The 1,153,433-nt window shown below is 41.1% G+C and overlaps 1 protein-coding gene and 1 non-coding gene across 2 annotated transcripts; one reads left to right on the top strand and one right to left on the bottom strand.

Annotated features, from left to right (window-relative positions):
• Positions 1–231,398: 231,398 nt before the first annotated feature.
• Positions 231,399–731,836, bottom strand: LOC136876920 (T-box transcription factor TBX20). Its single transcript, XM_067150675.2, has 6 exons — positions 731,643–731,836; positions 651,451–651,865; positions 391,595–391,868; positions 291,539–291,697; positions 284,842–284,918; positions 231,399–233,449 (listed from the first exon to the last, which is right to left on the bottom strand). Exons 1-6 carry the CDS (start codon positions 731,830–731,832, stop codon positions 232,849–232,851), a joined length of 1,716 nt encoding a protein of 571 aa, XP_067006776.1. The 5' UTR covers positions 731,833–731,836; the 3' UTR covers positions 231,399–232,848.
• Positions 721,497–721,601, top strand: LOC136877873 (U6 spliceosomal RNA). Its single transcript, XR_010860820.2, has one exon. It is a non-coding gene; the product is annotated as a U6 spliceosomal RNA (small nuclear RNA).
• Positions 731,837–1,153,433: the final 421,597 nt, after the last annotated feature.

The raw sequence follows: 1,153,433 nt of genomic DNA, 5'->3' as shown, positions 1-1,153,433 counted from the left end.
ATACGATGTCGCCATAGTGCATTAAGCGACATATTCTTCAGAGATGGTAGCAATCAATTTACGTGTATAGTATTCATTTTAAATTATTTTTGTCTTCGAGCTCTGGGGTAACTCCTTGACAGCTGTCTTCATTAAACAGATTAGTATGATAACCCCCAAGGTAAATGCATGGCATGTTGCCTCCGAAGAGGCCTAGTGCAGGTTTTTTATTTGACACCCGTAGGCGACCTGCGCATCGTGATGAGGATGAAATTATTATGAAGACGGCACCTACACCCAGTCCCCGTGCCAGAGAAATTAACCAATTATGGTTAAAATTCCTGACCCTGCCGGGAATCAAACCCGGGAGCCCTGAGACCAAAGGCCAGCTCGCTAACCATTTAGCCATGGAGCCGGACAATAAACTCGTGTCCTCATCCCGAGGTGGTGTAGCTTGTGTCAGGCACACCCCCATTGGAGCTGAGTTGCATGTACAATTATAACCATATCTCAGCTCTCCTGCCATTCATACATTTTTGGAAGTAACGGGAATCGATCCGGATCCCCGACCACGGCAGCTAATAGTACTAACCGTTACCGAGGCGGACCCCCAAGGTAATAGTCGTACTACCGATCTGAATAGCTGGCTTTCGGAGTTCAAGTTGGCGGGTTTGATCTACGCTCACTCCTGTGGTTTTTAAATGGCTCATTTAAGTCAGCATCTTTGTTGATAGATTTACTGACATGTAATAGAACTCCTGCGGGACAAAATTCCGGTATCTCATTGTCTCCGTAAACCTTAAGCGTAGTAATAATAATAATAATCGTATGGCCTCAGCTACCGTGTGCAGACATTTCAATGTGACGCCATCTGGCTGTCTGCTCGTCAATTTCGACGTTCCGTTTCACTCTAGGCCCCCGCTAGATGGCAGACCAAGTAAACCGAAACTCTCTTGGGCGTCTATGGCTGAGATTTAATTAATTTTGTCGGGTAAACACCAAATGTGTCACCAGAGATCTTTTACTTGCCGACATCGTACGACATGGAGTGTCGAATGGACTTTTTTCCGCCCTTCAAAAATCCGACTACCTCTACCGCTATCTTGGGATCCGGAGGCCGACACTCTACCGCTGATCCACAGAGGCAGCCTTAAGCGTAGTTATTGAGGCTTATAGCTATTATTATTATTATTATTATTATTATTATTATTATTATTATTATTATTATTATTATTATTATTATTATTATTATTATTACACTGACCGACAGAGCAAATGCAACACCAAGAAGGAGTGGTCAGAACTTTATGCCAATTGCAGGGTAAACTGACGTCACTGAGGTATGCTCATGATGTGAAATGCGCCGCTGTGCTGCGCACGTAGCGAACGATAAATGGGACACGGCGTTGGCGAATGGCCCACTTCGTACCGTGATTTCTCAGCCGACAGTCATTGTAGAACGTGTTGTCGTGTGCCACAGGACACGTGTATAGCTAAGAATGCCAGGCCGCCGTCAACGGAGGCATTTCCAGCAGACAGACGACTTTACGAGGGGTATGGTGATCGGGCTGAGAAGGGCAGGTTGGTCGCTTCGTCAAATCGCAGCCGATACCCATAGGGATGTGTCCACGGTGCAGCGCCTGTGGCGAAGATTCGTTGGCGCAGGGACATGTGGCACGTGCGAGGGGTCCAGGCGCAGCCCGAGTGACGTCAGCACGCGAGGATCGGCGCATCCGCCGCCAAGCGGTGGCAGCCCCGCACGCCACGTCAACCGCCATTCTTCAGCATGTGCAAGACACCCTGGCTGTTCCAATATCGACCAGAACAATTTCCCGTCGATTGGTTGAAGGAGGCCTGCACTCCCGGCGTCCGCTCAGAAGACTACCATTGACTCCACAGCATAGACGTGCACGCCTGGCATGGTGCCGGGCTAGAGCGACTTGGATGAGGGAATGGCGGAACGTCGTGTTCTCCGATGAGTCACGTTTCTGTTCTGTCAGTGATAGTCACCGCAGACGAGTGTGGCGTCGGCGTGGAGAAAGGTCAAATCCGGCAGTAACTGTGGAGCGCCCTACCGCTAGACAACGCGGCATCATGGTTTGGGGCGCTATTGCGTATGATTCCACGTCACCTCTAGTGCGTATTCAAGGCACGTTAAATGCCCACCGCTACGTGCAGCATGTGCTGCGGCCGGTGGCACTCCCGTACCTTCAGGGGCTGCCCAATGCTCTGTTTCAGCAGGATAATGCCCGCCCACACACTGCTCGCATCTCCCAACAGGCTCTACGAGGTGTACAGATGCTTCCGTGGCCAGCGAACTCTCCGGACCTCTCACCAATCGAACACGTGTGGGATCTCATTGGACGCCGTTTGCAAACTCTGCCCCAGCCTCGTACGGACGACCAACTGTGGCAAATGGTTGACAGAGAATGGAGAACCATCCCTCAGGACACCATCCGCACTCTTATTGACTCTGTACCTCGACGTGTTTCTGCGTGCATCGCCGCTCGCGGTGGTCCTACATCCTACTGAGTCGATGCCGTGCGCATTGTGTAACCTGCATATCGGTTTGAAATAAACATCAATTATTCGTCCGTGCCGTCTCTGTTTTTTTCCCCAACTTTCATCCCTTTCGAACCACTCCTTCTTGGTGTTGCATTTGCTCTGTCAGTCAGTGTATTATTATTATTATTAATGCAAATTGTAATTCTCACAACAAGATAATGTACTTATGTTTGTCATTCAGGCCACACTCTTCATAAAATACTATGTAATATGGTATTTCCAGCGCTATTTAATTTCGTGGCAGTTGATATCATAATTGATGTCGCTAAGAATCATTAGTTTCTTCCAAGTGATATTGCTCCCAACTACAGTCATGTGCTCCTCAGATACGTAAGCTACTACGCCTCCATGTATGCAGCCTTCCAAGCATTCACGCTTTGTGTGAAGGAAGCTAGTAGGAGACGAAGTTATGGTTCTTATTGTAAGCGCTCTTCCCATTTCATTATACCCAGAGTACCAAACAGAATGACGTAAAAATAACGTTGGTAAGATTGGCAGTGACAATACTAACGATGATAAAGTAGAAGGTATAAAATTTCTGCGAACTACCCAGAATATTGTTCAAATGAATGTTGAATTTGCACGACAACCAACTTTTATATTAGCTTTTTCAACTATTATAAGTGTGTGCTTAGGAACAGAATCTCTGCCAATTACGCAGAAGCCACAGGTTCGATTGCTGGCAGGCCCATGCGTCTGATGTCTGGAAGAAGGCTCTCAGGAAGGTAGCATACTAAATGAAATTGAATCAATGTGCAGCAAAGCTAAAGCAATGTATACGGTATATGTGTGTGTGTCTGTGTGGGTTGATGATCAGCGCATAAATGCAGTACCATACCCACGGTGAGATTATATCCAAGGGTGAGATGTTACGATTTTACGAGACGCCTATCAAAAAATGGCACACTAATTCAGCCCAACTGAATTAGCGAGCAAGTGGGTGCGCGGTTTGAGTCACGTAGGTTTCATTTTGCATTCGGAAGATAGTGGATTCGGACCCCACTGTCGGCAATCCTCAAGATGGTTTTCCGTGGTTTCCAATTTTCACACCAGGCGAATGCTGGGACTGTACCTTAATTAAGGCCACGGTCGCTTCCTTCCCACTCCTATCCCTATCCTATCCCATCGTCGTCATAAGACCTATCTGAGTCGTTGCGATGTAAAGCAAATTTTAACAAAGTAAAATCTGAATTAATGTGAAAAGATGTACATAAACTGTAAGTTTATCCCCTTGAACCATCAACCACCACAAAATGAATTGTTGTGCTAATTAGCATGACAAATTTTTCATTTCACCTTATAATATTAACGTTAACACTGCTGTAAATCGAAAACACCGTCTTAATTCAATTAGTCGTTAAAGAACACTCAAAGTATGGTGTATTTTCTAGTCATGAAATCAGGCTTAGAAACAATTAAACAATAGCATTCTTATTCTTATTTTCCATAGCTGACGACAAGTCGGGGTCTGCTCCGAAGCACGTACGCTGCTATGGGTGCCACTGGATTTTGGTACTTCACTACTCGTGCTTTTCCAGATTTTTCGTCTCTTGCTGTAACTTGGGCTTGGGTTTTAAGTTTAGGTTTTAATTTAAACTAATTTCAAGGGAATTTTTAATTTTTTTAAATATTTGCGGAAAAACTTTCTAACCATTTCAATCCTACATTTAATTTCTTCAGTGGAGTCATGAAGTCAGTTGCCCGACTATTTAAATTGACTGACATTTTTCGTATATTTATATCATTAAATTAAACGTCTGCATCATTGTCTAGTTTGTTATTTCTACTTATTATTATCTATACAAAGACCACGCGCTTCTTCTTCTCCTTCTTCATCAATAAGCTGAAGCTCTTCACTGCTATTAGTAAGCAAAACGGTAGCATCAGCGTATTTATTTATTTATTTATTTATTTATTTATTTATTTATTTATTTATTTATTTATTTATTTATTTATTGAATCCGTTTACCCTACAGGGATTATTTTCCCCCGCATTCAGCAAGGGATCCAACCTCTACCGTCTCAAAGTCTGTATCCTGGAACTTGAGACTTTTTTTCTGAGATGTATAATTGAAAAGGGGGACGAGTACCTCGTCCGGGCAGCCTCACCTGCTATGCTGAACTGGGGTCTTGTGGGGGATGGGGAAATAAGAAGATGTAGGCAAGAAAGAGGGAAGGAAGCGGCCGTGTCCTGAAGTTAGATACCATCCCGGCATTTGCCTTGAGGAAAGTGGGAAACAACGGAAAACCACTTCGAGGATGGCGGACGTGGGAATCGAACATCCCTCTACTCGGTTGTCCCCTCGAGACTAAGTGGACCTTGTTCCAGTCCTCATACCACTTTTCAATTGTCGTGCCAAAGCGGGAATCGAACATGGACACCGTGTGGTGGCAGCTAATCACATTTACCACTACAACACAGAGGCGGTAATTATTATTATTATTATTATTAATTCGTTTCTGAAATTTCTAATATTTACTGTACGTCTACTGCATTTTGGAACTAGGTAAATATCTGTTCATCAAAACCCGAAGACCTACTCCAAGTCACTGGAATTCGAAGTAGTGACGTTCGGGTTAAGAGTTGACCTCAGTGCCACCATTCCCAACAAATCACAAAAAAAAAAAAAAAAAAAAAAATTAATGTTAGATTGGCACCACAGGGCCCGCAGATGACTCCTGGCATTGCTTCGATTTACTTGTATCAGGCTCCTCATTTTCATCTATCCTGTCCGACCTCCCTTGATCAGCTCTTGTTCTTTTCCAACCCTGATGGTATTAGGTGTCGAGGCGTAGGGGGTCTTCCAATTGCACGCCCTTTGTGGTCCTTGCCTTTCTATGACTTATACCTTCATTTTTCGAAGTGTCGGACCCCTTCCATCTTTTCCGATTAATGTTAATAGAGGATGGTCACACAGTTTAATTTCCTCTTAAAACAGTAATCACCACCACCACTCTCCGTGAAGGAGTGAATGGAAACGGACAAGACAAGGACTCTCAAGTGAGGAGGCAAAGTAAACCACTCGCGGTCTAGTGCGCTCTCAGGTACAAGTGGATTGTAGACACCGGCACAAGTGCCTGGATTGTTGACACCTCTCATGTCTGTTGTATACAGAGAGTTCCACAACACGACTTAAATTGCCACTAGAAGTAAAAGACCTAAGTCATCGTCTCTGTCCAGTGCCACTTTCTAGAATCGTGACGTGGCTCAAACCATAATTCGACTGTGTTGTCATTTGTTTGAGGAGGTGTCAACTATTTGGGATACCTTCAATTTTAACGCTAAGGCCTATCTGAGTAATAAGTTTTCAAATATGTTATTTTCTTCGTGCGATATCAGTACAGTCCGTGAATGACACAACAGTACCTCAGGAATAGAATTGAGACTATTGAGGAGCACCTACAATTTTATTATTATTTCATCCGTTTACCGTCCAGGGCTGGTATCTCCCTCGGAATCAGCGAGGGATCCCACCTCTACCGCCTCAAGGGCAGTGTTCTGGAGCGTGAGACGTTGGGTTGGGGTATACAACTGGGGAGGACGACCAGTAACTCGCCCAGGCAGCCTCACCTGCAATACTGAACAGGGGCCTTGTGGGGGAGGGGAAGTTTGGAAGGGATAGACAAGGAAGAGTGAAGGAAGCGGCCGTGGCCTGAAGCTAGGTACCATCCCGGCATTTGCCTGGAAGAGAAGTGCGAAACCACTGAAAACCACTTCGAGGACGGCTGAGGTGGGAATCGAACCTGGGCCTCCGGGGGTGGCAGCTTATCACGCTAACCATACACAACACAGGCGAACATTATTATTATTATTATTATTATTATTATTATTATTATTATTATTATTATTATTATTATTATTATTATTATTATTATTATTGTATTTCTTTCCTTTTTTGATGGACAGAAAAACGGAATGAATAACAAACAATAGAACCAGTTATTAATGATCTCGTCATCTCTGAACATTATTATGAACTTAGAAGTACTGAAATCAGGTACAAAATTTAGAGATAGTTTAACAAGTTCACTTACAGAGGAGCATTATTTCTGCGAGCATGTACAAATATTTTACAAGAGCAAGGTTTGCCCCTAGCGTTTACATTACACGGAAGTCTTAGCTCTAAAATACCATAGTAGAGCCTCGCCGAGGCAGTTTCTTTTGACGCAATTAAAATTCCACTAAAGTGTTCAGGCGCAATTGCCCCTATATGGGCATATTCATTGCTCAACAGTTAGTCACTGTTCCCAAAGGGAGCTAACACTACGGAATATTTACACTCTGAAATAAGTAAACGGAGGCATAATTGCCCATACTACGTGGCCTTATTGGTAAAGAGAAAAGGTTGCACATAACCGGCCATAAACAAAAGGCAAGAGGCGAAACACCACCACTCCTTATAGAAATTGTTAAAACCCTAAGTGGGCTTATGGTCCAGTGATACAGAGGCCAACCCTATACTGCACGGCGGTTGATTAAAGAGAAACATTAATGCCAAGACAAGATTTACGAAATTTGGAGGTTGAAAGCTTTAGTCACCCAATACAAGGTTGAATGGGAAACGACAGAGTGTCATCACTCGTTGTTCTCTTACGTTACATATTTCCCAGTAGGGAATAGAACCAGAGTCCTCAGACTTCGCCAAAAATTCTACATTGGAACCTGAAACCTTCCCCTCAAACTACCGGCAGGTGCTATCACATGTCTAGGTAAATTTTTCCATTACCTTGTGCCGCTGGATCTTCCTAACACACGCCCCGTCCCTGCCTCCCTTAGGTCAAGTCGCACTCTCAAGCACTGGAGCAATTCAGACAAGACGGCCCTAAAGCGCCCTGCTTTTATAGTTTCATAAGGGGAAGCTTCCAGAACTCTTTGCTGATAGGCTGGATTCCTGTACACACCCCCGGTTTTAATTGGCTAGAGAACATATTTCCAAATATCTGATAGGTAGTTTAAATCGAGGAGGTACCAGCTGAAGTGTTGACAACTTCGATACATTAAAAAAGCAATCCTCAGAATGAGGTTTATCAGCTGCAAAATAAACATTACTCTATGAAGTAGTTAGAAATGGATGGTGTAGCCATCTAACGGTAAACGACAAAATCTTTGGAAGTTTACAAGTTCAAGTCCGTTGGCATAGATGGCATTAGAGAAGGCGGGGAAGGTGCACCCCTGGTACAATTATTATTATTTTGATTATCACCATTATTATTATTATTATTATTATTATTATTATTATTATTATTATTATTATTATTATTATTATTATTATTATTATTGTCGCTTAAGTGCGGCCAGTATCCAGTAATCGGGAGACAGTGGGTTCGAGCCCCACTGTCGGCAGACATGAGGATGGTTTTCCGTGGTTTCCCATTTACACACCAGGCAAATGCCGGGGCTGTACCTTAATTAAGGGCACGGCCGCTTCCCTCCAGTTCCTAGGCCTTTCCTATCCCATCGTCGCCGTAGGGCATATCTGTGTCGGTGCGACGCTAAAGTGAATTGCAAATAGTAGGCCTATTATTATTATTATTATTATTATTATTATTATTATTATTATTAAATATAGATAAATGTGTAAATTATATTTGAAGAGAGCTTCTGAAGAAATTAAAGAGTAAACAACAGAACTTCGCCTACTTTACATGAAATATTTCTGCCTGTCCCACGTGCGACCACAAACAGACCTCAGCTGCGGTTAGGAAAACTTGTTTGACGTCTGGGAATGTAAAGTGTGTAAAGAGAAACCAAAGGGAGGGGGGATCTATTGTGAGTCACTTAGACACACTGCTCTAATGTGACTAAACTGTATCTTATAACCTGGGAGAAGACGACCCTAAAAGACACTTTTATAGCGTTTTGACTTTCTCGGTGTCGTTTTGACAGCCATTGTCGCAGACAGCAATACCTGCTGAGATGTGGTGACATTCGGCGATTAGAGTCGCCCAGTTAGTTCCGCACCGGTGTAAAACTGCCTGAATGGAAGGGCATCGGACGAAAGGTGGGGCTAGCAAGGGTTGAGTCTGTCAGAACCAAACAAACATGACAGAGTCAAGAGCTCACAACAAACTACAAGTAGCCATATGACGTGTCGGTATGCACTGTTTCTAACCGGCACGTTCAGAACCATGGTTTGGCTGGAAATCATACGTTTCAGGATATTAAAAAACTCGATTCATTTTCATTGCATTATTATTATTATTATTATTATTATTATTATTATTATTATACTGCTTTTCCCGGATCTTTGGAGTGGGGGAGCGAACTACGTAGCACATTTGGATTTGGCCCTGTTTCACGACCGGATGCCCTTCCTGACGTGTACTATATATGGAGGGATGTAATCAATATTGCGTGTTGCTGTGGGGGTTGTTAGTGTAGTGTGTTGTCTGAATATGGAGAGTAAAGTGTTGGAACAAACACAAACACCAGTCCCCGAACCAGAAGAATTAATCAGACGCGATTAAAATCTTCGATCCGGCCAGGAATCGAACCCAGGACCCTCTGAGCCGAAGGCTTCAAAGCTGACAATTCAGCGAATGAGTGAGACTCATTTTCATAACATACTGCATTAATTATTTACGTTACAAGGGCCTAAGCCGACCTTTTTCATATGATATATTTCGAAACAAATACGGTACTTGAGTCACAATCAGCCTTGTCTATGTAAGTCCAACCATTATCCCGTTTCTCTGAGGGGTAGGGTATGATGTGAGATGAGTCTTCGTAGCAGGTTTTTACGACCGGATGCCCTTCCTGACGTCAACCTCATCAGAGGAGTTAATGAGATGAAATGAGTGAGTTGACATCATATAATGATAGTAGGAAGGGAGAAAATAAAACCCGGTGCACCGAACAAGTTACTATCGGGCGAGTTGCCCGTGCGGTTAGGAACGCGCAAAGCAAATAGCAAAATAGAACAAGTGACTGCTCTGTTTGGATCACGTAGCTATCAGCTTACATTTGGAAAATAATAGGTTCGAACCCCACTGTCGGCAGCCCTGAAGATGGTGGTTTTCATACAAGGTAAATGTTGGGGCTGTACCTTAATTAAAGCTTCCTTCCCACTCCTAGCCATTTCCTGTCTCATAGTCACTATACAACCCATCTGTATCGCAATAATAATAATAATAATAATAATAATAATAATAATAATAATAATAATAATAACATACATACATTATCATTATAGACTGTTATGCCTTTCAGCGTTCAGTCTGCAAGCCTCTGAGAATTTACTAAACGTCGCCACAATCCTCGATTTGCAACTAGTGTTGTGGCCTCATTTAGTTCTATACCTCTTATCTTTAAATCGTTAGAAACAGAGTCTAACCATCGTCGTCTTGGTCTCCCTCTACTTCTCTTACCCTCCATAACAGAGTCCATTATTCTCCTAGGTAACCTATCCTCCATTCGCCTCACATGACCCCACCACCGAAGCCGGTTTATGCGTACAGCTTCATCCATCGAGTTCATTCCTAAATTAGCCTTTATCTCCTCATTCCGAGTTCCCTCCTGCCATTGTTCCCACCTTTTTGTACCAGCAATCATTCTTGCTACCTTCATGTCTGTTACTTCTAACTTATGAATAAGATATCCTGAGTCCACCCAGCTTTCGCTCCCATAAAGCAAAGTTGGTCTGAAAACAGACCGATGTAAAGATAGTTTCGTCTGGGAGCTGACTTCCTTCTTACAGAATACTGCTGATCGCAACTGCGAGCTCACTGCATTAGCTTTACTACACCTTGATTCAATCTCACTTACTATATTACCATCCTGGGAAAATAATAATAATAATAATAATAATTTTGTAACTACAGTATCGTAAAATGGCACTTTCAGCATTATTTTGAAATAGGAACAGTTTATCCCACACCTCCTCTAACAAGGGGTAGCTTGATATCGTAATTTTCAAGATATTAGAACTGTTTACTCTTCACTTTCGTAATATACTGTGTTGTCATCACCACCATCAGCATTATCACTATCATAGCCTGCCTGTTGGCCATGATCGTTAAGGCGTCAAATCTATACGGTGTGACCCTGTAATTAGCTAGTTGGAATCCCGTTGGTAGAAAAAGGTACCACCATCAGAATGTCTGCCGGCATAGTGGTAACTTATACAATTTTTAATCACTAGATTGCGTGCCAAAAGTCTGGACTCAATTTCAATCCTCTTCCCAGTGTACATGTGGAGGGAGGGCATATGACGCTGTTGATGGTGATTCGCCGTCGCACGGTCTCTAGTTCTTGAGCAGAAACTTTGGCCTTATCCGACAAGAGTAGGCTATGTACCGATACTGGGTTTCACCCTCTCCCTACCTCATTATCATCAACTCACACCCAGACGCGGCAAATCACCCTTGGGCGTCAAATAGAATGGACCTGCACCAGGCGAGCCGAACATATCCGCAGACACCACCGGCACTAAACGCCATACGAAAGCTAAATAAATAAATAAATAAATAAATAAATAAATAAATAAATAAATAAATAAATAAATAAATAAATAAATAGGTAAATAAATTAAATAAATAAATCATCGGCATCGTCGGCATATTTATTTGCTGGCTAGTATAACGATTGTCTTCCTAGTGCACCAAGGTCGCCAATTATCAGTTCATAGGTGGCTGGAAAAACAGTTCTGGAAACCTAGGCTCTACAGCAGGGCCTCTCAAACGCCCAAAATCTCACGCGTGCAGATAGAGGCGCAAGAGCTCCGTGCACTGTGCATCGCTGCCGCTCGGCATGGCTCGGATCAACGCTTCGTCTCTGGGCTACTCGGCTAAGATCGGCTCAACTCGCCTATACTCGGCTCAAGTCAGCCCGGATTTGGAGCGCTACGGCGCAAGTGGGGCAGAGGGAGACAGGCGGAGCGAGCGAGACAGGCGTGAGGAAAGAGAGAGTAAGCGCTATTGCTCCAAATCGAGGAGTGGGGGGTCTGCACTCTGGTCAACCAAGCCAAGTCGTCTTTTGCACCGTGCACAGTGCATGCACCACGCGCATGCACCCTGAGAGGCCCTGCTCTACAGCAACGCTAGCTCATAACATCTAGGGTAGGTTGTCATTGTTGTAGAACCTACTAGTCGCGTCTTCTCTAACTGTCTCGTTCATTTTGACGATCTCTTTTATCGGACCCGTGCCTTTGTCGTCGTTGTTCGAAATGTTATAGGCACTGGTAGACAACAAATGGCCACATCGGCCGATCACAAGTTGCATCTCTCCAGTTGCCGATGCCAATTTGGCATTTCTTTATATACTGTAAGTTCTCATTATGTCTTTGTATTATTTATACAGTGTTTCTTGATCACATTGCCAGTTCTACAATTCAGAACATATTCTTTGCTGTGTAGGGTCTGTGTTAGATATGAGGATGACGTGGCTGGTTCGTCGAAATTCCAAACTAGTTTGAATATGTTTAACCAAGCATTTTTTTAATGTAGTATTTAATCGTTCAGCATAAATACATGCTATATCAGATTACTGTTGACAAGAGATAAAATAAAAAAACAATCAAACATACAACAAACAAAAATCTTAGTACATAACAAAACAAGGCAAAATAATCACTTACTAAGGACGAGATTTGAAGTCGACCTCCTGTAGGCCCTTCTGTAACTAGAATAAGTGAGAAGAGTTTGTAATAAAGTGCTGGAAAAGATACACACACAGATAATAACTTAAAAAAAAAAAAGCAATTGGTCACTAACACAAACGGATGTTCCAGTTTTTCTAGTCAAGTTAACTCTTATTTTCTTGGTAATGCTTGTTATACTAATATTTCACTGAGAAGTAAATTGGTAGTTGAATAAAAGAAGCACTGAGCAACAATAGCACTCGAGTGGAAATTCGTACACGTTGATTTATTTTATTTATGATATACATAAACACTCACTGTTCATCTTCAGATTCTTCTCTGGGCGAAAGTAAAAGATCTTGGGGAAGTCTACTTTTAATCCGGCGTGGAAGTGTGGATCGTTTTCCAAGGGCGAAGAACACAGCACCAGGCACATTTTGGAGTTTCTTGAAGAACGTCTTGGCGTGCATTGAAATCACGCGTTCCAAAGTGTCTAACTGAAGTTCACGATGTAACTGTTTATTTCGGACGTACCAAGGAGCGTTGGTGATGATACGGAGAACTTTGTTTTGGAATGATTGCAAACGTCTGATAGTGGTTCGAGCCGCCCCTCCCCAGACTGGACAGGCGTAGTTGAATAAAGGACGGAGCAGTGATTTGTAGAGAAGTAATCCACATTCAAATTTGAGGGAAGATTTCCTGTTTAGGAGAGGATATAGTCTTCTTAGTCGTGCATAACTTAGATTTAATTTCTGATTTATATGGTATTTCCATGATAAGCGACGGTCAAGGAATACACCCAGGTACTTCACGGCCTTGTCTTTAGGCGTCCATTGGATGGCAGTTCCATTTAGGAAGATTGGTGGTGGGAGAGGTGGATGTAGAAGAGTAAAGATCATGGTTTCACATTTTGGTACATTCAGTGAAATTCTCCAGTCATCTAACCACGTTGATATGGTTTGCAGAGAGGCTTGCAGTCGACGAGTGGCAGTTAAAATGTCATGGTGGGATGTGAATACAGCAGTGTCATCTGCATACATTGCGACGTTGACGAATGGAGGCGATGGAATGTCATGGGTATAAATGTTGAAGAGGGTTGGACCAAGAATAGAACCTTGTGGGACGCCGGCGTTAATGAGCCGAGGTGTTGAAGACGTGGAATTGATACGTACACGAAAGATACGCTGACTCAAGAAGCTGTAGATGATGCTGAATATATAATGTGGAATTCCGATTGTGTGCAATTTGTATAATAGGCCTTTATGCCAAACTTTGTCAAATGCCTTTGTAAAATCTAAGAACGCTGCAAGAGTGTGATGTTTGAACTCGAAACCTTGCGCAATGTGTTCCGTAAGACGTAGTAGCTGATGAGTTGTCGAATGCCGTTGACGAAAGCCAAACTGGTGATGTGGAAGGAGAGATGTGTCCTCTAAGAAATTATTTAGACGTTTAAGGATGATTTTCTCAAATAATTTGGATAATGTTGGTAATAAACTTATTGGTCGGTAACTCGTGGGTAGTGTCGAAGGTTTCCCAGGTTTGTGAATTGCAATTATTTCTGCATGCTTCCATGTGTCGGGAAAGTACCCAAGACGAAGAAGAGCATTGAATATAGACGCAAGGAATGATAGTGCTTTTCGAGTGAAGTGCTTCAAGGCTATGTTAGGGATGAGATCATGTCCAGCAGCTTTCTTGACGGGCAGGTTCTTGATCAGATTTCGTATTTCTCCTGGTGAGGTAAATTTGATTCTTTCTGGAACTATAGGGCAGAATGTTGGAAACGCTTCTATTTCACTGTTATACTCGTGATTGATTGGTGGGTTTGGAGTGAAGGAAGCTTCAAAATCATCTGCAAGTATATCACATTTTTCAGAATCACTCAAATAATGGGTATCAGATGCTTTCAGAGGAGGAATAAGGCTTGGTTCATGTAGTATTCAATTGGTTTCCTTCCAGAGTGTACAATCATGAGGCGACAGACCAGAGAGATGATGCTGGTACGAAGCATAACGGTGATTATCTAAAGTTGTGTGTACTAATCTGATAAGCTGGTTTAATCTATGATGTTGCCAAGGTAGGCGCTGAGCCTGCCACAGACGTCGCATTTTATGTTTAGCCTTGATGAGTCTTAAAATTCTGAGGGGAAATGTTGAGTGAAGAGGTGGCTGTTGCGGCCTCCTTTGGGACAGAGTAGCTGCTTTGAGTGAAGTAGTGATAATGGTGGTGAAGTGGCAAATGGCATTGTCAAGATCTTCTCTAGTCTTGAGGGGCATATTTGGTTGAAGGCAGGAGTCAAGCTGGTGGTGATAAATGTCCCAATTAATATAACCATGAGTAAGAGTACGTGGTTATTGAACGAAAGTTTCAGCAGAAAAGGATGTAATTACTGGACAATGATTCGAATCCATTTCAGCCACTGGTCTCATATAAATGGGGAAGGCGACGTTTTTGATTAGGGCTATGTCGAGAATATCCGGCTGGTGATTGAAGTTAGATGGGTAATGAGTCGGTTCGTATGGAGCAGCGACGTGGATGGCATGAAGTTCAGTTGCTGCTAACAGCTGTCTACCATTGGGAGTTGTTACACGACAGCCCCAAATCTCGTTCTTGCTGTTAAGATCTCCCATTAGGATGGTTGATAACTGGTCTTGAAACAATAATCTTATATCTTCAACGTGGAGTCGAGCTGATGGGGGTTTATAGGCTGCTATGACTGTCAAAGGGGTTCCATTGCGTAATTCAATTTTAACAGCACAAGATTCGATAGTCGTTAACTGTGGTAAGAATATCGGATAATGTTTAAGTCTTTTCTTTATGATGACTGCCACTCCACCAGAGGCAACAGGAGCTTGGCGATCACATCGGTAGATGTTGAAACCAGGTGCTGTAAAACGTTCATGTTCCACGAGATGAGTTTCAAAAATGCATGCTACATCGATATTATGGCGGGACATGAACTCCAAGAAGGAGGCACGTTTGACCTTCAAACCGTTAGCATTCCAGTTGAGAAATGTGAGATGGGAAAACAGAGGATTGGCACTAACAACCATTGTTAAGGAGTTCTGAGAGTAATTTCATGATAAATGATTTGATTTGGGGGATGAAAGGCGTAAGAAAGGCTATAATCTGTTGGACAAGGCTGGAAAACGATGCAGGTTGAGAAGAATTTTGCGGTGGATTCTGAGCTGAATATACTGGGTTTTGCGGAGAAGGTTGAGAAAGCGGGCGTTGCCATGCTGATGGGTTAGGAGTTCGAACGAGCGAAGGTCGAGATGGTAACGGAGGAAAGTTCGTAGCATTATTAGCTGGTGGTGTGGGGGCGATAATGTTGGGCTGGGTGCTGGTGAACGTCGGTGTTGGAGGAGAAGTACTTGCACGCCTGAGCTTGTTCTTCATATTGAGATAATATGGGCAGCCTTTGTAATTTGCAGCGTGATCTTGGCCGCAGTTGACACACGTTGGAGGTACTTGTCGTGGTTTATTGCATGCTGAATAGTGATGATTATTAGGGCATTTGACGCAGCGTGGATTTAAGTTGCAGAAGTTTTTAGTGTGACCGAACCGTTGACATCGGGTACACTGTGAGATGTCTTGTGGTTTGCGACGAAGTTCGACCGAAATAAAGGCACGCTGAATGTGTGTCAAGTCAAAAATTATTTTTGCATCTTCCGTGTTGTCCAATTCAACGGCGCAGAGGGGCATGGGCTGCTTATCTTTGAAAAGTAGCCGAGTAACTTTGCGTACCGGGAAGTTCTCTTGTAACTCTGAGTGGAGTTCCGAGTCGGTAACAGAGTATGGGACATCACGAATGATAACTTCAAGTTTTTTGGTGGTAGGGTCCTGGAAGGTAGGAAATTGAAGCTCGGATTCTTCTAGAAATTTGGTGACGGAACGATAATCGCTGATAGTGGTAGTATTTATCTTGAGAACTTTGCCGCGCTGTTGTGTAGTGTAATCACTGCTGATTACAGTATTCAAGTCTCTAATAATTTGCTGATAATTATTTACTTCGTGGAGAAAGATTGGTGGCACGTTAACTTTAGGTGTTAATGGGGCAACAGTGTCACCTGCAGTGTTATCATCCATGCGTTCAAGAGGAGCATACTTATTATCAACGGCTGTGAGATCTACCATGTACTTATTGTTTAATCTTGCAGCGGATACAGTTAACTTTTTACTGGGAGTCTGAAAACCATCGTCCTGTTGTAACGGGGGATCGGGAGAAGCAAGTGCTTCGTGCGCACGTTTAAGTTCCGCAAGTTTACTTGGTTGTATAATAGATCGTGATGAGGTTGAAGACATAGAACGTTGATTAAGAAGTTCTGGACTTACATGATGTTGTTCCCGTCGTTGTGAATGCTGCTGCTGTGAAGCTGCTTGTTGCTGTAGATTTGAGGAAACTTTCACTAAAGGCTGGTTGTGTTGACTTGTTGACTGGGTTGAATTGGTTGCGTTGAATCCATGTCCGCTGACGACGAATAATATGTTAATAAACTTTCTTTTAAGATAGTCCCCGTATCAGGGTTTATTCCATTAGCCATGTTGAGAGAAGTGTAAGTTCGTAGCGTGAAAGCACACGAAGTTTAATTACACAAACACACTGAAGAACGAACACACAATACACGTTATGCTACACTGTCAACACAAGCGAGAGGTAAGAGCTCGGAGTGACTTGCTTCGGCTGAAGCTCGCTAGCGACTGTTAACCAAGCATACACTAGTATTGGCGTAGTTATTATTATTAATATTATTATTGTGGTTTTCGGCCGCATCGAGCACTGTGGTCAATTACTGTCCGGTCTTCTATGGTGTTTTATGGTTTTTCTTTTCTGTTCTTCCAGTATTTCTTCATTCTCTCTGATCTTCGTTGTCGTTCTTCTTCTGAAAATACCCTTTTAGTTGTTTCTCTTTTATCAATGTCGTAAAATGACAGCCAGAGAACATCTTCAGGCAACAAGACACCACCAACAAGACAGCTCCTTTCATCAAGGTCAATATCGAACACTTTCCTTAGCTTGATAACCACCTTTCGGCAAATACTATCATGGACGCTGAAATACTGTATTGTACGTAATATGTCAGGTGTAACGAAAAAAGTGGCTGAACTTCAGATATAGATTCCACATATCGATGGCTTTCTTTAAAAACCTCGTAAGTCCGAATACTCTTCCTATCCATTATATTCCTTAAGACTGGTCACGCCTCCCGGTCTCATATTTATATGCTGTTCAAAAGAATAATTTTCGTTATGGTCATTTTCCTCTGCCAATTTGTAAAGGAAAATGAACCTTAAATACATTATACTGTAGGAGTGTGTAAATTTGCCATGCAATCAACATCCCTACAATACGGTACGGTAAGGTCCATTTTCCTTCATACATTAGCAAAGGAAAATGAACACAGCGAAAATTATTCTGATGGACTGCATACAAATATATGACCGGGAGGCGTGACCAGTCTTAAGGAATATAATGGGTAGGAAAAACATTTGGACATACGAGGTTTTAAAAGAAAGCCATCGATATGTAGAGAAGAAAAAAATGTTTACCTCTAACCAGATCCAGGAATGTTTGGTTGCCACGTTATAAGTACACGAGCTTACGTTTGGAATCCATGTTCAGGCGTTAATCAAGTATACATCTTTCACCCTGCAGAGAGTTTTACACATTACAAAAATAGGTACAGTATCACATTTCTTGCGTTTTTCTTCAGAAAACAAAGGTTCTACAGTGTATACGAATCCTATTTGTAAGCCTTACTGGCGGGACAACAAACCATTTCCCGACCTTCTTATCTTCTCTACATGTGAGGAATACCACATACAATAAGTTTTGCCCACTTTTTTCGTTACAAGTTATTATGGGGAGGGTATATATACAATATGATTCGCTCGATGAAATTTAATATAATGTTTACTAAATGAACTTGAAGAATGTAAGTAAGACGCCCCTAGGATAACTTGTGGTTCGATAATAACGCTTGTTTTACAGTTAATCAAAGTGATCCTGGAAACCTCACGGGAAATGTCTTTTTGAAGATGATATTAAGAGTTCAAATAGAACAGTTGATTGACTTACAGGCTGATTTTCGTTCATCCACATGACACCCTCGAAGATAAGGAATTATAATTGGAATTTGACACAGGAAATTATTTTGAAATATATTCCTTAAAACAAACATATGCTTCACCAAACCCTGCATGTGTATATATGCCGTAACAATTCCTTTGGTTCAACTGTTATACTCAAATTAATTGAAGTTTGACATAGATAAATCCTGTTTTGGGGATTACGGAACTGCAGAAGACTTCGATTCCTGAGATAAGCCTATATAAGTTTTCTTATAATATATAGGCAACCACGCTTTTAGGAAATCATTTGGTCTTTCAACCTCCCTCGACAGGCAGAGGAACGTATCATTTCACAAACTCTAAAGAGCTCATAATACTTGTAGTTCTTTCTTACAAAGCCCAAGTCGCGTTCACATAGCAAGAATGAGTGACCGCGCATGAGTAATTGTGTGAACAATTTCAGTTTCTGTGAGAAACAGAAAAACCCTCTCTTACAGTGATTTCCGTTCGTTCCTCGTTTCTCTGATACAAAAAGTGGCAAAAAGTTTGGATGGTTTCATACATTTCTAATGGTCAGATTTATATCCTTTGCATAGTCCACCTGGTGGCCATGATCGTTAAGGCGTTGAAGTCCATATGGTCTGATACCGTGGTTAGCCGGTTCGAGCCCCGTTGGTCGAAAATTTTTCACCATCAGAATGTTGGCCTACAGGGTAGGGAAGGTGGTGGTATACAATTTCTAATTAGTAGATTGAGTGCCAGAATCCTGGAATCAATTCCAACCCTCTCTGCAGTGCTCATGTGACGTAAGACGCTGTTGATGGTGATTCGCCCGTCCGTTGGGGACGTAAAGCTTTAAGCAGACCCCTTGGTGTTGTTCGATAGGAGTAGGCTACGTGCCGCCACCGGGTTTCACCCTTTCCCTACCTCATTATCGTCATCAACATCCCGCATCCAGACGCGCAAGTCACCCATGGAGTCAAATATAAAGATTTGCACCAGCCGAACCGAACATGTCCTCGCACTCTCGGCACTAAAAACCATACAATAAATAAATCAATAAATAAATAAATAAATAAATATTATTTAACGACTGAAAGAATCGTTTATCACCATGAAATCATTTTCGCAAATAACTGACTTATGCCTTTCATAAATACCTGATTCATATGGAATACTTATACACTGTTGTGTGTTTAGAAAAATGCCTTATACTGTAGCACAGACAGCGGTGAATGAGGTGATGCAAAACCTCCAAGCGGACAACACACCTCCAGTATAGACTGACAGGTGTATTGCGCGGAAGTTGCATAACCTACTGGAGCTGTATGTTAGTAGCGGAGCTGTCATATGGGAAGGACAGTCATTGTGGTGTGATGATGATGGAACGTCGAACACTTTATCTGAGTAACTGATATACTGGGGAGTTTTGCACACAACGTCGTAACCACTTCCAGCTCCTAGAACCACCAACCCTCCCCCAGAATGAAACGGAAGAGTCTTCTGAAACAAAAAATGTAAAGTTTTTATGTCAGTGCCGATATTGCAAAGGAAAATGTTGCAACAACTGCCCGAAAATTTTCATATCACGATAAATAGACAGATATTAAGGGCGCTTGAGAGAAGTGGAATGTTGGAATACATAAATGCTCGAATTCGCGAGAATACGTACGCCAAATTCTGGAACGCGCGTGACATATTATGATGTGCAGTTCACTACTGGCACTTAAGAAAGTGAGTGACAGAAGCGGCTATCTTTCTGGAATTTCTAAATTATAAAACCAGAAGGTATTTCCTGCACCAGTTCAAACGCAGCTATAAAATAACATCACGCAAGATCATAGGGTTCGTGACTAGGCGGGATAATATCCTTGACACAGCCGTGAGGACCGGAGTGTTGGAGTTTGTACGTGAAGTTACGGCCTTCATTTCTGCTAATGCAATCGATGTCGACAAGGTATTCAACACTGCCCAATGTCCATTTGAGGACGAATTCACATCGAATAGGACACGATCAATTACCGGGAAAAGGACTACTGAAGCTGTTGTTTAAATCAACATCTGGAATCCACTCCTACACTATTCAGGTGCTTATTTCGATATCAGTGCGACTCTCAAAGAAACTAGTGATGGGACATTCGATTCATTTTACTGAATCGATTCATTTGATTCCGTTCACGTTACTGAATCGATACAGTGATCCGATTCACGGCTCATTGGTCACCGCTCCTACTGCATCTGTGTAGTATGTGCTGGTAAGACAGCAGCAACAGCATTCAGTGCTCGCAGCTGCCATCTGGTCTTCATACTATGAACTCCTTTCTTAGAAAAAATGCTAGTTACTCTAATACATCGAAGATTTCCGGCGACGCAGGGTGGGAAAGGTTAGGATTAGGAAAGTAGCAGCCATGGCCTGAATTAAGGTACAGTCCCAGCATTTCCTGGTGTGAAAATTTGGAAACTACGGAAAACCATCTTAACGGCTGCTGACGGTGGGATTCGAACCCACCATCCCCCGAATGCAAGCGCATAGCCACGCGATACTAACCGCACGACAACTCGCTCAGTCATTTTTGAAAATAGGTATTTTTCTATCAGCTGAGGATTTTGTAATCGTCATTTTTTGTATAGGCTACCCGAGATGTACAGTAGCCCGCTGGTTTTCTGTTTCAACATACTGTTATTGCGTCTGTCCATATATGATTGAAGTCTTGTGCAACGATGTGACATATGAACTGAGAGAATACTGAGCCGTTCTTTCCAATATAAAACAGGTACTTTTGAGTGGTCATGAGCATGATTCATAGTCATAGGGCAGGCTAGAGTCGAGTTTAATTTTCAAATGTCAACTAAGTTATAATACTAAGATTCATTAAACTAATAAATAGTATAACCTAATAGCCTACCTACTTACTAGCTACTTCAGAATTATGTTGTGACTAACGTTTTAACACTGCAAATATATCCATCTATTATTTAAACCTCCCTGTAAGAAGAGAAGAGTGAATTCAAATGGGTATTATTTTCAAATGAGCTGAGCTCGAGAGTCCATTATAGCATACGATTCTTTCAGTGTAGCATGGCTCACTGTATGTCTCGCTGCAGTGAGCCGATAAGGAGCCGTGTGTATCTTGTGTCTCACTGAGCCGGCTCGTTCACGATTCTTTCGGTGTGCCATGGCTCACTGTATGTCTCGCTGCAGCGGAAGCTCGGCTCTCCGCGTGTCCAGTGAGCCGATAAGGAGCCGTGTGTATCATGTGTCTCACTGAGCCGCGCTCGTTCACGATTCTTTCGATGTGCCATGATTTACTGTCTCGCTGCAGCGGAAGCTCGGCTCCCCGTCAACGTCCAGTGAGTGCGCCACTCAGCACTGTCCACTGGGAGTAAGCTGAATCGTGTGCCGTGAGCTCGCCGTTCCTGTGAATCGATTCACTCGGACACTTGAATGAATCGATACACTGCTTCGAATCATGCATTCAGTAGCCAACACTAAAAGAAACTGTGCATCTGCTCTTGATGATGATGCTGATGATAATGCATGTTGTTTAAAGGGGCCTAACATCTAAGGTCATCGGCCCCATCTGCTCTCAGGCAGCGGACGAACGTGTTTCCGACACAATACAACGTTACCAACATCCAAAAATAGAATGTGATATTAGAACTAAGTGGTAAGATATCAACAACTCTCGTACTGTCTTGGATGCGTACATCACTGGAAAAGGAACTAAATGAAGTATCGCTTCTGTTGCTGAATTGATGGTCTCGTCAAATCAACACACGTTTGTAGATCAAAGACATTGACCACAACGATGTTAATTTGCACACAAAAATGAAACCACCTAATGCAACGAATACTCTAAGCCTCGTGACATATATTCTTTTCGCCAGTACAAACTATTTATGATGCCTTTGCTGGCAAGATGTAGTGTTTACAGTGCACTATGTCTTCAGGTATGGGCTACAATAAAATTGTTACTTTCATTGACCTGTCTCAGTCTTATACTTTGCTTTGACAATATGAAAGTGGCTGAGGTATGAGTGACGCTAGTAATGCCATTCCTTATGCAGCCAGTCCCTGCTATGAATGGTGTGGAAATGTCGCTCATAGGGTTGGTTGGTGCACGCATTTCAGTGGGCTTGGCAGACTGATGTGCAATAGCAACTTCTGGCTCAGTGAGGAAAGCAACGGGAAGCTACCTTACTCCTCATTTCCCTAGTACGTCTCTTCAGTGACACCTAGGCCATCTATGACAGCTAATGGTGAACCTGTTGAGGATCCAACCAGCCTTCGGGCTGAATACCCAACATACAAACTATTTATGCGATGTATGGTCGAGTACATATGTTGATATGAGGAGAATGTCGTCAATTTGCATGACATGATCTTAATTTTTAAGTTGCTTTCTTTTACATACAACAGGTTGAGTGCAAAACAGTACTAGCCTAAGCTCCGCTATCCGCGGAAGGCGTCTGGATATTGTCACAGGGCACACCACTTATTTCCGTTGCGTGTTATGTTGGGCATCAATTAACCTGTTTTGTTTTTTTTGACACATGCAGCAATCCTGGCTGTGATTCCAGTGCAACCATTATTTGCTTGTACTGTGAGGTGAAACTCTGTTTGCAGCACTGCCTTCTAACACCGCATCACGACGGGTGTGCATTATGACATTTAAAATTCAAGGTGTTGTGCGTAATCTCAGTATTTGCATGTCTCATATTTCACAGATGTAGTGTGTTTGGCAAGTGATGACTGCAGATATTACAGTCCTACGCCCCACTTTCGTACTGCTTGTCTTCATTTTCTTTCTTGTGCACCCCAGACAGTTTCATAACGATTGTAGTTGGGAGGTCCATTGTTAGATATTATATACATGTGAGCCATGTGAATGACAGATATGGAATATCATCTCAGTACAAAAAGGTCTATTTGTCCATGGGTGCGCTGAGTTACAGTAATTTTTACAACCTGTTGCTCCACGATTTAAGAGGAAAACAAAATAGAAAGAGACGAAAAAGAGCAACTCCTTTCAACGGAGAACATACTTGACAGGTAAAATAAATGAAAACTAAGAGACCAATTAACAGAAGAAATAAATTTGACTATGAAGAAATCATATAAGCAAGTGATGTTGAGGAAAATAAAAGAACAGAAGCAATATTCAAGAAAGCTCAAGCCGCAGACTTAATGTCAATTTGTGCAGGTAAATGAAGGAATTAATTAAAATAACAAATGAGATTTGAAAGATAGAGAGAGGCCGTGGTAATTCAAGGAACCAGTTACACGTTGGTGCCCAACGAGTTTATGGTCGACGGAGAGAGATTTGAATGTATATTAGGTTTAATAGATTTACCTCTATGGATCGTGTAGGCCTACTGCAAAGTCCTACTATCATGGCCTCACTGACTTCACTAGGTAAGGTATTTCCAATTAACATCAAACGTTCAGTGTTATTAAATAGTTGATGAATGTGCAGTAGAACCATTATGAAGGATCAAGATTCATATTTCACAGACAACATGAATCATACTGCTTTATATATTGTGGCTATAAAGTGCTCCGAATAGAAATTACACGATTCAGATAAAGAGGAAGCATTTTTAAAATCATGGTTCTTAAAATGTACTATTTAGCATTATAAAGTCAGGCTCGCTGGGTGGATGACTATTGGAGTGACCTAGCCAGGCCGGAGATTTTTACTTTAACTGCATATGGTGACTGGAGCCTCCGTGGCTCAGACGGCAGGGCGTCGGCCTGTTACCGCTGGATACCGTAGTTCAAATCCCGGTCACTCCATGTGAGATTTGTGCTGAACAAAGCGGAGGCGGGACAGGTTTTTGTCCGGGTACTCCGGTTTTCCCTGTCATCTTTCATTCCAGCACCACTCTCCATTCTCATTTCATAGTTAATAAATCACCTTGGGAGTGGCGACCCCATTGTAATAACAGCCTACCAGTTCTTAATCTATGCCAACACAGTTCGTGGCGAGCAGCCGGACAGGCAGGTTGTAACATAGCTCGACTCCGCTATAGCTAGTGAGACTTGTCAGTGCGGCAGTGAAACCATCTTCAGACATAAACATTTCATTAGTGAACTCATCATAGTTTACCGTTTAATACAGTGAATTGTGGACAAGTTTAGTATCAGTTAGTTAATACTATACAATGGCTGACCCCCTAGATACGGGGCAGTCCATTAAGTTGGCATTAGAGACTTGTCATATGCACGACTCGCTACCTCAGTTAGACTCAGTGAACCATAGGCCCACTCTATTGAACGGAACATCACAATTTCAACCAGCACCTGCCAGTTATGATCATCAACAGTTAGCAAGCTATTCTCATCAGCCACACCAACATCAACAGCAGCAGCAGGACCAGCACCAGCAACATAACGCCGCTCAGAACACGGACCCTCATACCCCCTCACTACAAGAGAGCATCACACCTGCAGGTAATAATCTATGTACTCCTCATCACGGTAATGACCTACTAGATAAGAGTGTAGATGTACCTAATCAACCAGCTAAACGGTTTTGCGGACAAATGGTAGGACAGTCAAATGGAACCATAAACGAAGTCGAAAAGTTGATAGACATGGATATGTCAGACGCCAGTACTTCAACATCTAGTAAATCCTCCGTTCAAGACGTGCCAGTAAATACTAACTCAAGTTCAAATAAGTTTAGTTCTGCTAAGACAGCGCCTACCTATCAAAGTAAAGACAATAGATATAGTCGCACAGACATAGGCCCGTACTGTATTTTCGTAGAAAGTTTGGACAGTAAAGTTGGTCATCTACACCCTATGTCGATAGGTAAACTGCTTTTTCAAAATAACAATGCCTTTAAAAAGGAAGTGGTTGACATACGCCCTATTGGAAAAAATCGTTTAAAAATTGTAGCTCGCACGGCAGGATCTGCTAATTTAATTGTACAATGTGATGTTTTTAAACAAAGGAATTTAGAAGCTTACATTCCCAACTTTCTTATCCATAAACAGGGTATAATCAGAAATGTCGACACCACGTTAAGCGAGCAGGAAATTTTAGAAGAAATTGACTCTCCATATCCAGTTGTGCGTATTAAGAGATATACAAAAAGATCACCTACGAACCCAGATCAAGTTATAGCAATCCCAGTGTGTCTCGTAACTTTTCGATCGCAGTCCCTTCCCACTCATATAGCTATATTGGGAACTCGCTGTGCTGTGGAACCGTATGTTGCTCCGGTAGTGCAGTGTGAAATATGTTTACGCCTGGGCCACAGGCAAGTACAATGTAAGTCAAGAGTAGCGCGCTGTAATAGATGTGCGCGGGTCCACACTTAAAAGAAAACTGTGACAATACCACGGAAGTTCGGTGTGCACTCTGTCAAGGTCAACATTTTGCTTCAGATAAGAACTGTCCGGTGTACGTCAGACAGCGGGACATGAAAAGGGCAACTGCTTATAACACACTTCCTATGCATACATCAACAGAGCAGCAAAGTCAGGGATACGCTCAGGTGGTTGCTACTGTACCACAATACAGTAGTCACGAAGAATTTCCTCCTCTACCGACACAGCCACTACAAAATTCATCTATAATAAACAATCAGTATCATACAGCTTTGCCATCAATGCAATCATCACAACAGTTATCCCATCCACAATATCAAGGGCAACAGGAACAAGGGCTACTCTCACCGCATCATGCCGCGCCTATGCAACGACAACTTCCCTCCCTCTCCACTCAACGTCCTACTCGCCGCCAAGAAGCTCCCCCTCCCTCCCCAACTTACCCTCCCCCACACCAACGAGTGTTTGCTCCTCAACAATTACCAATTACACCTATTAGACAAAACCCATATCCTCCTCGTCCACATAACATTCCTGATCATTCCATCAATCGAAATAACTTTATTATAGAAGAATTAGTCAAACTTATCATGCATATAATCACCTCGTCTCAGACAACACCCATAGAAAATCCCCTTGTCATTCGGGATTTAATATCTAGTTTAATAAATAAATTCAATGGGTTTTAAGGTCCTGCAGTGGAATGCTAGATCTGCCATTGCTAATAAGGAAAGTTTAGAGCACGAACTTGGTTGCAGAGATATCAAGGTGGCAGCGATTTCCGAGACGTGGTTCAACGCATCAAAACTTATAAGATTTCGAAATTATAATATTCTACAAGACGATCGGTTCGATGGCAAAGGAGGTACAGCACTTTTCATACATAATTCAGTTCCTTTTAAGGTACTGCCTGTCACAGTGGGGGTAGATCCTGGTATACAACTCGTTGCAGCACGTATCCATTTACCTGCGCTTGAGTTCACATGTCTTTCAATATATTGTCAACCAGGCAGAATTATAACACCGGCAGTCTGGAATCAAATTTTATCTGCTTTGGCACCACCGTACCTTATATGCGAGACCTCAACGCACACAGTACTACCTGGGGGTGTGCCTTCACCGACCGACAGGGTTGCAATATTTTAGAGACAGTCGACACTTTCAATCTATCTATATTGAATGACGGCTCACCAACACTAGTTCCGTCCTTATATCACCGTCCATCGGCAGTTGATATAACAATGTGCTCTCCGGCCATTGCCACAATCACCCACTGGAATGCACTTAAAGACTCGCTTGGTTCAAATCACTATCCAATACTTATAAACATTGATATTTCTCCTACAAGTAACCCCTCACCATATCCATCAAGCAAGTGGAATATGCATGGTGCAGACTGGACGCTTTTTACGGCTAAAATACTTGAGGAAACACGCTGTTTCCGGACCCAAACATCCGCCATGGACAATTATAATACCTTTGTCGAGATGATGGAACGTGTTGCTCATATATCTATCCCCCTGAGAAAACCTCCTGGTCAGAAAAACACTCCAACAGTATGGTGGAACGCTGATTGTTCCCGTGCCATTGCTCTCCGGCGGACGGCTCTCCGGGAATTCCGAACACACCCTACCCAAGAAACATACCTACAATATCAGAAGATTTCTGCTCGAACCAAGCGATTTCTCAAGCAAACCAAGAAACAGAGTTGGCAAAAATACTGCTCCACATTGAATAAGGAAACCCCAATAGCAGATATCTGGCATCGCATACGCCATTTGCGCAACAGAAATAATAGTATTCAGGATTCGTCACCTGATACCTCTTGGTTAGAGGATTTTGCTGATAGAATTACGCCACCATCACCTAGTTATCCACCGTGTACATTTAATGAAGAGCACTCCGAACACTTTCTCTGTTCGCCATTTACAATCAACGAGCTCCGTGTAGCCATTAAGAACTCCGCCAATACAGCACCGGGCATCGATGAAATCCGATACCCCATGTTACAACACCTTCCTGACGAAACATTGCAGCTTTTCCTCCGAATTGTCAATGAACTTTGGTTTCAAAAATGCATACCTGAGTCATGGAAGACACAAATTGTAGTTCCCATCCTCAAGCCAGGAAAAGAGCCAGGAGATCCAGCAGGATATCGAGCTATTGTTCTTTCTTCCTGCATTGGTAAAACGGTGGAAAGAATGATTAAAAATCGCTTGGATTGGTGGCTAGAATCACAATCTCTGCTACCTTCTACACAAAATGGATTCCGCAAGGGTCGTGGCACGTATGATAACCACGCCATATTAACCGCGGCGATTCATACAGCTTTTCTAAATAAACACTACCTTTGTGCTCTCTTTTTGGACATATCCGCTGCGTATGACAATGTACGAATACCAATACTGATGGACAAACTGATTGCTCTTGGATTGCCTCCAACTTTTGTGTCTGGTATATATCAATTTATACATGTTAGATGGCTTTATTTTCGTTATAACCCTAGACTTCTCGGGCCACGACGATCGACCCAAGGACTACCTCAAGGTGCAGTACTTAGTCCCCTACTGTATACCATTTATACCCGAGATTTGGAAAATATTCTGCCTCCTAGAGTTAGCCTTCTTCAGTATGCTGATGACGTATGTATGTTTACCTCAGCGACGACAGTACCTGCTGCCAAATGTCGTCTTGCAGATGCTATGCAGCATGTAAATCAGTGGTTACATCAACATGGGTTAGACCTCTCTGCAAGTAAATCCTCGGCAGTAATATTCACAAAAAGAAGAAATGAACCACCAATTTACAACTTCATCCTGGGATCACATAGCTTCTTAGTTCAACCACAAACCAAATTCCTCGGACTTGTGTATGATTCCCGTCTCACGTGGACTGCTCATATGCAACATATTATTCCAAAATTGGAACAAGGGATCAATATCCTACGCACATTAACTCGAACTTGGTGGGGAGCACACCCATCTGTACTCTTAGTGCTATATCGCACGCTGATCCGATCGAAGATGGAATATGGAAGCATGTTTTATTACAGTGGCAATAAACGCCTACTAAATAAACTAGATAGTATTCAATTTCAGTGCATTCGCATTTGCCTTGGAGCTATGAAAACCACACCAACTAATGCTCTACTCCTGGAAGCCGCAGAGATGCCCTTGACTATCCGTGCACAGTTTATTTCAGATAAGTTCATACTAAAGCAAACTCACACTAAAAATTCAACAGTTCTAATACCTCTTCGCAGATTACAACATTTAGCAGACGATCAAGACCGGCTTTCTTTGAATCAAAGATATCTGCTGCTGCAAAGTGTCACATATATAGATTCACTACTGACCCAAAACTGTCAGAAGAGTGTGGCAGACGTATATGATATTCCATTTGAACACTGCATATGCCCTATGGAAGTGGACAGATCACTAACATATCTACAAAAGGATCACAGATTGGCGCAGTTATGTCAAGAGGATTTGACTCTCCGGTATCCTTCGTCTGTTAAAATTTATACTGATGGCTCAAAAATACCAATAAGTGGCGTAGGATGTGCATTCTATTGTCCTGATCAACATGTGGCTCAAGGTTTTCGTTTGCCAGAACATATTTCTATCTATGCAGCAGAAGCTATTGCCATTATAGAAGCGCTCAAATATGCCAGACGATTCTACCGTAAGAGTATCACTATCCTTACAGATTCATTGAGCGTCCTTTCCACACTATCTACACCACTTATCCTCCAGAAACCCAATATCTACCATATCAGTATTATTCAAAAAACATGAACTCCAAAGACGCGGTTCAAGGGTAAACTTCGTATGGGTACCAGCCCACATCGGGATACCACATAATGAATATGTAGATGACTTAGCGAAGAAAGCATGTGTCAGTGGACAGGTCCTGAATACTCCCAGCAACTTCATGGATTATACAGTAATTATGTTCCAACGAGCCTACAGTCAGTGGTCACAGAAGTGGGAAGAAACAAAGAGCCACAAAGGTAAATTTTACTCAACGATTGAACAGAATCCCCCGCGACGTCCTTGGTTTGCACAATGGAACACTCAACGACGATTCATCTCGACTATCACCCGAATGCGCTTCAACCACGGAAGTTTTAGAAGTCACCTTTATCGCATCAACGTAGTGGACACACCATACTGTTCCTGTGATGGTCAGTCGATTCAGGACCTAAACCATCTCTTTTTTACATGTGCTCATTACCACCGACAACAAAATGTGTTTCTTACAGCTCTGCTTCACGCTAAGCAACAGTTACCAACCTGTGTAAATACGCTACTGGCGACCAAAAACAGAAAAGTGTATACTATTATTGGGAACTATTTAACAACAACTTGTCTACAAATTTGATTGATTTTTTGTGAAATTATGTGATTTCAATGTAATGATGTGCAACGTCTATGTCTTTTTTATGTATATGTATATATTTCACACTGTGACAATTACTTGTAATGAATTGTAAAGTTCAAACCAGCGTTTGGTCTGTAACTGATCTAAAGCCAAATAAATTTAAAAAAAATAACAGCCTATATATGTTTCATTCATTACATCCCTGACCCGGTCAAAGACTGGAAAACAGGTTGTAGGTTTTCATTTTCATTTTCATGGTGACTGGGTGTTTGTGATCGTATTAATAAAATCTGCATTTATATACAACACATCTCACTACGAACCACCACGAAAACACGCAATAGTAAATATATTCATCCAGCTACGGTTGACGTCAAGAAGGGCATCTCAGCGTAAAAGGGGCTTAATTCACAGTAGTGCCGAGCTCAGATAATCGCGATCAATACCAGGAAGAAGTAGTTCTAAATAATAACGATAAGCTCACCGGACAAAATATCAGTCAGCCTAGTGGATCGTTAAGCCTGTACAGATTGCGCAGCCAACGAGTCCCGTGCTCAACCGCACGCGCAATTCCTCTACGTGAGTATAAGGCTGTAGCGGTCAGCGAGACATTGATGTTTCAAGCGGACAGTATACATCAACATGGGTAGAAGTAAGAGTGTGACAGAGTGGCAAAACGGGGCAATCGTGTTTATCCGTGCCCATTGCCATACGGTGCGTGAAATTTCTGGATTTGTTGATGTTTCCCAGCGGACTCTTCAACGTGTCTACAAGCAGTGGTCAGGAAACACGGCGTCAGAATTGTGGTCGGGGAAGATCCTGACTGACAGGGACCGGAGACGCATTTTACGGCTTGTGAATCGAAATCGCTTCCAAACTCGACAGGAATTGCTGCAGACAGTGAATGAAGGTCCACCCCAACCTGTTATCAAGAGAACATTGGGACGGCAACTGCATATAATAAATATTTAGACTTGGTCATCTAGCAAGAGGCCATAGTTCACTCAGGTACATAAAGCTACGCATCTTCAATAGGCCAGAAATCATCGAACGTGGACAGTAGCTGACTGGCAGAACGTAATTTGGTCTGGTGAATCACATTTTTGCCTGTATTCCAATGACGTATGTCATGGAGTGCACCGAAGGACAAATGAAGCATTTCATCCTGGATGTGTGCAGGTCAGGTTCAAGCCGGAGGTGAATGTGTGATGTTTTGGGGGGTGTTTTTCGTATCATGGATTGGGCCCGCTCAATGAAGTTACAACTAAAATGTACCAGCATGTTTAATAATAATAATAATAATAATAATAATAATAATAATAATAATAATAATAATAATAATAATAATAATAATAATAATAATAATGTTATTTGCTTTCCGTCCCACTAACTACTCTTTTACGGTTTTCGGAGACGCCGAGGGGCCGGAATTTAGTCCCGCAGGAGTTCTTTTACGTGCCAGTAAATCTACCGACACGAAACTGACATATTTGAGCACCTTCAAATACCACCGGACTGAGCCAGGATCGAACCTGCCAAGTTGGGGTCAGAAGGCCAGCGCCTCAGACGTCTGAGCCACTCAGCCAGGCAGCATGTTTAAATAAACTCCGCTCGGACGGTTGAGGCGCTGGCCTTCTGACCCCAACTTGGCAGGTTCGATCTTGGCTCAGTCCGGTGGTATTTGAAGCTGCTCAAATACGTCAGCCTCGTGTCGGTAGATTTACTGGCACGTAAAAGAACTCCTGCGGTACTAAATTCCGGCACCTAGGCGTCTCCGAAAACCGTAAAAGTAGTTAGTGGGACGTAAAACAAATAACATTATTAACATTAAATAAACTTTTGGATGATCAGGTGTTGCCTTTCAGTTCATCGTGATGGACGCATATGTGACAGGTTTTATGAACACACTCCCAGCCTATTACATCCCGATTGGCCTACAAAATCACCTGACTTGAACCCCATTGAAAATCTGTGGGACATATTGGAACAGCGAGTAAAACGCTAACATCAACATCCCCGCAATTTGAAGGAATTGCGCGATGAAATAGCGAGTGATGCGACGTATCTGCACAACCTTTGGGACTCACTTCCTAACCGAATCCTGGCGGTTATCAAGTCCAAAGGTGGAGTTACACGGCATTAAATTATGCCTGTAATGATTTCTTCAGGGGTGACTAGGTTTTTTTTTTTTTTTTTTTATCCGGTGAGCTTAATATGTTTTTACAAGTTGCTTTACGTCGTACCAACACAGCCTTCGAACTCATTATCTTCCGAATCCAAGCTCACAACTGCGTCCCTAACCGCATGGCCAACTCGCTCCGTAAATAATAATAATAATAATAATAATAATAATAATAATAATAATAATAATAATAATTGATTTCGTGTGGCTATTTCTAGCCGAGTGCAGCCCTTGTAAGGCAGACCCTCCGATGAGGGTGGGCGGCATCTGCCATTTGTAGGTAACTGCGTGTTATTGTGGTGGAGGATAGTGTTATGTGTGGTGTGTGAGTTGCAGGGATGTTGGGGACAGCACAAACACCCAGCCCCCAGACCTTTGGAATTAACCAATTAAGGTTAAAATCCCCGACCCGGCCGGGAATCGAACCCGGGACCCTCTGAACCGAAGGCCAGTACGCTGACCGTTCAGCCAACGAGTCGGACATAATAATAATAATAATAATAATAATAATAATAATAATAATAATAATAATAATAATAATAATAATAATAATAATAATAATAATAATAATTTCATACGTCTATTTGTAGTCTGATGCAGACATCGTTAGCTACACCCTCTGTCTAGGTTGGGCAGCATCTACTGTGAATAGGAAACTCTGATAGTGTCTTGGAGGGTAGTAAGTGAGTGTTGCGTGTGGTCTGTGAGTTATAGAAATGTTGAGGACAACACAAACTTCCAATTCCCAAGCCAATGGAATTAACTATTTGACATTAAAATCACCCTACCCTGGGGCCCTGAGAACCGAAAGCCAAGACGCTGACCAGTCAGCTGTGGAACCAGACTATCTACATTTCTCATAAAAATGAAGACTTGGCAGGAAAAAAAATTGCTGTAAATCATGAAACCCCCATGATGCTGCTTCGCACATGTCTTGTGCGCATCGCTATCTTGCTGATATCGGTTTTTTTTTTTGCTGTTTTCCTATAATCGGAAAAACTTCGTTGGTCCTCTTTGAGGACTCGGCCACCCTTCGCGCTGAAGTCTTAACAGGTAAACCGAAGGTAACCATGATGACAGCTAACGCCCAGGACGGATAAGTTTTAAAAAATCTCTAAATCAAATCTGGACGAAGATGTGCATATGGAAGAGGATATTCTTTTGACTAAAATGACTAAAATATGGCTTCCGATTGAGATAGCTAAAATTAAAATTCAGGAAACTCAATCGTCAAAAATTACCAATGTTTCGCTCAGAATTTTAATTTTAATTTTAGGATGTTCTTGTATTAACGTACCTACCCCAACGTGTAGGTCGCTGCGATTTTTCTCAAATAAAATATCTGTGTTATCATAGTCACGTGCTTTTTAGATCTTCGGATAGACTGCAGTATGGCCGAGCAAGTTGGCTACGTAGCTGTCAGCTTGCATCCGAGAGATAGTGGATTCTACGGCCATTGTTAGCAGCCTTGAGGTTGGTATTCTGCGGTTTTCAGTTTTTACACCAAGAAATTTCTCGGGCTGTTCCTTAATTAAGACCACGGCCACTTCCTTCCCACTCCTAGCCCTTTCCTCTCCTAAAATCACCATATGACCTATCTGTGTCGGTACGATATTAAGGAAATTGTAAAAATAATTACTTTCCTATCCCATCGTCGCCATGAGACGTGTGTGTGTCGGTGTGACATAAAGCAAATTGAAAAGGAAAATGGCACTTCCCTATCCCACGTAAAACAAATGGCAAAAAAAGTGCAATAAGAGCAGCACTACAATACAAGATACAGTAACGCAAGGAAATAACAGCAAACAAGTTAATACTACTTCGTCGCTAAACCAAATATTGACAAATAAAGATATATTAACACTCAGTATATGAAGAAAGGATACAATTCTGAGTAACACTCATGACGTTGGATAGCCACTCTCCTTTTAGTCTTCCGTAGTCCTTTTAGCCTCGCAAATTGATGGTATCGACAACTTTCCTTCTACTCACAGATACAATCATCCTCTGAATATTGACAGATTCCGTATGTTCACTATAAGGATTTCCTTATGAAACCACTCGCTTGGTGAATTCATCACTTTGCAGCTGTCGCTGTGCCAAGGTTCTAGTTTAACGACCTGTGCTTCTGCGTACAATACGTCGGAGTGAATAGAACCACTATTTAGTACATCAGTTCCTTTGTTTCTGAGCAATAATACACAGAATCTTACTTCTTGACTTACTCTCGTATTGATTTATTTTTTTACAATTTGCATTATGTCGCACCGACACTGATAGGTCTTATGGCGACGATGGTATAGGAAAGGTCTAGGCGTGTGAAGGAAGCGACCGTGGTCTTAAATAAGGCAGCCCCAGCATTCGCCTGGTGTGAACATGGAAAACCACCGAAAAAGATTTTCAGGGCTGCCGACAGTAGTGTTCGAACCCACTATCTCCCGGATGCAAGGCCTTAGCTGCGCGCCCCTGACCACACGGTTAACTCTCCCGTTCGTAATTAATGAAACAATGTATTGATACAAATAATCTCCGACTCACCAACATAAACCGTTCGAGAGGGGGAAAACCTTTCGTTACAACAGACTCAAAGATTACGTAGTATTAAAGGATTAATAATGTTCTCGGGTATTCTATTATTGGTGTATCATTGTTCTGGTCATCATTATGGGTCATTTTCAATGATAAAACAAGAAAAATGAACGTGTTCAAAACATACATACACATTAAGATCCTCCACAACTAGTTTCTGCAGTACAATTTTAAAAATTAAATGTACCTGTGCTTCGCTACGCTATTCTACATTGTATACGGATTCCTCCGTAAATTACTGTAAAGGCAGTGAGTACGATTAAATTAAATTGCATGCCTCTTAGCGCTATCCTAGAAACAAAACAGGGAGGTCAGAATACGTTGTTTCTGATGTAAGGAAGGCATTGAGGAAGTTTTGAGGTTAATGGAAGGCCACATTTCCTACTGCCAATCACAATACAGTTCGAAAGATTTTATTATAATCGAGAAATGAAGTGCTATGTAACGTATCAACAATCGAGGCAGGACAATAAGTTATAAGACCAAAGTTGTTGATCTCTCCAAATAGAACGAGGATTGTGCTGTTTTGTAATACGCTTACTGTTTAGCCATCTACTATCCCGAAAAGATGGTCTGCACCGTCATTAAAATTGCATCCGTATTTCGATACTTTCCGGGGACGAAAATTACATATTTGTATAGATTGGAATTAATCCTCAAAGAAAAGAGTTTCCAGGTTTCAGGATTAGCGCTTGCATACATCCGGAGTAATTAAGGAAGAAAGTAATACAGTTACGAAAGTTGAAATTAATAGAAAATAGGATTATATCTGAGGACAGCCGGATAGGACAAATATTTAAATACCAAGTGGATGTATTGGAAAATCAAATGTCCCTCAATAAATTATGAAGGTATGAGTTACGGATATAGGAAAGCGGCAACAGAGGAGAAATTTAGGCGCAGGAATTATTAGGTAAACAGATAAGAATATTACTTATGGTGTTATTACGCAAGCTATTCGAGGACAGTTACAACCTCCAATGATATTCAACCAGTATCTCGCGGAATGGCCGATTGACGTCTCTCTTGCTTTCTACGCAAGGAACAACCACGAGTTTACAGGAAAGATGACGAAAATGGCAATACGTTACTTCGCAACTGGCAAGCAGTCAGAGACGTTGCTATGGTAACCTGTAGGTTCGTTGTCAGTCTGTCGGTCACTCAATGCAGAGCATGATACTCGCAGAAAATAGTAATTTTCTCCGTCATTTGAAGAGTAAGCTAAATTGTGAACATCACAAAAGTTGTTTATAATGAAGATACATTTCGCATGAAGTCCACGGATTTTATAGAAAATGAATAGTATAAGAGAAAATGGAGGAAACTGTTCTGGTTTTCCTATAAACCCCCCGTCTATTCAAAGATGTTTAAATCATATGCATATCAAAACCTTTCCCGGGATGAGTATAGATACTCTAAATGTGATATTTGGTCGAGATCTATTCAGCCGTTTCGCCGTGATGGTGGAACAAAGAGACAAATAGACAAACAGACACGAAAAATAAAAACCACAAATTCGGTATCGAATTGACCTAAACGGATAAATATCTGAAAAATTGACAAAATAAACGAAATTACAGACAGTGGAACTCCTACATCTTTATTTATATAGATTTTCTGATTTTGATGCTTCGCATCTTCGCTGTATACGTCACTAATTAAAATTATATTTTTATACACTGGAATAAAGTTTCAATGACTTATTAAACTTCGGTTTGAGTTTTCTGAATCGGGTGTATTTAACTAACAAACTAAATATGAACCCTAAACTTTGGGCAATTGAAATGACTTTTTGTTGGCTGATCCATCCACACTTCAGTGGATTGAGCAGTCCACCTTTAAAATCTAATAGATTGTTTTCATTATCCTGTTGTGTTCTGTATTTTCAACATTTTATTTCATGCGTAATGCCACACGCTAAATAAATAATAATGTGGGCAAATAGTCACAAACATAACTTATGTAACACAAATACGAACATCTGTGACACTGCATCTTCATTTCATATTTGGAGCTCCACTTACAGAAAATGCAATCATTCAAATGAAGTTTTATTTGCAGAACAATAAAAGGTAAATAATAATAATCAGAAGTACTGCTTAGCAAAGAATAATATCAACACACAGTGTGACTTTGTGAATATGAAATAACTACATTCATTATATTTGCAGTATGAAAGTAGTTACAAGTAAGAACAAATTAAATGAACAAGTTCAAACTGATAAATAAAAAAAACCAAATTAACTCTTTTGTGCAGTATTTTTCAATTAAAATACTTCTGCCAAACACTATTTTCAAAGCTTGAAACTGAAGACAAAAATTACAATATTTAACGGATTTATAATAATTAATTTCAGTCAGCAGAATATTACAAACTTGTTTTCCAAACAGAAGAAAACATACAATTACTAATTGTTTTAATGAAATGGGTAGGGGACGGGTGACTCGTACGACTTCTACTACTTTGTATGTTGTAACGACAGTATACACACATAGTATTGTTATCTATTTTATTAGGGAAGAGACTTTTATGTATTTTGACATATTAAGGCAAGAAATATGTCGGGTAAATATTTTAAATGTAATGAGTGAGGAACATAAGCCGTTCAAGTTAAGTGAGAATAACCCTACAATATTTTATATTAAACTTAGTGATGTATTCTGTCGCATTCGGTGGTAATTATAATCCTCTGATATCTCGAAAACTGTTTGAACGAGTGTTAATTACCATCGTGGTAAATTACTCCATAGAACTGGTACTAAACTCTGGTAAATTAAATATTGCAACACACACATGTTATGATTAATAGCTTAATTACATGTAACCATTTAATCCTGATTGTGGGAAGTTAGTACAAGGCGAGAAATGAAAGGCAATTCAACTATCTGACTTGAGGCAAAATACACATCCATGTAAACTTTAATTACATTGCGCCTGTAATGACTGTCTTCATTTCAGTTAGGCAAGAATAAGGTACATTTGTAATTACATCCACAAGTTCTGCTATCTATTTATACTGTTATTATTTCTTTATGAATCTGTAGGATGATGTCAGTGACATCCAGGCAGTAGTTGTGGCTATAGTGCTTGGCAGCGTGCGGGTTTATTTTATACAATGGACAAATTATTACATAGGCACTTGTTTTATATGAGAGAACAAGTTTATATATCGTTTCATAAGCACGTTTTACTGTCTGAACTGGCGAGACCTAGTATTTATAATGCACTGTCTGGCTCCATGGTTAAATGGTTTGCGTGCTGGCCTTTGGTCACAGGAATCCCGAGTTCGATTCCGGGCAGGGTCGGGAATCTTAACCATAATTGGTTAATTTCGCTGGCACGGGGGCTGGGTGTATGTGTCATATTCATCATCATTTCATCCTCATCACGACGCGCAGGTCGCCTACGGGTGTCAATTCAAAAGACCTGCACCTGGCGAGCCGAACTTGTCCTCGGACACTCCTGGCTGGAACAATTGAGCAGTGCCTGTTCAAAAGGTGTTGTTCCAACTTCAAATGTCTTTTTCGTATTTCGTGCATATGCATTGTAGTAGTTGATCACTATCGATTGTCATGGGCAATCCAGACCAGAAAGGTGCAATTCTTGAAACGTAGAACATTAGACGATAATGGGTATGTTCCATGTGCCTTTTATTACAAGTATCCTCTTTTTTCCACAACTTCCTCAGGGTGGAAATAGCGCCTATTGAATAGACAGTGCTCAATTCTTTTACTTTCATTGACGTCTCTGCCTCATCATTGGCTTTGACAATATGAATGTGATTGAGGTATGAATGATGCTAGTAACTCCATTACTTATTCAGCGAGTCCCTGTTTCGAATGGTGGCAAAATGTCATTCATAGGGTAAGCCGGTGCCTGAATGTGAGGAAAGCAATAGAAAACTATCTCAATTCTCATATCCCTAGTAGACCTCTTCAGTGACGCCTAGACCATCTATGACAGCTGATGGTGAAGCTGGTGGGGATCCATCCATCCTTTGGTTTGTGTACGCAACATACTAGCATATTTATACTCTAATTTTGGCAGATACTGAGTATAAATTTATTACAGACAAATCGTCACTCCTATGCCAAAACCACGAATGTGACAATACTCTTCCTATACATCACTGTACTTTCCTAAAGACTGGTCACGCCTACCAGCCACACATAAATGTGCAGTCCATCAGAACAAATTTCGTTGAGTTAATTTTCCTATGCGGCAGTTTAAGGAAAATGAACCTTACTGTAAGGTACTGTAGGAATATATTATGTTTGCACTGGCCAACAGGATACTTGTTCTGCAGGAAAAGTAGAAAAAACAACTAGGATGGCTTACACAGGTGCACAATGACTTGGAAGAAATAGGTATCACGGAGGAGGATATAAAAGAAAGGACATCATTTAGGAAGAAGTTTGCGGGAATGAGGGATGCGTCTGAAGAGCAACATGCGAAGCCACGGAACATCTCGGTGGACGAGCGAGCAAGAAGAAGTCAAGACTCAAGAATCTTTGGCGAGAGTGTAAAAAGAAGCGTATCGGTCTGCGTGACAGAAGGAAGATTGTGTAAACGTGGCCCACAGGTGGCCGTATCGATAAATAATAATAATAATAATAATAATAATAATAATAATAATAATAATAATAATAATAATAATAACATATTTACATGCACCAAGAATACGATATATTTAAGGTTCATTCTCCTTTATATATGCGCATAGGATAATTAACTGAAGGACAATTGTTCTGATGGATTGTATATCAATATGTGGCTGGGAGGTGTGACCAGTCTTAAGGCAAATAACGGATAAGAAGAGAATTGTCACATTCGTGGTTTTGGAAGAGGAGCGACGACATGATATCACATTAGTTCGTATTATTCCTTCATAATCAGTGCAGGAAAACGGAGAAGGCATCGTTCTTGGGTTGTAAATTGAAAGGCACCTTTATAGTTTCACAGAATGAACTAAAACCATCCTTACCGGGCGAGTTGGCCGTGCGCGTAGAGGCGCTCGGCTGTGAGCTTGCATCCGGGAGATAGTAGGTTCGAATCCCACTATCGGCAGTCCTGAAAATGGTTTTCTGTGATATCCCATTTTCACACCAGGCAAATGCTGGGGCTGTACCTTAATTAAGGCCACGGCCGCTTCCTTCCAACTCCTAGGCCTTTCCTATCCCATCGTCGCCATACGATCTATCTGTGTCGGCGCGACGTAAAGCCCCTAGTAAAAAAAAAAACATCCAATAAATATTCCCTAACAAATTTCTAGCATTTAGTTGAACTTCTATTGTTCTAAATAACTTTAAAAAAATTATCTGAGGAAAATAGTCGACAATTTATTTATTTTTACCGCTGAGATTGAAGCCCATTCGGATCGAAATGTATTTTTCAGCTTATCCACAGTATCAATTTGCCGTCTGTTGTGATACACGCGCCATGTTAGGATCTACCGAAAATTTTCATATGGACTTAAATCTGGACTTCGTGCTGATCAGTAGGAGGGTTATTCCTTCTTGCACGTACCGCTTCTTGGACTTGGGAGATACGTGATTGCAAGTAGTCTTTTACTGAAAAAAATTAAATTCTTCACCAAATTCTTCACACATCCAGACCAACTCGGAAAGAAGCCAAATTCACCATAGTGTGCAACCAAGCTATATCCCGAGCACCTTTAACACAGAGCACTGTCTTAATCCCAAAGGCTCTATCCCAACATTTCTGTTCCTTCGAACTTGCTCTTAGAAAGGAGATCGTGTCAGTAATACCGAAAATTGCCTGGACTATCCAAACCGCTGAAAATTACCTGATCTTATTCTGAAGTGCAAGACTTGTGTACCTACTTGAACAATATTCATTCTAGCCTTCTTACAGGCGTTGTTTGGAGGTGGTACAGTAAATAATTTCTTGAATGCTGGGTTCTTGTCACTTGCCAGAATTTGTCGTCTACGGCTGGCCGTGACTGTTTTTGTTTTGCTAGGGGCTTTACGTCGCACCGACACAGATAGGTCTTATGGCGACGATGGGATAGGAAAGGCCTAGGAGTTGGAAGGAAGCGGCCGTGGCCTTAATTTAGGTACAGCCCCAGCATTTGCCTGGTGTGAAAATGGGAAACCACGGAAAACCATTTCCAGAGCTGCCGATAGTGGGATTCGAACCTACTATCTCCCGGATGCAAGCTCACAGCCGCGCGCCGCCGTGACTGGTAACTTGTAATCAGAGAAGATTAGAGAGGAATACGTGTTGTTTCACTTAACTAACAATATAATCAATTATTGTGTCCTCAGAGCTTTATTGCCTAATTATATTTTCCTCTTTGTTTCTATACTGTGCAGTTTGACAAACATATCAATAAGACAACTTGAACGTCTCAAATATCGACTGTTATGAGGAAATGATTATATTGTCTCCACCTTTCAATGAACAAGCTCCGTCCTACGCGTTAAATAAGATCCACTATGGTTAATTTAATGGAGTTCCCATTGTCAACCCGATATAAACGGTCCATTTTTAGACTTAAATGCAACGAATATTTAAAATGCAGTCAAGTGTAACGGTTCAAATCCCGTTACAAGATGATATCTGTATTTTTATTATTTTATTATTTTATCTGTATTATTATTATGTCAGTATTGTTATTATGTTATCTGTGATATTGTTACTATTATTGTAATTATCTGTTATATTCAATTCGATTTTGCAATTGCCTGTTGCTTGCAAGATTGTACTTAGATGTATGCATATATACGTATGTGTAGAATAACACTCCATACCTGTACAGTGAGAATTGTTGTATATATCAGAGATTGGATCTGACGTTGGTGCATTGTGCAATATTGTTGGCGATTCTGCCAAGTCATTGCCACGCCATGGCTACGGCATTGTATTTATTTATAATATGCGCTCAGAGAGTCAGCCGCCCCGAGCTATTTCACCACTGTCTGTAATATCTGTCGCGTAGGTGGGAGTATGTCATTGTTATTTCTGGAGATTACGTAGCTGTGTCAACCAACGTCTATATAAGGTGGGTGCATATTGTAGCGTCAGTCATTAGTTATACGGATGCAGTACAGTGAAGAAGTCTACTAGATCAAGAGGCCTTAGTTGGTCAGTCAACGAGTGTGAACGAGAGATGGAGAAGACTCAGTGGCCATTAATTATAGGTCATTGAGAGAGTGAGGCCAAAAGTTAGTTGGTCGCTTAGTTGAAGACACGGACGCAAGGCTTACCATGGAGTCAGAGAGGGCAACCCTGGACCTGCCAAGAGGTCATACCATACTGACTTACAAAGAAGTCAGATGATATGGAGAAGAAGCAGTCACAAGGATGTATCACCAAGTTAGGCGTGACACATCTACAGTAAACACCAGATCAAAGGAATACGTCGTAATTGCACTCAAAGTGTTGAAGGTACAGTCAAGTGAATCAGTGAGGGAAATATTTCGTATAAATTGTTAAATGTCCGGTCAAGAAGAATTCAAATTCATGCCTAGTTTCTTTCAGTTGCAATGTCATAATTTCATATTTTCATCTGTTTTATCGCAACAAGACTCACTATTTTTTGATATATTATTTAAAGAATATATATTGTTCTATCAAACGAATTCATAGTTTCATTTCATTGACAGTAAAATATCTTAACCTCAAAATTAATGGGGAAACCGAACGCCAATCTCCTTTTCCCAGAACTTATATGGTATGTTGTCAAAAGTAAGCTTATTACCCCACACCCTAGAGATAGTCAAGAGTCTCATTCTATTATTGCTGTACTGAGTGACAGCTGGCGCCCTTCAAATAACGTATGTGTAAGTAAGCAGGTAACAAGTAAGTGTGAGTACAAGGTACGACGAGTGTGTATTTTATTTAATGAATATTAATTTTCATAATTTCCATTTTAAATGCAGATATACAGATTTTTCAATATAAATGCAGACTTATATAATATTTGTAAAGTTAGTCAGCAAGATAAGAAAACTTACAAAGTGGCTCCGCAACGTGGTGCACGAAGAAATTCAGAATTTGTTCTGAATGACAGCATATCATAGGTTCATTCTGGGAGGATTATGCACAATTTAAGCCAACGGAAAGTATTACCGGTAAATTTCAGGAGTGTAATTTTGTGATATATATTTGTATTTTGGGGATATGTCAAGGGATTTGAAGAGGGAAATTAATTTGAGATCGCGTACTATCACTAGTGAACCAAAGATGGACAAGGAAGACAATAACAAGTCATGTGACGACGAGGTCATTGCTTCTGCGGACATACAAGGTGAAATTCAGAGTAGGGAACAGGTGAATACGATGGAAACTTCTGAGATAATTCAGGAAAGTGCAGAAATTGAGAAGCACACTGAAACCGAAAAGGAAGTCGCGGGGGGGATGAACCAAGATTTTATGAATTTTCTAATGGCCAAATTGACCGAGTTCTGTGAAAATTATAAGAAAGAGGTGAAAGAATTAATTAGTAGTAACGAAAATAGTACGAAAGAGGTTTGTAAAAAAGGGAACAAATAATTAGTAGTAACGAAAATAGTAAGAAAGAGATTAGTAGTACTAGTGAAAATAATAAGAAACAAATGGAAGAAGTGATTGGTAGCTGTAGCAAAATGGAAGAAAAGATTGATACTAGTAATGAAAAGAATAATAAACAGATGGATGAAGTGATTGGTAGCTGTTGCAAAATGGAGGAAAAGATTGATACTAATAGTTAAAATAATAAGAAAGAGATGAAAGAATTTTTTAGTAGTAGTAGTAGTGAAAGTCAGAAAGAGATGAAAGAATTAATTAGTACTAATAATGAAAATTTTAATAAACAGATTGACTCCATAAGTAGCAAACTGGATAAAATGATTAGTAGGAATAACGAAAGTATTCGTAAAATGGATCAAATAATTAGTAGTAATAATGAAAACTGTAAGAGACAAATTGATACTAGAAATAAACAAGTAGAAGAAATAATTGATAGTAGGAGCAGTGCAATCATGGGTAATATAGATACTAAGGTATTAGAAATAAATGATCATGAATATAAGTTAGAAAGTAAGTCAAATGAAGAGTGTGTTGAAAATGAAGATGAAATGGAATCGAGTCGGAGCGATCTTTATACTCAGATTGAGAATGTCAAAGGAACATGTACAGAGAATATCAAAGAATTAAGTGATAAAAGTTCTAGTAATCGGGAAGAATTTCATGAGGTAGTCGAGGAAAGATTGGACAAGATTTGCAATACAGTTGGGGAAGATACGAGGGAACAGATTAGTAGAAATGAAATTGAAAGCAAACTTGTGGAGGTCAGTGAACTACGGAACGAACAGGAAACGCTATCACAGCAGGTGAGGGAGAGAGAGAGGAAGAATTGCAGGAAGACGTGAGAATAGTGGAAGAGAATGCTGAGAGAGCAGAGGAAGAAGAAGAAGTTGTGAACTGCCAGGGAGTGATACGGCAGAAAGGTACAGGTGAGACGGAAAGAGAAGTGGTAATAGCGAGTGGTTTGTTTAGTAGGGATTGTGATTTAACCAAGTTTTCTGGAAAACAGTTCAGTACTACAGAATTTGTAAAAGTAGTTGAGAAAAGATTTGCAAGTAAGTTGAGGAATAATGTTATTGAATGGGAATACGTGTTGGAGATTTTGTCTAATGTTTTTGTCGGTGAAAGTAGAATATGGTTTCGAGTATACTGGAATAATATGTCTAACTTAGGAGAGTTTAAAGTGTTCATTGATAGGCTTTGGAAGGTACTCCGGTTTTCCCTGTCATCTTTCATTCCAGCAACACTCTCTATTCTCATTTCATAGCATCTATCAGTCATTACTAAATCACTTTGGGAGTGGCGACCCCATCGTACCAATAGCCTATATATGATTCATTCATTACATCCCTGACCCGGTCAATGACTGGAAAACAGGTGGTAGGTTTTCATTCATCTCTCTGCGACACAAGTGCAATGGAACGAATGTTGATTGCCTGGCATTCGCCGACGACATGGAACTATCTAATTCAGTACAAACTTCAGTGAAACAACTCAATGTTCTCAGACAACAAGCATCAAAGGTAGGGCCACAAATTTCGCTGGAGGAAACAGATTACATCACGAACATCAGTGAATCTCATTGTTCAGTGCATCTGGAACAAGGAACGATCAAGAAAACCATCAGGTTTAAGTATGTATGAGAATGGCTGGAACCCAATCTCTCCGAAGGTGTAGCATTATCAACTCGAGTTAATAAGCTAGAACTGGCATACTAACACCATGAACACCTACAATAAGAAGTGTCTCTCCCGTAACTCTAAAATGAAGCAGTACTAGACTACCAGCCTTATATGCTTCAGCATGTCTAATATACTACACAAAGGGATTCACGGACAAGCTCGAAATCAAGGAGAGAAAATATTGAGAAAAATATTAGGACCAATCAGGAAAGGAACGAATATAAAACGCGACCCAATCAAGAGCTCCAGAAATACAGTGAAAATATTATGGACGTGGCTAGGAAGAGACGCCTAGAATTTTATGGATACGTCCATAGGATACATCATGCCACGTTGACAAACCAGCTTCTCGTTTATTGGCCAAAGAGAAAGACCAACTCACCATAACTGATGGAAGTAAACAAAGATCTGCAAGAACTGGCAAGAGATTTAAAAGACTGGACATCTCTCAGGTGGATGCTTAAACAGATAATCTTCAAGGACAAACCGCCAAGAAGGAAGACAGATAGCGTCTAGACAAAGGAGAGGAAGGAACGATACAGCCAGAGGTTGTGCAATTACCAAAACCCACCCCAAACGCAATAGCTGAATATAGTGGTCCTTAGTCGACCTACACAAAAAAGAAGAAGAAGAAAATGATGATGATGATGATGATGATGATTATAATACGCGAGACGAAAATTAAGCAATTCACAATACTGGATTATGTTCTGTAAAGTAACTGAACAGTTGAAACTAAATTTCCCTCCAGCCTTGAACTTTAGATTACATTTTTTTTGCTTTACACAGATAGGTCTTATGGCGTCGATGAGATAGGAAAGGCCTAGGAATGGGAAGGAAGCGGCCGTGGCCTTCATTAAGGTACAGCCCCAGCATTTGCCTGGTGTGAAAATGGGAAACCACGGAAAACCATCTTCAGGGCTGCCGACATTGGGGTTCGAACCCACTATCTCCCGGATGCAACTTTAGGTTACTCTGCGTGAATGTCGCCATCACCTTTCGCCTGCAATTCATTTCCTTCTGGTGCTGCCTTCAGTCTCTCGCGCAATGGTGGGACGAATGTTAGTAGATTTTGAGATCCATCACCCATCATCTTTTCTATATTGATACTACGCCCCATACGGACACGACAAAGGCAAAAGAATTTTCTTTCCGTCGACCCCGCACTTTGAAATGTGAAGAATGGCACTGCCAATCTTATGCGACAGCAAAATTCTCTTTAGCTGAAGTTAGAGTACACATACCGTATGATTCTCTCCGCCATAAGGAGCGTGCATTATGCTTCGGTGCCATTAACCCCGTGCTCTTTCTTTAAAATTCTCTCGATTCCGTTTAGCACGAGATCATCTAAATGTTTGTTGAATGGCCTCGCCATCAACTGCAGTTGAATAGCCACCCCTGGTTCGGTGAACTAAAAGTAAACACTTTATGCTGTGAAACGTTTAGATCACGCAGTCTCACGTGGTTAAACCAATTTTATATGTAAGGTTTATAAGTCATGGATTTGGAATAATAAGTCGTGTATTTTATTGCGATTGAAATAACTAGTAAGTAATAATTTCGTAATGAAATCAAACTCCTTGAGCCTTAAACAGGATAAAGAACAACAGTGGCACAATCATTTAACAGATAGTAAAGCATTCATTTCGTATTAAGGAGTGTAATTGTGGTATGGAATGTACTTTGGAGCAATTACGATAAATATTACCTTGAATTATATCGCATTCTCGTGAGTGTTCCACACTTCACAGGCGGCTGGGAGCTGCTAACAAAAAGAAGACACCAGAGATGCGAGTGAGAGAGAGAGAAAAAATGTTGAAGGTGTCTGTAAAATTTATTATGTAATTGCTGGTGGTGAAAGCTATTACTAGCTAGTGCCTTGGGGGTAACCGCGCTGGGTGGTCATAGTAGTGGGGGTACACGGGGCTCCATAAAGCGCCCTATACAGCTACAATTATTAGCATATGCATCGCCCGTCGCTAATTTCTTACACAACTCACACAAGAGAAAAGATGCGAAGAGAAACGCGGCGGGAAAAAATCTTAGGAAAAAATGAATTATTTGAAACAACAGAGCAAGCTACCGCATTTGAAGAGCGGCTCGTTATGTTAAATGAGCCTTGCATTCTGAGCTAGTTTCCCTTTAAAGTTGAATTTTTACATAGTTCAGTAATATTTCTTATTTTCTCGTATTTCTTTCGGCGTTACATTCTCCGCTGTAGTTGAAAAGGGATGGTGGTCATAGTGAAAATGATAGCAGTTGCCGTTTTAAAGAGTAATGTAAAGTGATTATCAGACCCCCTTAAAATTAATTTTACAAAAAGCAGGAAACGCCTCATTTCTCAAGAAATAGGACTTCACCTCATCCACTCGTGTTGCAGGATTCGGTGAATTCAAGTGTCACATTCATCAAACCTGAAGATGGCTTAGCGTGGTTTCTAATTTTCAAATTAGGCAAACACCAGTGCCCGTAACTCCCGTGTAATGTATTTATTTATGTATGTATTTATTTATTTATTTATTTATTTATTTATTTATTTATTTATTTATTTATTTATTTAGTTGTGCTAGTAGTTGATCGTCGCACTAAGACACCAAAGATTGGGAAGGTAGCAGCTGTGAACTTAATTAAGGTAGAGCACCATCATTTGCCCGGTGTAAAATGGGAAACTACGGAAAGCCATATTCCGGGCTACCGACGTCGGGATTAGAACCCACCATCTCCAGAATGCAAGCTCACAACTACGCTACTCTAACCGCATGACCAACTTTCTCGGCGGTATGTGACAAGCTTGTCTCACATATTACTAAAATACAAAATAAATACTGGAATTAGAATACAGAATACAAAATTGCAGCAAGGAAATCTTTTCTAATATTTAGGACAAATCTTTTCCCAGAATGGTCCGGCTCCTTGGCCTTCTTTTCAGTTGCTCCCAGGTTCGATCCCCGGCCGGGTCGAAGATTTTAATCACGTATGTTCATTCCTCTGACTCACAGCGTGGGTGTTTGTGTTCGTGCCAATACTCTTGTCTTTATAAACATACCACGTACCACACTACAACCCTCCACTCCCCCCGCCCCCCCCCCCACAGACACACGCAATAGTGCATCCCTCCACACAGAGTGGACATTAGGAAGGGCATCTTACTGTAAAACAAGGCCAATTCCGTAATGGTAACAGAGTTCGCACCCGCGACCTCACCAATATGTGAGAACGGTAGAAAAAGCAGGAGAAGAAGAAGAAGATTGCTCTCAGAATAGTAGTAGTAGGCCTATAGGCCTAGTAAGTGAAACTGAATCAAGGTGCAGCAAAGCTAAAGCAGTGAGCTCGCAGTTGTTATCATCAGTATTCTATAAGAAGGAAATCAGCAGCCGGACGAACCAATCTGTATACAGTTCTGCTCTTACATCGAATTTAATATTCGGGAGTAAAATCTGTTTGTCCGTTTGTTGAATTATTGTAACTGGGAAACTGCTGTATATATTTCTACCAAGCTTTATATCTGCCCTTGGGTAGGTATTAGGGTTAATATTACTTCTAAATCCTGGAGTGCTTTGGGGGTTTATTGGAAGTCGAAACAAAACTACCAGCCTTAAGGGAAATCAATTAACAATTCTCATGTGCACCTTTTTGATAGGAGGAAAACAAGGAAGTTATCATTAATGGACTGTTTTACAGGCTGCCACGTCATTTCAAGTTAGGATAAATAGTTTAACTAAAGAGCCAGTTTACTCTTTTCGAAAGAATAGATAATAAGGGAGGTTATCGTCAACTATCCGTTTCATGATTCTTCAGCAACAGTACCACTCCCGGTTTCAGATGGACAACAATATGTAACCGAGAAATTGGGAGAATTACGCACGACTTTGGAGCAGGAACTGTATGTTTCAATAAACTCTGTGATCTGCCCTATTCTGTCTCCGCTTTGTTCGGCTTTATCGTACTTCACGTTACTGCCACGTGCTTTCGTAGAAGAATATCAGTTTAATATGCCGTATTAAACGTTTGAATACAGGCAAGTAACTTCAAATAAATTCATTAAGGACTCATGAAATCGATTACCAATTCCCGTGCGAAGAACGGGTACATATGCTAGTCAAATCATAAGACGTATAGCCTTCACAAAACGTCTTGTAATTAATTGAAGACTTGACACGGAAAAGGATGTAAGTGCCATAAAGTAATTTTTTTTCAGGAAGAAGGAAAAACGTAGTTGGGTTCTCAAAAATCCTTTATTTTTGTATTTTTCATGCACAGTCGGTGCTTTTTTGTGTTTAGAACTAGTATAGGTAATAATATTATCAATAATTTGTATCAAACATAATAAGGACAATTATTGTCCCGAACAGTACAAAATTAGGAACAATAGATTTCTTTGTAGAAGACATGATATTGTGAATCCATGCGACCTAGCATCGCCAATAAGCCTTTCTTTCTTGCCATCACTTACGAATATTACGTTTTTATCATATCTAAAGGCCTCTATGTTCCTGAATTCTGCATATTTTTTCTTCTTGAAGACAGCATGATCCCTTAACAATTTCATTTCACTTAAAGACGTCTTTGTTTTAATACGTGGTAAATCTGTCACTGTTACTTCTATCCACGAGTTGTTACTTATCTGCAATGATATTATGTTTATAAAAACATCAGTTGAAACGGAGAATTCGAAGAAATCAGATTTTTCCATTGTCACCACCCTAAATCGATGTTGAAGTCGTGCTGTTTTCACTACAATCTGAATTTCTTCAGGCACCATGGCCTTTGTAAACCCATTTTCGTTTCTCAGTAACGCCAAAGTCGCGATCGCAAGATGTATAAGAATGTCCGAGACCAGAAATTTCAGTTCAAGGCAATCACAGTATTCCCTAACCAACAGATGCATGTTATTTGACACTCTTCACAAGTCCATAGAAAATGTAACGTTGATTAAGGTAAAAAGAGAATTTAACATAGAACGTTCAACACCGTCGCTTCAACTGACACGACATGGCATTGGCATCCTTCTCCATGGCAATAACCGCGAATTTCCATCCGATACCATCTTACGGCATCAGTACGAACTACAAGCAGGTACGCGACACTTCCATCTCTTCCCAGGCCGTTTGGGATAGTACATAGATTGTTGTCCATCAAAAATCTGATTTTTGACTAATTTGGCACTTACATCATTTTCGATGTCAAGTCTTCAATTGCAGAGAAGTTCCAGTTTACGAAATTCGTACCTAAACTTATGCAACCCTTCACACTTTCTCTGAACTCGCGCAGCATTCCTGGAGCTCATTGTGGAAGCTTAACCTCACCATAGTTCTTTACTAGGCTATTTTTTATACCACTTACTGTAAGACAAATATGACAACGCAGATTTCATTAATCAAATGCCGAAACTAAAATAATTGATATATTCAGATTTTTCCGTTGTGGAATACAGAATATTTTCCAAGATGGCATCAGTTCACAAATTGTGTCTACGAGAATCCTGACTTGTAAATGAAAGCCAAATTATCAGAAATGATCTCAATAATAACCTGAATAACGCAAATAATGCATGTATAATTCAAAAACCTATATCAAATATGTGAAAATAAAATCTCATTTAATATAGGACTCAGCATTCACGAAAAATAGCATTATGCGGTAAATTTAATTACTTTATTTGTGAGCACTATTAGACTACAGTTAGGAAAATGTTATTCGCATAATCTTAATTCTGAAACTATTCTACCTCTATTTAGATATTTTCGTAAATTTAGCTGTGTTGCACATGTGGGCTTAGCCTTATCTTACAGGTGGATGCCCTTCCTGACGCCATCCGTAAGTTGAAAGATGTATTCTATTGCGTGTATTGTGTGCTGATTGGTATTGTGTGTATTAAGAGGAATGTGTTGGAATAACCAAAAACAACTAGTTCCTGAGTCTAGGGAACTTACCCGACATGATTCAAATCCCCGACCCACCCTTAAATGTAACCCGGGACCCTCTGAACTGACCCATGAGCCAAGAAGCCAGAATATAAAGTTTCCTCAGCTTATCTGATTGCTGGGGTAGCCAAAAGAACCCAGAGTCATTTTGGTCTTGGCCGGGGGTTTTAAGGCCTGATGCCCTTCCTGATGTCACGTGATTTTTCGTGTGGAAATACAAACCCTGGATTGGCCTGGATTCGAACTTCGGAAGGTGGAAGGCCAGCAGCTAAACCACTGCACTAAATTAAAATTACTGTAAGATTATTTCTATGATTATTATTATTATTATTATTATTATTATTATTATTATTAGCGGGGCATGATTAGTGTGATGGCTTAGTAGCCGGATTTCCATCCGGACGTCCGGGGTTCCAATCCTAGTCAAACGCAGAGTTCGATTTTTTCTTAAATAATCACGTAGAGTTAGAAAAGATACCTGTTCGTGTTCCAAAACATGTATTACTTTCTGTTTTAGAGCTCAGTCACAGAGAATTGGCTCGTGTTCTTTCATAACCTGCATAGTTTAAGGGAGGTAATTAAAGGGAGGTAATACATTTTATTAAGATCTCATGTTGCTATCATTGTAGTTAAGGGCTTAATATTGCAGCTGCTCACTAGTTCACCCACTTTCTATTCCCAGCTCTGGCATAAATTTAAAATTGGTTTGAGGGTCTGGAACGGGGTTTAAAAACCAGGAGTGCACAATGGAGAGGAGGAAAGTCGGAATAATTTCACTATCAACGATCGTAGAAGTGGATTTCTCCTATTTCTCTATTCCAAGCAAATGTCGGGATGATATTGACTATACAAGGAAGTCACTTCCTTCCAATTAAAATCCAAAATGAGCTATAGTGGCCCAAGTGAACCTAGAAGTAACTAGGATAATCTAAACAAATATAATTACTGAAAGAGCAACCTTATTCTGAATATCACACAACGTACACAGTGAAGGACCTGAGTGGAGGACGTTTAGGAAACAGTGCTGAGAGGAAGTGATTAATTATCTTACTCAGAGGGCAATGTATTGACTTGTCGAACACAGGATGCTTGTTTAGAATAAAAAACACATAATTGCTAAATATAATTATAATATAATAACTCATCCTGTATCTTGTTTCTTTACAGAGAACTTCCCGAATTTAGGTCACAGGAAGGAGAAGATTGAAAGGAAGAGTACCTTGTTTACCAAGCCGAAGAGTTTACATACAAATGTTGAGCGAAACAAAGAAAGTCAGGGAAATTATAAAATAATTAAAGTGCAAAGCGGAGTATCTATACATTTATTAATATAAATTAAACTTGTGTCCTTGTGTTCATCATTTCAGGTACATATCCGATGAAGGTGACCTGCTTGTGCCTTTCTATCCTCATGCCTGCATTCCCAGGAATCGAACCTGGGCTTTCCAGGTCGACAGGAGCGCTATATGCAACCCTACGGAGGTGGACAGTGACAATATTATTACGAATAATAATAATAATAATAATAATAATAATAATAATAATAATAATAATAATAATAATAATAATAATAATAATAATAGCTTTACGTCCCACTAGCTATATTTTACGGCTTTCGGAGACGCCGAGGTGCCGGAATTTAGTCCCGCAGGAGTTCTTCTTTTACGTGCCAGTAATTCTACCGACACGAGGCTAACGTATTTGAGCACCTTCAAATATCACCGGGCTGAGCCCCGCTAGAACCTGCCACGTTGGGGTCAGAAGGCCAGCGCCTCAACCGTATGAGCCATTTAGCCCGGCTTGTTATTACGACATCTGCTCTAAATTTCAGGGTATATTTCAATGGTACGTCATGCCTGCGTTACGAGGAAACGAACCTGGGCTCCCGATGTCGACAGTAGCGCTAACTGTAACAATATGGAGCGGAGAATGACAGTGTAAGAAAGTAAACTCCTATCCACATCCCGAGGTGGCGCAGCTCGTTTCAGGCATACCTCCAATGGAGGTGAGCAGTATGTAAACTTTCATCCATATACCAACCCTCCTGCCAGTCTTCAATTTCTGGCAGTACCAGGAATCGAACCTCGGCCTCCGAGGACAGTAGCTAATAACACTAACCGTTACTCTATGGAGGCGAATACAATTTGATCTTGACATCTGCTCTAAATCTCAGGTTATAGCTCAATAGTACTTTTCTTAGCGATATTCACACCCACCGATAACGTAACTTGAATATATTAAATTCTTTGTGAAGCGTTTTATCTTGTTACTATCGGCTAAGAAAGACAAGCATAAGCTGAGGAAAACGCACTCTGATATCTTCAGGTCACCTGGTTGGACAGCAGCCGTCTTGAAAGGTCCTTCATAACGAGTTGCGTGCTCGATTGTTTATCTTATAACTCAGAATCTCAGATTTATACCATACAACCACGTACAACGATAGTTCTACATTTCTAACGACACAATATTCATTGATATTTCTTGAGGAATCTGAAGGAAATTACACACACACACACACACACACCAGCAAATTAACTTGCACTTGTAAAACAAACATCGCACCAGGATTTGTGAATAACGTTCAAAAGCAGAAAAATCAACACAAGAAAGTTTGTAATACAGTGAATTACATTTTAAGATAAGGGTCCGAAAGTTATTGGATGATAGCAAGTACACATTTATGTCTTGTGTTCCAAGGTGTGTAGATATGGATTTCGGAAAGTGCTCTTGAGGAATGCTGATTAATTTCATGGAAGTCTCTTGCTGGATTTTTATTTTATTTTGTAACTTACGTATAGTGTCATGAATGGTAGTTCCATTGCATACAGTAGGGAGACTTCACAAGGCTTATGCTATTAAGATGACGAAGAAAACTACCATTATTGATGATACTTGTAATGGATCTTTTGTTTGTATTCAATTTTGAAAAAAAAATGACTTGGCTGGAGGCCTCAATAATAATAATAATAATAATAATAATAATAATCGTTTGGCATCAGCTACCGCGAGCAGGCATTTTAATTTGATGACGCCATCTGGTTGTGTGCTCGTCAGTTTCGACGTTACGTTCTTTTTATTTTCTCTAGGTCTAGTAGATGGTAAAGTAAACCAAATCTCTCTTGGGCATTTATGACTGAGTGTTAATGAGTTTTCCGGGTAAACACCAAATATGATACCAGAAATCATATACATGCCGACATCATATGACATGGTTTGTCGAATGGAGTTCTTCCACCATTCAAAAATCCGTCTATCTCTGCCGGCTATCTAGGGATTCGGAGGCCGACACTTTACCACTGATCCACAGAGAAAGCAAATTCGTGAAACTAAATCGAGGAGATGCAGCGGAATATTCTCAGTTAGATTACAGAGCGCAGCTTTCGTCAAGATACGTATTAATAATGTGAATATGGGCAGTTTATAATATTAGTCCAGCAAAATGTCGGAATTGTATTGATTATACAACGAAGGTCAATGCCTTCCCACTAAAATCCAAAATGAGCTAGTGACCTTAGAAAGAACTAGGGTAAGATGAATAGGTATAAATACCGAAAGAGCAATGTTATTCTGGATATCACACACCGTACACAGCGAAATTTTGATCTGCCAGACAGGAAAAATATCTCATTCCATGTTTATGTAGATTGAGCGGAACATCAGGCTCATTTCAATCCTTACCTGAGGATTTAAATCCGAATGTCCCTGCAATTACGACGCTCTGATCATACGATGAATACCACCGAAGTAGTCAATATTCGAACACGTGAGGATCCTGATAAAGTTATCATAATTTATTATTGTAATTTTCTGTCACGGAATTTTCAGATTAACGTTGCAGATACTCACTAGTTCATCCCTGGTTAAATTCCAAACTCTGTAACGTATTTTTGTTTGAGCGTCTGGAATTGTGTTGATAAAGCTTGGCGTGCATAAGGAAAACGGATAAGAAATTTCATTATCGACGATCCTAGAAGTGGATTTTTCTCGTCTCTTTACTCGAGGCAAATTTATGAATGATATTGCACACACAATCATGCCCACTTCTTTCCCTCTCGAATACATTGATTAATGGCCAAGAGCTCCGGCTGCTACACCCTGTTGCCCGGAAAATTATCAAGCCCGAATATGCAATCAGTAACTTCAATAGCACTGCAGGACTCCCACTTTGGATCAGAGAGTATTCGCTTGAGGATCTAAACATCCAGGTTTCAAATCTCATACAGGCAGCTAGATTATTCAAGAGCGGAAGAAATTCATGTCGGCATCCACGTCGTACGAAATCGGCGTGGTAAAGATCTCAGGTAACACATTCGGTGCTTACTAGACAAAATCAATTAAGACCCATCCATTCATCTCCCAACAGACATTCACTATATTCTGACATCTTGTACAGTAGAAAAGTACGTTGAAATTGCCATGGAGAAGACCTAATTGGCACGAAATAAAAATGCCTGCAGATGGCAGTTGAGGCGATACGAATATTATTATTGGTAACACTGGAAGAATTTTACATAAGAAACCTTCAATGAATTAACTTTTGAGAAACCGTTTAGAGAATTCATGCTTGTACCATTACACATGTTTACATTTCCATCAAATGTGTCCAAGTTACTGTCTCACGAACAAGCGCGTTCTTCGTCTACAATTTCACGTGGAAGGAACAAAATAATTTTCATTATCACTTACTATCACTCACGAATATCCAATTATCACCAGTCTGCACATTAAATTAAAAAGCTATTAATTTTTCCCATTCTTTGACGATTTCATCTAAGTTAGTTAGAAGCAGAAAGAGGCCATCTCCTTGTCGAACTTCTGTACGTTCTTCAAAAGGCTCAGATATTTCACCAAGAATAGATATCTTGTCTGTGAGAATCTGTCGGGTTAGTGCTCTTGTCTTCCTGTCTACTCTGAGCTCTTCTAAAGTGTTAAATCAATAGAGTCGTACGCTTCCTTAAAGTCCTCAAAGGTGACAATAGTGTTGGGTGCTTCGGCGTATCCTAAATATCGTCTTCAGACTCCAAATCTTCTCAGCACACGATATACCATTCCTGAAGCCTGTTTGGTCCTCACCAATTGAATGATCTGTTTGTTGTTCAGCTCTGTTTAAGAGAGCTTTAGATAGAAATTTATAGAAAGCTGGATGGTTGTTGGGGTTTCCTCTAGGCCTATCGCCTTTATTATAAGTCGGGTGGATAATTGCACTATTCAAAACCTTAGGAATCATTTCCATTTGTCATATTTTTGTTCGGAGTTCATGAATTCTTCTTATGAGATCATCGACTCCTATTTTCAACGTCTCTGCAGTTATACCACATTCTCTATGGGTTTTGTTATTTTTAAGCGATCGGATTAACTCTTTAAACTCTATGAAGTAGTCAGCTAGTATCATGCAGTTCTCTCTAATGGTTGTCTCTACCTCTCCACTAGTTCACCGATTATTTATTTATTTATTTATTTATTTATTTATTTATTTATTTATTTATTAATTTATTTATTTATTTATTTATTTTCCAAAAATTTTGAATATTTGTCGAATTATCATGCCTATACGGCTGTACGCATCTCGATTGTGTTTCAGATACAATTAGAGTATGACGTGGGAGAACACATACGCTACTTACTGAAAATGAAAACCTACAACCTGTTTTCCAGTCTTTGACCGGGTCAGGGATGTAATGAATGAAACATATATATGCTGTTGTTACAATGGGGTCGCCACTCCCAAGGTGATTTATTAATGAGTGATATATGCTATGAAATGATAATGGAGAGTGTTGCTAGAATGAAGGATGACAGGGAAAACCGGAGTACCCGGAGAAAAACCTTGTCCAGCACAAATCTCACATGGAGTGACCGGGATTTGAACCACGGTATCCAGCGGTGAGAAGCCGACGCGCTGCCGTATGAGCCACGGAGGCTCCCCACGCTACTTACTATCAGGCTAAATATTAAGAGGGCCTACAACGATAGAGAATGTGTAGCAAGTCCCAGGAATATGTGCATCTGGACCCTTAAACGTGAAAACGCAACCTAAACGTTTAGTCCTACTACTAAATGGAGCCCAACGGGTGTACTTAGAATTCAGTTTCTCACAACAACAACAACAACAAAAATCATACGCATTGTAATTTTAAATGTGTTCTAGAAAAATATATTTTGATGTAATTTGGTGTAGGTTTTATCCGATAAAAGCCAAAATAGTTGGCAAACTGTTAGTCTCACCGGAAAAGAAGAACAAGTGCATGGTTCAGAATTAAATTCCCTATAAGAACATTAATATGCACTTTCTTTGTAACTCAAAGCGGCTTACCAGGCAAGTGTGCTTTGTGTCCTTTACAGCTGATAGCGTTAACCGTAGGACTGAAGAGCTCCACATTCGGAGATCCGAGGTTCGAATCGATGCGCTGATAGGGGCTATACTCAGTACAGTTTTCCTCGGGTTTTTCTACACTCATTCCAGGGACGGTAACTTTTTGAAGTCCTGATGCACCTACCTCATTACTAGAACTGGAAAAAATCCAAAGAAAAGCAGCTCGATTTGTTCTGGGTGATTTCCGACAAAAGAGTAGCGTTACAAAAATGTTGCAATGTTTGGGTTGGGAAGAATTGAGAGAAAGAAGAAGAGCTGCTCGACTAAGTGGTATGTTCCGAGCTGTCAGCGGAGAGATGGCGTGGAATGACATTAGTAGACGAATAAGTTTGAATGGGGTTTATAAAAGTAGGAAGGATCACAATATGAAGGTAAAGTTGGAATTCAAGAGGACAAACTGGGGCAAATATTAATTTATAGAAAGGGGAGTTAGGCATTGGAATAACTTACCAAGGGAGATGTTCAATAAATTTCCAATTTCTTTGAAATCATTTAGGAAAAGGCTAGGAAAGCAACAGATAGGGAATCTGCCACCTGGGTGACTGCCCTAAATGCAGAGCAGTATTGATTGATTGATTGATTGATTGATTGATTGATTGATTGATTGATTGATTGATTGATTGATTGATTGATTGATTGATTGATTGATTGATTGATTGATTGATTGATTGATTGATTGATTGATTGATTGATTGACAAAAATAACTACAGTTATAAATTATGCCACAGACCCACCTGGTGGTCATGATCGTTAAGGCGTATGGTCTGAGACCGTGGTTAGCTGGTTTGATTCCCGATGGTGAAAAAATGTTAACCAAAGAATGTTGGCCGGCAGGGTAGGGAAGGTGGTGGTATACAATTTATAGTCACTAGATTGCGTGCAGAGAGCGTGAGTTCAGTTCCAAACCTATGCGCAATGTTCAGATGAGAATATGTTGCTGTTGATGGTGATTCGTCCATCGGATGGGGACGTTAAGCCTTGAGCAGACCGCTTAGTAATAATCGAGAGGAGTAGGCAAAGTGACGACACCGTGTTTCACTCCTTTTCTACCTCATTATTATCACCTACGGTGTCAAGGACCTGCATTAGGCCACCCCGGATGCCGCACGCCATCAAAAAAAGAAACACATTACATACCTAGTGTTTTTTCTAGGGGCTTTACGTCGCACCGACACAGATAGGTCTTATGGCGACGATGGGATAGGAAAGGCCTAGGAGTTGGAAAGAAGCGGCCGTGGCCTTAATTAAGGTACAGCCCCAGCATTTGCCTGGTGTGAAAATGGGAAACCACGGAAAACCATCTTCAGGGCTGTCGATAGTGGGATTCGAACCTACTATCTCTCGGATGCAAATCACAGCCGCGCGCCTCTACGCGCACGGCCAACTCGCCCGGTCATACCTAGTTTTAAGAACATATAATTTAGTTAAAGAGAATGTTTTATTCCACCTATTCAATACTATACATTAATTGGAATGCTTATGTTTACATCGTAATAAGTTGCTAGTCACTAGTTTCGACCCTATTTGGGTCATCATCAGCCTAAATAAAGTACACTTATAGTCTACGTCGAATGTTACCGACACCCCGTACTGTACATGTGACAGAAAGTCTTTGGAGAATCCAGAACATACATTTTTTCAGTGCAACCGATTTACTTGTCAACAACGAACACTTCTAAAGACAACAGTAGAATTATATTAACACCTAACTTCCAGTCTGTCAACCTTGCTCGCTACAAAACGTACCTTAGTGTACCCCGCTATCCAGACATTTCTGAAGAATACAGGGCTCTGTTTATAACACACTTGATGACAATTTCTCATAGTACCTCGTCAAAAACAAGAGCTCATTGTGTACATACATACGTATCTGTTATATTCATTTCCTGTGTAATTTATTGTGTCTCGGAATATGTATCTATGCTGGCTGCATGGTAACCACCAGGTCGAAATTCATAAAATAAACTTTAAGAATCACGCGGGCGACACCAGAGAAAATTAATTGAAAAATTTTGTCCATAAAGATCCATCACCCCCATCAAAGAAATAATCACGACCACCCCAGCAATCCTTCGGTTTTCTGTATGATTAATTCCGAGTGATCGACTGGAAATACTATATCCTGACTGAAGAAAGAGCACAACACATTACAAATACACAGCGCTCAGGCGGAGATTTATTCATCAAGTGAAGAGTCTTCAACTTCGCTTTGCTGTGATAATTACGATAAAACTATCTTTACTAACCTGAAGGCGTGCATTCAGATGGAACGAACAAAAATAGAAGAGATGCTACTACTCCTCCTTTTTCTTTTCCTAGCTTGACGTCATACCCGGAAATTCCATGCCCTCGCCGTAAGTTTGGAGGTCACAGTCGGTCAAAAAATAATAGCAAAGCAACAATTTAAAAATATTTTATGGGAGAGTCATTTTGAAGCTTTAAAATTAAGTGTAATATTTCATTCGGTACATAGTAACTTTCGCAGTTTGAAAATAATAATATACTGAAAGGATGTGGAAATAAATTTATAATAGCGAAGTTTATATGCCGTAATGTTCCTAAATTAAAACATTACACGCATTTTTATGCCAGTATAATGAGAGATAAAAAGTGTGAATGGGGATTTTCAACACTTTTATAGTCAACTACTCAGCGCCAGCCAGTTTGGTTGTGCGGCGTGTACCCATGTACTCGGGAGGCAGGTTCGGTTGTTTCAAAAGTTACTATAGCTTATTTACTGCAGGAAAGTGCTAGGATGGATTAATTTAAAGCATCTGTGGTAAACTATCTCATTTTTTCAACACTACAATTTCGGTTACGCCGACTGGAAGGAGCAATCTGAAATTCATGTATGTATGTTTGTTTAGTCCTCAGCCCGAAGGCTGGTTGGATCCTCAACAGCTCCGCCATCAGCTGTCACAGATGGCCTAGGCATCACTGAAGAGGCGTACTAGGGAAATGAGGAGTGAGATAGTTTCCCGTTGCTTTCCTCACCGAGCCAGGAGTTGCTATTACATATCAGTCTGCCGAGCCCACTGAAATGCATGCACCAACTGACCCTATGAACAATATTTTCACACCATCCATAGCAGGGACTGGCTGCAGAAGGAATGGCATTACTAGCATCACTCATACCTCAGTCACTTTCATTTTGTCAAAGCCAAGAATAAAGCTGAGACAGATAAATGAAAGTAACAAAATTGCTCTAGCCCATACCAGAATACTTAGTGCACTGTAAACACTAGGTCCCGCCAGCAAGGGCATCTGAAATTCATATCGTATTATTATTATTATTATTATTATTATTATTATTATTATTATTATTATTATTATTATTATTATTATTATTATTATTGATAACATTTCTTAGCAGACAAAGTAGCGGTCCGCATACAACGAAAAACGTAAAATTAAGTCATTTCCTCAATTGTGCCGAAAGTTGAAGAGCTAAAGGGCCCGAAAAATTTTCAAATTGTGAGTCTTGGATATAGATCTATTAAACTAAAGAAAAAAGTCGAAAAATCATATCCGGCCTAAATGAAGTTCCGGAAAAATAGCCTAAAATTGCTTGTTTCTTTACTCGTTTTTTAATTCAAATCCTAGCCAAATTAACTTATTTGCATAAGTCTTTCTGTAATGTGTTCCTTGGTTTATTACCCTCAGGCGTTTTTTATATTTGAAAAATGTTCACACCGAATGTAGTTATAAGAGCTAATGTGAAACTCTGCATTGACTCATATTAGCGCTCGTAGTGGTACGTAAATGAAACTCTGCATTGACTCATATTAGCGCTCGTAGTGGTGCTTAAGTGAAACTCTGCATTGACTCATATTAGCGCTCGTAGTGGTGCTTAAGTGAAACTCTCCATTGACTCATATTAGCGCTCGTAGTGGTACATAAATGAAACTCTGCATTGACTCATATTAGCGCTCGTAGTGGTACATAAATGAAACTCTGCATTGACTCATATTAGCGCTCGTAGTAGTGCTTAAGTGAAACTCTGCATTGACTCATATTAGCGCTCGTAGTGGTGCTTAAGTGAAACTCTGCATTGACTCATATTAGAACTCGTAGTGGTGCTTAAGTGAAACTCTGCGTTGACTCATATTAGCGCTCGTAGTGGTTCTTAAGTGAAACTCTGCATTGACTCATATTAGCGCTCGTAGTGTTGCTTGAGTCATCGCCTTCTACTATGACTGCGCTAATACGCCTTCTAATTTGCCCAGTCACACAAGTAAACGAGCTAACACGGCGTAGTTACCAATTCAAGCGCTTGGAGCGCTTGACGAGACACGCTCGGTGATCATTGCTAAGAGTGCTGGTGTAATTTGAGCCTGTGTTTACCTTATTTGGATGGTTTCCTTGATCGTGAACTGTCTTAATGTGTATGTGCATAATATTGTTAACTGCTGTGTGCCTTCATGTAAGACGAAAAGCTGATCGGGAAGTGGGATTTCGTTTCACGAATTTCCTCTCAAAGAACAACAACGTCATAAATGGCTAAATGTTATTTCAAGAAATGATTTCTCGCCGAATTTCAATTCTAGATCAACGAAACGGTATGTTTGCCACACCGAATAAATTCACACTTTTACGCTACGTAGGAGGTATAAACTGCGAGACTGGAATAACACTCTTAGTAAAGGAGCGCCTCTTAGCAGAACGTCCCTGCCTAAATGAAGCAAAGATTGTGATTGTTGGTAGTCCATCGAACAGCAGATATTATATCACAAGAAACTCAACACCACCTTTCAACAGAGAGATGTTGAACGAATAAAAACTACTCAAGATTACTGTCATGCAGGCGAAAGTGATAATCATAAGACTAATGTTAGCAGTTTATAAATTAATAAGTCTTCAAATGCTACATAAAATGCGATCTTAGTTCTCGGTCACAAAAAAAAATATATATATATATATATAAATGGAACAAACGAACTTACCTCCATACAGCAAGCTTCGCAGAAGACTACCCTTCCATCCGTAGTAAAACTGGGATCCCCTGTTATCCACTGCTTCAGTCAGTAGGACTTTTTTTTGCTTTGAGATAAAGCGTACGCGGTATAGGCCAAAGAGTATGAGTGGGTTGTGCAACATAGTTCGACGTTCGCATGTGTCTTAGGAGGTTGCAGGAGCTGAAGGATTCGACGCTAAATTGTTCCTTGTTTATCCTGATCGAAATTTCGCAAGCACAATTTCTGGTGACTTCCAAGAATTGCCATTTTTGTTCGTGGGGTGAACAGACATTGAAAAATGAGAATATAATTCTGTCTAGCGCACCAGCTATAATATAATGCCCTGGAAGAAAATCGGCTTCTTTAAAATACAATCGAAAGGCGTCAAATAGGCAATTACACTTCAAATAGGCACAAACCCCTGGAATAGGTATTTATGGGCACAATAAAACAAATGAAATCTAGCTAAAAAGACCCTAAAACGGATATATATCTCAAAATGCTATGTTGCTGAACACAGGAATAAAATAGGCAAATAGGCAAATTCTTATCTTTACTCATCATATTTGTTGGGTGTGTGCTTCCTAAACCATTTTGGATGATGTCATACCTTAGTGACAAGTAGGTAATTATCTGTTCCTAACTCTGTTTCTCTGAAGACTAACTTCTAGCATAATTTCTGAGACTTTGTCATTGCATATGATGTAATCTGTTATTTATTTCATTTTTACTGAATAAGTGCGTTTGTGTCTGTCTTTATGTTGGAATATTTTGTTCATGATTCTTAACATGTTGTATACTGAAAATTATTGATTACTTTTGTACAGTTTTTCTCCTAGTTCGTTCCCCGAATTGTTTCCTACTGATTTGTTACCAACTCTTACATTGACATCTCCCATCAGGTTTATCATATCCGTTTTACTGACCTTGTTCATGATTTTCTGAAGTTGTCATAAAATTAATCTCCTCTTCCTTCCCCTCAGTTGGGGCGTCAGATATCATGTCATTCCAGTATGTGTAGTAATGAAACGGCGTATGGCTTTTAGTGCCAGGATGTGTCCGAGGACTTCGGCTCGCCATGTGCAGGTCTTTTGATTGGACACCCGTAGGCAACTTGCGCGTCGTGATGAGGATGAAATGGTGATGGAGATGACGCATTCACCCATTCCCCGTGCCAGAAGAATTAACCAATTATGGTTAAAATTTCCAACCCTGCAGGTAATCGAACCCGGGACCCCTGTGACCAAAGGCCAGCAAGCTAATCATTTAGCCATGGGGCCGGACTGTGTAGTAATCAATCACTATGCGCAAGTTTTGGTGTACCATTAACATTACAGCAGCTTGAGCTCTGATATCTCGGTCTACTCCGATAGAGAACTGAAGATAATTATTTGTTTCTTTAGAACCTTCCAACTTTCGTTTAGTTTCAGTTATTGCTGCTATTGAGATGTTCTTTTGGCTGGAATATCATCCAGCTCTTCGCCTTTTTAAGCTATCCGTTGGACATTCCAGGTTCCATATTGTACTGCGTTCTGTTTCTTTCTTGTAGGGCCTAGGATTCATTACCCGAAACATTGTCATCATATTTAAGATATATTCAGCTTTTACTCTTCTGCGATTAAAAAAAAACATTCCTCTCAATTGGTTGATAGCCAATACAGAGCACGTTTAGTGGTGGAGCTCCCACCTCGAAACCTCTAGATATACTTCAATTAATTTGAACAACATTTCCTCTTGTCTAGTAGTTACAGTTGATTATACTAACACATTAATGTCAATAACTGACAGTATTCCTCGAGACAGTGTATGTAACGTTATACTGGTCGCTGCAGCTCTAAATAACGAAGTTTATTTAATTTCAGATATAATTGATCGTTAGTTAGCACTTAATACAAGTAACATCGATTTACAAACGCTTACTGCTTTTAAAATCCTACGATTGAATAAAAAACTGAAAAATGATATTTTATAAAGACAGTGTCATATTTCAAGTGACACTACCTATGAAGGACAGTCTTCCATAACTTCACGGATATTTCTTAATTTGATCGACAAGGTATCCAAAACTCACACCTTTGGAAGCCAAATCCAGTTATCTTGTCTTAACTGTGGTTATAAAAAAATTCCGATCATGCATCATCTGGTGTACTGTAGGAATATTAAGCAATTAATTTTGCATAGTTCACAAAGCATGATGGCAGAATTTGTATATCATGGCCACCATCAGTTATAGGAGTAAACAAACACAATTCTACACTGTTAAAAACGTCGAAAAATTTGTTATTGAAACTCACCGCCACTGAAATCTCACAAATATAATAAAGAAAACTCTAACGTACACTACCGAACACAGCACGATGAAATCTAATTCAAATAATCTTGAAGACTAATAACAAATATGACAAGCCTTAAATATTTGCTGAATGAAATTTTCAATGAAGGAAAAAATGAGAATATATTCGCCAACCATTCCCTATTACCTCAGTAAGTACAACCTTGAGAACTTCGAGGTCATAGAGGTTATGCTGAGTGCAAAGGGCACGATTTCTAAATTACTGGTCATCTACTTACGACACTTTGGTCTGCCAAATGAGACTATAATTTGAAAGCCTCGATTTCAAACCTGAGGCATCACCTCTACACTAGATCCATTTAATTAAATCGATGTATTTGACCTGCTTCTTCTTTTTCGGTACGATTGTTTTCTCTACATTATAATTAGGCATTTATAATTTATTATGTATTTTAATTAGATTGCTAAATTTATATTGTGTGATATTCTTTGTCGGTTTGGTAACCTCAATCATTTGAGGAAGAATAAATATATCGTAATATTTAAATTATACGAAAATAATGTTCAGTAGCCTGAAAGAGAGCGAAGAACAAGGAGAGGAGATGAGCAAATTTATTCCATTTAGTAGTACCCGATATTGTTGGAAATAACGAATGAAAGTTATTTGAAAGATATCTTTTGGGTAAATGGAATATATCGTCATGGAAATGAAAATTTGTCACTGTTCTGGCGTAGTTTAGGTTTGTATTTGACGTAGGAGAGGGAGGTGTCTATTTCAGATTTATAAGCTACTGTGGTGAGTACGCTTGTCCCATCAAGCAGGCATGCTCTCCACATGAGGGCATTTTGAAGTAATACGTCACAGATACTTGACCGGAGTTTTGTTTTCTCCAGAAAACTCTAGTCAGAACGACCAATTTTGTGCTTATTATCAACACGCGCACTTTTTTCTATTTAGTTTATTATAACTTCTGGTGTGCTGTGTTGTAAGGCACAAGGTCACCCAGTTACAAGCTATACGCATGACTTCAATAATTGTGTGTTGAACGTATCATTCAAGGTTTTCAAGACATCTGCAGTATAGGTCACAAACTGAACTGCTCTGAGCATCATTATAGCATGCAAGGTGACAACAGCAACACGTTTCTATCTGCGTTGGTTTAATGTGTTAACTGGCACGGTTATGTCAATTCCCCAGTTTTACTGGGGCTTGTATAATTTAGACTTTTGTATTTTTTGTCATGTCAATCATAGCAAAATAATGTACTACAATAATAAAATATATACTAAATTGCTTTTATATTTACATAGATTGCCGTTCAGATTTGCTTTGGTTAAGGAAAGTCCAATGTCAAAATAATCCACTTTCATATCTCGTACGTAAGATTTGATAAATGCGATCTATGCAAACAAACATTGTAGGTCTACTTCATGCGTTATATGTGACTATACTACTTTGCATGTAATGACACGTATTAGGCAGAAAGGACAGTAGGCGTCAGAGTTGCCAACTGCATCAGAATTCCGCTGTGCCTAGGAGAACTGAGGTTGAGGAGCAAACAGCAGATTGTATGTAGCAGAATCCTAAAACCCAGCATAATTTTACATCTAAGATTAAATCGTCGATAAACATTTGTTCAACCTCTCTTCCTTTCTTTACATTCTCGACAACAACCGTTTCATTCAGTTTGAATAAACTTTTTTCAACAATTCAGTTTTGAAGGAAAGGAATTACTTCTACCATACCTTTATTTATCGCCCACAATATAACAGCACCCACTGCGCGCGTTTTTTTTGCTCCTGTTCATGAACCGGATTACAGCGATTAAGTAAGGAAGTGCTTTATACATTAGTATTCAAAGTACCGATTAAAACCCACTAGATCGATGGCTGGTAACAGGTATTCAGTTCCTTTCCACCCCAACAGCATGTCTTTTGATCCAGTGCGGTTCCGCTCGTAAGTGCATTAAACGTGTCAAGCTTTTAGGATTATTCTAGAGTTAGTGTGCACAGTAGTTTGTTTAGTTTTCATTTCTTGTTTCAGCTTTCGTGTCTAAAATGTTATTTTACTTCAAATATGTTTTGATTTCTAAAGTGCACGGAGGTAAAAATATCGCACTGAACGAAGGAACGACTGAAAAATGTGAAAATTCTACTCCTAGATATGCAAAAAATTTGACTGAATTCATTATATTTCATATAAATTCTCACTTAGCAAGTAATAGGAAGTATCAGAATGTTTTAATAATGGCAGAATTATGTTATAATAATAGTTTTTATTGCAGCCAAAAGGCCATGTAATTATATACATTAATTTTAACATTTCCAAGCCACATAGGTCTCATTCTTCTGCACAGAATTTAATCAGCGATTTCCCTCTATTGGGACATGTTAAGACGTGGTATCTATCACATTCGCGATCGCATAATTTACACATGCATCCGAAATCAGGTTTATGAAATGCTTTGGTTTTGCAAAGCTTAAAGTGAAAGCCATGAACAGCCAATCTAATTACAATATGTCTTAATTCGTAGTTCGCTTCCATCCATCCCCGCGTTGTCATAGCATCTGTTGCATAGAAATCTAACCAAATGTCTTCTTTTTTCTGCTTCAGTTCCGTAAGTAGTCGATCGTGATTTGTCGTGGATGGTAGTGACATCTTGAAGCGTAGCTCTTCGATCAGGAAAGATTCCCTCGTCAGAACATACACAAGTCGAGATAGTGTATACTTCGAAAGCCCCAGAGCTCTCTTTAAGTATGCGGCTTTGACTTTCTCTATCCGTCGTAGACTATTGATATTTAGGTATTCCCAGATGAGTTGTAGACCATAGGTGATTATAGGCACAACTTTAATATTGAGGAGCTGTATCGCTGCTTTAACTGACATCTTACGTAAATCTTTGATTTCGTTCACTGCTTTAAATGCCAAGATTGCCCTATTCTCTATGTGTTTTGTGAAAACATCACCTCTGGTTTGGAATATGACTCCCAGATATTTGAAGTGACTAACCCTTGGGGAGTCCGGTGCCTTGGGGTCTACCTGAGACTTGTTCTCGCACAAAACTGTCGCTTCGGTGACATCTATCATTACGATGGATTGCGAAAGCACAAGAAGAAACCCACTTAAGTGGCAAATGCAGCGCATCAATGCGGTCTCATTAGGAAAATTATGTTATGTATATAGGCTATCAAATTTTTGTGGACCGGGCGAGTTGGCCGTGCGCGTAGAGGCGCGCGACTGTAAGCTTGCATCCGGGAGATAGTAGGTTCGAATCCCACTATCGGCAGCCCTGAAGATGGTTTTCCGTGGTTTCCCATTTTCACACCAGGCAAATGCTGGGGCTGTACCTTAATTAAGGCCACGGCCGCTTCCTTCCAACTCCTAGGCCTTTCCCATCCCATCGTCGCCATAAGACCTATCTGTGTCGGTGCGACGTAAAGCCCCTAGCAAAAAAAAAAAAAAATTGTGGGCCGATGACCTTGGATGTTAGGCCCGTTTAAACAATAAGCATCACAAGCAAATTTTTGTTTCGGCGGGTTGGTAACGCTGGCAAGTGTGCTTATAATTCTGCTGTATGCACTTAATACATATGCACCTGCGTATGTTCATATATATGTAAGAAATACTTGTATTTTTTCAGTTTATGAGTACGCATTATTGTTGTTAAGATTTGCATTTATCTTTGTTCTTTTCCTTTTTCTTTTTAAGATTTATATTACTTGAATATTGTTGTCTCTATTTTGAAATTGGAACTAAGTGCCGTAAAATGTAAATTTACTGTATATAAATAAATGTGTGTGGGGGGAGGGACAACACCAGTAGTATAATAGGATCATTATGGTTATAAGAATCACAATAACAATCAAGGATTGTGTGCTTATCACTAAGTTTTCGGGGGAAACAAATCGGTCCAAATCATGACAACATTGGAGTAACCAGTTTTGAGACTCAACTTACTTCGAGAAATAGCCCTTTCATTGCACAAGCTTACAACAGAATGTGGGCCAGGAATACTGCCCTAACGTACGAGTGTTCAGGTACACAGAATGTAATATCCAAATCCCCTACCACAGAATAGAGATACAAAATATACTGTAGATGCTTTATTTGTGTTTACCTGGTTAATGTCATACGAAAATCTAAGTTTTTGTGACGTGGGAAAAGAAAGTACCAGAACTGGAAAGATACAGGTAGTTGCTGTAGTTAAAATGAAACCCAGGTAGGCATTTCCATGCGAGAGAATTGATAATCACCGGAAACAATCACCAGAGCTGCTGACTGTAGGCCTAGTGCTTGAACTCACCATCTCCCGAATGAAACCTTATATATGCACGTGTGTAGCTACATACTTTATTTATGATAATATTTTGGGCAAAAATGTGACGATACATTTTGCGCTCGAAACTGATACGTCGAAACACTCTGTTTAATTAATTGTTCTCCATTGCAATAAACCCTGTCTGTGTGAGACATTTCCTGTGATGAAGAAGTTCTTGGTATTTTGTAAACCCTCGTGAGTTAATTTAGAATCTTATGCAAGGCTTCACCTTTAAATTCACTCCTTTCCAATTAGAGCCTAGCTGTCAGGTGCAGCTGACAAATCATCTCCCGAGAAAGGTAGTACGTCCATATTTCTTCAGGTCAGAAAACTAATTTCAACATCTCTGCAAGGTCTCCGGTTGTAAATGATATTTTAAAATAATTAACGATTTGTTTATTAAAATCAAATGAACATCCATTCTTCAAGTACCACTCTGCGGTGTTGGGTTTCAGGTTCGTGTGGTACACTGGCGTTGAAGTCTCCCGCACTGCCAATAGCGAGAGAGGGAAGATACCTACATTATCCCCAAGGTGATGATTTATGTGTTCAGAACACGCACAGAGACGGGAGAAAAAATGAAAATAACAGAGTGAGAGAGAGTTAAAGTGTTAAGGAGCGACGAGGCGGTGGTAAGTGTTCGCGGTTTCTTTTCATCCTTAACTTAGAGGTAGCTTGAGGAGGTTTATCACCGAGTGTCGGCATGCGATGTTGCCACAGTCTGTTCTACAAGTTAGGATGAACTCATCCTGCACCTAGGGCAGGAATTTCTTAAAATAACTTCAACTATCCTAGCAACTTAAAAGAAACTGCTCTATGGAATGGTAACTTTTACGTAGGCTACTGTACTACATATTCTTCCTCTTCTTCTACTTATTCTTCTGATGTCTCCTCAAAGAACTTTGGTGAAGATTATGGAGTAATTCTTCCTATTTCGTGTTTCCTGAATGTGTGGATATCGAACCACTTTTGGAGCCCCCACATCGAGGATAAACTTATTCGTTCACGCCCATGTTTCTCTTCTATCTTGCCTCTTGTGGCCACTCGTATCAAGCTATATTTGTCATTTCTGAAGAATCGAAATAGTCTGATTTTCTGTGTTTCTCGAGGGTTAACACTTTCGCATGATTCCTCAGTATGACGACGTATCTCCTCGCTGGTGACATGGTCCACCCACGGGATCCGAAACATGTAATCTATCACTACATCAATGAATAAAATTGAAGTTTTTGTACAACTGTCCTAAAGTTCCCTTGAACTTAACAGGAAACTTGAACTTGATTTAAAACACAGGTATTCAATGGCAAACTTTTCTGACATGTGATAAATGTTTATTATAGATAAGCCTGTTGTCATGCTAAGCTCAGTGAAATTAACTTAAAAATACCACAATCTACTAGTTTCTCTAAACTGATATTTTCACTTTTAATATCTATGAAATCTTGGAATTTCACTTAAATGTATACCCATTTAAACGTTTCATAGGCCAGCCTTTAATATACGATCCTGTATCACAGATCTTTAAGTTATACAATATTAATTTCAGTCAGTAAGGAGGATTTAGGTAAGCTAAAATATGTTTGTAGAATATTTAATTTCATTAAGTAGGATTTCCTAGGAAAAATTGTATTCTCATACCAATGGCAATTATTTTCTCCTGTCCTAACAATATTCCCCCTGTGCTTCAGGTCGGTGGAATAACATACTGCCTGTCATAAGAGGTGACTAAAAGGGCCCCAGCGCCTCATAACTTGGGAGCGTGGTTTGCCGACCACGGGGCTCTTAACTGAGTCCTCACATTTCTTCCACTTTCTTGTGCCAGGCTACTCATTTTCATCTGTCCTGTCCGTTCTCCCTTGGCCATTTCTTGTTTTTCCGACCCCGACGGTATTAGAGCATTCGAGGCCTAGGGAGTCTTCTACAGTATTTTCACGCCCTTCTTGGCCCTTGTCTTTCTTTGGCCGATACCTTCATTTTTCAAAGTGTGGTATCCCTTCCATTTTCCCTATAATTGGTGTTAATAAAGAATAGTTGTACTTCCTCTTAAAACAATAAACACCACCACCACTTCCGAACAAAAATATCCTTGTTATTTGATTTACTTCATCCACAACTGCAATGATTTTTCCTTATTGTTATTCTTTCTGGTCTTTTCTCGGTTATTTATGGTCAGCACTCTGTATTCATTGATCCCATTTTTACGGCCTGATGCCTTTCCTGGCTCCACCTCTATGTGAAAGGATGCACTCACTACTGTAAAAATCCCCGATCCGCCCGGGAAATGAACCTCGGACCCTCTGAACTGGAGGCCACGCAGCTGACCATTCAGTAAAAGGGCAGGACTGTTTCTTTTCCTTTTAACTCAGTTAAAATCAGACCTCTGCTTGAATGGCAGTTGATGGGTTCTGCAACTAAAACATAGACAGGAAACAGCGGTTTATTTTAAAAAGTCATTCTTAGCCACTTTAATATGAACTAGTACACTACGTTTTCATATTTTCTCATTAACTTCTCGAAAAATCCGTACGTGATGGAAAATAATGATGTTCACATTTAAAATGAGAAAAACCATGCTATGTATCAGACACTGAGAACGGCCGTAGCCGTGTTGAAACACCGGATCTCGTGAGATCTCCGAAGTTAAGCAACATTGGGCGTGGTCAGGAGTTGGATGGGTTACCATGCGCTGTTGGTGGGGGGTAAGGGAATGGAGGAGCGGAAAGGAACTGGCCACGCTACCGCACGTAAACTCCGGCTCAGGAACACCTCTGCGGAGGTTCGGACTTGCCTTCGGGCAGATTAACCCTTACCTTACCATAAGACACTAGAAAAATCTCAAATAATTTTCAATGGCCTCGGTTTTTCTGGCCTCCGTAATAATCATAATTTAGGACTTCATAAAATGTTGGTTAGATGAGTACTCTGAATATTAATGCCCGAACAAACACAAGGGGGTAACCAAGTAGTGATTTTGGTGTTGTTCATTTAAAATCCAAAATAGTTTCTGGCGCGCTTTATTATAGTTAATTGAATAGGTAATCACCAATTCACTTCTAAATCCAAGCGTGAAAGCATGGAAAGGTAACTTTGAACATTTCCACCATTTCTCAAATGTAGTTCCGGCCATCAGCGAGTTAATTACAATCCAATTTTCATGCTTGTTGAAAGAAATTTAACGGCCGAATATCGCATAATCACGTGCCGGTATCGTGCAGTTTAACACAGTTTCAATTAAGGAAAAAGATGAAACGGACATTGCACAAGCAGTTCTCATTCGAAAGAATAATGTTTCAGTGGTTAACAAGTCTTCATGGTGCTGGTTTAGATTTGAAAATACATGATTCGTGCTTACCCAACCGAAGTCCCTGAGAATTTCATACCTTTATTAAGGCCACGATCGCTTCCTTTTCACTCCTATCCCTTTCTTATCCCATCGTCGTCATAAGGCCTACCTGTGTCAGAGCGACGTAAAACAAATTGTAAAATAAAATACAGAAAGAGAGACTTTCTAAAGAAGAATAAAAAATGTATGGAGACTTATTTAAAGAATGAAATTATTCTTGCCTACAATGACTAACATTTTTAAACAATACCTCTGTTATAGTGTTCCGAAAAACGAAAAAAGTTAAAATTCGAATGACTTTGCCGTTGTGGCAAATACTGTATTTAAATATTCCTCTGAAATGAAGACTACAGGTCATTAAAAGAAAGCTGTTCTACGGAAAATGTTGGTAAAATGCATGTTGTATTCATTATACGTGAAGGACAAAAATTACTGAACAAGATAGGTATTACTTCATAAGAAAATAAGCCCAAAAATGTGGTTGATAACGGGGCTGCTAAGAAAGGTTCATTCTTACAAATACCTGAAATCATTGGAATCTGACATCACGAAATGCCATCGAAGGAATGTCCACCCACCAGACGATCTACAAATCTCGAAATTTTATCAAGTTCAACTAAACATTTAATAATTATTTTGTTATAATATACTTTAGTGGAGTAAATGCCTAAATTTCTAGATTGTGTAAATAACTTTTTATAATTGCGCTTTATAATCTAGAACTAATTTTCTTGTCATTTCTACTTCGTATACCTCTATATTTAATCAAATTTATTAACAAGAGATAGATGATGGAGAGAAAGAGTACAGGTCACCTTAAAGTTTTGACAGACGAAAAATGGGCTGGGTTCTATTAATCAACAACAACAACAATAATAATAATAATAATAATAATAATAATAATAATAATAATAATAATAATTTATTCGAGGAACAGGATTCCTAGAATGATAACGATGTGTTTACTAAAGTAACTAATAAATTAATTGGGGTCAAAATTAGGAAATACTTATGAGCTATTGTAAATAGAGGACGTGGGACAGAATTTACGGATGTTGTGTGACAGAATACTTTTTATGGAGATAGAATGGTCTAATTTTTAGAAAGAATTTCAGAAGAGTGATATGTGACCCCAGATGATTTTAAGGGATGACGAGTCGTATGATAGATTGCCAAAGACGATGTGTGTTCCCGTGTGTAAGGGTTGCTTTATATGTATTTGCCTTCAGAGGAGAGTGCGATACTCTACGTGTAAGTCCTCAATATACAGTTGATTTTAAAATGGAAGATATGACTGAGCAAATTTCATCGTTCTAAGATACAAATGATCCCCGTTAGATCGAACTTATGATGTATGATGATAGCCAAAACATGTTCGTAAATTCCATTCACAAGTTAATGAATGATGTTTACTCGGCTCTGTTAATAATAACACGTGCTCATTAAGATAGCAGGTGCAATAATATGGTAGTTTGATGCCTAGTGTTAATACCAGGAAAATTCAAGTGAATATTTAGAGCATGATTTTGCTTTATTTGATTATTATGTTAGAAAAATTTTCCAGTGTTTTGGAGATATCAGTTCATTATTTGGACTTCAGATTTTGTGTTTGGTCAAGATAATTCAGTTAATGACCGGAAACTTTGTTCTATGTGAAATTTAAAATTATAATTCAAATTTGAATAATAATTAAACTGTCCATGAAAACAGCACACTACGCCACGGTCAATGGATGACGCTGGTGAAACAATTGCATACTCACTGAGGCTCGCTGAAAATAAAATTCAAGTGGTAATAATTATAATTACATTTCTCCATTAGGAAGGAATCAATGTCTAAATCAAAACTTGGAACTTAATACTTGTATAGTGGTTTTAGTGAGTGTATTTGATTGATAGATCTTCGTAGGTATTGCACGTGATTTAAAGGTTCGTCTTCATTATGTGAGTGTGTTTTAATGATGTGTTGATAGTTTTCTTCCGCTGTTGCTTTAAGCCAACGTTGTCCATATTGTAGATAACTGAACAGCGGTGCCCACTGTACAATCATAGAATAGGGATTAGGATGACAACTAGTACAGTTTAAGTGTAGACAAGGTTCTCAAAAATGACAGCATTAATACAGCAGGTTATCACTGGACAGACGCTTATCTTATTGTGATTATTTGACTATTTGTAATCATACTTTCAGGTACTAAACCTCAAAGAATAATTCGTGTTAAAATTAATGCGTGATTGATGTTTAATTAATTACCTGGAAAAGCATAAATGTCGTCTGCGTCAGTTCAGTTTAATAGCACCGTTCGATAAAGCGAGGCAAATGGTATTAGAACACTAGGAGTATCACAGCAATGTAAAATGAATGAATTAGAATTATAAAGGGAAGTATACTAAAGGCCAAAGTTAATAAGTGTACTATTTTGTATGAATAATAATTCCTGAGGGAAGTTATAAGCCATGAGAGTCCAAAAGGAACCAGTTTAGTGGAAGCTAGAATTTAATATCCAGGCCAGTATGACAGTGTACTTGAACACGTCTCGGATGCTATTATGTATGAATATTATGTGTACTTCATTACGATAGTCTGACATCTAACATTTAGGATTGTAAGAGTAATGAGTTAATCAAGGCTTTATCTAATGCAATTGATTATTGACTCATGTACAGTATTTGAAGTCCAATTAATTTTGAATTATTCCAGTTAACCCAAGATTAATTAATTAAATCAATAACTTAATTATAGTAATAATAATGTAAAGTAAATTTATTGATTCAAAGTCAGAGTAATGTTACGATAATAAATTGACACATTAATGTAATTTTATGTTAGTTTTTTTTGTTTCACATCTTATGTAAATTTTACTCAAGCAAAATTTTATGTTGGTTTATTTCATTATAATTTCATTTTATTCAGCTTCACAATTAATATAATTTTAACTGCTTGAATTTCTCATGATATTCTTATTTATTATAGTTCAATTCACTTCAATTTTCATTAATTTCAGTTTTTATTTTGCTAATAAATTTATCTTAAGTACAGTCAGTTTGGTGTACTTATTTAGTAGCCTAGCCCACAGATAGGATCCTCTATGTACCCCCAAACGAAGATGAAGTGACTGGCGGTCTGCGTCCTGGGCTGAGAGAAGAAATGGTAAGTATCTGAGCAGCGCCGAGGCTAAACTCCCAAAACAAGATCATGGTTATTTAAGGGGTACATAATCTAAAAATAATAAAAGTGTTGTCTATATACTATTAATTACCCTGTACTCGTCTTTTATATAAGCTTCATTGCCCTCTGATTCTTGTGTAAAAACCAACGGGTACCTTTATAACAAACAAACAAAAAAATTCAAATTAGAAGAAACCTAGAGAATGTACAAGAAAATGGATTTGTAATCAGCGATGCTGAAATACATGATATCCGCTGGAAAATCACATGAAACATAAAATAAATATGCTCCCCAGTGTTATCATTGCCACTGACCAATTCTGAAATCATTGATGTTATTTACATGCAAAACGTTTTGACCATGTTTTCAATGTAAGCATTCTATGTTTGGTACTTCCAGTTTCTATGTGAAGCTCATTTAAAAGTAAGGGTATCGAATAATTCAAACTATTGTTAATGCAAGCAGACTTTAAGCAGATAATAATTCTATTTTAAACTTGATGAATCTATTTTCAGTTATTTTTAGGTTGTTAATGGTGATATTGTTTTGATTTTAATATGATTATAAATCATATCTAAATGTAGATTCAATGATTAATAATAATACCACGACGAACTGGATCATCCTCATATCCTAAGCCCGCAAAACAAGATCAGGATTATTTAAAGGGTACATTATCTACAAATTATGTAAAAGTGTTGTCTATAAACTATTAATTACCCTGTACTCATCTTTTATATAAGCGAAGCGTCGCGTTATCACACCAGCTCAATTCTTTCTGCTTCGCGAAAAATATCACTGCGTTAGATATCACTTGTGTCAGGTGAAAATAGTTTTACTTCATTAAAAGAAAGCTGTCCGACTCGTTGGCTGTATATTCAGTGTACTGGCCTTCGGTTCAGAGGGTCCCGGGTTCGATTCTCGGCCGGGTCGGGGATTTTAACCTTCATTGTTTAATTCCAATGGCCCGGGAGCTGGGTGTTTGTGTTGTCCCTAACATCCCTGCAACTCACACACTACACATAACACTATCCTCCACCACAATAACACGCAGTTACCTACACATGGCAGATACCGCCCACCCTCATCGGAGGGTCTGCCTTCTAGAAATAGCCACACGAAATTATTATATATTAAAAGAAAGCTAATTGAAAACAGTTTCCCATTTGAAATAGACTATAGAGGACTATTTCTATGAAACAAGGTCATCGTATCATAGACCCATCCTACTAGGACCAAAGAGAAAGCGACGCTAATCATTTCATAGGAACTGCAGAGTATAGCGATCCTATAAAACTCAGTTTCTTACTGCTCCTTCATCCAGTCAATTATTTGTGAAGAACAATGAATGAGGATAATGATGAATGCAAATGTTTAAAACAGGTTCAGTTTGTGAGTTCCTGCTCGGTAGTTGAGGGATTACGTGTCTGATTTTTGTCTAAAGACACCGGGTTCGATTCCTAGCTCGTCCAAGGTTGTACTTCCGGACTGAGGGCTGGAACGGGTATCTCTCAGCCCTCCTGAGGTCAACAAAGGGGCTACCGACATTAGTGCCAGCGCAACAGGGCAAGGAAACTAAACAATACTGCTAAGAATGTTGTCGTGCTGACCATGTGACTCTCGATTAACTGCAGGCAATGACGGTGGACAGCAGTCGTCTCGGTCATCCAAGGCTCTTTAACGGCTGTATACATCGTGTTTATGTTGTTTCTTCTTCTTTACTTTCATATAAACCTGTGTTAATATGTACAACACCCTGGTCAGATCGAAGTTAGAATTCGCGGGTGTGGTGTGGAGCCCTAGACGCACAATGGATATCTATTAGCTTGAAGGAGTGCAAAAAAAAATTTTAAATATTCATTTTTAAAACATCATCTCACTATCCGTATTTATACAACTAACTTCTGCTAAATTTAGAAAGAGTTTTGCAGATCGAAAACAAGAAAGATGCGGCAAAATTCATTCACGAAATAATAAATTCTCAGACAGATAAAGTAGTTTCTTGTCATGTGCCGCACCCAAATTCAAGATCAAATTTAACATCTTTAAAATTGGAGTTAAAATATTCACTATGAAATTAAATGGCGTATGGCTTTTAGTGCCGGGAGATCCCAAGACGGGTTCGGCTCGCTGGGTGCAGGTCTTTGATTTGACTCCCGCAGGCGACCTGCGCGTGGTGGTGACAAAGACTTTAATATTACTTATCTAGACTCATAGAGTGCGCTGGTGCTATGGGGAGAATGGAATATCTTCGCGCTTCGCCATGTTGCGGGCACTTCAATTTCGAATCAATGGTTAACACGTGGTGGTGTTTACAGTTACTTGTGCGTTTTTCATGGCGATTCCTATCGGCTACCGGATCTGTGGTTGTGTTATGTGATAATTTATAGTACTGGTAACTATTCCTAGTGATAAGTGCGAGCTTACATTGATCGGTGATATTAAAGGACAGTAGGCCTAAGTTAAGCCGTACGCCTAAGTGCGGCGTGGAGAACTATTCACGATGGTAACCTCTTGTGCAGCTTTCAATGGTACAAATCGCTAACGGAAAGGATCTGATATTTCTTTTCACAAGTGAGTAGAAATTGAAATGTGATGAAATTACCATAATCCAGAATGGACTATAGAATGGTGGATTGAGGGATGTATGGACGTGGCATTCTCAATGTTTAGGCTGCTTCTTATTCTTTGCGTTTTTCATTTCATTAGGGACAGTTCTTAAGAACTAAACATCCATTCTGAAAAAGCGCACATTTTTTTCTTACAGACTGTGTACCCGTATTAAAATTACGATAAACACGGGCCTAGAATCTGGAAAATATGACTCATAAAGCTTGATAAAGCCATCTATTTTTAGGTCAAAATATGGCTTCAAATTATTAACAATTATCTAAAATGATTTATTAATACCATTATCCGTGTTTTCACATCTCCTTTACAATAAAAGAATTGTTTAATATGCTGTTTCAAAGAAGTTTGACTAGGCTGACTCCTACTTTGCACTACAAAACACTAATCAAACTGCCTGTTTAACTCTTATCTAGAATATGCTTGATATTCAAGCTCCTTTATCTTCTTCCGTATATGAATCATAATGCTCCTGTAATAAAAAAAGTTAGAATACATTTTCAATTTTCATTTGTGCTCATAAAATTTCCTTTCAATTTAAGTTTATAAAATCAGTAGGCCTAATATTGGTATTTAAGATCAGAATATTATGAGAGGGAATTTTGCATCCTAAATGATATATTTTTCCTCTCTTAAACCTAACCAACTATTAAAAATATATTTAACTCAGAGAAACTCAAACTAAGCTATGTATTCTTTTCATTGTTACAGACACTTAGAATTATGAGGTAGAGAAGCACCAGTTACATTATAGTTACATTATATTCTCTTTTGAAGATGGTAAATTTAATGTACGGGTATACAATATTTTTCTGTTTCTGGAGAGTGTTCTCTAAATTTAAGACATTTGTTTATCTACCTATGTATATATTCACTATCATTAGTAGTGTTTTTTGAAATCTTCTTATCCAGTTTTCTAAATGTTGTTTTATTACGCCTGTTACTTATAGGCTAGCTATCCAAACTATTTGTGGATATTAGTTCAATAACAATTGAAATGTGTTCAGTTTGTATGCATAAGTATCATTTTCGTGTTATTAACGACTTGATTCTTGTACGGTATATTTATTGCGTGGATTCGCGTTAGTCGTTGTAGGCTGTGCCATTTTTTATTAATGAATTAGGACCTGGGAATGGCTAAATTACCCTGATGCTTGGAATGCAACAGTATTAGACGCTTACCGGAGATTAATGTGAAGGATTACACAGACTTTCACACTCCACGGTCCACTGGTACTATTGATACCTCAGGATTATTGATCAGAATAACTTCTGCGAGGCTTTTGTTTTAAAATTAGTGCAATGCAGTAATTAGTCAGGTTTGCGAACTGACAGGAATTTCCGTACGGATCTTCTGCTTTCTAATGCGGCGCTTTTTAACATTCTATTTTGGATGTATCTGATGAACATCTGTTCTTACCGTGTTATCCTGTATCGCAGGAATAAAAATAACCTGTCAACAGGTGTTTTCATTCGTGCGTAATATAAGTTAATGCATTAATTCCATACTACGATCTCCTCGGCGAGCTGTGGACTGCCCGCAACATGGCGACACACGCAAGGACATCTCTTCCCCAGGCACACGCTACTGCGCAGCCAGCGGTGTAGGGCCTTGGGTGGTGAGGATGAAATGATGATGAAGGCCACACATATATCCAGCCCCCGTGCCAGGGAAATTAACCAATGATGGTTAAAATTCCCGACCCTGCCAGGAATCGAACCCGGGACACCTGTGACTAAAAGCCAGCACGCTAACCATTTAGCCATGGAGACGGACAACCATCAAAATTCATCACTTTAAAGACTATGTATAATCTAAAATAAAGTGTAATACTCTTGATTTTAGCAGAAACTTGAGAAATTTAAGAAAGTATTAACTCCTATGATTAACACATAAGTATTACTCAGCACTGAGTATGTGCTAAAAAGAATATCTCGGAACAATTTTTTGAAAACCGAAGCCCATAATATCATATTAAATTATATTAAATGTAATTAGTTTAGAGTATATTAGACTACCTTAGGTTAGATAATTTAGTAAGTTATGATTATTTGTAACTTGACGATGTTCCGAAAGTAATGTCGCTTCAATCGGGATTTTAAAAACTGAAGCACGCAATACATTGCATTACCGTAAAATTAAATTTATGAGCAGTGATTTGATTTAAATACACTTGTCCTAGGAAGGATCAAACATCTGGGTGGGAAAGGTCGTAAGGCAAATAGTTCTATGAAATTTAGATTGTGTGTTATCTAAATCAGTGCACCTCATAATCTATATTCTCTGTGAATAATAGTTTTCAGCTTTCGCGATACATAATTTACAACGTTGGTATATGCCTGACATCCCTAACCTAAAATCTGAAAGATGTAACCAATATACTGCATGTTTAATTATCTTCACGCTCGTCACTACAGAATATGAAGCACCCGTATCATTTTGAAACAGTTCATTTTGGGTGGTCTGCATCTCGGTGTATATAAATAACTAATTGATGTTGTATCCTCCTAATTACCTTATCACACAGTCTTAGACAAAATGTTTATATCAGATAAAATCTTCCGGTGCCCTTTTATATAACATTGCCTCGGACCACCTTGGCCGAATGTTCGGGTAATTGTTCTCAATCTGACTATCAAATGAGGCTTGTGAAGGTGTGATGTTACATATGGCCACGAGGCGCAATAACGTAGAACATGGTAGCGCGATGAAGTAAATGAAAAACAGCCACTAGTGCCATAAAACGCAACAAAGGTAAACATTCGTTTTACTCGAAAGTGCGTGCCAGTAGAGAGGATGCATGTTGGAACTCGTCTTTGTTTTCTTTACCTTCATCATTTATTACATTGATACATAAGTACGCAGCGTTTTGACTGTGGAAAGATGCGTTAATATTATTACACATTTAATTTTTGCACATTTGGAATAATGGAATACAAATGCGACACAAACTACACACTTGTGTCACACATCATCAAAGTCCTGCTTTATCAATAACTGCGGTAATTTTTCAATTCCACGTCTGAAGAAATCTACTGGATTGGGGTTAAATAAGTTGACAATCCAAGTTTGAACATCATTTTCACCTGCTGTTCCATAAATAACGGAAAAGGTGAAAATGAGAGGATGCAAGATCCGGAGAATAAGGAGGAGTGAAGGGACCTCTCAGCCAAGGTCCAGGATAACTAGTTTTGTCTCATTAGCGGCCTGCAGGCATACATTATCGTGCAATAGCAACACTTTATGTCGTCGTGGTTCATTTCCTTTCATTGCGATAGCGAGGTTTCCCCGTAGTTGACAATAAATGTCATCAACTCATCAGTGACGGTTACATCTCTGAGAAGCAACTCCCAGAATTCGATATCATCCAATGGTCTTCCCGAACGTGGACTGTCTTTCAGGTCGAAGTCACCCCGTCTCTCCCCGACAGTATAGCCCCCTACGTAGTACAAATGGTTCGAGCCACCTCAGCTGTTGTTGCACGTCTGTTTAACTCGAACAGAAGAATATTAGGAAACGTTCGTTTTTTTGCCTCTTGACACTCCAAATTCGACCGTTTTCATATTCTTCAGACCAGCACAATTCAAAGCACATCCACAACCACAACTACGGAATCACAAATGAAAACTGATAGAAGATACACCAGCTCCTAGCTATCCTAGCAGTACCAACGTACAGTATATCCAAAACCTATGGACTCCTACATCAACACATTAGAAATCAGATTTCCATGTAAAATACAAGTTAAGCGTGATTTTATCTACTGTGACTAAAATTATGCAATTTTCACGGGTCATATAAAGTCATATTTTGGCTCTTGTAACGTTTTTTGTTATTTTCAGGTAATTTTTCGTATTATGATCATATTTCCCCGTGAAGTTTCGTGTTTTTTGCCATAATTTTTTCTTTTATTCCATTTTCTCTTTCACTCGTCTCAAACACGGATTTTTCACATCTCTTGATTGTTGTCTGTAATTTCTTAAATATCTTTCTTAGAAATATGTATGTGAATTAGGAGGATAAATTGTATAGAAAGAGACACATGCGTGCAAAGCGACAGAAAGATGAACCTCAGCTGAACTCTAATGTTTTGGCATATTTCAAATATGTCCCAATAACTTCCTGCGATGTTGAGAGGTCTTTACCCCGTTACAAGTCAATGTTGCGTGAAAAATAGAAGATCGTTCCCATTTTAAAACTTCAAAATATATGTAATGTGCTATTGTAATTCTTTCTGATCATCATCATCATCATCATCATCATCATCATCTGTTTACCCTCCAGGTTCGGTTTTTCCCTCGGACTTGGCGAGGGATCCCACCTCTACCGCCTCAAGGGCAGTGTCCTGGATCTTCAGACTCTTGGTCGGGGGATACAACTGGGGAGTATGACCAGTACCTCGCCCAGGCGGCCTCACCTGCTATGCTGAACAGGGGCCTTGTGGAGGGATGGGAATATTGGAAGGGATAAACAAGGAAGAGGGAAGGAAGCGGCCGTGACCTTAAGTTAGGAATCATCCCGGCATTCGCCTGGAGGAGAAGTGGGAAACCACGGAAAACCACTTCCAGGATGGCTGAGGTGGGAATCGAACCCACCTCTACTCAGTTGACCTCCCGAGGCTGAGTGGACCCCGTTCCAGCCCTCGTACCACTTTTCAAATTTCGTGGCAGAGCCGGGAATCGAACCCGGGCCTCCGGGGGTGGCAGCTAATCACGCTAACCACTACACCACAAATTCTTTCTGATCACACATCAAAATGTGACATTTATTTCATTCTGTGCAAAGTTGAGAGATACCTCTGGAATGAATAATTAAATAAATTTAAAATATAATATTAATATTATTACTTATTTATTATTATTATTGAATGTTCTAGATTTTAAAAGTATATTTTCAATATAATGTTAATTTAAACAGTGGCAAGATTTTGAAGATTTAGAAAATGTGACCAAAAAACTTTTAAGTCATATTTATTGTCATATTTTAATACGTTTGTAGTTCGTAAATGCTTACACATTTCTAGCTTTTTTAGGTCATAAGCATCCGGGCCCTAGTTATGATACATCTTTATTACGAAATAATACTGTTAGTACTGTACGATAAAGGCGATCTCTGAAGTAAAATCTCAAGCAGAATCCAGTCTGGATGGAATGCTTGGAGAAGAGTTCCAGAGTTTTGTGTGACTAGAGAATTCCAGCCAATTTGAAAGGGAAAACGCACAAGGTAGGCGTAAAACCAGTACTCATATATGGAGTGGAAGCCTGGCCGGTCACTAGGCGGCTATGAAAAATATACGTAGTGCATAGATGAAGATGCTGAGAGATTCGTGCGGACTGGCAAAGAAAGACCGGGGAAGGAATGAGACAATCAGATGAACATTAGGTCTGGATGAATTAAGCACGAAAATTGAGGAAGCAAGATTGAGGTGGTTTGCCATTTTAAGAGGAGAACAGAAGATTATCGAGGAAGGAGGGTAATGATGATTGTTGTGCCTGGTAAGAGGAGAAAGGTAAGACCGAAAAGAAGATGGGTGAGCTATATAGAGAAGGATAGGAACCTAAAAGAAAACCTAGTCGCAGACAGGAGCAATTGGAGGAAGTTAATCCTCACCAGAGACCTCTTTCAGTGTGGGAATAATGAAGCTGAAAATAGAAGGAGTGAGTAGAATTGTTTTAGAGGAGGCTAAGCCTCAAAACCCACTTAACCCGATATTACTCGCTTAGTCTTTACTTGCACCGTTACTCACTAGTATTTTAATATGTCAGCTTGAGATATGTATTTTTTATTTATTCAGGAACATAGCCGAGCGGAATGGTTATGGAGCCAATCTCTGCATTCGGAAGACACATGAGCTCGAACCCCACCGTTAACTGTCCTGAGAATGGCTTTCTATAGTTTGCAGTTAACTCTTCCATGCATATGTCGAGACAGTTTCTGTTCATTCGTAGGCCACGGCGGATTCCTTCCACCTCCTTATCCATTTCCATCCACCATCATTCATTTCATCTTCATTAACTCCTCAGCTGAGGTTGCCATCGGGAAAGCTATCCGGCCTTAAAACAAGCGATATAAATTCATCTCACCTTATCCTCAACTCCGTGTCAAGAAACGGGACTAAGATTTAGACAAACAACTCATTCTGGAACACGAACACATACATTTAGAAAAAATAGTGTGTTTTTTTAATTTAGGAATATGAATACTTACATTTTAACAAATTTGAGATAGGAGGAGTATGCTTAGTACGTACTAAATAATGCAAGCATATAATGCAGCATAATAAGAAACAAACAGTTTACACAATGAGCAATCACTTATTTTTCTTTCAGCATCTTTTCTGGAATACTGTTCGCAAATTTTGTTTCCGGGTTCAGACATTTGTGGTGGGACTATGGAGGCCTCAGTTGGAAATTCTGTCCTTTCAGAACGAATGGAATACAGCCCTCAATCAACAAAAGAGCCTCTTTCCTCAGAACTTGCAGACATTCTGTTTCAGATCTATGATCACTTTTGTAAACCTAAACTGTATCACTACCATAATTTTGTTGTTCAAGTCCACTTCCTCCACTATTTCACCCAGACACAAATTTATCTGAACAGTGGATGCCATTATAACACGTATAAACTAATTAACGACAGCCGCAGTATAAACATTTCACATTAAACACAAGCGTAAGACAATGCGCGTAACGTACTGTGTGGAGATGAGAAGAATGCAAGCATAAGGAATGTGGCCTGCAAGCACGAACTTCCTGTTCTGCCCAGACAGATCGGCTCTTATCTGCTACATAAAAACATTGACTCACACTTTGCAGTTTGCTGGATTACAACTGACAAGAGCGAATAGCTGCCAGTAGAAAATAATATAAAGTGTCCTGGGTAGTAGTGGAGTTGCTATGGTAACCATTGCGTCACTGGCTCTGCTGGTGAAAATCCCTTCGCCCCGTGCCTCACCAGGCATGTGCATTCTTCTGATCTCCCAACAAAAATATAACTGTTACTCGCTACTGAGCTCACAGCTCACCAAACATGTACTATCGTGATTAATAATGGATAGAGGGTCTTGGTTTCCAAAGATAATGGATATGACTGACATATCTAACAATCTGTTTGAAACATACAAGGGGTTTCAAAAGTAGAGGTCTTGTAACATCCCAACTAAAAGCAATAGGCTATACTGTAAACTCCCGATTATCCGGGTGTGGATTATCCGGTTTGCACGTTATGCGTGCACCCCAAATATTTATTGTATTATAATTTTTAATTTATTTCCTTCATTTTTTCACGGCATTTTGGATACGTGTGAACTGAGCGCTTGAAATTCGAACGCACTCTCTAATGCAAGCGTGCTTAGTTCGAGAACTAAACAATGTAGTATAGCAGTTGTTTGTTTGTGTTCTGTGATAGTAGTCATGGGTACGAAGCGAGAGAAAATTATTTTAACTTTAAAACAAAAGCTTAAACTAACTGAAATGTTCAAAAAAGGAGAATCAGTAAAGAAATCAACGAATGAATATGGGATTGGTGTTCAGGTTCAGGCAGTTAGAAACATTAAAAATAACACCATAAACTCTTAGAATTCACTTCTTGCACCTGAAGAGTGTTTAACCAACAATAGATGTAAGTAATTTTTAAATTGGTCTACTTTATTGATGAAAGTGGTAGTAATAATAATAATTTCGTGTGGCTATTTCTAGCCGAGTGCAGCCCTTGTAATGCAGACCCTCATCGGAGGGGTGGGCGGCATCTTCCATGTGTAGGCAACTGCGTGTTATTTTGGTAGAGGATAGTGCTGTGTGTGGTGTGTGAGTTGCAGGGAGGTTGGGGACAGCACAAACACCCAGCCCCCGGGCCATTGGAATTAACCAATGAAGGTTAAAATTCCCAAGCCGGCCGGGAATCGAACCCGGGACCCTCTGAACTGAAGGCCAGTACGCTGACCATCCAACCAACGAGTCGGACTGATAAAAGTGGTTATTGAATATGTTCATTGTTTGATTTTACATAATTTTCAAACAGAATCGTATGTTCTATATTATTAAAAGTTACGTTATGTACTAAATGCGCAACCGAGCTCGATAGCTGCAGTCGCTTAAGTGCGGCCAGTACCCAGTAATCGGGAGATAGTGGGTTCGAACCCCACTATCGGCAGCCCTGAAGATGGTTTTCCGTGGGTTCCCATTTTCACACCAGGCAAATGCTGGGGCTGTACCGTATTTAAGGCCACCGCCGCTTCCTTCCCATTCCTAGGCCTTTCCCACCCCATCGTCGCCATAAGACATACCTGTGTCGGTGCGACGTAAAGCAAATAGCTAAATGCGCAAATTCGTATTATTCGTGTTTCCAATTATCATTACGAAATTGTCCGGTGATTAGCCCGGGTAATCGAGAGTTTGCTGTACTACGGAGGTGAGTGCCACGTTCACCATGCTTGTAACCACAGGTTCACTGATTTTACTAATGTGATTTAGGGAATCCAAAGATTTTCATTTGTTAGGTATTCATTGTGTTCGTCCGAAGGGCAAGTTCTTTCCTTCTGAATGTCCTAGTACTCCTAATATTTGGCTAAGAGGAACTTGACTTACTTGACTTATTTCCTTTAATTCCTTGTAGAACATGGGGCCTCAACGAAATTTCTCCAGCTTGTTCTATCTGCCGCTCTGTATTTCATTGCAAAAGTCGTCTCCATAAAATCCGGCCGGTATAAATTTCGTCTGGTTTCTGTAATAAGTTTAATTCAGGTGTGCGAGTTATTAGCCCACAGCCCGCTGCCTCCTGTCTGCGCTAGACCGCAGGAGTTTTCTGTAGGGGTTATCTCCCTTAGCCTTTAAAGATCCCTCTTTACCACAAGGCAGTGGTTTCTTCTTTATTTATCCCCAAGAAGAAGGGTTGCCTCATCCGCCAGCTCCGCCGTACCAAAGAACCCCTTCTCCGCCGTTGCTACCGTTGAGGTCTTCACCTGAGCCCCGTTAGCCGTCACTTTTCAGGGTTCCTGTAGGGCCTTCACAGCTACCGTAGCGGTCATGGGACACACACAGTCCGCACTGTACATCACCCCTACAGGCAATCCCCTACTTCATGCCGTTCCCCACCTCCCACGACGCGGACGAGGGGTTGGCCTGGTGGGAGGCCTGATGATGATGATGATGATGATGCTTGTTGTTTTAAGGGGCCTAACATCGAAGGTCATCGGCCCCTAATGGTACGAAATGAAAGAACAAAAAGTGCAAAGGCATCCACTGACCAAAATAAAAATAAAATGTGGCATGAAGAATGAATGGATGGACAGGAACTCAACAAAACACAAAACAAACAAACAAAAACCAGTGGATCGGACTCAATACAGATCGAAAATAACATTATTACCGACCAAGGAACCATTTATAAAGCACAATGATGCTTGGTGTCTAAAGGGGGTGCAAAATCCACGTCTAAGGCCCCACAGAATGGTACATGTCGCGAGTAAAATAGAACCATGGTATGTGTCATGTTGGGGTATTAATCAGAAGTAGCGAAGACTCACGGTGTTCCACAAAAGATGGTACTACTCACAAGTATTGCAATACGTACAAGTAACGCAGACCAATGGTGTGTCTCACACAATGGCCCAACTCAGAGTCAACGCAAACCGAGAAGGTTCCCCACCTAGGTGTACTAAACACGGGCGCCGGTATTCCCGTGGTGTTCCTCACATAGTGGGTACTAATCACAGGCAACGCAGACCCACGGTGCTGCTCATATAGTGGTACAACTCACAAGCTACGCCCAGACCCGCGGTGTTGCACACATGGGTACGACGCACGGGTACTGGAATCCACCAGGCCAGGCTTTTACTGCTACTAATCACAAACCTATTTCGTACCGAATTTAGTGGTACTACTCGCAAGTAAAAGCGACCTATGGTGTTCCCCGCGTGATGGTACGATTCAAAATTAATTTCATGGTTCTAATTCAGTCAGCCCTTGGTCGCCCCTTTTAGTCGCATCTCACGACAGGCAGGGGATACCGCGGGTGTATTCAACATGTGCGTCCCCCACCCGCAGGGGGTAGTGTGTTTGGTCCGCGAGAGGTATTTTATTTCCCTCAAGTCCGCCGGCAAGCCGGTTAGGACCCCCCTATCCGCCACCTGGGACGCGCCACGTGGGAGTATCACCTCTCCCCCTGCTACGCCAACGTAGCAGGTTCGTGGGTGGGAGGCCTAAGAGGAACAGAATGACATAAATATCTTCAGTATACTGTGCTAAAATTCTCGTAAGTCTGATATACAGGGTCTCTCTTACAAACACAGACCGACCGCACTGTGTTTGTTCTCTGCGCTACAGCAGCTGCATCAGCCCAACTTACGTCGCGCGCGGCTGCCCTGCTTTAAGGGGGTATACAATCTTTTATGAAACCTTACCTTATAAAAGATGGTGGAAGTGTCATCCTTCATAAAAAAAAGGGACTACATAAACACCATAAGAATTTTCCGCCCCCAATAGCGAGAATGACTGTTCACACGACCAGTAAGATGAAACCAGGCCTCATCCGAAAAGAACTCAAGCTGAGGGTCGAATAAACGATCATTCAATGATGCAAGATACCACTCACAATATCTCACTCTTGAGGCTGGATCAGAAGGTTTTAAACAATAGGCCCGTGTAAACCTGTACAGTTTGATGTGTAACAGTTCTGTGTACGGAAGAAACCGAAACCCCCTAATTTTGTGAGTGATTTATTCGGTGACCTGCCAACGGCCGTAGCCGTGTTGAAACACCGGATCCCGTGAGATCTCCGAAGTTAAGCAACATTGGGCGTGGTCAGGAGTTGGATGGGTTGCCACGCGCTGTTGGTGGGGGTAAGGGAATGGAGGAGCGGTAAGGAACTGGCCACCCTACCGCACGTAAACTGCGGCTCAGGAACACCTCTGCGGAGGTTCGGACCTGCCTTCGGGCAGAACAACCCTTACCCTATTCGGTGACCGTTCAAGTTTCGCCTCAATGTCATCTGGCTTTCCCTCTGTTAAAACTGTTCGTCTTCCCACATGGTTTTTTTAATTGAGCACTGAGGCAGTAGTTTCAAATTTATTTACAATTATGTGAATCTGTGCTCATGAAGGTGGCACTTCACCAGGAAATTGCTGAACAAATGCATCGCGTACCCGTCGAGCCGACTCGTACTTAAAATAACTTTTACATACGAAAATACAGCGTTGCAATGAAAACTGTTTCACCATATTAACAGCTGAGATTCAGACTGGCTGTTGATGCTGGGTCGAACACGTGCGCGCTCCCTGCAAGGTCAAGAACTAGGCGTGCGCCTCCCGTACGGCTGCTTCGGTCTCCGAGAGCGAAAACACCGCTGGACGGTCTGGATTTATAAGAGAGACCCTGTACTTTTCTGGTGTCGTCCTCTCACAGAAGGTTGCCGTTTTGTTAACCGAGCAGAATAGGCTTCAACTTAACGGTGGCCTCGGCTTTACCGTGGATCTACAGATCTTCATTTGGGAGGTGGAGGGGCTGGTCCCCACCGCCGGCTTTCCTGACTTTCCATTCTCCTGCACTAAGGCGAATGCCAGGACAGATACTCGGGCTGAGTAGCTCAAGCGGTAGGGCGCTGATCACCTGAGTTCAAGTTTGGGGGTTCGATCCCGGCTCAGTCCGGTGTTATTTGAATGTGCACTGGTACATCAGCCTCGTGTTGGTAGATATACCGCCACCTAATATAACTCCTGCCACTGCCTTCGTGATATACAGGCCGTACTGTAGCTCTGATGACGTCACGCTTTGGGTGGAACTTGGAGGCGACACGCATGCGCTCCTCTTGAATAACACACTCGTTTAAATTACTCAAGAAACTGTTAACACCTTATAAAATCAAAAACTTATTCTTCTTAATCTGCTTACCCTCCAGGGTTGGCTTTTCCCTCGGACTCATCGAGGGATCCCACCTCTACCACCTCAAGGGCAGTGTCCTGGAGTTTCAGACTCTAGGTCAGGCGATACAACTGGGGAAGATGACCAGTACCTCGCCAGGCGACCTCACCTGCTATGCTGAACAGGAGCCTTGGTGGGGGATGGGAAGATTGGAAGGGATAGACAAGGAGGAGGGAAGGAAGCGGCCGTGCCTTAAGTGAGGTACCATCCCGACATTTGCCTGGAGGAGAAGTGCGAATGCACGGAAAACCACTTCCAGGATGGCTGAGGTGGGAATCGAACCCACCTCTACTCAGTTGACCTCCCGAGGCTGAGTGGACCCCGTTCCAGCCTTCGTACCACTTTTCAAATTTCGTTGCAGAGCCGAGAATCGAACCCGGGCCTCCGGGGTTGGCAGCTAATCACACTAACTACACCACAGAGGTGGACTCATTAAATTCAGTTACTGTTTAAAATAATGTAGATTTTTAAACAGCAAATAATGCTTACAATTATTTTCATATTCAATTTTCATGCTATAACCCTGTTCCATTGCCTATGTTATGAAATTTGATGGGAAAAATCTCAGCAGTGTTATTTCACAATATGTTTCTACATAAAATGATAAAATACATAAATTGGACTTGAATTTTCAGATGCGCCGAATTCAAATAAGCCGTAAGTATAATTACATAAAATATATCTAATGTCACCCATGTTTTTGACATAATAAGAAATTTTAACTCACCTTCTGGACGAGACACTCTTATTTCCCTCAGGATTTAGTCTTCAGGAAATTGGTTGATACACACAACTCTGTGGTGATTAACTATTAATTTCTCCCTAGGAATAGCCTTCTTCGATAACCTAACTCTGTCTTCATCAGAAGGAAACACAAATACTGGAGTGTACTCTGTTCGTTTATAATCGACTTTGCAGCCACGCACACAGCAACTCTTAGCATGGTGATTTCTCTCACTGATGATCTTAATTCAATTCAATGTGTGGTTGATAATAAAACGCTGAATGCACTAACTCAATTCATTTTACACTATGGATATAACATTACACAAATAAACTACAAAATTAAAACACTGATGAACGATATTCTTAACCTATAGCCTCACACGAATACACGCTCACACGAAGTTTTCTTCACTAATTGAGGACTTTTCTCTTAATAATGCAGTCGATAACGGCTCAGTCTGATATATATCTAAGTAAACATGCGGCCAACGTTAAAAATTTCAATAATATAGCGAATAATTCACATGTAACTCAACTAACTCACGTGCTAAACTTCCTCCCTAACGATCAACTGATTGCTTTCCCGCGCTTGCTACAGTACGGCCTGTACTTTACGAAGGCAGTGCTCCTGCGGAACTAAATTGATATATATCGGCGTCTCCGAAAACCTAATAGTGGTTAACGGGAAGTAAAACAAATAACATTATTATTCGTTCGTTTTTACGTCACGGCCGTTCTACCCTCCCACCTTCTCCGTACTTAAAATTACCGCACCGGGCGAGTTGGCCGTGCGCGTAGAGGCGCGCGGCTGTGAGCTTGCATCCGGGAGATAGTAGGTTCGAATCCCACTATCGGCAGCCCTGAAGATGGTTTTCCGTGGTTTCCCATCTTCACACCAGGCAAATGGTGGGGCTGTACCTTAATTAAGGCCACGGCCGCTTCCTTCCAACTCCTAGGCCTTTCCCATCCCATCGTCGCCATAAGACCTATCTGTGTCGGTGCGACGTAAAGCCCCTAGCAAAAAAAAAAAATTATCGCAACACACCTCCTGGCCTGAGTGAGCGCATCACCCTGCAAGAAACCCGCCGTACCCTGTCCATATATAAAATGAAAGCTTTTACCCACCCACCCGTATCGTGGAAGTCGAACTTCTGTGATCGGTAATATCAGGTTACATTTGGTACTCAGAAGATATGGCCAAAATAGTCTGCTTTCCACTTCGATTGATTTCTCGGCACGGCGAATTACATTTTCGCTGGTGATGTGGTCTAGCCATGGTATTTTCAAAGTTCTTCAATACATCCACAATTCCAAGGACTACACTCAGTTCGTTGCTGAATCATTTCGTTGTCCATCGTTCGACACCACGAGCCAGCATTACATTAGTCCGCGGATATTTAGGTACACACATATTTATTTCCAGAGTATCTACCGGCCGACTAAAATCTCACGCTCCAGTACACTGCCCTTGAGGCGGCAGAGGCGCGATCCCTCACTGAGTCCGAGGGAGAAACCAACCCTGGAGGGTAAACGGATTAAGAAAGAAAGAAAGAAAGAAAGAAAGAAAGAAAGAAAGAAAGAAAGAGTGTCTACCTCCAAATAAATGTATTTACGTACATTTCCTGGTTAACAAACCTCGGAACCTCTGAAATTTCCAGAGCCTAAAATATCCCTATTTTAACGTTACTGTCAATATTATTCCTATTTTAAATTAAAAGGCCTACAAGTGCCTATTTTGTACAACAAAATACAAAATACATAGCTTAAAGGATTGATCGCCGTGTTCTTCGAAAATCAGTAATGGCAAGGTCTCGAACGGGTTAAGTTGTAACGGGATATCGAAATTGGCAAATCTGTGGGCCTGTACAGTGGAATGTGTATCATGTCCTCATAAAGGGCAATAATCGATGTCGTTGAAACTTTAGGAGGATAATCTGCGTCAAAAATAAACACACATATGTTCCATTATATAACGAAAAAGTAACCTATTACATTTGACAGCCTGTGTACGTTGAAAGTTTGCATGTGAGTATCCATAACACCGCCGGTTTAGTTTTCATCGTCCCTGATATCAAGGCGGTGTAGTTGATTGCAACATTCCAGTTCAACATGCGCCAAAAGCGAAGTATGCCTCCGTCACGTCTCGTGATGAAGAACGCGCGTTCTCAGCTTATAACCTGATTTGGACAGACAAGTGCCATATTCTTTCTCGAGAAGCTTTTTCCCTTCCGATTTGCTTGACGTCGCTTTGACACAAATAGTTCTTATGGTTATAAAGGGATAGGAAAGGGCTAGAAGTGGGAAGAATGCGGCCGTGGCCTTAAGGTACAGCCCCAGCATTTTCCTGGTGTGCATAATATTTTAATTTTTTTTTAATATTCAATTTTCACGACCGCATTGTAATCGAAACCGACTTTCAACCTGTTAGGTCGTGTTACGTACATTTAGTACGTGTTGAAGAGATGTTAAGTACAGAACAAAAATGGCCAACCAGACACCAGTGGGATCCGAACCCACAACCTCCCGATTTCGCGTCGGTTGCTTAGTGGCTTTACGTTGCACCGACATAAATGGGTCTTATCGCGACGATGGAATAGAAAGGGCCTAGGGGTTCGAAAAAGCGGCCGTGGCCTTAATTAAGGAAAACCATCTTCAGGGCTGCCGACAGTGGGATTCCAACCCATTAAGTCCCGGATGCAAGTTCGCAGCCACGCGCCCCTAACCGCACTGCCAACTCGCCCTGTTTCAATCTTTTAAATAAACACAGTGTGTACACTCAAATACTACTTTCTTTAGTCTACAATTCTATGTATACAGCTGTAGATCAAATGATGGTCTATTTGACTCTTTAAATAAATTGACTATTTTGTAAACATCGTACAAATTTGTATATATATGTAGTGTTTTTTCATCCCGTACTTCTAGAGCCTCTTTTTAAGTTTTATACAGCCTGAATGAGGTATTGAAATGGCTTATTTTAGGCAACTAAATGTTTTCATAAAAAATCGACATTCTACCGATAATGTATAACACTTCACAACACGCCAGCCAGTTTCGTGTTGGAGGTTACAGATTCACACAAGATGTTTTCAATTAATATTATATTTTTTTGCCATTGATGCTTCCACGGCCTGTACTTATAGACATGATACTGTATAGGCTTTTGGGCTTATGCCATGTCAAGAAAATAAGGTGAAGTTCTCTGCGAAACGTATAGCATATCATCTTATTTTCTTGATACGACATAAGCCCAAAAGCCTATTCAGTATCATGTCTATAATATTATGTTTTGTAAATATTCCGTGATAAAATTGAATGCAAACTGAGTATTGCTCCTTGGCTGACAGGACATGTAGTGACCGTCGTTTCACGGGATCCCAGGTTCGATTCCCGGCCAGGTCGGGGATTTTAGCAGCGTTTGGTCAAATCTTCTAGCTCGTGGCTGGGTGTTTGTAATCGTCTCAGTACAAATCTGTATTGGGAAAGAGTTCAGGAAGAAGAATAAAAATCCAATACCCTAAAGTGAAATGAAAAATGTTCTGCCTGCCCGTGTTCTTTCTGGTCAGTTAGACAAGGAGCTGGCACCACTGATTGGTTTCTAAACTGTGACACAGATATAATTTCGTATGTCACAAAGCTTTACTGCAAAGAATTCACTGTGACAAGTTACAACTAACATGCCTTTAATGTCGTACACACATGATGTATTTTCAATAAACCTATCTTATTGTCTTGTTAATAAGAATCCGACACCCTTACTTTTCTTTTCCATTTTTTGTTAAGTCACGACAGGACAGGACAAAGCCGGAAATAGTATCATTATGTATTTGTCGGTCTTCAAACATGCAACGCAATACGAAGATGTTCCTCACCTGCTTTCTGCACGACTCCAATCCCAGTGTCGCATGTCGAATGACAGCTGCACCGGACGCTTATGAGGGGAAGAAAGTGTCACTCGTAATTGAGTAAATACACCACAATGTTCCACTTCCAAAACCCCACATTTATTTATTTCAAATATAAACAGCGACAAGGTATAATTAGACTTGCCAGCAGGACAAACAGAAGAACACAGTACGTATTATTATGCAAATGGAAGTTCAAATCAAGCACAATCACATTTTACAATACTCCACTTGGAAAAGGAGCACATTGTAATAAGACAGTCATTCCAGCCATGACATTCATATTTCCTTTCGCTGAATCTGTGATTACATTTTTCAACTGGCTTCCTGCAATTTGCAAGCTGCTGAAAACTGCACGAAGTTTATACTGCTAGGATATTAAGTATATTTGAGCTATACACCACAATGAAAAGTAAAAATAAATATAAAATCATATTTTCATCCTTTGATAAAAATATTATTACATTCCGCCTCTGTTAGTGTGATTACCTGCCATCGCCGGAGGCCCGGGTTCGATTCCCGACTCTGCGACGAAATTTGAAATGTGGTCCACTCAGCCTCGGGAGGTCAACTGAGTAGGGGGGGGTGTTCCTTCCTCAGCCATTTTTGAAGAGGTTTTCCGTGGTTTCCCACTTCTCCTCCGGGCAAATGGCGGGATGGTACCTAACGTTTAAGGCCACGGCCGCCTCCTTCTCCTTTCCTTGCCCATCCCTTAAGATCTTTCCATCTCCCACAAGGCCCCCGTTCAGCATAGCAGGTGAGGCCGCCTGGGCGAGGTACTGGTCGTCGTTCCCAGGTGTATCCCCCTGCCAAATATCTCACACTCCAGGAAACTGCCCTTGAGGCGATAGAGGTGAGATCCCTCGCTATGTAGAGGGGAAAACCAACCGTGGAGGGCAAACAGATTAAATAATATTATTTAATGATCAGGACCAGAATTTTGATGGCCTAAAAATTTGCAAAAAAAAAAATTACCTAAAAATTACGGCAAAAATCCAGTAAAATGAGCAGAACAATTTAAAAAATGACAAATGTTAAATGAAATTGTACAATCCATTACTAATCGAGTTGTATAGCCTATATTTATGTTATAGATATGATAACAAACCTGTGGGCTTTTGCCATGTCAAGAAAGCAGGTAGAATTATTTACGTTCCGCAAGGTACTTTGCTCCACATCTTCAGAAGAAAATCTCGACCGTTCACGAGGAAGTCTTCTCCAGTTAGAGGTGTCTCTCCTGGAATTTCCAAGCTGAAAGTGATGAGCAACTTTTCTCTAATCCCCAAGACAAAGCGTTGTGAGGATTCCCAAGTCTCCGTATTCATCCTCACTTAAAGTTGCGATAATATCCAATACCACACGTGTAAATGCTTCAAAATCCTCAAACGTGTAAGAAAATGATTCAAAATTATAATATAGCTTAGTAAATTCCATAATATGACCAAATAATGACGTATAATTTTAGAAAATGACCTGAAAATTCAAAATGGCAAGAAGTGACACAAATGACCAAATAAATAAGCATTTCTTCAATGTGGAAACTGAGATCAGTTAACAATGTCTGTTGTGCACCAATTAAAAAGATGACATGTCATCAAGATGCTAGCCCTGTTAATGATCGTCTGCATGACGAAGATGGTTGCGCACAAGATTATGTCTTCGAATCCCACCATAGTACATTGTTTTTAAGAGTACTTAAGGAGACAGGTACACCTTTATAGGTCGAAGATTTGCACTTTACATTATTTGTTTTCTTTATAGCATAGGCACACGAAGAACCTTTAGGCAAGTGGATTCATCTAACAAGTAATGAATTCAAAAATAAGAATCCTCTTTGAAATAAGCTTTATATTTTAAAGACTTCAGTTAAGAAATATGATAACGAGCGGAGTGGTCACGGGTATTAATGCGCTGTGACTATAGAGTTAAGCTCTGCATCCAGAAGACGAAAGGGTACGAACCCCAACGTCGGCTGTCCTACGAATGGTTTTCTGCGGTTTCCCATTTTCACTTCCAGGCAAATGCCGGGGCAGTTCCTATTCATAGGCCACAGCCGATTCCTTTCACCTCCTTAATCAGTTTTCTTCACCCTTAGTCATTTTCATTAACTCCTCAACTGAGTTTGGCATGAGGAAGGGCATCTGGCCGTGAAACGTACCATATATTTCATCTCAGCTCATCCCCAAACCCTATACCAGGAAACGTGACTAAGGGGTATACGTACAGTCGAGATATGTTATCGAAAGAAAATCATTCGCACTCTGTACTAGGGAGGAGAATTCAGTTCAAATGTAAGGAAATCAGTTATGAACTAGAGTGCAATATGTCACTACTAATTTTATATATTCGGCTATGTGATAACATTTCAACTTAGAACTCTGATCAGAAAGATTCTGTCATCTAAGTTTCATGAACTATCAGTAACCTTTCGTTCTAAGTGCTTGAGAGCACCAATCGAGGAAAAATACTCCACCACTGAAGGGATTTGAACACGGACCTCCGAACTTACAAGATCGCTCTATAGCAGCTACGCTACCGTGACGCGTATGTTCGTGTTTGATTCTGATATCTCGGCATTACTCTCAAAGTGGTCTTAAGCCACACGCAGATTTAACAACAGCGCCTCTATAAGTTTATTTGAATACGCCCACGAAGTGATGAGATTGATTAAATTCAGTAGCTGATAAAATGACAACGGATGGTTTTCCGTGGTTTCCCATTTTCACACCAGGAAAATGCTGGGTCTGTACCTTAATTAAGACCACGGCCGCTTCCTTCCAACTCCTAGGCCTTTCCTATCCCATCGTCGCCATAAGATCTATCTATGTCGGTGCGACGTAAAGCCGCTAGCAAAAAAAAAAAAATGACAACGGTGCAAGATTTCGAAATAATATTTTCAAATTATTCACCGGTATGTCCATCTCTCTGTGCGCCTCTGTGGTGTAGTGGTTAGCGTGATTAGCTGCCACCCTCGGAGGCCCGGGTTCAATTCCCGGCCCTGCCACGAAATTTGAAATGTGGTATGAGGGCTGGAACGGGGTCCACACAGCCTCGGGAGGTCAACTGAGTAGGGGTGAGTTCGATTCCCACCTCAGCCATCCTCGAAGTGGTTTTCCGTGGTTTCCCAATTCCTCCAGGCAAATGCCGGGATGGTACTTAACTTACAGCCACGCCGCTTCCTTCCCTCTCCCTTGCCTGTCCCTTCCAATCTTCCCATTCCACCACCAGGTCCCTTTTCAGAGCACAGCAGGTGAGGCCGCCTGGGCGAGGTACTGGTCCTTCTCCCCAGTTTACCCCCGACCCAGAATCTGAAGCTCCAGGACACTGCTCTTGAGGCGAGTAAACAGATTAAGAAAGAAAGATGTCCAACCCTCTAACCCGCATGTACCCTGTTCACGTTCTTTCCGACCATCCTGTATAATATATGCCGTATGTACGGAATGTAAGCATATTTTGTAAATATCAAGTTCCTACTATCTTATATCTCACAATCCAGGTTGTTATTCCATTCAACTTCACCAGAGGCAAAGCAAATGTCCATTACTGAGTCGTTAAATGATCGTAATTAAGGCCACGGTCACTTCCATCCCACTCTTAGGCCTTTCCTATCCCACCGTCGCCATAAGACGTATCTGTGCCGGAGCGACGTAAAGAAAAAAATTGTAACTAAAAATGAATGATCAATTGGGCAGTCAGCGACGATACTGCACGTAGCATTTGTAAGGTATGCCGAGTCCCAGCCTGTAGAAGCAATCCAGCCCTATTTGTGCAGGAGATATCCAAATCTGTGCGGATTCGGTTGATGATCCTCCACTGGCCGATGGAAAGTTCAAAGCCCCGTAAACTCATCGAGGGGTTGACAATCAGATCTGTGTGAATATTATTACGTGCCAGCGCTGTGGTTGCCCCTATCTGTACTTCCTGGAAGGGGCTTGTCAGTCAGACGACCGGAGATCTCCCAGTCGGCCTCTAGGACGCGGCCGGCCTTTCCGTGTATTGTTCTCGTCGGCTGTTTTACCTGTGAGTTTCTGGGAGATGCAGCGAGAATGTTCCGTATCTAGCCACGTCGCGAATATTCTAGTACACATCACCCCAGAGCTAAATAAAGTAGTGACAACATAGTCCAGACACTCGCAGCAGATCGGGCATGCGCAAATACAGGATATGGGAGCGGTCAGGTGGCGCTGTTGTCGATGTGCACTGTGCCTTTGATGGGCATCGAGTTGGAGTGTTGTTGCTGTGTGGCGTTGAAGTGAAGAGTGTCGATTTCATAGCATGTTTTCAAAAGGTGATCAACGTTCGTAGATTAGAATTGACGTTGCCCGTGGCAAAAATGCAACACAATATTATCGACGATTACGTGAATCCTGTAGCGAGAAAGCATTACAAAATAGGACGGTTGAACGATGAGTCAAGGCGGTTGGTGCAGGTCGGAATGAGCTTGCGGATTTCCAGCTCACAGTCGTCCGTCCGTTCCTTAAGATCAGTATGACATCGTGAGTGGTCTCGTTGCCGTAGATCATCGATGGGCTGTCCACGAATTATCCAAAGAAGTTGCCTTTAGTCATCAATCGGTGTGGCACATACTGACGAAATACCTTAACATGAGGAAAATTGCGTCCTTTTGGATTCCACGTCAACTCACCGACGTACAGAAATGGCACCGGTACGCACTGGCTGGCATCTACTTGGACTGTCCGCAACGAAGGAGACGCATTTCTGCAGCGTACTGATGAGACGTGGGCTCGACGCTACGAGCCTGAATTAAAGCGTCAGTCGAATGAATGGCGTCACCCTGGTTCGCCACGTCCATAGAAATTTCGACAGGAATCCAGCTGGGTGAAGCTTATCCTAATTGTGGCGTACGACTACGCGGGTGTTATTCTTACGCATGCTGTGCTTGAGGGACAAACCGTCAGCAGTGACTACTACTGCCGATTTCTGGAGCGACATCTGCGTCCGGCTATGCAGCGCAAACGTCTGCGAGACGATCGCCCTCTCGTGTTACATTACCACACATGTTGTCATGTTGCAAACAATGTCAAGGTCTTGGAACGCCCTCCGTACTCACCAGACATGAGTCCTTGTGACTTGGACCTGTTCCGAAGTTGAAGAAACCTCTCCGAGGCGCTGATTTCCTGACGTGGCATCTGTACTCCGCGCAGTAGAGCGCTCCGTCGCTGTCATCAACAGAGAACGCCTTGCCAACGGTCACCACCGGCTTCCCGACATTTGCCAAACGTAATAGACTTTGTGAGTGACTACATTGAATGAATTTAATGCAGTTGTAATTGTTCGTTCATTAAATATTGCGTTCTATCAGTATTAATATTACTTTACTTACAGCCCTCGTATGTTGTGACCGGGCGAGTTGGCCGTGCAGTTAGGGTCGCGCAGCTGTGAGTTTGTATCCGTGAGATAGTGGGTTCGAACCCCACTGTCGGCAGCCCTGATGATGTCCGTGGTTTCCCATTTTCACACCAGGCAAATGCTGAGGCTGTACCTTAATTAAGGCCACGGCCGATTCCTCCCCACTCCTAGGCCTTTTATGTCCCATCGTCGCACACAAGACCTATCAGTGTCGGTGCGACGTAAAGCAAATAGCGTATGTTGTAATAAGTCTTCGTTTCATGTCAGTAAAAGAATCATTCAATGATTAATAGTGGTGGTTTTAATTTTTAAGGGGAAGCAACGTGATTATCTGCCCCTAAGTATTTTAAAATATTGTAGTATTCAAAGAACATATCCTATTTGACTTCAAATTTGATTTTTGATTTTTAAATTTACACGTAAGCCTCCGTGGCTCAGACGGCAGCGCGTCGGTCTCTCACCGCTGGATACCGTGGTTCAAACCCCGGTCACTCTATGTGGGATTTGTGCTGGACAAAGCGGAGGCGGGACAGGTTTTTCTCCGGGTACTCCGGTTTTCCCTGTCATCTTTCATTCCAGCAACACTCTCCATTGTCATTTCATAGCATCTATCAGTCATTAACAAAATCACTTCGGGAGTGGCGACCCCATAGTACTAATAGCCTATATCTGCTTCATTCATTCTATCTCTGACCCGGTGAATGACTGGAAAACAGGTTGTAGGTTATCATTATCATTATCAAACTTACACGTAATGGAGACTGCCTAGACCAAACGGCAGAGACATGCTCGTTTCGCCCCGTCCATACGTGACATTCAAACCTCGGTGAAGTGACGTGTCATTTCGAAATTTCCAAATTCATTGGCTGAGATTCAAACCCCGATTATCTTGTTGAGAATTAAGTGATAAAGGCTACTAAACCATCATTGTTTATTGTACGTCTGATATCACGTGCTGCTAATAGTGTATTCCATCCTGTACTCGCACTCGCCGTTCAGTAAGGTTCACATACGACCGGATTCCGATGATGTTGTCGCTTGAAATATTTCATTTTGCCTTTCGCCGGCTGATACGGCAACGAGCTCATTTGTAAACAGAGCTGCTGCATCCATCACCTTTCTGTACCACAGAAGTCGTTGACTCTAGAACTACTCAGTGATGAATGCTGCTGTTGTTATCATCAAACAATGTTACAGGCGAGGAATTTACCGATTAGCATAACACGAACATATCCTAGTGCTGAGATGGACAATAGTCCAAACCAGAGGAGGCCACCCTTTTCACCGTGTGATTCACCAGCAATGAAATATCGACTTCGGGGCCTGCCATAGCTCACGTCTCTCTCTGCTCACTAGAGCTGCCCTAATAGATCAGTGGTAAAGAGTCTTAAAATTTACGGTGTCGATCCGGCTGAGGTAGTCGACTTTTGACGAACTCTCTTTGTTGTCGACATGTTAGAAATCACTCTCTGTCATTCGACAAAATTAAGTTAACTCAGATCATTTATTCAATATAATTCCACTCTCATTACTAGACAGCAGCAGAATCGCGATGACGAAATTGATAGGTAGGCCGTCTAGACGGTACAATTTCAAAAGGTCTGCTGCTCAGTAGCTGAGACCATACATCTTCTTCTTTGTCTATTTACCCTCCAAGGTCGGTTTTTTCCTCGGACTCAACAAGGGATCCCACCTCTACCGCCTCAAGGGCAGTGTCCTGGAGCTTCAGACTCTGGGTCTGGGAATACAACTGGGAAGGACGACCAGTACCTCGCTCAGGCGCCCCCACCTGATATGCTGAACAGGGGCCTTGCTGGGGGATAGGGAGATTGGGAGGGATAGACAAGGAAGAGGGAAGGAAGCGGCCGTGGCCTTAAGTTGGGTACCATCCCGACATTTGCCTAGAGGAGAAGTGGGAAACCACGGAAAACCACTTTCAGGGTGGCTGAGGTGGCAATCGAACCCAACTCTACTCAGTTGACCTCCCGAGGCTGAGTGGAACCCGTTTCAGCCCTCATACCACTTTTCAAATTTCGTGGCATAGCCGGGAATCGAACCCGGGCCTCCGATGTGGCAGCTAATCACACTAACCACTACTCCACTGAGACCATACTAATATTATTATTATTATTATTATTATTATTATTATTATTATTATTATTATTATTATTATTATTATTATTATTATTATTGTTATTGTTAATAATGTTATTTGCTTTACGTCGAACTAACTACTTTTACGGTTTTCGGAGACGCCGAGGTGCCAGAATTTTGTCCCAGAAGAGTTCTTTTACGTGCCAGTAAATCTACCGACCCGAGGCTTACCTATTTGAGCACCTTCAAATACCACCGGACTGAGCGAGGATGGAACATGCCATGTAGTCAGAAGGTCAGCGCCTCAACCGTCTAAACTACTCAGCCCGCATTTATTATTATTATTATTATTATTATTATTATTATTATTATTATTATTATTATTATTATTATTATTCTGTATGTTAGTGAATACCTCCGAATGACAGGAATGTCAGGACTAAGAGAAGCCGGGGAATTTCAGAGAAAACTCCTCCGCAACATAATGGGTCAAAAAATCGTGGGTGGCCAGTAGGCCTCTAAGTTGCAGGGAAGGGGAGAATATTATACCAGGATATAGAAAGATTGATTGATTCGATGAAGAAAAGAAGACAGTTTCGAACCCCACTGTCGGCAGCCCTGAAGATGGTTCTCGATTTTCACACCGGGCAAATGCTGGGGCTGTACCTTAATTAAAGCACGCCCGCTTCCTTCCCACTCCTAGCACTTTCCTATCCCATCGTCGCCGTAGGACCTATCTGTGTCGGGACGACGTAAAAACAATTTGAAAAAAAAGAAAAGAAGACTCCATTTTGGGGGGGGGGGGGAGAAAGGGCTAAGGAAACAGATTTTTAACACACTTGATATTAGACCTAAAGTTACAGACAAATGATTAATGAAGATAAGAAAAGATTTTGAGCAGTCTGAATTAAATCTGGAAAACATCCTAAAACCGAACAAAGAATAGATCAGTGATCAACAGCTTCAGATGCTTCCATAACGAACAGAAACTGAACAGGGGATGGACAGGCGAAAGAAGACAGGCTGTCAGAGAAAGAATACAAATATTTTGGACTGCAAAGAAGGCTTCCAGTAATGTGTGGTTCTTGCTTAACGCGGTCTCAAATGACCGTAAATAATAATAATAATAATAATAATAATAATAATAATAATAATAATAATAATAATAATAATAATAATAATAATAATAATACCTCCGGGCGAGTTGGCCATATGGTTAGGGGCGAGCAGTTGTGAGCTCGCATCATCCGGGAGATAGTGGGTTCGAACCCCACTGTCGGCAGCCCTGAAGATGGTTTTCCGTGGTTTCCCATTTTCACGCCAGGCAAATGCTGGGGCTGTACCTTAATTAAGGCCACGGCCGCTTCCTTCCCTTTCCTAGGCTTTTCCTGTATCATCGTCGCCATAAGACCTATCTGTGTCGGTGCGACGTAAAGCAAATAGCAAAATAATAATAATAATAATAATAATAATAATAATAATAATAATAATAATAATAATAATAATAATAATAATAATATAAGGGAAGAAAACTACTCTAAGATAGAGAAGATCACACACACACTGCGCAATCATAGGGCTCGCTTCTACTGTCACTTACGACGGATGAACGACTCTCGATGGACAAAACGCATTTTTAACAATTTCGACTCATAACCAAAAATTCTCTGGTACATTGACGTCAAGAAATGCCTAGAAGAAACGCTCCTACGACAAAATGAAGCGCAAAAACGAGCCCTTTTCAGAAAAAAGCATTGTGACTATTGGAAGTTACCGAGACGTGAAATGGACAACTGTTGCAAAGTGGTCGGATGACACCCTATTCGACACAGCGATCTAATAAAAACATATTGGATGAATCGCAAATTAAATAAACGCAAGAATGTATAATTAAACTAATCGTGGTCCCTAGTTGGACGATTAGGGAATAATAATAATAATAATAATAATAATAATAATAATAATAATAATAATAATAATAATAATAATAATAATAATAATAATAATAATGGCTGCCATGTGTGGTGTTAGTGCATCATATCTCCATCTATAAGGAGGAACTGTGCTTCGTTAGCGACTTCCTGGGAGTATTTGTGACAGTGTGGCAGGTATTGAGTGTGTGTTGGTGTTGTCTGGTGAATTTATGATCGTTTGATATTGGTTTTTAACACAAGATTTCTGTGTCTTTTATGCCGTAGGCGTCAGTCATCTTGTTTTCTCTCCAATCCATAGATATAACTACAAGGAGAGACACTCGATATATTTATTTACTATATTTGCATTTGCCCTAAGTGGCAGCAATTTAGTTCTATTTTCCATCAATGTCTTGGAAACAATGACGAAGACGGGCGCACTGCATACTCTCACTGGCGTTGCCTAGAACTTGCAGTCTACTCTTCTCTGTGCCATCACAATGGACGTATTTTGGTCGGAGAAGTATTATTACCCTAATCTTTATGGCATTGTGCTGTTAATTATTATTTATCTGGCGCCCTCCAAAGGTAAACAGCCTGCTGCAGTACGGCGGGGCTGTGTTGCAGTTAACAGTCTTTCTCATGGGAATATCGCGATGATGATGATGATAAAACAAACAAGAAACAAGGAATTGCCCGAAGAGGGTACCCCTACTGGACTCGTCCTGGAACGGGGTTTATAAGGAATGATCAGTGACCAGGGACATGTCGATGACCTGGTGGGGCTCCACCTCACTTTCAGTATACAGAGCAAAGAAGCCCAATGATAACAAGAGCTTCACCTACTGAAGGTGGTACGCAGGAAACACAGCCAACGCTCGCCCAAGCAGGGCTGCCATGAAAGCGCACGAAATCGACAAATGTCATGAACGAAGACATTACGCGCATTTACTACAAAGTTGTGAGTTTTGGAGAAAGTGTAACTGGATATAGGCAGAAAATTTACAGAGAATTCACCCATAAATATCCTGACATCTTAGTGAAAGAAGAATGAATAGATGACCAATACAGAGTGATCTTAAAGAAGCAACTTGATCCCTCAGACAAGACTCAAAATGATTGCTCGAGAAACAAAGCAGGAAATGAAATCTGAATCAACTGATGATAGTCCAGCCACAAGCACTGAAGAGCCAAATTTGACTATCTTACCTTATAATAGTGAACGAATCCAAGACAGCCGACAACAGCAAGGACCAACACAAGATCCCATTGGTCCTGACCCTCCAAACCTAGAGAACAACTTGAAATTGAAACTGGAGAACTTGATGAAGGGAGCTAGTATGGAATTTGAAGGTATGGATCCAAACTTGAGGACGAAATTATGGAAGGTTAATACTTCAAAGAAAATGGCAAATACAGTATGACAAGCGCGATGAACAAAAATGTGCTTCCGGAACACATTCACACCGCAGACAACCTTGAAACTCTCCGCGCGCACATCTACTGTGGAGCAGTGAAAGTCGCTAGAGCAACACCCAAAGACAATCGCCACGACAAGCTGGCGAAACAGTAACAATGCCGAAGTGGGAGAGGAGACTGAAGAAGCACATAGAGACTATCAGACAAGATATTGCTCGCATGGAAGAGTACATTAAAGTCCAAAGGTCAAAGAAACTTTCAAAACTGGTGAAGCAGATTATGTACAGGTACCAGGTTCACACAAATTCTGACGAAGAAAATGTTACTCCCAATAAGGTCCTGGATACGATTAAGCAAATTTCGTCAGTATTTTCAACAAAGCTTGCAAGATACAAGAAGACTGCAAAGAGGAAACAGGATAATGCACTATTTTACTGGGCTGCAAAGTCATTCTATCGGGAATGTAAAAAGACCCAAACTTGTTTCGAACACAGGTTACCCGACACAACAACAGTTCAAGAATTCTGGAAAGGCCAACTCCTGTTAAATATAACAAAGACGCAAGTTCGATGGCTGAGGAAGAGCAGACGATTTTGCAATGTCAAAAATTTCAGCATGAACCCCTGACGACTGAGTTTGTAACTAGTGTTATTGTGAATCTTCCCAAATGCAATGCAGTAGCATACGATAAAATTCAGAACTTTTGTTACAAAGGATATTGAGTGCCCATGAGAAATTTGCACAGTGATCAACATAGCGGTGACCGATTCATCACAAATGTCAACATTCTTAACTCAAGGTACACATCTTCTCACAAAAGTTGAAAAAAAAATAATCAATGATCCTGCGAGATATCGACCTATTGTACAAGATCACATCTTCATGCATAGCCAAACGAATCTACAAGCACTGTTAGTAGAATAACATCATTGCAACAAAACAGAAAGAATGCAAACGCGATTTGAAAGGATGTACGGAACAACTCAACATTGATGCAGTCGTACGGGGACAGGCCAACACTATGCATCGCAGCCTGTTCATGGCATACATAGATTAATAGATCTGGCTCCATGGCTAAATGGTTAGCGTGCTGGCCTTTGGTCCAGAGGTTCCCGGATTCGATTCCTGGCCGAGGCGGTGATTTTGACCTTCATTCGTTAATTCTGATGGCTCGAGGGGTGGTTGTGTGTGCCGTACTCATCATTAGAATTCATTATAGGTTGGGCCCCATCCTCAAAGACGCGCAGGTCGCCTATACGGTGTCAAATCGAAAGACCTGCACCAGGCCTCTTAGGGGGCCTCACTCCATTATTATTATTATTATTATTATTATTATTATTATTATTATTATTATTATTATTATTATTATTATTATTACTGTATTATAGATTACAAGAAAGCCTTTGATTCCCTGCCGCATAGATGGCTACTAAAATTGTTGGAGATTTATAGGGTTGATCCACATCTCATCAACTTCCTGTCTCATGCCATGCTAACTTTGAGCACAAGACTGTATCTCAACACATCTACATGACACATTGAAACAGATATCATAAGCATACAGCGCGGAATATAACAAGGAGACTCCTTCATTGTGGTTCTTCCTAGCAATGAATCCATTGTCAAGAATATTGAACTCAGCTCGATTTGGCTATTCCATCAAGTCTTAATCACGAAGCCAGTACTGATTGTGTCATCTTTTGTACATGTATGACATCAAACTGTATGCAGCCATCGAGCAACAGCTTGAACAACTGCTGAGAATCGCTGAGAGCTTCTCTAAGGACATATGTATGGACTTTGAGATTGACAAATGCCAATTGTTTAGAATAGTCAAAGGTAAATTGTGTGAAGAGGATTCGTTTGAGCTGAGAGATGGGCGATCAATCAAAACAGTGATTTCAAACGAGCCTTAAAAGGATTTGGGTATCTATCAAACATCGCTCACATAACACACAGTGGTTAAGAATGAGTTGGTTGAGAAAGTTATTAGACGGTTAATCCTAAAATCAGGCCTGAACAGCAAAATCAATCAACACCTATTCGATACCAGCTCTTACCTACTCCTTCGGAGTTATCAAGTGGAGCAAGACTAACATCGAAAATCTTGAAAAGAAACTGCGCTGCCTGATGACCAAGGAGCGAAAACACTCAAAGTCAGCAGTTGAGCGACTGAGTTTGCCACGGTGTCTGGGTGGTCGTGGTATTGTGAACATTGGAGCTCAGCTATCACGGCAAGTAGTATCACTGACGGAGTATTTTCATACATCAGCTGAAAACTCATACCTGCACCGAATGATATATGATACAACTCCGTTACTTCTTAACAACCAAGACCTAGAGCGAGAAGTAAGAACTGATTTGCAGAAGTTGGACGCATGGCTAACAAGATCACTACATGGGAAGCATCCCTACTTAGTCAGACAAGAAAATGTCGATTTAGAAGTATCGAACTTTTGGCTGACTGCAGGGCAGATGTTCTCCGAAACAGAAGGTTTTATGTTGGCTATACAAGACCATGTCATTCCAACCAAAAGCTATCTGAAAAACGTGGAGAGAGACCCGACAGTCATGAAGCGCTTGTGCCGATATGGCTGCCAAATGCCAGAAACCATCCATCATGTTACTTCCGGATGCTCACACTTCTCAGGAAGGGAGTATAAGGAACGCCACCAGGTAAAAGTTCAGCCATATTCAAGCAAGTTTTATAAGGAGGTGAAGTAGAAAAAAGCATGCAAAACTTACGTGGAATTCCTTTTAGAGAAGAGATGTGTCCATTGCCATGGCCAGGGACCCACCAACCCACCCCAAAAAGTACATTAAATTTCATAACCTAACGAAGATTAGGGCACGATATTTTCTATTGCTGGAATGGCTACGCGCATTGCTATTGGCTGTCGTAAAATGCGTTGTTACGCCATTGCCGTTAGTGATTAGAAGCACATAGCGTTTCCCACCCGCGAAATAAAAAGCACGGTCTTGTCCAGGCTCTACCCTAACCAGTGCAGACCAATGGTGTTTCCTCAGGTAACTAGAGGCCTAAGGCCGCTTCACGGCTCTAACCTGTGGGCTTACGCCCCCAGACCCGCTTTGTTTCTCCTCATATCACTGGTTTTGTCCAGACCCTACCCTAACCTATCCAGACCAATGGTCTTGTCCAGGCCCTACCCTAACCAGTGCAGACCAATGGTGTTTCCTCGGGTAACTAGAGGCATAAGGCAGCTTTTTGGCTCTAACCTTCGCTTGTCCTCATATCACTGGTTTTGTCCGGACCCTACCCTAACCTATCCACACCAGTGGTCTTGTCCAGACCCTACCCTAACCAATCCACACCAATGGTCTTGTCCAGGCCCTACCCTAGCCAGTGCAGACCAGTGGTGTTCAATTGTGTTTCCTCAGGTAAGTAGAGGCCTAAGGCCACGCTGAGGCTCGAACCTGGGGCTTATGCCCCCAGATCTCCTTTGCTTACTGATGGTCTACTTACTAAGTATAGTGGTTGGTAGCGTTGTGCTTCGCTCGATCACGTCATCTGCGAGAAATGAACATAGGGCCGTCATACCGCACTTATGCAAGCGGTAACCATGGTACTAATGTTGCATGAACACCACTGACTTTTAATCCCCACGACTCGGTTGCCAAGATTTTGCACCAAGAACTTGCTATTAAATACACGGTGGTTGATGAAACACTTCCCTGTTTTAAGTACAGCCCTCAAACTGTACTAAAAATGACGATATTAAAATGTACTGGGACAGAACAATTAGCACGGATAAGACGACTATCGACAACAAACCGGATATAGTGGTGTTAGAGAAGGGAAAAGAACGTGCCGTTCTGATCGACATAGGTGTCCCGAACACCGGGCACCACCATTAAAAGTATACCGAGAAAATCAGCAAGTATACACCATTAGCAGGTGATAATTGTATCAAACATCCTTTCGAGTACAGCTGCTATACCCAAAACTCTGGTGGAAGGACTGAAGAAGTTGGATGTCAACACCAACATCTACAAGACCATGCAGAAGACGGCGATCATTGCCACGACTGGAACTGTTCGGAAATGTACGAGTCCAAATTCTGCGTAGAAATGTAGTGTAAATTAGAATTTATTGTGCTTTGCTTTCCTAAAATCTGTACAATTGCTTGAATATCATTACCACGGAAGTATGCAAAATAAATAATAAGAAAAGGAATAAGAATAAGAATAATAACAGACAAGAAACCTACATTAAGATAGAGAAGATCACGGACACAATGCGCAAACGCAGGACTCAATTCTACGGACACTTACGGCGGATGGAGGACTCTCGAAGGACAAAGCGCATTTTTAACTATTTCGACTCAAAACCATAAACAACAATTATTACTATTATTAGCCTATTTAATAAAATTTATCAGCATTTCCCGATCATTAGAGGCCAGCACTACATGTGGTATTGGGCTTGTTTTACGGCCGCCTGACTTTCCTGGCGCCAGCTCTTCGTGGAGAGATAAATTCACTATTGCGTATCTCTGCAGTGATAGGCAGTCTGATGTATTGTGTGCATTAAGATGAACGCTAAACCCTGTAGTCGAGCCAAAAGAATTTACTAACATAAACAGAAGCAGCCAGTCCCTGAACCAGGGAAATTAAGCAGGAGCAAGTAAAATCCCAGACCCGACATCGAACCCAGCACCCTCTGAACCGAAGATTGACTATTCAGTCAAGGAGTCGGACATTCCTCTTTGGTAGACTGTAAATGGGAAAACTTTGCATAGTTTTTCTACACCATGATTCAATTATTTTGAATAATATGTGCTATAATTAGAGCTCGTATTTTAGGGAAAACCTATTCTGTTCCTGAAGAGGTAACTTAAAATCAATATGTATTTACACGTTTCATGCATTTATAAAGTTAAAGACTGTGGTCCTACAGTGCCTAAAATGCCTAAATTGGCGTTTGCCTACATTCCTATAATTCCTATTTTTAAATCCCTAAATCCATTAAAAATGATTTTTAATTTATTCCAAGAAACTAAAATATTTGCTGACTCGTTTTTTTTTAGTGTCTTGAGAAGTAAGGTAGGGGGCCCATATTTCGTTCCGTTAGCAAATTCGGACTTGTAGAAATTCAGAAATATTGTGGACAAGGCTAGAAATTGGTAATCTATATAATATATTACTGAATATTTATATTGAATTTATCTCCACTTACGGACAAGTTACAATGAGACTGTTATAACGTAAGGTAGTCAATATTTGACATAAACACTCAAAAACTAAACTACCTAAAATGTGTTCGTAATTTCGTCCCCCACCAAATTTATGAAAAGTAAATTACATTTTTCTTTCTACTCTTACGAAACACTTTTCTTAATGAATTACATGAAGCCCATTTATGAAAAAATCTTGGTATTTTTAACATAGTCTTTCAGCATTGCTCCTGGGATGTTAAACGCTTTACTTGAACATTTGTAACCCATTCTCTTTTCCCTCACTGTCTTAATAGCCTTTTTCATTGCCTCCTAATCCCACTGCTTGCGTTTCCCATCTGAAAATGATAACAAACTTCATAAATAACAAATAAAATGAAGGGGGACGAAATTACGAACATTCCCCGATTTATTATAATGGCCACTACAGTAACGCACGCCAGTCCCCTAACTGCAGCCATTACACGTCAGGAACAACACCACGCGACTGAAATACAGTCCAGTATTTCATACAATCTTGATGATAATGATGATGATTGTTGTTTAAAGGGGCATAACATCTAGATCATCGGCCTCACATACACATATCTGTGCTCACTCTAGGACGAACAGGCTCTTAATTTAAATCCTACACTAACTCAGCTCAGCATGAAAAATGAATCCTCCTTGTACACGGAAACTAAACGTGGTGCATACGACCAACTCTAAAAACACGACAAAGGGATAAGGTTACGCGTATGAGCGTGGCGAAACATTAGGTACCAACCGTGCAAACTGGACATTCCTAGGGGGACGAAATAAGGTGCGGGGATGCAATTTGGCCCCCTTACCATATATTCTTGAAATACTTTACAAACAAAATATTAAAATCGGGAAACTGTAAACCACACTTCCCGGAAGTCCTTAAGAACTTCCCGCAGTACACGCCAGTAGCCTAAGTCACGAGTGAAAAGAAGAAAATATCAGCTTCCAAGTCGTCTTTAATTAAAAGGTTACAGGTGTAACTTTTTGATGAATACTAATAAATAAAATCATGAATAAAAATATATAAATAAAATTACTCAAAAACTTAATTAACCGAAATGTCCGTAGTATGGGCGCCAGAGTTCACCAGAATGGATCCCTCGAATTTAGATAAGAGCATGATAAACTTTATATCCCAGGGCGTGTACATAATGCTGCGTACTGGTACATCTGCTGCAGGCCTTACCTAACCTCCTGAAAACAACTAAATAGGTAGGAACTGCACCTAGGTTCATCAATAACACTGATTCTAAAATAGCTAACTATATTCTTAACAAAATCCGTGCATGAGCACCTCATCAACATATAATACACACATAAAATATTGCTGGAAGACTCCATATTTACAACAACAACAACAACAACAATAATGAAAACCGTGGGAAAACGAAAGCGAGAACTAAGCTACCATTTGTAGATAGTCCGATGAACAATGTAGATGGATGAAGATAAATACCCTTCACTGTCTCTATATCAATTCGACTTACCAATTCTCATAATCGGCAGTTATCACATCACACAGATATTGTACCTTGTAATACTGTGTTCACATATTTTAACACTTGTTGTAAAGATATATACATTTTTAGCAACACACGCCTGTCATCCTCAACATAAATTATGGAAAGTCTGAGATAGCTTTCACCAACATATAATGCCAGACCTCCACAAGTACTACAATGCTTAATGCGTACGCCCTCCACAATTTGTTGGTCAGCCACTTTCCACGAACATAACAAGTCTACGTTCCATGAGCGTTTGAAGTCCAGTCCATTGCAGCCGTGTCACTCGAATACCGTATATGCAGCACTACTTCCTACTCGTACAGTGCGTCAGTTGTCCTTCTTGTCCGTACCGAGTGGTTCTCTTATACAGTGTCACTGGTTGTAGTTGTCTTCCTTCTCGTTCCTTTACAATGTCCCTGGTTGCCGCCGTATGATCAACCTTTATAGACATCAACACCCCCCTCCTCTCAGATGATACGTCTGGATTGGTGCTTGCCAGCCAATCATGAGTGAACCTCTTGTCAAGACCATGCCCTGAACTTCTCCTTTCTCCCAAGAGATAAACAAACTCTGGGGTTTATTACATGAGTCAACGAACTTCCCTAATACAACAACAATCTCATCTCATCAGGCTGGGATATATACATGACTCATGGAATTTCCTGACACAAGTACATCACAACAAACACTGGGGTAGCCACATGACTCATCCAAATTACCAGAGTTATTAAAACAATGTTTTCCCACTCGTGCAAAACAAATTACTCATACCTATATATGTGGATATCTTCCAGCTTACAAATATAAATGGCAAAATATACAAATGAAATACTGATAATAATAATAATAATAATAATAATAGTAATAATAATAATAATAATGATAATAAATTGAATACTGACAATAATATCTCTAACTTCTACATATAATTCGGGGGTGTGATATATGTACTATCACACAGGAGTTTTCCCACTTCACATCGGATAATAAAATTATATTTTGTGAAGTTTGTAGCAAAGAGGTGAGTGATATTTGTTTTAAATACTTAAATACTTTAAATACTTTAAATGATAAATGTATAATAAAATACATAAAATTGAAGATGCCTAAAATATACATTTTAGAACCTATTTTTTTACATTTGAGAGAACCGAACATAACATTTTTAGTTCCTAAAAAGAACTGAGGTCTAGTAATAATAATTAACACAAAATTAAATTACGTAACGTACGTCATCTGCTACTATTCGAGCTCGAACCCAGGGGGATGTTTGAGTGGAACGCCCTCGCATGTTGACTAGTTCGATTTATTAGCGAGTGTGGCGGGCTACTTTGATGTGGCGCAGCCGTGTGTTCGATCCCATAAAGTTGTTGAACACTGGACGTGGTTTATTTGATGGCTTGCGGCCACCTAGCGACAAGCATGAATACCTTAATGCGTCAGATTTTATTAGCGCAGTCGAGGACTTGTAATTCTGATACTGAGCTTGATGTGGCCAACGTACAGCTCCGTCCAACGACGAGGGACACCGCGGAACACAAGGTTCTACGAACGGCGCTTCGCCAATTTTGGAAAGAAATTATATATATAATTCATCAGGAAGTTTAAATCATTCTAAAATCTTGCATAAATTATCATAACTTCAGACTCATCACCATCATCATCTGTTTACCCTCGAGGGTCGGCTTTTCCCTCGGACTCAGCGAGGGATCCCACCTCTACCGCCTCTGGGGCAGTGTCTTGGAGCTTCAGATTCTGAGTCGGGTATACAACTGGGGAGAATGACCAGTACCTCGCCCAGGCGGCCTCAGCTGCAATGCTGAACAGGGGCCTGGTGGGAGGATGGGTAGATTGGAAGGGATAGACAAGGAAGCGGCCGTGGCATTTACTTAGGTACCATCCCGGCATTCGCCTGGAGGAGAAGTGGGAAACCACGGAAAACCACTTCGAGGATGGCTGAGGTGGGAATCGAACCCGCCTCTACTCAGTTGACCTCCCGAAGCTGAGTGGACCCCGTTCCAGCCCTTGTACCACTTTTCAAATTTCGTGGCAGAGCCTGGAATCGAACCCGGGCCTCCGCGGGTGGCAGCTAATCACGCTAACAACTACACCACAGAGGCGGAGAACTTCAGACTCGCTATGTTTTTCTCTTGTTTCATAACCTCTCCAACCTTTCCCTCGCCGGCAGTCGACCTCTTTTCCAATTGTATTTGACGTGCTACTAAGGGTCAGACTGTTACAACCTTTCCTCTTCGGTATTCTTCTCCCCTAGAGAGATGTTATACACGATGCTTTGCCAAGGAGCACAATGACTCGGCACACAATCACATTTCCTCAAGGCTGCTTTAATAGAGTACGGGTGAAATATTATTCAACTATGTAGATCAGTGGGTGACAATGGTTGTTCGTAAGAAGAAAGGCAGTCAACGATGCTCAGTACCTTATTGCAAAAAATTTCTTGCTTGTTGTTTGAAGGGGCCTAACATCTAGGTCATCGGCCTGCAAAAACAATTACAACACAGGTAGAAATAAGTGTTGGTTTTTTTTGCTTTCAGAAAGAATAGTTGGCAAAAAAATGTGCATTTATTAATAAACTAGCTGATGTACCCGTGCTTCGCTACGGAATTCTCAGAAAAACTGTCTTTATGGCTTTCCCAACTGAAGTCCACATAGGTTATTAATGTCAGTACGAATGTCGTGATTAAAAGCAATGCTATCATGTGAAATACTCGATCAAATAAAAAACCGCACATTTTCACTGCTCATTCCAATCAGTACCTCAGAGTAGGGATTGAATAGCTGGTATGCTATGATGAACCAGTGTTATACGTACTAAAATGGCATCCTAAGAAGAGAGAGAGCTCTAACTCTCCAGCTACTACCCGCCAATATTCACGCAGGTTGTTATACAATGCACGCAGCAGTAATCCCCTCTATCGGAGATGAATGGCAGCAGAAGACACAAAGCCACAAATCACATCACAACAAACAATGGTCAATGTAATGTTTGATCAATTTTATGAACTTTATATATTGCAGGCCTTCACATTAAGTTGTCTTCCGACTCTGTAATATGAGAGCATCTAATGTACAGTGAGTCCTCCTTTCTTTCATGACTCCCTCCTGTGTTATTATTAGAGCCCGGATTATATGTAACTACATATTCTATTCCCATGTATGTAGCAACAAGAAAAACTAAAATGTCGATGAATCACACTAAAAGGACCATTATTGCAGAAGTTTAAAGTTACATTTTTTTTTTTTTTTTTTACAGATTTTGATAAATATTACATATTTTAAATATTTTGAAAGATATAGCGTATTTGAAAGAAAACACATTTGTTTTCGCTAATTTTACGTCGTTTTACGTTTTTTTTAAATTAAACACTTGAAAATAGTTTTAAAAGGCTGTACGTTTCTAACATCTAAAATTAAATTAATAATTTAATGTAAGGTATTCTGTCATAGAATTTCATCACTTAGCTGTGTTGACGGTGCAAGTCTTGGGTGTCTCGAGCTGTGTCTATCACACTTCCCTTGCACAAACTTAGTCACATTGTTCTTCTCTCAGATTTAGTGACTCTTCTTCTGTGATCCCTTCGGCAGTGCTCGGTTTAATGTCATATGTCAAAAGCGCATTTTCTCTTCCTTTCTTTCTTCCTTCACTTCCATAAAGGGCTACACCCCACTCAAAAGTATTCAGAAACAATTTTCTAATAAGCATATTTGTGTTTGATGACATCAAATTTATTCTCTCTTAATAAGGACCTTCCTTGCTTGAACGAGTCTGCAATTAAATATTTCTTTGCCGGGCAATTTTAAACAGGCGCCAGTGATTTCATATGATGAAGTTGAAAGGTCTTTTTCTATACACAAGAACATCCTAACAGCCAGAAGGCGTTCGATGACCACAGAAAATTTGGAAAACTATTTAGTTATTAATTGTGCCTCCAAATAAAATTTAGAGTTTGAATAATATCTGCACCTTTAACTTTTTTTCGGTTTTGTTTCCTTTTCTGTATACATACATACATACATACATACATACATACATACATACATACATACATTACATACATTATCATTATAGACTGTTATGCCTTTCAGCGTTCAGTCTGCAAGCCTCTGAGAATTTACTAAACGTCGCCACAATCCTCGATTTGCAACTAGTGTTGTGGCCTCATTTAGTTCTATACCTCTTATCTTTAAATCGTTAGAAACCGAGTCTAACCATCGTCGTCTTGGTCTCCCTCTACTTCTCTTACCCTCCATAACAGAGTCCATTATTCTCCTAGGTAACCTATCCTCCTCCATTCGCCTCACATGACCTCACCACCGAAGCCGGTTTATGCGTACAGCTTCATCCATCGAGTTCATTCCTAAATTAGCCTTTATCTCCTCATTCCGAGTACCCTCCTGCCATTGTTCCCACCTGTTTGTACCAGCAATCATTCTCGCTACTTTCATGTCTGTTACTTCTAACTTATGAATAAGATATCCTGAGTCCACCCAGCTTTCTCTCCCGTAAAGCAAAGTTGGTCTGAAAACAGACCGATGTAAAGATAGTTTCGTCTGGGTGCTGACTTCCTTCTTACAGAATACTGCTGATCGCAACTGCGAGCTCACTGCATTAGCTTTACTACACCTTGATTCAATCTCACTTACTATATTACCATCCTGGGAGAACACATAACCTAAATACTTGAAATTATCGACCTGTTCTAGCTTTGTATCAGCAATCCGACATTCGATTCTGTTGAATTTCTTACCTACTGACATCAATTTACTCTTCGAGGGGCTAATTTTCATACCATACTCATTGCAACTATTTTCAAGTTCCAAGATATTAGACTGCAGGCTTTCGGCACAGTCTGCCATTAAGACCAAGTCGTCAGCATAGGCCAAACTGCTTACTACATTTCCACCTAACTGAATCCCTCCCTGCCATTTTATACCTTTCAGCATATGGTCCATGTAAACTACAAACAGCAAAGGTGAAAGATTACAGCCTTGTCTAACTCCTGTAAGTACCCTGAACCAAGAACTCATTCTACCATCAATTCTCACTGAAGCTCAATTGTCAACATAAATGCCTTTGATTGATTTTAATAATCTACCTTTAATTCCATAGTCCCCCAGTATGGCGAACATCTTTTCCCTCGGTACCCTGTCATATGCTTTCTCTAGATCTACGAAACATAAACACAACTGCCTATTCCTCTCGTAGCATTTTTCAATTACCTGGCGCATACTGAAAATCTGATCCTGACAGCCTCTCTGTGGTCTGAAACCACACTGGTAATAAAGAATCTTAGGAAGGGAGGGAAAAAGGAAATGAACAGTGTTTTAAGTAATTCAGGTGAACTCATAATAGATCCCAGGGAATCACTGGAGAGGTGGAGGGAATATTTTGAACATCTTCTCAATGTAAAAGGAAATTTCCATGGTGGTGTTGCAGACAGCCAAGCTCATGGGGAGGAGGAAAATGATGTTGGTGAATTTATGCTTGAGGAAGTGGAAAGGATAGTAAATAAACTCCATTGTCATAAGGCAGAAGGAATAGATGAAATTAGACCTGAAATGGTGAAGTACAGTGGGAAGGCAGGGATGAAATGGCTTCATAGAGTATTAAAATTAGCGTGGAGTGTTGGTAAGGTACCTTCAGATTGGACAAAAGCAGTAATTGCACCTATCTATAAGCAAGGGAACAGGAAGGATTGCAACAACTATCGAGGTATCTCATTGATTAGTATACCAGGCAAAGTATTCACTGGCATCCTGGGATCTAGTTGTATAAAAGATCGCTCCTTCATTTTTTCTCATTCTTATAATCATTTTCACAATTTAATCACCATCACCATAAATATTATTATAGCCGCTACAATAAAACTGAATAGACTTATAAATGATCGGCAATTGTATTCTCTATAACTTTTGTTATGTAGTACTTTTCGATATGACCAATAACATACTGTAGGTAATTAAAAGTTAAATTTTAGGCACCTTCCCCTAAATTACCATTTAAAAACCACGATGAATAAAATTACTTATAGCGTAGACTGTAGTTCCTTATTCCCCGACTTTACATACCGATTTTCATTTTTCTCCTGGCTCCATCTTGCGGTGAGGATAGGAACTGTGCCGATTGCCGAAACATGTTGCACTGCTCCGTGACAATGATTAATGACTGACAGATGAAATGATATTGGAGAGTGTTGCTGGAATGAAGGATGACAGGGAAAACCGGAGTAACCAGAGAAAAACCTGTTTCGCCTCGTCTTTGTCCAGAACAAATCTAACATGGTGTGACCGGGATTTGAACCACGGTACTCAGAGGTGAGAGGCCAGCGTGCTGCCGCCTGAGACACGGAGGCTTTTACAAATCCTATATCTAAGGAAATTAGTTAACAAAAAGACTGTAGGTTTCTGGATGGTTTGGAAAAAATGTGTTTTGTTCTTTACTAATGCCGGTAACGTTTTCTTCACTTGGATTTACAAATTCCTAATTTTCACATTTTTCTTCACCAAACATTTTTTCTTTAATTCAACTTCAATTCATAATCCACAGAAATAAATTTTCTTCCTTTCTTGGCAGATTTTTACTGTCTCACTAATGTTACCAGCTATTTTCAACAGCTGAATATTAACACCAACATTTTACAGGTGTAAAATATCCTTGCCTATTCGAACTGCAAGCGAATGTGGAGGATTTTCCTCATAAAGGAAGAGGTGTTGAACTGTTTGCCTAAATTCCGTAGGCTAATTCATGAATCATGGGCAATAAAAAGGGACGGTTTAACTAGTTCTGAATGGAGAGATGTAGCCTCCTGAAGATGACAGCAATGGTAGCATCAGTCCACACTCTAGCGGGACGCCTCACCAGCTCAGGCCACCACAGACACTGCAGTGAGTAGGAAACGAGAGGCGTAAGATACACCGTCATCTAGCACCATGCTTGACGTTACAGCCGAACATAGCCGACTCAGCTCCGACCCGAAATTGTATCATATTCTAGCCATTGCCTACGAGATATTGACTTTTAAACTTATCGTTTGCTACAGTCAGTGTACATTCATCATTCTAAATTCCTTTTTTTTTTCTTCTCGTATTAATTTACGGACAACTCATAATTCCGCCCAATGCACCAACGAGAACGTTAACCGACAAGAACGGCACGATATTCCAAAAAAATTTATCAGATGAACACTAATGAATGATATCAACAATATGTTTCCAAAATACATGATTTAACCTATAAAATATTACCATGCTTCTTTCTAAAGGAATATTCAAACTCAAAATGATCGGCTTTATACCACGGTTCCGGTTTTGTAACAGTATACTTCCGACATAGGTGTCCATAGCCTCTTTTGATCGAACCAACTGTAAAACCTCCAACCTAATGTGCATCCATACAGTTGGTGAAACCCCAATACACGATGTGACCTAGTCAATATGAACACATTTGCATAAACTTTCATCCATACAGTAGGAGAAATCCATGTTACACTTTGGACGTTATCTAGTCAGTGTAAAATAAAATAGTTTAATTGCTTCCTTGTTCACAAATTCTGGCTTTTAATGTACATATTGTAAACTATTTAAATATCAACTTTTGTAAAAATATTTTTTAGCGTAAGACCATTGTATTTAGTATTAAGTTCCAATGTTTAATAGTTCAAGATTTACCGAGCTCGATAGCTGCAGTCGCTTAAGTGCGGCCAGTATCCAGTAATCGGGAGATAGTGGGTTCGAAACCCGCTGTCGGCAGCCCTGAAGATGGTTTTCCGTGGTTTCCCATTTTCACACCATCAAATGCTGGGGCTGTACCTTAATTAAGGCCACGGCCGCTTCCTTCCCATTCCTAAGTCTTTCCCACCCCATCGTAGCCATAAGACCTATCTGTGTCGGTGCGACGTAAAGCAAATAGCAAAAAAAAATAAAGTTTAAGATTTGACCTTAAGATTAGTATTAGGCTGAAGATGCCCGGAATTGGAGCAAAACATGTTCCTAACTAGTGTTTATAATTCATGTAGAATTTAATCACATCAAAATATAACTGTATTGAACAGGTGGACACAGTAATGTTATTCTTGAAAGAATTTTACATATTGTTTGCTGTCATGAAAATAATTTTCTTTTGTGACGGTGATTAAATATTCTTTATTTACAGAGTTTTCCAAGGATTCTGATTAAAGACGTAACTAACAACAGGTCTGAATAAAATTGTTTGAGGGTATATTCCGTTATGATTCTTTTTTTTTCTCTTTGCTATTTTGCTTTACGTCGCACCGACATAGATAGGTCTTATGGCGACGATGGGACAGGAAAGGCCTAGGAATGGGAAGGAAGCGGCCGTGGCCTTAATTTAGGTACATCCCCAGCATTTGCCTGGTGTGAAAATGGGGAAACCACGGAAAACCATCTCCAGGGCTGGCGACAGTGGGATTCGAACCTACTATCTCCCGGATGCGAGGTCACAGCTGCGCGCTCCTAACCGCACGGCCAACTCGCCCGGTAATTATGTTTCTGACAAAGTGATATTTAATATCAAATTTATTGTGTAATTTGTATTTAAATTTCTCAAAATAAACAGAACTTCGAACGTTAAAATACACTTCCAGTTTTTTTTCAATAATTATGACTAATGAGGATGATCTCGTGCCATTTATAAAATTAGTACTACACTGTTATTTCAATATTTTCTTAAATTATGACATTAAGGCGAGTCCCATTGCGCGAGCGCAGCCGCTGGCCTCTGTCAGGTGTTCTAGATATTGTTTCGGGTCGGAATGGAGTCGGTTAGGTTAATGTTCGGCTGTGCGTGACGTCAATGTGGTGCTAAATGGCGGTGAAGCTTAGGTCTTCCAGTAGGAGACATTACCACGTGTGCAGGGAAGTTGTGAAGTAGTGAGATGTGCTACCGACGGAGGTAGCGATCGAAGAATCGATATTTTTGCTATAAACAGACAGAAGAACGAAGCCGAAATTATTGATCCTACTGTCAGATTCGAATCTTCGGTATTTCAGCCAGCACACGTCCTGGATAAGAAGAGGATATAGGAGCAATTAATATAATTTTCTTTTTACCTCGCACGGACACAGATAGGTCTTACGGCGACGATGGGATAGGAAAAGGGAAGTGGGAAGGAAGCGGCTGTGGCCTATTGTTTTTAACATTGCAGTCGATGATATTAAATCATGATTTCCTTCTAAGAACCTTATTTTTTGATATAGGCCTAAAGCAGGCATTTATTCAAGTGGAGGCGCATGCTTCCCCTAGTGCACCGTCACTGCATTGTGCTACATAAGGGGCTTGCAGTGGTGTCTCAACAGCGCACTAGCTGCCAGCGTCTTGGAAAGGTGTAGCAATCCAACTGATGAGCCCACTGCTACACTAGGGCGAAACGCTCGTAATTGCACTATTGAAAAAGCCTAAAGATGTATAGAGCTTAAATTATTATTATTATTATTATTATTATTATTATTATTATTATTATTATTATTATTATCATTTTAGGAAGGCTCGGCTTGTGCCGGTAACATAATGGGCTGACTCGGCCTAAACAAGGAGTCACCCTCTTGATTATGAAACTACAGGTACATATATGTACAAATATTTACAACAGAAATAATTACAACATATACATTTATACAATAAATACAAACAACTTCAGACTTCTTATGTCCCCGTTTTGGGAATCTGTTCTTCAGTATTACTGGAACTGCGGCCTGGATCTTCATGCTGTTTGGCGTGAGTCAGAGGAAAAGTCGTTCCTAGGAACTTTCTCACAATGTGGCAGGTGCTCAGGAGGGTGGCTTTCTGTAGTTCTACGTATGTGTGATGATGCAGGTTTAATGCGGCCAGAGAGCTGTGCAAGCATTTTGGAATAACACCGGTACATGATATTACTATTGGAACTGTGGTGACTGATTCTAGTTTCCACAGACGTTGTATTTCTATTGCCAGTTCTGTGTATTTTGATATCTTTGTGGCTATTGTTGTTTGCAGATTGGAGGTATTTGGACAAGCAATTTCTATAAGGGATGCGGATCTTTTTGATTTATCGATTAGAATAATATCTGGCCTATTGTTGCTGAGAGTGACATCGGTTATGACTCGGTCCCATAGTAGTTTATATGAAGAGTTTTCGAGAATGGGTGGAGGTGTATATTTCCAATATGCAGTTGATGACTGAAGAAATCCACATTTTACAGAAAGTTTCAGGTGAATGATTTTTGCTACCTGATCATGTCGGTGCTTATAATCGGTGTTGGCCAAGTGTGGGCAACCAGAGATGATGTGCTGTATGCTCTCTGTAGTTCTGGAACAGCGGCGGCAGTTGTCTGAGACAACTGTTGGATCCTTCATGATAAATCTACGGTAGTTCCGTGTAGCAATTACTTGATCTTGGATGGCCAGAACAAATCCTTCTGTTTCTGGGAAAAGACCGGAGTAGGTCAGCCAAGAGTGCGACGCAGGTTTGTCGATATGAGGCTGACCCAGTTCATGGGGGTATTTCCCGTGAAGAGGTTTTTGCTTCCACATGGCCATATTCATCTCTTTTGTAGGTGGGGTAGAAACAGGCATTTCTGGCGACGACAGATTGAGAGGTGTATAGTTTATATCAGCTCTGCAAACAGCATGATGAAGACACGATGTATCAGCTCTCGAGTGGAAATATTCTCTTAGACTTGATATCAGATTGCTATGTAAATTGACAATGGATAAGAAGCCCCTACCACCTTCTGATCTCGGGAGTGCAAGACGTTCGGTTGCAGATTTAGGATGGTGCATATGGTACCGGGTGAGTGAAACTGCTGTTTTCGTTTGTAACTGCTGAAGTTCTGTTTGGGTCCATTTTATGATACCAAAGGAGTATGTGAGCAGTGGTACGGCATACGTATTGACTGCTTTGGTAAGATGTTTAGCTGTCAGTTTTGATGATAGTACCTTGTTGAGACGTGTTATATATTGTTGCGTGACATTTCTCTTGATGTCGGCATGTTTCATACGAGTGCTCTGATGAAAACCGAGGTATTTGTACATTTTTTCTTCCTCCAGCTGTTGTATGGATTCGTCGCTTAAACTCGAAGGTGTCCCTTGTGCTGAGTAGGATCCTCTGATGACAGTTTGGGTTCTGCATTTGTCCAATCCAAACCGCATGCCTATATCTGAAGAAAACGTCTTGGTAATTGAGAAGAGATGTTGGAGATGGGGTTTGGTAGAGGCATAAAGCTTAATGTCATCCATATAGAGTAGGTGGCTGATTTTTAATAGCTCTTCTCGCTTATTCTTAATGCTAAATCCATACCCACTTGTGTTCAGTAGGTAGGATAGTGGATTTAATGCCATGCAGAACCTTAATGGACTCAGTGAGTCCCCTTGGAAGATCCCTCGTCGTATTGGTATGGGTCTCGTTGCAACACTACAGTTTCTTAGAGAAACGTGAAGTGAGGTGTTCCAGTCTGCCATTACCGTCTTCAGGAAGTGAATGATTGAGGGGTCAACTTTATATAGTTCCAGAACATGTATGAGCCAAGTGTGTGGTACTGAATCAAAGGCCTTTTGGTAGTCAATGAATCACGTGTATAGGTTCCTGGATTTATGGTGTGCTTGTTCCAGGACCACAGTGTCGATAATCAGTTGCTCCTTGCTCCCCTTGGTATTCTTCTTGCAACCCTTTTGCTCCTCGGCAATGATGTGGTTTTCCTTGCAGTGTTTCAGAATTCTGTTGGCTATTATAGATGTAAATATCTTATATAGAGTAGATAGACATGTTATAAGCCGATACTTCGCTGGATTTTGCAGATTTTCATCCTTTGGTTTCAGATATGTGATGCCAGTGCACAGGAAAGCTGGGAATGTTGCCGGGTTGTCTAAAAATTTCTGGAAATGTTGAGTCAGAAGGAAATGAGTACATGTAAATTTCTTGTAGTAATAATTGTGTATGCGATCAATGCCTGGGGCCTTCCAGTTCTGCAGTTTCTTGATGCTCTGTTGTATTTCTCCGATCTCAACAGCCTTGGTTGCCATATGCTTCACTTCATTAGTTCTATCTTTCAGTTCACTGATCCAATGGGCTTCCGCATTGTGCTCTATTGGGTTCGACCATACTCCCGACCAATAGCTGTGAATTTTTCCTTCGCTGGGCGTATTTCCATCTTGTGCTGCATCTTGTGTTCTCTCGTTCAGATTGTTGTAGAACTGTTTCTCATTTCTTTCGAACATTGCGTTCTGTGATTTTCTCTCTGTGGTGTTTTGGTATCTTTTGAGGCGCTTGGATAATGCGGCCAACTTTTGCTTCATGATTTCGAGGGTTTCTTGTAGTACTGTGCTTCCAGGTTTCTCCAGACTCTGCCTTGAACTGATTTTCAGAATTCGAATAATTTTGTTATTTAGGCGTTTCCCTCTTACTCCATTCTTGTATTGCTGCAGGCGATTGACGTCTTGGCGGATTTGGATGATGCGTTCTTTCAGGCGTTTTGCCCAAGGTGGTTCTCTCAATTTTCTTCTTGACAGACTCATTGTTAGGCAAAAATGGCTTTCCATTGTTCAGTCATACTGCGGCTAGTGCTGCACAGTATATAGCAGTTTGTACTTCAGGGAACGTCTGATGCTCCTTCAGATATTCTGGCAAGACTTTCGAATTAAGATCTTCAATGATTTTTCCAAACTTTTTGGATGATTGCTGCCTTGGCAGTATGGGTCGTTGTGTAGGATCGGTACCAGAATATTCTAGAAGGGCCTTGTAGAATTCAACATGTATCTTGTCATGGAGGTCAGAGTTATCTGAAAGTATCACTTCGGGAGTACTTGTATGTACTGTTATATCAGTATCAGGTGGACTGTTAACCGTTGAGTCAGACTCGGTACTTTCAATATGTGGAAAGAGTTCTTGTGTTACTTCTTGTCTGATTCTACTAAGAACAGGACCCGGGATCAAATTGTTCTTGATGATTGATCTTCGTTGATCTGCAATGCGCTGTTCAGTAACTTTCATTGTTGGGTACTGATTTGTAAAGGCTGTGTGTAGTTGTTGTCTATATCCTGCAATTTCAGTTTCAAGACGAGTTATTCGAAGATATGCCCGCATGATAAATTCATTCATATCATTGTTCCATTTAATGCGTTTTTTGGGCTTACTGATACGAGTGGTCGTACTTGGCACAAAAGCACTCGCACCAGGTGCGGTATGATAATCAGGTTCTTGTGTTCCGCCATGATCGTCTTGAGCTACTGTAGCTTGTTCGGTTGACCCGATGGGAGGCCAGCAGCTTACGCTCCCACCACCACCGGCTCGCATGCTGTCATCTCTAGCGGTGGCTCCAGAGATGCCCTGGCGTACCCCAGGCAGCGGCATTTTCCGAGGCACAGTTTTAGAACTCTTCATAGTTGATTTTTGCTTTTTATAACCTACAGCCAGGTGATGTGATGTTCAGCCGCTCCATTGGAGACAGACGCTGACCACTTTGCCGCTTGCTGCAAGTCAGACGCAAAGTGGATTTGGGTCGGTTCTTCCGCCCTCTCTGTCATTGGGATATGTCCTCTTCTGCGTCGTTGAAGCCGTTGACCATTTTTCCTGACACCTCAGTTGATCCGCGGGTGCTTATTTGGCGAAGCCTTATTCGCACCTGCCGTGCATATCTACAGGAGCTTCCCCTATCAGCCATTGGGACGCGCCGTGTCGGGGTTGAGGGCCCCCACCCCAGTGTCTTACGCAGGGTTATGCCTAGCTCTTACTGAATTCAGATCTAAACCCCCACGTAAGCTGACCGGGCACGGTTATTATTATTATTATTATTATTATTATTATTATTATTATTATTATTATTATTATTATTATTATTATTATTATTATTGGAGGCAGCTCTACCCAGGGAGTGGCGCCGCCGCCTATGTGAGTACCAGAGCACACTGACCTGGTGTGTAGTATTTGGTAAGGGTCGCAGCTCAGGGTTACGAGTGAAGACCTCAACGACATCAACGGCGGAGAAGGTGACCTTCGGTACGGCGGAGATGTTGGAAGAGGCAGCCCTGTACTTGGGGATTAATACGAGTACAACACACAAAGGGCACGCCGGTTCCACATGGTAGTGGCGGTACCCCGACAGCGTCTGTTCCCCATGTTAGGGGCGGCTGAATCACAACTCACCAACACGTCTGGCAAGCGTGGTGTTTTATTGCCGAACACCCTCCATAACTCCTATTACTTCGAACTTTCAAACGAAACTACCCCAGGTGAGTAGAGTGAGAGATTCAGAATCTCACACTGACAATACGTCAGTCTGCCTCAAGGATTCTGGGGGAGGCAAAAATTTGAAAAAAATACTAAAAAATTAAGAATAGCCACATACACCATAAGAACTAGCTGAAGACCTGGAAAGACTAGAACAAGAACTGCATGACATAAAATGGGATATTCTGGGTATTTGTGAGACTCGCCTTCAAGGAGAAAAAGCTGAGACCCTTCCATCAGGTCATGTCATCTTACGTAATAACGGGGATGCTTCTACACATGGGGTTGCTATTCTTGTCAATAAAAATATCAAATAATTCATACACAAGGTGATTTTTGTCTCTCTCAGAGTGATATATATCGTCCTCAAATTGAATAGTAAATTCTCCATACAAGTCATACACGTCTATGCTCCAACCAGTACTTCTGACGAAGAGGAAGTGGAACAGCTGTATGAAGATATCACCAAAGCGAAAAATTCAGAAAAGACGCAACTCTGTATCATCATTGGAGACTTCAATGCAAAAGTGGGTCAAAAGAAAATCGGAGACCCAGAGAACATTGGTACATATGGACTAGGCGTTCGAAACGAAAGAGGAGAAAGATTGCTAGAATATCTCACAGCCGAAATCTCTATTGCATGAATACTTTCTTTTAAAAGCCCATCCAACGAAAATGGACATGGAAGAGCCCCGATGGACAAACCAAGAATGAGATAGATTTTATCCTGACCAACAAGAAGAAATATTGTACATATGTTACTGTTCTCAACAGATTTGATACAGGAAGCGACCATAGACTAGTTCGAGCAACCTTCACTATTGATCTCAAACTTGAACGGTCCAAAATGACAAGGGGTTACACTTTTCCAATAGTAGAGGACTTAGAAAAACATCAATCGTCATTTCAACAAGCTCTTACCAAAAAACTTAACCCAACAGAAGATTTGAAATACTTGGACGTGAACGAACTTAATGAGAAAATTACAGTCAGTATTCAAAATGCAGCAAAGGAGATCCCATTGAAGAAAACTAATAAGAGGAGCCGACTTTCACTTAATACCATACAGCTCATTAAGGACAGGAAGACAAAGGACAGGGATACAGCAGAATGAAAAAAATCTTAACAAGACCATTCGCAAGGAAATAAGAAAAGATATAAGGAAATTTAATAATAAAATGATCATGCAGACAATTGAAGAAAATAAAAACATAAAGATTTTAAAGAACAACATGTCTACAGGAAGACCAACAATTACAAAACTTAAGAACCAAAATGGGGAAATAGTCACAGATAGGCAAAACATTACTGAAGTTGTTGGAGATTTCTACTACAAGCTGTATACATCAACCCTTAATAAACCACCCAGTGATGAACAACTAGCCCAGAATTATACACATGAAGTAACACCGGAAGTAACCACTGCTGAGATTGAAAATGCACTTAAACAACTAAGGAATAACATTCCCCTCGGGAGGATAAAATAACGAATGAAATGCTGAAATTAGGTGGAAGAGATTTTCTAGAAGCCGTGAGAATACTCATCAACAAGTGTATTAACTCTGGAAGAATACCAGAAAATTGGAAAAATGCTGAAGTGACACTTCTCTTGAAGAAAGGTGATAAGGAAAATTTAGAGAACTATCGTCCTGTGAGTTTTTTATCACACCTTTACAAGCTCCTGACTAAAATTGTAACCAACCGCCTCACAAGAGAACTGGATTTTTATCAACCAGCCGAGCAAGCGGGATTTAGTAAAGGTTTCTCAACTGTTGAACACATCCAGACTTTTCGTCTTCTTCTTGAGAAAACCACTGAGTACAACATCAAGATTCATCTGGCCTTCCTTCATTATAAAAAAGCTTTTGACTCAGTGGAGATTTGGGCAATCATGAAGGCACTTCAAAATGCCATGGTAAACTCAAGGTATATAAAGCTCCTGGAAAACATTTATGATCAAGCAACAATGGTATAGTCAGAGTGGACGAAGACCTCATCACCAATAAAATCCCAGTTGGCAAAGGAGTTCGACAAGGTGAAACAATCTCTCCAAAGCTGTTTACCCTTGCCTTGGAAGATGTATTTAAAACCCTCCTTTGGGGTAATAAAGGAATAACAATCAACGGGTTATATTTGAACCACCTGCGTTTTGCCGATGCCCCGTCATTCCACGCGAGATTTGTGCCGGACAAAGCAGAGGGTGTTGGGGACATATTTTTCTCCAGGAACTCTTGTTTTCCTTGTCATCTTTCATTCCAGTAACACTCTCCAATATCATTTTATTTCATCTGTCGTTCATTCATCATTGCCCCAGAAGAGTGCGACAGACTTCGGCAGCCGGCACACTTCCTATCCACGCCGCCAGATGGGGGCTTCATTCATTTCATTTCTGACCCGGTCGAATGACTGGTAACAGGCCGTGGATTTCCATTGTTGTCGTAAAGAGAGGTCTTGTTTTCTATATACCGTAGGCCTACGCTGTGAGTATGTGTGGGTTTTTTTTCCTTAGGCAAAGTAAACCTGTAACTTTATGCGACTGCTCATATAGTAATCATAGCCTCGAGATATACAGATTTACGTGGAATCCATTCTACAGGATTGTGATTTTTTTTTTAATTTCTAAAATCCAACATGCAATGGCCGGTATGGAACAGCCAGCGCCTTGGTGAGTGGCCAGTGTCAGTAACACACGGCTCGTGTTCCAAGGGACTGTTGTACAAAATTTCCATGCGAGTGTTGAAGTCTACGTAATCGTGTCCTGTGCCCAGTAAACAGGCCTAGTTTGTCAATTTGCAAGTGCATTCTGTTCGGGTTTCATTTGCTGAATACGACCAATCAAAACTGGTTGAAAGTGGTGGTGGTGGTGGTGGTGGTGGTGATTATTGTTTCAAGAGGAATTACAACTAGGGACTCATCCACTATATAACACTAATCAGAGAAAAAAAATGAAGGGTTCCGACACTTCGAAAAATGAAGGTATTGGCCAAAAAAAAAAAAAAGACAAGGGCCACGATGGGCGTAAAAATGAAAAGCCTCCTAGCCCTCACATCTGCAAGTGTATCGTGTTCGGGTTTCATTTGCTGACGACGACCAATCAAAACTGGTTGAAAGTGGTGATGGTGGTGATTATTGTTTTAAGAGGAATAGTGTCGGAGTCGGAAAAGAACAAGAGTTGACTAAGGTAGGTCTGACAGGATAGATGAAAGTGAGGAACCGGACACAAGTAAGTGGAAGCAATGCCAGGACTCAGCCAAGGGCCCCGTTGTCACGAACCCACGCTCCCAATTTAAGAGCCCCGAGGGCCTTTTTTAGTCGCCTCTTATGACAGGCAGGGGATACCATAGGTGTTTTCTACCGCCTCCACCCACAGAGGGAAATTGGTTGAAAGTCCACCGATTAAATAATTGGGCTACTTAAATGAAGTCGGTCCAATCTATCACAGCGAGTTTTGTTAATTTATCGACCCAGTGGTCGAGGGGTAGCAAGACTGCTTCTTACTGGCAGGCACCGAGCTCGAGTCCCAGCGAGGTTACGGTTTTTATGTGAGAGCTGATTCGAAGTTCACTCAGCCTACGTGAGAACAATTGAGAAGATACCTGAATCTGAGATAGCGCCTCCGGTCTCGAAAGCTAATAATGAGAGCCGAGAAGGTCCATCGCGTCACCTCGTAATCTGGTCTTTGGACTAAGCAATGGTCGCTTGTTAGTCCCAGGCCCATCGGGACTGCAGCACCATGGGGTTTGATTTTGTTTTTGATTTATTTAATTTCTTTTCTTTGTAAAATTTTGCCACAATTCGTGTTTCACCGTATAGTTGGCCGTACGGTTAGGGGCACTCAGCTTTGAGCTTGCATCCTGGAGATAGTGGGTTCGAACCCCACTGTCGGCAGCCCTGAAGATTATTTTCCGTGGTTTCCCATTTTCACACCAGGCAAATGTTGGGATGTATCTTAATTAAGGCTACGGCAGCTTCGTTTCAACTCCTAGGCCTTTCCTATTCCATAGTCGCCATAAGACCTATCTGTGTCGGTGCGACGTAAAGCCACTAGCAAAAAACATCGTGTTCCCTGTTTGTAGTTGAGATTCAAGGAATATATTTGGACTTTACTTTGACAGACTGTTTTAAGAAGGCCATTTTTACTAATTGCACCAGTTGTTGGGCCCCCGGGCAGTGTTTGCACAGGGTCGCTGGTAGCTAAATAGGGCGTGAGTAATTTGAAGGAGGAACATTGCTTCGCTCAGCTGCTGTCAAGGCCCCAGGGCTGCCAACTGCCGCCACAAGTGGGGTGGCCACGCTCATTTACACATGCTAGACTTCTGTCTACTGGAAGCAGAGACGTCCGTATGTTGCCGTTTTATCTGATTTTAGCATATTTACTTCTTAAGATTACTTCTTAATCAGCTGACTGTAAAATGTCTTACTTGTCTTGGACAGGTCACCTATTCGCGACGCCGAGTAAGACAATGATGTCGGTATTCTCCTCGGAGTATAATTAAAGAATGCTGTGATTAAAATCAATTTATTGTATGAAATGCTCGATCAAATGTAAATCAGTACATATTCTTGCTTTTTACGAACAGTACTACGATTATTATTGACTAATGCCAAATTCCAGTGTTGTAACGACTTGACCAGAGAAAGGGGTGAAGACTGCTCTGCTATGTCCCGTTCAGTGTGTAAAATCCCCATTTCTGTCAGCGTCTCCATAACAAGGACTGACTAACCGAAATGCTAGGATGTACCAGTGTGTCATGTACCAATAGTTATCAGAATATGTATGATCCAGACGAATGGCAACACGAAAAGGAAAATTATCTCTCCACTAGTAATCAGGAAGATGCTTCACCACTGGATGAGGTAACACCCGTAGATTGCGCGCCATGCAGGCGTCCGCTCACGGTCCGATTTGGGACTGACAACAATTCAAGTATCGGAACCGGTAACCTTTATGCTTCACTAAAATACTATGAAGCGTGGAAGATCAGAGTTCTCTAATCAAGTAATTCTGGTGAGGGTCCCATACACTGGAACCATACTTTAGTTGGGGGTCTTATCAGAGACTTATACCTCCTTTCCTTTGCGTCCTTACAACAACCCCTAAATACCCTCAGAATCAGGTGAAGATATATGTAACCTTTATTTACAATCCCATTTGCAGAAATGGCAGGATCGCGGCATTGGAATGGCCGTCTATTACCTGTCCCTGAAAATGACGTAGGGTTTTAAAACCTGTCTCCATATGGAGATGATATTTCATCCTCCTCAGGCCAAAACCTGTCTTCCCTTGGGATTCAGTCCTTCAAACGCTGGTTTATAAATTTACTTTCATCCTCCTCAGGCCAAAACCTGTCTTCCCTTGGGATTCAGTCCTTCAAACGCTGGTTTATAAATTTACTTTCATACTCCTCACGCCAAAACCTGTCTTCCCTTGGGATTCAGTCCTTCAAACGCTGGTTTATAAATTTACTTTCATACTCCTCACGCCAAGACCTGTCTTCCCTTGGGATTCGGTCCTTCAAACGCTGGCTTATAAATTTACTCTGAAATACGTGGACTCGCCTAGAGTCTATTTGACGCAATGCGTGATTTCAAGATGCGGCATCGCCCTTTTATACTTTTTACTCCCACTCTCATGCCTTTTACAAATACTTTTCCTATCCTATAAAAATGTATTGAAGGCGGATGTCACTGTAACACATAATTGTTAATTTAGTAGCAATGAGCATATAAGAATTTCTTTCAACGATTGAATTGTTAAATTACCTCATAAGATAGGCACTATAATTGATCGATGTAACCGAGTTCGAACGAACAGGCGCGTTTTTTTTGACTAATTTCCTTCTGGAGCTATTTAACGGTCTAAAATCTGTATCATTACTGACCAAATTGTTTCACTTACAATTTCCTAACATTTATTACAGCAGTTTCGTTGCCAATTCCTTTGAAAATGTACTTTTTATTAGAACAAAAAGTCCACTGTATCCATACTCCTTTTCCACGCGCGGGTGAGACCTTTGTGTGAGAATGAGAACTAACACCTGGTCCTCCACGTGCCGTCTCTGGTCAGAGATAAAAATGCAAGTTGAGCTCCTGACTTGTAATTTATAAGGACCTCATGTAATGATTTTAAGACTCTGGTTCCTTATGACACAAAGGTCATGGGTTCAGTGTTGTTATTTTCTTCAGCTTATTCATGGGTCTCCGAAGCCTCCAAGGCTCATTAGGTTTTATGTTTTATTTTTTATTGAGAACTAGTAAACAGTTTCTGTGCCTAAGTAGTTAGCTTTTCCGGCCCGGTGGTCTAGAGGTAAAGAGCCTGCTTCACACACGGAGGATCTGGGCTACATTCCCGCGCAGGTGAGGGATTTTTACCTGGATCTACGCGTAGAACAATTGAGGAGTTATCTGACAGTGATATAGCGATCCCGGTCTTCAAAGCCAAGAATGACGTGCTGGCCACACGTCAGCTCGTAGTCTGTAGGCCTTCGGGCTGAGCAGCCATGGCTTGGTATGTTAAGGCCTGTCGGGTTTCTAGTTCCATGGGGTTTTGTTCAGTGCGCGGTGAGTTCACTATTAGAAATCTTTAGCATGCCAAAAAGTATTTAAAGAAATGTTAGGCTCATATAGTCGGTATCAACACAAGTCCTAAGCGGTCCCTTTGATGTTATACCAGTAGTCAACTGAAGAAAGTATCTTCCCACATGTGAGCACTTCTCCTCTTTCCCCTTCACCATATTGGTTTTCGTCCTGAACTGGAAGGGTCATGTAAGCGGCTTTTATATATCATTTACAGTATAACATCAAAGGGACCGCTTAGAACTTTACTCCGAGTATACTCGTTTAAGCGTGGTGACATCATGGCAATCGACAGGAATAAATACACTCATGATCATGAAAACCAAAACACCTTGAAAGACTAGAGATAGGAAGTTCATATTCAAAAGACATGTGCATTAGGATATTCTGAAGAAATGATTAGCATTAGAATCATGTCGGCCCTCAAGTTCAAGGACCACATCGACAACTCGGCGCACCTCCACCGACTGGTAAAATGTGCCTGCGGCTCTCGTTGTCGCTCTAAACCGAAGGTAATGGATCAGTGTGACTTGAGCAGACGTGCAGGTTACCTCGCACTCGTATGCAAAAACTGTACCGTCAAATAAGTGAGTTTCAAAAAGGGCGCATTATTGGCATGAGAGAACGTGATGCATAAATGCTGGAAATTTCTGTTCTTGTGGGACGAAGTGTGCCGCAGAACACGACGAGGCGGATCTGGTCGCACCACCCAGACCACCTCCCCGAGAAGATCGACACCTCATCCGAATGGCATTGCAGGACAGATCTGCGTCCTCCTCGGCTCTGACGCAACAGTGGAACAGTGTACTTCGTACACTATCAAGAGTGACAGCCCGTCGCCGTTTATTACGGTATAGTTTACCAGCGCATCGTCTACTTCTCCGCCTACCTTTCACTAATGTGCATAAACATAGTAGACTGCAATGGTATATGGGACGACGTCACTAGGGACAGGAATGGCAACAGATTGTGTTTTCAGACGAATTCAGGTTCTGTTTGTTTGAAAATGATGGCCGCATTCTGGTTCGCCGCAGACAGGGGGAGAGGCATCACATTGACTGCATTCGCACAAGACATACAGCGCCAACTCAAAGCCTCATGGTGTGGGGTGCTATTCACCACAAATCACCGCTGGTGCACTGTGACCAGTTTGACCTACGTGAATGACATTCTGCGACCCGTAGACATACCCTTTCTGCACGACACCCCAGACGACATATTTCAGCAGGACAACGCGCGACCACATGTTGCTGCACGAACACGTCCCTTCTTGTTGTCACAGGATGTCAGACTCTTGCTCTGACCCGCCTGATCACCGGACTTGTCGCCAATCGAAAATGTGTGGGATATGGTGAAACGACTTGTGCGGCGCTGTGACCCAGTGCCAACAACCAAAGATGAACTGTGGAACGAGTTGAATGCATCATGGACTACTATACGCCAACACGCCATTCGCACCTCATACGCGTCGTTGCCATCACCCATGGAACAAGTTATCAGTGCCCATGGAGGACCCAGTGCCTACTTAGGCAACAGGGCGCATGCTGAGTCTAGGTGACTGAAATGCTAATCGTTTCTGCAGAACATACTAATGAACATGTCCTGTGAATATGAACGTCCCATCTCTAGTGTTTCGAGGTGTTCTGTTTTCATGAACATGAGTGTACTCTGCCGTATAATGCCTTCGTCAACGTCAAGCAAATGCTGAAATCTGACCAAATACAATACGCTCACCACCAGGTGAATGCTTTTGGCACATAGCTTACCTTGTTCGACTATCCTCTTCATCAGCTCCGGCAGCAACAGCAGTAACAAGGGATTACGGGTACAAAAAGAAAGGGTCAACGTGATAAATAAAATAAATGAAGAGGAATAAAATGAGCAGTATGTGAACTACCTCGAGCCAAAAAAACTATAACTGAGCTGCACGTTCTCTATAATAAACTAATTTATTTCAATAATATTTAAAATTTCGTTATAAACCAAAATCCTCAATGAAATTTACATAATGGACTATGTTGTCATAAAAATATAAATGAGTTCTTGAAGTAAAGAGGCATCTCGCCTGGAGTTAATGGCCTTGTGGAGGAGATTTCTAGCCTCGTGGAAACACCCGATACTGCAACAGCCAGCATAATGGCTTCGAAAAAAAAAATCATAAGTCGGATAATAACCAAATCATATTTACAAAAGAACATATTCCCAACCCGAATCTACGCCATAGCACTCATGCTTAATATAATCTCTAAGTTAAGCATGCGATACACACTCTACCGTCTGGGAATCGATCACGGGACTATCCCCAAATCCTACGACATGACATCTAGTATGATGAGAAAAATATTATTTACATCGTGCAGACACATATGAATAGTTACGTACACCTTTAAATGACACACATAATCGTGTATAGAATTTTATCTTCCAGACCGCAATATTAAAAGATCACTGCTCTCCTTTTCCCTTGACAGAAACCGTAATGTTCCTCTCTGCAGACTTTAATGTCGTGACGTCAGAACGACCCACCTTTTGTCCTTCAACACGCCTCGGCTTTTGTATAAACTGTTTCTACAACCATAAATCTCTCTCGGTCAACCACTTGTAAACAGAACCAAGGGACGACTCTCCCCTCGTTCCGGCCCATTGATCTGTCCTTCATTTTGCCCTCTTATTATATAATAATTACTACATGCCAATGTATTCCTTAGAGTTCCAAATTCAACACTCTATTCCCGTTATGACTCAAATACAACTGGCCCGTTTATTAACTTCACACTGGTGCTCTAACTGGCACATTCATACAAATACACCTTGGTGCTCTTGCTGGCACATAAATTATTAAATCATATTTACAAAGAACATAACATATTCCCAACCTGAATCTATGCCACAGTACTCATGATTATTCCTCATGCTATTTATGGGCCTTATCTCTATACTCTGGGCCTAACAAACATATTCCTCATTTCTTATGGCCTTCTCAGTACATGACCCGCTCATTGTGATACGCTAGTCCGAGTGCATTAAAGAAATATAGATCTTATGCCTTTCTCCATCTCACAAATTAACACTAGAGTCTACCATGCTCCATGCATTTACAGTAACTTGTCCTGGCTATACTAATATGAGACTGCGTAAGTCTTGGATAAATGAAAGTACACGACCCTAACTTCCCTATATTGAAACATTGTATCTCTTCAATTATGACACTAACGAAAAATAAATGAGAACAACAACATGCAAACATTGAATCTCCAACTAAGCTTGAGTCCTGGGCATAAATTATATTTACATGTGCCCTCAGACACCTACTTATTTACATATTGGCGGAAGGCCAAATTTATCTGTTGCCGACCTAACCATTTGCGATCTGTTGCATGCTAAGAAGTGGAATGATCTGACCTGCGTCTTGTGATATCATCTGAACAGTTTCCCTACGGACATTGCTTCTTTAAGCCATCATGTTCATGTTGTGGGCAGGCGACAGCAATCGTAGTTTGATGACTGGTGACATCCTGGTCTGCTGTGACGTTCAACTGCAAATCGTTCAGTGACTCGATTGCTGCCTCCTCGATGTGGTCGGTGTGCTGACTGGACGTCGCTGATGGTCCACGGTCGTACCTCGATGCCGTGAAGGATATTCTGTAGCTCCGCTCCAGATTACTGCCTCAACGTGATGGATGAGCAGCGTCCGGTACACGCGTGACGTAAGAGAAACTGTAAGGAAAACCATATTACAAGGTGTTCTTCCGTCGATGCCTAGGTCTCCCCTCTAGCCTTTTATTTAATCCCGTAATATCAGGACTCATTCTTAGCATTATCTTTCTAAGACAATCCCACAACTCTCAGCAGCAATTTACTTTACTCCTGATGGATATTTATACTGACCGAATTGAATTAACATCAACCTTCCAAGCCTACACTAGCATGTAACATTAGTTTAGAACAATATTAGCATCAGATTATGTTATGCGACTTCGCGTGAACAAAATTACTAGCAGAGGAATGTTCTCACAGAAAATCAGGTCAATATTTGCTGTACAAAGTTCTTATCTATATTACAAAGGGTTGTTACTTACAAGTCCCTAGGACAAGGTAGACTCTGACTGCGATGCTCGTAGACAAAGGTAATCTTCCCTTCGCTGAGTCGCTGCGTGACAGACACCTTCTTGACAGCGATACACACAGTAAAATGACACTCGCGCCCTCGGCGGCCGTATATATTAGCGATCGTGCACCCACGCTACAGAACTCTACGTCTGTGGACCCTCATGAGCGTGCCCGCGGCGAGGAAAATTCTCCCACGGTATGCAGAGTAATTATTCATTCCTTTATTGTGATTACAATTAGTGTCATGTAGCATATAAAAATTTCTAGAAAAATATGCTCATTGCAATTATTACATCCAATGCTCTATATTCCTCGTTTGGGTGTAGATATTGAATAAATTCATTTCCCTCCAATATAAACTTCCCCGCGGCTTCTCACGGAGTAGTTCGCGTCCCACACTGCAAGTCAAGAGGTTCGCTTGGGATAATAAATTTTAATGAGCATCTTGGGAACTTCAGCTCGCTTCTGACGCTAAGTTCTCTTGAAAAGCGCGCAATGTTATATACTATTGCACAATAAAATGCCATCTAATGTCCATTCTTTGTGGTCTCATATGATTACCACAATTATCATTATATCAACGTTTTTGACCATGAACAGAATGGCTCAGCACATCGACTTCGTTATCGAACCGGCTGTTCGGATTGAAGCAAGACATACACAAGCGGAAGAGGTTGATGCTGAAAAGAAAGGACACTACGAACCAGGCACGGCGCGTTCTGTATGCTTAGTGGTTCAGTGAAACCCCTAGAGATAGGTAAGTCTTAGCAAAATGGTTTAACAAGAACCTATTAGTTTAATTAGCTCTGTATATTCGCGCACGTAGCGATAATTTTGACATCCGCACTCAGTTGGTCTCCGGAACCAGCTGAGAGGTTCAATTTCTGGAGTTGAACGCGGGCCTGTGGGACGTAAGGAAGGTGCACAGGGCGTGAGGCTATGAGGAGCAGGGAAACATAGCCACGTTATCGCTAGTTGACAAGCGATAGACACGAGTTACATCCAGGAATCCCGAAATTAGCCGAAGCACTTTCTCAGAGCGCACAGTTAAAATTTGCCTATTTGGTAATTATCGAAGGGATATTAATTTCACATTTTTGGGGTTCTGATTTTATTAAGGGAACCGGGAAGTGTGACAGGCTTAAAAATGTCAATTTTCGTTTTTGAGCTTGACATGTCTCCAATTTTTGCTGAAGAACTTGGTGAATGAATGATTGTGCTCAAGTTATATTTGAGGCAATAAAATTAGGTTAAACATAACTCTGCACGCTGTATATCATTAGATGCCAGCTACCAGTCATTCTTTTTGGATTTTCCATAAGTAATATTTTTTGAAACTTCGTGTACCTTTTCATCAGAAACTATCATATCAATGTATTTAAAACTTAGTAGTCTGTTAGACACTATATAATTCTGCTTGTGGAAGTAAATTTCATCAGATTTCTTGAATAGTTCATGGAGGCCAGCTTGGACAGTGCTGCAAATTTTACAGAAAATTTCAGTTTTCAAATAGGCTATAAACAAATCATAATTTTCAACTACTGTAAACAATAGGACAATTTTTTTTTACTTTATCGGTTCAAAAAAGGTACGAATATTACGCATGCAAAGTTCCTTGGGTCTGGTTTGAGTATTTTCTCAGAAAAGGGTACATCAGTTAAGGGATATTTTCAACATTTAAATAAAATATTTTGTAGTGTTATTGCTAACACAAAATATTAAACATAGCAGCTTCATATTCTTCTCAAATAATTATGAATGTATTCTGAGTATATAAAAAACATTCAACATTCAAGGAACTGAACATCGAAAGTTACATTTCTCTATCGTTTCACACTTCCCGGTTCCCTTAACTGCAGTGCACCAGAATTTTTTGGTAACTACGATTTGTATAGCAGCAGCCGTACGTTGCCTAAGACTGTGACGTACCCTCTTTGCCCACAGATGTATGACAAATTTATAACGTGGCGGGTCACTTTAATATTAAAATAAATAAATGATATGTCATTGTTTCTCCAGAAACAGTATCCCAAGGGCGCCAGTCTTCAAGCTTATGGCTTGAAAACAAAAGTAGATAATTAATAATAATAATAATAATCATAATGCGTAATGAGACTCAAAAAACTCCCAGGGGTGAGGTGAACGGAACACAAATCATTAAGTACACTAACTTGGAATTTAAGGATCATTAATAATCATTTCATAAAATACAAATTAAAACAGCTATTTATTAAGATGAAAAACGTGACGTAACGGCGTTTTAACGACATCTGAACTTACGGAAGCAAAATAAAAATTGAATGAAATTAATTTTTAAAATGAACTGTTGCGCGAAGACTTGCAGTAACTTATGCCATAAGCTCACCATATGTAGACTCTGTTGTCTTGAAGCTGATGATATGTGGATCTCGTACCGGCTGTCTTCTCTGTTGTTGGATTCCAGTCCTACTTCTACATTTCCTGTCCTTAACACTTCCTACTGTACTCCTTACATAAAGTCGTAATGAGTCCTAATTTTAAGTGCAAAACCACCATGGGTTATGTTCATGGAGAGAATACATTCGTATTCTTCCGTATTACGGAACAGTAGCGTAGCTAAATTCATAATAAAAGCTCTCCTGCCCTATACTAGTCAAAGCCGGTCTCCCGTTGACTACCTCTCGTCATTGAGATAACAAGTCCCAATGAGAGTAACTTTTGAGTAGAATATGCTCAGATGCGAAGTGAACTAAGTTAAAATTTCCTCCGATGTGTAGACGTAGAATCGTAGTAAGAGTCTCTTCCAAGAGTGAGAATCAGAATGTCCGAAAGTCCGAATCTCATCTCCAGCTCTTGTCGGTGGTATATATCGGCTCAAAAGTCTCCTTCCATCAGCCATATCACATGGTCCAGTAAGATTCGAGGTCTCATCCCTTTTCCGGTGTATTGCTGTGAATCCATCACGTTGCTTCATTACGTTCATTCACATAGGCTGAACTTTCCCGCTGAAATAAAGCGTCCCGAAGCGAAGTTTGAAAAGTAGGTGTTAATAATGTATCAACTGTCTCTTCATGAGGTAGAGAGGGTAAGGTCTCTCGTAACCTAGATGACGTACTTTTCCTGGAATTGGGCTGAAATTAGCCTGCTGACTCTGGTCACCTCACAACGGCTATTGGAAAATTTACTGCAAGTTATAAATATGTATGATGTTGAAATACTTTACCCAATAATTTGTTCGTTCAGAATACGTTATAGCCGCGATACAAAGAAATGAAATGATGATTGAAATGGATGATAATAAACCCTATATATATATATATATACATATTAATTTAAAAATGACGTATCAGTGATTAAATATATACATCTTATCAATTAAATATATAGTTCAATAATTAAAAACATTCAGTGATGTCCCAAACATCACATTCGCCCCTCTGAGCCTGAAACAAGTAGTACTTCGTTGAGGGCTCACACCACACTTTGCCACTTACGTTTCACTTGTTTTCAAAACCACTGTACATTCATTCATTAATATATACAACATAACACTATTTTACAAAATTACAACTTGATGATTTCACCTACAACTTAATAACAAATAATATATAACACTTCAAAATTTCCATTAAAACACAATATTACACCTTAGCGAGGTTCTGATGTCTCACTTTCTCAAATGTTCGTCATCTCTTGCTGATTTTATGAATCCATTGTATGCAATACTTGACAATTCAATTTAGATCTGTACAAAATTTACACAAACAAAATGCATCGTATTACTCTTTCAAGTGTTTATACGTTCTTGCTGTATGACTATCACTTCACACACGCTAACACATTCACGTGGGTTTTAGCCTAGGGTAAAATTATTGCAAGTCTTTATGATGACTTCTTATAGTCTACGAGGAATTTACAAATTTTAAACTGCAATATTAATGATCCTCGTTATATAAAATCAAATACTAGATTACCCATATATGGCGTTACGTAAAGAGAACAGACGTAACCTTGGTAATGAACTCGTGTCAATCGTATACACACACATCGTGCAGCAAGCAAAACAAAACTTGGGAAACTCCACCTACCAGAGAGCAGTCACTCTACGCTGCGACAGGTGTATATTATATAAGAGATAAGCGTGGCCTGGCTCACTGACCTATATACCAGCGCTATGGAAAATCCACCGGACTCGTAATATATTTACGTAAACTCCGAATTTTGAATGAACCCAATAAAATGCAATCACCGTCAGATAATTTATAAGCACAAGGTCCTAGTTTCTTATGTATACGATAAGGTCGTTGATATAAAAGGAAAAACTTTTTTGTGACTTTATCTTCGCTGTTAGATAACATGGGAACTCTCAAAAAACAAGGTCACCTACCTCAAATTCATCCAGTACCTTCCGTTTTTGCTGCTTCTTTCGAAGGTTGCCAGTTTTCACTAGGTTTTCTCTGGCCAATCTAACATAAAATTCAGCATTACGCTGCGGTACCTCAGTAATACCCAATACTCTCACCAATTCATTAATATAAACCGTGGCGAAATCACCTGTATCATCACCTAATGCAACATTTAATGCTCTAATTAAGGCTGCAGAACTAGTCTTCGTCCCGTAGGGAACGCGCTGAAACTGATACAAGCTGTCAGAGGCCTGTCGTCCACTCTCAAAGGAATCTGCCAAAAACTACTTCTTAAATCAACAGATGAAAAGCATTTTTTACCCTCAAAGCCCTGAATTAACTCTTCAATAGTCTGTGATTTTAACTGGTCAGTACAAATACGTCTATTCATATCTCTCCCATCAATGCAAAGTCTGACGCTCCCATCACTCTTAGACAGAACGATTAAAGAATTTACATACTGGATATTAGACACTTCAATTATCCCATCAGCTAACATAGCTTGTATCTGATCGTCAACTGCCTTGGCATATTTGTGTGGGATAGCATACCGTGGCCCGCTGAAAGGACTGTCATTCAGCACTGAAAAAGAATGTTCATAAACATGTGTTTTACCGGGTTTCTTAGAAAAAATCTCAGCGTGTTCGCATAACACTGCCAACAATTCGTCCCTCTGGACTTCCTCTAATTTACTGTTACTCGCAGCTTCAAATAAGGCATCCTTCTGATCCCCTTTCAAACACAACTGGCATAAATTAAACCACTCACTGGGTTTCTCCTCATATCTAGAAACCTCAATAACACTCCACATAGCACAAACATTCGTTTTCCTCTGAATTTCATTTCTCAGTTCGAGTTTGACATACTTATTATCCCACTTCAGATTTACTGTAGCATCATCGTAATCTAACTGAGCCGATTTTAAAGTCAGCCAGTCACATCCCAAGATGAGATCAAATACAAGGTGAGGAATAACCAAACATACCTGTACTGAAATAAAAACCCTCTATAAAAATCGGCACCGCAACCTGCTTGCATATTTGTTTCGACTTTTTAGCAACAGCTGTAATAATGAATGTAGACTTAACAGGCATCTCTTCCATCATAATACCCTGTTTAACTAAAGAGTCATACCATTCTGAACTAATACATGATTTCTGACTTCCAGTATCAACTAACGCGTGAACATACGCCCCCCAAACTTCTAATTGAACCACATGATTAATCACTTCATACCCGAATCTAAATAATTATTATCTGGTTCACACATAAGATCTTCCTTAACATCTAGGTCATATGGCAATAGTTTCATAACACAATTCCTAACTACTTCCTGGTGAGGCTGGAATTCTGACCCATCATTACAGCCTGCATTTAGTATAAAGGTTGCGATCGTGTACCTACACTTGGCTCGTTAGTACCTTATCCTCTGACTTGTTGGGTATTTCCCGTTCTATTTTCAGGTGCGCCACCCCTACCGTTATGCCTTGGCTGAAACTGATTACGATTCTCGTAGTTTGGCTGTCTCCTATTGTCCCTTGGTTCACTATGAGGAACAAAATTATGTGAGTTTCCTGTTCTTTGCCCAAAGTTTCCTAGTGCATCAAAACTCCCTAATAACTGCTCCATTTCCTGAATAGTTTTAATACTTTGCATACACGCTGCTTCGCGTACCCTGTCTGGAAAATGTCGTAACAGTAATCTGACTACATCTGAATCAGCCGTGATTCCGTCTATATTCTGGCAAATCATAACATGTGACAAAAATACTCAGTCATAGAGACACATTCATTATGTTTGAATTTCTCAAATACTACCCTTTCACGGCTTTGAATGTTTTCGTTCCAGTATTTGTCTGTGAACTTCATCTTAAATTCCTTCAGACTTTTCATGTTACTTTTATAGACTTAAAACCAGGAACGCGTCTCTCCCACAAAAGCATGATCAATAATGTCGATCGCCTCTTCCCAGTCCATAAACCCTTCCTCAATCCGTTTCCCAAACCGTTTTTCTACTATTTTCAGAAATTCTAGTGGGTTAGTTTGTTTCCCATTGAACTTCGGTAATTCGATTTCCTTATTGTAAATCCCTCCATGACTTTGCCTCTCAGTGTTACCTTGCCTTTCTCTTACTTCTCGTCGTATGCGTGCTTCTGCCATCACTATGCGGTTCTCTACATCTTTATCTCTTCTTTCAATTTCATTCACTACAGTGTTCTGTTTTTCTTTCAACGTCTTAATTTCCACTGTATTGCCTTCTACCATCGCAAACTTTTCTCTTTGTTCCCTAGTGTTGTCTTCTATTATACACTTAACCGTATCGATCTTGTTTTGTACCTGACCTTTAAATTCTTTTATTTCTTCCTTTTGGATCTCAACTTTATTATCACTTGTCACCTGTGTCTCTAACTCCTTTCTAGTGTTGTTGCTTTCTTTTTCCATTAATCCCAACAACTCACTCCTCTGCTCCACAAATTTCTTTTCTACCTCTTGTTTGTTTTGCTTAGTTGTCTCCTTCTGTTCCTCTATCTGCTTGTTAAATCTTTCATTTTGCTTAAATAATTCTTGTAACTGTTTGCTATGTTCGTCCATCCTTTTATTAGCTTCGACCTTGTGTTCATTCAATGCCTTCCTTAATTCTCGTTTAGTTTGTTCTACTTCATTTTTAATTTCTGATTTAGTTTGTTCTACATCTGTTTTAATTTGTTCCAATTCATTTTTTATTTCAGATTTATTTTGTTCCATTTCATATTTTATTTCAGATTTACTATCCTCTATCTTACTTAACATTAACTGCATCATTTCAAGTAACTGATTATTATTACCCTCACTGTTAGGACTAACCTCCGCCTCGCCCCCCATCGTACTATCGTCTGAATCTAACGTAACTTCGTCATTCCTACTCTTATTCCCTTCGCTATCTTCGCTCCTAATATCAGTTTCCTCCTCTACACATTTATCTAACTCTTCCTTAGAATTACTTAAAGTACTGCCCTTCAGCACGTGTCCACTACGCAGCGTCATGTCTTTCTCCTCTTGCTCAGCCATGTTACCCCCAAAATCAAACACACAAGAAAAATATACTGTGGATACACAACAATTACCCCCAAACTACTGATTTTATCCTTCTATACCAGTACTTAATGATTTACGAGCCCCTCAGTTGTGGCGACAATATGTGACATACCCTCTTTGCCCACAGATGTATGACAAATTTATAACGTGGCGGGTCACTTTAATATTAAAATAAATAAATGATATGTCATTGTTTCTCCAGAAACAGTATCCCAAGGGCGCCAGTCTTCAAGCTTATGGCTTGAAAACAAAAGTAGATAATTAATAATAATAATAATAATCATAATGCGTAATGAGACTCAAAAAACTCCCAGGGGTGAGGTGAACGGAACACAAATCATTAAGTACACTAACTTGGAATTTAAGGATCATTAATAATCATTTCATAAAATACAAATTAAAACAGCTATTTATTAAGATGAAAAACGTGACGTAACGGCGTTTTAACGACATCTGAACTTACGGAAGCAAAATAAAAATTGAATGAAATTAATTTTTAAAATGAACTGTTGCGCGAAGACTTGCAGTAACTTATGCCATAAGCTCACCATATGTAGACTCTGTTGTCTTGAAGCTGATGATATGTGGATCTCGTACCGGCTGCCTTCTCTGTTGTTGGATTCCAGTCCTACTTCTACATTTCCTGTCCTTAACACTTCCTACTGTACTCCTTACATAAAGTCGTAATGAGTCCTAATTTTAAGTGCAAAACCACCATGGGTTATGTTCATGGAGAGAATACATTCGTATTCTTCCGTGTTACGAAATAGTAGCGTAGCTAAATTCATAATAAAAGCTCTCCTGCCCTATACTAGTCAAAGCCGGTCTCCCGTTGACTACCTCTCGTCATTGAGATAACAAGTCCCAATGAGAGTAACTTTTGAGTAGAATATGCTCAGATGCGAAGTGAACTAAGTTAAAATCTTCTCCGATGTGTAGACGTAGAATCGTAGTAAGAGTCTCTTCCAAGAGTGAGAATCAGAATGTCCGAAAGTCCGAATCTCATCTCCAGCTCTTGTCGGTGGTATATATCGGCTCAAAAGTCTCCTTCCATCAGCCATATCACATGGTCCAGTAAGATTCGAGGTCTCATCCCTTCTCCGATGTATTGCTGTGAATCCATCACGTTGCTTCATTACGTTCATTCACATAGGCTGAACTTTCCCGCTGAAATAAAGCGTCCCGAAGCGGAGTTTGAAAAGTGGGTGTTAATAATGTATCAACTGTCTCTTCATGAGGTAGAGAGGGTAAGGTCTATCGTAACCTAGATGACGTACTTTTCCTGGAATTGGGCTGAAATTAGCCTGCTGACTCTGGTCACCTCACAACGGCTATTGGAAAATTTACTGCAAGTTATAAATATGCATGATGTTGAAATACTTTACCCAATAATTTGTTCGTTCAGAATACGTTATAGCCGCGATACAAAGAAATGAAATGATGATTGAAATGGATGATAAAAACCCTATATATATATATATATATACATATTAATTTAAAAATGACCTATCAGTGATTAAATATATACATCTTATCAATTAAATATATAGTTCAATAATCAAAAACATTCAGTGATGTCCCAAACATCACAAGACTATGTAAATGAAACTTTTAATTTGTAATACGTGTTTCATGGAAAGTAAACAGCAAAATAAAAACTAAATAAACGTAGTCTGACTAAAACGTTCTCGAAGCAGTTATTCCCACGCGAGCAACGTCTTCAAAAGCAGAGGAAGCTGGATCAGATTAAGGTGATTACACCTCATATTCTCTCTTTTTTTACTCCTCATTGTTTTAATAACTTCTTCAAGCTGCAGCCGTGTACCTTAAAAGGAAAGTCGCGTTGCTAATCAAGCGCTACTGCTCTGAACCGCGGTTTAAACACTAGAGAGGAAATAAATTATCCGTTCCGAAATTGGGAAGTGACTGGTTTGCTCTTCAGTGTTCGAGGAATGATTCTGCGTGAAATTATTTCGGACATTTGGCATTAGTGTTTTGGAACGAAAAAAATCATCAGTAATATTCTCAGGGACTCTCTCCAAATTTTGTGCCTCAGTGGCTCAGGCGGCAGCGCATCGAATTCTCATCGCTGGGTTCCATTTTTTAAATCCCGGTCACTCCATGTGAGATTCGTGCTGCACAAAGCGGAGGTGGGACAGGTGCCCCAGAGGAGTGCGAAAGGCTTCAACAGCCGGCACAATTCCTATCCTTGCCGCTAAATGAGGTTTTCATTCATTCCATTCCTGACCCGGTCGAATGACTGGAAACAGGCTATGGATTTTCACTCTCTTCAAATTGCCAATCACCTTTTGTATAGTACGACCAATTGCAAATTAAATAAATGTTTCCGCACGGGAAACTTTAAAAAAAGATGCTGTAAATAATATTAATTCAGATTATTATTAAAATATTGCTTACAAAAATTAATTATGAGGTAACCTTCATGTAGGGTAGCTAACTTTATTGAATTTTTTTCTCGCTCTCTCTCTGTGCTGACAAAATGCTACCATCTTGAATGTGAGAGCAGATTATGTACATTAAATGGGGTTTTATAACCCTAGGTATATAATAATAAATAAATAAATAAATTAATTAATTAATTAATTAATTAATTAATTAATTAATTAATCAATCCCTCCTATATTTCCAAGACATTAGTCGACCTTCAACATTCGACAATATGGACCAGAACCGAAATCTGGGATCTAAGGATCATGAGTTTGATCCACCGAGCGTCTCTCACGTCCAGTGAATGATGTTTAACATAAGAAATCGCACGGGATTCAGTGTTTCATTGTATTATTTTTTTTACACTTTGTTTTACGTCGCACCGACACAGGTAGGTCTTATGGCGACGATGCGATAGGAAAGTGCTAGGAGTGGGAGGCCGCGGCCTTAATTAAGGTTTAGGCTGGTGTAAAAATGAGAAACCACGGTAAACCGTTCTCGGGGCTGTCGACAGTGAGGCTGGAACCTATCTTCCCCCTAATGAAAGCTACACAGCGCGAATCTCACAGTCAACTCGCTCGCTTGTTATTTTAAGAGAAAGAACACTACGGTTAGACAGTCATCTTATATTATCACTAAAGATGTCCGGCTCCATGGACAAAGGGTTAGCGTGCTGGCCTTTGGTCAAAGGGGTCCCGGGTTCGATTCCCGGCAGGGTCGGTAATTTTAACCACAATAGATTAATTTTGCTGGCACGTGGACTGGGTAAATGTGTCGACTTCGTCATCATTTCATCCTCATCACAACACGCAGGTCGCCTGTGGCGTCAAACCAAAAGAACTGCATCTGGCCAGCCGAACTTGTCCTTGGAAACCCCCGGCACTGAAAACCATACGCCATTTCATTTTTATCACTAAAGTTACCCGATACTTCTAAGATTGACGTTGCCAGCAAAAGAAATGGCCTGGATAGGAATAAAACTGAAAGTTTCGTTAGGCCTATACACCCAATACCGGTATCGTCAGGGACTGAACAAACAAAAAGAACCAAAAAAAAGTTCTCAACGGAATCAGACAGGAAAACTTAAAGTGAAAAGTTTGGAACAGGTAAGAGGGAAATTTTTCAGATTCAGCTCCTATTACAAGAGCCCTTGGGGCCACCCTTTTCAGGCACGTCTTCTTACGGCAGACAAGGAATACCGTGGATGTATTTCATGGCTCCACACATTGGGAAGACATGTCTTCTATCTCTACACATCCCATCGTCTGTTTACAATGGCGGGAGCAGGGAATGTATTTCCCTCACTGTCGTACCTGAACCGCTAGTCACCTGCTGTTATTACAACCAATTTGCTCCGTGCTACCCTCTTTAATTTTTCTCAATTAATTGGACTTGGCGTGCTACATCAACCAGACACGTAAGTGCGTACTGAAATGCACGCACGCATTTCACGTAAACTGGAAATTGACAGCATGTTTTGAAAAATATTTGATGTTTCGCTGATAAAAACAGGAAACCTTGCTTTCCTCCCTTCAACATCGGAAGGAAGAGAGAGATTCAAAAATTAATTGTTCTTCCTATGACGTGACTCACAGCCTTAACCACCTGGTAAGCTTCGAGTGAGAAATATCACACAGAAGGTATAATAAAATGTAGCCTCAGTGTGCCAAAACATAGTATTCGTGAGTGATCTGGTAACCAATTACAAGCATCATTATTTTGTTAAGTAGCGTAATTTGATCAAAATCCTGCACAGACAAGATCTTCCAAAATCGAACACGATATTTATAAATATAATATTTAAACACAGAAGTTCTGGTCTTTTATGTATCATTATGTTACATCTGAACACGAAACAGAATGTTCCTAACGTGTACATTGACGGCCCCGTGGAAAAAGTCGATAACTCGCAAGAACTGAAGTTTCCTTTTACATGTGGCTTTACGTAGCACCGACACAGATAGGTCTTATGGCGACGATGGGACAGGAAAAACCTAGGAGCGGGAAGGAAGCGGCCGTGACCTTAATTAAGGTACAGCATTTGCCTGATGTGAAATGAAATGGCGTATGGCTTTTAGTGCCGGGAGTGTCCGAGGACATGTTCGGCTCGCCAGGTGCAGGTATTTCAATTTGATACCCGTAGGCGACCTGCGCGTCGTGATGAGGATGAAATAATGATGAAGACAACACATACACCCAGCCCCCATGCCAGCGAAATTAACCAATGATCGTTAAAATTCCTTACCCTGCTGGGAATCGAATCCGGGTCCCCTGCGACCAAAGGCCAGCACGCTAACCATTTAGCCATGGAGCAGGACTGACTGATGTGAAAATGGGAAACCAAGGAATACTATCTTCAGGGCTGCCGACAGTGAGATTGGAACCCACTATCTCCCGGATGCAAGCTCACAGCTCCGCGCCCCTTACCGCACTGCCAACACGCCCGGTAAGAACTGAAGTTCACAGGAGAGTAACTTTATAAAGTTCGACACTTTCTCCAAAATCGGGTAACTATGCAAAGTGAATAGTTTCTGTACCAATCGTTGTCATGTGTTCGTGATTTCACAAGGATAAAAAAAAAAAGCTACTGAAATCATAAATTTAAAAGATACAATGTGCATTATGGGTGCCCTTTCAGAGTAGGCCTACGTGAATATACAGAGTGGACAAAATTAAACTGGACCGGGTGAGTTGGCCGTGCGGTTAGGGGCGCGCGGCTATGAGCTTGCATCTTGGAGATAGTGGGTTCGAATCCCACTGTCGGCAGCCCTGAAAATGGTTTTACACCAGGAAAATGCTGGGGCTGTACCTTAATTAAGGCCACGGCCGCCTCCTTCCAACTCCTAGGCCTTTCCTATCCCATCGTCGCCATAAGACCTACCTGTGTCGGTGCGACGTAAAGTAACTAGCAAAAAAAAAAACGTTACAACTGGCCCAGAAAATATTTATAAGACTGACGCGGGATTGGAGAACTGCCCATCATCGGAAATGCTGGAAACCATGATTTTGATGCACCAATCGATTGCTGTCGCAAGTCTGCGCGTGCGCTTCTCCCACTTCTCCCGAGTACGTCTCTGTGTCATTTCGTGTGAGTGAGTGAGTGAGTGAGGGGACCAGACGCGTTTAGTGACGATCTGAATGCAACACAAAATGGTGTTTACGATGAAATAGCGCGTGCTCTTTGTCGAGTGTTATGCGAAGCACGATTCGTGGAAAAAAAAAACCTGTGCGGAACTCTTTGCGTAAGAGTCCAGCAAAGTCGGCAGTGCAAAACTTGGTGGCAAAATGGCGTGAAACGGGCTCTGTGGAGAATAAAAACCGTAATTATCCGAAAAGCGTTCGAACGCCAGAAAACATCGCTCGAGTGAAGGAAAGCCTGGAAATCTCAACACCGTTTATCTGTGCGGGTGGGAATAATGAGATCGTCGTGTCGAAATATTATCAAAATGGACCTGCAACTGTATCCTTACAAATTTACTGTTGTGCGTTAAAACGTCCAGACCAACCTTCGCGTGTTGAGTTCTGCCGGTGGTTTCTGAGTGAAGTGGAATCAGGACTTCTGGATCCTCAGTTTTTCCTTTCTTCAGATGCGGCCATTTCCAGCATCTTCTGTGACGTTCATTAACAGGGGTCAATCCCGCGTCAGTTCTATTGTAAATACTTTCCTGGCCACTTTTATTTTGCCCAACCTGTAGATCGACGACGAAAATCTTCAAATCATCAAAGTGATTTGGCCGATTGCAGAAACGATGACTAATTTTAAACCTTAGACAACGTCTACCTAAACAACCTCTAAATCGGTCATGATCTTCCATTGCATAAACAATGTTCAGTAACTAGACATCGTTTACAGCAGGGCCTCTCAGGGTGCATGCGCGTGGTGCATGCACTGTGCACGGTGCAAAAGACGACTTGGCTTGGCTGACCAGAGTGCAGACCCCCCACTCCTCCATTTGGAGCAATAGCGCTTACTCTCTCTTTCCTCACGCCTGTCTCGCTCGCTCCGCCTGTCTCCCTCTGCCCCACTTGCGCCGTAGCGCTCCAAATCCGGGCTGAGTTGAGCCGAGTATAGCCGAATAGAGCTGAGCTTAGCCGAGTAGCCCAGAGACGAAGCGTTGATCCGAGCCATGTCGAGCGTCACCGATGCACAGTGCACGGAGCTCTTGCGCCTCGATCTGCACGCGTGAGATTTTGGGCGTTTGAGAGGCCTGGTTTACAGTTTCAATATTGGTTAAAAAATGGAGATAGAAGTAGGCCTATCTTTCATGCAACCCGTTGCTTGTCGCAACAAATGAAATTCGTCGGTGCGCGCGCCTAAGGCCAATCAGCTGTTTGTCTTCCTACACATGACTCAAATATGGCTCAGCATGTACATGACTTCGTACATGATATCGTTTTCGGTGGAAATTAAATCTCATAATATTATCGACACTAAAGCGACACGCCACCGTACGGGGAAGTGTAGCTTTGATTACAGCGTTGTTATGGTGAGTGTAGTCTATTCGTAAATAGCTTCGACGAAGGGAAGATGAAAAAATAGTAATGTGTAACCGAATGTGTTATACGGGCTATATATCGATGGCCTAGATTGAATACCTCGTATCTCAAAAAGTTCTTCCTATCCATTATTTCCCTTAAGACTGGTCACGCCTCCCAGCCACATTTGGGTATGCAGTCCATCAGAACAATGTTCGTTGGGTTTATTTTCCTATGCTGACGCATAAAGGAAAATAAACCTTATAAAAATTATACTCTAGGAGTTAGTAAATACGTCACGCAGACATACTTTCCTATAGTACGGTACGGTAAGGTTCATTTTCCTTCACACGTCGGCATAGGAATAAAGAACACAACGAACATTGTTGTGGCTGGGAGGCGTGACCAGTATTAAGGGAAATAATGGACAGGAAGAACTTTGTGAGATAGGAGGTTTTCATTCTAGGCCATCGATATATAGATGTAGCTTGCATTCTGGAGATCGCAGTTTCCCTATTTTTATACCAGGCAAATGCTAGGGCTGTTATTATGGCCACGGCCCTTCTTCCCCAGTCTTCCTCTTTAAACAATAACGACCACCATCACCACCACTTGCCTTTTCCTATCTCGTAGTTACCGAAAAATTATCCGAATTAGCGCCACGATTATATATAAAAATCGCATACAACCTTCTTTTTAGTTTTCACTATTATGTGCACTTACTTGGCAGTAAATATACGGGAATCACTCTCAGTTGATGGATGTGACAGCCCTCTGACGATTGGGACAAAGTAGTCAAAGTGACCTACAATTCCATGGATATCGCCCAAGTTATAATAAAATACACTGACTGACAGAGCAAATGCAACACCAAGAAGGAGTGGTCAGAACTTTATGCCAATTGCAGGGTAGACTGACGTCACTGAGGTATGCTCATGATGTGAAATGCGCCGCTGTGCTGCGCACATAGCGAACGATAAATGGGACACGGCGTTGGCGAATGGCCCACTTCGTACCGTGATTTCTCAGCCGACAGTCATTGTAGAACGTGTTGTCGTGTGCCACAGGACACGTGTATAGCTAAGAATGCCAGGCCGCCGTCAACGGAGGCATTTCCAGCAGACAGACGACTTTACGAGGGGTATGGTGATCGGGCTGAGAAGGGCAGGTTGGTCGCTTCGTCAAATCGCAGCCGATACCCATAGGGATGTGTCCACGGTGCAGCGCCTGTGGTGAAGATGGTTGGCGCAGGGACATGTGGCACGTGCGAGGGGTCCAGGCGCAGCCCGAGTGATGTCAGCACGCGAGGATCGGCGCATCCGCCGCCAAGCGGTGGCAGCCCCGCACGCCACGTCAACCGCCATTCTTCAGCATGTGCAAGACACCCTGGCTGTTCCAATATCGACCAGAACAATTTCCCGTCGATTGGTTGAAGGAGGCCTGCACTCCCGGCGTCCGCTCAGAAGACTACCATTGACTCCACAGCATAGACGTGCACGCCTGGCATGGTGCCGGGCTAGAGCGACTTGGATGAGGGAATGGCGGAACGTCGTGTTCTCCGATGAGTCACGCTTCTGTTCTGTCAGTGATAGTCACCGCAGACGAGTGTGGCGTCGGCGTGGAGAAAGGTCAAATCCGGCAATAACTGTGGAGCGCCCTACCGCTAGACAACGCGGCATCATGGTTTGGGGAGGTATTGCGTATGGTTCCACGTCACCTCTAGTGCGTATTCAAGGCACGTTAAATGCCCACCGCTACGTGCAGCATGTGCTGCGGCCGGTGGCACTCCCGTACCTTCAAGGGCTGCCCAATGCTCTGTTTCAGCAGGATAATGCCCGCCCACACACTGCTCGCATCTCCCAACAGGCTCTACGAGGTGTACAGATGCTTCCGTGGCCAGTGTACTCTTCGGATCTCTCACCAATCGAACACGTGTGGGATCTCATTTGACGCCGTTTGCAAACTCTGCCCCAGCCTCGTACGGACGACCAACTGTGGCAAATGGTTGACAGAGAATGGAGAACCATCCCTCAGGACACCATCCGCACTCTTATTGACTCTGTACCTCGACGTGTTTCTGCGTGCATCGCCGCTCGTGGTGGTCCTACATCCTACTGAGTCGATGCCGTGCGCATTGTGTAACCTGCATATCGGTTTAAAATAAACATCAATTATTCTTCCGTGCCGACTCTGTTTTTTCCCCAACTTTCATCCCTTTCGAACCACTCCTCCTTGGTGTTGCATTTGCTCTGTCAGTCAGTGTATATCGGTTGCCAAAAATTGTATTCAAGTTGACATTTATCGCACAGTCCCCTTTGTCCGTCCCAAGAAACAAGCAAAATCTTATTTTAAGCCCTACCTCCCCGTATATTCAAAATGATTTGCTGCGATTTCGCAGCGGGTGACCCACAGAGAGGCTGTCGCACTAACCTTTCTTCGCGGAATCGTCTCAACATGATAATACAAATTACATGTTTCATGGTACATAACCTCTGATTGTGATTCACTCCTCTCATTTGAGGTTAAACAGTGTTCTCGGCAGTGTTTAAACATGACGGGCCGAACATCGGTTTTAGACAGTGTCCAAGTGATGAATAACGTCTCTGCAATGCGGCATCCATACTTAGGCATTGTTTAACCGTAGACATCATTTAAACACCGTTTCTGCAATCGGCCTATTGTGACTACAAAAAGGGCTGACCAAACAAAAGACATGGAGGAAGCTGGAATCAATCCAAAGGAGATTTGGAATACGGAGATATTTCGAATGAAGTTTGACAAATTTAAGGTATTGTAGGAAAGATAACGCATAAGAGAAGAACATCTGTACTGAGCGAATGGCTGCGCGGTTTGAGTCAGGTAGATAGTCGGTTCGAACCCCACTCTCGGCAGCACTTTACTGGGGCTGTATCTTAATTAAGGCCACGACCGATTCCTTCCCACTCCTAGTCATTTCCTATCGCATCGTTGCCATAAGACCTATCGGTGCGACGTAAATAAAAATTGAAAAGAAAAAAAAGGCTTCTGCACAGGGTAAAGAAGGAATCGCGAAATTCTGGGAAGTTCTCTTGGTACACGGTAACTAAGCTGGAAGAAATATAGAAAAGTAGGAAGTATGGGGAAGCCAATTTATTTTTGTAAAAATCCATTTTTCCATATCTGTCATTGCCAAGTCTCACATGTATAGCCGTTCAAAAAATCTGAATGAGTGCATGAAATTGTAGGTTCATCGGACTTAATAATTAAAATTAAGGCTACGGCCGATTCCTTCTCACTCATAATCCTTTCCTGCCCCATCGTCGCCATAAGACCTAACTGTGTCGGTGCGACAATAAAGCATATTTTAAAACAAACAAAACCAATAATGACATGAAAGAGAAGTTTTGCCTAATTTTGGACTGTCTGTGTATTACTCAAGCTATATTTCTGTGTGTTTTTTCTCCTCAAAGAACCAGTTGTAGAGTTATAAAGCCGAGTCACATCTTTACGACAAACATATTGCAGGCCAGGAGCAGTAATTAACAAAGTTCTTCTTCATCATCCGGAACTTCCCGTCTTTACAAAGCTGAACTGCAATTAACGTGTGCCGCAGCTACATTCAGCACATGTGAATGGGGTCTTCATCCACTTGCTAATGACCTTCCAATTTCCGTACAGAAACCAGTTTTTCTCCACAGTTACAGTTATAACTTACATTCCGATATTATCATTCGCGGTAATTGTTCATTTACACAGTTCTAAATGTGTGCACTTGGAAAAGAAGTGTTTGTTTCACATCGTACTCTCAGGTTTAAAAAAAAAGTAGGCGTTGTGAGTTCTAGTAGGCCTACAGGGAACCTCAACTAACATTTGAAAGAGAGTGTCCATATACGGTCGAGAGGAAAGATACGGATGCCACTTCGAACTATCGATCAATTTATATTCGACTGAAGAGAACACGAATAAAGTACCTACAATTCAACTTTCAAATGTCATTCCAAGAACTTAACATTTATTTCTATGTACTTGTCGTTACAATATAATTACAGTAATTTATTATTAAATAACCTGCCAATCGAACTTTTCAAGGCGGCAAGAAGGGAACTGACTGAAGAACTACCGTATGCAGTCTCATCCAGGAAATGTGCCAGAATGGTGTTTGAAGAGGAGAATTGTGTACATTAGAAATAATTTCCATTCCAAAGAAAGGAACTGGTAAAAAATGTGGAATCTATAGTATAATCGGTCTACCTTTAAAACCAGAGAGTGAAATAAAACAGAGCATTTCTTTTATTTTTCTCTATCATAGTCAGATGTGTTCTTTGAAAAATAACTGATTCAATTACTCTTCAGACTGGAGCTTAGTTTACTATGATTTTACAACGGCTAATTTTACGTGTAATACAATCCACTGAAGCATAGATTCCCTCTCTGAGGACTTGTTGCCGTGGACTAAAATCGAACTTCGACCTATTTAGTGAGAACCTAGGGAGGTAAACCTTGGTATGACGATTCAACACCTACTAAATGACCAGGAGAGCCTGGCAAAATGCAGTACTTACCAAACCTAGCTCGTTGCTGGTGTTCGCCAGCCATGTAACCACCTAGGAACATTTGTTCATTTATGGGTTCGAACACCTTATATCTCACCACACAGCCTCTTGCGCCATGTTAAACCGTTACGACTGCGAGTTGATTGTCGCGACCTGCTGCGTCACAATCAAATGAAATATCAACAGTCTTGAGGTAAATAACAATAATGGAACGTGATTTGTATTCATACGAATCTTCTTTCACCATTCTTCAGCAAAACGATTTAGACCTTGGTACGACGATTCAACACCTGCTAAATGACATCTTTGTCCAGATGTACTTTCCCCAAGATGAAGACAATCTCCAGTAATAACCCACTTCTCTTTCCAAAGAGATAAATCATCTCTACTTTCATATTGTTCTTTTTCTCCGTTTTAAATTTGTTTCCAAATTACATCTGATGTTACCTCACCACCGTGACTGAGCTCATTCCCCTTTCTCACATTCGTCTTAGCTGCTTCTAGTTCTAACAATTGCTAACATATGCCGCGTCTTGCATTGTCTAGGCTCACGTTCTGGAAGCGAATGATTGATAGGCCTACATCTCGTTAGAGAGGAAGTACATTATTTATTTGTAATAAGATATTCTCAATAATAATAATAATAAGAAGAAGAAGAAGAAGAAGACACTGGGAAAGTAAACCATACGAGCCTGGTTCACGGATGTGAAAAAACTTATAAGAATTGGGGATTACATGTGATGATATTCGCGAGCGTATCCTGCTTGAGATGAAATTCAAATAACTGCTGAAAGGAAGCAACAACACTGAGTACGAATGAGACGTTCCTGGGCAAATGTTAATGCTCGAGGAAGAAAACAGTTGGATTAACGTGGCCCATAAATGGTCGAAATGACAACAAGGAAGAAGTACAACACTTATTTACCGGCCACTGGTGACTTCATTAGAACCCTAAGTTTCAGGCAAGGAATCACCAGATAGTCATCCTCAGGCAATGTTAACCAATAGAAGGATAGCCTGATTCGTTCTGCTCTACAACAAACTAACAACACATGGGCACCTATCCCAGTATGACCACGTTCAATGCTGCTTAACTTAGGAGATCTCACAGGATCCACTGTTCCAACAGGTCAAGCCCTTGACAACAACAACAACAACAAGAATCTTATAATGGAGTCCGTTGTCTGTCATGTCATTTATTTCGTCAAATTTTTATATATTTATCCGTTTCAGGTCAATTCAAGATCGTATCAGTATTTTTTAAATTTCATGTCTGTCTGTCTGTCTGTCTGTCTGTCTGTCTGTCTGTCTGTCTGTCTGTCTGTCTGTCTGTTTTTGTTTGTTTATTTATTTATTTATTTATTTATTTATTTATTTGTTAGTTCGTTCGTTCGTTCGTTCGTTTGTTTGTTTGTTTGTTTGTTTGTTTGTTTGTTTGTTTGTTTGTTTGTTTGTTTGTTTGTTTGTTTGTTTGTTTGTTTGTTCCACCATCAAGGGTAAACGGCTGACTAGGTCTGGAACAAACTTATATTTAGAGTCTACTCATCCAGGAACAGGTTTCGATATGCATATCACTTAAAAAATCACTGAATAGACTGGCGGTTTATAAGAAGATCTGAAGAATTTTATTCTATTTTCTCTTACACTATCGATTATATCTCGCCCAAACTTCAGATTTAGAGTCTACTCATCTATGAACAGGATTCAATATGCATATCATTTGAAAATAACTAAATAGACTGGAGATTCAAAGGAAGACCGGAAGAGTTTATTTTTCAATTTTCTCTTACACTATTGATTACATGTAAAATGTGTACACTATTGATTACATGTAAAATGTGTACACTATATGTGAAAAACCCATTCATTTTAAATAACTTCTGTTATGTACATAATTTCGCTTACTCTTCAAATGACAGAGAAAATTACCATTTCTTACAGACTTCATGCTCTGCGGCCAGCGACGGGCACCCTCGCATACCTACAGTTATTTGAAGGATCCACAACAGGAGAAAATCAAAGGATGCATCATATTTCTCTCGGCTTTAAAATGACCACCACGTAATATATCTGAACACCGAGGTAACATGAGGTAGAAATTTTCCCCTTTGGTGTCTGTCTGTCTGTCTGTCTGTCTGTCTGTCTGTCTGTCTGTCTGTCTGTCTGTCTGTCTGTCTGTCTGTCTGTCTGTCTGTTCCTAAAAGTGGAAAATTGATGGATTTATTTTAACCAAACGACGTATTGTGCTGTCAGGTGCATTATGATGTCATGGTAATCACATGGAGTTGATATTTATAGGAAGATTATTCTCAGATATTTTCGTTAACATTAGGTCTATCAAAAGACTGTATACAACATACGTTTAATAATATGTTATTTCCGTTCCTTTATGCCTTGTACGTATTTACCGTACGACGGATAATAACGCAGATGATTACGAAAAATTGGATGTTTAGTCTAAGTCCTGTGGGACATGTCACATGTCACTTCAAGGTGCGCAACGGGAAAAATCTAAAGAGCCATTTTACTCTTTTCAATAGCACAGATATTAAAAGAGGTACCATCAATGTCAGTGCGTCACGCCCGTGGTCAGAGATGCAGTATACAAGCTGAGAACCACGGAGATTAACACACAACTTCGGACCAGGAACTGTACTGTACAGTAAATTCGGAAATCGTCATCATTCTCTCTCGACTTTGTACAACTTCAACATAGTTCACGTTACTGTCACGCGCTTTCGTACAAAAATATAATTTTAACATGTCGCATTAAACATGTGAATAGAGCCATGTTACTTCGCATAAATTGCTGAAGGTATCATGTAAACCACTGTAAATTCCCGTCCGAAGAACGAATACAAATGCTAGTGATAATTTAAAAAAACGCCAAGCTGGGTAGCTCATGTGGCAGAGCATTGGCCTTTTGAGCCCGATTTCGCAGGTTCGATCCTGGCTTAGTCCGGTAGTATTTGAAGGTGCTCAAATACGTCAGCCTCGTGTCGGTAAATTTACGAGCACGTAAATGAAATCCTCGGGACAAAATTCCGGCAGCTCGACATTTCCGAAAACCGTAAAAGTATTTAATGGAACATAAAACTTTATTATTATTATTATTATTATTATTATTATTATTATTATTATTATTATTATTATTATTATTATTATTATTATTATTATTATTATTTGGTTGGCACGTCTTCGATTGTTTTAGGTGACGGAATTTTGTCCCATAGGAGTTTCTTTATCGTGTTGGAAGACAACAACACGGATGTGTTGCTTTTGAGCACCCTTCCATACCACCAAGCTCAGCTGGGATCGATCTCGATAAATTGGAAACACACGCCAAATGATATGAAGTGGAAAGGGAGAAAAAGACTGTCCCACTTGATCAACGGAATGAAAGACACTAACACAAATCTTGCACAGTGAAATTACTTATCGTCAGGCTTTACTGGAACAATTCACCCTTGGTCAACAAAGAAAAGCATTCAGTACGAAGGACTTTTTAGCAAACACACATTTCTTGAAATAACAGAAAATGTCAAGCTGGAGGAGAAAAGACTAGGACATCAGGCCATATTGTTGTTTGCATGCCATTCTACGTGCGACCTAATCCCCATAGATCTAGCTTACAAGAGATTGAATATAAGGGATATTATGTGACAATAATGTACCGTTAGGAAGTGTGAGATGTGTTCTTCATGGGGCTGTTTTATGTTCCTTCAGTCATCAGCACAAAGGCTGGTTAAATCCCCAAAAACTTGACCGATAACCGTCATAAATAGTGTAGGTGTCACTCAGAAGGCTTACTAGATATATGAGCAGTGAGGTAGTTTCCCGCTGCTTTCCTCGCCGAACCGAAAATTGCTATTATATATCAGTCTGCCCAACCCACTGAAATGCACGTAGAAACCAACCCTATGAGTGAGATTTTCCAGACCATTCATCACAGGAACCGACCGACACAGATAGGTCTTACGGCGACCATGGGATAGGAAAGGCCTACGAGTGGGAAGGAAGCGGGCATGGCCTTAATTAAGGTACAGCCCCAGCATTCGCCTGGTGTGAAAATGGGAAATCACGGAAAACCATATTTAGGGCTGCCGACAATGGGGTTCGAACCCATTATCTCCCGGATGCAAGCTCACAGTTGCGCGACCCTAACCGCACGGCGAACTCACCCGGTGACTGGCACTATTGAGAATGGCTCATACCTCAGTCAGGCCCAGCGTTTGATCCCCGGCCAGGTGGGAAATTTTTACCTGAACCTGATCGTTGGTTCGAGCTCCACTCAGCCTACGTGATAGCCGTTGATGAGCTACCTGACAGCGAGATTGTGACCCCGGTCTAGAGAGCCAAGTATAACGCCCAAGAGGTTTCGTCGCACTGACCATGCATCACCTCGTAATCTGTAGGCCTTGGGGTTGAGCAGCGATCACTTGGTTGGCCAAAACTCATCAGATCTGTAGCACCGTTGGGTTTTCTTTCTTTTGTTTTAATGAGTCCTTTTATTATTATTATTATTATTATTATTATTATTATTATTATTATTATTATTATTATTATTATTATTATTATTATTATTATTATTATTATTATTATTATTATTATTATTATTATCCTTTTAGGGCCAATAAAGACCACTTTAAATAACAGTTACACATTTTTGAAAATATTTTTTTCATTTTTAACACTATGCTTCATATCGCACCGATACAGATAGGTGTTATGGCGATGATGGGATAGGAAAGGGCTACGGCTGCCGTGGCCTTAATTAAGGTACAGCCAATGTATCTGACTGGTATGAAAATGGGAAGCCACGGAAAGCCAGAATCGCTGCGTTCTTTCCTTGGCAGCCTGTCATATTTCCACAGTCCTATCACTGTTCTGCTTATATTCCTCATGAAAGCCCTTGAAGTTGTTGATTTGTAATCGGTACTGTGCTCGATTTGAGATTTCCTCTCGCCTAGTCCAGCCTTGTTGAAGTCCATTCTCACCTCCTGGAACCACTTGATAGAACTTTGGGTCAGCTATCAAGTATCTAAAAGATTTGTTTCGTCATTCGCTTTCCATCCATTCTGAAGAGGTGTACATAGAATTTCAGTCTTCTTTTTACCAATATACTCCATGAGTCGTTCATTCTTCCGATACAGTTCTTCATTTCCCTTTAGTACTGATCATTTACAATTTTTGGAGGAATTATCTTGCCAAGAATTTTCTAATGTAAAACAAGAGCTAAAAGGTTTCCACCTATTCAATACTCTTTCATTGCAACCTAAAATGTTACCTATATTTAAAACAAGTTTCGGTCTTGTTAGAGACCGTCATCAGTCAAAGTCATAAAGTTAACGCAAGACATAAATTATAATAGATAAAATTTATAAAATAAGTGTGTTGTTGACCTTTATTTGTTTTGCACCGAATGCCAACTACACACTCTTCGTTTATTAAGTGTATCTATTATAATTTATGTCTTGCCTTAACTTTATGATTTTGACTGATGATGGTCTCTAACAAGGCCGAAACTAGTTTCAAATATATGTAACATTTTTAGGTTACAATAAATGAGTATTGAATAGGTGCGAATCTTTTAGCTCTTGTTTTGCATTATATTGCTCTTCAATACGGAATAATATGAAATGTATTACCTATGAAGAATTTGTCTCTCAAACTTCTAAGCGACTTCCCTCCCATTCGGAGGCGCTCGCTACCATATATAGCTCATTCCACGTTAAGAAAACAGTATTGCTCTTATGGACCTACAAGGAGTGAACACACCCCCTCTGAGGCACCCATAATTCCTCGTGATTAAGGAATATTATAATGTACTTTATATTGTATTATGAAAGAAAGAAAATGGATGAGGCATGTTTTTGACCGCGACTTATTAAAATAATTACTTAACATTCTCTGTTTAATAAATGCATTCGCAGCGAGGAAGCACAATAGCAGGCACAGCCATCGCTTTGTTGCCTTACTTCATTTTCCTTCTGTCTTGCTCTATTACGGTACACGTTACATGTAATCCGTTACGCTGTGAATCGCCGGTAGCTTATCATTGTTGAAGGGAAGTCAACTGTTTATGTGTGTATTGTAATATTATTGTACTGTACAGTAGTTGTTACTTAAGATTTTGATACTGTGGTGTTCAGCGATACGGCATGATTTGTACTGATAAAGAAATTCGCTATGATGTTTATCTGTGCTTGGTTTTGTTATTTAGTTTTTGTTTCTTAAGCGCATTTAATTGTTACAGTTCTTTTCGTGGAGCGATATGACGGCACAGTAGTACCCGGCGTTGCCTGGGCAAATTTATAAAATTCAATTAACTGCATCCCCCACCCCGAGCCTATAGAAATGATCTGTTGTCTGTTTTCTTCCAGTTTACCTTGAACTTCACTACTGAGGTTTTGTATGTGCAGTAGTTTATCCAAGTTGCTGTAAAAACTAAAATAAGCCATCCCACTGCCCTACAACCCCTGTACCTTGGAATTTAAAAAAATAATTTACAGCATACTTTCTTCCTTCTTTTATTTTGAACTTAAGTACTATAACGGTTCAAATCACGTTACAAGGTGATATCTGTATTATTATTATGATTATTATTATTATTATTATGTCCTATTATTATTACTTTATCTGTGAGATTACTATTATTGTATTATAATTATTATTCAATTCAATTTTGCAATGCTTGTCGCTTGCGTGATTGTAGTTAAATGTACGCATATATACGTGTGTATAGATTAACACTAAATACATGTACAGTAAGAGTTGCCAAATATCAGATGTGGATATGACATTGCTACATTGTGCAATCCTGCTGGCGTTACTGCCAAGTCATTGCTACGTCATCGTGCTTATTTAGCGGTGAGCTCACGTTCTTGGAGATACCATTTGGGTGCTGGGGCGATTTCGCCATAGGGTGTAACATTTGTCGCGAGGTGGGAGTAGATCATAGTTATTTCTGGAGATTACGTAGGTGTGTCAACCAGTCTATATAAGCTGGGTGTATCTTGTAGCGTGAGTCATTAGTTAAACGGAAGCTGAACAGTGAAAAAGCCAAATGGATATGTGAACATTCAAGGAGTGAATGAGATGGAGAGGACTCAGCGAGTCATTAGTCATTGGTCATTGAGAGAGTGAGGCCACAGTTGGTCGGTCACTTAGTTCAAGATACGGACGGAAAGTTTTACCATGGAGTCGTAGAAGGATACACTTGCAATGAAGTACACTAAAGACTTACCAAGAAGTCATATGATATGGAGAAGAAGCAGTCACATGGGTACATCACCAAATTAGGTGTGACACATCTACAGTAAACACCATTTCAAAGGAATACGTCGTAATTACACTCAAAGTGTTGAAGGTACAGTCAAGTGAACCAGCGAGGGATATATTTCGTATTAATTGTTAAATGTCCGGTCAAGTAGAATTCAAATTCATGCCCAGTTTCTTTCAGTTGCAATGTCATAATTTCATATTCTCATCTGTCTTATCGCAGCAAGACTTACTATTTTTTCTATACAATTTAAAGAATATATTTTGTTCTATCAAACAAATTTATCGTATTATTTCAATGACAAAATTAGATAACCTCAAATTTAATGGGGAAACCGAACGCCAATCTCCTTTTCCCAGAACTTATATGGTACGTTGTCAAAAGTAAGCTTATTACCCAACACCCTAGAGATAGTCAAGATTCTCATTCTATTATTGCTGCACTGAGTGGTAGCTGGAGCCCTTCAAATAACGTATGTGTAAGTAAGCAGGTAAGAACTAAGTGTGAGTACAAGGTCCGAAGATTGTGTATTTTATTTAATGATGTGTATTTTATTTAATGAATATTAATTTTCATATTTCTCTATTCAAATGCAGAGTTTTATATTTGTAATGTTAAGTAAGAGAGTCAAGAACATTTACAGTACAGAGTTTCACCAATATATATATATATATATATATATATATGCCAGGGCTTTCCCGTATTGCTGTTGAGCAGAGCCGTTCGAGATGGCAACCTTGTTGTCATAAGAGCAATACTGTTTTCTTAACATAGAATGAGCTATAGACATTCCGTTTTAATCGAAGTGTTATAGTGTGTGATCTTCGCCTGTAATGAGATTTCTTTCTCCTTATACAAGTCGCGAGTTCTATAAAACCATCATTTTTACATGCCAACATCGTACTACATGAAGTGTCGAAGAGACGTTTATTTCTGCCTTGTAAATTCCAACTACCTCTGCCAGGTTTGAACCCACTATCTTGGGAATCGGAGGCCAACACTCTGCCAGTAAATCCACACATGAAGTTGTAAGAAGAGACAAATACCTCACACTACTTTCTCTCAAAAAACTATTACAGAGTGAGTTGACAGCACGGCACGAGTTATGTAGCTGATTGTATTCTAGAGATAGTTGGCTCTAAACCTCACCGCCGGTACCCTGTTCAGCCGTCGTTTCTAATGTTCACACTAGGCAAATGCTGGGTTATAGGGCCGGTGATTTTTATAAAGGCAACAAATGTGACGTTGTCAACCTCATTGCTGTGCAACACATAGCCAATAATAGTGTCGTTTAGTTGCAAAACTAGATACATCCATTTTTTCTTCTAACTTCAGGTTTAGCTGTTTTTTATACCTTTATATGATTATAAACCTTGGCTTTAAACAGTTAGTTTCAAACTGAGATACATCCTCCGTTTCTCAGTGAACAAAACACAGCTTGGTTTCAAATTCAGATAAGTGCCGGCACTTCAGAATCAAAACCAGTTACATCAATAAGCAATGGGCAGACTTTCAGTGCGCAACGAATATTGCCGCATAGGAGCAGCTGTTCGTTTTTATCGCAATTCGGATTGGACTGTCTTTGGTGTATAATTTATCTTGCAGTTAACAATTAAGTATTGTGCCATTTCACCGTTCTGTAATTGCATCAGTAGGAACAAAAATGGCGTTCAAGCCATTAAAAGGTCAATGTGAAAGCAACTAACATCGGTACGAACCGAAATGATAATCCTTTCAACCGCTAGTCACCGAAATAACCATACTTAGAAGGTTGTGAGAAAAGAATGACATAAGCGGATTATTTAAACCAATTATTAAGGAAAAAGAGACTTCCATTAGAACATTCTACACAATTCAGCATTACGGCAAGTAAGACGGAGTCGAGCAAAGAAAGAAGCCAGCTTATCAGAATTTAAGATCAAATATTGACGGAGAATAAAAATCCGCGGCAGCCCGCTCAACGTCAACTTCATAGATTGAATAACTGCAGCGAAATTTAAAGACCAGCAAAAAGGAGTTAGCAAGTCTGGTACAACAAATACGTCACGGCTGGACTTAGAAGTTTTATATTTGTCTGATACTGCACATCGTAGACAGCAGAGTCCAACCAGCTGTCAAGTGCATTTCTAATAAGCACGGAGAAATCGCATTCGCTCGGCAAGCGAGATAATTTTTACAAATAGTAGCACAGTTAGAACTACTATATCGAAACTAATCGTCCCAGAGCACGTTTTATTCTGATATCATAGGCATTACGAAACGAAGATAAATTGCAGGATGACAACACTAACTAATACATTGTATTATTCTGTTCCTAACGTACCAGAGACCACTATGATGTTGTAAAAGACCAAGGCAGAGACTACTCCGACTATGGTGGCGCTTTACGAGGTTGATGATCCAGGAGGATTGAAAGTCAGCTGAGAAGCCGAGATGGACCCGATTACCTAAAGCAGAACCATGGAGCGAGGCCTACAATTCCCGATGACCAACAGCGAGATGGCAAACAGGGCCCAATAAGCAAAGTTAAGTCCCCTATGAGTCGTTTTTCGTAAGTAGAAACCTTTATTTTTGGCTATGTGTTGATATGTTTTGTGACATTGTGCGTGCGTATATAATATTGAAGTGTAATTACATGGATGTAGGTATTCATCTGATGTTACTGTCAATCCCATATATAGGCGTAATATACAAGTGAAAGCCGTTCGCAAATTTATCAATGTGGTGTGAGAGAAAGTAATAGATATTTTTAATCATTAACAGTGAAGTGTTAAAGTGTAGTATGAGTGTCAATATACATGTGTGATGGCTTTATCGGAATAGCAAGCTTAGAGATCGTATTTATGGAATGTTTACGACGAAATATAGTAGTACAGCTTAGTATTGTGTTACACTTTACTTTGACACTATGACGGTAAGGATAATGTTTTTATATGTGAAGGTTATGGCACATATGCATCGTATTTAATGAGATGGGTGCTTGAAATGCATTGATATTGATATTACGTGATATTTGGAATGGTAAATGGTGAATGAAGTAATAATATAAGCGGGTGTTAAGTTGTGATGGTGATATTTAATTTTATTTGAGAGGTTGGTCATAGTAGTCTTCTGTGAGATGATAGTACGTGCAAATTAGGCATTCTAAGATATATATTGAAACGTACTGCTTTCAATTGCTGTTTTTATTCCCAGATACACAAAGTAGGTTAGGATACGATCTCAATGCCATCAACACAGTGTTGTTTGAGTATGTAGGCTCATCACATGAGCCAAGAGGCTAGTAATGATAATATTTAGGCCTTCACTGAATTATTTATGACCATTTTCAAGTACTCTCACACCTGGTAACCTGATTCCTGATTTTATGTGAGTATGTTGACACATCACTGGTGGCTTAGTCATTCATGTACGGATTTTTAGATGAAGGTAGAGTCTTCTAACATGCCAGTTTTTCCACTTGTGGTATAATTTGTTAGAAAGTTAATTAAATACACTTGGCAATGCTACATTCAGCCAGACACGCACTTAAATTGAATTTTAACCATGGATTAAGATAATAATTATGTGAATTAACCACATAAGCCATATGATAGTATTAATTTAAAATCAATCACGACTTAGAGCGGACCTGAATTTGCTTATATGGAGGTCAGATCTTATGAAACATGAAAAACAAAATGAACTTTCAAGCATATTAGTTAACTGAAGTCCTCAGAAAACAGATATTGCTTTCCCATATGATTTTCTACTGTATATGGACACAGATATTAGGTTTAGCACAAAGTGGCATTCGTTTCACTAGTCATATTTGAGTTAAAGGTTAAATGACAGAACTTTAAGTGACTTTGAGGAGCAATTCAGCTCAGCGAGAAGAGATTCCAGATCTTAATGAATTATTTATTTGGTTATATTTCACTGCGTTCTACATTCTGTTTAAAACTATAATCTGAAATGATGTATATAGTAATGAGTATAATTTTCTTTTCATTTTTAACCAATTGGATGCATCTAATTCTTACAACTCTACTTAGCATATTTTATTTGAATAATATATTTTAATTTTTCAATTGATTCTTCGAACATTATTTATATTTGTCTTAGATTTTCAACAGGCCAGGTATTAATGAATCGATAATTATGGCCTAGATTTCAGCTACTTATTACGAGTTTTTCCAAACTTATTTTTCTTTATTTCAACTTAACTGTAACTGATTGAGATATTTTAACATTACGAAGCTATCTACGTTGTGTGAGGCATTTTCGACGATATCTTAGGTAACATTTCCTTAATATTTGGACTGAATAGTCAATAAAGGTTGAGTAGTGAAACTCCATAATTCTTTTAATGCCTACTTAGTAAAAGAACTAAATGTAAGACTGTAATAACTTTTTTTTTTTTTGATTGCGATTTCGTTGGCGACACATGCGAATCAGTTGAAATATCGTATTGACCTGTTACTTGTGATTAATTTTGGCGACACGCAAGTATGGTATCCGACTGATAGCGTGTTGGAGACGTCCTTCTGCGTAGGTTGAGATTTACCATAGGCCATCGGCGTACTTTCTCAAGCGGAACCCACAACCCAGCAACATTAATCAGATAGAATCATTTATCAAGAGCTAGTCTGGATCTCATGTATCCTCACCTGGACGCGGGAACGGTGCAGTATGTTCTAAGTGAAAACCATGATCATCCACGAAATATGTAGCAGAATGAATCTCAGTGGTCCAGTGCTGCTGTTATGTAAATAGAAAGTTAACGTTCTTAAGAATTTTGGTGGAGCCTTGTGAAAATAATTGTTAATACACATCAGCATAGGCCACGATATTTACACATTATAGAGAGGTGCAGGTAATCTAACATAAATGCGTCTATATCATTATTTCATACGTATGACGCTCTCCAGGAAGCCATACCTTAAGTCAGGAAATCGCACTTTTTGTTTATTTCATATTTTGGTAGTAGATAATTTTTGGATCATTTTCGTGAAAACTGGAAGTCTCTAGTTTAAAAACTGATCACTTTATGCAACTTTGAAGTTGTACGACAGAATTTATTGAATTTCGAGAAAATGGATTTGAAAATGGATATAGGCCCATATATAGTACTGCGATATATTAAGGATGTGGGGAAATCTGACTGTTTCAAGGAATAAAATAATATCAGCTTTGAGTATTAAAATAATTTTCATAAATTTTTAGGATTTTTATTCTCCGGAAATTAAATATCTAAACACTTTCAAATTTTGAAAAACGGTAGTTTTTAGCCTCGTATAAGCAGAAGTTCTGTCATAACATGTACAAATAAGATAAGTATACAATAAATATCATAATAGTACACAAGGTGTCGTCGCGATTGTGAACAGTCTTGATTGCGGACAGTCGCGATTGCGGACACATATTTGGGAGATAAGCTTTCGTGAAATAAAGTTGCGGACAGTCGCGATTGGGGTCACATATTTGGGAGATAAGCTTTCGTGAAATAAAGTTGCGGACAGTCGCGATTGCGGTCACATATTTGGGAGATAAGCTTTCGCGAAATAAAGTATCTACGTATATTGTACTTTTATTACTTTTTCTTTGCTATTTTGCTTTACGTCGCACCGACGCAGGTAGGTCTTGTGGCGACGATGGGACAGGAAAGACCTAGGAATGGGAAGGAAGCGGCCGTGGCCTTAATTAAGGTACAGACCCAGCATTTGCCTGGTGTGAAAATGTGAAACCACGGAAAACCATTACGCTTACTCCATTCTGAGGACAAATGACATTACGTCCAAAAACCTTTCCAAGTTGCCATCCTCATTGTACTTCCTCGTGCTTCGAGCAATTCTGTCGTCCAATTTACAGTACTTTCTTTTCCTTTTAGTTCCTTCCAAATTTAAATCCATCCACATAATTGAATGATCTGAATTCTCTGCTTCCAGCTTTAGACAGGCGATGAGATCTCTTATTCTTGGGTGAGGCCTTCCAATTTTACTATTGATTTTGTAATTCCACCCTTCAATGGTATTGTTTGTTCTGTTTATAACGTTAAAACAGTTCCACATCTCCAGCGAGATAGACTCATTCAGCAGCCATTGCTCAACAAAATAGTCGAAGAATTCTGTTAATTTCACATCCGGCGGAGCTTGACTGTGAATTAGAATCCATCCACTCTCTACATCTTCAGGCTTCAGGAAAGCAAGTGCAGCACATTTCCTTACATTTCGTCTGATTTCTTCGTTTTCCTTGTAAAGAGTCGGCATTCCAATTTCCTGAACCTTCCTCCACAGACACTGCGTAAAATGGAAATAACATCCGTGAATCTCAGATTGAGAAAATGTTTCTCTTAGAGCAAAAATAGCACCATTCTCAAAGTCTACTGTGAATTTCTCTGGTTTCCATTCTGGGACAACTTGCACAATGTTTTCGAGCATCCGAATATAAGTTCCCTTTTTCTTGTCAGGAAGAAGTGCAAACACAATAGGAGTGATGTTAGTTTCATTTTCACTACTTCCCAGGTCCACGTGTATCGTGTATAGTTGGGCGAACTGGCTGCTTACACTCTTAAATGTACCGTCAACGAAAAACAACGTTTTTTTCTCGCAACATTTACTTAGCTAAAGAACTGGCGAAAATTATCATTCTTCCATCTGTGCAGTCATCTGAAAGGAGAAAGCTCTTTCCGTCAAACATTTTCAAAAATTCTTCACTGAGGAAGATTTCTGGCGCTACTTCGGTTCTTTCTGGACTCCGTGATACTTATTCCTTCCATAGTACATTGAATGTTTAATATTTGCAAACTGAGGAATGTGTGTAACAAGTTCATATCCTTTATTATGCAAATTTTGAAATTCTTCAGAATAAATCTGAGGTATAGAAGAACTAGGCTCTTCTCTAGCCCGTTTCTTTGCACGAAATATTGCTTGTTTTACATCCAGTTGAGCGTCATCAGGTATGCAGTCATGATTTACAATTCTCACGACTTCATTACCTAAAATAAGTAAGCAAACAAATAATAATTAGTAATTAAATATTAATAACAATAAGAATAAAAAATATTTAATAATAAAAACAATTACTTTGGTTGCTAATAAATACAACCAAATTAAGTTAAAACCTTTTCTACACGCTTCATGACACCAGCAGAGATTTCAAGTTTGTCAATCTGGAAAAAAATATATTTTTTTGCTAGTTGATTTACGTCGCACCGACACAGACAGGTCTTAAGGCGACGATTGGACAGGAAAGGGCTAGGAGTGGGAAGGAAGCGGCCGTGGTCTTCATTAAGGTACAGCCCCCCATTTTCACACCAGGCAAATGCTAGGACTGTACTTTAATGAAGGCCACGGCCGCTTCCTTCCCACTCCTAGCCCTTTCCTGTTCCATCGTCGCCTTAAGACCTGTCTGTGTCGGTGCGACGTAAATCAACTTGCAAACAAATGGGAAACCACAGAAAACCATCTTCAGAGCTACCGACAGTGGGGTTCGAACCCACTATCTCCCGGATGCAAGGTCACAGCTGCGCGCCCCTAACCGCACGGCCAACTCTCCCGGTAAAAATTACATTGGATCACAAATAGTAAATATAATGTATTTTAACATAATTTAATATAAATAAAGTTTAAATGAATCAGAGTTGAAACTTAATCGAGAGGTATATATATTAAAATTATTAAAATCTGTTAAGAGTAAGTTCTGTTACATACCTTTAGTAAATAATTTTCCTTTGCACTTCTTCGTTTTCTCCTTCGAACAAATCCATGTGGTAACATCATTTTTACTAATTCTCAACTGTCTGTAACTATAACCATGCAATAGGGCACATGGCTTACCTTTCTCCGTCTCAATGAATTCCATATTAGCACAACGATTAATGAGCAGAAACAAGCAAACGAACTAAAAACTCAACACAGTGGTAAAGCTAACACAGTGGTAGAGCTAACGTTCTGTATGACATCTAGGGCAGAACTGGATTGGTATTTTGTGTCCGCAATCGCGACTGATAATGAGGTGTCCGCAATCGACACTGTCCGCAATCAACACAGCTCCATACACAAGAACCTCGTTTATCCGGATTAAGTTGGACCGGAAGTGATCCGGATTATCGAAAATCGGGATAATCCGGAAAAACTAAAAAACAAATACAGTACATGTTGTATAATATATTAACATAAGTTGTACAGTAATACCTTTTTCCAAGTGTACAAAAAAATATAAGAACACTTTTCTTACATTTACGACTCTGTCTTATGCACTAAAATAATGTGTGAGCTTTTTCTGTTTTACATTTGTATAAAGTTTGCGCGCAACACGATCGCTTCACAGTGTTCCTAAACGTATTCCTTTCTAACAGCTGGTCTTCCAAGATGCTTAACCTTTCCATAACCTTCTTCGTTTCCTTAATCCATGCTGTAGTGGTCTTTTTTCTCCAGAAGTAATCAAATATCTGTTTGGTAAGTCTGTTTGCGTTCATTCTGTATAGATGTCCAAGAAACGCCAGCCTCCTTATCTTCATGGTCTCTGAGATTTTTTCCACCTTCTGGTAAACTTCTTTGTTACTCCGAAGTTTCCATCCGCTTTCAGTTTGAACAGCTCCCATAATTTTTCTGAGGATTCTTCTTTCCAGGACCTCTAGCTTCTCCAGCTTGTAGTTCCAATTATTATTATTATTATTATTATTATTATTATTATTATTATTATTATTATTATTATTATTAACAAATACATTGCAACTGGGAAACATGGCGCTGGCAATGATCACTTATGGTACCGGTAGTGTGATAATAAAACAAAGTTAAAAATTAATTGCACAGCAACAATAATAACAACAAAACAACAACAACTACAACAGTGCAACAAGCAATTCCATGGAAAGAAAATTTTACAATAAATACTGCTTGTTTAAGATCCTAAATCCAGCACCGCCATATACAAATTCACACACAACTTCAGTATTTCCCCTGTAAAACACTACGGTTTACTGTACTATAGAATCACCTTTTTTTTTAATGCTATTTGTTCGGGGCGTCGACCCATGTGGATCTTTTGCCCCCACTGGCACCATATTGTATGAACCTGCGTGTAATGGGAATGGCGTTAGTGTGGAATGTTGTGTGTGAGGAAAGGAAGATGAAGGATGTCACAAGCACCCAGTCTCCAGGCCAGGGATATTAATCATTACAATTAAAAAACGCTGACCCGGCCGCCTCGGCCGGGAATCGAGCCCGGGGCCGCCGGGTGACAGGCGGAAGCGTTGCCCCCTACACCGCGGGGCCGGATATAGATTCAGATTACTACTAGCTTAACATTACAACACCATCATATACAAATTCACACGAACATTAAATATTTCAAAATTTTACACTACGACTTTCTGGACTCAGTTCATTCGGTATCGTCTCAGAACTCACGAGTTTCAAAATTCACGAATTCCATGAAGTCGATTACTGATTAGTAAGAGTAGGTTTCTTTACCTGGGCCAGTCTTAAAACTCACGACCCGGGCCAGTTCTTTGAATGGATAAATGCCCACCCTACCCACATAACGATTGTATAGATATTTGAACATGTAATCGGAATTGATAGCGCCAGCCAGAACGGCGTGCCCAGTTCGCAATTGGCTCCTCTCTCGTCAAGGGGTGGCCCTGTCATGTAGCCTAGCACAACGTATTCGCGACAGGAGGTGGAGAAATCCATGGACATCAGATACACACTGGTGGGCTGTTTCACTTAAAACGCTATTGTCACTTGCCATTATAATTTTAGTGGCACACGCGGATGGCAGTCTTTCATGATAAAACTACACTGTTTCGCCCGTCGTACACTAAATTTAGTTTATCCTTTTCCGAAGTAATGAATAATGTTGTGCACTGCTCGACGACACCAGGCAGAATAACTGAGTACCAGGGTTATACTTGGAGAATTTGGTCTGTGGTAGGATGATAATTCCTGTTAACAATATCCCATTCTGAAAGTGGGTGGACAAATATAGGTTGAAGGAGAGCGTGAGTAACTTTGCTTCTCATCCCTCCTGCGGTCATCGCAGGCACCGTGAATTTTGAGATTCATTAGAATGTTAATTTAGCTACTAGTTTGTAGTCGTGAGTTTTGTGACGTAATCGTTCATTGACTGTCATGAAACCTATTGAAGAGTTGTCTTGATACATGACACCAAGCAATTCGTCTGAGAACATCGTCTCGCTGACCACGTCACACTCCATTTTCTTATTACAACTGCCGTCTTAGCAATCCAAGACCTAATCTATGCTGCATGTGCTACTGATGTTTAAAACGCCGACCCCGCGTTCTACAGGTTACGGGCCTACCTTTTATCGGAAGACATCGGGTTCGAATCCAGCCAGCTCAGACATTTTCACCTGGATCGGAGGTCCACTCACCCTGCGCGGGGAGAGCAATTGATCAGTTATCTGACGTGAGAAAGTGGCCTCAGTCAAGAAAGCTAAGACCTAGCGAGTTAGGGGCGCGCAGCTGTGAGCCAGAAAATAGTGGGCTAGAATACCACCATCGGCAGCCCTGAGAATGGTTTTCTGTGGTTTCCCATTTTGTCATCAGGCAAAAGCTGGGGTTGTAACTTTATTAAGGCCTGTCCTAGGCATTTCCCATTCCTCTGTTGCCGACAACCTTCGATGTGGTAGTGCGACGTTAAACAAAGTAGATACAAAGAAAAAAAAAAGAAAAACTAAGAATAACAGCAGAGTGTTACTGTTATTATTATTATTATTATTATTATTATTATTATTATTATTATTATTATCATTATTATTATTATTATAATCATTATTATTATTTTCCGATCAGGATAGACGGCATGTGCAGTGTATGGGAAACTGCGGCTTGTTGAGGTGTGTGTGTGTGGTGTGTGGTGTGTGAGTTGTAGGAATGGTGAGGACAGCACTAATAGCGCGTAGTCCCCGAGTCAAGAGAATTAACCTGTTATGATTAAAACCCCTCCATTCTGAAAGGAATCGAACCCAGGACGCACCCCGTGTGGGTGGAGGAGGTAAAATACATCTAGGGTATCTACTGCATGTCGTAAAGAGCAATTAAAAGGAGTGAACCTCAGGTGCCCTTTCCTTGGAAGTGTGGGGCGGTGACCTTTGGCCCCTTAGCTGAGTATAACATAGCTTGTGACAGGCTGCTAACTCACCTCTTTCCCATCTGACCTACCTGGGTCAACTCTTGTTGTCTTCTCATCCTGGCAGTAATAGGTTTGCGAGTCCTGGAGAGTCTTTCACTTTCACGCCCTTCGAATCACTTCCCTTCCTTTTGCTGACGCCTTCAGTCTTCCGAGCGACGATGGATGATAAGTTGTACATCTTTTTAAAATAGTAAACACCACCACCACTACTACTATTACTACCGAGGACAGAAGGACGCTAAGTCTTCGAGATGAGCAGCAGTCGCTTCGGAGGCCAAGGCCTATCAGGACTGTAGCGCCATGACGAGGGATTTATTTATTTATTTATTTATTTATTTATTTATTTATTTATTTATTTATTTATTTATTTATTTAATGTTTAACAGGCATTTCCGTCTACATACAGAACATTTCCATTACTTATTTTCTTCTTCTTCTTCTCCTCCTCCTTCTTTTTCTTTTGCTTCATCTGTGTACCCTCCAGAGTCGGTTTTTCCCTCGGACTCAGCGAGGGATCCGACCTCTACCGCCTCAAGGGCAGTGTCCTGGAGCTTCAGACCCTGGGTTGGGGGATATAACTGGGGAGGATGACCAGTACCTCGCCCAGGCGGCCTCTCCTGCTATGCTGAACAGGGGCCTTGTGGGGGGATGAGAAATTTGGAAGGGATAGACAAGGAAGAGGGAAGGAAGCGGCCGTGGCCTTAAGAAGTTAGGTACCATCTCGGCATTTCCCCGCAGCAGAAGTGAGAAACCACGGAAAACCATTTCCAGGATAGCTGAGGAGGGAATCGAACCCCCCTCTACTCTGTTGATTTCCCGAGGCTAAGTGGACCCCGTTCCAGCCCTCGTACGAATTTGCAAATTTCGTGGCTGAGCCGGGAATCGAACCATTGCCTCCAGGGGTGGCAGCCAATCACACTAACCACTACACCACAGAGGCGGACTTCTAATTTCCGATATTATAAATTATATACATTAAAATGAAAATATGAAAACTAATATTATACATATGAACTATGGACAAAGATCCTCCGCGCTTCAGGCGGCAGCGTGCCGGCCACTCATTGCTGGTTTCCGTGGTTCAAATCCCGGACACTCCATGTGAGATTTGTGCTGGACAAAGCGGAGGCGGGACAGATTTTTCTCCGGGTACTCCGGTTTTCTCTGCCACGTTTCATTCCAGCAACACTCTCCATTATCATTTCATCTCATGTGTCAGTCATTAATAATTCCCCAGAAGAGTGCGACAGGCTTCCGCAGCCGGCACAATTCCTATCCTCGGCGCTAGATGGGAGCTTCTTTCATTCCATTCCTGACCCGGTGCAATGACTGGAGACAGGTTGTGGATTTTTATTTTCATTTGAACTATCGACAATGGTAAGTGTACGTTTAAAGGTAGTATCTTAATGTCTCCTAAAATATACTGCACCTTTAAATGATGGGTGCAACACAGTTTCAATCTAAATTAATCTAAGGACTAAAACTATTCATATCATTATTACACAAGTATGGTACTGTATTTAATGTATATCTTCTCTCTGTGTGAGTGCCTTTGCTGGCGGGACCTAGTGTTTACAATGCACTATGTGTTCTGGTATGGGCTAGAGCAATTTTGTTACTTTCATTGATCTGTCTCAGCTTTATCCTTGGCTTTGACAAAATGAAAGTGACTGAGGTATAAGTGATACTAGTAATGCCATTCCTTCTGCAGCCAGTCCCTGCTATGAATGGTGTGAAAATATTGCTCATAGGGTCGGTTGGTGCATGCATTTCAGTGGGCTTGGCAGACTGTTATGTAATAGCAACTTCTGGCTCGGTGAGGAAAGCAACGGGAAACTACCTCACTCCTCATTTCCCTAGTACGCCTCTTCAGTAATGCCTAGGCCATCTATGACAGCTGATGGCAGAGCTGTTGAGGATCCCACCAGCGGAATCGCTGACGGACTGAACATACATACTCTGTGTGAGCTCTTGTGACTGACCTTAAGAACACTCTTTCCATTGATTCACACTGATCGACATTTATGCAGTTTAAAAACGGGTTCAAATGGTGATTTTTGTTTGATCTTTCAACAGCGAAAGTTACATTATTTATCTTACTTCCAAATGGTGCATGTAGGTGTATTTGGTGAAGTTCTTTTCGGTTATCTAGTTTACTTTCGTGAAGTTGTATATTTAAGACTCGTTACTGTTCTCCTAGTATGTAACTTATCTATACCAAAATTTGTTGCTAAATCATTATATCCCACATATTTTGCACTAGTTCTAGATAGAGATTAAGGATTCTTTAACTTTTTTACTTTCAAATTAATCGAAACTCTATCTGAATATTCAATGAAGGCTGCAGATTTCAACATGAGGCTCTGTTACTGTGTGTGTGTGTGTGTGTGTGTGTGTGTGTGTGTGTGTGTGTGTGTGTGTGTGTGTGTGTGTGTGTGTGTGTGTGTGTGTGTGACTAAACTATAATGTGTAGTTGTTCTTAGCTGCATTACTTTATGTGCAGCTCTCATATATAATCTGGCGCGGACGTTTTACGCAACAGGGAACCATAAAACAGTCTAAAATGTTAAACTGGTATATAAGCAACATGACACCGCGTGCAAGGATCTTTTATATGGTACATGAGTGGAAGTAAATTACAGGTATTTCTACATGATAATGAGCATGCTTATTGTTTCATAATGGTACATTATTAATATTATATACACTTTAATAGTGGCGGCCCCACAGGTCACTTGGTCGCTTCTTGCACTCACTAGGCCGATAATGATCCATCCTGTTCACAAATTTCACGCCGCTTTCTTCTCGTCTTCTGCTTCCCTTTGTCTATCAAACTACGCAGACAGCAATTCATCAAATCCGCGGTCACTGGACTCTCTACACAACAATACAGTCGAGTGTGCTTATTAAATAGGGTCGCATAGTGTCATAAAAGATGTCAGTATCTTACAGGAATTCAGCAGTCGATTGCTATCAAATCGTTGTTGTTGTTGTTTTCCTATGATGATTCTGTTTCTGACGTGGATTTTAATCGTGTCTGGCTAGTTCCCTGGGCTTAGATGCAACACATCACACTTCAAACAACCACAGAAAAACGAAAGGGTTGGACCGAGCTCGATAGCTGCAGTCGCTTAAGTGCGGCCAGTATCCAGTAATCGGGAGATAGTTGGTTCGAGCCCCACTGTCGGCAGTCCTGAAGATGGTTTCCCGTGGTTTCCCATTTTCACACCAGGCAAATGCCTGGGCTGTACCTTAATTAAGGCCACAGCCGCTTCCTTCCACTTCCTAGGCCTTTCCTCTCCCATCGTTGCCATAAGACATATCTGTGTCGGTGCGACGTAAAACAAAATAGCAAAAACAAAGAGCTGGCGACGGGAAAAGCAGCCGGCTGTAAAACTAGAATAAAAAATACATTCATTGTTCCGACTCCAGATAATTGCGACAACTCCAGGAAGAGGAACAAGAGAATAATAATAATAATAATAATAATAATAATAATAATAATAATCAAACGAGAAAAAAGAGTAATTACAAGAAGTTCAATATGAGTAGTAGCAATAATAATAAGACTGAATAATAATAATAATAATAATAATAATAATAATAATAATAATAATAATAATAATAATAATAATAATAATACCGGTAATGTTATTTGCTTTACGTCCCACTAACTACTCATACTGTTTCTGGAGGCGCTGTAATTTAGTCCCGCAGGAGTTATTTTTACGTGCCAGTAAATCTACCGACACGAGGCTGACGAGCTCCTTCGAATGCCACCGGACGGACCCAAGATCGAGCCTGCTAAGTTGGAAACAAGAAACCAGTGCTTTAAACGTCTGAGCAAGTCAGACTGGCCACTTTTATTTGCTTTATTTTACCATTACACATATGCTTTTCGTTTGCAAGCACGAAATAATAATGTAATTTTTTACGTACCAATAACTACTTTGGCGGGTTTTGGAGATGCCGAGGTGCTGGAATGTTGTACCGCAGGACTTTTTTTTAATGCAAGTAAATCTACAGACACGAAACTGGCGTATTTCAGCACCTTCAAATACCCCCGAATTGAGCCTCCATCGAACCTGCCAAGATGGGATCAGAATACCAGCGGTCTATCGTCCGAGGTACTCAGCCCGGCATTAGAGCTTGGAATACGTTGGTCGTGCGGTTAGGGGCGCGAAATTGTGAACTTTCATTGGGAAGATACTGGGTTCGAACTCCACTGTCGACAGCCCTGAAGATGGTTCTCCGTGGTTTCCCATTTTCACATCAGGAAAATGCTGGAGCTGAACCTCATTTAGGTCACGAACGCTTCCTTCTCACTTCTACCCCTCCTATGTCCCATCGTCGCCATAAGACCTATCTGTGTCGGTGCGACTTAAAGCCAATTTTGAAAATCATCATAATTAGGCCATTATACAACTGTCGAGATCCACAGTTGTAAACGATGAGAAGTATTTTCTAGGCAGACATTATTGGCGAGTAGTCAATAATAATAATAATAATAATAATAATAATAATAATAATAATAATAATAATAATAATAATAATAATAATAATAATAATAATGGTATTTGCGTTACGTTTACGGTTTTCGGAGACGATGAGGTGCCGGAATTTAGTCCCGCAGGGGTTCTATTTACGTGCCACTAAATCTACCGGCACGAGTGTGACGTATTTCAGCACGTTCAAAAACTACCGGTCTGGGTCAAGTTCGAACCTGCGAGGTTGGAGTCAAAAGGCCGGCACCTCAACCTTCTGAGCCACACAGCCCGACAGGAGGCACGAAATGTAGGTACGTTTAATTTATTTATTTGTATAACATGTCCATTATTCGTTTGAAGTAAAACGTTGGCTGTGCTTGCCTAATACAATTCAATCCCATGCTTGCTTTCGTTGGCGTAAAGACATAGGTTTTCAGGTCATTTCCATACTCACTAGACCACGGGGCTGACGACCACAGATATCCCAATCCCCTAAATGACGTAACAGCAAATGAACCAGTATTAACGCTGACAATTCGATACAGCTCCAGGGTCCGAAACCGATAACTAGGGTTGTCTGACGGAAACTAAATACTAACAACAAAACCAGTCTGGCGAGAATGTAACGTAACATGGTGAACACAGGTAGCAGCCTTCAGCTGTTATCGTAGTTCAGTCGCTCGTAAACATAAAACCAGTTTGGCAAGTATATTACGTAACATCTCGTGGCATTACAAAGGTAGCGTTCAGCTGTTACAGTAGAACCAGTTTGGTACGGATGGCGCGTGACTTGCCTGTTGTCAACGGAAAGCTATTCATTCGCAGAACGAGGCATACTACCTATTCTAAAAACATCATATAACTTTGCTCTCGAAAATAACTTCCGCGGATTACTAAAAGTTTGATATATAGTGGTTCGTCACATCGTTCTCTATTGGTACAAGAAATATCTGCACGTATACACCTAACACCCTGTATAACTTCCGACTTGAAAGTTCACTGATCAGCTGGCGTCAACGCGCTATTCAAATAGCTGGAGAATATTTCGAGTTAATCTTCGATATAAATCGACCTATCGAATCAGTTTCTCTTGGTCGGCAACTCGGCACTAAGCAGCAGAATCGAAACATTAGTCCATATTATTATCCGCTCGACTAAATTTTTGTAATTGCAGCCTTATTGGAAGAAATTTTACTCATTTAGGCAAAAATAAGTATTTTAGTGCCGTATGTTGGCTGTAGTCCGCCTCTGTAGTGTAGTGGTTAGTGTGATTAGCTGCCACCCCCGGAGGCCCAGGTTCGATTTCCGGCTCTGCCACGCAATTTGAAAAGTGGTACGAGGGCTGGAACGGGGTCCACTGAGCCTCTGGAGGTCAACTGAGAAGAGGTGGGTTCGATTCCCACCTCAGCCATCCTGGAAGTGGTTTTCCGTGGTTTGCCACTTCTCCTCCAGGCAAATGTCGGGATGGTCCCTAACTTAAGGCCACGGCCGCTTCCTTCCCTCTTCCTTGTATAACCCTTCCAATCTTCCCATCCCTCCCGCAATGCCCCTGTTCAGCATAGCAGGTGAGGCCGCCTGGGCGAGGTACTGGTCATCCTCCCCAGTTGTATCCCCGACCCAGAATCTGAAGCTCCAGGACACTGCCCTTGAGGCGGTGGAGGTGGGATCCCTTGCTGAGTCCGAGGGAGAAACCGACCCTGGAGGGTAAGCAGATTAAGAAGAAGAAAATGTTGGCTCTACAATTAATGTAGGTACTTACGATCGCTGGATATTTTCTGGTGTGATACCGATGCCTTTCAATTTTTGGAATTATGATATTTGTTGTGTGGTTTGCATTGAAAAGCGGCGTGTCTTTCGGGATTAGATTTTGAATTTCTTAACGGCGTATATAACTTTAAAGAAGGCAAAGAAAGTATCAGGCTGGTTTGGTAATCTGAACACCTAAACAGATACGATTTGACGGTACCTATTCTAACAATCGTGAAAAAAATCGTTCTTATAAGTACGTAAGCTAGGCTTTGGTGGCGAGTTAGGTTGTTATTTTGTGTGTGTGTGTGTGTGTGTGTGTGTGTGTGTGTGTGTGTGTGTGTGTGTGTGTGTGTGTGTGTGTGTGTGTGTGTGTGTGTGTGTGTGTGTGTGTGTTTGGTTAGTTTTGAAGGGCGAAGGATATAACGAACTATTTTTCATCCTCCCAGGCATCGAAAAAGCTGAAAGTTAATGATTCGAACGTAAACAATGGCGGGGAAACGCCAACAGTGTCGTGTGGTGATGCAAACGAAGATTACAACAAAGAGCTTTCAGCCGCGTGTAACAGTGGGACGGAAAACATGCTGGGATCTGGAGAAAAATCTGAAAATTTGCATTAAATACGAATGGTAAGAAAGTAAGAAACTTGGCAGCAAAATTTGTAAAAAGAATGTTGGCGACTTGCGAACTGAAAGCACATCACGTTTCACAGCAGTGGGTTTCAGTTTCTATTTGTGCAACTAGTGGAACTGAAAATAAATGTCAGCAAGAAAATGAAAAAAATGAAATGGCGTATGGCTTTTAGTGCCGGGAGTGTCCGAGGACATGTTCGGCGTGTAGGCGACCTGCGCGTCGTGATGAGGATGAAATGATGATGAAGACGACACATACACCCAGCCCCCGTGTCGGCGAAATTAACCAATTATGGTTAAAATTCCCGACCCTACCGGGAATCGAACCCGGGACCCCTGCGACCAAAGGCCAGCACGCTAACCATTTAGCCATGGAGCCGGACGGCAAGAAAATATTTAAACATAAAGAGAGTTCAGCTTATCAGGCTGCAGTTAAAATACTAAAAACAGCAAAACTGAAAACTTTGGAAACTGCATGCACTAAGGCTTCCGAAAAAGAAAAGGAAATAGCTGCCAATGTATTTTTTTACCACTTGCTTTACAACGCACCGACACAGATAACTCTTACGGCGACAATGGGGGAGGAAAAGGCTAGGAATGGGAAGGAAGTGTCCGTGGCCTTAATTAACTTACATCTTCAAGGCTGCCGTCAGTGGGTTTCGAACCCTCTATCTCCCGGATGCAAACTCACAGCTACGCGCCCCAAACCGCACGGCCAACTCGCCCGGTCCAATGTATTTCGAAGAGCATATAAAGTAGTTTAAAAAAATCAAGCCTTCCACGATTTCGAAATTGAAATTGACGTGCAGAAGTTGAATGGCGTTAATGTAGGCTGCTGATTATTTCTCATATCGCAACAGAAATTAGAAATAAGGTAGCAAACATGATAGTACATCGGAATAGTAAAATTGCACTCCTTATAGATGAAAGTACCACACTCAGTCAGCTGTCATCAGTGTTAGTGTACCTGAGGACAACACTTCCAGATATGGATCAGCCAACCAACATTTCTGGGGGGAGGGGGGGAGTTATCGAATTGCGAGATGTCACTGTTTAAGGTATATTTAAACTTAGTTTCATGGTGACTTATTCGGTCAACGATGAGTTTCTGAAACAGAATCTTGTTGCAGTCTCAACTGATCGGGCTGTAGTAATGGCGGGAAAGGAGAAGGGTGTAATTACTTGAATAAAGCAACAGTTTCCCAATGTTTTGATCTGGCATTGTGCCGATCACAGGCAGAGTTTTCTGTAGGTGATGTTTTGAGTCAAGATTTCCCCTCACATGTAAACCACTTCGAATATTGCCTTGATAAACTCTATACAGTTTACCACAGGTCACCAAAAATGCCAGGGATTGAAAACTCATGCAGAGAAAGTTGAAACCGTACTCATAAAAATTGGAAGGATTCTAGATACAAAATGGGTTGCTTCTATCTTTAGAGCAGTCTCAGTTGCGTGGAAAAAGTTTTAGTGGCACATTTCAAAAGTGCCAAATAAGATCCCAAAAGAGGTAAAACTGAGCAAGCCATGTATGAAGGACTCCTTAAACGCATAACTAATGCCAATTTTACATTAGGCCTTGCATTGATGTGTGATGCTCATCAGGACTTGGCAGAACTTAATGTTAACTTGCAAGCTCGTGACATTACAATTTATTTGTCCCATAAAAACATATGTCAGCAAATTAAGGTGCTTTCTGAGAGAAAGGCAAAACATGGCTCATACTACACTGAAGCCTTGGAAGCAGAAGCACTGTTAATGTCTAAAGGCATGAATCTCGAAAAAGGAGCAAGAAAAAAAGAAAATCATATTGATGCTGCACAGTTCTATGAGTACCTCGGCAGGCGTATGGAAATCCACCTTTTAACATCAGAAGACACTGAAGTTCCAAAATTGGCTACTGTTTTGGGCACTACCACTTGGCCGGATAATCCTGATGCAACTCATGGAGAAGCAGAAATAAGAAACTTGTATAAACATTTTAAGCTCCATAAAATACAAATCATAAGAGGTTTCCGTAAATATCTTGCTGAGAAGAAATGCCCAACGCCTACCCTGCGCGTTATTAACACTATGAGCATGACACCAAAAAAAGCATCTTTGCATCTGAATGCAATAGTAAGTTGTTTGGCCCTCCACTAAGAATTTTCAAACCTGTGGATTACTTGAATTCATGGCTCCTGAAAAGAAGTCATCTGGCGACCGACACGAAAAGCACGGAGAGGAAGCTTGAAGATGGCATTGATCAGCCTCTTTTACCAGTCTGAAATTTACTGTAACCAGGTCAGCAAAATGAGACACTACCACAGTGCTTATATGTATGTGTTCAGTTAACTTTTAAATGTAAAATGACTAGAAATATTGACATGTTGACCACAAATAATAAAGGGTAATCAATTTTTCTATGAACATGTCAGCCCGAAAAGTGATAACCGGACTGTGCATAATTGCCAAAAATTGTGAGATCGTGTTGTTTTGCTGACTATAACTGAGAGTAACCCTTTAAAAAATTAGAAAAAAGCACTAATAATAATAATAATAATAATAATAATAATAATAATAATAATAATAATAAATTGAGGTATCTAGACACCGTTGTTAAACCTGAGTGTCTGCATGAAGCGGAAACACTGAAAATGATTGGAAAAGGTGGAGTTGAAGATATCTAAAATAGAGACAGAAAAATGCTCAGAAAAATTCTGGGCCCAAATAAAGGAATTGGGGAGAGGAGACACAAATCTAAGAAAGAATTGTATCAAAGAACAAAAGGATTGGTTGGTGAACTGATGAGGACACTTGTTGTGGATAGACAATAACAGATAATCTTCGAATTCATTAGGAAGAGAAAGACAGAACTGAAATGGTTTCGAGAAGTGAGTTCGGACTTGATGAAGATGGGGGGTTCCGTAAGATTTTATCATAGACGGAAATCAATTTAGACAACTTTTCAAAAAGTTCCATGTTCCATGGTTTCCAGGAGACGGGGTAAACGCTAGTGAGAAAAAGGAAGCAGGAGAAAGGATGAAAAGATACTGTTAAAGAGTAGAGGCAGAGAAAGTGAAAAATACTGCAAAGATTGTCAAACGGGGTCTATAGAGGCCGAAATGATGATAATAATAATAATAATAATAATAATAATAATAATAATAATAATAATAATAACTAAGGAGGAAGAACTGAAATTGTAACGTGGTCCTTAGAAGGCCGGAACGCAAGAAGAAATAATAAAATTAATAATAATAATAATAATAATAATAATACGAGGGTTGATTCAGAAATCATGGCAACTACTGTTTCACGAGAAAGCTTCAACAACGGAAAATAAATATACTACGTACATTTGGAAGTGTATGAGAAGGACTCTTTAGAAGTGACACCACGTGAGGTAAGAATGCAGGAAACTCGGGTGCGGTGAAAGACAAACCGAGCGAGTTGGCCATGCGGTTAGAGAAGCGCAGCTGTGAACTTGCATTCGGGAGATAGTGGTTTCGAATCCCACCGTCCGCAATCCTGAACATGGTTTTCCGAGGTTTCCCCATTTTCACACCAGGAAAATGCTAGGACTGTACCTTAATTAAGGCCAAGGCCGATACCATACCAATCCTAGCCCCTTCCCCCCCTTCCGTTGCCGAATTCCTTCGCTGTGTTAGTGCGACGTTAAACAAGTAGAAAATAATAGTCTACTAATAATAGTTGTACCTGAAGATTTATTCAGAGTTAAAGACTGTCAAGAATATATGGATATCTTTGTCATTTAATGAATTAAAAATCTTGTCGATCGTACGAGACGTTGGAATGCCTGGAAAAAGAAACTTGTAGAAATGTCAGGTTCAACCAGGGGCCTCATGGTCACACCAACTGTTTGCACCTCGATAGCTCCAGGGGTTGATTATTATTATTATTATTATTATTATTATTATTATTATTATTATTATTATTATTATTATTATTATTATTACTATTATTATTATTATTATTCCGGGGTATCTGTGGAATGCAGAGGTGAAAGAAGGTGCCGGGGTGAACGGGTCTAACTACAAAGTCAAGAATGGAATTTAAAACTTTAACAAAGGTTATATTTCCTTTTCTTTTTTAGAATTTCAAAAAATCAACGAATAACAATATAACAGGTCCCATAGGCAAGTTAGAAATGAGTCAAGTAAAATACAAGGTAGTGAATTCTACAAGTCCTGGGCTTCAAGCCCCTCGCTTACATTTCCTGACCGACACGCTCAAATTTACAAAGATCCCAACTTTACTTAAGGGCAGAAATCCCCTAATACATGGAGCACTTGCTCCAGCAATTACAATATCAGGCCACCCAGAGGCACTTTTACAACACTTGAAAAGAGCTGACATGCTCTCACTTTTTCAAGCCTATTCAAGGCAATATCAGACTTTACAATTACTTGCCATCAAGGCACAACTTACACCAATGAAACGGGGGTATCTCATACCCAACCTACTGGGCCTTAGCAGAAAAAGAACAGGTTAAGTAAATGGCCCGAAACACCAAGTTGAATGGAGGCGTGTACTTGCACTCCTAAATATGCATTCTGAAAACCTAAAAGGCACTAGGCCGATGAAACAGGGGCTATTCCCAAACTCGTGACTCGTATAAGAATAATTTAAGACATTACAGAAAGGAAAAAAAAAAAAACAGTTACAAAACGTAGTCACCTCAAACCAATTTGAAGGGGAGCTCGAGAGGGTACATCACTCTCTATCCCCGAATTACAGTTGCAGATTTTAGGATATTTTCACATTAGCCGGCAGAACTTACATTTTAGAGAAGGAGGTTACATATTAAAGTTTCGGACCTATCCCTCGGGTTAAACTGCGGAGCTAGCAAGAAATAAGGATGTTAAACGGCCATCACCTTGCTGAAGAACTGTTGCCTGATGAAAGAGGCACCTCCCGCCTCCTGCTTCACATACACACACTCAGTTAGATGTTGATAAAATGGCCAAGAAACGTGAAAATCCGCAGTTTATAAACCCTCGGGGAAAGTTCGAGACCTTTCATGAATAAACAAGCCACACCCTCTCACTATTATTGGCTAGCTTAAACACATCAAATCGAAAAAGAAGCCTGTGATAGGCCGAAAATTAATTACAGAAATTAGGGATTGGCTGAATTCAAAACTGGCGTAAAGAAAAGATCAATATTGCCAACCCAAAAAATGAATGAACGAAATTTAGTAAAGATAAAACTTAAGAATACAACATTTCTTCAAAAGGGGTTCCTTCAACAGGGTGCATGATCATAGTTTTTGTAGTGACATCTGTTGCAGAAAGTCCAAACTTCTTGATAAATGGTAAACAAAACGCGTAGAATTTTATACAGTACTGGAAACTTCACAATTACAAAATTAAGGAGGTGATATCTTCTGAGGAAAAGTTTAAGTAGATCTAGTTCCAAGTTCTGTGTTTCTCCTGTAGAGGAGTTCTAATTGGCGCAAGATTTAAATGTGCGACGTAGAGTTGTACCGCCCGGTACAATTATTATTAATTATCCCATGTATCTGCAGAACTGGTGAAGTCCGTACGCGGAATCTGTGAAGTATGGTCGGGCATGACATCATTACTTTTAGGAAGGAAGCAGACAAGATAAGATCGCTTTGAGGGTCTTACATACCGTTTCATACGTAATACAGATCAGCTCAACACACAGCAAAACTGTGATGTGTTGCACCAGTCTTCGCTTAGGCTATCGTTTTTAACTACTAGTATAGGCCTACAGCTTTATATTTTCCCATTTTGACATGTTCTCTGGTTGGCAACAGGCAAATGAGTAGTGTCTACGTGTTATGTTCACTGCCCTAATCTATTTATTTAGCGCTGACTTCTGATTGCACCAAGCAGCTACGACGCAATTTACGCAGCAGACTTGTTTTCTGACTGGCACCTCATAGATTTCATGCACGGCCTTAAGTCCTGTTTTAAAGAAATACTGATTTTCTAGCGGGGATCGACCATTGTTTTCCAAACACGCTTCTGTATTACTAATTTTATTTTCCTGGTTGGTTATTTTCTCACTAATCCACATAGGGTTTCAGCATCGATGGGATAGAAAAATAGAAATTTAGGAGCCTGACACAAGTCACTGGAAACAATGTTAGACTCAAGTAGGTGATCCATAGTCGCTAGCCCACATTCCTAAGTTGAGAACCCTTTTAGTTGTCTTTTACAACAGGCGGGGAATAGCGTGGGTGCTTTTTTACGACCCTCTCCTATAGGAGGAGTCAAACTAGGAAGTTGTGGTAAACTTCCTCCTGGGCTGACGGTAGGTTTCGAAACCACGTTCTTAAAGCTACACAACCCGTACCGAGTGAATAGACTGTCGAACGTGTCAATGACTAGGCATCTCTAGATCAGTGGTATTCAAACTTTTCGGTTAGCGTACCCCCAAAATCCAATTGTTATATCTACGTACTTCGCTTGCCCAGGGTCCCTGCACACACTGAGGCATGGAAGAGTTATGGTCGGGGATTTAAGGTCGTATGCCCTTCCTGACACCGTAGGATTTTCAACTGAAAATACCACCCCAGCAAAACCGCAAAACAAACCACGGTCGACGGAATGACAGGCAAGTACCCCCTGTGGGTGGGGGCGGTATAATAACACCCACGGTATCCCCTGCCTGTCGTAAGAGGCGACTAAAAGGGGCCCCAGGGGCTCTGAACTTTGGAGCGTGGGTTGGCGACCACGGGGCCCTCAGCTGAGTCCTGGCATTGCTTCCACTTACTTGTGCCAGGCTCCTCACTTTCATCTCTCCTATCCGACCGCCCTTGGTCAACTCTTGTTCTTTTCCGACCCCGACGCTATTAGGTTTGCGAGGGCTAGGGAGTCTTTCATTTTCACGCCCTTCGTGGCCCTTCTCTTCCTTTGGCCGACATCTTCATTTTTCGAAGTGTCGGACCCCTTCCATTTTTTCCTTCCGATTAGTGTTATATAGAGGATGGTTGCCTAGTTGTACTTCCTCTTAAAACAATAATCACCACCACCACCACCTGACAGGCAAGCAGAAAAGCCGTTTCCCAATAATGAAAATAATGTATCGTATATATATCGTCGCTGGGCAAAGGGAAGCCGTAATTATTTCGGAGTAATCTTACAAAGGAAGCCGAAGATTGAACGGTGAGCAATAGCCATTGTTCGTGTCTTTTCCAGTGCTTAACGATAGCCCAATTACAAAGGGCACTAGGAAAGTTTTGCAATACACAAAAACGATTGGCTGGACACCCCTATTATGGTGAGGGATGAAAAGAGGGGTGAAAACCGGTCTAGAAGACAGCAAGGCGCGACCTTCACACCAGTTGTTACCAAGCAGTGGGATTGAAAGCAAGTTAAGATGTCAGTGTGGTCTAAAGATGAATATCGCGCAATTATCCGCTACAATTTTGCTCGTGGATTAACTGTTGACCAGTGCCTGGAGGAAATGACTCCTGTGCTGGGGAAAGACTGTCCATGTCGACAACAATTTTCCGCTGGTACAAACAGTTCCAGAGGGTAAATTTTGGGGTTGAAGGCGATCCTCGTTCTGGGCGACCGTCTGAATCAGCGACTGAGGAAAACATTGAAGCTGTGAGGAAAATGTTGAAGCATGAGAGACGGTTGACATATCATCGGCAGGTAGAAGAGATCCTCTACATCCCTGCAACAGCTATTCATTCAGTTCTACACGACCATCCCCATGTTACAAAGGTTTGTTCCCTTTGGGTGTCCCATTCGCTTTCAGAGGAACAAAGGGCACATCGAGTGAAATGGTGCCGAAAAATGCTAAACAGTTTGAAAATGGGACTTCGCGAAACGTCAATAGCATCGTCACAGGTGACGAAACTTGGCTTTATTATTACGATGTCCCAACAAAATCCCGGAACAAGATGTGGCTGTTTGAATTTGAGGGTACTCTTGTGACTGTGCGAAAGTCTAAGTCAGTGAAGAAAAGAATAATTGCACTAAACGGGGCATCCTGACTCGGGTTGTTCTAGAAACACAAAGGACAGTTACTGCGAAGTGGTACAGTGAGATTTGTCTGCCTCAGGTCATCGAGGCTCTCAAGCAGCTCCGACCAAAGTCACAGCTCAACACTTCGCTCTTGCATCACGACAATACTCTAGCACATCATGCTAAGGTAACAATAGATTTTCTTGCCAGATCAGGGTTGACTGTGCTTGATCACCCTCCATACAGTCTTGATTTTGCCCCATGTGACTTCCCACTCTTCCCAGAAGTGAAGATGAAGCTGAAAGGGCGGCGTTTTGTATCCGACAAGGAGTTTCTGGCAGCATGGGATCAAGAGTGTGAAAATGTAACCGAAGAAAAGTGGTAGAGAAGGTTCAGTGTCTGGTAATGACGTATGGAGAAGTGTATTTATTTTATTTATTTTATTTTATTTATTGACTTGTGGCGTGGCTCAGGCTATGAAGCCTGCTGTTATGCCAAACCATCTCATATGTACTACATTGTACAAACTACAGAGTATTAGGATTTCTAGTTACATATAATTAATTATAAAATTAAACTTAAATAATAGTTATAAACAAAAGGAAAATTTCTGAGAGTTACTTTTAAAAAAAACATTAAATACTAATTTCTTAAGTCTATGTACCATTTATAACATGTTTTTTTAAATACATTTCTACTATGTATGTCTCTAATTACAGCCGGAAGGGAATTCCAAGAGCGTATGGTTGCAGGTATGAATGAGTTGCCGTACCCGGCCGTGCGGTAAATTGGGAAGCTCAGCAGGGAAGAGGTTTCTGACCTTGTTGAGTGTGGTGGAAATTATTGTAAAACTTTCCTAGTGCCCTTTGTATTCGACCATCGGAGTCTTCTGTTTCCTTCTCAAGCAACGCGGCAAGCCTTCACAAGGCAGGTTGAGTAACGCGGTTTTCTCATGAGTTGAATTACGAGGTTTTCACTGCCTAGGAACGATATATGTACACAAGTATTATTAATGCAACAATTACTATCGCATTATATTCACTGATACTGAGGAAAACTGAAGGTGGTAGCGATTATTGTTTTAAGAGGAAGTACAACTGGGCAACTATCCTCTATATAACACTAATCAAAGAGAAAAAATGGAAGGGATCCGACACTTCAAAAATGAAGGTATCGGCCAAAGAAAGACAAGGGCCACGAAAAGCGTGAAAAATGAAAGACTCCCTAGGCTTCTGAAACCTAATAACGTCGCGGTTGGAAAAGAACAAGAGTTGACCAAGCGAGGTCGAATAGGATAGATGAAAGTGAAGAGCCTGGCACAAGTGGAAAAACTTCAGTGAATGAGTGGATTTCGAAACAAATGTGTAAAAAAGAACAATGCAACATAAGCATTTCTACTTCCCTAGCCAATGCAGTTGGTGGGCTTGTTTTTTTTGAAGCTCGTATTGGGCAACGTTCTTGATCGCGAGGAAGGGTTGGATAAGCGTCAGTTAATTCCAAGCATGAACTTCAGTAACAAGAGGGTTGACTTAGGAATGCGGAACTTCCTGTATAGAGATGGGTCATTTGAGGTTCCACATCTTAAAATTTACAAGTTTGTTTTGTGAAGAAATTAAGAGGAGTACAAACTGACACCCGTGGTGTAGGGGTAGCGTACCTGTCTCTTACCCGCAGGCCCCGGGTTCGATGCCAGGTCAGGATTCTATACCTGGATCTGAGGGCTGGTTCGAGGTCCACTCTGCCTACGTGATTAGAATTGGGGAACTATCTGACGGTGAAATAGCGGCCCCGGTCTAGAGAGCCAAGAATAACGGCCGAGAGTATTCGTCGTGCTGACCACACGACACCACGTAATCTGCAGGCCTTTGGGCTGAGCAGCGGTCGCTTGGTAGGCCAAAGTCCTTCAAGGATGTAGTGCCATGGGGTTAGTTAGTAACAAACTGACATATATTTTAGTATTCATTTTTCAGAATAATTATTAACACCATTTTATTGAAAATGAGCTGGCTCTATTCTTTTCTGAAATGCTCACCGAAAAATGTTAGGAGCTACGATAAACTTGTGTTCCCCTTGAGACGAACCCGCGTACCGCACTTTGAATACCACTGCTCTAGATTACACCATATCCTCCATGTTTCCATATTTTTTAGGGAAATCTGGAAAAATTGAATCAATATCAACTCTTCTCTCCCACACCGACCCGTTCCTTATCACACCTTGTGCGAAGTTTGCAATCACACCTGGAAATGGAACTTCTTCCCAGACGTACGCAGTGCTTGAAGAAAAAGGAATTTAAAAAAAAGATAGTCCCTTCTTTCACGAAAGGGTTCCGAAACGTCCTGGAGCTATTAAAAAAAAGGCATTCAAGGACTCTGTGTAAGTTGTTCAGCATTTGTATTGACAGCAATTGCCTGGCGGTCATTAAATAATTTCCTCACCATCCGGTACGCAAACTAGGAGAAAAACCTTCTTTGTTTCTCTAATTATGAAACGAAGCATCTGTTTCTGTATAATCTGTGCTACTGGGCTACAGCTGGCATTTATTGTCCACGTCTGGAATAAAAAAACACACACAAGTTATTTCCAATGTATTGTAAGGAAAATGTACAAAAACAATATAATTTGTGTTGTCTTCGTGACCAGTCTAATCTCGTGTTAACGGACTGGTTAGACCAGACAGCTCTATGGAACGAATTAGCCTAATTTTAATCACGTTTATCTACGGTAATACACACTACCTTCGCTTTATCTCAGGCCATTGGAAGTTTCCTGAAAATTTTTATCTGACCACTATATTGGTTTCAAAATTTGCATTGTAGCTGCCCGTTCAGTTCACCCATGTTCGATGTCTCGCTCCTTTTCGAGTCTTTACACGAAGTGAGCCAAGCTTGTGGGGACTACTGCGAGGTGAAGCTGAGTTCACATCCCGATACTGACTATCCTACAAGTGGCCAGTACCAGGATGCTGTTTACCACAGATACCTTATGAACTTCCTTCCCATCACCATGCCGTATTAATTACTCCCTTCCATCCACCTCCCTCAAACCCCCATTCAAAACGCTAGTCGCTCAGCCATGGGGTCGGACAAAGGAGAGATTAAATTTTTAGTATAATCATTTCATTCATGAAATGTCGAAACATGAGATGGTTAATTTTATATTGTGGTCAGTGATATATTTGTTGGCTGCGTACCCTCGCGCTAGATTTCTGTATTTTTTTAAAAAATACAATTTGCTCTACGTCGCACCGATACAGGTAGGTCCTATGGTGACGGTAGAAGATGAAATATAGATATATAGCGTAGTTAAGCCTTTTCTTACACTAAATCAATTATTATACGTTGGAAACAAAATTAATGCTTCCTTTCTTTGTCAGTTTACCGTCCAGGGGTGGATTTTTCCTCTGACTCAGCGAGGGATCACCTCAACGGCAGTGTTCTGGAACGTAGACATGTGGTCGGGGATAGAACTGGGGAGGAGGACCAGTACTTCGCCCAAGCTACCTCACCTGCTAAGCTGAACAGGGACTCTGTGGCGGATGGGAAGAATGTAAGGTATAGACAAGGGAGAGGGAAGGAAGCCGTGGCGTTAAGTTAGGTACTCTCCTGGAATTTTCCTGGAGAAGATGTGGGAAACCATGGAAAACCAGTTCGAGCATGTCTGAGATGGAAATCGAACTCCCGAGGCTGGGATCCAGTCATCGTACTACTTCCTAAATTTCGTAGCAGAGGTGGGAATCGAATTTGGGCCTCCGAGGGTGGTAGCTTAACACACACCACACAGACGAACTTAATTAGTACTAAATAAAGCACAGTTAAATCCAATCAAAATGTTGTAACTGAAGTATAAATCCCTCCCAGTGAGGCATACATTCATACTACTACTACTACTACTACTACTACTACTACTACTAATAATAATAATAATAATAATACCGGGCGAGTTGGCCGTGCGGTCAAAGGCACGCGGCTGTGAGCTTCCATCCGGGAGATAATGGGTTTGAATCCCACTGTCGGCAGGCCTGGAGATGGTTTCCCATTTTCACACCAGGGGCTGTACCTTAATTAAGGCCACGGCCGCTTCCTTGCAACTCCCAGGCCTTTTCTATCCCATCGTCGCAATGAGACCTATCTGTGTCGGTGCGACGTAAAGCAACTAGCAAAATAGTAATAATAATAATAGTAATAATAATAATAATAGTAATAATAATAATGTAATAGAACGATGAATGAAAGAACAGAAATGCACAGCTCACCCGTATCCTGCAGTACGTCCTAAAGCTCTTTTAAGTAATACTGTGGTTGGGATTCCTTGGACGTCATCCGGTAAACGGTTCCATTCTCGTGCGCCTACACAGAAAATGAGTTGTTAAATGCGGCAGCTCGATGATGAGTAATGGCGAGCAGGTTAAATATTTGAGCCCTTGTACCTGTGTTACAAACATTCAAGATGTAATCGAAACGCGGAAAAAGTTAAGATAGGGAGTATCTTATAAGAACTCGGTGGAGGAGAGACAAAGTACGATGGTCACGACGAACATGGAGACGTGACCACTCTAATTCTGATGTCTGAGATGGGAATATTTTCTTAATTTCCTTAAATTGCATATAAAGTATATCCCACACATGCATTTTGAGCACACTGTAGTCTTACGGACAATTGTGGCTTCACATCTTTGAAAACAACATCATAATAGTCAAAATGTAGCAGAAAGAGTGAGGGCTGCGAAGGAAGCTACCCTGCCCTTATTTATGAAACAGTCCCAGCATTTACCTGATGTGAAAAACTATCTTCACGGCTGCCGACAGTGGAGTTCGAACGCACTATCTTCCGAATATGTGACGCAAACCGCACAGCCACTCGCCCGCTAGATGGAGGATTTCCTAACCAGATAGTCTAGGATAGAGTTTCAGTGCAGAGAAATGGCCAGTTATTTTCCGTTCAAAACACACGGACATTCGTTTAATCATGTCTTATGGAACTTAATCCGGGTCCCGCGGTCTAGGTATAGCATGCCTGCTTGTCATCCGGCGGCCTCGGGTTCGATTCCCAGCCAGATCAGTGATTTTTATCAGGATCTGAGGAGTGGTTCGAGGTTCACTCAGCGTACGTGATTGAGAAGCTATCTGACGGTGAGATGGCGAACGCGATCTAGAAAGCCAAGAATAACGGCCGAGAGGATTCGCCGCAATCTGGAGGCCTTCGAACTGAGCAGCTGTTGCTTGGTATGCCAAGACCCATCTAGGCTGTAGCGCCATGGGGTTTAGTATTTCCATACGGCTACAACTTTTCTTGGGTATAAATATGAACGTAGCCCTTGTTTAAGGAATATTAAGAAGCACTGTTATGTGATTGGATGAAAAAATGAGATGGAGTAAGGCTTTTAGTGTCGGAAGTATCCGAGGACAATTTCGGCTTGCTATGTGGTGGTCATTTGAAATTACACCCGTAGGCGACCTGCGCTTCGTGATGAGGATGAAATGATGATGAAGACAACATATACACCCAGCTCCCGTGCCAGAGAAATGAACCAATTATGGTTAAAATTCCCGACCCTGCCTGGAAATCGAACCCGGGACCACTGTGACCTAAGGCCAGCACGCTAACAATTTAGCCATGGAGCCTGACTTGTGATTGGATAAGAATGCAACATTTAATGATTTGGTTAATGATGACGAAATAGAAGTTTTAACTTCAGCATTCACGAATTAAGAATAATAAATCTATCTCGTTTTGTGACGAATTCTTAGCAGTATTTCTTTTTCGTGACCGAATCCGCTGCTTCTCAGTTGGTATCACGCCTTAGTGAACCCCGTTCTAGCCTTCAGTCCAGATTTATAATCCTTGGACTATCCGGGAATCGAACCTGGAGTATACACTACCAATACACCACGGGACGGATGCATTTTTTTAATGAAAAATATTGAAATAAACGTAAGTGCGCAAAATTACTTGACGTCCCAATAGACTCAGAAATGAAATTATTTAAAAACCTACATGTCATAGTTTGATGATTCACTCCAATTATGAGTTTACAATCACTAGCTTCATAACGTTCAATTGCAGGTCTGATCACCCAACAGATATCCGGAGAGACTTCCGAAATCCTGGTCCCCCGATGAGTGGGGGCAGTAGAATCCATATTATCCCCTCTCTGTCATAAAAGGCGACTAAAAGGAGGGCCGGGGCTCTCATCTTTAAAGTGTGGGCTGGTGACCACGACCTTTCTTGGTGAACTCATTTTATTAGCTAAGGGTTAGCCCTTATTTGTTCGATCTGTACGCAGCGTATCAGGGGTATGCATAAGTCTTTTCCGGTTTCACTAAGAGATGGCGCCAGCGAACAGTACGCAGCATATGAATTTGTTCGTCTGACATTAACCTACCAACACACACAAGTTGAGTCCGCCAAACACTAACGTCTGTGTTGCATAGTTCAGTGATCAAGTCGACGTTCGTGCCTGAAAAAAAATATTGCAGCATGCATTGCTTGACTTATTTAATCAAAAGGAAAAGAAGAAAGAAACATATTGTAAACACGCTCCATCGATTAGAACATGTGAGACATGGTTTCGGAAATTTAAACGCGGTGATTTCATTGCCAAAGACAGTGCGCGCTCCGGTAGACCACAAATGTGCGAAGTGTATTATGAACTCTTGAACCCGGCGAAACCGTCAATGCAAAACACTATCACCAACAAATGATTAATTTAAATCACTCATTAATCGAAAGGCTACCGGAATGGGTCAGAAGACATGGAAAAGTTATCTTGACCTGGTACCATCGGTCTATCACCTCTTCGCATCAATGGGGGGCACGCGCTCGCAGAGCAGCACTTCAGCAATATCAAGAAAGTTGGAAAATGGCTCGACGAACGGTTTGCCGCAAGACAAGCAGTTTTTTCTGGCATAATATTCATAACTTTCCTGAAGTGTGGACGAAATGTGTAGAAGCCGATGGCCAATATTTTGAATAAACAAAAAATGAATTTCCCTTGAAAATTACAAAAACCGGCAAAAACTTACCTGGTACATCATGAGGAAATCTGGATTGACCGATTCACCTCGTGGTTTGAAAAATGGTGGATTGAATATAAACAACTTGAGGTATGCAGATGACACCACTTTGGTTGTTGAAAGTAATAAAGAGCTCGAGGACATCATAATGAATGTTAAGAAACAGAGTGAGAACACGAGCTTGTACTTGAATAGCAACAACACCAAAATCATGACAACAGGTCTACCATCAAACATTATGATAAATAATGAGTTAATCAAAGAGGTGAATAGTTTCTGTTTGTTGGGACCAACCGTCAGTAGAAGTGGCTCAAACAGTTCGCAAATTCACCGAAGACTTGCCGTTGGCAGAGCAGCATTTGAAGGCCTAAATAAGGTCTTCTCAGATGCAACTTTGCTTGCCAAAGTCAGAATGGTTAAGAGATTAGTCTTTCCCTTAGCTACATATGGTTGTGAAAGCTGGACCAACAGAAAGCGAGATAAGAAGCATATTGATGCATTTATGTTCTGGTGTTGGAGAAGGATATTGCGGATCCGTTGGACGACCAAGAAGACAAATGCATCGGTCATTCAAAAGATCAAACCAGATCTGTCTCTTGAGGCATTCATTACAAGATTATAGCCATCATATTTTGGCATATTATGAGATGGTCTGAATCGTTGGAAAATACGATTTTGCTCGGGAGGGCCAGCGTTTAGATGGATAAACTCCATCAAATCTAACTCATGTCACTGAGGGATCTGAAGCATATGGTTAAGATCGAAACATCTGGAGGCAATCAGTTCAATCAGTCGCCAGGAGTCGACGTCGACTTGATTGAACCGTATCATCATCATCATCAATTACACTGGAGATAAAGTAACCGGAAATGAAAATCCCTTTTCACAAGCCTTACGTCCTGTTACCTATTACTCGTGTATTATACCCGTCGATGAGCGGTACCGGTACATCAAGCGATCCAGGTTCATGTCACTTTCCGAGTTTCATAGGTATCGTTGCCCCTTTACGTTATACACTGGTGTGATCATGCGACCGTCAACCAAAATTCTAAATCGTGGACAACTAGTCCAACGCCAAAACGCTTGCCTTTTTTCTTAGTTCCCGAATCTAATTTTGTATTTGAAAGGAAGGAAGACCGAGCTCGATAAGTGCAGTCACTTAAGTGCGACCGCTATCCAGTATTCGGGAGATAGTGGGTTCGAACCCCGCTGTCGGCAGCCTGCAAGATGGTTACCGTGGTTTTGCATTTTCACACAAGGCAAATGCTGGCTGTACCTTGATTAAGGCCAAGGCCGCTTCCTTCCCACTCCTAGCAGTTTCCTATCCTTTCGTCGACATAAGACCTATCTGTGTCGGTGTGGCGTAAAGCCACCTGTAAGAAAAAGGGAAATAATGCGATATAATATGAGCTCATAACATACATCAAGAATGAAACATTATACAAGAAAATTGAAACACTCTCAGATATATGCGAAAAAGAAGGATACTTTTTTAAAGTCGTCTTCTCAGAATGAGGAGGCCCCCATGGCTCAGGCGGTAGCGCACCGGCTTCCCACCACTGGGTTTCGTGGTTGAAATCCCGGTCACTCCATGTGAGATTTGTGCTGGACAAACTGGAGGCGGGAGGGGTTTTTCTCCGGGTACTGCTGTTTTCTCTGCCATCTTTCATTCCATCAACACTCTCCAGTATCATTTCATTTCATCTGCCAGTCGTTAATCATTGCTCCAGAGGAGTGCGACAAGCTTCAGCAGCCGGCACAATTCCTATCCTCGCCGCTAGATGGGGGCTTCATTCCAGTCATGGCCCGCTCAAATGACTGGAAACAGGCTGTGGATTCTCATTTCATTTTCTCAGAATGAACTCTAATATATTAACCAAACAATCCGCAAAACCGCAAACCACGAAACACAACCCAATTGGTTTAAAGAAATTGGAAAACACCTAGCAGAATTAAAAATAACAGAAAATTCACTATTCGATCGACCAGTTAAAGTAATAACTAAAGACGAAAATATAAGGTTCCAAGACAAATCTAGATTAAAATCCAAACATATTATCTCGGAAGTCGAGAGGAAATGAAGGTCAGAAAAATGAAGAAATATTGGGCACTAATTAACGACCAACACATAGAGAAATGATCGATTTAACGTACCCAAAGAGGGTGAAACGAAAGAAGAAGAAGAATAAGAATAGCTCTTGTATTACTTACCCAATCTTTAGTCCACTGCCTGCTCGATCTGTATCCAATGGCTGCTTTAGTCTTAATCTGAACCAATTTTCTCTTCGCTAGCACTGCCATCTACATTGACATTCATATTATTTTTCGGTGCATATTGCAACGCCCACTCCACGTGGAGTGGACCTGCTCTATCACTGGTATTGGATCAAAATCGAAGAATGTGTAAACGGAACGTAGCTTTTGCTGGTGAGGTAAGCAGGTTCTGCTACTTCGTTAATATTGTCACTTGCAGTTATCAAAGGCTCGCCGGTTGTTAACGGAGATAGTGCGTGTAAAATACCACAAATGTGTAAGGTTTAGATAGCTACCTGGAGCTAGGCACCGATATACAGGGATTGACTAGACTCATTTTAAGCAAATTCTCGCTTTGGAATGAGGTACTGAGAAGTACGAATATCATTTCGATCATCTAATTTTCCTTTACTTGGATCATTTGGTATCATCCCATGATGGCTAAGCGAGAGCATGATGTAACAGCAGTAACCCGGGGAAGCGAATTTATTGGCAGGTTTTATTTAAACTACAAGGAAATAATCGAAAATAGCAGAACGAATTCTGTAGTACGGTGACTGTAGAATGAAAATAACATTTTACATAACGAGAAAGTTGCCTGTCCTTTTAACAATTGATGAATTCAAAGGAACATTGTAGAGCTTCTGAAGATGCATTTCATTTCCAACAATCTTTTTGCGATACTGAATAAGCGGCCTATTTCAGCATCAAAGGCAATTTATATTTTCTAGAAATTTGTCACCCATTCAATCATCGTTTTGCCTAGTCCAACTGCCCTCAATTTCGTCCTTGGACCCCCATTACCTCTACTATCAAAAGCCTTGGATAGGTCAATAGTAATACAGTCTAAAATCTAAAATATTTTTTATATCTTGCTGGAATCTTACAAGTTGAACCTCACTGAAATAAGTTCTTAAAGGTGAACTACCTTCTATCAAATCAGTTAGTAATTTCACAAACGTGTCATTTAATCATAAAGAATGATTTTCTAGACGTTGCATACAACATATGTCACCTTGGCAGCCCTGGAATTATCCGCTGTATGTCTATCGCCCTTTCCTTTGTACACTGGGGCAATTATATCAATTCTCCCTTAATTTTGTACAGTGGAACGCCCTTTCCATTGTATACTGAGGCAATTATAGCAGTGGATTCGTGCAAACAGTGACCAAATTAGTAATTATGGTATGGTACTATATCCCCACCCGTTGCTTTTAGTAAATCCCCAGAAACCAATTGCGGCTGTTTTCTGGTTTTCCCGTACTATTATCGAGGGTGTACCAAGAGCGGAGGAATGGTTGACAGACATCGAGGAGAAAAACGAGCCAAAGTACATACCGTTTAAGATTAAATCCCTAGACCCAGCCATGAATCGAACCTGGGGCCCCAACGACCTAAGGCCAAGGCTTTGTACATTCAACCAAGGAGCCAGACGTATTATTATTATTATTATTATTATTATTATTATTATTATTATTATTATTATTACGGGGTTACCCGTGGAGCAGAAAGATGTTAAAGAAGGTGCTGGGGTGAATGGGTCTATCTACAATATCAAGAATTGAATTAAAATTGTAAAAGGTTATATTTTTCTTTTAGAACTTCAAACTTAACAATCTTTCACAGAGTGAACACAGTAATATATCAGGTACAATGATAATCTTGAAACAAGTCGAGGAAAATACAAGATTAGTGAATCCTACAGGTCCTGGGCTTCAAGCCCCTCGCTTTACAATTCTTGAGCTCCTAGTTCAAATTTACAAAAGAGCACAAATTTATTCAAGGGCAGAAATCCCCTAATTCACAGAGCACTTGCTCCCTAAATACAATGTCAGGCCTTCCAGAGGCACTCTTTACAGTTACGAAACTTTGAAAAAGGGCTAACAGGCTCTCAGTTTTCCAAGCCTACACGAGGCAACATCAATTTACAATTACTGGCCTCTCAAGGCACAACTTACAATTTGAAAATAACTTTATACAGGAGTATTTAATATCCAACCTACCGGGCCTTCATGAAAACAGAACAGATTAAACAACTGGCCCAAAAACAAAAGGAATGGAGGTGTACACAGCGCTCCAAGATAATGAAAAACCTACAGGGCTCTAGGCCGATGAAACAGGGGCTATTCCCAAACTACTGAGGTGACTCGCATAGAAATTACTTTAACACATTACAGAAGGAAAAACAGTTACAAAACGTAGTCACCTCAAACCAGTATAAAGGGGAGCTCGAGAGGGTACATCACTCTCTATCCCCGATTTACAGTTAAAGATTTTATAAAATTTTTACATTAGCCGGACGAAAGTTACATTTTAGAAACGTAGGTTACATAGTTAATGATTCGCACATTTCCACCGGATTAAACTGCGGAGGTAGCAAGGAAGAATAAAGTTATGTGGCCATTACCTTGTAGATGTTCTAGCTGCCGACGAAAGAGGCCGTCCGCCTCCTGCTTAACACACACACACACACAGAAAGATGACGATCAATTGGCCAAGAAACGTGAAAAGCCGCAGTTTATAAACCCTCAGGGAAGGTTCGAGATCATTCAAGACTAAACCAGCCACACCCTCTCAATTTAATTGGTCACTTTCAAAGTTACACTCAGAATCGAACAAGAAGCCTGTGATAGGTTGAAAATTAATTACAGAAATGTTTCATTGGCCAGATTCAAAACTGGCGGAAAGGAAAAGGAAATATTGCCAACCCAAAAATAAATGAACATCGGTCAGTTACAAAAACCTAGAATTACAAAACTTCTTTAAATTATAACTTCTTACACCTTGCATCAGGGTGCATGGTAATAGTTTTTAGTAGTGTCATCTGTGGAAGAATGTCCAAACTTCTTGATGTATAGCAAACAAATGTAGTAGAAATTCAATCAGTTTAGGAAACTTCACAATAACAAAATTACTCAATATTTCGGTGGTGACATCTACTGATCAAAGTTCCAAGTTGGTGTAGTTTCAGTTTTGATTGATAAAGGAGTTCATTAGGCGCTAATTATGAATGAGCGATGTTGAGGTGTACCCCCGGTACAATTATTATTATTATTAGACCCCTATTATTATTGCATAACACGGTCTATTGCATGCGTAATGTGCAGATATCGTTGTATTTTATTCTAAGAATGCATTACAGTGAAGCGCACGAATACCCGTGCCACTAGCTGTATAATAAAATAATTTTGGAAGTCCCATAATGTACCTAAATGAATCCAGAAGGTATCCTTAAAAAAAAAAAAGGAGAGGAGAAAGTTGCCTACCGCGAAAAAAATGGCTGTGGGCGGTCACTATTGTAACGGCCGCAGGATTTGGAGAGTTTCGTAGACTTACTTATTAGAAATAAAAGAAAAATATTATGTGGAGAATAAATTTGATTCAATAGAACGTGGTACACTTGGAATGTGAGTAATAAGTCGGTGTACTACGGGTCTGTAATATGAGAAATAAGATACATAATTCAAAACTTCAGTCTTTCTTTTCCATTCTTCTTCTTAATGTGCCATCTTCTAGCGAAGGTTGGCGGTCAACATGGCGATCTTGAATTTGGATGCAGCGACACGGAACAGACACATCGTGTCCAACCCATACCAGTCTACGAGAGTAGTATAATTGGATGGTTCTGCCGCCGCCTCCTCCTCCTCGAGCGGCGCGGGAAATTTGAATTCTGGCGGGAAATTTGAATTTTTGGCGGGAGATTTGAATTTTGGCGGGAGATTTGAATTTGTAAACAAAGCCACGTGCTTTTTGACAGCTGTCATCGACAACAACGCATCGCTAACCTCACTGCTGCCATCTTGACGGGCCTAAACCTCAGTGGTACCAACTTAACCTAACTAGCATGAGGTAAACAAAGCCACGTGTTTCTTGACAGCCACGTGCTTATTGACAGACAACAACGCATCGCTAACCTCAGTACTGCCATCTTGACGGGCCTAAACCTCAGTAGTGCCAACTTAACCTAACTAGCGCGAGATAAACAAATCCACGTGCTTTTGACAGCCACGTGCTTTTTGACAGATTTGTAAACAAAGCCACGTGCTTTTTGACAGCTGTCATCGACAACAACGCATCGCTAACCTCAGTACTGCCATCTTGACGGGCCTAAACCTCAGTGGTATCAACTTAACCTAACTAGCGTGAGGTAAACAAAGCCACGTGATTTTTGACAGCCACGTGCTTTTTTGACAGCTGTCATCCGCCATCTTTAAACTACAGAGCACCGTGCTGCCCTCTTTATCGCAGTAGCTGCAAATTCGTCACCTGTCATCGGCAGTGCTGCCATCTTGGCGGGAGATTTGAATTTGTAAACAAAGCCACGTGCTTTTTGACAGACAACAACGCATCGCTAACCTCAGTACTGCCATCTTGACGGGCCTAAACCTCAGTAGTACCAACTTAACCTAACTAGCGCGAGATAAACAAATCCACGTGTTTTTTGACAGCCACGTGCTTTTTTGACAGCTGTCATCCGCCTTCTTTAAACTACAGAGCACCGTGCTGCCCTCTTTATCGCAGTAGCTGCAAATTCGTCACCTGTCATCGGCAGTGCTGCCATCTTGGCGGGCCTAAACCTTAGTGCTACCAACTTAACCCCACTAGCGTGAGATAAACAAAGCCACGTGCTTTTTTGACAGCTGTCATCCGCCATCTTTAATCCATAGAGCACAGTGCTGCCCTCTTTAGCTACTTACCTTTGAAATGTGGTGGCGGATAATTTGAAAAATGCTTTTTGACAGCAGCCATCTTTAATCTAGAGAGCACCGTGCTGCCCTCTTTAGCTAGATACCTGTGGTGGCAGACAATTCCACGTGACAGCAGCCATCTTTGAGCACCGTGCTGCCCTCTATGTGGTGGCGGCAAATTGAAAAATTCCACGTGCTCTTGTTTGGAAACAAACTCACGTGCTTTTTTGACAGCTGTCATCTGCCATCTTTAATCTATAGAGCACAGTGCTGCCCTCTTTAGTTTGAAATGTGCTGGCGGCAAATTCCACGTGCTCTTGTTTGGAAACAAAGCCATGTGCTTTTTTTGACAGCTGTCATCCGCCATCTTTAATCAACAGAGCACCGTGCTGCTATCATGCGGGCAATTTCATCACCTGTCATCCGCCATCTTTAATCTACAGAACACCGTGCTGCCCTCTTTATGGCTACTACCTTAAGCACGTAGTAGCGGGCAATTTGAAAAGTTCTGCTAGCTATCATCCACCATCTTTAATCAAGAGAGCACCGTGCTGCCATCTTTAGCTAGATACCTTTGAAATGTGGTGGCGGCAAATTGAAAAATTCCACGTGCTCTTGTTTGGAAACAAACTCACGTGCTTCTTTGACAGCTACCATCCGCCATCTTTAATCAACAGAGCATAGTGCTGCCCTCTTTATTTTGAAATGTGGTGGCGGCAAATTCTACGTGCTCTTGTTTGGTAAGCATAGCCACATGCTTTTTTGACAGCTGTCATCCGCCATCTTTAATCCAGAGAGCACCGTGCTGCCCTCTTTATCGTAGTAGATGTAAATTCGTCACCTGTCATCCGCAGTGCTGCCATCTTTAGCTAGATACCTTTGAAATGTGGTGGTGGATAATTTAAAAAGAGAAATTCTACAGCAGCCCTCTCTCGACGCTAATTGCATAAGATGGCGGCTATATATGACTCCTTAAGGGTGCTTACGCAAGATGGCTGCTATACACAGGTTCTTATGAGACGCCCTTGGGATGCTTGCGCAAGATGGCAGTTATACATGGCTCCTTATGAGATGCCCTAGGGATGCTTGCTCAAGATAGCGACTGCTCTTATGGGACGGCTTAAGTGTCCTTGCACAAGATGGCTTGAGACTCCCTAAGAATGCTTGCGCAAGATGGCGGACACAAGATGGCGGCTATACACGTCTCCTTATGAGACGCCTTAAGGGTGCTTGCGCAAGATGGCTGCTGCTCTTAGCTTAGAGGCTAACTCGACGTGCTAGTTCGATTCATTAAATTTGGGGCTTAAATGCAAAATGTTAAATATCTCGAAAGCGATGCATCGTAGAGCAAAACGGACAAAAAAATTTCTGCCCAGTACCTCGGTTCGCAGTACGAGGAACAAGAAAAACATAGTCTAATGATGAGATCAACGGTTCGGTTCCTACTTAGGCCCTTTGGCATTCGCTCTGTTTTAGCTTGTATTGAAGCAAGTATTCGTAACATGATCAGGTTTAGCTATGGTAGAGAGTATAACGTGCCGTGCAGGTTCGATTCATTAAATTTGGGGCTTAAATGCAAAATGTTAAATATCTCGAAAACGGTGCATCGTAGAGCAAAACCTGATACCTAGGTTTGCAGTATCAGGAACAAGAAAAAAACATAGTCTAATGATGAGATCGACGGTTCGATCCCTACTTAGGCCCTTTGGCATTGGCAGCTATCTAATTCTACAAGATGGGGGCTATACATAGCTTCTTATGAGGCAGCTTAAGAGCGCTTGCACAAGATGGCTGCTGCTCTTATGAGACGCCCTAGGGGTGCTTGCGCAAGGTAGCAGCGACAAGACGGTGACTATACACAGCTCCTTATGATACGGTCTAGAGGTGCTCACACAAGATGGTGGCTGCTCTGATGAAGAAAGCTAGCTTTGCATCGTGCAGGTATCTTTACAGCACTAAACCTCATACCTTTGAAATGTAATTTGAAAAATTCTACGTGCTTTTTCTTAACAGCAGCTATCTTTAAACAATAGCGGCTATACATAAGCTGTTAAGGCCTCCTCTTATGTCAAGGCATAAACCTGCATCGGGATAGCTAGAATAAGCACGTGCTGCAGTGATGACGTCATTATGCATGTTTAGACTTGCAAATCACTAAAGAAACATAACAAGACTAGAATCGAACACTGCACTCTATGCTGTTAACTTTATCATGTGTTCGGAACATTGATTGAAGTGTTTAGAACACTAAATAAGTAGAACAGAACACTGTACTCGATACAACATGTCAGGGGATACCTTTGTTCTAAGAAGATTAGATTACCGCACATTCCTTGTAGGGCTAATAGGCTAAAGGGCTAATGGGCAAAAGGGCAAAAGGGCTAATGGGCTAAAGGGCTAATGGGCTAAAGGGCTAAAGGGCTAAAGGGCTAGGTAGCCTCTCCTCTCTTTATCCGGGCTTGAGACGGCTCTACAACTAGAGGCGGAGTTAACACCCTAAGGAAGGGAGAATGTTGGGAAATAATCTATACGAATATAGCTACTCGATCGACTATATACTACAGATGGATGACTTAGGTGAGGGTAAGCGCTTACTTAATAATACCAACACGACGTAATTCATGCTCTATTTCGAAAATATCTTCTTTGTACTGTGTGTAACCAGCATCATGATAGGCTCTTAGCAGTTGTAAACGTTTTACCAGTACGTTGGGGTCTTTACAGTAGCTTATATCTACATAGGGTAACAGAGGCTTGTTGTGAACTTTGAGTCTATATGCAGACAGTTGATGTGCAGGGACTTGTTTTGATATAATACGTGCTTCAGCAGTCGCGTTTCTAGGTACAAACATAACTTGTTTCGATAGCGATGAAGCGTTGAAATTTCCTTCTTCTTTACCTTGCATCTCTTCTTGAGATGTTTGCACTTCGACAGAACGTGTAGTAGGCTTAGGAAATGAAGTAAAATCATCAAGCTGTAATGGCAATGAATTTTCTTCTTCTTCTACTTTCCCTTTACTACTGTTTTGATCAACATCATTATCCTTATTATCATAATCATGATCTTGCCTCTCTTTATCCTGAAGTTTGTGCTCAGTAACAGAACTTGCAGCAGGCCTAGACAACAAGGGAGAATTAAAAATCTCTCGCAGAGGTGTACTTTTTAAACATAAATCAGTGTTTGCTGGATTATGGTCGAGCTATTTGTATTTTGTTCCCGATGAAGCTACATTACACGCGGCTTCATGACGTTGAGCGTTGTATGCGTTCTTGAATTCTCTTCTACAATGTTTGCATTGAAAAATCGTCCTACATGATATCTCATGACGTCTCCTGTGATAGCTTCGGGAAAATGCTTTTCCACACTCTTCGCAAATATACCTAGAAATAGGTTTTTCCATGACGGACTTTTATCTTCTGCTAACAGATTCTTCTTTAAATCTACTCGACATTTGTTACTCTCAACTTCGATGATGCGAACAGCTTAGCGATTAACAGTAAACTAACACAAAAGCGTATAACCAAGGTAGCAACAGTAAGGTTTAAGCCCATCAAGATGGCAAGAGTGAGGTTAGCGACGTTCTGCTGTTGGATTTTAAATTCCGCGCTATAACATGCATAAGGTGGCAGCCTTGAGGTTTACTGCCGTAAAGATGGCAGCAGTGAGGTTAGCGACGCTCTATTGTCCTTCAAAGTGAGGTTAGGGTTCGTCAAGAAGACAGCTGTCAAAAAAGCACGTGGCTATGTTTACCAAACAAGAGCACATGGTCGTGACGTCACGGTCACGTAGTATGCTGCTTCAGCATGCTAAGTTCAATGTCTACACCTACGTAGTTAACACCCTGCTATGTTCACTTACACATAACTATTTTTTATGCTTTAAGTTCGTGCACATAGGTTATGTTAAGATAGCAGCACAAGTGCAAGTGATGGTCGCACGCTCGCGTAGAGGTTGTTTAGTACGATAGTTGATGTATGCATTATCAAAAGGTGATATGTACACGCTTGTAAACCTTGCTATTCTTACTGCTACTATGTTCGCAAGATTTCCAAACATCTCTATTCTTTATGCTTTAAATTCTTCCAGTCTTTTACAGAGGGCTTGAGTAAGTGCCCAGCCTTCCATTCCATAAAGTAACGTGGGAAAGATGTAGGCACGGACCAGACGGAGCCTTAGGTTTAGTTGTAGGTTGCGGTTGTTGAGCAGTTTCTTCGTCTGCATGAAGATGCTTCTCGCATGTTCAATGCGGACCCGCATTTCTTGGCTGCAGTCCCATTTCTGGTTCCATTATTAAATTTGTTATTCTATACAACTGATCACGATATATTCACAACGCCAGCTAGCCTCCAACAAAGTGCACGAGTCAATACAGCGCCATCTTACAAGAGAGTATGCGTGTGACGTCATATATTTAGCACAAATTTTACCTTACTTTGAAGTGCTATTTTATGAAAACCACTTTTTTTTTGTTACAACGCGTAGCCTTGTCTTTTATCTGGCAAATGAAACGTTAAACATAATCGTACTTAAATATACTCGGCGATGAACGCGATCTACCCTAGAAACGTGTTAATAATAATAATAATAATAATAATAATAATAATAATAATAATAATAATAATAATAATCATAATAATTTTCTTCCATGTGCCCGTTGTCAAGGAAAGCAAGTCATCAATCAATACTGATCTGCAGTCGTCCAGGTGGCAGATTCCCTACCTATTGTTTTCCTAGCCGTTTCTTAAACGATTTCAAAGAAATTGGAAATTTATTGAACATCTCCCTTGGTAAGTTATTCCAATCCCCAACTCCCCTTCCTATAAACGAATATTTACCCCAATTTGTCCTCTTGAATTCCAACTTTATCTTCATATTGTGATCTTTCCTACTTTTAAAGACACCACTCAAACTTATTCTACCGAGCTCGATAGCTGCAGTCGCTTAAGTGCGCCCAGTATCCAGTATTCGGGAGGTAGTGGGTTCGAACCCCACTGTCGGCAGCCCTGAAGATGGTTTTCCGTGGTTTGCCATTTTCACACCAGGCAAATGCTGGGGCTGTACCTTAATTAAAGCCACGGCCGCTTCCTTCCCACTCCTAGCCCTTTCCTGTCCCATCGTCGCCATAAGACCTATCTGTGTCGGTGCGACGTAAAGCAACTAGCAAAAAAAAAAGCAAACTTATTCTTCTACTAATGTCATTCCAGGCCATCTCTCCGCTGACATCTCGGAACATACCACTTAGTCGAGCAGCTCGTCTTCTTTCTCCCAATTCTTCGCAGCCCAAACTTTGCAACATTTTTGTAACGCCACTCTTATGTCGGAATTCACCCGGAACAAATCGAGCTGCTTTTCTTTGGATTTTTTCCAATTCTTGAATCAGGTGATTCTGGTGAGAGCCCCATACACTGGAACCATACTCCAGTTGGGGTCTTAACAGAGACTTATATATGCCCTCTCCTTTACATCCTTACTACAACCCCTAAACAGCCTCATAACCACGTGCAGAGATCTGTACCCTTTATTTACAACCATATTTATGCGATTACCCCAATGAAGATCTTTCCTTATATTAACACCTAGATACTTACAATGATCTCCAAAAGGAACTTTCCCCCAATCAACCCAGTAATTAAAACTGAGAGGACTTTTCCTATTTGTGAAACTCACAACCTGACTTTTAACCCCGTTTAACAACATACCATTGCCTGCTGTCCATCTCACAACATTATCGAGGTCACGTTGCAGTTGCTCACAATATTTTAACTTATTTATTACACTGTACAGAATAACATCATCTGAAAAAAGCCTTACCTCTGATTCCACTTCTTTACTCATATCATTTATATATCTAAGAAAACATAAAGGTCCAATAATACTGCCCTGAGGAATTCCCTTCTTAATTATTATAGGGTCAGATAAAGCTTCGCCTACCCTAATTCTCTGAGATCTATTTTCTAGAAATATAGCAACTCATTCAGTCACTCTTTTGTCTAGTCCAATTGCACTCGTTTTTGCCAGTAGTCTCCCGTGATTCACCCTATCAAATGCATTAGACAGCTCAATCGCAATACAGTCCATTTGACCTCCTGAATCCAAGATATCTGTTATATCTTGCTGGAATCCGACAAGTTGAGCTTCAGTGGAATAACCTTTCCTGAAACAGAACTGCCTTCTATCGAACCACTTATTAATTTCACAAACATGTCTAATATAATCAGAAAGAATGCCTTCCCAAAGCTTACATGCAACGCATGTCAAACTTACTGGATTGTAATTTATGTCTATCACCCTTTCCTTTATACACAGGGGCTACTATAGCAACTATAGCAAGTCTATATTAAAACAGTACGTATTGGTCTTCTCCTTAAAAGGAAATTTTCTGGAAGTCCAAGCAAAGGCCGACGCTGATAATTCAGTCACAATCGTGCAGTAGAGATTTGGGGTCCGCTGATAGGTGCTCGGACTGTACTGTACCAGAGCCCACTTCACTTGACACGTATTGTAGCGCATTTGGCTACTGTGGCTTGCGGCTTATCGGACCTGGGTGTCGCGTTCCCGCATGTTAAAATGTGGCGGCACATCAATTGATTAGCTCGTGTGTGTTGTGTTTTTGTGGCATCCCTTCCTGCTGAACTCACTCTGCAGGCCATAAATACTTCAATGATGATGATAGCGATGATGACGATAAGTTAAGAATAAAGTACAAGTTCCAGATGAGAAGTGTGTAAGAAGCAACCTAAGTTAGATGGAATTACTGTGACTCTTAAAGTAATATTATGGTAGTAACAAAAATAAAAATACACCACATTCAAGGGATTTGGTGCATTTCAAGACAAATCTCTATTCGAGATATACGGAATTCAATATGTAGTAACGTTTCCTGAAAGCTTACGAAGCCAGTAGCATAAAACAATTTCTATACATTGCCTTTTAGACTTTTCCCATGCTCTTTTGCAATTTGTTTCGGCTTTTTTATCCCAAGATTGCGAGTATAAAACCAGCAGAAGTGGTTTGGTTTTTGAAGGCTATCCATTCGACACTCCATGTCATACGATGTAGAAAACTACCGAAAGTTGGCCGACTCGTTGGCTGAATGGTCAGCGTACTGGGCTTCGGTTCAGAGGATCTCGGGTTCGATTCCCGGCCGGGGGTTGGGAATTTTAATTGCTTCTGATTAATTCTGCTGACTCGGGGACTGGGTGTATGTGTCCATCCCAACAATCTCCTCATCATATTCAGACAACATACCGCACTACTAACCACCACAGAAACACGCAATAGTGCTTACATTGCTTACATCCCTCCATATAGGGTTGGCATCAGGAAGGTCATCCGGCCGCCAAACAGAGCAAAATCCCGCGACCCCACAGGTGTGAGAAAAGCGGTAGGAAAAGAAGAAGAAAACTACGACAGTTAGTGAAATGTCTTCGTAGAAAGGTTGTGGATGTGATAGCGGTGATGGGTGGACCTACGTCGTACTGACACCACAGCATCTCCGAGTAACCCAGTAGGCCTACCTACAGGTACTCGGTCAGTGAGGTCAATGTAGTGTTCTTTGGAATGATTATGTCGTAAATTGTGCCTGATTAATAATAATGGCGCCCTTAGAACTGAATCTGCCTGTGGGTGGAGCGGTAGAATAACATCCATGGTCGTAAAAGGCTACTAAAAGATGCCCGAGGGGCTCTTGAGAGCGTGAGTTGATGACCACGGAGCCTCGAGCTGAATCTGTCGTTCTTTCTACTCACTTGTGCCAGGATTCCAATTGTCGTCATTCCTATCTGATCTCTTTTGATCAATTCCTCTTACCATCCGACCCTGGCTGTATTAGGTTTGCGACATCTAGGGAGTTTTTCATGTCCGCACCCTTCGTGCCCTTCCATTCATTTTGCCGATATCTCCACTCCAATGTTGCCAACACAAAAATATTTTATCCCATAAATTTTAGTTAAAAATCCGCTAAATTTCACTAAATTTCGAAAAAGAAATCAAAATAGCACATACGGCTTTTTTATAGAGGAAATTAACTCGTTACTCACGAGGTTTTGAACAGAGTGTCATCATTTTCTCCTCTCCTGTAGTTTCATATGACGCCATGGTATCATGCCTTTTCGAAATATCTGATGCCAATTCATGATCACTGCAACTCTTGTTCACTCGTTTCAATCCTGCTTGTATGATAAGCAATAGCGGTAGACATTCAAGATTTTTTACCTAATACAATTGGCTGAGAACTCTTTCAGAGCAGTTAAAGAAACTTCCCGTCAACTTTGCAGCTCACCAGCAAGGCACATAAGGAGATTTTCAGATATATTTCGAAAGTTTTTTCACTTTCATCACAGATTTCATTGTTGTTATAGCCAAGATATGTTTAAGAAAATTTATATTTACTAATATCTACTGTCAAAATATCACCGTAGTATCTCGCAACAATTCTTCTGGTGATATGGTCTCCACAGTCCGACTGGAATGATTTATTGATTCTCCAACGTTTTGAAAAAGAGTGTTTTTCCTTACGATAAAATATTACATTTTTACCGCTGAAAACTGTTAAGAGAAGTTTAAAAATCCGTCAAAAATTCCGCTGTCCGCTAAAAGGAAATTTTATCCGCTGTCATCATCATCATCATCATCATCTGTTTACCCTCCAGTTTCGGTTTTTCCCTCGGACTTAGCGAGGGATCCCACCTCTACCGCCTCAAGGGCAGTGTCCTGGAGCTTCAGACTCTTGGTCGGGGGATACAACTGGGGAGTATGACCAGTACCTCGCCTAGGCGGCATCACCTGCCATGCTGAACAGGGGCCTTGTGGAGGGATGGGAAGATTGGAAGGGATAGGCAAGGAAGAGGGAAGGAAGCGGCCGTGGCCTTAAGTTAGGTACCATCCCGGCATTCGCCTGGAGGAGAAGTGGGAAACCACGGAAAACCACTTCCAGGATGGTTGAGGTGGCAATCGAACCCACCTCTACTCAGTTGACCTCCCGAGGCTGAGTAGACCCCGTTCCAGCCCTCGTACCACTTTTCAAATTTCGTGGCAGCGTCGGGAATCGAACCCGGGCCTCCGGAGGTGGCAGCTAATCACGCTAACCACTACACCACAGAGGCGGACTTTATCCGCTGTTCCATATAAAATTCCGCCAAATTTAGCGGAAACACTGCTCTGCAGAAGGCCACAGCTCCTTTCTATTCTGATTGGAGTTGAAGGGCTATTGCTAGTTATAACCTCCCTTTAACATAATAACCATCACCAGTTCTCTAATTTTCTTCAACTTGCTGGTAATGGATCAAACCCTCCTGATTCCATGATTTTTTTAAAAAAAAGTATAGTTGTTCGTGGCGTCGACCCCTGTGGATCTTTTGCTACTACTTGCACCATATGATATGAACCTGCGTGTTATTAGAATTGCGGATGTGTAGAGTGTTGAATGTGAGGAAAGGAACATTAAGGACGGCACAAGCCCCCAGTCCCCAGGCCAGGGTTATTAATCATTTACAACTAAAAAAAACCCTGACCCGGCCGGGAATCGAACCCGCGACTGCCGGGTGGCAGGCGGACACGTTGCCCCCTACACTGCCCCATGAATAGTTTTGGCCTTACTCCTTGAGCAAAACGTTATTATATGAAAATTTTGAAATGATGTATTCGTGGAAAGTTCTTCACGCCGCTATACAGAAGGAGTTTCAACAATCTCTCAGAAACAGGATATACAGGGTGGTCGGAAACAACGTGAACAGGATATAGCAGCGTTGGTGCGTAAGCTTCTGAAGTTAGCCAATCAGATCACTTCACGGGCTTTGCGAGGCGGTGTTGCTAAACCTTCACTTAGCTTAAGACCAGCCTGAGAGAATCAATCAAAGAAAAACCCTTCACCATGGGAGGGATTTAAACACGGACCTTTAAGGTGATAGAACCGCGCCATAGCAAGTACGCTATGATGAGACCGGTTGAAGCCCACGATGTGTTCGTGTTCGATGCTGATTACTTGGCATTGGTAGCTGCTAGGTGATCGTTCATTTACAAAAATGTTTGCTAAGCAGGGAGTCTCCGTGGCTCAGACGGCAGCGCGTCGGCCTCTCACCGCTGGATACCGTGGTTCAAATCGCGGTCGCTCCATGTGAGATTTGTGCTGGACAAAGCGGAGGCGGGACAGGTTTTTCTCTGGGTACTCCAGTTTTCCCTGTCATCTTTCATTCCAGCAACACTCTCCATTCTCATTTCACAGCATCTAACAGTCATTCATAAATCACTTTGGGAGTGGCGATCCCATCGTGCTTATAGCCTATATCTGCTTCGTTCATTCCATCCCTGACCCGGTCAATGACTGGAAAACAGATGGTAGGTTTTCATTTTCGCTAAGCAGCTGTGTAGCATGCTTACTGCAGACCTTGACTCGCATTGTAACACAAACTTTTTACAATAGGTGCTCTTAAGCCGGTGTAATATTTGTTTTTTTTGCTAGTTGTTTTATGTCGCCCTGACACAGATATGTCTTATGGCGACGATGGGACAAGAAAGGGCTAGGGGTGGGAAGGAAATAACTTTCTAATATGGAAACGTGTGTGCCGAGAAATTTTGTCAAAAGTCTGGAAAAGTACTGCATGTTCACCTATGAGCCCCTTAATAGCATTAACGAAAGTGAAAACAGAATGTCAGTATCTTAAACTGATCACGAGTCGAGGTGGATATTTTAGCTGAATAACCCTGTATAATAACTGTAGACAGGATGTACACCTACCTGGATACCTCGCAATTGTTGTAGACAGGGTAGCTTCTTGTGAAGCAGACCGGGCCGGAGGTGTTCTCTGTGACAATTATGAGTGATAACGATGTACACGTACAGTAGCCGTCAGTTTCTGTACTTAGCCTACTAATTCATGTACTTACTGCTGCATACAAAGCCAGAATGCGTATCCTTTATAATTATATTACACTTCGTCAATAACAGATCTCGGTAGAAATGAACGGCCTAGTCACTTGTTGACACGTATTTACGGAATGGAGAAGGCCTGTGGTTGACTATTCGTATACTCAGCACAAATAACATTCATCTCCGTCTAACAGCAGGCCTACGACACGCTGCTCGCCGCAAAATGTGTAGACAAAGCTCTCGAGATTTCTCGCGAGAAACAGGTGGTTGCGCTTGTCTCGAGAAATCTCGAAATGCCGTCCACCGCACTCCTATTAGTACTGGCTCTTGCGAAAGTTTGCCACGGTTAGAACTGCCCATTCGACTTGCCAGAATGGTAGCAAAATATGCGCCTCAACAGCTTCTCTCTGTTCTCCTTTAAAGTTAGTGAAATGTCACTTAAGATAGTGTATCTCAGACGTCGAGATTTAGGAGGCTATTATTAGTCCATTACACAACAAAATAGAACCTTAAAGGTGAAGTGGATATATCGAATCACGAGTGAAGAGATAATGAATCGAATTCATGAGAGAAGAACTATTTGGCGAAATTTGTAGCAGTAAGAACGGTAGGGGTAGGACACGTCATCAGTACGACAAACAGATTAGAGCAGTTGTAGGATGTACTAGTTGCGTATAAATGAAAAAGTAGGCACAGGAGAGGGCAGTATGGAGAGCGTGCCAATCCAGCTGATGAGCCCAAATGGCACGGTCTGGGCGAAACTCTGCAAAATGCACACGGCCTAACCAACCAAAAGCTGGTTCTATTCATGTGATTGTAAGATCTGCGGCCGTAAAAGCCTTTTTTGATATTGTAACTCCATGGGGAGTAATATTTTTTGGAAACGGAGAATTCACTTCTCCTTTAGCAGGTTAGCAATCCCTATTTGCTAACACGGCGGGACCATGCGCTTGGTCGATCCCTCATACTCTGTTGTTGTCCACGATTTTTTCGGCTGGGTGGCGCTCATCTCGCATTCTCAGTCGGCCCAAGAATAATTCAACGGGCAGACGCCTAGTTGGCTGTCGCCTCCCCTCACCATGGCAGATTGCTCCTTGCTCATCAAGAACGTGGACACTGTTCATACTCCCACTGCTATTCGCCAGGAGCTTGTCAACCTCAGTGCTCGGATTAACGTCGCATTCCGCCTACAAGATGCCTTGTCTGGCCAACCTTCTCCGGATGTAGTGGCTTTTCTCACGAATGCACTGGAAGCCGAGACTCTTCGCGCCTCTGGACATGTCTATCTATTCAATAAAGAGCATAAAACACTTCCTCCCCCGGACCATCTTTTGCATCAATTGGCCTCCGACCCTAACTTTCCCATCAAATTCGTGTCCCCTTATGCTACTTCCCTCCCTCTCTCTCAACTTCCCGTTACTCCTCTTACTACCACTCTTCCTACTACTACCCCTGCCACTACCACCGCTGTAGTCCATCCTACCCGGACATCTGTTTCCTCCTCTGTCACCTACAGTCATCCATCTCCTATCATGTCCACCACCTCCACCACCCTCTCTACACCCCTATCATCTTCCCAGTTGCCCCCTCTCACGGATGCTACCGTCACCTCTACACCACCACGTCAACAGTTTTCATCACCGAGCTGCGTCATCCGTGGGATCGATCCTGTTGTCCCCGACAACGCTATTCTCCAAGAACTGCAACTGGAGGGTGTTCCTGTCAGCAAGGTTTTCCGCATCTTCAACAACGATGGTCCGACCTTCATGGTCCGCCTCCGACTCTCTTCCTTCGCCGACGTGGATCATCTCATCACCTCCGGAGTCCACTTTCGCGGCCGAACCCATCGAGTGGAGCCCTCTCGCTCCCCGCCGCGGCACGCCCGACCCCCCACTTCTTCGCAACCCTCTCCTGTCCGTTCTCCTCCTACCACCGCTTCTTCTCGATCTCCACGCGCCTCGCCACCCACCCCGCCCCTGCACCAACCTCCGATCCCTACTTCCTACATACCTGTTCCCCTGCCGCCTCTTCCGATATTGGACCTTCTCCGTCTACTGGCCACATCGGTCACTAACCTGTCTACCACTCTATACTACTTCCTCTTACAATCTTACCCTGTCCCTCCCTCTCCCTTTCCGCAGTCCTCATTACCTCCAGCCGCTCAATATTTGTAAAATCTCTTGTACGATTTTGTAAGTTTTTTCTATACATACGCGCCCGGGATACATTGTAACTACTAACTTCCTAGTCGCACTTTCTCAGGTGTTCGCGGAGGCCTTGCTCTGTGCGGGGTGCTTTGCGGGTCTCCTCTGGGTCCCGCCTTGTCGTCCCGGTGCCCCTGCGCCTACTCTAGTTTCTTTTCCTTTCCGGTATGTACGATACATACCTCCTTTAATGCTATCTCTCTTTCTTATCTTTTCTTTTCGAACGGCCAAAGAGCTCCTTGGTTGAGCTGGTGGCCCGCCCACTCCCGAGGAGTGGGAATGAATTAACCACGTGATGATGATGATGATGATGATGATGCGCTTGGTCTGCCACTGCTAAGCAGAGTCCTGGAGGGGCGTGCCAATCCAGCTGATGAGCCCAAATGGCACGTCTGGGCGAAACTCTGCAAAATGCACACGGCCTAACCACCCAAAAGCTGGTTCTATTCATGTGATTGTAAGATCTGCGGCCGTGAAAGCCATTTTTGATAATATTATTATTATTATTATTATTATTATTATTATTATTATTATTATTATAGAGAGAGCTAGATCCTTTGCCGTTAAACATAATTTTCGTGTAGGGAGGTATGTATAATCTCCCAGATATTTCTGCCTGGTGCGAAAGTGAAAATCCATAGAAAACGACCTTCTGAGTTGCTAACATTGGTGTTTTATCCATCGCACCTCAGCGTAAGCTTTCAGTTACTCAACCCATAGGTCAAATGTGTGCCCAGCGCAGGTAACTTTCAATTTGTGACAGATTACAGAAATTGGAAACTTACCTTTACTCTCATAAAAATGTAATAATTGTAAATAAAATTGTGAATGTAAAATCTAAAGGCAAATAAAAATGCAAGAAGTTTATTTTCCTTGATATATACTTCAAGGGAGCAAATTAAGATTTAAATGTCTTATTATTCAAAGTAAACTACGATCAAATTAGTCACCCACTGTTAAGGACCACTAACATTATAATCTTATTGGAGTCTCTGTAAATTTAGGTTGCAATAACCTGAAATTCTGATCTTCACAAGTTCGAAATTTGTTGTGTGAAGATGAGATCCCTTTAAGCCTTAAAAAGAACTACTTCTTGTAAAGCACTGAAGATTTTTCTATATTAATTGTCTTTCAGAAAAACAACAACCTAGGTTAAGGTGTTGTGTGACAAACTGTCATCATTGTATTGACACGATTGCACATCTGCCATTAACATGTATCAGATGTCCGGCTCCATGGCTAAATGGTTAGCATGCTGGCCTCTCGTCACAGGGGCCCCGGGTTCGATTCCCGGCAGGGTCGAGAATTTTAACCGCCATTGGTTAATTTCTCTGGCACGGGGGCTGGGTATATGTGTCGTCTTCATCATCATTTCATCCTCATCATGACGCGCAGGTCTCCTACGGGAGTCAAATCGAAAGACCTGCACTTGGCGAGCCGAACATGTCCTCGGACACTCCCGGCACTAAAAGCCATGCGCCATTTCATTTCATGTATCAGATGTGACATAAATTGAGATGTTCAGTAGCCTGATAGGTTGCGAACAACAAGAAGTGTTGAATAATTGTAATCTCTTTTGTTAATAGCCTTCCATTGCTGAAAACAACGGTTAAAGGCAGTTGGCAGGTGTAAACGTCTTGTCTTCTGGCGAAATAGAATACAGCGTATTGGGATTTCATGGAGCTGTATATTTGAAACTTGGGTGGCCTGGCTTCAGTCTGAAGAGGATGAAAGAGAAGGTGGCGTATTCACTACCGCCTTTTCCTATGGTGATTGGTAGGTTCTCGTGTTGTGTGTAGATCTATATACCGAGTGGCACAGCTGCCCCTACTCACTCAGTTTTATGCAACCCGTAGATTATAGCCTAACTTAAAATCACTGTCCTTGGCTACTCGCAGCGATGTCTGGTCTCACCACGCTTTCTTTAATTCGTTTATTCGTGTCAAACGAAATCAGCATTAACGATAAAATACCGAGTGATTGTAAAGAATCGTGAAAATTCTGTATCACAGAAACTTCGTGTACAGAGAATATTATGGCAGAATGATTAAAAATAGTGTTGATATAACGCTGGCAAGCATTAGCTCTTGATAGGCGAGCGTGCTTGAAGTTAGAGGAGGAAAACGGTGCTCGTTATTCGGAGATTCGAGCCTTATGTAGGACGATTTTTTATTGTTCTTATTCTTTATCTGTTTACCATCCAGGGTGGGTTTTTCCCTTGGACTCACCTCTACCGCCTCAAGAGCAGTGTCCTGGAGCTTCAAACTGACCACCTCCTTCGTTAATACATATCTGAGTACGGTAGAGGTGAGTAATTCTTGTCCGCTGCAGCGTAAGTGGTGGAACCTGTCTGCACTATGCTGTAAAGATTACTATATGCTGTTTCATGTGCCCTACGTATTCAGTCAAGTCGTTCTTCGAGTCGAACGTGCGCAGTTGCTTCGTTGAATGAGTGTGTCTTAATGCTGACAGTAAGTGCAGTGCGCTTAATTCGTTGTAGCCGTTTGCCATATAAAAGTCACATGTTGTTATTCCTTTTTAATGTATGCTTTCTTTCTAAAGGTGAAATGTAACTTTTGAGACTTAAGAAAATTAAAAAACCTTAAGAAGTTAAACCTTAACTACGAATGCCTTAAAATAATAAAAATAAAAAGCTCGTAGCTAGATTCGAACTCTAAATACGTCGGAAAAATTACATACTGGCTGCGATTAATATCATGTAGCCACTCCAGTCGACGAAGAGTAGGTCTTGTATTTCTGTACTAATGGAATAATCTACGCTATCGCTTCGAAACTGATCTTGTATGTTACAAGTTCTGAACTCGAATGTGCAGACAGGTTTATCATGCTGAAAACACCACAGCATGCTACATAATAATGTTTCTTTTAAGACCATGTAGTTGCAACCATTCCCTACGAGTAGAGTATGCACTTATTACTTGGTTAAATGAGTCCAGCATTATGTTTCAGATGGTATTCACAATGAATTTATCCGTAGTCGATGCTTACGTGGCGATAATTATTATGTCTGTTGTTTATTATAATTTCCTTAGAAGAATATCTGAGAAGATGTACCTATCGAAGTCAAGTCTTCGTAAAGGATGCCTAAACAAGAGCGAAAGTTCTCGCTTCGTAAAGTTACTGATGTGTTACAGCCTTATGGCCCAGTTTTATGACTTTATTGAACGTTATAACGGTAGTAATTACATGGCGTGAACTATCACATCTGCTGTACAGCATTTGCGTGCCATATAATATAAAATACTGAGAAAAATACGTTTCTATCAATGCCGATGCGATGTGACTATACAAAATGGTGATGAATTGACATGTCTGTAATTGGTCCTAACCTATCACGTTTTCTATGATACCATGACAACCCTTTTCTGTCAAAAAAACCAATCAGGTGCGCATTTCTCAGCGTGAGCTAAAGGTGTGGCTGTGGTTTGTACAGTACAGTAACATTTCGTAAAAATGACTGGAGTATTGGACTCCGCTCTACATAAAATGGTACAGTGTTTTTGAGATGAGCCTCACTTACTACCTCTTCTACCGTTTCTGCATTGTGCGGTAAAGTGTATATCAGACTCACTGCACATAAAATTGCTGTAAGATGTTGCGTAAGATAGGACTAAGAGTCATTTAATTCATAGCTGGTTGCATATTTTTGGGAAAAAATAGGGGCAGCTGTACCACCCAGTATAAAGATGTGTTCTGAGACGAAGCCAAACACGGAGCTCCTGAGCCACATGTATTATCCAGATGTGACTAAAATCATCAATCCGACAGGCAATCAAAGACTGGGCCCTCTTAACCGAAGGCCACTTCACTAACTATTCCACCAAAGAGCTAGACATCCCCATACCTATCGAATGTGCGGGATGTAAGATCAACATGGCACCATTAAAATGTATTTGGCAGGTTGGGAAGGAAAGATCAAAGTTACTACAAATAAAACCACAATTAGTCTACTGGAGTCATTATTCTACGAATAGATATATATACAGTACACCATCACATACATATTTACATAGCATTATTTACAAAACAAAACTGAACATAAAATTACTGATTATCTTTTTTATTAATGTACTTATTGTTATACTGGGCTTGACCAGACATTCATGCATGGAATAAGTTAGACACAGACAAACAGGCAGACACTACTGGTCTCGTATACGAATATACTCTGTACAACCAATCACATCCCAAACTGCCAACGTTTTCCATTGAAATGAAACTTTTCTGAAGACGATGAGCCAGCATTAGAGTCTTATGAAACTTACTGTTAGGTACAATGATCCTATGGGATAATCGTAACTAATTGTTTAGAATAGTGGAGTGAAAATTAACGAGATTTCCGAAAGACGTTACTTTAATTTCCAAGGGTAACTACGTTGTGTAGTTGCGGGTTCGAATCTTGATGCAGTTGGATGACATTTGAATGTGTTTAAAAATGACACAGAGTAAATATTCTGGTAGATTTTAGGGCAAAATTCTGACATTAGGGTGTCTTTAAAACGCATGGTAATTGAAATGACATTCAACATATTATTATTATTATTATTATTATTATTATTTCCGATGAGACCTGATAAGGACCACGTGACAATTTAAATTCAGTTCTTCATACTTTGTTGTTTTCTCTTTTGATCTTTCCAATATTCCTTCATCCTTTCACTATGCTGTTTCCTTCTGTCCTCGGACCACTTCGCACCAGGCTTCTTGTTCAATCTTCCTTGGAACCCTTCCATGTTTACTACCCTCTTTCTAAAAATTTCTCTGTCCAAGGTTTCTTCTTCTCTTATATTATTTCTTTCTAAATCTGTCTTTACTTCTTGAATCCAGCTAGTTGTTGCCTTTTTGTCCCAAAGGTACTTGAAAATCCTTTTTGTTAATCTGGAATCATCCATTCTGTAAATATGTCCAAAAAATTGCAATCTCCTTTTTCTTATGGTTTCTGTAATGTTTTCTATGTTCCTGTATATTTCATCATTAGATCTTAATTTACATACCCCTGCTGTTTTCACACGGCATAAATAAATAATAATAAATATTTAATATAAAATCCATAATTTTCCATTGGGTATTGAATTCAAAAGACATTGTTGTGACTTTCGTAGATTTTAAAAAGTCCTTTCACTCGGTTGATAGAGAAACCATAAATAAAACCATTCGTGAATTTGGAGTGAAAACTAAATTGGCAAACCTAATACGTGAAACCCTTACTGACACAATTTGAAATTTATGGGTGAGATATCCAAACCCATTAAGATAAATACAGGGGTACGGCAAGGTGACGGTCTGTCACCCCTTCTATTCAACTGTGTTCTAAAGAAAATTGTAAGAATTTCGAACGTAAAGCTTAAAGAGCATAACACTTTGAAATAAATTGCCTAGCATTTGCAAACGATTTCACTATATTGTTAGAAAACCTAACAAGTGCAACAACACAAATCAATCTCTTGGAAGAAATAACCAACAAGACAGGTTTGAGAATCTCCGTAGAAAAAACAAAATTTATTACAAACATCAAGAATGCTCCAAAATGTTTGGCAACGGATTTTCGTCCAGTGGAAAGAGTAACGAAATTCAAATATCTGGGAGAAATAATGCAAGAAAATTGTTTATACAAATCTGCAGTAGAAGAAAGGGTTCACAAGATGGAAAGAGCATATGGTAGCACAAAGAATTTTTATAACAAAAAGTGTCTATGAAAAAATCTTAAAATAAGGCACTACACTACAGTGGTAAAACCGGAATGCTTATATGCAAGTGAATGCCTGGCACTAAACTATAGATTAGATAAACTTGAGGTACTTGAAAGGAGAATCATGAGAAAAATCTTAGGCCAGAGGGAATGGGCCCGGTTACGGAACCAAGCAGTAAGACTGAGGATGTCGTCAAACTCCAGTATCTGTAGGACTTCTAGCAAGCCAAGGTACGAAATGAGCTGTATGTCACATGGACTTACACAGATTGTTGGGATTTGGGCACAATGTACCACCCTTCTACTTCCCTCTTTCTAATTAGTGCAGTAGGTTTGGAATAGCAAATAACTTGAAAAGAAAATCATGGCACAGAGCTATTAGGGCCTATGCCTGACCATTTTTTTAACCCGTACAATACTCAGGAGCAAGTATGCCTTCAAAGGGAACATTTACATAGAAATTATCTTTGTAGAAAATCAGAATAAAGAAAACATCTATTAGGAAATGTTACTGGTTAGTGTAGTATTAAGAAACGACTTACCTGGGCAAAAATACGAATGACACATACGCAGAGCAATAGTGACATGGTTGAACCAGCATTTTGCTCCGACAACATATCTCATTAATGAAAATGAAATATCAAAATACTTTCTTTTGTGTTATTCTGCCTACCATACTGTCGTCAATTTTTTTGCGATTTGATTTACGTCGCACCGACAGAAATAAGTCTTATGGCGCCGATAGGACAGGAAAGGGCTAGGAGTGGGAAGCAGCCGTGGCCTTAATTAAGGTACAGCACCACCATTTGCCTGGTGTGAAAATGGGAAATCGCGTAGAACCATCCTCAGGGCTGCCACCAGTGTGGTTCGAATCCACTATCTCCCGAATGCAAGGTCACAGCTGCTCGACCCTAACCGCACGGCCAACTTGCTCGGTATGCAAGTCTTCACTCCTGGCAAGAAATCCTTTCGAAGGTATAATGTCAACGATGGCTTTTGCGGACACAGAACGAAATATCACAGCAACAGAACTAACTTTCGTGTTATTAAGTTGTGTGCGTGCAGCGTTTCGCCCAGAAATGTACTATCTGGGCTCATCAGTTAGTCTGGCAAACCTTTCCAAGATGCTGCGTACTAGGTTCTCCTTTATCAAGTTAGCAATCCTTATTTGCTAATACGGTGGTACTGAGCAATTAGTCTGTCATTGCTAAGCAACATTTTGGAAGGGCGTGCCAGTTCAACTAACGAGCCCAAATGGCACTTCTCGGTGAAGCGCTACACAGGTGCACGGCCTAACCACCCGAAAGCTGGTCCTATTGCTGTGTTTTTAAGAAAGTCGTTGATCAATTTCATTTAGAAGAAAACGTTATGATTAAAATCTGCTAACTAATAATTATTTAAATATCTCATATACTTCGGTGTATGCTGTTATTAGAATCCATGCAACATCATCATTGCCTAAATATTAGAAATATCGCGGTATAAATTGTAGTACAGGACAGATCGTTTATTATTTTCAGTCGAAGACAAGCACACATACAAAAGAACACTCTGAGCAATGTTTCAGATGATAGTGAAAAAGTGAGAAGAAAACAACACGCACAGTTGTTGGATTAAAGGGAGCAAACCAGTAGTGACTGTTGATGATCTAAACCTGACAGAGTGATACTATTGAATGGATTCTCCATAGTGAGTTACAATTAGACTCATTTTAATATCACCGAATGTGAATATATCGTAATGTGTCCAACATTGCATTAACTGGTATTCATTTAACAAAATATGTTGATGATGTTATTCAAAAGTATTATAACATCTCGGCTGTCCCACGAAGTGAACCAAAAATGAAACTCGTCATGTTCTAATTCCTGAATTAATTTGTCGTTGATTCCAGGAATTATTATGTGATTGTTGGTAGGAATAGGTGGGATTAGTAGCAGGAGGTTATTCGTAGATTATGTAGAAAAGACGAAGGGTGCGATTATAGCGGAGCTGTATGGAGCAAGGAGAGTAGCGAGGTGAGCCGAGAGGACGAAAGTGGAGGTATAAAAATACTGTCATTGCGTCATGTGTAGTTTTATAGTAGAGCGGAGAGGAGAGTAGCGGCGCAAAACGAACAAATTTATTTGTTTGTCATAGCTGCGACCTGTGTTGTAAGATAGTTTCGGCAATCCTCTGTCACTTTCGATGGACACGCAGTTAGTTGTCAGAGTTTTCGTTAGCACAATCACCTATATCATCTCTAGGACGATATTTTGGTATTTTTCTTAGTTCGGCACGAAACACGTCTCTAAGATTTTTCTGACTAGACAGTCCGTTCTTCCCTGAAAAGCAAAACCAATATTCTCGAAATAAACTTCAATATATCTATTCTAGTTTCACACATCTAAATTTCTGTTTTCATTTTGTCTGTACGCCCTTATCAACGGGAAGAAAATTTAGAGACTTAGCTCTCTCAAACTCGGTGTTACTACTATGGAAAACTCAGTGGAGTCAATAGTAAAAGTGCTGTGGAAATGCTTGCACCATCTTTATATTAAATCACCAACAATGGAAGACTTTTCGCTTGAACACGTCGACACCGCCCTACTATGAAACACTATGCACTGTCCACTGTGTTCAACGTTCTTCTCTTCACACTCCTCGCCGCTCCACTTATAAACGAGGTGATAATGAAGAAAGGTGGAACTGATGACCGATTTTGATGGAAGATCTTGTGAGGCAGATGAAGAAGGAGGCAAATGTCGTGGAGAATGAGGAAGACAGAGGGACCAAGAAGACGAAAATGACACTATATTGAATAAAGGATAGAAAATGTCACAGCTCCAACTGCGAATAGAGGATTTCGGGGACGGGCAGACACAGACCTTACCACTTTTTGCCACTTACAGGGAACGTTCGTGAAGTACCTGAAAGACATACATACAATACTGAATAAGACAGAGAGAGAATGTTTTCTGTAGTAAGTTAACCTGAACATTTCACATGTTTATGAGTCTTAGTACGGATATATTGACATCAAAAACGGTGAGAAAAGTGTTACTCCCTATGCCGCTTTTCACGCGAGTTTAATCCTGATGTAAACAAACAGGCGAAACACCTTGCCTTTCCTTTTTTATAAAATAGTGATTAAATAACGAGAATTGAAGGCACAAGGTGTGGTGTAATAGAGGAAGTCTTCTTGTAGTGGGGAAAAGTCCCAAGCTGTACAGCGTGGAGGTAAGGTATTGCATATTGCAGCAGCAGTCAGTAAGTATTCATAGTGAGAGAAATGGAGCGAGAGGTAGCACTATCACGTGTAGTGAAGAACAAAAGAGGAAAACCACTCAGAAGTGCCCATAGGCAGTGTATTGTGAATGTGTTCAATAAACTAAGTGAACAGAGTCCAGGTTTAGTCGTTTATTCAGAAGTTCATATCTTCGCACTGTTGTCGTATGCGATGCGCAGCCCTGTACGTCCGAACACGGGACGTTGACAGGGTAGAGGTCGGTAATACACGCTCAGCGATTCACAACTCTTTCTTTGGCGGAGGCGTGAACATACCATGTTTATATCAGGATTAAACTCTCATGAAAAGACATTTACCTGTGTTGAAACTCCATAAATGTTTCTTTTTTCTATTTCCACATAAAGAGATATGTAACAACCATTCCACCTTGTACAACTTCACTGGTTCAACCTTTAGAAGTGTACCTTTTTCATCAACGATTTTTTGAATATCCTTGCAAAGCGAGCTATGCTCGACAACATTGATGTCTACTTCAAAAGCTGTAATGCTACCATCAGCTTTCATGCACTTATTCATAATCGGTTTAAAAAGAAAAGCACTACAGCCCTGAGGGGCCTTCGTCTACAAAGTGACCGCTATTCAGCCAGACAGCCTGCAGATTACGAGGTGCCATGTGGTCAGCACGACAAATCCTCTCGGCTATTAGTATTGGCTTTCTAGACGGAGGCCGCTATCACTCCGTCAGATAACTCTTCAATACTGTTCTCACATAGGCTGATTGGACTCCGAAGGAGCCCTCACATTCAGATAAGAATCCCTGACCTGACCGGAAATCGAACCTGGGGCATCCCGGTAAGAGGCAGGCTCATTACCACTATGCAACCAGATCATAATGAATTCATCTCTCCAATATTTAATTACATGATGATGAATACCTGAAAGAAAGCTGCATTTCTAGTTGAATGTGACTTCTGTGGTGCACCTGGCAATGTTATCTGGAAGAGTAGAGATTCGAGTTGCCTAACTGCAAATGTATAGCGTTATCACAATTGTGTGCATTTATGCCCACAGGATTTATTTACCTATACTCGTAAACATGTAAACTTACCACCATAGACAAATAAAATTAGTGCAATAAACCATCTTTGCAGAACAGCTATCCGTCTTATTCTATATTGGCCTTTAGCGATATCTCTCAAGAACTTTGCGAAAGTTCCGCGTTAGCGATGAGATTGTAGTGGAATCCTCTACTTTTCCCTCCCTCAATGAGACTTCATGGGCTGTACATTAATGGCTTGCTTGATCATACTTTAACTCATTTATATGAAAATCAATATAGCATTCCTCTTTTTGCAAATCTTATGTCATTTCATTGGCAAACGTGGCATGTTCTAGGATGTCCAACAACTCTCATCCTACCGTTACTAGACAAGTAAGTTACATTAATACTGATTAACTGGGAAAAAAGTCATCAATTTTATTGCCATAAGAAACAATCAAACCACTAACAGCAGTTCAAGCACAATTTTGTAGAAAATCTCTGTGTCACATTTTTTCTGCCTCTTACAGAAATATTATACAAATGCAGGATGTCCTTAAATTTGTAGCGATGCTTGGATGGCCTTATAGTAAAAAGAGAACGAAGTGATTTTAACACGATAGCGATAAAAACTGAAAGAACTTCACGACATTTCCACAACTAATTTACTTACAGTATGAATCCATTTCATGGCCGTAGTTGGGTAAGGACTTTTTGCTTATATGTTACATACAACAGAATTTGTGGAACGCTTTGGTAATGATAAGAAAATAATATTTGATTTTATGATTAACTGTATTATTGATCTTGCACTTCAGCGTTTCATAGTCATAACTTATTATGTACAATTGTAACAAATCCTACAACACTTGTGCACAGACAATGTGCTTTAAAAATTTCCATATCTATCGTTACTGTGTAACAGTTACGTATTTGTATTGAACTTCTATCAATGCAAAGACTAATACAAGCGATTACTGATCATCAAAAAAAGTGTCACTGAATAATGCAAATTACAGTATATTCTCTTCCATCATTGAATCTTACATTAATCTTCGTTAGGCTGGTTATCATTTTATAATATGAAGTATGGTACTACCAACTTTATACCACCGAAAAACATCTCTTTAACAAATACTTCAAGGTTCTCTCTGGCATAAGAAGGATCGTCCTTTAACCTTTTGTTCGGATTCATTACCTCAGTTTTCTTTTCAATTCACTTGTTCCGTTTAGCATGAGACCATCCAACTGATCATAACATAATTAAAATTATCAGTATGAAAATGGTATAAAATAATCCTAATATAAATAACAACATTCATCTGTATAAGTTTCACGTTCCATTACATGGGCAATTTATAAAAAGAAATTAACAAATACAGCCATTCAAAACATTACCATTTGGAAATCGAGTGACAATGATTATTTCCCAGGTTCCTTAGCATTATCCTTGTCTACGTAAAGCTAATAAGGAGATAAAAGTACAGTACATTATACATAAATGAAACATTTCTATTCTATATACACTTAGAATACGTACACATTACTTCTATATCACCCACGATAAGTAACTGTCTATTAGCTCTACGGCTCATCTTTGGTTGAGTTCACCTCCTTCGATATTCTAAATCTTTTCTAGTTGAATTTAATTCTCAATACGATTTTACACACTTACGAAAAAACATGAATTGAGAAAAGAAACACTATCTACAAATATATTGTTTAAACCGAAGAAAAATTTTCCGTTCCATTTGTTCATACTGGCGTCCACTCGCAAAGTTTATTCACTGGGATAGGTCAATATTCCGCTGACAGATTCTTCACAGCTTGACTAGGCGCATTATTAGTAGCTAAATAAACATATAGCTTCTTGGGCTTCATTCACACCATGAGGACTGGCATATTGCCTTGTATGAGAAAGAACCAAAGACGATGTTTTATAAAATCGATTACATCCAAAAAACAATCATTATCTTCTGTAAAATCTATTACGCTACTCTAAGTATTATGCTGTTATTTTTATCTGAAATACATGTTTCATTCTCACTGATAGCTCATTATATTTCAGAAGAAACTAATATGTTTCAGTCATATACTTATCGCAAAGGTTCTGTCTTATAGAACGGCACTACTCTAGCCAACCTCATCGGGTGTATGGTTTACAAAAATACAAGACAAGAAATGGAAATACTAGCAAACGTAAATTGTAACATATACGGTATTTTACACATGAGTCAGAGGAACATCATGAAATATACGGGCAAAATTACAATAATCATATATCAGTAAGCTCACTGGATACTAAATCCAACTTCAAAAACATACGTATTTCATTACGTACTGTAACATCTTTCTCGACCAAAATAATTCTTTAAAAAAATGAACTTAACTTTGCACCTATTGTCAAATTCATCAGAGATGTGCAAACAAAAATCCTATTATTTGAATAACATAATTTTCAGCCATATAATAACGTAGCAAATGCATGAAATGGATCTCTCTCTGCTACTCATAATGAAATTAATCGTAGAAGAACCCCAATTCAAGGGTTGAAATTGTTACACGAATAAATTATAATCTAGGTCGGCATTACTCAAAATATGAAATGCCGTCGCATATTAGTTACTTTGGAAGATAAAATATTAGAATATCTTGATGCTACAGTATTTCTGAATTGTAGCCATTTATAATAAATTGTTATTTCCAAGATAAAGCCACAAAAATGATCGTTGTATAAAACACAGAATACAATTGCAGAGAAGTGGATTGGAAACGCTGTTTTGACTGATAAGTTCTTATTTTAACAAGTATTTGTCTTGTGGTCAACACAAGAACATGATGCGTAACTTCTTCGTGTAACAGTTTACAATTAAATATCTATTGACAAGTTTATACATCCCGAAGTTAATGATGTCCAGCTGACGTATGCCAATCTTAAACTTATGAATTTAAAGCACATAATATTACATGTGGGAGCATTTACAACAGTTTCCAACATTTTAGGATACCAGTACACAAAACACAAATGTTATTAGACAATTTCCGACTTCAGCACAAAAAACTATTCTTAAATACGTTTGTTGTCTTGGAACATCGGCATTCCTTCAACGTTTATTATCAGACGCTAATGTCATTTATAGTCCACATATTCTAACCCAGAGAATGTATCAAACTCCTGTTTCATTCCAGTTATAAATAGATTCGTAAGAAACATGCCTCCAATGTTGCCTATTCAGTTTCTTTTAATCGGAGGGAAGAATTAAGCTATAGCAAAAATATTGAGCCAGACAAATATAAAATGAGTATATTGATCTTAATTTTGACAGCCTCTAAAATTTGGCTAGAGTTAACAATACAAATCAATGATAACAGTAAAGTCAGAATTTAAAAATTGACATTCTATAAATAAGTTAAAAAGTGTATTCTGACGGCAAACTGTATCCCGAATCGAATGAACATTACTTCAAAATAATTATGTGAAAGAAAAAAGTAGATAAACAATTAAGAGTCCAAGCGCTAATGAAGATAGTTCTAGGATTGAGCGTGAAGGATACTATGATTATCATCGACAGAGAGAACAGCAATAAGGAAATTCTAGAATACAACAGAGTTGGTTGAGAAGGAAAGAATTAACACAAATTTCGAAAGGGTAATAATACGACGAAAGTACGTTTCACTACTCAACTTGTAGAACTGTATGAATACAACCTTTCTTTCTTTCTTTCTTTCTTTCTTTCTTTCTTTCCTTCTTTCTTTACGTTAGCATCTTAGAGTTATATTATTCAAACTTTCCATGAAATAACTTCGCGAAAGTGAATTACAGTGGGGTGCAAAATTAATACGCAAGTCAGTCAATCAACTAGGTTGAATTTTTTATGTAAATTGACTCTGCTTGTACTCAAATGCATCAGTTCCTTGTTGGCACCGCCTTGTTAGACCAGAGAGTTTAATAATATTTTTACACCCGTGTAAACTCGAACAAGATGTCCCTCAAATGATTGGCCTAGTTGAGAAGTTGCTGGAAAGGTAATATTGCCCACCTACTGCACTTAACTTATTTAACGTAACCTCTCTCAACCTTTCGAATCCGTAGTGAAATTTGGAGCTAATGGAGATAATAATCTAGTTACAAACGTTTCGGTATTATTACTAAGAACTTGTTCAGATCATGTAATGAACTTCATTTCTGATATGATCTCTTTATCTTGGTTCATATTACCTGTGAAAAATTATATTTTTCATTATTACAATAACTATAATAGTGTAGCAAAAGATTACTGTGTCATTACTTCGTTATTTAAACGTTATTTGCCGGGCTGAGTGGCTCGGACAGTTGAGGCACTGGCCTTCTGACCCCAACTTGGCAGGTTCGATCCTGGCTCAGTCCGGTGGGATTTGAAGGTGCTCAAATACGCCAGCCTCGTGTCGGTAGATTTACTGGCACGTAAAAGAACTCCTGCGGGACTAAATTCCGCCACCTCGGCGTCTTCGAAAACCGTAAAAGAGTAGTTAATGGGACGTAAAGCAAATAACATTATTATTATTAAACGTTATTTAAACGATTTATTGCACGTTATTTAACGTTATTTAAACACATCTCCTCAGCACTAGTTCCTTGTCTCGGTGGCAGGTGGAGACAACTGTTTAGATACCAAGTGGTAGGGGCTGTATCGGTGAGGTGGCAGAGAACTCATTGTGGGGAACATAGGCCTTGGAAGGCGTAGTTCCTGCGACGCTACTGCTGAAGTGGACGCTGATAGTGACGGCGATTCGGAAGAACTAGATGATGACGTTGCGGGTGGCGGGATGAATTTCTTTGTCCAGAAAATAGATGCACTCTGAAGTACAACGAGACATTGTATTTTGACACAATGTTATTCAAAATAGTTACTCTTTCGACAGTTAAACATGTAGCATGCCAGGAAAAAAAGTTTTTTTTTGTTATGGGCTTTACGTCGCACCGACACAGATAGGTCTTATGGCGACGATGGGATAGGAAAGGCCTAGAAGTTGGAAGGAAGCGGCCGTGGCCTTAATTAAGGTACAGCCCCAGCATTTGCCTGGTGTGAAAATGGGAACCCACGGAAAACCATTAGGAAAAAAGTAAAACTAAAGTAAACTCGTGTCCTCACTCCGAGGTGGGGCAGCTCTTTTTAGACGCACCCTCAACGGAGGCGAGCTGCATGCATTTTCTTCACAATATATAGCCCTCCATCTAATCTTAAATTTCTGGAAGTAGGCTACTGGGTATCGAACCCGGGCGCACAGTCTACACATTCTTTCTGGAAGAACGATTTCACAATTAGCATTGATTGCACTGCGTTTATCATAAGTCTGTTCTTTTTTCGTGAGTCATCATTGACAGTCTCCAAGAAGGGAATCAATTTCTGTAAATCTTCACTTTCCTTGGGCATTAAAAAATTTGTCTTAAAGACATAAGCTATACCCACATGGTACTATGAGGCATGTGGCTACAGTTGTTTCACCACAAAACAACGCTAACTTTTACATATATCGACTACGGATCTCGAATAGAGAAATAAAGTGTCTCGATACTCCACGTAGTGTTGGTAACCTCTGAAAGGACACATTCTACCAACTCCTGAATATAAAAATACAAACCATTCACATTTTATAAATGGGGGTTTTTATGGTGATTATAATAAAATAACGATTATTTTAAAGTCGCATTGGGCAAAATTGAAAAATCCTTAAATTTTCACGCACTTAAAAAATATGGAACATTTGGGCGTTTTGAAAAAAAAGGGACGATTTCCTATTTTACGGGACGTGTAGACTACGAATCCAAGTACAAGTTCATTTCATCACATGAATTTATATAACAACACGCATTGTAGTAAATGTAATAAGTGACTTTCACTGACAAGTATCAAATATTCAAACTGAGACCTGCTGCATGGTCGAAAATGACCAAAAGCTGAAATATGATTTCATAATTTTATACGTAAAATTTATTTTTGATTTGTTTCGAAATTATTAACATTTCGTTTCTTATTAGACATCATTGTAAATAATACAATATGGTTCTATTCAAAAAAGAGCATACAAGCGAGAAATTGTAATTAAAATTAAGATCATAAACAAAACCGTTGGTATTCGGTATAGAGCTGCACCTTCTCGAGATGGTGACACGAGTGTACTTCCTTATTTGAAAAATGTGTAAATAAAGAACAATATTTGTGATTTTTTTAAGTTACTAACGTTTCGTCTCTTGGTTGATTTGTTTTCTGTTATACTAAGATCTTAAGATGACATGATTTATTTAGGGTCCTAGTGAAAAATTAGGGATGTCCCGTATTTTTCGGAAAGAAATCTATGAAATCGAATGTATGAATTTAAGGTGAGCATAACCTCCAAGTTTCCGAGTCAGAAAAAATTAACCAGGGCCGTCTAAAATCCCCGATCTGGTCGGGAATCAAACCGAGAGCAATCTGAACGGAAGACCATTATGCTAACAATTCAGGCAAGAAGCTGGGCTATGTATATTAATTTAGCACCCATCTTCATTTGATGAAATAATAATGGGGTTTTAATAGCTCTTCAAAATATGTTTATATTGACCGTTCAATTTCTCAAATGATTTTTTCTTCGGGGTTATCATTGTTCACCAAATCTTAGCATGGAATGCAAGATGCTGTCAATCTTTAAGATAAATCCTTATCTGAGCGAACATTCGCATTTGTCCCCTCTGAAAGGTCTTGCAAAAAAATTTAAGAAGTGGCAGTGTTTCCTCCGAAGAGGCCATGTTTCTTACGCTGTAGAATCTCCTTAACACTAGTTCCTTGTCTCGGTGGCAGGCGGAGACAACTGTTTAGGTACCAAGTGGTAGGGGCTGTATCGGTGAGGTGGCAGAGAACTCATTGTAGGGAACATGGGCCTTGGAAGGCGTAGTTCCTGCGACGCCACTGCCGAAGAGGACGCAGATGGTGACGGCGATCCGGAAGAACTAGACGATGACGTTGCGGGTGGCGGGGTGAGTTGCGAATGGGTATGTGCACTTGGCGGAGGTGGAGGTCCTAGAAGACCTGGAGGCAGGCCAGGTGAAGACCACGGTGAAGATGTCTGACTACTGGGGGCAGCGCCGCTCCACAAATGAGCAGGGAGTGGCATGGGGATGGGTGGACGTCCTGGACTCCACATCTGAGGGGGCGCACCGCCCGGCCCAGCACCACCACCTTGTAGGAGCAGAGCGTGCAGCTCGGCGGGAGAGTACGGCGGTCCACCTGTCCGCCCCCACATCTGCAGCTGCGCCCGAGCTTTGTCCATCATGGCGGCAGAGAAGAGGCTGTTGTTGTTCTCTGCGTCCATCTCTGAGTACAGGCGCAGCGGCGACCGCAGAAAATGCTGCTCCACAAACATAGCGTCCATGGGATCCCTGGAACAAAACAATTCACTCACTATAGTGACTCGATTTCTTGAAAAATTCACATAAACAGCTATTTTGTCTTAGAAATCCTCTCAAGAGTAGTTTACATTAAATTTGAAGAAAATGTATGCATATCTTATTCTGCCTTCACTTGAACGAGCGAGCAAACAGACATGCGCTCTGGCGGCGCTGGTCTGAATGGGTGAGCCAGATTTCAATGGCACCACTTCCAAACATAAGAGACTGTACAAAAGGCTCTTTGGCTCAGGTTTTTATGTTTTGTTAAGAGCTGTGGGAGTGCCAGTGGCCACGTGGCACAAAGCATCAATTTAATCCACTAGAGTGCCGCATGTAAGAAGCACAAGTCACAACTGCTTTATATTTCAGTCACTAGAGTACAGCAAGGGATATGGCGAGCACAATGTAGACAACACCCAGCGTTGCCAATATATATATTATATCACTTTATCTGACGACTGCTATAACTTTTAACAATATATTCTTCGTTCTTTGGTATTCAAACAGACACCTTCTTTTAACTAGTTGCTTTGCGTCGCACCGACACAGGTAGGTCTTATGGCGACGATGGGATAGGGAAGGCCTAGGAGTTGGAAGGAAGCGGCCGTGGCCTTAATTAAGGTACAGCCCCAGCATTTGCTTGGCGTGAAAATGGGAAACCACGGAAAACCATCTTCACGGCTACCGACAGTGGGATTCGAACCCACTATCTCCCGAATGCAAGTGCACAGCCGCGCGCCCTTGACCGCAGGGCCAACTCGCCCAGTAAAACAGACATCTAACGACGTGTTTAAAAGTTCGTATTAGCGACAGAAATAATCTTTCTCTCTTTGTAACGCAATAATCTAGGATTTTCTCTATGAATTTTGCTCTGTTTCATTAATGTAAGTTGGCAACGCAGTTAACCTTACCTACCACAAAACATCCAAATTGCCAACTTTTCTGGTGTTTATTTTATGTGTTAAATGTATTAGCAAAATTTCTCTGTAAAGGGCCTGAAGGACCTGGAGAAAACAAAGGCCCGTTTCTTAAAATTAGCTGTCCAAATACACCCCACCAAGGTTAGTACACGAACTCGCGAAATAAACTTTCCTGGTGAACACCTACGAAAAAGATTCTCGCTCCCCTTCACGACTAAGTGGGCAAAAGTTGTACAAGACAAGAGAAAACGAAATCAATATGCCTGGAGTTTTAAACTAGAAATGCAATGCTAGATCGGTCTTGAACAGGACCTAAACAAGACCCTCGACTTTTGACAACGGGACTAGCGGTGCAGGGTTACCACCACAAAATATGTAAAAACAGAACATTCCATGAACCTGATCTCTGCAACCTGCCGTGTGACAGATACCATATTACCGACTTAAAAAAAGAACAAACTTAATCAGCTTCTATTGTAAGATGTGATATTCTTTCATTATACACACTTGTGCGCAATTCTTACGTTAAAATACTAGCTGTTTAGACTGATTTCCTCCTTGGTTTAGAGAATAGGTGTGAGGTGATCGCATGTTAGATACAGCCTATAGAGCACACCTTAACCAACAACAATACTCAACCCCATTGAAAGCAGCTCGAATTGAACATTCTTTAGTTAATAATTCTTTCCATTCGGACGAAAGCGTCTGTGACTGGGTACAGATGTGGCTCCGTTGACAGCCCACCAGCTTTTTGAAGAACTGGTTTGAACGATTGGGATAAATGTCTGAAGAGTTCTGGTGATTACGTTTGAGATACGAAAAGTTTACTACACATTTTGGCAGGTGACCCGTTTCCACTTGACTGCCCACTACATATCCATTAAAAAGTAAGGGGAAAGTTGGTCCGAAAAGAAGGCCATTAGCAGGAATGATTTTGAAAATATAGTAGTCGAGAACCGGATCTGTTCTTTACAGGAATTTTTACTCACTCCTTAATCCGCAGATGCCAATGGGTGACATTTAAGAACTACTATCTTCTATATCAATCGTTGACGGGTTAGTTTTTAAATTGCAACAGTGATACAATCTAGTGGAGATGAATGGTAGCAGAAGAGACAGAGCACACCTTATCTGACAACAATACTCAGGGTAATTGTTATTGTTGCCAAGATTTCTAGATCTTGGTCATTGCAGTTTCCTTCCGGCTCGGCGATATTACGGCATCCACGTTTAATATTATTTGCTTTACGTCCTACTAACTCCTTTTACGGTTTTCGGATACGCCGAAGTGCCGGAAATTAGTCCCGCAAGAGTTATTTTACGAGCCAGTAAATCTGCCGACACAGGCTTGCGTATTTCAGCACCTTCAAATTCCAGGATCGAACCTATGAAGTTAGGTTCAAAAGGCCAGCGTCTCCACCGTATGAGCCACTCAGCCCGGTTCCATCCTCATATAAGGGAGTATTTTATATTCTCCCCATTTCAAATGATTCTAAATTGTAGTTTCTACAATTTTTGTTATGTAGACCCTACAATTTTCAGATAGAACTAATATTTTCTGAGATATGTTGGTAATAATCGCGAATTGTACGCACATAGTTCTAATTCTACATGCATAAATAAAACCTACAAGTTCTTTGAACCGAAATGAAACGTGTGTTCTCGGGCTTAAAAAATTCTCTCAGATAAAGAAGCAACTATACAGTAGAAATTTAATACAGGCAGAAATTGTATATAATATTTCAAAGATCTGCGAAGTTCCAGATCAAGACCGCCCAGTTATTAGTCTACTCTTCCTCTGCGAAACATCGACCCTTGCTACTTTAAATTCTATTAATTTCACTGACCTCGGTACAGTTCACAGTGGGTCACTTTATTTTATTCATGTACTGTGCAGTTCTCTTTATATGGCGGTCAAGAACCGCTCTGATGAATTTTTGTTTCTAGCTTTCACTAGAAATAAAACTCGCGTCACAAAATTGCTTTCAATTTATGTAACTTAATCTTTTCTCTCCTATTTTTTTCTCTTATCCGTACTACGTGAACTCTTCTCTTTGTGTGTGCATGTGTGTTGTGTATATAGGCAGATCTTCCCATCTCGTATTCGCTTTCTATCCTTTCCCGGTCTCTTAATCCCGTCTCATGTGGATTTCCGTGCCCCTAACACTTGTTATGCAAGGCAGCGCCTCCGTGGCAAATCCTGGCTCTACTCCTCTCGTTCGTAAAAAAGAAGGCTTTGGATTTCTTTGATTGAAGGATTACTCGGCCTCATACACTCACCCCCTCTCCCTCCCCCCTCATCTCTTCATCCGGTGTAGGCACGCGCGCCACGGCTTTCGTCCACCAAGTATTCAGCAAGACTGGACTACAAACAGGGGTACGATCTGAGGAGCTTTAGCATTACAGAATTTAATACCTTAAGGATACATATGTTCTTTAAATAATCCTGGAAGTTAAATCTGGAAATGGGAACATGATTGAAAAACTTGTTATTAATGTCCTATCAGTCCTTCAATAAAGATACAGATTTTCTTTCAACAACCCCAAATATCAAATATGAAAATTGTATTCGTCGATATGACTAACGTACTTTCATTTAATGCTTTCATTCAGATTTTGTTAGATAATATAGCGTTCATATTCTTGCGAATGTTAAATCTGGAAATTACTATTAGGAGAGAGTGATCAATTATCGTATCGTACCTGTTGCACTCTCGCAGAAATGTTTTGTTTCTTTGCAGTGCGTGTGATATGGTGGCTTTGAATGAACGCAACTGAGAAAAATATTTGTAACACTCGTTGTATCTGAAGATGTCAGCTGAAACTATTTATGGTTTCCTGTTACATGCAGTGTTAATGCTTACATTTCAGATATGTAAATGTAATGAAATCTTCGTTAATGAGTAAAATATATTAGATTTTATGAACCTCTTATTTTAGTTAAAGCGTGGTTTCCCAGCATTGGAAAATCTATGTGTTCTTAATATCGGATATTCGACATTAGGCTCTAGTTATTCCTTTCAGACAGGTCCCATTATCAACAAATATGCGAGAAAGTAAAAGAACTGGTATCCATAAGTAATGATGGAAACAGTAAATACAGGGTTATTACAAATGATTTGAGCGATTCCAAAGCTCTACAATAACTTTATTATTTGGCATATTGTCACAAGGCTTTGCACACACATAGAAAAACTCAAATTTTTTTGACACTTACACATGTTCGATATGTGTCCCTTTAGTGATTCTGCAGACATCAGGCCTATGATCGAGTTCGTCCCACACTCGGCGCAGCATGTCCCTGTCAATGGATTCAACAGCACGGTTGATGCGAGCTCGCAGTTCTGGCAGGTTTGTTGGGAGATGAGGTGTAAACACTGATTCTTTCACGTAACCCCACACAAAGAAATCACATGAGGTTAGGTCAGGAGAGCGTGGAGGCTATGAAATGTATTGCTGATCATCATCTCCACCACGACTGATCCATCGGTTTGGCAATCTCCTGTTTAAGAATTGACGAAACATCACCATGGAAGTGGGGTGGAGCATCATCCTGTTGGAAGATGAAGTTCGCGCTGTCCTCTAGTTGCGGCATTAGCCGATTTTCCAGCATGTCCAGATACACGTGTCCTGTAATGGATTTTTCGCAGAAGGAAAAGGGGCCGTACACTTTAAACCGTGAGACTGCACGAAACACGTTAACTCTCGGTGAATTTCGAATGTGCTGCACGATAGCGTGAGGATTCTCTACCCCTCCCCCCCTCCCAGATTCGCGCATTGTGTCTGTTAACTGCTTCATAACTGAAGACAAGTTTCGTACCAAACTCATCCTCTTCCATACACTGTTGCAACCGCGCCGAAAATTCAAGGCGTTTGACTTTGTCATCGGGAGTCAAGGCTGTAGCAATTGTGAGCGGTAAAGCTTCTGCTTTAGTCCTTTCCGTAAGATTTTCCAAAGGGTCGGCTGTGGTATGTTCAGCTCTCTGCTAGCTTTCTCCGTCGACTTTTGTGGACTACGCGTGAAACTTGCCCGCACGCGATCAACTGTTTCTTCAGTCACTGCAGGCAGACCCCTTGATTTCCCCTTACAGAGGCATCCTGATGCTTTAAAAAACTGCACATACCGTCACCAAATGGAGTTAGCAGTTGGTGGATCTTTGTGATACTGCGTCCTGAAGTGTCGTTGCACTGTTATAACAGACTGATGTGAGCGCATTTCAAGCACAACAAACGCTTTCTCGGCTCCTGTCGCCATCTTGTCTCACTGCATATTGCTCACTGCTACTGCACTCTCGTGGCAGAAATCTGAAGTGCGACTTCAGCAGACCAAAACTTTTTGAGTTTTTCTACATAACTGTTGAGTTTCGTGACCATGTCAATTCATGGAGCTACAGTAAATTTAAGAAATCGCTTCAATCACTCGTAATAACCCTGTACAGTTAAGAGAAAATAGGGGAAGAAGTTGGGGTATTGGAAGCCATCGATTACGAAATAAACTCTAGAATATTAAGTAAAAAAGCACAATGAAAGGCGTTGAGAACCTCATAAACACAAGACTCTGAAGGAAATATTTCAAGTAATGAGCACGAAGAAGAATTGGCCGAGTATTGTAAAGTCATGGAGAACAGATATTTCGGATTGCGGTCATCATTTTTAAGACAACTGGCTTTTCAATTTAGTCATTAGGCATGAAATGTCATCGAAGAACAAGTGAACCGTGTCCTAGTATTGATAAAAAGGGATTGAGAACTTCTGCTTGTGGTGTTCATAAACACTTTTAAATTGGAAATTTTAAATTTGCCACAGTTCAGTCTATTGAAAGTATTAACTACGTCAAAAACACATTTCTTTGACATCACGGCAAGGGCTGCCTGGACTACTATTAGGAATAGAAGGAGGCGACTAAAAGTGGCCCCGGGGGCTCTGAACTTGAAAGAGTGGATTGGCGACCACGGGGCCCTTGGCTGAGTCCTGGCATTGCTTCCACTTACTTGTCTCCGGCTCCTCAATTTCGTCTATCCTATCCGACTCCACTTGGTCAACTCTTGTTCTTTTCCGACCCCGACGCTATTAGGTTACTGAGGGCTAGGGAGTCTTTCATTTTCACGCCTTTCATGCCCTTGTCTTTCTTTGGTCGATACCTTCATTTTTCGAAGTTTCGGATCCCTTCCCTTGTTTTTCTCCTTCATTAGTGTTATATAATGGATGATTGCCTAGTTGTTCTTCCTCTTAAAACAATAATCACCACCACCATCACCACCACTTAGTAATAGATTGGAACCTCGCTCGAACTTATCGAGAAATAATCACAAGCATAAAATTAAGGCCAGATACCAGTACGGATGTGGGGAAGGTTTCCCTCTTAAACAGAATCATTAAGGATTGGAATAAATTACCTGCAGCAGTATTTGATAGATTCCCTTCCGGTATCAAATCGTTTAAGAAGAACATTAGTGCTAGTGTAAAGTGAAAAGTAAAAGTTGTAAATGATAGACACTGAATTTTGATTTCCTGCTGTATTTAGAATATTAAACTAATAATATTTCTTGTAATATTTTATTTCCGTGGAACTGATTGTTGTACTCTTGTTGTTGTAGTGATGATTGTTGTTGGGTAATCATGTTTTTAACTTTACTTTATTATCGCTTATAATGTTAAACTAGTAGCATTTCTCGTAATATTTTCTTTCCATGGAATTCCTTGTTGTACTTGTGTTGTTATAGTAGTTGTTGTTCTTGTTGTTGTTAGGTACTTACGTTTTAACTTTATTATAACTTGTAATGTTAAGCCAGTAATAAGCTCACCGAGCTCGGTAGCTGCAGTCGCTTAAGTGCGGCCAGTATCCAGTAATCGGGAGATAGTGGGTTCGAACCCCACTGTCGGCAGCCCTGAAGATGGTTTTCCGTGGTTTCCCATTTTCACACCAGGCAAATGCTGGGGCTGTACCTTAATTAAGGCCACGGCCGCTTCCTTCCCATTCCTAGGCCTTTCCTATCCCATCATCGCCATAAGACATATCAGTGTCGGTGCGACGTAAAGCAAATAGCAAAAAAAAAAAAAAAAAAAAGTAATAAGCTCAACTTACAGTATTGTAAGCAGTAGTATTAAGCTCTGGAAATACTTAAGCTGTGTGTGCGAATTTGTATATGACAATGCTGGATGTAGAATGTTAAAGTAGTAGTATTTCTTGTAAAATTTTCTTTTAATGGAATTGCATGTTGTACTCTCGTTGTTGCAGTTGTTCTTGTTAGGTAAATATGTTTTAACTTCACTTTATTATACTACTGTTAAGTGGCCATTGCCACCAGGATATTTCCCAATTGCGATGTATTTGTTAATAATAATAATAATAATAATAATAATAATAATAATAATAATAATACCCGTTAATTAATAAGAAACCTCAAAGAAAAACCTGAAACAATTCTCAGATTAAAATCAATAACTTACCCCAGTACAATAATTATGTCTCCCTCAAATTGTAGACTAGCGTTGTAGCATGTGATGATATTCCGGTTCACTCTCTGTAATTCTGCCTCACGAAACTTCAAAATGTCTGTGCGAATTGCGTTTAATAATCTACATGCATAAAAAATACGCTGTTCAACACTTAATTCAGGAGCCATGAAACGCACTAAAGCCATCAGATAGTGCTATATAAGAAGCAATCACACTGTGCGCTCTACGGAAGCATGCTCTAATATTGAAAGATGTGTTATGACAGTTCTTACAGGGAGGACCGTTTACTGCCTTCCTTGGTGGGAAGAAGAGAGTAGGAGGTATGGTTGCCATGGAAACGTGCGTGGACCCACTGCGATTGCCATGGAGATAAGCCTGCTGGTCGGCTTCACTTCTGAGTTATATACTACAAAACACAGAGGTCTGAACGAACGAACAAGTGAGGGGAAGGAGAAAGGATGGCAGGGATGTGGCAGCACCGTGCAATGGCACTACAGTTGCTCCTCCCTCCAGCCCTATCTGTCAAAACGCTTCTTTTAACATTACGCGTATATCCGAGACCTTGACATCACCGGGCGAGCTATATGCATCAAGCAGCTATTGCATCATCCACTCGCCCAGACACGACTCAAGGAATAACTGGCAACTCAACTGAAGCTCACACTTTACTTCAGGCGAAAATAGATGTTTTAAAACTTAGCAAATGTCCTTATGATTGGTGCTTTTTTTAAAGCGAACTTAATTTGCTGACGGACCATGTTACAAGGATTAACAACAGAAGAGGATAAAGCTGGATGAATAGCAATTCATGTGTGCGGCGTTATTTTGAATTATAATGGCCTATAAGTATTAGTTTATGTAAATTCGCTCAAGTAATGTCAATTTAATTGTACCGTTGAATGAGGCTTCACACTCTTTATGGGTCTTGGCGAATATTTGCGAGTATAGTCACCACCGTTAGAATAACTGATGAACAAGCTACAGCCTAATGACCTCCTATTTGTGTAAACAACGGGGCTTAAACACTTCCGCCATCCGAATACAAGATGAGCACTATCAGTGAGAGACGATAAAGTATTCATAATAAATTATCACAAACATGTCGACTCGCTGTGACCATCACCGATGTGGTTCAGCGCCTTCCAAATGAACAAGGGTGAAAGTTGAACAACGAATATTCATTACTAAAGTTTAGTAAGTATTTTGTACATACATACATACATACATACATACATACATACATACATGTTGATGATAAATTGCTCAGATTTTCAGCGTTCCGTCTGCAAATCCCTGTGAATTGATTATGTCCCTCCAAAAACATATTTGGAACTAGCGCTGTGGCCTCATTTAGATCCACACTTCTTACCTTCAATAATCTAAAAGCTAGTCTAATCATCATCGTCCTCTTCTCCTTCCGTTTCTCTTACCCTCCATGGGAGAGTGAAGTATTCTCCCCGCACACTATCGAATTGGGCCCACGGTCAAAACATTCCCCTGCGGATTACCGTCGATCCTCGAAGATTCGAGGTCTAGTTGCGCCCCTGTTCACTGGGGTAGGTTTCTCCATTTTGTTAATGTTCAGCCGCTCTTCCTTCTTAATATTAACAACTATCAAAATTACATTGTAATATCAACTTATTGAAATTATTACATCCCTTTTTTATTGATTACCATAATAACGTCTTAATTAAAACATATTTTAACAAACATGAAAAAAGATAAGGTTAAACATTTAATTTATGATTAAATTATTACTTAATCACTAAACCTAACCTAACCTAGTTTTGAGTAGGGACTCTACACCTCATATAAAACTTATTTTAACTGTATATTTTAACTGATTTCCAAAAGTACTGACCACTGTTGCCAGTTCCATGGGGACAATTTGACCCTCACTTCAAGCTGATCAATGGCCCAACTCAACATCCTCCTTCTTCCGAAGGTGACTTATTGTCCTCTAATCGTTTCACCTGACCCCAGTTCCACGTTCAGCTTCATCTGTCGAGTTCATTCCGAACAGCCTTTATCTTTCATTCTTATCACTACACTCACGTCTGATAGTTTCAGTTTATGAGTAAGTTATCCTGATGTTCAGTAATTTTGTACATAAGGATTACTTTTCGTAAATATCACGGAATTAGTCTAAATGGCACGCACTGTTTATTCCAGCATCGAAGAAATTATCGCCATGCTCTACAATAACAAGGAGTTTCGGTGGATATGATGTGCCAGCAGAGTTTGTGGAAACGAGGTTCGGCGGTTGCAGAGTAGGCTTGGGCCTGCAAGTGTCAATGGCTGGTCCGTGGTCCGACAGCTCTGCACTCCGACCAGCCAACCTAGCAGAGGAGGGATGGCCAAGGCTGGTCCGTGGTCCGACAGCTCTGCACTCCGACCAGCCAACCTAGCAGAGGAGGGATGGCCAAAGCTGGTCCGTGGTCCGACAGCTCTGCACTCCGACCAGCCAACCGAGCAGAGGAGGGGTGGCCACGGCTGGTCCGTGGTCCGGCAGCTCTGTACTCTGAACAGCCAACCGAGCAGAGGAGGGGTAGCCACGGCTGGTCCGTGGTCCGACAGCTCAGCACTCCGACCGCCTAACCGAGCAGAGGAGGGGTAGCCACGGCTGATCCACGGCCCGACAGCTCTGCACTCCGACCGACTCAACCGAGCAGAGCACGGCTCTACAGTGGCTCTACACCTCTGCATTCGTCTATTCGGAGAATGGTTTACCGTGTGTTTTTCATTTTCCTGCACTAAGGCGAATGCCGGGACAGTTCCTAGTATATGCCACGGCCGCTAACCCCCTCACCTTCTCCAAACATCTCCATTACCACCAAAAATATCCTGTCCTGAGAGACGGCGTTACCGTCTAAGAGGCCCGTCTCCTCCTTCAGAGGAGCACTGAAAACAACTTAATAGTAGTTGTTACTAATAGCTGAGGATTTAATCTCCAAGGGCCTTCATGACCCGTACAGAAATAAAGTAAGATACTTTATCTTCGGAAAATCATCCTTCCTTACAGCCTAGTCTTCCACCGACTGAAAACATTAGTAACAAATTAGTTAAAGGACAGTGCCGAGTAAAGTTAATGGGCTTAGAACGGACGCATAACAATACAAAATTCACAGACACTTTCCTATCTAAAATGACTGTACCTGACGTACTGTACAGTACTTCCCACTGACAGACTTACGCACTCTACCCATAGGCTATTCTGAATCTTTTAAAGGAGTGCGTTTTAATAACGAAAGGGTGTTTAGTATTGTTAATAAGTAAAACTGAAAATCCAATAAACAGCTTATGGTTTTCATAGACACAGATCTCTCAGAATTTGATGCTATACGGGCTCCTTCAAGTGCCGAAAAATCCTCCGATACAAGCATGCAGGATATAAACACACTTTAAATGTCAATTCATTGATCCAGGATAGCAGTTATGAACTTGTATCATAAAGGCTAACAAAATGAATATACATACTTCATCCTAACAATGAAGCAATAGACATGTTTAGCCTCGTATGTTACCGATATTCCTCCACCTATTTCTTCGATTATGTTAACTTCGTGTCTGAAGTTGGATTATTGAGCTTTCACGGATAGTTCCAGTTTGTACTTAACGCGTTTATTTTTGCCGTATTATGTGTCCATGAGGGTTCACAGTGGTACATATAAGTTAGGAAATTTGTTTAGAAGGGTTATAAGAAGGTATATTCAGGGAAACGGGGAGGCCTAGGGAGCGGTGATAAGGGAACAGGGAACTGGAAGTCAAGTAGGCATGACATAAAAATGTCAGTGCCGAACTGTAGAAGTATTTTAAAGAAAGGAATAGAATTAAGTAATTTTTTTTTTGCTAGGGGCTTTACGTCGCGCCGACACAGATAGGTCTTATGGCGACGATGGGATAGGAAAGGCCTAGGAGTTGGAAGGAAGCGGCCGTGGCCTTAATTAAGGTACAGCCCCAGCATTTGCCTGGTGTGAAAATGGGAAACCACGGAAAACCATTTTCAGGACTGCCGATAGTGGGATTCGAACCTACTATCTCCCGGATGCAAGCTCACAGCCGCGCGCCTCTACGCGCACGGCCAACTCGCCCGGTATTAAGTAATTTAATAGATATATATACTTACCAGATATTGTAATAGGAGCTGAATCATAGCTGAGAAATGAAAATGAAATGTCGTATGGCTTTTAGTGCCGGGATATCCCAGGACAGGTTCGGCTCGCCAGCTGCAGGTCTTTCTATTTGACTCCCGTAGGTGACCTGCGCGTCGTGATGAGGATGAAAAGATGATGAAGACACCACATACACCCAGCCCCCGAGCCATTTGAATTAACCAATTAAGGTTAAAATCCCGACCCGGCCGGGAATCGAACCCTGGACCCTCTGAACCGAAGGCCAGTACGCTGACCGTTCAGCCAACGAGTCGGACATGGCTGAGAAATGATATAACGGATGCAGAAATTTTCTCACGGAACTTGAGTGTGTATCGTAGAGATAAGATAGGAATGGTAGGAGGGCGAGTATTCATTCTGGTGAAAGAAGAATTTGTAAGATACGAAAAAGTTAAAGATGACAAACATGAAATTCAAGGTGATAAAGCTCATCTCTGAAGATAATGGGCAACTTGATGTCTTTGGAGTGTCTGTACAGGGTAGCGCAGACGCCGATTCAGAATTATTTGATAAGATAATCTGCTATGTGGGAAACGATAGGGAAAGGAATGTGATTGTGGCGGGTGATCTCAATTTAAGAAATGTCACTTGGGGAGGTAATGCGAACGACAGGAAGCATGACCAACAAATGGAAAATAAGTTAATATGGGACGGGCATCTGATTCAGAAAGTGATGGAACCAACTAGAGGGAAGAATATTCTGGATGTGGTGCTGGTGAAGCCAGATGAGTTCTATAGAGAAACCGAAATACTGTAATAGATGGTATTAGTGATCACGAAGCTGCTTTTTGGTAGTTAAAAATAAATGTGAAAGAAAGGAAGGTATTAAAATTAGGACTAATAGGAAGTACCATATGGCTGATAAAACAGGCATGAGGGAGTTTTAAAAAGTAACTATGATCGGTTGAAAACTGTAAATAAAAATGTAAACAGGCTCTGGGATGGGTTTAAAGCAATTGCTGAGGAATGTGAAAATAGGTTTGTACCTTTAAAGGTGGTAGGGAATGGTATAGATCCACTATATTATAAGACAGAAGTAAAGAGACTAATAAGGAGGTGCACGTTGGAAAGAAATAGAATTAGAAATGGAGAAATGGAGAAATGCTGAATCTAGCAAAGAAGTCAGCTAAGGATAACATCGTGGCAAGCAGAATTGGCGGTCATACAAATTGGAAGAGTATGTATAGGTACTTTAAGGCGGAAACAGGTTCCAAGAAGAACATTCCAGGAATCATTAATGAACAAGGAGAGTGTGTTAGCGAGGATCTTCAAAAGGCAGAAGTATTCAGTTAACAATATGTAAAGATTGTTGGTTACAAGGATAATGTACAGCTAGAGGAGGTGACTAATTCTAAAGAAGTATTAAAATTTTCCTATGATAACAATGATATTTACAGTAAGCTACAAAAGTAGAAAACTAGAAAAGCAAGTGGAATTTATAAGGTTTCGGGGGATATACTAAAGACAATGGGTTGAGGTATCGTACCATATCTGAAGTACTTATTTGATTATTATTTGCATGAAGGAGCTATACCAAATGAATGGAGAGCTGCTATAGTAGCCCCTGTGTATAAAGGAAAGGGTGATAGACATAAAGCTGAAAATTACAGGCCAATCAGTTTGGCATGCATTGCTTGTAAGCTTTGGAAAAGCATTCTTTCTGATTATATTAGACATGTTTGCGAAATTAATAACTGGTTTGATAGAAAGCAGTTTGTGTTTAGGAAAGGTTATTCCACTAAAGCTCAATTTTTAGGATTCCAGCAAGATACACGATATCCTGGATTCATGAGGTCAAATGGACTGTATAGCGATTGACCTATCTAAGGCATTTGATAGAGTAGATCATGGGAGATTATTGGCAAAAATGAGTGCAATTGGACTTGACAAAAGAGTGACTGAATGGGTAGCTATGTTTCTAGAAAATAGAAAGAGAATTAGAGTAGGCGAAGCTTTAACTGTCCCTGTAATAATTAAGAGGGGAATTCCTCAAGGCAGTATTATTGGACCTTCATGTTTTCTTATATATATCAATGATATATGTAAAGAAGTGGAATCAGAGATAATGTTTTTCTGTACAGAGTAATAAATGTTACAAGATTGTGAGCAACTGCAAAATGATCTCGATAATGTTGTGAAATGGACAGTAGGTAATGGTAAGTCAGGTTGTGAGTTTCACAAATAGGAAAAGTCCTCTCAGTTTTAATTTCTGCGTTGATGGGGGATCATTGTAAGTACCTAGGTGTTAATATAAGGAAATATCATCATTGGGGTAATCACATAAATATGTTTGTAAATAAAGGGTACAGATCTCTGCACATGGTTATGAGGGCATTTAGGGATTGTAGTAAGGATGTAAAGGAGAGGGCATATAAGTCTCTGGTAAGACTCCAACTAGAGTATGGTTCCAGTGTATGGGACCCTCACGAGGATTACTTGATTCGAGAACTGGAAAAAATCCAAAGAAAAGCAGCTCGATTTGTTCTGGGGGATTTCGGACAAAAGAGTAGCGATACTAAAAATGTTGCAAAAGTTTGGGCTGGGAAGACTTGGGAGAAAGGAGACGAGCTGCTCGACTAAATGGTATGTTTCGAGCTGTCAGTGGAGAGATAGCGTGGAATGACATCAGTAGACGAATAAGTTTGAGTGGTGTATTTAAAAGTAGGAAAGATGACAATATATAGATAAAGTTGGAATTCAAGAGGACAAATTGGGGCAAATATTCGTTTATAGGGAGGGAAGTTAGGGATTGGAATAACTTACCAATGGAGATGTTCGATGAATTTCTTATTTATTTGCAATCATTTAAGAAAATGCTAGGAAAACAACAGATAAGAAATCTGCCACCTGGGCGACTGCCCTAAATGCAGATCAGTAGTGATTGGATTGGATTGGATAAGTTTACACTAGAAAAATATATTAATTTCGAATGGATAGTTCAACGTGTATCACTTACTATTTTATTTTAGCCAGTACATCATACAGTAGTTGACATTGTATGTCAAAAGAAGAATATTCGTATAGGCCTACGTTTGAGCTTGATGACAAAATCCCTGTTTTTAACCAAAAGGAAATGCATTTATATATTAGCCTTTTACGCCTCTTTAATATTACACATTCCTTTTATCTTTATCCTTTTTTTTTGGAGGAGAGCTCTCCTTTTATCACATTACTTCTCGAAATGCATTTTGAAGATGCAACCGACTTTTAGATTAATGACCGACAAGGAAAATCGAATATTCATGTACGGTTTACTATGCATGTGACTTGTAACGTGATGAAGACAGTACCATTGCTTTTCGCCATAAGCTACAAACACTATCACCAGCCCCATAATTATGTCTTGCCTGCTTGCGGTCAGCCGTAGGCTAGAAAAATGAGGTTTGGAGGCGTGGCAAGTGTTACTGGTTGTTAAATTCTTATTTCAAGATTTTCTGCGCCCCTTCTCGCTTCTCCCTACCTTAGTCAGAGAAATGCTAGCTTTCAACCATTATACCCTATGCAGTACAAAAATAAAATAATACACAAATGAATGAGGCCATTTAATAGAATAACCCCTAATGCAGATTTTACTAAATTGTATCCATGCCAGATAGGAAGCTAAGGTGAAGAGTTTTTGTACACTGCTAATTGTAGCATCAACTCCCTAGGGCGCACATTAACAGTTAAACAACAAGTCCTCTTCAGCCAATTACACACCACATTACAGATCGAAGCAGACAGACCGCGCTTCCTTTTTCTATATAAAACGTCCACATTCAAAGCATGAAATCATAACCAATTTTCTTCGCCCCCACCCACCTCCCCAGCCCTTCACCTGATGTTTCATGACACCTCATTTCACTCCACCGCCCTGTAATCATCGACGATTGTGTTTTCATGATGATATGATGATGATATAATAGCCGAGATCCGACACATTCCCCCCCTCATCTCAGTCACAACATCGCCGCATCTTTACAGGGCCGCCCGCTATGCACTGAACTGAAAACATCCGCCTTGACGTACCTCAAACGTTGCTACCTTTCCCTACTTGTTATCCACTTTGAGTGTTAATTGTTTACCGTCCTTCACCTTCTTTGAAGCTAGCGATGACAATGTCCTTCTTAATTTGAATATTATTATATTTATTTATTTATTTATTTATTTATTTATTTATTTATTTATTTATTTATTTATTTATTTATTTATTTATTTATTTATTTATTTAATCATTGGGCTTCAGACAGGTCCAAAGCAAATGATGTGAAACACACGTACACATACTGGCCTAAATGGGAAAAAAGAAAGGAGCAACTTAAAAATTGTATTAACTCCAATAGAAGCTCTTTTTCTCAGTAGCATTATATCAGTAATCGAAAACAATATTGCAAATGATCAGTTATATATGCATATAATTTAACAAGGTATTTACTAACAATTGTAAACCTGTATTATTATATAGTTTTTTTTGCTATTTTCTTTACGTCGCACCGACACAGATAGGTCTTATAGGTCGTTGCCTGGTGTGAAAATGGGAAACCACGGAAAACCATCTTCAGTGCTGCCGACAGTGGGGTTCGAACCTACTATCTCCCGGATGCAAGTTCACAGCTGCGCTACCCTAACCGAACGACCAACTCACCCTGTATTATTATTATTATTATTATTATTAGTATTATTATTCATTGGATTAGCTCATCTTAGGGCCACATGAAACAGTTTTCTTCTTCTTGTCTTCCCAAAACTTCATTATCCTTTCTGGGTGTTAGTGTTTTATTTCTTCCATCCATTTACTGCCTGAATTCTTCTTGGCTTTCTATGAAAATTTACCATCAAATATTGCTTTCCAAAATTAGTTTATATTTGCAAAGTGTTCTTTTTTTTTAATGTTGAGTATTTCAAAATCTTCTTCGGATTCTCTGAAAAACGCTGGTTGTTGTTTTTTTTTTATTTGCATAGTGTTCAAAAATTTGTTTAGTTAATCTGTCTTCGTCCATTCTGTACAACTGTCCAAAGAATAAGATTTTCTTTCTTTAAAGCATGTCCTATTTTTTTCTGATGCTGTATATAAATCAGGTCCTGCTCTCAATTTACATATGTCATTCTCCCAAATAGGTTTCATAATTTTCCTTAGGATTCTTCATCATTATCATCTTCTCACTATTATTCATCATCATCGTACACCATCTCCAGTTGCCCGGGCGTGGTGTACGAGCCCCCTCCATCTTTGTATGTCCATGAACTACTGTTCTCTCATAACCTTCTCCCCATCTTGTCCTCTCCTCGACATCTTTCTTCACCATATATGTCCAATTTTTCTAGGTGTGCCCACCGATCGTTTTACTTCTCTTTTATATTATCTTCTTGCAGTCCTGCTTGCACTCATCCTTCTTATATGGCCAAATCACTTCAGTCTTGCTTTCTGAATCCTCTGTAGTAGGGAGTCTCCTATTCCCATGTCCTCTCGGACTTTTTCATTCCTGATCCTGTCCTTCCTGGTCTTCTGTATCATAGTGCGTAGGAACTTCATTTCTGCAGCTTGGAGTTTTGAGTTGTCTTGTCTCGTTAACGTGGTAGTTTCCAAGCTATACGTGAGGATGGGTGTATAACATGATTTATATAACGTCATCTTTGCCTTTAATAGTACTTGTTTATCCCACAGCAGTTGACTTACTTGTTGATAAAATTGAGTTGCCTTGCTAATTCGACTGTCCAACTCATACTTTACAAGGTTGTCTTTTGATACTATAGTACCCAAGTACCTAAACGTTTGAACACTGTCCAGTTTGGTGTCATTTATTCTGATTTGTGGTTTGTCATCTCCCCTCTGTAACTTCATCACCACCGTCTTAGCCATGTTTATACTTAAATCATACCTCTTAAACTCTTTGCTCAATTTCCGCAGCTTTTTCTCCACATCATTTTCGGTTTCACCCCATATCACCACGTCATCTGCGAAGATGAAAGCTTACAAGTCCTGCTGCTCCTTCCTTTTTAGAGCCTTTATTATGGCACTCATCACAGTGATAAATAAGAGGGGTGTCAAAGCACTGCTAAATTAAATTGTTAGTGATGTTGTCGATAAAGACGAGTAGATGATATCAATAGAAACAAGGAAGTGAGCAAGGAAGGACGGGAATATTTGTAACTGCAGAGAAAATTCAAGAGTGGAAAGGATTATTGCGACCTATATTTGTACCTGTGGTAACTGTCCGGTTCTGTGGCTAAGTGGGCACTGTCCGTTTCTCTTACCATCCGCGGCCGAGTCCATTATTCTCCTAGGTAATCTATCTTCCTCCATTCGCCTCAAATGACCCTACCACAGAAGCCGGATTACACGTACCAGGCTCGTCCACTTAAGTTTTTGCCTAACTTAACCTTTCCTTATTCCAAGCACATTCCTGCCATTGTTCCCATCTTCGTGCCAGCAATCATTCTCGCTACTTTCTTGCCTGTTACTTCTAACTTTTGAATAAGATTTTACTCCCGTAGATCAAGGTCGGTCTGAAAACAGACCGATGTAAGATTAGTTTCGTCCAAGTACCCACTTATTTTACACAAATAAAAGCATTAACGATAGAGAACAAGAGCTCACCAAGGGAGATCGAACGGGAAATATGAAAACGGGGAACCAGATCAAAGTGAGCGGAATCACGCACAGGCTCAAGGTAGCCCTATTTCCAGGCCAAACCAAACCAAAACCCATGGCGGAACAACCCCGAAGGGCCATGGCCTACCAAGCGACTGCTGCTCAGTCCGAAGGTCTGAAAATTATGAGGTGTCATAAGGTCGGCACGATGAATCCTCTCGGCCGGTATATTTGGCTTCCTAGACCGCGGCCGCCAACTCGCCACCATATAACCCCTCAATTAATAAATGTAATCACGTAGACTGAATGGACATCGAACCAGCCCTCCGATCCAGGTAAAAGTCCCTGACCTGGTCGGCAATCGAAGCCGGGGCTTCCGGGTAAGAGGCAGTCACAATATCCCTACACCGCGTGGCCGGATTTATTTATTTATTTATTTATTTATTTATTTATTTATTTATTTATTTATTTATTTATTTATTTATTTATTTATTTATAGCGGCTTAATATCGCACTAACGCATCGACGGTTTTCTACAATGCAGGGTTGGTAAAGGACTAGGACTGGGAAGGTGGCGGCCGTTGCCTTAATCAAGGAACAATCCTAGGATTTTCCTGGTGTCAAAATGATAAACCACGCAAAACCATTTCAGGGCTCCCAACGGTGGCATTCAAATCCACCATCTTCCGAATGCATGCTCATAGCTACTCGACTATAATCGTACGGCTAATTCGCTTGGTGGCCGTCTTTACCCCAGGGATTAATCTGGTGGTGTTGTTTGCGTGAACCTCGGACCCACGTAATTCTACAGAAGTGAAAATAATTGGTTCGACTTTCTGACGTCCAAACAATCCCACTTCCTTCCGGGTATACCGAGTACAACGTTCCTGCGTGGGCTTCGTAAATTTAATTAACTAATTTTAATAGTAATGTTATTGGTTTTACGTCCCACTAACTGCTTCCTCAATACGTAGACTAAATAATAATAATAATAATAATAATAATAATAATAATAATAATAATAATAATAATAATAATAATAATAAAAATATTGGCTTTACGTCCCGCTAACTATTTTTCCGCTTTTTGAAGCTACCGAGGTGCCGCAATTTAGTCCCGCAGGAGTTATTTTACATGCCAGTACTTGGGCACCTCCAAATACCAACGGACTGGATCAAACTTGTCAAGGTGGGGTCAGAAGGCCAGTTCCTCAACCGCCTGAGCATCTCACCCCGGCCAAAAATAAATTATTAAATAAATAAATAAATTTGAGTTATGAGCAGTAATGCCTTCAGCCACTCGAAAGGGGAACGAAGTCCCTTACAAATCCAATTACACAGGACAGTCTTGAGTTATAATCCACTAACATCGGTGAATTCCGACAAAGGAAGGGTTAATTTGTGTTGAAGTTGACAATTCCCTGTAAAACTGGAAGAGAATATAAGTTTTGTGGCCCACATTCGGTCACGTTTTTTGTCCGGAGACAATGCCGCCAACTCATTAAGGTGAATGTATTTCCTGAGGCACGACTAATGTTCCCTCTACGACTCCATTAGGCCATCTCCGACCATTTGTCATTCTGTTGTTAACATTTTATATACAAGCGGAAACTCCCTCACCAGCTCATATTTAAATAAATCCCATGTTCGAAACAAAACACATAGTTAACACACACACATACACGCAATGTAATGCCGGGTTAGACACCTCGCGGATAATGACAACCTCCTCTTCACCTCATTAATTCCTTCGCTTGCTGAATTAACCATACTCAAGAAGCAAGATTATTATTATTATTATTATTATTATTATTATTATTATTATTATTATTATTATTATTATTATTTATTCGCTAATCGGCCAGCTAGGGACCACGGTAGGTACCCTTATACACTGCGGTGTTTATTCAATTTTCCACTGATCCAGTAGGTTTTCATTGGATCGACGTGTCGAGCAATGCGTTAATCCGACCACTTTGCACCAGTTGTCCATTTCTCATCCCGGAAAGTCCCATAAGTCACGATGATTGTTCTACAGTCGTTGACAATATGTATGGGTTTTCCGAGGATTTTACGACGATGCAGACCACCATCTGATCTGTAGTGAAATCAGTATCTCTATATAGCCTAGGATAGATAAATGAAATCTGTCTGCAAATAAATAAGGATAGAAAATCTCCAGGACGAGGAACTTAGAAGTACATGGATATGATTAGTAAGAAGTTCCGAACAGTGGACGGTAAGCAAATTCAGAATATAGGCATACAGAGATGCTTTACTGGAAACAGCAAGGGAATGCCTAAAAAAAACTGTGCGTACAAATGGGAAAAAGCGAACATCATGGAGGAATGATGAAGAGAGAGCAGCTTGTGAAAGTAAAAAGAAGGCGTAACAGAAATGGCTCCAAACAAGGGCTGATGCAGAGTAGTTAATTGTACGTAGATGAAAGAAACAGAGCGAAACAAATAGTTGTTGAATCCAAAAAGAAGTCTTGAGAAGATTTTGGTAAAAATCTGGAAAGGCTAGGTCAAGCAGCAGGGAAACCTTTCTGAAGAGTAATAAAGAATCTTATGAAGGGAGGGGAAAAGGAAATGAATAGTGTTTTGGGTAATTCAGGTGAACTCATAACAGATCCCAGAGAATCACTGGACGTGTGGAAGGAATATTTTGAAAATCTTCTCACGGTAAAAGGAAATATTTGTGGTGATGTCACGAACAACCGAGGTCATGGGGAGGAAGAAAATTATGTTGGTGAAATTACACTTCAGGAAGTGGAAAGAATGGCAAATAAACTCCTTTGTCATAAAAGCAGCAGGAGTAGACAAAAGTAGACCGGAATTGTGAAGTATAGTGGGAAGGTAGGGATGAAATGGCTTCATAGAGTAATAAGATTAGCATGAAATGTTAGTAAGGTACCTTCAGACTGGACAAAAGCAGTAATAGCCCTTATCTATAAGGAAGGGAATAGGGAGGATTGCAACAACTATCGAGGTATCTCATTGATTTGTATACCAGGCCATGTATTCACTAGCATATTGGAAGGGCGGGTGCGATCAGTGCTTAAGAGGAAGTTGGATGAAAACCAGTGTTTTTTCTGACCACAGAGTGGTTGTAAGGATCAGATTTTAAGTATGTGCCAGGTAACTGAAAAATGCTACGACTGGAATAGACAGTTATGTTTTACAGATCTAGAGAGAGCATATGAAAAGGTACCGACGGAAAAAATGTTCGCCATACTTGGGGACTATGGGATTAAGGGCAGATTATTAAAATCAATCAAAAGCTTTTATGTTGACAATTGGGCTGCAATGAGAATGCCATTCCTTATGCCAGGGGCTTTACGTCGCACCGACACAGATAGGTCTTATGGCGACGATGGGATAGGAAAGGCCTAGGAATTGGAAGGAAGCGGCCGTGGCCTTAATTAAGGTACAGCCCCAGCATTTGCCTGGTGTGAAAATGGGAAACCACGGAAAACCATTTTCAGGGCTGCCGATAGTGGGATTCGAACCTACTATCTCCCGGATGCAAGCTCACAGCCGCGCGCCTCTACGCGCACGGCCAACTCGCCCGGTAAATTCCTTATGCAGCCAGTCCCTGTTGTGAATGGTGTGAAAATATTGCTCATAGGGGGCAGGTGGTACGTTTTTTAGTGGGCTTGGCACACCGATATGTAATATCAACTTCTGGCTCAGTGAGGAAAGTAAGGGGAAACTACCTCATTTCTCATTTCCCAAGTACACCTCTTCAGTGACACCTAGGCCAGCCACGATAGTTGATGTTGGAACTGTTGAGGATCAAACCAGCTTCCCGTTTGAGCACTTAACATACATATATTACTATTCTTATTTTATAAGTTGTTTTACGTCGCAAGTACAGAGATAGGCCTTATGGCGACGATGGGGAAGGAAGCAACCGTGGCCTTAATTAAGACACAGCTGCATCATTTGCCTGGTGTGAAAATGGGAAACCACGGAAAACTATCTTCAAGGCTGCCGACAGTGGGGTTCGAACCCACTATCTCCTGAATGCAAGCACGCAGCTGCACGCCCCTAAACACGCGGCCAACTCGCTCGGTTTTATTATTATTATTATTATTATTATTATTATTATTATTATTATTATTATTATTATTATTATTATTATTATTATTATTATTATAGCACATGCTCAATGCCAGTAAATCCGGTAAATGAAGAGCTTAACCCTCTCCGTATCAACTAGCTGCTAGTGGAAACAACGGCATTAAGTTAGGTCGATATATCTGCTCCTGATAGTAGATGACACGTTACACGGGATTGTATGTTCACAACACATCTCTTTGTAGCAGCGGCATGTCACCGCTGACTCCAGAGAGGGGGCAATTAATTAGGAAGAGGGGAAAGGGGTGAAACAACATTATCACATGACGCGCGAGAATCATAGTGTTAAACACAGGCGAGATATAGTGAGAAGAACCATTAATGAAATGAAACCACGTGTAATATTGATTTGCTGTGTCAGTATTGCTGTTTCATATTACACTTAATTATATATAGAAATACAACAAAATGCTTTGAAATAGATAAACAGCAAAGTTTGCTTATGAAAGTGTGTTTTTATTTGAGTTCACATAGGTCATTTTTAGATTACGATGCAACCGGCAGCCACCGGGAATCTGCATTCTTTTTTAACATGGAATTGTTTTGTCTGACATTAGCGTCACCAATTCTGCGTGCACAGAAAACCAACACCGGGGTAACCAGTGTTCGCCATCTGTTTATACTAAGTCTTCGTCATCTTCTTCACTTTATTACATTATTATTATTATTATTATTATTATTATTATTATTATTATTATTATTATTATTATTATTATTATTATTATCTGACGACAACCCGCTTCGCTGGGTCCTTTTTTTACATTCGTGCGATTTTCTCTATATAACTGAATTGTAATATCTTAATTTTGCGTTCCTAGAAAAAGTCGATTGATTTTTGTTGTTGTTGTTGTTGTTGTTGTTGTTGTTGTTGTTGTATTTACCCCACGTGAGTCTACAGGCCTTCTGTAATTTTGAGATCCTCTCCTCATTTGTTTCACGATTCAAACCTGATGGCTGAATTACTTCTACTAAGTACTTAAACTTATTCACGAGATTAATTTTTCAGAATTAGTATTTAGAGGTTTCCCATCTAGATAACGAGCGGATCATTCCATGTACTGAGTTTTTCATACGACGTTTGGAGCCCAGTCTTAGCTGCAATTTCATGATCTTTTTCAGGGGTCTAAATTGCTTTTTGTCTGTTGTTCGAATGCATAGCTAGATCATCTGCGAAGACCAATCACTGCAGATGAACTTTATTTTTGACCAATAGTTGTATCATTTTCCCATGTCCCCATATCTCTTTCAAGCACAATATTGAACAGTAACGGGGATAAGCCATCACATTGTCGAAGTCCTGTGGTAATATCAAAGGGGTCCGAAAGTTCACCTTGAAATTTAACTTCTGAAGTTGTGCCAGACAACATCTTACGAATTAAGTCTCTCGTTTTCTGGTCAACTTTGGATTCTTCTAGAATATGGAACAATATGTTGGATCTACTGAGTCATAAGCTTTGTTGAAGTCTACAAAAGTAATCACTGCTTGTCTAGTTTACGGATGTGTAAGACGGGTTTGAGATTGAAAATTTGTTCTATACAAGACCTGCTTTTTCTGAATCCTGCCTGATAGTCATCAAATAGGTGTTCAGTTTATTTCTTAAGTCTCTTGAGTAGGGCTTTAGAGATAATTGTGTGCACAACTTCTTCTTCTTCTTCTTCTTCTTATTGTTATTATTATTATTATTATTATTATTATTATTATTATTATTATTAATATATTACAGAATTCGAACTATAGGTTAGTGACTATGACAGTTGAATTATGGCATGTGCTATGACGGAGAGACTCTCAAATATATTTGACGGCACTGTATTGTCGATGATATCATACAGGTAAGGGAATTCTAGCTATGCATATTTTACAACACAAAGTAGCTACAGTAGATTAGTTACCTTGTCGCAAGAGACGGGGTACACTGTAATAAAATATCTATACTATCACACTGAAGTACCTTAATTACCTCACAGGGTGTTCGAACTCGTAACCTCCCGCCGGCGAGAGCTGACAGCAATATGCGTGACGGGAGAGTAGTTAACGCCCGCTCCCAGAGAAGCTGCCCCTGTTATTAGGCAAGCCCGCCGACGTGACGTCATTTCCTCTCTGCTTAGCTCTCTCTCCCAAGAGACGTGGAATGATTGATTCTATTCGCAATTGGATCCAGTAGAAGTTGCGTTGAGGTAAATAATCATGGTTATTTTCTGATGTATCAATTCTAAAGATCCTTAGTTTTCCTTTGTCATTATCGTTCTCATCATAGTGGCAGTATTATTACGAACAAGTGGATGGAGGATGCGTTGGAAATTCCATTCTGATGATGAAAGAAATAGTGAGAGAGCCCGTCTATTCCTGTATTTCACACATCTTTGGTAATACGTAGTTAGTAAAATTATGCTTGCTAACAACGGAATTAAAATAATAGTGTACTAAGTCGTTGCTAAAGGGTATTATAGCACGAAACATTCCCAGCTTTTGGGAATTTAGAAGACTCCATAAGCGTTAATCGTGGTTTCTACCTCTTTTTTTTATTTTTTATTTTTTTTTTTGCGTCGCACCGACACAGATAGGTCTTATGGTGACGAAGGGACAGGAGAGGGCTAGGAGTGGGAGGAAACGGCCGTGGCCTTAATTAAGGTACAGCCCCAGCATTTGCCTGTTGTGAAAATGGGAAACCACGGAAAACCATTTTCAGGGCTGCCGACAATGGGGTTCGAACCTACTATCTCCCGAATAGTGGATACTGGCCGCGACTGCAGCTATCGAGCTCGGTTATTTATTTATTTTCTTACGAAACAGCTTATAACCATGATGCTCTTTTCATAACCACCCAAACTTATTACAACAACTGAAAGCGATACCGAAAGCGATGTTGTAGCGCCTTCAAATACCGCCGGACTGAGCAAACCTGCGAAGTTGGACTCAGAAAGGTGGCGGTCTACCATCTGAGTTACTTAGCCCGGCTCTCTTCTAATGTTGAAAATATTTCGTAGCAGACATAGCAGGGGTTCCCATACTACGAAAAACGTAAAATTAAGCAATTTCCTCAATTGTGTCGAAACTTGAAGGGCTAAAGAGGCCGGAAAGGTTTCAAACTGTGAGTCTTGGATAGCCCTAACAAACTAACAAAAACAAATTTCCAAAATCACTTTCGCCGGGCTGAATGGCTCAGACAGTTAAGGCGCTGGCTTTCTAACCCCAACTTGGCAGGTTCATCCTGGCTCAGTCCGGTGGTATTTGAAGGTGCTCAAATACGACAGCCTCGTGTCGGTAGATTTACTGGCACGTAAAAGAACTCCTGCGGGACTAAATTCCGGCACCTCGGCGTCTCCGAAGACCGTAAAAGTAGTTAGAGGGACGTAAAGCAAATAACAATATTATTATTATTATTATTATTATTATTATTATTATTATTATTATTATTATTATTATTATTATTATTATAAACCACTTTCGGCCCCAATAAAGTTCCTAAAATCACTTGTTTCTTTACACGTTTTCTTTTTGATTCAAATCCTAGCCAAATTAACATATGTACCTAATTCATTCTGTAATGTTTTCCTTGGTTCAATACCGCCAGGCGCTTCTTTTATTTTTTGAAAAATGTCCACACCGAATGTAGTTGTAAGGGCTTAAGTGAAACTCTGCATTACTCACACTAGCGCTCGTAGTGGTAGAAAAAGGCAAAATGCTAATCTAATCGACCAGATAAAGATGATTAAGGATAGGATTGTCATGTTTAGGAATAAAAAAGGAATATATTCTCATACTTAATTACATTTTATTTATCTAAAATTCGTAGCTCATATCAATAGGATGTTTTCAACATTGAGTTGCTTGTCTAAAGGGATAATTTTTGTAGAAAGAAATGCTGTTCTCTTTTAAAGAAAATAGGAAAATACTCGAATCGAGAAATGCGTATAGAGGTTTACCTGCTGCTTCATTTCAAACCGATAAAGCCGGAATTCAATGTACTTAGATATGTTGATGAAAATAATAATAATAATAATAATAATAATAATAATAATAATAATAATAATAATAATAATAATAATAGGCCTAATAAATATCTCGGAATGCTAAATTAAAAAACTATAATACTGTCATTATGCCTGAAGCATTATTCGCATCTGAATCCTTAAGCATTGCAGGCAGATCACTAACTAAAACTTTAGAAAAACAGGAAAGAAAAATCCTCGGAAAACACTTTAGCCTAATATGCATAGGAATGTGAATGAAAAGCAGTTCTCCGGAATTATACCAGCATTGTGAGAAAATATCAGACACTATTAGGAAAAGAAAAATGAAAATGTATGGTCATATTCAAAGAAATTAAATTATGCTTCCTCACTAAAACGTCAAGAATAACTGGATAATCGATATTGAAAAGGACATCAAGAAATCATCATAACAAGGGAAATTATATGGGACAGGACTAACTTTAGAACGTTGGTGAACAAACGTCATTTTGCTGAAAAACCAAAGATGGACGGAAGAACGGGAGGGGGAAAAACAGCGAGATGATGAAGAGATTCTAGGAAGAGAAGAAAGCAAATTCGTCTGCTAAATAAGTTCAATCGCACTCCTTATTTGGTTAATACGTTGGTTATAATAATAATAATAATAATAATAATAATAATAATAATAATAATAATAATAATAATAATAATAATAATAATAATAATAATAATATGGATACTTAATACTTAGCTGACTGACCTCGCTTGTTAAACGGCTATGGAGCAAACCTTTGCATTCGGTAGAGGAGAGAATTCGAACTCCACCGTCGACTGTGCTGAGAAGGGTTTCCTGAGGTTTCCCATTTTCACTTCCAGGCAAATGTTAAGACAGTTCCTGTTCACAGGCCACAGCCGATTCCTTTCACCTCTTCGCCCATTTTAATTTACCATCATTTATTTCATCCTATAACTTATAAAGTTATGCTTACAGTTTTCTAGAATAATAATATGGCTTCAGCTACCGCATTTGAAATGACACCATTTAGGTTGCCTGCGCATCAATTTCGACTTTCCGTTTTACGCTACTTCATAGTAGAGGAACGTATCTGTGTTAGGTGATCCATGACTGAATTTTAATAATTTTGTCGGGTAAATGCCAAGTGCCGCCATTATGGTGTAGTGGTTGATGTGATTAGCTGCCATCCCCAGAGTCCGGGTTCGATTCCCGGCACTGGTACGAAATTTGAAAAGTGGTACGAGTGCTGGAACGGGGTCCACTCAACCTAAGGGGGTCAACTGAGTAGAGGGGCTTTAGATTCTCACCTCAGCCATCCTCAAAGTGGATTTCCGTGGTTTCCCACTTTTCCTCCTCTCAAATGCCGGGATGGTACCTAACTTAAGACCACGGCCGCATCCTTCTCTCTTCCTTATCCATCCCTTCCAATCTTCCCATCCCCCACAAAGCCCCTGTTCAGCATAGCAAATGAGGCCACCTGTACAAGGTACTCGTCCTGCTCCCCAGTTGTATCCCCAACCAAATGTCTCACACTCCAGAAAACTGCACTAAAAGCGGTAGAGGTGGGATCCTTCTCTGAGTTCGAGAGAGAAACCAACCCCGGACGGTAAACAGATAAAGAAAGAAAGAAAGAAAGAAAGAAATACCAAGTGTTTCGCTAGGTAACTTTTACATCGTTCAACATTAAGTACCAAATGGAATTTCATTTAGAGGCCTACTCCTTTCAAAAACTTCCTTTCTCTGCCAAGATTTGTACTTTTTTTTTTTTTTTCAATCTGCTTTACGCCCCACCGACAGAGATAGGTTTTATGGCGACGATGGGATAGAAAAGGTCTATAGGTGGGAAGGAAGTGACCGTGGCCATAATTAGGTATATTTGCGTGCTGTGAAAATGGGAAACCACGGAAAACCATCTTCAGGGCTGCCGACCCTGGGTTCGAATCCACTATCTCCTGAATGCAACCTCACAGCCGCGCGCCTCTAACCGCACTCACACGGTATTTGAACCCGTGAGTTTAGATCGATAGTCTGACAAACTACCATTCAGCACTAGAAAGAGCTATGAGAATAATTATGGCTAACCCAGTCCACCTTTCCAGGTTAAACACTCATTGTACCTTACAACAAAGAATCCGGTTATCCTGTATAGCATTACCGGACATTGCCCAGTGCTGTTGGTCTACACAGTTGGGAGTGTTATTAGGCTAATTTTCTGTGCCGTGTGTTTTAAACGTCTGGAAGAAACGTTATCTCAATACGGAACTCTTAATCCACGTCGCCACTTGACGACCCGCTCCAGCACTCTGATCATTATCAAGCGAGACATTTTATCAACTCAGTCATTTTTCTCCGGTTAGTTTGCAGCGAGTAAACTAACACACACACACATGCAGCTTATTCAATTAGACCTTATGCCAAGGCACAAAACAATTATCAACACGAACTCTAAGACAAAGAGGAAGAAGACGCCCGACGCAAGAAGATAAATGGACGCCGACCGGTGACGCTAATGACGGGGTAATTAGGGGCTTGGTCACGTGATGACCTACCTGCTAGGTATGAAATTCAATTTTAAGAAGCGAAGCAAACAAGCAAGCAAGAAAGAAAGATGTTAAGTAATGAAGAAACACGAGGAAACCATGACGATACATAATACTCAAATGAGAAAGAAGACTCGAGTAATGAATAAAAATGTGCTTCCTCTTAAAACAATAATCACAACCACTACAATGAATACAAAAGAAAATTGTGCTGTCAATAGTTAGCCTACTACCGGGCGAGTTGGCCGTGCGCGTAGAGGCGCGCGGCTGTGAGCTTGCATCCGGGAGATAGTAGGTTCGAATCCCACTATCGGCAGCCCTGAAGATGGTTTTCCGTGGTTTCCCATTTTCACACCAGGCAAATGCTGGGGCTGTACCTTAATTAAGGCCACGGCCGCTTCCTTCCAACTCCTAGGCCTTTCCTATCCTATCGTCGCCATAAGACCTATCTGTGTCGGTGCGACGTAAAGCCCCTAGCAAAAAAAAAAAAAAGTTAGCCTACTCCAGGCTTCGTGTTCATACAACTCCAACAAAACATAATGAGATATGCTGTGAAGAAACACTCTGTAATTTGCAAGATTTCTTCCCGTGAAGGAATGTTGGTGCAAATCCACTGCACACAATCATTTTCAGTACATAAGCTCTTTGAAATTACAATGCCCAAGACTAAGGTGATGTCAGTTGGACAAAAACCTAAGAGACTGAGTGCCACATTGGGAATACAAAACTAAAACAATCGAACGTGTTGTCCGTGAGGTTAGGGTCGCGTAGCACTCAACTTGCATTCGGGAGATTGTCCCACCGTCGCCAGTTCTGAGGACGGTTTTCCGTGCTTTCCCATTTTCACACCAGGCAAATGCTGGGACTGTACCTTAAATAAGGCCATGGCCACTACCTTCCCAATCTTAGCTCTTTCCCATCTCTACGTCGCCGAAAATCTTTGACGTGTTAGTGCGATGTTAAACCACTAACAAAAAAAACTGACACAGGTGGATAATTTCAAGTTCTTCTTCTTCGTCTTCTTCTTCTTCTACTTAATAATAATAATAATAATAATAATAATAATAACAATAATAATAATAATACTCGTTGGCTGAACGGTCAGCGTACTGGCCTTCGGTTCAGAGGATCCAGGGTTCGATTCCCGGCCGGGTCGGGGATTTTAACCTTAATTGGTTAATTCCAATGGCACGGGGGCTGGGTGTATGTGTTGTCTTCATCATTATTTCATCCTTATCACGACGCGCAGGTCGCCTACGGGAGTCAACTAGAAAGACCTGCACCTGGCAAGCCGAACCCATTCTGGGATTTCCCGGCACTAAAAGCCATACGACATTTTATTTCAATAATAACGTTATATGTAGTCGGCCCCGTGGTGTAGGGGTAGCATGCCTGCCTCTTACCCGGAGGCCCCCGGTTCGATTCCCGGCCAGGTCAGGGATTTTTACCTGGACCTGAGGGCTGGTTCGAGGTCCAGTCAGCCTACGTGATTAGAATTGAGGAGCTATCTGACGGTGAGATAGCGGCCCCGGTCTAGAAAGCCAAGAATAACGGCCGAGAGGATTCGTTGTGCTAACCACACAATACCTCGTAATCTGCAGGCCTTCGGGCTGAGCAGCGGTCGCTTGGTAGGCCAAGGCCCTTCAAGGGCTGTAGTGCCATGGGGTTTGGTTTGGTTTGGTAATAACGTTATATGTTTTTACGTCCGACTAACTACTATTTTTACGGTTCTCGCACATGCCGAGGTGTCAGAATTTAGTCCCGCAGAGGTTCCTTAACTTACTAGTAAATATGCTGACACAAGGCTGGCGTATATGAGCATCTTCAAATAGGCGTATAACCGGACTGAGCCAGGATCGAACCTGCCAATTTGGGGTCAGAAGGGCAGCGCCTCAACCGTCTGAGCCACTCAGCCCGGCCTTTCTTCTTCTTCCTCTTCTTCGCCTTTTCCCAATTACAAGAAGCCGGCACTACAAGAGAACATGATCCACTTTTACGGTCAGATGCCCCTCCTGGCACCAGCCCCATATGGTGGGATGAATTCAGTATTGTGCATCTACGTGGTGGCTGATAGCGTGACATGCTGTGTGTCTATGAAGTGATGTGCATTAAGATGATCAATAAAATCCAGTCCTTGATCCGAAGGAATTAATCGAATGTAACTAAGTCCCTGATCCAACCGGGAATCGAAGCCGGGATCCTCTGAATCGAATTTCGCTACGATGATAACTCAGTTAAGAAGTTCAGTTATCATTTCAAGCTCATATGCGGGGTTTTTTTCAGGCTGTATTCGAGGGTATATGCTGGTATACGCTGTACACCTTCTTTTCTCTTGTGTATACCTTCTACTTCAGTTCCTCTTCTTTTTGTTGCTAGTTTCTTTATGTCGCACCGACACAGATAGGTCTTATGGCGACGTTGGGACCGGAAAGGTCTAGGGATGGGAAGGAAGCGGCCGTGGCCTTAATTAAGGTACAGCCCCAGCATTTGCCTGGTATGGAAATGGGTAACTACGGAAAACCATCTTCAGAGCTGCCGACATTGGGGTTCGAACCCACTATCTCCCGGATGCGACCTCACAGCTGCGCGCTCCTAACCGCACGGCCAACTCGCCCGGTCCTCTTCTTCTTTTCAATTTCGCCATTCTGTCAGTAGGTTCTAACTCTCCAGCTACGCTCGTAATCATCAACATCACTGTTCGTTGCTTCCGTCTCATTCAAATGCCCCACCAGCTGACCGATTTAAGCCCGAGAAATATATGAAGACGTGGCTGAAAAACCATACCCTAATTCAAGAGTTCCTCCCAGTGAAGAGTACGATCTCTAATCAAAAGAGGCATCTTGTATTGGTTTTTAATAAATAGCTGGAAGTGGGTCGACCAGAAAACTACTTTGCAAGAAAAATTAAGATTTTTCAATCTAGTGCATTAAAATATGGATTTCTTCTTTGTCATCATGAAATGTCCTCTGTATTCCTGATGTATGCCAACCTGAGGGAAGTTTATTGTAACAAGCTGTAACCCACTCATGTTAAACGCCAGGGTGGTGACTGTCTGACTTAAAGTATATCCTGTGAGAATGTTGAGATTACTGCCCAGTATATAGCATATGCGGAAGTAGTGAGAGTGATTGCTGGTACATGATAGGCTATCGGAATTATAGAAAAGAAAAACAAACGAAAATCCCCACCCCGCAACAGCCCCGAAGGGCCATGGCCTACCACCAAGTGACCGCTGCTCAGCCGCAAGGCCTGCAGATTACGGCGCGTCCTGTGGTCAGCACGATGAATCCTCTCGGACGCTTTTTCTTGGATTTCTAGACCGCGGCCGCCATCTCACCGTCAGATAGCTCCTCAATTGATATCACATAAGCTTAGTGGACCTCTAACCAGCCCTAAGATCCGGGTAAAAATCCCTGACCTGACCGGGAATCAAACTCGGGGCCTCCGGCTACCGCTACACGGCCGTCCCTCAAATTAAAGAAAGACTAAATGAAACCTATGGATCAAGCTGTAGGAATGATATTCGATGTTATTTCCTTGTTTCACCATCATATATACTTCGTCAAGGTACTTATTGTTGTAATGAGGAGATAAAAGCTAAGTTGAGATTAAACTCGATGGATTAGCTGTGAATATAAACGGCTTCAGTGGTGATCATGTGAGACGAGTGGAGGAAGATAAACTAACTAGAAGATAAATGACTTAGCAGTCGAGGGTAAGGAAATCAGGGATACTCTGGGATACGATAATTAAATTCTGTTTTTACCATCGCCAGTTAACTCGGAAGTTCGTGTAAAATTTAAGTCACAAATATCCCCGTTATTACTCCTGGGATGACAAACACTCAAACAACATAAGAATTGTATTTTCCACATTCTCCACAGTTGTTCGACGCATCTAACATTAACTCATAAATGTTATATTTCTTTTACACCATTAATTGATATTGCCACACCACTGTATAATACATAGCCTATTGATCAATCGGGGTATAATTGAACTTAATTATCGAGTTTAGAGAAATCCTGTTCAGGCATTTTCAACAAACAAACAAACAAATAAATAAAGTAACAAACAAAAGCTGAACTGAATAAACTTTCCGAGAAGAAAATGAAGTCAGTCTGTCTGTCTGTCTGTCTGTCTGTCTGTCTGTCTGTCTGTCTGTCTGTCTGTCTGTCTAAGTCATCAGCCCAAAGTCCGGTTGGATCCTCAAATGGTACCGTCATGCGGATATAATATAGTGAAACCGATGGCGGAGCCGAAATGAAACATATTAGACAGGATGAGGAGTGAGGTAGTTTGCCATTGCTTTCCTCACTGGGTCAGAAAGTGCCGTTGCAGCACGACCAGCCTTATGAGTAACACCTGCCCTAACACTCAGACACACTACTTGTGCTCCGAATGTCATTACTCAACACCACACTTACCCCAGCAGCTTACACATTGACACAGCCAGGGATGAGGCTGGGACGTCGGTGGAAGCTACATTTTGCTCTGGTCTATGCTAAGAGAAATTATAACTGGTGAAAAACGAAGTATGGGAGAACATTTGAAGCATACAGGCAAAATTTTAATTTTATTCATATAGAATATTTTATTTTATGTTACTATTTGCTTTACGTCGCACCAACACGGATAGGTCTTAGAGCGACGATGGGACAGGAAAGGGTTTGGATTGGGAAGAAGGCGGCCGTGCCCTTAATTAAGACACAACTCCAGCATTTGCTTGGTGTGAAAATAGGAAACCCCCCCAAACCCCATGGCACATACAGCACTTGAAGGGCCTTGGCCTACCAAGCGACCGCTGCTCAGCCCGAAGGCCTGCAGATTACGAGGTGTCGTGTGGTCAGCACGACGAATCCTCTCGGCCGTTATTCTTGGCTTTCTAGACCGGGGCTGGCATCTCACTATCAGATAGCTCCTCAATTATAATCACGTAGGCTGAGTGGACCTCGAACCAGCCCTCAGGTACAGGTAAAAATCCATAACCTGGCCGGGAATCGAACCCAGGCCCTCCGGGTAAGAGGCAGGCACGCTACCCCTACACCACGTGGCCGGCTATGGGAAAATAGGAAACCACAGAAAACTATCTTCAGGACTGCCGACAGTGAGGTTCGAACCAACTGTCTCCCGAATGCAAGCTGAAAATGGTTTTCTTGGCTATTTGTGTTCTCCCTTTGTCTTCAGATATGCTTCCCTGTGTGATGAGGGTTCCAGGGTAGCAAAAGTTTTTCTACCTTGAGCTTACATACTGTAAATGTTGACAATAACTGAACGTATTTGTTACACTACTTCTCAGTCTCTTGAGGTGTTGAGCAACGCAGCACATAAAATATTTATAGCCGAGCAAAACGTGAACTCAAATTTGGAAGCTTTTACTGTGACGTAACAAGTAACCATTTCTCTAGATAACAAGCTTGTAGTTTATGATTTTTTCTATCTTGATCGTCTAATGAATGTAAATATTACTACATCGTATTTCATAACATTCTCGGCGTTCATTGAGACCAATGTGGCGTTTAATCGGATTTTAGAGATAACCTTTACTTGTTTTAATTTATTTCGTGAGGCTAAATGAACGAACGCGTAATTCTGTTCAATGATACATCTGAGATGTGTATGAAATACCGGCTGCTTCAATGTTGCCGTCCTCCTAGTCACGCCAGCTTCATTTTACGCACATCAGAAGTCTTACGCGAGTAATACGGTAATTGGCATGGTCTCTACCGCCTCTGGATGGCTGAATATCTCATCTCTTGGCTTAACAAAAATAAAAACAATTTAACTAATCACTACGCACTGCATGAATTTACCCACAATTCCATAGCGGAAACTTTTAAGCTCGAAGCAAAACATTCACGATATTGTGGCAGATATGTAAACAGAAATGGGAGCCTTAATTCCCCATACTAATCAATAAGAATACTGTCTAATTTTAATAAAATGTTGACTAGTTGAGTTTCTATACTGTAATCTAATTCAGGAAACCACAAAACCACGTTGTTTTACAAACCGAATCTGAAAATTAGTTCAATAAACGTTGTCGTCTTTCATGGACAAACTAATATCCATATTATTTCAAATGCCACGACTTAACATACATTTTGTGAACTAACTTTGTGTCTTTCTTAAATCTTTGAGTTTCCGATGATGATGATGATGATGATGATGATGATGATGATGATGATGATGATGCTTGTTGTTTTAAGTGGTCTAACATCGCAGGCCATCGGCCCCTACTTTGAGTTTCTAAACCTTACATATAATGTTTCTTTCCATATACTTTCCCGGCAATATATACACTATCGTCTTTGCAATAAAGATCTAAAATAATGATTCAGTAAAACTTGTTCGGTACAGGGAGAAAACCTCTAATTGGTTATATTTGCATGATATCGTATATCGATTATAATTCAAGTTCATTTTCGAAGATTATAGCTGATTTCGTTCAGTAAAAAGACATCTAATTACATGTTGCGTAGGTTTACACTGTCGGCTCGTTGAGATCTTTCCAGTACACTGTCATGAGAATGAAGAAAAAAGCGTTCGAAGCTCGATTAAATGGGATAAATTCTATAGATTTTTGTTCACGTAGCAATGATTACAATGTTCAGACTGAAGAAGAAATTTTTCTACGCCTATAATTTGTGTCAGAATGAGGTGAATCGCCCATCATATATACCAATATTAGTCCGTTCCAAGAAGACACACACGATTACAATAACATACTGCATGTCAAAACATATGTTTGTTAAACGAGAACACATTAACTTTTTTTAGTATCAACTAACCATCATCTGATAATTGGTAGAACGTTTATTTTGTAAACTGTTGTACAGTACGATAATGTACATTTCGTAAAAGGAGAATACTGCTTCAGATTTGCAGACGAAAATCCTTTGTCGTTCCCCACAATATCTTCGGTTTCGTCGCATGGCAAAACCAAGGTATCTTCGCGCAGCCAAGGAGATTTGAAGAGTGCAAGACGAAGACTTACACTACCCGTAAATCCCGGTATTACCTGGGATATAGTGGTTAGACTCGTGGATTAAAGGATTTTGTTTATTTATAGATCCCTAAGGATTAATACAGTGATGATATTTCAAATCCCATTTTGGGATCATGGCGGAAGGCGAGTAAAATGAATAATTTTGGCATAAATATGTCTTATAGCTAGTGGTCATCTGAAAATGGGCGTTACGGAAATCAGTGTGATGGAAGTGTAACCTTAGCAACCGTGCAGGCTATGTCTTATGGCTGGTGGCCGTCTGAAATTAGCAGCCGTTGATGGATGGCCATGACCGAGACACATATTTATGATCATTTGATTTTCGCAAAGGGAAAAGCGGTTTCTGTTTATTGAAATTAATTCAGTTGAGCCTTACAATAACTACACGCGCGCAAACTCCTTTAAAATACCGCCATACGAAATGTACGATGTTATATATTTTCACCTAGTATAATCTATATATGCCCTTGCTGGCAGGACCTAGTGTTTACAATGCACTATGTGTTCTGGTATGGGCTAGAGCAATTTTGTTACTTTCATAGATCTGTCTCTGTCTTATCCTCGGCTTTGACAATATGAAAGTGACTGAGGTATGAACGATGCTAGTAATGCCAATCCTTACGCAGCCAGTCCCTGCTATGAATGGTGTGAAAATATCGCTCATAAGGTCGGTTGGTGTATGCATTTCAGTGGGCTTGGCAGACTAATATGTAATGGCAACTCTGGCTCGGTGAGGAAAGCAACGGGGAACTACCTCACTCCTCATTTCCGTAGTACGCCTCTTCAGTGATGCCTAGGCCATCTATAACAGCTGATGGCAGAGCTGTTGAGGATCCCACCAGCGGAATCGCTGACGGACTGAACATACATACATACATACATACATACATACATACATAATCTATATAGCCGGCCCCGTGGTGTAGAGGTAGCGTGCGTGCCTCTTACCCGGAGGCCCCGGGTTCGATTCCCGTCCAGGTCAGTGATTTTTACCTGGACCTGAGGGCTGTTCGAGGTCCACTCAGCCTACGTGATTAGAATTGAGGAGCTATCTGACGGCGAAATATCGGCCCCGGTCTCGAAAGCAAAGAATAACGGCTGAGAGGATTCGTCGTGTTGCCACACGACACCTCGTAATCTGCAGGCCTTCGGGCTGAGCAGCGGTCGCTTGGTAGGCCAAGGCCCTTCAAGGGCTGTAGTGCCATTGGGTTTGGTTTGTATGCAAGGGTGTCTGTCATCATAAACAAATTTACCCATCTAAAATGTGACCGGTATTAGGCATAGTGGCCTGCTAATTTAATGGAAACTCACCAACTCGGTGTGACTTGCAGTAAGCTGGCTAGCAGTAGGAAAATTGGGCCGGTCATTATAATGAAAACTTTCCAAATCGATTTGAATGGCGGTGGGTAAGTGAGCCTGCCGTTGACATCACAATTCCGCAACTCACACTTTACATTGGTAGCAACATATGGGGACTTCCCCATGCTGTTTATCGGATAACGCTAAGAGACATGCAATTTTTAAAAAATCTTAATCACTGCATGCACAGTAATTTACTTCCGTATTCAATGTAGAATATCGTAGCGAAGCACGGGTGCATTTGCTAGTTTGCATAATAATATTATAGTCAAAGAATATTGTATTCTGTGCACCGCACAGGTCAGCCGTCCATTCCTCAAGATCAGATTGACATCATGAGTGGTCTCGTTTCCACAGACCATCTATGGACTGCCCGGGAATTATCCGTAGAGTTTGTTGTCATTCCGACTCGCACGAAACACCATGATCCATCGTGGAACTATCCTATACGGTAATGCATTCTCGCCACAGAATTCACGTAATCCTCGATAACATTCTAATGCATTTTTACCGCAGGCAATCTCGATTTTAATCCATGAACGCTGACCATCTTTTGAATACATACTTTAGAGCGGCGAAATCGACACTCATCACTTCAACGCCACACAGCAACAACACTCCCAACAGGTTGCCCGTCAAGTGCGCTGTACACATCGACAACAGCGCCACTTGACCCCTCCTGTATCATATTTGCGCATGTCCGATCTCCTGCGAGTGTCTGGACTGCGTTGCAACTACTTTATTACAGACCTCTTACTGTATATTCAAATATCTAAATTCTCTTATATTTGTGTTTATTTTCTTCTTCTGCGTGAATAGGTCACTTAGAACCACGCGGAATCAAAAATTGTTGAGCTTTCCTTCTTGCTCAATAGTTGTAATTTCTGTTAACCGACCAGGTACATCTTGTTGATCTCTTCTCATCTTCCTCAAATCCCCTTGTGTGAACAATTTTCCTGATTAAATTTCTGTCCTGCAGATTTGGTGATTCTAATTCAGTGATGTCTTTCTCTACTTGCTTATACCATTTTCATCGCGTAGGTTTGACTACCTGAAATTCGTGTATTCGATCAGTCCGCTTAGAATTTTTTTAATATATTTCGGAATTGGGTTTTTAATCCTGGGACTTAAGATTTTTCTCGTGATTCTCCTTTCTTTAATCTCTAATTGTTCCTTTAAGATTTTACGATGCAAACTGAGCGTTTCTGAAGCAAAAAAAGAGCTTCACGTTTGATCACTGTTAAGTAATGGCAAATGTTACTGTTCCAGAACAAACATTTTTTGACACAAACATTCTTTGTGTGTTGAAAAGCAAATTTTCATTTTCTGAATACTTGAAGCTAATGACTTATTTTCATTGCCACTTTCTGTCATCCATTCACCTAAGTACTTACATGCCTTTACTCTTGCAATTTTATTGATATCGATGGTAAGTTCAGGTGGAGCATTTTTTTTTATATTTGTCATAAATTTAGTTTTTTCTTATGAGATTTTGAGTCCTATTTTCAGTCCTTGCTCTTCCAGCATAGCAATCTGTTTCTGTGCATGAAAGTTGTTTATTAAATATTTTATTAGAATAAATAATTTGTCAGGATATCATACGGGTATTATTTTCAGAAGATCGATGTCGGGAAAGGTTGACTTTTTTTTTTTTAACAGTCAATTCTCAAGAACCTCTGTCGGGCAAGATTGGTTTCATAGCAGGAAATTTGTGATAGGAACGTCAAATTATCCTTTAGATATGTGCTAGAAACAGTTAAGAGTGTTCAGTCCACTTACGTTTCTCATCGCGGAACCGGCGCGGTCGGTGGTCTATATATTTATTAACCTGTGGAATGGAAGAGCATTGTTGTTGAACATTTTGAGTAATAACTCGCGCCGCTAACGGCGTTCTGGAATCACTATAGACTGCAGCAGTGGTAGGCTGTATGCCAACACCGATTATCATTATAGCTCCAGCCATCCTCCTCGTCAGATAAATAAACCTTTATTACCACGTTTCCTGCACAACACTTCTTAGAAGTGCCTACACCCAAAACGACTCTGATATAATTACGAGCTTCCAGGCGTGAACAAGACGTTAAATTCTCTTTTAATGGCGTCCACGTTTCAAAACCCCTTGTTTTTAGTTATTAATTACGATTCTCCTGAAACAAAAAGGTAGTTCACATTTGACCCCCAAAATGCCGGTTCATTTCTCTTAAGCTACAGTGTAGGCATCACTGTTCAGCTTTCTCGCAGTTGTAGTCCCGTTCATTGGTAGCTGAACTGTGAAAAGTAGCATTTACAGTTCACTAGACTAATATTTTGAGTAGCTGGTAGTTATTTAGTTAATTGTAATTTTGTTCACAGACAGATGAACTGTGGAAAGCTCCAAAGATATTTCACTGATATTTTCAAGTAACTGTTAGTTATTTAGTTAATTGTAATTTTGTTCACATACAGGTGACCTGTGAAAGTCTCCAAATATATTTCACTGATATTTTCAAGTAACTGTTAGTTATTTAGTTAACTGTAATGTTGTTCACAGACAGGTGAACTGTGGAAAGCTCCAAATATATTTCACTGATATTTTCAAGTAACTGGTAATTATTTAGTTAATTGTAATTTTGTTCACAGACAGATGAACTGTGGAAAGCTCCACACTGATATTTTCAAGTAACTGTTAGTTATTTAGTTAATTGTAATTTTGTTCACAGACAGGTGAACTGTGAAAATCTCCAAATATATTTCACTGATATTTTCAAGTAACTGGTAGTTATTTAGTTAATTGTAATTTTGTTCACAGACAGGTGAATTGTGGAAAGCTCCAAATGTATTTCACGGATATTTTCAAGTAACTGTTAGTTATTTAGTTAATTGTAATTTTGTTCACAGACAGGTGAACTGTGAAAATCTCCAAATATATTTCACTGATATTTTCAAGTAACGGGTAGTTATTTAGTTATTTGTAATTTTGTTCACAGACAGGTGAACTGTGAAAATCTCCAAATATATTTCACTGATATTTTCAAGTAACTGGTAGTTATTTAGTTAATTGTAATTTTGTTCACAGACAGGTGAACTATGGAAAGCTCCAAAGATATTTCACTGATATTTTCAAGTAACTGGTAGTTAGTTAATTGTAATTTTGTTCACAGACAGGTGAACTGTGAAAAGCTCCAAATATATTTCACAATTATTTGGATAAAAATATGTACTGTATGGTGAAATATATTAGTTTATTATTATCATTACTATTACTCTGCAGTCCACATTCGGAACCTGGAACCTGGAATAGCTTTAGTCATAGAGGTGAGTTACCACTTAGCAGACCTGCCTCTGTGGATTAGTGGTAGAGTGTCGGCCTCTGGATCCCAAGATAGCGGGGTTCAAACCAAGCAGAGGTAGTCGGATTTTTGAAGGGCGGAAAAAAGTCCATTCGCACCACATGTCGTACGATGTCGGCATATAAAAGATCTCTGGTGACACATTTGGTGTCTACCCGACAAAATTAATTAAATCTCAGCCATAGACGCCCAAGAGAGTTTCGGTTTACTCGGTCTGCCATCTAGTGGGCCTAGAGTAAAACGGAACGTCGAAATTGACGAGCAGACAGCCAGATGGCGTCAAATTGAATTGTCCGCACACGGTAGCTGAGGCCATACGATTATTATTATTATTATTATTATTATTATTATTATTATTATTATTATTATTATTATTATTATTATTATTATTATTATTATTATTATTACCATTTAGCAGCATCCAAATTTCCTATACTCTAATTCATTAGTCGTGGTTTAATCTGTTACGTACTCTTCTATACTCTAAAATTCGTTCTGTCTTCATTTTAGTTCATTCTATTAATTAAATTTTACTCTGTCAATTATTTTCTAGTGATTTATATTTGATACTGCACTTATTGAAAACTTCTTATAAATTATAATTTCCTTAAATTTAACTTCATTATATTTATTCTTCTTCTTCTACCCGCTTTTCCCGCACCTATGGGGTCGCAGGTGCGGACTGTCTGGCACATGTGGACTTGGACCTGTTTTACGGCCGGATACCCTTCCTTACGCCAACTTTACGTGAAAGGATGTAATCACTAGACTATTGCGTGTTTTTCTGGTGACTGATAGTGTAGTTTCTTGTCTGAATATGAAGAGGAAAGTGTTGGGAGAAACACGAACACCTAGTCCCCGAGCCAGAAGAATTATTAAGACTCGATTAAAATCCTCAACCCGGCCCGGAATCGAACCCGGCCCCCTCTGAACCGAAGAACTCGGTGCTGATCATTCAGCCAAGGGTTCGTACTAATTTTATTATATTTGATACTTTATATTTAATTGTCGGTATCATTTGATCTTATCTCCCATAAAATGAGTGGAAAATAATTCTACTTGTATATCGTGCTTGTTATAACTTGTATTGCAATAATCGTTATGTATGCCACTCAACGTGATTTATATGAACTACTGTCGATTATCAATTAGAGAAACTTGAAACATCTTACAGTCAATCGCTAACTGAATTTAGTCATACTTTCGGAAACGGTTTTTATTTTTATAAAAGCAGGTAGGAAAATGTTTCTGAAACCATCAGTGGGCGATGCTCCTGTTGCTCTCAATGGGTGCAATGTTCTCCACAACGATAGGTTAAACCAAAGAGGTGGCGGTGCAGTTTACTTACAGGACACACTATCGTCGTTAGCCAATATCCAGGTCAATATAATTTAATAATTAGCACGAATATTTACCAGTACGAAAAACTTTTAGTGATACCTGGGCTCCTTAGTGCTGAATCGGTAGACCTCGGTTATCTTCGAGATTCGTATTAGCAACCTTTGAAACACAAACTATGAATCGATTATGCATCGTCGTGAGACATCTGGTGTACACTTTACGAACTAGTACTGTTGTTGTTTACACAGCAAAGCCAAAATATAGAATTCATGCTAGGAACAAGATTCACATCGCGAAGTGTTGTATAATTATATATAATGTGTGACACAGTTGTTGGCTTAAGTTAATAATGTACGTATGTTCAATCCATCAGTGATGCTGCTGGTGAGATCCTCAACAGCTCTGCCATCAGCTGTCATAGATGGCCTAGGCATCACTGAAGAGGCGTACTAGGAAAATAAGGAGTGAGGTAGTTTCCCGTTGCTCCCTCACCCAGCCAGAGTTGCTATTACATATCAGTCTGCCACGCCCACTGAAATGCATACACCAACCGACCCTATGAGCAACATTTTCACACCATTCATAGCAGGGACTGGCTGCATAATGATTGGTATTACTAGCATCGCTCATACCTCAGTCACTTTCATATTGTCAAAGCCGAGGATAAGACAGAGACAGGTCTATGAAAGTAACAAAATTGCTCTAGCCTATACCAGAAGACATACTGCACTGTAAACACTAGGTCCTCCCAGCAAAGGCATAAGTTAATAAAGGTTTAGAAAATTCATATCGATCGATCATACTATCGATTCAATTCAGATTTAATTTCCATTCAGTCGGCAGTATTACCGGAACCGGGAGAACTCACTCTTCACCCCCGTAAAACCAGGTATCACTAAAAGTTTCGCGTGATGTAGTTCTGGATATTACCCTCCCAGAGATATACGTTCATTTTGCATGCATATGTCGTCCACCAAAGGTTGGTTATTAAGAACGGCGTATATAGAATGTCCCAGGAGGAGTGATCAATATTCAGGGATATGACAGGAACGATCATTTTAAAAAAAAAAAAAAAAAAAAAAAAAACTTCATATCGACATATGCCCTATTCCGAATGGTTTTGGAGACAGAACACATTTAATGTCATTTGTTTTTGGGCTAGTGGCACGCGCGCATGTGTCTTACCCACCCAACCTCTTTGACATGTTATTCTAGCCCAACCTACATCGTTGATTTCAATCTCTTCGCTCGGGACGTCTTTTTGCCATTAGACTAGTCCGTTGAACGCGCAGTTGTCCATGGTGTTAGTGAAATAGTGCGAGGGACTGAGAGAAGCATCGGTTGCCTGTGTTTGTACACGCGCTGTCTAAAATGCCATTCATCTACACCAGGGCCTCTCAAACACCCAAAATCTCACGCGTGCAAACTGAGGCGCAGAGTTCCTGTGCATAGTGCATCGGTCCCACTCGGCTCGGCTCGGACCAGTGCGTCGTCTCGGGGCGACTCGGCTAAGCTCGGCTCAGATTTGGAGCGCTACGGAGCAAGTGAAGAAGAGGGAGACAGGTGGAGCGAGCGAGACAGGCGTGGGGAAAGAGAGAGACCGCGCTATTGCTCCGAATCGAGGAGTGGGGGTCTGCACTCTGGTCAACCAAGTGAAGTCGCCTTTTGCACGGTGCACAGTGAATGCACTGAGAGGCTCTGATCTACACTAATGAAGGATATGCATATATGATGTATGTTTACGTCTTCTGCGATGATAGTGCTCCTGCTACTGTCAAGAAATACCTTCGGCGCTGTCCGACACATTGAATTGCTGATCGTAGAGGGTTGACAAGAGTTTTCAGCATATTGCGAGCACCATGTATTCTTCCAAGTTCCTATCTGTCTTCAGGACGTGTAGTCCAACAACCTGTACAGGAACAGCAACACATTGTTGAAATGGTGCAGCGTAGTCCTACTACCAGCACACGGCAACTTTCTGCACGTATCGATGTCCAACGACCACGTGTATGGCGAACATTGCATGCGGAAAACTTGTACCCATTTCAAAACGTCAGGGAAGCCATACACTAGTACGCGCCACATGCCCAAAAACAACTGTACATTAAATTTCTGTCTCGGAAACCATTCGGACTAGGTCATATGTCCAAAAATGTTTGCTTCAAATGATCGTTCTTGTCATATTCCTGAATACTGACCATTCCTCCTGATACAGGTACACAGATCTGTTGAATTAAAAGTATGAATTCACAGTTAGAGATAGCAATGCTCGATTTGGAAGTAGTGCCTTCGAAAGTGAAAAATATACGTGAAATATATTTGATGAAGGGACGCGACAAAGCTCGGAAAGAATTTTAGGAAACAAAACTTCCCGGTGATTATGAGAAATCCGAATGTTCCGAAATAAAGTAAAATAAGTCATCAGAATCGCTGAAATCAAACACACAGATAGTAGCCTACTTTCAGTAACTGTAAGAGAACAGCAACCTAGAATGTTTACCATTCACTGCAACATTTCATATTGTTACTAGTGTGAGTACTCTTGATATAATATCCTCCTTAGTATTGGTACGAGACTTCCGTAAATTGAATATAAATTAATGTATAGCTGCCGTAAGTCTAAAAAACCAAACCAAACCCCAAGGAACTACAGCCTTTGAAGGGCCTTGGCCTACCAAGCGACCGGTGCTCAGCCCGAAGGCCTGCAGATTGCAAGGTGTCGTATGGTCAGCAGGACGAATCCTCTCAGCCGTTATTCTTGGCTTTCTAGACCGGGGCCGCTATCTCACCGTCAGATAGCTCCTCAATTCTAATCACCTAGGCTGAGTGAACCTCGAACCAGCCCTCAGGTCCAGGTAAAAATCCCTGACCTGGCCGGGAACCGAAGCCGCGGCCTCCGGGTAAGAGGCAGGCACGCTACCCCTACACCACGGGACCGGCTGATGTAAATCTACTTCCTTGGATACGTTTTTTTCAGTCCAAAGACACTGACGATAAAGCCTCCTTGTTCAATACATTCATCTACTCTACGATATGAATGCTTCCCAGAAGAGAATGTGCGCAGAATAATTTAAGATTTCATAAAGAAACGCGACAAAGCTCCGAAAGAATTTCTGAAAACAAAACTTCCCGGTGATGAGAAATTCCGAATGTTCCGAAATTAAAATAAGTCATCAAAATCGCTGAAATCGAATACAAATATAGTAGCCTACTTTCAGTAACTGTAAGAGTATAGCAACACCGTGGCAAGCAGCAAAACCCCTTGGAACTGGCACATTAATGTCCAATGAGTTGAACAATCATTGTTCAAACATAGCTCTTAATACATATCCTTACAAATTACCTGAGACCATACGCTATACATTTCGTCCACTCCCAAACCAACCCGCACTAAACCCAAGGGCCCAGACAATATTCCAATCACTCATCTCAAATTACATCGCCATTTTCATGCTAGGTATTTTACACTTGTTTAGATTTTCCTTGCAGAATGGAATATTTCTCACCATCTGGAAATGGAAAATGTGCTCATGTAAGTCCACTACCGTACCTAACAAGATAATACCTACATCCTGTACTGACTCTGGAAAAGATATTGCATTAACAACTGTGTAAATTTTTCAATAATTTCACATCTTAAATACCAACCAATCTGGTATCTAGAAAGTTCACAGCACAATAATGACTCTGTTAGAAATCACCGACAATATTACAATCAAATTTTGGCAGACAACTCACTGTATTTTGTCTGTTCGATATCAGCAAAGCATGCGACTGTGTAAACAATGAATTACTTCTAGTGAAGTTAAAGTCCGTCGGAATGTCGCAAAATGCCTTGTCGTTTGAATCATACTAGTCCCGTCTTTCCCAGAAAGTTGTTTTATTTGATGGTCTGTCTGCAGATTGGTAAGCATGTTTCCCAAGGTTCAGTGCTTGGTCCACTATACTTCTTTCAACGATATATCCACAGTATTTAAGAATGGCTTTTATCATGTGAGCGTCGATGATCTTCAGGCGTACATCCATTATAGTCCTAGTTCAGCATATCAGCATATAGAACTTTCCAATGATGACATAATCCGTCTTATTCTGTGTACCCATAAACATAATCTTCAGTTAAACTTTTCTCTAAGACCCAGCTCATGTCTACTCTGCAGATTTAAATTCATTCCCGCCGGTAAAATTGCTAGACATTGTCATCCCCTACAGCAATGCAGTCAACAAGTCAGGGATTATTTTCAACAGAACTTTACCTTGGTTGGAGCACACAACAGCTGTAGTGAACAAAAAGTCTATTTCATCAAAGCATGCCTTGAAGTGTATTATTCATTATATTCCTCCCAATAAGCATGAGTTGCTTATCAAAGCAACTATTGATTATGGGTCAGCTGTGTACGATTTTACCTGAAATATTGAACATAACATTTCAGAGAGTTCAAAAAGTCTGTGCTCGTTACAATTTGGACGTTAGACGAGATGAGCGCATTACACATTATCAATCATCACTTAAAACTGCAAGGGTGCTTGCTTGTTTCCTACGTATTACACCACGACAAATGTTGCTTAATTTCGGGAACAACTTGGGGAAGAAATTTATAGTCTTTAACAGTCTCAGCTAATTTGTCAGCATTTCATATCTGGTGTTTCAGCATAGTTACTTGGTAGGAAAACCGGGATAAATTTTGCGTAACATTTCTGATCATCCTGACCACGTAAGATGAATGTTTCCACTCGAGGAAGGTATCTCTTGGTATATGCGCACTGGCACCCGTGAGCACTACGAGGTTACTCTCGAGTGACTATTCACTCGGGATGAATATTTCTGCGATACATACAGATTAGTTGTCGGTCAGTGGATTAAAGACTCATTAACGTCAGTAATATTCATGATACTAGCAAATGTATCCGTGCTTCGCTACGGTATCCTACATTGTATACGGATATCAAAGTAAATTACTGTACATGCAGTGAATAAGATTTTTTAATTGCATGTGCCTTTGCGTTATCCAGAAACAGCAGGTGGAGGTTCCCATACGTTGTTTCCAATGTAAACTGCGAGTTGCGGAGTTGTGATGATTAACGACAGGCTCACTTGCCTACTGCCAATCACAATCGAGTAAGTAAGTGTTCATTATAATGGGAGGCTCCATTACCTACTGCGCGGTAACAATCGATTTGGGGAGGTTTCTTTACAATGGCAGGCACCCTTTCCTACTTCCAGACAGATTACAGCTGAGGAGTTTTTATTATAATAGCAGGCACCTTCCCTACTACCAGTCAAAATGGAGTTATGCTGCTATCATTATAATGACAGGCCCCTTTTCTTAATGACAGTCACACCGAGTTGGTGAGTTTCCATTATAATAGCAAGGCCACTATGCGTAATACCAGTCTCATTTTAGATGGGTAAAATTGTTTATAATAGCGGACACCCTCACTTGGTGAACTCTTGTTCTTTTCTGATCCTGATGATATAAGATTTTGCTAGGTCCAGGAGTCCATTTTCACACCTTTCGTGTCCCTTCCCTTCCTTTGCCGATAGCTTCAATTCTCGAAGTGTCGGATCTCTTCTTTTCTCCTTTTCCACTCCTAATTAGTGTTAATATGGGATGCTTGCCTACTTGTACTTATTAAAAAGATAAACACTACCACCACTCAGCGTAGTTGCTTCAGAAGGACTCGGGTTCGATTCCAGGCCGGGTTGGAGAATGAAACTTCGTCAGGGAAGGGGTCTGAACACAGACCTCCGGCCGAAACCAATCGTGAGTTTGTGTTTAATGCTGATTCCTAGTCATGGTTCTCAAGCCGGTCTTAAGTCACGTCCAAATTTGGCAACGCTGCCGCGCAGATCCCGTTTTAATTCGCCCGCGAAGCGCTCTGATTGGCTAACTTCAGCGGCTGATAAAATGACAACGGTGCGAGGTATCGAATTATTTTCTTCAAATTATTTATCAGTATGACAAAACCTCTAACGTTCATATACCCTGTTCACTTTGTTTCCGACCAACCTGTATACACAACACATCAACGTACCAACTACTACAGAAATGAATATATCCCTCCACATAGGGTAGGCGTCAGGAAGGACATCTGGCCGTAAAACTGTGATTTACATATTGCTCTAACCCGAAGTAAAAAGGGACAGGCCAGGAAAGAGGAGGTCTAGTAAACTGGTGTGGTGGTAAGGCCTATTGGATCAACCATAAGATACCTACTCTCCTCGACTGGAGAAACGGTAACTGGTCTGGAAGTAGGTTCACTGTTAACAGAGAAAGTTCTCGAGCTCACAGTTTGCCAAGTGATGGTAACTGGACTAAAGAGTTCGGACTGAAGAAGCTGATCGTAATACATCACCAAGAACGTTCTTACGCTGTAATTATCCCACCTTGTGTCGGAGCCTTCTCTTAAAACTGGATTCCCCAACCCAATCGTTTTTTCTTCCTTCCCTCTCTTTCTGAAAGGTGTTTGAAAAATCGCGTGATTAGGCCGCTGATGACGAGTCACCTGCTGCAACGGATTTCTGTTTCCAGCCTTCTTCAGAAGTACAGTCACTAACAAAACACAGTGCCTAACATCCGTTCTTTCTTTTTTCTTCACACACACTTTTGCGGTTGAAGGTGCGATGTGTTTGTGTGCGAACCTTGGCCAGTGTTATGGAAGGATGCCCTTCCCTACACCAGCTCTACATGTAATCACAATAAAGGGCTTTTGGTGTGTGTGTGTGTGTGTGTGTGTGTGTGTGTGTGTGTGTGTGTGTGTGTGTGTGTGTGTGTGTGTGTGTGTGTGTGTGTGTGTGTGTGTGTGTGTGTGTGTGTGTGTGTGTGTGTGTGTGTGTGTTTTGTGTGTGAAGGGGGCAGTAAACAGTACGACGACCGCAGGCACCCAGTCCCCGATCTAGAGAAATTTACCACTTGCGGATAAAATCCTCGACCCAGTCGGGAATCGAACTGGAGACTACCGAACCGAAGGTCTCGATTCTGACTATTCAGCCAAGGAGACGGATCTAGCCTTTCATTCTGTTTCATTATTCCAGGTATCGTTAGTAATAATAATAATAATAATAATAATAATAATAATAATAATAATAATAATAATGTTATTGGCTTTACGTCGTACTAATTACTTTCCTCCGCGGTTTCCAGAGACGTCGAGGTGCCAGAGTTTAGTTCCATAGGAGTTCTTTTACGTGCCAGTATATCTATCGACACGAGGCTGACGTATTTGAGCACATTCAAATACCACCGGACTGAGCCAGGACCGAACCTGCCAACTCGAGCTCAGAAAGCCAGCGCTCTAGCGTCTCAAAACAGTAATCACCACCACTACCTCTTGATGTTTCCGCATCAGCGATTCGCGGACCACAGAGATGAAACCGTGGAGTCAGCTGGGTGACAAGCGGCCGTCATGATGAGCGATAATTTAAGGTTTGTGTTTTGCCCTTCCAAGGAAGGCGGTAACAAGAAAAACACTATTTTCTTGTCGGATTGCTCTTAACGCCTACGTGCATATTTCCTAATGTCCTTTCTCACTGTGACGTAAGGATGGAGGGAGAAAGAAACTAAGTAGAAAATAAGACTTTTTTTTTTTTTTGTCCGCAGCTTATGATGGCCAGCTCCGGCCACAGAGATGAGTGCTATTAGCGTTATGAATTATACGCCGTGCGCCTCACTATGTTCACAAACTTAACTACGTATGATGACAAGATTTTCAATGACTCCCCATTGATGATCATAAAGAGGAATATTAACAACCAACTGGAAACGTCCAAAATATATAATTAATATTTATCTCATCACTGTATTATATTTCATATGTAAATAGGCGTGAAAACCAACAGAGTCTCGTAACGGTTCCCACTGGGTGCGGTCTAACTTGAGATAATGAATGCCTCTGTACATTAACGAGAAACAGACAGTGAAAATGTTCTTTCATTAAAATTTAGAGTCATTTTCTAGGAACAATAAGACAGTGGGCAGATGAGGCTGGACTTTCAAAATTCCTGGCAATAAAGAATCAGCTGTGATTCCTCTCTTACCGGTTACAAATCGTATTTGGTAATTGTTATTATTTCACTCAAATTCGTTTGTGATATAAGATTTTCTATCTATCCTGGAAAAGTTAGGGATGTATTCCCTTCCTTATAGTTAACCAGCCTTAACCTAGAATTACGAAGACTTTTTTGATAAAATGTTTTACCAAGCATGAATAAAAAGTGGCGATACTTTTATTTTGTAATTATGGCTATATATTTAAAGTCAGATTATTATATCACAGAAACCCAATTAATTCTCACATAATTGATGTGATACAAATGAACTCAAAGTAATATAGAACAATTTTATTATTGCCAATAAAGTTCCTATTCTCAGTTGCAATCAGTCGGGAATTTCTAGTCAGTAGGAAACTTTTCACATTGACCTGGTACACACACAACTTTAGATACGGTAGTGAATGATTTTTTTTTTTTTTACATAGATGACGGCCACATTTTTTGATTTAGTGATATTCTCTCTTTCTTCCTGGGTACTCCCCTCCTTCATGAAAACATGGTATTTTGCTTTTCGCACTGGCCTCTCATGCTTCACCTTCTTTGCCGTCGGTTTCTTCCCGATATTTTATCAATGGCAGAAACTATGGGTCACTGCACCGCAAAATAATAATGAAACTACAATACGCTTGTCTTATACAACAATGAACATTTTAAATTACAAGAGTTACGGATGAAATTCAAACCAACAATGGGCAAAAAGCGCCCATACGCAGAATGTTTTAATTCATTTTATAATTTGTCAGTGATTCATAGAGAATTGAGTAGATTTGAAGGTAACTGATAAATAGAAAAAGAGACAAAGAGATCTGTACATTATTTTGCTTATGGAAAAACTTATGGGTACTTTCTGGCCATGCTTGGTAATTCTAGGGATAAACTAAGACACTATTACTAGCATCAACCTATCACTAAGAGTACAAAACTTAACTTGATCAATGCTCTGATTATTTCCGATATCCTTGTATGCCACTAACACATGGACCATTAAGACAGCTGACAAGAAGCGTTTAAAATGTGAGTCTTCCGTCCTGTTCTACGAATATCTTGAACCGAATATCGGACCAATTATTCGGTTTTGAGGAGCTCGGAGTGAAGGATAGGCTCATAAAGACGACCAATCGAAACTTCATGAGATACTTCGGCCACATTTCAAGAAGAAGGGAATCCATGTATAAGCTAGTAGATGGAAAGGTCCCAGGAGGAACACCTGTCAGATGAAATTGGACTCTGGGAAATCCATGTACGGCCTACTAGTCTTCACTGCTGGCGCAGGATCGGAGAGCCACGGAGGGAAATCGTGAAGAAGAAGAAGAAGAAGAAGAAGAAGAACCAAATGTCATATGACAATAATAAAAAGAATACAATATTAATCAAATAACCTAGCCTAGTGACAGCGGTATATTTCGAGCTGCCTGGGGGAGAGATTGCGGGTAGGATATTCAGAAGGAGAAAAGAGTTCTGAAGAGAAGTGACAAGTTCAAAGCGAAATAATATTAGCAATATATACATTTGTATAACTTACCTGTCGAAATCTGTGAGCCGAGACGAATCTCTGAAACCCTTTGCGAACGGGTTACTGTCGATTTTCAGCTTTGTTATCTGAAAAATAGAAATAAATCCCACTGTCTCAATAACACTTCGTTAAAGAATATAATTATATCTATGTAACAATGGCGCACTTATACGATAAAGAATAACATCATTATGTAAATGAAATTGTAGACGTGTCTGTATCAGCGGTAGATTTGGGGACGGTACATACGAGGTCAGAACTCTTCGTAGATATGAGATATTCGGTTACTCATTACATGTGTCTTCATTCCTCCCCTTAAGGGGGAGGCGGGCCTCTTAGACGGTGACGCCGTCTCTCAGACCGGGAGATTTGTCACGGTGAAGGAGATGCTCGGAGAAGGTGAGGGGGTTGGCGGCCGTGGCCTATACTAGGAACTGTCCCGGTATTCGCCTTAGTGCAGGAGAATGGAAAACCACAGAAAATCGTTCACAGGGGCCAGCCTTGAGGTTCGGCCCTGTCCCGTCTCCCGAATACAGAGGCGTAGAGCCGTGGCCACCCCTCCTCTGCTCGGTTGGCCGGTCAGAGTGCAGAGCTGTTGGACCACGGACCATCCGTGGGCACTTATGAGCCGAGACCCACTCTGCATCTATCGACCTACATCCAATTGGAGTCGGTCAAGACGTAGTATGTTTTCTGCTGGGAACATTTTAGCGGGAAGGCTGTGCTCTATTGTAAGTGGTACAAGTCACTCGGTACCAGATAGTGCTGTATAGGGTATGACTGAGACAAGTCAATGAAAATAACAGAATTGCTCTAGCCTATACCATAAGACATAGCGCACTGTAAACACTAGGTCCTGTACTATTGGGTACGCGTTAGTAAAATAGGTCTGTGGAGTGTGAAATTTTGTTCGTGTTGTCAAAATCTAGTGTTCGTTATAAAGTGTTTTATGTAACTTTCAGCTAGAACTACAGAGGAGCCCCACAGCTAGTTTTCAGCACTTAACCCCACGGCAGGCACGTGCTTTCTGATGACACGAACGGTCCCGTGGTGGGCAGGTGTTACCCAAGGAGTTAACGGTATTTTAAGAAGAACTAGTAATAATGTATACTTTTTCATCGAAAGCCTGATTTGTTGGATAAGACGAAGAAGATGAAGACGTTGGTGATGGCATGACTGATAAAGGGGCCCAGGAAGTATCGCGGAGATTTTATGTAGGATATAATGGAGAGAAATGCAGAAAAGGAACACCTACCACGCGGTGTAGGGGTAGCGTGCCTGCCTCTAAGCCGGAGGCCCCGAGTTCGATTTCCCGGCCAGGTCACAGATTTTTTCCCTGGATCTGAGAGCTGGTTCGGGGTCCACTCAGCCTACGTGATCTGACGGTAAGATAGCAGCCCCGGTCTAGAAAGCCAAGAATAACGGCCGAGGGGATTCATCGTGCTGACCACACGATACCTCGTAATCTGCAGGCCTTCGGGTTGAGCAGCGGTTGCTTGGTACGCCAAGGTCCTTCGGGGATGTAGTGCCTTGGGGTTAGGTTAGTTTTGGTTTGGTTGAAAATATAATAATAAGCAGAAGAAGAAGAAGAAGAAGAAGAAGAAGTTTTTTTTTTTACGAGGGCTAGCATGTCTTTCACTTTCTCACAATTCATGAGACTTATCATTCTTTTATGGATACCCTCAATTTACTTTCGATTCGTTGGAACTCTTTCTTTCCCCTCTGGGCGGAGTCAAAGGATGCATTATGTGTACTCCCTGCATGTCGTAAGAGGTTGCTGGCAACAACCAGAGAATCTGTACTCGCTCCATTGTCTTTTAAGCCCAAAGTCATATCAACGATTCTATGTTTTTCCGTGTAACGAAGAAGATGTACGAATGCGAAATTGCTTTTTATCATGGATATCTAGTGAAATAAGAATAAAACTTACCGTCATCATAAGCCAATTCAATCATTACATGATGTGGCCTCCTTAAGTCTGTGAGCAAGATAATTATGTAATAGTTCTTTTCAGGCAGTACGTTTCCTGGACAATTCTCTTTCCGTATACTCCAGTAGGCATCATCATCATCATCATCATCATCATTTGCCTCCTAAACATCCAGCCTTTTCACCAACTCCAAGCAGCCGCAAATTAAACATTAAACTTACACCTCCATACCTCCCACCCCGGCCTTAACACTCACTTCACCTTCGCCCCCCATCGAAACAGTGGTTTAGTTTCTCCCATCATCCGTCTCATCCCTTCCCCCATCAATTCTTACCGCCATAAAATAATAACAACAATGACTGGAGGGGACACCCTCCCCCCACCATAATATCCCCTAAGACATAAATTGGACATAGACAACTGAGGTTTTATTTAACATAAACAAAATTGGACAATATGATCCACGATAACAACTGTTATGGAAGACTTTGTATATAAACAATGTAAATGGACACTTTCAACATTAATTAGATAATTTAACGGCTAACGTGAAAGCTATCTAGTTATAGGATCCCCTGTAAGAGTTAACCAATCTATGGCTGTATGCTCGAATTAATCTTTAAAGATCAAATATGTAGGCTATTATGTACAAGATTTTGATAAAACTGGAAATGTAAATATCCCAATCTATTTACACTGAATAATAAAAAATAACAAAATAGAAAGTACAAATACGATCAACCAAGAGACTAAAACCCCTTCTATCTCCTTTCCTCAAATCCCTTATCACTGGGCGAGTTGGCCGTGCGGTTAGGGCCGCGCAGCTGTGAGCTTGCATCCGGGAGATAGTGGGTTTGAATCCCACTGTCGGTAGCCCTGGAGATGATTTTCCATGGTTTCACCATTTTCACACCAGGCAAATGCTGAGGCTGTATCTTAATTGAGGCCACGGCCGCTTTCTTTCTACTTCTAGGCCTTGCCTATCTCATAGTCGCCATAAGACCTATTTGTGTCTGTGCAATATAAAACTCCTAAATCCTTCACTTCAGCCTGAATTTACTGGCCAGAAAGAAGGCATTGCCTTCTAGGTGGGACGCCTCCCCCTGCAGGGAAGGAATGAAAATTTGCTATGATGGTGGTGATGATGATAATGATAATGATGATGATCGGTATGTCGCTTGTCCAATCGGTCCAGAGTCTTCCTCTTGGCCTCTGATATTTTCTAGCACTCCACTCAAGAATAACTTTTCCCCATCGACAGTCTTTTCTACGAGCCCATTGCCATTTCAGTGCTGCCACTCTTTGAATGATGTCAGCAACCTTTGTAACTGAGCGGAGGCTATGTCATCTATCTCTTCGTAAAAAGCTTAGCATTGGCCTTTCCATTATTCTTTCACCTGTTGTGTCCGGCTCCATTGCTAAATGGTTAGCGTGCTGGCCTTTGGTCACATTGATCCCGGGTTCGAATCCCGGCAGGATCTGGAATTTTAACCATCATTGGTTAATTTCGCTGGCACGGGGGCTGGGTGTGTGTGTTGTCTTCGTCATCATTTCACCCTCATCACGACGCGCAGGTCGCCGTCAAATCAAAAGACCTGCACCTGATGAGCCGAACATGTCCTCGGACACTTCCGGCAGTAAAAGCCATTTCATTGCATTTCATTTCATTTCATTTCATTTCAACTGTTCTAAGTTGTTTTTGTTGTTGTTTATTTGACAAATTCATTCAGTGCCCAAGCCTAAGTTAGTACCGGGAACAATGATCGAAAACGATTCTCTTCAACTCTACGGGCAAAATACAAATTAGCATTAAATTTAGAATATTTTAACCCATCATTCACTTAAATTTTATCGTGACATGCCTGATCCAACTAAAACAATTCCTTTGTCCAGTACATGGAGTTGTTTATCTTGATGTCCCAAGTCTCTTAAATAAACAACAAGAGGTAAGAACAATGTAGTAACAATTTAAAAGTAAAAAGACGGAGTGTAAAGTTTTCAACTAAAACGTGCAATATATAATCCGGGTAGTGAGTCTGCTTCCAAGTGCTTTGATAAGTCTTATGTAAACGAATGATGGGATATCACTACTATTATGAAAATCCTGGCAGCGGCCACTTCAAGCCTATCGCGATAGCTTCTTTCACATTAACATATCCGAGTGTCGATTATGGCAGACAGATTAAGAACAAGCTTTTTCAACCCTCTTAAAGAGTTTTTGTGTATTTATCTTCATCTCCAGCTCCCCCTTGCAGCAGGATCTGGCAGGTGCTTTCTTAAGGGGTGGTCCTTACATTCTTCGGCGCTTGAGACACCTGCCCTAATCGGAGATGGGACGTTTCGGGATGACGCGAAAATTAAAAACATCGCTAATGACTTCGATATCGCATTAACACTGTTTGGGTTGTCAATTCCAAACGACTGGTTTAGTGGGTTAGAACAGTGGGGAAATGCTCATCTCGCTCAAATATTTAGCAAGAATTACTCTTATTAAAACTGGAACACTTGATACAGTCGATTTACACTCATTAAATAGGCCTACTTTCTTCTTTCGCTTGGAAGAGAATTATCAGTGACCCTTAATGCCATACGTACTTTAATGAACGAACAAGAATTAATCATAACTTGAAGATATCCAGGTATACAGTACTATTCTTCATCTTCTCCTTCTTATCCGTCATGATTATTCCAGCTGAGACGCGTAGTCGCTGATGCGAATCCTCTCCTCTGTTTATTCCTATTGAACTCTATGTCCATCAGGATGTCCAATTCTCTTCTTTAAACTGTATCCGGGCTTTCCTGAAGAGCATGCTCCGTTGCGTAGAGCCTTAATAATGTTATTGGTATAGGGTTTACGTCCTAGATAACTAACTGCTGTACTTTTTCGGTTTTGGGAGACGCTGAGCTGCCGGAATTTTGATCCGCAAGAATTCTTCTACGTGTCATTAAATACCGTTACGAGGCTGACATATTTGAGCATCTTCAAATACCACCGGACTGAGCCAAGGTCGAACCTGCCGAGTTGGGTTCAGAAAGCCAGACCTACTCAGCCCGACGCATAGAGCTATGATATTCCTTCAAGGAATCTCCAGAACTTTCAAGTGTAAGATGTCATCACGTTGAAACCACACCGCTATCCACCTCACCTTCCACATTCTTCGGAAAATCCACATTTCCAAAGCTTCTACTTTCTGCACTAGTTGATATTAACCACTCTTCATTCTATTCACTGTCACGCTCCAAACAAAACTCTTCACGAATGTATTTCTAATTCACATAGCTTTAATACGAAATAAGCACATTTCTCTTATCAAGTACCAGTCTGAATTTTATACCCTTCTTACTTCTGTGATCGACAATTACGATATTCACCTTGTATATATTCTTCATTTTTCTATCATACAAGGGTGAACCTCGTAAGTTTTTCTCCTGGAGTACAGTGCGAACCACATTCGAGTTGCCGGTTATTCCCTGCCATGTCTTGGCGTGTAGGGTGATGCAATAGTGCTCTGACCCATGTAGCTTGCCCAGTGATGTCATAGTCTCGGCTAGTCTGCAGTAAGCTTCCGTACAGCGTGATTACTACTTATAATTGATCAATTTTGTGCCTTTCACGACTTCTTAACAGCGTGTTTCCATGTACTGCAGATTTTTAATTGTAATTCACACCGAAAATTTGAAGATTCATGAGGCTGAATTCCAGAGAGTGAACCGGAATATCAAAGCACTCTACAACGCTTGTCTACAGGTTGAGGGAGAGCATTTTCAACACTCGGTGTAAGGGGGAGGGTAAATTTGACTGTTTTTTCAATCTGAATATTCATTCATCGAAGCTGATAGATTTTCTACGGGCGTACGGGAACAGTATGACGGCGACCGCACTTTCCTTTACCGACAACCGGCATTGTAGGATAGAGGCAACCCTTGCAAGACTCGACCTGTCCTTGTATTTATTCATTTCATTCTGTCTACGGCCCGGATGTTTAAAAAGTAATGGGTTAGAATACAAACTAATTTACCGGGCGAGTTGTTCGTGCAGTTAGGGGCGCGCGGCTGTGAGCTTGCATCCGGGAGATAGTAGGTTCGAACCCCACTGTCGGCAACCCTGGAGGTGGTTTTCCGTGGTTTCCCATTTTCACACCAGGCAAATGCTAGGGGTGTACCGTAATTAAGGCCACTGCCGCTTCCTTCCCACTCCTAGCCCTTTCCTATCCCATCGTCGCCGTAAGACTTATCTGTGTCGGTGCGACGAAAAAAAAAATAATTTGTCGAATAGGATGTGTCAGCTAGTCTGCTCTTCCGTATTGTAACGAGGATAACATAACTTTTAGGGGTCCCGAAACGCCGAGCTCCTACTGTTTATGCAAATCTCGCAACAGGGGTGTTGTCTGGGCTAGAATATACTTGCTACTCACTTCAGTAAGTTTGCATTCTACCTTTTTTTTTTTTTACAATTTATTTTACGTCGCACCAACAGAGATAGGTCTTATGGCGACGATTGGATAGGAAAGGCTTAGGAGTGGAAAGGAAGCGTCCGTGGCCTTAATTAAGGTACAGCCCCAGCATTTGTCTGGTGTGAAAATGGAAAACCACGGAAAACCATCTCTAGGGCTGCCGACAGTGGGGCTCGAACCCAGTATCTACCGGATGCAAGCACACGGCTGCGCGCGCCTAATCGCACAGCCAATCGCCCGGTATTCCAACCTATTAATGCCTATACATCCGGTCGCTTAAGTTATTCTATCAACATACATTTGAAATTAACACGGAACTCACCAATTGGTTTTGATAGGCAGTGACGGCAGTGAAAACAGACTCAGGGAAGATATAGGTACGATATTCCTCCGCTTCTAGGTCTGTGATAGGTCCGCCGTGCTCCCTCCATTTCACCAAATGGATACGGGGTTGATACCGGTGCATGGAGTTCAGTACGATCTGGAAATAAAGAGAAAATCCATTACAAAAATATTACCTTATCTATATATTTAATTATAAACCATTACACTATAATTCATATTTACATATAAAATGACAAGAGTTTCTCAGGGAAGAGTAAAATGTAAAACCCAAGTGAGAGAATGTTAAAGTGAAAATCCACTTAGGATAGCAGCTCTTACTCTAGGAAAACCACAAAGGTTCAGCCTACTGATTAATCCATAAGGACAATAAGAAAATACATTTAATTAATTTTTCATTGGATTTTTAAATGTTGCAATATGTATGAATTTTCGGGTAGCAACCCCTCCGATGGATTCTGTTTATTCAAATAACTTTTAAGGTGCAAATATGATTTTGTACTTTTTGGAGTGAATCTCTCAAATCGCAGTTGATATTTCTTGTCGAGCATTAGTAAAGAGTCGAAACCTTTTGAAAATATTCACAGAGAAAGTTGCGATTGTTCCGCGCGCATCAAACAACACACCGATAACTTCCTAGTTATTCATTTTATACTTGTGTCTCAAGTCATTAAGACAAGATCATAGTGCCTTTTCTTTTCTGTATCAACCTCTTTGGACTGATTTTCATCTCGCTCACATCTGACTGTCGGATCGATAATGACGCCTTTGTTTTCGTCTCCAATAATGGCCTCAAAGACGCAAACATATTCTGTTTATCTCACGTTCCAATCACCATAATTTATCCTCTCAGCAGGAGGACGCAAGACGTCTTCATCTTCTCACCTTGCCCCTTCCAAATGGTTGCACTTCATAGATTACCCGCTGATTTATATTATCAGCAAAAAGCAGGATTGGAGTATTACATGATTGTAACTCTCAAGTTACAAGCCACGTGACTTACAATTTTATATACAAACAGAATCACCTGAAATGATATTCCAATTGAAAATTATCACGTGCATTGACCAGAGCTTGTCCGGCTCAATGGCTAGATGGTTAGCGTGCTGGCCTTTCGCCACAGGGGTCCCGGGTTCGATTCCCGGCAGGGTCGGAAATTTTAACCATGATTGGTTAATTTCGATGGCGTCTTCATTATCATTTCATCCTCATCATGATGCGCAGGTCGCCTACTGGGAGTCAAATCAGAAAACCTGTACCTGGCGAGCCGTACATGTTCTTGGACACTCCCGGCAATAAAAGCCATACGCCATTTCATTTTTATTTTTTTTTACCAGGGCTTGACCCACGGTCGACTTGATAATCTAAAGAAGAATTAAATTAAGGGAAACCCATTCTTCTTCGATACTGGGAAAGAATACTGCTCTTGATATTGCCGAAAGCAGCACGCAACTTCTAGTTCACAATATTAGCTGCGGATAGGAAGTCTTGCCCACAGGAGAACTACGGAAGGGAAATAGAAGGAAGTGGTCGTTATCATCAGAGTTAATGAAATGATCTAATCTCCGCATGAACAGCGAATGAAGGAGGAGCCACAGAACCGATAATGAAAGTCCATCATAAGTAAAACAAGAGCGAAATCCTTCCGTGTGATGACCGCTGCGGCAAGTCTGTTCAGATTTTTCGCGCCATTGCACCAAGCCCCACCAATTCGTTCGACGTACAGGTTGAGTCACAATGAGAACAACTTCGCAGAACAACATTATAACGCAATTTTCAGAAGTCTCATAATTATAAATATATTTTCTTAACTTTTTCGAGTTCTGCACATATATTAGCGTTTTAAATTACTCGTATATAGACATATTGCGTATGGGAAGCAATTTATTTTAGTAATAATGAAGTAGAGTGAATTGAACCGAAGTCCATATGATGTGCTTGCCAGAAGTAAATTTGGCACTGCCTGAATCAAACGACACATGTACGACAGGGAGAGATTTGTAATAGTAGTTTATGTTTATTTACTTCTTAATTTTACTTTTTCGATTTGGTCAGCTATCGACCACGAGATTCCCACTATTTTTTCCATGGTATTAACTTTTGCCCAGTATTCCTACATTCGTTTTCGGTGAGCTTGCATTCTCCTTTAATCCACTCACTGCCTGTTTTGAGTTTGGAATTTTTCTGGAAATCACTGTGTCCTCCAAGTTTCTATCTAAGAGGACCACATTTTAGACGTCATAACGTGTGATCCCCTCTTCTTTGTAAGTCCTTTTCCACCTCGGTGAGCCAGGATCCTTTGGTTCTCTTATCCAGAAAGTAGGAAACATCCTATTGGACAGTCTGTCTGGATTCATTCGTGTCAGGAGACCATACAAAGCGATCATCCTTTCTTCAGTGGTGTCCGTTATCTCATCATTCGCATTTGAATACAGCTCATGGTATTATTATTATTATTATTATTATTATTATTATTATTATTATTATTAATTGCCCTTACGTCGCACCGACTCAGGTAGGTTTTATGACGATGATGGGGCAGGAAAGGGCTAGGACTGGGAAGGAAGTGGCCGTGGCCTTAATTACGATACAGCCTCCAGCATTTGCCTGGTGTGAAAATGGGAAACCACGGAAAACCATCTTCAGGGCTGCCAACGGTGGGGATTCGAACCCACTGTCTCCCAAATGGAAGCTCATAGCTGTGCACCCCTCTCCGCACGGCCGACGCGCTCGGTATTATTATTATTATTATTATTAGTCTATTATTATTATTATTATTATTATTATTATTATTATTATTATTGCTAGGGGCTTTACGTCGCACCGACGCAGATAGGTCTTATGGCGACGATGGGATAGGAAAGGCCTAGGAGTTGGAAGGAAGCGGTCGTGGCCTTAAGTAAGATACAGCCCCAGCATTTGCCTGGTGTGAAAATGGGAAACCACGGAAAACCATTTTCAGGGCTGCCGATAGTGGGATTCGAACCTACTATCTCCCGGATGCAAGCTCACAGCCGCGCGCCTCTACACGCACGGCCAACTCGCCCGGTATTATTATTATTATTATTATTATTATCATTATTATTATTATTATTATTATTATTATTATTATTATTATTATTATTATTTTATGACACTATCCTTCAGAAGCGCTTGTAATAGCAGGGAGGTGAAGAATTTCATTCCACAATGTGTCACCTGATAAGAATTTCCAAGTCGCGGAAGACAACTTTGTCAAGAAGACGCTCATTAAGGAACACGCCATTTGCTTTGTCACCGAGAAAGTGTGAACTCCACACAATTATCTGTCCGTGAAATCTCCCGTCAGAGATAGAGGAAAACGAATGAGCCAGAATAGCGGTATGCTTGTCACGATATCATCAATCTTTAAAACCATGGAAAGCAGATCGAAATGTTCCTTTGTCCGCTATCCCTCACATACACTGAACAATACCTGCGTTAAAGTCAAATAATGTTTAAAAATGCAGTCACACTACTGCTACTGTCCGGCTTCGTGGCTAAATGGTTGGCGTGCTGACCTTTAGTCCACGGGGTCATGGGTTCGATTCCCAGCTGGGTCGAGGATTTTTAACGTTCATTACCTACCGGTGAATCATCAGATATTTATAGATCTTTAAGTTCAATCAATTTTACGTGATCCTAAAATCAAGACACTAAATCACCACTCCGATAATTGCAGGCGAAGGCTTACCCTAGAACGCAAACCATTCTCTACTTAACGGGTTACTAAGGATTAACACTTTAGTTAATATTCTGATATATGTGATGTTCATGTTTGCCCCGTGGTGTAGGGGTGACTTCCTGCCTCTTAGCCGGAGGTCCCGGGTTCGATTCCCGGCCAGGTCAGAAATTTTTACTTGGACCTGAGGGCTGGTTTGAGGTCCACTCAGCCTACGCAGAGGTGCCAACCTTTGAAGTGGATTATCAGTAATCGCCCCCCACCACCGAGAAAAATTTCGAGTCAAGTCCAAAGCATGCTCCTTCCTTCACGATAATGACACCCCTTTTACCTTTCCCTCTAGCAATCTATTCGCTATTTGCTTTACGTCGCACCGACACAGATATGTCTTATGGTGACGATGGGATGGGAAAGGCCTAGGAATAGGAAGGAAGCGGCCGTGGCCTTAATTAAGGTACAGCCCCAGCATTTTCCTGGTGTGAAAATGGGAAACCACGGAGAACCATCGTCAGGGCTGCCGACAGTGGGATTCGAACCCACTATCTCCCGATTACTGGATACTGGCGCACTTAAGCGACTGCAGCTATCGAGCTCGGTGCAATCTATTCGAAAGTAGATCATATTACACAATAACATTTGCACACAACCTGTAAGTTCTTTAATAAAACAGGTAGAACTCCACCGCAAGGATTATTACATAAAATGTTACTTTAAATGCTGCTCATTCCTTGTAGCTTGTTTCCCACGCAGCAGTTGCTTTTCAATGTAGTTTTTCTTGAAGCATCCTTCCGACTGTGATAATATTTTCGTCTTCTGAACCATAGGCGATTCCAGTGCAGACTTACTTAATGCAGGTCTCACTTCTTTCTCGATCCTTCTGTCAACTATCAGGTACAATTAACACAGCAAATACAACATTACTGAAGGACTTATAGTGGAGAAGAGCAGCGCCTGAGCTCCTTCATGCACAATGAATTTTACAACGCTTATGGCTACCAAAAGGAAGTCCGATCGAATAAGAATCGTTGCCAACTCACAAGCATTAAAACGAGGACGATTTAGGAGAAAGGCTCAAAAGGACTGGACATTTTTTCCTTATTTTCTCCTTTTCCGTAGAAAATTATTTTTTCGTGATGTCACCTTTTCCGTAATAATTTCTCCTTTGACCGTAATTCCGTAATCGTGAGGTGAAATCAGTAATAATTACGGACAATCCGTAATAGTTGGCACCGCTGCCTACGCCATGTTTGATTATTACCTGTCAAGCCAGAAAGTATACACTTGCTCTGATCACGGAAGAATACTATTCTCTGCTAGATACTCTTTGATTCTCTTACCTTCCCCAGCTTCTAAAAATACTCGACAGATGGCAGAACGTTCCTAACAACGTACATGCTACTAAGAGAAAACAGTTGACGAACGCACAGACGGGAATGTATCAAGTCGACTAGCCTTATATATGACCATTAATAAAGCGCGGAGACAAAATCCTAAAAAAGTGGGTGTCTACATACCCGAACCAGTATTCTGTCACAGCCAATTTCGGGCAAGATCGTTTGATAATGTTAAGAACCAAATAAGCCCGAATGGTCGAAGCACAGTCAATATTGTATGGAAACAACTGTTACAAATTACATTACGAATGGATCAGTTATTCTGTACGGTTATTAAATGTTCATTAAACTACTGACAAGGGCAGACTAAACAAGATGACTAAGACAGGCATATCAGTACGAATTACCTGACCTACTGTGGGGCAGCACGGGTCTACTAATTTCTTTAACTAAATAATTAAATTGAGAAGTTATTGCTAGAAAAAAATTAAAACGAACTGCTGAATGAGAACACATTCCTATCACTTGCACGGATGAGTCTTTACCCGTTACGACATAGCTGTGTGATTCTGCAGCTCATATTTCTTCTGATCTGTTACATGTAGAGTCTGTAACGACCCTTTACTGGCCTCATCTGCGGCGAAGCGCGGCTCGACAGGGGCATCCATACTTCCTGTCTGGTAGCAGAACAAGGTATATGACTACTCTAGCGGCTTGCTAGACAACTACAAGGTATATGACAACACACCCGTGACGGAGGCTTGTTCGCTGTCATTACTGAGGCTTAAGCGACGATGGATGGTTGCAAAGTGGGAAATTTATGGATAAGCTCTATGGATAGAATATCTGAGATTATGAAGACTGAAGAGGTAGAATGTTAAATCTGGCTTCTTGTTTGCAGTGTTCTGACTCTACATCCTGGCGTCTTAAACGGTTTAACATAGCATTTCTTTGTTGTTAACAGAGGCCTCATAATTCTTTACGATTCCCAACTTTGTAGCGGAGCGGGTAAGTTCGCTACAAATATACGAGAGACAGGTTTATCATTACGACCACCGTGAGTCCTCTGGCTGAATTCTTCTTTGTTTTCACTCATTTGGCCCATATTCCTCACTTTCGTCTACACAACCCGACCTACCTTAATCTACTAGTGATCTCTTACAAACCCGACAACTTTACGTCTGCTGCGCACGTCTGTCATAGCCTTTGTCTGTATTTTTATTATTTTGAATATCTTTGGGTTGCTCAGACGGTTAGAGCGCTTGGCTTTCTGAGCCTAAGTTAATAACTTCGATCCAGGCTTTGTCTGCTGGTAACTTATGTGAAGGTGCCCAAAAACGCCAGCCTCCAATCGTAGATTTACGAGCACCTAAAGGAACTTCTGCGGGATCATGGCATCTCAGTGCTACGAAAACCGCAAATAGCAGTTAACGAGCTCGAAATCCAAATGTATTATTATTATTATTATTATTATTATTATTATTATTATTTTATACCTGTATGGCCTCAGCTACCGAATTTTAGTTGTTTTGAATTAGTGCAATCCAGACGACCTGGTTACGAATTCTACTGGACGGTTCCTAAGACAGTTAATTTAACACTGAATGTGCCGCCATAGATGTTAAACTTCCCAACGAAAATGACATGTAGTACGAAGATTTTGACTCCCTCCAAATATCTATTAGATATGCAGGGGTCGATCCCGCGAACATGCGATTATGAGTCAGGTAAACTACCACGAATCCAGATGATTATTATTATTATTATTATTATTATTATTATTATTATTATTATTATTATTATTATTATTATTATTATTATTATTATTAGATACTGCCGTCTGGGAGATACGAAAGAACATCAGTCTTTTATTACTTCATCACCATGCTTTTATATGTTTTGTTTTTTCTGCTAGTCATCTTTTACCCATGAAGGATTTTCTCCGAGAAAATAATTCACACCTGTGGCTTTCATTTCAAAATTCACTCCGTCCCAGACATCTTCCGTTGTAATGCTGATGCAACCTCGAAAGCAGAGAAATTGTGACTTCTACTTCTCTTTCGAGATAAGAATTTTGTTCGCCAGCTCTTCCGTTTATTATTTGTCTTTCCCATGCTGACTAATATTCCTCCGATCTTTCCATAGAGTTCTTTGTTGAACTCAGGTGGAATGTGTGTCCAACCTCGGGAGCTTCCAGAAACCCCACATTCTCCTTCTTTCACCGAAATTCCATTCTGACTAAGATTTGTGTTGAGTATAGAAACTCTGGCTTGACAACTGTATTGTATTGTCTGTACTTGACCTGATAGGAGGGGATCCTGATTTGGATGTCTCTGAGGCAGATCCCGCATGTCATCTCAATTTTCTCGCCCCCTTCTCAATTATTATTATTATTATTTTAAAACGTTTCGACCGCCTATTGACCACGTTTGACAATCTTTGCAGTATTTTTAGCCTTCCCCGCCTTGACTCTCTGCTAGTATCTTTCCATCCTTTCTCCTACTTCCTTCTTCTGCTCATCCGTATAGGACCTCCCTTTTCTAACTCGCATTTCCCTAGCCTCCTGGAAACCATGGACATTTTTGACGAGCTGACTAAATTGATTTCAGGAACCCCCATCTTCGTCAAGTCCAACCTAACTTATAGAAACCATTTCGGTTCTGTCCTCCCCTTCCTGAAGAATTCAAAGATTCTCTTCGTTAGTCTATTGTCCATCCTCAACAAGTGTCCACACAGAAATTTATTCTTCTCATTCTCATCAGTTGAACCACTCCTTCTGTTCTTTGATACGATTCTCTGTTACATCTGAGTCTCCTCTTCTCATTTTCTTGTTTACATTTGGGCCCAGAATTTTTATTGACAGTTTTCTTTCCCTCTTCCCGATATCTACAAGTCCACCTTTTGCAATCATGTCCAATGTTTCCACTGCATACAGGCACTCAAAGGTGTCAAGATGCCTCAATTTTTGCCCCATAAGATAAAACCTCTTATTTTAGGTATATCCACTTCTTCTTCTTCTTCACCTCCTCATTCTCTTCTTACTATTATTATTACATACTGCCGTCTGCGAGATAAAAAGAACACGTCAGTCTTTCATTCCTTCAAAACCGTGCCTTTATTTGGTTTTCCTTGCTTTTTCCTTTCCTACTAGACATCTGTTATCCATTAAGGGTGTTCTCCGGGAAATTAATTTACCCCTGTGACTTTAATTATTATTTCTCTCTCTGTGGATCAGAGGTAGATCATATCATATCATATCATATCATATCATATCATATCATATCATATCATATCATATCATATCATATCATATCATATCATATCATATCATATCATATCATATCATATCATATCATATCATATCATATCATATCATATCATATCATGTCGGCATGTGAAATATCTCTGGTCGTATAAACAGGCCATAAAAATTCATCTCACCTCATCCCCGACCCCATATCACGAAACGGGACCAAGGGATAGACATACACAGTAACAAAGGAAAATGTTTATGTGAAAAGATTCCAGAATGTTCTATACTGAAGGATTTATGTCTTAAAGCTGATATACGCGTATTTTTATGATTGGATGTTTAATCTGATATTTACTTTGCTATATTTTCTTAAATTTATGGCATTAAATTCCTTCTACTCATAAAATAGAAATCTGTATATAGTACTTAGCACGTAAGACTATAGACGTGCCGGAATTTAGTCCCGCAGGAGTTCTTTTAAGTGCCAGTAAATCTACCGACACGAGGCTGGCATATTTGAGCACCTTCAAATACCACCAGAATGAGCCAGGATCGAACCTGCCAAGTTGGGGCCAGAAGGCCAGCGCCTCAACTGTCTGAGCCACTCTGCCCGGCAGTATCAATATTGGAGGTTCCCTTATCCAAATACATGATCAATCGAAATATCCATAGTCAAGTCGGTTTTCGAGCTCATTAAGAAATTACGCTCTCACCCTCACTTAATTTAATGTTATATATTTATTACCTAATTTTGATATACGCATTACTATAATAGTATTCTTCGGTGTTTGCCTTGCGTAAATAATTCAGCTCCCTTCTTGAAATTTGTCGGGCTGAATTGAAACCACGCTGTAATAATACACACATTAGCAAATATAATAGGCCTACATGTATGTATGCCATAAGTCAATAAGAACATACTTTTTTTTTCTTTACGTTGCACCGACACAAAGAGGTCCAATAGCGACGATGTGATAGGAAAGGCCTAGGAATGGGAAGGAAGCGGCCATGGCCTTAATTAAGGTACAGCCCCAGCATTTGCCTGGGGTGAAAATTGGAAACCACGGAAAACCATCTTCAGGGCTGCCGACAGTGGGGTTCGAACCCACTATCTCCCGGATGCGAGCTCACAGCTGCGCGACCCTAACCGCACGGCCAACTCGCCCGGTAATATGAACATACAAAGTACTACTACTACTACTACTACTACTACTACTACTACTACTACTACTACAAAATGTTTTTATTCCTCCCCTGAAGGGGGAGGTGGACCTCTTAGACGGTGACGCCGGGAGGTTTGTTAGGCCTACAGTGAAGGAGATGCTCGGCGAAGGTGACGGGGTTGGCGGCCGTGGTCTATACTAGGAACTGTCCCGGAATTCGCCTTAGTGCAGGAGAATGGAAAACCACGGAAAACCATTCGCAGGACAGCCGACGATTGGGGCAAGCCGTGAGGTCCAGCCATGGCCCGTCTCCCGAATGCAGAGGCGCAGAGCCACGGTAGAGACGTTCCCACCCCTCATCTGCTCGGTTGGTCGGTCAGAGTGCAGAGCTGTTACACCACGACCCAGCCGTGGCCGCTTATGGGCCGAGACCCACTCTGCATCTACCGACCAAAAGGCTAAGCTTGCAAACCGTGCCAAAGTCGTGACACGACAAGCTTTTGTTTGGTTACACTGATTACGAAATTTCAACTGAACTGATCTTTATAGAGGAGGTAACGTTGCTTTCCTTTCTGGAGGCGTTCTTGCAGATTTTTCTTGTTTTTTTACATGTAGCTGAATTCTATACATACGACGGAATGGACGAAATAAAACCGTATTAATAAAATGCTGCGTTCGACCTTTAACATTAACTACATTATTCGAACATGCTACAATTCTACTTACGTAGTATTACCCAAACAGATCTACAATCCTATAGAAAAAAAGATATGCTTTACTTATTCCCGCAAATGTAACACTAGTGATTTTCACAATACGGCATTGGCAGTACTTTTCGGTACGTATAATCTCTCAAGTCACGAAAAAATCATGACCACATAGTGTCAACCCGCAAGATTAACAGTGATTGTAAGACGTCGTATCGGCAAGTAGGGTCCCTAATGCGTAGCGACACTGAATCAAACCCAAAAGTTAGAAAATGAGTATAAATCACTACCTTCAGTATTAAAAGGGGAGGAAGAGTAAGGTTGTAACTTTAGTGTATACGCTTACATGGCAGGGACTATACCTATAAGAGAGGGCCACTTAATAAAGACAAAATAATAATAATAATAATAATAATAATAATAATAATAATAATAATAATAATAATAATAATAATAATAATAATAATACAGGAATGGCGCAAACAGAAGTCTGCCCTCAAGATTGACCAGCCAATCACTCTTGGTAGGGGCAAATTAGCAGTAGACTGCCTGGCATTTGCGGACGATCTGGCAATCTTAACTCGTGACGTTTCAACAGCCATAAACCAGATCGAACTCCTGAAAGAAACAGCGGAAAAAGTCGGCCTCCAAATATCGTTTGAAAAAACTGAATACATGACCTGCAGCAAAGAAGCCCCTAAATTCATGGAGACAAAATATGGCAAAATAAAACGGGTCCGGCAATTCAAATATCTCGGTGAAATAATTCAGGAGAATGGAATGGAAACAAAAGCCAATGAAGTTAGATGCCAAAAAATGGAAACTGCGTATAGACTCACCCAAAATATCTATAACAAAAAGTGTCTCTCCAAGCATGCTAAACTAAGACACTATAATACAGTTATTAAACCAGAATACCTCTATGGATCAGAGACACTAATTTTGAACAGGAAAACTGATCTAGAAAATATTCAGAAAAAGGAACGCAAGATCATTAGAAACATTTTAGGCCCAAAACTCGTAGATGAACAGTACCGCCTTAGAGGGAAACAGGAAATCAAACAATTTTCTAACATTCACAGCGACATCAGAAAACGCAGATTAAGATTCTTTGGACAATAAAAAGGATGAACCCAGATAGACTTACCAAGCAAATAGTTGAATTTTATGAAAACCGAAGTAAAGCTAAAACGGACACAATAAAATGGATTGGCGAAATTAAAACAGATCTCAAACTGGCAGGAATTACACCTGAAGACATCCAAAGCCGGGTTATCTTCAGAACCAAAGTTCATAAGTGGCAAGTTGACCAAGAGGAAAAACCAAAGAAGAAGACCGGAACAACATGGTCTCAAGAGAGAAAAGAAGCACACAGCAAACGAATGAAGGAAGTGTGGGCACAAAGAAAGGCAAATGCCTGTCTCTAAGTACTTTGCGTAGTCCTAATGGGCTCATTCGCAATATATATAATAATAATAATAATAATAATAATAATAATAATAATAATAATAATAATAATAATAATAATAATAATAATAATAATAATACCTATGACAACTCCCCCTTGCCCCGAAGATAGTATGATCGCTGAAACCGATAAGCAAATAAATATATTTATATATTTTTTTAGTGGAAGCGTTAATTTCAACCTTGGGTTACGTAGCGCATACGTATCTACAAAATGTCACTCTAATACTTGTCTCAAATGGAACATACTAATTCCTTTTACACAAATAAAGTCGGAAATCTGCGGTAAATTAGAAATAGTACGAAATATTTTACTTGCAGAGAATGATATGGATACATACTTTACTACCTTACAACGATTTATTTTTCCTGTTACGTCGCAGCGCTTCCGTATGTGTTCTGTTTGTCTAACACTTTCGTGTGTGATGTATTCGCTCACTGAAGTAGTTTGAATTAATTAGGTGTCGTTTTCCTCATGTTGCTCATTCGTTTCGTGCCCTAACTCATTCATTAAATGATATATTTATTGGCCCAGGGATCATGCTATTTTGCTGTTTGAACTGCCCGCGCTAGTCATTTGGACAAAGATAATGAGAATTCAGACATAGCACTCCCATTCGTCGGTGCTAGCCCTGGACCTCAAGAAAGAAACAAAAGACGGCACGAGCAGCGGAATACACCCAAATACAACATAAGGGAGTACCTGTCTACAGCCCGTAAGTACGTATACATACTTCTCTAGTCTGTCTGTTAGGTCATCAGCCCAGAGGCTGGTTGGATTCTCAAATAGCACCACCAAAGGTTATGCGGTTATAAGGAAACCGCAAAAACCAATGGCAGCACCAAAATGAGGCGGACTAGGCAAGACGAGGAGTGAGGTAGTTTGCCATTGCTTTCCTCACTGGGTCAGAAAGTGCTATTGCAGCACGACTGACCCTACGAGCAACACCTTTCATAACACTCAGATGCACTAGTCGTGCTCCGAATGTCATTACTCGGCACCACCCATACCCCAGCAGCTTCCATATTGTCACAGCCATGGATTAGACTGGGACTTCGGTGGAAGCTACAGTTTACTCTGGCCTGTGCCAAGAGATGGATACAAAAATACTGTATCCACCAAGAAATGGCAGCAGGCAAAACTTCTCTAGTAGCGCCGGTATTTCTTAATTTACCGCAGATTTTTCACTTCATTTGTGTAAAAGGAATTATTATGTTCCATTTGGGATAAATATTACAGTGACATTTCGTAGATACGTATGCGCTACATAACCTCAACCTTGTTTTTGTAGTCTGTATATTTCGATATCATGGTTTTCCACAACATTAATAACAACGAACTGTATCATATCTTTCCGAGCTAATAAGTTTGTGTGCCTGCTCAACCTGAAGAACACTGATCTCCGTTGTTGTGCAGTGAGTATGAGAAGCATGTCGATACCTTCTACATTCGATTTATCGTTGAACATGGTATAGAGGTGACATGCTATGACAGAGACAGGTTACCGTAGCGACCCTGTGGTAGGCCCCCTCGACCGCGATGTCACACGAACGAGCCGGCCGGCCGCCATTGTCGCCTTCATCATCATTGGCTGAAATTATGAGTTGCGTTGCCACGCAACAGTAGTTGACACATTGGAGCTTATCTCCCTGTCCGATACCCCCTCTTTACTCCGCTTCTCCCACTCCCTTAGTCATTCAAATTTTATAACATCCCAATACTCGCAAAACAGAGAGCAAAGAAAATGTACAGTTTTGTTTTAACGACCATCTCGATATGGAAAACAAAGTGAATGTCTGTATAAAAAGTATTGTAAAGTCAATAATAATAATTTTTTTTTTTTTTTTATTTTTTTTTTTTTGCTATGGGCTTTACGTCGCACCGACACAGATAGGTCTTATGGCGACGATGGGATAGGAAAGACCTAGGAGTTGGAAGGAAGCGGCCGTGGCCTTAATTAAGGTACAGCCCCAGCATTTGCCTGGTGTGAAAATGGGAAACCACGGAAAACCATTTTCAGGGCTGCCGATAGTGGGATTCGAACCTACTATCTCCCGGATGCAAGCTCACAGCAATAATAATAATAATAATAATAATAATAATAATAATAATAATAATAATAATAATAATAATAATAATATGGTATCACTAAAAAAATTTACAACAAGAAACGTTTATCTAAAAATATAGCCTCTAACTTGTGACCCGGCAGACGGTTGAGGCGCTGGTCTTCAGACCCCAACTTGTTAGGTTCGATCCGGGCTCAGTCCAGTGGTAATTGAAGGTGCTCAAATACGTCAGCCTAATGTCGGTACATTTATTGGCACGTAAATAAACTTCTGCGTGACTAAATTCCGGCAACTGAGTCTCCAAAAACCGTAAAAATATAGTTAGTGAGACGTAAAGCCATTAACCGTATTATTATTATTATTATTATTATTATTATTATCATTGTCCGCCTCTGTGGTGTAGTGGTTAGTGTGATTATCTGCTACCCCCAGAGGCCCGGGTTCGATTCCTGGCTCTGCCACGAAATTTGAAAAGTGGTACGAGGGCTGGAACGGGGTCCACTCAGCCTCGAGAGGTCATCTGAGTAGAGGGGGGTTCGATTCCCTCCTCTGCCAACCTGGAAGTGGTTTTCCGTGGTTTCCCACTTCTCCTCCAGGCTAAAGCCGGAATGGTACCTAACTTAAGGCCACGGCCGCTTCCTTCCCTCTTCCTTGTCTATCCTTTCCAAACTTCCCATCCTTCCACAAGACCCCTGTTCAGCATAGCAAGTGAGACCGCCTAGGCGAGGTAGTGGTCATCCTCCCCAGTTGCATCCCCAGACCCAGAGTCTGAAGCTCCAGGACACTGCCCTTGAGGCGGTAGAGGTGGGATCCCTCGCTGAGTCCGAGGGAAAAACCGACCCTGGAGGGACAGCTAATTACGAACGATTATTATTATTAAAAATATTACAATAAGGCACTACAGTAAAGTGGTAAAACCAGAATATCTTTACGCAAGTGAACGTCTAGTTTGGAAATATATAGAAGTTTTGAGAAACTGGAAGTACAAGAAAGAAGAATCATGAGAAACATCTTAGGGCCAATGAAAACAACAGAACAATGGAAAATATAAGAACTAATAAGAAAATACATCACAGCATAGAAAATGTAAAAGAAACAGTAAGAAAAAGGAGACTGCTATTTTTTTAACAGAATGGAAGATAAGAGATTGACAAGTACCTTTGGGAGAATTCCGGCCCCGCGGTGTAGGGGGCAACGCGTCCGCTTGTCACGCGGTGGCTCCGGGTTCAATTCCCAGCAGGGTCGGGAATTTTAATCGTCATTGGTTAATTTATCTGAGGGGCTGGGTGTATGTGTCTTCATCATCATTTTAACCTCATCACGATGAGCAGGTCGCCTATGAGCGTTAAGTCATAAGTCCTGCTCCTGGCGAGCCGAACATGTCCTCGGACACTCCCGGCACTAACAGCTATACGCCATTTCATTTTTTCTTAATTGTTCCTTTTCCTCTATTCATTTTCGTTCTTCTTTAGACCAAGATTTTTTCTTACGTCTTGTCTTTCCTTCTTTTATAATTCATCAATTTCTCTCATCTTTTTTTTTTTTTCATTTAAGACCAAACATTTCAGCACTATACAGGGACTACGGTTTTATGACTGCGTTTAACGACATCGACTTTTTTGCTCTAAATAACTTTAGTTAATTGATAAGCTAGTTTTTGTTTTGTTTGCCTTTTTAGTAAGACCATTACGCTGAATTGTTTTCCGCTATCTAAATTTATTTACTTTCTTAATTTTTCCACGTTTCGTGGTAAGGTATTTTTTTAGCATCTGTAATATTTGGTCATACATTCCCTCAAGAGAAATTTGTAGCCCTGCTTTTTCTGCTGTCTTTATCAAAATGATTATTCGCTCCATTGCAATATCGATATTGTCTGATAGGGTAGATAAATCGTCTGATTAAAAATTATTATTATTATTATTATTATTATTATTATTATTATTATTATTATTATTATTGTTTGATAATCACGACCGTACTACTGAGTATGGCTTGCTTCCGCTTATGTGTGCAACGATCCTCATTCATCTTCCCTATCCGATCTCCTTTGACCAATTCTTGTTCTCTTCCGATGACAGGCTTACGAGACCAAGGAAATATTTGATTTTCACTTCCTCTGCGTCTTTCTCTTCTCTTTTACAAATTGCTCCACTCTTCGAAGGGTCCGATATTTCCATTTTCTCTCAGATCAGTGTTAAGAAAGAATGGTTGCCCAGTTGTACTTCATCTTAAACCATCACCACCACCTTTCCAAGTAACTTTAGTTTTCTAGTTTAATTAGTAGGGTTCGGAAGTTTATGACCTAAAAAATACAAAATATGCAAGTAAATACACCCTAAAATCTGGCTTCATATGACATAAAAAGTGTTCTTTACAATTTGTTTATGTCGCTCTGTCACAGATAGGTCTTATGGTGACGATGGGATAGGAAAGGCCTAGAAGTGAAAAGGAAGTGGCCGTGGGCTTAAGGTACAGTCCCAGGATTTGCCTGGTGTGAAAATGGGAAACCATGGAAAACCATCTTCAGGTCTGACGACAGTGAGGCTCGAACCCACTATCTCTCAGATGCAAGCTCACAGCTGCGCGGCCCTAACCGCGCGGCCAACTCGCCCGGTACTTAAGCATTTTTTTGCTAGTGGCTATTTCTTCGCACCGACACAGATAGGTCTTATGGTGAGGTTGGAATAGGAAAGGGCTAGGAGTTGGAAGGAAGCAGCCGTGGCCGTAATTAAGGTACAGTCATAGCATTTGCCTGGTGTGAAAGTGGGGAAACTACGGAAAACCATCTTCAGGGCTGACGACAGTGGGGCTCGAACCCACTATCTCTCAGATGCAAGCTCACAGCTGCGCGTCCCTAACGGCACGGCCAACTCGCCCGGTACTTAGGCATTTTAGGGACAGGTACCAAGTATTAAGAGTGTTATTAACATTAAACATGCCAAAAAGTGATTAACGATAATATAGCTGACACATTTCTCTTGCAAACTGACAAAGCTTATACATTCATTCAGTATCATAGCCCTGTGGCAGAGTTCTCGTTCCGTTTTCGTAAAGAAAGACCAAAAAACCGAAGTTGGCCTACTGCACCTGCATGCTTTTTGGTATCTGTCGGCGTATGTTCGTCTAGCATCACTTTTTTGGGATCATGTCTTCTAAACGTGCTGAAATGAAATGAAATGGCGTATGGCTTTTATTGCCGGGAGTGTCCGAGGACATGTTCGGCTCGCCAGGTGCAGGTCTTTTTGATTTGACTCCCGTAGGCGTCCTGCGCGTCGTGGTGGTGGTGGTGGTGGTGGTGGTGATGATGATAATAATGATGATGATGAAATGATGATGAAGACGACATATACACCCAGCCCCCGTGCCAGCGAAATTAACCAATGACGGTTAAAATTCCCGACCCTGCCGGGAATCGAACCCGGGACCGCTGTGGCCAAAGGCCAGCACGCTAACCATTTAGCCTTGGAGCCGGACTCTAAACTTGCTATCTATCCGTTTCAGGAAGAGAAAGAAAAATAGATCAACTACAGTATTTTGAAATCCCTTGTTTGAAAATCGACTTAGGCCTATATAACATACATTGTTAAAAACAACGTCTCGATTTGAACATAAATGCTCAAAATATAACTAAATATGATCGTGTGTCACTAAAATGAGCAAAATATGACTAAATATGATCGTGTGTCACTAAAATGAGCAAAATATAACTAAATATGACCGTGTGTCACTAAAATGAGCAAAATGTGACGAAATATGACCGTGTATCACTAAATGAGCAAAATATGACTAAATATGATCGTGAGTCACTAAAATGAGCAAAATATGACTAGATATGATCGCGTGTCACTAAAATGAGCAAAATATAACTAAATATGACCGTGTGTCACTAAAATGAGCAAAATGTGACTAAATATGACCGTGTGTCACTAAAATGAGCAAAATATGACTAAATATGATCGTGAGTCACTAAAATGCTCAAAATATAACTAAATATGACCGTGTGTCACTAAAATGAGCAAAATGTGACTAAATACGACCGTGTGTCACTAAAATGCTCAAAATATGACTAAATATGACCGTGTGTCAATAAAATGAGCAAAATATGACTAAATATGACCGTGTGTCACTAAAATGCTCCAAATATAACTAAATATGACCGTGTGTCACTAAAATGCTAAAAATATAACTAAATATGACCGTGTATCACTAAAATGCTCAAAATATAACTAAATATGACCGTGTGTCACTAAAATGAGCAAAATATGACTAAATATGATCGTGTGTCACTAAAATGCTCAAAATATAACTAAATATGATCGTGTGTCACTAAAATGAGCAAAATATGACTAAATATGACCGTGTGTCACTAAAATGAGCAAAATGTGACAAAATATGACCGTGTATCACTAAATGAGCAAAATATGACTAAATATGATCGTGAGTCACTAAAATGAGCAAAATATGACTAGATATGATCGCGTGTCACTAAAATGAGCAAAATATAACTAAATATGACCGTGTGTCACTAAAATGAGCAAAATGTGACTAAATATGACCGTGTGTCACTAAAATGAGCAAAATATGACTAAATATGATCGTGAGTCACTAAAATGCTCAAAATATAACTAAATATGACCGTGTGTCACTAAAATGAGCAAAATGTGACTAAATACGACCGTGTGTCACTAAAATGCTCAAAATATGACTAAATATGACCGTGTGTCAATTAAAATGAGCAAAATATGACTAAATATGACCGTGTGTCACTAAAATGCTCCAAATATAACTAAATATGACCGTGTGTCACTAAAATGCTAAAAATATAACTAAATATGACCGTGTATCACTAAAATGCTCAAAATATAACTAAATATGACCGTGTGTCACTAAAATGAGCAAAATATGACTAAATATGATCGTGTGTCACTAAAATGCTCAAAATATAACTAAATATGATCGTGTGTCACTAAAATGCTCAAAATATAACTAAATATGACCGTGTGTAACTAAAATGAGCAAAATATGACTAAATATGACCGTGTGTCACTAAAATGCTCAAAATATAACTAAATATGATCGAGTGTCACTAAAATGCTAAAAATATAAATATGACCGTGTGTCACCAAAATGAGCAATATATGACTAAATATGGTCCTGTGTCTCTAAAGTGAGCAAAATGTGACTAAATATGATCGTGTGTCACTAAAATGAGCAAAATATGACCAAAAAATAAAAATGGCCAAAATATGCATTTACATGCAACATAAAATTATTTTAAACGGGGTCAGGGGCCTGTCATAACTAGTTATTTTTCACATTTGCGGTAAAATGAGCTCAGGAAAGGAATATGAATTTTCCTTAACATCCGAATTTGGTACAGAAACTTACTTTTCCCCATTTCAAGCATGAGCAAACAAATGCTCACAACACGAAGAGTTTGTATCGACACTTTCTTTAAGATTGATCACGTAACGTACGCACTTGGAATTACTCATAACTGAGACAGCTTACCTTAACTCCTTAGGTCTTCCTATAAATCCCCAGTCTCTTTAGGGGTTTTCTAAATGAAAATCTACAGTTCTAGCCTTTCAGGCAAGCAACTCAATGTTGAAAACAACCTAGGGATGTGAGCTACTAATTTTAGGTAAATATAATAAAGTATGAGAATATAGTCTTTATTTTTTCCTGAAAATTACAATCCTCTTCTCAATCATCGTTATCCGGTCGAAGAGGTTAGCAGTTTGCATTTTTCTGCAATTACGAGCGCTAATGTGAGTCAGTGCAGAGTTCCATTCAAGCCCTTGTCGTGTACCGACCTCCCACGGACTCGAACCGGCGGACTGCCAGGTGGAAGGCAGCCGGGATTAGCAGCCGAGTCTTGAGCTCAAGGTGTCAGAGGAGATTAATTAGTGTTAGAATGATAATCAAAGACAGGAGACACCTTGTAGCATTAATGTAATTGAATAATAATTATAGGCAGATTTAGTTACTGTAAGAAAAGGGAAACATTTCAAGAAGTTACATGTAGTGGAGAGAGCTTGCGAAGTGCGCTTACACAAGAGTTGACTAAGAGCGGGGACTTGTTGATCACAACAAGGTATTTACTGTGTGTCAACAAACAAAGTTGGTAGTATGCCGGCGAGCCAGGCGGCCGCCCGATAAACCGACAAAGGGACAAAGTGAGTACACGGCCAGTCAAGGTCAGTACAGATGCACTAGGGAAACAAGGAAAGATGACGATAAAGTAAGACAGTAGTGCCTAGGTAGCAGCACTTACTGTGACAACTATTGAGAATAGCCACTTGAGGGCGCTAGTGACTGGATGATCAGTTTAGCAATGCCCGTAAGACCCAAGGAGGTAGGGATAGAACTTTGAGTTCAGGAGCGGAGATATAACCCCTGGCCAAGATGGCGCGGGGCCTTCTTCCAGCCAGTAGTTCGTACTTGTCAGGACGAGATTCTGTTCGGGCATAGCCCAAGTGCCGTAGGGCAAGATTGAGATAGACGCGTAGTAGAACAGTAGGCGCGTGGACCAAGCTCGCTCTCTCTATAGATCATTACATTCAGACTTGTAAATATACTGTACATAGTAGTTTTAGTTGTCCTCAGTAATAAAGGACAGGGAAATAACTTCTTCTTTTATTTCGGGAGTTGCGGGACGAGTCATACCTACAAATTACCTCCCTACAATCCGCTCGGCAGGACAGGTAATACTTCAACATCCAAGTGCCTGGTGACCAACCTACGAGATCGTCTCACAGGACAGGTAGGTCACGACAGGCACGTATAAAAATTTGGTGTCAGGTAGTGCAGGGTCCCGAGTTCGATCCTCGAACAGTGTCAACTCACCGAAATAACGTGAGAGAACCGCGACTTCGTAGAAGATTGTCCGTAAGAGAACCGCGACTTCGCAGAAGATTTCCGTGTGAGAAAATCGCGACTTCGTAGAAGATTGTCCGAACCGCGCTACCGCGTAGTTTCGTTCGTGTGCCGCGCATCGCAGAAGAGGAGCATCACTACCGCAGCCTACTAAGCCAGCCCAGCAGAGGGGTAGCAGTCCAGTAGCAGACAACGCCATCCGGTGGAGACGCAGCACTACAGCCGACTACTCATCCAGCCCAGCAGTGAAGCAGCATTGCAGATTAAGGTAAGCTGAATATTTATTTCAAATGGCACGACAGAATAGTTCAGTACCAGCAGACCGGGGCACTGAGATGCTCGAGGACGAGGTGGAATCAGTAAGTATGAGTGGGCCTTTTGTTACAGTAGTAGAAGGACATCGTCTCATTGGACGAGAGTTTGATGGCAGTCAACCAGATAGATTGCATGAGTTCATAGCTAACGTAGATGCTGCTGTTCGTATGATTAAGGATGAGGATCAAGAGTTGTTTTAAAAGTATATTTTAACTAAGGTTACGGGCAGAGCCCGAGATAAGTTGTTGTACAGACGTGATATACATAATTGGGAGAAAGCCAAGCGGGCATTGATAGAATATTATGGCCAGCAAGGCACGTTAGATTTGTACATTTGTCAAATGTTCCAAACAGCGCAGGACCCGCGAGAATCAGTCGCACTTTGGGCACACAAAATAGAAACATTGTCAGCTTCTTTTAGAGAGGCAATACTTGAGGATGAATTAGAGGAAGATCGCGATGCACAGCAAAGAATTACAAGAAAAATATGTGTAGCTAGTTTCATACAAGGGTTAGCCAACCCTCGAATACAAGCTAGGGTACAGTCAGAGAAGGGCATTACTTTTGAAAGGGCAGTTGCACTTGCACAACAGGAAGAAACCGTAATATTGTCAAAGAAGGCACGAGAGGGCCTACAACACAAACGTAGCTCAGGGTTTAGCAAGCGCAGACCAGAGCAGGAGCGTAGTGCAGCACCAAGGTGGCATACTAAGCCAACACATGCTAGGGAGCGCAGTGCAGCACCACAGTGGCATACTAAGCCAACACATGCTAGTGTTAGGGTGGTCTGTTACAATTGTAGCAAGGAAGGCCACATAGCAAGGAACTGTAAGAACACAGGAACGCAGGTGGCTCACACCACACAGACCGCTAGTTCCAATACAGCCACAGGGGGCACATCCAGTAAATTAAAATGTCGCTATTGTGGGAAGACAGGGCACATTGAACGTGACTGTAGAAAGAAACAAAGGGATAAGGAAACAGAGGTACGAGACACGGTGCGCATAGTACGTACACAACCAAACACAGTGACAGGTGAAAACAGAACTTGTTATCGTTGCGGCCGAAAAGGTCACATACAGGTGAATTGTCGACAAGGTGCACGCACACAAGGTGCACACACACAAGGTTCATGCACTCAAGGTGCACACACTCCGGCGATGCGAACGGATAGCCGTAGATGCTATTCGTGTGGCCAACAGGGCCACATTCAGAGAAACTGTCGAAAAGCCCAAGGCAAGTCCACGGGCAACCGGGCCATGAAAGGCCAAACTCAGAGTGATCGCATAAGGGGCAAGGCCGTAAGATACAGAGCCCAATGCGAACATTGTGATAGATGGTCACACCAAACCCAAGACTGTTGGTTCAGAAAGAAGGGTGGCAGTACGCAAGCCACGAAAGCCTCCGCGGCTCAGGCGGCAAACTAGAACGGGCCCGTAGCAAGGGGACAGTTACGGAGGCCCGCACACCAGAAGGTCCCAAGAATTCTGACGTAGAAGGCACGGTGCTGATCCAGGTCGCAAACCAAGGAAGACCGTTGAGATTTTTGATAGATACTGGGTCCGATATCAGCCTAGTAAAGAGGCAATCGGTACCCAAGGAATGCATGATTGACGGGAGCAAATCAATTGAATTAGCGGGTGTAAGTAAGGGAATAATTTACACACAAGGTACTGTACGTTTTGCCATTGGAAACACAAGTCACACATTTCATGTGGTAGGGAGTGATTTCCAATTAACACAGGATGGTATAGTTGGGCGAGACCTCCTGACAGATAGCGTGATTGACTATAAGGAAGGTCATGTCACCATAAGAGGGCGACAATACCCTATGGGGGCGCGAGAGACGAAGGTGATCCGTCTCGAACCAAGGACCCAGAAGGTCGTTGTTATAGAAGTAGATCGGAATCTACCCTTAGGAATTATTGAGAAGGAAGAGGTGATACCAGGGGTGTACCTCGCAGGGTGCCTAACCAAATCAGAGCGCCACGAAGCAGTGGTTAGCATGATGAATACCACTGAAAAGGCGGTGACTTTACACAGTCCACGAGTACACATACAGGAGGTAGATAAAACCTGCCTGGCACAAGTGCGAAAGGTAGAGCAGAACAGTAGAGTGGCAAACGGAGAACCGACAACTCAGAAGCCCCGATCACAGCGGGTGATAGACTGTTTGCGAGTTGATCACCTCACGCAGGTAGATAAGGAAGGGATATACGCCATCTGTGCTGAGTACAATGATATCTTCCATCTTGAGGGAGACAAACTAACTCATACTGATGTACTACAGCATGAGATCCCTACACCCCAAGATCAACCTCCAATTAATGTACGACCATATAGACTTCCCGAAGCACAGAAGGGGGAGATACAAGCTCAAATAGATAAGATGCTGAATGATGAAATTATCACACCTAGCACATCAGCCTGGAATGCGCCATTACTATTAATTCCCAAGAAGTTAGACGCCTCAGGGAAACAAAAATGGAGGGTCGTGATCGACTTTCGAAAATTGAACGAGATAACGATAGGAACCAGTTATCCCCTGCCATTAATTTCAGAACTGTTAGACGCCCTTGGCAAGGCGAGATACTTTTCGACCTTAGATCTCGCGAGTGGCTATCACCAGGTGTTGTTGAAGCCTGAAGACAGGCCAAAGACAGCATTCTCTGCGCTAGGACGCAAGTACGAATTCAGGAAAATGCCCATGGGTTTGAAAGACGCGCCAGCCACGTTTACGAGGCTGATGAACAATGTGCTCACAGGGTTAACGGGTATAAAATGTCTGTGTTACTTGGATGACGTCATTGTGTACGGGAGTTCAATCCAGGAGCACAATGCGAAGCTAAGAGACGTATTTCAAAGGCTGAGAGAGAACACGCTGAAACTCCAGCCAGATAAGTGTGAATTCCTAAGAACTGAAGTAGCATTCCTAGGACATGTAATTACTGACGAAGGTGTCTTACCAGACCCACGTAAGGTACAGGCCGTTAAGGACTTTCCGAGGCCGACCACTAGCCGCCAGATCAAGCAGTTCTGCGGACTGAGTGGGTACTATAGGAAGTTCATACCTAACTACAGCAAAATCGCGAAACCGCTGTATCAGTTAGTGAAGAAGGACGTTCCCTTTGTATGGGGAGACGATCAGGAACAAGCGTTCCAGATACTAAAGCAAAAGCTAATTGAGGAACCTATATTGCAGTATCCGGATTTTGAAAAACCATTCGTTGTTACCACTGATGCGAGCAACGAAGCGGTTGGGGCAGTATTGTCACAAGGACCTATCGGAAAAGACCTTCCAATTGCCTATGCAAGTAGAACGCTTAATAAAGCAGAAATGAATTATAGCGTAACTGAGAAAGAATTGTTGGCAATAGTGTGGGCAGTAAAGTATTTCAGACCATATCTGTTTGGTAGAAAATTCACTGTTGTGACAGACCATAAGCCGTTGAAGTGGGTCTTCAACGTGCAAGATCCGTCTTCACGCCTGCTAAAGTTCAGGCTGAAGCTAGCGGAATACGACTTCGACGTCGTATATAAGCAGGGCAAACAGAACGGCAATGCAGATGCCCTGAGTAGGAATCCCACTGAACCCAAGTGCCAAGCGCGAGTAGTTAACTCGGCTCAGCACAGGTCTCACTCAGAGACAACAGTAGAAACTCAGGCCTCAGACGAGAATAGAGAGGAGGTACTGTCTTCAAAACCCGAGGACGCTACGGCAGAGGGAGTTGAAGCGGACGGTAGCGAGGTTTCCGAGGACGCTAACGCAGAGGAGATTTCACCCGAAGGTAGCTTATCTGAGGAAGAGAACGAACTAGGCGAAGCTGAAAAGCTAGCCATTTTGAAAGAATGTCATGATTCTTTGGTGGGAGGCCATCAAGGAATAGCGCGCACGTACGCCAGGGTACGTGAACGAATTCAGTGGAAGGGCATGAAAGGGGACATTGAGCGCTATGTACGCACATGTCCCTCCTGCCAAAAGAATAAAGGGACCAGACCAGACGTCAGGGCTCCCATGAGAATTACAGATACCCCGAACACGGTCTTTGAGAAAATATCCCTAGACGTAGTTGGACCTCTTCCGTTGACAGAGGCAGGAAACAGGTACATACTGACATGCCAAGATCAGCTGTCTAAGTACCTAGTAGCGAGTGCCATGCCTAATCAGGAGGCAGAAACTGTGGCACGGACGCTAATCAATAACGTAATAAGTATCTACGGGATACCAGAGCAGATTCTCACTGACCAGGGTAGTAATTTCATGAGTGATGTGTTTAAGACGCTGTGTAAAACGCTGCGCATTCGGAAAACACACACTACGGCTTTCAGGCCACAATCGAACGGTAGCATAGAGAGATCCCATAAGGTGCTCACGGAGTACCTAAGGCATTATGTCTGCTCAGGGGAGCAGAATGACTGGGACAAGTATTTGCCTACAGCTAGCTTTGTGTACAATACCACAAAGAGCACAAGTACAGGGTTCACACCCTACGAATTAATTTTTGGAAGGAAGGTAAATATCCCAGGTGTGTTGCAAAAGCCACCTGAAATGAATTACAATGAACACCAGAACGTGGTGGAGGAACTGACGGCACAGCTTAGGCGAAATCACGAGGCCGCCAGAAAGACTTTAATAGAGCGAAAGGAATTAGAGAAAGAACACTACGACAAAAAGCAAAATGAGGTCACCTTTCAGGTAGGTGATAAGGTTCTTTTGCGCAATGACGCATTGCGAAGAGGAAAATCCAGAAAGCTAAGTCCACCATTCGAAGGTCCGTACGAAATAGTAGATGTTTCAGGGGTGAATTGCACCCTACAGATGAACAAGAAGGGAAAAAGGGTTAAGGTACATAAGAATCGTTTGAAATTGTACTTGTAGAAACGAGAACTGGGAAGCGAATGGTAACACACATCCTGTCTTTACCTTGCAGGTAGACAGCAGATATGGCGCGAATGCTAGGATTGTTGTCCATCGTAGTAGCAGTGATAGTCGTGACGTCACATCGCTACAGAATAGCCAGAGAAATACTGGATGTCAAGGTGACACCATATGAGAGTACTCCAGGGGCATACTTCGACAATCAGGGTGAGATACAGTTATACCATACGGAATGGACATTAGTTACCTATGTAAACCTGAATAAATTAAGTGATGTATTTTCAAATGTCAAGAGACACATACACTGGACTCAATTAATATGTACACAGTTAGAAAGAAGTACTAACCTAACATGTCAACAGGATGTTAAAATGCTAAGTGCACAATTAGATAGAATTAGGGAATCGAAGGAATTAATTACGAGGATTACTAAACCAATAGGGGAAACGGATAACACTAGGCGAAAACGAGGCCTAATTAACGCAGTAGGTTCCATCGCAAAGGCATTATTTGGAACATTAAGTCAAGAGGATGCCGATAAATATGAGTCAAAAATTAGTGAGTTAGAGCAGGAACAGCTTTCAATTATGAAAATTGCAAAAGACCAGATGATAGTAGTAAAATCAACATTGCAATCTATGAACAGCACCATTTACGATGTCACAGCCAATGAGCAGAGATTAACTCAAAACATCGCAGAAAATTAGATCTTATCTTGCCAATAGCACGCTTCAGATTACAGAAGCACTTAAGGAAGTAGAATTAGAAAACTCAGTGAATAGGCATTTAATTGAGATTGAAGGCCTTCTCATACAACTGTATGAGCATTACAGTGTTGTATTATCAGGTATAATGAATGCTCAGGTAGGAGTCATTCAGGTGCAAATAATTTCACCAGATGATATTATTAAAAGTTATAAGAAAGCTCAGGGAGATTTCCCTAAAGGATTGTCCTTGCCATTTGACTTAAAATCAGCTTACGGCTACTTGATTTACAAGGTAGCCACAGTGGAAGTGTTCGCCAACAAAAATTATCTAGTGTACGTCATCAAGACACCCCTTACAGATAGGGTAACTTATACATTGTATCACATGATTCCATTCCCCACATATATGAAGAGCAATCCACACCATTTTGTTTATATTCAAGAGACCAAGGATTATATCCTTATGGACAAGGAGAAACAAACTTATGTTCAATTAGATAAAGATCAGGTAAATCAATGTAAGGTAGTAACACCCAGTTGGAAACTATGTCATGTTAAATTCCCTATTAATACAGTGTACACTCAAAAGAGTTGTGCAGTCCAGCTTATCTTAGGAGTTAGTCAGATTCCAGATTATTGTGATAAAAGAATACTTCCCGTTCAACAGCTCATGTGGATACCTATCAGAGCTAACAGATATATATACGTATCCCCAGAAGAAGTTAAAGTAACATGTATGTGTAAGGATACCACCAGTGATATCAGGTTAACAGGCACTGGTATTCTTGTTTTAAGTGCAGGTTGCACAGTATATGGGCCACATAGTAAAATACAAGGTGTAGGTGAAGTGAACACTACACAAAGTAAAGACTTTGTACCAGAAGTCACACTTGATTATGACTGTTGTGAACAAATAGGTAGTGAAATCAAGTTAGAACAGATACCCGAAATGAATAAGTTGTCCTTAAATAATTTGCTAAATCACATTAACGATTTACAATGGGCTACCCATAAGACACAAGAAGTGGAAGATATGGTGAGACAAAAAGAAGAAGAACTGCAAAGACAAATGGTCTATCAACATATTAATGTGTACAGATATATTGTGTGGATAGTTGTTGGTATCATAAGTTTAATTTTAATTTGTTATTGTTGTAATTGTTGCTGTCCGAAACTAGGGTTTCCAGCAAAGAGATGGTTTGATGATGCACAGGCTCATTGCCCTAATATATGTATAAAACAAACGGTAATCACGAAGGGAGATAAGGTTAAGACTTCAGATGAGGATTTAACTATATTCCAACGTCCCAGGCGGATCCGGGGACGCCCGGAGATGTCTGCGGAGATCATGGAATTACACTCCAGGTCTGCTGGGGGACGCCCTAGTACGCCTGTGAGATCTACAGAAGCAATAGAAATAGACGCAAGTGATAATCAGAGTAGAGAACAACCTTCCCCTTCACCACAGGGTCGCCGATCCTTACGTACCGGCAACATCAGAGTATAAAATAGTGTAGGACAGAAATGGACGCAACGTATGGTTGCATCCATTTCTTCCCTAAGGGGGGAGATGTCGTGTACCGACCTCCCACGGACTCGAACCGGCGGACTGCCAGGTGGAAGGCAGCCGGGATTAGCAGCCGAGTCTTGAGCTCAAGGTGTCAGAGGAGATTAATTAGTGTTAGAATGATAATCAAAGACAGGAGACACCTTGTAGCATTAATGTAATTGAATAATAATTATAGGCAGATTTAGTTACTGTAAGAAAAGGGAAACATTTCAAGAAGTTACATGTAGTGGAGAGAGCTTGCGAAGTGCGCTTACACAAGAGTTGACTAAGAGCGGGGACTTGTTGATCACAACAAGGTATTTACTGTGTGTCAACAAACAAAGTTGGTAGTATGCCGGCGAGCCAGGCGGCCGCCCGATAAACCGACAAAGGGACAAAGTGAGTACACGGCCAGTCAAGGTCAGTACAGATGCACTAGGGAAACAAGGAAAGATGACGATAAAGTAAGACAGTAGTGCCTAGGTAGCAGCACTTACTGTGACAACTATTGAGAATAGCCACTTGAGGGCGCTAGTGACTGGATGATCAGTTTAGCAATGCCCGTAAGACCCAAGGAGGTAGGGATAGAACTTTGAGTTCAGGAGCGGAGATATAACCCCTGGCCAAGATGGCGCGGGGCCTTCTTCCAGCCAGTAGTTCGTACTTGTCAGGACGAGATTCTGTTCGGGCATAGCCCAAGTGCCGTAGGGCAAGATTGAGATAGACGCGTAGTAGAACAGTAGGCGCGTGGACCAAGCTCGCTCTCTCTATAGATCATTACATTCAGACTTGTAAATATACTGTACATAGTAGTTTTAGTTGTCCTCAGTAATAAAGGACAGGGAAATAACTTCTTCTTTTATTTCGGGAGTTGCGGGACGAGTCATACCTACAAATTACCTCCCTACAATCCGCTCGGCAGGACAGGTAATACTTCAACATCCAAGTGCCTGGTGACCAACCTACGAGATCGTCTCACAGGACAGGTAGGTCACGACACCCTTATAAGTACATTTAGTGTGGACATTTTTCAAAAAATTTAAAAATGCCTGAGGGTATTAAACCAAGGAACACATCATAGAAAGAATCACGTATATAAGTTAATTTGGCTAGGATTTAAACAAAACAGAAATGAGTAAAGAAGTAAGCGATTTTAGATAATTTCTCCGGAGCTGCATTCAGGCCGAAAGTGATTTTCGAAATTCGCATTTTTAGTTTTATGGAGCTATCCAAGACTCACAATTTGAAACCTTTCCGGGCCCTTTATCCCTTCACCTTTCGGGACAACTGAGGATATTGCTTAATTTTAGGTATTACGTAGTATGGGGACCGCTACTTTGTTTGCTAAGATATGTTTTCAACATTACGATAGCCCAGAGTAATACAATGACCTAGTGAATATCATGGGATAGTCACCTAATAGCGTGTGGGGCCTCCTCTGGCCCTGCGAACTGCAGTGAGACGCCGTGGAAGTGAGTCGACAAGTCCCTGGTAGTCCTCTGGCCGCAGCTGACACCAAATCGTTTGCAGAGCGGCCGCCAATGCTGGTCTGTTCGTGGGTGCAGGATCCATGGCACAGAGCCTGCGTTCCAGGACATTCCAGATATGCTCGATAGGGTTCATATCGGGGCTCCTGGGTGGGCATGGCAGTCGTTGGACCTCCGCTGCATGTTCCTGGAACCATTTCCAGGCGACGTGGGAGCGATGTGGCGACGCGTTATCATTTTGAAACACCGCAGAATCGTCTGGGCGCTGGAAGGCCAAAAATGGGTGGAGATGGTCTCCGAGCAGCTCAACATACCGCGTACTATACAAAGTCTCTTCCAGAACAACTAGGGGGCACATTCCATACCAGGAAAATGCACCCCAGACCATAACAGAGACACCAGCGCCCTGGACCACACCTTCGAGGCAGGCGGGATCCATCGCTTCATGTGGTCTGCGCCATACACGGTGCCTCCCATCGGCATGGTGCAGTTGAAATCGTGATTCGTCCGACCATATCACGTTACGCCATTGTTCCAATGTCCATCCCTGGTGACTGGCGACAATTGCGCGTCGTTGTGCCGGATGACGTTGGGTTAACAGTGGCACCCGTGTGCGGCGCCGGCTCCCATACCCCATAGAACCCATGTTCCTACGGATTGTCCACTGGGAGACGTGTCCAGCACGGCCTGTGTTGAATTGAGCCGTGATTTGTTGCACGGTTGCCCGTCTGTCACTATTGACAATCCGTCTCAGATGTCGCCGGTCACGGTCATCGAGGGTGGCTGGACGGCCCGTCGTTCATCTGTTGTGGACGGTGACACCCGCATTCAACGAATCACGATACACCCTGGACACGGTTGATCGTGTGAAGCCGAATTCCCGCACCACTTCCTTAATCGCACTTCCCATCCGTCGGGCACCGACCACCATAGCCCGTTCGAACGGTGTCAGCTCACGACGACGTTCCATGTTACACCTGTCACATGCACAGCCACTGCTCACAAGGTCTCCTATACAACTGCCGCTGGCACAGGGGGCGTGTGGTGTGCAGACAACACACCTACACATCAGTGCTCCGCTATCCTATGACATTTGCTCAGTCAGTGTAGTTCTAATTACTAAGTTATAAATATTTTGGTTGCTCCGACTACTTGACTGAATGGTTAGCATTGAGGCCTTTAGTTCAGAGGCTCCCGAGTTCAATTTCCGGCCGGGTTGGGGGTTTTAATCTCGTCTGATTAATAACTTACTTCTGGCTCGGGGACTGTCGTTTTTGTTTGTCCAGGCACTCTCCTCTTGACATTCAGACAACACAACACAACACACCACACTACCAAACACCACAGCAACAAGCAATAGTGTATACTTTTTTTTTTTTTTTTTTTTTTTTTGCTATTTGCTTTACGTCGCACCGACACAGATATGTCTTATGGCGACGATGGGATAGGAAAGGCATAGGAATTGGAAGGAATCGGCCGTGGCCTTAATTACGGTTCAGCCCCGGCATTTGCCTGGTGTGAAAATGGGAAACCACGGAAAACCATCTTCAGGGCTGCCGACAGTGGGGCTCGAACCCACTATCTCCCGATTACTGGATAATGACCCCACTTAAGCGACTGCAGGTATCGAGCTCGGTAATAATGATTACAGCCCTCCACATATGGTTGTCGTCAGGAAGAGCAACCGGCCGTAAAACAGGCCAAATCCACATGTGCAACACAGTTCGCATCCACGAACCCACGGCGTTCGGAAAATCGGTAGAATAAGAAGAATGAACACTTTTGTTGAAATGAGTTCTGGCTTTCAACGCTTAAGGTAAATCCGGGACAGATGCCGCCCCGGTAGAGATGCCGCATACACTGTTGCTAAAGGTTCCCATCGTTACAGCTAGATGGCAATATATGTGGTTTTTCAGTTTCTAAGGAAGAACTACTGTCTGCGAGTGTGACGAAATTTGCTCGTATATTACGCCAATTATAGCCGATATCATGAGACGAGTACATGTTTCCTCCTGACAAAGTTTTTGCGTGTGTTAATTTATTGTATATTAAGTTGGCTTCAAATGCTTAAATCAGACGTTTTTAGTACAGTAGACGTCAGAAACATAACTGTAGTTGAGAGTAAGCTATTTTTGGGCCATGATAGCCTTGAGATATGAAAACAGGAGGGTGCGGCGTCTCTCCCTGATAGTTGGCCTTCGGGCTGAGCAGCGGTCGCTGTGCAGGCCAGAGCCATTTCAAGGGTGTTAAGTGCCGTGGGGTTTTATATAACACAGTGAAGAATCCATTGCACATGCACATTTATAGTAAATCGAAATTAAAATATGATTTTAATGTTGTAAATTATCAGATAGATTTTTTCCATTGAATGATTATATTATGTGGATATAATTGTCTTGTAGTACGTTCTAGTGTTCGGTTATATTAAAGTTGAAGAACTTGGCTTAAATTTGATTTTGTCATTAATTATTTTACTCGCGGCATCTCTCCCGAGCAAAGTCGGCATCTATACCGGGATCCAGGGAGAGACGCCGCAGATGCTACAATTCCTTTGTTCACTCCTTTCTCCCATTTCCTTTCAATTGCCAATATTTTGTTCATCCCTGATCAAATGTACATGTTTTCAAATTATGCTCTACGAATTTGGAACAATTTTTAAAGTAAATATACCGAGATATAACAAAAGACATAAAAAGTGCGGCAACTCTCCCGGAATTACCCTAAGGAACAAGCAATCTAATAAACTCAAAAGTTATGAATTGATAAAAATGGAACCATTTCACGGAAAAGAAAAGATGCCTTATACTGTTTTATTTATTTAGATATATATATATATTTTTTTTATTTTTTTTACAAATTGCTTTATACCGATACAGATAGGTCTTATGGCGACGATGGGAAATGAAAGGGCTAGGAGTGGGAACGAAACGGCCGTGGCCTTAAGGTACAGCGTGGTGTGAAATTGGGAATCCACCGAAAACCATCTTCAGGGCTGCCGACAGTGGGGTTCGAACCCACTATCTCCCAAATGCAAGCTGATAGCTGCGCGCCCCTAACCGCACGGCCAACTCGCCCTGTGATATATTTACTTTGCGATGTTATGATTATGGGTAGGCCTATATTGTGTGTGTGTGTGTGTGTGTGTGTGTGTGTGTGTGTGTGTGTGTGTGTGTGTGTGTGTGTGTGTGTGTGTGTGTGTGTGTGTGTGTGTGTGTGTGTGTGTGTGTGTGTGCGCTTCCAAGATACTGAAAAAGACGATCCTTTTGAAAGAAACACACTCCCTTAAGAAGGGGAAGTCACGAATCTGATCACCACCCTTACAACCCCAAGTTGTACTTCCCTTATTTTGAAATAACTTGGAAAGAAAATCATTTGAAAAATTTATTTAAACATGGCCGGGAGAAATGGGTTTTAAGACAAATGATACGGTGAGAATTATAAGCACCGAGTCCAATATGCGCATGCAAGTTGCTTTATAACTGTTAGGTGTCATTAATATGTGAGGTATACAAGACATTGACTAATCAGCTTGTTGCATGAGATAACACTCCGTTATTATTAAACCTAATGTGTTGTAGCCAATTGATTGTAAGCCTTAAACTTGTGGCCTAACACATTAACAGCTGCTGCTTGTTCCGTCATAAAAACTGGACCAGGTGCGGATGTTTATCACCGGGTGAATAAATGCCTTGCATATCAATTATATGGTAAGAAACACTCGTGACAGCGCGAAGCACATCTTCAACTATGCACGTAAATGACGGATTCGGTTCACTGGTTTGACTACATATTCTTCCGTAGGAATAGCGGCCCCGGTCTAGAAAGCCAAGAATAACGGCCGAGAGGAATCGTCGTGCTGACCACACGACACCTCGTAATCTGCAGACCTTCGGGCTGAGCAGCGGTCGCTTGGTAGGCCAAGGCCCTTCAAGGGCTGTAGTTCCATGGAGTTACGTTGGCTACTTTTACGGTTTTCAGAGACGCTAAGTGCCGGAATTTAGTCCCGCAAGAGTAAATCTACCAACACGAGGCTGACGTATTTGAGCACCTTCAAATACCACCGGAGTGAGCCAGGATCGAACTCGCGAAGTTAGGCTCAGAAGGCCAGCGCTTCAACCGTCCGAGCCACTCACCCCGGCGTCTGGAAATGGAAAAGAGCTCTGTGAACCAACGGGCAGTAAACTGACCGAAGCCAAGGAACCGGACAGTCGCTATACTATTATATAACGAAAAAAGATGATGAAGTTTCAGTATGTAAATTAAATACGGTTATTAAAATTCATACTTTCATAAAAATAAGAATGTAAATTGGATTTTTTTAGTTCAATAAATTGTGTATAATAGAGTAATCATTCGTTTAGCTGCCTATCTGTATCATAGGTCGGCCTCCGGATCCCAAGAAAGCGGGTTCAAACCCGGCAGAGGTAGTCGGATTTTTGAAGGGCCGAAAAATGTATATTCGACACTCCATGTCGTACGATGTCGGCGTGTAAAAATTCTCTGGTAACACATCTGGTGTTTACCCGACAAAATGAATTAAATCTTAGCCATAGACGCCCAAGAGAGTTTCGGTTTACTCGGTCTGCCATCTAGTGGACCTAGAGTAAAACGGAACGTCGAAATTGATGAGCAAACAGCCAGATGGCGTCAAATTGAAATATCTGCACATAGTAGTTGAGGCCATACGATTATTATTATTATTATTATTATTATTATTATTATTATTATTATTATCATCATCATCATCATCATCACCATTCGTTTCTCCAAAATCGTCATTTCATACAGCGTACTTAAACATAGAAATGCCCACCTGGTGGTCATGATCGTTAAGGTGACAAATCTATATAGTTTGAAAGAGAGGTTAGCCTTTTCGGATCCCGTTGGTGGCAAAAACAAATTGGCGGAAGCAGTGTCGTTAACTTTACAGGCATGAAAACGGTTACGTGAATGAATTGGATCCACGAAATGTCACTGTAGTCTAGTATTTGTTCCAGATGGAAGATAATTGCTTTTACTCAAATAAAGTGTAAAATCTGCGGTAAATTAAGAAACTAGAGAAACTAGAGAACTATCTAGAGAAATATGTAGGCCTATACGTACTTACGAGCTGTAGACAGGACTCCCTTATGTTGCATTCCGCTGCTCGTGGCGTCTTTTGTTTCTTTCTTGAGGTCCAGGGCTAGCACCGACCAATGAGAGTGCTATGCCTGTGATTTCTTATTATCTTCGTCCATATAACTAGCGTGGGGAGTTCAAGCAGCAAAATAGCATGATCCCTGGATCAATAAATATATTAGTTTTTGTTGAAAAAAATAGCATGATCCCTGGACCAGTAAATATATCACTTAATGAATGAGTTAGGGCTCAAAACGAACGAGTTACATTAAGAAATCGACACCTAATTAATTCAATGAGAGTGCTATGCCTGTGATTTCTTATTATCTTCGTCCATATAACTAGCGTGGGGAGTTCAAGCAGCAAAATAGCATGATCCCTGGATCAATAAATGTATAACTTAATGAATGAGTTAGGGCTCAAAACGAACGAGTTCTCTAGTAACGACGGTATTTTTTAATTTACCGCAGAGTTTACACTTTATTTGAGTAAAAGCAATTATTATCTTCCATTTGGGACAAATATTCCAGTGACATTTCGTGGATCGGATCCCTTCACATAACCCGCGAAAACTTTTAAAAATAAAATATTTTAATTCGACTTTTTTGTTGCTAACTTAACTTACTAGTTTAACCTTGTGCTAACGAATAGAAACTTTTTGGCGATGGAGGGGATGGGAAAAGGTTAAGATTAGGAATGTGGCTGTCGCGGCCTGAATTAAGGTACAGCCCAAACATGTGTTTGGTGTGAAAATGGAAACCATATTCAGGGCTGCCGACGACGGTGGGTCTCTAGCAGTCTTGTATGCTTATATTATTATTATTAGCAATTTGATGGTATAGGAAAAATAAATAAGTACATACTTTCAATCATCTCCAAGTTCCCCCGGGTTTGAACCACTGGTCTAACTTACTGCTCCCGTCTAGTTTATGAAGGTAGATACAGTAAGCCCGAAACACACAATAAGGTGTAATCAGGTCGTCGTAGTTTGAAAATACTGCTTCTTAAGAAATTCTCGTGTTTTCTTATTTTCCCATTCCTTTCTTGTTTTTCCTTTTATTTTCTATTTAAGAACGACACACACACACACACACACACACACACACACACACACAATCCCCGAGCCTGTGGAATTAACCAATTAAGGTTAAAATCCCCAACCCAACAGGGAATCGAACCCGGGGCCCCTTGACTTAATGTTGTGAAAAGTCCAGCTCCATGGTTAAATGGTTAGCGCGCTGGCCCCTACTCTCAAAAGACCTGTGGCCGTGGCTTCGAAGCCGCCGCTGCCCATTATTTCAAATTTAAGGACGATATTTCCACTGGTTTCTTAACAGAGTGGTCGCTGTTCGGAATTTTGAAATGAAAAATCGGGAAATAGATGGTTTGAATCCTACTGTCGACAACCCTGAAGATGGTTTTCAGTGTTACCCATTTTTTTTTTTTGTAATTGCTTTACGTCGCACCGACACAGATAGGTCTTATGGCGACGATGGGACAGGAAAGGCCTAGGAATGGGAACGAAGCGTCCGTGGCCTGAATTAAGGTACAGCCCCGGCATTTGCCTGGTGTGAAAATAGGAAACCACTGAAAACCTTATTCAGCGCTGCCAACAGTGGGGTTCGAACCCACTATCTCCCGGACGCGAGCTCACAGTTGCGCGCTCCTAAGCGCACGGCCGACTCGCCCTGTGTTTCCCATTTTCACACCAGGTAAATGCTGTGGGCTGTGCCTCAATTAAGGCCACGGTCGCTTCCTTCCGACACCTAGCCGTTTCCTATCCCATCGTCGCATTAAAACCTGTCTGTGTTGGTGGCGACGTAAAGCAAACTGCAGAGAAAAAATGAAAATTCACATCCCAATTGGTCGGATTCCACGTAAAACAGTAGATCTCAAGCCAACAGTCACGTACAGCTACAAATTAACTTTCTTTGAAATGAATTCTATGTTCTCTAGCAACCTGTGAACAAGTTGATCCTCCATAACAACTCTTGGTAACCAAGTAAAGAGTTCTGTTTGACAGTATATTTTCATATTAAGGTCACTCATTGTACGCAAGGCCATTGTGTTCTAAGTGAACTCTGATGCCATCTTCAGAGAACGCATCAAACCCCTACATTTTCCTCAATTTGCTTATCATTTTCCTCCTTCAGTTTAGCCTAATGCATTATTAATTGTGCATATCCGCTGCTCATTACGTGATCACGCTCGCATGGGTCTTATCCTCCTGCGCCCATCTCTTAATTAATTTAATAATACTGATAGTAATAGGTCATTAGATGATAACAACAGACGATGTGTTAACACTTGAGCATAGTACTCTCTAGCAGTATCAGCTGCAAGAATCTTTCAGACTGAAAGCTTTTGGTCATCATTGTACACTATATTGTAGCTAAAGATGAAAGAATTACAAATATATCAGGATGTATAAAGCTTGTATTAGTAATGATAACGAAGTTGTCAGATTTATTTATTTATTTATTTATTTATTTATTTATTTATTTATTTAGGAAACAAAACAGAGAGAAGCCAAATTACAGAGTTCCGCAATGAAAAATATATGAAATAAATGTAATAAAATAAATAAATAAATAAATAAAATAAATGAAAGAACAATGAAGAAAAATAATATAATGTTCAAAGTAGCGGAAGAAAATGAAAAACTAACAAAAGAACTATAGAGACACATCAATGAACAATAAAACATACGGGCAAAAGAAAAGAACGAGGGAAGAAAATTAAAGATTGAAACTAAAACGAAGAGAAGAACTTATAGCTTCGCACAGTAAGATAAATACAGATATGATACATAAGTAACGGTATAGTACAGTGAAAAATAAATAAATACACTGAAACCTCGGATTGCGAGTAACTTGGTCTACGAGTGTTTTGCAAGACGAGCAAACATTTTTGATAAATTGTAACTTGATTAGAGAGTGAGGTTCCGCAATACGAGCGTCACGTGTGCCTACGTTTTCCCCTCCCCTGTGCCTTTGTTGAATGGATGAACGAGGACTTTGGTCCTGTAGTGAAGAAATATACCTTTCAGAAAATAATCTGCCGCTCAAAGTCTTGCTGTTTATGGACAATGCTCCTGCTCATCCTCCAGGCCTTGAGGTCTTAAGGACGACTTACTGGAGGAATTAAAGTTCGTTGAAGTTAAGTTCGTTCCTCCCAACACCACTCCACTACTCCAGCCTATGGATCAGCAAGTCATTTCTAACTTCAAGAAGCTATACACCAAAGCACTATTTCAGCGATGTTTCGAAGTGACCGAAGGAACAAACCTTACCCTCCGAGAGTTTGGGAAAAATCATTTCCCCATCGTAAACTGCCTGAAGATCATCGATAAAGCCTGGGATGGAGTCACCAAGAGAACTCTCAATTCCTCATGGAGAAAGCTGTGGCCTGACTGTGTTCTTGGTCGTGACTTTGAGGGGATTGTTGGTGACAATGAGCCGCCGATTGTCGATGAAATTGTGTCCTTAGGGAAGACTATGGGGCTGGAGGTGAATGACGTGAACATTCAAGAGCTGGTGGAAGAACATAGCCAGGAACTGACCACCAACGAACTGATGGACCTGCATCGCGAACAACAGGAGGAGGTTATGGAGGAGATCTCGTCCAGGGAAGAGGAGGAGGAAATACAATGGAATCTCTCACTTCAACTGAGATTCGTAAGAAGTGCAAAATGTGGGAAACTGTGCAGGATCTTGTCGAAAAACACCACCCGAATAAGGCTGTAGCTGTACGAGCAATGAATCAGTTCAATGACAATGCAATGTCATATTTAAGTGAAATCCTCAAAAAAGGCAAAAGAAACAGTCATTTGACAGGTTCCTCATTAAAGGTGCACGAAAAGAAAACAATTCCAGGGAGCCAACAGATAGCAGTGATTCTGTTAGTGAAATTCGTGCTACACAGTAACTCTTCTCATGTCGTCTCTCGTCTCCCTCACACCAAAAATTGTTCTATTCTAACGCAAAGTGCACTTTAATTTGTTTTACGTTGTATTTTGCTTTAGAAATGGTATGCGAATAAATATTTTTGTGTTGTTGACGAATCATCCGCATTTAAATTGTTTCTTATGGGAAAACTTGTTTTGATATACGAGCGCTTTGGATTACAAGCATGTTGCCGGAACGAATTATGCTCGCAATCCAAGGTTCCATTGTATTACATTATGTTCATTAGAGGGGACAGCAATGAGAAGATAAAAAGGGAATATGAAGGAAATGAGCTAGGTCAAGGAAGAATTGTTTAAAGGAGGCATACGAAGAAAAAAACGTCCAAGTTCCTGTCAGAAAATAAATATTTATGGAGGGTTGGAATTCGGATAAATAACCTTCTTTCAACAAGACAGAAGCGGGAATACGGAATATGAAGGGGGCGGATTTATCCTGGTTTTGCGAGTTGGGGCAGGTACGGAAAAGAAGGATGCAGGTTCAGTAAAACGAAATAAACCGTTAACAGCGTTATATAGGAATCTAAGATCTCGATTAGTAGACCACAATTATTATAAACGTCACTGTATTATTTCTACTTCATTCCTTCAGTGAAAGGAATCCGTGGCTCAAACGGCAGCGCGTCGGCCTCTCACCGCTGGATTTCGTGGTTCAAATCCCGGTCACTCCATGTGAGATTTGTGGTGGACAAAGCGGAGGCGGCACAGGTTTTTCTCCGGGTACTCCTGTTTTCCCTGTCATCTTTCATTCCAGCAACATTCTCCACTACCACTTTATCTGTTAATCATTAATCATTACCCCAGAGGAGTGCGACAGGCTTTGGCAGCCGGCACAATTCCTATCCTCGCCGCAAGATGGGGCCTTCAATATTTCCATCCCTGACCCGGTGACTGACTGGAAAACAGGTTGTAGGTTTTCTTCTTTTTCCTACACCAATATGAACACACAGGCAATATGTTGTAAGACGGTTAGCTTAGGCGATAGGATATTTCCTCAAATAGTCCACAAGACCTTAAAGGACTCATTGTGTAAATATTATCGTGTTTTTATGTATCCTGCACCGAATAATACTAATGCTTATGTGCAAAAAGATTTTTCATCAAAGGCGATATAACGTAAATGGAAATAATAATAATAATAATAATAATAATAATAATAATAATAATAATAATAATAATAATAATAATAATAATAATAATAATAATAATAATCTGATCTTGTGGAAATAAAACTTGTTGCACCAAAATAAATCAGGATTATCTGGTTTAACGAGCCAAGTTTAGAGTGAAATCGAACTATTGTATTATTATTATTATTATTATTATTATTATTATTATTATTATTATTATTATTATTATTATTATTATTATTATTACATGCATTATCATTATAGACTGTTATGCTTTTTTCAGCGTTCAGTCTTCAAGCCTCTGTGAATTTACTAAACGTTGCCACAATCTTCGATTCGCAACTAGTGTTGTGGCCTCATTTAGTTCTATACCTCTTATCTTCAAATCGTTAGAAACCGAGTCTAACCATCGTCGTCTTGGTCTCCCTCTACTTCTCTTACCCTCCAAAGCAGAGTCCATTATTCTCCTAGGTAACCTATCCTCCTCCATTCGCCTCACATGACCCCACCAACGAAAGCCGGTTTATGCGTACAGCTTCATCCATCGAGTTCATTCCTAAATTAGCCTTTATCTCCTCATTCCGAGTACCCTCCTGTCATTGTTCCCACCTGTTTGTACCAGCAATCATTCTCGCTACTTTCATGTCTGTTACTTCTAACTTATGAATAAGATATTCTGAGTCCACCCAGCTTTCGCTCCCATAAAGCAAAGTTGGTCTGAAAACAGACCGATGTAAAGATAGTTTCGTCTGGGAGCTGACTTCCTTCTTACAGAATACTGCTGATCGCAACTGCGAGCTCACTGCATTAGCTTTATTGTATTACACCTTGATTCAATCTCACTTACTGTAACTTATTACCATCCTGGGAGAACACGCAACCTACAGTAAATACTTGCAATTATCGACCTGCTCTAGCTTTGTATCACCAATCTGACATTCAATTCTGTTGAATTTCTTGCCTACTGACATCAATTTAGTCTTCGAGATGCTAATTTTCATACCATAGCCTACTCATTGCACCTGTTCCACGATATTAGACTGCAGGCTTTCGGCACAGTCTGCCATTAAGACCAAGTCGTCAGCATAGGCCAAACTGCTTACTACATTTCCACCTAACTGAATCCCTCCCTGCCATTTTATACCTTTCAGCAGATGATCCATGCAATCTACGAACAGCAAAGGTGAAAGATTACAACCTTGTCTAACCCCTGTAAGTACCCTGAACCAAGAACTCATTCTACCATCAATTCTCACTGAAGCCCAATTGTCAATATAAATGCCTTTGATAGATTTATTATTATTATTATTATTATTATTATTATTATTATTATTATTATTATTATTATTATTATTATTATTATTATTATTATTAATATATCTATGTTCCAAAGTCGAGTCCTTCCAACCCCTTACACAATTTCATTCATCATCAGTTATTTCATCCTTATTAACTCTTCAACAGAGGTTGTTACTTGTGTCAGGTTCCTCACTTTCATCTATTTTATCCGACTTCTCTTGGTCAACTTCTGTCCTTTTCAGACTCCAACGGTATTAGATTACGTCGCCTAGGGAGTCTTCTATTTTCACGTCTTTCGTTACCATTGTCTTTCTTTGCTCGATACCTTCATTTATCGAAGTATCGGAACCGTTCCATATTTTCCTCTTGTCAATGTTTATAGAGGATGGTTGCCCATTTGTACTTCCTCTTAAAACAATAATCACCACCACCACTACCACCACCATAGCATCAGGAATTGGCGACAGGAAGGGCACCCGGCGGTAAACATATGCCATATAAATTCATCTCACCTGGTCTTGCCAGGGACCCTTGAAGATGTTGATTCCGCCCTGCGAATGGGCTAGTGCAAGCTTGTTATTTCCTGCTTTAGAATTCGTATAACATAATATAATTGTGCCTGGTACATTACATGACTTACCTACAGTCTGATCTATATATTTGTAATCTACTAACGCAAAATGCTTTAAAATTGAATTTCCTGAGTTACTTCACAATGATTTCAATAGGTTTCATAGAGTAAGTGGATATTTCTAACATTCTCGTGGAAGGATGGGAGATTTTCGCATTATAGGCCTATGCAAGGAATTTACAGAATACCTTTTGCTGCTTCATTCCTAATCTCAAAAATCTGTTCTCAGGGAAAAAATAACTTGTTGAACCGATATAAATAAGGATTATCTGATGCTAGTACTGATACATGATATAGGCTTTGGGACTTATGCCATGTCAAGAAAACAAGGTGAAATTCTTTACGTTTCGCAGAGAAATTTGATCCACGTCTTCAGAAGAAAATCTCGACTGTCCATGAGGAAACTTAAAAAACAAAGCATTTCATCGGGTTTTCTTGACTCGGCATAAACCCAAAAGCCTGTATCATGTCTACGAGAATTATCTGGTTTAATGTCCAACTCATTGGCTGAATGGTCAGCGTACTGGCCTTCGGTTCTAGGGTTTCGGGTTCGATTCCCGGCCGGGTCGGGGACCTTAACCTTCATTGATTAATTCCACTGGCCCGGGGGCTGGGTGTTTGTGCTGTCCCCAACGTCCCTGCAACTCACACACCCCCACATAACACTATCCTCCACCACAATAACACATGGCAGATGCTGCCCACCCTCATCGATTGTTCTGTCTTACAAGGGCTGCACTCGGCTAGAAATAGCCACACGAATTTATTATTATTATTATTATTATTATTATTATTATTATTATTATTATTATTACTATTATTATTATCTAGTTTCATGTGCCAAGTTTAGAGTGAAATAGAACTATTATATTTTCTCTCTGTCTCTCCCCGAAACGTAAAACAGAAAGGTGGAACCAGTGGTAACGATTCCGAACTTGCTTGTTGTTCTGCCTCTGAACAGTAGTAAACTCTACTCTGTTTTCAGGTGTTGAAATAATTTTTGTGAAACAAAAGGTAAAAGGAGGATTCTTTGTGCTGGTAGGAGGCGGCACAACAACGGCACGCTCCACTGACTGTGATAGTTTCAGTGATAAGGCACGCGTTTCTTAACCTCTTCTGATGGTTCATGCTTGACTTTTATTTTCTTTTATGTTCACAGGGATACCCACAAAATTCTAGAAGATACGAATATTAGTTAATGATTTAAATATTTCCTTGGTAAACTTATTCAGCAACAGTGTCTGTAGAACTGTAACCAATTCAAAGTACATGCTATACCATATCCCTTTCCCACCTTATTATCTTTTGTTCATTTTTTTCTTAAAAATAATTTTCTGCCTTACCTGTTCTGAAATGTCACCAGAACAAACGTGATGGTAAGCCGTCTACTGAGTGTAGCCCCACTGTCGGCAGCCCTGAAGATGGTTTTCCGTGGTTTCCCATTTTCACACCAGGCAAATGCCGGGACTGTACCTTACTTAAGGCCTTCCAAATTATTATAGAAATTGTTTCCTTCGCGATACTGACGTTTGTTTCTTCATTTTCTAATCGTCATATGATGTGTGAATTTTTTTCAATATTTAAACACTTTCCTTTTCTTCTACGGCATCTTCACAGCTATTTAACAGACAGAATGATTTGAATTCTACAATAATAAGCGTTATATTGTTGTCGGCAACCCCCAAATGCGTAAGGAATACAAATATTTTGTTTTTGCTAGTAGCTTTACGTCGCACCGACACAGGTTTGTCTAATGGCGACGATGGGATAGAAAAGGCCTAGGAGTTGGAAGGAAGCGTCCCTGGCCTTAATTATTGCACTTCACTCGCTGAAAATCTGGTCGAAAATGGGAAACCACGGAAAACCATCTTCAGGGCTGCCGACAGTGGGATTCGAACCCACTATCTCCCGGATGCAAGCTCACAGTCTTGCGCCCCTAACTGCACGGAATTATAAATCAAGAGTGGACGTTTTAGCCGATAAATTTCTACGAAAATGTAATCAAAGTACGTCGTTTTATATAATCTGTCGTTATAACCGACGTCGTACTAAGTGTGTTTTTTTTTTTTTTTTTACGTACAGTGTTTGTATGTGATTTTATAAATCATGTTATTGGCTTTACGTCCCACTAACTACTTTTATAGTTTCCGAAGACGCCGAGGTGCCGGAATTTAGTTCCGCAGGAGTTCTTTTACGTGCTAGTAATCTACCGACATGAGGCCGACGTATTTGAGCACCTTCAAATACCACCGAACTGAGCCAGGATCGAACCTGCCAAGTTGGCGTCAGAAAGCCAGCTCCTCAACCGTCTGAGCCACTCAGCCCGGCTAAACAGGATTTAGACGGGACCGTTAGATGTCGCCGTTATATCCAATACGTCGGTATTAGCGACGTCGCAATAAAATGTTTCTACTCCAAACTCTGAAAATGTTGAAAAAGTTGTTAGCTGGACGTAAAGACAATGCATGTGTATGTTCAGTCTTCAGCCCTAAGGCTGGTTGGATCCTCAACAGCTCTGCCATCAGCTGTCATAGATGGCCTAGGCATCACTGAAGAGGCGTACTAGGGAAATGAGGAGTGAGATAGTTTCCCGTTGCTTTCCTCACCGAGCCAGAAGTTGCTATTACATATCAGTCTGCCAAGCCCACTGAAATGCATGCACCAACCGACCCTATGAGCAACATGTTCACACCATTCATAGCAGGGACTGGCTGCACATGGAATGGCATTACTAGCATCGCTCATACCTCAGTCACTTTTATATTGTCAAAGTCAAGGATAAGACAGAGACAGATCAATGAAAGTAACAAAATTGCTCTAGCCTATACCAGAAGACATGGTGCACTGTAAACACTAGGTCCTGCCAGCAAAGGCATGTAAAGACAATAGCATATTATTATTATTATTATTATTATTATTATTATTATTATTATTATTATTATTATTATTATTATTATTTGTTACTGTCTTCTCTGTAGCATCTCTTGCCAATGTGTATTGTTGGGTCCTTTAGAGAGGTACTATTGCACTTCACTCGCTGCGAATCTAGTGGAAGAATTTTGCAAAGTCAAAATTGGAGTTCTGGTGCAGCAAGTAAGAAGGTAAAGTGGATAAACCTGTAGATTCACGAAATTCATTTCAGTCTGCAGATGAATATTGGAAGAAGTTTCGAGCTGGATGCTTCTGGGAGGCCACAAGGCTAGTTGTGAATGAAGCAAGGAGGAGGCAGACAAGTCACAGCGGGAGGTTCGGGACAACATATTTCTCACCTACGCCACAATAAAATGCATTCCCCTTGCCTGGCTTGCTTGGGACTAACACATATTAACTCGAGAATTCATTGAGATATGTTCGTGTGAAAGAAAGATGGGGTAAAAAGAAAACCATGACTACAAAAAAATTGAATTATTTTTGTGTAAAAAATATACCACACCTTACTTCCCATTTATAACCATAACCAATAGGACAGCTTCTGGTATAGGCGTGTCAATTCCCAGATCGTTCACGCTGCGATAAACACAGTACTTTATAGTTCAATATTTGTACTGTGTTTGGGGGAGTTCAGCTCGTAAAAACGTCTTCGTGTTGCAAGCTGAGTACTTACAGGCTACTTACTGCTCCTTCACACTGAACCAAACAGCCCAGACAGTTACAAGCAAACCTGGCCGGCGTACGGGACATCGGGGATCTTTAACGGCATATTACTTTGACCTTTGAGGAAAGTCCATGACTTGGACGAAATCATATCGTTCACAGGGTTTCCACCAAAGTTTTAACGGCGTTGAAAACCGTTAATATTATACATTCGTTGAATATAAGATCGGCTTCGTGGCTAACTGGTTAACATGTCAGTCTTTGGCCCAAGGGGTTCTAAGTTCGATTATCGGCCAGGCCGGGGGTTGTAATCTTCATTGGTTAATTGCTCTGGCTCAGGGACTGGATGTGTGTGCCGTTTTCAACATTACATCCTAGGCAGGGCCCATCCTCATCGACGCTCAGATCGCCCATGGATGTCAACTCAAAAGACCTGCACTAGTCCTTTCCGGAGGCAACATGCCATTGTCACTGATATATTGTGTTGTGAGGATTGCCTTGCGAAGACAGTTGAGGAACAAACACAAATAAAAGTCAGCGATTGGGAGAAAGAAGGGTGCCTTGGTGTTCCTGTCACCTTCTTTGACCGACCATACACGCTGTGACGTGCCAGAGAGGCCTGCATAGCCACAGAGCTTCCACCCCGCTAGGTTCTGTCATAGTTGACCTCATGGCATCGGGCCAAGAAAATGACGGGACAGGGCTCTCTGTTTATTATTCGCTATTAATTGTAAACACCAAGGATAAAACGTGGAAATGGTGCAAAGAGTGGTTGTCGAAAAGAAATCAGTACACGCATATTAATGTATTACAAAAATTGAGTGTAGAACACACGGATTACTGTAATTACTTGAGGCCCATTCAACCGCGCTCTGCTACCACTTGTTCCGAGGTATCTGTGGAACAGCAGAGGTGAAAGAAGGTGCCGGGGTAAATGGGTCTAACTACAAGGCCGAGATATGAATTAAAATTGCATTAAAGGTTATATTTTCGAAAATAGCAAAACTTAACAATTTTCACATAGAATTTCAAAATTTAACGAATTGCTAAAAATTGCTTTCACTGGTATCTCCTTTAATTCAAAAGGAAGATACGGGAGGCTCTCACTGCTTTAATTTTTTCACCAATTTCGCATAAGCAAGACCCTCCGTGGCTCAGGCGGCAGCGCGTCGGCCTCTCACTGCTAGGTTCCGTGATTGAAGTCCCGGTCACTGCATGTGAGATTTGTGCCGGAAAAAGCGGAGGCGGGACAGGTTTTTTCTCCGGGTACTCCGGTTTTCCCTGTCATCTTTCATTCCAGCAACACTCTCCACTATCATTTCATTTTATCTGTCAGTCATTGCCCCAGAAGATGCGACAGGCTTCGGCAGCCGGCACAATTCCTACCCTCGCCGCAAGATGGGGGCTTCATTCATTCCATCCCTGACCCGGTCACTGACCGGAAACAGGTTATAGGTTTTTCATTTTTTCGCACACGCAGCATCTCTCTTCGCAAGATCATGATACTCCCTGCCAGAGAAAATGATCTGATTAATAGATCTCAATGAACTCTTTGAATGCGCTTCCGATTTATCAACGTACAGTATTTTGTACACAAGGCAAAAATCAAATCGTGCTAAAAACAATGAGTTTTCTAGACACACTCCCTAGTCAAAACCTGTGCAGGGGAGCCACACTCCGGTATGCGCTAATGCGCAGGTACAAAATATATTTTTCAGTTCTTTCTCGGTCGCCTGTACAGATAATGATACCTGCACAGCTTCTCAGAAATTATTAGGCATTCACGCTCCGGTTTACCCGCGCAGGTAAATCTCTCTGATAAGGCGCAACGTGTATGGCCTCCCTAAATAAATGGCAAGAACGACGAGTTACCCACGTTAAAATAACCGATAGTGTGATGTCTCCAACCTTATAAGAACTAGCGTACCTACCGCAAGCAGGGAATGGATGAGCCAAGAGCTTCGTCATGTTACAATTTGAATTGTGATCAGAATATATCATATTATATATATTATCTAAATTAAATTTATAACTTTTGCTATATCTCAAATAACCTCTGCTACCGTATGCAGGCACATTGTTTTAACAACAATGAGGCTGTCTGCTTGCCAATTTCAATGTTGTGCTTCCCTCCACCAGATGGCTGAGTTTTAATTATTGTTTTCTGAAGAAACATCAAATGTTGCACCAAAAATCTTTTTACATTTCGGCATCGTACGACATGGACAGTCGAATGGACATCTTTCTGCCTTCAAAAATCCGTCAATCTCCGCCGGGTTTGAACCAGAGATCTTAGAATCCGGAGGCTGAGACGCTACCTCTGAATCTCAGAGTGAACTAAGAGATTCACTAAACAAAACTACTTTCACTAAAAGATCCCCGACAAGAAACGATATTTTTGCGAACGATCCACCTATAGGCTATATAACGTTTAGAGGGCTGAAACTGGAAACTATATGATACAATAACAATGCAACGACTATCATATTTTAAGTGTTGTATGTAAATACTTCTTTCAATGAAGTGAATGGATCATCTTCACCATTCTGACGTATGCAACTGACTGACTGACAAAGGTTTTCATTCCTCACCCTGAAGCAATGGGGTAGGCCACCTAGAAGGCCCTCTCTCTGATCAAGAGATACGGGCGGGTTGGGGCGGTGATGGAGGAAGGAGGTGGATAAAGGATGCGAAGGAGGAGCTAAGGGGTTTGCAACTTTATTTAATTATCATTTACAGAAAAGATTGTTCCATTTTCTTTCTTTTTTGACATGTATATATATGTATTCTACGGTTTAACAGCACTTGCGATAATAACATCAATCAAAAATGTTATTTTTACATTCATGTATGTAGGTCTAAAATTTAACATACGTGGTACTGGTTAGAATTTTTTCTATTGGTTTCCAGGGTGGCAAATATGTGAAGAGTGACATAATTTCCCTGGTGCACTCACAAACCTACGTTTAACAGGGTGTAAGTCCATCCGGTAATAACAGAGACTGGAAATGATGCGATTCTATGATGCTGTTGCTTGAGTTGAGGGGGCTGGAAATATGTTCAGAGAAGGTTTTCCACTGGTAGTGAGTTTTTGAAGTACGAATTTTCCCGATATAATGCCTCTCATTCAGCGAGAGGAGATTGCCATTTAGTAACATGTAGCAACATTAATATCATCTACTGACAAAGGAGTAAAATACGTCCTACTGACACCATTGAAGTTTTCGGGTGTTGAGCTTTGTCGTTGATGGTTGCGTAGTAAGCAACGTATCTATTCATCTACTTATTTATTCGTGCAACAATGACAGATTTAATGCACGAATTAGAATCCGGTCATCAGTTATCGGGAGGCCATATTCAGTTTCTAGTTTTCAATATTGTATTTTCACGTAGTAATTTTGATTGTCGTCGATAGGCTTGCAGCTAGTTTCAAATAGAATCCAAAATGAAATCATTTTCGTGATGATGAGTATCATAGTCGCACGGAAATGTTCTAATGTGTTCTTCTGGTACCAGCCTCTCAGGTTCTTAAGCCATAAAATTCCTTCGTCGGCCAGGTCCCTGTAGGATCCGGTACTTTTCGTTGTGCACCACGTGTCAGAAATATTCAAGCTTCCGTCCTTTGATAGATAGCAATACTTCGATCATTTTAGAAAGCTTTCCTTTTACCTTGGTAACTCTCACATTTTCTAACCACGAGGTAAATGACATCTGCCAGTAAACGCACACTTCAAAGCCTCCCAGTGTCCTGCACAAGACTTTAAATGCCCCCTTGCATTCCACGCAAGAGTGTAGGAAACACATAACCTCTTACATCCAGCAAGATCTTTTCATGGTCTTTCTTGACAGTACAATTTTGTTACAGGGATATCACTTTCAACGACAACTCGTCTATACCGTCAGCTCTTCAGTGGTACTAGCATATTCTCTATAACGAAAGCGTTTTACAGCCTTGCTCAATAACAAACATGTATATCCACCTCGCATATTATATCATTTTAACACATTGGAGACGCCGCTACGGGCGCGCTAATTCATTGTTGCTGACGGAGCTCGTAGAATCTACGGACACGATTTCACTGTAGCTAAAATATTGTAGTTGCCGTTTCAGCGAGCTGTGACTTCGCTAGGATACTGTTGAATGCTTCTATAAGCATGAATATACTAGCTATGAGCATAAGTCGAGAGCTCTTCTTTCAAGGCATTGATAAAACAGCCACGTTCCTACATAACCTAAGGCTGCGTCATCGTCGACTCTCAGCTGTGAAATGGGCGGGAAAGTACGTACGGTACATGCGGACAGGAAGAGTGTGTGTTCGAGAGGCGGGCTTGTTTGTGTAATTCTTGTGAATATTTAGCATGTCTAATTCAAGTGTACGAAATTTCGACAACGGATCCATAACGGATGTTCTTATGGAAGACACGATTTCTGAAAATGAGGATGAGAATAACAATTGGATGTTCTTATGGAAGACACGATTTCTGAAAATGAGGATGAGAATAACAATTACACACTAAGTAAACATGATGATTCTGGCGCTTCAGGCTAGTAAATGTAGAAAATGAGCTAATTTCAAATTGGTGTGAAGTGCAACGTTTTTTTATATCGCTTCTTTGAAGTGGGTTATGTAATAAAATTGTATACCGCTTCCTAAAAATGTGGGTATGTGCGTGTATCTGCAGCAACTCGATGCAACCCCGTCGACAAACAAAGAACAGTGGGAATGCAAATTCCTGATTGTAAACAAGGATACTGGTGCCAATTGACTAATTAGGTTAGAATGTGTATTAGTGTGTTTCAGTAGATGTGCCCAAAAGTCAAATTTCGAAATATTAATCGAACTGGCATCCATAGCTGCGTCAGATATTCTTCGTTTGTAAAACATATTATTTTCATAAATTTATATTAAAAATGGCTGCACTATTATGTTGATAAAACTTATTTTTGTGTAGAAGAAAGTGTGAACTTTCTATGCATTCCAAAAGTTGTTATAATCATAGCTTATCCTAGCATTAAAAAATTTTCACAAACCACTAAAAATCCTGCGATTTATGGAGGGTAGCACATGCAAATATGACCCTCTCCAATGTGTTAAACATCAGTTTAGATTTGGTTGTTCTAAGAATCGAAGTATTTGAAGTTCTGTATTGCCACTTGAACATTCACAAGTCGGGGTTCGAGAGTGGTGGCCAGAAAAGTTCCTCTCTTGCTTTCTGAAGACAAGCTCCTTCCTTAAATTTTACAATTTAATGACAAACTTAAAAGTAAATGCAGTATGTAGAATCTACAATGTTTTGCTCTTCTTTATTTTTACTCCTTACCCGACTGTTAGCATAAATCTCGGTTACAACGACACTTGCTTATTACAAAACAGTTTGTCAGGTCTTTTGGAGCCGGGCTGAGTGGCTCAGACGGTTAAGGCGCTGGCCTTCTAACCCCAACTTGGCAGGTTCGATCCTGGCTCAGTCCGGTGGTATTTGAAGGTGCTCAAATACGACAGCCTCGTGTCGGTAGATTTACTGGCACGTAAAATAACTCCTGCGGGACTAAATTCCGGCACCTCGGCGTCTCCGAAGACCGTAAAAGTAGTTAGTGGGACGTAAAGCAAATAACATCATTATTATTATTATTAGGTCTTTTGGATGTCGTTATAACCAAGTTCTACTGTTATTTGTCAATGCTGAGTTCGTCAAACTGACTTTCTTCATATCCTATGATAAGAAATCATTAACTAGAAGTGTTGGGATATTAATTTTTGAAGCTGTCAGTGTAGCAATGTTCTGGTTAGACACGCAGGTCTTTCATTTTTCACGAGGTTATTAGAATTTGCAAGCATTTATAAATTATTGAAGCTCCATCGCATTTTAGAGAGTTTACGATAGAGCTACCTGTTTTTACTACGTAATATTTCAAGAAGACCAATAATTAATTTTTTTATGAAAAGAAATTTGAAGGTGAAGGGCAGGTGTGAACGAACTCGAACAATATGCAAGCTGAGGAAACAGCGACTCAATAGAATACAGCACTTTACTTTCGTCACGCGTCATGCTGCGCGCTATAAGAAGTGCATTTTTATGAATTTCACTTTTATTTAGTAGGGTGAAGGTTCACAGAGGGACGAATTACATCACAGCTCTCGCTAGATTTACTGCAGATTACAGGGGAAACCTGTTTTTCAGGACGCACTTGCTTGAATTCTCTTACTCTTATTTATCATTTTATAGCCTTGCTCACCACCAAGTCTGTTTATCTAATAGCATAGGTCTATATGTCTATAACATTTATGAAAATTTCCTCAGTGGGTTGGGATTTGAGTCCCCAAAGCATCAATGTTTTCAATTCATTCTTATTCGGGTATGGCCCTATTTCTAAATGATTAGCTTGCTGATCTTGGTGGGAATTCGACACCCGACCGGGTCGGGATGTTAATGGTCATTGGCTAATTCCTCGGGGTCGGGCGTGTGTGCCGTCTTCAACATTAGAATTCATCAAAGATAGGAACGCAGGTCGCCCATGGGTGTCAACTCGAAAGACTTGCATTAGGTCTCACCGCAAGCCATGCACCATTTTCATTATTCTTATTCGGAACAAGAAAAAGAGCTACCTAGCCGAGGCGTTAAAGATGTGCTTGGTTCATCTGGAAGAACATAGGTTCGATTCCCTGTCAGTAAGTCGAAATTGTAGAAACGGTAGTTCCACTTCTAGAAGAGTGGGGAACTTGGTCCTGACGCTGACTCAGCCTACACCAAACATGAGTTCCAAGTTTCTTCCTGAGGACAAAGGTGGCCAGCTATACAGCCAAAGATAGGGGAAATTTTAACCTTCCGCTCTTCCAAGGGTTTTCATAGCCTGTATTGAAACTGTTCTTTTTTGTCAATTTGCTTTACGTCGCGCCGACACAGATGGGTCTTATGGCGACGATGGAATAGGAAAGGGCTAGGACTGGGAGGGAAGCGACTGTGGCATTAATTAAGGTACCGCCGCCAGCATTTGCTTCGCGTGAAACTGGAAAACATGAGAAACCATCTTGAGGGCTGCCGACAGTGGGATTCGAACCCACTATCTCCCGAAAGAAAGGGGATGGTTTTGAATTGATTGAGAGAAGAAAAGTTTCTTTCCATGACCTATTTCACTGTTTTTCATTTTATTAGAGTAGACAGCTTTTCATTTGAGCTGATGCGGGGCATGATAGCCCAGTGGATTAATCACTGGCTTCACAGGAAATCGACGGCGCTTCGAATACCGGAAAATCCACGTTGAATTCCTGAAGTTAAAATTCACGCAGTTGTAGTTGAGATTCTACGTAAAACATATTTGATCTTACGAAGCTGAGTTATTTCCTTTCTTACCGTTGAACGACGATTCAAATACTTCGGAGAGTCAGGAATCGAACGTGGAGCCTCATGCTAAGAATTACACGAGCTACCCCTACACCACCGAGAATGGCTCGAAACAATTAATATGAGCGAAGTTGGTTTCTAAATGCATTCGTTGGATTTAATGAAATGGCAAACTTTCATAAGAACAAATGAGTGGACCGTATACTATTCGTAGTTATGATGTAATTATTTTATTCATAATAATAATAATAATAATAATAATAATAATAATAATAATAATAATAATACATCCGAATACATTCTTTTACGGTTTTTGGAGACGCCGAGGTGCCGAAGTTTAGTCCTGCAAGAGTTATTTTATATGCTGGTAAATCTACTGTCGCGAGGCTGGTATATTTGAGCACCTTGACCCGAAATTTGACCCACCAACAGGGGCACTGACCGTCTGTGTGCAGGTTGCTGGGTTCAATCTTGGCTCAGTCCGGTGGTATTTGAAGGTGCTAAAATACACCCGCCTCGTACGGAAGAAGAACACCAGTGGGACAGAACTCTGGCATTCCGGCGTCTCCGAATACATAAAACTAGTTTGCAGGACCAATTACGTTATTTATTATTATTATTATTATTATTATTATTATTATTATTATTATTATTATTATTATTATTATTATTATCCCTGGTCTTTCCTCGTGTCGGCACTTTGTATAGACATAGCTCAGTTTTATGGCCGGATGCAATTCCTGAGGGCTGTGTTCACTATCGCATGTTTCTGTGTTGGTTTATAGTGTGATCTGTTATGTTTAGATGATGTGTATTAACACGGTCACAAACTCCCAATCCTCGAGCTGGAGGAATTAACCGACGTTAACCGAACCGGGGTAGCGTGCCTGCCTCTTACCCGGAGGCCGTGGTATAGATTCCCGGCCAGGTCAGGGATTTTTATCTCGATCTGAGGATTGGTTCGAGGTCCACTCAGCGCATGTGATTAGATCTGAGGAACTATTTGACGGTGAGATAGCGGCCCCGGTCTAGAAATTCAAGAATAACGGCTGGGAGGATTCGTCGTGCTGACCACACGACACCTCATAATCTGCAGGCCTTCGGTCGCTTAGTAGGCCATGACCCTTCAGGGCTGCTGCGCCATGGGATTTGGCTTGTTTTCTAACTGAATCGGCTAAGAAAAGAACCCGGGGACCTCTGAGTCGAAAGCCAGATCGCTGGTCATTCAACCATGGAAACGGACAATAACATGATTTATAGGGAATTTTACCTCGATCTGAGGGCTGGTTCGAGGTCCGCTTAGGCTACATGATTACAATTGAGCAGCCATCTATCTGACAGTGAAATGGCCATCCCGGTCCAGAAAGCTAAAAATCATTGCGGAGAGTATTCGTCGCGCTGATCATGCGTCACCCCGTAATATGCAGGTCTTTGGACTGAGCACTGCTGCTTGGTAGGTGAAGGCCCATCAGATCTGTAGCACCATGGGGTTTGTTATGAAGTTGATTTCATTTTCTATAAGTTTGTAAATATCGATATATCGATGAACGTCCACGAGTTGTAAACTTACTTCAACTAGGAACGACTCCCCTCAGGCCAATTAATTAATTAATTAGAGATTATGTTGAAGGCTGCGAGTGCATGACTCCTGGGGATACCATCAATAGCTATACAAATTGATGTACTAACAACAAAATAAAGAGAATATATATATTTTTGCAAGTTGCTTTACGTCGCACCGACACAGCACAGATAGGTCTTATGGTGACGATGGGACAGGGAAGGGCTAGGAGTCGGAAGGAAGCCGTGGCCTTAATTAAGGTACAGCCCCAGCATTTGCCTGGTGTGAAAATGGGAAACCACGGAAAACCATTTTCAGGCCTGCCGACAGTGGGGTTCGAACCCACGATCTCCCGAATACTGGATACTGGCCGCACTTAAGCGACTGCAGCTATCGAGCTCGGTATAAAGAGAATCGTACTCGCTCCCAGTGGGAAAGGCGTGTCTTCACTGGACCAGATGAGTAGATTTCACAAGTTTCATAACTGAAGCAGTAGTTAGTCACGGGTGGATGGACGGATGGACAAATGAAACCGCCACGCATACACCGTAACTATGTCACGAAGTATATTTCATATTTTACTTAATTTTTCCAAGCTCTAATTGCGTAGCAGTCCTCAGTGGTATTGGCGGTTACTCGTTACCTTTCTATTCCCAAGACTGCAGTTCTGATCCTGGCTGAGGTCGATGGCATAACAAGTTGAAATCCACACAGTACTGACAACTTCGTAATCACAAAATTTCCGGTAGTGACATCTTATGAGAAACTTATAAATTGATACGGTTGTTAAAGTTCAGAGTTTATCCTGTAGAGGAGTACTTTAAGGCGGACAATTCAAATGTGCGGCGTAGAGGTGTACCGACCGGTACAACAATAATAATAATAATAATAATAATAATAATAATAATAATAATAATAATAATAATAATAATAATAATAATAATAATCCTCTATTGCGCAACGGCCCCGAAGGGCCTTGGCCTACCAAGCGACCGCTGCTCAGTCCGAAGGAATGCAGATTAAGAGGTGTCGTGTGGTCTGCACGACGAATCCTCTCGGCCGTTATTCTTGGCTTCCGAAAGCGAGGCCTCCATCTCACCGTCAGATAGCTCCTCGATTGTAATCACGTAGGCTGTGTGGACTTCGAACCAGCCCTCAGATTGAGGTAAAAATCCCTGACCTGGCCGGGAATCGAACCCGGGGCGTCTGGATATGAGACAGGCACGCTACCCCTACCCCTTGGGCCTGGCACTCCCAATAATAATAATAATAATAATAATAATAATAATAATAATAATAATAATAATAATAATAATAATAATAATAATAATAATAATTTAGCATTTTCTTCTTTTCGGCTCATTATAAAGAAATGTGTGGACCTTGGCTATTAACCAGTATTTCAATATACACTTCGACTGTACGTACGACTGCACATTTGAAGTGAATTTGTGTGGTGTTTACTATTTGACTGCTAACAGCTCTGAGTCGGATCGCCCGCTGATCCGCGTCCAGCCAGAGCAGAACAGGTAAAACATTACCCGCCCCGCCCCCTCCACGTAGAGGCGCCAGAACAAATGAGTGGCGCCGGCTTCAATCTAGCGTCGATTATTTCCTCTTGTCGACGCTGTGGCACTCTGCACGACGCGCACTTTGTAACCTTTCAATCGACACTGTGGCCATTCTACTCGACAAACAGGTAGCCTCTGTTAAAACTCGCTTGATTTCTACCTGGTGCTCTGACTGGAACTATTATTCATTTCGGACAGTAGCGTCAGCTTTAATTCTTCCTATTAATAGCTTGATGACTGTTCAATAGAATCAGTGATAAAATGATAATGTAGATTTATCTTCAAATAAGATTTTTTTGAAGTAGCCTACTATACATTACTAGTAACTTACATAACCCTTCGTCTTCGTCAGTCGAAATTACTGTATATACAGTAAATGGAAATTATAAATGGACTCTTAATATATCTTATGAATATAATTTGGTCAGTCTCTGTAGTGTACTGCTTAGTGTGATTAGCTGTCACCCCCGGAGGCCCCGGTTCGATTCCCGGCTCTGTCACGAAATTTGAAAAGCGGTACGAGGGCTGGAACGGGGTCCACTCAGCCTCGGGAGGTCAACTGAGTAGAGGGCTATTCGATTCCCACCTCAGCCATCCTGGAAGTGGTTTTCCGTGGTTTCCCACTTCTCTTCCAGACAAATGCCGGGAAGGTACCTAACTTAAGGCCATGGCCGCTTCCTTACCTCTTCCTTGTCTATCCATTCCAATCCTCCCATCCCCCCGCAAGGCCCCTGTTCAGCATAGCAGGTGAGGCCGCCTGGGCGAGGTACTGGTCATCCACCCCAGTTGTATCCCTTGACCCAGAGTCTGAAGCTCCTGGACACTGCCCTTGAGGCGGTAGAGGTGAAATCCCTCGCTGAGTCCGAGGGAAAAACCGACCCTGAAGAGTAAACAGATAACGACGAAGAAGAAGAAGAAGAAGAAGAAGAAGAAGAAAAGTTACACTTTCCAGCTTTTATACGGCATTCGAGTGGAATCGAAACAGGTATTGTAGTATTTCCTTACAAACCATATTGAGTGCAGTTGTAGCTCGGAGTTGTACTTTGACGTCTATGGATCTGCGTACTCTTTGAGAAAGCTGCATACAACCGTCCAAAATGATATCACCATCAATAGCGCCATAGGCCCTCATTCCATATGAGCACTGCGGAAAGGTTTTGAATTTAATTCAGGCTTTTGCCATGCATTCTAGTGATCAGAGATTTCATAACACCACCTCCCCTTCCCTGCCGACCAACATTCTAATGGAAAAAAAAAAATTTTCAACGAACGGGATTCAAACCGTCCAACCACGGTGTCAGACCACAAGGACTTCACGCGTTAACAACCACGGCTACCATATGCGCTTCTGTAGCTCGTGTTTATCAGTAGTCATACAGATCACAATGGATATAAATGATTCATTCCGACAGTATTTTTCACTGAACGGTTCATGTATGATTGTTCTTGTAATCCATAACCGCTAGGTACCAGTGTCTCAAATATATCTTTAGAAAGCAAAAGAAGCCAGGATGTACGCAGTTCGACTTCATGCAGATAGATAGGCTATAGCTGTGTACCTACGTCATAACAGGGAATATGCCAAGACTTCGTTGATAGAAACGTATTTATCTTTAAAAAGTACTTAAATCGTGGTCGTGAGAGGTTCATTGGATATTTCTTGTACATGAATACCTTACAACTTGTTTTTCAGTCATTGACGGGTCAGGGATGTAATGAATGAAGCGGATATAGGCTATTAGTACGATGGGGACGCCACTCCCAAAGTGATTTATTAATGACTGATAGATGCCATGAGTGCCTTTGCTGACGGGACCTAGTGTTTACAGTGCACTATATCTTCTGGTATGGACTAGAATAAACTTGTTACTTTCATTGATCTGTCTCAGTTTCTTCCTTGGCTTTGACAAAATGAAAGTGACTGAGGTATGAGTAATGCTAGTAATGCCATTCCTTCTGCAGCCAGTCCCTGCTATGAATGGTGTGAAAATATTGCTCATATGGTCGGTTGGTGCGTGCATTTCAGTGGGCTTGGCAGACTGATATGTAATAGCAACTTCCGGCTCGGTGAGGGAAACAACGGGAAACTACCTCACTCCTCATTTCCCTAGTACGCCTCTTCAGTGATGCCTAGGCCATCTATGACAGCTGATGGCAGAGCTGTTGAGGATCCAACCATCCTTCGGGCTGAGGACTAAACATACATACAGATGCTATGAAATGTGAATGGAGAGTGTTGCTGGAATGAAAGATGACAGGGAAAATCGGAGTACCCGGAGAAAAGCCTGTCCCGCCTCCGCTTTTTCCAGCACAAATCTCACATGGATTGACCGGGATTTGAACCACGGTATCCAGCGGTGAGAGACCGACGCGCTACCGCCTGAGCCACGGAGGTTCTCTCTTATAAATACGACACAATAATCTATAACTGGTACCAAACAGATGTTGAAACCGTCTCGTTTTCTCAATATCGCTGTGAATAACAGACATAATTAGGGATTTTATCTACAGGGTGTATCCGTGATAATGTTACAGACTTTCGGGGTGGATGCAGGACGGCAAATGGATCAATTTGAGACAAGGAACCGTAGTCCGGAAACGTTCGAGTCAAAAGTCCGTTTTAACAGACGCCGGGGTGTCGGAATTTCGTCCCAGGTATTTTTCAACGTGCCGGAAGCCAACGACATGGGGCTGTGTATGAGACACTTGTCGAGAGTGAAGAGGATCCCTTGATAGAATTCTCGCTGCCTGCGACGCTGTTCAAATGACACCGGGATATTCGAACGGGTACGACAGAACTTTGTGCGACGATGCCATGCCTGCATTGACGCTGGGGGACGGAATTTCGAACATCTCTGAAACTTGTGCAGGTAAACGGACTTAAATGACTAAAACTTTTCTTAACTTTTGATTCGATTGTTTCCGGAATATGGTTCCTTATCTCAAATTGATCCATTTGCCGACCTCCATCACTTCTGAAAGTTTGTAACATCATCACGGATAAACCCCTGTATACAGATTCTGTAAACGTATTTCACCTATCTGTGTCGATGCAACGTAAGGCCAAAAAAAATTATTTCACGTCTACAGTTCCTAAAAACACAAGATGGACCTTAATCGCCAGAAACTGATGATGTTAAATTTAATATTCGGACTCAGCGAGCGATCCTACCTCTACCGCCTCAAGGGCAGTTGTCCTGGAGCGAGAGGCTTTCGGTCGGGGGATTCAATTGGGGAGGATGACCAGTACCTCACCCAGGTGGCTTCACCTCCTGTGCTGAAAGGAGAGGGAAGGAAGCGGCCGTGGCCTTAAGTTAGGTACCATCCCGGCATTTGCCTGGAGAAGAAGTGGGAAACCACGGAAAACCACTTCGAGGATGGATGAGGTGGGAATCGAACCCCCTCTACTCAGGTGACCTCCCGAAACTGAGTGGACTCCGTTCCAACCCTCGTACCACATTTCAAATTTCGTGGCAAAGCCGGGAATCGAACCCGGGCCTCCGGGGGATGGCAGCTAATCACTCTAACCACTACACCACAAAGGCGGACCAAGACAGACCTCAAGTCCAAAAACATATCGCCATTGCGCCTACGAAAACCATTATGCGATTATGTTTTGGGAGACATACTGACCCGCAGCACACGTCATCAAGAGCAACCATTCTTTGACATCGCTTTCACAATATTGAACCTCAAATGACAGAAGCTTTGAAAGTTCTAAGCAGAAATATTTCACATAGCGGTTTTCGCAGGTGCAAGGACGATATCCATGTAAAAATGTCTCCGACAACCATTTGTGACGACACAGCACCAGGTATGATGAGTGTAGGCAACTGGAGGTTTTGTTTATGGTCAACACGGTCTAGCATTGAGAACGAAGTGACCGTATCCTGAATATTGACACTATACCGACTTTCACTTTAAAGAGCTGCCCGGCTCCATGGCTACATGGTTAGCGTGCTGGCCTTTAGCCCAATAGTTCCCATGTACGATTACCCACCGGGTCGGACATTTTAACCTTCATTGGTTAATTCAGATGGCTCGGAGACTGGGTGAGTGTGCCACTTTCAGTATTAGAATTTATCATATAGTCTTCTCCGTGTAAGGACGTACCCTAAGGTTGCAACCTTACCCTTTCTCCTCTGTAATATTAAGGTATTGATTTATAGTTACTTTTCTTGCTGTTGGGTATTTTGCAGATTTTCTTCAGTGTCGGTAACCATACAGTTTAGGGACCCTACTTGCCGATACGACGTCTTACATTTACCGTTAATCTGGCACGTTGGCAATGTTCAATCACTGTTCTAGCGTGAATTGCGTGTTGCCACCGCATTGCCGTTAAAGTCACTAGTGATACATTTGCGAGAATATTTAAAGCATATTTTCTTTTTGTGTGGGATTGTAAATCTATTTCGCTAATACCAGGTAAGTAGAATTGTGGCATGTTCGGATAATGCATTTAATAACATAGCTTGTGTGAAATGATGAAAGTGCTCAAATACGCCAGTCTCATGTCTAGATCTACCGGTACATGAAATACGAGTAACTCTTGCGGGACGAAATTTTGGCAGTAGAACTTATATTATTATTTTCAAATCCGCAGTGAACTTGAAAGCTGACCTAATTTCCATTTACGGAGCTGGGCAAATTAGTATTCCTATATGTTTCCTGATAAGCTTGAAGATATAACCAGCCTGCATGCTGAAAATATGCCCAATAATCTCTCTCCTTACTGGTTACCGGTATTGAAGAGAGAAGGAAATGTTCGCGCAAAAGAAAGGTAAGTCATTGGATGCCTGGAACTTTCGAAAATCACACTGCAAAGACTTATTAAATAAATTGCATCATTTACCACGCCCCTCTTTTCAAGAATATGGTTATAGTACACCTACTGTATATCAAAATAAAGACAGAGATATGTAACATTAATTTGAGTGAGAAAGTGTGTCTATTTCCTTAATTCCTCAGTGAGCGTGGAAATCGACTTAATTATGAATATCTTGATTTATTTCATGTTAACTTTTATCATTTACTAGGGTAGGGAAACATTCATTATCGGTGTTTACATTGAGGTTAGTTTGTTATGGTTATGTCTGGTGATTTTAATATGTAACCAGTCAGGTTGGCAGCAGTGATCAGCCATTACAAAAAAGAGAAAAGAAGAGCATCGGGCGGCGATATTTACTTTCTGGGGTATTGCCTTACGTGGCGATTACTATAGTTGGGGCCACACACTTACAGACGCACAGGTCACCTATACGGCGTCAACTCGGAAGGCCTGCATCTGGACTCTTCCGAGACCACACGGCATTATTATTATTATTATTATTATTATTATTATTATTATTATTATTATTATTATTATTATTATTATTATTATTAGTATTATTATTATTATTATTATTATTATTATTATTATTCCTGTCGATCGTCTCAAGCTACACCGCCTCCGACGTGCTGTTATAATTCTAATAAGAGAAAGATACAGGAGGGTGGATTGGAAGAAGTGACACCTAGAAATAATAGGCATGTTTTTCCATGCTCAGCATGCTACCAGGCAGATCAGACGATATGCAAAAATGGTGGTGGAGCCAGGTAGTAAGGGCCGGGAAAAAACCACACTGGTGGAAACTGGAAGATGCCTACATGTAATAACTAGCATTTGATCTAGTTTTCCCCTCAGTTATGTTATCTTTAAGGGTGAGTGCTTTAAAATCCTCTCCCCACCTTTAATGCCTTCGTGTCTCTATAGTAACTTCTCTCCCAACTGTCTCGGAGTTGATTCCCGACTTTGTCGTTAAACAAAACGGTGGTTTGGGGGAATGAAACGGGGGCACTTAACTGTATTGCCCGTCGTACTGACTGGTGTCCATAGGAATTCAACAACTGTTGAGCATTAAGACCAAACGTAGAACATAAGCTCTGATGTCTCTGCTGATGATGAGATTGTACCGCGTACAGAAGCCCGTGTACCAGGCTGTCCCAGGCAGACACTTAGCCGGTGTGTGGCCTGAGCCTCTTGTTGACACTAAGAAGAATGTGTTGTTGCCTGTGTAAGGTTCGCAGTTGCTTCTTGACATTAATTTGTAGACATTCCTCTCATCTCTCACGCGCGTTACACATGGCTGACCATATAAAGTGTGTGTTTCTCTTAAGCAGTTCCTCACTTTCTTCAGGTAATATATTTAATGCCCAGTTGTTTCCCTAAAAGGTTTAACCTTTACCAGCCAGGGGCACTATTATTGTGAACATTCCTTGAAATAATACCAGTAAATCCCCCCCTTCCCCCTCCGACCCGTTTTATCAGACCTCCGTGTTTTCTTGGCTTACGCCTTCCTGTCGTTCTTTTTCGTCTTTCCTGGATTGTTCCAGTTTTTTAGGCTCAGCACTGATGTAGATTAAACCCTGTTTTACTGTCAAAATCCTCTGTATGCAGGAATGTATTCACTAGAGTGTGTTCCTGTGATGGTTTGTAGTGAGATATGTTGTCTGTAGTTGAATGTGTGTGTTAAGACGATAAGCACCTAGCCTCCGAGCTGATTAAAATTCCCGCCCCGATGGGGAATCGAAGTCGGGGCCCTCTGAAACGAATGCAGGTACACTGATCACTCAGCCATGGAGCCAGAATCTTGGTTTACGCTTAATGTTACTATATGGCCACCATGAAGAAGGCGGATTTTTTTTTTTTTTTTTTTTTTTGATAAAGAAGAAACGTTCAATTGACGAAAGTAAATTTGGTATTACTTTGCAAGGGCCAAATGAGATGTATCAAAACGAATAATAATAATACCACCGGAATGAGCGAGGATCGAACCTGCCAAGTCAGGAGGCCAGCGCCTCAAAATCTGAGCCACGACTTATTCAAAACAAATACGAACAAAGCTTTACGGCTTTACTCCTAAACTGACTGTTCGCGAACCACGTGAGCAAATCCTTACCTATGTTGCCAGCGAGAACAGCAGATTCAATTCGACCTCGTTCACGACCTTCGTAAAATGTATTACGATATTCAAAAACGCTAATGAATCACGAGTGAAAACAAATTCAAGGAAACGTACAAGACGCTGGATACACTTACTAAGAACATCCGACACTAAAACGAGAAAAGTAAATTATTAAGATTAAAAGAGAATGAGAAAATAACAAATTACTCGCCAGGTGGGGGTATATTTCAATGGCATTTTTATTAACGCAAAAAAATCGTTAAGATCCCTGTCGTCATAGCCCCTCTGCCCGGATCAGTCTCTGGTGAGATACAATGTGCAGGCTGCAAGACGTGTGTTCAAGAGTAAACTCACCTACATTCCAATGCTTAGGAAATTTTAGAAATTCAGTTCTCCTTCATGTCTGATCTCAATTGTGAAATATTCTGCACTTTTTCGAACGAATATCCCACTTCGCACGCGAGTATATTCAAAGAAGATGTTGTAATTTGCCCCTAGGATTGTGGCTACTTTCAAAATCTTTTCCGACTTTCAAAGTCATTTGCATAATGATAATCACTATTCTAACGTGTGAGATCTCGGTAATTACATACTCCTGTGAGCATTCTTACTCTCTTGGACCCAAACCTCTTGTCAGCCTCCGGCTTCGGACGAAACACGAAGAGATTCTGAACGTCATCACAACACGGTAGGACTACTCCCAAAATGTTTCTACTACAAAAGTGTTAACAGTGCTTAAAGTAAATCATGTCTGTACAGATTTACTTTACGGTGATAGTTGGAAAAGTACGCCGATGTAGATATGGGACTTAGTTAACGTCAAGAATTTCATTCCACTCCTACAGCACTCTGACAGAGGAAATCAAATCATTATTACAATTAGGTTATTGTTCCGGTGCCGCGGGACGCTCAAGAGTGCTATACCCCCACTGAGATACAAATAACGTCCTTTTAACAAGAAAATTATATTCAACAAAAAAATTATATTGCACAATTCTCATTCAATGACTATAACAATGCTTTTTATTCGTAAGCTCTCGTGACTCGTATCATTGCTATCCAACGCTTCTTCTGTATGGTAATCACATCTCACATCTCAGGAAAAAGGAACACAACTGTTCAACTTGCATCAACCAATTTCCCATCAGGAATAGTTACGATAGCCTATGTAACTTATGTAGCGTTGTCCAGGTTGTTTGATCATATTATTTGATGTGATGATGATGATGCTTGCTGTTTAAAGGGCCTAACATATAGGTCATCGGCCCCTAATTGTAGGAGATGAAACAAAATGTAATAACAATTAAAACTTTAAAATGAATCCGCTGACTAGAATTTTAAAAAAGATGATGGAAACATGATTATGAATTTAAAATAACCAGTGGAACTAATTCGCAATATAAAATGATAGAAAAATAGATTATAGTAAGGCATTGCGTTGATGGGAATCATATATATCATTCAAATTAAAAGTTTAGAAAAACATTAGAATACACAATAACTTAAATAGAGTCAAGAGAGTACAGCAAAACGTAGTTAACAATAAAATACAATTTAAACACAGAAAACTCACTTTTATGCACGATAAAACAGGCCAATATCCCTCAAGAAACGGATGACGAGGTATGCTGGCTGCTCGTCATCTCATAGGATGAGGGGCATAGTACTGGGATGTTTTAGAGTAAGGCGCAGATCGGTCAGGTCCACGCACTCTGTGAGGATGTGTACCACGGCAAGATGTGCGTCGCAAGTACACACTGGGGGCAGAAGGTCTTCTCCATTGAGTAAGTAAGAGTGCGTTGCTGTAACGTGGCCTATCCAAAGAAGATATAATACCACCTCTCCGAGAAACCCAAAGGGTTGGCTTCCATACCTTCGTAGTTCCTTTTATCGTCCTCAGCTTTTTTAAAAAAGGAGTGGCCTGCCACTCCAGCGGCCACTCCATCTCCTAATGATCATATTATTTAGGTTATAAACAAAGTATAGGCCTAATGGTTTACAAAAAAAGTACAATGTTTGAGAATTTATTTCGGCTTCAAATTAGGCTATCAAGAATTATTATTATTATTATTATTATTATTATTATTATTATTATTATTTAATTTTGACACTGCTTTTACTATCACACTCTTCATCACCACAATTTCCACCTTTCTTTCGATATCGACAGTACTCCATTGAGGAACCTATTTCAAAAAGCAATTAACTTATTTGTTACCTGTTAAATGTTTATAAAACTCCAAACAATTTGTATGTTCGAAATTGCATACGACACTTAATTTTGATTGCATTGTCTCTGCTTTAAATTGTTTCCCAGTGCGCTGTGCGAGGGATGCAGTATTCGTGTCAAAATAGATGTACCGAGCTCGATAGCTGCAGTCGCTCAAGTGCGGCCAGTATCCAGTAATCGGGAGACAGTGGGTTCGAGCCCCACTGTAGGCAGCCCTGAAGATGAGTTTCCGTGGTTTCCCATTTTCACACCAGGCAAATGCCGGGGCTGTCCCTTAATTAAGGCCACGGCCGCTTCCTTCCACTTCCTAGAACTTTCCTATCCCATCGTCGCCATAAGACATATATGTGTCGGTGCGACGTAAAGCAAAAAAAAAACAAAGATGTAAATGTGATGGAAAGCATTCTGCGATGGAGAAATCCCCACCCCACGTAAGTAAACGCTCTATAGAGAGCGTGCACGGCCGCTCTTAGCGTCTCTAGCGGAAGAATTCGGTAACATTTTGGTGATCTTGTCTTGAACGGTCAGTCCCGGCTGAGTAACTGTGGGTGTGAAATTGTGGTGGTGGTAGTAGTAGTAGTAGTAGTAGTAGTAGTATATCAAAATGCCTGAATCAAATAGAAAATGTGTGCAGTGAGCTGCCACAACACACAAAGAAACACGCACGGAAAAGGAGTTACATTTCACACATTTCCTGGTCGTTCATACGAATCGGACAGATGCAGGAAGTGGATTTCGGCTGTGGGAAGGATAAAGTAAGTGCAGTAGGCTACCTGATTTCATTTGTGTCGTAAATTACACATTTCAAAAACACCAGGTATGCCAAGTCAAGAACACGTTAATTTAAGTACATTTTGAAACAGTACGTTTCATTTCAATTGTGCATTGCAGCAGTTTCGTGTGTTTACATTCATATCCTTCCATTTGCACGTGTCTTGACTACGCCGAATAATAATAATGATAATAATAATAATGTTTTCCTGCATTTCAGTGCAGATGGAACTCCCTCGGAACCCACCAAATACTCCATCATTTGCAGTGAGCATTTTGTTGGAGGAAAGCCAAGTAATATTGAAAACCATCCATCATATATACCATCTGTGTTTCATGAGAGCTATAAGAAGAAACCGAAAAGAGAATGTGATGTATCCCGGTTTTAAGAGCGAGTAAACGAATGAAATGCTCAAATATGCATACGTCTTCTAATCAGGAAACTCATGAACTTATTGTGAAAAACGAGTGTAAAAAACTACATAAGTCGGTGCAAGCAGCATTTGAGACTGAAGCAACGACTTTCGAATTCACTTGTGTTTTTAGTGGGAATGATGTAGGCACACAGTACAACTCGACCACAGTATCTTTAAGTATTTCAGAAAAGGTGGATAAATGTTGTGGTCCCAACACCCCCCTGGACATATGCAGAGGATTTCATGGATACCAGAGCACACAAAATGAGGCGCTGTTGAAGGATTTAACAAGTGTTCCATTTGAAACATTCAGTTTTTTACTTTCTTTCTTTGTTTCTAAAGTGTCTATAAATACAAGTAATAACGACGTTTGTTTTCTCTTTTTAATGAAAATGAAATTGGACCTTTGCTTGCTTGGCAGTCATATTTGGTGTACATCGGACTACTGCTGCGCGAATATTTTTCACTACTCTCATAGTAGTCAAGAAACGCACTTCTAATTTTATTTTCTGGCCTAGCAAACTATCCGTGCAAAATACTTTGCCTCACGCTTTTAAAACATTTTGTCCTGACGCACAAGTTATAATAGATTGCACAGAAATTAAATCAGAAATGCCAGCAAGAATAGATGAGAGATGTTACATGTATTCTTCGTACAAGTCATGTTATACATTTAAATTTTTATTAGCTGTGGCCCCAAACGGAACTATTGCTTTTGTTTCCCCTTGTTATGGTGGAAGAACTAGTGATAATACTTTGATTGTTAACAATTTAGGCTTTCTAAATCTTTTGAGTGAAGGGGACGTTATATTAGCCGACAAGGGATCCCCAGGTTTTAAAACACGGTCTTGTTATACCGCCTTTTCTTCACAATGAGAGATTTACAGAAGATGAAGTGTTACAAACTCAAGAGTGTAGCAAGTGTGCGAATTCATGTTGACAGACGCATACAGAGGGCGAAAATTTTCTAAATCTTGAAAAATATTCCTAAAGATCTGTTTCGGTATATCATAGACATTGTTTACGCAGCTTGTGTGCTAGCAAATTTCTTGCCACCAATAATAAAGAACGTAGAACTGTAACCCCTGCACATAATCTACTCGTATAATTCTATCTTATCAGAACTTCGCTTGGCAACATGGAATGTTATGTACTTATTCCAACTGAATTCCTGTTTATTTGCCTACCGGATACTACCTGTCAATAGCTTGTCAAAAGCACTGTCAATTTCACCGGAAATCGCGAAATTTGAGTTTTCACTGATTCATAGGTATGAGGTAATTACAATATTGTTATTCATATCGCCCTGTGACAACAATATCAGATTTAAATGCATTTTATATCTACAGCATTACAACTTCCATAGCATTACATATTTATCTTGACGACAAGATGCAACGATATTTTTTGCCGTAACTATGAAGCAAGTCTTCCAGCGGAACGCACTCTCACCGTGTTAATTCTCGCAACTCCGCCAGAGCGCTCTGTTACTAGTACTATGCACGCTCCCTATAGTCCTACTCAAAATCTACAATTATTGTCTCCTCGACCTAAGCCTTATCACAGCGATAACAGACAGACACTTCCGCTATATTCATTGCGTTGGCCTTGGCATACAGCAGTACTAGGTCTGACCAATATATTCACAATACATTCGGAAAGCAACACTGTTGCAAATATATAGGCCTATTCGATCTGTAATGATAATGATACTGAACATTTATTGTTACTCGGGTAGTAAAATAACTAACGATGGCAGAAGTAAGGAGGATATAAAATGCGGACCAGCACAAGCAAAGAAATTTGCTCACTTCGAACATTGCTATAGGAATTAGAAAGATGTTTTTGAAGACTTTCGTCTAGAGTGTGGCATTGTATGGAAGTGAAACATGGACGATAACTAGCTCAGAAAGAAATATAATAGAAGCTGTTTAAATGTGATATTACAGAAGGATGCTAAAGGTGATATGGGTAGATTGAATCACGAATTAAGGGATACGGAATCGAATCACTGAGAGGAAATCGATTTGGCTAAATTTGACAAGGAAGAGAGTTAGAATGATAGGACAAATCTTAAGACACACAGGACTTGTTCATTATTTTTTTGAGAGACGTATAAGAGAGAAGTACGGTACGAACAGACCAAGGGAGCAATATGACAAGCAGATTAGATCAGATGTAGGTTATAGTAGTTACGTAGACGTGAAAAGGTTAGCACAGGATAGGGTGGCACGGAGTGCTGCATCAAACCAGTCTATGGACTGATGACTCCAACAACACTGGGTAAAGAGAAGATTTTATTTCTCCTGTGAAAGGAATGTTCAACTTGGGGGGCGGGATAAATAAATAGATAGTGAAAATTCCCTAACTTTAATTCGAACAACAGGGCTATACAATATTATTAAGCTGTATAAGGAATAATTAAAATATCATTAGAGAAGGGAACGGGATAAAAAAAAGGAAACTCAGATTAAATTATGATTTTGACTGGTTCCAAAAATTATTACTTCCGAGTGAGCTAATTAGCTGGTTCCGTTTGTTTCCGAAACATGAGTAACAAAGAAAGAGATATTAGACGAATACAGACAAGGGAAATGATAGTGACACACGTAAAATCCTGCACTAGATATGACAGAATCAGAAATAAATCAGAACGCAATGTAAGTCCTGTAACTGAAATGATTAGAGCGAACGTGTAATCGGAATTAAGACAGGACAAAAGCTTCCAAAATATGTAGGGCCTACTCCTGTATTAACCTAACCCTATCCGTTTTGATCGAAAACTGGTGCTGCGAAATCTTATTAATACATCAAAAACTGCGAAAATGTTGATAAGTACACCAAATTAGTGCTTATTATTAACATATAATTACAAACATGCGAAACAACGATTGTGCATGTCAATATTCATGACGCTATGATTTCGAATATGATAATGTACACTCATTTGCATTCTCTAATCACCAGCGTTATTGCAACAGCACACTCGTTTAGTTCGTGAAGGAAGCTGGAAAAGGGCAGCACGATACAAATAGTCGGTCGATCTCCAACCTCCCTTTCTATTGCTTCTCAGAAATATAGCAATGGAACCTTGCTGATAATCCAATACTGACGTTCAGTATTATAGAAAATTACAGCACTTAGAAATTCCTCTAGTACCATGGCAAGTAGCTTATGTCGACTACTACCACCAAAAGTGTTACAACAGAAAATCTAATATATTCATTTTAACGGTTTCCAATGTTCTGTTAATAATAATAATAATAATAATAATAATAATAATAATAATAATAATAATAATAATAATAATAATAATAATAATAATAAAATTGACTTTACATACCACTAATTACTTTTACGGTTTTAGGAGACGCCGAGGTGCCGGAATTTAGTCCCACAGGAGTTCTTTTACGTGCCAGTAAATCTACCGACACGAGGCTGACGTATTTGAGCACCTTAACCGTCTGAGCCACTCAGCCCAGCTCAATGCTCTGATATTAGCCGCTTTGCTTAATTCGAAAGGGTGACATTTTGAGTTTTAACCATTTTCTAGATCATAATAAATGATGTAAGAACTCCTGAAAAATCAAGGATTTTGAATTGTAACCGTTTCATTCTCGGCCATCGATTACCTTTAGTTTTCTCAGTTTGTTTCAATCAATCAATACTGATCTGCATTTAGGGCAGTCGCCCGGGTGGCAGATTCCCTATCTGTTGTTTTCCTAGCCTTTACTTAAATGATTTCAGTGACATTGGAAATTTATTGAACATCTCCCTTGGTAAGTTATTCCAATCCCTAACTACCCTTCCTATCAATGAATATTTGCCTCAATTTGTCCTCTTGTATTCCAAATTTATCTTCATATTGTGATATTTCCTACTTTTAAAGACTCCACTCACACTTATTGGTTACATTATTCGATGCGCTTATGAACGGTTGGCTGTTGAGAGAACTCTTGCATTATTGTAGTGATAAAGTAGTTAATACCTATTGCAATAGCTTAATTTTGTGCGTTTGTGATTCATTTAGTGCTATTTATATAGTGGTGTTTAGTGCTTGTTGGTAGAAATTGAGAGTAGTGATATTTAGTTAAATTTTATAACAAGTAGTTCAGTTGGTCTTCAGTAAATTACGTATTCTAGGTTAAGTAGGCTAGCTACATTAGGTGTACCTTGTTCCGAATTTATGTTTAGGAAATAATTTAGGTAATAATATTAACTTTAAAATATTTATAAATATCTGTAGGTTCGTTGGTATAATACTTACAAAGGCAGATTATCATAAGGAATACTACCGTAACTTCCGCAGCAACTTTTCCGGTATTTCGTATAAATATCCGTTCAAACTATCGCGAAGGTAATAATTTACTAAATTAAAAAATACGATACGCCTGTAAACTTCGATTTAATATTTACAATGTTTAGAGTTTAGACAGTCTATATCCACCCCCGTTTCGATCAGTTCTGAGAAATATAGGAATGGAATCTTGGTTATAATCGAGTACTGAAGTTCAGGATCATGAAACAGCACAGAAATTTGAAATTCTGCCAGCATATTGAATCTCTATCGAACAGGCCATGAATATTTGTTCAAGCAACTATAGTTTTGACCTAAGGACTCGCTTCGATCTGAACTGAGAGTCACTCGATTACGCCTGTCTCATGAGAGAAATCTTTTTTTTTTGACGTAGATTTAAGTTCCTCGATAACGAGTCCATGGAAAGAAAAAATTGAAGAAGGTTTTAGTGTTTGGGTAGAACGTGTCTATCACCGATAGTATTTAACTTACGATTATGTCGAATGTCTCAATTGACGGATGAAAGAGGAAGCTACTTGTTGCAAACAAAATTAAAAATCTCAAACGTAGTTTTCATGAAATAGCGCTTCAAAGTAAGACAAAATTTGTGCTGAATATGTGACGTCACTCGGTTACAAGATGGCGCTATGCTGACTCGCGCGTTCAGTTGGAGAGTAGCCGTCGTTGTGATTACATCGTGGCCTGTTACATAGAATAACAAATTTAATGTCCGGCTCTATGGCTAAATAGTTAGCGTGCTGGCCTTTGGTCACAGGGCTCCCGGGTTCGATTCCCGGCAGGGTCGGGAGTTTTAACCTTAATTAGTTAATTTCGCTGGCACGCGGGCTGGGTGTATGTGTCGTCTTCATCACCATTTCATCCTCATCACGACGCGCAGGTCACCTACGGGTGTCAAATCGAAAGACCTGCATCTGGCGAGCCGAACTTGTCCTCGGACACTCCCGGCATTAAAAGCCATACGCCATTTCATTTTTTTACAAATTTAATAATGGAAAATAAGGATTTGATTAGGAATCGGCAAAAACGTGCAAAAGAAAGATATGAAACGAGAAAAGTGAATGATGAAGGAATACAAGAAAGGAAATAAAAAGAGCGTAATATCCGTAAGTCTATGCAACCCTCAAAGCCCTGCGACCATTACAATAGAGACACTCTACGGTCATTTTCTTATTTTTTAAGATTTTGGTGAGGAATAGAAGTCTTAGCAGTTCGCTCGAGGTGTGGCGAGCTCATCAGTGACCGGAATGCTACCTTGAATAAACTGCAGACGTGAGTCATACATCAGTAAACGGTATTAATTACTCCAGCCAGCCGGAGCTGGTATTAATACAGCGAGCGTTGACAAATTCCTTGTCTCCCTTGAGTTATGGAGCCGCTCCACTACGGCGGGAGTCGACGACGGACGCAGACATGTTCAAACAAAAGACTATAAATCCACATACCATTATCAGGTTTATTCCACTGCGCAAAAAATGGGGATTAATGATAACAACAATAGTCGCTAAACTCCCGTTCCGCTTGAGCGTATCGTATCCCGAAAACGGTGATGGTGGTGGCCTAACATCGAGGTCATCGGCCCCTAATGGTACGAAATGAGACGAAATGGAATGACAAATTAAAAGTCGAAAATCCTCCACTGACCAGAATTCAAAACGTGAGGACGAAGAATGAATGGATGGATATGAATTTAAAACAATCAGTGAATCCGACCCGCAATGTCTCGCATTCACAGAAACTCACGTGAAACAATAGTGTTGCTGACCAAGGGACTGCGTCTATAGCATAATACTAAATCGATGATGCTTTTAGTCTAAAGCGGGCCAAAATCCAAGTCATCGGCCCCTCATAATGGTACTTATCGCTAGGAAAGTAGAACCATGGTATTTGTCATGTTGCGATACTAATCAAAAGTAGCGTAGACTCGCGGCATTCCACACAGTATGGTACTACTCACAGGTAATGAAATTCGCACACCTATGGTGTTTCGCACATTGTGGCGTCATTTACAGGCAACGCAAACCTATGGTGTTCATCACATACGTGTATTAACCACAGGGACCCGTACTATCCCGTGGTTTCCTCATATAGCGGGTACTAATCATAGGCAAGCCAGAACCATGGTGTCGCTCACCCATGGTGTCGCTCCTAACGTGGTACTAATCACAGGTACTGTAGAAGCCGGCAATGCACTCTGTTGCTACTAATCACAGACCTGTTTGGAACCTAACATAGTGGTACTACGCGCAAGTAAATGCGACCCGTGGTGTTACTAATCACATGGTTCTAATACAATCATCCCTTGGTCGTCCGTTTTAGTCGCCTCTTACGACAGGCAGGGGATACCGTGGGTGTATTCTTCATCTGCGTCCCCCACCAACAGCGGGGTATTGTTTTAAGACGAAGTACAGCTAGTCTACCATCCTCTATAGGCCTATAACACTAATCAGAGAGAAAAAATCAATAGATCCGACACTTCGCAAAATGACGGTATGGGCCAAAGGAAGGTAAGGGCTACGGAGGGGGTGAAAATTAATGTTCGAATGTTCTAATAACGTCGGGGTCGAGAAAGAACAAGAGTTGACAAAGAGAGGTTGGATATGACCGATAATAATGGCGTGTGGCCCTCGAAGAGGTCCGGTGCAGGTCTTTCGGGTTGACGCCGTATAGGCGACCTATGAGGATGGGACGCTACCTGTTCTGAATTCTAATGATGAAGACAGCACACACATATAGCCCCCGACCCATCCGAATTATGCAATGAAGGTTAAAATCCATGACCCTGCCTGGAATCGAAGCCGGGAACCCCTGCACCAAAGGCCAGTACGCTAAACGTTTAGTCATAGAGCCGGACAGGATGGATGTGAGGAGCCTGGCACAAGTAAGTGGAAACAATTCAAGGACTCATTTAAGCGCCCCGTGGTCGCCAACCCAAGCTCCAAGGCAGGGGTTGCTGTGAGTGTCATTCTACCGCCCCCACCCACAGGTAGTAAACGGTGATATTCGTCGCCTGTGAAAACTAGTACTTTCTACTTACAAGTTCTCTAAGTAGGCCCTGCTTAATTTTAAGTTCAGGAATACAATTCTCAAATATAACTGCAAGCAATCCCATAGCCGCCGATGTATCCATAGAGGCTTCTCTGGGTGTTAAAGCACTCTCCATCCCCTACACTATACGGAAGTAATAACAGAAGCAAAACCGTTTTACTTCGGCATCTATTACAGTATTTACCAATAATATTTTTAATGAATGTACAAGTAGCATGTTTAATAGCACAATGATGCTTAATATAGGCGATAATAAATCTTTCGTAAGGATATTCGATATTTCCAATTATAATAATTGAATCTGCCCGTAACTGAATCTTAATTGAACAGATCACGAACATTTTTCAAAAGATCGTAATTATTTTTGATCTAAGAATTCGATTCGATTCGACCTGAGAGTCACTCGACTGCGCATATTATAGGGAAGGGTGGGAAAGTGAGTCATACAGGGCAAGAATGTCCACCCCATCTAATTTTGAGAACTGTAGGATTTGGATCTTGTGCGAGGTTATATGTTGTGAACTTGGCTTGTGAGATGTGCAGGTTGAGTTACGAAACGCTCCGCCGCGAAAGTTCGAAGATACTAGAGTTTCTTTGTTTTGGTAGTATCTTTTTTTCTCTAAGAAATACAATGTACTTATTACCAGTCAGGCAGATTCATAAAAAAAAGTTGAGTTAATTTTGAGATAGCATTTCGTAAACACATATACATACCTGGCAACACTGAATCTGACCAAGGGAAAAGATGAATAGGCTGAACTAGTACCAGACGTAGACGTAACTACATATCCGACTCGTTGGCTGAATGGTCAGCGTACTGTCCTTCGGTTCAGAGGGTCCTGGGTTCGATTCCCGCCCGGATAGGGAATTTTAACCTTCTTGATTAATTCCAGTGGCCCGGGGGCTGTGTGTTTGTGCTGTCCCCAACATCCTTGCACATCACACAACACTATCCTACACCACAATAACACGCAATTACCTACACATGGCAGATGCCGCCCAACCTCATCAGAGGGTCTGCCTTACCGGGCTGCACTCGGCTAGAAATAGCCACACGAAATTATTATTGGGTAACTACATAGCCACCACACTACAAATTGAGAGCCCCTAGAAGTAGTGATAACGACAAGGCTACCGTACTTTAGAAGGCCGTGACACATCATCAGAGCCAACACACTCCTTGGGTTGTCAAGGCAACTAACGGCATCGCCAGCTCGGTGAGTGGAAGTATTGTTCTCGCCACAGTGGAGAACACATGGGGCTTTGTTCACGAGGAAGTTCAGAGTTCATGTGAAGACAGAAATTAATTTTATTTCATTCTGACAGTGTCACATTTAATCAGGTATTATCTACATCGCCGTGTCCCTCCTGCAAAGAGATGACAGCAGCGAGAAGTTCTCTTGGATAACAAATAGCGAAGTACTCGCGGTGGTATGACAGAGCGAGGCTAGGAGACAGCTTCAGTGAAAGCAGTAGATATATCCACTGAAATACTTCACCGTCATCATAGGTGTATCAGTCTTTAGACTGGTTTGACCCCGTCATGAGTCAGTAACATTCTTGTTGCTTTCGGGTTGTACCTCATACGTCGAGCAGTATCAGCGGGATTTGGGAGTAAACATTTGAATGAGACCGACCAGACTGCTATATAGAACGCAGTGTTTGTTGCAAACGATGAAAGCAAAAGCGTGTAAATTAAATGGATGACTATACTTGTTTCTTACTGTGTATCACCAAGGCCGTACCTATGCAGGGGGAGGGGGGGCGGGGGTTAGTAAGGTTCAAACCCCTTCCGAAATAAAAGTGACTTAACAAATATAAACAGCATATACGAGTTTTGAAATAGCTACAGTAAATTAGAAATGTTATAAAAACAGCCGCCGGCCCCGCGGTGTAGGGGTAGCGTGCCTGCCTCTTACCCGGAGGCCCCCGGTTCGATTCCCGGCCAGGTCAGGGATTTTACCTGGATCTGAAGGCTGGTTCGAGAGCCACTCAGCCTACGTTATTACAATTGAGGAGCCATCTGACGGTGAGGAAACCAAGGATAACGGCCGAGAAGATTCATCGTTCGGACTACACGACACCTCAATCTGCAGGCCTTCGGGCTGAGCCGCGGTCGCTTGGTAGGCCATGGCCCTTCGGGGCTGTAGCGCCATGCGGTTTGGTTTGGTATAAAAACAACCTTTTGCAAAATAAGCAATTGAATTTAACCTATAAAATAGGTGCCATCTTTAAATATTTATCTACGAATACAGTTAACAAATTTACTGAAAATATAAATGGAAATTTTAATTTCGGTGAAATATATGGATTGTTTGTTTTTTTATGTTAATACATTTTCCACCATAAAAATCGATTTCAATAAATATATAGAAATATTTCCATGCTTTCATGTCGCTAGAAGAATTTTTAAAAATTAATCAAATCTCAAAATGTCTTAATACTTGCGGTGAAATGTATTATTACCTGCATTTTTAAGCAAATCTTCGTGTCGCGCTGCACGCACATGTTAAGGCGTGTCCTGCCCACCAGTCCGCTATGAATTTACCTTCTATTGTACTTCACCCGCTGAGTTGTGAAAGATACTGTTCTAAAACTATTTCAAACGTAGTTTGAAAATGAAAACCTACAACCTGTTTTCCAGTCAGTGACCGCGTCAGGGATGGAATGAATGAAGCCCCCATCTTGCGGCGAGGATAGGAATTGTGCCGGCTGCCGAGGCCTGTCGCACTCTTCTGGGGCAATGATTAATGACCAACAGGTGAAATGAAATGATAGTGAAGAGAGTTGTTGGAATGAAAGATGACAGGGAAAACCGGAGTAGTTGGAGGAAAACCTGTCCCGCCTCCGCTTTGTCCAGCACAAATCTCACATGGAGTGACCAGGATGTGAACCACCGAACCCAGCGATGAGAGGCCGACGCGCTGCCGCCTGAGCCACGGAGGCTCTCTCAAACGTAGTTTCTTTCTGTAAAATCTATCTGAAAGTAAAAAATATTTGTTACTATAGTTTTTGTTTTCCGAACACCCCGCCCAGGAATCCTAACTCGCTCCGAAAAAATTCCTGGGTACGGACTTGTGTATCAGTATGTCTAAAAAGAAAAGAAAATGTATAAAGGGGCCCGTGCATGATCAGTATTATTGTGTTAATGTCCGACTCTATGGCTAAGTGGTTAGTGTGCTGGCGTTTGGCCCACGGGGTCCCGGGTTCGATTCCCGGTCAGGTCGTGGATTTTAAACCTTCGTTAGTTAATTCCATTCTCTCGGGAACTGGGTGTATCCACTGTCTTCAGCATTAGAATTCATTGTAGGTAGGGGCGCGCAGGTCACCTATATGGCATCAACTCGAAACACCTGTACCAGGCCTCTTCGGAGGCTACGCGTCATGATTATTATTATTATTATTATTATTATTATTATTATTATTATTATTATTATTATTATTTAATAAAATGTATGAAAATCTTCAGTCCCCACACGGCCCAATATTACTGGGAAATGCTTATCTCTTCTCAGTTGCTTGCCTAGTTCATGTAGTTGTCTGCCGAATGTCTTGCCATTGCAATACAATACAAATCTCCTAGTCCACCTAGCGGCTCGATAACATGAAAATATTTCTATATATATGTTCACCAAACATGGATTATTTCAATTAAATTTTTCATTGAATAGTTCATCCCTGTTTTCATATCAGGCCTACACCTGCATTTCATTGTTTAACACCTTAAAAACATTACTTATACCCAAAGTGGCCGGGCTGAGTGGTTCAGACGGCATAGACGCTGGCCTTCTGATCCCAACTGGGCAGGTTCGATCCTGGCTCAGTCCGATCGTATTTAAAGGCGCTCAAATACGTCAGACTGGTGTCGGTAGATTTACTGTTTCTTATGTGGGAGTGATAATAAGCACTTCCTTAGCATCCATGAGCGGGCAAAAGTGGTTTAGCACATGTAGTTTCAGGAATTACGTACTCCATACTCTGATTTTCGAAAGAAAGTACATTGAATGTTTGGCAGGACTGAATGAATAAAATCCAAAGATCTAGCCGTTCAGGGAAGCAACTCAATGTTGAAAAGATCCTAGGGACATGACAACTCCTGCGGGATTAAATTCCGGCACCTCGGCGTCTCCTAAAACCGTAAAAGCAGTTAGTGTTACGTAAAGCAAATAACATTATTATTAGTCTGGGCTGTACGCTCCTCACACGGAACAATACATGGTGACCCAGAAGTTCGTCAACATTTGACGAGGCAATTCTTCACGGAATATTGGACGTTAGTGAGGTAATAATTGACACACGTGAATGGCATGACATGAGGTTTTATTGACACCAAAATAAAGTAAATAAAGCTTCACTTTCAACATGCCGCACTTGCAGTCGCATCTAACGCCCTCTCTCACGACAGCTCCCTCATGCGGTATCACTAACGTGTTGCTGTCCAGCGCCATCTGTTGGCCTGTTTGTGCACTCGTTGTTGGTGCCATAATAACCATAATATGATGAGGTCTGTAACCTTCATGTAGGCTACAATACCATTTATGTGATTACCCCGAATGAAGATCTTCCCCTATATTAACACCTAGGTACTTAAAAATCTCCATGAGTTACTATCATCCCATCAACACAGTAATATAAAACGGAGACGACTTTTCCTCTTGATGAAATAAATTGACTTTTCACCTCCTATACCCATCATGCCACTGTCTGTTATCCATCTCACAACTTCGTCAAAATCTTTTTGCAGTCCCGTACAATCCTGTAGCGTACAACAACAACTACTACTATAAAAGTTTTCATTCCGACCCTGAAGGGAACGGTGGGTCTCCTAGACGGTAATGCCGTCTTTCAGACCAGGGAGATTCAGTGAACGAGATGTTCGGAAAGGGTGAGGGGGTCGGTGGCTGTGGCCTATACTAGGAACAGTTCCGGTATTCGACTTAGTGCAGGAGAATGGAAAACCACGCAAAACCAATTCGGAGGGCAGCCGACAGACCAGCCCTTCTCCGTCTTTCTTAATGCAGAACTGTAGAGCCATGGAAGAACCGTAGCCACCGGCACACCTGAAGCCAATTCTGCACGCACCGACGTCCTATGCCGTATTTATTACTTTAAACAGTACACCATGAAATTAATAAAATATGCAATCACCAATCAGTCTTAACATGGTTATCTAGTCTCGTGAGGTTGGTGAATGTTTTCCAAGGTACGTTCCTTTGATAAATAAATAATTATAAATAAATCCATGATTAAATGGTCTTAATGAGAAAATGGTCTTTTCTGCCGTACTGACAGTCTGCTCAACAACTTCGACATTATGATCATGTTACCATCTTGCAGCGAAGAGTGCACCACTTTGAAAGATGAAGAATTGTGACAAAATTGTGACCTCTAATAACGTGAAGGCAAGTCCGAGAGCCACTCAAGCGACAAGAACGACCTTGGGTGTTCGAAAACAAGTAATCGATCAATCAGATGTCTTCTGCATGCAAAGCTGTGGTAATGTCTCTCTTTCCGTCACACGCTTTCTGCTCGTGTCTACTGTCGAAGGTGCAGTTCTGACATGCAATTGTGCGGGTCTTACGGGTAAATTTTTGAATTAAAACTTGGTGGTATTGGGAATGTCCTTCAGGATAAGTGCAGAACAACGTTCTTGGAGACGTATTCCCAGACATGAAAATTGTACAATACTGTGTATTGCGGCAAACCCGCTGAGAGTGAGTTCCCTAGATGAAGGATTATATATTGCACCCATGTTGCTCCAAGGGTACAATATATACCAGGAACCAGTAGAAATATTCGAAACAATACTTGTGTACCTTAAATAACTTGTGACACTAAAGTAAGCATTAAATAAGCCAAGGAAAGGGAAGATACATGTTAACATCGTTAACCTCTTGGACAAAGTATTTTTTTTACCGAGCTCGATAGCTGCAGTCGCTTAAGTGCGGCCAGTATCCAGTAATCGGGAGATAGTGGGTTCGAGCCCCACTGTCGGCAGCCCTGAAGATGGTTTTCCGTGGTTTCCCATTTTCACACCAGGCAAATGTCGGGGCTGTACCTTAATTAAGGCCACGGCCGCTTCCTTCCAATTCCTAGGCCTTTCCTGTCCCATCGTCGCCATAAGACCTATCTGTGTCAGTGCGACGTAAAGCAAATAGCAAAGTATTTTTTCTTTTCCTTTTTTACAATTGGCTTTACGTCGCACCGACACAGATAGATCTTACGACAACGATGGGATAGGGAAGGCCTACGAGCGGGAAGGAAGCGGCCGTGGCCTTATTTAAGGTACAGCTCCAGCATTTGCCTGGTGTGAAAATGGGAAACCACGGAAAACCATCTTCAGGGTAACGTAAGGCCACGGCCGCTTCCTTCCCTCTTCCTTGTCTGTCCCTTCCAATCTTCCCATCCCTCCTCAAGGACCCTGTTCAGCATAGCACTTGAGGCCACCTTGGCGAGGTACTGATCATCATCCCCAATTGTATCCCTAACCCAGAATCTGAAGCTCCAGGACACTGCCCTTGAGGCGGTAGAGGGGGGGATCCCTCTCTGAGTCCGAGGGAAAACCAACCCTGGAGGGTAAACAGATTAAGAAGAAGAATAGTCTAATAATTTTAAGAAGGAGAATGTAATGCATGTGCCGAATTTAATGAATAGCAATAAACGAATGCTCTCACTCCCTAGTTTCATGCGATCCGGTACTAGGGGATGAGATTTGTCCACTATATTCTTCTATTCTACCTTAAATAAGCATCGTGACGACGTCGCTGCTGGTGTGGAGCAGTGACTTCTTGCGAACAAGCTGTTTATGTGTCACTCAGACTAGAAAGAGACCCGGTAGTTAACGCTTCAAGCATCCAAATTTTTGCCCCGCCTTTAAAAATCGACTAACTTGACCAGGATCAAACACGTGAATTTAAGCTCGGAAACTCAGTTTATATCATCTGAGTCACTTAGTCCGGCCTACTCAACCGAAAGAGAAAGTAGAATACATTCCCGAATCTGGACCGAATTCAACACTGATGTTTTATCCTTTATAAGGAAATAATCTGTTTCCTTAAAGGTAACCTTCTCGAAGTGCTCCTAATAGTCAGACAATGAGACAGTTGGAAAATACGTACAGTAATTTCCAGGCCATCAACGTTCCCAGCAACACGAGAGCTGGGGCACATGCGCAGTAGCCGGCACCATCACAAAGGCAACAGAGGGCAGGAGCGTGAAATTCATCCTCCCAGAATGTGGAGAGACCGTGTTTATGACACCTTTACGACTGCCGACAAGGTAAATTAAAAGAATATATATACCTCCTTGCTTCTGCAATGCTTCCAGAGGTTATTTGCATAATACTTATTATGTACGGTTTCTCGACTCCTCACTGCGTTACTGGCGAAGTTCATTTACGACCTTACGATAATTCGAAAATTTGGTACTCGTCTTAAGGAATAGTTTTTATGGTACACTCAAACGCGCAAAAATTGGCCGTCGCAGAAGTTGAATTTCTTTCTTGCTAGAAATAGGATGTATGTACATTCTGCAGGTGGTATCCATAATTTACGGATATCCTCGCTTTTCGAGAATATATAAAATTAAATAAAGTGAAGTTTCTCACTTTGTTCACCTCTATATCCTGGACACCCCCTTCTTGATTGGACATACTGAATGCACCGTTTAATTCCCTACACGTTTACATGTTAAAAATCCTCTGTACATTGGACACTCCTCAACTCTGGACATTGGACAGCCATTTAATGACAGTTTGGACAGGTTCAAAACTATTTTGTTTTGTGCTTAGCAGTGGTTTAATGCAGGACCTCTCAAATGTCCAAAATCTCACGCGTGCAAACTGAGGCGCAGAGTTCCTGTGCACAGTGCATCGGTCACGCTCGGCTCGGCTCGGACCAACACTTCGTCTCTGGGCGACTCGGCTAAGCTCGACTCAACTCGGCTCGGATTTGGAGAGCTATGGAGCAAGCGAGGAAGAGGGAGACTGGCGGAGCGAGCGAGACAGGCGTGGGGAAAGAGAGAGACAGCGCTATTGCTCGAAATCGAGGATTAGGGTCTGCACTCTGGTCAACCAAGCGAAGTCATTTTTTTCAGCGTGCACAGCGCAATGCACTGGTGCATCCACCCTGAGAGGCCCTGGTTTAGTGCAAGCAATTTTAACATTATCATTGGAAATTATGTTTAAGACAGAGAGTTTTCCTGTAATGTGGCTAATAAATGTAACATTAACTTCGAATTTATACGGAGTGTGACGGTCCTCAGCGCAATTTGCTGAATCCATGGTGCTCGGATGGACGTGTCTAAAGAAACAATTATGAAATGTGTTAACTATGGAAGTCCACGGTGATATTCCTGGAACAACTGTTGGATTGTTATAAAAAGTGATTTCTTCAGAAGAATGAGGGGCTGCCTGGCCGAGGCGGTAAAGGCGTGCTTGGTTCGCCCGGAAGGACGTGGGTACGAATCCCCGTCAGGAAGTCGTAAAATTTAAGAAACAAGATTTCCACTTACGTAGGTGCATATCGTCCTGAAGTTCACTCAGCCTACACCAAAAATGAGTACCAGGTTAATTCCTGGGGTCAAAGGCGGTCGGGCGTAGAGCTAACCACCCTACCCCATCACGTGCCGAGGTTAACAATGGTGGAAGCCTTTACCTTCCACTCCTCCAAGGGCCTTCATGGCCTGTACGGAGGTGACTTTGCTTTGCTTTCAGAAGAATGATTGCCTTCAGAAGGAGGAGAAAGAGAAGAAGAAGAAGAAGAAGACGTTTCTGTCCCCATCAAAAAGCTATGCAATGTATTAATGGGTTGGAACGTTAAGCCTTTTTGTATAACCAAGCAGAAATGATTGAAACTTTATTTGGATTACACATAGGAAAATTGAATCAGAATGACTACGCTTAACAGTCGAAAAAGAAAACAACCTTGTGCCTGATTTTTTTCGTTAAAGAGTAAAGGGTGAGTACTGAATAGTACAATATGCAAAATAAAACATAAGACAATACTGCAGTGCTTTTTTTTAAAAAAAAAAAAAGGGTATTAGGCATGAAAACAGTGTACTGTTTATGAATTCAAAGGACCACGGTTTTTATTCTGTATAGACAGCACACACTAGCTGAGAGTTTTTCCTTTCCTGCACTGTGAGTGTACTTTTGAAATACTGTACACCCACCCTGTAGATTGGACACCCCACTACATTGTACATATTTTTAAGGAGCCGTAGGTGTCCAACTTAGAGAGCTTTAACTGTAAGTCTTTGCCGGCCAACTTTTGTGCTATTGAGTGCACATACGCAAATATCCAGAAAAGAGTAAAACAGAATAGGACGGATGATAGGGAGAAACGTTCCACGAATTTGCCCTCGTGAGTGACTTGCTTCCCTGTTTCAGGATATATGAATGAACTCGCTCCCTCCCGATATGTGGGCAAATTACACAGCAAGCTTCGTCCGAACTACACGTAACTGCGAAGCATTTCATGCTAAACAACGGACTGATTCGCCTCACTCTCACATGTTTCAACTAACTGAAGATTTTAAGAGCATCCAGTGTGGTACATACATTCTTAAGGACACATGGTAGAGTTGGGAACAGAACTAAGCACGACAATACCTGTGTTTATGATACCACCTTATTCCCATCCTATTACACCCAGAACACACAAATTTTACACATGTATTATGCAGTTCTTCTTTAACCTAAAACAAAAACCATGGCATGATTTATGCATTTATTTACAGAAAAAAAATTCTAAATTTAATGTGTTAAATATAATTTTTAATTTATTTTTCTCTAAAGGAATAAACTAGACGTGCCTAAAACCCCAGGCCGGCCGTAATCGAACTCTAGTCCTTCGAAACCGAAGACCAATACGCTGAACATTTATTCAAGGAGATGTACAAACCAAAAATATTTCATTCAACTAAACAATCATGTATTTAAAGATTAAATAAAACCATATCTTCAACCGTTTCATCTCTTTTGACGTTGTAATCAGTTTGCAGATACCTCATTTGAACCTAACAAGTTAATCTCATGCCGAAAATACCGGTCAGAATGTGAGAAATGTACCGTAGTCAAAGAAGAGATAGTATAAAAATCCTAAGACTCCACCCTGTCTTGTAGAAAAGTGAAAAAGAATGCCAGTGAGATTAGGTTATGGTGTAGCACCTGCACACTGCTCCCTATTCTTAGAGTAATATGTCAACAGAACAAGACATCAAGATAAAGCAGAAGAGAAGGAAGAAGATTCTTGGGGCCACACAGAATCGTATCACGTTGTTGTTGCTGCTGCTATGTTAGCTTACATATGCATGAGGTTCGCATTGGTGTGGTAGGATGAATGTTATGGCGTTGCTTCTGGTATTACAGCTGATATCTGTGGGCTAGGGAGAAGAGTGCAGAAGAGACATCTACATAAACTGCCGGTGTGGGGAGGATCGGGTAGCAAAACAGAATCTGCATGCATGACAAACACGCTGGTGACGGACGAGGCACCTGTGTGACTGCTTGTGTTCCGAGACGGCTGCGAAATGTGACTCCTGGAGGTTAAAATAGCCCGCCGAGGAGCGCAGGAACTAACATGGCCCGAAAACTGCTCCGCCCATACTTCTGAACCAAACTCTCGTACCATTCAAAGTTGAAAACAATTTTTCAATCAGAGTGAGGGAGGTATCCTGAAAACCAGTAACAACCAGAAGGTGTCCAGATGTTTGCGAATGGAGTAGAAGGGAGCGAGATGAAATTACTATTTATTAACAACAAACGCTGATGCGCATTATACACGAGTTTACAGTAAGTTTCCTATATATTCTGTACCCGTAAATTATAATGTCTACATAATTATTTAGGCTAACTGCCGGGCTGAGTGGCCAAGACGGGTGAGGTGCTGGCCTTTCGACCCCAACTTGACAGGTAAGATGGCTCAGTCTGGTGGTATTTTAAGGTGCTCAAATACGTCAGCCTCGTGTCGGCAGATTTACTGGCACGTAAAATAACTCATGCAGGACTAAATTCCGATACCTCGGCGTCTCCAAAATCCGTCAGACTAGTGGGACGTAAAGCCAATAACATTATTTTTATAATAATTATTATTATTATTAAAAAATAAATACCGACCTCGGTAGCTGCAGTCGCTTAAGTGCGGGCAGTATCTAGTATTCGGGAGATAGTAGGTTCGAACCTCACTGTCGGCAGCCCTGAAGATGGTTTTTCGTGGTTTCCCATTTTCACACCAGGCGAATTCTGGGCTGTACCTTAAGGCCACGGCCGCTTCCTTCCGACTCCTAGCCCTTCCCTGTCCTATCGTCGCCATAAGACCTATCTGTGTCGATGCGACGTAAAGCAACTAGCAAATAAAAAAGAAGAATCGTAATATATGCCGCTTGTCTGAACACATGGTTTGTACTACACTGACAATATGAAACAGCAGGAATTCAGTATAATCAGCGCAGTTATCTTCGGTTCAGGGGGGTACTGGGTTGGACTCCCGGCTAGGCCAGGGTTTGGGCACCGGTGGCTGAATGTGTTGAGTTCGTCTTTATACATATTTTTATTTACATACAACACATTATGCTACAAACCACCGCAGAAATACGCGATAACGAATACATCTCTCCACACAGGGTTGGCGTCAGGAAGGGCATACGGCCAAGCTCACTTGTGTGACAGCGACGGTGGAAGAAGAACCACTTGCGTTCAATGTTGAAAATGTCCCGTTTTGTTCTGCTGTTTGCTTTAAAGGCACTTACTCGATTTAGTGAGGAAAACATTGAAAGGCTTCTTGGGCTACGCCTTGTTTTCCAAGTTCACATATTCAGTGACGATTAGGTTGTTTTATACAGCTGACAATAGGAAAGTTGGGGATCCAACCAACCTTTGGGTTGAGGACCAACCAACCAACCAACCAACCAACCAACCAACCAACCAACCAACCAACCAGCCAACCAACCAACCAACCCATTCACAGATCAAGCACGTGCCCTATTCGAACCTACGCGTTGGCGACCTAGTCTTTGTCCCTAGCTAACCCAGGGTCCAAAAATGAGATATCTTCATTCAACTGGAGTCAACATGGAGAAGGGTGGCCCGATCCACCTTTAGCCAACAGCTAGTACAGTCACAGCATTTGCCTGGTGTGAGTGGTCGAGTTGTTAGACGTCATGCCATAATAACTAGCAACGAAGTCATGAAGCTCTACCACGCCCGCAGAGAAGAGAAGAGAAAAGAAGAGAAGGAAAGAAAAGAAGAGAAAGAAAGTATTAATAAATGAAAAAAATAGAATTTTTTATTTATTTATTTATTTATTTTTGCTATTGGTTTTTCGTCGCACCGACACAGATAGGTCTTATGGCGACGATGGGAGAGGAAGGGGCTAGGACTGGGAAGGAAGCGGCCGTGTCCTTAATTAAGGTACAGCCCCAGCCTTTGCCTGGTGTGAAAATGGGAAACCACGGAAAACCAACTTCACGGCTGCCGACAGTGGGGTTCGAACCCACAATCTGGCCGCACTTAAGTGACTGCAGCTATCGAGCTCGGTAAAATTAGAATATAACGGCTGTGGATTATGCGAAACAATTCTCCTCAGCATGCGCCAATGAAATTACCTTCAAAAAGAGGAGCAAGATGCCCTCGAAATCTATTTCTATTCTGCAGTAGAACAGTCTCTTTATTCTTGTGTCCGTTTGTAAATTCAGCCACCTTAACCAAATTTGGCAGGTAGACTGGTTTTAAATGGTTGGAAATAAAACAGAAAAACTCTTTGTCTTATTACCATTCTTCGTGACGGCAATATTTGATTCTATTAACAGGTGACATTTATGTTGGGCAGTCTTAATTTCGAAATAAATAATTTGGCAACACTGAAAGCATATCTTAAGATAACATCGGAATCAAACCCGTTCTCGTTGGAGACGCCCACGAGCAGTAATTGATGACCCTACCTCATTATCTAGCTGAGTGAATCACTTCCGTTCAGCCGCCACCTCAAATTAAATCAACAACTTTTACTATGTCGCTCCCCGCTATTACATCTCATTACACATGGTCATTAACATACTCAGATACAGTGCCCGGCTACGTTTGACTGTTCTTGCATCGTGGTTCTGCTTTGTTTTGTTCTCCTTGAGTGTAATAATGCAATCTATTTATCATCCAAACGACTGCTCTTTCGTTCGAGTGGATAATATATGAAGGAATTTTATAACTTTCACTCACTTGACCTACCATTAATCGGTTTATTTTCCTTGTTACATTAAAGCCCTCACGGATATATCCTAAACCAGGGGTTCTCGAATTTCTGGATTGCAGCGCACTGCTTAGGCACATCCCCCGCTTTAGAAGGATTTCAGACACTAGGAAGCAGTCCCCGACAGATAACGAACCCTAGCGGAAAGTCTATTATAACTCTTGAGAAACTTGTCGACCACGCATGCCGTCCCTATACTACTTCATTGTATTTAACATCGCAACTGTGTTAGCACGACCCCCTGTGGGTGGGGGCGGTAGAATAACACCCACGGCATCCCCTGCCTGTCGTAAGAAGCGACTAAAAGAGGCCTCAGGGGCTCTGAACTTTGGAGCGTGGGTTGGCGACCATGGGGCCCGCAGCTGATTCCTGGCAATGCTTCCACTTACTTGTACAGGGCTCCTCACTTTCATATATCCTATCCGACCTCCCTTGGTCAACTCTTTTTCTTTTCAGACCCCGACGGTATTACGTATGGAGGCCTAGGGAGTCTTTCATTTTCATGCCGTTCGTAGCCCTTGCCTTCCTTTGGCCGATACCTTCATTTCTCGAAGCGTCGGAACCCTTCCATTTTTCTCTCTGATTAATGTTATATAGAGGATAGTTGCCTAGTTGTACTTCCTCTTAAAACAATAATCACCACCACCACCTGTGCTAGCACGGATTATTGGTACTGACCAACGTTTAAGAAACTGAAGATATTATTTCTGAAGATTACGAATTACGCGTGCGTTAATCTGCAATTCTTCCTGCACTGAACAATAACTTATGTAGGCTAAAAATAAACAACCCAACATTTCCAACTGGGCTGCAACAAATTAAATATCATTCTTAATTGTTCACTTTCTATTATGTATCTAAAGTTAATTCTTCTTCTTCTTTCTTCTTCTTCTTCCGCTTTTCCCACACCTGTGGGGTCGCGGGTGCAAATTGAGTCGCACATGTGGATTTGCCCTGTTTTACGCCCGGATGCCTTTTCTAACGACATCCCCGATGTGGAGATGTAATTACTATTGTGTGTTTCTGTGGTCGCTGGCAGTGTGGTTTGTTGTCTGAATATGAAGAGGAGAGTGTTGTGCAAACACAAACACCCAGTCTCCGGGTCAGAAAAATTAATCAGACGCGATTAAAATCCTCGGCCCGGCAGGGAATCGAACCTGGGACCCTCTGAACCGAAGGCCTCAACGCTGACCATTCAGACAATGAGTCGGACATCCACGGTTAATAAATAGCAACGCTAAATGTCTGCTTTTGTAAGAGTTTCCTATGCACAGTGGGCAATTTTGTGGTACACCATTTGAAAACTACTGCTCAAAACACTAACAAGCTGTCTCCCATGTGAAAGCGGAACCGTCCTGAAACTTTTCCAGTTCACTTCTTATGAGTTGAAATGAACACCTGTAGTTTCCCGAGTTCGAATCCCACAGTCTTTAGTCCGGAATCTTGAAATTCGTAGGCCAACACTTTAACTTACCACTGATCCCCAGTGGGGGCTACACGATTGCATTAGGCACACGGGACTCTTGACCACGATATGTCGAGCTCCTTACATGAACCAACAACAGTTTTTTGTTTTTGTTATTTTGCATTTTTTTTAAGTCGGACTGACACGAATAGGTCTTCTTTTGACAATGGGGTAGGGAAAGGCTAAGAGTGGAAAGAAAGCGACCGAGGTCTTAATTAAGATACAGCCCCAGAAAACCGCACGGTTAGCTCGCTCGGTAACAAGAAATGTAAAGGAATACGTGATTCTGAGAGTACTGATTCGTTCTAAACTTTGCGTAAAGGTAGAAACAACCATGAATACAAGAATACGTACCGTTTTGTGTGTTTTGTCACCGTGAGGCAATGGTTTCATACTATTACGTGGAATGTAATGCAAATGTATACACCCTACATAAACTAAAAATAGATTTAACTTCCGCTATGTAGTTCATCACACTGCGGAAAAATGGGCGATCCGTGATCCCTGAGTCGTAAAAAGGGGAGAGAGAAATTATAGAGATCCTTTCATTCTATAGATTTACCGGAGTTTCGTGTTTCAGCTTAACATTGTAATTCCCCAATAAACCGCTGGCCTTCTCAGAGAAACAATTCTCATGAGAAAATTGTGGTGAATTAATTCAGGTATTAATAGGCTTTTATAGGACCACAGTAACTCATAGCAAGAAGATATTACGTCGTTTCATAAGATCATTCAGAAATATAAAACTTAACTCCTTCCATTCTAGGTCTTAATATATCAAACCGCACATTAAAGGATATATCTCTATAAAAATAATTATATAATTAAGGCCACGGCCGATTCCTTCCCATTCATACGCCTTTCCTATCCCATCGTCGCCATAAGACATATCTGTGTCGGTGCGACGTAAAGCAAATAGCAAAAAAAAAAAAAAAAAAAAAAAAAGCATCCGTCTAACTTCCGAGAAAGTACGTCAAAATTTCTGGGCGTGATTTCACGACAACTTTTTCAGACGGAACTGACAAATGACTGGTTATGTTTTCCTTCAAATTATTGACCTAGAAGTGTTTTTTTAAAGTCGAATAATTACGTAAAATGAGCTGGTCTGGCTTTATTTCTCCCTCAATCATACTGGTCTTAAAAACAGTCTTTCTAATTTTTTGACATTTTTTGACATGAAAACGTCTTTCTTTTCGGTCCGGCGCTCGGCGTATTCTGGCGCTGAAACGCCCGTGACACCGTTTTGAAACGCAGATATTTCCGAATCTTGTAATCATATCGCCATTGAAATTATATCGTTACACGGAATAACTCTTTAAGTACAATTTGGCACAGAAAAATTTGTAACGTCACCTGTTAAAAGATGGGCGCTAAATAAGACCCCATTTTGGTGGTACCGCACTCGAGAGCAATCGTCATAACTTCCAAACCATTAGTCCTATTTAAAAAAAGAAAAAAAAGAAAAAAGAGTGTCGGTTAGAAGCCTATATAATACACTACAAAATGACTTGAAAATAATTTCAGTTGGAGAAGCCGTTAAGTGACGGACGTTTCTTTGAAAAAAAACTGTTTTGTAAAATTTTCATGATGTCCAACTTTAAACCACAACAAATCACGCGAAAACGTCCTATTACTCCACCAATACAACCAAATTCCGAACAAAAACAGACCAAAAAGAAGTTATGCAGAATCAAAATCGAAGACGCAGTGATAAAAAAACGTATTCCCAGATTTAATACTTGCTAGAAACATTCATGTAGTAGCTAAACCTTATGTCTCATACTTGTCGTATGATTACCCTGTATTTTATGAATATTTGTTGATATAATGTGAGTTAAAATAAATGATGAAATAAACCAATTTTATTTTGGACGTTTTCTAGTCTTTAAAGTTAACTGCGTCCACCGATATTTTGTATCACTTATCACTCCAGCAACATCTCTACAATTTTTCCACCCAGCTTTTTATCTCGCTTTCGCCTCTGGTTCACAGCCACCCTCCGTACTCAGTAATTAAACAACATGGTAAGGCTAATTCCAGAGTAGCCCGTAAATGAATCACCAGTAACAACACCACAAATATTGCTACTTGATAGTACTAATAAATATTATAGATGTATTCACCTTAAAGAAGTCTGTCTTCCAAATACAGCAAACAGGATAAGTTCCTACGTTTCCTGATACTACCAACAAAGGGATCCCCTGCATAAGTTACGACCTTTATCATCAGAGTACAAGATGTTTAGAGGACCTAATAAGCCAATCAGATCTTCTTCTCATGCTGGATTGAAGTCAGAACAACTACCGGAATTATCCGTTCTTTGCACGGGTGGTCTCCTTAATTAAAATTTTGCTTTTCCTTTGCATATAAGGAAAAGGTTTTCCTGGCTTTAGGGTGTTCATACAACATCACCAGGTATAGTGATAACAACTGTTTCTTATGACACAGAGGGAGGAAACGCTACCCGTCAATAAATACACATAGCATGGATTATCAAAGTTTTTGCGGCATCACACAGTAGAATAATATGTTATTTTGCTTTTCGCTTTTTGGAGACGCTGAGGCACCGGAATTTTGTCTCGCAGGAATTCTTTATGTGCCAGTAAATCTACCGACACGAGGCTGACGTATTTGAGCACCTTCAAATACCACAGGACTGAGCCAGGGTCGAACCTGTCAAGTTGGGATCAGAAGGCCAGCGCCTCAACCGTCTGAGCCACTCACCCCGGCTCTGATAGAAGAATCCTTCAACATCAGCCAACAGAAGAAGAAAAAAAGCAATAATCTGAAAATATTGTCTCCCTGCCGTAGCACAGAGAAACCCAGGGCAAGTGATATGAACGCTACGAAGTGTCATAACAGTTATCCACCATAGCAGCCCACGATTTATCGTTCCAAACCGTTGTTCATTTTTCGTGGCTGAAATTTGTAGAAAGTTTTCTGAGTTGTTATTTATGACTTTAGACAGAGGAACCTCCATGCAAAATTTAACTCTCATTGATTATATACGTGTAAAGATTAAGCGCCCAGCGCTGTGTCTGCCTCTGACTAGAAGGCTTCGGATCCGATTCCGGACCAAGGGTTGGAACGTACTTCACTGAAACTCTTGAACCCAACTGAAGACCACAGGGGGATAGAAAGGAGTATCACATTAACCGAGAATTGAGAAGAAATATTTTTAATGTCTTAGTACAATGTTCTTCCCATGCATAGCAGAACTTTAACCTTCCATTTCACTGTGATATTCCTCATTTATCACTACTGCCGAACAGTATCCAACAATGCCACTAGATGTCAAGGTTATCTCTGTTTTCTTAACTTTGTGATACGAATTCTGTGTCCCCCGCTGTCTTCAACAGGATCTGTCTGATATGAGAGGCAACAGACACGTCACGAAAGCCAACTAATACGACTGAGAATACCACGCTGAAGACGAGAAATCCCAAATCTGGAAGCCAACAGTCATCTTGGCAGATCCAGACCCCTCATGAGCTGTTGCGTCTTGCCAACTTAGCGGATTATTATTATTATTATTATTATTATTATTATTATTATTATTATTATTATTATTATTATTATTATTATTATTATCCATCCCGCTAAACGGTGTGCGCACTGGCCATGGAAGAATCGGCTCTGCGATGCATTCTTGGGGCCTGCGATCCTCTCCAAGCTGTGACTGTGGTGAAGAATTTCAGACAATGCGACACATCATCTTCAGGTGCCCACATAGAGTCTTCCGCGGAACAATCGACGACCTCCCGACAGCTTCAACAACGGCTATTCAATGGCTGCAACAACTAGATAGCCTAGTTTAGTTTTCATTTTTCATTTGTAAATTTATGTATTTTACTTCATTTTTGTATTTTTGTATATTTTCTTTCTATTTTTCTGTATTGTACATATCTCTATCAATTTCTACTTTATGTTTTACCTTCATTTTTATATTAATTCTTTTTTTGCTAGAGGCTTTACGTCGCACCGACACAGATAGGTCTTATGGCGACGATGGGAAAGGCCTAGGAGTTGGAAGGAAGCAACCGTGGCCATAATTATCCCTTCTTTAGTCGCGCGAAAATTATTACGTTACTAGTCGCGCACGGAGGTAACCTCCGGGGATAAAAATGCGCGTAATTTTCGTCCTTTGAGATGTTGTTTTGGCATGTTCGTTTGCAGTATTCTTCGGTATAATTAAAAGAAACCCTTTTAAGTATTAGTAGGTTATTCTTATACAGTTTGTTTGATCTAAAATCAGAATACTGTAGACCTTAACTGTGACGAATAGTCTTATGATATTACCTACGACGATCACATCATATGAAATAATATTTTTCTAAAATACGTTTAGAAGAACAGAACAACAAAGTCATCGACCTAGAAAATAAATAATATGCACTAAAATGTAAGGTTTTTTGCTTATTTGCACACGGAGGAAACGTCCAGGTGATGTCACTTGTCACAACAATGATCCCACACTCGCTCACAGGATGCACGATCGCGCCGAAATGCTGACAGGGCGAGTCCAAATGAACAAGGAGAAAGGTATAGGGGTGGGGGGACCAACAGTTCAACTGAGAAGTTCAGTACCGTGCAAAATGTAATCGGCCCGGAGGAAATCTCCGTGAGCGACTAAAGGAAGGTTAAGGTACAGCCCCAGCCAGCATTTGCCTGGCGTGAAGAGGTGAAACCACGGAAAACCATCTTCAGGGCTACCGACAGTGGGATTCCAACCCGCTATCTCCCGGATGCAAGCTCACAGCCGCGTGTCCCTAACCACACGGCCAACTCGCCCGGTATTCTATTTTGTAAATAACTTTTTGCTTTCATATTCTATGTCACTCAATTTTTGCGTGGCTTATCTTGTACCATAAGCTAAATAAATAATAATAATCCATCATGGCCTTTTTCTCAGTGTATTAAGGCCAGTACTTTATTTTAGTTTAGCTTAGTTTTGCGGCCTCCAGAGAAGAGAAGAACAGTGACTGTTACGGTGGGAAAGGAAGATATTGAGAAAGATATTCGGTGCAGTAAGAGAGCAGGATGGGTGGAGAATAAGGACAAATGTAGAGCTGCAAGGACTGTTTGGCCAGTCAGATATTGTTACTAAAATTAAGCAGGGAAGAATTAGGTGGGCCGGTCATGTTCAGAGAATGGCAGAAACCTGCACCGTTAAAATGGTGTTTATAGGGAAACTTGATGGAAGGAGGAGGAGAGGAAGACCCAGGAAAAGATGGATTAATGATGTTGAGGATGACCTTAGAAAGTTAGGAGTTAAACGTTGGAGAAGAAAAGCTGAGGACCGAGATGAATGGAGGCAGGTGATAAAGGAGGCCAAGGACCTATAAGGACTGTAGCGCCGACCAGTAAGTAAGTAAGTAAGTTTTGCGGCCGAAAGCCCTGCTTGACGCCAACCTTATATAGAGGTATGTATTCACTTATGAGTATTTCTGTGTGTTTTTAGTGTGGTGCGAAGATGAAGAGAAGTGTATTAAAATTAATACGAATACCCAGTCCCCGAGCAAGCGGAATAAACCATTAAAATCCCTAGTCCGGCCGGGAGTCAACCCCCGGACCCTCCGAACTGAAGACCTGTACGCTGACCATTCAACCAAGCAGCCAGACTATTTTTTCGGTGTTTGCATAATATATAGGCTGTCCAGACAGAAAATAACTATAAGTTAGTTTCTGTTTTCCAAGAGTTCTAACCAGAGATCATCTTCACTCTTCTTTTAATTGTAACACGTTTCTCACGATAACATTTCTTCCTTTACGCCATAAAACTACAAATGAGACAATAAAGGGGGTAATTATGATATGTATATTACAGAGAAATGACATGTGAACTAAAGCAGACAGTAATCCCGCTAAGACTTCCGACATGTTAATGAAACTTCCGGGGATAACTTCTAATTGGTGCACTGAAGACAGTTCAATAGGCCGCCCTTTCCTATCCTCAATACGTGCCGACGGTTTTCTAACCAGCTCTTTTTAGTTGGTATTATTATCGGGTTAGAATCTAAACAAAATTATTCGCTTGATTTAACACTAACACCAACAAGTTTCATAGTTCTCAAACTTTCGTGTACAATCAACGAAGATTGGGGGGGGGGGGCAGTTTCCTTAAAGTAAAAAGTACGTTTAGTATTGTATCATATAATCGCACAATTATTAACGATAACATCTCAAGAGAAATGATGTACGCGCTTCGAGCGTCATCTGTTCCTGTGGCTTGGTCACGAAGCCCACGGAGAATTTGAGTGTAACGTTAAAAGTTATGAGCTCGCATGCCAGGTGACTTTTACTTCACAAGAAGGAGAAAAAAGTTTCAGTTGGGTCATCAGTCTCAATGGTTTGATGTAGCTCTCCATGCTTCCATGTGCTGCCGTGACATGCATATCATATTTAAGAGTTTATTTGCGGTGATGGTCGTGATCATGGTTGTTTTAAGAGGCTAAAGAACTGGACTAACAGCCGCGATGAGTTTATTTCCAGACAGACTATAGGGTGGGTCATAAGTCGCGTTATCACCTTTGTTTCATAATAACAAAGCAGGAAATAGTTGTATGCATCAGTTCGAACTAGAAGATGTATCTGTGATGGCAGTCAACACGAATTCGTATTCTCTTCAACAGCGTTCGGTTGCCGCAGTGTGGGTGCACTGAGGGTGACAGAATTTGAGGATCAAATGGGAATTTATTCTTCTTGCACGAACGAATAGATAAAAAATTAGTGTTATTCTTCTTCTTTTATGCTTTTTCCCACAGTTGTGGGGTCGTGGGTGCGAAATATGTCCCACATGTGGATTTTGCCCTGTTTTATGGCCGCACGCCCTTCCTGACGCCAACCCTATCTGCAGGGATGTATCCACTACTACGTGTTTCTGTGGTGGCTGGTAGTGTGGTATATTGTATGAATATGAAGAGGAGAGTGTTGGGACAAACACATACATCCCATTCCCGAGTCAGAAGGATTAATCAGACGCAAATAAAATCCCCGACCCGGCAGGCTGACCATTGAGCCAAGGAGTTGGACAGATCAAAACAGTGTATAGTAGGAGTTTACATACATACTGTACCCCCTAGGCATATGAGTGCAATACATACATACATACATACATACATACATACATACATACATAAAAATGAAATGTCGTATGGCTTTTAGTGCCGGGATATCCCAGGACGGGTTCGGCTCGACAGGTGCAGGTCTTTCTATTTGACTCCCGTAGGCGAACTGCGCGTCGTGATGAGGATGAAATGATGATGAAGACAACACATACACCCAGCCCCGTGCCATTGGAATTAACCAATTAAGGTTAAAATCCCGACCCGGTCGGGAATCGAACTCGGGACCGTCTGAACCGAAGGCCAGTACGCTGACCGTTCAGCCAACGAGTCGGACCATACATACATACATACATACATACATACATACATAGGGGCCAGTGACCTAGCTGTTAGGCCCCTTTAAATAGCAATCGTTATCAACATACATTTTTTAGACTCTTACGCGTTTCATCATCTGGTCTTCAAGCCTGTGTGGATGAACTTTCACTCCTCAATTCTTTAATACGAACTCGCTCTAGAGCTCGTTTATTTCTAACCTATGACTTTAAATCTTTAAACAAAGAGTATAACCATCGTCATCCTGTCCTCCTCTGCTTCTCTTACCCTCCATAAACAAAACAAAACCCCATGGCACTACAGCCCTTGAAGAGCCTTGGCCTACCAAGCGACCGCTGCTCAGCCCGAAGGCCTGCAGATTACGAGGTGTTGTGTGGTCAGCACGACGAATTCTCTCGGCCGTTATTCTTGGCTTTCTACACCGGGGACGCTATCTCACCGCCAGATAGCTCCTCAATTCTAATCACGTAGGCTGGGTAGACCTCGAACCAGCCCTCAGGTCCAGGTAAAAATCACTGACCTGGCCGGGAATCGAACCCGGGGCCTCCGGGTAAGAGGCAGGCTTGCTACTTCTACACTACGGGGCCGGCCTCTTACCCTACATAGCCGAGTAAATTATTAGGTTATCCCTTTAACGTCACATTAACTCACGTATCCAGCTCTGCCACACTACCTGCTACACATGCCTCCATTTCCATCAATACGTATTGTACCAGGAACGCACGGTACATGCCGTATTTATTGAGAGCAATGCCGTACAATTATCACGCGCGCCGAGAACTCCATCCTCGCTGTGTTTACATCTGCCAGGACGAGGCAGCGAGCGAGCGAACAGCTGTGCGTGACGTAGATGCAGGAGCAAGGCAGTCTAGCCCGCCTAACTCGTCAACCTACCTCGTGGCGAGAACTGGATGCATCTGGAATCCATGAGTCATGAATTCGAGAATTTTCGATTCAGAAATTAACAACACTAATTTTAAATAATGGTCGTATCGCCTTGAGAGATACACCATTCTGCAGTCAATCACAAGAACTTCTCTGTTGTCAAATCTCAAGAAAATAAATCAAGGGATTTTCGAGTAAATCTACTTTGAAATAATCACGTTATCATATGAAATTTCGGCTTTGACAGTATAAACGACGAGGCTACTCAGCGATAGACAGACATGCTTCGGCAAGGGCTCAGCCTGGTCAGACCCTGTGTTATTCTGCCCATCGGAAAGTAAAATCAAGTGATGACGTGGTGATTGTAAACCACAACTTGTACATTCTCATGCCGAGAATTCAACTTAGTGTAATTCTCGAACTGTGGAACTTAATGTTTCTCCGATCAAAACCAAGTGAAGTGTTTATTTCGTTGCTGTGTAAGTGTTAGGACATTATTTAATATTTCAGTAACTGCGATATTTGAAATTGTTTGAGATATCTCATCGTTATAACACAAGTGTTTGCATATTTCTTACCATTCAACATTTAAGTGCTCCTTAACTAATGATACACTTTGAGTACGATAGACTGTACCAACTGTACTATTAAATACGAGTGACTTAAACTGATAATCCATTACGGTGTTAATCTTAACGGGATTCGATCTGATTTCTGCACATAATTGTTTATAATTGCTTCTAAATATTCTTCAGTGACTTTGTTATTTTATGAGACTCACTGTGCTAAGAGTGAGTGACTAGTTATTACTTATTTCATCACAATTAGCAGTGTCGTACAGATAAACTCTTTAATAGCTTTTTTGTGTGTGTGTCGAGTGCGACAGTATTATTTTTACGTTGCTGCAAGTAACCACACACATTATATATGTAGCAAGTGAACTGTGCTTAGTTTCATCGTTTTTCAGTGGTAAATAACCATAAACTATATTCCATTTTCGTTTCTTAAATCAATGCTATCCACATTTTCAACTTTAACATTTTGAAGTGACGTTCATTAATTTCTATCTGCAAGTGTCAAGTGATGTTCATTGGCATATTCCAAACAACGTGTTGAAGGCAGTAATTTGCAAATTTTGGTGATAAGTGATTGTGAACTTGTCGGGGGACTGTACGAATGTGGACACTCGTATAAAACTAAACTACGAGTGATTACTCCGCATCAAAATCGCTGTAGACCTCCGAGAAACTCGAGACCTTCAGGTACGAGGTACGGGTTCGATTCCATGGTGGCGAGTGGACTTGGGAGCACGAGTCCAATTCGATGGTGACGAGGGGATCCTGGAGTAGGAGTACAACCACATGGTGACGAGAGGACCCTGGAGTACGAGTTGCCTGGAGAACCATTCTGGAAGACGACTCGGGAGATGGCGGTCCACTGTACCAATGTGATATGAATTTCAAACCTGCCAAAATTTCTAATAAAGCAAGAGTTCAAAGTAGATCTTCACTTATTGTAGATAGAACCTATTCTTCTGTACCAAGCCTTAGCTATTTTTGCCTAGGAAGCGTCTTGAGAACTTTAATTCATGCTCTTTTCAAATAACAAGTTAGTACGGGCTGTCTTTTACTGGTGCAGTATATATGACTTGTTTTGGTACGGTGGAGGTAGCGGTACAGAACATTGCTCTGAAAAATGATTCTGTAATGTCCCAGTAAATCTATTGACGCACAACTTTCATATGAAATAAATGTAAGCCGAGCAAGTAGTCGCGTGGTTTGGGTCTCGTAGCTTATCAGCTTGCATTCGGGAGATAGCGGGTACGAATCCCACTGTCGGCAGCCCTGAAGGATTGTTTTCCGTGGTTACCCATTTTCTCACCAGACAAATGTTGGGGCTCTACCTTAATTAAGGCCATGTCCGCTTCCTTCCCACTCCAAACCCTTTCCTGTCCCATCGTAGCCATAAGACCTATCTGTGTCGGTGCGATGTAAGCAAAATGAAAAAGAAATGTAAAATGTTCACCGACTACGCCGTGATTCTATTCCACAACCTTCAGTAAAGGAGGATCGGTATGAGATACTCAGACGATAGAGGCCTGGTCTTCTGAGCCCATGGTGACACATTCAATCCCGGCTCAGTCCGGTGGTATTTGAATAATATGCTCAAATACGCCAGCCTTATATCGGTAAACTTCCGGACATGAACTCCTATGGGACGAAATTCCAGAATCTCGGTGTCTTCGAAAACAGTTTTTTTTAAAAAACTATTTGCTATACGTCGCACCGATACAGATAGGTCTTAAGGCGACGATGGGATATGAAAGGCCTAGGAGTGGGAAGGAAGTGGTCGTGGCCTTAATTATGTTACAGATCCAGTATTTGCCTGGTATGAAAATGGGAAAGCACGGAAATATACCTTCAGGGCTGCCGACAGTGGGGTTCGAACCCACTATCTCCCGGATGCAAGCTCACAGCTGCGTGACCCTAACCACACGGCCAACTTGCCCGGTACAATAGTTAATGGGTCGTAAAACCAGTATTATTATTAGCAGAGAAGTTGTGTATAGCCTGTGTGTTCAAAGCCGCTGCTCCATACCAGCAGCGACGTTGACATTCTTCTCCAGATGTTGACATCGTCACTAAGTAAGGTAGAAGTCCCGATGCGTTATATATAATAAAATTCTTCCGGGCTGTTAGGCCGTGGTCCACTCCTCTCGCTTCTCCCAGACGTTTCGACTACTGCTGCGGTAGTCATCTTCTGTGGTGTCGTGTAGATACGCTCTCCTGTATCCCGCTGGCGACTGCGACCCGATGCGTTATTTCTTACAATCTTGTCTTCAACAACGTCCGACTCGTTGGCTGAATGGTCAGCGTACTGGCCTTCGGATCAGAGGGTCCCGGGTTCGATTCCCGGACGGGTCGGGGATTTTAAACCATTGATGGGGCTGGGTGTTTGTGCTGTCCCCTGCATCCCTGCAACTCCCACACCACACATTACACTGTCCTCCACCACAATAACACGCAGTTACCTACAAATGGCAGATGCTGCCCACCCTCCTCGGAGGGTCTGCCTTACAAGGGCTGCACTCAGCTAGAAATAGGCACACGAAATTGGAAATGATTAGTCTTCAACAACGTCTTTCTGCAATTCACTCGCAACATGTTCCAAGACCTCCTCACAAATACACAAAGCAAACGTAGCAACTGTTGTAGTCACATGCAAAAGGTTCATGGCAGAAAGAGACATTACCTCCGCTCTGCTTATGAATACATCGTTGTATACCTATTCATGGACAGCCAAGGTCGTGCTTGTCACTATGCAGCGCTTTTTGCTTTTTCATGTTAGAAGGCCAGCGTTATAAACGATGCGACTATGCCTAAAGAAATGCACTCCTCAATCGAACAGACCCCTCTGAAAGATGAAAGTGTCACGCTGGAACAGAAGGACTACGGAAGGAAGGAATTTGAACAACTCGCGGCAACCTCGAGCATCAGTAGCCGTAAGGTGGCAAAGAAAATAATGAGCGCGAGCATGGAACGTGAATAAGAAGGAAAGCAAAAATATAACCGTAAGAATACAGAGATAGTACTCACCTGTCCATTCTTGTCCATCTCGTTGTTGGTGAGTTTCACCTTCTCGAATGAGACGACCTGCTTGCGCAGTTGTTCGCCCGTGAAGGGAGAGTCCGGGTGCATATAGAGCCTACAGGGGGCGGGAGGGTCTGCCTTGCCTGCCACCAGCCACGAGCTGCGATGGTACGCGTACCGGTACCGCTTGTTGTCCACCGGTACGATGTCCATGAGCACCGCGTACCGCTGGTCAGGTCGCACTCCGGTGAAAGACACCCGACACGTGGGGAACATTCGTCTGAAACAACAAAAAATAAATTTCTTATTACTATAATAATAATAATAATAATAATAATAATAATAATAATAATAATAATAATAATAATAATAGACTGATAACGTTTTCAGACAAGCACTAATATGATCAACTCGTATTAACAAGCTAGAACTGGCAGACCAACTGACCAAGAACACCTGCAATAAAAAGTGTCTCTCCCGTAATACTAAAATTAAGCCTCATATATGCTTCAGAACGTCTAATATTCAACAGGAAGAGACCACGGACAAGCTCGAAATCCAGGAGAGAAAAATATTGAGGAAGATATTATGACCAATCAGAAAGGACACGAATACAAAAGGTGACCCGAACAAGAGCTCTACTAATACTGTGAAAAATCACAGACGTGGCGTAGTGTTTTATGGACACGCCTACAGGATGCATCATGCCAGGTTGACCAACCAGCTTCTACTTTACTGTAAAAAGAGGAAGATTAAGTTATCATGGTTGACAGAAGTAAGCAAAGATCTGCAGGAACTGGGAGAACAGAATGAGATTTAAACGACCTGACATCTCTCACGAGAATGCTTAAACAATTGATGTTCCAGGACAAACCGCCAAGAAGGAAGACAAGTACACTCTGGACAAAAGAGTGGAAGAAACAACACAGCCAGAGGATGCGCAATTACTGGGCAAACGTCAAAACCCACCCAAAACATAAGAGTTGAATATCGTGGTCCTTAGTCGGTTTGGACTATACAAAAGAAGAAGAAGAAGGCGGTAGAGTGCTGGACTTCTAAGCCCAAATTGGAGGGTACGATTCCAGCTCTCTCCAGTGGTATTTGCAGGTACTCAAATACACCTTCTCGTGTCGACAGATTTACCGTCACATACAATAAATGCTGCGGGACAAAATTCTGGCACCACGGCGTCTCCGAAGATCGTGAATGTAGTCAGTGGAACACGACAACAATAGGCCTAACATTATTATTGCGTGTCTTACCAGGTGCCGCTAAATCCATATAGTTCTACGTCTGTCTGAATCCGCAAATAGCACCACGGTAATGAATGCGGTTGTAGGATAACAGCAAAATCTGATGGCGGTGCCAAAATGAGGTATACTATGTAGGATAAGGAGTGGGTTGGTTTGCCATTGCTTTCCTCAGTGGGCCAGAAAGTGCTATTGCAGCATGGCTGGTCCTATGAGCAACATTTTTCATAACACTCAGACACATTGGTCGTGCTCCGAATAACATTACTCAGCACAACCCATACCCCAGCAGCTTCCATATAGTCACAGCCATGGATGAGACCCAGACTTCGGTGGAGGCTAAATTTTGCTCTGCAGAAATACTGCTTTCGTCAAGAAATGGAAACGGCTGATAATTTAGGCAGATAATGCTCTACAGATTCATGAAATTTGGACAACATATCAATTTCCTGACAAGTGATCTCGGAACCCTCCCGAAAAAGTTTCTAAATTCATACCTGAACTCTTAATGCAGAATAATGAAGGCAATTTTTTAAAGTATGTAAATGTTAAGGTTTCTTTCTTCTCTTTTTTCTTTGCTAATGGCTTTACGTCGCACCGACGTGTGAAAGTGGGAAACCACGGAAAACCATCTTGAGGGCTGCCGACAGTGGGATTGGAACCCACTATCTTCCGGATGCAAACTCACAGCCGCGCGCCTCTAACCGCACGGCCAACTCGCCCGGTAAGACCAAGGTTTCAGTACGTCGTAATCTACGTAACATGTGTCACCGAAAACCTTCCGTGAGATAGTGTGACGTTAAACAACTAGCTTAAATAAATAAATAAACAAATACATAAATAAATAAAAATAAAGAAAAGCGTATGGCCTCCGGAGGAGCCTGGTGCAGGTTTTTTCTAGCAGACAGCCTACAGGCGACCTGCATGTCTGTGAGAAGATGGGACCCTACCTAAGATGAGTTCTAATGATGAATATGATAACACACCCAGGCCCCGAGCCAGACGAATTAACCAATTAAAATCCCCGAACCGGCCGGGAATCGAACTCGGGACCCTCTGTGCCAAAGGCCAGAATGCTAACAATTTAGCCATGGAGCCGGACAATAAATAAATAAATAAATAAATAAATAAATAAATAAATAAATAAATAAATAAATAAATAAATAAATAAATTAATTAATTAATTAATTAATTAATTAATTAATATATAAATAAATAAAATCTGCGTAATAAAAACAAAGTCATCTGCTACAGTACATGACAGAACATAACGACTATCGCCAACCTCGTCGCTACTCTGGAAGGGAGTAGTTAGTTCTGTGCCCGGCTACCGTTGCTCCTAGGAATAACTATTAACCTCGTACTTTTTTTGGTGTATGTTACGGGCCATGCAGACCTACATTTCCACAAGTGGAAATCTCGTTTCTAAAATGTTTTCACTTACTGGTCTGAGCTGAACCCATGACTTTATGGGTGAACCGAGCTCGTCTTTACAACCTCGACTACGTTATCTCTCTTAATTTAAAACCTTCTGAATAATTAATTTATTAATTAATCGGCCATCTGCCTCCCATATGACTGATAGATTACATCAGCTAGGTGTAAGCATACCTGCTTCTGTCTCTAAGATCCTGAACCATACGACGATTATCGATAAGTTAATGATATGCGAAGCGAATATGTGTACATACAAATACATAATTTATCATTAATCATCATGCAAATGTGTGGCATTTGACAGCTGATTAATGAAACTTGGGAACTATGGCTGTCGTTGGGTGAGCACAACATGTCTGCCCTTCATAATTACTACACGTAGCGTTACCACAATGGACAGCTTATATCCATTAATAATCACTCATACTTTACGTCACTCCCTGTCTTAATACGATGCCACTCCGACGTATTAGTTTATCTAGTCTTAAATTTACATTGTAATGCGAGAGTGTGTGATATTCAGATAATAGCTTATACTTCCTTTCAGGCTAAGTTCTCCCGTTGTGGACAGGGCCTGCTACAAGCTGCATTAACATGTGTGGCATGTAACAATTCAGGCGTGGTCAAATGTTGATGCACAGGCGAGAATAGCAGTATGAATTTACGAAGAGTCCGCTGCAAAAATGGGGAATGTCAGATTGTATTGATTCTGAAGGAAACATTTTAAAATCTGGAACCTTATTAGTCTACATTAAGGTTTCCACATTACCTGAATAACCTGTTATGTGCCCGTCGATGAGGGGTTAATTTCTGTAACTGCAATAGTAATGTTATCTAGTACAGTAGAGTGGTGGCAGCAGAAGAGATAGAGCACACGTCATCTACTACTAACTACAACAGTCAGTCACTGTAATGTTATTGTTTAAGGAGCTTAGGATATTGTAAATGAACACGCTTTGATTTCTTTTGGCTCAGAGAAATTAGGACATTCGAAGCCTCGGTTTTAAACCCTCCCCAATCACCCGTTATTTTGTTATTCCTTTTTCCTTTCATTCTTCCGAGTGATACGGTTTTCTCATTTCTTCATTATCTTCTTGAACAATATGATCTAATGACCACGCAGTTCCTAGTCAGCGATGCACACGATCACGAATATCTGCATTATTAGGAATAGCTCTTACGGTGAAATTGTATCAAATATAACAGACTGGAAATTGTAGAGCAACTTATAATATAACAAGCTTGGAAATTTCATTTCTTTCCTTTTGTTAAAACTGAGGGATAGAAAATTTGAATGAATAACAAACAGATAGGTTTTTTTGCTATTTGCTGTACTTCGCACGAACACAGATAGGTCTTATAGCGACGATGGGACAGGAAAGGTTTAGGAATGGGAAGGAAGCGGCCGTGGTCTTAATTAAGGTACAGCCCCAGCATTTTCCTGGTGTGAAAATGGGAAACCACGGAAAACCATCTTCAGGGCTGCCGACAGTGGGATTCGAACCCACTGTCTCCTGGATGCGAGATCACAGCTGCGTGCCTCTAACCGCATGGCCAACTCGCCCAGTAACAAAACAGATAGAACATGTTATTAATGAGCTCGTCAGCTCTAACAATATCAGGGACTTAGAATTCCGAAAATAAGGTACAAAAACTTGTGATAATTACCAAGCAGTTAATTTACATAGAAAAGACAGGTATAATATTTTACAAGAGCACGAGTTGCTCCAAGAAGGTATACTACTCAGGAATACGAGCTCCGAAATAGCATAGTCTAGCCTCGCAGAGGCAGTCAGTTTCCTTTGATACACAGAAATTACCACTAAGAAACCCATCGGGTGACCTCACTTTAGAATGTTCATCAATTACTCCACAAATAAGATAACATTAAGCACTGTTCCTAAAGGGAACCAGGACAAAGAGACAGCGAATAAACAGGGTGCATAATTGCCCATACTACATGGCCTAAATGGAGAAAAAAATGGTTGCACATAACGGGACATAAACAAAATACAAGAAGGCGAAACACCTGCACTCTTTACAGAAATTGTTAAAACCCTAAGTGGACTTATGGCCCAATGATATAAAGAGGCTAATCCTATAATATAAGATGTGACTAAAGGAGGAACATTTAAGGCCGAGACAAGATTTGCGAAATTTTGAAGTTTTAAAAACTGTAGTCACCGAATGCGAGGTTGAATGGGAAACAACAGAGATTCATCACTCTATGTTCCCTTACATCACACGTTTCCCCAGTAGGGAAGAGAAACAGAATCCTTGGACTTGCCGAAAATTCTACATTGAAAGCACCAATTTACAAAATTACATTAAAAGAAAAGAGATCGAAACCTATCCTCAAACTACCCGCAGGAGCTATCACATGTCTAGGTGAATTCTGCCATTACCTTGTGCCGCTGGATCTTCCCCACGCAGGCCTCGCCCCTGCCTCCCTTAGATCAAGTCGCACTCCCAAGAACTGGAGCAATTCAGACAAGACGGCCCTGAAGTGCCCTACCTTTATAGTTCCATGAAGAGAAGCTTCCATAACTCTTTGCTGATAGGCGGGATTTCTGTACACACCCCCGGTTTTAAACGGCTAGAGAACATATTTCCAAGTATCTCATACGTAGATTACAATCGAGGAGGAACCAACTGAAGTGCTGACAACTTCGGTACATTAACATTCCTCAGAACCAGGTTTACCAACTACAAAATAAACATTACTCTATCAAGTAGTTACAAATCGATGGTTTAGCCATCTAACTGTAGATGACAAAGTCTTTGGACGTTTACAAGTTCAAGTCCGTAGGCAGACAAAAATATGAAAAAAATAGCTTTTTTAAAATCAGCTCAATAATTTGTTTAGATTTCTCTGATTAAGACGACATATAATTTATTACAAGAATCGATTTAGAACTACCTAATTTTTTTTAATATTACGAAATTTGAACATGCCACAACTCAAAACTAAATAAGATTGCACTCAGAAGTAAATTATGTGATTCATGGTCTGAAGGTATATATTTTGAGTGAGTTTTTACTTATAACAACTTCCAAATTTAACCTGGTTTTCTGAAAATTTACCTTTCTGAAAAGTATATCATATTTCTGTGGAACCATGAGATCCATGCTTCTGAAAAAAAAACGGACAAACAAACAAACAAAAATAAACAAACTGTGCAAACTGGCGCGCAAACGAATAAGAAAAAGGGAAAGTAAATTTCTACAATTTCTCTGGACTAGTGCCCCGAACAGCAACAGTTTCAAAAATTTTGCACCGGGCAAGTTGGCCGTGAGGTTAGGAGCGCGCAGCTGTGACCTTGCATCCGGGAGATAGTGGGTTCGGATCCCACTATCGGCAGCCCTGAAGATGGCCTTCCATGGTTTCCAATTTCCACACCAGACAAATGCTGGGGCTGTACCTTAATTAAGGCCACGGCCGTTTCCTTCCCAATTCCTAGGCCTTTCCTGTCCCATCGTCGCCATAAGACCTATCTGTGGCGGTGCGACGTAAAGCAATAAAAAAACTCTTGCTCATACTCTTCATTAGTATTCGACTGTTCGTATTTTGTACATCATTTCCTGTGTATGTTGCTCTTTACACACCTATTGCTTTTTTCTCACTTTCAATCCTTATAGCAACTTATTTGAGACTGTTCCCAGTTCTTATTCAGGAGGAGGGTGAAATTTAATTAGCTGAGGTATTGAACACCCTGCCAATAATACTGTGCGGACACGCACAGAGACAGAGCTACAGGCAAAGGACGTTAAATGCAGCCGCGAACACGCTTGTATACATGGTTTATGTTTTTCTTATTCACAGAAATACTGCATACTATTTCCCGTTCGATTTCTCTTCATGAATGAGTATTTACCGTTGGCGGGCGCGAGTCCTGTGAACATCGCCGCTGATCGTAAACTTTGTCAGCACACACGACTTCAAACAGCAAGCTTTCGTGTCGCTCGACTGTGGTGATGGCATGTTAGTACACAATCTCTCCCTACTGTCGTTCATCAGAGACTCGGGAATTAAAAAAGGGAAATCGCTTATTTACAAGTTATTTACAAGCTTTGAGAGTTATTTTAGAAACCAAATATCTTGTATGTTGTGCTTCACTTTGACGCTTGTATGTCACAGATGAAATACGGGAATGTCCTTGGAGAATGCATTGACTGTGAGTTCCAATGTTACAATCCATTTTCAGCTGTTTTTGTGTTACTGTAGGGTAGAGGAATACACCAAACTATCCATTCTTATCAGTAGGGACGCAATGAAAATCAGGCACATATTGTATGTGGAATTGATAGAGTTATCTAGAACAGTGGTTCTTAAACTGTGGTATGCATACTCCTAGAACAGGGCCTCTCAAACGCCCAAAATATCACGCATGAAAATCGAGGCGCAGCGACTCCGTGTACTGTACATCGGTCCGACTCGGCTCAAATCGGCTCGACTCCGATGGTGTAGTGTGCTAAGAGCGACGAAGCGTTCGGTGATAGACGGCTTGTTTATCAGTGAAATAGATAAGCGCAAGACAACAACATAATAATCGAGCAACCTGTTTCGAAGAAAGCAAAGACTGCCGAAAGTCCATTTCAACGAACTGGGAACTTTCGTATTTTTTGTCAGTCGTGACGATAAAGCCAAATGCTTAATCCGTGTGACAATAATTATGTGATAAGTTATCAAAAAGATCTGTTTTCCAATACAAAGGCTTTGCTCAAATTCTACTTGAATTTGTCGAAGGAAGATTTTCCTAAGCTGCATTAATTTGAAGCAGCTAAGATTATATCTATGTTTGGTTCTACATACATATGTGAAAGGTATATTTCCCTGTTTTTACTTGTACGAAAACTAGATTGCGTGCGAGTAGGCGTATTTCTGATTGTAATTTAAAGTAGGCTCTCAGAAATTCCTGTTAGCCGGTCCCATATTCCAGCCATAACTGATATCATTGCAAAGATAAAGGAAAAGAGCTAGAGAAGATAAATTGTCTGCTCAAACTAAATTGAAAGAAGAGTGTTTTAACACAAGTAAAATTGTCCCATACAACAGTATCGCCGCTCACCGCACTTAAACATTTCGCAGTGAGGGGAGAATCAGCGGGGAAGGTGGAGAAAGCGAAGACAGCCCGAACGGGCGAGACAGGTGTAGGAAAAGTGGAGTGGAGGTTTGCACTCTTGTCAACCTAGTGAAGTCGTTTCCTGCACTTTGCGCCGTGCAGTGCACGGGTGCATGCACCCTGAGAGGCCCTGTCCTAGACTATTAGTTGGGCACGCTAGCAGCCTTCAGGGACAGAATGAAGAAAAACTGAAATATGGTAACATAGAAGAAGAAACTTAAATATGTATAGGCTATACTGAGCCACGATTCGCTTGAAAGTTTCACCTGGACTACGACACATCAGAAAATTGTCACCCCATGCAGACACACCAATCCCATTGAAATTTTGATGGTTTGCAATGTCTAAATTCCAGAATTAAGATAGAAAATTTGTCAGCCTGATTAATTAATTTGATTATGAGGCTAAAATCTAGCGTTTTGTGAAACATTCATACAAACAGAATATCCTGTGTTTCTTTATTATCATTGTATTATACTTGATACAGACACAAACTCTTAATTGTAGTGTGTTATAAAAATGTATTTAATTTCACAATGTCGTTTTATTTACAATGTGCATTTAAAAGAAAGGTTTATAATCAATAAAAATGTCTTAATATTTAGCCAGGTACTCATACTTTTAAACCTTTCGTTTACGGATTTTTTTCGTGGGGGTAACTTGAACTTTTAGCCGTGAGTGAGGAGTGCAATCTCATAATAGTTTGAGAATCTCTGATCTAAACATATGCAATGTGACGAAATAGCCTGTGGAATATTTTGTCGATATTCTAGTTTGTTCTCGTGAAATAACCGTTCAATCCCTTTTTCTTCTTATAGCTTATAATGTTCCTTATAAAAACTCTCGCTCCTTTTCAGGGAACCAATGGGGCTGTGAAATCGAAATGAATTGACCCTGCAAAATCTAGCAATAAGTTACAAGATTAAATGCAATATGTTTCATGGAAGATTATCTTGGTTTCACTCTTTCTTATGCACGTGCGTAACTCCCAACAAGCTGAGAGCAACTAAGAAGACAGCCTCCGTCTGGTGGTCACGGAGAGAGGCCGTAGTTTTGTGCAGGCTGAGGATAGGTCATGGAAGATCTACGCACTCTTACCTCCTAAAGACGGAAGCCACCCCAGTGTGTTCTTGTGATGTCGACTTCACCGTGGCCCACATCCTCACTGAGTACGCCGATCTCTCTGGCCAAAGACGGAACCTCAGCCTGCAGGAGGCACTCGAACCCATACTAACCAATGACGCGACTACTGCTGATCTCGTCATTCGCTTTTTGTGTGCGAGAGTGGATTAATCAAGGGTATGTAAATTTCAAGTGTTCTGTTATTCAGAGAACTTACGTTCCCTTTTGATCCGTTTGTGAATTTTCAGCTTAATAAAATATTTTTTTGTTTTATTTTGCAATTCTTTTCATAATTTCTTCTTTGAATATTTTTCCCCCACTTAAAAAACTCATGTTCAGGAAGGATGATTACCTAATAGTACTTCCTCTTAAAACAAAAATCATCATCTCCACCATCAGTCGGGAATGAAACGTGGGGTCCTCCGAACCAAAGGCCACTAAGCTTATCATTCAGCCCAAGAAGCCAATGTCCCAATGCACCCCAATATCTACAGAATATCTGCAGTAGATGGGCAGCAATCATCTCGATGGCCCAAGACCCTTGATGAGGTGTCCGTGACAAGATTTGGGTAATGTGAAAGAGCAGGAGATTGAGGTTTGAGTTCCGATTATTGTAATTCTCTCCTTAGAGACGATCACTTTAAGGGGAACTAGCCTCTAGAGTAATCGCTAAGTAACAATTGAAGGCTTCAATTTTTTAAGTCCAAATCTGTCACATCCACATCAGTAATGCTAGACGAACGAACCACGATTTCAGTTTCAAAGGATAGCAGAGAAGCGAACGCGCACAGCTGTGAGCAGCGGTTCCTGTTCTTACCCCAAGCTAATGAGCCGGTAGCTTAACGCCGGCCGTACAGCGCCGTCCATTCAGGTAATTAGGCTTGTTTATGATGGCAGCAGATGTTGAAAACAGTGCCGCAACAAAACGTGGATCTCACTAGCTACCAGTCGTCACCTCCTGCACCGCTCAGTAAATAATAATAATAATAATAATAAAAATAATAATAATAATAATAATAATAATAATAATAATAATGATAATAATAATAATAATAATAATAATAATAATAATAAATAATGTGGAGCCTCCGTGGCTCAGACGGCAGCGCGCCGGCCTCTCACCGCTTGATACCGTGGTTCAAATCCCGGTCACTCCATGTGAGATGTACAAAGCGGAGGCAGGACAGGTTTTTCTCCGGGTACTCCAGTTTTCCCTATCTTTCATTCCAGCAACACTTTCCATTAACATTTCATTTGTCAGTCATTAATTATTGGCCCAGAGGAGTGCGATAGGCTTCGGCAACCGGCACATTTCCTATCCTCGCCGCTAGTTGGTGTCTTCATTCATTCCATTCCTGACGCGGTCAAATGAATGGAAACAGGCTGTCGATTTTCAATAATAATAATAATAATAATAATAATAATAATGGCCTGGTGGCCATGATCGTTAAGGCATTGAAGTCTAAACGGTCTGAGCCCGTGGTTAGCAGGTTCGAGTCCCGTTGGTCGAGAAAATTTCACCTCTAGAGTAATTGCTAAGTAACAATTGATGTCTTTCATTGGGTTATTGGGTAGAGAAGGTGGTGGTATACAATTTCTAATCACTAGATTCCGTGCCAAAAAGCCTGAATTAAATTCCAAACCTCTCCGCAGTGCTCATATAGAGAGAGGGCATATGACGCAGATGGTGATTCGTCCGTCGGATGGGAACGTTAAGCCTTGAGCAGAGCACTTGGCGCTATTCGACAGGAGGAGCACTTCCATGCACCCTAGAAACGAAAGTACATACATTTTCTCCTTACCCTTGTCTATATAAATAAAACGATAATTTTGTCAATACACTTCAAATTTTTGCCTCATACTTCGCATTTATCTCGGATTAGGTATTAAAATAAGTCTAAAATACGTTGTTACATTTTTGTTTGTTTCTGTCAACATCAGGGGAATGCGGCTTAACAAAATTTCTCGAAACCAGGTATTTAGATTGAGGGAAAGCAACGGTGTGTATACGCATGCACAGAAATGGCGTCCCGACATACACAATCAACACTGCCCCACTCCAGTACTGAAAAGAGGGGAGGGAGTGAAGGGGTAGTGTTGAAGGCCACTCTAGCACAGAAAAGGAGGGGAAGGGAGTGAACTGGTAGTGCTGAAGGCACAGTGTGTGTATTGCTATATACCCACCACTATGCCCATTTTAGTCACAACAGTCTTGTAGCGGGCTGTCTACCGGCAGCAATGCGTTAACCGAGGAGGTGGGGGGGGGGAGCGCAATGCTTTGTTTGCATTGGACACCATTTCTGTGCATGCGTGTACTAGTAGTGTACGGTGTTTTAGCAGTGAGGCATAGAAAGGATCCGCCTCTTTCGGACACTTCTTCCCCCAGTAATCCTGTATGGGTCTGAAACATACACAATCCCCAAGCCAGACTTCGACAAGCTCGAGATATTACAAACGCAGTGCTTGTGTCAGATACTGGCGATGTTTGTACGCAACCGCGTTGGAAACGAAGTGATTTGCCAAAGGTGTGACAATCAGGAACCTATAAAAAATAATACATTCAAAGGAGACGATTGCATTCGTTCGGTCTTGTTTGTTGAAAGCACAATCCGTCTACTGGACTAATTCATCCGGTGACAACCCCTAACCCAATGCAAGATCCAACAAACTGCCCCTTTCCCCACAGAAAACTTGGCACAAGAACATTGTGGAAAATGTAAAGGGCCACCGTCTGAACATCAGTGGCGCTAAACGCTTAGCCACCAACCTCAAAGAACGGAAACATGTCGTGAACATTGTCCGGAGTCCATTGGCACCGAGGTTTGCTCCTGTAGCCAGTCACCAGCCAGGGGTCGAAGCAGAAGAAGAAGAAGAAGAAGAAGAAGCTATTCATGGACCATACACTCTATTAAGGACACTGAGTCTGGTGTCTACAGGTTCTTTAGTGCTAAGCGGAGAGTTAATCAGGTCTCCTTCTTCTTCTTCTTCTTCTTTCTCATTTTTCACACCTTGGTGGTGTCGCGAATACGAACTATGTCGCATATGTGGATATGAACGTGTTTTACTGCCAGATGCCCTTCCCGACGCCAACCCAATGAGGAGAAATATATTCACTACTGCGTGTTTCAGTGATGGTTGGTTGTGCGGTGTGTTCTGTGCGTATGAAGAGAAACAAAAACATCGAGTCCCCGAGCCACAAGTATTAACCATACGCGATTAAAATCCCCGACATGGCTGGGAATCGATCCCAGGACTTTCTCAACCGAAGGCTATTCAGCCACGATGTCAGACAGCGAGAAAAGATTACGTTGAGAACACGCATTTCCACGACGGAGAGCCTTCATAATTACATGAAAAGAAACAAAATACTGCTATAGGCGTTTCTTTTTTTTTTAAGTTAACACACACATCAGAGATGATAAACTGAGTCAGGTGAGTTTACTTATTTCTCTCTCCAATAATCCATCATAGCGCATTGTTAATAAGCACAGACTATTTAGTATACTGAATAACATTTGAATTATTGGTGAAGTGAGATAATAAGAAACGCTTGTTTTCGAATGTCCAGGAGTCATGATGGATCTAGCCAGGAAACACTTCTTCATATTGGCAGCAATAACCAACACGGCTCCTAATGTCATGAGAAAAAGGAAAATAAACGTTCAGCCCCCCAACTACTTAAGCAGACTAAGAAAAATGGAACGGTTTGTACGAAAGGAAGGAAATAAATAATGGTCGAGATAAAAATCATACAGAATGTTTGTCGAGCAATCACACAAACATGAACTCATTTGTCTCCCTAAGTGTGTCATTGTTAGTAATACACGAATTAACTTGTCCAATTGTAGCCTTATTTGCTGAAGTCGTGACAACAAAGGATTGAGTAGAGGCGAGGAAATAACACCATCCACGGTAGTAACCTCAGTATGGCCAACCGTAGAGATATGTTCCTATGGCAGATCTTTGGCTTATTTCGTAATAGCTGGACTGAGTGGCTCAGACGGTTGAGGCGCTGGCCTAGTTTCATTTTGATGATTTCATACATACATACATACATACATACATACATACATACATACATACATACATACATACATACATACATACATACATTATCATTATAGACTGTTATGCCTTTCAGCGTTTAGTCTGCAAGCCTCTGTGAATTTACTAAACGTCGTCACAATCCTCGATTTGCAACTAGTGTTGTGGCCTCATTTAGTTCTATACCTCTTATCTTTAAATCGTTAGAAACTGAGTCTAACCATCGTCGTCTTAGTCTACCTCTACTTCTCTTACCCTCCATAGCAGAGTCCATTATTCCCCTAGGTAACCTATCCTCATCCATTCGCCTCACACGACCCCACCACCGAAGCCGGTTTATGCGTACAGCTTCATCCATCGAGTTCATTCCTAAATTAGCCTTTATCTCCTCATTCCGAGTACCCTCCTGCCATTGTTCCCACCTATTTGTACCAGCAATCATTCTTGCTACTTTCATGTCTGTTACTTCTAACTTATGAATAAGATATCCTGAGTCCACCCAGCTTTCGCTCCCGTAAAGCAAAGTTGGTCTGGGAGCTCACTTTCTTCTTACAGAATACTGTTGATCGCAACTGCGAGCACACTGCATTAGCTTTAAGACACCTTGATTCATTCTCACTTACTATATTACCATCCTGGGAGAACACACAACCTAAATACTTGAAATTATCGACCTGTTCTAGCTTTGTATCACCAATCTGACATTCAATTCTGTTGAATTTCTTACCTACTGACATCAATTTAGTCTTCGAGAGGCTAATTTTAATACCATACTCATTGCACCTATTTTCAAGTTCCAAGATATTAGACTGCAGGCTTCCAGCACAACCTGCCATTAAGACCAAGTCGTCAGCATAGGCCAGACTGCTTACTACATTTCCACCTAACTGAATCCCTCCCTGCCATTTTATACCTTTCAGCAGATGATCCATGTAAACTACGAACAGCAAAGGTGAAAGATTACAAACTTGTCTAACCCCTGTAAGTACCCTGAACCAAGAACTCATTCTACCATCAATTATCACTGAAGCCCAATTGTCAACATAAATGCCTTTAATTGCTTTTAATAATCTGCCTTTAATTCCATAGTCTCCCAGTATAGCGAACATCTTTTCCCTCGGTACCCTGTCATATGCTTTCTCTAGATCTACGAAACATAAACACAACTGCCTATTCCTCTCGTACAAAGAAACAGAAAACGACCCTAACAGGTATTAATGGCACATGATCACGTACCACGTAAGCACATACGGGAATGTCTGACACGTAAAGAAGTGCCAGATGAATCACCGAGCGAGTTAGCCGCTTAGCTGTAAGCTTGCATTCGGTAGATGGTCTGCTCGAATCCCACCGTCGTCAGTTCTGAAGAAGGCTTTCTGCGGTTTCCCATGTTCACACCAGGCAAATCAGGCTGTATCTTATTAAGGTTACGACCGCTTCCTTCCCAATCCTAGCCCATTCCCATTCTCGCGTCGCCGAAAACCCTCGATGTATTAGAGCGACTTTAAAACCGCTAGTAAAGAAGAATTATGGAGCTATCTCGCAAGTATTTACAGAAAAGGTAGGAAAAGCCCAATCCAGTGCACAGCCGTTCCATGCCTGGATTTAAACAAATTTTTATAGATATAAATTTCCTACAGTTTAACTGTCACTATTATCCGCAGGGGCTGTCTGACGGAGGAGGCAAATCCGTGCTCGGTTCAACCGAAAGGATGTGGTTTCGATTCCCCATCAGGAATTCGAAAAATTTAAGAAACGAGATTTCCACTTTCGAAGGTACCCATGGTCCTGAGGTTCACTCAGACTACACCAAAAATGAGTACCAGGTTAATTCCTGGGCGCAAAGGCAGCCGGGCATTGAGCCAACCCCTCTAGCCCACTAAGTGCCGAGGTTACGGATAGTTGAAGCCTTTACCTTCCACCCCTCCAAGGGCCTCCATGGCCTGTACGGAGATGACTTTGTTTCTCTAGGCTATTCTCCGCTCTTATTGATGGTTTTGCCTTTTCAAGTCACGGCTACCAATATTGTTACAAGAAGCTTATAAGCTGGGGCTGTAACTTCAGTAAGGCCACGACCGCTTCCTTCCCACTCCTAGCCCTTTCCTGTCCCATCGTCGCCGTAAGACCTATCTGTGCCGGTGCGACGTAAAGCTAATTTTTAAAAAAGCTTATGATTTCAGTATTCATTTCTTTCTGTTTACTAATTTAAACTCCCACGGAAACAAATTTTGAGGCTTTTATCAAGATAAAGGATCTAACAATATGCTTGGTATGGAGTTCAAGCCACACACGAAAATTTAAATTAAACGGCATTTTTTAAAACAGAAATCGTGTAAATTAAATCTGTATTTCTGTCACACTCTTTAGCTACATCCATAAGAATAGGTTTTCAATTGTGTGGTCGCATTTTCTAATTTCAATTTCCGTTTAAATTGGCATTGCTGATACTGTTCTTAACGTAGAAACTGTATCTCGTTAGAGCATAGCAGGGACGTTTGAAAATGACATAAAATAGGAACATTATCCCAATATAAAGTGACTCTGAATGGCGGGAGTATAGAAGAGCAACGCCGCCGTTAAAATAAAACAGAACAAGCGAGTCTGGAAGAGCGGGGGAGGGTAAATTGCATGCAAACTGTTCATTTCTGACTTGCTCTCTTCTTGAGATGTTTATCTGCTCAGCTGCTTGCTTTGTCAGCTGGTTTGCCGGCACGAATCATTTCTACCGCCTTCTACACACCACACAATATTATTTCTGTACGGAGAGCTATAAGACGAACTTCGCGGAATGGAAGCCCGAAATAAAGGAGAAGACGGCATTTACATCATGGGACCCACGGACAAAATTTGGCTCTTCTTATTCTTATTCTTCTTATTCTTGGTACTATTTGGTTTACATCGCACCAGCACAAATAGGCCATATGGTGACGATGGGATAGTGTAGGGCTAAGAGTGGTAAGGAAGCAGCCATGGCCTTAATTAAGGTACAGCCTCAGCATTTACCTGGTGTGAAAATGGGAAACCACGGAAAACCATCCTCTGGGCTGCCGACTATAGGGCTCGAACCCAATATCTCCCGGATGCAAGGTCACAGCTGCGCGACCCTAACAGCACGGCCAACTCGCCCGGTCTTCTTCTTCTTCTTCTTCTTCTTCTTCTGCGCGAATGGGTCTTTAAGGACCACGCGAAATCAATATCTGTTGAGCTTTTCTCCTTGCCCAACAGTTCATTTTAATCGATTGTTGTCATTTCTGTTCGTCCAACCAGGTACTGTACGTCGTGTTGGTTTCTTGTCATCTTCCTTCAAATTCCCTAGTGTGAACAATTTACCTGATTACATTTCTATCCTGCAGATTCGGTGGTCCTAACTCAGTGAGGTCTTTCTCTTTTTGCTTATACCATGTTGATCTCGTACGTTTGATTTGCAGAAATGTGTGTGTACGATAAGAAAGTCTGGAGTTATTCATTCTTTCTAAATGGCTGAAAAATCAATGCGTCACAGTCCCACTGTATCAGTAAATTTAGATATTTTTAAATATACTTCCGATTTCAGTTTGGGGTAATATATTCCATTTTTATTATGGGCCCAAAGATTTTTCTCGTGATTTTTCTATTTAATCTCTACTTGTTCCTTTAAGTTTTTATGACTTAAACCGAGTGTTTCTGAAGCATAAAATGCTGCAGGTTTGATCACTGTTAAGTAAGGAATTTTACTGTTTCAGGACAAACATTCTTTGTGTGTTGAAAAGCGATTTCCATTTTCTGAATTCTTGAAGCTACTGATTTATTTTAATTGCCATTTTTCAGTGATCCATATGTAAAGTATTTTCGAATTCCGTTTAGTTTTAAGTCTCGCAAACTACTTTTACAGATTTGGAGACGCCGAGATGTTGAAAATTAGTCCCGTGGGAGTTATTTTACGAACTGGTAAATCTATCGTTACGAGGTTGGCGAATTCGAGCACTTTCAACTGTCAATGGATTGAGCCGGGAGCGAACCTGCCAAACTGAGCGCAGAAGGCCAACGCTCTACCGTCTGAGCTACTCAATCTGGCCGAAATTTACGAAAAATTGGAAAACTGAAGTATTTAGATCAGTATTTTTCTTTAATAAATTATATTACTGGTCTTACGTCCCACTAAATACTTACATGGTTTTCGTTGACACCGAGATGCCGGAAGTTTTGTACTACTGAACTTGTTTTACGTGCAAATACAGTGTATCGACACAAGTCTCGCTTAATTCAACACTCACATACATCTGCACTGAACCAGGTTCTTGGGCTCAGACTGTAATAATAATAATAATAATAATAATAATAATAATAATAATAATAATAATAATAATAATAATAATAAAGAAGTGCAGACTATTTTAATTTGTAATTATGTGTATTTTAAATCTGCAATTTTATACATAACGTATCACTTTTGTAAGTGATGAAATAATTCTGATTTTATCTGAAGATGGCCACACAAGGCCCGAAACATGTCCTAGATGTTTAAGATGATATATTAATACAATCCTTATGATTAAGTATTGAATAGGTGGAACTGTATAATAAATTATTTTTATGAATTAAGTTCTACAATTTGCTTTACGTCGCACCGACACAGATAAGTCTTATTGCGACGATGGGATATGAAAGGCCTAGGAGTGGGAAGGGATCGGTCGTAGCCTTAATTAAGATACAGCCCCAGCATTTGCCTGATGTGAAAATGGGAAACCACGCAAGACCATCTTCACGGCTGCCGACAGTAGAGTTTTGAATCCATTATCTCACGGTTGCAAGCTCACAGCTGGCGAATAACTTACAAAATACTATACAATACAATAAAAGAAATTAACGGCTGTACATCCTCGGCATCTTGTCAGTGATAGGAACAACGTCCATCTATTGCCTTATTTCATCGTTCCGTAGTCCGATTCGTTGGCTGAATGGTTAGCGTACTGGCCTTCGGTTCATAGGGTCCCGGGTTCGATTCCCGGCCGGGTCGGGGATTTTAACCGTCATTGGTTAATTCCAATGGCTCATGGGATGGGTGTTTGTGTTGTCCCCAACATCCCTGCAACTCACACACCATACCTAAAATAACACGCACTTACCTACACATGGCAGATGCCGCTCACCCTCATCGGAGGGTCTGACTTAGAAGGGCTGTTTTCGGGTAGAAATGGCCCGTACGTGGTCGATTGTCCGCCTCTGTGGTATAGTGGTTAGTGTGATTAGCTGCCACCCCCTGAGGCCCGGGTTCGATTCCCGGCTCTGCCACGAAATTTTAAACGTGGTACGAGGGCTAGAACGTGGTCCACTTAGCCTCAGGAGGTCAACTGAGTAGAGGTGGGTTCGATTCCCATCTCAGCCATCCTGGAAGTGGTTTTCCGTGGTTTCCCACTTCTCCTCCGGGCAAATGCCGGGATGGTACCTAACTTACGACCACGGCCGCTTCCTTCCCTGTTCATCGGCTCGTGGGCTCGGCCCTTCCAATCATCCCATCCCCCGCAAGGCCCCTGTTCAGCATAGCAGGTGAGGTCGTCTGGGCGAGGCACTGGTCATCCTCCCCATTTGTACCCCCCGACCCAGAGTCTGAAGCTCCAGGACACTTCCCTTGATGTGGTAGAGGTGGGATCCCTCGCTTAGTCCGAGGGGAAAACCGACCCTGGAGGGTAAACAGATAAGGAAGAAGAAGAGTGGTCGATTGGGGAGACGCCGACTGACCGGCAGGCCACGTACATCCCCATTACACGGAGCCAGCGTTCAGCGGATTTGGTGGCCAGCCAGCACTCCGTCTCACAATTGGTCGGAGACTAGCAGCAGCCGGACTGGGGTATTATCTTTCCAAGCGCAGGCTGTCATTAGCACCACATCACAAGCGGCTGCGTTTGGTGTTGTGCCCTGATCGGGAAGCGTGCACTACTGATGAATGGTGTCCCGTTATATTTAGCGATGAATCGCTGTTCTGTACTACCCCGAATGACCATCATCTGCGACTATAGCGGTCACCTAGGGAGAGGCACAGCGGTGTTACACCTGGAGTCATGGTTCGAGGAACCATCGGGTATGGCGACAGGTCACGGCTGATAGCGATTGAGGATGCTCTGACTGCACAACTTCACGTCACGGGAATCCTGCATCCTCATGTATACCTCTCATTTGACAGTATCGTGGTGCCATTTTTCAACAGGACAACGCTTGTGCATATACGGCACGTGTCTCTATGTACTGTCTACGTGATGTTTAGGAACTCCCATGGCCAGCAAGATCTCCAGATCTGTCCCCGATAGAACATGTGTGGGACCAAGCTCAGACGTCAACTCCATCCCCGTGCCAGTATCCAGTATATCAAGGACCAGTTACAACAGCTGTGGACCAGCTTGTCTCAGGAGAGGATACATTGGCTTTATAACACCCTTTCCAATTGAATCAGTGCATGCATCCATGCCAGAGGTGGTGCAACTTCATACTGATAAGTGGGCTCGTACCGCCAAGTTCTTTGTAAATTTGACTAGATTTTTTAATCACAGATATAACATCACATACCCTCTCGACATGTGAAATTCGATTTCGTTTCCTCCTCCCCTTCTGGGCACTTCAATGTTTTCGTCAGGTAGTGTACTTTTTGACATCGGCAGAAGAACTTCTGAGCCTAAAGTTAACACTTCATATAATTGAACCACATGATCAATTGCACAACTCACTGACAGTGAAATGTAACAAACATATTTCATCAGACTTGACAAGCGGTTGGCTTTTAGTGGTGGAGCTTAACTCTTAGTGCATAACTTATCAAAAGAATAACTAGTATATATATTTCTATCCCGTTGTCCCGTTTCTTCATAGAGGTCGGGAATTAAGAGAGATGAATTTATACGGGATGTTTCTAACGGCTGGATGCCCTTCCTGACGCCAACCTCAGTTGAGGATGTTCTACGCTTGCCAGTATCATTTAGCAAAGAACCTGTTGTATCCAACTTCCTAGCTGCCTCTGTGGATCCGTGGTAGAGTGTCGGCCTCCGGATCCCAAGATAGCGGGTTCAAACCCGGCAGAGGTAGTCGGATTTTTGAAGGGCGTAAAAAAGTCCATTCGATACTCCATGTCGTACGATGTCGGCATGTAAAAGATCTCTGGTGATACATTTGGTATTTACCTGACAAAATTCATTAAATCTCAGCCATAGACGCCCAAGAGAGATCCGGTTTACTCGGTCTGCCATCTAGTGGGCCTAGAGTAAAACGGAACGTCGAAATTGACGAGCAGACAGCCAGATGGCGTCAAATCGAAATGTCTGCACACGGTAGCTGAGGCCATACGATTATTATTATTATTATTATTATTATTATTATTATTATTATTATTATTATTATTATTATTATTATTATTATCCAACTTCCTAAACTAGAGCAGGATTGTCTCTATTCGGAAGAATGCGAGAACGATATTTTCTTCGGTATGACCTTTATGTAGTAATGATGGAGTTCGATATCGATGTTTAGGTGCAAAATAAGAGAAATGTATGGTCTGTGGCGACATCACTCGGATACTTCACAGTACTGAACTTCCACAGTCCCAATGTCATTTAAAACAAAAACAGCCAGAATCCGTGCAGTTTGAACTAGGATATGCTATTTTTACACCACCCGTTTTATACAAATCACTCGATTTGACCTCATGTATTGTGTGCTAGTATTTTGAACGGATGTATTTTAGGCTGCTTGCTTTTCAGTTTTGATGTTCCATTTTACTCAATGAGATGGGAGAGGAACCACAACTCTATTGGTTGACCTAATGCTTTTAAGAAATTATTTCAGAGAAACTCCGAAGGAGCTTCCACAGACATTTTACATGCCATCACTGCACGACTGGGAATGCTTTATAGACGTCATTTTGCTTTTCAAAAATCCATAATATATCAGAATATAGATACCGACACACTATCATGATACACAGAAGGAGCTTAAAGATTGAATCCAGATGATTTCATCGACCTAATTACAAAGTTTAAATGAAAAGCTTACAGAAATTCAAAACACTGCGTGGAGTCTATAGAACCCAGTCGTACTGGTTAAAGGATAATCATACTTATCAATCAAACAAAGAAATACCTGACTTACTTAATCTTCTGTAATAGTTCTAATACACTCCCAAACGATCGGTAACTTCCAATAATACACATCATTTATCTCCTTGTCTAAAAAAACGTACACCATTTAGTCTCGTTCACTAACGATTAGGTAGTACACCTAAAAGCTTCATTGCCTCTAACCAGAAATGAAGAAACCTAATGCTGGCTTACATTATCAAATTAGAGCTAGTAAAGCTGTATTTGAACAAAGTATTTCCACTTACCATCAACACAAAAATTACACACTATTACGTCATTTAGGAAGGTCTTTCATACATGGAAATGGGTAAGTATCACAATCGTGTACTCCGATTATATTCTTGCATGTTCATTATACTAATGGCCACTGAACAATAAAAAACACCCTCTCTCTTTCTTATGTACACGTGATAAAAATATCTTAGTTAAAACCTAAGAGTACAATCAATTCCCTTTGCTGTTACTTAATAACTAGCGCAAAGAAAGGAAGTAAAAATGAAATGGCGTACGGCTTTTAGTGCCGGGAGTGTCCAAGGACATGTTCGGCTCGCCAGGTGCAGGTCTTTCGATTTGACACCCGTAGGTGACCTGCGCGTCGTGATGAGGATGAAATGATGATGAAGACGACATATACACCCAGACCCAGTGCCAGTGAAATTAACCAATGATGGTTAAAATTCCCGACCCTGCCGGGAATCGAACCCGAGACCCCTGTGACCAAAGGCCAGCACGCTAACCATTTAGCTATGGAGCCGGACAGAAAGGAAGTATTGGGGAAATATAAAGCAGAACACGAAGGTTCTATAATTCACAGAAATGACGTCGCTTACTTGAAAGGGACAGGAACAATTTTGAGGTAAACTAGACTTCTACATTGTATGGTCTAATGTCTCTGCCATCGTTGACTGAAGGAAGAAGTATTTATTCAATTCTCTCATCAGAAGACATAAAACGACAAAGTACGGTAGTTTTCAGTACATTTTAAGTGTCCGACTCGTTGACTGAATGGCCAGCGTACTGGCCTTCGGTTCAGAGGGTCCCGGGTACGATTCCCGGCCGGTTAGGGGATTTTAACCTTCATTGGTTAATTCCAGTGGCTCGGTGGCTGGGTGTTTGTGCTGTCCCCAACATCCCTGTACCTCACACGCCCCACATATAACACTATCCTCCACCACAATAACACGCAGTTACCTACGCATGGCAGATGCCACCCACCCTCATCGGAGGGTCTGCCTTACAAGGGCTGCACTCGGCTAGAAATAGCCACACGATGAAAAAAATAAGTTTTAAAACAATTTAGATATATATATCTTTTACATTTGGCTTTACGTCGCACAGACACAGAGAGGTATTATGGCGACGATGGGATAAGGATGAGAAGGAAGCGGCCGTGGCGTTAATTATAGTACAGCCCCAGCATTTATCTGGAGTGAAGATGGGAAACCACGGAAAACCATCTTCAGGGCTGCCGACAGTAGGGTTCGAACACACTATCTCCCGGATGCAAGCTCACAGCTGCGCGACCCTAACCGCCCGGTATGTAGCTCTATAAGAACTCTTTCAAACCTAACTGTTCGTATGTCTACCCCTTACTCCCGTTTCCTGGTAAGAGGTGGGAGTCGGCGATGAGGTGAGATGAAATGCGTCATCCTATTTTACGACCGGATGCCCCTCTTGATGCCAATATCAACTGAGAAGCTAAAAAAGATAAAATAATAATAATTTCGTGTGGCTATTTCTAGGCGGGTGCAGCCCTTGTAAGGCAGACCCTCCGATGAGGGTGGGTGGCATCTGGCATGTATAGGTAACTGCGTGTTATTGTGGCGGAGAGTAGTGTTACGTGTGGTGTGAGAGTTGCAGGGGTGTTGGAGACAGCACAAACACCCAGCCCCCGTGCCATTGGAATTAAGGTTAAAATCCCCGACCCGGCCGAAAATCGATCCCGGATCCCTGACCATTCAGCCAAAGAGTAAGACAGAATATGAAATAAATGACGGTAAATGAAATTGGGTAAGGAGGTGTAAGACATCGACTGTGGCCTGTCCCGGCATTTACCCGGAAGTGAAAATGGGGATCGAACCCAGTCGTCTCTCGAATGAAGAGCTTGACTCCATAGTCGAACACATCATTCGGCCCCCTTCAACTCTAACAGGTTAATCACTAACCCCAATGCCCTGTCCTTCAGTCAACTGCAATTATATCTAAGCGATGTACTCCACCAGGAATTTTTACCTGAATCTGAGGGCTAGTTCGTGGTCCACTCAGCCTTCGCGATTACAATTTGAGGAGCTATCTGACGGTGAGATGGCGGTCCCGGTCTAGAAAACCAAGAGTAACTGCCAAGAGGATTCATCGTGCTAACCACATGACACATCGTAATGTGCAGGTTTTCGGGCAGAGCAGCGGTCGCTTGGTAGACCATGGGCCTTCGGGGCTATTGGGCCATGGGGTTTGGTATGGTTTGAATGTACTCCACATTGTGAATCAAAACAGTGAACGTTTTTATAAACCTCGAAACCAGAATGATGATGGACGCACTTTACAAGTTCTTCACAATGATAAAATACCAGACTATGAGAAAGGGTTTCGAACTTGTTGCAGTGTCTCTTCAGAACGGCAGTAGCCTACTTTCAAAAGTGGAAAACTAAATTTCAAATTATTTAACAGGATCAAATGATCTTGTGGAATTGTCTATTCTCCTTGAAAAATCTTTTCACATTAATGTGGAGATACAACCTTCCTTTTACCAATGAGATTTTTTATAGGTTTGTGGAACAATGGTTACCAGTTACCCCCTTGAAAAGAACATTCGGACTTCAGTATCATATGAGTCAAAGGCATATCTTCCAAACATTTCCCCTATGATCGAGAGCAATTTCTCCATGGTAGAATGCAAATTCGTCCATATGTGAGATACGGGGTACAACAGTTCAATAGCTCACCCCTCACTCAGGAGTCAAAATCATTAAAAAATTCAGGCCACGCACAGTTGAAGAACCATCAGAACCAGTACCTGATAATGAGGTCCGAAAATGCTGCCCTCTTCTTGATGTTAGTAGACGCGAATGTATACATGAAATAGAGAAAATTGATTGAAAAGCAGCTGAATACAGGTGCATGATCTATAGAACGTGCAAGAGCCACACTGAACAATAAAAAGAAGATGATTATGAAAATTTAATACCTCAGTAGCAATTAATATTGTCATTCCTTTATTACTGTCGCTCGTTTTCCATTTATCCTTACGTTCCAGAACACACTAAAATGTTCAACACTTTTTTCTCACCGGCATAGACACATACAAACTCTCACGACCTCTGTCTAATAACTTAAACTCCAAAGGAGCTCCAAGAGTTCTTTCTTTTTTCAGCAGAAGACAAGGAAGAAAAAAAAGCACATCAAGTGCTGACATCTAACGTTAAAAGTTTATGGCTGTATCATCAACTCTTTCGTTTTACCGTAAACAAAACTTTAGAGAAGAAGTTAAAGAAAGGGGGAAAAAAAAGAAAGAAAGAAAACTTCTTTCAACTCGCTATGAGAATGGAAGCAAATCATAAATTAATGACCATTTTTATGTCAAAGAAGATGAACAACTTCAGTGTTGTGTCAAATGTTCAAAATCTTTTATTGCACGTTCTTCCGTACATATTTCAAGATGTAAGCTCCATTTTAATGCGCTCTGAGCGCGACAATCCTGCCTCCCCGCTGTGTACGAACAGAGACTTTATGGGTTTGTGTCCAGGCAGATTAAACCCCTATCTCAAGTGCCAACATTATAAATAATAACACGGACCAAAACGAAAAGAAAAAAGCAGCTTTACTGACTACTTTCTCCGGCTAAAGTTGATACAAAGGGCTGTTTATACCATTCTAAGCTCTCACAAAAATTACAGTCCATCACATGGATGTCCAAATGTGGTACCCAAAGGTGATGTGGGTGGCCATCGAATTAGGAATATTAATGAAATCTTGCTTTTTATAGTGAAATAATGGTTGGTGCTCCATTAAGAGCTTCGATTCACATCTATAAATGTAAATATTAGATTCCACGCAATTACATAATACATTTGTTTATTGTGAGTTTGTAAGTTACCAATGACCGTAGTCCCTGAATGATTGAGAGCTATTATAATTTATTTGTTTATTTATTTATTTATTTATTTATTCATTCATTCGCTGCGAAGGGAACTTTTCCTCGGTTCTTTATGACGTGGCAACAGAAATATAAGTTATCAAAAGTCAACGAAGATAATTTTAACATGCATAATTCAGTATTTGTTAGCAATACGTCGGCATCATTTAGACCTATATGGTATACATAGTACCCCAAGTCTGCTATTTCAATTTTTCTCATGTTTTTAATGATAACCATATCCTGAACATAATAATAATAATAATAATAATAATAATAATAATAATAATAATACCTAATAATGTTCTTTGCTTTGGCATCCCACTAACTACTTTTAAGGTTTTCGGAGACGCCGAGGTGTCGGGATTTAGTCTCACAGGAGTTCTTTTACGTGCCAGTAAATCTACCAACACGAAGCTGACGTATTTGAGCACCTTCAAATACCAGCGGACTGAGCCAGGATCGAACCTGCCAAGTTGGGGTCAGCGCCTCAACCGTCTGATCCACTCAGACCGCTAATAATTAAATAAAAATAGTTATTTAGTTATTCCGGGTTGAACGATTCAACACCATGGAAGCTTCACATCTAAGATAACAATAATGTTATTATTAACCTTTTTTCTCTTCAATTTGCTTTGCGCCACACCGACAGACAGGTCCTATGGCAAGGATGGGGTAGAAGAGGGCTTGGAGCGGGAAGGAAGCGGCCGTGGCCTTAATTAAAGTACACCCGCAGCATTTGCCTGTTTTGAAAACGGGAAATCACGGAAAACCATCTTCAGGGCTACCCACAGTGGAGTTCGAACGCAGAACTAATCTAGACCAAGAAGCTAGTTGTAAATAGAGGATTACGGGGCTTTCAGTTAATTCACAGCGGCTTGGTATTGAACGGTGAAAGGTATCTTTAGTAAATATGTTACGAATGAAACAATGACTGCTTTACTGAACTAATTCAATCCAGGATGATCCAATCAGCACACTCACACACTAACTCTCCCTCTCTCTCTCCCTCTCTCTCTCTACTTCACACAGCAGCGCCATGCAGACAGGCTCGAACACACGTCCGTTGACTACCACAACGCATGACTGCTGTGCACTTGGTTTGACTCCAGACAAGACAGGTAACTTGCACGAGCAACTCACGTGAGCGCTCCACACTCTCAACTCTCAGCTCATGCCTCGTAACTGACTACTCAACACACACTTCTTCGAGGCGAAAATATTGGCTCTCTAAGGGAAAAATTCACGTTGTTGGAGGATTGCCTACGGGCTTTACTGATAATGAAAATAAAAATCGGAATGAGAGGGAATTGCCGTCTTTCGAATGTAATTTCAGGTTCCATTTCTTTTCTTTCTCTTTTTTGAAAAAACCCATAGCTGAGATTCGCGTGGGAATGTTTTCGATCACCAAAAGTATTCCTTCATTCTTGCAAACATGTAGCTTCCTAGACCTTCCCATCTCTGAAAACATTTGTTCGTATTTTTGGAACGCTTCCGCCCCCACCACCAACACACACCTTTCACTTCCTCCGCACACCCCTATTTAATTCATGATTTCGAACTCTTCATATACAGTAGGTTTTCTTAAAATGGAGTCAATGAATATTACGAACTCTTTACAATAATGGAAAGGACTCTTTACAAAATTTCACTCTCTTTCTCTATTTTTCTTTTTCTGGATCTCAACTCTCCTCTTAAGGAACCCCGTGGGAATTTTAAGTCACCAAGTTTGACTGCAACCTTAAGGGTTACAGGCTACCAGCATGCAAATTTGCAACTACCAAGGCTTCTTAGTTTTCAACACACAGGGTAACCCAACAGTCCGTTAACATTTGACGAGGCTTCACGGAATATTGGAGATAGAGAGGTGATAATTGACACACATGAATTGACATCGAAATAAAGTACATAAAGTTACCAACGGATGGCGCTGGACACCAACACGTCAGGTACAAATGGTCCAGTCACCGTGAATAGCCACACATGCTAGACTTGACATGGGGTTTTATTGACACCAACGAGTGCACAAACAGGCCAACAGATGGCGCTGGAAAACAACACGTCAGTAATGCCGCATGAGATCCATGTACGGTATAAAAGAAGGTGTCGTGAGAGAGTGCGTCAGTGCGCCTGCAATCGCGGCATGTTGATGGTACCAGAAAAAGTGAACCTTTATTTCATTTCGGTGTCATGCGAATCATGTACTGTATGTAAATAATTACCTCTCTACCACCAATATTCCGTGAAATATTACCTCCTCAAATGTCGACGGGCTTTTGGGTCACCTGTATATATATCTGAATTGAGGATACAGCAACTAGCCAATATATTCGTTATTATTATTATTATTATTATTATTATTATTATTATTCTTGTTTCGTATTGGCCAGCTAAGGACCACGACATTCAACTATTGCATTTTGGAATGGGCTTTGATGTTTGCCCAGTAGTTACGCATCCTCAGTCTGTGTTGCTCCTTCCTCTCCTTTGTCCAAAGGGAGCCAGTCTTCTTTGCTGGTAATCTGTCCTGGAACTTCTTATGTTTAAGAATTATTATTATTATTATTATTATTATTATTATTATTATTATTATTATTATTATTATTATCATTATTATTATCGTCCAGGTCCATGACTAAATGGTTAACATGCTGGGCTTTGTTCCAAGGTGTACCAGGTTCGATTCCCAGCTGGTTAATTCCCCTGGCTTGGGGTTGGACGTTCGTACTATCTTCTTCATTAGAATTCAACTTGGATAGGACCACATCCTTACAGACGCGCAGGTCGCCTACAGTGCACCAACTAGAAGGATTTGCACCAAACCCCTATGTAGGCCACATTATTATTATTATTATTATTATTATTATTATTATTATTATTATTATTATTATTATTGTGGCGTATGGCTTTTAGTGCCGGGAGATCCCAGGATGGGTGCGGCTCGCCAGGTGCAGGTCTTTTGATTTGACACCCGTAGGCGACCTGCGCGTCGTGATGAGGTTAAAATGATGATTAAGACAACACATACACCCAGTCCCCGTGCCAGGGAAATTAACTAATGATGGTTAAAATTGCCGACCCCGCCAGGAATCGAGCCCGGGACCCATGCGACCAAAGGCCAGCACGCTAACCACTTAGCCATGGAGCCTGACATTATTATTATTATTATTATTATTATTATTATTATTATTATTATTATTATTATTATTATTATTATTATTATTTACGATGAGGCCTCCTACGGACCACATGTCAATTTCAATTCATCCTTCCTTGTTGTTACTCTTCCGTTCTTTCCAGTATTCATTTTCCTTCATCATTGTACTATGTTTTATTCTTCTCCTCTCAGACCACTTTGAACTGGGTTTCCTTTTTATTCTTTCATCACCGAGCTCGATAGCTGCAGTCGCTTAAGTGCGGCCAGTATCCAGTATTCGGGAGATAGTGGGTTCAAACCACATTGTGTGTCGGTGCGACGTAAAGCCCCTAGCAAAAAAAAAAGAAGAACCCCATTGTCGGCATCCCTGAAGATGGTTTTCCGTGGTTTCCCATTTTCACACCAGGCAAATGCTGGGGCTGTACCTTAATTAAGGCCACGGTCGCTTCCTTCCCAGTCCTAGCCCTTTCCTGTCCCATCGTCGCCATAACACATATCTGTGCCGGTGCGACGAAAAGCCAATAGCAATAATAATAATAATAATAATAATAATAATAATAATAATAATAATAATAATAATAATAGCATTCTTCCTTGGAATCTTTCCATTCTTAAAAACTGTCTTTTTAAAATCTCTCTTTTCATACTTTACTCATCTCGTATTTTCTTTCTAAATCTTCTCTTGACCTCTTGTCGATTTTTTCTCCCAAAGATACTTGAAACTTGATTATTATTATTATTATTATTATTATTATTATTATTATTATTATTATTACACTCCTCTCACAATAAGTGCACAGAGCTGTTGACCACAATGGTTCAACCTCCTTCCATGAAGTAATAATAACAGAAGATTTCGTGATTATGGTGATATGACGATGAGCGACCGAGGATCGACTCCACGATATCAGCTTCAGTTGGTTGCAGCAGGAAGACAGCTAGCGGGGACAAGCAGGCTGAAGGGGGTGGGGGTGGGATTACACTCGAGCCCTGTGACATGTCATTATCGCCGGCTTTCCGGGGGATTGCTGCTGTCGAGTGTGTCACGCAGCGAACCACGCAACACCCCAACACCTACAAATCACGACAATGCAAAGTGCTAAGTCGGCCGCCTCGCACCAGCCGCTAATACCGAGCGTTATAAACTATCTGCCGTCTGAGCCATTCACACCCTACCTCGTACACACGGACTGGACTTGTCCTGCACAACCCGATCAATTCAGACGTCTTCCACTATTAAGTCTTGCCTAAACTCCTGATTGTATCCTCCCCTTAGGATGTTGAGGTTTTCCCATATCCAAATAACATAGGCCTACGTTGTTGCATTATGAGGATCCAACTTACCACTTAGAATAACTGAAATAAATTTAACAAAGCTATTGCAGTGAACCCCGGTCTACGGGTTTCTATGCAAAAGAAGTCAGTTCTCAGAAGGAAATACTTTTTAATGTTAAAAATATTCCTTCGCAGACAATTAAGCAATTTTGTACCGATAGTTGAAGGGCTAAAGGGCCCGGAACGGTTTCAAATTGTGAGTCTTGGATTGTTCTATAAAACTTAAAAAGTATATTTCGAAAATCATTTTCGGCCTAAATGCAGTTCCGGAAAAACAGCCTAAAATCGCTTGTTTATTTACTCGTTTTCCTTTTGTATTCATATCCTACCAAAATTATCTTATTTACATAATTATTTCTGTAATGTGTTCCTTGGTTCAATACCCTCAGGCATTGTTTTGATTTTTTTGAAAAATGTCCACACCGAATGTAACTATAAGGGCTTAAGTGAAACTCTGCACTCACTCGCATTAACGCTCGTAGCGGTAGAAAAAGGCAAATTGCTAATCTAATCGACCGGATAACGAGATTAAGAAAAGGATTTTAATTTTTCGGAATAAATAAAGAGCATGTTCTCATACTTTACTATATTTACGGGTACCTCATATCCCTAGGATGTTTTCAACAATGAGTTGCTTGCCTGAAGGCCTAGAACTGTGAATTTTTTCATTGGTATTTTTCTAGACTGGAGTGAATGCTGAGTGGACTCAGGATACCTTATAAATAAAATGGAAGTAACAGTTAGAAGTTCTACGACTCAGACAGATCTTATGGCGAAGGAGTCAATCGTGGCCTTAATTAATGTACAGTCCCAGTATTTGGGGAAAATAGGAAAGTACAAAAACCATCTTCAGCGCTGCCGACAGTGGTGTTCGAACCCACCATCTCCCGACTGCAAGCTCACAGCTGCGTGACGCCAACTGCACGGCCAACTCGCTCGGCTTGGAAGTAACAAAGGTAGCGAGAATGATTACTGATGCAAACAGGCAGGAAGATAATCGCAGTGAGTGAGGAGTTAGGAATAAATTCGATGAACGAAGCTGTGTGTACGAACCATGACCGACGTAAGGAAGAGGATAGGCTACCTGGATAACAATTGACTCGGTACAACAGGACAAGAGAAACAGAAGACTAAAATGACGATAGACTCGGTTTTTAATGATTTACAGATACGAAGTGTGAAACTAAGTGAGGCCACAGAGCTACTTGTAAATTGAGGTCTGTAGAGAGGGTAGAGACCCTTAGTTAACTCACAGAGGTTTGCAGACTGTTAGCTGAAAGGAAACAAGGACTTCAAAGTGAGTGTTCTACATCGAGGTTTGCTCATTACCTGAAATTTAAGAAATAAAAATTGAAATGAATTTAAGAAGCCATGTTTAGCCAGGCTAGAAAGTAAAAACTTGGTGCCAGAGAACCGAAAGTGAATATATTAATATGACCGGGGACAGTGATTTTCGTTTACATTAATAATATTCATTCTTTTGTTAGACGGTCAAAGTTTTTAATGTTTGACTAATTCAGCTGGTAGTCAGATTTGCTAATGTCGTCCGTACGCGAACGAGGTTGACAACGAGAATCCGAAACTGGGACACATGAAATATGTTTTTAAAATACAAAAATCTTCATTGTTGACATTAAATTTGAAGCCGATGAACTATAAAACTAATAAGAATAACATATAAATATTTCAGTCATAGTTTAAGCAATGATACAAATAAAAATATCCAATCGAATACGAAGAACTTTGAGGAAATAAAAAATTTGAAATTTCCAGCTGGATTTCAGAGCATTTAGATGTATCACATCCTACACAACAACAAAAAACATGTAACATCTTAACACTCGATCTTCTTCTTCTTCAGCGCAATTAATCCCACTAGGTGGGGACGCTGATGAGGATTTTCTTTTTTCTATAAGGGTCTGCAATGTACCATCTCCTTCACAAGTCGGCGCAGGTTCATGCTGTTTTAAATGTTGCCCATCCATCGTCTTCTGGTGCGACCTAATCACTAAATGTCTCAATTCCTTAAAAACATAATAGTTCTTCTTCTTTTTATTATTATTCTTGTGTATTATATTTACTTCATTGAGCCCCTGTTCACCAGAACAGGTGAAGCCTCCTGGATGAGGTACTGGTTCTCCTTCCCAGTTGTATCCCCGACCCAAAGTCTCACGCTCCAGGACACTGCCCTTGAGGCGGTAGAGGTGGGATCCCTCGCTGAGTCCGAGGGGAAAACCAACCCTGGAGTGTAAACGGTTTAAGACAGAAAGAAAGAAAGAAAGAAAGAAAGAAAGAAAGAAAGATGTCGAAGAATAGACCAAGGTTCCGCACCCGGGATAATCTTCATCGCTCGCGTCCACAAGTCTCCTTGTCTTTCCTTCTATGATCAATTATTGTATCAGGCTTAATTTGTTATTTAGAAAAATGTGTCCACAACAGGCTGATTTCCTGCGTGTTGTGAGGGTTAAGACTTGATATGATTTCCCCTACGGCGGAGTGCCTCCTCCTTGGAGACGAGGTCTACGTATGGGATCTTCCAACATCCTGCGCTACCTACACATTTCAGAAGCTTGCATTCGGTTCATTGACGACGTCTTTAGTACTCAGCCTTCGACATCATAGAGCAGCATCGAAAACACACATGCCGGGGAGTTTGGAATCGCAAGTCATGGATTCGCACTTCAGAAATGTCTCTCTTACAATGACGATTCTGGGTTTGTTTTCAACATCTGGATTTTATATCTTGCGTTAGTCAGCATCTTAAGTACTTGCTTGAAGTGTGACAGCCTTTCAAAGTTCTTTCTGTTTTGCATGACAAAAATGTCGCTTAAATTCTGCTTGATAAACATGAATTTTGTATACCGAAGGTTTATTTTAAGGCCAGACGCCGTGTTTATTTGGTTGATTTTGTTCAAAAGGAATTAAAATTCTTCTAAATTGTAATTTAACATCGAAGTATCACTTTCATGGTGGAAGTTCCATTAAGGACGCTTCGAAAAATGAATTCAGAAAATGAGTTTTAAAGGGTTAGAAGACAGAACACAGCCCTACGTCACACCAATTTGCATCTTGATCTCTGCAGTGAAGGAGTCTCCAATTGATTGATTGATTGATTGATTGATTGATTGATTGATTGTTTTATTTATTTATTTATTTATTTATTTATTTATTTATTTATTTATTTATTTATTTATTTATTTATAAAAACAAAACAACGAGATAACTAATTACACAGTTCCGCAGTGAAAATGATATTTGCAATGAAGTAGCACATTGCAAACTTTAACAACATAAATGAAAAAGTAACGAAGAACACACAACTATTAACAAAAGTAGCGGAAGAAAATTAAAAACTAACATGATAAATGTAGGGAAACAACAATTAACAATGAAAATAATGGCAAATGAAAAGAACGAAGAAACTTAAAGATTGAAAGTAAATCGAAGAGAAGAGTTTACAGGTAGGTACAGTAAGATATGAAAAATATGAAACGGTACAGTACAGTAAAAAATATATATTACATTATTAACAATAGGTCTAGATGGGACAGCAATGAGAAGAGAAGAAAGGAATATTAAGGAAAGGAGCTAGGATAAGTTAAGGAAGATGTGATTCAATTTTTATGTGAGCTGTCTGATTCCAGTACGTCTTTACAGTCAAGCTGATATATCGACGTTGTGCCTCGAAATATCGTTATGTGACAGTGTTTAGGAGAGAAATACTGACCCGCAACACATGTATCAATTAGAACGAGAATTCATTGATACATTGCATGCAATACTGAAATTTAGATTTTTCTGGTCAGAGTTCTTCTTTATTATTTTTACTTACGTCGCACCGACACAGACAGGTCTTATGGCGACGGTGGGTAAGGAAAGGCCTAAGAGTGGGAAGGAAGCGGCAATGGCCTTAATGAAGGTACAACCCCAACATTTGTCTGGTGTGAAAGTGGGAAACCACGGAAAACCATCTTCTGGGCTGCTGACAGTAGGGTTCGAATCCACTATCTCCCGGATGCATTATCATAGCTGCGCGCCCCTAACCGCACGGCCAATTCGCCCGGTGGGAAGGAAGCGACCGTGGCCTTAATTAAGGTACAGTCCCGACATTTGCCTGCTGTGAAAACGGAGAAACCACGGAAAACCACCTTCAGGTCTACCGACAGTGGGGTTCGAACCCACTATCTCCCGAATACTGCATACTGGCCTCACTTAAGCGACTGAAGCTATCGAGCTCGGTGATCAGAGTTCTAAGCTGAAATATTATCACATCGCGGTTTCTCTGGCACAACAACGATATAAAGAAATCACGTTTAACATTACCAAAAGCTTTTTCACAATCATTAACCAAAATATTTGTCCTCTTCGATTCAAATTGCGCATCCATCGTGACGAGCTGCGCAGGAGACCTGCACATGTGCTGTGCTTTACTGTGCCGTCTTGGTAATCTCGCTAATTTGTTGGCCGGCATCGCTTGGTCCACTTTGTCTAACACCGACATTCACACCTCACATGGCTACAACGACGGCACGATCAATACCGTAATTGGACGTCACAACCCCAAGCTATATCTCTTAAATGTACTGCTCGTGACAGGTGTCACGGTACAGCGGAAATGTCCGATAGGGAAGGATTTTAAGGTGGAAAAATATCCAGAAAAATCATGGAATAGTGGGTGCTGTATGGTATTACTTATTCTCGACTCCATTATACTCGAGAACAAACGGGTTTAAACTTAATGCCAGTTTAAGTTATTGTAGCCGGCGCCGCGGTGTAGGGGTAGCGTTCCTGCCTCTTACCCGGAGGCCCCGGATTCGATTCCTGGCCAGGTCAGAGATTTTTACCTGGATCTGAGAGGACTGGTTCGAGGTCCACTCAGTCTACGTGATTACAATTGAGGAGCTATCTCACTGTGAGATGGCGGTCCCGGTCTAGGAAGCCAAGAATAATGGCCGAGAGGATTCGTCGTGCTGACCACATGGCACCTGGAAATCTGCAGGCCTTCGAGCTGAGCAGTGGTCGCTTGTTAGACCATGGCCTTTCGTTGATGTTACGCCATGGGGTTTGGTTTGGTTTGGTTTGAAGTTTACGGATACTGGAAGCCTTTTCCTTCCACTCCTCGATGAGCCTTCTTGCCAAGTACGGAGATGGATTAGTTTTAAATTGCAGGTACCAGATGGTTATACTTAAACTTTCCCTACTTAACAGTCTGTATGTAGAAAACCAGCGGTTCTGTGAACATGAAACTTAATCCAAAGACTGCCAAGTTCATGCGGAAGAGAAATAATGTATTAGCAAATCCAGTGGAGCACTTTTAATGCGTAGCCAAATCATGCAATAGTATGACTGGTTGTTATGGAAGTACCGTCCGTCAGACTACAAAATGTGTTCGAAAGGATGTCCATCAATGCCCAGGATCGTGAGGAGAACATACCGCACGGCTGCGTAAAGCAACATGTTTCTCTTCAGATGGGTATTCGTGTGAACATTTCCCTGATAAACCTTGGTTTCAGGTACGGCGAACCATGCAATTCTTATTGCCTGTAATCCGGACGTTATTGCTACCGAGTTTGATATGCGTACTAGGCATAGTTTTCTGCCTAGTGTGGGTTAAGTAAGGTAAGTTTAATTATTATCAATTATTATATGTTATAATTGACAATGAGGGGTGACTTTACTATTCTCTAGCTGCGCCTAATATTAGTCATTGTTTCTATGGAGTGGTATGTTATAAATCTGGTTAGAAAACAACTAACACGGATATGGTGCCGAGAAAAATTCAGTACACATCGTAGTACCAGAAAACAGGTCAATAACTTTGGAGCCAGACACAGATGTAGGCTTAAGTTCCTACACTGCAAATAGAGAACTTAATACAACAGACATATTCGTTTCTACATAACTAGGCCCCAGGGGCTCTGAACTTTGGAGCGTGGGTTGGCGACCATGGGGCCCTCAGCTGAGTCCTGGGATTGCTTCCACTTACTTGTGCCACGCTCCTCACTTTCATCTATCCTATCCGACCTCTCTTGGTCAACTCTTGTTCTTTTCCGACCCCGACGCTATTAAGTTTTCGAGGGCTAGGGAGTCTTTCATTTTCATGCCCTTCGTGGCCGATACCTTCATTTTTCGAAGTGTCGGACCCCTTCCATTTCTTCTCTCTGATTAGTGTTATATAGAGGATGGTTGCCTAGTTGTACTTCCTCTTAAAACAATAATCACCACCACTCTACATAACTAGGCCTACTACACCCAACGTCCGTTCTAATCCCATTATAATGTTCATGTTGTATGTATGTTTGGTATTCAGCCCAAAGGCTGGTTTGATCCTCTACAGCTCCACCAACAGCTATCATAAATAGCCTAGTGTCACTGAAGAGGCGTACTAGGGAAATGAGGAGTGAGTAGTTTACCGTTGCTTTCCTCACTGAGTCAGAAATTGCTATTACATATCAGTCTGCCATGCCCACTGAAATGCATGCACCAACCCACACTTTGAGCGATATTTTCACACCATTCATAACAGGGACTGGCTGCATAAGGAACGGTGTTACTAGAATCGCTCATACCTCGGTCACTTTCATATTGTCAAAGCCAAAAATGAGACTGAGACAGGTCAATGAAAGTAACAAATTTATTCTAGCCCATACCAGAGGATATAGTGCACTGTAACCACTACATCCTGCCAGCAAAGGCATATAATGTTCATACTTTGGTCTAACTCTACAGTTCTTACCGCTTACATAGAACTAACTGAAAAAGTCCCAGTTGCCCTAACATTCTATCTCTTCTTCTGGTCAGATTATATCAAATCGTTCTCCCTTCACCAACTCGATTCAGTAAACATCAAAAAATCAAAGTCAGGCCATGAAGGCCCTAGGAGGGGTGGAAGGTAAAGGCTTCCACTCCGTAACTCCGGCATTTGGCGGAGAAGAGTGGTTAGCTCTACGCCCGGCCACCTTTGTTAACAGGAATTAAAATGGTACTCATTTTTGGTGTAGACTGAGTGAACCTCAGGGCCATGTGCACCTCCGGAAGTGGAAATCTCTTTTCTTAAATATTTCAACTTTCTGACGACGAATCGAACCCACGTCCTTCTGGGTGAACGGAGCACGCCTTCACCGTCACGGCCAGCCAGTCCCTTATTGGGTGATCCAATCTGCCAACCTCACGTTCAGGATTCTTCTGTAACACCACATTTCAAAAGCTTCTACTCTCCTTTCTGAACTAGTTACTGCCCATGATCTACTTCCATATAAAAACACTTCAAAACTTTTCTTTCCTAATATGTGTACCCATGTTTGAATTGATTAAATGTATTTTCTCACGGAAGTCCTTCGCTTTTGCTAGCCTACATTTCGTGTCCTGACTTCTGCTATCATTGCTTATTCTACTCTCCAAGTAATAATATGCTCCTGCCTCCTTAAATAGGGGCTGCCTGGCCGAGGCGGTAAAGGCGTGCTCGGTTCGCCCGGAAGGACGTGGGTTCGAATCCCCGTCAGGAAGTCGTAAAATTTAAGAAACGAGATTTCCACTTCCGGAGGTGCATATGGCCCTGAGGTTCACTCAGCCTACACCAAAAATGAGTACCAGGTTAATTCTTGGGGAGAAAGGCGGCCGGGCGTAGAGCTAATCACTCTACCCCATCACGTGCCGAGGTTAACAATGGTGGAAGCCTTTACTTCCACTCCTCCAAGGGCCTTCATGGTGATTTTGCTTTGCTTTGCCTCGTTTAATACTCCCGCGGTCTAAGGGTAACGAGCCTGAGCCGGGCTCAGGTTTGTTTCCCAGCCAGGTCGCGAATTTTTACCTGCACCTGATTGTTGATTCGAGGTCCGCTCAGTCTGCTTAAGAACAATTCAGGAGCTATCTGAACGTGAGTTCACAGTGCTTGTATAGAACTCCAAGATAACGGCTGAGATAATTCATTACGCTGGCCTCACGTCGCTTCATAATCTGTAGGCTTTCAGTATAAACAGGGGTCGTTTGGTAGGCCAAAGCCCATCAAAGCTGTAGCGTCATGAGTATTATGGTGTCCTTTAAGGCTTCAGTTCCTAATCGAATATTTCGTGCATCACCTGACTGCATGGCTGCCGACAGTGGGGTTTGAACCCACTATCTCCCGAATACTGGATACTGGCCGCACTTAAGCGACTGCAGCTATCCAGCTCGGTGTTTATCCTGAACTACTGCAGAGTCAGATAAACTAACAATATCAGTTCAAAGTGTGTAAGTATGATCAGTCCTCAACGCGAAAGCTGGTTGGATCCTCAAAAGCTCCACCATTAGCTTTCGTACATGGCCTAGGCATCACTGAAGAGGCGTACTAGGGAAATGAGGAGTGAGGTAGTTTCCAATTGCTTTCCTCACTGAGCCAGAAGTTGCTATTACATATCAGCCTGCCAAAACCACTGAAATGCATGCACCACAACCCTATGAGCAACATTTTCACTCCATTCATAACAGGGACTGGCTGCATAAGGAATGGCATTACTAGCATCGTTCATACCTGAGTTACTTTGATATTGCCAAAGCCAAGGATGAGACTGAGACAGATGAATAAAAGCAACAAAAATGCTCTAGTCCATGGACGACCAGAAAACGTAGTGCACTGTAAACACTATGTTCGCCAGGCTGAGTGGCTCAGATGGTTGAGGCCTTCTGACCCCAATTTGGCAGGTTCGATCCTGGCTCAGTCCGCTAGTATTTGAAGGTGCTCAAATATGTCAACCTCGTCTCGGTAGATTAACTGGCACGTAAAAGAACTCCTGTGGGACTAAATTCCGGAACCTCGGCGTCTCCGAAAACCGTAAAAGTAGTTAGTGGGACGTGAAGACAATAACATTATTTATTATTAAACACTATGTCCTGCCAGCAAAAAAGCATCAATTCAAGGTATCGACACATAACTACCATAGTCCATCATGAGACTGATGACCCCGGTTTCCCTAAAACAGCATCGCCCATCAATTATACGTTCAATAAGAAAGAGGTTAATGCTTCGTGGCTTCGTTTCTTTCTCATTCAAAGACGAGACTATACAAGGCGGACGGGAGTTCTCGAGGAGCAGTAAGATAAGAATTGGCGACGACACAACGAGGTGGCGGAAGGACGCCATGAGAGGGCGTGCCCAGACACAGCAGGCGGGCGGCTCGATCGATCGCCCCTGCCCGCCCCGCGACGTCGCACTCCGATGCCTGGTCTTTCTTACTAACAACCTTGCGCTCGTCCCGCTGAGTAAACAGTAACAGCAAAGAGGGAATCAAAATACCTTTTGTAGGAGCCTGATGCGTATCTTTACCACTGGCAATATACTCACCTTATTACACGTACTGTAGCAGACGGTTATAATAAAAGCCGCAGGAAAGGAGAACGCAGACTTAGGACTATCATATTACAATCTCCACAGCAATCATCTTTGTAAAGACACTTCATTTGCTGGGCTGAGACCTTTCTACTCCAGTATCACCAGACCTTTCGATACGTAGATTTCTCACCAGCATTTACATCCATCTATCAAATGCAGATAGCTTTAGAATGTGTTATTGTTACTTCTAATGTGCTTGGGACATTACAGTCAACACACCTGTGGACTTAGTGTGTGCGTGAAGTCTGCTTTGATAACCTGTGCTAATATAACCGAATAAACAGGCGTAATTGTAGTTAGAGTTAATAACAAAGTGATGGGTTTTATGTCTCACTATCTAGTTTTCGTGGTTTTTGGAGACGCCGAGGTGCCGGATTTTGTGCCTCAGAATTTTGTCTCGACACGAGGCTGGCAGAGCTGCAGTCGAACCCGTCACTTGAACTCAGAAAGCAAGCGCGCACGATCTGAGCCATTCAACCTGGCTACGGTTAGAATTTGGAAACAGGTGGTCATGAGCCACATTCTGCAAAACAAACAATCAAACAAACAAACCAACAAATAAAACTCGTGGACCATGCAGGCTCTTTAAGGCCTTGACCGGCCAACATGACTGCAGCCCCCATCAGATGGCCTGCAGATCTTAGAGTACACGTGGTCAGCGTAACTATATCCTCAGCCACTTTCGTGACCGGATCCGCTGCTTCTTACATCAGAGTGGTCGGGAATCGAATGAAAGATGTGCACGGACGCTACACTTACATTGCGAGGTTGGCTATATTTTGAGTATTATCCCAGCATTCGCTACACTTACCTGAGTGGTTAGGGGGATGGTCGACAAAAAATGTCATCCTCTTCTCTGTCGTGTCAAGTGAGGCGGTATCCCCTCCTAGGGTGTGGATAGCTTCTTTTACTATGGAGAACTGAGGTTTGATTCTCGGCTTGTCAACGGATTTAAATTAACACCTACGGTTTCTTTTTCTCGCATATGTTAGACCGTACGACCAATTCCAATGTACATATTTCATTCACGTTGAAGAAAAGCAGTGATATATTTTTGAATGATACGTTGGTCCGGCCCCTTGGCTAAATGGTCAGCGTAAGACAGATTCAGAGCATCCGGGTTTCGAACCCGGGCCGGGGAATGTTATCCTCAGAATGACCACCGAAAGTCACTGATTTCAAGAATAAACCACCCAAGTTGAGATTGCGAGTAATGTCGTATCTTAGACTAGTTACAGAAGTTAGGCCTTTAGGCCTACATTTACTTAAAGTGCATAATCCTCTAGTTCCTCAGAGGCCCTGAACTCGATTCCCGCTTATTTCAAGGACATTTGTCCTGTTCATAATATAAGATTCATTCAATTTTCGTCAGGTCAACCGCGGGCCCTACATATGACGAATTCTAATAACGAAAACGGCACAAACAACCTGCTTCCGAGTCATCGGAACTAATCAATGAATCGAACCCGGGACATCGCGGACTAAAGGCCAGCATGCTAAACAGTTATCTATGGAGCAGGTCTAATTTGAGTGTATTATTCCATCCTACGTTCTACTGCGGGCTGAGCTGAGTGGCTCAGACGGTTAAGGTGCTAGCTTTCTGAGCCCAAGTTGGCAGGTTCGATCCTGGCTCAGTCCGGTGGTATTTTAAGGTGATCAAATACGTCAGCCTCGTGTCGATAGATTTGGTAAAAGAACTCTCGCGGGACAAACTTCCGGCACCTGGGCGTCTCCGAAAACTGTGAAAGTAGTTAGTGGGTCGTAAAACCAATAACATTATTATAATTTCTACTGCGATTATAGTCCGTTTCGTACAGAAAGCTGTTTGAGCTGCGTGCGTTTTTACGAAGTGAAACTACAGTATTTTATCCAGGTACAAGTGATAGCGCCGTGAAATGATCCACGGAGTGCAAACGCACTGACCCAGTGGGATATTCTTACATTGGACAAATCTAAGTAGCATCGTGAGGCCTAAACGCTTCCACGCTTGCATGTCAGATAATATACCTCACGGTCCACCTCTATAGTATAGTGGTTAGTGTGATTAGCTGCCACCCTCGGAGGACCGGATTCCCGGTTCTGCCACGGAATTGAGCAGTGGTAAGAGGGATGAAACGGGGTCCACTCAGCCGCGGGAGGTCAACTGAGTAGAGTGGGTTCGATTCCCACCTCAGCAATCCTCGGAGTGGTTTCCCGTGGTTTCCCATTTCTCCTCCACGCAAATGCCGGGATAGTGCAGGGTCTTTCATAAAGAACGAACCGATTTCATCAAGCTATATTTTCCCAACAGTCCGTAGTACGACATTAAACCTAAGACACACGTGTTTGACTGATGTTCAAGTTTAGTCCTACAAGTGTTCAACATGACCACCACCAGCAGCACGGACCATATCAAGGCGATAGGACAATTCCTCCCAAACGCGTTGCAGCATATCACGATCCACTGAGTTGATCACACGTGTTATCCGCTCTTGAAGGTCATCCAGTTTAGTGGGTAGTGGCGGAACAAGAACTTTGTCCTTGACGTATCCCAACAGGAAGAAGTCATAAGGAGTGAGGTCTGGGGATCTGGGAGGCCATGCGATTGAGTGAGCTCACTGCTGTGCAAGTTGAGTAGAGTCGGTGTGAGGGGATGGGAGGGGAGGGGAGGAAGGCGCGTAGCACTCTAGTGACTACTAATAGAAATGTGAGGCCACGCCCCTTTGTAACGATACGCGACTCGTTCCGCTGCGTGGCTTGAGTAAGGCGCAATAAGCCTTCGAAATCGGTTCATTCTTTACGAAAGACCCGAGCGCTAGATCACAGCGACACGCCCCGAACCACCAGGTGATGTGCGAACTATCTCATGCATTAAAATTCTCTCGTTGGCTCCATGGTTATAACTATCATTTTTCATTTTCTTCCAGCACATCCTGAGTTAGTTATTATGTTATTTTATTTGAACACCACAATCGGGTACAGCTGTCTCAATATTCCGAAACTTACATGTACACAGCACATTTAACCTACATGCAGACAGTATGGTCCTGAATCTGCCAGTACTATTACCAACAATTTCCTAGTTTTAGAGTCCATTAAGATACGCAAATATTGTGGTGATATAACACTGTAACACAATCACGCTCTGGTTTAAAAAACATTCCAAACTGGCATTATCGCACTGCCTGGTACGAGAGGCAGTGAAACCAGTGCAACACACCGTAGATCCTCCATAGGCAGTATCAACATGGAGGAAGAACGAAATTCATCCGTTGCTCGATCACAAGGTTATCCGCCATAAATGTTCTTGAACCTGTGTTATTCCACCAGTACTCCAATGGATAGCAATTGTCTTGTGCAAGGCCTCCATGAACGTTAGCTTAGATGTAGGCAGCATTATCACGTGCAACTATGTAAGTGGTGTACCTTGGACGAGTATGAACTGGATCATTCAGAAATTTTATCTTGTAATTCGTTTTTAGCCTCATTATTACAAGCCAAATTATGCGGAAGGATAGGGACATGTACCTACAACCTACATCCTGAATGTGAAACAGCCAACATATTTTTTTCAAACTTCTTTACGTTGATATAATATCACATAACAAACAGATGCAGAGCAACATCGTACGTAAAGTTTTTTCTAGTATGTGCCACAGAAACGTAATTATAAATTCATTTACGGAAATACTTATATGAAATTAGATATTCTTGTTTATGAAACTGATGACAAAAGGAAGGAAGTGTATGTAGTATGCAACTTCTTTTATTTAAACTGTTTCCTAATGTTGCTGAAATAAAACTGTCACAACAGGAAGAAGCTGATGCTGAAATACAGTGTCCTGTATAATACACTTCAAATTATGTGCCTCAAAACAGGTCGTGGTATGAAGTGAAGCTAAAGCTAATTACATCATCATATATATTGTTTTCATATACCTACTACGTTCTTTGATATTTATTTGTAAGCAAACGCAAAGCTAGCAGGTGAGGACGCCTGGGCGAGGTACTGGTCATCCTCCCCAGTTGTAACCCCCGACCCAGAGTCTAAAGCTCCAGGACACTGCTCTTGAGTCGGTAGAGGTGGGATCCCTCGCTGAGTCCGAGGGAAAAACTGACCCTGGAAGAAATACAAGGCAATGATCGAAGAAGAATTGGTGCTTGCAAGAAGTGGTAGTATAGGGGATGCTAATCATATCACAGATGGATAAAAGAACAAATAAGACGATCCTAATAGAACAGAGACAAATGATGGGTCACAAACTTTTAACACTGAAAACGGAGTAAAAATTACGATTATAAATATGATTTATGATTCAAGGATTTTCGTACAAGTACGTGGAAACATTGCCAGGGCTATATTGAGGCTCAGGGTATGGTTATCTTGTTGTACTACCCTTTTAAAACAATGCTCATTAGTACTATTACAACCACAATTTGGTCGTTACTGTCTGGTCTTAAAGATGCGCCACTGAAGTTGGAAAGAAAAGTTTACTCTTTCCTAAAAGTAATTTCATACTGAATTTCAAAAAGCTCACGTCATTGCTGGAGCCTTTTAACGTAGACTTACGTTCCTCGACAACGGATAAGTTACGTGGAAAGAAAAAAAAAAGATGCTTTTCATGAAATAGCGCTTCAAAGTAAGGCAAAATTTGTTCTAAATATGTGACGTCACACGCATACTCTGTTATAAGATGGTGCTGTATTGACTCGAGCGCTCAGCTGGAGGTTGATATCACATCAATTTGAATGTTGTGCCGAGCAACTACAGTCTTCTTCTTCGTCTTTTTATTATTATTTTCCTGTCGCTTTTCCCACCTGTGGGGTCGCGGGTGCGAACTGCGTCGCACATGTGATTTGGCCCTGTTTTACGGCCGGATGCCCTTCCTGACACCAGCCCTATATGGAGGGATGTAATCACTATTGCGTGTTTCTGTGGTGGTTGGTATTGTAGTGTGTTGTGCGAATATGACGAGAATGTTGGGACGGACATAAACACTCAGTCCCCGAGCCAGAAGAATTAACCAGAAGCAATTAAAATCCACGACCCGGCCGGGAATCGAACCCGGGACCCTCTTAACCGACCATTCAGCCAACGAGTCGGACACCGAGCAACTACAGTAGACTATCCCTGCACAATGGGCAATTTATTTATTGATCTTACTTTTACTCGTAATATTACTCTCGAGCTCTTAAATTATGTATCTCACATCACAGACCCATACTACACCGAGTTACATTCCAAGTGAAACACGTTGCATTGAATACAGTGTATTATCCACCTAATATTTGTCTTTTATTTCTAATAAGTAAGTCTATAAGGCTCTAAAAACCCCGCGGCCGTTACAATAGTGACAGCCTACCGCCGTCTCAATCAATCAATCAATACTGATCTGCATTTAGGGCAGTCGCCCAGGTGGCAGATTCTCTATCTGTTGTTTTCCTAGCCTTTTCCTAAATGATTTCAAAGAAATTGGAAATTTATTAAACGTCTCCCTTAGTAAGTTATCCCAATCCCTAACTCCCCTTCCTATAAATGAATATTTGCCCCAGTTTGTCCTCTTGAATTCCAACTTTATCTTCATATTGTGATATTTCCTACTTTTATAAACGCCACTCAAACTTATTCGTCTACTAATGTCATTCCACGCCATCTCTCCGCTGACAGCTCGGAACATACCACTTAGTCGAGCAGCTCTTCTTCTTTCTCTCAATTCTTCCCAACCCACCGTCTCACCGTCAGATAGCTCCTCAATTGTAATCACGTAGGGTGAGTGGACCTCAATCCAGTCCTCAGATCCAGTTAAAAGTCCCTGGCCTGGCCGGGAATGGAACCCGGGCTCCCCGGGTAAGAGGCAGGCACGTTATTCCTACACCGCGGGACCAGCGGCACAGCCAACTCGCACAGTGCCAAACTTTTTAGTTCCCTTATTGTCAAGAGAATCTAGTCATGTAAACATCATGCTTTTTTTATGTCACCGGTAGTAGGTGTCTGTCCGAGTTTGTGCGGGCCAATATGGAGAACCACCCAACTGATTTTGATGCAGTTTTAATCGCTGCAAAGGAAATTTACAGAGGAAGGTTTATGTGTATGAAATATTAATCTACGATAAGAGAGAGCCAAGCAGTGGCAGTTTTAGTGAAGGAATATAAATAAATAGCGGCCACCCGAACACTTTCTCGACTTACAGTACGCTGCCCAAACCGTCAAACCCCAAGTATGTGCAGAAAAATTGAGCATAAAAGTCTCTATAAGCAAGTCCACGACGAAATAGTGTATACCTAGGTCCTACGAAAGGTTTTCATTCCCATCCCCGAAGGGGAGGGGCGGGCCATCCAGAAGGTAACGCCTCCTCTCTGGCCAGGAGAGTCGGCGGTTTTGGATATTTAAAGAAGTTAGGAGATGGGAGGAGAGGTTTGAATCGGTGAAGGAGCTGGGTGGGGGATTCAGCCTCTTGGCTAGGTGCTTTATTGATTTCTTCAGATTTTACAGTTTGATATTATATCGTTTAACAATTTTTAGATTCACATTATCATTTCCAAGATTACATTTATCAATTTACAATTTGTTTTTTCTTTCTTTTTCAGTATGGTTATAATTAGGTTTTACAGCTTACCATAGGTGTTACAATATGAGGATATAGTTTTGCAGTATTATTTTACAATTTTGTCATTTATTCTGTTTCCTTTGGTAGGAATTGGGGTGGAATTACAGTTTTTTTGAAGACTGTATACATGAATAATGGTGTTTACGATGTTTTACAGGTGAATATTTATTTTATTTTATTTTATTTATTTATTTGACTTTTTGAAAGTACACAGGCAGTAAGCCCAATACAGTACCTTCTTTTTTTTTTTTTTTTGCTAGGGGCTTTACGTCGCACCGACACAAATAGGTCTTATGGCGACGATAGGATTGGAAAGGCCTAGGAGTTGGAAGGACGCGGCCGTGGCCTTAATTAAGGTACAGCCCCAGCATTTGCCTGGTGTGAAAATGGGAAGCCACGGAAAACCATCTTCAGGGCTGCCGATAGTGGGATTCGAACCTACTATCTCCCGGATGCAAGCTCACAGCCGCGCGCCTCTACGCGCACGGCCAACTCGCCCGGTACAGTACCTTCTTAACACAACAGTCAACAGTACTTATAATGCATACATGTAAGTAAAGATAAATACACAAGAATAATGCTGAAGATAATAAAGACAAGGAAGAAGAATGAATGGAAAACACATACACAGAGACAATGACAATCCAGAGTACAACAATGATTATTTCTACACTATAAAAATACAAGAATTGCAACGAAGGTATAAATAAAGTAGTAAGTGACTATATTAATAAATAAGTTAAAGAGCACCTATTATATAGAAAAGGAGTCTGAATTTATAAATTAGAAACACAGGCCTTTAAATGTATATTAATGACAGTGTGTGATTTACAATATTTACTAGGTATTTACAATTTATAATATTTACAAGGTATTTATAGTGTACATATTTACCATGTGTTACTTAATTACAAAACGTCTGTAAAAAAAGGTATTGAGCGATTTCCGTTATATTTCCAAGTAAAGAATCAATCTTAAAATTATGCACAATATTTGGAGATTAATCACGTAATCCTTATAAATTAAACTGTTTATTCCCTTAATCATATTATTATTATTATTAGAACCCGGATTGTTAATATTTTATAGGTTAGAATTGCAAACTTACTGAAGAGAATAAAAGTATGCTCTACTCCGGGGAACAGTTATGCTTTGAGATTTGTATAAACATTAAGGCACATCTGGCACTCAAAGCCATACGATAAATACAATCATAATAGCAAGTAAACACGATTTACAAATCAGTACTTTCCCTACTGGGTGCAAATGTTTATTTTTTAGTTAGTTTTCTGGGTTGATAGGACAGAAGTCCTACATTTAAAGAACAAACAAACTATAAGCTCAATAAATTTGCATAGTCGTGTTGTTAAGTAATACAATAGGATTATTTATAGTTTGTTTAGAAGTGCTACTGCAAGCAGCCTGAGGGCAGTGTTTGTTGAGTTGAACTCGACTCAGCCCAGTTCCGGTCTAACCACAAGCAGGTGTACACCACACTTCCGGTACTTGTTAACCAGTCAAGCGTCTTAATCTCAAAGACAGTAAAATCGCCATGTATTTAATAATCGGACAATGATACTTGAGGATATTCAAAGCTCTACACACAGCATTTAAAACACAGAGTACTGTCCACGCTGTATTCAAGATTGCAACATCGAATACCAAAGCAAAGTGACATCCGTACAGGCCATGAAGGCTCTGGCAGGAGGGGAAGCTGGAGCTTGCACTAGTTTTTTTTTTCTATCTGTAACCTCGGCACTTGATGTGGTAGAGTGGCTAGCTCTACGCCCAGACACCTTTCCCCCCAGGAATTAACCTGGTACTCATTTTAAGTGTAGGCTGAGTGAACCTCAGGACCACGTGTACCTCCGGAAGTGTAAATCTCGTTTCTTAAATTTTTCGATTTCTTGACGAAGGAAACTTTTCATTATAGAGAAATTTAACATGACAACCCAATAAAGATACGATAGTAATTTTATTACGGAACCAATAATAACTGTTAACGCATGCTTCCCTATACCTACTCTATAAAATCATAATCCTTATCTTGACATTCCAGACCGGGCGAATTGGCCGCGCGGTTAGGGTCGGGCAGCTGTGAGCTTGCATCCGGGAGATAGTGGATTCGAACCCCACTGTCGGCAGCCGTGAAGATAGTTTCCTATTTTCACACGTCGCAAATGCTGGCGTTGTACCTTAATTAAGGCCATGGCCATGTCCTTCCCTCTCCTAGGCCTTTCCTATCCCATCGTCACCATAAGACCTATCTGTGTCGGTGCGACGTAAAGCAAAGGGTAAATTGACATTCCAGAATAACTTGAAACTCTACTAGGACTAGCAGCCCAGGTACATTCTATCTGAGGTTCACTATATCTTCTAGTCTGGACTAGAACAAGTTTTTCATTAACTTGTCTCAGTCTCATCTTCGACAGTGAAAGTGGCTAAGGTATGAAAGATGCTACTAACACCATTTGTTACGCAACCAGTGCCTGTGATGAAAGGTGTATAAACATGTAGGATGCCTTGTAGGGTCGATCCGTGTATACTTTCCAGTGGACTTGAAAGATTTATAATACTTTCTGGCTCAGTGAGGAAAGCAATGGGAGACTCACGGAATCCTTATGTCACTAATAGGGCTACGCCTACTCCCTAATGCCTGGACTTTCAACAACAGCTGATGGTGGAATCGGTAGGATTCCAACATGCCTTCGGTCAGAGGACTCAATAAAGAAATAATAATAATAATAATAATAATAATAATAATAATAATAATAATAATAATAGTCTAATATAAAATGCTACCACAACCTCGACAAAGAAATGTAATATACCTAACCTAACCTGACGTAAAAGGTGATCCTGTAATCTACTTTTAGTATAAGAACAACTGTAGGTACGTGCTTACTAACATGGCGATAAGATGCTCTCGTGTATCCGTCTCATGGCACAGGCCAGAGCAAAGTGTAGCTTCCACTGAAGTCGCAGTCTCATCCATGGCTGTGACAATATGGAAGTTGCTGTGGTATGGGTGGTGCTGAATAATGACATTCGGAGCACAAATAGTATCTGAGTGTTATGAAAGGTGTTGCTCATAGGATCAGTTGTCCTCGGACACTCCCGGCACTAAAAGCCATATGCCATTTCATTTCATAGGGTCAGTCGTGCTGCAGTAGCATCTTCTGGCCCAGTGAGGAAAGCAATGGCAAACTACCTCACTCCTCATCTTGCCTAGCACGCCTCATTTGGACTCTGCCATTGGTTTTTGCTGTTTCCCTATAACTGCGTAGCCTTTGATGGCGCTATTTGAGGATCCAACCAGCCTATGGGCTGATGACCTAACAGACACAGACATCAGGGCCCATAAACTAACGTCTGGGGCAATCGTACACAGTGTACGAAGTGTGCACCGTACCTTTACAATTTCATGAATTCATACCCTATTTCTCGGCTCCATGTGTGGATCAGTGTCGATCCAGATGTTGCAGGTTCGAACTTGCCAGAGATAGTTAGACTTGGCAGGCGAGGAAAATATTCCATTTGTCACTATTATGTCGAACGTTTCTGGAGATACAATTGGTGTTTTCCCGACAAAATTAATTAAAACTCTGTCGTAGGCAGCATAGATGACGTCAGATCAAACTGCCTGCAAGACGGTAACTGTCATAGAATTATCCTCTCTTAACAATATTACTCCACAACAATACTATCTCTCCTTACTTCTTACCTCGTTTAATAATCTAGATGCATGCACCCATTCAGAAGCTAGCCCTAGGATGGGGGCCCAGCTGGTATGTTTACATGTTAGCTAGCCAGTGCACATCTTGGTCGCTTCACCCGTTCCGGGGCCAGACCTAATCTATGCGGAAAGAGACTCAGTTGATTCGTACCACGGTAGGTAACTACCGTGATTCGCTAAAGAGATGGTAGGTGTCACGCGCAGCCGGCCACGAGCGTGTGACGTCAGCGGACCCTAGTCTGCCAGGCGCTGTAACTTAACGGCACAAGTCAGTGTGCCGAGCGCCCCGCTTATCTTCCTTACCACAAGTACGTTTATGTTGTAATATAATATTTTTACACGAAGACCACTAAGATATTGCATATTATTTTGTTTGTGTCCTTTCGTAAATATTGCATATCTACTTTAAAATCCAGGGGCTGCCTGGCCGAGGCGGTAAAGGCGTGCTCGGTTCGTCCGGAAGGACGTGGGTTCGAATCCCCGTCAGGAAGTCGTAAAATTGAAGAAACGAGATTTCCACTTCCGGAGGTGCATATGGCCCTGAGGTTCACTCAGCCTACACCTAAAATGAGTGCCAGGGTTAATTCCTGGGGGCAACGGCGGCCGGGCGTAGAGCTAACCACTCCACCCCATCACGTGCCGAGGTTAACAATGGTGGAAGCCTTTACCTTCCACTCCTCCAAGGGCCTTCATGGCCTGTACGGAGGTGACTTTGCCTTTTTTTTTTTTTACTTTAAAATCCAGAATAGTGAGACCTCTTGCTAATATGTTTAAAAATCATTTAGGCTGTCTGCATGCCAATTTGGACGTTTCATTTTACTCTACCATACAGTATATTTTGGGCGATCTATGACTGATTTTTAATAAATTTTGTCGGGTAAACATCAAAAGTGTCACCAGGGATATTTAACATACTGACACTGTAGGATACGGAATGTCAAATTCACTTTTCTCAGCCCTTTAAATAATCCGCTACTACTGTTGGGCTTGATACCGCGAACTTGCGGTCCGGAGGCCAACACTCATACGCAGTGGGAGCTAACGTTAGCCATGACTTGTTAGTGCTCTTTCTTTTCACTCTATTAGTTACGACCTCTTTCACGTCACACCGACACAGATAGGTCTTATGGTGACGATGGGATAGGAAAGGCCTAGGAACGGGAAGGAAGCGGACGTGGTCTTAATATTAAGGTACGGCACCAGCATATGTCTGGCATGAAAATGGTAAACCACGGAAATCCACTCTCTCTTTATTAATACACAATGCTAGTTCAATTTAAAAACCAGGTCGCCCGCCTAGTAACACTGCTGCATGCTTAAATCTCGTCTGCTAGTCGGTCTGAGTGGCCCAGACGGTTAAGGCGTTAGCAGGTTCGATCCTCGCTCAGTCCGGTGATATTTGAAGGTGCTCAAATACGTCAGCTTCGTGTCGGTAGATTTACTGGCACGTAAAACAACTCATGTAGGACTAAATTCCGGCACGTCGGTGTCTCTGAAAACCGTAAAAGTAGTTAGTGGGACATAAAGCCAATAACCTTATTATTATTATTATTATTTTCACCTGCTGAGGGTTCGAGAGACACCAAGATGTCGAAATATTGTACTCAGGGGAGTGTCTTCACCGTTTCAGTAAAATCTATAACATGCATTCGGCTCTCTTGCACTTTGCGGTATTCAAACTCGCAAACCTTGACACGGGAGAAAGCTTTTGCAAGCTGAAGCACTTTGCCAATATTGACCTATTATAGTTACACTCGAGGGTGTTTAACATTTTTAAAATTTTTATTTATTTAGTCAAGAAAGGGCACCTTAGCTGAGGCTCTTATGGCGCAATACAAGATTAAATATTGGCAGAGTTTTCAAAATATTTACAATACAATAATAGCTTATTTCTAAATACGTTACAGTCTTACAAATATAAATACAAATATATAATACCACTGTACTTTAGCATCTCTGCACACATTTTTCAGTAATGCCAGAATATTATAATAATGATATCACTAACAGGCTCTCTTTGAGTACTGCAGCTCTGAGTAGGCGGTTGGTGTGATAAGCGAAGAGCTGTTCCCACACATTCCTCAGCCAGCAGACCTTGCTGTCAACACAAGTGGTGACATTGAACAGATGTCCGGCAGGCGCCAGTAGGCCTCTCGGCGACCTCCGGGAAACTTGGAAAACTTCACAAGAATTCCAACCGTGACTCCACAAAGCTCGTGGATTATGCACCGGCAGTCAGACACGACCTCTTGTCCTAGAAGAGCAGGGGTCGACATCTTGGCACAGGGACCACGTGCCACTTAGGAAACTCGTGGCCTGTTCACCAAAACAACATGAATGTCTCCAATCTCAAAACGATACACAAATAAAACAAAATAATATCTCTGTATAGACAATGCAGGCTATTTAATTCTCGGCGCTGAATTCGGTAGACTTATGAACTCTCTGCCTGGTCGCAAATGATCGAGGAATTAACGCGGTACCTACTCATTTCCGTATTAACGGGAGGGAAATATTGCAAAACAGAAGGTAACGACGCGCTTTGTTCTATGAGGTGACGGGTAATCGGAATCGACAAAGAACTAACACAAGTCATGTAGCTTAAAGCTTGTATTCGAGGAATGGTGGGGTCGAGCCCTATCGTCGGCAGCCCTGAAGTGGTTTTCCATTGTTACCCTTTTCAGTACTAGGCAAATGCCCGTGTGCCTGCATTAACACCACCATCAATATTTTCCCAGTTCCAGGGATTTTTTATGTCTTATTTTGTCGCTGTACTGCAAGAAATAATATATTTTACATATAACAAAAATGAAGTTCCCAGACGGAATCATACTTTTATTTCACCCATTGGGAATAATACTTACAGTAATTACGTGAATAATAATAATAATAATAATAATAATAATAATAACAATAATAATAATAATAATAATCCACAGCCTGTTTCCAGTCATTTGACCGGGTCAGGAATAGAATGAATGAAGCCCCCACCTAACGGATAGGATAGGAATTGTGTCGGCTGCCGAAGCCTTTTACACTCCTCTGGGGCAATGATTAATGACGGACAGATGAAATGAAATGATATTGGAGAGTTTTGCTGGAATGGACTCGTTGACTGAATGGTCAGCGTATTGGCCTTCGGTTCAGAGGGTCCCTGGTTCGATTCCCGGGCAGGTCGGGGATTTTAATCACCTCCGATTAATTCTTCTGGCCCGGGGACTGAGCGTTTGTGTTGGTCCCAAAACTTTCCTCTTCATATTCACACAACACACTACACTACCAACCACCGCAGTAACACGCAATAGTGATTACATCCCTCCATATAGGGTTGCGTCAGGAAGGGCATCCGTCCGTAAAACAGGGCTAAATCCACATGTGCTACGTAGTTCGCACCCGCGACCCGACAGGTGTGAGAAAAGCGGTAGAAAAAGAAGAAGAAATGTTGCTGGAATGAAAGATGACAGGGAAAACCGGAGTACCCGGAGAAAAAGCTGTTCCGCCTCCGCGTTGTCCAGCACAAATTCCATATGGAGTGACCGGGATTTGAATCACGGAACCCAGCTGTAAGAGACCGGCGAGCTGCCGCCTGAGCCATGGAGGCTTACTAGACCTGATAATAATAATAATAATAATAATAATAATAATAATAATAATAATAATAATAATAATAATAATAACAGATCCACTAACAGCTTTTACCGTCTTCGGAGATGCCAACGTGGCTGAATTTTGACCCACGGAGTTGTCTTTTCGTGCCGGTAAATCTGTCGACACGAGGCTGAACAGGGATCGAACCCGTCAACTTAAGCTCAGGAGGCCAGCGCTCTATCGACTGAACTTCTCAACTCGGTGCCAGAAGGTCAATAATAATAATAATAATAATAATAATAATAACAATTTTACCGGCCTAAACGAAGACAGGCAAGACGTGGATCGAAGAACGTTGCGGGAGTGCTGGGCGTGTGTTAAAGCTCAAGACCAAAAGCAGTTGAAATAGCGTAGTCCATAGCAGGCCGAAACGAAAGAAGAAGGAGAAGAAGGTTATTGGTTTCTACGTCCCACTAACTACATTTTGACGGTTTTATGAGAAGCCGAGGTGCCGGAATTTCGTCCCGCAGGCGTTCTTTAACGCGCCAGTAAATCTACCGACACGAGGCTGACGTATTTGAGCAGATTCAAATACCACCGGACTGCGCCAGGATCTAACCTCCCAATTTGGGGTCAGAAGGCCAGCGCCTCAACTGTCTGAGCCTCTCAGCCCGGTGCCAGAAAGTCAAGACTGACCAATCAATCACCGAGCTGTGTATTTAGTAGTAGTAGTAGTAGTAGTAGTAAACTGCCCGAAATATATATGTTTTAAACATCGTAATTGTGGGTCCTTTAAAGAATAGTCTACTAGAAGTTTCTAAGCAAGGTGTATGCTATGCATTGTCATATACAGTGATCTATCCTCGGTAGCCATCGATCATGGCCTCCCACGGTATTAATTACCGCTGAGGTGGTCTGGCGAGCAATGTGTGAAAGTGCTGGAACGCTAAAAGACAGTGCCGCTGGGGGCACTGGCTCTCAGAAGAATGAAGGCCGAGAAACTGCGGCTTAATGTGTGTGTCATTCCCGCTTGACTGATGACCAGGCGACGGAGTTGAGTTCCTCTCTCGGGAAATATTAGGAGCAGCTGATGAGTGAGGTAGCCACTCAGAGGGAGCAAGTGACGAGTGAACGAACAAATAAACACACCAGACTTATACTCTACCGCACAGAATCGTCTCCTCTCGGGAGTGTAACTAGAAGATTATTCTCACGTTCTACCTGCTCTACAGAAAAAAAAAGTGAGACGATGTCCATCATGCAATACCCTCTCTTGATGCATGGTTTATAGCAATTCGAAGTATTTTGAAGTAGCCTTCATCACTGAATGTATAACTGTTAGGTTGCTAGTCTAGATGCATGATGATGATGATGATAATAATGATGATAATGAGGTAGGGAGAGTGTGAAACCCCGTGTCGGCTCCTAGACTACTCCTGTCGAATAGCTTAACGTCTCCATCCGACGGACGAATCACCATCAACAGCGTCATATGCCGTCACTTTATACGAACGCTGAGGGGAGGTTTGAAATTGAATCCAGGCGTTTCGCACGCAATCTAGTGATTAGAAATTGTATATCACCACCGCTCCTACCGTTCCGGCCAACATTCTGATGGTGAAAATTTTTTCGACCAGCGGAACTCAAACCGGCTAAACACGGTATCGGATCATATAGATATGATGCCTTAAGGATCACGGCCAGCAGGTGAGCTTCGTAATTGAGTAAAATATCTCAGGTAACTGTAATTCATCCCAATTAGGCCTACATTTTTCTTGTACTCTTGCCATCAGTGATCTCATGGCAGATGGATTGGAACTTGTTTACCGTGTATAAAGAAGACCTTAATCAGCAAAAGTCTTATTATTATTATTCCTGGCCTTTTCCCAATAACTTAAGAGTCAGCAGTTCATGTAGATTAAGGCCAGTTTTTCGGACGATTACCCTTCCTGAGGCCAACGCTATGCGGAGAGATGCATTCACTATTGCATGATTCTGTTGTGGAAGTGAGCTCGAATCCCACTGTCGGCAGTCGGGAAGATAGTTTTCCGTGGTTTCCCATTTGCACACCAGGCAAATGGTGGGCCTGTACCTTAATTAACACAACGGATGCTTCGTTTCCACTACTAGCTCTTTACTATTCCACCGCCGGGCTGAGTGGCTCAGACGGTTGAGGCGCTGGCCTTCTACCCCCAACTTGGCAGGTTCGATCCTGGCTCCGTCCGGTGATATTTGAAGGTGCTGAAATATGTCAGCCTCGTGTCCGTAGATTTACTGGCACGTAAAAGAACTCCTGCGGAACAAAATTCCGGCACCTCGGCGTCTCCGAAAACCGTAAAAGTAGCTAATAATAATAATAATTGTTTTACGTCCCACTAACTACTTTTTGGTCTTCGGAGACGCCGAGGTGCCGGAATTTAGTCCCGCGGGAGTTCTTTTACGTGCCAGTAAATCTACCGACACGAAGCTGACGTATTTGAGCACCTTCAAATACCACCGGATTGAGCCAGGATCGAACCTGCCACGTTGGGGTCAGAAGGCCAGCGCCTTAACCGTCTGAGTCACTCAGCCCGGCAAAAGTAGCTAGTGGGACGTAAAGCAATTAGCATTATTATTATTTACTATTCCACCGTCGCTATAGGACCTATCTGCATCGGTGCGACGTAAAGAAGATTGTAAAAAGAAAAGTAACCATACGAGTTTAAAGAAACACCTGGTCGGGAATCGAATCCGGGACCCCCCGAATCGAAGACCACATTGTTAACCATTCCTGCAAGCAGCTGAATAAATTAATTAGTACAGTGCTACATCTGTTAGGCTATACCTCTTCGTTCAGTCTTCCTGTAATATCCCATTTGAGAACCTGCGAACATTTCTCTCAATAAGAAAAAATAAAAAGAACGTTGTGAACATTCGTCTGAAGCCATCTAAAGCTAACACAGCGTTCGCAGACGAGACCAATCGTAGGCCACTCGTTCCTTCACGTCTTGGCCGATGATTATTATTGCTTGCGACCCAATGTGATGCCGAGAATGGTATAATAATACATTAATCCATCTTGTCCGCTCAAGCGGAACACTGGGCCTGTAAATCATCAGTTGTCAATCTGGGAAAGTCCGGCCGAATAAATCATTCGCATTCACTTTGCTCTGCCAATATACAGTATTAGCCGTGGATTGTTTCACCGAGTGTGATGGCTCTGGTCCTATCAGTACGACATGACAAATATAGAGGAGAATTGCCGCGCCCACATACTGTATGCAGGCGGACAGATAAAACAAAGGCTGTTCTGCAGTGTGATTCTCTAAACAGCACGTTACTGAACCCCGTAAAAAAAAAAAAAAAAGTAAGCTTGTAATTTAATGTTCCTGTTGATATCGTTTTACTTCCAGTTCTACGTGCATTTTCAGTTGAAAAATTCTACATAAATTGCCTTGAATTCAAACCATAGTCGTCTTAGTAAACAATCAGTAGCGATGTCACTTAGCTATCATCCTCATAAGAAGGACTTTGTCCATGAGGTGTAATTACACGTAGAAGTGACGAGTTCATGGTCCTGGTTATTTATTTATTTATTTATTTATGTATTTATTTATTTATTTATTTTGCTGTTCAGGCGTGGAAGATGAATTAACTCAGGGTACATCTTGTTACGCATGCATTGAGGCAGATTTTAGTTATATTGGTCATGTATCGGCAGTATTCGTGGTATTTCGCGCAGGCAGGGTTCTGTTGAACCGATTTTCATGGTTCAGACTTTTATTCATTTCTTTTTTGTGAACATTTGATATTGTTTGATTCTTTCTTTAGTATTCGTTAAATCAGTCTAGGTGGCTAATGATGATTGATAATGTAGTTGTGTGAGAATTATGGTAACCCTGAGCAGTCCATTACGACAAGGAGTCTAGAGCATTAATTGTGAATTGTATCTAGTGAGTAAAGAGGAAGACATTCATAGGTCAGTAGGTTAGCTTACGGACGTGTTATATGAAAGTAAGAATAATGAATTAGAGAACTCAGCGGGAAAGCTGTGACATCAATGAGGGCGAGAATACAGATGTTGGAAGTGTGCATGAAAGACTAGAAAGAACAGGTAGGAAGAATGGCAGATGGGTAGTGTCCATATCTCTTTTTATCCAAATCTTGCTGCTCTTCAAGTTCCGCCCACTATTTAGCATTCGGCTTGCCATTACTAAAGAAACAAACTTAATTCTGACAGGTCTTCTTCCACTATTCTTTATCATACTGTACAAAACATCTATATCCCTCTCAGTACAGCCAACGTCTACATTCTCTCTCATCACGGTACCCCTAAGACTGAGTTTATCAATTCCATCTTGGACTCTCCTTCAGATTCCTCCAGGCCGTAAATAGTATAATAATGTTTCGTCTCTTCTCCTCCTCCAATCATCTGCTATCTCGCCACTGAAGTACCTGAACTTGTTCTTCTAGCGTCTCTTAATCTTCTGATTTAGTATCGGTCTTTTTTCTGTGCCTTATCTTCTTTATTGGTTAAACTGCCCTGCATGTCTTTAATTTGCTGATACAGCAGCTCGCACATTTCTTTGGTTTGGTCAGCCTAAGAAGCTTTGCGCACAACTTCATTGATTTTCTCCATGTCCTCCCATGACAATGGGTCTGGGTTCATCTCGACGCCTCCGGTGACTAATAGAGTAGCCATTATAGGTGACGCCATCAACAATTCTGCCAGTCATATTCTATCCTATTTTGCGCTCCGTCTTTATCAACTTGACCCGGCCATGCCATTGCCCTTTCGCGCTCATATACTGCTGCACTGTTACTTCCCTGCCCTTCCACATCGTTACCACAAACGTCTGCTCACTAGCTTAGCTCAGCAAACCCTGTGAGATGGATAGTTGTAATCTATACTAATATATAAAGGGAGACTGAGAGTTTGTTTACAGTATATGTAATGGTAATGGAATTTCTTTCGCCATTTGAATGTTAATAATTATTATTGCGGGTAACATAAGCTATGTATAATTCCGGAACATCAAAGGATTCCCGCTAGAACCGTGATTTCAGAAAAAATGGCAGCAATAACAAATTTCAAAGTTTGTACGTTTGCAGGTCTGCGATTATTTCACGTAAAATCTACGTGACTGATGGAGATCAAATTTGTGAAGCTTATAGCTACGCTACGTTTTTTAGGCTATGTAGCGAAAGAAAGTGTGAAGCATGTTCGAGGGAAACGTACGTTTGGGAACCTTAAAATTGAACGCGTTGCCGCCTAAACGGTTACTCCTACTGAACAATTGAAATTCGATTTACCAGAATAGAGTTTATATGAATTTTCTTCGTAACTCTAATAATCTATACGATATCTAATATATCTATTTATTTATAATTCTATGGTTATATATCCACACTAATGTACAAAGGGTGCATGTGAGTTTGATGATGATGATGCTTGTTGTTAAAGGGGCCTAACATCTAGGTCATCGGACCCTAATGGCACGAAATGAGACGAAATGTAAAGACAATTAAAAATCCAGAATCCTCTACTGACCAGAATTCAAAACGTGAGGACGAAGAATGAATGGATGGATATGACGTTTATTTTATTTATTATTTTTATTTTTATTTCATGCCACCAACAGAGATGTTTCTCCAATTACAGATGGCTTAGTCACTATGCATAAATTATTAAAAATAACAAATGTCAGAAAGAACTTAATATCTGAAAATATAGAACATTATTAACGAGTAAAGTAGCGAACGGAATTTACAGCACATTAATACTTTTTCAACTTTTTCAAATTTGAATATACTTAATATCTAAAAATGAATAAAAAAGTAGAAATACAGAAACAAAAATAAATTAAGAATTAGTAACTACAAAAGAAATAACTCCAATCTTAAACTGACACCAGTTAAAGCAACGGACATATAAAAATAAAATCATGAAATGTAAGGCATGAAATATCCTATGTTTGGTAAGAGATGAGTTGTGGCAATCAGTATGAAGAGCACATTTAATCTTAATTACAAATAGACGTTAGTAATGACAATTTGTTTGCAGTTTTCCCTGCATTTTCTTTATCTAATTTAAAACAATCAGTGGATCCGATCCGACCCGCAATGCCCCACATTCCCAGAAACTACTTCTGAAGCACAATACTGAATCGATGATGCTGGTAGTCTAAACGGGTCAAAAATCCTGGTCATCGTCCCCTCATAATGGTACTGAAATGAAATGTCGTATGGCTTTTAGTGCCGGGATATCCCAGGACGGGTTCGGCTCGCCAGGTGCAGGTCTTTGTACTTGAAATGATGCTGAAGGTAACACATACACCCAACCCCCGTGCCATTGGAATTAACCAATTAAGGTTAAAATCCCCGACCCGGCCAGGAATCGAACCCGGGATCCTCTGAACCGAAGGCCAGTACGCTGACCGTTCAGCCAACGAGTCGGACATAATGGTACTTATGGCTAGGAAAGTAGAACCATGGTATTTGTCATGTTGCGGTACTAATCAAAAATAGCGAAGACTCGCGGTATTCCACACATTTTGGTATTACTCACAGGTAATATAATGCGCACATGTAACACAGACCTATGGTGTTTCGCACATTGTGTCGCTATTTAACGGCAACGCAAACCTATGGTGTTCTTTACATAAGTGGACTAACCACAGGGACTCGCAATATCCCGTGGTGTTACTCACATAGTGGGTACTAATCATAGGCAAGGCAGAACCATGGTGTCGCTCATATAGTGGTACGAATCACAGGTAATGTAAAATGCATCGTGAGCACACACTGTCGCTTCTTATCACAAACCTATTGTGTACCTAACATAGTGGTACTACGCGCAAGTAAAAGCGACTCATGGTGTTCCCTGCGTGGTGGTACTAATTACAAGTAGTATTATGGTTCTAATTTGATCATCCCTTGGTCGCCCCTTTTAGTCACCTCTTACGACAGGCAGGGGATACCGTGGGTGTATTCTTCATCTGCGTCCCCCACTCACAGGGGATTGTGTGTTTGGTCAGCGATAGGTATTTTATTTCCCTCAAGTCTGCCGGCAAGCCGGTTAGGACCCCCTATCCGCCACCTGGGACGCGCCACGTGGGTGTATCACCTCTCTCCCTGCTACGCCAGGACTGTGAGTTTGTTCACATGTAACAGGCAATCTCACAAACCACCGGTCCGATTTTTTTTTTTTTTTCACCATTTGAAAGATATCAGGGTGTTTTTCGGGTAAGGCAAGGTGTCGCGTAATTTTATTAAATTTTACAACTTATAGACTACTTCATATATAATTCCGTATACAATGTACAATTCCATACCGAAGTACGGGAATGTCAGCTAGTTAATTCAGAAGTTTGCAGTAACAGACATGAAAGACTAGAAAAGCAGGTAAAAAGAATGGCAGATGCGTAGTGGCAATAAGGAGATAAAGACTAAATTAGGAATGAATTCAGTGCATGAATCGGCTTCGTATGTGAGGCAAAAGTGATAGGACAGGATAGGATAGGAGAATAATGGATTCGGCCGTGGAAGGTAAGATAAGCATATGGAGACCAAGGCGACGATGATTAGACTCAATTGTTAGTCTAATTATTTCAAAGTAAAAGTCTTAGAACTAAACGAGGCCACATAGAGGCTTGCGGAGGCATTTAGTACATTTACAGAGGCTTGCAGATTGAACGCTGAAAGATATAACAGTCTATAATGAAGGTGTATTTATTTATTTATTTATTTATTTATTTATTTATTTATTTATTTATTTATTTATTTATTTATTTATTTATTTATTTGGTTACACGAAGCAGTGACATCAAGCTCTCCTGTATCACTCTGTCTGTTTAATAGACGAAATAACATAGGCAATAAAAGCTGATAAATCAAAACAGTTCTTGAATAACAAGGTATGGGGGATGAGTAGCTCAGACGGTATAGAGTGATGGCCTGGCTCATTTTAGTTATGTTTGACCAAAACTCAAATTCCATTGCACAGCAGCCCCGAAGGCTCATGGCCTACCAAGCGAGCACTGTTCAACCCGAAGGTCTGCAGATAACAAGGTGTCGTGTGGTCGGCACGACGAATCCTCTCAGAAGTTATTCTTGGCTTTCGGGAATCGAACCCGGGGTATCCGGGTAAGGCAAAAGTACGCTACTTCTACACCAAAGGGCCGAATCAGTTATATTTTAAAGTGCTAAGATATATCAGCCTCATGTCAGTAGTTTTGCGGCACGTAAAAGAACTCCTGTGGGACAAAATTCCGGCACCTGCCTAGCCGAGGCTGTAAAGGTGAGATCGGTTCATCTGAAGGCTGTGTGTTTACTCCCCGTCAGGAAATCGAAAACTTATAAACATGAATTCAATTTCTGGACTCAGCCTACACTAAAATTGAATACCAGATTAATTTTTGGACGCGGTGCAACTAACCACTATATCCCACTTAGTCCCGACGTTATGGATAGTGGAAGTATCTATCTTCCACTCCTCCAAGGACCTTCATGGCCTGTACGGAGATGGTATTGCTTGTTTTCTTACCACGCTTATTTATTTCTAAAGATAGGATCCGTTGGTTTAGAAATATATTATCTGAGTGCTGAATTGTTCGCAGTAACAACACCAAAGTGTTGAATTTCACTTCTGTCCCCTGGTTCGTTCCATGTATTCTCTTTTGTCAATGCTTACCACAAACCAATCCGAAATTTACATACGGTTTGACATTGCTCCTTGCAGGGCTCTGCAATACTCTGGACAATTAGCGAGCCCCTGCAGCCGTACTACCATCTTAACGCACCATCCATCACTTCAACACGGCGTATTAATGAACTAGCGGGGAGCCAATTGACTTTTGGCTGACCCTGCCGGCGTCGGGACGGCCTGCCTGGGTTCTGACATGCGCACTGACTGCAAGACGCGTGCCGCACCCTCATTGGTTGAATCGCTCAACTTCATAATTATTGAGACATTTAACAGAGCTCAGAAACTTCCTTCGTCAGATTATCGACCTCCAACTGTCTAATTAAGGTCGTGAAACGACATTCAATAGAACAACCCCTATCGGTTAGTTACAAAAAAGGGTGAAAGGAAGGCATTCCAACAATGCACGAAGCTGAAATGTTTTCTCGATGGCGACTTATACTTCAGACATACCTTCATCGAAGTTCGAATAAACAGCAAGCCAGCTTCTTACGTCGAAGATCGCTGGTTCGATTCTGGACGAGCCCAGTGGATTTTCGAAGACAAAGTAAATACCAAGTTCTCCATATCGCTACTTAGAGCGCTGAATAGTTACTGTAACAGCATCCGCGCGACCAGCTTGCTACAATGGAGTGTCGAAACTGAAATGCAAATCGCCCATCTGACATCAATTTAGAAGACTTGCATTTCGACTCTAGAGGTATTATTATTATTATTATTATTATTATTATTATTATTATTATTATTCCAATTTCGAATTAATTTGGACAGTGAGAAACAACTGATTTACGGTTCGTTTCTTCTTCTTCTTCTTCTTCTTCTTCTTCTTCCTCTTCTTCTTCTTCTTCTTCTTCTTTTGTTTCTCCCAGAATGTTTTCATCCTTTCACTGAGGTTCCTCCTCCTTCTTCTAACTAGGTGGCCTTAGCCTTTGCATGTTGTTCCTGAAACCCCTTGAATTTTTTAACCTCAGTTTGAAACATTATTCGATACCAAATCTCACTTGTATGGATCCAAACTTTTCCCTTATCTTGTCTCCTGGACTCACTTTATGGACATCTTCAGTTTGACAATGTAGTTGAAAATTCTTCCTGTCAGTCTACTCTCTGACCGGGCGAGTTGGCCGTGCGCGTAGAGGCGCGCGGCTGTGAGCTTGCATCCGGGAGATAGTAGGTTCGAATCCCACTATCGGCAGCCCTGAAGATGGTTTTCCGTGGTTTCCCATTTTCACACCAGGCAAATGCTGGGGCTGTACCTTAATTAAGGCCACGGCCGCTTCCTTCCAACTCCTATCCCATCGTCGCCATAAGACCTATCTGTGTCGGTGCGACGTACAGCCCCTAGCAAAAAAAAAAAAAAAGTCTACTTTCACTCATTCTCATACGATGTCCATACAATTTAAATCTTCTCTTGTGCATTGTATCTGTAAATTATTATTATTATTATTATTATTATTATTATTATTATTATTATTATTATTATATGCCTTTGCTGGCGGGACCTAGTGTTTACAGTGCACTATGTCTTCTGGTATGGGCTAGAGCAATCTTGTTACTTTCATTGATCTGTCTCAGCTTTATCCTTGGCTTTGACAAAATGAAAGTGACTGAGGTATGAGTGATGCTAGTAATGCCATTCCTTCTGCAGCCAGTCCCTGCTATGAATGGTGTGAAAATATTGCTCATAGGGTCGGTTGGTGCGTGCATTTCAGTGGGCTTGGCAGACTGATATGTAATAGCAACTTCTGGCTCAGTGAGGAAAGCAACGGGAAACTACCTCACTCCTCATTTTCCTAGTACGCCTCTTCAGTGATGCCTAGGCCATCTATGACAGCTGATGGCGGAGCTGTTGAGGATCCAACCAGCCTTCGGGCTGAGGACTAAACATACAACATTATTATTATTATTATTATTATTATTATTATTATTATTATTATTATTATTATTATTATTATTATTCAGAAAGACACAAACTGACGTTACCAAGTGAGCTGGCCAGGTAGTGAGGCTTGCGTTGCTGTAAGCTGTCACATTAGAGAATCTCTGGTTCGAATCACATCATCGGTTTCGTGGTTTCACACTTTGTCTCCCCAGTCCTACTAGTCCTTTCTTATCCCATCTTCGTCGGAAACATGTTCGTGCATTTTCTATGTTAAAAGCTAAAACATGAAATAAAAAATCTAAAGTACTTTCTTTCTCCTTTAGGTTCATAAGTTCAAAAGGTTTGAAACATAAATACTTGAATTCTTCAGATAAAGTTAATGACGTATGGTCTTGCTCCGTGACTAAATGGTAAGCGTCACGACCATCGGTTTAAACAGTCCCGGGTTTGATTTCTAACCGTTTCGATTAACTTAATCGCGTCTACTTAATTCATCAGATTTGGTGATTTAGTGTTCGTATTTGGTTCAGTACACATCCCTTCAGATCGCCCTACACACAACACACACTACTAACTACTACAGACGGAAACATGCATGCGTGAAATACACCCCAAATAGGGCATAAGGAAGGACATCCGAGCGTAAAACTAGGTGCAGATCATATGTGATACACAGTTCGTACCCGTGATGCCACCAAAGGGAAAAAGAAAAAGACACGTATTGATGAATGTTTTTAACATGTCTGTATACTGATACAACACTCGTTTCACTGTTTCTCTTATCCAGTCACATGGAGCGTTTACGTGTTGGCTACTGCTAACACATTCGAGTGTACCTCAGCTTCCTATGAACGATCGTTTAAACTGTATCATTTCAAATCTCTCAAAGAATACTTGTATGTAATTATCGGCAAAGACGTTAGCTTCTAAGAATGTTTAATGTGAACGATCAAGCTGTGGTTAGTAATGAACAGTTTCCACGGCCCCTATGAAGACCGGCCTGTCGGTCGGTTGGTGCTGGCATGCGAGGCGGCAAGATAATTATCGTGTAGCCGTAATAAGAGGCACGCCAGGGCCCGCCAATGGCAGACTAGAGGTGCTGAGATGATAATTGTCTATTTCGGGTGACAAGACAGCCAACATGCAAACCCAACTCCACACCATACTGGGGTCTCTCCGAGGCCAAAATTCACTTCACTGCCTTCCTGGTCTTCATTACTGTACTTAATGTATTATTATTATTATTATTATTATTATTATTATTATTATTATTATGTCCGACTTGTTGTCTGAACGGTCAGCGGGTTCCAGGTTCGATTCCCGGCCGGGTCAGGGATTTTAACCTTAATTGGTTAATTTCAATGGCACGGGGGCTCGGTGTATGTGTTGTCTTCATCATCATTTCATCCTCATCACGACGTGCAGGTCGCCTAGGGAGTCAACTAGAAAGACCTGCACCTGGTGAGCCGAACCCGTTCTGGGATATCCCGGCACTAAAAGCCATACGACATTTCATTTCATTATTTATTTATTTATTTATTTATTTATTTATTTATTTATTTATTTATTTATTTATTTATTTTCCACAATTTTTAGGTACAATTCAGGGATGGTGAATGGAGAAAGGGGAATGGCTCACATACACGAACGTGTCTCCATCCCCACTTAAAGTTACAATATTAAACTGTACAATTATATCCTACATAGTGTGCTTATGTACAGTTACCGTATTTGCATAGACATATATTTACATAATATTCACAAGACCTGTTAAACATTCATGTAATTCGACGCACAAGCACAAACACACTTGAATCCCTACTTCAATTAGGCCGGCTCACTCATACCCACATACAGTCTTACTCACTCCGGATCACTCGTCCTCACACGCAAACTGAACATTCACACAGTAGAAAATTTACGTTTTGTACAGACGGTTTCATTATATATACATTCTTTTTACCTCTTTAAATATTTGTTAGATAATCACTTTTTGGTCGACTTGCTTCTTCGATGTTGAGCTGCAGAATGTTTAGAACAGGATCATGATTTTCAGGTCGGCTCTGAAAAGAGCCATTTACCTCCTCATCTCCGAAGACAAATGACACTGAAGAAAGAATGGCTTAAATGCTGTGATAACCCTCTCCTACCAGTGCATCAAGACTGCTTACTTGAAGATCTCAGGCTGAAATCTAGGAACCCTTCTTGGTTACTGGGAAAGAGGCTAGCCCAAGATAAATTTCAAACTATAACACTGCCTGGCGCGATGGGTGGGCAGCTTCAAACCCTGACAGATGAGGTCTAATTTCGGATCCAGTTGTGCAACCTCCTGGTTTCAACTTACCCAGAAAAATTTGGTCATCACTTAATCGGATCAGAACTGAACATGGCAGATGCAACTTCTGGAAATACAAGTAGAAGATTATCAGCGACCCTTACTGCGACTGCTCTGATGTGCCTCAGACTGTTCAACATATCGTCACTGAATGCCCACTCCGAAGATTCAGTGGGACAATAAAGGACATTCACGAGGCCAGTGATGAAGCTGTGAGTTGGATAACAAAACTGGACATTCAGCTTTAGCAGCAATGCAGATATTGATGAGCTCAAATGTACAAATATTGTTTGTTTTATTATGTACTTGTTCTGTGTGTATAGATGAAACTTTTTCCCCTATAATTGTACATTGTGTTCAGGGTCTTCAGCCCTAAGCTGGTTGGATCCTCAACAGCTCTGCCATCAGCTGTCATAGATGGCCTAGGCATCACTGAAGAGGCGTACTAGGGAAATATGGAGTGACGTAGTTTCCCGTTGCTTTCCTCACTGAGCCAGAGGTTGCTATTACATATCAGTCTGCCAAGCCCACTGAAATGCATATACCAACCGACACTATGAGCAACATTTTCACACCATTCATAGCAGGGACTGGCTGCAGAAGGAATGGCTTTACTAGCATCGCTCATACCTCAGTTACTTTCATATTGTCAAAGCCAAGGATAAGACAGAGACAGATCTATGAAAGTAACAAAATTGCTCTAGCCTATACCAGAAGACATAGTGCACTGTAAACACTAGGTCCTGCCAGCAAAGGCAGACACTCCTCTGGGGCACTGATTAATGAATGACGGATGAAATGAAATGATATTGGAGAGTGTTGCTGGATGGAAATATGACAGGGAAAAGCAGAGTGCCCGGAGAAAAACCTGTCCTGCCTCCACTTTGTCCAGCACAAATCTCACATGGAGTAACTGGGATTTGACCACAGAACCCAGCGGTGAGAGGCCGGCATGCTGCCGCCTGAGCCACGGAGGCTCTCGATTTGTATTGTATTTGGTGTCAATATTGAAATACAAAAAAAGTCTTTCCAATGCCCCTTTTCTTTTTTTTTACGACAAACTAAACCCATTTGTAGATATCTTTCTACTTTTCATTTCTTTCAATTTACATATTGACCAGGAATATATCACTGCAGTATTCATAGATACAGAGGAGGATTTTTCTGAAAATCACTAAAATTTCCTAGTTTTGGGGAACAAGTGCAGCATATGGGATTAGTGTTAAGGGGTGAGGAGAAAAAACAAGAAATCTGTTTCTATAATGACTGATGGAGAATATGATATGTGTGTTCCTCATGCCATACGATATATATATATATATATATACCTCTTTTAAAAAATTTCTTGAGGTAGTTCTTTTATCTGTGGCGAGAGTTCATTGCACAGCCGAGCAGAATGAATAAAGTAGTCAATATGATGCTGTTCTTGCAAATGGAGGGAAAAGGGACACACCTCGACTTCTTTGAGCGGAACGATAGTTCAGCTGTAAGCGGTTGAATCGTTTATGTGAATGTTACCAGATTATTATTATTATTATTATTATTATTATTATTATTATTATTATTATTATTATTATTATTATTATTATTATTATTTGTATCAATTTAGGAAGGCTCGGCTTGTGCCGGTAACATAATGGGCTGACTCGGCCTAAGCAAGGAGTCACCCTCTTGATTATGAAACTACAGGTACATATATGTACAAATATTTACAACAGAAATAATTACGACATATACATTTATACAATAAATACAAACAACTTCAGACTTCTTATGTCCCCGTTTTGGGACTCTGTTCTTCAGTATTACTGGAACTGCGACCTGGAACTTCATGCTGTTTGGCGTGAGTCAGAGGAAAAGTCGTTCCTTGGAACTTTCTCACAATGTGGCAGGTGCTCAGGAGGGTGGCTTTCTGTAGTTCTACGTATGTGTGATGATGCAGGTTTAATGCGGCCAGAGAGCTGTGCAAGCATTTTGGAATAACACGGGTACATGATATTACTATTGGAACTGTGGTGACTGATTCTAGTTTCCACAGGCGTTGTATTTCTATTGCCAGTTCTGTGTATTTTGATATCTTTGTGGCTATTGTTGTTTGCAGATTGGAGGTATTTGGACAAGCAATTTCTATAAGGGATGCGGATCTTTTTGATTTATCGATTGGAATAATATCTGGCCTATTGTTGCTGAGCGTGACATCGGTTATGACTTCTCGGTCCCATAGTAGTTTATATGAAGAGTTTTCGAGAATGGGTGGAGGTGTATATTTCCAATATGCAGTTGATGACTGAAGAAATCCACATTTTACAGAAAGTTTCAGGTGAATGATTTTTGCTACCTGATCATGTCGGTGCTTATAATCGGTGTTGGCCAAGTGTGGGCAACCAGAGATGACGTGCTGTATGCTCTCTGTAGTTCTGGAACAGCGGCGGCAGTTGTCTGAGACAACTGTTGGATCCTTCATGATAAATCTACGGTAGTTCCGTGTAGCAATTACTTGATCTTGGATGGCCAGAACAAATCCTTCTGTTTCTGGGAAAAGACCGGAGTAGGTCAACCAAGCGTGCGACGCAGATTTGTCGATATGAGGTTGATCCAGTTCATGGGGGTATTTCCCGTGAAGAGGTTTTTGCTTCCACATGGCCATATTCATCTCTTTTGTAGGTGGGGTACAAACAGGCATTTCTGGCGACGACAGATTGAGAGGTGTATAGTTTATATCGGCTCTGCAAACAGCATGATGAAGACACGATGTATCAGATCTCGAGTGGAAATATTCTCTTAGACTCGATATCAGATTGCTATGTAAATTGACAATGGATAAGTAGCCCCTACCACCTTCTGATCTCGGGAGTGTAAGACGTTCGGTTGCAGATTTAGGATGGTGCATATGGTACCGGGTGAGTGAAACTGCTGTTTTCGTTTGTAACTGCTGAAGTTCTGTTTGGGTCCATTATTATTATTATTATTATTATTATTATTATTATTATTATTATTAATGTCATTTCGGCCAACTAAGGACCACGTCATTTCAATTGTCTCCTTCCCCGACCTTTAATATTTGCCCAATACTCACGCATTCGTAGGCGGTTTTGTTCCTTTCTTCGGTCCACGCCTTCCCTGTTAACAGCTTCAGCTTTTCTTCGAAACTCTTATGGTCTTGTAGTTTCTTCTTAAATCGGTTGTGTTCCAGTATATCATCATATGTGATGCCGACCTCTTGTAGAACTGTTTCTACCTCACTGAACCTGGCACCAATGGTCTTCTTATCTTGGAAGTAGGAGAAGATTCGCTTGGTTGACCTTGCAGGGACCATTCTTGTCACGTGACCACACAAAGCAATCCTCCTCTTCCGCGTCGTATCGGTTATCTTTTCTACGTGGAAATAGAGCTTGTGGTTGTGCCGTCTTCTATATCCACCTTTGTCTTTGATCGGGCCCAAGATTTTCTCAAAATCTTTCTTTGATCTCAAGTTCGTCAATAAGGCCTTTTTTGTTCACTGTAAGGCACTCCACTGCTCAGAGGGCCTCCGGACGAATGACTGTGCTGTATTGTCTGAACTTGGTGTTCAAGGATATTGATCTTTTGTTGTATAAACCCTTGGTTAGATGGTGCGTCATTTCCATTTTATTCATGCTTGCCATGAAGGATTATTATTATTATTATTATTATTATTATTATTATTATTATTATTATTACTCGAGCTGAAAGGCTCAGGCGGTTGAGGCGCAATACAACTAATGCCCGGTTTCTTCAACTCTGAGTTACATAACAAATTTTAACTAACAATTGTTATTAAATTTAACACTTCGGTTAAAAGTCCCCTGTTTCACGAAAACATTTCCAACATTTGTTCGTTCGTTCGTTCGTAATCTGTTTACCCTCCAGGGTCGGTTTTTCCCTCGGACTCAGCGAGGGATCCCACCTCTACCGCCAAGGGCAGTGTCCTCGAGATTCAGACTTTGGGTCGGGGGATACAACTGGGGAGAATGACCAGTAACTCGCCCAGGCGGCCTCACCTGCTATGCTGAACAGGGGCCTAGTGGAGGGATGGGAAGGTTGGATGGGACAGGCAAGGAAGAGGGAAGGAAGAGGCCGTGGCCTTAAGTTAGGTACCATCCCGGCATTTGCCTGGAGGAGAAGTGGGAAACCACGGAAAACCACTTCCAGGATGGCTGAGGTGGGAATCGAACCCACCTCTACTCAGTTGACCTCCCGAGGCTGAGTGGACCCCGTTCCAGCCCTCGTACCACGTTTCAAATTTCGTGGCAGAGCCAGGAATCGAACCCGGACCTCCAGGGGTGGCAGCTAATCACGCTAACCACTACACCACAGAGGCGGACTCCAACATTTGTTACGGAACAATATTGTTAAAGATAAATGAACACGTTTCCGTCAGATTTCTGAATGCGTTTGGCAGTGAGCGTCTTTTATTTCTTTACATAAAGCGCTTAGAACGGTATATTAGAATTGTATTTTGTCACACGTTGTTGGCATTATTATAGGTTATGGTTGGCGGAGACTTTGAAGACGAAAACATGTGCAGTAAGAGGCAACAGAGGCGTTACTATAATGAATACGAGACAAACGTTATTATAGATTTAATTTGAAAGTATGCGGGTGGGTGTGCTTGAAAAATAAAAGAACGGACAGTGATATCATAACATTCAATGTATTCTTATATGAGTGCAATCTAAGGCTCCTACAACACCAGGAAAATGTGATAATTGATTCTACATCTTGAATGTTTTTCGAGCATTTTTTTACTGCGGGGATAGTAATGTAATGCTTTGCCATTGCAGTGGAAGCTTTTTGCACACTTCTAAACACTCTTGTCTTGCATCCATGAGCATAGTCGCCTACAATTTCATGAAGAGAGAGTGAAGAATAATATCTACTCCTGCACTGGTGACACTAATAATTTTCAATCTGTGGGAAAATCTAACCTATTTTCAATTCTTCCAGCACCTTTTTCATTATGGCTGTGTTAATTATAGATAGCTAACTTGTTAAAAACTTTCTTCTGACAACTCTATTTTTTTCTAAGTATGGGTAATCCTTTGACTTCTTCAATCTATAGATAGCTTTCATACAGCAGTATAGCTTCAAACTTACGTCTTCTATAGGCTGTCGTTTTGAAATATCAACATATGTCAAGACGTTTAACACAGGGCTTGTGTCATGTTAATTTAACACAAGTGTTAACAATTTGTTAGTGTTAACAATTCTTGATGAGACGGTCACTTTGTTAAATTGTGTGTTAGGTCTACTTAACAGCAGTGTTCACATTCGTTGCCGCATCTGTGGTGTAATGGTTAGTGTGATTAGCTGCCACCCCCGGAGGCCCGGTTTCGATTCCCGGCTCCGCCACGAAATTTGAAAAGTGGTACGAGGGCTGGAACGGGGTCCACTCAACCTCGGGAGGTCAACTGAGTAGAGGTGGGTTCGATCCCACCTCAGCCATCTTGGAAGTGGTTTTCCGTGGTTCCCACTTCTCCTCCAGGCAAATGTCGGGATGGTACCTAACTTCCTTCCCTCTTCCTTGTCTATCCCTTCCAATCATCCCATCCCACCGCAAGGCCCCTGCTCAGCATAACAGGTGAGGGCGCCTGGGCGAGGAACTGGTCATCCTCCCCAGTTGTATCCCGCGACCTAATGTCTCACACTCCAGGACGCCCTTGAGGCGGTAGAGGTGGGATACCTCGCTGAGCCCGAGGGAGAAACCAACCCTGGAGGGTAAAGAGATTAAGAAAGAAATTTAACATTCGTTGAATAAACCGGGCCTAAATCTCAGAAAATATTGTGATAGAAATATTGTGACAGAATGGATTTGCTAACGCCATGTGATTTCGCAAGTATAGGCTCCAATGGGATTCGAAGCACGTGCAGAGTTAAAAGCCAAACCACTATGTAAATTACGCTCCTTGCAGCATTTTATTATACACTTCCTTGTGCTACTGATATTTCGTTCCAGAGAATTCACATTACTGTGTTACAAGTATATTTTTATCTATAAACTTAGATAAGCTGTAATGAACACACACATAGTCGTCACAGAATATTTCTAGAATATATAATTTATTTAGGCTCCATTACGACTGACTCAAATACGTCATTAAAAAAACACTACTTCAGTTATGAAGCAATTTCATTTTAAAAGTATTTATGACTTGCTTCTGGTTTATAATTTATATCCGACACTCTTAGGTGAGAACATAACGTGCGTGCAAGGGTGTACAAGAACAAGGAGGAAAGTCAGTTGCTTGTTATTCCTGGCCTTGATGTAGTGAATTCTGTTCTCTATAAGTTATAATGATGTTTGGCCTTGCTTGCAATGGAAGACCTGGGTTAGGTTTACGAATAACAAGGTTCATTTTATCGTCATAAATATATTATTGCATATCGGAGTGTGAATTTATTAACGTGCACTAAAAGTTCCATTTTTATTTTCTCTCTTTATTCGTTCATGCACAAAACAACACAGTGAAAAAATAGACACTGTGAAACACAAGGCATTGTAAGAAAGAACAAAATCATAATAAAATAAATGGTGTATTTCAATTACATGCGTATCGTATCGTATCGTAATCTGTTTACCCTCCAGGGTCGGTTTTTCACTCGGACACAGCAAGGGATCCCACCTCTACCGCCTCAAGGGCAGTGTCCTGGAGCTTGAGACTTTGGGTCGGGGATACAACTGGGGAGGATGACCAGGACCTCGCCCAGGCGGCCTCACCTGCTATGCTGAACAGAGGCCTTGCGGGGGGATGGGAAGTTTGGAAAGGATAGACAAGAAAGTGGGAAGGAAGCGGCCGTGGCCTTAAGTTAGCTTCCATCCCGGCATTTATCTGGAGGAGAAGTGGGGAACCACGGAAAACCACTTCCAGGATGGCTGAGGTGGGAATCGAACCCACCTCTACTCAGTTGACCTCCCGAGGCTGAGTGGACCTCATTCCAGCCCTCGTACCACTTTTTCAAATTTCGTGGCAGAGCCGGGAATCGAACCCGGGCCTCCGGGGGGTGGCAGCTAATCACACTAACACTACACCACAGAGGCGGACTCAATTACATGCGTACGACAGCAAACAATGAAGTAAATCATAACAAAATTAGTGGTGATTATTTTAAGGCGAACAATAGCGAAAGCGTAACAATTCTCTGTTAATAAGACCTAGACTTTGAAGAAGGAGAGGTCGGCCTTTCAAAGATTTAAAGTATCGAGTGAAAACACTCAAAAGGACAATGAAGGATGAGAAATTAAAATACGTGTAAGCCTCACAAACCTGATCCCGACGGTGTTTTATTTATTTATTTATTTATTTATTTATTTATTTATTTATTTATTTATCATTATATTATACTGTACAATCTAGGGGTGGTAGATGAAGAAAGGCCAGGTCGCACATATACGGAAGAGCTTCCATTCCCATATGTATGTTTACATAAACTCTATTGAATATTTACAGATGTATAGATAATTTTAAATGTATATATATTTACACTCCAAACACTTTCCTCTTAGAATAATAATTATCTTGATTCACGCTATCCATATTAAGAGCGAAACGACCCAGTCATTCATACCCTCAATCATACCCCTGTGTACACACTCTTCTGAGCTCATACTGTGGCTACTCTGACCACTACTCTTATACTTACACCTCCTTCACACAATATACATAACATTTGTTTGAGCGCCAGTTGCTTTTTTAAGAAAAACAACAAAATTCGGTAGAGCATACCTCTTATATCAATTATCTCAAGGCGTGAGGTGATAAACTCACATATCTGGCAATATACAGGGATATGGATCAGGACAATATTAAATTACTGTTGCATTTCCAAAATTGAGGATTGTACATGGAACTGGAATCACTTATTATAATTTAAAATAAAACTGAGTTTATGACTAAATTTACGTCACAATGAACAATCATTTACGTCTTTAATTTAACAAAAGAAATATATCGTGAGATTTGCGGTACAAAGAAAAGGAAAATTTAATCTAAACAAAAAAAAGCTATTGGCATGAACTTGAAGTGAGATGTGATATCGCCGCTGATTACACTCTTCTTCATGTTATGAATGCATAACATGTCTGATGCTTTAATTACCTGTTGTCTGCATACACCGCTGTTGAACTTGAAAATTCTTGGGAAAACCTGTGAGCTGAAGTCGGGAGCCGTCTGTTGTTATCTTCTTATATAACAAGGAGTTGGCCTACATACCATGTACGCGTGTAGGGAGCTCCAATGTAATTACGTCCACTCAATATATTTTAAATAATTGGAAAATATTATTGAAACATCTTGTGAAGTCCATCCTCACAAGAAGATGATGTTTCTTTATCAACATAGTACCCGTCTCTGCTCGGATACAAGCACCACTTGTAGACTTCCTCGATGATTACCTCTTCAAACACAACTCTTAGCTCTGACCATCACACTAAGACCACTTCTTCCATTTGATACATCTGACTGTTACATATGATCTGCACGATATCAACTGCTTATGAACTGAGTACCTCTCCCTACCGTAGCATCACCTTATATCACCTCGCGATGACGACTCATCTCCCCACTCACTGTTCATCCCTTCCACTTCAACATACAGTAGCTGGCGAATACTGACACTTGGTCGCAATCACGTGTCCACGCACTGATGTCATCAGTCATGTGTCGTCTAAGCGTACCCAAGCGGTCCGAGAATGACTGTACCGAATGCGTCACCGGGAAAACTCCTTGCACAGTTAAACATAGCCTCGATTGCAAAATACTATGCCAGCTCATCTAGCCAAAGTTACAAGCCACAGCATGACAATATGAAACCAACAAATCTCACTTACTACAATACAGAATAATTACAAACATATTTCACTTAACCTATGATTAAATCCAATAATATACGCGATACCTAATTATTACAGTCTAAATGATGAGAAACAGAATATATAAAATCTAATGAATCGGGTTAATAATGATAATAATAATAATAATGATAATAATAATAATAATAATAAATACTGAATGGAATCTGTAACCTAGTTGTACGGTTACAATACTCATTCACAATTATTCTCACATTCAACTATACTTTCACATATCATTCTTGAAATTCTAATTTATATAAGTTGTATACATCACATATGTCAAAAGATTAAGTAATGATCAAGAGTGCTCGAATAAGACATGAAAGTAAAGAGCCTGGAATAAGGAAAAGGAAGAAGCTTTAAGAATTTAATGATTGTTGAGCATGTTTTGCCAAGAGCTCTCAACTTGAGAGCATGGAAAGCTCATCATGAGATTCCTGGTTGAATTTGACACACTTCTGCTTACTTGTGTGGGACTCCTCGCTTTCATCTTTACTGTCCACCTCATTTATCAACCGTTCGGCTCCATGGCTAAATGGTTTGCGTGCTGGCCTTTGGTCACAGGAGTCCCGCGTTCGATTCCCGGTAGGGTCGGGAATTTTAACCATAATTGGTTAATTTCGCTGGCACGGGGACTGGGTGTATGTGTCGTCTTTATCAACATTTCATCCTCATCACGACGCGCAGGTCACCTACGGGCGTTAAACCAAAAGACCTGCATCTGCCGAGCCGAACTTGTCCTCGGACACTCCCGGCACTAAAAGCCACGCGCCGTATCATTTCACTTATCAACTATTGTTCTCTTCTATTACTGACAGGGTTAAGCTTGCGAGGCCAAAAGAGTCCTTTCACACCTTTCAGGATGTTTTCTCGTCTTCATTCTGCAACAACTCCTTAACTGACGTGACCAGTCGTGAATGAAACCCTCCTCCTCAAGAGGTCAGAGGGATATTAAACCACTGAAATAATAATAAACATGCCTGGTTAAAATATCTTCAGGAGATGAAGATGTACCGAGCGAGCTGGCCGTGAGGTTAGGGGCGCGCAGCTGTGAGCTTGCATTCGGGAGATAGTGGCAGCCCTGAAGATGGTTTCCCGTAGTTTCGCATTTTCACACCAGGCAATGCTGAGGCTGCACCTTACTTAATGTAATGGTTCCCATTCCTAGCCCTTTCCAGTCCCATCGTCGCGACCTGAAGCAGATTGTAAAAAACAAAAAAGTGAAGATGTACTGAATCGAGTAGGTGAAGAGACAACGATTTGGCGAAATTTGACCATAACAAGAGATAGATTGACGGATCACAAATTGAAATATCCAGGACCTGTTCAATTAATTTCTGAAGGAAGTCTAGTGGGTAAGAACGGTAGGTATGGATCAAGGTATGCATATAACAAACAGATTAGCTGAAGGATGCAGTAGTTACGTAGAAGTGTAATGGTAAGCACAAGATAGGGTGACACGGAAGGGCACATCAAACCAAACTACGAAATGACGACCCAAACAACGAAAACATTTACACTCAACGCGCTAATAATAATCCAATCTCTCTGTAAGCTGATACCGCACTTAAATCATCCTAAATAAACATTCATAATGTTTGGTAACATCTTCGAATCTAAAACTGTACCAATTTAGATCTACTGTCCATACTAATGAGCATTTTCTTCGAATTATTGAATCATTTTTGTTACTTTCAAAACGGCTTCTATCCAGTATTGGATTTTCCCGCTTTTGATATTGGCAGCATTGTGCTATATGAAATAATTTGGTGAATAAGATGAAGTAAACTAAGAACAATTTCATGCATGACTACAATTACACCGTGTAATGCAGCCAGAAACTTTTTTTTATTTATTTATGAGTAATTTAATGTTATAGACCTTATACTAATTGTACACGTTAGTAAACGTTTGCACACAACTTAATCAACAGTGATTGAAGGTAGACACGTTTCAATGCTACTTTTTTCTTGGAATTTGACGTGATATAAATGTAAATAAAGATTATAAATACATTTCTTAAGAACGATGTCTAAATAGAAAACTTCAACCTAAGATCATCAACCATGTGAGCAACAGTAGTTATGCGTTAGACAGGTGTTCATGGCACTGTTCCGGCCAAACACCTTGGACGTAGAAGTTTATGACATATTAAACATCTGATGACATGTCCAAATGGAAATAAGCATGTTTTGACAACTATATATTGCTAATATAATTTTATTTATGACAGTGCGGGTAACATAACTGGCCATCAACAAGGATATAGTTCTCTAATTTAGCCTCGTTCAGGTATAATGAGTTATATGGATTTGAGTACAGGCACTGTACACATGTCATTTTGTAATACAGTGCGGCTGTTCCAAGGGAACCAACAGAAGTTTTCACAAAGTAGTGACTGATGCACACTAAATACTAGTAGAAAAATTTGGGGCAAAAATTCGTTTATAAGAATAGGAATTACGGATAGGAATAATTTATCAAGGAAGATGCTCGATGATGATGATGATGATGATGATGATGATTGTTTAAAGAGGCCTAACATCTAGGTCATAGGCCCCTAATGGCACGAAATGAGACGAAATGTAAGGACAATTAAAATCCAGAATCCTCCACTGACCAGAATTCAAAACGTGAGGACGAAGAATGAATGTATGGATATGAAGTTAGAACAATCAGTGGATCCGACCCGCAATGCGCCACATTCCCAGAAACTAGCGTTAAACAATAGTATTACTGATCAAGGGACGGCTTCTAAAGCACAATACTGAATCGATGATGCTTGTAGGCTAAACGGGTCTAAAATCAGGGTCATCGGCCCCTCATAATGGTACTTATCGCTGGGAAAGTAGAACCGTGGTACTTATGTTGCGGTACTAATCAAAAATAGCGTAGCCTCGCGGTATTCCACACATTATGGTACTACTCACAGATAACGTAATGGGCACATGTAACACAGACCTATGGTGTTTCGCACATTGTGTCGCTATTTACAGGCAACGCAAACCTATGGTGTTCTTCACATAAGTGGACTAACCACAAAGACCCGCACTATCCCGTGGTGTTCCTCACATAGTGGGTAATAATCATAGGCAGGTACGAATCACCGGTATTTACTGTAAAATGCATTCTGGGCACACACTGTCGCTACTAATCACAAACAAGCGAATCGGCTGCCTGGGCGACATCCATAAATGCACAATAACGATGCTTGCCTATTGGGTTGCTTAATTGAACTGGCGGTGATGGTGATTACTGCTTTAAGAGAAGTAGACCTACAAGTAGGCAACCATCCTCTCTGAACACTAATGAGGAAAGAAGTAAGAGTGCTGGTGGTGATTATTGTTTTAAGAGGAAGTACAACTAGGCAACCATCCTCTATGTAACATTATTCAGAAAGAAAAATGAAAGGGATCCGACACTTCGAAAAATGAAGGTATCGGTCAAAGAAAGACAAGGGCCATGAAGGGCGTAAAAAATAAAGAGTTCCTAGGCCTCGGACACCTAATACCGTCGGGGTCAGGAAAGAACAAGAATTGACCAAGCTAGGTCGGATAAGATAGATGAAAGTGAGGAGCCTGGCACAAGTAAACGGAATCAATGTCATGACTCAGCTTAGGGCACCGTGCTCGCCAACCCATGCTCCAAAGTTCAGAGCCCCTGGGGCCCCTTTTAGTCGCCTCTTACGACAGGCAGGGGATACCGTGGGAGTTATTCTAGCACATCCACCCACATGGGGAGCAAAAAGTAAGAGACCTGACACTTCGAAGAATGAAGGTATCGACGAAAACAAAGGGCGTTAAAATCAAGGACTCCCTAGGTCTCACACATCTAATACCATTAGTGTTGGAGGAGAACAAGAAGCGGGCGAGTTGGCGTGCGGTTAGGGAATATAAGCTGGTGTTGAGGAGATAGTGGGTTCGAACCCCACTGTCGGCAGTCCTGAAGATGGTTTTCCGTGCTTTTCCATGTTCATACCAGGAAAAATTTTGGGACTGTATCTTAATTAACGGCACGACCGCTCCCTTCCCATTCCTAGGCATTTTCTATCCCAGCGCCATAAGACTTATCTGTGTCAGTACGACATATTGTTAAATAAAAAAATAGAGAACAAGAGTTAGTCTAGGCAGGTCAGATAGGAGAGATCAAAGTATTAACCTAGCACGAGTAAGTGGAAGCACTGGGGGCCTTGTGGTCGATAACCCACTCGCTCTACTCCTTATAGTCACCTCGCACAACAGCCTGGGGGTTCCCTTGATATATTTTACGAGCCCCACCCTTTGAGAAAATCAAATGAGCATAAAATGTGTGACGCAATGACCTACCAACCGTGCAGGCTGTGATGTGAAGTACTGACTGATGACCATGACATACAGACCCCACGGCCTCTGCAGCTGTCACGGTACTGTTGCTAGGTAACATCGCCTCTCACATTTTGTTACATGACACTAGGCTATTACGTTACACAAATTTTCGGAAGACCAGCTCTAAGACATATTTATGATGTCAAGAATTGTTGTAAATTAAGGGATTGAAAATTTTAATTTATTACCTACACGAGAGTCACGTTAGGGCCTCTGCCCAGAAATGTAGGTTACTCCAATCATCTGCATACAGTGCAAGATGACCCTTGGAGAAGTACAAGGTAAAGTTTACCACTGCAAATAACCCTGACACTAACTTACAACAAAGTGGTTACCACTGTTCCCGACAGCACATTTCTCTACCAATTTGTGTGCAGGGTGGGTGAACCCCAGGGCCGATATACCCAGAAGTAAATCTCGTTTCTATATTTTTCGACTTCTTGACGGAGAATCGAACCGACGCAATTCCAGGCGAGATGAGGCCACTGTGACCATCTCGCATAACTTACGTGGTTAGTTAACTGCAAATTATACACATGTTCTTTAAGAGGTGGAAATATCCATAGGTATTTAAGACAGTGCTATCTTGTAATTGTAGAACGTTTTCTCCTGATGTTTATATACAGTGCATAATGTCTTCGACCACAGTTTTAAGAGAATTTGAATATTTTAAAGTTCTAATCCGTATTAGGTGCGAAGTGTATTGTGCCGTTCTATCAATCAGAACACACTTGCTATTCTTTTTTAAACAAATGTTCCCTCGCGGGATATTTCCCAATTTAAATTAATGTAATAATAATAATAATAATAATAATAATAATAATAATAATAATAATAATAATAATAATAATAATAATAATAATAATAATAATGTCGGGCTGAGTGGCTCAGGCGGTTGAGGCGCTGGCCCTCTGACCCCAACATGGCAGGTTCTATCCTGGCTCAGTCCGGTGGTATTTGAAGGTGCTCAAATACGTCAGCCTTGTGTCGGTAGATTTACTGGCACGTAAAAGAACTCCCGCGGGACTAAATTCCGGCACCTCGGCGTCTCCGAAAACCGTAAAGGAGTAGTTAGCGGGACGTAAAGCAAATAGCATAATAATAATAATAATAATAATAATAATAATAATAATAATAATAATACTGTAATAATAGTAATAATCTTCAGCTTACATGATCTTGTTAATTCTGGGATCGTTCGAGCCTACTGGCTGATTTTCAGTAATGACGGGATGGCCTTCGTGACACCACGTGACACCACGTGACACCACGTGGCATTTCGAGAGAAAATTCCACCCTAGAATCCACCGGAAGGCAAGCCTCAGCCGTCAGGGTAGAACGCCAGCAGGTATTATTCTAAAAATACAGTCAGATGAGAATTAAATTCATGGCCGCAATGCAAACACGAAAGAAAGCAGCGTAAAAGAAGCGTAATACAATAAAACTGATTTTGAACATTGAAATAATTTTCAATTTTGAAGCAGCTGTGTGTAATCCCTTCGGACTCGAAACAAATATTATTACACACAAACCCTTCCGAATACCACACATGGTCCAGCGTGGTCGTTTGATGATTGCTGTTGTAGTGGGCATATTTTTAATTGAAAAGATTAGCAAAATAACGCATGAAAATAATTTGCCTTTCTCTGTACTTGGACCTTATTTTTAGCAGTGGCTGTACCACTCCACGTGTAGTTTACCTCGCGGTTCTGAGCCTCCTGTCGTTAATGCCATCGGTTGCATTAAAGTGGACCGCCCACAAACCGCAAGCCAACGCGACCTAATATTAGTATCTTGGCACCTGCTATTGTCTCATGGTAAAAACCAGTGGCATTGTGCATTCGAATTTTTCTCATTTCATACACTAATGTTCGAAGCTTCTAAATGAACAAATAAATACGCAGTCGAGGAGAAAATGAAGCGTTATCCAAAGCGTTCCGCGTCTTTGTCAACTGCAAGTGGTGACGCATTTTTCCAGGCGTTCTCAACCATTTTAAGATTGAGGCAACCCCATGAAAATAAATAAATAAATAAATAAATAAATAAATAAATAAATAAATAAATAAATAAATAAATAAATAAATAAATAAATAAATAAATAAAATAAATAAACAAATAAATAAATAATGCTATTCTTGAACATAAATTATTATTCTTCCTGGACTTTGCCCAATTTATTGGGGGCGGCAACGGGTGTGGATTTGGTCCAGTTTTCGCTGAGGCCGGGACTAATGCGCTGCGTGTATGTGAAGAGAAGTGTATCACGACGAACACAAACACCCAATCCCCAGCCAGAGGAATTACGCAATTAAAAGCCCCGACCCAGTCGAGAATCGAACCCGAGGACTTCTTAACCGAAAACCAGTAAGGAAGTGGCTGTGGCCTTAATTAAGGTACAGCCCCAGTATTTGCCTGGTGTGAACATGAGAAACCACGGAAAACCATTTTCAGGACTGCCGAAGCCACTATCTCCTGAATGCAAGCTGACAGCTACGTGAACCAAACCATGTTGGCACTCGCTCGATAACTTAAATGCTACTCAGAATTTAAGCGATATTCAGAGAGAAGTCGCTTGTGACTACATGTGAAATCCTACAGACGTGAATCAGCAAACTTCAATCGAGCTTTGTCCTTGAGATATCTGTCACACATAGTTCGTCCGGAACACAAGCAAATATTTGAAAGAAACACTCAGCAGTATCTGGAATGTTCTGATGTCTTATAGTCCACAAAAGACTACAGATTTCTCCTTTTCGAACAAATATTTCATAGCAAATGAAAATATTCTTTGAATAAAGAAAAAAATATATAATAAAATGGATGATTCCAAAGATATGTTCATTTGATACATTTTAGAAAGGGAACATGCCTTTCACGTGGCCTTTTTGAGGGTTAATAGAGACTTCACGACTGCTAACTTGGTGTGTTGTTGGATTAAGGTGCTTAAGTAGGGCGAGCGAAGGGAAAGAGTGAAGTAGGAGTGATCGTGTTCTATTAAGTAATATGATCACAGGTAATTATTTTCAGTGTTAAATTGTTATTCAAAAAGTGTCCGACTCATTGGCTGAATGGTCAGTGTTGAGACCTTCGGTTCAGAGGGTCCCGCGTTCAAATCGCGGCCGGGTTGGGGATTTTAATCGCGTCTGATTAACTCTTTAGGCTCGGGGACTGGGTGTTTGTGTTTGTCCCAACACTTTTCTCTTCATATTCAGACAACACACTACATTGCCCACCACCACAGAAACACGCAATATTAATTACATCCCTCCATATAAGGTTGGCGTCAGGAAGGGCATCCGGCCGTAAAACGTGGCCAAATCCACATGTGCTACACAGTTCGCACCCGCGACCCCACAGATGTGAAAGAAGATGATGCCATGACTAAGGAGTGCTGGAGATCCGAGCTCTTGCTCTAGGATTTTTCTTGGACTAGCAGGTGAATTGAACCCAGGACCTCTGAGGAAGAGGCTGATACGCTACCCGTACACCACAGGGTTGGCTCGCATCCTTGTATAAGAAGTTGTTGTGGATTACAGCTTCATCATGCGCTATACTTCTTTTTTCCTCTCTCAATAATGTCAACGCAGTTGAGTTAGTTTCGTCGCTCGCCTGCGTGTTTACTTTTACGATCTTCACTGACTACAATCTTAACGAGGTGGAGTCATGCTATGTATGATTCGCATGTGACAACGGACAACGGTACAAAGTAAGCATATTCGAATAGAGTGGCAAAAGAATAGAAGTGAAAATACGACAAACAAAGGTAATAAGTAGAATATGCAGTGGCAGGCTAAACAGAAAGAAGCTGTCAATCATTTCGCAATGTTGCACAGTTAAAACTTTGGTAACTAATACTATCGCTAGCCTATCTCCTGGGTGTCAGAAGTTCGATTTTAAGGACACGTCTACAGGATGCATCATGCCAGATTGACCAACGATGTAGGCTACAATAGGTCTGAGGTATGAACAACCAAACCAAACCAAACCCCATGGCACTACAGCCCTTGAAGGGCCATGGCCTACCAAGCGACCGCTGCTCAGCCCGAAGGCCTGCAGATTACGAGGTGTCGTGGGGTCAGCACGACGAATCCTCTCGGCCGTTATTCTTGGTTTTCTAGACCGGGACCGCTATCTCACCGTCAGATAGCTCCTCAATTCTAATCACGTAGGCTGAGTGGACCTCGAACCAGCCCTCAGGTCCAGGTAAAAATCCCTGACCTGGCCGGGAATCGAACCCGGGGCCTCCGGGTGAGAGGCAGGCACGCTACCCCTACACCACGGGGCCGGCGGTATGAACAACAGCGTTGCCAAATCTATACTTTAGAAGACAGGACTCGAAAATTTCGTAAGATATTTACAAATAAGTCTTTAAAAAAATACTGACAATTTAAGTCATTCGTCTGAAGGTCATCTTCCTAGTTTACAATCTGCTTTGCGTCATACCGACACAGATAGGTCTTATGGAGACGATGGGATAGGAAAGGGTTAGGAATGAGAAGAAAGCGTCTGTGGCCTTAATTAAAGCACAGCTCCAGCGTTTGTCTGGTGTTCAAATCGATATTATTCCTGATGATGACAATGATGATTGTTGTTTGAAACGGCCTAACATCTAGATCGTCGCCCCCTCTTCCCTCTCTCCTTGCTCAAACAGATGTGGTTCCCCGTCAGACGTAGAAACACTGTACTAAGTTCGAAATTCTAGCAGGATTTTACTCGTCGATTGCCCTTAGGATTAATGTGGTAGGTTATATAGTGATATCCCAGCTCATGTATCATTTAAGTGTATTTATCTGCGAGAGATCGGTACTAATGGTAAGTTAAATAATTCACTTTCAAGGTAATATATCAAGCATCGCGCCTCAAATTCTCTATAGACTGATAGCAATTCAAGGGAAGATAAACACATACTATTGTATTGATGTGCACCCGTGTACGTAAAATATTTCTGCCTAGTAGCTTGTGTCTAGAAAGTGAGGACGGAAAAAATCGGTAGATTTCCATCTACTTTCGTATTTTCTAGAGAAGTTTCAAAATCGGATGATATTCTGAAATTTCGGAGGATCTAGCAACACTGATGAGTAAAGCCCGGATTTTTATGCAGTAACAGGTTAGATTGCAAACTGATTTGTTTAGTAGGAAGTGTCGGCCACCCGCTCTTCCACAGTGTAGCAAGAGTAACATAAATCATAGGGGTTCTGATGGGCCGTTCGCCTAATGTTTATGCAAACCCTACAGCACAATCGTTGTGAAGGTAGACTATACTTGCTACTCACTTCAGTAAGTTTGCATTCTAACCTATTAATGTATAAAAATCCGGGCTCTAGAAGGAACGTACAGTATATACGGTATGGATTCCAATCGTCAGTATAACGGGAAATATTTGTACCACGCATATTCGTGGGAGTTTCGATGGCGCACTGGAGATGCTGCCTCATCAACAGGGTGATCAGAATCCACATACATTAGTTCCAAATCATTTTCTACAGTGCTCGGCTGGAACTCCAGAAGCGCGGAACTCGCCTGACGAAGCTCAGCTGCCTTAAATTTGAAATGCTCCCGATATATCTTTTGACGGGGGGTATTGATGATTTTGGCCTTCTTGGAATTATGACAAGCCACTCCATCCTATCGCATGGGATTTTGGGTTTTCTATCGTTTTGAAGCCATTTATCGTCCGTATATCAAGACATTTTGCGAAGACGATAAATTTTTTATATTTCTTCCAAGCACATTTTTTTCAAATGATTTCTATTGGTTTATCTCACTGAGAATAATCAAACTACACCTCACACGCCGAAGTTCAGGGCTACACGAATTGTTATTAGCACGGAACGGCTGTTTTAGTATCTCAAGACGGCGTTACTATTGCACAAGTAGTGACGTCATTCTGAAGTCAAACTTTTGTGCTGCCTACACTGGTCCATCCCCTTTACAGTGTGGTATTGAACACTATCGTCGCATGTCTAGAAATGGTTTCGATGCTAAAACTTTCAAGTTTTTGTAGCATTCACCAGCGCAAGTAGTCTACGTTTCCGAAATAGCTCTCTCTTCCACTACTGTTCGCCAGGTCTGTTTCTAGGTGGTGCAATCTGTATACATGCTGGTGCACCTTTTGGAATTGGACATCCCTGCGATCGGTAATTGGGGCGATTATGGCGGCAGGGCCGGCGGGCTTGCCGCAGTAATCACAAGGTACGGCTACAATTTGATATGCAAATCTGCGGCCTACTGGCAAGGCGGCTGGAGATGTATGAACCTCAACGCGCTCACATCTTATCAATTACACCCATTAATTAGCGAAGGAGTGTCACCCCTTACATTCCAATTCCTATTAATTTACATATTAATGTCCGTGATCTTTTTCAATATGGAATATAGCCAGTTGGAGCTAAAGATGTATACCTGAGCAGGTTGCTACCATTTCAAGTTCTAAAGCTGTTTATCATGCATTGTTTAATTGAACATTGTTGAAAAGAGACACACATAACCGTCATTAAGTGGTAAAATTCAATTAGACGGTGACATAAAGATAGTAAATGACATAAGGAATTAGTTAGCTACAAATATATTGGAACATTTTTACAAGACCCCGGTGAGGGAACAGGTTTAGGGATACGGAGTGAATAATTAGGAACAGGAGGGGATTCACCGTTCCACGTAAGGTAGTAGGCCTAGGCTATACGAAATAATAATAATAATAATAATAATAATAATAATAATAATAATAATAATAATAATAATAATAATAATAATAATAATAATAATAATAATAATAGAGCAACAGGTGGAAATTCTTCAAGATATAGTTGCTAAAGTAGGCTTACGGATCTCCTTTGAAAAGACCGAGTATATGGATTCGGAAAAGACAGACTCCAGTCACAGCATTGAGACGGCTTATGGAACTGTCCGGAGGACCATGAAATGTAAATACCTTGGCGAGATTATTATCTCAAATAACAATGAAAAGGAATCATTGCAGGAGAAAGCACGGAAGATGAAACTGGCATTTAAAATGCGCTATGATATATATCAAAATCCATCTCCTATCAGGCTAAACTGAAACACTACTGTGTAGTAGTCAGACGCCATGTCTTTGCTCTGCAGAAAAAAGGAGCAAAAATGGAAGATATGTCGATTGAGAAAAGGGAAACTATGCTCCTCAGTGGGTCTTAAGAAAGTGACCGACGGTTTTTCTTTCTCCTGAGGTCAAACAAAGAACTGTATGCGAGAGTCGAAAAGATCACCACCGTTATGAAGAAACGAAGGTTAACCTTTTATGGTCACCTGAAGAGAATGAACTCGGAGAGATTGGCGCACAAATTTCTCACTTAACAGGAAAATGGAAAACTCATCCCCGCTTACCTGAAGAAGGTGCACGAAGACATGCGGGTAAATGAAATGGCGTATGACTTTTAGTGCCAGGAGTGTCCGAGGACAAGTTAAGTTTGCCAGGTGCAGGTCTTTTGAATTGAAGCCCGCAGACGATCTGCGTGTCGTGATGAGGATCAAATGATGATGAAGACGACACATACGCCCAGCCCCCGTGCCAGCGAAATTAACCAATTATAGTTAAAATTACCGACCCTGCATGGAATCGAACCCGGGACCCCTGTGACCAAAGGCCAGTACTATAACCATTTACCCATGGAGCCGGACATGCGGATAATTGATATAAAACCAGAGGACATAATGGAGAGGGCCATCTTTAGGAAGAAAGTTACGGGGTTGAGGGATGATCCAGAGAAAGAACCTCCTAAACATCTCGGCGGAAGAATGGCTGAAAAAGGGCGAAAGGTTGAAAAACCTTTGGTTACAATGTAAACAAAAATGTGTAAACCTAAGAAAGAGAGGCAGGTAGTTTGTGTGACCGTAATCCACAGTTGCCTGTATGGATGTAAATAAATAAATAAATAAATAAATAAATAAATAAATAAATAAATAAATAAATAATAAAGTAGACCCCCATTCAGAGCCTTGCTATTTCGGAAATTTTCAACAAATTCTCAACTATTTCACATGTTTTGCAATTTTTTTACGTATCTAATAAAATCTTTCTCTCACATACTAGTACAGACATCGATAGGCCTCACGTAAATGACACGAACGACACCTCGCAGCTCGTGATATCACATCGTGGTCCCGAGTTAAAGGCCTACTGATTTCACCGCACGCACTGGGCTTCAATTTCACCAAAATATGGCGGATGTGCGCATCACTCACCATGGTACCATCTATCCGTGAAGGATAGTTGGGTAGACACTTTGGATCTTCTCCTTTCACGTGTTTAAACAATTTTTGCTAGCTTTCACAGTTCATAAATGACAGAAAAGTGTCTGGTAGGCCTATACACATTTTTGAAACACACATGCCCATTTTTTCAACGAATTTCAAGTTCTAACACAGATTTCACACAAAATTTAACAAAATCACCGTCTCATCAAGAATGTTTACGATTTGCTTTACGTCGCATCGACACAGATAGGTCTTACGGTGACGATGGGACAGGAAAGGGCTAGGAGTGGAAAGGAAGCAGCCGTGGCATTAAGGTACAGCCCCAGCATTTCACTGATGTGAACATGGGAAAACCACGTAAAACAACCTTCAGGGCTGAGGGGTTCGAACCTACTATCTCCCGGATGCAAGCTCACAGCTGGACGTCCCTAACCGCTCGGTCAACTTGTCCGCTGAAGAATTTTTAACACTAAAAAATTGTTAATACGTGTGTTAAATTAACACGACAACAGTCCTGTGCTAACCTGTTAACAGCTATTAAAATTTCAATATGGCAGCATCTAGAATACGTACTGTATGTTTGAAGCTTTACTGCTCTACGAAGGCCATTTATAAACTGAAAAAAGGCAAAGGACAACCCATACTAATAATAATAATTGAACCGGGTGGTACACCCTACGCCGCACATTTAAATCTTGCGCCAATTAGAACTCCTCTACAGGAGAAACACTGAACTTGGAACTAGACCTACTTAAAATTTCCTCAGAAGATGTCACTACCGTAATTTTGTGATTATGAACTTGCCAGTACTGTGTGAATTTCAACTTGTTTTGTTTTCCGTTCATCAAGAAGTTTGGACATTCTCTCATAGATGTCTCTACTAAAAAACTATGATCATGCACCCTGGTGCGAAGTGAAGGAACATTTTTGAAGAAATTTTGTATTTATAAGTTTTTCTTTACTAAATTTCGTTCATTCATTTTTGGGTTGGCAATACTGATCTTTTCTTTCCGCCAGTTTTGAATTCAGCCAATACCTAATTTCTGTAATTAATTTTCAGCCTATTACAAGGCTTCTTCTTCGATTTGGTGTGTAACTTAAATTTAACCAATAAAATTCTGTGGGTGTGTCTTGATTATTCATGAAAGGTCTCGAACCTTCCCCGAGGGTTTATAAACAGCGGTTTTTCACGGCTCTTGGCCATTTGATCAACTTCTTAGTGTGTGTCAAGCAGGAGGCGGGAGGCGCCTCTTTCTTCAGGCACCAGATCTTTAGCAAGGTATTGGCCAGTTAACATCTTATTTCTTGCTAGCTCCGCAGCTTAACCTGAGGGAAAGGTCCGAAACCTTAAATATGTAACCTACTTCTCTACAAATGTAATTCTCTGCCAGCTTATGCAAAAAGTTCATAAAATCTTTAACTGTAAATCGGGGATAGAGAGTGATTTACCCTCTCGAGCTCCCCTTCATCTTGGTTTGAGGTACCGCATTTTTTTCTGCTAGGTATTGAAGTTATCTCCATGCGCGCTACCTCAGTAGATTGGGCCCTGTCTCATCGGCCTAGTGCCTTTTAGGTTTTAAGAATGCATATTTAGGAGTGCAAGTACACGCCTCCATTCAATTTGTTGTTTAGGGCCATTTACTTAACTTGTTCTTTTTCTGCTAAGACCCAGTAGGTTGGGTACAAGAAACCCCCGTTTCATTTTCTTTTTTTTAGTTTGTGCCTTGATGGCAAGTAATTGTAAAGTCTGATATTGCCTTGAATAGGCTTGAAAAACTGAGAGCGTGTCAGCTTTTTTTTTTTTTCAAGTGTGGTAACTATGCCTCTGGGAGGCTTGATATTTGAAGCTGGGAGCAAGTGCTCCAGGGACTAGGGGTTTTCTGCTCTTGTGAAAAATAGTAATCTTTTGTAAGGTCGAGCTGAGAGCTCAGGAAACGTAAAGCGAGGGGCTGGAAGCCCGGATTACTAAACTGTCACTAAATTTTGGATGTACGTGCCTTGTATAAACTTGGTACCTGGTATGTTATTGTTATCTCACCTAGTGAAAAGTTGTTAAATGTTGTTGTTGACTGTTGAAATTCAAAAAAGATAACCTTTGTTAAAGTTTTAAATTAACTTTGATTTTGTAGTTAGACCCATTCACCCCGGCACCTTCTTTCACCTCTGCTGGTCCACGGGTAATAATAATAATAATAATAATAATAATAATAATAATAATAATATTGGTTCTACGTCCCACTAACTACTTTTACGGTTTTCAGAGACGCCAAGGTGCCGGAATTTAGTCCCGCAGGAGTCCTTTTACGTGCCAGTAAATCTACCGACACGAGGCTAACGTATTTGAGCACCTTCAAATACCACCGGACTGAGCCAGGATTGAACCTGCAAAGTTGGGGTCAGAAGGCCAGCGCCTCAATCCTCTGAGCCACTCAGGCCAGCCTAACGAAACAAAGGACGCCCACTGTCAAACACGTTCAGAAATCTCACGGAAACGTATTTGTCTTTAACAGTTGTTTCGTAAAATGTTGGAAATGTGTTCGTGAAACAGGGGACTGGCGATTATCGCTTTAAGAGGAACTACAACTAGGCAACCATCCTCCATATACCACTAACCAGAGGGAAAGAAGTGAAGGGATCTGACACTTCGAAAAATTAAGATATTGGACAAAAGAAGACAAGGGCCACGAAGAGCGTGAAATTGAAAGATTCCCCAGGCCTCGATACCTAATACTGCCGGGTCAGAAAAGAACAAGTGTTGACCAAGGGAGTTCGGATAGGATAGATGAAAATGAGGAGCCTGGCACAAGTAAGTGGGAGCAATGCCAGGACTATGCTGAGGGCCTCATGGTCGCTGACCCACTCTTCCAAGTTAAGAGCCCCTGGGGCCCCTTTTAGTCGCCTGTTACGACGTGTGTGTTATTATACCGCCCCCACCCACAGTGGGTATAAAACAGTGGACTATTCACTGATGTGTTAAATTAATAACAAAAGTTAGTTAACGTTTGTTAAGTAAAATTTCACGAGTTGAATAAATCTCACAACAGATTTTTAGCGAAGAAGACAGTAACGAAACTAAACAATGCATGTATTCTACGAAAAAGCACGAACAGACAGAGAGACCGCTGCCATAATAGGTGTCGAAATTCATCTGTTGTGGAGTCGAACCAATGGCCTTTGATTCCCAGGTATTATCACAGTTCATACACAATAAGTAAGCTACAAAAATTTTGTGTGGCTATTTCTAGCTGAGTGCAGCCCTTGTAAGGCAGACCCTCCGATGAAGGTGGGCGGCGTCTGCCATGTGTAGGTAACTGCGTGTTATTGTGGTGGACGATAGTGTTATGTGTGGTGTGTTAGTTGCAGGGATGTTGGAGACAACACAAACATCCAGCCCCCGGGCCAATGGAATTAACCAACGAAGGTTAAAATCCCCGACGCGCCCGGGAATCGAACCTGGGACCCTCTCAACCGAAGACCAGTACGCTGACCATTCAGCCAACGAGTCGGACATAAGTAAGCTATAGAGACAGATGACAAACGAAACTTCTTGTAAGACACAAGCGACGGAAGTGAATAAGGCGATACGAGTGACGCACGACTGCATAGCAAGCGTCACTGAAATATCATATGTAGGCTATTTCCCCCACTCCACATTCACTTGTTAAGGGATGAATGCCCTCTTGCATGTTGAGTAATAGGCGGTATAAACGCAGAGACTCTATCTGGGTAAACAAGGGAAGCAATTAAATGTCGTATAGGCTGTGCACTGAGGAAGCTTTGAGGATAATTATGTTTTCTGAGCTATTACAAGGCGAGTCATTCATGTTGATCAGGTCTACTTTCTGAATATTTGATAATTGTAAGGTGCCTGCCAGTCTTTATGTCATTTTCTTGACCCTAATCACATCAGGGATGTGATGATTAATGCAGTTCTTTCTTTCTTTCTTTCTTTCTTTCTTTCTTAAAGATTCTTTCTTTATCCGTTTACACTCCAGGGTTGTATTCTTCCCTCGGTCTCTCTGAGGGATCCCACTTCGACCACCTCGAAGGCAGTGTCCCGGAGCGTGAGACTTTGGGTTGGGGGTATACAACTGGAGAGGAGCACCAGTACCTCGCCCAGGCAGCCTCACCTCTTATGCTGAACAAGGACCTTGTGGGGGATGGGAAGGTTGGACGGGATAGACAAAGAGGAGGGAAGGAAGCGGCCGTGGCCTCAAATTAGGTACCATCCCGGCATTTACCTGGAGCTGAAGTGGGAAACCACGGAAAACCACTTCGAGGATGGCTGAGGTGGGAATCGAACCCCTCTCTCTCAGTTGACCTCCCGAGGCTGAGTGGATCCCGTTCGAGCCTCGTACCATGTTTTAAATTTGGTGGCAGAGCCGAGAATCGAACCCGGTCTTCCGGGATGGCAGCAAATCACACTAACCACGACATCACAGAGGCAGATTTACAGTGAGTTAATTAAGTAAATGTCTATGCGCTCGATGTGATGTTCCAGAGGAAGGAGAAGGAGAAGAAGAAAAACCGTAATTAACGTGTTGTTCCACTAACTTCATTTTTGTGGTTTTCGGAGACTCCGGGATACCGGAATTTTGTCCCGCAGGAGTTCTTTTACGTGCGAGTAAATCCACCGGCACGAGGCTGACGTTTTTGAGCACAATAAAATACCATCGGACTGAGCCATGATCGAACCTGCCACGTTGGGCTCAGAAGACCAGTGCTCTTATCGTCTGAGCTACTCAACCCGGCTAAACACATTTTGATTTAATGAAATTTAAGCTGCTGGGTGTCAAATTTTAAGTTCCCTTTCAATCTACCACATATCAACGATGGGGGGAGGGGTGGATATGTGTCAAATTTCCCCTTGGGGAAATAAAATGATCATAAACGTGCCTTTCAATAAATTAAACTGAAAACGATGAATTCATTTGCATCTAACGAATTGTTTTCGAGAGATGTCTATGGAATTTGGAGTCGACAAGTGTAGGATTCAGTGCATCGAAGGTTTTCCTCCGTAGCGAAACGGTTAGTGTTATTAGTCGCCGTTCTCGGGGACCCGGGTTCGATTCCCGGTACTGCCAAAAATTTAACAATGACAGGAGGGTTGGTATATGGTTGAAATGGTACATGCAGATGACCTCGATTGGGGATGTACTTGAAAAGAGCTCCACCACCTCGGGATGAGGACACGAGTTTAGATTTTTTAGTGCATCGAAAGGGGAAACTGACTCAGGGTCTATGAAACTACCATGAAGGAAATAATCACATCACAGCCTGCACGGTTGCTAGGCAAGATCGCCTCTTATATGTTGTGTCACAATTTCACATGAATCCCAGCCGTATGACATATTTACGTCATGGATGATATATCGTTTTTCCAAAAATATTCACATACGCCTCCCACCTCCATTAACGCTTGTACCACCAACAGCTTATAACATGATGATTCTTCTTCCGGTACTGGTATGACACAGTCTGTGCATGAATGGAGAATTGGATCCTCACCATGTTCCCCATCCGTTGCCTTAGCCTAGGCACCAATGAAGGGCCATAGTACGTAAATAGGGAGAGGAATACTTTCTCAGCAACTTTCCTCGCCGAGCTAGAAGGTGCATTTCCATATCATTCTGTCAAGTCCATTATAATGCATACATCACCGGTCCTAAGAACGACGCTTTTACACTATTCATTATCGGAAGTGGTTGCTCATACGTAAGTCACATTCACATCGTCAAACCCAAGAATATGACTGAGCCTGGTGGTGAAAGAAACTCACTCTAGCTCATACCAGACGACACAGTGCGCTGTTAATCCTGTACGTCAAGAGATAGATTTGGGCTCACAGCAGACGTTTGCTAGACCGGATCAGAATGGGACGTCATGTCTTAAAATGTATGTGATCGTAAAATGTCTGCTCTAGGATGAGTAGGTGAATTAGTGTAGAGAAGGAAGCTGCCGTGGCCTAGAAATTAGACACTTTCCCAGGATTTACTTGTTAAGTCAGCCGAGCAGAATAGCTCTTGTGAGTGGGATTTTAACACACTTCTATTCTCAGGAGCTCACGAGGGGAGTGCCCTCCATCCCCGAACGTTAAACCATTTTAAAATTCTTGGTACAGCCGGAAATCGAACTCGATCCAACAAGAAGGGAAACTACACCGTATTGTTCGTGTTCTTAATAAGTACGTAACAAATAATTTACCAGAAGAAAACAATTTACAGATAATAAATGGGTATAATGTCTATATTAAAGATGTGATGGTAATCTGACCACCTTTAACACTAAACAAAATACAGAATAAGCCTATTTATCCGAATATAGAAAATCTTAAATTTCGTATAAACCGATCAGAATCCGATTTAAAATAGGGAAAAATGAAAATCCTATACAAGGTAAATAAAGGTTCTAATTAGTACTGCAGTTAAAAAATATTATTTAAGCGAGCATATATAGGAATATAATCCAAATGCAGTATGCAGTGTGTATTAGGTATTCTGCCTTATGGCAGGTCTTGGCATGGGATGAATCTCTTCCACTGTTGCCTGTTGATGGGCGATTTTTCACTGATATCTAAAAATCACGAGTAACGACTGTTACTTCCTACGCTGTCACAGTGATCAGCCGTGATTTCAAAGTTCCACTCCAGTGTGTTTACCGCGCGCCCATATACCAACCTCGTGAATGTTACTACATAAACAGTGACTGTGATCAGCTGCGATATCGCGACAAGTGCTGAGGTAACGGTATTCACGCGAAGCGATGTGATCAAGGAAGGAGCAACACCAGGATTGCCAACCGTATAGACATTTATAATTGAATTGTCTGTAAGATAATAAAATTATTGTAAGTAGAGAGTATTTAGAAAATAATAGCACATTCCTTTCTAACTTAAACCTCATGATCGCTATACTGAGAGTCAACTCAAGACCTTAGCCGTCCCTTTGATGTTGATCAGACTTCTGGTCGGTGAAAAGGCTTCCGCAGCTCCAAATAGTTCCCTAGGTTTGTTACTTGTTCCTGAAGTCAGGAGCTTTCATCAGTTTGGTTAGATATTCTTGTGAACTGATTTGACGAAATAAAATTTTTTGCTCTGTATAAATATGGAAAATATATCACAGGTTGTATGTTATTCGGGTTCGTTATCAACTCTTATATCATACATAGATGGCTATGAATAGTTATTGTTCTCAGTGGTGCATGTAGCCAAATAATAATAATTTAATATGATATTTATATCTTATTGCACTCTGTACTTAGCAAGCTTTGTTCAAGTTCATTCCATTGCTGACAAATTCACATAATATGTGTAACGTTGAAGATGGATCCAAGAAAACTGTTGGCAATACTGGCTGCAACAGCATGTTCAGTATTCATAATGGATGCCAGCTGTGAGCAAGACGTGTGTGATGCTGTAACGCTAGAGTCTCCTGTGAAATACTTTAAAGCTAACAAAAGTGGAGAAAAATTAAGTAGGAAATCTAAACCAAATTGTTTTAAACGTTTACAGTAGCCTACGAGATTAGAATCCGCTGTGGACTGTGGAAGACGTGAAAAAGACCGCGCAGCTGACCGGCGTTTCTGTGTACAGTGTTTACGCCGCTCGCTTGGAATTTAAACCCCACGGAAAATCCAAGTCTCAAGCGAAAGGTCGATGTGTCAGCTCAGTTCAAACTATGCACTCGCCGTAAATAAAACAGGAAGGACCTTAACACGGTATGGGAGTAGGGTCCTTGGCGTATTCTATAATAATAATAATAATAATAATAATAATAATAATAATAATAATAATAATAATAATAATAATAATAATAATAATGTGTACTTTACTTTATATTCGTAACCGCCCTCTACCTGCAGAAATGTTGTCATGAGGGGATCACGTGTTCGTTTTTACCTTCCGAATTACGAGACTACAATATTTACAACATTCCTGGAAACATTGTGTTTTGCAATCGCACTCACGGGTGGATTTTTCAGCATTTTGAACTGTGAGAAACTGCCACTGACAGTCGTTGCACGAGAGCGGAATCGTATACTTATGTTGTAAGTCTCCATATGCCTCACACATATTGCATTAGGAAATAAAAATAAACCTTGCTTCTCTTGCTTTGGTATTCGTCAGTAATCTGTAGGTTTTACATGGTCAATAAAGGAATAAATAGGTATGGTACGTAATCACAGTACAGCTATGTGAAAGGAAGTGATTTTGTTTGATGCTTCACTATTTCAGAATGAAGTACTTGTCACATAGACGCACGGCGTTAACGATAAGCTGATTGTGGCGGAGATGGTGAACTGAGGCAGGAAGTGGGAACAGGGGATGTGCTCTCATGCGGAAGGATACTTTTCCTAAGTTCTTGAGTTGAATTTCAGTATCGTAATATCAGTTTATAGAGACTGTCATGTTGATTCGTAGTGTGGTATTATTTTTAAAAAGCGCGCATTCAAATTGCATCCTGATTCACGGGATTCGCCTAGAATACTAACAAACATGTGTAAATAATTGTTTCATTTGCATATTTAGTGGTGATGTATGTATCTTATTTGCTCTGATTTAAATTAATTCAGTTTCTTTTAACAAGTAATAAGTGATGCATCTAGGGAAAGGTATAGTGGGTTAGGTGGTCGAGAATACAGTTATCCATTATTTTATTTCTCACTCGTGCCAGACAAATGTATTGAATTTCATTTCCTAGCACATGTGAAGTAATCGGTTACGGTGCAGAACACGGCCGTTGCCAATGTTGGATCTACGTGTTTTGACCTATTGGTTGGTTTTCAGCATGTCCAAAAAACAAACTTAGATGTACCAATTACTATATTTATACGCCTAGAAGAAGACAATAACAAGCCCCTCCCGTGATCACAAGCTGCAAATAAAAAGCAGCACGGACGGTCCAGTGATTGTGATCACGTCACATAAATCACGGTATCAAATCACACTGTGATACATAAATCACGGTATCAAATCACACTGTGTTACGTAAATCACGGTATCAAACCACACTTTGATACATAAATCACGGTATCAAATCACACTGTGATACATAATCACGGTATCAAATCACACTGTGATACATAAATCACGGTATCGCTCATCACTTAGTCCCGTTTCCTGATAAGGGGATAAGGTAATATGAATTTATATGACATGTTGAACGGCCGGTTGCCCTTCCTGACGCTAACATAAACTGATGAATTATTGAAGATGAAATGAATGATGGTGAATGAAACTTGGTAAGGAGGTGGCTTATGAATAAGAATTGTCTCGGAATTTGCCTGGAAGTGAACACAGGAAACCACAGAAAACCATTCTTCGGACAGCCGAGTGCGGGGTTGAAACCACTCCTCATCCGAAAGCAGAGCTTAGCTCCACAGTCGCAGTGCCTTAACACGCGTGGCTACTCAGCTCGGAAAATATAGTACAGTGTATTGCTAATGAAATTTTAGTATACTGGAGTTCTAACAGAATTCAAGCTCATATAATGGTTCCACCTTTCAATACTATTAAAATAAGAAATGTAAGTTTACATTCCTATTTAATTAAAATTGGCACCGGTTTCGACCAGCATTCATAGTCATCATCAGCCAATTACAAATAAGTGTAAAACAATGCATAGAAAAATAAAATGCGAAGTTTAAATAATTCTGTTTAGTTTCTGAACTCTTCAAGTACTTACGCCGTACTACATTTAAGTGCGTATTTGATTCTTCTTCACACTCAGTGCTCTCTAACATATATGTCTTAATAACGTATTTGAACTACGACTTCTTCATAGACACGCATTTACTGATCCTTAAAATTATACAGTGCCTCATAAACTATAACTAAAAATACGTATTTGACTTTAGACTTCTACGTAACTTCGAAATCTCAACGCACAGTGCTCCCTTATGCGTTATAGTGCTCCATAAACTGCATCTGACAGCTTCATCTAACTTCATTTTTACCTGTGCATCTTATTTGCTTTTTTGGGCTATATTTCAACGCACAGTGCTCCTTAAAGATTTTAGTACCGAGCTCGATAGCTGCAGTCGCTTAAGTGCGGCCAGTATCCAGTAATCGGGAGATAGTGGGTTCGAGCCCACTGTCGACAGCCCTGAAGATGGTTTTCCGTGGTTTCCCATTTTCACATCAGGCAAATGCCGGGGCTGTACCTTAATTAAGGCCACGGCCGCTTCCTTCCACTTCCTAGACCATTCCTATCCCATCGTCGCCACAAGACATATCTGTGTCGGTGCGACGTAAAGCAAAAGAAAAAAAAAATTAGTGCTTCACTAGCAGAAACCAAACAGAATTATTTAAACTTCGCATTTTATTTTTATATGCATTGTTTTAATTAAATAGGAATATAATCTTGCATTTCTTATTTTAATAGTATTCAAAGGTGGAACCATTATATACCTTCTTTTAATATTGAACTCATTTCAGTACGGAAAAATATGAAATTCTTATCTCTTAATTTTAAGAATTCAAGCTATACAATAGAAATGACATAGCTCCTAAGCATTTTTGGATTCTAATCTGTAGACTACTTAAAAATAAGTGTGTTGCATAAAAACGATATTACTGAATTTTGCAATACACTGACAACTGCATTTTCCTCTTAATTGAGGAAACTTCTCCTTAACTAGGAAAATAGGTAGGGTCTAATCACGTTTTAGTTTAAGAAACTAAACTTTCTAGGCGTCTTGTCACTGCTATTACTTTAGTTTTAACTATATAGGCTACTGTACTGAATATACAGCATTTACTTTTTTATTTTTTCACATAATAAGAAAACCAAAACCCGAAAAACCACAACCCCAATTAGTTCGTATAAACAACATTCCGCTGTACAGTATTTATTAATCACATCTATATCGTCGCCATAAGACCTATCTGTGTCGGTGCGACGTAAAGCCCCTAGCAAAAAAAAAAAAGAAATCACATCTTTATAAAATCTAATCTTGTATGTATATCTATACTTTAATCTCAAATGCATGTAAATTACGAAAGACAATTCTGCCCTATGGATTCTTTAGAAGTGCTCATGCATTCCGTTTTAAAAATGGAAATGATTGATAAGGCACTTGAGAATCCATCGACATAGATTGATCTTCTTCTTCTTCTTCTTTTCCTGCCGCTTTTCCCACACCTGTGGGGTCGCGGGTGCGAACTGCGTCGCACGTGGATTTGGCCCTGTTTTTACGGCCGGATGCCCTTCCTGACGCCAACCCTCTATGGAGGGATGTAAGCACTATTGCGTGTTTCTGTGGTGGTTGGTAGTGTAGTGTGTTGTCTGAATATGATGAGGAGAGTGTTGGGACGGACATATACACCCAGTCCCCGAGCCAGAAGAATTAATCAGAAGCGATTAAAATCCCCGACCCGGCCGGGAATCGAACCCGGGACCCTCAGAACCGAAGGCCAGTACGCTGACCATTCAGCCAACGAGTCGGACATCGACATAGATTGATAACTAACCTATTACCATAGGAATTGTAAGCTAGTCAGCTGAAAATTCGGAATGTTGCATTTGGTTTATTTTTCACAAGCAACGTGTTAGCTAAGTGAAGAACCTCTTCAGATCGAACCGAAAGACACAGGCTGACGATATATCATTACATGTAAACCTATCGCAGTGGCAATTATGATAATGAAGTTGTCCTATCGCACACACACAATCTTGTCTCTACACCCAGTTTTTCTGCATTTTAATCGAGCAGCTGCAGAGATCAAGATAAGACCCACATTCCGTAATAAAAGTAGAAAATATTTGAAAGGTTTAAAGATATTTCAAGAATATGGATAATATTTCATCTCAGAAATGACACATTTTGCAAGGTGTTTCTTGACTCCGTTGAAATTAGCAGGGAAAGTAGAAGGCAGAGGAACTAGAGAACAAATATGATGAACTGGGTTTCGTGCACGAGTATCTGACAGTAATGTGTGGAGTACGGTTACCATATTAACTGGAAGACACCTGGCCCGGAGGTTCACTTGCTATACACTAAAAATGAGTACCAGGTTATTTCCTGGGAGCAAAGGCGACCGAATGTAAGGCTAACTACTCTATCCCACTTAGAACTGCGGTTATGGATAGTAGAAGCCTTTTACTGCTCTTCTTCTAAAGGCCTTCATGGCCGGTACACAGACGCATTTGATGACTCCGTAAGTACCAATATAATGCATAAATAATGAAATTTCCCGTGGAGCAAGCAAATATACAACAAAATATGGGTGATTATAATATCCCAAATGTGAGACTATGAGCATATAGACAGATAGAGGCATATCTTATTTCGAAATGACGTATTTACGATTTCGCGAAAATGAAACAATTTTTAGTCCAATTCGCGAAATTAGTCTTTATCCATTTCTTGAATTTTGCTTTAACAATCTTTAAAAGTTATTCATAAAAATTATTTGTAAATTTGTGAATTATTTATGTAAAATATATGAGGAGAAACAATACTGATAACACTGTTCTACAAAAGTTATATTTCTAGGATGAAAATATGTGACTCTAAAGGAATTTACTTTGTTAAATTCAAATCTGAAATCATAATTGTAATATCAGGGATAGTTTTCTATTAATCTGAACATACATATCCTATGCAGTACCATTGTTTGCGGCAAACATAATACTTTTATTAAGAAAATAGTTGCCAACATTAACTTTACTAACTTATTTCTTGTTCTTTTTCAGACATTGATGTTATTGTTCAGGTAGTGCGGCATGTTAACCTCAAAATCACAGTGAGAATGCGATTTCTACCAATTTCAAATGTATTTAGGCCTATTTAGCTTCTTAATATATACCAAGTGAGTATTTCTATGAATATTCTCTTCTTTTGTATTTCTTTTTGCTATGTCTAACAAAGAAAAGCGAACCTGGGTATGTTTCTAGAAAGTAACACAAACGTTCCTTGGAAGTAGAAGAGACCCTAAATATGAAGAGTTTGTGAAATAAATGATCACAGCTTATAAGCATTTACAGTATGATGCACTGTGTTCCTGAAAGTACATTTCATGAACTCGCATCTAGACTTCTTTCCAGAGTGTTGTAGTGATGTATCAGATGAACTTGGAGAAAGATTTCATAAAGATATAGCTACAACGGAGAAACGATACGAAGAGGAATGGATGCCCACAATGTTAGCCAATTATTGCTGGAGTATAATTCGGGACAGGAAGGATGCTCAATGCAAAGGAAAGAAATGAGACATGAAAATTTGTGGAAACATGTGTGATTCTTATAGGCATTTGAACGCTGAATTCAAATCTGATTTTAGTTTTCATACATCAGGGATATTTTAAGAGTAATCCGATTTTTAATGTCTTCTAATATTTTCATATCATATTTTCCATTTTTTTATAAACATTTATAAACATTCCTGTGAACGACTGTTCAAAAGTGAGAACATTATGTGAGCACTTGAACTATCACCATCTGTTACTATCCTAATGTTTATAGCCCCCTTAATTGAATTTCTACCAGCATGTCCATCACTAAATTAAAGCTATATATATAATGACATGAACATATTAAAATAAATTAAAAATCGGATTACTCTTAAACTATCCCTAATGTATGAAAACTAAAACCAGATTTGAATTCAGCGTTCAAATGTCTATAAGAATCACACATGTTTCCGCCATAAATACGAATTTTTTTAAAAAAACTGTGAAATCATTCATTATTCCTTATGTTATCTTGATTAGTACTACAATATAGCCATAATCAAAATTAAGTAATTCACCTTACAAGTACATGGCTTTTACACTATACGGCCATACCATTAAGGAATTACCTAGAATATTGAACAGGTATTTTCAACGAACGGAGAAATCATTCTGCCTTCCGTTTCCCTTCACACACGTAATATTGAAATACAATTTCAAGCCTATTATTTTCCACGAATTTCCCTGTATTTTCGCACTTACCGCAAGACAGGCCAATTTCGCTTTAAACTGTGGTTATCTCTTTAATTCCCTGCAATTCGCAAAAGCAAAATCACTATTTTCCTATGATTCACTATGATTCGTTAAGATATCTCAAAATCGCTTCAAAATATTTATTGTCGCTTTCATCGTTAATGCGAAACACTAATGCCCCAACTTATAGAGAATACAATCTGTTATCACTCTTAAGAAAGGTAGTGGGAAATGAAAATTTTGAGGTTTGGCAGTATTGTGGGTGGCCGCGAACAGCCCAGCAGGCTCTTTCGCTTTCCACTTGAGCTCCTGATTTATGGCTGTTGACACCAGCGGGGGTGTAGCAAGGGCAGGTGCTCGGTACTGCATAGCCCACTTTGATTTATGGACACTTGGACCTGGAAACTACCCGCATGTACATTAAAAAGGCTCTTGGGAATTACCAGGGACTGGTCCTTGGCACCTTAGCCTAAATAAATAACACGGAAATATGGAACTGAACTCCACAAATATTCAGTAACACGTGTGGGGGTTGGAAATGTGAGCTGTGTTTACAATGTAGTTGCAAGCCCTCCCAGATCTTCATTTATGATTCCTTCGTGATTATGAACTACCCCCAGAGCAATAACTTGGAAGGAAATACCAAATTTTTAGTCATAATATAGTAAATATAAATAAAAAGAACATGGTAGTACAGTCCTGATTGACCTTGGCCTACAAACCGATCGCTAGGTGAAGAGTGGTCAGTATGATGATTCCTCTTGGCCTTTAGCCTTGACTTTCTAGGCCAGGCCTCCAACTCGCCGTCAAACAGGGTGCAGAAAAACTTTTTTCTGAATGAAAGAAATGGTATGCCTGTTTTACACCATCATTTTTTTTAGTTCATCAACAAGAAAAACTGTCAAATCTTGTCGAAGATTGTTCAATATTGGTGTAAGTTTGACAAGATTGAAAATATTTGACAAGGTTTGAGAGCATTTTGTTTTAACGTGGAGGAATGGCAAACAGCAGTTGTAGTTCTTGGACTAGCAGTGAAATACATTATTAAAAAGAAGAGAAAAGTCGTATAAACCATACTTTACATGGGAAAATATTAATGTGATAATCTTCAACATAAATTTTGCATTGTATTTACTGCCAAAAAAGTAATTCGCGGAGATTATATTATTCTACATTTACTCGCATTAATTGAATAAAAATTACAGCAATGCAACGGAAATTCGTATCTTACTACATGAAAACATATTAGGAATATATTAATAATAATACAGCAGTAAAACCTGAAGCATTACACAGATCGGAAACCTTAATCATTCGCGGTAGGTCACTCATGAAAGATATAGAAAAGCAAGAAAGAAACATTTTACTGAAAATTTTTGGCCCAGTCTGCACGGGGAGAGTGTGGATGAAAAGGAGATCCCATGAAATTTATTGCCATACTGAAAAAATCTTAAATACTATCAGTTTTCTGTTTACTAAATGCACTATTATTTTTCTGTGGCTGACGGGTCCTGGGTATGCATGTGATGTGCTCAGGGGGCCTCAGAGACAAACATTATGGGAAACCCTGCTAGGGGACTGATTATTTCCATGGTGGTAGTTTCATGGGCGCTGAGTCAGTTTCCCCTTTTCGATGCACTGAATTCTACTCGATTACAAATTCCATACAGCCATCTCTCAAAAACGATTCGTTAGACGCAAATAAAATAATCGTAGTCAATTTTAGTTTAATTTATTGAAAAACACGTTTGAGATCATTCGGTTTTCTCAAAGAGATATTTAATAATAATAATAATAATAATAATAATAATAATAATAATAATAATAATAATAATAATAATAATAATGGGGAAGAAGAACAAAGGTGTTGCAATAAATTGCCTAGCATTGGAAGATGACTTTGCCATACTTTCAGAAAGCCTTACAGATGCAGCAATGCAAGTCAATCTCCTTGAAAAGACAGCTAACATGACAGGCTTGAGAATCTCTGCCGAGAAAACAAAATTTTTGACGAATATAAAAATTGCCCCAAAGTTTTTAGTAACGGATATTGGTCAAATAGAAAAGGTAAAGAAATTCAAATATTTGGGTGAGACAATTCAAGAAAATGGTTTAGAAAACCCTGCTATAGAGGAGAGGATACAAAAGATGGAAAGAGCTTACGGTATAACTAAGAATACTTATAACAAAAAGTGCTTATCAAGAAAACTTAAAATAAAGCACTACAACACAGTAGTGAAACCAGAATGCCTGTATGCCAGCGAATGTCTAGCACTGAACTACAAGCTCGATAAATTAGAAATATTATAAAGAAGAATTATAAGGAAAATATTAGGTCCTCTAAGAATTGCAGAGTTTTGGTAATTAAGAAGTAACAATGAAATTTACCAGAACATAGAAAACATATCAGAAACAATAAGCAAAAGGAGATTGTTATTTCTTTGACACATTTACAGAATGGATGAATAGACTAACTAAACGAATCTTCAAGTACCTTTGGGAAAATAAATCAATTACCACCGGGATTCAAGAAGTCAAGAAAGACCTGGAAAGGAACAACATACGAGAAGAAGAATTATTGGAAAGAAAGATTTTTAGGAAGAAAGTCTTACAAATGGAAGGATTCCAAGGGGGGAAGGAAAAGAAAACAGGCACAAAGTGGACTGAAGACAGGAAAAAGAAGCACAGGGAAACAATGAAAGAATACTGGAAGAAAAGGAAATAACTAAGGAGGAATAATTGAACTTGTAACGTGGTCCTTAGAAGGCCGGAACGCAAGAAGGAGAAGAAGAACAATAATATTGACTTTACGTCCCACTAACTATTTTTACTGTTTTCGGACAGGGCGAGATGCCAGAATTTCGTCCCGCAGGAGTTCTTTTACATGCCAGTAAATCTACCGACACGAGGCTTTGAGCACCTTCAAATACCACCGGACTAAGCCAGGATCGAACCTGTCAAGTTGGGGTCATAAAGCCAACGCCTCAATCGTTTGAGCCACTCAGCCCGGCAAAACGTTATTTTAAAAAATTTCAAAACGTTAATTGTCACTACTTTTAACCATAATTAATCCGTATATTAGTGATAATTACGTACCACAGGTAGACTACCTACCTAAAGTAAATCGTGGCACACAGCAACCAGTTACAAGTATATCAATTACTGCCACTAAAGAAGAAGAAGAAGAAGAAGAAGAAGAAGAAGAAGAATCTTTTCTTTTTCTGGACTGTATCTCTCCGAATCGTAAGCTCCTGTGTTCTGTCGGAAAGGGTAAGGAAATATAGTACTCTAGTGAAAGGACATAGGTGAAACGATGCCGTCTGGTCGAAACAGAACGCCCTTCATTACAGCATTTCACGTGTGTCCCCCTTTACTGGGTGGAATGTCGAGGTCAACTCACTGTGTGTGTGTGTGTGTGTGTGTGTGTGTGTGTGTGTGTGTGTGTGTGTGTGTGTGTGTGTGTGTGTGTGTGTGTGTGTGTCACTTGCTACCCGCTGAGCTGACGGCTGGTGGTCTGCACCGGCAGTGACGAGAGGTTGTAAAATGCAAGGAGAAAGGAATCCAAAACACTTTCTGCAGTTACCTGCGGACAGGAGGTGACTAGTTTTACTCGCTTGGCATACATAACGTTTCTGGAGAAATACCTGGAAATGAAATAACTCCAGATCATCTTGAGAGAAACTAAACAGTTACAATGGACGTTTAATTCAAAATTAATTAAAAGGTAATTAGAGAACTGAATTGGTAATTGTGTTAATAATGTTGTTAGTTTTACGTCCTACTAACTACCTTTATGGTTTACAGAGACGCTGAAGTGCCGGAATTTTGTCATGTGGGAGTGTTTTCTTTTACCTTCTGTTAAATGTACCGACACAAGGTTGACGTATTTGACAAACTACGAATATTTCCGGACGGAGCCAAGATCGGACCCACTAAGTTGGGCTCAAATTAAATCCAAGTACAGCTTACCAAGAACTTCGCCGACTGCATTTATATTATTTAAACAAAATCAATATTCCATTTCACACCATGAAGAACCATTTTCGAAAAATAAATTTCGTGGCAGGCGTTGGGAACAATCTGAAGACGTTAAGCATGAAGTTGTTTAATCAAGACACCACCTTATATCGATAAGGCATTGATGTTACAAATATAAGCCTATTTTATGCCTAGACAAATACCGCAAGACAAGAAGTGACAGTATATTAAAACACCACCAGGATTATTTTTTATTTTGCTATTTTGCCGATGTGTCCGTATTTCCTCCAGCAGGGGTTCTTTAACACGAAGGAGGTCAACAAATTTGCTGCATTTATGATATACCCAAACACCACTGACATCAGCTAGGTCCGAACCCATTAACTTGTGAGGAGAAGAATAGCAGCTGACCACCGTCACTTTTTCTCTTTAACTTTGAGTCTTGTTAGAAATGCAGATTATACAGTAACGTAATACTTCATCAAGGCAAGGCAAACACTGTGAGCCGGACTGAGTGGCTCAGACGGTTAAGGCGCTGGCTTTCTATCCCCAACTTGGCAGGTTCGATCCTGGCTCAGTCCGGTGGTATTTGAAGGTGCTCAAATACGACAGCCCCGTGTCGGTAGATTTACTGGCACGTAAAAGAACTCCTGCGGGACTAAATTCCGGCACCTCGGCGTCTCCGAAGACCTGAAAAAGTAGTTAGTGGGACGTAAAGCAAATAACATTATTATTCAAACACTGTGAAACTAATATCTCCTAGTGTCACTAAATTATCTACTGTCCTAATGTAATTTTCTACATGGAAATGTTCAAAATTGTGCGTTATTTAATACTGTTGGAAAACTTTCAAGAAGATGCATGGTTGAACTTTGAAATTTTTTACCGAACTCATCGCTCAATTCATAACAAAATTATCCGGACACCTTACAGTACGAATTCATAACTAGGGCTCAGAAGTTGAGGGAAACTCCTTTTTAACTCGAGTGTCCGAAGATGAGGTCAACATAATTTATGTTCATTCTAGGTCATTGTAAGTCAGAAATTGGTGTGTTTTATTTGTCCCTTTTTTGCCTTTTTCTGCGTTTATTAGATTACAGGTCCTTTCTAGCCCTTTAGAGGCTTTTCTTTAAACTACATTTGTACTGCCCATTCTCAACTCGAATCATCAGTTCATCCATCACCTCTTAAACATCTCTTCTGTAGTAAGAGAGAAAATTATATGAAATGAAATGAAAAATTAAACTAAAGCTCGGAAAACCAAACCAGAACCCATGGCACTACAGCCCTTGAAGGGCCTTGGCCTACCAAACGACCACTACTCAGCCCAAAGGCCTGCCGATTACGAAGTGCCGTGTGGTCAGCACGACGAATCCTCTCGGCCGTTATTTTTTGACTTCTAGACCGGGGCCGCTACCTCACCGTCAGATAGCTCCTCAATTCTAATCACGTGGGCTGAGTGGACCTCGAACCTGCCCTCTGGTCCAGGTAAACATCCCTGACCTGGCTGAGAATCGAACCCGGGGCTTCTGGGTAAGAGGCAGGCACGCTACCCCTACACCACGGGGCCAGATTCAAATTATGTGCAAGATAAGTGAAATATTGAAAGGAGAATATATTGATGTGAGCGTTTTTTAAGATGAACATCTCATTCGCTTGCAGTATGAACCCTTAACATCCGGCCCCAGGGGCTCTGAACTTTGGAGCGTGGGTTGGCGACCACGGGGCCCTTAGCTGAGTCCTGACATTGCTTCCACTTACTTGTGCCAGGCTCCTCACTTTCATCTATCCTATCCGACCTCCCTTGGTCAACTCTTGTTCTTTTCCGACCCCGACGCTATTAGGTTTGCGAGGGCTAGGGTGTCTTTCATTTTCACGCTCTTCGTGGCCCTTGTCTTCCTTCGGCCGATATCTTCATTTTTAGAAGTGTCGGACCCCTATCCTTTTTTCCTTCTGATTAGTGTTATATAGAGGATGGTTGCCTAGTTGTACTTCCTCTTAAAACAATAATCACCACCACCACCACCTTAACATCCGTTGATGAGGAGAGATGTTTCTCGAAGTTTCGCAACGTGCTGTCTGAAAACCGACGAACCTTTACACCGTAGAACCTGGAGATAACTATTGTGATATACTGCAAAGCCAGCTGAGGTAAGATTTCCCAATTCCAATTTATGTAACCCTAGTGTGGTTAAGCCAAATATGATTCCAGTTATACTAATTTCAATTTCTTTCTCCAGGATATCCATTGCGAGTTCACTAAATTAATTATAGATGAATTCATTGTAAATTTTGCAAGTACTTTTTTTAGCAAACACGGATATCCTTTTCTTTAAAATTATGGGTTAATCTAAAAACATACAGACTAATGTCTTAAGGAAGATGTGTTTTACTTATATTTTTGCCCTGCATGTTGCATACCACCAGGAGTTTGCACATTAAAACATTCACCAAATATGTAATTAAAACTAATGATATGAATTAATTTGAATCGCATTTTTGTGTCCTTTTTGGCAGTTTTTACGTCTTTTTTTTTGGATATTTTTAGGTATTTTACAGGTATTTTTTAGACATTTTATACGTCTTCAACTTCCGAGCTCTATTCATAACATAACCTGTCAGTTAGGCAGTTGATTCCTCCATTCCTCCTAACATCAGTCCATCTAGTATTCGTGATTCTTCTCAACTGTGCATGGCTACATAATTTCTTTAAAGAAATCTTACCCTTCGCTGGTCCTATTCTTAATGCGAAGAAGCGACGGTGTGGGCACTCGACCACCAGGCTAAGAGCATGACAGTGCAGCTCGAATGATGAATGAAATGGACAGACCTCCAGCGAGGGAAGGAAAAAAAAAGACCTCTGCGTAAATAGAATTAGAGTAATTACCATACAAAAATGAATGAATGGACTAGCCGCGTAAGTGAATGAACTTCTAAACAAATAGAACAAAGCAGAAGAGATTAATACACGTCCTCTTTCAGCTACTTGATAGTGTGGAGAGAACACACAGTCCTGTCGCCCCCCGGGTGAACATGCAAGCCAGTGAATACCCAATGCCGCCACACCAAGTGATGGTCACCAAAGTCTGCATCTACTAAGGAACTCCTTTGAAACCATCAGGCACATCCCCTTGTTGGTAGAATTACTGATGAATAGCTTTAAGTTTGATGATAAATTTCTATTTCCCATTTGAGACACTTGCTCTGAATGCCAAGTATTTTATTTCCATGTAGGCCCTAATCACAAAAATATACACGAAAAAACTTCGTTTAAAAGTTAAATGTGTCAAATTTGTGAATTGATTTTCACAAAACGAATAGGACAAGACTTCAGGAAGAGACTAATAATGATGTTACGTCGCATAACTACCTTTGTGACGATTTTCGGAGACGCCGAGTTGCCGGAATTTTGTCCCGCAGTAGTTCTTTTATATGCCAGTAAATCTACTGACATGAGGTTGAAGTATTTGAGCACCTTCAAATACCACCGGCCTGGACCAAGATCGAACCTGCCAAGCTGAGGTCAGAGGGCCAGCGCCTCAACCGTCTGAGCCACTCAGCCTGCCAGAACGAGACTCCTCATACATGAAAGAAAAATATTGTTCCTACCGACTAATAGTAAGGTACAAAATACAGCAAAGTTGCCTCCGACTTAATTGACATCCGCAATACGCCAACTTTGATACGGGAAACACAAAGTAGATTATGAGAAGATGGTACCAGAATAAGCAAAGCAAAGTCATATCCACCCAGGACAAGCAGTAACCTCGACACTTTATGGGAAATAGCGGTTAAGTCTATACCTGGCCACCTCTGCCCCCAGCGGTTAACCTAGTATTCGTTTTTGGTGCAGACTGAGTGGACCTTGGGACCATGTAGCTGTCTAGAAGTGAAAACCCTGTTTCTAAGTTTATCGTCTTCCTGACAGGGAATCGAAACAAGGACCTTCCAGGTGAACCGAGTATACCTTTACCGCTTGGACTCGGCAGCCCCTAATATAAAATGTGGCAAAAGTGTTAATGTCTGTCCAACAGGAGATAGAATACGAAAATTCATGTACACTAAATCACCAGACTGGTCATTTACCCGTGCCAAGGTAACAAACAAACAGACAGGAGTTATTCTGTGTAGCTTCGAAAAATCTATTTTGAGACAGATTAGATAAATGAAATAAATAAATGTGCAAAGTGCAATAGAACACAATAGTCTTCTCTCTCCAGCAGAGCTGACAAGCAGCTGAGTAATTGTGTGTTCATTTATTGTAATTGTTACCAATACATGCAGTTAGCAGTTTATACAAATAAATACAAAATGCAAAAGAGAGTTCCAACCAATAAAATGCTACAAAAATACATTTCTTTAATAGTTAATAAAATTTAGAATTTTGAGGGATTTCCCTGACTAAATCATATAGTCAAGAATAGCGCTTCATATATATATCCTTACTTCTTGCTAACTGCATTTTCTCTGTTTTCACCTTCTTCATATGTCTTTTCCCGAATTCCTTTGATAATATTACATAGTTTTTCTGCTCTTCCCATTTTCTCAATTGTCTGTCGAAAAACTTGACAGGAGTGTTAATTTAATTTCCAGTCGAACGAATCTCTCATGCGTATTTTTTATCTATAAACATGCTTAAAAAAGCAAAACAGGTCGTGAACTTTTGTATTTGATGAAGTAACGTAAATTAGGGTACTTTGGATATATTGGCAGAGGGAGTAATACCAGGAAACCTCAAAGGCAACGGTTTTTCCATCTGCTGCATGACAGGAGATTTTTTTCACAGTGACCTCAAACATCCACGGAAGCAGATCACGTGAAGAAGAACACTTCACCCCAACCTGAATGAGGAGGTATTTTACATACTACCTTGATATTAATTTATTGGGAATATGGCCCGCTTTTATATTACATTTTGTTCTCAATATGTCTTCAGATTCAGACCGCGCAATACTTCTGCATCTGTCTGTTGGCACAATCCAGAGCAAGATGTAGTTTCCACCGAAATCCCAGTCTCAGCGATGGCTGTGACAATATGAAAGCTGCTGGGGTATGTAGAGGCATGATTTTTTCGCATTAATTTATGTTCGATTTCGCGGAAAGGAAAGAGTTTTCCGCTTTATTTCGCGAAACAGGGTCGACACCATCGCTTTAATTTCGCTTTAATCATTTCCTGAAGTTATTCACAAAAAGAGGAAATCGTGAGACTTGTGAATTATTTATATGAACGATTGCTAAATAAAGAGAAGTTATATTGATAATCATTCGTTACTCCTTATGTAATCTTGATTAAAACAATGAAGATTATATAACAAATTATCCTTTCACCCTACATGGCCATACCATTAAGGGATTTTATAGAATAATAATACGAAGAGATACTTCTGTCGCAATGAAAATCCTTATTCCGTCTTCTGTTTCCCTTCACGCACATTATAATGGAATACGATTTCAAGATCGTTATTTTCCATGAATTTCGCTGCATTTTCGCACTGTTCGCAAAATAAGTAAATTTCGATTTTAAATTAGCATGGTCGCTTTAATTCGCTGTGATTCGCGAAAACAAAATCACTGATTTCTTAACCAGAATCATATGATTCGTTAAGATATTTCAAAATTGCTTGAAAATAATTTTTTGTCGTGTTTATCGTTAGTGCTAAAAAGTCATGCCTCAAGGTATAGGTGATGCTGAGTAATGACTATGTAGCTAAAATTGACAAAATATGTAGTTAAATATGTAATAAATAAAAAATATGTAACTTAATATCTGAGCTTTATTTAATGTATTCTTGTACACAGAAAAGGAAACGAAAATTTCAGATGTTATTCAACTAAATTTCATTTGGAGGCACAATTAATAACTAAATAGTTTTCCAAATTTTCTGCGGTCATCGAGCCTTCCTGTCTGTTAGGATGTTTCTATGTATAGAAAAAGACTTTTCAACTTCACATGAAGTCACTGGCGCGTATTTCAAATTGTCCGGAAAAGAAATATTTAATTGTGGACTTGCTCAAGCAAGGATGGTCCTTATTAAGAGAGAAGAAACATCAAACACAAACATGCTTATTAGAAAAATGTTCCTGAAGACTTTTCTGTGGACTGTAGCCCTTTATGGAAGTGATGGATAACCGAAGAAAGAAAGAAAGAAAGAAAGAAAGAAAGAAAGAAAGAAAGAGAAAATGCGCTTTTGGCATATGGCATAAAACCGAGGACTGGCGAAGGGAGAGGAGAACAATGCGACAAAGTTTATGCACGGGGAGATGGATAGACACATCTCGAGACACCCAAGACTTACCCCATCAACATAGCTAAGGGATGCGATTCTTTGACAGAATACTTCACTTTAAATTATTAAATTATTTTTATATGTTACAGACGTTTGAACTATTTTCAAGTGTTTAATTAAAAAACTTAAATCGATGTAAAATTAGTAAAAAAAGAATTGTGTTTCCTTTAAAGGCACTACATCCTTCAAAATATTTAAAAAATTAATATTTATCAAAATACACTGACTGACAGAGTAAATGCAACACCAAGAAGGAGTGGTCAGAACTTTATGCCAATTGCAGGGTAGACTGACGTCATGATGTGAAATGCGCCGCTGTGCTGCGCACGTAGCGAACGATAAATGGGACACGGCGTTGGCGAATGGCCCACTTCGTACCGTGATTTCTCAGCCGACAGTCATTGTAGAACGTGTTGTCGTGTGCCACAGGACACGTGTATAGCTAAGAATGCCAGGCCGCCGTCAACGGAGGCATTTCCAGCAGACAGACGACTTTACGAGGGGTATGGTGATCGGGCTGAGAAGGGCAGGTTGGTCGCTTCGTCAAATCGCAGCCGATACCCATAGGGATGTGTCCACGGTGCAGCGCCTGTGGCGAAGATGGTTGGCGCAGGGACATGTGGCACGTGCGAGGGGTCCAGGCGCAGCCCGAGTGACGTCAGCACGCGAGGATCGGCGCATCCGCCGTCAAGCGGTGGCAGCCCCGCACGCCACGTCAACCGCCATTCTTCAGCATGTGCAAGACACCCTGGCTGTTCCAATATCGACCAGAACAATTTCCCGTCGATTGGTTGCAGGAGGCCTGCACTCCCGGCGTCCGCTCAGAAGACTACCATTGACTCCACAGCATAGACGTGCACGCCTGGCATGGTGCCGGGCTAGAGCGACTTGGATGAGGGAATGGCGGAACGTCCTGTTCTCCGATGAGTCACGCTTCTGTTCTGTCAGTGATAGTCACCGCAGACGAATGTGGCGTCGGCGTGGAGAAAGGTCAAATCCGGCAGTAACTGTGGAGCGCCCTACCGCTAGACAACGCGGCATCATGGTTTGGGGCGCTATTGCGTATGATTCCACGTCACCTCTAGTGCGTATTCAAGGCACGTTAAATGCCCACCGCTACGTGCAGCATGTGCTGCGGCCGGTGGCACTCCCGTACCTTCAGGGGCTGCCCAATGCTCTGTTTCAGAAGGATAATGCCCGCCCACACACTGCTCGCATCTCCCAACAGGCTCTACGAGGTGTACAGATGCTTCCGTGGCCAGCGTACTCTCCAGATCTCTCACCAATCGAACACGTGTGGGATCTCATTGGACGCCGTTTGCAAACTCTGCCCCAGCCTCGTACGGACGACCAACTGTGGCAAATGGTTGACAGAGAATGGAGAACCATCCCTCAGGACACCATCCGCACTCTTATTGACTCTGTACCTCGACGTGTTTCTGCGTGCATCGCCGCTCGCGGTGGTCCTACATCCTACTGAGTCGATGCCGTGCGCATTGTGTAACCTGCATATCGGTTTGAAATAAACATCAATTATTCTTCCGTGCCGACTCTGTTTTTTCCCCAACTTTCATCTCTTTCGAACCACTCCTCCTTGGTGTTGCATTTGCTCTGTCAGTCAGTGTATTTATTATGCATCGAAATATGTAAAAATATGTAACTTTAAACTCCTGGAATAATGGTCCTTTTAGTGTGATTCGCCAACATTTTAGTTTTTCTTGTAGCCACATGTATCGGAACAGAATATGTAGTTACATATAATCCGGGCTCTAGTGATGACATCCAGATCACAGGCCCCTCATAATTGTTAAAGCAGAACCATGATGTTCCTCCTATAGTGGTACTAATCACAGGTAACGTAGACTCATGGTGTTTCTCGCATGGTGGTACTAATCACAGGTAATGTAGACCCATGGTATGTTACACATAATGGCACCACTAACAGGTAACAGAAACATAACGGTACTACTCACAAGCAACGCAGACCCGTGGTGTTCCTTACATAGTAGGAATAATCACAAGCCACGTATACTCGTGGTGTTGCCCACATAGTGGTACTACCTAATCATAGGCAATGTAGACCCACATTATGGCAACGCCCACAGGCAACACAAACCTATAGTTTTCCTCGCATAATGCTACTACAACTCTCAGGCAAAGCACACCCATGAATTTATTCATATAGTGGAAGTAATCACGAACGCCAGCCAAACTCGTGGTGTTGCCCACATAGTGGTACTACCTAATCGTAGGCAACGTAGACCCACGGTGATTCTCATAAGTAGTACTACTCATAGGTAACGCAGACCCATTCTGAACACAGTGAAACCGACCTGTGCAAAACACACGATGACCATTATCACAAACAACGCCCAAACCCGTAGTGTTTCTCGCATTATTGTATTGCTCCTATGTAACGTAGACACATGATTTTCCTCGCAAGGTGGTACTAGTCCCAAGTAACGTCCCCCATGGTGTTCCGGACGTAATGGTACTAATCAGAAGTAATCTGATGGTTCTAATTCCATCATCCCTTGGTCGCATCTTTTAGTCACCTTTTACGACAGACAGGGGACGCCGTGGATGTATTCTTCGTCTGCGTCCCCCACCCACAGGGGGTATTCTGAAAATGCCACCTCGGTACGTATAAATTCATATTTCAATAATTCATATTTAAAGCATTATCTCGAGCAGGTCAACCAACCAACGGTTTCCTTTCTCCGAAAGTGTATATGTGGTTACATGGGATTGCGTGTGCCTGCTACAGAGCTATGCCCGGAACCAGACAAGCGTAAAGCTACAGATGTATGATAATGTGGAGTAATAGGCGGCAATCGCTTGTCTTCGTGCCGTTCAGAGGCTATAATCGATGAAGGTTTTCTTGATTGAGCGTTCTCTTATTAATACTCAATTCCCATGCGAGCCTGTGATTAAGGTTCCGAAACCACTGAGCCCACCGACTAGCACCTTCCCTCACAATAACGGACACGTATCACATCTGTGAACTTTGAACATTTATCTGAATAACGAAGAGAATGATATAGCAGTCTAAAATCTGTTTAACTGTCTCAACATCGTTAAATACATGAAGGTCGGAGATATAAATCCATTATAATAGTTAAGGAGTCAAGTAAGGGTGTAAGGATACGTCTGGTTCCTTAGCTGAATAGCCTTCGGTTCGTAGAGCCCCGGGTTTGATTCCCACCCGGCCCGAAGATTTTAACTGCATGTTGTTAATTTTTCTGGTTCGGGGATTGAGTATTTCTGTTCGTCTTAATATACTTTTTTCGTCTACAGAACATAGGTTACTGCACACCACACAAGAACACGCAATAGTGAATAGGCCTACATACCTCAACATATGCTTGGTGTCAGAAAGGACATCAACCCTTAAAACTGGGCCAAATTTACAAATGCCGACACAAATAAAATGGGAGAAAAGCCCAGGTAGAATAATAATAATAAGAAGAAGAAGACATTAGCTGTAGGTGACAGAAATGAAAATGCTGGAATTGGCATGAGGGTTTTCAAGGAAGGATAGAATCAGAAATGGAACTATACTGGACTGGGTAAAGGTGACTAGTGTTAAAGACAAGATCCAGGTATCAGGACTAAGATGGTTTGGCACGTCGTGAGGAGGACTGATTATGTGGAAAGAAACCTCTTGGATATGCCTCCTCAGGGGAACAGAAAAAGAGGTAGGCCTGGTAGGAGATGGAAGGGCTCTGTTATCTCGAATCTCAAAGAAGTGGAGTTTTTGGAGGACGTAATGTCCAATAGAAATGAATGGAGGAGATGGATCCGCGTCAGCTACAGCGGGACTAATTATGCTGAAGAAGAAGGTTAAATATTTCGGCAGTCATCTCCCTTCATTCTAGGATATGTTTTTTATTTTTTCACAGATTACTTTACGTCGCATCGACACACGTCATGGCAATGACGATGGGATAGGAAATGGCTAGGAATAGGAAAGAATCGTTCGTGGCCTTGATTAAGATATAGCCCCAGCATTTGCCTGGTGTAAAAATGGCAAACCATGAGAATCATCTTCAGGGCCACCGTCAGTGGGATTCGAACCTCTAGGAACATTACCGGAGTTCGAAATATCGCGAAGACCGTGTAGCATCAGGATCAGAACGCAACAGCATACCGCATGAAATTTTTTCTTACACGAAATGAAATGTTCAAATCGCTCTCCGATAGCATCAACATGCCACGTTCAGTGCTTGTGTGTTTCCCATAAGTAACGTACTATGTAGGCAGTGATTCCTAACATGGAAATAAAAACGTTTCTGGACCATATAACATATTTTCTTCTTCTGCTTGCGAGGAATGTGTTCTGGAAGTTTGACCGTACCTACTTCTAAAATGTTTTCATTCGAAGGGGGAGGCGGGCCACCTAGACGGTGACGCTGTCTCTCACGCCGGGAGATTTGTTACGGTGAAGGAGATGCTCGGAGAAGGTGAAGGGGTTGGCGGCCGTGGCCTATACTACGAACTATCCCGGCATTCACCTTAGTGCAGAAGAATGGAAAACGACGGAAAACCATTCTCAGGATAGCCGACGGTTGGGGCCAGCCATGAGGTCCAGCCCTGTCCCGTCTCCCGAATGCACAGGCGTAGAGCCACGGTAAAGCCGTGGCCACCCTTTCTCTGCTCGGTTGGCCGGTCAGAGTGCAGAGCTGTTGGACCACAGACCAGGCCGTGGCCACTTATGGGCCAAGACCCACTCTGCATCTACCGACCTTGATCGTACCTTAGTGTTAAAGCCTGTATATCATAATATTCCGTGAATTGCCCGTGAGAGGATATTGTTTCGGGGGCGAAATCCATCCTGCATACGTTACGTATTGATAAATTAATTGTACCTAGATTATTATAAAAATTCAGTACTTTTTTCTTGCAACATTGGTTCACTTAGAGGTATTTCTAAACATGGACTCGATTAAACCACTAGAAAAACCTTATTGTTTACTTCTTTATGGCTGCCATCGTTTTTTCCTAATATCTTTTATGTAAACTTCCTTCTTATTCCTTTAACCAATTGCTTTTAACAGTTACGATTTGCAATACATTTGAATTTAACTTCTTAAACTCTTTTGCTAGATCATACTGAGATATTCCTTTATTACAGAAATTCGTTCTCTCTGTGAAAACATTATTTTTTCCTTTATGTAGACTCGCCATGACGATGCGCTTGCTACTCTCTAGTAATAATGAGATTCAGACATTCCAGGAAGAGGTGTACAGTGACGTAAATTATCGCACCTGAAATATTTTCACTCTTTTCCAGTCGTTTGAAAGGGGATTTATTGCTGATGTATGATCAAAATTCATGGTCATCGGTCAGGGAAACGAGTGGTCATCTTAAACTTTGCTATTTGTTTTACGTCGTACCGGCACTGATAGGACTTATGGCGACGACGGGACAGGAAAGGGCTAGGAGTAGGAAGGAAGCGACCGTGGCCTTCTTTAAGGTACAGCCAGGTGTGACAATGGGAAACCACAGAAAAAAATCTTCAAGGTTGTCGACAGTGGAGTTCGAATCCACTATCTTGCGAATGCAAGTTGACAGATCATCTTAAAGAGAAACTTTCACTGTATTATTATTATTATTATTATTATTATTATTATTATTATTATTATTACTATTATTATTATTATATTTCTGCTGTGAGTTTAACATCCATTCCATCTTCATTAATTTTAGGAGAACCCGGAATACTCCGAAAAGCTATTCGCTAGAGAGCCAGTAACCTTACTGATACGAATCACCTTTGTTAAAGCAATACAGTATGTCAAGACCTTTCTAGAGAAAAGACAATGATTAGAATAACTCTACCTAGACAAGAAACTACCTGAAACACCTGCAAAAACGTAGACTCTGAGAGCATATTGAGAGTTCACAGTGATACGTTGACTATTCCTTGGAAATGAATAAAAATATCAAAAGAACGCCCTTGTGTCAGAACGGAAGATTGCACGATGGAGGTTACAAACATGGAACATGCTAATTACGCCCGTATAACTGAGTTATAGGCCTCTCCTTACGGGCGAATCAGCCTGTCAATTAGTGGAACAGCCAACCGTCAAACGCTGACTGCATTACCATGGTAAATTGCATTACAATGCTTGTACTCGGCTTGCAAATGATTCTGTAATGCGTTGTACTCCACTGTGAATTAACTACGTTTATCGCTATAAATGTATCATGAGCTACCATTTGGTGACGTCCAGTTTGGTCACACATTACTGTAGAGAGCTCCCGTTCGAGTTTACTAACAGACATCTCACGATTGGTTTTTAATATTTCTAACCATTCCACTTGAAGCGTCGCACAGATGTTAAAGTATTTATACGACTGGTTCCATATCTGGGTGGTCAGCGCCTTGGTTTTTGGTCCTCATTTCCCCGGGTTCGATTCATAACCAGGTCGTGGAGTTCTTTTGTAATAATGGTATTGGTTTTACGTCCCACTAACTACGGTTTTCGGAGACGCCGAGGTGCGGAAATTTTGTCCCGCAGCAATTACTTAACGTACCGACACAAGGCTGACGCATTTGAGCACCTTCAAATACCAACTGAGCTAGGATCGAACCTGGGCTCAGAAGGCCATCGCCTCAACTGTGTGAGCCACTCAACCCGGCCATGGAATTTCAATCATAAATGGAGTCATTGTACTATCCTAAACATTCCTGCAACTCAGTTTCCTATACACGGTAGATACCATCCACCCTCACCGGAGGGTCTTCCTTACAAGGACTTCACTATTCTAGCAATAGCCAGCCACACGGCATTATTGTTGAAGTTGTACATGCAAAAGTATAAGTACCTAAATAAAGTTGTATAAAATGTTTGGTATCTTAATCACAAATTATGTGATTTCAATACTAGGATAACGAACCGATTTATTTATTTATTTATTTATTTATTTATTTATTTATTTATTTATTTATTTATTTATTTATTTATTTATTTATTTTTATGCACCGGCCCCGTGGTGTAGGGGTAACGTGCCAGCCTCTTACCCGGAGGCCCCGGGTTCGATTTCCGGCCAGGTCAGGGATTTTACCTGGATCTGAAGACTGGTACGAGGTCCACTCAGCCTATGTGATTAGAATTGAGGAGCTAACTGGCGGTGAGATAGCGGCCTCAGTATCGAGAGCAAAGAATAACGGCCGAGAGGATTCGTCGTGCTCACCACACGACACCTCGTAATCTGCAGGCCTACGGGCTGAGCAGCGGTCGCTTGGTAGGCCACGGCCCTTCAACGGCTGTAGTGCCATGGGGTTTTTATTTACTTATTATTGCTTTTTCTTCTTCTTCTTCTTCTTCTTCTTCTTCTTCTTCTTCGAGTAAGATTTTTGAGTGTACGATAAATCAACTTTTTTTTTTTTTGCATTTAACTTTCTTCGTTCCCAAACTTCCTTCATTTTCTGAGAATGTTGTTCCTTTTCCTCTTCAGTCCATTTTCTTCCAGTTGTTAATTTCTTTCTCTCCTGAAATCCTGCCTTTCGCACTACTTCTCTGAAACGTGTTCTGTTTTCTATCGTATCTATTTTAATTCTAGCGTTTTTCATATCCTTTTCAATTTCAATGAACCACGTTGGCTTGGATTTGTAACTGTTCAATAAGTTGAAGATTTGTTTAGTTGGTTTATTGTTATTCATTCTATAAATGTGTCCACAAAACTGGAGTCGTTCTTTTCCTATTACAGTTGTCAGTTTTTCAACTTTTAAATATAGCTCTATGTTGTTGTTGTTGTTGTTGTTGTTGTTGTTGTGTTTTTTCTTTTGCAAGTTGCTTTACGTCCCAGCGACACAGATAGGTCTTATTGCGACGATGGGACAGGAAAGGGCTAAGAGTGGGAAGGAAGCGGCCGTGGCCTTAACTAAGGTACAGCCCCAGCATTTGCCTGGTGTGAAAATGGGAAACCATGGAAAGCCATCTTCAGGGCTGCCGACAGTGGGGTTCGAACCCACTATCTCCCGAATACTGGATACTGGCCGCACTTAAGCGACTGCAGCGATCGAGCTCGGTAGCTCTATGTTTGAGCGTAGTCTAAGTTCGGCACTGTTGTTTCTTATGGGTCCCGGTATTTTTCTCAAAATTCTTCTTTCAACTTTTCCTAATTTTTCAAAATTCCCAATTCTTGTAAATTTAAGAGGATCTGCTGGATATAAAATTTCTGGCCGGGCCACTGTTTGGTAATGTCTTAATTTCAAGTTCCAGGATAGAGATTTCTTATTGTATATGTTTTTTTGTCATATGAAACACCCTTTGCATTTTGTTTACGCATATATCTATAGCTATCGTTTCTTTTATGTTGTTTGTAATTCATTCTCCCAGGTATTTAAAACAATCTGTCCGAGATATTATGTTATTGTTAATTGTGATATTTATTTATTTATTTATTTATTTATTTTATTTATTTATTTATTTATTTATTTATTTATTTATTTGTAAATTTATTTATTTATTTTGTGGTGTGATGTCACACTAACACATCGAAGGTTTTCTGCAACGCGACGGAACGATGGGAAAGGGCTAGGATTATGAAGGTAGCTGCCGTGGCCTTAATTAATGTACAGCCACATGGAAAACCATCTTCGGGGCAGCCGACGGTCCCTTAAACATTCACTATCACTATTTCCTTTTCAACGGACCATATTACGAGCTTTTTTTTTTTTTTGTTTTCCTTTCGAAGAATAGGTGAAAGTGTATTTGAATTTCCTTGTATCCATACAACTCGAATGACATCCTGTAATAACTGATATAATGAAAATAATGAATTTTATCGCCCACAATTGCATCATATGGTGACTTGTCATGTCTAAGGTGAACAGCTATATAGGCCTAAGCATACTTTTTAAAATAAACTTTCTTCCGATAAGAATAGGTAGGAAAATTCTGTTGTTGCTGCTCCTATTCTGTAGGATGATTCACGAAGAGCTCCCTCATTTCTGGGTATAGGCCTATTTAGACAAAAACGTCACATAGTTCTGCACACTGTTCTCAATAATGAGACAATGAAGGCCGAGAATGAGCGGTTGGGGTTACGAAAGGCGGCAATGTAGATGAAACCAGCGGAGAGCAAACCAGTAGCCCTGGAGAATTGAGACATGCAGTAAGGAAGTCTGTCGAACACTTTTTGAAGATGCCGAAAACGGCCAAATATGGAGAAGGTGGTCGGAATGATCTGGAAGTCAAAACTTCAAGAATCTCCCAAGGGCCCATAAAAAGAGTGAATCTGCAGTCAGTCAGTCAGTCTTGAGTCAGTCGCGAGGCAGTTACGAAGCGGTTACGAGGCGATCAGAGAGACAGCAGGAGCATTTAAATCGCGAGTGCATGACCGCCGATCGAATGAATCAGGTGTTATGACAACGTACGGTGCGTGAGTCGAGTTCTTGGGCTCGGCAGTGTTGTGAAGTGAATTGCTCTGTGCACGGAACTGCACAGCAAGAGGTCCTGCTGGAGAGGATGAGTTCGACGCGCAAATTCATGAATACCAACTGCGTGAAATGGAACATCTGAACTCGAGTGCAATTGTAAATAACTGAGTAATAATAGATAGTAAAACGCGCTACCTCTCTGAGAAGTCATTTTAGGTTTAAAGTCCTGAATAATCCGCGACAATAATAACAGACCAATAACAATCCTCTAAGCAAAAGGGAGTGCAGGGGATGCTTTACCAGGCCACTTAAGGTTCGCGCACTACAGTATGTACGGTTCTCAGAAGGAAGGATCGCTAGATACTTAGTCTACTGTGTCTGTTTTGTACCTTTCTCAGAGCAGCGCACGTTTCGTCCGCATAAATTACTAGTAGTCCTATATCTAAATTATATGTGACTTTTTAAATTATTATTTGGCAATCGGCCTGTAAGATCATGCAGCGAGTTCTGTAAGTTTATTAAAGGAGGAAGGACAAGGTGCAATATCTTCACGCCCTGGGGCCCTTTGTGGCATAAGCCTAGCAGATTCGAGTTCTTCAACACGGAAGTAGTGAAGACCAGTATCTGGAGAGGGCCGAACTACAAGCGACACCATATACACACACGCTTCGGCTCACGGGTTCAACGGGAAGATATGTCTTACCAGCGGATTCCACCATGCAAGGGAGGACTGTACCTGTTGACTATGGTGTGGCCTGTTCACAATACCATCTAATGAACTGTTTCAACAGAACGCAACCAGTCAGTACATTGACCAAAGTCTGGTGAAAGCATTTCTTTTAGGTACCTTACATTTTATGCATTGAAGTATGTATGTACATTGTGTTTAATAATACAGTACATGATAATGACGGCCTGCCTCTGTGGTGTAGTGGTTAGTGTGATTAGGTCTGGGTTCGATTCCCGGCTCTGCCACGATATTTGAAAAGTGGAACGAGGGCTGGAAAGGAATCCACTCAGCCTCGGGAGGTCAACTGAGTAGAAGGGGTTCGATTCCCTCCTCGGCCATCCTCGAAATAGTTTTCCGTGGTTTCCAACTTCTCCTCCAGAAAAATTGTCCGCCTCCGTAGCGTAACGGTTAGTGTTATTAGTTGCCGTCCTCGGGGGTCCGGGTTCGATTCCCGGTACTGCCAGAAATTTTAAACTGGCAGGAGGGCTGGTACGTGGTTGAAATGGTACATGCAGCTCACCTCCAATGGGGGTGTGCCCGAAAAGAGCTGCACCACCTCGGGACGAGGAGACGTGTTTACTTTATTTTTCTGGAAAATGCCGGGATGGTACCTACCTTAAGGCCACATCCGCTTTATTTCCTCTTCCTTGTCTATCCCTTCCAATCCCCCCCCCACACACACACAAGGCCCCTGTTTATCATAGCAGGTGATGCTCCCTGGAAAAGGTAACGGTACTCCTCCCCAGTTGTATCTCTCGACCCAAAGTCTGACGCTCCAGGACAATGCCCTTGAGACGGTAGAGGTGTGATCACTCGCTGAGACTGAGGGGAAAACCAACCCTGGAGGATAAACGGATTAAGAAAGAAAGAATGAAATAATAATAATAATAACGTAGTTAGCTAACTCTGTCACCAGATATCTTTTACATGTCGATATCGTACGGCATGAAGTTCCGAGTTGGCTTTAAACTCCTCTCCAAATATCCGACTGACTCAGTCTGGTTTGAAATGGGATCTAAGGATTCAGAGGACGACCCTCAACTACTGATCCACAGAGACCACTAATAAACTATTTGATGGAGATGGTGACAAATTCTTCAAGGTTTTAAGCCATAAAAGCAGCCCGATTACATGAATATCACTTTCTCCCTTTCGCTGATCTCCTTTAAGTAATGCGATATATTTATAGCGGACATGTATCTCGGTTATTTTTATGGTACCAACCGCCTCAAACAAAAACATTATACTTTTGTTTCTTTCTATGTTACAACATTCCTCTAGATTCGCATTACATAAAAATAAAGAAGTCTACAATCGTGTCGAGTATTTTTCGCGAGTGCTGTTGCTAGGCTCGAATGACATAATTTATGGTCACTGGACTTGGGGGTGATATGTTTGAATGAAGCCGGCCTCATCCCGTAGCTATAAACGAGTGGGCCAGGAATTCGGTCAGCGCCTTAAGCCTCTCGCCGCACCTTCCTTCTGTGACTGCTCTAATTGGTGCTGAGTGGGCCAGGTGCTGGCGGCCGACGTACCACAACATCTTCAGTAGCACCTCGTAAACAGCAATTGGTTACGATTTATATTTCTAGGAACTTTTGTGTCTTTTCTGCTCAATTATCCACCAAATTAGTAGAGGAAATAGCTTCTGTCTAGGAATTCAGATGTTCTCTAAATTTTTTCATCATTAAGGAAACAGCTGCAAAGACCAACTTTTCAAATATTGACTTTTGTCTTCTTTCAAGACTACCTTACTTCGAAATTATGATACTTCTTCTTTCTCTTACGTTCTTGAGATAGGCATTTCGCATGGATCTGCCCAAATTAGACTACCTTACTTCGAAATTATGATACTTCTTCTTTCTCTTACGTTCTTGAGATAGGCATTTCGCATGGATCTGCCCAAATTTTATGGTCGGATAGTCTTTCTGATGCCCGGTCCGACTCCTTGACTGAATGGTCAGCAATGGGGCCCTCGGTTCAGAGGGTCCCGGGTTCGATTCTTGGGTGGGTTGGGAATTTTAATCGCGTCTGATTAATTCTTCTGGCTCGGAAACTGAGTGTTTGTCTCAACACTCTCCTCTTCAAATTCAGATAACACTCTACACTACCAACCACCACAGAAACACACAATAGTAATTACGCAATTACGTGGCGTCAGGAAGGGCATCAGTTTGCAACCGCGACCCCACAGGTGTGGGAAAAGCGGTGGAAGAAGAAGACGAGTCTTTCTAATAATGTTAGGCCTATTGTTTTTACGTCCCACTAAATACTTATTGACGGTTTTCAGAGATGCCAAGGTGCCGGAATTTCGTCCCGCAGGAGTTCTTTTACGTCCCAGTAAACCTACCGACACGAGGCTGACATACTTGAGCATCTTCAAATACCACCGGACTGAGCCAGGATGGAACCTGCCAAGTTGGGGTCAGAAGGCGAGCGCCTCAACCATCTGAGTCACCCAGCCTTATTCTTATTCTTCTTCTTAAGTTCCTGGGATCGGCATTTTGTATGCATTTTGCCCAGTTTTATGGTCTGATAAGTTACTCTTTCTGATGCCAAACCTATGTGATGGGATGTTTTTGTGGTGGTTGGTAATGCGGTGTGTTTTGTACAGATGAAGAAATGTGTATTAAGACGAACAAAAAAGCCAATCCTAGCAGGAGAGGAATTAACTGTGTTGTTGTTGTTGTTGTTGTTGTTGTTGTTGTTGTTGTTGTTGTTGTTTGGGTCAACAGCCCATAGACCACACTACATGCTAATCTTCTCATTTCTACATAACTACTACACCCTACATCTACTGTACTCTAAATCTGTGTCATATTCATGCCTTGGCCTATTGCTGCCGTTCTTACCACGTAGCCCATACTTCTCAAAAAATTAACTAAACAAGTCTTGGGTGTCTTATAATGTGCCCCATCATTCCACCTCTTCAAATTTCGCTATTTCTTCTTACCAATTCGATTCCGTATCTCTTATTTCGTGATTCGATCTACCCAGCTTAAGGTCAGCGTTCTTCTGAAGTACCACATTTCAAAAAGTTCAGCTCCATTTCTTTCTGAGTTACGGTCCATGTTTCCCACGCTCCATACGAAAAGCAGTTGAAATCTTCTGCCCGGCCGGGAATCTAACCCTGTCCCTCTAAACCGCAGGTCACAACGCTGACCATTCAGCTAAGGAGCCAGTAGTTTGATATTCTTCTTCAATATTTTACTTTGTTCTACTTTTTTCACTGATCATTTAGTGGAATTTATTTAAATAAACTTTACATAACTCGAAATGTTGTATCTTCGGCACAACATTCATTATCGGAAAGAATTACTGCATGGCTCAGTTGGTTAGAAGTTCGCCTTGCGTGCTTATAGGCAGCATGACCAATAGATCCTGTGTTCTATTTTCAATTTGAGCAAGGATTTTTAGCCAGGCTTGAAGAATGGAAGAGATTAGCCTCTTAAAAGTAAAAGTAAATTCGTGTCCCCGATGTGGTGCAACTTATGTTGGCACACACCCAATAGAGGTGAACTTCATGTACCGGTTTTTCAACTATACACAAGCCCTCTTATTATTATTCTTTGCCAGAGCCGGGAATTGAACCCCGCCTCCGAGGATGGCAGTTACGGCGCCTACTGTTACGTTACGGAGGTGGACCTGAGACCAACTAAGAGCGACAGGGACGAAGTCATGAAAGCTGAGAGTATTATCATTCTGAACATGTGGCATTCCAATATCTGCAGGCTATCTGACTGGGCAACAGACGGTTTGGCATGTCAAAATACTTGAAGGACACTATGCCAGCTTTTGAAAATATTTTGGAAGCTCTGATATATGCCACTTTTTGCAAACACCGTCTAAACAGCGAAGTGGGCAATGATAAATTCTCCATGATACTGCGCCTGAACACCATTCCCTAGCCTAGGGGTCTCAGAATTTCTCGTCAAACATGAAATTTCTTTGCTACAACAACCTGTCCACACATAGACCTAACTCACAGTGACTTTTGCTTCCTTCAAAGGATGAAATAATCTGAAAATAGGTCATCTTTTTACAAGCACGTAAGTAAGATTATAGGAGGCATTACGGTTTTGACAACACGAATAGAATTTCAAGCTCTGTAAACCTGTTTAACTAACACGAACAGTGCATTAATTTATTAAAAAAACATTAAGGTTTTAACAATGTTATATCGTTTATAATGAAAGCTAAAATATTATATAGTGTAAAATTTTGGCCATGTATGAGGAGTGTCTGTATTAGTTTTGTTACATTGAAATTCTGATTCTTTGCGAAAATTACGATGTATATGGACTTTAAATTATAAAGATTTCAGAATATGTTTTATGTAGTTATATGCTGTCCTAGTTTAACATATGATCTATACTGTATCCTTAAGCATAGGTTTTATTTGGTGACGTATCTTATCCTGTAAAATACAGATAAAGGAAATACATTTGGATTTGAAGAATGAAATGTTGTGGTTGGAATCGGTCTTGTCGATCACGAATATTCAAATTATTTTAATACACATTTCCCCTTCTTCTAGCTAATGTCAATTCACTTAGTCCTCTCCTGGACGTCACCACGGGTGTTTGAACGATGAAACTATCTTAAAATCCTGACGTAAAATCTGTGGTGGGATGTATTCACTGTTGTAGAGTGATGTGTTGTAAGTAAGCGAAGGGGGGTGCATTAAGACTTTTTTTTTCCTGCTATTTGCTTTACGTCGCATCGACACAGATATGTCTTATGGCGACGATGGGATAAGAGAGGCCTGGGAAGTGGAAGGAAGAGGCCGTGGGCTTAATTAAGGTACAGCCCCGGCATTTTGCCTGGTGTGAAAATGGGAAACCACGGAAAACCATATTCAGGGCTGCCGACAGTGAGGCTCAAACCCACTATCTCCAGATTACTGGATACTGGCCGCACTTAAGCGACTGCAGCTATCGAGCTCGGTGCATTAATACTAATACAAGCGCTTAGTCCCCGATCCCGAGGAGTGATCCAGACTTGGTGCTTGCTAAATCGAAGGCCACTCCGTTGATCACTGAATCAAGGGGCCAGACTCATCCCTGTCCGACCTCCCTTGATCAAGTATTCTTCTCTTGCTACCCCGATGGAATTTAATAGTGTCTGTTCAAAAGGGTGCTATTTCCACTTCCAAAAAATAAATATTAGTTGATTATTATCGATTGACATGAGCAATCCAGACCAGAAAGATGTAATTCCTTAAAAGTTGTACCAAACACGATTATGGCTATGCTGCGTGTGTCTTTTATATTACGTTTCTTGCGCTTTCCCTACAACTTTCGTACGCACCTTTTGAACAGACACTCCCCATATACAGTAAACGTGCGCGCTAGGCTACGTTGAGTGCCTAACCCCAAGACCGGTTGAAACTCCACAGCTCCACCGTCAGCAGTCATACACGGCCTACTCATCACTGAAGAGGTATACTAGGGAAATGAGGAGTGAGGTCGTTTCCCGTTGCTTTCCTCACCAAGCTCAGAAGAAGTTTCTTTACATATCAGTATGCCAAACCTACTGAAATGCTCGCGCCAACTGAACTTACGAGCAACATTCTTATACCATTCATGACAAGAACTGGCTGCATAAGGAATGGCATTACTACGTCGCTCATACGTCGGTCACTTTCTTACTGCCAAAGTCAACGACGAGACAGAGACAGATCAATGAAAGTAGCAAATTAATTCTAGCCTCTACCAGAAAACTTAGTGCACTGTAAACATGACATATCGACTACAATGATGATGATGATTGTTGTTTAAAGGGGCTTAACAGCTAGGTCATCGGCCCTTAATGGTACGAGGGCAACGAAATGAAACGAAAAGTAAAACAAAATATATCCACTGACTAAAATCTAATACGAATGGTGATGATGAAAAAGTGACCATTTAACCAAATCATATTCTGAAGGGATGCTTGTTGTCCAAAGGGTCCAAAATCCAGGTCACTGGTCCCTCATAATTGTACTAATCACTGGTAAAGCAGAACCATGGTGTTCCTCCTACAGTGGTGCTAATTACAGGTAACGTACACTCATGGTGTTCCTTGTATGGTGGTACTAATCACAGGCAATGGATACCCATGGTATGTCACACTTAATGGCACTACTTACAGGTAACACAGACCTGTGGTGTTCCTCACATAAGGATAACGCAGACCTATGGTGTTCCTCACTTAGTGCGACTAATCAGGGGCGCCGGTATTCCTGTGGTGTTCCTCACGAAGTGGTACTATTCACAGGCCACGTATACTCATGGCATTACTCACATAGTGGTACTAATCATAGGCAATGTAGACCCACGGTGTATCACACATTATAGCACCACCTACAGGTACCACAGACCCATGGTGCTCCTCATATATACTAGTGGTTCTATTCATAGGTAACGCTGACCCGTTCTGAATACAGGGGAACCAACGCTATTCAGCACGACGCACGGCAGCTCCTCCCGTGATGCCGCGCGTCCACTCCCCCACCTCGGTGGAATGCACACGATGGTACTAATCATAGGCAACGCCCATATCTACTGTGTTCCTCACATAATGGTGCAAATCGCAAGTTAACTTCCACCCATGGTGTTCCTCATGGTTCCATTTCCATCATCCGTATTTTACGATAGGGAGGCGATACCATGGGTGTATTCTTCGTCTGTGTCGCTACCCACAGGGGTGAACATGACATCTCACCAACAAAGGAATTCATACTGTTAATATAAACTTTCCCTGGCACATACTAGCGAAGTACCGAATTCCCGTTCAGAATCACTCATGTGTTCATTATGTGGAGAGTCATCGAAACAACGGTGTTCTTTTGCTATTTGTTTTTCGTCGCACCAACAGAGACAGGTCTTATGAGACTATGGCATAGGACAGGGCTAGGACTGAGAAGGAAGCGACCTTTGCCTTGATTAAGATACAGCCCTGCCATCTGCCAGGGGTGAAAATAGAAAACGACCGGAAAACAAACTTCTAGGCTGCCGACAGTGGGGTTCACACCCACTACTTTCTGAATACGCACTGACAGCTACGTGATCCAAACCGCGTAGTCATCTCGCTCCGTTCATCGATGTTCTGCCAATCCTACTAAGTTTAACTGAAATCGATGTCTGCCATACACCACATTCCTTTTAAAACTACAGCAATAATTACCAATTTTAAGTAAATTAGAACGTCTCTCATTTTGGCGCCGCAATCGGTTGTTGCGGTTTCCCCGTAACTGCATAAACTTTGGTGGTGCCATTTGAGGATCCAACCAGCCTCTGAGCTGTTGACAGACATTATTTTGTGACAGAATGGCTGTTGCCATTAAATTTTTGGTCTTAATTTGTCATCCTAGACCCTCCGAGGTTCAGGCGGCAACGTGCCGTTCCGTGGTTCAAATCCCAGTCACTCCATGAGAGATTTGTGATGGATAAAGTTGAGGCGGAACGTGTTTTCTCCGCGTACTAGGGTACTTCCTGTCAACTTTCATTCCAAAAACACTCTCCAGTATTAGACACTAATCATTGCCCCAGAGGAGTGCGGCAGGCTTCGGCAGTCGGCACCATTCCTCTCCTCACCGCTAGATGGGGCTTCATTCATTCCATTCCTGACCCGGTCGAATGACTGGAAACAGGCTGTGGATTTTCGGTTTATTATCCTATCAATTTTCATTGCAATTGCTCTGATTCAAACCCAGCTGTACCCTTGTGAGCTTATTTACTGGCAGCAAGCACATCGCGCGGTGCAGTTGAACTGTACATTCTATGTGCGGTACACTGTTAAATATGTGGCATGTTGGTTGCATGAGGAGGACGTATGGTCACTCGGACATGCTCACGGGCTTCGTACGTAGCTTGTGAAGTAGATACGTCGCACACGACATCTGTTAGTCTGTAAGATAACATTGCACCGACATCTGTTTAAATCCGCTATTAAAGCAAAGTCATCTCCGTACAGGCCATGAAGGCCCTTGGAGGGGTGGAAGGTAAAGTCTTCCACTTTCCGTATTCTCGGTACTCAGCTCTACACCCGGCTGCCTTTGCCCCCAAGAAATAACTTGGTACTCATTTTTGGTGCAGGCTAAGTGAACTTCAGGGCCATGTGTATCTCCGGAAGTGGAAATCTCATTTCTGAATTTTTTCGATTTTCTGACGAGGAATCGAACCCTCGTCCTTCCGGGTGAACAGAGCACGCCTTTGCTCTTTAAGTCCATTACTATTATTTTGAAACTAAGAAAGTCTCACTATAATAATAGTAAGTGTGGCTTCCATGGAGCATTCAAAACGGATAACATGTTAATCGGGAGCGTATTACATCTGTGACAAAACCGTTAACCTTTTACGCGTTAACGGATGTTCGGATTTTACCGGGATATTTTCTGGTTAAAGCCGGCCCCGTAGTGTAGGGGTAGCGTGCCTGCCTCTTACCCGGAGGCCCCGGGTTCGATTCCCGGTCAGGTCAGGGATTTTGACCTGGACCTCAGGGCTGGTTCGACGTCCACTCAGCCTACGTGATTAGAATTGAGGAGCTATCTGACGGTGAGATGGCGGGCCCGGTCTCGAAAGCCAAGAATAACGGCCGAGAGGATTCGTTGTGCTGACCACACGACACCGTAATCTGCAGGCTTTGGGGCTGAGCAGCGGTCGCATGGTAGATCAAGGCCCTCAAGGGCTGTAGTGCCATGTTTTTTTAAATTTTTTTTCTGGTTAACGCGGGGGCGCTTAAGGCGGGTTGGGAAGATAGAAATGAAACATTTTGGCATGACGGGGCTGGGAAGGAATTGATAAGGAGGAACTGGTATTAATGGTAAGAGTTTACCTAGGTCATTTTACATTTTCATGCTTGTCCTCGTCTCTCCTTTCTGTTTCTCAATCTACCCATTCTTGCTTGTTTTTGTTCTCCCTTTTGTGTTTTTCTTTCCTCCTTTCTTTCCTTCCTTCCTACCTGCGATGATTTAAGTAACAATTGTCAAATGAAGTTTCATTAAATACCAAAAACAGTTCGTATGTTTCCAAACTTCTACAGCCGAGGTTTCGTAGCTACAGATTCGCGGATTCAGCAGTTGAAACACTGAGGAGAAGGAACATTCTACCTCCCCTTAACTACGGCGTGAAGCTTTGCCATCGGCAAGGAGACCACGCCCTTCCTCGCAGATTGTGAGGCCTTTTATTTACATTCCGCAAGATGACGGAAGTTTGCAAAACTTGAACCTGTATTTCCTATATGAGTTTCATAGTCCTCAGTTTTATAATGGAATTACAATGATCCCTAAAAAGAGAGACATTCTGTGAATTAATCATATGATATCAATTAAAATTTAATGCTACAACACTGTCGTGTTGCAAAATCAGTGAGTGGTCATTTACATTACTTTATAAGTAAACAGTGGATCACATCTCCGTCTTTCTGTCTGAACTATGTGAATATTCCCGATTCCAAAAATGAATGGTCAGAGTGCAGACATTTAGTTCAAAGAGTCGCGGGATAGATTTTCGGATGAACTGAGATATTCGAACTCACTATCTCCCAAATGCAAGCTCATAGCTGCGCGACCCTAACAGCATGGCCAACTCTCTCGGTAGAAGCATATAGTAACGAAAAGATATCCCCATATACGGTTGAACACAGGAAGGACATTCAGCCACAAAACTAGGCCAAATTAACAAGAAGTGGCAACCCCAAGAAATTGAGAAAAGGTCAGGAAGAAGAATAAGAATAAGATAAGATGTCCTGCATACACATAGCACAAGATGTCACTTATATCTCATCTAATATTAGTCTAATTGAAATAATGCGTAATACTAAGGCTATGTAAAATGCAGTTTCTCATAATCTGACTCATGTAGATTTCTTCCGCACGAAAAATAACTGAAATGTGAACTGAACAGGCGAGACGAACTGGGAAGGGGAAGGAGGTATTTTGAGGAAAGCAACGGGAAACTACCTCACTCCTCACTTCCCTAGTATACCTCTTCAGTGACACCTAGGCTATCTATGACAGCTGTTGGTAGAGCTGTAGAGGATCAAACCAGTCTTCGGGCTGAATATCCAACATACATACATGTTTTAATTCATTTCAAAATTCGTAGTTATACATTTAGAACATTCGCGTTTTTTAGCTTCAAGTGCGTTTCTTAGCTCCAAGTGTAAGTATTCAAATTTATGTTGTTTGTCAATAAGCGTGTGTGTCCATAACACTTGTTCCGTTTCTCTACGGAATCGGATATGAAATGAGGTGAATCTTCGTAACGAGTTCTTACGACTGGATGCCATTCCTGACGTCAACCTCATCGGAAGAGTTAGTGCCATGAAATGAGTGACGTAATATGTGATAGTAGGAAGGGAGAGGGTGAAGCCCGGTGTCGGTACATAGCCTCCTCCTGTCTAATAACACCGCTGTGTCTGCCCAACGCTTAACGTCACCATCGGATGAACAAATCCCAATCAACAGCATCATATGCCCTAATTCCATACAAACACTGCGGAGAGGTTTGGAATTGAATCCAGGCTCTTGGAACAATCTTGTGATTATAAATTGTGAACTAACACCTCTTCTACCCTGCCGGCCAACATTCTGCTTGTGAAAATATTTTTCTACCAACGGGACTCGAACCGGCTAAACACGGTGTCAGACCATACAGATTATGGTCACCAGATGGGCTGATGTTTATCAGTAAATGTAAAGTTAAAAAGTGCCATATAAATAATTTTAAAGTTCAAATCAATACACAATCCTACATTATGATGATTATTTCGTTAAGAAAAATGTCTCAGCTGATTAAGAATGACATTTAAGTAAAATGAAATGGCGTATGACTTTTAGTGCCGAGAGTGTCCGAGGACATGTTTGGCTCGCCAGGTTCAGGTCTTTTGACTTGATTCCCGTAGGCGACCTGCGGGTCGTGATGAGGATGAAATGATGATGAAGACGACACATACAGCCAGCCCCCGTGCAAGAGAAATTAACCAATGGTGGTTAAAATTCCTGACCCTGCCGGGAATCGAACCCGGGACCCCTGTGGCCAAAGGCCAGCACGCTAACAATTTAGCCATGGAGCCGGATGCATTTAAGTTATTAAAATGAATACATTTTGTTCAGTAGTTTTATCATTCTCTTAAACCTGTTCTTTTTCTTCATCTAAAGTCGTACAGAAGCATTATTTAGTGTCAGTGTGCTGTTGCGAAGGTGTTATGAACAACAGAGCGATAGTTTGTCAGCTTTATCAATCATGAAAAGGCATTTGATAGGGTGGAGCAAATTAATTAAAATCCTCCATTAAAAATAGATCATGAATATATTGATATGTATAATAATGCTATTGCTTTTTACATCACACTAAGTACTTTGACGGTTTTTGTAAACGCCGAGGTGCCGGAATTTTGCCTCGCAGGAGTTCTTTTGTGTGCCAGTAAATCTACCGCCATGAGGCTGACGTATTTTAGCACCTTCAAATACCACCAGCCTGAGCAAGAATCGAACCTGCCAAGTTGGGGTCAGAAGGGCAGCGCCTCAACCGCCTGAGCCACTCAGCCCGGCATACATTGATATTAACCAGAATTTATATTGGCACCTGACAGCATTCATTCGAATTGGCAAAATGACTAAATCTGGCACTAAAATTTAAAGTGATGTAAGAAAAGGGTGTATACTATCTCATCTTTCGTTTCACTTAGACAGGATATTCAAAAAAGCCCTCGGAGAATCAAAACAGGAAGAGAGTGAAGTATAAGCCCTACATCGCCCAACATACTGAGGACACGGTACTTGTAAACGACAACGCCGATGATCTTCAAAATTTGTCAAACAAGTCAATGTCGCCGGTATTTACTGGGGACAAAACATGGCGTCAACCACATCGAGAAGTATTTTTACATATAAATGGGCAACCTATTGAAAGAATTCCCAGACAACTTGAATCCTGAAAAAGAAATTCCCTGCCGCATTGAAACACTAACAAGATGAGAGCACTGTTCTGCAATGATGACCTCGGACACAAGATACGCAGGAGTGTGGTTAGGAATTGTTGGCCAGTACTCTAATACGTTGTGGAGGCGTGGACTTTAAAAGGCTTCTTGTATAAGACAGGTTGAAGCTTTCAAGTTGTGGCTCTACGAATAAATGTTCTGTATCTAGTACACCCGGAAAAATTCAATTACTTAAGTATTACGAAGATCAAAAACTGGGCAGAAATTATTAAGAATAATCAAATGTCGAAAATTCGAATATTTTGGTTACATTAAATGAGGAAGCAAAATACCATCGTTTACAACTTGCATTACAAGGGAAAATCGAAGGTCGTCGTGGATTTAGACACAGAAGGAAATCGTGGCTAAATGACATCGATGAATGGATAAACATCCACGATGTCCAGTAGTTTTTCACCTAGCACAAGTCCGGCTAGATGCTAAATAGTCAGCATGCTGGCCTTTGGTTCTAGGGATCCAGGTTCGATTCCCAACCAGGCCTGGGATTATAAAGTTGATGACGATGCTTTTTGTTTAAAGGGGCCTAACATCTAGGTCATCGGCCCCTAATGGTATGAAATGTAACGACAATTTAAAAGTAAAAAATTCATCCACAGACCAGAATTCAAAACATGACGATGAAGAATGAATGGATGAATATGAATTTAAAATAATCAGCGTATCCAACTCACAATAAGTTACTGAAAGTTTAAAAAATCCTAAACCGATCCACTGACTAGAATTCAAAAAGACGACGATGAACAATTAGTGGTAGCGAGCTCGATAGCTGCAGTCGCTTAAGTGCGGCCAGTAGTATATCCAGTATTCGGGAGATAGTAGGTTCGAACCCCACTGTCGGCAGCTCTGAAAATAGTTTTCCGTGGTTTCCCATTTCCACACCAGGCAAATGCTGGGGCTGTACCTTAATTAAGGCCACGGCCGCTTCCTTCCCACTCCTAGCCCTTTCCTGTCCAATCGTCGCCGTAAGACCTATATGTGTCGGTGCGACGTAAAACAACTAGCAAAAAAAAAAAAAAAACAATTAGTGGCTCCGACCCGCAATGACTCACCTTCCCAGAAACTATCTTAAAACAATAGTGTTACTGACCAACGGACTGCTTCCAAAGCGCAATGTTGAATCGATGATGCTTGTTGTCTAAAGGGGTCCAAAATCCAGGTAAACAGCCCCTAAAAATGATACTTATCGCTCGTAAAGTAGAACCATGGTATTTCTCATGTGGCGGTACTACTCAAAAGTAGCGTAGACTCACGGTGTTCCACATATTATGGTACTACTCACAAGTATTGTTCGTCGTACAGGTAACGCAGACCTATGGTGTTTCTCACACAATGGCGCCACTCACAGGCAACGCAAACCCATAGTGTTTCTCACATAGGCGTATTAATCACAGGCGCCGGTATTCCCGTGGTGTTCCTCATGTTGTGGTTACTAATCACAGGCAACGCCCAGTCCTGTGGTATCTCTCACATAATGGTACTGATCACAGGCTACGTTCGCCGGTGGTGTTCCACACATAGTGGTACTAATCACAGTTACTGTAAACCCAGAGCGAACCCATTCTCTGTTGCTACTAATCACGAACCTATTGTATACCTAACATAGAGTTACTACTCGCAAGTAAAGGCGACTCATGGTGTTCCCAGCGTGGTGGTACTATTTACAAGTAGTTTCATGGTTCTAATTCAATCATTCCTTGGTCGTCCCTTTTAGTAGTCTCTTACGACAGGCAGGGGATACCGTGTGTGTATTCTTCGTCTGCGTCCCCCACCCATCGGGGGTGATTATAAAGTTCATTGGTTAATTCCTCTAGCTCGGCTCGGGGTGTTTATGCCATATTCAGCATTACAATTAATCTCAGGTAGGATCCCACATCACAGGTCGCCTATACTGCGTCAACTCAAGATAATTCTGAAGGACGAAAAGAGATCCGCTCGAACGATATCGGTATGTAAAAGATCTCTGGCTATACACAGGCTATGGTTATTACTCGACAAAAAATGAATTAGGCATAAATCGCCCAACAAAGTTGCAGTTTACCTGCTATCTCGTAAAATATAAAGGACCATCTAAACTGGCGTCAAAAATGCAATATCTTATTATTATTATTATTATTATTATTATTATTATTATTATTATTATTATTATTATTATTGCCGGGCTTAGAGGCTCAGGCGAATGAGGCACTGGCCTTCTGACCCCCAACTTGGCAGGTTCGATCCTGGCTCAATCCGGTGGTATTTGAAGGTGTTCAAATACGTCAGCATCGTGTTGATAGATTTACTGGCACGTAAAAGAACTTCTGTGGGACAAAATTCCGAAACCTCGGCGTCTCCGAATACCACCAAAGTAGTTACTGGGACGTCAACACATTTATATTATTATTGTTATTAGGCTACTTGAAAATTTGTATTTTTATCAATAATAAAAAGCACTGTGATATCCATTAAAATTTAACTCCGCTTCCTGTGATTAGACCAACTAATCAAGTTAAAAACCAGCAGGAGTAGAGAAACCGGGCAAATGTCAGGTACAGCAAGTCGATAAATTACTGTAAATTGCTAAATATTTTATGTTTTGGTGCTGTTTTATTTTACGTCATTATGAAATAGAAGTCAGTTTTGTGCCATGAAAACGTAGGCGTTTGATCAGATCATTAACTCTATGACAAAAGTATTTAACCACTGTCAACATTTTGTTAATAAACATATGTGTTGCAACTTGCTAACATTTCCGCTTTAGTTACACTCTAAACTTCGAGAGGATAACCTTCCTTACCATCTGTTCTCTTTTAAGGCATGCACTCTATGATCATAAATTGCGAATATAATTAATTTGAACGGTGTTTTAACCTGGAACTTCAGGCTGCCGCATAGCTACTGGCAGTCAAACTAGCTTGCGGAGAGACCAGTTTCTGGTAGCCGGTCAATGCGGACGCCTTGCCGGGGAGCTACAAGGCCTCGCGTTCGGAGCATCTGCGGCCTCGCTAATACAGCATGTCGTAATATTTTTTATGTTAGTGCTCAAGAACTAGAACTTAAGAAACATACCGCGAAGATCAACATAATTAGCAGATAGACATATCAGGAAAGCCATATGTTAGTAGTAGTATGTATGCATTGCTGTTCGCTTGGGTTTACGATGGCAATTCACACAACACTATCCTCCACCACAATTACACGCAGTTACCTCACATGGCAGATGCCGCCCAACCCTCATCGGAGGGTCTGCCTTACAAGGGTTGCATTTGGCTAGGAATAGCCACATGAAATTATTATTACGATGGATATTTAGATAAACCGAATCTTGTAGCCGGCGCTGTATCTGTGGATCAGTGGTAGAGTGTCGGCATCTGTACCCGAGGTCGTAGGTTCAAACCAGGCAGAGGTAGTCCGATTTTTGAAGGGCGATAAAGCAGTCCATTCAATACTCCATGCCGCACGATGTCGGCATAACAAGGATCTACTGGAACTCATTTGGTGTTTTCCTGATAAAACTGATTGTTAAAGCTTAGCCACAGATAGCCCAAAAGAGACTGTTTCATCTCCCATCTGGGACAGTGAAACGGAACGTGGAAGCTGACGCGCAAAGAGTTCGCATATAGTAGGATTTCGTTCCTTGACCAACGGGTACATGGAACGTAAAATTTGAAGACCCTTTCAGTGTTTGGGTGGAACGCGTATATCGCCGAGAGTATTTAAGAGGAGGCTATCTGTTGCAAAAAAAAAAAAAAAAAAAAAAAAAAAGGAAGAAGAAGGAGAAGAAGAATAGTGTGGAAATAAACGAGGCCACAAAGCTGGTTGTAAATAGAGGGCTGTTGAGAGGCTTAATTAATTCACAAAGCCTTGCAGACTGAACGCGGGAAACCATAACACTCTATAAAGAAGATGTATACATGCATCTATGTACTGTATATTATTATTATTATTATTATTATTATTATTATTATTATTATTATTATTATTATTATTATTATTATTATTATTATTATTCAGTCGTGTCAGTACATAATTTTGGTTCAGAACCGGTTTTCAGACTCTAAGGTCTATTATCAAATCAGTGATTAAAAAATTATGTAGATCATGTAAATCCACATAAGTGTGTTGTGAAGATAAAATACAGCCAAGATGAAATAAACTGTAAAATAAATAAGAGAATCGAATGACAGAAGACTGTAAAAACCAAATCCTGGACTTTAAAAACGACTCCAGATAACTCTTCTAATGGTATTTTGCATCATAACGCACATTCGATTCTTACAGTCTCTGCCATTCGTTTCGCTTATTTATTTAACAGTTTATTTCGTATTGGCTGCATTTTATCTCAACGTCACACCTACAGTATGTAGATTGGCATTTTCTAAATAATTGTGAGTTTCCGATGATATACCTTAAGAGTCTGAAAACCGGTTCAGAACCAAACACTGTGTGCTGATAAGGCTATCTAATAATAATAATAATAATAATAATAATAATAATAATAATAATAATAATAATAATAATAATAATAATAATAATAATGTGTTGGGTATGGGTATTCAGCCCGAAGGCTGATCTGACCCTCCACAGTTCCACCAAAGACTATCATAGACAGCCTAGGCGTCACTGAAGAGGCATACTAGGGAAATGAGGAGTGAGGTAGTTTCCCGTTGCTTTCCTCACCGAGCCAGAAGTTGCCTTTGCATATCAGTCTGCCAAGCCCACTGAAATGCATGCACCAACCGATCCTATGGACGATATTTTCACACCAGTCATAACAGGGACTGGCTGCATAATAATAATAATAATAATAATAATAATAATAATAATAATAATAATAATTGAAAACAAGTTAAGAGGTATAGACGTAGACGAGAGACACAGTGCTGGTTGTGAACCGACGATTCCCAATGTGCATAGTTCACTCGCAATAGTTTGAGAATGAACTCTGAAAGGCTAAGCAGTCTCTAATAAAAAATATATTTACAATGTATTTATTTATTTATTTACGGACCATCAGTGAAGGACAGCAACGTCACAAAGCACGTTCCTATTCGTTGTAAAAAAACACAACGGTACATGATAAACTCTAGTTACCAACATAAATTGAGATCTATTCACATAACGCTTCTTTGGCCTGCCACAATATTTACTTAGCGGCAAACATTTCAAACAGTGCATCTGAAAGATACATTACGTTATATCTTGAGTATGAACTTGAGAAGGATTATATCAAGCGAATGAGCGTGTTTTGGCATATTAATCAAGTCTTAATACTACCAGCTGCAACACTTTAAACCAGTTACAGACGAACAACTGTGAAATGTTGCCGAGCCTATGAAGAGTCCATTAAGGTTTATTTTCGAGCTTCACGCTCTTTCTTCTGTCGGAAGTGGGCAGAGGAGGGGAAGTTCATCTTCATTTGAGCTCACTTATTTATTTACTCTTTAGAGCGAAACAGTGTTTTGGTCCACTGAAATGAGTCGGGTTTGTTGACGTACATATTTCAGCACGTTAGAAGATAAACTGCGCAGGAAGAGACTGCAAAATCAAATGGCCGTCTCCATCCTGCTTCTGTTGTAAAAAAACCTAATAAATAAAGAGTTTCATCATTAAATCAACCCGTCGTGTCTTGATATAAATATGATCATTTTCTCTCCCCTTATAGTAACCTCATCATCATATTGTTAAGTATGTCCTTGATTACAAAACGAAACAACATCACCGCAGCAAGTTGTACTTGATAAACATAATTTCTACTGCTAGTTTAATTTTTAAGGGACTGGCTACCCGACGCTTGGTTCACGTGAAAGAACGTGGATTCGACTCCCATTCAGGAAGTCGAAGAGATTTTCACGTCTGGAGAGGCGCATGGACCGTAGGTTCATTCACCGTACACCAGGAATGAGTATCAGGTTAATTCCTAAGTGTTGAAGGCTGAACAGGGACAAGGTTAAGGATATCAGAATGCATTAACTTCCACTCATCCATAGGACTTTATTGCTTCTTCGGCGTTTGCTTTGTTTATTTATCATATTTACTTTTTAAAATAAGTGTACCTCAAGGTTCTAATCTCTCGTCATTGCTGTTCATAACGTACATTAATCACTTATTGAAAGGTATACAAAAAGTCTCAAATATCTGTTTTCCACTTAAACTCACAACTGAAGAATTCTCAGTTAATATTCAGTCACTTATCAAGGGGCCATTTGAACTTTCACACGCAATAGGGCGTGAGGTGTGTTAAGAGCTATCAGTTTAGACCCCAGTCTTATGGAACGGAGAATGTGACACGGTGGGTATCCAAGGTTAGAAATGTTTCTTTTCTCTCCCCAGGAGGTAGGGTAGCTATTGTAAGCTCAGAGAACAATATATGTCGCACTTCTAACCTGCCTGAATGGATCTAGCCGGCCCGTTGTGTGTATTGAAGTTAACTTTACGGTATATGTACCTTAGTTTATGTCTTGCCCGCTGGTTAAGTTCACAATTCCCGAAGACAGAGAAAGAGAGGAAACCTATACTGGATCCCTTTAAATAAATTAGACTTTATTTCTCGGACTACATTCAGAAACTGAAATTAACAGACACACGAAACTTTTCGTAATCGGCTGAAATCTGAATTTTTCAAACATCCATGGACTTCTTGGTGGTCCGTGGATGTGCTTCAGGAGGACCGTGAAAGTCAAATAAAACTTAACATTTTTATTCTGTATAATTTTAAAATGAAGAGGAGAAACGTATATGAAATTAAAAGCAATACATAGTAATAACAAGAATAAAGTATCGCAGTTAAGTGTTAAACATTAGTGTCTGTTTTCATTCTAAACTTTTTTTTTTTGCTAGGGGCTTTACGTCGCACCGACACAGATAGGTCTTATGGCGACGATGGGATAGGAAAGGCCTAGGAGTTGGAAGGAAGCGACCGTGGCCTTAATTAAGGTACAGCCCCAGCATTTGCCTGGTGTGAAAATGGGAAACCACGGAAAACCATTTTTAGGGCTGCCGATAGTGGGATTCGAACCTACTATCTCCCGGATGCAAGCTCACAGCCGCGCGCCTCTACGCGCACGGCCAACTCGCCCGGTATTCTAAACTTTAAATACACTAGTTCTTAACCAGATGACGGAGGAGTTTTCAGCACTTCTTTCTATCAAAACAAAAAGGTGGATGTCAAAGATGACATGTGTGTTGCTTGTCAAATATCATTCCACATTTTCATGTTTTTATTCAGGCCATACAACAACAGCGTTCTCATTCCATTAAATTTAAATCCGAATTTAAAATGTGTGTTATTTTGTTCAGTTTGCACTTGATGATTGCAAATTTATGTTGTACTAAAAACTTCACACAAATTTCTAATCAATTTCTCTCTGAACTTCCTTGAACAGATTTCCTCGCGTGATGACAGAAGTCCCATGTATGCAGGAATTGCAATTGTATAATAATGTTATGGGTTTTACGTCTCACAAACACAAAGTAAAAATAATTTTAAGAAAATCAGTGTGCTCAGTATGACTGTATAATATACTAGAACCAACGAGAGAAGTGGTCCTGTTATGTCAAGTCTCTATGGACACAGAACTGCAAAGGTTTAACTAACATTTCTTAGTCAAAAATAGGGTAAACTTGGCAAATATGGGCACCATAAGGTATATCTGAAGAAAAGGAGCACTAAAACAACTTCCATTTTCCTGGTAAAAAATCCTTGAAAACTTACAACCATTTCCATTCGAATAAAGCTTGAACTAGCCTCTATCCCATAGTGGTTGATATACTGTGCAGCTTCGCAGCAAACCCTGTAACTGCCCATATTTGCCAAACTCTTAAGGTAATATGGGCACATTTTCTGGTATTATGGGCACAAGTTATTAAATCACAATTAGAGCCACTGATATGGTTATATTCATTTTGTATTGTAACAAGGTGGTTGTATTGAACATACATATATGAAATAAGGGTAAATATATATTATAATTAAACACTGATCATGAACAAATGCTACCAAGGAAGTAGAACTAATACCATTATTAAGTTACCGACTCGGAATCACTTGAATTGAATTAGAAAATGTAAGTAACATAAAGCTGGTCAAAACTGTGTGTAATATGAAAAGTAAAAGGATTAATCTAACAGAAACAGTCGCATGAGAGCACACTGAGTCATAAATACTGACAAAGATTTTTAACTGTCCTCATCTCAATAGAAAGAATCGCCTTCCATCTCTACGCACTCCTCACGGAACCACTTAGCACATGAACCACAACACTTAGCCCACTTCTGCCCTTCATTCTCATCATAATAATTCCCCTTACACACAGGACAAATACAGGAAACTTTGTTGCTCCGTATGGCTTTACGCTTTGCGGCTAAACCTCCTCTACTGACTCCTGCGATAGGCCTAGCCCTTTTCTGTGCTGAAGCCAGATTTTCTTCACTTGCAAGTTCTCTTGCAAAACACTTACGTCTTCCCCGGTTACTAGTCGTCATCTTCAGTTTTGAACTGGACAATTTTTTTCCTTTTTCACATACAACATGGCCACCCCTCGTGTTCATTTGGAGTCCTGACTCGTCGGCATTAAATATTCTGGCCGGCTTGTGTAGCAGATTCAAATCCTTCATCTTTTTAATCAAGAATTTTAAGTTTGTCTAGGCACATTATAAGTTCTAGATGCTTGTAACTGATTACAATCGCCATTTCTTACTGTTATTACAACACGCGACATATCCTCTTTATCACATTTCTGGCGGATACCCGCTCGTTCATTCCCATTTTGCATCATAATCTGGAAAAAAAGGAAAATTATTTATTTTTTGCGAAATAGCTACGTGCTATATTAATCGATTAACACGAAAACTTACAGATTGCCGTAGAAATAAAAAAGAATAAGTCTATCTCAGAGCCCGTCACGTAAATACAATGTAATTTGATGATGCCCATATTACCTACAATGTCACTGCCCATTTTTGCCTTAGTGCCACATTTCAGAAGTTGGCATTAATGGGAAAGAACTAATTCCCAAGCGCGTATCCTCTCGCTACAACATACCCTACACTAACCTTGCAAGCTACCCCTAGTAATATTTCTTGAAAAATAAACTTATTTTGCGTGTAGTGCCTTAAGTAAATTAACTGAGTTATTATAACGCCTTGATTTTGGAAGAGTAGACTGGTCTACTTACCTCAAACCATGTTCTTTTCAGCTTCCGTTAGCACAGTAGAAGACAACCTTTAACATACTGAGCAGGCATGACACTTCACGATCACCAACCTAGCAGAGCGCATGCTTCTACTCGCTACCATTGCGTGAAAAATGAAAAATTTCTTAAATCTGCCCATATTACCTTAGTGCCCATATTTGCCAAGTTTACCCTATTATATCTTACATAGTCTATATATTCAATCTAAGGCAACAAGGCCAAGATGATTCCAGGAATGCGAAAAAGATCTGAGACAGATTGGTATTTCAGACCAAGAAATTCCTGACAGGAACGCATTCAGAAGACTGGTGAACAACTATCAAGGTTTCAAAATGGCATCAACTTCCAAAAGACGGAAAGGACCTTTGTCTGAAGAGCATAAACAGGCACTCGTCGCTGAGCTCAGAAGATACTGGCAGGAAGTTAAAGCCGGAACAAGAACAAGACCTAGACACTAAAATGAAGTTGGTTGTTACCACGCAGTCCATAGAGACCCAACTCGGATGTATACAAAAAACGTATATATTTGAATCATCGTTAAATACTGGTGAGACATATTACGCTTCGACGTACCGATAAAAGAAAGACTTAGCCTATATACATTCGAAATAAGGAAAAAAGTTAATTTTAATGGAATAAAGTTAATTTTAAGAGATTTCTTCGGGAAATAAAATAGTTGTTTTCGTAGAAGATACACTGGTCACTTCTTCATTATCAAGAACGATTGTCCGCTTAACATCAACAGGGAAGTGATGGACTCTTGTGCTCTGACTGTTCTCACATAAGGTGTTAACACGTGGTCCGCAGCTTAAAAATCAGGTCAGCCAAATTCTAGTCCGTCAGCGAAGGATGGAAAGAAACCTAATGGGTGTTTCTGTGAGGAAGAGCCTCTATAAGGCTTTCACAAAGTATAAAACTGGACTAATGGTCGTAAAAAGAGAGGTATAGTCCAATAAATTGATCTGGGCTGAAAATATACCAAATCCAATCACCAGAAATAGACAAAAGCGATTACAGATTGGTATCCAAGGAGTAGACAGCGGAGAAGATGGCGCCCATTGTCCACGTAGTCCAATATAGACTATGGGGCATTTGTTGATGACAACTATCCAAACAAAAGAATCTGGAAGACGATGGGGAAAACCTATGCTCCAGAAAGGGATTGATGATGCTGATACAGCTCATGATGATATAAATTTTTAAGAATGTAGGTTAGACTATACACAACAACAACAACAAGTTTCTCCTACCTTGCATACGTCGAAGAATGTATTTCGAGCTCTTCTCATAAGCATGTAGTTAAGTCCCTTGAAACAACAATCATCATTAGCGCCTGCAATCTAATACAAGAATTAAATGTACTCTAACGGAAGGAGTTTACGGGCTGTTTGACATATTTGTGAGATGATCACAACTTTTAAAGTTTTACTACATGCGGACTCACAATGGTTGGAATGGCCAGTAAATACTTTAATGGAGAATCGGTGCGCATTATGTGAGTTAGTAAAAACCTTGTTTTCACCTCCGTGTGAAATCTTGTCAATGGTCTACAGCCCATTTGACAGTCTTCGGTTGTTGATCGTATACCTTATCAGTAATCACCTGCAGTAACAGACAGTATGTCAAATTTGTCAACAATGACAATAAAAGAGTGAGTCTGGGCTCTTTATCAAACACCTCCACTGGGATGAAATTGATCACCAGATATGAAGACCATTTTGTAATGAGCTAGCCTCTCGTAAATCAACGCAAGAGGAGGGGATAGTTGAGCAATTATATATTTTACAAAGGCTGAACTCATTCTTTCGGCACTGTTTTCGTTTGCTTTCCAGAAATATGAGAGGAGTAAGTCCGGCCCCTTGGCTAAATGGTCGGTGTCACTGCCCTCGGTACGATGGGTCCCAGGTTCGATCACCGGCAGGATAGGAATTCCACCACCGTCTGGTTAATTCCTCCGACTCGGGGACTGGGAGTTTTTATTTCTCTCAATACACATCTCTTCAGAAACACGACGCTACCAACCATCAAGGAAGCACGCAGTAGAGAATACATTCCTCTGCATGCGGTTGGCGTTATGAAGGGCATTCAGCAGTATAACAGGGCGAAGTCAAGATGTGTACTAATAGAGTTCGCATTTGCCACCCCACCAGGATATGAGGAAAGTGGCACAAGATACGAGGGGCGTGGATGAGTAGCCTAGTAGAAGAATAAATTACTTTTTAAAATCATCTCCCAGCCAATAATAATAATAATAATAATAATAATAATAATAATAATAATAATAATAATAATAGACTAATAATATCAACATATTTAGACTTGGTTCAATGAGCTTTGTTTCTTGACGAAGGTGAGAAAGCCAGGGATGTTTAAAAATACCGTACTTATCTATTCTACATGTTATCGAGCAAGGTGGTTTGGGTCCCGCAGCTCCCAGCTGTATTCGGGTTCGAACTCCACTGTCAGCAGCCTTGAATATGGTTTTTCGTGGTTTCCTATTTTCACAGCAGGTTGTACCTTAATTAAGGTCACGGTCGCCTTCTTCCCACTCCTAGTCCACCGTCGCCGTAAGACCTATCTATGTCGGTGTGACGTAAAGTAAATTAAGAAAGAAATCTACATGTTTGTTTGTTATGCTGCTCTGGAAGTTTCAGATCATGTCTTCAAAAATCATTACAACCAATTTCGGAGCCTTGTTTCACATCCTATGACGTTATCCGAGAACCGCTGTTTACAAGGCTGTTGTAGTTAGAAAAAAGGAAAGCCGGGCTGAGTATCCAACTAGAAGAATTTGTATTACCGTGGGATACAGGCCACAGTAGAGTGTAGCTTTCACCGAAGTCCCAGTCTCATCCATGGCTGTGACAATATGGAAGCTGCTCGGGTATGGGTGGTGCTGAGTAATGACATTCAGAGCACGACTAGTGCATCTGAGTGTTATGAAAGGTGTTGCTCATAGGGTCAATCGTGCTGCAATAGCACTTTCTGACCCAGTGAGGAAAGCAATGGCAAACTACCTCACTCCTCGTCTTGCCTAGTACGCCACATTTTGGTGCTGCCATTGGTTTTTGCGGTTTCCTTATAACCGCATAACATTTGGTGGTGCTGTTTAAGGATCCAACCAGCCTCTGGGCTCATGACCTAACAGACACAGACACCGGGAAAACAGGCAGTTTCATGAATTTTGCCAAGGATAGTGGATATAACACAGATTATGTAATAAAATCATTATGTTCGCTGGAGAACAGCTTTATAACGGTAGACAGACATTTTATCTCCTATACCCTTTGTGATGCTAGAACTACCTGCATTCAAAGGCCAATGCTACAAGGACGATCCGTGTCCCAGATAGGAACATCGTTACAATCACATGGCAGAACTTTTACAGAAAATAATTTTGACAATGAGTTTGTAATGGAAGGTTAGCAAACTCTATGCAGTGTGATTATTCTTACAAAGGCCTACAAATAATATATTAAGGGAAACCATTAACTTAGTTTTACATCAGTGGTTCCCATAGTTTACGCCGCTGCTCCCAAGGTCACAGCCGAACTTCGGCAAGGACGCCGCCCCGAGATACCGTCTCGTACCTGCTCAGTGGTTAGAAATTATACAATTACCATATCCGTCTGAGCTGAATATTTGTACCAGGGATTACATAGTTGCATTTCTTCGGGATAGTGAAAATTTTGCTGGTTTTTTTTTCTACTGCTTTACCGTCGCACTAACACACCGAAGGTCTTTGGCAACGGAAGGTTGGGAAAAGGCTAGGATTGGGAATGTAGAGACCGTGGCCTTAATTGAGGCACAGTTCCAGCATTTAACTGGTGTGACAATGGGAAACCACATAAAAACATCTTAACGGCTGCCGACGGTGGTATTCGAACTTCGCTGATTTTATCATCTTAATGATTCCTATCAGGAATATTAGTGGGCCTGGAGTAAAACGGAACGTCGAAATTGATGAGCAGACAGCCAGATGGCGTCAAATTTAAATGTCTGCACACGGTAGGTGAGGCCATACGCTTGATATTATTATTATTGTTATTATTATTATTATTATCAGGAATATTAGTGAATAAAAGCTTTTCAACACACTCGATGCTTTGATTCCGTTGCCTATGTCTTTCTAACGTTTGTGAATGCATTTATCTACAATGTCTGCAGTACATTTGAAGTACAGAGCTCAAGTGAAGATCGAAAAAGAAGTACGTCTTGCAATATATAAAATAATACTAGGATACAATGAACTAATTAAGGATTACTTCTCATTAGGAGAGTGAAATTTAATACAAAAATACGCTTGTTTGTTACTATTATTCGTTTTTTCCGATGGACATTTTTATGACAGGTGTGCATGTGAAATTATTAACTATGTGTTTGTGAAGAAGTAAAAATGAATATCAATATACTTAGTAACTTAATGGCTCCTGGAGTGCACACTCTGTTAGGTTTTCTGATTAAGGATCATTAGGATTATAGAATTAAAATTTGCTTTACGTCGCAGCAAAACAGATAGGTCTTATAGCGACGATGGGAAAGGAAACGGCTAGGAGTGTGGAGTAAGCGGCCGTGGCCTTAATTAAGGTACAGCCCCAGCATTTGCCTGGTGTGAAAATGGCAAACCACGGAAAACCATATTCAGGGCTGCCGACTGTGGGGTTCGAACCGACTGTCTCCCGAATGCAAGCTCACGGCTTCACGGCCAACTCACTCGGTCATTATAGAATTCGTCACTCGCTTCTCATGAAGCCGAATCTCAGCCAATGTATAAGAGTGGTTTTTAAACAGAACATTACGTCACTGTGCCTGGTTAGAATTCAAAGAAAAAACTGGACATCCCGAGAATTTGATCACGATGAAAATGCCATTTATCACGGTGCTGGAGATTCCGGAATCGTGACTGACGTTAGCAAATCGTAATTTTGTAGCACCGTGTGCACCAATCTTCATTACAATTACCTCCATTTCTTGCAGTTTGAATTTTTCGTATTATTTGAAGTAACTTTGTTCCCACCTGTGTGTAGCAGCAATAATTCTCTGCACTTTCATGTCTATTACTTTTAGCTTTAAAATAAGGTATCCTAAGTCCACCCAGCTTTCACTCCTGTACAGTAAGGTTTCGTCCGAGAGCTGACCTCTGTCTTACAGAATACCGTTGGCCGTAACTGCGAGCTCATTCTGTTAGATTTGCTACACCTTCATTCAGTTTCTCTTACTATGCTACAATACCGGGAGAATACTTAAAAGGGTCCAACTGTTTCAGTTTAGAATTCCCGACCATACATTTCTGTCCTGCTGAAATGACTTTGGACTCGGAAAAATCTTGTTTTATAATATAAGTTATACATTTCTTCAAGCTGCATGATATTAGATTGCACGTTTTCAGCACAATTTGGCATCAAGGCCAAGTCGTCGGCGTAGACGAAACTTCTCATACTAAATTCCTACCCAACTGAATCACTCCCTGCTACTTTATATCTTTTGGCAAATAGTCCATGAACAAAAGGTGAAAAATTACAAAACAACTTTGAAGGAAGAACTAATTCTGCAGTGAATTTTTATTGTAAGAAAATAATTGATGATCGATTATCAGGGTTAAGCAAAAACAAAGTCTTCTCCATGCAGGCGTCCGGCTCCATGGCTAAATGGTTAGCGTGCTGGCCTTTGGTCACAGGGGTCCCGGGTTCGATTCCCGGCAGGATCGGGAATTTTAACCTTAATTGGTTAATTTCGCTGGCACGGGGTCTGGGTGTATGTGCTGTCTTCATCATCATTTCATCCTCATCACGACGCGCAGGTCGCCTACGGGAGTCAAATCAAAAGACCTGCATCTGGCGAGCCGAACTTGTCCTCGGACACTCCCGGCACTAAAAGCCATACGCCATTTCATTTCATTTTTTCTCCATGCAGGCCATGAAGGCCCTGGGAGGGGTTGAAAATAAATTGTAGGCTGAGTGAACCTCAGAGCCATGTGCACCTCCGGAAGTGAAAATCTCGTTCCTGACGGGAAATCAAACCCACGTCCTTCCGGGTGAACCGAGTACGCCTTTACCTCCTCGGCCAGGCAGCCTCTATCAGGATTAAATGAGAAACATAAAAAGAACCACAATAGTTTTAGGTTGTTTTTAGATTTGGCTGTTTCCCCGAAATCCGTACGTACATTGGATTTGATATGCAATTCTCATTGCGCTATTAAATGGAGTATACTTTGGCTATATAATACACAGGTTATTCTCGTTGAACAAAGGTGAAACACTGCCAAAAATAAAAGTCGATTTCCGAAAGACATAACCTGTCCGTGGAGTGTCGTTGGGCTGAAGCGTGGAGAAGCATGAGCTCTGGTGAGAGGAGTCATAAATTTTCCACGCTGTGTCAACCTTGTCCCAACACAGGATTTTCTCGAAAGAGTCATTGCTTTTGCTTCGCGCCTGTCCCTAAGACAATTAAACGGCGAGGTGGGTGGCAGGGAAACCACCCTCTATTCACTACACATTCTTCGAGCTCGTGGTCAACACAGTACTGACCAAGCAAGGCCTTTTATATGTGTGGAACCGAGGGCACGTGGTTGACAGAATAAATTATGTCCAAAGCCACAGTAACAATTCAAAGCCAATCCACAACTTTCGAGGCACACAAATTGTACAAATAAGAAAACACAGTCTTCATAATGAAAAAGTTTAACACAAGGGGAAGACGCACACATATACAAGTTAGTGTCCAGAGCCTGTATACAATCCAATGCCTTACCACAGGGGTCTTCAGCTCGTGTGCGGCATAGCTGTTCTTTTCTAGTCCACCAGCAAGGTCCGAATGTTTCGCGATATATCCTTTATCACAAAAGGTAGACGTCTGATATCTCGATCTTTTCAAATTTTATATGAAAATGAATTTTTATAGGCTCTCAAAGCTATACGGTTTGTTCATAATTTTACTACCTATATATGTTACAATAATTATTAATTTATTTATATATTTACTGTGTTTGTTTATTTATTTATTTATTTATGTATTTATTTATTTATTTGCCTTGTTTTGCATAGGGGCTGCCTAACCGATCGTACTCGGGTCACTTCGATGGACATGGCTATGGGGAACTCGAAAAATTCAGAAACAAAATTTCCACATCTGGAAAGGCCCTGATGTTCACGCAGCCTACACCAAACATGAATACCAGGTTAGGTTGATTCCTGCGAGAAGATGTGGCCGGGCGTGTGGCTAACCACTCAATTCCGAGGTTACGAATTGCGGAAGCCTATGCCTTCCGCTCCACCAAGGACCTTCATGCCCTGTGCGGAGATGGATTGGTTCGTTTTGCCTGGCCTAGTTCACCCCACGTGACCTTCTCTTTCACTAAACCAAGGTTAACAATAACATGAAACTAATAGTCTACTCATGTGTAATTACAGTTAGTAGAAAAGGATTTGACCTAAACATTATAACAATATTAACACTTCATTATTATTATTATTATTATTATTATTATTATTATTATTATTATTATTAATCGCAGCGCAGATAGAACATGGATGGAAACAGAAATTACAAATACAAAATCAATTCTGTAGGCCCGGAATTTTAGGCAGTAATAGGATGGAATGCAAACTTACTGATGCGAGCAACAAGTACTGTAGGCTGTACTCTAGCTCGCGCGACGGCTATGCTATGAGATCTGTATAAACATTAGGGGTACGGCATTTTATTAAACCCCTACAATTTGTGTTACTCTCGCTACGCTGCGGTAGAGCAAGCTAGACGACACTTCCTACTAACCAAAACCAAACCCCTTGGCACTACAGCCCTTTAAGGGCCTTGGCCTAACAAGCGACCGCTGCTCAGCCCGAAGACCTGCAGATTACGAGGTGTCGTGTGGTCAGCACGACGAATCCTCTCGGCCGTTATTCTTGGCTTTCGAGACCGGGGCCGCTATCTCACAGTCAGATAGCTCCTCAATTCTAATCACGTAGGCTGAGTGGACCTCGAACCAGCCCTCAGGTCCAGGTAAAATCCCTGACCTGGCAAGGAATCGAACCCGGGCCTCCGGGTAAGAGGCAGGCACGCTACCCCTAAACCACGGGGCCGGCACTAACCAAATTAGTTTGCATTTTAACCTATCATAGCAGTCTCAAAATCCACGGTATACTTATGAGGAATATATTAGCACCACAGAATAAATCAGTGGTGGCCGGTGGACTCTCTCAGGTCCGGGGTGGAGGGGGGTACGGCCACAGTACTTTTTCCCACAACCCTTTCTTTGCTACTGACCGGTACCACTGCACTCATTCAAGTCTTCCGCGCGAAAACAAACTAATTCACTGCTGCCAACCCTCAAAAAAAGCGGGATGCAAGCCAGAGGCCCAATGTGAATCGAAACTCCTGGTCTCAAATGTTAAATTACAGTAAAATTATCTACTATTTTTCTTCTTAAAATATAAATAATAGGGCAAACAAAGTCATATATTAATACTTAATTTTATTGTATGCGACCATGGAGATTTTACTGGCGCAAGCTCGTTTAGGGTTTTGTCAGGACATCTTTACTGCTACACTGCTACGGATTCTGCCCAAGTGAAAGCCTCTTCCCGCACCCCCGCCCCCCTCCCGAAACCGTCCGCCATAGCGCTTCCCCTCTTACATCTCGACCCCCTCACCCACACTATGTCCTCGAACGGAAGCTCGAGAGTCCGTGCCTTATCTTCAACCTGAAAAGATTTACCAGTGAACTGAAAGTCGGTCACCTAAGTTTGATATTGTTGAACAGTCTTCTTGATGAGAATTGTAATTTTCTTAGCATTATTCGAGTCCAATATTTGACTTCAAATATTGAGATAAAGTAAAGAACCTTTACGTTCTCTAGGGAGGACACCGTCCGGGAGTCCTTAAGGGACGGCCGCTACTGGAATAGATAGACTACCTGACGCTACAAACGAGGTGTCGCTTAAACCGACGTCACTCTAACGACGTTCTACTGTAAGTCTAGCAAACATTGATATGTTTCAGCAGATTTTTTATGGTATATCAAAATTGTTTAGAACCAAGTGAACAGATATACTTGTCAATCCATTCTATAGTTTTCAAAATTATTTCTCGACTTAAATGCCCCCCCCCCCTCCCTTTTAACGTCATAATTTAAATCTGTGCTAACTAGGTTTCCAGATGGAGTGAGATTACTGTACTCTTCAAATATGTAATATTCCGGATTGTAGTCACTGTGGAAAGAAGTAAGATACGATAATTAACACAGCTGAAACAAAAGATATGGACCTCAGCTACTGAAAATTTCTTTGGTTAATAACCCACAGAGTCCCAGTGAACACGTTCCCCGTGTTGAACCTTCTACAGTTCCATTTTTTAAAATCCAATTTAGACATTTCAATACAAGAACAGATTGCCGACTTTTGGAATACCCAGTATTCATTGTCAAGGCTATTGAAATATCAGCCTTTCCAGTCAGCTAAATATGGATTATCCACCAGAGATTACCCACTCTCTATGTTTAGTTGCCTGGGGAGACAGATTAATTTCAATAGCTTTGGCCTTCTTTCCTTCATTTCTTTCTTTCCCCGTTCCTCTCTTCGGTAATTTCTGTGAATCAAAATGACATATGCTATCTGGCCCATGGAAGAGCTATTACTTAACCGTTCTGTTAATTCTTTCCGTCTTTCTAAGTTCTTCTCATCAGTCTCTTCCCCGTTTCATACCCCTAATCATTTTTGTTAGTTTAACAAGAATTCGTACTTTCTATATTTGGAAGTCAAAAGCCCGTGTTTTGTGAATGTTCACGTAATCACGCGACCGCCAGGGATCTTCCCAGAGCGCTTCGTGAACAACTCATTACTCTAAAAGTCAATCATCTTTGCCATAATATTTACTTAATATCTGGCGGAACACGCAAATATAGAGGGAGTAATTTATTAGCCTATTAACATCCCTGCCAGTATCAACCCCTTTTCTGGTCGCATGCGCTCAGCTGTCCAATGAAAGACAGCCCTCAACGGAACATCCCCCTTAACATGAGCACCCTCGCCTGTCATACCAACAGGGGGATAGCTGCTTGTGGTTGGGTATTTAGTAGCCCTTGTAAGTGAGAAATAGGATATATATACCATCATCACTGCAATGTAATGGCATGTTATTATTATGTGTAAATAATTTTAAAGATTTCTGTTTCGGTTTCGTTTAGGAAAGAGAAGCGATGAAGAGTGGTGATGATGTTTTCAGCATGACCAGAATGACCCTATTTCCCACAACTTCTGTGTTCTGAAAACCACTTCCTTCCGTAGGTTCTTTGTGATCATCCTGAGGGAGAATTACCTTTTCGCTGTTTTGCGCAATAGGCCTAATAATAATAGATACTAATACTGATAATAATAATAATAATAATAATAATAATAATAATAATAATAATAATAATAATAATAATAATAATCCACGTCGATCTCATGAACCGAACAAGTGGCTTAGCGGTTTGCGTCACGTAGGTTAGCTTGCATTCGGGAGATAGTGGGTTCGAGCCCCACAGTTGGCAGCCCTGAAGATGGTATTGCGTGATTTCGCACTTTAACACCAGGCAAATGCTTGGGCTGTGCCTTAATTTATTAAGGCCACGGCCACATCCTTCTCACTCACAGCTTTATCCTATCCCGTCGACATTCTAAGATCTAATCTGTTTCGGTGCGACGTAAAGCAAATCGTAAAAAAAAATAAAAAAATAAAAAAAGCGATCTCATGACAGACCAAATACTGCTGCTATTCCACAATAGTATGTCCTGAAGTTCTACATGCCACTGAATGCTTGCCTTCACACACCATGGTGAGATAGAGAAGATCAAAAAAAGAAAGTAGTTCCTAAGAAATGTCCTCAGCCCATATTAAAATTCTGCAGAGCAGTACTCTTAACTGCTAGTGGCTTTACGTCGCACAGACACAGATAGGTCTCAGGGCCACGATGGGATAGTAAAGGCCTAGAAGTTGAAAGGAAGCGGCCGTGGCCTTAATTAAGGTACAGTCCCAGCATTTGCCTGGTGTAAAATGGGAAACCACGGAAAACCATCTTCAGGGCTGCCGACAGTGGGATTCGAACCCACTACCTCCCGGATGCAAGCTCACAGCCGCGCGCCTCTAACCGCACGGCCAACTCGCCCGGTCTACTCTAGCTGTGAATGGTTCTCACCTTATACAAGGAAGTGCCGTCTCATATTTTACGGTCATATCTCCTGAATACCTCACACCAGAATGAAAATGAAAATCCACAGCCTGTTTCCAGTCATTCGACAGGGAAATGGAATGAATGAAGCCCCCATCTAGCGGCGAGAATAGGAGATGTGCCGGCTGCCGAAGCATGTCGCACTCCTCTGGGGCAATGATAAATGACTGATAGATGAAATGAAATGTTAATGGGGAGTGTTGCTGGAATGAAATATGGCAGGGAAAACTCTGTCCTGCCTCCACTTTGTCCAGCACAAATTTCACATAGTAACCGGGATTTGAACCACGGTACCCAGCGGTGAAAGGCCGGCGCGCTGCCGCCTGAGCCACGGAGGCTTGTTCATACCAGAATATTATGTAGAATTCTTGATCTTCTCATGACTTGAGGATGCACAACCACATGCGCAAATGCAATGAATGAGGATCTGGTCGATCCGTCTGAGGCATTGTTTCAGACAAAAGGAAGTTCAAGATCGTTCGAAACGAGCAAAAAATAATAAAAATAAATAAACACCTGCTGAGAAGTGATCTGAAAAAATGAAGAACCAAATTCTCGACCAAGATGAAGAAGTACTAGAATGCTGACAAGTATTGATCGTGGACCTAAGCGACTGAGAAGACACGATAACGTATTATTATTATTATTATTATTATTATTATTATTATTATTATTATTATTATTATTATTATTATTATTATTATTATTATTATTATTATGTCATTGGGCTTAGATTCAATCATATTCTGTAAGTTGTAAAGGCTTCATTGAGTTCCTTGAATTCTGGTACATAGTTCTGCCAACGTCTGATCTTCACGAGATGTTTCCACGGACCTTTACAACTCCATCCATATACTTTTATTTTAATGTGCATCAGGATACCTGTTTAAGATGGTGTGCACAATACAGTAGTAGCGACGTAACACTGTGTGCCATATCTCTAATAACCTGCGTTGTCTACACCCCATTCTCTACCTATTGTAAGCAGCTGGGGTCGTGCGCTCCACCAGGTTCCACCATTTAAAGCTTAATTAATGAATTTGTGAGTTACGACAGGCAGCTAGAAGCTTGCCTCGCCCGGTAGCCTTCTCTCGAGAGCAATGGCGCCCGCCTCCATTGTGTGCCTGTCAATCGGGAATGAACTAAACTTGCCCCTGCAGCAGTCAGAGATAGGCCCGTGTTAAAAGACCTTTATTGGTTGTTTTTCAGAGTACACACACATATACATCCTGTGTCGCCCACGGATATATATATAATGTTTGATGAATGGACTTCGTCAGTCTCTTTGACAATGCATGTTTTATTCGAATTACTTTTCCCCTTGAGAGGTTCTCATCGTCCATTCCCTCATTCCCTATATCCTACCCTCTACTTACTGCTACCTTCGAAATCTCTCTCCTATCTAAAAAATTCCTTTAATTATCTTTCCTCACACCATAACAGAAATACCCGAGCACGTAACACCCACCTTTCTTGCACTGCACTGCCAACCAGCAGAACTACCACGGCGCGCCGGACTTAGTAGCTCAGACGGTAGAACGCTGGTATTCTCATTCCAGGTTGGCAGGTTCGATCCTGCCTCAGTCCGGTGGTATTTGAAGGTGTTTAAATACGCCAGCCTCGTGTTGGTAGATTCACAGGCACGTATAAGAACTCCTGCGTGACAAAATTCCGTCACCTCGGCGTCTCCGAAAACCGTAAAAGTATTTAGTGGGAAGTAAAATTATTATTATTATTATTATTATTATTATTATTATTATTATTATTATTAACTACCACGTTCACCAACTACACATTTTTCGCATCTCGTGAATGGAACAAAATTCCTGAGAATATCAGGGCTATACTAAGTGGAAATGCTTTCAAAGTAGCGTTTTGAGTATTCTTGTGTAACTGAATGACTAGTTGCTAACCGTACTAATTAAAGTACTTCTCTTTCTATTTCCTCCTGAAGTAACTCGCTGACTCTTATTAAATTCATATAGGCCTACAGGTATAATCATGGTTCAAATACCTAGGTTTGTTTCTTTTTGTAATAATTTTAGTTTAATTAGTTATAAACAATTTAGGTATTATTGCTTATTATTATAAATTGAAATTTACACTCCACGCAACATTTTAAAAATCTTTAGAAGCTAAAGCACAATATTCATATCATGTATTTAATGTTCAGACTATATAATATATAGGCTAATACTTTGTAACAGTTAAATTCATATTTAATTATGACTCAATTGGTTTTGTTCATTATTTATACTTTTAGTTTTAATTTAGTTATTAATTACTTACTAATTAGGCTAATATTCTACACTATGCATAATCTGTTTAAATTGTTTAGCAAATAAAACGCAATGTATATTCAACCCTACTAGTACCGTATCTCTACGCGGTCGGGTATGAAGTAAAATGAATCTTCATAGCAAGTTTCTGCGTCGAGTTGCCCTTCCTGACGTCGTCATCAGAGGGGTTATAAAAAAAATGAAATGAATGACGTGAAATATGATAGTAGGAAAGGAGAGAGTGAAACTCGGGATCGGCATATAGACTACTCCTGTAAAACCAAGGGGTCTGCTCAAGGCTTAACGTCCCCGTCCGACGGATGAATCACCATCAGCAGCGTCATATGCCCTCAGCCCATATGAGCACTGCGGAGAAGTTTGGAATTAAATCCAGGGGCAATCTAGTGATTAGCAATTGTAGCCTATACCACTGCTTCTCTTACAGTAGACCTATATATCATGCCACCAGCACCAACATTCTTATGACGAAAATTGTTTCCACCGAAGAGACTCAAACCGGCTAACCATGGTGCAAGACCATTTAGACTTGCCGCCTTAACGATCATGCCCACCAGGCGGGCTTAAAATAAAATACAATATTCATGTATAGTTACATATAGGCTAAATGTTATTTAACTGATTTTAGTTAACATACAATTTCCTACATACAGTAGGCCTATATAGTCCCGGCGATAGGGAATTTTACCTGAAAATAATCATGGTAGTTCTTGAAATTGGTTTAATTTGTATTTTTTCGTCACTGAATCCGAATTTGTAACTTTGCACCAAAAAATATTCCCGCAACCCCCTGGAATTATGAGAAAACACCCCAAAATGTGGATTTAAAAAACCTTTCGTGTGTGTATTTTTGGAAAATAATACCTAGAAATACGTAACTTAAAGTAGAAAAAATTTGCAACAAAAAAGGTCCTATGACATTCTGATGTAGGACGAAGGCGGGAGGAGGGCAGGGGGCGGGTACCTCGGAACATAAGCTTCGGCGTATGCAGCCGTGCTAGGCAACTCCGCTAACGAATCATATTGTTTTCCGTTCGCAATGCCGTCTGCACCCTGCACAGTTAACTTCAAAACTTTCACCTTAATCATCTTCTTTTTCTTCATCATCATCATCATCATCATCATCAGTTTACCCTCCAGGGTCGCTTTTTTCCTCGGACTCAGCGAGGGATCCCATCTCTACCGCCTCAAGGGCAGTGTCCTGGAGCTTCAGACTTTAGGTCGGGGGATACAATTGGGGAGGATAACCAGTACCTCGCCCAGGTGGCCTCAACTGCTATGCTGAACAGCGATCTTGCGGGGGGGGGGTGAGAAGATTGGAAGGGATATACAAGGAAGAGGAAGCGGCCGTGGGCTTAAGTCAGGTACCATCCCGGCATTTTCCTGGAGGAGAAGTGGGAAACCACGGAAAACCACTTCCAGGATGGCTGAGGTGGGAATCGAACTCACCTCTACTCAGTTGACCTCCCGAAGCTGAGTGGACCCCGTTCCAGCCCTCGTACCACTTTTCAAATTTCGTGACAGAGCCGATAATCGAACCCGGGCCTCCGAGGGTGGCAGCTAATCACACTAACCACTACACCACAGAGGCGGACTCACCTTAATCTTACCAAAATAAATAACTAAAGTAAAATAAATGAAATAAATAAATACCGGTAGTTAAATAAAACTGTCCATTCATAGAGGGAAGGTCTCAAAATAATGTTGTCGGGCAGTTGATGAATTATGCGTTGAATATGTTGTTATTGCTTAGGTCCATAGACTTGTTTGTTGCAGTTCTCCCTGTCAGCCTACCCTGTGAAGATCATTTCTACGTAACTACTGCATCCTATATCTACTTTTTTTTACTACATTTTCATGGTTTTCGCTGAAGCCAAAGTGCCTCAATATTGCCCCGCAGGAGTTCTTTTACGTGCCAGTAAATCTACTGATACGAGGCTGCGTAGTAGAGCACCTCCAAATACCATCGAGCAGAGCCAGGATTGAACCTGCCAAGTTGAGCTTAGAAGGCAAGCGCTCTACTACCTGAGCTTCTCCGCTTTTTGACGTATAATACCTTGCACCGATGAGCGCTACAAAAACAATGAAGTTTAAAAGTCGAAATAATTTCTTATATCCGGCAACAAGACTCCAACCTCAGTATGACGTCATCGAGTCATGCAACAGTGCTGCCGTCTTCAGGTAGTCTACTAAAATTGCCGTAATAAACGACGTGCCATGTCTTCTAAATGTTATACTCGTCTTCGTCTTTGTGGTGAATTACACAAGCGTATGTAAAATTTTTACAAAAATACAGGAGTTACTGGAATTTATATACTCACTGCGAAGGATATCCTTGGCAATGTGGAGAATACAGTATGTAGCCTACGTACCTGAAAGAGAATAAAAAGTTAAATTAAAATCAAGGCATCGTAATTTCTCGGATATTGGATACTTTGCTATAGTAAATGAGATGGGGTATGACTTTTAGTGCCGGGAGTGTCCGAGGACATGTTCGGCTCGCCAGGTGCAGGTCTTTTGATTTGACTCCCGTAGGCGACCTGCGCTACGTGATGAGGATGAACGGATGGTGAAGACGACACATAGGGGAAGACCGGGCAAAGCGAATAAGTAAAATTTACGGAAAATTACTCTAGGTATCGCTGAGTTGCTTCTGCAGGAAGTTCTGCAATCTGCTGGAGACATAAGAATCAGTGGCACGAAGACTGCTGTGGTGAACAGAGTGAGACTGGAAGTATTAGAAGATTTTTGCAATATTTCTTAAAATGTTATCAAGGTAAGAAACACACTGTTATTCATATATATTTATAACTATTTTAAAAGTGATTACATTGTATTTTAGTGTTCTTCCCAACCACTTATGGACACACTTTGCTTGATTTTTGCTACATTACATTTAAGCGTTCAGTCACGATTTCCTTAATGGAGCTGGGCAAAGTGAATAGGGCAAAGCGGATATTTATTCACTTTGCCCGGGCAGATTAATGTTGTTGAATACTTTGTCCATAATTACTTTAGAGTGAGTAATAGTTTATCTTAATAGAAATATCAAACTATTTATTTATTTATTTATTTATTTATTTATTTATTTATTTATTTATTTATTTATTTATTTATTTATTTATTTATTTATTTATTTATTTATTTATTTTACCACGAAGACCAGTGTAAACTGATAGGTCCAGTAAGAATGTAACCTGTTCAAAGCAGATTAATTTTACAATTACTAATAACATGAAGAATTAACATATCAAATGTATCAATCATAATCTGAATATTGTAATTTTTATTTGCAGATGGTTTACAATTACAAACGAACCAGTGATCAGGACAGCTGATCCAAAGAGACGATGAAGAAAACTCTGGAGGAATGTAGGACAAATTATATTAACTCCGTTGCTACAAAATACGGTCTGCCTTTTTCTACGCTGTACCGGCACCACAAATCCGGCTCTAGCAAGAAGCAGTTTGGCAGATTTAGAATAGTTTTCAGTGAGGAACAAGAACTCGAACTGGTTGACTATTTGAGAGAAATGGACAGTCTTTTCTACGGACTTAAAAGAAGTGAGTTTATGAAATTGGCATATGATTTTGCCAATATAAATAAAATTACTTGTCTTTCAAGATGGAAAAAAGTGTTAGTGCTGGAGCTGACTGGATAAACGGGTTTCAAAGCCGACATCGCGATATTGTATTGCAGACACCAGAACCAATATTACTTTGCAAGGGCTCGCTGGTTTAATCGTCCTCAAGTAGATCGATTCTACAGTTTTCTATAGAAACAAATAAACCAAATCAATATAACGGCATGTACTCTGTTCAGTATGGACATTGTGATATAAAATTTGGATTTTACTTAAAGGAACGGAATAAGAATTATTAATTTTCAGTGTAGACTATTGAATTTGTGTTCATTTTCTCTCTTTTTTAATCCTTAAATTAGCTATAACAGGTAAATTGTGAACGCTATAAACACTATTGAAAACAAATTTCAGGATTCCATTTGTATGCAAATATCAAATATATATTTTCTTAGTAATAACATTACCACTTTTTAACAATTCGTTTCGTTATCCACTTTGCCCGCATGTGAATATTCACTTTGCCCGGCTATGTGGGCAAAGTGAATAATGTAATAGAATTAACACCGAATTTTAGCTATGAATAGTTTAACAATTGATTATGTTTTTATATCAATTAAATGTAAAGATAACAAGGAACAATTACAGTAAAGTTCATGTTATGGTCGTTCGTAATTACAGAAACTAACTTATATAAAATTAGTTTTTTCGCTTTGCCCTGTCTTCCCCTACACCCAGCCCCCGTATCAGCGAAATTAACCAATGATGGTTAAAAATCCCGACCCTGCCGGGAATCGAAACCGGGACCCCTGTGGCCAAAGGCCAGCACGCTAACCATTTAGCCATGGAGCTGGACTATGCTATAGTAAATAGGCTCCATAAAATGAACAAGAATGAAATTTACTGACGTTTATGTATTACACTAGCTTTTAGCTGCAGCTTTGCACGCGTGGAATTCGTGCGAATTCATAGAACTGGAAAATATATCTCAATTTTTCATTTGCATTTACGGCTGTCGCCCAGATGGCAGATTCCCTTTCAGTTATTTAACTGGTCCTTCCTTAAATTATCTCATATAAGTTGGAAATGTATCAGACATCCCCGTTACAAAATTATTCCAGTCCCTAACTCCCAATTTATCCTCTTGAATTCCAACTTTACAATACGGTATCTTCATATTATGATCTTTCCTACATTTAAGAGCTTATTGGAGCTTATTCGTATACTAATGTCATACCACGCCATCTCTCTACTGACAGCTCGGAACATACCACTTAGTCGAGCAGCTCGCCTCTTTACTCCCAAGTCTTCACAGCCCAAAATTTGCAACTATTTCGTAACACTACTCTCTTGTAGGAAACTGAACCGCCCACTCCCATCAACCAAAATAGTGATAGTAAAACTATGCAGACACAAAGACGCAGGGGACTCAAAGAATAGTGTAATATGCCGTGGATCGTTCGACCTAAGGCAGGCAAACAAACAGCTTTAATTCAAATTCGCCGGACCTTCCTAATAAAACGTTTAACTACAATACGCTAGCTACCACATGTAAGAAATATAGTTACTAAACATTCAGGTTTGTTAAACTAGTATAGGATAAGGGAAACACGATCACTGGAGAAAGGTAACATAAATATACACATATAAAAATTAAACGGTGGAGATAACTTGCACGTTATCCATTTGCATGAATCAGTCTGAGTGTTACAAATCGATAGTCACATCATGATCCACAGAATCTCAGCCCCAGAATACTATGGAGCACAGAACGAGTTCAGGCAGCGTATTCACTTTTAAAGGTTCCAGATACAATGTTTTGTCCACTTGTTTCATTTTTATTTTTATTGCTTGTACCTCAAATAAGCTAGCACAATAATATATAGCTTATAATAATCTGGAGGTAATAAATGGTGACAGAATTTCCGAGAGCGGTACCCGGGATAACCCTCAATACACAAACAAATCCACAATCTGCAAAAGTTTAGAATAGTACAATACTTGTTGAGGTGATCTCTTGAGGATTTGTGTCCTGAAAGAAAAATCGAGATTGTCAAATTAGCAAGAAATATTCACAATGTAGCCTGAAAATAGTTCAGTCTTGAACTCTTCTGACAAGTTGCTCATGGGTATCACGGAAGGTATGGTATCCTCTGAACTGCTGTAATTCACTTCCAGAGAGAGTCTCTGATTGGTATTTGACCACAGCACCAACCACCTTTCACTGAGATCTGTGTTTTACTTCAGCAAACACACACACACACACACACACACAAGCTCGCTTCGTGTTAATTATTTATGCATTGCGCTCCCAGTATGCCGTACGTGTAGAGAGCTGAAGGCAGCGATCCGAACAGGGATGCCACAACACGCACTTCTCAGAAACCTTCGATATAAAGATAGCAGTTCTACCTGTCTGAAGGTAACAATATTAGTAAATCTCGTATGGGGGTTGTTGGATGTAGCCAAAATTTGCTGAATTCCTTACCGTTCCTCGATATGTCATAGGCCCACGTAAAACTTATACACGGTGGTCGGAAGCAACGTTAACGTACACGCAGTTCACCTCTACTAGGCAAGTACATATTTAAAAGAACTTCGCCGCTTAGAAGAGTTTGAGAACACGAGTCTCACGTTTTCCTAATACAGGGTGGTCGTAAACAAATTGAACCTGGTATATCTGTGGTAGAGGATTCGTCATAATAATAATTAACTTGAAAATATTAATTCGATACCTTACACCGTTGTTATTTTATTAGTCGTAGGGGCCGGATGTTTATGCCATGTAGGATTCTTTCTTTATATTATTTTAATGTAAAATACAAGTTAAACATGATTTTATCTACGCTGACTAAAATTTTCATGGGCTAAACAAAGTCATATTTTGCCTCTTTTAATTCTTTTGTCATTTTCCCGCTATTTTTCATATTATGGTCATATTTCTCCTCGAATTTTCGCATTTTTATCTCTTTAGTCCATTTTCGGATATTTGCTTGCAGTCATCTAATAGACGGATTTTTAACATCTCCTAATTGTTGTCTGTAATTTCATAAAATTACCCTTCTTAGAAATATATATTTATGCGAATTGGGAGGGTAAGCTGTACAGAAAGAGACAGGTGCGTATAAAACGACAGAATAGTGAGCTTCAATTGAATTCTAATGATTTGACTTATGCCGGGCTGAGTAGCTCAGACGGTTAAGGCGCTGGCCTTCTGACCCTAACTTGGCAGGTTCGATCCTGGCTCAGTCCGGTGGTATTTGAAGGTGCTCAAATACGTCAGCCTCCTGTCGGTACATTTACTGGCACGTAAAAGAACTCCTGCGGGACTAAATTCCGGCACCTCGGCGTCTCCGAAAACCGTAAAAGAGTAGTTAGTGGGACGTAAAACAAATAGCATTATTATTATTATTATTATTATTATTATTATTAGATTTGACTTATTTCAAATATGGCCCAGTAACATCCTGCGATATAATTTGCTACTGTAATTCTTTCTGATCGCACATCAAACTGTGACGTTTATTTCATTCTGTGTAGAGACGAGAGTTACCTCTGGATTGAGTAATTAAATAAATTCAAAATATGATTTTAAAAATAATATTATTACTTATTTATTATGCCTTTGCTGGCGGGACCTAGTGTTTACAGTGCACTAAGTCTTCTGGTATGGGCTAGAGCAATTTTGTTACTTTCATTGATCTGTCTCTGTCTTATCCTTGGCTTTGACAAAATGAAAGTAACTGAGGTATGAGCGATGCTTGTAATGCCATTCCTTAGCAGCCAGTCCCTGCTATGAATGGTGTGAAAATATTGATCATAGGGTCGGTTGGTACATGCATTTCAGTGAGCGTGGCAGACTGATATGTAATAGCAACTTCTGGCTCGGTGAAGAAAGCAACGGGAAACTACCTCACTCCTCATTTCCCTCTTCAGTTATGCCTAGGCCATCTATGACAGCTCATGGCAGAACTGTTGAGGATCCAACCAGCCTTCGGGCTGATGACTAAACATACATACACTTATTTATTATTGAATTTTCTAGATTTTCAAAGTACATTTTTAATATAATATACTTTTTTTTGCTATGGGCTTTACGTCGCACCGACACAGATAGGTCTTATGGCGACGATGGGATAGGAAAGGCCTAGGAGTTGGAAGGAAGCGGCCGTGGCCTTAATTAAGGTACAGCCCCAGCATTTGCCTGGTGTGAAAATGGGAAACCACGGAAAACCATTTTCAGGGCTGCTGATAGTGGGATTCGAACCTACTATCTCCCGGATGCAAGCTCACAGCCGCGCGCCTCTACGCGCACGGCCAACTCGCCCGGTAATATAATATACTGTAAATGTAAACAGCGACACAATTTTTAAAATGTCAAAAATGTGCCAAAACATTTAATTCAAATTTATCATACTTTAATACATTTTTTAAAAGTCACAAATGCTTGCAAATTTCTAACATTTTTAGGTTATAAACATCCGGGCCCTACTAGCTTCTGAAATTAGCCAATCTGATCGCTTCGCGAGCGAATTCAAATGGGCTTATCGAGCTCGATAGCTGCAGTCGCTTAAGTGCGGCCAGTATCCAGTATTCGGGAGATAGTAGGTTCGAACCCCACTGTCGGCAGCCCTGAAAATGGTTTTCCGTGGTTTCCCATTTTCACACGAGGTAAATGTTGGGGCTGTACCTTAATTAAGACCACGGCCGCTTGATGACTATTGTTTAAAGGGGCCTAACATGTAGGTCATCGGCCCTGAAATGAATTAACCTATATATTATTCAACATGGTGATGACGGCAGATTACTTGAACTGGTAGGGCAGAGGCCGCCTTTTTTTGGGGGGGGGGGAATACATGGGTTAGGAGCCACAGTCTTGCAATCGGGAGGAGAAGCAGTTCAACAAGGTTAAGTTTGGTGTTCGGTGATTCATAATCCCTCTGACTATAAGCCTACCTTTTTACATAGTGTGAAGCGGAGTTCAACCAGTCAAAGACGTTTTCTATTATTTTTTTTAAAAAGAGCGCGTAAAGCAAATACAGTACGGTAAAATGTCATTTCCCATATTCTTTTGAGCACGTAAAGCTGGCAATTACGTCATACTATGAAACAAAATAAATGTTTCACATTCCATCTTCGCCATAGGAAACAGAAAATAAATAGAACGTAACTTATGGTTATGACCGGACCTTGACAGTTAATTTATTTCATTTCATAGAAGATAGACATGAGGGAACTTAAGATTATATTTCACAGGCCTATTAATAGGATTTAAAAAGCATGATTTTTGTAAATGTATTTGGTATTCACGCTGACTGCAGAATAGGTGGTTAAGAAAGTGTTTTGTCCCCAGGCGCTCTAGAATTTTCGAAAGCCAAATGGATATACTCGTTTATTCAAATATATTACCTTCCCTTCTATTAAGGAGAATAGGAGAGGAATTATCCACCTTTCAATACAAAATTAAGTGGAATAACTAAAAATTATGCCGTTTCATATGTATGGGACCGGTTTCGACCCTTGCGTAGGCCTACGGTCATCTTCAGGACATCTGGTCACCCTAAATAAGTGAAACAATAAAATATGATTTTTAACGACTTTCCTCGTCCTTGTACACTTAAAGATGTCCAGCATGCCAAGACGACTACTGCCCAGACATATGGGCTGCTGCTATCGGAGTGTCCCGTAGTCAGCAACATGCGTTAATTTCTTCACTACCAGGCTGAAAGACAGAATATTTAAACGCCAGAACTACAATAACTGAAAATTCAGATGAAAGCCCAAGCAGATAGTATCAAACTCCCTAAACCATGTTTCCTTTCCCCATTCATTAAACCACTCATCATTAGAATGAACATTTTAATCTAGATCTGAGCACCTCCACAAAATTGTCGAATGAATATTGATTTAGTCCTTAGCAAGCAGGTGAAATTACAAGCAGCAAATTACTGAATGCTACGTCCAATTTGTCTCTTCCACGAGCTCCGCCTCTCATGTGTAATTCACAGCACAGGCGGCTCGGAAAATGACTGGTTACATGCGTGGGTACAGTGTCTTTAGTCCTACAAAATACGTAATTGTGTCTAATTAGGTTCTGAGTTATTCAAGACTTTTCACTGTAACCGAGAGACCAATGTGTAGCAAGCATTAGTCCTGCCCATCGCAATAAGAACCTTAATATCTGTTAACAACCCCAATAGATATGTTTGATAAAGACAAGCCTTTGAATTGGAACTCAAAGTAAAGTGTTTTGTCCCCAGGCCAACGAGGTTTTTCGAAAGCCAAACGGAAATACTCGTTCATTTAAATATATTACCTTCCCTTCTATTCAGGAGAATAGGAGAGGAATTATCCACTTTTCAATACAAAATTAAATGGAATAACTAAAAATTATGCCATTTCATATGTATGGGACCGGTACGGTCATCTTCAGCCATGTAATTTAAAATGTAAGTGAATAAAAGTACACAAAAATTTAAAACCTAGAAAAACACATCTAAACGCGTTAAAGTACTACATACACAGAGCTTAAAAACACTTTAAATTACTATATATATCAGCCGATAAAAGCTTTGTGAAATTTCGTTTATGTTAACTTATTTGAAAGTCCCACATGAATAGTTGTCATAAAAGCACCTTCATTATCACATTAAATCACCACATGTATGTCCAACTTGATGTGGAGGATCCAGAGTTCAGCTCTACCGTGATTGTCTTCTTGAATTGATATTGATAAAGTAATGACTGTTGTTGCTTTGGATTATAAGCAATATTTTGTCCGATATGAGGCTATAACATGTATCCAGGGGTTCCTGTTTAAAATTAAAGGTGATGCAATTAGGTTGGACAGCTCCAAAAGTATCCTCCTAACCGTGTCGAGTATGATCGGATTACTAAGGGAAATGTTTGTTGTCCTACTACATGTCAATTGTGTTGGCGAGCTGTTTGATAACTGCCTATCTTCTATCCCTTTAATCCGTCCTATCTTATTTAAGCTTCTACTTCAACTTTAAACCCTACCTATGTCCAGTACATTATTACATATATTTGCATGGTTATTTACCCGACTGAATCTCCATGATCGGCTCCGGCATAGCGAGCCTCTCTCTTAGCCAGAAGCCTGGTTCAAGGTCCACTTAGTCTATATGAAAATAATTGAGGAGTTATCTGACGGTGAGATAGCGGCCACGGTATAGAAAATCAAGAATAAGGAACGAGAGGACTCCTCGCGCTGACCACTCATCATCTCGTAATCTGCAGGCCTACAGGTTAAACAGCGGTCACCTGGTAGGCCAAGCCCATCAGAGCTGTAGTGGTATGGGATTCTGGCTTGTTTTACAATGTTATGGTTTTTGGAGGCGCCAGGTTGCCGAAATTTTGTCGTGCAGGAGTTCTTTTACGTACCGGTAAATCTACGACACGGTGCTGACGTATTTGAGCACCTTCTATTATATCCGAACTGAGCTGGGATGGAATCCGACAACTTGAGCCTAGAAGGCCAGGAAAATTTTAAAATTATCCAACTGCCTTCAATACTCCAATTTCTTCACGTTAAAATGTAGCAGTAAATCCTCGTAAGATTCCATCAAAGGCCTGTTCTTTTGAGATGCAGGAACATGAGAAAGCGTTTCTGAATAACATCCGATGTTTCAAATTTGTAACAGCTGTCAGCTTAATTCATTTGCTCTCCAAGTTGCAAAACTAGTTCTTACATTTACTCATTCAATCTGGGAACGGAGCGGATTGTTTCTGTGCTGAGTGACACCAAAATTAAAAGAATAATAAGTGGGACCAGAACTTCTTATCCAGTTTTAGGTATTAATACCCCTCTGAAGGCGCGAAACAAGGATTGTAGAACTTACGACATAGCGGATCAGAACCTCTCTCTCTCTCTGTCTCTCTCTACAACCAAAATATGTATGACATATGTGTGTGTATGTATGTAGAAGTTCTCTCCGAAACGTTAAGTTTCACCTTGTTTTCTTGACACGGAATAAGCCCAAAGGCCCATCATGTCTTCAGCTGAAAATCTCTCTGAAATGGTCAGATGTAATAATAATAATAATAATAATAATAATAATAATAATAATAATAATAATAATAATAATAATAATAATAATAATAATAATAATAATAATAATAATTTGCTACTAATAATTCCCAACAAAAATCCTCATTTGATGTTACTAGGCCTATAAAAACATAACAAAACATTCCAATTGAAATGGCCACTTTCGGGAATACCAAGGTATCCATTTTTTCAACATAGCTACACGGTTGGCCTTTCCAACAGTACTTACGTACTGATAAATTAAATAAATCTAACTGTAATTTATTTTATCGATCATGTACGTTAGTAGTACGCTAGTAGTACGCTGACCATTCAGCCAACGAGTCGGACTAAACTCGTGTCCTCCCCGAGGTGGTGCAACACTTTTCAGACACACCCCCAATGGAGGTGAGCTGCATGTACTATTTCAACCACATACCAGTCCTCCTGCCATTCTTAAATTTCTGACAGTACCGGGAATCGAAACCGGGCCCCCGAGAACGGCAGCTAATAACACTAACCGTTATGCTACAGACGCGGACAATTCTAATGATGAAGATGAAGACGGCACACACACCCAGCCCACGAGCCATCGGAATTAACCGATGCAGTTTAAAATGTCCGACCCGATCGGGAATCGAACCTGAGACCCTCTGAACAAAGGCTAGCACGTTGACCATTCAGCGATGGAGCGGGACGGTTTAAGAGATACAACTGGTTAACCATCCTCTCTTACTATAAGAGGAAAAATGGCATTAAAATAAAGGACATCTTGGGTTTCGCAAACCTAATTTCGTCGGGATCGGAAGAGAACAAGAGATGACCAAGGGAAATTGGAAAGGAAGGATGAAATTTCAGATATTGATACAGGTATCTGGTAGCAATGGCGGGGGCATGATTAGCTCATTTACTTAGGTGTTGACTTCTCACCCAAAAAGTTGAGGTTCGAATCGCGGTCGGTCCGGGGTAGAGATTTTTATCTGAAGATTCACGTACGTCAGGAAGGACACTCCTGGCCAAAACCAAAATAATCCTGGGTGACTCCAGCGACTCCAGAAGTAACCGGGATAAGCTGAAGAAAGAAGGAAAGAAAGTAAAACTGGAAGTAATGACCAGAAAGAAAAAAAGTAACTATCTCATTTATGGCTTTGTCACAATCAGCACTCAGTCAAATCTATGGCTATTGAGTAGGTAAAAGCCACACACACACACACACACACACACACACACACACACACACACACACACACACACACACACACAGAGAGTTTGACCTGGTGCAGGAGAAGACAATAGTGTGTTCAGTACACAAACTATATTGCTATTTGCTTTACATCGCACCCACACAGATAGGTCTTATGGCGACGATGGGACAGGAAAGGCCTAGCAGTGGGAAGGAAGCGGCCGTAGCCTCAATTAAGGTGTGAAAATTGGAAAACACGGAAAACCATCTTCAGGGCTGCCGACAGTGGGGTTCGAACCCACTATCTCCCGCATGCAAGCTCACAGCTGCGCGATCCTAACCACACGGCCAACTCGCCCGGTGCAGCACACGAACTTCTGGCTTAGGCCTACATGTAGTGAGTGAGATTTTTAAAAAGTCCTACCCTTTTATTCGCCAGTTACAATAAACTGGAAACCGTAACAACTATTTTAAACTGAGAGGTTTCACCTTGTTTTATTTAAATGTTAGGAGCAACACCAACGCAAGTTTCAAAGTTTTTCTACCTCCCCAGACTCCGGGAGTAAAAGTAAAGCTTGATTCCAATATCCTCCTGCCTTATAATTGCGAGGTAGTATAAGTTACTCCTAAACGCAAGGCTACCATTATCAAAGCCGGGAATTGAATACTGGACAATGAAAAAGTGCAAGTAGGTTTTTAAGCTGATGAGAATTCGTCTAAATGTCACTTTGCATGCAGAGACTGCCCTTCCTGCGAAAGAAACAAAGGAGAAAAGCGTTCTCGTACTAAGGATTTAAAAGTCAACAGAGCTCTGAATATTTTTATTTTTTACTTGGGCGCTGCAGTAAATCATTTTAATTTCCACGGTAGGTCTTGGGGACTGTTCACCCCTGTAATCCACCCCCGCCGGCCCGCTCAGGCTTAGCTCCATTGCGTTCCAGAATATTAATACCGAGGCTCCTCACCTCGCCTCCTGGAGGGTTGGTCCCGTCATGAAAAATGCACTGCTCCACGTCAGTCTCTGACAGCAAAGACTTTGTTTGTCGAATTACAGCGCTGAATCATTCATAGCGCGGCTGGAGACCGTGACAGCAGCTCATCAGTGGAGTGGTACAGGATTCCTTCCTGATCAGGAGCTCAGGGGACTGAAGACAAGCTCAAGCACAAGGCCGTGACAGCGTAATAGGTTAGGGGTCCGATCGAACAAGAAATTCAGCAAGCGTTAGTGGTATAGAAGGCCATGACAATTTATAACTCTCTGTGTTTGTTCTAACAAGAAAATCGGTAAGCGTTAGTGGTATAGAAGGCCATGACAATTTATAACTCTCTGTGTTTGTTCTAACAAGAAAATCGGTAAGCGTTAGTGGTATAGAAGGCCATGACAATTTATTACTCTCTGTGTTTGTTCGAACAAGAAAATCGGTAAGCGTTAGTGGTATAGAAGGCCGTGACAATTTATAACTCTCTGTGTTTGTTCTAACAAGAAAATCGGTAAGCGTTAGTGGTATAGAAGGCCATGACAATTTATAACTCTCTGTGTTTGTTCTAACAAGAAAATCGGTAAGCGTTAGTGGTATAGAAGGCCATGACAATTTATTACTCTCTGTGTTTGTTCGAACAAGAAAATCGGTAAGCGTTAGTGGTATAGAAGGCCGTGACAATTTATAACTCTCTGTGTTTGTTCTAACAAGAAAATCGGTAAGCGTTAGTGGTATAGAAGGCCATGACAATTTATTACTCTGTGTTTGTTCTAACAAGAAAATCGGTAAGCGTTAGTGGTATAGAAGGCCATGACAATTTATTACTCTGTGTTTGTTCGAACAAGAAATTCGGTAAGCGTTAGTGGTATAGAAGGCCATGACAATTTATTACTCTGTGTTTGTTCGAACAAGAAAATAGGTAAGCGTTAGTGGTATAGAAGGCCATGACAATTTATAACTCTCTGTGTTAGTTCGAACAAGAAATTCGGTAAGCGTTAGTGGTATAGAAGGCCATGACAATTTATAACTCTCTGTGTTTGTTCGAACAAGAAAATCGGAAAGCGTTAGTGGTACAGAAAGCCATGACAATTTATTACTCGCTGTGTTTGTTCGAATAAGAAATTCGGTAAGCGTTAGTGGCATAGAGGCAATGCCAATTTATTACTCTGTGTTTATTCGAACAAGAAAATAGGTAAGCGTTAGTGGTATAGAAACCCATGGCAATGTATTACGCTCTGTGTTTGTTCGAACAAAAAATTCGCCATGCGTGTGTTTCTCACAAGGAACCTGTCATATCAGGATTTTTAGCTGGATCTGAGGACTGGTTCGAGGTCCACTAAGCCTACCTGAGAACAATTAAGGAGCTATCTGACGGTGAGATAGCGGTCCCGGTCTTGAAAGGCAAGAATAAATCCAGAGAGTTTTAATCGCGCTTACCACGTAATCTGCAGGCTTTCGGGCTGAGTAGCGGTTGCTTGATAGATCAAGGCCCATCAGGACTGTTGCACCATGTGTTTTGATTTTAGAAGTTAATTCAGTTTCATTAATTAATTATATATAAAAGAAACATTAAGATTTTGCAGTTGCAGAAACGTTGTCTACTGTAATATGATTTCGCATAACAGCAAGCTTCATAGCTTGAGCCACGCCAAGTAAAATAAGTTATTAAATAATAATAATAATAATAATAATAATAATAATAATAATAATAATAATAATAATGTGAACGCAAAAACTGGTTTAAGACTATCTTTTGAAACACTGGACTCCGACAAAACAGATCTCGCAGACAGAATCGAAACCAAATTTGGTGAAATCCACCGTGTTCAGAATTCAAGTACCTGGGAGAAATTCCCACCCTGAATAAAAATGAGAAAGAAGCTATAAATAGAAAGGTGGGGAAATTGGAAATGGCTTTCAGACTATGTCATGGAACTTGTACGTCCACGTCCATATCCATACAAGCAAAATTAAAACACTATTGTGCGGTGGTCAGAACACAATGCCTATATGCGGCGGAAAGCCTGACGAGAGTAACGGACCCAGTCATTGAAGAAAGGGAAAAGACATTCCTTAGGAACATCTTAGATCCAAAGAAGTCACTAGATTCACAATGTATGTTCCGATTGAGACACCGAATCGAGAATATGAAAAGGTTGAGAATAACTACTATGAGGAAAAGAAGACTTATCATTTTAATGATACATTATGAGGATGAATCCAGAGAGACACACAGGATACTTGGTCTACAAGAAAAATGGGAGGCACAAGCTTTATGGCTTAAGGAGTTTTACAAGGACTCGGAAGAAGTGGGGATCCAGAAATGAGATATACAGGAAAGAACAACCTTTAGGAATAAAATTGCGGGATTGAGGGTTGCACTGGAGAAACTCGTCAAGTCACGCAACATCTCGGTTGAAGACCGACACAGGAGAAGTCAAAGACTTAAGAACATCTGGAAGAAGTGCAAAGAAAAGGGACTAAGTTTGAGAAATAGAAGATCTGGTGGATTGTGTAAACGCGGTCCATAGATGGCCGTAACTAACTAACTAACTAACTAACTAACTAACTAAATAAATAAATAAATAAATAAATAAATAAACACGGCCTTCTGAACAGGAACTACTTTGCTAACGTTGGGAAAAGAGTACGAAGAAGAACGGAGGGAAAGGGCTTGGATCAGAATGTCTTTAATGGACGTGTTGAAATAAAGACACGTCGTAATATTAATCTACCAAGGTGCCCAGAGGCGCGCTGGAAGGAAACGCCGCACGCACAGTAATATTATTAATGGTTCAAGGAAGTATATTTGCTTGATATGTCAGCGTTAGAATTTCCAGCTGGCTATATATTGTAAATATTACTCGCCAACAGTAGATTCTTGAAAGGTTGCTTAGTCTGGATGGCTATCTGCCTACAGTAATAAACGACCTCAAGACAGTCGCATTTTTAAATAGCATTATGTGCGTCGAGTTATGGCTGATATTTGTATGTTAACGAATTAGCAAATCATTATAATCTGAATTTGTATAAAACGAAGTCGTATCGTGTTTATTTGAATACACACAGTTTGTTGGAATTAATTTCCAGATAGGGATTGTAAGTTATATGTTAAATTCTGTGTAACCCTTTATTAACATTCTCACCACGAGATAGCTGCACCCGTGAAACATTTAGTGCCCCACTCAAATTCCCCTAACTGCGGGATCATTAGTGGACTAGACAATCATTTTTAAGAACAAGTAAAATCATCGACACTCCATGCTGAAATTTCAGTGATTGCCTGGTCGAAGCGATAAAGGCGTGCTCGGCTAACCAGGAAGGTCATAGGTTCGATTCCCTGTCAGAAACTCGAAAAATTTGGAAACTAGATTTTCTCTCATAGAAAGGCATATGACCCTCAGAGTTCACTCAGCCTACACCAAAACTGAGTATCAGATTAACTGCTGGATATAGAGCTAAGCACGCTATGCCACTTCAACGGAGAGTAGAAACCTTTACCTGCCAGTCCTCCAAGGGCCTACATGGTTGGTACAGAGATGCCTCACCTTTGCTCTGCTGCACTTGTTGGTATGTTCAGGACCTCTGTTGGTTCACTCAACAAACATTTGACTAAATTAAATACTGTTTTAGAAACTACCTGGTTGAATTCGCCTTTCACTGTTATGTGGGAGTAGTAAACTAATAATATCACTGAGCGCTACTTGGCTGCGCGATATGGACCGTGTAATTGTTAGCTTCCATTCGGAAGATTGTGGGCTAGAATCCCGGGCCTCAAGATGGTTTTCCAATATTTTCACACCAGGCAATTAGTGTGGCAGTACCCCTAACCCTTTCCTATTCTATCGTCGTCGTAAACCAGAAAGTTAATATGACGTTAAAATAATAATAATAAGAAGAAGAAGAATGCAGGAGAATGAAGGAATACTGGCGCCAAAGACAAGTGAAATCATAGATGGTCAAAATCAATTTTTTAAAATGTTATTTGCTTTACATCCCACGAACTACTTTTACGGTTTTCGGAGACACCGAGGTGCTGGAATTTTGTTCCGCTGAAGATTTTCACGTGTCGATAAACCTACCGGCAGGATGCTGATAACGTATTTGTGTAACTTCAAATACCAGTGGCCTCATCCAGGATAATAATAATAATAATAATAATAATAATAATAATAATAATAATAATAATAATAATAATAATAATAATAATAATAATAATGGTATGGCCTCAGTTATTGCGTGTAGGCGTTTTGATTTGTCGCCCTTTAGGGTCCCTGAGTGTCAATTGTGATGTTCAATTTTATTCTGTCAGATGACACAAAAACCAGAACTTTATTGGGCGACCTAAGGTTGAATTTTATTTACATTTTTTGGGATAAACACAGAGTATGTCACCAGAGAATGTTTACATGACAGCATCTGTAGAGGTGATGGCTGTTATTGTTTAAGAGAAAGTACAACTATGTAGCTATCCTTTCTTAACTCTTATTGGAGGAGAAATGGTGGAGGTCCGCCCCTTTGAAGAATGAGAGAATAGGCACAAGAAAGTGAAAGGCCACGAAGGGCTTGGGAATGGAACACGCCCTACATCTCGCAAACAAGATCGAAAGAGAGCACGAGTTGACCAAGGGAGGTTGGATAGAAAAGTTGAAAATAAGGTAATGACACAAGTAAATGGTAGCAATGCCGGACTCACAATCTGCTAGACACCCAGTAGTCACCAACCCATACTTCAATGGTGAGAGCCCTTGGGAATCCCTTTATCAGTCGTGTTTTACGACATGCAAGCGATATCGAGGATGTGGTCTTCCATCCCCACAATCAAGGGGTATGCCGATGTCATTGGACATGGAGTACCAAATGTATGTTCCTCCGTCCATCAAAAAGCCGACTACATATCTCGAGACTCACTATTACGATTGATTGCTAAATATGTTTTTAAAAATACAAAAAAAAAAAAAAAAAAGCAAAGCAAAGTCACCTCCGTACAGGCCATGAAGGCGTGGAAGGTAAAGGCTTCCACCATTGTTAACCTCGGCTCGTGATCGTGTAGGGAGGTTAGCACTACGCCAGGCCGCCTTTGCCCCCAGGAATTTTTGGTATAGGCTGAGTGAACCTCAGGGCCATATGCACCTCCAGAAGTGGAAATCTTGTTTCTTAAATTTTACGACTTCCTGACGGGGATTCGAACCCACGTCCTTCCAGGCGAACCGAGCACGCCTTTACCGCTTCGGCCAGGCAGCCCCTTTTTAAAAATACACCTTCCAAACTCTGATAATTCTTTACATGTACTTCCATATGTCGATATTCAATCTGACATGTGTTTGAAATGTGTACTTTGGCATGCAAATGTGGGAAATATATTGGTTGTAAAACATGTACGGAAATATATGGCTAAGTCAGACGAACACATCATTTCTCCTTAAAATATTCCACTCTTATTGAAACCGGCTGTAGTTTACACAGGCGATATTTTGAGAACTAACTTGCCGGTTTCAGTATGTTAACCACAGGTTTTAACACGATATTAGACATGATTTATGAAAACTTTACCTTTCATTATTCCAGTGAGACAGGAGATAATATATAGGTCTATCTTCCTGGAACATTTACATGACGCAACGAATTACTCTTTGACTTCTACTTGTGGAATAATACGGCAGATGTTCGGTGGTCCACAAAGACGAAGAAAATATTATCCAAATTTTTCTTCGCCCTCGTTACTGTCATTACATTCTCTTCACCTGGACGAGACTACTCAGTACTCACTTGTAGGCTATTACGATTTATCACGTGATAAGTGGTAAGAAACACAGCCTTCCAAGATAGAAATCATACCTCTCTAATAATAGCCGATCGTATCAGAAGTCATTACCATCTTCACCATCACAAACCTATGTTTTAAAGAAACTAGTTGAGTAAGTTGGATCGGATGTCGGCTTCTTACGCTTTCAGAAATACTGTATTGTAGGCCTACTTGTTTGTTCGTCTCCGAGAATGAATTTGAATCGGGGACATGCAATGACATTCTGCTAGAGCAGAAGTTCTTCAATATTTGGAATTAAATGACATTTTTATTTTAGCAAACAAATCAGTAGTAACTCTCACTAATCTCTCTATATAAAAATGAAATCACGCCTGTCTGTCTGTCTGTCTGTCTGTCTGTCTGTCTGTCTGTCTGTCTGTCTGTCTGTCTGTCTGTCTGTCTGTCTGTCTGTCTGTCTGTCTTTCTTTTGACTCAAAATTGGTAGGCGAAATTGCATTAGATCTTGTGCAAACATTCTCACACGGAACTGTCACATGACTATTATTCGAGGCGCATTTTTAAGAAAATGCAGACTTTTTACTAAAGAAACACAACATTATTTTGAAAAGATATTATTTTGTTAGGATTCTATACACCTTAAACTACTACTTCACCGTTATTAAGGCAGTTGTCGTAAAGGAGCTGCAATTTGTGTATGCCTTCGTCACAGAACGACGCCGCTTGTGGGTGAAAGCCCCTCAAAGCAGACGAAATTGAGTACGCCTGTCCTCAAGAACTTCTGCTTCTACCGCACACACCAAATCATCTGTGATGACAGTCGGTCGGCCACTCAGGGAGAAGTCATGCGCATGTTGACGACATTCACTGAACATTCGAACCCATTTCCTCACCATTTCATCATCATACACTGCTGTCCCCTGATGGCCCTCAAGGCCTCTTGGGCCTTTGATTTTTCCTTGTTTTTGGACGATCTATATAAACTTAAAGAAACAGCTAATACCCTACATATTGCTAACGACTACAGGATACTTGGGGTTACCAGGAATCAGCAGATGCAGCCCTCCTACATTCCACACACAATGTCCTCTCGAACTAGTGCCGCACTTGAAATCTAAACCCCAATCCAGAATAATGAAGCCACTGTACTATAGCCCAACGTAAATCTCTCCTGCTGGCGACATATTACCTACTCGACAAACCCATCACTGTAGTAAAATTACTTAACAGCGAGGCAAGTGTTAAACGTATTCGATACCAACAATTCAAGAGCCGCATACAAACATATATAACCAAGGGCATAACACAATACGACAAAAGTGACACTTTCAATAGAATTAATGCTCTTTGACTGGGCCCGTTGACTCTCTATCAGTCACTTCCTCAGGTGTTCTCACAAGGCTGGCTGAACCCCATTCTAGTCCAGAATTAAAATACTTGAAGCTGGAAATCGGAAGCTGAGGCTTCCAGGTAACAGACACATTCACTATATCGCAGTGGATCTCAGTAATGTTCAGAGCATGAATAAATACATAACAGGGTCTAAATTAACACTACTAACATCTACACAATGGACTCTTATGTTCTGGTAATCTGCACAGGGTACCAATTTGTATCCCTTTCCTGTCGGCTTAGATGGTCTCAGGGTGTCATTCGTCTTTCAAGTATAAGAAATTGTGCCTCTTGCACTGACCAACTGGTCTCCAGGCGAAAAGAAAGGAAAAAAGAACAAGGACAGCAGGTGACGCTGTATGACGAATTACTCTAAGTAATGGGACCCTAGGAATATTACGCATGGCATTGCTGACATATACCAGACCGGAAATACGGTAGAAACAAGACTGATTCTTAACACATCGTGTCGCACGCGATAAACGAGTCAAGGTTCAGAAAATCAAAACGACCAAGGGCAAAGTTAAGGAAACTTCATGCTGTTTTCCACACTGATGTGGGTGTTTTAATATTCCACTTCATTGCGAAATGTATTTTGGGAGTAGGCTACCATTCTCTATCTATTCTCCAAGGTCAGTTCCGGGCACTGTCAAGAATTTAAGAAGGTAGGTAGCCGACTTCGTCAATAGCGAGTCAGGAAGACGACTGGGTTCGTTACCGGTAAATGCAAGTGAAATTTTCGATGTCAAAATTTGGTCCCACTGGTGAAACTCAGGCTCAGATAGCACAGCTGAAAAGAGAAATGAAACAGATTCTCGAGGCAGTAACATAATGCATTAGTACAAAAATGAATGTCTAAAGGTCTTAGAACATTAAAGGATTGGCCTTGAATAGTAAACAAGTGAAGCTATCTCCCTGCAGGCCATGAAGGCCGTTGGAGAAGTGGAGGAGGCATCAACTATTCGTAACTTCAGCACTAAAAGGGATAGAATGATTTTCTCTATGCCCCCAGGAATTAAAAGGAATGTACAAAAAGAGAAGCAAAGTCAGTGAGCCATCACGGCAAGACACTGCATTAATATAATATAATATAATATAATATAATATGAGATCGTTTTAACTATCGATCGGTCGCAGCTTTCCTGGGTCTTAAGTGCAGAGCGTTCTACTCCTCCGTCCAGAATTGAAGTCCCTGAACTAGCCGGAGAACGAAAACAGATTCATTGTGTTAATAGTGCTGTCATGTAGTTTTCAGTCCATTGGCGCATCCTGTAAGACTTTGGAAAAACCACAGGGACAGTCTTTCTGAGGATGTAAAACGGCAGGTGGAGAGTGTGTGGCATCATGATGAAAACTGCCGAACTCGATTGTGGCTGGCAGTAGACAAGAGGGCCTGCCATTACAATGAACATTTCCTAACCAGGTCTTCACATGAGAAACGACGTATGGCGACTTACCCGTCGCGTTTTGGGGGTAACGCTAAGAACGTTGCAGTTTAATAAAATCTTACATCGTGTACACTACTTCATCTGGAATTCTGTATACAATACAAGAATTCCGTAGAGAATCACGGGTACATCAGCTAGTTTCGACACGAGTAATACTTATCATGTGCTACGTAGTCTACATCAAAACTTGGCGGCCATAACGTTGGAACAACCCCTTTCGATTTTTAACATGCATATGATCTTGGGCTGAGAGGGTCTGTCGCCATCAATTTCCGGACACAATTGTAACCATGGCAACCATTGTTCGTCTATGTATACTAGGTCAGTAGCGTCATCTTCGCGCTGTGCACATTCTTCCTGTAACTAAGAGCTTGAGAAAACATCGTATCAAGTGCAGACCGTTCTACTCCTCCGTCCAGAATTAAAGTCCCTGAACTAGCCGGAGAACGAACCCACGACCTTGGAATAAGAGACAAGTACGCTACCTCTATACCGCAGGAATGAATGAATAATGATGGTGATGCTAAATATAATATAATATAATCATATCATGTTTTTACAGCGCTATGCCCATCTGTGGAGCGCAACTGAACTTGTTTAGCTTATGTTGATTTTTCCTTCGCCTAAAATCTCTTCATCTTGGCACTGCAAATTTTCCTCTGTTCTTCAGTCCATGATTTATTGACCCTGGTATTCATTTTCTCAGAAAAATTATGGTTGTTGACTGCTTTTTTTAAAAATTGGAGTCGATCCTGAACAATTTGCTGTGGGATACCAATTTCCTGAAGGTCGTTTTCGTTGAGAGAGCAAGGTTGAGAATCTTTTTGGTGAGCCTGTCATTGTTCATTCTGAGAATGTGGCCATAGAACTTTAATCATCTTTCCCTGATGGTGTTTGTGATATTTTCAGAATGCTGATAAAGCTCCCCAGACTTCCGTTTCATCCAGATTCCCTCTGAGCACACTGGACCAAATATTTTCCTCAATATTTTCCTCTCCAGTTTCTCTATGCTTTTAATAAGTGATCTGCCTCCAATGATCAAGGTTTTCGAGCCGTATAGTGCTTCAGGTTCGATAACTGAGTTGTAATGTCTAATCATATTATTATTATTATCATCATCATTATTATTTTGATTCGTTTTGGCCTACTAGGGATTACGGGGCTCGTCTTAACTCTTAGCTAAGGTTTCTGCTTTTTCTTGGCCCAGTATGCTTTCATTTTTGGGCTGGGAAGACTCCCTGTAGGATGGCTTGTGGGTACTGAGATCGGTTCTCTATGGCCTCAAATGCGATCTGTAGTTCCTTTAGGTTTGGTTTTACTAGGGTGATCCACTTAGACTTGGAAGCATTTCCCCTACTTGTCACTGTGAGGATTCTGTTGGTGAGCCTACAGGGTTTCAGACGGCTCATAGGCCCCTAGAAAGTCAGTCGCCTTTTCCTCACACATGTGACTATGTCTTCCTGATGTTCATAGAGCTCATATTATTATTATTATTATTATTATTATTATTATTATTATCATTATTATTATTATTATTATTATTATTATTATTATTATTATTATTATTATTATTATTATTATTATGTGCGTATGGACCCAATGGATCGCGCAAAGCTCTAACGATTCTGTTTTCTGAGTTGCCAAACAGCTCTCATCCTTTCTCCGTGGATCCTTTTTCGTTCTTCTGTCCACTTTGCTCCAGTCTTCTTTTTCACTTCGTTCTCTGGTTGCACTTTCCATCCATTTCATTTTTTCCTATAGAGGTTTCTGTTTGCGGTGTCAGTTGAGTTCATCTGGGCTTTTTCCAGATCCTTCTTCACTTCCAGTACCCATGGAATATTTTATTAGATTAGTATTACATTCACGGGGTCAGCAATTTCTTTCATTTTCTCACACTTCATTAGCATTACCATTCTCTTGTGCATCCACTCCTTTTTCTGTCGATTTATCGAAATTTTCAATCTCCCCAGTAGGTGGAGTCACACTGCACGTCGTAAGAGGCTACTACGAAGGGTACAACCAAATAATCTCTACTCTCTCTCTCTCTCTCTCTCATCTTCTAAGCCGAAAAAACATATCCATGATTTTCCGTGTAACTGAGAAAATGAACGAGGGCGAACATTTTTCTAATTTGAACTCGGGAAGGGTTAGGTTTGTGAGGGCCAGGCAGACTTTTATTTCTCACGCCGAAAACCTTCAAAAGGATCGAAATTCTTCCTAACTTATTTCCCTTACGATTAATATTAAGAAAATTCCGATGGCAGGACCCTAACAATATCAGTTACCAATTTCAAACGTGCTAAGTACATGAGCATGTTAAGCACCAAACCAGAAGTCTCATAAAAGCAGCAACAGCACCTTTATACCAGAACCACATATCCTTGTCACATCACGCGGGCTCGGTAACTGAGCTCCGTCAGGCTCCGTGCTCGTTTTGAACCTGTCCTGCTGGTACAGCAGCAGATGGCGGGCTAGACGCTCGACCGCCTGTAGGCCTGGCTACACAATATCCGTAATGAAGTGAGCCCGTTGGTGACGTCACTTGAGATAGCCGTCCTAACGAGGGTACTTACACCGCTCCGTCAACTTTGTACCTTATTATTATTATTATTATTATTATTATTATTATTATTATTATTATTATTATTATTATTATTATTATTATTATTATTATTATTATTATAAATCCTAGGTCCCTCTCAGGTGGGATACAGTGTTTACGAGAATAAGTTTATTCCTTTCATCGACCTGTGTGTTTCACCTTTGGCTTTGACAATGGTGATCCAATTAAAAAACGGCGTGTTAGCTGAATGGCTTCTCACAAAGGCAGCCGCGGCTCGAATCACGGTCAGTGCAAAAAAGATTTTCGAAATAAAAATCATGTCCTTGTGCTTCTTTTTACGTGCAAAACTGGAGGTGTCTTCAATATGACTACAATATCAATAGTCAAGACAAATTACAACGAGAAAATTACCTCGCTTCCCATTTCCCTCAAACATAACCTTTCTTTTGTCGCAGCTGACTATAGTACTGTCACAGATTCAACCAGCTTTCAGGCTGAAGACTCAACATGCATTATTATTGGAATACATCTATGAATACCAGAGAAATTGGATAGAACACCTAAACAGAATGGGCAGAAGCAGGATCCCCAAAGCAGTCATAAACTACTGCCCTGGTGGGAAGAGATCTCTGGAACGCCCCAGGAAGAGATGGCGTGAAAATACAAATCTTTTGTATAGACCGTAACAGTTCTTCTATAGGACTAATACCTGACAGGATTATTATTATTATTAATAAATAAATAAATAAATAAATAAATAAATAAATAAATAAATAAATTATTATTATTATTATTGTTATTATTATTATTATTATTATTATTATTATTATTATTATTATTATTATTATTATTATTATTATTACCTGGATGCCGAATGTTCGATCCTGGATTCAGGGCTTGAATGGAGTTCATTAACCCCCATAAGTATAACTGAGGATGTTGTCACGCTGACCACGAAGCACTCCAATAAGTACCTGCAGACCATCAAGCAAGCTAGCGAACAGTTGCCTTGGAAGCATTTCATTGGCTGTGCTGTACGTACGATAGGTTTGTTTCTTATGTTGTATAAAGTGAATATTTCATTTCTCTATCAGTAGCTTTTTAAAAAAATTATAGTTCAGTTGGCCACACTCCGGTTCCTTAGTTTAATGGTCAGGGCAGCGTTCAGAGGGAACCAGGCTCGACTCTCGATTTTAACTGCTTCTAGTTAATTCTTCTGGCTTCGCGACAAAATTTATCGATATCGTATTATCGTATTTACATGCACTTGTCTTAAAATAAATTCATCAGAATAGCGCATTGAAACATATTTATACATAAACCCTCTTTGGTGTAATATCGTGCTTCAGATGTTTTCAATAATACATTTACATAACTGTGTTATTGTGATGATGAAGCCGACAGCGGACATATTTGTAGACTGCCACTCAAAGTTTAAATGCAAAAAGGTTCGTAGCTGAAATGTTCGTTCTCTGTTTAGGTTATGATTATCAATAGTTGATGTTTTATATTTATGAACTTTTATTATCACTACTTACTTAATACTGTAGTAACTGCTTAAGTCACAATATACAAGGATACCAGAAACAACGTGCACCGAGTATAAATGAGCGTTAGAGGGTTAGTCATAATGATAAATAATTTGAAAATAGAATTCGATATCTCAAGCCATGGTCATTTTATCAGCTGCTGAAGTTGACCAATCAGATCGCCTCGCGGGCGAATTCAAATTAGCTTTGCGAGGCGGTGTTGCTAAATCTGGACGTAGCTTAAGACGGCTTAAGAGCCATGCCGGGAAATCAACATCAAACACAAATACACTGTGGGTTTCAGTTATTGTCACCATAGCGTACTTGCTATAGTGCGATCCTTACAGCTCACAGGACCGTGTTCAAATCCGTCCCCTGGCGAAATTTTTCATCTTGGATTGAAGCTGTAAATCCGGCCTTAAGCCACGTGCAGATTTAGCAACTCTGCCTCGTAAAGCCCATTTCAAATCGTCTACGAAGCGATCTGATTGGCTAACTTTAACAGCTGATGAAATGACAATGGCGCGATATATCGAATTATCTTTTTCAAATTATTCATCAGTGTGACCAACCCTCTACCGGTCACGTTGTTCTCGACCGCCCTGTATGACTTACAACTCTAGTTTCGGATTCTCCCTAGATAATCTGGAGCTCACTTTAATTACTTATGGATAGCCTACCTGGTATGTATTCACGTTTGAAACTGCGATTTAGGTCAAAATAATCAATATTTGGCTTTTGATGTCAAATGAAAGCCTGGAATTTCTAGTTTCCAAATATGTAAGTATCATTGACCTGAGACATACAGAAAGGCCGTAAATTGCATTTAAATGGACCACTGCGTTCATGATTTCTCTTCTCCGGGGGCGTGGTCAGGTGCTAACATTCACTAGCTTTCCATACTCAAGCAGATTTTTCTACATAATTACATTTCAATACATTGCACTGGTGTTTCCCCATGTAGTACCTTTGTGAACCAAAAGATAGCATTGGTTGTCATATGATATATCTCTGGAGAAGGAATGTTGAATCTTGCATAAATGCTGTGCAATCCAACTATGAATGCCATGTGCTGTGTTATTTGTGTTTATATCGAGTAACTAACTTCTGCTAAGTGGATAATGGGTAGTAAGAGACATAGTGGCTATAAAAGAAAGCGCCGTTGCTATGGAAATAAGTATACAATGAATTAACGAAATATTACTGAGACAGTAGTCCAAAATGAGAACAATAAAAATAAACTTCCCAATGTCAGTAGTGCTTCTGAGTCTAAAACTTTCTACTTCGCATTATGACAGTAATTGTGGTGATTCTAGAGGTAGTTTTAACATTATATTTAGTGTGGAATGTGTAGAAAAAATGTTATCTTTGCTGGTATGTCCTGTCTGTATGAAATGTGGATCAATATCGCTGAAAAACTTCTGAAAACAAATTGGGCTTTTTTTGTTAGTTTGGTGTGTAGTAGTAATAGTGATTTTCAATCTGAACCTCAGTGTACATCAAGGAGAATTGGTCACATTCCTGAAACTAATAGAAGAATTGTGTATGGGATGAGCTTCAATGGTTGTGGGCGAAGTGAAGCAAGAAAATTTTCGTATATTTTGAATTTACCTTCACCGCCCGCACCTGCAGTATATACTGAACATGTCAAGATTCTGGCTGAAGTTACCACTGAAAGTATCTGAGGAAGAAAACGATTCAAAGAGGACAAAATACTACAATAAGAGGGACCTACTTATGCATCAAACCAAACCAAACCCACTGCCACTACACCCATTGAAGGGCGTTGGCCTACCAAGAGACTGCTGCTCAGCCCGAAGGCCTGAGGATTTCGAGGTATCGTATGGTTAGCATGAAGCATCCTCTCTGCCGTTATTCTTGGCTTTCTAGACCGGGACCGCTATCTCACCGTCAGGTAGCTCCTTAATTCTAATCACGTAGGCTGAGTGGATCTCGAACCAGCCCTCAGGTCCAGGTAAAATTCCCTGATCTGGACGGGAATCGAACCCGGGGCCTCCGGGTAAGAGGTAGGCACACTACCCCCACACGACTGGGCCGGCCCTTATGAGTCAGGAGGGTTTTAATTAGCCAAAGTAAGTAATTTCAATCCCGAAATAAACTTCCAAGATTCAAGTTCAATTTTCCACACAGTGAATTTCTCCAGAGTTTTCATATTTCAAAACATCATAACGTCATCAAATTGTAAGTTATATAATACATTGATATGTCAAATTGAAGCTTATTAAAAGTAGAATGTTTTGAACTAAACATAATAATAAATAAGACTATAATAAAAAGGTACCAAATGAAAAAAAAACAAATCTAAATATTCTAAAATTTTGACCGCCATGAAAAATATATTATAAAAAATATGATATCAATGAATTCTTAAATTCTGTTTAGTTCATCGCATTGTATGCATTATTAGGATGAATTATGCGCAAAAATAATTGGAATTGAACTATTTTCCAGAAAGCTATGGTTTTTGGAAATTTATGCAAAATTTTGGAGTTTTTGTCAGTTATTTAGGAAACGGTACCTTAAGTGTGAAATTTTTATAGTGTAAATATCTTCCTTAAATGCAAGTATTTCATTGTAAAAATTTCAAAAACATTGATAAAATAGTACAGATTTTGGTCTGAAACGTGAATACATACCTTAGCCACGTGCAGATTTATCAACTCTGCCTCGTAAAGCCCATTTCAAATCGTCTACGAAGCGATCTGATTGGCTAACTTTAACAGCTGATGAAATGACAATGGCGCGATTTACCGAATTATCTTTTTCAAATTATTCATCAGTGTGACCAACCCTCTACCGGTCACGTTGTTCTCGACCGCCCTGTATGACTTACAACTCTAGTTTCGGATTCCCCCTAGATAATCTGGAGCTCACTTTAATTACCTATGGATAGCCTACCTTCTTCCACACAGCATAGGCATTTTGACGTAAAACTGTGCCTATCTTCATAATATAGCGCTGAAACCAAAACAATTTCGAAAATGGCTTGATCCTGGATGGCGTGTCAAGAAAGGGGTGCAGATAAACAAATTCATAACATTTCGCCAGTTCGATTTACGAATGTAAGTGCGTATTAGTCAACCTACTGCCAACAGCAACACGGCAGGATGCCGGAAAACTCTCCTCTTCCCATCCACACTCATCCGACACAACTTCAGCCTTCTGTGTACCAGGATGGAATTGCGGCTAAAGCAAATGAAACACAAAAAGAAGAGAAAATGACGTGAGAGCTAGAAAGGAGGGGGGAAGCAAGGCCATGAATCAAGATTACAGCACACAGCATTTGGCACAGGAAATTTACTTCTCTACTGCGTTGTATTGAAAGAAGAAAAAAAAAGAAAGCATTAACGTTGATAACAATTTTCTGCGTACATTTTTCAATGAGAAGTGACGTTTGCATATAGAGATTGTTAAGATTTAATAATGCCATTCATCTAATAGCGTGCCTGCCTGCCTGACCTGCGTGTTTATAATCTAACACCAGCAACAGCGTCCGGTCCCAACTTTGTTCTCCTAAAAACATTCCAACAACATCCCCACTTGGATTCAACCTTTGTGCAAGATCAGGAAGTTGATAAGATCTTCAAGTCGATAACCAAAAATCTGACCAGCCGAAATATCTGTTGTCCAGAAAATGTAGGAGAGACGATAGCTATATTCTGATTAGACGTGGCAAGAGAATGACAAGAATGAAAATAGGACACGTCGCGTCGTAAGGAAATAATATGATGTATTCCGAGAGATGAATAATAATAATAATAATAATAATAATAATAATAATAATAATAATAATAATAATAATAATAATAATTGCCTGTGGCCTCCTGAGAGGCCAGGTGCAGGTCTTTCGAGTTGACACCTATAGGCGACCTGCGCATCTGTGAGGACGGGGTCCTTCCTATGATGAATTCTAATCCTGAAGATGGCACACACACACACTCACAAACACAGACCCCGAGTCCACGAAATGGTAACACGTAAAGGTTAAAATCGCTGATCCGACCAGGAGTCGAACCCGGGACCACTTGGAACAAAGGCCAACAAGCTAACCATTTAGCCACGGAGCCGGAGAGGGAAGCAGATAAGATCAAGGCGTCAATGGCTAGACTTTGTATTTAATTAATTAAAAATAGGCTAATAGGTTGGGAACTAAACGAGGCCACAGAGCTATTTGAAAAAAATATGTCGAGGCGGTTCTTTAATTGACGACGATGCTTGCTGTTTAAAGGTGCCTAATATCTAGGTTATCGGACTTTGATGGTATGGGATGAGACGAAATTAAATAGATTAAGCTTATTTAATTCACAAAGTCTTGCAAACTAAACTCTGTAAGGCCAACCGTCTACGATGTATGTATTGCACCCATCGAACAGGCAAAAGTGTGCAGTATGTATGTATGTATGTATGTATGTATGTATGTATGTATGTATGTATGTATGTATGTATGTATGTATGTATGTATGTATGTATGTATATGCCTCGACTATGCAGCCTCTTTCGTTCTGATGCCTCAGACGGAACACAATCCAATTCATAAACGTAAGTAGTGATTCCAAAGGTACGCACCCAAGGACACGACAATGCCATTAGAGGTGGTCTTCATTCTACTCCACCGACCCTCAAAATAAAAATAAATATATGGTTATTAAAAGTAGGCCTATAATAGCATTGAAAGGGGTGTTACGGCCTAGGTCCTACGAATATTCGAACATTTTCCTTCTTCCTCTTCTTTCCCCATTTTATTGAACTCTGCACTAGATGTGGATATGACTTAGGTTTAAGACCGGCTGCCCTTCCTGACGCCAACCCTGTGTGGAGGCATATAATCACTCCTGAGTGATTCTGCGTTGATTGGTAGTGTCGTGTGTTGTATGTAGAAGCACAGAAATGTGTTGAGACGAACACAAACATCCAGTCCCTGAACCAAAGGAATTAACCACACTCGGTCAAACTCTCAGGCTCGACCATGATTCGAACCCGGGTCCCTCTGAACTCAAGGTCAGTACACTGACCATTCACCCAAGGTGCTGCTAGATTATGAATAAACAAATCTATGATACGTTTCTACATCCATCAGTTTTGTGCACGAAAAGATAAGACACTAGGTGAAGGGTTAGTAGAGCTTGTACTATAGCAGTCTGGAGCAGCACTGAACACAACTTCCCAGCATGTTATTTTTAAGCAGCCTGTTATTTATGGCTTATTGTGCACTTAGGCGGTGCTTGAGGCTAATAAAATCGAAGTTAAAGTCAATAAGAACAGGCGATCATTTCCATTCAACGCGGACAACTTCTGTTCCTACCACACACGCACACGCGAACACATCTACACAGAACAGGAAACAAGTAACACGCCGAAGTGTAAGGCTATAGAAAACTTCCTAGAATAATAGCTCTTCCTGGAATACGCTGAAGTCCGGTTTGCTCACATGACCTATTTAATTTTTCATTTTCTTTCATCCGCAAGGCAATCAGAAAGGAGACCAGAATGTTTGTAATAATTTTCAAGCAATTCGAAGCGTTCGAAAACACATCTTTCGTCAGTCGTAAAATTAGTTAGTGGGACGTAAATCGATTATTATTATTATTATTATTATTATTATTATTATTATTATTATTATTATTATTATTATTATTATTATTATTATTATTATCGACTAAAACACATAGGCATAATATGTTCCTGAGTACATGCACGACGGCAATGAACGAGCATATTATCAAAGAAAGATTGCTTGACTTGATGCGTGGAGATTTAGTTGTGCTTTGCCAATAAAAGTTTGCAGCCTTAGTTTATGTTTCTTAGAGTGAGCTAAGATGATAGCATTCACTGCTTGTCACTTTCAAACATAATAGAACATCATAATCTTCTTCTTCTTCTTCCACACCTGTGGAGTCGCAGGCGTAAACTGTGGCGCACATATGGATTTGGTCCCGTTTTACAACCGGATGTCCTTCTTAATGCCAACTCTTTGTGGAGGGATGTATAATCACTGTTGCGTGTTTCTGTGATGGTTGGTATTGTAGTGTGTTGTCTGAATATAAAGAGAAGTGTGTTGGGACAAACACTCAGACCCCGAGCCAGAAGAATTAATCACATTCGAGCAAAATCCGGAAATGAATCGCGGGACTCTCTGAACCGAAGACATCAAAGTGGACAATTTAGCCACAGAGTCGGACAGATAAAGAAAGAAAGAAAGAAAGAAAGAAAGAAAGAAAGAAAGAAAGAAAGAAAGAAAGATAGGATCGGACTCATGAACATACGCCCTAACAGAACTACGCAAATGTATTGGCAAATAAACAGTGTATTAAAGAGTTAGACAACAAATATTTATTTATTTATTTATTTATTTATTTATTTATTTATTTATTTATTTATTTATTTATTTATTTATTTATTTATTTATTTATTTTATTTATTTAGTCTATATGTGATGAAATTACGGCTCACGGCCCTCTCTTACACTTAACCAGACATTTTCAAACATTGAGCTCCTGGAAAGGAACCACAATATTATTTTGCTGATTCCGAATATTAGATTATTCAAGCTCTTTAAAATCGTCAATCCAGCACAGTGCAGCAGCGGGCTCATCAGTTGGTTTGCCAGACCTCTCCAAGATGCAGGTGGCTAGCGCTCATATGAGACATCCTGCAAACCTCTTTTGGGGGAAATGCTGGAAATGTCACCATAGAAAAATCCTAAAGAGTATGAATACCTATAAAGGAAATGTCTTTATTACGAAAGACCATAGTAAAGGACAAGGTATATTAAGATCCAGTGTCATTCTTCTGTATAAGAATCAACCGAGCGCTTGCGTCAGGAATTTTCATACTATTCAGTATTACACCAATATCGTCCTTGTAAGTCGAGAAGGCTTTCAACACTAACTTGATTGAATGAATCTGGCACTGCTGTAGTTAACTAACATACACAGCTGAGGCACTGGATGTTTGATCTTTTGCCAATACACTATACAACAAGAATTACGAATGTAGTCTGACTGAAGTTTGATGTATGCATAGACCACGTCAGAATGCCACCTCTGCCAATTCATACCAGGAAATAACGGGCATTCCATCAGAAATGTCACCATGGCTATTGAGAAAAAAAGAGTCCACTCTTTCAGTACGTACATGCACACATTGCATACAGTACATAGCATCAACACTGTGGCCTCTTCTGCCTTTACGTTTCTTACCTTGAAATTGTAAGAGACGGAGTGTATAAATATTGTCTCCTAAGACTTTCTCTGCTTATTTTTCTATCCTTCAGTGACTAGTTTGTTATCTTTCATCCATTCGCCCATCACCAAATTTTTTATCCATTGCGTTTATTGCTAACGTACTCTTCATGTCTTCTTTGGCAACAAGCTCACCGGACAAAAAATTAATCACCCCTGGAAAAATCATTACAAGCATAATTTAATACAGCGCAAGTCCTCCTCTAGACTTGATAACCGCCTGTATTCGTTTAGGAAGTGAGTCCACAAGGTTGTACAGGTACGTCACATCTAGGTTAAGCCATTCGCTGAGGATTTGATCGCGCAAATCGACCAAATTGCGGGGGTGCTGATGTCGGGGTTTTACCCGCTGATAAAACATGTTGCAAAGATTTTCAATGAGGGTTTTTTTTTTTTTTCCTACGGGCTTTACGTCGCACCGACACAGATAGGTCTGATGGCGACGATGGGAGAGGAAAGGCCTAGGAGTTGGAAGGAAGCGGCCGTGGCCTTAATTAAGGTACAGCCCCAGCATTTGCCTGGTGTGAAAATGGGAAACCACGGAAAACCATCTTCAGGGCTGCCGATAGTGGGATACGAACCTACTATCTCCTGGATGCAAGCTCACAGCCGCGCGCCTCTACGCGCACGGCCAACTCGCCCGGTTCAATGAGGTTCAAGATAGGTGATTTTGCAGGCCAACCTCAACTGTTTGAAGTTACTAATTTGATCAAATGCGTTATTTTACACGGAGAAGAAGAACCAGCAGCAGTTTTCAGCGATCATATTTGAGCTCTCTTACCAATTTCCACTCAATTCGGAGTTTTCGAACACATAATACTTCACTCTAGAGTGAGTTGGCTACCGAGCTCGATAGCTGCAGTCGCTTAAGTGCGGCCAGTATCCAGTATTCGGGAGATAGTAGGTTCGACCTCACTGTCGGCAGCCCTGAAAATGGTTTTCCGTGGTTTCCCATTTTCACACCAGGCAAATGCTGGGGCTGTACCTTTATTAAGGCCACGGCCGATTCCTTCCCACTCCTAGCCCTACCCAGTCCCATCATCGCCATAAGACCTATCTGTGTCGGTGCAACGTAAAGCAAAAAAAAAAAAGAGTGAGTTGGCAGCGCGCTGCTGCCCACGTACCTGCCCATGCATCTGGGGAGGTGGTTGGTTCGACAACACTGAACACTGTTTTCCGACGTGTTCATTTTCTAGAAAGCAAAGAATCACGACCGAGAAGATTCGTCGCGCCGACCACACGACAACTCGTAATCTGCAGGCTTTGCTTGGTGAGTGACTCAGACAGTTGAGGCGCTGGCCTTCTGACCCAAAATTGGCAGGTTCGATCCTGGCTCAGTCAAATGGTATTTGAAGGTGCCCTCAAATACGTCAATCAAATACTGGCACATTAAAAAAAGAACTCCTGTGGGACTAAATTCTGTTACTTCTGCGTCTCCGAAAAGCGTAAAAGTAGTCAGTGCGACGTAAAGCAATTATTATTATTATTATTATTATTATTATTATTATTATTATTATTATTATTATTATTATTATTATTCGGGCTGAGCAGCTGTCACTTGGTACACCAAGGCCTTTGGAAGTTGTTATGTCATGGGGTTTGGTTTGGTTTGGTTTGGTTTGGTTTGGTTTTTTCAGATATCCAACAATAATTGGCTTTACGTCGTACCGACACAGATAGGTCTTATGGCGACGATGGGATAGGAAAAGGCGAGTAATGGGAAGGAAGCCGCCGTGTCTTTAATTAAGGTACAGCCCCAGCATTTGCCTTCAGGGCTGCCGACAGTGGGGTTCGAACCCACTATGTCCTGAATGCAAGCTCACACCTGCGCGCTCCTAACTGCACGACCAACTCACTCGGTTTTTTTCAGATACCACCAGACTAAGCCGTATCGAACCCGCTGACTTGGCTCAGATAGGCATCACTTTACCACCTGAGCCAATCAATTTTTTTTTTTTTTTTTTTTTTTTTTTTTTTTTTTTTTTTTTTTTGTGCCAAAAGGTACTAAGGTACTTAGTGTACATGTTTAGTTCACCACTTCTGCAGTAAATTATTCACAGCTCGTATTTTTTCGTATCTTTCACTATACTGCGCTGTATAGTCTATGAATATATCATTTTAACAGTGCTATGGTTCAGCACGAAGAGGTTGAATTCAAAAGTCATTTCTTGCACATAATATTCAAATGTCGCGTGACAAAGAGACATAGAACAAATTGGGTGCCAAGTAGAGCCAATTAACAGGTATTTCGTTTCTCAAACTGCTCCTGTCTCACAGCTGCCATTTAAACATATTTTGATACTTGCTGTGTTCTTGTTAATGAAGTGATGTCCGTGCCCTTGATGGTGGCTTAGAACTACCGATAGGCGAAAACCTTCCACCTGTCTCCGCAGCTAGAGAAATAAATTACTGTACCTGCATGTTTCATTGGGACTTTCTCTTCAGGAATATTAAAACAGATGTAGAATTGAACATAGTGTTCGAAACTCCATGTAAGACGTAGCCATCGACGAACATTAATTCAAATATACACGACGGTGATCAGTTTCCCTATTCCATTGCTACACTCTGGTCAGAGCCATACAGTGCACGGTATATCCTGGCACGGCCTAAATCAAATTTATTACTTTCATTTTTCTGTCTCACAACGGGTGAACACAGCTATGGGGTAAATGATTTCGTAAAATAATTCGAGAGGATCTGGAATTTGTTGTCTATACATTGCTCAGAATTTAAAAAGAATGATATTTCTGCATCGGTTGTGCCCAGAGTAAGAAGGAAATGCAAATTTTAATTTTCCGTTACCTGTGACTGTCTGTCTTTCTGTATGCACATCACGAGAAAATAGCTGAACATAATTTAATGAAAATCGGTATGCAAAGTCGGGAAATTAAGCGCTACAATCTACGCTGGGTGAAATGGTAGTTTAGGGGAAGGACAAGCATTTAATTCTCAAATGTCTATGTTATTAGCGTCCTATAAATAAACACTACATAACACAAGTGATAGGTAGAATGATTTCCGATCATTTATGTCCTATACAGTTCTACAGATAACAGAGATATTCATGAATTTCATTTTTTGTTGCTAAGTCCTTATCAACACCGAGCCGTGAAAAAATGGCTGAATAGAATTTAGTGAAAACCGTTAACGACGGAAAATATGGCGCTACAGTCTAAGGCTAAGCTATAAATAATTTTATTCACGCTAGGTGAAATGGCAGTTTAGAGAAAGGCCTACAATTATATTTCAAGTATCTATGTTATTAGTGGTCCTACCGATGTATAGGCTACAACACAAGAAAAATCAGGGAGGATACAATTTACGGTCATTTATATCTTATAGAATTTTACCGTACCGGCTATGATAACAGAGATAGGCTATTCATAATTTAGTCCTTTGTCGCTTAGTCCATATCAACGCCGAGCATCGCTGACATGGAAATATTGTTCAATTGTGTTAACGGGCGACGGTGGTGGTTTTTGTCGTGATTATCTTAAGGTGTTACACTACGTGGTCATCAGTCCGTATCGATAAGAAAAATTGTAAAGATGACTTACAAAATCAGAAAAATCGTGAAGGAACGCTATGAAAGGAGAAAGAACTCCCTTTACACTGGATGTCCTAACATGACACGGTCACAAGAAAACTTACAATAACGAAAGTCCATAACACTGATTATCAATAACATTACACTGACTATTGTTTTATGATGTGCTTTATCTCTTCTGCTACCACTCATCCCCGACAGATGGCAGTGCTGCTTCGGGCGCAGTCCAATAGCCGGTATCTAACTCTATAGACTGTAAAGAGATTTGCCGTGAAGATCGCTCCGGTAACGTTTTGAAGGCTTTGTACATCGGTCAGTGAAAATGAAAATCCTCAGCCTGTTTCCAGTCATTCGACCTGGTCAGAAATGGAATGAATGAATGAATGAATGAATGAATGAATGAATGAATGAATGAATGAAGCCCCATCTAGCAGCGAGGATAAGAATTGTGTCGGCTGCCGAAGCCTGTCGCACTCCTCTGGGCAATACTTAATGGCTGGCTGACAGATGAAATGATATTCCATTAAAGAATGTCTTAAGGAATGAAGATGACAGGGAAAACCGGAGTAGCCGGAGAAAAACCTTTCACGCCTCCGCTTTGTCCAACACAAATCTCACACGGAGTAACCGAGATTTGAACCACGGAACCCGGCAACATAAATATCTTCAGAAGTTGGTTGAACAATATACAAAGAAAAATCTTTCATCCTCATTATCTCATAACCATGTTTTTGCAGTTAAGTTGTCGTTCTACCCTGCAATCCCATCCTCACAGACGAGCACGTCGCCTATAAGGAGTTCACTTGAAAAACTAGCAACAGGTTTCTCCGGAGGGCACACGCCATTATTATTAGTCTGACCACAGTAAAAAAAAGGACACGTTTTTCGTAAATGGCCGCAGCTGTGAGCTTGCATTCGGGAGATACTGGGTTCGAATCCCACCGTCGGCAGCTCTGAAGATGGTTTTCCGCGGTTTCCCATTTTCACACCTTAATTAAGGCCACGGACGCTACCTTTCCAATCCTAGCCCTTTCCCGTCCTTCCATCGCTGAAAACCTTCGATGTGTTAGTCCGACGTTAAGCAAGTATTAAAAAAATTCTAAATGGCTCTCCATTATTATTATTAGTATTATTATTATTATTGTTATTATTTGTATGGCAGAGATGTTTAATCACTAGTATAGGCCTAAGCGTTTAAAACCAGCATAGTCACAATTGAAATGACACGTGCTCTTTTACTAAACTATTGTCCGACTTGTTGGAAGAATGGCCTTCTGTTCAGAGGGTCCCAGGTTCGATTCCCAGCCGGGTCGGGGATTTTAACCTTCATTGGTTAATTCCAATGGCCCGGGGGCTGGGTGTTTGTGCTGTCCCCAACATCCCTGCAACTCACACACATAACACTATCCTCCACCACAATAACACGCAGTTACCTACACATGGCAGATGCCGCCCACCCTCAACCGAGGGTCTGTCTTACAAGGACTGCACTCGGCTAGAAATAGCCACACGAAATTACAAAGCTATTACGCCTCGCCAAATCCAGAATTCTTTGGAATGAAGGAAATCCCAAAAACGTTCATTTACAGTAATTTTATAATAATTTTTCGTGCAAATATTTGTCACATGTTAGGAATATTATATCAGCACACTTAATGTAGGCCTGTGCATACAAAAGTCATGAATATTTTATTAATGTTAATGAATTAGTAAAATATCATATTGAATTTTTAATGAGTTCTCTTATTTCAGTAGCCGTATATTTAATGAAAAAGATATCTATCTGCAGCAACTGAAGTTATTTGAAAACTTGTAATTAGTTACATTGCGTGTTTAAATTATATCAATATAATCGTTTATTTGTCCACATAGTAATAACTATGTTCACAATAAAACTTAAGAACTGTCGTCTCGAAGTCCATTAAAGTCCTTTATAACGGCTGACCGCAGCAGTAAACATGGGTCTTACACACAAGGTTACTTTGAAATTCATTAACAATTCATCTAGACTGTGTTATTCGTGCATGTTGGTTACATATCGTGTGGAATATGCTGTTGCAAAGTCTAAGCTGTTAGCTTTCATCACTAATCTGCTTCCCCGCTTTTGATTGGTGGCCCAGTTATGTTCAGAAGCCAAAACAAAAGCCGCGAGCAGACTTGTGTGCATGCGTGCGTCCGCATGTATGGTCTGAGGTGCTACATAAACAGGAACCAGTATATGTTCTACATTAAAGAGAAGCGTATGAATTCCGGAGAAAATCTGAACTCGATACCAATGCAACATATGAATTATGTTCAAATACAGGTTCTAAAATTCATGTCATATCCTGCATGAAAGTTGAAATGAACCAATCTGGGCTGATGTTTTAAAATGAGAAACTGAGAAGGAAGCGTAATTAGGTCAGTGTCTTAGCTACTGGCTTGCTACCCAGAAGGCTGAGGTTCGAATCCCGGTCAATCATGGGCTGAGATTTTCATCTCAAAAATCACATTGCGTCAGGAAGGGCATCCGGAGAAAATTAAAATGAGCCTGGATAACTTCAGCGACGTTAAAAATAACTGGGATAAGACAGAAAGATTATTCAGTCCGATACCTTAGCTAAATGGTCAACATACTGGCGTTCCATTCAGAGGACCCCGGGTTCGATTCCCGGCCGGGCCATCGATTGTAACTGCATGTCGTTACTGGGGACTCGGTGTTTGTGTTCGTCGTAATACACTTCTCTTCATCTGTATAGAACACACCACACTACTAACCACCATAGAAACACGCAATAGGCTACTGAATATGGGACTGGCATAAGAAAGGGCATCCAGTCGTAAAACTGGGTCGAATCCACACCCGTTACCAACCCCCGAGAAATCTGGGGAAAAGGTCAGGAAGAAGAAGAAACCGAGAAAAGTAAACTTCCAATACAGTGCACAGAAGACGAGAAATTTGTGAATTCTAATTTTTTTTTTTCATTTACTATTACTAAAATGTTTTCATTCCTTCCCTGAAGGGGGAGGCGGGCCTCTTAGACGGTGACGCCGTCTCTCAGGCCGGGAGATGTGTTACGGTGAAGGAGATATGCGGAGAAGGTTGGCAGTGGGTTGGCAGCCGTGGCCTAAACTAGGAAATGTCCCGGCATACGCCTTAGTGTAGGATAATAGAAAACCACGGAAAACCATTCTCAGAACAGCCGACGGTGGGGACCAGGCCCTCTCCGTCTCCCGAATACAGAGGCGTAGAGCCACGGTAAGGCCGGTTGGCCGATCAGAGTACAGAGCTTTCGGACCACGGAGCAGCCGTGGCCATTTGTGGGCCGAGACCCACTCTGCATCGGCCAACCCCATGTTCACCTGAAACACAGGTGTTCCTGTGAAAATCCCACAGGAACGTGACTGCGCTTTTTACTCCCCTTCTAATTACTATTTTGTTAATTCATTTTGGAGTGTACCTAATCAGATTTTGTCTCAATTTTGATGTAAAATTTACTAATTTAAACCCTTTGTAGTATTCACATCTCCACAAATTAGTAGAAACCAGGAGATAAATACGAGCCACATAGCCTACTTCAGTGCCCGTCCACCTTGCACAGAGGATGATCTCCTACAAGCCACTTCGAGTGCATTGGACATTACGAAATACTTGCTTTTAGCTTTACGTCGCACCGACACAGATAGGTCTTATGGCGACGATGGGACAGGAAAGGCCTAGGAAAGGGAAGGAAGCGGCCGTGGCTTTAATTAAGGTACAGCCCCCCCCCAGCATTTGCCTGGTGTGAAAATGGGAAACCACGGAAAACCATCTTCAGGGCTGCCGACAGTGGAATTCGAACCCACTATCTCCCGGATGCGAGCTCACAGCTTCGCGCCCCTAGCCGCACGGCCAACTCGCCCGGTATTACGAAATACTGGGCATGTCTAATATCATTTCACATATATGTTCTGTGAGCTTCAAACTGACTTGTACATTAACTGTAAATTCGTATGTTTTCGACTCGAGTATAATATAATAATAAGTAGAAACCACACCTTCTTGTGTCAATCGAGTTTAAAAACCGAGAATTTTCTAAAGTAGCATGTTGAAATGACGAAATAAACCATACCTTAAAAGCGTAAAACAAAACACATATTTCTAATAAATCAAAACCAAACCCAACCCATAAACAGCATGGCCTACGAACCGACCGCTGCTCAGCCCGAAGGCCTGCAGGTTATGAGGTGCCGTGTGGTCAGCACGAACAATCCTCTCGGTCGTTTTGATCGGGGCCGCCATCTCATTATAACATAGCTCCGTAATTGTAATCACGTAGGTGAGTGGACCACGAACGAACCAGCCCTCAGATCCAGGTAGAAAATCCCTGACCTGGCCGGGAATCGATCCCTGGGCCTCCATGTAAGAGGCGGACACTCTATCCCTACACCGCGGGGCCGGCATCGTAATAGTACTTTCATAAAATAAATTGTCAATTTGATCAAGAAACTGTACTCTTTTTGTGGGATGCAAATCTAGTCAAAATTATCGGTTCATTTTGTCATCTAATTTAACCCTGTATCTGAGGACATGAATTAAAGATGATAGCTTGAAATGCTGTGTCTTATTGCACGCCACTGAAATACAGGTTTCCGCAGAGAGTAAAACAGAAGCGCTCCGAAATGAAAAATGATTCTCTCACCTCGAAGCATTACCGACAAAAATGAGACTGGGAAGTAAAAAAAAAAACAGGAGAGAACCAGTTTATCGGAAGAAAGGAAAAGAAGGAAAGAGGAAAAGAGTGGAGGGAGGGGGTTGTTTTTAAAAAACGGTGGTAGGTAATGATGAAAGGTGGCTGGCGGAAGTGGGCGATGGTTTACAGTTGTGTAATATAGCAAAACTCTGTACATGTGTTGTGTGGGCAGCTGAGCACGCGATAAGGCCATCAGACGAGCTCACACACACAGCAACAGTGGCTAGCAGGTAGAAGGGGAGGCAGTTAGCTGCGGCCAACCGCAGGCTCAATCACCTTAACAGCTGAGCACCAGGTCAGGGCGGCATTTCCGTCCCTTGCTAACAACGAATTATGCTCCTGAAATGTATACCGGCCAGTCCTTACGTTCTATCTCAGAAAGGATGATAAATAAACTATAAAAAAACAAGGGAAAAGGACAACACGCTGAAACGATAAAAATATCGCAATTTTAACGTCCCAATACCCATTAAAGGTGTTAAGAGAAGTTGAAATGCTCTAACAACTTCATTGTTAAAATAGCCTAATTTGTGTCCCTCTAGTCTAAGTTATACCTCTGTAGTTTGTGAGATACCGGGCGAGTTGGTCGTGCGGTTAGGGACGCGCGGCTGTGAGCTTGCATCCGGGAGATAGTGGGTTCGAACCCACCACTGTCAGCAGCCCTGAAGATGGTTTTCCGTGGTTTCCCATTTTCACACCAGGCAAATGCTGGGGCTGTACCTTAATTAAGGCCACGGCCGCTTCCTTCCAATTCTTAGGCCTTTCCTATGCCATCATCGCCATACGACCTATCTGTGTCGGTGCGACGTAAAGCCACTAGCAAAAAAAAAAGTTTGTGAGATATGAGTGCATACACTATTACACCGACTTCCTGTTCTTCCTGAACTTTTCCTAAGGGGTCGGTACTATATTCGTATTAAGCCCAGTTTTAGGACCGGATGCCCTTCCCGACGCTAATCCTGTTTGAAGCGATGCATTTACCATTGCGTGTTTTTGTGGAAGTTAGTAGTGTGGTGTGTTGTATCCGGCTCCGTGACTGAATGGACAGCGTCAAATGCTTAGAGTGTCTGGGGTTCCATTTCCGAGCGGGTCGGGGATTAATCGTGGCTGGTATATTCCTCTGGCTCAGGGACTGGGTGTTCGAAATTTTCCCAACACCATCCTCTTCATAAATACACAACCGCCACTGAAATACGTTTTAGTGAATGCATGCCACCACATAGGGTTGGCGTCAGGTAAGGGTGTTGCCAGATCTAGGAAATCATATTTCGGAAGACAGGACTCCAACATTTCAGAAAATGTAGTCTGAATTTCCGAAGATCTTTAGAAATATGTCAATTTGTATTATTTTACAGACAATTATATAATCAAGCAATTAACATCGAGCGATAGAACTGAATAATTTTCAGTAATTTATGTAAGGATTATCTTCTTTCTGATGATGAATGTTATTTTTTGCTATTGGCTTTACGTCGCACCGACACAGCAATGTCTTATGGCGATGATGGGATAGGAAAGTGCTAGGACTGGTGAGAAAATGGGAAATCACGGAAAACCATCTTCAGGGCTGCCGACAGTGGGGTTCGAACCTACTATCTCCCGAATACTGGATACCGGCCGCACTTAAACGACTGCAGCTATCGAGCTCGGTGATGAATGTTATTTAAAAGGGCCTTACATCTGGTTCATCGCCCCCTTGTTCTCTATCCCCTTTCTCACGTTTGTTACCTTGTCAGACGTAGAAAGAATGTACCCAATTCGAAAACCTAGCAGAATTTTACTCTTCGATTGTCCCTAGGAATTAAGTGGTAGCTCATGTATTGATATCCCAGTTCAGCTAACATTTAGGAGTGCTTACATGCGAGAGACCCGTACTACTGGCAAGTCAAAGTCATTTTTAAAGTAACATATCAGCATCACACCCAAAATTCCCATAAGACTGATAATAATTGAAGGTAATTTAAACATAAAATATTGTACTGATAGACTGCGGTGTAAAGTACTCCCGACTACTAGCTGGTGTCTAGAAAGTGAAGACGGAAAAATACATAGGAAGATCTCCATCTAGTTACGTAAATTCTGGAATAGTTCCAGTATCGGAAAATCTTCCAAAATTTCGGAGGACCTGGCAACACCGGTGTACGGCCATAAAACAGGGCGATATCCACTTGTGCGACGCAGTTCGCACCCACGAATCCAGGCACACCCCCAGTGGAGGTGAGCTACATGTACCATTTTTATCACATAAAAACCTTCTTGCCATTCGTAAATCTCTGGCAAGTAGTAGCAGTAGTAGTAGAACCCAACCAGAGGTATTAACCAGACTCCAATAAAATACCAAGCCCGATCACTTGAACCAAAGACCTCTAAATTAGAAATACAGTTTTCCATTAACAAATATTAGAAGTAACGATCAAAGATATGAAAACTCACGTGCAGACTGAGCGAGCTGGCTGCTCGGTACGGGCCGTGTAGCTGTAAGCTTCAGGAGATAGTGGGTTCGAATTCCAACGTCGGTAGCTTAAAATCCGGGAATCGAATCCGGAGTTCCAAGGCCCGAAGGTCGATACCCTGACCATTTAGCTATGAAACACTGTTATAGTATAGTATTCTATTGGGGGCTTCAACTTGTGAAACTTTCGAATCCAAAAACTGAATAAGCGTTCCCTTGAAACATCAGAGACAAGTGATTTCAGAGATCGCAGAGGGGAGACGATGATATAAATTACAGTAAAGTACGCTTCTCTCTCTGTACCCTTCAACACCGCCTCCTCAACAATGGCCATCTCTCCGCAGAGGACAGTCGTTCCGGAACCATGAGCTATTGTCATGGCCCCCTGCCCACTTGTCATTGCACCCGTTGTATAATGCGACAATCAGGGAGGAGGGGGCGTTGGAGCATGACGCCGGAACGACTCCATCAGACACCAGATGCTGCGAATTGCTTCAAGCACTGCTCAGTTTTGGACAGTCAGGAATTTCGCACGTCGAAACCTGGAACTATTTCCTTGTTTGTATTATTTTTTAAACACATATGATACGGATAGCACGTCATTAAATGAACTGGAATCGCCTGAGCTTCCTTTTACTACCTTCTTCTTAACCTGAATCACGAGATTTCAACTGAAGAAATTGTGCACAAGAGATTCAGCTTATATCATAATTAATTATATTATTTATATTGTTATTCATCTCCTGAGTGGATTCCAGCGAACGACTTGTCCTTGCATACTCATGAATACACATGCTGATTCGTAAGTAGGTCTGAGATGGTTAATGTTGATTTAGATAAAACCAGGGTAACCTATTCTCCAGCGCATGCTTGCAAGTGTGAGTTGCACTGCCGAATCTTCTTAATTTTCAATCCGAAGAATGATTGGCGGCAATTCTTGTCCTCCACTCCTATCTGTAATCTATTAATTTCTTTATTTTCTCATAGGAGCCTGCTCCTTCATCATCTCTGATCTGTTTAGAGTATTGCAGTCTAGGTCTCACTCTCCTTGAATCATTCGTTCCAAGACAACTATAAAACAATTGTGCCTGTAGAGATGGCCAATAAATTGGTCACTTATCCTTCTTATTGTTGATAATAAAGACATTTTTCACCTATTCTGCTAATAATTTCTTCATTTGTGAGTTTTGCTCTCCGTGAGATCTTTTCCATCCCTCCAATACCACATCTCAAACTCCTTCTGGAGTGAGGATTGCCGAATTATCGGGCACTGTTTAAGACCTTTTACTGTAAACGTGACGTTAACATCGCTATTGCTTACTTAAGATGACTAACATTTACGTCAATATCTGTCTGATAGGAAGAGGCACCTTCGGCAGATTCCACTAGGAAAAGATTAGTTTGTAAAATTTTGTCATTTCTTCTCCGTCAACAAAATTTCATTGTGGAAAGGTTTATCTGAATAAAATAAGGTAGGTAGGGAGTAATCATTAGATAAAAATCTAACATTATATACTTTATATTCTGACATCAGCAATAATTTGTGCTCGTTTGGAAGTTTTTATTTATGGCATCCAACATTTACTTCAGTATTTGTGCGGTCGAAAGGAAGTGTTTCACCGAGCGTTCCGGCTGCGCGGTTCCGGTCACGTAGCCGTAAACTTGCACTCGGGAGATTGTGGGTTCAAGCCCCGCCGTTGGCAGCCCTGAAAATGGTTTTCCGATAAAATGAAATGGCGTAGGCTATGGCTTTAGTGCCGGGAGTGTCCGAGGACAACTTCGGCTCGCCAGATGCAGGTCTTTTGATGTGACTCCCGTAGGTGACCTGAGCGTCGTGATGAGGACCTAACCCCCGTGTCAGTGAATTTAACCAATTATGGTTAAAATTCCCGACCCCACCGGGAATAGAACTCGGGACTCCTGTGACCGAAGACCAGCACGCTAACCGTTTAGCCATGAACCGGACGGTTTTCCAATTTTCATACCTGACAAATGTTGGAACAGTGCCTTAATAAAAGCAACGCCGCTTCTTTCCCAGTCCTAGCTCTTTCCCACCCTTACGTCACCAAAGACTCTCCATGTGTTGGTGCGAAGTCAAACCTCTATCAAAAGAATAAAAGGGTTTTAGTTTCCGCTTTGGAAACATCATTATTATACACTGGAGGCTAAGCCTTGTCACTGCAACCATTCTCCTCTCAATCATGGAGTTCTTTTCACTTCCTTGTAATTTTTGTTCTGGGTGATTTGCGAGAAAACGGTAGCATTACAAAAATGTTTGGGCTGGGAAGATTTATTTATTTATTTATTTATTTGACTTTTTGAAAGTACACAGGCAGTAAGCCCAATACAGTACCTTCTTAACACAACAGTCAACAGTACTTATAATGCATACATGTAAGTAAAGATAAATACACAATAATAATGCTGAAGATAATAAAGACAAGGAAGAAGAATGAATGGAAAACACATACACAGAGACAATGACAATCCAGAGTACAACAATGATTATTTCTACACTATAAAAATACAAGAATTGCAACAAAGATATAAATAAAGTAGTAAGTGACTATATTAATAAATAAGTTAAAGAGCACCTATTATATAGAAAAGGAGTCTGAATTTATAAATTAGAAACACAGGCCTTTAAATGTATATTAATGACAGTGTGTGATTCTGAAAATAAATCTATTCCTGCAGCAAATGTGTTATAAAATCGTAGCATTTTAATAAATGGCGAGTTCAAGTGATGAGATGTTCTAGATCTTGGAACTTGAAATACTGTGTTCATGCGAGCTCCAGCTCGTGGAACATGAAAGGAGATAAAATTGAGCAGTCCTATGGAATTAAATTTATTTCTAACGATTTTGTTTAACGTTTTTAGAGAAATAATGATTCTTCTGTTGCGCAACGACGTGAGGTTAAAGTTACTTCTTAAATACCGTGTTGATGTATCAAAAGGGCAAAATGTCTTATTTGTTTTATAATACAGATACCGCAAAAACTTGTTTTGAACAACTTCAATAGTATGTATTTGTTCGTTAGAACACGGGTCCCAAATTACAGATGCATATTCTAATTTACTCCTAACAAGGCTAGTAAATAACTGAATAACAATCGATGATTGAGCAAATAATTTAGAACTCCTTATTATAAAACCGAGCATACGGTTGGCATCGTTCGTTATTTTTGTAATATGGGCTTTGAATGTTAATTTTTCATCAAATATTACTCCTAAGTCTCTTATTGCCGAAACTGTTTCTAGTTTGGTATCTTTTATATAGTACGACGCAATCGTACCTTTCTTTTTCCTGGTAAAAGTTACTGATTTACATTTCTTTACATTAAGAGACATATGATTCATATCGCACCATTCTACAATACGATCAATGTCCTGCTGTAGCTCATCCTCATCCTTCTTGTGATGTATGACTTTAAATAGTTTTACATCGTCAGCAAACAGCAAACAACTGGTATGACGAAGATTATTCGGCAAGTCGTTAATCAAAATTAAAAATAGAAGGGGACCCAAATTAGATCCTTGGGGAACACCGGAGTAGCTAATGAAGTTGTCTGAGATTTCGCCTTTAAAAGACACAAACTGACGTCTATCTTTCAGGTAAGAACAAAACATTCGAAGTAGTGGTTTCGAGAACCCAAACTGGTGCATTTTTTGGACAAGAATTTCATGATCTACCTTGTCGAATGCTTTTTCGAAGTCTGTATAGACAACATCCGTTCTTCCGTTGTTATCCAATACATCATACAGTGTCTGAGTAAATCCTACAAGATTTGTAATAACAGATCTATTAGGCAAAAATCCATGCTGAAATTCGGAAATACCTGCCTTAATGTGATTATAGATCTTAAAATATAGTATATGTTCGTATACTTTTGCAAAGGCGTCAATAATGGAAACAGGGCGGTAGTTAGATATATTTTCATGAACGCCTGCCTTCGGAACTGGTGTAATTTTTGATATTTTCCACCTTTCAGGGAAGCAAGACTTTTTTAATGAAAGGTTGAAAATGAAGGTTAGCTGTGGAACCAGTATTTCAGCACATCCTTTAATTATATAAGGTGGGATATTATCTGGACCGCTTGACTTTTTAGGTTTTAGTTTTCCATTAATGACTCGTTTTACCTCCTCTTCTGATATAGAAGTAATATTGAGCACATCCATAGTTGGTAATACAGGAATCTCATCCAAGTCCATGTTATCGATATTATAATTAAAGTCCGGGATGGTATACACCGATGAGAAATATTGCGCAAAACCTTGCGCAATATTTCCAGTTTCATACGTGTTGTCATTATAGAAATAGGCATTATCACCTATTCGCGTTTCTCTTTTACTACTAGTAAACGTCCAGAAATTATTAATATTGTGTTTTATTCCATTTTCTAAGTTGTGAATATATATTTTATATGCAATGTTTATTTTAGATTTTAGTTCACTTCTAAGCTGCCTAAATCGATCGTCATAATATTTTGAAAACTTTCTCTTCCTGGCACATTTCTTTTTTCGCTTTAGAGTTTGGATAATATCATGTGTAAACCATACGGGATATTTGGATTTTTGAATGAGATTCCTCTTGGGAATGCATACATCAAAACATTTGTAGAGTGAGGTGTAAAAGAAATCTACTGCAAGGTCAACGTTCTCAAAGGAATACAACGGGTTCCAGTCAAAGTCACGCACTTCACAGTAAAGTTTCATAAAATCTGCATTTTTGAAGTCATAATATTCACGGCATATGTTCTTAAAAATGGGAAGTTTCCTGGTTGGTAACGATAATAAAGAGAGTGCGGGATGATGCAAATCTTCTGGAACCAGTACGAATTCTTCATGTTTTATATTAATTGGTATGTTGGCCAAAACCAAGTCTAGTGTTCTAGAGTTAAAATTGAGAACATTGTTATATGATTTCAATCCTAAATACGGCATGAAATTTGCTAGACTACGACTGGCCGTTGATCCTTCAGTAAAATTATAATTTACATCATTAATTTCAGCTAAATTAAAATCACCCATAATGATGCAATCGGACATTATAAGGTGATCAATGTTTTCGACATAGTTAATGTAATCCTGATATACAGAATAGCCGGAAGAGGGAGTTATATAAACAACATTTATAAATAACTTTCGATTGTTACCGAGAATTTGAAGAGTTAGAGATTCACATTGTTGACTATTGTAAACAGAGGATAGCTTTACACAGTATCCCTTTTTAATAGCTATTAATACTCCACCTCCACGTGACTTTCCTGTTAGTGATGCGTCCCTATCATTTCTAAATACTACATATCGATCATCGAATAATTCACTATCAAATACATCATTCGCCAAGAACGTTTCAGTTAACACTAGTACATCAAATGAACAACAAAGGAGATTTTGAAGAAATAACTCACACTTGGTACGAAGTCCTCTAACGTTTTGGTAATAAATTGACAAATTGTTCACTGACATTTAAAAGGCAATAAAAAATGTTAAATAAAATGTAGAAGTTAACAAATGACTGGTCATTGGAAAATATACAAACATTAAGGGTAGTAAAGGAAACCAAAACGCATTACAGTTTACCTAAATCTTCGACACTACGAAGGACATGAACAGGACTTCCGTCTTCTTTCCTGATCATTATTTTTCCACTGTTATTAACCCATAGGTATTTATAATCTTTGTCGTGCTGCAGCTGTTTTGCCTTAGCAAACAGAATTCTCCTCCCTAGGGATAAGGACTGATTAATGTACACAGGATTAGTAACTGTAAAGCCCAGGTGAGAAGTCGATAAGTTTCTTTTGATTTTTCGCCTCTCGAGGAGCTGTTCCTTATGACATCTGCGAACGAACTTCACAATAATGCCTGCAGTTGGACGATTGTTGACCTTTTTTAATCTATGGCAAGCATCAATCATGTCCTCTTTAAGCTCAACATCTAAGGCCCTAGCGACATTTATGACGGTCTGAACAACGTTTTCATTGGGAACCTCGGGAACACCATATATTTCAAGAGTATTTACCCTAGAATATTGTTCACTGTCATCACATCGGATCGAAAGGTCATGTACTGTTTTCTGGAGCCGCTGATTTTCGGATAACAGATTGTCAATTATCGTTTGCTGTCTTGCTATTATTGCTTGCTGATTATCAAGAAGTTTCTGATGCTCATCTAATCTCTCGTGGCAGACATTAATTGAATTACCTAGCTGTCTTTCAATATCAGTAGTTGATTTCCTTAGAGCTGCCATATCCTCCTTCAGAGTAACCAGAAGTTCATAGATGTCACCAACAGATGGCATCTCAGCTACTAACATTTCATCACTCACAGTGCTCGATCTTTTTTTACTATGACAAGCTTTGCACCTCCATTTATGATCACTGGATGAGAGTAACTTCAAGTCTCTGTCTTGGAGATTCACACATTTAGAATGAAACCATTTACTGCAATTAGAACACTGTATTTTGGCAGTGGTATCCTGCCTGGATACGGATTTTCCACACTCCAAACAGGTGCTCATCGCAAGCGTAGGCAAAGTCGATATCTCGAACAAAGAGTGAAGAACGTACTCCGGTGTTTTGAATTCGTTGGGTTTGCAACACTGACCGCCTAATGTTTACATACAATATCCTTTAAAAAGAATACAAATTAAACCAGTATTACGGCTATCTACCAGTGAAACTTAGTGTTATTACTGTCCGTTGAAACTTACTTCATCGGTAGACACAACTCCAAGTCAGGAAACCAGCATAATCAGCAAAAATAACACATTTACACCGGAGCACTATTCACACACGTCCTCACTCAACCGCCATGGAAATGAACAATGACGATCTGCTTGACTAAGTGGTGTGTTCCGAGCAGTCAATGGAGAGATGACATGGAATGACATCAGGGAACGAATAAGTTTGAGTTGTGTCTTTAATTTTTTTTTTTTTTTTTGCTAGGGGCTTTACGTCGCACCGACACAGATAGGTCTTATGGCGACGATGGGATAGGAAAGGCCTAGGAGTTGGAAGGAAGCGGCCGTGGCCTTAATTAAGGTACAGCCCCAGCATTTGCCTGGTGTGAAAATGGGAAACCACGGAAAACCATTTTCAGGGCTGCCGATAGTGGGATTCGAACCTACTATCTCCCGGATGCAAGCTCACAGCCGCGCGCCTCTACGCGCACGGCCAACTCGCCCGGTGTCTTTAAAATTAGGAAAGATCACAATATGAAGATAAAGCTGGAATTCAAGAAGACAAATTGGGGCAAATATTCGTTTGTAGGTAGGGGAGTTAAGGATTGGAATAACCAAGGGAGATGTTAAATAAATTTCCAGTTTCTTTGCAATCATTTAAGAAAAGGCGAGGAAAACAACAGATAGGGAATATGCCACATGGGCGACTGCCCTAAATGCAGATCAGTAGTGATTGATTGATTGATTGATTGATTGATTGATTGATTGATTGATTGATTGATTGATTGATTGATTGATTGATTGATTGATTGATTATTTACATCCCATCAAGTTCCTCACATCCTCGAAGTATGTCTTCCTTGGTCTTCCTCTTCCTTTCTTTCCAAGTATTTTTCCTTCAAAGACGTTTACTAGGAAGTCATTATGTCTTAGGATATGACCCACAAGTTCTATCTTCCTTCTTTCCATATCCTTCATCAGTCTCCGTTGTTCATTGATTTTCTTTAGAACATCTCGATTCGTCTTTTTTTTTTCAGTCCAGAATGTCCTCATTTTCCTCCAAACCCACATTCTTCTTTCCTTTTTTCCAATAGTCTAGCTCTCACAACCGTAAAGCATACTCCAGACAAAGGATTTTACAAAAGCCGGTCTTTTTTTTTTGAACTTGTCTGGGTATTTGTTAAAGTCGCTTAAGTGCGGCCAGTATCCAGTATTCGGGAGATCGTGGGTTCGAACCCCACTGTCGGCAGCCCTGAAGATGGTTTTCCGTGGTTTCCCATTTTCACACCAGGCAAATGCTGGGGCTGTACCTTAATTAAGGCCACGGCCGCTTCTTTCCCACTCCTAGCCCCTTCCTCCCTCATCGTCGCCATAAGACCTATCCGTGTCGGTGCGACGTAAAGCAAATAACAAAAAAAAAAAAGAATGCATTTGTTAAAAGACTCCTTTTATTTTGATATGCCATTTTAGCTTTGGTAATATTCCTCAAAATCTGGTGTCCTCTGATTTCTCATATGGACAGTTTTATACGGTAGGTAAGGAGACTTTTTCTATATAACACAGGAAAGATATATGTTAGACTATTTTGAAGCTTCTGTGCCTCAGGAACATCACATGACTTACAGAGACTACGTATAGTAACTCTTTTCATGGTTTTAATTGGGCTAGGGAGATTTCTTCTGCCTACTTTATCAGTATTAGTTTATTTAAATCCCGGCAAGAAGTGTTTGTAAAGCCACGGCTTCGAAGTACTTACAAATAGCACAAAGCGGAAAGGTATGAAGAGCTTTCGGTCTTGCACTCAGCAGGTGGTAACTACAAATCATGCATGTTGTTAAGACCCTCAGTGCTTTCTTATGGAAGCTTTGTCATATTTAAATGTTGATACTGATTAAGGTAACATGAATGTGTCTGCTGCAATTGTTTCCTACTTTAGTTCGGTCTATACACGAATTTGATTGACGAATCTTGTGATTCTTTCTGCTTTACGTAAGGGTCCTGAGAGATCACGGTCAACACCTTTCAATACTTAATACGTATTATGTCTACTCGATAAGATGTGCAGTTTGAAGCCTGTTCCTCTGGAACGTGAATTTATGCTTAACTAGGAGCTAGATTGGGTTCACTTAAATTTACTATCTTTTGAATGTTGGAAAGTTACTAAGTATAATTTAACGAAAGTAGTTATAATTGCCGGCTATGTGATGTAGAGTGAACGTGGGCCTGTTAGCAGGAAGCCCGAACACGCTCCGACATTCCTGGTGCGGTACATGCTATATTGCTCAAAAGAGTTTCACATATTACAATTTCACATGGTTTATATTATACCACAACACCTCAAACATGTTTACACTGTAGGCTAATATCCGAGATACATAGTGACGCTGAACGCAGATCATGTTTGGTATTTGTCGGATAGGCGGCATTTGTCGTGTCGGGCAATTTAACGCCGGTGCTTTATAGACAGCACGTGTAGGACTGAGGTAAATATGAAAGGAGTATCCATTTCCGCTACCGACTGCATTCGAATTGTGACATTCCTGCAAGAAGAGTGAAAAATTGATGTTGGAGTGAGTCAGAGTGGTGTTTCCAAAGTTCTGGGAGAGACAAACAATTGCTGACTGACAACGGACAGGACCTCCACGCATAACACCTCGCAGGGTGGACGGTATGTGCTGCTTTCAGCACGTCGAAGGACCACTCCTACTGCCACCTCGTTCAGCCAGGATATTTTTACTTTTTTGAAAACCTTTTATTTGGCATTCAGCAAGTAGCCATGCAGCCAGGAAAACAAGCATAAATATATAAAGTACATATCATATATTAAATACATGCAGCAGATGAAATATCTCAATACAAAGGAAATACAACTCATTTTATTCACTTCATCTCATTCAGATCTTCAGACCAGTCATGTGTAAAAATTGGGCAAGTGCTAGGTAAATGTTGTTATCAGATCCTCTTAGTAAACATATTATACTGGTAGGAAAAGGGACATGAATATGGGCCAGTTTTTCATATAACACACTTTGTGTCTGTCGATATTTACTGCAACCCAGAATGATGTGGTTAAGGTCGGTAATTTCCTCTTGGTACTTATCGCACGCCAGGATCTTCGGAGGGCCTACAGAGTTGATGTATCAGATCAGACAGACTGTGCAAAATCGACTGCGTGACAGACTGAAGGCTTGTGACCAAAGCTCCTCTCAAACCACACCATAGAACAGCTAGTGTGAGGTGGTTAACAAGTGACAGACAAGAACGTCAGGAACGGTGGAAGTGTGCGCTCTTTTCTGATGAAATCACCATAATCTTGCACCCATACAACAGGACCATTAGAGTCTGGAGACCACGCGGTGGGAGATGGAACTATCTCTTCATCCTCGACCACCATCAATAGCATCGGAGTTCCGTCACGTTTTGGGGTGGGATCATATTTGATCGACGTACGCCTCTAATTCCTATACACGTTAACATGACTGGTCTAGTATCCAGACACATCATCCTCCAAACTTTAGTTACCGGGCGAGTTGGTCGTGCGCGTAGAGGCGCGCGGCTGTGAGCTTGCATCCGGGAGATAGTAGGTTCGAATCCCACTATCGGTAACCCTGAAGATGGTTTTCCGTGATTTCCCATTTTCACACCAGGCAAATCCTGGGGCTGTACCTTAATTAAGGCCACGGCCGCTTCCTTCCAACTCCCAGGCCTTTCCTATCCCATCGTCGCCATAAGACCTATCTGTGTCGGTGCGACGTAAAGCCCCTAGTAAAAAAAAAAAACAAAAAACTTTAGTTACAGGATTTGCTGCCACTTTGGGTGAGGACGTCAAGGCCACAACACACAGAAAGCTAAGCTACGTTAAGCTATACTATGCTAAGCAATGCGAAGCTATGTTGTGCCTTGTCACGAACAAAAAGGCTAAGCTAAACTATGCGCTCTTTTCTGATGAAATCACCATAATCTTGCACCCATACAACAGGACCATTAGAGTCTGGAGACCACGCGGTGGGAGATGGAACAATCTCTTCATCCTCGACCACCATCAATAGCATCGGAGTTCCGTCACGTTTTGGGGTGGGATCATATTTGATCGACGTACGCCTCTAATTCCTATACACGTTAACATGACTGGTCTAGTATCCAGACACATCATCCTCCAAACTTTAGTTACCGGGCAAGTTGGTCGTGCGCGTAGAGGCGCGCGGCTGTGAGCTTGCATCCGGGAGATAGTAGGTTCGAATCCCACTATCGGTAACCCTGAAGATGGTTTTCCGTGATTTCCCATTTTCACACCAGGCAAATCCTGGGGCTGTACCTTAATTAAGGCCACGGCCGCTTCCTTCCAACTCCCAGGCCTTTCCTATCCCATCGTCGCCATAAGACCTATCTGTGTCGGTGCGACGTAAAGCCCCTAGTAAAAAAAAAAAAAAAAAAAAAAACTTTAGTTACAGGATTTGCTGCCACTTTGGGTGAGGACGTCAAGGCCACAACACACAGAAAGCTAAGCTACGTTAAGCTATACTATGCTAAGCAATGCGAAGCTATGTTGTGCCTTGTCACGAACAAAAAGGCTAAGCTAAACTATGCTAGGCAGCCATTTAAATAAATATGGCGGATTAAATGAAGAGACTTTATTTTTATTGGCCTCTGTCGTGAAAGACAAAGAGGATAAGAGTCCGTATGCGTGAAATTGGAGGGAGAATAATTCATAGTGAATTCCATCATTTGATTCAAGCATTGCATGGAAACGGCTTTCGTCTAAATCAGGAAGAGTTTCATGAACTTCTCTTTGTTACTGAGGATGATATAAAGAAAAAATGAATGTGAAGCACCCAAATTAGAGAATGTAGAGTAAAAGCAATAAAGGATACGTATAGTCCGCACACCTTTTACCGATATTACTTTGTACGGTGGTGAGGAATGGAAATGAAATCTGAATTGAATCGATATGATCGATCGATATGAATTTTCAAAACATTTATTATCTTACGCCAACATGTACCTACATGGCAACTCCGCCGGTACATAGGAATATTCCTTTGCTATGCTACTGAAATTTTAGTAATTCCTCCAGTATGATGACAAACAGAAGAATATCACGTTGCTATGCGACTGAGAATTCTTTTAGCAACTGTTCCGATGTGGTAACATATGGAAGAACACCCCGATGCTATGCGACTGAAAATTACCTTAGCATTTAGTCCAGTACGGTGAAATGTAAGAACATACCGTTGTTGTGTGACAGAGAATTTCTTTAGCAACTGGTGCAGTATGGCGGCGAGCGTGAGCTGGGCTGGTCTCCCCTTAGGGAATGTGCAGACCAAGCACGGTATTATAAATCAAGTTATGCGTTGAAACGGCTAGAGATTGCGAACGTCAGTTTATGTCCAATCAAAGTCGCACTAGCGTGATGAATGTTCTCGCTGGCCTAACCATGTGGACAGGACATCCACCCTCTCCACTTCTGGAACCTCGAACTAGGAACACAAAGTCTTAACAAAAACTCTCATTGTCAACAGCTTTCACTAAATGTAGTGTCTGTCGTGTTATGCAATGCAGCGGTAATACTGACAGCCGGAGACGAACGGCAGCAGATGAGATAGAGCACTCGTCAATTAACAGTAATCAGTCAGTATAACTTTATTGACTGAATATTAGTTTTAGAAGCACAAGACATTGTAGGTCATCCTGTCCGTGTACTTAATTTAAGTGAGTCGGTACGATTCTGAAAGTTTGTGTTACTGTGGTGGCTGTACTAGCGTGTGTTACCGGAATCTGACACAAGTAAGTAGAAGCAATGCCATGCTTAGCTACGGGCCCCGTGGTTACCAACTCACGCCCCCACATTAACAAACTCCACAGGAATACGCAATACTGAATACATCTGTCCACTAAGGGTAGACATGAGGAAGGGAATTCGGCTGTACGCGTGAGCCAAGTGGACATGTGTGGCATAGATCGCGCCCACGCCCTACCAAGGTGTGGGAAAAGTAGAAGAAGAAGAACTCCACAGCCTGTTTCCAATCATTCTACCGGGTCAGAAATGGAATGAATGAAGCCCCCGTCTAGCGGTGAGGATAGGACGTTTGCCGGCTGCCGAAGCCTGTCGCACTCCTCTGGGGCAATGATTAATCACAGACAGACGAAATGAAATGATACTGGAGAGTGTTGCTGGAATGAAAGATGACAGGGAAAACCACAGTACCCGGAGAAAAACCTGTCGCGTCTCCGTATTGTCCAGCACAAATCTCACACGGAGTGACCTGGATTAGAACAACGGAACCCACCAGCGAGAGGTCGGCGCGCTGCCGCCTGAGCCGCGGAAGCTCAAGAAGAAGAAGAAGAAGAAGAAGAAGAAGAAGAAGAAGAAGAAGACTCTTTCTAGTGGTAAGTCGCCCTAACACATCGAGGATTTTCGGTGACGGAAGGATGGGAGACGGCTAGGATTGGGAAGGTAGCGGCCGTGGCCTAATTTAAGATAGAGCCCCCAGCATTTGTCAGGTGTGAAAATGGGAAACCACGAAAAGCCATCTTCAAGGCTTCCGACGATGGGATCCGCACCCACCATTTCCCGAATGTAAGCTCGCAGCTTCACAACCCTTAACCGCAAGGGCAACTCTCTCGGTAAAAAGAATGATTGTCTCTTATTTCAGCTGCGACAGGATTTTACGTTTTTTAAACAATTACATACACTTATGGTCGCAAATACACTAGTGTCCGAAAGTTAAGCATAAGTTAAGAGTAAGCAGGGCAACAGGAAATAGACCGCAAATCGCACGACATATGCACCTACCAGACTTAAGTGTTCGCTCTGTATAGGAAAGGAGTGTTCCCTGGTTTGACAAGCGGCGTAACCGCAACGTAAACCAGCCAGTGCCTGCGTCCCATATTCCCTCAGTCGTGTCTGCCCTGTTATAGTGTGCGGAGTATAGCCTCGTGGTGAAAGTGGCAACATAACTGCACAACGACGCCACTTGGACCCCGTTTTGCAGGGTAGAATACTAGGCCGCCTGGAAGCAGGCCAGACACAGACCGAAGTCGCCGTATCCTTGAATGTGCCACAAAGTGTCATTTCCGAGCTTTGAAGACGATTTCGAGATACAGGAGATGTTAGTCGTAGGCCAGTACCAGGTCGACCAAGGGTAACCACCCCATAGCAGGACCGATATCTGGTCTTATCCGCCCGACGAAATCGGAGTGCACCTGCAAGACAATTGCCGGCAGAGCTTGCAGCCGTCTCAGGGGTTGCCGTTTCTCGGCAAACTGTGTACCGGAGACTCAGAACAGCAGTGCTGTTTGCCCAGCGTCTCGCTCATTCCAGCACAGAGACGGTCCCGTTTACTGTGGAGCCGTCAACATCAAAACTGGACCATGAATGAATGTAGGCATGTGCTCTTCACAGATGAATCCCGCTTCAGTTTGCAGAACGATTCCCGTCGCACACTAATCTGGAGAGAAGCGGGTAGCCGATACAACCACAGGAACATCGTGCAACGGGACCAGTATGTTGGTGGTGGCGTCATGGTGTGGGGCGGCATCATGGTGAATGGCCATACGGACCTGCACATCTTCATGGGTGGTCCGAGGAACACTGTTAACGCTCGGGGATAAAGACATGAGGTGCTGAGACCACATGTTCGACTCTTCAGAGGTGCGGTTGGTCCAGACTTACTCTTAATGGATGATAATACCCGAGCGCACCGCGCTGCTCTGGTGGATGAATTTCTGGCTGGGGAAGACATTCATCGCATGGACTGGCCAGCGAGGTCTGCGGATCTGAATCCTATAGAACATGCCTGGGATGTATTGGGGAGGCGAACTGCATCCCGTCAGCCTCCACCAAGGACCCTCCAAGACCTTCGCATTGCCCTTTCGGAGGAATGGGATTGACTACCACAAGAGCTCTTGGACCATCTGATAGAGAGCATGCCACGTCGCTGCGAAGCATGTGTGGTCATCAGGGGTAACCATACACCCTATTAACATCATATTTTGTTGTGGAAGACATTGCCAAGTTTTGTTAGTTGTTGTCAAAGGTATAGACTACCTTAGCTATCAGAACCTTTCTGACACTTTTTTTTGGACAAGTTGTGTGACATGATGTGTGAGTCAGCTTCCGTTTGTTCAGCAATCCGTCTGATATTCCTATCAGGCGGTATGGCCTCGTTTAGTGATTATGCTTAACTTTTGGACATTAGTGTACAAGTGCTGCCAAGACAAGTATGTATGCATGTTGAGTTCTCAACCCTAAGGCTGGTTGGACCCTCAACAGCTCTGCCATCAGCTGTCATAGACGGCCTAAGCATCACTGAAGATGTGTACTAGGGAAATGAGGAGTGAGGTAGTTTCCCGTTGCTTTCTTCAGCGAGCCAGAAGTTTCTATTACATCACAGTCTGCCAAGCCCACTGAAATGCATGCACCAACCGACCCTATGAGCAACATTTTCACACCATACGTAGCAGGGACTGGCTGCACAAGGAATGGCATTAGCCTACTAGCATCACTCATACCTCAGTCACTTTCATATTGTCAAAGCCAAGGATAAGACGGAGACAGATCTATGAACATAACAAAATTGCTTGAACCTATACCAGAAGACATAGTGCACTGTAAACACCAGGTCCTGCCAGCAGAGGCATGCCAAGACAAGAGCGAAGTAAAATCAAAGTTTTCTAGAGGGAAAATACACGATGTTGTATTTAATTAGCCATCAGAGTAGACAGGCGTGGTAGTTCATTCTGTAAGTGAAAGGTGTATTGCCTCCTGATTTAATATAAGCCATAAAATAACCATTACAACTTCCTGTCGTATTTACCAACTCTTGTTCGCACAACACGATTGCAAACTGTTATACAAACAAGTGATTGCTCCCATTTTCTTAGTTGCACATTGTGTGTGACTAATTCACCAATTTAAAGAGGTGTTTAGTGTAAAATGATCCATTCCAAAATGAAGTGCACATTAAAAGTGATAAGGAAACAATGTTCCATTCATGAGAAACAGTGACAGGTTCCTTGCAAAGGCAGATGTACTCATTTGTGAGGAACATCTCTGTACATCTTCTTGAGATAACGCTTTATTGCCCTCAAGGAGCACCTTTTATTACTGACCGGTTGTTTTCTCTAACTCCGCTTTCTTGTTGGGAATTGAAAGATTTCACACGTCGAATTCCTCATTAATAGAACAGTATTTTTCTTTGCCGGTTTGAGTGGCTCAGACGATTGAGGCGCTGGACTTCTGACCCCAACTAGGCAGGTTCGATCCTGGCTCAGTCCGGTGATATATGAAGGTCCTGAAATACGTAAGCCTCGTGTCGGTAGATTTACTGGCACCTAAAAGAACTATTTCGGGTCAAAATTACGGCAACTTGGCATCTCCGAAAACCGTCAAAAGAAGGTAGTGGGACGTATAAACCATTATTATTATTATTATTATTATTATTATTATTATTATTATTATTATTATTATTATTATTATTATTATTATTATTTATTATTATTATAACCTTTTCACTCCCAAGTCGTATTTACCTCTGGTGCATGTCCAGTCTAGTTTGTTTCTTCTGGATGTTTTGACAATAGCTGAAACAGGCGAATGAACTGCTTATATATTTTAAGAAATTTAAAGAAACCTTGGCGCTACAGCTCGGGTAGGTCCTTGCCTACTAAGAAACCGCTGATCAACCTGAGGGGGTGCAATTATTTTTTATTTTCTTAAGAATTTGCTTTACATCGCTTCGACACAGATAGGGCTTATGGCGACGACGGGTTAGATGGGAAAGGGCTAGGAGTGGGAAGATAGCGACCGTGGCCTTAACTGGGGTACAGCCCCAACATTTGTCTGGTGTGAAAATGGTAAACCACGGAAAACTCTCTTCAGGGCTGTCGACAGTGGCGTTCGAACCCACTATCTCCCGAATGCAAGCTGACAGCTACGAGATCCAAACCACGCGGCCACTTACTCGGTGGATTGCAGATTACGAGATGACGTGTGGTCAGCACGACGAATCCTCTCGGCCGTTATTCTTGACTCCCTAGACCACTGGCGCTGTCTCGCCGTCGAATAGTTCCTCAATTATTCTCACGTAGGCTGAAAATGGACCTCAAATTAGCCAATTCCTAAATGGCGGGGAATCGAATTCGGAACCTCCGGATAAAAGGTGATTCGCTAACTTTAGACAAAGGGACCAGCCAATTCTTTGCATATAAGTTAATAGTGTTTACTGTACATCTGTGCTTATTGAATACTAACTTGGCACTTAGGGTTTATACCGGAATTTTGTGATCCATGTGAGGGCGGGGAGGAAGGCCTAAACACAGAGGGGACTAGGAAAGTTTCGTTAGGCAATAATCAAATAGAAAGGGTGAAATTTCATCATTTCTGACTAGATTTAGTCTCTGAGCTGTTTATTATCGTAACAGCCAGACTTAGAATAATATCACTATAATTTCAAGTTGGCGGAAGAAATTCGAGCATTATATTATTTTAGTTTTGAGCCAAAAGTTATTATTCAGTGCTAGAGACATGATTTTTCGCATTAAAAATAAACGCGACAAAAATATTTTGGAACGATTTTGGAATATCTTAATGAATCATATGATTCTGGTTAAGAAATTAGTGATTTTTATTTCGCGAATTACCGCGAATTAAGGCGACAAGGTCAGTTTAAAGCGAAATTTACTTATTTTATGGTAAGTGCGAAAATACAGCAAAATGCATGGAAAATAACGATCCTGAAATTGTATTCCAATATCACGTGTGTGAAGGGAAGCAGAAGGGTAAAGGGTAACTTCTTATGTAATCTTGATATGGGCTATATTATAGTTCTAAACAAGATTACATAAGGAATAATGAATATTTATCCATATTGCTTCTCGTTATTTATCTATCTTTTACTTTTCGCATAAATAATTCACAAATCTCACGAATTAAGCTTTTTATGAATAACTTTGGGAAAGGATTAAAGCGAAATTAAAGCGATGGGGTCAGCCGTATTTCGCGAAATAACGCGAAAAATTGTTTCCTTTTCGCAAAATAGAACATAATTTAATGCGAAAAAATCATGCTTCTATCACGCGGTCTTATCCATATCCTGATTTCGGTTATGCTTTCGGGTTGTTTATCCAACATACCTGGCAATAGAAACGAAACCTCGAAACTATAAACAATAAAACCAATATCCGGAGTTCTGTGCCTAATGCGCGATAAGTTTGATGGTTGTAAAAAAAAAAAAAAAAAAAATGTAATCATGAACATGTTAAGTGCAACGACGATGACGGGGACAACAGCTAGTTGGAGTTCGTGGATAGTCATGGAAATAAAACATTACATTAACAACAGTAGACCTATATGACACATTTATTTCAGTCATCAATATATTCACAGTTTCATTATCTTATTTACCTTGAAGTTTATTTATTTATTTATTTATTTATTTATTTATTTATTTATTTATTTATTTATTTATTTATTTATTTATTTATTGCTGAGTTACATTTGTGGCGAAGTTAGGGCTCACGGCCCTCTCTTACACTTAACCACTATAAACAGTAAAATTTAAAAGTGTAAACATAAAAGTAAGACATAGACATTCTAAAAAGAAATAGATAATTCTAAGACTAAGTTAGGCCTACATATCAGTACAGCAATTAGTGTGACAATACGAATAATAATAATAATAATAATAATAATAATAATAATAATAATAATAATAATAAAGGAAGAAAACCCATTCACACAACATACACACAATGACTCACACAACTCAGTTTTATGTTCCCAGGAAAACTTTCGGCAGGCAGATTTGAATTTATGAGACGAAGTAAGGTGCCATATGTCCATTGGGAGTGTATTCCAGGGTCTCGATGCAGTAACTAAAAAGGAAAAAGGAAAAGGAAAAGTAAAAGGGAAAGGAAAAAGGAACACACACAGAGGGACACCCCTGTAAAGCTGTGCTCGGTTCACACAGAAGAAAATGGGTTCTATTCACCGTCAGGATATCGAAACATTTACAAACGAGATTTCCAACTCTCGGAACAGAAGCAGCTGAGAATACGGCTAATCACTCGATCCCACTTCGTATCGAGGTTGCAGATGTCTGTATCTTTCAAGGGCCTTGACGGCCTGTAGGAATTGGTTTTGCTCGATTTTTTAAAATTCTTTGATAGAATCAGATAAAAATGTTCCACACACTCAGGATTAGAACCACAAACTTCTCGAAATTTAGTTTGGCAAGTTGCAATCTGTTTTTGTGACTGTTTAACGTCTCCCTAACACATCGAAGGTTTTCTGCGACGGAAGGTTGGGAACTGGCTACGACTGGGAAGGTAGCGGCCGTGGTCTTAATTAAGGTACAACCCCAGCATTTGCCCTGTGTGAAAATTGAACGCTGCAATCTATCGTAGAGAAAGTGTTAATGACAGATCATCCGTCTATATTAATCTTAGCATAAGCAGAAAATAGCTATCGAATACTGGCGATATGTAGTGTTTACAGTGGACTATATCTTCTGGTATGGGCTAGAATAAATTTGTGACTTTTAATGACGTGTTTCAGTCTCATCCTTGGCTTTAACAATATAAAAGTGACCGAGGTATGAGCGATTCTAGTAATACCGTTCCTTATGCAGGCAGCCCCTGTTATGAATGGTGTGAAAATGTCGCTCATAGGGTCGGTTGGTGCATGCATTTCAGTGGGCTTGACAGACTGATATATATATTAGCAACTGCTGGCTCAATGATGAAAGCAACGGGAAACTACCTCATTCCTCATTTGCTAGTATGCCTCTTCAAAGACACCTAGGCTATCTATGACAGCTGTTGGCGGAGCTGTTGAGGATCAAACCAGCCTACGGGCTGAATACCCATACATACATACATACATACATACATACATACATACATACATACATACATACATACATACATACATACATACATACACATTTTGACCATTTTTTTCCATTCCAGGTGATGGCCTTCCCTTACCTGCATTAGAAAAGTAGGTTAATATCTTCCCTTAGCCTAGGAAGTAACATCCCTGATGGGGTAATGACACACTTTTTAAGGCACAAACAACATTTAACCGTGTGTAATGAAGAACGGAAAACAACACCATTAACGGCCTAAGAATCTTGTCACTGAAGATAGGTTTGTGTTGAAGCACGGCATTCACAATACAAATTCAGACGTGACCCACATTGGTCGGGACAGACAAATGATTATTAATGCGAGTAGGAAAGGAAGAACATAATACCAGCCGAAATGGCAACGGTGTTTGTTTTTTAAAATCTCCCACGTGTGTCCAGGTGTAAACTATAAAGTTACCTAAAAGCTCACTCCAGGCAGGATCTAGCATTAGCTTATCTGTCTGCCATCAGCTCGTAGAAGTTGTACTTGATGAAGAAGGGAAGAAGAAAAAAAACCTTATGTACCTGTCAGTAGTTTGGGACAGCCAGGTAGAGACATACGGGCCTACCTGCCAAGGCCGACGTAAGAATCTCACTATCAGCTACTTTACTCATCACCAGGCTGTAATCTCGTAAAAAATGTTCTGGTAAAATTTGCTGGCACAGTGATACTTCATTATATCACGCAATACCTCTGAACGGATATCGGCAGCTGTCTCTGCTCTTGTCCATTCCACTCCTCTTGCTTATTACTTGAACCAGGGTTTCCCAAACTTTTTGTCTCAGAGGACCCCTGAACACATCGCACGTTGACCAAGGACCCCTTAGCCACAGATTACTGCATTCATTAAACCAAAAAGCAGAATTGTGTAATAATACAATGATTGATTTCATTCGTATAATTTAGTACTAATATTTACTTAATTTGGAAGTTTGATTCAACTTCATTTACATGAAGATATTTTATACAGGCACACAAATTATGAAACAGTGTGACACTTGGCTAATAATTACAACAGTCTGGATCTGGAAATTTGCTTGAAATAATTCACTTGTTGCGGTTGTTGGATCAATGGAACGGATGATGTCGTTTTCCAAAGACCAAGCGTTTTACAATCGTAGTCATTCGAACCGAAGATCAGCCTCTACATTAGCTCTGTTTATGTCTTTCGTTTACATTTGTGAGAGCAGAAAAGGTAAACGCAGGGCCGATGACTTAGATGTTAGGACCCTTTAAACAACATGCATCATCATTAAACGCCGTATTTCCTTTCTAGAAATTGTCGGGTATGGAGATGTCACGGACCCAAAAGTCGATTAGAGACGTGGAGTTGTGATACATTCACAGAACTTCCTGGAGCTAAACATGCCATTCCATCTGATTCTCCACACATAGACTATCATACTTCAATTTATTTTTCACTTTATCTCTGCAAAGATTCTTCGGCTATCTTCCTCAATGGAGGGCAGTTCATGTTCAGTTTCAAGGAAGAGATTTCTGATACACGAGATTTTCCCAACCAGAGGTGGAAAATATAGTCTGAGTGTGGATACTAGTAATTCCTTACTTTGCCTTGTAGTATTTTTTCCTTTTCCGGTGCTAACTTCTACTATATCGACCAAGTACGAAATACATATATTGTAGGCCTATGTAAATTATAGAACAGTGAAGGTATAGTTGCTAAACTTAGCATAATGGTCTATGAATTGCGTGTGTACAATACAATTTCGCTCCTTAAGTAGGCCCTATTTACAACTTACATTCTTATTGTGGACCCCTTGGATTCTCTCGTCGCGGCCCCCCGGGGGTCCGTGGACCACTGTTTGGGAATGACTGCTTGGGCTATAAACATTTGCCACTATACGACACTGGGGTGGAAATGTCCAATTGAACACAGTAGTCACAACGCGATATACTGTGTTCTCCCTAGAGTTCCTGACGTTATAGTTGCAAACCGAACTGTACTCCTAGTTTCAAGATCTTATCCCTAAAGAATAAGAAGAAATCTGAGGACCCTGCATTTGGTGGAGGTCATTTTCACTCCCTGGGCCATCAAAGATAATAACAAAAATCGAATCGATGCTTTTAATATGTGTTGGCGGAGAATTCTACGTATACCCTGGACGGAAATATGAACGAATGTTTCCATTATAGACGAACTGAGCACCGAGAAACGTATTTCTTACCGTGTAAGTGAGAGTTACCTCCAATTCCTTGACCATATTTTCAGATCCGGAGGACAGACCTCGGAAAATACCATTTTGCAAATCAAAGTTGAAGGCAGAAGACCACGATAAAAACTGCGATAGATGGTTAAATCAAGCGAAGAAGAGCACTGGCGTATCTCTTTCAGCTTACAAGGAGAATTTAAGGGAAGAGCAGGCTTTAATCTAGAACCTCGATAAGACGAGTCGGATCTAACTCAACCAGCCGAAGTTGCGGACGAAAAGGAATGTATATATTTGCCTAAAGTGCCATACTAAACAGAAACATACCAGCTGGAGGATATACAGGCGACGGGTCTTAAAATTGGTGCCATGAGGACGATCACAAAAAAAACAAAAAAAAAAAAAAAAACATGAGTCTTCGGGATGAGGAACTCGTGGACTGGAGGCTAAAAGCTCTCAAGAGGTCTATCCTCATTTTGAGACATCATCTGTTTTCATCGGAATAAGATCAACTGACCTCAAGTCAGTGAACGGTATTTTACGTTTGGTAGGAATTATTTTTCAATGCCGGCCCCGCATTGTAAAGGTAGTGTGCCTGTCTCTTACCCAGAGGCCCCGGGTTCGATTCCCTGCCAGGTCGGGGAATTTTACCTTGATCTGAGGGCTGCTTCTAGGTCTACTCAGTCTACGTGATTACAATTAAGGAGCTATCTGACGGTGGGATAGGGTCCCCGGTCTAGGAAACCAAGAATAGTGTAGGCTGATTAGACCTCAAACCAACCCTCAGGTCCAGGTAAAAATCCTGACCTGGCCGGAAATCAAACCCAACAGGCACGCTACACCTAGACCGCGTTCATCCGATTAACAGTTGTTTTTTTTTTTTTTTTTTTTTTTTTTGCTAGTTGCTTTACGTCGCACCGACACAGATATGTCTTATGGCGACGATGGGATGGGAAAGGGCTAGGAGTTGGAAGGAAGCGGCCATGGCCTTAATTAAGGTACAGCCCCAGCATTTGCCTGGTGTGAAAATGGGAAACCACGGAAAACCATTTTCAGGGCTGCCGACAGTGGGGTTCGAACCTACTATCTCCCGAATACTGGATACTGGCCGCACTTAAGCGACTGCAGCTATAGAGCTCGGTCGATTAACAGTTAGGCAAACGTATTGCCGAATGAAACTGAAGCACGATATAAGAGGAAAGATGCTATAATGTTGTTTCTGATGAAGCAGAAGCCATAACACGAAGTGATAAAAACGAAAACGATGGACAGCTGTTGACTGGTTGAAGATCCTGACATTCTTACACCAGATTGGTCACTGGAGCCATGAGATAAATAGTAAAAATAAATACGATTCGAGTTCCAGATTCTCTCTAGATAAATTCTGAAGCTAACGTTGTTGAGCTGTGCGGTCTGTAACAGTACGTATTTTCCCCCAGAGTATTTCCTCACTCATGCCCACCTCGTGGCCACGGTCTTTAAGACGTCAAGTCTATATGGCCTGACTCCGTGGTTAGCCGGTTCGAGTCCCGTTGATCGAAAAACAATTTCACCATCAGAATGTTGGCCGGCAGTCCGAGCGTTGAGGTCTTCGGTTCAGATGGTCCCGGGTTCGATTCCCGGCCGAGTCAGGTAGTTTAATAGTGTGTGATTAGTTATTCTGGTTCGAGGACTGGTTGTTTGTTTGTTTGTTTGTTTGTTTGTGTTTGTCCTAACACTCTCGTCTTCGTACTCACACAACACAACACACTACCACCCACCACAGGGACACGCAATAGCGATTACATTCCTTCATATCGGGTTGGCTTCAGGAAGGGCATCCTGCCATAAAACAGGGCCAAGTCCACATGCGCGATTCCACAAGTTGTGGGGAAATGCGGCAGTAAAGAAGGAGAAGAAGAAAAAGAATATTGGCCGGCAGCGTAGGAGAGGTGGTGGTATACAACTTTTAATCAATAGATTGCGTGCCTAAAGCCAGAATGTAATTCCAAGCCTCTCCGCATTGTTCATATGGAAAACATGAAATAGCGTATGACTTTTAGTGTTGGGAGTGACCGAGGACATGTTCTGCTCGCCAGGTGCAGGTCTTTTGATTTGACGCCCGTAGGCGACCCAGCCCCCGTGCCAGCGAAATTAACCAATGATGATTAAAATTCCCGACCCTGCCGGGAATCGAACCCGGGACCCCTGTGACCAAAGGCCAGCACGCTAACCATTTAGCCACGGAGCCGGGCATTCATATGGAGTGAGGTCATATGACGCTGTTGGTGATTCGTTCGTCGAGCGGGGACGTAAAGTTTTGAGCAGACCCCTTGGGCTTATTCGACAGGAGTAGGCTACATGTCGACATCGGGTTTCAACCTCTCCCTTCCTCATTATCATAATCATCCCACACCCAGACACGCAAGCCACCCATGGGTGTCAAATAGAAAGTCCTGCAGCAGGCGAGCCGAACATGTCCTCGGACACTCCCCGCACTAAAAGCCGTACGATAGACAGAGATCCTTATTCATTCGGAATCTGTCACGTTTTCATGTAAAGTTGACGAATTTAGTTACCATCCTTCGGCTGAGCTGGGTGCATACTAACCTGCCATACTGGGAGCTACTGCAAGAAAGGAAAAGAGAGCAGGACCAACATGTGAAACTGCCTCAGCTTCCAGAGTAGAAAAATGTCCTCTACGGCAATAAAAGATCTGCTGTTAAAAGAGAAGTTAGCTTTTAAAAACGATCCTTCCGCTTGTGGAACGTAACGTTCAAGGCAAAGAATTCCGAGAATGAGCAGATCTCTTTTACAAGCGCTGTAAAACGGCTTCTGTTGCCTTAGCAAAATGAAGACTAGTTTATTTTAAACACATTCTTGGGAATCGTTTCCGATTACATAACGACACAGCCAACACAGAATCGCATTTTATGTCTATGAAAAGCACTCCAACGTCGTACACAAATTAGGGTGTAATGCCCGGAGCATATCTAGATTATAAACAATAATAATAATAATAATGATGATGATGATAATAATAATAATAATAATAATAATAATAATAATAATAATAATAATAATAATAATAATAATAATAACATGCTTATAGTACTACACCACAGTTTTCCTTCTGCCACTTTTCCACACCCTCGTGGGATCGTGGATGCGAGCTGTGTCGTCCATGAGAACCTAGCCCCGTTTTACGGCCACGTACCCTTAGACAGCCGATGCCAACCCTGTTCGAGGGATTCATTCACTATTTCATACCTTTGTAGTGTGTATAGGCCAATGCGAAAGTGAGAAATTTATTGAGAGTAACACAAACCACCCAATCCCCTAGCCAGGCGTGACTAAAATCCCCGAACCGGCCGAAAATCGAACCAAGGACACTTTGAACCGACGGCCGCAATGTAGTAATAGTAGTAGTAAAACAATATTGAAATATGGTTATGGAGAAGAATAGCAAAAGTGAAGTGGACATAAAAAAATGAGAAATAATGAAGTGCTAAGAAGAGAAGGAGAGAAGTGACACCTGATGAAAACGATAAGGAAGAGGAAAATGTACTGGTTGGATCACATACTACGTAGAAATTGTCTTCAACAGAGGGTGATGGAGGGAAAAATAGATGGAGTAAGAGAAAGGTTTGGAATGTTAACAAATGTCAAGTGAGGTAGAAGGTATGAACAATTGAAACAAGATACTAAGGACAGGGAATCATGGAGAATGTCAGTTGATACCTGTCTAAAGACAGATTCACAGAAATGAATAATAATACCAACATTTATACCGGTGAAAGTCGCAGTAAATATTATGGATATTTTACAGATATACAACTCCTGTACATACTTGGCATTACCAACAAGCTGGATAAAATTCTGTATCAATTCCGAATCGACGTCCGAAACTTCGAACGACAGTCCTTATGAAATTTCGCCTAAAACAAGTGATCGTAGGAAGAAAGATAGAAGAGCAACGTGGACATGGGATGAGAAGATTATCTTGGGCGCGGTATTTCCAACAATGGATTGACTTCCACGGTAGTGCAACTTTGAAACGACGAACAAAATATGAAGGATTACTCCATGACGACCGACAACCTTCTGTGCCAAGATGGCATTAGAAGAAGAAGAAGAAGAAGAAAAATAAGAAGAACAAAGGACAAAACATTTATGAGTGACCATGTGCTGTTGGAAATAGTTTAAAAACTCATATAACTCATATATATGTGTGTATGACAGAGGAGTATAATAAATTTATTACTGAAGCATCCTGTGAAAATCTATCCTCGTTGTCTAATGATATCACTTACCTGTGGTCATGAATCATACACGTTGGTCATTGTCACACATCATAATTAGGTCCGTTAGCGGCTGTCCATGTGTGTCGCCGCATGACGCTTCCTGGGAGAACGCGTGTGTTATAATATCACAAAAACTAAATAATTGCCTTCAGCAGACCCTTCTATTGCACTTATACTACCTTCAAGCAAAATACACGGTGTATAGAACTTTAGACACAGGAAGTTCAAGAGCCAGGCTGGGTAGCTGACGGTGGTGCCCAGCTTAACAGGTTCGATCCTGGCTCACTACGGTGGTATATGAAGGTCTTCAAATACGTCAGTCTCGTGTCGGTAGACAAAATTCCGGCACCTCGGCGCCTTCAAAAACCATAAACAGGTATTTAAGAGGACGTAAAACCAATAACATATAGGTAGTTCAAGGCGATTAAATAAACATGATTTATATTCCACCAGCAGCCGGACAGTTGCTTCTGTGTCAGAGTATCGGCCTCTGGATGCCAAGATCATGGGTTTGAACTAGGTAGAGGCAGTCGGATTTTTGAAGGACGGAACAAAGTTCATTCGACACTCCATGTTGTACGATGTAGGCATGTAAAAGATCTCTGGTAACACATCTGATGTTTGCCAAAATTAAAAAAATAAAAAGTCACTCACAGATCGCCCAATAATTATGTGGTTAACTCTGCCACCTGATAGTGTAGAATGGAAGATCGAAATTGATGGGTGGGCAGCCTAAATGAAATCAAATGAAAATGACTGCACACGGTATATAACCTAAGCCTCACGTTTATTATTATTATTATTATTCACATATAGCCTACGTACATCTTCATTATAAGTTAGATTGTTGTACCTTTAAGCGCTCGGTCTGCAAGCTTTTGTGAATTAACTAAGCCCCTCCAAAATCATCTATTCGGAACTCGCTCTGTGGCCTCGTTTAAGTCCACACCCCTTAGGTCTATCCTTAGGTTCCATTGTTACGCTACACACACATTCATCCAGCACGAAGAACTCTTTTCACACCTCTCGTGGAAAGGAGCGTTTCGAAATTTGCGGCTGCTGTTATTGTGCTTGACTATAGATGAGTTGTTTTATGAAGAGGAAGAAAAGCAGTGCATGGTATAAGGACTGGATACTGAAAAGAGACAAGTTGCCTCATATGAGTCTTTTAAACATGCTCAAAGGTACAGGTGAAAAAGACTCAAAATTTTCTGCGAATGCCAGATATGAAATGAAAATGAAAACTTACAACCTGTTTTCTAGTCAGTGTCCGGGTCAGGGATGGATGAATGAAGCCCCCATCTTGCGGCGAGGATAAGAAATTGTGCCGGCTGCCGAAGCCTCTCGCACTCCTCTAGGGCAATGATTAATGACTGACAGATGAAATGATATTGCTGGAATGAAAGATGACAGAGAAAATCGGAGTACCCGGAGAAAAACCTGTCCCGCCTCCGCTTTGTCCAGCACAAATCTCATATAGAGTGACCGAGATATGAACCACGGAACATAGCGGTGAGAGGCCGACGCGCTGCCGCCTGAGTGACGGAGGCTGTGCCAGATATGAAATACAGACATTTATTAAAAATGGTTCCGCCATTGATCACAAAGCAAGATAGGCATATGAGAAAAGCGATCATTGTAGAAGCACAGTAAGTAGCTACACCTGGGTACTTGGCTACGGGAAGTTGTATGGAAGATTTGAAGTTTTCAGCGGGAATTTCTCTTCAAGCTCTGGGAAAGATAATTCCTGAAATTTTCAAAGCTATCTACGAGGTCGTCAAGGACAAGTATCTAAAAGTAAGTATTAGCTGTACTGTAGGCCTATTCTTCTTGTTGATGTACAGGTAAGACTATTATTAATAATAATAATAATAATAAATAATGTTATTTGCTTTACGTCCCACTAACTAGTTTTATGGTTTTCGGAGACACCGAGGTGCCGGAATTTAGCCCCACAGGATTTATTTTAAGAGCCAGTAAATCTACCGACACGACATCGACCACCGCACTAAGCTAGGATCGAACTTGCCAAGTTTTGGTCGGAAGGTCAGCGCCTCAACCGTCTGAGCCACTCAGCCCGGTTTTATTATTATTATTATTATTATTATTATTATTATTATTATTATTATTATTATTATTATTATTATGAAAATGACAATAAACCATATCTGAATGGTGTGCGCATGAACAACTCTTTTACTTACCTTGAGGTTTAACCCTCTACCTTCTTTTCTTTTCTAGAAGCGGTGTCTGCTTAAGTACTCGTATGACTTGTATGCAAAATCTGAATGAGGTGATTAAGAACAATTAGAGTGGGCGGGTTTCGAACCAGAGCTCGTCGCTGTCAAGTATGAAATACGAGTGTGTGGGACCACACACGTCGCCAGTCTGGTGTAAGTAGACCTGATATTTGATAGGAATTAATCTCTACTCGTCTATTGTATAGTGCTGAGATCTTCCAGTCACATTCTTCATGTCGCTGTCTGCTTGCTGCTACTACAATGGCTTCAGGGGATTACCATCAACAAGCCTGCCAACCCATTCTCACGGGCAAAGTGAAAATAGTCCTGCCTGAGAAACCTCTCCCAATGTGACACAGTACTTTAAGGTTTTATGCCACCCACTATGGATGGTCTTCTGTAAGAGCATGTGTGCCAAACTATGCACCATAAGAAGACGAAGGAAAGTTGAATGTTCTATCCCTTGGGACGCTGGCGGCTACATTTTCCTCACTTCCTCCAGTAAACTGTTACGAATGCATGTTACTGACAGGGGATTTATACATTTCTTGCTGTTCTTGACGTAGGAATCATACTTGGGGATGGCGAGCGTAACAAAATCACGCAAGCGTTAACATCTCAATAATTTCTAGAAAACACATGCGACAAAAATATTCATTGTCTCATTGTAAAGAGGAAGGATAAATGTATCTATAGTCGTAATACTGAAAGATGTGTTCTGACAGATCCTAAAGGGAGGTCAAGTTACTGCCTGCCTGGGTGGACGGAAGAGAGTAAGGGATATGGTTGCACTGGAAACGTGGGCGGACTCACTGCAGATTTTCTATTTCTTCTTCTTCTTCTTATTATTATTATCATCTTGCAAAATATTCAGCGAGAGGTTGGAGTGGTTTTGGAAAAGAAGAAGGGAAGAAGGCAAACACATCAGCAAAATAAGTTCAATCGTGTCCCTCAGTTGGGCACAAAACGATGTCAGAAATAGTATACCCTAATAATAATAATAATAATAATAATAATAATAATAATAATAATAATAATAATAATCTGCTGATGCGCGAATGGGGTCACTTAGGACCATGCGAAATCAACATTTGTTGAGCTTTCCTCCCTGCCCAATAGTTCTTCATTTTCTTCGATTTTTTAAATTTCTGTTTCTCCGACCAGGTACGTCGTACTGGTTTCTTCTCATCTTCTTCAAATTCCCTTGTGTGAACAATTCTCCTGACTATATTTCTATCCTGCAGATTTGGTGATTCTAATTCAGTGAGCTCTTTCTCTACTTGCTTATGCCATTTTGATTTGCAGAAGGCTGTGTATTCGATAAGAAAGTCTGGTGTTATTCATTCTTTCTAAATGGCTTAAGAATTGAATTTGTCGTGGTCTCATTGTATCACTAAGTTTAGATACTTTTAAATATATTTCCGATTTGGGTTTGGGGTAATATAGGGCCCATTCCATTTTTTTAATTCTGGGCCGAAAGATTTTTCTCATGAATTTCCTTTTTCTTTTTCTTTTTTGCTAGCGGCTTTACGTCGCACCGACACAGATAGGTCTTATGGCGACGATGGGATAGGAAAGGGCCAGGAGTTGGAAGGAAACGACCTTGGCCTTAATTAAGGTACATCCCCAGCATTTGCCTGGTGTGAAAATGGGAAACCACGGAAAACCATCTTCAAGGCTGCCGACAGTCGGATTCGAACCCACTATCTCCCGGATGCCAGCTCACAGCTGCGTGCTCCTAACCGCACGGCCAACTCGCCCGGCTTTCCTTTCTTTAATCTCTAATTGTTCCTTTAAGTTTCTATGATATAAATTAAGCATAAATAATATAATTTCGTGTGGCTATTTCTAGCCGGAGGGGCCGATGACCTTCGATGTTAGGCCCCTTTAAACAACAAGCATCATCATCATCATTTCTAGCCGGGTGCAGTTCTTGTAAGGCAGACCCTCTGATGAATGTGGGCGGCATCTGCCATGTGTAGGTAACTGCGTGTTATTGTGGCGGAGGATGCTGTTATGTGTGGTGTGTGAGTTGCAGGGATGTTGAGGACAGCACAAACACCCAGCCCCGAGCCATTGGAATTAACCAATGAATGTAAAATCCGCAACCCGGCCGGAAATTGAACCCGGGACCCACTGGACCAATGGCCAGCACGCTAACCATTTAGCCATGGAACCGGACATTGAGCATAAAGAGCTTCAGGTTTTTACTATTCCAGGACAAGCACTTTCTTGCTCTACTGTAAACATTCTGTGTGTGTTGAAAAGCAATTTTCATATTCTGAATTCTTGAAGCTATTGATCTATTTTTTCAGTGATCCATTCACCTAAGTACTTAAATTCCTCTTACAATTTTATTCATATCAATGGTAAGTTCAGGTGGAGCTTTCTTGACATTTGTCATAAATTTAGTTTTTTCATATGAGATTGTAAGTAATATTTTCGCTGCTTGTTCTTCCAGTAGGCTATACTAATATGTTTCTGTGCACCGGAGATGTCTTTGGCAATTAGTGCCATATCATCAGCAAACGCTAGACAGTCTATGCCAATAAATAAATAAATAAATAAATAAATAAATAAATAAATAAATAAATAAATAAATAAATATAATAATGAAAGTCTAGGTTCTCGTAATGTTTGGCCCTACAGCTGACACCAGAAGGAAGGAGGCCAATAACCTTGTGGGTGAGAATGTGTATCGCCATCTCAAAGCAAGCGGTTGCATGCGAATGCGCGAGAAGCCTGTGGAGCGAGCGGGCGGATAGTGTGCATGGTGGCGGTTGTCATGACGACGGCATACAGACCTCCGTGCCGTGCCGAGCCGGACCGACCCACTTCGTTCTCTGCAGTATGGTCGGCTACCTTCCCGGAGATGAACGGAATGTCTTATGAAAGGACAGAAGGGGACAGCAGAGAATAAACTTGATTTTTTAAAATGCATCATGTTCTTCATGCTTGAGTTACGTGTCGTGATAAAACATTCTTTGCGACATGAAAATACAAACTCTGGTTGTAAAACGGTCTTCAGCGGTGTAAGAAGACTTATATTTTCATAAAATTATTGACGATATGCAAAAAAAAAAAAGTGTCTTGTAGTAGCTGGATGATTACTGCGAAAATTGAAAAAATATCAAATGCAATAAGCTAACTTAGCATCAAAATATGTTGTAAAATGTGGTATGTGTTGACGAACTACATGGTTAAATTACGTCAGGATGTCTCAGAGTTAGAACATAATATTACAACAGATATTAGCCGTTTCCGAACATAAATACAAAAATTGAAACTTTTTGCTAATTATTGCAAAGGTGGCGCAAATACACTTATGTAAGTACCCCGGGTGTAGAATTATCCTTTACGGAACGAATAGTTGAACTTAGTTTTTTAATAATAACATTTGAATGGAAACTACTCAAAAACGTCATCCCCATGACGGTATTTTTACTTCTGCGAGACAAAATTCAAGCGCCTCAGCGTCTTCGAAAATCGTAAAATTAGTAGCGCGTAAAACCAATACAGTTATTGAGTTATTAATAATAATAGTAACAAGAGTACAACAAAAAAAAACACACACACACACACACCTTCATTATAGACTGTTATGATTTCCAGCGTTTAGTCTACAAGCCTCTTTTAATAACAATGCTCCTTCGCAATCCTATATTGTACTTGTAACTATTGCACTTTTGTGACCTCGTCTAATTCCAGACCTCTTATCTTTAAATCGTTGAAAATGAAATGAAATGTCGTATGGCTTTTAGTGCCGGGATATCCCAGGACGGGTTCGGCTCGCCAGGTGCAGGTCTTTCTATTTGACGTCCGTAGGCGACCTGCGCGTCGTGATGAGGATGAAATGATGATGAAGACAACACATACACCCAGCCCCCGTGCCATTGGAATTAACCAATTAAGGTTAACATCACCGACCCGGCCGGGAATCGAACCCGGGACCCTCTGAACCGATGGCCAGTACGCTGACCGTTCAGCCAACGAGTCAGACTTTAAATCATTAATTGAGTTTAACTGACGTCACCTTGTTCTTCCTCTCTTTTCTCACCCTCCATGCTTGAGTCTATTATTCTCCTCGGTAACCTATCTTCCACTATTGGCCTCTTAGGACCCTATCAAGGTAGCCGGTTTACGCTTAGGTCTACATCATCATCCACCGAGTTAATTCCTAACTTAGCCTTATTCTCATTGCGAGTATCCTCTTGTCAATGTTCCCATCTTTCTGTACCAGTAATAATAATAATAATAATAATAATAATAATAATAATAATAATAATTCGAAATTAATATCGTACTTGAAACACGTTGGCACTTTTAACGTACAATATTTTACTTTTTATGCTATATTCAATGTCTTTATTTTTATTTAAATAATCTGAAGATGAACATCATATTCTCAGTGCAAGTCGCGCAATTCAAATAGTCGTAGTCGATGCTATCCATGAAAGAATCGATATCATTCAAGAACCAATCGATAGATGTATTGACTCCCGTATAACGCAGTGTAGCCATCTGGTGTCTAGGTCATTGTTTCACATGGACCGTAAAGGGTTTCTGGTGGTTAGTCTGTATGCACGTAGAAGTTGAGACCGGTAAGTAACTACATTATTTTAAAATTCTACTTTCCAAATTACTATAAACAATGTAACATATGAAAAATGAAAATCCACAGCTTGTTTTCAGTTTCAACCGGAGCAGGAATGGAATGAAGCCCCATCCAGTGGCGAGGAGAGGAAAAGTGTCGGCTGCCGAAGCTTGTCGCACTCCTCTGGGGCAATGATTAATGACCGACATATGAAATGATACTGGAGAGTGTTGCTGGAAGGAAAGATAGGCCCTAATAGGGAAAACTGGAGTACTCGGAGAAAAACATGGCCCACCTCCGCTTTGTCCAGCACAAATCTCGCATCGACTGACCGGGATTTGAACTTCGGTACCCAGCGATAAGAGGCCGGCTCACTGCCGCCTGAGCCACAGAGGCTACAATGTAAACATATAATGTCGTCATAGGAAGAGATAAAAAGTTATAGCAGTAAGTTCGTCATAGAAAGAGATAAAAAGTTATACTCATAGCAGTAAAATACATTTCCAGTGAGCAGGCGAGTTGGCCATGTGGTTAGGGGCGCACAGCTGTGAGCTCGCATCCAGGATATAGTGGGTTCGAACCCCACTGTTGGCAGCCCTGAAGGTAGTTTTCCGTGGTTTCCCATTTTCACACCAGGCAAATGCTGGGGCTGTACCTTAATTAAGGCCACGGCCACTCCCTTCCCATTCCTAGGCCTTTCCTATCCCTTCGTCGCCATAAGACCTATCTGTGTCGGTGCGACGTAAAGCAAAATAGCATTTCCGGTGATGCGTTTGTTGATTTGAAAAATTCTTTCAATTTTTTATATAAATATGTCTTACGGCCGGAGGTCATCTGAAAATTCGCGTCACGAAATTAGCGATAGCAAATGTGTAACGCAATGTGACTCAAACGTGCAGGCTGTGATATGAAGTAGGCTACTGATGGATGGCCATGACTGAGTGACATATGGAAGGTTTGTACTGTTTTTAATCATTTTCTTTAAGTCGCACCGACACAGGTCTTATGACGATAATGGGATAGGAAAGGGCTAGGAGTGGGAAGGAACCGTCTGTGGCCTAAATTAATTCTTGCCTGGTGTGAAAATAGGAAACCAGGGAAAACCGTCTACAGGGCTGCCGACAGTGAGGCTGGAACCCACTATCTCCGGAACGCAACCTCACAGCCGCTCGCGCCTTTAACCGCACGGCCAGCTCGCTCGGTCAGGTTTTGTACCCATATCTATCTTTATGGAATGATACAAATACATGAAAAGTTATCAATTTCAGTTTCATTTTTGATCATTTTAAACCAAACTGTAACGAGCCATTTCAGTAAGCCTACCTGTTTCTCTCAAGAAAGGCCGTCATCTTCATCCTGAAGTTTTCTTGGCTTAATTTCCACGTTAATTGAGAGCGGTCATCTCACAGAGAGACTCCGTTAACTCAGCTCGTACAGGTGTGAAGAATTCTCACCATTACGGTACCTCAGTGCCGACACACTGTCACTCCTCTGAATTCCCAGAAAACAAAGTTACATCATGTTGACGTTATTCTTGACGCTTCCCCGCAGCCTGTCCTCGCAAAAAAGACTGCATGGGGTCACGGTGATGATAATAATAATAATAATAATAATAATAATAATAATAATAATAATAATAATAATAATAATAATAATAGCCTAATAATAATAATAAAAATTCGAGGACCCGTGCTGTTCCGCAGCATGTGGTATAAATAGGTCAGATAACACGTCTTGATATCCCTTTCGTGGTCATATTGTTTTGCCTGCCCTTTTCATTGGTTTTATGAACATTTAACAAGAAGCGCGTTATGACATGCTGCAGTTCGTAGTCAGAATCTGACGTCATCATGCCGTCTGTTTGGTAAAAATCTATCCATATACTCGCTGTTTTAACCTGCAGTTCTTGATGGAAATCTTGGTATTGTGGCGTAGAAGACAATGGTATTTTTAATCCCAATTCTTCTATATAGAACGGTTATCTTGTGAGCTCTGCCTGCTGTCATTTCTTGATGGATACAGTACTTTTGCATTCATCTCTTGGCACAGGCCAGAGTAAAGTGTAGCTTCCGCCGAAGTCCCAGTCAACATCCATGGCTGTGACAATATGGAAGTTGCTAGAGTATGGGTAGTGCTGAGTAATGACATTCGGAGCATGACTAGTGCATCTGAGTGTTATGAAAGGTGCTGCTCATAGGGTCAGCCGTGCTGCAATAGTAGGCCTACTTTCTGACCCAGTAAAGAAAGCAATGGCAAACTACCTCACTCCTCATCTTGCCTAGTACGCCTCATGTTGGTGCTGCCATTGGTTTTTGAGGTTTCCTTATAACCGCATAACCTTTGGTGGTGCTATTTGAAGATCCAACCAGCCTCTGAGTTGATGACCTAACAGACGGACAGCTTGTGAGCTCATAGGTTAGGCTCCTATTACACTAGGCCGCCAGGTGGCGCTGCTCGTCATTGGGCATTGGCTGTTATGGAGCTTATTAGATTAGGGCAGCCGGTGGCGTCGCCACAAACTGGCTGCTGTCTGGTTGCCATGCCCCGCGACCGCGTTGGCAGCCACGGGTGGCGGAGAGTCGTGGCGGGGCATTGTATCATGCCGAGCCTATTACACTGAGCAGCCAGGTGGCGCAACCAGTCGCGCCACCACTCGGTTTCACCACCACGTGGTCAGTCTACTGTGCAATAGTGATGAGAGAAAATGTCGGACAACAAATATGCGTATATGCTCCTCCTTGTACTTCTGATGAAGAAGAGAAGGCGAGGGGAGAGAAAGATGCATGTATACCCTATGCTCTCGTTAATGGAATCTAAAGGGTTGTACTATACTCCATTTTATAAACTGTGTTCAGACGACAATACATTTTTAATTACTTAAGAATGTCTAAATCGCCTTTCTTTGAATTATTGTCGTTGATAAAGGTTGATATTACCGGGGAAGATACCAAAATGAGAAAGTGCATCACACCAGAAGAAAAGCTTGTAGTTACTTTGAAGTCAGTAAAGCAATAAATTGTATTTTAAGTTATTAACTTCATTGCATTCGGAAATATTAACTAGTTTGGAAACAGTAAAAATTAACAGAATATCAATATTTTAGTGCAATATTTCTTATTGAAGATATACTTCTATTCCTCTTTCATTAATATTACGGGCGTCTCCGAAGACCTTAGAAAGTAGTTAGTGGGACGTAAAACAAATAACATTATTATTATTATTAATATTACTGAATGCAATTTTGTATGTTAATACCAAACTTATCCTATTCTGTCTAAAGGATATTGATCCAAAGTGTGACTAAAAGTAATATCATTTATATCCAAAATGTAGACTAATAAAAAAGACAAATTGTTTTACATGTTTATGTTGAGTGTTTGTGTGTACAGTAAGTTATACTACACATTGAACAGCAAAGGTTCAATGTTTTGAATATCTGAATCTTCATTTGATTAGACTGAAGGGTCTGCAGATGGAGGAAATTTTTAAGGACATGTTAGCATTTTGGCGTTGTTGAAATTGAGCCTGGAAGAAATGAATTTGTTGTTGTTGGTTCACGAATCCTGGCGAAGGCATTTATTTCTGTTGCATAGGATGCTGTTCCATCGGACTCGCGTAAATAAAACAATGCGCAGAGAAAGAGAAAAACAGAGACCAGACTTCTCTGCCTGCGAGAACTACCGAACTATCGTAGGAAGCTAATTGAGCCACACATCAAGGCGGCCGAGGTAGGACCGAACGAGTTATTGGCGGCGCCACCGGCTGCCCTGCACGTGTCGCCAACGGAGTCACCGGTGGCGCAGCTGGTGGCGCCGCCTGGCGGCCTAGTGTAATAGGAGCCTTAGTTTCGAAGGAGACAATTTTGCCAGGCAGAGAACCTTTTTAAGATACATGGCCTTCACTCTTTCTAGTGTAGCTAGGTTATCGTTCGATAGGTGTTCCCAGATAATGTCTACGGCTTATGTCATGATGGGGTCTGTTCGTGCGTAGACTTTTTTTCTTTATTAGCAGCATGTAAATTATTAGGATGCTCTGCCATCTGTTGAGTATATTTGGAAATTGGTAAAGGTTAGAGAATCGAGTGTCTAGCAGGGAATAGTGTTCTTCCATGATCAGAGGAAGTGTATACTCTCTGACTTGACAGGTAGAATTCAAACATGGCTGCATGCAATGACATTACTAAGCAAATCACGTACGGTATATCAGAATATTAATTAAAGTATTAGTCGCTTAACAACCTGCTAAGTACAGAACATCAGCGCCCATATGCCAGTTTGTAGGGGGGGCGGGGGCAGACTTGGGGGTACGTAGTATTTTTAATATTTTGGAAGATAAATTGCGACTTGTGTTCTGTGGTAGAATAACCCACGGTGTTCCCTGCCTGTTGGTGGGGAACGGTACTACCGCTTCTACGTAATACTGACTTTTACATCACTTTCTTGAAAGGAAAACACCTGACTAGACTAGATTTTTGCCTTTCCCTGAGAGCTGGGGGGGGGGGGGGGGTGCGGCCCACCTTGCCCCCGGGTATGGGCGCCGTTGGTACAGAATGTATTGCGGGTTAGGGTAAGCCTTCGCCTGTAATTATTGGAATGATCATTTAATGATTTGATTTTATGATTACTCAAAGTTAGCTGAACTTAGAGAGCTATCAATGCCTCATGATTCACTGGCAGGTAATTCCGGAGAGAATAAAACAAAAACGAAGCAAATCGGTCCAGTAGAGCGAACGGACGGATGATGATGATGATGATGATGATGATGATAATAATAATAATAATAATAATAATAATAATAATAATAATAATAATAATAATAATAATAATGGTATGGCATCGGCTACCGTGTGCAGGCATTTTAAGCTGACGCCATCTGGCTGCCTGCTCGTAAATTTCGACGTTCCGTTTTACTCTAGGCCTACTAGATCGCAAAGTAAACCGAATCTCTCTTGGGCTTTTATGGCTGGTATTTAATTGATTTTGTAGGGTGAACACTAAATGTGACACCACAGACCTTTAGATGCTGACATCGTACGACATGGAGTGTCGAATGGACTTAAAAAATGCGACTAACTCTGTCGGGTTTGAACCCCCCCCCCTATCTTGGGATCTGGAGATCGACACTCTACCACTGATCCTAAGAGGGAGTCAGAAGAAAAATCATATAGAAGAATACGTTTTAAAAAATTTGCTTCAGCCTACGTCGCACCGATACAGATAGGTTTGTGGCGATGATGGGATAGGTAAGAGCTACGGGTGGGAAGCAAGCGACCATGGCGGCTTAAGTAAGGTACAGCTCCAGCATTTTCCTGGTGTGAAAATGGGAAACCACGGAAAACAGTGCCGACAGTGTGGTTCGAACCCATTATCTCCCGAATGCAAAGTGATATGAATAAATCTCCAGTCAGACTTGGTATTAGGTAGGTAGACCTAGTCTCAGTAAGATTTGGAACAAACATCAGGCTAGTAATCTTTAAATATTTTACATGAACGCTATCATCATCTGCCTTTGCCTACTGCCATTTCTTGATGGATGCAGTATTTTTTTATTTGTCTCGGCACATGGCAGAGCAAAATGAAGTCTCAGTCTCATCCACGGCTGTGACAGTATGGAAGCTGCTGCAGTGTGGGTGGTGCTGAATAATGACATTCAGAGCACGAGTAATGCGTCTGAACGTTATAAAAGGTGTTACTCATGGGGCTGGTCGTGCTACAATAGCACTTTCTAGCCAAGTGAGGAAAGCAAAGGCAAACTATCTCGCTCATGTTCGATATGGTAAGCATCAGTCGCCAGTCTGAATCTCAGCTGTTAGCAGGGTGAGACAGTTATCATTGCAACACCCTATTTTCGTATGTAAAAGTTCTGGTTTCATCTTAATGGTCGTGTGAACAGTCATCTCATAACTCTCGCTGTTGGTGTGCAGAAAATCAGCAGAAGACTCCCTTCTTACAATTCCGGAAGTGTTTGCAGACAGAGTGATCAGTGCTGGTATATTTTACCCTCGTTCTCCAGATCTAACAGTGAGTGATTTTTACTTGTGGGGTAAACTGACAGGAAATATGTATTGAACAGATTCTCACACATTGGAGGAACTGAAATAAAACGTTACGAATTCAATAAGAAACCTTTTTTTTTTTTTTTTTTTTTTACGGGCTTTACGTCGCACCGACTCAGATAGGTCTTATGGCGACGATGGGATAGGAAAGGCCTAGGAAGGGGAAGGAAGCGGCCGTGGCCTTAATTAAGGTACAGCCCCAGCATTTGCCTGGCGTGAAAATGGGAAACCACGGAAAACCATCTACAGGGCTGCCGACAGTGGGATTCGAACCTATCTCCCGGATGCAAGCTCACAGCCGCGCGCCTCTACGCGCACGGCCAACTCGCCCGGTTTTTTAGTTATTAACAATAATTTCGTGCGGCTATGTTAGCCTAGTGCAGTCCTTGTACGGCAGACACTCCTACAAAGGTGGGCGGCATCTGTCGTGTATGCGAAATTAGGTGTTACTGTGGTGGTGGATAGACTTGTGTGTGGTTTATGAATTGCAGGAGTATTGGGAACAGCACAAACACCCAGTCTCCCAAGCAAAAGCCATTAGGGAACATTTAAGATTAAAATCCCCGACCCGACCGGGAATCAATGCCGAATCCTTTGGAACCAAAGGCCACTGAACTAACCATTCAGACAAAGAGGCGGACTATGATAGTGATCTCTAACGTGTCCACTCCGCCTCGGGAAGTCGGTTGAATAGAGGGGGTTCGAATTCCACCTCAACCATACTCGAAGTGGTTTCCCACTCCTTCTCCAGTCAAATGCCGGGATGGTATCTAACTTAATGCCACGGTCGCTTCCTTCCCTCTTCCTTACCTAGCCTTCCAATCTTCCCATCCCCCACAACGACACTGTTTAGCATAGCAGGTGAGGCCACATCGGAGAGGAGCTGATCCTCCCTCCCAATTGTATCCCCGACCCAACACCTCACGCTCCCGGACACTGCCCTTGAGGCGGCAGAGATCGCTGAGCCCGGGGAAAAACCAACCCCGGAGGGTAAACGAATTAAATAAAAAATGAAATGGCAAACTAAGCAAAATCTCCTTTAAGGCTGCCGACAACTGGTACGAACCTTCCATCTCCCGAATGCAAGCTCACAGCTGCATGACTCAAACCACGTAGCCAGTTCGCTCAGTACATTCCCTCTTTTAAAAATAAATAATAATTGTAGGTTATTTGTTTTTACGTCTCATTAATTACTATTACGGTTTTCGGAGACGCCGAGGTGCCGGGATTTAGTCCCGCTGGAGTTCTTTTACGTACCAGTAAACCTACCGACACAAGGCACCTTAAAAAACCACCGCACTGAGCTGGGATAGAACCTGCCAAGTTGGGGTGAGAAAGTCAGCGCCTAAACCGTCTGAGCCACTCTGCCCGGCTGTTTGTTTGTTCGTTTGTTTGTTTGTTTGTTTGTTTGTTTGTTTGACTCCAGTACGCCAGTGTCGTATCGGTAGATTTACTGGCAAGTAAAAGAACTCCCGTGGGACGCAATTCCGGCACCTCGGCGTCTCTGAAATCCGTCAAAAGTAGTTAGTGGGACGTTAACATTAATGTTACCAAACAAACAAAATAACTAACTAACAAATAGATCAAAATATAACCGACCCCACTTTCGACTATTGTAGACCTATATACAATCCGAAATAGAAACAGTGTACAGAAAAACATTGGAATTTTATTTAGTCTACCTAACTTACATAATGAGGCAGCAACGCCTCAAATAGTTTGGTGAGACATTCTTCTGAGTCATGTTGCTATCCGAAAGAAGGCATTAAAGAAACTATAACTATTGAAGTAATATTTGAAATATAGCTACACGACATTCAGATAGCATTCTACAAAAACCAACAACAAATAATTATCCTTTATGTTCCTACGCTAGCGTGAGTAATGTCGCAAGTGCTAACTATCGCACATTTTTATCATCTTCCTAATGTGGAAGAACGGTTAGAAAATTGTTACATTGTATTTTAGTTCCACCAGTCCGGGGATTCAACCAGTGTAAGTATGTATTATTATCTTTATGTTTTAAAGGCCATTGTGAGCTAACATTAGTTCTTGCTCGCAAGTATTATCGATGTTTTGTGTAATAGTTGTTAGGAGTGTTGAAAACCTTGACACGTGTTTATCTACTAAGACAGCACGTGGAAAATACACACAGGGAGAATCAAGTTCTCATCATATCCATCACAGAAGAAAACCTTCGCTATTGGCAAACCGTATTTTTTTTTCCTTATGGCACTCTTTTCTTTCAAGCATTTCGCATCAATGTTTGCATTATAAATCAGCTCAACCTCAGAATCAGATTACCATCAATAGGTATGTAAACAAAGAGTGTTACAATCCTTTGAACACACTATGCGACGTGTGAATGACAGCATAGAAAAACTGATCATTCTTGGCAATGTTCCCGGCAAGAGAGATCGTGAAAGACTTCCCATTTGATGGTAGAACATTATCATGAGTACAACTGGGCTGAACCTCTTTAGTGCAGCAAGTCTGGCCGAGGACCACAAGAGATGGGGATAACTGACCAATAGGGTATGGCAAAAGAGAGCACTCTTTTGCAACATACGATGGCTGCAAATAGAGTAGTGGCAACGTATTCCAGACCGTTACCTACGAGATCACGTCGGCAACGTCCAGACACTCGCAGGAGATCGGATATGCGCAAATAGGATATGGGGGCAGTCATCCAGTTGGGAGTGTTGTTGCTGTGTGGCGTTGAAGTGAAGAGTGTCGATTTCACCGCTCTAAAGCATGTTTTCAAAAGTTGATCAGAGTTCGTGGATTAAAATTGAGGTTACCCGTGGCAAAAATGCATCAGAATGTTATCGAGGATTACATGAAGCCTGTGGCGAGAATGCTTTACCGTATAGGATGGTTGCACTATGGGTCAAGGCGTTTCATGCGGGTTGGAATGAGGTCTTGGAATATCCTCCATACTAGTGGCGTATACTGAGGGCTACCTAAACTTCGGTTGAGAATGATGGAAGTTAAAGCACATTATAATGTAAGCATCTGAGACATTGTTCCATTTACAAAACTTGAAAGCAGAGAGAAAAAACGTCGCACGTATTTCTGAGAGCAAGGCATCGGAGACTGATATTGCAGCCCAGACCACCCCAGACTTTCGTCTCTCTCCCGTCGACCCACTTCATGCAGTTTGCTGGGGTATATCCGATAGGTGCTGGGACCGGGGTGATAGCTGTGCAAGGCTTCATTTCGTCAGATCGCCACTGATTACTGTCAACCATGCGTTACTCATCGTATATACTTACTTATTTCGAGATGGAGAACCGCTTCTATTGTGTCTACGCAAAATTACTCTGAACAAGGGCGGGGAAATCTGCCAGCCAGGTAGAGTGGACTGTCGTTAGCGGTGACTGAGTGTTGGTTGGAGGAGGAAACACGTGGTCTCGCTACAAATGACCATTCTTTTATAATTATTTGAAATATGAACATCTCACGAACTGAGTTGTTTTTTAACAAACCTATGAACCACGAATATGTGAGGTAGGTTACACTATCGATACGTCACAGTTCACAGGAGCATAATAATATAGCTGTGAAGTTTAAGAGACAAGAAAATCATCTTGTTAATGTGGCGCATCAAGTTACGGTTGCAAATATATCTCACCACGTCATTCGTTCTGGAGATTAGTGAAGACATCTATGTTCGGTAGCGGTGAAAGTACTCCGTATTTGGTGATCTTCCCGTCTTCGCTAGTCATTTATCACGTGTAGGTAATGTTGCATGACGAATTGCGCCAGACAGCTTGGTGTCGAGAGAATATACGTAGCCATATGTTGGTCCACCTTCCCTTTCTTCGAAGACTAAAAAAATAGTCGTAAACAGAAGTATGGCTGGTGGTCAACTGAAACCCACGCGGTTGATTTATTAATAAACTAATACAATGAAATAAACGCAAACAAAACCAGCAGTGTTTAATCCATAACAATTATTGACAGTCGCCAGCGTCCTAGGAGAAAAATCCACCCTGTGCTTTCACATGCCATTGTTTCACGAAAAGTCGGATACCTTCCGAAATGAAATATCATGGTCGCTGCTTAAACCCAGGGGCGGTGTGTGGTACTGTTGTAGTGTTGCACATCTCCCAATAATTTTACACTCCACTTGCCGTCTTTTCTTCTAGTTCTTTTAGTTTAATAAATTTAGCATACATTCTAAAATATGTTTCAACCATCCTTAGTCGTTCGATCCACTAATGCTTCGTAATGGATCAATAAACTCTGCCGGCTTGGATTCAAACTCGGCGGATTTGCTTACCTACAGCAACTCCCAAGCGGTAAGCCTAAGCCTGTACGAAGCATCAGATAGCACGTCCACCTGTATCGGACCCTGGGTGTTGCACGAGACCAGCAAACCCCTATCGAGAAACAACTTCAAATGTCCCCACACTAGATTGCACCACTTTGCAGAAATGACTTCATGCCTCCTTTCTCTCCTCTCGCAACAGTAATTTCTTTCCCACGCTACTAGGGGTACGCTATACCGGTCCATCCACAATATTACCAACATTTTGTATAAGTGAAAAACAAGAGGGCAAATTTTCAATTCAAGTGAGGTAATAATAAGTATAGTTATTCTGTAAAATTAGCTTCTTATTTCCTGTGTTTTAATTGCCGAATATATTTCAATTTCTATAAGAATGCACTGCATTACTTAACAATAGAGTTTATTGTTATTTCTGTAAGCTTTTCATATAAAAATGAGGCATTGAAAATGTTGGTGCAACATACAGCTTCAGATACCACTGCTTAAACCATTCCAACACTGCAGCCTTGACTTCTTCAACGTTGTGGAAACTTTCACCCTTCGGAAATTTCTTGAGAATCCCGAACATATGGAGTCACAAGTTGATAGCTCAGGGCTGAAGGGTGAGTGGGGGTCACTCTTCCTTCACTAGCCTCTCGTGCACAATCCTCGCAACACGTAAAGAAAAATAGTCAGAGCACCTTTGACCTGTTTTGACGAGTTCAGAATTGACGACATGCTTGCTCACTGCCCACACACAGTCAAACGATGCACGCCAACTGCCTACTTCTGAAGAATGATGATATAAGATTGTCCCATTCCGCTACCTGCAACGGCTTAATGATGCCTGCGCAGTGAAGCGAGCAGTGAGTCCCAGGTTTATATACACTGTACACTATGATGTTTATTATATGAATAACTAAAAGGCTACCAGGGTTAAGGTTTTATATTCCTGTTTACATACAACTGAAGTATCTACATATCATGGTTAAACGTTAGCTGCAGAGATGTTGGCACATTTTGGATCTATGGTCGCTATATTTAAAGATGTATTTTGACAGGTCTTAGAGAGAGGTCCGTTTACTGCCTGCCTGGTTGGAGAGAAGGGAGTAGGGGGTATGGTTGCTATGGAAACGTGGGCGGTCCCACTGCGGTTTCCATGGAGATAAGCCTGCTGGCCGGCTCGTGTTGCTTGGAGTTGCCAAACCTCTCACTTCCGAGTTGTGTACAACAGGTCACAGCGGTCTGAACGGACGAACGAACAAATGAAACGGAAGGGAGGGGGAAGGAGAAAGCAATGCAGGAATTAGGCAATACCGTGCAATACTTCTCCCTCCGGCCCTATCTGTCAAAACGCTTCTTTTAATACTACGGGTATAGGGTACCGGTACATGAGGAACAGACAACCCATTCAAAATCACCGTTTCTCACTTCCTAAATTACATTCAGGATTGTAAATATTGAAATATGGTTTTACTAGCTGTAGTACCCGGCGTTGCCCGGTTATTGTTTGAATATTTACCTTAAAGATTTGTATTAGGCCTACCAGTTAGTTACGTGTGAAGTGATTTTTTATAACATTCCTTTCTGAAATGTTGATTGATATTTTATGAACTATTGTGTAATTTTAGAGTTACTGAAATGATTGTGTTTGATTTATTTTAGATTATTTAATTTTCGAGTAACACTTTATCGTTATGGAAGCTCGAATTGACTGAAAAGTATATGACCCTGTCAAAAATATAGTAATTGATAACTATATGTATTACCCGTCGCACTGTAGATACAATGTACACGATTTCAACTGTCAATGGGACTGCCACCAATCATCCTTGCGACCCCAAAAACAGTGGATTCAACGCTAATCTCGGATATTTAAAAATGCTTCCGTAGCGAAGTGGTTAAAAACTATTTACTTCTAAGCCCATCTCAGACCCCCGTCTCAATGGAGGCTGAACGTGGACTTTTAACGGTACGGTATCCAGAGCGTAACAATAAATTATCTCAGCGGTGCATAAACAATGGATTCGACATTAATATAGGTTCTTCTACCACTTTTCCCACATCTGTGAGTTTGAGGGAATAAACGGCGTCGTACTTGTGGATTTGACTCTGTTTTACGACCGGGTGCCCTTCTTGACACCAATCCTATACGGAGGAATATAATCACTATTGCGTGTTCCTATAGTGGTTGGTAGTGCATTATGTTGCCGGATTATGAAGAAGTGTTGGGACAAACACAAACTCCCAGTCCCCGAGGCAGGATAATTAATCAGAAGTGATTAAAATCCTCTACCCTGCCGGCGATCAAACCCAGGACCCACTCAACTGAAGGCCGCTAGGCTAACCATTCAGCCAAGGAGTCGGACGACGTTAATATAGGTTATATTCCATTGTTTTTACATGTCATCCCCTCCCATTCCCCAACCTTAGCGGGGCTTGGGATTTTCCATCTGCACAGGTTTTTCTTTTCTCCTGATGGTCATATGTATACTAAGTTTCGTTCAGAGCTATTCTGGAACATACTCACATACATCAATAATCTCGGTCATTTTTTCATTCATTTTCACCCGTTCTCAAACTCCATTCTGATTGCGGCTGAAGTATGACTTAACCAGCATTCAGTGTGTTACAGTTCAACTCAGTGACCTCGTAAACGATGGATTCAACTTCGATATTTCACCTCCTCCCCTAGGACTGCTAGGGGTGTTTTCTCCAACAGTATTTTTTTCAGAGAGTAGGCCTACGTCATATGTGTTCCAGTGCAGTATGAGGGCTATGCTGGAAGAATCAAACATACATGCGTAATTTCCATAATTTTGGATATTTTCCTTCTCTCCCCTTCTCATCCTCATGCCGATGTCTGCCGAATATGGACTTCAAAGACATCTGTAGTGTCACTATTCACCTCACGGACCCCGAAAACTATGGACTGTACATTTGTCGTTTATTATTTTAATATTTCACCCATCTTTCCGTATTTTTTAATAATTCAATACCGCCGCTAGCGGTGTTAGCGGAATCGTACCCCTCTAGTAATTTCTCCCAGGTAATTCATACGGCTATCAAGTTTGGTTGAGAGGTATGCTAGAACATATACACATGTGTGTTGTATGTTGGGTATTCAGCCCGAAGGCTGGTTTGATCCTCTGCAGCTCCGCCATCAGCTGTCATAAATAGCCTAGGCGTCACTGAAGAGGCGTACTAGGGAAATGAGGAGTGAGGTAGTTTCCAGTTGCTTTCCTCACCGAGCCAGCCGCTGCTATTACATATCAGTCTGCCGAGCCCCCTGAAATGCATGCACCAACCGACCCTATGAGCGATATCTTCATACCATTCATAACAGGGACTGGCTGCATAAGCAATGGTATTACTAGCATCACTCATACATCAGTCACTTTCATATTGGCAAAACCAAGGATGAGACTGAGACAGGTCAATGAAAGTAACAAATTTGATATAGCCCATACCAGAAGACATAGTGCACTGTAAACACTACATCTCGCCAGCAATGGTCACTTTGGACATTTTCGTTTCTTCACTCGTTCTCACCCACTCTGCCGATTGGGAGTGAACTTTGTCTTAGACGGCATCCAGGTGTCACAGTTCACCGCAGTGACTCCAAAAACTATGCGTTCGGCTCAAATATCGGTCGTTTTCGGTTATTTTTTACATTTCACCCCTACCCTAGGGGGCTAGGGGTCTCTTACCCCCGCAGTATTTCTTCCCAGATAGTAAGCCATACTTGTATCAATATTGATAGAGAGCTATGCTGGAACGTACACACATACGTTCATTAGCTCAGTCATTTTGGAAATATTCCTTTTTCACCTTTTCTCACCCACGATGCTAAAGGGGGCTGACCTTGTACTTTGAAAATCCGGAGTGTCACTATCATCTCAGGCAGCCCGAAAACTATGGATTTCGACACTTCGATTACTCTTTTTTTCTCACCCCTCACTCCCAACCAACAATTGTGCCAGCGGTGTCTTACCCCCACGCGGTTAGTCTTCTGATAGTAAGTCATATATGTACCAAGTTTAGTATAAATTGGTCCACTAGTCCTCAAAACTATGGGTTCGACACTAATATCGGTCATTTTTAGCTCTATTTATATTTCACCTCCTCCCTTGGAGGTTCAACGGGTGTCTTGCCCCGACAACATTTTTCACAGATAGTAAGTAATATTTGTATCAAATTTAGTTGACAGCTATGCTCGAAAATCCACACATTCATCCATAATCTCCATCATTTGGATCATTTTATATTTTCACCCTTTCTATCGCCCTATGCCAAAGGGGCCTGAAGCCTGAACTTTCATATCTCACTCGCCCCCCTCTCTAGCCACCCCACCTAAAAGTGGGCTGAACTTGTACTTAACAAAATCCGGAGTGGTACTGTTCATCTCAGCGACCCCAAAAACTATGGATTCCACATTATATTCGATTATTTTTATATCTCACTGCCCCCTCGCCCCCCTACCGCAAAGGTGGCTGAACTTTGACCTTAAGAAATACGGAGTGTTACTATTCATCTCAGAATTCCCGAAAAATATGGATTCGACACTATTATCTATTATTTATATACCTCACTCCCCCCTCGCCCCCATCCAAAGGCGGCATAAACTTGGACTTTAAAAAAATTCCTCAGCGACTCCTAAAACTATGGATTGAACACTATTTCCGATTATTTTTATACCTGACCCCTAACCCCTAAACCCTAAGGAAGATAGATATGGCTTACCCACACAGTGCTCGTCTCCAGATAGCAAATAATAAGTGTTCAAAATTTGATTGAAATTACTTCAGTGGTTTAGGAGGAGATGTGTTATTTACACACATACTGTAACCGTTCACCATCATGCCATGGACATGTTAGGAGGTCTGGCTAATTATATATGCCGTTTTCTCCAACATCCTGTGACATATAATGCAGTAGTTAGCATTCTGTATGCCGAACCGGGGTATGATCCGCGACACGCCAGTCCGGAGGGAGCAGTTTCCTACGCTGTAACGAGAAGAGGACAGTGCAGTATTGCTAAACCTTGAAATCGCGCTCTCACTCGGTGCGAGTGGGAAGAGATGATGACGCTACGCGCGGAGATGGAGGTTGTTGGAGACTGGGCCGAATTAAAGTGTGTTAACCTTTGAAAAATAAATGCCCACTATAAATTCAACACCGCATTCATTAGTACCACTTCACCATAATTTACTAAAAAGGAAGAAGAAGAATACTTCTATATGAAATAATTTTTCTAAATTTTTAAGACAGGTCTCATTCGAACCAATGTATTTTATGCTGACTGTCAATGCAAATAAATACAATACTTTAATAATGGATCAGTAATGACGCCTATCATACAGTAGTACGCAGATCAAAGGTGACTACTGAAATCTGACAACATGTGGAAAAAAGTGGGAGATATTGCATGATGAAACATGACGCGTGATTTTCCAAAAGGACGCTTTGTAGATTATGAATGACCTACTGATAGTTTTGGTTTCACATATGTTCAGTAGAAAGTAGAGGTCATAAGCTTTAATTGGATTGTTATCACGTCGTTCAAAGACTCCGATTACCGGACCGTTATTTTCAGCAGGGACATAATTCATCTCCCCCCTGACCATTTTGTCCGGAGGCTATAAGTATAGCTAGGACCCAGATACAGTATCTCATTCTCATCCGTGTAGCTGCAGTGGTAACACCTTACCTCATTGTCGTCTGTGTAGTTGCAGCCCAACACATTAGAAGTGGACATATCAGTGACTTGGATATCAGTGTACAAAGTGTTGTGCCACTGAAGAAACACATCAATGTGATGTAAATATTTTTACGGAATAAGCCGTGTGGTACAAGTTAATGCCGAATAGAAACCTTATTTTGGCATTTTAACATTTAAATTGTTAAAGACAGTCAGTTATGACTTATGCTGCAATCACCAACGAAGGGCAAACGCTTCAGGTTATGTGGCATGGTGAGACAGTTAATTAATATATACAAGTGTTAATTATCACCGGTCCTGAGCATTTAAGAACAAGTGACATTTAGCAAAAAAATTAAATATCTGTTCTTGACAAAATTAATGTTCGCATCCTCCGGGACATTCGTTGTGATACAGTAGTCTGTGTGACGGTCAGGGAAATGAACAGTAATTTTTACAAACTTATCACTAATTGCGTTAATATATTTCAACTTAAGAGTGGATCTTGTTACAAGTAGGCCCCCTTTTTGAAAGTGCATAAACAGTATTTAATAACTCATTCTCCATTTTTCTGTATGTTTGTGAGTGGTCGTCGAACCCAAGATTCGGAGCCTACAAGAGTCGCGCCTGAGTGCCTGCGATCAGCTTTACAGGGAACGTCCAGAAATTCAACTGAGAAGACAACAGTTCGAATCATGGATCGTCGTATGAAGAGGAACCGAGGACTACCAGGAACAAGAATATTCATCATGGTCGTGTAAAGATCTGAGATGTACCCCAGATGACAGCAAACCTTACTCACCATGTGTTAAGTACATGCTTTTATATACCTTAAACACGAGAGATGCATGCCAGTAATAACTTTATTTTGTAAATATTATGTCATAATTAAACATTAAAAATGTAGGGAACATTATGCGCGTATGACTGGGAAAGATTTATTATTAGTTAGGATCATCAAGTGATTTTCAAGATAATCATTGATATTTAACAAATTCATTTGCATAAATTATTATATAGACTCCAAAGTTCTTAGCTTATATGAACCATCTTTGGGAAGAACGGCAATTTAGCTAGACTTATATTTCTTCGTCTGGTAAAGATCTTCAGAGTAGTTTGGATATAAATTATACGTTTGTGATTCAGGTATTTGTAATCCCGGATAATATTAATAATCATTGGAGTTGATCTAAACCGAGTTATATATGAAAATGTGAGAAGAATTAAATAGCCTGAAAGAATGGAGTCTTCTCTGTGAATTAAATGAACGGATTGAGATACGATGGCATGATATGAGAGGGCGAAGCAGTAACATGTTATGTTGTTGGAGTGGTAAGGAATAATAAATAATTATAGCTGTTGTGAGATATTGAATTGGGCTGAATATATAGCCAAATAATGAATAATAAGAAATAATGGCTTTCAAGTGAGTGCATACTTGACAATAAGCCGAGATGATATGTAAGAAAAATGAAAGAAAGAGTGAAGGACGATTTATAGTGTCCGCAGCCCAGGGCTGGTTACACAGCTGTTATCGTGATTGACAAGTATATGGCCGGCCGACTGTAGGCCGAGCGAACCTTTGCAGTTTCTAGCAAAGCGATTCACCAAAGTAGTCTCAATCCCATTCTAATTATACGTTGCGAGTAACACGGATAATTTCCTGATTTTGTGAAGGATAGATCCCTTCTCATGCTTAGGCATTAAATTAGCCTCTGATTGGAGTTCAAAAATGTTTACCTTGGAAGTCGAAGCCTGTGGGTTCGAATGATGCTGGAGCGAAGAATTAACCAGATATTATGGCTTGGTTAAGCCATATCTTCAAGATGTGTTGTGTAAATATATTTGATATTTTTATATGTATGTTTCTGTGTGTTTCATTATTTCCCAAAGTGTTCTATGGTGATGGGTTCGATTCCAGCTTTGGCTGATTTTCTTTGAATATATATAATTTGTTAGGTAAACCCAGGATACGCACATATATGTTCAGCGTGTATGTTCATCGTAAGTGTTCAATGTAAATATACATTTGTCGTGGTCAAATGGATCACATGTTTGATACTCGGCGATGCAATCTCGTATGTATAACAGATGTGCTTATATTGTATTATAATTTTTCTTCTTCTCTTTCCAAATCATGACCAGTAAAACAAAGGATACTATTTAATATCTATTTATGACCAGTAAAACAAAAGATACTATTTAATATCCATTTATGACCAGTAAAACAAAGGATACTATTTAATATCCATTTATGACCAGTAAAACAAAAGGTACTATTTAATATCCATTTATGACCAGTAAACCAAAGGATACTATTTAGTAACTATTTATGACCAGTAAACCAAAGGATACTGTTTAATATCCATTTATGACCAGTAAAACAAAAGATACTATTTAGTATCCATTTGTGACCAGTTAAACGAAGGATACTATTTTATATCCATTTGTGACCAGTAAAACAGAGGATATTATTTAATATCCATTTGTGACGAGAGTTTAATAAATAAAGGATACCATTCAATATCCATTTTTATAAATAAATAAACTCATATATCAGTGTGTGTTAATCGAGTGAATTGATGTACGCGATGAACTAATTATGCCAGGACAATTTCAAGAAAAGAAGGCATACAATGTACATAATTGTGTCAGTTTAATTGTTTCCTTTACTTATATGTTGAAATAGAACATTATTTGTGTGGTTCACATCAGTATAATAAAAATGTTCAGAATATATACTTGAACGGAGATTCTTCTCATTTAACAATATTAGCATATTCCTCTCATATTATAGAATCCTACTTTCATTATTTTAGATAGTGCCTATTTTTATTTCTTTATCGAACATTCCATTACCCGTATTGCTCTCCGAATTCAGCCGGTGATGCTATGAAAGTAGGGAGGATGAGACTTCAAGCCTGGTAAGTGACTTCTGGCGGTTCTCATCCAAATGTTCCATCTGTACATCTGTTTGTAAAACCAAATTAAGTAATATTGCCCTAATTATACCCAGGGTAAGCCTCATTTTGTTGCCCAACTAATGGGGCCAGTTTCATTTTGTCGCCCGATATGCTCAGGGCTGGTTCATACTTAGTTTTGGTGCGACGACATATGCCCTAACGGTTACAATACATACATCCATTTTTATATAGAGGGGCCTAGTAAGATTGTTATTCCATTACAGAATTTCCCGAGTTTTCCTGTTTCCTTCCTGAATAGAGATGTATCTAAATTCTTCAAAAATAATAGGGTCTATTAATATTTCATTAAACTTTCAATTTAATGTCGTGTGATTAAGAATGTTGGGTTATTAGTCTATAGACAAATTTGGTATATCCTTTTTTTGATATCAACCTTTTCATTGCTATGTAACTATTAAGCCGACAATCTTCTCTAACCGAGCTTTCTTCTTCGTCCCTCGGTCTCCCCTTCCTTCACGACACGTTATAATTAGACCTCGGATTTAGGCATAAACTTTTTTTCTTCCCTGAAGAGAAGTTGAAATGGAGCTGTATTTACACGTTTAATGCATTTGTAATGTTAGAAGAAGTGGCTCTAAAGTGCATAAAAATGCCTAAATTGACTTTAGAACATATATTTGCCTATATTTCGGAAATGAATATCTTTATAATCCCTAAAAACTAAAATATTTACTGACTGCTTTTCAGTATCTTGAAATAAATTTCGAACAAATTCTTAGCCAACTCCCCGAAAGTCGTTTCCTTAAGAACCACCCGCAATTCACGTTCGTAGTCTCTGTCACGAGTGAAAACAAGTAAATGTCATCTTCCAAGTGGTCTTTAATTAAAAGGTTACCGGAGTTTTCTCACTTCAGATTAGATGGTAAAATTATATTGTAGCAAGTAGGTGAGTGATATTTGTTTTATTTTCCCACCTAAAGATATTATAAGTTTAGCTAAAATAAAATTCTAACTCTAATTGACAAATGCCTATTAAAATACGTAAAATTGAAGCTGCCCACCTCTGTGGTGTAGTGGTTAGCGTGATTAGCTGCCACTCGCGGAGGCCGGGGTTCGATTCTCGGCTCTGCCACGAAATTTGAAAAGTGGTATGAGGGCTGGAACGGGGTCCACTCAGCCTCTGGAGGTCAATTGAGTAGAGGTGAGTTCAATTCCCACCTCAGCCATCCTGGAAGTGGATTTCCGTGGTTTCCTACTTCTCCTCTTGGCAAATGCCGGGTTGGTACCTAACCTAAGGCCTCGGCCGCTTCCTTCCCTCTTCCTTGTCTATCCCTTCCAATCATCCCTTCAGCATAGCAGGTGAGGCCGCCTGGGTGAGGTACTGGTCATCCTCCCCAGTTGTATCCCTGACCCAGGGTCTGAAGCTCCAGGACACTGCCCTTGAGGCGGTAGAGGTGGGATCCCTCGCTGAGTCCAAGGGGAAAACCAACCCTGGAGGGTAAACAGATTAAGAAAGAAAGAAAGAAAGAAAGAAAATTGAAGCTGCCTGAAATATATTCTAGAACCTGTTTTTTCACATTTGAAAGCCTATTTTAGGCACCTAAAATAAATAAAAAGCAATTAAAAATCCGAGGTCTAGTTATAATATCAAATAATTCATACTTTCAGTCAAATTTCATCATGTGCAGTTGTGAAGAATGTACAAGACATATAAGAGTTGAATTCTCTATGTAGGCTAATGTATTAGCGTTACAGGTACACAAATAGACTGACACTAAATATATAACCCTTCGGATTACAATAATACCGTGAAAAATCAAAGCCTTCTCCGTACAGGCTATTAAAGTTCTTGGAAGAGTGGAAGGCATTTCCATAAATTCAGCATAAAGAGGGATACAAGCACATTTTCTCCCGGAAACTATCCTAGAGTTCATTTCTTGTACAGGTTGAGTTAATCTCAGGGCGCACCGAGCGAGTTGGCCGTACGGTTACGGGCGCGCAGCTGTGAGCTTGCATTCGTGATATAACGGGGTTCGAAACCCACTGTCAGCAGCGCTGAAGATAATTTTCTTTAGTTTCCAATTTTCACATCAGGCAAGTGCTGGGGACGTACCTTAATTAAGACCATGGCCGCTTCCTTTCCACTCCTAGGCCCTTTCTATCCTATCGTGGCCATAAAGATCTATCTGTATCGGTGCGACGTAGAGCCAATTGTAAAGAAAAAAAACCTCAGGGCCATGTACCGTCCAGAAGTGGAAGTCTTGTTCCTGAATTTCTCCATTTTCTGACAGGAAATCGAACCCATGCCCTTCCAAGTGAACTCTGTGAACCGCCTTAGATATGCATAACCTTAAAAGGAAAATAATAAAGGTTTGAAAAATTATCGGGCTTTGCTAACTATAAAAAGAGTTTCCATTACTTTTATTCGACATCTTAGGTCCGGGGGAAAATATGGTTGTACACCTCTTTATGCTGAATTTATGGAAAATGGAAACCTTTAGCTTATTAAATGATTAAGAAGACTCGGCAAGGAAGGAATTTCAACTATTTTCTCTAGTGGAGAATCTTTGATTGTAAAAGAAAGATTCATGAACACAACGACGAAGGAAATTCTCGACTCTTTTTCTCCTAGTACAATAGTGATTAAGATGTTTGTAAACATCAAGAAACACGAAACACGAAAAACTTGGGGTTACATTTTTAATCCCTCAAAATAATTTAACACCTAGACGTGCACGAAATAAACAAACGAAAAAATACATCCTATTGTTTTAAAGTTGAAGTCTCTTTGTTTCTTGACATGCTGAGATGCTCTGATATATATCAGAACAAGCTGAACCTACGACCCCCCCAGAAGCAGTCCAGAAGGTGTGAACGCAGCCACCTCTATCAAGCAGTCCGCACTCGCCCACATTTCTGTCGCCAAGCGCTGCCTAGCTACTGAGCGTAATATTATTTTTAGCCTGTATTTGGAAGCGATTCAAATTGCCGTATTGATTAAAGCATCACCTATTGAATGCACGGCCTGAGGACACGTTATATTAACACGATGTAAACAGTTGGTGTAATTGTCACGGTTAACAAGAAACATGTGAAAAGGAGCAGTGTCCCACTACAATAATTCTTCCACGTACATGACTCTTACTTCAGCTAACGTAAAAACGTATTCGTTCATTCCTACAATCAGAAGAGGAATTATAGTGTTGGCTCGACCACGAAGCTCGTAACAATATCCGAAGTCAGTATTTTCTACTTAAGTTCAAAATTCAATTGTTCTCTTTATGCAACGTTTCTTTATGCATTCTTAAATGTACATTCCTGTAGAAAGTGCTACAGTAGTTACAGGCATTGCTGGTGACAATATCTGTCAGGTAATGATCGAAGTTAGCATTAAATATAGTATATAAGAGAGTAATAGACAAATAGGTTTATTTTTATTTTTGCAATTTGCGTTACGTCGCACAGATACAGATAGGTCTTATGGAGACGATAGGTTGGGAAAGGGCTAGGAGTGGGAAGGAAGAAAGACCGTAATCTCAAGTTAGGTACCATCCTGGCATTTACCTGGAGAAGAAGCGGAAAACTACGGAAAACCACTTCGAGGATGGCTGAGGTTGGAATGGAAAACTCTCTACTCAGTTGACCTCCCGAGGCTGAGTGGACCCAGTTCCAGTCCTCGTACCACATATAAAATTTCGTGGCAGAGCCGGGAATTGCACCCGGGCCTCGCGGGGTGGCAGCTAATCACACTAACCAGTACACCACAGAGGTGGACAGGTAATAGTTGTAGCAAAGGTAATGCAATGCATGTATCAAACAAATGAATGCTCCCTTCCCAGTTTCAGCCCATTCGGTACCAGGGAATGCGACTATTCTATTCTATTCTATTCTATTCTAGTGATCGAACTTCTGGCTTGTGTTGTTCAAATTGCTATGTATGTATGTATGTATGTATGTATGTATGTATGTGAGGGGTTCATACCATAGTGGCCGAAGTCCAGCTACACATATTTGAAGAAATGAAGCCTACATGACTTTTCCCGACCCCGTACCAAAAAGCGGGACTACGGGGTAGACATACGAAGCGTAGACACTTTTGACAGGCAACTGATGCTTGTTAAGGGGGCCTAACGTCTAAGTCATCGGCCCTAACAGGCAATTAATTCCACTGAAGTGGTAATGTAAATACTGTATAAATACGACAATCTTCTTCTTCTTCTTCTTCTTCTTCTTCTTCTTCTTCTATCGCTCTTCCCACACCTGTGGGGTCGCAGGTGCGAACTGTGTCGCACAAGTAGATCTGGTCCTGTTTTACGACCGGATATCCTTCCTGACGCCAACCTTATTCTATATGGAAGGATGTAATCACAATTGCGTGGTTGGTAGTGTAGTGTGTTGTCTGAATATGAAGAGGAAAGTGTTGGAACAGACACAAGTACGTAGTTCTCGAGCCAGAAGAATTAATCAAACACGATTACAATCCCCAACCCGGCCGGGAATCGAACCCGTGGCCCTCTGAACCGATGGCCTAAACACGCTGACCATTCAGCCAATGAGTCGGGCTGTACAAATACGACAATATAAAAGAAAACTTAAATTTTTAATGTATTATATTTTAAATAACGCCATTATTGTAATAAAGGCCTACTGATTAAAATAATTTCTCTTTCCCGATTGTACCAATTTATAGGGTGGTCGAAATAACGTGAACCGGTATATGAGCAATAGAGAGTGACTCGTACTGATAAATATATTTTAAAAAATAATTCGATATCTCGGGCCGTTGTAATTTTATCGGATGTTGTAGTTAGCCAATCAGATCGCTTCGCGGGTGAATCAAGTGGTCTTTTGCAAAGCGGTGTTATTAAATTTGTACGTGCCTTAATACTGGCTTGAGAGCACCAGTCAGACAGAAACCTTCGCCCGGGGGAGGTTGATTGATTGATGCTTGTTGTTTAAAGGGGCCTAACATCGAGGTCATCGGCCCCCAATGGTACGAAATGAGACGAAATGAAATGACAACTTAAAAGTCAAAAATCCTCCACTGACCAGAATTCAAAGCATGAGGACGAAGAATGAATGGATGGACGGATATGAATTTAAAACGATCAGTGGATCCGACCCACAGTGCCTCACATGCACCGAAGCTGGCACAAAACAATAGTATTACTGACCAAGGGACTGCTTCTTTATCACGATGCTGAATCGATTATGCTTATAGTCGAAACGGGTCCAAAATCCAGGTCATCGGCCCCTCATAATGGTATTTATCGCTAGGAAAGTAGAACCATGCTATGTGTGATGTTGCGGTACTAATCAAAAGTAGCGGAGACTCGCGGTATTCCACACATGATGGTACTATTCACAGGTAGTGTAATGCGCACATGTAACACAGACCTATGGTGTTTCGCACATTGTGGCGCTATTTGCAGGCAACGCAAATCTATAAAGTCAACGCAAACCTATGGCGTTCCTCGCATAAGTGGACTAACCACAGGGATTCGTACTATCCCGTGGAATTCCTCACATAGTGGGAACTGAGCATAGGTAAGGCAGAACCATGGTGTCGCTCATACAGGGGTACGAATCACAGGTACTGTAGGACCCATCTCCTGATTCACACACTGTCACTGCTAATCACAAACCTATTGCGTACCTAACATAGTGGTACTACGCGCAATTAACTGCAACCCATGGTGTTCCCTGAGTGTTGGTACTAATTACAAGTAGTTTAATGGTTCTAATTGGATAATCCCTTGGTCGACCCTTTCAGTCGCCTCTTACGACAGGCAGGGGATACCGTGGGTGAATTCTTCGTCTGCCTCCCCCACCCATAGGGGGTGTGTGTTTGGTCCGCGAGAGGTATTTTATTTCCCTCAAGCCCGCCGGCAAGCCGGTTAGGACCCCCGTATCCGTCACCTGGGACGCGCCACGTGGGAGTATCACCTCTCCCCCTGCTACGCCAGCGTAGCAAGGTTCGTGGCCCGGGGGAGGGATTTGCTACTTGCTTTACGTCGCACCGACACAGATAGGTCTTGTGGCGACGATGGGACAGGACGGGGCTAGGAGTGGGAAGGAAGCGTCCGTGGCCTTAATTAAGGTACAGCCCCAGCATTTGCCTGGAGTGAAAATGGTAAACCACGGAAAACCATCTTCAGGGCTGCCGACAGTGGGGTTCGAACCTACTGTCTCCCGAATACTGGATTCTGGCCGCACTTAAGCGACTGCAGCTATCGAGCTCGGTAGGGGGAGGGATTTGAACTGAAACTTCGAGCTGACAGGATCTCCCCATAACAAGTACACTACGGTGACACCGGCTGAAATCCACGGTGTGTTTGATGCTGATTTCTTGACATGGCTCCCAAGCTGGTCTTAAGCCACGTGTAGATTTAGCAACACCGCCTCGTGAACCGATCTCATTGGCTAACTTTGGCAGATGATAAAAGGACAACGGCACCAGATATCGAAACTCGGCTCACGTTGTTTCCGAACATCCTGTACACTTAATGGATGCATGAAGGGTACTCGTTGCATTCTTCACGAACACTTCTCTATTTTAGCCCATTCATTCCCTTTGTGAGGCAAAGCCCAACTCATTTAAATACCTGGGAAGCCACATTAATGATAGCTGGGACCTTGCTCCTCAGATTCTTTACAGAACTGAGCAGGCCAGAACTTCTTTTCAGAACACTTTTGATAAACCAGTACCTTCCCATTACATTACAGACACCACTACTCCAGTGCAACGTTTTCAGCATCCTACTAACTTATACGGCGTTGAGGCATGGACACTAACTGAGCGCATGTGCAAGAGATTGCAAGCGTTTGAAATGTGGATGAACCGAAGGATGCTGAAGATACCTTGGACAGCTAAAATCACCATCGTATCAACAAAGAACCAGAAATTCTCACTACCATCAAGAGAAGGAAGCTAGAACACTTTGGTGATATGATGCGGAACAGTAAATATCACCTTCTACAAATAACAGCCCAAGGGAAAATTAATGGTAAACGTCGTCCAGGACAAAGTAGAATATCGCGGAGCGGCAACATCAACCAGCGATTTGGGGTGACGAAGCATACTCTGCTCAGAACACATACCACCAAACAGCAGATCGTACTACTGATCGCCAACGTTCTGCGAGGACATGACAAATGAAGAAGACGAAAAACCATTTTTAATGCAGTTCGGATCGTTCTAACACAAACACTTCCCTCGTACAACAAGAAATAGCACTGGATGACCTACCTGCCCGTCTTTGTGATGATCATCTCGGTGCCTAGGTCGTGGAATTTATCCCACAGCTCCTTGGTCTCGAGGTGGCACTCTGCTTGTAGTAGCTCGTCACAATTACACCGCACCCTCAGTTTGGCGGCGGCACCGACTTTCTCGTCTGCAGGGTCCGGGGTGTCACGGTCATCGCACAACTCCGAGCCTGACTCAGAGGCGGCGGGGGAGCGGCTGTGCTTACTGCGCTTATCCGGAGCGGCGTTACTTTCGCCGTCAGAACATTCCTCAACATCCACTTCGACATCCTCATCCTCAGTATCCACCTCAACGTCACCCTCGTCGCGACGCTGGCTACAGTCGTCGGTGTTAGATACATCGGAGATTGAGGTGGTGTCTTCACGCAGGCGCCGTCCAGCGGAATGCGACAGGCGTTCTGAAACAAGAAAAGTGAACATTCCTTAATGATTTCATTTCCATAACAACTGTTAAAATAATTACTGTCGAACCACCGTACCATGTTTTTTCGTGCCCAAGCAGTTCATAGTGTTACATAAAGGGAATAGGAATAGGAAAAGGAAATTGCATCCACAATACATTCCTCGCTAATGGAGTAGATTTCTCTTCCCTAGCCACCACTTTCAAGACCATGTCATATCTGTTTTTGAAGCGGTGTCACCGGCCATTTGGTGGTTTCAAAGTTTGTTTCACTGGAAAATGACAAAATCAAGGGCTTTAGTGGTAGTCCATGGGACCTTCCACAGGAACAGGGTTAAACACTCATTTCGATAGACCTTTTTGTTGTAACACTGTCCAGCTCGGTCGCTAACACTGGTTAGCATGCTGGCGTTAGGGTCTAACATGTCCCGGGTTCGATTTCCAGAAGAATCGGTAGGACGACTCCCTCACAGAGGCGGAGGTCGCCGAAGGACGTCAACTCGAAAGACCTGCACCAGACATCTCCAGAAACCATACACCATTATAATTATTGTAAGACCGTCTACCATCTGACCGAGTTGGCTAGTGTATGTATGCTTCGAAACACTGAGGCGGCGCAATCAGCTGTCTCAATGCCTCGACAATTAAACGCTTCACTGTTTCGAAGAAGTGAGATTGCTTCGTGTGTCGTGTCGCGCGAACAGAAACTCCAGTCGTTCCGTACATGTTAGCTACATCGATGCTTCGAAACACCAAAGCTTTGAAACAGTGACGGTGCTTTGTTTATCCCCTCGGCTCAATAGAAACACTTTGCCTGACATTGCCCTGAAAAAGCCGACACTCTTTAATGAACTCATCATATTCCGAATCGACAGTCAAGTTACTAAAAGAACAGCGTACTCCTCAATGTAAGGTCTTTATTTTACACAGAAAAAGGGCAGTATTGTTCTGAAAGCAGAAATGAAATGAAATGGCGTATGGTTTTTACTGCCGGGAATGTCTGAGGACAAGATCGGCTCGCCAGATGCAGGTCTTTTGACTTGACACCTATGGGCGATCTCCACGTCGTGATGAGGATAAAATGATGATGAAGACGACACATTCACCCAGCCCCCGTGCCAGCGAAATTAACCAATTAAGGTTAAAATTCCCGACCCTGCCGGGAATTGAACCCGGCACCCCTGTGACCAAAGACCAGCCACGCTAACCATTTAGCCATGGAGCCGGACTCTGAGAGCAGAGTAATGCTACAACAGAAAGACGTTCCCGTTAATCAAGTGCAAAATATTCGACAATTATGTTTTTTAAATTTCAATTTGGAGTAATTTTTAAACTAGATTAGGTCTAGTCTGTTACTGTACTTATAATACCGACCTTGGACTCTTATCATATTTAATTACTAATTTTTACAGTCGTTCAAATTAGTTTATTTAGTGTGTTAACTATTTTACTATGCTTTCCTACCTAGTTTAGGTTGTTTGTTAAGGTATGTAAAATTCCGATTTCAGACTCTTCTTAGATTCCATTGCTCGTTTTATAATTGTTCAAGGTAGTTCACTTACTTACACTATTGTTTTATTAGGTATGTTTTTGTAACTGGATTAGGTTTGTTATTGTACATTTCCTTTTCTTCCGCTTTTCCCACACCTGTGGGGTCACGGGTGCGAACTGTGTCGCACATGTGGATTTGGCCCGGTTTTACGTCCGAATGCCCTTCCTGACACCAACCCCATATGGAGGGGAGTAATCACTATTGAAGTGTTTCTGTGGTGGTTGGTAGTGTAGTGTGTTGTCTGAATATAAAGAGGAGAGTGTTAGGACAAACACAAAAACCCAGTCCCCGGGCCAGAAGAATTAATCAGAAGCGATTAACATCCACGACCCGGCCTGGAATCAAACCCGTGTCCCTCTGAACCGAAGGCTTCAACGCTGTCCATTCATCCAATGAGTCAGACCGTTAATGTACATAGAATATCTATTTTTAACCCCTTAAATTTCATTAATTTTATAATTATTCAAACTAGTTACTGTTTTAGTGTGCTTTCAACGGTACAACCGATTCTTTTTAGTATCATTGTAAGCACTTAGTGAAGAAGCAAAGGCACTTTATTACAATATACTGGTAGCCTACTAATATATTGTACATCATCTATTTATCATACCTTAGATTATACATCTGCTCATTAAATATTTCATGAACCTCATCATATCTTATCGTTATGAGAACGTCGAACAGAAATTCAGTTAATTGAGCTTAGCTATGAAGCGTGGTTCGTGCATCACCACGCCATCGCGAAACACTGCTTCTCTTTCAGTTCGAGACGGAAGTGCGGCGTGTGTCAGCATACTGCTTCGAAGCAATTCGCCGTGCCGGTATCGAATGTTTCGAGACAGTTAGCAATGTCACTTCGCCCATCTCTACCATCTGAAAGTGCCGTCTTCAATCACTTTCGCACAGGGTGGAATTTTTTTCCAGTTCTATTTTACGAAATGTTGGCAACGTACATTGCTGACATCCAGTTTTTGCAACTGCCATTCGTTTCATTCCATCATCCTTAACTTTAAACATCTTCAAGATTTTCTACACTTGATGAAGTTGAACAGAGGTCGTAGGGGCCTACTTACGTTACATCCCCGCTCTAGGAAATAACGGACTAGGGTGACTACTTCGGCGCTTCTACTGATACACAGGAATCTCCATCCTCAGGCCATTAACCACATTTCATTTGCGATCCTTTCCAGTCGCTTTCTGAACCATTTAAGGTCAAAATATATATCGTTGAAACAGGTTGTTTCTAAAATTGCTTCATCGCTGTAATGAATAATAATTAACGCCATTAAGACAGGAAGTTTGCAGGGGCTGTACAAAAATATGGCTTAATGCGGGTTTATCACTCTATCGAACTTCGTTATACGGAAATTGGACTGGATATAGAAACTTGCGTAGGAATCCCACGGAGCTAGAAGGAAATACCACCTTCCTATGTGCCAAGAATTCTTCCTGACAAGAAAAACCTAAAATTGATAAAAAAAAGTTGAACTGATTATTACGGATCGAGGAGGGGTACATGAGTCAGCATAATAAACAATGCAAAGCAGTCATCTTCGTACTGGTCAAGAAGGCCGTTCGAGAGGTGGAAAATAAAGGCTTCCACTGTCTGTAACCTTGGTACTTGGTGAGGGTAGAGTGGTTATCTCTACGCCCGGCCACCTTTGCTCCCAGAAATTAACCTGGTAGTAATTTTTTGGTGTAGGTGAACCTCAGAACCATGTGCATCTCCAGAAGTGAAAATCTCGTTCCTTACATTTTTCAACATCGAACCCACGTTCTTCTGGGTGAACCGAGAACGTCTTTACCACCTTGGTCAGGCAACTCCTATGATAAACAATACTGTAATGCATTCGAAACGTCAGCAGTAATTAATGTAGCCGGGCTGAATGGCTCAGACGGTTAAGGCGCTGGCCTTCTAACCCCAACTTGGCAGGTTCGATCCTGGCTCAGTCCGGTGGTATTTGAAGGTGCTCAAATACGACAGCCCCGTGTCGGTAGATTTACTGGCACGTAAAAGAACTCCTGAGGGACTACATTCCGGCACTTCGGCGTCTCCGAAGACCTTAAAAAGTAGTTAGTGGGACGTAAAGCAATTAACATTATTATTATTATTAGTAATTAATGTATAGGCCTATAGAAGATTGGTGTATAAACGTCATAGAAGTGACCAGATATTGGAAATTTGAACTGTACATTCTCAGTTAACGGCTTCACATGGAAGCAATTTTGAATGTATAGTGGTAGGGCCAGCACAATTCCTGCTACGATAATTAGTAGACCGCATTGCCAGCTACCCAACGCCGAGTATCGAGCGTAGGATCAACGGCTCCGGGTGGACGAATCCCCTTAGTATGGTGATAGACCAACGGTGGATGAAATGCCACTGGAATCTATACATGCAAGCGTCTGGCCCTGAGTAAGCGGCTTGTGGGTAGAGTCTGTCGTCCATGTTAAGAGCGGCTGTTCCAGTTAACGTGAAGAAGGCAAGGGGAAACCAATGCATGAATCTTTCCCCAGAAAAACAATCATGGATAGAAGTCTTAACGAGGTTACAGTTACTGACCATTGTCCTCGGAAGCCAAGATCCAGCAGAGGAGGGAAGCACTTTCAAACGACGTCCTTGCAAATGACAGAACAGTACTTTAAGAATAGGGACTTGGAATACTATCGGGTGTTGTACTGACATTGTCATCTGCGATGTATGCGAAACAAGGTGGCCAGGACCCTGATTTCAATCAAGATAATTTCAGAGTTATTCGCTTTGGCTGTGAGCAAGCTGGCGGTAATGGAGTTGCTGTCATATTACGTGGAAAATGGAAAAATAATGTGAAAAAACACCTACCACATATATGATAGACCTAGTTTGATGATAAAATTAAAAGCCACTGTGAAGCTAGTAATCATACAGGTTTACTGCCCAACATCAGCATGTACTGATGACGTAGACTTCATTTATGAGAAAATCGATGGTTTACTAGAACTGATATATAACAAAGAAGACGCCATTGTTACGGATGACTTAAACGCAGCAGTGGGTTTACACATTGGCTCAAAATATATCGAGAAATTTGGTCTGGGTCGGACCATACTCAAGGAAGTTCCAGAATTCTATGAATAGCACCAGACTGTTGAAACAGACACACTGTTCGAAGTAGTCTACCCAATAGAAACATAGTCTATATACATGGAAAGCACCTAGAAATATTCGACGTTCTCAAACTGGCTACATTGCAGGCAGACAGCGCAACCAAATAAAAAGCAGCCACAGCTACCCAGGACAAGATATCGGTAGCGAACATAACCTAGTGATGGCTAAATATTATGTTAAGTCATAGAGCTCATAATATTTTCCTGCAGACGATATTAGTTGTTTTCCTCTTGATATAACTTATGTACGTAGCTCAGTGCCGCGTTTTCCTAAAGCCATTCCAGCCACCCGCCTGTTACAGTAGTTCCGTTCTTTAACTCGTTCCGATATTTAAACCATTATGACGCTTTCACTAAAATGATGGTGACCCCTAAACCATTCATACGAATTACATAGTGCGAATAGTATTTTAATCTTAACGTAATAATAATAATAATAATAATAATAATAATAATAATGTACCCTCCGTGGCTCAGGCGGCAGTGCGCCCGCTTCTCACCGCTGAGTTCCGTGGTTCAACTTCCGATCACTCCATGTGAGATTTGAGCTGGACAAAGCGGAGACGGGACAAGTTTTTCTCCGAGTACTCTGGTTTTCCCTCTCATTTTTCATTCCAGCAACACTCTCCAATATAATTTCATCTTTCAGCCTTAAATCATTGCTCCAGAGGAGTGCGACGGGCTTCGGTAGCCGGCACAATTCCTCTCCTTGCCGCTAGATGAAGGCTTCATTCATTCCAATCCTGACCCGGTCGAATGAGTGAAAACAGGCCGAGGATTTTCATTTTCATTAATAATAATAATAATAACGGCGTGTGGCGTCCGCAGAGGCCTGGTGAAATTCTCTGAGTTGACACCCCTGGGTTGACCTGCGCGTCCTTGAGGATGATTTCCTATCTAGGATAAAATATAATGTTGAGGACAACATAAAAGTCCACTCCCCGAGTTAGAGGAAGTAATAAAAAAATTAAAAATCCCCGACCCGTCCGGGAATCAAACCCTGGATCTGTTAGACCAAAGGCCAGCATGCTAACCAACTAGCCATGGAGCCGGATATTACTGAGGTGAATAAACAACTTAATTTGATAAGGACTGACTAATCTCAAAATATGATTTCTAATCTAGCGCATACTACAGGGTGTAACAAAAGTTAACCCATACTTTCAAGGCACATTTCTCACATGTAGAAGAAGAAAATATGCTACATGAACATTGGCCTGGAAACACTTTATTTCCATGTTAGAACTCATTTTCTGCAATTCTACTCAGTACATTAACAATGCACAGGAATAGAACGTACCAGCGTACAACATGAAACTCTTTCTTATAGGCTATGCAATTGATATGTGCATCTACCCGCCATCGCATTGAATACCCGACGTGCTGCTTTATCCCTGGAGTAATGCGCATGCGTGTATCAATGCTAACGGAGGGCATTTTGAACATTTCATGCAGGCTAAGAAAGAGTTCCATACGATGTACTTGCACGCTCTGTCGCGAGTTCTTTTGCTCACCTTTTTATACTCAATAAGTAATAAAAATAATCGTACGGCCTCAGCTTCCGTGTGCAAACATTTCAATTTGACGCCATCTAGCTGTCTGCTCGTCAATTTCGACGTTCCGTTTTACTCTACAGTAGGCCCACTAGATGGCAGATCGAGTAAACTGAAACTCTCTCGGGCGTCTATAGCTGAAATTAAATGAATTTTGTCGGGTAAACACCAAATGTGTCACCAGAGATCTTTTACACGCCGATATCGTACGACATGGAGTTTCGAATGGACTTTTCTCCGCCCTTAAAGAATCCGACTATCTCTGCTGGGTTTGAACCCGCTATCTTGGGTTCTAGAGGCCGACACTCTACCACTGATCCACAGAGGCACCTACTCAATAATCATTCTATCGTTAACAGTTTAGGCAATGTAAGACAAAAATTCACTCGGATGACCGTTTTTATTTTTGACTTATTTCACTAAAATCGCTACTACTCGGCTCCCTTTTGTTGCAGATCAAGGTTTCATAAACTTAAATCTTCCTCGATAGACTGTCTGTACTGCGGTGAGAACCGTATTAAAAACCGTTCAGTGATTCTTGAGATTGATCCGCACCTGTGGCGCCGACTTTGGTCTTAGGGAGACAGAATGTCCTTCCCCCCCCCCCCCCCCCCAAAAAAAATCCTCCTCCTAGATGTTAAGTCCCTTTACACTGAAACATGGAGTTCGGCATACAGTATATACAAGGAGGCTGTTAGTGCGTTAGATCTGGAGAAGGTGGCGGATGATTTTATATCAAGAAATGAGATTAGAAAGCGGGCATTCCTTCAGAAAGCTACATTTCGTAACGGAGACGTTAAGGGGATATAACTGGTAGTAGGGCTTTACACGTTTCATATCATGAAATGAACAATACACAGTAATAGGACATTTACACAGAAAATGTATTTATGAAGCACGTTCTATATTTTCTGTTTACTTGTGGTTATTTATGATAACTCCGTACATAGGACATTCCATCAGAATATGTATTTATTAATCAAATTCTATTTTTTTTGTATATTTGTGAATATTATTGAAATCTCCGTAAATAAGATTCATTCAAACATGTTCTTGAGAAACAATTTCTATTATTGTTATGTTTTACTGTTTGATTGCGAATATTTTTAATATATAGAAATGTTTAAATTAATAGTTGTTCACCATTCCACACGCCCTTTTCCATGTTAATCATGCCCTTTTAATAATTACCCAAAGTCGGCGGCGCCTGACCTGCACCGACAGACTGGGACTCTTATTTTGTAGTTTATATAATATAATATAATATAATATAATATAATATAATATAATATAATATAATATAATATAATATAACATAATATAATATACAAAATAAGATATTTCACAGAAAGCAAAGTTTCTTTCGACGTCTGTAAAAGAAAACAGGACATGAAACTTTCAAGTTACAATGTAGGCTACAGGGTTTAAAACCTTAATTCTCATTATTTCAAAGACAAGCTATTAATTATTTATGGACGTCATATTTGTTGACGCCGCTCATATGCAAGCTAACCCACAATAGAAACTTTTTGTTAGTGTTTTAATACGTTTCTAATTACACTTTTTGTGATTGTGATCCTTCCTTAAAATTTGCTTTCACAAGTTACTAACGCCGCAGATCGTACTTCAAATAATACCGCAACTTCTGAGAACCACAACAAAAACAATACACTTCAAGCATGAACAGACAAAGTATACGCTTGTCTTTGTGTATGGCGTCACAGTCACACAACTGTTGGGTAATTTTGTTCAACTCTTTTTTGCAAATGACATTAAAGACTCCATTCCCCAAGCTACAACTTAGAAAATATAGCCTTAATTGCGTAACATATACACGATTATGGAATAATGAAGATTGCATTTTTGTATGTATGACTGAATCAAGTTCAGAATTCATGACATTTTTAAACATCGTATTATATATATTTTCGTGTGGCTATTTCTAGCCGAGTGCAGCCCTTGTAAGACAGACCCTCCGATGAGGGTGGGCGGCATCTGCCATGTGTAGGTAACTGCGTGTTATTGTGGTGGAGGATAGTGTTATGTGTGGTGTGTGACTTGCAGGGATGTTGGGGATAGCACAAACACCCAGCCCCCGGGTCATTGGAATTAACCAATGAAGGTTAAAATCCCCGACCCGGCCGGGAATCGAACCCGGGACCCTCTGAACCAAAGACCAGTACGCTGACCATTCAGCCAACGAGTCGGACAACATCGTATTCACATGATATATTCTCCATCTTATTTTTATAGAAATATGTATTTATTACAGACTGCTATTGTCTCTCAACAGAGATAGCCCTGAGGACCCAGAATACTCGGCTGTAACATACTGTAGAAAAGTTCGATTCCTGAATAGTCGAAAAACATACTCCACACTCGTCCGATGTTTAGGTATAACATTATCTGTTTGACACATCTGGTGTTTACCTGACAAATTCACTAAAACCAACAAAGTTCTGGCTCTTCCTCCGTCTGGTAGAGTAAAATGAAATGTCAAAATCACCACGTAGACAAATCTAAATTCCTCCGTGGCTCAGACGGCAGCGCGTCGGCCTCTCACCGCTAGATACCGTAGTTCAAATCCCGGTCACTCCATGTGAGATTTGTGCTGGACAAAGCGGAGGCGGGACAGGTTTTTCTCCGGGTACTCCGGTTTTCCCTGTCATCTATTCTCATTTTATAACATCTATCAGTCATTAATAAATCACTTTGGGAGTGGCGACCCCATCGTACTAACAGCCTATATCTGATTCATTCAATACATCCCTGACCCGGTCAAAGACTGGAAAACAGGTTGTAGGTTTTCTTCACCCGTCGCTGACAGCAGTTTGGCTATTACTCTTGTGCTATTTCGTCTCCTCATCTGCTTCATCTCCTCTCCAAATACTGTGTACTTATTAATTTTCTCCGCCTGAGTGGTTTCTGTATTATAGTTCAGTGGGACAGCAGTGTCTATCCAAAAGGCAAATTTGGCACCCTCATTAAAAAGGACAATATCAGAACGATATGTCACGATTGTACGGTCAGTTAAAACACATCTGTCCCAGTACATTTTGTGCTCCTTGATTATTCTTATTCTTATCATTATTATTATTATTATTATTATTATTATTATTATTATTATTATTATTATTATCAGGCCAGGGCAATGATTTTTACTTTTATCTGGGGGCTGGTTCGATGTCCAGTCAGCCTAGGTGAGAACAAACGAGCAACTACTGTATATCATGGTGAGGTAATGGCCGCGGTCTAGAAAACCAAGAATAGTCGAAAGGATTCGTTGCGCTGAACTCGCGTCACCTCGTAATCTGTAGGTCTTCGAACTAAGAAGAGGTCGTTTGGTAGTCCAAGGCCCATCAAGGCTGAAGCACCTGGATTTTTTATGTAAATACCTATCTTTCCTATTAAGTAGCTTATAGTAGTCATTTACATGTATATTTTACACAGTAGGCCTCTTATTTATGTACCGGGCGAGTTGGCCGAGCGGTTAGGAGCACACAGCTGTGAGTTTGCATCCGGGAGATAGTGTGTTCGAGCCCCACTTTTGGCAGGCCTGAAGATGATTTTGCTTGGTTTCCCATTTTCGCACCAGGCAAATGCTTGGGCTGTATCTTAATTAAGGCCACTGCTGCTTCCTTCCCACTCCTAGCCCTTCCCTGTCCCATCGTCGCCATAAGACCTATCTGTGTCGGCGCGACGTAAAACAAATTGTAAGAAAAATACTATTTATGTAGGCCTATGTACAAAAATCAGTCTGCGGTTATAAGAATTGAGGGCTATTAAAAAGCAGGTACAATTCAGAAAGGAGTGAGGTAAGGTTGCAGTTTGACCCCTCTCTATTTTAATGATTATACTGTAGAACAGACGGTAAAGGAAATCAAAACTTTGGGATTTGCCGATGATATTGTTATTTTATCTCAGTCTGCAGAAGATCAGATGAAGATGCTAAATTGTAGGCCTATGAACACAATCTTGGAGGAGTACAAGATAAAAATAAAGACAACTAAAACAAAAGCAATGAATTGCAATCGAACGATGTCAGTTGATGCAGGAAATATTAGATAACGTAATGAAGTCTTAAAGAAAGTAGATGGATATCCTTACTTGTTGTTGGGTATTGAGCCCGAAGGTTGGTCTGATCCTCCACAGTTCCACCAAAGGCTATCATAGACAGCCTAGGCGTCACTGAAGAGGCATACTAGGGAAATGAGGAGTGAGGTAGTTTCCCGTTGCTTTCCTCAATCCTTACTTGGGTAGCAGAATAACTAATGATGGTAGAAGTAAGGACGACATAAAATGCAGTCCAGTATAAGCAAGGATGACCTTTCTTAAGGAAGGAAACTGATATACAAATTAGGAAAATGTTTTCGGAATACTTTCATCTGGACAGTGGCATTGTAAGAAGTGAAACAGAAACAACATCTAGCTCAGAAACGCTTCTGAAATGGCGTGTTACAAAATAATGTTAGATAAGATGGGTAATTCGAATCAAGATTTAGTATATAATGACTCGAATGGTGCGATTTGACGAAATGTTACCAGAAGAAGAGATAGAATCATAGGAGACATCTTAAGACACGCAAGACTTGTTTAGTTAGTTTTTGAGGGAAGTGTAGGTGGTTAAGAACGGCAGGGGTAGACCAAGATATGAATATGGCGAACAGATTAGAGTAGATGTAGGGTGTAGCAGTTAGGTAAAAATGAAAATGTTAACACAGGGTAGGGTGGCATTAAAGCTGCACCAAACCACTCTATGGACTGATGACCCAAACAACATTTATGTATTTTGTAAATAATATAAATATAGTAAATAATATCTCATGTAAAGCATAGGTCTAGGAAATATTTTATATATACGTGGAGCTCACCCATTTTCATCAGACCTCCCCTATTTCTATTCAGAATTGTGCAAATAAATAATTCTAATATTAATACACCCTGGAAAATATCCTCTCATCATATTTCCTCCAAACACGATATTGTTAAAACTTCGCTCGCATAACTGAAAATAAAAGAAACACCCGTAAATCCAGGGAATAAGGCATGCTGATTACAGAAAATAAGCTCTGGTTTTTATAAATGTAATTTATTTTAATTCAATTTTGTTAACAAAGCATGTGTAATCCTTCAATTATCATCCGCATCAAAACAAAAGCCGCACAAATTGTGCTTTTTCTTTATAGTGGCTCAGTGCATCGGCCATAATCGCACGCTAGCCATCAACAGTTTCACAGCCAGGATAAATAAGGTTGGGCATAAGCAATGTTTATTATCAGCAACATTTTTGGCGGTAAATTATGGGCCTGACGAATGCGGGCAAGGACAGGAAACAATTTGTTAGAAGTAGATACAACATAAGTAATGTTTATCACCCACACATTCTACATTCCACGATTAGTAGTACCGTAATATATTATTTATAATAACTTTCATAGTGGTAGAGTGCAACGTGTTCTGCGATAGGACTGAGATGTCTCTGATATCCCAATGTTAAAAACCATGTGCTTTACGGAGGCAGTGATTTTCACAAATGACACACAATTATGATACGTAATACTAGAGTACATACTTACTATAATACTGTAAGCGCTGAAATCCCAACAAATCCAACATTGTATACATAAAATTACTTCCTCTTGGCGTGAAATCTTATAATTCAGTTACGAAAGTGAGCGTCATGAAATTTTGTTCTCGGGTCCCTCACAATTACTCTTCAAGAATAAGCAATAAATTTAATGTAAGTTAGTCGTTATATAGATCGACCCATTGCCTATTATGATTTACAAATAAAATTATCGCGCTGACTGCAACACGCCGTAGCGGGGGCCGCGCATAAGTTGCATTAATAACTATTTTCGATGAAGTAAATTATGGGTGTATGTATGGTGGATATTCCGCCCGAAGGCTGGTTTGATCCTCTGCAGCTCCGCCAACAGCTGTCATAAATAGCCTAGGCGTCAATGAAGAGGCGTACTAGGGAAATGAGGAGTGAGGTAGTTTCCCGTTGCTTTCCTCACCGAGCCACCCGCTGCTATTACATACCTATCAGTCTGCCAAGCCCACTGAAATGCATGCACCAACCGACCCTATGAGCGATATCTTCACACCATTCATACCAGGGACTGGCTGCATAAGCAATGGTATTACTAGCATCACTCATACCTCAGTCACTTTCATATTGTCAAAGCCAAGGATGAGACTACGACAAGTCAATGAAAGTAACAAATTTGATATAGCCCATACCAGAAGACATAGTGCACTGTAAACACTACATCTCGCCAGCAAAGGCATATTATGGGCGAGTTTCTGTATAGATTTAATATTATCTTCCCCACAAAGTAACTTATGGAAACATTTCTATTTCACACCCATGTCCTAGAATTAAATTACTACAGGTTCACAGTTTGGATTACAGTGAAATTGCGTATGGCTTTTAGTGCCAGAATTGTCCGAAGACATGTTCGGCTCACAGGTGCAGGTCTTTTGATTTGACTCCCATAAGCGACCTGCGCGTAGTGATGAGGATGAAATGATATATATATATATATTTTTTTGCTACTTTGCTTTACGTCGCACCGACACAGATATGCCTTATGGCGACGATGGGAGAGGAAAGGCCTAGGAAGTGGAAGGAAGCGGCCGTGGCCTTAATTAAGGTACAGACCCGGCATTTGCCTGGTGTGAAAATGGGAAACAACGGAAAACCATCTTCAGGGCTGCCGACAGTGGGGCTCGAACCCACTATCTCCCGATTACTGGATACTGGCCGCATTTAAGCGACTGCAGCTGTCAAGTTCGGTAGGATGAAATGATGATGAAGACGACAGTACAATAGTCCTACCCTACACAGTCTTGGATTTACTCAGTGCTGCTACCTATGCAAAACGACCACTGATGGGAAATTCTGAGCTGGAAATTATTGGTGGTATAGTGCCCAGTTCCTATCTCCATTCCACCTCAACCTAATGATGGTAGTGGTAAAGCTAATCGTTTCGTTATAGAAGTGGACTAAGGGGAAATAAAAAAAAGAAATGTAATTCCCGCGGTCCACCAGTTAACATGTAGGCCTACCCTAGTAAAGACACAATCCAAAGTTGCATTTGCGGGATCTCATGATATCCAGTACTTTAAACATGGTCACATCTTTTATAAGACGTCCACAGACCTTCCCAACACCAACATTACGTGGAGGGATGTAAGTTATTAAACGATTACATGGTTCTATATAGGGTAGGCCTACTGTGTGCAAAAGAAAAGGTGAGTCTTAAGAAGCTGAGCCAGATAAGTTAACCGGAGACCCTCCGTTCATTCAGCAAACGAGCCATTTTCACAATAATAATAATAATAATAATAATAATAATAATAATAATAATAATAATAATAATAATAATAATAATAATAAATGCCTTTCAATAGCCACAAAAATAAAACACTATAAAAAGTTACACAACAAACAAAGAACATACGCAAGTGAGACCATTTTTGAAAGAAATAGACAGAATACTCAAGTTTGAAAGAAGAATAATCAGAACGTGCATAAACAAAAAACTACCAAGAAAATGGACACTGGAGACTAGCTTCTAATTGAAGTCTTCAATGAAATGAACATGGTAATGAGTAGGCTACAAGCAGAAAGAAGGGAATGTCCTCTTTGGATTTCTACTCAGGATACCAGAAAACAGGATCAGAAGAATTATACAACAGTAAGAGCAACATTAGACCGATTACAGAAATCAAGGAAAATATGAGGGAACTAAAAGAAGAAGAAAGAAACAGACACAATAAAAAAACTCACAAACAAACAAACAACAAACAAACAAACAAACAAACAAACAAGACTACAAACCAAGAACAACAGACGGACAATGGGACAGGAAACTGAACAACCCTTCTCATAACATTGAAGTTGTCCAATGAAGGCCATAAAATGTAAATAAATAAATAAATAAATAAATAAATAAATAAATAAATAAATAAATAAATAAATAAATAAATAAATAAATAAATAAATAAATAAATAAATAAATAGGGCCTAAATAAATAAATAATGAACTAAGATTACGAAGAGCCGTGGCCTTAATTAAGATACAGCCCCAGTAGTTTCTGGTTTAAAAATGGGAAACCACGGAATATAATTTTCTGGAGTGCTAAAGGTGGAATGGCGTGCACCGGGCATTAAAACCTAAACTAAAATCCAAAATGGGTCATGTGGCTTGAGCGACCTCAGAAATAGTTTATTTTTAAATTCAAAGGCATAAATGTACAGGTCTGATGCCTGCACTTTTTTCAATTTGTTTTACGTTGTACCGATACAGATAGGTCTTATGGGGAGAGTGAGATAGGAAAGGGCTAGGAGCGGTAAGGACGAGCCCGTGGCCTTAATTAAGGTACAGCCCCAGTCAGCATTTGCTTAGTGTGAAAAAACGGAAAACCAACTTCAGTGCTGCCGACAGTGGGGTTCGAACTCACTATCCCCGAATGCAAGCTCACAGCTGCGTGACCCTAAACGCACGGCCAACTCGCTCGGTTGTCTACACTCTTCCTATCCTCCAAAACGTAGAAACACTATTTTAAGTTTCACAATCCGTCGTAAAAGTAGCCATATTGGGCGATAATGGAGAGGATGCGAAGTTTCTCGCTATCTGGGTAAGGTCTTTCACCCACCTGCCAGGGCACTACAAAAAATGGCATTTATTATATTTGCTTGTCATGTTCTTTAAAGTTCAAAAAGAAACACAGTGCCTTGTGCTGCAGGAGTCGCAAAAAACTGAAACGCGTAGGTTATATAAAAAGACACTTGGCTGTGGTGAAGTGTGCATTTCATCACGACATGGCCGCACGGTTTGATGTAGTGTGTACAGGAGAAGTCTAGTGAGCGATATGATGGATTATTATTAACTGATTTCATCGGGCCATGATGTGCACAAGCTATCACTTTTTTCTCACAAGTTAAAGAGAATTACCGGTCTAGTGAACAGTATACTCTCCTTGAACATCTTCATGACGCATCATTACGTATAGTGTCTGTGCGGTTAAAGGCGCGCAGCTGTGGGCTTTGCATTAGTGAGTTCAAACCCCCATGTCGGCAGCCCTGAAGATGGTTTTCCGTGGTTTCACACCAGGCAAATGCTGGGACTTTACCTTAATTAAGACCTTGGCCGCTTCCTTCCCACTCCTAGCCCTTTCCTGTCCCACTGTCGCCATAAGACATATCTACGTCGGTGCGACGTAGAGCCAATTGAAAAACAAAACAAACAAAAACTGTACTCCGTGAAAATCAACATTACCTTGTGAGAATGACCAAAGTATGACCTCTTCATGAGGTTCGAAATGTATTGAAAGATTATAACCTATAGTGTATCTACCTTGCAGCTATAGTAGTTCGTTATAATGACATCCAAGAGACCTGATCAATTGTGTCACTATAAAAGGGTAGACCTATCAGAGTAACCGATTTTTATAGTATCGATCGAGTAAGGTGGGAAATGATGTCGTTGTTGGAGTCATCAGTCCATAGACTGATTTTATGCAGCTCTCCATGCCACCTTATCCTGTGCTAACCTTTTCATTCCTACGTAACTATTGCATCCTACATCTGATCTAATCTGCTTGTCATCTTCATACCTTGATCTACCCCTACCGTTTTTACCACCTACACTTCCTTCAAAAGCCAACTGAACAAGTCCTGGGTGTCTTAAGATGTGTCCTATCATTCTATCTCTTCTTCTCGTCAAATTTAGCCAAATAGATCTCCTCTCACCAATTCGATTCAGTATCTCTTCATTCGTGATTCGATCTATCCATCTCACCTTCACATTTTTCTGTAACACCACATTTCGAAAGCTTCTATTCTCTTTCTTTCTGAGCTAGTTATCGTCCATGTTTTACTTCCATACAATGCCACGCTCCACACGAAAGTCTTGTAGGCTGTATATTTAATTTTAAACTTGACATTCAAATGAAAAATAATAACTATGGCGTATGGCCTCCAAAGAGTCCTGGTGTAGGTTTCTCGATATGACGCTGTATAGGCGAATCAAACCCGGGACTCGCTGAACCAAAGGCTATTACGGTAACCATTTAGCCACGGAGCCGGACTGAAGTGGAAAATTGAAATATGGTATTAAATTTCATAAAATAATTTTAGTTCGTAGAGTTAAACTTACAGCTACAGTGGCCTGTCGTAGGTCCATGCACAGTACTCGCCAAGCTCCTTCATTTAGGAATTATAATGAGTAATGTTAGTTTGTCTTCTCCTGCTTGCCCAATGCACACTTCATAACCCTTAACCGGTATCATATATTTGTAATGTAACTGGTACCATGGTGCCAGACAGACCCCAGATATTACCGTTTAAATAAACCAATGTGTCTTAATGTTGTTCTTTATTGAGCTTAATTGTTACAAATAGGTATTCAATCACGTAACAGCAAACCTCAAAAGAAAATAATTACAAATCCGGAATAAAATACAAAAATATTGAAATGAAGTTCCGGTAAACTGGACCTTCCTATTTTTGTCAAAAATCTGGAAAAGGCGCGTTTTTAATGCTCATTTCTTTGCTACGCGAGTCTTCTATAAAGAAACTAGAATATGTTAAAGAAGTACAATTACAGAAAATCTCATAACAAAAATGTAGCCTATATTTTGATGGAACTCATTTTAGTGTTACAGCCTCCCCGAATCAATAGTTACTAGCTTCTCTTATAAGTTAGTTGCAGAACATTTCATTTTAAGGTATCTCTCGTGAACTCTCGCCCATTCCTGGAGAAAACAAGAATAGGCATCGACTCGACTGAGACTCGAGCGTTACTCTCATCCTCATTCCCTGCACCGACATACAAAATACGTTGAAGTCAACAATGACGGCCTGAATAAGTTCAAATTATGATTTTAAAAGCTGTAAGGATTGTGGGTTGTGGGCTCTACCGCTAAGAGATGCGTTACAGTGTTTGGTAACAAGCGGTACTTCAGTAATAGATCGTAAAGGAGAAGGCATAACAAAAACCAACTTGTTACTGAATCTCTGTCGGGATGCATGACAAGCATAAACCGGCGCCGTCAAAGGCAGAATACGACTAGGCTGTTTATGAAGACCAAATAAAAGCTACACTGTACATTGTAGCTCCAAGGAAAAAGTGAAGAATAGGCTGATGTCTTATGTCACATCAGCCGCCCGGAAAGACCGATAAAAATGGTTATTTTAAATGAAGAAACGTGACAGAGGTACCGACAGATATTTGTCAGTTCTCTGACCGCTTTTTAAAAATTTGAATAGCGAATTAGTTTGCTTATCGAATTATAAATCCTAGAATTCCGGACTGAATTCTTTTAATCAAATTCGGTCCCAGGATCCTGAGTTCGATTCTCCCCCGGTCCTGGGAATTTAACTGCTTTGCCTTTGCTGGTGAGACGTAGTGTTCACTGTGAACTATGTCTTCTGGTATGAGCTAGAATAAATTTGTTACTTTCATTCCCCTGTCTCAGTCGCATCCATGGTTTTGACAACATGAAAGTGACCGAGGTATGAGCGATGCTAGTAATACCATTCCTTATGCACCCAGTCCCTGTTGTGAATGGTGTGAAAATATCACTCATAGGGTCGGTTGGTGCATGCATTTCAGTGGGCATGGCAGACTGATATGTAATAGTATCCTCTGGCTCGGTGAGGAAAGCAACTCCTCATTTCCCTAGTATGCCTCTTCAGTGACGCCTAGGCTAACTATGACAGCTGTTGGTGGAAGTGTGGAGAATCAAACCAGCCTTCGGGCTGAATACCCAACATACATACATGCATAGCCTACATACATGATTTATTTTTCCCGCTCGGGAACTTAGTACAAGTCTCTACATCACATAGCCTACAACACATCACTCCAACCACCACCATAGAAGCACACAATAGTGAATACATAACTCTTCGCGTCAGGAAGGGCAACCGATCGTTAAACGGGGTTAAATTAATATGAAATGGCGATCCCAATAAATTAGGAAAAGACCAGGAAAATAGAAGGTTTCTGAAGGAAATATTCGGTTGTCATGAAATCGTGTCTCATCGTTACCCAGCCAGCTCCATGGCTGAATGGTTAGCGTGTTGACCGTTGGTCCAAGGTGTCCGGCGTTCGATTCCTTACCACGTCGGCGATTCTAACCTTCATTGGTTAATTCCGATAGCTCGGGGTTTGGGGTTGTGTATCGTCTTCAGCATTAAAATAATTCTCGTAAACACGCAGGTCTCCTACACGGCGTCAACTCGAAAGACCTGTACTACGCTTTTTCGGAAGCCGTACGCCATTAATTCATTAAAATCGTTACCCACACCGTCATCATGATGGATTTGCTGCTCTCCCATGTTAGATATGATTTCTTTTTTGCTATTTGCTTTAGGGCCTACGTCGCACCGACACAGATAGGTCTTACGACGACGATGGGATAGGAAAGGGCTAGGAGAGAGAAGGAAACGGCCGTGGCCTTAATTAAGGTATAGCCCCAGCATTTGTGTGATGTGAAAATGGGAAACCACGGGAAACCATCTTCAGGGCTGCCGACAGTGGGATTCGAACTCACTATCTCTCGGATGCAAGCTCACAGCTGCGCGACCCTGACCGCACGACCAACTCGCCCGGTAGATATGATTTCTTGCTCTTGGCCTGTGTGAAGAAGAAACTCAACTCTTTAATGTATCACACTGTTACGGAAATTTGTGCTCGAATTGTTCAGTTGTACGGTGAGATTAATGAAGATCTGTGCCGGAAAGTCGCCAGAAATACGTCCTCCCGCCTTGAAGAGTTCGCAGGTCGCAGTGGAGGTCCATTATACACGTAATATAGTGAACGGTACTTCAAAGGCAATAATAGGCCTATCTATTGTGAAATAAAATGCATATTTTTGTAAACAAAAAGCATTTAATGAATATTGATGATGAATATTGAATTTTCACGACCGCATTGTAATCGAAACCGACTTTCAGCCTATTAGGTCGTATTACGTACATTTAGTACGTGTTGAAGGTGTAATAAGTACAGAACAAAAATGGCCATCTTGCAGAAACATGTAAAAGCCTCTAAGAATTTATCTCACTGCGCCTGTATATTTGCTTTAATCCTCATGAAAATACATGTAGGCCTAGGCTAAATTTCAGTCGAGGTTTTCTTATCGTCTGTCATCGTCTACATATTTAGGCTGTTCCTCATTCTCCATGACATAGGCCTGCCCAACAGTTACGTAGACTAAGTATATGGTATAACGTAACTAACTCACTCTGCTTTACCTTGTATAATTGAAATTTTGAAAGTTAATTCCCAGTATTACTTCTTAAATGAAGTGTACGTTCATTTCTAAGTTGATGGTTTAACTTAATGACAAGTGTTTTACGTGTTGTGTGTGTATTTTGTGGTTTGAGGCCTTCCTTCTTCTGGCTGTGTGTGCGGAAAGAGAGGGAGGGGTATCGAAGGGAAGGGTTGTAACAAGCTTCCGGGGAGCCGGGGTGGGAAATGAGCTCCCAACCGCTGTATCCGCCAGGGACACGGGGGCGGCACCCACTGTCTCAATTATGGAGTACATCGTCAAGGGGAGGGGACCTTGATGTCTTTACTATCAGACCACTGGTTCGTGTTTTCATCACTGATGTGAAAACTGCATTTTTAAATTAACTCTGTTGAATGAAAGTTGCTTGAGAATATTTCAGTCAATTAAAATTACAAATTACTTTCTTAACAAGAAATCAGTAAAATTACTAAAATTAATTTACAATTATTGACAGAACGCCAGTTTTAGAAATCACTGAACCGGGCTGAGTGGCGCAGATGGTTGAGGCGCTGGCCTTCTGACACCAACTTGGTAGGTTCGATCGTGGCTCAGTCCGGTGGTATTTGTAGGTCCTTAAATAGGCCTACGTCAACCTCGTGTCAGTAGATATAATAACACGTAATAGAACTCATGTGGGACTAAATTCTGGCACCTTGGCGTCTCCGAAAACCCTAAAAGTATTTAGTGAGACATAAAGCCATTATTATTATTATTATTATTATTAGACTATTATTATTATTATTATTGTTGTTATTATTATTATTAAATCACTGGCATCATTTTCCATACGGGGCTGGAATGATAGACTACAATTTTTCTTCACGTCGCACCGACACAGATAGGTCTTATGGCGACGATGGGATAGGAGAGGGCTAGGAGTGGGAAGGAAGCGGCCGTGGCCTTAATTATGGTACAGCTCCAGCACTTGCCTGGTGTGAAAATGGGAAACTACGGAAAACCACATTCAGGGCTGCCGACAGCGGGGTTCGGACCTACTATCTACCGGATGCAAGCTCACAGCTGTGTGCTCCTAACCGCACGGCCAACTCGCCCGGTTGAGCAGTTTTTTTCAGCACAGAAACAATAAGTGGCCATCATCACTAAGTGAAATTAAAAAAAAAAAACATGGCACTACATCCCTGACGGGCCTTGGCCTACCAAGCGACCGCTGCTCAGCCCGAAGACCTGCAGATTATGAGGTGACACATGGTCAATGCGACGAATCTTCTTGGCTGTTATTATTGATTTTCTAGACCGGAGCCGCCATCTCATCGCCAGATAGCTCCTCAATTGTAATCACGTAAGCTGAACGGATCTCGAACCAACCCTCAGGTCTAGGTAAAAATCCCTTACTTGGCCGGGAATTGAACCCGGGATCTCCGGGTGAAAGACAGGCACGCTTCGCCAACATAAGTTAAGTGAAACTAAACATTAAACTATTTCTTTTTCATAATTTTCTACTTCAATTAATTTCAAATATTTCGCCATTTAGGCCTACTTTACTAAATAATTTGTTCTTAAAATTCTCGTCGCTAAGCCTCGACCTCTTTGGGAAAAGTAAATCTTTTTCCTTCTTCTTTGCCTTATCCTACTCAGATGGGGCCGGCTTTTCTGGTAACTGTCCTCTAGTAACTTCGATCTTGTACTCTGTTTTCATCAGCATTAATGCTATTCAGGTCCTTCCTGATGCAGGTTTTCCATCTTAATTTAGGTCTGACCAGAGCTGGCTGACCTACCGCCTGCCTCTGCACTCTGTGCGCTGAAGGTGACCGAACCATGTCTCATTTTCTCAGAGAAAGGTATTACTCTCAGAGACTGGCGAATGGTGTCATTTTGTCTAGCCTGGTTGCTCCACAGACCCTTCGAGCATCTTCATCTCAGTCACATGAAGTAAATAAATCTTTGCATTCACTGAAAAGACGCTCTACAGGCAAAATGTTATCTGAATTTTTTCTCCCCTACTTTTATAATGGGCATTAAACATTACAATTTGCTCCTACTATCCTAATGAGCACTTATTATTTTAATAGAGCTAAGTATTTCTCCACGGACTTGAGAGGATCATTTATGGAATATTACTAGGATTACGGGTGGAGTAGGCTACCTAATCTGAGATGAAGACTAAAGTTGAGGCACAAATTTGTATAAAACAAATTATAATTTTATTTGTATAGATTGCAACACTAATATAGGCTTATAATAATGTGGACAAGGTGTATGGACAATGTTATCACAAACTTATGAGTTATGATTGTTGTGATATCCAAGTGGGCCTAATAAGTTTCGCAGGAACTGACCAGTGCTAGAAAGGAAGAGTATGAAGGCACTTGTCACATAATTGCATTAGTACTTAAATTAATATGTCTCTTAAAAAAGAAAAGCTAATTTCCTCTCGACTAATTTCGTGACGAAAAACTCCAACCCACTTCCTCACAAATTGTCTTGTGTTTAAAGTTTGACAAATTGCTCTGTCCACCGACATTCATTTATTATAACAAACATACAAACTAACTCGTTAATTCAATTATTCTACTTATTTAACTTCTTGTTTAGAAAAAAAAACAGTCTCATTTCTTTCTCTTCCGTGTTTCCGTCCCCCTAGTTTCTTCATTAGTCACATCAAAAGCCGGCAGCCGAGGCCAGCCGACAGATGTGTGACGCTCGCATGTCACCTCCTGCAAACACACGTCACTTTCTCACCTGAGCTAAAATGAAAGGCCCCTTCAACTTCTCAACTTGAATGACATTTTGACTTCATACATCGTACTGACATTAGTAAGCTCTTACGATTCTCTCGATTAGTAGGCCTATAGGCCTATACATGCATAAGGCTCTATTTCTTCTCCATATAGGAAAAGAAGAGTGGCAGTACCGTATGGCCACCAAGGTGACTGACGCCTGTACGCCAGTATTTCCTATTTCTCGAAGGTAAAATAGGTAAGAAAATGAAACGGCGTATGGCTTTTAGTGCTGAGAGTGTCCGAGGACAAGTTCGGCTCGCCAGATGCAAGTTTTTATTTGACGCCCGTAGACGACCTGCGCGTCGTGATGAGGATGAAATGATGAAGAGGACACATACACCCAGCCCCCTTGACAGCGGAATTAACCAATTATGGTTAAAATTACCGACCCTGCTGGGAATCGAACCCGGGCCCCTAATGACCAAAGGCCAGCACGCTAACTATTTAACCGTGGAGCCGAGCTAAGTAAGAGAGATTAAACATCGCGCAGCAATCAGAGAGGACCACTTCACTTGCGTGCGGTTGAACACGGTTATCAATTACAAATTTTGCGAGTATTGTGAATATCAAATATCACAGAGCTTTAAAATAAGAGAATTAAACTGGCTCTAAATATTACTACAAGATACAAGAAATGCTTTCCGGAAGGTGCTGCAGCTGCACAATGATCCATGTGTACGACGCGATTACTTAAATCCAATGTGTAGGAGTAGGCCTACACGAAAGTCCATGCAGTGTTAACGTATAGGCCTAGGTGTAGTCTACTAACCTAGGGTCCGGCACCATGGCTTAGTGGTTAGCGTGCTGGCCTTTGGTCACAAGGGGTCCCGGGTTCAATTCCCGGCAGGGTTGGGAATTTTAACCATCATTGTTTAATTTCGCTGGCTCAGGGGCTGGGTGTATGTGTCGTCTTCATCATCATCATTTCATCCTCATCACAACGCGCAGGTCGCCTACAGGAGTCAAATCAAAAGACCTGCACCTGGCGAGCCGAACATGTCCTCAGACACTCCCGACACTAAAAGGCATACGCCATTTCATTTCCTAAACGTAGGAGGAATGTCACTCCGGTGAATGGGAAAAACCGATTAAGAAAGTGTAATAATTATTTGCTAGTACAGGCTACGTAGGCTATCTTAGAGAGCATTATTATGTATCACAAATTAGCATCTACAAGAAAACGTTATTGTACTATTCACGCAAATTTCCACGTTGCCATACCCTTTTTAACATGGATATGTTTTTTGGCTGGGGGTCTATTCAAGTTGGCGGTGATTATTGTTTTAAGAGGAAGTACAACTAGGCAACCATCCTCCATATAACACTAATCAGAGAGAAAAAACTGAAGGGGTCTGACACTTCGAAAACTGAAGATATCGGCCTAAGAAAGACAAAGGCCACGAAGGGCGTGAAAATGAAAGTCCCTACGCCTCGAATGCTCTAATACCGTCGGGGTCGGCGAAGAACAAGAGTTGACGACAAGAGGTCGGATAGGGCAGGTGAAAATGAGGAGCCTGGCACAAGTAAGTGGAAGCAAGGCCAGGACTCAGCTAAGGTCCCCGTGGCCGCTATCCCGCACCCCTAACAATAAGTGAAGAGTCCCTGGAGCACACAGTCGCCTATTACGGCAGGCAGGGGGCACTGTGGGCGTATTCTACCCCCCACCAACAGCGGGTCATCTGTGTAGACTATACTAGGACAGGAAAAAATATAGGTTCACCCATGCTTTTATACTTCTCCGTGTAGAGAAGGAACTTAGTTTTAAAAATATATTTCTTATTTTCTTCTGCTTCAGATGCTAAATGGCCAGTACTGCTCTAGATTTAATAATATTGAATATAAGTTAATCTCTGCTTTCTGAAAATACAAATTTTTAACAAAATTGCCTATTAACAATTTGAAGCAATCCGAAATATTTTCGTAGATTTTCATATTTTTCTCCTTATATGAGAAAAATCATCCCTGAAATGATGCCGTTGAGTTTTGATACAACTTGTATAGCTTAGTACAGAAACAGACTATCACTAACCTTAAATACCGAGTTGCGGGAAATTTTGTGAAGTATTTTCTCCGGAGATTAAAAAATGAAGTACGATGCACAATACTGAAGCGTACAGACACTACTATAATTTTACTAGCGTTTACCCATGGCTTCACGTGCGTGAAATCCTTTCCAGTTCGTTACGAATTTCGACCCGTTTTTCCGTGAGACGACGGCAATGTTTCAGCGCTCCGTGCGAACTTTAAGTTAAGCTTGCCAGTACGACCATAGCTGGCGGAAGCGACATGAATGACACCGCGACAAAACTCAAAGAAATAGAGGCAGTCCGGACCCTGTTGCAGCGGTTTATCTTTGCGCATTCTTTGCCATTGTGACCAAGCAAACATGAGGGGGTGATCCTTCGGTCGGTCCACCTCCTTATCCGCACACACGAGCGCTGAGTCTCCTGTAGTGTAGAAGAAGATTGCCTTCACACTCCTAAAGTGATACCATCGATTGATAAAACATATTGCAGCATAACTTATTAAATTCTCTTCCTTACTGTGAAGTTCATTTTCAGAAATTCTTGGGAGGTTTTTACAACATTGGTCCATGCATATAACCTACAGTTTTCTGAATCCCAGCGAGATGTGTGAGCGTCCTCGGCTGCATGCCCGAAATGTTCCGTAAAGGAGCGGAATTTTCTGTCAAATCGTTAGAGTTACGAGTTAAGACAGCGTGATAATAATTAGCCTGTAATTATGTTAACCGAAGCTTGCCTAATTTGAGCTCGATCGGCCAAGTGTTTCTACGTGAAAGACAGACAAATGAACAGACATGCCAACATTCATATTTTTGTACTGGTAATGTGATGTTAAGTCTCCTGTACCTTCTTCTATGCAGCTGAGATCTGAACCTTAAAGAAAGGGGAAATGAAGAGATTTGAGCTATGGACTTGCACTAGGATGCTGTGGTTGAGCTGGACGGATAACGTCACAAATACTAAGCTAATGGGGCGAGTAGGAAATAGAAAGGAAATATACAGCTCCAGTATCTCGGTCATGTGATATGAAGAGAGAAACATCATACACTGCTGAAGGTCATTCAAGGGAAGGCACTAGGCAAAAGAGGACAGGGAAGAAGACGCATTTCTTGGATTGATAATCTGAAACATGGTTCAACTGTTCCACTGTTGACCCGTTTCGTGCTGCAATTTGAAGCAAGAATCTCTATGATGGTAGACGACATTCTGAGGGGAGATGAAATTTGAAGAAGAAGAAGAAGAAGAAGAAGAAGAAGAAGAAGAAGAAGAAGAAGAAGAAGAATGAGTGGCTCAGGCGGTTGAGGCTCTGGCCTTCTGACGCCAACTTGGTAGGCTCGATCCTGGCTCAGTCGGGTGGTATTTGAAGATGCTCAAATACGCCAGTCTCGTGTCGGTAGATTTACTGGCTTGTAAAAGAACTTCTGCGGGACTGAATTCCGGCACCTAGGCATCTCCGAAAACCGTAAAAGTATTTAGTGGGACGTAAAGCCAATAACACTATTATTATTATTATTATTATTATTATTATTATTATTATTATTATTATTATTATTATTATTATTATTATTATTATTATTATTATTATTATTAACAAGAAGAAGAAGAAGATTGTATAAAGATGATCTCCCAAACTTTGAAAACTGTAGCGCTGGTAATAACACAACACTCAAATTAGTGGTATCTCTAAGCGAAGACAACGAGCGAACAAGGCACTCAGTATTGCCAACAGGATCTTCACCAGTGCCTGTCGAGTGTGAAGCCTACACGTTTCACTTGTTGATTAGTTCCGTCTCCTCCCCTTCACACTTAGGTAACTTGCTCAATTTGCTGTTCCGGTAAACGGAATTATGACGGATTACGTCTCCTCAAAATGTAATTTATACGCGGAGGCATCCATCCGTCACTGGAATCCTCGACGCTCCGTTGTTTATGAGCGCCGCTCTAGTGGTAACGTCTCCGTAATCCTGCTACGATTGAGATGGAGGCGTCCCTTATTTCAAGCTGAGTGCCGTGGAAATAAAACAACCAAAATGAAGTGGAGAGCCGACGATGGCTGATATAAATTTCTTAGTCAGTTTACTTATGATGAAGGAAATAGTCGGTGGAACGAAAAACAAGTGGATTAAGTAAAAGGAGGAGTGTTAAAAAGAAATCCTATTATTGCAGAAAATGCAAAGACTGAGAATCTTCAGTGTTTCTATTCCCAGATCTACAAATACACTTATAATTCTAGAGCTGGTTGCGTGGTTCGGGAGGTGGTGGGTTTAATTCCCGTAGTCTGCAGTCTTCAGGGTGGTTTTCCATGGTTTACACATCACAAATGCTGAGGGCGCTAGCTTCCCTATTAGCCCTTTCCCATCCATACGACGCCGAAAATCTTCGATGTGTCAATGGGACATTAAACCACTACCAGAGAGCGAGTGGGTCACGTAGTTGCCGGTTTGCGTTCCGGATTTAGTGGGTTTTGCCTTTGCTGGCAGGACCTAGTGTTTACAGTGCACTATGTCTTCTGGTATGGGTTAGAGTAATTTTGATACTTTCATTGATCTGTCTCTGTCTTATACTTGGCTTTGACAATATGAAAGTGACTGAGGCATGAGCGATGCTAAAATGCCATTCCTTCTGCAGCCAGTCCCTGCTATGAATGGTGTGAAAATGTTGCTCATAGGGTCGGTTGGTGCATGAATTTCAGTGGGCTTGGCAGAATGATATGTAACAGCAACTTCTGGCTTGGTGAGGAAAGCAACGGGAAACTACCTCACTCCTCATTTCCCTAGTACGCCTCTTCAGTGATGCCTAGGACATCTATGACAGCTGATGGCGGAGCTGTTGAGGATACAACCAGCCTTAGGGCTGAAGACTGAACATACATACACAACCCCACTGTCGGCAACCCTAAATGTTGTTTTCCGCGGTTTCCCATTTTCACACTACCTTATTTAAGGTCATGGTTTCTTCCTTCCCACTCCTAGTCCTTCCCTATCCCATCGTCGCCTAAGACCTATCTGTGTCTGTGTGACGTAAAGTAAATTGTTTCAAGAAATTAAACCACTAGCAAAAATGTGTTCTTTATGGATTGAAGAAAGACAAATTCCAATCTTGAAGGCACAAGGAAGAGAAATAAAAGGAAAAGGAAATTCATAGTCTTGGTTTTAAAAGACCAAGTAGGCCCTATATTCTAAATCCAAACACCCAATGGAGTCATACATGTTTGGTATTGCCTGCTAGTCATTGCACGGTGTTGCAACATTTCTTTCTTTCTTTTTTTGCTATTTGCTTTACGTCGCACCGACACAGATAGATAGGTCTTATAGCGACGATGGGACAGGAAATGCCTAGGATTGGGAAGGAAGCGGCCGTGGCCTTAATTAAGGTAGACTACAGCCCTAGCATTTGCCTGGTGTGAAAATGGGAAACCACGGAAAACCATCTTCAGGGCTGCCGACAGTGGGGTTCGTAACCACTATCTCCCGATTACTGGATACTGGTCGCACTTAAGCGACTGCAGCTGCCGAGCTCGGTTTTCTTTCTCCTTCCCTTCACTTCCGGCTCACTTGTTCCTTCGTTCAGACCGCTGTGTTCTGTTGTACGTGATTCAGAATTTGGAGTTTTGGCAACTCCAAGCAACACGAGCCGGCCAGCAGGCTTGTCTCCATGGCAACCGCACTGTGTCCACCCACGTTTTATGACAACCATACGCCCTACTCCCTTCTCCCCACCCAGGCAATCTGTAAACGGAGAACTTTCAGAGCGCATCTTTCAGTATTACGACTAAGAAGGCTGACTCCCCAGAGGATCTCAGCTTGGTGGTTCAACGACCGCGGGGCCGGAGCTAAATTAACCATTGCTTCCACTTACCTGTGTCAGGCTCCAATATGACCTATACAATTGTTGAGATGAAATTATTGCCTCCTTCTCTTCTAGAAACAAATGGTGTTCGGTTATCCTTCCAAATATCGAGGGGCTGCCTAGACGGGCTCGGTTCATATGGAAGAACGTGGGTTCGATCCCTGCCAGGATGCCGAAAAATAAGCGAGATTTCCTCTTCTGGAGCGTTTCACTCAGCCTACATCAAAGTTTAACTCGTGAGAGCAAAGACGATCAGCCACAGAGCTAAGCACCATCCCACTTAGAGCCGAAGTTACGTATAGTGGAAGCCTTTACCTTCCGCTCCTCCAAAGGCCTTTATGGCCTGTACAGGAATTGTTTCTGAATATTGATGAACTCAGTGTTACCTCACGCGTTCTGTGAGAAATGTACTTCAAAGTGTTGCTTTTCTTATCCTCTTCAGGAGTTCATTCTACTAATGCATGTTTCCGGACATAATTTGTATTAGACTGTGGTATACAAGTTCTTCTATTGGCAGATTCCTGGTAAGGAGGTAGCTACTCAGAGCCTTGGAATATGAAATACAAGAAACCAATCGATCATTTCACTGGAAAAAGTTTGAAAGATGAAAACTGAAATTCACACTCCAAACAGCCATTTTTAACGAAGAGATTCTAAACTCTGACTTCCGGAACGTATAACTTCGTTTTTCTGAACCTGTAGACTATAATGAAGAGAATTATATAATCTACATGCGATGCAAAACGAAAAATCTCGTTATTTTTGTATTCAAAAAACAGGGTGGCGCAGTGAAATGGGAAATTTTGAATGTTTGTGTTGTCAACACTGTAGTGCCGGCAGGTTTCCGGAACCGATGCTAGTTGTGAATGAGTTGCCATTTAGTAATCATGCAGCATTGGAGTGGTGCGAGACTGCACGCTCTCAATATCAAAAACAATGGTTTCAACAGGACGGAACCACGTCACATAATGCTCGACAATCGATGGAAGCCGTTCGCCAACTGTTTGGAAGGCGGATCATTTCACGTAACGGCGACATTCCATGGCCTGCGAGGTCACCTGATCTTAGTATTTGCGACTTCTTCCTGTGGGGAAGTAAAGTGTACCGCTCACGTCCTGCAACTGTAACAGAAGATTGAAGACGAAATCACTGCCATTCCCCGAGACATGCTAGTGCGAGCATTCGAGAGTTTCCGTAACAGTTTATCAGAATGTGAACGCTGAAATGGAGCACATATTTCCGATGTCGTCAATAGGAAGTAAAGTGACAGTTTGTGACATTTTGTAATGAAAGCATAAATGGCATATTGTATACATGTACTTTCACCAACAAAAATATTTTCCCCGTGTTTTATCGTATATATTAGGTAAAGTAAGGGTGTATTCTGCCCGAAGGCAGGTCCGAATCTCCGCAGAGGTGTGCGCCTGAGCCGGAGTTTACGTACGGTAGGGTGGCCAGTTCCTTTCCGCTCCTCCATTCCCTTATCCCCCCCACCAACAGCGCGTGGCAACCCATTAAAATCTTACCCCACGCCCACTGTTGATTAACTTCGGAGATCTCACGGGATCCAGTGTTTCAGCACGCCTATGGCCGTTGGCCGTACCAATTACGTTCCTTCATAATGTCCCGTTTCCCTGCACGGCCTAGTATTATAACGATAAAAAGGTCTTGGTAAAACTCATACTCTTATATGATTCAAATTATAATTTTCAGGGCCCGAAATGTTGAACATTTCTCTTCAGGAGTTCATTCCACTAATGCATGTTTCCGGACAAAATTTGCAGTAGAGTGTGGTGTACAAGTTATTCTTAAGGTAGTCGTCCTCAAGAAAGTTGGAAGGTATAACGACAACGCAAAATCTTGAAGTGAGGCGACAAGACAGCAAACGAGTTTGAAATATAACTGATAACACCACGAACATGTCTATCGTTAGTTACTGTTCGTGAAACGGGTGAGATAGGAAAGGTAATTGTTGGTGTACTACCTCAGCTACAAAGTAAGTTTTAAACCAGAAATAGGGTATAAGTTTGCCAGAACTGAACAAGAAAATTTAGAAAATACCAGGCTTTTGGAGCTCACGTTCTTTTATTTTTGACAAATTAATACCGTTTGCAAAGAAACAAAATATTAATACATAGGTGGACATAAATAATAATAATAATAATAATAATAATAATAATAATAATAATAATAATAATAATAATAATGGCATGTGACCTCCGAAAAGGTCTGGTGCAGGTCTTTCGAGTTGACGCCGTATAGGTGGACCTGTGCGTCTATGAGGATGGGGCCTACTTATAGTGACTTATAATGATGAAGACGGCACACACAACCAATGAAGACCGAGCTCGATAGCTGCAGTCGCTTAAGTGCGGCCAATATCCAGTATTCGGGAGATAGTGGGCTCGAACCTCACTGTCGGCAGCCCTGAAGATGGTTTTCCGTGGTTTCCCATTTTCACACCAGTACCGTAATTACGGCCACGGCCGCTTACTTCCCATTCCTGGCCCTTTCCTATCCCATCGTCGCCATAAGACCTATCTGTGTCAGTACGACGTAAAGCAACTTCCAAAATTAAAAAAAACAGTGGAGATTAAAATCCTTGACCCAGCGGGAATCGAACCCGAGACAATCTGGACCAAAGGCCAGCACGCTTACCATTTAGCAATGCAGCCGGAAATAAATAATAATAATAATAGTAATAATAATAATAATAATAATAATAATAATAATAATAATAATTCATTTACGTCCAACTAACTACTTTTACGGTTTTCGGAGACGCCGAGGTGCCGGAATTTTATCCCGAAGGAGTTATTTTACGTGCCAGTAATCTACCGACCTTGAGCACCTTCAAATACCACCGGACTGAGGCAGGATCGAACGGGCCAAGTTGGGGTCAGAAGGCCAGCGCCTAAACCGCCTGAGCCACTAAGTCGGCCTGTTTCAATGCTACGTCTGGTCCAACACCGTAATAAGTGCATTCTGAAGGCGTTTCTTTCCCTGCAATAAGCTTAATGTGGTAACAGTTATTACGCAACAGCCACAGAAAGTGACCTACGTTATGAGTGAGATATTTATGCCCGAGCCGCAGGCGACTGTAGTGGTTGTTGCGTACATATATTTTATTTCATACAAGGCTGAATTTACTTATTTTAAACGATGAAAATAAGTTCGGCATTCCTTGATTCATGATGTCTGTGACTATCCGTGTTTACGTTATTGTGAAGCGGAGTTCAACCAGTCAGAGACGATTTGTTATTAAACAGTGCTTTAAGTAATTACTGTATTCTTTTGAGTAATTACGTCATGGCATGAAATGAAATATTTTGATGTTTTCTTTAGAGTTTATAACTTCAAGAGTAAGCTCCCCGGGAAAGTCCCTTTGACGACCATCTATGGAAAGATTGGAAAAGTCAATCGATTCCGGTATCTTGGCGAGTGGGTCCATCCCAATGAGAGACGGAACCTCTATCTTAGACAGATTTGCCAAACTCAACGCAGCATACCAACTGTAGCAAAACGATTACAACAAGAAGTGCATGTCGAAGAACGCCAAAATATGCCATTACAAAACTATTATCAGAGCCCAGCTGCGGAGACCTTACTGATGAACAGGAAAGGCACCATGGACGACCTGGAAAAAGCCGAAAGACGTATCTTTTGAAAAATTCATGGGCCAAGAGTGCTCACAGATGGAACCTACCGACTGAAAGCGAACTCTGAACTGTACCAACAGTTGGACACTGACATGTGACGTAGGCGGCTGAAGTTTTACGGACACCTTCTGAGAATGGACAACGACCGGCTTACGAAGGTGATCATCTCACTCTTCAAAAGCTACAAGACAGGAACCATGTGGCTAAAAAAAGACAGCTAGGACTCAAGAGGTATTGGGAACGAAAGCGAACATCCAAAAAGAACTAGTCACAAGCGCTCCCTAGTGGACTCAAATCGCTAATAATAACTATACTAGACTTAACTAAAGTTGGCGTCTGACAGGTGAGGTTGGAGGGAGGAGCACTGCACGTGCCATTTCACGATGTTGCCACATTCCAGCATTCCTTTCTACATACTCTTACCCCTCGCTTCCGGCTCACTTGTTCCCTCCTTCATTCTGACCGCTGTGATCTGTTGTAGACTACCTGGCCAGGCGGTGTCGTCCCATTTGCGATCACTCTTATACAAACAATCGTGTTCTTATCAGTGACAGGGAGAGGTTTGGCAACTCTCAGAAAGACGAGCTGCCCTGGAGCTTTATCTCCATGGCAACCACAGTCGCCCCACCCTCGTTTCCATGGCAACCACACAGCCACTCCCTTTATCCCACCTCGGCAGGCAGTAAACGGACCTCCCTCTAAGAAATGTCAGACACCAACTCTTATTATTAGCAGTATAGCTACCGTACCCAACGATGGTGACCCTCCCGAAACATGCAGACTAATATGTATTTTTCTGAATAGCCGTGAGGATCACCAGTGATCATCAGTCAGAAAAAAGTTAACTTTTACAACTGTCCGTCGGATGGTATCTCGTACTTATCTGTATTCGCTGTGTGTCATACAATATGTACAGTATATGCCATTACTGTTGTGCTACGACATTCTAGATCCTCCTAAAATTGCATCAGCGTGAGGATGCACTGTGATTCTCTTCGCATCTCAGTGAAATTCTTCAGAGGACCTCTTGTGATCTTCATGGATGTCAACGTGTTTACGGTTTAGTCACATACTTCGTAATATATTCCTTTCAAATTACTTACATACACGTAATTGATTTTATTTTGTATTTTGTACTTATTAGGCCTATTATAATGACAACCTGAAAATATTGCAGGAAGGTTTTGAAATAATAATAATAATAATAATAATAATAATAATAATAATAATAATAATAATAATAATAATAATAATAATAATCACTTGATAGACGTCCCTGTCAGGAAACTGAAATGATCGACCTTCCAGTCAGTTCATAGGAACAATATTTCTTTTATCTGTTGTTTGGGTGTACAGTAAGCGAGGTTGAAGTTAAAACGCAAAATTAAAATTGTCTAACATCAGGCGGATTTTCTCTTTCAGATTTTATTGGAAATAGAAAATTCAGTACATGGTTTTCAGTACAGAGAGTACAAATGGTGTGTAACAACAGCCAAGAAATATTTAGGACAGAGTCCGCTATGGTCTGGATGACGGTTTTCGGGATTTTGTATTCTTCGAAAGTTCAGCATCCCCTTTATATGGGTAAGTGTTCAATTATTCTTACTCCTTGTACACATCGGGACCACTTACGCATTTGCTATTCCTTTCAAAATAATGAATTATTAAACGAAGCTGCATAAACGCTGGAAGTAGGCTACTGTTTTGGTTCCTGAATTATCCCGGATAATAATAATAATAATAATAATAATAATAATAATAATAATAATAATAATAATAATAATAATCGTATGGCCTCAGCTACCGTGTGCAGACATTTCAATTTGACGCCATCTAGCTGTCTGCTCGTCAATTTCGACATTCCGTTTTACTCTAGGCCCACTAGATGGCAGACCGAGTAAACCGGAACTCTCTTGGGCGTCTATGGCTGAGATTTAATTAATTTTGTCGGGTAAACACCAAATGTGTCACCAGAGATCTTTTACATGCCGACATCGTACGCCATGGAGTGTCTAATGGACTTTTTTCCACCCTTCAAAAATCCGACTACATCTGCCGGGTTTGAACCCGCTATCTTGGGATCCGGAGGCCGACACTCTACCAACTGATCCACAGAGGCAGCTATTATTCCGGAGATATATGGCATAATACCATGGTTTCACGTCTTCACGTGTCTTTAATTTACGTACGAGTGAATTTGCTACTTTGTCTTATCTACTGTGGAAAATACAGGAGATTACGTCATAACAAGCGACTCGTTTACACTTCCTATGCCCTTCATAAACAATGGGCCATAACAGTACGAGCAGTGATTCCGTGCGGTATTTTACATAAACATGTAAGTTAATGACAGCGGAGACACCAACTTGCACGCCTAGAAGAGAACTGCGCGCTATGGTAGGGAAAACCTAGTTTAATTCGACTGTGTGGACTCGGAAATATTCCCCCTTGCGGGAGGGAGTGCCAGTGGTTTAACGTCGCACCAACACATCGAAGTTTAATCGGCGACGCAAGAATGGGAACGGGCTAGGAGTGGGAAAGAAGCGCCTGTGGCCTTAATTAACGGACAGTCCCAGCATTTGATTGGTGAAAACGAGAAATCATGGAAAACCATCTTCAAGGTTGCCGACAATGGGATTCGAACCCACCATCTACCGAATGAAAGCTCAGAGCTACGCGACCCTAACCGTACGGCCAACTCGGTCGGTGGTGGTAGGATAGATAGACAAATTTATTTTAACTGGCAAAGTTAGGGACACATGCCCCAGTCTTACACTAAACAAGTGAATATATGAGTAACATTACACAAGTTATTAAAAGCTAGGCTTGCTATTTTGCTATTTTACTGTACATAAAAATATCTATTAAACTACACATTTTAAAATAGGATTAAATTAGCACTCTGCTTCTTATGAAAATAACATAAACTTACTACCTACGAAGAAACTGAAATAGCCTACAATAAATAATAATAATAATAATAATAATAATAATAATAATAATAATAATAATAATAATAATAATAATAATAATAATAATAATAATAATAATAGCAATCTAGATAACCGTAGTCCTACTATTATCATTTTACAACGTAATGAATACACCCACAGTATCCTCCACCTGTAGGTGAGGGTGGTAGAATAACACCCACGGTATCCCCTACCTGTCGTAATAGACGACTAAAAGGGCCCGAGGGGCTCTAAACCTGGGAGCGTGGGCTGGCGACCACGGGGCCCTCAGCTGAGTCCTTGCATTGTTTCCACTCACTTGTGCTCGACTCCTCACTTTCATCTGTCCTATCCGACCTCCCTTGGTCAGTTCTTGTTCTTTTCCGACCCCGACGGTATTAAGTTGCGAAGTCTAGGGAGTCTCTCATTTTCACGCCCATCGTGGCCCATGTCTTTCTTTCACTGATGCCTTCATTTTTCGAAGTGTCGGATCCCTTCCAGTGTTATATAGAGGATAGTTGCCTACTGTAGTTGTAGGCCTACTTCCTCTTAAAACAAAAATCACCACCGGAACCCACGATATTACCTGCCTGTTGTAAAGCGGCTGAAAGCGACTTTAGGGGTTTTAAACTTCGGAGCGTGGGTTAGCGACCATGAGATCCCCAACTGAGTCCCTCACTACTTTCGCTTGTTTGAGCTAGACTAGGAGGCCCATAACGCAACATATGTCTAGGATACCTGCTCTTATTCTGTAGCAACTGCCATCCCGACACTTAAGACCACATGCTACTAGGCCTATATGCCTTTTCACTAGAGTTTAATCCTGATGTACCGAGCTCGATAGCTGCAGTCGCTTAAGTGCGGCCAGTATCCAGTATTCGGGAGATAGTAGGTTCGAACCCCACTGTCGGCAGCCCTGAAGATGGTTTTCCGTGGTTTCCCATTTTCACACCAGGCAAATGCTGGGGCTGTACCTTAATTAAGGCCACGGCCGCTTCCTTCCCACTCCTAGCCCTCTCCTGTTCCATCGTCGCCATAAGACCTATCTGTGTCGGTGCGACGTAAAGCAATTAGCAAAAAAAATCCTGATGTAAACATGGTAAGTCCACGCCTCCGCCAAAGAAAAAAGTTGTGATTCGCTGAGCGTGTAGTACCGACCTCCACCCCGTCAACGTCTCGTGTTCGGACGTACGGGGCTGCGCATCGCATACGACAACAGTGCGAAGATCTGAACTTCTGAACAAACGACTAAACCTTGATTCTGTTCACTTAGTTTATTGAACACATTCACAATGCACTGCCTATGGTCACTTCTGAGCGGTTTTCCTCTTTTACGGTTCACTACACGCGATGGTCCTACCTCTTGCTCCATTTCTCTCACTGTGAATACTGACACTGACTACTGCTGCAAGATGCAACACCTTATCTCCGCGCTGTACAGCTTGGGATATTCCCCCACTACGAGAAGACTTCCTGTATTACACCACGCCTTGTGCCTTCATTTCTCGTTATTTAATCACTATTTTATATTTGAAAAAGGCATATATATTTAATTTGATTACGTACTCTTCCAAACTCTCTAAATGTAACAATATAAAATAAAATTAAATTAATGCGACGTACTACTTTTCTTCGAGGTCGCATACAGTCAAGCAAATGCGACGGTTGCTTCTCCAATCAACTACGCCTATGCCCACGTACAAAGGCAAAATGCTCCGCCTATTTGTTTACATCAGGACTAAACTCTCGTGAAAAGCGGTATACTTAAAAATGTTCAATCCTTCCCTGAAGGGGGCGGCGGGCCTCCTAGGCGGTAACGCCGCCTCTCAGGCCAGGGAGATGTGGTACGGTGAAGGAGATGTTTGAAGAAGGTGAGAGAATTGCCGGCCGTGGCCTATACTGAGAACTGTCCCGGCATTCCCCTTAATGCACGAGAATGGAAAACCACGGAAAACATTCTCAGGACAGCCGACGGTGGGCTCTCCGTCTCCCGAATGCAGAGGCGTAGAGCCACGACAGGGCGACGACCACCCCTCCTCTACTTGGTTGGTCGGTCGGAGTGTAGCCGTCGAACAAAGGACCGGCCGTGGCCATCTGTAGGCCGAAGCTCACTGTGCAACCGCTGACAGCCACTTACCAGGCCACTGGTTTACGAAATATAGCCTATTGAAATCAGCAAAAGGTATTCATGGTCGGTTGTGGCTAAATTTGCTATAGGTGCATTATTCGCTTACAGGCCTACACCGAGCTCGATAGCTGCAGTCACTAAGTATGGCCAGTATCCAGTAATTGGGAGATAGTGGGTTCGAGCCCCACTGTCGGCAACCCTGATGATGGTTTTCCGTGGTTTCCCATTTTCACACCAGGCAAATGCCGGGGCTGTACCTTAATTAAGGCCACGGCCTCTTCCTTCCACTTCCTAGGCCTTTCCTATCCCATCGTCTCCATAAGACATATCTGTGTCGGCGCGACGTAAAGCAAATAGTAAAAAACAACAACAACAACAAAACAGGCCTACATTTGTTTATCGTCCTCCGTTTCAGAACAACACATAGTATCGGTGAACTTACCTTATAACTTCCTTGTCAGTCACACAAGAATAAAGACCTCCAGAATACTACATTTCATACAGGAATAGTCCACTTAATTCGAAGTAATTCGTCAGATTTCTCAACCTTACAACTGTCACCGAATCTTCCAAGGTCGTAGTCTAAGTAGGTGGAGATAAAATGAAGTCGACAAGGCCCAGCATGACTGGTCTCGACACACGCTGAGGAAATAATAGGATAAACTAAACGTGCTGAGCGGAAATCTTAGTTATAACTTCTCGTATCTTCATGCAAATCTACAACTATTTTATTTACCCAGGTGTGCACGGGATGAAGTAGGCTACATAAATTTTCCCCGCGTTAAGAAAGCATTAACGAACTTCAGTTGAATGAACTAACACTATTCGTTTAAAAAAAATTAACAACATGAGCCTATATCGACGACTGTTTTTTTGAGCTAACAATTCGATGTGTATGTTGAGACCTCAGCGCGCAGGCTGCTTAGATCCAATTCACCGTCAGTCGGCAACGACAGCCTAGAACACAGGCAAATAGTTTCCTCCTTCACCGAGCCAAAAGGTGCTGCTGCATATCAATCTGCCAAGGTCACTGAGGCCCAGTTCCATCAAGGAGGGTTGATATATAGTCTATACTCTAACCTTGGGTTTGTTAACATCGAGTTAATATTTAACTCATTCATGCGAGTCACGCGTTACACCGAGCTATTTCGCCACAGGGTTAACTAACACCGTATTAACTCTCGCCGGAAACAGCTACTGCACCATCGTAGGAGGCTGTGACAAAATTACAGGTTATGAACACACTTCTTGCACGTTCTTTTGTTTCTTTCATGCACGGTATTTTCTTTTCTTCCACACACTCGTCTTAGTCTGTATTATTCTTTCGTAATAGGCCTAACAGCAGTCATCAAATAAATGGTAGATTTTCAGAAGAAAAACGGAGTCATAGTTTTTCTATTTAGAAAAAAACACAGTACTCGCTGGGTTATTCTTCTCTCAACCGAGCTCGATAGCTGCAGTCGCTTAAGTGCGGTCAGTATCCAGTAATCGGGAGATAGTGGGTTCGAGCTCCACTGTCGGCAGCTCTGAAGATGGTTTTCCGTGGTTTCCCATTTTCACACCAGGCAAATCCCGGTACAGATACCGATACAGATAGGTCTCATGGCGATAATGGGATAGGAAAGGGCCAGGAGTGGGAAGGAAGCGGTCGTGGCCTTAATCAATGTACAGTGCCAGCATTTTCCTGGTGTGAACATGGGGAAACCCCAGAAAACCATCTCCAGGACTGCCGACAATGGAGTTCGAGCCCACTATCTCCCTAATAAAAGTTCACAGCTGCGCAACCCTAACCGCACAGCTAACTCGCTCGGTCTTAGGTACTCTATGAAAACATTAAAAGTAAGCAATTAACGGAGTTTCGTTAGCGTAGTTTTAAACGATAAAAGTTAATCGCAGTATAGGAATAGGCTATAGAAATAAAGGTCCAGGAGGTAGAGAATTAGTTGTTCAAATATAGTCTGATTCTAACCATACTTTTACTGTGCAGAAACACTTTTCTTTAATGTATGTATGTATGTATGTTTAGTCCTCAGCCCGAAGGCTGGTTGGATCCTCAACAGCTCTGCCATCAGCTGTCATAGATGGCCTAGGCATCACTGAAGAGGCGTACTAGGGAAATGAGGAGTGAGGTAGTTTCCCGTTGCTTTCCTCATCGAGCCAGAAGTTGCTATTACATATCAGTCTGCCAAGCCCACTGAAATGCATGAACAACCGACCCTATGAGCAATATTTTCACACCATTCATAGCAGGGACTGGCTGCAGAAGGAATTTTTTTTAATGATAAATTTAAAATAATATTGTTGAGACCGTTTGTCGTAGTTCAAATGACAGTAAACTATATTAAGTGTTCAGCCCGAAGGCTGGTTTGATTCTCAGTAGCTCCGCAACCAGCTGTCATAGATAGCCAATAAAGAGGCGTATTAGGGAAACGAGGACTGTGGTAGTTTTCCCGTTGCTTACCTCATCTAGCCGGAAGTTGTTATTACATAGCAGTCGACCAAGCCCACTTAAATGCATGCACCAACCGACCCTATGAGCGACATTTTCACACCATTCATAGCAGGGAATGACTGGATAAAGAATGTCATTACTAACATCACCTCAATAATTTTCGTATCGTCAAAGCCAAGGATGAGACCGAGACGGGTCAATGAAGTAACACATTTGTTCTAGCCCATACCGGATGATGATGATGATGATGATGATGATGATGATTCTGATGATGATGTTGATAATAATAATAATAATAATAATAATAATAATAATAATAATAATAATAATAATAATAATAAAGACACTGGCTTTACGTCCCACTAACTACATATTTGTGGTTTTCGGAGACGTCGAAGTGCCAGAATTCAGTCTTGCAGAGTTCTTTTTCATGCCAGTAAATCTACCGACATGAGGCTGGCGTATATGAGCACCTTCAAATACTACCGGACTGCGCCAGGACCGAACCTGCCAAGTTGGAGTCAGAAAGCCAGCGCCTCAACCGTCTGAGCCACTCAGCCCGACCATACCAGAAGATATAGTGCACTGTACACACAAGGTCTCGCCAGCAAAGGCATGTCGGTAAACTACAAGACTCGTCTTTTCAAGTTTCCGATTGTGAAGGAACACATGCTCGTATGCTGAAGACAAACGTTCAACATCATAGCTTGCAATTGGGGAAAACTTAAAAACACTCTTGAAAGTTTCTCAGTAATTAATCCTGAGTCTCTGTACCCCTGCATTGAAGATGCCATTTTCTGTATGCACATCAACCCTAACATTTTACTGGCACACCTTTCTGAACTTCCCACAAACTCATTCAGTGGGTCCTGCGTTTAGTTTGGTTTCCACATCTGTCACCACGGCCATGGTATTCAGGAGAGGTAGACTTCTAGTCTCTAGCCTCTCAATGGCCTGAGGCAGAAACGAGTAACGTGCTATCATAAACACCAGACTCTCCAGCAGGCTAGGTCTCCTTATACAAAATGCATCCTCTGGACTAAAGGACATTACAACCTAAAAAATAAATATTATCATCCTTCAGGAAATGTTATCTAGTCTGCAGATGAATACATTTGTTAAGATTGATTCATGTTTTATAAACGTCCTTCTTTTATAAAATTGTATTAACATAGGCCTATGGAAAAAAAATGCAAAATAGGCAATAGGTCTAATATGGAAAATGTGCATTTCTTCCAATGTCTCAAAATACCACTAGTTTGTTCTTGTACGATTATATTTCTTTCAAAACGCAAAGATATATAAATATTTCTCCGATAGAAAGCTTCAGTATCTGTCTATTTATCATCCACATAATTTAATTCCCCACTTGAAGGGTGCGGCGGGCCATCTGGTGGGTAACGTCTACTCTCTAACCGAGTGATGAGCTGGGTTTGTGGATAAGATAGACGAAGGAGTTCGGTAACCTAAGTATTTTGAATTTGGTGGTGGAAGGGAGTCATCTTTTCGGAGAGGCGATAATCCGAGGAAATGGGGAATGACGAAAGTCTAGGAGGGCACCCTACTTATTTTTTATTTTCTCTTTTACTCCCTTATTTTTATTATTAGTATTTTAACATAATTATTATAGTCTACAATAAGTGATACAATTTAAAAAACAAGAAATATTAGATTACAGTTAGCCATTAAACTTGCATGTATATGCAGATCCTCTTTCTATCACACACTCATGGTGAAATAACATTATTTCACTGTGTCAAAAAAGCCTTCTTTTCAAACATAAATTGGTTAAAAAACACCTAGTTTTCGCTGTAATAGTAGATAAAATATTTTATGCAAGCCTATTGGTGGTTTAGTACAGATATGTTCAGCAGTGCTTTCGTAATTTTCACTCTCACCGACTAGCACCACCTGTTACTAAACATAAAAATTATGGATGTAATATCTAACGACTCGTTGGGACAGCTGGTGACAATTACGTCAATGTTTTCAGTTAATCCGCATGATTTCTATGCAACAAGGATATTTTTTAACGAGGCAAATTCTATTTGTATGCCTGTATTACACACAATGCTTCTGCGGTAATATCACAACCAGATGACGAAGTAAGCACTAAGTTACTTTTTTTACAAGTTGCTTTTATATCGTACCGACACAGATAGGTCTTATGGCGACGATGGGACAGGAAAGGGCTAGGAATGGGAAGGAAGCGTCCGTGGAATTAATTAAGGTACAGCCCCAGCATTTGGTTGGTATGAAAATGGGAGACCACGGAAAACCATCTTCAGGGCTACTGACAGTGGGATTCGAAACCACTATCTCCCGAATACTGGATACTAGCCACACTTAAGCGACTGCAGCTATCGAGCTCGGTGCACTAAGTTATATCACAACAGATAGCCTATGAGTAAAACCAGTAAAAGTACTCATAAGAAATAGTTGATCCCTGTGAAGAATGGTGTGATGGTGTCCTTTGTAGGGGATTGTATTTGCATTTGATATACAAAGACTTGGCGAGGAAAGCAGCGGGAAACAGTCTCTGTACTCAATTCTCAAGTAGGCCTTTGCTTCTTCAAGTTCTCTATGAGAATTGTTGAGAATCCGACTAGTAATCTGGCTGAGGACACAAATCTATACCTAAGAATGTTGACATCAGTGGCGCAAGCGTCTTTTATGTTCCTGTTCCTAAATAGCAAGTTCGGTGGACAGGTAACGTTTGAGGGGTTTTCAATTGTTTTTACCAGTACAAAGCCCCAACACCCTCGCGTTTGTTAAGGCCTTTTGCAGTCTTAACGGATGTTAAAGCAATAATATTGTATTGTTTGAACCAGAGAGGGTCAAGAAAAAAAATAGCTCAGATGCCGAAAAAGTGGTAAATTTCTGAACACAGCGTAGAATAACGATTAACAGCAACGTTAGTGATCTCAGGGTAATCCCAGAAGGTCCCGGGTTCGATTCCTGATCCTGCCACATTTCAAATTTGTGTTAGAGCAAACAAATGCCAGGATGGTACCCGACTTAAAAATATGGCCGTCTCCTTCCATTATAGCCTAAGCATTTCCCTGCCTAATTTCCTTTCTTAAAAATCAGAAACCATCCTCCCTGTTCGTAGCCAAGATGTAGTGTATTCAGCTCAGAGACACTGCCTGACGATAGGATTGAGGTTAGATCCCCTATTACCGAGCTCGATAGCTGCAGTCGCTTAAGTGCGGCCAGTATCCAGTATTCGGGAGATAGTGAGTTCGAACCCCACTGTCGGCAGCCCTGAAGATGGTTTTCCGTGGTTTCCCATTTTCACACCAGGCAAATACTGGGGCTGTACCTTAATTAAGGCCACGGCTGCTTCCTTCCCACTCCTAGCCCTTTCCTGTCCCATCGTCGCAATAAGACCTATCTGTGTCGCTGCGACGTAAAGCAACTTGCAAGAAAAAAAAAAGATCCCCTATCGAGTTCAAGGTTTTCAGCCGAACCCGAGAAGTAAATTATAATAATAATAATAATAATAATAATAATAATAATAATAATAATAATAATAATGTAATAATAGAACATTTATCATCTAGATAGCTGTTTTGGCTGAGTGATCAGCGCTATGGCCTCTGATTCCGAGTGTCCTGGGTTCGATTCTCGGCCGGGACGGGGATATAATCACGTCTGGTTAATTCGCCCAGCACGGGGAATCGATGTGTGTGTTTATCTCAATGCAGATCTCTTGAGATACACACCACATTACTAATCAGCACAGTAACACGCAATTGTGAATACATTCCGCCACATAGGGTGAATGTCATGAAGGGCATCCGGCCATAAAACAGGGCCGAGTCCACATATGCGACACACTTCACTCCCGCATTCCTACCAAGGTGTGGAAATAACAAGAAGAAGAAGTTCCCAAATAATCCAGAAAGGATGAGACAAAAATAATAGGTCTAAAAGAAATATTGCTTTTAAAAAATGCTTTAAGTCGCACCAACACAGATAGGTCTTATGGCGACGATGGGATAGGAAAGGGCTAGGAGTGGGAAGGAAGTGACAATGATATTAATTAACGTACAGAACCAGCATTTTCCTGGTGTGAAAATGGATGACCACGGAAATCTATCTTCAGGGCTGAAGACAGTGAGGTTCGAACCCACTATCTCCCGAATGCAAACTGGTAGCTACGTGACCCAAACCGCATAGCCACTTGCTCGGTAAATATTTCTATTAGACTGAAACAGACGACATATAAGTGGCTCCTAGGTTTTAAATGAATGTATAATAATAATAATAATAATAATAATAATAATAATAATAATAATAATAATAATAATAATAATCGTCTAAAATAGTCTGCTGCTTTTTCCACACGTTGGTGAGATCGCGGCGGCTGTGTCACATATGTAGACTTGTCCCAGTTTTATGGCCGGATGCCCTTTCTGACTGAACGCGGTTTTTCTAGCTGGAAATCTCAACCAAGAATCCACCGGAATTTGAACCTCAGCCTTCCCGGAGCAAACCCAGCAGCTAAGCCATTAAGTTAATCACACGTGGGTACTGTTAGAGCTGTCGATCGATTAAACATTTTGATTAGTTAACCGAATAACTTAAATCGATTAATCGAATTGTAATCGGGTCCACACAGTTCCCTTGATAGCTTTATTTAAACTTAATTGTAGAGTGTCGTACTTCTCACTCTCTCAACTCCTAGAACGATATTTTTTGCACTGTCAGTGGAAACAGCGAAAACTTGGCCTTCCAGTCCCCATTCACGAACTACATCTTCAAACTCTTCTCTGGTTTTCTCTAACACGTTTAACGTGCAATGTTGAATTACGATACTCTCCATTTAAATCTATCGAAAGGGTTGTAACCGCCAAGTAGCTACAGTTAGATATAGGCTACAAGACCAAAAATTCCTTGTGAGATTAATTCATCTAAAAATTCGGCCTTTCTACGTTATACAACATGTAATTTATGTGTGCGTTTTTTACCGTGTCTCTGGAGGGAAGATGGTAAGTGAGAAATGAGAGCTTCCCGTAAAACCTATTCAGTACCCCGATCAAAGAAAACGCGGCCTGCTGTCCTCCACAGTCTACTTCACTAGTTTATTCGTAATTTCAGTTCCCTACTGGAGGACACAGGCTTCACTATTAGGTGCTCCAATTTGAGTGAGAAGATGAGCTAGTAGAGACTTGATAGATGCAGATACACTTTGGAAGGGATGAATATGTTTAAGATGATATTTAAGACTACTTGTACTTCCAGCATAACTTAAAGATTTTCCGCATTTCTTACGAAACACTGTCTTTCTGCCTGTCACCTTACAACAATAACTTAGCTGCATCAAACCAGTCTATGGACTGATGACTCAAACAACAACATCCGAAATGCCTTTGCTGGCAGGACCTAGTGTTTATGCTGCACTGTGTCTTCTGGTATGGGCTAGAGCAATTTTGTTACTTTCATTGATCTGTCTCTGTCTTATTTTTGGCTTTGACAATATGAAAGTGACTGAGGTATGAGCGATACTAGTAATGCCATTCCTGGTGCAGCCAGTCCCTGCTATGAATGGTGTGAACATGTTGCTCATAGGGTCGGTTGGTGCATGCATTTCAGTGGGCTTGGCAGACTGATATGTAATAGCAACTTCTGGCTCGGTGAGGAAAGCAACGGGAAACTACCTCACTTCTCATTTCCTTAGTACGCCTCTTCAGTGATGCCTAGGTCATCTATGACAGCTCATGGCGGAGCTGTTGAAGATCCAACCAGCCTTAGGGCTGAAGACTGAACATACATACACATCCGAAAAACTTAACGAAGTTTTCCTCGCATCTGTTCTTCAGCCATGTTAACTGAAGTTCACAAACACTGAATGCGAACACTCTCTTCCGAATAACAATCACACACAAACTGAGGTTCAAATTGTAACGTTTTTTACTGTGCCTTTCTAGCCGTTGGTATCTGCCCACTCGTACATTATTTGGAATATCTGGAAATTCCTTAATAACAATCTCTTCAAGTACCTTCCCCACATCTAACCATTGTGCCGCCTGCCTGTTTTGTAAAGGTCCGCAAATATACTACATAGCATGACCCGTATTTCCTTTCCAATAATTTGTAAAAGCAATGATTATGACCATAGTTTTACAAGAAAGCAATTAAGGACGTATTATTGCTTTCACCTTTCTGAATATGAACATCAGTTTACTTTAAAAACAATACAGTAGTTGGATCTAGCACACCAAATGGCAAATAATAATACAATACACGGATTTTGCTCCACGAAAACCAATTATATTTTCTACATCACCCTACAATTTTGATCGGTTCGATTAATCGTCTAGAGGACATTCATCGGTTAATCGGATTTTTAGATTAGTGGTTCGCTTAATCGGTTAAATCGACAGCTCTATTATTAATATTATTATTATTGACATAATAATAGACTAATATTAATTCTACAAATGAATAAGAATACTTTAAAGCATAGTAGTCTACTTAATTTAGTGGAATGTGAATAAATGGAAATATATTGATAATTTATGTAAAAACTCTTCATGAAAAGTATCACTCAAAAATTTTGTGCTAGGAAACTTTGCCATGGCTCCTCAATGTGTGTCCAAGTGTCGAATAATAATTAGTTACACCATATTTCATGCAGAGTGATTCAATGTACTTGCTCCCGCCTATTATTCTTTACTCAATGTCAGGATTTTCGTAATAAGATCACTATGATGTGTTGTATTGTTTCTTCGCACCTGATCCACATTATTGATAGGTTTTATAATAGGTGTGTTAGACCAGCTCACGTGCAATAGATAATGTCGGACTTAAGCTGGGGTTCAGCCAGTTAATAGGGGCCTACTTTATACTAAACATATTGACTGTTAAACTGGGTGTAATGACTGCACTAACGTTCTACAGTGGAGTATTTATCGTCTAATTAGAGCCAGTAATAACACGTTGGCACAGCCATGTGTAAACCACATCCAGCTCTTAGTGTTTCTTACTGTTTAACTAATAGTTTCATTGATTACGTACGTCTATAAACCTACTGTATAGCAATGGATTCATGTGTTTGCTATTAACTAAGTTGTGCCCACCGCTACGCTACACAAATCTGAATAATCTGCAACCCATATCCCTACAATACAGGACATAAAGATTTCATGCAATTACTTTAGTGTACGAAAATTTGAGGTGTTCTGATGCATAGTAAATAATCGATGGGGGTAAAAAGATAGAAGTGCATTAACAAAATTAAAAATATTTTTCTTCCTGAAAATAATCATCATTTTCATCAAGCTTACGCCCAAAGTCAGACCAAGGAATCTGTGAAATATAGTCGCGCATGACATCGCTCCAGACAAGGCGGAGTTTGACAACGCATGCTTGTCTCAAGAAGGAAGCAGGCAAGTTAAGATGACTCTCTACAGGGCGATTTAGCCGAGCGCTTAGGGCGCACAGCTGTTAGCTTGCATTCGGAGATAGTTGGTTCGATCCCCATTGTTGGCAGCCCTGAAGATGGTTTTCCGTGGTTTCCCCATTTTCACACCAAGGAAATGCTGGAGCTGTACCTTAATTAAGGCCATGGCCGTTTCCTTCCCACACCTAGCCCTTTCCTATCCCATCGTCGCCATAAGACCTATCTGTGTCGGTGCGATGTAAAGCAACTTGAAAAAAAAAAAAAAGGAAATATGGCCCTGAGGGTCTCACATAACCTTTCGTGCCTAATGCAGATCTGCGGAATACGGCAAAACTCTGATGTGATGCACCTGACCTCTCTCGCATGTATGTTCAGCCTTCTGCGCGAAGGCTGGTTGGATCCTCAACAGCTCCACCATTAGCTGTCATAGGTGTACTAGGCATCAATGAGGAGGCGTACACGCATGCACAGAAATGATATCCCAATATAAACAATCAACACTGCCCCACTCCAGTTCTGAAAAGGAGGGGAGTGAGTGAAGGGGTGGTGTTGAAGGCCACTCCAATACCGAAAGGGAGGTGGAGGGAGTGAACGGATAGTGCTGAAGGCACAGAGTCTTGCTATGCATACACCACTGTGTCCATTTCAATCACAACAGTCTTGTAGCGGGCTGTCTACCTGTAGCAATGCGTTAAGCGGAGCGGTGGGGACACACCATGCTTTGCTTATATCGGAACACTATTTCTGTGCATGCATGTACTAGGGAAATGAGGAATGGTACTGTTATTTCAAAAATGTTACTATGCAGCTTTTTAGTTTCAGTATGACATTTTGACATGTTCTGTGCTTCAAGACCAACAGCCAAATTAGCCTTAATGTGTTTTTCCCCTCTCCCTCTCTATTACTTTCGCGCTGACTACTCATTGCAACAGTCATCTATGACGCTGCCTGCGCAGAAATCTTGTTTTCTCACTCAAACTTTACAGATTCCATGAACGGACTTTAGAATAAGGGTTCGCTATATAACTCAGCCGTCTCCATTTACTGTAATTCCGTTGTCAGTCACGACAGAACGCAGGTTTACATTATTCATGTCGTTGTGTTGCGTTTCGGCCATTCGTTACTTCGGTCGTTTCGTGGATCTCTTAACCGACAACTTCAAGCATCTAGCCCATCAGCCCTATCTGCTTCTGTAGCATCAAATTCAACTCTCTCACATTATCCTAGATCGGTGCAACGCCAGTTCTTTTCCGTATGATTACCTTGGAAACACGATCCAATCTAGCGACGGTTTCTGACCATACAGGAGCGTCATCTCCTTGACGCTTAGTTGAAGTTTTGTCAATTTCTAGTTTTCAAAAAAATTGCTTATTAAACGTTGAGATGGTGTTAGGTGTTCGAGGAACCATACCTAAACTTTTTGTCAACTTTTGCAATACCTTTGGGATCAATAGCAATTAGATGTCATAGGTGCCCTAGGCATCAATGAAGAGGTGTACACGCATGCACAGAAATGGTATCCCAATATAAACAATCAACACTGCCCCACTCCTGTTCTGAAAAGGAGGGGAGTGAGTGAAGGGGTAGTGTTGAAGGCCACTCCAATACCGAAAGGGAGGTGAAGGGAGTGAACGGAGAGTGTTGAAGGCACAGTGTCTTGCTATACCTACACCACTGTGCCCATTTTAATCACAACAGTCTTGTACTTTCAAGAAGTCCATCGTGATCTTTAAGAGCCATGCTTGCGGGCCTCAGATAAATGTTTGACGTGCCTCACTCTTTTGCCTACTCGTATGTAACTTCATACTATCTCGTGTAGGGTAATCCAGTCATCTGTACCTATTATTGTTATTCAGGTACTCTTTGTCCTTGGGTAACCTGCAGCTGTTGCGGGAAGATTGTGTAAGGATAAAAAAAATGGTCAGATACAAATATTTACAATTTCTTCGACATGAGAAGCAGCAGACTTACTCAGGACTTCAGTCAGAATGCACTTAATTCCTCGTCAGGTTCGCTATCATTCTTCTCAGGGAGAATAACTACTGTACATGCCAGGTGTATCACATACTACTCGCACACGATGGCTTTTGTTTAAGACACATGTAAGAACCATTTCTTCTTCGCAAGAAATGAATGGACCGACATGGATATACATTTTCTTACCGTTGATACAAAATTATAAACAATGTTAATTATGGTTTCAAGAATGAATAGTTACAACATGAATGAGAAATACTGGTACAACACGGTGAAATATGATTTGTCTTATACAACAAAAAAGTTTTTAATAGAAAATAGTCGACCATAAGAAGAAAATATTCAAAGAAAGAATACGTTTGAGCTATCAAGCCAAAGTACAATCTGAAACACCTAGAAATAAAAGGACATTTAATAGGATCTCAAGTTGACGTTCCTGAATATATTTTCAGCGGGCAATTTCTATCACCTACGTCTTTTAAGAGACGAAATACAGTAGGATTAATAACATCAGTGTCAAAGAAATCGTGCGAAATATTACCCAAGTAATTGCGGAACATTTTTGGTGGTATATTAAGCCTGTGGAACATTCTCCAAAGTTGCACCCCAAATATTTCTGAAATAATAATTTAATTTAATGTTATTTGCTTTACGTCCCACTAACTACTTGTACGGTCTTCGGAGACGCCGAGGTGCCGGAATTTAGTCCCGCAGGAGTTCTTTTACGTGCCTGTAAATCTACCGACACGAGGCTGTCGTATTTGAGCACCTTCAAATACCACCGGACTGAGCCAGGATCGAACCTGCCAAGTTGGGGTTAGAAGGCCAGCGCCTTAACCCTCTGAGCCACTCAGCCCGGGAATATTTCTGAAATGAAAGGTGCTGTAGATGTGCTGTTTTCACAGAAATGAAGTGTAACGAAGGACTCATAATTGTAGCCCATGCACAGATTTTAATAATGATTACAATGTGTATTAATTTTAGAAAGTTACATTTTAAATAAAAATAATGCCTATTGACATTAACAACATAAAATAGACTAAATTAGAATGTCAATCGTGGTTTTCTTTTCTTCAGAATTCTAGTACAAGTAGTTCACAAGCTATCCTAGTTTGAATATTGTAAATACCGGCAGTTGTCTGCTCCATGTGTCAACACTAACTTCAGAAGGAAAGTGAATAAACGAATTCTTTAGATTCTGAAGAAGATAGAGAATAGGCCTTCAAAGGTTGTGTTCAAAATTACAACCACCAGCTTCAATACAAGCTTCTAGTCTGCCATATACACGTTCTAGTATTTCATTAGAAATGTCAGCGCAGACAGCAGTAATAGAGCTACGTCGCTTCATATCATCTGGTGTAGTCAGTATATTCTTGTAAACAGTGTCTTTTAGCATTCCCCAGAGAAAAAATATAAAGGTTTCAAATCCGGTGAACGGGCCGGCCAAGGTACAAGTTCCCTTCATCCAATCCAACGATTTGGAAACAGTCGATGAAGACAAGCTGTAGTACGTCGTGCACTATGTGCTGGATAGCAATCATGCTGATACCACATGTTCTTCCTAGTCTTCAGTGGAACGTCTTCTAACATCTGTGAAAGTTGGTCTGTTAGCAGGCTAAGATTCTTTTGCGACTCTAATGTTCTTTCTATGAACAAAAAAGGCCTATTAGCTGATAACAGTTCAGTCTTTCACACCAACATTTAAACTCCTGGACGCTAACGTTTCACCTGACGAAGCCAATGAAGAATGTCTACGGACCAATAATGGATATTTCTTAGGTTTACTTGGCAATGATTTGTAAATGTTGCTTCATTACTAAATAAGATACGTGATAAATCTGTTTTATCTTGTCTTAATGCACATGTACAAAAGTTAAAACGATTCTCAAAATCGTTTCCGAGCAGTTCTTAATGGAAAGAGACATAAGGCGGTGGAAAATGCGTAGTAACCACTTCCTCGTGTGATTGCACGGGAACTGGCGTGCGGATCTACAGCACCAGCAGCTAGAACATTAATTTCACCGTCTTTTCCAGTTACTCGTTTGTTCCTGTTACGTTTTCTAGGCGTTCCATTTCCAGTTTCACGTATTTGGTTAAAGTGGTTCACGAATAATTGTCGAGATGGGTGACGTCTACAGGGATATCGTTCCGTGTACAGAGCACAAGTCCGAATAACATTCCTCTTACATTCTCCAAACACACCATTAACATGCCCCCTTTTTCAACATTTGTAAATACTGTCTTTCACCATGATTTATTTCTTGAACGATCACAACGTAACTGACAAGGAAGTCGCAATGCAATCAGTGTACTGTAAAAGAAACAAACATGAGAACATCACAGCCTCGTAAATGAGCAGTTGAATAGACCAGACAATTATTGTCGGTATTCCCAATTTTCAAACTACGATAGCTCGTAAACTGTTTGTGCTAGAATCCTGAAAAAAAACCCAACAACATTGATATTCTAATTTAATCCAGTTTTATTCTGTTAGTGTCTATAGGCATTGTTCCATTTGAAAAACCGTAACTATTTAATAATTATTATATGCTATAAATTTCACTTTTGTTCCCTACTGAAGTGCAATAATTATAAGAAATAAATTGACAAGAGGGTCCATCCTTTCAATACAATATACCACGTAAATAATATTACATCAATCTTGGGACTAGTTTCAGCCGCTTATTGGCCATCTTCAGTCAAAATAAAATTAAACAGATTATGTGATAACTTAAACATATGTAGGCTATACAAGGCAAAGACAATGTTGCAGGATAATTATAACAAACATATAAAACAAAACTTATGGTTTGATCTTCTTGTCATAATATTGTGTCTTTAAATAGAGATTTACTTCATTGCCTGAGGTCCTAACTCTACTTACAGACATCACAAGCATAAGTTTTGTTTTGTAGGAATTTTAATGTTATAAATTATTCCTGCAACATAGTCTTTGTCTTGTATGCATATGTTTTAGTAATCACACAATCTGTTTAATTTTATTTTGGCAGAAGATGACCATCAAGTGGCTGAAACTAGTCCCAAGACTGATGTAATATTATTTACTTGATACATTGTACTGAAAGGGTGGACCCTCTTGTCAATGTATTTCTTATTATCTAATAATTATTCAAATCGGTGTATGGGGTAGAATAATTAGCTCTCAGTAACACTTAATTTCTGCGAAAACAGTGGGCTTGTTGTAAATCATCAATTAGTATACATCTTCCATTTCAAATTCTATGAGTGTTGTGAACAATGATGGTATGAATATTATTGATTGGCCTATTAATTAGTTTACGGGGATTGGGACAAAGCAGTCAAAAGTCCTATGTACTTTCTGTGAATGTGGTACCTGCGTGGTCTACCACTTCCACCCGGTTTTATGGGGTTCGATTCCGGTTCTGTCGCGAGTTTCCAGACTAGTTTCGTGAAGACAGCTAAGAAGGGAAGTGGATTCGAATCACATTACCCGCCATCCTAGAAATGACTTTGTAGTCATTTTTCACTTCAACTCTGTACGAATACTGGGACGTAGTCAACAAATAGAGCACGGTCAGTTCCTTTCCAGTGCCAGATCTACAGTAATTAATTGAAAATTAATGGTGGTCACACATAGCTAGCCCGATTTAACACGTAGTCTAACAACATAGGACAAATAACCACGACGACTTTAGTTCCTGAAGTGGGAACTTAACAATGAGTAAAGAGTGAATTTCAGGCACTATACAATAGCACTTATGTTTATTCATTTAATTATTTTAGGCCCCTAATCATATTGTTGATCAATTTGTGTCAATTTATCTTTTAACTTTATCTCTTTGTTCTAAGGCGTCTTGCCTGCACTACAGTACTGTACAAAGAACTACATAAACGACAAGATGACGGTACTCCATCTCTTAGGCTATACTTAGGTTTACATTTTATTGTCATTTCATCCTCATCACGACGCGCAAGTCGCCTACGGGAGTCAAATCAAATGACCTGCACCTGGCGAGCCGAACATGTCCTCGGACACTCCCGGCACTAAACGGCATACGCCATTTCCATTTACTGCGAACTTCAGGACTCCAATAAACTGTTTAATAAGGCTGAGTCTAACCTTAAATTCTTTAACAATCCGTGCATTTCTGATAACATGTGGGTACTTTTTAATATCCTGGCACGTGCCTTTGGAGTTGATTAGAATTTTTTTGGAGTGAATACGAGGATACCACGAAAAACGATGGCTAAAAAAATGGCGTGTGGCTTTTAGTGCCGAGAGTGTCCGAGGACATGTTCGGCTCGCCAGGTGCAGGTCTTTTGATTTGACTCCCGTAGACGACTTGCACGTCGTGATGAGGATGAAATGATGATGAAGACAACACTTACACCCAGCCCCCGTGCCAGCAAAATTAACCAATGATGGTTAAAATTCCCGACCCTGCCTGGAATCGAACCCGGGGCCCCTGTGACCAAAGGCCAGCACGCTAACCACTTAGCCATGGAGCCGAGCAACGATGGCTCAGATAACTGGCGATGGGACTGGGGCCCTCCAGACTTCTGAATACAGGTTGTAGGCTACAGGTAGAGCTGATTTAGTTAGTCGATACTGAACTAACAGCACTCGAAGCTGTAGAAGACATTCTCTTGTTCTGAATTTTTAATCTACAGACGAGCGCCAGTTTTAAAAGCAGTGTACCGAGAACATTATGGCAGGGGTACGGTAGGCCCTACATCCTTCGTTTATTACTCTGTTGCGTCAGATTCCGGTCACCTTTTGTGATTACGGCGGCCTCTCGCCATAATTCATTGTTGCATCAAACATGCGGTTCGTTTCACTATCATCCACGCATCTACACCCGAAGAGTCACCTTCTGCAGACAATACGCTATAGTGAAGCGATTACGAAAACTATTTCAGATGTGATCTGTCACCGCAAAGGAAGCTGACAATTTAAAAATAAACTGCAGTATGGACCTACCTACTTGCATGAATACCTGCTCCAAGTTTTTAACAGTAGATTGTTATTATTACTGTATTATTATTATTATTATTATTATTAGGTCTATTATTATTATTATTATTATTATTATTATTATTTATCACGTGTATTGAAGTTGATTTATATTAGGAACTAGGGGTTAATTTTATTTTTGTTTCAGGTATTTTTCGTTGGTTGTATTTATTATTTTAGGGAGAAAGCATCTGCTAATCCAATGTAAGAAAAGGGCTCATATATCTCGGAGGTTGGATATATCAGGTAAAGTAGAGAAGGTTTATAAGGAACGAGAAAGCAGGAAGGTTCTCTAGGCCTCAAAAACTGAACATTGCCGGGCTGAGTGGCTCAGACGGTTGAAGGCACTGGCTTTCTGACCCCAACGTGGCAGGTTCGATCCTGGCTCAGTCCGGTGGTATTTGAAGGTGCTCAAATACGTCATCCTCGTGTCGGTAGATTTACTGGCACGTAAAAGAACTCCCGCGGGACTAAATTCCAGCACCTCGGCGTCTCCGAAGACCGAAAAAGTAGTTAGTGGGACGTAAAGCAATGAACATTAAATTATTAAAACTTAACATTACCTATGTCGAAGAAAGAAGTCGACAAAGGCGTCATAGGAAAAATATTTGGAATGATCTAGTTGGAGAACAAGGAAATTGTCCCGTGATTATCCCACGTCTCATATATGTTGAGGCTTGCAATAGCGTACTGAGGCTAAGGATATGTGATATTGGATGAGGTCTGTTGTAATTTGTTCTATCTGCTACTAAACCTAGGGCAGCAGAACTATGTGCCTCAGGACCTGAAAATAAGGTATTATCCCAGCAACGATTAGAAGAACGAGAACCAAAAATGGCACAGATAAGATTGCCACTATCAGCATCAGGATTTGGAATCAGACCGCTGAACGGTGTAGTTTCAGTCTTGAATACATGGTGCTTTCTTACCCCAACTTGGCTCAGTTCAGTGGTATTTGGAAATGCTCAAATACATCAGGCTTGTGTCGGTAGATTTACTGGCACGTAAAAGAATTCCTGCGGGACTAAATTCTGGTACCTCAGCGTCTCTGAAAACCGTAAAAGTAGTTAGTGAGACGTAAAGTTATTATTATTATTATTATTATTATTATTATTATTATTATTATAATACCGGGCGAGTTGGCCGTGCGGTTAGGGACGCGCGGCTGTGAGCTTGCATCCGGGAGATAGTGGGTTCGAATCCCACTGTCGGCAGCCCTGAAGATGGTTTTCCGTGGTTTCCCATTTTCACACCAGGCAAATGCTGGGGCTGTACCTTAATTAAGGCCACGGCCGATTCCTTCCCACTCCTAGCTCTTTCCTATCCCATCGTCGCCATAAGACCTATCTGTGTCGGTGCGACGTTAAGCCACTAGCTATTATTATTATTATTATTATTATTATTATTATTATTATTATTATTATTATTATTATTATTATTATTATTATTATTATTATTATTATTGACGATGATGATACTTGTTGTCTAAAGGGGTCCAAAATACAGGTCAACGGCCCCGCATAATAGTACTTATCGCTAGTAAAGGAGAACCATGGTATTTGTCTTGTTGGGGTACTAAGGTGTTTCTCATATAATGGCGCCACACAAAGGCAACGCAAACCGATGGTGTTCCTCACCTAGGTGTACTAATCACGGGCGCCGGTATTCCCGTGGTGTTCCTCACATAGTGAGTACTAAGCACAGGCAACGCAGACCCACGGTGCCGCTCATATAGTGGGACTAAACACAGGCAACGCCCAGACCCGTGGTGTTGCTCACATGTGTACGACTCACGGGTACTGGAAACCCACAGTGACCCACTCTCTGCTGCTACTAATCACAAACCTATTTCGTACCTAATATAGTGGCACTACTCGCAAATACAAGCAACCCATGGTGTTCCCCGCGTGATGGTACTAATCAAAAGTAGTTTCATGGTTCTAATACAATCATCCCTTGGTCGCCCCTTTTAGTAGCCTCTCACGACAGGCAGAAGATACCGTCGGTGTATTCATCGCCTGCATCCCCCACCCACAGGGGGTAGACAGAGAAAAGGGAAGAAATAAGAAGGGATCCGTCACTTCGAAAAATGAAGTAACGGACGAAGAAAGGCAAGGGCCACGAAGGGTGTGAAAATGAGAGACTCCACAGGCCTCGAATGCTCTAATACCGTCGGGGTCGGAAAAGAACAAGTGTTGACCAAGGGAGGTCGGACAGGATAGATGAAAGTGAGGAGCCTAGCACAAGTAAGTGGAAGCAATGCCAGATCTCAGCTAAGGGCCCCGTGGTCGCCAACCCACGCTCCCAAGTTGAGAGCCCCTTCGGCCCTTTTTAGTCGCCTCTTACGACAGGCACGACATACCGTGGGTGTGTTCTTCATCTGCGTCCCTCACCTACAGGGGGTGTTATTATTATTATTATTATTATTATTATTATTATTATTATTATTATTATTATTATTATTATTATTATTATTATTGAATACTGGGTGCTGAAAACAAAAATTGTCTCCAGACTGTAACTGTAATAGAGAGAGTAACCAGATAGCCACCCCTTTTAGGGAATGTAACCGATCGGCCTCCTAATCAGTTCACACAGGACAATATTTATGACAATGAATTACTTAACGCTATGTTTTATTGCAATTTTTCTAGCAAGCAACTGAAAATGTAGGCATTTCATCTAAAATATAGGCTATTTCCGCTAGCTAAGATTTGAAAAAAGCGGAGGCCATCCTTCGCAAGTGGAAGCTGTGATGTTATTGTGCGAAAGGGAGCAGTAACAAGTATTAGAATGTAAAACATTTTACGCGTGAAATCAGTAAAGTAGTATTATGTTAATTAAATCACGAAGTTCAATTTACTCATCGAAGTTAATTATTTCCATTTTATTTCTGGCAGTTAAATCAGGCAATTTTTGCAGTGATTTATGATAATAATAGGTTTATTACAAAGTGTAATAAGAGACCGAAGAATGTTTAATAATATGCGTGCAGAAAGTAATTTCTAAAGGCTATATAAAATAATATTACAGTTTCGCACAAATAGGCGCTGATGGCCAGACCCACACGTTGGCGTTGTTGTCCACCTACTAGAGCTTGTACTTAGTCATAAAACGATAGCAACGTAAATTGTAGCCTACTTTTGTAAATTAAAACAATCTAATAAAATCCGAAGCTGAATCAGAGAATATTAGATGGGATTTATGACCAAATAAATTTATGTATGTTAATTATCATGGACCAAATTAAAATTCTCACGTTTTCTACGTTGGCTACAATTTCTGGAATATCTGATTAAAATACTTATCTTTATATAAAAATTTTGCATCTACTCATCGAATCTGATATCTTTTCGTCCATTTTTATAAGCTGCTTGAAATAGTAAGAAGAAAATTTGGGATAAGGAAAAGTTTCCTTGTTGGCGAGTTATATGGTTTTAAACATTCTTCTTGTTTCGTATGGGTCGATTAAGGACCAGGATACTTAACCATTGCGTTTGGGGTGGGTTTTGGTGCTTGCCCAGTATTTGCGCATCCCCTGGCTGTTTTGTTCTTCCCTCTCCTTTGTCCAGAGGGTATCTTTTTTCCTTCTCGGTAGTTTGTCCTGGAACCTCTTTTGTTTAAGCATCGTCCTGAAAGATGACCCGTCTCAAGTTTTTTTCTGTTCCTCCTATTTTCTGCAGATCTTTGTTTACTTCCATAAACCATGGTGACTTGGTCTTTTGGCAGTAAACGAGAAGCTGGTTGGTCAGTATGGCATGAGACATCCTGTAGACGTGTCCATAAAATACTAGGCGTCTCTTCCTGGCCACGTCCGTGATTTGCTCATAGTATTTGTCGAGCTCTTGGTTGGGTCACTCTTTATATTAGTTCCCTTTCTCCTCCGGTCCCAATACCTTCCTCAATATTTTTCTCTCCTGGACTTCGAGATTGTTCGTGAGTCCCTTCCTGTTGAATATTGAACATTCTGAAGCATTTATAATATCATTCTGTTTACGTAACCTAACTTGCTTGGTCCCTGAGACAATGGTGTTTACCTTACAATTGACTTCCATACAGAACACTAACTTAAACATACAGATCCTATCCAAACGTAATGTTATTCAGCTGATAGTCATTCAAAGATTTATCATTATTATTCATCACTTTCAGCCAATTAAATTGTACCAAAATACTGCAATGCCGCAACTAAAGCTGAACAGTTTATATTAGAAGGCTGTGGAATCATTGTTATTAAATTATTGTTCTGATCAAAACTGGTCAAATAAGTCTTCAAAAGAATGCATGCATACATTCAAACAACATTTTATAAATCTCAAAATTCGTCAAAATGCTATACATTGACGTACAACCTTGTTGAGAGTTAAAATAATTACTGATCATCCCAAATCGGCAAGAAAAAAAATGCAAAATAATCCAAAATAAAAACGTGTTCTTATCGTTTGTTGAATATCTATAGGCCCTACTACTGAGCAACGTCCTAATGCAAAGAGAAAAAAGGTGACATTTTAACAACATTCGCCCCCTGCTAATGAGACTGAACCCTTTAAATATATAAATACGTAGTCATTCTGCTCTAATACACTCACTCTTCTCTAATGCAGTATTAAAATGACTAAATTTTCAAGCACACACATCTCAAGGGAAAAAAATCACGATTTTCAACGTTGTGTTATAAAGACAGGGATATAGACTATTTTATAGACCCGAAGTTTGTTACTTTTAGCGAACTTCCGAACGAAGAAAGGAAATGTGTGTGTGTTTAAACTTTAGGTCAAAAAGTTTTGTCCTCTCTCCCAGGGTATATCTTACTTTTGTAAGTTTTAAGTAGTCATAACTACAATGCGTAACCTCTTTTACAAAATCGACATAATTTTTCGACAGAACAATATTAATGCCATTACTTACATATTGGGAAAGCTGTTGTTAGCCTCCTACTGATTCAAACATCTAATTTACGTCAATACTATAAATTGTCATAAGATTCAGTTTTGACCTCCAGCAAGTGAACTGTTTAAATAGGCTAACTGTTCCGAATTCAACGAAACTTAGTGCAGTGGGTAATATGTTACTTTGTACCTTCTCGATCACTGTCAATTTTGCCAGTTTAAAATATAGCCTATAGTAACCCGTAATTTCCAACAGACCAGTAAACTCGGTTTCTTCCGAGCAAGTTGGCTGTGGGGTTAAGGAGCACGCAGCTCTGAGTTTGCAATCGGGAGATAGTAGGTTCGAACCCCACTGTCGGCAGCCATGAAGATGGTTTTCCGTGGTTTTCTATTTTGACACCAGGCAAAGGCTGGGATCTGTAACTTAATTAAGGCCACAGCCGCTTCCTTCCCATCCCTAGCCATTTCCTATCCCAGCGTCACCATAAGACCTATCTGTGTCGGTGCGACGTAAGGCAAAGTGTAAAAAGAAAGGATTTATATTTGAAAATTTGGCTAAATATGGCATATGTTACGGATGGGCCAAACATGTTCAAAACATGAAGTAAAATATAGACTATATTCTGTAATTAAAATGGTGCAAAATAATGTAGGCCTAAGGAATATCTGTGTTTTACCAAATTTTCATACATAAAAATCAAGTATAGTTAAAGATTTGTTGCCTAAACATGAAAGGCATAAAATAAGAATTTAAATGAAAGCCACAGAACAAAACACAATTTCTTTATAGGGGGCACACAACGGGTTGAACGACAAGGTCAAAGCCAGCAAGAAAGAAATCAAAGTTAATAGAGCAAGACTTGCTCTTCACATTTCATAAAAACGCCAGAATCTACTTTTGAAATACTGGTAGAAAAAAAAAAAACAATTCTAAATGATTAAATGATTTTTCAACAACTTTGACCATCACAAAGTATGGAACATATTTAAAATAAAAAGTAAATTACGTTATGCGAGTTTTATTCAATTATACACTAAAGCTGAAAATATTGACAAATATGGAGAATAAAATATGCTTTCAATTACTCCAAATACCCCACTTCGTAAAAATATACTTAATAAAACGTCAACTGTGCCTGAAAAAAATAATAATAATGTTATTTGTTTTACGTCCCACTAACTACTTTTTAAGGTCTTCGGAGACGCCGAGGTGCCGGAATTTAGTCCCGCAGGAGTTCTTTTACGTGCCAGTAAATCTACCGAACGCGGCTGTCATATTTGAGCACACTGAAAAAAAAACAAATATGTTATTTACATAGAAATTCCAGCCCTGGTTATAAGATTCATTTTTGAAGTGTCAATAAACTACGCATGTATTCTTAAGAAGGAGAGATATCTGAAATATCTCGTCAGCGATTAATTTTATTGAAGACGTACAGGGGCGTAGCCAAGGGCGGGGGGCGCTAGTGGGTGGTTAAGAACCCCCACCCCATGGGAAAAGAAAAACAGATCTGACAATAAACAATAAACTAATAAACGTTCAGAGACATACCTTGTAGAACCAACAGATCTCTTGAATATATTTTCTAAGAAGCCTCGAAAGTTGGATTTTATATTGTAAGCTGAACATACCATTCGCAGTATCTTAACGCAAGATTTTGTAGTGTACTGCAGTCTGAATATCAATATAATTTACTTGTATCAGTAATCTTATAATGACAAGTCTTGCATGCGCGCACCACACACGCACAAGCACCTTCATTGTGTTCTATCACCATTTTGTAATTGAAGCCCCCCTCCCCCTCTACCAATCGACCGATCCTGGCTACGCTACTGAAGACGAAGAAACTGTGCCATTCTTTGCAAAAAATCTACTTTCATGTCGTAGCCGACGCTGAAACCATTTGAGTACTGCGATTCGTCATTTAGTCAAAGCTACATCAATGAAATGGTTTCATCTTTTGCTGGTATACGTAATATATTCCATATAACATCAAATGTATATTAATCGGTCGGAGTCCGCGATCCCTTAATGGACAGTTCCCGCAAGGCAGCGGTGAAATTGACAGATGAGACTTGATAACAGTTTTCTACGATTGAGATATTTCTAAACCACTCCAAATATAGATAAAATTCAGAATGAATAAAGCAACGTTTACTTCCTTCATTTCCAACATGTTTCCACAATTTTTCAGCAATTAATGCTTTCAAGGTGGAATTAAAATTACGGTGATATTTGAAAATGCCAAGATACGTGAGCCTCGTGTCACCAAATTTACCGGCACTTAAAAGAACTTATGCGGGACAAAATTTCAGCAGCTCGGCGTCTCTGAAAACCCTAAAAATAGTTGGAACCAATAATAATATTAATTAATGATTATTATGCGATAGCACAAAATTAATAGGCCTACAGAAACTTGTACGCTACTAAAGCACACTTAAATAGTCTGATCGTAAATAGGCTATAAGCACTTGCTTGCCTTAGACGCAATTAACTTTCTCCCTGTCTCCTCCTAAATGCTCGCATCTTTAAAACGAAATGTGTAGTTCCTAGTTAATTATCTCCAGATATTTCCAGATGATTGATCGAAATCAGATAAACATCGCTCTCTATTTCATCTCAATCGAGTGCTTACACTTGAATTATAGAATTACTGCTGCATGTTACAGCTGAAACCCAGACAGTTTGAAGGGACATCTATATATTTGTAGGATATTAGGTGGGGGAGGGGAACACACGATAACGTACAATTTTTTACGGATAAGTGACAATTTTTTCACGAGGTATGAACTTTTACTCAAAGTATTTAAACTTTACGTCACAAGAATTGCAAATATGGTGGCTGCAACATTGATATTTCAATTACTGAGAGGAGTAGGTCTATGCAATAAGTTTTTATTTTCTGATCCCAAACTTGGACATGTCTTGTGCCAGCAAATTGTAAATATTAAAAGATATGTCTTTCGAATTTGCCATTTAAAAAACTGAAAATAAATGCGTGTTTCTTTCAAGAGACTTCACTTGGTTCATTTTTGAAAAAACTTGTTTACATCATTATGTTGCTCTGAACATAAAACTTACGCACCTGGGCTGTGAATGTTTGGATATTAGTCTTTCAAAAAAAAAAAAAACAAAAAAAAAAAAAAAACGGGTAGAATTCTGTAAGACTGCATCGGTGGATTTTTTCGTTTAGCAATCCGGCTCCATGGCTAAACGGTTAGCGTGCTGGCCTTTGGTCACAGGGGCCCCGGGTTCGATTCCAGGCAGGGTCGAGAATTTTAACCGTAATTGGTTAATTCCGCTGGCACGGGGGCTGGGTGTATGTGTCGTCTTCATCATCATCATCATTATCACGAAGCGCAGGTCGCTTACGGGATTTACATCAAAAGACCTGCACCTGGCGAGCCAAACTTGTCCTCGGACACTCCCGGCACTACTGTAAAAGCCATACGCCACTCCATTCCTTTAGGATTCTGGTTCATCATCAACGCTGCAGGGAAATGGTGGCATGAATATTTTTAAAATATTAACCACATCCCTGAAGCAATCAAATCTCCGGTTAAAGTCTTCATGTATAGACTATTAATAAGTTTTGGACAAATATTCTATTATATTGGTTAATTTGTGATACTGAACTAAGTATGTAGTTTAATATTTAATATTCAGGTACATTTTTTTAAATCACATAAGTTTTGTTTTCAGTTTCTGTGCTGATTTTGTGATAATGATAAATTATAAACAACGGGCGGCAAATTAGTAGGCTACCTGCTGGGCCACATGTGGCCCGCAGACCGCTAGTTAAGAGGCCGTTGATTTAGAACATGGTACGTCTGTGTAAAAGTTCTTGAAAAATCGTCATATGGAATTGCACTCGTTGGGTTTACGGTTTCCATGTACGGTCATTGGCTGCCGTAAATCTATTGTTAAATTTCACCTCAATCATCCGGACCCTTTACTTTGTATCGGCTAAGTCAAAAGATGAACCATGTTAAAATCCGGGACCGGCCTCCCTACTACAAGTCAACTTCCGCTGAGTGTGCCTTACCAGTGAATCCCTGGCCCGGCCTGAGGGCACAGTTAACGCCACCCCCATCTAAGACAGGGATTTTTCACCCTATCCGTCTCGTGACTGGATTAATACCATACTTTGTGGCCACAAAATAATAATAATAATAATAATAATAATAATAATAATAATAATAATAATAATAATAATAATAATAATAATAATAATAATAATAATAATAATAATAATAATAATAATAATAATAATAATAGACTAATAATATTAATAATAATAATAATAATAATAATAATAATAATAATAATAATAATAAGAGAAGAGAAAAGAAACTAAAGGTATAAACATTGGCAGACTTCTTAAAGACAAAATTCACCTTGATTGCTTAGCTTTCGCAGATGACCTTGCGATCCTTTCGAACAACAGACAAGAAGCAATCCACTCCATAGAAAAATTGCATGAAATAGCCGCAAAAACCGGACTTCAAATTTCATTTGAAAAGACACAGTTTATGGAAGGAACTAAATCAAGATTCGACAATCAGCCAACTATTAATCACCAAATGTGGAATAATTTCCCAAGTAGACAAATTCAAGTATCTAGGTGAAATTATTCAGCCAGCAGGGTTAAATCAGGAAGCTAACAAAGAAAGAGCTCCTAAACTGCAAAGGGCTTACAAAATCACATGGAACAAATACAACAAAAGATGTATATCAAAAAATGCAAAACTACGGCACTACAATACAGTCATCAAACCAGAGGCACTTTATGCATCTGAAACACTGATCACTGGCGGCAGGTCACAAATGAAAAGCATTGAGAAACAAGAGAGGAAAATTCTCAGAAAAATCCTAGGACCAAAGTTCGAAAATGAAATTTAGATGAAAAAGAAACCACACGAAATTTTTCAGTTCACAGAAAAAATCACAGATACCATCAGAAAGACACGACTAAATGTCTACGGCACCTACACAGAATGGATAACAACAGGCTGACAAAGTTCTAAATCTAGCTCTAACTCTGAAAATCCGCAACAATTGGTTAGGAGAAATTCATGAAGATCTACAAGAAATGGGTGTTCAGGACGAAACCATTCAAGATAGAATAAAATTTAGAAGCTTAGTAAACAAACATAAATTTGCAGAGAAACCAACAAGAAAAAATACAGACTGGACAGAAACACGCAGAAAGGAACACAGTGAAAAAATGAAGAGATATTGGGAAGAAAAGAAAAAGAAACAATGTGCAAAATAAGTTCAAACGCGCTCCACAGTTGGGCACAACGAATCAAAATAATAATAATAATAATAATAATAATAATAATAATAATAATAATAATAATAATAATAATAATAATGGTCTTTACTCCAACTAACAACTTTTACGGTTTCCGGAGATGTCAAGACGTTGGAATTTTTGAACCCACAGGAGTAGACTACTCTTACGAGCCGGTAAATCCACCGGCACGAGCTTGGCGTGTTTAAGGACCTTCAAATACCACCAAACTGAGCCGGGATGGAATCCGTCAACTTGGCTAAGAAAGTCAGCGTCTTCCATCTGAGCCACTCAGCCCCGTTGACTTGTTCAAAGGTTGCTATATGAGACCAATAATAAACTGCAGTTGCTGAAGATTTATATTGAATCTCATTTAGAATTAAAATGTGTAATTTCCAGATTCATTTCGTAGAATCTTATTGTACACCGCAAGGAGTACAATTATTTCTACGATTTTATTTTAAAGCTAAAAGAGTTATATCATTATAGGACTATTCCATCTATACGACATGTGACGTGAAGTTGACTATCACAAATCAGAATTCTAACAGTGTTGAATCAACGAGTTACTGATTCCAGTAATACTGTAGTGAATATTTTTAACCCGGAGGGGCATGCTGATTTGAAGTCCTTAGTCGAAGTTCTGAATATACTAACTCTAGTGCAGTAACTGACTGCAGGCTGGCACCTCGCTAAAGCGAACATTTTTCTCTTGCAGTTTCCCGCACCGGGTTGCGTTTCCTGGCGAACGCGTTGTGCGAATAATACATTTTGTAGCTTGTATATTTTAATATTGTCTCACCAACTTGCTACTTAGAAATGAAACTGGGCAGTAACGACATCGTTTACCCGTTGTATGCTAGGTATTTATTAAGATCTAAAAAATACATTCTGTCGCTAAAGAATAGAGAACTCGTACGTAACAAAAGCCAGATTATACAGGAAAGCGAAAAAACTATCCTAATGATTGAACTTAGAAAATAAATTTTGCCACTTAGGAAATATAAACTACATTTGATAATAATGAAATTGATTACTACAACACATTTTCTTTTTAATATTTTCATTTTCGGAAGACAAGAGTCATAATACACGAGATACGAGATGGGCGGTGTCGGTGCTTTTTAAACAATATCATTTGGTACTATGTTACATAAAGCTTCCATGGCTCAGGCAGAAGCGCGCCGGCCTCTCATCGCTGGGTTCCGTGGTTTAAATCCCGGTCACTCCATGTGAGATTTGTGCTGGACAAAGCGGAGGCGGGACAAGTTTTTCTCCGGGTACTCCGGTTTTCCCTGTCATTATGCATTCCAGCAACACTCTCCAATTTCATTTCACTTCATCTGTCAGTCATTAATCATTGCCCCAGAGGAGTGCGACAGGCTTCGGCAGCCGACACAATTTCAATCCTCGCTGCTAGATGGGGCTTCATTCATTAATTCATTAATTCATTCATTCAATTCCTGACCCGATCGCATGAATGGAAACCGGATTCAGATTTTCATTTTCACTGTGTTACATGATTTCCACGGACCAATGCGAAATAACGCCACAATGAATAATAAAACAATTGTTTGGCAAAATTGCAGAAACGAGGAATCCATGCTTGAGCGACAATATATATTAATATGGATATGTTGTTGGGCTCCGGTTCTCTTTGTAATTAGCGTCGTCAATTTCTCGACACAACTGTAACCATAGCAACCAGTGTTCATCTAGACTAGGTCAGTAGCGTCATCTTCTCACTGTGCGCTTTCTTCCTGTAACTAAGAGTTTGAGAAAACATCGTTATCAAGTGAACCCCGTTCTACTCCTTAGTCCAGAATTAAAATCCTTGAACTGGTCGGAAAGAAAGCGAACGCAGGGCCTAGGAAAAAGAGAAAGGCACGCTATCTCTACACCCAAAGGCTGGCTAATAATAATAATACAAAGAAAGGGTATCTAAACTACAAAGAATATACAGGCTCATGTGGAGCAGATATCATAATAAATCTATATCCTGAAATGCAAAATTAAGACATTACGCCTATAATACGCAAAATTAAGACATTCAAACACTGTAATAAAATCTGAAGCACTGCATGGATCTGAAACACTGATCATTGGGGAAAGATCATTGATTAAAGTAGAAAAGCAAGAAAAAATCGCAAGGAAATTTTTTTGATCAGTCTGCTCAAGAGGAATATGGATGATAAGGAAATCTCATGAACTGAACCAACTACTACTAAAGCATTTTCATTCCTCCCCTGAAGGGGGAGGTGGGACTCATAGACGGTGACGCCGTCTCTCAGGACGGGAGTTTTGTTACGGCGAAGGAGATGCTCGGAGAAGGTGAGAGGGTTGGCGGCCGTGGCCTATATTAGGAACTGTCCTGGCATTCGCCTTAGTGCAGGAGAATGGAAAACCATTGAAAACAATTCTCAGCACAGCCGACGGTTGGGGCCAGCCTTGAGGTCCAGCCCTGTCCCGTCTCCCGAATGCAGAGGCGTAGAGCCACGGTAGAACCGTAGCCACCCCTCCTCTGCTTGGTTAGCCGATCAGAGTGCAGAGTTACTGGACCACGGACCAGCCGTGGCCACTTATGGGCCGAAACCCACTCTGCATCTACCTACCACTTGTACCAACACTCGGAGAAAATCTCAGACACATTTAGGAAAAGACGTTTTAAATTTTATGGACATATTCTCAGAATGACTGATCAGAGATTGACCAAAATAATTCTGAAACTTGTCCTATCCATGAAAGTAAAAAAAAAAAAAAAAAAAAAAAAAAAAAAAGCTCCTCGAAGTTCGAAAAGATCTTCAGGAAATAGGCATCACAGATGACGTTGTGTTAGACAGATCTAAGTTCAAAAAATGAGTCGACAATCACCGCTTTAAACACCATCCAAGCACTGCCACTAACAAAAACCTGGTCAGAAGATCGCAAGAAAAGCCACAGCGAGAAGATGAAGGAAGAAATTTCAGGAGAAGAAAAAGGCAACGACATCAGCTAAATAAGCGCGCTCCTTGGTTGGACATAACGAAGAAATAATAATAATAATAATAATAATAATAATAATAATAATAATAATAATAATAATAATATAAATATAATATAATTTCGTGTGGCTATTTCTAGCCGGGTGCAGCCCTTATAAGGCAGACCCTCCGATGAGGGTGGGCGGCATCTGCCATGTGTAGGTAACTGCGTGTTGTTGTGGTGGAGGATAGTGTCATGTGTAGTGTGTGAGTTGCAGGGATGTTGGGGGACAACACAAACACCCAGCCCCCGAGCCATTGGAATTAACCAATGAAGGTTAAAATCCCCGACCCGGCCGGGAATCGAACCCGAGACCCTCTGAACCGAAGGCCAGTACGCTGACCATTCAGCCAACGAGTCGGACATAATAATAATAATAATAATAATAATAATAATAATAATAATAATAATAATAGACTAATAATAATATTTTGTAGATACACTCATTTTTCATTCGATTTTTTTTTTTTTTTTTTTTTTTTTTTTGCAAGTTGCTTTACGTCGCAGATAGGTCTTATGGCGACGATACAGAAACTCTTTATCTTCCCTGTGGGTGGAGCCAAGGATACATTATCCGTACCTTCGCACCATACCGTGAGAGGCTACGAAAAATGGAAAACCAAAGAATCTGTACTCGCTGTCTGTTCTAAGCCCAAAAACATAGCAGAGAAAATGAACGAGTGCGGAGCTTGTTTTCAAGGGAGTGTTTCTCTTACCACATGCAAAACTCTCTTTTCCTCTCCATTTTTCTATTACGATATGGGTCACACATTTAATGATAGCGAGAGGTAGCTATTTTGATGTTCGAGGAGCATTGTTAATGTTGGGTGAAGCAAGTGCCAAAAGAAAATTAACTTGTCCACAAGACAACTGATTTATTAAGTGGTATAAAAAGGCCCCAAAGGCGCATAAACATCACTTTAAGTTACTGTACAGTGTAATGGCACATAAAGGGTAGATTCAATGAAGACACATGCCGTAAAACATCTGCTTCTAGTTGCAAAAATTCTTCTTTTATAATTGCAAATTTAAGAGGACATAAATTTATATGCATAATTGAGTTATTTTCTATTTGGTCACGCAAGACATACGTTTTAAAAATAACCTTCTGTGACATTTTTGTGAAAATTGTTGTATGAGCGATAGGGGTAATCGAGAGCAGGTGCAATTTTATATCCAGCTTTGAAAAATAAAAGGAAGTTTACAGCTTTAGCTACACCAATTAAAGAACAATTAATGATACATATTTATTTTTTGTTATACCGAAATGAGGTAGTTAGGCCTACAAAATGTTCATACCTGCATACGTTGAGTTACATAAATTATCAGGTCATCTTCTTAATACATAGGCTACATTAACAGCCAATATACAAGGCAATGTAATCTTTGATTATTGACGCTATCGAATTATGTGGGTACATGTGCAATCGATCATAGTACGTATCCAGCTGACATGCTGGTACATTATAAACGAATGAATTGAAACCTAAAAAGAAAACTAAGTGCTTAATACTTATTGGGCATCTACATTCTCTGCAACAATTTTACGGTTACCATTCACATACGGGAAAGACTTTGCTAAATCCGCAATATTAAGGCAAAATTAGACGTTTGACATTTTCTGGGAAATATTATTCATAACTGGAACAGCTGTTACTTATGATTTAAGAACAGTATTGCAATTTTCTTTTTTTGTGGGTTAATTCACTTAATTGTAAAATTTCGTCTAAATTATTGACAGTACGTGTAATTCCACAGCTTGGTGTGCCTAATTCACAACCAATAAAATGGCAAATAATACTACTGGGAAGTAGTAATAAACATTGTACAAGAACTCTCCTTAAGGAAGTCTGTCTTCCAAACACCGTAAATAAAGTAGTCTACTGACGTTTCTTGATGCTACCACAAAAAAGATCAGCCGCACAGTTTATGTCCTTTACCGTCACAGAAGCCTACAAGATGTTTAGGGGGCGTAAATAGGCGATCAGTAGAGGCGACAGAGGTAGGATCCCTCGCTGAGTCCGAGGGAAAATTCAACCCTGGAGGGATTAAGAAAGAAAGAAAGAAAGAAAGAAAGAAAGAAATATTATTTTCGCTATTTTTATTTTATTTTGTTAACAATTTTACTTCCACATTTCAGCAATAAAGCTAAACCAAAATATAAGAGAGCATATTTGCAGCAAGACATATTTCATTTTTTACGTGTACTGTGTACAAGAAATATGGGAGTTATGCTTCCGGTGAAAACATATAGCCTATTAGCCTACGTAGGATAGTCGGCTTTCTTTTAAAACCTCGTATGTCCCAATGCTCTTCGTATCCATCATATTCCTTAAGACTGGTCACGCCTTCCAGCCACATATTTATATGCAGTCCATCAGAACAATTTTCGTTGAGTTCATTTTCCTATGCTACTCTGTAAAAGAAAATTAACCTTAAATACATTATACTGTAGGAGTCGGTAAATTCGCCATGCAAACAACATTCCTACAATACGGTGTGGTAAGGTCCATTTTCCTTTACACGTTCGCATAGGAAAATGAACACAACGGAAATTATTCTGATGGACTGCATATAAATATGTGGCTAAGAGGCGTAACCAGTCTTAAGGAATATAATAGGTAGGAAAAGCATTGAGACATACGAGATTTTAAAAGAAAGCCAATGATATATTAAAGCTTCGGCGCTACATATACTAAAATTGGAACGATACAGAGAAGATTACCATGCTCCCTTCGCAAGGATGACATGCAAACTATAGGTCTATTAAAGCATGGATATTTAGCAAAAGTTATCCTGAAACAAGTAGGAGCTCACCTACATATATAATTTCTAAACCAGTCTGGAAAATTCAGAGATATCATGAATTCCATATTACTAGGAGTCAGAGCTGTCAGACATTACAGTAACTTATATTATAATGCGTTCAACATGACGTCTCGCCATCAACATTACCTACTGAGATCCATAAAGCCTTCAGTGCAGCTTCCACAAAATCCCCATATATTAATTTCAGTGTAAGAAGAATGGCAGTCACATCAGTATCTTTACCTGCTCTATATGAACTACCAACTAGAACGCTAAACACTGTCTATGGTTCAAGATATTATTCTGACGTTGAAATATCTCGTACGATGGGAAATTGTTTTATTAGGCAAGAGCATCATTTTTATATCACATTTTATTCTGCTCGTTGAATCAACGAGTGATTCCACACAATTTCGCCAATTATTTCGTGATTTTGTTCATGTTTCGTATTTTGAGCCAAAATCGTAACATTTCGCAAAAATTTCGCGCTTCGCGAAAAACACGTGGCTTTACCGATCAGACCCTTTTCCTGACGCTGGCCTAAATCCTCAGTGAAGTTATATTACAGTTACTACAGAAATAGACATACTGAGGATTTAGCTGACCCTCTCCTGCTATTCTACTCTATTTTCAAATAAGTCTATCTTAAAATAACTAGACAATTATTCTCTCTGACGTAAGAAGCAGTGTCAAACTTTATATAATGTACCCATTGTTCTGACATAAACATTACAATATTTTAAAATCCTAATCTAATGCATAATATGATGGGTTCACAGCCGCAGTGAACCAAGCCCATATTTTATATTTTGATATAGGCCTAGGTGGTGTAAAAATTACTGGAAACTTTGTCATAATGAACCAAGCCATTAGTTCATTTGATGTCTCGGAGTTGACATCTTTGTATAGAATAAAACAGTGGAGAAAGTTTTCTTCACAGTCGTACTGAACCAAGTCCTAAGTAGGCTATAATAGTGGTAGTGCCTTTTTTTTTCTGCCGATAAGCAAGTTAAACATAAAAAAAAGGAACTGCCATTTACTTAGAATACAGAGAAATTATTATAAATATTCCAGCAGATGACCCTGTGTTGACAAATTGCTTTTTCAGTTTTGATCCTCGCAGGTTGGTACCATGCTCACATATTTCATAAGTTGGTTACGTAGCCGGAAACAGGAAGTTGTGTTCACTTTCCGATTGTTTACAATATCAGACTATTAGTTCTATATCCGCTCTGCAACATGCAGGTGTTCGTTCACGTGAGTTTTGAATAAATCTACTGTTAAATCAGTGCAATCATTGTTCAAAATGTGTAAAGTTAAGTAGTAATTATTTTATGACCGTGACCAAACAAGGAAGGCTGAAGAAGTAGAAACTGTCAAATCTACTTTTGGTCTTGTAGAACATAAATCTAGCACCGAAAATACATGTGGTGAAGAGTATTGCAAAACCAAGGCCTAAGATAATAAATAATGTTATTGGCTTTACGTCCCACTAACCACTTTTACAGTTTTCGGAGACGCCGAGGTACCGGAATTTAGTCCCTCAGGAGTTCTTTTACGTGCCAGAAAAACTACCGACACGAGCTTGACGTATTCTGACGTATTCAGTGTACATCTTGAAATACTACCGGACTGAGCCAGGATCGAACCTGCCAAGTTGGGGTCAGAAGACCAGCGCCTCAACCGTTTGAGCCACTCAGCCCGGGTCAAGACCTAACATTCACGGAGTCAAAAGGAAACAGATTCTGATAATGACTGGCCAGACCGTCGGACAGTTTCGCAAAGGATGGTTTCTGCGAAAGAAAAGAGTGGATGATGACAAGGGTATATCGGAATTTATGTTAGTTGCTGTAATAGCACCTACATAGTGACCACCAGCACAACAATCAATCAATCAATCAATCAATCAATCAATCAATCAATCAATCAATCAATCAATCAATCAATCAATGAAGGGTTTCTGGTTCGATTCCCGACCGGGCACGGGGATTTCAACTGCATCTGATTAATTCCTGTGGTTCGGAGACTGAGTGTTTCTCTTTGTCCTAATATAGGCCTATTCCTCTTTATATAGCTACAGATAACACACCATTCTACCAACGACCGCAGTAACACACACAATACAGTAATGAATAAGTCCCTACACGTAAGGTTGGCGTCAGGACGGACATTCTGCTGTAAATCAGGATAAAATCCATATGTGCGACACAGTTCGCACCCGCACCCCACAAGGGTGTGAGAAATTCGATGGAGGATGAAGGATACTGTTTTAATTATTTATAAACTGCAAATTTATAAGAGAGTAACTTAAGTAGTTAATAGTTCACTGTGTATTGCCAGATGTATATAATTTACATTAGGCCTACCATTTTAGCGGAATCAATTATCAATTAAAAATGTCTAGACTTATTTTTTTCAAATTTTCTCGGCACTATGGTTCTGAGCCCCTCATGATCAGTATTTGCAGAATACACTTTTGCCGTGTAAACTATTACTATAAGGAAGTGACAAGCAGCGTTCAGGTCAATTTGTAGCGAATGTTATCATGCTGAAGGTGTAGATAAATTCGGGTGTAAATTAGACACGAAATCTCTAGGGTAATGTGTTCCTTCCTTTCTGTTGTAGTCTACTTTTAGGCCTACTTCACGACTTAAAACATTTACAGCCGATCATTTTTTTATATCAGGAAGTGTAAATATTTCCTGCTTTGAAGAAACAACAGCTTTAGCAAATCAGTCAAAATTAATTTTCGAGTGTAGTTTAATTTATACTTATTAATTTATTCATTGAACTTTATAATTTTTCTACTGAAGGATTAATTTGCCAATTCTTCTTCATCTTCCTCTTATTATTAATAATAATATTTCCTGGGTGGTTTAACGCCACACGAACACATGAAGGTATTCAGCGACGATGAGATGGAGCCTTAATTCAGGTAGGTCTATAGCCCCCGGCATTTTACTGGTGAGACTTTATTGAAAACAAAAAACAAAACGAGAAATCATTTTCATGGTTCTTTTCAGAGAGAGTCTTACGAGTATTAGCTAAAACTGCAGAACCCGTACCGCGCAGCCAACTCACTTGTAGACCGTTTTATTATTATTAGTCTATTATTAGGGCCACTAAGGACCGCGAGATTTCAACTGTTTCAACCAGGTTTTCATCCTTTCGGAGTGTGCTTTCTTCCATGCATCAGAATGGACATGCTTCAGTCGATTTGGGACTTCTTGCTGATAAACCTGTCTGTGTTTGTGTTTGCGTGGTGTTCGGAGTTGAATGCCTGCCTCTGTGATTCTATAATTTAAAAGATCCTTATTGATCTCCACCAATCAAGGAGGAATAGTTTTGCGACTTCTGAAATAGGAAAACAAACGTTTACAAATTCATTCAGCTAATAATTGTTGTATTCAATTTGAATCTTTCCACTTCCAAGATTCTACCGTGAGTACCGGTAGTCAGAAGATGTGGTGGAGCAGATATGATGTTAGAAATGAAGTGGGATTTGGTGTAGGAGATTTTGAGGTCAATCTTAACTATGCATTCATGAGTAGTTAGTTCAAGGGAGGAATCAGGAGAGGGAGGTCATCTGCAAACGCAAGGCTATCAATATTGATACCATTATTATTATTATTATTATTATTATTATTATTATTATTATTATTATGATTATTATTATTATTATTCATAGTCCGGCTCCTTGTTTGATTGGTCAATGTACTGGGATTCAGTTGAGAGGAGTCCTGGTTCTATTGCCAGTCGAGCCTGATATTTTAGCTGTGTAAGGTTAATTCCTACGGCCCGAGGATAGGTGTTGGTGTTTATCCAAACATACGGTATTCACACATTACACTACCAAACACTACAGAAATATGCAACCGTAAATACATCCCTCCACATTCAGTAGGAGTGGCATCAGGAAAACCGGGTCAGATGCACGTGCGACGCAGTTCGCACCCGCGACCTGAGCCTGGCCTGAGAAGCAACTATTTTTTTATGTTTAAACTTCTACTTTCTTTGTTACTCCATATATCTGGCGAGTAAACAGTCGTCAATATTTTTATCGTTATCTTTTTTATCTTCTCGCTGGGCTTTCACACCCACTCTCGTTTCAGAGGACTATATATACCCCCATACAATTTTACATATCTTCTGCCTCTCGGAATGGTACTTAGACAATATAATTCTTTTTGCTAGGGGCTTTACGTCGCACCGACACAGATAGGTCTTATGGCGACGATGGGATAGAAAAGGCCTAGGAGTTGGAAGGAAGCGGCCGTGGCCTTAATTAAGGTACAGCCCCAGCATTTGCCTGGTGTGAAAATGGGAAACCACGGAAAACCATTTTCAGGGCTGTCGATAGTGGGATTCGAACCTACTATCTCCCGGATGCAAGCTCACACACACGCACGGCCAACTCGCCCGGTACACACAATATATTTCACCGATCACACCACGCCCCCTTTTTTAAAATCAACTTATTCGTGTTATGCTTTCATCTTCTCGAGGTCACAACTTTATACTCGCTAAACCCTCATCCTTCAATCTTCTAAGGGTTTCCAGGAGACGATAATTATGTAATTATTTTCTTGTCATTTTCCCTAAACAGATTGGAAATACATATTGACTATCAGTCTCATGGATTTACGTTCGTGAATATTATTCGATAAACTATTTTTTCATGGTGTAATAATAATAATAATAATAATAATAATAATAATAATAATAATAATAATAATAATAATAATAATAATAATAATATAATGTTATGGTTTAATGTCTCTTCAATTTATTATGAGCCTTATGAGATGACGAAAAGCCAAATTTTGCCCAGATAAAAGGGTTCTTTAGTTCGGACGCCTTTGAACCTATCGGTACGAGTCTCGCTTCCATTATTGTAATATTTCAATTTCATTTATTCACTGTGTCGTGAAGAACTTAAATTTAGCTATATTCTTGTGATTCATATAAAGCATCATCGTTAATTTTTTAATTTTATATTCCGACGTAGAAAGATAATCAGGTAGTCTTGCCTCTTGAAAAAAGAAATCCCCATCAACTTTCATCATTTGAAGTATTGAACTTGCACGTAATATTTTGCTTCACGGAGTAAAGTTCCCAGCGTTCGGCATGTTTTCTCTTGATAAATCTAGCTATAGCACTAGAAATTTCACAGTTTTCAATTTTACCAACTTTTACCAAGTTGTGCTCTTATCGACGGCCATTTATCCGAAGAACTGTAGAATTCGGTGATGACATAGGCTACTATGGGACAGAATCTCTCTTGCATGTTCAGTTCATTCGTAATCGAACTGTTCACCTTTTCTCTTTCCATTCTTGGCTTCTTCTAATATGTTCCTATTTCGGATGCATCAAATCATCTTCGGTCTTGTATTTTACTTGTGTCTGCTTTCACACCATACAGGATACTCAAGAACACCACAATTATCATTTTTGGCTGTTTGATGGGTCTACTTTTAGAGGGATATTTCCACACGGCGGTCATTTTGGATATAGGATCTTCTGCCAGTAATATTCACGTTGAATTTTCAGTGTTGAACCGTCATCTTTTTCGACCATAGAGCCAAGTAAATGAAATTCTTCACTTTTTCCTATTCGAACAGAAGTTTGCTTGAGAAAGTGAGTCAGATCAATACATTATCATGGTCTCCCATTATATCCATTTTATCTTTCGAAAGAGTTCAGAGCTTGAAAGGGAACGAAATTTTCTATCGAAAAGCCGTCTGATGTCTCGGATATAAATTTACCTTGTGTAGAAGTAATGTCGACAATAAGGATGTTTTTTTCTTCTGCAATTTCCGTCAACACCGATAACCGGGGAAGGGGTTTTCCGATTAATAAGCACATAGATGTGCCACCTAATACATTAATAACCTATATAACTTAATAGCCGTGGAGCAGTCTGGCGAAAGGAGGATAGCCCATTGGTCAAGAATTTGTTTTCTTTGCTAATACATATGAATTCATTCGAAGCAAGTTAAAGTTCGTTCCTTACACTCCTGAAGTTTGTATATTCCATAGGTTAATAAACTGAACATGTCTCTAACTTTAATGAAAATTTGTCTTATGACGTATTTTATACATTATTTTCTATAAAAGTAGTCCTGCGCCTAAAAATATGTTAAAATGATATTTATATTACAAAAAAACAAACAGCCTCTTATCAAGTATGGAGATTAATTGTCCAATATAAGTATTTCTGAAATAATAATAATTAAAGTGATTATTTACTCGTACCTGGAACGTACTAACAAATGGATTTATAAATAGAGGCCCTAAATACGTACAATGAATAGGCTACACTCAAGAAATAATTAAATACTAAGTATTAGCCAAATTCAACAATCAGATAGTTTTTGTCACGCAATAATGACGACGATGATGATGATGATGATGAACTTATGTTGCTTCATTTGTCATAGTTTTTAAGAAACATGGTAGTGCCGTATCTGTGCCGTTAAGAGGGATGCTTTATTGAGCGGCAGTGAATCTACTGGTGCGAGGCTCTTGCATTTAAGCACTGTTAAATGTCAACCAATTGCACCGGGATTCGATCTCACAACTTCAGCATAGAAGGTGATGGTGATGATGTTGTTTGTTGATTAAATAGTGCCTAACAGCTAGGTCGTCGACCTCTAATGGTACGAGTTGCAACGAAATGAAACGATACTTAAAACTTCAAAATGTGTCCACTGACTAAGATATGAAACGAATGATGATTAGAAAATGACCATGAATTCAAAACAATCAGCGGATCCAATTAACAATGCCTTCTTTTCTGAGATGATGCTTGTTATAAAAAAGGGTCCAAAATCCAGGTCACCGGCCCCTCATAATAGCACTAATCACTGGTAGAGCAGACTCATGGTGTTCCTCCTATAGTGGTACTAATCACAGGTAACGTAGACTCATGGTGTTTCTCCTATAGTGGTACTAATCACAGGTAACGTAGACTCGTGGTACTAATCACAGGTATGTCACACATAATGGCAAGCATAGAAGTGAGTGTTTAATCAAGCGAGACCCTGATTATTATTATTATTATTATTATTATTATTATTATTATTATTATTATTATTATTATTTAATCATTAAGTACATAAGGTATAAAGATATGCGGTTTATAAGGTATTATGAAGGCACTCATTTCCTTCACAGAGGCTTAGGTTACAGACAACGTATTGATATTCTATAAAAAACGTATTGATATGCAAATGTGAATAAGAACAAACATACTATTGCCTACATAAATGAAATATAACAATATTATTGCAATCAAATTACGCAGAAAGGAGAGAAAGATCTAAGTTTCCCCCTCAACTCAAGCAATACAATTACGGAAACATATACGCTAAATAAAATGAATGTAAGTTATAATAGAACTATTTTCAGCTACGGAAAAGAAATTACTTAGCCTAACTGAATTCACAGGAGACACTAAATTCAATCATCGTTGTAAAATGAAATATTATGATTAATAAAAAACATGAAATATTGACTTACAACAAAAGTTGTAAAATGCCGCAGGCCAATGCTCGGAATTCCGCAGTAAATGAGCATTTATAGGCCTAAGAAATGGAAATAATTTGCATCACTAAATAATAAAAAGAGATAGTAATGAGACACTGCTTTTCCTTTCGGTCCAAAATTATAAACATACACTAATTGTTTTCCCATTACTTACAGAAGCGGTCACTGCCTCAGAAGTGGTGGCTAAAATTAAATGTAACTATGGTAATGTCTCCATTTTATTAACAGAAATTTATAGAAATATAACTTCATCTAATTATAAGACTGACACATTTGGTAATGTCTATGAAAACAAGAAGCAACTATTATGGTCAGTGTCATTTAAGATTGTATAAATGCGATTACTCCGTGTCCTTTGCTTCCGACACGCTAAAGAATTCCTGAGCGATATTACTCCGATTGCTATAGCAAACGAAGGAATATAGAACAAATAACATTCTTTATAAACAACGTTTAGAAAAGCTAACTTTCAATAACTTTTCCGATAATTCATGTCAGATGCTCTTAAGAGAATTTAAATATTAAGGGAAATGTAAAATGGGTATGAGGAGCGGCGCAAATTATTCACTCATTCCTTAGAAGGTATAACTTAATTTTATAACATGATAATCTATGACCAGGGAATGGAAAGGAGTCAGTACGGAACTAAGGGGGTGTGGACCGGTGGGGGTAATATTCTTGACCTTGGAGATGATGTTCAGATGTGCAGAGTGCGGCACAGTGGCAGTATAGAAATGTCCAAATAGGTTGTAATATTGAATGTAATATGACACACAGTTTGACCTGATAACCGTGCAAAAATAGGCTATATCTTAGCGGTGAAATCTTTTAGGTATTTAGGTAATAAACGAATAGTTGGTTGGCTTGAGCAAAATGTTTAGGCTACACTTTTTATGCACAAATCATGAGACAATTATAATATTTAAAAGAAATAGAGAGGTGTACACAAGCACAAATAACCAATAAATGGCATTAAATTGGAATAATATGAATAGGAGGAATTTATTAACTACTATAGAAAACAAATTAACTTATTGCTTTTTCACGACAAGTGACATTTATATACAAACATTCCCCGTCGAATGCAGAGCATAAAATAAAAACAATTTTAGATCTCATAGGCCTATATATATATATATATATATATATATATATATATATATATATATATATATATATATATATATATATATATCCTTATTTCGAAATTATTAATATTCAGTTTCCTATTTTATATCACAATTTTGCTACCCTTCATTGTATTATTCACATTCATTCAAGGCCTATTCGTTTTAAAATCTTTAATTTCATTCCCGTAATATAGACCTAGATTACTATTGGGTAGAAAACAAAGAAACGCTGGACTACCGACTTACGTAAACTTATCATTCCCGACCTTCTGTTAAAGCATGGCAATTATATTATGAGCGAGTCTATAGATATCGCTGAAAAGCTGACAACATTTCTTGAAATGTGGTAAATAGGCTTACAGTTGCCGAAAATGTACTGAACAGAATAAAATAGCGTAACAGTCAGTATAAAACAGATAAATTAAAAGACGATGTTATAAAATCTGAAGTGGAGGATTGTAAAGAGAAAACTGCAAGGAAATCAGTGCTCCTTTTAATGCGTTCATTCATTAAAAGCTTACGCCCAAAATAATGTTGTTCTAAAGCAACTTGAGGGAACCTGCACGGATATATCTATTGAACAATTACTACCAATCAAGAACTATGAACCAGAATAAGTTAAAACCAAGTGTATGGCAGACAACTAGGACTATGCGTCGATTTTCAGCTACCTTTTTCGTTGGAGGTGATTTATACCAAATCATCTCGAATGTATGGGCGAGTTCTCTGACTACAAATCCTTCCAAACAGCTCGTTTGGCATGCCATTTAATAATAATAATAATAATAATAATAATAATAATAATAATAACACGAGAACTTAAGTATCACAGAGGTACACAACCTTTTTCCAAAAATGTAATAAAGCCTACTTACAAACACCCTAAAACCGGAACATCCCTCAATTATTTACGAACGAAAATATAGGCCTATACTGAAGACTAAACTTCAATGTAAAATTGAGGGATATCTCTCAGTATATTTCCTAAACAAAGTACTGCGAATACATACTAGTAATTTTAATGTCTTGTCCTCCAATTGTATAGAATAACATGTCAATTTCTGCTGGTAATGGATATAGGCTATAGGCTGTTTCAAATTTTAATATTCTGGAAGAGTTCCCCGTACTTTCCAATCGTTTGCTTCACCCTCTTCTTCGTGTTCTACTACATACTCACACTTCACACAATTTGACTGTGGTGTACCAGTAAGTTAGTAGGCCTAAGTGTAAGTAAAATCTTACATTGATCAACACGTTAGGAAAATCAAATGGGGTTGATGTAAAAGGTGGGAGAAATGAACCAAGAAATTTGCTGAAATTCTTGGTAGACTTACCGAGGTTGGGCAGTCCGATGGCGTGGGGTCTCGCGACGGCGCTGCTTCGGCATTGCAAAGAGCGCCCCTCCCCCCTGATGGGCGCCGGAGTCCGAGCCATAATTGCCGCTATGGAGAAGTCCGTGGCTCGAGTCTTGACCGTGGGCACAACTAGCATGGCCGCGTCCTCCTGCATACTTGCTAACAACATCACTACCGACCACCACTCGCCAGACCTCACTACATGGCTTGCTCTCGCCGACCATTCAGCACTGACTGGCCGCGCGATGCCCGGTTCGCCGCCAGGTGGCAGGCCGGTCGACACTCCCGCCACGATGGGGCGGAGCTTTGTTCTTCTCACTGATTGACAAATAATGTGTGGCGGGGAGGGGAGAGCAGCTTACTACAGGAGGGGAGAGACAAGTAATTTACGTCAGCCTTGTGCGAGCTAGAGGCGGGGTTTATATCCAGTACTATTATTGGTTGTAGGACGCGTGACGAGGTGAGCACAGCAAGGTAGTGTGGGAGGGACATTTGAACGGCTCGCTGGTTTCTCAAAGGGTTAAGGGCACCACAACAGAAACCACTTATCGATGTGTGGGGTCCTGCGAGACCTCAAGAGCTACTTCTTCTTCTAGACCAACAAACAAGCTACCATTTATATCTTGGATTTCCAATAATGACGTGGTTGTTTTAAATGCAGGGGAGGGTTATTCATTACGTTTAACTAATGGAATTAAATTGCCCTCAGTCACTCACCACGTTTTTAACGTTTACGCACACACGCCGTTAAACGGTGTGGACCGCTAGACCTGGACTGGTTACGTAATTGTTTTTAATCATCAACGCTAAGGACCACTGTGATCAAAAGGACAACATTTGTGCGGGTCTTTCCAGCGTTTAGGGACAGCTTATTCTGTCGGAAGAGCGGAGAGTGACTAACCCCAGCAACGAGATTCCCTAGGGATGTGAGAGGGGAACTGCGGAAGTACAGTATTATGTAACAATTTATGTAACCAAGATCCACTTGAAATCAATAAAAGAATAATATCTAAATTGATTTTTTTTGTTTATGGCTACAACAGAGCGTTCAGTCCAATTACAGGAGCACTAACGATAATGGTAATGCATTACACAAAAATACACGCAAGAAACTTATAAATTACATTATGGAAATATTGAAACGTTATAATTACAAGGCATTTCCATATCTTCTTTCTCACAGTTGTGAGGATCGTGTTCATCTTACAATAATAAACTTAAGTACGGTACCGGTAATTTTCTGTATTCTTCCCGAACTTATGGCGGTCACATTGCCTTTAAGAGGAATATTCCAGTTATTCGTTTAACAGTGCCTGATCAGCGTGTAGGGGCTTGTCCATAGTATCTCATCTCAGGGGCATATCCAACGACGATGGATGTCTTCTGACTTACTTCACCATCACCTCGGCGAATATAATGATGATGATGCGTATTGTTTAAATGGGCCTAACATCTGAGGTCATTAGCTCCCCTCGGCGCATATTATAGCCAAAGAATATTGGAGAGTAGACCTACCTTGTTTGAATGTCGTTGAGAGCCTAGTTCAGATATAGAATTCTTTTACTTGTAGTAAAAAGATAGCTCCAATGCAGAAACGTATTTATTGCTTAATTCTTTCCAATGAAAATAAATGTACTAAATTTGAATTCAATACAAGAGGGTCTACAACGTTTAAGACATTTAAATAAACTTAGGCCTATATTGGAAGATAAGCCGAAGTCTATAAGTTGGCTTGTCATCCCCATTATATTCTAAAATAGTGGTTTCAAAGCCACATTATCAACAGCGCTGATGATAGTATTATTATTATTATTATTATTATTATTATTATTATTATTATTATTATTATTATTATTAACAATCACACAGTAGTATCAGCACACAATATTGTTACATAACCGGTTTTCGGACTCTAATGTCCATCATCAGTGTTAAAACTATTTACAACATTTAAGTCCACATGAGTGTGACAGCAAAATGCATTAAGAAATGAGTTGAAATGGAGCCCTGTTGAGATCAACATAGGAAATGCTGGCTGGTCCTGGTGCTAAGTAAGCCTACTCGACCAGCTAGCCTTTCCTACCTATATTGATCTCAACAGGGCTCCATTTCAACTCATTTTTAAATTCATTTTGACGACACACTTATGTAGACTTAAATGTTATAAATAGTTTTAACACTGATGATGAATCTTGGAGTCCGAAAATCGGTTATGAAATAATATAGTGTGCTGATACGACTGTGTTATTAATAATAATAATAATAATAATAATAATAATAATAATAATAATAATAATAATAATAATAATCATAATCATAATACATTACTAATCTATTACACACATTGCGCTTATTCAGCCCTTTCAGACCTAAGTTGAAAACTGAAACGAAGGACTAGGGAAAAGTAAAAAAATCTGGAATTTATAATGGTTACAATGCGCTGTGAGTATGCAGTCGTAGCCTATGAGAGATATTGTAATGTAAGAGATGTCCTTTCTGTAGAACAAGTACTTTTGCATTAAGTTTTGGCATTTCTTTAAATTGTTGTGAGATGTATAAAGTTCCTTTGCTAGATTTAGGCCTATATATTTTTCTAAATGTGGTGAAATTATTTATGCATGGACCGTCAATACAAATCGCACTGCCTTTAATGAATGAATATGTATACCTGGATTTTCAAAATAGGAGAAAATGACGTCTCTTTATAGAAATTTCTTGCCAGTTAGTGACTTCATAAATTATTATTATTATTATTATTATTATTATTATTATTATTATTATTATTATTATTATTATGACACCCCCATCTTGCGGCGAGGATAGGAATTGTGCCGGCTGCCGAAGCCTGTCGCACTCCTCTGGGGCAATGATTAATTACTGACAGATGAAATGAGATGATATTGGAGAGTGTTGCTGGAATGAAAGATGACAGGGAAAAACCGGAGTACCCGGAGAAAAACCTGTCCCGCCTCTGCTTTATCCAGCACAAATCTCACATGGAGTGACCGGGATTTTAACCACGGAACCCAGCGGTGAGAAACCGATGCGCTGCCGTCTGAGCCACGGAGGCCCTATTATTATTATTATTATTATTATTATTATTATTATTATTATTATTATTATTATTATTATTATTATTATTATTATTATTATTATTGTGTAGTAGGCTGTTGATTGCAATTAAGCGCTTGAGACGAATCAACTATTGTGAATAGGGCATTGTTCGGCTCCTGTGCTGAATGATCAGCACAGTGGCTTTCTGTTGAGTGGTCCCTGGGTTCGATTCACGGCCGAGCCGGGAATTTTAACTTCATTTTCAGGGACTGGGCGTTTGCGATAGTATTTGTACTTCCCTCCACATATAGGTCTACACAACACGCCACATTACCACAAAAATACGCAATAGTGAATACATCTCTTCACATAGCCTAGGGTTTGTGTAGGGGAGGACTTCGACCAAAAAACCTGGGCCAAATTTACATTGAAGTGGCTATCCCAAATATTTGGCAATAAGGCCAATAATAATAATAATAATAATAATAATAATAATAATAATAATAATAATAATAATAATAATAATAATAATAATATGAATAGAGCCTATCGGCCTATTGTTGTTCTTTAAAAAATCTTTGACTTTTTGTCTACCTCACAGCCAACAGACAACTAATTTGTAGGCTATACGGGTGATCCCTGTTGATACTCATTTGTGTTGTTTACGAGGATATGTAGGTCTACTGTTAGTCTAATATGAATAGATGGTAGTTGAAGAGATTATGAAATTACAACTGCGGAATGAAATGGCGAACACTCCTGTCCAGCAGCAGACGCATCGCGCTGTTTCACAGTCCCCACCTCCACACTTTGCTCTGAGCTACTGTAACTTACACCTGTTAGGAGGCTTTTCATGAAAATAATACTTCCTCTTAATCACTTATAGTCTGTAACATAGGCCTATAGTATTTTCGTTTGGATGAAATATAAATGTGTAAGTGAACACCGACCTCAGTGACGTAGTTGATTAGACATTGTCCTTTTATTCCCAAGATGACAGGTTCGATCCAGGCAGGTGTGGGTGGAGACGTGACTTTCTTTCATCTTCCATCCTCAAGTTGCACCACAATTGTGGAAATATAAATAAATAAATAAATAAATAAATAAATAAATAAATAAATAAATAAATAAATAAATAAATAAATAAATAAATAAATAAATAAATAAATAAATAAATAACAGGAGTGCAAAGAAGTAGCCTACACTGTGAAGGTGTGATGTAGCCTAAAGCAGGAGACTAGGGCCTATGAAGGGTGTCGTAAATTTAACTTATCGCACATGAGAGGTTAATAACTTTATTTCACCGTGTAGAGAAAATTCAGAAACAAAAACCCTAGTTTATGTTGTGGTAGTCGATGGATTTTTTAAAATTTTCTTCCAACGCTCAACTTGCGATGTAGCAGGGAGTTACGATCGGATGCCCTCCTTGCCTTCACATTCTAGCCTTGGGGAAAATTCCATCCGAATTTACCGAATTTTGAAATTGAGACAGGTTGGTATCAGAGTTGCTAGACCATTGTGCCAAATCACTCCTTAATAATAATAATAATAATAATAATAATAATAATAATAATAATAATAATAATAATAATAATAATAATGCAGGAATGACTTCTCATTGAGCTTCTGGAAATAAGTTACGTCTAAGGAGGGACAAAGGTAGATTTCCCAACGATTGTTCCTGTTCACCAATACTGGAGTCTTGTTACTCTATTTTATATCTTATTTTAAAATTTGTTTGATTTAGACTAAATCTTAGAATATAAGAAGACTTCCAGAATTTATCTTGAGAGAATCTGGAGCTAGAGTTATATTTATTTTGACTATTTAGCGAATAAATGAAGAATTAAATAGCCTAAGCAATATTAATAAATGTGAATCAATATAAATATATAGATATGGCTATAACCCGTTTAGAGAACAAGTTTCAGCACCGACAGAGAGATGTATTTGTGCCTTTCTAAGTATACAGGTTGCTAATCGATGACATGGATAATTGGGATTATGTGAGATGTTTCATAATGAAAATACAAGTTGATCGGAATACTTCCAAACCCAGTAGAAGAGACGAGATATGGACATTCCAGTCTACAGCTGACATGTGTGAATGAATGAGTCTAATGGATTGACTGATTCAATTTATTTCAATAAGATATTTCAACAATTAATTCAGCAGAAGAAGGGATTAAAACGATAATAATATAATTTAAATTAAAAACCACGTGGAAGTTGTCAGTATTACAGATGATGCAGATATGTGCAATTACTGCAGTAAATACGGTTTTGAGTCATGCAGTGTCGACTTCCATGACAGTTCAAATTGTTACCCATTCTCACTAGAAAGAAAAGGGACATTATAACGTCAGACATATTAGACTGAAATAGAAAACGCAAACAGACACACTTTCAGCTAGGAAAACGAGCACTGAAAGAGTAAAGTCCAAGTCTTGCCTGAGATTGGCTTGTTGGCACATAATTTGCCCCTACGGTGTTTAAGAATAATTTTATATGAGAGATTATCCCTCTCCATCACGCAACAGCCCCGAAGGGCCATGGCCTATCAAGCGACCGCTGCTCAGATTACGAGGTGTCGTGTGGTCAGCGCGACGGATCCTCTCGGCCGTTATTTTTGGATTTCTAGACCGGGGCCGTTATCTCACCGAATCACGTAGGCTTGGTGGACCCCGAACCAGCCCTCAGATGCAGGTAAACATCCCTGGCCTTGTCGAGAATCAAACCCGGGTCCTCCGGGCAGGCACGCTACCCCTACACCGCGGGGCCGGCATAAGGGGATATTAATAATGTTAATAATAGAAGAATTTTACATTTTAAATTTAGTATCTGTATTAGGCCTATGTAGTATCTGTTTAGGATTGTTTGGCTTCGAGTTATTCGCACGAGGTATTAGACCATGGCTGAGGTGTATAGTAGTTATTAACGAGTGTTCCAGCGGCAATTGGTAGACCTGTAGATGACCCATACATGAAGATAGATCTTGCTGGTTCTTGATAAATATTGGAGAAACTAAATGGTAAATGACTGATAAATATTTTCAAGACATGTGTGTTGAACAAGAATGCACACACTTATTGATTATCCACTCATTGAAATACACTGAATAATTAGGTGAAGTCAGATATGATCTTAGGGAACTGAAAGTCGTGTATTTTCAGGCAATAAATTCATCATTGGGTGAGAGATTTATGTTTTTATTTCAGAGTTCCTGAGAAGATATTGACTTCATACATGTGGAATTATTGTTGAGGTCTTTCTTACTTGCATTTCAAGTTGTTTTAGGTAACCAAAGTTGTGATGGTAGGAGGTGGTAAATTTTTCAAATTGCTGATATATTTTAAATGTCGTATAATAGGATAATTATTGTTTTCGTTTTCTTTCTTGAACAGAGTGAATCATAATTGAGGGAACAACCACATTTAAGCAATCTTATATCCAAGGGAGGAATTGATTGTCTTTTCTCATGATTTAGTCTATAAATGAATTAATATATAGGCTACATAGGGTCTAAGATAGGCCTACATTGTAACACCCGCCATGTTTTGAACATTTTGAGAATATTTATTCCAAATATTTCATTTTAAATCTAATATATGGATGATTTAAAGTAATTATTGGCGTTAATCATGATTTTCGAACCTGGATGGACGTTTCCATCCACTACTAATTTTTATTTTTAGAACTGAGCCAATATCAACAAACTGAAGAACGACATTCTTTATAATAGAATATAATATTGTGTGTAATCCAATCTAACATGTTGTTTAATTATTAGAACCGAGTAAAAGGGATAAATAAAGTTCATATAACTTGTTTAAACCTTAATAAAATGATTTCATCAACGCCTTTTTTTTTTTTTTTTTTTTTTTTTTGCACCTTTTAATGTAAGTTAAGCTATTTTCAGATTCTTTTATGCCCCTTTTCTGACCATACTTTCCTTAAAATCCTTTCCCTAGTGATAGTATTGTGAGAGAAATACTGACCCGCAACACGCACCTCATCAAGAGTGACAATAGTTTGACATTAATCGCACAATATTGAATCCTAAATGATAGAACCTTATCGACCAAAGTTCTAAGCTGAAATTTTTCACATAGTCGTTTTCGCAGGCACAACACGACGACTTAAAGTTGATCATTTTTAGTTTTACAATTGAGATTAAGTAGACGCTAGTAGCAAACTCTGCTTTTCGCCTGATTCTAATTAAACCGTTTCGTCCCAGACATCACCGGTACAGTTAGTATTTCATATGACACACACTGCTTTCGTATACTTCGAAACTTCCTTTTAGTTTGAGAGATAAGTAGGCCTACTTCAGTGTACAATCGTACATACATCTTCGTTATAGACTGTTATTGCCTCTCAGCGTTCAGTCTGCAAGCCTCAGTGAATTTACCGCCGGCCGCAATCCTCTACTTGTAGGCTACATAGTTCTGGGCCTCGTTAAGTTCTATAACTTCTTATCCTGAAATCGTTAGAAACGGAATCTAAGCATCGCCGTCTTTGTCTCCCTCTACTTTTCTTACCCTCCATAACAGAATCCATTATTCTCCTAGGTAACCTCTCTTCCTCCATTCGCCCTACATGACCCCACCACCAAAGCAGGTTTATGCTTACAGCTTCATTAATCGAGTTAATTCCGGACTTATCCTTAATCTCCTCATTCAGAGCACCCTCCTGCCATTTGTTCCCACCTGTTTGTACCAGCCATCATTCTCGCTACTTTCATGCCTGTTACTTCTAACTTATGAATAAGATTTCCTGAGTCCACCCAGCTTTCATTACCGCAAAGCAAAGTTGGTCTGAAAAACAGACCGATGTAAACATCCTTCTTAGAGAATACTGTCGATCGAAACTGCTGGCTCATTGCATTAGCTTTGCTGCACCTTGATACAATATCAGTTAATTTAGTATAGGCTACTACCATCCTCAGAGAACGCACATCCTTGAAAAATTATCTGCTATTTACAATGTTTTAGTTTTATAAGCACCGAGCTCGATAGCTGCAGTCGCTTAAGTGCGGCCAGTATCCAGTAATCGGGAGATAGTGGTTTCGAGCCCCACTGTCGGCAGCCCTGAAGATGGTTTTCCGTGGTTTCCCATTTTCACACCAGGCAAATGCTGGGGCTGTACCTCAATTAAGGCCACGGCCGCTTCCTTCCACTTCCTAGGCCTCTCCTATCCCATCGTCGCCATACGACCTATCTGTGTCAGTGCGACGTAAAGCAAATAGCAAAAAACGTTTTATAAGTTATCTATACTTCTAGCTCGTTCGGGTTAGGTTTTGATCTTTTCCATACCAAAGCTGCTCGATTCTCTTCGGGAATAGGTTACGTAGTATATCGATTGCGCGAGCTCCACTTTTCACGCCACTGTTATTTCTGTTACTCTACTCACCCTCTAAGAAGGAAGGGGGAGCTGTAAAACTTTTATGAAGGGAACTCGTCATGTGCTCAGACAGGTCCTATGTAAATTATTTTGTGTATGTTTTAATAACACATCATTTATTGTTTATGCATGGATCCTTCTGTATTTTAGTTTAGGAATAGTAGCAAATCAATCGTAGAGTGACGGACCTCCGTATCACTAGATTGTGCGTTCAAAACCAGCAGAGGTAGTTGGATTTATGAAGGGTGGAAGAAAATCAATTCTACACATCATGTTGTACGATGTCGACATGTAAAAGATCCCTGGCGACACATTTGATGTTTACCCGAAAAAAAAAACCTCAGCCGTAGTCCACCCAAGATAAATCTGATATACGTAGCCTACTCCGCTATCTGGGAGAGGAAATCGGAACGTCGAAATTGACGCCGTCAAATATTAGTATCTGCACACGGTAACTATAGTTCAGAACGCAAGGCATGGCATCGACACGTGATTGGTGGCCCCATGGTCGTGCCTTATTTTAAAACCAGTGTAGCGGCATGAAGTGCCAAGTTTTCCGTGGCCTTAAGTTAGGTACCATCCCGGCATTTGCCTGGAGGAGAAGTGGGAAACCACGGAAAACCATTTCCAGGATGGCTGAGGTGGGAATCGAACCCACCTCTACTCAGTTGACCTCCCGAGGCTGAGTGGACCCCGTTCCAGCCCTCGTACCACTTTTCAAATTTCGTGGCAGAGCCGGGAATCGAACCCGGACCTCCGAGGGTGGCAGCTAATCACGCTAACCACGGCCACGGCCGCTTCCTTCCCTCTTCCTTGTCTATCCCTTCCAATTTTCCCATCCCCCCGTGCATAGCATAGCAAGTGAGGTCGCCTGGGCGAGGTACTGATCATTCTACCCCGTTGTATCCCCCGGCCCAATGTCTCACGCTCCAGGACACTGTCCTTGAGGCTGTAGAGGTGGGATCCCTCGCTGAGTACAAGGGAAAACCCAACCCTGGAGGGTAAACAGATTAAGAAGAAGAAGAAAACTCCATGCTACTCTATACCCTTTCTGGAGTTTGGTGGCTGTTTCTAAATTGTTCAGTCCAGATGGTAGTATGACTTCTCCGAGATTATTATTATTATTATTATTATTATTATTATTATTATTATTATTATTATTATTATTATTATTATTATTATTTTATTTTTACAAATTGCTTTGCGTTGCACCAACACAGATAGGTCTTATGACGACGATAGGATGGGAAAGTAATGCCTTAAATAAGGCCTTAATTTAACTTAATTACCTAAGACTACGGCCGCTCCCTTCCCGCTCTTATCCCATGGAAACCCACCTTCAGGGATGCCGACAGTGGGGTCCAAACCGCACAGCGACTTGCTCGGTATTATTATTATTCTATTTTAAGAAGTAGAATAAGAATAAGAAATAAATAACATGTAAGTTAGTTGGTGTTTACTGTACAGAATGCCTCGTATATAAATAATAAATTCTCACAATTTAGCTAAATTACGTTTTATAACTTTTGAAAACTCACCGACTGCATGTAAGTTATAGTTTTACACCCAGTAAAATTATTTTCAGATACGGATAATCCATGTTTTCACCCCATCTTCATCCCGTGTTAGTCCTGTACCATCGTAACGAATTAGCATTTCATGAAGGAGGTTTTCTGATCACCCGCCAATAAAGGCGCACTCGTGGTGTCCCTTTGTGCATAGCTCGCAAACAGCTCGTAGTCTGGACCCTACACAATAGGCCGTGTGGCGTGACGGCTTTTACGACACTCCATGGCAATTATCAAGTAGCAAGGAACGTTATCTGAGAATTATTTCAGAGAAGCATGCAATCACCTCTCCGTGTGAATATACTCACTTTTAATTGAACTCTATCCTCAGTTTATTGTTACTTTGATGGCTAGTTCCTTGTTCTCTCTATGTGTGTTCTGAAGAACACGATTGCTCTTATTATGCAACGTTTAGCACCGTCTTTGTTTCTTTGTTCCTTCGTTTGCATGCAAAAATAATTGCACTCATTTAAGAAATATATTTCTTGCATTGGTGAGTGAGCCTGAGGTTAGAATAACAATTAGTCTACAAGTTTTTAAGTCAGATCATGATTTTATGATGAAACCTTGAGTATATGCTGAAAATAACTTCCTGCTTCTTCATAAAAATGTTTTAAAACACTGACTTTTCTCCAGTAAGCAGATTTCATAAAAATGTTATGAATGGAGTCCTTATGGATAATATTCACTGTTGGTCCTACCATAGTCTAATTATAATTATATTCGTATGGCTTCAGCTACCGTCTGCAAGAATTTTAATGACATTTAGCTGCTCGTTATAATAATTTCGTATGGCTATTTCTAGCCGAGTGCAGCCCTTGTAAGGCAGACCCTCCGATGAGGTTGGGCGGCATCTGCCATGTGTAGGTAACTGCGTATTATTATGGTGGAGGATAGTGTTATGTGTGGTGTGTGAGTTGCAGGGATGTTGGGGACAGCACAAATACCCAGCCCCCGGGCCATTGGAATTAACCAATGAAGGTTAAAATCCCCGACCCGGCCGGGAATCGAACCCGGAACCCTCTGAACCGAAGGCCAGTACGCTGACCATTCAGCCAACGAGTGGCTGCTCGTTAATTTCGATGTTCCGTTCTCTAGGCCTATTAGATGGCAAAGTAAACCGAATTTCTCTTGGGCGTCTTTAATAATAATAATAATAATAATAATAATAATAATAATAATAATAATAATGTTATTTGTTTTACGTCCCACTAACTACTCTTTAACGGTTTTCGGAGACGCCAAGGTGCCGGAATTTAGTCCTCAGGAGTTCTTTTACGTGCCAGTAAATCTACCGATACGAGGCTGACGTATTTGAGCACCTTCAAATACGACCGGACTGAGCCAGGATCGAACCTGCCAAGTTGGGGTCAGATGGCCAGCGCCTTAACCGTCTGAGCCACTCAGCCCGGCTTGGGCGTCTTTGGCTGAGTCTTAATGAATATTAAACACTCACCAGTCCGGGAATCGAATCCAGGCCTCCGAAGAGAGCAGTCCGTAATGCTAACCGTTACGCTACGGGGTCTGACACGACATGAAGTGTTGAATGGACTTTTTTATACCCTTCAAAAATCCGACTACCTCTGCCGGGTGTGAACCCGCTGTCTTAGGATCCGGAGGCCGGCACTCTACCACTGTTCCTACCACATCAGCAATTTAGTTGAGACAGCATCTGATATTTTATATTAGTTCCGTTGAAATGTATCGTATCTTCCCTTATTTAGGCCTATAACAAAGTGTTGATTCAAAACGTTGCATTTCCTATTTTGGATTATTGAGAAATTTTAGAGAAATATTTAATATGAAACTTCAACAAAATTTCTAAATTCTGTATGCATTTCGTCCTTTAATAGCCTACTCGGGTCCGCCTCTATGGTGCCGTGGTTAGTGTGATTAGCTGCCACCCCGAGGCCCGGGTTCGATTACTGGCTCTGAAACGAAATTTGAAAAGTGGTACGAGGACTGGAACGGAGTCCATTCAGCCTCGGAAGGTCAACTAAGTAGAGGGGATTCGATTCCCACCTCTGCCATTTTCGAAATGGTTTTCCATGGTTTTCCACTTCTCCTCCAGGCAAATGTCGGGATGGTACCTAACTTAAGGCCACGGCCAGCTCCTTCCTTATCTATCCCTTCCAATCTTCCCATCTCCTACAAGACCTCTGTTCAGCATAGCAAGTGAGGACGCCTGGGCGACGTACTGGTCTTCCTCCCCAGTTGTACCCACGGCCAAATATCTCACGCTCCAGGACACTGCCCTTAAGGCGGTAGAGGTGGGATTCCTCGTTGAGTCCGAGGGAAGAACCAACCCTGGTCAGTAAACGGATTAATTATTAATAAAATAGCCTCTTCGTTAAGAATGCCGCGTGACATCATGCCATAATGTAATTAGAATTTAGGTCTATCGTTGAACATTTTTCTTAAAACTCATTGTGACAAACTTGCGTGCGTATAGTGAAGGGCACGAACACTTCTAATAAATAAATAAATAAATAAATAAATAAATAAATAAATAAATAAATAAATAAATAAATAAATAAATAAATAAATAAATAAATAAATAAACAAATAAATAAATAACTTAATTAAATAGCCACCTCTGGGGTATAGTGGTTAGCGTGATTAGGTGCCACCCCCGAGGCCCGGATTCGATTCCCGGCTCTGCCACGAAATTTGAAAATTGGTACGAGGGCTGGAATTGTGTCCACTCAGCCTCAGGAGGTCAACTGAGTAGAGGGCTATTGGATTCCCACCTCAGCCATTTTCGAAGTGGTTTTCCGTGGTTTCCCACTTCTTCTCCAGGCAAATGCCGGGATGGTACTTAAGGCCACAAACAATTCCTTCCCTTTTCTTTGTCTATACCTTTCAATCTTCCCATCCTCCACAAAGCCCTATTCTGCATAGCAGGTGAGGCCGCCTGGGCGAGGTACTGGTCCTCCTCCGCAGCAGTATCCTCCTACCCAAAGTCTCACGCTCCAGGACACAGCCCTTGGGGCGGTAGATGTGAGTCCCTCGCTGAGTCCGAGGGAAAAACAAACACTGGAGAGTAAACAGATTAAGAAAAGAAAGAAAAGAAATAATTAAATAACTTTCAAATTGAGTCCCTCTCTTCACTAGCCACTGAGTGGAACAACGAGAAACACACACTCTACTGCGGAAATCCTGCCAAAGCAGAGATCTAGTCGACCAGTATTGGAGGGTTCGCCCCTCACATTCGGGCTATATGTTTGAGCTTAAAATGGCACGAGCTCGATACAACGGTTAAATTCAATTTGATGCTATGAAGTCAATGATCGTTTATTTGTGTTCTATCGTGGCGACTCAAGCCCCAATAATTCATAGCTTTAACTCCATACGTAACTCAGCTTACAATGTAATTTCCCAGTCTAAAGCCAGGGAGGCGTTGCGTGTTCCGATATCAAACACTACAACATGCAAGTCATGTCACCAAAATAACCCTTATTCAAGTGTAAACTCAAACAACATTCGTGATAACAAAGTTCGTATTTCTATATTCCCCTTCTCTTGTCACACATGTGAGTGTCTTAAAATAATCATGTGGATCGCATGATGAGGATGTGCTTCACGAGTAAAATCAATTTGCGGAGATTATCCTGAACAAACATTGTTAATTATATAATGGATATCGCCGTTACGCCTGTGTTCTACTCGTTGGCTGACTGGTAAGCGTACTGGCCTTCGGTTCAGAGGGTCCCGGGTTCGATTCCCGGCTGGGTCGAGGATTTTAATCGCGTCTGATTAATTCTTCTAGCTCGGAGACTGGGTTTTTGTGTCCCTCCCAACACTCTCCTCTTCATATTAAGACAACACACTACACAACCAACCACCACAGAAAGACGCAATAGTGGTTACATACCTCCATGTAGGTTTGGCGTCAGGAAGGGAATCCAGCCGTAAAACAGGGGCAAATCCACATGTGCTAGACAGTTCGCACCGGCGTCCCCACAGATGTGAGTAAAGGCAGTAGAAGAAGAATCATCTTGATCATATTACTCGTCGCTGCGATTTTCTCTTTCAGTTAGATATTCCATCCGTCTACGAGCTGATATCCCGGTTTTCTTAACTTTAAATGAAGAGAACAGTTTTGGTTTAAAGTTAAGGAAACCTGGATATCGGTTTAATTTGTATTCACCAACAACGGTACCTCGGATAACGGGTATTATCTCGGTTTAAAATTTTACCGGAGAAAGGTTGGTCGATAAAACAGGAAATCTAAGATAATACCCTTTCAAGATGGCAGCTTGTAGACGGCTGGAAAAGATACAGTATTTAACTGATCAGGAAAATCACAGCAACGAGGAATATGCCCAAGATCATGCAATAAAATTTCCTAAACCAAACCAAACCCCATGGCACTACAGCCCTTGAAGGGCCTTGGCCTACCAAGCGACCGTTGCTCAGCCCGAAGGCCTGCAGATTACGAGGTGTCATGTGGTCAGCACGACGAATCCTCTCGGTGGCTTTCTAGACCGGGGCAACTATCTCACCGTCAGATAGCTCATCAATTCTAATCACGTAGGCTGAGTGGACCTCGAACCAGCCCTCATGTCCAGGTAAAAATCCCTGACCTGGCCGGGAATCGAACTCGGGGCCTCCGGGTAAGAAGGCAGGCACGCTCCCCCTACACCTCGGGAATAAAACCTCCTAGGTGGATAAAAAGGACGTGCTATATACTTTGAAGACTATGATGACAATGATTCTGAAACATATTTTTATGATTATTTTTAGCTTGTCCGGCCCTGCGGTGTAGGCGGTACCGCGTCCGTCTGTCACCCGGCGGTCCCGAGTTCGATTCCCAACCGGGTCTGGGGTTTTTAATTGTAAATGATTAATATCCCTGACCTCACATATTCCTTTCCTCACATTCAACACTATACGTACACTTCCTCCATTATAGTTATACGCAGGTTCATACCACACTACCAGTGTTATCCTTGTTCAAACATATCCTGGCCTAAGATGAATTCTCGATTAGCCTATAGCTTATACCCTATATATTGCATGATACACGACTGGAAATCTGACTTATTTTTGAGTGCAATATACACAATGTGTAGGGTATAATCTGTTTTCTTATTGCCTATGATGTTAATGTTTTCTGCCACCAAATTCAATAACAATTCATTCTCTTGGAAAGTCATATTAGACTTCTTTCTTCGTTTCTGGTCTACAGTGGACATAATTTACGGCAAATTATTTGCAAACCCCGAATGGAATCAAAAACTTGTTTACATTTCGATGGTGGTGACAGCACGTAGTCATTAATTTTCCATGAGTCAGTATGAACAAGGTTGAAATTTGGATTGAAACTAAAACTTAGTTTTGATAAACCGAGATAGTACAGTCTGTGGTGAATACGGAAGTGAGAGTTATCTGAGATGATGACATAATCCGAGTTTCGGAACTCTAAGATAACAGTAAAAGGAACAGACGATGGTGAATACGGGACTTAAGGTTGAACATTGTGCGAGTAACTTATATTTAAAAAGTCTCGCTCCTGATGATATAGCCTAGACCTATCGTCTCTGCACCGGCAAAACCTCGTATACCACAGCACACTTCCTATCCATTATTCCCATTTAGTGCGGCTCCATGGCTAAATGGTTAGCGTGCTGGCCTTTGGTCATTGGGGCCCCGGGTTCGACTCCCTGCAGGGTCGGAAATTTTAACCATAATTGTTTAATTTCGCTGGCACAAGGGCTAGGTGTATGTGTCGTCTTCATCATCATTTCATTTTCATCACGACGCGCAGGTCGCCTACGGGAGTCAAATCATAAGACCTGCATCTGGCGAGCCGAACATGTCCTCGGACACTCCCGGCACTAAAAGCCATACGCCATTTCATTTCATTCTTCTGAGGACTGGTCACGCCTCCCAGCCACGCATGGATACGCAGTTCATCACAACAATTTTCGTTGTGTTCGTTTTCCTATGCTGACGGGTAAACGAAAACGAACCTTAAATGCATTATACTGTAGGAGTGCGTAAATAAGCCATGCCAAAATACATTCCTACAGTACGGTACAGTTCACAGTTCACGAAATATTAAATTAATAATTTGGATCGGTGCTCATAAACGAGGTGGCCGGGCTGAGTGGCTCAGGCGATTGAGGCGTTGGCCTTCCAACCCGAACTTGGCAGGTTCGATCCTGGCTCAGTCCGGTTTTATTTGAAGGTGCTCAAATACGCCAGCCTCGAGTCGGTAGATTTACTGGCACGTAAAAATCCCTTTCGGGACTAAACTGCGGCACATCGGCGTCTCCGAAAACCTTAAAAGTAGTTAGTGGGACGTAAAGCCAATAACATTATAATTAGGGTAATTCCGGGAGAGTTGCTGCACTTTTTATGTCTTTTGTTATATCTCGGTATATTTACTTTAAAAAATGTTGCAAATTCATCGAGTATAATTTGAAAACATGTACATTTGATCAGGGATGAACAAAATATTGGCAATTGAAAGTAAATGGGAGAAAGGAGTGAACAAAGGAATTGTTGCATCTGCGGCGTCTCTCCCTGGATCCCGGTATAGATGCCGACTTTGCTGGGGAGAGATGCCGCGAGTAAAATAATTAATGACAAAATCAAATTTAAGCCAATTTCTTCAACTTTAATATAACCGAACACTAGAACGTACTACAAGACAATTATATCCACATAATATAATCATTCAATGGAAAAAATCTATCTGATAATTTACAACATTAAAATCATATTTTAATTTCGATTTACTATAAATGTGCATGTGCAATGGATTCTTCACTGTGTTATATAAAACCCCACGGCACTTAACACCCTTGAAATGGTTCTGGCCTGCACAGCGACCGCTGCTCAGCCCGAAGGCCAACTATCAGGGAGAGACGCCGCACCCTCCTGTTTTCATACCTCAAGGCTATCATGGCCCAAAATTAGCTTACTCTCAACTACAGTTATGTTTCTGACGTCTACTGTACTAAAAACGTCTGATTTAAGCATTTGAAGCCAACTGAATATACAATAAATTAACACACGCAAAAACTTTGTCAGGAGGAAACATGTACTCGCCTCATGATATCGGCTATAATTGGCGTAATATACGAGCAATTTCGTCACACTCGCAGACAGTAGTTCTTTCTTAGAAACTGAAAAACCACACATATTGCCATCTAGCTGTAACGATGGGAACCTTTAGCTACAGTGTATGCGGCATCTCTACCGGGGCGGCATCTGTCCCGGATTTACCTTATTAAAAACGAGGTGGCAACTTTGCTTGCAGCAGGCGACATACTTCTCTTACTCCACATTCCATTACCCTGTAGAGCGTTAACTTTTCCCCTCCACCACACATTCTACTCATTATCATTGTCGCCACAACAAGTGTTGCATAATACTTGCTTGCAAGAGTTGCGAGAAGAAAGTTCAAAATTCATTTTCCGATTTTATGAAATGTATAAATGCTGTAGCCTACTTTATATTTAACTTAAAGTTTATTTTGAACTTAACCCAGATAAGCCCGAAACTTTTATTTTGTGAATTAATATACCGGTATTTTTTTTTGTTAAAACTACAGTCATTGAAGTTAACTAAACATGATTCTAACAGGCGTTCGGTTATTCAAACATTATTTTGTGAAAATATCGCTAGTGGCTTTATGTCGCACCGACACAGACAGGTCTTATGGCGACAATGGGATAGGTAAATACCTACGAGTTGAAAAGAAGCGGCCGTGGCCTTAATTAAGGTACAGCCCCAGCATTTGCCTGGTGTGAAAATAGGAAACCACGGAAAACCATCTTCAGGGCTGCCGATAGTGGGATTCGAACCCACTATCTCGCGGATGCAAGCTCACATCCGCGCGCCTCTAACCGCACGGCCAACTCGCCCGGTGTGAAAATATCGGTATCCTAGATATAAAACAGACGGGCTTCAGAGGAGAATATTTGAACTTTTTTTTTTTTTTTTTTTTTTTTTTGCTTTACGTCGCACCGACACAGATAGGTCTTATGGCAACGATGGGACAGGAAAGGGCTAGGAGTGGGAAGGAGGCGGCCGTGGCCTTAATTAAGGTACAGCCCCAGCGTTTACCTGGTGTAAAAATGGGAAACCACGGAAAACCATTTTCAGGGCTGCCGACAGTGGGATTCGAACCTACTATCTCCCGAATACTGGATACTGGCCGCACTTAAGCGACTGCAGCTATCGAGCTCGGTTTTGAACAATTCATGAGGAATGCTAGGATGTTTAGAACATCCATTGTTTCCCATTTTTAACAATAGAATGTACAACAATACAACATGAAATTACATATTACTGATAAACTGTTAGAGAATTTCATAAATCAACTTGTCACAAAAATCATAAAATCACGTAAATATTAAATGTCACAGAGTATTTCATCTATTCCTTTGAGGGATATGCGACCCCCCCCCCCAACCAAAAAAAACCACTTGGCATACAAACCAGAGTCGCATTTTCTGTCCCCTGTTGTTTTCTGGCGGCAATATTGACATGCTGTCGGAGATTCTTGTCAGATGATCAAATGGTCTAGCCTGTCGTATCTAAACTCAATAATAATAATAATAATAATAATAATAATAATAATAATAATAATAATAATAATAATAATAATAATAATAATAATAATAATAATAATAATAATAATAATAATAATAATAATATTTGCTTTACGTCCCACTAACTACTTTTTACGGTTTTCGGAGACGCCGAGGTGCCGGAATTTTGTTCCACAGGAGTTATTTTTACGTGCCAGTAAATCTACCGACACGAGGCTGTCGTATTTGAGCACCTTCAAATACCACCGGACTGAGCCAGGATCGAAACTGCCAAGTTGAGGTCAGAAGTTCAGCGCCTCAACCGTCTGGGCCATTCAGCTCGGCTAAATTCAATGTTCTCCATTCGAGGTGATTTACTTTGTTCCTCTTTTAGTTGTCCACTTATTTGTTTCTAAGAGTGCAGTAACAACACGTCGCCTATTACTATTATTCGTGAGGAAACCATGCATTCTGCTGTACCATGTCAGTACAGAGCATACCACTTCTTGCTATGATTCGCTACTCGACACAGAGATGGAGTTAGGTCTGCGCGATCGGCTTCTTCCATGCGCGTATTGTAAAAATAAAGAAATACTTTTAGACTAAGAAATTTGATTTTTTTCTTATTTCCTAGAATATCTATAAACTCTCTGCAATGGGTACAAAGGCACAGAGTTTGATGCTAGACTAACGGTATTATAATTACACTAACAAGAAACCGCTTACCCCTCAGCAATTTTGATATAAAAAGGATCTCCTTCCTTCACTTTGATATCAGCACTATCCAGTAAATGTTCTTCTATATCCCTTTGTTTCGAGTTTTGCCTGAAGCCTTGATTTTTGTGCTCAGTTTTAGTACCAAAGGAACACTTGTAAAAAAAGAATAAAAAGAAAAAAATAGTCACGGAAATTATAGGTGACAATTGGATTCAAAGATTTCAATATGGCACAACATTCTAACACGCTAGCATTCATGCCATATATTTTTATGGGCATCCTGCTGTTTGGGGGAGCATTATCTGGAGGTGAAGTGAAAACGTCAAGATTAGGGAAAGAGTCATCTGCTTGTTATCTTTCTGTATCTCTAAGATTTCGTCTAAGTTGACTTTCCATGTTGCATATGTCCTATCCTCAAGACATGAGTTCGTGTCACAATAGATAGACTGATGCAATTGAAGTTAGAGAGTATTTACTTGTTTGTATTACCGTACGTATATTGTGCGTGTTAACACATCCGTCTTCGTGCATATTATGGTAATACTTAGTCATGAATGACTGAAGGTATCTTCTGAATAATTTAGCCGAGCAATAGTTGGACCAGTGTAGTACGGTACGCCATTCTGACAAAGAAATATAAGAATTAGCCTTCGGGCTGAATACCCAACATACATACTGTATATGTTATATAGGACGGCTGTGTTTGATTGGACATGGAAGCCGCGTAGTTAGATATTACTATATTCTGATGTAATGGGATATTTCATTGATATCTTAACAGTCTACAAATACAATAACGTAGTTGTATGTTTGTATCGGAGTAAATAGTATTTACAAACGATTTGCTATAGACAAGCAGATATTGCTACCTCTCAGTCAGCTTACAATATTCTCAGCTATTGGCCTAATGGTACCCACAACACTGGAACTCTCTCAAATTACAAGAAATATATTAACACAACTTATACAGGCCACGGAGTAGTTGAACAAGATCAAAACTAAAAAATGTATGCCGTTCTATATATAGGACAGTAGACTTATCTGGATACAAAATTGCATGCACATAGGAGTAGAATATTTGATCCACCGAGCGAGTTGGCCAAGCGGTTAGGGGCGCGCAACAATGAGCTTGCATTCAGAAAATAATGGTTTCGAACTCCTCTGAAGATAGTTTCCGTGATTTCCCATTGTCACACCAGACAAATGCTGTGACTGTACTTTACTTAAGGCCACGGCCGCTTCCTTCCAACTCCTAGTCCTTTCCCATCGTTGCCATAAGACCTATCTGTGTCGGTGCGACGTAAAGCCAACAGTAAATATTTGACCCTTTCCCTCTAAAATAGTTCCGATATTTTATCCGAAAATATGTCTTATCCGAAATTGCTCTTCCGCCTGTAGATCGGTTAAGCGGGGTTTTACCGCTGTAAAAATAGTAATTTGTTGCTACAGCCTTCAAGTGAACGTGGTGTATTGAAGGCATCGACTGCAACGAAACTTGCTAGGAAGATGAATATGGCATCAAGAAAATGAGTATTTCAACTGATGCGATTGATTCTTCACGCTACTTAAAAAGCAGGAAAGTGTTTTGAGAAGCAAATAACTTGTATTCTAACGAATATGGCAGAATGTGTTGTAGTATTTTTTTTTCTAGTGGCTTTACGTCGCACCGACACAGGTAGGTCTTATGACGACGATGGGATAGGAAAGGCCTAGGAGTTGGAAGGAAGCGGCCGTGGTCTTAAATAAGGTACAGCCACAGCATTTGCCTGGTGTGAAAATGGGAAACAACGGAAAACCATCTTCAGGGCTGCCGACAGTGGGATTCGAACCCACTATCTCCCGGATAAAAGCTCACAGCCGCGCGCCTCTAACCGCACGGCCAACTCGCCCGGTTTGTAGTATTTTAAAGTAGACAATATCTCTTGAAGACCTTAAAATAACAATGTTAAGTTATTGATTTTACGTACAAGTGCCTACTTTCACAGTTTTTGGAAAAGCCGAGATTCCGGAATTCTGCCCGACAGGTGCTCTTTTACTTGCTCTTAAATTTTAGTACCGGTACCTTAAATTACCACCGGACTGAGCATAGATATCGAATCTACCAACTTGGTTGAAGATCTTAAGAAACTGTCGGAGGTATCAATTTGTGTCGCGGAGACAAACAGAAGAGTGCTTATTTTCCGCTGTGAGTGCAGTTTGGACAAAAGAGCGAAGTTTTTGGACATTGATACACTAAAAACTGTATTAAGTAACACACATCACTGATATTTAGTGCAGTATTCGAGAGGTCGTGGGTTCGAACCCCACTGTCGGCAGCCCTGAAGATGGTTTTCCGTGCCGTGGTTTCCCATTTTCACACCAGGCAAATGCTAGGGCTGTACATTAATTAAGGCCACGACCGCTTCCTTCCCACTCCCAGCCCCTTCCTGCCTCATCGTCGCCATAAGACCTATCTGTGTCGGTGCGACGTAAATCAAATAATAAAAACTGATATTTAAGTGCGCTGATCTTTTTATTACCTCTTGAAGAATCATAATATTTTTGTCTCAGATTTATAGTTCACAGAATCAGCTCAGCCCTTAGGGAAGGGAACTTCTTTGCCGAACATCGGTAACTTAGTACATCTTGATGCGTATTTTAAAAGTAGCCTACTTGTCTTATATTGCAGCTCTAGCAATTTTAAAATGTCCTTCTCATTTGTCTGTAAAATCTACGACTTCTACCCTAATTATGTTTCTCGAGCTTTCCATTTTTTTTTTTTTTTTTACACCAGGCAAAGTCCAGTTCTAAGGATGCCGGATTAGATTCCTGGCCGGGTAGGGGGATTTTAATAATTTTAAACGGTAACTCTTTTGGCTCGGAGAGTGGGTCTTTGTGCTGACCCCAAAATCCCTGAAACTCACACACCACATACGATGCTATCCTCCAGCACAATACCACTGCAGATAACGCCCACCGTCGTCGTCGGAGGGTCTGCTTTACAAGGGCTTCACCAGGCTAGCGATATACCAAACCCTATGGCGCAAAAGCACCGAAGGGCCATGGCCTACCAAGCGACCGCTGCCCAGCCCGAAGGCCTGCAGATTACGAGGTGTCGCATGGTTGGCACGATGAATCCTCTCGGCCGTTTTTCTTGGCTTTCTACACCGGGGCCGCCATCTCACCTTCAGATGGCCCCTCAGTTGTAACACGTAGACTGAGTGGACCTCGAACCAGAATTCAAATCCAGGTAGAAAAACGCTGACCTGGCCGGGAATCGAACCTGGGACCTCTGAGTAAGAGTAAGACGCAGGCCCACTGCTCCTACACTACGTGGCCAGCTAGGCTGGTGGCAGCGAAACAAAATTATTATTACTTCCAACGAAAGAGCTTTACATGACTCAGGCCATAGATACGGCACACTCTTTCGCATCCCAGAACAACCGAAAAACTATGTGGGCTTGTTAACGGGACTTTGGCTCCATGGCTAAACGGTTACCGTGCTGGCCTTTGGTCACAGGAGTCCCGGGTTCGATTCCAGGCGGGGCCAGGAATTTTAACCATGATTGGTTAATTTCGCTGACACGGGGGTTGGGTGTTTGTGTCGTCCTTATCATCATTTCATCCTCATCACGACGCGCAGGTCGACTACGGGAGTCAAATCGAAAGACCTGCCTCTGGCGTGCCGAACTCTTCCTCGGGCACTCTCGGCACTAAAAACCATAAGCCATTTCATTTTCTTAGTGGGACTTTGGAACCACCACGAATAGAATTACACTGTTTAAATTAATATAATTTATATATAAAGGCGTGTTTAGTTGTTGATGGAAGACGGGTTCTTCAACCCGACATTCCTTCAGAATCATTTTATGACTGTTAACGAGTGTGATAACAAATTGCAATGTGCGCGCGCACCTGTCTTATCTCGAATCATGTTATTATTGTATATGGCGTCCTGTACTTACTGTCGTGTAATGGCGCGAAGAACGCCTCGTCAACACGTTGTCTGATAACAAATTCAACATTAAATAAACAATTCTGTATCGACTATCAATTAACATTTGAAGGTTAATGGAGAGGAAAGAAATTCTGATGTAATTATACATCCGTCTTCGGACATATTATTGCAATGCTTCTGAATGACTGAAGGTATCTTCTGGTCCCTGTTTCATAAAACATTTTTTACTAATATTATCAGTAAGAAACTAATAATATTAACTAATATTGTGAGTATTACGTTTCATAGAGTTATTAGCTAATAATATTAGTTATTCGTTTATGAGTCAAAATTGTTAGCATATATTCCTAATAATATTAGAAAATTACTTTATAGACGATGTGACTAATGAAAGTTACTCATATTATTGGAATTATTTCCATAAGTGCCGCCTCTGTGGTGTAGTGGTTAGCGTGATTAGCTGCCACCACCGGAGGCCCGGGTTCGATTCCCGGCTCTGCCACGAAATTTGAAAAGTGGTACGAGGGCTGGAACGGGGTCCACTCAGCCTCGGGAGGTCAACTGAGTAGAGGTGGGTTCGTTTCCCATCTCGGCCATCCTGGAAGTGGTTTTCCGTGGTTTCCCACTTCTCCTCCAGGCGAATGCCGGGATGGTACCTAACTTAAGGCCACGGCCGCTTCCTTCCCTCTTCCTTGCCTATCCCTTCCAATCTTCCCATCCCTCCACAAGGCCCCTGTTCAGCATAGCAGGTGAGGCCGCCTGGGCGAGGTACTGGTCATACTCCCCAGTTGTATCCCCCGACCAAGAGTCTGAAGCTCCAGGACGCTGCCCTTGAGGCGGTAGAGGTGGGATCCCTCGCTAAGTCCGAGGGAAAAACCGAACCTGGAGGGTAAACAGATGATGATGATTTCCATAAGTGTATTTTGACTCATAATCCATATTATTAGTGAAACCAAAATTAGTGGTATTTTAATATTTTGGCATGAAGTTGTGAAGATCTGTGGAATGGTTTACTCTGATTCAAATATTAATGAGTAGCGAGTTTATATTCACCGTCCAATAACTTTTAGGCCAAGAACAGCCTGTACTGGTATGGAACAAACATACGAATACAATGAGAGATTTAGATTAGATTACAGAACATTTGAATATGTGCTTGATAGGAAAGGTAATATCTTATAATATCCCACTGCGGGGAATGAAGCACTAACCTCAAAACAGCAGCTTCAGATTGCACTCCACTGGTTAGGTTGTGCTACACAGTATCAGTGTGTTTCTGATATGCATGGTATTTCAAAATTGTCTGTCTGCAGAGTTGTGACAGCGATAGACGAAACTCTTCCTCATGTTATTGCATGTTTCTTGGCTGACTGGTGAAGTTGCCTACTGTATTTGCCATATGCACTGAACTTGGTTGTATTCCTTTAGTCTGAGGAGTAGGCCTACTTGATGGAACGCTCAACATTTTATGCACCAAGTACGTATAAACCAGTATTTACTGACCAATATGGGAAACATTCCTTAAACGTACTGCTCATACGTGGACTAAATTAAGAATTCTACAGTTGGGAGCGTGGTTTGGCGACCACGGGGCTCCTAGCTGAGTCCTTGCATTGCTTACACTTGTAGTAGGCTCTTCACTTTTATCTATCCTATCGAACCTCCTTTGGTCAACTTTTGTTCTTTTCAACCGCAACAGTATTAGGTTGCGAGACCTAGGGAGTCTTCTATTTTCACGCCCTTCATGGCTCTTGTCTTCCTTTGGCCGATACTTTCATTTTTCGAAGCGTCCGATCCCTTCCATTTTCTCTCTCTGGTTAGTATTCCTGTATATAGAGGATGGTTGCTAGTTGCTCTTCGTCATAAAACAATAATCACCACCACCATCACCTTTTAGAATTGTACTGTGTTTGTGGGAAATGGCCTGGTAGTGTCAGAAATGCTAGGGCTCTAAGGCTAAGTGACTTGAACAATAAATGATAACTAATGGTTGGAGACCTTTCCCTGGTGCAGTTCTGCTCGGAGACTCAATCTATTCTTTTATGCTTGGCTAGTCCATCTTAACATACATTTTTAAGAGCACATAAAATGAAGAAAAAACAAGGAGGGTTATAGTGTGCAATAGGCTGCAATCCAAAAACTTTCAGCAAAGAAATGTTTTTCTCTCACATTAATTTCAATTCTTTTACCTATTCTCCTATGTACCCAAAGTCAGAACAAAGACAGTATCATGAGAGCCTATTGAAGATATGGATTAATGGCCAGTTGTAGTCGAGCACTAGCCTACTGCTGGGAACAAACACAAACCAAGATCATATGCAACAAATCGATTCTAACCTCCAGTTGGATCAGCTGACTAATGAACTAATAATATGAGTGAAGACATTTAAAAAAAATGCTATTTGTTCGGGGCGTCGACCTAGGAAAATATTTTGCCCCTACTTGCACCATATGTGAGAAACCTGCGTGTATTATGTAAATGGCGGCAGTGTGACGTGTTGAATGTGAGGAAAGGAACCTTAAGGATGACATAAACACCCAGTCCCCAGGCCAGGGATATTAATCATTTACAATTAAAAAACCTTAACCCGGACGGAAATCGAACATGGGGCCGCCGGGTGACAAGCGGACGCGTTGCCCCCTACACTGGGGGGGCCGGACAAGACATTTTATTAGTCATGTATAAATCTTTAAGAAAGAGAATTTGGTTAACTAGTACTTATTTTTATGAGTTCTAATATTTTTAGTTTTATGAAACAGGGCCCTGGAATGACTTAGCTGAGCAATAATTGGGCAAGTGTGGTACGGTACGCCATTCTGGCAAAGAAATATGACAATTAGATTTACCACTGACGCCGTATTTCACATTTTACTACAAAATCAATGAACCTACTTTCAAGTCTATTCCTCTCAGTTTATGAATAAGATACCATGAACCCGCCCAGTGTTGACTCCCGTGCAGAAAACTGGACCAGAAAAGAGAGCGGTATGAGGATTATTTCGTCCTGTGACCAGACTCTACGAACTTGCATGTCCCTTGAGCGGAGTTCCTTCCGTCTCCGCATGACACCAGCCGAAGCATGACATCAACATGAACCCTAAATCAGAATACGTGAAAGGTCACTAGGTTAATTAAATGGCGACCAACGTGAAAGCTAGAGTACAAAGGATAAATAGGAGATAAATTAAGCAGAACCAGACGTGGTGACCAGAGTCTGAAGAGTACCTCTATACTTGATTGATACCAAACAAGATAGCAAAAGACCGATGGACAAACATTATTTATAAATGACTGTGTAGAAATATTCAACGTGGGAGTAGGTTTTTCCGACATCTGATATGAGGCATTGACATGTTTTGATTTATAAAGGAATATTTGAATACTTATTTAATTTAAGTTTAAATAGGATAGGGGAAGGATATGTCCATTAGTCAATATTATGGTTTAATTCAATTTAACGAGATCTTGGAAGGATATTCCGGAAACTTAAAACTTTTGTAGGTGAGAAGTAGATAATTTTATTAACTCGGGAATGCTACAAGGGAAATTCATTCCTTGGCACTTGCAATAAAAATATGTATGCACTCATCTTGTAGTTGACATTCCAGCAAGGTAGAATTATGGGTTCAACTTAGCGAGTTTAATCTCGGTTCAGTCAGGTGATATTTGAAAATGTTCAAATCCGTAAACCTCGTATCGGTAGATTTACTACGAGTTTGAGGAAATCCTGTGGGACAAAAGCCCGGTGCCTCAGCGTCTCCGAACACCTTAATAATGTAGTTAGTTGGACGTAAATCGAATTATTATTATTATTATTATTATTATTATTATTATTATTACATATTTTATGCCTGTTTTGCTTTTAAGTGTTCTGTACAGAAGTAGGGCCTACTTGTTAATAAACAAGACACCTCGATAATCTTCTGCCCTCATTAAATTGTCTATTCTTACCCAATTTAGGCCCAGTAAATAAATACATTGGTAAATAAACCATTTAGCATTGATGTCACCTTCTTTCGTGTAAATGGAGAAATATAGTGATACATCAATAACTTTCCTTTTTCCTTGATGCCAAATATATCAATTAACGTTTCTTTTTTTTTTAATTTTTGTAAAGCTTTTCTACAGTACCTAACAAAAGTTTAAGACCACTAGCCTATTTCATATAATAATTTCCTGGTCTTATAATTTTGTTAGTAATCTTTTGGTGAATATTTTGTGCATAGTTTAGACACTTATACATCTAAATATGTCATTAGAATTGTGATATGATTTTTATTTTATTAGTTATGATTTTTTATTACTTTGATGTAACTGAAAAAATCCTACATTTTTTATTATGGAAAAATTTATTAACTTTAAACCGTCTTGTTTATGTTAGTAGTAATTTTTTTACAGTATTGTGTGGGGTGTAGGATCATATTGACACAAGAAAAAGAGATCTCAAACATGTTCCTGTCGTTTTATAATTTTTTTTGTACTTTAAGTGAACCTTTAAAAAGTTAATAAATTCTGGCATTTGGTTAAATAACTTTAGCGAGATAACTAATTGAGCCAACGAGACCGAACTTGCATGAGTAGTTAGTTCATGTTCTCCTCAACAGATGGGATATAACAGAACCTGCTACGACCCCGACCTTGAATGGGAAACCAGTTTCTTGATACAAGTGACAAGAGCAGGTAGTGGGTATTTCGCAAACTGTGAAAATGGGGAAAAAACTGTGTCAGAGACATTGAAGTGGCAAATAATTGGAATGAAAAGATGCGGAAAGTCACATAGAACAATCGCATTAGATTTGGGTGTAAGTAAGACTTGTGTAACGAACACAATAAAAAAATTTGAAAAGGGAGGTGCAGTGGCTGACAAACTACGCAGTGGCCGACCTCGAGTAACATCTGTGCGCGAGGACAGAATCATTTGTAAAGCTTCGAAGATGAACCGGAAATTGTCTTTACCTTCACTTAAGCGGGAATTCGAAGACTCTACAAATAAGAACGTATCAGTAATGACCATTTCGCGCCGCCTAAGGGAAAAAGGACTGAAATCCTACGTTCCGCTAAAGAAACCATTATTGAACAACGCACACAAGATGAACAGAAGAAACTGGTGCAGAATAAAGAAAAATTGGTACATGGAACATTGGGGCAAAGTTCTGTTCAGTGATGAATCGCGATTCCAACTGTACAGTTCCAGAAAAGTGCAGGTTCGGAGGACGGCAACGGAGAAATTTCTCCCACAATGCATGGTGCCAGCTGTTCAGGGAGGTGGGGGTTCAGTCATGACCTGGAGTTGCATGTCTGCACAAGGTACCGGAGTATTAAGATTCATCAATGGAACAATGAATTCACAACAGTACATTGAAACCATGCAAGAAAACATGCTGCCATCCGCCCAGAAACTTCACGGTGGATATTTCGTTTATCAGCAAGATAACGCTCCATGCCACAAATCAGGCACAACAATGGAGTGGTTTGAGAGAAAAGGCATCACATTGTTGGATTGGCCAGCCAGAAGTTCAGACTTAAATCCAATTGAAAACCTCTGGAACATCATAGGCCTTCGTGTAGCTGCAAGGAAACCAAGGAGTGTCCAGGAACTTCGTGAGAAGATTTCCGAAGTTTGGAACGAAATTACGCCCCAGGAATGCTTAAAATTAATCCAGAGCATGCGAAAACGTGTGAAAATGTGTTTGGAAAATAAAGGAGGTGCTATTGATTATTAAGACGAAAATTAGTGTATAATAAGAATGATTTTTTTTATTTAAATTTATGTTACCAGATGACTTGAAAATTCTAACCCAAAATTCGAAATTTTTGGTAAAAGTGTTCTTCAACCTCAAATACATGGTGAAAATTATAAGGAGAATTGAACTGTAGTGTTATATGTATAATAAAAGTAATTCTCAATGAGTAATTGAATAAAAAAATAATTTTGTTTAAAACTTGATTTCGTAATTTTTAGTCCATTTACATGGTTCAGGGAAAAGTAAACAATGTGGCCACTAACCTTAAATATCTGAAGAAAAACTTTCACTAGCATTAGACGGTAGTGCCAGACATACTATACAAGTGATTTTATTTAAAAAATAGTCCTATTACTTTGTTGCTTTTAAAAAAGTAGATCAACCATGAGGGTGGTCTTAAACTTTTGTTAGGTACTGTAGGTATTTACTCATATTCAATAGAAGCACTTCTGGTATTCCACGATTGATGGGTATTTTCCCACGAAATGCTTTGATGTATGGACGGGTGTCCAATCCGACCCTTTATTTAACATTAAATGCACGACTTTTAAAGAACTCCCAAGCTCTTTGATTAAGCCGTTTTTTCCTATGATCTAACCGATTATTAGAGACGCGGGATTTTGGAGGGCCATGTAGAAAAATGATTTCGTGTTCATGAAAGATGCGGAATATTTTTCCAGTTTAAGGTCGTTCACGTAATGAAACACACACAAATTTACTTACGAAAATAACCATGACGGATTTTGTTTACGAAAGGCTCTTTCTAGCATGTAATCGTTGGGAATTAATGATTACCTACGCTTCGCGGTAGGTGGCATCAGTTAACGACTAAAATAGCGGCAGAATATCTTCCCAGTGTTTCTAAATACATAATTAATATTTTAACCCGAGTAGGTGATTTACAATTACGTCTTTCCTACTGCTTCGTCTTCTTTAAGGGTGGATCGACCTTTAACGACATGAAATATAATTATATGTAGGCCTTCTTTATATTTAAGTACTGCTTATGAGACCTGCTGTTTACAGTGCACTATGTCTTTTGGTATGAGCTAGAGCAGTTTTGTTACTTTCATTGGCCTGTCTTAGTCTTATCCTTGGCTTCAACAATTTGAAAGTGACTGAGGTATGGACGATGCTAGTAATGCCATTCATTAAGCAGTCAGTCTCTGCTATATATGATGTGAAAATATTGCTCGTAGAGTAGGTTAGTGCATGTAATTCAGTGGGTTTGGGAGACTGATATGTAAAAGCAACTTCTGGCTCAGTGAGGAAAGCAACGGGGAACTACCCAACTCCTCATTTGCCTAGTATGCCTCTTCAGTGATTCCTAGGCCATTTGTGATGGAGCTGTTGAGTATTCAACCAGCCTTCAGGCTGAGGGCTGAACATACACATTTCAGCAGCCTATTCTTTGAAATGTAATTTAGTTCAATGAACCGTTACGTTTCTCAGACACAGCTTGATTTTAATATGTCGCAATAACAATAATAACTGAACAATGAAAATGAAAATCCACAGCCTGTTTCCTGTCATTCGACCGGCTCAGGAATAGAATGCATGAAGCCTCCATCTAGCGGCGAGGATAGGAATTGTGCCGCCTGCCGAAGCCTGTCGTACTCCCTTGGGGCAATGATTAATGCCTGACAGACGAAATGAAATGAAATTGGAGAGTGTTGCTGGAATGAAAGACGACAGGGAAAACCGGAGTACCCGGAGAAAAACATGTCCCACATCGGCTTTGTCCAGCACATATCTCGCATGGAGTGACGGGGATTTGAAGTAGCGGTGAGAGGCCAGAGCGTAGCCGCCTGAAACACGGAGGCTCAATTGAAAAATCAAAACCATATTTTAACACAGATATTCTGGCACGTGGTTGATGTAATTATAGGATACTGAAATTCATTTCGACAGGAGAACCTTCGAAAGTTAGTGTTTTAAGCACATCTAGGCCTATAACATGTATTACAAGGCCGACAATAGAGATTACCAGAGGCCGCATTGTGACTGTGGTTTGGCAGTAATGGGTTCGAAACCGCACTGTCGGCAACCCTGAAGATAGTTTTCCATGGTTTTCCATCTTCACATCAGGGAAATGCTGGGGTTTTACAGGCCACAGCCGATTCCTTCCCACTCGTAGCCCTTTCCTGCCCTATCGTCGCCATAAGACCTATCTGTGTCGGTGCGAGGAAGAACAGTACATACGATTTTGAGAAGACAGACCAATGCTAGCCATACGTTATCTGTGTTAATCCTGCCTTTGTGTGATTGTGGACCAGATATTTTGAATAAGTGTCAATTGCGGTGAATGCGTGGGCCATACATCCTAAACTATTGAGACTAACTGAAAATTGTTAAACGACACATGCGGTCACGATTTGTTTCGAAGGTAAGGTAGTACAACAGACTCCAACAGCTCAGAAATTTATAAATGTCAAAGTAACGGATCCAAATACACTCCCGGCCATTAACATGGAAAAGTTACATTATTAATATTAATAATATCTAGAATCACGCATAGGCTATGGATTTTTGAGGATTATGTTATACTGCATGTAGTAATAAATAAGTTACAAGATTGTGAACGAGTGCAAAAAGATCTCGACAAATTTGTGAGATAGACAGCAGGCAATGGTATGATGGTAAACGGGGTAAATAGTCTGGCTGTAAATTTCACAAAGAAGAGACGTTCTCACAGTTTTAGTTACTGTGTTGATGGGATGACAGTAATTAATTGGGATCACTGTAAGGACATAGGTCTTAAAATAAGGAAAGTTCTTCATTGGAGTAATCACATAAACGGGATTGTAAATAAAGGTATAAAAGTTACAGATCTCTTTGTGTGGTTATGAGGGTATTTATGGCTTGTAGTGAGAATGTAAAGGGGAGGACGTACAAGTCACTGGTCATACCCGAATTTCAGTAGGCCTATGGTCCTAGTGTATGGGACCCTCACCAGGAATAATTGATACAAGAACTGGAAAAGGTCCGAAGAAAAGCAGCACGATTTGTTCTGGATGATTTCCGACAAAAGAGTAGTGTTACGAAAATGTTTCAAACTTTGAGCTGTGACGACTTGTGACTAAGAAGACGAACAGCTCCACTAAGCGGAATGTCAGTGAAGAAATGGCTTGGTATTGCATTTAGTAGAAGAGTAAGCTTGAGTGGAGTTCTTAAAAGTATGAAAGATCATAAAATGGAGATGGAATTCAAGAGGAAACAATTGGGGGCAAATACTCATTTGTAGGAAGAGGAATTAGAGATTGGAACTACTTGATCGCCTTTTTAAAATTTCAATGCAAGTTCTGAGTTTTCCCATGAAGTCCCGATGTTCCTCCGTAATTTTCACCCTCTTCCTTTCATCTCATTGGTGTTCATTAGAGATAGCTGAAAAATAACGTAGCAGTTACTTTGTCACAGTTACATGCTCGTCATTGTTACTAATGTAACGAGGAAAAAATAAACGGTTACCGAGTAACGAAAACAGAATAACGTACTAGTGAAAACAGTAACTGGCAAGTGGTACCTGTCACTAGTAGCAGCTTTATTTATATTTTATATAGTTATTTACTTTGATTTAATTATTTGTTTTAATTTACAATATTCACAGTACAGAAATAAGGATGTAAACATCTAAGATCAGGTCGAAACTGATTGCAATTTATCGCTTCTTATTTAAGGTAGATTGAGAAATCAATACTTTTTGAGTGCAAATGAAATGTTATAGTTAACTACAACCCAGTCAAGGAAGATGTTTGATAAATTTCCAAGTACTTTGAAATAATTTAAGAGAAGGCTTGTCAAAATACTGATACTTCACCGCAGATTGATTTTTATACAGATTATTGATAATTATTCCTAGATATGATCCCGACCAGCTTCAGAATCTTAAATAGCTTGGTCCAATCAATATTATCGAATGTCTTTTCTAATCTACGAATGCCATGTACTTGGGCATGTCGGTAATTAGATCCTCTAAGATCAGGTGTTAAGTCAGGATTGGTACACATGTCCTGTATTTCTTCTGAATGTAAATGAAATAAAATATATCATTGAAGGCAACTGATACAAAATTTCAAGGTTTTCCAGGAGAAGGAGAAGGATATAGGCTAAGGAAAGGTGATTACATCTGGATACATGAGAGGAGGAAACTGCAAAGGGAAAGGATGAATAACTATTGGAAGTCAAGAAAAGAAGGGTCAAGATGAATGCACAGATATAGGCCTACTTTCCGTAGTCCTTAGATGGCCACAATCGAAAGGAAGTAGAAAGGCATAAGCTTCGAAAAATAAAATTCTAGATTTCGTCGTAAAAACGGTACGGACGCGGACACTCATGTTAAAATACGTTATGTCCTTTTTAATACAAAGTTAATGACTGATGATCTAGATGTTAGGCCCCTTTAAACAACAAACAACGTCATCATCATCATCATCATCATCATCATCATCATCATCATCATCACCACCAATACGAAGTTACATGTGGCAACACAATCAATGGAGCACAGTACTGAAGAAACATTGTGTACTTATACCATCCAAATTTTTCGTTACATTCAGTCAAGGCACTACTTGATCGCCTTTTTAAAATTTCAATGCAAGTTCTGAGTTTTCCCATGAAGTCCCGATGTTCCTCCGTAATTTTCACCCTCTTCCTTTCATCTCATTGGTGTTCATTAGAGATAGCTGAAAAATAACGAAGCAGTTACTTTGCACAGTTACATGCTTGTCATTGTTACTAATGTAACGAGGAAAAAATAAACGGTTACCGAGTAACGAAAACAGAATAACGTACTAGTGAAAACAGTAACTGGGAAGTGGTACCTGTCACTAGTAGCAGCTTACGGACACAGAGTTCAGATAGTACGCATGTCTTCCAAGTGAGAGCGCTTTCGTAGGAGATTGCTTTAAGTCAAATACACTATAGAGTATATAAGTTCCAAAAGTTGCTGCTGTCATCTGGTAACTAAAGTGTAAACTGTTATGACATATTCAACTGTTCAGGGGTAATCGTTGACTCAGATATCACGCAGGGCTACCTACATTATAATAAGTTTCACCGGTATAATTTTTCTTGTACCATAAATAAATTAGTATGCTAACTTTCCATATTGATATTATAGATAACATAACATTACTTCAATTTACTTAATCGATGCTCTTGTACTGGTTTGTGTCGAGGTTTGGCAGACAAATCATCATATTTTCTTGTCTTCTATATTTGATCGGGGCATTGTCAAACTCACTCTTCTAGATTTCAGAAAAGGGCCGATGACCTCGATGTTAGGCCCCTTTAAACAACACGCATCATCATCAGATTTCAGAAAAGACGCTATGTTGTCTTCTCATTTCATCCCTTGTCTGTCTCTCGTTAACTTTATAGCAAATAGGAATGCGTGTTTTGCTGCACCAAATTTCCATAGTGTAGTGATGTGTGCGCGCATGTGCGAATGAATGAACGGGACTTCACAACACAGCTGTAAGAAGACCGACTCCAATCCTCAGACCGTAATATATATATATATATAAAAACATGGCGGCTGGAGTAGCCGAATTGCTGCGATTGGCAAACGCGAAAATATGACGTACACAGGCGGTAATTTAACATTACAAATGTAACATCATAGGTAAAACCACTCTTGCACGTACGAAAACACGTCGACAACCACTGCCCATCACATATAATCAACTAGATGTACATATATTCTTCTACAATAAATGGACAACCCCAAAATAAAAAAGGAACAGCAAGCTGATTATTTAGAAATTTCACTTAGTCAAACAAACACTGTCTCTTCAATTTTACTTCACAGGATAATGGGAAAAGATTAAAAAACCGGTTAAATAATTTTATAACATCATTCTGAACATTTAAACAAATTATGGTGTAAAATTTCTCAATTTCTTCATATGCATGAGAGCTAAGAAAGCATAACTTTTGCTCTGAGGGAATCAAACATTTTAACAAGAATATTACAGAGCAGAGTGAATTGGTGAGGATGTGGGGCTGGAATATTCCTGAAATGAATCAAGCTAATGTTTGAAGGTGAATGGAGGTAATCAAGCCAGCCAAGGGAAATGGGTGCAACTGCTACAGAACAATAAATGAATGTAAAATATGCTTTAGGCCTACCTTATTTACTGCTGAGTTTTAATGCCTTACGTTTGTTCACTTTAACTCCAAGTTCCTCAGTAATTTTCCTTTTATGTTCCTGGTTCTCAAGTTTCTTTGCCAGTTCCCTGGACACATTTTTATCATGCAGCACTTTTGAATAGTCATTAACAAATATGTTAGCAAACACTTTCACACATTTCTTGACAATTTTTATCAAAGGCACACCACAACTGCATTCATCACCTACATTGCTTATATTGCTCTCTATAAACTGTATACCTAATGCAATCACAGCATCTCTCTGATTTTCTAACTTTAAAAATGCAGGTTCAAACCTGCTGCTAATGAGTATCTGAAAAAGTCTATAAATGTCACAACATAAACACATCAAAAAAGATGAAGGATACTTCAGACCACCCCTGTTAAGTTCACTGAAGTAAGATAGAAGATCTTCCTTGTCACAATTGATGATCAAATCATCTTCAGATTGTAATACTTGCTTACACTGTGTGCACTTTCCACTTTTCTCTAACTTTAACAAAACCTTCATGCTCGTGTAACTTGCAATACATACAATCATTTTTAGCGTCTCAAGAGAAATCGACACTAAAGGTGTTTCATCCAAGGCAGACTGAAATTTGTCCAAGTTCTCAACTATTTTATCTTGGCTGAAAATAACTGTCAGATCCTTGAGAGTAAATTCCCCCAACTTTGCAGAATGAAGTTTTAACAAACTTATCACCTTGAGTCTTCGTTCAGATTCTAGCACTTGTTCTACTGAGACATTATATGTGCAGCCACTTAACCTTCTATACGCTCCGAATCTGCCCTCTAAACTGTCTGTCTGTAGCTTACCTGTCAGAATGTAGGACCATTCATATTTATTGAAAATATAACTGCATAACTGAACAACTGTAGTCAATGTGTGTGTGAAAGCTAAGAATGTTTCATTACTAAGTTTACCCTCATTGTGTGAGGTGCTGCTATGCCATATATCAATATATGTATTAATAGTTTCTAGAAAGACAGGCTTAGCATCACCAGGGCCATTAATCGGGCTAGCATAATCATTTCGTGTGTACTTCCCTTTCATTGGGTGCTGAACATTAGAAATAGTCCAACACTTAGAAACTAATTTTAAAAACTGGACAGTCCCCTCAGAAATAGTGACAACCCTCACTTTTAAGCATATCCAATGCCACTGTGTTTTTGGTATCAAATATACTCATAGCAAGAGCAATATTCTGTCTCTCTATAGCAGTGGGATACAGTGCCTTTCTTGATAAGTTTGGAGCCAGTTTTAATATCATACTTTTTTCAGAATGGAACAGGTCTCTAATATCAGATATCTTTGCCTCAGCATCTGTGTACTGAAAAGTAGATTGGTTTGCAGTAGAGTGTAGCAAGCTTTCTATTTTTGGAAATATCTGCTCAGTGTTAGGAATGACAAAAGTTTGACTGGGTTGATTTAACCAATTGTTTCTTACACATTTCAGCAAATGTACACTGTCAAACAGAAGAAATAGTGACCTGGAAGGATTAGCTGGGTTTGCAATGCAGGATTTTAGAGTACTATCACCCAAAAGCTCAAACATCTTGCGATTCATGCTATGGTTATCTGATATCAAGCAGACTACATCAAATTTAAGCTCCTCCATGAAGGTTAAGACATCAATAGTTAGAGCCAATAGAGTTTTTGCATTCATGTTTCTCACAGGGAAAAGACCTATTACATCTTTATTGTCTGAATGTAAAGAGGACAACATGAAAGCCTGAATGGTAGTGGCAGTCACCTCCTGAGCTATTTTCAGCCATTCCTATTATTTTCCCTGCTTTATAACTGAGTTTGGAATTGACATAGATCTCATCCAGCAAAATAGCGACAACTTTCTCCTCATCATTCAGGAGCTTACTTTTTCTCTTAAAAATGACTTTTGCAAAGGGCCGATACCAGAACTGTTTGGACCTATTTTGGACAAGAACTGCCTCAGATAAACATGGTGAGGTAGTGTCATTATGTTTGTTCTTCTCAAAGATTGATAAGCCCCTGGATGTGAGTAAGAAATACTTGCAGCCCATATTAAAAGATCTGCTGAATATTTAACTTGAGAAGAAAGAGCAAGTTCCAACTGTTCTAATGCAAACTTTATCTTTCCAGCCCTCTCTACATTCATATCAGCATGGAGTATCAAGCCCTCCTTTGTAACATTTATCAGTGCAGTTACCCTTTCAGAGAGGGATACATTTTCCTCATTATAATTAGCAAGACAACTCACCAGATTCTCCAGTTTGCTCCATCTATCACACTTGTAGGTTTTGTTTCCATTAGACTCCAAGATCCAGGCAAACTTTTCCACAGGCAAGCACAGATTCTTGTAAAATACACTTACATCTAAATCGCTGGACACTTTAAAGCACACAGACACTGACGGAATATCTCGGTATCCATTATCATCTATTTTAATGAAACTAACATAGTCTTCCTTTACAATCGTTGTGAATGGATTTACCTGCCTACTTTTAATTTCACATAAAAAAGAATCAAAATCTGCAATAGTATCCTGTTCACACCATTCATTAAAATTATCCTCATCTCTCTGTAATATCTTCTGCACACGTTCTTCGGGATCTTTTCTTCCTTTACTTAGCCTGACTGTTAGATATGATGGTTGATTAGGGAAAATTGTGGGGTAAGAATCATTACTTAGTTTTGGATATTTTCGAGGAACACGAATAGGTTCTCCATTTAGAACTGGAAAAACATCTTCCCTAACAACAAACTTATCCTCAAAGTGGTGTATGCACACGACTGTTTTATCATTTACTTCAAAATTGTCACGGTGTATACTCCTAATCCACTTTTCTCTTAATGTTTTTTCCTTAGGAAACTTAAAAATACTAGTACGAGAGGCATTCGTGTAGTTTGATTTACAACCCGGCACACAGCATATTAAATTAAACACCTTTTCACATGACTACACATAATTACATATCATGAATGTCCACTGATTCATATACACACTCCCACGCTAAAATTCTGCAAATAACCTAACGCTTATCCTCAATTTTCATGAAAAAACACCGACTGAACACGATCACAACAAACCAAAACAAACCCACGTTTCCAACAAATTCGGCTACTTGATTTGCCATCTTTGAGCAATCGAGAGTAACATTAAGGTCTGAGGATTGGAGTCGGTCTTGGCTGTAACGAGACAAGCTTGAAGCCGTGACCAGGCTGTGACCAATAAAAGGTGAGTAACGTTGGACGTTATTTTTAACTGTTACTTTTCACAGTTACTTCATTGTAGCAATGACAGGTGTAGCAGTTACACAAAAATAACCGTTTGTCACACCTGTAGTGTTCATTTTGGTTTCGATTTTTCACCCAGCGATATGAGGTTGCAATCAGTAGCAGCGATTGGCAATTAGAAGTCGAAGGTGGGGGGGGGGGGGGCGGCAAAAATGTACAGGCAACAAAACATACCCGGGTTTGTAGGATATAGCGGACGGGCGGGGGAGGTTAAACATCAAAACAAAACACAAAAGCTATAATATGGTCAGTTTTTGAAGCTCTCTGAGCGAATTTCGACTGAGAGGTAGGCCTAACGGTTGACAGTTTACCAAAAGTGAGGCAGTAAAGTATTTTTGAGATTTTGATTGAATACTATACAATAATACTTTCACTGAAGGAACAATGTTACACATGTATTATAATCAAATAGAAGTACGGCGTGATGATACGATTAAAAAACATTTAGTGCTTGACTACTCACTAAGAAACTTACAGACACCAAAGAGACTGCCAGACTGACGAATACTACCGGGCGAGTTGGTCGTGCGGTTAGGGGCGCGAGGCTGTGAGCTTACATCCTGGAGATAGTGGGTTCGAATCCCACTGTCAGCAGCCCTGAAGATGGTTTTCCATTCTCACACCAAGCAAATGCTGGGGCTCTATCTTAATTAAGGCCACGACCGCTTCCTTCCAACTCCTAGGCCTTTCCCTCCTATCGTCGCCATAAGACCTATCTGTGTCGGTGCGACGTAAAGTCACTAGCAAAAAAAAAAAAAAAAAAAAAAAAAAAAAAAGGCCGATGAATGCGCGCGGCAAGTGGGTGAATCATACCAGTCTATGACTTCGGCAAAAAAATGTACCCCTGCTATCTTTCCTCACAGCACATGCTATGGCTCTATAGAAATCGGTTAGCCGCGACGAACGACATTTTGTGCGTATTTCCGCTAATACTTTTTAAATTAATTAATGCATTAAAGAAAATAAAGGAAAGAAATATCTGATAAGACAACAACGCTTGTGCAAATTGCTTTCTTTTTTAAATAATTCCTATAATTCCTAGTTTCAGCCGCTACTGGTTGCAGTTCTTGACTCCGACTCATTGGTCAGTCTTCTGCAGCCGCCATTGCTGTTAAAGACGCAACAGATTTGGTGTTTAGCGTTTTCTTTTTCCCTTTCCTTTACGTAAAGGTTATTCAAACTAATTTCTTGTTCACTATTCTATAAGGACTAGCTGATGTGCCCGTGCTTCGCTACGGAATTCTACATTATATACAGAATTTAGGCTAGGTAGTGTACACGTTGTGAGCAAGACTGTATTAAATTGCATAGCTCTTAACGTTACCCTGGAAACGCGACGGAGAAATCACCATACATATTTTCTCATATGAAGACTGTGTTAGGGAATTTTCATTGTAATGGTAGGAACGCTTGCCTACCATCAGTCACAATCAGTTTGGGGAATTGCATTATAATGGCAGATACTCACTCTCCATCTTCCTTTTTACATCCTCAGAAAGACTGTCTTGGTGGTTTTCCCAACTGAAATGAACAAAGGTCATTACAACGACGTCAGGAGGAATGGCGCGACTAATAGCATTGATTTCACATGAAATACTCGCTCAAATGAAAAACCACACATTTTCTCACTTTTAACAAACAGTACTACGCTGCCGATCTAACAGTCCAAAGTTCCAGAGCTGGAATGACCAGGCCGCAGACAGCCGTGATCCGTGAGCACTCTGTCTATTTTCGGAGGGGGGTCGAATAGTGGAGAGTCCCAGGGCAAAAACTATGCCCTTTTACTAATCGGTTTCCTAGGAGTACCCGATGAGTCGGAAAATCTCAATTCACTACACTGGTGGCGGAATAATCTATCTGACTTGGAGGCAACTTTTTACTCCAAGCCAAAGGAGAAACCCCCTCTTCACTGCTAATTTCGAATAAAATGAATGTAGGAATAATAGTGAAGAGGAAGAAGCTCTTTTTAAGAAACGGCTCTTTTCAGGTTTGAATTTTGAGTTATTTAGTGAATTGTGGTGCTATAATTTAGAATATGCCTAAATTGTAATTCTAGAGCAGGTCATACTACTACTACTAAGTGAGCCTCTGGCTTAAGAGTGCACACTGCTCATACAAAACACCGCGTCAGAGTAGGGATCGAATAGCTGGAGTACTAAGATGAACCAGTGAGTTACGTACCAGCAGTACGGTATCAGAAAATGTATGAACCAGAGGAATGACATGCTAAAGTAGAAAGTTTTCTAACTCCCCAGCTATTTCCCGCCAATATTCAGTCAGGCTGTTATATCTTACTCGGTACGCAACAGTAATCCCATCTATCGGAGTTGAGCGGCAGCATAAGAGACAAAGAACATCACCACAAACAATGGTCAATGTAATGTTATTGTTGATCATTGTTATGCGCTTTCAGTATTGTAGGCCTTCACATTTAGTTTCCTTCCGGCTCTGAAATACCACTCTTATCATAGTCGGTACGGTAAAATTGAATATAACATAAATGGTCGGAAATTGTATTCTCTATAACTTTTGTTATGTAGAAATTTTCGATAGTACCAATAACATAGGTATTTAAAAATTAAGTTTTAAGTGCCTTCCCATAAACTACAATTTCATACAGAGTGAATCAAATTGTTTATAACTTAGACTGTAGTTTCTTATTCCCCGACTCTATATACCGACTTTCATTAAATTCTGTCAACCTATTTTCTTGTGGCTCAGCATTGATACGGACTTGGCAACAAACATACAAATACATGAATATCTGTGTTATCAAACCCGATACGGTAACAATGTATGGTATAAATAATCGGAAATTTAATTCTATATAACTTTAGTTATGTAGTATTTATCGATAGGACCACTAATAATATAAATATATGAGAATTAAATTTTAGGCCTTCCCCTAAACTACCATTTCACTCAGCGTGAGTAAAATGATTCATACCCTAGATTGTAGAGGATCATCCCCCGACTACCGATTTTCATTAAATTCTCTTCAGCCGTTTTCTCGTGATGCGTGTACAGACAGACAGACAGACAGACAGACAGACAGACAGACAGACAGACAGACAGACAGACAGACAGACAGACAGACAGACAGACAGACAGACAGACAGACAGACAGACAGACAGACAGACAGACAGACAGACAGACAGACAGACATTACGGAAAAGTAAAAAGTGCATTTCCTTGTTACTATGGACATGACCGATACAGAAATACCATTCTTTTCAAATTCTGAGCAGTGTACAGACAAAACTCTTATTTTATATATTGTATATATATATATGTAGATACAGATTGCAGCACATCAACAGTGACATTCAAAATGATTATCGATTGGACATTGTTCATTTCACTTCTTGACTTGAATGTGTATTTGCAAGTGATTAATCTCAATATGCCGGCTCCATGGCTAAATGCTTAGCGTGCTGGCCTTTGGTTCAGGGGGTCCCGGATTCGATTCCTGGACCATCATTGGTTAATTCCGATAGCTTGGGGTCTGTGTGTGTGTGCCATTTTCATAATTAGAATTCATCGTAGGTAGGGCGTCTTCCTCACATAACACATAAGCGCAGGTCACCTATACTCGAAAGACCTGCTACGAGCATCTTCGGAGGCCACACATCATTATTATAATGTCAATATGAAATTCGTTTGTTATCAGCTTGAAGGTGTGTAGTAATAATTTAGCCTGTTTAGACCTGAACTTCTTCCTGTACGTAGAGAATTCTTTCACCAAGCGGTGCTCAGGTTAGAACATCACAGACGTTCGCCTGCGTGTCATACAAGAGGACTGAAAGAGGCACAAATGGAAACAGATCAATTGTGCTCAGAGCTGAAGACGATACATGTTTCCAACGGCCAAGGAGGTGGACGAACAAGAAAAAACTAAGCTTACTCGAGGCAGTAGTTGAGTTGGTCTTGGGACTATGAATAACTGAAATCGGCAAAGCTCGACTATAGCCACTATAGGCATAGTTGCTGCTCCTGCAGAAGGGAACGAAAAAGCACTTCGCTCACGTCTTTTTCGGAGAAAGTAATCATGGCTTGAAAACCAATATCAAACAATCATTCAGGTCAGAGAATGCAAATATGAAGCAGAAGAAGAAAAATAAGAAGAATTTTAAACATTAAATTTGGACTCCTGAAATGATAAAAAAAAGTAGTACCTGCTTAAGAATATATGTTTTCTTCTTTTTATTGGCATTCTTGCCATGTTCATGTAGGTCTACATACAAGTTCAACTTCCTAAAAGGTGTTATTGCCTATTTTTAACCGCTTATATCTACGTGGTAACTGTAAATTGTATCAAACACACATCTACCTGTTCTGTAATAATAAGTATGTCTCATTTACAAATAAAATCGAAAAACATGTGATAGGCCTACTCTGGTGCTTGATAAACCAGTGCTTAGAAACAATTTTTAAATTATTTTAAAAGCTTCTATTAGGTTCTAACAGATACCGCTATGTTACCAAGTCTTCAACATGTACGAGACGTGTATTAAATAAAAAATAATTAAAACTACCTTTTCGACTTTTTTGACTTTATCTATTAACGGGCTGTACGGAATCGAAACCAGACGGAGCTCATAGTCTCAACTCTAAAGTCTTCAAGAGAATCTAACCTGCACGTAAATTGCAAGACTCTTGTACAGTATGCTACAGAGCGTACTGTTTGTTTGCTTTCCCTGCAGCTCACTACGCAACATATGAGATTCTTTTAGCACCAAGCAAGTTAGCCGTGCGGTTAGGGGTGCGCAGCTGTGAGCTTGCATTCGGGAGATGGTGAGTTCGAACCTCACTATCGGCAGCCCTGAAGATGTTTTTCCGTAGTTTCCAATTTTCACACCTTAATTAACCTTAACCTTAATGAACCTTAATTAAGGCCACGGCCGCTTTCTTCCCATTCCTAGCCCTTTCCTTTGCCATCTTCGCCATAAGACCTGTCTGTGTCGGTGCGACGTAAAGCCAATTGTAATAAAGATTCTTTTAGCTTCATAAATCGCCAGTGACATGTATTTTTATTCTTATTTTGAGCAACTACTGCGTTAACAGCCTCAACTACAGAGCAAACAACATGGTATGTTGATAAGAATGCTGCAATGGAAACCTGTAAGAAAATAATAAATGGTTTATTAACCATCTGAAACTATCAGCAGCCAGTCGGGATGCTTGTGAAATACGAAACGCACAGGTATGATACTGCAGAACAGGAGTCCAATGAACCCTACAAGTAAACAAAATACGCACTTGAAAAATAAGGAGAGTGAGAAACATAATATAGGCTGCATCTGAAACGACTGCGTATTTCGCATGTACTCCAGCCATCAATAACACCATTACACGACGTGTGACATGGGCCATTTAGCTTGAAATCACGTTGCTTACAGGTCCATCCAGGCGGGGCATATTGCACTTGGTAAGCTGATAAAATACTACTATCGGCTGGTGTCACTGATCTGCTGTGGAATAACTAGCGCCCGAATGACTAACAGCCTATCGCGCTAAGAACAACTTGTCTTCATAAACTGGAAGGCATTATTTGCCATCAACATAGTTTCCGAAGTGGAGTGTATGAGAAAAGATTGGCAAAGAATAAACCAATATAAATCTATATCTATGAAATCAAAAGTAAGTTTGTTTGTATGTTTGTTATACAAATCTACACGCCTCCACTGATCAGTACCAAAATTTGCACCGAGACTCAGAATCATGAGGCACTCGGAGGGGTCGTAGAAGTAGTTATAACGCCAAACATGTAATCAAATAAAATTGGTCATAATATGTGATATGCGGGTAGAAAGTTTTATGTCTGACGCCACTTTTGATACCAAAGTTCCTAAGGAATAGACTGAATACACGAAAAGCATGGAAATTAGAATTGCAAGGAATAATAGACTGGACACACGAAAAGCATGGAACTTAGAATAGCAAGGAATAATAGACTGAACACACTTAGAATAGCAAGGAATAATAGACTGAACACACGAAAAGCATGGAACTTAGAATAGCAAGGAATAATAGCCTGAACACACTTAGAATAGCAAGGAATAATAGACTGGAAACACGAAAAGCATGGGACTTCGAATAGCAAGGAATAATAGACTGAACACACTTAGAACAGCAAGGAATAATAGACTGGACACACGAAAAGCATGGAACCAAATAGCAAGGAATAATAGACTGAACACACTTAGAATAGCAAGGAATAATAGACTGAACACACGAAAAGCATGGAACTTAGAATAGCAAGGAATAATAGCCTGAACACACTTAGAATAGCAAGGAATAATAGACTGGAAACACGAAAAGCATGGGACTTCGAATAGCAAGGAATAATAGACTGAACACACTTAGAATAGCAAGGAATAATAGACTGGACACACGAAAAGCATGGAACTTAGAATAGCAAGGAATAATAGACTGGACACACGAAAAGCATGGAACCAAATAGCAAGGAATAATAGACTGAATACACTTAGAATAGCAAGGAATAATAGACTGAACACACGAAAAGCATGGAACTTAGAATAGCAAGGAATAATAGCCTGAACACACTTAGAATAACAAGGATTAATAGACTGGAAACACGAAAAGCATGGAACTTAGAATAGCAAGGAATAATAGACTGGACACACGAAAAGCATGGAACCAAATAGCAAGGAATAAGAGACTGAACACACGAAAAGCATGGAACTTAGAATAGCAAGGAATAATAGACTGAACACACTTAGAATAATAAGGAATAATAGACTGGAAACACGAAAAGCATGGAACTTAGAATAGCAAGGAATAATAGACTGAACACACTTAGAATAGCAAGGATTAATAGACTGAACACAATTAGAATAGCAAGGAATAATAGACTGAACACACTTAGAATAACAAGGAATAATAGACTGGAAACACGAAAAGCATGGAACTTAGAATAGCAAGGAATAATAGACTGAACACACTTAGAATAGCAAGGATTAATAGACTGAACACAATTAGAATAGCAAGGAATAATAGAATGGACACACGAAAAGCATGGAACCAAATAGCAAGGAATAACAGTCTGGACACACTTAGAATAGCAAAGAATAATAGACTGGACACACGAAAAGGATGGTACTTAGAATAGCAAAGGATAACCAGGAAGTAAAGAATATAGCCTTGGAGCTTTGAGAGTGAAGCCCACTGACAGTGCTCTACATAGGGGCCGTGGTCGTGTATAGGTGCGAGAACGCATGTTGCTTTTTGATAGTCAAACCCAGCATTGCTCACTAAAGTCAATACGGTGAACGCAAATTGTAATTGCGGGAATTTTCAGACGTGAACACTGTACGACATACTAAAACGTACAAGAGATGTTAATATTAAGTTCTTGTTGTAGCTATTATAATGTCGTGTTGTGCGCTCGGTTTCACAAATCGAAAACCACAAAATATTCCTGGAATAACATTTCATAGCTAAGAATCTAAGTATGGCTTATAATATGTAATACAGCATGTTATATTACCTCCATTGTTATTGTGCTAGTATTTCGGAATCCCACAAGCACCATCCATAATATTATATCGTAAGAATTTTTAGGTTAGACTTACTTACCACCTCTGAAATATGTATCCTGTTGTGGGTGGTGACGGTACAAAAATCCCACGGTATACCCTGCCCGTCGTAAAAGGCAACTAAAAGGGACCCAACGGGTTCTTAACTTGGGAATGTGGATTGGCGACCACGGGGCCCTTAGCTGAATCCTGCATTGCTTCCACTTGTGTCAGGCTCCTCACTTTCATCTATTTTATTCAACCTCCCTTGGTCAACTCTTGTTTTTTTCCGACCCCGAAGGTATTACGTGTGGAGGCCTAGGGAATCTCATTTTCACGCCCTTCGTGGTCTTTGTCTTTCTTGGCAAATATCTTAATTTTTCGAAGTGTTGAACCCCTTCAATTTTTTCCTTCTGGTTAGTGTTATTAGAGGATGGTTTACTTGATAGCTGTACTTGTTATTAAAATAACAATCATCACCACCACCACCCCCACCACTCTAAAATAATTATGTAATAAACAGTGTTGCTAAGCCCGGTTTGGTGATTTACTCCACAGTCTTCTCAGGCATTCAGATTGCTATATGCCGTTATTAATAGCCTACTCCCTGTCTTCTTGTCTTTACCGATATCTGGTGAAAATTTACATCTCCTATCTCCAAGATACTCAATTTATAGTACCGATAGTCAAGTAGCGAGAGTGGATTTAAGCCTGCGAGTCATGAGAAACGCTTCTCTAGAGCTTAGTGATGTATCATTAATAGGTCTGTTGGTCAGATAATTTTATTGCAGTTAATGGCCGTACTATTTTGAAAACGATTGCAGGGCCTACATAATTGTGCGATTCAAACTTTCCCTACTCCCGAGAAAATGTCTTAGTTTGTATTCATCCACAACGAAAGAACTGCCATGTTTTGCTCTGCATGGGCCACAGAAAGTAGTATAGCGGGAAGCTCCCTGTATTAATAACTCCCTGGGAATAATAGACTGGACCAACGACATTCTTTAATGTCCTTGGACTGGACACCCTTAGAATGAATGGAAATCCACAGCCTGTTTCCAGTCATTCGACCGGGTAAGGAATGGAATGAATGAAACCCCTATCTAGCGGCGAGGATAGGAATTCTGCCGGCTGCCGAAGCCTGTCACACTCCTCTGGGGTAATGATTAATGACAGATGAAATGATACTGCGGAGTGTTGCTGGAATGGAAGATGACAGGGAAAACCGGAGTACCCGGAGAAAAACCTGTCCCGCCTCCGCTTTGTCCAGCACAAATCTCATATGGAATGACCGGGATTTGAACAACGGAACCCAGCGGTGAGAGGCCGGCGCGCTGCCGCCTAAGGCACGGAGGGTTCACACGCCCTTAAAAAAGCAAGGAATAATACATTGAGCACACGAAAAACATGAAGTTCGAATAGTAAGGAATATGGTCAAATCTCTTACAGAGGTACAGGACTAAACTCATCGTTGGCACTTCTCTGCGCTTTGCTCTATTGTATAATTCAATCTCCCGATTTATTCTCTGAAAAATTAACCTCATTTCCATCAATTAATATCAAATGATTGCTTATAGATGGCGGATTTTGCTCTGTGATACAACATAGCAATTTATTGTCTGGATTGGGTATTGAGTGTTTGTTTTCAGAAGTACTTTCTTGACTCTTGTTTATTCCAACTAAGGCCCTATATAGACTTCATATTAGTTATAGATTAGATTACTCTGTTTGCTTGAATCGTAATGTACCATACTTGTGCATCCCTCTAGGTTTCGTAACCTCAGTCATAGGCTATACATGAGCATCAAATTATTGCTTTTAGGCGGCGGATATTGCTCTGTTATACAGCATAGGGATATTATTTATTATCTGGAATGAGTACTGAGTGATTGATTTGGGACATATTTCCCCAATTCTGTTTATTCCACCTTCTAGACCTACAGACTTAGTATTAATCGTAGATTGGATTACTGTGTGTGGAAAATTGAGAAAGTGTAACTTCCTTGACTGTCTCTTAGTTAAATGTAACTTAAAAGCTTTTCAGTCTTCGGAACACACAAGCTTAAATATATACAAATTACACTATGACATATCTTATCTGTAAAACACACATTATTAAAGCAAGGAATAAAAATACACACTATTAAACATAGAATGATATGTTTCGTCCTTAAAAGAACATCATCAGGTTCTACCAAGTCACATTCAATATTTGGAAATATTTATGTTTATTTCTGTCCAAACACTTATGAGAATTTGAAATCTGGAACTTACCTTAAAGAAGTCCTGCCGTATTTTTCCAGCATACACTGCGAGGCGTTTGAAAAACCGTTGCTCCTTCAAACGCCAAACGCCAGCCATGACTAGACCAGACGAAAGGCAGAAGTACCTATGATGATGTTGATTAAAGAAATCAAGATCAACGGGAAGCAAATAAATACCACCCATTTTTGCAGACGGCACCGTGATATCGCAGACAATTTAGAAGACCTTCAGTTCCTTCTGAACAGCATCAACGAAGAAAGCAAGGAGTTAGGTCTTAAAATAAACATTCAGAAAACGAAATTATGGCAATCAGTAGACAGAAAACCGCCAACGCTATTACTACATTGGACGGAACAGGTGTCACCATTCAAGCACCGAAGATCGTGGCTTAACACAATAACGAAATTTTGATTTAGTAATCAAAACCAAAATCAACATCACAAAAAGTGTGTTTCTGAAATTAAAACATCTTATGTGCAACCGGCCCCGTGGTGTAGGGGTAGCATGCCCGCCTCTTACCCGGAGGCCCCGGGTTCGATTACTGGCCAGGTCAGGGATTTTTACCTGGACCTGAGGGCTGGTTCGAGGTCCACTTAGCCTATTTGATTAGAATTGAGGAGCTATCTGACGGTGAGATAGCGGCCCCGGTCTCGAAAGCAAAGAATAAGGGCCGAGAGGATTCGTCGTGCTGACCACACGCCACCTCACAATCTGAAGGGCCTCGGTCTGAGCAGCAGTCGCTTGGTAGGCCAAGGCCCATCAAGGGCTGTAATGCCATGGGGTTTGGTTTGGTTTTATGTGCAACCATGAAACTCGTTGGCGTGCAGTGAAGTGTTCTTTGCTACCAGAGCTGCTTTAGGGTGACGAAGGATGCACAGTAAAGGCTTCATCAATGAACCTTTGAAATGTGGATGTCTCACAGAAGATTACGTCATCTACGAGGAGGTACTCCGTCGAGCCAGGGCACCATGTGCAAAACTCAGGAAAGGTCACATTTTGTGAAATGACAAATGCAACTGACCATAAAAGGCAAGATAGAAGGGAAACAAGAACGTGTGTGGAGAAGACTGTCCTGGACGGAAAACAATGGTTCGACCTCCACGATACGGTTATTTTCCTTCTTCTTATGCGTATTCCTACCGTGCGAGTTAGGCGTGCGGTTAGGAGCGCGCAGTTGTGAGCTTGAATTCGGGAGATAGTGGGTTCGAACCCCACTGTTGGCAGCCCTGAAGATGGTTTGCAGCGGTTTCCCATTATCACACCAAGCAAATGGTGGGGCTGTAGACCTACGTTAATTAAGGTCTCGATCGCTTACTTCCGAGTCCTAGCTCTTTCCTATCCCACTTGTCTCCATAATAACTGTCCGTGTCATTGCGACGTAAAACCGATAGTGACAGAAATTAGAAAATATCTAATGAAGTTAGATGAATAATGTTTCTAGGGTAGTGGAATAAACAAAAACATGGCAGAAGTATGAAGAACGTAAAATTTTGCTAGACAATGAATAACAACACTTCACTAATTGGTAGTCATTGACAAAAGTCTCTTTTCCTTACAGCGGGTCTCCAGCTGACTGATAATTACCTGGAACGGGCAATCCTTCCGTAATCTTGATTGATAAGTCTCAACTTTCACTTGGCTTCGCACACACCAGTCATTTCATCCAGCAGTTCCATGCAGATAGGTTCGAACACAGTTTTGTTGATTATCACAAAACATGACTGTTGTATACTTGGCTCGACTTCAGACAAGACCGATATCTAGCACAACCAACTCACGTGTCCGCTCTACACATCGAACTACTCAACACATATCACTCGACAAAACAACACAACAAAACTCAATATCAACAATTCAACTACGACCAACACTACTAATGCACTCCAACACTAATTATTGCTCGCGGCGAACCTGCTTTTATAAACATGTCGATGAAGTTCTTAGAATAGAATAGAATAGAATAGAATAGAATAGAATAGAATAGAATAGAATACTCCCATCCCTTAGTTACGGATCGCCTGAAACTGGGGAGAGATCATTCATTTATTGCAATCCATTTTATTTGATCCATTCATTAGATTAACCTTGTTACAACTAATTACTGCATTAAGTAAATTGAACTTAAATCTAAGAGTGATTATATCCGTTCCACAAATCACTCATTTTTTCTTTCTTGTCCCAGATATAATGCAATGCTGCATATTGTAGGACAAACATGTATCCTACCTTTCATTATTTTCATTAGTACTTTTTTCCTTATTTTCTTTCACCACATTTTCTTAAATACGGAAGAAAATTGCTGTTCTTTCCGGTGTAATCCACTCGCTGTTTGATAATTTAACAGCTGTATAGGATTTTTTCTGTCTTTCTATTTTTGTTTTGTACTAACAGCCCAGGGTCCGCCTCTGTGGTGTAGTGATTAGTGTGATTAGCTGCCACCCCCGGAGGTCCGGGTTCGATTCCCGGCTCTGCCACGAAAATTTGAAAAGTGGTACGAGGGCTGGAACGGGGTCCACTCAGCCTCGGGAGGTCAAATGAGTAGAGGTGGGTTCGATTTCCACCTCAGCCATCCTGGAAGTGGTTTTCCGTGGTTTCCCACTTCACCTCCAGGCAAATGCCCGGATGGTACCTAACTTAAGGCCACGGCCGCTACCTTCCCTCTTCCTTGCCTGTCCCATCCAATCTTCCCATCCCTCCACAATGTCCCTGTTCAGCACAGCGGGTGAAGCCGCCTGGGCGAGGTACTGGTCATTCTACCCAGTTGTATCCCTCACCGAAAGTCGGGATCTCCAGGATACTGCCATTCAGACGGTAGAGGTGGGATCCCTCGCTGAGTCCGAGGGAAAAACCGACCCTGGAGGGTAAACAGATTACGAACGAACTAACTGCCCAGGTATTTAACTCTTAAGTGCACCATTCTCCGCAAAATAAAATATTTTCATCATGTCTCTTTCTTTGATCCTTATCTTGTATATCCTCATTAGTCACCACACCATACCTCTTACTTATCTGGTTGGGAGTTTTTTCTTTATTGATTTTCATGGGTTTCCGTGATTTACAGAGGTATAAGAAGCGCCTGGGGCGAGTGGGTGAACAAGGAATTAACTAGAGCATAAGTTAACACAGTAAATTTTGAAATTTTATATCTTTTCTTTTTTTAAATTAAAAATTTGATCTGAATAAACAATAACAATCTTATAATGGGTTTGTTAGCTCCAACAACATAGTGAAATTAGAAGTCCAAAACTTGAGATAATTACAAATGATAAATTACACAGAAAAGAACTGAATTGCTCTTGGCAGGTACCAAATTTACAAGAGCACAATTTGCTCCCATATTTTACACTGCAGGGGAGTCTGAGCTCCAACTATACTATAGTCCAACCTCGCAGAGGCTTCAATTTCTAATTCACACCTACGAACTATCGATCTTAAATTAAAGAATTTACACAATGCAGCCCCGAGGTGGGCTTATCTATTGCTCAACAGTTTATAACTTCCTGTTCCTCAAGGAACTTCACACCAGAAACAATTCTACACACCACAATAAATTTACAGGGGCACAATTGCCCATACTAAATGGCCTTGGTTGTAACCGGCCATAAACAAAATGCAACGAGGCGAACATAAAACCTTAAGTGGGTTTATGGCCCATTGCCACAGAGGACAAGCCTATTCTACAGTGGGGTGACTAATATTAAAGCCAAATAAGTGTAAAGAATTTTAGAGGTTTAGAAACTTTAGTCACCCCCTAGCAAGTTGAGTGGAAGTCAACAGAGGGTAATCACTCTTTGTTCCCTTGCATTATATATTTGCCAGAAGGGAACAGAACTGAGTCCTCAGACTGACCGAAAATTCTACATTTAAACCACCCCATTAGAAATTTACATGAAATAAAAGAGACTTAAACCTTCCTCTCAAGCTATATACAGGAGCTATCAAATGTTTATGAAAATTCTGCCATTACCTTGCCTTTACTGGACCTTCCGAACGCCGCCCGTGGACCCTGCCTCCGTTAGGACACGCCGCACTCAATTTTTTTTGCCAGTTGCTTTACGTCGCACAGACACAGATAGGTCTTATGGCGACGATGGGGCAGAGAAAGGCTGGGAGTGGGAAGGAAGCGGCCATGGCCTTAAGTAAGGTACAGCCCCAGCATTTGCCTGGTGTGAAAATGGGAAACCATGGAAAACCAGAGCTGCCGATAGTGGGGTTCGAACCCACTATCTCCCGAATACTGGATACTGGCCGCACTTAAGCGACTATCGAGCTATCGAGCTCGGTCCGCACTCAATTAACTGGAGCAAAGAAGAAGACAATACGGCCCTAAAGCGCCCAGCTTTTATAGTATTTTTGAGGGGAAGATTCCAGAACTCTTTATTGATAGGCTGAATTCCTGTACACAACCCGATTTTAATTGGCTAGCGAAATTATTTACAGAATTGTGATAGGTTGATTACTACTACTAATAATAATGGTATTTACTTTACGTCCCACTAACAACTTTTCGGTTTTCCGAGACGCCGATGTGCCGGAATTTTGTCCCGCAGGAATTCTTTTACGTGTCAGTAAATCTAGCGACACGAGGCTGACGTATATGAACACCTTCAAATACCACCGGACTGAGCCAGGATCGAACCTGCCAAGTTGGATCCAGAAGGCCAGCGCCTTAACCGTCTCAGCCACTCAGCGCGGAAGGTTGATTACTATTGAAGAAGGAACCAGCGGAAGTGTTGACAACTTTGTTACATGAACAAAACAATCTTCAAAAGCTAAGGTTTACCAACTGTGAAAATACAAATTTCTTAATAAATTCATTAGAGTTCGACCCGATAGGGGGACCTAATAAACCGAAGGTGGAAATATCTAACGATTAAAAACCAAAATATCTGGTAATACATCAGTTCAAGTTAGATTACATAGATGGCCTTGTAGAAGACGCGCAGTTTAACTGGCCGGAGAAGGTGTACCCCTGGTATAATTGATATTTTTGGATAATTTCGCAGAATTCTAATAATATTCTTTTAGTCTTAAATTCTGCCATATCAATATCTTTCACTCTAATCGTTACTATTTTTCTCAACATCTTAGATTTTTTCTGAATCTCTTTATCCGAATATTCTCTCATTCCTATTTTAACTTTCATTAGCCAGTAATCCTCAATTAAATGTTCCATCTGGTGTTGGTTTGCTGAATTGAATACTTCCCTCCTGTCTCCCCTTCTTAATTTTAACTGATATTTTTTACCTTTCTAGCTATATCTGCTTGTATACTTATGAAATAAAAATCCTCAGCCTGGTTTCAATCATTCGACCGGGTCATGAATGAAATGAATGAAGCCTCCTTCTAGCGGCAAGAATAGGGATTGTGTCCAATGCCGAAGCCTGTTGCGCTTATCTGGGGCAATGATTAATGACTGACAGATGAAATATGATACTGGTGAGTGTCGCTGGAATGAAAGATGACAGGGAAAACCGGAGTACCAGGAGAAAAACCTGTACCACCTCCGCTTTGTCCAGCACAAATCTCACATGGAGTGACCGGGATTTGAACCAAGGAACCCATCGGAGAGAGGCCGGCGCTTTTCCGCCTGAGCCATGGAGAATCTGTATACTTATATCTTGTCATAATATTCTAACTTCGATGCAGTTTTAGTATTTTCGGGGTGCGGTCATAATAGGAACGTTCTAGTTCCTTCTTCCAGAAAATCCACGGAGACAATAGGCTACAAGCAGGTCCCCGGCCTGACTCACTCACTTCTCCCAGGAAATACCGAAGGGAGGTTTCTAGAGAGCTGGCAGTCGCATGAACACGTAACACTATCATAAATGCTCCAATTCAGCGATGCGTGAGTATGGCAGAAAACAGAACTTTATGGCGGAAAGGAACTGGTGCCATTGTGAAATAAAGTAGTCCACGTGATCGAAGCAATTTGACCGACTTACAAGAAAATGAAAAGTTAAGATAGTCTTTAATAATGACCGAGGAAGAAAACTATGAACTATTAAGTACTAATGGTAAAGAAATAATACATACAGTACACGATTTTCAGTCCTCAGGCATCATCTAGCTGTATGCACGAGAGCTCTCTATCAGTATCTGTGTTAAGCATGGCTTTTTCGGTAGGTCTACGTCCAACCAAGCCTTCTTCAGGTAATCGTCTCTGAACAGTCCTCTTTGAAATGTACAGTATACACCAAAGCCTTCCTTTTAAGATTCACCGTTCTTTTTGCAATTCTCAGACAAATGCCTTTGATATTCCGATTTTTAAGAATGATTGCCTTATTTTTATTCTGACACAGTTCCTCTTTCTAATAAAATACTGTACTTTTGTTTTCAAATGTTAAATTCTATTTAAGACAGACTTAGTATCTCCTGAAATCAATACTAGTAATGAGAGGTGCCCAGTAAAATTGCGTTAATTTTAGTAGGTTTTCTTAGAATCTGACCGTATTCTATTATCCTCGGAGAGAAATATTTTGAATGTATCTAATATATTTAACTAATTATCAAATAACACCGGCTTGCGAAAAAAAATTCTCTCCGGCAAAAGGTTAAAGAGGTGGTTTACTCTAATTTAGGTGTGCTGATTTCAAATATGTAAACCGTTTTTGCCTATAATGTATGTTTTTCTGGCTATTTGAAATCCGAATTTGACATATTGTTGTAATTTCGATAGAAAACACCATAATAGAGAATATATGCCATTTTAATGGGACACGATCAAATTGCAACGAATATACGAAAAAATAACATGTTCATTGCTAGAATGTATGCATCTCACTACAAGAACACTATTGTTTTCCACACTTTGATGTGAATGAACGCTGTGTTGATTTGTGTTTGTGTTCCTCAGTAGTGTTATCTCGCACTAGACATCAACAGTAATCTGACATCATGGAGACGTCCCATTGCCCCTGATACCTTCGTTCCACTTCTTTTAGATCCTGATGGAACCGCTCGTCATATTCCTCGCTGAATGCTCCCAAATTTGCAGGAAAATAATCCAGATGACTGTGCAGGAAATGTAATTTTAAGCTCATGCGACAACCTAATTTCTGGAAGTTGTACAGCATGGTTTCCACAATCTGTTGGTAGTTGACATCTTTAATATTACCCAGGAATTTGCTACAAACTTCCTTGAATGATTCCGATGCCTGAAGCTGTATTTCGTTCATCGTCGTATAAATGTCGGATCCTTCATAAGGTTCCAAATTTGGGGACCGTCAAAAACACCTTCCCTAATTTTAGCATCCGACAGTCCTGGAAATTTCTGACAGAGGTACCGAAAGCAGCCTATATCAAAACTCTTCACGTACTGCTTCATAATTCCCAATTTAATATGTAAAGGGGGCAATAACACACTTTGCGGATAATTTAACGGATGATTTACAATGTTTTTCGTTCTCCAGACACGAACTGTTTCCTCTTGAGCCACTCAGACACTAACCAGTGACGATCCCTGTCCCGAGAATCCCACTCACACAGAAAACATGGGAACTTTGTATATTCTCCTTGCTGCCCTAATATGATACCGCATACTTTTAAATCACAGCACAGTAACCATCTGTGTTCATTGTAGTTCAGTTTCTGCAACACCACAGATAAACTGTGATAGGTTTCACAGAGAGATGTTAAATGGGCGACTGACACTGAAGCAAGTTTATTTCCATTCTGCAGAAGAACACCTTTGAGACTTCTTTTATTGGTATCAATAAACATATGCCAGTCCTTTGCTTGGTAAATAGTTTCAAGACGACGAATCAAGCCAGGGATATCACAGCAAAACACAAGTTCGTCTTCGTGAACAAAAAAACTGCCGGAATTTTTCCTCCCGATTTCTGTAACAGTATGAATTTGTCCCAGGAAGTAAAAAATGTATCTCTTTTAATCTTGATCCTAATAGTTCACTCTTTTCTTTAGTGAGGCCTAGGTCACGCACAAAGTCACACTGATTATGAAGACGTGGAGTATTATCCTCAACATCCGGTACAAAGGTATCATCATCACCATCCTCCGCACTTGAAGATGACGAATAAACACTCTCTGGTAACTGTAGTGGTGGTTTTGGGACAGGAATATCGGGTCCATGTGGTACGGGTGTTATGTCAGATGGAAGGCAGGGATACACAACGTGCCTGTTGTTTTTCGTATTGAACCCGGGCGCTTTAAATGCACAAAAATAACATTCGTCAAAATGATTTCTTTGTTCCCGCCAAGCCATTGGGATTCCGATTGGCATTGCCGGCAACAAGCCATTGTACCATTACAGCAGATTTTCTACACACGTCTTACACACAATATGGGGTGCGTTATTCTTGTCCTGATCACCTAACTTCATGGTAAAATATGCCAAGTACAGGCTTTTTATAAATGGCGTAATATTTCGCTACTGTATGCTGGCCACATACGTACGTATATAACAGAAAGAGTTGGTATTGTTCACATATTTTCGCCTCCGAACATCACTGCCACTTGCCATTTTAACACAAACTAACTCACTTATTCACTCAATCGTCTTCCAGTGCACGTTGTAACTTGTAGACAAAGCGTGACACACGTTCTCAGATTCTCCTCTCAGACTACGGAGAAACGCTATCTTGGCGTTTTGACCTTGTCAGATATTGCGCATGCGCGAACTGCAGCTGTTCTAATTATTCTTCCTGTGTTCCTGTATGATTAGATAGTCCCCTCCAAAACAGAGTACATAGGCTACAATATTTTCTCTCATACATGTCCATACCTGCATTCCATACAACCAATCCAAACCTCATTTACAACAACGACGCTCCATTAGCATAAACATGAGACCCGACTCCATGGCTAAATGGTTAGCGTGCTGGCCTTTGGTTACAGTGGTCCCGGGTTCGATTTCAGGCAGGGCCAGGAATTTTAACCATAATTGGTTAATTCCCGTGGCACAGGGACTGGGTGTACGTGTCGTTTTCATCATCATTTCATCCTCATCATGACACGCAGGTTGCCTACGGGTGTCAAATCAAAAGACCTGCACCTGACGAGCCGAAGTCCTCGGACACATCCCGGCACTAAAAGCCATACGCCATTTCATTTCAACATGAGACGCACTTGTGACAAATCTGTACGTGAAGCGAAACAACTGGTATTACTTTTTACATAAGGACACTAAATGTAAGGTATAACACAAACAATTACTTTTTGCGAGAAAATCTTCGCAGGCCGTTGTAATTATTATAAAGAATGCCATATTACTTTAAGTTATAATGTAAATCAGCTTCTAGGTTTCAACATGATGTACAGGACGCAGTACAAGTAACTGTCAGAGTACTCTAACTTAAAAGCACAATGTTGGGTGCAATGAAGTAGATAATTTTTCCACAAACGTTTGTTAACTGAGAATTCACAGATTCGCAATCCTTATTCGATAACATGGTGCGAATATACAACCAGTTTTCGATTGCTAAGCAGCGTCATGGAAAAGCGCGCCAGTCCAACTGATGAATCCGAATGTCACGTTCTATGCGAGATGCAGCATACGCACATGGTCTGACAACCCAAAAACTAGTTTCTACTGCTGTGATGTTTCGATCTGCGGCTCTGAAAGCCTTAATAGGCATTATTTACAATGTAACTCTACTTACCAGAAGGACGAGTCGGTTAGCTTTTGTTCCCCCTTTCCCAAAATTTTAGATTCAATCCAGTCTGGGGTCGGTTGAATTTGTGGTTGTTTAAATGCGACAACTCCATAATCACTGGCATTTTCACCGAACTTAATTCCATCGTTTTATTTTACGGACTTAAATAAATGTTACATTTTGTCCGGTTTCTTGGCAGAAAGGTTCAGAGATTTTCGGGTCCGATTGTCGGCCGGGTCAGAGATGTTAATCACATCTGGTTAATTCCTCTAGCTCGGGGACTAGATATTTCCGTTCGTCTTATACACATTTTCATTTACATTACAACACATCACGCTTCAAACCACCAAAGAATCACGCATTTCTGAATAAGCTACAGCCTTCCTCATAGGGTTGGCGTCTGGAGGGGTATCCAGTCGTAAAACTCGGCTTAATCCACATGTAATACCGACCCCAAGTATTTGGTAAACGTTCAAGAAGAACAATAATAAAAAGAATAAAAAGAAGGCATTTTACTCTTCTTCCTTCCTTCCTTCCTTCCTTCCTTCCTTCCTTCCTTCCTTCCTTCCTTCCTTCCTTCCTTCCTTCCTTACTTACTTATTATGAGGTGCGGAGAACAATATGGCAAAATTTGATCAGAAGTGTTAGAATGATAGAGCATATCTCAAGACACCCAGGACTTGTTCAGTTCGTTTTTGAGGGAAGTGGAGGCGGTAAGGAGAGTAGGGGGAGACCAAGGCATGAATATGACAAACAAATTAGAGAAGATGTAGGAATGAAAAGGTTAGGACAGGACAGGACTACGGACTGAGGATCCAAACACAAATGCTGTGAGCTCGCATCCGGGGGATAGTGGGTTCGAACCCCACTGTCGGCAGTCCTGAAGATGGTTTTCCGTGGTTTCCCATTTTCACGCCAGGCAAATGCTGGGGCTGTACCTTAATTAAGGCCACGGCCGCTTCCTTCCCATTACTAGGCCTTTCCTGTCCCCTCGTCGCCATAAGACTTATCTGTGTCGGTGCGACGTAAAGCAACTAGCCAGACATAGTTTATTTGTTAGGTTTGAAATTTTGGGAATACGTCATCAAAGCATAGAACTTTCACATACAAACATTTTAAAAGTGTTTTCAAAATTTTTACGATCTGCTCCCATTGACCTTGATTACATATTTTTTCGGTACGACCAATATCTTTTCAAATTTGCACTCTACCATATACCTTCTCTAGATCTGAAAAACACAACTATCTTTCATTTAAAACAAAAGTTGTGAAAGCAAGATGTTCATGGCACGTTTCTTTTTTAGCAATACAGAAATATGTTAATATGTAAAGAAATAGTAATGGCTTTTAGAAATGTAAAGTATTAGACAACTCTGTGGAAACTGGTTTTCGATAGAAGGTGAGGTCAATCAAGACCGGATGTTGTACACGTTAAATTGTATCTAAGGTACTAAAACCATTCATTCTCTTATATCTCTGCTGGTGATTTGCAATATGAGGTTCGCATACCACTGCGTTTATGAGAAAGCAAGTCTAAGTGCTACAAAAGTTTATGACTAGAATAATATGGTATCAAATTTGTACTTAACTGAATCCTACTCAGTCAATTCATGCCTTTTAACAAATGATCCATGAATGAAACGAACATTCTATGTATTTGACTTCTGTAACTGAGAACTGGGTTAGAGAACACGTACCGGTAGGAATGAACTAGTGTCGCCATATTTGAAGAGTGTTCTCTTCTTGAATTATTTAACCCTTTATTTGTCATGTTTGTTGTGTGTTCCACTCAGTGTGTCACTATTCATCTTACTGGAAATTGAGCCATCTAAGCACACCAAAGCTGCCGGGAAAGCAAACATGTTCTTTAATTGAAAATTTGATTATGACAGTTCTTCCTAAGAACTATTCTGGCTCACTATTCTGGCTCTTTACATCCCACTCAGCGTCCAAATTCCTACATCGAGTCGATTTTCGTAAATGTTATACCTTTGTAAAATGTAAATAATTGGCAGCCATAGGAAAAATTGGAAGGGTAGATATAGATACTTCATGGCACAAACATCCCTCAGAAAGGACATACCAGGGATCGGTAAGGAACAAGGGGAGTGTAGATATGAGAACTTTCAGAAGGCAGACGTATTCGGTCAGCAGTGAGTGAAGATAGTTGTATAAAAGGATAATGTCCAGGTTGAGAAACTGACTAATACTGGGGAAATACTGAAATTACTTATTTCATAACTCTTAGGGTCTTCAGTCTACCAAAACTAATTATGAATAAACATATTTATAAACTACCTAAGAAAGAAACAATTACAAATTACAAATAGTTTCTTTTTCTATTTAATTAGAAAATTCTCTGTTAGCATCAACATTGGAAATATTCAAACATAGTTACATACATTACTAGATCAACAACATCTTTCTGAAAGGTACCTACTGCAGTTTAGCCAACTAAGATAACTAAGGATAGATGAAAAAGAAAACAACAGCCCGTACCCCGCACGACTTCTAGAAGGTACAGGGTTCCTTGTAGGTCGGTTATTTTTCGACAATGGGATTACTCATCAACTGAGACTGCCGAAAACAGTGAACCTTAGCACTTGCTAGGAGAGAACCACTTTGAAGCTGTAACTACGATGAATGTTTAGGCTACTAATGGAGAAGTAGTCCAAGGATATCTCCTAAGCCAACACAAAAGAAACATAGAACAGGTAGAGTGTTATTTCCTGGCATTGTAATTCCATGTTTATCGCGTACTTTTCCATGGCTAGTTAACATTCATGTGTCGGAGAATAAAATGCGTTACCGAGTAAAGAGAAGTGAACAAGAGAGAGAGATGGATGCTGTTAAGTCCGCAGACTTTACTTAAAGATTTAGTCATGGGTCCTAAGAGGCATAGGCAACCTCCATGAAGGTTTTTCAGTGGTTTACCACTTTCTCAAACGTCGGGGTGGTTATTAACACGACCGCCCCCGTTCTATATCATAGCGCCAGTTACAAATAGACGTACTGCAATAACCACCTATCTCGGTGGTAAAATGTCTGACTCACGTTTGTGCGAACATCACGGGAAAAAATAATTTTTTGAAACACTACGTTTAAATTCAGGGATCTCAAGAGAGTGCAAAAAAATATATATTAGCCTATATGATTAGTTTCCTGTGACATAGCAATATTAAGGGGATCAAAAGAGGAAATGTCAAGTTTCTCGGATAATAAGCCTAATACAGTACCGTATCGAAAAAATAACTTATACATGATAAAAGTTGTCAAAAATATAATTTCCGAACTTTAATATTTAATACACTCTACTTTATAATCAATAATTGTTGTCGTGTATCCGTGGATCGCAGAGGAATAGGAAGCGCCTAGGTTGAATGGCTGCACAGGGGATCTCTTAAAGCAAATACTTACTTTAACAAAATTTGGAAAACCGGGCGAGTTGGCCGTGCGGTTAGAGGCACGCGGCTGTGTGCATGCATCCTGGAGATAGTCGGTTCGAATCCTACTGCCGGCAGCCCTGAAGATGGTTTTCCGTGGTTTCCCATTTTCACACCAGCCAAATAATGGGACTGTACCTTAATTAAGGCCACGATCGCTTCCTTCCAACTCCTAGGCTTTTCCTATCCCATCGTCGCCGTAAGACCTATCTGTGTCCTTGCGACGTAAAACAACTAGCAACAGAAAAGAAATTATTTTCTTACCTTTCTTAAAATTCAGAGAGAATAATTTAATGACATAACAAGAAACAGTTGAAATATTTCTTGGGGATATTCACATTAACAACGAGCTCGTCAGCTCCAACAATTCATTGGACTTAGAAGTCCTTAATCAGGTACAAGGTTAATTGGAAGAAACTCCCAGTCGTTAGTTTACATACGAAAATTGCTCCTGACAGCTACAATATTATAGGAGTCTCTCCAAGATACAGTAGAGGCTAGCTTCAATCAAGCAGTCAGTTGCTATTTACAATTTCAACTTCATTCGTAATCCCTAGGGTGACCCCACTTCATACTGTTCATAGGCCCTACATAGGTTGCTCCATGGTGGGCTTATCTATTACAAAGTTTCACATTCAGGTTAAGTACTGTTCCTCAAGGGATCCTAAACGTAGACACATTCACCCAAAGAACCACAAAGAATATACAGGGGCATAATTACCCATACTACAAGGCCTTAAGAAGGAAAATAATAGGTTACACGAAACAGGCCATTAATAAAAGGCAAGGAGACGAAACACCAGAACCTAAGTGGGCTTAAGGCGCAATGACGCAGAGGCTAATACTATGCGACAAAGGGTGACTAAATGGGAACGTTTACCGGCCGAAACAAATTTCCAAAATTTAGAAGTTGAAAAAATTAGTGGCTAAGCTCAAAAGTACAAGGGGGGATGTCCGAGGGTCACCACTCGTGTTCCCTTACCTTAAATATTTTCCCAATAGTGAATATAAATTAAGTCCGAAGACTGCGAAGAATGTCCCACATTTCAGCGAAAAATGACACGATTACATATTAGATTATAAGGAAAACTGCTGAAACCTCCCCTCGAAACACACGCCGGCGTAATCACATGTTTAGGTAAATTCTGCCATTACCTGTTTAGCGTTGGATCTTTTTCAAGCTGGCCGCACCCTGCGTCCTGGTCCCTCTAACTTCCGTCAAGTCGCATTCTCAATAACCGGGGCAAATCAGACAAGACAGCCTTAAAACGCTCTCTATAAATAGTTCCGCAGGGGCAAGTTCCAGATTAAATTAAAATCCACAGCATTCATAGGCAAAATTTTCATGCACTCCCCCAGGTATGATTGGCTAGAGAACTTAGTTACATGCATGTGATAGGCAGGTTACATTAGTGGAGGAACCAAGTGAAGTATCGACAACTTCGGCACATTAAAAAAACCAATAACCAGAATAAAATGGTTTACCAACTACAACAACTGAAATATCTTTCTAAGTTGATTTGGGCTTAGTCCACTAGGGATCGCTAGAAAATAAACGGCAGAGCCATCTAACCATAGGAGAAGGTTTTAGAAAGTCTTAAAAGTTCTTCGTCACCGTCATGGATGGCCATAAAGAAGGTGCAAGTTTAAGGGGTGCGGGAAAATGGTTATGCGAAGTAGGAAAATGAAGAAAATGAAAAGAGTTCTTAAACACTATTGCAACGTGATCATACCTGCCATAATAGAGGAAATCGAAGATGACATTAGCAACAACAGTTTTTTATTTATTTTTTAGATCTGGCACACCAAAGTCAGGTAAATTCATAGCTTCTAGCAACTTGTGATAAGCAGCATCACGCATGTTTTTGTCTTTGTACACAGCAGATCTGAAGTCCCATAAACATTCGTGTGTTTTGTACTCTTGAATGAATTCTAACGTTGTTTCACTACTCCATTTAGCCATTGTCATTGAAGAAATCAAATCACAGCGCGCCAGACGACACAAGAACACTCCGTCACAATTGACTTGAGTGATTACACTGACCGAGTGAAGAACGAGTGAAGCGCCGAGGCGAGTGGGCAGGTGGTGGGTATACCCATTCGGCCGAGCATTTGGGCCACGTTTCTATCCACTGTCTCGCCCAAATCACTCGCTCCCTACTAGGCCGACTGTACTTACCACATTAGCCGAGTACTCGGCCGAATGCACTGTCTCGGCCGAGTACTCGGTAAGTGTAATGCCGACTTCACTCTGTCTGTCTCTCCCTTGCTTACGTCACATTTGCCCAACGCTTGTGTTTTATGGTGGTATTTCCACTACGGCGAAGCTTGGAAAGGAAAGGAGAAGCGGAGACTCTTCGGATCTTCGAATAGGTGGACTGAGAGATGACTTACTTATTCTCTCCACATTACGGAAAGGCGAAATATGTTATGTGGCCTTGTCATTTTAAATTTAAGCAACATTTACCTGGAACTCCATTATAAACTAAAACACAGTTGGAGAAAACAAGGAATGGCCGGAGGGGGTTTCCAAGTTTCTCGGGAAATAAGAAAAGGGAATCAGCAGTTACAAGATGTATTATATTAATAATGTAAAGATAACAACAAAAACTAGAGGGACTTTAACAATGATTAGTGATTGAATATTATATTAAGCGCATGGCCTTGAGCAAAAAGTAGCCACCGGCTGTGCGTATAAAAATGCTAATATAAGTAAGACTGTTGCCTTACGACACCTGAGAAATTCAGAATATCTGAGTGATCACATTAATCTGAAGACTGGTCAAAACCAGACCGATAATTGAAGTTAAATAACATGAATAACTAGATAAATATTAAGATCATAAAAATAACAAAGTTGAATGTACAAAATTTCGGTAACAAAAGTAAGGTTACAATTTGGGTCAGAAATTCTTAACTTGGATTTTACAGCACTCAATTCTCCGCCGGGGAGTAAAAAGTTAAAAGAAAATTGTAAAGGACCTTTGTCCAGCTGCTTCATTATTCCGTAGTAAGCTGCAATTAACAACCTTCATGGACGAACCAGCCGACATATAGAATAAATGTGTCCTTGCCAAGTATTAGACACGACTGGTTAAAATAGTCAATGAAATTTCAGTAGATTAGCGCATATCTCACTACCAAGAAATCCAAAGCTTAGGCTGGCATTCATTTCATGTTTGAAGTGAAAAATACAAAGGCTGGTAAAGGCCACATCGAGTGCAGCTATGCTGATTGACGAGTCATACTGTAGCGCTCAACACATGAGCGAAGGGCGAGGAGATTGACCTCGAGCAGAATGTAGTGAAGTACATGTTGACGAGAAGCCGCTATTCCAAATGCGTGCAGACAAGTATGTTGCCAAAATGAAAGTGCAGCATAGGAGCTGCCGCAGAGCAGTAGCGGCGATTCCGGCAAGACCCGGAGAGTGAAGGCGGAGCATTCCTGTAGACTTGTTCCTTAAATAGCGCTGTAGAAGGTTCCAGATATGAGGCAACATAGTGCTGTAAAACTAACTGAAATAATTATAAACCTGTACATGAAAATCTTAAAAAAGATACAAAATAGTGAGGAAAAGGGAGCCCAGAAAGAATATTTTAAAAATTTCCAATTAATATAACAAAGACTAAAAACAAATAACAGAAATGACCAATGAAAAAACAGAAAAGCACGGAAGACTACATTCTCGGTACCAATCAAAAAGAAAGTTGCCGGTGACGCAAACAGTCATGTCAAGGTGATGCAGCCAATCAACAACCAAGAAAGAATGACGTAAGGCAGCGAAGAAAAGAAAGAAAATATGCAAGCAGTGTTCGCATGACCTGTGACATGATTGCACGCCGAAGGGAACTTCTAATGAATTAACGAAAAGTAACCAGACCGAAACAAGAACAACATATAACAAATTCAGACAAATAGGAGAGGTAGCGAAAATTACCAACGAATCGTACGTTCATGAAAGCATGAACCAACAGTGAAGCCATTAAGCGAATCGAAGTGTAAAAGAAGAATTCTCCGCACGGTTGATTAACTTTCAAAAGCCCAAGTCCACCCTTGATTTATTTTCTGTACCTTTTTCCGTGTCAGATCCCTACGTTACGCAAAACCTTGTAGTTGGGGCTTATACTGCAATACCAGGTTGAAAAATAGGTACATCAACTGATCTACTTTAGGCAAATTCCTTCAGCGTGTGTGTCCGAAACTCCATGGGGAGGTAGCGGAAATATTCTTGGTGTTCAGTTTTACTTACATCTATGAAAGTCTTCTTTTGGATTTAAGGCTCATCAAGCGAGCATACACAGTGCGTCTAAAAAGTTCTGTGAATGATACAGTAACACAAAGAAAACAGGTTACAAACAAAATATCTATAGTCGCCTTCAAAGTTCTCTCCATTGACCACAATACACTTCTGTCAACGTGTATACAGCTACTTGAAACTGGCAGAGAAGGCGTATTTTAGAATCAATCGAAGCACTGATGTCACACGTATGTCCAATTTGTCAGCACAATGTGTGCTTTTCAGGATTCCCTTGAGGTGGGGAAGCAAAAATGTCTGCAGATGCGAGATCGGGAGAGTACGGTGGATGTTCAAAACGTGGCACATCATCAAGAGTTCCCTGTCCATTCCGAAAGCGTTTGAAACAGCCGTAAACCCATTTTCTGCTTAGACTTCTGTTCCGCACACTTGTACAAACATCGCATGCATCTCCGTCGCCGTTTCTCAACCTGAAACAAAAATTATGCGTTGTTCCACTGCACTATGACACGAGTCTACACACGCAGTACGTTCGACTGGCCGCAGTAGACTAACATACTTCAGCTACTTGTGTTCAACGAACCGAGCAAGTGGCCGTGCGGTTAGGGGCACGTAGCTGTGAGCACGCACTCGGGAGATAGTGGGTTAGAACCCCACTGCCAGCAGACCTGAAAATAGTTTTCGATGGTTTCCCCATTTTCACACCAGGCAAGTGCTGGGATTGGACCTTCATTAAGGCCACGGACACTTTTTTCCCAATCCCAGCCCTTTCCTATCCCATCGTTACTATGACCTATCTGTGTCGGTGCGAAGTGAAGCAAATTGTAAGAAAAAAATAGAGCTGTGTGTGTTGAACGCTACGTCGCGCTTCTCGAGATGTCTCTCTATTCACATGCTCATGCACGCAGTGTTACAACACACTGTCATTGCGATATCGGTCCACATCACTTATTAGACACACCTTGCACTGTATTTCACGGATAGTAATCTCCATCACTGTTTGCGATTTGCAGTTTGTTGAGCGCTTGCTCCCGATATAGAAAGTATTGTAAATAGAATACATCGGCGGTAAATTACAGTACGCAATCCCCAAGTGTATATATTTAAATAAACACAAAATGAGTAAGCACCCACTAAAAGAATGATTACAAATATTGTCTGCTTCATTAATTCCGTAGGTAAAAAAATGTGTCCCAGAAAAGTATATACCAGGCCTCCTTCAATAAATTAAAAACTATGAAAAATAGCAGATTTTTTTTTTCAATTTCCTTTACGTCGTACCGACACTTATAGGTTTTATGGCGACGATGGGATAGGACAGGGCTAGGAGTGGGAAGGAAGCAGCCGTGGCCTTAATTAAGGTTCAGCCCCGGCATTTGCCTGGTGAGAAATTGGGAAAACAAGGAAATCCACCATCAGGGCTACCGGCAGTGGGGTTCGAACCCAGTATGTCCCGAATGCAACCTCACAGTTACGTGACTCAAACCACGCGGCCACTTGCTCGGTAACTATCAGAAAGTATAATAACTTGTTTGAAAATAAGTTTCAAAGAGTCTATTGAAATCTCAGATGGTGGAATGGTGAGCACATGTGCATCCGCCATTTTCTAGTGTAATCGTAGCTCTGAGCGTGCGGTGAAATGAATATTACTCTGGACCGCGATCTCAACGTGATAGCACATGGCGTGAGGTGACATTCGTTTTTGTCTATGCGAGAACTATGGATATCTGTAATAATATTTATGAGAAAACTTGACCAGATGCGTGACAAATTGCGAAACATTTCCCAAATGTCTCAATATCTTGATATAAAGAAAGTTTGAAGCCTACCACAAACGAAAACAAATAGAAAGAACGAGTCAAAAAGAATCGAACAAGCTCAAAATGAGAATCGAACAAGCTCAAAATTAGAATTTTTTACAACTTGCTTTACGTTGCTAACAAGCTCAAATGTGACTCGAATAAGCTCAAAACGAGTCGTTCAAAAACAGAATGTGTACATGCTACCGTATTGTTTAAGTTCATCACTGGTAACTTATAATTTTCTCAGAAACGATTGAACCTATAAGTTATACGTTTGTTGGGGTGTTCATGTAGTTTGAATCTGTATAGGAGATATGCCTTTGCTGCTGAGATGCAGTGTTTACATGCACTAGATCTTCTGGTATGGGCTAGAATAAATTTGTTACTTTCATTGACTTGTCTCAGTCTTATACTTGGCTTTGACAATATGAAAGTGACAGGTATGAGCGATGCTAGAAATACCATTCCTTATGCAGCCAGTCCCTGTTATGAATGGTATGAAAATATAACTCATAGGGTCGGCTGGTGCGAGCGTTTCCGTGGGCTTGGCAGACTGATATGTGAGCAACTTCTGGCTCAGTGAGGAAAGCAACGGGAAACTACCTCACTCCTCATTTCCCTAGTACGCCTCTTCAGTGATGCCAAGGCCATCTATGACAGCTCTTGGCATACTGTAGCTGTGGAGGATCAAACCAGCCTTCGGGCTGAATACCCAACATACATACATACATATAGGAGATGAATTTTATATAGTTTTTTGATAATACTTAAAGTCCGCCTGTGTGGTGTAGTGGTTAGCGTGATTAGCTGCCACCCCCGGAGGTCCGGGTTCGATTCCCGGCTCTGCCACGAAATTTGAAACGTGGTACGAGGGCTGGAACGGGGTCCACTCAGCCTCGGGAGGTCAACTGAGTAGAAGTGGGTTCGATTCCCACCTCAGCCATCCTGGAAGTGGTTTTCCGTGGTTTCCCACTTCTCCTCCAGGCAAATGCCGGGATGGTACCTAACTTAAGGCCACGGCCACTTCCTTCCCACTTCCTTGTCTATCCCTTCCAATCTTCCCCATCCCCCGCAAGGCCCCTGTTCAGCATAGCAGGTGAGGCCGCCTGGGCGAGGTACTGGTCATTCTCCCCAGTTGTATCCCCGACCAAGAGTCGGAAGCTCCAGGACACTGCCCTTGAGGCGGTAGAGGTGGTATCCCTCGCTGAGTCCGAGGGAAAAACCGAACCTGGAGGGTAAACAGATGATGATGATGATGATGATAAAATCTTGATCTCGAGGAACACGCAATATCATGCACTCATTTTTTGAACTACAGTATTATACAACTTACGAAAGCCGAGACAGCGAGTGCCAGGAGCCAGAACCGAGTAAAATCTTCTGTTCCCGTCTTGTCCCTGGAGGTAGGTACGCCAGAGGAATCTCAAAAAAGATGTCATCGAGTTGATGGAGATTGGAATTACTGTAGTGTGACTCTTTAACATTCGCAAGAGGAGGTTCCAGCCCTAAAATATATCTCAACATTGTGCTTACTTATTTCGTATACCCACCCAATGCCCCGGCGATGTATTCCACGCCCATAATGCCTGTGACCGTGGCTACGACACAGCCCCTGCATACGTTTTAAAGATGAATAACAGTATAAGACGAAGCGAACGACTCCCACTTAGGCAAGTTTCACAGAAATGAAATGGACAAATCACAGAAGTCAGTCTTTGGTTGTAATAGAACGTTAGACTATATTATTTCTCTCAAGCACATTGAGGTAGGAGATTTCTTATTGTGGCTGCAATGAGTGGTGCTTTCGGTGGCTAGGTAATACCTGATGAGCCGACAGGTGTCTCGCTGCTACATTTGATCCACATAAAATGGCATACATATTCTTTTACAGCCGCCATATGTGTGACGTCAGGACGTAAAGGATATATGAGATGCGGAGCGGAAGGGACACAGTTGGCTCCCATAACCATTCCAGAGTGGTATTGGTTAGGTGTTAGCCCATGTGGCTTCTAGCCAATATGATTGAAAGTTTACATCTGCAGCATACATAGCGCTCATATACGAAATGGTAAAAGGAAAAAATACCGTAGTTTTTATTTCAATTTTTCTTGAAAGGCGCTATGCGGCCTGGCCGATGTCTTTTACTGCTCTACGCTCTTGGTCTCGCTATCTGCTCTTAGGGGTGACATAATGAGCATTTAACTGAGGCAAGGACGTCCAAACTTTGTTTTCTCAGAGCTGGTTGCACAATATTAAGTAAAAAAATGTCTAAGGATGAATCTTTAAATTCTAATGATCGACGTTGAAATGCGCTGTCCATGAGATCGCAGTATCGTTATCTGGATTATTTGAGGATCTGTGTGATAAAAAATAGGAATGTAACCATCAGTCTGTTAAACTGAAACGTTGATCTGCGCTGCCTCATGGAGACAATTGAGGAGTTGTATGATCCAAAGAAAGAAAGAAAGAAAGAAAGAAAGAAAGAAAGAAAGAATGTTCACATGGCACCGTATTGTTTTAAGTTCCTCACTGGTAACTTATAATTTTCTCAGAAACGATTGAACCTATATACGTTTTTTGGGGGTATCCATCTAGTTTATATCTACGTAGGAAATTATTTTGATGTAGTTTTTTGATAATAATTAAAACTGTCTGATAAAATCTTGAACGCGAGGAACTGACAAGTTGGATCAGCCCTTAGGGCAGTAGTTTCCAGGTCGAGGGAGAGGGAAAAGACGGCAACTTATTCAGAAGAAGAAAGGAACATGTGACCTAATAAACAGAGAAAGACTGAAAATAGCTGTTAGTGTGAATTTGATTCGTTGTCGTCGTCTTCATTATGGTCATCATCATCAAATCATCGCTATCATCCAGTCATGTGGTCAGGTACAGCCTCAGTTCATCTTTTCACCGGCTGTCTAATATATCCTTTCCCAGTGGGTACATTCGGTCGAGTTTGTTTCGGTGCCTCCCCCGCCCCCCCCTACGTACTGTCCATTTTCTGAACATGTCTCTTCCAATTTTGGGTCCGAATGTTTTTTTTTACAGTTGGCTTTACGTCGCAGCGACACAGATAGGTCTTATGGTGACGATGGGATAGGAAAGAGCTAGGAGTGGCAAGGAAGAGGCCGCTGCCTTCATTAATGTACAGTGCCAGCATTTGCCTGGTGTGAAAATGGGAAAATACGGAAAACCATCTTCAGGGCTGCGGCCAGTGGGGTTCGAACCCACTATCTCCCGAATGCAAGCTCACAGCTGCGCGCCCCTAACCGCACGGCCAACTCCCTCGGTGTCTTCGAATGTCTATATACTGAAGCACAGGTTCAATTCTTAAATATAAATTATTGTTTTTGCTGGAAAGACCTGGAGTTTACAGTGCGCTATTTTTCTTGGTATAGTCTAGAAGAAATTTGTTACTTTCACTGAGCTGTCCCAGTCTTCTTGGCACCGGGCGAATTTGCCGCGCGTGTAGAGGCGCGCTGCTGTGAGCTTGTATCTGGGAGATAGTAGGTTCGAATCCCACTATCGGCAGCCCTGAAAATGGTTTTCCGTGGTTTCCCATTTTCACACCAGGCAAATGCTGGGGCTGTACCTTAATTAAGGCCACGGCCGTTTCCTTCCAACTCCTAGCCCTTTCCTTTCCCATCGTCGCCATCAGACCTATCTGTGTCGCTGCGACATAAAGCCCCTAGCAAAAAAAAAAAAGTCTTCTTGGCTTTGACAAAATGAAAGTGACTGAGGTATGAGTAACATTTTTTTTTAAAAAAAGCTATTTATTTGGGGCGTCGACCTAAAATCTTTTGCCCCTACTTTGCACCATATGTTGTGCACCTGCGTGTATTTGGAAATGGCGGGAGTGTAAAGTCTTGAATGTGAGGAAAGGAACATTAAGGATGACACAGACACCCACTCCCCAGGCCAGGGATATTAATCATTTATAATTAAAAAACCCTGACCCTGCCGTTTATCGAACCCGGGGCCGCCGGGTGACAGGCGGACGCGTTGCGTCCTACACCGCGCGGCCGTACTGAGTGACAGTGTAGTAATGCCATTCCTTATGCAGGCAGTTTCTGTAATGAATGGCGTGAAAATGGCGCGCATAGGTCAGTTAATGCATGGATTTCAGTGGGCTTGGGAGACTGATACGGGATAGTAACTTCTGGCTTGGCGGGAAATGCAACGGGAAACTACCTCGCTCCACGTTTCCCGGGTACGCCTCTTCTGAGATGCCTAAGCCGTCTATGATAACTGATGGTGGAGCTGCTGAGGATTCAACCAGTCTTCAGGCTGAGTACTACACAAACAAACAAACAAACAAACAAACAAACAAACATTATGAGTTATAGGCCTACGTTCTTGTATGGATCTTCATTCTTCATATGCCTCAATTCGCCCTTCTCTATTGTCAGTGTTCCCCAGATATTTTTAGAATGTTTCTGTCCCTTTTCTCGGTGTCCGGCGTGTCCGATTACATAGCTGAGTGTTCAGTGTCATGGACTTCGGAACTCGGGACCTCGGATTCGAATCCCCACTGGGTTGTGGGGTTTCAATTGTAACTGGTTAATTCCCTTGACTCAAAGATTGGGTATTTTCGTCGTTCTCGACATTTCTTGTAAGTAGCATACTGCACACGACACTAACCTCCACTGCAAATGTCACCCACCCTCTTCGGAGGGTTTGCTTTATAAGGGCTGTATCCGATTGTTAATAGCCATACGGAATTATTATGTCTCCTGTAGCTCATGGTGAACGTGCATTTTGTGGCATTCTTTAGTTCTAATTTTTTTGTTTTGCTTTTTAAAAAATACTCCCAAGCCGGCGCTGTGGAAGCTGAATTCACGGCGAACTACTTGTTGCAGACAAGAGGCGTGGTTGGCGGCAGCTCAAGTGGCTGAAAGCAGAGCAAAGTGGCCCACGGGTGGTCAGTGTTAGAGGGGACAGACCACCCTGTGTTGTCCCACCAGCTGCCCGCGTGTGTGACACACGAGGCGACCTTGTACGTTCATTAGGGTAGCTCTCCACCACAATCCGCAACCCACAACACACCACAGTAGAACAGTGCAGAAACGTGGAGCGCAGTGCTCAAAATCTCAAGAAGAATTTTGAGTTCGAAGTGTAGGCAAGGTGACGTAACTCTCTCTCCCTCCCAATCCCTTCTATTATTGTTTGTTAAAAATTAAGCCATACTTTCTAGTGTCAACTCAGATATATGTAACTTAAAAGCTCAAACACACTATTAAAGTTATTTCTTTTATTCTTAATCCGTTTACCCTCCAGGGTTAACTTTTCCCTCGGACTCGGCAAGGTATTCCACTTCTACCGCCTCAAGGGCAGTGTCCTGGGTCAAGGGGACACGACTGGGAAGGAGGACCGGTACCTCGCCGAGGCTGCCTCGCCTGCTATGCCTTGTGGGGGATAGGAAGATCGGAAGGGATAGCGAAGGAAGAGGGAAGAAAGCGACCATGGCCTTATTGTACGTACCATCCCAACATTTGCCTGGAGGGGAAGTAGGAAACCACGAAAAACCACTTCGAGAATGGCTGAGGCGGGAATCAAACCCCTCTCTACTCAGTTGACCTCCCGAGGCTGAGTGGACCCCGTTCCAGCCCTTGTACCATTTTTCGAATTTCGTGGCCGAGCTGGGAATTGAATCCGTGCCTCCGGGGAGGGGGAAAGCTAATCACACGGAAACCACTGCACCACAGAAGCGGACCACATTATTAAACAAGGAATAAGAAAGGAATAGTGTACGGTATATTTTTATTTTTACAGTTATGTTATAGTGTAATATTTATCTTTAACTTGTGTGTTTGGTGGACTAGAAAGCTTAAGTTACATTGTTCTGTTATTGTTCAGTTTTGACCACCTCTTGCGGGCCATGGTCAGATGTGCTGCAAAAAGAGGTTCAACTTCAACCCAGTAATTGTCCTGTTAGGTTCGGTCATAATAATAATAATAATAATAATAATAATAATAATAATAATAATAATAATAATAATAATAATAATAATACCGAGCTCGATAGCTGCAGTCGCGTAAGTGCGGCCAGTATCCGGTAATCGGGAGATAGTGGGTTCGAGCCCCATTGTCGGCAGCCCTGAATATGGTTTTTCGTGGTTTCCCATTTTTACACCAGGCAAATGCCGGGGCTGTACCTTAATTAAGGCCACGGCCGTTTCCTTCCACTTCCTAGCCCTTTCCTGTCCCATCGTCGCCATAAGACATACCTGTGTCGGTGCGACGTAAAGCAAATAGCAAATAATAATAATAATAATAATAATAATAATAATAATAATAATAATAATAATAATAATAATAATAATAACGTTATTGTCTTAACGTCCCACTAACAACTTTTTGGTTTTTGGAGACGCCGAGGTTCCGGAATTTAGTCCTTCAGTAGTTTTTTACGTGCCAGTAAATCTACCGACATGAGGCTGACGTATTTGAGCACCTTCAAATACCACCAGACTGAGCCAGGATCGAACCTGCCAAGCTGGGGTCAGAAGGCCAGCGACTCAACCGTCTGAGCCACTCACCCCAGCTGTTCGGTCCTCGACTGGGAACTCATCCATTACCTTTCTTTCCACGAAAAAGTTCAAAGGTGAATAACTTTGTCTATGCTGTCATTCCCACGTCGCGTAGTGTGTCCAAAGAATTTTGAAACTCTTTGTTGATATATTGATATTTATAATTTGATTTTGAGGTTGAGCTACAGTACTGTAGTTAATAATGGAATCACTGGTGTGAAATGCCGCCTAAGGTATGTACCACATTTCAAACGAATCGATTTTCTTCCAGTCTGTAGCACGAAGAGCCCACTCCTCGGCTCAGTAGAGGGAAACTGGAAGTATCAGGCTCGCTAATATTCTCATCTTTACCTCAACAATGAGGTGAGATGGACAACAGATAATAATTTAATTTCGTGTGGCTATTTAAGGCAGGCCATCCGATGAGGGTGGGCGACATCTGCCATGTGTAGCTAACTGCGTGTTATTGTGGCGGAGGATAGTGTTATGTGTGGTGTGTGAGTTGCAGGGATGTTGGTGACAGCACAAACACCCAGCCCTCGAGCCATTGGAATTAACCGATGGAGGTTAAAATCCCCGACCCGGCCGGGAATCGAACCCGGGACCCTCTGAACCGAAGGCCAGTACGTTGACCATTCAGTGAACGAGTCGGACGACAGCAGATGTTAAGAGGAATGAAAAGTCAAGTCGTAAGCTTCACCAAGAGCAAACGTTCTGTCATTTTTAATTAGGCTAATGTGTTGATGGGGTTCACTGTGATAATCTAGGTGTTAATATAAGGAATGATCTTCATTGGGACATTCACATTAACGAGGCTGTAAATAAAGTTTATAGATCTCTTCATATGGTTATGTACGTATTTAGGGGTTGTCGTAAGGTTTTCGTAACGACTGTTGTAAGGATGTACTGTAAAGGACAGTGCGTATAAGTCTCTGGCAAGACCCCAATTAGAGTATGGCCCGGTAATGGAATGAAATGGCGTATAGCTTTTAGTGCCGGGAGTGTCCGAGGACAAGTTCACCTCGCCAGACACAGATCTTTTGATTTCACTCCCATAGGCGACCTGTGCATCGTGATGAGGATGAAATGACGAAGAAGACGGCACATACACTCAGCCCCCGTGGCAGCGGAATTAACCAATTATCGTTAAAATTTCTGGCCCTGCCAGGAATCGAACCCGGGACCCCTATGGCAAAACGCCAGAACGCTAATCATTTAGCCATACAGCACGACTGCGGCCCAATGTATGGGACCTACACAAGGATTACTTGACACGAGAACCGGATATGATCCTAAGGAAAGCAGCAGGATTTATTCTTGGTACTTTCCGACAAAACAGCAGTGTTACGAAGATGTTGCAAAGTTTGGGCTAGAAAGACTTGGGAGGATGGAGGCGAACAGCTCGACTAAGCGGTACGTTCCGAGCTGTCAGTGGAGAGATAGCTTGGAATGACATTAGCAGATGAAAAATCTTGTGTGGAATTTTTAGAGGTAGGAAAGTTCGTAATATGAAGATAAAATTGAAATTCAAGAGGACAAATTGTGGAAAATATTCGTTTATAGGAAGAGGAGTTAGGAATTGAAAAAGAATTTATCAAGGAAGATGTTCGATAACTTTCCAAGTTTCTTGAAATCATTTAAGAAAATGTTAGGTAGGCAACTGATAGGGAATCTGCCACCTGGCGATGATAGACTGATTAATTGCTTGCTTGATTAATTGTTTGATTAGGGGACGGTGCGATCACTCCACAAAAGAAAAAATCCTTGTATTTTTGGCCATAGCTATACTCTTAATCTCAGAAGCACAGCTAACTGTATTGGTAACGACTGAACCATGGTATAACATTTCTGGTATTTCTCCAATTCCTATACAACGTCTATAAAATCAAGCTAGACATGCTACATTTGAACCTTAGTGTAATGAAATCATGTAGGTACTGGCATTCGAGCTTACAGCTCCGTAACTACAGGTCCAATTCGAATGTTTGAGATAGGATTTGATTAGAAATGTGGAAGATGAAATAAAATATAACACCCGCTGGAACATACTTAACAACACCCGGCGGGGGGAAGGAGGTAATGAAAGTAATACATTTACCGAGCAAGTGACCCCGTTGTATGGGGCACGCAGCTATCGGCGTACATTCGGGAGAGAGTCTGCAGCCCTGAAGATGGTTTTCCGTGGTTTCCCATTTTCGTACCAGGTAAATGCCGGGGCTGTACCTTAGTTAAGGCCATGGTTGATTCCTTCCCACACCTAGCCATTTCCTATCCCATCTTCGTCGTAAGACCTGCGTGTGTCAGTGCGACATAAATCAAACTGTAAAATAAATAAATAAATAAATAAATAAATAAATAAATAAATAAATAAATAAATAAATAAATAAATAATAATAATAATAATGATAATAAAAAGAAATACGTAAAAAGTAATGCATTTGATATTATATGACCGAGCTCGTTAGCTGCAGTTGCTTAAGTGCGGCCAGTATCCAGTATTCGGGAGATAGTGGGTTCGAACCCCACTCGGCAGCCCTGAAGATGGTTTTCCATGGTTTCCCATTTTCACACCAGGCAAATGCTGGGGCTGTACCTTAATTAAGACCACGGCCACTTCCTTTCCAGTCCTAGCCCTTTCATGTCCCATCGTCGCCATAAGACCTATCTGTGTCGGTGCGACGTAAAGCCAATAGCAAAAATAAAAGATATTATATGATTTGGTTTGCGATTAATAACTCTGAAACCAGAATATATATGAAGATGGTCGGTCAATGTGTCTAAAGATTCTAGATCAATTGACCCTTTAGATTTATATAACAAACTGGACCCAATCCAAAAAGGAAAACCATAGCAAGAGAAGGATCCAGAATTGGAAGTTTAAATATTTTCGAAAATTTTACGATTTTACCATCGAAATATTGATTCCGACAGCTCATGTATGTGACCAACATAATACTCATTTTACACCCGAGATCGTGATAAAGATAGATTACGAGGCTATCTGATGGCAGAAAACGAGTTTCCTAGGGGGAGGAGTCTACGTGCTAGTTGTTTTACGTCGCACCGACACAGATAGGTCTTACGGCGACGATGGGACAGGAAAGGGCTAGGAGTGGGAAGGAAGCGGCCGTGGCCTTAATTAAGGTACAGCCCCAGCATTTGCCTGGCGTGAAAATGGGAAACCACAGAAAACCATTTTCAGGGCTGCCGACAGTGGGGTTCGAACCTACTATCTCCCGAATACTGGATACTGGCCGCACTTCAGCGACTGCAGCTATCGAGCTCGGTGAGTCTACGTGCTGCAGCGATATTGAGAGGGCAGCAACGTTCACTTCGCTAGTTTCTACGGAAGTGTTCACTTCATGATCGGTGCGAGAGGGACTGCCCCTAAGAAGACGTTAGAACTGACCTTTAACATTAGTACCAAGGAGTTCATCGACTGGGGGCTCAAAGCGCTCAGGGGTTCTCTTTTGATACTCAGACACCACTCATATTCGCCAGACTGAGACATAATTTACTTATTTTTATATTTTTGAATGAAATTGTTGGCCGCCTCTGTGGTGTAGTGGTTAGCGTGATTAGCTGCCACCCCCGGAGGTCCGGGTTCGATTCCCGGCTCTGCCATGAAATTTGAAAAGTGGTACGAGGGCTGGAACGGGGTCCACTCAGCCTCGGGAGGTCAACTGAGTAGAGGTGGGTTCGATTCCCACCTCAGCCATCCTGGAAGTGGTTTTCCGTGGTTTCCCACTTCTCCTCCAGGCGAATGCCGGGATGGTACCTAACTTAAGGCAACGGCCGCTTCCTCCCCTCATCCTTGCCTATCCCTTCCAATCTTCCCATCCCCCAGCAAGGCCCCTGTTCACCATAGCAGGTGAGGCCGCCTGGGCGAGGTACTGGTCATACTCCCCCAGTTGTATCCCCCGACCAAGAGTCTGAAGCTCCAGGACACTGCCCTTGAGGCGGTAGAGGTGGGATCCCTCGCTGAGTCCGAGGGAAAAGCCGAACCTGGAGGGTAAACAGATGATGATGATGATGATGATGAATGAAATTGTTTGTGTATTCTTTGTCTTTGGCAATATCCGAGTGGAGGAAGATTTTGAAAATAAAAATAAAATATTGCCGGTTAAGATCTCTAGTGTGCGGTGGAGCAGTAGTTATCGCCCCCACTACTTTCCCTGTCCTCCTTTCCCCTACATGCTCATGGCTCCGCGCAGGTTTGTGCCATCAGATAGTAGGTAATCTAGATCTACCACAATGGTTTCAGAAATGTGAGCATTTCTATTTTAATTCATATCGACCTCTGAATATAAATACTGATCAATAATAATAATAATAATAGCCGTCGATTTAATCGATGTCCGCCTCTGTGGTGTAGTGGTTAGCGTGATTAGCTGCCACCCCCGGAGGTCCGGGTTCGATTCCCGGCTCTGCCACGAAATTTGAAAAGTGGTACGAGAGCTGGAACGGGGTCCACTCAGCCTCGGGAGGTCAACTGAGTAGAGGTGGGTTCGATTCCCACCTCAGCCATCCTGGAAGTGGTTTTCCGTTGTTTCCCACTTCTTCTCCAGGCGAATGCCGGGATGGTACCTTACTTAAGGCCACGGCCGCTTCCTTTCCTCATCCTTGCCTATCCCTTCCAATCTTCCCATCCCCCTACAAGGCCCCTGTTCACCACAGCAGGTGAGGCCGCCTGAGCGAGGTACTGGTCATACTCCCCAGTTGTATCCCCCGACCAAGAGTCTGAAGCTCCAGGACACTGCCCTTGAGGCGGTAGAGGTGGGATCCCTCGCTAAGTCCGAGGGAAAAGCCGACCCTGGAGGGTAAACAGATGATGATGATGATGATTTAATCGATTAATAGAACCGATTAACCGATTAATCTAAACATCGGACTAACCGGTCAATGTGCTTGAACCAATTAATCGAACCAAATTACAGTGTGGTGAAGGGGAAATAACTATTTTGGGTGGCACAAAACCTGTGTAGAGTATTATTATTCGTCATTTGATGTGAAGCCTCAGCTATTATATGACCGACAGGTCATTAAAGGAAGCTGATGTTCACGCCTGTCTTTCAGAAAGGTGAAAGCAATAGGGCCTAATACCTCACAAATTGTTTTCTTCTAAAAGAAGATTATGACCATTGCTTTTATAAACTACTGGAAAGGAAATACCGGACAGGCTACTGTAGTAAATTTGCGGACCTTTTAAAAACACAATCAGGTGTCGTAATCGATAGGTGAGAGGAAGGTACTTGGAGGAAAACTTGGTTAAAGTTTCGGATTTAAACTAAACGATTGTGGTAAGGTGACAGACAGAAATACAATATTTTGTAAGAAATGCGGAAAATCGTTCAGGTAGGTTATACTGGAAGTTCAAGTAGTTCTCAATATCATCTCAAACATATTCATTCTTTTCAGCGTGTATCTGCGTCTATCAATGTCACTACAAATTCATCTTCTCACTCAACGTTGGAGCAACTTATAGTGAAGCCTATAAGGTAAGGACACTGCAATTACGAATAAACTAGTGAAATGGATTGTGCAGGATAGTAGGCCGGTCAACATTGTCTCTGATCGTGATGTTGAAGAGGTTTCACGGGAAGCTCTCAATTCTCACACTTACCATATTTCCTCTAGGGACACGGTAACAAAAATGACAAGTTGTATGCCGTATTGTAGACTGATCAAAATGATTAGATGAACTGAAACAAGCAGAGTTTGTTAGTCTCACGGGGAATTTTTGGTCTTTCATATCTAACCGTACAGTAGCTACTTGGGGGTTACAGCTCACTGGATTGGTTCAAATTATGAATAATATCGTAATTAAACATTACAAGTTAAACATGTTACAGAAAACCACAATGCCGCTAACTGCACAGGAGTGTCTGAAGATGCAGTTCGTGAATGAGGTTTGGAAGAGAACGTTCTCTCTGTTTGCACTGAGAATGCACGAAATATCGTTCTAGGAGTTGAAAGAGCGAAGTTCGACAAATTTCGGTGTGCAGCCCACACTCTACAATTAAATTTAAATAAAGCTATCGATGATGCTGCTGTCGGAACATTACTTTCAAAGAGCAGGGCAATATTGAAACATTTTAAACACAGCCCTTGAATAAACCTACAAGCTGTCCTCCAGTCATTGACCGGGTCAGAAATGTAACGAATGAATGAATGAATCATATATAGGCTATTAGTACGATGGGGTCGCCACTCCCAAAGTGATTTTAGTAATGACTGATAGATGCTATGAAATGAGAATGGAGAGTGTTACTGGAATGAAAGATGACAGGGAAAACCGGAGTACCCGGAGAAAAACTTGTCCCGCCACCGCTTTGTCCAACACAAATCTCACATGGATTGACTGCGATTTGAACCACAGTTTCCAGCGGTGAAAGGCCGACATCTGCTGTCATCTGACCCGTGGAGGCTATAAACACAGCCTTTATCTTGTAATAACAATTGAATGGGAGATGATAGAAAAAAATATTGTGTGTCTTAACCCATGCTTAGAAATATCAGACCTCCTTGGTGGTAGCAAGTATATGACAGGTAATGTTGTTCTGCCTGCAGAACCACACTTGAAATTACCTTTACGTTGCTCCGATGTCAATCCTGAGTATACAACTAGATTAAAAAGCACTTGTTTAGAAGATTTAATGACCAAGATAAATGATTAGTTTAAATTGAGGACATGCTAGGATGTTACTGCTCTCGATCCTAGATTTAAATATCTTGGATGTATTGAAAAAGAGGACCGGGAATCCGTGTGGAAAATAATTTCGGAGAGGTACGTGGACGGAGTACAAATTCCAGAAAAATCATTCAGCATGAAGAGGAAACTGAATTTTGAAACCAACGAAGACGAATGGGATTCTGGTCATGCCATTTCGGTTCTGAGTTCGACACCACCTGAGATGGAGATTGCAGTCTACAAGTCGTTGGTGGAACTGGAAGATGACTTCGCAGACCCTCTGCAATGGTGGAGCGCGCGGCTGTGAGCTTACATCCGGGAGATAGTGGGTTCGGGCCCCATTGTCGGCAGCTCTGAATATGGTTTTCCGTGGTTTCCCATTTTCACACCAGGGAAATGCTGACCTTAATGACGGCCACGTCCGCTTCCTTCCCACTCTTAGGCCCTTCCTATCCCATCGTCATCATAAGACTTATCTGTGACGGTGACACGTTTCTGGTGTGAAAATGGAAAACCAAGGAAATCCATCTTCATGGCTCCCGACAGGGCAGCCTGAACCCGCTATCACCCGAATGCAAGCTGAAAACTACATATTCCTAACCGCTCATTCACTCACTCGGTAGGCTATCCGACTCCTTGGCTGAATGGTCAGGGTTGAGGCTTTCTGTTCAGACGGTCCCGGGTTCAATTCCTGGCCACGTAGGGGATTTTAATAGCTTCCTAACAGTCTCCTCTTCATATCCATATTACACACCACACTACCAACTATCACAGAAACACGCCATAGTGATTGCATCCCTCCAAATTTCGGTGGCGTCGGGAAGGGCATCAGCCGTAAATCAGGACAAAATCCACACAGTTTGCACCCGTGACCTCACAGGTCACTATCCTCCACCACAATAACACGCAGTTCCCTACACATGGCAGATGCCTCCCACTCTCATCGGAGGGTCTGCCTTACAAGGTCTGCAATCGGCTAGAAATAGCCACACGAAATTAAAATAAAGCAATGGCAAGTCTATTATTCTGAACCCTGTAGCATTTTCTTTAAATCTTCATGAACACTTTCCCAATTGTTGCCATCCTGAACTAATTAACTTACAATTTAACCTAGCGAAATGGGCATGAAGGCCCTTGGAGGGGTGGAAGGTGAAGGCTTCCACTATCCGTAACCTCGGCACTTGGTGACGTAGTGTCGTTATAGAAAAAGTAGGGATTAAAATCATCTTGAATCTGCTGCATACCAGATCATCATTGACAATTTTTTTACTGTAGATAGGAAATAATATCTAACAGAACAGGGAGTGTGTTCAGTGCAACACCTTGAATTTTAGACTAAGTAATCCATTAATAATTTTATGTCAGGCATGAAGTTTTGAGATTGTGTTATGAAAGCATACTGTAAACCTTTCGTACAAACATATTTCTTTAAATGTTTATCTTTTTAAATTCTGTCTTCACCTGCCCTTATAAGATATCTCCCCCTTATAGGCTTATACCTAATCAAAAATATACCTACTTTTCGCATGACGAATTTAGGCTAAAAATGCATTACCGTCTTTGAGGAACCGAGTGTGCTCAATTGATCGAGACACGACCGGGCAATAACATTTTGCTTCTAATCATGAGCATACTTTCCAGGGCAGGCTTGTTCCAACACGTTAGAATTCTTCACCACGTACAGCGGACCGACGTCTTTCTCTTGCTGAACACAGGAATTTGGGAGAGTTTTATGACCAACCAATAAAGGAACACATGCATTTCTTATTTCGTATGCATTGGCCATATAAAGAGCTCATAACATGTGTTTAGATCCAGCGTGTTTTCATACGTGATATTTACATGCCGTGTTTTGATGAGCACACACCATGTACCTCAACAGTTCACGGCCCTGTGGCTCCAATTGGGAATCATGCGAGAGCTATAACCATCTAAACTCCGCAACGGAAACATTTACAGCACTATCATTGATGATTGAACCTATAGCTTGTACGGGGTACTGTGGAAGTTATGCTCTGTACGCAAAGGTCACTGGAGTCACGTTAAAACTTCTAAATTAAGTCATTAAATGTTAGGTAATTGAAGTTAGCAGACTATTCAGAAAGAAGTCTGTGCTCATAGCTGAATGGTTAGCGTTCAATAGCATTCAATAATAGCGTTTCGGATATGATTCCTAAGAAAGTCACGGCATTTTGACCGCTTGTGCCTTAATTGTTGCGGCCCGGAAGAGGAGTGTTTGTTTCGTCCTTGATATATCTGCAACTCATTCTAGACTAATACTCTGTTTACTTACCACTTCATAGGGAGATCTGTCTTACAAGGGGTATAACCGACTCTAATAATCACACAAATTATTATTAATTAGATAAAAGGTTTATCTATACAGGATGAAGCGAAATTCGCGCACTCGGGCATCGCAGGGCGTCTCCTCACATGCCAGCAATAAAAAAATGTCTCTCACAAAAGTTCGTTCTGCGAATATATCCGGGAGAAAAAGGTCGTTGAAAAGTGGCAATCTGGCAACACTGTAATCACATGTAGGGTAACTACCTCTGTCAGCACTTATTAGTCGTGCTGTACAGTTGGTGCATTGGGTAGAGTTTTGGGTTAACTACTTCATCTACTAGATGCGTTACAACGTGTTCAGCGTTACTAAGTTTTGTAAATGTAGGGTGCATGTGACCTAAAAAACGGTATCTTACTGTGTTACAGTATGTAACGTACGATGGAAATTAGCAAATAAAAAACGCGCCTCAACCCAGAATCGAACCCCCGACCACCTGCATGCCAACACAAAACTCTATCCACTGCAGCAACTATACAGCACGAATAATACGTCCTGACAGAGGTAGTAATAGTAATAGTAATGTTTTATTTTACCTGGCAAGATTAAGTCCTACCCTACATGTGGTTACAGTGTTGCCAGATTGCCACTCTTCAACGACCCTTTTCTCCCGGATATACTCGCAGGACGAACTTTTGTGAGAGACATTTTTTTATTGCTGGCATATGAGGAGTCGCGCTGCGACGCCCGAGTGCGCGAATTTCGCTCTACCCTGTATATTAAAAGGAGTTTACTAAAAACAGATTTGGCAAATCCGTCCGTCCGTCCGTCCGTTCTATTGGATCGATTTGATTCACTTCTGTTTTATTCTCTCCGGAATTACCTGCCGATGAATCATGGCACATTTATAGATCTTTACGTTCAGACAACGTTTAGTAATCATACAATGAAATCATTAAATGATCACTCCAGTAATTGCAGGCGAAGGCTTACCCTAACCCGCAATACATTCTGTACATAGCAGGTTGCTAAGCGACTAACACTTAATATTATTCTGATATGTGTGATTTTTACCCTTAGTAATGTTATTGCATGCAGCCATGTTTGATTACTACCTGTCAAGCCAGAGAGTATGCACTTCCTCTGATCACGGAAAAATACTATTCCTTGCTAATTACTCTTTGATTCTCTAACCTTCTCCAGCTCCCAAATATATTCAACATGGCAGAGCATTCCTAATTACTTAGATGTTGCTAAGAGAAAGATGTCTACGCACAAACAGACCTTATCATGAGATACGGCTTAGACATTATTAGGGAGCATCTATCGAAGGATAACCTAGCTACACTAGAAAGAGGAAGGCCATGTATCTTTAAAAAAATACCTGCCTGGTAAAAAAACCGCTCCTTCGAGGCTAACCTATGAGCTCACAGGACAACTGTTCTATATAGAAATTCGATTAAAAATACCATTGCTTTCTACCACACAACACCAAGCTTTACTTCAAGAAGTGCAGGATAAAAGAGCGAATATATGGACAGATTTTTACCAAACAGACGGCATGATGACGTCAGAATGGATGAGTTCTGACTACGAACTGCGGGATACCATAACGCGGCTTCTCATGAAATGTTAATAAAACCATTGAAAAGGGCAGGCAAAACAATATGATTACGGCCGGCATATCAATACGGGTTATCTGACCTATTTAAAACGAATTATTTATAATTTTAACTGAGGTATCTGATTGTATAAACGAATTAAATAATTTTCATTTTGATGTTTCATTTAAAAAATTCTTTTAGAGTTAGTTAGAATTAAGTATCACAAAAAGTTGTTCTTTGGCTAACAGGTTAGCATGATATTCGGTTCAAGGGGTCCTTGGTTCGAGTTATGTATAATTTCTTTCTTTTTTCTTAATCTGTTTATTGTCCAGGGTTGGCTTTTCCCTCGGACTTAGCGAGGGATCCCACCTCTACGGCCTCAAGGGCAGTGTCCTGGAGCTTCAGACTTCGGATCGGGGGATACAACTGGGGAGAATGATCAGTACCTCGCCCAGGCGGCCTCACCTGCTATACTGAACAGGGGCCTTGGTGGGGGATGGGAAGATTGGAAGGGATAGACAAGGAAGAGGGAAGGAAGCGGCCGTGGCCTTAAGTTAGGTACCATCCCGGCATTTGCCTGGAGGAGAAGTGGGAAACCACGGAAAACCACTTCCAGGATGGCTAAGGTGGGAATCGAACCCACCTCTACTCAGTTGACCTCCCGAGGCTGAGTGGACCCCGTTCCAGCCCTCGTACCACTTTTCAAATTTCGTGGCAGAGCCCGGAATCGAACCCGGGCCTCCGGGGGTCGCAGCTAATCACACTAACCACTACACCACAGAGGTGGACTATGTATAATTTAATGGTTCTATTTACAATACGATCGGATCTCCTTCCTGACGCCAGCCCTATGTGGAGGGATGCGACCTCTATTGTGTGTGGTTGTTAGTAGTAAGGTTTATGATCTGAATATGAAGAGGAGAGTGTTTGAGGAAACACAAACCCCAGTCTCCGAGTCAGAAGAATTAATCTGACGCGATTAAAATTTCCGACCCGACCGAGAATCGAACCCGAGACCCTCTGAATCTGAGGCCTCAACGCTGACCATTCATCCAAGGACTCGGACATATTAATTCTCAATCAGACAATTTTATTTATTCCTTGAATTTCTGGTGGTAGTCTTATCCCTTTTATAGCCTGAAGGTGGACAGGACAAGACTCTAGAGCCTGTAGAGTCCCACTGGTCCAGCATGGTTCTCATGAACCTTCCTTAAATTTCATCTTGTAACGACACAATAGAGTCTAAATTAAGAACAACTCGGACGTTTTGTTCGTAGACCAGGAAATAGCGTCCCACGAGCCCAGAGTCAAACAAAACCCAGCGTATGAAATGGCTGCCAGGTATACACACCATCCTAGGTGTCCCTTCCTACCGTGTAAAGGGAAGGGAGGGAGGGGGTAAGGAATATAAATTGTAACCCTAAACTACTCCGTTTATTTTCGTGTGTGTTTACTTACTGCAAGATTTATTAGCATATAAAGGCCTCTTTCCCCACCACGACTCCTTTCTGGCCTCCTAGAGCCAAGGGAGAGGGAATTGGGAGGGGGAAATTTATGCCGTGAAGGCAGTGCCATGTGTATGTGTGAGGAGTAGCTTGTTCCGAATTTGCATCTAGAACGATTGTAGACTTGACTTCTAGCCTTAACATCTGCGTTTCAAGCAAACTTAGTGAAGTAACAGACTTGCTTCTCGCGCCCTCCCATAATGCAAATCAAGAGTTAGTAATATGATCCAGTTCCGGTAAAAATCTGTTGACTGCTACAAGGAAGTGCGTACAATGGGTTCCGGAAGTCTCACGGTAAAGTATTCTTGAAACTTAATACGAGTTAGTTAACCGCATTGTGAAAGTGTTTTATAAACATGCCTGTCTCACACCTTGCACACATGGGGTGCTTGGGCCTTCTTTGCAGATGAGGTGAAAGTGATACGGAGCAACTTTTATCCCCAATACGTAGAGAAAACAGATTTAACGATCAAAGCGACGAAAAATGACGAAAGGAGAAGCTGATTTTCTTCGCATTGTAAATAATAATAATAATAATAATAATAATAATAATAATAATAATAATAATAATAATAATAATAATAATAACCTGTATTGCAAAGTTGCTTACTATGATAAAAAAATTGAAAGTTTTGGCAAAATACTTCTAGTTCCTGCTTAATTGTGAAGTTCCAGGATCAAAATTTACTTTACAGGAAAACTTGTCCATTAACTCAGGCTCGTCTCCATCTACCAGGAAAGAAATAAGATTATCATCCAGTCGCTTAAGAACAATAAAGCATCAGGTGAGGACTCAATAGTTGCTGAACTCTGGAAGTATGCAGATGAGAAGGCAATAATTATGTTAACAGATATCATTCAAGATATACGGGACACTGAGAAACTGACAAGTGACTGGACATCGGCCCTGATTCACCCACTTCACAAAAAAAGGTGACAAAGCAGAGGTGAACAACTATCGCGGCATATCACTCCTCTCAATAACGTACAAGGTTCTCTCGAAAGTACTTCAAACCAGGGCAGAGGCACAACTGGATGTGCATCATCATCATCTGTTTACCTTCCAGGTTCGGTTTTTCCCTCGGACTTAGCGAGGGATCCCACCTCTACCGCCTCAAGGGCAGTGTCCTCGAGCTTCAGACTCTTGGTCGGGGGATACAACTGGGGAGAATGATCAGTACCTCGCCCAGACGGCCTCACCTGCTATGCTGAACAGGGGCCTTGTGGAGGGATGGGAAGGTTGGAAGGGATAGGCAAGGAAGAGGGAAGGAAGCGGCCGTGGCCTTAAGTTAGGTACCATCCCGGCATTCGCCTGGAGAAGAAGTGGGAAACCACGGAAAACCACTTCCAGGATGGCTGAGATGGGAATCGAACCCACCTCTACTCAGTTGACCTCCCGAGGCTGAGTGGACCCCGTTCCAGCCCTCGTACCACTTTTCAAATTTTCGTGGCAGAGCCGGGAATCGAAACCGGGCCTCCGGGGGTGGCAGCTAATCACACTAACCACTACACCACAGAGGCGGACAACTGGATATGCAATTGGCAGAATACCAGACAGGGTTTAGGAAAGAACGTCCATGTGTTGAACAAATCATGAACCTAAAAACTATTATTTCTTATTTCAAACTGAGAAAATGAATTTGTGGTGACCTTCACTGACTTCAGGAAGGCTTATGACTACATTGATCGAGGTACATTAATCCAGATCCTCAAGGAATTGGGCTTGGATAACAAGACGAGAGCAATCATTCAAGAGATCCTGTTAAACACGAACTCCAAAGTGAGATTTAGGAGAGAAATTTCAGACAGTTTTCAAATTAAGACAGGAGTGAGACAAGGAGATGGACTCTCCTCTGCTCTTCAACTGTGTTCTAGAGAAATTCATTCGAGAATGCGCAAAAATCTGAGTATTGAAAGTGTTGAGAACGGGGTCAGAATAGGTTGTAAGAGTAAGAACCTAATAATTGATTGCTTAGCCTTCGCGAATGATCTGGCGTTCTTTTTCTGATTCACTTGGCACAACCAAAAACCAAATAAACCAACTTCAGATGCAAGCGCCCAAGGGATGCCTCCAGATTTTATTTTAGAAAACACAGTTCATAACAAATATCAAGACAGCTCCCAGAAATCTGCAGGTCAATCAGGGCAAAATAAGGGGGGGGGGGGGGAGGCAGAGAAATTCAAGTACCTAGGCGAGTGGATGGATCTACTATTTCTGAGAAAGAGGCATTCACATCAAGAATAAACAAGATGGAAACAGCCTATCACCTCACCAAAGATATGTAACAAACGGTCGATATCTTTCAAATCCAAGCATAGACATTACTGAACAGTAATTCGACCTGAAGTTCGATGTACATCAGAATGTTTCTCATGAATAGGAAAGGTCTGGAAGAACAACTAGAAGCCAAAAATGGAAGATTCTAAGGAAGATCTTGGGTCCAGTAAAGGAAAATGTAGAGCAGAGGAGGAGGAACAATCAAGAACTATATCTGCATTTGGAGAAAATAACAGACACTGTTGGGGAAAGAATGGATTTTTTTTTCCTAAGGTCTCTTAACACAAATAAGACCAGAAAGATTGTCCAGTCCAATCTTTGCCTACTTTCTGAATAAGAAAACTAAAGGGTCTGGTTCACCGAGGTGGAAAAGAATTTACAATAACTGGGGATCTTACGCGACGACATCTTTCAACGTGACCCTTTCAATAAGAAATTGAAGGTCACCAGAATATTAGAACAAAACCTAAAATGAAGGCAGGCAAGACATGGACCGAAGAATGGATGGAAGCTCGCCGAAGAAGGATGCGAGAGTAAGCACTGGGCGAGTGTTAAAGCACAAGACAGAAAGCGTGGTCCACAGCTGCCAGAAACTCAGTAATAATAATAGTATAATATAATAATAACATTAATAATAATCCCTATTTCTGTTAGTTTTTCATAACGATATTGAGAAAACGAGAACATTTTGTCAGTTGAATGTGTCACCAGATATAGACTTTTACCTCTCCTTTACGATAAAGATACAGTGAAACTCTCACGACCACCATGTTTGAATTAAAGAAAAAGGAGATAAGCAACTTGCTCACGAACAATGATTTCATCTAGCTCATAACTCATTCTTCTAAAAAATGGAAAGTAATCTAATATGGCAAAGACATATTCATTTTGCCTTGGAAGACATTTGTTGACTAACACAGGCAACACTCCGGAACGTAAAGCGATACCATATCATATTATATGTCATAGTAATGGACATCCCAAGGAGAACAGGAATATTTGAGGAAAATATTAACTTTTCTTTCCGATATTGTTCAGCGTACAACAAAGAACTTTTGCACGTGTCCTGAACTGATACAAGGAAACGTTTACAATAACATTCACTCTAAACTTACATTTTGAATAATTTCGCAGACATCAATTAGCAACCCGCGAAATTTCCAATTTTAAAATTAGTTATCTCCATTAAATCGGATGTCTATTTCAGTTAAAATTTGAAAGTTGACATTGAAATACGACAATTGTGATTCGTTCTTATATGCTTCTAGTCATTTGAGAAGATTGTACAGTTACTCGAAAAGAGAATGATGAGGTACATTCTCAGAAAATTTGAAAATTAGAAAATTTTTGAGCGACTACACACAACAAGTATGAGTCTAATTTCAAGAAGATGAAGTTTCGGACTGCAATGCCATCCTCGGCTTACAGACTGCAGAAGAGTATGCCATAATTATTTTCCAGGCTGATGGCGAAGGTGATCCCTCACAACTTGTTCCGTGCTAGTGCCTTCTATTTCAACCGTTGCCTACGTTATTATACAAGGCCGGGAGATGCCGCGCAGCGACAGTAGAGACAATTCGCGACACTCTGCGAGATATCGAGGGACAGTTAAAGCTCTGTCTAGCGGAGTGACCTGAGAGTTACTAATTCTGTCATAAGAGCACGTGTATTTGTTTGCGAAGTTTTGGGGGTTATTTAAGGTTTGCATTAAGTTGACATAAGTAAATAGTAGTAGCGTGTGTCATTCCTTTATATATCCTGTCAATATGAGTGGAAGGACATGTGTTGCGTTTGGCTGCAATAATTATAAAGTGCAGAAGGATTCGCGGTCTTTCTTCCGTTTCCCTCGTAACAAGAAAATGTAAGTAAATACTGTTTTTGCATATATATTCTTCCAGTTACAAAGATATTTTTATAGAAGGCCTACTTCCTAAACTTCTGACCTGACCGACACATATTTTAACTGGCTTGAAATATAATAAGCTTATTTTATTGTATTGGTTCAGCAGTTAACCTTCAATACCGATTTGTTGTAGGTGTGATCTATGGGTTTTGATTTAATTCAGGAAAATGCATATGCATATATGTGTGGCTGGTTGTGTTCCAAGCCATTCCATTTGGAATGGCGGATTGCGTTGTCAAGGACTGAGGAAAATATGGGTAATTTCATCATCATCATCATCTGTGTACCCTCCAGGTTCGGCTTTTCCCTCGGACTCAGCGAGGATCCCACCTCTACCGCCTCAACGGCAGTGTCCTGGAGCTTCAGACTCGTGGTCGGCGGATACAACCGGGGAGTATGACCAGTACCTCGCCCAGGCGGCCTCACCTGCTATAGTGAACAGGGGCCTTGTAGGGGGATGGGAAGATTGGAAGGAGGGATAGACAAGGAAGAGGGAAGGAAGCGGCCGTGGCCTTAAGTTAGGTACCATCCCGGCATTCGCCTGGAGGTGAAGTGGGAAACCACGGAAAACCACTTCGAGGATGGCTGAGGTGGGAATCGAACCCACCTCTACTCAGTTGACCTCCCGAGGCTGAGTGGACCCCGTTCCAGCCCTCATACCACTTTTCCAAATTTCGTGGCAGAGCCGGGAATCGAACCCGGACCTCCGGGGGTGGCAGCTAATCACGCTAACCACTACACCACAGAGGCGGACATATGGGTGATTTAAGAAATGTAAAGATGATGAAAATTTGCTTTACCCTAATGTAATGGCAAGTATTGATTATAGGGAAATTTTGAATGTTTTTACGGCTAAATTTATAGATTTTCTTTCTGTTAGTAGTCTTCAAGTTACAAGGAAAATTGTCCAGTCCTTAAATGCAAATTCATTGAATCATATGTGTAAGGAATGTGCCGATATTTTTATTGACAATTGTCCTAATGTGATGTACAATGCTTTTAAAAGAAAAAACACAAATCTAGCCGTGAAAGTTCAGGCAGGTATGCTAAAGCTAAAAAAGTAATGCATAAATGAAAGATCAAGCCCTTTCACAGCAGTCCATTTCACATTTTGTTTATATGTCTAATATCCGTCTTCAAACAATAATCTGTTAAACAATTCTTCATTCATGTATCCAGAATTGCTTGAGCAACTTTGAAGTTAGTATTTTAGCAACACTTTCTTTCTAGACGTAATTTATTTATCCATTTCCGTATATATATTTCGATTGATATTTGAATTTAGCGTTATTTTTCAGGTCACGCTATTAGGAGCGCCACTTGCGAATTGTCTCCCATTTTAACAAGGCTAAATCCGGAAGTGTCGCGTATTGTCTGTATTTGGTAACACTGTAGCTCAGCGCTCTGCCACAAGGATCTCTTTGTAACACCCATCATACGAGCACACTATATGAATTTATTCTAGAGATGAGAGTATTTACCGACTCTCTTCATTGATATTTACAACTTTCAGGTTTCTCAGTCAAATCTACAACTCGCCGGAAGATCATAAATAAGCAGTCTCTCCAAAAAATTTCAGTTCTTTTCTGTTGAGAGGATTTTTGTGAAGTTGCAAAACTCTTTCATTGCTACTCGTGCGATTAAAGGCTAGGTTATCTAGGAGCGGTTTCATGTTGTTTTTTTTATAGAAAACTAATCGGTCGTTCATAATCGTTGCGTTTCTCACACTTCATTGTTTGAAAGAACTTGTTTAATCAAATTGTACAGTTTGTGAGCAAGTTCTTCCAAGGCAGATACTGGACGGTACGGGACATGAATTGCGTAACATTCTCTAGTAGCGCCACAGATGATGTTTTAGGGTACCTCAGCCCTCTGGTGAACTTGAAAATGCAAGAGGATGAGGACCAGGCTTTCACTCGCAGGAAGAGAAATAGGTTGTAAACAACCTTCATAGCTAGTATTTTCTTCTGCTTCGCGCAACAGACAGTCTGCTACCATTGTTACGGTTATGTTGGATGTTGTAGCTAGAGATTCTGAAACAAAACCAATTTGCTAAAAATACTCGTGCTTGGATCAAAACCTACTGCAAAGAAAACAAATGTGTAAATTAATAAAGGGGATTTTCAATTACAGAAAGGACGTGTTCGAGGCTGTCGAGATTTGGAGGTTTCCTAGTTGTGGCTAACACTTGTTTGTGCTGAGAAAAGTCTGTCAGTATTGAAGGACCGGAATCGGGCTGAAGAATCCTTCTAGTTGTGCTCTCACTATAATTGTCTTTTCTAAAATGCCTACTACAAACCGTCGACCTTTCCGAAAGAGCCCACACAGTATCTACTAATCACTTAGTTGAGAAACAGATGAAATCCACTTATTTCTTAATTCTGGATTAACAGAAAACGTATGAAACGAAATGGACGTAAACTTTCCCTCGCGAGATGTAAAAAACGGAAAGCAGTTGTGCACCATTTCACTAAAATACTCATTAAAACAACCACTACTTGCAATGCCACTGTTCAGTTGAACGGTGCTAATACTGGTGGTACAACGCGATCCTAGCGATGACTGGCGGAACTTCATGTAGTATCATTTTTAGCGCCGAACTGTTTGCATTCCCCGGCCTTGTATATAGCGTAGGCAACGATTTCAGCGCACACTATTTATACACATCTACAGCCCGTGCACCTCTCAACGCCAGTGTTGCTACGTGAAACATCAACGGGTGGTAATTTCAGATGACCGCCAGTGCAGTGTGTTCCGTAAGAGGGAGGCCATTGATCTGACAAATGAGTGTTAGTTACTACCACGCCCAACTTCATGCAGCGTAGATCTAGTTGGCCGTGGTACTACTCTACATATCTTAAACCAGTGCCTTCTATTTCAACGCACTTTATTTATACAACTCTACAGCCCGCGCACATCTCAAGGTCAGTGTTGCTACGTATAACACTTTGTGACGTCACTTCCGTTATACATTTTGTCGCGTCACCACACGTCACGGATGACCCTCAACCCTAAGACATATTCATGTCAAAATACATTTCTTTCAGCGAAGTGATTGTACCATCTTCGCCGTGTTGACGCACGAACCTCTGCACAGGTTCGCATCGGCATGAGTTCGAAATACGAATCTAGATCTATGCTGAGCTAACCTGAGTGATCCATTACATCGGCTATGCTCTAAGCCAGGGCCTCTCAAACGCCCAAAATCTCACGCGTGCAAATCGAGGCGCAAGAGCTCTGTGCACTGTGCATCGTTCCCGCTCGGCTCGACTTGGACCAACGCTTCGTCTCTGGGCTACTCGGCTAAACTCGCCTAAGCTCGGCTCTACTCGGCGCAACTCAGCTCGGATTTGGAGCGCTACGTAGCAACTGTGGAAGAGGGAGACAGGGGGAGCGAGCGAGATAGGCGTGAGGAAAGAGAGAGTAAGCGCTATTGCTCCAAATCGAGGAGTAGGGGTCTGCACTCTGGTCAACCAAGCGAAGTCGTCTTTTGCACCGTGCACAGTGCATGCACCAGGCGCATGCACTCTGAGAGGCCCTGCTCTAAGCTGTGTCGACTTCTACAGTGATGCTAAGGCAAGGAGTACATTTAGAAAGGTGAAATTTGGGATAAGTTGCAAAAATAATACAACGATGACTATCATTTTTGAACTGTTTAGTGAAAGCACCTTGTATGGAAGATTCCTTGGTTGAATGGTCAGCATATTGGCCTTCGGTACAGAGGGTCCAGGGTGCTATTCCAAGTCGGGTCTTTAATCGCTTCTGATTAATTCTTCTGGCTCTGGGACTGGGTGTTTTTGTCTGTCCCAACACTCACCTCTTCATATACAGACATCACACCACATACCAACCACTGCAGACACACGTAATATTGATTACATCCCTCCAAATAGAGTTGGCGTAGGGAAGGGCATTCGACCGTAAAACAGGGCCAAGGAAGAACTGAAACCGCTTCTTACACCAATGTCAATTCAAGTATTTCTTGGTATTCACTGCATGCTACGTTGCATAAAATGTCCACAGTGAGGTTGGCATGGAGTTCAAGAATTGGTATGGATCCCATTGTCATTTTTATAATGGTTAAGATCTGGTACTGGCGTTTGTGAGGGCTCACTTCCCGCCGAAGTTCGGATTTTAATTTTTAAATAAAAATAATCTATTCAGCCCAATTGAATACTTAAAAGCAGAAAATAATATTAAAGAATGAATTATTTATGACTTGGGTCTATAAAGGGTGTAAAGATTAATATATTCTTGAACGAGTTATGAAATAGTTTTTGGTAAATTTCCTTCACATTTCTTAAAATAATTTTTAAAGCCCTCGCGGGCCGCATGTCCGATACAGCCAAATAGAAGCGAAATATCAGTGGCAGTCCTGTGAAAAGTTATGTCCAAAATTCGGTAAGTAACTATAGACTCTCTTTAGAGTTGCCATGAAGATCGTTCCGACAACGTCTTAAAAGGCTTTGTTCAGTATCCAGTATTCGGGAGATAGTAGGTTCGAACCCCACTGTCTGCAGCCCTGAAGATGGTTTTCCGAGGTTTCCCATTTTCACACCAGGCTGCAAAAGAAAAGGCTTTGTACTTCTGTAGCCGGGTCCACACTTGTATCGTAACGGTTAGTGTTATTAGCTGCCGTCCTCGGGGGGCCGGGTTCGATTCCCGGTACTGCCATTAATTTAAGAACGGCAGGAGGGCTGGTATGTGGTTGAAATGGTACATGCAGCTCACCTCCAATGGGCGTGTGTCTAAAAAGAGCTGCACCACCTCAGGATATATAATTTCGTGTGGCTATTTCTAGCCGAGTGCAGCCCTTGTAAGGCAGACCCTCTGATGAGGGTGGGCGGCATCTGCCATATGTAGGTAACTGCGTGTTATTGTGGTGGAGGATAGTGTTATGTGTGGTGTGTGAGTTGCAGGGATGTTGGGGACAGCACAAACGCCCAGCCCCCGGGCCATTGGAATTAACCAATTAAGGTTAAAATCCCCGACCCGGCCGGGAACCGAACCCGGGACCCACTGAACCGAAGGCCAGTACGCTGACCAGTCGGACACCTCAGGATGAGGACACGAGTTTACTTTACCGTATCTGTATCATGATCGCCCTTGTGAAAACAGCTTTCTGTATCAAGATCGTGTATCAAATATGATGCACTGATCGGATCGGGGATGTTCCCACCGAGACTCGGTCTTTTGCCATCGCATCAAAGGGAAGACACGTGATGGAAATAAGGACAGTGCGCTGCGCATTCTCAGAGGCCTCGTCACTCTTCCCTCCGCCCCTACACTATTCACCGTCCTTGCAACTTCGTTCAGTTTTGCATGAACCTTTGTTTAGGGATGAATATTGAATTTTCACGACCGCATTGTAATCGAAACAGACTTTCAACGTATTAGGTCGTGTTACGTACATGTAGTACGTGTTGAAGAGATGTTAAGTACAGAACAAAAATGGCCAGCCGGACACCAGTGGGATCCGAACCCACAACCTCCCGATTTCGCGTCGGTTGCTCTACCAATTGAGTTATGGTGGCCTAGGCCACCTGTGTTCTGTTTGAAAGGATCTGAGTTACAGGTCTGGCACTGCTGCTAGCACACTGTAGAGTGCGTTTAAGTCGCCCGTTGTGGGGCATGTCAATGAATACTGAATTTTCACGACCGCATTGTAATCGAAACAGACTTTCAACGTATTAGGTCGTGTTACGTACATGTAGGCCACCATAGCTCAATTGGTAGCGCAACCGACGCGAAATCGGGAGGTTCTGGGTTCAGATCCCACTGGTGTCCGGCTGGCCATTTTTTGTTCTGTACTTAACATCTCTTCAACACGTACTACATGTACGTAACACGACCTAATACGTTGAAAGTCTGTTTCGATTACAATGCGGTCGTGAAAATTCAATATTCATTGACATGCCCCACAACGGGCGACTTAAACGCACTCTACGGTGTGCTAGCAGCAGTGCCAGACCCGTAGCTCAGATCCTTTCTAACAGAACAAAGATAGCCTAGGCCACCATAGCTGAATTGGTAGAGCAACCGACGCAAAATCGGGAGGTTGTGGGTTCGGATCCCACTGGTGTCCGGCTGGCCATATTTGTTCTGTACTTAACATCTCTTCAACACGTACTACATGTACGTAACACGACCTAATACGTTGAAAGTCTGTTTCGATTACTTTGTTTAGGGATCTTCCGATTCGAAGAAAAATGGTTTCGGTGTGGTCCATGGAGAAATTTCAACATCTGATAAGTTATTATCAACAACAGACCGTTTTGTGGGACCTAAAGCATCCGCACCATTGTAATCGCTTGAAAAAGAATGACGCATGGGAGGAAAACGCGAAAAGACATTGGGAGACCCATCTAACTGCGAAAAAAAAAGAACAATGTATTTGATCCCGGCTTTTAAAAGAGTCACTATATGTTATCGGAGCCAACACTCAACTGATGATAACAAGACACATGGGTGGAAAACTAATATATGATACAGATACAGTATGTGACGTATATCAGGCGGCCTTTAACGTGCGTCCACTGTTGTATCAGATTAGCGTATCTGTATCAAGAACTGATACGGGATCATGATACAGCCGTCTTTTGACAAGACTGCCCGATCTGTATCATCTATGCGTATCTGTCAGTTTTCCACCCATCGGTCTTGTATTATCAGTTGAGCGTTAGTTCCAATACAGTGACACTGTCTCTGTTGCCAGCTTTTCTCAGAGCCGCGAACAGATCTTCTTCTTCTTCTTTTTTGCACGATTCGATAGGATTACCAAGCAAAGACTTTAATATTACGTCATTCACGATTTCCTCCCATGCTTCATTCTTTTTCAACCGATTACAATGCTGCGGATTCCGTAAAACGGTCTTTTGTTAATAATAACGTATTAACTGTTGAACTTTTTCCATGGACCACTCCGAATCCATTTATCTTCAAATCTTTCAAACTAAGGATCATGTAAAACTGAACGAATTCGGAAGGACGGTGAAGAGGGAAGAGTGACGGTGGCTCTGAGCATGCGCAGCACATGAGGCGATGATAGGGAGTGCTAATCGGGGAAACATTCCATGCACACTGTCCTTATCTGTATCACGTATCTTCCCTTTGATGCGACGACAAAAGCCCGGCTCTCGGTGGGAACATCGCCGATCCGATCATTGTATCATATTTGATATACGATCTTCACACAGAACTATGTTTTCACAAGGCACCTCATGATACAGATACACTGATCTGATACAAATGTGGACGCACCTTTAAAAAATACGTCTGTATCATGATCGCGTATCATTTCTTGATGCAGATACGCTGATCTATACAAGTGTAGACGCGGGTTGTCAGTATTTTTTTGAAAAAAATAACCCGACTTTTTATACCGGAATGAAGAGATCAAGTGAAGATCAGCAATAATACAACACGATATGGAACTGCACTGGTCCATAGAGAGCAAGGAAGCGAGTAGGTCACGACAAGCCACTGACAGAGAGAGACATGTCCACTTATGCGCCTCAGAATGTGGGGAACGACATGAGGTGTAGACAAAAGATAATCATGCATATACTAAGTATTCGTCTCGTCAACAAATGGTACTACAGCTACATGGTCTTTTATTTTAGCTGACTCCGCAGCACCACTCTCTCGGCAAATGAGTCACCCGGCTATCGCCTTCCGTGCGTGTTCCCCTGACACACGGAGCAAGCCATAAAAAATACCCTGTAGTAAATAGATACACAAAAATATTATTAGGGTGTCCGGCTCCATGGCTAAATGGTTAGCGTGCTGGTCACAGAGGTCCCGGGTTCGATTCCCAGCAGCGTCGGGAATTTTAACCATAATTGGTTAATTCCGCTGGCACGGGGGCTGGGTGTATGTGTCGTCTTCATCATCGTTTCATCCTCATCACGAGGCGCAGGTAGCTTACGGGTGCCAAATCAAAAGACCTGCACCTGGCAAGCCAAACTTGTCCTCGGACACTCCCGGAACTAAAAGCCATACGCCATTTCATTTCATTATTAGGGTCTATTATTAAAAATCATATCCTATACAAGAAACAATGCAATCTCAAGGAAAGCTGAACTCAAGCATGAAACCCGGGAGTCTGTACGCAAGTGAATGTTTCAGCATGACAGGAAATGCTGGATTGAGAGAAGCAGAGAAATATGATGACAAGATCCTTCGCAAAATAATGGCTCCTAAGGTAACAGATGGGTAGTATAGACTCCGAGAAAGAGAGGAGCTATACAGGGATAATTAACGGCTGATGAAGTCAATAAGGAAACTCCGACTGAAGTTCTACGGACATCTGTTCAGGATAGATGCAGCCCGACTACCGAAGCAACAGACCTAACATCTCGGACAAATGGTTCAAGGTAGTAAGGAAGGACCTCAAGAGCATGGAAGTGAATCAGGGGGACATCTCTAACCGATCAAATCACCCAAATTCAAGGGATTCCACGATGAGCAAAAGCAGAACAGCAGCTGGACAGAAGAGAGAAGACAGGCGGCTAGAGAAAGAATGTAATGTTTGTGGGCAGCAAAGAAAGGCTTCCAGAAATGCCTTATAGTTACTTGTTGTGGTCTCTCTAATGGCTCTAAACAAGAATAATAATAATAATCACACACCCTTTGGCAATCCCAAAAAATAATATTATGTATATTAAACTAACAGTAAGTTGTTGGTAAGCAAGAATGCGTTTGGAGAAAATATTTACTTTAAACAAAAACTGATTCAGGACCATTCGGATTAACTGAGGCTATGAGCGCAGTAGTGTCCTAACCAACATTTTTGGATATAATATAATAATTTCGTGTGGCTATTTCTAGCCGAGTGCAGCTCTTGTAAGGCAGACCCTCCGATGAGGGTGGACGGCATCTGCCATGTGTAGGTAACTGTGTGTTATTGTGTTGGAGGATAGTGTTATGTGTGGTGTGTGAGTTGCGGGGATATTGGGGACAGCACAAACACCCCGCCCCCGAGTCACTGGAATTAACCAATGAAGGTTAAAATCCCCGACCCGGCCGGGGATCGGACCTGGGACCCTCTGAACCGAAGGCCAGTACGCTGACCACTCAGCCAACTAGTCGGATAACATTTTTGGCTGAAGTGTAATATCGTCTTATAGACTAATAGCCCTTTATGGCACCGGAATCCGGTGCACAAACAGATTGTTGTGCTGCCACATCATGAATGTTGGTGGCAGATGACTTTGGCCACTGCAGACGAAATTTAGGCCATAAAGGGCTATCATCATACTTCATCCAGAAATATTGGTTAGGCTACTATTGCGGTGATAGCCTCAATTAATGGTTATCTTCGCAATCCTAGCCTTTCTTATACAACGTCACCGAAAAATGTTAAACCCATAGGAAATAATTTCACAAGATGTAACGTATCAACTGGAGTTTACCTCGAACGAAAATGGGGATGTTTCGTTCAGTAAATAAAATTGATGTGAAAATAAAAATCCACAGCCTGTTTCCAGTCATGCGACCGGGTCAGGAATGGAATGAATGAAGCCCAATATAGTGGCGAGGACGGGAATTGTGCCGGCTGCCGAAGCCTGTCGCACTCCTCGGGGGCAATGATTAATGACTGACAGATGGAATGAAATGATAGTGTAGAGTGTTGCTGGAATGAAATATGACAGGGAAAACCGGAGTACCCGGTGAAAAAGCTGTCCGCTTTGTTCAGCACAGATCTCACATAGAGTGACCGGGATTCGAACTACGGAACCCAGCGGTAGAGGCCGATACGCTGCCATCTGAGCCACGGAAGCTCCAAATAAAACTGATGTCTCTTCTTTCTTTCTTTCTTTCTTTCTTTCTTGCGAACCAGCCAAACTTAGGACCACGCCAATACCACTTCACTTCCTTCTAATCATCCCTTCTTCCTTCCTCTTTCTCCACAGTGCCTTCATTCTTTCAGAATGTTGCGCTCTTCTCTCTTCAGTCCATCTAACCCTCTGCGCTCTTTCTTTTCTTCAACCAGAACTTTTATGTTGGAAAGTCTTTTCCTGAATTGGTCTCTATCACGACATTCTTCATCTGCAATTCCTAACCTCTTGAGTTCTTCCTTCATCTGCTTGGCATATCCCCCCTGGCTCTTCAAGTAGTATATTTTATTAAAAATTTGTTTATTTAACCTTGTTGGATCCATTCTGACCATGTGTTCATAGAATCGCAGCCGTCTTTTCCTTATTGTTGTTTCCAGGTCTTCTGTTCTTTTGTATATCTCCTTATTTGAGCGCTCTATCACCCTATCAATCTTTAGTAGTTTTTCCAGGTTCGTTAGTGTTGCTGTTTCCACCCCATAAAGAATCACTGGTTTTACCACAGCATCATAATGTCTTAGTTTCGCATTGATGGAAAGATTCTTTTTGTTGTAAATGGCTTTGGTGGCAATGTTTAGCCTTTCCAACTTCATTAACTAATTCCTCAAGATTTTCCTCAAAATTCTACACTCTTCTTGATCCATCCCTAATGAGAGCTGGGTTGGAAATGTTTTCGTGTCTCCCTGCCAGTCCTGTTCAGCACACAGAGAGCCATGTTCCATCTTGACCTTAACATACTTTTAAGGCCATTTATTTTGTCCTTTTGTTCCTCCGTGAATTGTTCCGAGCTGCTTGGAGAATTGACCACAAAGAGGAAACATATATTCCCTCTACATGAGTGTTAGTTTGTTTGAAGTTGGAGCCTGCAAATGGTTATAAAAATATCTTAAGCGATATATGGCGCTTGGTAAAGAAACCGCCGAGGAGAGTCGTAAAGGAGCGATATGGGCCGCTGACTTTCACTAACAAGCCAGGCGTCGACAACTGAAACAGAATCCTTCCCTGCAGTTCTGATTGTAAGATGAGGCAGAGCTGTAGAATCATTACACAAGTTCAGTGGTTACGTTAGATTTACGTATTTGGTCTGGCAATATTAGCGCCGTTTGTTTCTGTCTTCCATCTAACCTGATTAAGAGATACAATGCATAAATAGTTAAATATTCACAGCCTGTGTCCAGTCATTCGACCGAGTCAGGAATGGAACGAATGAAGCCCCGTCTAGCGGCGAAGATAGGAATTGTGCCGGCTGCTGAAGCCTGTCGCACTCCTCTGGGGCAAGGGAAAACAGGAGTACCCGGGGAAAGCCATGTCCCACCACCGCTTTGCCCTCACAAATCTCAGATAGAGTGACCGGGATCTGAACCACGGAACCCACCTGTGAGAGGCTGGCGCGCTGCTGTCTGAGCCACGGTGGCTCTACGGGATTACAATCCATATATAGCTACAACATTAATCAGAAAAAAAATAGTTAAGACAAATAAATTAATGGAATACCTCCGGCTCCATGGCTAAATGGTTAGCGTGCTGGCCTTTGGGCACAGGGGTCCCGGGTTCGATTTCCGGGAGGGTCGGGAATTTTAACCATCATTGGTTAATTTCGCTGGCACGGGGGCTGTGTGTATGTGTTGTCTTCATCATCATTTCATCCTCATCACGACGCGCGGGTCGCCTACGGGTGTCAAATCGAAAGACCTGCACCTGGCGAGCCGAACATGTCCTCAGACACTCCCGGCACTAATAGCCATACGCCATTTCATTTTCAATGGAATACCAATGCAGATAATGATAATAATGAAGTGGTGGACGATGAAGATGATGAGGATGATCATAATAAAAAGTAGTAAATGTTGTACAAACAATATTAACTTATAAAAACTGAATCATTACTACATACAGTAGAGTCGCTACTAGTAACAATATTCAATGTGGAAAATGAGAATAAGCGATGAGATGAGATTAATATTACAATTTATATTTTACTTTCGGTTAATAATAATTTCGTGTGGGTATTTCTAACCGAGTGCAGCCCTTGTAAGGCAGACCCTCCTATGAGGGTGGGCGGCATCTGCCATGTGTAGGTAACTGCGTGTTATTGTGGTGGAGGATAGTGTTATGTGTGGTGTGTGAGTTGCAGGGATGTTGGGGACAGCACAAACGCCCAGTCCCCGAGCCATTGGAATTAACCAATGAAGGTTAAAATCCCCGAACCGGCCGGAATCGAACCCGGGACCCTCTGAACCGAAGGCCAGTACGCTGACCATTCAGCCAACGAGTCGGACTTACTTTCGGTTGTGTCACCTACATACTGTATTTCAGTTGTTATTGTGGAGATATTGCTGGCAATGTTTCCCGAATCAAGCAGGTGTGGCTTCTGTGACCTTATTCCACAGGCGTACTGTAGAAACGGCGAAAGTGTTTGCTTATCGTGTGGTACGATTGGGTATTATAGACAAGAGTGTGACTGTTTTTTGACCATGTTCCAAAATTGTGATCGGATGAGAACCGGTTAAATTGGGAATAAATGTAAGATGGGGATGATATAGAGAGGATTCGTTGAAGAAGTTACGGCGTTGTTTTTAGTCTTAACCAGCCAAGTTCGTCGTAGGCCGGAGTGACATTGTCGTAGTACCGAAGGTCGCTTATATAGCTCACACAAGCGTGTTGAGCACGTTGTAATTTGTCACCAAGAGTGGAAGAGGGGTCATTTAGAACTACATCACAATAGTCAAAATGAGGAAACACAAGCCACTCTTTCAAAACTTGAAGCCTTCCAGAATCTACGTATCGAGTTTAGAGCTCAAAATACTATTATGGTTATCAGTAGAGTAACGACTTTATGATAAACCTCTCGGAAAATTGTACTTTTAATTTAAAATATATTTCCTGTCTAGAGTATCAATTATTCTAGTCCTGGTCTGGGCCTGGTCTTTTTTTTTTTTTTTTTTGCGATTGCTTTACTTCGCTTCGACACAGATAAGTCTGGTAGAGACGGTGGGATAGGAAAGGACTTGGAGTGGGAAGGAAGCGTCCGTGGCATTCATTAGGGTAAAAATGGGTAACCACGGAAAACCATCTTCAGGGCTGCCGACAGTGTGGTTCGAACTCGCTATCTACTGAATGCAAGCTCATAGCTGCGCGACCCCTCACCGTACGACTAACACACTCGGCGGGGACTGGAAAGAGCTGGTTATTTAGATAGATAGATAGATAGATAGATAGATAGCACAGAATAACAGAGATTTCTGTAATAAAACAATTTATCACGTAGGATTCTCCACGGTCGTTCAGCTTGATTTCAATTTGTTTCTTCTTTTAAAAGGCGGTGTGATTAAACGGAGTACTGTATTCGCGCAAACAATCGACGTTTCATGACTACATATCAACATGTTGCGAATCTGAATGGTAAACAGTTGGTTCTTGGCAATGGATAAGTATGAGACGGCGAATATCTCTATCAATAGGTTTACTAAAATGGGAACGAAAGGTGCTGAAACAGTCAAACATTTACAGACCGATCTATGTGGTACATTCTGTTAGATACTGTTCTTCCGTTCTCTAGATAAATTAGTGGGTTTTCGATCCTGGCTGCGACAGCTTCGTGTCGTTGGCTGCAGACATCTCTCTCTATATAATATCAACGTATAACACAATATTGTGAGAAAACCGCAATACTAACACCCATGTGTTATACATAAAAGTAAAGGTCTCCATCTCAGGAATACAAGACAAATATTATTTATTTCATTAAGTCCTGATCAGCCAAAACATTATTACCACCTACGTACTATCGATATAAAGCCGTCCAGGCGATAGCAGCGTCACCTGACGAGGAATGACTGCTAGTCAGACACCAGCACGGTGCATGTAATATCAGTGAGCGTGCTGTTCGTGTGCAGAATGAGGAAGACGCGCGATATGAGTTTGACCGAGGGCAGATTGTGATCCCCCGGAGGCTCGGTACGAGCATTTCGGAAACTGCATGACTTGTCAGGTGTTCGATGTGTACTGTGGTGAGTGTCTTCAACAAGTGGCGAAACCTTGGTGAAACCACATCCAAACGTCGAGAGGCTGGGCGGCCACCCCTCATTACAGATGTCAGACGTCGTATGCTGGGCAGATTGATAAAACAGGACAGGCGGCGGACTGGGGCGGAACTAACACAACACTTTAATGTGTCTGAACACACAGTGCACCGAACACTCCTAAGGATGAATCTCCGCATCCGACGACCCATGCATGTGCCAATGTTAACACCACGACATCGGCAACTACGAATGTAATGGGCACGTGACCATCGTCACTGTACGCTGGCGCAGTGGCAGAGCGATACCTTTTTCATCATGCCGATGGGAGGGTGCGAATCCGTCGTCTTCCAGGGGAACAGCTCCTTGACACGGCGGCGACTCAATTAGGTTAGGCTCTGGGAAACATTCACGTGGGCATCCATGGGTCCAGTGGAGCTTGTGCAAGGCACCATGACTGCCGTGAAGTATCGTACACTTGTTGCAGACCACGTACACCCCTTCACGACGATCATTTTTGCCAACGTCAGTGGCATTTTTCAACTAGATAATACTCCATGTCACAAGGCCAGGTGTGTGACGGAGTGGTTCGAGGAACACAGTGGCGAGTTGCAATTGATGTGCTGGCCCCCGAACTCGCCAGATCTTAACTCGATCGAACACATCTGAGATGTGTTTGAATGTGATGTCAGAGCTCATCGCGCCCCTCCCCGGGATTTACGGGAATTAGGTGACGTGTGTGGAGATGTGGTGCAAACTCTCTCCAGCGACCTACCAAGGCCTCATTGCTTCCATGCCAAGACGCGTCGCCGCTGTTATCCGTGCCAAAGGTGGACGTACCAGTTATTCGGTAGGTGGACATGATGTCCTGGCTGATCAGTGTATTTGCATACGGCCGACTTGAAGCGTCGCTCTAGCTAGCTAAGCTAGCTAGCTAGCTCTAGGAGTGCAGCGAGGGATCCAGTCGGCCGTGATTTGCATGAATTAGTCCTTTATTCGAACCGGCAGATGGCTCTATGGCAGTTGTCTCCTCTGATCTTTCTATGCCAGCCCGACAGAGGGGTCTGTGAAAGTTGTACATGGAGATCTCTCCATGTTAGTCCGATAGATGGCTCTGTAAAATCATATATCAGAATGTAACTTCTAGCTCCATGTTGATTGTAATAAACGAGCAGTAGAAAGGAATCTATCTCAGGATATTCAGTATTGCAAAACGTCCTTTATTTGAATCAAATAGTCATTCATTCGCTTGAGCTGACCGGCACATGAACTGATCGGTAGATGGAAGATAGCCCCGAGATACTGTGAATATGTGTTCGCGTGATCCGCTGATCTCTCAATGCCATGTTTCATCGACTGCCAGGGGAGTGTCTTGTCCCCGCACAATGTTGTACATTTCATTACACGCACACACAGAGCCATTGTACCAGTACATGGGTATTCTCTCAGACTGTGCCTTAGTTTGTGGTTCCTTCAGTTCATGCAACTAATTTCGCTTACTTATCGTCCGCACCTGACAGAAACCAAACTATTGATTCTGTTCGTAGTCTTTAGAGATCAGGAGCACACTTATATGGTTGCACATTTTCTTCTTCGTACCTAATAAACTGCCGTTATTGGGTAAACGAGACTGCAGAGCACGTTGAGTGTTAGCTGTTTTATTCCATAGCGCCATTGTGGCAGGTTTTATCCACTGCGGCGGTACGGCACATTTGATTATTTCTTCGTAGCAAAAACGCCATTGCGTTAAATTTGGAATGCAGTGACGGAAGGATGTATTATCGATAACTGGATATTCTGTGTTTCCGTCCTATACGATCTCAATTTTCTTTTCGTGGTTACGTATTCCTTGACTGAATATCCTGCTACATAACAGAAAGCCAATTATTATTCTATTCTGACGCTGAAGAGAGCAAGCACACACACATACACACACACACACACACACACACACACACACACACACACACACACACACACACACACACACACACACACACACACACACACACACACACACACACACACACACACACACAGACAGAGAGAGAGAGAGAGAGAGAGAGAGAAAGTTTTCTATTTTCGGTTGTGAAATGTGAAATGACTCCGCCTCTGTGGTGTAGTGGTTAGTGTGATTAGCTTCCACCCCCCGAGGCGCGGGTTCGATTCCCGGCTCTGCCACGATATTTGAAAAGTGGTACGAGGGCTGGAACGGGGTCCTCGGGAGGTCAACTGAGTAGAGGTGGGTTCCAACCTCAGCGATTCTGGAAGTGATTTTCCGTGGTTTCCCAGTTCTCCTCAGGCAAATGCCGGGGTGATACCTAACTTAAGGCCACGGCCGCTTCGTTCCCTCTTTCTTGTCTATCCCTTCCAATCTTCCCCGCAAGGCTCCTATTCAGCATAGCAGTTGAGGCCGCCTGGGAGAGGTACTGGTCATCCTCCCCAGTTGTATCCGCCGACCAAGAGTCTGAAGCTCCAGGAGACTGCCCTTGAGGCGGTAGAGGTGGGACCCTTCGCTGAGTCCGAGGGAAAAAGCGACCCTGGAGGGTAAATAGATAAAGTAGAAGAAGAAGAAATGTGAAATGATTTTTTCTACTTGCTTTACGTTGCACCGACACAGATAGGTCTTATGGCGACGATGGGACAGGAAAGGCCTAGAAGTAGGAAGGAAGCGGCCGTGGCCTTAATTAAGGCACAGCCCCAGCATTTGCCTGGTGTGAAAATGGGAAATCACGGAAAACCATTTTCAGGGCTGCCGACAGTGGGGTTCGAAACTACTATCTCCCGAATACTGGATACTGGCCGCACTTAAGCGACTGCAGCTATCGAGCTCGGTAAATGTGAAATGAGTTATATTCCTAGAAGAGGAACAATATAAATATAATGTACGTACCGCTCTAAAAAATGATAATAACAATGTAACATCAAATAAAGCTTGCTGTTTTTACGAAGCACTCCAGATGTCAGAGCTCAAGCTAGGGATCTAGTTAATCATTTCCGCAATAGGGAAAGAAGTCCTTTTGCTCGGAATACTATTCACGGTGAAACGTCCATTGAATTATGCAGTCAAGGGTTATTAAATGAAATCTGTATGCACTGCCAGGCGCAACATTTCGCTGCGAAAATGGTAAATGGACATTTTAATTCGTGTTGACACAATGGTTTGGGTTATTTTCCACAAGTAAACGACGTACTTAAGGTATAGTGCTATATGACAACGACTTCATGAACCATATAAGGTAGTATAATAGCACAATATGTTTTGCATCGTTCTCTGCTAACCGTAACCACTTAGTACGCCACTCCGGTGTAGTGGTTAGTGTGATTAGCTGCCACCCCCGGAGGCCCGGGTTCGATTCCCGGCTCTGCCACTAAATTTGAAAAGTGGTACGTGGGCTGGAACTGGGTCCACTCAGCATCGGGAGGTCAACTGAGTAGAGGGGGCTTCGATTCCCTCCTCTGTCACCCTCGAAGTGGTTTCCCCCACTTCTCTTCGAGGCAAATGCTGGGATGGTACCTATCTTAAGGTGGTATCCATCGCTGAGTCCGAGGGAGAAACCAACCCTGGAGGGTAAACAGATTAAGAAAGAAAGAAAGAAAGAAAGAAAGAAAGAAAGAAAGAAAGAGTTTTTCTTAAATAGTAGTCATTTAGGGAGAAGTGTTATTCAACTTCTTAAGATCATGCCATTTCATTTTTATCGATGAAGTGAAATGGTGTATGGCTTTTATTGCCGAGAGTGTCCGAGGACATGTTCGGCTCGACAGGTGCAGATCTTTCGATTTGACGCCTGTAGGCGACCTGAGCGTCATGATGAGGATGAAATGATGATGAAGGCGACATATACACCCAGCCCCCGTGCCAGAGATATTAACCAATGGTGGTTAAAATTCCCGACCTTGCCAGGAATCGAACCCGGGACCCCTGACACCAAAGGCCAGCACGCTAAGCATTTAGTCATAGAGCCGGACAGTTTTATCTATCTTCTATGAAGAGGGTAGAATATGAACATTATTATCATTAAAGATATCAGTCATGGAACATTTTCAGATTAGGCCTATATTAAACACAGTACCAGTTGCTTGTCTTACTAATGATATTTTTTTTAAAGTATTCGAATTTACACATAAGAGACGCCTCTGAGATATGCATTACGCCAAAATCTGTCAGTCATTTAAGCAATCATACGGCTCAGGTTCAAATTCCGCCTGGTCATTTCTACCGTCAAAATTGTTGTAGTAATTGTATGAAGAACGCCGATATGGTGGATATCTCCTCACGTACGTCACATCAGGATATGTTGTGAAATTCCCTCACATTTATCTGTTGCACGTGAGTAAAGTAAAAGAGCTCCGCGGCCGGTGTAATGCCGAACGTTCCAGTAATTCAGTAGCCCAGTCGGAGCGCGGTAAGCCGCAGGGGATGTTGTTAGGTCCAAAACAAACGCACACTTGTTATATCCCCGATAGCCTCATCACTATTTCGTGTTGTGGGGAGCAGTTTCAATAAATAGGTCGCTCCTCCATGTGTGTGTGTGTGTGTGTGTGAGTTGGCCATGTGGCCAGGCCTGTTAGTTAAGTAGCAAAGCTTTAAAAACTCCCCACGACATCGTCCATATACCTCCCGGCGGCTTTGAAGAAACAACTGTGTGGTCTGCCTTTTACCGATGTGTGTGTCTGTGTATGTGGAGTGAGGTTGAGCAGGTAACACCAGATCGGCACCTAAACATATATGACAGAAAAAATGCCAACCATGAGTTTAAATGAATTTCATGATCTGGAGCGGTTAATGCCTCACTGTATTTGGAAACAACTTGAGGCATAATATAGTTTCTGTATAGCCTATAACAAAGATACTCTACGTTTTTTAGCTCTGAGGTTCCCTTCATAAAATTAGATGAGTTAAAGTTAGAGTGATACCTAGCTAACATAATTAATTCATCAGTCACAGAATGCGAAACACGTTAATAACATAAATACAATGTTAACTCTAAATTAATACATGTGTGACAAAACATAAAATGTTCAGTAACGCAGTTGTACTGCACATTTTTCAAAATTAAATGGAAGTCCATGAGAGCCTTCAAAAGATGAGAGGGTTGGTTTAGCAGGTCATTGACGAATGTGTTATAATTTGGTAGATGTTTTAACTCTTTGGCTGTGTGGTCAGCGTAATGATGTTTGGTTCACAGGGTCCTGGGCTCGATTCCGTGCCGGTTCGGGGAGTTTAGCTGCGTATAGTTAATCGTCTTAATTCACTTATTTTCATCTATATACAACAGAGACCACCACAGAGTTACATAATAGTAAATGCACCCCTTCAGGTGGGGATGGAGTCAGGAAGGGTATCTGGTCAAGCCCACATCAAGTGTCGCATCCAATAACCATGGGAAACAAGCCAGGAAGGAAAAAGTTTATAATCTGGAGATTTTGTCTGAACCAATCTAATTAAATTTGAAAGGTGAGAATCTGTTACTTTGATTCTTGATTTGTTTGTTCCTTGATTTCACAGAAAACTTCGATTCGCACAGATAAATTGTTTGCAAAAATTACAACACATGTGCGTAACAATCAAGACGTGAGCACTAAACTGTTTAAATAGGTAGGCCTGCTATGAACTGATCAGTCGGGAAAGTTCAATTTCTACCTGCAACTTGCAATGCAAACTAAACGGAGCTGGGCATAAACTCAATGATAGCGATGTTGAACAATGACCGAAAATTCCGAGAATTGAAGATCGACGCTTGAGATGCTGGGGTTATCGATCCTTCAGTAGACTAAGAGTGAGAAGGTCGAATTAAAAAGTTGTATTGATCGACGGGTTGAGAACCTCTGGTTATGATATGGAAATATTTTAGTTCCGGAATCAATGCCCGGCTGCAGAGAAGGTGATTGTTTCTTGAATAAAATATCATAATTTTTAGACCGCTAGACCAGAAAGACAATTTGATCAATACCCACTGTAATCATTCTTTACTAAAAAGGCCACAGACAACAAACTAATAAGTCGTGTGGAGAAATACTAGTTTGTCTTATATTGTTTCCGTTTTACGGAAATGAATATTCTGCACAACAAAGAAAGGTTATGAGACGGGAACAAGAATCTTGTCCAACAGAAGCAGTCAACATTTCATATTAACTCATCTCTTCTTTTAGATTTAAAATTGCATTTTAACAAGGTAATATTACTTGTTTTTCAGTTGACTGTTAGTTTTACATTTACCGAGAATTCAGAAATATAGTTCATGACAGTTTGATGATGATATTGATGATGCTTGTTGTGTAAGGAGGCCTAACATCTAGGTCATCTTTTGCAGGCTAACAGCTAACTGTGTGGTCCATCTTTCTCCGATGTGTGTGTGTGCGTGTGTGTGTGTGTGTGTGTGCGTGTGTGTGTGCGTGGAGTGACGTTGAGCAGGTAACACCAGATAGGCAACTAAATTTATATGACACAGAGAATATGTCAACAACGAGTTTAAATGGATTTCATGATCTGGAACGGTTAATTCCTCACTGTGTTTGGAAACAACTTGCGGCATAATATAATTTCTTCTATAGCTTATAACAAGGATACTCTACGCTTTATAGCTCTGAGATCCTCGTCATAAAAATAGATGAGTTAAAGTTCGAGTGATACCTAGCTAACATAATTAATTCATCAGTCACAGAATGCGAAACACATTAATAACATAAATGCAATGTTAACGTTGTGTAAACGTAAACAATACTGTACATATATAAGCATGTTTTAAGTGACTGGATAGAATCTGAGGATGTTCTTGTAGAACGAAACATGTCATTCTTTGTATATTAGTGTGTATATTACAGGTATGTTTATAATGTTATAATTTTTATTGTAATTGCTGTGTGTTTGACAGAATGGAAAGTTTTTATTGTATTTAACTAAGTCGACACTGGAAAATATGGCTTCATTCTTAACAAACAAAACATAAAATATTAAGTAACGCAGTTGTATTCCACATTTTTCAAAATTAAATGGAAGTCCATGAGAGCCTTGATGCTGCTTTCCTTTGGATCTTTTCCAGTCCTCTAATCAAGTAATCCTTTTAAGTGACCTACACACTCGAACCATACTGTAATTGAGTTCTTACCAGAGACGCAAGTTATATGCCCTCTCCTTTTCGTCGTTACTATAACTCCTAAATACCCACTTAACCATATGAACAGGTCTGTCACTTTTGTTTACAACTCGTTAATGTGATTACCCTCATGAAGATCTTTCCTATATTAACACATCTATTTACAGTGATCTCCATGAGGTTGAGATCGTGGATATCCCTAATGTTCCACCGCACCGAGCTCGAGAGCTGCAGTCGCTTAAGTGTGGCTAGTATCCAGTAATCGGGAGATAGTGGGTTCGAACCCCACTGTCGGCAGCCCTGAAGATGGTTTTCCGTGGTTTCTCATTTTCACACTAGGAGAATGCTGGGGTTGTACCTTAATTAAGGCCATGGCCGCTTCCTTCCCATTCCTAGGCCTTTCCTATCCCATCGTCGCCATAAGGCCTACCTGTGTCGGTGTGACGTAAAGCAAATAGCAAAAAAAAAAAAAAAAAAAAAAAAGTTTCACCGCAAGCATATTCGATTTCCGGCATGATAAATAAGGAATTTAGATATGCATTTTGAATTTCGGCTTCATCTACAACCTGGGCAAAGAGTTTTCAAGGTTATTTGAGTAAAGCTGTCACGTAAACCCGACAGGGTTAAATATAATTACAGGATACATTATAATATGTGGAGGAGGCCTGTTCTAGAAGACGGGCGGAGAGGCAAGATTAGGGGAGAGGCATAGATATAAGTTTTCCATCCTCACTAATGAGGTTCAAATTTTGAGACTGTGGGATGCTGAAATCACGCAGTGTCAAGAAGGGTGAGCCGAATTAAACCCCCGATAAAGCCAATATGACCCCTATAGGCACCACAGTCATAATTCCTCCAGACTAATAATATGTATGTTGGGTATTCAGCCCGAAGGCTGGTTTGATCCTCCACAGTTCTGCCAACAGCTGTCATAAATAGCCTAGGCGTCACTGAAGAGGCATACTAGCGAAATGAGGAGTGAGGTAGTTTCCCGTTGCTTTCCTCACAGAGCCAGACGTTGCTTCTACATATCAGTCTGCCTAGCCCACTGAAATGCATGAATCAACCGACCCTATGAGTGATATTTTCACACCATTCATAACAGGGACTGGCTGCATAAGGAATAGTATTACTAGCATCGCTCATACCTCGGTCACCTTCATATTGTCAAAACCAAGGATGAGACTGAGACAGGACAATGAAAGTAACACATTTATTCTAGCCCATACCAGAAGACATAGTGCACAATAGCAATAATAATAATAATAATAATAATAATAATAATAATAATAATAATAATAATAATAATAATAATAATAATAATAATAATAATAAAAGAAAAACAAACCCCATGGCGCATAAGTCCCTAAGGACCTTGGCCTACCAAGCGACCACTGCTGAGCCCGAAGACCTGCAGATTATGAGGTGTCGTGTGGTCAGCACGACGATTCCTCTCGGCCGTTATATTTGATTTTCTAGACCGGGGCCGCTATCTCACCGTCAGAGAGCTCCTCAGTTGTATTCACGTAGGCTGAATGGACCTCGAACCAGCTCTCAGATACAGATACAAATCCCAGACCTAGCCGCGAATCGAACCTGAGGCCTCCATATAATAAAAATATGAATAATAATATCATACTTACTTTTAGAGGATGTTAACATCGAGGTGAACAACCTCGTGTATTCTGGGTGTGATGAGTCATATGACTGTATTCTTAACCAGTAAGCATATGGACTATTGATTAGTAATCAAGTCTAAGGCGGGACAGGAGGTGGTAGTAGTCTCGAGTTGAACTTGAGTGCCAAGGGTGACTCCTTTTTGGACTACCGACAGGGCATTCTAAGCTCTTCCCGTTTAGCTAGATGACGCTAAACCTACCTCGTTCCAATAATCTTGTCAGGATTAAAATCGCATAATAAAAATTATTATTCTTTCTGTCTTCCTTAATATATTTACCCTCTAGGATCAGTTTTTCCCTCGGACTCAGGGAGAGGTCCCACCTCTACCGCCTCAAGGGCAGTGTCCCGGAGCGCGAGACTTTGGGTCGGGAGATACAATTGGGGAGGAGTGCCAGTACCTCACCCAGACGGCCTCCCATGCTATGCTGAGGGATGGGAAAATTGGAAGGGACACGCAAGGAAGAGGGAAGGAACCGACCATGGCCTTAAGTTAGGTACCATCCCGGCATTTGCCTGGAGGAGAAGTGGGAAACTACGGAAAACCACTTCCAGGATGGCTGAGGTGGGAATCGAACCCACCTCTACTCAGTTGACCTCCCGAGGCTGAGTGGACCCAGTTCCTGCACTCGTAACACTTTTCGAACTTCGTGGGACAACCTGGAATCGAACTCGAGCCTCCAGGGGTGGTAGCTAATCACGCTAACCACTACACCACAGAGGCGGGGAAAAAATAAATAGCAGAAGTAGTGGCACTACTTGGCACGCTGTGGTCTGGAATGCACCCTGCTTCCCCCAAAGGACCACCCGTGGAGCCAGTCATGGAGTTGAATGCACTAATAAGGTCACACACACTCTCAGCCATTCGTTACCCTGTTAGCTGCCGTCAATATGGTAACATGTGTCTTCTGGTCGTTATACTCTGCCTTGTAGATGTCCCCTTCCACCGTGAGCTTTCCTTCTTGTTCATATTGGCATTCTTAAGAGATTTCACACGTATTCATGATTCTCAAGCTAAGAGCCAATGAATAATAGGATTAGGGCCTAAATAAATAAATAAATAAATAAATAAATAAATAAATAAATAAATAAATAAATAAATAAATAAATAAATAAGGGAGGGGACAGGTGCGGGACTTTCAAGCTGAGTGTTCGGCAACACCCGGCGCGTGCGTTTATGTAAGTCGTATAATAATATTTAAAGCAGCGAATTCTTTCGCATAGCGCAGTGCATTGAGTGGAGCGGTTGACGCGACAGAGTATCAGCCGCTTGGCTGGACGATACTGAGTAGTCTCGTGAGGCTAATGTGCTTCCCGATTGCAACAGACTGTAGTATGAAGTATATCCATCGGTCGGATTGGCTCAGACGGTGGTGCTGGCTTTATGAGCGTAAGGCAGCGGGTTCGATTTCGGCTCAGTCCAGTGGTATTTGAAGTTGCTCAAATTCGCCAGGGTCTGTAGATTTATCGGCTCGTGAAAGAACTCCTGCGGGACAAAATTTCGCTACCTCGGCGTCTGCCAACACCATAAAAGTAGTTATTGGGACGTTAAACCAATACCATTCTTCTTCTTATTATTATTAGTATTTCAATATTTGGCCCATTATTGCTTCTGCTTTCAGGACATATCCAAGCTATCGTAGTGTACTTTTGCACATTTCCTCCAGGATCGGCCCAACACCAAATTGTTGTATGTCTACTTTACTGACGTAGTGTTACCATCTTGGTCCTCCTTGAAAAAGAAAGAAAATATTAAAAGTGCAGTTCCCAAACTTTTTTAGTGAATAGAAATCACATTTCTTGAAAATACTCACTGTAAACATCTTCTCAACAAATCATGCTTTAGTCGGAAAGTATGCCTTTAGTGGGTCTACCTCTTTGTCCTTCTATTCTATTTCTCTCTCCCTTTTTTCTTTCCTTTTTTTTACAAAACAATTTCCAGAATGATATTGCTTTTCTTCCAATCACAGTGTCTAAACTCGCTGTCTTTTAGATTACAATTCTTTGCAATGGAACCGACGGTTGTTGAGCCTCCGTGGCTCAGACGGCAGCGCGTCGGCCTCTCACCGCTGGATATCGTGGTTCAAATCCCGGTCACTATATGTTTGATTTGTGCTGGACAAAGCGGAGGCGGGAGAGGTTGTTCTCCGGGTACTCCGGTTTTCTCTGTCATCATGCATTCCAGCAACACTCTCCATTCTCATTTCATAGCATCTATCATTCATTAATAAGTTATATCACTTTGGGAGTGGCGACCCCATCGTACTAATAGCCTATATCTGCTTCATTCATTCCATTCCTGACCCGGACAATGACGGGAAAACAGGTTGTAGGTACCGACAGTTATGAAGAGTCTATTAGATTTGAAGCGTTACCTCTCTCTCACACCAAGGAGATTCCTAAAGATGGATCCTGTCTACTTTGCTAGGTTTTAGGAATCGGAGCATCTCCCACTCTGTCCGGCTCCATGGCTAAATGGTAAGCGTGCTGGCCTTTGGCACAAGTGGTTCCGGAATTCGATTCCCGGTCGGCTCAGGGATTTTTACCTTCATCGGTTAATTCCAGTGACTCGGAGGCTGGGTGTACGTGCCGTCTTCATCATTACAATTCATCATAGGTAATAATAATAATAATAATGATAATATTATTTGATTTACGTCCCACTAACTACTTTTACGCTTTTTAGAGACGCCGAGGTGCCGAAATTTAGTCCCGCAGTAGTTCTTTTACGTGCCAGTGAATCTACCGACCCGAGGCTGACGAATTTGAGCAGTTTCAAAAACCTCCAGACTGAGCCAGGATCGAACCTGCCAAGTTTGGGACAGAAGGCCAGCGCCTCAACCGTCTCAGCCACTCAGTCGCACAGTTCATCATAGGCAGGGCCCCAACCTCATAGACGAGCAGGTCGCCTATACGGCGTCAACTCGAAAGACCTGCACACGCCATCATTATTAACTCCCACCCTTATCGCGAAGCGCGCGTTAAGGCTTAAAGATGCAAATGGGTGGCTCGACGTTATAGGAGTAACTTGTGATAACACAACATTCCTGTTTTTCAGAAAGTAATGATCTTTTCATTCAATACTTGTTGCCAAATGTATGCATAATATAAAATAAAGTCTGGGGTGGTGTCTGTCTGACTGTTCGCCTCGAGAACAATTGGATGGATTATGATATGGTTTACACCAGGGGTGCCCAACATACGGCCCGCGGGCCGAACTCGGACCGCGAAGGCATTTTATGTGGTTCCCCGGCTAAGTTCTAATGGTATCCACAAGTTTCAGTTTGTTTTTCCTATATACCGGAAAACATACTTAGTAAGAACTTCGTTTTAATTTAGTGAGAAAGGAGATAAACCATAAGAAAAATCTCTGAATTATTCGTAGTTTTCTTCTTGACGTGATGTTTCTTTCACTGAGGTATAGGAAAGTTCTAAAATGCATAATTATTCCCACCTTAAAATTAGGTAAGGATTAGACTTTATCCATTCGTTTCTTGGAATTGCAGCTGCAGACTTCCCCGGAGAGTGAAAGACCTGCTGCATTCCACGGGGGATTATATATAGGTTCAGTTATCTTGGAACGTCTAAAAGAAATGGCCAGTTTACACCCGGAAAGTGCTTTGGGAGTTTCATTGTGGTTTACTACTTTAGTATGAACTAACGTTTTACGAACTACTGATATTAAAAGTCGTTTAAGAATATTTTTGTGAACGAAAATATCCCTTTCCAAACGTAGAAAAGTGGACAGTGTGCCATGCCGTGAGGTGCAGATCTATCATAAATAGGTAAGATTACGCGAAGTTACAGATTATTTTTTATACTTTTCACAATTTCTTTTGCATTGCGTGTCAGGATATTGTTTGTATTGTCGCATAGACATGTGAAAAGTTGGTTGGTGATTGAAAAGGGGTCAGCTGGGTGTGCGGATTTATTTCTGTGTTAGGGAAGGTTGTTGAACGGCGGGGGGGGGGGGGGGGGGGGGCGGTGTTAGGGAATAATATAGCCCGCGGTTCGTTTAAGAGCCTGCCATTCGGCCCGCGCGCAAATTAAGCTGAGGACCCCTGGTTTACACCATTCTCAAAAATCACATGCTAAGGAATGTACACTGACTTAGCAAATGCCATGGGATAGTTACCTAATAGCGTGTGGGGCCTCCTCTGGCCCTGCGAACTGCAGTGAGACGCCGTGGAAGTGAGTCGACAAGTCCCTGGTAGTCCTCTGGACGCAGCTGACACCAAATCGTTTGCAGTGCGGCCGCCAATGCTGGTCTGTTCGTGGGTGCAGTATCCATGGCACGGAGCCTGCGTTCCAGGACATCCCAATAATGCTCGATAGGGTTCATATCGAGGCTGCTGGCTGGCCATGGCAGTCGTTGGACCTCCGCTGCATGTTCCTGGAACCATTCCCGGGCGACGTGAAAGCGATGTAGTGGTGCGTTATCATCTTGAAACACCGCAGAACCGTCTGGGCGCTGGAAGGCCAAAAATGGGTGGAGATGGTCTCCGAGCAGCACAACATACCGCGTATCATTCCAGAACAACTAGGGGGCCCAATCCATACCATGAAAATGCACCCCAGACCATAACAGAGACACCAGCGCCCTGGACCACACCTTCGAGGCAGGTGGGATCCATCGCTTCATGTGGTCTGCGCCATACACGGTGCCTCCCATCGGCATGGTGCAGTTGAAATCGTGATTCGTCTGACCATATCACGTTATACCATTGTTCCAGTGTCCATCCCTGGTGACTGGCGACAAATGCACGTCGTTGTGCCCGATGACGTTGGGTTAACAGTGGCACCCGTGTGCGGCGCCGGCTCCCATACCCCATAGAACCCATGTTCCTACGGATTGTCCACTGGGTGACGTGTCTAACACGGCCTGTGTTGAATTGAGCCGTGATTTGTTGCACGGTTGCCCGTCTGTCACTATTGACAATCTGTCTCAGATGTCGCCGTCAACGGTCATGGAGGGTGGCTGGACGGCCGGTCGTTCGTCTGTTGTGGACGGTGATACCCGTATTCAACCATTCACGATACACCCTGTACACGGTTGATCGCGTGAAGCCGAATTCCTGCACCACTTCCGAAATCGCACTTCCTATTCGTCGGGCACCGACCACCATACCCCTTTCGAACGGTGTCAGCTCACGACGACGTTCCATGTTACACCTGTCACATGCACAGCCACTGCTCACATGGTCTCCTATACAACTGCCGCTAGCACAGGGAGCGTGTGGTGCGCAGACAGCACATATGCGCATCAGTGCTCCGCTATCCCATGACATTTGCTCAGTTAGTGCACATCGGTGTGTATGTGTGCTCAACCCCGTAGTAAGATGAATCTGACTTCAATATCTTCAGGAGTGTTAATGAGGTGAAATGCATGATAGTAGGAAGCCGGCTAACGACGGTGTCATCCCATAGAGTCCGACTCGTTGGCTGAATGGTCATTGGGTCCCGGGTTCGATTCCCGGCCGGGTTGGGGATTTTAACCTTCATTGGTTAATTCCAATGGCTCGGGGGTGGGTGTTTGGTGCAACATCCCTGCATCTCACACACCACACATAACACTCTCCTCCAGTACAATAACACGCAGTTACCTACACATGGCAGATGCCGTCCACCCTCATCTGAGGGTCTGCCTTACAAGGGCTCCACCCGGCTAGAAATAGCCACACGAAATTATTATAATCCCATAGAGACTTGACATTATCTAATGACAATAATAATAATAATAATAATAATAATAATAATAATAATAATAATAATAATAATAGTAGTAATTGGCGTAGGGAAGTGGCGCCCCCATCGCCCAGTGGGAAACCACTGCTATCAGCCACCCGAGTACCGGCGGGAGAACCGAAGCATGCGGTATGGAGGAAATGCCATCCCGAGTCGAACATCAGGCTCTCTCCAAGGCTTACAACATTGGAAGTAACTTGGTCGATGTAAAACTACACCGACCCCAAAGTACAAGTTTTCAACTGCAAAGCATGGAGGAAAATTCAACAGGAAATTGTACCCCAGGTACAAACACCGAAATGTTTTTGCTACCTTCAATGCCAACTCCCTCTTGAAAGTTGGTAAACTCAAACATCTTACGAATGTCCTCGCCCATCATGAAATCCTAATTACATCAATTCAAGAGTCAAGGTTTACTGATGATCATGCGTTTGAATCACAAGGTTATAGAATCTTCAAAGGGAAAACTGGCAAACGTGTGATGAAAACTGTTCCACACCTTGGCACAGGATTTATTGTCAGCAGGAAAATTATTGATTCAGTCACCGATTTCAGCTCTCCTAACAGCAGGGTCTCGATGCTTAGCTTTCGGAGTATGAACAACGTACACACGCTTGTGAACGTACATGCGCCAATCAACCAGGCAAACAAGAAAGACCCAGAAGGAACAGACAAATTCTGGGAGGACCTGGAAGATGTTATAACAAAAATTCCTGACAAACACACAATCATTTTGCTTGGAGACTTCAATGCCCAGATTGGCAAAGAGAGGAAATTCCAAAATATCGTTGGAAACTATCCAGCCCACAGACGAACCAACCGAAATGGGGAAAGGCTTATAGAGCTTTGTAAGGCATTCAATCTTGTTCTTAAGTCAACAGCCTTCAAACATCAACCAAGAAAACAAAAGACATGGATATCACCAAATCCTCACTTGGGAGAATTTCATATAGATCGTGTTGCCATTGCACGAAAAGCAGCACAAGAGATCCAAAATGTTAAAGTCCTGAGAAGTGTTAACCTTGACTCAGACCACTATCTATCCAAGATCAAAATTAAGCTTCATCCAAGAAACACCAAAAGAGTTAAGATAAAGAAAACTAGCAAATTTGATACAGAAAAGCTGAAAACCAGCGGAACATTCACTCAGAAACTTCAGTCTTTGGACACAGAAAATTGGGAACAACTGAGAAATGCCATTGTTGAAACGGCTGAGGAGACAGTATTGCTAAAGAAACCAAAGAAGCATCCGTGGTGGACTCAAGAATGTGATGAAGCCATAACACAAAGACAAATCGCTTGGCAAAGATGGAATTCCCTGAAGAATCCAGAAAGATATGAAGACTTTCTGGAGGCTAGGAAACTTGCAGCAAAAGTGATCCGCCAAGTAAAGCGCGCATTTGACAAAAAACCAACTGACACAGATCGAGCAGGACTTCAATAAGAATAATACTAGGGATTTCTATAGAACCTTCAAGCACAACCTCACCAAGTACACCCCACCAAGTCTACATTTCCGAGATCACAATGGAAAAGTTGCCTACAACGACAAGGATAACTGCCAAGTCTTGGCTAAATATTTTGAATCTCTTCTTAACTGCGAAGAACCAGAATCAGAATTCACCTTTGAAGAATCCAGACATCCCAACCCAGACTCTTCTCCCCCACAAAAGAGGAAATCAAACAGATAATTACATCATTAGAGGGCAACAAGGCACCTGGAGAAGATGCGATAATTGCTGAACTCTGGAAGGCTGCAGGTGAAAAGGCGATCGATAAACTAACTGAGATCATTTGCGAGATCTGGGAAACAGAGAAGATCCCAAATGATTGGACAGCAGCCCTGATTCATCCCCTACATAAGAAAGGTGACAAAACAGATGTAAACAACTATCGCGGCATCTTCCTTCTCGCAGTAACATACAAAATTCTCTCCAAAGCCCTTCAAACTCGGTCAGAAGAGCAACTTGATTCACAGTTGGGTGAATACCAAGGAGGCTTTAGAAAAGGACGATCTTGTGCAGAGCAGATCATCAACCTTAAGTCTGTCCTGTAGTACCTAAAATCCATGAATAAGAATTTTGTAGTTACTTTTGTTGACTTCCAAAAAGCCTACGACTCCATAGATCGACACACACTCCTTCGCATTCTGAAGGAAATGGGCTTAGACAACAAAACTAGAGCTATCATTCAACAGTCCTTAACCAGCACTACGTCCAGGGTGAAATTCAGGGGAGAAATTTCGAACATCTTTGAAATCAAGACTGGTGTTAGGCAAGGGGGTGGACCATCACCGCTTCTCTTCAACTGCGCTCTGGAGAAAATCATTCGGGAATGGCGCAAGGAGATGTGCAAGGAAGAGGTTGAGAATGGCCTTAGAATAGGATATAAGAAAGATGATCTTATCATAGACTGCCTAGCTTTTGCAGATGACCTAGCGATCTTTTCTGATTCCCTAGATACTGCTGAAAAACTAATTAACCAACTGAGAATCCAAGCAGCAAAAGCTGGTCTCCAAATCTCTTTCCAAGAAACAGAGTTTATAACCAACATCAAGCCAGCTCCCAGAGAGCTCATTGTGGAACAGGGAAAAATCAAGCAGGTGGAAAAGTTTAAGTACTTAGGCGAGTGGATAGTACCTAACAACTCTGAGAAAGAAGCAATCATGTGCAGAATCAACAAGATGGAGGTGGCATATCAGCTGACAAGGAATGTCTACAACAAAAGATCAGTGTCCATCAACGCCAAGCTTAGGCATTATTGTTCGGTTGTACGCCCGGAAGCACTGTACACAGCAGAATGCCTTGCAATGAACAGAAAAGGTCTGATGGAAAAGCTAGAAGCTAAAGAAAGAAAAATCGTGAGAAAGATTCTTGGACCAATCAAAGAAAATGGTGAGTACAGGAGACGACACAACAGCGATCTGTACCAGCATATGGAGAGGATAACGGACACGATTCGGAAAAGGAGGATTAATTTTTATGGCCATATAGCACGCATGAGCACACAGAGACAGACCAATAGGATCTTTTCCTACTTTCTTAACAAGAAAACCAAGGGACCCTGATTTATCGAAGTTGAAAAAGACCTTCAAGAAATAGGAATCACACTCGAAGACATCCAGAAACGTGCTCCTCTCCAGAAAAAGCTCCGGGGATACAAGAGGTTCCAAGAAAGGCCAAAGTTGAAAACAGGCAAGAAGTGGACTGATGAAAGAAAGGAGGCTCACAGAACGAGAATGCGTGAGTACTGGGGAAGAATTAAAGCTCAAGGATGCAAACGGTTGAAATAACGTGGTCCACAGCAGGCCGAAATGAAGAAAGAAATAATAATAATAATAATAATAATAATAATAATAATAATAATAATAATAATAATAATAATAATAATAATAATAATAATAATAATAATAATATTAATCGTATGGCCTTAGCTACCGTGTGCAGACATTTCAATTTGACGCCATCTGGCTGTCTGCTCGTCAATTTCGACGTTCCGTTTTACTGTAGACCACTAGATGGCAGACTAAGTAAACCGAAACTCTCTTGGACGTCTATGGCTGAGATTTAATTAATTTTGTTGGGTGAACACCAAATGTGCCACCAGAGATATTTTACATGCCGACATCGTGTGACATGGAGTGTCGAATGGACATTTTTCCGCCCTTCAAAAATCCGACTACCCCTGCCTGGTTTCAACCCGCTATCTTGGGATCCGGAGGCCGACACTCTACCACTGATCCACAGAGGCTGCTATCTAGTGATAGCTGAACATGGAGAATTCAGGGGCCCTGTGGAAGGCAAGGCACATGCCACATGGGTGGGGACTTTGAGATATTTGTATCATCACGAAACCCGTGCTATTGTCTGTTTTAGTGACGAACTTCAATCAAGTAGCTCGTACCCATTCTTTGCAAATAAGCCGAACAAAATACCTTGTTTATGACTTCTTCTTGTTCTTCTTAATTTGTTTACCCTCCGGGGTCGGTTTTTCCCTCGGGCTCAGCGTGGGATCCCACCTCTACCGCCTCAAGGGCAGTGTCCTGGAGATCCCGACTTTCGGTCGGGGATACAACTGGGGAGAATGGCCAGTACCTCGCCCAGGCGCCCAGGGCTGTGCCAATACATGGCCTCAATATTACTTAGCTAACAGTCTTCGTATTACATACACTACTGCAGACACTACCATCGCTCAAGTCACTTCGCAAAAACATCTAATCTAAGACTTGAGTATATACAGCCGACACCCTAAACCTATCGTCGGGCCTGCCTGATGTCTGCACACACTAACACTAACCTCTATGTACATACACACACCTTCCTAAGCCTATCGTTGAGCGTAAATTGGGACGTCTCATCATCAGTATACCCCTAGGATAACATGTGACGTCCTAAATCTATTGTCGAGTGGAAACTGGGTTGTCTAAGCTTCCTGTAGAATGTCAGGCGAAATCGTAACTTCAAACACACTCTGAGATATTTTAGCTGGAAATCAATGTCGAACTAATAGCATACAATGAAACAAATCTTGCCACAGAATGAACGCAAGTCGGGAAATGCAACTAAGTCCCTATCTTGTTAATAAAACGTGTAAATAAAAATACATAACGCGTGGCAAACAATCCACAACTCAAACACGATCTCGACATACGCAACGAAGTTTGGAAAAATAATAATGACTTTCAGCACACGTCTAACAATACGTGAATATCGCCAAAACAGTAATCATCACCATCCAAAAATCCGCACTGTAATTCTAGGGTGAGGCCCTCAAATCGCCTACCATCTCACTATTCCAAACATCTCGTATCCATAACTATCCAGTGAAGTGAAATTCAATGAATCTACACAGCCAAACTATCGCTTTAATAACGTCCAGTATCTCATCCCACAATGTTTCCGATTTAATGATAAATTATTGTCTCGTAATTATGCAATTTACGGAGTGGAAATTTGTTATCCTCCTGAGACCCGGGACTTGGATTTTTGCAAGATTTGACTTAAACTAGGTTCTGGGGTTAAAGAAAGAGTTAAAGCATATTCTGATTTTTTCTGCACTGATAGTTCTCACTAGTTCCCACAGATGTCACCATATGCTAGTAATGCAGCAAGTGACAATACAAGAGGCCGAATCATCCCTCAAACCTAAGGTATAGTATACTATACCGGGGGTCTCAGGAGGGTATAACAGTCAAATCACACCAACCGTGTATTCAGAATGTTCTTTTACCCTTGAGGTCGCGTATAATGTTCATTATCCATGGCTGTGACAATATGGAAGCTGCTGGGGTATGGGTGGTGCTGAGTAATGACATTCAGAGCACGACTAGTGCATCTGAGTGTTATGAAAGGTGTTGCTCATAGGGTCAGTCGTGCTGCAATAGCACTTTCTGACCCAGTGAGGAAAGCAATGGCAAACTACCTCACTCCTCGTCTTGCCTAGTACGCCTCATTTTGGTGCTGCCATTGGTTTTTGCGGTTTCCTTATAACCGCATAACCTTTGGTGGTGCTATTTGAGGATCCAACCAGCCTCTGGGCTGATGACCTAACAGACAGACATGTTGACTCTACATAATCATCACTTGGGACTTAACTGCCAAGAGCTACAATCTTCAACAAAAATTTTTTTCACTGGGGTTCTTAACTTGAAATCTTACTGTGCATCACAAAATACTCATCTCGAACCGACCTTCTCCCGGTCAGCTGTTCCCGATTGTTAGCGGAATATCACTACAGCCTGCCTCAAAAATATCACAATTAATATACAGCCTATCTCAAAAATTATTCGCCATCAACAAATATAGCCTGTCTCAAAAATTCATCTTCATCGCCTCTCACGGCGGCATTACACATGAAATACAGGCTTCCTCTGCCTTCAACATCTATACAACTCTTATCTCAACATATCATTCCGACTCAATCCTTTTCTTCCTGTTTCAAGACTTTTCACCTCAGTCCTCCCGTGGCAAACAACTTTTATAAGAATCCTTTTTCATCTTATTTTTACTACAACTTTCGGACCTCAGGAATACAACAACACACCATGATTTCCTATATCAGCGACACACACGATGTAACAAAATTTAACTTCCCTCGAATAAAACATGACTTTATCAGACTTCACTGGATTTCGAGACAAGCGCAAACCTTATTGAACATATCTGTTAAATACATTTTAACATAGAAAAACTTTATCCCGCGGTAAATATTATTATTATTATTATCATTCCGACAAAATTTTCTGAACTCATACGATATTCGAAATTAAGGCATTCACCACGAGTACATGATCGTTATCACCTTCCGAATTTTACTTAATTTGAACAATATCTTAAAGAATATTAACACATTATTTAATCTTCGCATTTTATAGTTTCTCGACGTGAATTTTACAGCCCTGAAGAGTTTCACACCACGATCAGAAATGTAACACATTCCCCTGATCATTATTAAATATTAATTCGACACACGCACTGAAAATGTACTGGGACAAAAAAATTCTAACTACAACATTGATAAAAATATAGTCACAGACCTGTAATCATAGTCGTCTTGGAGATTCTGGCCTCGTGCTTAGCCTTCCATGGCTACATTTGGCATCATCTTCTTGAATATATAACTTAAACTACACAGATTTTTACACTAGGTGTCGATTAACACCGCAAATACCGCAATTTCTTCGTTTTTAACATACACAGCGCACCCTTCTCAACTGGCGACTGCCACTATTTTCCCAGGACTCTGCTTTCGTTCACACTACTGCTGGCCAGGTGTTCCAAACAGATAAGAAAATGAGACCTCACGGCTAACCTCCAGACTTCCCTTTGCTATTTCCTTTTCTTTGCTATATGCTTTACGTCGCACCGACACAGATATGTCTTATGGCGACGATGGGATAGGAAAGGCCTAGGAATGGGAAGGAATTGGCCGTGGCCTTAATCAAGGTACAGCCCCAGCATTTGCCTGGTGTGAAAATGGGAAACCACGGAAAACCATCTTCAGGGCTGCCGACAGTGGGGTTCGAACCCACTATCTCCCGATTGCTGGATACTGACCGCACTTAAGCGACTGCAGCTATCGAGTTCGGTGACTTTCCTTTGACAAATATCAAACACACTCAATTGTAATACAGGGAGAAACTCAGCCACGTATTTTAACCAACTATCTAAACCTTTCTAAAGTTTTCATCGGTGGCAGTTCAGGAAAATTGCTATCACCTTCCACTTAATATTGTAATGGATATAGCGTCCGCCATGCCAACTGGCAGTGGGCCCGGCCCGGCACCGTATAGGCCCACCGCTTACGCTTCAACTGCGTCAATCACAAGCAGCCCTTAAGTGCTAGGCCAGCCCCACTCGCTTCCGCTCACGGTCCCGTTGCAGAGGAGTACGGAAATGACTCCACGATTAATCTGGAGTGTTCCATCTCGCGATGTTCCTGGATCCATCCAGCATCCGGACGATTCTCGCGGCTCGCTCGTCACGGTGAGTTCGTTCCCACGAGAGAGCGAGGCTCTTGAAATAAGAACATGGCTACTCTCAAAAAGGTTGTTCGTAGCTGAAATAAATATTTGGAATTATTATTTTTTTCATCGTAGAATTATGGGTTCAATAGTAATAGTGAACAGGATTCGAGAGAGATTACTATAGCCCAGGAGGAAAGGGATACGAAGGTCGGATTCAATGAGAATGAAGTTAATAGTGGGATCAGAAGTGCAGCTGACATGCAATCCAACGTGGATAAAGTTTTGAATCAACCTACGGAAGTTCTTAATCCAGACGTTGGTTGTAAATTGCCAAATGACAGTCACGAAGATGTTAGTGGACAGAGTCCTAATGTTGAGACCAGTCGATCTCAAGGCTCAGGTGTTATGAATGTCATAAACATGAATGAGCTACATGAGGACCAGTCTCAGAATTTTAATGGAGGTCCACATTTAACTGCAAAATGATTCCTTATGGATCTTAGGGAAGATGTTCATGATACTAAGATTACTGAAGAACGGCAATGGAGGACAGCCGAAAGATCCTTCGAAGGAGCACCGTTATTATGGTTGGGTATTATAGCCCGTCAACATTGTTACTTCCATAAGGGAAAGATAGGCTGAAGAGCCATTCCAATGAAATGCAGATAGTAACTCTAACTAGAGAAAGACAGACCTAAGAGCTATTCCAATGAAATACAGATAGCAGCTGTAACGAGAAAGAGACATACCGAAGAGACACTCCAAGAAAATGCAGGTAGTAACGACAGATCAGAGAAAGACCAGGAATGTCTACAGTGTTCATCTGTGATAGAAGATTTTGTCGATGATATTTGCAATGAAATCTTATTGTTGGAAGAGGAAAACAATAAGATACGGGAAAGCAATGATGTCCTACGTCAAGATCGAGATCGATTGGGAAATCCACTGTAGAATTATAGTTCATTTGGATGTCAAAGTTATTCTATACAGTTTAAATTTTGAAGAAAAGTATACAAATGTTTCCACGTTATATGTAAACATTTCGTCGTTGTAGGTGGATTATGAACCCATAATTCTACCATGATAAATATTGCAGCTAAATATTGCAGCTACAAATACAACTAGAAGCGCAACCATAATTCGTAATTGCAAACATCTCACCCTCCGAGAGTGGGACGAGCACCAACAGAATTCACCGTGGGTAGCGAGCCATCCGTTCGTACAATGTCGGGATACTTCGGCTGATTTCGAGTATTAAATAATTAACAATATATAATAAACCTTCACAACGAGAGATTTGGCATTATCATTAATCAAGGAATAAAGAATTGAAATTTGTGACAAATATTAAAAGAAGATAGAATCCACAGGGTAGAAATGAATGTAATTAAGCCTGGAGAAAAGTTGGCTTCTGTATCGGCAGATTAACAGCGCGTGCCAAAGTCAAGCCCTCAAACAGCCCGCGAAGTCGCATGCATGAAATTAATTAATTACGCCTGTTGCAAGCATGGGAGAAAATGGAAACAACACCACTGTGAATTGGAATTTTGGTTGAATTTTTGGAGTGAATTGCAGGAAAATTGGTCCAGCGGTTATGAAATTGTAGGATTGCACCACCAGACTTCGGGACCAGGGTAGCGTCACCTAAGACGCTATAAATATATCCTCCCATGGACATCGCACACACTCTCCTTGAAAGTTCGGAAGGAAGAACCCGCACAGCGCATCTCCAAGAAGAGGGTTTCTGTAATTGACTCCTCAAAATAACATGTGATATGTATTAATTTAGTTGGTTCGAGTTAAAATATTTTGTGGAATTGACATAGAATTCCTGTACTTCTGTAGACGAAAACCGCGAAGGCAAAGATGATTTCCATTAAATTACTGTGTGTTTTTCAGTCAGTGAAGCGAAACATAAAGGGTCCAGATAAGCTTTGGGCCCCTATCAGGTAGCCACCTAGCGATAGTTGAAAGGGAAGGGAAGTTCTCACAGGCAGTTGATTTCCTCAAAGGAAACGAAGAAGGCGTATATACAGCGGTCGTCACAATATTCTCTAATTGTGTGTTTTATATCACAAAATGTGTAGAATCGGTGTAATTCTAAGTATTGTATAATAAGTTAATGTATTCTACAGTTATGTGTGGATAAATCTGAGACGAGTCGGCTAATATGTAGCCGGGGTCCCTACGATGACATCATTAATAAGTCTGTATAAATTGTATGTAATGTAGTAGACAGATTGTAATTGCTTGTCCCATTAAATTACTATGTTGCGTGTGTCGAATAAGTATTTTATAAAGTTCAAGTGAAGTGTCTATTGTTCATTTCAGGGTGAAAAACTCTGAAATGGGTTTGAAATCACGTTAAGAAACGGTAAAACGCGAAGTTTAAATGTCGTATTAAAAATGAATGAAATATAGTTCAGGCTGATAAAAGTTATAAACATGATGACGATAAAAAAGTCGTGTTGTCATAAAGTTCAAATATAATAATAATAATAATAATAATAATAATAATAATAATAATAATAATAATAATAATAATAATAATAATAATAATAATAATAATAATAATAATAATAATAATAATAATAATAATAATAATAATAATAATAATGCCAGGATAAAAATTTCTAAAATATGTATTCAACAATAATGTCGAGTGAGATTTGCTATTTTACCGAAATCCAGTAAAGTCTGATAAAGTTAACATTTATTTTTGGGAAGCTTAAATTTTGTGACACCGTGTGTAAGTGATAGAGAAAATCACAGTATGTCATATTTGTTCTTGAGGTCAGATAGATATAATTCAGTAAATTGAGCGATTGTTATAGTGTTGTTTATCATGGGATTACGTATATTTGAAAAGTTTGAACAGGAAGAAATGGATTGTATTGGAAATGAAATATTATGAGAATAGTTAGGAAGACGTTGAAGGCAGAGTAAGCCTTGCACTGACTTAGCATATGTCATGGGATAGTCATCTAATAGCGTGTGGGGCCTCCTCTGGCCCTGCGAACTGCAGTGAGACGCCGTGGAAGTGAGTCGACAAGTCCCTGGTAGTCCTCTGGACGCAGCTGACACAAAATCGTTTGCAGAGCGGCTGCCAATGCTGGTCTGTTCGTGGGTGCAGGATCCATGGCACGGAGCCTGCGTTCCAGGACATCCCAGATATGCTCGATAGGGTTCATATCGGGGCTCCTGGGTGGCCATGGCAGTCCTCGGACCTCCTCTGCATTTTCCTGGAACCATTCCCGGGCGACGTGAAAGTGATGTAGTGGTGCGTTATCATCTTGAAACACCGCAGAACCGTCTGGGCGCTGGAAGGCCAAAAATGGGTGGAGATGGTCTCCGAGCAACTCAACATACTGCGTACCATTCAAGTCTCTTCCAGAACAACTAGGGGGCCCATTCCATACCAGGAAAATGCACCCCAAACCATAACAGAGACACTAGCGCCCTGAACCACACCTTCGAGGCAGACGGGATCCATCGCTTCATGTGGTCTGCGCCATACACGGTGCCTCCCATCGGCATGGTGCAGTTGAAATCGTGATTCGTCCGACCATATCACGTTACGCCATTGTTCCAGTGTCCATTCCTGGTGACTGGCGACAAATGCACGTCGTTGTGCCCGATGACGTTGGATTAGCAGTGGCACCCGTGTGCGGCGCTGGCTCCCATACCCCATATAACCCATGTTCCTACGTACTGTCCACTGGGAGACGTATCTAGCACGGCCTGTGTTGAATTGAACAGTGATTTGTTGCACGGTTGCCCGTCTGTCACTATTGAAAATCTGTCTCAGGTGTCGCCGGTCACGGTCATCGAGGGTGGCTGGATGGCCGGTCGTTCGTCTGTTGTGGACGGTGACACCCGCATTCAACCATTCGCGATACGCCCTGGACACGGTTGATCGTGTGAAGCCGAATCCCCGTACCACTTCGGAAATCGCACTTCCCATCCGTCAGCCACCGACCACCGTATCCCGTTCGAACGGTGTCAGCTCACGACGACGTTCCATTTACACCTGTCACATGCACAGCCACTGCTCACAAGGTCTCCTATACAACTGCCACTGGCACAGGGGGCTTGTGGTGCGCAGACAACACACCTGCGCATCAGCGCTCCGCTATCCCATGACATTTGCTCAGTTAGTGTATTTTATGAGTGAGGTATAATGAACGTGTAGCCGTGAATGGAGGAGATGGAGAAGAATTTATGTGACAGGCTGTATGTTAAAATATGATATTTCTGAGACAGGCTGTATAAGATAACGATGTCCTGTTAGCAATCCGAACAGCTGACTAATTTAATAGTGGTCAGAATCTAAGTGAGCGCGTTGTAACGCCTATTGTAATTTCAAGTTGAGAATGCCCCATGATAACCAATTTTTGTAGAAGATTGTAGTTTTTGGCAGTTAAGTCCAAGTAACGATTCTATGTAAAACCAGCGTAGTGCATTTTGCGATAGTTAACCTCACGAGCAAAGTGCATTCTGACACCCGGTCGAGGGGTTATTTGATTATTCTAACTAAATTCCATTCTGTGTATTTTTACGAGACGAAATCATTATTTAATTGGAAGCATTCTGGGATAGAATTTTGAATGCTATTAGAGTGATAGTCTGGCTTGTGTAGATCGATGGGAAGTTGCTTCACTGGATCGTTCATGGATAGGCATTTTTGGTACGTTGAGATGGTAGGCCATTTGGAAACCTCACGCTTGAGTTACTCTGAGGATTTCGTGATGGTGGTGATTACTGTTTCGGCAATATTTACGTAAAGTTAGACGAGTGTTGAATTTATTTTCATTTTACCGAACTTCACTGCATGTGTTGAGATTGTATTTGAGTGGTGGTTTAAAGTAGCCAGACGTCCTTTAATTTCGATTTCACGTTTTTTTATTGGAAGGAATGGACATAGTTATATTTCCAGATTCGAGTGACGAGTTTCGTTTAGTTGTGTTAAAGTTTCTATAAGGATTACATTTAAATATCCGCGATTGCGTTTGAAGTTTGGATTTCATCTGACGTTGTAGATGGTGTGTAGATATCCCCGTTTTGGTTCAATGATAGGTTTAAGATGTTGCGCGTATTATATAAATATGTGGATGAGTAGACATCCCAACATCCGCTCAACGATATATTTAGGATGCTGCGTGTATTGTATAAATTTATTGTAAGTATGTGTAGACACTACGTAGGCTCGACGCCAGGATTAGGGTGTCGTCTGTATATAGTCAAGTCTTAGGTTAGTTGTTTTGCGATTCGACTTGAACGATGTTAGTGTCTGCAGTAATGAATGTGAATGCGAAGAGTGATAGCAGGTATTATCAAGGCCTTGTTTCGGCATAATTCTTACTAGGCAGATGGTGTTCCCATAATAGCATGGCACCAATAGTGGCATGAATGTGAGTGTTGTCCAACGTGGATACTTAACTAATGGAGATTGATTATTACTGTCTAGCCACACACGTTCAGGTTCGATGAACTTTAGTTTCTTTATTTTCTTTCTTGACTTTTGATTTATTGTTGGGATGTCCGGTATCTTTTGTTAGTGCCGTGTATGGACACTGAGCTGATTTATGTAGGATTTACGTTACGAATACGGTTTTCGATTCGTCGGCTGTTAATGTATTTTATTTTCAATTTTCCTTCTTTCACTTTATATTACGTGAGACATTGGTCTACCAATTATTTACAAGGCAGATGTGGTTATCTGTTGTGCAAATGGGGTTGGACTAGGTCTGCAGATTGTGATTGTGGTGCATCTTCTCAGTCAATCCACCACATTGTTGCTGACTGCCCAATTCGAGCTTTCAAAGGAACGCTGATGGACATTCACCGCACATCGGATGAAGCAGTTGATTGGGTCAAAATGCTAGACCTAGAGTTATAGTATTGTACGGACTTGTGACTACGAACATTTACCCTGAACTATATACATGTGTGTACATAGATTCATCATACGGTAAATAAATAAATAACCAATTATTTGTAGTTTGGTTTGATGGGACAAGCGTAGGTAGACAGATTTGTAATGGTAGTCTTAGTTATTGAAAAATGGAAAGATTTCCTTTCATTTGTTTTGTCGTGTGGACTTGTAAATGTATTAAACTTAACATAACCGTTTTATAACCTGAAAGTTGGTTCTATAGGAATATTTTCAAGTGACATCACTTTTCATTAACTTCAGTGTTTTGTAATGAATAAATGTTTCCTGCATTTCGCAGCTTTGTTCCTTCAGAACGACGTAACGTAAGACCCTCTCGGATCAAGTTGTTGTAGGTTCCTTCTGAACAGCTGTTTGGGTGATGCATGTTTTAGCATCGGGATTATTCCGTAACTTAAGGGTGTCACGAGACGACAACACATGGTGGAATTTTATTTTTAATTGTAACCATTGCTGTTAACTTGTAGTGAACACCATGCTTTCTAGTAACATTTCTCAACCTATCCAAAGCAACTGATAGTCAATTTGGTTCGATTACGGGTCCATTCGGCGGGTGTTCGCATATCCGACAGGGTATTTGACTGGTGGATAACCTTAACTAAATGTAAATCTGGAATTCTGCATGTTGAAGGTCAGATTTTCCACGGATCGTGTAGATTAAATCTCAGTTATCGTTTGGAAAAATGGTGCCCGATTTTCAGGTTTATTTTCGTTTTTCTAGTTTCTGCTGTAAACGAATATCATTACCTTTATGTTCCTCTGAAACAGTCTTAAGCTGTAATAACAAGGCAACATCCACGCAATGCATTGTGACTGCGTTAAAATATTATAAATAATTAAGTGATTTAATGGAAGAAAATAAATATATTGTGCATTGATAATTGAATAAAATTTAGTAAGCACATTTTTCTCTTCATTTAAAATAGTTAGGCTCTCTTCTGAACTCCATGGTTTGGTCAATTTAGTGACAGAAATAAACCCGCTGCGACCCCAAAATCTAAGAGTTCATTATTGCTCTATTGCAGCAGCTGTGGCAGACGACCAACGATCGAACGGTAAGTCCAAGGGTTCAGTACAGAATGGAAGGTAACTCTTGCACCAAATTAACTCAAGATAACTTGAGAGAGGATCACAGTGCCGTAATTTTCAAGTCAGTAGCTTGCACCGTTACGCTAAGACTTGGGAGAAAGAATACGAGCTGCTCGAATAAGCAGTATGTTCCGAGCTGTTACTGGAGAGATGGCGTGGAACAACATTTGTAGACGAATACTTATAATAATAATAATGATATTTGATTTACGTCCGACTAGCTACTTTTAGAGTTTTCGGAGACGCCGAGGTGTCAGAATGTAGTCCCACAGGAGTTCTTTTATGTGCCAGTAAATCTACCGTCACGAGGCTGACGTATTTCAGCACCTTCAAATACCACCGGGCTGAGCCAGGATCGAACCTGCCACATTGGGGTCAGAAGGCCAGCGCCTCAACCGTGTGAGCCACTCAGCTCGGCACGACTAAGTTTGAGTGGTGCCTTTAAAAGTAGGAAAGACCACAATGTGAACACGAATTTGGAATTTAAAGGGACAAATTCGGGCCAATATTCGTTTATGGGGAAAAGAGTTAGGGATTGGTATAATTTACCAAGGGAAATGTTTGATACATTTCCAAATTCTCTGAAATGATTTGAGAAAAGACTAGGTAAACAACCGATAGGCAATCTGCCACTTCGGCGACGGCCCTAAATACAGAATGATTGACTGACTGGTCGCATGCGGCGCGATTATGGCACATGACCTCTGAGTAAGTTATATTGGTATAAGGGACCCTTGTCCGACTCGTTGGCTGAATGGTCAGCGTACTGGCCTTCGGTTCAGAGGGTCCCGGGTTCGGTTCCCGGCCGGGTCGGGGATTTTAACCTTCATTGGTTAATTCCAATGCCCCGGGGGCTGGATGTTTGTGCTGTCCCCAACATCCCTGCAATTCACACACCACACATAACACTATCCTCCACCACAATAACACGCAGTTACCTACACATGGCAGATGCCACCCACGCTCATCGGAGGGTCTGCCTTACAAGGGCTGCACCCGGCTAGAAATAGCCACACGAAATTGTTGTTGTACGGGACCCTTAGTCTCCGGTGGCACATGACAGAGTAATAAAGTAATTTATTCGGTTTGTTACCCCAATGAACCTTATTTCTGTGAAAATTCCTGTGTAAAAGCCTGTGATATATAATAACCAAAACGTACACCACAAAACAGAGTAACTCAAAGCTTGTATTAAGCAATAATCAAATCGTCCACACAAAACACAGAGTAATGCAATAACCCTCAGAAGAAACGCATACACTTTTATCACAGTGTGTTCGATCTGTTCTGTCAGTGTACTGTACTGTACTGTACAGTACAGTGTGTAACAAAAGCGGAACTGTTCCCTTACAGGACAAAATTTCGGCACCCCAGCGTCTGTAAGGTAAGGGTGTATTCTGCCCGAAAGCAGGTCCGAACCTCCGTAGTGTGCCTGAGCCGGAGTTTACGTACGGCAGGGTGGCCAGTTCATTTCCGCTCCTCCAATCCCTTACCCCCACCAACAGCGCCTGGCAACCCATCCAAATCTTGACCACGCCCAATGTTGCTTAACTTCGGAGACCTCACGGGATCCGGTGTTTCAACACGGCTACGGCCGTTGATTTAAAAGCAATTATTATTATTATTATTATTATTATTATTATTACTATGTCCCCCTCCTTGGTGTAGGGGTTCGTGTTAGCTGCCACCCCCCCGCCCGTAGTTTCGGGATCGATTCCCAGCAGTGCCACGAAATTTGAAACGTGCCTGCGAGGTACTGGTCCTCATCCCCAGCTGTATCCCCTGACCAGAAGTACTCACACTCCAGGACACTGCCCTTGAGGCAGTAGAGGTGGGATCCCTCGCTGAATCCGAGGGAAAAGCCAGCCCTGGAGGGTAAAGGGATTAAGAAAAAGATTATTATACATACATGCATACATACATACATACATTATCATTATAGACTGTTATGCCTTTCAGCGTTCAGTCTGCAAGCCTTTGAGAATTTACTAAACATCGCCACAATCCTCGATTTGCAACTAATGTTGTGGCCTCATTTAGTTCTATACCTCTTATCTTTAAATCATTAGTAACCGAGTCTAACCATCGTCGTCTTGGTCTCCCTCTACTTCTCTTACCCTCCATAACAGATTCCATTATTCTCCTAGGTAACCTATCCTCCTCCATTCGCCTCACATGACCACACCACCGAAGCCGGTTTATGCGTACAGCTTCATCCATCGAGTTCAATCCTAAATTAGCCTTTATCTCCTCATTCCGAGTTCCCTCCTGCCATTGTTCCCACCTGTTTGTACCAACAATCATTCTTGCTACTTTCATGTCTGTTACTTCTAACTTATGAATAAGATATCCTGAGTCCACCCAGCTTTCGCTCCCGTAAAACAAAGTTGGTCTGAAAACAGACCGATGTAAAGATAGTTTCGTCTGGGAGCTGACTTCCTTCTTACAGAATACTGCTGATCGCAACTGCGAGCTCACTGCATTAGCTTTACTACACCTTGATTCAATCTCACTTACTATATTACCATCCTGGGAGAACACACAACCTAAATACTTGAAATTTTCGACCTGTTCTAGTTTTGTATCACCAATCTGACATTCAATTCTGTTGAATTTCTTACCTACTGACATCAATTTAGTCTTCGAGAGGCTAATTTTCATACTATACTCATTGCACCTATTTTCAAGTTCCAAGATATTAGACTGCAGGCTTTCGGTACAGTCTGCCATTAAGACCACGTCGTCAGCATAGGCCAAACTGCTCACTACATTTCCACCTAACTGAATCCCTCCCTGGCATTTTATACCTTTCAGCAGATGATCCATGTAAACTACGAACACCAAAGGTGAAAGATTACGGCCTTGTCTAACTTCTGTAAGTACCCTGAACCAAGAACTCATTCTACCATCAATTCTCACTGAAGCCCAATTGTCAACATAAATGCCTTTGATTGATTTTAATAATCTACCTTTAATTCCATAGTCCCCCAGTATGGCGAACAATTTTTCCCTCGGTACCCTGTCATATGCTTTCTCTAGATCTACGAAACATAAACACAACTGCCTATTCCTCTCGTAGCATTTTTCAATTACCTGGCGCATACTGAAAATCTGATCCTGACAGCCTCTCTGTGGTCTGAAACCACACTGGTTTTCATCCAACTTCCTCTCAACGACTGATCGCACCCTCCCTTCTAAGATGCCAGTGAATACTTTGCCTGGTATATTAATCAATGAGATACCTCGATAGTTGTTGCAATCCTTCCTGTTCCCTTGCTTATAGACAGGTGCAATTACTGCTTTTGTCCAATCTGAAGGTACCTTACCAACACTCCACGCTAATTTTACTACTCTATAAAGCCATTCACATCCCTGCTTTCCCACTATACTTCACCATTTCAGGTCTAATTTCATCTATTCCTGCTGCCTTATGACAATGGAGTTTATTTACCATCCTTTCCACTTCCTCAAGCATAATTTCACCAACATCATTTTCCTCCTCCCCATGAGCTTGGCTGTTTGCAACACCACTATGATGATTTCCTTTTACATTGAGAAGATGTTCAAAATATTCCCTCCACCTCTCCAGTGATTCCCTGGGATCTATTATGAGTTCACATGAATTACTCAAAACACTGTTCATTTCCTTTTTCCCTCCCTTCCTAAGATTCTTTATTACTGTCCAGAAAGGTTTCCCTGCTGCTTGACCTAGCCTTTCCAGGTTATTACCAAAATCTTCCCATGACTTCTTTTTGGATTCAACAACTATTTGTTTCACTCTGTTTCTTTCATCTACGTACCAATCCCTGTCTGCCTCGGCCCTTGTTTGGAGCCATTTCTGATAAGCCTTCTTTTTACGTTTACAGGCTGCTCTCACTTCATCATTCCACCAAGATGTTCGCCTTTTCCCAACTTTACACACGGTTGTTCCTAGGCATTCCCTTGCTGTTTCTACTACAGCATCCCTGTATGCCACCCATTCACTTTCTATATCCTGAACCTGCTTACTGTCTACTGTTCGAAACTTCTCACTGATCATATCCATGTACTTCTGTCTAATTTCCTCATCCTGGAGATTTTCTACCCTTATTCGTTTGCAGACAGATTTCACTTTCTCTACCCTAGGCCTAGAGATACTTAGTTCACTACAGATCAGATAGTGGTCTGTATCATCGAAAAATCCGCGAAAAACTCGTACATTCCTAACAGATTTCCTGAATTCAAAGTCTGTTAAGATATAGTCTATTATGGATCTGGTACCCCTAGCCTCCAATGAGTAGCGGTGAATAGCCTTATGCTTGAAGAATGTATTCGTAACAGCTAAACCCATACTAGCACAGAAGTCCAGCAAACGCTTCCCATTCCCATTAGCTTCCATATCTTCTCCACATTTACCAATCACCCTTTCGTATCCTTCAGTTCTATTCCCAACTCTCGCATTGAAATCGCCCATTAGCACTATTCTATCCTTGCTGTTGACCCTGACCACGATGTCACTCAATGCTTCATAAAATTTGTCAACTTCATCCTCATCTGCACCCTCACATGGTGAATACACGGACACAATTCTTGTCCTAATTCCTCCTACTGACAAATCTACCCACATCATTCGCTCATTTCCGTGCCTAACAGAAACTATGTTGCGTGCAATGGTATTCCTGATAAAGAGCCCTACCCCAGACTCTGGCCTTCCCTTTCTAACACCCGTCAAGTACACTTTATAATCTCCTATCTCTTCCTCATTATCTCCCCTTACCCGAATATCACTTACTCCTAGCACATCCAGATGCATCCTCTTTGCTGACTCAGCCAGTTCTACCTTCTTTCTTCCATAAGCCCTGTACTGGGCGGTACACCTCCACGCCGCGAATTCAAATATTGCGCCAGTTGAAACCTCTCTACAGGAGAAACTCTGAACTTTAAAATCTGTATTAAACCAAAGGTTTCTCGGAAGATGTCTCTACTGTAAATTTTGAAGTTTTCTGTACTATGTCTATTTCGATTTGTATTTGTTTGCTCTGTAGCAAGAAGTGTGGACATACTCTTCTAGATGGCACTACTTAAGAACTATAATTGTGCACCCTAGTGCGAAGTGAAGGAACTGTTTTTTGAAAAAATTTGGTATTCATAAGTTTGTTCTTTGTTAAATTTCTTTCATTCATTTTTTGGGTTGGCAGTATAACACTTCTCTTTCCGCCAGTTTTGAATTTAACCAATCAGTAATTTCTGTAAGTAATTTTCCTCCAATCATAGCTTTCATCCTCAGGTTTCCATGTGTAATTCCTAGTCTACCAATAAAGTTGATGTGGTGTGTCTTTTCATTCTTGAAAGGTTTCGAATTTTCCACGAGGGTATAAAAATTGCTGATTTTCTTGTCTCCGGGCCACTTCAGTAACATCTTTCGCAGTGTGTGAATATACATAGCAGGGGGCGGGAAGCGCCTCTTTTTCCAAGCAGCAGTTCATCTACAAGGTAATGGCCTGTTAACATCTTCATTTCTTGCTAGCTCAGCAGTTTAACTCTCGGGGAGGGTTCGAAACCTTTAGTATGTAAACTATCCTTTTCTGTCTATCTATAAATTACAAATCTGTAAAGCGGGGATGGAGAGTGCTTCACCCTCTCGAACTCCCCTTCATTTTGAATTTGAGGTGACTATGTTTTCGTAACCGTTTTTCTCTTCCTTCTTAAAGTCTTAAACTTATTTGCCGACTAGTCACCTCCCTAGTATGGGATTAGCCCCTGTATAACTGGCCGAGTGCCACCTAGGTTTTAAGAAGTTTCATGTAGGAGTGCCAGCTACGCCTCCAGTCAATTTGGTTTTTTGGGCCATTTAATTAACCCAGAGTTTGTTTTCTTTATGTGAAGGCCCTGTGGGTTGGATACAAGATACCCCTGTTTCACTTTATGTGTGCCTTAAGGGCAGTTAGGAATGACGTTTGTTGTAGCCTTTGATAGGCTTGTAAAATTGAGAGCGGGTCTGCTCTTTTTCTCTTAACATTGTAATTAGGAGCAAGTGCTCCTTGTACTTAGGGGTTTTCTGCCCTGTTTGTGAGCTGAGAGATCAAGAGTTAAGGAATTCGGGCCGTAGCCCAGTATATGTAAAAATCACTTAACTGGTTTTTGGTACAGCGGCTGTATACTTGATTGCCTTTGTCATTTCCCCTAGGGGGAACCGGTTAAATATTCTCTAAATTGTGTACCTGATTTAACTTGTTGTTTTTGTTGTATACTCAAAATTCTATGCTGCCATTGTTAAGTTTTGAAAATATAACCTTGTTAAAATTTTAATTCATCTTTCGTGCTTCTGTAGTTGAGACCTATTCCAGCCCGCACCTTCTTTCACCTCTGCAAATCCACAAAACTCCGTAACAAGCCCCATTCATATTGATAGCTCCCCATCGAATTCCATTTCGTTCGCCAAGTTGTTTCCAAGGAGTCCCTCGCCTGTCAAATGGGAGTGGGACTCCATTACTCCCATAGGTCCGAGGCTTGCTTAAAGTGTTCTGAGCTCGGTAAATTCATGAAGCAGTTTGCTGCCCTACTTGCACATAGTCCAAGTGAGGATCTCTCCTCTAACGGGTTATGGACCACCGGTGAATTGTATAGTCTTAGCCGCCTGAGCACAAGGAGGGCCACGACTCAGAATATGTCCGAGATGCCCACTCCCATTCCATAGCAACTGGTATCCCGACTCTCAGGACCACTTTCTAGGCCACTCAGCCGTTGCCCATGGTTCACGAACTAGGACGTTATTATTATTATTATTATTATTATTATTATTATTATTATTATTATTATTTACAATGCAAGGCAGGTACACAGAAAATTGAGGCAGCAAACCAAACCAATCTTTTCCAACAGAACAAATATGACCTTAGGCCACCATAACTCAATTGGTAGAGCAATCAACGCGAAATCGTGAGGTTGTGAGTTCGGATCCCACTGGAGTCCGATTGTCCATTTTTGTTCTGTACTTAAGATCTCTTCAACACGTACTATATGTACGAAACACGACCTAATATACTGAATGCTAATTTCGATTAAGAAGAACAATATAGGTAGAAGAAATGTATTATTTATTCTGTATGCCCAGATCTAGAGAGTGTTTATATTGCACGTCGTCTTCTGATGATGACTAAAACAAGTAGGTTATGTTTCTTTCATCGACCTGTCTCAGTCTATGTATGGGTTTAGCAAGTGACATATACTGGCGATTTGACTATAGACCTACACCATTTCCTACGCTGCCAGTTCCTGTGATGAATGATGTGGAAGTATGTCATGTAGAATTCGATTGATGAATACGATTCAATGGTTTTGACAGAATAGCATTGTCATTTTTGGGATAGAGGAAAGTAACTCGCTAATTACTCCGTGCTGCTGAAGTGATGGCTGTTCTCATACATGCTTCTTGCATACTATTCATAAAAGTTCTCAACCAGCCTATCGCCGTGATCGAATGAAGCTCCTCTCCACAGACCATAACAAAAATACCCGATCCTGCAGCACCATTTGTTTATCCCTTCCTGTACACAGAACAGCAATCTACACGAAATCATTCACCGTTACCGCAGCCCGACAATGGAATCTCTTTTACCAGTGGACGTCAGAATCATGTCCAGCAGCTTAGCTTTTAAACATGCCTGTGTCGAAATACTAGGTAAACATGCATGAATCATCAAATTATGACCTGAAAACACCTACTCCTACCGCCTCTTCATCATCATTTCCCTCTTCCTTTCACAGATATTCTTCTTCTTCCTCTTCTGCTACTTACTAATCCTTCTCTTCACCTCTCAACTGAAGGCGATATTTCGGTGTACTGTAGAAATGTATATATTTTCTAAACTTTTTCTTAAGTAGTTGTTATAGTACTCATTATTCATAATGATATTCTTAGTACTCATTATTCATAATTATATTCTGCACTTTACGTACGATTTATATTATATAGATGATATGATCTTTTTTTTAAAGTGCGGTTATTTTTGTTAATGGTCCATATTATCATATTATTGTCATCAGTAGTTATTATTAAGTGTTCTAGGTTAAGACTGGTTAAGTGTAAGAAAGGGAGTACATCCCTAACTTTGCCAGGATAAATAAAACATATTACTATTACTTACTATTACTAAAACAGATGGTGTAGGCCTACAACTAACATTTGCTGAAAAGCTTTTTACATAGGTGTAAACATTTCATTAATTGTATGAGCCTGCCTGTGAGGTGACAATGGGTGTAAAACTCAACCCCTTGCTGATGCATTCATTGATTCTGTTGGTTCTAGGAACTCACTAAAGTTTGACGAAAAATGACATAGTTACAGAGCAGGTTCCCACGGTATCCTAGGTGAATGTTGAGAGAGAAAAGTTAGGTGGGCTGGTAATTCTCATGGAAATGTCACAGAAGTTAGTGGAATGTTAGACAACCTGTATGCAGTGAGATGTTAAGCGGTCTCATGGTCCCCTGTTCTGTAACTTAATATCCAGCGGGTTGGAATCGTTTAAAATGCAGTTATACATGGCGAGGTGTAATGTGAGCTCGGAGCACTGAGAACAAGGGAGCTTGTTTACGGTAAGTATTAATCGCCTGGAGCAGCCATTTTATGGCTGGCGGCACACGTGAAGGAGCCCGACACCCCGGCAACCTGCTTGCCTTCTGCTCTCTTAATCAGGTGTTCTCATTCCGCATTCGAAATTATTCTATTTGCAGCTTGTTTGCCTGTTGAGAAAGCTCCAATTAGGAGCTTTTGTTGTCGTTTCGTTTAGGGGCACTTGGCGATCAGATCATCACTTCTATTTACTGTACTTAATGTTTGGAAGCCGGCTGCTTGATGTAAGTGGCTAGGTATTTACCTCCCGTGTCAGCGGAGTTCTGATGGTGCTCTAGACCTTGGGCGTCAAGCAGAGTTGTACAATTGGCTGTATAAAAAAGTTTTCTATGTGATACCCGAATTACGCGAAAGAAACGCTTAAAATGCGTTAAAAACAAGGAAAAAAGAAAGAAAGCAGGACGAAATGAGCTCTCATGCAAAATTATGTTTTTACATCGGTCTGTTTTCAGACAGACTTTGCTTCACTGGAGTGAAAGCAGGATGGACTCACGATGTAATTCATAAACTGTAAGTAACAGACATGAACGCAGTGAGATAGATTTTGTTGCAATAGATGGCAACTGTGAGAAGAGGCCGTTCATAATGAGGAGATAAATAAGAGCCGAATGTATGAAGTTATGTGTATAAGTGGTAGGCCCTTGTGATGTGAAAATTAACCTTTAAGTAAAGTTCACCCCAAATAGCCTACTAATTTAATGTTATCAATTTTACGAGTGACTGAACTTTTTAAGGTTTTCGGAGACGCCAGGTAGCCAGAAATTTTGTTTTGCGTGTTCGCCATTTTGAGCGCCTTCCAAAACCGTTGAACTAAGCCAGGATCGAACCCACAAACTTGGAATCGGGATGTTCCGGGTATACCCGTGGAGCAGAAAGAGGTGAAAGAAGGTGTGGGCTTGAATGGGTTTAACTACGATATCAGAAATTGAATTAAAACTTTAACAAAGGTTATATTTCTCTTTAAATCACAAACTTAACACATTTTTCACTCAGTGAAATAATGAGGTTCCAGGTACAATGACAATTTAAAAAATTGGAAGATCCAAGATTCAGAACTTTAACAATTTTGGGCTGTAAGCCTCTAGTTCACACAGATACAATTTCAAAGTGGTATTATTTAGACAAGGATAGAAATCTCACAAATTCAAGAGCACTTTGCTCCCACAAATTACAGCCTTCCAGAGGCACTCCTCAATATTACAGAATTTTAGGAAAGAGCTTACACGCTCTCCAACACTGACCAAATTTTAACCGCACACTTAAGGCAACATTACACCAAACTGGCCTCTCTAGGCGCAATTTACAATTAACAAAAGTAGTACACAGGGGTATCAAGTACCCAACCTACTGGGCCTTCGTGGAAAAAGAACAGGTTAAATAAATGGCCCGAACACAAACTGAATGGAGGCGTACACTTGCACTCCTAGATAATGAAGTATAAAAATCCTAATAGGGCTCTCGACCCGATGATACAGGGGCTAATCCCAAGCTACTGAGGTGACTCGAATGAAAGTTAATTTAATACATTACAGGAAAGAAAACAGTTACGAAATCGTAGTCACCTCACACCAAGATGAAGGGGAACTCGAGAGGGTAACTCACTCTCTATCCCCGATTTACAGTTAAAGACTGTATGAAATTTTACATGAAAAGGAAGAAGTTTACATCAAACGGTTACATAGTTAGAAATTCGGACCTTCCCCTCGGAGACGTTTGCGGAGACAGCTAGAAAGATAGAATATAGCAGGCCATTACCTGGCTGATGTTCTGCCTGCCGAAGAATGAGGCACCCCGCCTCCTGTCTTAACACACATACTCAGAAAGACGACGATCAATAGACAAGGTAGCCAGAGCAGCCGCAGTTTACATACCCGAAGGGAAGGTTCGAGAGGATTCTGGACTAATCCGGACACACCCTCTCAATTGTATTGGCAAATTCAAAAGTTACACCCAAAGAACCAAAAAGAAGCCTGTGATAGGCTAAAAAATAATTACAGAAAATCCCCATTGGCCAGATTCAAAACTGGCGGAATGAGAAAGAAATATAGCAAAACTTTGAGATATATAAGAAAAACAAATGAAAGTTGATTTACTAGAGAAAACCCATGAACACAAAATTTCTATCAATAACAACTTCTTTTACCTTGCACCAGAGTGCATGAGCATAGATTTTGGTAGTGACATCTATGGAGAAATGTCCAAACTTCTTGAAGTAAACAAACACAAAGCAAATAAATCCAGTCAGTTTCGGCAACTTCACAACAACACAGTTACTCAGTACTTCAGTAGTGACATCTTCTTGTAATAGCAGTTTCACATTTTGTTGGATAGGTAGAATTCATTAAGGCGCTTCTTTTGAATGTGCGGAGTTGAGTTGTACCTCCCGGTACACGGGAAATTAGCGCTTTATCACCTGGACCACTCTACCTCGTCCACATAAACTTACCAGGTGTTCTGCTACCTGTCCGCCTCTATGGTTAGTGGTTAGTATGATTAGCTGCCACCCCCGAAGGCCCAGGTTCGATTCCCGGCTCTGCCACGAAATTTGAAAAGTGGTACGAGGGCTTGAACGAGGCCACTCAGCCTTGGGTGATCAACTGAGTAGAAGGGGTTCGATCCCCACCTCAGCCATCCTCGAAGTAATTTTCGGTGGTTTCCCTCTTCTCCTCCAGGTATACTGTATATCGGGATGGTAGACTTCCTAACTTAAGGCTACGACCACTTCCTTCCCTGTTCTTTGTCTATCCTTTCCAATCTTCCCATCCTCCCTCGCGGCCCCTGTTCAGCATAGCAGGTGAGGCCGCCTGGGCAATGTACTGGTCCTCCTCCTCAGCTGTATCTCCCCGACCCAAAATCTCACGCTCCAGGACACTGCCCTTGAGGTGGTAGAGGTAGGATCCGTCGCTGAGTCCGAGGTAAAACCAACCGTGGACGGTAAACGGACTAGGAAAGAAGAAAGAATGTTCTGCTACCTTCTGGTAAAGGATAATTAGTATGGATTCCATTTCTGGTGTGCAAGACCGATGTGTGTAATCGGTTTTAGTTCTAACTGTACAAAATATTCGTATCGGCAGCTCATCACGACCTATTATTCATTTTTTGTTGTTGTGTGAGATGTACTTCATGGATATAAGCGAGTAAAATCGCAGAGTACATCAGCTAGGTCGAGAACTGAAGTATGTCCGTGTATGGCGAATGGGAATCAGAAACGCGTCTTGGATCAACACGGAATGAGTTTTTTCATTATTCCAGTTTAACCATGAATTTTATACACTAACCTGTCACTGACGGTTTATTGAACAACTTAGAAACCATATAGGGTTTGTGGACCTTGATCGTTAAGTGCTGGTCACCACGCAGTTTTACACCTTATAAAAACAATCGCGACTACAGCCAGTACCATTGCCAGTTAACTCATTACCATGATGAAAAAATCCCATGGCACAACAGCCTCGAAGGACCATGGCCTACTAAGCTACCATTGCTCAGCCTGAAGACCTCCAGATTGTGAGGTATCATGTGGTCAGCACGACGAATCTTCTCTGCTATTGTTCTTTGCTTCCTAGACCGGGGCTGCCATCTCACCGCCAGACAGCTCCTCAATTGTAATCACGTAGGCTGAGTGGACCTCGAACCAGCCCTCAGGTCCAGGTAGAAGTCCCTGGCCTGACCGGGAGTCGAACCCGGGGCCTCCGAGTAAGAAGCAGACACTCTACACCTACACCGCGGGGCCGGCTCATTACCATGCTACGCGAATAATATTTCAATGTCAGCCATGTACACAGTAAATGGACTAATAAATAAAAATTAATATTCGTGGATTATGCTCCGAGGTGTAGTGGTTGGTGTGATTAGCTGCCACCCCCGGACGCCCGGGTTCGATTCCAGGCTATGCCACGAAATTTGAAAAAGTGGTACGAGGAATGGAACGGGGTCACTCAGCCTCGGGAGATCAACTATGTAGAGGGGGCTCGATTCCCATCTCAGCCATCCTCGAGGTAGGTTTCCATGGATTCCCCATCTCCTCCAGGCAAATGCCGCGATGGTACCTAACTTACGGCCACGGCCACTTCCTTCCCTCTTCCTAGTCTTTCCCTTCCGATCTTCCCATCCTCCCCACAAGGCCCCCTATTCAGCATAGCAGGTGAGGCCGCCTGGGCAATGTACTGGTCCCCCTGCGCAGTTGTACCCCCCGACCCAAAGTCTCGTGCTCCAGGAAACTGCCCTTGAGGTGGTAGAGGTGGGATCCCTCGCTGAGTCCGAGGGAAAAGCCAACCCTGGAGGGTAAACTGATTAAAAAAGAAAAGAAAGAAAGAAAAAAAGAAAGAAAGAAAGAGAGGCATGTCTTAACATGCATTGTGAAATATATCAGATAGGCCTCTAAAAGATTAGAAATTGCAATTTATACAACGTTCATTATGTACCTTTTTTTTAGATAGAACAAATATTTTCGTAGATGTTTGGTAGTTTGTGAAAAAGAACGAAAATTATATTTTTGCACTAATTTTGTTATCCACAGATTTTCTCTTATGCTAATATTAACCAGTGTAATATGGCATTTCCATTTGGCTCCCTTGATGTTGCTACATCACATTTTAACAACAAAGAGAAAACCCTTGGTGCAACAGCCCCGACTGGCCATGGCCTACCAAGCGACCGCTGCTCAGCACGGAGGCCCGTAGAATACGAGGTGTCGTGTGGTCGGTATGACGGAACCTCTCGATCGTTATTCCCACTCCCACGCTACTCCTACAGCACAGGGCCGCCCTACGCCACTGTTTACTAATCAAATAACACGTAACCTGGTGGACAACCCCTCAACTTAGATGGGTACTAAGTAGCGAAAAATTCAATTTTGTCATTTTCCTTAATGTAACAAACAAACAAACAAACAAACAAACAAACAAACAAACAAACAAACAAACAAACAAACAAACAAACAAACAAACAAACAAACAAACGAACGAACAAAACTTGAATTAAACCCATTTTCGATTTTCAAAATTTAGTATGAGACAGACAAATATTTGAAGTGTACAAATGAAATTATAATTTCACACATATATATTAGTTAAGACTAAAGTTTCTGTTTGAGATCTTAAAATTCCTGTTGAAAAAAGTGTTAAAACACAATGACGTTCTTAATTGGGCAAATAAAGTCTGAGTTCACATTTGAGTGGAATCATCATAAAGTCGAAGTTCCAACCTTCCCCTCAGGAGATCTGCTTGGACTTATTCGAAGAAAAATTCTAGAGTGGTACATAATTCCAAGTCTCGAGTCATCTCTTTCATTCCCACATCCACATATTTACAGGTAGCAAACACAGAGCTGATTTTAGCTGCCTGTGGAGAATGATTATATCGGATTTCAGTCACCTCGACAAAAAGAATACTACAATGTATTTGAAACGACGGCATAACCTAAGGTATATAAAACAACACTGTTTAACCCAGATTCACGGAATAGATAATAAAGGACGTGTGAAATATACAGGGTGGTCGGAAAGAAAGTGAACAGGGTATATGAGCGTTAGAGGGTTGGTCATACTGATGAATAATTTGAAAAAAGTAATTCGATATCTCGTGCTGTTGTTATTTTATCAGCAGCTGAACTTAGCTAATCAGATCGCTTCGCGGGCGAATTCGGATGGGCTTTGTGAGGCGGTGTTGCTAAATCGTACGTGTAAACACTGCAGAAAGAAAGCATATTACAGTAAGAAATTATCAAGATAATATATTTGCAAATTTACCACATCCTTCATAAATAACTTACACTATACGCGATAACAATTAAAATTCATGTAAATCAATTGCATGGTTCCTGAGATATTAATTTTCGTCCAAGAATGTAAAAAATAGTTATGGTGGTCAGTGCCTCTTTAATATAATTTAAGTATGTGAAAACAGAATGCAAATAGATCTGGAGATTAGGTGATCGTTCTTATTGACTCGCGCTGTATATGTATGTAATAAAAACACATTAATTAAATATACTAACCAGTATCTGTGGTTGAGTTCCGGCTCGCTGTCTGAATGGCCTTCGTTTCAGAGGGTCCAGGGTTCATTTCTCGATTGGGCTACGGATTTTAGCCCCGTTTGGTTAATTCCACTATCACAGGGGCTGGGTGTTCGTGATATTCGTAATTCAAATCTTCACCTAAACATAACATACCATACTATCAGATACACGCGTTAGTTAATACATTCTTCCACACAGGCTAAAGTAGGTAGGTTCGTAATGAAACTTTGTATAAGTATCATGTGTCCGCTAGAGCAGTGGTTCTCAAACTGTGGTGCGCATTCCCCTAAGGGTACGCCTGAGACCTTTCGTGGGGTACGCGAGCAGCCTTCAGTGAAAAAAATGGAGACAAATTGAAATATGGAAATAAATAAGAAGAATGTTAAATATGTATATATGGGGCCACGTTTCGCTTGAAAGTTTCACCTGGACCACGACACATTAGAACACCGTGACGCTATCCAGACACACCCATAACATTGAAATTTTTGTGTTTGGCAATGTCTGAATTCCAGAATGAAAATATAAAATTTTTCATCCTTATTGATATTGATATTTGATAATGAGGCTAAAATCTAGCGTTTTGTGAAACTTTCATACAAACAGAGTATCCTGTGTTACTTGATCATCATTGTATTATACCGGATACAGACATAAACTCTTAAATTTCCTGTGATTGTTAAAAAATTTAATTTTACAATCTCGTCTTATTTACGATGCGTACTTAAAAGAATGGTTTATAATCAATTAAAATGCCTCAATAATTAGCCAGGTACTCATATTTTTTTAAACTATCATTTAGGGACTTTTTCGTGGGGGTACATTGAAATTTTAGCCATGAGTGAAGGGTACAATCTCATAATAGTTTGAGAACCTCCGCGCTACAGCATGGAGATCAATTCAGGGACATCTGTTGAGAAGTCAGGGAGCCGGTAGTAATGTTGCAATGTTTAGTCTGCAGTAGGGAATTTATGATACGTATTCAAAGAATTATCACGAACTTACCTGTAACACGCATAGGCCTATACCTCCCTTTACTCTAAGGTTTTCACCGGACTAAGTGGCTCAAACGGTCGGGGCGCTAGCCTTCTGACCCAAATTTGACAGTAGTCCGGTGATATTCAAGGTGCTCAAATACGTTAACCTCTTGTCGGTAGATTTACTGGCACGTGAAAGAACTCTTGCAAGGCAAAATTCCGGTACCTCAGCGTCTCCGAAAACTGTAAAAGTAGTTACTGGGGGGTAAATCCAATAACATTATGAACACTCTAAGTTTGGCGACAAGTAGGTATCGGCTGTGAAACTGGGCAAAATGCATGTTACAGTAGAACCGATTCCAGACAATTGGGAAAAAAAAAAATGTCCAGGAAAACAACTCAGTATCTACGGGCAATCAACGACAAGATCTCGTGGAATCTTAAACATCCTGTGTAGCACATATCGGTATGGGGCTCTCTGTCAAACAGCCACTTAGCGATCACTGCAGCCAAAGCCGTCATCGTGGCCCCAGCTATAACACCTGCCCATGCTAATTAAAGAGATTGTTCCTGTTCGCTACCAGGGGAGAGGGCCTTTGTTGTCACAACACAAAATACTGTGAGCTGCCCCACACTGCACGGTACACTCGCAGCTTATAAAAGGCGTGCCATGTGTCCAACTTCTCACACCTTGCCTTCAATGGGATATTCAACAAACAACGGCGTACTTACGTCCGTTGCGGTGTACATACCTGAGGAATAAATGGGATCAAATTTAGATTACTAGCTAATATTCCTTTTATATTCACGCTTCTGTTGGTCATTTACAATAGAATCGTGAATTGTAATTACTATGACCAGTGCTCTTTTTCTGGGAGGAATAGAGGAAATAGAATATAGGTGCTACTGCAGTAACTCCCACACTCTTCGCCGTCACCACCAACTCCTTTCCCGCTCCATGGCTAAATGGTTAGCGTGCTGGCCTTTGGTCACAGAGGTCCCGGGTTCGATTCCCGGCAGGGTCAGAAATTTTAACCATCATTGGTTAATTTCCCTGGCACGGGGGCTGGGTGTATTTGCTGTCATCATCATTTCATCCTCATCACGAAGCGCAGGTCGCCTACGGGAGTCATATCAAAAGACCTGCACCTGGCGAGCCGAACCCGTCCTGGGATCTCCCGGCACTAAAAGCCATACGCCATTTCATTTCATTTCATTTCATTTCATTTCATTTCATTTCATTTCATTTCATTTCCCCTGCAGAAGCCCTTTTTGTTTGAGAAACTTTCCAACGTTCTAGCCAGTCATTGTCAGAATCTGCTTCCATTCAACTACTTGGACTTTCGGGCTTCGTCATCATCTTTTCCGATGCTAGTTTTGCGTTTTACAACATCATAAGTAGATCTGAAAATATCTACTTCTTCATCCTTCCTTACATTACTCATTGACAATTTTACTAATTTTGAACAATAACCGCAGTGATTTAACTTACAGTACATTAATTCACTCACGTGATTCCGGCTGCTTCACCGACCTATGAAGCCAATGAAACACGTAAGCATGGTATCAACTTGTGAGAATCAAAACTGAAAATTCAATTCGTGAACACAGTACCATTTGCTAGAATAGCCTACTTATGCTACATTTCTCTGTCGATGAATCGCAGTTGTTTTTTAAAGATCTTTCTTTCTTAATCCATTTACAGTCCAGAGTTCGTTTTTCCCTCGGACTCAGCGAGGGATCCCACCTCTACCGCCTCAAAAGCAGTGTCATGGAGCGTGAGACTTTGGGTCGGGGGATACAACTGAAGAGGAGGAGCAGTGTCTTGCCCAGGCAGCCTCACATGCTATGTAGAACAGGGCCCTTGTTGGGGGATGGGAAGATTAGAAGGGATGGACAAGGAAGATGAAGGAAGTGGCCGTGGCCTTAAGTTAGGTATTATCCTAGTATTTGCCTGGAGAAGAATTGGGAAACCACGGAAAACCACTCCCAGGATGGCTGAGGTGGGAATAGAACTCACTCTACTCACTTGACCTCCCGAGGCTGAGTGGATCCCATTCCAGCCATCGTACCACTTTTCAAATTTCATGACGGAGCCGGGAATCGAACCCAGACCTCCGAGGATGGCAGCTAATCACACTAACCACTACACCACAGAGGAGGACATTTTAAAAATATAGAGGTAAAAGGTGCCGGTACTGCGTACCGTTTCATACCGGCAGGAGAAAAGCACTGCTAATTACATATGTTAATAGCATACCCATCACTGTATAAGCCATAAACCACCTTAAGAAGTGCAAGACAACTTCCACCACATTAAAGTTCTGCACTAAGTAGAATAGAACGGGTAACACTGTGCCTGACCGCCTGGTCTATGCAAACCGCAGAACCATGTGACTCTTTGGTAATGGAAGGCTTATTTCTTAACTTATTGTACGAGAAATCGAGCCCGCGTCTTCCGAGTTATTACCTCGGTTAGTGAGCACCATTACAAACCCTAAGTCTAAGTTTTATTGTAAAATAATATTTTAACACTACCACAATCTTACTCCATTTTTGTGGTGTAATGGCGGCTTTTTAGGAGCTGCCTGGCCGAGGCTGTAAAAGCGTGTTCGGTTCATCCGGAAGGACGTGGGTTCTATTCCCGTCAGGAAATTGAAAAATTTAAGAAACGACATTTCCGCTTCCGGAGGTAGGCCTACACATGACCCTGAGGTTCACTCTGCCTACACCAAAAATGAGAATCGGGTTAATTCCTGGGGGCAAAGGCGGCCGGGCGTAGAGCAAACCACTATACCCCATCAAGTGCCGAGGTGACGGATAGTAGAAGCCTTTACCTTCCACCCCTCCAAGGGCCTACATGGCCTGTACAGAGATGACTTTGCTTTTGTTTTTTGTCCACCACAAATCCCTCAGCGCTAATGCGGCCTCCTTTGGATCCAAACATCTCCTAATCATTCGGAAAGATTTAAAAATAAACGAGTTCGGCGGATCAGATCTCGCGCAGGCATTATTTTCTTTTTTACTATGGTTTTAATGTCATTCCAACACATTCACGTTTTCGGTGACTATGATATTCGGAAGGAATGGGGAAATAGCAGCCGTAACCTTAATTAAGGTACACCTGTAGTATTTGTCTGGTGAGAAAACGAAAAACCACGGAATGCCATCTTCAGGACAGTCGACTGTAGGGTTCGAACCACCATCTCTCGAATGGCAAGTTGCAATTACACGGCCAGTACCAAGCAGTGACCTGGCTCCGTATGCTGAAATTTACAATTTATCTTCTTTGTAATCTCACACACCCGCACCTATACACTGTAAATTTAGCTTAAAAAGAAAATCTTCCGTACCGGTATTTCAATTTACGAAATATTCTTCTTCTTCCTGTTCTCCTTGATTATTTTCCCAGTTTATTGAGATCGGTAAGCCTACTACCTGTCTGCCGGCCCCATGGTCTAGGGACAGCGAGCCTGCCCTTTACACGGAGGCTTCGGGTTCCACTCCCGGCCAACTCAGGTATTTTTCTTGATCTGTGGGCTGGTTTGAGGCCCACCTTATGTAGATAGATGTATTCACTATCGCGGTTTTCTGTAATTGTTGGTAGTGTAGTGAGTTGCATATAAACGAAGAGAAATGCAGAGGAACACAAATACCTTGTCCAGAGTTAGAGAAATTAACCGTATGGAATTAAAATTGTCGACCGGTCGAGAATGGAACCCGTGGCTCTCTGAACTGAAGGATAGTATGCTGACTAGTCAGGCAAGACGGGGAAATTATTTACAATCCTGTTGGTATGAACTTATCAGGTGAAGAAGTACTATGTCCGCCTGTGTGGTGTAGTGTAGTGGTTACTGTAGGGTGATTGGCTGCTACTCACGGAGGCCCGTGATCGATTCTAGGCTCTGCCACGAAATTTTGAAAATTATAATGAGGGCGGGAACGGGGTTCACTCATCCTCTGGAGGTGAGGTGAGTAGAGGGGTATTCGATTCCCACCGCAACCATCCTCGAACTGGCTTTCCGTAGTATGACGCTTCTTCTCCAGGCAAATGCCGAGATGGTATCAAACTTAAGGCCACGGCTGCTTCCTTTCCTTATCTACACCTTCCGATGTTTCCATCCCCCACACAAGGCTCCTGTTCAGCATAGCAGGAAAGTCCGCCTGAGGAAGGTACTGGTCCTCCTTCGCAGTTTTATCCTCCCGACCCAAAGTCTCACACTCCTGGACACTACCCTTAAGGTGGTAGAGGTGGGATCCCTCGCTGAGTCCGAGAGAAAAACCAACCCTGTGCGGTAAACGGATTAAAAAAGGAAGGAAGGAAGGAAGGAAGGAAGGAAGGAAGGAAGGAAGGAAGGAAGGAAGGAAGGAAGGTAAAATACATGCGTTGGTCTTTTTTGCTGCAAAACACATCGATAACTTGTTTTGTTACTTATTTATTAACGAATGCCCTTTAACCAGACACCATGGCCAACAGAGACATCCTTTTTTCTTTTATTGTTTCAGAGTAAAACTTTTATTATTTTCGTAATTGAGAATCAAACACCCCTCTGCTTCGGATGCTGGGAATAGACACTGTAACTAATGGTTTTGAAAGGTGAAACATGTCTTGAAAATTGCAGCGCAATTCATCATCTATTAAGGAAGGTACGACGCCAGAAACCTTTCTCAATTCGGATGTACAGTACAATACCACATTTGAAGTTCAATTTCAGTTTCTTCGAAATGTCTGAAATAATTCGGTAATTCGCTAGTGTTTCTCAAATTCTTCCACTGTTACAAGATGATCAGACTTTCCTTTTGGGACAATGGGGTTACAAGCTCCTAAACCACGTCTTTTCTTACCATTAACAACATTCACTTCCACTCGTCACTTTAACCATTGTTCTTATGCATTTAATACTTTGGTTTCAACCTCCTGAATAATGTTTTTATCATGCTACCTAACTACTAGCACATAAAGTTCCCTAATTTTGATAGGATAAATATATTTGTTTTGTGGTTAACTGAAACTGATTTCAACATGAGGCATCAGCTTCCTTGAAATATTCTGCAAGAACTTGGCGAAGGTATTTACGTTATTAATTAATGAACGTAGGTTTTCATGGCCCATGGTATTAACATAAATAAATAAAAGAGAAGTTCTTTGCTCACTGTCGGAGGCAGAACTTCACATGCCCTGACGAAGGCCGGTGCAATTGGGCGGAAAGCTCGGTTTTATTAATAAAATAAATATATACAGTGGCTTTAATCCAGTTGCACATTTATTCCTTTATGTTTATATTTACGTTATTGTTATTTATGGCGTTATTCCATCTTTGTTCTCAATTATTTTCATAAAAGTGATTATGTTTTTTCTCTAATATTGTAAACTTTGTTTACATCGCGAGATTGAAAGTTCTTACTGGTTCGGGGATTGGTTGTTAATGCTGCCAACTAAACTCCTGCAGATCACAGACCACATACAACACCACTCAGTTTCTTATGCATGGAGGACGACAACCACCCTTGTAGGAGGGTCTGCCTTGGAAAGGCTGCAAACGGCTAGTAATAGTCACGAAAACATTACCTAGTGATGGCACTATACCATATTGAATACTTGCTACAATACAATCTGCTATATAGCGCAATGTATTCCAACATCCTGTGGAATCATCTGACCACTGTACACTTAGTCAGCTTGCAGACAATCCTAGTCAAAATTCAAGTGAGGTACCTAGTATCAAACATGGACAAAAGCCATTTTGTTAATTTTTCAGTAGAGCCACATTTTCGTTTCTCTATGTTAAACCACCGTTATATGTGTGAAAAAGAAAACATTGTCATATTTCCAGCCCTATGAACAGGAAAATCATGGTCGACACTTAGGAATTTCAGTCTAAGTCAATGTAAAACACGTTCAAATATGACGATGTCCATTTCTGAAACCAAGATTGGCTTTTGTCCATTTTTGATACAAACATCCATGTAATTGTCCACTTTTGAAACGAACTATCCCAATATTTGGAAAAAACTTGCAGGATGACACGGAAGAAAACGTTCATTTTAAAAGAAATATAATTAAAATATGAAAGAAATAAGGCTATTCCTATACTTTGTTGACATTTATAACATTCATTTCAGTTCTTGCTTCACTGTATTTCTGGGCAAATAGCCTCTGGTTCATCACAAGGGTCTTCAAAACAATTACATTCATAAATAATAATTAACAGCTTGTTCATTTTCACTACAAATGTTCTTATTGATGAGTTCGATATACCACTTAACAGAGGCATTAATTTCCTATCTTTTCCAAAGTGCTTTCCTTAAGTTTCTGTGTGTTTACATTCATGCCAATATCAGATGTAAAGGATTCATTAACATTAGACTTACCTGTCATGCTTTCGTGATCTTACGCTCAATACCTTGTTTCCAAATAGTAGCCTACCTCACCTTTAACTACAACATTGCCTCTTTTCGTGCTCCTGAGTATAATTCGTTTACACTGTGAAATCTTGAAATTTCAGATAAATCTGTGCTTGTTCTTTCCAATTCAGTGGTTCCAAGGTTTGACTGTGCCGTACATTTCGAACACCTCAAGATATTCATCAGGACTTACTATGGTCGTCATCTTATTAAGGTCTTTCTCAATGAGTCCAAAAATCCTATCTGGAGGCAAATATGAGTGTCCAGTAACTGGAAATACCAGTTTTAATTTGTCAACAGAGGATGTTGCATACGTTGTAAGCCACTTTGCACACATCGCCAAAATATTACTGTTTTCATTTTGGCCGGCGCAGCCATCAGCAATCAACTTGACTGAAGTGAAGCCTTGTAAATCATTACATCGTAACTCATTGACAACCGCTGATGCTATTTCGTTTGATGATTTCGTTCCCTCATTCTCCAGCCACGTATAAACCGACACATTATCAGGGCGCAGTTTGCTTTGAGATGTGCCTATTACAACAGACAGATTGTAACAGTAGAGTTGTCTGGAATAATAAGCCAACTGATCACTTAATTTTGGCAAAACGAGGTCCTTTTGGCAATCACAGGACATTAAAAAACAGTCCTCCTCTTTTTTCCTTAAGATGTCGATAAAAATTCTCTGGTCGCCATGACAGTTTGATGTCACTTGTAGCAATATGATTGGCTGAAACGTTTATGTCCGTTTTTGATACAAACTACAGCTGGAGGTGTCCGATTATGAAAGAAACTGCATATTTCTATGTTAAAAATTACGTACAAATATTCGTTTATGAAAGACACGGACCACTAATTCAGAAAGAGCATTAAAAATACTATGACGATCAATCCTTAACTCACTTTTGATATAGGTGGCGCATGTCCATGTTTGATATTAGGCACCTCAAGTACACTAGTATGTCTTTGATAATACTTCTATGGGCTTAAACATACAACGCTAACTGAATTCTTATCTGTTTTTCAATTTCACGTACTAAGACGATTATTTGGAGACAAAGACCATTCTATGGAATGATATCTTCAGAGTTGCCAATGCGTCAGCCAGGTTCGATCCGACTCTCTCTCTAATCAGGGCTTACTGCTACGAGGGTCATCCAATAATTAAGTTTCCCTATTTAAATAAAAGACAACACAGTTACATGAAAATTTGTATTGGCACCTGATACAGCAATTCGAGCGATTTTTCGACATAATCACCAGAATTGAGACACTTGTCACAGCGTGGCATCAAATTTCGTATTCCGGTGTCAGAAGTCTGTCGTCTGGGAATGGAGCCAGCGTGTGGCATTCCTCTTCAGCTGACAGGAGAACATGAATTTCTTGAGGTGCAGAGAATATGAAGCTCTCTGGGAGCAAGGTCAGGAATGTACGATGGATGATCAAACACCTCCCAGCCGAACTCCTGCAGAACAGTTGTTGAGTGCCGAGCCGTATGTGGGCGAGCATTGTCATGGATCAGCATAACACCTGCACTGAACATTCCACGCCTCTTGTTTTGAATGCACTATAGCAATTTCCGTAGAAACGTTTTCACAGACTGAACCTGCCAGGCGGCGAGAAAAGGAATGGGAGCCACCATTTCGAACCACTGCCACTGCCGCTGCGTTACTAACACCACGCGGTACTTGTCCGGCCGTTATATGATTGCTACGTCATAGATCCGTCGTGCATGCTCACATTTCCCGGCTAAATACTTTACAAGAAAAGAAATAGGGAAAATTCCTTTCTGGATGGCGTACGTACGTGAGTTGAACTGTACAGTCATCATGCTTGGTGTTAGATCAAATATTGCATAAATATGTTTCAATGCTGATTGTGTTAAATAACTAGCATGGCGTGACTTGGTGAGGCTCATAGACCAATAACAATAACAAAACGGCAAACACGCGTGAATAATACAATAAAAAACCCACAAAGTGACAGGTGCTGTAACGGAGAAGTTACAAGTATTTCCTTCAATGCGTGTTAAGTATGTCTGTTTATTTTATCTTGTTCGAAACATCTAGAATTCTTAACATGACCTAAACCAGAATGCTTAAAAAGCAAACAAAACTTCGCACTGCTATTGCTAGCCTGGTGCAGCCCTTGAAAGGCAGATCCTCTGGTGGCATCTGACGTGTATGGAAAACTGCGTATTATCGTTCGTGGTGGATGATAGTGTTGTGTGTGCTATGTGACTTGCAGGGATGCTGGGGACAGCACAGAACATACAGCAGGCGCCAAGGGAATTGACCGTTTATGATTATAGTCCCTTCATTCAGCCGGGATTCGAACTCAGGGCCCGAGGACTGAAGGTTAAGACGTTGACCACTCAGCCATGGAAGCAGAATAATCGTTTCCGATTCACACTTTTACATGCTAACCTTCTCCTTCTTGGGTTCTTCCTATTTTTCTGGGCTCAGCACATCGAGTCGATTTGTCCAAGTTTAACGGTCGGATGCCCTTCCTAATTCTAACCCTACATGGAAGGACGTATTCACTGTGGTGTGTTGTGTGTAGGCTATAGTAGATGAAGAGATGTGCGTTATGACGAACAAAAATACCCAGTCGTCCGCCTCTGTGGTGTTGTGGTTAATGAGATTAGCTGCCACACCCGGAGGCCCGGGTTCGATTCCCGGCTCTGCCACGAAGTTTGAAAAGTGGTATAGGGGCTGGAACGTTGTCCACTCAGTCGCGGGAGGTCAACTGAGAAGAGAGGAGTTCGATTCCCTTCTCAGCCATCCTCGAAGTGGTTTTCTGTAGTTTCCCACTTCTCCTCCAGGCAAATGTCGGGATGAAAACTAACTTAAGGCCAAGGCCACTTCCTTCCCCGTTGCTTGCCCATTCCTTCCTATCTTCTCATCCCCCAGAAGGCTCCTGTTCAGCCTAGCAGGAGAGGCCACCTGGACGAGGTACTGGTTCTCCTCACCAGTTGTATCCCAACCAAACGTCTCATGCTCCAAGACACTATCCTTGAGGCGGTAGAAGTGGAATCCCTCGCTGAGTCCGGGGGAAAACCAACTCTGTAGGGTACATAGATTTATGAAGAAGAAATACCTAGTCTCCGAGCCTGATGAATTACTATTAAATTCCACAGCGAGTTCCTCTGATCCGAAAGTCACTGCGCTGACCATCAACGAACGAGCCTTACGTCTCGCTACATGTTAATAAATAAATGATGTTTTCCATTGCAAGCAATGTGGTCTTCAACATTTGTTAAGAACTGTACATTATGTCCCAGAAATTCTGCAGCGGTATGTATTGACTGTACACTAAGCCAGCTTGCACGCTACCTACCGCACACTGTCCTATTGTAGCGCGATCCTCTCTGTGACGATGACGTGATAAAGACTTGTTTACATTAGCCAACCCTCCATTTATTAAAGGGTGATTAATAGCGCACCAGTCTACGGTGAAAGGTATTGTCCACCAATAGGTCGCAGCCTACTTGTTGGGACTCCTGCTGATTTTACCGCTGATTCGCAACACTCTTCAGTTGGCTCACTGCTGGGAAGTGCTTTTCAATAAGATGAACCAAGCACTTTTGTTACAATTCACACGCCTTTCCTAGCATCATGGAGAACATATTAAAATATCTATATCCCTCTGCCGTACGAAATACAACCATCAACTAATGAATTCTAGACACTAAAACATTCGTAATAAAACAAAACCAGTCATGTAATGTTGAAGAAGATGAAATAACTGTTTACCTTTCAATCTCCTCAGCTAAATAAAAAATGGGGGATGTTAAAAGTTGATTAGAGTTATAGAGTTATAATAACAACGACCTTACACTTTGATCTAATTCAGTAGAAACTTTAGTGAAACAACTCAATGTTCTCAGACAACAAGCAGCAAAGATAGGGCTACACATTTCACTTGAGAAAATACAATAAATCACGAACATCTGTGAATGTTTTCTACAGTGCATCTGGAGCAAGGAACGAATAAGGAAACCAACAGGTTTAAGTACCTGGGAGAATGACTAGAACCCATTATCTCCGAAGGAGTAGTATTATCAACTCGAGAAGTGGCATATTAACTGACCAAGAACTCGTACAATAAGAAGTGTCTCTCCCGAAACATTAAATTAAAGCACTACCAGACAGTCATCCGCCCGGAAGCCTTATATGCTTTATAATGTCTATTATTCAGCAGGAAGGGACTCACGAAAAACTCGAAATCCAGGAGAAAAAATATTGAGGGAGGTATTAGGACCAGTCAAGTAGAAGAACGAATTCAAAACGTGACTATATCTATAAATACTGTGGAAATATCACGGACGTGGCCAGGAAGAGATGCATCATGCTAGGTTGACCAACCAGCTCCTCGTCTACTGGTAAAAGAGGAAGACTAAGTCACCATGGTTGATAGAAGTAAGCGAAGATCTGCAATAACTGGGAGTAGCAGAAAGAGACCTAAAAGACTGGACATCTCTCAAGAGGATTCTAAAACGAAAGAGGTCCCAGAAAAAACCACCAAGAAGGAAGGCAGGTACCCTCTGGGCAGAGGAGAGCAAGGAACAACACTGCCAAAGGATGCGGGATTACTTGCAAACATCAAAACCCACCTCAAACGCAAGAGTTGAATATCGTGGCCCTTAGTCGCTCTATACTAAACAACAACAACAACAACAGCAACAAAATATAATGTATGTCTACCCCTTAGTCCCGTTCCTTGATACGAGGTCGGGAATGAGTGAAATGAATTGGTTTGACATGCTTTACAGCCGGATTCCCTTTCTGACGCCGATCTCGCTTAATGAGGTACAGTAATTAAAATTAACTGAATTATGGTTAATGAAATTGTGTTAGTACGTGGAAGGAATCAGCTGTGGCCTATGAACTGGAACTTCCCCGCCATTTACCTGGAAGTTGAAATGGGAAATCACAGAAAACCATTCTCAGGACAGCATACGTTGGGTTCGAACCCATACGTCTCCCGAATGCAGATCACGGTTCCATAGTCGTAGGGCATTAACAAGACCATTCCCCTCAGTATAATAATAATCTTATTTTATGTAGGGGATGCCTGGCCGAGGTGGTAAAGGCGTACTCGGTTCGCCCGGAAGGACGTAGGTTCGAATCCCCGTCAGGAAGTCGTAAAATTTAAGAAACAAGATTTCCACTTCCGGAGGTGCATATGGCCCTGAGGTTCACTCAGCCTACACCAAAAATGAGTACCAGGTTAATTCATGAGGGCAAAGGCGGTCGGGCGAAAAGCTAACCATTCTACCCCATCGCGTGCCGAGGTTAACAATGGTGGAAGCCTTTACCTTCCACTCCTCCAAGGGCCTTCATGGCCTGTACGGAGATGACTTTGCTTTTTTATATTATGAAAGTGTCCGACTATATTTCTGACGTACAGTATTATGTAATTATTTTTTGGGATGAAAATTTTGAAAATTATACTATTTCTATTAACTTACTATATTAGTGTTTCTTTTCACGTTAGCTTACTGTCTTACATTTCTTCCAGTATTCTTCAGGATTTCTATGAAGGGGCGTTATTCTTGATTTACTAGTTGGATAAACAAGGAATTTCCGTGACGGGGTGAGACTTACGGAGGCACGCATAAAACCCGCAAAGCAAACATTTCTTTCTCTCTTTCTTGCCTTCAATGGTGTAGCTTTGCTAAATATATCAAAAGAGGGATAAGATGGTATCTGTATTCTATCCAAGAAGAGAAGTTATGCCCATGATAATATAAATATTTATTTATACACTTCCTTAATCCCCTTATAAATGTCGCTAGAATAAATCTTTCCGGTGTCTCCACGTTAAATCCTCGGAAAATGGGCCCATTACAGTTCCCTTGTCCCTTCATATTTCATCTGCTGGATGTTTGTCAAAGTTAATAGACTCAGCCCGTGGACCTCTCCGCAGCCTATAATGTGTAGCCCAGTACAGCACTGGCTATGTGAACGGCTGCCTAAACGTAACGTATACTACATAAAAAAACAAACTCTTTAAAGCACGTCGCGTATAAAGTAGTCTACGATACACTCACTCGATCTCCCAGTGCAGGTAAGCAAAGCGTTATTGAGCTGGGTATGTATTTGATTTATTATTTGGTTTCTTTGACGTAAGGGATAACATACCCTCAGAATTACTGACCGTCTAAGGAGAAACCAGCATGGGGAGGTAATTCCATTCAGTGCATAAGATCAATGCATAAAACCCGCAAAGCAAACATTTCTTTCTTGCCATCAGGAGGAGTGCCATCGATTTTAGACAGAATGTTATTATAGCTATTCCCAAGAAATCAGGTGCTGACAAATGTGAAAACTACCACACCATTCGTTTAGTTTCCCACGTTTGCAGAATTTTAATACGCATTATTTACAGAAGAATGGAAAGACAAATTGAAGGTGAATAGGGATGTATCACGCAAAACTTGTCCGCTAGGCAGCGTAATGGTATTACCCGGTATGCGCTTTCCGCTGCTCGATTGTTTTACATGAGACTTATATGGAGTATTCCTACATTTGCGATCATCGAAACGAAACTTTTGCTTTAAATGCATTAAAATGGAGTTACCATATTCTGCTAATGTTTTCAACAAGACGCGAAATGGTATAGGTGCAATGACGATTGCGGATTTGGAAGCGGAATTGAAGAAAAGGGGCGAAAAAATATCCGGAAAATGCAAGAGTTGATTGAAAGGTACCAGTAAGGAATAAATGCAGCAACTCCTTAGTTTAGCGTTTTTGTTAAGATTGAATTCTTAAAGTACAAATAGCATTTTGAAAACATTCGTAATACGGTATTTTTTCTTTTCTTTGCTGGTTATAGGCGTACATAGGGCACGACATTGATGTGACAGCAGTGCCTGGGGCTACATCCAGTACGACTGAACTTCATTTCCGTGTAGCGCACGAGTTTCAGGATATTGTTTCGGATCATAAGACAATAACCGGTATAAAAATTTCAAATTTGAAAGTAATGTTCAGGAAGTCTGAAAATGATGGTGCTCCAGTGTCAAATTATAGGTCACTGTGTGATTCAGGTTCCGTACCGCACACGGTGTTATGGCTGTTTTTCTACTTCTATATCTTCTTGCTCCTGGAGTTATTTCCAAGGTACCGGTGCCATACCATGTCAATATCGAAGGTACAGCGTTCTCCTTAAGTTTTCGTCTTTCTCCTAAAATTATTGAAATAGATCATATTAACTTTTCAGAATGTACTACCTTATTATAAAATTATTTCTTAATTAGTACTAATTAGCTTACTTACCAGTTTCAGTAATGACATAATCTTCAACTGTAAAATGTTTCGTGCAGACTTTGATATTAGGAGTCATATTTTTAATTCGTAGGTCCTGCCTACGAATCGCATGCAACCACTTTTTACGGAAAGCATCTTGCTTAGGAAATTGATGGTATGAATACGGTCGACCTTGATTTTGGGACATTGGGACACAGCAATAGTCAGGCATCACAATTTTCTTGTCATCTTTGTTGTCGTAACGATATATTAAATCTTTAATTTCAGCATTTAACTAGGTAACTTCCATTAAAAACACATACAAACAAATGACGATCGACAAGCGCATACCGGGTACTACACGTGAGACATCTATCGGTAGTGTTTCAGTACATCCCTATTGGGAGAAGATCAGTTTAGTTTCGGAAGAAATGTAGGAACACGTGAAGCAATCATGACTGATCTTAGAGGATTGAATTAAGAAAGACAATCCTACGTATATGGCATTAGTAGATCTAGAAAATGCATTCGATGATATTGATTGGACCAAGATATTTCAGGTTCTGAAGGTGATCGGGATCAGATACCGAGAAAGAATAATGATCTACAATCTGTACAAATGCCAATCAGCAGTGATAAGAATCGAAGGCTATGAAAAAGATGCAGCAATTCAGAAAGGAGTGAGGCAAGATTTCCGTTTTTCCCTTCTGCTTTTCAACCTATATAGAATACGCAGTAAAGGAAATCAATTTGGGAAGGGACTCACAATCCAAGGAGAGGTTTTTTTTTTTTTTTTTGCTATTTGTTTTACGTCGCACCGACCCAGATATTTCTTATGGCGACGATGGAACAGGAAAGGGCTAGGACTGGGAAGGAGGCGCCCTTGGCCTTAATTAAGGTACAGGCCCAGCATTTGCCTGGTGTAAAAATAGGAAACCATGGGAAACCATCTTCAGGGCTGCCGACAGTGGGGTTCGAACCCACTATCTCCCGTATACTAGATACTGGCCGCACTTAAGCGACTGCAGCTATCGAGCTCGGTAAGAGAAGAAATCAAAACCCTGAGATTTGCTGATGATAATGATATTTAATATGAGACTGCAGAAGATCTGGAGAAATTGCTGAATGATATTGACGGTGTCTTGGGTAATGAGTACAAGATGAAAATAAATAAGTCTAAAATAAAAGTAATGGAGTGCAGTCGAACGAAGTCAGGTGATGCAGGAAATATTAGATTAGGAAGTGAAGTCTTAAAGGAAGTAGATGAATATCGTTACTTACATAGTAAAATAATGATGGCAGAAGTAAGGAGGATATGAAACGCAGACTAGCACAGGCAAGGAAGATCTTTCTTAACAAAGGAAATTTTCTCACTTCAGACAGTGATACGGGAATTAGAAAGACGTTTTTTAAGACTTTCGTCTTGAGCGTGGTATTGTATGGAAGTGAAACATTGGCGATAACGAGCTCAGAAAGAAAGAGTATGGAAGCTTTCTTCTACAGGAGAAAGCTGAATGTACGTAGAAAGTAAAGAAAACTCGTGTCCTCATCCCGAGGTGGTGCAGCTCTTTTCAGGCACTCCCGAAATGAAGGCGAGCTGCATGTACCATTTTACCCACATACCAGCCCTCCTGACAATCTTAAATTTCTGGCAGTACCGGGAATCGAACGCGAGCCCCCGAAAATGGCAACTAACAATACTAATAGTTACGCTACGGAGGAGGACAATGCTGAAGGTGAGATGCATAGATCGAATTGCAAACGAAGAGATACTGAATCGAATTGGTGAAAGGAGAAAGATCTGGTGAAATTTGACCAGAAGAAAAGACAGAATGATAGAGCACACCCAGGACTTGTTCAGTTGGTTTTCGAGGGACGTGTAGACGGTAAAAACGGCAGGGACAGACAAAGGTATGGACATGGCAAGTAGATTAGAGTAGATGTGCTTTTTTTTGCTATTTGCTTTACGTCGTACCGACACAGATAGGTCTTATGGGCGACAATGGGATAGGAAAGGGCAAGGAGTGGGAAGGAAGCGTCCGTGGCCTTAATTAAGGTACAGCCCCAGCATTTGCCTGGTGTGAAAATGGGAAACCACGGAAAACCATCTTCAGGGCTGCCGACAGTGGGATTCGAACCCACTATCTCCCAGAGGCAAGGTCACAGCTGCGCGCTCCTAACCGCACGGCCAACTCGCTCTGTAAAATAGATGTAGGATGTAGTAATTAGGTAGACATGAAAAGGTTAGTAAGGATAGGGAGGCATGGAGGGCTGCATTAAACCAGTCTATGGACTGATGACCCAAACAACAACATGGATTTTAGTGCCGGGAATGTCCGAGGACATGTTCAGTGTTGTAACCAAGGTTGAAGTTTACAGAACACAACTTTTATTGCTTTACTTTATGATATTTACACAAATAACTGAAATTTATTTTGAAGCAAAAAGGAATATTGAATCTTGAGAAAAGTCTGTCTTTATACAATATGTACAGGTTTGCAGTCTTTATATACACTTCTATCTTGAAAAGATAGTCTTTGTGAATTGACACGTTGATAGTCGAGAACTATCTGGCACACTAACATAAATGTTCATGAGAGTCCTTGTTTGTTGAAGTGCCTGACTTCCTAAAAAGCAAGTTCAATTGATTGAAGAAATTCCACCTAGCGAAACTAAGGGAGCTTGCATAATTTAGGGAATGAAAATGGCTTGTAAAAGAATTACGGAACATAGGCAGTGGAAAACAGGTAAGGGAGCGGTGACCAGAGGTGAAACCTCGTACTGCCAGAAATTCAGTCCACCTGGTCGAAGCACATTTTCAAGAGGAGTAGCCTCCGTGCTCGACGTAGGGTGTATTCTGGAGCTGGACACCGGGGCAAGTGGGCAAGTGAGCAGGCAGGGAGCTCCTATTTATAGTACACTCGATGGTCAGGCACGCGCACTGAGGGCTGCGCGTCGAAGCTAGCAGAATGATACACAGGCGCGCGTGCAGCTGGCTGGTGGAGCGAGAAAGGGAGCGCCGGACATACAACACCCTCCCCTCCTAAATGCGCCGGTACGGCGTGAAACGGCGGCGGCGCTGGCGGCATCAATACCGGGCCAGTAGCAGTGTTGACGGGCGAGTTGCTTTGTTCTGGATATACCCCAATGGCTTTGGTGTAATAACTCGAGAACTTGTTTCTGTAGGCTAAGTGGGATAACCACTCGGAAGATGGTGCCTGCTTCTAGTAGTACAACTCCGGCACGAGTCGTGAGACGATGCTGCATACGATGATAAGGTGCCAGGTGGGCAGGAAGTGTGCTCTGAAGAGGCCAACCGTTGCGGATGTAAGTACGTACAGTAGCAAGTGTACTGTCCTTATCCGTAGCTTTAGCTATGCAGGTAGCATCAATAGGAAAACTGGATACAGTATCTTCAAGTTCTATGTCCAACTGAAGACATTCAGATTCTTGAGAATCGAAGGCAGTATCAGGACCAACGGGTAAGCGGGAGAGGGCATCAGCATTACAATGCTGGGATGTGGCTCGATATACAATCTGATAGGAATAATCAGAAAGGAACATGGACCATCTTTGAAGTTTTCTGAGGGAATTCTCTGGGATCTTATTACCAGGATGGAATAAGTGTACGAGAGGCTTATGATCGGTAATGATCAGGAAATGGTTGCCATAAAGATATTCATTGAAACGGCGAATACCAAAGATGATGGCTAAAGCTTCTTTCTCGATCTGTGAGTATCGACGTTGATGGTCATTAAGTGTTTTCGAAGCGAAGGCGATGGGGCGTTCGTGTCCATGACGATCCTTCTGGGATAGAACTGCACCGACACCATAGTCTGAAGCGTCAGTAGCTAGCGTGATGATCTTGTCGGGCTGAAAATGAGTGAGTTGTATAGCTTGAATTAAGGCATTGTTGATTGTTTTCCATGCCTGTTGGCATTGCGGAGTCCACTGAAACTTAACACCTTTTTTACGTAGAGCATTTAATGGAGCTGCCACTGTAGCGAAGCGTGGAATGAACTTATTATAATAGTTCGCTTTGCCTATGAAGGACTGAAGCTGCTTGAGGTTCTGAGGTGCTGGCATGTTTACTATCGCGGAGACATTCTGCATACTAGGACGAATTCCATTCTTATCAAGTATATGTCCGAGGTAGTGAACTTGAGGCTGAAAGAAGGTACATTTAGCGAGATTCGCTCGTAGGCCATTGTCTTTCAATTTCTGGAGAAGAAGGCGGAGATTGGTTAGATGTTCCTGATGATCTTTTCCAGTAACAATAATATCATCCAGGTAGTTAGCACAACCGGGAATTGAGGCGGTGAGTTGAGCCAAATAGCGCTGAAAAATAGCCGCTGAGGATGAAACACCGAATGGGAGCCGCTGGAGCTGGAGCAGTCCTAGAGGAGTGTTGAGTGTGAGAAATTTCTTAGAATCTTCGTCTAAAAGTAGCTGGAGATATGCTTCTTTAAGATCAACTCGAGAGAAGAATTGTCCACCAGAGAGACGACGGAATAAGTCTGCTGGACGTGGAATAGGAAAGATATCGGTTTCGAGTTGTGCGTTGACTGTAGATCGAAAATCGCCACAAAGTCGAACATTACCATCAGGTTTCTTGATTACCACGAGTGGAGTAGCCCATTGACTAGAAGTAACTGGTACGACAATTCCAGTTTGTATCCATCTTTCTAATTCTTTCGTGACCTGGTCTTGAAGTGCTAGGGGTACTGTACGTGCTTTGAGGAAGCGAGGCTTAGCTCCGGATTTCAGCTGTATGTGAGCTGTATAGTCTTTTGCTGTTCCGAGCTGAGAGTCGAAGACTTCAGGAAACTGCGCTAGGAGAGCGGTAACGTCAGAAGTAGGATGCAATGTAGATACGACGTGAATGTTGTCATGTATCTGGAAACCAAATAAGTTAAATAGATCCATGCCCATAATGTTTGATGCAGTGTAGTTGTTAACTACGAGAAGAGGAATGGCCTTCTGAATTCCTTTATAACTAGCCTGAAGCTTAATTTGACCTTTGATGTCAATTTTCTTCTTGTTAAATGTCACGAGCTGGATGTCAGCTGGAGAGCATGAAGGTGAACCTAAGTCGTGGTAGGTAGTCAGGTTAATAATAGAGACAGGTGATCCAGTGTCTAATTGAAAATCGACAGATCTATCAGAGAATGAGAGAGGAATGATGATTTTGTGAGAATCCTTTGTGGGAAGAATAAGATTGATCTGATCAACTTCCATGTCTTGGCGGGGCTGTATATGCTTCCGGCGCGCTGCAGTAGTCTTAGCAGGGCGGAGCGAACTTTGACAGACAGTCTGAATGTGTCCAAGTTTATTACATCGTTGACAAGTAGCTTTGAAAAAACGACAGTCACGACGTTCATGATGCTTGAAACAACCTCGGCAGGAAGGCAGGAGTTTCGAGGTGCTTTTAGAATTGGGCTTCCGTGTAGCATTACGAGAGGGAACCTGGCGAGAATGCTTGGTGGAGAGCGCCTTATCCGTACGGTGCACTGTAGCAGAGGACTTGCGGGCCTGAGGCGAGACTTGTGCAACTTCGTGTGGAGAAGCTATGGCTGCGGCAGTCTTGGTAGTAAGCTCATAAACCGTAGCAATACGCTGGACGTCTTCTAAAGAAGGGTTACTCTGCTTGACAGCGTCAAAACGTATTTTGTCTTCAGGAGTATGTAAAATTATCATGTCCCGAATGAGAGAATCAGTGTAGGATGAACCACAACCGTCCTTGGAGCAGATGAACTGGCAGGGTTTAGCTAGACCACGCAATTCAGTTATCCATTCATTATGTGTCTGATGGGGTTGCTTTCTGCTCTGAAAAAATTTATAGCGAGCAGCCACTATGTGAGGAGCTTTGGCATAGTGTTCCGTGAGACGGGCTAAGAGCTGCGTGAAGGGTACCTCAGATAAGTGTTCTTCCGGACTTAATTTACGTAGTAATTCACACGTAGCATTGCCAACCGAACTAAGAAATAGTGCGCGGCGGCGTTGATCATCTGTGACAGAATGGCAGATGAAATGCTGTTGCAAGCGGGCTAAATAAACTGACCATTCTTCCTTAGCCGGGTCAAAAGCAGAGAACGGAGGAATAGCTGATGGCTGTGTAGATACAGAAATAGCTTGAATAGCCTGAAGTAATGCTGCCTGTTGTTGTTGCATAAACTGTTGTTGTTGTTGCTGTAAGGCTTGGAAAACCGTAGCGAGTTGTTCCGCAGTAGCCATTGCGAGATGCGTGCAAGAAATAGTAAGGTAAGCTGTGTGTCAGAACTGGTTGGAGTGTCGTTGTTGTTTAGCACGTCGCCGTAGAGTTGACAACTGGGCCCGTTGAATCGTAGTGTTGGTTTCGTGTGTACCTCGTCACTATAGAGTTGGCAACTGGGACCGAAGAATTGTAGTTTGTAGCTTGTTTACCTCGTCGCCATAGAGTTGTGTTGTAACCAAGGTTGAAGTTTACAGAACACAACTTTTATTGCTTCACTTTATGATATTTACACAAATAACTGAAATTTATTTTGAAGCAAAAAGGAATATTGAATCTTGAGAAAAGTCTGTCTTTATACAATATGTACAGGTTTGCAGTCTTTATATACACTTCTATCTTGAAAAGATAGTCTTTGTGAATTGACACGTTGATAGTCGAGAACTATCTGGCACACTAACATAAATGTTCATGAGAGTCCTTGTTTGTTGAAGTGCCTGACTTCCTAAAAAGCAAGTTCAATTGATTGAAGAAATTCCACCTAGCGAAACTAAGGGAGCTTGCATAATTTAGGGAATGAAAATGGCTTGTAAAAGAATTACCGAACATAGGCAGTGGAAAACAGGTAAGGGAGCGGTGACCAGAGGTGAAACCTCGTACTGCCAGAAATTCAGTCCACCTGGTCGAAGCACATTTTCAAGAGGAGTAGCCTCCGTGCTCGACGTAGGGTGTATTCTGGAGCTGGACACCGGGGCAAGTGGGCAAGTGAGCAGGCAGGGAGCTCCTATTTATAGTACACTCGATGGTCAGGCACGCGCACTGAGGGCTGCGCGTCGAAGCTAGCAGAATGATACACAGGCGCGCGTGCAGCTGGCTGGTGGAGCGAGAAAGGGAGCGCCGGACATACAACATTCAGCTCTTTCTATCTGACGCTCATGGGTGACATGCGCATCTGAGATGATGATAATGAGGCGGGGAGCGAGTGAAACCCGGTATCGGCACACAACCTACTCCTGTAGAATAACACCAAGAGGTCCGATCAAGGCTTAACGTGTCCACCCGACGGGCAAATCTACATCAGCAGCGTTATACGCTCCCACTCCATGTGGATCGACGCTTCTGTCACGCAATCTAGAGATTAGAAACTGTATATATGCCATCACCTCCTCTACACTGCCGGCCAACATTTTCCCACCACACCACCAGTAGGTCTCGTAACGGATAACCACGGTGTCTTCCGACTCGTTGGCTGAATGGTCAGCGTTCTGGCCTTCGGTTCAGAGGGTCCCGGGTTCGATTCCTGGCCAGGTCAGGGATTGGCTAATTCCATCGGGGGCTGGGTCTTTGTGCTGTCCCCAACAACCCCGCAAATCGCACACGACACATAACACTATCCTCCACCGCAATAACACTCATTTACCTACACGTAGCAGATGCCGCCCACCCTCATCGGATGGTCTGCCTTACAAGGGCTGCACTCGGCTACAAATAGCCACACGAAATTTAAAAACATATCACGGTGTCGGAACATTAAAGTTTTAATTTTCATAGCCTCGAGGTGGGCTTCGTTTGAGGGTGAGTGAAAGAAAAATCAGCATTTGACCGAACAGAGGACGAATTCAAACGTCCTTAATTGTCACTGACCTCAGGTGGAATCAAGGCCGCTCTCTGAGGTCAGAAGGCTAACAACTAACAACAGCATCACTGTAGTCCAGGTGCCCTAGACCTGCCAAACATAATATTTATTTACTTAATTTATGTAGTTAACAGTGACGAAATGAGGGTTCGTGGCCCTCTATTACACTTAACTACGTATGCTGGTGGTGATGGTGCAGGATATTATTGTTTTAGTGAAAAGTACAACTGAGGCCCGGCTTATTTGCCGAATGGTTAGGGCAGTGGCCTTAGGTTCAGAGGGACCTGAGTTTGATTGCCGACCTGTTCGAAAACCTTAAATTGCGTCTGGTTAATTCCTCTAGCTTGGAGAATTAGTGTTTGCGTTCATTTTAATACACTTCTTCATTTACATACAATACAACACACTACAAACCACCACAGAAAGATGCCATAAGTACCTTCATCCCTTCCCAGAGGGTTGATGCCAGGAAATGCGTTCGGCCGTTATATAAAGTGCGGCCCCCCCCCCCAAGCAATTGAGAGAAGTCCAATAATAATAATCATAATAATAAAATATGATAATGATGACGAAGTGATATAAATAGGTACAACTCCTCTCTTGACACTAATCGTCAATCCTTCAAATCTTGGCGGATGCAAACTGAATGGCAGTGCGGATAATTTTGCTGCTAATTTTTTAAGTAATGAAGTTTATTACTTTTTACTCAGATATAACTTATTCTTATTTTTGTTTTTGTGGTTAAGCAACCCTTGACAGTGGCATGGGAGAATGGTGATATATAAGGAACCATGAGGCCATATCCCGGCGAGTTGGCCGTGCGGTTAAGGACGCGCAGCTGTGAGCTTGCATCCGGGAGATATCAATCAATCAGTCACTACTGATCTGCAGTTAGGGCAGTCGCCCAGGTGGCAGACTCCCTATCTGTTGTTTTCCTAGCCTTTTCTTAAATGATTGCAAAGAAATTGGAAATTTATTGAACATCTCCCTTGGTATGTTATTTCAATCTCTAACTACGCTTCCTATAAACGAACATTGGTCCCAATTTGTCTTCTTGAATTCCAACTTTATCTTCATATTGTGATCTTTCCTACTTTTAAAGACACTCTCCAAACTTATTCGTCTACTGATGTCCTCCCACGCCATCACTCCACTGACAGCTCGGAACATACCACTTAGTCGAGCAGCATGTCTCCTTTCTCCCAAGTCTTCCCAGCCCAAACTTTGCAACATTTTTGTAACGCTACTCTTTTGTCGGAAATCGCCCAGAACAAATCGAACTGCTTTTCTTTGGATTTTTTCCAGTTCCTGAATCAAGTAATCCTGGTAAGGGTCCCGTACACTGGAACCATACTCTAGTTGGGGTCTCACCAGAGACAAATATGCTCTCTCCTTTACATCCTTACTACATCCCCTAAATACTCTCATAACCATGTGCAGAGATCTGTACCCTTTATTTACAATTCCATTAATGTGATTACCCCAATGAAGATCTTTCCTTATATTAATACCTAGGTATTTACAATGATCCCCAAAGGGAACTTTCACCCCATCAACGCAGTAATTAAAACTGAGAGGTCTTTTCCTATTTGTGAAACTCACGACCTGACTTTTATCCCCGTTTATCATCATACCATTGCCTACTGTCCATCTCACAACATTATCGAGGTCATTTTGTAGTTGCTCACAATCTTGTAACTTATTTATGACACTGTACAGAATAACATCATATGCGAAAATCCTTTTCTCTGATTCCACTTCTTTACACATATCATTGATATATATAAGAAAACATAAAGGTCCAATAATACTGCCTTGAGGAATTCCCCTCTTAATTTTTACAGGGACAGATAAAGCTTCACCCACTCTAATTCTCTGAGTTCTATTTTCTAGAAACAGAGCCACCCATTCAGTCACTCTTATGTCAAGTCCAACTGCACTCATTTCTGCCAGTAGTCTCCCATGATCTACCCTATCAAATGCCTTAGACAGGTCAATCGCGATACAGTCCAATTGACCTCCTGAATCCAGGATATCTGCCATATCTTGCTGTAATCCTACAAGTTGGGCTTCAGTGGAATAACCTTTCCTAAACCCAAACTGCCTTCTATCAAACCAGTTATTAATTTTGCAAACATGTCTTATATAATCAGAAAGAATGCTTTCCCAAAGCTTACATACAATGCATGTCGAACTGACTGGCCTGTAATTTTCAGCTTTATGTCTATCACCCTTTCGTTTATATACAGGGGCTACTATAGCAACTCTCCATTCATTTGGTAAAGTTCCTTCATGCAAACAATAATCAAACAAGTACTTCAGATATGGTACTATATCCCAACCCATTGTCTTTAGTATATCCCCGAAACCTTATCAATTCCAGCTGCTTTTCTAGTTTTCAACTTTTGTATCTTAATGTAAATGTCATTGCTGTCATTAGGTAAATTTTAATACTTCTTTAGTATTAGTCGACCCACACTGTCGGCAGCCCTGAAGATGGTTTTCCTTGGTTTCTCATTTTCACACCGGAAAAATGCTGGGACTGTACCTTACTGAAGGCCACAACCGTTTCCTTCCATTCCTAGACCTTTCCTATCCCATCGTCGCTGTAAGACCTATCTGTGTCGGTGCGACGTAAAGAAAAACAAAACAAAATAAGAGATACCATAAAGCCGTAAATCTGAACGTACCTTAACCGGCTCCTGCCGGCAATTAATGGAAGGAAGAACAAAGGTCAATACGTCGTTAGTTGTCGCAAGAGAAAATCCCTCATAAACCTGTGATTGTGGGAAGGTCTGGTGCCAGGTATCAGTAATATTGCATTATGTTAACAGATGTATCCGTTTCAATACCTTGGGTGTAATATATGTTAATTAAACATTTACAATATCCGCGGATAACAATTCGCTGATGCGGATAATATTTTTTTATATTCACTCAGAGCTCTAGGTATTGGCAAAAGAAAGGAGCAGGGATGGGATGAAAGTAAGGGTGAAACATATGAGAACTACCTACCTTGTGACCAGATAAGTGTACAATGAAAGAAACTCACAACAGATACACAACAGACGCAAAGGTCAGGCTCAGGCATTACAAGGCAACAGTGAGCAACGCGGTACTGTACGCGGCCGAGACGATGACGCTAGCAAGGCATAGGGCAGAGCAACTGGAGGAACAAGAAAGAATAACTCTGAGAAAGATACTGGGAACAAAAGGAGGAGATGAAAGATGGGAAAGGTGATCAAGAGATAAACTGTACCGAAACATAAGGATGATCTCCGAAGAAATAAGACTCAAAAGAGCAAGATTGGCTGGTCATGTGATCAGAATGGTCATGGAGAGAATGACTAGAAGAGTATGGGAGACAACGGGCAGGACGAGAAGTAAGACGGGATCCAAGTGGGTTGTCGAACTCCGGAAGGACTGGACTGAGATGGGGATCAAAGTGGAAGAGAACCGGAGAAGTAAATATACACCAACCAATGTGCCAGAGCTCAATGGCAGAGAAAGGTACAGGAGTAGGATAAAGACGCACCAGTCTAGCAGACAAGAGGATACTGAAACTATCTCCTGAAGAACGGAAGAGAAAGAGAGAGAGGATGAAGAGATTCGGGGAGGAGAAGAAGAAAATCCGAACCACGTCAAAGCTGCCGGAGGTCCTAGAGAGGCCGTAACCCAAGAAGAAGAAGAAGAAGAAGAAGGAGAATAAGAATAAAAACAAACCATGTCAAAACTGCCCGTGGTTATACAGAGGCCGTAACCCAAGAGCAAGAAGAATAAGAATAAGAAAGGGAGGTAGCACGAGGGGCGTGAACGACATCGTAGGCAAATCTAATGCAGTCGAGGACTGAAGAGAAGAAGAATTGAACAAATGAGTTCGGATGGGAGAGGTGAAAGGGATGCACCTGGCACAAGAAACAATGAGGCACTCACCAAGAGGCCCTGTGGTCACCAGTCCACGCTCGCAAGTTGAGAGCCTTGGCGCTCGCCCCTTTTAGTAGCCTGTTAAGACAGACGGGGAATATTTTGGATGTATTCTGTGCCACCACCCATTTGGAATCTACAGACGCGCTGAAAGTTTTGTGGACTTCAGGAACTTCCCAGCCATTCACTTCAAAACATATTCATTACATTTCTCGTGATGTATGTAAATTCTTGTAAAAGTTGTTCGATACATCTCGGCCGACAATCCTACGAGATTCTTACGCTTTCAAAGTAAAATGTACGACTGTGCTGTCACAACAAATAAATCAATTTTATCGAACCGCAAGTATCTTTTAAGACAACTTTCCATTAACTCTCCTCGCTTTTTAATGTATAGCTATGTTTTGGGAGAAACTTTCTTGAAACTATTTATCAGTATCCAGTGTTCCTGCGATTGAAGTTCAAAATATTTAGAGGACCTGCAGAATAAAATCTGACTTTATGTTGTTCCCTGGATAATAAGTGAATATACACTCCTACACCGGCTTGGGAGCGTTGTTAGCAACTTTCCTGTCCGACCTCCCGTGTTCAGCACTTGTTCTCATCCGACCCCGACGGTTATATTTAAAGGGACGTAACAATTAGGTCATCGGCATAGACGACCTGATTGCTTTAAGCTCGTGGGACCTACTCTTCGTCTCAGAGACGTTGCTAACCACGTGCGTATACAGTTCTACTGACTTTTACGAAAACAACAATCTTACTAGATCAGGGATGGCGAACCTTCTCCGGCTAGCGTGTCAATAATGGTCTTGTTTATCACTTATTACTATCTAGTCTGGCATTGGTTATTTTCCTTAACATCATCATGAACCCCCTCATTTGACTTCGTTGAGGTATTAGATTGCATTACGTATATTTCAATTCGATTGAAAGTTTCATGATTTTACTTTGCAAAACTTCAATGAAAATTGCGTTTCAAAAACAGATATATTTCAAGAATAAGATATATTTTTGCTTTAACCGAATAAAACTTGTAAAAAATATGGCCATAGAATTAATTGTGACATACTTATTTAATGAAACCGTGGCGTTAAAACATGCTACAGTATGTTGTGTGGCGTGCTATAAAGGGTGTTTCAAAAATGAGGGGCATAATTTCAGGCATGTATTTCTTACATGTAGACAATCAAAATAGTTCATTACAACATGTGTCCGGAAATGCTTCATTTCCGAGTTATGGCCTTCACAACACTGAACTTCACCGGAACGTTTTTCTTCCGCAGGTCATTGTCATTACAGAAGACAATGTCCACCTCCTGCTTGAATACAGACCTCACATCGATGTCTGATTGACTTGTATCGAATGTTTCCTGATCGATGGATAGGTAGAGGTGGCCCGATTGCTTGGTCACCACGCTCACCTGATCTGAACCCTCTCCTTTTCTACTTGTAGGGCCATTTAAAATCATCAGTGTATTCGTCTCCGGTGCCTGATGTGGAAACCCTTCGGAATCGAATTGTGGCGTCGTGTGAGCACATACGCAATACTCCTGGAGTTTGGGATCGTGATCGCAGGTCAATGAGACATCGATGTGACGTCTGTATTCAAGCAGGAGGTGGACATTTTGAACTTCTTCTGTAATGAAAATGACCTGCGGAAGAAAAACGTTCCGGTGGAGTTCGGTGTTGTGAACGCCATAACTCGGAAATGAAGCATTTACGGACATATGTTGTAATGCACTATTTTGATTATCTGCATGTAACAAATGCATACCTGAAATTATGCCCCCTATTTTTGAAACACCCTGTAGAATTCGTGTTCGAGTGTTATCTAGTGACACGCGTGTCATAGGTTAGCTATCCCTGTAAAAGAAAATGTACAATTGCATTGTTACGAGATTCATTTGATAAAATAAACACTTCTATAATGCACATGCGTACAAATAGACCAAGACTCGATTGAAACACACACTAGGAAATGTGCGGCTAGGATAGTACTTGTACAGGGGCTCTTGTAGCTAGTTAATACCGCTTACCGAGCAAGTGGCTCCCCGGTTTGAGTCACGTAGATATCAGTTTGCTTTCGGGAGACAGTGGGATCGAACATCATTGTCGGCAGCCCAGGAAAGTGCTAAGGATGTACCTTAATTAAGGCCACGATCGCTTCCTTCCCACTCCTAGTCCTTTCTTATCCCATCGTCGCCATAATACCCCTCTGTGTCGGTGTGACGTAAAGCAAATTGTGTAAATAAATAAATAAATAAATAAATAAATAAATAAATAAATAAATAAATAAATAAATAAATAAATAAATAAATAAATAAATAAATAAATAAATAAATAAATAAATAAATAAATACATCTTTCTTTCTTTCTTTCTTTCTTAATCTGTTTATTGTCCAGGGTTGGCTTTTCCCTCGGACTTAGCGAGGGATCCCACCTCTACCGCCTCAAGGGCAGTGTCTTGGAGCTTCAGACATCGGATCGGGGGATACAACTGGGGAGAATGATCCGTACCTCGCCCAGGCGGCCTCACCTGCTATACTGAACAGGGGCCTTGGTGGGGGATGGGAAGATTGGATGGGATAGACAAGGAAGAGGGAAGGAAGCGGCCGTGCCCTTAAGTTAGGTACCATCCCGGCATTCGCCTGGAGGAGAAGTGGGAAACCACGGAAAACCATCTCCAGGATGGCTGAGGTGGGAATCGAACCCACCTCTACTCAGTTGATCTCCCGAGGCTGAGTGGACCCCGTTCCAGCCCTCGTACCACTTTTCAAATTTCGTGGCAGAGCCGGAAATCGAACCCGGGCCTCCGGGGGTGGCAGCTAATCACACTAACCACTACACCGCAGAGGCGGAATAAATAAATAAATAAATAAATAAATAAATAAATAAATAAATAAATAAATAAATAAATAAATAAATAAATAAATAAATAAATAAATAAATAAATAAATAAATAAATAAATAAATAAATAGTGCCCCGATCTTCTGTAGTTTCGTGGTTGTTATGTACCGAATGGTTTCATGACTACGAATTTGTTCAAATAAATATCATCGGAGCATTATTAAGAAAAGCGAGAAAATAGCCTATACTTCCTGAAATGATTTGCACTCATTACCAAATAAACTGCAACGAAAGTAATTCGTACCTACATGTTCTGCCTTATATAGGAGTGAAACATGAACAACATTATTTTTGCTAGCGGCTTTACGTCGCACCGACACAGATAGGTCTTATGGCGACGATAGGATAGGAAAGGCCTAGAAGTTGGAAGGAAGCGGCCGTGGCTTTAATTAAGGTATAGCCCCAGCATTTTCCTGGTGTGAAAATGGGAAAGCACGGAAATCCATCTTCAGGGCTGCCGACAGTGGGATTCGAACGCACTATCTCCCGATTTCAAGCTCACAGTCGCGCGCCTCTAACCACACGGACAACTCGCCCGGTGAACAATAACTACTAGCTCAGGAAGGAAGAAAATAAGGGCTTTTGAAATGTGGTGTTGCAGAAGAATGCTGATGATGATAATGACACTATCTGTTACTAGCAAATGTACCCGTGCTTCGCTACGGTATTCTACATTGTACACGGATATCGACGTAAAGACTGTGCGTGCAGCAAATGAGATTATTTTAAAATTGCATGTCTCTTAGCCTTATCCGAGAAATAGCATGGGGAGGTCCACATACGTTGTTTCCAATGTAAAGTGAGGGTTGCGGAGTTGTGATGATAGCGGCAGGCTCACTTGCCTACTGCCATTCACAATCGAGTTGGCAAGTTTACATTATAATTGCAGGCCCCAATGCCTACTGCGCGGTCACAATCGATTTGGGAAGTTTTAGTTACAATGGCAGACCCATTTCCTACTTTCAGACAGGTTACAGTTGAGGAGTTTTTATTATAATACCAGGCAACTTCCCTACCACCAGTCAAAATTGAGTTGTGCAGTTATCATTATAATGACAGTCCCTTTTTACTGCTGCTAGCCAGCTTACTGCCAGTCACACAGAGTTAGTGAGTTTCCATGAAAATAGCAGGCCACTATGCCTAATGCTAGTCAAATTTTAGATTGGAACATTTGTTTATAATGGCGGGCACCCTGGCCTAGAGCCACACACAATAGAGTAGGGGACTTTCGAACAAAACTGCATGATCCCTTGCCTTCTGCAAGACAAATCGAAAAGTGAATTATTCGTTAAAATGGTAGGCCCTCCTTACTAATGCCCGTTACACAGGAGTTGGAGAAGGACCCCATTCCTACTGCCAGCAGTCAAAGTCGGTGTAGGGAGTACTGATTACAATAGCAGACACACCCTTTCTCGATCGCTACAAATCGACATCAATGAATATATACAGATGGACATACGAAAGTATATAAATGTTTACAATATTGCAGACCTTCATTTACAGATTAACTGCTGCTAAACGGTACGTCATATCGACAAAAGATTGTACCGTAAGGCGCAGTATTTAGCGATCTAAATGGCTGGTCCTATGATATTTTTTCGCATCTAATCTATTCATGGGTCACATTGAATCAGAAACGTTGAATAGGTTGAAATTTGTGTAAGAATATCTTACATTGCATTACTTTTCGGATAATTATGTGACATAGCATTTGGCTCACATATGGGTACTGGGTGGGCCAATGTTCGTGTAGAGTTTGATCATACTATCTTTCCTGTAAGTGATTGAAATGATGCACATGAGAAGAAAAGGTTTAGAAATTAATTTCCATTAAGGCAGGTAGATTTCCATTAAGTTTGGTTGTGTGTATTTTGAGGGAGTGCAAAATCACGGTTTCGGTTTCGTATAAACCCCCAATTAGTTCAGGGATTTAGAAACAATATTTGCCCTAAAACCTCCCCAAAGGACAGGTGGATTCTAAATATGAAGTTTGGTGGAAATATATCCAGTAGTTTTCAAGTTAGAGAAAGACAAACAGACCAACAAACAAACAAACAAAGAAACAAACAAACTAACTAACTAACAGACACCAAGGAAACCTACCCTCGGACAGATGGATGCTATATATAAAGTTTGGTTCAAATATCTTGTTAGTTTTCAAGTTGTAAGAAGTACGCTTTACACGCACCCGCTCTTGCGTTAAGTCCGCTGGGATTTGTACCGAAAAACGGTCCGTTAATGATATTTCCCTTACTAAATCCTGTTATCGAAATGATGCACATGAGAAAAAAAGGTTTAGAAATTAATTTTCATTAAGGCAGGTTGATTTCCATTAAGTTCGGTTGTGTATACATTGAGGGAGTGCAAAATCACGGTTTCGGTTTCGTAAAAATACCCACTCAGTTCAGGGATTTAGAAACGATATTTGCGCTAAAACCTACCCAAGGACAGGTGGATTCTAAATATGAAGTTTGGTGGAAATATAAATTTAGTAGTTTTCAAGTTATAGAAGGACAGACAAACAGACAAACAGACAACAGACAAACAAACAGACAGACACCAAAGCTAAAAATGATGCAGATGGTCATTATTACACCTGAAACGGATAAATGTACAGAAATTTCGCCAAAATAATCAATGTACAGACACACGGTCGTTACGATTTTATTTTTTTGTGCTAAAACCTACCCAAGGACAGGTGGATTCTAAATATGAAGTTTGGTGGAAATATATCCAGTAGTTTTCAAGTTATAGAAGGACAGACAAACAGACAAACAGACACCAAAACTAAAAATGATGCAGATGGTCATTTTTACACCTGGAACGGATAACTGTATGGAAATTTCGCCAAAATAATCAATGTACAGACACACGGTCGTTACGATTTTATTTATATAGATGACGGATAAGCATGAGCACGTTGAAAAGTGCAGACTTAGACTTCGAGATTCATATCTCCTAAACGGTTTATGATATTAAGAAACGGTTTGGGCCATCAGACGCCTCATTTATCGCTCTACATGTTTGTTTCTAAACCATATCCTCGTATCTCCCATATTAAGGGGGTAAATTGAGTTCAAATTTTGAATAGGGTGAAATTAGGTGCATTTTTAACATTTTACATTACGTTTTGCCTACTTATGTATAAGCTAGAATTATGAAATTTGGTACACATATGTCCCTTAATCGTGCCAATGTGCGCACCCAACTTGATGATCCTATCATTCTTACAAGTGTGTCAAACAATGATATATACTTGTAAAAATCACCTAATCTACGAACAATCCAAAAATACGGCCAAATTTAACGTATAAGGGAGAGAGATACCACAAAATATCACAGGACCAAAGCTGTAGATCACTCTGAATTGAAGAGACGTTGTGCCGTCCGTTTTGTGATACGACTTACCGTTTAGCCAAAAAATAGCTCAAAAGGAATGTCTGCACAGTCATTAAAATTGCCTCCATATTTCGATATCTTTGGGGGTAAAAAGTGGAAAATTTGAACATCTTGGAATTTTCCCGTCGGTTAGGGACCAAAAGCTATAATTTCACCAAATTTCAATTGTCTACCTCGTCTGGCAGGTTGTGCCGCCATCTTGATTTGGGGGGGATAGGATAAAAAAAATGAGGAAATTCCCGAAAATTTTTAAGCCCACGAAACCTATAGGTTATCGTTTTGGATATACTATACGACTGTGTTCTTATGCTGAGCCCAAAATTTGAGCCCCCCAGCGTGCCCCCTTCAGGGAATTTTGAGAATTTCCGATTTTTCTAGGGATCCGGGGGTCATCAGTTTCCCTCGTACCAAGTTTCAAATTTCTGAGATTTCTGGAAGTGCCTCATTAATTCACGTCTTTTTTCATTTTTAAATATTTATATATACATCGTTCCAGCCCGACTTGCCTTTATATATATAGATTTCCGCGTTTTTTCGTTAATTTCCATTAATGTCCGTTAATTTCGGTTAATATCCCTGATCGAATCAGGAATGATACTGAATCGAATTTTTTTTTGCTAGGGGCTTTACGTCGCACCGACACAGATAGGTCTTATGGCGACGATGGGATAGGAAAGGCCTAGGAGTTGGAAGGAAGCGGCCGTGGCCTTAATTAAGGTACAGCCCCAGCATTTGCCTGGTGTGAAAATGGGAAACCACGGAAAACCATTTTCAGGGCTGCCGATAGTGGGATTCGAACCTACTATCTCCCGGATGCAAGCTCACAGCCGCACGCCTCTACACGCACGGCCAACTCGCCCGGTGAATCGAATTGTTGAGAAGAGAACAATTTCACTAAATTTGACCAGAAGAAGAGATAGAATGATAGAATATATTGTGCCCTACAGGACCCTAAAGTTCCGGCCAGGCGAAAGCCGGTCTCGAACCCAGAGTACAGTAGTGAAAGAACTCTCACAAACGTGAGCTTGTGCACATAGTCTTACCTGAACACATATCCTCGCTCAGCCGTTCCAAAGCGCTATTCTCAGGGATAACATGGGTGAACAATGGGCAACATTAAGATAAAACACTAGGATATGTGACTAATCAGGTAAGAGTCAGCTACATTAAAAAATTAAAAAAATCTAACAGAAAACATCGCTGAATTCAAAGTTTAACAAATAGGGATATATTACATAAACAGAATCTATTTACAAATATAAGAGCTTTCAAAATGCTTGGGTCAAGATAATGTTGAGCCGATGACAACCAGTTCACTGCCTTCACGGAAACAGCTGTGCTGTAACAAGCATGTTACAATTGTGTAAGTAACGAAATCTAGAAAAACGGATATCTGCTGAGATACACATCTAACAGTAATTCCCATAAAATTTACTATGCCTCGTACCATCGAACCCCGGTGCAAACAAATATCACCACATAATGTACAGTGTCCTGCCTCGGTCATGAACCCTAGTCCCATGAAGAGTAAGGCGTATAATAGTCATATGCAAACAATATAAAAGAATACAACCAACATATCCAAGGTGTCAATATCAAACGGGCCAGTGTTAAAATTAACGTAGAACAAATAGAACATTAAAAAAATCTCCCTGCTTTCAAAACATCAAGGTCGTCTCCTCCCCTTAACACACTCGACAAGCTGCAGACGGCAATATAACCAATTTTCAAGACTGTGACGTCAGGCCCAACAACCCTCACCCTCCGACCACTTCACAAGCGACAGTCCACATAATCTACGAGCTCAGCTGGCTCGCCTTTCAAAAACACCTCACGTAACCTGGCTGCTAAAAGTACACTTTTAAATACACCTGGGCGATCCGCCCTCATCTCAATATCACCAGCAATATCACAAATCTTACTTCCGCCTCCCATGGGCTCAACCTTGGTACTACAAAGACAGAAATCAATATGCGATAGTCACATGGCCATAATAAGGCATCTCTAATGCAACCAATACACTCTCAAACTGTGCTGGGCTTTCTCATCTCAAATACATACAGTCAGCTACATGCATAATGCTCATATCTTTCAAATATTCGGACTCGCTCGCCCTATCAGTGAAGCTAGGTGAATTACGGGTTACATCCTGGTCACAACTATACACATCTACGTCTGCAGAGACAAATGCCTGAACGCGACACAATAAAAAAGATGCCTGCCTGTAAGACTAACCTCCTATGACCAAAGGAGTTCGACCTGACCCATAAAGATAACACGTACGCTAATATAATACTATCAAAGGAAATATAAACATACCAACAACGAATCTACAAACACTCATCTACCCTAATGTACGGGGTTCGAGCTTGAGGCCTAGCTCTATATTACCAAGAAATTTTCCTACCCTAACTAATCTGTTGACTGACGGCCCCCCTATTCCTATCTAAATTTAAATGACATGCTTGAAACAGAATTGGAAAGCTCTGACCTTAAGTGATTGATGACATGACGGAACGGCCCTCCCTATGGACCACTGAATTTACCACATCATGACAGACTGCGACGGTTGTAGCAGATACTGGTGACCACTTGGAGACATTCTTTCTTGCGTGACTCCTTCGTACAGCTCCTTAGATGGTTGGAAGATGTCCCCTTCGACGTCGCGCTGATCACGTACGCCCAACGTTCCTGGATCGATGCCCGTTGTCGTGTTGGCTTCAGCTCCGGTTGTGGCTTCCTCGAAATGATGATATAAAAGCTCGTTCTGGCTTGATGCAGGGGTAACTGAAAACAAATTCATCCTTTACAGACTGTCCAAACTCGATGCCTGTTTCCACTACTATCGTGTCTCACACGTTACATTGACCAAGTCTTGTTCAGAATTTTAAACCTGGTACACAATAGTTTCTTCACTACTCTTAGTCACTGTTATTTCATCCCTTCACTCGGACAACATGTAGTGCTTGAAGAACTACCCTGAGCCTAAATTTATTCTAGCATTACGTCCGTTGCTACTTGACCTCACAGAAATATGAAGCTACTAGTTCATCAGTCTCTTACAGGCAGTACCTCATCTCATCATAGCATATCACCACAGGTAAAATCAAGAATTCAGCTGAATATTCAAGTTGATTACTTACTTCCTCGCAGATACAGTAGTACTTGTTGTATGTGCAGCTCGAAGACAAAGCGTTGTTCTCAGTACCAACACGCAGTATGACGACTCGTTCAAGCAGCCTTCTGGTCAAAGAATGAGACTGATATGCCAGGCGGCCTTGTTTTTATAATCCAGTTTAGCGTAACCACGCCGCTTGATCGCGTGCAGGATACGCGCGCCCGCGACTCGAAGTTTTCCCGCACAACGCACTTCAAGTACCTTATTTAACGAATGCATTTATGGTTGCAGCCCTAATGCATATCAAAATAAAGCAGAAATTATGCAGGTTGCAATTCTTGCATCAAATCCAATGCAACTCTTCCGTAACCAAAGATATTAATTTAATTCTTTCTTCCCTCCTAATGTAAGTTTTGCCGGGATCCGGGAAGCGTCCCCAATCTTCATTAAGAGGTTTGGCTTGGGACATAACTCCCTTTAATGAGGTTCTGGAGATTTCTCATAATGATGCTCTAGCTCTCTTCACACAAGAACGCTTCTTCTGGACTCTTTTATGGAGTATACTATAAGACAATGACTTCGTGGGTGGTCTTATGTAATCCCAATATCCAATACTAAAATCTATACTATTAGTCCATGAACAGTACGGTTCATAGCCCTCCGTGAACGACAAAATAAAATTTTGTCAAAAATTTTATTTTCCTAAATGTCGAGTTCACCTTCTCATTGCAATCCTTTATGCTGTAAATTTTCAAAACTTCATGGCACGGAACTATCTTCGGCTACAGACATAATAGCCTCCCTATCCTTCCTAACTTGGTAATAGGCATCAAGCAGGGCTAGAAATCTCCGGTGGTTACTCTCGCAGCCTTGACATTCCGTTTCCTTTCGCTGCTCAGATAGCTGTTTATGATGGTTTCCTGAAGAAATCATATTTACTTCTTCTTCTTCTTCTTCTTCTTCTTGTCCTTCACCACTGGGTACCTCTGGTTGTTCTTCTCCGCCGTCATGTTCATCTTCTTCCGGAATGACAACCTCCTCTCCTGCAATATCTTCGGTGTCTTCCTCCCCAAGTTCTTCTTCCTCATCTTCGCCTCCTTCTTCTTCTTCTTCTTGATTGTTTAATTGGTATTGGCCTGGTCTGAAAAAGGGCTTAAGATTTGCCGAGTTAAAGACCTTAGTCACCGTAGCGTCCAAGCTTTGTACCTTGTATGAGTTATTTTCATAACTATGAATTATTCTATACGGTCCAGTATATAGCTCAGCAAACTTGTGGTAGTATCTCTCTGTAGGGTTGGAGACAGTGGGTGTCTTAACTAAAACCAACTCGCCCACTTGTAGGGGTCTATGAAACCTCTTGTTCCTTGTTCTACGCAGCCGTTTTTCAGCCTGTGCTTTCAAGTGATCCGCAACGTTACTAATACATATCTCTCGAGCTAGTTGAGGATCCCTAGGGCAAGGAATTACATTCTCCCAAGGACGTTTGGGCAGCACATTTTTGTGAAGCCATGCCGGAATCATACCGGTGGATTCGTGTCTGGTTGAGTTAATACACTCAGTAATAATGGGCACTACAGCGTTCCACTTATAATGTTCTCTCGAGCAGTATATCCTACAATACTTGGATATCTCCCTCATGACACGTTCACTCGGGTTAGCTTGCGGATGTCTGATATTGGATAAGACATGCTTAATTCCCAGTCTTTCTAGTTCACGCTTAAACCCTGCAGCAATGAATTGGCTCCCATGATCACTTAGGATGCTCTCTGGCTTACCCATAATGGGTATTATCTTCTTCTTGATCTGCGATAGTGCCGAGCGAGTATTCGCCTTCTGAATAGGGCATAGCGTTACAAATTTACTGAATACGTCCATACAGACAAGGATGTACTTTAAGCCCCTAGTAGCAGAGGGCAAGGGACCGAAGAAGTCTATTGCATATAATTTACGTGGTCCCGTGGGTATCAGTGGTCGGGGTGGTTGCTTCAGAAGGTAAGGATTTGGTTTCACCCTCTGACAGATGTCACAGGTACGCAGGATTTTCTGTACCATTGTTCACATTTTAGGCCACACGAAAGTTTCCTGCAGTATTGCTACCACATTATCAATTCCCGAATGTCCTGTGGAGTGATGAGCTATCCACACCAAGTCACTCTGTAATCGAGGAGGTACAACAATTCTAAATTTCGTGTGATTCTCATCCACAAATTTATGTAAAATATTATTGAAGAAATGATAATTTGCCGCTTTGCGCTCCGCTTCAGCGTACTGTAGAGTTCCGGGTTGGAGTTCTTTCCGAAAGTACTGGATCAGCCGTCCGGTCTCTGGGTTATTTGCCTGTTCCTCATGAATATTCCGAAGTCTCTCCAGTATATTCTGATCCTCTTGGTATAACATAGTTAAGTGTATTGTGAGCTCCTCCGGATTTGGATTTCTGCTTAACGCGTCAGCAAGTACGTTCATTTTCCCTGGGCAATGTTCTACCGTGAGGTCGAACTGCTGGACGTAAAGTGCATTAGCCATGTCCCCATTGAGAATAAAAGTAAGGGCTTTGTGATCTGTTCTAATCACTACTGGGAACCCGTACACATATTTTCTCCAGTGTGCCAAGGCAGTAACTATGGCTAACATCTCCAACTCGGTGGTAGTGTATTTAAACTCGTGTCCTCGTAATTTTCTACTCATGAAAGCCAAATAGGATATTTTATGCTCCTTCTCGGGTGTTTCCTGGTAAAGCACTGCTCCGACTCCTACTGCAGAAGCGTCCGTCTGTATTATGAATTGTCTATCGAAGTTAGGGTACCCCAATTTTACGGAATTCTCTAAAAGCCTTTTAGTGTTTACGAAAGCTTTTTCTTGCTCTTCTCCCCATTTCCATCTGTTATTAGTCTTTAACATGTCTTGAAGTGGCGCCACGGTTTCTGTGTAACCGGGACAATGATTGGAGAAAAAGTTCGTTAGGCCCAAGAACTGCCTAACGTGTTTAATCTTGATTGGCCTAGGAAAATTCTGTATTGCTGCAATTTTAGCTGGGTTAGGTCGAATGCCCTGACCGTCGACAACATGTCCCAGGAACAGTACCCTGCGCTGACAGAAGTGCGATTTCTCAAAATTGACCTTGAAATTGCATCGCTCGAGGTCCTGAAAGAGTAAATTCAATTTTTCCAGGTGTTCTTCCAGTGTTTTAGTGCAAATTAAAATATCGTTGATGTACCTTATCGTAAACTCTTTTACCTCGGGACTGAGGTTCGATTCCAGTGCCCGTATCAAAGCGGCACAACTTGAAGCCAGGCCAAAGGGAAGCCGTAAGAAAATATACGTCTGATTATCAAATAAGAATCCGGTTAGCATATTAGTACTTGGATCCAAGATGATGTGGTGAAAGCTTGATGTCATGTCTACCGTGCTGAAGAATTCCATACCTCCGAACTTCTTAAGAATGTCTTTCAGGTTTGCAGGTCTCTCATACTCGGGGACTAGGCGCTGGTTCAAAGATCGTGCGTCTAGGCACACGCGGACAGTTCCATTTGCTTTGGGCACTGCACACAATGGATTTAAAAACGGACTCGGGGACTTGACGATTATCCCGTTCCTCTCCATGTCCTCGATTACCTCCCGAACCTGGGGTAACATTTTCTCTGGAATCGGATAAGGTCTCTGTTTGAAAGGCTCCCAGTTATTCACACACAATTTGTATTGGTAATTAGGGATCTTTCCGGGCCTCGAACCAAAGACCGTCTCATGCCTCTTCAATAATTCCTGCAGCCGCCCCTTGTCTTCCGGACTAATCTTCGCTTCTTCGATTTTACCCGGCAACAGATATAAAAAAAATTCTCTCTCTCGTTGTTCTTCCAATTCAGATAACATGATTTCAAACTCCGGTATAATCTCTTCATGACCCTGCAGCCACCCTTCTGAACCAAGTTCTTCCGTCTGCATGTCCATTGTCCGAATACGTTCACCGGGTTGGTAATCCTGGTTCTTGTTTAACTCTATTCGTTCCTGGTTACCATTTAATTTTAACAGGATAGAGTTTGTACCCATGTCAATAACGGCTTCGTATTCTCTTAAGAAATCAGCTCCTAATATCAGATTATATTCCATTCTGCGAAGCACAATACATGGATGGGACACCAGTAAGTCTCCAATTTGGATGTCCAGTAATACCTGCTCCTTACAGGACGTTGCTTTATCTGGTATAATACCCTTAATTTTGACTTTCGAAATTGGTATGGACGGGATACGAACTCGGCTTTGAATTTCCGATACTAAGGCCTGTGAAACCACACTGACCGTGGCTCCTGTATCAGCCAGGGAGCATACATTCAAACCATGAATTCTAGTATAAATTACTGGTAATTCTTTAGGTCGGGGCAAGTTACTTTTAATAGGATCCTCTAGTAGATCATCTGGAGTGATAACCCAATTATGAATAGCTACAGTCACCCAACCGGCATCCTCGCGAAATATTCTATCTCCTTGCACTAAATTTCTCGTTTTTTTATCCTCCCTCTCGATCTCAGCAAAACTGGGCGCATTTGGGTTAAGATTCTTTTGCCTGGCTCCGTTGTGGAATTCTTGGTAAGCCAAGCTCGCAGCTCCCGGAGAGTTGGCAGCACTGTGGGTTCGTATTGCTTCCTGCCATGTGTCTTGTGGTGATACATCCCCCGATCCTCTTACTCTTGAGTGGAAGGCGCCCTCTTGTCTGTCACCATCTCTCGGGCGCAGTGAACTCTCCCTAGGTCTGTTGTACCTCGCTCGGTTTCCATTCCACCGCTGGCTGTTATTTCTGGGGTTGTAACGATCTCCGTCTCGTCTCCAGTACGGCCGGTCATTCCTTCGCTGTTCAAATGAATTCCTTCGGCGTTCTTGTCCTCTCCATCTGTCCGGTTAATCCTGCCATGTGCTCCACCTTCGAGGTCGCCAGTTCGTGTCTCCTCTGGGTTTAGGGTTTTCTTCTTCTCGTTCCCTCAGGGCTGGCGTTTGAGTGCCGGAATTTTGACACTCCTTGCGGCTTCTTTCTCCAATCTGCTCTTCCGCATGGACGTTCACATGATGGACAGTTTCTAGGGCCCGTATACTTGGCTGATGCAGTGCAGACGTCTGGTCCCAGAGCCTAAGCATTTCTTCCGCGGCCACCGCCGTCGTAACATTTGCAGCGATTAGAGCTCTTTGTACCTCTACAGGCAACTGCCTAATAATGGTCGTGACGATTTCCATTTCTTCGGGCTGATGATCTAGCTCTTGCAAACGTAAGTATTGGGAAATAAAGAACTCGCTTAGTCTTGTGGGCGTACTATTTGCATACCTACGAGCGTAGAGCTCCATTCTAAGCGCCAGCTGATGCCCCTGATTCCAGAATTTATTCAGGAATGCGCGTTTAAACTCATCATAATTTTTAAATGCTTGCCCAAATGCCTTGAACCAGGCTCCAGCAATCCCTCCAAGATACCTTTCTGCCGTGCGTAATCTGCGCTCTGGTGGTATCTGGCATTCGTCCATGTATGTCTCTAACTCTTTAAGGAATGAACGGGGCGTGACCTCCCCATTCCCCTCGAATTTCTTAGGTTTCTCCTCGGGTGCCCTAATCCAATTATAACCCGGGAAAACACTGTCCTGACTGAATAGGGTAGAATATCCTATTCTTGGCTTAGCCCTAAAAGATTCTCCTAGCAGTTCATGTCCCTCATCCTGACTTTCATTCAGGCTGTCACTTCCATACTGGCGTTCTATCGGGCTGTGAGTCCTACTCAGCTTCCGCTTCTTTACTCCGTTTTCCTCCTCGATTTTCAATTGGTCCAACTTATCACGCATATTCTCCATTTCATGCTCTAACCCCTGTATTCGCTTCTCAGTTGTCCGTTGTTCCTGCTCTCGGCACTTCTTCAAACCCTGGACCTCAGCGCTGACTTCCTTCCTAGTCTGTTGTAAACTCAGTTCTAGTCCAGCAATCTTAGACTTATCCTTTTCGGTCATCTTCTTATATTTGTCAACTACTTCTTGAGTCCTAGCCTCTAGTTTTTCTTCTATTATTACTAGTTCTTCCTGGGTATGGTCCATACGGACTACTACTGCCACCAGGTTTTCTTTAAATGTTCCTAGTTCGGACTGAGTCTCCTTGTCTTTTTCTTCCATACGCTGTTCTATTCCCTCGATACTGTTCTTTACTTCACGAATTTGTTTCTCTACCGTTCTGTGTGACTCTTCAACCTGTTGACTTAACTTCTCGGTCGTGGTGACACAGCACAGACGTACGTTCTCTATTTTCGTATCTAATTCTGCTATGGTTTCCCTAGTCGCTTCATTTTCAGAGGCCAATTGCTCCAAACGAATGCTAGTGTGCTCCTTTAGCTCAGTTATTTGGCTCGCTACCCGTGTCTCTGTGAGTACTAATTGTTCAGTCAAGTGTTCCTTAAGTTCTTTCACTTGTTCCGAGTTCCTAATTTCCTGTTCTTTAAACTTTATACCGACTTGCTCGTTCAAACGCTCACTATTCCTATCCGCTTGTTCTGTAATAACTCATATATCCTCTCTAAGTTCCTTTTTAAGCGCCACAAACTGTACCTCGCTTTTGGCACACTGTTTATTGAATAGCTCACTTAGCTGATCACTCAGGTGCCTCAGCACCTCCTCTATGTCTACCGACATTCAGCACTCACTCGTCATAAGGTCCGGCGGAAGTAGTATAATACAGGGATTCTGCCGCCTCCTTCCGCGGAAAATTTGAATTCCGGCTGGAAATTTGAATTTTTGGCGCGAGATTTGAATTTGTAAACAAAGCCACGTGCTTTTTGACAGCTGTCATCGACAACAACGCATCGCTAACCTCACTGCTGCCATCTTGACGGGCCTAAACCTCAGTAGTGCCAACTTAACCTAACTAGTGCGAGGTAAACAAAGCCACGTGTTTTTTGACAGCCACGTGCTTTTTGACAGACAACAACGCATCGCTAACCCCAGTACTGCCATCTTGACGGGCCTAAACCTCAGTAGTGACAACTTAACCTAACTAGCGTGTGGTAAACAAAGCCACGTGCCTTTTGACAGCCACGTGCTTTTTTGACAGCTGTCATCCGCCATCTTTAAACCACAGAGCACTGTGCTGCCCTCTTTATCGTAGTAGATGTAAATTCGTCACCTGTCATCGGCAGTGCTGCCATCTTGGCGGGCCTAAAGCTTAGTGCTACCAACTTAACCTCACTAGCGTGAGAAAAACAAATCCACGTGCTTTTTTGACAACTGTCATCCGCCATCTTTAACCTATAGTGCACAGTGCTGCCCTCTTTAGCTACTTACCTTTGAAATGTGGTGGCGGATAATTTGAAAAATGCTTTGGACAGCAGCCATCTTTATCTAGAGAGCACCGTGCTGCCCTCTTTAGCTAGATACCTTTGAAATGTGGTGGAGGCAATTCCACATGACAGCAGCCATCTTTAATCAAGAGAGCACCGTGCTGCCCTCTATGTGGTGGCGGCAAATTCTACATGCTCTTGTTTGGAAACAAACTCACGCGCTTTTTTGACAGCCGTCATCCGCCATCTTTAATCTACAGAGCAAAGTGCTGCACTCTTTAGCTAGATACCTTTGAAATGTGGTGGCGGCAATTTGAAATATTCTATGTGCTCTTGTTTGGAAACAAAGCCACGTGCTTTTTTGACAGCTGTCATCCACCATCTTTAATCAATAGAGCACTGTGATGCTATCATGCGGGCAATTTCGTCAGCTGTCATCCGCCATCTTTAATCCACAGAACACCGTGCTGCCCTCTTTATGACATGTAGTAGCGGGCAATTTGAAAAGTTCTGTTAGCTATCATCCGCCATCTTTAATCAAGAGCGCACCGTGCTGCCATCTTTAGCTAGATACCTTTGAAGTGTGGTGGCGGCAAATTGAAAAATTCCACGTGCTCCTGTTTAGTAAACAAACTCACGCGCTTTTCTGTCAGCTGTCATCCGCCATCTTACATCGCAAACCTCAGTGCTACACTCTTTAGGTACATACCTTTGAAATATGATGGTGGATAATTTAAAAAGAAAAATTCTACAGCAGCCATCTCTCGACGCTAATTGCACAAGATGGTGGCTATACATGACTCCTTAGGTGCTTGTGCAAGATGGCCGCTATACATAGGTTCCTATGAGACGCCCTTGGGATGCTTGCGCAAGATGGCGGTTATACATGGCTCCTTATGAGATGCCCTAGGGATGCTTGCGCAAGATGGCGGTTGCTCTTATGAGGCGGCTTAAGGGTCCTTGCACAAGATGGCTAGAGACGCCTTAAGGATGCTTGCGCAAGATGGCTGCTGCTCTTATGAAGAAAGCTAGCTTAGAGGCTAACGCGTCGTGCTAGTCCGATTCATTAAATTTGGGGCTTAAATGCAAAATGTTAAATATCTCGAAAGCGGTGCATCGTAGAGCAAAACGGACCAAAATTTTTCTGCCCAGTACCTCGGTTCGCAGTACGAGGAACAAGTAAAACATAGTCTAATGATGAGATCAACGGTTCGGTTCCTACTTAGGCCCTTTGTCATTCGCTCTGTTTTAGCTTGTATTGAAGCAAGTCTTCGTAACATGATCAGGTTTAGCTATGGTAGAGAGTATAACGTGCCGTGCAGGTTCGATTCATTAAATTTGGGGCTTAAATGCAAAATGTTAAATATCTCGAAAACGGTGCATCGTAGAGCAAAACCTGATACCTAGGTTTGCAGTATCAGGAACATGATAGCATAAGAAAAACATAGTCAAATGATGAGATCGACGGTTCGATCCCTACTTAGGCCCTTTGGCATTGGCAGCTATCTAATTCTACAAGATGGGGGCTATACATAGCTTCTTATGAGGCAGCTTAAGAGCGCTTGCACAAGATGGCTGCTGCTCTTATGAGACGCCCTAGGGGTGCTTGCGCAAGGTAGCAGCTACAAGACGGTGACTATACACAGCTCCTTATGATACGGTCTAGAGGTGCTCACACAAGATGGTGGCTGCTCTGATGAAGAAAGCTAGCTTTGCATCGTGCAGGTATCTTTACAGCACTAAACCTCATACCTTTGAAATGTGGTGGCGGGTAATTTGAAAAATTCTACGTCCTTTTTCTTAACAGCAGCTATCTTTAAACAATAGCGGCTATACATAAGCTGTTAAGGCCTCATCTTATGTCAAGGCATAGCTCTATCGAACAAGTTTAAACCTGCATCGGGATAGCTAGAGTAAGCACGTGCTGCAGTGATGACGTCATTATGCATGTTTAGACTTGCAAATCACTAAAGAAACATAACAAGACTAGAATCGAACACTGCACTCTATGCTGTTAACTTTATCATGTGATCGGAACATTGATTGAAGTGTTTAGAACACTAAATAAGTGATCAAGACTAAAATAGAACACTGTACTCGATACAACATGTCAGGGGATACCTTTGTTCTAAGAAGATTAGATTACCGCACATTCCTTGTAGGGCTAATAGGCTAAAGGGCTAATGGGCAAAAGGAAAAAGGGCTAATGGGCTAAAGGGCTAAAGGGCTAATGGGCTAAAGGGCTAAAGGGCTAGGGTGCCTCTCCTCTCTTTATCCGGGCTTGAGACCGGCTCTACAACTAGAGGCGGAGTTAACACCCTAAGGAAGGGAGAATGTTGGGAAATAATCTATACGAATATAGCTACTCGATTGACTATATACTACAGATGGATGACTTAGGTGAGGGTAAGCGCTTACTTAATAATACCAACACGACGTAATTCATGCTCTATTTCAAAAATATCTTCTTTGTACTGTGTGTAACCAGCATCATGATAGGCTCTTAGCAGTTGTAAACGTTTTACCAGTACGTTGGGGTCTTTACAGTAGCTTATATCTACATAGGGTAACAGAGGCTCGTTGTGAACTTTGAGTCTATATGCAGACAGTTGATGTGTAGGGACTTGTTTTGATGTAATACGTGCTTCAGCAGTAGCGTTTCTAGGTACAAACTTAACTTGTTTCGATAGCGATGAAGCGTTGAAATTTCCTTCTTCTTTACCTTGCATCTCTTCTTGAGATGTTTGCACTGCGACAGAACGTGCAGTAGGCTTAGGAAATGAAGTAAAACCATCAAGCTGTAATGGCAATGAAACATTCAGATTTTCTTCTTCTACTTTCCCTTTACTACTGTTTTGATGAACATCATTATCCTTATTATCATAATCATGATCTTGCCTCTCTTTATCTTGAATTTTGTGCTTAGTAACAGAACTCGCAGCAGGTCTAGACAACAAGGGAGAATTAAAAATCTCTCGCAGAGGTGTACTTTTTAAACATAAATCAGTGTTCGCTGGAATATGGTTGAGCTCTTTGTATTTTGTTCCCGATGAAGCTGCATTACACGCGGCTTCATGACGTTGAGCGTTGTATGCGTTCTTGAACTCTCTTCTACAATGTTTGCATTGAAAAATTGTCCTGCATGATATCTCATGACGTCTCCTGTGATAGCTTCGGGAAAATGCTTTTCCACACTCTTCGCAAATATACCTAGAAATAGGTTTTTCCATGACGGACTTTTATCTTCTGCTAACAGAATCTTCTTTAAATCTACTCGACATTTGATACTCTCTACTTCGATGATGCGAACAGCTTAGCGATTAACAGTAAACTAGCACAAAAGCGTATAACCAAGGTAGCAACAGTAAGGTTTAAGCCCATCAAGATGGCAAGAGTGAGGTTAGCGACGTTCTGCTGTTGGATTTTAAATTCCGCGCTATAACATGCATAAGGTGGCAGCCTTGAGGTTTACTGCCGTAAAGATGGCAGCAGTGAGGTTAGCGACGCTCTATTGTCCTTCAAAGTGAGGTTAGGGTTCGTCAAGAAGACAGCTGTCAAAAAAGCACGTGGCTATGTTTACCAAACAAGAGCACGTGGTCGTGACGTCACGGTCACGTAGTATGCTGCTTCAGCATGCAATGTTCAATGTCTACACCTACGTAGTAAACACTGTGCTATGTTCACAAAATGTTTACTCATAACTATTTTTTATGCTTTAAGTTCGTGCACATAGGTTATGTTAAGATAGCAGCACACGTACAAGCGATGGTCACGTGCTCTAGTAGAAGATACATGCATTATCAAGGTGATATGTACACGCTTTTAAACCTTGCTATTCTTACCGCTGCCAAGTTCGCAAGATTTTCAAAGATCGCTATTCTTTGTGCTTTAAGTTCGTTCGCATAGGTCATGCTAAAGTAGCAGAACAAACACATGCGAACGTTGAACATTCTAGCGGGATGTGTCTAGTACGATAGTTGATGCATGCAAAATCGATAGGTGTTGTGTACACACTTTGAAACTTAACTATTCTTCGTGCTTTAAATCCGTGCACATAGGTTATGCTAAGATAGCGGCACACTCTTGCGGGAGAGGTTTTGTACTCTAGTTGATGCATGTATAATCGATAGGCAATGCGTACACGCTTTTAAAACATTGCTATTCTTACTGCTGCTGCTGCTATGTTCACAAGATTTTTATACATCAGTATTCTTTATGCTTTAATTTCATGCGTATAAGTTATACTAAGTTAGCAGCATACTTATAAGGTTGTTGCACGCTCTAGTGGAAAAAGTTTAGTAAGAAAGACGATGCATGCAAAATCGATAGGTGATGTGTACACGCTTTGAACTTGGGTATTCTTTGTGCTTTAACTTCGTGCACATAGGTTATGTTAAGATTGCAGCACACACAAGCGATGATCGCAAGCTGTTGTGGAAGAAGTTTAGTACAAGCGTTAATGCATGCAAAATTGACAGGTGTTGTGTACACGCTATTCTTTGTGCTTTAAGTTCACGCACATAGGTAGCAGCACACAATTGCGAACGTTGTACACTCTAGCGGTAGAAGTTTAGTACGATAGTCGATGCATGCAAAATCGATAGGTGATGTGTACACGCTTTGGAGTATAGCTATTCTTTGTGCTTTAACTTTATACACATACGTTAGCAATACACATATGCGATCGTTGTACACTCTGGCGGTAAAAAATAGTCGATGCATGCAAAATCAATAGGTGATGTGTACACGCTGTTAAACATCGTTATTTGTTGTGCTTTAAGTTCGTGCGTATAGGCTATGCTAAGATAGGAGTACAATCTAGCGGAAGAAGTTCAGGGTGATGTGTACACGCTTTGAAACATGGTTATTCTTTGTACTTTAAGTTCATGCACATAGGTTATGCTAAGATAGCAGCACAATCTAGAGGAAGAAGTTTAGTACGAGAGTCGATGCTTGCAAAATCGATAAGTAATATGTACACGCTTTGAAACATGGCTATTCTTTGTACTTTAAGTTCATGGGTATAGGTTATGCTAAGATAGCAGCACAATCTAGCGCAAGAAATTTAGTACGATATTTGATGCATGCAAAATCGATAGGTGACGTGTACACGCTTTAAAACTTGGTTATTCTTCGTACTTTAAGTTCATGCGTATAGGTTAGGCTAAGATAGCAGTACAGTCTAACGTAAGAAGTATAGTACGAGAGTCGATGAGCGCAAAATCGATAGGTGATGTGTACACGCTTTGAAACATGGCTATTCTTTGTACTTTAAGTTCATGTGTATACGTTATGCTAAGATACCAGCACAATCTACCTGAAGAAGTACAGTACAAGATTCGATACATGCAAAATCGATAGTTGATGCGTACACGCTTTGAAACATGACTATTCATTGTACTTTAAGTTCATGGGTATAGGTTATGCTAAGATAGCAGCACAATCTAACGGAAGAAGTTTAGTATGATAGTCGATTCATGTAAATCAATAGGTAATGTGTGCACGCTTTGAAACATTGCTATTCTTTGTACTTTAATTTCATGCGTATCGGTTATGCTAAGATAGCGGATGAAGTTTAGTGTGATATTTGATGCATGCAAAATCGATAGATAATGTGTACACGCTTTGAAACATGGCTATTCTCTGTACCTTAAGTTCATGTGTATAAATTATGCTAAGATAGCAGCACAATCTAGCGGAAGAAGTTTGGTATGATAGTCGATGCATGCAAAATCGATAGGTGATGTGTACACGCTTTGAAACATAGCTATTCTTTGTACTTTAAGGTCATGCGTATAGGTTATGCTAAGATAGCAGCACAATCTAGCGGAAGAAGTTTAGTACGAGAGTCGATGCATGCTAAATCGATAGGTAATGTGTACACGCTTTCAAACATGGCTATTCTTTATACTTTAAGTTCATACGTATAGGTTATGCTAAGATAGCAGCACGATCTAGCGGAAGAAGGTTAGTGCGATATTTGATGCTTGTAAAATCGATAGGTGATGTCTACACGCTTTAAACATGGCTATTCATACTGCTGCTCTGTTCCTAAGATTTTTAAACATAGCTAATCCTAATGCTGCTCTTAACGACGTAGAGCTAAGTATTGATTACGTGACCGTGAGGTCACGACCACTTGCTCTTGTTTGGTAAACATAGCCACGTGCTTTTTTGACAGCTTACTTCTTGACGAACCCTAACCTCACTTTGAAGGACAATAGAGCGTCGCTAACCTCACTGCTGCCATCTTTACGGCAGTAAACCTCAAGGCTGCCACCTTATGCATGTTATAGCGCGGAATTTAAAATCCAACAGCAGAACGTCGCTAACCTCGCTCTTGCCATCTTGATGGGCTTAAACCTTACTGTTGCTACCTTGGTTATACGCTTTTGTGCTAGTTTACTGTTAATAGCTAAGCTGTTCGCATCATCGAAGTAGAGAGTAACAAATGTCGAGTAGATTTAAAGAAGATTCTGTTAGCAGAAGATAAAAGTCCGTCATGGAAAAACCTATTTCTAGGTATATTTGCGAAGAGTGTGGAAAAGCATTTTCCCGAAGCTATCACAGGAGACGTCATGAGATATCATGCAGGACAATTTTTCAATGCAAACATTGTAGAAGAGAGTTCAAGAACGCATACAACGCTCAACGTCATGAAGCCGCGTGTAATGCAGCTTCATCGGGAACAAAATACAAAGAGCTCAACCATATTCCAGCGAACACTGATTTATGTTTAAAAAGTACACCTCTGCGAGAGATTTTTAATTCTCCCTTGTTGTCTAGACCTGCTGCGAGTTCTGTTACTAAGCACAAAATTCAAGATAAAGAGAGGCAAGATCATGATTATGATAATAAGGATAATGATGTTCATCAAAACAGTAGTAAAGGGAAAGTAGAAGAAGAAAATCTGAATGTTTCATTGCCATTACAGCTTGATGGTTTTACTTCATTTCCTAAGCCTACTGCACGTTCTGTCGCAGTGCAAACATCTCAAGAAGAGATGCAAGGTAAAGAAGAAGGAAATGTCAACGCTTCATCGCTATCGAAACAAGTTAAGTTTGTACCTAGAAACGCTACTGCTGAAGCACGTATTACATCAAAACAAGTCCCTACACATCAACTGTCTGCATATAGACTCAAAGTTCACAACGAGCCTCTGTTACCCTATGTAGATATAAGCTACTGTAAAGACCCCAACGTACTGGTAAAACGTTTACAACTGCTAAGAGCCTATCATGATGCTGGTTACACACAGTACAAAGAAGATATTTTTGAAATAGAGCATGAATTACGTCGTGTTGGTATTATTAAGTAAGCGCTTACCCTCACCTAAGTCATCCATCTGTAGTATATAGTCAATCGAGTAGCTATATTCGTATAGATTATTTCCCAACATTCTCCCTTCCTTAGGGTGTTAACTCCGCCTCTAGTTGTAGAGCCGGTCTCAAGCCCGGATAAAGAGAGGAGAGGCACCCTAGCCCTTTAGCACTTTAGCCCATTAGCCCTTTAGCCCTTTAGCCCATTAGCCCTTTTTCCTTTTGCCCATTAGCCCTTTAGCCTATTAGCCCTACAAGGAATGTGCGGTAATCTAATCTTCTTAGAACAAAGGTATCCCCTGACATGTTGTATCGAGTACAGTGTTCTATTTTAGTCTTGATCACTTATTTAGTGTTCTAAACACTTCAATCAATGTTCCGATCACATGATAAAGTTAACAGCATAGAGTGCAGTGTTCGATTCTAGTCTTGTTATGTTTCTTTAGTGATTTGCAAGTCTAAACATGCATAATGACGTCATCACTGCAGCACGTGCTTACTCTAGCTATCCCGATGCAGGTTTAAACTTGTTCGATAGAGCTATGCCTTAACATAAGAGGAGGCCTTAACAGCTTATGTATAGCCGCTATTGTTTAAAGATAGCTGCTGTTAAGAAAAAGGACGTGGAATTTTTCAAATTACCCGCCACCACATTTCAAAGGTATGAGGTTTAGTGCTGTAAAGATACCTGCACGATGCAAAGCTAGCTTTCTTCATCAGAGCAGCCACCATCTTGTGTGAGCACCTCTAGACCGTATCATAAGGAGCTGTGTATAGTCACCGTCTTGTCGCTGCTACCTTGCGCAAGCACCCCTAGGGCGTCTCATAAGAGCAGCAGCCATCTTGTGCAAGCGCTCTTAAGCTGCCTCATAAGAAGCTATGTATAGCCCCCATCTTGTAGAATTAGATAGCTGCCAATGCCAAAGGGCCTAAGTAGGGATCGAACCGTCGATCTCATCATTAGACTATGTTTTTCTTATGCTATCATGTTCCTGATACTGCAAACCTAGGTATCAGGTTTTGCTCTACGATGCACCGTTTTCGAGATAATTATCATTTTGCATTTAAGCCCCAAATTTAATGAATCGAACCTGCACGGCACGTTATACTCTCTACCATAGCTAAACCTGATCATGTTACGAAGACTTGCTTCAATACAAGCTAAAACAGAGCGAATGACAAAGGGCCTAAGTAGGAACCGAACCGTTGATCTCATCATTAGACTATGTTTTACTTGTTCCTCGTACTGCGAACCGAGGTACTGGGCAGAAAAATTTTGGTCCGTTTTGCTCTACGATGCACCGCTTTCGAGATATTTAACATTTTGCATTTAAGCCCCAAATTTAATGAATCGAACTAGCACGACGCGTTAGCCTCTAAGCTAGCTTTCTTCATAAGAGCAGCAGCCATCTTGCGCAAGCATCCTTAAGGCGTCTCTAGCCATCTTGTGCCAGGACCCTTAAGAGGCCTCATAACACAACCGCCATCTTGCGCAAGCCTCCCTAGGGCATCTCATAAGGAGCCATGTATAACCGCCATCTTGCGCAAGCATCCCAAGGGCGTCTCATAAGAACCTATGTATAGCGGCCATCTTGCACAAGCACCTAAGGAGTCATGTATAGCCACCATCTTGTGCAATTAGCGTCGAGAGATGGCTGCTGTAGAACTTTTCTTTTTAAATTATCCACCACCATATTTCAAAGGTATGTACCTAAAGAGTGTAGCACTGAGGTTTGCGATGTAAGATGGCGGATGACAGCTGACAAAAAAAGCGCGTGAGTTTGTTTACTAAACAGGAGCACGTGGAATTTTTCAATTTGCCGCCACCACATTTCAAAGGTATCTAGCTAAAGATGGCAGCACGGTGCGCTCTTGATTAAAGATGGCGGATGACAGCTAACAGAACTTTTCAAATTGCCCGCTACTACATGTCATAAAGAGGGCAGCACGGTGTTCTGTGGATTAAAGATGGCGGATGACAGCTGACGAAATTGCCCGCATGATAGCATCACAGTGCTCTATTGATTAAAGATGGTGGATGACAGCTGTCAAAAAAGCACGTGGCTTTGTTTCCAAACAAGAGCACATAGAATTTTTCAAATTGCCGCCACCACATTTCAAAGGTATCTAGCTAAAGAGTGCAGCACTGTGCTCTGTTGATTAAAGATGGCGGATGACGGCTGTCAAAAATGCGCGTGAGTTTGTTTCCAAACAAGAGCATGTAGAATTTGCCGCCACCACATAGAGGGCAGCACGGTGCTCTCTTGATTAAAGATGGCTGCTGTCATGTGGAATTGCCTGCCACCACATTTCAAAGGTATCTAGCTAAAGAGGGCAGCACGGTGCTCTCTAGATTAAAGATGGCTGCTGTCAAAAGCATTTTTCAAATTATCCGCCACCACATTTCAAAGGTAAGTTGCTAAAGAGGGCAGCACTGTGCTCTGTAGATTAAAGATGGCGGATGACAGCTGTCAAAAAACACGTCACTTTGTTTACCTCGCGCTAGTGAGGTTAAGTTGGTAGCACTAAGGTTTAGGCCCGCCAAGATGGCAGCACTGCGGATGACACGTGACGAATTTACATCTACTACGATTAAGAGGGCAGCACAGTGCTCTGTGGTTTAAAGATGGCGGATGACAGCTGTCAAAAAAAGCACGTGGCTGTCAAAAAGCACGTGGCTTTGTTTACCACACGCTAGTTAGGTTAAGTTGGTACCACTAAGGTTTAGGCCCGTCAAGATGGCAGTACTGATGTTAGCGATGCGTTGTCTGTCAAAAAGCACGTGGCTGTCAAAAAACACGTGGCTTTGTTTACCTCGCGCAATTAGGTTAAGTTGGTACTACTGAGGTTTAGGCCGTCAGGATGGCAGTACTGAGGTTAGCGATGCGTTCTTGTCTGTCAAAAAGCACGTGGCTGTCAAAAAACACGTGGTTTTGTTTACCTCGTGCTAGGTAGGTTAAGTTGGCACTACTGAGGTTTAGGCCCGTCAAGATGGCAGCAGTGAGGTTATCGATGCGTTGTTGTCGATGACAGCTGTCAAAAATCACGTGGCTTTGTTTACAAATTCAAATCTCCCGCCAAAATTCAAATTTCCCGCCAAAAATTCAAATTTCCCGCCAGAATTCTAATTTCCCGCGGGAGGAGTCGGCAGAATCCCTGTATTATACTACTGGTGGAAAAAACCGCTCCGTATGTCACCGATTAAATTTCAAGTACAATCAATTTCCCTCAATTCTAATTTATCAAAATGTTCCTAACTGCTAAACTCTCGAACTTCCAAAGCCTAAGTATTTCCTCAATATAATATCATGTCATTCAAACACAGGGTAACTGTCAGCACAACACTATGATACAAAATATATACAACACAAACAGAAAAATTCTCCAACAAATGCCATCAAACAGCAAAAAAACTACAACATGCAAAAATCAAAGCTATATGTTTATACACCTGTTAAACACAACACCCTACAGGTCAAATCTCCACACGAATATTATCCAGCACTCCACGGTAACCACCAAATCAGCACACCCTCGCTAAACAACATCAACTGCAATATCCATATTCTAATGGTAAGACAAAGGGACATATAAATCACGGCATACATCTCTGAACTGGCAGTCATTCAATATCACAAGTCTCAACAAGATACTCCTCCTACCTCACAAAGCTAACAGTACAGATCAAAGACCAAACTTGGTATACCTGCGCTACACATAATTGAATGCAGCTGCCATAACATATTCCTGAAATCAAGCCTTGCATGACCTCTATTTACCGAAAAATTTGGTCCTGCTTTTATAGACACAAGTTATGACCTATAGCCCTATTTACGGAGAACATCAGCAAAATACAACTTGGCAGTGTGAGCTCGTTTACACAAATATCAAGCATCACCTGACGGCATAATCAAACAAGCTGTATGACCATCATTACTGCAATATCGGGTCCTCAGTTAGCCACACCAAGTTCACTATTATTGGATAACCCTCATTTACGGAAATATCAGGCCCCATAGTTGTCTTGCGTCATGTTTACTTTGGCGCTATGGTCCCTTTTACTGAAATATCGGGCCAACATGTTACTCGTCGTCATTAATACTATGGCGCTATATTTACTATGTCTGGGTAGCCCTCATTTACGGACATATCGAGCCCCACAGTTGCTTGGCGCCATAAATATTATGTGCCCTACAGGACCCTAAAGTTCCGGCCAGGCGAAAGCCGGTCTCGAACCCAGAGTACAGTAGTGAAAGAACTCTCACAAACGTGAGCTTGTGCACATAGTCTTACCTGAACACATATCCTCGCTCAGCCGTTCCAAAGCGCTATTCTCAGGGTTAACATGGGTGAACAATGGGCAACATTAAGATAAACACTAGGATATGTGACTAATCAGGTAAGAGTCAGCTACATTAAAAAATTAAAAAATCTAACAGAAAACATCGCTGCATTCAAAGTTTAACAAATAGGGATTTATTACATAAACAGAATCGATTTACAAATATAAGAGCTTTCAAAATGCTTGGGTCAAGATAATGTTGAGCCGATGACAACCAGTTCACTGCCTTCACGGAAACAGCTGTACTGTAACAAGCATGTTACAATTGTGTAAGTAACGAAATCTAGAAAAACGGATATCTGCTGAGATACACATCTAACAGTAATTTTCCTACCCTAACTAATCTGTTGACTGACGGCCCCCCTATTCCTATCTAAATTTAAATGACATGCTGGAAACAGAATTGGAAAGCTCTGACCTTAAGTGATTGATGATATGACGGAGCGGCCCTCCCTATGGACCACTGAATTTACCACATCATGACAGATTGCGACGGTTGTAGGAGATACTGGTGACCACTTGGAGACATTCTTTCTTGCGTGACTCCTTCGTACAGCTCCTTAGATGGTTGGAAGATGTCCCCTTCGACGTCGCGCTGATCACGTACGCCCAACGTTCCTGGATCGATGCCCGTTGTCGTGTTGGCTTCAGCTCCGGTTGTGGCTTCCTCGAAATGATGATGTAAAAGCTCGTTCTGACTTGATGCAGGGGTAACTGAAAACAAATTCATCCATTACAGACTGTCCAAACTCGATGCCTGTTTCCACTACTATCGTGTCTCACACGTTACATTGACCAAGTCTTGTTCAGAATTTTAAACCTGGTACACAATAGTTTCTTCACTACTCTTAGTCACTGTTATTTCATCCCTTCACTCGGACAACATGTAGTGCTTGAAGAACTACCCTGAGCCTAAATTTATTCTAGCATTACGTCCGTTGCTACTTGACCTCACAGAAATATGAAGCTACTAGTTCATCAGTCTCTTACAGGCAGTACCTCATCTCATCATAGCATATCACCACAGGTAAAATCAAGAATTCAGCTGAATATTCAAGTTGATTACTTACTTCCTCGCAGATACAGGAGTACTAGTTGTATGTGCAGCTCGAAGACAAAGCGTTGTTCTCAGTACCAACACGCAGTATGACGACTCGTTCAAGCAGCCTTCTGGTCAAAGAATGAGACTGATATGCCAGGCGGCCTTGTTTTTATAATCCAGTTTAGCGTAACCACGCCGCTTGATCGCGTGCAGGATACGCGCGCCCGCGACTCGAAGTTTTCCCGCACAACGCACTTCAAGTACCTTATTTAACGAATGCATTTATGGTTGCAGCCCTAATGCATATCAAAATAAAGCAGAAATTATGCAGGTTGCAATTCTTGCATCAAATCCAATGCAACTCTTCCGTAACCAAAGATATTAATTTAATTCTTTCTTCCCTCCTAATGTAAGTTTTGCCGGGATCCGGGAAGCGTCCCCAATCTTCATTAAGAGGCTTGGCTTGGGACATAACTCCCTTTAATGAGGTTCTGGAGATTTCTCATAATGATGCTCTAGCTCTCTTCACACAAGAACGCTTCTTCTGGACTCTTTTATGGAGTATACTATAAGACAATGACTTCGTGGGTGGTCTTATGTAATCCCAATATCCAATACTAAAATCTATACTATTAGTCCATGAACAGTGCGGTTCAATATCTTAGAGAAAAAAACAAAGTCATCTCCGTACAGACCATGAAGGCCCTTGGAGGGATGGAAGGTAAAGGCTTCCACCATTCGTAACCTCGGCACGTGATAGGATAGAGTGGTTAGCTCTACGCCCGGCTGCCTTTGCCCACAGGAATTAACCTGGTACGCATTTTTGGTGTAGGCTGAGTGAACCTCAGGGCCATAAGCACCTCCGGAATTGGAAATTTCGTTTCTTAAATTTTACGACTTCCTGACGGGGATTCGAACCCACGTCCTTGCGGGGGAACCGAGCAGGCCTTTACCGCCTCGGCCAAGCAGCCCCTACATAACTTAGACACCGAGGAGATGTTCACTTAGTTTTTAAGGGAAGTGTAAGCGGTAAGATCGGTAGGGGTACACCATAGCATGAATCTGACAAACAGGTTAGAGTAGATATATGATGTACTAATGAAAATGAAAACCTACAACCTGTTTTCCAATCAGTGACCATGTTAGGCATGGAATGCATGAAGCCCCCATCTAGCGGCACGGATAACAATTGTGCCGGCTGCCGAAGCCTGTCGCACTTCCCGGAGGCAATGACTGACAGATGAAATGAAATGATAGTGGATAGTGTTGCTGGAATGGAAGATGACAGGGAGAACCGGAGTACCCAGAGAAACCTGTCCCGCCTCCGCGTTGTCCAGCACAAATCTCACATGGAGGGACCGGGATTTGAACCACGGAACCCAGTGGTGAGAGGACGACGCGTTTGCGCCAGAGCCACGGAGGCTACATTATGTAGTAGTTCCGTAGAAATGAAAAGGTTAGCACAGGATAGTGTGGCTCGGAGAGGTGAATGAAACAGGTTTATGGACTGACGACCCAAAAAGCAACAACAACAACAACAACAACAACAACAACAACAACAACAGGGGTATGCATTTCAGTGGCAACTAATCCTTTTTCCCTCTTCCTCAGTCTTGCTTCCTTAGTTCACCACGTCTCAAGCTCTTTCGTGGCTCTTTCCTTTCTTTTTCCGATACCTTCATTTTTGGTAGGTCAGTCCTATTCTTTTCTTTGCTACAGGGTGAAGCAGTGAAAAGTTACCGACGCTTAACCGATGCTGTCGTGCAGGTGGAGTGGGTAAAATGCTTGCTTTGCTCCCGTGAGGCGGGGGTGGAGTGCGCGGTCAGGCAGCTCAGAGGTCATGGTTAGCGGTAAGCGCACGGAATGAATGTTCAGTTTACAAGTGGAGTTCTTGTTGAGTGTTATTAGTGTTGCATTCCTACACTTGTCGTTGAACGTTATTTGTGTTAGCTATCAGTATGGTGTCAACCTTGTTCCATTTCTTGATGGATGCAGTACTTTCGTATATGTCTGTTGGCACAGGACAGAGAAAATGTATCTTCCACTGAAGTTCAAGTCTCACCCATGGCTGTGACAATATGGACGCTGTTGGAGTATGGGCAGTACAGAGTAATGGCAATCAGAGCACGAGCAGTGCGTCTGAGTGTTATGAAAGGTGTTGTTCGTAGAGTCAGTTGTGCTGCAATGGCACTTTCTGGCCCACTGAGGAAAGCAATGGCAAACTACTTCATTATTCGTCTTGCCTATTACACCTCATTTTGGCGTCGCCATCTGTTGCTGCGGTTTCCCAGTAACGGCATAATCTTTGGTAGTGCCATTTGACGATCCAAATAGCCTCTGGGCTGATGATGTAACAGACAGACATCAGTATGGTGAAGTGTAATGAGCATGCATTACAACAAATGTTCAATGAGAGAATAATTAGTTGTCAACTTCGGCCCCCTCGTTCTCCAGATTTTATTAGTCAGTGATTTTAATTTATAGGGAAATTTAAAACAGAAAGTTTACAAAAAACAATCCACGCACTCTTGAAGCCCTAAAGAATCAAATCAGACTACTGATACGTGAAATTTCACAGGCGGAAATACAACACTTGTTTTGAATATTTTACGCCGATGCAAAGTTTGTATCGAGAACGTTGGACTTCATTTTCAACAGCTGCTTTAATGAAAGGTAAGAATCTGCATTAGTTTTCAACCTAATTCACTATTTAATCTTAACTAATAATTTGGGCCTCCTAAACGAAACTGAACGATGCTGGGTTGCACCATAATTGAGGCCACGGGCGCTACATTAAAATCCTGGACCTTTCACATCATTCCGTCACCGAAAATCTTCCTTGTGTTAGTGCGACTTTAAACCACTAGAAAAATAAAGTGAGCCAGCCTGCATTGCTACAGCTTATCGGTGAGTCTAGCAATGGATTGCGGGAGATGTGTTGCCCCGATGTCCGACTCGTTGAAACCACTAGAAAAATAAAGTGAGCCAGCCTGCATTGCTATAGCTTATCGGTGAGTCTAGCAATGGATTGCGGGAGATGTGTTCCCCCGATGTCCTACTCGTTGGCTGAACGATCAGCGTACTGGCCTTCGGTACAGATGGTCCCGGGTTCGATTCCCGGCCGGGTCGGGGATTTTAACCTTAATTGGTTAATTACAGCGGCACGGGGGCTGGGTGTATGTGTTGTCTTCTTCATCATTTCATCCTCATCACGAAGGACCTGCACCTGGCGAGCCGAACCCGTCCTGGGATATCCCGGCACAAAAAGCCATACGACATTTCATTTCATTTCATGTTCCCTCGATTTCCCCGCGGTAACTCTTCGCTGCCTCTCATTGTATTTGTTTTACATCGCACCGACTCAGATAGGTCTTACGGCCATGATGGGAGAGGACTAGTATAGGAATGGGAGGAAATGGACCCGGTTCTTAATTAAGGTTCAGCCCCAGCATTTGCCTGATGTGAAAACGGGAAACCACGGACAACCATTTTCAAGGCTGCTTACAGTGGGGTTCAAGTCCGCTATCTCCCGAATTCAAGCTCACAGCTACGTGGCTCAAACTGCGTAACCAACTCACTTCGTGTTCTTTTCTTTTTCCTCTTTTCTGATTAAATTGAATGGGATGGCTACCTGTTTATACTTTCTCTTAAAACAATAATACTCCTAGGTCTTTCCTATCCCATCGTCGCCATAAGACCTATCTGTGTCGGTGCAACGTAAAACCACTAGCAAAACAAAACAATAATCATCACCATTTTTCAAAGAACGAATAAAATGGTGAAAGAGGGAACGGACCCTGAGAGGTTTATAAATGAACGACCCCCTCCTCCTTGCAAAGCTAATGTCATTCTGGATGGAAGAGTGTAGAAGTTGACGAGGGTAAGTCGTATCGAAAAGATGAAAAGCGAGAAACGCGGTATATGTAAGCAGAAGTAATGCCAGGCGAGGAAAGAGACCTAGAGTTCATCATTCCAGGCTCCCAAGACGAAAGCCTAAAGAATTAAAAACAATCATTAGCCATTTTAATAAGAGACTAAAAAAATTCTAAAACTTTGGAATTGTGGGTTATAATATGAGGCGCTGCGAAAATTAAGGGCGAACTCAACATGGGAAAACAGAGTTTCTATTCATATTATGGAGCTTCGAGAAGAAAACAGTGCAAAGATTTAGAGCAATGTGGCTACAAGTTCGAACTCGAAAGCTTTGCTCCTTGTTTATTAAGTGTAGAAAGAATGGCCAAAATTTACGACCCTTGAAAATTACTGTCTTGAAATTTAAAATGATCTGCAAAAATTGTACAACAGACCAATCCTGAAAAAATGAAGAACATACCTAGCCTACTTGACTTTTTGCCGTAGGTCTACTTATGTCCCTCTATCATGGAGCCAGACTTTTATCGACATCATCGACGTCCAAACTCAGGTAACACAGGAACACGAACGGGATAAGAGCATGAAAACAGTGACAACATGAATCACTACAAAAATGAACATAATTCCTTTGTAATAGTTGAAGGTTTCGTTGGGGAAAACCTGTGTTGTAGCTTCCTAATAATAATAACGTTATTACCGGGCCGTGCGGTTAGGGGTGCACAGCTGTGAGCTTGCAACCGGGAGATAGTGGGTTCGAACCCCACTGTCGGCAGCCCTAAAAATGGTTTTCCGTGGTTTCCCATTTTCACACCAGGCAAATGATGGGGCTGTACCTTAATTGAGGCCACGGCCGCTTCCTTCCCATTCCTAGCCCTTTCCTGCCCCATCTTCGCCGTAAGATCTGTCTGTGTCGGTGCGACGTAAAAAAAACATGTTATTGGCTTTACGTCACACTAACTACTTTTTTACAGTTTTCGGAGCGGCCGAGGTGGCAGAATTTCGTCCAGCAGGAGTTCTTTTACGTGCCATCAAATCTAACCAACAAGAGGCAGACGTATTTGAGCACTTTCAAATACCACCGGACTGATCCACGATCGAACCTGTCAAGTTGGGGTCAGAATGCCAGCTCCTCAACCGTCTGAGCCACTCAGCCCGGCCTTGTAGCTTCCTGATTTGTCCATTAGAGCTATTCGATCCTTAACAAATAAAGAAAGTAGAGTGTAGTATATAGAAAATGATTGCGTTGTACGTTATGCCCAACTCATAAACTGAATGGTCAGCCAATTTCGGCCTGGTCGGGGATTTTAGCCGCATTCAGTTAATTCCTCTATGTTTATTTTGTTTATTATTTTTCTCCAGACCTACAGTATACAAATACCCATTTGATCTGATAAATGAAAAAAATAACAATGTCAAGCCTTTAGCCAGATTTAAACTAAAATGATATGAACAATAGATACTGAAAAATGGCCATGCACAACTCCTTACGCACTACGGCATTAACGGCATTAACGGCACACGTGTTTACAAACAGGAAAATTTAAAATGGTAAATTATAATGGCAAGTAATTCCTCTATGTCGGAGTCTCGGTGTTCCCGATAGTCTTAATAGGCATGCTCATCTGCACACAACCTCCATAAAAGCAAGCAATAGTGAATACAACCCTCCACGTAGGGTTGGTGTTGGGAAGGGCATCCGACACTAAAAATGGGATTAATTCTTATAATTGACGATACTAGATAATTGGGAAAAGGCGAGGAAAGAAAGAAAAATCAGCTGTATGTTTTCAGCATATTTATCTCAAAAAAGTAGGCGTACATAACACTTACTAATCTTTCGCTGGTTTGCCCGGTAAAACAGTTGAAGTTTTTTCTTTCTTTCTTTGTTTCTTTCTGAAAACGTGAATTTGATAAATTCACTCTCCTACGAAATCGTTTCCCAGAGTTCAGGGTGTCAAGTTTTCATTTCATATGGTAGGAATTTGTTCGGAGAATTTTAAACTGTTTTAACACTTCTCACCCATGCTGTAACTTAACGACCATCATGAATGTGGTCGAGAGTTAGTACGTATTTGAGTCTCAACAAGGGAACAAACAGTATGTGATGTGAAGCGGAGTGTACTAGCGCAGCAGTGAATAGCACGCGAATGATGAATAGCCACGGTCCATTAGTAAGCATTAGAGGCGGCCCTTGCCTGGCATGCCACAAGTGTGCTAAGTTCTACCGTCCAGATTAGCACAATAAACACTGCTTCGCCTGTCACCATGGTCAACATGACTCCGCAATGTATTGTTCGACGTCTGGTAGAGCACAACTGACAACTAGTCCTGGGTTCCTAAGCGTTGTCCTTGAAGGCACTAAACCTACGCAAGGGAAATCAATATTGATCAGAGCGGTAAAACATCGCTGTGGCGAGTACTCTGAATACGAAGGAAAAGTAGGTTCTAATCCCACTGTTGAATGTTCACCTAATTTCATCTTCTGGAAAATGCTCAACATCATGGTTGCTTCCTTCCCAACACATAATATGTATGTGAGGGGTTCGCTAAATGATTACATTCACTTTATATGTTCCCCTTCATCCCCTTCTTCTTCTTCTTCTTCTTCCTCTTTTTCACCTTCTTCCTGACCGTACCCCAACTATCCGGGGTCGGCATGCGTATAGATTTAGCTCGTTTTTACGGACGGATGTTTTCCCTGACGCCAACTCTTCTTCTTCTTATTATTCCACTTCTTCCTCTTTTTCACCTTCTTCCTGACCTTACCCCAACTATCCGGGGTCGGCATGTGTATAGATTCAGTTCATTTTTACGGACGGATGTTTTCCCTGACGCCAACTCTTCTTCTTATTATTATTCCACTTCTTCCTCATTTTCTCCTTCTTCCTGACCTTACCCCAACTATCCGGGGTCGGCATGCGTATAGATTTAGCTCGTTTTTACGGCCAGATGCTTTCCCTGACGTCAACTCTTCTTATTCTTATTCTTCCTCTTGTCCCTTGCCCTACCCCAACTATCCGGGGTCGGCATGTATATAGATTCAGCTCGTTTTTACGGCCAGATGCTTTCTCTGACGCCAGCCCTTCTTCTTCTTCTTCCTCCACTTCTTCCTCTTTCCTTCTTCTTCTTCTTCTCCCTTGCCCTACGCCAACTATCCGGGGTCGGCATGTATATGGATTTAGCTCGTTTTTACGGCCGGATGCTTTCCCTGACGCCAGCCCTTCTTCTTATTCTTCTTCTTCTTCTTCTTCTTCTTCCACTTCTTCTTCTTCTTAACGATGAGGCCTGCTAGGGACCACGTGTTAGTTTCAGTTCATCTTTCATTATTGTTTCCTCTTCTGTTATTTCCAGTATTCCCTCGTCAGTGCACTGTGCTTTATTCTTCTCTTTTCAGACCACTTTGAACCGCGTTTCCTTTTCGTTTATTCTTGGAATCCCTCCATTCTTAAAACATTCATATTAAAAATCTTTCTGCAGTTTCATCTTCTCTTAATTACTTCTTTCCCTTTTCTTTCTTAATCCCTTTACCCTCCAGGGTTGGTTTTCCCTCGGACTCAGCGAGGGATCCCACATCTACCGCAGTGTCCTGGAGCGTGAGATTTCGGGTCGGGGGATAGAACTGGAAGGAGGACCAGTACATCACCCAGACGGCCTCACCTGCTATGCTGAACAGGGTCCTTGTGGGGGAAGGGAGGGTAGAAATATTGGAAGGGATAGACAAGGAAGAGGTAAGGAGGTGGCCGTGGTCTTAAGTACCATCTCAGCATTTGCCTGGAGGAGAAGTGGGAAACCAAGGAAACCCACTTCGAGGATGGCTGAGGAGGGAATCGAACTCCCCGCTACTCAGTTGACCTCCTGAGGCTGAGTGGACCCCGTTCCAGCCCCGTGCCACTTTTCAAGTTTCGTGGTAGAGCCGGGAATCAAACCCGGGCCTCCGGATGTGGCAGCTAATCACATTAACCACTACACCACAGAGGTGGACCTCTTAATGTCTTTCTTTCTAAATCTTTCTTGACCTCTCGTATCCAGCTCGTTGTTGACTTTTTCTCCCAAATGTACTTGAATATTTGTTTTGTCAATCTGTTATCATCCATTCTATAGATATGTCCAAAATATATCACTCTTTTTTTTCTTATTGTTTCTGTTATATGTTTTATGCTACGGTATATTTCATTATTACTTCTTAAGTTTTATTGTTCTATTGTTTTCATTGGTCGTAAGATTTTTCTCATGATTCTTCTTTCTAGTACTTTCAGTTTATCTATACAGTACTATAGTTCAAATCTAGACATTCACTTGCGTAAAGACATTCTGCTTTCACCACAGTATGGTAGTGCCTTATTGTAAGATTTTTAGATAAGCATTTCTTGCTGTAAAAATTCTTAGTGATACCATACGCTCTTTTCGTCTTGTGTAACATTTCTTCTACAGCAGATTTTTCTAAAATATTTTCTGGAATTATTTCTCCGAAATATTTGAATTTATTTATTTTCTCCATTCGACCAATATGTGTTGTCAAAAATTTTGGAGCGTTTTTCATGATGATGATGGTAATTATTATTATTATTATTATTATTATTATTATTATTATTATTATTATTATTATTATTATTATTATTATGTCGTTCTCTTTCAGTAAAACTTCAATGGTTACACACACCCTTATGACTCAGTCAGTATTTTTGGTTTTCCTGACTATGTGACAGCTGTCCCATATACTGTAACTGCCTTCTGTAGTTTCTGATAGATGAACATGTTATTATAACGTAGCACATCTGCTCACAAACATAACATTAAGGAAACTTTTGAATCACCCTCGTAATTCTTAGGGAGGTTAACCAATGATCTCTTTTATGAGCTGTTGTAGAGACCGTTTCATTACCTATTGCTGGTTAAGGCAGAAACAACGCCTTAAATTATGCCTTCTTCACCAAAATTTCTCTGTATCCTCTTCACCTTACATTCACTTTCATTTTCATTGGTTGTCATCTGACCACAATTTTGCAACACTGTAAAAACACGCACACTCTTATCTATACCGCCCAATCATAGCACACGATGTCCGACTCGTTGTCGGAATGGTCAGCGTACTGGCCTTCGGTTCAGAGGGTCCCGGGTTCGATTCCCGGCCGGGCCGGGGATTTTAACCTTCATAGGTTAATTCCAATGGCCCGGGGGCTGGGTGTTTGTGCTGTCCCCAACATCCCTGCAACTGACACACCACACATAACACTATCCTCCACCACAATAACACGCAGTTACCTACACATGGCAGATGCCGCCCACCCTCATCGGAGGGTCTGCCTTACAAGGGCTGCACCCGGCTAGAAATAGCCATACGAAATTAATTAATAGCACACGATACACAAAATCTTCTATTGTTTCTATAGAACTGTCAGAGCTCTGTCAGAGATTCTGTTGGATTCAGGAAACATTGCCAGCAATACCTATTCAATTACTACTGGAATTTCTCCGCGACGTCAACTAAAATTAAAATGTACATTGCTACTTTTTTGCTATTTGTTTTACGTCGCACCGACACAGATAGAAAAGGAAGCGGCCGTGGTCTTAATTAAGGCACAGCCCCAGCGTTTGCGTAGTCTGAAAATGCTACTTTTTTGCTAGGGCCTTTACGTCGCACCGACACAGATAGGTCTTATGGCGACGATGGGATAGGAAAGGCCTAGGAGTTGGAAGGAAGCGGCCGTGGCCTTAATTAAGGTACAGCCCCAGCATTTGCCTGGTGTGAAAATGGGAAACCACGGAAAACCATTTTCAGGGCTACCGATAGTGGGATTCGAACCTACTATCTCCCGGATGCAAGCTCACAGCCGCGCGCCTCTACGCGCACGGCCAACCCGCCCGGTAGTCTGAAAATGGGAAATCACGGAAAATGTACATTGATATAATATAAAGTATAATATTAATCTCATCTCTACAATTATTTCCGTTTCCTAAATTCTAAACTGTTAGTAGTAGCAATTCTAATTAGTTATTTGATAATTTGTAGCTACTGAGCGGTAAGGGTTCAGTTGCTATAAGGTCATATTGTCTGTAAGTATTTTACTGCTTTGTGATTATTGAACTTTTGTTGTTGTTGCTCATCACCATCGTCCATCTCTTAATTATTATCATTATCTGTATTGGTATTCATTTAATAGTTGCAGGAACTGTTTATTTCTGATTATTCCTGTGTATGCATAGCATCTCATAATCTGGTTGGATTGAAGAGGGAGCCAAATGGCTCTAATTTCTTCAGACAAAATAAATATAATCTAATATCTAGCTGGGTTTTAATGACTCCTTTTCACTATTAATCTTCTCAGAGTGAGGACTACGGGAAATCTCACATGATTGGATCTATAATAATCCACTGCATTTTGGTTTGTAATCTAAATCTCAATGTGGTTGGAGTCATACAGTAAATCCAAACTGTGGCCTTAATTAAGGTGCACCCCCAGAATTTGCCTGGCGTGAAAATGGGGAACCACGGAAAACCATCTTCAGGGTTCAAACACATTATCTACCGAATGCAAGCCGATATTTACCTGACCGCAGCTACTTGCTCGATCCCAGTAACTTGTTAGAGTGGATTTGTGAGCACTGGCTAACAATACCGGACGAGTTGGCCGTGCGGTTAGGGCCGCGCAGCTGTGAGCTTGCATCCGGGAGATAGTGGACTCGAACCACACTGTCGACAGCCCTGAAGATGGTTTTCCGTGGTTTCCCCATTTTCACACCAGGCAAATGCTGGGGCTGTACCTTAATTAAGGCCACGGCCGCTTCCTTCTCACTCCTAGCCCTTTCCTGTCCCATCGTCGCCATAAGACCTATCTGTGTCGGTGCGACGTAAAGCAAACTAGCAAAAAAAGAAAATTAAAAATGAACTGTACCAGACTGATGGTTTCTCTCAATTCGCAACAAGATGATGCACATCACTTACTGGTCCCCTGTTTTACTGCTGCTTTTGATTCACTGGATGTAGGCTAATACACTGTGGGATAAAAAGTGGATCATTTTAGTATAAGAGCAACAACTGGATTTATTTATCTTCAGCCTTGCTTTTTTCTTCATTCCCACAACATCTATATATATAAAATAAGAGTTTTGTCTGTACATTGCTCAGAATTTGGAAAGAATGGTATTTATGTATCGATCATGTCCACAGTAACAAGAAAATGCAGTTTTTACTTTTCCGTAATTTCTGTCTGTCTGTCTGTATGTATGTACACGCATCACGAGAAAACGGCTGAAGAGAATAAAAATCGGTATGTAGAGTTGGGGGGTGAACCGCTACAATCTAGCCTATAAATTATTTTATTCACGCTGAGTGAAATGGCAGTTTAGGAGAAGGCCTAAAATTCAATTCTCAAATATTTATATTATTAGTGGTCATATCGATAAATATTACGTAACTAAAGTTATATAGAATTAATTTTTGATCATTTACGTCTGATGAATTTTTACCGTACCGGCTATGATAACACAGATATTCATGAATTTGGATTTTTGTTGCTAAGTCCATATCAACGCCGAGCCCCGACAAAATGGGTAAACAGAATTTAATGAAAATCGGTATATATAGTCGGGGGATAAGAAACTACAGTTTAAGCTATAAACTGTGTTATTCACCCTGGGTGAAATGGTGGTTTAGGGGAAGGCACCTAAAATTTAATTTTTAAATACCTATGTTCTTGGTCCTATGGAAAAGTACTACATAACAAAAGTTATTTCCCATCATTTATGTTTTATTCAGTTTTACCGTACCGACTATGATAAGAGTGGTATTTCAGAACCGGAAGACAATTAACAATGTGAAGGCCTACAATATCGAAAGCGCGTAACATAGATCAACAATAACATTACACTGACCGTTGTTTGTTGTAATGTTCTTTGTCTCTTATGCTGACATTCAACTCCGATAGATGGGATTACTGCTGCGTACCGAGTATAACAGCCTAAATGAATATTGGCGGGAAATAGCTGAGGAGTTAGATAACTTTCTTCTTTAGCATGCCAATCCTCTGGTTCATGCATTTTCTGATACTGCTGGTACGTAACACACTGGTTCATCATAGTATGCCAGCTATTCGATACCTACTCTGACACGCTGTTTTGAAAGAGCGGTTTGCGCACTTAAGTCAGAGGCTCAGTTAGTAGTAGTAGTATAAACTGGTCTGGAATTACAATTTAGCCCTATTCCCAATTATAGTCCCACAATTCACTAAATAACTCAAAATTCAACCCTGAAAAGAGCCGTTTCTTAAGAAAAGTTTCTTCCTCTTCACTTTCATTAAATCTGCATTAATTTTATTCCAAATTAGCAGCGAAGATGTGGTTTCTTCTCTGGCTTGGAGGAAAAACTGCCTCCACGTCAGACAGTTCTTTCCGCCTCCAGTGTAGTGTATTGAGATTTTCCGACTCATCGGGTACACCCAAGAAACAGATAAGTAAACGGGCATAGTTTTTTCCCTGGGACTATCCACTATTTGAAACTCCTTCCCCCCACCGCCCAAAAAAGGACGAAGATTGTTCACGGCTGTCTGCGTCTTGGTCATTCCAGCACTGTAGCTTTGGACTGTTAGTTCGGCAGCATAGTACTGTTCGTTAAAAGTGAGAAAATGTGTGGTTTTTCATTTGATCGAATATTTCATATGAAGGCATTGTTTTTAATCGCGCTATTCCTACTGACGTCATTGTAATGACGCATGTTCATTTCAGTTGGGAAAACCACTAAGAGAGTCTTCCTGAGAATCTATAAAGGCAGGCGGAGAGTGAGTGTCTGCCATTATAATGAAAACTCCCCAACCTGATTGTGACTGACGGTAGGCAAGCTGGCCTACCATTACAATGAAAATTCCCTAACCCAGTCTTCATATGTGAAAAGACGTTGGTGACTTGCCCGTCGTGCTTCTAGGGCAACTTTCAGAGCTATGCAACTTAATACAATCTTGCTCACAAGGTTTATACTACTTAACCTAGAATTCTGTATAAAATTTAGAACTCCGTAGCGAAGCACGGGTCCATCAGCTAGTATTATTATAAAATGAAGTTAGCTAGTGCTGCAGAATACTTCATACTGACTATCGAAGTCCTTTTTCTGAATATTCAGCAGCAGAAAAACACAGTGACCCTGCCAATTTGCGAATAAGATTGTTTCGTGTGGAAATTTTAACTTATGACTCTCACAATGGATTTTGAACGTAAGAGCTCTATCAAGGGTCGCAATGCTGCAATTGGATACCTGACCGTTCTAGAGGTAACTCACGATGAGCTTCCCTGTTCCTTAATTGGAAGGCACATACTTGTGTCTTAGAAGGATTGGGTCTGAGATGGTTCTAATCGTTGTACCTTGAGAGACTTCTAAGGACAGTTTCCAGATTTCTTTCCACGGATCCAAAGCTTCAACCTTGTGCACTAAGGGCTAAATCATCTTCTTACAAGTAGCTTCTTGTGTTTGGGGTAAACGGCTAGTCGTTGGTATAGATGTTGAAGAGAACAGGAGCCAAGACGCTCCCCTGAGGTAGACCATTTTTTCTGCTCTCCACCGATTGCGTTGACCTTGGAAGTCAACAAAAACCTGAATTGAATGTTATCTAATAGTTTCCTATGTTTAGTCGTACAGGAAAGTTCCCAGGATATGGTCATGAGTTTCCTGCTCTTTGTGGCAACTAGAGATCTACTTACTGCAGTATTATTGGCCTTCGTTTTGGTGGTTTCTCTCAATTCGCAACAAGATGGTGCACGGCAGTTACTGGTCCCCTGTTCTACTGCTACTTTTGATTCACTGGATGTAGGCTACTACACTGTAGGATAAAAAAGTGGATCATTTTAATATAAGTTACCGTGTTTATTTACCTTAAGACTTGCTTTTTTCTTCATTTCTACAACATATTATTATAAAATGAAGTTAACTAGTGCTCCTGCATACTTCATACTGATTGTCGAAGTTGTTTTTCTGAAGTTTACCCAAAAAAGGTCTTAAATGCTGTAGTTTATGAAAATGTCTTTACCTAAACATTGCATTACACTGAGCAAACTTATGAACATACCACAGAAAATTTTCTTGATGACACTACATTTATCTTGCCTTAGTATCGGATGTTACCACCTCTGGTGATGATTACGGCCTCCGTCCTTCGCGGCATGCTAGCTAGAAGGTCCTGGATCGTTTCCTGGGGGATGGGCGCCCACTTTTCCAATAGTATTGCCCGTATTTCGTTGAGGATATCAAAGTTGTGACGCGGACATTTTGGTCAAGCATATCCCACAGGTGTTCTATGGGCATGCATGCATTATCATACAACAGGATGAAATTTTCACCAACTAAGGCAGCATATGGGATAGATAACATGCTCTGCTAACACCTCTACGATGTAACGGTGTGCTTCAGAGCACCTCCATTGATGAAAATAATTTCCGTCTGGGCCTCAAAGCTGATACTGGCCCATACCATGACGGGGCCACCCCAAAATGGAGACCTCTCGCATATTTTTCAAAGTGATTATCGCTCCCCACGCCTTCTCCACACTCTCTCTACCATTATGTGACCGGAGGCATTATTGTGACTCATCTGTGAACAGTACCATTGACCACTGCTCCACAGTTCAATTCCAATGTTCATGCGGAAACTGTAATCGAGCTGCTCTGTGCTGGGGGCAAGCTGTGGACCAGTTGCAGGTCTTCTTGAGGTCAAATTGGTTTCTCGGAGTCTTCGTTTGAAAGTCCTCGCAATCACAGTGACATTTCTTAGTGACTCGAGTAGATTTCTGGTTTGGACGACGATAGTTGGGCATTCGCTCAAGGCTTGGATGACCAGAAACCTATCGTCCTTAGCGGATGTAGACCTCCAGCGGCCTGATCCAGGCCATCTGTGGTAGGTACCGAGTTCACGAAATCGTCTTAGAACATGCTGCACGCTTACATTTGAGGCACCGATGGCATTAGCCTCACAACGAATGCTGCGTCCATCGTCCATCAACGCCACTGTTCTTGCAAGGTCTTCTGGGTTAAGAGGCATCTTAACTTGTCAAATGTGAAAGAGAAACTGAAGAAACTGGTTTCTTTGTCACGGATATTGTGTCACACACTGATAATCCGCTAATACTTCCGTTCCAATATTGTAAAATTTAAAAGGTGTTATTGCTAGTCGATGAAATAAAATTTAGAGTCTAGCATTTAGGGTTGAAAATCGGCTCCTTACGTTTATTTACGATCTCTAAACACCATATTATTTTCCAAAACTGCAGAATACAAATTGAAACTGCCTTAATATAAAAATGAATGTAATTAGTGGAACAATTTCGTCTAATAATTGATGTTTAACAATAAAGATCTCGTTTTTACAAAGTGATCTACATTTTCTGTCCGCCAGTGTATCTACACTACGAAACATCCTTACTTTTTTTTTTTAACGAAGTTCATATCAGCGAAGTGATTTTCGTTCCTAAATGCCGTCGGTCCTTCTTTGCATTGCACATCAGACTACGGGAGTCAAGGATGAGATCGCAGTATTCCATGTCCAGTCCAGGCTACATGCCAGACATGTCGTCGTTACATTCCAGTCCTGAAATCAAGGTTACAATCAATATTAAATTTGCGCTGAAAATTTCAAACAGGAGTAATACATTCAGAAACATTATGAAAGATATGCATAATGTGTTTCACTTGAATCTACGAAATAGAAGCAGATGTTGATCTACAAGATATTTCCAAACACGTGGGAAGTAACTGAGGCTGGATAGTGCACCCTGAAACAACACATAATGTCCCGATGAACATATATGCTACGATCGATCGCTTTCGAGTTATGGGCTTTCCAACTTTGTACGTGAACTATTGGTGAAAGCTTTACCTGGCACATCCCATATCGAGCAGCTGTCATCATGTCGGTGTACCAGCAGGGATACTGCATTCTATTACCCGCGCGGAACTATAGTCGTAATATTGAAAGATAATTCTTGACAGTTTTTAGAGGGAAATCTGGGTGGGGAGAAGAGTGCAGGGGGTTTGTTTGCCACGGAGAAAAGTTAAGCCTGCTGATTGGCTCATGCTACTTGATGTTGCCAAACCTCTCACTTCTTAGTTATGTACAACAGATTACAGCGGCCTGAACGAACGAACAGTGCGCCGGAAGGGAAGGGAAGGGAAGGAGAAAGGAATGCAGGAATGTGGCAACACCGTGTAATGGCACGTGCAATGTTTCTCCCTCCAGCCCTATCTGTCAAAACGCTTCTTGTAATATTACGGGTATATAATGGGACTGGCCGTTACTTCAACGTGTGTTCTCCAGCTGTAATGGAGATGGAGTGAGAAGAAAGCGTTAGCAGGTTGACTTGACAACACGGAATTTGACCAATCACATGCGTACTAAAAACAAAAGAGCGCGGGCCTGCGAAGAGAACGGAGGGAAAGCTTAGTAAAAATATGTTGCCGGTTTTGTAACACGTCCGGCGAGAGAGTGTCCCCCAACTGTGCTACCAGTTTCTTAACAGTGAAGGTTACTTCGTGTTAGTATTTGTGTGTCCGCGCGTATAATTGTACTGTTATCCATAAACGATTTTTCCTAAAGACGTGTACGGGTAGTTATAGTTGTACAATTAAGAGCCTCCGTGGCTCAGGCGGCAGCGCTCCGGCCTTTCACCGCTGAGTTCCGTGGTTCAAATCCCGGTCACTCCATGTGAGATTTGTGCTGGACAAAGCGGAGGCGGGACAGGTTTTTCTCCGGGTACTCCGGTTTTCCCTGTCATAATTCATTCCAGCTACAATCTCCAATATAATTTTATTTCATCTGTCATTCATTAATCATTGGCACAGAGGTGTGCGACAGGCTTCGGCAGCCGGCACAATTCCTATCTTCGCCGCTAGAGGGGACTTCATTCATTCCATTTCTGACCCGGTCAAATGACTGGAAATAGGCTGTGGATTATCATAGTTAAAATATTGTTTTTGTATATTATATGCCTAGCATCTTTTAATTTTAATCCACCTATGGAAAGTGAAGAGAGGAAACGTTTCGCAAAGACATTCGTATAAAGAGATAAACTCGGGACGTTATTTTGTTATGTACGAGATTACTTTGAATAGGAGGAAGGTAATAATGGGCCTCTCATTTTTGTAAATAAAACGTTAGACAGAACTGTAGCTGCCGTTAGAGTAAGAAAAATCACTGTAGTTAAAATAGGAAAAGACAAGTATGATTATTGTAAACGGGCAACTATTGTACGAGAATTATCTGCTTGCATTCTTTAAAATCTTCAACGTACGGTAATGACTTCGCCGCAAAGAGGCCTTCGTTGAGTAATACCACAGGCAATACGACTTGGAAATGAAATGGATAAGTTCGGCTCGCCAGATGCAGGTCTTTCGATTTGACTCCCGTACGCGACCTGCGCGTCGTGATGAGGATGAAATGATGATGAAGACGACACATACACCCAGTCCCCATGCCAGCGAAATTAACCAATTATGGTTGAAATTAGCGAGCCTGCCGGGAATCGAACCTGGGACCCCTTTGACCAAAGGCCAGCACGCTAACCATTTAGCCATGGAGCCAGACAACAACGTGGAAATACCGAGCATCTCGCTCTCTTAAACGTCAATCCTAGTTCTAGTTTCGCGTGAACAATAATACAAGAAGTCCACCTAATGTCTACCATGCGCGTGAGAACACGCCTAAACGCGATGCCTCATTGATTGCCGGACATGTTCGACATTGATAATACCCTTGTTCCATACGCCGGTGATGTACTGCAATGATCTTAACGTCATGCCCGACACCAAACTTCATGCTAAATACGAACTCTCTCCTCTTGCAGATCATAACTAAAACAGGCATAGCTCATAAACAGTCGACCATGGACCATATGATCAGAAGAACTTTCTGTGCTGTTTTATAGGGTACAATTCACCTCCAACTACTGCCCACAAGTTTGGGGACACATTGTATATTAGAGAATTAACCATATTTAGTCCGGTCCCGTGATGTAGGGGGCAACGCGTCCGCCTGTCACCTGGTGACCCCGGGTCAGGGGTTATTAATTGTAAATGATTAATATCCCTGGCCTGGGGACTGGGTATTTGTGTCGTCCTTAACTTTCCTTTCCTTACATCCAACACTCTACACTTCCGCAATTCAAATAACACGCAGGTTCATATCATATGGTGCAAGTAGGGGCAAACGATCTCTATAGGTCGACGACCCGAACAAGCAGAATTAAAAAAAAAAGAGTTATTTAACTTCTTCCTGGCCTTTTCCCAGTTACATTTGGATTAAACCCAGTCCTACAGCTGGAAATCCTTAGGATTAATGACACCAACCAGTATTCAGTATTGCGTGTTCGGAACACGGTGTTCCTATATTGGTTGTTGTGCATGTGAAGATGAACAGAAACACCCAGTGCTTGAGCAGGAGGACTAAATTCCCGACCAGGAATCGAACCACGTCTCCCTAGACTTAAGGCCGCTATACTGTTCATTCAATCAAGGAGGTGAACTGTGAACAATATTTGGTGGCTTCTATTACTGCCTGTTTGCTACGTGGCACGAGTCGTGTACTGTCCAACCCCACCATCGGCAGCCATGAAGATTACTTCTTACTTTCCCACCAGGAATTTTCTGGAGCTGTACCTTAATTAAGGTTACGGTTACTACCAACGCGTCCTAGTCCCTTCTCATCCAAACATTACCTAAAACCTGTAAATTTTGGTGGTACGACAAGCCTTAACGAACTAAAATGCTAAGAAAAATGCTCACCGTTCTGGTAGCTTCCTTCCCAACCTAAGCCACAATGAAAAAGGTGATTTTATCTAAGTACGGCCATCCGTTTTATTTATTTCGTGGTATATATCCTCTGTCCCTATGATGGACCTTGAATTCGATCTACCCAGAATGCTGTGAGCTTGGCCAATTAAAATTCGGACCGGCGGATGAGCTCCAGAAGTGGAGGAAGTTGTCATCTACTGCGTGGAATATCGGTGGTGGGCGACAGACCATGTACACGAGTGTCCTCAGAGGGCATACCATGGTGACTTTTGGGATTATATTTGGAACGTGGATAATAATATATTAATTGCGTGCTTATTTATGGAGACCTATATTTCTTTGTACACTATTTCTCTGTGTGCATACTGATGTGTATTTCCATACCAAACTGCTTATTCATTTATTTATTTTATTATTATTATTATTATTATTATTATTATTATTATTATTATTATTATTATTATTATTATTATTATTATTATTTGGAGTTTGGACCTACTGAGGACCACGGGGCTCATATTTTCTCTTCAATTGGGCCTTCTATTTTCTCCTCTTCCAGTATTCCTTTTCTGGCTGTGAGCCAACTTTCTGTTCTCCGTCCACATAGATCTGGGGTCCTTGTGTTCTTCCTACTAGTAAGTGACGTTGGGAATATTCCCCGCTGGATGGCTTACCGTAACTGTGGGCGGTCATGTACGGACTCATGCGGAATCCCCGGTTGTTTCAGATCCGACTTGACCGAAGAGATCTACTTGTTCCTGGATACCTTCCCTCTACCTGCCACAGCGAAGATCCTGTTGGTAAGTCTGCAGGGGTTCATGCGGGTTAGGTGCCCATAGAAGACCAGGCGCCTTTTTCTTATATTATTATTATAATTATTATTATTGTTGTTGCTTGTTGATGTTGTGACCAGCCTCGTGGATAGCGTGTCTGTCGATTCAGTAGAAAATTTTCTGTAGGCCTAGAATGGTACACAAAAGTGCATACCAGAAGCAAGTAATATTTTGCTATTGAACCTAAACTATTGTTCAATTTTTAAACCTATTTTTCTCAAATTAAAGGTTTTTAAGACTTAACACTCAAATTCCAAATCTCTAAACTATTTTAAATTTTAAACCAAAGGCGAATGTAGGAGTGTAGGTTACCTAGGAGAATAATGGACTCTGTTTTTGGAGAGTAAGAGGAGACGACGATGGTTAGAATCAGTTTCTAACGTTTTAAAGAGACATAGAATTAAATGAGGCCACAGCACTAGTTACAAATAGAGGATTATGGCGACGTTTAGTAAATTCACAGAGGCTTGCAGACGGAACGCTGAAAGGCATAACGGTCTATAATGATAATGTATGTATGTATGTTTTGAAAACCTTCGTTCAGAATTTTCTCCTCTCTAAGATGCTACTTTATAACTCGTTTTGGCCTAAGTGGAAGCTAAGGTCCTTTTTCGCATGGACTGTCGCAAATAGTTTATCTTACGCATGTTTTTTCCCCTAAGACGTGTCTACATAACAAGCTGCACTACCTCGAAATAACAAAACTTGCTGATATTCATTAGTGGGGCCCGGATGTTTATAGAGTAATAGGTTAGAATGCAAACTTACTGAAGGGGAGGTGGTACACCCTATCTTGGCAATGTTAAATTGTCCATATTTAAAAGTATTTTCCTACAAAACTATAAAGCTTAGAATGATGAAATTTGGTATGGCTCAAAAGGAATGTTTACTGCATATACTAACAATTTTATAACTTCATCTAACCTCACACATAGCAGAAACGTATTTTTTACTTTACTGCTTTTTTTGCTTTATGTGAAGTGTTATACTCAATAACTTTGGAACTATTTGAGTTAGAGGTATAAAATAATGTCAGTATGTTCATCAAACACAGTAAAACAGCTGGTAAAAATTTCATTTAACTGGCTTAAATATATACTCAGAAAAAACCTGAATATCTTTAAAAATTATACCTTCAGAAAAATTGAATTAAAGTTACACACTGCCTAGTGCATCCCTGGTCCATATTATGGATCATCTGGATCATCACAGTCATCTTCCCTTACTCTCTTCCTGTTCCTGCTCATTACCCTGTTCCTCTTGATCACCTTATCATCCTGTAGATCAGCCTTTCTCACTCGCTCTGCATCAATTTCACTACAAATTTGTCGCATGTTTCTGCCAGGATTAATTCCTAAATTTTCCAGCACTATCATTCGACCCACACAGCCCTCATTATAGGTCAGCACTGCATCATACAATCCCATACATAAGGTATTATAGCCAACAAACACTGTTTTGGGTACACGGTTCCAGACTACACTATTGAACGATTCATTTACATTTTGTGTATTGCCATGTAAACATTTACGAAGAAGGTCAGGAGCAGCTAGATTTCTGAACACCGGTTTGATGACTTTTATAACTTTATCTGGAAGGCAATGCTTATGCTGATAAGGTTCATTAGTAACAAGGGACCTAGTGTACTTACACCAGCTTGATTCCCCTTTCGGACAAAGAAAATGTTGTGGATTCTCATCTGTCGAACACTTGTGTAAAAATATTGCCCAGACTGCCTGCCTCATTGTATCCACACTATCTGTATTTCCCCTTATAGCCATGCCATAATATGTCTGTATGTTGTCTATTTCCTTAGCAGTTAGCCTACCATGCCCAGATATGAACTTTGCATGATCTAGTTTCTTGCCTTTATAATCCTTCACTAACCTACGGAGCTGACATCCCATTATTTTTTGGACATGTGCTATGCATTCCAACTTCTCAACTTGAACATCTCCATAAGGTTTACTGTCTACAAGCTTTTTACAACCTTTGCTATCCCCATCACCCAAATATTTTGTATATCTAACACCATACAGCTTCAGTGAATGATTGAAAATTTCAACTGCACCAGCTGCTTCCATCCCTCCACTAACACATGTATAGTTTACTTTACATTCACCACTGTTTTTATGTTGTTGTAGTGAATGTTTACACTTCTTCACATTTTCAAATTTCTGGCAGTATTTTGTCAGAGGTACAACAGCTATCACCTTCCCAGTGTCCACGCTTGTTGCAGAAACGATACCATTTGCACTTGTATGCCCACGTTTCTGCCAGGAACCGTCTAATGCAACTGTCAAATCTGTTGAGCCTTCATTCTCTGACACAGCTTCCTTTACTGCCTTTTACATAGAGTTTTTAGCTCACACTTTTATAGTTTTGCTCAAAATAGCATTGAATTTGCTGAACTTTGTTGGTGGTTTTCGTAAGTTCATCACTGCACACAAAGTCTTTCCGGCTTCTAGCCCTTTTCCAATTGATCGCATGCCATACACATATCTAATGTTGGTCTCAAACCCACGTGGTGTCAAATTAGAGGAGAAAAAAATCATGTTTACTTTTAGAGCTTATGCATTTTAGAACTAATTTAGCAGCTAAACCTTTTCTACTAGAAATGTCCTCACATAATTTTATGAGATGCTCTTAATAGTTTTTACATTTCACATAAAAATTCAAAGCATTCGAAAGTAGTTCAAGATCAATTACATGATTTCCATGGCATACCTGTTCATTGTTCCAGTCACTGTCAGTTTCATTCAAAAATTCACTGTCACATTTGTTATTTACACTGGGGTCACTGATAAGCTTTGTTATTGATTTATTGCTCACTGGTGTTGATTTTATTTCACTACAAAGAGGAGTCTCCTCCAATAACCTCACACTCATATTACTACATTCAGCAGAACTATTATCCACAGACAGCGTAACATTACTGCTAATATTCGCTTTAGGTTTCCTTCCAGGGCCCCCACGGCGCTTCTTGAACAATGTACTTGAGCTAGGCATCCTACAAAAATACTTCTTTACTTTGTGTTTACTTTCCACAACAGGACGTGTTCAAAACGACAGCCATGACACAAAAGACAAGCATCACCCGCCAAGCCGCAACACTTGTACCAACCCTAGAACGAGAGTACATGCCGCGAAATTCATTTTTTTAAATGCGGCAAACATATATCTGTTATACAAAAAGTGGGCGTGTCCACAGCTGTCAGAGTGACATTTAAATGGCATTTAAGACCTTACGGGATGACTTGTACAAAATAAACAAGCAGTATATTGTGAAATAAGGTCTAAACTATCAAAAAATATGAAAAACGAAAAAAGTGTTTTTTGGACAAAGGTGTACCACTCCCCTAGCGAGTAACAAGTAGAGTCTACCCGCACGACGGTTATGCTATGAGGTTTGCATAAACATTAGGGGTTCGGCCCATTAGAACCCCCTAGAATTTATGTTACTCCCACTACATTACGTTAGAGCGGTTTAGTGGACATTTCGTACTAAATAATTTTGCTACTGAAAAACTTTGTTAGTAGGGAATGTAGACTAGCCCGCTCTAACGTAATGTATTGGGAGTAACATAAATTCTAGGGGTTCTAATGGGTCGAACTCCTAATGTTTATGCAAACCTCATAGCATTACCGTCGTGCAGATAGACTACTTATTACTCCATTCAGTAAGTTTGCATTCTAACCTATTACTGCATAAACATCCGGGTCCTATTCATTAGCTTCTGAGCGTGTCTGCAACTTTCGTTATGGACTTCTAAACTGTTGTTTCAGTTTATCCTCTTTGGTAATCTCCAACCCCATAATTACTTCTAAATGTTCTGAAAAGTATTGCCTGCTACATAAACGATTCTTCTAGCCATATTAACGGATAAAATTAAATTATAAAATACAGGTCTTTGAAATTAAATCCCTGGCTCCACCTTGTGGCAACGAGCTCTCGTGTCACCGTATTAGCGGTGTTAAAATGTGTTCTGTTAGGATTACTATAAAGGTATCGGCAGTATAATCCTTTCCCTGAAAATTTAAATACATTCCATTTACCATGCAGTAGAACAGAGCTTCTCGGGCTTCATTTTATCGACTCATATACGGTATGCGCTAGCTTGCTACGGCAATAACATTAATTTTACCTCCCCCTCCCCATCCGCTTCCTTTAACCCCCAACCCCTTGTCTCTTTCAGCCTCTTCATTAAGCACGTCCACTGAACGATATGATTACCTCAACCCCCCCCCCCCATCCCCTTACAGTAATCCTATCTTAATCCTGTTCTAATTCCCCTCCCCATCCTTTTCCACCCCTCATATAAACTGAAACGAGATTCTCCAGACTTACCAATTCTCCATCTCCTTCTCTCTCTGTGTTTTATCTGCCTTCTTTTCACACCATTTCTCCTCCGCTAGATATGGAAGTACATGCACGCCTTGCAACAGTCCCCTCCCCCACCCATGCTACATCTGCTGAAGCCTAATGGTGGCTAATTATCATTAACCCATCTAAATGCTAATTAATGTGACTATTTTCACGATGAACAGTGGCTAGATTCTACCCTGGGGGGAAGAGGGATGCAAATGAGGCTGTGTAATGACTGTTCCTCCCCCCTCTATCCCCTTCCTCTAGGGAGACCGAAGATGGCCGAGGCGGCACTACCACGTCGACGCCTCCCGTTTTTCTTTTGTCTCCACCGTCATTAAAGCTACTAGGGCGGAAAGCCAGCCTCTTATATACCCGAGGCTGGTAATAAAAGAGGGCAATTAATTGTTAGCATGACCTTATTTACTTTGCTTCTCGAGTCGAGTGCTTTTCTACCCTCCACCCCTAACTCCTCCGCGCCTTTTCTTGAGTCTCTTCATGCGAAGAAGTTTTAAATAGACTTGAAACGGGGCAAATGGCAAGTAGACTAGCAGGCACAGTGGTACAATGCCCACAGTTTTCCTTACTTCAAAATACGACTTAGCATCAGATCTGTATTCAAAAGAAATATTTAATTCTTCATGAATACGTCATTCAGTTGCAAATTTGAGAAATATGGCATGAAATAATATTCGATAATTTTTCGAAAACAGCATTTCAAAAATCATGGACTTACATTATTATTATTATTATTATTATTATTATTATTATTATTATTATTATTATTATTATTTTATTTTGATTCGTTATGCACAACTAAGGAGCGTGTGTGAACTTATTTAGCACAACGTTTCTTCTTGTCTTCCCAAAATCTCTTCATCCTTTCGCTGTGCTTGTTTTATTGCGTACTTCCGTCCATCCTGTAGCTTGTCTTTTAGGTTGATCAGCAAATTTGTGTTTGTTTATGAGATTTCTGAATTTTTTCTGTCTTGCAAGATTTCTTCATTTATGCCAATTTCCTGAAGATTTTTGTTTATTTCTGTAAGCCAGATTTGATTATTTAGAGATACTGCGAGATTTAGTACTTTCTTTGCTAGCCTATTGTTATCCTTCCTGATCAGGTGACCACCAAATTTTAATCTTCTTTTTCTAATGGTATATGTGATTTTTTCTGTTACTTGAGACATTTCCTGTGATTTCATATTATTATTATTATTATTATTATTATTATTATTATTATTATTATTATTATTATTATTATTATTATTGCAGGGTTATGCCCATGTGTGGAGCGCGATAGACCTTATTTCTTCATCTGGGCAGTGAACATTTTCCTCCATTCTTCAGTCCATGATTTATTGGTCCTGGTATTCATTTTCTCAACAAAGTGATGTTTATTGACTGCTTTTTTGAACTGGAGTCGATCTTGAATAATTTCCTGTGGGATGCCAATTTCACTGAGTCAGTTGTTCTTGACTTTCAATGAGAGAGCAAGGTTGAGAATCTTTTTGGCGAGCCTGTCATTGTTCATTCTGAGAATGCGGCCATAGAACTTTAATCGCCCTTTCCTGATGGTGTCGGTGATCTTTTTCGAAATGCTGATAAAACTCCCGAGACTTCCGTTTCATGCAGATTCCCTCCGAGTAGACTGGACCAGAAATTATCCTCAATACTTTCCTCTCCTCTTTCTCTAATTGCCGGCCACGTGATGTGGGGGTAGCGTGTTTGCCTCTTACCCAAAGGCCCCGGGTTCGATTCCCGGCCAGGCCAGGGACTTTTACTTGGATCTGAAGGCTGGTTCAAGGTCCACTCAGCCTGCATGATTACAATTGTGGAGCTACCTGACGGTGAGATAGCGGCCCCGGTCTCGAGAGCCAAGAATAGGATTCGTCGTGCACACGTCACCTCATAATCTGTAGGCCATCGGGCTGTGTAGCGGTCGTTTGGTAGGCCGAGACCCTCCATGGGCTGTTGCGCCATGGGGCTTGGTTTGGTTTCTTTATCGAATTCTTCTTCTTCTTCTTGCGTTAGGGCCTACTAGGGACCACGTTCCAATTTCATTTCTTCATCCTTTATTGTTGTTCCTTCCTTTTCTTCCAATATTCCTTCATTGTTTCACTATGTTCCTTTTTTCTTTCTTCAGACCACTTTGTACAGGTTTTCTTTGCCTCCCTCCCTTGGAATCCTTCCATGTTTAAAACTTTCTTCCTGAAAATTTCTCTTTCCATTACTTCTTTTTATCTGATGTTTCTTTTCAAGTCTTTTTTGATCTCTTGAATCCAGGTGGTTGATGACTTTTTCTTCCAAAGATACGTGAAGATCTTTTTGGTTAGTCTATTATCGTCTATTCTATAAATATGTCCAAAAAATAGCAGTCTCTTCTTCTTTACTGTTATAGATGTGTTTTCTATGTTCTGATAAATTTCGTTATTACTTCTTAATTTCCAAAATTCTGTAGTTTTTAAAAAGCCTAATATTTTTCTTATAATTCTTCTTTCTAGTACTTCCAATCTTTAAAGTTTATAATTGAGTACTAAGCATTCACAGGCATATAAGCTTTCTGGTTTCACAACTGTGTTGTAGTGCTTTATTTTAAGATTTTTAGATACACATTTTTGTTGCATGTATTATTTTTAAGTTAATTCGCACAGACACAGACAGATCTTATGGCGACAATGGGGTAGGAGCGAGTTAGGACCGGGAAGGACGCGACCGTGGCCTTATCTGAGGTACAGCGGAAAACCATCTTCAGAGGGATGTGACTCCACTATCTCCTAAATGCAAGCTAACAGCTGTGTGATTCAAACCGCGTAGCCAGTTCGCTTGGTAGTCATGGCCTTCTTCGGATGTCAACATCGCCCAAGTTTCATTACATCTATATTATTGTGATCAACTTGTAAGTTGTGAAGCCTGTGGAATATCGATCAAAGGAGAATTTTCTGCAGGGTACGTAGAAGGTTAACATATTAAAGAGCAAAAACAGCCCATGCACTTTTATTTCTGGTTAAACAGCACATGATAGTGAGAGAAAATACATACAATCTGAAACAGCAAGGTAAAACGATTGGTCGATGTGATTCTCAAAGTAGAACGAAAATCTAGGTGGACGCCATCAAGGACTGGATGAGTTTAGCGGCTATTTCACATATCAAGTAGGAGAAAGCTTTGTCAGATACAAGGGAGTGAATATTGCACAAGATGACGAGGAATATTATTCTGGCTGGGCTGTGTGGCACAGACTGTACAAGGCTGTGTTGAGGGTTTCGATGCCAGACTCGTGTCGTCAAATTTACTCCTGTAGTATAAACTTCTGGTACCGTAAATGTTCTTATTGGGACATAAAACTATTATTATTATTATTATTATTATTATTATTATTATTATTATTATTATTATTATTATTATTATTAAGACTTTGGAGGCAGGAAGTTCCTCTGATGTATGTTTGCTAACTACTTAACGTCACACTAACACAACACACGTAAGAATTCATGATTACTTAACGGATACAACTAGCATGGAGATAATATTACTCATTGTACAGCCTGAGGATTCGTCCGGTGTGCAAATGGAAAAATGTGCGAGTTCATCTTCATTTTTCTCGAGAGCGAGGTTCGAACCTGCGTGGATATGAGGATATATGTGGATACGCTCGGAACGTGAGTAGCAAAGGAATGATTACCCATATGCTATAGCCTATCAGTGCTGTAAACATAGTCTTAACTACTAACTGTGTAAAAAGGCACTTCTTATATTAACTAGTTCATTTCAAATTGTTAGTAACCGGGCGAGTTGGCCGGGCACGTAGAGGCGCGCGGTTGTGAGCTTGCATCCGGGAGATAGTATGTTCGAATCCCACTATCGGCAGCCCTGAAGATAGTTTTCCGTGGTTTCCCATTTTCACACAGGCAAATGCTGGGGCTGTATCTTAATTAAGGCCACGGCCGCTTCCTTCCAACTCCTTGTCCTTTCCTATCCCATCGTCGCCATAAGACCTATCTGTGTCGGTGCGACGTAAAGCCCATAGCAAAAAAAAAAAAATGTTAGTAAATGCAAGGAACTGGGAAGGGTTAGCCATGTTTGGGAAAATCTTTACTCAATTTAATCAACAATAGGCTAATCCTATGGCCCCATCCTCTGCGGTCATTTTGATTTGACGCTACTTATACTGCCTGTAGGTCAATTTTGACATTCTGTTTTTCACTACCAGATCGTAGATAAACCACAAATACATTTGGATGACTTATGTCTGTTTTAATTAATTTTGTCGGGCAAACCTCGAATGTGTGGCAGATATATTTTACACGCCAACATCGTACGACATGGAGTGTCCAACAACTTTTCTTCTGCCCTTCAAAAATCCGACCACACTTTCCAGGTTTGAACCTGAAATCTTGCGATCCGGAAGTCAACTCTCTATCATTGATCCATTGAAATCCGTCCGATTTCTTTTAGGTGTTCTTATTGGCCTTTCTATCTATAATATGGTACTTAGTTTTCTAGATTCTATCCAGTTGTTTGTAAAGAGAACTTGTAAGTGCTACGCGCAGATTCAAGATTTGATTTAACGATTTTAAGTAGAAATGTTAGTTATTTTAAAATATAATTACATCTGTTCATCAAAATTCACCACCGGTAGTAACGTATGGGATACGATTAATATGGCACAAACTAACTGTTGCAAACATGAAAAGAATAGAAAATATAAAGGCCAGATATTTGAAATGGATTCTACAGATCTCAAAACTTACAGAGAATCGAATGGCATACATAATGGCAGACGAAACATTCTTTCTGGGAGACATCAAACAAACGTTCGGGCTACCAGACACCGCCGCATCGACTGCCGTCCTTGAAGAAAGGAGACAGAAAGTCCAGCAGACACCTGAAATGGAAGTAATGAAGAACAACGAATGGAAGGGCCCAAACTACAAACTACGCCATGTATACACACGCTTCGGAGTCCACAGGATCCACGTGAAAATATGCCTAACCACCAGATTTCACGCCCTAAACGAAGAATGCATCCGCCGTCTCCGCGGAATGACTTGTCCTAGGTACCACCTGGTGAACTGTACTGAACAAACACAACGCATCAGTACACTTGCCAAGGACTGGTAAAAAAAACAAAAAAAAAAAAAAAAAAAACAAAAAAAAAAAAAAAAACGAAGTGATATACCAAAAGAAAATAAGATAATGACAAATTGAAACATTTAACACATATGTACACATTGTGTTTAATTTCAATAAATTAAAATTCACCACTTCACTGACTACGCGGCATCTATCAGTACAAACATAACAATACTGTTAAAAGAATTCACGGCCAGCACTGACATATAATCATAATGATACAGCACTGCATACGTACATTAAACTATTTTAGAACAATGTTTTGTAAATCCAAGACCATAAAACTATGATGCATTAATTTACATTAGATTTAATTGCTTAAGACAAAGACAAAGACACCTCCGTACAGGCCACGAAGGCCCTTGGAGGAGTGGAAGGTAAAGGCTTCCACCATTGTTAACCGCGGCACGTGATGGGGTAGAGTGGTTAGCTCTACATCCGGCCGCCTTTGCCCCCAGGAATTAACCTGGTACTCATTTTTGGTGTAGGGTGAGTGAACCTCAGGGCCATATGCACCTCCGGAAGTGGAAATCACGTTTCTTAAATTTAACGACTTCCTGACGGGGATTCCAACTCACGTCCTTCCGGGCGAACCGAGCACGCCTTTACCGCCTCGGCCAGGCAGCCCCTGTTAATTGCTTAAGGTTAGGTAAATTAATTATTATTTGTAATTTTACTTTGCATAATTGGGATAAAAATACTATATCATGCAATAAATCAAACTAAATTAAATCAAATATTGAACAATTGCCACTAGCTTTATTTTCCAGTAGTTTGATAGTAATTTGCACTGACATCCAATTTTTTTCGATGTTGATGTTATTTTGAAGTATATCTTTTACATTTTCCTCTTCACTTGACAGATTAAGATTTAACTAGTTTCAGTATTATTGATTCCATCTCCTCCAAATTCACCCTTGCTTGCAATGTCCTCTGAATGGACCCGTTTTGTGAGTGTTTCATTGGATATCCTGTTTGCATGCTGTAGCTACTTTTATCTATAACTGTTGCTGGAAACTAAAAGAGCTGTTACTTCCAGATCGTGCCTAGCACTTTCATTTCCGAAACATTAAGGTAAATCCGGGACAGATGCCGCCCCAGTAGAGATGCCGCATACACTGTAGCTAAAGGTTCCCATCGTTACAGCTAGATGGCAATATGTGTGGTTTTTCAGTTTCTAAGGAAGAACTACTGTCTGCGAGTGTGACGAAATTTGCTCGTATATTACGCCAATTATAGCCGATATCATGAGGCGAGTACATGTTTCCTCCTGACAAAGTTTTTGCGTGTGTTAATTTATTGTATATTAAGTTGGCTTCAAATGCTTAAATCAGACGTTTTTAGTACAGTAGACGTCAGAAACATAACTGTAGTTGAGTGTAAGCTAATTTTGGGCCATGATAGCCTTGAGGTATGAAAACAGGAGGGTGCGGCGTCTCTCCCTGATAGTTGGCCTTCGGGCTGAGCAGCGGTCGCTGTGCAGGCCAGAGCCATTTCAAGGGTGTTAAGTGCCGTGGGGTTTTATATAACACAGTGAAGAATCCATTGCACATGCACATTTATAGTAAATCGAAATTAAAATATGATTTTAATGTTGTAAATTATCAGATAGATTTTTTCCATTGAATGATTATATTATGTGGATATAATTGTCTTGTAGTACGTTCTAGTGTTCGGTTATATTAAAGTTGAAGAAATTGGCTTAAATTTGATTTTGTCATTAATTATTTTACTCGCGGCATCTCTCCCGAGCAAAGTCGGCATCTATACCGGGATCCAGGGAGAGACGCCACAGATGCAACAATTCCTTTGTTCACTCTTTTCTCCCATTTACTTTCAATTGCCAATATTTTGTTCATCCCTGATCAAATGTACATGTTTTCAAATTATGCTCGATGAATTTGCAACAATTTTTAAAGTAAATATACCGAGATATAACAAAAGACATAAAAAGTGCGGCAACTCTCCCGGAATTACCCTATGTATTCTGCTATAATCTCCGACTGATGTACATTTCACTTGTCTCGATTGTTTGCTTGTCTTTACTTCGAAAAATTTCTGTGTTACTCCCATCTAGGGGTGTTGGATGATTGTTGTTATAAGAAGCATGGTAGGCCTACGTGTTTCTTTCTGAAGTTTCATTCCGATGTGTTCTGTTTTGTGTACCACAGACATGATTATGTTGCCTTCCTTGAGTTTGTTACCTATATCGTTTTCTTTTATGGTTTACTAGCCGTGTTAGCCGTCATCAGTGGAAGGGCCAGAATTCCACGAACGCCAGATGAAGTTACGTGGTGGTAATCGAATATTGTCGCTTTAAGAGAATCGACAGCTGGACAACCATTCTGTCTTAACATAATCAGAGAAAATATGGACAAGATCCGACCCTTGGAAGGACGAAGTTATTAGCAAACAGGGAAGTATCACGAAGGGCGTGGAAATGACTCCCTAGGCCTTGCACATCTAATACCGTCAGGGACAGAAGGGAACAGGAGATGACCATAATAGGACGGGTAGTGGATGAAAGTGAGGAGCCCGGTGCAAGTAAGTGGATGCGTTGCTAGACTCAGCAAGGAGGCTCGTAGTTGCCAAACCACGCTCCCAAGTTGAGAGCCCCTCAGGTGCCCCTTTTAGCCACCTCTGTCAACCCGCAAGGGAAGCCTTCGTTGCTTTCTACTGTCGCGACCCATAGAAGGAGTTTTTGCGAGGGAAGTAACAGGTTACGTGAAGAACCTCCTGATGAAATGTTTTCGTGTTCCGTTTTTTGGAACATGGACAAACAGGATATTCCGCAGAATGGCGGGCTTATGCCTCTCTCACTCACTATCGAACGATGGAGTAATTATGAACATGCCATCACGTGACGATTTTAGTGACACGTGGACAGATGCAGGCAGTCCACAGCATTGTCATGTCAACCAGAAAACTCATTCTGAGCTGTCACGGCAGAACGTAAGTCCTACAGAAAACTTTAACTTATCCAATTATTTGAAAATGTGTGGGCCTGCTGTCCAATAAGTGTTTAAAATAAACGAACGTTATATAACATGTCTATGTATTTCACAGAAGATCAATACTATATATAAAAAAAGTTAATAACAGTTTTTTTTCTGTTGTATTGGAAACCTCCATTCTATAGTCATTTTGAAATAACAGTAAAATTAAAACTTGCTCCTGGATATATAGCCTCAAAATGTGAAGTTTGGTAGAAATATGTTCAGCTAAAAAACAAACAAGCTCTATATGAAAGCTAAATAACATTGAAATGCTCATGATAGGTTCTGACCGAGCTCTATAGCTGCAGTCGCTTAAGTGCGGCCAGTATCCAGTAATCGGGAGATAGTGAGTTCGAGCCCCACTGTCGGCAGCCGTGAAGATGGTTTTCCGTGGTTTCCCATTTTCACACCAGGCAAATGCCGGGGCTGTAACTTAACTAAGGCCACGGCCGCTACCTTCCAATTCCTAGGCCTTTCATATCCCATCGTCGCCGTAAGACATATATGTGTCGGTGCGACGTAAAGCAAACAGCAAAAAAAAAAAAAATTGGTTCTGAAATGAGTACGCAGTAAATATTTCCCAAAAGAGTAAAAGGAAAAGCGTATACAGAAATCGAATCTCCTGTAGTTTTTATTGACATGGATTTACACCCAAGTAATTAGGGCCTATAGCCCTTCCCGGCAAGTAATTTCGTTACGTACACGTATCCATTTGGTAATGAAATGGAATGGCGTGGCCTATGGCTTTTAGTGCTGGGAGTGTCCGAGGACAAGTTCGGCTCGCCAGGTGCAGGTCTTTTGAATTGACGCCCGTAGGCGACCTGTGCGTCGTGATGAGAATGAAATCATGAAGAGGACACATACACCCAGCCGCCGTGCCAGCGGAATTAACCAATTATGATTAAATTTCTCGACCCTACTGGGAATCGAACCCGAGACCCCTGTGACCAAAGGGCAGCCCGCTAACGATTTAGCTATGGAGCCGGACTATCCATTTGGTGTTTCAAAACTACGGAGTTGAAACTTTCAGATAATGTTCTTCCGACTGTCTGAATCCAGAATACCAGGTACAAAAACTGAAGTGTATTTACTGTCCTATACCACTTCACATTACGAGGATGTCGTTCTCTAACATTGCGATAGCTGCACAAACGTGAATCCGATAGCCATTCCATGTTATGAGTCACACACCTGCATTGTGTGTTTCCATTTAACAGTAATTTTCTGCCGGCATTAGTTTTTATGGAACGTTGTTATGGCAGACTGTGTAGCCCAGTTAGACTCAACAGCAAGCAAGGCGCCAATTGGTGATGGCAACATGAGGCATGTTCTTTATTGCTGACATCTTTGTGTATGAGTGACTCCAAGGAAGAACTAAAAGATTTCTGAAGAGAAACAACAAAGAAATTTGGCATTGTTTTTAAAAGAATGGGGTGATAATTAGGCTAAGAAATGACCAACCTGTTCATTTTTTTGAAACGGAAGGCAAGTTTTTTTTTGCATGTTGCTTTACGTTGCTTAAGGTACAGCCCAGCATTTGATTGGTGGGAAAATGAGAAACCACGGAAAACCATCTTCAGGGCTGCCGACAGTGGGATTCGAACCCACTATCTCCCGAATACTGGATAGTGGCCGCACTTAAGCGACTGCAGCTTTCGAGCTCGGTGAAACGGAAGGGAAGCAGTTGAGGGTATCAGACAAATTCAAATAATTAGGAAGCATATCAGCAACAGGTTTGCTCCTACTGTAGATGTGTGGCACAGTGTCGGCTTCCGGATTCAAAGATTGGTAATAACTTTATTGTTCTTAAGTCGCACTAAATACTTCTATGGTTTTTGAAGATGCAGAGGTGCCGAAATGTTGTCCCACAGGAATTCATTAACAATCCATTAAATCTACTGGCACAAGGCTAAGGTAACTGAGCAGGTTCAAATTACAATCGGACTGAGCCGGGATCGAACCGGCCAGCTTAAGCCAGACGGCGAGCGCTCTACCATCTGCTGAGCTACTAGTCAGCTCGGTGGGACGTCAAGAGTCTGGATTCAAATCCAGCGGAGGTAGTCCGATTTTCGAAGCGTGATACAAGAGTGTCCGCCTCTGTGGTGTAGCTGCCATCCCCGGAGGCCCGGGTTCGATTCCCGGCTCTGCCACGAAATTTGAAAAGTGGTACGAGGGCTGAAACGGGGTCCACTCAGCCTCGGGAGGTCAACTGAGTAGAGGTGGGTTCGATTTCCACCTCAGCCATCCTAGAAGTGGTTTTCCGTGGTTTCCCACTTCTCATCCAGGCAAATGCCGGGATGGTACTTAAGGGCACGGCCGCTTCCTTCTCTCTTCCTTGTCTATCCTTTCCAATCTTCCCATCCCCCCGCAAGTTCCCTGTTCAGCATAGCAGGTGAGGCCGCCTGGGCGAGGTACTGGTCCTCCTCCCCAGTTGTATCCACCGACACAATGTATAACGCTCCAGGCCAAGACACTGCCCTTGAGGCGGTAGAGATGAGATACCTCACTGAGTCCGAGGGAAAAGCCAACCATGGAGGGTAAGCAGATTAAGAAAGAAAGATACAAGAGTCCTTTCAGCACTTCATATACAGTAATACGATCCTGTGCAATGGTTCAAATCCCGTTGGAAAGTGATATCTGTATTTTTATTATTATTCTTATTTCATCTGTGATATTATTATTATTATTATTATTATTATTATTATTATTATTATTATTATTATTATTATTATTAGTCTATTATTATTATGTCCATATTATTATTATTTTATCTGTGAGATTACTATTATTGTAATATAATTATTATTCAATTCTATTCTGCAATGCTTGTCGCTTGCATGATTGTAGTTAACTGTATGCATATATATGTGTGTGTAGATTAACACTAAAGACAAGTACCGGTACAGTGAAAATTGTTATATATCAGATGTTGGATGTGACATTGTTACATTGTGCAATACTGCTGGCATTACTGTCAAGTCATTGCTACGTCATGGCTACGTCATCGTGCTCATTTGGCGGTACGCTCACTGCTGGGAGAGACCTACTGGGAGCCCCGAGGGATTTCGCCATTACATGTAATATTTGTCGCGAAGTGGGTGTATATTATAACTATTTCTGGAGATTACGTAGGTGCGCCAACCTTACGCCTATAAAAGGTGGCTGTATCTTGTAGCGTCCGTCATTATTCTACTGGAAGGAGAGGCACATTTGGCCATTAAGTGAACGAAATGGAGTGGCCTCAGTCAGTCAACGGGAGTCAAGTTAAACGGAAGATGAAGAGAGAAGAAGTGGATGGTGAACTGATGGAGTCATATAAGGACACACTTGCAAAGAAGTCATGCCATAAAGACTTACAAAGAAGTCATATGATATGGAGAAGAAGCAGTCACATGGATACATCACCAAATTAGGCGTGACGCATCTACAGTAAACACCAGATCTAAGGAATACGTCGTAATTACACTCAAAGTGTTGGAGGTACAGTCAAGTGAAACAGTGAGGGATATATTTTGCATAAATTATTAAATGTCCGGTCAAGAAGAATTCAAATTCATGCCTAGTTTCTTTCAGTTGCAATGTCATAATTTCATATTCTCATCTGTTTTAATCGCAGCAGTTCTCACTATTTTATATATTGTTTTAAGAATATATTTTGTTCTCTCAAATTAATTTAGCGTTTCATTTCTACAGCAAAATTACTTAACCTCAAATTTAATGGGGAAACCGAACGCCAATCTCCTTTTCCCAGAACTTATATGGTATGTTGTCAAAAGTAAGCTTATTACCCCACACCCTAGAGATAGTCAAGATTCTCATTCTATTATTGCTGCACTGAGTGGTAGCTGGCGCCCATCAAATAACGTATGTGTAAGTAAGCAGGTAAGAAGTATGAGTACAAGGTCCGACGATTGTGTATTTTATTTAATGAATATTAATTTTCATATTTTCCATTTTAAATGCAGAATTTTCAATTTAAATGCAGATTTATATGTTACAAAAGATAGTCAGCGAGTCACGAACTACTTTACAGCTGGATATAAAAGATCTTTGGTGACGTATTGGACCTTTACCCGACAAAATAAAGCAAAATTCATAAATATATCGCCCAAAAGGTTTTCTTCTTTTTCTGTCATCTGGCAATGGAAAATGTAACATCAAAAATGTTAACCAGTATTCGCGAGATAGTGGTATCGAACCCCACTGTCGGCAGCCTTGAAGATGGTTTTCCATGGTTTCCCATGCAAATGATGGGGCTGTACCTTAATTAAGGCCACGGCCGCTTCCTTCCCACTCCTGGCCCTTTCCTGTCCCATCGGCACCATAAGACCTATCTGTGTCGGGGCGACGTAAAGCAACTTGCAAAAAAAAAAAAAAAAAAAAAAAAAGCAAGCAAAACGGCATCAGATCAAAATACCTGTATACGAAAGCTCAGCTGATGTTATTATCGTGTTCTTTGTTTTGTTTTGCAGCTTGCTTTACGTCGCACCTACACAGGTAAGTCTGGCGACAAGGGGTAGTGAAGGGCCAGGAGTTGGAAGGAAATAGTGGCCGTGACCTTAAATTAAGGCGCATTCGTCTGGTGTGAAAATGAGAAACCACGCCAAAGCATCTTCAGAGCTGCCGACAGTGGGGTTCGAACCCACTATCACCCGAATGCAAGTTGACAGCTATGTGATTCAAACCGCGCAGCAACTCGCTCGGTATTTTTATTAGCAACAGGTTCGATTAATGAAATTTTTACACGCCAGATCAAAACGGAGGAACATTTTATAAGTTACAGTTGTTAGAGGCTTGTTATGGAACCAGAATATACCATTGAAGTGCAATCTATCTAACTTACGTCGTACTAATATTGACGTATGGGTGTGACGCATAGATCGTGAGTAAGAAAGATGAAAGGAGGATCCAGACAGCTGAGATGAGATTTGCCAGAGGAGACGAGGTATAATTCGAATTGAAAATATAAGAGAGTCGATTCAAACTGACAGACTGAAGGACAAAATAACTCTAGACAGACTTGTAAGGTGTAGCCACTTGAGCAGAAATGGGAGTAATAGAATTACCAGGAAAATGTACTTCCTGATACTTTTTTTAATAAGTTGCTTTATATCGCACCGACACAGATAGGTGTAATGGCGACGATGGGATAGGAAAGCGCTAGGAGTGGAAAGCAAGCGACCGTGGGCTTAATTAAAGTACAGACCCAGCATTTGCCTGATGTGCAAATTAATAATTAATAATTTCGTCCCCGGGCCATTGGAATTAACCAATTAAGGTTAAAATCCCCGACCCGGCCGGGAATCGAACCCAGAACCCTCTGAACGGAAGGCAGTACGCTGACCATTCAGAAAACGAGTCGGACGATGTGAATATTGGAAACCACGGATAACCATCTTCAGAGCTGCCGACAGTGAGGTTCGAGCCCAATGTTTCCCGAATGCAAGCTGACAGCTGCGCGCCCCTAACCGCACGGCCAACTCTCTCAGTGCTTCTTGATACAAAGTTGATCGACTGAGAATTTATTTCATTTCCAAATTATGGTTGTGACGATAGGGAAAGTACCGAGGTGTGGGCAATGCCGACATTTCGAACACAACTAGTGCGTATGGATTTATGAAATGTTCTACTTATAGGGTCAGTCGTGCTGCAATAGCACTTTCTGGTTCAGTGAGGAAAGCAATGGCAAAACGCCTTCCTCCGCATTCTGCCTACTATGCCTCATTACGGCACCGCCATCGGTTTTTACGGTTTACCAATAACTGCATAAACTTTGGGGTTGCTATCTGAGGATCAAGCGAGACTCCGGACTGATAACCTAACAGATAGACAAATGTGACACAAAGGGACTGATTGCCTAGCCGAGGTGGTGAAGGCGTGCTCGATTCGGCACCTCATCAGGAATATAAATATTTAGTAAAGTAACTGATACTTTTGGTTAGGTACTGCGACGTACACTCAGTTATAAAATATGAAATTGAATTAAAATGAAAAAATATTAACATTTTCATAAAATAAAATACTCAATCGTTGGACTATGTACTCACACTTAGTTCTTAACTGATTACTTACACATGCAATATTTGATGCGCGCCAGCTACAACTCAATGCAGCAATAATAGAATGAGAGTCTTGAATAAAGGAGATTGTCGTTTTGTTTCCGCATTAAATTTGAGGTTATCTAATTTTACCATTGAAATAAAACGATAAATCAATTTGATATTGGACAAAATATGTTCTTTAAATTTGGTCTTAAAATAGTAATATTTGCTGCGATAAAACAGATGAGATTATAAAATTATGACATTACAACTGAAAGAAACTAGGCATTAAATTTGAAATCCTCTAGACCGGACATTTAAAAGTTGTACAAGAAATTTATCCCTCACTGGTTCACATAACAGTAACTTCAACACTTTGAGTGCAATTACGACGTATTCCTTTGAGTTGGAGTCATCTGTAGGTATCTAAAGTCTAATTTGGTGATGTATCCTTTTTGTTTCACTGACGAGATATAGCATGGCTTGAAATTAGATTCACACTTGACAATCAACTTTACAAGTAATTCACTGTAACTGTTAGTCTGAATTACGACGACTCAATATTCGGCTGTCACCGCACTGACACAAAAAATCAACCGAACAGATACACGAAACACACTCCGAACTTATAATCCGTATGGTGAATGACGACTAAGTATCCATGTGACTGCTGCTTCTCCATCTCACTGACTGACTACTACCATCTCAATAGTACTCCGTATGGCAAGGCTCTCTATCCAACTGACTTCATGGCAAGTCTTTCCATTCATCTCCTTCCATTCAACTGCTTTCAACTAACCGAACTCTCCAACTGACTGCCGTTATAAGATACGGTCAGCTTGTATAGCCATTAGTTGACACCTACACATAATCTCTAAAAATGGCAATGATGTCATCCCCACCCAACTCAAAATGTTGCAGGTTGTTGTGAAATAGCCTAAGGCGACTAGGTGTTCCCCCAATACGTGCTCATCACTAAATGCATATAATGACAGAGCGATGACTCGACAGTTAAAAGGGTAGTATCACAAAATATATATCCACATCTGATATTAGGTAGTAAGTCTCACTTTACATGGTTTTAATGCTAATATTCCCACACATGTATGTATGTATGTATGTATGTATGTATGTATGTATGTATGTATGTATGTATGTATGTATGTATGTATGTATGTATGTATGTATGTATGTATGTTTAGTCCTCAGCCCGAAGGCTGGTTGGATAATCAAGAGCTCCGCTATCAGCTGTCATAGATGGCCTAGGCATCACTGAAGAGGCGTACGAGGGAAATGAGGAGTGAGGTAGTTTCCCGTTGCTTTCCTCACCGAGCCAGAAGTTGCTATTACATATCAGTCTGCCAAGCCCACTGAAATGCATGCACCAATCGACCCTATGAACAATATTTTCACACCATTCATAGCAGGGACTGGCTGCAGAAGGAATGGCATTACTAGCATCGCTCATACCTCAGTCACTTTCATTTTGTCAAAGCCAAGGATAAAGCTGAGACAGATCAATGAAAGTAACAAGATTGTTCTAGCCCATACCAGAAGACATAGTGCACTGTAAACACTACGTCCCGCCAGCAAAGGCATATTCCCACACATCACATATAGGCCTATATACATAATACATTAAATACAATAAAGAGAGCGATAACTAATTAATACATAGCGAAATCAGATTAGGTATAGAATTGAATCAAACAATAATAATACTTAGAATAATAATAATAATAATAATAATAATAATAATACAGATGAATACTTGTAATGGGATTTGAACAGTCACAGTACATGGTCCTTTGGTCACACACACTCCACAGGGATGAGACTACCAAGTTCATTCCTTGGGGGAAAAGGTGGCTGCGCCTAGAAATAACCACCCTAACCCACTCAATGCCGAGGTTATGGAATGTGGAAGTCTTCACCTTCCACTTCTATCCGAGACTTGGTTTCGCGCTGGTATACCAGTTCTGTTTCCTGAATATAGTGTGCTGCGTTCAGACAGAGATGATGGATATGGAGGAAGTGGTCTGTTAATAGGCAACAATATTCGTCACAGAGCAATACCTCTTACATTTCCCGCAGCTCTTTCATTCCAAGTGGTAGCGGCTCGTATCTTCCTCCCTACGGTGGCATTTACATTAATATCTATCTATTGCCCATCACGTACTGTAATACAACCAGGCAAATGGGACAGTTTATTTAACCAACTGGAGCCTCCATACATTATATGTGGAGATCTGAACGCCCATAGCGTAGCTTGGGGATGTGCTTATACGGACCGTGCTGGAATAGCCCTGCAAAATATGATGGATGACTACCACCTGGTCATACTCAACGACGGTAGTCCTACCCTTATATCTCGGCCTGGACATCGACCTTCGGTAGTAGATGTTACTATTTGTTCTCCAGCCATCGCGGCCAACCTAACCTGGGAAGCACGACGATACTCCCTGGGATCTGATCATCTTCCTATCGAAATTAATTTACAAAATAGCTACGCCTTACCTACAACCTTCTACCCAACCACAAAATGGAACACCAATCGAGCAAACTGGATTGCCATCAGCGAGATCATAGACTCCGAACTTCGTACTGCAACTCCCCCTACCGACCCACTTACAAGGTACGCCAATTTAATACACATCATAAATGCGGCAGCTTCGGTTAGTATCCCAGTGAAACAGCCTTCCTGTTTTCCGCAACGTCCCCCTACGCCGTGGTGGGACACAGAATGTTCCCGAATGATTGCAAGAAGGAAACTTGCTTTTAAACAATATCGACGCCTTTTTTCCTGGGAGAATTATTCTAATTATCAACGCATCAACGCACAGGTCAAAAGATTTTTAAAACAGAAAAAGCGATCCAGTTGGCGAAAATACTGTGAAGAAATTAGCAGAGAAACACCACTTACTACAATCTGGAATAAAGTAAGATCTTGAAAGGGGTGAGGAGTAGCTCCCCACGTTCTTCGTTTCCGTCTGATTGCGTCGAGAATTTTCATAGTCATATTGCCCCACCGACTGTACCGCAGTTGCCCGGTTGGCGCTTTTCACCGAACTGGGATCGCACTCATTTTCTGTTACGGCCATTTACTTATACGGAACTCCAACAGGCGTTAAAATGTAACAACAACACTGCCCCTGGTAAGGACTACATCCAGTATTCGATGTTATCCCATCTCCCTCGCACAGCCCATGTTCTATTACTAGACATTTTTAACAACATTTGGACACGGGAAGAATTACATTTGGACTGGATTACTCAAATTGTCATCCCTATTCTCAAGCCTGGAAAGGACCCTAGTGACCCTTCTTCTTATAGAGCAATAGCTCTTTCCTCGTGTGTGTGGTAAAGACTCTGGAAAGGATGGTGAAAACACGACTTGAGTGGTGGTTAGAACACCAGCAGCTGCTTCCTCAGTCGCAGTATGGATTCCGCCGTGGGAGAGGAACATTGGACCATCTCAGTATCTTCACTTATGCAATAGAACATGCTTTTGCGATTAATGGATATCTTACGGCTCTTTCACTGGATATCAGCTCAGCTTATGATAACGTCAGTATTCCGGTTCTCTTCAGTAAGCTTGAAGCATTCCATATCACTCCAGCTTTTATATATGGCCTTCAGACATTGTTACAAGAACGATATATCTACGTACGAGATGGACACGGTGGTTTACATGGCCCTCGTCGCGTGTGTACAGGTCTCCCACAGGGTGCTGTGCTCAGCCCGCTTTTGTATACAATTTATACTGCTGATCTTGAGCATCTGTTCAGTCCCTCGATTCACGTTTTACAATACGCGGACGATGTGTGTATTTACACTACTTCCTCTAGCTTCCAGGTTACATCTCTCCGTTTACATTACGTGGCCTGCGAACTGGCAAAATGGTTGCATAATAATGGACTTGAATTGTCTCCATCGAAATCTACTGTGGTGACTTTTACCCGGAAGAGGACTTTACCTCAGCTTGGTGATATCCATTTAGGACCATTCACATTTCCAGTGAAATCATCATTCCGCCTATTGGGTATGCACTTTGATAGTCGATTAAATTGGAGTTGCCATATTGCTCACCTTCTTCCAAAAATTGAACGAGCGATTAATATTCTCAGCTTTGTGACCCGTACCTGGTGGGGAGCAGATCCTGTAATACTTTTGACTCTGTATCGTTCTATGATACGCTCCATGATTGATTATGGGTGTTTTTTGTATGGGAATGCTCCTGCATACGTCACGAAGAAACTCGACACCATACAATTTCGGGCGATCCGCATCTGTTTGGGTGTTATGAGATCCACACCAACAAATGCTCTCTTAATAGAAGCTGGAGAATTATCTTTGCAAATGCGCCGAGAAATGATAGGCAAGAAATTTCTTTTACAACGTTCTGCTATTTCACAGCATCCCATTCTTATTGCACTTCAACGATTGACCGTTATCGAGGAGAGACATGGTCGACGCTCACGATACAAGCCACAGCTTCTGTTATGCTGCTACAACGAACTGAACATGATTTTCGCACTAACTCTCAAAACACGAACCATGCCCGGATTTGAAGCCAACTTTCAGTGTTCTTCATATCGACTGCCGATATACTATCTACCTAGATATCTCACCACAGAACCTAGTACACAGAACTGCATTCCGGCTCTGATTCGCTTCATGTGGCCCAATAGTACTTACATCTTTAAGGATTGTTCCAAATTCGCCGATTCGGTAGGATATGCATATTACTGCCAACAAACGGGAGAATGTGGTAGCTTCAAACTGCCGCCCGAAACCTCTATATATACAGCGGAAATTTTAGCTATATGTGCTGCACTTCGTTTTTGTCAAAACAAGCGATTAGATTCTGCTCTCATCATTACGGACTCCCAAAGTGTTCTGAAGAAATTACAAAATCTCAAGTGGAATCTCCAAACGCATGGTTACTTGTATGACATCGTGGAGCGAGCTGTTAACATCTACTCGTCTGGTTGCTCCATAGCATTTGTTTGGGTCAAAGGACATAGTGGAATTTTCGGCAATGAAAAAGCTGATGTACTAGCCAAACGTGGTGCATCGGAAGGGCTATTTACAGCGCTGCAACTTCCATGGATGGATTTTATTCCCACTATTCGACAACAAATTCGTCACAAATGGTCTACGGAATGGGAAACATCTCAACTGCATAAAGGTAGAGCCTATGCTCTCGTACAACCCAACATCCCTCCTAAGCCATGGTATTATAAGTTTCATCGGTCACGAGGTCTAACGGTATCCGTCATCCGAATGCGGTTCAATCATGGATCATTCCCTTCACATCTCTATCGCATAAGAGTTTTGGCTTCACCACGCTGTCGATGTCAGTATGCGGAGGATGGGGATCTCAACCACATTTTGTTTAAGTGTGGCCTTTATGAAGCTTCTCGCAGCCGCTTTTTATCTGAACTATCTGCTCTACAAGTGCCGTTCCCGACCAGCGCTGCATTGGTGTTGCACGGTGCAAACAATTCAGTTCTCAATGCTGTGATGAACTTTTTGAGAACCGCGGAAATAAGAATTTGACTTTGTGCTCTTCGCATTGTTGCCAGAGTTGTGTAGTGTTTTGTGTTGTGTTTTGTTTTGTGTTTTGTTTGTTCTCCCCCTATTCTTCCGGAAGAGAGATTAAGTGTCGTGTTCTCTACTTGAAGACTGTGACAATCTGATTTTCATTCTTGTATGTCCTTTACACTGGCAATTTATATTTTATATGTGTGCAGTGAGTGTTCCTTGTACATAGAGGATGACCAAATGTTGTAACAACAAAGGTCAATTAAATAAATTTAAAAAAAACTTCCACTTCTCCATCGGTCCAGCTGGCCGACATTCTTTTATTGATTTCCTTAATTGTATCCCGAGGCATTCATTTGCTTTTGTCGTAATAATAGACTAATAATAATAATAATAGTATGAATATGAATAATAATAAAAATAGTAGCCTCCGTGGCTCAGACGGCAGTGCGTCGGTTTTCACCGCTGGATACCGTGGTTCAAATCCCGGTCACTCCATGTGAGATTTGTGCTGGACAAAACGGGGGCGGGACAGGTTTTTCTCCGGGTACTCCGGTTTTCCCTGTCATCTTTCATTCCAGCAACACTCTCCATTCTCATTTCATAGCATCTAACAGTCATAAATATAAATCACATTGGGAGTGCAATCCCATCGTAGTAACAGTCTATATCTGATTCATTCCTTACATCCCTGACCCGGTCAAAGACTGGAAAACAGGTTGTAGGTTTTCATTTTTTCCAATAATAATAATAATAATAATAATAATAATAATAATAATAATAATAATAATAATAATAATAATAATAATAATAATAATATTATGGTTTTTAAGTTCCAGTAACTACTTTTACGGTTTTCGGAGACGCCAAGGTAACTGAATTTTGTGCCAAATGAGTTTTTTCACGTGCCAATAAATATACCGACACCAGGCTGACGTACAGTATATGAGCATCTTCAAATACCACCGAACTGAGCCAGGATCGAACCTGCCACGTTGGGGTCAGAAGGCCAGCGCCTCAACCGGCTGAGCCTCTCAGCACGGCTGCATTTGTATCCAACGATTGATAACGAAATTCATTTTGTTGATACCACTGGAATTCTACAGTGTCACGGCTAAGCTTGTACGTTTGTACAATGAAGTGTGGTTTTGTTTTCTTCTGTTGAGCTAGACAGTGTCAGCATTTCAGGTGTAACTTTAAGGAACGTTCAACGGGTTCCTATTGAGTAGCAGAAAGAGGGGCCGGAGAAATATAGTCGCAGAAAATTTATGTTGCTGTGACAAGAGACTTGTGAACACGTATGATGTGGAAGGAGAACAATTAAACAAAGAAATGGGCCAACTTGTCACGCCACATTAGCAGAACACGGCATGAATAAGTGCATCTTGTTCCCATTCTTCAGCTCCCCTTATCCTGTATACATATGGCCAGCCATGGCCCCTTTCCGCGGCTTCTAATCCTTCAAACAACTCCTTAAGTCACGAGCCTAAACCACAAACAAACCTAATCTCAGAAATAATAATGTGTGACCTGTTTATCTAAACCACTACCAGCCATTGTGATCTCAAGCCCGGCGCAGTGGTGCCAATTCGGAAGTTCAACTTCCTTCCACAGCATCATGAGTTCATGACGTAAAACATTCCTCTAACCTTCGAAGTAATTGAACTTCTATTTAGTCCCAAATTTGCTCCCTTAGAGCGTTTATAAACATAATAATAATGTTATTGTTTTTACGTCCACTAATTCTTTTTGACGGTTTTTGGAGACGCCGAGGTGCCGAAATTTTGTCCCGTATGGCGTTCTTTTACGTGCCAGTAAACCTACCGATACGAGGCTGACGTATTTGGGCACCATCAAATACCACCGAAATGAGCCAGGATTGAACCTACCAAGTTGGGGTCAGAAGGGCAGCGCCTCAACCTGCTGAGCCACTCAGCCCAGCTGTATCTAAACAGGCTGGCTCCTTGGCTGAATAAGCAGCGTAGTGATCTTTGGTTCTGAGGTCTCCAAGTTCGACTCCTGGCCGGACCGGGAATTGTATCAGGGTATGGTTAATTCCTCTGGCTCGGGGACTTGGTATTTGTGATCGTCTTAATACAGATTTCATCTACATAAAACACACTACTCTACCAAGTACCAGAAAAACAGTTTTTGGCTATTTGATTTACGTCGCATCGACACATATATGTCTTATGGCGACGATGGGATAGGAAAGGCCTAGGAATAGGTAGGAAGCGGCCGTGGCCTTAATTAAGGTACAGCCCCAGCATTTGCCTGGTGTAAAAATCGGAAATCACGGAAAACCATCTTCATGCCTGCCGACAGTGGGGTTCAAACCCACTATCTCCCGATTACTGGATACTAGTCGCAATTAAGCGACTGCAGCTATCGAGCTCGGTACGAGAGAAACATGCAATAATGAATAGTACCGAAGTCAGGAAGAGCATCCAGCCGTATAATTGTATCAATCATAATGAATTGCCTATCCCAACAAATTGAGAAAAAGATCCGGTAGAAGAAGAAGAAGAAGAAGAAGAGTTTTGGAGAAAGTTTTTTATATTCCACCTCTTATAACCATTCTCTTTTTTTAACAGATACCATCAGACATGCCATATAATTTCATCTCATCTCATCTCATCTCATCTCATCTCATCTCATCTCATCTCATCCTCGACCCCTTATCAGAAAATGGGACAAAGGGGTTATTCAAAATTATTGTCGAGGTTTCAACAAATTATAGTGCGGTAATACAAATCCTTATTTTATTGTCTGCTGTCACTCATTAAGTTCTTTTTTCGTGCATTACAGATGTTCAGTACGAGCACTCTTTGTCACTCTACACACCCCTACTCGATAGTCCACCTCTTCTCACACACGCCCCAACATGTCAGCGGTGATGTTTAGAAAGGGGACTCGAATGCGCCGTTTCAGATCTAGAATATTCCTCCTCAGAGAAGGGACAAAAGACTTGGTCTTTGAAGGAGGAAATTACACGGTTTTGAGTCTGGTGAGTGTGGTGGCCAGGGTAAGAACATCTGATCACTGTCGGTATCTCCGTCCAATCCATTTGCCATTACCTGTTAAAGCTTTACGCAACCGTAAACGACATGGCTTTACTCTCATGCGCTTTCGTAACACGCGCCTAATTATGGTCTGTGGTTCACTCAGTTCTCTGCTGCCTCTTGCAGTCGATTTCTTTGGGCATCTAGATAAATTTATCTGAGCCGTTTCACTTCCACTTTTGACACGGAGGGACGCCCGCTGCATTCGCCCTTTACACAAACAACCCGTGTCCGCAAACTGTAGCCCACGTACCATCTCCTTATCGAGTTGTCCGACGATGAATCTTTCCCATATTTTGTTCGAAAATGACGCAAGACTATCATATCTGACTGATGTTGATGATATTCAAGAGTACTAAACGTTTCCTCCTTTTGATAGTCACTTTGTAAACACTGCTATAACTGCCATCTGGCGGTAAATGAGGTAACTACAGTCAATATAGAACGAAACTGTAATGATAATAAACGTATGCTTTGCATTGCCTCTTAAAAACACACACAATAAATGAAACCCAAACAATCATTTTGAATAACCCTGTATATAGGCCCTGGTACCCTTTTTACTCAGAGTTAAGTGTGGATGATAATCTTGGGTGCTTATTCATAAACAGTGATGCTATTCCGAAGATACCACAACGAGAAAATAGTAAATAACGTCGGTGGATGCAGAGTAGGTCTCGGCACACAAGTGGCCACGGCTGGTCCGTGGACCAACAGCTCTGCACTCCGACCGGCCACCCGCGCAGAGGAGGTGTGGCCACGGCTTTACCGTGGCTCTACGCCTCTGCATTCGGCAGACGGGACAGGGCGGCTGGCCCTGACCGTCGGCTGTCCTGAGAATGGTTTTCCGATATTTTCGATTGTCCTGCACTAAGGCGAATGACGGGACAGTTCCTAGACTAGGCCACGGCCGCCTACCCCCTCACCTTCTCCGTGCATCTCCTTCACCGTAACTAATCTCCCGGCCTGAGAGACGGCGCTACCGTCTAAGAGGCCCGCCTCCCCCTTCAGGGAAGGAATGAAAACATTTTAGTAATACAGTAGTAGTAAATAAGGTTGGCGGTTGTAGAGTGAGCGTCTGCCTACAGGTGGCCACGGCTGGTCCGTGGTTCGACGACTTTGCACTACGACCGACCAACCGAACAGAGGAGGGGTGGCTGCGGCTCTGTTGTGGCTCTAAACCTCTGTATTCGGGAGACGGGGAGCGACTGGGCCCCACCGTCAGCTGTCCTGAAAATGGTTTTCCGTGGTTTTCCATTCTCCTGCAGTAAAGCAAATGCCCGGACAATTCCCAGTATAGACCACGGCCACCAAACCCTTACCTCTTCCATACATCACCTCCACCGCCCCAAATCTCCCTGGCCAGAGAGACGGCATTAACATCTAAGAGGCCCGCCGTGCCCCTTCACCATACGGAATCAAAACTTTTGTAGTTAGTAAATACGCTTCCGTTGGTTTACTAACAACATTTTTATGATACAAGATAGTATATAGCCTACACATCAGAAAACGTATGTATTCACCGGTGATAATAATTCTTTCTCGTGCCTACCTTACGCTCTCAAGTTGAAACCACCTGGTCCCACTTTTTATGCGCCACTTACGACAGGCAAGGGGTACCGTTGATGTATTAAAAAGACTCAGTCAATTACATTTAAATAAAAAATCAAGTAAATAATGATAATCAACATGCGAAATTATTAGGAATATATTTCGATTCAAACTCGAACTGGAATGCTCACATAGACTTTATTTCAGAGCCATCAGAGATAATGTGACCGACTCGTTGGCTGAATGATCAGTGTAGCCTACTGGCCTTTGGTTCAGAGAGTCTCGGGTTCGATTCCCGGCCGAGTCGGGATTTTAAACTTCATTGGTTAGCCTAATTCCAATGGCCCGGGGGCTGGGTGTTTGTGCTGTTCCCAACATCCCTGCAACTCACAAACCACACATAACACTATCCACCTATCTACCTATCTATCTATCTATCTATCTATCTATCTATCTATCTATCTATCTATCTATCTATCTATCTATCTACACTAACTACCACAATAACATGCTGTTACCTACACAAGGCAGATGCCGCCCACCCCCATCGGAGGGTCTGCCTTACAAGGGCGGTACTCGACTAGAAATAGCTACACGAAATAAAAAATGAGATAAAGTTCCAAGTAAATATCTTGTAAATGCCTAGTTTTCATTCTTTCACACTATTCTTCAATACGGAATTCTATTCTGGGGAAACTTCAGCCGTATTTCTGAAATTTTACTTACCCAGAAGAGGGCATTGCGCGTTGTAACAAAATCTCCTATTATGGCCCATTGTAGGCATATATTTATATTAAGCTGTCCACTATGACTGTTTTTTTTGTTTCACTTTGCACCGACACATATAGGTCTAATGGTGACGATGTGATAGGAAAGGGTTAGGAGTGGGAAGGAAGCGGTCGTGGCCTTAATTACGGTACAGACCCAGCATTTGCTTGGTGTGAAAATGGGAAAATACGGAAAAACATATTCAGGGCTGCCGACAGTGGGGCTCGGCACCCACTATCTCCCGAATGCAAGCTCACACCCGCCCGCCCTATCCGCACGACCAACTCGCTATGACTGTTGTGAACACATATATTTACGATGCACTTATTAAAGTACATGCAGAAACAGACAAAATCAAACTCAGAAGTGATGTTCATAGGCTAAATATAATACCAGGTCAGCTAACCAAGTCGATGTACCTCGTCATAGGTTACAAAAGACGACTTTAAGCCATTTCATTGCTCATTTGAAGATGTTTAATAAACTGCCTTCTGATCTGAAAGAAGTACCATCTAATAAGTTATATTCAGAAATACTGTAAGCTCAAGAAGTGGTTTCTCAGTCCAGGAATAAAATGCAATTAAAAAATGAAAAATGAAATGGCGTATGGCTTTTAGTGCCAGGAGTGTCCGAGGACAAGTTCGGTTCGTCAGATGCAGGTCTTTCAGTTTAACTCCCGTAGGCGACCTGCGTGTCGTAATGAGGATGAAATGATGATGAAGACGACACATACACCCAGTCCCCGTGCCAGCGAAATTAACCAATTATGGTTAAAATTCCCGACCCTGGCGGGAATCGAACCCGGGAACCCTGTGACCAAAGACCAGCACGCTAACTATTTAGCCATGGAGCGGGACAACCGTTAAATTAATAAATTTGATACATACTGAAGTTACAATTTATTATTTTTTTGATTTTATTTTTTTACAATATCTATTGTATGTAACATACTTAATGACTGAATAACATTCTATTCTATCGGCCCCATCCTCATGGGGTCGTATGTGGAAGAATGTAAGCTTAACATATTTCACTACAGAGTGAGTAAATTACCTCAAGGATTGTCGTCTTTCCTGCATGCCACGTGTCGGTAAATGAGAGCGCGGTCCCCATCGCATGCTTCCCGTACACCCTTAGAAAACCCGGCGACTTCGATAAATCAATAATCAGATTGGAATAAAGACAGTTAAATATCTATCTATAGACCCTATTTAATATATTGTTTGGGTGCCGGGACTGTCCGAGTACATGTTCGGCTCGCCTGGTCCAGATCTTTCTCTTTGACTCCCATGGGTGACCTATGAACCTGAATGTGGGACGATAATGCTAATGAAGTAGGGAGAGAGTGAAACCCATTGTCGGCACATAGCCTACGACTGTCGAATAACACCAAGGGGTCTGCTCGAGGCTTAACGTTGGTCTCCGGCGGATGAATCACCACCAGCAATGGTAGGCTATATACACTCATTCGATATGAACACTGCAGAGAAGTTTGGAGTTAGATCCAGGCGTTTGTCACGTACTCTGGTGTTTATACACTGCATACCACCACATTTCCCCTACCCTACCGGCCAACATTCTGATGATGATTTTTTTCTACCAACGGGACTCGAACCAGCAGACCACGGTGTCAGACCATGTATACTTGACGCTTTGAAGGTCATGGATATCAGGCGAGCTAGGAAAACAAGAAGACTTATCTCATAACACTAAGTGTTTAAAATGCTCTCCCTCAACCTGTAGACAACGTTATGGCGTGTGATGACATTCCGGTTCACTCTTTCACTCTGCAACTCAGCCTCATGAATCTTCAAAATTTTGATGCCTAATGTATTTAGAAATCTACAGCATAGGCTACGAAACTACGATGTTCAACACTTAATTCAGAAGCCACGAAATACACTAAACCGATCAATTACTGCTATATACAGTATGTACCCATTCTGTTCGTACGGGCTGTTTGATTTACTACTTCAACGCACTGCCAGAAAATAATAAACTGAAAAGGATTTTATTCACTCAACATATATTCAACAAAGCCTTCAGAAAACATGTATCTACTGTATCTGTCTGCCATCATGTTAACCAACCATACAGATTCTAATAAAGAAAAGCGCGCCCATAATCTTGTACCATTCCTATTCGTACAAGCAAACAGGACACTTGAAATAAACAAAACAAATAAAGGGTTCCTGGAACATGTTAGTATCTAGTGGAATGTCCCCAAGATTTTTTAATTGCCTGACATCGTCGCCGCATAGAATACACTAATTTCTTGCACATGTCGGGGCTGATTTTCTGCAATTCCTGAAGAATCACACTTTTAAGTTCCTCCTTCGTACGCGTACGTTGCCTACGGAGATTTCTCTTCGACGTAGCCCAAAGATGTTCGATGGGATTTTAATCCGGAGACTGGGAAGGTGTTCTAAGCTGCTTAGGAATGTTCGAGATCAACCATGTCTTTTTAATATCAGCAGTGTGTTTTGGGTCATTATTATGCTGGAATACATAAACAGAGGGCATCCCGAAATTTTCGGCACTCTGCTTCACGTTTGCCCACGAGATTGCATTATAGCCCTCCTTTGTCATTATTCCGTCGATGAAATGTATCTTAGGCAGATCTCTGGCTGACATACAGCCCCAAAATATTAGAGACCCACCACCGTATTTTACAGTTGGGAGTGTATTCGCCACATCATTGTCCGTACCAATTATTTTCCCTATTCTGTGGATGCTATCTGACCCAAGAAAGGTTTATTTTTGTCTCATAAGACCAGATAACATCATTCCAGAATTCTTTCTCCTTAAGCCGTTTGCTTTTTATACTTACATACGGCCTTTTCCAAGGGATTCTTCCATAGTACCCATGCCGATACAGGATCCGACGGATGGTGGAGTTGCTGATCTTCTTTCCAGTTCATTCCTCCGTGAGTTGCCTCAATACTGGTGCACTTAATTTGGAATCTGACTTTATAAGCCGAACAACAAGCCGTTCTTTCCTTTCAGTTAAACACTTCCTCTTGGGTTTCCTTAGCTTGTTCTTAATAGTGTCTTTGTCTTTACATGTATCAACCACATAGTGCACCGTAGAATGTGTTCTATTGACCAGCTGTTCAATCTTTCGTAATGAAAGTCCTTTAAGTGCCAGTTTAAGTATAGTGTTCTTGAGCTCCGTACTTAAATCTGCACTCCTACCAATGTCCACCACAGATACACTAGGAAGGAGACTATCGCACTTGACCAGTCGTATGCCCTCACTGAGACTTTTCCGTGCATCGCAACCAAGCGGTGGGCATCATCCTGTCCATGTGTACGAATACAAGTGACACACCCGTTTGTCGATGCTGGCACATTAATATCAAATTTTCTTGCCCGTATGTAAATAAGTATGGTTTTCGCTAACGAATTGTCATTGACAAACCATGTTTTTACGCGTAATGTACGTTTTATTTCACTCATTCAATCGTTAATGTGAATATACGAGACTTGATAAGAAATTGAAGCCTGTTCGAATAAGAGAGACATATACTGTAAGAAGCAAGCACGCTGTGCGCTGTACGGAAGCTTACCACAAACTAGCTGAGACCATGATATTACTAGGTGAGCTATACGTGTCAGGTGACTATTGCTTCATCCACTCGTCCAGACACGGCATAGGCAATAACCTACCAGGCAACTCGCCTGAGACTCGCGTACTATTATGTGTTTCAGTGGTGGTTGTTAAGAGAGATGATTAACATATTATAATAGGCCCATGCAAACATTTATATTTGCCAAGCTTTTTGGGCCAATTCTGCGGGACCTGTGGCTTGCACTACAATTCTGTCCGGAAATAGCATGAACAGGAGGTGTTCTAAAAGTGTGTGCCCATAGTACAATATTTATACCAATATTTTCACAGTACTTCAGTGTTGGCCAGAGGACACTTGCTGTTCGCTGCACTCTGATCCACTGGTATTCTTCTTCTTATTCTTCTACTACTACTACCATTGCTTCTTACACATCTTGGTGAGGCCGTGGGTGCGAACTGTGTCGCACATGTCGATTTGACCCTAATTTAGGATCGGATGCCCTTTCTGACGCCAAGCCATTGTAGAGGGATTTGTTCGCTATTGTGTTTTCTGAGTTGTTTCGTAGTGTATTGTGATATGAGCGTATGAAGAGGGGAGTAATGGGACAAACACAAATACCCAGTCCCTGGAACAGAGGAATTAACCATACGTGATTAAAGCCCCCGACTCCGACGGGAATCGAACCTGAGACTCTCTGAACCGAAGGCTTCGATACTGACAGTTCAGCCAACTGTGACCCACTGGTCTTGAACCACTGTTAAATATACGTACATTTTTGTCCGCAAACGGCTTGAGGAGAATATTATTATTATTATTATTATTATTATTATTATTATTATTATTATTATTATTTTGCTATTTGTTTTACGTCACACCGACACATATAGGTCTTATGGCGACGATGGAATAGTAAAGGCCTAGGAATTGGAAGGAAGCGGCCGTGGCCTATATTAAGGTACAGCCCCAGCATTTGCCTGGTGTGAAAATGGTAAACCACGGAAAACCATCTTCAGGGCTGCCGACAGTGGGGATCAAACCCACTATCTCCCGATTACTGGATACTGGCCGCACTTAAGCGACTGCAGCTATCGAGCTCGGTATTATTATTATTATTATTATTATTATTATGATTATTTTTATTATTTTACTAGCGAATGTACCCGTGCTTCGCTACGGTATTCTACATTGTATTCGAATATCGAAGTAAATAGTGTGCATGCAGTAAATAAGATTGTTTTAAAATTGCATGTCTCTTAGCGTTATCCGAGAAAGAGCATGGGGAGGTCCCCGTACGTTGTTTCCAATGTGTTTGTTATGGATTTGTGATATAACGGCAGGCTCACTGCCTACTGCCATTCACAATCGAGTTGGGAAGTTTACGTTATAATTGCAGGCCCCATTGCCTACTATGCGGACAGAATCGATTTGGGGAGTTTTCGTTAAAATGGCAGCCCCCCTTTCCTACTTCCAGACAGATTAGAGTTTTTATTATAATGGCATGCAATTACCCTACTACCACTCGAAATTAAGTTGTGCAGTTATCATTATAATGTCAGGCCCATTTTCCTACTTTCAGCCAGCTTACTGCCAGTCACACCAAGTTGGTGAGTTTCCATCAAAATAGCAGGCCACTATGCCTAATGCCAGTCACATTTTAGATGAGGACATTTCTTTATAATGGCGGGCACCCTTGCCTACTGCCAAACACAATCGGGTAGGGGAGTTTTAAACAAAACTGCATGCTCACTTGCCTTCTGCAAGTCAAATCGAGAAGTGAACTATTCATTACAATTGTAGACCTTCCTTACTAATGACAGTTACACAGGAGTTGGAGAAGGAACCCTTTCATACTGCCAGTCAAAGTCGGTGTGGGGAGTACTGATTACAATAGCAGACCCACCCTTTCTCGATCGCTACAAATCGACATCAGTGAATATATATAGATCGACATACGAAACTATATGCGTGTTTACAATACTGAAGACCTTCATTTACAGATTAACTGCTACTAAACGTACGTCATATCGACAAAGGATTATACCATAAGACACGCCGGATTTAGTGGCCTAAATGGCTGGTCCAATGATATGTAATCTATTCTTGGGTCAGATTGAGTTAGAAACGTGGAACAGGGTAACGTTCTTGTAAGATTATCTCACATTACATTACTTTTCGGATAATTATGTGACAGCTATATACATAGCATTTGGCTCATATATGGCTACTGGGTGGGCCAATTTTCGTGAAGAGTTTGATGATTCTGTATTTCATATAAGTAATCGAAGGTGTAAATTATGCATGTGAAAATTCCAAATTGACTTAACATCCATTAATAGAGAAAAATCAAACGTAAAATTGATACAGATACGGCAAAGAGTAATAAGACCAAGGTTGTAGATCATTCCAAATTGAACGGAGATTGTGCAATCTGTTATGCGATAGGAATTTCAGAAGGTCTGCACCATTATTAAAATTGCCTGCATATTTCGATATTCTTCGGGGATAAAAAGTGAAGAATTTAATGATCTTGGATGTTTTCCGTTCGTTACAGGCTAAAACGTATAATTTTGTCAAATTTCAATTATCTTCTTTTTCTTCTGGCAGATTATGCCGCAATCTGGATTTTCGGCGAGGCGGGTAAAAATTAGGACTTTCAGAAACTAAACCAAAAATTATGCAGATGGTCATTATTACCCCTTAAACGGAAAGCTGTACGAAAATTTCGCCAAAATAGTCAGTGTAGAGGCACACAGTCGTTACGATTTGATTTATATAGATAAGGAATCTGCTCCATGTAAAACACCTTTTTGGTTATGGCCGCTGGACTTAACCTGCAAAACTGACCATTCATGATATCTCCCTTATTAATCCTCCTGACGAAAAAATGCACATGACAAAAGGTTTAGAGGTGGAATTCCATCACGTTTGGTCGATTTCCAGTCAGGTTGGTCTTGTTCTCTATATATTGTGCAAGAGTAAAATCACCATTTCGGTTCCCTATAAACCGCCAGTCCATTCCGGAATATGAAATGTTATTTACGTTTAAAACCTACCTTTGGACAGGTGGATGCTAAATATGAATTTTGGTTCGAATGTCTTCAGTAGTTTTCAAGTTGTAAGGAATACGCTTTACACGCACCCGCTCGTGAGTTAAGTCCGATGGGACTTGTACAAAAAAACGGTCCGTTAATGATATCTCCCTTATTAATCCTCGTATCGAAATGATGCACATGAGAAAAAAGGTTTAGAAATTAATTTCTACCAAGGCAGGTAGATTTAAATTAACGTTGGTTGTGTATATTTTGTGGAAGTGCAAAATCACTGTTTCGGTTTCGTATAAACCCCCAGTCAGTTCAGGGATTTAGAAACAATATTTGCCCTAAAATCTATCAAGGACAGGTGTATTCTAAATATGAGTATTGGTGGAAATACATCCAGTAGTTTGTAGCACTCGCGTACATACGGCGTAATTAAGGAAGAAAATAATACAGTTAAGATAGTTGAAAGTAATAGAAAATGGATTATAACTGAGGACAGCCGGAAAACGACAAATATGTAAATGCCAAGTTAATGTATTGGAAAAACAAATGCCCCTCCATAAATTATGCTAGTGTGAGTTATGGATATAATAAAACGGTAACAGAGGAGCAATTTAGGTCCATTGATTCCTAGGTAAACAAATAATAAGAAGATGACTAATGGTGTTATTATTTAATCTATTCGAAGGCGGTTATAACATCCAACGATATTCCGCCAATATCCCGCAGATAGGCCGATTGACGCCTTTCTTGCATTCTACCCAAGGAACAACCAAGAATTTAAAAGCATAATGAGGAAAATGGCAATACGTTACTTCCCTGCTGGCATGCAGTCAGAGACGTTGCCATGGTAACCTGTAGGTTCGTTGTCGGTCTGTCGGTCACTCAATGCAGAGTATGGTACCAGCAGAAAATTGTAAATTTCTCCGTCATGTAAAGAGTAAGGTAAATTATAAACATAACGAAAGTTGTTTATAATGAAGAGACGTTTCACGTACGGTAAACGAAGTTTACAGAAAATCAATAGTATAAGAGCAATTGGAGGAAAACCATTCTGGTTTTCCAATAAACACCCCGTCTATTCAAAGATTTTAAAATGATATGCATATCGAAACCTTCCCCGGGGGGAGTATGCTCTAAATGTGAAGTTTGGTTGAGATCTATCCAGCCGTTTCGACGTGATAGTGGAAAAACCATTCTGGTTTTCCTATAAACCCCCCGTGTATTAAAGATTTTAAAATGATATGCATATCGAAACCTTCCCCGGGATGAGTATACTCTAAATATGAAATTTGGTTGAGATCCATCCAGCCGTTTCGACGTGATGGTGGAAAAACCATTCTGGTTTTCCTATAAACCCCCGTGTATTCAAGGATTTTAAAATGATATGCATATCGAAACCTTCCCCGGGATGAGTATACTCTAAATATGAAGTTTGGTTGAGATATATCCAGCCGTTTCGACGTGATGGTGGAAAAACCATTCTGGTTTTCCTATAAACGCCCCGTGTATTCAAAGATTTTAAAATAATATGCATATCGAAACCTTCCCCGGGAGGAGTATACTCTAAATATGAAATTTGGTTGAGATCTATCCAGCCGTTTCGACGTGATGGTGGATAAACTATTCTGGTTTTCCTATAAACCCCCGTGTATTCAAAGATTATAAAATGATATGCATATCGAAACCTTCCCCGGGAGGAGTATACTCTAAATATGAAGTTTGGTTGAGATCTATCCAGCTGTTTCGACGTGATGGTGGAAAAACCATTCTGGTTTTCTTATCAACCCCCGTGTAATCAAAGATTTTAAAATGATATGCATATCGAAACCTTCCCCGGGATGAGTATACTCTAAATATGAAATTTTGTTGAGATCTATCCAGCCGTTTCGACGTGATGGTGGAAAAACCATTCTGGTTTTCCTATAAACCCCCCGTGTATTCAATGATTTTAAAATGATATGCGTATCGAAACCTTCCCCGGGAGGAGTATACTCTAAATATGAAGTTTGGTTGAGATCTACCCAGCCGCTTCGACGTGATGGTGGAAAAACCATTCTGGTTTTCCTATAAACCCCCCGTGTATTGAAAGATTTTAAAATAATATGCATATCGAAACCTTCCCCGGGATGAGTATACTCTAAATATGGAGTTTGGTTGAGATTTATCCAGTCGTTTCGACGTGATGGTGGAAAAACCGTTCTGATTTTCCTATAAACCCCCGTGTATTCAATGATTTTAAAATGATATGCATATCGAAACCTTCCCCGGGATGAGTATACTCTAAATATGAAATTTGGTTGAGATCTATCCAGCCGTTTCGACGTGATGGTGGAAAAACCATTCTGGTTTTCCTATAACCCCCCCCCCGTGTATTCAAAGATTTTAAAATGATATGCATATCTAATCCTTCCCCGGGAGGAGTATACTCTAAGTATGAAGTTTGGTTGAGATCTATCCAGCCGTTTCGACGTGATGGTGGAAAAACCATTCTGGTTTTCCTATAAACCCTCCGTGTATTCAAATATTTTAAAATGATATGCATATCGAAACCTTCCCCGGGAGGAGTATACTCTAAATATGAAGTTTGCTTGAGATCTATCCAGCCGTTTCGACGTGATGGTGGAAAAACCATTCTGGTTTTCTTATAAACCCCCCGTGTATTCAAAGATTTTAAAATGATATGCGTATCTAAACCTTCCCCGGGATGAGTATACTCTAAATATGAAGTTTGGTTGAGATCTATCCAGCCGTTTCGACGTGATGGTGGAACAGACAAACAGACAAACAGACAAACAGACAAACAGAAACGAACAACTTTATTTATAAGATTATTTTTATACCACTCCCCTCGCCCCCTGCCAAAAGGGTGCTAGGGGTGTCTTACCCTCACGCGGTTTGTCTCCTGATACTAATTGATAAGTGTACCACGTTTGGTGAAATTGCTCCAGTGGTTTAGGAGGAGATGTGTCATATACACACCCACACCCACACACCCACGCACACACATACATCAATTTTTATATATAGTAAGAAGAAGAAGATAATATTTTTATATGTAGTTTTTCGATTAATTTTATATCTCACCCCCTTCGCTCCCCACTTGGATTTGCAAAAAATCCAGAGTAATACTATTCATCTCAGAGACCCTGAAATCTATGGATTCGAAACTGTTTTTAATTATTTCTATATCTCACCCCACCCCCCCCACCCTTTGCTCCCAACCTAAAAGGGGGCTGGATTTTAAAAAAATTCTAGAGTATCACTTTTCAACTCAGCGACCCCGAAAACTATGAATTCGACACTATTCTCGATTATTATTGTAACTACCACCCCCCTGACCCTCTCCCTTAAGGGCGCTAGGGATGGCTTACCCCCCACAGTGATCGTCTCCCGATAGTAAGTGATTCGTGTACCAAGTTTGGTTGAAATTGCTCCAGTGGTTTAGTTGGAGATGTGTCATTTACACACACACTTCCATTTCTATATATAGTAAGATTTTTACACTCGTTCTTCACCCCCTTTCCATCCCCGCCCAAAGGAGTCCTATGAGTGCCTTACACAACAGTATATTTTTTTCCCAGATATTAAGTCTTATTTGTACCTATTTTGGTTGACAGCTATGCCCAAACGTACATGCATAATCTCACTGCTCTAGAATCCTGGAGCTGACGTTGCCATGGTTACGGCAGTTCATTTCTTTATCCGATTCCTAGAGCAGGGGTAGTGTGGTGCCAATATCTCCGTAACGGTTGGTTTTAGGGCCTTAAAACATGGTTTTCGGGCCCGTAGGGCTTACCGAGTTTTGTTCTTTGCGTCAAGAGGATTAAATTGAGCTTTGTCTCGTCCTTATACGACAAATTCGATATTTTGCCTATAATAGTATAAGAGAAAATGGAGGAAAACCGTTTTTCCTATAAAACCCCCGTCTTTTCAAAGATTTTAAAATGATATGCATATCGAAACCTTCCCCGGGGTCAGTATACTCTAAATATGAAGTTTGGTTGAGATCTATCCAGCCGTTTCGACGTGATGGTGGAACAGACAAACAGACAGACAAACAGACAAACAGAAACAATTTTATTTATATAGAATAGATGTCATTTTCGTAACAGGACTCGGGCTTATGCATACTACAGTGTACATCTACAGAGTCTTAATGATCTCATTCCTATGCCTATAGACCTTCGTAATTAAATGGATTTTAAACTTATATTACTGAAGTAGCCTATATCTGTCTTGTCTAGCCTAGTGTTATTCCCAAGATGTTACAGGGACCTCTTACGAGCATACTTGACGCCACCTTATTCATCATCATCATCATCATCATCATCTATTTACCCTCCAGGTTCGGTTTTTCCCTCGGACTCGGCGAGGGATCCCACCTCTACCGCCTCAAGGGCAGTGTCCTGGAGCTTCAGACTCTTGGTCGGGGATACAACTGGGGATAATGACCAGTACCTCGCCCAGGCGGCTCACCTGCTAAGCTTAACAGTGGCCTTGTGGAGGGATGGGAAGATTGGAAGGGATAGGCAAGGAGGAGGGAAGGAAGCGGCCGTGGCCTTAAGTTAGGTACCATCCCGGCATTCGCCTGGAGGAGAAGTGGGAAACCACGGAAAACCACTTCCAGGATGGCTGAGGTGGGAATCGAACCCACCTCTACTCACTTGACCTCACGAGGCTGAGTGGACCCCGTTCCAGCCCTCGTACCACTTTTCAAATTTCGTGGCAGAGCTGGGAATCGAACCCGGGCCTCCGGGGGTGGTAGCTAATCACGCTAACCACTACACCACAGAGCCACCTTATTGAGGGGTATTATCAGCTGGGACCTTTACATTTCGTTCGTCTTCCTTGATTGAGGGATGTATTTACTGTTGAATGTTTGTATAGTGCTTGGTACTGTCTTGTGCTGTGTGTGTTTGAAGAGGAGTGTATTGATACAAACACAAGCACCCTATACCCGAGGCAGAGGTATTAACCACGGCCTGGTCGGGAATCAAACCCGAGGCCGTTTGAACTGAAGGCCTCGACGCCAAGAAGCAGGACTGTTATGTCGTCCACCCCCCTGTCAGGTCACTCAACTCGTTTTCATCAGGAGTGGGCACGACACGTCTCAGTTGGGAATATTACTGCGTAGTGCTCTGGTAAACTGCAATAAAATATCTTCTAAACGAAAGTGTGTTGTATTCTCAGCCAGTGACACAGTGCAAATTATTATTGACGAGCTTAATAAGGGCTGTCCTGTAAACAACTGGCCGAAATTTATCGTGTAGGCACACGCTCTATTTCGGATATAAACAAAAATGGTTTTTCAATTGTGAACGTTTCTATTTTGTATGCTCTTCTTGGAAGATGGCGAGAACCGCTGAAAACAAAGAGCTAAAGCAAGCAGTTTTAAAATGAACTGTGTAATATTATGAGAGGAATGTGGGAAAAGAAATCTAAATACGATGAAAACAGAGAATATGCATGTAGCTAGTAGTAAGGGTGTGCATGTGGAGGTATTCTAGTTTTTATGACTTACGAGTTAGTTAAAATCTGGGAAGTAACCTACCTCAAATACAAAGTTTATCTAATCATTAATTAAATATATGTCCAAGAAGTATTTATGGGATATAGGCCTACTGTATATTTGTAAGTCACTACACTACCAACCACCACAGAAACACAACTCCATATAGGGTATGCGTCAGGAAGGGCATCAGGCCGTAAAACAGGGCCAAATCCACATATGTGTGACACAGTTCGCACCCGTGACCCCACAGGTGTGGGAAAAGAGGCAGAAAAAGTAGAAGAAGAAAACTGTATATTTTTTAACTAGCGTAACTTATAGGCTACTAAATAATTCTGTAACATTTTCTTAGTTAGATTATGTTTAATAGGCTATTATAAACGAATAACTGCTTGTATTAATTGTGATTATAAGTTAATGGGAGAGAACAGTATTCTAATAATAAATGCATTAATTCATAATTACTCAATGTTTGTACAGTAGGCCCTATTGAAATGATCAATATTGTTTACTACACTACTATGAAATGATTCCAATTCGCTATATTGTTGCAGAAACATTAAAAAATAATTTTGGAATAAATTTTGCGTTTTCTTTAATGACTAATCCAACTATCCGAGTTACTGCATATCCAGATAACGTCCATCATTCACTCGGGCCTAAACCGGGTAACTGGAGTTTTACTGCACTGAACTCTCATTGGGGAGTGGAGGTGAGGTGGGGGTTAGATGTGGTCGATAACTTACGATATTATTTCTTCTTCTTACATACATTGGCTCCTAGACGTGTGGTTGAGACGACGATCATTGGTAGCCACTAACTTAAGGGCATTCTGGTGTGAAGGGGATCAGTCAGCAAGAGCTGTAAGTTGAATGAAGTTTTTCATTACATTGCATCGCTATATCCGTAATATTGAAAGTAGCATTCTGACAGATAGGGCTGGAGGGAGGAGCATTGCACGTGCCATTGCACGGTATTGCCACATTCCTGCGTCCTTTCTCCTTCCCCTCGCTTACGGCTCACTTGTTCGTTCGTTCAGACCGCTCAAAAGTGGGAGGTTTAGGCAACATCAAGCAACTCGATCCGGTCAGTAGGCTTAACTCCATGGCAACCTCAGTGGCCCGCCCACGTTTCCATGGAAACCATGCCCCTTACTCCGTTCCTCTCACACTAAGACAGGCAGTAAACGGACCTCCCTCTAATAAATGTGAGAACACTTCTTTCAATATTACGACCATAGCTGCAATGTTCGGGAACAAGAACTCTTACTATGTACGTTACTACTTACATCTCATTGACGGAATAATGAGCTGTTAAGTTCAAATAAAGGAATGAAAAGAAACAGCTAAACACGTTAGCGAAACGCTCAAAAATTTTCCCTTAACAGAGGACAGTTCCATTTTTAGGAATTATGTCAGTATTCCAACAAAATCTAACTAGGGCAGAAATTGTCACGTTTTTCACTTAAGGATCTGAATTATCTAATGCGTAATTTTAAAATTCCCGCCCTCTAGGCCTTATCCACTTTTAATAGCATAGTTCCATTATTAATTACTTAGTCACTGCCATTTATGCATGAGCATCTGAAAAATATACTAGTCCCTCATCTTCCAGACCTACAGATTTATCCGAAGCTAAGGACTGTGACTGGCTCACGGATAGCTAATATACAGGACTTCACAAAATTTATGTCATAATTTTTGTAACATTAAATGAAAATATATTTTTACTTCTTAGCTACAGTTGAAAAATTATTCTTAATTTAGCCAATTTTCACTTAGAAAATATGTCCATGGTTCTAAATAATAATTTTATTGCTTTTACGTCACACTAACTACTTTTTGACGGTGTTCGGAGACGCCAAAGTGCCGGAATTTTATCCCGCAGGAGTTCTTTCACGTGCCATTATATCTACCGACACGAGGCTGAGCATCGTCAATTACCACTGAACTGAGCCAGGATCGAACCTGCCAAGTTGGGGTCAGAAGGCCAGCGCCTCAACCGTCTGAGTCACTCAGCCCCGCTTTCACAATTCTGAGGACGGTCAAAAATAAACGACATGGTGCTATAGCCCTGGTGGGCCTTGATCTAACATGCGAACGCTGCTCAGGATTGAAGCCTGCGGATTATGAGGTGATGCGTGGTCAGCGCGACGAATCTTCTCGGCCTTTATTCTTCGCTTACTAATTCAAGACCACTGTCGTCTCACCACTGGATAGCTACTCAGTTGTTCTCACGTAGGCTGAATGGACCTCAAACCACCCCTGAGGTCCAGGTAAACATCACTTACCTGACCGGGAATCGAACCTAGAACCTCCAGGTAAGAGGAAGGCTCATTACTCCTAGATCGAAGTACTGTATTAAATGCCCAGCCAATGAAATATGCCTTAAAACCCCACAATTATAAATATAAAAGTACTGTTTATGGTAGGTCGTTTGCTCTGGTAGTACAATGTTTTGCGTAAAACAAGGAAGTGTCCCAGTTTTGCATTCTGAAAACTTAGGATCCCAACGAAAGCATATATTCACCAAACTCTTCCCATGCCGAGGGTTCCCCTTAATTTAGGGAAAAATCGGTCACGTTGTTTCGCCATACAGTAGAACTTATTTTTCTTCTTTCTATTGAGGAAGATAAGGCGCTAGTGGCTCCGCCCTGTGGCTTGTTGAAGAACTGGATGGGTCGGCCACACCTCTCAATAACAAGCTCCGCCTGCGCCATAGAACGCTGGCCCCCTCCCACCTTAAGCGCCAACTATTGTATTTAATTTATCGCCCGGCAGCTACAAGGTTAGCAAGGGTTCACGGATCACAGGTTGCCCGCTCTGTCATTGGTCTGATTATTGGTGTCGACTTCACAGGAGTTTTGCTTCTTTTCTTGTTAGTCTACCTGCTGCTTGTCTCGCGTAATTATTTTAATTGCTCGTTATACTAGCCCGACTTTCTTTCTCCCAATCTTTTGTTAATAATTATTTCTTTTTCTCTAGGTGTGATTGGTAGCCTTTATTTTTTTCTTGCTATACGAGAATGAGCTTAAGAGGTTGGTTATTAATTTTTGTCTCACATAAGTAGTTCAAGGATCACCTCTTGGCAATAAATTTGAATAGGAACCAATATCGCTTTGAAAGGTTCAAAGCCGTCGTATTGTTATACGATGCAATAACTCCTATCGCCAAAGAGTGACAGAAGTTGTAAAACTTCGATATATACAAATTCGTCTTTCTGTCTGTACTTTTTGAATATTATTTTTTATTATTGTATTACCGGCAATTCATTTATTTTGCTAGTGATTTAACGTAGGACTAACACATCGAAGGCTTAATAATAATCTTCTTTTTACGTCCCACCCACTAACTACTTTGACATTTTTCGAAGACGCCAATGCGCCGGAATTTTGTCCCGCAAGCGTTCTTTTACGTGTCGGTAAATCTACCGACACGAGGCTGACGTAGCCTATATGAGCACCTCCACCACCGGACTGAGCCCGGATCGAACCTGCCAAGTTGGGATCAGAAGGCCAGCGAGTCAACCGTCTGAGCTACTCAGCCCGGCATTATCGAAAGTTTTGGCGACGCGAGGGTGGAAACGGCTAGGAATGGGAAGGTAGCGGCCGTGGCCCTAATTAAGGTACAGTCGCAGCATTTGCCTGTTGTTAAAATGGGAAACCACGGAAAATCATCATCAGGGCTGCCGACGGTGGGATTTGAACACACCATCTCCCGAATGTAATCTCATTGCTACGCGACCCTACCGCACAGCCAACTCGCTCGGTTGTTATAGGCAGATGGTTTCTATACTGGATAGGACAAATAATGCCCGATGTCGGGTTCATTTCATTTTTTGTCTGTCCGTTCATTTGTTTGTTTCTTTCTTTGTCGGTTCATCTGTTGTCTGGAAAGTAGACGGATCTTCATGAAACTTGGTATTTAAGTTTGGGATAGGGCCGTGTAGAATCGTAGTTATAATTTGTTGAAAAATATATTCAGCAGGAGGGGGCGTAAAACATAGGCTATAACTCAATGTATATCTTTTACGGTTGGTTTTATATAAAAAAAAGACTGCCTGGCTCCATGGCTAAATGGAGCTAAATGGTGCTGGCCTTTGGTGAAAGGGGTCCGGGGAGTTTTAACCGTCATTGGTTAATTCCGCTTGTTCGAGGGCTGGGTGAAGCCTATGTGTCGTCTTCATCATTTCATTCTCATCACGACGTGCAGGTCGCCTACGGGAGTCAAATCAAAAGACCTGCACCTAGCGAACATGTCATCGGACACTCCTGGCACGAAAAGCCATACGCCATTTCTTGTTATAAAAAAGACCGATGGCAAAATTTTAATAAAACATTAACAATTTTCTTTGAATATTTTTTTTTCCGTTAGAGTAATTAATAAGAGGAAATATCAGCGGCGGTCGTGTAAAAGTTTAAGTCAAAGAGCCGATAACTCGCAACTTTTAAATGCTTTGTACATCTGTCTGTAGGTACTTACTGGATATTAATCTGATCATTTTATACCGGAAGTAAGAGATCAGATCAAGAGCAGCAATAATGCAAAAGTAATGAACATGCGGAGGGCTACAGAGAGCCAGAAAGCGAGTACGTCACGACAAGCCGCTGACAGGGAGAGGAACGACCCCTTTCGTGTCGTAGAATCTCAAGAACAACATGAGAGGACGACAAAAAATGTAATCATGCACATGTATACATCAGCTGGTGAAGTTATGTCATAGCCTAATAATAGTATAATAATAATATTAATAATAATAGTATAATAATAATAATAATAGTAATAATAATAAGAATAGTCTGTATGGGAGGCAACGGGTAGGACGAGAGGAAAGACGGGAACTAAGTGAGTTGTCGAACTCCGGAAGTTCAAGTACTTAACTGAGTGGAAGAAGATACATTATTCCAAGAGTGCTGCTTTTCCTACCCATTAGTTCCCCGCACTTTCGCAAAATTTCTTGAAATTATGGAACAGATATTTAAAAAAAAGTGGAGAGTAGCTTCAAGGAGTGCACACTTTTGTTTACAAATTAGAAACACTGTAATTACTCCCCATTTTATCCTCCATACTCGTAATCACTTAAATCTTAAATGGGAAAAGTATTACTTTGCTCCACTTTTCATTTGTGGTTGAATTTAATTGGATATAGGAATAGAGTAAACTAACCCACCCGAAAGTTAACTTTGTTTCCCTTTTGAATTTCATGCCTTCATAAATTATTGTAAAGTACTTTCTTCTTAAATGGTCCGACTCGTTGGGTGAATGGCCAGCGTACTAGCATTCAGTCCAGAGGGTCACGGGTTCGATTCCAGGTCGGGTCGGGGATTTTAATCGCTTCTGATTAATTCTTCTGGCTCGGGGACTGGGTATTTGTGTCAGTCCCAACACTTTCCTCTTCATATTCACACAACACACTACACTACCAACCACCACAGAAACACACAATAGTGATTACGTCCCTCCATATTGGGTTGGCGGCAGGAATGGCATCCGGCCTTTAAAAAGGGCCAAATCCACATGTGTGAGGCAGTTCGCACCCGCGACCCCACACGTGTGGGAAAAGCGGTAGTAAAAGAAGCAGCAGCAGAAGAAGAACTTTCTTAAATGATTCTTAAATGCTCTTGTCCATTGTATAAATTTAACATTATTTGTATGAGATTACAATTCATTTACCTTTGAACGTCATGAATACGGATAAAAATAACCCCACTTTACGACACTACACGTTAGTGTAGGACGAATCGCTTTCAAAAAGAAATATTGAGTGGCCGACTTATTTAAGATTTTCCAGGTAAGACAATGGATTTGATTGCAGGATTGTATTCGAGTCAAGTAACCGTGATGAAGACCAAGTTGCCGGTGGCGGATTTGACTCTTCTTTTAGCATATACCCCTCTCTCGCACAAAATAAATTAGCCAAGTATCTGAAATACTTACAGAATATGATACACCGTACAAGTAGGCTGACATTTGAAATTGAACAAAACCAGAGTAGTCTTTTCTTAACATAATAACTGAAAGATGAAAATAAACTCACCAGTCATGAAAGTCTTCATCTTTATCCGCCAGTCAAACAATGCAGGGGTTACAATTATGAGAGAACTTTTCTTTTTTCACATCCAAGGTCTCGAAATTTATCAGAACGTGCAATTTGTAGATATCGGAAATAGTTAGGGATTTTGGTTAACAAGGTTGGTAATTGTGATGGTGGTGATTATTGCATTAAGAAGTACAACTGGAAACCATCCTCTCTGAACTCTAATCAGTACTCAGATTGAAAAAGGAAGTGGTCCGACACTTCGAAGAATGAAGGTATCGTTAAAAGAAGGGAAGTCCCACGAAGGTCGTGAAAATGGAAGACACGCTGAACCTCGCGAGTCTTATGCCGTCGGGATCAGAAGAGAACAAAAGTTGGCCGAGAGTGGTCGGAAAGGAAAGTAAGGAGCCAGACACAATTAAGTGGAAGTAATGCCAGACCCATCTAGCGGCCCCGTGGTCGCCAACCCATGCTACCAAGTTGAGAGTCTCTGGTTCCCCATTTAGTCGCCTCGCACGATAGGCAGTGGAAACAGTGGGTGTATTCTACCACCCCCATCCATAGGGGGAGTAATCAAGGAAAGGGACACCGACGTACTGATAGCCAGAAGTCGAGAAAGAAGGGATTGAGAATGGCATATATTGAATGTATGATTCTGGGCTATTAGACTCCAGAGATGCTGTGTTGTTCTGAAAATAAATAGCGATAAATTATATAAATTTCAAATGTTATTATTCAAACATATTATTGTAGAAATTAGCAAAACATATGATGGTATTAATCAAACTTTACCACCCGTAAGCATGTGCTTACTAAGCCTGTGAAAATGAAAACAGCCTATTTTCCAGTCAGCGACCGGGTAAGGGATGGAATTGTGCCGGCTGCCGAAGCCTGTCGCACTTCTCCGGGGCAATGATTAATGAATGACAGATGAAATGATGTTGGGGAGTGTTGCTAGAATGAAGTATGGCAGGGAAAACCGGTGTACCTGGAGAAAAACCTACCGAGCTCGATAGCTGTAGTCGCTTAAGTGCGGCCAGTATCCAGTATTCGGGAGATAGTAGGTTCTAACCCCACTAGCGGCAGCCCTGAAGATGGCTTTCCGTGGTTTCCCATTTTCACACCAGGCGAATGCTGGGGCTGTACCTTAATTAAGGCCACGGCCGCTTCCTTCCCACTCCTAGCCCTTTCCTATCCCATCGTCGCCATAAGACCTATCTGTGTCAGTGCGACGTAAAGCAACTAGTAATAGGAGAAAAACCTGTCCCGCCTCCGCCTCCGCCTCCGCTTTGTCCAGCACAAATCTCTCATGGAGTGACCGGGATTTGAACCACGGAACTCAGCGGTGAGAGGTCGGCGCGCTGCCGCCTGAGCCACGGAGGCTTCTTACTAATGTACGCCTCTCATTATAAGTTAAATTTTTATTCTCGTAAAACATGGAACTATTCGAATCTCTGCCATATTTACCTTAATGAGTCGCCACGCAAGTTCAAACACAGTACTATGAAATTCCAATAGGCCTATACTATAGTATATTTCCTCAGAAGACAGGATAATTGCACCTTCCAAATATTTTTCAGTGGTTACTTCCAGCACTAGCAGGCTGTTAACAAAACGGATTCTCTTAGAGATGGAGATTAAGTTAGGAATCAAAATGAAATGGCGTATGACTTTTAGTGCCGGGAGTGTCCAAGGATACGTTTGGGTCGTCAGGTGCAGGTTTTTTGAATTGACTCCCGTAGGCGACCTGCGCGTCGTGACGAGGATGAAATGACGATGAAGACGACACATACATCCAACCCTCATGCCAGCGAAATTAACCAATGATCGTTGAAATTCCCGATTCTGCCGAGAATCGAGCCCGGAATCCCTGTGACCAAAGGCCAGCACGTTAACCATTTAGTCATGAATCCGGACAAGTTAGAAAAAAACTCGATGGATAAAGCTGTATATATCAAACAGCTGAAAGGTATTGAGATAGGATTCTACGGGGCACGGGCAAGTGGAAGGAGTGTTGTGAAAAGGTTTAGTTCATTCATAGAAGCTAGAAGAAAGGAATGAAAGTCTATAATGAAAGTGTATTTGTGTTTTTTACCCGTTGCTATTGCTTTTACGTCGCACTAACGCATGCTACGTAACGGCCATGGTCTTAATTAAGGCATAGAGCCCGTAATTAGCCTAGTGTGAAAATGGGAAACCACGTGGAGGACCATCTTTCGGGCATCTGACAGTGGGGGTTCAAACCTACTCTCTGCCGAATGCAAGCTCATAGATATTTGACCCTAGCCGATCGACTAACTCACTCGGTATGTATGTAGGCCTAGACTAATAAAGTTGCTGTCTTTACGTACCACCAAAAAGGTTATGGTTTTTTGACACGTTGATGTACCGGAATTCTGTCCTACAGCACCGAGCAAGTAGCTATACGTATGACCATATTTATTTGATGGACAAATTACGAACATATTTTTGAACTTCAGCTACGATCAAAATGTAGGTGTGCCCACAGAAAACAAGATATAATGCCACATCGGTTGATTTAAAAACTGTGAATTTGTTATACATTTTAAACAGAAACTGAAGTTTATGAAACTACTGATTTCTTTGAGTGACAAAGAAAATCTATATGAGGAAGATGGGAATAACAATTATCTTTCAATATGTAAACATTAAGGGGAGTCTTATGTCGGATTTGGGGGCAAGGCAGTTTATGCTTTCCCCCTCGCCCTTATGACAGCCCCATCATCTAATACCCAGCCTTCCACAACGTTGAGGGGATGGACCTCTTGTCTTGTGGACGTCGAGAATAAACCCCATGTGTCACACACATAGAAAGAAAACAAAAACATGTGTGATTGGAGGGGAGGAGACATTATAGGGTCTAGTAATCCGGTATTTATTACAATCCCCTCCCCGTTCCCTCCTTTGGCCCTCGCCACTTTTTTTATTGTTTTAGATATTAGAATCATTCGGACGAGTTCTCCTTTTTTTAATACGTAGACTGTGGGGAGGTGCACACAATAAAGTTTGAAGAGGATTGGGGGCGGCAGGAAAAAGTTTCTGTGGTATATAAAAAATATAAAAGAAAGGGAAAGGATGACATAAAGGGGAGATTATAAAGTCAATATGCGGGACTTTAAAATTCCGCCCAGGCAATTGACTGAAAGCGGGGACGGAGGGATAAAGTGATCGTAGGAGAGAAAGCCATTTGCTTGACAAATCCTGGCTGCCGCTTTTGTTCACAGTATGTTCTTTATTTTTAAATTAGATCTCTCTCACATCCCCCCGCTTCCCTTTGTTATACATCATATCTCTTCTCGCTATCACATTTACCACTTTACAGAAAAGTGGGCCGGAAAATTGGCACGCTGATGTATCATCAAACCACTGCCTTTATGGGTGCTACAATGTCAATTAGCATTTTAACGACTGCTTCATGTAACTGATTACTGCTTTTGCTAGACGTGTTGCCTCAGATGTTCAAACTTCAAGTGCCTGGTGTGTGGTTTTAGTGATTAGGGGATCACTTTTATACTCAATGTTATAGGATCGAAACCCGTCGTAGGTACTTGGTATTTGAGAGTGTGTAAATACGTGGAGATTTATATTTAAATTAGGAAATCCCAGAGCAGTAAGTTTCGTGTGACTGTAAGCTTGTATTAGCGAGATGGTGGCTTCGAACTCCACTGTCAGCAAACAACCCGTGGTTAGGCGCGTGGAATGACAGGTGTCATCCAGTCAGTATTTGACAACGGTTGTTTGAAACTCTAAGCAACTACGTATGCACGGCTTTGTGTACCTCTCTGGTGATCTCTTATCTAATCACTAAGGACGGGAATTTTTGAAAATGCATATGCGCATATGCAAATGCATACTTTTAGGTTTATTGGCTGTATCGCATATTCTAAACATAACAGCGTAGGCCTATTTCAGCATATAAATTTGAAATTTGAAATTTAAAATGTTTCGAACAAAATTGGCTTTTCTGCGTGTTGCGAATCCCTTGTAAGCAACATTCTGAGTAACAAATAACGAGATAACTGTATTTACGCAAGCATGCTGCCTGGCTGTTTCAAGAAAGGGATGAATTGTGACATTACTTTCACCATCTGGGCAGCTACTAGCCCGGGGTAATCGGGAGATAGTGGGTTCGAGCCCCACTGTCGGCAGCCCTGAAGATAGTTTTCCGTGGTTTCCCATTTTCACGCCAGGCAAATGCCGGGGCTGTACCTTAATCCAGGTCACAGCCGCTTCCTTCCAATTCCTAGGCCTTTCCTATCCTATCGTCGCCGTAGGACATGTGTGTCGGTGCGACGTAAAGAAAAAAAAACTATGCGGAGTTTCTTCAGTTAATGTGTTACTTTATTCTTAGTCTGCATTCGTTTACTCAAAATGCCCAAAGAGAAGAGCAGCCGAAAATATTTATTATATCAGTGTGTGTCAGGTAATAGTGATTAATAAAATCACTTCAATGAATTCCGCTCCAGGTGAAATTAGAAGGAAAATTAAATACAAGTGGGGGAAGATAATAAACTCGAACCCAAGACTAAAGAAGCTTCAAACAGTTAGTCAGTACTTGAGTGGAATCAGGGTGTCTTTGCCAGATGAATGTTAGGATTCTTTGGTAGGGGCCTACCAGTACATACATTTTGTCCCATCATTTCATTTAATGAAGAAAGGTCATTCTCGGCGTATAAACTTATTTTGACAGACAATAGACGTAATTTGTTCTAGAAAACATTGAAAAACTTCCAGTTATCTACTGTGATGCTCATTTCTGCAGTTCATGATATGTACATGCAAAGTTAGTGAATAAAATTGATTCATTCTAAGTGCATGTTTTTCAATTTTTAATGCATTTTTATACATTTTTAGTGGATAATTGCATGCATATTTTAATCTATTTTAGTACACAAACATCCGTTCCTTACAGTAAGCACCCATTTGAGTCTTTTTTCTATTTGCTTTACGTCGCAGCGACACAGATAGGTCTTATGGCGACGATGGGATAGGAAATGCCTAGGAATTGGAAGGAAGCGGCCGTGGCCTTAATTAAGGTACATCCCCGGCATTTGCCTGGTGTGAAAATGGGAAACCACGGAAAACCATCTTCAGGGCTGCCGACAGTGGGGCTCGAACCCACTATCTCCCGATTACTGGATACTGGCCGCACTTAAGCGACTGCAGCTATCGAGCTCGGTCCATTTGAGTCTCAGTGCAGTGCTGCTACACTGATTTTCTGTTAGCCGGTATATTAATTTTGCTTGGAGGACCATTGTCATCCACGCGCCCAAAATCAGCCCTGGGTAAGTTAACGCTGATTGAATACAAACAGTCCCATTATCTGTAGAATTCTCTACACAGTTCATTGTGAGTTAGTTATTAACTTATTATTATGCAGAGCACGTCTGTAATGTCATCGTTGTTTTGCTGAAGTATTGTAAACCCACAGGGACGAGAAAGTGAGGAACACAGAGTTTTACGGAATGTTGTTTGGGTGCTGCTCAAACCTCATTGAAAGGAGAGTGAAAAACCCTCAAATTCCCATAGATATAAGGAAACGAGCCCAGTTACTCCGTGTATTGACAACAGGAACACCGGTCAAGGAACGCAGACGCAATGGAGGCCGCTGTTATCAATGTGGGCGAAGTTGGAACAAGACAACACAAATGTGGTGTACAAAGTGCCGAAACCGGACCTGCCTGACTATCTGATGGACGTTTGGTGGTGATTGTTTTCAAGATCAGGAAAAGTTGAACATCTGTATGCACGGAATTTTTCACACCACCAAAACTATGTCAGTGATAGTCAGGACAAAAGTATTTCCATGTATTTGGTGTCTTTTCCTTAAAGTTTCTTGAATGATCAGATATATTGTGTGAAAATAAACGCTATCTGATATTAGATACAATTACTGTAGTTAATAAATTAGTAAAGTTTCTCTAGTTAGTTACTCATACAACATGAGTTACAGAATTGCACGAACCTAACGCAGGGTTAAAAGATGGTTTTCCATGGAACATTGTCATGTGACATAGTGTGGCCTCCGAGAAGGCCTGGTGCAGGTCTTTCTAGTTGACGACTTTGGACAACCTGCGCGCTCCTGGGTGTGTGATGGTGGTGGCCAGGGCCCGGGTTATTAGGTTTTATCCTAGTTTCTTCTCCGCTATTTAATTAGCAAATTTCTGTTCACATATTCGTTTCACACTTCCTGAAGCAGAATATGAGAATTTCATTGTACCTCAACATATCTAAAAGAGGGACTACCACCTAAAATGACCTAAATAGCTGTTTTGCAGCTATTTTGTCTTCTTCAAATGAATCATGTTATTTCCACCACTACTCCATCATCATCATCATCATCATCATCATCATCATCATCATCTGTTTACCCTCCAGGGTCGGCTTTTCCCTCGGACACAGCGAGGGATCCCACCTCTACTGCCTCAAGGGCAGTGTCCTGGAGCTTCAGACTCTTGGTCGGGGATACAACTGGGGAGAATGACCAGTACCTCGCCCAGGCGGCCTCACCTGCTATGCTGAACAGGGGCCTTGTGGAGGGATGGGAAGATTGGAAGGGATAGGCAAGGAAGAGGAAAGGAAGGGGCCGTGGCCTTATGTTAGGTACCATCCCGGCATTCGCCTGGAGGAGAAGTGGGAAACCACGGAAAACCACTTCCAGGATGGCTGAGGTGGGAATCGAACCCACCTCTACTCAGTTGACCTCCCGAGGCTGAGTGGACCCCGTTCCAGCCCTCATACCACTTTTCAAATTTCGTGGCAGAGCCGGGAATCGAACCCGGGCCTCCGGGGGTGGCAGCTAATCACGCTAACCTCCACACCACAGAGGCGGCACTACTCCATTATGGATCGTTATACCTTTCACCGTTCAGTCTGCAAACCTTTGTGAATTTACTAAACGTCGCCACAATCCTCTATTTGCAACTAGTGCTGTGGTCTCATTTAGTTCTATACCTCTTATCTCTAAATCGTTAGAAACTGAGTCTAACCATGATCGTTCTGGTCTCCCTCTACTTCTCTTACCCTCCACAACAGAGTCCATTATTCTCCTAGGTAACCTATCCTCCTACATCCGCTTAACTTTAATTATTAATTATTGCATAGCGAAACAATGCTTGCTACAGATCGTACTATGGATGGTCTTCTATCAGGAATGCTCCAGACAAGTAAATTTCTGATAACCTAAAAACTGCACTGCAGTACCCTAGCATGCTTACTGAAGTAGCCTATATGTAGGGCTTCTATTTGTGAGCAGAAATCCCATTTTGAGCAGCATAAATCTGTAGCTGCGACATTGCTAGTGTAGCAACGATAAATAAATTTAGCAGCAACAGTAAGCAAATGCTTATTTATACTACTACTACTACTACTACTACTACTACTGTTTATCCAACCCTTGTCCCGTTTCCCTACGGGGTCGGGTAAGAGGTGAGATGAATCTGTCGTGGCGGGTTTTTATGACCGGATGCCCTTCCTGACGTCAGACGAGTTAATGAGATGAAATGAATGACGTGATATATGATAGTAGGGTGAAACCCGGTGCCGGCACATTGCCTACTCCTGTCGTATAGTACCAAAGGGTCTGCTCAAGGCTTAACGTCGCCATCCGACGGACAAATCACCAGCAACAGCGTCAAATGCCCTCGCTTCTGATGGTGAATTTTTTTCGACCAACGGGACTCGAACCGGCTAACCTCGGTGTCAGACTTCAGCGCCTTAACGATCATGGCCACCAGGTGGACTACTACTACTACTACTACTACTACTACTACTACTAATAATAATAATAATACCGAGCTCGATAGCTGCAGTCGCTTAAGTGCGGCCAGTATCCAGTAATCGGGAGATAGTGGGTTCGAGCCCCACTGTCGGCAGCCCTGAAGATGGTTTTCCGTGGTTTCCCATTTTCACACCAGGCAAATGCCGGGGCTGTATCTTAATTAAGGCCACGGCCGTTTCCTTCCACTTCCTAGACCTTTCCTATCCCATCGTCGCCATAAGACACATCTGTGTCGGTGCGACGTTAAGCAAAATAGCCACAATAATAATAATAATAATAATAATAATAATAATAATAATAATAATAATAAAAAATCCAAAATTCACAAATGGCAAAGTTGACCAAGAGGAAAGACCAAACAAAAAGACTGGAACAACCTGGTCTGAAGACAGAAAGGAAGCCCACAGTAAGAGGTTGGAAGAAATATGGGCACAAAGGAAGACAAATGCACTCCTCCAAGTACATTGCGTAGTCCTAATGGGCTCATTCGCATATAATAATAATAATAATAATAATAATAATAATAATAATAATAATAATAATAATAATACGCTGTCGTAATTTTGCCCTGTAGGAGTTCTTTAGTGTGTTGGAAGCCAACGGCACTGAGTTGTGACATTTAATATCCTTCCATATACGTCAAACTCAGCCGAAATTCAACTCACTGTCTGAGGAAGAGGAGTGAAACAGAATAAGAGCAGATTAGTAATGGATAATTTCCGTACACTATGGAAATGGATAACAGGTCCACAGGAACATGATGTTCACAAAAAATAGTACTGCACTGTTAGACATAAAGAAAGTCGAGCAGAATAAACTGTTAAAACGTCAAACGGTTTAACTGGTGAAACAATTCCAGCTCGTTGAACTCGAATCGGGAGTGTTGCTAGGTTGTTACTACAGGTCCCCAGGGTTTGAGTACCCCCTTCCCTCCCCCACATAACCCATAATGCACACATGTCTCTCCTGACCGACCGAATTACCGAGGGCGATGTATGTGTGATGACAGTGTCCAGTCGTCATTGTTTGGCTGATGTTATCACTGTCTGGGGAGGATAATAGTGATGTGTAACATCCTAACAAATCATTTTCTTTATCAGGAATGGAAATGGTCCGCTTCTGTGGTGTTGTGGTTGGTGTGATTAGCTGCCACCCTCGAAGGCCCGGGTTCGATTGCTGGCCCTGCCAATTTGAAAAATGGTACGAGGTGTGGAACCTTGTCCACTCAGCCTCGGGAGGTCAACTGAGTAGAGGGGTGGTTCGATTCGTACTTCAGCCATCCTCGAAGTGGATTTCCGTAGTTTTCCACTTCTCGTCTAGGCAAATGCCTGGATGTTATCTAACTTAAGGCCACAGCCGCTTCCTTCCCTCTTCCTTGTCTATCCCTTCCGATCTTCCCATCCCGCCACAAAGCCCCTGTTCAGAATAGCAGGTGTGGCCGCCTGGTAAAGGTACTGGTCCTCCTCCCTAGCTGTATCCCTGAACACATGTGTCACGCTCCAGGACACTACCCTTGAGGCGGTAGAGGTGGAATCCTTCGCTGAGTCCGAGGCAGTAATGAACCCTGGAGGGTAAACGGATTAAGAAAGAAAGAAAGAAAGAAAAAAGAAAGAAAGAAAGAAAGAAAGAAAGAAAGGAATGTAAACGACATGCTTATCACGGACTGAAATCTGGCCACTTTAAAACCAAGATTCCACATTCATTTATGCTGAGTAGAATAGAATAGAATAGAATAGCCAGCAGATGGAGAGAAAGGGAGTATTCAATTACCGTATTGCAATTTTTACTGATTTATGCAGTTATTTATTTTTTCAAAATTTAAAAGATGATTTGGATCTAATTAAGGTGGTGGTTAATTAATTAACTTATTTTTTATTTATTTATTTATTTATTTATTCATCGTATGATTTTTAGTGCAGGGAATGTTCGAGGACATGTTCGGCTCGCCTGGTACAGCTTTTGTACGGCAGACCATCCAACGAAGTTGGGCACCATCTGCCGTGTATGGGAACTGCGTGCTTTTTTTAGTGGAGGATAGTGTCGTGCTGGTGCTTGTGTGAGTTGAAGGAATGATAGGGACAGAACAAACACCCAGTCCCGAGCCAGGGGAAATAACTATTTACGGATAAAAACTCCTAACTGGCCGAGATTCCAACAAAGGGCCAGTCAAGGTGTCGGATGGTATGGCGATCTGTTTTAAGAAGAACTACAACTGGTCAACTACACTGCCTTACTAATCAGGGAAAAAATGGAAGAGGTCGGAGATTTCGAAATATTCTCCGCTCCTTAGCTGAATAGCGGGCATCGTAGTCTTTGGTTCAGTGGGCCCAGGGTTCGATTTAACTGGTTAATTACTTGTGCTGGGGGATTGGATGTTTGTATTGTCCTCAACATTGCTACAACTCACACATCACACAAAACACTATCTCCTCTACAATAACACGCAGTTTCCTATACTCGGCAGATGTTGTCCACTCCCGTCGGAGGGTCTGCTTTACAAGGGCTGCACGAGGCTGGAAATAGCCACATAAATTAATATTATTTCAAAAAATTGTGATAAGCGGAAAAAGAAAGGGAAGGGTCTTTAAGGGCGTGAAAATGTAAGAGTACATAGACGGCACAGACCTAACATCATAGGTAAGTTTTAAGAAGAGAACAAGAGTTGATCAAGGAAGGTCAGATAGGAAATATAAAATTTATGGGAATAAGGCCGTCCACACACGAGGCAACACGGAAACAATAAAAGTTACTAGGTGATGCTGGCGACATTCGATATCGGTGGTCTTGCAACAGGGCATCCGCACACGGAGCAACATTTTAGACAGTCAAATCGTCCTTTCCAAGTAGAGAATACCTACAACGCACTGTGGTAGTTTTTTCAAAAGGTATTTGAAGGTCTGATATCTTTCCTTTTTCTTTTCGTCATGTTGAGTGAATCAAGTGAGGAATTAATGCTGTACCTGTACCGGTATATAAGATCCCGAAGAAGAAGACACAGTAGGAAGTATTGGGTTTATCCCTACAATCAAAGGAATATACGATGGAGGGTATTCGTTCCAGCCAAAGAACTGCAAGAAAGTGACGCCAAATTTCTTGCACTTTATACTCTTAAAATGTCGAAAGAGTACTAGTTGAATTATTACTCCTACTCCCCATCAAAACACTAACATGAAGGAGTGTATCAATGCTGAAGAAAGTATTTTGATTACATTAAGGTAAGCATTATTTTTATTTCCTCAAAATATTTTTTACATGTTTCTTAACAACGAAGAAAACTAAGCCCATTTAAAAAAACGAATACATTTTTAAAAATTGTGAAAAAAATATTTATAGGTTTCTCGATTACGCTTATAAGAATTACAGGTTTTTTTTTCACTGTGACGTGTTCGGTTCCAGTGGATGTTCAACAGCGCGATCAAGGTCATATGCATTTTTGGATGATACAGAGCCCGCCTGGTGGCCGTGATCGTTAAGGAGCTGAAGTCTGAATGGTCTGACACCGTGGTTAGTCGGTTCGAGTCCCGTTGGTCGAAATATTTTTCACCATCAGAATTTTGGCCGATAGGATAGGGGAGGTGGTGGTATACAATTTCTAATCACTAACTGCGTGCGAAAAGCCTGGATTACATTCCAAACCTCTACTCAGTGCTCATATGGAGTGAGGGCATATGACGCTGTTGGTGGTGATTCGTCCGTCGGATGAGGACGTTAAGCCTTGAGCAGACCCCTTGGTGCTACTCGACAGGAGTAGGCTATGTGCCGGCACCGGGATTTAACCTCTCCCTACTATCATATATCACGTCATTCATTTCATCTCATTAAGTCCTCTCATGAGGTTGACGTCAGAAAGGGCATGCGGTCATAAAAACCGGTCACGAGAGATTCATCTCACCTCATACCCAACCCCGTAGAGAAACGAGACAAAGGTTGGACAAACAAACAAACAAACAAACAAACAAACAAACAAACAAACAAACAAACAAACAAACAAACAAACAAACAAACAAACAAACAAACAAACAAACAAACAAACAAACAAACAAACAAACAAACAAACAAACAAACAAACATTTGTAATATTGGTACATTACATTACTTCTATAATGTACTGTAATATGTAATTTATTATAAAAAAGATACCCCGCTACATACCTGACAAACTGACTCCTGCTGCTTCCTGATGCCAAGCTTTGTCTGTCACGTCTTGTTGGGAACACTCCTTGACAGTAAAATCAAATAGAACGGGACCCAGCGGTAAGAGGCCGGCGCGCTGCCGCCCGAGCCACAGAGGGTTGGACTTTGATTCCCTTTCCAAATTCCAATTTGATTTACTTTCTCGCCTCTTCTATGCAAGCATTGAAAAGTAGAGGGGTCAAACTGCAGCCTTGCTTCACTCCTTTATGGATTGCTGCCTCTTTTTCAAAGTCATCGATTCTTATCACTACAGATTGTTTTTTGTACAGATTGTAGATAATTCTCTTTTGTCGGTATCTGATCTCGATCACCTTCAGAATATCAAACAGCTTGGTCCAATCAACATTATCGAATGCCTGTTCTAGATCTACGAACTCCTCATTTTTTGCATTCTTGTACTTCAGTTTTTCGTCAATCAGGTCTAGTATCTCTTAAGTTATCCATTGTTTCTTAGTTGATCTTGCCCTTCTTCCTAATTTTTCTTCAGCAGCATTAGGCCTACTGATCTCATTATCCATGACTGTCCATTCTTCCGCTACTGTGTTTCCTTCAACCTTTTCAATTAGTCCTTGTGTTACATTTTCCTTGAAACAATCCCCCAGACTCTTTTCTTTCTTTCTTTCTTTCTTTCATTCCTTCTTTTCTTCAGTTTCTTCAATTTTATTTCAGATAACATTTTATGACCAACAGGTTGTGGTCAGAGTCCACAACTGCCCCTGAGAAAGTCTTTAAACCCAACACCTGGTTTCTGAATCTCTGCCTAAATCATAATGAAGTATATTTGAAATCTTCCAGTATCTTCAGTTCTCGTCCATGTATACTGCCGTCGTTTGTGGTGTTTGAACCAAGTGTTAGCAAGGACCAAATTATGAACAGTACAGAATTCAACCAGCCGGTTTCCTCTTTTATTCCTTGTCTTCCTTTGCCTACCACTGCATTCCAGTCTCCCATCACAATTCGATTCTCGTCACCATTTACATCGTTCGTTCGTAATCTGTTTACCCTCCAGGGTCGGTTTTTCCCTCGGACTCAGCGAGGGATCCCACCTCTACCACCTCAAGGGCTGTGTCCTGGAGCTTCAGACTCTGGGTCGGGGATACAACTGGGGAGGATGACCAGTACCTCGCCCAGACGGCCTCACCTGCTATGCTGAACAGGGGCCTTGTGGGGGGAGATGAAGTTGGGAAGGGATAGACAAGGAAGAGGGAAGGAAGCGGCCGTGGCCTTAAGTTAGATACCATCCCGGCATTTGCCTGGAGAAGAAGTGGGAAACCACAGAAAACCACTTCCAGGATGGCTGAGGAGGGAATCGAACCCCCCACTACTCAATTGACCTCCTGAGGCTGAGTGGACCCCGTTCCAGCCCTCGTACCACTTTTCAAATTTCGTGGCAGAACCCCCAATCGAACCCGGGCCTCTGGAGGTGACAGCTAATCACGCTAACCACTACACCACAGAGGCGGACCGTCTTTTACATATTGTAATAAATCTTCTATCTCTACGTATATTCTTTCGATTTCTTCGCTGGGTTGAGTGGCTGAGACGGTTGAGGCGCTGGCCTCTGACCCCAACTTGGCAGGTTCGATCCTGGCTCAGTCCGGTCGTATTTGAAGTTGCTCAAATACGTCAGCCTCGTGTCGGTATATTTACTGGCACGTAAAATAACTCCTGCGGGACTACATTCCGGCACCTCGGCGTCTCCGAAAACCGTAAAAAGTAGTTAGTGGGACGTAAAGAAAATATCATTGTTACGTTTTCTTCATCATCCGCTGAACTAGTAGGCATATAGACCTGCACTATTGTGGTGGGCATTGGTATCCATAAGGTCTTGCAATGTGTCGGGTTAATATTTGCTAATAAAGGATCCTTACAAGTTTCTACTTAATCCCTTTCATTTTCTCACTGTTCAGTTCCATATCAATTGTAGTGGTCAGAGGGGAGGAAGAAAGTCGTCTTCTTTTCGCCAGTAGCAGAGAAAGGTCCTGGGAGGGAGAAGGGAGAGCTGCTGTATATATGCATTGCATCAGCAAAATCCGAGTGGGCCCAGGAATCTGCTCTGTCGTTATACGAAACGGTTTTTCTTATTATTCTGCCAGGAAATGTGGTATCATTTATAATACAGAGTCTTTCTTCGACTTGTAGATCGGCTGTCATAAACCACCCAGAGATTTGGATGTAGATTTTTGCTGGGGATACAGAACGTCTGGCGAGCGAGCAAGCAATACTCAGAAGGGCGAAATTTATAGAAAAGACGTGGCCACTGGTCTTGAAGTGTACATAGGGTGTCGCAATGTTTCAGGTGAAGATTGCCATATCGATATCGACATATTTCTAATGCAAGTGATTTCTGAATATCTATAATTCATAATAATTGAATACCTTTCATCATATTACGAATAATTATTTCAGAGAAAGTACCAACGCTTGAGTTTTAATCATGGGTATTGAGTTCTTTATAGTTATAATTGAGGAAAGGATTTAAGGTGGAAAATATGGCTAGGGAATGGGGAATTTAGGTTCTGAAAATACCTACAAAAAGGTGCAAAAAAGTTGTTGATGAAATCACTTTACAATGGTTTAAACCAGTTACGTGAACTTTATCCCATTTACTGGGTTTTAAAAATTAATTAACATGTTATGTTGGATTACACACGTTTTAATGTTTTTGCCAGTTAATTGCAATATTTACTTTGCAGATGGCACATCGAAGAATGATGCAATCACTTTCGGTAAACTGCATATTGAATTCTTCTGAAAGTGCATACAAGTTCTCCTTCTTACCCTTCGGTATGATTTTGTGTTGTAAAAAAAATCTTGTCCGGACTGGTAAACCACTAACACGGCCAACATGAGGGTACACAATCGATAGATGAGACCATTAAAATCATTCTAGTACTAACTGAACTTTGTTCAAATTGTTGCAGCATCATTGTTTAAATATTAATTTCACAGCTGTAGGTTGGTCCTTCTTACTGGAATATGAATTACTGGTGGTTTCCATAAATTAAACTTTAATATTTAATTATTGACTAATGCTGATTTCTGATTAACGAAAATTTCTGAAGGAGAAATTATCCTTTTAATATTTTTAAAACGCAGATAATAGTGGGAAGAAAAGGCGCGGAAGCATGAAATAGAAGGAAGAAGGTTGCGACATTTAGTAATCTCATAAAAAGGTGAAAAACGTGCAACAAATTGCGTTTATTTCGCTCCATTTCATGCACCCAAATAGGCCTATATACATTTACCTATCTGTATAAAAAAACTACATTTTTGGAAAAATCATTTCATTAGTTATACTATTATTATTATTATTATTATTATTATTATTATTATTATTATTATTATTATTATTATTATACTTCGTGTACCCAAAATGTTAAGGAATAAAATTAATTTGTAAAAGTACTTCAGTTGAAGAAAAGAGGAATTTAATCTCAGGCATAAATTAATTCATTATTGAAAGGCAAAATGATAGTTTAGGGGACAAAAATTAATTCTCAAATTAATCCAGTTAATACGTATTCACTTTTTTATTTGCCAATATATTTTTTAATGCAGCATAAGGCAATTCTGGAACAGGACAGAAAAGGACTGAGAATAAGAAAGAAAAGACCGCGGAAATGAGAAACCACGAAAGCCACCATCAAGGCTGACGATGGTGGGGTTCAAACATCTAACCCATCTTCCTGCGATTGTAAACTTAACAGCTAGACGATGTGTTTCGTGTAGGCATCTCTCTCGGTCGTTATTAGTGCTATTAAAACCTTCTATTTAGTATAGGCTTAAATAATACAGGAAGTTGTATCTGATCCCAACTGTTGTAGGATTTATACTCCACTAACTTCATTCTACAAATTTCGAAGACGCTGAGTTGCCAGAAATATTATCATGCATGAATTATTTTACGTGAAAATAAGTCTAACGGCACGATTATTATTATTATTGTTATTGCTGGGCTGAGTAGCTCAGGCGGTAGGACATTGGTCTTCGGAATTTAACTTGGCAGGTTCAACCCAGTTCGGTGGTATTTGAAGGTGTTCGAATATGTTAGTATCGTGTCAGTGGATTTCCTGGCACGCAAAAGAACTCCTGCAGGCCAACATTTCGGCCCCTCGGTGTCTCCGAAAACAATGGAAAAGATAATTAGTGATACGTAAAATAATAATAATTATTATTGATACATAGCATTTAGTAACTAGCCGTTACAGATCCCTTGTGGTTTAAGATGGTTGGTGGTGGTGGAGGAAATAAGCCTACAATTAGTCAAATATTCTCTCTCATCACTAAGGTTTAGAAGTTAGGGAAAAGTCGTATTTATTTCCTGAGCCCATTTTACACAAATATGAAAAATCACTCTATATAATCGGTCCCTGGCCCCGTTTAAAGCAATTTTGTGTTGCATATAAACGCAAATTTTTATAGGTTGGTCATATATTACCAGTTTTAGTGATATAAGGCCATATTTGGTTAAATTTTGAGCATTTTTGTTTAAATTGAGTGGTAGCTTTTTAGCAATGTACATATTATCTGCGTCGAGTTTCAAACACAGGGTTTTACAATACTGTAGTAGACGTATTTTTCTTTCTTTTTCCGAAACAGGTAGGCGGCAGATTTGCGAGACAAAATTCCGAGGAAGAGATGCTGTACGAACTTACGCCGATAGATACAAAAAAGCATGCTAATACTTCTTTTCTTGTTTTTTAAAAAGAAAAACAGAGTGAGAACCCCATCTTAGGGCCGATAGTGAATGAATATATAAAGTTTTAACGTATCTACTGTAGTTCTGTTACTTCGCATGATTAAATGTGTTTGTTGTGCTACCGCTAGTAACGTTTTGGCACGTTTTAAGTTAGTAATAACCTAACACTTGATACACATCCCTTTTTAGGTCATATTTAGCTAGTTTTTAGGGCATATTTAGATAGATTTATGGCACATTTAACTAGTTTTAGAGCATATTAAGCTAGTTTTAGGGCAGATTTAGCCAGTTTTAAGGGAATATTTAGCTAGTTTTAGGGCATATTTAGCTAGGTTTAGGACATATTTAGATTTAGGGCATATTTAACTAGTGTTAGGGCATATTTAGCTAGCTTTAAGGGAATATTTAGCTAGTTTTAGGGCATATTTGCTTCTATATTTTGCAGTTATTTATTGTCATAAACTTCAGAACACTACCCGTCACAAATCAGAGGGAAAATGGATAAGATCCTTCCCCTTCGAAAAAGAAAATGGTAGCTTATTGGCAAAGGAAACGGAAGAGATACGAAGGACTTAAATGGCTTGTGGCCACTGAAGAGACCTGGTAGAGGTCTTTCGATTTGACACCCATGGACAGCCTTAGCGTCTAAGAAGATAGGGCCTTACCTAGGGGAAATATAATGTTGAAGGAGGAAAAGTACGCAATCCTCGAGCCAGAGAAAGTAAACAATGAAGATTAAATCCACGAACTGCCACGGAATTAAATCCGGGACTCCTTGAAGGAGGTGGTGGCAGTGATTATTGTCTTATGAGGAAGTACAACTAGGCAAACATTCTCTAATAACAGTAATCAGAAGGAAATTGCAAGAGGTCGAACATTTCGAATCATAAGGTGTCGGTGAAAGAAAGGGAGAGGGCCGCGAAGGGCGTGAAAAAATAAGACTCCCTATCCATCGCAGTCGGGGTCGGTACAGAACAAAAATGGAATGGTGTATGGCTTTTAGTGCCGGGAGTGTCCGAGGACAAGTTCGGCTCGCCAGATGCAGGTCTTTTGATTTGACACCCGTAGGCGACCTGCGCGTCGTGATGAGGATGAAATGATGATGAAGACGACATATACACCCAGCCCCAGTGCCAGCGAAATTAACCAATTAAGGTTAAAATTCCCGACCTCGCGGGGAATCGAACCCGGGACCCCTGTGACCAAAGGCCAGCACGCTAACCATTTAGCCATGGAGCAGGACGGAACAGAACAAATATCGACAAACAGAGATCAGGTAGGTTAAAAGTGGACAGCCTGACACAAGTAAGTAGAAGCAGTGCCAGATTCAGCTAGGGGAACAATGGTCACCAACCTACGCTTCCTATTTGGGAGCCCCTGGTTGTCCTCTTAGTCGCCTCTTACGGCAGGCAAGGGATACTGTGGATGTCTTCTACCGCCCCCACCCAAAGGGGTTGGGACCCCTTGGACCAAAGGCAGAATGCTAACTAACAACTCGGCCACAGAGGTGGACGACGATGGACATGAATATGAAAGAATCCCTACTTATCACAGAAGAGTATCTCAGACAACGTGAGAGGGAAGAGTATGGGCCACCTGTAAGTTCTTCTTCTTCTTTCAGTAAATCTGTCCTTAGACAGGTATCAACTGTCATGTCCTCCATTTCTCTCAGTCCTGAGCATCTTCCTTCATTTGTTTTTAACTTCTTCCCCTCTTCACATCTGTCAGTATTCCAAACTTTCTTCTCCCTCTTCCTCTTTTTCAACTTTTCCCTCCATGATTCTCTGCAGTGGGCACTTTCTACGTAATATGTGACCAATCCAAGATGTTTTTCTCTTCTGTATCATCATCATCATCATCATCATCATCATGAAATTCCTCTCTTCTCCTACCCTGCTCAGCACCTCCTCATTTCTCACTCTATCGGTCCATTTCACTTTCTCCATTCTTTTCCATAACCATATTTCAAAACTTTCTGAATATTTTTGTTCTTTCTGTCTGACTATCCATGTTTCAGAACAATAGGACACCACACTCCACGCAAAACATTTGGCAAACCTCTTCCTAAGTTTATGGTATGCTTCTAGCTGTCGGCAAACCTTTCACTTTCCCGAAAGCCTTCTTTCCCATGGACATTCTGCGTCTCACTTCCTCTGTACAACTTTGGCTGGAAGTTATCAAGCTTCCCAAATACTGGAATGATTGAACCTGCTCTAATACTATTCCACCTGTAAATTACTCCCAACGAAATCCGCATGGATGTGAATCTGACAGTCATAATAATTCTGAATCCTGGCGAGGTATTTAGTGAGAAATTTATGAAACCTATTGCTTAATTTTTTAAATGAATATAACTGTTTCAGAATTAAAAATAGATTTGTTTGCTTTGTTCACAACCCGTGCATTCGGGATGCTGATGTTTAAGTTATTATTTCTGGTAATAAATCATGTCTCTACGACAGCCTGAGGTCTCCTTGGAAGCAACTTAATGAGCGAGTTGGTACCGGATATGGTGCTGTTAATATTGGTTTATGGAAGGAAGAGGCTATGGGGGTAAACAAAGAAGTAGGTTTATATATTTTTTGGTATAATATATAATTTCGTGCGGCTATTTCTAGCCGTGTGCAGCCTTTGTAAGGCAGACCCTCCGATGAGGGCGGGCGGCATCTGCCAAGTGTAGGTAACTGCGTGTTATTGTGGTGGAGGATAGTGTTATGTGTGGTGTGTGAATTCCAGGGATGTTGGGGACAGCACAAACACCCAGCCCCCGGGCCATTGGACTTAACCAATGAAGGTTAAAATCCCCGACCCTGCCGGGAATCGAACCCGAGACCCTCTGAGCCGAAGGCCAGTACGCTTACCATTCAGCCAACGAGTCGGATATTTTTTGGTGCAAGAGTAAAGACAGGTGACAACAAATAACACAGTATTTTGGCACAACATTTTTATTAAACTCAAGTTTTTTAGGGTTCTTCAGTCGCAGGTTGTTGGATTGTTACACCTCTCCAGGACACTGGAGGCTTATGCGCTTTTGAGACACCTCTGCAAACCTCCTTTGGGGACAAATGCAGCGACAGCACAGTAGGTTCACTTCAGTGTGACCGTGGGCTCATCAGTTAGATTGCCACACTTCTCTAAGATGTTGGCAGCTAGTGCGCGTTTGAAACATGCTAGGCCCTCCTACTAAATTGTTTGCATTCCTCCCTGAAGGGGGAGGTGGGCCACTTAGACGGTGACGCAGTCTCTCAGGCCACGAGATTTGTGGTGGTGATGGAGATGTGTGGTGAAGGTGTGAGAGTTTGGCAGCCATGGACTCTATTTGGAAGTGATCCGGCATTCACGTTAATGCAGGAGGATGGAAAAACACGGACATCCATTCTCAGTACAGCCGACGGTGAGGTTGGTCGGTTGGAGTGCAGAGCTGTCGGACCACGGACCATCCGTGGCCACTTGTAGACCGAAACCTACTCTGCAACCGCCGACCTCTTCATACCTCACTCCAAAGCGCCTTTGATGCGCACCCAGTAACAGTGCACTAAGGGAGTTTTGCACTTCCATTTACTACACATGCTTGCCTTTTACATTTTCCCTGAAGGAAACCATAATTTAATTTCACCGAGCTCGATAGCTGCAGTCGCTTAAGTGCGGCCAGTATCCAGTATTCGGGAGATAGTAGGTTCGAACCCCACTGTCGGCAGCCCTGAAAATAGTTTTCCGTGGTTTCCCATTTTCACACCAGGCAAATGCTGGGGCTGTACCTTAATTAAGGTCATTTCACATCATCGTCATTGGAAAATAGTTTTCCCCGCAAGTTTTTCATTTTAAGAACAGATGAAAATCGGAAGGTGTCACGTCCGTGTTGTATAGGCACTAGTCGACGAGGAACACGCCTCCAATGTCTGGTGTGCAGCAAGTTTTTTTTTTTTTTTTTGCTAGGGGCTTTACGTCGCACCGACACAGATAGGTCTTATGGCGACGATAGGATATGAAAGGCCTAGGAGTTGGAAGGAAGCGGCCGTGGCCTTAATTAAGGTACAGCCCCAGCAATTGCCTGGTGTGAAAATGGGAAACCACGGAAAACCATTTTCAGGGCTGCCGATAGTGGGATTCGAACCTACTATCTCCCGGATGCAAGCTCACAGCCGCCCGCCTCTACGCGCACGGCCAACTCGCCCGGTGCAGCAAGTTTTTGTTGGTCAAATAGTTTCTTTGTGACTCACTTGGAGAAATCTATCCGATAGCCCAGACGTTCATGGACAATATGCCACACAGATTAAGGGCAGCTTCTTTAAAAACTTCAGCGTCGCAAATCTGTTCTCCCCCATCATTAAGTCAATGCCATTAACGAATCCGTCTGGTATTGATGGACAACTACTAATAATTTTTTTTTTTTGCTATGTGCTTTACGTCGCACCGACACAGATAGGTCTTATGGCGACGATGGGATAGGAAAGGCCTAGGAATTGGAAGGAAGCGGCCGTGGCCTTAATGAAGGTACAGCCCCGGCAATTGCCTAGTGTGAAAATGGGAAACCATGGAAAACCGTCTTCAGGGCTGCCGACAGTGGGGCTCGAACCCATTATCTCCCGATTACTGGATACTGGCCGCAGTTAAGCGACTGCAGCTATCGAGCTCGGTACTACTGATAATGATGATGATGTTTGTTGTTCAAAGGGGCCTAACAGCTAGGTCATCGGCCCCTAATGGTACGAGGTGTAACGAAATGCAAATTAAAACTTGAATCTAAAACGGATGGTGATGAAATAATGATCGTGAAACAAAAAAAAAAAAAAATCAGGGAATCCAATTCACAATGTCTTAATTACTGGGATGAAACGTGTTATCTAAATGGGTCCAAAGTCCAGGTCACCGGCCCCTCTAAATGGTACCAATCACTGTCCGGCTCCAAGGCTAAATGGTTAGCGTGCTGGCCTTTGGCCACAGGGGTCCCGGGTTCGATTCCCGGCAGGGTCGGGAATTTTAACCTTAATTGGTTAATTTCTCTGGCACGGGGAGTGGGGTTATGTGTCGTCTTCATCGTCATTTCATCCTCATCACGACGCTCAGGTCACCTACGGGTGTCAAATCAAACGACCTGCATCTGGCGAGCCGAATTTATCCTCGGACAGTCCCGGCACTAAAAGCCATACGCCATTTCATTTCATAGGAGGAACACCATGGTTTTGCTTTACCAGTGAAATGAAATGGCGTATGGCTTTTAGTGCCTGGAGTGTCCGAGGACAAGTTCGGCTCGCCAGATGCAGGTCTTTTGATTTGATTCCCGTAGGCGACCTGCGCGTCTTTGATGAGGATGAAATGATGATGAAAACGACAACATACTCCCAGCCCCCGTGCCAGCGAAGTCCACCATTGATGGTTAAACTTTCCGACCCTACCGGGAATCGAACCCGGAACCCCTGTGATCAAAGGCCAGCACGCTAACCATTTAGCCATGGTGTTCTTCCTATGGTAAAGATCAAAGGTAACGTAGACTTATGCTGTTTCTCTCAGGGTGGTATTAATCACAGGTAATGTAGATCCATGGTATGTCACACAAAATGGCACCACTTGCAGGTAACACGAACCCAGGGTGTTTCGCACATAAGGACACTACTCACAAGCAACGCACACCCATGGTGCTCCTTACATAGTGGGAGTAATCACGGGCACCGGTATTCCTGTGGTGATCCTCACTTGGTGGAACTAATCACAGGTCACGTATAGGCCTGCTCTATGGTACTACTCTCAGAGAACGCAGACCAATCGTTTTTCTCACTTAGTGGTATTAATCACGGTGCCAGTCAAACCCGTGGTGTTTCTCACATAGTAGTACTAATCAAAGGCAACGTGTTTCTCATGAAGTGGTACTACTCACAGAACTCGTGTCCTCATCCCGAGGTGGTGCAGCTCTTTTCAAGGTACACCCCCCCAACGGAGTGAGCTGCATTTCAACCACATAGCAGCCCTCCTGACATTCTTACATTTCTGGCAGTACCGGGAATCGAACCCGGACCTCCGAGGACAGCAGCTAATTACACTAACCGTTACGCTGCGGAGGCGGACACTACTCACAGGTAACGCAGACCCATTCTGAACACAGTGGAACGAACCAGTGGAATACACATCATGACGCTTATCACAAGCAACGCCCAGACCCGTAGTACTCCTTATATAATGGCAGCAAAGCAAAGCAAAGTCACCTCCGTACAGGCCATGAAGGCACGTGATGGGGTAGAGTGATTAGCTCTACGCCCGGCCGCCTTTGCCCCCAGGAATTAACCTGGTACTCATTTTTGGCGTAGGCTGAGTGAACCTCAGGGCCGTATGCACCTCCAGAAGTGGAAATCTCGTTTCTTAAATTTTACGACTTCCTGACGGGGATTCGAATCCACGTCCTTCCGGGCGAACCGAGCACGCATTTACCGCCTCGGCCAGGCAGCCCCTGCATATAATGGTACTGCTCCTGTATATAAAACGTAGACCCATGGATTTTCTCGTAAGATGGTACTAGTCGCAAATAACGTCGACCCATGGGTGTTCCACACGTAATGGAACTAATCACAAGTAGTCTCATGGTTCTAATGTCATCATCCCTTGGTAGCCCTTTTAGTCACCTCTTACGACAGGCAGGGGCTACCCTACGTCTGCGTCCCCCACCCACAAGTGGTGGGACGACTACTCCGCTATTCGTTTTTCATAGATCTTCTGCAATAAATAGCGAGTATAGTCTATTATTATGTCGTAATGTTTGAAAAATCTTTCCCTTATCTGAGAGGACGTTGGTAGATATATTGGGACAGGCTGTATACAGCGAACCTCTTCAGAACGTATATATATGTGGGCAGATAAGCATCAGACGGAGTAGATGAGAGCAGTGGCTGTAGAATGCAAATCTCCGGGAATATCTCCATGATTGCGTCCCCGTACCTTCGAGAAAAAAGTTCAACATTATGAGTGGACATACGTATCGTGACTGCAACATTGCCTCATAACTGTAAGATATTGTCGTTGGGAAGAGGCGCACGTATCTCCGCTTTGCTGTGTGGTCACTTTAACTTGCTCCAATACTGTTCACTTAATCTGCTTCTTCTGCTCCCCTTCCTCCCACACACAAGTTGACTTTATTACTGCAGTCAAATCGAAGAGAGGTGGGGAGGTCAACAGCAGGACGATGGTTTGGAAACTGCCCTAAAGACGAAGGGAAAGTTTTTGTGCACTCGTCGGATTCAACATCGCCCCATTGCTCCATAACTCTTCTTATGCCTTCCTTGTTTCTGTCTCTCTATTGCCATACCTCTTATCTTCTGAACTGCCCTGCGGCCTGAATCATGACTGGTGAAGATTCTGGCTTCTTATGACGATAATAATAATAATAATAATAATAATAATAATAATAATAATAATAATAATAATAATAATAATAATAATAATTAGAAACCTTAACTTGAGGAGGTTGTTGTAAAATAGCAGATATTGAAAAACAAGAACGTAAAATTCTTAGGAAAAATTTCGGCCCCATACAAGAACATGCAATTTGGATCAAAAGGCGAACTTCAGATCTCTATAACTATACAGATAGTTTCATCAACGCTGTACGGAGGAGACGTTTGAATATATTTGCACACATTTTGTACACACAGAAAGATTATTCAATGTGATAATTGCTGTAACGGGAGAAGAAATTGGCTGGAGGAAACAAGAAGGGACCTGAATGAATTGAACATGAAGAAAGACATAATGAAAAATTGCAAAGTCTTCAGGACCTTAGTAAATAAACACACATATGTAGTCAAAACTAGCAACAGGACTGGTACAAAGTGATCAGAAGAACGGAAGAGGCAACACAGTGAGTTCATGAAGAGATTTAGGAAGAATAGGAAGGCGAAAATCATTAAAACAATGAACAAGTTCCAACGCGCTCTATGAATGGGCATAACGAAATAATAATAACAAATGTGCCCGTGCTTCGCTACGGTTTTTTTTACATCGTATACGGATTTATACATAAATTACTTTATATGCAGTAATTGAGATTTTATTAAATTTATTAAAGTGGAGACCTCCAGTTCGAGATTCACTACTCCTAAACGGTACATCGTATTAACAAACAGTTTACACCATCTGACGCCCCCTTTATCCTTCTATATGTTTGGTTTTAAATCATTTTATCGTATCTTCCATATTTATGGGTTAAATTGAGTTCGAAATTTTGAATAGCGTGAAATTTGAGTGCACTTTAACACTTTAGATTATTCTTTTGCATACTTATGTATAGGATAGTATCATGAAATTTGGTCCACATATGGCCTTTGACCGTGCCAATGTGTGCCCCGAACTTTATGACTCTATCCTTCCTGTAAATATGGCAAACAATGAAATATGCGTGTAAAATTCAACTAATTTACGAACAATCCAGAAATACAGCCAAATCTAACGTATAAGGGAGAGAGATATAGCAAAAAGTTATAGGACCAAAGTTGTAGATCACTCTAAATTAAACGGATTGTGCCATCCGTTTTGTGATACGACTTATCGTTTAGCCAACAAATAGCTCAAAAGGAATGTCCGCACAGTCATTAAAATTGCCTACATATTTCGATGTTTTGGGAGGTAAAAAGTGAAAAATTTGAACATCTTTGGGTTTTTCCGTCAGTTACAGGCTAAAAGCTATAATTTCGCCAACTTTCAATTTTCTAGCTCGTCTGGCTGATTGTGCCGTCATCTTGATTTGGGGCGAAGGGAGATCAAAATTAGGAAATTCACGAATTTTTTTAAGCCCATGAAACCTATAGGTTGTCGCTTTGGATAAATTATACCACAGCGTTCTTATGATTAGCCCAAAATTTGAAGCCCCCAGCGTGCTCCTTCTTAGGGGAATTTTGAGAATTTTCTATTTTTCCAAATTTCAAATTTCTGAGATTTATGGAAGTGCCTCATTAATTCACGCCTATTTTCATTTTTATACCTTTATATATGGATCGCTCCAGACCGACTTGCTTTCTATACATAGATAATAATAATAATAATAATAATAATAATAATAATAATAATAATAATATTATTTGTTTTTATGTCCCACTTTTTTACGTTTTCCTAAGAAGAGATCATTTACACGCCAGCATCATAGGATTAGATATGAGGTGTCGAACTGATATTTTCCTCACCTTCAAAATTCCGACTGCTTCCGACAAGCTTGAGCCCACTGAAAAAGCGGACCATTGAAATGTCGAGCGCAGTTTCCAGTGAAACGCTGGGAGCTACGAACCCAATTGGACCATGGCCTGCAAGCCCACCTGTGAAAGCCTAAGTTTCTGAGTTATTCATCTCTATGAGGAGAAAACTTCTCAGACTGTCACAGCATTTTACTGGTAAGTTCTGCCTCACTCAGTGTATTCCCTCTACTTCTTCCAAACAGATTATAACTTTTTGGGGGGTATAGAAAATACCATGTGATGGATGGGATTTAAAACCTGTTAAGTGGAAGAATGAGCTGGCCCTGTAGTCTAGAAGTTACAAGCGTGTCTTTTAGCCGGAAGCTCCACATTCGATTACTCGCCAGGAACAATGGGATCCGGAGGTCAATCTACTTAGCATTGATTCACAGAGGGAGCTATTCTATTATTATTATTATTATTATTATTATTATTATTATTATTATTATTATTATTATTATTATTATTAATAGCACATCCTACTGACCTCACCGATAATTGATTCTCTGCCGTCGCTCCACCTAGATTTCGCTCAGTAGTTAAGCAATTTTAGGGAGCTAATCTGACTTAACGTTTCACCTGAACCAGGTAGAGATCGCACTAATTATTGAGGGATGATGATGATGGCACTGATGACTGGTTGATGACGTCCTAATGGCATATGCATATTCATCAAGTGCTGCTGCACAGGTGCTTCTAGTGCGCAGTGTTCGAGATCGATTCTCCTTAACTATATTCGGAATATATCTGACGTATCGTATCTCTCTGCAAGAAGACGCTTTGTTCGATAAAATAATTTGAGAAAATCACAAGGAATATAAAGAACATAAATGCTGTTACACGGTAAAGCACTTATGGATTGTGTCTAATTTTTTCAGGCGTTTTCTTTTTATCTCCCGTGGGTGCGAGCATTAGAACGTATCCGCGGTGGTCTACCGTAGAAGTGGGACCAAGGGCTCAACTTAAGGGGGGAGACCTAGCTCAACACGGGGAAAATAGGCCAATATTCATTCAATTGTTATATATGCTACAAACGTTGTTGACAAATACTGCACATATCCCAGTATTGGCATGCTTCAGAGCAATCAGAAGCAACTTCAACAATGTCAAAATTCTAATTATAACACTTTAAAATAAAATGTTCAAAATTTCCCACCTTTTTAACAATATATCACGGTTTCCTTCGTAACTCTCTTACTGTTTCATGGATAATTATGTTTTTTTCAGAGTTTCCTCCCATAGTGGTGTACTACAATCTGTACCACATTCAGATCAATAGGATGTAAATTAGATTTTTTACAACATATTTATTTACAAAAATATTAATATTGTCTGGTGCTCGGAATAAAAACCCGACAAAAAATCCAAATCAGAGTCTATGTTAATGATTGAGATTCATTATGTAGCTGGAGGTTTGATACACACTTTTAAAACGGAAAAGTACGAAAATTCTAATAAACTTGGAATTTATAAGGGAAACAGTGATATATTGTTAAAAAGACGGGGAATTTTGAACATTTTATTTTTAAATATTAAAATTATTAAAATTCTGACATTAATGAAGTTGCTTCTGGTTGCCAGGAAGCATGCCAATACTGGGATATGTGCAGCAATTGTCAACAACAATTGTAGCATATTTAACGATCGAATGATTATTAACCTATTTTTTCCCTTTGTTGAGCTGGGTCTCCCCCCTTAAGAGCCTATGTTGGCGACCAAGGTTCCCTAGCTGAGTCTGTCATTTTTATGTCAGTCTCCTCGCTTTCATTTTTTTCTATCGAACCTTCCTTGTTGAGCTGTTGTTCTTTACCAACCTCAATGGTATTAGATTTGTGAGGCTTAGGGAGTCCTTTAACTTTCTCTCCCCCCATGGCCCTTCTCTTTCTTTGCCGATACCTTCAACCTTCAAATTGCCAGACATGTTCACTTTCCCATGCTGGTTAGTGTTAAGGCAGGACTGTAGCCCAATTGAACTTCCTCTAAAAACGACAGGAGTTTTTAAAAATATTGGTAACTACTGCAGCTTGTAATTAACTCATTTGTTAAAAATATAAAGAAGGATTACTAATAACTTAACACTAATAATAATGTTATTTGCTTTACGTCCCACCGAGCTCGATAGCTGCAGTCGCTTAAGTGCGGCCAGTATCCGGTATTCGGGAGATAGTAGGTTCGAACACCACTGTCGGTAGCCCTGAAGATGGTTTTCCGTGGTTTCCCATTTTCACACCAGGCAAATGCTGGGGCTGTACCTTAATTGAGGCCACGGCCGCTTCCTTCCAACTCCTAGCTCTTCCTTGTCCCATCGTCGCCATAAGACCTATCCGTGTCGGTGCGACGTAAAGCAACTAGCTTTACGTCCCACTAACTACTTTTACGGTTTTCGGAGACACCGACGTGCCGGAATTTAGTCCCACAGGAGTTCCTTAAAGCGACACTCCGGAGATAAAAATCAATATTTTGGTAATTTTGATAATTTTTAATGACTTAAATCTGATATGTTTTTGACATTTTTGACACGCTCTATTGGTGAAAATTATCTAATTCCCTCCATGGGAATTTAGAATTTTCCATTCGGAATTGCTAGGCGGGCAATAATCCATTGTGGAGATTTATCTCCCATATGCAGTTATCAGACTGTGCCTCTTATAAGGGCTTCTGATAAGTTCACCTGCATACACCCCAGCGTCAGTGGGTAGGGTCTGACACATCCCACTCTGATGAGTCTAGTGTCAGACCTAAGACGAAACGCTGGTTAATAGAGCAAAACGACTGAAAAGCCTTACATCTGATATGTTTTTGACATTTCTTTTTCCTTGTCACGAAGTTATTCCTCTGAATTCAAACAATATATCACTGTAATAATGCTTTATTTGCCTATTGTAATTATACATTTAAATCTCATTTCCTCTTATAATATTCTGTCAAATGTAATAAAATTTGTATGGTATAGTATCACAGCTACATTCAGAAACCTGCGTATGGAATTTTTGATTGCAGAACTTTTACAAGTATAGGGATTTTTAAGTCCACAATTTTAGAACGTAAAAATTACACACACTTTAGTACTATCTGCGCACTTTTTAGCGATAGATTTGTGTACGGGTATGAGAAGTAAGGAGGGAGCTCTTCCGGCTCCGTCAGTACTGAAAACTGAATGGAAATGAAATCTGAATTGAATCCATAATATGATCGATCGATATGATTTTTCTAAACCTTTGTTATCTTAAGCCAACAACTGTGTCTCACACACACATGATATGACCTTATTTAACATTTCTCGATGCGAATCTTATTCCTAGAGCGAATTCTATAGTTTGGCTTTGCTGTGTAAATAACAACAGTACTAGTACGTAAAGTCTACGCCAGATGTCGCACAGCGATTCATAGTTTGTGTTTCAAAGGTTGCTAGTACGAATCGCGAAGATTGCCGAGGTCGACCGATTCAGCACTAGGATGTAAATCTATCGCTGAAAAGTGCGCAGATAGTACGATATATCTCCTTATATAAATTATGTATAGAAAAATCTATACTTAGTGCTTTGGAAAGAAGTATTATTTACCTATTTATGAATTTACATTAACATGAAAATTAAATTTAATGAAGGAATGGAATTAAGAATTTCAAAAAATAGATTACTGAAAAACTATTAATTGTATACGAGAGAAATGTTCGGCATATCTCTACTTTTATGTTAGGTGTCATTCCTACAAAGTTTCCTGAAAATCCATGCATTAGATAAAAAATATTTTTATCTTCGGAGAGTCGCCTTAACGTGCCAGTAAATCTAACGGCACAAAGCTGACGTACTTGAGCACCTTGAAACACCATCGGACTGAGCGAGTATTGAACCTGACATGTTGGGGTCAGAAGACCAGCGCCGTCTGAACCACCAAGACCGGCAGAAGGATTACTCATCAAGTGTTACAATATGTACGTTACCAAGGTTGAAAAAGTAGCTTTTTCGTATGATTTGATATGTTTACAGCCGAAACTTCAAAACGAATATGTAAAATACTTTCGCCCGTGTAACATGCTATATGTTATTTCTTCTTCTTCTTTTCTTTCGAATGGGCTTACTTTGGACCACGCTTGTTCAACTGTTGGGCTTGATCTCTGCCCAGTATTGTCGCATCTTCTGCTGGTGTTAACTCCTTTCTTTCTTCTGACCAGGGGGTACCTTTCCTTCGGGGTTTTTCCTGAAAACCACGGATTTCCTTCAGGGTGCGTCTCACAGACTGTCTCTCTGGAGATCTGTTACTCCCAGTTCTTTAATATCCTTCTCGGTTTTCTGTCAACCATGTGGTACTAACTTTCTTGTTTTGCCAGAAGGTGAACATACGGTTGGTCAGTCGGTTTGGAGGCAATCTTAAAACATGGCCATAGAAAGCTACTCTTCTTTTCCTTGCACAGAGAACCTCTTAATACGTTCGTATATATGTTATTTCACATTATATTGAGTTATTTTATTTTTATTTGAATAATATTCAGATGAACATGTTATGTATGCTCAGCTTAGGCCCCACCATTCAAACAGTCGACGTTGTGCACGACAGAATCGATATCATTCAGGAATCAGTCGAAAGATGTTTTTTTTTCTTTTTTTCTTTTTTTTCTATTTGCTTTACGCCGCACCGACACATATAGGTTTTATTGCGACGATGGGATAGGAAAGGCCTAGGAATGCGAAGGAAGCGGCCGTGGCCTTAATAAAGGTACAGCCCCAGCATTTTCCTGGTATAAAAATGGGAAATCACGGAAGACCATCTTCAGGGCTGCCTAACGTGGGGTTCGAACCCACTATCTCCCGGATACAAGCTCACAGCTGTGCGCCACTAACCACACGGCCAACTCACCCAGTGAAAGATGTATTGACTCGTACAAATGACACAGTGTAGTCATATGATAAGTATGTAAGTAACTGCTCTACTTGCATTGAAAAACGTGTCTGATGGTGTAGTAGAAGTTGAGCGCAGTAAGTAATTGCAGTATTGTAAAGTTTTATTTGCCACATTTTTTTACAATCTGCTTTACGTCACACCGACACAGATAGGTCTTATGATGACGATGGGATAGGAAAGGGCTAGGAGTGGAAGGAAGCGGCCCCAGCATATGCCTGGTGTGAAAATAGGAAACCACGGAAAACAATCTTCAGGCTGCCGACAGTGGGGTTCAAAACCACTGTTTCCCGAATGCAAGATGATACCTACGTGTCTCAAACCGCAAAGCCACTTGCTCGGTACTTTAAAGAACACAAACGTAATCATGGGATATAAACTCATGGTTCTTATCCGTATAGAATTGTAATCACAATAATAATAATTAAATTAATGTCGTAATGATCCACCTTTCAATACTATAATATGCAATATTTTGAATTAGTATATATTAACTAGGGTCTAGTTTCGGCCTGGGCTGGCCAACTTCTGCCTCAATGTAAAACATCTAATAACTAATAACTAAACAAATGTACATACACACAATTGGCATACAACAAATGAACAAATATACATTTGAGATTAAAAACTGGCTGAAATTATGAGTAAATTTGAAAATAAATTAGGCTCTAAATTCTTATCATCTTGAGCACGCTCATCATCGAGACTCTTTCATGTAATGATATATGATTAGTAATGATGGAACCAACAGTACAATGAATATTTGTTGTTTCCGAGTACTTTGTTTTGAATATTGTTGGCATATGTGATGAATAAAGATTTCATTGGTATCTTGAGAAACTATAGTTTCGTACATAGGAATATTGGTTGTGGAGCAGATGAACTGCCGACAGAGACCGCAGAAAACTTCTCCACCTGAAGCAGACGGGAAAAGATCTAAGGAAATGTGAACAGTGCATTCTAGAAACTAACGAAGTGTTCTGGAGGGAGTTATTGATTGAACAAGAAAGTAGTCTGACATTCGTGAACAGTGAGAAACTGTGCCGTTTTCTCACTTGATCGACCATTTCATATGATAGCATTACTTTTAATCGTGACATTCCAGTCGGTTAATATTGTATCTGACAAGAATACTGACGTCATTTTAATGACCTTTGGCGAGTTCATTTTAATATTTTTCTGTGTCCGGTACAAAATCACGGGAAACTGGATGCGTGAAACTTGGTATTTCATTTTAGAATAAGGCCGAGTAGGATCTTAGTTACAATTTGTCAAAACAATTTGACCAGGAGAGGTGCTGCAGAAGAGGTGTAAAGCATAACACTCGATTGGTTTAAACGAAAGTTGCTTATGGCGAATTTTTGTTTTATGCTTCTTTCCCGATACAATGAAAAAAAAAGAGAAATGCCAGTGGCAGTCATGTAAAAGACTCAGAACTGGTAACTCCTTCTACAGATTGTAAAGAGAGTTGCTATGAAGATCGTTCCGACAACGCTTTAAAGGCTTTGTACATCTGTCGGTAGATTTTGAACATTAATTCGATACTTGGCTTTCTTTTATACGGGAAGGAAGAGATCAAATCAAGATCAGAAATAATGCAAAAAATATGAAAATGCAAAGGGCTACAGAGAACAAGGAAACGTGTACTTTACGACAAGCCGCTGACAGAGAGAGGCATGCTCACTTATGTGGCTTAGAATCTGGGGAACAATATGAGAGGGTGGATAAAAATGTAACCATGCATATGTTATGTGATTGTTCCGTCAAACGACGGGTTCTGGAGCTATTGCCATATGAGAGAAAATGTTCCTAAACACCATTACATACCTTAGTTATATAATTTAAAAGGAACATTTCATTTAAGTCTATTGCATAGGTTTCTTTCATGCTGGTACCCTTTAAGAAAAGGGCTAAAATTTCCCACGATTCGTATTCCAATTTTCAGTAAATGTTCAGTAAATATCGTTGTTCAGCCAAAATGTATTGTATGCTGCCTAACAGTATAATATAAAAGTAGTGAAAGCTTTAGCCTTAACAAGACCGTTTCTTTTACTTCCCAAGCAAATTAACATACAATGTATACTTTAGTAAGTGTAGACAGGGAAAATGTCCAAGAAATTCTATGATTGATTCTGGGTAGACCCTATTTGAAAATCCAAGTTAAAGGTACAAATAATATCCTTTTCATCTCTCCATATGCTACTACAAAATGTAATAGGCCTACTGCTTACCGTACGAACATAATAGGACTATAGTATCTTGTCATTTGCCTGATCTTTGTCAAAATTAACATGTTCTCTTTCTGCATCTAGCAATTCAGTTATAAACGAATGTGAACACTATAAACACAGAGGTTTCCGGACAGATGTTATATGAAATATTCTTCTTCTTCTTAGCCTTCTCCCGTTTTCTTGGAGTTGGTATAAAGGGTGAATTGAGCCAAGTTTCATGGTGAATGCAATATTTCGGCTACATTTGAAAAAGACGGAAAGAAGAAAGAAAGAAAGAAAGAAAGAAAGGAAGGAAGGAAGGAAGGAAGGAAGGAAGGAAGGAAGGAAAATTGCAAAAATTCGGATAATATCATTACCTCGGATAACGCACACTTCTGTATTCACCACAGAATTTATTATGTCGGTTTACCAAAGATAAGTCCGGCTCCATGGCTAAATGGTTAACGTGCTGGCCTTTGGTCACAGGGGTCCCGGGTTCGATTCCTGGCAGTGTCGGGAATTTTAACCATAATTGGTTAATTTCGCTGGCACGGGGGCTGGGTGTATGTGTCGTCTTCATCATCATTTCATCCTCATTACGACGCGCAGGTCGGCTGTCAATTCAAAAGACCTGCACCTGGCGAGCCGAACTTGTCCTCGAACACTCCCGGCACTAAAAGCCATACTCCATTTCATTTTACCAAAGATAAGTTTTCGTTTAATCTGAATTTGAACCTTAAATTTTTCATACTGACGCACGGAAAACAAATAACTACGTGCTGTCACCACTATCGAAGTGTACACGAGTTTTTGATTCCATTCGGGATTTACAAATAATCTGCATAAAGTATATCCGCTGTTGAATAGGAACGTAGAAAGAAGCTTAATATGACTTTCCAAGATAGTGAATTGTTATTGCAATTAATGGCAGAAAGCATTAACAACATAGAGAATAAGAAAACAAATTATAGCCTATACATTGTATATTTCAGTCAAAAAATAAGACAGCATTCCTTAATTTCTCATTAAAAAGTCACCCAGACGTGTATCATACAAGACATAAGCTATACTCGAGAATTCATCTTGGGCCTACCTATGTGTTGAGAATTCCTGACAAAAAATACCAATTATATCCGTGCCACTAACATTCCATGAAGAGTTTTGGTCTTTTTAGCCGACTTCTGCCCAACCAAACTGTCTGGAAACATTTCAGCTTCATGTTGTGAGTGTGACGACTTTCTCAGTAGTATGGAATACACTGATAGTGTCCAAGCTTTAGAAAACTTAAAATGTATTTGAAAATCAGTGACGCCGTAGTCCTCGCAATATGTCGCACGTTCTTTTATCCACCTAGGGCGTTTATTAGTTGCATAATCTTGATCATATTACTGGTCGCTGTGATTTTCTCTTTCAGTTAGATATACCAGCCGTTTACGTAGCTTTAAACCAAGATAAAAGCTTTCACTCGCGTTGATGAATACGGGTCTAATTGCGCAGATTCCGTGCACGGAATTTAAACGGACGTGGCTAAAATTCCTGGCCCAGCCGTATATCGAACCTGGGATACCCTGAATCTAAAGCCAATACGCTGACCATTTAGCCAACGAGCTAGACAGATTTTAAACGCACTAATTGTAACATCATCATCGTAGTCGCCTTAGGTTTAGGGTGCCCCAGGTTCGATTCCCTGCGTGATGGGGGATTTTTTCTACATCTGGTTAGTTCCTCTAGCTCGGGCGCTAGGTGTTTGAGCTCGTCTCAATAAACATTTTCATTTACGTACAGCACATCATACTACAGTGCACCACAGAAAAACGCAATTTGAATTCATCCTTGCACATAGGTTTGGCGTCAGGAAAGGCATCTGATCGTAAAACTGCGCGGAATCCAAACATAGTGCCGACCTCGCGTTTTTTTTGTTAGGGGCTTTACGTCGCACCGACACAGATAGGTCTTATGGCGACGATGGGATAGGAAAGGCCTAGGAGTTGGAAGGAAGCGGCCGTGGCCTTAATTAAGGTACAGCCCCAGCATTTGTCTGGTGTGAAAATGGGAAACCACGGAAAACCATCTTCAGGGCTGCCGATAGTGGGATTCGAACCTACTATCTCCCGAATGCAAGCTCACAGCCGCGCGCCTCTACGCGCACGGCCAACTCGCCCGGTACCTCGCGTTTGAGAGATAAGGACAGAAGGGCACATTATAAAAATACCAAGGATATCCGTGCCACTAACATTCCATCAAGGGTTTTGATCTTCTCAGCCGACTTCTGCCTAACCAAACTCTCTGGAAATATTTCAGCGTCATGTTGTGAGTGAGATGACTTCCTCAGTAGTATTATTTGGTTTTCTCGACAGCTCGACACTACGTTGAGTGAACCCATTTTCAGCCCTCAAATGAAACCCTTACACTTTCCGGGAGTCGAATCAGATGCCTCCAACTAAAAGAAAGATACCGAATGCTACGCCTGCTCTACGAAGTGAAGAATATATTAAATATTCTGTTCTTACGTGCTCTCCTCATGCAAGGGATCAGAGATAAACTCTTGTAACTTGCTGAGTTCCTTGAATGATTCAAGATAAAATTTGATAATTTGATTATTTATTCCACGTTCCTCATAACTTAACAAAATTTTAAATTAATCCTCCTGCAGTCGGAGATCTTTATCGATAAGAGCTCTGATGACTTAATAACAGTGGATTAATGAGTATAGGCAGTAGTTGAAACAATCTTTCCACATCTTCCATGGCATGATGCTAATATTAAGACATTTTTCACCAGAGCTCTGTTGAAAACCGTGGTATAATATCCGAAAGAAATCGTGAAATATACGTAATAAACACTACGTTATAAGAATTAGATAGACAGCGATAAGAAATCACGCGATGGTATATTACTGGAATATTGGACATGGAGGAGTCTGATTTTATGCTGTGTGAAGCAAGACAAACCGTCCGAGGTCTTGCCGTTTGATGAAGACTGCCTTTGCTTCCTTTCAAGAAATAACGCCTGTTTTAATAACGTCAAATATTTGGAATGCTCCAACACGAACACTGGTTATCAACTAATTAGGAGGTGTCTTCTACCAAATTTTCTAAATGTTTTAGGGGGTTAGAAAATAAGACAGAAATATTTTTCTCTTCTGTGGAAAACGTATTAGCCTAAAGTGGTGAAAACACTCCTTTCTTCTCAAAGGGAAATGTAATCGTATCAAACGAAAATAATTGTAAAATTTATGTTGACCGCGGAAAGAACGTATTACTATGTTAGTGTTTCGTTCTATAAGGGCTAAACTACTCCAAATATAAATCAAGTATCAAAAATATTATCTAATGTAATCGTATAATGAAATTAAATGGCGTGTGGCTTTTAGTGCCGGGAGTGTCCGAGGACAAGATCGACTCGCCAGATGCAGATATTTGACTCCCGTAGGCGACCTGCGCGTCGTGATGAGGATGAAATGATGATGAAAACGACACGTATACCCAGCCCCCGTTCCAGCGAATTTAACCAATTATGGTTAAAATTCCCGACCCTGCCGGGAATCAAACCCGGGACCCCTGTGACCAAAGGCCTGCGCGCGAACAATTTAGCCATGGAGCCGGACAATCGTATAATAATGAAATAAGACAAATATATCCCTACTTCCCAACGGAAAAAATGTGGGCTATTGAAGAGATGAAAATACTCCTAAAATAGTCCATTTTACTGTTTCATACAAATCAATGTAAAATCTGGAACCAAAACAATTACAAAACTTGAGTTACCAAGTCGTATGAATTATTCACTCTAGCTTAGTTTGGTATTCGGTATGATAGGAGATAACCAGTCCCAAAAATAGAATAAATTCCAGAAATGTTGTCTAACGTGACCAATTGAAAAAAAAAATAATGAAAAGAATATATGTTAAAACTCTCCTTTACAAAATCGACATGTTTTCTCCCCTTTTCTCGTAAATATCATGTACCTTTAAAGGCACAAATGCCTTAGTGATTTTTCCGATGAGAAACATACTTTAGCAAACAAAACCTATTGCAACTTCTATATTAAACATTTGGATAAAGAATTACATTGATACGTGACTAGGAATATCATGTCCGGCACCATGGCTAAATGGTTAACATGCTGGCCTTTGGTCACAGGGGTCCCAGGTTCGATTCCTGGCAGGGTCGGGAATTTTAGCCATCATTGACACGCTGGCACGGGGGCTGGGTGTATGTGTCGTCTTCAGCACCATTTCATCCTCATCGCCTACGGGAGTCAAATCAAAAGACCTGCACCTGGCAAGCCGAACGTGTCCACGGACACTGCCGGCACTAAAAGCGATACGCCATTTCATTTGTCCTTTGGTCCAAGGCGTTTAGAGTTCGATTTCTGACCACTTGGGGGAGTTTAACCTAAACTGACTAATTCCTCTGGCTAGGAGACTGTATGTGTGTGTATGTGTGTGCCGTCTTCAACATTAGAATTCATCATACTGTAGGCAGGGTCCTATCCTCACAGGTCGTCTATAGATGTCAATTCTAAAGACCTGCACTAGGCCTCTCCGGAGGTCATAGGTCATTAAAATTAATATCATGATCCGGTAGAATCACCCTGAAATAGTTTACTAATATAGATTATATGCCGAATGTGACAAAAATGTAAGTTAAAATTTGTGGGAAATTTCTGTGTTGGACTTTTTAAAAATAAAACGGACGTGATTTGGCATGCTCTCGCAATGCATCATTTCGGACCCTTTTATATAGACGTAGACAAATTTCGCCAGTAAAACCGATTAGAAATCTCACATAAAACTAGATTTAAGAATTACAGTTCCTTGTTGGTAATATCTAGAATTCAAAATTAATAGCGTAGCCTAAACTACCTCCATGTAAAAAAAAGTAAATTTTTCTTGTGTTTCTTAGAAACAACAAATTTACATATTGTATTTTTTCATTCGGAAAAGTAAAATCCTGTCTTTGGGAAGTGATTTCATCCCCTTTAATGCGCATTTTCGCATAAAAGCAGTAATATGCACATCTTTATTTCTTGCCTTGCTACAACGTACATAAAATTCATCAATGTTTGCAGACGATATTTTGGTACCTTGATTTGTAGATAAAACCTGGTTGCCAACTATTAGAAATCTTGGCTGGAAGTTATCTTTCGTAATTCCAATTTCTGAAGCTTCCGGCTCTTCAACATTTCTTTAATGCCGGCATTGGTGTATATTGCGGTAGTTTTTGTTCAACGATTAGTCACCATTTACAGTTTAGATAGGAAGGAAGGTCCCAAGGAGAACCTCAAAACAGGTCGAAAACCCTTGCTCTGTAAGCAACCTCCCGCCAGTGATCAGTATCATTACGACCTCTGGTCGCGGTAAAGGAGGGCGTTATTCACATGACCAATACATAATTTATAGCACTCAGATTAGTTTACGATAAAACGAAAGTTCTTTTTGATGTTCATTTAACTCGCATCTGATGTGAGCGTTTTTATCTTCGAGGTGCATTGCATTGTATTGAGTTACAGTTACATTTTACACTTCTTAACAGAGATGCCGTTAGAATGGGTGTTCGGTGAAGTCACTGACAATGTGAATATCATCTTCATACAGATGATCATTTTCTATTTACTTTCTTTACAGCGATATCAGACTGTTTCATGTTAAATCAACTGTACGACAAAATGAGGATGATGATATTGGATTGTATAAAAATTTGGGGATTGTTTTCTTTGGTTAACTTGGAACATACTTTATGAAATTGGGAAACATATTTAATAATCAAATCATCTTTATATATGTACTGTATATTAACTGTTACATTTTAAATTCTTCTTCCAATTGAAGACATGGATGGAAGAAGGGCGTAACTCAAAAAACACCCTTTTGAGATAAATGAGTTTAAAGAATTACAACATCAAACACTTTTCTCAGAAATACAGAATTTTGGAATAACATACTTAACTACATTCCTGATTATTTCATAATATGTACATCAAAAATATTTATACATTATGTGGTTTGTTGTCAATTTTGTATTTTGGAGTTACGCCCTTATTCCGTTTTCAAGAAACATTTTCATTGAAAATTAATGTTATTTACATTGTTGGAAGCATGTAGACCAGTTTTACAGGTTAGAACATTTGACAGGTCACAACATAATTTATTATTAGGGGACTCACTATATCGAGAATTTCCTACTCCCACAGATTCAGCTCCCCGGAAAATATTTTCAAATCATGCACGTGCATCTGCGCATAGAAAGCTTACTAAAACTTTAACATATTTTAATTTCCCGGGTTCAATACCTACATGAGGGACTGGAAAGCTACCCAAAGTATCTACAGACCTCATATCCTTCAATAACTGAAACTTATCATGAAACGTAATATTATAAGTCTGTCTTCCTCATACAGTTCCTTCAGGAGAGTGACATAATATGACATACTTTGGAATAGAAAACTTAAGTCCTTTTGTTTGTGGTGTTGCAAATGACACTGGGCTGAGAACGGCAGGACATTCGGATAGTAAGGATTTAGTATCCGAATCATCTGAGGTTTCACTTGGTATATATTCACTGTCATCTGCTGAAATATCAGATGTTTCTCCTCCTGACATTACTCCTGCGTCAGCCGTTTCGCTTCTGATGAGTGATGATTGCTGGCTCGCCGTAAGTCAGCACTGGAGTGTATTTTAAGTTGGGCACGAGCAATATTTGGAAGAATGGCGCAACTCAATATAGCACATCACATGTCATCTATTGACACTACCGAGAAGCCATTTAGGTAGAATCTAGAACAGCCTCCAAGGAACGTATACATGCAATTTACCGAATAACGCCACAACCTGATTTAAGCCCTTCTTCCATCCATGTCTTCAATTATGTTCTTTTGCAAACGTGCCAGTTGAATGGTCGATGCACGCAGTATCATAAGTATGAAGTCATTGATTGAGAAGTTCTTCAATAAGAGATAAATATTCTCATTTTTTGCTGTGTTGTCAGATAGCTCCACGGTAAGCATACTGTAAATAACGAAACGGTAATACTAGGCTGTCTAGAATAATTGGGATTCTTTAAGTAAATAGGAAAAATATGAGAGAGTGAAAATAATATTTTCTAATCAATTCTATAAGTTTAGTCCAAATTCTTGACAGGATTTACATTTCTTATGCTTAGAGCTTCATTTGAGGGGGTCCTCCAATACTTTTCGGCTCCATTAAATACACCAAGTGCTTTTCCGTTTGTATAATTGTCAGGTCTGGTAGGAAGATTGATGCCAGTTAGTTGGATGTGGTAAATTATCCCAGACAGTATCGTGCAACTTCTTGTGGTGACCAAGCACACAAGAGACCTCGTGTTGGAAACACAAAACTTTCTTCTTGTTTACTAGTTTTAATATTCTTTTCCTTATTTTAATTAGTATTGCCCCACAGGCGCAGGGTACGCTCTATCCTTCTTCAGTCATCACTTCTGCTCAGCCCTGTACCTCATTAGGCCATATGATGTAGATTGTCATATCTACATTGACTGTGCCCGGCTATCGTCGTTTTGGTCGCAGTCGCTGAATGTTAATGTTAACATGATAGGATATGAACACTTAAGCTCTATAGGCTTTTTGAATAGTGAAATTACCAGCCTTTCGCCCCAGTGTAGCAGTGGGCTCATCACTTGGACCGCTACACTCTTCCAGTGCGCCGTTGTAGTAGGCCACGTGTCTTAATGGATATAAGGGCGGAGCCCAGATCCTTTGAGCAAATTAGTCCTTAGGCGTTGTGGGCCTTGAGTGCTGCTTTCGACAATTTGGGTTTAGTACAGAATGGTTGCAGAGGGTGGTGGTACTTGTGAGAAAATCAAATCAGTCAGAATGTTACCTACACTGCAGGGGGGTGAGAAAAGTGCCTTGGGTCTCTGGTGGTAGAGCCCAAGAGGATCATGATTTCCTGAAGTAGGGGATGGGCATGGTTATTCACGATTGCACGAGGCTTGCGTGATGGAGATGAAGAAGTTGGTCACCCATCCAATTGGTGACCACGACCAATGTTGCTTAACTAGCGGTGGAGATTTGGAGCTGTAAAGCTATCAGAAGAGAAGGGAGGTTAAGAGAGTTGGCGAGGATATGCTTCGGGGTGGGAATTTCTCGGCGGGATTATGCTGGATCATAATTTAATTTCATTGACTGCAAATGTTAAAAAACATTTAAGTCCTTTAGGCTGTTTCAATCGTGAATGGTTTAGCAATCCACTGATGAGCACACTGCTACACTGGGGCGAAACGCTGATAATTTCACGATTTTTTACATTTGCAATCGATAAAATTATGGTCCCATCTAGGAACCTTATTTTTGATATGATATTATAGTTTCCAAGAGTTTTACGTAAGACGTGGCCGTACCAATGTAAACGCTTTTCCCACATTTTCTTCTTGTGTAGTGGCAATACCAAACAACTGTGTAAGGGAGACATTCATTCTCCAACTGACCATACGGTATAGTGTGAAGGGGAAGCTCGTGGCTAAGCTTGGAGGCCAGCAGTTTTTATCATACGACGCTGTTGTATAGACGACTGTGCGATAGAGTGATGGATATCATTGATCACATGTCTTCCCTTACACATTCTGCATCACACCCAGGTCTTGTTGGTGGCCGTACCGGTATGTACTTCGCTAGCGAATCCGCCGTCACGTTCCATCTCAGAAGATATGCCTGAAATAGACTGCTCTCCTGCAAATTGCACGAGTTGGGACTTTGTATTATTTACAGGCACGACAGAGTACCTTGCCGTATCTTCTAAATGGTGAATCAGTGTACCCATGTGGTTTTAAATATCCTGCGTTCCATTCACATTTCAAAAGTCGACAGACGTGTTTAAGACTCCAACCTCCGAAATTGTAAAATAGCACCGAAAACTCGTACCACATCACGACTCGCCAAGGTGTTAGACACAAGAAACAAACCTCTCTCATGGCCCATTCTGGCTTCAGTTTCTACAGTGGAACCCCATTATTTGCATTAACAGTATCCAAAGTATTTAAAATCATTAAAAAGTGTTTCCGCAAAACGCTATAAAAACGTTGCTTATTTTCCGCTTGCTAATAACTGATTTGATTCTGGATGACAAACTTAGTGTATTTATGCATTGCTGAGTTTAGTGATTGTAGGTTATATGTACATGTAATAATTTAAATAGTCTATTGAAGCAAAGCAAAGCAGAGCCTTAAATCCCCTTTGGAAGAGCAGAGGTAAAGGTTTCTACCATTCTTAACCTCAGCACTAAGTGGGGAATTAGTTGGTTCTTCGTCCATCCAACTTTACCTTTACCCCCAGGTGGTAACTTCGTACTAATTTTTAATGCAGGACGAGTGAACTTCAGAGCCATATTCCTCTCCTGAAGTGTAAATATAGTTTCTAAATTTGTCAAATTCTTCATGGAGAATCGAACCCACGTCCTTCCAGGTGAACCGAGCAAAACTTTACTACGCCGGTTATACAGCCCCTCCATTTGAACATTTTTACCGTCATTGTAAATTCCTATATCTCAATAATTTTATGCATTTAATTTTGCGTTACTATGTTAACGTTTAGGCCTACGTTTCGTATGCATGGGACATTATGGCGACGATGGGATGCGAAATAGCTAGGAGTGACGGAGGCCTTACAGGTTCAGAATTTGCCGGTATGAAATTGGGAAACCACAAAAAAATCTTCTTCAAGGTTGCCGACAGTGGGGTTCGAACCCTGTATCTCCCATATCGGCATCGTTGATTTTAAGGCAAAATGTTTACTAACTTAATATTAAATGTGTACGCCTTTGTGGTGTAGTGGTTAGTGTGATTAGCTGCCACCCCCTGAGGCCCGGGTTCGATTCCCGGCTCTGCCACGAAATTTGAAAAGTGGTACGAGGGCTGGAACGAAGCCCACTCAGCCTCGGGAGTTGAGCTGAGTAGAGGTGGGTTCAATTCCCACCTCAGCCATCCTGGAAGTGGTATTCGGTGATTTCCCACTTCTCCTCCAGGCAAATGCCGGGATGGTACCTAACTTAAGTCCACGGCCGCTTCCTTCCCTCTTCCTTGTCTATCCCTTCCAATCTCCACATCCCCCACCAAGGCCCCTGTTCAGCATAGCAGGTGAGGCCACCTGGGAGAGGTACTGACCATTCTCCCCAGTTATATCCCCCGACCCAATGTCTCACGCTCCTGGACACTGCCCTTGAGGCGGTAGAGGTGAGATCCCTCGCTGAATCCGAGGGAAAAACCAACCCTGGAGGGTAAGCAGATTAAGAAGAATATTAAATTTAGCATATGTTAATAAAGGAATAGGAAAGTTTACAACTATCGAGGTATTTTATTGATCAGTATAGCAGGCAAGATGTTCACTGGAATTTTGTAAGGGAGGGTACGATAAGTGGTTGAGAATAAGTTGGATGAAAATCCGTGAGTTTTCAGACCACAGAGGGGCTGTCATAGTAAGATTTCTGTATGTGCCAGGTAAGTAATGAATGCTACGAGAAGAATAGACAGGAATGTTTATGTTTCGTAGATCCAGAGAAGGTATATGACAGAGTACTGAGGGAAAATATGTTAGCCGTACTGAGGTATTACGGGATTAAGTTTAGATAATTAACCCTCAATCGGGCGCGCTCTTCCGACGAACACTCTCGGGCGCGCGCGGTCTTTTAGACCGCAGCGATTATTTTCATAATTTATTGTACGGCCTTAGAATCTAATAAAAATGTTGAAGGTTAATACTGTTGCAAGTAAGTTTACTTTTATTTACATAATATTTAAAACATTTTTACGTACTCAATGACCGCATTAGAAAAATAAAACATGTTGAAAATTGAGTTGATTTACAAATAAATTTTGAAAGCTTTGAAAAATAACTTTCCGTTCTATTTATTTTTTCTAGTTTGTAAAATGGAAGCTGTTTGAACTAGATATATATGTATCCTCCCCTTCATCCATTGTCACTGTAATATTTCTGGCATAAATAATCATAAATTAAAACACAGTTTTTTCAGAAATATTTGTATTTCAAATGATAAAAACTTATAATCTTACAGCATAACTACCACCTTTGCGAAAAACATGTATATGAGAGAAGTATACAATATTTTACGTATATTTGAGTTCATATTCAAGTTCAATTTTGCACTATTTTCTTTATGTGAACACACTGAAGAATTATTGTCATTGTTTTAACCAAATATTGGTATAGTCGACAATCTTTTGTACAATATCGTCTGGAAAAAATGGTTCCCAGGTTCCAATTGGAGTTTTAATATTCCTGGGTAAAGCTTTAGGCACTATAAGGCATGTTACAATATCATGACCTGGTCCACGACCAGTCCTTGCGAATGTAGGATGGGCATGCTGTTATGTCTTACCGTCCTTGCCTGTCAAATTCACTTCAGAAACACCAGCACCGCATCCATCATCACCAGATAGCTCACTATTTGTATCATGGTCAGTAACCTGAAGATTGTCAGTTTCACCTTCATCATCACTTTGTGGCTGCTGTCTGGAAGTATCTTCTGCTGCCTCATCAACTTCTTCCAATAGGCATCCTACTGCTTTGTCTCTGTCTTTCACAAATGCAGTTATTCTTTCACTTTCTTCCTTTTCAACACTCTCTATCAATAATCGGATCCTTTCCTCTTCAGCAGGATCCATATTGAGATGTATATGCACACGAAACTAAACGAATCTAGTAAAACACAGCCTGGCGCGTACTGGTCACATTGACCGAGACACGAGTTACACTAACGAGCGCATCGGTGTAAAAGACCGCAGACTGACACGAACATCTACCTTTCTGTCTACAGGGTGTCTGACGAGGGGCCACCCTATCAGGTAGCTAGATTATCCCTTGGGGGAGATAGTCTGGAGGAGGGGGGCATAGCTGACCTTCAGACGGATTCCCTGAACAAAACTTTTAGTGGTCGGTCGTTTAGACCGCTACGCGCCCGATTAGGGTTAAGCGCAATCAGAGACATTTATGCCAAAAATTGGGCTACATTGAGATTTGATGGTTGAATGAGTTGAAAATGAAAATCCACAGCCTGTTTCCAGTCATTTGACCAGATCAGGAATGGAATGAATGAAACCGCCATCTAGCTGCGAGGATAGGAATTGTGCCGGCTGCCGAAGCCTGTCATATTCGACTGGGGCAATGATTATTGATTGACAGATGAAATGAAATGATATTGGAGAGTATCGCTGGAATGAAAGATAACAGGGAAAATCGGAGTACCCGGAGAAAAACCTGTCTCGCTTCCGCTGTGTTCAACACAAATCTCACATAGAGTGACAGGGATTTGAACCACGGCACCCAGCGGTGAGAGGCCGCCTGAGCCACGGAGGCTTGGTTGAATGAGCCCTTGGTTCAATATACTTACAGGGGTTGGACAAGGCTGTAATCTTCCACCTTTGTTGTTCATGGATCATCTACTGAAATGTATAAAGTGGAAGGGAAGGATTCAATTAAGTAGAAATGCAGTAGGCAGTTTGGCCTATGCCAACGACTTGGTCTTAATGGCAGATCATCCTGAAAGCCTGCAATATAATACCGTGCAACTTGAACATAGGTGCAGTGAGTATGATATTAAATTTAACATTTCCAAGACTAGAGTGATGCCGGTAGCGAAGAAACCTAAGAGAATTCAACGTTAAGTCGGGAATATGAAACTGGAACAGGTTAGATAATTTCAAGTATTTAGAATGTGTATTCTCCCAGGATGGTAGTATAGTAAGACTGAATCAAAGTACAGTAAAGCTAATGCAGTGAGCTCGCAGTTGTAGCCAACAGTATTTTGAAGAATGAATTTGTTTTATGGGAGTGAAAGCTCGGTGGATGGAGGGTATCTTATTCATAAATAACAGACATGAAAGTAGCGAGAATGATCGTTGGTACAAACTGGTGGGAAAAACGGCAGGAAGGTACTTGGAACGAGGAGATACAGTCTAAGTTAGAAATGAATTCTATGGATAAATCGGTACGTATATACCAACTTCGGTGGTGGGGTCATGGAATAATTGACTCTGTCGTGTTGGGTAAGAGAAGTAGAGGGATGAAGATGACGATGGTTAGACTCACTTTCTAAAGATTTAAATATAAGAAGTAAGGAATTACACGAGGCCCCGGAGCTAGTTGCAAATATAGGATTGTGGAGGCGTTTAGTAAATTGACAGGGAACTGCAGACTGAAGGCTAAAATGTATAACAGTCTATGAAATGAAATGGCGTATGGATTTTAGTGCCGGGAGTGTCTGAGGACAAGTTCGGCTCGCCAAGTGCAGGTCTTTTGATTTGACACCCGTAGGTGACCTGCGCATCGGGATGAAGATGCAATGATAATGAAGACGACACATACACCCAGCCCCCGTGCCAGCGAAATTAACCAATTAAGGTTAAAATTCCCGACCCTGCCGGGAATCGAACCCGGGGCCCCTGTGACCAAAGGCCAGCACGCTAACCACTTAGCCATGGAGCCGGACATAACAGTCTATGATGGAGATATACTGAGCCCGTCACAATGGTTCGGTATGTGTGTTAGTAGATCATTCACCCTAGTTCGATTGGAATCTGTCAGGTCCGACACAAAGATTTCCCTTATAAGTGAGATAGAATAGTTCTATGCTCGACCGATGTTTCTGTCAGTCAATTTGGTATAGTAGGCCTGTGTTGCAGTCTGAATGAATCTCAGAGTCATGTGCCTCTTCAGAAGTACTAGATTCATTTCTAAATTCCTCAACATTGAACTGAAATGGCGTATGGCTTTTAGTGCCGGGAGTGTCCGAGAACAAGTTCGGCTCGCCAGATTCAGGTCTTTTTGATTTGACTCCCGTAGGCGACATGCGCGTCGTGATGAGGATGAAATGATGATAAAGACGACGCATACACCCAGCCCCCGTGCCAGCGAAATTAACCAATTAAGGTTTAAATTCCCGCCCCAGCCAGAAATCGACCCCGGGGCCCCTGTGACCAAAGGCCAGCACGCTAACCATTTAGCCATGGAGCCGGACAAACATTTAACTAAACTGGCCTTTGACACCTCGGCTATAGAGCACCTCCCTTCCTTCTTAAATTCTAGACATCAGATGAAAACTACCGTAAAGGCGATTTCGATGTTCTTATCGTTTGCTTATTTTGGCCGTGCCTTCTGACGGATACACTATTTTATGTGCCTGTTTTGCAGAAATGAAGATAAGCTGTGTGATACTACTGTACGTGCCAATTAGAACCCAACGGTAAACATGTTAACTGATCAAAGATCATACAACGTAGTTCAAGACTTAAGCCGTTCATAGTGACAATGTACATGTAGAGACGAGCTGAGAAGATCATAAAAAAATAAAGTTCTTCAGAACTGTGGATTCGACTTGCTTTAAAGCTGCACCTCAGCAAGTCTTCTGTAAAATTAGAGAAATTTCACGATAGTTTACCTCTGACACGGAATTATCAACGAAAATACAACTACGGATAAGTTCTGCCGGGGACAGCATACGGCTGGAACTTTTCCAATTTTCTCTAATAAATTTGCAAGTAAGTACAGAAAAAATAACGCCATTATACAAGACAGTCCAATTACTAAGAAGACATATTTAAGTGTATCATCTTATAAAACACAAGCTGACTAAGACTGGCATAAAAAAAAGTTTTTGAAAGTGGTTTATGAGCGCGCGGGATTTCCTTTATAAGACAGTCGGTCTGTTTCTTAAAATGGATCTCTATGATAAATTGTCTGAGGTTGTGCTGTGCGGGTTATACTGCAGAATATAAACTGTTGCTCTCGCCAAATTACGAAAAGATGCTCCGGGACTTACTGAAGTAGCGAACCACCAGACTAATCCGCAAGCCCGAAGATGTAGACGAGCTTTACGTTATCCGTTCCCATCTACTCTGACGGAGAATGGTGGAAGAAATATGTTTTAAGGAAATATGTCAGTGGGATATACAAGGAGACGTGACTGCTAAGAACCGATATCACTACAAAGGTTTACTAGCATGACATCAAAGTTCTAACGAAGTATTTGTCGTTGGAGCAGAAATAGAAAATGAACTTTAGGTAATTACAAAGTTATACTCCGCTTCCTTCCCATTCCTAGGCCTTTCCTGTACCGCCGTCGCCATAAGACCTATCTGTGTCGAGGCGACGTTAAGCAAAAAAAAAAAAAAAAAAAAAAAAAAGGTGAAATAATAGTTTTCCTAATCTTTTAACTTCACACTAACACATCGAAAGTTTACGGTAACATATTAACATCATCATACGTTCATAAATAAATTATATTTTTTCAGTTTATTGATTCGAGCTAACCAACGATCATGACGTTAATCAAGGTTATTATAATGTTAACGTTATTGGCTTTGCGTCCCCCTACCTACTTTTACGATTTTTGGAAGTGCCTAGTGTCGGAATATAGTCCTGCGGGAGTTCCTTAACGTGCCAGTAAAACACCGACACGAGGCTGACGTATTTGAGCACCTTCAAATGCCACCGGACCGCCAGGATCGAACCTGCCAAATTGGTGTCAGAAGGCCAGCGCCTCAACCGTCTAAGCCACTCAGCCAGGTTTAATTAAGGTATTATTTAATAATAATAGTAATAATACCGGGCGAGTTGGCCATGCGGTTAGGGGCGCGCAGTTGTGAGCTAGCATCCGGGAGATAGTGGGTTCGAGCCCCACTGTCAGCAGCCTTGAAGATGGTTTTCCGTGGTTTCCCATTTTCACACGAGGCAAATTCTGGGGCTGTACCTTAATTAAGGCCACGGCAGCTTCCTTCCCACTCCTAGGCCTTTCCTATTCCATCGTCGCTATAAGACCTATCTGTGTCGGTGCGATGTAAAACAAATTGTAAAATAATAATAATAATAATAATAATAATAATAATAATAATAATAATAATAATAATAATAATAATACAGTAATAATAATAATAATAATAATAATAATAATAATAATAATAATAATAATAATAATAATAATAATAATAATAATAATAATAATAATAATGTCCACCTGTGTGGTGTAGTGGTTGGTGTGATTAGCTGCCATCCCCGGAGGGCCGCGTTTGATTCCCGTCTCTGCAACGAAATATAAAAGTGGTACGAGGACTAGGACGGGGTCCGGTCAGTCTCGGAAGTTCAACTGAGTAGATGGGGGTTCGATTTCCGCCACAGCCATCCTCGAAGTGGTTTCTCACTTCTTCTCCAGGCAAATGTCGGGATGGTGCATAAGCTTACGGCCGCTTCCTTACCTCTTCCTTGCCTATCTCTTCTAATCTCCTCATCCCCTACAGCAGTACAGCAGGTGAGGTCTCCTGTGTGAAGCACTGGTCCTACTCCACGGTTGTTTCCCCTGTCCAAATATCTCACTCCCTTAATGTGGTGGAAGTGTGATCCCTCACCGAGTCCGAGGTCAAACCAACCCTCGACGGTAAACTAATTTAATAATAATAATAATAATAATAATAATAATAATAATAATAATAATAATAATAATAATAATAATTGTACCGGGAGATACACCTTTACGTCGCACAATTAAATCTAGCGCCAATTAAAACTCCTCTACAGGAGAAACAGTGAACTTGAAACTAGACCTATTCAAACGTTTCCTCTGAAGATGTCACTACCGTCATTTTGTGATTATGAAGTTGCCAGTACTGTGTGAATTTCAACTCGTTTTGTTTTCCGTTCATCAAGAAATTTGGACATTCTCTCAGAGATGTCACTACAAAAAACTATGATCATGCACCCTGGTGCGAAGTGAAGGAACTTTTTTGAAGAAATTTTGTATTCATAAGTTTTTCCTTTAGTAAATTTCATTCATTCATTTTTGGGTTGGCAATATTTATCCTTTCTTTCCGCCTGTTTTGAATTTAACCAATCAAGAATTTCTGTAATTAATTTCCAACCAATTACGTATTTCTTCTTCGATTTTGAGTGTAAATTTTGTATCCTCCAATAAAATTCTGTGGGTGTGTCTTGATTATTCATGAAAGGTCTCGAACTTTCCCCGAGGGTTTATAAACTGCGGACTTTCACGGCTCTTGGCCACTTGATCAACATCTAAGTGTGTGTATGTGAAGCAGGAGGCGGGAGGTGCCTCTTTCATCGGGCAGCAGGTTTTCAGCAAGGTAATGGCTGTTTAAAATCTTTATTTCTTGCTAGCTCAGCAGTTTAACCCACGGGAAAGGTCCGAAACTTTTACCATGCAACCTACTTTTCTAAAAATGTAATTTCCAGCCTGCTTATGTAAAAACTTAATAAAATCTGTAACCGTAATTCGGGGATAGAGAGTGATTTACCCTCTCGAGCTCCCCTTCATATTGGTTCGAGGTGACTACGTTTTGTAACTGGTTTTCTTCCTTTCTGTAATGTCTTAAATTATTCTTATACGAGTCACCTCCACAGTTTTGGAATAGCCCCTGTTTCACCGGCCTAGTACCTTGTAGGTTTCAAGAATGCATATTTAGGTGTGCAAGTACACGCCTCCATTTAACTTGGTGTTCCGGGCCATTTACTTAACCTGTTCTTTTTCTGCTAAGGCCCAGTAGGTTGGGTACGAGATGCCCCCGTTTCATGTGTGTAAGTTGTGCCTTGATGGCAAGTAATTGTAAAGTGTGATATTGCCTTGAGTAGGCTTGTGAACTGAGAGCACGTTAGCTCTTTTTCAAGTGGTAATAGTGCCTCTGGGAGGCCTAAAATTGTCATTGTTGGAGCTAGTGCTCAATGTATTGGGGATTTTCTGCCCTTGCATTAAAATTTGTGCTTTGGAAAAATTGAGATAAGAGCTAAAAATTGTAAAACTAGGGGCGTGTAGCCCAAGAGTGTAAACATCACTAAAACTGGGATCTTTCTTGTCTTGTTTCTAGTTTGTCATTGTACCTGATATATTATTGTGTTCACTTAGTGAAAGATTGTTAAGTTTGAAATTCTTAAAAATAAAATAAAATATAACCTTGGTTAAAGTTTCAAATTCCATTCTTGACCTTGTAGTTAGACCCGTTCAGCCCGGCACCTTCTTTCACCTCTGCATCCACGGGTAACCCCGTAACAATGATGATAATAATAATAATAATAATAATAATAATAATAATAATAATAATAATAATAATAATAATAATGTCCGGCTCCGTGGCTAACTGGTTAGCATACAGGCCTTCGGTGCAAAAGCCGGGCTGAATAGCTTAGACGGTTGAGGCGCTGGCCTTCTGACCCCACTTTGGACGGTTCGATCCTCGTCCTCGTGTCGATAAATTTACTGGCACGTAACATAACTTCTGCGGTTCTGAATTCCGGCACCTCGGCGTCTCCGAAAACGTAAAGGTTGTTAGTAAGACGTAGAGTCAATGACATTATTATTATTATTATTATTATTATTATTATTATTATTATTATTATTATTATTATTATTATTATTATTATTATTATTTTATCCAAAGAATCCCAGGTTCGGCTCCCGGCCGTGCTGGGGATTTTAACCTTAATTGCTTACGTCTTCTGGCTTGGGGACTCGTGTTTGTGCTGACTTCAGCTTGACAGTACATGGCCGCACCCACCAATAAGATGTTAGCACTTCTTAATATTCAATTTTAAAATAACCTTGCACAGTTTTTTTCTTGACGGCCCCGGGGTCCAGGGATAGTGAGCGAGCCTGCATCTTATCCAGAGAAGGTGAGTTCTATTCCCGGCCATGTCAGGGAATATTACCTGAATGTGAGAGCAGTTTTGAGGTCGACTCACCTTGCGTGAGAACAAATGATAAGCTGGCTGACGGTGAGACAGCGGACCCGGTATAGAAACCCCAGAATGATGGCCGAGAGGATTCGTTACGCTGACTATGTGTCACCTCGAAATATGAGAACTGAGCAGTGATCACAAGGTAGGCGAAGGCCCATCGGGGCTGTAGCACTATGCATAGATGTTGCTCTTCCCCTCAGTTGCTTTGTTCTTCCTTTGGTTGAGAATGCATCACTTGCTTTGGAAGGTGTGTTTAAGCCATGCGAAAGACCTGGCGGCCCATCGAAGTTAATGATTGATATAGGCTAATCATTCCCTCGATGCTCATACAGTATGTTCGTTCGACAGTCCTTCCATTATGGCGTAGGGCACGTCTATCGTTTATTTCCAGCATTATGTCCCAAAATATAATAGACACTCCAAACCAAACCAAACCCCATGGCACTACAGTCCTTGAAGGGCCTTGGCCTACCAAGCGACCGCTGCTCAGCCCGAAGGCCTGCAGATTACGAGGTGTTGTGTGGTCAGCACAACGAATCCTCTCGGCCGTTATTCTTGGCTTTCTAGACCGGGGCCGCTATCTCACCGTCAGATAGCTCCTCAATTCTAATCACGTAGGCTGAGTGGACCTCGAACCAGCCCTCAGGTCCAGGTAAAAATCCCTGACCTGGCCGGGAATCGAACCCGCGGCCTCCGGGTGAGAGGCAGGCACGCTACCCCTACACCACGGGGCCGGCATATAATAGACACTCTTCAGACCAAAAACCCGATATAAATACGCATGTTTTTTACATTATTTCTTAACACTTGGTAGTCTACATAACTTGGATTTAGCATTAGGAATGGTGTTCACGGCACAGGACCGTTGTGGTAGTTTTCATTTATCTCTGCTGAAATATTTACTCCGAATTACAATATTTTGAAATGTGTCATTGAAGAAATTGTGCATTGAAAGCAACCTTCAAGAAAGGAAGGCGTGAAAAGAATATTCAAAGGCCAATAACAACCAGAAATCACTAAAGTACAAACTCATCGTATATCATCTTCTGTATACCCTTTATTTCGATATTATTCAAAATATTTCTCCAGCATGATCTTGCTCTGGTACAATTACCACTGGTGTACATTTCATAAATTCAGGTGTCCGAGAATGTGTTCCTTTTTCACAATTTGCATAATGTAGGTAGCAATTGAGCAAGTAATTAATAAATGGAGGTGTGCATGTGTGTATTTGGGACTGAGAAGAATATACAAGACTTCCTTTAACAATTTCAATATTATGAAAGGTAGCAAACATTTAATGACTAAGATGAGTCTACCCAAATAGTTTTCAAGGTCATGTGGCACAGTAGTGAACAACACGCGCATCCGTCATCTTGTGGTGATATCGGAGCTTGGAGCGAGCAGTAGGCTAATATTAGTAGAACTCGAAACTGTGATCGGCTAGCACTTACTGAGGTATGTCTTCCGTTTGGTCTAAGGCATAGCGACATCTGCAATAACATTTCTGAGAAAACTTGATAAGATACGTGACAAATTGTGAAATAGATGTGAATTAAATAACAATTTCCGAAACGTCTCAATGTCTTAATTTAGAAAAGTCCACCTCCGTGGATAACTGATCAGCATACTGGCCTTTGGTCCACGGGGTTACAGATTTGATTTCCAGCCAGGTCGGTGTTTTTTACCTTCCACAGTTATTAATTTGGTTGGCTCAGGGATTGTTTATTTGTATCGTCTTCAGTATTAGATTTCATTCTAGGTATACAGGTTACCCATGGACGTTAACTACGAAGACCTGCATCAGAATTTTCCGGAGACCACACGCAATTATTATTATTATTATTATTATTATTATTATTATTATTATTATTATTATTATTATTATTATTATTATTATTATTATTATTATTTGTTCGATCTTGGTCAGCTGTGGACCATGCGAAGTATCTTAATAATTTTCTTCTTCTCTTTGTTTTCTGCCTTTCCAGTATTTATTAATTCTTTCACTGTGTTTCCTTCTTCTTTCATCCATCCAAACAGGTTTCCTTTGGGTCTTCTCTTTCCCCTAAAACCTCTCAAACTCCCTAATCCTTTTTCTGAAATGGTTCTATTTAATACCCCGTTTCTTGTGATACCCAGTTCGGCCATATTCTGTTGTTATTAAGCTACAGAGAATTGAAAGAATAACATAGGAGAAGCAACAGGCTGGAAATGCACAGTAGAGGTTGGTAAGGTATGTATGGAGAGATGAATTTAAGGATTATTTCAGTGGAGAAACGTCCGAAATCTTGAGGATAGGCATTGAAAAATATGTTAAAACTTAATAACATTGATGAAACCATAAATATGTTGGAAAGAGCAATGGTAATAGCTGGTAGCAAAATGGTTGCTTGAAAGAGAAGGGAAAAGAATCAAAATTCTTGATATAGTCCTAACGATGAGTGAAGAAATTACAATTGACAAGGGACCTAAAAAATCACAGAAATGAGGGATCGCAGGGATTTTTTTCTTTTTGATATTTGCTTTACGTCGCACCGACACGAATGTATACGATAGGATCGCAGGAATCAAGGGTAAAATTTTGTAAGGAACGAAGTGAGTACAAATATATATAAAATAAAATCTATAAAAATAGATAAAATTGGCAGGCCAAAGAAGTACTGTTGCTTAACAGATATTGTAAGAAAATGAAACCAAAAACATATGGAATAGAATAAACAAAATTTGTAAAGGTAATAAGAATCGTAACAAGTAAGTAATAATTAATGTATAGCGTATTTCAAGAGATTATTAGGGCGTCAGCATAATTGGAAACCGAGGGAAAGTGAGATTGGCATACTTAGAACTATGGCGAACGCAGTATCCTTATTAGACGGTCCAATAACAACTGAGGAAGTATTTGAGGCAATGAAAAAAGGGGACGACGGGAAATGAGGTGTTATTAGTAGAATAACGAATTTTGGAAAGAGCTAGGAAATAACGGTTATATGCTGGGAACTGTAACAAAAATATTGCACATAATTTTTGTTCGAAGGTATATCCAGAGATTTTGGCGAGAAGGGGGACAGGTCCAATACAAATAATTATAGAGGCATTACTCTATTGGACATAATCAGCAACTTGTTTACTGGTATATTATCAAAAAGACTAATTCAATGGGCGGAGGATTACTTTGTACTCTCCGTATATCAGTCCGGGTTCAGGAAAGGACTGAGAACTTCAGACAACATATTTGTCATCAAAACAATAGTAGACAAATAATTAAAGAGAAAAGGGGGTTAATTGTATATTTCATCAAAAGATTTAAGGAAAGATTTTGACTCTGTAAGCAGAGGGGCGGTCGTTGCGATGCTAGCCTAAATAGGATTGTCAATCAAAATGATTAAGGCCATAAAATAATTGTATTCAGAGGATGAAGTGAAAGAAGACTTAGCACTGGGAGAGGTGTTTAAAAGTTGGTCTAAAGCAGGGGTGCAAATTGTCACCGATATTATTCATACATTTCACTAACGATATTCTCGAAAATGAAGGAAATTAGAACATAATAAAGAAATTCCTGGCCTGGTCTTCGTGGACGACTCCCTTCTGTTATCATTAACATCAGTTGGCATGCAACGAAACATCACAAAAACTGCGGAATATCGTACAAAATTGAATTTTAAAATAAATATTAAGAAAACGAAAATTTTCGTCTGTAAAAAGGGAAATAAAGGTGTTGGTTACAATGTGTAAAGTTAGAGGTAGTAAATAAAATAGAATATTTAGGAATAATAGAAACCTCTAATTGTAAGTGGAAATAACAAATAAGGCGAGCAAAAATGATAGGACTCGCAGCTTTATCTTGAATGAGATATCTGGAGTGGAAAATGCCAAATATTGAATATAACTACAGAAAAATGTTCTAAATTCACTTGTAAAAGCCAAAGCTTTGTAAGGACCAGAAATATAGTACATTGAAGAGGGTAGTAAGAAAGTACAGATAATAGTAAGTTCTGCAAAATAATAATTAAGCTACCGCAATATACAGCTTACAGTTGAGTTAGAATTCTATGTGCAGATATAGTCTAAGTATACAAGCAGATATAGCTTGAAGTAACAAAATATCGGTTAAGATTAAAGAGGGGAAAGGGGAGGGAATACCAAATTTAGCATACCAACATCAGATGAAACATCTACACGATGAGTATTTGATAACCAAGGAGAAAATGCTAGTATATAGAATAGGAATAGGTAGGAGACGCTTGAGATACAGAGATCCAGAACGAAGAAAAGAAATTGAGTTAGAAAATAAGTATTAGAGTGCAAGATATTGAGAAACAGATGATTTCTCAGAATACAGAAGGGAAAGAACATTACGGGAGTTCTGTGTAATTAACTAAAAACTGCCCATAAGGAAAGAAAGACTTACGAATAGAGAAATAAGATGTATAATGTGGTGGGTAATGAGTATCTATAACTATGAGGGTCTAAGAGGGAAAAATGAGATTGATGTTTGTTATGTGGAGAATTAGTGGAGGAGGCACACTTGTTGAGAGTATGTAGAGAAACAGAAGCAATTAGGACCAAGTACCTGGGCAGTGATTGTAAAGTAAAAATTGAAAGAGAGAAGGATTTTTTAGAAGTTTTCATTCGCCACCCTGAAGGGGTGGGGCGGGCCACTTAAAAGGTAACCCCCTCTCTCTGGCCAGAGGAATTTTATACAATTATACAATTGTTGTACAAAGAATGGATTGCACCGGGTAGGAGAGCAACATTTTTGTGATACTCCTGTAAACAATATGTGACAAAAGAGAATTAAAGAAACGAAGCACAAAGTTAACTTTTAGTATTATGGTTGCATTGTTGATATCATTAAGGTAACTATGTGTTAATTGCATGTGAAATTGCTTAGGTTATACTAGATTAAATGTTCCTTTCGCAGATGCTGGAGTTTCATAGCTGTAGGTTGAGAGCATTCATTCAGTGATTCATCCAGCCATCCATTTATTAATTAATTAATTCATTCATTCATTCAATCAATCAATTCATGTACTGATCCAGTACTATAGGCTCTGTCCCCAGTTAGTGGTTATCCGTGACGGGGAGACAGACCTTTTTTTTCATGCATGCTTACATGACTTCAGTTCATTCATTCATTAACTCCTGCATTCTTGCATTAATCATCCATTTATTCATTAATTTAGTCATGCATTCATCCACATGGAATATTCTCAACTTATCTGCTGGAGTTTTCTAGATGTAGGCTGAGAGCATTCATTCATTCATTCATTCATTCATTCATTCATTCATTCATTCATTCATTCATTCATTCATTCATTCATTCATTCATTCAGTTAATTCATAATGTCTATTGCAACCTAAGTATAAAACTGTTTCGATTAGTGACAAAAATAAATACTGGCAATAACACGAATTGATAGCGGTAAGATAGGTGTACATGTTGTCCTAGCCGAGGGATGCCAAACCTTTACCGACTACGCGTCAGTGATGGTCTTATTTGTTATTTTTGACTGTCTAGTGTGTCATCAGTTGTTTTCCTTCAAAATCATCATGAAACCCGTCATTTGACTTCATTTAGGTATTAGATTGCAATACATATAAATCCATTCGAAAGAATGTATCAAGATTTTATTTTGAAAACGTCAATTGAATAGTATATTTTCAAAACGAGGAAAATTTTAAGAATACGGTATATTTTTTACTTTAACCTAGTAAAATGTGCAAATAAATGGCCACAGAATTAATTGAGATATACTTCTTTATAAAGCGCTCTTTTTTCTTCCTTTCTTTCTTAACCTGTTTGTACTACAGGGCTGATTTTTCCATCGGAATCAACGAGGAATCCCACCTATTCCGCCTCAAGGGCAGTGTCCGGGAGCGTGGGACTTTGAGTCAAGCGATAAAACTGGGGAGGAGGACTAGTACCTCGCCTAGGCGGCCTCATCTGCTATGCTGAACAGGGGCCTTGCGGGGAGATGGGAGTATCGAAAGGGATAGACAAGAAAGAGGGAAGGAAGTGGCCGTGGCCTTAAGTTAGGTGCCATCCCAGCATTTGCCTCGAGAAGTGGGAAACGATGGAAAATCACTTCGAGGAGGGCTGAGGTAGGAATCGAACCACCGAGCACCGTCTACTCAGTTGACCTTCCGAGGCTGAATAGACCCGGTCCCAGCCCTCGTACCACTTTTCAAATTTCGTGGCAGAGCTGGAACTCGACCCCGGGGCTCCGGGGGTGGCAGCTAATCACACTAACCACTACACCACAGAGGCGGACTGTTAAAGTGTAATGTTAAAATATGCTACAGTATTTTGCTAGATATTCGACTATTTATTACATATTAAAAATATTAACATTTGTTAGTATGTTGTGTGGCGTGCCACAAAAGTCATATTCGCGTGTCATACGTTCGCCATTCCTGTCCTGGACTATATAACAGTGTTAACGTCTAGGACAAAAATAATAAACAATAAAAATAATCATAAATCTTAGAGATTACAATTTGGAGATCGAGTGTAATTAGTGAGTAGGCGTAATTGTAATATTTAAGGAAGTAATAGAGAAATTAATTGTAACAAAACCATTCATGTATCAAAATAATAATTTGGATTCCAATACATGATTACTCTCTCCCCAGTTCATGGATGCGAAACTAGAGGATGGGAGTATTCTATTCTATTCTATTCTATTCTCATATCCTGTTTAACTTCGATGAACCATCAGATTTGTGTTTTGGAATTTTTATCGAAATGATCAAATAGGCCCTTTTCTCTCCTTAACCTCTTTGGATTCATCGGGAAAAAGTAATTCTCCTTTCTCTGATACTATCTGAAAGCTTTTCATTGTTCAAATTTAAGTTCTTAATAATTCCTCTTCCTCCATTCATTTTCATTTTTTTTCCGTCCAAGAATTTTTTAGCCTACGTTCTTTTCCTTCATTTCTCTTCTCTCTCCTCAATCGTTTTACCCTCCAGGGTTGGCTTTTCGTTCGGACTCACCGAGCGATTCCACCTCTACCACCTCAAGGGCAGTGTCCTGAAGCGTGAGACTGGGTAGGGGGATATAACTGGGGAGAATGACCAGTATGTCGCCCAGGTGGTCTCACCTGCTATGCTGAACAGGGGCCTTGTGCGGGGATGGGATTATCGGAAGGGATAGACAAAGAAGAGGGAAGGAAGCCGCCGTGGCCTTATGTTAAGTACCATCCCGGCATTTGCCTGGAGGAGAAGTGGGAAACCACAGAAAACCACTTCTAGGATGGCTGAGGTGGGAATCGAACCCCCACTACTTAGTTGACCTCCCGAGGCTGAGTGGACCCCGTTCCAGCCCTCGTACTTTTTTCAAATTTCGTGGCAGAGCCGGGAATCGAACCCGGGCCTCTGGGGGTGGCAGCTAATCACACTAACCACTACACCATAGAGGCGGACTCCATTTCTAATTCATAATTTTCTCTCTTTTTGTTTATGACCAAACATTCATCTACTTACAGGTACTCCAGTTTAATGGCGGTGTTGTAATGATGAAGTTTCGCTTTTATTGACATTGATTTGATTATTATTTTTTTTTTTTGCTATTGGCTTTACGTCGCACCGACATAGGTAGGTCTTATGGCGACGATGGGACAGGAAAGGGCTAGGACTGGGAAGGAAGCGGCCGTGGCCTTAATTAAGGTACAGCCCCAGCATTTGCCTGGTGTGAAAATGGGAAACCACGGAAAACCATCTTCAGGGCTGCCGACAGTGGGATTCGAACCTACTATCTCCCGAATACTGGATACTGGCCGCACTTAAGCGACTGCAGCTATCGAGCTCGGTGATTTGATTATTATTATTATTATTATTATTATTATTATTATTATTATTATTATTATTATTATTATTAATTTAAAAAAAGGTTAAAATCTAAGCCTGCCGCAAATGGAAACGAAAAGAAACAATGACTCAAAGGCAATCGAACAAGCCCAAAAGGATCGGAGGCTGAGCATAAGAGACTCTACGTAGCCTACAGTGTAGAACGCTGGGACAGTGGAGTACGTCTCCTGCTCTCGTCTAGCCAACGGAGTTAGATACGTCCGAAGACAGTCAGAAAGATGTAATCGAATCGTTGCCTTTTGTAAATTGAATAATTTGACGCCACTCACAGAAGTAAGTGCCCAGGCAAAAGAGAAAATCTTTTGATTTTATTATTATTGTTATTGATTATATTGAGTCGTATCAGCACACACTTTATTAAAACATAACCGGTTTTCGGACACTAAGGTCCATCATCAGTGTTAAAATTTTAATTTTATTTCACATTAAGTGTGTCGTCAACATTGTAAGTTATTAAGTATTAATTTCATAATTTTACACTTGGTTTTCTTTTTCTTATTTTTACAGTTGATGTCAACAGGGCTGCAATTTAAACTCATTTTAACTCATTTTGACGACACACTGATGTGAAATAAAATTAAAATTTTAACACTGATGATGGACCTTAGTGTCCGAAAACCGGTTATCTATATATATAAAATAACTTGTCCTGACTGACTGACTGACTGACTGACTGACTGACTGACTGATTCATCATCGCCGAGCCAAAACTACTGGACATAAAGAAATGAAATTTTGGGGATATATTCATATTAAGATGTAGGTGCTCGCTAAGAGAGGATTTTTTGATATTCCGTCGATAAGGGGGTGAAAAGGGGGGTTAAATTTTAAAAAGAGTGTATCTATATCTCAAAACTTTAAAAGTTTACAGATGTAAAAATTGGTATTTAGAATCTTCTTTTAAAATAAGGATACACGTATTTTTTGGTTTTCTGAAAACCCCAATAGGAGGAGTGAAAAAGGGTGAAAATGGGGAAAAATGGGTTGAATGCCTTCAATCAGGATACCGGTACTTATATCTCAGAAACTGGAGATATTACAGACCTGAAAATTGGTACTTTTGATCTCTTTTAAAAATAAAGAAACACGTATTTTTTTGTTTTTGGAAAATCCAATTAATGGGAGGGTGAAAAGGGGGTGAATTTTTAAAATGAGTGAATCTATATCTCAAAACTTTTAAAGTTTGCAGATGTAAAAATTGGTATTTAGAATCTTCATTAAAAATAAAGAAACACGTATTTTTTTGTTTTCGGAAAATCGCAATAGGAGGAGTGAAAAGGGGTGGAAAAAGGGTTGAATGCCTTTAATGAGGCTACTTATATCTCAGAAACTGAAGATATTACAGACCTGAAAATCGGTGTTTGGGATCTCCTTTAAAAATAAAGAAACACGTTTTTTTGTTTCTGGAAAATCCAATTAAGGGAGGGGGTGAAGAGGGGGTAATATTTTAAAATGCGAGTATCTACATCTCAAAACTTTTAAAGGTTATAGATGTGAAAATTGGTATTTAGAATCTCCTTTAAAAATAAAGAAACACGTATATTTTGTTTTCGGAAAATCCTAATAAGAAGGGAAGAAAAGGTTGAAGAAGTGGTCGAATGCTTTTCATGAGTCTACTTATATTTCAGAACCTGAAGATATTACAGACTTGAAAATTGGTATTTGGGATCTACTTTAAAAGTAAGGAAACACGTATTTTTTCGTTTTTGGAAAATCCAAATATTGGGAGTGAAAAGTGGGGGGTGAATTTTTTAAAATGAGTGTGTCTACATCTTAAAACTTTAAAATTTACAGATGTAAAAATTGGTAGTTAGAATCTCCTATAAAAATAAAGGAACACGTATTTTTTTGTTTCCTGTAAATCCCAATAGGAGGGGTGTAAAAGGGGGAAAAATGGGTTGAATGCTTTTAATGAGGATACATATATCTCAGAAACGAAAGATATTACAGAACTGAAAATTTGTATATGGGATCTCCTTTAAAAATAAAGAAACACGCATTTTTTTTTTTTAGTTTTTGGAAAATCCAATTAATGGCGGTTAAACAGGAGTGACAAATTGGGGTGAATGTTTTGAAAGACTATATCTACAGAATCCGTGGTGTAGGGGTAGCATGCCTGCCTCTTACCCGGAGGCCCCGGGTTCGATTCCCGGCCAGGTCAGGGATTTTTACCTGCACCTGCGGGCTGGTTCGAGGTCCACTCAGCCTACGTGATTAGAATTGAGGAGCTATCTGACGGTGAGATAGCGGCCCCGGTCTAGAAAGCCAAGAATAACGGCCGAGAGGATTCGTCGTGCTGACCACACGGCACCTCGTAATCTGCAGGCCTTCGGGCTGAGCAGCGGTCGCTTGGTAGGCCAAGGCCCTTCAAGGGCTGTAGTGCCATGGGGTTTGGTTTGGTTTTATATCTACAGAATATCTTGGAATCGTAAAATGTTTCAGACGTAAAAAGTGGGTGTTTGGAATCTCCTGTAAATGTAAAGAAACATAGGTGATTTGTTTTTGGAAACTCCACTTAAGGGGAACTCAAAAGGGGTGAAATTTTGAAATGATAATTTTTACAGTATATCTAAAAAACTTAACATGTTACAGAAGTGAAAAATGGTATTTTTTATATCTATTAAACATAAAGAAACGTGTATTTTTCGGAAATATCACCTGGGCGGAGGGGAGGGGGGGTAAAAGAGACTGAAAATGGTGTTGAATTCTTTTAATTAGGCTACTGATATATCAAAAATGCAGATTTTACAGACGTGAAATTTGATATTTTCAATCTGCTTTAAAAGTAAAAATACACGTATTCTCTAAAAATCCAATGAAGCGGCGGGGGGGGGGGGGTGAAAGAATTGAAAAATTAATTGGTTTAATTGTATGAGAATACATACATCTAATAAAAACTAAAGTTATTACAGATGTGAAAATTCGTATTTGGATCTCCTTTAAAAACAAAGAAAAACGCGTTTTGGGCGGGAAACCATCTTGGAGGGCGGGAGTGTAAAGGAGTTGAATTCCTTTCATGAGGACACATAAATAAAAACCTGAAGAAGTTAGAGTCGTGATAATTGGTATTTAGAAGATCCTTTACTATTAAAGAAACAAGTATTTTTTTCGGGAAAGTTCACTTAGGGGGGGGGGGGGGAGTAGTGTGAAATGAAGTGAAAAAAGTAAATTACTTTATGGGGATACTTATATCTCAAAACTGAAGGTAATAGACGTGAACATTGGTGTTTGGAATCTCCCTTAAACATAAAGAAACAAGCATTCTTTTAATTTTTTTTTTGGGGGGGGGGGGTTGGCGGTAAATAAACTTAACGGCGGTGGGGTGCAGAAGGAGGTGAGACCAATTGATTTTACTGTTATTAATGTACTTATAAGGATCCTCCGTTACTCAGGCGGCACCGCTCCGGCCTCTCAAAGCTGGGTTCCGTGGTTCAAATCCCGGTCACTCCATGTGACATTCGTGCTGGACAAAACGGAGGCGGGATAGGTTTTTCTCCGGATACTCCGGTTTTCCCTGTCATCAGCCATTCCAGCAACACATAATAATAATAATAATAATAATAATAATAATAATAATAATAATAATAATAATAATAATAATAATAATAATAATAATAATAATAATAATAATAATAATGTTCCGGACCGTCGTCAAATGTGCGGACCGCGCTGGCAAAGGCTCCTGGACGGGTTATGACGAAGAATGCAGTCCGGCCGCGGGTTCAGTGCCGCCAAATCACCCAATATGGCACCACGCCGGATCTCCTGAAGGATTTTATCCATATTAAAAATGATTAACGGAAAAGATGGCAAAGATTTACGGACCCAACTGACCAGGAGGAATACCTGAGCCTAGCCCGGGAAGTACGAAATCGATTGTTGGAAAGGAATATTGGAAAATGGGAGGAAACGTGCTGTAAAATAATAGAAAACGAGTCAGATCGGGAATTTTGGAGGATTCTCGCAGAAAACGAGTCAGATCGCGAATTTCGGCGGATTATATATCTAAAACAATAAGCATTCAATTATAAATTTCAGTATAATACCGTAGCGAAGCACGGGTATCTTGCTAGTGTTTCAATAAAGTGTGTGCTGATACGACTGTATATAATCAATAATAATAAAATGACTATATCAGCACTGTCAAGGAAATGGCTTTGATAATTTATAATGATTATAAAATCTTTTGAACCCTAAATTCTGAGCGTTCCCTTACTTTCAACACCCAGCCTACACTAATACGACGTATCCTACACATACAAGAACTGCGGCCGTGGCTTTGACACCGAGTTTTCCTCTCTAATAGTTCTTCTAATAACACTGGTGGTATTTTTCCAGGACTCATAAAAATAAAGGTATACCGGAATGGGAGTTTCTGCAATGACTGTACTTTCTCCCCGTGTATCAAGTTTGCATTGTTTCCGAATTAGTCGGCAATCAACTCATCTCGGTGGGAGTGGGAGGGGGGAGGCCAAATCGCGGGAGGGTGGAGGGGGACTATGTAATGGGCCCCACGCCGCGGCCGATTACACCGAGAAGTAAAACATGCAGGATTTGTTCGACAAAGAGGCAACAGGGGACTAATATTATATTTTAGACTCGGGTACTAGGAATAAAGTTTTCATTAGTGGCTGTGTGGGGAGAGGTGGAATCAATGGTATCGGAACAAAACAGGTGCGCTTACTTTATCCCGAACAAAAAAATAAAATAAATAAAATGTAACAAATTTATGAAACTGTCTCTCTCTCCCTGTGATAAACTTACAGGTGAATTATGAGATTCCAATAACAGAAGTAAGGTACATCAGTCATTACTCAAAGCGGATTTATAGTGAATATGATTGGTGGCAGTCTTCTCAAACGCGGCCTCGTGATGAATTAGACAGTACTGTTTCTCTCTCAAAATACACCGTAACTTACACAATGACATAGTATCATTGTTCCTCTGCGTGCCATAAACTTACTAGTCATTTCAACTTAATCAAGGAATAACCAATCTGTCTCAACCAGTCAAACAGATCGTTACTAGCTGAGCACTCCCTGTCTTCGGGTCCCCAGGTCGTGTTCAAGATGTTCAAGTTCTTATCCATGTAAAGTAATATGAGTTTAAAATCATGTGTGACGCAGTAGAAAAGCACTAGATTTCAAATAATTGTTTTTAGGGGAAGTCCAGTCACAACAGGGAGGGTAGAAATGAAATGAAATGGCGTATGGCTTTTAGTGCCGGGAGTGTCCGAGGACAAGTTCGGCTCACCAGATGCAGGTATTTTGATTTGACTTTCATAGGCAACTTGCGCATCATGATGAGGATGAAATGATGATGAAGACGGCACATACACCCAGCCCCCATGCCAGTGAAATTAACCAATTATGGTTAAAATTCCCGACTCTGCCGGGAATCGAAACCTGGGCCCCCGTCACCAAAGGCCAGCATGCTAACCATTTAGCTATGGAGCCGGACAGGGAGGGTAGAATTGGCAATGGATGGAAAGACAAAAGAAAGACGAAGGCGACGGTGGTTAGATTCTTCTTCTTTATCTGTTTACCCTCCAGGGTCGGTTTTCCCTCGGACTCAGCGAGGGATCCCACCTCTACCGCCTCAAGGGTAGTGTCCTGGAGCTTGAGACTCTGGGTCGGGGGTACAACTGGGGAGGATGACCAGTACCTCGCTCAGGTGCCCTCACCTGCTATGCGGAAGATTGGAAGGGATAGAGAAAGCCTTCAGTTAGGTATCATCCCGGCATTTGCCTGGAGGAGAAGAGGGAAACCACGGAAAACCACTTCCAGGATGGCTGAGGTGGGAATCGAACCCACCTCTACTCACTTGACCTCCCGAGGCTGAGTGGATCCCGTTCCAGCCCTCGTACCACTTTTCAAATTTCGTGGCAGAGCCGGGAATCGAACCCGGGCCTCCGGGGTGGCAGCTAAGCACACTAACCACTACACCACAGAGGCGGACTTGTTAGATTCAGTTTTTGATTATTTTACGGTAAGATGTGTGGAACCAGATGAGACCACAGTCTTAGTTACACACAGAAAATGCCGGACTGAGTGGCTCAGACGGTTAAGGCACTGGCGTTCTCTCCAAAGCTTGGCAGGTTCGATCCTGGCTCAGTCCGGCGGTATTTGAAGACGCTCAAATAGAATAGACTAGAATAGGCCTACTCCCCTCCCCCAGTCTGGGATCACCCGAAACTTGGTGGGAGTAATAATTTATTGTACTTCAATATGATTTCGTACATCCATATACGGCAATAAACGTTTATAATTAAACTTATTCACAATTTCAATCTATTTCTAGATTGTATTTCTTTTCATATACGTATTTATTTTGTCCTAGATGTAAATCTCGATATGTATTCTAGGACCAGCATGTATCTTATCGTCCCTAAGTTGTCTTAGTGCTTCAGTTGTCCACGTTTTGAATGAAGTGAATAACTGGAAGAATGCCTGAGTGTCTATAATTCATTCATTTGCAGTTAACTAAGAAAAGTCCGACTCGTTGGCTGAACGGTCAGCGTACTGGCCTTCGGTTTAGAGGGTCCCGGGTTCGATTCCCGGCCGGGTCGGGGATTTTAACCTTAATTGGTTAATTCCAATGGCACGGGGGCTGGGTGTATGTGTTGTCTTCATCATCATTTCATCCTCATCATGACGCGCAGGTCGCCTACGGGCGTCAAATAGAAAGACCTGCACCATGGCGAGCCGAACCCGTTCTGTGATATCCCAGCACTAAAAGCCATACAACATTTCAACTAAGAAAAAAAGGAATAGCCACCCTACAATACAACAATTTATCTATTGCTGCAAGTAGTAATATCTGTACACCTATACGTAATTATGTATCTTCCCCTTAATTATTTTCTCTTCTTTCATCCTCTTTTAATTTCTTTTCCCACATTTCTGTTATGATATTACAAGTTTTGTTACTTTTCCCGGTAGAAGACGCTCAAATATGTCAGCCTCGTGTCGGTAGATTTACTGGCACGTGAAAGAACACCTGAGGAAGTCAATTCTGGTACCTCGGCGTTTCTGAAAACCGTTAACATACTCAGTAGGATGTAAAAACCAACAACCTTAATTATAACAAGTAGAAAGTTCTGGAGACGCTCAGCTATATCACAGAGGCATCCAAACTGAACGCTGAAATACATAGTAGTCTATAATGAAGACTTACGCATGTATTCAACGCCATTATCATCCACTCTGAACACTTATCCGAAGAGATTAGGGACTTCGAAGAGGAAAGGTGTCACACAAAGGAAAAAGTGAAAAGAAGGGCTCGGAAGTTGAAGACCTATAAATTGCCTGAAAAACCTGTAAAAAGACCCAAACGTTTCCAAAAAAATGACCTAAAATCTGGCAAAATGGACGTAAACATGCGATCCCAATTCATTCATAAGTTCATTTTAATTACGTATTTAAAATTTATAATTTCCGTTTTACGCCCCATACAGTGCAAAAATATATGAGAGAAATCTTTCAGACATATATATTTATAGATTAACACATTTTTTAAAAAGTTAAATATTTAAAAAATGTACTTGCAGAATTTAGAATTTAATGTTTTTCCCATCTAGAATGATTTTAGCGAACCCGCAATGGGCATTCTGCAAAAATAAATTGAAATTAGTATAATTGGAATTGTATTATAAACCTTACTTCCCGCCTTTGCTGGCAGGACCTAGTGTTTACAGTGCACTATGTCTTCTGGTATAGGCTAGAGCAATTTTGTTACTTTCGTAGATCTGTCTCTGTCTTATCCTTGGCTTTGACAATATGAAAGTGACTGAGGTATGAGCGATGCTAGTAATGCAATCCTTATGCAGCCAGTCCCTGCTATGAATGGTGTGAAAATGTTGCTCATAGGGTCGGTTGGTGTATGCATTTTAGTGGGTTTGGCAGACTGACATGAAATAGCAACTCTGGCTCGGTGAGGAAAGCAACGGGAAACTACCTCACTCCTCATTTCCCTAGCACGCCTCTTCAGTGATGCCTAGGCCATCTATGACAGCTGATGGTGGTGGTGGTGGTGGTGATTATTGTTTTAAGAGGAAGTACAACTAGGCAACCATCCTCTATATAACACTAATCAGAGAGAAAATATGGAAGGGGTCCGACACTTTGAAATATGAAGGTATGGCCAAAGGAAGACAAGGGCCACGAATGGCGTGAAAATGAAAGACTCCCTAGCCCTCGCAAACCTAATAGCGTCGGGGTCGGAAAAGAACAAGAGTTAACCAAGGAAGGTCGGATAGGAGCCTGGCACAAGTAAGTGGAAGCAATGCCAGGACTCAGCGGAGAGCCCCGTGGTCGCCAACCCACGCTCCAAAGTTCAGAGCCCCTGGGGCCCTTTTAGTCGCCTCTTACGACAGGCAGGGGATACGGTGGGTGTTATTCTACCGCCCCCACCCACAGGGGGATGACAGCTGATGGCAGAGCTGTTGAGGATTCTACCAGCGGCATCGCTGACGGACTGAACATACATACAAACCTTACTTCAGTTGGCTTTGCAGTATGTCACAATATTCATCTTCAGCTTCTTAGGTGTAAAGGATGTTCGGTTTTTAGACATCACGTTGCGTGAAACCTCTCGTCACATCAACGGATGTTAAGGGTTCATACTTGAAGCAAGTGAGATCTTCCTCTTCAAAAGCACTCACATCACATTCTTTCAATATTTCACTTTTCTTCCACATAATTTGATACCACTGGTTTTTTCAAGCATTAGTTTTACTTTTCATTTCATGTCTACTCTACTACAGAAAATATGTTTAAGATGTGATGGATGAACTAATGGTGATTCGAATTGAGAATGAGCAGTACACATGTAGTCGAAAGAAAGTGACGTTAAGACCTATAACATGACCTATAAGCAAAATATAAAAAAAAATAAAAAAAAATCTGCCGAAAATGAAAAGAAAAGGAGAAATAAACCCTTCATTTTGTGGCCTTCAGTGAATGAACGTATATTATGTTGGGCCACGTCTTCGGCACTCGCCAAAAATAAGAATTTTTCCTCAACTTCCGAGCGGTAGTGATAAGACAAATAGGATTCTATTTCAATAGTTAAGAGAATAATTACAAACAGAGGATTGTGAGGCATTTAGTAAATTCATAGAGGTTTGTATACTGAACGCTGAAAGGCATAGGCCTAACAGTCTATGACGAAAATGTATGAACGTATTTCTTGTTTTTATGTTAGTCTCTCTATTGAACACACCTTTGAAGTACGATTTTTAACTACGGCAGCAATAAACTGATAATTAGTAGCCGAAGATGTTCTCGAAGGAGAACGAAACATGCCCTACAGTAAATAGTATGATTATGAATTATATTTAAACCAGTGGATAAAAAATTACTGTAGTATTGAAACGGTGGAACATTACATTTCTCAAAATACTTATTTCAAGTTAAAAGTCAGTACGGAATCAAGCATGAAGTTCATTACGTGCAATACAATAACTGATTTAAACATTTTTTCAGCCTGTTCTTGAACTGATTTCTTTTAAGCAGAAAATTTAACACTAGTACGTCTAATGTTCTTTCTCCATATTTATGAAGTGGAATAGGGACAAATAGTAACACTCAGCATTCCTTGTTCTATGATGATAAACTTACATTAAAATAATTTCTTTTAATTCTTTGAGTGGTTGAAAAGGACACATAAGTCAACAAGTGCAACTTTCCTGGAGAAATATTTTTATAATTCCTACAAGGAATGTACAAGGACTAGGTACAATGATGACAAGTACAGCAAATTTATTTAAACATATGATCAAAAAGGAGTTATTTTTTTACAAAGAAATGTGTGACGTGATTTTGTAGGTAGTTAGCACGGACATAAGTTATTATTCCCTCATTATAGTTCAAGTTAAATGCTCTGTTTATGTCACAACACTGAAAATAGACTGAACAGTGTATACAAACATAACTCTCAAGTAACACAGATGTTTGTATAAAGAAGAAGCAACCTGATTGGCACCTCGACCTTTCAGCTTATCCAAACTAGTTCCACCTGTTTCTAGCCTCTTGCCTATGTCATTCTAAGTTCTACAAAATCAGGGCATGTATTCTGTTGTTTGCTAGAAGTAGATATATTGTGGTAAAAGTGATAAAACCCGGTGGGTAATAGAGGAACCAGAGATATGAGAGCATTCTTATCTGCATTAACTGGAGCAGGTTTATCTGTGTTTTGCTTCAAGCAAATCTCACTCGTAGTGGTTCTTCGTATGTTTAGAGACTGTGCTTCAAACTTCTCTTCCTCTTCGAGTGCCGTTTTGAAAGTCGCTTATCCAAAATTAGGTACCGTACATGTGTACTTTCTTCAGTAACATTGACATGTGCATTCGGGAGATAGTGGGTTTGAACCTCACTGTCGGCAGCCTTGCAGATTGTTTACCGTGGTTTCCCATCTTCACATCAGGCAAATGTACCTTAGCACTTTCCTATCCCACCGTTGCCGTAAGATTTCCCTTTTCACCTTCGCTTTGCAACACAGATAGGCCTTTGAGAAGTGCTGAAAACTCTAGAAAATTCTTTTGTTTCATTTCTATATCAGTGAATCGTGTACTGCTTGACCGATCCAGCTGGTACCAGTCATGTGGATGGTGCATTGTTGCTGTATTTACTTCTTCTCCAGTACAGAAAAGTCTGAATTTACTTCCGTATGCCTGTGTCCAGGTATCCAATTTATGGTCAATACTAAGGACGTGGATGCTTGGTACTTCTTGCAATATTGTAAACATACCCGTTTTATGTCAATCTTTATTCTGACCTCCACACGTATCAGAATAATAGTTCTTTAAAACGTTTGTATAAACAAGAAGCAACCTGACTGGCACCTCGGCCTTCCAGCTTATCTACAGCTAGTTCCACCATTTTATAGCCTTTCGCTGCTGCTTACACAGACAAAATCAAATTTAGGAAATACGATTGGCGGGAAGGATATTCTGCCAACTGTAAAGAAGTGTACTTATTCAATAAATGGCGAAAGTCACTTAAGTCACGCAAGATTGGAGCAAAAGGGAAATACATGTACTTTTTTTTTTTGCTAGGTGCTTTACGTCGCACCGACACAGATAGGTCTTACGGCGACGATGGGACAGGAAAGGGCTAGGAGTGGGAAGGAAGCAGCCGTGGCCTTAATTAAAGTATAAGCCCAGTATCTGCCTGGTGTGAAAATGGGAAACCACCGAAAACCATCTTCAGAGTTGCCGACAGTGGGATTCGAACCCACTATCTCCCGGATGCGAGCTCACAGCTGCACGCTCCTAACCGCACGACCAACTCGCCCGGTAGTAAATGTACTTAAGTTGACTTAAGTGATGTTTCAAGTGGCAGCATAGGCTCAGGAAAATGAACACAGTAAGGCTGATTTAAGTGGTTCTTCCTCTACCATATTTGTACAGTTCTGAAATAGATGATTGTGTTTTATAGTTATACTTTTTTTTAAAGAAACATAGGTGCTTTTAACACAATGTGAGTTTGAGTTTGATCCTATGTATTTTATAGGTGAAATAAACGGAACATGATATTTTTTGACTTAAGTGCTTTTTACCGCCATCCACAGTATTACATATGAGCATTTGATTTCTTTCTTTCTTAATCTGTTTACCCTCCAGGATTGGATTTTCCCTCGGACTCAGCGATGGATCCCACCTCTACCGTCTCAAGGGCAGTGTCCTGGAGTGTGAGACATTGGGTTGGGGGATACAACAGGGGGGTTGACCAGTACCTCGCCCAGGTGCCTCACCTGCTATGCTGAACAGGGGCCTTGCGGGGGGATGGGAAGTTTGGAAGGGATAGACAAGGAAGAGGAAAGGAAGCGGCCGTGGCCTTAAGTTAGGTACCATCCCGGCCGGTGTGAAAATGGGAAGCATTTGGTTTAAATTCATAATTCTATTCTATTCATTCAAAATTTTTTACTTACACCCCATTCCTCCTTAATCTGCAGCCTTGATTCTCAAGAAATGCCTTTCACAATTCTGCTATGGATATTCTGAATCAAATTTAAATTCGTTTGAGATGATGCACGCCATGGCTCTATCCCATATAACATTATTCGCAGTACTAGAGCAAAATATTGTGTTCTCCTTATACACAGCTGCTCTCTAAGGAAGTAACGTGAAATACTCATGTTCTCAGTATTTTACACGTGGAAATAATGTGAGGCCACCATGGGAAGTTCTTATCTAAAACTATACCCAAAAACTTGTGTGTCCACAACCTCAATTATCTTACCACATGAACAGTCGCATATTTTATTTCAGTGGGTGCATTGAATACTGTAACTAACAGATGGTGGATTTCTTACCATGTGAGGTGAAGTTATATATCATCATCATCATCATCATCATCATCATCATCATCATCATCATCATCATCATCTGTTTACCCTCCAGGTTCGGCTTTTCCCGCGGACTCAGCGAGGGATCCCACCTCTACCGCCTCAAGGGCAGTGTCCTGGAGCTTCAGACTCTTGGTGGGGATACAACTGGCTAGTATGACCAGTACCTCGCCGAGGCGGCCTCACCTGCTATGCTGAACAGGGGCCTTGTAGGGGGATGGGAAGATTGGAAGGGATAGGCAAGGATGAGGGAAGGAAGCGGCCGTGGCCTAAAGTTAGGTACCATCCCGGCATTCGCCTGGAGGTGAAGTGGGAAACCACGGAAAACCACTTCGAGGATAGCTGAGGTGGGAATCGAACCCACCTCTACTCAGTTGACCTCCCGAGGCTGAGTGGACCCCGTTCCAGGCCTCGTACCACTTTTCAAATTTCGTGGCAGAGCCAGGAATCGAACCCGGACCCCCGGGGGTGGCAGCTAATCACGCTAACCAGTACACCACAGAGACGGCCGTTATATATATTAGTTTAATATAATTAAACACCATGGCACCATTGTTGAAATATACATTCACTTTGCAAATTTCTCTGAGTAATTACTGGATCATTGTGAGTAGATAATGCCAACTTGTCATCCGAATACACAAAAACACTGCCATGTTTTAAAACAAACTTTAAAATTATATACACATACATAATAATGGACCCAGGGCACTGCCTTGTGGAACACTTCTATCCATCATGATGGGCCCACTGAATGTTTGATCAACTTGAACCTCAAATTACCTATTTGGCAAAGATCTTTGAAATAATTTAAGGATCAGTCCTCTTACACCTATACTCCCTAATGTTTTCAGTAATTTTAGATGAACTATGATATCAAATGCCTTGGCAAGATCTGTTGATATGGCAGGAATATGCATCTATCCATTAAGTTTTCCATTTAACACATTAGCAAAAGCCTCTGAGAAATCCATAATACTCTTCTTATCCTGGTAAGCATACTGGTGACTATCAATTAACACACATTTTTGCAGTTGCTGAGATACTTTGACAACGAATAATAATAATAATAATAATAATAATAATAATAATAATAATAATAATAATAATACCGAACCGATGTAAAGTACATAATGAGAATAGTCCATTGGGCTCAAGTGGGCCTGGAACCCATGATTATTTGCATCTCATTCTCTACTCATTGAACTACTGTGGCCTTGCTATTTATGCTCTGTTGACCATTTCTTTGGCATATAGTACGTTAAATAACACCTTCAGGACAACATTCCAACAACTTGGTGTCTCTTAAAATATAAAGCATTTGAAAGAATGTTAAAGAAATGACATAAATTAATTAATGTGGTAATCTATTGGAAGCGAAATCAATGTGAGAGTTTTACGTGGTTTACAGAGGGCCAAAGCCAGAAGCAAAAATAAATAAATAAATAAATAAATAAATAAATAAATAAATAAATAAATAAATAAATAAATAAATAAATAAATAAATACGTGAGTTCATTCCCAGACATGAAATCAGAAATGTTAGAAATGAGATTTCCAACTCTAGGGTGGCCCATAGCTCTCGAGTTCACTGAACTTGCTCCAGAAATGAGTAGGCTACGGCATTAATCCCTGCGGAAGAAAAGCGGCCACACGTAGAGCTAATCGCTATACTCCACTTAACAGTGGTTATGAATGGTCGAAGTCGCACCTTCGACTACTTTAAGAGCCTTTGTGACCTAAACGGAGATCATCTTCAGACCTATTTCTCTCACAAGAGCAAGGTGATATGTTCTGATGACGTGAACTAGATGCAGAGGTTACTGAGTGGACATGGTGAGGTCTTTTATACCGGAGCAGGTACAAACATGCAGGTATGTATATCATTTTGAAGAGAGACTAGCAGTGGCACTAAGGTACCATAAATTCTCTGGACCATGTGCCAGTCATACAACCATATACCGACTATTTCCCATTGTTTAATACATTTTGAGAGCTTGTAAAATATCTTGTTGTCGGCTTTCGAAGAAGGAAAAGACTGAAAATTGTTCAGGAGCAATTAATTACCTTCTAAAATGCAGTCATTCGGGAGGAATTGCTTATCTATAGTTGAGTGTTTGGATCATCATTGGGGTTACCTTGCAACAGGAGGGAGATTCAAGGACTTGAAGTTTTGACATGTCCTGCCTTTCGCTTTGCTTATTTATGCCTGACTGAGTAGCTCAAACGGTAGAGAGCTGGCGTTCTGACTCGAACAAGGCCCGTTCGATCCTGGCTCAGTCCGTGGTATTTGAAGGAGCTCAAATACGCCGGCCTCGTGTCGGTAGATTTACTGGCACGTAAGATAATTGCCGCGGGAAAAATTCCGGCACCTCGGCGTCTCCGAAAGCCGAAAAAGTATCTTGTGGGACGTAAAAACCATTAATCATTATTAATTAATAGTCTTGTACGAAGGATGGAATGACTCCCATAGCCCCGAACGAGTTCGATACTATTCCTGTATTCGGGAGATACTGTCGGCAGCCCTGAAGATGGTTTTCCGTGGTTTCTCATTTTCACACCAGGCAAATGCTGGTCCTTCCCACTCCTAGCACCTTTCTGTCCCACGTCGCCATACGACCTATCTGAGTCGGTGCGACGTAAAGCAACTTGTAAAAAACAAAGAAAAGAATATACTATTCCGATATAAATTTCTGCAATCATTCTTGGTTAGCTGATGCGAGTTCCTCAGCCATGACTAGAGCGATACTGAAGAAAATAATGATGCAAGCAATTTAATCGTCAATATGCTGATAGCACTGGCAATACTGATGTTCCGATGACAAATAATTTTAATCTTCTTTAGTATTCCTCTTCATGTCATCATTCATTTCTGTACATGATCAGTATTACTGTCAGCACTATAGCATTAGTATTTATCAGACAGGTTGCATGCACGTTATTTTATGACCAGAACTGGAATGTGAATAACCAGAGAAAACTAATATTTCTACAAATATTCAATGCTGCTCAGCACAAGTTCTGGCTAACACTGTTTTATAACATTCTTTTGTTTGTAGCTTTCTTTTCCCCTTCTCTCGCATATTGCCTGCTTTGGATGCGAGTGTACCGTGTGTAAAGGCCGCTGGAGAACCTGCTACTGTCTCAAGGGACAGTGTATTATGTACACACAAGCCTCCAGTATGCTCATACACGGGCTTACAGAGCTATTCTCCGCGTACGATAATACGAGGATCATGTGCTACACACAATGCCTACCGCCCTATTTTTCCTGTCGGCTTTAGCTGAAGAAGAAAATCTCCGGTTAAAGAAATAAGTTGCAGCTTTATCCAATGCGAACCCCATTCCCCGCACTAAACCTTCTTCTAATGGCTACGTTCCTTATCCAGCGCAGGATTCCGTCTTAAAGACTACACCTGCTCCCCCCACGTTAAAATGATACACATAAAAAAGAATGTATCTCCTTACTTTTTTCTCAAGATTACTCTGCTCTTCCTATGATTATATAATAAAACATTTCTTAAGCCTGGTACTTTCTTTCTTACTTTTTATTTTGTTTGGCAAAGTGCGTCTTAACTTTGATATATATTTAAACAAATCTCTTTCTCTTCGTTATAACAACAGGTTTTTGTGAAAAGTTTTACTTTGTCTTGGCAGTGACATTAATCCAATGGTAATCTGATTGAGTTTCCATTTACTTTATATAAAATATCTGCATAATGAACAGTAGCATGCATTGTGCTTGCCGACAAACATGATGGTCAGCAAGATAACGTCAGTCACACTTGATGCTATATATGTCAAACAAATGCTGTAGACCCCCTCCACAAGCTCTGTATTTTCTAAACCTTCCTCGTCTTTTACTGCTTACGAACAACTGTTCTATGCCTCCCTAAAAAATATAGGCTAAATATCTAAGAAGCTGACATTTTTCAAAGATATTTTTGAAACAGTTTAATTTTGCTAAAAGTTCTCAAAATTGAGCATGTTGCGGTTTCTTTTAAAATTTCGGGTGACTATTGCTAGACTGATATAGTCGTTGTAAGGCAGACCGTCTGGGGAAGGTGATCAGCGTCTGCCCTGTATTACAAACTGCGTGTTAGTGTTGTGTAGTGTACGAGTTGCAGGAATGTTGGTGACAGCATGGACACCAGTCACCGAGCCAAACGAATTCGTCATTTGAGATTAAAATCCCCTGACTCGACCGGGAATCGAAACCGAGACTTTCTGTACCAAAGACCAGGATGCTAACCAGCAAGACACGGAGCTTGATTTATCGAAATGAGGATTAGACGGACATTTTAATTAATTAATTCCTCTAACCCGGGGACTGGATGTTTCGCGCCGTTATCAACATTAGATTTCAACCTAGGCAAGGCCCCATCCTTACAGATGGGTAGGTCACCCATGGGAGTCAACTCGAATGACCTTCTCCCGGCCGCCCCGGAGTTCAAACATCATTGTATTTTCTTATTTTCGATAACGCATTTACGATATTAAATGAACTGCCTATTTTGGCAATTATGTTCTGTATGTGTTCTAATTACGGGAGACCACCAACTGGAGAGAGTATATTCGTTTATTGTAATCATACCTAATACATTCAGTTAGTCTTTATACAAAACGCTAAAGATTTTCCAACCAGAAAAAATGATACAAGAATTAATTAAAGTATAATTTACAAATACAGTCGAAAATGTTTATAGCGACATCGCTTTTAACGACACATTGGATATAACGGCGAAATCTAACGGTACCGTCTAAATCCTATTCTATATAAACACTGAATTTTAAAAATCGCTCAGTATGGCGTCACTTATTACAACATCGTAAAAGGCAACGTAATTTGATCACATTTTCGGATAAATATATCGACTATGACGTCCAATGTTGATTTTTGTTTGTTACTTAACTGGCGATTCCTGACAATAATATAATGCTTATTATTCTAGATTTCAAATCAGTCTGTCTGTTAAATAGTTAAGGCAAGCATCGCTGTGAGGATGACGCAAAAGAAAAGTGTTTAATACTGAAGAAAATTCACACATAATATGGCGGTTAGAAAATGCGGGTACAAACAAACAAATTGGGTGTATCACACGGGACGATTTCCACAATTTGGAAGGTCCGAGAGAAAATTAGTCTTTTTCTGAAGGGAAAAAAATGAAGCCTGCCAGATCGTTTGAGCAAAACGATATTGATGAATATTTTAATGGCTTAAGCAGCGAACAACAAATAATGTGCCGAACAATGTACCTATTCTTCGAGCTAAAGCCAATTAAATTCCTCGCACTCCCACTCCTGTACTGTAAATATAATACTTATTTCCGTTATGTTTTAGAAATGTTAACTTAATTCTGTTAATTAACCATTTAAGTGTGCTGCCTAAACTTACAGATATGACATGTTCAACAAAAGGAAAGAAACTGGTTTTTTGCGACTGTCGGCTCTAATGACTTTGATTGCTGGTCCCTTCGGGGTCGTTATAACCGTTATCGACTGTATATATATCTCATAAATACTACTTGGACAAGTCTTCAAATAATTAGAGAACATTAAACTTTTGAGATATTACCCATATTTTAACTAAATCTTAGAATCTAGGATAAGTTATCATTCATATCCTTACTACTTTTCACATACCTTTTCTTTGTTTTCGCTTCTTTAGAAATGTCTTTTCCCACATTCGACTGCTGTTCTTCCTGGTTTTTTCCCAGTGTAAATTTCTATTACATTTACAATTTCACCTAACTACTTCCTTTAATAATAATGATAATAATAATAATAATAATAATAATAATAATAATAATAATAATAATATTGGCTTAACGTCCCACTAAGTACATTTTTACGGTTTTCGGAGACGCCGAGGTGCCAGAATTTAGTTCCGCAGGAGCTCTTTTACGTGCCAAGAAATCTTCCGACACGAGGCTGACGTATTTGAGCACCTTCAAATACCACCGGACTAAGCCAGGATCGAACCTGCCAAGTTGGAGTCAGAAGGCCAGCGCCTCAACCATCTGAGCCACTCAGTCAGGTTCCTGTTTCTTTACAGTCTTTTATTAGGCGTGCCACCTCTAAATATTTATTGCATAAAATGCATTCATTTTATTTATTTATTTAAGGTTTTATTATTCTTATAAATGCCGTTGCTGGAAAGACGTGGTGTTTACAGTTCACAACGTCTTCTGGTGTAGGCTAGAACAAATTAGTTACTTTCACTGACCTGTCTGTCTCATCCTTGGGTTTGACAATAAGAAAGTGACCGAGGTGTGAGTGATTCTAGTAATGCCATTCCTTACGCAGTCACTCCCTGCTGAGAATGTTGCGCATAGGCTTGGCAGACTGAGATGTAATAGCAACTTTTGGCACAGTGACGAATGCAACGGGAAACCCCCTCACTCCTCATTTCCCTAGTACGCCTCTTCAGTGACGCCTGGCCTCCTAACAGCTGATGGCTGAGCTTTTAAGGTCCAAACCTGCTTTAGGGCTGAGCATTCAACATACATTTTTGCACAATCTCATATAAACTGATAAATATCTTTCCCAGTGATACCTCACTCCCATGTCATTTAGTACTTTCTTCAACCAATCACCCAATAGTTCTCATTTTGATGTTTCATTTGTTGCTGGTACATTATCCTTAAAATTTCACTTGCTGCCCCCGTTCATTAAAACTACCATGTAAGATGAATAAATAATCTTTCAAATAGTATTGGTGATTAGGGCCTCTACACAGTAACAGCGAATTACGTATAATTGACAATTTCATTGCGTTTACCACATCACTCAGTTCATTACATTATCTTATCTCGCCCTGACTTCAGATTCCATTGTGTTGATATCAATCTCTTTTTCGTGATCTCCGAGGAGGCTATTGGTCAGTCATCTCCCTCTCTTGTGGTCCTCGGCCAGATGTGCTGCACCAAAGAGGTTCGACCATTACGTGTAACATAATAACTGAAGACATTTCTCCCAGGGACATCGGCTCCCTGTTGTAGGTCAATCAAGTAAATCAGTCATCAATTATCTGCATTTAGGTCTGTCGCCCAGGCAGCATATTCCCTATGAGCTGTTTATACTGTTCTTTCTTAATGATTTTCGAAGAACTTGAAAATGTATCGATCAGTTCCCTTGATAACTTATTGCAGCTATTACTCCTCGTCCTATAAATGAATATTTGCTCCAATTTGGCCTCTTGAATTCCAACTTTATCTTCTTACTACTATCTTTCCTATTTTTAAAAGCTCCGTTCAAGCTTATTTGTCTACCTATGCCATTCCCTGCCATCTCTCCTCTGCACTGACATCTCGAAACATACCACATAGACGAACATCTCGTCTCCTTACTCCCAAGTCTTCCCAGCACGAAGTTTGGAACATTTTCGTAACACTACTCCTTTGTCGGAAATCACCCAGAAGAAATCGTACTGCTTTTCTTTGAATTTTTTCCAGTTCTCGTATCAAGTAGTCCTTATAAGGGTCTCATACATTGACACCATACTCTAACTGCAGTCTTACCAGAGAATTACACGCCCTATCCTTTACATCCTTACTGCAAACTTTAAGAACTCTCATAACCATGTGAAGAGATCTGTAACCTTTCTTAAGAGCCTCATTAATATGACAATTCCTTATATTAACACCTAGGTACTTAGACTGTTTCCCATGAGGTACTATCACCCCATCAACGTCCACCTCCATGGCTAAATGGTTAGCGTGATGGCCTTTGGTCACAGGAGTTCCGAGTTCGATTTCCGGAAGGGTCGGGAATTTTATCCATAATTGGTTAATTTCGCTGGGTGTATGTGTCGTCATCATCATCATCATCATTTCACCCTCATCACGACGCGCAGGTCGCCTACGGGAGTGAAATCAAAAGACCTGCATCTGGCGAACGAAACTTGTCCTCGGACACTCCCGGCACTAAAAGCCATACGCCATTTTATTACCCCATCAACACAATAATTAACACTGAGAGGACTTTTTCCCTTGGTAAAACTTACAACTTGACTTTTCATCACATTTACAGTACAATCATACCATTGTCTGCTGTCCATCACACAACATTGTTTAAAAACAACTGCAGTAGCTCACAACCCTGCAACTCAACTTATACTCCATACAATATAATATAACCCGCAAATAGCCTTATCTGTGATTCCAGTCCTTTATTAATATAATTTATATAAGTAGTGTGTTTGTGACAGTTCTGGAGCCTCCTCCTCCTCAGCAGGCTGCCCTTCCCGACGTCAGACTATTAGAATTAAGTATACAGGGAGCACGTAACAGGTGTACAACCAGAAGGCTGTACTTTTTTCTACACCAAACAATTGGGACTAATGGGATAGGGAGTGTTTAACAACCGTTACAATAGCAGGCTTCCCTTCCCTATACCAGGCCTTTAGGATTACGCAATCGGAGGTATATAACAGGCGTTCAATTAGCAGGCTGCCCTTCCCTACGCCAGACCGTTACGATTACGCAATCGGAGGTATATAACAGGCGTTCTATTAGCAAGCTGCCCTTCCCTACGCCAGGGAACATTCAACAGGTGATTAAGGAGGTATTTAACGGATATTCAGTGAGGTGTTGAAAGGAGATGGAATTCGGTATTTAAATAAGAGAGTTTTTTCTTAATATGTTTATTACAAATACATATAAATCAGTGAAAAGCATATTGTACAGCATAATCTTATTTACTACATTATTAATCACTTTACATTATTGATAACACAGTATCTACAACAATGTTGTACAAGCACACCTCATCTAACAAAACAAAATTGCTATACATAAACTAAATATAAACCTATGTGAAGTAATAATGGTTAATGAGACTATTACCCCAGGCTAGAGTATCTGTTTAGTTAGGTATAAGAAATCTCTTATTATCATAATTACTTAGAGCAACTTTGTTTATTAACTGAGTATAAAGCTGATGATTTATGCTTTTAAAAACATACATTGTCTTCATTAATACTAGTGAACTATTGGTAATACAGTTCTTATAATCATCTACACTCAGATCATTTTCAACAACATTCTTCTTAATACCTTTCAGTTTCTTAATCACATTATCATTTTCAGGTATAATGCTGTATGATTTAGCTTTAGTGCCTACAAAACTGTTAACGAGTTTTCCTTTGAATTCATCTTTCATTTTCCCAAGAACTTTTTTGTTAACCCGTGGGAGGTTACAAACATTATGTTCTAGGTAGTCACTTGTAGGGACATAAGAATTATGGAGACGCCCTAGGGGCAATTGCATAAGATGGGGGCCGCGTACTACTTCCTAGTGCTAGAACCCCGAGGCAAGATGGTTGCGATGTGATGTAGATAAACATAGAATGTTGTTATAACCTAACTTTGTAATCTGTTAGAAGAGATTAAGTTCATTCAGTGTAGGATTGCAAAATGCTGATCCGAAAAAAAATTCATGCCACACACACATGATAGGGAATGGAACCCAGGCGTCACGTCTTATCAGAAGGGCAAAATGACTCTTCCTACTCCTCACCGCGCCCTCCTCCTCCTCTTCCTAGGGATAAAGGAATAATGGGCTAATGGGTTAAATGGCTAATGGGCTAAAGGGCTAACGGCTAATGGGCTAAAGGGCTAATGGACTAATTGGCCAAAGGGTAATAAATGGTAAAAAGGGATAAAAGGCAAAAGGGCTTACATTTTGTAGTATTTAGGGTGCCTCTCCTCTCTTTATACGGGCTTGAGGCCGGCTCTTCAGCTAGAGGCGGAGTTAACACCCTAAGGAAGGGGGAATGTTTTGTTAAACAGTCTGTACCAGTATAGCTACGCAATCAACAATATGCTACAGAGGGATGACTTAGGTGAGGGTGAGGGCTGAGAATGTAGGAAGGTGTTTAGGCTGTGATACTGTCGAGAGAGCTTACAGCTAAGGTCTTTACCTTGAAGAGCAATTACTCAATAATACCTGCACGACGTAATTCTTGCTCTATTTCAAAAATATCTGCTTTATACTCTGTGTAACCAGCATCTTGGTAGGTTCTTAGCAGTTTCAAACGTTCTACGAATATTTTGAGGTCTTTAGAGTATCTTACGTCTACATGGGTAAACAGAGGCTTGTTGTGAACTTTAAGCCTGCTTACAGACAGTTGATGTGTAGGGACTTGTTTTTGATGTAATAAGTGATTCTGCAGTAGCATTTCCAGGGACAAACTTATGTAGCAAAGAAGCGTTGATATCTTCTTCTACTTCATCTTGCATCCCTGTTAATATGTTTGCACGGCTGCAGAACGTGTTGTAGCCTTAGAAAATAAAGTAAAATCATAAAGCTCTAATGGTAAAGAAACATTGAGATCGTTTTCTTCTTCGTTTTCCTTATTATTACTATTGCCATCAGCATCCTCATCATCGTCCTCCTTCTCCTCCTCCTCTTCCTAGGGATAAAGGGCTAATGGGCTGAAGGGCTAATGGGCTAATGGCTAATGGGCTAAAGGGCAATAAATGGCAAAAGGGATAAAAGGCTAAAGGGCTTACATTTTGTAGAATTTAGGGTGCCTCTCCTCTCTTTATCCGGGCTTGAGACCGGCTCTTCAGCTAGAGGCGGAGTTAACACCCTAAGGAAGGGGGAATATTGGGAAAAAGTCTGTATTAGTATAGCTACTCGATCCACTATATGCTACAGAAGGATGACTTAGGTGAGGGTGAGGGCTGAGAACGTAGGAAGGTGATCAGGCTGTTGTACTGTCGAGAGAGCTTACAGCTAAGGTCTTCACTTTGAAGAGCTATTACTCAATAAGACCTGCACGACGTATTTCTTGCTCTATTTCAAAAATATCTGCTTTATACTCTGTGTAACCAGCATGGAGTTAACACCCTAAGCATATTGTTGATTGCGTAGCTATACTGGTACAGACTGTTTAACAAAACATTCCCCCTTCCTTAGGGTGTTAACTCCGCCTCTAGCTGAAGAGCCGGCCTCAAGCCCGTATAAAGAGAGGAGAGGCACCCTAAATACTACAAAATGTAAGCCCTTTTGCCTTTTATCCCTTTTTACCATTTATTACCCTTTGGCCAATTAGTCCATTAGCCCTTTAGCCCATTAGCCGTTAGCCCTTTAGCCCATTAGCCCATTATTCCTTTATCCCTAGGAAGAGGAGGAGGAGGGCGCGGTGAGGAGTAGGAAGAGTCATTTTGCCCTTCTGATAAGACGTGACGCCTGGGTTTCATTACCTATCATGTGTGTGTGGCATGAATTTTTTTTCGGATCAGCATTTTGCAATCCTACACTGAATGAACTTAATCTCTTCTAACAGATTACAAAGTTAGGTTATAACAACATTCTATGTTTATCTACATCACATCGCAACCATCTTGCCTCGGGGTTCTAGCACTAGGAAGTAGTACGCGGCCCCCATCTTATGCAATTGCCCCTAGGGCGTCTCCATAATTCTTATGTCCCTACAAGTGACTACCTAGAACATAATGTTTGTAACCTCCCACGGGTTAACAAAAAAGTTCTTGGGAAAATGAAAGATGAATTCAAAGGAAAACTCGTTAACAGTTTTGTAGGCACTAAAGCTAAATCATACAGCATTATACCTGAAAATGATAATGTGATTAAGAAACTGAAAGGTATTAAGAAGAATGTTGTTGAAAATGATCTGAGTGTAGATGATTATAAGAACTGTATTACCAATAGTTCACTAGTATTAATGAAGACAATGTATGTTTTTAAAAGCATAAATCATCAGCTTTATACTCAGTTAATAAACAAAGTTGCTCTAAGTAATGATGATAATAAGAGATTTCTTATACCTAACTAAACAGATACTCTAGCCTGGGGTAATAGTCTCATTAACCATTATTACTTCACATAGGTTTACATTTAGTTTATGTATAGCAATTTTGTTTTGTTAGATGAGGTGTGCTTGTACAACATTGTTGTAGATACTGTGTTATCAATAATGTAAAGTGATTAATAATGTAGTAAATAAGATTATGCTGTACAATATGCTTTTCACTGATTTATATGTATTTGTAATAAACATATTAAGAAAAAACTCTCTTATTTAAATACCGAATTCCATCTCCTTTGAACACCTCACTGAATATCCGTTAAATACCTCCTTAATCACCTGTTGAATGTTCCCTGGCGTAGGGAAGGGCAGCTTGCTAATAGAACGCCTGTTATATACCTCCGATTGCGTAATCGTAACGGTCTGGCGTAGGGAAGGGCAGCCTGCTAATTGAACGCCTGTTATATACCTCCGATTGCGTAATCCTAAAGGCCTGGTATAGGGAAGGGAAGCCTGCTATTGTAACGGTTGTTAAACACTCCCTATCCCATTAGTCCCAATTGTTTGGTGTAGAAAAAAGTACAGCCTTCTGGTTGTACACCTGTTACGTGCTCCCTATATACTTAATTCTAATAGTCTGACGTCGGGAAGGGCAGCCTGCTGAGGAGGAGGAGGCTCCAGAACTGTCACAAACACACTAATTATATATGTAAGAAAACATAAAGGTCTAATAATACAGCCCTGCGAGATACCCCATAATCATTACGGAATCAGATAACGCTTCACCTACTCTAATTCTCTGAGTTCTATTTCCTAGAAATGTAGCCACCCATTCAATCACTCTTTCGTCTAGTACAATAGCCCTTATTTTCGTCAGTAATCTCCCTTGATCTATTCTATTAAAAGCCTTCCATAGGTCAATACCGATACAGTCCATTTCCCCTCCTGAATCTCAAATATCTGCTATATCTTGCTGGAATTCTACAAGTTGAGCTTCAGTGGAATAACCTTTCCTAAACCCGAACTGCCTTCTATCAAACCAGTTAGCTATTTCGCGAACGTGTCTAATATAATCAGAAAGAATGCTTTCCTATAGTTTACAAACAATACATATAAAGCTGATTGGCCTGATAAGTCTTTTCAGTGTATAGTATGTTCTATATTTTAGTTAGTTTATTGATTCGTTTCAGTAAAGTGCATCATTCGGTACTTTAGTTTTTAAAATCATATATCTTGACATCGAAACCACAAAACCTTTCTCTCTGTGTCAATCCTGTTCCTTCGGGTAATTACTTTTTCTGTCGTAGAATATTATCACCCCCCCCCCAACCTACCACCGCCACAACCACCACCAACAACAAAAACAAACAGAACATAGTTAAGTGTTCTTTTTGTGTTTTCCTATTATGAGTAAGACAATAATTAATGAATATTGAATTTTCACGACCGCATTAAACACTGGTTGGCCATTTTTGTTCTGTACTTAACATCCCTTAAACACGTCCTAAATGTACGTAACACGACCTAATAGGTTGAAAGTCGATTTCGAGACAATAATTGTTTCCAATTTTTATACACTGTTCATTAATTAATATAATTACTTTTGTGAAGACAGTGGAAATGCGAGAAGTGAATTATTTAATTTAGGACAAGATTAGATACCCCGGTTGTAAGCTGTTAAGAATGACAAACATGGAGTTCTGGTTGTAAGAATCATCTCTAAAAATAATGGGCAACTTGGTGTTTTCGGGGTGTACAGACCAGGATTAACCGGTAGATAATCAGGTATGTGTTGAACGACCCGGAAAGAAACACGATTGTTGCGGATGATCTCAGTTTACCAAATTGTGACTGGGAAGGTAACGTGAATGACAGAAAGAATGCTTGGTGTAGAAAACAACGTAGTTTTATGGCATGTATTCATACCCTGGAAAAGAAATGCAAGTTCGATTATGAGTTCCTTGATAACATTATTGAAAGTGAAAACAAAATTTGATATCTTGAATGATTTTCGGGTTCACACTGTATATATTGCTTACCTTAGCGTCCCATTTTGTATTAGTAGTCATTCTGACGTTCTTAACCAAAAGTTAAATTAAATTTGTAACCATGTAGTTAATGATAACTTCAGACATGTAGTTAATGATAACTTCAGAGTAGGATAGTAAAGAAACAGTTAAGAAACAGGTAAAGAAGCCAATAGGTTTGGATAAGTTCGGGGTGGATATCAACTACAGAAATGTTCCAGATCACATTTATTATACAATAAAGATTTAAATTCAAAGTTGAATATAAAATGGACAATAACACTTACATGTTTGAATAGGTTTCCTTTGATATCCTTTTACACAGGGAACAATACCGATTCACTTTTCACAGTATGACATTAACAATTGAAGACCTCCCCGGAATAAGGATGTAACCAACATTTTTTTTTTTAAAAGTGAGATTTCAGTGGAAATAGCGTCTATCATCACGACTCCATGTTGCGATGTCATCTTATGTCTTACATTTGAACTTCAAACTAGATTACAGCGAACAGAACTTCGTGGTGTACGAATGGTACATCAGTCAAGATAGTGGACAGTGCTTGTGGTGGATCATCACCAGGTGTAATAGATCATTTAAATAAAGGTCACATCTATATTTTTAAATATTCTTGACATTTTTATTGTTATTGGAGTTATGTTTATTATTACACTAATATTAATTGCTATCAGTTGTTTTCCAAGTGCATGTACAGGATTTTTCTTCTCTTATATACAAACGTAACACATACTTGCAGATAATTTTCCAGTGTATAACTTCCAATTCTTACATTATTTTTAAAACTTTAAGTTGTACCAGTAAAATATTGTTTTTTTATAGATGAACCCATTTATACATTTGCTTATTATGCAGTTGGTTCAAGTAGTGTATACCGTACCATTAAATAAACCCCAAACATAATTTCTCTCTCTCCTGAAAAATTACTGATTTGTTGGTTATATCCTTATATCGAGGAGGTATTCAATTGACGAGTTTGTCGAAAAACACAACAACATAAATCCAAAATCAAGTTTAGTGGTGAACATAAAGCAACCGTCTACATTCTGTGCACGTAAAGATATATTGTACAGGAGTAGTAGCTTTAAATTTTTGCATTAAAAAAAGGAAGTAGTTTTAAGTGATAAAGTAGGTTATCGTCCGTGGAACTAAAAGAAGAAAAATAACATAATTTTTTGATTTTGCTTGAAAACCTAAGATTACAAGCATATAAGCATACACGAATACTGGGATAATCCGCATATGAATATGTTACCTTGAACACACGCAATAATAATCCGTCTTTACAGTCACTGTTCTTGTAACCTTACATTTTGATAGGATACTTTTGTTCGTTAGTGAACTTAGGTAGGGAATATTATTCAATATTGGTAAAAATATAGACTTTTCGCAAGTTGCTTTATGTTGCACCGACACAGATATGTCTTATGGCGACGATGGGACAGGAAAGGGCTAGGAGTGGGAAGGAAGCGACCGTGGCCTTAATTAAGGTACAGCCCCAGCATTTGCCTGGTGTGAAAATGGGAAACCACGGAAAACCATCTTCAGGGCTGCCGCCAGTGGGGTTCGAACCCACGATCTCCAGAATACTGGATACTGGCCGCACTTAAGCGACTGCAGCTATCGAGCTCGGTAATATAGACTTCAAAGTACTGCCTAAATTTTCATAACAGGAAAGGCTTTGGATAAAAATGCTGTATTTCTCAAACTACTTAAAATTGATTGTTCGTTTCCTCTGACACTAAAGCGTTTTTTACCAGAATATTCTTCTGCTATTTGTGCGGCTTTCCACTGCCAGACGGTAAAGTGTCACCGGACAAACGAGGCGCGTCATAAGATGGCTGCCCGAGTGACGTCATATCAATTTCGGACGTGCTATGATCATCTTGTTGGCTGCATATCTCTTGAACGGATTGAGATACCAGGATCATTTTTTCATTATCGTATCTAGGTTGATGCGATCTATCTATGTTCGAAATTTAAGCTCTATAGTATGTAAGAGGAACAGGGAGATATGCCTCAATTGCCACATTTAACCCCAAGATTCAACTTCAGGTTTTGCTCAAAATGTATTCGGTAATCAGCTCTGTAAGTGGGTGTAAATCCCCGTTAATCACCATGTACTATAGATCGAAATTGGTAAGAAGTATTATTAACGTTTCTATTAATATGAATTAAGGGGTTTCTCGGGAAAACAACATCGTTATAACGCAACATAGTCAAATTTAGTAAACATATTTCCAGATCATGTTAATAACAACATTCTTAAGACAGTAACTATATATTGCACTCCATAGAGTACAGCTGCAAAGTAATGTGCCTGTCTTTAATACACTAGTTAGTTCACAATCTTCTACATCTTTTCTCACCTCCTAGGGGAGTTATTGTGTCATTCATGAGGACTTGGCTCTGTTTTACGTCTGGATGCCCTTCCTGACGTCACCTATATAGAGAAAGATGTATTCATTACTGCGCGTTTCTGTGGTGGTTAGTAGTGTGATGTGTTGTATGTATTATGATGAGGACAGTGTTGGGACAGACACAAACTCCCAGTCCCGGAATCAGAATAATTAACCAGAGGCAATTAAAATACCTAATTCGGCCGGGAATCGAACCTGAGAACCTCTAAACTGAAGGCCTCGACGCTGACCATTCAGGCAAGAATCCGGATAATAGTTTTTCATAATCTTTCTGTAAAAAATTAAGTTTCAAAAACATGTAATACTCGACATTTAATGCAATGAAGTTTGATGAACAGAGGAAGCTGATACCGTGTAAAATGAATATCTACCAACTACTTTATTCTTCCGAGATATCACTTCAAAATTAAAACTAGTATTTTTTGTTGTTGTTGTTGTTGTCGACCAATTTCACATGGAATGCCCAGTATACAGAAAACAGGGAGTAGTATACAAATACGAGAAGTATACAAATACGAAAGACAAGCTGCTACCAGGTAGCTCCTATATCAGGATTTTTAGGCCAACATCTCTCAGAAACTCTTTGCGAAAACATCGAACTAAAGAATTTTCGGTATCTAGGAAGGAAATATAGGAAACTAATAATGTTGAACCCCACTTCCGGTTACCATAAGTCAAATAAATAATTACAAAGACACCTCCGTACAGGCCATGAAGGCCCTTGGGGGAGTGGAAGGTAAAGGCTTCCACCATTGTTAACCGCGGCACTTGATGGGGGTAGAGTGGTTGGCTCTACGCCCAGCCGCCTTTTCCACCAGGAATTAACCTGATACTCATTTTTGGTGTAGGCTGAGTGAACCTCAGGGCTATATGCACCTCCGGAAGTGGAAATCTCGTTTCTTAAATTTTACGACTTCCTAACGGGGATTCGGACGCACGTCCTTCCGGGTGAACCGAGCACGCCTTTACCGCCTCGGCCAGGCAGCCCCTCAAATAAATAATTGCCTGCAGAAAACATCTGCTGTTACTACACTCCAGTTAACTAATTTTCCCAAACAAGAAAAAGTCTCGTCGCCTGATACGAGGTCGCGGATGAAGTGAGATGAATTTAAATGGCATATTTTTACGGCTGGATGACCTTCCTGACGCTAACCTCAGTTGAGGAACTAATGAAGGTGGAATGAATGACGATGAATGAAAGGGGAAGGAATCGGTCGTGGCCTACGAACTGGAATATCCTGACATTTGTCTGGAGGTAAAAATGGGAAACGACAAGAAACGAATCTCAGGACAGCCGCCGGTGGGGTTTGAATTCACTCATCTCTCAAACGTAGAGCATTAACATGCGCGGCCATTCAGCTCTTTACATACATATATTATGTCTCAGTATATTACTCAATTACAACAAAAGGAGATTGCTGAAGTTTAACGCACGTACACTCACTGAAATGGTCTTCTTTAATATGATTCACACTTTCCCATATGATCTGTAAAAGTTGATTCAGCAGATGGCGCAGAAAGTGAAGTAGCTCATAGAGGGGTCAATGCAAGCAACTTTCGAACAGCAATTTATAGTCTACACTCTCAAACAATTCAGAACTCACAATCAGTGAAATGTTAGTCGTTTGTGCGCACAGTGAACTTGGTCACTGGGCTCTGAGTGGTATCTTCAAAAGATACTCGAACTGTCACCAACCATATTCAATGTGGGCGTTTAAAAAAACAAAAACATTATATAGTAATGTAGAGCATTTCGGCGAAATAAATAAAATAGGTAAGGTAACTCGTGTCCTCATCCAGAGGTAGTGCAGGTCTTTTCAGGCACACCCCCAATGGAGGTGAGCTCCTTGTACCATTTCAATCACATACCAGCCCTCCTGCCATTCTTAAATTTCTGGCAGACTAAGGGAATCGAACCCGGCCCCCTGAGGACGGCAGCTAATCACAATAACCGTTACGCTACAGAGGCGGACATAAATAAAATAAACTGTCCATTACATCATTTCTAACATTCCAAGGATTGCCCTGACACAGGATTTCGTCTTACAAGAAACATTCGCGGAGTACATGGCAGGCATTTATCTTTTGTAAATACTGTAAGCATAAATGATCTACTAGATAGGGGCAACGCAAATGTTAGCTGCCCATAACTAATTCATTTGCACTCCGTCAACAAAATCTGTTTTTAATTCCGGTTAAACACGTACAGGTAACAACCATTCTACCTCGTGCCACATGCCTTGTTTATTCTTTGGCTGTAAGGTTTTTTTTAACGGAAGAAGTTCGCGAAACGTATTTGTGAGCGAGTGTTTATTGACAACATCGATACTGACCCACAACCTTCATGCGCTTATCCATAATCAGTTCAAATCCGTCCGGCTTCATGGCTAAATGGTTAGCGTGCTGGCCTTTGGTCATAGGGGCCCCGGGTTCGATTCTCGGCAGGGTCGGGAATTTTAACCATCATTGGTTAATTTCCCTGGCACGGAGGGTGGGTGTATGTGTTGTCTTCATCATCATTTCATCCTCATCACGATGTGCAGGGCGCCTACGGGAGTCAAATCAAAAGACCTGCCACCTGGCGAGCCGAACCCGTCCTGGGATCTCCCGGCACTAAAAGCCCTACGCCATTTAATTTTTTTAAGTTCAAAGCCCCCATATTCAATAATATAATTAACCACGCCTGGAAGAAAGCTACACTTCCAATGGAATGTGAGACTTTTGATGCTCCTGACAATGTTATTTGGGGCACTGAAGATTCGAGTTGCTCATCTCTCAACCACACAAATGCATCAATCATCCAATCTGCACACTTCTACATCAAGACCCATAAAGAAGTTTATCTAAGGACAGTTAAAATGAGTAGAATACTCATTATTTATCGCAGAATTTCCTGTGTTATTTATCATTATTTATCATTTTTTATCTATGCACATGTACAATTACCGCCGTGGACAGCTAAAATTGGTTCGACAAGCATTGGTTACAGCTGAGCATTCCATCATAATGGATTTGATACCATTATCAGTCAGACACTCAGCGAATGTTCCTCGTTAGACTATACTGTATGTTTCTATTCGAAAATTCTTGCATTTCGACCAATCTGTGGGTTACTTCAATTTCGGCGTAATATTTTTAATCACCCGGCATAGGTGCTGAAATGCAAGAACCTGTTACTTTGGTCTGAATATCATCACTAGAAGGCTTCATCATTGCTGGCTGTACGAACGAATTATTCGAGTCTTATCCAACTGTTTCGACGTGGACAACATAAGTATACTAAAAGATCTTAAGCGTTTAGATCATGAAATATTCAATCCTTTTTGACGAGTACTGGGTTGAGGGGAAGGAATGAGATAAGTTGGCTCCTCGTCCTTAGATATGTCGGTAACAGCAACCGATTCTGGGAGATCTCTACGTTTACTCGTAGCATTAGATGTATTAGACATACATTCATCCGATAATCGGAGCTCCAGATGATGAGATGAATATGTTTCATCTGCAGGCAGGAATTTCACCACTTTAACACTAGGCAGCCTTTCTGACGGTGTCAACAACTCAATACTCAGCTTCAAAAATAGGTTCCCACTACCCTCACTCCTGTTTAACACCGGGATGCACAGTATCTTGTTCACACATTTTGGTCCGCAAGTGCCATAGTCAACACTTTGATAGATATGATCCGGAGAGCTTTGACTGTAAAGAGCTTGTTGGCTTTCCGCAGAATTCACTTCACTAGTGTTAGGATTTGGTGAATCGTCTGTCTTTATCATTTCCATATAATCATCATTACCTAAACACTGAAGACGTTTGTACACTTGACTTTTCTTCAGGTAGCAAACTGAGATCACCACAGCAAATATTGCCAAAATTACAGAAAATGCAACGAGAACCACGTTGAGAACTCCACAGACAGTGTTTCCTGGAACAGAAAAATATAATAAATTTACAACAGAAAATTTTGTAATCTTACAGAATAAATAAATAAATAAATAAATAAATAAATAAATAAATAAATAAATAAATAAATAAAAGGGATTGCTTAGCGGAGCCGATGAAGCTCTGGAGGTTCACATGATCATAAGATTAACTCAGCCTACAGGTTAAGTCTTTCTCACTTGAACATTTATTTTACGGATTTTTTTCTCTGAAATAATTTTTTGATTGGCAAAAGGTCTGGGAAAGAGAAACATATACTTATATACTGGAATTGTACAACGAAAATCGTCCAGTTGTCCCATTACTTGGCAAAAAGGTTAATAAAATTTTAACATTTTGAATCATTTTGATTGTCTAACAACTTGTAAAATAGCTATTTACTATATGAAATATATACTGTCAGTTTAATCTGTTTCTAGCAGGTCATATTTCATTACACACGTGTGTGGAACACTTTCATAACAGCTGTTGTTTTCCTTGAAGAGGCATAGGTGGGCATCACACTTTGGAGAGAATGTTTGTGTTCTAATTTTGCATCAACAAATTCTAGGCCTAGCACCTGTTGGCCATCCACAGCAACAGAAAATATAGGAATACATTCTGCCAGTTCCTCAAAATCATTGTAGTCCGGGTGGAGGCGGAAATGCGACTCCTCCTCGCACCATTTTCATTTTAAACCAACCCGTAAGATCGTGAGTTCAGATGGTAAATGGTCAATTCCTGAGTGTAAATGCGGCCTAACGCTATATCCCACCTAGAGGCGAGGTTAGACTGCGGATAGTTCGTACCTTTACCTTCCACTCTTCCAAGGGTCTTCAAAGCCAGTGCCAAAATGCCTTTACTTTGGTTTTGACCAAATATCAACATAAATTGTTCGTGATCCGCCTAAAATAATAAAATGAAGTGTTTGTCTCTCTGTGTGTGCGCGATGCCCAGCCGAATTTACGGGTCGCAGAGGTGTGAAATATTTAACATAGGTGGATGGAAGGGGGTCCAATTGCACCCCGAAGCCGAAGTTTTTATTTTAGCGTTCGTTGGTGAATTATAAAAGAAAAAACCCGGTGGAAAACGTGTATTGGGATAAGCTTCTAACTAGAGCGAGTAAAAATATGAGGAAAGTTTTACCAAAATATGAAATAAAATGTATGAAAAATATGAAGTTCGAAAATAACGAAATATGAAATTATATGTAGTTGTTCGTGCTGGTTTTAATTTGGATACTTGAAAGTTAATTGGTAGGAATTCATTCCAAAATAAAAGTATTAGATTGATTTTTTACTTTAAAATTATTAAATAATACGTTTCTTTTAAGACTGTGTTTATTTAATCAGCTTCCAGTAATTTACAAAAAGTAATGAAGTAAATTATAATTTATAATTATTTGCAATTAATATGTAATTTTGGAATTGGTCAAAGGCCGAAACCTTAAGAGGACAATGTTTACATACAAATATATATATATAATTATATTTATAACTTATATACATATAAATTATGTGATCCGTGTTACATATATAATGAGTATTCTTTCAATTTTCATCATCATCATCATCATCATCTGTTTACCCTCCAGGTTCGGTTTTTCCCTCGGACTTAGCGAGGGATCCCACCTCTACGCCTCAAGGGCAGTGTCCTGGAGCTTCAGACTCTTGGTCGGTGGATACAACTGGGGGGTATGACCAGTACCTCGCCCAGGCGGCCTCACCTGCTATGCTGAACAGGGGCCTTGTGGAGGGATGGGAAGATTGGAAGGGATAGGCAAGGAAGAGGGAAGGAAGCGGCCGTGGCCTTTAGTTAGGTACCATCCCGGCATTCGCCTGGAGGAGAAGTGGGAAACCACGGAAAACCACTTCCAGGATGGCTGAGGTGGGAATCGATCCCACCTCTACTCATTTGACCTCCCGAGGCTGAGTGCACCCCGTTCCAGCCGCAGAGGCGGCTTTCAATTTTACATTTCGTAAATAATTGATGTCATTGGATTTAATACTAAATTTGTACAAAATAACTTCGTTTTATAATTTATTTTCTTATTTATTGTATTGTCCGCCTCTGTGGTGTAGTGGTTAGCGTGATTAGCTGCCACCCCCGGAGGCCCGGGTTCGATTCCCGGCTCTGCCACGAAATTTGAAAAGTGGTACGAGGACTGGAACGGGGTCCACTCAGCCTCGGGAGGTCAACTGAGTAGAGGTGGGTTCGATTCCCACCTCAGCCATCCTGGAAGTGGTTTTCCGTGGTTTCCCACTTCTCCTCCAGGCGAATGCCGGGATGGTACCTAACTTAAGGCCACGGCCGCTTCCTTCCCTCTTCCTTGCCTATCCCTTCCAATCTTCCCATCCCTCCACAAGGCCCCTGTTCAGCATAGCAGGTGAGGCCGCCTGGGCGAGGTACTGGTCATACTCCCCAGTTGTATCCCCGACCAAGAGTCTGAAGCTCCAGGTCACTGCCCTTGAGGCGGTAGAGGTGGGATCCCTTGCTAAGTCCGAGGGAAAAACCGAACCTGGAGGGTAAACAGATGATGATGATGATGATTTATTGTATTTATTCCTTATAAAAACACGAATGAAAGATACACTTTTTCTGTTTCTAATTTATTTGAATAACTACTTAATGTATAATTATACAGAATTGCATAAATGCCAGAATATGAATAAATATGAACTTTTTCGTAACATATGAAGATTTTATCAAAATATTATGAAATATGAATTTTTTTATTGGTAGATTTTTATTGCTGACTACATAAAACGTAAAGATATCTGGTTCCCACTGAGTATTCTTTATGGTTTAGAATATGAAATTCCATGTATTTACTCGCTCTACTTATAACAATCCAGAGTGCTGTCACCAGGATTAAATGCATAGATACACATAAGATGGGTAATGCAAGTCAAGGAGATATTAAAAGTCTATAGCGTAGGAAGTCATTTTCGGTGCCCGATTCGAGGAGACATATTCAGTATACCGGGTGGTCCATCAGCCCCTTGCGCTCCAGTTTTATGTATCCCTTCACATTATTACTACAATTCTGAAAGACATCGGTCCCTCTATCTAAACCGGGGTAATATAACGAGATGTGTGTTTATGGGCTAGAAGACAGCAGGAATCATGAGCGCCACCATTTATTCATTATGGGTACCTCGAATGAACCCGTAAAACGAGTACAGATACGCAGAACACGTACATGAAAACAGGAGGTGGACGCACAGACAGGGAGCACGGTACTGCATAGGAGGGGAAGTTGGCACAGTAGGTGAAGTGTCGCAGTAGCTCACATGGCAAGCGGGCGGGGAGATATGTGATAGTGGACAGTGCTCGAGGTAGGAGGTTCGAATCCCACATAATAACTTTTTAACAGCCAGTTGCCTGGGATGTGGTAAGGTTGCATACTTGATAGCTTTCAAGGACTGATTTGTTTAATTGACCCTGTAAAATACTGTATATATCGTTGTATTGGGTATGGTACTGGGTTGGACGAGGATGAGGCGATGATGGTCTGTGGCCAGTTAGCTACATCGTACATGTTCCAAGCTTCGTAGACCACAGGTAGGGCAAAGTATGCCCCATTGCAACGATACCAACATGCGATGGCAGGTAAGGTATGCAGCTGCGCTAACTCCCCTCCTTCGAAGAAATTCACAACACAAAGTTTATTCACTGCTTCGAGTTGTATTCCAGTGACGAGTATGTGGATATGTTACTTATCTATGGAGAATCTAGACAGAATGCAAACCACGCATAATGCTTGTACCAAGAACGCTATTCGGATAGACGAAAACCGACGGGCGTGGCATTTCGGAGTGTGGAAAGACGCTTGCGGAATACTGCATCTCTGGGAAGGACACGGCTAGTTCGAGATCATCCCGTGACCTCTGCTGACAATGAAGAGCTCGTGTTTGACGCTTTCCGGCGAACCCTCATACTAGCACACGGACCATTGCACAGGAGACGAACATGTTATGCGGATATTGCATACCCCCCGGTTTCACCCGCGCCATCTGCACTTACACCAAGAGCTCCATGGTCATGATTTCGATGCCCGGGTGTTGTTCTGTCAATGGATCCTACAGCATGTGGACACTGATCCTGCTTTTGTAGCGACTCTCTTATTTACGGACGAAGCACGATTCTACAACAATGGAACCGTTAATCGCATAATATGCATTACTGGAGTATGGATAATACCTATTAGGTGCGACAGACAGTTTTTCAGATACAGTGGGACTTAAATGTATGGTGTGGAATCATGGGTGATCACCTCATCAGTCCCTATTTCTTTGAGGGCCATCTGAACAGCCAATGCAATCTGCGGTTTCTCCAAGATGAACTACCACCGTTTTCGGAACATGTGCCACTACTTGACCGCTGCAGGATGTGGTTTCAAGATGACGGAGCTCCACCGCACGCGGCGGTAGTCGTCCGGAACCATCTCCATGCGACGTATCCTGATAAATGGCCCGCCAGATAGCCCGATCTTACGCCTCTGGATTTTTTCTGTGGGGCCATGTAAAACAACTGGTTAATTTCGTGTGGCTATTTCTAGCCGAGTGCAGCCCTTGTAAGGCAGACCCTCCGATGAGGGTGGGCGGCATCTGCCATGTGTAGGTAACTGCGTGTTATTGTGGTGGAGGATAGTATTATGTGTGGTGTGTGAGTTGCAGGGATGTTGGGGGCAGCACAAATACCCAGCCCCCGGGCCATTGGAATTAACCAATGAAGGTTAAAATCCCCGACCCGGCCGGGAATCGAACCCGGGACCATCTGAACCGAAGGCCAGTACGCTGACCATTCAGCCAACGAGTCGGACAAACAACTGGTGTATGCACAGGAGCCGGCCAGTCCTTGTCATCTTAGACAGCTCACCACCGAGGCTCTCAAATCATCCCCTCGGATATGCCGTTTCAGTTTAGACGTCTACAGTTCTCCGTTCGTTTGATTTTTGCTATGTGCATCAACAAAGCACAACGGCAATCGCTTAAAGATGTAAGACTCGATCTTCGGAAATCGTGCTTCTCCCATAGTCAACTGAAAGTTGGTTATTCAAGAGTAGGAAAGGGAATCAATCTATACATCTTAGCTCCAAATGGAAGGACACTTAATATAGTTTATCCGGAAGCTCTATAAGGAAGAATTAGTTGGGTTTTTATGTAATGGTACTTCATGCTGTTTTAATATTAGTTGTACTATCCACCAACCCGGTTTCTTAACCATCGAAAGTAAGGATATAATTTATGTAAAAACGATGTGTGTTAATAAATAAAATGTTTTTTTTAAGTTTTGATTTTAAGTAAAATGGCTTAGAAACATCTAACGTTTGAATTAATAAACGCGGGCGAATCGGCGGTTACAATAAATTATAACATAAGAAGACAACGTTGTTCTGTTTTTCCCAGTTATTTCGAAGCATTTGTGGTTGCTAGAGCTACCCTGGCTCACGTACGAACTTAGCCACCACTTAAGGCTCTATAGCCTTCCTACTGCCTAATTCCTAATGGGTGTAAATTACACACCAGAATCAACAGGAATTCGAACTTCGGGCCTCTGGGTGGAAAGTCAACATGTAAGCCACTACCCTATTCAGTATTATTTCTTAAGCAGAGCTCGTCTTCGAGACTTTCCATTTATCACTACGGAATAAAACGCGTAACACTTAGAAGGATTTCGTACAAATAGATTTAGGAATATAGTAAAAGGACTCTTTTTAGAGTTGAATGAATCTTGACACTCAGGCTCTTTTTAAATAATTTAAATAGCCTGAAGTGAAAATTATTTATTGCAGTTTTCTATTCCTGTTTCAGTTAGATGTCATTTGATGAAGATAAAAATATATCCTTCTTCTACTGCGTTGGATAAGTTGACCAGAAACATTTGGAGAGAAATGAGTGTATCTTTCTAGGAAACCGTCTCACTTCACGATTGAGAAAAAATAATGCTATTGATATTGTTGAAGGCATCGCACAATATCAACGGATTATTGTCCGACTTTCGATTCCCGGCCGGGTCGGGGATTTTAACCTTAATTGGTTAAATCCTACGGCACGGGGGCTGGGTGTATGTGTTGTCTTCATCATCATTTCATCCTCATCACGACGCGCAGGCCCCCTACGGGCGTCAAATAGAAAGACCTGCACCTGGCGAGCCGAACATGTCCTCGGACATTCCCGGCACTAATCGCCATACGACATTTCATTTTTCAACGGAATATTGTCTATTTTGACCCGCAGACAGCTTATATGGCGGGAAATTAAGGAAACGCCAGCAAACAGTATGATTATTATTATTATTAATATTATTGTTCATGACTGTTTAAAATGTATATTTTTTATATAATTACAAATCAGAATTGACCTCTTGACGGTTGGTTATAATAATTTTCGGTGATGGCAAGAGTACAAGAAAAATCAACTGTTCTAGTCTGTTGTGGCAACTGAACATCGAAAACATTCCTTCACGAAATGTGGAAAAGGGAACTTTTAGGACATGAAATATCGTGGATCACCTTCATCAATTGGCTTCGTTGATCGTTCTACTATCAATCAATCAATCAATCAATCAATCAATCAATCAATCAATCAATCAATCAATCAATCAATCAATCAATCAATCAATCAATCAATCAATCAATCAATCAATCAATCAATCAATCAATCAATCAATCAATCAATCAATCAATCAATCAATCAATCAATCAATCAATCAATCAATCAATCAATCAATCAATCAATCAATCATTGTCCCAGTTTGTCCTCTTGAATTCCAACTGTATCTTCATATTGTGATCTTTCCTACTTCTGAAAACACCACTCAAACTTATTCGTCTACTAAATAATGTCATTCCACGCCATCTCTCCACTGACAGCTCGGAACATACCACTTAGACGAGCAGCTCGTCTTCGTTCTCCCAAGTCTTCCCAGCCCAAACTTCGCAACATTTTTGTAACGCTACTCTTTTATCAAAAATCACTCAGAACAAATAGAGCTGCTTTTCTTTGTTTTCTTTCTAGTTCTTGAATCAAGTAATCCTGGTGAGGATCCCATACGCTGGAACCATACTCTATTTGGGGTCTTGCCAAAGACTTATATGCCCTCTACTTTACATCCTTACTACAACCCATACACCCTCATAACCATGTGCAGAGATCTGTACCCTTTATTTAAAATCCCATTTATGTGATTACCCCAATGAAGACCTTTCCTTATATGAACACCTAGATACTTACAGTGATCCTCATAAGGAACTTTCACTCCATCAAAGCAATAATTAAAACTGGGAGGACTTTTCCTATTTGCGAAACTCACAACATGACTTTTAACCCCGTTTATCATCATACCATTGTCTTTTGTCCATCTCACGACATTATCGAAGTCATTTTGCAGTTGCTCACAATCTTGTAACTTATTTATTACTCTATACAGAATAACATCATCCGCAAAAAGCCTTATCACTGATTCCACTTCTTCATCCGAATGACCACTCGGTCTCGAGTCATCACTATATTTCACCACTTTATGATTCTTCCACTTTTTGCAACCAAACGACGCTTACGTGTTGGCAGCATAATGGCGCACAACATACTCACGTGATTCATTTTTATATATCATAACCTCAAACCAGAAACTCGCTGGTTGACTAACTCTACCACCAGTAACACTGTTGTCAAATTATGCATGATTCCCTTCAAATCGATCTTGAGATCTTAGTTTTACGAAATTAAAAAATATGGCACACACTGTTTGAAAAAGGATCAATCTATTTATTGAAGTGCCGTATTTAAAATGAACAGCGAATAGTAATTGTGGAACAAGTTCGTTTGAAAATATCGTTCTTTCTTACGTGTTTTTCGTGAATAATATTTGGATTGAATATGATTTCCAAAATTTTCTTCTTACAGTTGATAGAGCTCTCCAAAACACGCGTTTTGAGACTTTCACCATTTCTCTACCTTCATCATTTTAGTCACACTTGAGTGAAATAGCTTAACTTTACGTTTTTGCTAAAGTGCGGATATAAGAAACATTTTCTATGCTAAAAAGTAATTGGACTCCATTACAGTCAGCTGAGAAATATTTTACTCAATTATGATTACAAATTAATTTTTCAGCAAGCAATCAGTACACTTACGATTACTTTACAGAACGTTAGGCTTAAAGATGTCACTGTGATTTTCTTCCCATGGGGCTGGTATAATACAATAGTATGCAAGGAAAATATGTTATCGTTTTTGTCAATATAAATAGTGGCTATCGTCACTAGTTGAAACCAAACATGATGCCTAGGAACTTTCGAAATTATCTTTTCCCATAATTTTTAATTTAGTTAATGACTTTTAGCATTTCAAGTGATTTGCCATTTACTTTAATTCTCATAGCTAATCCTCAAAGTCTCAAGTGAGGGAAAGGTACATCTTTGAATTTACTGGAAAGACACCCTACTGTAGAAGAGCACTTAAAGGAATAACTGTATTTAATTTAATCAATATTATTGGAGTAAGAATGATGTCTTTGGAAGTACTGAGGAGGTGAGAAATTACCTCATCCAGAACTGGTGAAACTACTGGTTCTGCTGTACTATAACTGAAATTCACCTTCATTTATTTTCCCCCCTTTCTGCTATCGTGCGATGTATATCAATTTCTAGGATCTAACGTTTACTAGAATGTAACCATTACCATTTCATTTCAAGAAGTAAATCAGAAGTAAAAGTACATTTTGTAAAATGTAACTATTACAAATAAAAATTACTAAGAATGTAATCGCTACAAGTAATTTGATTACTTATACTCAATTACTTTCCAACGTAATAATTTTATTAAAAATAATTCATTCTTGTTAAGCACATAAGTGGAATTAAAATTTCCTCTTTAATATGATAGCAGGCATTCCAAAATTGTTCAAAATATGCATAAATAACAAGACTCACATGGAGGACACTTAAGCATGCACACTGCCAGGAAGTGCTAAACGAATAGGGTAACATTACAAGGTAAAAGTGTAGTCTGAATAGAGTCATCTCTATTAGAAGAAAATGACCACTTCCATGCTGGCTCACTCGATATTCCCGGCACTTCAAATCAAAATCAAAATCAAAATCAAAATCAAAATCAAAATCAAAATCAAAATCAAAATCAAATCAAATCAAATCAAATCAAATCAAATCAAATCAAATCAAATCAAATCAAATCAAATCAAATCAAATCAAATCAAATCAAATCAAATCAAATCAAATCAAATCAAATCAAATCAAATCAAATCAAATCAAATCAAAATCTCTTTATTTGCAAATGAGGTGTCTACCTCGGTGGCAAATGCTACACTAAAATACATTATTGTCAAGAATAAATTTTAGATTAACAAGAGAAGAAGACGTTTTCCTAGAATACAATATTACACAATTTACGCTAACAATTTTTTCTATTAAACACACAGCTCATCCTTAATATCTTTATATTATTTACAAAATTCTACTTATAATATATCCTGTACTTACAAACATAGTCAACTCATAAACAGTATGTGGAATTACTTCAAATAATACTATACAACTGGTATAAGATTAATATTTACATTGTATTTATTTATTTATTTTTTACCCATTTTGGAACCTAAGTAGCATAACGACCTGTTGCGTCTTAACCAGAGCCCCTTTTGCCACCGCTTTTCAGAGTTCCTGAAGGGTCCTCACAGCTACCGTAGCGGTCCCAGGGACCTTGAAGTCCCCACTATACTTCACCCCTACAGGCAGTCCCCCACTTCGGTTGTCCGATCTCCATAGACCAGTGGATGGAATGAATTTATTCACACACATTTTTATTTACAATAATCTGCACTGGTCGAATGCCCTCCAACATTTCATTTATTTTCTCTGTTGCTGTTTATTCTCTTCTTGAATATCTGTACCGATTTTGGAAAAGGATAAAACACTACCCCTGGTAAACTGTTCCAATCCTTCACACCCTTCCCAATGAATGAAAATTTACCACAATCGCTTCTGCTAAAATTCCTTCTAATTTTATACTTGTGGTCACTCCTGCCGATATAATTATTTTCCAACTGAAGCCTCTCATTGATTTCTCCCCATGCTTCTTCTTCTGTTTAGGCTCTGTATAATCTTATAAGTCTAGTTTTCTCCCTTCTCTTACTTTAAGTTTCCCACCCAAGTTCCGCTAACATTCCTGATACACTACTTTTTCTCCTGAAATCCCCTGTTACAAATCTTGCTGCTTTCCTCTGCACACTATCACTTCCTTTTATTAGATATTCTTGGTGAGGATCTCAAACACTGTTTGCATATTCTAATAATGGGCGAACCATACTTAAGTAACTTTTCTCTTTTAATTCTTTGTTCCATCCTTTAAGTAGCCTCATTATGACATGTAACTATCCGTATGCTTTCCCAACAATGTCATCAACATGCCCCTTCCAGTGCAAATTACTTTCAAATCTCACACCTAAATATTTGCACTTGCCATCCGTTGGGATAACTACCTCATCCAAATTATGTTTAAATTCAGTTTCAAAGCTCCAATTTGTAAATTTTGTAACGGTTGATTTGTCTCCATTAACTTTCTATTATTTTCTTCAACGCATTGTTGGATACTCTCAAGGTCCCTTTGTAATTCTGAACAATCATCAATGTTATTTATTTCCCTATAAACAATTATGCCATTTGCATACAATCTTATTTTTGATGTTATATAGTTTCCTAAATGATTTGCGTATGTTAAGAAAAGTAACGGACCGATTATAGTACCCTGTGCAATTCCCTTCCAAACTTTCTCTTCCTGTGATATATTATTTCCTACTTTGAGTTTCTGAACCCTTGAATTTAGAAATGTTCTTATCCAACGTATAACCCTTACGTCCAATCCTATTCCCTCCAATATCTTTAATAATATTCCATGTTCCAGTCTATCAAAGGCTTTGGAAAGATTTATGGCTATGCAATCTAACTGGCCTCCTGAATCCAACTGATCTGATATGTCCTGCTGAAATCCCATCAGTTGTGCCTCACAAGAACATTTCTTTCTAAATCCATACTGGCTCTTCATGAACCAATTTTTATCATCACATATCCCTCTGATGTACTTTGCTATTAAACTCTCCAGTATTTTACAAACTACACTGGTCAGGCTGATTGGTCTGTAGTTCTCAGGTTTCCTTTTATCACCCTTTCAGTTATAAATTGGTAGTATTATATATTCCTTCCATTTCTTTGGTATTACACTATTATTTTTGACATAGTCAAAGATAAATTTTAAATAAGGCACTATTTACCACCCCATTGTCTTTAATTCCTCCCCAGTAATTTGATCACTTCCTGCTGCTTTTCCTTGCCGAATCAGTTGTATTTCTCTGAAAATATCTTCATTTATGAATGAGAAGCTTCTTGTTTCCCTCTGTGTCTCTCCCTCTCTATCTTCTGTTTCGGTTTCCAACTCCTGACAATCTTCTACTGAATCTCTGAATTCCCTACTAAATATATTTGCTTTCTCAGTATCTGTTATATAGTGTTCACCCACTTCTCCCACCATTGTGGGAATTTGGGTTCCTTTTCCTTTTTGATTCCTAATATATGAATACAGCTTTTTCCATTTCCCTTTGTGGTCATTACCCTCTTGAAGTATGCCATTCATATAATTCCCTTTTGCTTCCTTTTTCACTCTATTCAGTTCCCTCATTAGCTGTTTCTAGTTTCTCTTCTCTACCTACCCTCTGTCCGACTCGTTGGCTGAATGGTCAGCATACTGGCCTTCGGTTCAGAGGGTCCCGGGTTCGATTCCCGGCCGGGTCGGGGATTTTAATCTTCATTCGTTAATTCCAATGGCCCGGGGGCTGGGTGTTTGTGCTGTCCCCAACGTCCCTGCAACTCACACACCACACATAACACTATCATCCACCACAATAACACGCAGTTACCTACACATGGCAGATGCCGCCCACCCTCGTCGGAGGGTCTGCCTTACAAGGGCTGCACTCGGCTAAAAATAGCCACATGAAATTATTATACCTACCCTATTTGATTTTCCTGTTTATTATTCTACATTTTCTTTTTTAATTTTATTATTTCCCTCGTACAATAAACGGAAATTATAGAAATTTAAGATTGACAGGAAGGCTGGTATGCGGTTAAAATGCTACATGAAGATCACTTCCATTTCAGGGGTGTGCCCGGAAAGAGCTGCGCTACCTCGGTACGAGGACACGAATTTACTTCACTTGTCTTAAAAATTAGATTACGCGATAGCTGAAACAGTACTAGAATATATCTTCCAGACCCTGTACATGTGTAGGTCAGGGACATATTTACTTATGGTTTGATATTTACCACCAGCCAGTTCAGATCTCTACCACACGTGTTCACAAATACATTAATCATCAACGGATTAATGATATTCAGTAGTATGTTGTAGTTCCCTCAAGCCTACGAAATTAATTTATGCCCATTTCGTTGTTATATTATTCCATTCTCATGACCTGAAACGTACAAAATTTATGACGTTGATCACTGTATTTTTACAATGATTTTAATGATTGAAAAATAAGTGATAACGGGAAAAATTACTGAAAATTTCCCTTTGGGAAAATCAAATGATCGTAAATATGTCTTTCAATAAAATGTGTGACGCAATGTTACCTAGCAACCGTGTAGGCTGTGCTGTGAGGTACTGATGGATGGCCATGACATCTAGAGGTGGTGGTGGTGGTGATTATTGCTTTAAGAGGAAGTACAACTAGGCAACCATCCTCTATTTAACATTAATCAGAGGGAAAAACGGAAGGGGTCAGACACTTCGAAAAATGAAGGTATCGGCCAAAGAAAGGCAAGAGCCACGAAGGGCGTGAGAGACTCCCTAGCCCTCGCAAACCTAATAGCGTCGGGGTCGGAAAAGAACAAGAGTTGACCAAGGGAGGTCGGATAGGATAGATGAAAGTGAGGAGCCTGGCACAAGTAAGTGGAAGCAATGCCAGGACTCAGCTTAGGGCCCCGTGGTTGCCAAAACACGCTCCAAAGTTCAGAGCCCCTGGGGCCATGACATCTAGATCCACAGTTCTCTTTATACAGATTCATTGCCTGCGGAGCTCTCGAGGTAGGCTACTGACGCTAGGTAACATCGCTTTATTACATGACACTATTGCGATACACTAATTTTGGAATGACCCCCAGCTTTGAGGTATAAATATTTATCTCAAAATGATTATGCCATGTAACCTGTCATAGAATTCACCTGAGCAGGGGAAGCAGTAGAATAATGTCGACTTCTCAGCAAAACACTTATCAGGTTATCACACATACACACGCTGACTATTTTATACGCTACGTATGTAATTTTATTTGTTAGTCTCTCAATTCTAAACACTAGTTTCAGCACTAATCGTAATTAATATTGTTACGCGCCAGCCCCGTGGTAGCCCCGTTTGTTACTTCCAGGAAGGGGTATAGTGACTCACACGATTCGGTATCTCCCAGCCGGCTTGTAGGGTGGGGCCGGCCTCTCCGTGTATTGTTCTCATCGGTCGGATTAACTGTGAGTTTCTTGGAGATTCAACTAGAATGTTCTGCCTCTAGTGACCTCTCGAAAATTCTGGATGAAATCATCCGAGCTATAAAAACGGAGGCTAGCCGTGGACAGTCAGTCAGTGCTGGTCTCGGAGTCAGTGTTGGACTCGGAGTCGGTGTTGGACTCAGTGTGAGACTCGGTGTGTTGGGGTTCTGTGGCTGGGCTGAGGGCGACAGAGGTGTTTGCTGTCGCCAGTGTCCACCGAGGTCTGAAGGACGAGCTGTTGTTGTGGTGTCGGAGAAACCAGTGAGTAGGTGGAGACGAAGAACGGAAGACTGCACTGTGTGTTCGTGTATTTCTGTGGACTGAGGGTCAGCGAAGGAAGCCGCTATCGTGAGTATCAAGGTAAATAGACCTGTGTTAATGTTCGCTGTTGTGAGTATCGTCCTGCTGTATAATACTTGAGCTGTTTAGTTGTTCACTGCATGTAACTTTGTGAATTACTAGACTATCTCTACAGTCGAACCAACGAAATGTTATCGCGTGTTGTGTAGCCAGTGGCAGTGTGTTCAAATCCAGCGGTCTACACACAGCTGCTGTATGAGTTTACTTGACTTGGTGATGTGAAAGTAAGGATTAGCCGTCACCAGGTAACAACGAACCGGGCCACCTGCAGTGCTATAAGGAAGGAAACTTGTAATTATTAAGTGTGGCCATTCATAACTGGTTACAATTGTGTATGTTTAAATGTGTGTGTGCATTCATTAGGTCATACTAAAATAAATTAGAGTAATGAAACCGATTGAGTTTTATTCGTAACAATATTACGACATTGGAATTTTTATTCCACCTTAGAATTTTTAAAGTTTTAGCAAGGCTAGTGTGACAGAATTACAGAAGCCTCAGCTTGGAGACACGTCACAACTTCGTCAGACACTGTGTATATTCAGTGCTTCTGTACGGCGTTGAAACATCTATATATTAAAAAAATTGATGAAAACTAAAAAGTCAGTCAGTACGGCCATTCTTTCCGGTCGATTTCCTTCATTTTTTAAACTGAAAGGTATTCATGCACAGATTTATCATCAGGCACTATAAATCACTTTCGCCTTCCTCAAATTATTTGATTTTTTCAATTTTTTGTCTCTTTGAAGCTATCATATCTTTGGCTCTAATTGAGGTACGGAGTTCGTTTTGACCTAAGAACACTCAGTGGATCAAGATATTTCATTTCAGTTCTTAACTATTCACATTGGTTAATTTTGTGGAAAGTTATGAGTGCACATTCAATTTGACGTCCCATTTCTTCAACATTTTTTTCTCATTGAACCAATTAAATCTTTCGTTATAATTGAGGTACGAAGTTCGTTTTGGTCTAAAACACTCAGTGGATCAAGCGCTTTCTTTTGAGGTAATAACTACTTAAATTGCTAGATTCTGAGAAAAGTTATGAGTACATTTGTCTCCATGACGAAGATCTTTCAAGGACTTTTCAACAATTCAGCGCGTAGTGTCGTTCCAAGGAACGTTTATTTCAATTTCTTTGTGTGATGTATTTTCAAGTGTTTTGTTGACATAATATTACGTTCTATTACCGCAGCAGATCATGTGCTTTATTTAATTAAGTCGAAACTTTGCAAATACATCCGTGAGGATAGTAGCGAACAACACCATACATTGTATATTGCGGGCGGAGCCAGCGAGAAACTGCTAGTAGACTCTGAAATGTAACACCATTAAGAGAATAAATGCCTTCGAGATTGTGTTTTACGAATCATGTTATGGATTTCGTGGACTGACTACTTCTCCAATGCTATCGTACTCAGGTAACGAATGTTGGTGTGTACAATCAAGGAAAGAAACCTGCCTTGGACATATTATGATAAATGAAAAGTAAAATTGATCATGCAGGGTAAAAAAATAGAAGAGATCGTGTTTCGAGAAAACACTCTTGGCGAGGAACTTACGGGACTGGACAGGACTAGATTCGAGTAGGCAGATAAAGACAGCCGAACATCGTGCAGACTTCGCTGTGATTGTGCCCAATCTTCAGTAATGAAACAAAACCCACTACAATAATAATAATAATAATAATAATAATAATAATAATAATAATAATAATAATAATAATAATAATAATAATAATAATAATAATAATAATAATATAATTTCGTGTGGCTATTTCTAGCCGAGTGCAGCCCTTGTAAGGCAGACCCTCCGATGAGGGTAGGCGGCATCTGCCATGTGTAGGTAACTGCGGGTTATTGTGGTGGAGGACAGTGTTATCTGTGGTGCGTGAATTGCAGGGATGTTGGGGCAGCACAAACACCCAGCCCCCGGGCCACTGGAATTAACCAATGAAGGTTAAAATCCCCGACCCGGCCGGGAATCGAACCCGGGACCCTCTGAACCGAAGGCCAGTACGCTGACCATTCAGCCAACGAGTCGGTATAATAATAATAATAATAATAATAATAATAATAATAATAATAATAATAATAATAATAATAATAATAATAATAACTTAACATTGGAATTCTTATTCCACCTTACAATTTTTAAGATTTTACCCAAGACTAGTGACAACATGACACGATTACGAAAATTATTCTTCTACGAATATTTTGTCTATAAAAATATATTCGTGAAGAATGCTTATAAAGTGAAATGACATATTTTAGCTTGAGATTCCCGGAAATTACACAGGTTCTTCTTCATTCGCACTCTTAAAAATTATGCTCTTTAAATGTCCCAATGTATGCTGTAGTACATTACTTTAAAGATAATATTTTGCTTTAAGGATACCGTGTTTGAAAACTCGTTTATGAAATGTCACGACTAGCACTTGAGCAACCTGTCAGTGATAGCAGTGGGCAGAACTCACGTTTTTGTGTGTGTAAAGGAAAGGTCTTAGAGGGATGTAGAGTTATACAGGGTCATGAAACAAAGGTCACTAATGGAATAATAGTAATACTGTTTTATTATTTAATTAGTTTTGAATTACTCTCCAGAAGAACATTCTTATAAATAAACATTACTAAAGATAAATATGATGTTTGCATGCGACTTGCATATCATTTATAACATGTTATGACGTTTAGCACATTTCTTTACACCTGCTTTCTTCCTGTAATTATTTCTCGCATCCTTGCGAAACAACTATTTTTGTTTGCAATGTAATTGCAAGAAATTTAATTATGATATCTTGTTTGTTTGTTTTTCTCGCACGGTGACAGCACAATATGGATGACTTTGCTGCACACTTTATGTTCACATAGAAATTGCGAAGATATGAAGACATTTTTAGCTAGCTGTTACAGTAAAATTTTACTGCGTGAATACATCCGCGGCAGTGGCGTTCGGAGAATTTTGCCAAGTAGATGTACGCGAGGAAGCGTAAATTTTTTGGACTCTCGGTAGGAAGGGACGATAGATCTTTGGTTGAAATTAGTTAGCAGCTGTTTAACGGTTATCGTTATTAGCTGCCCTCCCCGTACATTCTTGGTACTGACAGAAATTTTAGAACGGCGGCAGGGATGACATGTTTTAAAAAAGGTAAACGCAGCTCTTGCGTTGGGGAGGAGGGGTTGCCTGGAAAGAGGTGGACCGCGAATTTACATATTGCTTAGCAGTTAGTCTCAACTTGTTGTTTAAATTCTTGATATTTTCAATTACAAGCGTTCTTGCTTGAATTTTCGATACTCAAGGAACCGTGAGTTTGGAGTGCTGAAGTTTATTATTATTATTATTATTATTATTATTATTATTATTATTATTATTATTATTATTATTATTATGCTTAACGGTTCTCAAAATCAATAACATTATAATAATTTGGGAGCGTGCTGTGGCGACTTCCAGGTCACTAGCTGAGTCTGCTATTAGATCCATTTACTTGCGCCAGAGTCCTGATATTTAGCTTTCTTATCCGACCTTCCAGGATCAATCAATGTCAGGACGAGGAAGTTAGAGCAGGCATACCAAATGGCAAAGAATATCTATAATAAGAAGTTTATGAGTATAGGACCAAGTTTCGACACTATAACACAGTTGTAAAACCTGAGGGATTATATGCGTCTGAAACTTTGACCTTAAGTAGTAAAGGTCAAGCAGACCGGCTGGAAAAAAGAGAGCGTAGGGTACTAAGAAAAATCCTAGGTAATAGGTGGGTTGATGGACAGTGGCGAATGAGACCAAATGAGGATTTGTACAGCAAGACAGACCCTCTCACAGCGTCAGTTAAGAAGAGACGGCTACTATTTTACGGTCATCTCTTGAGGATGACTGATGATCGATTAACAAAAATAATATGGAATTTTATTCACCCTAAGGCGACAAGGACGAGATAGTTCCAGGAATGCGAAAAAGATCTGAGGCAGACTGGTATTTCAGACCAAGAAATTCATGACAGGAACGCATTCAGAAGATTGGTGAACAAGTATCAAGGTTTCGAAATGCCATCAACTTCCAGAAGACGGAAAGGACCTTTGTCTGAAGAGCATAAACAGGCACTCGTCGCTGAGCTCAGAAGATACTGGCAGGAAGTCAAAGCCGGAACTAAAATGAGGTTGGTTGTTACCACGCAGTCCATAGAGGCTCAACTCGATTAAAAAAAAAAAAAAACATTTAAAATATTTTTCTGTTTAGTATCTAAACATTTGACTTTTTAACTGAAAGATTGCCGGATTTTCACGATATTTCATAAATACATTTCAAATATATCAAACAAGGACGAGATAGTTCCAGGAATGCGAAAAAGATCTGAGGCAGACTGGTATTTCAGACCAAGAAATTCATGACAGGAACGTGGTTAGCGTGATTAGCTGCCACCCCCGGAGGCCCGGGTTCGATTCCCGGCTCTGCCACGAAATTTGAAAAGTGATATGAGGGCTGGAACGGGGTCCACCCAGCCTCGGGAGGTCAACTGAGTAGAGGTGGGTTCGATTCCCACCTCAGCCATCCTGGAAGTCGTTTTCCGTGGTTTCCCACTTCTCCTCCAGGCGAATCCCGGGATGGTACCTAACATAAGGCCACGGCCGCTTCCTTCCCTCTTCCTTGCCTATCCCTTCCAATCTTCCCATCCCTCCACAAGGCCCCTGTTCAGCATAGCAGGTGAGGACGCCTGGGCGAGGTACTGGTCATTCTCCCCAGTTGTATCCCCGACCAAGTGTCTGAAGCTCCAGAACACTGCCCTTGAGGCGGTAGAGGTGGGATCCCTCGCTGTGTCCGAGGGAAAAGAAGCCCCTGGAGGGTAAACAGATGATGATGATGATATATCAAACAGAAGTAGGTTTACATTTACATATTGCTTTAAAATTTCTGGAAGTTGGCACGTAAGAACAGTAAAATTAAGTCGAAATTCAATATAACAGTTTGAAAACAGTGTGTTAATGTTTAAAGTGTAAAAAGTGACACGTGATGGGTAATAGACCTGCAGGAAATCCTGGCCGGGTATTTTACATTTAAAAATTAGAACAATTTTTTTTTTTTTTTGCTTTTTGCTAGTGGCTTTACGTCGCACCGACACAGATAGGTCTTATGGCGACGATTGGATAGGAAAAGCCTGGGAGTTGGAAGGTAGCGGCATGGTCTTAATTAACCCTCTACTGCATGAATTATTTTTCGTTTTCGTTTGGTGAAGAAAATTTCAAGCTTTAATGTTCAACATACGTTCAGTGTATTAGATGTACCAGCAATTCTTAACTGGGACTAATAGCTTAATATGTTATGTGGATTGCCATAGTTGAATATATATACGATTTTTCACGATTTTACGCTAAGCTTTTGACATTCAAAGACCGAACATTACTACCTACTGTCTACAATATTTATCCATTTATACAGGTGAAAAGTTGTTTGTTGTATGCAGTAGAGGGTTAAGGTACAGCACCAGCATTTCCCTGGTGTGAAAATGGGAAACCACGGAAAACCATCTTCAGGGCTGTCGACAATGGGATTCGAACCTACTGTCTCCCGGATGCAAGCTGACAGCCGCGCGTTCCTAACCGCAGGGCCAACTCGCCCGGAACGATTTTTTGGGAGTAAATATAGTACAATGTAAAAGTTGAATCTAAATCTGTTTCAAAAGAGTTTTTCTGAATATTTTGATAAAGCGAGTATCACAATCTGATGGCGGTGGTTTGCATGTCATCAGTAGTTGTCACCAGCTAACAGTGGTGTCTGGTCATTATTATAATTATTTGAAAATGACGCTCTAAAATAATTATCAGCCTGTTAATTCATTAAGCCTACATTTTGAAAAGAAGCGGGAATATAAACTATTTAAAGTTTGTTTTTGTAATCATAATCATTTTCCTCCTGACAATTTTTCTGAATTTCTTGAAGACGACACTGAGTGTTCCATCAGATTTTTTCGCCTGCCTCATTGTCGAGGATTTTATCAGTCTTTGTTATGAAAGTCCTTTTCTCATCGCACACGACACGATCGTTCGCTTTTTATACGTCAGACATGTAATACAGTGACTGTTATAGTGACTTCCGACTGAATTATATTTTTCTTGTGATTACCATGCCAATTTAGAGAGACTTTTGTTGACTTAGAAATAAATAAATAAATAAATAAATAAATAAATAAATAAATAAATAAATAAATAAATAAATAAATAAATAAATAAATAAATAAATAAATAAATAAATAAATAAATAAATAATAGAGGGCTGTGATTGGCCAAGAAGGCTGAGGTTCGAATCCAGGTAGATTCTGGGTTGAGATTTCCAACTCAAATATCACATGGCGTCAGGAAGGGCCGTCCAGCCTTAAACTCTCAATCAAAGCCAAAATGAGCCTGGGTAGCTCCAGCAACCCCAGAACTAACTGGGATAAGCTGAAGAAAGTTAAGTTTCCAAGTTTCCAATAATAATAATAATAATAATAATAATAATAATAATAATAATAATAATAATAATAATAATAATAATAATAATTTCGTGTGGCTATTTCTAGCCGGGTGCAGCTCTTGTAAGGCAGACCCTCCGATGACGGTGGGCGGCATCTGCCATGTGTACGTAACTGCGTGTTATTGTGATGGAGGATAGTGTTATGTGTGGTGTGTAAGTTGCAGGGATGTTGGGGACAGCACAAATACCTAGCCCGCGAGCCATTGGAATTAACCAATGAAGGTTAAATTCCCCGACCCGGCCGGGAATCGAACCCGGGACCCTCTGAACCGAAGGCCAGTATGCTGATCATTCAGCCAATGAGTCGGACATAATAATAATAATAATAATAATAATATACATGGAATTCGCCCCACGATATGTATATGGACAACATTTTGACAACTAAATTCGGCAGAATTTTTCAAGTAAACAAGTTTAAATACCCAGCAGAAGTCATTCAGCTTTCTTGGTTAAATCGTGAGGCAAATAAAGACAGGACCCCTAAATTACAAAAAGGCGACCTAATCACTTGGAATTCATATAACAAAAATATCAGTATCTAGGAAAGCTATTTGCTTTACGTCGCACCGACACAGATAGGTCTTACGGCGACGATGGGATAGGAAAGGCCTAGGAAGTGGAAGGAAGCGGCCGTGATCTTAATTAAGGTACAGCCCAGGCATTTGCCTGGTGTGAAAATGGGAGTCCACGGAAAACCACCTTCAGAGCTGTCGGCAGTGGGGCTCGAACCCACTATCTCCCGATTACTGGATACTGGCCGCATTTAAGCGACTGCAGCTATCGAGCTCGGTATCTAGGAAAGCAAAGCTAAGGCATTATAATACAATTTACAATCTCCTTTACGTTCCACCAACGTAGATAGGTCATATGGACGATGGGCTAGGAATGGGATGGAAGCGACCGTGACCTTAATTAAGGTACAGCCCCAGCATTTGCCTGGTGTGAATATGGGAAACCTCGGAAAACCATGTTCACGGCTGTCGACAGTGGGGTCCTATTCTGTCCAAAATACGTATTCCCGCACAGGTTATTGAGTGCATTAGTGACGTCATGCAGTTTGCCATTAGCACAAACAACTCCAGGCTTCTGAAATTATTGTATGATATTAAAGCCCACATCGTGAAATACACAATAAAGTAGTACATATAAGTGTCCTTGTTAAAACTTAGTAGTGGTTTAACGTCGCACTAAAACATCGAACGTTATCGGTGAAGCAAGGATGGGAAAGGGCCTTAATTAAGGTACATTTTCCTGGTGTGAACATGGGAAACCACGGAAAACCATAATCAGGGCTATCAACAGTGGGATTCGAAACCACTGTCTCCCGCATGCAAGCTCACCTAAGAGCACGGCCAGCTGGCTCAGTTTAAGGAGGAGAATTTGTAACCAGAACACTCTATTAGTGTGTAGTTAGAAGTGTATTTAATGTTGAACTGAAGTGTCAGTTTAGTCATTTCATAAGTAATATTAATCCAGCAGCATAAATAGTGCAATCAGCATGCAACATGCTACACTATCAACGACTAAGAAACTACATTCATTCCAAGGTACGTAAAAATTAATATACAGTTATAATTGTATTTCACAATATTGCTTTTACAGTATTTGTAAATATGTTTTTATTTTCATATATCACGGAGTCTTGTCTCGTGCGGAAAAATGAATTGGTCCCGTAGGATTCAGCTTTCAGTAAGTTTCATTGTCATCATCATCTTCTGTTTACCCTCCAGGTTCGGTTTTTCCCTTGGACTCAGCGAGGGATACCACCTCTACTGCCTCAAGGGCAGTTTCCTGGAGCTTCAGACTCTTGGTCGGGGATACAACTGGGGATAATGACCAGTACCTCGCCCAGGCGGCCTCACCTGCTATGCTGAACAGGGGCCTTGCGGGGGATGGGGAAGATTGGAAGGGATAGACAAGGAAGAGGGAAGGAAGCGGCCGTGACCTTAAGTTAGGTACCATCCCGGCATTCGCCTGGAGGAGAAGTGGGAAACCACGGAAAACCACTTCCAGGATGGCTGAGGTGGGAATCGAACCCACCTCTACTGAGTTGACCTCCCGAGGCTGAGTGGACTCCGTTCCAACCCTCGTACCACTTTTCAAATTTCGTGGTAGAGCCGGGAATCGAACCCGGACCTCCGGGGGTGGCTAATCACGCTAACGACTACACCACAGAGGCGAACAAGTTTCATTGTACTGACGCTAAAGAAATCTGATTATTTATAGCCTTTATTCTGTTTGAGAGTGAAGTAATGTTACTATTCATTCAGTAATGTACACAGAATGCCTGTCTGCAATACAGACTTTAAGGAATAATCTATAACTCTCTGGAGGACATTTCGTTAAACATAGCGCTACGTGCTACAGGGTTTTTCCATAGAGCACTGTCCTTGATATTGGTTGCCCAGAGATTGGCTGCACTGATGAGACTCAAACTATGAGATATTGTTATCATTTAAAGGTTATTATTACATATTATTTATCCTTCGCCATTTTGGATGCCTTATTGGTGAAGTAAATGTTTGTTGTATTTCCCATGGCCTCACATTGATAATGAAAATAGCCGTGCTGAGTGGCTCAGATGGTAGAACGATGGCCTTCTGACCCCAACTTGGGAGGTTCGATCCTGGCTCAGTCCGGTGGTAGGCCTACTCGTATTTAAAGGTGCTCAGATACGTCAGCATCGTGTCGTTAGATTTACTGGCACGTAAAAGAACTCCCGTGAGACTAAATTCCGGCACCACGTCGTCTCCGGGAATGGTAAAAGTAGTTAGTGGGACGAAAAGTAAATAACATTATTATTACTATAAAAAATTGAGCGGTAGATTGTATGACTTCAATCTTACCGACGTGTTTCAGTAAACTCACTCACGTGAGTAACAGAAATAAAATCATCTTTAGAGAATGTAAACAAAGTCTGTTCGGCACAATGAATCTGGAATCATGAATCCTACAAGATTTATTTTTCTGTTCGTACACAACACAAAAAAAAAAAATCATTTCTAGTAGTAAATCGTAATAATATGAGAGTTTTCAATTTGTGAATCGAAGTTGGCACGCATTAGTATTATTTATTTATTTATTTATTTAGTTAGTTAGTTAGTTAAGAAGGAAGCCATACTTTCCAGTGTTGACTCTGTTAAATGAAACTTAAAAACTTTCCACCCTGTCCAACATACAACATACGCTATTAAACAAGGAATTAAAATACATACTATTGAACACAGGAGTGGAGAGAAAGTAGGGCTCCATTAAGATAAGTTCCAAATTTCAAATTTCAAGGTGTTTGGACAGAAATAAACATAAATTTTGAGTGTGACTTGATAGAACATGATGATGTTCTTTTAAGAAAGAACCACATCATTCTTTGTTTAATAGGTATGTTCATCTTGTATGTTGGACAAATTGGAAAGATTTTAAGTTGCATTTAATAGAATTTAAAGCTAAAATATAAAGAGAGAGTTCTATAATTTAATATGCTGTACAGTGAATGTAAGGACTCACCGTGAACTTCATGGTCCTGAGAGCAGCTGCAGTTGTTCATGAGGCTGGTAAAAGTAACTCCAGTATCAGTAGCAGACACAGAACTGCAGCTACCATACTTATACTGTTATCAATAAGAATGACAACAGACTTTTTCTTTCAGAGATAAGACAACTTAGTTCAAGATATCACACATTTTAAGCTTTTCCTCAACGGTAACGCACTTCTGATAATACAGATCACACACACACACACACACACACACACACACACACACACACACACAAAATATCTTAAATATGCGTCATCCAGGACTTCTTCAGTTAGTATTTGAGGGAAGTGTAGGTTGTGGGAACGGCAGTGATATGACAAACACATTAGAGTAGCTGTAGGACTTAGTAGCTACATAGAAATGAAAAGGTTAGCACAGGGCAGGGTGGCATGGAGAGCTGCGCCAATGGATTGATGACCGAAACAATATGTCAGGTACCTAACTCTCTGGCTCCTTGGCTGAATGGTCAGCGTAATGGCCTTTAGTTCCAGAAGGTCCCGGGTTTGATTCCCGGCTGGGTCAGGGATTTTACCTATGTATCGTTAATTCCTTTGTCTTTGGAACTAGGTGTTTACAGTTCACTATGTCTTCTGGTATTGGCTAGAATAAATTTGTTACTTTCATACACCTGTCTCAATCTCATCCTTGGTTTTGTCAATAAGCAAGTGACCGAGATATGAGCGATGCTGGTAATGCCATTCCTTATGCAGCCAGTCCCTGTTACTAATGGTGTGAAAATGTTGCTCATAGGGTCGGATGATGCATGCATTTCAGTGGGCATCCAGACTGATATGTAATAACTACTTCTGGTATGGTGTGGAAAGCAACGGGAAACTACCTCACTCTTCATTACCCTAGTAACTTATGCCTCTTCAGTGATACCTAGGCAATCTATGACAGCTATTGGCTGAGCTGTGGACGATCAAACCAGCCTTCGGGCTAAATACCTGACACACCACACTACCAACCATAGGAACACATAACAGTGAATACATCCTTCCACACAGGGTTAACGTCAGGAAGGGCACCCGGGCGTAAAACTGGGCTGTCTCCATGTGTGACACAGTTGGCAGCTCTGACCCCACAGATTGTGGGAAACGCGGTAGAAGAAGAATGATGAATTTAAAAAAATTACCTCCAAGCAATTTTTGGGCAATATTTAAATTTTTTGTCGTCATATGTAGGCTACATGTATTTTTCTAGAGGCTTCAGGTCATAAAACTCCGAGGCCTTGCGTTAATGTTTCTCGGTCCTCTACTCCACGGTTACATTCATTCATTATATAATTAAAAGCCGTAACACTTGGCATAACAACACGTTAAATTAAGATATGTGGAGATAACAGAGGAGAAGGAGGCTTAGCGAGAGGAAATGTTAAGATTCATGTTCGAATTAACAGTGATGATAAGAGGGAGAGGTGGGAAGATACCAGGAAGGGAGGATTTTGACCGAGTGTGGGTATTTGTGTTCGTCTTAACACTCATCTTCATTTATCTAAAACACACCGCTTCATCATGCACTGCAGATACAAATTAAGCAACAGTGCATCACTCCGCCTCGGGCTGACGTCAAGAAGGGCACCTTGCCGTAAAAGTAGCCAGATACACATGAAATACCGACCCCAAGATACTAAGAAAAAGGCCAGAAAGAAGAAGAAGAAGATAAATTTCTCCATACAGACCATTTTCTTTTTCAAAATGACCTGCAGAACCTTATATTTTTCTCCACGAAATACACGGGAGGTTATCTATCTGCTCTTGATAACAACCAATCGTTCTCTTTAGTCTGCTTCCGTGTTTTAGTGGTTAGTGTGATTGGCTGCAACCCCCGGAGGCCCGGGTTCGATTCCCGGCTCAGCCACAAAATGTGAAAAATTGAAATTTGGTACGGGGACTGGAACGGGGTCCACTCAGCCTCGGGAGGTCAACTGAGCAGAGTGGGGTTCAATTCGCACTTCAGCCATCCTCGAAGTGGTTTTCCGTGGTTTCCCACTTCTCCTCCAGGTAAATGCCAGGATGGTACTTAATTGCAGGCCACGGCCGATTCCTTTCCTCTTCCTTGTCTATTCTTTCCAATCTTTCTAGCATAGCAGGAGAGGTCAAGTGGTCGAGGTACTGGTCCTCCTCACCAGTTGTATCCCCGACCCAAAGTCTCACGCTCAAGGACACTGCCCTTGAGGCGGTAGAAAGAAAGAAAGAAATAAAGAAAAGAAGAAAGAAAGAAAGAAAGAAAGAAAGAAAGAAAATAAGAAAGTTCTCTTTGACTGCGTGAGTGCGTAGTGAAGACTGTCTGTTGCTTAAAAGCTGAACCCAGGAGACATCTAACGTTCTTCTATGTAACTGTATTTCGAAAGCTTACATAAACTGTGAACTCTTTCGCAGTTCAGGTCTCAACACCGTAGAGCAAGTTGGAAGACACAGCGCTATCGGAGTTTTAAACCAAGGGAATCATGGCAAGGCAAAGATTTCACTATGTTAAACATTTAAAAAATATGTTTAAAACATCGTATGGCCTCAGCTATATGATATGATGATGCAAGCAATTTAATTTGACGCCAACTGGCTGCTTGATCGTCAATTTCGACGTTCCGTTTTATTCTAGGCCTACTAGATGGTAGTAAACCGTATCTCTCTTGAACATCTATGGCTGGGTTTTAAACTAATTTTGTTGGTTAAAAACCTAGTGTGTCACCAGAGATCATTTGCATACTGATATCGTACGGCATGGAGTGTCAAATGGACATTTTTATTTTTTATTTTACAATTTCCTTTACGACTTACCGACACACATAGTTCCCACGGCAACAATGGGATAGGAAAAGGCTAGGAGTGGGAAGGAAGAGATCGTGATCTTAATTAAGGTACATTTCCAGTATTTGCCTGGTGTGAAAATGGGAAACCACGGAAAGTGCCGAAAGTGTGGCTGGAACTCACTATCACCCAAATGCACGTTGATAGCTACGTGGTATTTTTTCCGCCCTTAAAAAATCCGACTACCTCTGCCGGGTTTGAACCCGCTGTCTTGGGATACGAAGGCCATCCCTCTACCACTGATCCACAGAGGGAACTTCCATTCTGTTACATGTGATTCTGGTTATTTTTATTTTCCTGTTCTCCCTGGCATTATTCTCATTTTATTGGAATTGGATCTTAACTTGAATTTGGCCCAATATTTAGGGCGGGATGCCCTCCCTAAGCCAATTCTGCAATATAATAATAATAATAATAATAATAATAATAATAATAATAATAATAATAATAATAATAATAATAATAATAATCCACGTACCTACTACGCTGTCGTAGCCGGAGGGGCGGTAATGCTCCCACGTGGCGCGTTCCAGGTGGCGGATAGATGGAGGGGTGTTGGGGGGGGGGGAGGCCTGTCGGCGGACTTGAGCGAAATAAAATAGCTCTCGCGGACCAAACACATATTAGAAACGACTAACAAGCAGAAGCCGTAGAACAGCCAGAAACCTTCTTGAAGCAGCATCTAAGGCTCATTACCAACTAAAAGCCTTCAATAACATTCAGAAATCAATCCTTACAACACTGTCCCTTCCCAAAATATTTAGGTGTCACATTAGACAGATCCCTAACATATAAACATCATATTAACAACACAGCCGCCAAGATTAAAAGTCGGAATAATATTCTTCAAAAATTAGCCGGCACATCTTGGGGCGCAAACAACCAAGTGTTGAGATCTACTGCTCTAGCTCTTTGCTATTCAGTTGCCGAATACTGCGCTTCAACTTGGCTGAACAGTGCTCATACTGCGAAGATTGATGCTCAACTAAATCAAGCAATGCGCATTATAACCGGTTGTATTCGCTCTACAAACGTGGCCTGGCTGCCTACACTCAGTAATATTCCTCCGCCTTGCTTAAGAAGGTCTGAAACTCTTCTAAAACTGTGGAAGAAGACCAGCCAGGACTCCAACCTCCCCGTTCACCAGGATATTACTCAACCTGCCCCTCCTCGACTTAAGTCTAGATCTCCACCCTGGCGCACTGCACTTACACTGGAAGAATCTGGGTTCTCCATCACGAACGCCTAGTTACACCAATGGCAGCAGTCTTCTGTTCCCAATCAACATCTTGTGACTCTACCTCATGTTCAACCTCCTGGATTCCATCTACCCAGACGTCAATGGAGGACTCTAAATAGGATAAGAGTCAATCAAGGAAGATGCGGCTATACGCTTTATAAATGGGGCTGGCAGAAGTCTTCTGGGTGTGATTGTGGAGCTACCTCACAGACCATCCACCACGTAATTGCCGAGTGTCCACGGAGAGCATTTCAAGGTCCTTTGGAGGACATTCATAACGCAACTGAGGAGGCCTTGAAATGGATCAATGGACTTGATTTGGAACTATAGGCTTCTGCTTGTATATATTGTGTATATATTGTATACTTATTTATATAATCCATCTGTGCACATCATACGATAAATAAATAAATAAAAATAAATAACCTTAGTTGCAACATCGAGATCGACAATTGGCGGTCTCCCCATTGCCTTCAACCTTTCAGCACGATGGAAATGTCAGCTGCCATAGAAACTAGCTCAGGCCCTTTTGATTGCACTCGGTTTTCTTGGTCATCGGATTCTGAGGGGAACGATGACATCATGCCGGAATGTACCGGAGCTTCCCAAATCTCTTCATCCCAAACGCAGGCATTTTCTTGACACCATCAACATCAATACACTTCTCAAAACTAGCAAATTGAAGCAATTAACGCACATGTTGGACAGACTAAATATCCGAATTTTAGCTCTTCAAGAAACCAGTTATACGGATGAAAATCACTTACGAGTCAGGCAACTACAGAATGTACAAAGGTAAACCAGCAATTCCAGTCCTTAACACCCCATTGCAATTTGGCACCGGGTTTGCAGTAAGCAGAATATCATAAATTCACTTATGAGTTTCACATTTCCCTCTGAAAAATTTCAGTGCTGGCAATCAAATCAGGAAGGAAACCGTATTCACTAATCAATGCTCATCTACCTACAAATGTTTACAACCAAAGAGACCCAGTAAAGGCGGAGGAATTGTGGGGTATTCTAGAAGAAACCATAGCCCAAATTCCAAATCATGCTGTCAAAATTTTGATTGGAGATTTCTATGCACAAATAGGCAAAGGAGAGATGTACAAAGCCACCGTAGGTCTCTACCCTGCCCATAAAATAACCAATAAAAATGGAGAAAGGTTAATAAAATTCTGTGAGACCTTCGATCTAAAACTAATATCAATTCATTTTCTAGCAGAAGAAAACAACCTGGAGGTCCCCGAACATCCATTTAGGAGAATTTCAGATAGACCACGAGGCTATAACAAAGGGAAACCAAAGGGAGATCATGAATGTAAAAGTCAAGAAGGGTTCATCGAAACTGATCACCATCTATCTATAATCAAAGTGAAATATCAACCTAACAGACCCAAAGATAGATCACGGCGAAACCCACACATCGAGTCAGATATTCTGAAGCAAAACTCAAGTTCCTTCCTGACCAATATCTCTGAACAAAATGTTACTAGTTGGTCAGAACTTAAAGACGAACTTGTTAAAGCAGCCACGTGCATTAACATGCCACCCAGGAAACATAAGTGGTGGAACGATACCTGTGATAAGGTGTTAGAATTCCGCATAAAAGCATGGCAAGACTGGAATTCGCAGAAAACCACAGATAAGTGGTATGCCTTTATTCCAGTCCAGAAGGAGACATAAAAAATTGTAAGATTCCAAAAACGTCACTATGGTCAGATCAGACTTGTAGAAATCGAGTAAGAGTTCAAGAAAAGCAATACTATGAACTTGTACAGAACCTTTACAGAAGAACGGACGAGTTATAGGCACCCGTTATATGTTTTAAACGACCGGATGAGGCTTTAGAAACAAATAATGAAGAAAACTATTGGCAGATCATTTCAAAATTACGAACCTCCTACTGACCAATTCACTTTTGAAACATCAGAACCAAATCCAGATTCAGAACCTCCAACAATAGAAGAAGTTGAATAGATAATGTACGAGTTAAAAACAACAAAGACCGAGCTCGATAGCTGCAGTCACTTAACTGCGGCCAGTATCCAGTATTCTGGAGATAGTGGGTTCGAACTCCACTGTCGGCAGCCCTGAAAATGGTTTTCCGTGGTTTCCCATTTTCATAACTAGGCAAATGCTGGGGCTGTACCTTAATTAAGGGCACGGCCGCTTCCTTCGTACTCCTTGTCCTTTCCTATCTGTTCGTCGCCATAAGACCTGTCTGTGCATGTGCGACGTAAGGCAAATTGTAAACTAAAAAGCAACAGCAAAGCTCCAGGGGAAGATGGTATAATTGCAGAAATGTGGAAACTAGGTTGCAGAAATCTCGCTCAGAAAATCCATAAAATTCTTACAGTGAAATAATTCCTGAAGACTGGAAGTGTGCAGTAAGTCACCTATTACAGAATAACGGAGATAAAACTGACATAAATACCTGTAACTACAGAGATATTTCCCTACTAGCAGTCACCTAAAAATTCTTTCAAAATTCCTTCTCAAGAAACTCGAAATGCAAACAGATCATTTGAATGGAGAATATCAGGCAGGGTTCAGGAAAGGCAGGTCGTGCGCAGAACAGATTCTTAATCCCAAGACCGTCCTGCAAATTTGTAATAGCAGGCAAACGGTGATTAACTTTGCAGACTTCAAAAAGGCGTATGACTCTATAGACAGACCTACACTTTTCCATGTACTGAAATAATTCAAAGTAGACAGGATAACAAGAGAGATAATCATGCAAACACTAACAGGCATCACTTCCAAGGTTAAATTCTTACGGGAATTGTCTGAACCATTTTAGCTTAAAACAGGAATCCGGCAAGGAGATGGGTTGTCCTCTTTATTGTTTAATCTCGTTTGGGAAAAGTGATTAGGAATTGGGAAAAATAAGTTAAAGGAATAACCCTTGGCAGATTACGTGAAAACAAATTTTACAGTGTTTGACCTTCGCCGATGACTTGGCGGTGTTGTCCAGTAACAGACAGGAGGCAATTGCATCAATTGAGAAACTCCATGAAATTGCATCCAGAACAGGATTCCAGATCTCATATCACAAAACTCACTACATGGAAGGATCTCTTCGGTATCTAGATGGACAACCAATGGAAACCCAATGCGGCAAAATATATCAAGTGTATATATTGAAACATCTGGGAGAAGCCATCCATCCTTCATTACTGTATCGTGAAGCAAACGAAGAAAGGGTCTCTAAACTGCAAACAGCATACAGACTCACCTGGAGCAGATATAGTGAAAAATCTATATCCCGAAATACAAAATTAAGACATTATAAAATCAAGCCCAAAGCACTATACGCATCTGAAACACTGATCACTGGGGGAGATCATTGATTAAAGATGTAGAAAAACAAGAAGCAAGAAAGAAATGTTTGGACCAGTCTGTATAGGGGGAGGATTTGGGTGAGAACGAGATCTCATGATCTGTACCAACGCTCAGAGAAAATCTCAGACACATTTAGGAAAAAAAGTTTGAAATTTTATGGACATATTCTCAGAATGAGTAATCAGAGATTGACCAAAATAATTTTTTTCTTGCTATCTGTTTAACGTCGCACTAACACATCGAAGGTTTTCGGCGACGGAAGGGTGGGAGATTGGGAAGGTACCGACCGTGGCCTTCATTAAGATACAGCCCCAGCATTTGCCTGGTGTGAAAATGGGAAACCACAGAAAACCATCTTCAGGGCTGCCAACAGTGGAGTTCGAACCCACTATCTCCCGAATGCAAACTCACAGCTGCGTGACCCTAACCGCACGGCCACTTGCTCGGTCACCAAAATAATTCTAAACCTTGCCCTATCAATGAAAGTAAAAAAAAAAAAAAAAAAAAAATTGGCTTCTCGAAGTTGGAAAAGATCTTCACGAATAGGCATCACAGATGACATTGTGTTAGACAGATCTACGTTCAGAAAATTAATCAACAATCACCGCTTTAAACATGATCCAAGCACTGCCACGAACAAAATCTGGTCAGAAGATCGCTAGAAAAGCCACAGCGAGCAGATGAAGAGATTTTGTGAGAATAAAAAGGCAACGACATCAGCTAAATAAGTTCAATCACGCTCCCTAGTTGGGCACAACGAAGATAATAATAATAATGATAATAATTATAATAATAATAATAATAATAATAGTATGATCTCTATCATGCTTTAGACCTCTTGATTTGGCGTCACCTAGACAGTCGTATTCAATTGGGGGTTACACGTAGAATATCCCTAGGTGTAGTGGAAGACGAGTGAAAGGGTAAAATCTTTTTAACTTTAATATTGAATAGTCCTCTAAGTATATAAGGTTAGACAGTGCCGAAAAATTTACCAAGCGAGCGGCTGCATGGTTTGAGTCACGTAGGTGCCAGCTCGCATTCGGGTACGGCGAGATATATATTCATACATACATTAACTTTTTCTTCTTCTACTACTTTTTCCCTGGACTTTTACTCAGTTTAATGGATTTGGACAGTTTTACGGCCAGGCCCGGGCCATTGCCCGAACCACACGTAGTCAAAATCACCGGCCAGCGTGGAAATTGAATCCAGGGCCCACTGAACCGAAGGCTAGATCGCAGGCCATTCCCCCGGGGAGGCGAATATGTATCCAATACGGAAACATATTATTTGTTTGGTAAAGGAAATATACTAGGCCGCATTACGTTCATTCAGTATTCAATTAAAGGGCATAACATCTTGACATAAGAACGAGTTAAATTTAGAAATGTGATGATAACAGGACAGGATCATGTTCGAAGGAAGGTGCTGATAAGAGAGAGAGGTAGGCAGATACCAGAAAATAAGGAAGGGGGCTTTGAGTAAAGAAAATGCCAGAAGTTGGATTTGGGGAAAAAGAAGCTTATCTTCAGTAGGACGAGATGGGTTACGTAGAAGAGAGATTGATAGTAGATCTGTGATAGTCTACTGAACCTGTTAGTAGCCTTGAAAAGTAACATCAAATCAGCTTCTTATCAACGAGCACATAAAGGGCAGAGGTCGAGTTTTGTTGAATGTTAGCTGCTTAAATTATGAAACTGCCAGGCCTTTGGTTGTAAAATGTGAACTACAGTAAGACAGCATACTAGCATAGTAATTTGTTTGTCTCCTTTTTTTGTAAATTAATATTTTAATATGTTTGTAATTTATGCATTCACTGGTTAAGTATAAGAAAAGGGCATTTGACCTTAACTTTGTCAATTAAAGTAAACCATTATCTATCTATCTATCTGCTATCTACCAGCACTCACCTAACGTTTTAGCATAATCAGCATGAATTCATAGTGGTGTGATCCTGTTTTCATTTGTCTTCACCTATAGTTCTGAAACGTGGGTCCCACTCCACATTCTGCCGTGGATATTGCAAGAGTGTTGACTGCTGAGGAAAAGCAGAGAGTATAAACTGTTTTTCCCTTCTTCATTTGTGTCTTCCTTGTACTGTAAGCTTTAATTATTTTAATGAATATTGAGTTTTCACGACCGCATTGTAATTGAAACCGTCTTTCAACCTATTAGGTCGTGTTACGTACATTTAGTATGTGTTGAAGAGATGTTAAGTACAGAACAAAAATGGCCAACCAGGCACCAGTGGGATCCGAACTCACAACCTCCCGATTTCGCGTCGGTTGCTCTACTACAGTGTGATGGTAGTAGTACCAGACCTGTAGCTTAGATCCTTTCCAACAGAACAAAGGTGGCCTAGGCCACCATAGCTCAATTGGTAGAGCAACCGACGCGAAATCGGGAGGTTGTAGGTTCGGATCCCACTGGTGTATGGTTGGCCGTTTTTGTTCTGTACTTAACATCTCTTCAACACGTACTAACACGACCTAATAGGTTGAAAGTCGGTTTCGATTCTAATTATTTTACTTTAATTTTGACTGTTAAGTTGATCGCTCAACTATCTGATAGTTTCCTCTCCATTTAATGCATTTAAGACTTCTGACCATTCTGAGGAATACATCATATTTAAGTGATTTGCAAAAATTATCGTACTATAGAAGAGGAATCACAAAATGACGGAGATGTCTGTGACTACAGAAACAAATTCTGAACCAAAAGGAAACCTTTTATCAATAGATCATTTACTGAGAGGTATAAAGTGGCAGGGAAGGTTTCAGTTAGGTGGGAACGTACTAAGTCAGGGATTCCGAAATTGTGGTCCTCGTATCAGTACTGGTATGGATGATTTCGGATAATGGTACGGAGGATTGGTAGAAAAATATTGTATTGTCTTCTGTATTCACAAAAATCTATAAAACTGTATTTTTATTTGTTAGTTTATATTTCACAGCCACATATTATTATTATTATTATTATTATTATTATTATTATTGATGATGCTTGTTATTTAAAGGGGCCTAACATCATCTATGACATCGGCCCCTGTTATTATTATTATTATTATTATTATTATTATTATTATTATTATTATTATTATTATTATTATTATTCCTACGTATGAATCAAGAATGACTGACTCGGAAACTCGTGACACATTTCGAAGGGGAAATACTTGTTCCTAGGTGGTTTATGGAGATACATGCTGATATGGAAAGAACGGGCATTAGTCATGAAGACATCCAAAATAGGAACAACTTTCGACAATTAGTTTCAGACTTCAGAGGCTTCCGAGAAGTAAGGGTTATTCTGCCCGAAGGCAGGTCCGAACCTCCGCAGAGGCGTTCCTGAGCCGCAGTTTACGTGCGGTAGGGTGGCCAGTCGTTTCCTCTCCTCCATTCCATTATCCCCCACCAGCAGCGCGTGGCAACCCATCCAACTCCTGTCCACGCCCAGTGTTGCTTAACTTCGGTGATCTCACGGGAGCCGGTGTGTCAACACGGCTACGGCCGTTGGCCTTTCCGAGAGGAAGGAGAAAATAAATCTTCAAAAGTGATTTCTTCAGAAGAAAGAAGGAAGCAGATAAGCCAACGAATGAATCTATATTGGCAGAAGATCAAAGCCAGGTGTTGGAAAATATGATCCAGGACACTGTAGTTGTTACACCAAGGTCCATAGGAGCCAAAATCGAACAGAATTACTATTCTTATTATTATTATTAACCCCCCTTATCGTCGCCATAAGACCTATCTGTGTCGGTGCGACCTAAAGCCCCTAGCAAAAAATAAAAAATAAATAACCTCTTTCTTGAAGATAAGAACCACGTCGCGCACGTCCAGTCCTGATGAAGTATTTCACAACGAAGGGACAGGGATGGCATCTCTTGACTACTCGCAGGATAGGATCTCCCATTTCCTTCAAGCTTCGTTCATAAAAAAGCAAAGTCATCTCCGTACAGGCCATGGAGGCCATTGGAGGGGTGAAAGGTAAAGGCTTCCACTATTCGTAACCTCAGCACGTGATGGGGTAGAGTGGTTAGCTCTGACCCCGGCCTCCTTTGCCCCCAGGAATTAACCTGGTACTCATTTTTGGTGTAGGCTTAGTGAACCTCAGGGCCATATGCACCTCGTGGAAATCTCGTTTCTAAAATTATACGACTTCCTGACGGCGATTTGAACCCACGTCCTTCCGGGCGAACCGAGCACGCCTTTACCACCTTGGCCAGACAGCCCCTAAAGCTTCATTCATAAATGCAAATATTTCTCTCTTGCAGTTCCTCAGACTTAAAGGACCATTTTCCTTGATGAAATCTCGCTTTGCCACCCGGCATATTTGACAGATATATGTTGTTTTCTGAACTGGCTGCCGAACGAGTTGGCCGTGCAGTTAGGGGCGAGCAGCTGTGTGCTTGTATTCGAGACATAGTGGGTTCGAACCCCAATATCGGCAGCCGTAAAGATGGTTTTCTGTCGTTTCCCGCTTTCACACAGGTAAATGCTGGGTCTCTACCGTAACTACGGCTACGGCCGCTTCCTTTCCACACTTAGCACTTTCTTATCCCATCGCCGCCATAAGACCTATATGCGTCGGGTGCGACGTAAAAACACAAAAAACTGAATGGTTAAATAAGAGTATTTAAGGGCTTCATACCACCGATTTTTCAGTCCATTAGCAAACAAAGGCCTTCAGAAAGAAAATTAATTTTCTTATGAAGGAATTAAAAAGAAGCAATCTCATCGTTTCCATCCTTGCACAGTTTCATGAACCTAACATCAGATTTTAAGGTTTTCTTTCCAGAAAAACTAAACTAAGAATTCTGGATCACAGGTCCCTTCTGTGTTCAAGACATCCTGAATATCTCTGAAAATAGAGGAAAATTTCAACGTATTCAGGTAACATGTGATGGAATTCTTGAAAACAGTTTTAAGCGGATGAATTTAAGTTTCGGTTGGAGAGACGAATGGAATATCCGCTAATTGGTGAGAAAATGTAAAATTTCTGCTTGTGTTCAGCACAACTTATCTATCTGCGAATGCATTTTCTTCACCTTTGTACGTAAAAACAAATTATATATATACATAGGCGTTTGTGTCCGTATATTTCACCATGCCGCCAAAACTAACCACCACAGACCACTGGCGTTTATGTGTGACAGTAGCCTTGAGTTTCCCATCGTGCACTATGGTGATTGCGTGTCGGTAGCTGTGGTGGTGTGGTAGATATCGGGGTAGAAGTTGGCCAACTACGTATAAAAATAGACACTTGTGTTCATATATTTCACTTTTCAGCAACAACTATCCACCGCAGACCACTGGATTTTGTGCGGTAGTAGCCTCCAGTCTCCCATCGTGCATTGTAGTTGTTGCGTGTTGGTATCTGTAGTGGTGTGGGAGATGTGGGGGTTGAAAGTGACCGACTATATATAAAAATAGACATGTGTGTTCGTGTATCTCGCCTTGAAGCCACAACTATCCACTGTAGGCCACTAGCAAAATGAAATGAAATGGCGGATGGCTTTTAGTGCCGGGAGATCCCAGGATGGGTTCGGCTGGCCAGGTGCAGGTCTTTTCATTTGACTCCCGTAGGCGACCTGTGCGTCGTGATGAGGATAAAATGATCATGAAGAAACACATACATACACCCAGGCCCCGTGACAGGGAAATTAACCAATGATGGTTAAAATTCCTCACCCTGCCGGGAATCGAACCCGGAACCCCTGTGACCAAAGGCCAGCACGCTAACCATTTAGCCATGGAGCCGGCCTAGACCACTGGAGATTGTGCGTGATAGAAGCCTTGAGTCTTCCATCATACACTATAGCGGTTGTGTGTCGGTAGTTGTGGTGGTGTGGGAGATGTGAGTCTTGAAATTGGCTGACTTCGTCACTGAATGTAATAAATGAGTGAGAATGTACTGGGTGGACTGGAGTAAGAATGTGCTCTAGAAGGCTGTGATGTGTACTCCTTGCTTTTATATAGAGTTCATTCCTAACTTAGCACTTGTCTCCCTCCTTCCATTGTTCCCACCTGTTTGTACTAGCAATAATTCTCGTTACTTTCATGTCTATTACTTATAACTTATGAATAAGATATCCTGGTCCACCCAGCTTTCGCTCCCGTAAAGCAAAGTTGGTCTGGAAACAGACCAATGTAAAGATAGCTTCGCCTGGAAGCTGACTTCCTTCTTACAGAATACTGTTGACCGCAACTGCGAGTTCACTGCATTGAAAAAATGAAATGGCGTATGGCTTTTAGTGCCGGGAGATCCCAGGATGAGTTCGAAGACAACACATACACCCAGCCCCGGTGCCAGGGAAATTATCCAATGATGGTTAAAGTTCCCCGCCCTGCCGGGAATCGAACCCGGGACCCCTGTGACCAAAGGCCAGCACGCTAACCATTTAGCCATGGAGCCGAACAGCTCACTGCATTAACTTTACTGCACCTTGATTCAATCTCACTTACTATATTGCCAACCTGGGAGAATAAACATCCTAAATACTTGAAATTATCTACCTGTTCCAGCTTTATTTCACCAATCTGGCATTCAATTTTCTTTGATTTCTTACCTACTGACATCAATTCAGTCTTCGAAAGGCTAATTTTCATACCATACTCATTGCACCTATTTTCAAGTTCCAAGATATTAGACTGCAGGCTTTCGGCCCAATCTGCCATTAAGACCAAGTCGTCAGCATAGGCCAGAATGCTTACTACATTTCCACCTAACGGAATCATACCCTGCCACGTCATACCCTTCAGCAGAAGATCCATGCATATAGCGAACAACAAAGGTGAAAGATTACAGCCTCGCCTATCCCCTGTAAGTACCCGGAACCAAGAACTCATTCTACCATCAATTGCCAATTTCCAACATAAATACCTTGGATTGATTTTAATAATCTATCCTTAATTCCACAGTCCCCTAGTATGGTGAACATTTTTTCCCTCGGTACCCTGTCATATGCTTTGTCTAGATCTACGAATCATAAACATAACTGTCTATTAATCTCGTAGCAATTTTCAATTACTTGGTGCATACTGAAAATCTGATCCTGGAAGCTCCTCTGTGGTCTGAAACTACATTGGTTTTCATCCAAATTCCTCTCAACGACTGATCGCACCCTCCCTTCCAAGATACCAGTGAATACTTTGCCTGGTATACTAATCAATGAGATACCTCGATAGTTGTTGCAATTCTTCCTGTTCCCTTGCTTACAGATAGGTGCAATTACTGCTTTTGTCCAATCTGAAGGTACTTCACCAACACTCCATGCTAATTTTATTACTCTATGGAGCCATTTCATCCCTGCCCTCCCACTATACTTCACCGTCTCAGGTCTAATTTCATTTATTACTGCTGCTTTATGACAATGGTGCTTATTTACCACCTTTTCCACATCCTCAAGCGTAATTTCGCCAACATCATTTTCCTCCTCCCCATGAGCTCGGTTGTTCGCGATACCACCAGGATTATTTCCTTTTACGTTGAGAAAATTTTCAAAATATTCCTTTCACCTGTCCAATGATTGCCTGGGATCTATTATGAGTTCACATGAATTACTCAAAACACTGTTTATTTCCTTTTCACCTCCCTTCCTAAGAGTCTTTATTGCTGTAAAGAAAAGTTTACTTGCTGCTTGAGCTAGCCTTTCCGGGTTATTACCAAAATTTTCCCACGACTTCGGTTTGGATTCAACAACTATTTGTTTCGCTCTCTTTCTTTCAGCTACGTACAATTAAGCCCTTGTCTGGAGCCATTTCTAATAAGCCTTCTTTTTACGTTTACAAGCTGCTCTTACTTCATCATTCCACCAAGATGTTCGCCTTTTCCCATCTTTACACACAGTTGTTCATAGGCATTCCCTTGCTGTTTCTACCAGAGCATCCCTGTATGCCACCCATTCACTTTCTATATCCTGAACCTGCTTACTGTCCACTGTTGGGAATTTTTCACTATTTTTTTTGCAGACAGATTTCACTTTCCCTGTCCTAAGCCTAGAGATACTTAGTTCACTACAGATCAGATAGTGGTCTGTATCATCGGAAAATCCCCGGAAAACCCGTACATTCTTAACAGATTTCCTGAATTCGAAGTCGGTTACCATTTAATCTGTTATGGATCTGGTACCCCTACCCTTCCATGTATAGCGATGACTAGCCTTATGCTTGAAGAATGTATTCATAACTGCTAACCCATACTAGTACAGAAGTCCAGCAAACGATTCCCATTCCTATCAGCTTCCATATCTTCCCCACATTTACCAATCACCCTTTCGTATCCTTCAGTTCTATTTCCAACTCTCGCATTGAAATCGCCCATTAGCACTATCCTATCCTTGCTATTGACCCTGACTACGATGTCACTCAATGCTTCATAAGACTTGTCAACTTCATCCTCATCTGCACCCTGACATGGTGAATACACTGAGATAATTCTCGTCCTAATTCCTCCAACTGCCAAATCCTCCCACATCATTCACTCATTTACGTGCCTAACAGAAACTATGTTGCGTGTAATAGTATTCCTGATAAAGAGCCCTACCCCAGACTCTTCCCTTCCCTTTTTAACACACGTCAAGTACACTTTATTATCTTCTATCTCTTCCTCTCTACCTCCCCTAACACGAATAGCATTTACTTCTAGTACATCCAGATGTATCCTCTTTGCTGACTCAGCCAGCTCTACTTTCTTTCTTCCATAAGCCCCACTAATATTGATAGCTCCCCATCGAATCCCATTTCGTTCGCAAAGTTGTTTCCAAGGAGTCCCTCGCCTATCAAATGGGAGTGGACTCCATTACTTCCCATAGGTCCGAGGCTTGCTTAAAATGTTTTGAGCTCGGTAAATTCGTGAAGCAGGATGCAACCCTACTTACTCCTAGTTCAAGTAAGGATCTCACCTCTAACGGGTTAGAGATCACCGGTTGATTGTAGAGTCGTAGCCGCCTGAGCACAACTGAGCAACTCAGAATATGTCCGAGATGCCCACTCACATTCCGTAGCAACTGGTATCCCGACTCTCAGAACCACTTACTAGGCCGCTTAGCCGTTGCCCATGGCTCACGAAGTAGGATGTGATTACAGTAACCAACACCATGAAACATGCAGTGTAAAATAATTTATTTTTATGAAATGACTTAGAATGTAAGATATTTATGTACCCCGAAGAAAATAAAACACAGGAAGAAACAATGGTCTTTTAATTCATATCTTCTGTATTATATAGAGAAAACCGCGCGGTTGTACAAGAAAACCAAGCGAAGCGAGTTGTTTTCAGCTAGTACCGGAATAATAAAAAAGTTTCAGGCTTACAGCGAACGGTAGCATACACTGAATCCCATATAAAGATGTTGTGCTTCCTTGGGCAGGCCTACTCTTCACATTAAAAAGTGAAGTTAGTTTGTTTAACATTAATGAACTCTAGAATGTTACCGTAACGTTTCTTCACTACAGTACGTCATTTAGGAATAGTTAATAATGCAAAGGTGTATATTTTACCCCTTTCAGCTTATTACGGAGTTGATGGAACTCCCCTAAATGATGCCGAACTTTGATTTTTTTAACTATTTGCTTTACGTTGCACCGACATAGGTAGTCTTATGGAAACGATGGGATAAGAAAGGCCTAGACATGGGAAGGGTGTGGACGTGGCCTTAATCAATGCATGCATTTGCCTCGTGTGACAATAGGAAACCATGGAAAACCATCTACAGGGCTGCCGACATTGAGATTCGAACCCACTATCTCCCGGATGCAAGTTCACAGCTGCGCCCTTACCGCACGGCCAACTCATCCAGTGCCGACCTTTGAATAACTTATATAATGCTTGCTTTGCCTCGTATTCCCACTCAACTCAATTTTCAACGCACTGTTCTCCATGAGAAACAAAACTCTTGTTTTCTTATCAGTTATCAAGGTGCTACGCCAATGGACACATGGAGGCCGGTAAGCAAGTAGCGCGTGGAAGCACGCGCACGCTTTACTCTCGCAGTTAGGCTGGCAGAACCTAGAATCAACCCCAGATCCAGGTAAAATGCGTGATTTGGTCGGAAATCGAGCTCGGGGCCTCCAGCAAGCTACATCTAGACTACTAGGTTGCGTTGTAAAAATGAAAATTGCACGTTGTTTACGAAAAAAGGAAGTCTATACTTCATTATGGCAACATAATCCTGCAGAAGTCCAATATGTAATGATTATATATCAATTGAAATAAATTGGGAAAAATGTATTCTTTTTTGTATGGGTATTTCCTGTTAACAAGTCCGGCTCCGTGGCTAAATGGTTAGCGCGCTGGGCTTTGGTCACGACGGTCCCGGTTTCGATTCCCGGCAGAGTCGGAAAATGTAACCATCATTGGTTAATTCCACTGGCACGAGGGCTGTGGTGTGTGTGTGTGTCGTCTTCATCATCATTTCATCCTCATTTAGCATGTCATTTATTGTTTTTCAAGTTGAAGATCCTCATTCCAGTTGCCGCAGAGAGCGGAGCGAGTTAGACGTCTCATGCCCGGCTTCTGGAACGTGAGATATCGAACCTATAGCGGTATCGAATGGTTAACTTGTGTTTTGGCGTTGCACGAACGTAAGATACATCTGACATATCGGTTCGACAAATCGCTTGCTAACTTAGAGGGCCCTGAGCAGGAGATATCTATTTGTTATCTTGGTGGGCGCGTGCGCAGTACTTCAGTATCAGCAGCTAACATTGTGTTTGTTAAAATTTTCTATGGCTTTCTCATCTTCTTCCACATTCTAGAACGACCACGATTATATCATCGTTGGCATAATGTTCTAATGAAGTATACAGTAGCGAAAATGAATTCAAAGACAGATTGAGGCTAAACAAATATACTGTCGTAGGTTTGGTAGACGGTACAGGGGACAATTTGCGTCCTGTGACAAATAATTTTCCATTGTCCCCTCTTGATCGATTATTAGTTACGATACCCTTTAAGATTCAGTACTACTGAGTCTTATCATATTTGTATCTGTGATTGCATTCGTGTCCATAAAAGCACTGGTACCAGTAACTGAGTATAACAGATAATTACACATTTATCTTAGTAGGCCTACTGCAGGCCTACTTGCATTGACAGTGAGCGTATACTCTTATCGTTGGATTGTTTTTAATTAACGATATTATATTACAAGGAACTAACAGCTTATACAATTATGTTAATTACCCGATATATATCGTTATACTGTGATCAAACAATGTTCATATTTTGTAATAACAGGGAAGAGATACGGTATACTTATAAGGCTCAGTGTAAACTGGATTGCGCGTGACATGTGCCACTCGTGTGCATATTTCATTAGAAATCCTCAAACAATGTCAAATTCTTCTGACAGTCCTTAAACACCACGAAACTGACACCCACGTCTGCAAGAACTAGTCGAATACCCATTTCTTGCTGCATGACAAAGAGGGGATAATAGGAGCTGCACAGAAAGCTCAAATGAAATGCATTACTTGTGCGCATGCGCCTGACGATCTAGGGAACACACCTAATGCACAAAAACAAATCAGTACGAGGGGTGGCATCTGGTGTGTATTTATGAAACTTGATCAACGAGCCAATAGTTGACTTTTCGATAAGTTAGCTGCTGTTCCGCTGTGCAACGCTGCGAAGATTTATCGAGTCGACAGCTGTAACTGCTGCACCAAGTAAAATTGGCAGCGATGTGGAAATAAGGAAGGTGCGGGCTTCAAGACCGAAGGCTGAATACCAGTGACGGGCAAGGAGAGCCATAACGCAGTCAGCGAAAACCGAGTCGTTGTAATGCTAAACATTTATTACAATAATAAGTGCGCACAAATAAAGTCCGTATTCATTTGGGGGACCTGCCCTCCAACAATTCAAATATTACAACTCTCAATTCTCAATTCTTAACAAACTCCTTTTAGTGACAACATGTTGAATTAAAAGAAACCCCGTTAACACATTAACTTTTACAAAAGCAAACCCTCTTACTATTTATTGAGGCTCTTAGCCTCTATTAACAAGAGAACAAACACGTTACATTCTCAATATAAGGCAACTCCCTCCCTAAGCCTAACGTTGGTTGGTAAGCTTTCCTACCTCCACGCTCGCGGCTAGATGACCAAGCTGCTTGCTCGCTCCAAGCGAACTGAACGAAGTTTACTGCGAGCACCGTGCCATCCCTCGGCAGAGGCGAGGAGGGGCAAGGTGGAGAGAGAACACGACAAGTGCGCAGGTCGGAGGAAGGCTTGCCAACACAACTTGGAGGGTGCCACCAGGGCGGAAATAATTTCGCATTTCCCTGGGGCCATAAGGGAACGGGACAACATTTGTACTTTATTAAGATAGGAAAAAAAACACACATGTTACAAAGATATAATATATGCAGATCGATCTGTATGAATTGTAAATTTAAGAGTTCATGACGAAGGAGAGTTCCTCTTGGTACAGACCTCCCTCCCTAAGTTTCCAACCAGGTTGGAAAAAGTCTTTCTTCTTTTACTTTAGACATCACAAGAGCTCTTGATAAAAGGTTCTTTTTTCCAAACAAATAAATAACAGTTTGATTAAGCAATTAAAAACACTTGGAGAAAGAGTCTTTGCTTAAGATATACCAACAACTGGCCTAACATTTCATTAGGTAAACACCTTTTAGCTTGGCGAAAGGCAATAAAAGCCAGTCCGTGAAAATCCATATTTCAAGATGCACATCTCAAAGATTAGAATAAGTTGAAGGAGAATCGCCGGGCGAGCTACCGGCTTGCAAGTCCAAGTGAGGACGATACTGGCATGGCTCGAAATGAATGACGAATGCCGAACACACGGCAACCAGGCACACCAATTCCAATAAGCCAGATGGACGATGCGTGCCACAACTGGCGGCGAATGCTAGCCAGCGCCAAACATACAACATGCAGAAAGACGACCCGGAAGGACGGCCGATGGAGTCAGCGCATGCCAAAACACGCCCACATGAGGGGCCCTTCTCACGGAGCGACGGCGAAGATGGAACCTCCATAATGCTGAAACATACAAGTTTAAGGCCAGCAGTTTTGTCTTCACAAGAGCCGATAAGATGTAAGAGTCAAGGTGGAGGAAGACAATCCCGGGTCAGCGCACCGGGCGTGGAGGTAGGAGGCTAGGTAGGGCTGCAGAAGGGCTCACATACCAAATTTAAAAACTCTTACAAACTAAGTAAAATACAACTCCCCGTAAAATACAGAAGTTAGCAAAACAACAGGGGAACAAACCCCGCAAACATGAACCCCACAGACGTATCGGTTCTCGCCAACCAATTAAAGCAAAACCTTCATTGAGCAGATTGAAGCTGAGAAAGATGAACACGAAAAACTCCCTCGGTCACGGGGTCTCTCACCAACAGGGTGACCGGGGTAAGAAAATCAATAATCCGGAAAGGACCACGAAACCTGGGTGCCAACTTCCCAGAGGGAACAAAATTCTTAATGAATACCTCATCCCCGACAGCCAGGCTGGTAGGCTGACGCCCCTTATCGTAGCGCTCCTTCTTCCTCTGGTAGGAGACCTGAAGATTCTCTTTAGCTTTCTTCCAGTTCGCGCGAATATTAAGAGGATCTACCCTCTCAGGCAACAAATCATCAATATGCCACAAATTGGAAAGCGGCGAGTTCGGAAGAAACGAAAACATGAGAGAGAAAGGGGAAAACTGGTGCGCCTCATGCACCGCAGTATTAAAAGCATAAGCCAGCCACGGCAAGGTGGTGTCCCACCTCTGAACATCATGGTGATGGAAAGCAATGAGGGCCGAGCGTAAATTCCTATTAACTCTCTCCGCGTACGAAGGCTGGGGGTAGTAAGGGGAAGTCGTGACGTTAGTAATCGACAGGCTAAAACAGAAGTTCTTAAATAGATTAGACGTAAAGGCTTTAGCATTGTCTGAAACCAAATACTGGCTAGGACCAAATGATGAAAATATGGTTTTTAAGCATCTAATGGTTGTTTCAGCGTTGGCCATCCTCGTCGGAAATAACCATGTAAAACGAGTGAAGCCATCCACGCAGACCAATATAAACCTATTTGATTCAGATTTCGATCTCGGGAGAGGTCCCACGAAATCAATATATAGACGTTGCATAGGACGGGTAGCTTGGGTAGAGGATAACAACCCAACCCGAGAATTAACACATGGCTTACTAATCCTACAAACCTTACAAGCCTTGACAAGTTCGCGAACGTCTCCGTCCATTCCCTTCCAGATGAAATTTTCTCTGATCTTCTCCCTTGTTTTAAATACTCCCTGATGACCTGCGAGGGGAGTTTCATGAAAATACTTAAAGATCATAGGGACCAACACAGATGGAATTACAACCTTCATCTTACGATCATGACGGGAGGGGCAACAAAGAACTCCGTTCCTCAATACATACGGATCGACAATTTTCCCATCCTTCAAGTCTTGGACGATAGGAGCCAAGAGCGGATCTTCCAATTGAAATTTACCTATATCGTGATACAAGAGAGGGGTATCAGATAAAATCGCTCCAACCAAGGATATTGCTAGAGAGGACCCAGAAGGACCTGGTTCGTCATCAAGAATAGGTTGTTCAGAAAACATCCTGCTGAGAGTATCCGCTACAACGTTCTCAGAGCCCCGAATATGACGGACGTTGAATTGAAAGGCGGAAATTCTAATGGCAGAACGAGCCAAGCGACCAGTTTTCCGTGGTTTCCCCAGCACCCAACTTAACGCCTGGTTGTCAGTTTCAAGCTCAAACTTAACATGCTCTAGGTACACACGAAAGCGTTCTAGAGCAAAAAGAACAGCCAAGGCTTCAAGCTCGTACACGGAGTACTTAGCTTCTAAAGGGGTAAGAGCCCGTGAAGCATAAGCAATGGGGCGTCTCCCTAACTCAGATTCCTGGAGCAAAACGGCTGCGACAGCTGACGAAGAAGCGTCGGTTTGCACTATGAAGACCTTAGTGAAATCCGGCATAGCTAACACCGGAGCGTTAGAAATGGCCAGCTTAAGATCGTCAAAGGCAGCCTGCTGAGAAGCTCCCCACTGAAACCTTACTCCCTTACGCCGGAGTGCATTAAGAGGGGCCGCACGACTGGCAAAATTCGGGACGAATTTTCGGAAGAAGTTAACCATTCCGACAAAGCGGGACACACCTTTCACATCCTGCGGAGGAGGAAAATCCTGAATGGCCTGAGTGCGGGAGTGATCGACGGAGACACCGTTAGAGGATACAATATGCCCCAAAAAGGACATCTGAGGTTTGGCGAACGAGACCTTGGACAATTTGACTGTCAAGCCAGCCTTCCTCAAGCGTGACAATACTTCATCGAGGTGCTGGAGATGATCCTCGAACGTCTCCGAATACAAAACTACGTCATCAAGATAGTGATAAAGGAAGTCAAATTTAATGTCGGAAAACAACTGATCAAGGAGTCTCGTGAGAACGGCGGCGCCTGTCGAGATCCCAAAAGGCAGCCGGCAAAATTCATAAAGGTTCCAGTCCGTCGCGAAGGCCGTCAGATGACGAGACTCCTCCGCGAGCGGAATCTGGTAATAAGCTTGATTGAGGTCCAGGACAGTGAAGTACCTCGCCCTCTTGAACCATGAAAAACACGTATGTAAATCCGGGAGCGGGACAGACTGCAAGACCACTTTACGATTAAGAGCCCTGTAATCCAAAACAGGCCTATAACCACCCTGGGGCTTGGGCACCAGGAAAATGGGGGAAGAGTAAGCCGAAGTAGAGGGCCGGATGATCCCTTCCTCAAGCATGTTGTTAATGATCTCCTTTAATGCCTGCACCTTAGGAGGAGATAAACGGTAGGGCGGAAATCTGACAGGGACCGCATCCGTGACCTCTATTTTATACTCTAAGATATTCGTCATCCCCAATTTCTCAGTAAACACATCCGGGTAGGCCTCGCACAACTCCCTAATACGCTGCGCCTCATCCTCAGTCAAATGGCTAAGATCTGACACCACTTCGTCCTGAGGCGGCGATACCGACGACGCTGAAGCAGAATTACTAATGTGCAAAGGTATTTTATTCATTTGTGAAAACTTAAACCAACATGAACGCTCCTGAATATCTAAGACTAAACCAGAATGTTCGAAAAAATTTGAACCAAGAATGACAGGATACGGTAAATTACTCGCAACATACAAGAAAAATTTCCAAGTAAAATTGGAAAGACGAATTTTACATTTTACCAGTCCCAGGACTTCAATTCTGGAAGAATTGGCTGATACAAACGAATGCAAAACCGGAGATAAATGAGGAAATTTACAGACAGCTTTATGTAAAGCAAACCATCTTTCACTAATAAATGACACCACACTACCAGAATCAAGAAGGGCCGAAACGGGCTCATTGTTTATTTCAACCTCAACCAACGGACTCAAACCTTTAATTTCCGTAGATATCTCTAAACAGCCCACAGGGCAAATAGGAGCCGGTTCACCAAACGAACAAGATGTTTGATTAATAACAGGGGAAGGCGAGGCGGTACCATTGTCCTGCACCACCTCCCGCTGTAGTCAAGAGCTATTTGAATGGGTGGTACAATGTCGCGCAAGATGACCTGCGACCCCGCACCGAAAGCATACAATATTACTGGTTCTGGGCGTAACCTCTACCCTAGAACCAGCACTAGCACCCTGACTGTTGTTACGAGACCGAGAGGGGCATTTATTACGCAAATGATTAGAAGCACCACAATTATAACACTTTCTTAATAAGTTAGGCTTACGAACCACCACAGACTGCCTGTCATTAGAACCAACCGGGGGCAAGCTAGCAATACGAAGTGAGTCCGCATGGCGAACACCTTCAGCCGATACCACTATCGCTTCGAGCTCCGCAAAACTGTGAGGTTGAGCAGCAAAACAAAGACAGGAGCGGTATAACGGGGAAATGCCCTCTACGATCGTGAGAACGGTCTCCTCTTCTGTATAATGTAACGCAAACACCCTAGCGTAAAATTTAACATCAGCAACATATTCTGTTAAAGGCTCGTCCGAGCGTTGAACCCTGAAATAAAATTTCAGCACTAGAGAGCTGAGAGCCCTAGCCGGAATAAAATGAGTAAGCAAATAAGCATGAAACTGCTGAAGTGACAACTGATCAGAAATAGCACTAACTATTTTATTGGAAAGCACCCCTGTAGTATACGGATAAAGAATTTGCAATATTTGAACGTGAGTTAGCCCGAACACAAGAGCATGATCCTGAAATTCCACAAAAAATCGCAAAAAGGTAACTACATCATCGGCAAAATTTACCGAATAACGAGGAACGTTTTTCAACATACTACTTAACGGGTGAGGGATACTAGAAAAGGGCAAATTCACAGAAGGCAAGATCGATTGCTGAACTGGAAGATTAGCCTGGGGGAGAATCCTAGGTAAAGAACCTTGCTGCGATTCCAGCAAGCCTTGCACACCATCCAACTCAGGATTACCAATAACCTTATTGGGTTCCTCGTCAACCCGATTAACAGAAGGAGTGACAGGTTTAGATTTAATGGAAAGTGCGGCCAACCAAGCCTCAACCTTTCCTAAAAGTTGGACAGCCTTGTCCTTCAAAGCTCCAATTTGACTTACTAGTTCCTCCTTTAATTCTAAGGAGAGTAAATCTTCCGTCCGATAAACATAATGGGTTAGACGCCCTTGTACTCGTTTTAACTGATGGAGAGACGCTACATCGTTCTCTAAAAAATCCATAATTGAGGATATTTCAGTCAAATTGGCCTGAATAAGGGACGCCACACTCGCAGCCTCACCGTCAGAGAGCTTGGGTACCACAACAATTTTATCTAAATTAGTTCGTAATAATAACTCATCCGCTTTAACTGTCCCTTTAGACTCTACATTACGAATTGACAGCTCGTATAACAACTCTTCTTTTCTAAGAGACCCAGGATATGCCACGTCTCGAGTAGCCATGGTAAAGATATCGCCGGCCACCAAGCTGAACGAGAAACACCGTAACCGAAAGAGAGAGAGAGAGACCACGCACACTCAAAATTGCCCGAAAGAACTGGTAGGAGCACAAACCACGCTCTGCTACCAGACTGCTGCACCAAGTAAAATTGGCAGCGATGTGGAAATAAGGAAGGTGCGGGCTTCAAGACCGAAGGCTGAATACCAGTGACGGGCAAGGAGAGCCATAACGCAGTCAGCGAAAACCGAGTCGTTGTAATGCTAAACATTTATTACAATAATAAGTGCGCACAAATAAAGTCCGTATTCATTTGGGGGACCTGCCCTCCAACAATTCAAATATTACAACTCTCAATTCTCAATTCTTAACAAACTCCTTTTAGTGACAACATGTTGAATTAAAAGAAACCCCGTTAACACATTAACTTTTACAAAAACAAACCCTCTTACTATTTACTGAGGCTCTTAGCCTCTATTAACAAGAGAACAAACACGTTACATTCTCAATATAAGGCAACTCCCTCCCTAAGCCTAACGTTGGTTGGTAAGCTTTCCTACCTCCACGCTCGCGGCTAGATGACCAAGCTGCTTGCTCGCTCCAAGCGAACTGAACGAAGTTTACTGCGAGCACCGTGCCATCCCTCGGCAGAGGCGAGGAGGGGCAAGGTGGAGAGAGAACACGACAAGTGCGCAGGTCGGAGGAAGGCTTGCCAACACAACTTGGAGGGTGCCACCAGGGCGGAAATAATTTCGCATTTCCCTGGGGCCATAAGGGAACGGGACAACATTTGTACTTTATTAAGATAGGAAAAAAACACACATGTTACAAAGATATAATATATGCAGATCGATCTGTATGAATTGTAAATTTAAAAGTTCATGACGAAGGAGAGTTCCTCTTGGTACAGTAACAAAGCAATAGCTATCGGAAAGATATCTCACCATTCCAGAAACCGGGCATCAGTGTTGTTTACATTAAGCAAGAACACAGCAGAGAATACTGACCACTTACCACAGTGCCTTGCTAATATTCTCTGTGGTGTTAGTGTTTTGATTTAGTTAACTGTTAATTTTAAAAGTAACCGTGCGGAACATTAGGAAAAAGAAACTGAAATGCAGTTTCCAGTGAAATTATACAAGGCCAACAGCAGCGGAAATACACATCTGGGTTTCTGGAAAACTACAAGTAAACATAGACTAGCTAGCAGCTCTCCAACTGGATGCCCCGGCTAATTCAGTATATATCAAGGTAATTTCATCAACCATTATGGAGAGAATATTACATAAATTTGAAATAGGTTGCTCACTCAAACTTTAGAGTGGGGAGAGAGTACCGGTAATTATTGAAGCAGCTAGAATTGAGGTCACTAGAGTTCGTCTGTTTGATATTCCTCCGAATTGTTCAATGTAAACATCATAAATTATTTCACTAAATATGGTCATGTTAAAGATATTTATGATGAATCATGGTCTCAGTCCAACCGTCTACCAGTTCCCGATGATATTCGACAAATAAAAATTCAGTTAACTCAGCAGATTCCATCCTTCGTAAACATAAAGTGCTAAAGGAGAGAAGTTACATATGAGGGAGAAGAAAAAAACCTGTGGTATATGCAACGCTCGGGATCACCTGCGCATTGACTGTCCCCGCCGTACAGGCAATGTTTTGAGATAGCCAGATTCACTTGCCACACTATTCATCCCCTATGTAAACACAACAACAGCAACCATTCTCCAATCCGATTTACAGTTGACGGATGGAACGTTTCCCCCACTCATAAACAAGTCTAACACAGATGACCTCGCCACACTGAATTCACAACCGCAATCTGTAGTAAACGCCGTACTTGCTGGGGAACAACTCGCACCTGAGAGCGGAATATCTAGCCCTGTTAATGTGTCAACAGATGAAATGCACACGCTCACTGTTGTGTTGTATACAAGGAACTTGGTATACAAGGCACAACATAAAAGTTTATTGCTTCAACACATTTATACAATAAGTACATGAAATAGAACGGAACTTTTCTTGAAGCTTGTTGAGTTGCACACGTTTAATGTTAATATAAGTAGCAGGCTGAGGGCCTGAATAATATTTACATTTGAGATTCCTATATACATTCAATCTTGTCTTGATGAGACAGTCTGTTCAAATGAGAGAATGTTCTTTATAGTCGAAAACTATCGGTCATGTATAATAACAAGTGTAACTTGTAGAGAGAGCTCGTATTAGCAGAATGCTAACAGGAGGCGTATAACTTGCAAGGAACTTGCGTCTAGTGTTCATATATAGCAGAATGCTATTATTGGAGTCGGAGCACTGTAGGGGACTTGAGTGAGTAGCGGAATGTTTGGATGGGTGCTCGACGTGGCTACGGGATGCAGGATGAATGATGCAATGTCCAGAGGTGAAACCTCACGGCCAGGAATCTTTCCTCCTATTCAGAACACATTTTAAAGAGGGTGCCTCCGTGTCTGACTTGCGGTGTAGTCTGGTCGTTGGACACTGTAGGAGTCCTGGAGAGGCGAGAAACGGTGCTCCTTTTATAGCGCTGGCTGACGTCACCGACGATCACGTCAGCGCACTGCAGTCTGCCTCGTGGTCTCTGGAAACATCCATGTGTCGGGCCGGCTGCGGAGATCGTAGGCGCGGAGGACACACAACACTCACCACACCAGAGCCCGCTTCAAGCCACGTACCACAACAACTACAAACCAATACATGGAAGTTACAGAGCATCCAGATACACAAATGAAAGCAGATAATTCCACAAAACAAGAAGATACTGTGAATATTGAAAATACTGCCCAGTTAAGTAAAGATCACGCCACACACAAGAAAATTAAATTGGCGGAGGAAATTAACACCCCCACGGTCGATACACCAGCTGATCTACCAGAAGATTCCGATAGCTCTATAAAAACCAAAACTCGCAAATGCCAATCGCAACATGTTAGTACTAAAGATCCGCGGCTATATAAGGGAAACACATCTTCAGCGAATCGAAATTTCATTTCAATTCATCAAGGTTTCACTATGTTTTGGATTTGCCGGGCTTTTCAGCCTCCTTACCGCTGTGTTTAAGCACCAGCACACCATCACGACTGATTTACCATTTCATTTTGACGTTACTCTTGTACAGAGCACATGTGACGACTACTTTCCACAGATGATTTTGCGTACTTTTCCTACGCCAAACATCAATGGCATTTTGAGCTTAACGAAGTTGTCACTCATTATGAACTATCTTAGAGACAATGACATTGTTATTTTATTTCTCAAAGAAGCGTCTACCTATAATTTAGATATGTTAAGTCTATACGAATACTATGTTAATTTAGGAGAGGATACTCGAGGAACAGCTATTGTATATAGACCAAAGAGGATAGAATAGAATAGAGATGAAACTCAATGATAAATTTAGGTACCATGCCACTAGGTGCTAGTAGTTTCAGTCCCCGGCCAGAGATAGCGCCACAGTGCGCATTTTGTGCAATACCTTACTGCTATTATCAACAGATAGCGCAGAGAAGAGACATCCGGCGCACTGACGCACATCCGGTTATGCTAACAGCTCCCCCCATTTCCCTTGCCCCTGCCCCTCGCCCCCTCCCCCTTGACGATAATAATGCAGTTCTACTACTTCCATGCCCAATACATTGTAATTCATATATTTTTATTTCCATGTACTTACTATGTTGTAAATAATGATCTGATACCCCTAGTTGTTACTGCATACTATGTTACTGAGAACATAACCGCACATCTCAAAGCAGCTTTAACTTAAAATGAATGATTGACATTAACACAAAGCAGATATTATAACAAATAAGACATCCCTTCAAAAGCAAGACAGCAGAGCACACCATATGCAAGAGAATGAGGTATCACATCAATATCCAAGTACCACATAAAAATAAAAATAACAGAATCAAATGCACTGAGACAGGAAATATATTGAACTACATTAATAGAACCATTCAGCTTTCAGCCCCTGATGTGTACTCAAACAGGAAATGCAGGATTTCAGGAGGACTGGTGAAGATATATTTCCAATAAACAAGCACAAAGAACAAGGATTTACAGCACAAGCACATGGGCACTTGGAATTCAAACAACACAAATACTGTAGCAGCATGGGAACTATCGCTTAACCCTTTCAGACCTGAAAGAAAACTGGAGGTGTGAATTTTTGTTTGTACGTCAAGAACTGACTAAAATGCTCCTCAATACACATATTAATAGTTTATTTTACAAAATAAAAACTAACACCCGAAAAACAGGACCCACACAATTGTGCGTATCAAAATTCAAAACCTCGTTGTATCACGTACGATGGAGTAGCTTCAAAATTTACGTTCACTAACCAATGTACACACTTCATTGAATATATTCCGGTATTCAGTAAAGCTTCTAGATTAATATAAACGCAGTAAATAAATACTTACTTTCGGCACTACTGCTTCCTGCCATCTCGCCGATCAACTGTGCTTTTTAAACTCTTCTTCCTTCGCCCTGGCGGTCAAGCGCATACTAAAATCAATTGAAATACACGCCACGTGTCCTGCACAATCACTGCAGACCGGTGTAGCGCCGAAAAAACATCAAATACAGTCAGGGATAACTAAAATACGAACCCGCACAATTGTGCGTACTCGGTCTGAAAGGGTTAAAATCGATATAAGTTCAAACAAGGTTAATCGATTGGGTAAAGTCGGATTCAGTGCAATCCAGCAATATTATCTCCATAATACTTGACGTGATACGACTAATTCTTTGTTAGAAGGGCCCACTGATTGACGTTAGACTTGAAATATTTCACTTCGAGACAAACTGCCTTCAATTATTAATATTGCTCATTTCATGCCCACTTGCCTGCCATCTACAGAAAATTCCTACAACTATCTACGCGCCATCTAAAATCGGGGACGGAAACTACCCGAAGCTAGCTAGAGATTGGAACCATAAGCCCCATTAGACTTTCACCGGGGTGATATAGACCTTGTCGTGATATTCATGACTTCGTTTCACATCCAAACGGTAGAGTACTCTCCGCTCGCTATGAACACTTTGTACTCATTAATATAATTATACAGTCCATCAGGAGCACAAAACAGACCAGAACGAGAAAAGTTTTTTCTTAGAAGACCTCGACATTCATCTCAACGGGGAACGAATGTTATGCTTGTAGGCGATTTCAATTGCGTCCTCCACTCGAGAATTCAAACTGGACCCAACATTAACAACTCGGTAGCGTTCTTTGAACAAGTCCAACAACTCCGTTTAAGAGACACTTGGGAAATGAAACACGGAAATTACGTTGAATTCAGCATCCAGACTTGACAAGTTTTACCTCTCTTACTCAACGTCCTCAATTACACACATAATATCTGTCATACCAGCCTCTTTCTCTAACCCCCCCCCCCCAACGGCACTTAACGCCCTTGAAAGGGCCTGGCCTGCCCAGCGACCGCTGCTCATTCCAAAGGCCTGCAGATTGCGAGGGGTCGTGTGGTCAGCACGACGCATCCTCTCGGCCGTTATTCTGGGCTTTCGAGACCGGGGTCGCCATCTCACCGTCAAATAGCTCCTCACTTCTAATCACGTAGGCTGAATGGACCTCGAATCAGCCCTCAGGTCGAGAGAAAAATCCCTGACCTGGCCACGAATCGAACCCGGCGCCTCCGGGCGAGAGGCAGGCACGCTACCCCTACACCACGGGTCCGGCCTTCTCTAACCATCATGCAGTACTATTTCAATTACGTGTTGACACGCATGTTCCAGTGCACAGTGGGCTGGACAAAAGTCCTTTTTTCATGGAATGCTTTATGTTTGACATTTTATTGTTCGACATGTACTGGTACTGTTATATATACTATACAGTATATTATTTCTTCCCTGATTCCGGTAATTACAGCTGATTTGACTGGGTCACGAAAGAATCCTCCAGCAGTATTCCTGTCATTGGAATTTCCTACTCCTCCGCATCTAGGCTGATCAACGATTAGACCCACTTCAGAGTGAAATCATGCTACTATCTGATGCTTCCACATTGCAACTTTGACTTTGCCTTCAGCTTTTCTAATCTGCTCTGCTTTTACATGAAGTCAGTAGGCAATGCGCAGAAGGGATTCAAAAAATCTAGTGAATGCATGCAGCGGTGGAAGACCAAATGCAAAATGGCTGACATTATCTCTTTTTGATCTTAACTGAATATCGTTTATGGTTTGGGTGTAGCTCCACATACACAACATTTTTGTGCTCGCAGTTCACTCAGGACAAAGTCAGTAATTACATTAAAATTCACGCCTTCAGCAACAACATTAGTAGGAACTAAAGATCGTATTTGTTCCTCAATACAACGAATTTCTCTCTTACTTATGTTTGATGTTTCTTTTTCGTACAGAATCGTGTTTTGGACTACAAAATCTTCGAGAGGAAGTACGAGGATATTGCCATAGAACCCTATTACGTTTGTCCAATTTGAAGTTGAATGTAACTGCAAAGGCACCTAAGAAATAACAAGTATATCTGAGTCACTTAACTCTGTATTTTCCGACTGGAAGTTTTGTTTGCAAACACTTTCATTACTACTGCCGTCGCAGCCCCACTTGAACACTGCTTTTACAGTATCATTGTCTTTAATACATTGTTTTATAACATCAGCTTGCACACTTACACGTTCATGAATTGTGTGGTCTACAAGAGCCTGCAATGTTACTTCAGCAGAGATCTCTTGTCACCTTGAGAGCTTCCTTTGGAGGGTTGTACTTCAGTTTCTTTTCTTTCACAACATTTTAGGTTGGATAAATGTCACTGTTCCTTGCTTCTGCCCCAACTCGTATGTTGACATACTGTCTCTTTGAAAACTCATTATCCATCCAAACCCCTAAAGATTCTTCTGCACTATGACGTATGGGAGGCACTGATGGCGATTTGAAAGCTCTCTTATACCTCTTTGCGGCGATAATTCCACAGCATCTTTACGAATCCCTGCAGCATCCCTTTTACCAGTGAACCTAAGAGATATCTCCGCAGCCAATACAAGTTCTTTATGAGATTCCTCTTCTACTAACGACTGGATATGTCTCCGTTTTGTTTTATCTCCATTTTCAATAAAAAGCTTTCCTGGTATTCCCATTATTGATGGACCATGTTTCTCCGTTGCATGTCCCTCATCTTTATTAAATAATTGTACCTCTCCATCTAGCCATGTACTGCATTTGGTAAGAAAACGATCTTTCTTTCTACCGCACTGCTTCCATTTTATACAAAAAATTACACTTAAAAGTACTTAGTTTTTTAACAGACACAAAAGTATCCTGCGAATATTTACCAAGGTTATATTTGTGAACTATAAAATCATATAATGCTTCAGAGAAGCCTTAATGTACAATACATACTCGCAGAAGAGCCTCCATGGCTCAGACGGCAGCGCGTCGGCCTCTCACCGCTGGATACCGTGGTTCAAATCCCGGTCATTCCTTGTGAGATTTGTGCTGGACAAAGCGGAGGCGGTACAGGTTTTTCTCCGGGTACTCCTGTTTTCCCTGTCATCTTTCATTCCAGCAACACTCTGCATTCTCATTTCATAGCATCTATCACTCATTAATAAAAATCACTTTGGGAGTGGCGAACCCATCTTAGTAATAGCCTACATCTGCTTCATTCATTACATCCCTGACCCGGTCATTGACTGGAAAACAGGCTGTAGGTTTTCATTCACATACTCGCAGAGTTGTCATCTTTTCACAACACATCGCTTTGCCTGCGGAGTTACTTCTGTGAACAATATTATACTTATCTAAAAGGCGCAAATATGCGCAAAATTTTAAGGATGGAAATTGAAGAACACACTATAGGCAATATGTTGTGGTCATGAATAGGGCTGAATTCTTACAAGATTTTTATGAGTAATTAAGTTGAATGTGATCATTACTTCTTCATTGGTCACTAACGACTCTGTATAACGCAATGAGTATAATTCCGATAGTTATTATAGACATTAAAAGTATAAGTTCTTACCCACTGTGACAACCTAATACCAAACACCAAGATTAAATTAATGCGCTTCTTCTTCTCCGTGTTATCACAAAGAGAGTCCCTCGTCAATTAACGCATCAAGAGGTGCGCCATCGGAAGCGGCTGACGCATCTTAACTTCAGTGTTTATTTTATCTTCATGTATAACAGAGTCAAAACAAACTCGGGCTAGTGTAGTTCGGGCAGTGGTAGACGAAATGCATAGGGTAAAATATTTTTTCAATTAACTTCCCAAAACAACCTTTATCCAGCCAGATATGATTCCTGGCCCACTGTTCAGTATTACAATTCTCATATTTCGGTCCGTATTGAAATGTACAATGAAGTCAAATAAATGATAAAGTTTAATTATTCCACCTATTCAATACATAAAAAGAGATGTTAATAAAGAATTAAATCTGTAAATAAAATTATAGGGACATGTTTCGCCCTTTAATTAAGGGCATCTTCAGCCTAATCTCAATCTGAAAGTTGATTAATCAGGTACCTGATTGTAATTAAATTACATATGAATGTGAAGATGATGTTGGAAATGTGTTTCGCTGGTTAAGTGTAAGACAGGGACACGTGTCCCTAACTTTGCCAGTTAAAATAAATCATATCTATCTATCTATCAAATGGTGACCGAAATGGTTAACAATAGTTTTGATATTCTTGAAATGAAACCTTAATAAAGTCTAATATACAAATAGTCGTAAATTTATGAATGTTCTTAAAAAACTACCAGTATACAATTTGTTACCAATTTTTAAACAAGGTCATTCATAAATTTACGACTATTTGTATATTAGACTTTATTAAGGTTTCATTTTAAGAATATCAAAACTATTGTCAACCATTTCACTCACCATTTGAAACACATTTCCAATATCATCTTCATATTCATATGTAATTTAATTACAATCAGGTACCTGATTAATTAACTTTCAGATTGAGATTAGGCTGAAGATGCCCTTAATTAAAGGGCGAAACATGTCCCTATCATTTTATTTACAGATTTATTAACATCTCTTTTTATGTATTGAATAGGTGGAATAATTTATTATTTACTTGACTCCACTGTTCAGTGTTAGAAAGAGGATATGAACAATAAACGTTTTAAGACTCCAGATGCTACAGAAGAATTTTACACGACGTGAGAACGAATGGTCGACAGGAAACGGAATTATTCTTCACAACTCCTCTGGTGGATTCATGCGGCTAAACCTAACATACGGCGTTTCTTTCGAAATTTGTCTTTTCATAAAGCTTTGGAACGAAAACACACTCGGCAATTCTACGAACAAGCCTTACATGACTACAGTCATGCGCAGCAGCATGAACATGTCGTACAGCATAAATGAACATATACTCTGTCAGATGAAGGAACAAGATATACATGATATACAGGTATGCTCACATATTCCTTCCTCAGAAAAAAATGAAAATACTTCGTTATACGGCATTGCCAAAGAGAAGTGTAGAAATTGAAAAAAAAAAAAAAAACCGTTCAAAACTACAAACCACAATGAGTTTCATTACAGGAATTTACAATGTTATTTAAGTGGAAACCGATCATTTTGAACTTGCTTTTGCTCTGGACTCCACCTAACAAACCACTTCAGCCCAAACCTTTTCACAACCTATCCAGAAACAACTTTCTGTAGATAAAATCCAGCGACTAGGAGCGACATACAACAAGAGGAACTGTTACAAGCTATCAACGACGCATGTTGTAAAAAGTCACGGTCTATCTTACGAATTTTACTAATCTCATTGGCAATACATA

This window comes from Anabrus simplex, chromosome 7, assembly GCF_040414725.1.
Source record: "Anabrus simplex isolate iqAnaSimp1 chromosome 7, ASM4041472v1, whole genome shotgun sequence".
Lineage (NCBI taxonomy): Eukaryota > Metazoa > Arthropoda > Insecta > Orthoptera > Tettigoniidae > Anabrus > Anabrus simplex.
Note: the sequence above shows the minus strand (reverse complement) of the source record. Positions and strands in the feature narration are given on the sequence as shown.

What these genes read in the sequence shown, in the direction of transcription:
- LOC136876920 (XM_067150675.2), bottom strand. Translation starts at nt 731,832, where the DNA reads ATGTTGTTAGCAAGTATGCAGGAGGACGCGGCCATGCTAGTTGTGCCC. An exon ending in AGATGGACAAGAATGGACAG is followed by an intron (nt 291,698 to 391,594) that starts GTGAGTACTATC and finishes CTTTATTTCCAG; the next exon opens with ATCGTACTGAACTCCATGCA. An exon ending in CTGCCTATCAAAACCAATTG is followed by an intron (nt 284,919 to 291,538) that starts GTGAGTTCCGTG and finishes TCTATTTTTCAG; the next exon opens with ATAACAAAGCTGAAAATCGA.